The sequence below is a fragment of the Scleropages formosus genome, chromosome 17 (genome assembly GCF_900964775.1).
Source record: "Scleropages formosus chromosome 17, fSclFor1.1, whole genome shotgun sequence".
NCBI classification, from domain to species: Eukaryota; Metazoa; Chordata; class Actinopteri; order Osteoglossiformes; family Osteoglossidae; genus Scleropages; species Scleropages formosus.
The window spans coordinates 17364898-18518330 of NC_041822.1; the positions used below are offsets into that span (position 1 = coordinate 17364898).

Consider the following 1153433-nt stretch of genomic DNA (forward strand, 5'->3'; position numbering starts at 1 on the left):
TGGTGGTGTGGAAACGGGGGTCTGCTTGCGCACCCTGCGTCTTTGGCGTGAGCTCAGAGATTTTGCGCTGGCTGCCGAGCAGAGTGTCAGTCCCATCTTCTAGACCTTGGAAGGTGGAGCTGTGTGGATGTGTGGTGCTGTGGGCAGCGGGGATATGAAGTAAGAGAGCATTATTTATATGTAAAGCAGCAGAGGAGGCCGAAAGCATTGCGCTGAAATTTTTTGGAAGCTTCTTGTGGCATGTAAAATGCAAAAAAAAATAGATATATATACTGTATATACTCAAGTGTTTGGCTGATGAATCTTTTTTTTAACCTAGTTTTAAACTTAGTGCCTTTGAGCAAATAGGCTCTGATTTATAGTTTCCACAAACCAGCTGGCCAGCATCATTACCTTGACTAATATTTCAGCTTCTGGCATCGACAGCACTGCTTGTCCTGGGTTCAGTGCCAGTTCGTGCTTATTAAAGTTTCAGAATTCCTTACGGAAAATATTCTTCCCCTCCACAAATAAGGGGGTGAGTCAAGCGGCTAACTTCCGCTGGAAAAGTTAACATTTGACCTTCGTCGTCACCCTTACTGCTTCGTGACCATTGCTGTGCTGTGACTTTTCGCCCTTGTGCTGTTTTATGCATCTCTATGTATTTTTATTTTCTCGGTTTGTCTCTGTGTTGTTGCGATCCACTTCTGTTCCGTTAGTACACGGATTTTTTTAAACAAACACAGACACGCACAGATTTAAGTTTATTTGTCTAGTAGCAAACATTCCTCTCCAAGCAATTAACTGATGCCTTTCTCTCTCCAAGGTCACTTATACCTCTCATTACGCTGTACTAAACCGCCTGCGGTCCTTCACCTATTTATGCAGCAGAGCAGTACATCGCACTACAAGCACTTTAGAGTGACCAGTTCACCTGAAACACATGTTTTTGGAGTATGGGAGGAAACCAGAGCACCCAGAGGAGATGCACACAGATGCAGGGAGAACAGATAAACTTCACACACACACTGAGCTGGACTAAAAGCCATGTCCAAACCTGCAGCTGAGGATCTTTCGAGGTGCCGCCGTGCAACCGGATGCACTTAAAATGCGATGACGGGCCCTCCCTAGTCCTCCTGCGTGGTCTTTTTCACAGAAATCCTCCTGGTTCCACTTCTGTCGACCGAGGTGTCGGGCTGGCGCCCCTCACGCTGCGGAAGGGCGGAAGGCGGACAGACAGGGATCGATGACCTTTGACATCTGCCAACAAGCTTGTCCGCCGCTGTCAGGCTCGACAAGGTGCGTGTGCAGGGAAGGCCATCGGAATCTCAATGAAACCATGCAGAGATAAGTAGGACAGACAGCCGCCCTGTGAATAATTAAAAGGCTGACATGTTATTGACATCAAGATGGTTTAGGGACATCTTTGCCATGACAGTCGGCTTGGAAGCAGTTTACGGTGTTCTGTGGAAGTAGGTCACACCACTATTAAAGATGTAGTTTATGACTCACACTAAATATTGCATTGCTCTAAAAAGCACATCACGCATTCTGTCCGCCGTTGTGGAGATGTGCGTCACGCTGCCTTGCGATGACAGCTCTTTGTCTTTGCTTTTTGAAACGTCCCCTTGCCAGGTGCTGGGAGGTCTGTGCTACTTGTTTTGGGCACGCCGAGTCGGGCGCTGGAGATTAATAAACTTTCCAAAACAGAATTGTTGCTCATTTTCCCGCAATTTTGCCGCATCCAATTAGCCTCTTTTTCCACGAAAATTATATTGCGAATCACAAAAACATACATCCACTGTATTTAAACGGTTGCCTAATGCACACTGATTACTAACAAGCACCGCAATGAAACTGAGACAATCAAACGCAGTCAACTCGAAACGGCATCGTTTATTTCAACATTATGTGTTGTCTCTCAAACGAAAATAAAAGGCCAAGTTTGTGAGAAAAAAAGTAGAATTTCTACTTTTCACAATCTTTTGTTGTTTTCCTGGATTCACATGCTGTTCTAGTCATGAACTTGGCACGTCTTCCCGAGGCTTGTCAAGTGATCGACATTCTCAGTTTCAACGGCACGCGAGCATGACTTCTCACTAAAATCCAAAATATACCTAAAAAACACATTCAATGCAGGTTTTAAAGGCCATAACAGAGTGTGTCAATGGTACAAGAAGAATTGGTTTGAACATTCAAGTCTATCTTTTTTTCTTATAGGTTAAAAGGAAGTAACTAACCCTATCCCAATGCCTAACTTTAAACCTATCTCTAATCCAAACACCATCCCTATCTATCTGCACACTGGTGAGGTGTGGGGTTAGGGTTGGGGAAAGGAATAAAGATAGGATTAGGATGAGGGTTAAGGATAGGGTTAGGGTTGGGGTTAGGATTGGGGTTAGGATTAGGGATAGAGCTAGGGTTAGGGACAGCAATAAGGTTTGGGTTAAGACTTGGACTGGAGATAGGGTTAGGGGTAAAGATAGGGTTAGGTTTAAAGTTAGGTATAGACTGAGGGGTGGGGATAGGTTTACAGATAGGGTTAGGATTTGTGTTAAGGCTACGGCTACGGTTATGGTTAAGGATAAGGTTAGGTTTAGGGTTAGCCATAGGTTGAGGGAAGGGGATAGGGTTACAGGTAGGGTTAGGATTAATGGTAGGGTTAGGGTGAAGGTTAGGGCTAGGATTTGGATTGGAGATAGGGATAAAGATAGGGTTAGGGTTTATGTTGGGGATAGAGTAGGGCATAAGGTATAACCATAACCTTACCCCTAACCCTAACGCTATGCCCTACCCTAACTTTAACCCTTAGCCTAACCCTAACCCAACCATCTCCTTGTCCCTAAATCTACACTTAGATTTAACCCCAACTCTAACCCTATACCTAACCCTATCCTTAACCTTAACCCCATCGCTATCCCAGACCCTAACCCTAGTACCCTGCTGACTGTAGATGCCACTTCAAACAACAATGGAAAGAGAAGTCATCTGTATAAACGGCCTGCAGTCCTCAGTTATCACACCCAGTCTGTTTCCAGTGCAATCAGTGCCACATGACAGGGACTCGAATCTAGATTCCACAGTTAGGGATCCCATAATTTCCTCGTGTGTCATCTTCACCTTTTAAGGTTTATAATATAGCTATATGCCCATACAATAGCAATAATACTGGAGTTAAACACAGACAGTGGGGGGCTGGACCCCCCCCCCCATCCCCGTTCTTACGCCGATGCCCCGAGTGACCTTTTTCTCCTGAGCAACATGGAGGAGTGCAATGCGCACTAGCGGAAGTGTAAGACCCCGATCTCCAGGCCTGTCTCTGAACATGACACGCTCCAGCAGGTGGAAGCTGCAGCAGCAGAAAGAAAAGCCTGAGGGATGCGATGAGCCCTGGCCTTCATCTGTTACTCATTGCATCAGGGATTATTTCTAATTGCATTACCATGCGTACGCCGTCGGACTACATTCGCTCAGCGTTGTTACCGTTCCGTTGTTTGTTTTCCTTGTCTTTCCCTGTGCTGTAAATTGTTTAAGTGAGCTGGCGTAAAATAAAAGTCCCTTGACTGTGTCGGGGGGGAGATGGGCTATAGCACAGAGGCAGTTGCGAGCATCGCACAGACATTGGCCGATTCGAGCACCGTGTAGTGCCACGTGTCCAACACCAGGGGGCAGTGTTGAAACGGCCAATTTCAATGGAGCCTCCCTGGCTGCTGGCCATGAGACCATGGCATTGTCAACAAGACTGTCACTTCCCAAACCACTCCCTCTGGGCATGGGAGCAGGTTTTTGGCACCTGGAGGGGGGCACACAAGGCCACTGGCCAATTGAAAGCCAATTTGAGTGTGATAGAATAACAGCCCTTAGGCCTGACGGATATATTAGTGAAAAATGAACAGAATTCCTTCCAAGGCTGCAGGATTCACAGAATAAGAATTGTTTGTTTTCTTTATTTTTCTCTTCTAATCAGTCTGTTCGGGGTGTTAAATATAATCCATTATGTATTCCGTGTTGCTTTCCATTATTGCCTTTTCTTCTTGAAGTGTTTGACTTTTTTTTTTTTTTTTTTTTTTTTTTTTTTTTTTTTTTTAAAGTGCCCTGACTTGCATAACAGCGATGCGGACGTGAGAGTCGTACAGACCGTGCAAAGGGCGTAACTGCACCTTTCGGCCACAGAAATCGTGAAGCGACGCGACGCCGGGAGAGAAGAAGGCCGCTTCGCGGCTTGCCCTGTCGTCTTCGCCGCAGGCATGACAGAGGAGACCTGCCTGAACTTTTCTAAGCCGCTTAAAGGGTGAGCTTAGGGGAGGTATGGTCTGGCCTTACATATTGGGCCAGCTGTTCTCTTCTTGCTGCTACTTGCTACCGTCTGTTTCGCCCTCGCCAGGTCGCTCGCTAACCTCCGCAGACATGGGAAGTTGCTCTCAAGTCCCTTCCAGCCAACCGCCGCGCCCCCTGCAGGACACCGGGCCAAAGGCATGTGATCGGCAGAGGTGACTGGGGTTGTGGGAACAATGGCCAGGAGAAAGGGACAGACGACAGGATATCCCAGCATGCTGAGCACAGCCGTTTCCCGCGATCGTTTCCCAGCACTCTACAGGAAGATGAGCGGCGGGGACGGGTCAGCCAGTAACATCCCCACCCTTCCCCTTTGTCGCTCCCTCACCTGCCCCCGATGGCGCTGACACCACAGCTCCTGCTACTCTTGCTGTGGAAGAGTCTGCGGGAGGTTTCAGCTCGCCGTGAATGTCGGGAGCACCTGTTCCCCACAAAGAAAAGCGGCAAATGGAAAAAGATGAAATGTTGCTAATTAGGCTTAATTAATTTTCCCCTATTGTGCTTGATTTTTACATAATTTAGTATGAGTGGAGCGTGGCTTGGGTCCAAAGGCACCTGCATAGCTTTTTTTAACCTCTTTTTAAACATCTAGTTTTTCAAATAAGTCAAAGTGCCCAGCTCAAGGGTACTATAGCAGCAGTTCTCTCTCACACACACACACACGCACACGCACACACACACGCATGGTCTGAAACTACTTGTCCCATACAGGGTCGCAGGGAGCCGGAGACTAACCCGGCAACACAGGGTGAAGGGCTGGAGGGGGAGGGAGTCACACCCAGGGCGGGATGCCAGTCCATCGCAAGGCACCCCAAGCAGGACTCGAACCCCAGACCCACCAGAGAGCAGGACCCTGTCAAACCCACTGCACCACCGCACCCCCCTGCAACAACTCTTCCCTTCCTAGTGTTTCCACCTGCAAAAGTTAAGCCGTATTTCCACTTCTTTTTAGGGTTTTATTGTGGATGCGGTAGTTAATATAACAGCAGGTTGTTTTATGCCATTAGGAAATTCAATGCATGAGTGAATATGAATAATCTTAATGTAATATTTCCAGTCATAGTCATGACATTTCGGAGGCTTATGAAGAGCCGATGGATCACTGCCTCTTACAGACGCTGATGCGTTTCAACGTGAAAGAGCAACAACACCGAAAGGGAATTACTTAAGATTACGTTCCACCGACTCCGCACACACAAACACAAGTATTTCTGCAAGAGTAACTCTGTGAACCAGTCGGTACAAGATAAAGAAAGAATGTAAACATTCCTGGAAAGAAGAACATCTTTCAATAAGTCAGCATATGATTCTGACAGATCTGGTTAAGGGACAAATCAATCAGAGAAAGAGAAAAGTGGCCTTCAGGACCTTGACTTGGTGTGTATCGCGAACTTCATTTGTACTAAGGTTTTGGGAGTATTTCCTCCCGTGTTCAGTATGCCCTTTAAAAGGCCGAAATTTCAAAAGCAAATACATTTTTCGTCACCGCAGTGCGTCCCTGAGGATTATAGGATTATGTGGGATGCAAATGGGAGAAAAACTTGTCAGCAAAATCATAAGAATTACGAAACTGACATTAGGAGACATCACGTGTGAAGGTGGCATGTTCACCGGACAGGCATTTGACTGCACACGCTCACAGTCCTTTACTGTATGCCTCAAGGTCGGCTCAAGGCACCGGGCTACAGACGAGCCCCCCGGGGCCCAATGACCACCCTCTAATGCCTCAGTGTTCTCTAGCCATCACTTCAGTTTATTTTGGTACGACGCCCTTCCCTCAGGTTGCCTTAGGGCACCTAAGAGAAAATAATACCAACAGCACAGAGAGATGTGCAACAATTAGCATTACAAAGAGCTGTGAAGTTAGCAACAGTCATGTCTCAGAGCACACAATGAGTCAAGGACCCCGAACGCTGGGGTCCACCATGCATTTACTAAATGGACACTTCATTCGACATGTACTTTTACATGTTAATTCTAATAGAAGAGAAGAGATCCAATTTAAAGAAACCTGCAGGAGGAATGTGTGAGCCACACACACACACACACACACACACACACACACAATTTACCGATCAGCCACAACATTAAAACCATTGAGAGTTGCAGTGAATAACATTGATTATCTTGTTACAATGGCACCTGTCAAGGGATGGGATAAATTAGGCAGCAAATGAACAGTCAATTCTTGAATTCATGTGTTGGAAACCGGAAAAATGAGCAAGCGTAAGGATCTGAGCGACTTTGACAAGGGCCACATTGTGATGACTAGACAACTGGGTCAGAGCATCTCCAAAACGGCAGGTTTTGTGGGGTGTTCCCGCTATGCAGTGGTTAGTACCTACCAAAAGTGGTCCAAGGAAGAACAACCGGCGAACTGGCAACAGGGTCATGGGTGCCTTATAGGCTCATTGACACACATGGGGAGCAAAGGCCGCCCCGCTTGGTCCGATCCCACAGAAGAGCTACTGTAGCACATACAAATTCTTGAAACCCTAATGCTGGCCATGATAGAAAGGTGTCAGAACACACAATGCATCACAGCTTGCTGTGTATGGGGCTGCTTAGCAGCAGACCGGTCAGAGTGCCCATGTTGACCCCTGCCCACTGCCGAAAGCATCTACAATGGGCGCATGAGCGTCAGAACTGGACCGTGGAGCAATTGAAGAAGGTGGCCTGGTCTGATGAATCACGTTTTCTTTTAGATCATGTGGATGGCCGAGTGCGTGTGTGTCGTTAACCTGGGGAAGAGATGGCAGCAGGATGCACTATGGGAAGAAGGTAAGCCAGCAGAGGCAGTGTGATGCTCCGGACAATGTTCTGCTGGGAAACCTTGGGTCCTGGCATTCATGTGGATGCTACTTTGACATGTACCACCTACCTAAAGATTCTCGCAGACTACGTACAACCCTTCATGGCAACGGTATTTCCTGATGGCCGTAGCCTCTTTCAGCAGGATAACGCACACTGCAAAAATTGTTCAGGAATGGTTTGCGGAACATGACAAAGAGTCCAAGGTGTTGACTTGGCCTCCAAATTCCCCAGATCTCAATCCGATCAAGTATGTGGGGTGTGCTGGAAAAACAAATCTGATCCATGGAGGCCCCACCTCGCAACTTACAGGACTTAAAGGATCTGCTGCTAACGCCTTGGTGCCAGATACCACAGGACACCTTCAGAGGTCTTGTGGAATCCATGCCTTGATGGGTAAAAGCTGTTTTGGTGGCACGAGGTGGACCTACACAATATTAGGCAGGCAGTTTTAATGTTGTGGCTGATCAGTCTGTATACTGTATGTAAATGTATGTGTTTATCCATACAGTTTAACTTTTGCATATATGCTCAGTATTTCTCCAGGTGTATCTGTAGTTTCTTTAAATAGGTTACACACACCTAATTCCAGTCTCTTTTATATGTATTAGGTTATTTAAAGTTTTACCCATATACAGTGTATCTACGGGGAATAGTACCATTGTAAAGGATAAGCACGCTTGCTGGATTTTTTTTCTCAACTTACAATATTTCAAATCCAGGTCATTCATTTAAGTTGTTCTTCACATTCTTTCTCACCTAGATGGTTCATGTATAACTTCGAGGTGTGTTTTCGGTTGTTATCTTGCTGAAGAATGGAGAACTGCTCAACTAGGGGATACCAGTCCTGGAATGGTATCCCTCTACAGTACGCTATGATTGCCATTCTGGTTGAGATTCCAGGGACTTGGTGACGAGCCTCACAAATGAGGCCAGCAAAATCCCCCAGATCATGACACTGCCTCCTCCAGGTTGGACAGTGGGAACCACAGAGGCACAACTTGTGTACCCACTCTCCCTGGGTCTTACAAATACTCAGCAGTTGGACCAAAATATTTAGTATTTTGAGCAACTGGTCCACAATACCAACTTCTCCTTCTCTAGCAAGCTGGTGTACTATATATGTGCCCAACATTCCTCCGGCTAAATATACAGTTTCTTTAAATGTTGCACGCATGCCTATTCCTTGTAATTAAAATGTCTGAGATTCAGTGCATGTGTGGAATTCCAGTCTCTTTGGGCTGTCTTATAAATATGCATGGATGACAACCCACACAAAACCACACAGATACAGTACCAGTGAAAAGCGTGAGTCCACCTGGGAAAGACTTTTTTGGGGCAAACTGGATAAAAGAGTGAACGCAAGTCAATGCACAAGTGTTCCGTATCTCTGAAACCTGCTGGAGAAGAGACATGGCGTCTCATTTCCTGATGTAACTTATTAAAGAAATGCCTTGTGAAAAAAACCAGTTTCTAGCAAGTGAACTCAGACCATTCACTGGTACTTTATATGAAACGTGTTTTCGCTAAGAACTTTATTGCAGAGATCATCCAGAGTTGGTATGGGTGTTCTGGAGGACTTCTGGAGGACATCTGGGCCCGGTTTATATCCGAGTTCACAGATGTGAAATTGAAAACTGCCATCTTGTCTGCCAACAGGGAAGCTGCATACTGTTTTATCTCTCTAAAACTATAAATGTGGACAAAATCACATAGCTGCAGTCTGGAAAAGAAAGTCTGACCTTTAAGAACAGTACCAGATGCCCCGAATGGGAAAGGAGCTGACGTGGTTCTTATACCATATCTTTGAGAGAAAAGCATGGTTCGCATTCTCTGCCTATTAATACACAAGAGGCAGAACGGAAACTCGCTGTCATGTCATGGTTCCCATTTGCCCAAGCTCATTATCTCAACGTGTCGAGGACATGCGCATCTAACTGAAAGTTGTGCAAAAGTGCCGGGCCTGACTTTTGTCTCTTTGGCTGCACTTCGAAAAAAGATCTCTGTATGGAAAGTTCCAGGAAGCCTGACAAAGGTTGTTGTGTTCAGATGCATCAGCGCTCAGATAGAGAGAATCGTATTTGGCCTTATTCTCCATGTGGGTTTATCTCGTCCTTTGGTGAAATATTGATACGCAGTGAAAAAAGTAAGACGATGACCCAGTTCCGTCAATAACCCCTCCGGTGGTGGCGGGAACCAAGTTCCACGCCGAGTAGCATGAACAATGGCACGGCTCACAAAGCCGATTTCTCCGGAGCCTGGTGCTGGTGCTGGCCTTCTGATGAGCTAACCGTGTCCTCTGTTCCGCAATCTTCCACAGCTCTCACTCCAAACTCCTCCCAAGTGGTCTAAAACATCATTCTTTCATCTCAACGAATCTTATTTATTATTTTTTTTTTTTCCTGGAGAGGGATAATGTTGTTTTATGGATTTATTGATGTGGCACCGGGTACGGCTCTTGTTTTTTAGCCATGGTGCGTATCGCAGCCTGCTCCGCCACGGAGACGTCCAGCAGCTCTGTTGGAGGGAGCCTTAATGAGGAGTGATGAATATTTTTACATGTTGTACCCATTCAGATCAGCGCCTCCTCCGACCAGCATCCACCGCTGAGACGTGATTGCGTAATACATTGGAAGACTGGTCACGAATAGACAACAAGGAGCCTGTTGGATTTCTTCTCGCACTTCTGCTCTGCACCATTCGTTCCAAACAGTGACATCACCAGGGGCAATACAGCGGTGGTCATTATACTGGAATATATTCCCCGCGAAAGGACCGTCCCGAGAGACTACAGCCCTGCCGTCATTGGGCAGAAATGCGCAGCCCTTGCGCCTGCAATGCTGGCAGAGCCGCAGTCCCCAGCTGGACGGTGTCGAACACCGAGGAGCGACACCTGGAGCTCACCAGCGGGGGACAAAAAGGCGTCAGGGCTGTGAGATGCTGGAAGCAGAGAGCCAGACTCATTAGAGAGGGTCTGTTGCCTCTGACCTCCCTCCTGTGCTCCGGATAGAGGTGGCCAAGCGGGGCAGCACCGCAGCACCGTGTGCACCCGTTTCTCATGGTTACGAGTTCTGTGAAAAGAGGTGTCTGAAGGTGTATGGTGATAGTAAAGGCGGTAAGCAGTGCAGTGGTTACAGCTGTTGAGTTGCAGTCACTAGACCCGAGTTCGAATCCCTGCTCCTGCTGTTGTACCCCTGAGTAAAGTACTTACGCTACACTGCTGTAATAAAAATTACCCAGCTGTATAAATGTCAGGGGGGGTGCAGTGGCGCAGCTTGGGGTGCCTTGTGATGGGCTGGCGTCCCGTCCCGGGTGTGTCCCCTCCCCCTCCGGCCCTACGCCCCGTGTTGCTGGGTTAGGCTCCGGTTTGCCGCCACCTTGCTTGGGACAAGCGGTTTCAGAAAATGTGTGCGTGTGTATAAATATGTGAATCATTGTAAGTAGCTTAGTGCACAACCTGACATTCTAAGTTACTTCACCGAACAGCATCAGCTACATGCATTAATAAAAATAATATTTAATGACACAGTAGCGCCGCTTCTGCTAAATGAAGAAATGTGGTTGACGCCTCTATGCCGCTGTTTGCACTTGCGCAGCACGGTGTTTGTTTGAGACTGGTACCTGCTTCAGCAATGTTTGTTTGCAGTAAGTGCTGCTCGCTCGGGATTACAGCTTGCATCCTTATTATCTCAGTTCTGGGGAGCAAACCGGTATTCCCGCTGCTAAACAATTAACCCAATGTGCTTAACAGTTAACTGCTTTTTGACGGAATTCATTTTCAGAAATAGATCATGCGGTAAGACTATTATTTTGAATTTCGCCAAAATTAATTGGAGAAATGCAAGCAAATGTTTTCAGGAAAGCAGGACACAGTATCTCAAGTTTACAGTACACATGTTAAATGAATAACAGAAATATATGTAGCATGGATGTAACAGTGTGGTACCCTAGTGCCCATACCAAGTGTCCTGTCCAGGGTGTACTCTGCCTCACGCCCTTTGATTCTGAAATTGGCTCTGGACCACCATAACATTGGCAGAGCACCATTTAGAGAAAATGGAAAAATGTATGTATATATGATTTTTGCTGTATTAATTTATTTAGGGGGGTGGGGGGCGCAGAGTCATGCTTGGGGTGCCTTGCGATGGACTGGCGTCCCGTCCTGGGTGTGTCCCCTCCCTCTCCAGACTTGTTCCCTGTGTTGCCGGGTTAGGCTCTGGCTCCCCGCGACCCGCTCCCGACAAGTGGTTTCAGGCAGTGTGCGTGTGTGTGTGTAATTTATTTAGTCTATTATTTTGGAAATACTCACTCTTTAACATGGACCGTGTTTTAATTGCAATCCTCAAACAGTGGTCCTGCTGCTCGGTGTGTCTTCACTCTTCTTTCATGCCGCTTCACTGAAACAGCAGTTATGAGGTATGAAGGCATAGTGTAAAGCCCAGGAATGTCCACACACGTCCAGGCTTTCCTAATAACCCGGGACAAGAGAGAGGAAAGGAAGGCGGTGTGGAAAATTTTCTCTGTTTGACCGCTGCTCTGTTGTTGCTATGCTACAGCAAAGATATACACACACACACACACACACACATTCGGTCACACATTTTGTTTTGTCCTGAGCGTGCTGTTAATGAAAATGAAATGTCAGGGGCAATTTTAACTTTCTGCAATAACGTACCCCTCTACGGGCATCTTCACAGAAAGAAACTGCAAAGGTGAAACGCTCGTTTCCCTTTTGAATCACTGTTTTCCCATTAACTTTCAGAGCCGCACAACTCTTGCATTAGCAGCAACTGAATTTCCGAGTATTAAACAAAAATGTCACAGGTTTGTCTATCCCATCAATACAGATTTATCTAACTGTGCATATATTATTAGTTTCATTTTAAGAAAAAGGGGTTGTCTCTCTACTGTTTGCATGTATGCCAGAAATCTGGTTGACATAAGGAGTCAGTCTCTGTTCCCCTTTAAGTCACTAAGGCCTCGTCTTCTCCGTATTGCCACAAGTCAAAAGTGTCCTGCTGTATTGTTATGTACAAGTACCTACTTCAGTGCATGATTCATAAACTCCTGCTTCCTTGCAGTGTGAATTAGACGCCAGTTACATTTTCAGAGAGTGAACTTCTTGAAAATTGTTTTAAGAATCTAGGTTTTCGATTTATCCGCTCTTCTCAGTCCACGTGCTGGGAAAATGGTCTTTAAAAATGCACGGTGAACTGTGATGCAAGTAGTCCTGGGAAGATGACTGATGATTAATGCAGTTTTAATGGGGCAGTGTTTCGAGAACAGGAGAGTCATCGCGGATGAAGGCATGTGCCATGAGGATATTTCCTGTTTTTACCCTTAAAAAGGAGCATAAAAGGTCAACTAGATGAGGCTCAGCCCACCGACACCGGGGGTGGATCGCAGTTTGATAGGCTCCCACAGTGGACGCGGTCACTCATACAGTCTGTTCCTCTTGACACAGCCCTGGTCGGCAGCTGCTCGTGTCAGAGACCCTTGACCCCCGACCTCTGACCTCCAGTCATTGAGTCGTTTCCCAGGTCAGATGCAGAGCGTCTGCTGGGATGATGCCGTTGTCATCATCACAAGATGAGGGTGACGTTTTTGTCTTCTATCTGAAAAGCCCACTGCCGACTTGATGGGACAATTCAACTGGAGAGTCTCAAAAGTCTGATCTTTTCTTTCCAAATTTAAAAGGAATACAGGAGAAATATTTTTTCCTATCAAGGAAAGAAAGAAAAAGCATTTCCTACCTATTGCAGTTCTTAGGAAAATGGGAAGTGAAGACATGAACACAGTGGATATGGATATAATGTCAGTACATTATACAAATATGAGCAGTTATGTATAAAATAATTTAATTTCTATTAAGGACCAGTGCACAAGGCTGAACTTGGCTTTATATTTTAAATTGTTTTCCCTGGGATAACAGTTAAACAGAATCAATGAGGCAGTGAACATAAGGACAATTCTGGTGCCCCAAAGTCTACAAAGTAGAGTGTAAACCCAGAGGGACATTCAGAGAACGATGGGATGTAAAGTAGGTTAGTAAACCATGCTAAAGCATAACACAGTATGAGTACAACGTGCCCCTCCCTCGGAGGAAGCGAAGTTGGATCCAGCGTAGATGTTATTTTGAGTTGTCATGACTAAGGTCTTTAATAGTTTTCACTGGACTCACCAAAAAAAAAAAAAATCCACATGTATGTGTATTTAGACCATCTCTAGGCATTTTTAATCCATCCAGGTCCAGCCTATAAAACCATGATCTTTCATTGGCTCCACTTTAGAAATAGTGACATATCTTGTTATCCAGGTTTTAACATCACGGAGTACTTTTAGTAGAATTTTCCAGAATTGTGATCCATTATTTTATTTAGTAGGATCACAAGTAACTAAATGCTCTAAGACGGCCCGGCATCTTGTCCAGGGTATACCCTACCTCACACTCCAGAATGAGCTCTGGAACACCACAACCCTACACTGGACGAGCTGTATTGATGATGCTTGGATGGATGTATAGATGGATGGAAGGGCTGGACAAATAGGTTGGTCATGTATGAGTATGGATGGCATCTGAAGGACTGTGGGAAATTTTAAGTAAAAAAGGCCCGTAACACACCTTTGCGGTACACCACATATTGCATCACTGAATTAAACTGATCTGTTTATCATTAATCATAAATTACTGATTGATTGATTACGCAATACCAATACCAAGAATACACTTCTGGCGATATTTTCTAACGTATTTGACAATAAAATATTACAAACTGCATCAAATAGGGCTCGTCGATTGTAAGCGATTGCAAGATGTTTGCGAAATTGAAAAAACCCATTTCTGATGGCCGGGAATGAGCCGCATCATTTCGACAAAAGGCCGCTACAGTGGGCACGGCTGCTGCCAACAGCATAGCTCACGTTGCGGCAGAGCCAGAGCTTAAATCACCCAAGAAAATGACATTTCATATGATGTAAACAACATCAGTTGTTCACCAGTTTTAAAGAAGGAAACGCAGGAGAAGCCATCCAGCTCTGCGCAGAGGGCTCCCGATGGAGGGAAGCGACCACAGGTCCGGGTACAGAGCCTCGCACACTCATTGCTTCCAACAGCACAGCCTGCGCTGCTGTTTATTTTTTTGCTTCATCATTATACATACACATATGCAGATGAGCCTGGCAGTTGATAGTGCAGTTGACACCTGGTCAACGTGGAGGACATATCAGCATGTGCGCTGCCACCTAAGGGAGCTGTTTCCCATATGCCCAAGTTGGCTTTTACAACCCAAGCTCCCTGTTTTCTGTTTCACAAGACGGCACAGCTGCAGTTCACCCCAGCGCAGCGTCTGTTGTAGCCCCCCCCATCAATGATGGACACTTTGAGCTTCCATCACGCCACCCCACTTACAAAACAGTTTGCGGTCCATCCACGGATCTCTGTGGTCTTTCTCTCGCCGTCCTCCGCAGCTCCCGGACCTCACGGCGCAGGTAGATTTTCTCATGACCATCATCCTCATTACCGAACTGCACATGCTGTCAAGACATCCTAAAAAAAAAAGAAAAAACCTCGTCAATGCATTCTGCCTAAACTCCCCCTAAAGCAATATTTTCTGTCTAACGTAAAAACGAAGCCAGACAGAATTTGCGCTCAACAAAGCAATGAAGAAAAAGCGAGATATGACTGCTGAAACTCTTTTAGTACAATTAGCAGGCTACTACTGCAAAATGACTGACACTTTAAGCTTCTCACAAGACGAGTAACAGTTCTATTTTAAAACGCATCCTTCATTAGATTCCACACATTTTGTGTCGGAAGTATGAAACCAATTATAAGTTCTGAAAGTGCTGCAATATGTAATTTTGTCAGCGTTTCATGTTGTGCTCGCAGTTTTCGGGATGATGTCGTCAGAAACGTGCGAAAAAGTCGTAAATTTAAAATGCGAGACTGCAATAACGGTGTTTAATGCCATGCTAAAGTGCTACAGCTGATTACATTTACATTAACACAGTTTATTAGTAGACAAATGTAATTTATTTTACTTTGTTTACATTTGCAGTGCTGGATGCTCCTATCGAAAACACACGCATTTTTACCCAGCGGAGAAATTTATTGCTCACTATGGTATGTTTTCAATCTTTTAAGATAAAAGGGAGTTATGTATTTGTATGTGAAATTTTAAGTGATAATTTAGTGGTCTCATATCTTAACCATCCAACCAAATTCAATAACTGCTTTTTGTGGTTACAGTGAACTGGAGCCTGTCCTGGAATCATCAAGGCTGAGGGGGGATACACTTTGGACAGCACTACAGCCCATCGAAGTGTAGCTGCACACGCACACGCACACAGGGCAATTTAGCATTACCAGTCCAGGCAAACTACACGACATTGGATTGTTGGGAGAAACCAATACAGACATGGGGAGAACGTGCAAACCGTCCACAGACCGAGCGGGGATCGAACCCTCTCTCGCGCCACCCAGGCCGACCCCTGCTTTGACCGCTGAAAGACAACAGCACATGGTGTACAACAATCAAAATATGGTGGTACTTCTGAGCAAGGTGCTTACTTTGAATTACTGCAGTAAAAATTGCCCAGCTGTATAAATGGGGCAGCAGGGTAGTACAGCGAATAGCGTTGCTGTCTCACAGCACCTGGGTAGCGCGAGAAGGACATGTGTTCGATCCCTGCTCAGTCTGTGTGGAGTTTGCATGTTCTCTGGGCGCTCTGGTTTCCTCCCACAGTCCAAAGACACGCTGTTCAGATTCCCCCATAGTGTGTGAGTGACAGAGAGAGTGTGTTCCACTGATGTATGGATGAGTGACCCAGTGTAAGTAATGTATCTAGCAGTGTAACTCACCTTGGTGTGGGCTGATAACACTACATAGAGTTCATTGGAAGTCGCTTTGGAGAAAAGTGTTTGCTAAATAAATAAATGGACAAGTAGATTGTTAAGTGTACAGTCCTAACATTGTGAGTATACTTTTGAGAAAAGCATCACCTAAGTACAGGAAATTTAAAAAAAACTTTGAATTCTGAGAAAACGCCCAAATCTAATTTTATATGTGAATTGATGATTGTATCTTTTAAGGCTTGAAAACTGGGCTTAGAATTAACAGCATGTAGCCAAAACAACTGTTTATTAGCGGTCCTTTGAAATTGCTTTTCATACGTTTAAAGCTTACTTCAAATGTAACTTACTCATTGAAAGCAAGGTGATACTTTATTAATCTTCACAGCAATAAGCGTGAGCCAAAACAGCCAGAAAAAAGTGACTAAAAGAAAATGTTATGTCGGAAGTGGTATCAAAACAGGTGATGATTTTTTCACTTTGCGGGGATGATTTGCAAAGTTTTGCATTTTAGAGCAAAATTACTGGTGTTGAGCGGTGCTAAATATTTTTAAAATCTGCTAATTGTTTGAGAGTATCTTATAAAAATTATCATTACAGAAGATAAATGGAAAAAAACAAAAGGGTGGAAGGAAAAGACCATTGCGTTGTAATTTACTTTGCTTGCAGTTAAGGAACGCTATTTGAATAACCTTATTTGCCATAAAACATTATGGGTAATTACCTCCACATTTCCTTACAAGAAATGTTTCAGGTGGCAGAATAATTTGCGAATGTGAAGGTACATTAGAGGACAGTGCTTCTGGAGAGAGATGCTACCTGGAGACAGGGAGCTACATCTATGATAGATTCCTTCTGCCATGCTTTCTATTTTCAGTCCGTCACCTTGTGTAGCAGGTATGCTTTGAGTCGCGGCGCTTGACAGGTGCGGCTGAAATTTAAATGAATTAGTCATTCAGATTTTATACTTGGGGGTTGTGATAAGGCGTAAAGTTAGAGTTCGGGTCGCGGTATTTCCTAGGATCAGGCCTTGGGATGGTGGAGATAGACGAGAGCATGGGCTTGGGGTTGGATTTATAGAGAGGCCTATCACTTAAAATTTATACTACAGATACTCAAGGTGAGTGCAGCTATAAACCTGCAGTTTTACGCTGCTCTCTGTTCTCTGGCTGGTGAGAATGATGGATCAGCCTTCAGTTCAGAGCGCAACTGAACTCCACTGAACTGGAGTCACCTGGTTCGGCGAGGGTGGGGGCGCTAAGGGATTGCCGTGGGATGCTGTTGCCGTGGTTTCCTGTGCAGGTGACACCATCATCCTGCCTTTTTCAACAAGTCATTGCTCTCCCGGTGATTGACACACCTGTGATGACAGCACGACTCGAGCGACCGCTGCCGGTGATCAGAAATCCTAGGGGTTTTTCCCATGGTGCATTGCAAATAAGTTACACTTTCAGGTGTGGCATCAGTGGAAACATACGCCCCCAAGGAAAAGAAACGCACAGAGAACGCTTTCACTAATCAACGCAATCTACAGGATTGCAAGTACACATATTTGCTATGTTTTTTTTTTTTTCTGTCCGTGTTTGTTATCCGAAACTTAAAGCAGTTTTCGCTGAAGTTAATGTGCACAAAATGATACTTTTTTACATGGTGTTATCATCAAAAAAAAAGTAGCTGCTGTCATTGTGAAAGATTTTAATTTCTCCCTGGTATGCACATATCTTGTTTTGTGGGAGTTCTGCATAGCTTGAAAGTTTTAGGTGTTGCATGTTTTGGACTAAATGAGTATCTAGTCTGCTTCATTTTTGCTTAACCAAATACATTTGCATTTATTCATTTTGCTGACACCTTTCTGCAAAACAACTTAGAGCATTAAACCACCTACAATGATTTAGCAACTTATAAAATGAAGTAGTTTATTGGAGCCGTTCAGGACAAGTACCTTCTTCAAGGGTATTATGACTGGGATTTGAAACTGTGACCTTTGGATTCAAGAGCAGCAGCTCGACCCATTGTGCTGCCAGCTGCCTTCGAGTAAATGCAAAGAACATCCCACCCACACCATAACTTCACTAAGGATTTCAAGCATAAAGTTGACCTTCCAACCTAATTTTGAGAGGATTTTAAGAGTGCTACTCTTAAACTGGGTCCTGCTTTCCGGTGGGTCTGGGGTTCGAGTCCCGCCTGGGGTGCCTTGCGACGGGCTGGCGTCCCGCCCTGGGTGTGTCCCCTCCCCCCTCCAGCCTTACCCCCTGCATTGCCGGGTTAGGCTCCGGTTCACCGCAACCTCGCTTGGGACAAGCAGTTTCAGCAAGTGTGTGTGTGTGTGTGTGTGTGTGTCTACTTCATGTATAAACATTGCTGTCCTTCACTCTGCTCTGTCAGAGCTCCGCATCCCACCTCCGCACCAGCCACACCCGGTCAGGATGTCCAACAGCGAGTTTGACTCCTCCTCTGGAATCCAAGTTAAAAATTAATATTTAATCCTGCCAATTCCAAAATCTAATCCTACCAAATAATTATTACAGTTTTATTTGGTTATTGCTTGCTTGCTTTCTTTTCTCTTGGGTGACTTGCTTTAAACTTCCCCTGTTTATACAGACATGTATTTGCCAAGAGAAATTCAGGTATTCAAGTAATTTCTTTAAGCGTATGACAGCAAGGCCCCTCATGGGACCCGAAGCTGAAACTTTAAGGGTCTGAGTCTATATTTTTAACCGCTGTGCTGCATTTACACTCAAGTTACTCTGCACTTTTTCACTCGTGCTGGTTTGGCTGGCTTTAGAGGGGTAATAAGTGCCACATAAGCTCTTCAGCTTTTCTGCACCATCAAAGCCGTGCAGAGGGGTCGTCTCACTGGCTCTGACTGCAGCTCCCTTTTGTTACATTATTTATCATCAATTTATTGATTTTGACTGCAGTTCACCTTTAAATTGCTTACATTTGACACAGCACCCATTTTGCTGCCCAATTTAAACTCAAGCGATTCCATTTGAGAGAATTCATTAAATGAGTATTCCCCCTTTTGATCGTTACTCATTTTAAGAAGATCAGAGAGAGGGGGGTCGAGGGAGGGCGAGTGAGGGAGCGTGCGAGCGACTGCGGGAGGTAGCATGTCGAGGAAATGAAAACTTCGATTTCTACTGTTTTCACTCAACTTTCCCTCAAGAAAGTTCAATTTTAATATTCCTCCTGGAGAAATTACATATTTTATGCCGTTTTTATGAGATGCTATTACAGAGGTTTTGCAGAGGTTATTTCAGTTTGGTCCTAAATTCTTATTATAGATTGTTGGGATTTCAATTGCGAAATTCCATTTGAATGAAGAATTAAAGAATCACACTTAATTATTTTTATTTAAATTATATGTTTTGATGTGCTTGGCTCTTTTACAAAAGTATTTAATGGGGATGATCTTCTGCAGCTGTGTAAAGACTTTATCTTTGGATAAGTGAATAATGGATGTTCTTCTGCTATTAAAACAGGGCTTTTTTCTAGGTGTCCTTCCCAGGGTTAGAGTAGCATTGTCCTCACCGTCGTTTAAACGCAATCATGACTGAAATGATACAGTAACCCCATCACCGTAGTTGCAGTTCCCACTTATTTCTACATTCCTGTGTGAATACATGCACGCGTGCGTGTGTGTGTGTGTCCATCTGTCTTGTCTCAATAGTTCACATGCTCTGTTCATTCTTCACCTCTCGAGCTTTGCTTGTGTTTCTTCGTTTAAGCTCCTTTGCTCTTATTTTTCCAATAGGATTTCATATGTGATGTGGGTGTGTTTTTCTGCATGTGTTTGTGTTTTTTCTAAAATGTGTGTCATTAGTGCACTGCGTTTAGGGAACTGTATGCACACTGAGTGTGCTCAGTGTCACGTGCCGGTATCTGTGATCTTTGCACAAACGGGCGTTCGACATCTTCTGTGCCCACGGTGCTTTCCTGCCTGCATTGATATCCTACTCACTTTAAACTCTACCCCCTGCCACTCCTCCCGACCAGAGGAATTCAGATGTCTCCAAACAAAACAAGTTCTGTCCGTAGCACTCCGAGCTGGCGAGAAGCTCTGATGGGACACTCGGACCATAAAAAATGGACGAGGAGCGGAGCGGGTGGAAAACTCTCCCTCTCAGGCACACATCCGAGGGGAGCTGCTGAAACACACGGGCTGAAAAATTCATAAGCACTATCGTGTGTTAATGCTGGCAGCAGGATGATTTATTCAACAGGAGTTGCTCGCAGTTGTTATTCAATCGGTGGGTGTATCTACAGCCGAATTGGCCCTGAGGCCCAGAACCCACCTGCCCGAGTGGGACGTCAAGCTGCCCGGAGGAGGCTGTGGTCAGGCCTGCTCCCACCCAGTTGCCAGGGATCTTGGAGAACGATGGTGGGCGCATCTCAGCCACAGAGACTGTCTGCAGTTCGCAGACAATGGCGGAAATGAGGGGCTCTTAATCTGTCAATCCTCGTTACAGGGGACCACATGATGGGCTCCTGACTAATTCATGTGTGCAGACAGGCTTAAGGTGATCCCGCCTGGTACCGCTGCAAAGACGCACCTGGGACTCTGCAGGTGGCACCGCTGGCAGACCCTGGGAGAGGGATTGCTACATCTGTGGAAAGGTTTCCGTCAGCATGTGTGCTTCAGTCTTCCATGAAAGTGCAGTCGAATCACAGCAGCACACTCATACCGCGCTGCTCTGCTGCTTGTGTCAGAAAGACACCCATCACCTGATTCAATTTATCATAATACCTGGATCAGATGAGCATTAGCGGCACCAATGGGCTATTCAGATATGCCAGTGTGTGTTCATTTTTCACCAACATGTGTCTAAATGTAGTTTTTTGTCACCTGTGAAAAGGAGCACCAGGTCCTGTAGTGGTTATTGTCAGCTTGAAGTCAGACGAAAGGTCACAGGATAAAATCCCAGCTCCTGGTGTAGTAGCCTTGAAAAATGTACTCACCCTCAACTGATACTCTATAAATTACCCTGCTGTATTAATTTATAAATAAAGTAAGTATTTTAATATAAGACCATGTAAACCTGGCACTGAAAGTTGCCTTGAACAAAGCTCTCAGCTAAATGAATAATTGATAGTATATTTCATGTTTAACTGTACCGCTGTTTTGCTTTTGTAATTAGACCCATGTATAAATTTCTGTAATTAACTCTAAATCTAATTACTTTTTGTAAATCTAATTCTCGAATCTTTGCGTTTGTATTTAGCATTTCCAATTAAGTACACGTTTACATGGGTACGTCGTGCTTTCTTGCTAAATGGTTTCACTGTTGTGCCGTATACCCCTTACACAGACACTTATTATATACATGCACAGTTATTATTTGCATAAATATAATGTATTTCTGCTGTGCACATGTGCCTTTGGCAAACCTCTCTCAAAACAGCTGATACATGAACTAGAGATCAACTGTGATCGACAGATAAATGCCTTCAATACATGACAATGGGTCTGAACTGAGCACTGGGGGACATCTGTAGGTTCGACTTGCACTTGGTCCGTGGAGGAGAAGGAATAAAAAAGCATGATTGAGGTTTCCCACACTGAGTGCCTTGCCAGCCCTTATGAGGTGCACTGGGGTATGTAAAAAAGCTAAACAAGGTTGTAGGAATTTCACTGCAATTTAAATCCAACCCAGCTGCCACCAAACCATTACCAGTGCATTATATACAACTACTTCTGTTATAAATGTTCATGTTGGGAATTCATGACCAAAGTTGGTATTTAGGTGAAAGGAAGACTCTGAGAAAAATAATGCAAAACTTTGCTATTTTTGTCCCCTTTTTTAATCACAGTTTTCAATACCCGCTAGGCTGTGTGGAAAGGAATTGCACCAATAAACTCTGTAAGTGGTTAGGCCACTTTCCCTATCAGTGACTGCATACACACACTTTCTGAACCGCTTGTCCCATACAGGGTCACATGGAACCGGAGCCTAACCCGGCAACTCAGGGCGTAAGGCCGGAGAGAGAGGGGACACACCCAGGACGGGACGCCAGTCCGTCACAAGGCACCCCAAGCGAGACTTGAACCCCAGACCCACCGGAGAACAGGACCCAGTCCAACCCACTGCACCACCGCGCCCCCTTGACTGCATACAGTTAATTCTTATAGATACAGATCAATCCCTCACATCACTGTGGATGAATTTTGGCTTTCTCATTCATGCAGGTTTACGCTGAAGTGCTTTATTTTTACCCAGCAGCATATATGGACATTCGAACATGAACCATTTGTTTCAGGTTCTACCAGAACATCTCAATGGGGTTTATTTCTGGATTTTGACTAGGTCTTTCAAAAACACAATTCTTTCTTCTTTGGCATTCTGTTGAAGATTTGTTTATTAGTTCTTCGCATCATTTCCTTGGTGCACTACCCTGCCCTACTGAAACTGGAGGGGTTGCACTAGGCTTCAGCTCATGAACAGATGTCTCGACATTCCGTTGTTGAGACTCCTGACTCAGAGCAGAATTCATGGCAAGTCACTCAATAACACTTCTGTCAGCATTAGTGACTGCCAGTAATTTTTTGAAAAATTGTATGTGTTGTTTTATTTTTGTCAAGTGTAATAGGGCCATGTTGCCCAAAAAGGTATACTTGTGACTAGTATGTCATTAAAAAAACAGCTGTTCCAGAACTATTGATGATCTTCAAGGTACATTATGGCAACCTTGAGTCAAGTGTTCATACCCTTGCCAGTCTGTCTTGCTACTTTTCTATTAATATATTTTTCTGATGGTGGGGTCATAAACATTGACCTTTTTTGAGCTGAGAGAGGACTGCATATCTCCAGATGTTGTTCTTGTGTTCTTAGTGACTTCCTACACAATTTTACACTTTTCTCTAAGAGAAGTTTCACAGGACATCCACTGGTAAGAAGATTTACTGCTCTCCCATAACACCATCTGGATAATATTGTTCTGTATTTCAGTGGAGCCCCAAAGGCTTATAAATTGTTTTGCAACCAATTCCAATGATATACAGTACATCAATAAATTTTGTCAGGAGGTTTTAAGGAATTTCTTTTCATCATAGTTTAGTATACCTGTAGAATCTGTGTGCTGACAATTCCACTCTTATGGGAACAACCAAAGTTATTCAGATCTATTTTAGGCACAGCTTGCCTAAATCATGTCCCACTGTTAAGCAAAGTATTCAAGTAGTTGACACCAGCCACCCATTCAGTAGGAGTACAATAACTTTTTGACATTTCAAGCCTGCATTCAATTACCTTGTACACCAAACAACTGAAGGAAGTGCCAGACTTTGGGGTCACTTTTTACTGTGGTACTATGCACAAGAAGATCCAACCAAATTCAGTGTGACCCAATGGAATGTCTACAACTGCTTGTCCCAAGCAGGGTTGCGGCGACCAGGAGCCTATCCAACAACGCTGGGCACAGGGCCGAGGGGACGGACCCAGGCTAGGATGCCAGTCCATCGCAGGGCAACCACAGGTAGGGCTCAAACCCTGGACCCGCCACACAATGGGGACTGGCCAAACTTGCTGTGCCACCAAATCCCCCCAAGTCAATGTGAGAAATTCGCAAATATGCAGAAAATCAGACAGGGGCAAACAGTTTTTCGCAGCTCTGTATAACATGAATTAAAGTGTGTCACACTGGCTGAGGCAGTGTCTGTAAGATCTACAGGAGTAAACTTCAGAAAAGTTCATGACAGAAAACACTGTTTCATTTGCCAGTTTAACTGGTATTTTTAGACCTGTTAAGTTGTGTAAAGATGTTTCAGATGCACACAAAATTCTTCAAGGGCGTAAGAACTGTTTTGATATCCGGGAAAGATACGAGGCGTGTGCGAAAGCTGAGAATCTTCTGTTTTGTCACAACCCTCCTTGAGACCAATTAGCCAACCTGAGAGGTGCTGTACACTGTCGGTGAGGTGCTGTTGTGTCGGATGTTATTCCTGCTAGAGGTGGAACCGAATGGTTCTTGTGCTCTCCTGTTGATGGATGACACACCTCCTCCACCATCGTAGCATCCAATCAGTGAAGTGTAAACAGAGGTTAAGTAGATGAACCTCTATTCAGAAAGGTACAGTTTCAAAGCTCAAAGTTCTGGATAGGATTTGCTGTTCCACCAGTGCGAAAGGTTTTACAGAAAAACTGTTGTTGAATTCCCAGCATAATACATATGAGTACAATCTTAATCTATGTAAGGAGTTGTAAGTGTTTATAAAGTAACTAAGAAATGTTATGTAAAGTATTTTGTTCTGTACAAGAACGAAGACACAGACAGTGTGAGTAGGAAGCACTTTATACTCAGTGTCAAATATGTCTGGCGAGACTCTTCTGATAAGTCCTCCAGCACCAGCATTCATTAAGCCTTCCTTGTAAGCTGTCAGGCACTTTTTGTATCTGGTGCACAGATACATTGCAGAGTTTGTCTCCATCTGACAGCCGCTACAACGCTTCTGAAACTCGTGCACATTTTACAAAACCCAGAAGAAAGTGTTGAGCATTAAAAATTGCCTCCAATTGCAAAACAGAATCTACAGGAAACCCTAGATTTATGAGCTCCTTTTATCTGAAATTTCTTTGACGGCTGTTGGCTTTGGATACCCAACTTTTAAAATCTGGAATGAAAAATCAGTAGAATGAAATTAATCACAAGTGATAAAATTTGAAATTTCCATGTTACGCGAGTGAAGCGGAGGTGCAGTAATGTGCTGTAGCTGGCTCTAGTCTTCCATCAGCTGTTTCCTGTTGGTTTCTTATCTTGCATTCGTTTTGGTTTTATGTGTTTATGCAGTGGCAGTGCAAGAATGACTGCCAAGCTTCCTCCCTCCTCCACCCACCATAGCTCACAGTCAACTGTTCTTCTTTTTACTCGGTGAGTATAGTTACAGCTCATTACAGTAAATTTCTCGTTTGTTCATTTTAAATTGTTGTCTGCCCTTACTTGTTTAACTTTTTAACTTTTTAAAAATTCCGTTTCTAAACGTTCATTGCTGTTTACTGGGTATATGGAAAAAACTATTTATTTCCTGAAATGTACTGCCTAGAAACATATCCATTAATTAGCTCATTAAGTTTTGATAATCATGAAGTGATTCATGTGTCTGCATCTGGATCTCCCCATCTGTTAATCTAATGCACTTTTTTTTATTGTTTCCTGAGATGTACGTTGCTTCGGAAAAATGCATTTACTAAAAGGATAAATATAAATATAAGTGTTTTAAATCATGCTGAAATGATGGGTTGATAGTTACACACATGTTTTTTAGTGTTTTGGTGATATTTGGGAAATTTGATTTGGTGTTTTTGGATGGGTTAGGAATGCATTATTATTTTTCCTATTTTAAATTACAAGAAATAGACTTTTGAGGTCCACACTATTTTCAGGAAGGGATTATCATTGTAAATCAAGAGATTGCTGTACATTATTTTCTCATACAAAATTAAGAGCTGATTGGACTGTGTAGTGTATTCTGAGGTCCATGCTGGGTGCAAGCCCTGCAGCAAAGTCCAAGCCAAAATGGAAATAATCCAAGCGTCCCCTTCAGATATTACCACACACTACTTCCTACTACTGATTCCTGCTTACATCATTTATGTTGTCGGAGGGGGTCTGCAACAGCAATACTCATGCAGTGATTCCTGATGTGTACAGACTTTACTCTCATATATCAGTCTGGTATGATATTGTAAGGGGCAACATAAGCAACGGAATTCTGCACCTTGACCCCATGTTGAACCCAAAGCCCCTGTCTGCTCAACCCACTGAGTAGCCATCTCTGTCAGTTACATCAACCATAGCCAGGGAGCAGCTGCTGGGGGTGGAGGGAGCATGCATTCTTGCCTCACTCCTGGAGAGCAGAACACAGTAACTGTCCAATGGTATTTAGTGCTGCTCCTTCACAATGGAACTGTCACTGAGTACTTTCCAGATGGCAGCACAGAAGAGTCTATGAGGGATTAACTACAGGAAAAATTAAAATGTTTTGGACGACAGCTTTGTACACTTGCGGAAGAATCCAAGTCAAGGATGACTTTCTCAACCTTCAGGTCAGGTACAGTGTGCTGCTGATTCAAGAGATGGAAAAAGAAAGGCATAGTTTCAGAAGCAGGTCCTATTCCCGAGGGCCGTGTTCATCCAGGGGTCCTGCTAACTCAACAGCTGTCATCGCCCAAGAGGCGACTCATGCTCTGCTTTGCATGCAAAGCTTTGAATTACATCAAAGTGAGACCTCGTACTTTACACTTTCCAGCTGAGATGAGTGTCAGGCAGTCAAAAAAGCTCCACTGAGTGCAAAGGTGGTAAATGTTTCCCAGACGCCTAGAGGTGAATGCTGAGTGCTCCAAGCCTATAAAGTGCTCCAAGTTTTCTGAAAAACCACACACACACACATATTCATACACACAAATATCTCTCTTCAGTTGCAGACTTTTACGCGTATCTGAGCCCTGATGCACTTGGAGAAGATGGCTGCATTCCCCAGAGTGTTCCCAGTTATGATTTATGAGCTTAATGTAACTCCAGTCTGGCACACATGTTAACAGAGTCTGTTGAAGACTATAAGGAGGCAAACTGAATGATGGCTTCCTACGCACACACTACAAGTTCACGGCACTTAGCAAGTTCCACAGCTGACCACTGCTCAGATTCCTTCAAACATGATAGAGCACATTTGTGAATTTACAGGAGGCTCTTCACTGAAGCCAGATCAGAGCCAAACCTTTCAACAACCCATTCCTTATCTCAATAAAAATGTACAAAAGCTTGAATACAGGTGGCAAGAAAGAAAAATAGTGAGTACATATAGAAGAAAGTTGAGATGATGTTCATGCTAAGGTTAGATCCAACAAAACTGATTTAATTTTTCTTCTACTTCTGAGTGTTGCTGAAAGTTTTGGTGAACTAGTAAATTAATGTATTCATGTATCAAAGTGATATAATCATCCACTGAGTGATCATTTATTCCAAAACTCTTAAGAGACTAACTGGAATGCTGAAGATAAGGGCTAGCAGGAGACACCCCAGTTAACAACATGAACTTGTATCCTAAAACTCATCTGTTTAAGCTTCACTTGCAGCTTCTTCTTTAGAACCCTTGAGCAACTTACCCTGAATTGCTCCAGTAAGACACGAGCTGTATAAAGAGGTGAAACACGGTAAATAGTTTTCCAAAAAAAACGTCAAGGACTACTGCTAAGGAATAACCCCATCATGTTTCCATAATTAAAATTTGTTTAACTTGACAAAGGCCGTGTGGGTCGTTCTTCATTGTTAAAGTGCTGAGTTATTAATTGAGAGAAATTTAGGACATTTTATAAAACAGTGTACTGTGCCTCTGATCATTTTTGCATTTCAATCAAACCATTCTCAATGGCCACTTTTGGATATTTTTTTATGCTGCACCCCTTTTCCAAAATGTTATTACTCTTGATAGTAATACGTGCTACATCATCAGATGCAGTGCAGATCCAGTCTGACACCAGCAAATAACCTCATATAGCTATCTGGGGAAAAACATGTAAAAACAAATAGAAAAAATAAACAGTTTCGGAGAAGAACGATCCATTTTATAATAGAATTTGAAAACTTAATTTCATAGAAATGCTTGACAAATCTCTTGGTACCAAATGAATAGCTTCACCCTGACCCGCCTTTCCTGGGCTGGAAGTATCCCATGAAGCCAGGACACAAAAGCATTGGTTCACTTTTCCTATTTGACTCCACGACCAGACAAGACCCACAGGGATAGGTAATCAGCCGCAGTTTCTCCATTTTGGAGCACAACAGGAGCCCTTTATAGAGAGAGATCTCTCCAAGCGTGTGTGCGAGACCTCAGAAATGAAACTGGTCAAGCGGGGATCTACACATCGATGAGTAACCCTTGACAAGGAGGTTGCCAAATGTCCAGGCTCATTCTCATTAGAAATGAACATACTGGAAAATCTGTTAGATTATATAGAAACATTTCAAATTTACAGAAATATATATATATGTATTTTTGTTTTCTTTTGTTTCACCTGACATTAAAACTTATTTATTTCATTAACATGTTTGAAGCCTCATATTTCTCCTTTGTTACTTATTCTACGACCTGTGAGGTTGTGAATGATGATACACACACATCCAATTTACTAGTTAGAAATCAGCTTTTTTGTATAGCTGAATAACACAGTCTGACAGTTAACAGTATGAAGATGGGTCTTTTAATGCATTCTGCCTTAGCTGTACCTTAAAGCACTTTTTGCTTTTAACACTCCTAGAATTTAAAAGTATTGTCAATATCCTGCTACTTTGCATATGAAAAAGACTGAACACAGCACTGATTTAGTCAAAATATTGTTCTGAGAGATTCTGTTCTTTTAAGTTTCCTCTAGAAATATAATTTCAAAGTTTGTTTTGATTCCTGGGTGTTCATAACACTGTCCATGTCACAACAATTTATTGTGAAATTTGTGTAGTTGCCGCATTGTCCAGATTATAGCTTGCTGTACTCAGATCTTTTGTATCTGTGAAAAAAAAAAAAGAACATTAAAAGTGCAGAACAGGACTGAATGGCATTTAAGCACCCTGCGCCCAATTTCACAATGAACACGATCCCACTGTGTGATGGATTTAATATTTTGGCAGCTCTGCTTCATCAGCAAAGGCCACAGTATGTACTGAAGTGTTGTGCGGGAGGTCTGGAAGGCAAAGCCAGCTTGGGCGAAAGAAGGTAATAAATCCTCATCGAAGGGCACTGGCAGAAATACCCACTGAATAAAACATTTCTCACAGACGATTTTTTAGGCTGCAAGCTAGAACAAGAGAGCAGACACACTGGGGCTAGGTGGTTAACCTGAACTGCTTTGAGCTGTGATCCAACTGAGCAAAAGCAAGAATGTGAACCAGTAATCTCAATAACACGGGAAAAATCTATAATATTGTACTTTTCAGACAAAAGAAGCATTCACTAAAACAACAAAGTCACAAGTGCTTGACTGTGACCAGAACATGGGGAATCAACAGAACTATAGCAGATTTGTTCTATTTTGAAAAAAAAAGTATTGATCAACTAGATTATCCGTTCCCTTATCTTCATTTATCGTGCGCAAGACATGGATGAATGTTTAAAAGGTTTTTTTTTTTCAAAATAAGATAGGAAAAGTTGTATAAATTGATTTCGATAAACCAACAGTGACATGATTACCGTTTTATATGAAATGTATCAATTATGCATTAGGAATCAATGACCCCAAAAGAATCTATATAACCCAGTAAAATGAAGAACCTCCAAAAACTGATGTCTGCTATACTTGACAAATGTGGCAGCCACTGCTGGATAACCATAGCAACATTTTTCATCCAATAACTGCAGAATAATCCATGCTCTCAGAATGACGTTGGAATTGTCAAAAATATGTCTTTAACGCTTATGGATATTTACAATGACTAACTATAAATGCTATGAGCTATAAGCTTAGCCCTTCAGTGATATAATTTTCATAACTCTGTAATTAAAAGCCACAATAACAGCTTGTCCATTTGGTCATTTGAAGATGAATCTTCAATAATAGCAAACTGTGCATGTGTTCCTAACAACAGACAAATTGCTTTGGTCTTTTTATTATGCATGCAGACACATGGAAAAATGCTCACATCTCTGACCTTTTTTGTAAAGCAAATAAATAAATAATGGTTTTCTATCGTAACCTTTTGCAAAAAAATGATGAGGAATGTCAGTATGAAAGGCATGCGAGTTAGCTGTAAACCTGGATGTCCACACAAGCCGCCAGAATCACATTGCCCCTTAAAGAGACATTAAATATGTAAAAGATTTACATAATATTCCTCCCAATGATGCTGGCAAGGCTGAAGTGCCAAGTCTAGGCAAATCTTGTTGTGCTCAAAATAGCCTTTTTTGGTAATTAAACTGAAATAAAAGTTAATTAACAAGATGTTCATTACCTAAAATGTGCCCTGTCGCTACTCACAGCTAATTACTTTGCGGCGTTAACGTTCTTGTGCGGCACGAGACGCTAGATGCTCTGTCAGCCTCCTGCCCTGCTCACAGTATTAACAATTTATTTGTTTCCTTTCCAACAGCATCTGGTCGATGCTCTACAGACATCTCCTGCATGCAAACCAAAATAACAGTTTTATTTTTCCTTTTTTGCCCCAAGCTTTCTCACACAGATGAAATCATAATTCCCTCTCCATGTGAACGGAGTTATGTCATACCCTTTCCCTAAATACTGTATTTTGATGTAGGCACACAAAACTCTGCTAAAATCTCCCATAAAACCAGAGAAGATGGCTGAACTTTGATTAAGCTAACATATGAACCTCGCACACCCATCTGCTCACATCATTAATCACAGCTCCGTCTGAGACGTTATTTTAATAACAGACTGCAAAGTGAAACATGAGTCTTTAGTATCAGATTCTGTTGTGTTGGGGATGTATCATTCTGGGTAAAATTTAATAGAGCCAAGATCCATTCTCACAGTCATGCGATGTCATCTTCAAACAACAGACCAAGTTTATACTCGTTTCCACTAATATATGCACTGTATATCACATTTTCAGTAACATGTTCCTTTCTCGAGGGGGTATTTGTGTGACAGCGCTCTTTGAAAAGAACTCCTGCAAGGTCTGAGAACTACCGGTTCAGTGAAGTTTGTCTGTGATCGAATTCACAGGCGTAGTCTTATCCTGATTTTGCATTCCTGGAGGGGCAAAATGCTCAGCTTTAAGAAATCACTTACCGAAAAAAAAATGTTCTGCACCATAACGGTCTTCTAAAATGTGATCCATTAAGCAGCTGCAGTAAATATGGTCATTAACAGCTAAGCTATAATAGACATTTAAAAAATGCATCTGTTTTGAAGTCGGGGGGTGCGGTGGCGCAGTGGGTTGGACCACGGTCCTGCTGTCCGGTGGGTCTGGGGTTCGAGTCCCGCTTAGGGTGCCTTGCGACGGACTGGCGTCCCGTCCTGGGTGTGTCCCCTTCCCCCTCCGGCCTTACGCCCTGTGTTGCCGGGTAGGCTCCGGTTCCCCGTGACCCTGTAAGGGACAAGCGGTTCTGATAATGTGTGTGTGTGTGTGTTTTGAAGTCATCGGTGTAGTAGGTTTCATATTATGAAATGTGGAAAAACTGACATGCATCACAAATTAACTACTAGTTAATCATTTATTTATCAAGACTATTTAGAGCTGGTTCTGCTAATGCAAACTCTTGCTCGTAAATGTGTGTGCCTGACAATCTTCATGGATCATAACACATTCATTCTAATTTCAACTATAAAACTGTTTATCTCATATAAATTTAAACCCTGTATTATAAATCAAGATTATGTTCCCTTGCTGTCATAAACTGACACATGTAGCTCTAGTTCAGCCTTCCTGCCTGCCGTTGTTCTCACATAAGGTTTTTTCAATTATAAAATGTTCCTAATTAGAAATAGAACATAAAAGAGAGGAAACACAGCAGCTGAGTGCACCTTTTAGTGTGTTATTCCTGTGAAGAAGTTTTTCACATGTATTTTCACTCTAGAAAAACCTGAGACATTTCCATTGATTTTTAACATCAGACTTTTGCAAAATAACTGGTTGAATCAATTTATTTTCCCCATAACTTGGTTTGGTAGTCTTTCTAATTTGGATATATGTTGACCTGAGGGTTCTTTTACCAATTTCAGCGATCAGTAGCTGTGGCTGAGCTTTCTCACTTTTCAAATAAAATATTGGATTCAGACCTCATTTGCTTTTTTGCTTTATTTTTTTTGGTTTGACAATGAAGGCCGATCAGTTTCTGTGCTTTTAATTTAAATGTATAAAAGTTAAGCATTGTTACTTTAACTTGCACAAATCCTGCAGCCAATTAGGAAGCACAGAAGCTCGAGGTGATGGGCCAAGGATCAACTTAGCACTTCCTCAATCAAAAAAAAAAAAAAAAGTGAGAGCTCCCTTAGAAATTATGAGGAAAAATTTGAGCTCTTTTGTATTGCTATGAAATGGTCTTCTGTAGACTGTGTGGAAAGCAGAAATGGTAGGCAAGAGAGGAGAGAAAAGTGCAGGGGTGGGATGGGTCAGGTGAAGTGCCAGTCAGGGCTCACCTGAATGAGAGAACCTCTATGGGTAGGTGCTATATAAAAAAATTGATTTTTCATTAATAAATGTGTGCTTATTCAGAGTGACATGCAACGCTCATAATTCGACTCTTACCAATTCTTACAGTCAGATATTAACTGAGGCGATCTGGCACTTTGATCCTCCTGGGGAAAAATAAAAGCCTGTCATCTCTGTAACACATGTGCTGCACTTTATGCACGTTGTTATATTCTTTTATTCCTACTTGCCACTTTCCTAATTTGTTCCTTCTGTCACTGGTGTTGTGACTTCCAGTGACACAATGACAGTCAAAAAAAAATGTGTGCACTTAGGCCTGTGACTAATGGCAATGAAAAGCCATCATTTCACACCTCAGCTTCCTGAAACCTGTCTAAACATTATGCCAGGTCATCATTCCACATGTACTTATCTCAGAAGAAGAAATTATGTGTGTGAATGGATTAGACAGCCAGATGTATAAACTTTTAAACTGTATCATTAGTGACTGTTCCAAGAAAACAATAGCAAATATTTGCATCAACATGAGTCATCTATCATCGTCATAGTGAATGATAATTAGTGTGTTTTACTCCGTTATGTTTTAACTGAATTAGAGGCTATACTTAATATAAATTGAAAGGTTTCTGGGTGTGTTTCACAAAACCTGAACACCTGGAAAATATAACTTGATCAGTTTGAACTCTGCCGGTGACATTAGTGTGCGGGGCTCGTCTCTTGCGCTTCAAAGAGCCACTTGTTCTCCCAAATCCATTTTGGCGACGTCTAACGGCGATAGGTGCGGTTACATTTAAAAGGAGTCGCGCTGTCAAATTTCGAAAGATCAAAAACAGAAAAAAAAAGGCACAAACGCAGCATCCAGATTCGGCCCAAAGAAAAGAAACGAGGGAGTGTTTATTTGAGGAAAGTAAAAAACTTAAATTGTGGAACATAGGAGTAGCCAAGCAGGATTTTAGAGAGGAATAAATAGACCCTGAGTGCTCGTAAACTCGGGGAAACACACACACACACACACACACACACACACACACACACACACACACACAGCCGGGGACAGCTCTGTTTATGAACAGGACACACGATCGTAAATGAATGTAGTGAAACAGAAAAGCCTTGAAAGATGCTCCTCACACCGGTTTCAGCAGAACTGACAGAATTAATTATGTGGCGAGGAGAAGGGCAGCAGCAGCAGTAAGTTTGGCGCGGCGGTACCCAGCCCTGTACCGGGGGGACGGTGCCGGTGACACGCCGTGTCACACGGTGTCCGTCCCTCCATGGAGGAAAAGGAAGGTGGACAAAGGACAGTCGAAGCGGGACCGAACGCGCTCCTGCTGCTCAGTGCGTTTCAGCGCAGAGTAACAGCAACACACCCCCGCTGCTTTCGCGTCCTACTGCTCCGTGCACTCCACCACCACGAAACTGTACGGCACACACGCCTTGCTTTGTGTGTGTGTCTGTGCTGGTGGTGTGCGCGCGCGGAGTGCAGTGAATTATTTCATTATTAAATTCGTATTAGACGCACACGCGGATTTATGAAGTCGTCCAAACGACCACGCGATCCACTGCAACTTGCAAAGTAAAAAGCCTTTCCCGTGGTTCTTTTTATTCGTACGGCAGAGGAGCGGGGTGGAAAACGTGAGCGCTGCCCACACGCACTCGTAGCCCCCCACTACCAGCTCGCGGAAACAAAAGATCCGATCCAGCGCGCGGCGCTCCAGTCTCGGTCTTCGCTCCTCCCCTCCGGGCGGCGGGTGACAGCTGGGCTCGCGCTCCCGCTCGCGCCCGCGCTCCGGTAAGAAGGTTCACCTCCAAAGAGGATGACGAGCAGCTTCGGTGGACCGACAGGGGTTCGGGACGCTGCGCTCTCGGTGCGTTCGGAACCCGTCGGTTCAGCTCGGGCTGTTTGTTCGCTCTCTCTCTGCTTTTGCCGCTCGTTTGTCCGCCTTAGAGGATTTTAAAAAGAGCAGCGCGGCGGGCTGGATCATATTTCCAAGTGGATCATCATCATCATCATTCTCGCGTTCGGAGAACAAAAAGTGTGCGCAAGGCACGGCACGCGGCTGCTGCCTGGTGCGCGTGAGAAAAAAAAAAAAATTCCAGAAGCGAGAGAAAGAACTCCGCATGTTTTTGTTTTCCGAGCTTTTTAGAAGTAGATCAGTAGCCGGTGTTGAGAGTGAAACACTGACTGAGACGAGCGCAGATCTCACATGGATTACTGACAGGACAATGGACACTTAGTCCGCCGCTCCTCCGGCCATTGAGGAGCGCAAGGTACAGTATGGATCTCTCTTCTTCCGAACTCACTCTGCTGCATGCGCTCCGAAGACTCTTTGTTTCGTGGCGATACATGATGCTGTGATTAAGTCAACAGTGAGTAGTAACACGTGCGGTATCAATAACCAACTCCTGTGTAGCAGCGACGGACAGTTTTCTTTGAAAGTTACAAATAAATTCTCGGTGGAAACAAACTCTCCTTGTGAACAGGTACACTATGCATATATATATATATATATATACATACATACGATTTACATACATACGCATACACTTCAGGACTTGTGCAACTTCGGGAGTAAAATTCGAATGACATTTTTGGCAACGACAAAATGTGATATATATTATATGTAATCATTATACGTTGCTTTGTCTTTCCTTGTCACTTACCTGTGTGTCTATGTGCGGTATTAGGCTACTGTATTATAGTTGGTCCCATCATGTGGTTGATTTCGACCGTGCGTTTCGATGCTTTTATGGTGTTCAATCACATTTACGTGCAGCTCTCAACGTGCATTAAATCGCAAGTTGAGGGCACTTAAAACGTGTCCGATCGTTTCATTCTGTAAATCCAAAAAAAAAAAAAAAAAAAAGTGCAGACTCGGACTGTAGAATAGACCCCAGAGGAGAGGAATTAATAAATCTTTCTTGTGTCTTCGTGAGAATGAAAAAGTAGTAGCGGGTGAGACATGAATGGGAGGGAGCATAACTGGTGGCTGATGCTTTTCTTACTGGTGCCTTAATGGTGCCTTACTGGAGATGCTCTGACTATAACAGTATTGACATAATTCTGAAACATTTTTATAACTGCATGTGTGACATAGACATCAGACCCTCCTTGTGAGCTCTCTTGTGTGTGCATATACCTATGTACATATTAAATTCTCAGTTTTATTCATGGCGCTGCTATTAAAATATAACTGGAACCTTGATGATTTATGATGCCTAATTTTTAAAGGAGTTCTGTACACTTGCTGTGCGAAATGAGACATGCGCTTGGGCAGTGTAATAAGCTGTCTTTCAGAGCATGCGGAACAGCAGTGCAGTTTTAAGTCGTTTGCAGACCCATTTAATTTTTAAACGCTGTAAATTCTCCCAGACATGTAGACTATTAGATAACCTATCAGTCCTAAAGCCATTCTCATGCCTTTTTTCCCAAAGATATGTTGCCTATTCCAAGACTGAGAGGTTTTAATTATATGATTTGGCTGCTTTGCTACTGGACTCGGTAACTGTACACCAAGAAATAAACAAGATGCCCAAGATAATTCACCCTGAAACACACACCCACCCATCCACACACATACACACGCACACATGCTGAAGTCTTTGGCCAGAGTGATTTAAGTGGAAAGCACATCCCGCTGGCTTTTTCACGATGAATGGTGCAAGTTGGATCATAAAAGCAAAAAAATCCCAGATTCTTGGAAACAAACAAGTTTATATAATAATAATGATGATGATTATTATTTCTTTATAAAGGATCTGAATCCTGTACATCGTAATCATAGCCCTACCTTTTTTAGAACTACCCACGCCCTCACACATGGAGGGATGGACGGACAGGATGTTTGAACGTGATGTCTACTTACCCAGACACCAGTTATTAAAAATAACACATTGATTAAGAAATCCTGGGGGGCATCAGCCTTCTAGCACATCAAACCCACACAGCGACGGCTGTCACTCACGGAAGTGGGGGTTGGGAACCAATGAGCGGCATTCATGTATGTGGTCTCCCTAAGCATCTTCACAGAGGCCCCGAGGGCAGGCCCTTCTAGTGGGAGGTGTCATGGGAAGGGGACCAAACTCAACAATACAGCCTCTTGCACCAAGTGTGTTTACCCTGTGCTTCTGTTTCGCTGCACTGGTAGCTTAAATGCTGGAGCTGTGTCCAGTGCTGTATGGTGGAGACATTTCCACTGTTGACACCGCATCTGAACAAGCTTCCGTGGCAACGGCTAGCGGCCTCCGCCTAGGGCCACACCAGCCCTCAGTTCCAACACAGTTGGCTCACTTGCACATTGTCTGTGGATGTGGTCTGAAAGGATATAATTTAGAGGATTTCTTTTGTTAATCTACAGACTCCGTTAATAAGGGTATTTTCCCTGTGTGAGCTGGTTATCTTCGGCAGTTTTTCCAGTGGAAATGTGACAGCCTTGTATGAAATATTTTTGTTGTGGTTTTACACCATGCAAAATGTATTTACAGTAGCAGTTCTATTAATCTCATTTTTATTGAAATGAATGGTTCTTTCCCTTGTTCTGAAAACATGTTGCTTATTCTAACACTATCTTTGTAAAAATGAATTACTATGCAAATAATATATTTAAAAGTCCTTGTATTTTTTCGTTATAAAGGCTACATCTATATTGAATGCGATCACTCAGTTAAAGGTTACACAGAAACTGCTGAACAAATCATTAATAACACAAAAATAATCCAACCACCCTTATATTTTAGAAAAAATAACAACAGGTTGTGTATTAGGTGTGTATTACTATTGTGTAGCCTGGGTATTAGGTACAACTGGAACACTAGATAATAAACGATGAGATAGTGTAGGTTATGGAGAGAAGCAAATAAACCTTTGAGAAAAAAGTAATAAAAAGGAAGGAATAAAGACACACACGTTGTATTTAATTAAAGTGTGCGAACATCTAAAGTGAGCATGATTACAAGTACGTTATTATATGTATTAAAGAATTATTACAACTCAGAGGCGTGGCGGGTAGTGTGGTGCATAAGGCTTCCTTCTTGGGGTACAGAAATCACAGGTTCGAATCCCACCTTTGAGATACTAGGTATTGCTCTGAGTTTGCTCCAGTAAAAATTACTCAATAAGTTAATAATTACCGGTATCTTTAAAAAAAACTGTCACTAAGAAGGGCTAAATGTCAGGAAGTGTTTCAACCAAAAAAGCTTTCAAAAGCAAACACTTAGCGCTGGGAAAGTCAACATCTAAAGAGTTCTTCAAAATAGAGCACAGGACATTATCAGCGCGCGAAAGAAATCGATCAGGGCGCGCGCAAACCCACTCGGAGCGTCGCGGGTCGCCGTGCCCGTGCGCGCGCTACGTCCCCCCCCCCGTTCTTGGTCACAAGACGGCGAGGAGCTAAAGCGCAACATAGTGAGCGAGCGAGTGGCGCGCGGGACCGCACCGTGTCGGTCTCGAGCGCGTGCGGCGCGAAACGGAGGGCCACCGGCGTTCCGCTGAGCGGCGCGCGCCTCAATGGAGCCGCCACGGATTTCTAAATGAGTTTACACACGTCTGAAATGGATTAATCCGATAACAAGTTCATTGCGATGTTTGAAATATCCGCAGCGCTGCTGTTATCATTAGAACGGAAATCACTGCTGCGCCATTCAGTTAGTCACACGACACAACTTTTATTTGCGTTGTCTAACTTTTTCATTTGTAAACACGGGGTAAGAGACATCGCGTAGCGGAGCTTTGCTTCGTTTGTCTTGAGCCCGATAAACAAACTTCCTGCGAATGAAGAACCGAGGTGAAAGGGTACCCATGGCAGATATTTCTTGTAGTCGTTAGTATTTCACTCGCATTTCCCTGACAGTGTATTTCTCAAAGTGCCTTGTTGTATACAAAAGGAACTTTCCTTTACAAAACAATCAAGTGGCTACAGTTTTACACCTGTGGGTCCTTCTGTTGGACCATGGAAGAGAGTGGTGTACTGAATGAGAAAATGCAGCGCAGCTTTACAGTAATACACTGGAGTGTGACCCTGACCCTACTCTCAAGTCCAGTGTCTTAACCACTGAATAACCAGCCGTCCAGATCTGGCTGATGTCTAAAATACAATATGGCACATTTGCTCTTAATCTCCCAAGGGGGACAGAGGAGGGTCTGCGCTCTCATTTCAGTGGCCACATGGATGACTGAACAGTCATTACCGGCTCCATCCTTCTGCTGTTGGCAATCATTTCTCCGTGCCTCATCTCATGACTGATGTGCAAGATGACAGAGGTTGGTCAAACTGAGGTTTTGGAAGTGCATTGGGTTAAAATCCATAATGTATGAAGGCATAGTTCATCCATATTTCACAAATGGTGTCAAATTTCACGGCACAACGTACAGTGCTAATTTAAATGTGCCGTACGATGCAACCATGATAATGAATATCTTCTGAGTGTACAGGCACACAGTCATAGATTACAGCACTAAATTTCCTCTTAATGGCCTTAGTAAATTCACCATTTTTTTTTGCCAGATCAATGTGGAAAGCTGACTTTATGCGCTGCCCTCGTACACCGCCCTTCAAAAATTTGTAGCATTGCATTCTGGGTAACAGGTAAATCTATGTATCGTCTGTGAGAGCCAAGGCTAGCAGAAAATCAGTGAACAGCCATGAATGTCTACTAATGTAAAAATGTAATCCGCTGTGTACGTATGAAACAAAAAACATGAAAATAGGCAAAAATTATATTTGCTATAAACACAAGTTCTGCTACGATGCAAATCACAAACTGTCTACCAAAGCACATAGTAATTCATGTTCTCCACATGGGAGAGGAAAAACGGTACTTTAAACACATACCCTTAATTGGCGGACATGTGGCAGGGTGTCGTTGACATATGTTTAAATATTAACCCACTAAATCAGTGCCTTAATCATCATGCAACCAAATTGCGTGCAAAGACTTGAAAAATACTGAAGTTGAAAGAGCAGGAGTCATCTGTGTAAAATATGTTTTTCAAATTAAATTTTCTCTAAAATTGCTCTTACATTGAGCTTCTTATTTTTGGAAATATGAATCGGATTTTATAGAAGTCACTGTTTTCTCTATTATTTTTGTTGTAATCTATTAACTGGAAGAGGATTACATAAATCCCTACATACGTTTTTTTTTTTTTTTTTTTAAATGATTTGGTTCTTAGTCATCAAGATGTTGCCTTTTTTTATATATATATAAATTGGTGAGCATATATTTATTGGCATGTTTGTGGTTACGAAATTCCATGCGGTTACTGGAAATACATTTATTATACACATTAATGTGTTATCCTTCCTATTAGCAACTGTTTTAATCATCTTAGTGTGGCTGACAGGCATGTAATATACAGCAACAAAATTGCCGTGGCTTCCTGAAGGCTTTTGCCCTTCTGTCTTGCTGTCAAGATCTTACTCAACTCTTCGAAGTTTCAGAAATGCCCTGAATGTCTGTTTCACTGGCTTTGTTTAGCAACATCGCACAAACCAAACTAATTATCTTTCACATGACAAAATAGTGCCATTGAGTTGTCAGTGACAAGTGAAACAGATAATTCACAGTGGTTTCACTTTTTTTTTTTGCCAGTTTTTAACAAACGCAGACAGATGCTGAGTATTTCTGCACTGAATTTTCCCCTTCTGAATTAATAACTGCAGAATTCAAACTGATACATCTATATCTGAATTAATAGAGCAAAAATGAGATTTTTCCTTCTCTCCATGTGGAAATGTTTGTTAATCACTGCTAACTCCTGCCAATGATTAACAAGAGATGAATGACACATTTAGGCAATAAGACAGTGGAGCATGGAAGTGGGGTTGGTTCCCCTGTGTGTCTCAGCAGCGATGTTTCCCACGTGTTCCATTTGGCCTCTTCCTGAGTCAGGTGTAGAACAACGAAGCATCTCTGCTTCCCTCAGCACTGGCGTATTACATGGCTTCCCTGTGCTCTTCCTTTATGACACCCCGTGCTTGTTTTGTCTCTCTATACATGCTACCGGTTGTTAACTAACTGTCACGAGCATCCATTGACATGGCCCTGCTTTTTATTTATTGATTGCTGCACTGTGGCTATCAGCTGGTAGGCCCATTTAATTAAATATTTTACTCTAAATAATTCAACAGCCCCAGGGAATCAATGGAAGGAGAGCCTTGAGGTAGACTGCTGAACCAAGTTTGGGAACAAGGGAGTCCTTTAATAACCCCATCTTGCAGAGAGCTGTATTGGCATAGCCTGTCTATGCTTTATGAGTACTCTGTTCCCCGACATGCATCTGAAAGTGTTCGGTGTTTTATGCAAAACCTCCTTACTTCCAGTTAGTTATTGCACGCTCAGGCCGGCGAGCAGGAATGGGAGCCATCAGGCTCCGTGCCGAAGATGCCACGTGCACACATCTTACAGAGACGGCTTGCCTCAGAGTAAGCTGCACGCGTGGCTGGGGCTGCTGAGTTTACCCTGCTGTTGAGCTGTCTGATAAATTCGCTCCACCGGAGGCACGCTTCAAGTCACACAATTTAACAACCTGTAAAGGATGGAGAGCATCGATCGGCGGGTGCAACCGAGCGGGCCTACTTCACAGCGAGGGAGGAGCGGCGCGGATGAGAAGCGTATGTTCCAGGGTAGCCGTGCGTTAGCGGATCCGGTCTCCCTCGCCCCCGAATGCCACAAGGAAAACGAGTGCTGCACCTCAGTGAACCGACACCTTTTGTGTTTCTCAAGGCACGGTGACTTCGCCCCGCGTTCTGTGTCCTGGTGCGAACATCTTCCCTGTATGCCCCATGCAGGACGCACGTCTTAAAGAGGTTGCTGGTAATATCCCTCGGGTCTGGAGGACTTTCCCGCCGGCACTGGGAAGGAAAGGCGTGTGTGCGTGTAACGGGGTTAATTCGAAACGCAGACGGCAGAGACAAAACAAGGGGGAGAGAAGCAGGATGGGCGTAATGACGGGGGACTTGAGCATTTCATCATTGCGCTGCCCCTGTTTTTCTGTTCAAAGCTCACGTCTGGTCGTTCTTGTTAATCGTGCGCGGAATAGCAGTCGCAAGCTCTTCCTTTTCATATTCTGAGACAATTGCAGTTATTTTTGTCACCGTCTAGCAGATATTTAACTGTGGCAAACATTAAAGTAGGATGAGTTTGACTCATCTAGTCTTTTTTTTCCTTGTTCAGAGCCAACTTTGTGCTCCAGAAAACTTGAATGATATCCCTTCAGATGAAAATCTTGTGCTTTAAAGTAGATGGTATATCCGTACATTCCTGCATTTCAGTGGTTCGGTAGCATCAATATAAATTGTGCTGCATAAACAGGTTGTCCACGGCAGAAACAGATGGAAGCAATGCAACATAAATATAAAAAAGTATAGGGGAGCAAATATACTGTGCACAGAGAGTGGGTGTCCATCGGAACCCTTTACGAAGTCCACACGCACGCGGATCCAAAGTCTCCTTTTTCCGTAAGCGCCGCCTCCGGTCGTACAATTCTAAAAACAGAAGGTCTGCAAGTGGAGCTCTTAATATTTTATTAGAGGAGCGATCGCAGTGTGCTGAGCAGACACCTGAGCAAAGCCTTCTTCATCAGCAAGAAGCAGCGTGCTACAGGAGCCAGAGCGTAGTGGGCTCTGATCCCAAGGGGGGAAAACCACAGCTCTCCACTGACAAAGGCACTTAAACTATGCATTACTTTAAGTATCCACCTGCATAGATGGGAACTTTGTTAATCTGTGAGCTGTGTGAAGCCCATACAAAAGAGTGCCCGTTCCAAGCAAATTTAGAAGACTTCCTTGAAGAAGGTGGAGAAAAATGGCACAAAATAAACAGAACAGCATCCCTGCAACATGTTTCCTCTTATGATGGTGTAATGCACTCTTTGTATTTTTCTCCCTTTCTATGTCGCTTTGGAGAAAAGCATCTGGTAAATGTAAAGGTAAATGATTATGTGGCACAAGAAACTGTCATTTGTGTAGGTGAGGGGTATGGTGTCTCTGCTAATCCTCCATGCAGTGCACAAAACTTCAAGTTCATTTGCAAGAAGGCTACTGGTTCAACTTCCAAAATGATCAAACTCGTGTCTTTAAAATCTACCAGTTATCCCTTTTGGTGGTGTTACTGGAAGATAATATACTACAAGACAGCTGTAAAATAAGCCCTAGTTTTATTAGAGTCTTTCCATGATATCCCATTTTTGGGGAAAAAACAAGAATGTGAAGCATCAACAGCTAATGGGTTTTACTGGGGGTCTAAATGAAGTTTTGATTAATATGTCCAACTAGACTCTTAATTTGAGTCATCCACCCATTTTTACAAACTGAATGTCCAAGCGGGGTTGCAGTGATCTGGATCTGCAGTGTATAAGTCATGGATAGAGCTCTCGCGCACACTCCAAGGGCACTTCCACGTGGCCGTTTTGCCCGAACCACTGGAGAACCTGGAGGAAACCCACAAAAACGAGAGAAAAACATGCAAACTACACACAGATCTGGGCTCTTGTTCAACCCCACAGGCCAGAAGCTGCGAGGCACCGTGCCTGCCTTCTAAACCACCATCCCAACCTAATTCGAATCATTAATCTATTTCTCGTTATTTATTTTCCTTTTTATGGGTTAAAGGTAACACTTAATAGAATGCTGGCAAAGTGAGAAGGAAACAGTGATTAATACTTTATTAGCAGTGATATACTTCAATCAATAATTGGCTTGGTGCACAGCTATAGACGGACTTGCTAATGTTGAATGTTTAAATGTTACCTAAAGCTTTAATTAGCGCTGTATTGATTTTAAGGAAAATGAAGTCACTAAGCAACTCTCGAGCTCCTGTGTACATTACTGAGAGAGTTTGAAATCAGATGACTTTTTGCACCCATTTGTTCCTTTGGTCCTCTGCTTGCAATCACTGTACGGTCTGGCAGAGCGCACAAGCGCATCTGAACCGAAAAGGCACTAATACAGTGAGGAATGAGGTAACCAATTCTGAGCACATGGGCTTGGGCAAGGAAATGAAACACCAGCTCTGGGAAACCTGTGCATGTGTCCCTGGGGGTGGGAAGGGATGTAAAAAATGTGTCCATGTGGCAGACTGTCACCTGCACCTGAGATCATGTGATTTTTGTGATGTTCAGCACACTTGAGCACTTCTGCATGGCTTCACCTTCCAAGTGTCTCCGCTCAGTTTCAGCATTTAAATTCTGGACCTGAACTAGGAACTTGAGGGATCTCAGAACATGGCATGCAAGGAATTCAAGAATGAAATAAAATTCTGATTCAGCAATAAAATGGCAAAAAACGTCCCGGTGTGTGTGCGTACGCGAACATACGTATGTATTATACATACAAAGAATAAAAGACTGCTTGGAGGTATGCATGAAGGATGGTTTAGTGACAGTGGCAGTGGGCTGTTTTTTATGCATCCTGTGGGCATTACGTGATGCAGTGTTGTGGGGGTGCGTGTTGCGTGTTGGGTACAATGTGTTGCGTGCCGCGTTGGAGGCACCCCTTACTTCCCGGTTTCTGTGCTGCGCTGCATCACTCTGTCCCCTTCCTGGGCCCACAGAGACTGCCGCCGTGTTTCTCATCTATTAATCATGGAGGCTACTTTCTTATGCGGTTACCATAGTTTCAAGAGCTGGGGTATTTTCGGGGTGCCTGGAGAGAGGCCCAGTTGTGGGCCTGCACGCCTAGTGGCCAGGCAAGTAAAAGTCTGCTCAGGGGGGACACTATCACCCCCCCATTTGGATTTTATAGCATCCAGCACAAAAATTGGAAGAAAAAACTGCAGAGAAAATGGAAAAAGAGACTCATCCTGCAACCCCAAAGAGGAATTTATGGAGCAGTTGACATACTAGGCAACATAAATCAGACAAGAATCCCGGCTAGTCTTTGCTCATGTATAAAGAATGAACTGAAAAGAATAAAGAACACAAAATACAAAAATGGCTTCTATGGGGCTGGCAATTTGGCCAGTTGGACTTCAAGATCATGCTTGTTTTGGAAATTTGCTGTCATTTCGTTGTTCGTTATCGTTTTAATCTCTGGGCTGAAAGGCCCTGCTTTATCTCAGCCTAACGGATTCGGCTCACCAGCTGAACGCTGCTCCCGCTGAATGTTCCATGTCTCTTGGCCCAAAGAGCATTTGGGGTAATTCATTTGCAAGACTTAAGAAACTGGTGGCTGACAACATATGTGCTCATGGTTTTGCGACGTTCGCTGTATTTTTTACGCTAACCCGAAAAGGCTTCACATTCGACCGTTTATTATCATCTCCTCGTAATTTAGGGTGAAATATGCGGTGTGGACACAGCCTTCTGCTTCCAAGGGTTTCCAGGGCCTTCCTTGATGTATTGCCTCACTCGCAGTGTCCACAAACATTTTGTCGTCATCAAACACAGCCATCTGTCCATATGACCTCTCCGCAGTAAACTTAGAATGAAATTGTTTTTCCCAAGCCGGGTGACTACAGCGAAAAGAACGATTCTCTAATCTTGTTGGGCTTCTTCTTCAGCCCAAAGGGCCCCTTTGTGCAGTGATGTGGAGAATAAAGAACCTTGCCATTGTGAAGGGCTCCAGGCTGAAATCCAAGCCCTGATGATACCCACGCCACAGTTTGCTCCTCCTCTTGGAGTGACCTTTGTCTAGAGAAAGAAGTCTTACCGTGGATTCATAAAGCCAATAGAGTGCTTGGATCTGCTGATGTGCACATTTTGCTCGCTGCCCCCTCTGAAAGCGATATGATCTCAGGTCCGGATGACGGCATGATTCCAGCTTTTCCAGGTGCAAGACAAACGGAGGTTTCGACACGGAGAGGAGTCGTGTTGTTGGGCTCCCATTTCTTGAACTATACACACTGAAAATGAACCGCAGCCGAAGGGGCTTTAGAGGTGTCTCATCTGTCCTGGTAGGCTTTAGCTGATTTATCTCCAAGGTGTTTCCTTTCAAGTTCTTTCCTATCTTGTGGTCCATGGTCCGGTGCATTTAAAAAAAAAGCAAAAAAACTTGCAGGGATTTAGTGAAGAAACCATCTTGTAATCCTACTTGTCTTATTGCTATGGCTCTTCTTTTCCACTGAGATACTTTTGAACACCCCGGAACACATGTTATTTCTTCTTGAAATAAAATGCAAAAAAAAAAAAAAGACGGACTCATAGAAGAAAGCTTTCCTCATAAAGCACCTCATCTGTTACCATTTAAAGATTAATAATCGCTCGACAAGAAGATTATAGACATTTGCGCTGGAGCAGTTATTGGGTCACAACCCAGTTACTTTCAAAAGTCAGGAACCACATGTGAAGGGGCCTTTGTTTTTTTTCCCTCCTTACAGATCAGGTTAATAAAAAAGGCAACAATCATGCCACTTTGTATACGTTTATTGTACGGATAATGAGTTAAATTGCTGCCATGTGGCATCGCGTGCACGCCGACTCCGGCACAACCACAAGGCCCCCTGTGTTCCCCACTCAACGGCGTACTTTTGGCTCCGTGCAACACACTGCGGTAGGAAGGATGTAGCGAGTGGCTGGGGTTAGGTGGGGTGGGTGGGGTGGGGTGTGGTTGGTGGTGGGTCGTGGATCGGGGGTGTAGAATGGCACTCTGGTCATGTTTCGCCAACTGGGTGGAGGAACGGCAAGTTGAAAGACTCCCAAGGCTGATTCACTGCATTTGATGTTTCATGTGTGGGGTTCCACCCGCAGCTGTTGCCTTTGCTGTGGGACCATACAAAAAAAATACATACCGTATGTGTCAAATGAGTGGAAATGAGTTTTAGCATTTCTTAGATTTCTCCTACTAGGATGGGGTGAACTTTTCAATGGGATTTTCTGACCTTGTATCACCAGCGGCAGGTGGTACATTTTTCCAATGATGCCGGTCCTGTTTATCACATGTTCACGCATGGCATGTTTACTAGGCCTTGGGTGGCTGTCAGCTCCGTTGTCCTCCGCCGTGCCTCTGAGTCAGGGCGGTGGAGCTCCCCCTGCATTCTTCAATAGGGCATATGTATGTGAAGGCCACCGCCGTATTTACATTTGCATGTAGCTGCCTGGGATGCCAAAAGGCGAGGCTGCCAGGGTGCCTAATGTGCCTTTGTCTGTGCATGTGATTAAATGTGATGTTCAGCTGGAAATAACATTAGGATCTGCTGCACTGTTCCCGGGCACAGGCTCAGAGGCCAGATTACATAGCCTGCAAAGGCATTTTCGGAAGGACAAGTAACATGCAAATGGTCTTTAAAAACAGTATGCAGAAAAGTCGTTGTCTGAGGGCATTATTTATATTTTAATGAGTCCAGGCCTCTGATGCCTCTGTCTGTGTAATATGTGGGTGTTTCTTTAGAGTCAAAGGTCTCTGTTTGGGGAGGTGAAGTCCCGGTTCTCTGTGTTCATGGGATGCATCAAGCGTGGTCATAAATATTTTCCTGGCCACGGGGTCTGCTCTTGAACCGTTTTATGAGTTTGCTAGTTGCTTGGATTCCATCAGGGGTTCAAATGATCTGGGAACACTGGTCCAGCTCTGTGTATTTGCCCATATATCCTTCCAAAATTGAACCTAACAAATCATTTCCTGTTATCAGTGTATTGTGGGGAATTTTTTCCTTTATTGTATTTGATAAGGGTTGAGTTATTGTGCTCTGTAACAAACAGAACATGTCTTGCAGTGAACAAAAGAGAATGAATATGAATTTTTTTGGTGTGTTTTTCCTATTTTTGATATGACATATTTGAAGTGTTTTTAGTGCCTTTGCGATATACTACCAGCGGCAAGTAGTCGACGCTCAACGCATTGCGCACATTTCAGACCGAGCCTGCCACGGCCTTTCCGTGGTCATTATACAAACATGCAGTTTTCCTAAAGACATTCACTCAGTCGTTCCTCTGATTAGGAAAAATGACGGTCAGCATTGGGTTAGGCAGCCATCTGAAGTTACGTTCAGGAGCCTGATAGTTTATGCGAGTTTGTGCGGAGTAACTGGATAGGTGGGGGTTGGACGTAGAGAAACAATATCCAGACACACTGTTACTGTTCTGCATGTGACCTACATAGGACCACAAACCTCCTCCGCTGCCACTGAAACTTCTTAGTGCCTGGTTCTGGTCTCCATGTACCTCATGGCTGCGTGGATTTAGTCTCCTCTTGACCTCATGGTGAGCGCTCATTCGTCGGCCTCCCTCTCGTCCTACCGTTCCCTCCATTCCCTCACACGTGTGACGCAGGGCTGACGTTCCCGCTATCTTTAACAAACAAGGTCTGCACCAGCACGACTGATAACGCTGGTGGTTTCCACACCTGCGTTGGCGCCACAGAGCACTTACCGTTGTTCCACACAGCCTGGTTAATGAGACAACTGCCTTGTCCTTCCAGCCCTGGTGTCTGACAGAACATCGAGACGCTCAGACGTGAACCGAAAGAGATTATGTTCTCATTTTCGATGTCCATTAGTTACTCTATACCGTGTGAGGGAGGATGTAAGTTTTCCTGTTTCAACGTGTCCCACATTTTTCATGGCTCAAGGCTAGCGGTGACAGCTACCGAGAGGAGCGCGCGGGGTTTTTCCAACCGGGAGCGAGAACGTCATCCGCAAAGGCAGAGACAGAGATCGCGAGCAGAAGTTACGTGCGGCGTGGAGTACCCTCCAAAGTCACCCCTTCATTCCACTTACTGTAATCTTTCCCATCGTAATATGCCTCCTCTCATTAACATTGTCTCTTTTGTACTATTTTGCAAGAGCATCTTTGCTGCATTAGAACATTAAAACTACAAAGTGTTCATTGAGCTGTTTTCAAGGGCGGCTGCACCCTCCACATCCCTGCCCACCTTCAAAGCTTTCACTCGCATCTCAGGGGGTCGTTCTGATAGGTGGAGGGAGAGTCAGCTTGAGGTCAATTACCTGAGCACCCTGGGCTTTTCTGTCCGCCTCCGCTCCCGTTCTAATGAAGCTGCTCATTGCTGCTTCCTGTGGCCAATGAGGTGGTAATTACTGTGTAACCCTCTGACTGGTACCGCTCTTCTACATACCTGTGTCACCCACAAAACTGGCTCATGCAACACGTGAGGCTGGCACAGACTTCCTGTTTTCCCAGGAGGTCACTGGGTTTGATCCAAAGTCCATATGATGACAGCTGTCAGACGTGTAGCTTAAGGCCATTGAATTTGTTTTTTGACTTGTAATTTTTTAAAATTCAACTTGATAAGGTTTTGTGTATCACCTTTTTTACAACCTGTGCCTATTGCCCAGGGAACGTAATTTGTTGACTTTCAAACATTTTGAGTGCTGGCCTGTGCTATGGCCATCTTGAATGCCACATAAGCTGGTCCTCCAGAAAGGACAACAAGCCGCCCATCTACTGCGCTGAAATGGACTGAAGCTTAAGAAAGTATTGATTCTGGACGCAAATATGCACGGTACATTCCTGGGCCCTTTATAGCCCCTGATATTAGCTATTTATTCACACTGCTCAGGCTGCATTGTATTACACCTCCGCAGGATATTGAATGGACACTGATATAATACCCAGTGACATGTAACATTAATATTTCCTTCACCCAGCATTTGTACCCTGTCGCTTCCTTTCCCCCACCCCTGTGAGCTTCAGAGCAGGGAAATAAAGGTATGCAGAAAATGGAGCCATTAATGGTCAATAATTATGAGTTAAAGGCTGAAGTTTGCTATTAATCTGCTGTTATGTTTTGATGTTAACGGTCGTGTAGTCCTAATTACCTTTTCCTTTAGAAACAAACAGAAACTTTTCAGATGCAAAGAAAGGCTCGTGCTATTGTCATTGAAAATGATATTCAACAGCAGGCATGTTACTCAATGGACTGGTATGGAGAAAAGTGGCTAGACTTTGCCATTCAACCTATCAGAAAGACAGAGAATTGCCAAAGTTAACATGTAATTTGCTAAAGGCATCAGCTAAATTCAAGACCATTACAAATCAGTTTTAATTCTGATTGAATCAAGTGTTGATGGGTTGATCAGATGACCCATTTGATAACCAAAGACTGCTTGCCCTAACCTGGAAGGACTACTTCTAAATTCAAATAAGATGATTCAATAAGAAATTTTGCCCCTTATGGTCCAAATCTTCTCCTCGGCATCAGAGCAACACATTTGGAAACTTTCTTTTTTGTACATAAATAAAAATTGATTCATTAAGCAGATGACGTTGAAGTACTTCACGACCCTATCAAGGAACTGATGGAAAAAAACTGCATTTGAGAGCTTCCTGGATCAGTGTGAGTCAGATGTTTGATGAGTGTGGGTTCCCTGATAGGGTAGATATCTGCTGGATCGGGTGGCGGAATGACATATGCGCTGGGTCAGATTTCCCATCACTTAGATGACTGAGCCGAGTATCACATAGTTGCACATTTTTGTGTCAGATGTCCGACAGGCCTCACCATCCTTTGGATGTGGCTTCTGATGTCATGATGGGTCAAATGTCAGATGGGCTTGATTACCATCAGAAGAATAAATGCAGTTTACTGCATCATTGGCAGTGGGGCATTCTCATTCTCGTAGTTTGTGGTTAACTTTTTTTAACAAATAACCTAATAACCAAAGTGTCTCATTGCAAAGTTTACAGCTTGACATACCACTCTCTGAGTTGGATATAGGTTTAATATTAATTGCGGTGAAAGCAAATAAATCATTACCATTTTATCAGCACTTCTCCTATGACGTATTTACTGGTCCAGCTTCTACACTCCATGCTGTTTCCGATGGTCTTTGACTGGATCAACTAAATACCTTGCTGAAGGCAGAACATGCAGAGCTTTTCGCAATGAGTCGATCCTCTCTTTCGGTGCCAGAATAGCGTAAATGAATAGGCCTAAGAAAGCAGGCCTATGTTATGGCCGGAGCAAAGAAGAGCTTCCTGTCTTGGGTTTCAGCTGATTTGGCCTTGAATGGCGGTGGCAGTGTTAAGGCACAAAAGCTGCCCTCGTACCCGGCACCCTTATGAACCGAGCCCCGGACGGCGAACACTCGACTCCAGTGTCCGCCGGGGGCCGGGAGAGAGGCCTGACACGGTTAGCCAGCAGGCAGGCTACCCACAGTCCCGAGCCCACCCCCCCAAGACAGTGCCGCACCCCTGTCCCTCAAAGTGCGGGCACACAAGTCCCCATTGTGCCCTCTTCCAGATAACACCACCCGTAGCCGCTATAGCACGGACAGTTTCGGGCACAGCGGAGATCTGTCAGGGTTATAAATTATTCTCAAGTTTTCATATGGTAATCGCCTCTGAGCTTGTTTTTCAAACCGAGTTGTTTTAATGAAAGTGGTCATTCATTGTACGCTCCTGTATGGAATGTGACAGCGTTTAGCATTTAGGTAGCTTAATTGACGCTGTACAGAAAGGGGCCAGGGGAGCGGAGAAAGGGGAAGAACGGCCTTCATTATGGCCACACAGCGTGGCCCCCCGACATCCCTAGTTAATGTAAAACCCATTGTCCTCCTGTACAGACTGGCAGAGAGAAAGAGGCAACGATGGTTTCCTCTCATCGTCAAGAACAAAATATACTGTATATACAAAAAAAAACAGCTCTTGGGATGCTAAACATTTTGAACCAGTAGACCGTTTACGGAAGATTGCTTTTCTCTAAGTGTAATGTTTTACTTTAAAAACTTTGCACAATAACACATCATGGAAAGCGTTAATGTTTGTCAAAGTCAGCGCGTTACTTTATACTTTCGGTACTTCACACATCTTGTAAACCGAATGTCAGCGACATGTTGACTTGTTAAGATACGTGGAATGATGATGTTATGACCGCAGTATCAGCGCCTGTCCCTTTGTGGTTACTCTACATTAACACATGTTCTCCCTACTGGGATTTCAGTTGTGCAATAAACTTTTAACGTGGAACTGGGGTCTTGTCAGAACAGGGTCACATTTTTTCTTCTGAATTAAAAGCCAAGTTTTTTTTAAATATAATTTGTGTTTTGAGTTTGAATTAAGTGCAGAATTCGGTGTGATGGCTTCAGACGACGTCAGATGAAGGCATAACCGATGCTCCGCAGAGAGGCTCACCAGGCAAAACGGATCTGGTTATTTTTCCGTATGTCAGAGATGCACGGAGCGGACCACTGGTTGGTTTTGCCAGGCGTATCGTATCCTCTTGTTTTTGCGCCAGTGTTTCCAGGCTCAGCTGGCCTTGATCTGTGCTTCCGGATTCCGTCCTTGCCTGCTTTTATCGGCCCTACAGACTAAACTGGAAGTAGAGTTCTGCATATCCTAGTCTGCACCTCTCTCACCAAGACGTATCCTTGCAGAGCAGGGGTAAGATGCCCCGGAAGAAACAGATAGCGAGAGCCTCTGCAGTGGCGGGGAAATCGAGAGCTTTTCTGTTGTTTGGGCTAGCGGGCAACCTAGCACGATAACGTCTGTTTCGAGGGCGCGGCGAACTTGGTGCACTGTTACGAGCCCAAACATTAATCAGTACCTGACACCTCTGGAAATAAGGGTCCCTTCGGAAACCAGGGGACGGGCGGAGGCACGGAAGGCCTGAAGGTGCATTCCTCTTTGGATTAAATGCCACCATAAAGACACTGAGACGGATCGTTGCGAGGATAGATACAACCCGGTGACTTTCCCCTGGAAAGAGCGTAAACTTGAGCAATGAAATAGCAGCAAAAAAGTTGCTTGGGAGAAACGTGCATTGGAACTGCACTTTAAATTCCAGACAGCGTGTCTCCTTCAAGTGATTAAATGGGTGACACTGGATCATCGTGTTCTTTATGCTTAAAGATGGCTTGGTACGTCATTTTTCTGCACATTGATTTTCTCCAGACCTGATAGCGCCTTAGCGTGACATTTATGACTAGTGAATTTGTTATTTTATTTTCTGAGATTAAGGGGAGCTGCTTCGGTGGTTATTGAATTTTAATTTAACTAATGGGTCTAAATGTTTTTTCCTTAAACGGCATTTTTCTTTCTTTCTAATAGGCGACTGAATGATCTGTGGCAAAAGCAACCATAGCAAGAACTTGACATGTTTTCATTAAGTATGGGTGCCATACGGGCTGGACCCAGTAGGAGCTAAGATTTCAGAATTATGCAGGATGCCCATTTGCTGTCCACTCCTGTTGTGCCTAATGCACATCTGTTATGCTGCTCTGCTGTAACGCTGGGATATGTTGATACGTGTTAGATTTCAGTAAAGCAAGGTTTTCAGTGGACCAAAGATGACAGTGTAGTTTACTTCAGTTTTTTTCCCTTCAGCTGCTCAAACACATTGAAGAAATGTGTTTATAAGAATGACATCGGGTGGAGCTGGACCGTGAAGGCAGTCGGCAGCCCTTTCATAGACAGTCTAAAGCTGCCTGGTGACAGTGAAGAGCGTTTCTGCTCAGTGATCTGCATCAAGCTCAGGGGTCATCGCTCACCATTTTGAAATGGAAGTGAGCCTTTCCACGGTTTGTTTTCTTCAGCTTCTCGCCACATAGTAGCTCTGGAATGCCTTGTTTCAGCTCTACTGACAGATCAGGCATAACAATACCTGGTCATGAGTAGCAGGGCAGGCTATGATTTCAAGTTCAAATCTGCCTCCTTTTTGAAAACTCTCTTTCACTGACAATGCTGTACCTCCGACAGACCTCAGCTTCACCACAAGACAAGGAGCGATCTTGGTGGAGCTATCTGACCATCCGCACTTCTGTATGCTTTAGCGTGTGAATATCCGTGTGAGCTCACACATCGGTTATCGAATGTCTACCGTGAGGTCTGAAGGATATCCTGGATGAAGATGTCCATTGAGGTTGACACACGGGAGAAGACCTACAAGGAGAACGAGCTCTCCCAGAATAGCAGCTGCAATTTGCGTAACTGAGACTAATGTGCAAAAGGGTACACAGAGAATTCTGTTTCAAAAGCAGAGAGCCATTCACAAGATTGCTCCGTGCCTTCGGAATGAAGCCGGCGGTCTTCCATCCAGTTCGGACTCTCAAATTCGTACTGATTAATTACAGCCCAATCGATCCTCCCAGCCTGTACCTACAGAGACCTCGCCACTGTATCTCTATCCTCGACAGAGTTAATTTCCCTTAATTGAATGTGCAAATTAGGAACACGGAGAATGTGTCGTGTTCCAAAGCAGCACTGATGTCCTGACAGAAAGACGCTGACTGCCGAACATGCTTCCTGTGTCGTCATGATAATGATTAATACAGTATGTTATAGATACTGATAAATGCACCATTGATAAGTTCAGCTCCTTACAGTGGCTTCTGACCAAGAGGGTGAATTACTGTAATAAACTCCCCATCATTTGTTTCAGCAGCATAAACATGATGCAGTTTTAAGACTATGTGCTGTGAAAGTTGATGTGGAGGGAGGCATCTGCTGGCCTAATGAAGAGCAGTAATAATGTGGATGGTGGCGATGTGTTTGGAGGTAATGGAGTGGCCAGCCAGCATGTCCCAGCTGCGCCCTGCTGCCTCCGGTGCTCTGTATCAGCTGCTAAAACGGCCGTAGGAGGCGGCAGACCGAAACAGGAGGACTGAGAAGGCTATTAATCTTCCAGTTGTTTTAGAACGGGCGAGGGCGACGTTGATGGCACGTAGGCCCGTCAAAGAGGCAATTCGTGTTGTGAACCCATCGTATCTCTGTGCAGGAGGTGGAGGCACCCCGTGTTTTTTTTTTCTGTGTGCAGTGGCCGTTTATGCTGTTTATCATCTCGAGCCCAAACACGCGTTTTGGGTTTTACGTACCTGATCAACGGAACCGCAGGTGTCTGCGTGTTCCTCAACAGATAACTAGTTCCGTGTCCCTGGCAGAGATTGCAAGAAAGGTTCCTGAGATTGCTAAATGTCATTATTCTGCTTGAATAAATGGCCGTCTGCTCTACCTTCTATGGTGCTCTCTCACACTGCCTCTTAAACACAGGCAAACTCAATAATACCTTGATAGCTGGTCTCAGGTTGCACCAAGGCTTTAAATACCTCAACAAACTAATGTTAATTTTGAATGTCCTACCATGGCGCTGGTAAGGATAATTAAATAACTGCATGCTTTGTCCTCCCCAGGATAATTGACTTTTGAGATGAGGATGTACCTTTGTAATTGAATCTCGTAGCTATTTGATAAGATAATCTGACTTGGATCATTTTTAAACCCTGCTGACTGAAGGTGGATCTACCCCAGACTGTCGCTGCCGTTATTTACTCATTTTGCTGTGGCCCAGCTTAGTTGTGCTGTCGATTCGGAAAGCAGTTAAGGTATTGGTCTTGCTTGTTTAAAATGTTCGAGATTTCAGTTCTACGATACGCCCTCCTGCTTCACTGTGTAACAAAGTGCCTAAACTGATTTTCATGGATTCAGATGCGTTTAGCTGTAAAAATAGGGTGCATTTTGGAATTGGAAAGTCTGTACCGTAAGCAGCTTTGGTTATAAGCACCTGCTGGAACAGATAAATAGAATTAGAAAAAAATGGAAAACGGGACGGGAGAAAGCAGGCAAATAAGGAGTGATTGAGAGCCTGCTCATTCTGGCGTGCAACTTCCCCCTTTTAATTGCCAACGGTGATGCGACACTGATGCGCGCCGTTACCCCTGAAAGCTCCCCAGGAGCTTGGGTGCATGTTTGGGGGTCCCCCTATTCATGCACCGGGGCGCCCTGCGGGGCCTGGCTAATTGGTCATACTGGCTGAGCCCTTTCTGGTTAAGCTGTCTCTCACAAAGGCGCCGGCCTGAGTCACGTGGTGTGACAGTTAAAGAAAAGGGACAAGGACGGGGAGTGAGGGGTGTGGAGGGGGAAAGGGGTGGACATAGGTTTACTAAACAAAGCCCGACAGCCAGGAGGATGCAGGGCAGAGAGCTCTGCGCTGGCTGTAGGACCGGATTCAGTCTTTGGTCCTCACCAAGTCATCTGTGACCCACTTAGCCACCCATGTGTGAGAGATGCCTTTACTCAATTACTCTTAATTGCGACCAAGCTTTGGGTTGGCTTTTATTTTTTTTCTTTTTTAAATCTCAAGCCTTTATTTTGCGGACGAGGAAGGGGTGTGTTGAAAAGCCCAGCGTGCACTGGGGCTCACTGTACGGTCACGGCCACGTCCCTCCGCATGATCTTGGACCGTGACGTCCTTCGGTTTGCTAAGCAAAAAAAGGCGCTCTAATAGGCTGGAAACACAGTATTGGTTCTCCTCCTCTGGACATCTTCAGCTGCACATGAAGACAGTGAAAGGTCACTGGTTCTCCTGAGCTGTAGGCTGCTCTGGGCTGGGTCTTTAAGGTACCCCATATCGATTCCGCTTTCATGCGTATCCCACATCGCATTTTCTAGAGGTAATGTTTACTCGTAATTAGCACCTGCTGCAGCCGCACAGGCTGAAAGGGGTAATTTTACTAAAGAGGTAATTGCTCTCAGCGCTATTTCAGACTCAGATTAAGCCTGTTCTACCTGCACTCCATATGACATAAATTTCGCCCATTCCATGTTTTGTGGCATGCAGCCCACCGACTCGGTGCGGCTGTGACAATGTTACCATCGATGTGTGTTGACTGCGAAGCACCGTTAGATCACTGACAAATCTCATTTTTTCTGTCATGGCTGACCCCTAGACAGTTTCTGAGTGTTAAAGACGCTGGTAAAAAGGTTGTGTTTCTCTTTTCTACTTAGGCCCCAAGTAACGTATTTGAATGATAAGATTTCAAGTGCTGATGAACTCGCTGATCAGTCACTCAGTCATTATTAGTACGTCTATGGAGTCAAAGCAATTTATAGCAATTTATAACATCTTTCTTTGGCTTGGAATAAACTAAAATGTGATCCAGTGAAAACCGCTGAACACGAAGAAATTTCTTGTGAAGACTCGCTCATTTGAATATCGGGACAATATCTAAAACACTTTATACATCAACTGTTATTTAACCGATTTATTTTTCCAAAGCCTTCGTATATTTAGCTACTTCCAATTATTCACCCATTTATGCAGCTAGGCAATTTTTTTACTGCAGCAAATACGAGTAAGTAACTCGATCAAGTGTACGGTAGCAGGATAAGGTTCTAGCCGCTACGCAGCTCACTGCCCGACTAATCCGAAAGGAAGTAAGTGTGTTAGGTTTGCCATATATAGTACGTGGCAATATTCTAAAATCTGAGCTTTTGTTTGCAGTTTTCCTGACATTTACGCTGTTCTGCATTCACGTTCCTGTTTACACAGGTAATTTGTACTCAGAGTTTGTCTCACAGTTCCTCTTCCCACCTGGTGTGACTAAAGCAAACCACACCAGCACAGTGGCGCGGTTATCTAGGTGTGCTTCATTGTTTATGTTTGCCTGTTGCTCAGTTCAATATGCAGCTGTGTTTTTTGTGTTAAGCAGGGTTTGGAGATTGCAGAGATGTGCGGTGCCGCGGTTTCATATTAAAGCGCATCGTGGGTGGGATGAGGCTTTGAAGGTTATGCAGCCGTAGCTCGAAGGGGCCTGGTGTCCGGCCGAGTGGAACCGACACTGATCGGCACGCTCCGATCCCAGCGCTGCTCTATCAACCAGAAAAATGAACACAAGGGCCCTGAAACAGGTTTACCTTACGCCCAAAAATGCCAGATACAGACGAGCGATTCATATCACATCCTAGAGCTTAGGTGCTTACATAAAACATCACTGAAAATTAAAAGCATGAACATCAATGCTTCAAAGCCTACACAGGAACACGAAGAAAAACTGAAAATCTGCACTTCAATAACTCGCTAAGTGATGTTTGCCGAACAACATTATGAGAACATTCGTCGGGTGACGCATCCTTTAGCTTGCATTTGATATGTCAGCCTCAAAAATATATTCCGTTTTGCTTTTGAATACAGACTAAAATGCAGGCACTTTAAATCTCTCCACACTGCATTTATTTGAAACACACTGTCAGAGGGCTGATATAACAGTGGGAGACAGGGCAAGCTATCGAGTTCCACGAACCACTGTCAGAAGACTGTACGACCGCAGTATCTCCTCATCGGTGTAGTCAAGGGCAGCTGGAAAGGGGAACAAAGAGCACTTTGAATTATACCCTAATTTTAATATAGGCACAGGTACCTCCAAAACATGGAAGCAGAGGCACCGGTCGAAAATACTGAGAGAAATACTTTCATAATATAAATTTCAGGATTTATATTGTTTTTCACTGTTCTTAACATGTCTGCTTATTTCATCTGATTTCCCTCCTGAATTGAGAACCTTGTAGACAATTTCAGTCGAGCATATACTTCTAATTTATAGCAAGTATGAAATGGGCAACTTGGCCATTCCCCAGTAGGGAATTTATCCTTATTAGCTAATAACACAGAAAATCTGAATGAATGAGCGTTGAGCGCAGTGTGTACTCAGGTATAACTCGGATGTTAAATTCGAAAAGGTAACGTTGCTGAACAAATGACTGATAAACCGAACAAAAATTGTCAAAAAGAGCTTCGGCATATTTTTAAGTGATAGGTTCTGAAACGATTTCAGCTGCTTTGCTGTAACATAACTGAAAACCGAGAATACGCCATGAATAATTAGCATCTCAGTGATGAAGATGCAGTCCTGTCACCAGCTTCGACTCTCACTTGCAGAGATTAAGATTCAAAGGGTGTAATTTCTAAAACCTCATTAGACAGAGAGAGAGAGAGACTCAGTTTCAGACATCCTAGGCAAACTCATGAGAGCACCTGTGTGAACACAAAGATTTACTACGGTATGCTAATTTCTACAGGCCAAAAACTGCCGCTGTTTGCTAAGATAATTTGCCAACCATACATCTCCTACCCTATTAAACCATCATTAGAAGAAATTTAGTGCTTAACTGTTTTTGTAGAATTTATTATAGTCTGTCGTCTTTGAATGAAGATGTTAAGACGGAGACATAGAAATGAACAGTATAGGGCAGGAATAATGTCAGAAATTCACCAAACGTCTGCTTTTTATCTCTCACGCAGAGGAGAAGAGAAGAATGCTGGGTTCCTCATTGAAGAGACTTATTTCAGCCTGTTCTTAATAATAAGGTACATTCTTTCATTTCCTTCATTTTAGCATTGTACTCTGCAGAGGTAATGTGTAAGTGAAGAGAAAAGAGAAACTAAATCACTAAATGGACAATTGTTTCGAGATTTGGCTGGGTGTCATGGATAATCTGAGATCCTAAGAGGTAAATTTACCGTACTTAAGGAAATGATTCAAGGTTTACTCAGAAGGATGTTAGGCCAGTGACTAAGATAAAATAAAGAAGAGCTCTTATGTTAGATCTGCGGTAAGAATACAGGGGAAATCCAGATTTTTTTTTTTTCCAGTCAGAAGTGTGGCACCAACCTGTAAGCTCTGTTGAAGTAAATGCAAACACAGCAGCCACTCCGATGGATACAGGAGAGGGAGATTATCTGGAATTACATGTGTGTCACGAGACAAAAAGATGGGCAAAGCGGCATTCGCACGGCTATACTAGACGAGGCCTTAATGAATGGCACATTACCACATGGACCATTCCAAAAAAACGAGGGGCTGCCCAGACACCCTCCTCCCGAGCACCGCGGCAGACACACCAGGGGAGGCTGCCAGATTGGTTTTAGGGAGGCTATAGATGTGAGAAATAAAACAGGGCACAGAATTTTGCTATTGTTTGAGGCGCAGGACTTCTAAGAGGTTCTTACCAGATAAACTGCTTTAGTTGTTATTATATTATTATTTATTAATTTATCCAATACTTTTCTCCAAAGTGATTTACATTGTCATTTTGCATATTAAAATATTTGATGGATTTATTCATGTACACACCTGGGCAATTTTTACTCTGTCCATTTGTGGTGTGTACTTTGCTCAGGGTTACTACAGCAGTTGGAATTCTAAACAAAGTCCATGGACAGCAAGGTGATGAGACTAACCCTACGCAAACACTTTCTCCATAGCTAAAACACCTCCCACAAAAACGAAAACTATAAAACTGTTAGGATCTGTATTTTAGTTTCAATATATTTCTGTACAAAAAAATCTGTGGTCTCACGTTTAATCCCTTAAAAGCTGTCATCCAGGGGCTTGATGGCCAGACGTGGTAGAGAAGAATCCACAGACAGGTGGTCATATTAGAACTGGGAGAAACACACACTGCTAAAATGTAAGGAACAAAATGGCGGCTGGGAAGAAGAACTAACCTTTTGTATAACCTGATGTTTTCCAAGCTCAACTTATACTCTCCCGGGTATAGTGGCCTCTACTTCAACCACAACCAAAAATTAACAGAGGAAACGCATGTAAATATTGCCTAACAAGAAGTCAATTGGAATATGACGGTGCACTACGTGATTTGATATATTACTTTCCGTCACGGTAAGAGGAGGAAAAAAAAACATTCGGTGAACATGGTTATTTTCCTTCCAAGATCATTCCTCGGGTTTCAGTCTTTCATTATTTTTTGCTTTAAAGCAAAATGAGCTAATTCCCCATGGGGCCCCTATCGACAGGAGCTGGCTGCCCAGCCCTCTCATTCATTACTATGGTGCGGTGTAATGAGTTTTAATCAGGGGCAGGTCTAGTGGTGGTGTTTCATTACAGTTTGGCCTGGTCCGCTGGCAGTTTGATTGCGGGTCTCAATGAGCTTATGTCAGACCTTGATTAGACTGGAAAGCCTGGAACCAACGTCACCTTTCCTTTTTTTTAAAAGCTAATCTTCTCTTGAGGACAATGTTTCCTTTGCCTCCTATACTCCTCCAAGAGTGTCCTCTCCTTCTGTCAAGAAACCTTCCTGATGCATATTTGTTAATAGCAGTTGTTACTGTTGTTACTATTCCAAGGCTAATTTTACCCAGTTAACAATGCTGACCAAGCTGGACTTTATTAGGTTAAGTACCTTCGTAAACAGCAATGCTATAAAGAGCCTCCTGGGACTTATATTGACATTCCTTGGGTTACACGTCTGAATTGTATGCAATATGCTTTCCCTGTTCTCATTTGGTTCCCCATTGGTCCGTTTTCTGGTCTCAAACTGGCTTCACATTGGTTCCTTTTTAGTTGTCCGTTATTTCCTGCTCTTGGTTCCTATTTGATTCGCTACTGGTTCCCTCACGGTCCCCGTTCCCCATTGTTTTCCATTTGCTTCCCTGATGGTGCGGGTAGGTGCGTTCCAGCAAAAACTGTTCACTGTGAAAATTATGTTTTATAAATACAACAGATGAAAAGCTTTTGAAAGTGTGTCACTTTCCTCTTTCTTTTCAATTACAGAGTGCAGTTTTTTCTTTTTTTATTGTGAATCACGGGGATAATAATAGGGATATGCACTTGTCAACATGGGTGGTGTCCTTCATCCTGAGTTTGGCAACTGGTCCCAAAAAAGTAAAATAAGATGTTCCGGAAGAGGTCTGCACTGAAAATGTTAATTAATTCTGCCGTTATGGAGGTGGCCTAATCTCATTGAGTCAAATAAAGAGGAGCTACTTTGATTTGTAGTGCTGGCTCGAGGGGGGCTCTGTTCCCACCAGATACAGTCACATCCGAGGGCCTCGGAAGCCTGGCTCCCGCTAATCCCCTGAACGAGGCACTCCAAAGGAGGACTTACCTGTTACGCTGAACACTGTAACCCTACTGCTTCAAATGTATATGCGGAGCTGGGCTGCCATTAAAGGGGCTGGCTGGAACGAGCACGATTATTACGGCTTCTTAGTCTGTCATCAGAGCTATAGCTAATGGGAGGGAGTAAGGGTGGGGAGGATTTACACTCTGCCCCCATTAATTAAACTGTTCTGGAACAAAAATTTACATGGCAGAGTCTTCCAAAGTAGTGTGAAACATAGTGAGAGCCAGCATTCTGGACCTTCTTTTGCTCATTTTGGATATAACATATTTTAACTGAGGCCCCAGCATAAAAAAAATGTATAATATTTTTCTGAACACTGATGAACACGATGCTTTAAGAGACTTGTACATGTAAGCACATCCCAAGAGAAAGTTCCTCTAACCTGTCAAGACACACATCTGTGTGAATGTTTGCATCCTATATTAACTGACAGAGAATGGACCGTTGGGCGGACAACATAAGTTTAACTTACATTAAAAGTTAAAAGTTTTAGAACTAAGTTCACAGGGATCTGTTATAGTTTATGAAAATGCACCTTTGATCTAACATCCTCCCTGTCCTTTGCTTAATTGTTGTTTTCTAGAATTAAGCCTGTGTTGCTAGAAGTCTCTGGTATTAAGTGCACAAACGGTTAAATGGTTTACGACAAAGGATGAGAAGGCTGATCTTCTTACATCCTAAAGTCTGACACCGACAGTAAAGTAGACATAGACTTCATTGTTGTTGCCTGCACACGGTAATTGCTAACCACGTTCTTGGATGTTGGAGTCCTCCTAGGATTAGGCGTGGTGGTGGAGGTGGGGGAAGGGGCAGATCATTTCAGTGACAGTGGGGTGTGGTGTTATCTGGAGATTCATTGAGGAGAGGAAGATATATAACAAAAGAAACCATGGACTATCCAAGGCCGTCCGACTCACGTATGGCAGCTGATGTGCCTCTGCTCAAGTCATTAGTTGAGTGGATATTTGAGCCTAATCAGTCTCAGAGAGATAGTCACAGAGTCTTCGCTTCCATTAGGTTAATTTAAGTTATTCTGCTTCCCATTAATCAAATTTTCATATGGGTTTAAACTGCGTGACGTGCAGCGTCGTGGAAAAAAAGCGGAGTGAAACCGTTCAGCCGGAGCACCCTGGACGGAATAGCTGGGGACCGTGCCGTTTCCTGAGACGAAGGATTTCTCTGAGGATTTCTGCGTACGCACGAACAAGCTGGGGCCAATTTGTTTATCTCTGGACCTTGCTACAGAGTCCCAAATTCAGCTGCCAATTATAGATTGCAAAGACAAGAGGAATTGAAATGAATTTTTAATGAAACCCTACAAGTGGACATGATTCCTCCGGGGATGAGATGGTAAGTTTTTGTGAGGAAAGCAATTTATTCAGGAGATAGAATTTGTATAAGAATTAGTTTTTCATATTTGTTGGTGACATAGGCTAGCTGAGTGTGAAGTTTGTGACTCCTGCCTGTTGTCACAGAAACTTCTTTATCTGTTGACATCACTGGACTGATAGCGATATATCAGATTTTAGCTGTGGCGCAGTACTGGCATTTTTTTTTTTTTTTGACATAGTAAATAAATAGTGTTGTCATTTCTTGTAAAGTCAGAAATTAATTCACTGTTTGTGTGAGGTTGCCTGCCTTATAATGCCTTTATGGGGTTTTTACATTTTCTAAAAGCTGACAAAATGCAGTATTTATAGGATTCTAGTTTGGTTTACTTTCTTATTAATCTGACACAACTATTATTAATACAACATCATAAAACAAATTGCCCAGGAAAGATGATTTTGCACATAATCTCTGTTGTCCAAAAAGTCTGAATGAATAATTCAAGAAATTCTCCACACAAGTTCTCGAAAAGAGTTGAGTGAGGCCAGAGGATTTCTTTTTTGTATCCACTTAAAGAGTCTAAGCCTCAGAGTAAACAGTTTAGAGATATGTTTATGATTTCCATCAGGACTACTTTTGAAGTGTCTCTCACACCCGGCTTCAAACATCAGCACTTCTCAAACATCTAGGTGTAGTTTATTAAAGGCTTAAGCTTCTCTTTTGCCTGATATTTGCTTTCTGGCAAGGATTTTTTTTTTGCTGAAAGGAATTGTAATCCGAGCGTTAGACAAACATCACAGGGCTGAGTCTGATAGACAGGTAAGAGCTTCAGGTGTAGCGTAGTACAGCGTTCCCTTTAGGAGTGTTCCCATCTCCCTGTAGAGCATATCTTGTGGTCCTCTTTGTACTGCTGAGTATCACATCTACCCCAGCATTCTGCAGCAGAACACCACGCGCAACTCCACTGTGCTGTTGAATATAGCCCCGATCTTTCTTTTTACCGTAAAGCTCTCTTCTTACTGCACACCTCCACCTGCATCTTCCTCGTACCGCAGACCATCACCTCTCTCCTCTTAATCCCGCAGAAGATCAGCCACATCTCTCACTGTGTTGCAAAGCAACACATCTTTCCCCTTCATTCTGCAGAACTTCACCTTTGTTCCTCAATGAACTGAATTGTATCGCCTTCATCTGCCTCCTTAGTGCAGAACATCACACGCTGTACATCCATCTTCGTTGTCCGCGGGCACCAGTGGCGTCGAATTTGCACGGAATCGCCTCGACTTTCCTTCATCTGTGTCATAGTTCACAAACTAAATTTACCAATATGCCTGTGGGGAGCTTTTGTTGAAAATAGGAAGTTGAGGAGGTGGAAAGGTCACCTCAAAGGCTATAGGAAGTGGAGTTATATAGGTCTCGGCAAAGGGAGGAAATCTGACAAGCCCACTATAATTAGCGTACCATACTTTCTCCCAACAATTTTCCCAAAGTTCTTTTTCAGTTTTTTTTTTAAAAATAATCTCAGTCTTCCCTGATTCGCAATGCTTTCATTTGTATTTGGATGGCTGACATTTTCAAAAATAAGGCGACATCTCTGGCAGTTCCACCTGAGGAGCAGAGATGGATTTAATGCCAAGCAGAGGAAAATGTCTCACATAAGTGTTGTTACGCCGGAGGGAGATAACGGTGAGTTCAAAAGAGACTTAATCCAGGGGTGGCTCACCGTAAACAAGCTCACATCATACGCTCTCACAAATCAAAACTTGTAAACAGAGCGCTTCCGTTCTATTTAATGTGAATTTTTCCCAAACATTGGAAGCATTTTTTAGAATGTAAAAGCATGTTTTCCACAGTCTACCATCTTTCTGTTTCCATAGGCGTGCCATCCCAGTGGACCATTGGGGAGGTCTTGATGTTGAGGCGTGTCTGTGTGCCAAACGCAGGTCCTGATGCTGGTGATCTATTGCCCCAGCAGTCGAGTTAATGAAAGCCTTCCATTAGAAAAATTGCATGACGCAGCTAATTTGAGAAGTTGGTAATCAAGGACCTCCAGTGATACAATGTGGAAAATTACTTATTGAACAGCCAACCACCCCTCAGTGGCTGTTCACCCCATGGCTGCGTAAGAAATTAGTGAGTCCTCTTCAGATTGCAATCTGTTTAATTGAGACATTCTGTAAGTGGCCTAGAGATGAGGCATAGAGGCTAGAAATATTCAGGCTCCCTGCTCTTGTCAGTATCATTAATTTAATTCCATTGCCTTGTCAATAGGACAGCCTCCATCTCATTCACCTCTCAACAGTACCTCTTACAGACTTCTATTTGACATTGACTCAATGCTTTAAGTTCCATACCTGTGTGTCTAGTCCATGATGGACTAAAAGCATTGAACATGATGCAGCATAATTTTGTTGTAACTCATCATTTAAAAAACATTTGAAGGTGTAGAGTTTTTTTTTGTGTGCTACGTTTGAAAGAGCGACAGGATGGCGCAACGGATAATGCCAATGTCTCCCAATCCCTAGGCTGTTTTTTGGGATGTAGGTTTAAATGCAGTTCAGTTTCTGCTGTGTTTGTGTGCTTCCCCCTGTTTGCTGGGGATTTGTTCAGTCCAAAAACGTGGGGAAAAATAGTAAACCACTTCCATACCCTTTTCTTGCCGTAGAAAAAATTTGACGCAAAGGCACGTACTCTACCCCACATAAAGAAATCGGAACAGTAATGTTGTAATATTTTGGCCCATACTTCTCTTATACTAACGTTTCAAATATTGTAATCCGTAGATCTCTAAAGGTTACATCAAAGCTGCTTTTCAAAGAACATGATCAGCCTTCTAAAAGTTCCAGAAAACAGAAGTCACAGTCATTGAGCTCATCAATAAATCAAAGCAAGTGACTTTTTCTCTGGGAATGCCCTGTGTCCCGGAGCTTGGCATCGGAAGTCAATGACAGGTGGTGTGTACTGTGTATGCTGTGTATACTTTAGTCCTGGGAGTGTCCCTTAGTGGATATTAGGGAATGGTGATTTATGTCCCGCTGATCGATTTCCTTTGGTGCCTATTTTTCAGACAGTCTCTCCTGCCTTCCTTTCCCCCTCATCAGCTGCTTCAGGTCAAAATCAAATAAGTACATTTTTTTACAAATAAAACAAGAAATAAACCCTCTCTACGTTATTCTTTTTGCTAGGCTCTGAGAGTGACAAAAAGCAACAGAGTCAGAGAACTGTGATGCACGGTCATGATACATGGCACAACGCTGCTGATGTTGGCATGCTGACAGAGGTGTGTGTCGGCTGGCCGGCCAACTCGTGCGCAGCATTGGGCTGTAAAGCTCAGCGTCCCAGCGAGAGGAGCCGTGTCACGGGCGCGGGGCAGGTGAGGGAGGGCTTACATTGGGCTCACCTTTGGGCTCTTGCCTTGGCAGCCATTCCAGCACCTGGCCAGGCACCCATGAGCTGCTTACCGCTCCCAGCAATGAGGCGTTATTGTCATGTCAAATAAGGCCTTAACGCTGAAGCTTTCCAAAACCAGTATATATCTGTGCGGCAGTCATACTAAAGCGGTATGCTTTCTTGGCATGAAGTGAGTTAAATTTCGTTAATGTCCACTCGTCACACAATATCATCGGGCTGAATTGATTGAGAGGTTTGGACTCAATAGCTAAGCTGAACGTCTGTGGAAGAAGTGCAGATCCAGCTCAGGTGTAAAGCAGTGTTCCAATACCACAACACAAGGTGCGGCTCAGCTTTCGGATCGCGGTGCCACGCAAGGTCTCTAAATGAACACCATTTCGAGCCCATCAGAATACAGAGTCTGACATGAAGGCCACCTCTTCCTGTTTACCCTGCTCAGCCCATTAACAGATTAGCGTCCTGCTCGTTGGGGGCAGATTGTCTCTGACCTGGCTGGCATGTCGCTTATCGGATGTGGGTACACCCTGACAGGAAGTGGGCTGGAAAAATCACACCGTTGCATCAGGTCATTCCATCAGGCTGCACCCCAACACCCAAAAAATTTTGATTATGTCTCTGAACCTTTTTAACTCTCTTTTATATTTATACGTAAACCTCGGTTCATTATATCCAAACCAACTTAGAGCACATAGTCTGTATTTCTGCACTTAATCCATTTATGGAGCTGGACATTTTGCTAAAGGCATTACGTTAACGTTACATAGCTGCTTAAGGGTACTACGACAGGACACTCTGCCTGAGAGTACCTATGGCAGGAGTTTACCTATTTTTACAATTTAATTAATAATATTTAAATGTGTATTAAAACAATATTACCGTTAACTTACATGTAAATGTCATGTAAGTATAATTATTGTTTTTATCCTAATTCTCTTCCGGAATCAAATGTTATCTGCCATATTATTAGTGAAGTAGCAATTAAGTTTTAAATTAGGGCTGCTGATAAAATATGGATATAACTATGATTCTTTGTTTAATATCTCAACACGTCATCTGTCGATGCTACTGAAAAATATGTCACTTTTCGGCAGAAATGGCAAAAGAACCTATGTGAAAAAGGAAATCTCTTTTAGGATTTCAAAGTAACGGAATAAGTTAAAGTGTCACACAGCTGTACCATCAAGATGAATCTGTTCAGGGAAGCTGACGGATCCATCAATAGTGTAGCGCAATAAAGCTCTGGTCCATTTTTACTTTGGCATATCTGAAAATAAAACTGAGAAATTGCAAGCAAAGAGTTGCAGAATGCTCTTGATCTGGTTAATGGAAAGTCTTACTGCATCATTACTAATCTCTTATTTTTGAATGATTGTGCCCTCGAACTAGGCGAGAGCTGACTAGTTCTGTCTATACTGTAATCTTGAATGACAAGCAAACACAAGGAAGCTCGTGCCAAAATGGGAGCAAAATAAGATCGTCCTGAGACGTAGCCGTTCATTTTTGTCCGATTTTGAGTACTTATATTTTCACGTATTTCCCAAACTTGTACATGCTGCAGTACCGAGCCCTAATATACATCATAGAGGACATTCTGAAATTTTTAAAGGACACAACATGTGTCAGTGGGGCTTTGACAAAGTCCTGGAAATTCATCCAAAAATCATTTTTCCCGACTCTCAGGAGGATATACAAGTCAGGATTTGAGAGATAATTTTAAACTTCTGTTGAATCTCAGTTTGAAAGTATCCTGTTGCAAGTTTTTCCCGTTTAAGAGCAAATACCTATCCAGCGGTATGTTGGCTGCAGCCCTTTATTGTGCACGGAATATTGTGTCACTTTCCACCAGCGTATTCTTTGTCATTGTGTAACAGGATTGCTACCATGTAAATGACAGTTCATGCTTTGCAGAACCGTATGTTTCTTTTGTTCCTCGCAGTGCCGTGAAGGTTCATTTTCAACGGTTTGCTGTTTTTTCCTCCCTGCGTTACTTTGAAGGTGTCTGTGAATTTGGCCCCCGTGACAAATGGAGGTGAGGTCACGTTTTGGACGACTTTCCCTTTGTGGGAGCCCCCTCGGGCTCCTCCAGGCAATTACGGCTGATGAAAGGATCGCCTCATGATGGGAACCCACCCGTACCTTTGTCTGCTCCTAATCCCCGATTACCCGAGGATTTGTTACTTCACAAAGACTCCAGTATCTTTTCAAATCATCAAATCAAATTCATTTTCAACAATTTTCTCTGACATTAGCAATATTCTTGAAAAAATAGCTCTAATTTGAACTGATACTGGAATTAAACGTGTGACTATCGCTGACTTACATTTGGTTTTCAACACCAACGGCCCAACCGTTTTGCACACTGAGTCATTCTCTCTAAGGGGGCTGACTTAGCTGTTCATTTTCAGATTAACTCTGTGGCTGAAATCATTGCTTAATTTTCCCTTTTTCTGCTGCACATTCAGAGCTTTGATTTTATACCTCCCATATTGGGTGCAGAGACAAACTCGAATAAAAGAGGGATTTCGAAACAAAATGGTTGTCAATGCATTGCGTGGTACGCACGCTTATGCTGTGATTGACACGGTTGTCACATGTGCTGTTCTAGCTGTTCTGTTGATGCGCAGAATGTGGAAAAGGCAAACAGCAGTCTGTTTGCCCTATTGTATAGATCTAGCATGAGCAAAGCTTGACGGGGGGCAGCACAGCAATTGCCTGTTATGGGTATATTAGTGCCTGTGTCTCCATATTCTCAGGCTTCCTTGCAAAGCTTATTCACAGAGATATGCTAATGGTCAGTATGGCCTCACAGAGTGTAATTGTAATGGTCCATTTTAAATGAGTTATTTGCATATTTCTTCCAGTACCCACAGTGAATCACTGCACGTTGACTGACGGCCTAAATGCCAAGCACATTAGGCATTCCCATTAAATCGATGGACTGGGTTGAGTTTTCGATTTGGTTTCTGATAAATGGCTTTGAAGGGAGCAAGAAAATGATGAATAATTGTAGCCCTGTTGAATACCCAACTCTTCCCGCGTCCTGCGTGCCATATTGGTAGGGCAGCTTTCTCCCGGACTGAATTTCCTCCGGCGTGTTGCATTTTCCTGCATTGGCCCAGCGGACTGACGGGAGCGGCGACGGTTCCCCATATTCCGGCCTGTAACCTCCTCTTTCAGGAGGTCATAGCTATTTACATAAACACCATCTGGGCGGCTTTTGCAAATAATTTCCCAGCCAACTGACAAAGAAAAAAGCCTGCGTATTGCTGTTCTGCACAGAGAAATGGAGGAATGTTGGATGTGCAGCCGGCCCATCGCAGCCATCCCTGCGAAGATTGTTGTTCCTCACCGGAGCTGTGCAGACAACTATCATCCATTGTCTTGTGTGTTTTCTTGGCTGTGTTTGCTTTGGCGATGAGCTCGCAGAGTACGCCCTCACGGTTTTCCGGTTTTATTCTGGGCGCCCTTCTCAGGAAATATGCTCCAGGGGACAGGTTTGTTCCGCTCTGAGAGCCATTGTCTGAGGGTAAACGACTCACTTGATGGAGACAGGTGTGACACATGAATGTAGTGTCCAACAAATAAATGTTTCCCATGTCTTGTGAAAAGAAAACATTTTTGGTATCTCTTTACTCTCATGCATTTGTTTTAGACTCTGTCCCAGTAATAACATTAATCAGGTCAATTGATGGGATTTAATTGTGTGGATGAATTCAAAGTGGTCTAATTGTTTATGATTGAATAAACAGCAGAATTTTCATTTTATTCTAGGTAATTCTATTCAAGATTAACCAAGCAAATAACAGCATTTTCAGACCTTTGTAGGCCTATCACGTGGCTATGCGTGTTGTCTCGTTTTCCGTACTCTTCTAGGAGTGAAATAAACATAGGTAAGGTCAGATGGCGTGAGTTTGTGTCTGATGGTTCTTGTGACCCTACCGTGTGATGACACCAGTCAGTGGGTCCCGATGCCAAAATTTCACCTCCCAGGCCCCCATCCCGCAGTACGGCCTGCTGGATGCCGGAACAATCGCAGCTGTATGGTTACACCTCAAACTGTCCGCTGCCACACCTGTCTCATTCACCATAGTTATGCCTGGATGTCTAGTATGCTCTGGTTTCAGATGACATGTCATTTGCCTGGTTTGATGTTTGATCTCTGGATTTTTTTTAGAAGTAATACGGCAGGAGAATGATTTTTTTTCAGAACGCTTTCCGGTTCACGATTTCTACCGAAAGCCAGGCTGAAATAGCTTTGCGGTTTGGCAGGACAACGACAGGTATTCGCAAGTCTACTTTTAAATGTGGGTCTCAGGCTGAAACTAAGGGTGACTAATTTACCTTTCATTGTTTTATAAACACATTTACTGTAAAATGAATAGCATGAACTCAGCAGCTCCCTGAATGGGTGCTTGTTCTTCATTTTCCAGTCATATTTCAGCAAATGACCGAAAGGGTTCTTTTTTGTTTGGTTCCTTTCCTTGGAGGAGTTTAAAATATATATACGCCTAGATTCTTTACAAATGTTGAATTATGGATCTGTCTTCCAGTGAGCACACACACACTGTGACTTAGTTTAAGAGGGATATAACGCTGGCGCTGGCGAGCAGTTTAAGGATGTAGCTCTTATAATTCGGTCATTAGAGTGTCCTCCTGATTTTGGGCTGAAGAACACGGCCCGTCTGTCACTGTTTGTGTGAGGCAGGGCTGAGATAAATGTCCAGAGCGAAACAGCAAGTGTTTCATTTAGGCTTTAGGAAGATGCCAGGAGAGAGGACCCGTTCCATTTCTGTCCCTTAAAAACCAGCTGCTGCGAATCCTTAATGGATACATCCTCCCCCCCCGCAACCCCCCACCCCCCCGCAGCTCCGGAAACCGTGACAATCACAATAACACGGCGAAAACGCTTCAATCAGTGTGAAATTAGAATGCATTCTCTCCAGCCGCCCTCTCAGACATATTTGGTACATTTGTGATAAGATGCAAGCCTACTATTGTAAAAGTTTTATTTCATGATAAAAAAGCCTCTTCAAGTTATGAAAGAGTTTCAGCGACAAAGGGTTTTTTTTTTTTTTTTTTTTAACTTCCCCTTTCAGTCAAAGCTGGCGAAACGTCCGAGTTACCCCTGTCCTATTTATTTTAAGCTTTGTTAACCATTAACGGGCGACTCGATCGGCAAATCTTCGGGATTCAGCGCGTGTCCTCTAAATGCACCGAGTCCTCTTCTGCAAAATTTAATTTGTATTTAATGGCAGGCGGCGGTTAAATATATGTGGTGGCGCAGTTGCGTCTCCTCCAGATTTATCCGCAGCCATTATCCTCCCCGGGCGAAGGGCGGCTCTTTCTCAATCGATTCCCGAGGCCGCAGCAGGCCAAGCGCTCGACACCCGACGGCCGTTATTGATAAGGAAGCCTCCACATCCGATGAAAAGTTCCTCGGCTTCGTATAATGGGGAATGAATTTCGCATTAGAGTTTAATGAAAGTTTGTTTATGTTTGCCCCCGTAGCCGTGCCTGGACGAGACCTGAAAGCGGCCAGCTGTTAGTCAGAGGAAGTTGGCTTTTGCCTGACGCGTTTATGGCATCCCCGTGAGGTATGTTTTATGACCGGGTGCCGTTTGCTGGAGCGTACTGTCCAAGGACATTTTTCAGTTTCCATCAGACGCCTCCTCTTCGCAGTTCACGATGCCCAGAGGCGGCACCGGCGAGCTCTGAGTCACTGGCTTTCCTCCGCTACAAATTAATAAGCGCTCTGGGTATTACCTGTCGTCGGAGAGACCGTTACGGTGCTCGTAGACACTTCTCGTCGCTGAGGTGGCCTGCTCGACCGCTCAACTCCACGGAACCGAAACATGCTGTACAGAAGGCTGCGCTGCTAATGGAGAATTTGTTTTAGGGACGTTACGCTGGATAAGGACCTGCGGCCGATAAGCGGTGGAGCGCCAGCATTGCGGCTTTCGATGGGGAGATTACGCGTTTGCGACGTTTTCGCAGGTTTCGGAAAGAAACCACAGTTTCTTTATAAGTCGGCGCAAAGTCGAACTTTGATCTACGCGGCTATGAATGAAAATACGGGAGCCGATGACATGTCGCGTCCTAACCCGACCTGCAGTCATCACTTTTCTAGTTGCGGTTATTCTTGTTTTTCGCCCTGTTATTTCCATTTTCATAAAACAGTGCAAACGTTGAGGTAATGCTCTCACTGGCTCGACACACATTGCAGCACAGGCAGTTTCGGAGCGTTTGCCAAATTCTAGCAAGGACAAGTGCTTTGAAATAAATACTCCATCGAAAAAGAGTTGACAGTTGGAAGCCTCTCTATTATGCACAGAGTATTTGTGTGTGTGTGTGTGTGTGTGTGTGTGTGTGTGTGGGGGGGGGGGGGGGCTGCTTTGACACTGAGTGGCTCCTTTTGCTCTCTGTTAAAGTGATTCCAGAGTGGTCCAGCCAGTCTGAAAGACAGTAAGCACAGGCATTATTCGAACCCCCCAAGCACCCCCCTCCTCGATGAAGGTCCTTTCCTGGGCTTTTATTTGTATGCTCCTCACTCTTTCGTGGATCTGGGCCAGAATGGTGTTGTCACTCAGGTCCTGAATGAGATTCACGCGTCGGTAGCGGAGCTCCGCCCACCGGCCCACCCCTTCTGTCTTTGTTACACAGATGTGGATACAGTTCACAAATGTATCTAGGGACACCAGCAACTTTCAATGGCTTCAACAGGAAAAAAAAGAAAAGATTTTTATTTAATAACGCAAATGTTCAGAGTCTGACCATACCAAAAAAAAAAACATCGAATTAAATTATAATGCCTGATTAGATTACGGCCTCAACAATTGTCTGCTGTGATTTATGGGCGTAATTTGTTGCCACAACACACAAGAAATGTTCCCGGGAATGAAAACATCCAGGGTCGGTGGCGGGCCGCTGTAAATCTGGTCAGCAAGCTGCACCCGGCTTTTTAGCTCCCAATAATTACGTAAAGAAAAGTGCTCGCCTTTTAATTCCGCCTTTGACACCGGAGCCAATCATATACGCATTTCTATTCATTCAGCTCACTGGCAATGGCTCAGCCCAGAAATAAAAGACAAGAGGAATGAGAGAAAGGAGGGGAGGAAAAACCTGTACGCAGCCCCCTCCTGGCGCCATGGCAGGTTAATCACAACTGTTCCATTTCAAACTCCACCATCGATCTCTGACGCATATCGCTGCACTAATCCAATTAAAGTGTGCGTGGAGTGCGGAGCCCTGCGGCTGTGGGCCGTGTCGCCGACAGTTTGCATGGGTCGAATGATAAATAAAAGCACATTTTAAAGGAATGATGTTTTTCTTCCTCTCCGCACCTGAAACCCCCATCCGCCTTCTCCCCCCCAGGTTACAGTGAAGCGGTGAGCCGGGAGGGCAGTGCACGTGTCACCATGAAGGGCGGGGCCTTGCTGCTGTATGTCGCCCTGCTGCAGATGGCCGCGGCTGTCTTCCCAGAAGACTCTGAGCCGATCAGTATTTCTCATGGCAACTGTGAGTACTGCGGGGGGCTCGCTCGAAACCCGCCCCCTCTCCCCCGTGCGCCTGGAATCCAGAATGCGACCCGGTGCCCAGGGTAACCAGTAAAGAAATGAGCGCAACCTTCACACTGTGGCCTGTTTGTCCATAACAAATATTTTCCTGTTGGTGTCTAGGAGACTTCCTTTGTGTCGTGAACTGTTTGTGGTTCGAGTAAGGCCCTAGTCATATGTCAAAGCTCCCTACCTTGCACCAATTAAGCAGGACTGCTGCCAATCTCAGCATTTCACTTTTGTGTGCACAACTTTGACATATCCTGTCCACGATATGATGCGCTTTTGCATTCAGACTGGCTTGCCGTGCCTTCGGGGCAGAAACGCAGCACACTTAACAGCATGCTGGAAAGGGTGGAGGGCAGTTGGGTGGGGATGCGCGATGGAGAAAAGAGGACAAGGTTCCCCCACTGAGCTCTCGCTTCTCTCCCTCAGACACCAAGCAGTACCCTGCCTTCGTCGGGCACAAACCTGGGAGGAACAACACGCAGCGGCACAAACTGGACATCCAGCTCATCATGATCTTGAACAGGACCCTCTACATTGCTGCCAGGTCCGTGAGCTTCCTCTTCCCCTTAATCTCCCGCCGACTTTCGCTTCCCTTCACCCTTCAGAAAGGTCGACTTTTCCTCACCCTCCCGCTGAGCTCCACTTCTCCCCAGTCACTCTGAACCACCTAACCGCTGATATGCTCTGCAGGGCAGCCGGTGGCGTGACGGCTAAGGACTTGTAACCTGAGGGTGAATGAATGTAACCTGCTGTAGAACCCTTGAGCGATACTTAACCTGGATTGCTCCAGGGAGGTGTCCAGATGTCCAGTTTGTAATTTACTTTCCATAAAGCCTTAGCTACTCAGTGGAACATAACGATCATTATTATTATCTGTGAGGCTGCTGAGATTTTCTTTTTTTTTTTTTTTTGTTGCCTGGGAGGAAACCCTCACAATTGCTCCTTTGTCTCAGCAACATCATACAGCGATAATGCGGTCATAAGATTAGTACAGACTGCCTCTGTATCGCTTCTCCCTGATTGCGAAAGGGAGCTCCAATTAGCGTTTTATGGTTTTGGCAGTTGGGTCAAAACGAGGCCGGTTACCTTCCTGACATCACGTTTGTGCAAACAGACTCATTTACGGGTTGAGCTCGTTCTTCCACGTAAGGTGTGAGTGTAGAGGATGAAGTGGGAGATGAAATGTGCCGTGCTAGTTTGTCAAGCACGTTCTCAGGTATGACAGAGCGCATCTGTGTTTAAACAGCGCTTGCGACGCGATGCTCGGCCCCGCCTCCTTGCGCCCAGTCATTGGCCGCTCTATTGCTTCAGCCTTCTCAGCTGCAGTGAATGAAGCCGACGGTTTGAACACAAATGGAAATTCACAGCGGTGATGTTTGCAGAGACCCCCGTGACCACTTTGCCGCCGCTGCACAGCATTAGCAGCCGTGGTGCTGAAGGAGGCCATGCGTTGGCCTGTCGCTTGTTTTTGTTACATTAATTTGAACTTATTTAGCAGATGCTCTCATCCAGCGGGACCAACGGTGCTAATGAATCAGAAACTCAAACAACGAGAAATGGACAAAGGCAATGAAATTTTCTCCGGCAACGGTTTAGTGAAAAACGAGTGAAAAGGCAAAGAGAAAAATCCTCCCGTTGGACCAGATGGATTGGGGTGTTGACAGGGCTTCTGTTTCGAGCCCAGAACTGCAGGAGGGGCCTTGCTGTTCTCTTCTTAAATAAGAAACTTTACCCACAATGCAGTTACTTATTTGATCATATGTAGGTTAACATGATAAGCTGTAAGCTTTAAAATCGTTTTGGTTAAAATACTGTGTCGGCTGTGGGTTTTGAGTGAGGTCTGAGTGTGTGTTTTCAAGGGGCCTTTATACCACAAAGCAGGCCAGATATGGTGCCCATGGGGTCCAGCTCCACAGATGGTGACCGGAGTCCACTTTCCTGCTGCCAGTGGCACAGAGGACTGGTTTCATGAGCACCACCAACCTGTCTGGCTCTGGTCTTCCCTCCCCAGAGACCTCTTTCACACACTCCCAGTATGTGGGATCAAATCGGCTTTGTGTTCTGTGTTTTGGAGAAAGCCGTTGCGCGAACACGACCAACAGCCAATCGTCTTCGTACTACAGCCGACTACGGTATGCCGATATTTACCATTGGCATGGTCTTCTGCCATGATTCACGCCCCGTCTTGGTGATATTAGGGGTGATATTAGTGCGCTTCATTGCCAGACCTTGCATACCAGCCGTTGACTCCTTGGACATTCTCCAGTGCTGTCTTTTTTGCCCTTGACTTTTACTTCAGCGCACCGATATGATTACTTTTACTGTTGTTATTTTTTATATATTTTTTGGGACACTTATTGCTAGTTTATTCTCAGCTTTTCTTCCCAGGTGCAATAGAAATGCATAAAGAAGTTCATTATTTAGACTAAGTATCTTTGTTGCCAGATATCCGTCCTGGCTTAGTTCCTGTGCCATGTAGATGTTTGTTAAGTTGTTTCCCCATATAAGGCCCTGTCAGCGATTAAAGTCATGACCAACTGTGGCGTGCCCCTTCAAAGCAGTGTGTTACCAAGAGCTCCACGCAGTCTCCATGGAATCCCTCAGATGTCCTGCTTCTCGGTCCAGCTACTCACACGGCAGTCGCGACCCCGCCGCATTCCGTGCCAGGCAGACGTGAGAGTTTTGAAGGAGGCCCCTGGGAATTTAGCCACCCCCTGCTCCCAACCCACCCTCCCGAGATGCCGTCGTTCTCAAAGGGGAGGCTGACCAGCGGTGCCACCGACACAATGCGATCAGGCTTGCCGGCTCCAGAACCATCACCCTGCACAGGCTGCATGCTGACAAGGACAGGTTCCCCAATCCACTTAGTGTCTCGGTGACAGCCCCCACCGCTCACACCCTGCCCCTTAACTGCCGCCCCCAGTCTAGCCCCATAGCACACATACGCTGTAGGGATTTCGCACCGTAGGGATTCTGCTAACCCCCATGCCATGTATCCACGGTGACGGTACCCACCCCTTCATCTGTAGCCTTGATTGAGGGTGGGAACTGGGGGAAACTTGGGCAAAGATTACTGGAGCATCCTGGAAAAAAAAACTGGGTGCTTTCTGGTTTGCACTGGAAATGAATTTGTCTCACTTATTATGCCAGCCGCAAATCCAGTTAAAGCCCGTTAATGACACAGATTACACTGTTGCCTCTCAGAACCAGTTGCTAATGTAGACCCACTGTAGTGTCATGGTTGTACTGAATGTAAATTGGACTTTGGGAACAGGCCAGCCCAAGGAGAAAAAAATATCTGTTATCTGGGTGCTTCCCTGATGGCGGTCTAATTTAACACCTTTGCTATATCACATTCCTGTCCGTTTGCTCTCGCCTGAGAGTGTAATCACGTGTGCGTGTGTGTGTGTGTGTGTGTGTGTGTGAGGCTGGGGGGATGGTGCTGCGTTTCAGGACCAGACGACATACAGCGACCTTTGCTACACATGATCCGCTAATGTGGGGGGTGGACTATGTGGAAGGGTGGTGGTGGCGTGGGTCTAGGGGGGTCTCCCATTGGAGGCAATAGGTGTGGCGTGGACTGCATACTAATGGCGGTCTTCTTTCTCTGTTGCGACCAGGCGATGTTGTACAAAAGGGCCACCAGATGGAAGGCTCTGGCCTGGGGTAACCCTAGAAGAAATGGGGTGTTATGAAAACGGTATTCTTCGGGACAAAGGCGTTCTGTTCGCACCATCCATGTTCTCCCTTCTGTCCACGCCAAAGGTCTGCACCAGACCAGAGGGGCGCAGAGCGGTACGGGGCATCGGACTGGCCAACTCGTGCCCTCTCCTCACTCGCACAGGCAACATGAGGCCCTTTCCCTTTAATGCTGCACATGAAGTAACACAGGGGGCTTGACGCCTCCAGAGACTTCATTGTTTCTTGTTCATGTTGTCGATTCTTGCGCTTAGGTGCGATGACAGCATGGACTCCTATTTTTCCCTTGCGACCGTGCATTGTGATGAGAATAGCTGTGCATGTAGGAACCGTTTGGCGGACAGGGCAACGGGGCCATCTGGTCTCGCTGTTCAGGCGATGCAGACTCTGTATTCCATGATCACAGGTCTGTTTTGCCCTGCGGGGTATGTTCAAAGGGTTTTTTAGTGGCAGAACAGGATTTTTTTAAATGAAATTTAGGGCGGCTGGAGCATCCCGGCCTCATGGGGAAGTGTAACAGACGGCAGGAAGCAGGATGCAGCTCACATGTTTGGGTGGCACCTTCCACAGTTGGGTAGGGGGTGCCCTTTGTCAGGGCGGCAGGTTGCTCGCCTGTCGTCCCCCTCTATCTTTTCGTTCTCCGTCTCCTTTCCGCCTCTCTGTCAGGACCCTCCCTGGCGTAACAGGGGGGATTAGTGCTGCTCAATAGGGGTATCGAAAAGAGCGTGAAAAACAGTGGGAGCGGGGGAAGGGGGGATTGCGACAAGATTTTGCGGCGTGTGATTCTTTCTGGAAGGGGCTCAAGCGCAGCCAAGTTAGACGCCTGATCCTGCAGACAACATGGAGGCCAGGATCTCATCTTCGCGGCGGTATATTCCGAATCCGCCTTTTCCTCTTCAAGCGTGGCGGGCGATAAGCACGGTGGCGTGCCGTGGTACAGTCGAGGACAAAGGGATTCTTATCTCTCCTTGCTTGGCATATCAAGGCACTGCAAAACAAAGAAAGCAGATGGGAGGCATGCAGCGGTGCCTCTCTCTCTGGCACCCTTTCATCTCCGGGCACGCTTGCCACAGAAGGCATGCCCTCCATTCCCTCCCAGCTACTCCTTTTAACCAGGCCCCTGGAAAGGCACCTCGCCGATGCGCTACAAACCTCTTTATCCTATCGGGGTTACTTTCGGGCCACTGTAGTCTCCCAGTGCCTTTCAGGAGAACAGCTGGGGCCTGGGAAACACGTGAAACTGATGCCACCTCAAAAGCTGCCACCCATCTGCAGTTTATTCCATTAAAAGAGAGCAGCGTCATCATGCTTGTTGCTATTGAACGTGGTTCACACCGGCATTAGGAATCCACTCAGGTCCTCCAGGTCCCTGGGACACAGAGCAAGGCCTTGAGCTCCACCTGATGCAAGAGCTGAGAGCAGCGGCGTTTGCCTTTTACGACTATAAATGACACGTGGCGTCAGAAGAGGAACAACCGGTCAGAAGTCTTAGCTACACCACTGCAGTGGCATTAGCAGCAGTAATTTAGCATCATAACAATGGCAATCAGCTCGAAAGCCCATTAACCGAACATTAACCCTTGACTCTAGGTTATGGGATCCATACAAAAGACAGTAGTGCAAATTGGGGCTTTATTGACTGGGATAGATTGAGGGGGCGAGAGGAAGAAACCGTCTGCTGTTAAAACAGCAATTAAGGAGTTAGGATTCCATTTAAAACAACCAAGAGGTATCCAATAAAGCAGCGCACCCCACCCTTTCAACTTGACCTTTGTACGAACCGGGAGACCACACAGAGCACGGGCCTAAGATGATTTTTGTAGGCCTCTATGCTAAATTGATTTGTCGCAGGACAAACGCACAATGTAGCCGGCGTCTGCATTTCACACATGAACAAATGGAGCCTCTCTTTTATTCATCAGCGTTTATCAGTGTGCTGCCACGTGGAAAAAAAACAGGGAATTGTCCTGTGAAATAGCAAATTTGCTTCCTCGGTTGAAAATGAAAGAGTATCGAAAGAAGGTTCCTGAAAAGGGAGCGACCTTGAGAGACGCTGCGACGTTTCGTCACATTAGTGGCCTTCCCGCCTCCCCCTTATCACAGGCAAAAGGCACATTTTGGTTAATTAAATGGATAAAAAGTGCTCTTACTCTATTTGCATAATTAGTCTAAGAAAACAGGCCGCAAAGTGGCGTAACAGTAAAACTTGCACGATGTGAAAATCGGTGTCCGTAGAGCGGGCTAATTTTCCTTCTAGCAAATGTGTCTCTCTGTGATTAAAAACACGTTTGCAAGTAGCCTTAACCTGTTTTTTTTTTTTTTTTAACTGCCTGGGCCCCCCACTTCTTATTTTCCTTTCGCCAGCCAAATCTTTCCAGCACGCGCCTCTCGCCCTCTGTTCTATGCCCAATTATCAGTGGACTTTGCAGCGGAGGTGTTTTAACCCCCGAGTTTATGGCTTCCACATGTGGTTCCAGCGCAGAGCCGGCATGGCGGTACCTCCAGTGAGACGTGCAGGTTCCTGCCCGCTCCTTAATGACCAAGGATATAAATTTCTCATGGGCGAGCGCTACGTCTAATTGACGCGAACGGCCCGGAGTGACTTGGCACTCCCTGCACAAACCTTTCCTGCAGAACAAAGAGGCCCTTTGTCTTCCGCTGAGGCTCTCGAAACCTTTGTTGACTGCCTGAGAGAGCGCGTCGCCCCATTTCACAGTGCCGTGTTCTTCGGTCACAGGGGGAAGAAAAGATAGACAAACAAAACAGAATGGGAACAGAACAAAACAGAAGGCGAACATTAAATCAGAAGCAAAATGTCCCATAATATATAGATGTAGGAATATTAAAACGTAATGTTTTGTTAGGCCTCACATCCAACAGTCTTGGAATCCCAAACAGAAGACAATTTGGTACAATGTAGTGCAATATAACAAATATTTGGAAATATTTATGAATGTAATATGTAAATGATACAATCCGGTGTAAAGTACATCCTCAATTTAACGGGATAATTGGGGAAAGGGGGTGTGATGTTTAAGGAACAATTTTTAAGAACAATGCCACCTGTATTTACGAGAAAAGCAACAAATCTTGCAATACATATTACATATGCATTCAAAAATAATAAATAATAATAAATTAGTCACCCTCTTTTAACAAGGAAAAACTGAATATTATGCACTCAGAAGAGGAATAGCTTTGCTCTCTTCCCACATCTATCAACGAGACAAGCAATTATAAGAGTACCGACATATCGCCTGGAAAATGATGGGGAAGCACTTGTTAGTACTCTAAAATTGTGCTGTGGAACTTTTTTCTGTCGTATCTGAAATCCATCGAATTGGCGTCCGCAAAGGAGAGGATTTGCTGCAGTGTAATGTACTGTATATATACGTATATACAACGCACTATAACGAGAAACAAAAATTGTTTCATTGTGTGTTTCAGAGATCACATATACACAGTGGACATGGACTTTGCAAACACGGACGAGATCTTCTTCAGCAAGGTGAGTGCTGCAGATGTGGCACCACTTGTGTGGCGGCTCGTCTGACTGGCAGACCGCCGTGCGCTCTAATCACCCGAGTGGGATCAAGCAGCTGGCAGCGATGAGCCCTGACCCCGATAAGCACATTATCCCATCAAGCATCAAAACTGCTCTGCGTCATCGAACTCTAAAAAGAGGCCCGACAATTACACACATATGTAACGGCCCACTTTGGCGTACCAAATGTCTGCTTCCGCCTTGCGCCGCGGTCGTGCGGCGCAGATGAATCCGAGCGATATAGGGAAACGCCGATCTCCGGGATGCTCACTCAGAGGGATGCTCTGAACTTTCCTTTGTGGGTTTAGTAGAGACCTTAGCACCGGGGGCCTTGCATAGCCAACTTGTCGGCTTTGAAAAGGCCGGCGACTTTCCGGTGCAAAAATCTCAGCTCTCGCCTGATCTCTTGCAGAAACTAACGTGGAAGTCCAGGCAGGCGGATGTAGACACCTGCCGAATGAAAGGGAAGCACAAGGTACGGTGACAGTAGCATTCTGTGCGGGCGGAGGGTGCGGTTTGCAAACACCTGTCCTCCCCGGGGGCGATTGTTCCCAGACAGATGACCTCATACCATCACAAAATGGGATTAACAAAATCAGACATCATTGCAAGTGTAAGAATTGCATATTTTCCCCTAATGCATGTTCAGTTGTGGCAGCTTTAAAGAGCACCTCATGTACAGAGCTCAACGGAGGAGCTGATAAGTTTCCGTCGGAGCTCTCTCGGACAAGCGTGATGACAGCGACATCACGCTTGGTACGCTCGTATTCGAGCTTAAATAAATATTGAACTGAAACCTTTGGGGCATCCGTCAGCAAAACCGCACCTGTCTGTGCTTTGGTTTTGTTTAACTGCTGTGATTCCATCCATCAAGAATGCATCTGTCATGGGGCTCCTTGTTTTTTTGTCCTCTCTTCTCCTCCAGGATGAGTGTCACAACTTCATCAAGGTCCTCCTTCAGCAGAACAACGACACCTTGTTTGTGTGTGGAACCAACGCTTTCAACCCCGCCTGTCGGACGTACAAGGTACGCGTCTCGCTCTCCGGCTTCTCCTGGGCTTCCATCATTTACAAAGAATGTGTGAAATGTCTGGAGGAGACCATCAAAAGAGTAAAAACGAGGGCTGTGTGTGGCAGGTTCCCTGATTAAAGGTGCCCGGCATGTGGAAGGAGCCACCGGTGAAATACCCAGGGACATAAATAGAAGAAGAATTTCAAACTTTTCATTTGTATATTCTGGAAAGTTTTCAGAGAAGGAGTTATGTTATTCATCTAGACATGGTTGTTAGGTTGCTCTCTCAGTATTAAGGGTAGGAATTTTCTGTGACGCTACGGCTGAAATAGAGCGAGTCTTTTGCTGTTTTCCGACTGTCGGGAGGCAGCGAGTTAAACGGACTGCTGCGCTCCGAACGCTTTGTCAATTTTAAAATTTGGCCAAAATTTCTGGCCGTTCAGGTGCTCCGCACTGAGGAACTCCGGCTTCCAGAGTTCTTTGGGGTTCTGTGGGAAACTCAATGAACTGACAATGGAGGGAGGGGCGTCAACCTTTTTGAAAAAAACCTGTGCATTTTCAAACCTGTGCCCTTTCTACAAGCTGCACCCTTCCAAAGAGAGGTATAAGGTTGCTGAGCCAAGGAGCTGTTCTTGGCAGGTGACTTCATTATTACAAATTCATTCAAGTGACATTAATGGTTTCACCTGCATGGCCCCACTTCGTAATGAATGACCGTCCAAATAGCTTTTAATACCTACGAAGCACAGCAATGTTTCAGTTTCTGTCCTCGATGTCGGGATGGAAGTGTAAATTGAGATTCGGCTGCTTGCTCTGCTTCGGGTGATTTAGGCGAACGTGCGCTTTTGGGGAAGTATCATGCACTCATGCATATATGAAACAAATGTAAATGGAATGTGCAACAAAAGCCCACTGTTTCTTGGCCGCTCCAGTTTGCCGTTCCACTTCCGCTCCCGGGTGTTGGTTTTCCGAGCGTTAAACAAAACATTACTTCCTCATTACTTCGGTTCTTTCTCTGGGATTTCCAAGAATTTCATGACAAACGGCTCTGCTTTCCTCACCCGACTGCGTTCGGAGAGGGCGGGAGCTGCAACGGAGAATACGCCCCCCTCCGCAACCGCCTCGAAAGTGGTGCCCTGCGATGGAGGGGAAGCTCTCAGTGACACCCCCTTCCACCAAATGGCTCTCAGATGAGTCCCAGGTATTTCGAATTTTTGTCCCAGGTGCACTTGCATGATCTCCAGCAGCACAGATGACTCAGAGCTGTTGATGTTAGAAGAGGGATTGAAAGCAATATGCTGCTCAGCCCTTGTATTGGAGGACAGACACTTTGAGGGCCATATCTCCATTTCCATTATCTCAGCATATTTCTGTCATACGTATGTGCCGGCTCCAACCCCTCAGGGTGGCGCGCGGGATCTCGGAGCAGGAGAGGAACGTCTGCCTCCTCCGTTTAATGCTCACGGATGTTGGCGTGTGCCAGCAGGATGATGCTTACAGGTGGTGTCCTGGGAAATAAAAAAAAAAAAAAGATGTTCATTACGGCAAAGTGGCGCGGGGCCGTCAGGGTATCGTAAAACACGCTAGCACCATATGGCAGTCGGTGGGACTAAATGGAGGGAATCGTTTATGGCTGCTGTTAAACTCGGTGAAGAAGAGGCAGGCCACGAGGCAGCTCCTGGGATTTCGCAGATCTTCTTTTACATGGGGCAATTTGGAGGGGCAATTGGTAACCCAGTGGGAAGTTTCCCACAAGGCAATGGGGGAAAGGTGTCATTCGTCTCCTGCTGAGTAACTCTGTGTTCTTCTGTGTTCTGTGGTCATTACCGTCGTTATGTCTACAAGCGGCAGGAGCGTAAATTCAGACAGGGATGTGACATAATTGCAACACTTGAAGGTCCTGCAACCAAAGGATGGGGGGGAGGGGAAATGTACTGTGAGTGCCATTGACAATCGCGCACACACACACACACACACACACACACACACACACACACACACACACACACACACACACACACACACACATTCCCAGCGCGGCACAAGCACCCCACATAGTGTCGGGAGCTCAGGCACCCCTCCATCTCTCCCTGAGGTGACAGGCCAGAAAACAGCTTCTGTTTCAGGGCCAGACTCATCTCACATTAATCAGAGCGCCTGGGGGCTGGCGAGGAAAGAGGTGTGTGCGCGTCTGTATCTGCGTGTGTGTCTGTGCATGTACGGTGGGGCGGACGAGAGCAGGAGAACTGTTCCCCGCCGACAGAGGCTGCTCCCCGTTCTCCCGGCCCCCGCCCTCCCCCGGACGATCCATCTGTGCCGAGCTTCCGCGCTGGCCCGACCCCGGCGTTGGCGGCCCGCTCAGACAGGCTACCTCGCCACGTTCGTCCCCGAGCCGAGAAGCCTTTGCGCCATAAAGCTGTCTGCTAGATAAACAGCCTGGTGTGGATTACATCACCTGTTGCTATGCAGAGAGGGGTCGAGGTGTCGAGGGAGCGCAGGTGACAGTTTGGCTGTATATCCCCTCTTAATTACTGGCGATCGCAGCCGACTGAAATATGGACTTTGGCACAGCTGACACGTGCGAGGCCTATAATTATACACTCGCACATGCGCGGTCACTCTCACGCATGTAGACTCTGCCTTCAGCTGTAGCAGAGTAAAACAGCGTGACCGTTCACAAACCACCAGAGAAAGACATATTGCTTTGGCACCTCTAAATGTATTTTTTAGCCGTGTATTTATGCGAACCACCTGTATTTTACAGTCACGACTGTAGGATTCCCGCAGCCTCGGGAACCAAAGATCATTCTCTACGTGGAAGACAAAGCCGTCGGGGCGACGTTCGCTCTTCTGGTTGCGTGATGCCTGCTCGGGCTTATGTATCTGTGGATTGCCAGGGGAAAACTCCCTCCTGTTGAAAAGGTTCGAATGGGTCACGGACAGTGAGCGTGGTCCTCCGAGACAGAGCGTGGAAGATGAAAACCTTATTAACAGTCAAGCCTTAGCCCTGGAGGGAAAAGATAAGGCAATATTGACAATGGGGCTAATTTTCATCTCTGATGTTACAGTATGAAAATGAATACAAATGACTCTTAACTGGTAGACAGGTTGTTTTAATAAACATTAGTTTGTATATTATACATATTTATATATACTTTGTGATTTTTTTCAAGACCATTGTTGTTAATTACAGTTTTCACTCTCATTTGCAGTTGAAAGCTGAATTCAAATTACGAGTGACTCTAGTTTTTTTAGTTTTTTTCCTGCTATAATTTGAGGCCACGAGTCAATTACAGTGTCGCCGAAATAGATTCTGGATTTAAAATGTTCCCTGGCAGCGTGTGCGGCACTCGCTGTGTGACCTTTCTGGCGGGGTAGATGATAGCCGTTTCCGCTGAGACAAGAATAGAAAAACAAAATGACCTGTTTAGAGCCCAAAAAGGGCAGCGTAAGCACTAGTGCGCCTTGGCAGGCGACCGTCTTCGTCGACAACGAGAGGAAGTCTAATCCTCTGAGTAGAGCGGGGTTGGCATGAGTGGCACGGGGGCATCCCCTCTGAGAAGGGAGATGCGTCACGTCTTGCACCAGCTCTCCTCCCCCACAAAAAAACATCCCCCCACTGGGCAGGAGATGTAGAGCTCGGGTGAGGGGTGGGACTTCTTTCAGGGCGTGTCCCAAGCTGACTGACCGTCCGCCTCTCTCTCCGCAGATGGACTCCCTGGAGGCTGTTGGAGAGGAGATCAGCGGAATGGCACGCTGCCCATATGATGCCAAGCATGCCAATGTCGCCCTGTTCGCCGGTGAGCCTACGGCACACGCACATGCCCGCATGCGCACATTAGCATCCGCATACATGCAGATGACTATATATGCACTCCCTCAGTTACATAATTACATAAATAAACGCACAGCCACACAGCCGTGTAGATACATACTCAACATAGAAACGTGCAGAAACATAATTCTGAGTACACGCACATCACGGAATGGGTCTGCAAAGCACAAATTTTCTTCATTCAGAAATGCTAATTTGATTTAAACTTGACTGATGTTAGAAATATTACATGAAACAAACTGAGCTTGCTGAGTTTGGGGATGGGTAAATGCCCAAGGGTTAAAAGGCAGCAGGAGGTGCGGTAAGTAAGAGTCCTGGTCGCTAAATCCGGAAGCTGTAGGCTCGTCTCCGGTCTGTGTAGCTCCGGACCATCCGGCAAATTATCAGCGTGCGGAGAACTGGGACTCGTGCGTGCTGCTTTTATATCTTAAAACTCAGTTGGCTCTGGGGGGGCTCTTATTTTGATTAGATTTCAGCTGAAAAGTATGGGTTTGAGGTCAGCGGAGCTGGCGAGCATAACAAAAACCTGATTGTTCAATAAACCCAGCCCACCAAAGTGCAGATTGCTTAAATTAAAGTCCACATTTGTGTAGAGGGACTCCGTCTGTGTTTGTTTATATCCACCCTGAGATGGACTTACGTATTTATGAATTCGTGGATGTGCAAGCTGAGGTTTGCGCCATCGACTGTTTTTGTACACAGGAAGATGGAGAAAGCCATCTGAGTTCTTCTGCTTTTTCTCCCTACCGCCTGCTATCCGGCTGACCTCATATATCTCCCGATTGTCTGGGAGTTTCTTCCTCCCATTGAAAAGGCAGGAATAGATCACGGATGGTGGACCCGTCCCACCGAGCGGCTCAACATCATCACCACGGTGATGCGAGTGGAGAGCGGCGAACGCAGCCGATGCGATGAGAGGAAACGGGCAGGAATATGATGCTCTCCACCGACAGAATGCGGCCTCTCACAAGCCCAGGATTGTGGCGTGGATATTCTTATTCGTGATTTTTTTCTTTTTTTTTTTTTAATTTAATAACTTGACAATAGGCCAAGCCATGTTACATAGACGGGTTATCATCTTACTCACTTGGGCAACAGCTCTGGTCCCAAAGGACTCGTAAGGCGTTCTTTGCAAGCGCTATACGTTTGAATATGGGAACAGGGTGTAGGATGTGATTCACTTTGAATTGGTCCCATGGCCAGTGCCAGAATGCGGAATGCAGGGCACATAACCGAGCTCCTGATCGTAGATTTTACGGTCTTTCCTCCAAAGCGGCTACAGAAGAATGAAAGCAAAAGACCAGCAATCAGAGCAATTAGTAAAGGTGGTCACGCCCCCCCTCACAGGGTCACGACCCCATGTGATTGGGGTGAAGGCTATTTAGGGTGCTGGGGGTGGGGGTGGTGTCTTTGTGTCTGCTGTCTGGTTTTTCGAGGTGTGACAGGCCCACTTACCCCCCCCCCCCGGTCGTGCAGCTGCTACCCGCTGACCGTGTGACACAGTGCGACCCATTTCTGTCCGGGGGACCTTTCAGGATCACATGCACAACGAACCGGTGGATGTCTCTAACATGATGTGTGCACACAACCGCGTGTGTACGTGTGTGTACACAGTGACGTATCTTACGCATACATTGACTGGGTCACATCCATTTCCCATGTCTGCCCCGCCCACCGCATGAGGGAGGAATGCAAATGGACTGTTTAAAATTAAGAAACGTGCTGGTTTGCTCATTGTAATGCATAGAATTTGGGGATTCTCCGACGTAAGCGAGTGGGGCAGATAATGTTATGGATCAACCCCATTTTGCACGCAGAAAATTCACTGAGGATTTCCTACACTTTGCATTCAAAATTCTTATATGACCATACGCATAAAACGAAATGAAAGGCAGTGGGACGAAATCAAAACATATCTGTTTATATGGTAACAGTTCCTGGACCAGAACCAGCAGAAATTTGCTTTAAATGCTGTTCTGTGGCTGTCCTTCTTTAATAGTCTGCGTCGACGCAGAGAACTTGCATCGCCGTCGCGGACCGCATAGTCACCGTCCTCGTCCGAGTGAGTGCCATTTGCACGCTGCTGGGGAATAAAATGTGCCTTGCAAGTTTGGGCCCGCCACTCTTGCAGATATGACCCATTTTTGTGGGGTACGGAAAGCAGGCTTGCATTCTGGAACTGGGCCAGTAAGCCCACGATGGTCTCCGGCTATTGGCTCGAAGGTATTCGCTGGAGTATAAAAACATGAGTATCCGCATTAAGCGGGGGAGACACGGAACGGTTTAATATGTGATTTTTTTCTTCCGTAACATGGACAGCAGTTAAAGTAATCCCTAATACCTCCTTCAAAACAAGAGCTGCATTAGTCATCTTCTGCCATTTAATCTGGATTCTTATGGTAAATGCATGCGATGCTGTGTGTGCAGTTTAGATATTACAGTACTTATGTATTTTCCTTCATTTATAGCGAGATCGCTGCTGGTAATAGCAGAAAAGAAGTATGAAGCTAATCCCTGGGGACAATGGCAAGTGCAGCTGTGTTCTTGTACAGTCCCCTTCTTGCACTATTGATTAATGTTTGTATAAGACGCGCTCTGCTGAACGTGTGTACGCTCTCATTTAAATCTCCGTGCGTTCATATTATCGTGCGTTTGCGTGTGGACGTTTGCTGAAAGCTGAATTATGGGATGTGCTGTCTTCTGGGTTCACGGCGCGCTGCTGTAGGTTGTGAGGAGTTCGCCGGATGTGCGCATTTGCGCCCGGCGAGAAAGCGGGCAGCTCTCCGGGCCGTTGTCTCGGTCAGCGACGCGTCTCTCCGACACCATTGGCGGTGCAGATTGGAAGCGCGAGTCCCACAAACCAAGGAGTGCCTGCAGTGACCAAAAATAAATCAATAATAAGAAAGGGGAAGAAAGCCGATGTGAGTCAGCCTTCCATCTGTGGGGTTATGGCTCATCCAGTTGGAGAGCTGTTAAACTGATTCATGTCCATCGATATTCCCCGTTAACTTAATTACGCTCCCGCTTCCCGGCCCGTTTCGCCGAGGTCGAATAAACAGCCGAGGACGACCTGCGCGTTTCTGACGGAACTGCGCGTTTCTGTGCAATCAAGGGCGTTTATTCTGCTTCTTCCCTTTTAATTATGCAGTTAAAATTTCCAGAGCGGCAGGCTGCCGCCGGTGCACGATGAAGTCGTTCTGTTTGGGGTGCATGGCTTTCGCACGCGTGCGGTTCCTTCTCGCGGCGCGCGGGCGATGCTGCGGGAGCGCACGCCCCTGGAAGGGGCCCTTCTCGCCCACACACACACACACACACACACACACACACACACACACACACACACGGCCTTCGGCCGTGAGCCGGCTACGCGCGTTCGTGCCGAGCGTGTCGCGTCCCAGAGCGTGGCCTCGCGGCGAGCGCGCGCGGGCCGTGGGATCGACGTGGCTGTTACCAGCGCTCCTTTTCTCTACCTCCCAGAAGGAAAGCTTTACTCGGCCACGGTGACGGACTTCCTGGCTATCGATGCAGTCATCTACCGCAGCCTTGGGGACAGCCCGACCCTTCGCACGGTCAAGCACGACTCCAAGTGGCTTAAAGGTGAGACCGGCGTCGACGACCAACCTTGCAGGAAAATAGCCGCGTTGTAGGATTGCGCGTGTGTTTCTACGTGTGTGTTCCAGCGGGAGATTTTCCCTGCGGATTACAGCGTGGCTTTGCCTGAGTCAGCTCCTGGCTCCAGTCGCGAGTTGGGTGCGGAGAGAGCCAGGTGCGTGGATGCATCCAGAACCGCAGGACTCCCCAGAGTGGCTCTCGGGGACTCATCGTGTTCCTGTGCCACAAATCCAGCGCGTGCCTGTTGTGTGTACTGCTGTTCGCGTTTTCATCACACACTGAGCAGCCCCATTTAAATATTCGTACGCGCGTTGGACGCAATCCGTGTATAAGAACGCCGCGTACCCTGACTCGGAGGTTACCCGGAGACGGTGTGTTCCGCTGATGTGTGGATGGGCGGCCCGTTGTAAGTAGCGTATCTTGCAGTGTAAGTCACCGCGGTGAATAAGGTGTGTGGGCCGGTAACACTACACAGTATCCATTGCGAGTCGCTTTGGAGAAAAGCGTCTGCTAAGTGAATAAATGTAAATGTCCAAAATGTTGTGTTGGAGGCTGGCAGTGTATCCCGGAGAAAGATACTTCACTTGAATTGTGGCAGTAAAATATGCTGCAGTACAAATCGTAAGCTACTACGGACAAAGGTAACCAAGCTAAGCAACAAAATGACGGTGATGATGATGATGAAGATTAAGATGAAGATGATGATGATGATGATGATGATTATGATGATGTTTCTCTTGCTTCCAGAGCCCTATTTTGTGCAGGCGGTAGATTACGGAGACTTCATCTACTTTTTCTTCCGAGAGATCGCCATGGAGTACAACACCATGGGAAAGGTGAGGCCGTACGGGGCGGCTCGCGCTCCTGCTGCCTCTTCCTGCCGCAAAGTGCCGTTTCCTGCTCGGGGAGGAATCAGCCTGCACTTGAGACGGCAAACAGGAAGAAGATGTATCAAACAGCCAGTGGGGTGGGACCGGGAAGCAGTGTGTTTGTTCACCACTTTTGGTAAAGACAAACAGCACGCAGGATGTTGAGGCTAATATTGGTGCAAAATAATTCTTATATCCTAGCTGTGTCTTCACTGCTTCTTTAAGCCACATTTGGATACACACACACACACACACAAGCACACATATATATGCAAACCTTTTAATGAGTCATTTAATTTGAGCTGCCGTACGTTTACACAAGCCCTGGAGAAAGCGGTTAAGGTTAGAACAATATATCAGAGGAAATTGTAAACCATTTAAGTGAATTTTTTATCACCTTGCTATAATTTGGCTGGAGGCGATACAGATAGCAAGTGGGAGGAAGGCTTGTCACCACCCACAGTTCATAGTGAAGTCTACACACTCACACTTACGCACACACACGCACGCACACACGCACGCATATAGAGAAAAGGCTCTGCAGCACGGAAAAATGTGTTACCGTCAAGCATTTACGTGTTTAAATGAGTCCGTCTTTTATGTGTGCTGCCACAAACTTACTGTGGTAGTGGAAAACCTGGGCTGATGACATTTCTGTCTTGAACCACTATGATTTAACCCCACTTGATGAGGAAAGGAGCACATGTTCTGGACCCGTCATCTTCCCAAGTACGCCTTCCGGCGGTTGGATCTCGGAACAAGGCTGGCCTGAAGCGGTGGCTAAAGACACACTTTTACTGGTTCGCTGTAAGAGGGGACCTGCTGTAGTGCCTTTGAGAAAGGCACTTTACGTTGCGTTATCCCAGTAAGAACATCTGGCTGTATAAATGGGTAAAATACCGAGATGCGTTGAACGAAAGCGTCTCTTCCACATTATGAGTTGGTTAGGAAGAAATGATCTGCAGCGTTAGAGTTAGGGAATCTCCGTGATGTTCCGTGTTGGTGTGAGAGCTGGAGGACGCGGTGCGAGACGGGTCGGTTTGGGTGTTCGTGAACCTCGGCTTCGGCCGCCGTCGTTATTCCCGACTCCGAAAACAGCCGGACGGGTTATCACATGAATTCAAGCCTGAGGTACATGCAGTACGGCCCAGAATAGCTAGATAAGGTATTGATTGTTTTTCATAGACAGAGCCCTAGGCCTGGGCCTGTTCTCGCTCTCGAGTCTGAGAACCTGTTGTTATGTGAAAGGAGAAACGGCTCTTGCAGTTTCAAAATTGCACTGATATTTCGTGCTCGCATTATGAAGGCTTTAAATAGTGGCTACACGGATCAATGGCTTGTTTATCTGCTCCTCGACTAGGCCGGTTACTTTACCGTCGCTTCTAACAAGAGTGGAATCTGGGTCGTACCGGTAAGACTCTGAAAGCCATACGTCTCCAGCACAGTCTTCTCTTATAAGTGGGGACATATATCAGCTGTGCGGTGACTCACCTGTTTTCGGTAAAGTGGATTAACCTATTAGTGACAATAAAGATGACTGATGTCAAATCAGTTCAACCTGAAGAGATTTAGGGTAATATGCAACGCAGCCTTGACTGGTGTTCTCCCAAACTGCTCCGAGGGGATTAACGTTTATTTTTGTCCTCGCCTCATGGGATGCTGGGAGGGTTGTTATGCAAACGGAGCGGTGGGTGCTCTGACCCAGGTGGGGTGTGTTTTCCCACAGGTGGTCTTCCCCCGGGTGGCTAGGGTGTGCAAGAACGACAGGGGTGGCTCTCAGCGGGTGCTGGAGAAACAGTGGACCTCCTTCCTGAAGACCCGCCTGAACTGCTCCATCCCTGGCGACTCCCACTTCTACTTCAACATCCTGCAGGCCGTCACTGATGTCATCCACATCAGCGGCCGTGATGTTGTCATGGCGACGTTCTCCACGCCTTACAACAGGTACGAAAGCGCAGCGGATAGCACAAAGTGGGTGTCTCTCTGTGGGTTTTCCGATCATCTGTGTGTGGATGCTCCGGTCAGTTCTCTTTTGAATAATTCATGTGAGTGATCAAATGAGGACATCCAGCTGGTAGCGGTTGGCATTAATAACACCTTATTGCTGCATTTATTACCTTTTGTTGACTGACACGGTAAAGGTATAATCAGCATGTCAGTAAATGAGAAAAATAATAAAAATAATGAAATAACTGAGTTCCATAATATGTTTTCATCATAACAGTCCTCTTTTGAGATCAGCAAGGAATAATTCAAAAAATTCCATGGCCCGGGGATATTTTGAAGAAACATTGGCTTTTTTCCTGAACGTTAAACATCAATGGAACTCCTAACAGTTTTTTTTTAAATTAACTTTTATTCAGCTCATATACTGCAATATAGAGCATGAAGAAGGAATTCAGACATTTGGCCGCAACCCCACCCAGCTGTGCAGCGAGGGAAACATTAGTCACAATCGTGAGGGATCGTCTGGACGATACGGCGTGCCTCTTGTTCTGTATATATCCAGCCCCCCCCCCCCAGCAGAGAGATTTACTGCTTGCACCGCGAGGCGAGCAGAATGCTGCCTCTGTCGCCATGACAATCCAGGCCTTGTGCAGGCCGGTCCCTGGGTGTCAGGGAGCGGGGTCGGAGCCAGGGAGCCTTAAATGCCTCCTTGAAGCCGAGGGCTGGAAGGGGCGTCGTGATTCAGACCCGCGCTATGTGTACAGTGGCTGGCATCCCGGTGACCGACACGGGTTTTAGGAGAATCTCCCTCTTTTACTCTTTTTCTTTCCCCGTTTCCCCTTGCTGTCTCTACAGCATCCCGGGCTCGGCCGTCTGCGTCTACGACATGGCAGAGATAGCCCACGCCTTCACGGGTCGCTTCAAGGAACAGAAGTCCCCCGACTCCACCTGGACGCCGGTGCCGGAGGAGAAGGTTCCACGACCGAGGTACCGCCGCCCGTCCCCCGCCCACTTTTCCCAAGCATCAGCCACACCCGCATACAAGCAGAACCAGTAGTGAGAAAGCACAAGTCTATGTAAATGAAGCAGAGAAAACAGTTCTTATGTGTTACTTTCCAAAGGTGCCTACCAGCTCTACCTCTGACTCTTTGTTCCAAAAAAAAAAAAAAGAAAAAGCCCGTTTGATGCGATCTTTTGGCCTGGGAGGTATGCGTAAAAGAAGGATCTGCAGATGATCACTGCAACTGAAATATCAGCTCCATATGGCTTACAGTGATGTCAACAGCAAGCAGATACAGAACCGGTGATTTGCATAAAATTATGTGTTTGTGTGAAATGGGGTCAGGTGTTAACGAGATGTGAAGTACAGCGCTGGTTAATTTAATTTCATCGCCGAGAAGGTCTTGAGCGGCGTACGAACAAAGGCGGTTTTTCAGCAGGCCTCCGAACGACGTTTTTCTTTCACCGGGCTGCCTTTCAGCTGCCTTGTTGGTTCCACAGTGATGTAGTTCTTTTCTCGCACACACAACATGGAAGTAATCCCAGAAAAAAAGTGTAACACAAATAACTATGAATCGGTCTGTTTTACACTCACGGATGGCAGCTGCGAACCGCACTCAATTTAATTCTGTTCCCACACAAACCTTTTCTTGTTGAACACTTTATTCAAATGAGCAGCAGGTGACATAGTAGTCAAAGATGCAGACTTTTGACAAGAAGACCAACGTGCCCGAGTCTCCGAAGGAGCCCTTGCGCAGTTTAAGAAGCCCTTTGGTAATTTGCTCGGTAGGATTTGCTCCAGTAAAATATTCATCATCGAGTCATTTTGGATTAAACAGCCTTCTCGGGTTTAAAATGCTGACGATACTGTAGGAACCGGGCTTATTTTGTTCTGACGGAGCAATAGAATAGACGTCATCGTCCTCTTCCCCTTCTCCCTACCCATTCTAGGCCCGGCTGCTGCGCCGGCACTCCGTCGACGGAGCGGTACAAGGTGTCCAACGAGTTCCCCGACGACACGTTGAACTTCATCAAGATGCACCCGCTGATGGACGAGGCCGTGCCGTCCATCGCCAACCGGCCGTGGTTCCTCAAAACAATGGTCCGGTGAGTGCGGCTTGGCTCCGGAGCTGTCGGCGGAACTGATGGTACCGCGATAATGTGGGATGCGTGAGGCGAAGAAGAGGTTTTTGGTGACCGCGGAGCTGAACTTACGGGCGAAAGTCCCCTGGCAGCTGGACTCGAGCAGGATATTTAAACGGAAAGGCTTCGGCGAGGACGCCCCAGAGACGAAACGCTGTACGCTGTGTACAACGCTCTGATAGTGTGAGAAAACAGCAGATGTATTTGTGATAAAATCCTGCACTATCTACTTGTTTTTCCCCATACCTCCAAGGTCGCATGTTGCGATTAGCTGAATGTCTTCACACGCAAGACAAAGTAAACCAATGCAAGTTCACATTTTGGGCAACGGGCTCTGAATTCTTTTGAGGACTCATAAATTACCTGTTAAAGGAGACATGACATGTATATATTTAGCAGATGCTTTCATCCAAAGCAACTTCCAATGAACTCTATGTAGTGTTATCAGCCCACACACCTTATTCACCGCGGTGACTTACACTGCTAGATACACTACTTACACTGGGTCACTCATCCATACATCAGTGGAACACACTCTCTCTGTCACTCACACACTATGGGGGAACCTGAACAGCATGTCTTTGGAGTGTGGGAGGAAACCAGAGCACCCAGAGGAGTCCCACACAGAGAACATACAAACTCCGCACGGACTGAATGGGGATTGAACCCACGTCCTCTCGCACCACCCAGGCGCTGTGAGACTGCAGCGCTACTCGCTGTGCCGCCGTGCTGCCTGTCATGGTCATAGTGTTCGAACAGTGAAATCAGAGCAAATTTTTCTCCTAACATGAGTGAAATGAAACTTTTTCAGCCACTTTATTCATGACACAAGAGAGGCATCAAAGATGTTCATAAAGATTGAATAACGGAGTTAAGTCTTGCATTTCTCTGAAAGTGGCAGTTTTGTGCCACTGCGTGGTTCCTTGATCTTTCCACAACTCACTGTCCATTCGCTTAAATTTAAGGGATAAAGAGTTAATTTGAATATAACAACGACAGGAATGGCAGTAAAATGGGCAGCGTGAACCCAGCTGGACGTGCGATAAGTCGGTATCTCCGCGAGTGCCCTTGAGGCAGAGGTGTGAGCTGTACCGTCTGTCCCAGGTCCGCATGACAAAGCTTCTGCTGTCTGTTATGGCTGTTTCCGCTTGCTCAAGGTTGTCCTAGTACAGATATCCTCCTGGTCGGAGTAAAACTTGCCAAATCTCAAGTGTTTGTGCCCAGACAGTTCAGAAATGTATTTACAGCATGTCCGTTCCCCTCTTTCCCTTCCTCCTGTACATCCCACCCAAGTTTTCAATGACAGTGTTTACTTGCTTAGGTGAGGGGTGTTTTTCACAGAGATAAAATTTAACCACCTCGCTGTCTATGTGCGTTAAATGCCTTTATTTTCTGCAAGGTTTCCTCCATACGCTGCTACCCTTGCTTTAGCCAGACTAAGTGAGGCCACTGTAGGGTACAGAGAGCTCACTATGGTAATTCACTTTCATTTTGGGAATGGCTTTCTGCATGAGAATTTGAGCGAGGGGCAACATATTTGCATGCTGACTTGTAAATGGAAAATAAATGGGATTAGGACCTTGAAAGTAAGCGGTGCTGATTTTTATTTAAGTTTCATCCTCTTGCCTTCCCTGATGATTCGAGAAGTCGCTCTGGGCCCCGACGGGCAGGAGACGAGGGGGAGTAAAATATCCGAGGTTTTCCCGCAGGAGTCGTCATCGCGACGCAGCCTCCTGAAGTGATCCTCCCTTCTGCCTTGATTGCTTTCAGGTACCGCCTGACGCGGATCGCCGTGGACAATGCCGCGGGCCCCTATCGGAATCACACTGTGGTTTTCCTGGGCTCCGAGAAGGGCATCATCCTGAAATTCTTGGCCAAGATGAGCAGCGGCTTCCTGAACGACAGCCTCTTTCTGGAGGAGCTCAGTGTCTTCAACCCAGAGAAGTGAGTGCTCCTTGCCCCCCTCCCCCCCTCGGGCCCCCCCCGCCCTCCCCGCCTATGTCTGCGAAAGGCTCCTCTATCATTTAAAGACTTTTATCAGGTTACGCTGCAGTGCTGCGGTCAGCAAATTAAAGAGTCCTGCTGGAACGCGTGCGCTGGGCTCTGACCACAAAGCCTGCACTTACAGAGGCCTCAATGATTAAAGTAAACAGGGTGGCTGAGCCATGCCCGCCAGCCCGCTAACCCTACAACCCCTTATGGAGTGCTACTCCAGCGCTCCAGCTCAGAGAGAGCGGAGTGTAGAGGCACAGCCCGTGAGCCTGACCCGATGCCAATGTGCTGATAAGAACACCTACGGCCCGTGCTTCGAATCGGGAGCCGCGGCTGGGCGTGACGTGAGTTGCCGGCCTTGTCCCCACGTGCCTCGAGTTAGTGGCTTTGCCACGGTCTCCTTGGTGGACCGCACGCTGCTCGGCACAGCGCGTGACGTGACCGTGCGTGGGTTGAAGGATGAGTCGACACCTGGCCCTGCTTCGCTTCTGCAGCCCCCTCCGTCCCACTCCGCGAGATGCCTGGCTTAGCAGTTAGCGTAAGTGACTTTACTTGGAGGGGATGAGGGGGGGCCCCCGGGCTGCAAACGCTCAGTAAGCCCTAATAGAGTGTGCTAATGCGGGACGGCCTCCCCACGAGGAAGGAAGTAAATCCCTCCCGGCCAGATAAGCGAGCACCGCAGGGGTGATTAGCATGGGTAGTTCTGCCTTCTAACTAGGGCCCTGCTGGCTATCTGCCCTGTTTCCTGGAGCTGGACGCCAGGCTCTGACCACAGAGTTGTTGACGTCCCGGTGTCCCGGTGTCCTGGTGTTACTCTCACCCCCCTCCCCCACCTTTTCCAGGTGCAGCATCGACGGCGTGGAGGACAAGCGCATCATCAGCATGCAGATCGACAGCAAGGGCCACGCCCTGTTCGTGGCCTTCAGCTCGTGCGTCGTCAGAGTGCCCCTGTCGCGGTGCGAGCGGCACGGCAAGTGCAAAAAGTACGTCCGTCCCCTTTCGTTTCGCCTCGCCTGCTCGCATCCCGGACACTTCCAGCTCAAGCCCCGTGCGGGTTTTGTAACGCGGTGCATATGCTCACTTCCCTGTCCATTAGACTGCTTAAAATAGCGCCCACCACAGAGGAGAATCAAAATGCATTTTACATATTAGCACATTCTGAGCTGAATGTATTTGCTCTCCTTTCGGTAGAATTCTTACATCGTGCGCTGTGCGGTATTTTCGGAGAGCCGCTATATCATTTAAGAAGCTTCCCATTTGCAGAGGCCACCGAGTACCTGGCGGAGACACGTCCGGCTCCCGTTCCTCCCGCAGCCCTTCCCCAGCCCCCACTCCTTCCCTCCCTCCCTAGAGGGAGGTCCCTCTCTCTGTCAGCGATGACCATTTTCCTCGGAGGACAGCAGGAAAAGGCCAGTTTTAGCATATCTCCTTGCAATAAAAGGCTGGGCGAGCAGGATCGCGTTCGCTGAGATTCAGGGAGATCGCTTTTAATGCCCACGTTTAAGGGTCTTCAAAGCCTGCTGTTTAATTTTGCATAAAACGAGAAGCTCGTGCGGAAAAGCGAAACTGACAATTGAGCTGGATCTGTGTCGCGGGACCGAAAAGCGAACCCGCAGCGCATCTTTGACAGCCAAAAAAAAAAGGAGACGAAACCATACGTTCTGCATGACGGTGAAAGCCGATGATAGATAATCCTGTGTCCTCTGCGCTGTAAACTGGCTCGTCCCGCTCAGACCAAGGCAGCGGGAGCAGAAAGATTTACAGAAAATAAGACGCAGCTCAAAAGACGAGCGCTCCGGCAGATTAGCAAATAGGCCGTGCTCGCAAATGCCTTTTTCATGCATTGCAAAACAGTCTAGACTGATAAAATGGACACTAAAGAGAAAATAAAATTAGGCTGAAGCATGGAGTCTCACTGGAAAGTAATGAAAGGAGCCTGTAGAGTGACGTTGAGTGCTGCTAAATGTTGGCCTGCATGAGGTCCCTTACCTTGTTAAATTTAACCCATCAGCAAATATTTCATATTAATTTCAAATTTGTAATTTTATTTCCCGTTGTATTGCTGCAACCATATTTGTATATGCAATATAACTCTTTCCTGTCCTTCCGTCTTCCGTATTCAAAGACAACAACTGTGTTCTTCATTACTCATTGCAAACTGTTATACCGAATGATTTGTTATGGGTCCCGACAAAAAAACTACATTTCCAGGTACAGGTACATTTGTCTTGAAATTGCATCCTGCCAGAATGCATTGAAATGCTGTGCTTTGCTCGGAATTAACGTATTTCAAAGGCAGACGGTAAGACAATGTATATGTGGGGCACGGAGTAAATTGCATCATGTAGCAGAAGATGATGGGAGATGGAGACAAAGTGAATATATAAGGAACACAGCATTTCTGAGTGTATTATTGTGGAGATGCACTTTTGAAAGGAGCAGTAGGGATCCAGGAATAAAAGAATATCTCTGATTGTGCCTCTCCGCCTCCAGGTCCTGCATCGCTTCCCGGGACCCGTACTGCGGCTGGGTGGCGGACGGAACCTGCGGAGAAGTGGTGCCGGACACAAAGTACGGGCATCCTTAGTCTTTCATTACTGCTGTAATTACTGCCAGCTTGTGCCAAGTGATGAATGTAACCATCTTTGGGTAATTGATGTGGTGCGCTGTTATTTTCCCCAAATGGGACGTACTCCAGGAAGGGAGCGTGCAGGTAAAGAGGTGTTTGTTCTGGCAGTCGGGGGAGGGGGCCACTAAGGGAAGACGGTAATTCAAACTTAAATTTATCTTACCGAAGAAGCAGCTTCCTGGCGGTGCACGCCACGCACACAGTTAGGTGACCAAAAAAAAAAGGGAAATGTGAAAGAAAAGCAAACTGCGGCGCGGATGAAACCATAATAAAGGCACGGATCTGCTTCTGATGCTAAACGGTTGTGATCCCAGGCAATACGATCCACCTTCTGCGCCAACTTTACAGCATGTTATTATGTCCCGAGCCCAGATACGAGGGCCCCAGCCGAAGTCGCGCTTTTGAAAATTGAGCGGGGACATTAAGCGGCTGTGTGACCTCAGACTCGCCTCACTTTCGGACAGTCTTTCTGAGTGACTGAGTGGGGATTAAACAGGTTATGAGCTGCCGGTTGGCAACAAGCAATCTAGATCGCGGTTGGAAAGCACTGATGCAAATGGGCTGTGGACGTGCCGAATGAAAAGACATTTAGCTCGTGTTCTTCGACGAAGAGATGCTTAAACGTTGCTGAATGGTTGCGGACCTTGCTGCTCGGCTCATTCTACCCCCCACAAGGCTCCGATGACTCATCCGTGACGTCATGCGCCGTTAGGCATTATGGGTAATTCCCTAATTATAGGTAACCCCCTCATCCCCTGAGCCCCGTGAACCCTCCCACATCCGTTACCGGCCTGCACCTTCCACCACGGCATAACTAAATATGACTGTGATTAAATGTATATGAGGCGCGGGCAGTCTTTCGTCTCACGCTGTTGCACATCCCCACATCCTGCTAGCTCTCATCCACACCTGGAACAAAGCAACGAAATCAGGTGATAACAAGGAGCCACGTGCATTTTCTTCTGCCATGACTCTGAGAATTTGACTAATGTGAACTTGAAATGTTTTTCTTTACACCTTTTAATGTAAAAGCTCTAAAGTGAAACTCCTACTGCACTGATTTTTCTCTTGAACATCTCCATTGCAAGGTGGAAATTAATGAATCTAAGCAGCTGGGACCCTTGGCCTACTTTACATACGTTGGTGTGGGGGTCTTTACCATGTGAGGTCTCTATCTCCACCTCCCGGTCACCTGGCGCGGAGGTGCCCTGTGACCACAGTGTGGTGTCAAGCTGCAGGCCGCAGTGTCTCTGCTTGCCGCCGCACCCCGTTAGGCCCCCTCTCTCAGTTGGAGCTTCCGGCGCTCACCCCCATGTCTCCATTCGCTGTGCAGATTGGCGTTTGAACAGGACGTGGAGAATGGCAACACAGATGGACTGGGAGACTGCCAAAGTAAGCAAGGTTTTTCCCTCTGTGTGTCTGTCCTCAAAGCGTCTTTCTGCTGCCTTACAATATTCCTTCTAACAATTTTATGGTGTGGGAAAAAAGGGATCTAAAAATAGACAAAATACTGTAGCATCTACAGCAACCAGCTGTCTGTGCTGTATGTTATTGACTGAGCTTTTTTCACGCGTATGTGGCGTCAGTGTGATAACAAAGTGATTTTGAGTCATTTTAAGAATGGTACTGATGAACTGATTGGAATTTTGCAAAGTTAGTCCCTAGTCAAGTATTCATGTGTTGATATAAACACATTATATAGGAATTGGTTGAAGATATACTTCACATTTTGGAAGAGAAAGCCCACCAGCAGGAAATCTTGACACTCCTTTTTTTTCTAACTTGCAGACTCATTTGTGGCCCTGAATGGTAAGTGACTCAAAAAGCAGCCGCTATGTTCCTCTTGTTTTCCACGTTGTTTTGCCCCTTGTGTTATCTGCGTGTCGACGGGGTCTTCCACAATGACGTGCGAGGCTACCTTATCGCAAGGAGGAAACTCGCAAAGAAATTAAAATTCTTCTTTTTTTTTCCTTTGCAGATGTTTTATTCCGTTCTAATGGTCATGAAAAGTCCCCATATTCTCTCCATGGTCAGTTTAACACCATCAGATTTCTGTGGTTTGGTTTAGATTCCTAGACACCCATAGAAGATCTCCTCGCCCTCAACCAGTGTTCCTGTAGCGGTTCAGTCAGTCTGCCCCTCGCTCTTGCTGGCTTTCACTATCCGCTGTGCGTCTCCCTCCCGCTGGCCGTTCCGGGCCGTGCCATAGATTCATCGTGACCTTTGAACTCCTAATTAGCAGGCTTTTCTTGTTGAAAAGATAGAGCCCAGCGCTACCGGGCTGAGTCAAGGCAAGGATGTCAGAGGACAGTGACAGGATGCTGACTTGAGGCATGTTTTCCCAGCAGCCCTGCAAACATAAAAAACCTATCACTCCAAGATCACATAAGTGGGAAAAAAAAACGCACACAAAAACAGTCTTTCACATGGGCCTGTAATCTGCACTTCTTTAGCTTCACTGAATGATGTCATTTTTCTACCAGGGACATATGGAATAATAAACTTTCCTAATTATGGTGCAGTGCAAATCTTCCATTCCCCCATATGCGTTACTTCTGTACGCTTAACAAACATGTTTTGGAAGACTTCATAAAACTGCTGAGTTTTATAAAACGAATAATTTGCTTGCCGGTGGGCTGATGTAGCAGAAGGGTTGCTCGTTCTTGGCTTCCATACTCCAAGAAGCAGCTCTTGGTTGAAACTGAATCTATGAATAAATGAAGCTCTACACATAAAATAAACACTCTTCATTATTTACTCTGTCGATGGTCTTCTCCAAAGAAACCTACTCTTCTATGTAGCTGGACACGAGTTCCTCGAGGGTTCCCTACTAGTGCTCTCTTCTTGGGCTTTGCTCTGCCCACCTCGCAGTTATGAGCCCACTTCCTTAACCTCCGTGTTACCTGTTGACTAAGTGAATAGAGAGCTTTTTATGCCCATCTTGTTTCGCCCCACCTAGCAGCACCTTTCACAATGACACGCTGATTGAAAGCAGGTCATTTGGGCTTATTCTGTTGCGGCAAACAAGCTTTTGTGACTCGAGCGTGTGTATGTGTGTGTGGCATCAGTCTGAGCGGCACTTCCCCTGGCAGTGGGAGAATGAATTATAAAACAGGCCTGTCACACTAATCTCTCAGCCCCATGGCGCATCGTTAAATAAATCATTTTAATGATTGCGACTTTGGGGTTTTGGGGGGGGTACTGTGAACATGGCAGACCAGGGGCAAGGATTTCAAATCTGAACACACACACACACACATATACACACACACACACTACTAGCCCTGCGTACATATTTTACAGAGGAGTCCAGTGACATATGATGAGGTTTTTTTATTCGAAACATTAATTATGGCTGCCAAAGAGCCCCTGTGACTGTAAAATTCTGACAGATGAACAGAGAGAAATGGAGAATTTATCCAGCTGTTGAATTTCTAACCAAATATCTAATGGTTTTAATGGCAGGGCCAGTGCTTAATAATATACTTAAATTTTCTTTCATTGGAAAATGGAATGTAATGACAACATGACTTGAAATAATTCATTTAGGTAGAGAAATTTAGGAGGGAAAAAATCCAAGGCATCGCTCTTTCAGTGCCAGTCCTTCCGGCAAGTCTTCGTTTGTGCTCTGCAGGAATAAAAATCAATAGAAAAGATGTTTTGTACATTGGTCAATATATGAAGAAGTTTTATTGCCTATTAATCTGTAATCTATTTCTAACAATCTACTAAAACTCGAGTACCATTAAATGCTCTTACACAGGTAATTTCACGCAAAGTTTATTAAATCAGTTAATAACTCACAATATATGGTGACAATGGAGCATAATTGAGGAGGCCAGACATGGAGACAGGCGGCATAAACAGTATGACAAGATCTTACTTCTTCGTTTGAATCACAAGTCTGGAGAAACAAGGATAATGAATGGAGCAACGCTGGCTTCTGAAGACCTCTCTAGTAAATATGCATGCAATTTACCATGCAGTAAAACACACGCACACATTCTCCGAACCGCTTGTCCCACACGGGGTCGCGGGGAGCCGGAGCCTCGCCCGGCAACACAGGGCGTAGGGCCGGAGGGGGAGGGGACACACCCAGGACGGGACGCCAGGCCATCGCAAGGCACCCCAAGCGGGACTCAAACCCCAGACCCACTAGAGAGCAGGACCCGGTCTAACCCACTGCACCACCGCGCCCCCTGCGCTAAAACAAAGGGCAAATAAATGCAAAGCAGGTGCCAGGGACACAGAGAGGGGTTTCGTGAGAAAGGTGGGGTTTGTTCTAAGCAGAACCTCGTGGCCTCTCTCCGGAAGCTCTGACCCGCGTTCTCTGAGCTCTCCAGAGAAACAGCCTGCAGATAGCAAGGTCTCGGCGTGAGGATCACAAGGTCTTGCGCCTCGGGAGAGATGATGCAGCAATGTGACATGCCCGTTCCGCTCATAACCATCGACCCTCCTAGAGGTTTCATGCGCTGCCCCGTCCCTCCCTGCCCACCTTGCGTCTGTGAAGGAGTGTAACTCGTCTTGTACCTGGCAGGCCACCCCTCCCACCCACTCCACACTACCGCACAGCCCCCGGCGCGAGGAGCCCTGGGCGGTGGCCACGTCGCTGAGCCGGAGGATCGCCCCTTGCCCGCTGATAAGAGGGACCCCTACATCGCCGTGCCCTCGGAGAACCAACAGGACGCCAGCGGTAAGCCCTGGAACGGACCAGCCCTTTTCCTGTGGCAGGGAGGAGATTTACCGTGTGTCCGCTTCCAGCTGACCAGCACAGGGCCATAATGGTGTCAGGGGGACCAGTTGCCCCGCTGTGGGGAGATTTATTAAACAAAGCCTGCCATGACCCAGGGGAGATGTAAAATCCAGGCCATTAAAGTTACGAATTGGAAGATTGCGGTGTATTTTTTCGAGCGAGGCCACGGGGCTCATCTTTATCTCATTCTGCGAGGTGACATTGAGGGCCGTTTCCACTGTAAGCATCCGACTGGCTCAAGGTCGTTCTGAGACGTGCCAAATATAAATGGCATAAATGGCACACCCCAGAGACTGCAGCCCTTGGATTCGATTAACCGTCGTAAATTCCATTAGGCCAAATCTTGTGCCTGTTTTCAAACATCTCATTAGTTGCTCTTAATATCAAAGTATTATGATGAATAGCTATTTATGATCAATGATCATCATTATTCTGGGCCAGTGCCTGTCAAATGAAATATGTTTCCACTCCTGCTCAAATCCCCTGGAAAATGGAATGGAGCCGCAACCTCCCGATGGCTGCGACAGTCCCGCTCTGGGGACTGGGTGGAGCCCGGGCAGGTTGCGGGAAGGGCTCGTACGGGAGCCGGACGATACTCGGGCGGAGCCTAGGCCGGTAGCTTTTACACCACTGGGAGCTGGAAGCCGGAAGCGGGTACGGTAACACAAGCTGCACGGTCACAATGGCGGCAGAGACAACTGCATGCTCGCACCGCATTCTCGTTGTGTTGCCGCCGCCCCCTCGCGCCCTCGCGGTCCTTCGGGACCGCCTCATTGGCAGGTGAACCTACTCATCATCGGGTGACTCCGGGCAAGGGGGTGTCGCTAACATTCGCACATAGCTTTGTTCGGTGTTTTTTTTTTTAAATCATTCTTTTTCGGAAACACTTTGGCTGCTTCTCAGTTATTTTGTCCTGTTTAAGTGGATTTAAGTTACAAGTGGCTGCGCAAAATGGCGAGTGGATGTGCCCGTGTGCGTGCGACTGTGTTTTCTGTCGGTGTGTTGCATGGCTTTGGGCGCCGACGCGCTGGCGGGTTCTTTTCTTACGTTCGGGCTTTTGTGGCCTCTCGAGTGAGCGCTGCGATGTTAAACCGCCCCACTTCCTTTTCTGCGATGCTGCTTCTTTCCTGCCTAAGTTCTTCTCTCTGTGTGATGCCACCACCCTACGTCCCATGGCCAAAATCACCCCCGGTTCCCCCCTTTCCTGTTGTGTTTGGCGCCGGTCCAGCTGCATGTGGACTTCCACTAGTCCCCCCAGGAGCCTGATGTACTCTGAAAACAGCAAACTCCACTGTTTTGCCTTTGGTGTGAAAGGTACACTCGCTCAGATGCGTTGACATCACCTGAACATCTGCAGGACTGCGTGGACATGACTAAGAGTGATATGTGTCCCGATTTTGCGTCGCAGACACATTTGCCCTTAAACTTCGAAAAACAAAGAGAAATCTCACTTTTCAGCTGGAGGAGAAGGTATTGTTGGCTCCAGTTAGTCATTGATAGTAATGAAGACTTCAGATGAGCTGTAGAAGAGCTGTCAATGCGGAGAAGATAACGGACCCCCCTTGCGGTCAAGTCAGTTCAACACGTGAATAGAAAACGCAGTTCATTCGCACTTTAGAACCGCTTCCTCCTATGTTCTCGTATATTCTGATGTGTTCTGATAGGGACAGCTGGTAGCGTGGTGGTTGGAGCTCCTGCCTTTAGCCCCACAGCTTTGAATCCCATTTGTAGTACCCTTGAGCAAGGTACTTACCCTAAATTGCTCCAGTAAAATGAGCCAGCTGTACGAATGGGTAAATGAGTGTAAGTCGCTTTGGATAAAAGCGTCAGCTAAATATATAAATGTTCTCAGCCATCTCCTGGGAGTGCTGCAGCTCAAGGTTATTAACATGTCCCGTGCTGAATATTTAAACGATGCTTTATTTTAGCTCTGCCCACCCAGTCTCGGTGTAGCACCCAGGCTATGTTTTCACAGTACATTTGAGCCCTGGTGTGTCTGGACGCCGCTGTGCGTGTGATACTCGAACCCCCCCAACCCTTCATAACCCCCCACCTCCACCACCACCACCACCACCATCTGCTGCCATTGTGTGTTCTCTCCCTTCCACAGGACCTTTCATCTGTCAGGTTGGGACGTTCCAAGGCTCTACCTCATGTGGTCCGAGTGTGTTACTAACCATATTTCTGGACCATCCTTACCAACCCGTGTCATATCTTTCCCCTGTCTGGGGAATGGATTATGCCCCGCCCCTACCCCTCTCCCCTCCTTGGATGACCTGTGGCCATTTCCCCGTGTGTGTCTGTCTCTGATTTATAGTTTTGTAAGAAAAAAGCAACAGCTTTCCCCCCAACCCCCAGCACTCCCCCACCACCCCTCTCTGTGGCGAGCCGCAGTCTATAGAGAGCCACACGCATTCGCAGTCAGTCCTTTGGTTCCTGCTCGGCTAACGTTAACCACTAACCCTCTTCTCTGGGCAGCCTGGGTGTTGTCCAGGTGTGCCTTCTAGTACGGGATGGTTTGATGGGTATCAGGCAGCGGAGCAGGGACTCGTGTGTGATGGCACACCTTCGATTCCTTCACTAAGTCTCCCTGCACCGGTAAAGCCTGCTCTGCCTGTCACAGTGCTCAGCATCTATTACAAGAGGTCCAGCGCCTTAAAATATTCCTTTATCTCCACGGTTTGTTTTCTTCATGCGCATTTGTGCCTTTTGTGAAAGTTCTTAGACTTTCGAGAATTTTATTAAAAGTACAGTGTTGCCAGGATTACTTGTGCTATTTCTATCCAAATATTCTAGGCGATTTTGATTTCTGGGTATTACATCAGGAAAACTCTTCTGGGGAAATGCACAATTCTTAACGTTGATCAGCTCTCACAAAAGGTGCATTGAAGTGTTCATCAAGGTTTTCCTATGCAGACTTGCTCGCTGGGTACTTTGAACAGAAAATTCAACATAGGCTCTCTTCCAAACACATGACCTCGGTCAGAAATATTGGTATATGTATCTCGAAAGTTCATTCAATGCAAATTTGAGAGCAGTGTAAATTTCATTATACTTCTACCCTTCAGCAAACTAAAGGGATGCACTGTTTAGGCTGGCTGAATAGAAAATTACTATTAACAGTTATTTAACTGATGCCTTTGCCCAAAGCCACTTTACAGTGTTAGGACTGAATACAAAGCAACTTAAAATTATTTACCCACTTACTGTGTAAAGCAGAATAATTCGTAGTGTATCAATTCAAGGTAAGTACCTTCTTGCTCAAGGATAGCACAGCAGGAGCAGAGATTTGAACCAGGGGCCCTTGAGTGCAAAGCAATGGCCCTTAACCACTTAGCCACAGGCTGGAAGGAAGAAAAACTGCATAAAATACATCATATTGTAGCAGACTTTCAAAACACCATGTTCAATTTATGTATTTTGTTAACGTTAAGACGTGGAAAGTACAAAAAAGATATATGCATGTTTAAAATTGCCCACACGACTTGGAGAGGCAAGTGTTTTACTTTCATTGTATTACTTACATTTTTGAATATCAGTATAGCCATATTTTAGATAGTTTCTTCACCAAGGCATTTAAAAGTAGATTAGCAAAGCGGTCAGTGTTTCCTAATGGCCTCATGAATCAGCCAGTGAGTTAAACATGTGCTCTGCAAAATTTCAGTGCAAGGTAAGTTCATTTCACATTCAAAGAATATGTTAAGCAAAATTATGCAAAATTTTCCCTTGAAAAGTGCTGGGAAAGTTACTTTAAGTTTAATACATTTTTAAACAAGGTGCAGAGGATCCAAATGCATACAGATCACAGTATTAAACAAATAAAATGCAATGTTATTAACATATCTCAAATGAATAATGAAACTGGCAAAAGCAGGGCAATAAATCATTTTATTTTATTTATTTAGCTGACGCTCTATTTCCTTATGTGGCCATTGTTGAGAACCCCAGTACATTAAGTGCAAACAACAGTGTACATCAGCAAAACGCCAAAGGAAGCTCGTGCATTAATCATCGTGAGCTGAGCTCAAATGTCTGATGTATGTAGGTACGGTTGAGAGGCAATATATTATGTTCTATTTAAAATTGGAAGGGGGACGATAATCCAGTATTGAGAGCAGGAGTACAGTTTAATGATGTGAGTTTTTAGTTTGTTACGGGCGAGGGAGACTGCATGTCCCATCATGCTGGATCCTTGTTTGCTCATTGGCGGGAACATAAAAGGATCAAGCCCTGGAGGGGGGCCCAGGGGGTAAGAACTACTAAATGTCCAGAAGATGTCGAGCAAAGAAGTCTGGCCAGGTTCTAGGGGCTTGTGACATTCTGAAGGTCTTGAGCCATTTGCTGCTTGGTGGGCCAGAACCAATGTCCTGGACACCGGTGAGGACCAGCTGGTGGAAGGAGGTGAGGGGAGGAGAAGCCTGTGAGCTGCCTGAGCGGCCGAGAAGCCGACGGCGAGCGGTGTCCTGGTTGAAGCGGAGATGTCGGGTAGTGTGCGGAGCAGGGCTCGGGCACCCGGGTCCTTCTACCTGCAGGGCATTCTGGTTTTTGTTCCAGCAGAGCTTGTTACTCACCACTGAATAGGGCAGAGACTGAACACATCACAAAGTTCAAATCACGTTAAACCTGAAAGCAACGTCATCCTTCTTTACACCGAATTAGTCTGAATAAAGAAATGTCTGGCTCGGTGTTGAAAAATATAAAGATATTTTACGTATTTTTATTTTTGCCCTTCAAAGAGCATAATAATGCAATTTATTTCAGTTAATCAATGACAGCTTGATTATTCAACCTAAACTAAACAAAATGATGATTTATTCTGTTCCGTTTGAGCTTCACGAGTGAATATATTCGCGTAGAAGCACATATAACACCTTGATAATGACCTGCAAGTGCCAGGGCTGCCAACCTCACACATGGAGGAAGGCCAGCAAGGTCCTGGGGCTACAGGTAGCATAGAGGACACGCGCCCTCTGCTGCTTTAAGTCCCAGGAAATGTGTTCAAGTGCTAGAGTAAATGTGCTCAGTATATCCCACTTCATGAATAAGTAAAAATTGGTAAAAAGTCACTCTGGAGAAAATTGGGCGCTAAGTACAAAATGGAAGCGGGGAAGAAGTTGATACTGAGAGAAGGCGCTCATTGAAGTGAGAATGAATAGTACATACGGTATGATGGATGTCTCATCTTTCCGGCGTTATAGGGAACTAGGACTGAGATGCAGGTGGTCGGTCAGCAGCGCAGCATCGGGAGAGGAGCCATTCACCTCAAATAGTAGAGTGGCTTTTTATGAGTAGCAGAAAAGGTACAATACGTTTTGAGTGATGGGCTGATGATGATTTTCTTCTCAAAAGAAGGAAGACGTTTCAGATAGAGGAAAAACAGAGTAAGGCAGAGGGACCATTTCCGTGTTTAATTTAGAACTGATAACCAGATTGCTCAGTTGAGGTGATGACTGAGAGGAACAGGGGGTTCTGGTAGGTGGTGGGGGTGGATGGAAGCTCAGCTTTCATCTCCAAAGCCCATATCTTGGATCTGTCACTACCTAAAGCTTCCATAAGCCTTTTGGCGGAGCAGGATGGCAGAACTGTCTTGGTGGAGGAGGTACAGAGAGAGTTAAAGGAAGAGGCTGGAGCGGATATAAAAGGTGGCAGCCTGGTCAGCACTGGCCTAGATGAATGAGTCATGGGGTGGCAGCGAAAAATAAATGGAGCTAGAAAGGTTTTGGGAGGACAGAGGGTACAGGATGCACTGTGGAAATGAGAGCCAAGGAAGAGGTGGATGTTGGGTTTGGAACGAAGGGGGCCAGAGGCCGGTCAAAGGAGAAGGAGTTGAGTGACCTCTGGCAGAGAAGTACTGCAGCTGTGAACACAAGTTCTAGATGTTTACCAGTTCTGTGTGTGGAGTGTGTGGTTCTCACACACGAGTGAAATCACTGAAATAAAATTGGCTGAAATGCTGGCGAGGGCGTGTTGTGTACTGCGTATACTTCTTACAGCAAGTACTTCAAGAATGAGTCATTAAATATTAATTTAACTTTGTTGTCATTTTTATTTCAGATACTAATATTTATTTTCCGGTAAATATGACTTTTTAAAAAATTCAGAGGTTATTCTATTGCTTTTTCCCACATTGCACTTTTGTCGTGATCTCACATTTACATTTGTTCATTTAGCAGATTTTTCAGCATGGCAATATGCTTTTTGGTTGTCCACTAAGTCATACATTAGATCCAGCTTTGCTATATCATGGCTGGATATTGAAGAATCGATTTAAAAATATATGTGTCCCGTTCTCCTTTTTCTATGATTTTATTTCGAACAGAGTAAAACAGTAAGACACCTGCAAGTAGCATAGTCTATGAGGACATGGGCTTATAGCCCAAAGGACACTGGTTCAAGCTCCACTTCCCTTCTCCTACAATGGCACTCTTGATCAAGGTTCCGACCCTGAATTACTGCAGTAAAAATATCCAGCTGTATAAGCGGTCGGAACGCTGCAGGTTCCTTGAAATAAAAGCATCATTGAAGCAATGAAATAACTGACGCAAAGAACAAAGTTTCCGTATGGCAACACTTTACCAGTTGTACATGAATGATTGATTCTTCGGGAGAAGAGATTTTTTTCTTTCTTTTTTTCTTTTACAATGAATGACATTCAAAAAAAAAAAAAAACAAAAAAAACAATTTATTGCCATGGCAGAAGGAAGCTTCATTCCAGCATTTAAAGAAACGAGAGAAATCCACTTTGTCATATTTCCAGTTAAATGAACACTAATGGCTGTGTTCATTGTGCTTTCCTTTGGTTCAGTATATCCAGCCTGTGAAATAACATGGACATATAAGAAATTTCTCTGTTTTTTCCGACTGTATTTCTCGTAAGGGTATTTATTCTGGGTCCCGTATTTGTCAGACACAATGGGCTCCATTCATGCGAACTGACCCTCAAACCAAAACACAATTTTCACTGCAGGAGCTCTGCGGCCAGTGTGACCTGGCCTGTGTGTGACTGGAAGATTGGAACTTGCGTTATTCAATCTGTAGAATGTAATTACTGTGAAGCAGGGAAGCTTTTTTTTTTTTTAATAGCAACTTTGGCTGTTTGACGTAATTTAAAGCGAAATCTCCTCGCTTGTCGCAGACGAAGCCGCATTGCTTGGCCGTGAACCTTGTGTCAGTGCGTCAAACTTTTGCACATTTTATGTCAAACAATTTCCCCCCCATCAGGAAACCGGTTGGAGTTGAGGACAGCGCAGGAGCGGGACTCGGGGCTCTTAACCAGTTTTGACAGTTGCCGGCTTGATTTTATGCAGGCGGACTCTAAAACGCAGAAGACAGGCACTCGGGACCGTGGTCATCTACCATGCTGGCATCCTCATTATTACTTCATCATTTTGTTTGTCTTTGTACTTGTCAGCATTGCCTAGTGATTTTGGTGTCAACACAAAGGTTTGGAGGGGTTTATTGCCTGTCAGAAGAAGACTTTTCTTTTTGTCCTCTTGTATTGCACTGAAAAGCAACCGCTTTGCAAAGTCTCATACAAAGCTTGCATCTCCGAGAATGAGGACAAGTGGTGGGGCTTTCAGAAGAAGAAAAACGAGGAGTCTCACTAGAGAAAGATGATTCACTGTGCTGTTGTCAAATGCACAAGTGTTACTCCATCACGGAGCAAAACACTTCATCAGGTGTTGTTTTCAGAATCACACAAATCATTCTTTATTATGTTATATATTTGTCGGTCGGTCGGTCGGTCAGTTTCCTTCCGCTTTTCCTGATGAGGGTGGCGGTGCTTTGTATATCGTATTATAAAAAATACATTTGTATACATGTAACACCTTATTTTTTTTAATAATTCAGTTATTTTAATAATAAAATACATGCCACTCACCCAAGATAAGCAGGTCGTCGGATTAGGAAATGCAGGATTATTTTTTGGTTCATTTAGCCAAGGCTTTTCTTCAAAGGAAGTTACAATGTTAGGTTCGTGTACTCAGCTACTTACAATTATTTTCCCATTTATACAGCTATAGAATTTTTGCTGGAGTAATTCAGGGAAAGTACGTTGCTCAAGGGTACCACAGCAAGAGGTGACATTCAAACTCTGGTTTTTCAACGGGTCTGCTTGTCATTAATTCTCATTACTATTTACCACGTACTGAAGAATTACACTTAATACATAGGTTGTAGTTATGTATTTGTCTACAGTGATCAAATAAGGGTTTGTGATGTTCCGTTCATCACGTGCATCACATAACCAGAGAACAAGTTCACTGCTTTGTGCAGATCTGTAGCAACACAAAGGTTTAACGCTGGAAGCCATATCCTGGAGATCATTCTTTTGAACAGGCTTTTGAACATACATCAGCAACATTAGTGAAAGGGGCATAAATGAAGGCCCAGCAACCTTTATTTGCCCCTCAGCCAATCAGTCACGCTGCTATCTTACCCGTCTGTTTTTTTCCCCATCGGCCCTCCGCAAAACATCGCCGAGCCCATTTCTGTCTGATTGTGAGATTTTTATCATTTCCTTCACACACAATGCCTTCAAATGTAGTGGTTTTTGGGTGAAGGTTACAGTACTTGAAAGCACTGCTTATAATTTAATGTACTCTTTGATGTCAGCCCAGACAATGGTGACACTATTGGTTAAATGAAGTCAGCCCACGGAGCAGAAGGCATTTTTTGTGAGGACATTCACACATTGCAGCAATTCATTTTTTTGTTCACGCAAGGTCCCCAAAATAGGAACATTAACTTGAGTGCGAGAATTTTGTTTTGCTGAAAGAGTGTACACTAGATATGTATAAGGCAACCTTGTGCCGGTATTGAAAATATCGGTAGAAAGGTCGGTGTGGAGCTTTCTTTTGTCAGTCATTTTACAAGAACCATTGTGAAATCTGCACGTGTGTGGTGCACTGCCAATACCATATGGAATTATGCGGACGGTTGGGAACAATGAAGGTATTTTTGTTACCGTTTGCATCTATACTCCACGACAGCTGTTGAACACGGGGTTAATCTTATGTTTACGCGACTTTAAATGGAGCTCAAGCAATTTGGGAGGAGGAAGCCTCAGCGAGCCATAATACCGTACACATCTGTAAAGTACGAGTGCTTTGTAATGGCTCTGCCATCTTTTATGCTTATGCTCCTCTTTTGAAGTGAAGATGAGAAACAATTGACTCCGGAGATGAAAGATGGCAATCTTCAAAGGTCCGAGGAGGCCTGGAGGGGTTTTTATGTGACCTTGGGTCTCCTCCAGGCAGGGGCCAGTGTCTGACTCAAGCCCCAGGCTTTAGCGGGTGTTACAGGCCCCGGCCCCTCCAGATGACCCCTCCACCACCAGCCCCCAACACCCACCATCAGCCTTTACAGGATTATGCGGTACTCTAATTTCCCTGCTAGGGGATTGGCTTCACCCGTGTTTAAAACTACCCCAGTTAAAACATGAAACCCTATCCCCAAACCACACCACTGGCCATTAACTCATACAGACTCCATGTCAGATGGTTTATTTTCCAACCAGGCTTTCCATCCTGGTCCTCTATAATTAGCATCTGAAACCATTTCATGGGTAAGGGCATAAAAACTATAGTAGAAAGAGGGCAAGAAATGATTTTTAGCATGTTTGAAATTTACAGCTGCATATAGTATATATTGTATTTACAGTGGTAACACAATGTATGTTTTTTCATTTGTCATTTCATTTAGCTCATGTGTTCAGTATAATGCTTGATAACTGGAAATTCCTCTTTCCATAGAGAAAGGAACACACATTTTTCAGAACAACTTTGTTGTTTTGGCGTAATTTGAAATTCTGAGAAACAATATGCTAATGGTTTGAGGAGGGTCGCTTTGTGATACAACATCCTGTCAAACTGTGAACAGATAACAGACTCAAGGATATTGATGGAGAGGCTACAGGGAGTTCATTTGCTGCGTATGCCACGTTGTATAATCGTAGTTCTTCATCGGTATAACATGGCCAAGGAGGCGGCAGTGTTTATTTCCAGTGCAAAAATTTTTAATACGTTTTGGAAATCTGATGAATACTGTGAAAAATGTGACGGTGTGCCGACAGATCTTGAGCCGGAGTATATGATGGGTGAATTTCTTTTTTGCAGGAGTGATTCGGGAGACCTTCCAGAAGGGGCACGATCAGCTGGTTCCAGTTACTCTGCTGGCCATTGCAGTCATCCTCGCCTTTGCTATGGGTGCCATCTTCTCAGGCATTGTGGTGTACTGCGTGTGTGATCACCGGCGGCGGGACCTGGAGCTGTCCGGCCGCAGGGACAAAGACCCAACCCATTCCAGGAGGGGCTCCATGAACAGTGTCACCAAACTGACGGGTTTGTTCGAGACCCAGGCCAAGGACGGCCGACCCGAGGCCGTACTCACGCCGCTCATGCACAACGGGCGGCTAAGTGGGCCTAACGGCAAGGTTCTGATCAAGGCAGACCAGCATCACCTGGACCTGGCTGCCCTGCCTACACCAGAGTCAACTCCCATGCAGCCCCGGCGCAAGCCAAGTCGTGGCAGTCGCGAGTGGGAGAGAAGCCAGAACTTGATCAATGCCTGTACCATGGATTTGGCACCCATGGGCTCGCCAGTCATCCCCACGGACCTACCGCTGCGTGCTTCACCAGGCCACATCCCCAGCGTGGTGGTGCTTCCACTGCCCCAGCACCAGCAGGCCTACCAACACGAGTACGTGGAGCAGCCCCACCCGGACGATCAGGCAGCCACACTGGAGTATAAGGCGCTGAAGAGCCCCTGCCGCAGCCTAGGCCTATCGGAGAATGACGGTGTCCCACCTCGCGTCCCCCAGAGAGAGGCCTCATTAAGTGTGCCCCCCGCCGTGCCACAGATGGGCAAGCGGCTTGAGGTGCACCCATCTGTTTATGGCCATGAATACAAGCGGGGCTACCCACTCGGCAGCCAACAGAAGGGCTCCGCCCTCAAGAAGCACAACACCAACTCCTCCAATTCTTCACACCTGTCCAGGAAGCAGAGCTTCAACCGGCTGGAGAGCCCTCCTCCAGCACCCCAGCGCGTGGACTCCATGCACATGAGCGCCCAGACACAGGGTGTGTCCCTGTCCCGCCAATCGAGCGTGAGCTCCTACGGCTCGCTGCCCCGCATGGGGGCCAAACACCTCAAGCCAGACGTGCCGCCCAAGCCCTCCTTGGTGTCCCTCTCCACAAACATGAAGTCAAGCGACTCATGTACATAATCCTCCCTGCGGAGCCCGGGAACACGATTGCATCTGTTCTGTCTCTTGTCGGTGTACAGCAAATACAACACAGTTTTTAATTTTTTTTACATATATAAATATAAATCTATATGGGACAGTTGTTGAGTTCAGGCTGTCGGATCTGGATTCCCAGAAGATGCGGAATATCTGCTGCGGAACGGGCACGCAAACAAGCCACTGACACAAGTCACCAACAGGCGGCATCGCTCTGTAGCATTCTATAAAGTGGAAGAGTTAGACTGCAATTAACACGGCGATATGATGGACGCAAGTTCTTTTTTCGTTCTTGTCTTTAACAGACTGCCAAAAGCACATGACTGTGATAAAACTGGAGTTCTTGCTGGGTAGCAGGGAGCTGGCCTACGTTCAAGTGCTCGGGCACAGCGAGCACGAACTCGGGCGGCAGCCGGAGTTTGACTTTGTGCAGGAAAACTGTGAAACGCCTCTCAGTGTTACAGCAACCAGCGACCCAATTGCATTCAACATCGGCGAAGGCCGAGGCCTACGAGTCTGCTACTGTACTGGTTACTGAATAACACGTATGACTGTTTATACTAATATCTTGTTGTATTTATTATTTAATAAGTGCTTTTGGAGAAAAAAAGAGACATGTTTTTTTTTAGGCTCAGAAAAATTCTTTTAATATTAATTAATCACGTGTGAAATTATTTAAAGTCATGAAACTGGAGCCAGTCTTTTTTTTCTTTTTTTACTTTTTCTTTACTTTTTCTTTTGGTCAAACAAGCCCACCGATGTGTTGGGCCTCAGATTTTTGAGTCTAGAGACTACGTGTGACCTCTGGACGGAGGAATATTTATTTACCTGTGCCAGGTGGCTCTGCAGCAGAGCTGGGACCCATTCATAAACGTGGAGCGGAACCTCCCACGCGGTCGGAACTACATGCGGAACTCCCGATACCACCTCCCAGCACCCCAACCCCTTCCACACGAACACACACGCGCCTCCATGGGCATCCACTTTTTAGCACTGTGGCTGGAGCCGGCGCTTCTTCTCCTGAGGATCCCCGGTGCTTCTCTGTGCCATCCGGGTGCACCACTGCATGTGCGAATGCAGCAGCGGCAACAACGATAACAACGTGCCGAAGGCGTCGACACACGAACGGACGCGTCCGAGTCGGCGTTCTGCAAAAGCGTACTTTTTTTTGCCAGGCATCGAAATGCATCCTGTCTAACCCTATCTCACAGGTCCTTTACTGGAATACATTTGTTTAAAAAAGAAAAAAAGAAAAATAGCCTGTTTTTCTTCCACCTGTAAATGTGTGCCTTACACCTGAGTAGTGAGGATTTCTTTAGCTGTTAAATATCTTTCCTTGTAGTTTTTAATGATGAGATATTTCCCTTGTCTGATTAAGGCAAATAAAGAATGTAGATGTTCTTGTTGTAACTCCAGTCCCTAGAAATATTTGGTGGGGAGGGTGCCGTGGTCTCCCATCTACCCCCCAGCATTCTTTTTTGTGGTTTTTTTTTTTTTTTCTTTTCTTTTTCTTTAAAAAAAACTGTGCCAATGATGCGCTTGAAGCAGCCCTTTTGTTGTGCTGGCAGTGTCGACAATGTTGTGGGTGTTTGTTTTTTCCATTCATTGAGTCCTGTTCTTTTTGCTCTCATCTTTGCTGTTTGATAGCGTGATTAATGTACATTCTCGCAAAAGGTCTCCTCGTGTCTCGTTGGTGCACTACAGTACGGAAAAGAATCCAGAAAGGCATTCATTTCTAGCGGAAATGATAAAAACTCAATTTCTAGGCAGTAGTAGCGGGCTGGTTCCTGCACAGAGAAGGCTTCCTTGAGTAAAACTAGGCAAAATGTTTTAACCTCCCCTATTCCATTTTTTTTTTTTTTTTTTAAAAAAAAAAGAAAAAACAGGTTTACATTTTTTGAGGTAAACTAGTTTGTTTTTAATAAATTAACTCAAAATATGTGTCTTATTAAAACGGAGAAAGTTATCTAATGATCAGATTGATTTGGATTTTTATTTTGTTACTGCTAGCTGGCGATTTCAGTTGGGTTTTCCTGCGTGGAAAGGAAGGAAAAACACACCCCGTAGAATTCATATAGAGTTGAGCTTCTTAACCTTTGAAAGGTTCCCAGCAGAAAACGGGGAAAGCCAACCCTTGTCGAACAGCAGGTGTGAAATTAATCAACATGTAGGAGCTCCACAGTGTAAAACAAAAGAGTATAGCACTCTCCATAATTACCATAATTGCCGCTGAATAAGACGTTTTCGTCTGTAGGTCACATCATGATGTAAGACGATATTTAAATGAAAAATTGTGAGCAACTTTGACGGAACATTGGGATTCATATTGTGATATTTTGAGTACTGCTGCAGTACAATTTATTTATTGAGAGTGTTATGTTCTCACCATGTGGTCAACGAAATCTGCCAGACAACCAGCTTATAAAGCCACTGTCATTCTGTGTTTCACACACGGAGCTGCGTCCTACTGGTGCGAACGTGCATCTTATTCATCGGCAAGTACGGGACTCGACGGAATTGTACATAGACGCTGTAAGGGTAAGACGGCAAGGACTAGGCTTAGCGAGAGGGTGTCCTGTGCAGCCCCCTTCCTCCAGATGTGGCACAGGGCTTACCGGGTGCCCACTTCAAGGGAGGACTGCATCCGGAGAGCACGGGCTCTTTGGTGTGCCTTCGTCTTTCACTTTCCCGCTACACACTGCTCGGTGCATTGGAGGTGAGCTCTCCCGTGGTCTACAGTTTGTAAGCTTGTAAAATATTGTGACGTCACAAAAGGTTTTTTCGCCCTTCTCCACTTTCCTTAACATCTGATTCACAGCTAAATGTATGTTGTAAAGAAATTCTCTTTAATAAATGAAAAAAAAAAATGTCAAAAAACATTGCAAAATGCTGCGTTGGAGTCGTGCTTTTGTGACGATTAAAGGATTTTCTTTCACAGAAAAACGCTTGTTGATGCCAGAGAGTTTTACCTCAAAGTGCGTTGGATTCTTCTCGAGGAAAACAAGATGTTCCGAGATACAGATAAGCAATCTTTCTGAAGCTGAGAGAAAATAAAGGTAGGTATTAGTATTGACGATAGCTTGGTTATAGCGCAGGAGTGTTAAAGTCCTTTTTTACAAGAATAAATGTGCAGATAAAGATCAGTCTGGAGACTTTGTGCAGATTCCTTGTTTGAAGTCACTCGACATGATCTGATGATAATGAGGTGAGTCAGACGCATATGAGATTACAAGTAGGACGTTGAGAGGGAGACTACGATTCTCTGCTGATAAGTTCTGTGTTTTTTTCCATCCTTAAATGCATTCTTTGTCTAGCACGGGTCATTTTATTTACTTGTTCAACCAAGAAGATGACTTCTTTCTGTTAACGTTGTCAGCAGGAAACTGCTGTCAGAACGTGCAGATATTCATTCATGATTGACCGGCGGCATTATGATCCGTAGCACCTATCTTACACCTTTCAAACCGTCTTAAAGAAAATGAGATCGCTGGTGTTTATATCCTTTTGAAGTCAAACATGGGAAAGGCTTTGGTGTCAGCGCGTAGGCTATAGTCTTGCTTTCTTGGCTGAGATACATAAATGCAGAAGCACCTCCTGGTGGCACCTGGCAGGTTCCTGCAGAAGCGACCTGCCTAGCACGAGGTATGCCCTGCGGGCACAGGTCCACATGTGAGCCATCAAAGGCCCACTGTGTTCTTCAGCGCCAGCGGGCTCAGTAAATGGGCAGGTCAGAACTTTGAGTGGAATACCATTCTGCTGCAGGGGAACCTCCCCCAAGCCACCAAATGGAGCAAAACTACAGGGTATGAAGCGTGCGCTAAAACAGCCATAATGTTTGGTGCACACACATCTTCTGAGGTGAAAGAGGCAGGTGGAAAAACCTGTAATGCTTCAAATATTCGTCCCAACGTGGCTCAAACGCAGAAGAGAGAAACGCCGCTCTCCTTCCTCCCACCATTTCGGTGTCAGCTGCGCTACCCGATACTTCGCAACTGAACCTAGAATTTTCTCTCCTGTTTCTACGAGGTCTTAAAATCTGGGAAAGCAGAATAACTCCAGTGCTTCTTTGACTAGAGGGACTTATGAAGAAATAATAATAAATAATAATACCTGGCTTCCTCTAGCTGCCCGCATCAAGTTCAAAGCTTGGGTTGTGGCCTACAAGACAGTCAGATTATCACTGTGATATCTACTGAACCTGATCCATCCCTACACCCCTGCCAGAATACTGTCCTCCTCTATCTCCGGTCATCTGCTCATCAAAAGGGGTCCAAAATCAAAACCTGTTAGTTCTCATTCCAAGACCTGATATGAACTCCCTCTGGCTCTCACAACTGCTGAATTCCTTCCAGTATTCAAGAATGTTCTGAAATCCCATCTCTCGTAAAGATCACCACATCGTAACAGATTCATTTCCCTCCCAGACTCCCGAAAACTTATCCCTTTACTGCCTGTTCTTTTTTTTTTAAAATCAATATACTTTGATATTTGCATAGCACTTATATAAGTAGCTACAGGAATACATGTGATATAAAAACAGCAGAATCAGATCTACTTAAGACCTCTGTCTTTTGTGGTCTGCATTTTCTTTACTCTCACTTGTATGTCACTTTAGAGAAATGTAATAAGTTAAAAAAAAAAAGTTCATTAAGTTTATAAATTAATTAGTACGAGGTGGAAACAGACCAACACAATAATTCCATTTCTCACGAAGACAATGAAAACCAAAACTTGAGCCCTATGTGTGGTACCTCCCACGTCATTGACAGTCATCCACTTCTGCTTGCTTGGTTTGCCGCAGGTACTCCGTCTCGGATTATCCTTTGCAATCTTCTTCAGTTGCCACAAGGCTTCGTCACAATGACTGTAGTTGTTTTTCTAGGCCCTGTGCACAATAATTCATTGTCATATCTTACAATGGCTTGTAGATGCCAACCATGTCTTCATTCTTCCTTGCTTCGGGTCTTCTTCACTTGAACGCTGTTCGACTGCATGACCCTCGCACTACCATATATAATGGCTATAGCACTTGACAGCAGCCATTGTGCTGGTTTTTCTCCTTGGCTCCCTACAGTCCCTTCCTGCAATAGGCAAGACATTATAATCAGAATAAGTAGCCTTTGCTGGACCTCTTTCAGGGGAAAATTAAAAATGATTTTTAAAGTCAAGGGACAAATAATTTAAAACCACCCAGAAATTGTTGTTCAGATTTCTCTTTTTTCGTAACAGCTCAAGGTCTTTTCCAATAAATTTACATTTATTCATTTAGAAGGCTTTTCTCGAAAGCTAAACACAACTCAAGCAAGACTGCATTTCAGAGCAAACGAAGAGTTACAGATGCAGACACGCAATCCCCAAAGCACAGTCAGTTTGTCCAATAGCACCATTTTCGCTGGTGCACATCACATCTGTTCATTTAGCTGACACTTTCCTCCAAAGTTAGTTAACATTTTAAGGCTCTTACAATCATTGACCAATTTATACAGCTGGGCAATTTTACTGGAGCAGTTTAGGGTGGGTACCTTGTGCAAGTTAGGCAGTCCTACTTACTGCAGCAGTTTCATAAGCAGCTGCCAGAAGAATTCATAGTAAATAGAGAGATGTTGATCAATTACGTACCGCAGGTTTACGGACCAGTTAGGAGATCTCGAGAGAACTGGATTCAAAACAGACATTTATAGCGATATACAGCAAAGTACCCCTTACCACACACAAACAAATAGATAAGCAGTAAATTAAAATCGCTACCTGTTAGAATCGTTAGTTAGGGGATCGAGTGCACCAATGCAGGTGTTTTTCATTGTGAGGGACTAAGATCTTTCTTCTTTGATTTTTAAGAGCATTTTATTAATGAAACAGTAATTTAATTGATGTAGTGTTTATGTGTGTGCCTCGGCAGAACAAATTACTCTGTAGGGTATTACATACGAATAAAGTGGCTGATTAATTAATTCCTACACAAATGAATGAGCATGAAGTAGTGCTGCTTTTTTCTTTAATCTGTCACACAGCACATTTAAAACAGTGCAAAAGCATTCAATATTTTTTTTTTTTTAATTAAAAACTATGAAAAAACACATCTATCCTGATTACAGTTATAGCTAAATGAGCGAAAGCAAATCAATTCGTTTTCATTTTTGTCCGTCTCAGTCACTCAGACTGGCTACCGTTTGCTTGTTTTTCAGTCGTGAGTCACGCTCAGCCTCAGCGACAAGTTTAAAGGTAGCCCGAAGCAATAATTCTCTAGCTGGTTGCGTTGCGGCAGCCCATATCTGTGTACGATTGCCGCTAGAAAGCATTTTGATTGCTGCCCAGGAGTTCAGGTCAGTCGACAATAAAGGAAGATCGCAACTTCATGGGCGTTTCTGTAAGAGCCCTTCGTCCAGCAAGCAGACAGCTGGGAATGATACCGGCCGAGCGACTGACCATTCGACCTTCACCCGCACTCGGGCTCGGCCGAAGATGTACCCCGTTAGCAACCGATCGCTCTAATCGCTCACCCCTCTCCAAGTTTTTATCTGAATGTCACCACCCACCGGAGAAAGGTTAACATATCCTAGCTATGTAAGAATATGTCGCACGGTCCTTTGGAAATAGGAGACAAACAAAGCCAAATGAGAGTCTGAAGATTTTGAAAGGGAAGCATAAAAAAGTCAAACAGGGGCTACTTTGAATCCAAAGGGGAGCGTGACGAATTCAGATGAGGACCGTCGTAACGAATCTGAAGGGTACCGTTATAGACGCCAAAAGGGTAGCGTTATTCGCTAAAAAGGGAAGCGCAGCAAATACGTGAAGCGCAGAGGACACATAAGCAAGAATCTCCCCCTCCGTTTCTCATCTGTCGGCCGGTGCCTTTAGGGGCTCGAGCGTGAAGCGTGACGGGAAAACGAGGCAGAGCCACACCTGCTCTGGGGCGCGACGAGCCGCGGGCCTCAGTCCGGGCCCGCGTTCCGCGGCACATCGCAGCATGAGGTCGCAAAGTCAGCCGCGCGGAGAGGCACGCAGCTCTCCGCTGCGTCACCGGACCGACACAAAAATAAACAGGTGACTTACTAAAACGGACCGTCGCTGCCAATGGCCCGCAGAGGCCTGACATTGATTCGGACATGTTCATTTGCTTTGCTTTCTTAGCATAATATTTTCATTGTCAAGTTCCCTCGTGTTCCGAGCCTGTCTGGAGTCATGGAAATCATTTACGCTAAAGTTTGTTCCCGAGCGCTGTCACGGATCCGTCCGTCCCTCCGCGATCCCCCGCCTGCCTCAGGTTAGCATGCCTGGTTATTGGGGCTATAATGGGATGGCTGTCTCAGGCCATCTGCAGTCCTGCTCCAGTGCTCTCGGCTTGTGTATTAGTCCCGCGCCGGCTTAGCCGCTCATCTCCACGGCTGCGCTCAAGGTCGCATCCTTCTCTCCGGGGGCCCTTGCCCCGGAATTAAAGGCGCTTTTGTCCCAGATGAGCTCCTTCATCACGGAACCTTGATTGTCACAGCTGAGCTGCTTCTATCTTTTTTCTTTTTCCACGGCGGAAATAACGAAACACACACGTCTGCTATGTGACATTGGCTATGGCTTACACGAAGACCATCTGCAGCTCATCACCTCATAACAGATTCATAGTTTTTTTTCAATCCCTGGGCTTTGTGCTCTTTTCAACAGTTCCTCTGTTTATTTTTCAGAAATCTTCCCGGCAATGACAACGAAATGCCGCCGCAACTTTTTCGCCTTGTGATCCTTCGCACTTGGCCTCTCCTTGTCTCAAATGAGTGACCGTTAAATAAACATTACACCAACCCAACCGCTTAGAGATTTTTTTCCTCTTTTTTTGTTATGGACATGTCCAGGTTCTTCAGCAAGATCAGCGTAAATCACTTCATGTGGTTGTATGAGGTAATCGTGACATTAACTATTAGTACAATGCTAGACTAAATACAGACCGCCTGGCCTGCTGAAGGCCAGTGCCCAGTTTGGGGCCGAGGAGAAGGTACGGTATGACAAATCCCGATCAGAACTCCTCCCTCCTGTTCTTTGCTCTTATCTTGCAGAAATTGCTGCTGCAGTAAATCCAGAACCTTCCAAACCCCCACCACCCCCACCATATAGACGGACCATCCACAGCCCAGCTCAACAAAGGTGAAGGGCTTACTTCAGGAAAACGACAATCCCCTGACGTGCCGAGGTGAAGGTCACCCGCACCACCGCTGCTGCATGATATTACAGCTCGTCTTGAAGCCCTTTGATTGATTTTCAGTCAGACTGCTTGGAAATTAACAGACGGGATCGCCCAATGGATCACCGAATGGACGGGCGATTGCCACTTACCTGTTACAAGGTTACTGAAGAACGCAATAATTAGGAACCATAATAACTGGACTTAATATAACATTCACAAATAACATGACTAGTTTTTTCCGCAATACATAAAATATATTAGCTTTTGTTTTTTTTTTAACTTCTACCAAAATGTTAAAAAAGGTATTTTAATAGCTCGTATACCGGAGAAACTGGGACATAGGAGTTCAATTAATGCTTCCTAGTAGGTTGTTGTGCCTGTTTTGTGAAATACTGCTGTTGAAAAGCAGGTGCAGGCATCTGCAAAGTAAAATCTCTATTTCTGACACTTACGATCTCTTCCATCACAGCGGATAAATGAAGAGGGGAAAAAAAAAAATACTGCCAAATGCAAGCAAAAAAGCCTCACAAAAAGATCATAGTCTCTCCAAAGTAAATCGCAAGCTCCCCGCGTTCATGCTCTGACTAGTATGTAGATTTATGTCAACTTCATTTCAGTTCATTTTATTTTTTCATCAGACCTCTGAATCTTTAAAATCTCTTGCAAAGGCGTATGTTATGTGCGCCTTTTTGCAAAAAATAGCAGCCTAACAGCACTAACCGTGAATGAGCATGCGGTAATGACTACTGTGTTAATTGACTGCATTTCACTTTGACATCCTTTATTAACTATTTCAGCCTTTCAGCCTATTGCTCACAGATGGCACTCAGCATGTCACCGCTTCATTGCGGTCGTAAATGTGTTATTTACTCTTACTTGGCCAAAGGTCAAAGGTTGGCACATCATTATGAACCAGCAATCAGCTGCATGTCTCTCGGCGGTGTTCTGCCCTGGCAGAGATTTTAGCGACACCAAAAAAAAAAAAAAAAGAAGTTGTAGGAAAAGGGCTATTGGTTTTGTTTCATTGAAATTTCATAAGAAAATCCATAAATGTTGAATTAATTTGGTCCTTATGCAGTTATTTTTGTACAAACCAACTGAGCATTTTGCCTGCTTGTGCAGCTGAATACAGTATTTTCAGCATTAATATTACAGAGTGCATCTGGTCATGCCCAGGGATGTGAACCCAAAACCTTCCGGTAACACATCCGTGTCCTTAGCCCCAATGCTACCCACTGCAACCCGGGCGTATACACCAACCGCGTCTGAGTTCAGAAAACCTCAATTTGTGGGCGTTTCTGCTACGACACGTGACTACGAAACCTGCTCCTGTACATTCTGCTCAGAGCCCATCCGAACTGACAGCTGGTTCCACATTTACATCCTTAAAGCGGGAAACGGGGGCTTTATGTGACGCAGAAAGTATCTTCAGTGAGCGATACCAAAATGTTACAATCTGCAATCTCTCACATCCGTTTCGCAGACGGTGCTCTGGAGCGCCTGTCGGATGTTTAGGCCATGATGGATGAACAATCGCATTGATGGCGAAGCCATGGGACAAACGCGGCTGCATTTATGCTGCCAGCTGCGGGTGCTCTGCCCCTGAATCTTCATGCATAATAGATGAGGAAGGCGCAGACTCCTGGGGGCTGACCGCCCCCTCCCCACCCCACTGCCCCATCTACCCAGATGTTCTCAAGCAGGGTTCCGTTTGCTTGCTTGCTGCCCGTTTCCATTTATTATGCTGACACACAATGCAGTAGATTTGTAAGAACTGCGGCCCCTGCAAAGCTGATACTGCAGCAATTTATTGCTGCTGTTTGTCTCACAAACTCCGAACTGCACTCCAGTGAGCCGGAAGAGGATTTTGTACGGGGAATCCAAGGGGAAGACTTGTGCAGCAGCTCACCTGTACCGCTCACGGTACGGTATTAAAGAGAATGTTAGTCCGCTCTAGGATGAATGCGTTTGCAGGTATTGTGACAAATTACAGAGCTTGAAATTATCTGTTTATGCAGTTAAATAGCACACCAGAAGTACTGAGTCAGTTTTATTAATTTATTTCACCATCAATAACCTGCTTGCTGCTTCCAGTGAAGGGCACAGTGGTCCAGATCCTATCCAAGAAGCACTGGGTGTGAGGCAGGGCTCATCCTGGACAAGACCCCAGCCCATCACAGAGCAATCACCCACATACACGCACTTTCATTCACATACACAGCCTAAGGGCAGTTCTGACTCTCAAGCTCCCCTGAAACACACATCTTTGGGTTGTGGGAGGAAACCAGAGTACCCACAGGCAATACACAAACGCAGGGAGAACATGCACGCTCCACTGAGACCGCTCCAAATTCCAGCCCAGAGTTCAGGAGCTGAAGCACCATCACCACCCACTACTATTACTGCTGTTGTCATATTTACCTTTATAAAACATGCTGTTGTTGTTATACCCATTTATAAACAGATGAAGAGTTCTGTGCTAAAGGGTCACGGTTTCCTACCGAGGGTAGCCTCAAATAGCGAGCGGCTCCAGCGCTTGTAGACTGGAAGAACATGCCTGCTGGGGCCGCAGCGGCGCTGCACCTCATTGACAATGACAGGCATCCCTCCGGAGAGGTCAGCACAGCCTCGGCCCGGCGGGAAGCCGGCGCCCACCAGGTCGGTCAACGGCACGAGTCCAACAGACAGCAAGGCAGCCAGGACAGGTCAGCGCTCCCTAGAGGAGAACCAACGTCCCTCCTTCACCCCGCACCACACCACACCACCCACGTTAAGTCCCCCACAGATGGTCCAGCAGGAGAAGTGCCGCTAAAACGCATAAATAGATTCAGATGACTTCAGAAAGGGCATTAAGAAAACATAAACCCACAAGTCCTGAGTGATTCCTTGCACAGCATCCGCTGCAACAGAGCCATCATTCGGCTATTAGCTAAAAAGCAAGGAAACAAACGCATTTCAGCCAAAATATGTTTGATATTTTTATATCACATATGGGATATTTGGAATAAAAAGGACAAATGTAGTTGAAAGGTTTTTCTTCACAACTCTAGGCTTTTGGCACATTTATGCTTGCTTTGTTGTGATGATAATCAAAAATAAATATATATTTGAATAGATTAAACTACTCTTTATTTGGGCAATATAATGAGATGAAAAATGATAGGAGAATAACCATAGAAAGATTTAGTGCTGGAGCCCATGAATGAGTATTTTCTGAATACCAGTTTGTACCGCTGATGTGTAGGTCGTCCTTGAAGTTTTCATGTCGGTAGACGGAATGTTGGAAAGAAATTGGGAAATAATCAACATTTGCACCTTGTGTATATAAACAGACGTCTACTATCTTTTCACCGAGGCAAAAATGAAACAAGAAACCCGCAAATTTCGCAGCTGCACCCAACATACGCGCAAGGTTACGTAACTCGGCTCATCATTTATTTTTTAGAACCCCGCTCGCAGACCTCTTAATTTCACAGCAAATTACAGTAAACTCTCCACGAGCTCTCTTAGTCTAATAGGTACCTTTATTTCAAGCTTGAAAATGTTCGCCATTTCGGAAGGGAAGACGGATCGATTCTTGGCTCCAGCGTTTGCGACACAGCAATTTCTCACCATTTAAACCGAACTAGGATGTGAGGGTCAGTAGATCGTTACCGGTAAACAAGGAATTAAGTTACATGAGGATGCCGGCAACTCCTACGTTCGCTTAGGGAAAGTGCTGCCGTTCTAGAAGTCCAGGTTATAAGTTACAACTTAATTAGTTAAATTTGTTCCTGGTGACCATGTTTTTCTTTTCTTTTTCAAAACAATTTCTGAATATTTGAAAGTTACGTTCAATATTTAAACAAAGGTCAGGACAGGGGAACCATTTATGCAAATTCCAGCCACATTCTGTATCGATGCGTTCCAAAAAGCCTTCTGGCATCTTTCAGATTTTTAATCTTTAAATAAAAAGCCTCCGTGCGTATTGCAATTATCCTCCATGAAGAGTACCCAGTCAAAACTTTTCCAGCGTTCCATTTAAACTCTACCCTACAGTTCATCCAAGGCTGCAGTTTCAATAGTGCCACCGTGGTCTCAAGGGGCAATAAAATAAAAGCAGCATTTATTTTTGTATTGATACTTAAACAAAAAAATTGCACTAAATTATACATTAAATTTGCACGGAACAGATGGTTTGCGACAAAAACTCACAAGTTCACGTCTCCTGCTTAAGGCCTGTTATTATACCCTTAAGGAAGGCACTTAACCATAATATCCAGCTTTTCAACGACGTAGAAGCGTAGGAACCGTAAGATACTAGGTATTGCAGGTAATTCAGCATCTGCTGAAACTTGTCTACCAAGCAAATAAACAGTATAATGCAAATGAAGTCTAGTAAAATGACAGCCTGGATGGACAGAGGATGAGTCCTCAGAACTTGAGCGTTCTGCGAGTGAAATAAGGTTACCGGAGATAAGAGCCTGGGCGGAAGACGGAGCTGTGCATTAACGGCGCTGCCGCAAGCGCTGCCTGGCCAAAGACGGCTCCTATAACTAGCGCGGTAAATCCCATTAACGCAAACGCACGCGTGCTCCTGCCTGCCTGCCTGCCTGCCTGCAATGACACACCTCCTTAATCCGCTCCCCATACCCATCCGCTCCATCCCACACACACGTACACATACGGCTCCCATACGCGGTTGGCATCGTGGAAGGTTTCCATTACCTCGGCGAGTGTGAATTATTCAGTATTTGAAGGAGGGCAGAACGAACAATAAACAAGTCTTTGGTAAGCATCTCCAAAAAAGGGCACATCACCACCGTTGTCATTATCAGCATCGTCTTCCTCCACCACCTCCTGGTGAGTACCACGGTAAGACGTGGAGCTTTGAGATTTTCAGTATAAATATATAAATGCAACGGAGCCAGAGCATGCGATCAGGACGCGTGACATAAGCAATAATCATCACAGACCTACTTAAAAAGAAACAAAAGGGGGAGCACCGTAGTGAAGCTTTCTGCCTGGTAAACAGATGGGGAAATGCTAAGAGGCAATGGGATTTTCTCTGAAGGACCGGAGCTACGTGGATTTGTGAAACAGGATTAGCCGGTGTGTAATGATTTGTGTGCTGTAGGCACTGACACACCGCGCTGTAGGTGTTTATGTGCAAGCTGGGGGGAGTGGCGACGCAGCTGACTGACAGCTACTAGAGCCGGGGAGGCGGGGGGTGGGGGGGCTGCGCCGATAGAAGATTTCCAGAACGAAATGGGTACGTCAAATTTTAAGAATTGATGCAGCTGTCCTAATTTTAGGACTCGGCGGCACAGTGAAATATAAATGAGGGCCGCTGCATTTCCAGAAGCCTCTCACACGATGCTCCGACTGCTGAAAAGCAGGCCTGCCTGTTCCAATTTGGAGAGCGTAACTGAAACGCTTACCGCTGAGGGATTGTGCCTCGCTCAAAAAAAGTCGTTTTACTCTCGCATGTCTAATTACAGGGAAAATAGGGTAGCATTGTTCTCAAATCACACGGCGACGCCACAAACGCGTCTTGTTCCGAGGTTCTTCGCTATTCTCCTGGAAGTAAATTAATCTATAAAGATAATACATAAATCCTTGTGTATCACTCGACATTATCCTCCCTGATGTTTAAAATGTAGGATAAACAGGGGTAGGGAATCTGAGAAACAGAAGAACGAGGTATCAGATCTGTTGCACTGCGCAGAAACGAGAGCGCGGTCTCCTCCGTTAACAGTGCGGGGGTGGCGGCGGCTCCATGCAGAGGGGGAGCGGCCTCTTCCCATGACCCCGACACATTGCGCTTTCGGTCTTCCATCTGTGACCTCCAGTGTTTACTCGCCGCGTTGCCGCAGAAACGGGCCCCTGGACGAGGTCACCACCGCAGGGCCGTCGGCACGTCGACTCCGACTCGTACCCCGCAGGAAGCGCTCGGCGCTGTCCTTTCACCCCGGGAGGAAGGGAGGACGTCTGACGTCCCGCCACCACGCGAGACGTCGACAGACTTCCCGAACAGAGACACCTGGGAATCCTCCTGCTGTTCGTCAGCATTCCACTTTGTTTTTTAACATGCGAGGCCTGAGAAGGGAATTCCTTTCACACATTACCTTAATGAAAACATTTATTAACGCACATTCAACAGCCTCGCGTTGTAACAATCCTCATCGTGCTTCCCTTCGGTTCTTTATATCTAGTCGATTTGAAATCGGCGAAACTCGTCCATCAACGAACACATCAGACTCACCGCATCGACTGTACGCGGTGCAATTAATTTACAATTAATAGAAGAATCCACATCAATGCGCTGCATCAGACTACATCACATTATTCCTCACGACGTACCGAAGTGTCGTTTCAGCTCGGCTAAAAGTGCAGCTGCTCAGCAGTTGAAGCTCTCCAACTGCACTTCTCGGTTGTATTTCTGGGTCCTTCTTCACAGACGCAAGGGCCTGGGTTCAGACCCCTGCTTCCTCTCCGTTCCTGGCAGCTTTCCTTAGAGGGGTGTAATGCCTGGCAGTCGTGTTAGCATTTGGCTCCGCAGGAATACATCAGAAGGGTGATAAGCGACGCGATTATGGGGTGGTAAGTGCCGTCTCCGTAGACTCAACCCTCTGCTCCGGCAGCTTAGCTCCAGAGCGAAGGCTCAGCCGGCGCTACGGCCGGTTTTGCCCCCGCTGTTCTCGGCCTCTTAGTTCGATGACGTTTAAGCAAATTTGGCCTTTATTTCCTTGTGTCGAGCGTTAGCGCAATAAGGGCTGTATTAAAAGTTTATTTCCAGCTGAAAGCGATCAATGTGACTGATCCTTTTGCAAATACACCGTTAAATTGTAATAGCTCCTGCAGCTGGTTCCCACACTTGGAAAGGGGAATGCCATGGTACCCTTGGGTAGAGTACTTAACCTGAACTTCCTTAGTTAATTGAGCAAAATATAAGAAATGCAGTGATTAAGCCACATTGAATAATGGTATGCATTATTGAAGCAATAATATGCAATAATACCAAGCAATGGTATTGCTTATGGAAGCATTTGGCGTTTGCTGCACTGGAGTCATCTCCTGTACGTTATTCTCATGCAGCTGATGGCATTCAAAAGCTCGTCTCTTTGCGAATATTTTCTTTGCTAACCTACAGCTTCCCCTCCGTGGAACACAATACTAGGTGTTCAAAGCTTCCTTAGCTTCAGGGGGGAAAAGAACAAAGAAACTTTAAAAACTCTAAAGCCCCTAAAAGCCTCAAAAAAAAAAAACCCTCACAGTCATTTGGAGTGTGGTTTTGTCTGAGTTTTCTTTTTTTTTTTTTTGCACTGCCGTTTTAGTGTAATTACAGTAACAATGGGTGAGAGGCAATACAGGAGCCTTGAAAGCGAACACAGAGCTATCGCTTTACAGCGGGAGTGGACTAGTACGACGTCGCCGTGTCCCGGGGACATCCTCAGCAGACACGGACGAGCCCCGCCAGAGCCGAGCACAGCCAAGCAGCTCTAACAAAGGCCCTCTCATTCGAGGGCTGCTGAGAAGAACGGCGGACTTTTTGAGCGCTGCAGGGCAGGACAAGCCGTCAGTGGCCTGCCGCTCCATGAGACACAGCCTGTGGCTTGAGATATGACAGAAGATGCCCGGCCAAGCCTGCGCTCCGGCACGCTCACGCCTTCAACTAGACAGGGCACTTCATGCAGTTCATTTATGAGTTTAAAGGTTATTTGCAAATGAACTAAGACCATCCTTCAGCAAAGATTCGGTAATATTTGACTTATTCATATTTAAATCGTATTTTCTACCAGTTCATGCATATTACATCAACATACATTGGTGAATACTGATATAAATGGTGGAATTCAAAAGTTTGAGTACACCTCTGCAATATCTGGACAGAAGAATGAAAACAAAGCAACCCACAGGTGTTCTCCATCTCTGGGAACTGCTGCAGAAAAGATGGGATGACATACCGGCTCATTTCCTACTCAAACTTGTTAATCAAATGCTTCATGAAGGAAAAACTAGTGCCTAGAACATGATGCCAAACTTTTGGTTGATACCGTATGCGCGTTACCTGTACAGTTCTGCCAGTGGATAAGACAGCTGAGCTACAACATACAGGAGAGGGGTCTGCCGCTTCTACCAAAGCAGAGCAGTAGGTTTCCATGCCTTCACACATTCCTCAATTACCTAATATAGTTCAAAAGCCCCTGGTGACCAAGCTCACCGCACTTAGCCTCCAGCCTTCGCAGCATATTCGTTGCTTGGCTAACACCGACGTTCAGTCTTGTAGTAAGCAGCAGTGAAGAACCCAAGAGACCTGCCTGCTCATCCCCAGCACACCAGTGTGAAGAAAACAGAGCACAGCAAGCCAAAGAAGAAGCACAGTTAAGAGAACGTCACGAAGATTTCCGGACAACTGATGGTAAGCGATCTTAACAATATTGCTATTTAATATAAAGTCCCTTCAAATAGTGTAATGGTTGTGTACAAACGATTAATCGAGGAGTTCCGCTCAGTTTCCGACTGTCCGATTCCCACTTCAGTTCCAACTGTGAAGACCTTTGCATCAATGTTGACGTACCCACCTCTCTCTCCCACCTCAGCTGCACAAGATCTACCATGCTTGTCTCCTGTATTTGCTTACAAGACATTTTCTGTGTAAAACTCAACGTTTTTTCCGTTTTTAACAGCTGGTTATTTCACAGGGTGGATAAAGTGAAGGTTCTATTTTACGGCTGTGATCCTTCAGCGTTCTTGTGCTGCTCTTTAACCTCCTTGTTTTTGAAGAGCCAGCGACACGCCCCAGAAGAACGGCGAACGCGACATGTCCGTTTCTTTCTCCCAGGGGAGAGCGGCACCCCAAAGCAGCGACGGCTGACGCGGCACTCCGTGTTCGGCGTTTTGCTGCCTCTCGGCGGGAGGCTCTCGGGCCCTGCGCCCCGTCCCTCTCGCTGGCTCCGCACTGCCATCTGCTCGGCCTGCTGCGCGACACATACCTCCCTCAGGCGACAAGTTTGCCGGGCTTTTTTTCTTCCCCTTCCTCTCGAATCACGGAAAAAGCTGTAAATTATGGAGAACTGCAGCCCTTACAGAGGGTTTAATAGTTTGTTTGAATCTGTACGGTTCAGGCTCATCCACTTTAAGGTGCGTGTCAAGTTCCCAATCGCTCACTCCAAGACCAGAACCATTTTTGTATTTGCAAAGCGTCTCACCAGTGGCGCAACAGCAGTGGTTCGTCGACAGGGCGTAATTTAAACTCACTTCTTAAAAGCGAGTAACTCAACTATTTCTGAACCAATTAGAGAACGGTTTGACAAGTCCACATTGACAAATGATTCCTACAAAGTTTGGAAATAAATTTAAAAAATAAATAAAAACAGATCCATGAAGCAGTGTCTAAATAACCCAAGTTGTAGCTAAACAATCAACCCTATAATCAAAAGCTGTGACAGAAAATCAAAGTCAAGCAAACTGGCAGAACTAACCAAATGCAGGCGAGATCGACAAAAGGGGCCCGGATGTTCGTGGACCGAACTCGCACAGTAAACCACTTACGGAACCCAACCGCTCATCTCAGGAAGTCTACAACAAACTCACCTGGTCACAAATAACTTTCCCAGCTGTCTGAATGCGTTGAAAAGCCATGTAACTCCCAAAGCCAGTATGCTCTCCAGCATCATCTGGGTGGGGTTCAGTCATCTATGAAGGAGGAGCATAGTCATCTCACCCTCATCTCGCCAGCGTGCCGCTGTACTCTTTCCAATCGAGGCATCGCACAGACCAGCCTGAGCGTGTTCCTGTGCTGCGATTTGAAACATCCCCAAGAATAAAGCACGTGAAATATGGTGTGAGAGATTGTCTGTGTTTGAGATTAGCTGTTTTATAGTGCCTGTTTGTACTTCTCTGCTGCAGTTATTGTTTGGCAGCGATAAAACTGGAGTTCTGTGGTGTGCGCTGAAAGCAATTTGCTTTGAGTTCACAGCAACATCGCCGCGTAACTCCGAGGCTGTATTCTTTTATAAACTGACCAGTTTAAAGCCGCACTTATTTTAGAAGTTTAAAAACTTTCAAAGTTCCAATAAACATGTTTCTCTGCATTTATCTCCGCATTAACACGTGTCTGTAGCAATTAATACTTTGTTCCAGTGGTGAAAAAGGCGGGGGTAAACATAAATAAAGATATTTAATCATTTTAACAGTTTGAAATTTTCTACATGAGGCCATCATCAAAGGCTGTTCTGACTGATATATGGTCATTTGGCTACAATGGATGAGTGTTTGTTTGTTTGCACATTTGTGTTTAGCATCCATACAGACACAGGGTTCATGGCCGAGCTCTTCTGCAATAAACACAATGAAGAAACGGCTCAGCAATGCCAGAATGACAGCAGAGATGAGCCAGTGTAATTGGACAGCTGAGACCAGGCGATAGCCAGTAAAAAAAAAAAATCGATATAAAGCACCAGGTTTCTTCATTTACATGGCATTGTTAGAGTAGGGGTCGATACGCATAGAGAAAACAAAGCAAAATGGTTTCATATAGAGCAGGAATAAAATAAAAGTCAAATTCTCCCATGGTCTTCTCTCAAAGGCACAGCTCTCAGACAAAAAACACCAGCATCTCCATATTCACGCAGCCCAACGGGTATCTTTAGAGAGGGTGACAACAACGGCACATTTGACACTTTTGACCAAACTGACAATTAAGCTGTGACTCAAACTGTTCTTGTTTGTATCGACTGTCTTGTATAGAAGACCGGTAGGGTGGCCCCCATTCCTGCGTCCTCCTGGGTGCACAATTAGTTGGAGGCTCTTTAACCCGAATGAGAACGGAGGACCACATTCGCATCATCAGGTGAGGGAGTCCAACTGAGCTTGAACCACCTCTAACTGCAAAACAGGAAACAGAAAATAAGGTTGACCATTAAACGCCGCTTAGCCGAGCTATCATGGGCAAGAAGCAGTCGAAAAGAAGCAGAGTGAATTCCCACTGACCTTGTTGTAGAACTCCAGTAACTCCTGGTGGCTGAACTGTACAAACAGCTTCTGTGGACACTGGAAGACAAGGCGCTCAGTGAACTTCAGCTTTACAGTTACAAAAAAAAAATCTGACTGAATTTGACTTGACTGAAAAAGACCACATACATAGCAAACCCAAATAATTAACATAAACACCAGCATTCAGAACAGGCGCCGACTTCATTCGCTTGTTTGCTTGACAGATATTTTTATTTTGAAGACGCACTTTGCTCTAGTAAACGACCACACTTTTACACACGTAACCTGTTATCTAAGTTACAGAAGCCCCTGAAACATCAACGTAGACACACGGCTCCTCGGCACATCGAAGCTGTTCGCCATTACCAAACATCTCCGGTCATCTCAAGGAGACAGCTCTGCACAAGAGCGAGAATCGTGCACATTCTCCCGTGTCTGCGATCACATCAAATAATCATGCATTCTGACCGCCATTACCACGTTCAGTCGTTAACAGAAACCCTCTTCTCAAACTGGCACTTCGGTCCCAGAGGGCTCAAGTCGCGGGGAAGGGGGGTGCGTCAGAACACATTAATAGCAGTGACATTAACAAGACCCTGCATTATCATCCACAATTAAGAGCAGAGGGAGGAAAATGTCACCTTTAGTACAAGTGGCCTCGACATGTGTTAACAAGAAATGTAGGGTAGATGCTGATTTGAACCTGGTCCACTGCTTTGTTCATGCGTAACTCACAGTACAGTACACAGAACTCCATATGTAAACACTAGGTTGATTCATCTCCCACACATTTAAACAGCGTCTGTAATTCTGTAATAACAACATACTAGAGCGGTGAGTTTGTAGAACGTGAAAAGATAAGGGACATTCCAACCAACCAACCAACTTCAAAAACCACTTGTTCCGACCGGAGCCTATCCTGGAGACACTGGGCGCGAGGCCGAAGGGATGGGAAGGGCACACACACCCTGGACAGGGCGCCAGTCCATCGCACGGCCACAAGTAGGTACCCAGGCACACAGCCGGGCGAAGACACTGGAGTGGAGCAATTGCAGGGCAAGCAGTGACGTTCCTTAACAAAAAAGTCATCCATCCATCCTAACCATCAAGCTGTAAATTAATATTATGTATTACTGTATGCCTCATCAATTTTGTTTTTTCCCCCCAATTACATTTTTAAAGGCAACGTGAGACCGTACCTATATAGGGTCACGGGGGGGTCAGGTTGTCAAGGTTTCACTGCGTTGACTGGATGGAAGATGATCTTACTCTCTTACCTTTCACCTAAGGAGATTTCATAATTTTATAGGCTGTTACTTTTTTTTGCTGGATACTCTCCAGTGTAAAACCTCTTTGAGCTGAGAAGTTTTTTTTCTGGCACATGTATTTAAAAAATGCAATATGCCCCAACGCTTCCTCCATTCTATACCCATATTCTATTCTACAATGACAACAGCTAGCCTTAGAAAGCTTCCCCCATATATTGTATCCACAGCTGCTCTGGCCACGTGACACTTATTATGGGATCGTTTGGATGGATCACGGAAGGTTCTACAGATAAATACCTTAATCTGACTTGGAGAAATTGTGAGCTACACAGCCATGAATAATTACCGATGCTCATTCCCAAACAATGGGGAAAAAAGCAGGCCAAATAAACTCGTCAAGGGCGCTTCTTAGCATGTAGCAAGCTATAAACCTGCTCATCTCTGATACCCTTGTCTTTCCCGTGCTGCTTGAAGACTGACAATCTTTAGTAGACACGGTTTTAAGAGAAATGGATTAGGGAGGTATTCAGAAACGTGTTTAAAGCTGGGGTGTTTTCCTGGTGGCACTGCAATTTGGGGTCAAGAGTCTCCGGGAACACGTATTTAAGCGTCTGTGAGTAATTCGAGTGAGTGGGACGCTGTATTTGCAGCAGGAGACAAATTCACTGGGGGCGTCTTGGCACAGAAGCTTACATGGAATTTGACACATCTGGGGTGATCCTGATGAGCGAAGAGCAAAGAGACAATGCTCACATTAAGGCTGGAAACCCAGTGAGGGCAGGAAGTGGTGTGGGGACATTACTCTGCTGCACCTGTGTTGTACCGCATGGCATTAAACAGCAAGAGTGCAGAAGCCTAATGGCATTTCCGGACCAAACACAACCTTGGCTACAAGGCTCACTAGGCCTCCGGTGGACAACGCCTACACTGCCATCAGGCTGGATGGGAAAGGTTTATTTACAGTTTTTAAATTAAACATCAGATGTCAATTCATATGCTGACATTCATGCATGCAGCACATGCAGCAGTAGATGTGTTTTATTCCTCTTTCATCCCACAAAGAGAAACATAAAAAAGCACTTCTCATGAATTATTTGTTACTGTAGGTTAAAATTTATAGTATACAATTTTTTTTTTTTTAAAAACAGTTCTTGTTTGTGGTCCGTATCCTGGGTTCTGTCGAGAGCGTGGCTCTGATTACTGATTACGGGCCAGTAAGACCCCACCAATCTCTACACAAATTACATTTTATTGAATACAGGAGATCTGTGCAGAAATCATTATCCATAAAATGGAAGGGGGGGGAAAAAAAAAAAAAAAAAAAAACGTCCCCACTGAAATTTGTGTCCATTGCAGGGTGGTGATTTATGTAGCCTCCCATAAAATGGTTTCATACAAGAGAAGGAACGAAACACAGCAACACAAGTTTTTAGACACTCCTACATAACCCAAGTTTTTGGAAGAACCCAATAATCAGCACGTTTGTAAATCATGGCTTTGAGCACAATATACCATTCCTAAGCAATTCTGCACTCTACAAGCCACAGTCCCCGGTGACCTCTGAGTAATTCACAGAACTGTGTCAATGGGAGTGTGATCAGATGACACCAGTGTAGTTGGGATAGTAGCACATTACACGCCAGGGCTACCGTGATGTTTGAGAATGGTTCGCTCCGCGTACCTCACACTCACGCTCACTTTTGCACGCATTCTTTCTCTCCAGAAAAGAACACGATCCAGGCATAAGTGGTTCATTTAACTTGTAGTTTCTTAACGATTATCTTGCCTACTCCCCTAATGCCTCTTCAATATTTTTAGAATTATACTATGCTCCTTCAGTTCGCTACCTTAATGTCGGCTTCTCTTTCCTAATCCACGATATTATTCTTTTAGCACGAAAGGCTCCCTTGGCTTGTTCTTAAGCAGAACTGTTTTAAATTGCTTCCTAATTAGAAATTCATAGAATGTTTTGTTTAATATTAATTTTTCCTCCCCCCTTGTGAATAATACTATAAGCTGTTTATCTCTGATATGGTTTTCACATGACTGTCAGACTGGGGACCTCAGTGAGAATCCTGCTAAAAGTGGTTAAAGCATAAGACAGCAAGTTCATCGTTGTGTCAAATCAGGACAAAAAGGAAATTTTTATCCTTACTTTCACTTTGATGCTTTTCGACTTTTCTATATGAAAAAGAAGCTTATTCAGACAACAGCAGCTTTTGAGTACCAACAGCACATGAGAAAAATGGATTAGTGACTACGGGGGCAGGCTTGATCCTTCAACAAAGAAAACTGTCATATCTAGCCATTTAGAACGGTAAGGACCTATATGACAGAACTATTATATACTGTGCAGGGTATAATTCATGAGTGTGAGCCAAAGCAGAATTCTATATGTATTATTATATCTTGTTATTTCTTCAAAGGGCCTCTAAGTTCAAAGAGTTATCCCTCCCCTGTAATTAGCATACATTTCAGATAGCAGAATAATCACGTGTAGTTGTCTTGTCAAAGTCTAGCGAAAATTTTGATGGAGACATGGCTGAGCTGTTGATTTTTTGGCACCTCACGACCTACTCCACAAACATTCTTAATTACGAATAAAATCATGAACTCCCGGGTTAACTCGTTGCCATGGACACGGAGCTCTCAAAAACCTCTCCTTGCAGTAGTGCCCTGTTGTCTCCATGTCGGCTCAAAATCGCTGCTTCCCTGGTGGATCTGTGCCTCCTTTCTTCCACTTGAAAGCTAGGTGTGCATGGACCCCTTTCAATACGACTTTTAGAGCCTTTTGCTCTATATTTCCCTCAACAAACCTTTGATGGTGTTTTGCAGTCTGCCAGTCCTACCTAGACCCTTCATGTGGAAGTGATGAACCCAAAAAGCGACCACAAATAAAGTTTTAAAATTTTCTTTTAAATCATTTTCCTCACATGCTGTTGCTCCCCACAGGGGAAAGATAAATAGGAAAAGGTAAGATAACTGGCCTTCACCTTGTGAAAATCAATTAGATGCATGTCTGCGTGTGTGTACACATGTTGGGAATTGACAGTAAAATAACAGCAGTCAGAGGGAAAATGACAGCAACAGACAAAAGGCTCGGGCAGAGAAATGGGGAGTGCATTTTCAACACTGAAAGGAGAAACTAAAAAGAAAACGATAAACCACACATGATCAACTCCATCCACACAAATTATTGCTGCACAGTCACTCATTGACACTTTTCCTCGGTGGTTTTATGGTAAAATATTCATCTCATTTGCATGCCTGTGTATTTTACTGGAGGAACTTCAGAACAGCAGTTTGTTTCTCTGTGTGATGTACGGCCAGTAATGAAACATTTGTCCTCAAAAGGTATGACAGGGTGGTCTCGCAAGCAGGCCATCGCAAGGCGGCCTGCCAAAGGGTTGATGTTTCCTTCCTGCTGTCTGGGTCCAAAAAGCTTGCTACTCAGATACATCTAGTACTGTTAATAATAAGAAAAATAATAATAATAATTATTATTATTATTGAGGGGGCGTGTGGGTGTGGCAGATTCAGCCGGTGCCCGCTGTGTGGTGGGTCTGGGGTTCGAGCCCTGCTTGGGGTGCCTTGCAGCAGACTGGCGTGCCATCCAGGGCGTGTCCACTTCCCCTCTTCGGCCTTGCACCCTGTGTTACCGGGTTAGGCTCCGGCTCGCCACGATCCCTCTTTGGACAAGCAGTTGTAAGACATTGGTTGGTTGGTTGGTATTATTATTATTATTATTATTATTTTTACAACTATTACTTTGTTTAAGAACTTATAAGTTTACCCACTCAGACAAGCTCCAAAATCTAAAAGTCTATAGGGTGTAATTTTGGCTGTGGTGTAGTAGAAGGAACTCCCTTTCTCCCTCAGAACTGCTAAATCATTTGTAGCATTCAAGAAAGGTCTCAAAAAAATCTTTCTGGACCAACTTCTCTCCTGATGTCCTAAAAGCTACATAAATTTGGATCATAGCCTCCATCATTATCATCTTTGCATCTCCTGTATCAGTCAAACTAAAGGTGCTTTGGTAATCATGTGTCTGGTTCTAAAGGTCTTTGTCCGTTGTAAAATGCACTTTTGTGTACCCTGATTTTTACTTTGTTTTGGAGAAAAGCGTCTGCTAGATGAATAACAGTTCAGGTCCCCATGAAAGGAGTGGCTGGACTGCATAAACATGCCCATACACTGCAGCTGGCGATGTGCTTGCTGAGGGTCAATACAGATGGAGTAGGTCTCCAGACCCACAGACGCCAATGGAGCCTCCCATGTCCTTGCCACAATGGCAGCATTGTGAGTATTGCTTTGTAAAAGCGAGTAGACTAAACTAATAATAAACGCAAATAAAAGAACTATTTAACTAGCCAGCCATGACACCATAACCCAAGAGTTACAGTAGCCTACTACAAAAACCCTCAGGCTACTGGTGATTAGATCAGTCTGGTACTCATTCCTCTCCTGAGGCCTCTATGTAAATCCTCATGACACAGCGAAGAACAGGAATCTGGCAGAATGCTGCTCCATGCCGTACTTCACTAAATATAATCAGTTTAACTTACAAGAAAACAAGAGGAAAAAATAGATTTATAATGACAGAGAGAACAATTGGCAGCCAGGCGCAGTTAAATGCTCAAGTGCGGATTCTCCACCAAGTTTGTCATGAACGCCGAGAGCCTGGAATCCCACAAAGGACTAGCCGACACTGTCATGGTAACGTCAAAGCAAAAACAAGCCAGCCTCCCCATCGAACAGCCCACCCGGCCCCGCCCCACCCTGGTCAACAAAGTGTGATGAACGGCTACCCGGCTGAAACATGACGAACATCTTCCGGAGCTGCTGATGTTCTCCAACACAGCGAAAACAAGGGTGTGTTCATCAAGCTGCGTCTGCAAGTCTGGGGAAAGTCTCTGTCAGGGCAGTGATGTCTACTTCCCTTTGTTTTCCTGCGATACGCTACACGGATGGCTTTAAGAAATATAAACGGAATCTCAAGCAGCCTCTTGAGGGCCAGCAGCAGTGTACCTTCAGACAGCGGAGGCAGCTAGATTACAGATATCTGGCTGCCGAGGTAATTGCTGGGGGCTTGCAGGTTGTTACCTTGCCAGCCATCTCTTTCGATTCCAAATCAGCCCCCCGCTATCTTCGATTTTAATGTCATGTTCTTTCAATGAGCGGAAAAACTTCCCTTCGGGCACGTAAACAGATAAATAAAGACAAAACGCAGTGGTTTCCCTCCGCTGTCCCCGGCACCTGTGGGGTTCTGCCATGACACCTTTGTCTCAGTATGAATAGTAACAGAGACACTGCGCGGGAAAGGCCACGCAGGCCGGCACCCATTGCTTTTCACACCTTTGTCTCTGCTGCGATGGTGTCCTGGGGGCAGAATGCCATCTCCTCGGTAAACATGGGAGGGGTCGGCAGGAGGCAGGCATCCATCCACCCGCTGCAGAATCGAAGTGACGTCCGCTGAAAGCCGGGCCAAACTCATCCCCCCTAACGCGCCACCGTTTCTACGAGGCCCAGCTGGGCTCCCGCCTTTGCGCAGGACACTTTAAACAATGACAAACAGGACACGGTTTATGGAAGTCAAAGTAAACACAGCTTGCAGGTCTTGCTTCAGAAACCATAAAGTGGTTTGGGGGGAGTGAGCGAAAAGGAGCCGCAGTAAAGGAATGGGTCTCATGGCCGGAAAGATCTACTGCTGTACCCTTGACTGGGGTATTTAAGCTGAAAAAGCATCAGGAAAAATGTACCACTTTGATGTAATTGGGAAAAAGTGTGAAATTGCGTGCTGCACAAAGCACTGTTGATAACAGCAACAGCTAAATTAAATAAAGCTGTAAACATTCTGGGAAGCTGAAAGAGTTTTAAAATCAACGGCGTGCAGAGTGAGCAAAAGGAACAGCCCCTAGGTGAAACTGAGGCCGACTAGCGGAAACCAGGAGGGAAAACAAAGAGCGTGCCATCGGGGCTGGCCACAAAGCGAAGAGGAAGTCCCACGTCCCCGGGTGCCCCCCTCCAGACCCCTGCGGTCCCATCGCCACAACAGCCCACATCCTCTATTATGGCAGCAGGCCGCACGAAGGGCCGCTTCGCTCTGCTGACAACACGGGAGTCACACATCCGGAACCGCAACAAGAAGAGAACCCCCTGCAAGGCTCAGCCACAATGTCATAGTGAAACCGAGACTGAAAGCACATCCAAGGTACTCGTCTGGTCATTTCCATTTTGGATTAAAGAAAGACACAGAGGGAGGTGGTTCGAGGCAAACAAACAGGTCTGACATTGTGCCACTGATGGCTGTTGCCTCACCCACTACTTCTCGTACTCGTATTTTGTGCATTCACCATGGCAGAGTAGGACAACCAGGCTACCTTTCAGGGTCTGCTCCATCTCACACTGGAGCATCCTCTGACACATTGAGCCCTACCTAGCCCTCTTACTGTTGCCACCATAAGCCAGCTATGGTACAATCAAGGTACCTCTCCATGACAGCTCATTACTAAAACATCATAACTGAGAAATGTAAAAAAAAATTAAGTGGCATAAAGAGAGCCATTTGGCTCATCTCAGTCCACCATTCTGCATCTGAGTGGGTCTTTTTCCACAGCCGGAAGAAAACGGAGTTCATCACTGCTCCGTCAAGGTCTGTCACCACTGAGACGCAGGCTGGCTGGTAAGAGAAAGCCTTCACACGTCACAGTTAGAGCCGGGGCCCCCATCCTCAGCCTTTGCCCCCATTGTGCCTTGCCTAAACTTCTGAAAGGGTCCTTCAACACAATGTCAGTCAGGGCTGTCAGGGACCAGAGAGATTTCACACAGAGGCCGTTGTTCATTCTTCATCTGTCCGACTGACATTTATAATGACTGAGGTCTATGGGATCTGATCAGCAATGTACTTTCCCATGAGGCCCCCTCAAAATGACACCAGTTCACACTCCACCCTTGGTCCCATAAAAACCTTCAAGAGTGTTTTCATCCTCATCTGGTTTAATCAATATCACGAACACATAAATACTCAGTGCTATGATGCTTCAAGTTGCCTGGATACTCCGGGATAAACAGTTCCCCTTGAGCCATCATGGCTGGCGGCAGCAGATCCCAAGTTCCAATACAGCTTCCCAGAATCAGGCTTTTTCTTCTTCTTGCTCCAGCAGCAAAAAAAAAAATCTGGTGTGCCACATGAGAGGGAAGCACGGCCGCAGCGGTAAACGGGTTGGAGCCGGGTTCCATCGTTCTCAAAATAACCCACCCTTGTTTACCATATGCTGTGGGCCCGGTGAAAGCACGGGGGCTTCTAGGCGTTCAAAGCTCCGCGTGTCTAAGGTGGGGGTGGGATCCAGATGTCAGACCAGAGAGCGGGTTATAGGCTTGCCCTTCATTTACTTACAAACATCACACAGAGACACCCACACTGCAACAACATTACACACTTGGCATCTGGTTCTTGGCCACGGTTAAATCTCCAAAACTAAGTGTTTTACATGTGGTGGGTGATGTCCTAGATACATGCAAATTAATAACGTATGAGCTTTATTTTCCTTTGATAAAGAACTTGGAATAAACTTGTGCATCTGTTCATGTTTTTTTTTTTTTTTTTTTTTTTGCCAGTAACTTTCTAAATATAGATGCTGGAATAAGGAATTATTCGCATCATAAATTATGCATGGCTGGCAGTAGGACTCAGTGCAATCAAAATAAGTTCTGATAATTTTCATTGCATTCAGTGAACTAACCATTCGCCTTGCATTCATGCAGTTTATTCCTTTTGCAAATATAGACATTTAACACATGGAAGAAGTTAAAACTGAAAAATTTATTTTTGTACAAATTTAAGCTCCCCCCCATTTGGGTAACTTTTCATGCTTGAATTCTTAAATCTCACATTTCATTATGATGCAACTATAATCAAATAAATCATTCGGCAACAATTTATCAAAACACAAATTATCTATATGGATGTCACGAAAGAAGGTGGTCATTCAAGAACATTAACCATTCCTCTGGGTGATATATTTACAAGAATACATTTGTAATCTATCCATAAATCCCTAGGTATGATTGCAAATGCATTAAATATAGAATTCATTTACTGAAAATGTTCTAAAGCATAAATGCTCTGAATCCATTAGGGCTCAAATGTAAACGGCACCACATAAAAGCCGGCCCGTGTTTGTTTTGGAGAAACATACGAACGGGTGCTTTGCTCACTGCTTCAATTCTGATGTGTGGATTCAATCAGCCCTGCAGCTTTCAGCCTGGTAGGTTTATCATGAGCCACCGCAGCCACGAGGCCCCCAAAAGAGAATTCCTCATTCTGTCATTACAATGTTTGTTTGCTTCGTTTTCTGGCTTACCGTCTCAAAAGATGATGCGTCTCATCTAAAAATATATATAAATAAATGCTTAAGAGTATAAATAAGGCCTACGCTTCCCATTTCCCGTGATGCACCTCATTTCCATAACGCAGTGCTCACAAAGGGTGGCTGCCCTCATTAAGACACCAGCGATGGAGCAGATTAGGGACATATTTGCATACAGGAACATCTCGCGGTATGTTTTCCCCCCAAATTTACCAAAAGTGGAGAAAACAGGACACAAACAGGAAAAACATGTAAAATGCATACTCTAAATTATGGAGACCTTAAAATATTTAGCAGATGCAGCAGCAGATGTGACGCAGAGAGAATGACCTTCTGTTAATTAGTGAAAAAGCAAAGAATTCCCCTGGCCTGGGCAATACCACGTGAAGAACATTGTGCTGCTACACCCCGGCGGAATGGACAGCCCCCAGCCGAAGCAACACTCTACTATGGTCCTCCAGGAGGGGAGCAAACAGTCCTGCTTCAGCACATTGCTCTCACACATAGTCCAGGTGTACACCTCCAGCAAACTCCTAAAACAGCTCCCACTTCCAAAATTGACCCAAATGGGCCATGCTCTTCCTCCTCCATTCCCCATCACACCGACAGCCATCCCACACGAGTCGAAAGCAGAATCAACAGCAAATCGGAAAGGTTTCACTCATTACTCAAAACCCATTACGTAGAACAGATGTCTAGAACCACCTCAAGAAGGCTTACTCTGAGCAATCTACACACCATCTCCTCTATGATACTATTAGTAACATCATAATCACCATATTAATATTAAAAAGAAACACTGGAGCAAGTACAGATAAGATCATGTCATATAATCAGTAATTATGTTTCATTAGGTAAGAATAGTAATTATTTGTGTAATTGCTTAGCAGATGGTTTGACTCAAGCTGATTTACATTATTTAAATATATTAAAATTAGATTCCGGTTACAACAACCAAGATACATACCTGAGGCCACTACACCTTTAACCACCACTATGCCTCCTATTTAACAATAAAAAAAAAAAAAAAAGGGGGGGGGGCAGGATCTCACAGACTCCAGGTGGTAAATACAGGTGTTGCCAAATGAATTTCACTAGCAAATGTGTATTGTTTTGCCAAACCACAAGAGGAAAGCTATAAACAAAACCAGGACCACTTTATTTTTATACCACAAACAGTCAATATTTGACATCATGTCCTTGGGGAAGGTGGGAAGTGGTGGAGTGTCTTGTGTCGGCTGGGAAAGCGCGGAGCGTGGCGAGATCGGCGAATCTGCCCGGTAGCGGCAGCGGCGTACCTGGGGGCTCAACACGTTGCAGCGTTTGTTGACGCGACTCCTACCTTTCCACGCAGCGTTCGTTGTTCTGATGTTCAAAAGGGCCTTTTCTTATCAACAAAACAAGTCTCTGTTTCGTACACTGCAGCTGCATCTCCGCTGTTATTTTCAGTGTTACTCACCGTTCCCGATCAAACGTTCCTATTTCGGGGGATATGTTTATACTGTACAGCCTGTACTTCCAACTAAGTAACTTTAAAATGCATTCAATTTACAAAATGTTAGTGAACAGCCCTTAATTTCTGCTGCTCCTAAAATAGCTCCGTCCTGTTGCATTGACCTGATACAGGTAACCTTAGATATTTTCCTGCTTCAGACGGTATTAAGGTATGTAGAGCACTTATCGCAGGTGGCAAAGAGTAAGTGCGATGAGATATGAATAAACTCTCAGATTTCTCTGAAATTTGTTTTGCGTCTCAGTAACTATCTACGTACATGCTTTGAAACCGTATAATACTAGGAGCGTATTTTTTCCCCCGAGAAACTACTTAATAGTGAGTATTTAGAGTGAGGAGTTATCAAAACAAAAAAGGGAAAAAAGATAAAGTTTTTGACAGATTTTTCTTCACTTTGGGGAGCTGTATAGTGTGATGGTATTGCTCTTGGAGTCAAAGGTTGCAGGTTCAGGTCTCACCTCCAGCTGTAGTACCCTTGAGCAAGGTACTTACCTTAAAAACTGCTCCAGTAAAAGTTACTCAGCAGTACGAACGAGCAAATAATCGTAAGTAGCTTAACGCTCTAAATCGCTTTGGAGGAAAGTGTCAGCCAAATGAAGTAAAGTAATGTAAAAACACATTTTCCAGTCAGTCTCAGTCCTCTTTCAGCGCTGTTTACAAAATGGAAGGCTGCTGAAATTCCACACCGTGTTGGAGAACGAGTTGGCTCTTGGCCTCTTACCATGTCGGAGATGGAGACAGCTCCTGGCCTCCTACCACGCTGGAGATTGAGACAGCCTTTGGGCCTCTTCGCGAAAGGCACTGCCAGGTCCAGTGACAAAGGATGAGCGTGTTTAAAATCTTTAGAGCCCTGCAGCAAGCGCCAGCATCTGACAACATTCAAGGAACTCCTTGATATGGAGTTCAAAGTATCCTCCCTATCGCATCGCTGTGAAAACAAGGCTCTTCGGCTGATAAGAAATACACACAGACAATTGAAGTGCTCAGACAAAAAGCATCTGGGATGAGTCACAAACTGCAGCTCTGAATACAGTACAATGTACTTATTGAACTTTCACATGACGGTCATAATTTAGCGAAACACTTGTTATTATGCTGCCTGCGTATGTACATCGCACTGCATGTTTCCATAAATACATGGTATACATACACACAAACACCTTCTCCAGATGCGCCAGGTATACATGCTATGCTTTGTCCTCATCTTTTTTGCACGATTGCAGATTCCTCCCAAATCAAATCCAATGACATAGCTGCCCTTCAAACAACAGAAACCTGATGACTATCTTGGGAATGCCACCGGTCCCTAAATCTCAAGCAGACTGCTTCATTTAGTATCTTCTCCAGATTGGTCTCGAGTCATGTCCCGAAACTAAACTAGCTTATTCTGAACCAGTACACACCCCATTGTGGAACCAGTATCAATGGTCAGAATTGGAAGCCGAGTTCCTGCAAGGACTCAGGATGAACTCCTGTCCAAAACCCAAAATCCCTTGAATTTCAACCAGCCAGCACATGGTACAACTACTGAAATGTACTTCTGCGCATCATTAGTTACCTAAAACACTGCCTGATTAAAGTGCAAACAGCAGATATTTGCAATTAAATGTGCTGAATTTTGGCTAAGAGGGTCAGTGAAATTAATGAAATGTAAATGTAATTTATTCCATGGCAAATCTATTTGCGATGGTCTATAGAGAGCCTCTGTGACAAGCGGATGATTTTTAAAAAAAAATAAAATAAATTAAATTAAAAATGTGTGTCAGCCATAACACTGTACACCCAGTAGAAGCTCTGCCTCTTTTTTCCAATATTTGCCAGTCCCCACTGTATGCAAGCTGACGTGCTTATGACACAAACTGAGGTTCAACTTCATTCCTGTATTTTATGGATAAGTAAGTAGGCAGAAATTGCCTTCTTTTAAGTGCCTTTCCGGCACAGCTGTGACTAAATGGATTCTGGGAGGTTCTGATGTAACGGTGAGAAAACCGCCTAGCTGGAGTAATTGCCAGAAGCCAGAGTTTTCTCTCTCCCCTCTATTTTTATCTCTTCATTATGCTCCACACACCAGTGTGCCTTGTTTAGGGTTGCAGGGCTGGGGGTCCTTATCGAGGTTCACAGCACCCCCATTAAACCGAGTTGTCGGGATGCTGTCAAAAACCACCCTCCCTCTCTGCCACCCTTATCCTCATCCCAGCACAATAAAGTTGACATACAGTCTACTTGGTTGTTGAATTGTTTTTTTTCCCCCGAGTTTCCAAAATAATAACAGACTTAACACTAACGGCCTCTGTAAATGACAGAGCAGAACAGCACAAAGAGAGAGAGGCCTATACAAACTTCGGCTGTTGGGACACCGGTGCCTTGACACGTCTGTGTATCCAAGGCGAGCGAGGCAGAGAGTTGGGGAGGTGCTCGCTACGCTTTGTTAAAACATACCGGTAAACTGGTACCAGGCACTTCAGGCCCCACGTCTTCTCCTTCACGCTGATAGCAATCAGCCATCGACACAGAGTCCGATGGAGGTAGAGCAGATTTAGCAAGGGGAGCCTTGAGAATCCCCATCCGTCTGAAAAATCGGAGCGCTCGGAGGCAACCGCAAGCCTAATGGATAGATAATGAAAAGACGGCTGGCGTGAGGAGCGACACGCAGTGAGCAAAAACAGCCGTCGCTCAGCACGTCCTTGGGGCACCAAAGTACACCGAATACCCCATTTCCTGGGTTCATTCCTCACCTGCTTCTGTTTCATCTCTCACTGTGATACACCACAGGACGCTGTCGGAAAATAAAATGAGTACGGTACCCCAAGGGCAAGAATCGATTAACAAAGGCGGAAAAGAAAAACTCTTATTCAGGTTAATATATATGAAAAAGGTTGTTTTTTTTATTATTAAAATGTACAAGTTTCACTGCTTTGAGTACACATTTTCACTTAATGGGATATTAATAAATCAAAAGTTTTATTGCGTGAGCTCGGAGCAGGCTTCACTGCTGTAGCTTTCAGTTATAAGCCTTCCATGTCATTTAACTGGATGCTCTACTAAAGGGCTTCTGGTCTGGTATCTCACTACACTCTACAACAGTAGCACAAAAAGTACAAATCCCAATTTCATCCTGCACTACGCTGCAATACTGCAGTAACAAATGGCTCTACTGCTTTTGTACCACAGAAGAACTTACACAAAAAATACAGATCTCTTATTTTTTTTAACAAGATTAAAATTCCATTCAGTAAGATAAACTATCGTGGTTCAAGCCCAAGGCAGCATAAATCTAGAAATAATCTTGGGCACTCTGCATGACTGCTAAGATGGTTTTTCTGAACAAGTAAAAACATGTTCATCGGAAAAAGGTTAATCAGAAAGTGGTTATAAAACCCCGGAGGCTTAGCACAGAGGAAATCCCGATGTATTTATCGTCAACTGTCCAAACACCAAAGGCTGACTGGTTTAAATCCCTAAGACTGGACGTGCTTTAAACAGGTGAGAATCACAGGCCCAGGGGGAAATAGAGCAGGAAAAATATATTTGATAACAATCATGAAGAAACACACACACTGAGAGCTTCTCATACTAAGCTGACATACTGGCAAAGGCATGAGAATACACGCATGTTTTATACATGTTTTTCTGTGTGTATCTGCGCTTCTGGCATATATGCACGTGTGCTCTGTTTGTAAGTAGGCAATAAGACGGTGATGAAATGGGATTTTAAAGATTCGGGGGGGGCTACAGGAGTTCTGCAGAATGGGCTTGTAGACTGTAGGAAGAGGTTGACACTGGCACTCATCCAACAGAAAGAACAGATAATATCATGCTTCATGTGAATAATTTCTAGCATGCGGTGACAAGCACCACACTGACTGCAAAGAAAAAACACATTATTTTGTTTTTAGCATAAATATTACGCATTAATATACAAAAACATAGAGCTGTGTTTCACCCTTACTGAAATTTCATTTAAACACATTTAGCTTTTTTCTTTACTATATGACATGTCATTCATTCTTAGTTACAGATCAGATCTTGAAAAGTGGAGCTGCCAGAGACCAGGATCTCGGTGGGTCAGGACTACCAGTTGCTCCATGGAGGTTTATATTCCCTGTACAACAGAGCCTTTTTTCTCATACTATACTATGTAATTGCAAACCACGGGGGGGAAGTGACATTAAAGCAAACCCTGCTCTCCCATGTTCATATCAAGCCTCTCAACACGAAGGAAAAACAATAGTTAGTGCCTGACGGGTCTTCAAGGAGCCAAACCCAAAGCTGAGCCCTGTCTAGTGTTGGCCTCTGTAGCAGCCCATTTACTTTGACCAAAGGGGGTCTGTTGGCTTTAGAAATCATAGCGGCTATCCAAATAAAACCACCCAGAGAGAGCCTTTAGAACATATATAACAAGGTCACAATCAAGTTACCTGGGTAACTCTTTCTGGCTAACTTTCAGCCTGTCATATGCAACACCGAAAAGAGGAAATTCACAAAAAAGACCCTTCTTATGACATGTTAGTTGGAGAGAACCTGATTGTTCTAAGCAACAAAGTCAGATTTGCACTCAACTGGGGAGAGGGGGGGGGACGCTTTTATCTGAATCGAGATGAGCGAAACACAATTGACAAGGCACAGCTTAGCAGGTTAGCAAAAAACGAGTATGCATCACAAACCGATGGATCATGGCATCGTTTCTCCAGCAGCCATGAAAAGCAACTCCCAGCGTACATTTGGATGAGGTCAGAGGATGCATGCCCGGGCTTGTGCCTTTGTACAATGATGAAAAACAAAAAAGACAGACAGACAGACAGAAAGCTACGCTCATCATCACCCTACTTTCAGCTTTTTGCTTTCGTTCACTGCAGACTAGCGATCTCCAGCGCTGGCGCAAACCGCCGTCCCTCCCCAGCACTCCATGCCGGTCCGCTTTCAGGAACGGCGCACGCGCTTCCAGCAGGCCGGGCCATCTGGCGTGTCGCTAGCACCGGGCCGCTGGACAGGAAGCTGCCGCGGACTCCAGTTCCACGGGGGTCGGTTGCTAGGACACTGCTAGCCAGCAGTGAAGCATTTTAAGACGGAACAGTTGGGAAATACGCTAAGCGTAAAAGCTGAGAATGTATATCACGGCCCTTTCAATTTATGACATGGCATCCATGCCCCCCTCTCTACCCCACTGTGAGCAACACAGGCAAAACTGCAACATGAAGCAGCTGGAGTGCAGGGTTGCTTGGGATAGCTCACAAATATTGATTATTTATTTGATCCCTGATGCATTGTTTTGCTGATGCTTTAATCCAGTGGTGTCAAAGACATTCCTCAATGGCTCATCTGTATGCAGGATTTTGAAACGAGCACCCCCCCCCCCCCCCCCCCCCCCCTTAATTCATTAATTGGCAAAATTCAATGTCATTTATTTGTTCATCTACCATTAATTGAAACAACTAAGCAGGGAAATTAAAAACAAGCATGCACATGTTCCCCCATATAAAGAAACTGACTCCTGCTACAGCCCAAAGTAATTAATACTGAAACGTGAACCGCTAACCTGAATACAAGTCCGCTTCCTTAACCACTACTCCACCTGCAGCAGGATAAGACGAACGTGGCATCAAAACGAAACTCATCTTTAGTACTGTTTCATGTGTCAATCAGTCCAAAAGCCCGGTGGACCACTCAAATTCTGCAAACAAGTACGTCGGATATGACAAGCTGTTAAACTGCTAATGAACTCAAAGATCATTAAAACCTGGCTCCAGTATTTGATCATTAAAAGACAAAACCAAAAGGACCGCACCGATCCCTTCCACATATGCTCAGGTACTTGGGATGTACAAGAGGCCCTACAAACTTGCACATGTTAACAACGGAACAATCATAAGGAGGCGTCTTCAAAGCAGATGGCTAATTAGCACAGCCATGTAAACAGCGCCTGTACCGCGTAGGTAATTTACTATGGATATTATGGTTTCTTCAAGGTTCATCCTACATTTTGTGTAGTGGAGCTCAACAGAGAGCGCAGAGCTGCTTCCATAAAAGACATCAGTAAAATAAACCCCAAGAATAGTTGTGTGTGTTGAAGTACTTTTCTCATTCTTTTCCATCTAACACTGTATTCAAGGTTTGGAAAATTTTGAACAACTGCAATTTCTAGCTATCTAGGGCTATCTGTCTACAGCCTGTGTATTTGGGAGCCTGCTGACAATTGAGTCCCAAATAGCTACAATGACAATATCTGTTGTTTGGAACTTAAACATGTCACTTGTATGGGGGGGGGGGGGGGGGGGCGGTGATGGCTTCACTGAGGAGCATCATCTGCGAAGGATAAAAGCACTTTGGTTGTCGGGCAGGCGGTTCAGACAGCGTGGTGTTCCACAGGCAGGCCACAGTGGAGCCTGATGAACTGCTTCTGAAGAAAGTTCTGTTCTGAACCCATTTCAGGTGCCTTTGGGAAAAAAACATTTCTTTGCACCAAGCAACTTGCAATAAAACTCAATACACATTTCGGTGCCTTGCGTTTCCTTGCCGAATTCAGTTCCTTATTTTATTAAAATCACACGTCTTATGTTTAAAAATGCATTTAAATGTATTTACAAGTTCACTCACTGGCTCAATTCAGTATATAGCTGTATCTTGTAGGCTTACTGGCAGGCTGACCAAATTGAGCACCGAAGCTCCCTCATATCTGCAATGAACCCATTTCCCTTCAGCGCTATATAACAGCCCAAGCTTCATGGAACTGAGACCTACATTTTTCCCTGGGCTGAACAGCAGCTTGACAATGAGTTACAATGTCCTTTAACACTGAAATGCACTGAACTGTCACTCTCACTCTTCTCCCACTTCCACTAGGGACTGGATTTTGGGGGTGTTAATCACCTCATTATTATGCATCACAACTTCACTGTGTAAAGATCTGGTGTTGTATCAGTTGACACGCATAACAGAAACCATTTTCTTTCCATTCCATTATGCTTCCCACCCACTCTGCAGAACTGCAAACTTCCAGACAAAAGTCCATCTTTGCTTCTCCTCACGCTATTCTCTTTCCTCTCTCCCTCCTATTTTTCGCAGTCGTCCACAAATCATGCCACCAGCTAATGGGGATGAATCCTACATGGGAAGACACTTAGATCACAGCCCAAAACGTGCCGAAAGAGTACAAAGAGGACACACAGACACTTATGTGGACATATCTAGAACAATTCACCTTCCTTAATAACTAACTGCTATTCTTAATTATATTACTATTATTATCATGATCCATCCACCCACTCAATATCAATACCCACTGGTCCAAAGCAGGATCACAGTGCATATCCCAAAAGCATAGGGCATAAGGCAGAGTAGAACACGGATGGGTTGCCAGTCAATCTCAGGGCAATCACACACAGTCATTTATTCACATATACACACATTACATTTATATTTATTCATTTAGCATATGTCCTCCAAAGTGACATACAATAATTACTATGTATAGTATTTTAGCTGATACCTGTAGCCAAGGCAAATTACAATGACAGATACAGTATATTACAGTAAGCTTACTACAGTTATTTACCAATCACAGCAGCAGAACAATAGAACAAAGAAATGCATATATACACACACACTATGGGCAATTTAGAATCACCAGTTCACCTGAAACATGTCCTTGGGGTGTGGGAGAAAACAAGAAAACCCAGAGGAAACCCACGCGAACATGGAGAGAACGTGCAAACTGCACACGGACCAAGCTGGATTCGAACCCATGTCCAAACCCGCAGAACATGAGGTTAATAGTTAAAGGCACTGGGCCACAGTGCTGCCAATTATTATTTTGATTTCATTATTATTACCACTATCATTACGGTGCTTGGGCTAAAATTGTATCCACGGTTACTTCTGATTCATTTATTCTGCTGGATATTTCTCTTTCGAAATTCACACTGGGAGCCTTCCTCAAGGCTATACCATCAGAGCACTAAGGTTTCAAGTGGGTGCCCTTAACCACTATGATTTAAACCGCCGTTACCAGCTGCAACTACCTGCTGACTACCACAAGCGCTCTCCAAACAGTACACATTCCTCTGGAATTTAAACCTGCTGTTGCTTAGTGAGAAGTCCAGTTTCTTTGGCTCATACAGCGCTGGTCCAGATGGGAATTTTTAGCAAGAGCAACATAACTGTCCAACCAGTCCCCAGGTTGGATGGCACACCACACACTGTCAGAGCGATTCCACTCTGCCGTCCCGTTGGCATGTCATCCCCGCGACACATAAAGGTCAGCTGTGCTCAGTGCTCATTAGAGCCCCCCCAGCTCTTCACGTCGCGCAGGGGACGAGGCGGGGCGGCCGAGGGCCGACAGTGGCCCGCCGCTGTCCTCTGGCTTTAATGAGGCACAGTTCAGACGCACAAAATGTGCCTCCGGCACTATGCTGCTGGAACTCCCTCTCAGCAGCAGCAAACGCCACAGGAAGAGAAGTCCAAATGAGGCAATGGCATTCGTGCAACATATTTACTCAAAATATTCCAGAGAAAATTTCGCTGCCAACCAATGCAGTGTATAAGGTGTTGTACTTATTTTGTTTTTTCAATAGTTCAGCCTTTGTTTGCCAAAATGGGACATAACAAAAAACAGGACATCTAATTCTTCCAGGACACCCACAATAAATTCTTTAGATTTCTTTAGATACCCAAGCTACTGTTTCAGGTTTGGCTCTCCATTATGCTGAATGCATTATTCACCAGGAACAATGTTCCTTCTCTTCCATCCAGAGACAGTGAGCCTTTAAGTAGGTAAACACACTGCTCTCTTATTCTTCACTGAGACGAGCATAAAGAGATGCTCTTAGAAGACCAATCAAATCGGTGAATTCCACAGCCCTACCCAGCTCACCATAAGAAGCTTCCAAAACCTTTTAATAAAGGGGTTGAAGAAGCCAGTCTGACTAGGCAGAAAGCTGGGCCTCTGCAGTTAATGATACCACACATTCCAACCCCCCAAAAAATGGAGTCAGAAAAGCCTGGCGCAACCATGAGCGTGCCTTATTAAATTAGCATATCACAGACTGAAACGCAAATGGAGCGGAAAGAAACGGTATTTTTTTCCTAGGCTTCGAGCACAGCCTTGTCATCTAGAAATGTATCCTCAAGATATAGACCCACAGTAACCACACTTGGCCACACACCGTATTTTAATTTTATGTTATACTTCATGCAGCCTTTATATGGGCAACATGCACTTACAGAGATTTAGCAGAGATATATAAACAATTTCTATTTATCGAGCACCTCCTCCTTCGGCGCTTACCGACTGCTTTCTTTGCACACTGCAAAGTTACCATCACCATTCACAACAGGCACATCCCACAGGTGTGTCGCACCTTTCACTTCTGGCAACAAGCGGCCGGCAAGTACTTGACAGGCCTGTAAGAGGCACTTGCGCTGTGGCCAGCTGGGACACCCCAGCAGTCTTAAACCCAATTAGATTCTGGTGCTGCAGAACTCCCTGCTGCAATGGCCACATGACAGGAAGCCTGAGTAGCTCACACTGGGAGCACAGAAGTTACTGGCTCAACCACTGGGGAACCAGAAGAGCCTTTCCTTCTGAGCACTCCAGACATTTCACTGCTTTACTCTCTAATGCTGCTCTTTAAGAAATTACAGGAAGGTACGATCCTCAAGAGTACAGCGGCAGGGCCACGAGCGAGACGTTAAATCTAACAGCCTTTCAGTCCCAACTCCACTAACTCCTCGCTGCACAACATCCGTTACCTGCACCAAGACCTTATCTAATACCGAAATGAAAGACAAATGACTGCATACAAGCCCCAGGCCTCCCACTAGGCACCTACAGAAGGAGCGCATGACCCGGAGGCACCTGCTGCAGACCATCAGCTCCACCGTGGAGTGGCATGCTGGGTAGCACTTAGACGAGCTTCTCTGGGACCAGGCCCCCCTAGCCCCACATTGCCAACCAGCTCTAGGGAGTAGCAGCGAGACCCCGGAGGAAGCATCAGATAAAGAAGCATCGGTTAAACATAACACGGGAGAGGGTGAGGCGAGGCAAAGAGAGGAGGGGAGTGGCAAACACGAGCCTGAAGCCAAAGGAAAACCCAGTGGACGATGCTACAGTGTGACAAACAAAAAAACACCCATCTGCCATGAGAGAGGCAGTACAATGCCCCGTAGCCAGCTGGGCACATATCACGTGCCTTCTCAATCGTAGTTACTGTCACAGTATCCGAGCAGACACTTTCAAACTTAATATTCTACCACGCTGGAAACACCTTTAATAAACCAGGGAGCTGCTCTTTACACATTTATCATCAGCCATGTCTCACTCTATCGGGGTAAGATCTCAGCTTCACCCTACTTGTGTCTGCTTATCCAACTGAATGTGTAAAGGGTGTGGGTTTCATATCTAATATAGACATACAAACAGATTTACATACATACACGGTGCACATATAATCGCAATACATGACATGTGACAAACACCACACTATGCAATATTCAGTGCGTTTAACTCCAAACACTGTGTGTGCTTGAGCGTGCGCGTGAATACAAGTGCGAGTGTTTGTATGTATGAGTGCGGAGTACCTAGAGCGCAGGCGAGCTTCCTGGGGGGATTAGTGCTACGCCAGGGGGCTGGGGAGCTCATTAAGAGCTCTCTCCGAGCCGTGCGGCAACCGGTCCCCGTGTGTTGTGTTAACCACCGATGTACAGGTCTGACCCCAAAACCGCAAGCTTCGCTCGGGCTGGGATTTAATACATGCAAAGTGTGTGTGCGCGTGCTGGATTACACCTTTACTGAGTAGAAGCACATTTCCTTGTCCCACCTCAAAGCTGGAACTAATCACTGTTTCCAGCATGTCTTTGCATAGTCTATTTTTCTTAGTCCTGGAGATTACTCCTTAAAACTGACCCAGAGGTCTGCACAGGTACCCCGTGGCTCCGATTTCAAGCCAGCAGCATGGATGGAGTTGGTAAAGAGCTAAACTTTCAGTGTTTTACGCCACATAGAATGAATATTCATTCTCAGGCAGAATTGCAGTGACACCACCGCTGTCTAAGTACCACAGCAGTGAAGAAATCAAGCAAAAATCAAATATGGCTCCCATACCATGTGACATGGAGTCAACCCACTTTCTGTTAATGCTGTTGGCATCTTCTACGGTCCAAAGTTCCTCGGAATGTCAGCCTGAGTATTGGCTATTTTTACGGAGAGGCGAAACTTTTTTCTAGAAACATAAAAAGGGCAGAAATCTAAAAGAAAATGCAATAAAATGCAGTGTATAAATATTTCAACAGGCTTTTACTTCTGTTCTTCAGTGGTCACTTTGTTTCACTATAGCTTTCACTGAAAGTTTATGAGTTGGAACAAGGGGTTGCTAAGTTTGTCATAAAAGTAAGGTTTTGACCAGCGTCAATGTCTGAAAACCTATGGCTGCACAGTTTACAGCACTTTGCCCAAACCTGCATGAAGAAGTGCATACAAAAGCCAGGATGAAAAGCAGGTTAACCAGCGTCATGTCCAACAGGCAGAACCAAAATCACCACTGCCAAAAAAAGATGTGAAAGCCAATACAATGATTAAAGAAAAAAACGATGGCAGCACACCAGGTTTAAGGAGCACAAGGACAAAGTCAGTCCCCAAACAAGGAAAGGATTTAGTGATGAAGCCATACAGCCCAATTGCCTGACTTACTCCACAGCTCTTCTGAGACAAGCACTCCTGTTCCTCCTCAGGTGCTTTCAGGTCTTCTCCTGGGTGGTCAGACCGTGGGGAAATCTCCCTCCATCTGGCAGCGGCTCATTAAAGTGGCAGCCTGGATGGTTTCCTGCCACAGCACTGGATTTTACAGTCATGAGGAAAACGGGTTCCTTTGTAAATTTAATAGTCCAATACGTGTGACCAACTCCGAGTCGTACGAGGGTTTTGCAAATCAGACTGCGACCATAAAGTTTTTACACTCAAATGTGCAGCCACTGAGGTTTAGGTGGCTAATTGGTCTTTAAAATAAAAAAAAATTTAAAAAAAGCCCACTTTTTGTTCACAGCCTAATTAGAGGCGTGAAATTATACATACACGTAAAGCATTGAGAGACACCTAGATGACAGCACCACAGTTTTTACTGTTACCTACTAACATACTCACAGATGGCCTTATTAAAGGTGTTTCACTTGCACATTTATTTTATCCCCTATGTTCACATCTGCATACCGACTGATACCATTCAGAACAATTTTCATACCTGGTGCTGATCGTTAAAGTTGAGCAAAAACTTTCAGTCCTGTGCCTTCAACACAACATTTACACTTGTTCCAAAGTCACTCCAGCACAGTGTGTTTCAAATTGCTGTCAAACTGAAAGGTGAATCTCGGCCCTAGTCTAAGGTCCCGTGTACTTTGGGGCAGGATTTCCTTTACAGACTCATCTGTGCTGGACTCTGTACATCTTTCCTCAATCTTGACCAGTCTACCAGTCCCAGCTTCTGAGAAGCATCCTTACAACATGATGCTGCCATAACCATGTTTTACAGCAGTGAAGGTATTATCCAGGTGGTGAGTAGGTTTTTGCCAGACATTGCATTTGGAATTATGGCCAAAGAGTTAGATTTTTGTCTTTTTAGACTGGACAACTTCACCCATCCCTCAAGCTCTTACAGTGCTTTAAATGGTGTTCCACAGACTCCGGGCAAGCTCTCATAGGCCTTCTATCCATCTACTGTACCCTAGAGACCTGACCTATGGGAGTGTTGCAGAGTGTCGTGCTTCCAAAAGGTTCTCCGAGTTGTGCAGGGGAAGTGAAGTTCTGTTAGAGTGGCCATTGGGTTCTTAGTTACCTCAGGCAGGAAGAATGGCTAATTTGGTCAGATGGCCAGCTCTTGGAAGTCTTGGTGGTCCCAACTTTTTCCATTTGATAACGATGGAGGTCACTTTTAACAAACTGCCTACTTGTTTATACCCTTTCCCCTTTCCCATTCTACAAAAAAAAGTATAAAACAAAGTGTGGAAAAACCGGAGGGGTCTGAATACTTTCTAAAAACACTATTAACTACCTTAGAAAACTACAAAAACAATACAGAAGTTACTGCAGGCATCAAAAAATAGAGTGTAAGCCTAAACAAATCTATTTATTCAAGGTAAAACCTCGCAGTAAATACAAGCTGGTCATACGCTCTGTGCCTGAGTCAGAATAATAAAAATTTCAGTCACCACACTAAAGCTTTACCCCTACAACAAATCTGAGAGAACATGAAACACACTATAAAAGAACTGGACATGGCCAAAAGGAAACAACCAAAAGAGTAATTTGATTGTCCAACAGGTCATCAGTTCAGATCCCATAATGGAAATTATAAATTAATAAGCTTTGTAAGATGCTTTGAAAACAAGCATTGGCTAGACAACTAATTAATGTAAAGATCTAAGAAATTAGAGCAAATTGGATATAGAAGATGAGCTTGTATTCTAAAAAGACAAGATTGTCATAGTCCTGCCCCTAGATAAACTGCAACACCAATCAAATACGAATTTGCAGAATTCCATTTTGCAACAGGTGTAAAACCAAGCTATCAAATTAACAGTTAGTTTACTTTTTCACCCAAAAAAAAGCATAAACCAAATTGCATCGGACTTCGACCCGTAGTCTGCCAAAGTCCAACAAGATTTATGCTGAAGTAGGTATATCTAAAATAATTTCACTTACTTTAGCGGTCAAAGCTGTGACTACTTGAGAAGTAGTTTATTACTCTATGTTTATGAAACACTTGGAGTATGGGTACGTATGACTAGTCCAGCCTTGCTATTTCAAACAGCAAACTCAAAATGTAAACAGGAGGTTCGTCGTTTCCTCGGGGTCACATTTTTTCTAGCCTCTGCAAGGTGTTTAATATGGAAGAAATACACTAAATTATGTCTAACAGCATCTACCGAGGAAAAAACACAGAAATGAATGAAAAATGCCCTGAAAACATTAGCAATCAGACTTGAAGAAATTAGCTGCTTGGATGCATTAACGTAGAGGCCACTTAGACTTGCATCTGCTCTCTAAAGTAAATCTGTTAAACCAAGGGTTGGTGGGCTCGAGAAGCATACAAATATTTTCATCATTTAGCTGATGCTTTTCATTCTGCTGACAAAAAGTACTTGCATGTCAACCCTAGAATAACATGAACCCACTGAATCCACGTAAGGAGGGGACCGCAACCTGCTGATCAGCCGGCTTGTTGCACGAGTGTAACGAAGAGGGACGCTCGATGCCCCGGCAGTACACCCATGGCCCTGAACACTTACTCCACTCTGTGCCCATTACTCATTCCCTCAGTGCTAAACAAAGGTTTATGTGATGTGTGTGTGATCACACTGTGCGCCTCACCTGCTCTCCCCAACATAACAGGCTGGCTCTCATTCCCCCCACAACCCTTCGTTAAATAATCATACAGAGTGCATAGAGAGCCCCACTTAGACACCGAGTGCCTAGAAGCGGCGTGTCCCTGAGCCCCTGAGCCATTGGAGAGACCCAGGACATGGCACATCTGCAACAACAGCGCTGTGCTAAAGGCTGCAGTCACTATATTTTACTGCTCTCTTTACATCTCCATGATTTAGCACCAGCCACTGGGCTTGCAATGTTTCAAGTTGGATAAGAATGTCTGCCCCACAAATCTTTGAATGAATGAATGAATGTGCTTTTTTTTTTTAAAAAAAACATTTATTTCCCACAAATTGTTCCTGAGCAGCACGGTGCCTTATCAAGTGTTCATACGAATGACAGCCAAAACAGGAACCACAAAATTTTATACACTAATAAGAAATAACAGGGAAACGCATCAGACAGACGTAAGCTGTAATTATATCCACGTGTTCTGCCATTGGTGTGTATTTAGTGTACGTGCTGCTGCCCTGGCAAAGAACACACTACATTTGCAACACAAGCCACTTTTTAATAACCCATTCACAGCATTTGTTCTGTCTATTTATACAGGCTGTCTCCTATTTAACTCAAATAAGATATCTTCATCATTTCCACTCTTTGAATTTCCCATTCCTACAGCGTCCAAATGGCCCAGGAACATACAGGCTGCCTCTATGCTAAGAAAACAGAAACGGATTGAGACGGATTTAGAACACAAAACCATCTGCGTCGCCGCTTACAAAAACTAGCCACTGTGAAATGTCAAAGTGCTCCAGGGAATTTTTTTCTCACTAAATGGGGGTGAGTGGTATACAAAGATTTAGATTCGTTTAAAAAGGTCTTTGTACAAATCCCAAAACAGAAATGAATAAATGGGACTGTGTATAACACTATGTATAGTTTACCTAAAAAATTAATAAATGGAGAAATAATCACAGACCACTACATATTTCAACTTTATGACTGAATGCAATAAAAACGATCAAACAGCACGCACTTTTTAAACTCAGAAAATCAGAGGAATTTCTGCGTCACACTGGATGAAAGGACTAAAATGCTGCCCTTAAATGCAAGGCTCTGAAACCACTTTAGCCCACGCTCTCTGTTTTTAAATGTTAATCTTACTATACTTTCACTGAATGACTAAGATTATTTTAATGCTCTAAAGCCTTGTTATAACCAAAAATAGAGTTAACTGTGAAAAGTAGGATGCATAAAAGCCCTTCTGTATTAATGGGTTTTTTTGACCAACAGTTACCTGTTGCTCAGTGAAGAACAGCAAATTTGAATGTACTGGAGTAAACAGTACAGTTTATCTGATGCATAGTGACCGCATCAACATTATAATGCATTAAAACTGAATTAGTGGACAATCTATGAATATTAAATGGTTATTTTCTGCTAAAAACATTAGAAACAATTCATACGCTGTAGTTATGTGACTACCGTAACAGATGGGTATAAAGAAACAACAGGAATCTTTGGTTTCAAGTGCTGGATACTGTACATAATTCATATTTATGCATGTACATATAAGTACATGTTGACAGAAAACACTAAGTTGGAAAACACTGCTATAAGTACATCTGGTGTGCCATAAAGTTTTACAACCAATAAACGCACCACACGTGACAGTGAGAGTGATAAAATAATACATCAATGTGTTAAAAGAACAAGGCATTAGCAAGGGAATGCACCCACATGACTGTCTCTGCATCACAGATACGAGTGGGTGTGGTCCATGGGGAAAGCAGGTGTGCTGAGCTAACAGACACGAGGCCCACGATCTAGGGAACTGGACATGTTCAAGGACCTTCTGGAGTAAGCACTATAAGCGGTTTCTACACGGAAGCAGAAGGTGGAGACTCAAGACACCTTGTGCTCCTGTAACAAAGCATGCATACACTTATGTAAACGCAGGAGTGAATGGGTGTGCGTGAGATCGCCATGCAATGGACTGGCATCTCACCCAGGGTGTACCCGGCCTGGCACCTTGCATTTCAGAAATAGGTTCTTTACCATTACAATCCTGCACAGAACATAAAGCTACTGATATGGAAAGGATGGACAGAAGTAATTTGTTATTATTACCAACAATCTGATATAGTGCATATGGGTACTGCCAAAACTTTTGTTGTGTTATTGCTGTTTGTATTTATTACATCTGGGCATGAGGGTTATGCAAGTCACTCTGGATATGAGACTCAGTAAAATGAATAAAATATGTAGCAAATGATCTTTGGGTTGATGTTCCTAGTGCTATATTTAAAGAAGTCTGCAGCGGCGTAACACACGGAACGCATGCACATCTGCAGCTAGAGCAAACGGGGGAGGGAGGCGTTGGAACATGAGCAGTCATTAAAATCAAAAAGATGTCCCAGTGCAGTTTGCTCAGGAAACTTAATAAAACCCGGCAAATAAACTAAATAAGCTCACATTCCCCACAGGTGTGGGAAGAGGACTGGAAGCATTAAGAATGTAGGAGTTACTTAATTTATTGCAGCAATCACACGGTGAACACCGGCTGGTGGGATCAGCTGATCGAGTTCAATTCCCGCTACGCCCATCACTCGCCCTCATCAAAAACGGCATTCATCTTTTTCTTTTTTTTTTTTTTTTACAGCTACAAAATGCAGAGCCGCTTCGAAACGATCTGAGGAATGGGCGAAAAAAGACTGCGTTTATTTCGATGACTAGCCCACGTCGAGCGTTTGAGGCCGGCTAGTCATCGAAATAAACGCAAGGCGCGACGCCGGCGACGTGACGGCCACCTGGACAGGCCTCTTACAGATCCAAGTCAAACCGCTTCCCGGCAGCTGCCAGGTGCGCAGGTGCAAGAAATACGTTAGCTTTGCCACAGGGTGACAGAAAACATTACCGTCAAAGTTTGCCTTAGTAAACCTACGGAATAAACTGTCTCCTCAAACTGTTGTATCACCTGGAGAGATGACAGAGTGAAAAGCCGAATGGGAGGGGGGGGAAAAAAAGGAAAAAAAAAAAACTTCGTCAGCACCATTGAAACAGCCCCATTTGAGTGTGAAAATTAAACAGTATGGTGTCTGGGCTACGGAAATACGTGGACCGAGTTTGCAATGTGACTCCTGAGGTCAATGACAGAGGTCAAAACAGACACCTCTCTCAGTCTGGATTAAGGGATAGGGGAAGAGAAATTCTGATTTCTATGCGAGATGTTAAAAAAAAGTTTAAATGCTGGGAATCGGGTTGTGTACCGAAGGCGCCAGTCTTGCATGCAAGTAAGTAGATCAGCCATGCTTGGGAAGTTCTTTCATCTTACAGATGATTTTTAAGGACCCATCTGGCAGGGAGACCGCATGGAGCTGCTGCTTTTAGTGAACGTCAGATTTCATTGACTTTTCCTCCCTCACTGAGGTTTTAAAAATACTAAACACTAATAAAAAAAAAAAAAAATTAAAGCGATGGAGACACAAAGCAGTTGCTGTTAGTATTATTATTAAGTATTAGTATTTGACAGGGTTAATTAATGCTTTTTTCCCTGTTCCACTAGTAGCAATGCATTTCCTGGAAGGTGGACTAGGATGGATTGAAATCTGCAAAGCCAATTTTCCTCTGTCGAGTAGAGCCTAATTGAGCTGAACCTGCTGTGGAATGAGTCTTCCTACCACAGCTAACCACACTGGAACCAGTCCAAGAGAACTGTGGGATCAGGTACCACCTGGCAGGTGAAGCATGCTCTAAGCATATTACACCCTTAGCAACTCATCTTGGATTGGTCCGGTCAGATACCTAAGGTCAAATGCGGCCAAGGGTACACCTGTGGTGCACCAAGCCCTGCCCACACTGCCCTCACCGCCCTCACAAGGCCTGCTGAACATTTAAATGTAGGCGGGCTGCGTTCTGGGGCCACAACACCTGGAGTTCCACCACAGCTGTGTGGGGTTCATTACCTGGCAAGGATTACCGGAGGGACAAACCAACACCCTGCCTCTGGGAGAGCCCTGGCTTCAGCCGCAGTCATTAGAGACGCCTGAGTGGAAACATAACACGGCAGGTGGACATGAAAAGACCTTTGCCTTTTCATGCTTGAAACAGATGCATATGAAAGCGCTGACAGAGAAGAAAGGAATGTCACCTGTGTATTTTACACAAAGCCTTTGTGGTTCTGCTAACATTTATTTATTTCTCTGCAGGACAATATATTTATTTTCTCTATAATCACAGTAGTGCACCAGGTAGTGCTGGTGACTCGCACGTCCTGAGATGTGCGTTTGGACACAGGTTCAAATCCAGCAGTTCGTATGTCAACCCGTGAGTTTGCTGTATGGTCCAGTCTTACTGGGTGTGGATTTGTGTGTGTGTGCAAATGCCTTGCAATGGACTGACATCCCACCAGTGTGTACTATGCCTATGCCTCACACCCCATCCTACTGGGATAGGCTCTAGACCACCATAACCCTGCAAAGGACAATAAATTAGTGATAGTTCATGGATTGTTGTTTCAATACATTTATTTAGAGAATAAGGAAAAGAGATTATTTGTATAAACATATAATAGATAGACATAGATATTTATAAAATAACTATTCATTTTCAATAGAGAAAAAAGGTTTGTTTTGCAAACTATGCCCGGTATTCAGTGGTATATTTTACAGAGCTGCAGAGCTCACATTATTTCAGAGTATCATCAGTGAAACAACACTTCACAGTGTGAGCCAGCTCCAAACCCCACTCCCACAGAAAGCAAAATGCTGGGAAACAAGCAGAGGAAGAAAAATAAGTTGGCTCAAATACAGCATCTCCTGCGTCCACAACCTCCCGCTGCATTATGCACGACTGTTGACAGTCGTCATAAGTGTGGTAAAGTGTGGCCAAGATAGTCCACTTTTCATTGTAAATGCAGGAATTCTCACATACCTCTCATTTTTGTCAATAACAGATTGCGTACTTGAGACCTTCTGTGGATTCACTTTAAACAAGTGGGGCAAGGTGTATGTGGATCAAAAGGCCTTCCCAACCCTTACCATTTCTCCTAAGACAACAAGCTGAATCCACCACTTAAAAGGAAGAAAATTGAATCTTTGACTTGACAAGAAAAGGCACAAAAAGTGTCTTTGAGAATAGAGTTGTCAACAGCATTCAGGAGGAGGGTATAAGTGCAGGTTTTACAAAAAAAAAAAAAAAAAAGACATTTTTCACATTCAAAGAAAGAGATATTGACAGATTTCCAACTGCTTTATAACTAATGTTTTTATTGCTATCACTCATGCTCCAAATCTGTATAACCCAGGAATATCAATTAAAAATGCTTTGAGAAAAATATTTTTATGTAACACCTGAGGGAGAAAACAAATAAAAAATGTCCCAATAACAAGCTTATCAAAGTAGAAACTGTCACAAATACATGGGAAGATGGGCTTTCATTGAGTAATTTGGGAAGCTGTAAAAAAAAAATTACACAGAATATGCATTATGAATACTGCTGCCGAGAGAAGAGCAGAATTGCTCGCTGTCCTGCCTGTTAAAGATAAATTTGACAGATGCTGCTCCCAGCATCCAAAAAAGTGGTAAATAAAACAGAACAGGCTGTCTAGAGTATTTTAGATGTTTTCTCAAGACTCTCTTCGCTGAAAAAGAGAAATCATGGAAATTTAATAGTTTTCAAACACTGCCATCATTTTCTTTATTAATTAATATCCACTGATATCCATAGGCAGCTCCAAGCTGCAGTTACCATTAATTTAATTCATTAATTAATTCATTAACTAAACAAAGGGTGGTCCTGGGAGCCACTATACCATAGCGTCATGTCATAAGCATGACGCATTCCAAGACACCAGTGCAATGACTGTGCTTTGGACATAGAGCCGGTCCTTATCACAAGACCTCTTTTTCATTGTCTAAAATCAGTAGGATCACAGAGTCAGCATTAAACACGACCAGGAGTAGTTCTAAAGGGAACCAGAAGAACAACTTGTCCTTGTTCAAAAGTACAGGACTTTGAAAAACAGTTCATTACTGATGCTGACATCACGGGGCAGCGGGGAGCGTTAGGGGTTTCGCATATGGACTGAATCTGAATGCTGCTGCTTCAAGCTTCAGGGAAAAACCTTGTCGCTGTGCCCAGGAACAAAATACTGTACCTGCTATGCTAAAACTTTTAAATTGCTTTGGATTAAGTGTTAGCCAAGGAAAGAAAAAAGGACTAAATTAAGTCAGTGCCTAATCTTTCTTGGGAAGAGTGCTATGGATCTGTGTGTCTACAATAAGAAATGGAAAAAGGAAGGCTCTACCATCAGTGAGGTGGCTAACAGGTGTCACAGACTTACGTGTCGAACGGCAGTCATCTAACAGGCTTATTCGTTCATGTAGCGTGGTATTGACTTAGGCCCCGCCTACCTGAACAACTGTGACAGTGGTTTGGAGCTGGGTGGGTGGCTGTAGCAAGAAACTAAGTGCCATAATAGGGCCCATGTTCCCTTTCAAGATGCGATAAGAAGCGCTGCTGGGTTCCAGGACGAGGCCACCTCGTCCGCCCCCTTCCGTTCCCTGGCACGTGGGGCCAAGCCAACAATGATGCGATTGTGCGCCTCTCCTCACCCCTTATGTCCAAGGGGCTTGAGAATCCAGGCAAAGAAAAAAAAAAATGCTTGCTTTGCGTAATCCCGACAATCTAGCCATTAACTAATCTTCCTTTCCACAGAGGGCCTTCTCAGGAAGTACGAACAACCATGACCACGTCCTTAACGCTGGAGAGCATACAAAACAGATTAACTATTTAATTCAGCAGAAATAAACAGCGAACAAGAACACTATTACCATAAGCCATTGTAAAGTGATTAAGGGGCAGCCTTGCTCCATACAGGATAAACAGCTGGCAACGGTGCCAACGTAACTGTCCTTTCAGGAGCAGCCATAACAGAGAACAATGCGTCGCCGCAGCGAGCACCACCATGTCAGCCCCAGGCCTCCGTTTCGGACCGTCGGGTGCTGTTTGCCTGGGCGGCCCGACCCAGGGAGGGCTCTTGTGAACCGCCATTCATAATCACAGAACAACCCCCCTCCCCATCTCCCTAAATTCATACCATCCTGCCCCCCCTGCAAACTCCATTCTTATGTGGCAGCTCCCAGGGCATTGCCTAGGCACCCTCCTCAGCCCCACTGGTATGCAGACGCCGCAGGCTTTGAGCACGATGGTCTCCCTTACAGTATGGCAAGCCTGTGGGAAAAGGCCATCCAGAGCGCCCAGTGGCCACAGCTGTACCCCATTCACCCCAGGATCCTCGCCATCCATCAACACCGACACCCATCAGACAGGCCTGAGCTAGTCCAAACGTGGCACAGGCTTAGTCAAGACTGGACATTTTTTTTTTTTCTAGAAAACAACAGTTGGGTCTCATTAAAAGAAATGCAACAAGTGGAACGCCACAAAAGCCTCGTCTGATCGCGTCGTATCGTTTGTTCTCATTTTCCCTGGTTACAGCAGGTGCTACTGTTGCAGCTAGGGAGCCATACTGCTGTGTACAGCTGGTCCAGGATCACAACGCGTTTTGAATTCACGTGGCACAAAAGCACCAGTTCAAAACAGCAGTAAACCTTAATCCCGGAAGTCATACTATGTCACCTGGCATTTATACAAACAAAAAAAAAAATGCTGTGAATAATTATACAAGGTGTCAGTCCATTAAAAAGCAGTTTAGAGTGCCAAAATCTTAAATCAGCTTTCATTCTTCCTCCAGAAACAAGGGAGATGAAACAAGACAAAGCTACAACGCATATAATTTCTATCCCTCAAATTCCATTCATAACCAGCACCAGTGAGACTTATGTCAGTTTCCATCCATTGACCTGCACAACATGTTGTTGTTTTAAACTTTGAACATGTTCATTCGTGAAGAACAGATGAAAAATTAAAGTATATGAAGGGAGTAAGTAGCACGTAGGACTATAGTTCAGAAAAATGCATTTGCAACCTAAGGGTTGCTGGCTTCAGACCCACAACTAGCCCTGTTGTAATACTGCTCAAATTATTTATCTTGTTTAATAATATTTCAAGCTGTACAACTGGGGGAAAAAAAAAAAATCTATATTAATTAAAGAGGTGTAGCCTTGTTAGTTAGGGTAGTTTAAGTTTGTGGAATGGTGCATTTGCAGTTTCTGCTGGCAGGTATGGATGTAATCCATGATTTGAGTTTATGAAGGTGGCACTTTTGAAGGCATGTATGGAGTTGTGGTTTAACTGGGGTTGTTGAGTTTGTGGAGTTGCGGTATTTATTGAGGGTGAAGGGCATCTAACGTGTGTGGAGGGGGGTGAGTCTGGGATGCCAGACTGCACCGTTGAGCCTTCCGGAAGTGTCGTGAGCCTAATTCAACAAAACACCAACGAAGAGAGGTGCCCACTTGACAATCTCAATGAAATACCCATGTTGGTACCCTGTGGTTGTGTTGGGTAGGGAAGGAGGTTAAGCTTCTTGGTCTCGAGTCATGGATATACTTGTTGGCAAGGCTGAATGTTGTTCTCTGTGGCTTCATGGTGATGGTGGTTGGACTGGGTCCTTGCGTAGAGCCGGTGTAATATACGCATGGGAAATAACATGTCCTCTGTATCTTGAATGTTGTATAAGCAATATAGAAGTAAAGCCTTTTTATTTATTAAAAAAAAAAAAGTAGAAGTTCTATCTTCACATACGTACTGGATTTAATGAGGTGGGTGCGTGATGACATTTAGTCTCTCAAACTTCTTTAGATGAGCGCTCACATTAGGACCAACCGGCCAAGACAACAATACACACACACACACACACACACACACACACACACACACACACACACACACACAGTCTACGACTGCTCGTCCCAAGCTGGGTCACGGCGAACCAGAGCTTAACCTGGCAACAGAGGGCACCAGGCTGGGGGGGGACGCACCCCACACAGGACGCCAGTCCGCCTCAAGGCGCTCCAAGCAGGCCTCGAACCCCAGACCCGCCCCACAGCAGGCCCAGCCAAACCCGCTGCGCCATGGCGCCTGCCGACAGCAACCAGTTCAGGCAATTCAAAAACTAGGAAAATGTGAGAGTATGCAGGATACATCCTCCAACACATCAGCACTTAGCATTATTGCATTTCAGTTGAATTGGAGGTTCTTGGCATTTTTTCCCATCACTTGGGGCTTCCTCACCCAGTCACTCTGGGGAGACCAGGGCCTCTGTATGTTTGGACATGACAACCATAAACATATATCTCAAGGACAACATCTTAGACTACTGAAGGGTACTGGCATAATTAGCGAGCGCTACATGTACGAGAATGCAACACCCACCTTTTAAAATGTGAATGTGGAGCGGCACTCGCGTGTGCCCGCCAAAGGCTTCTTAATTAACTTATGCATAAACACTGGAAGCTTTACACACTCGTATGGAAATGCGGCCGCAGAGGATTAGACGCAAAAATGAGTATTGAGAAAGGGCCTAGAGGGCTGTTTGAATACATTGCTCTCTCAAGGGGGCTGGATTCTGTGGTAGGACTTTAGAGTCACTGACGATGCTGACCCCTGTATGAAGAAGACATACATTATTATTCTGTTGCTTATCCAACACTGCAATCCAAAGCTACTTAAAAAATTTTATCTATTTACACAGCTGGATATTTTAATGGAGCAATTTAAAAACGGGACCTTCTCTAGGACTTGATCCTGCAACCTACAAGTCTACAACCTTAATCACTTATTCAGGTTTATGCTTCATTGCCCCTGCCAGGATGTAAGCCCACAACCTTACTGGTTTAACAACTAAACCCCATTCCCATTATGAAATTACTCATTTAGTTGGCACGTTTCTCCAATGCGACTACTTATAATTATTTATTACTTTCTCTGACTGGGTAATTTTTACTGGAGCAATTTAAGGTAAGCACATTGCTCAGGGGCATTACAGTGGGAGCAGGGATTCAAACCTGGGTCTTTAGAGTGCAAGGGGGATGCTTTGATGAGCGAGAAAGGACAGGCGCCTGAGCGGAGCAGTGCAAACACGTTACATCACTGCTAGGCCTGGTAGGTGGGGGGTCTGGCGGCACTGTGCCACCGCTGTACACACAGCACCACTAAGTCCCCACAGAAGGTAACAATGGCCTCAATGAATGGGCACCCTGAGACCGACCAGCGGAGAAAGAGGGGATCCAAGGACTGAAGCAGGAGGGGCGCAAGCCTCAAGGCAGAAAGGCGCTCATTGTGCTGCTTCGCAGGGACGGTCCATCATCACGCCGAGTGGTGCGAGCTAAAGGGAGAAGTGCTACTGGCCGCATTCACCGTCACCACCAGGGAGTAGGGCCGTCTTTTCCACATTTGCCGCAATGCCTTGAATGGAGAACCACCCCACCATTTTCGCCTTTGTCAGCTGCGCATGACAGGGATGCAGATGTTTTCCGGTGCTTCTCGTGAGTCAAAAGGGATGTCTAATTGTATTCGCTCTCTCGAGGTGAGGATAAATGAGGTTGCAGTTGTCACTGTGAGAATTCCAACAAAGCATTTCCGCTCTGCGGTGGCACAACCCAACAAAAACTAATTATAATCAGCACACTTTCATGTCTGCTGCTTTCATAACAATTACCGAGGTTCAGCAAAACACGCTCTTTGCACTAAAACCTGCTATAGAGAAAAGAACTACAAACCAAGAAATACAGCCGTAGCCAGAAATATTGACACCCTTGTACTTTTTGCAGATAAAACACGATTTTGTCTAAAAGTTAGTTGAAACCGACCAAACTATTTGGTCTCAAGAATGCTTTATTTCACTGTTCGTGTTAATATATTAACAGTGACATTCTGCACAACAAGTAATAACTCACCATTACAGTTTATGCATCTTTGATTTTCAGGTTCGGTAGTGCTGAAGAGAATAGAGGCCTGCAGCAGCTTGTGAGTACAGAGCAAACAGCAGGACGGCGAGTGGATAAATTACAGGGTTACAGCAATCAGAACCTCTCATTTAATACAGTAAACATACACATCACATTTTACAATTACAGCTCTTAGAACAGCGTTTTCAGCCAGAAATCCACTGCCATACTGTTTCAAACAAAAGCAAACACATGATTTGAGTGGTGTCTTTATGAGCAGTTGTGTTCTTGCAAAAACCACATTTCAAAAAAAAAAAAAAAAAAAAGACTTGTAGAAAAGTCACCTGATTTTTCTAAGTTCCGTCAGTCAGAAGCCATAGGTGTGGTGTGTTTATTATGATTTCCACCAAGCAGGTTGCAATATATCACAATCCAATATGGTCATAATGTGCCACCTTTATCAGAGTGAAATTCACCACCTTCTCTGCTGTTCCTTTCAGGTGATGAAGTTGAAACGTGTCTACAATTCGCAGCCAGCTATCAAGTGTGTTCTTTACAACCACTTCACTCCACTGGTAATTGCAGGCTGCCTTGAGCAGGCAAGAGATGAGGTGGGAAAAAAATGGAAAGGGTTAGCGAGCAACACGTTTTAATGCCATCGAGACCATTTCCAAAAGGGGGGGAAAAAAAAAAATAGAAAGAAAAAAACTGAGAAGCGTAGATGCAATGACCTGGTCTTTGCCCCCAACTCTCTCTAGGGGTGATCACTTTGACATTTCCATCAGCTGTGTAGAAGCCATACACTTTGCACACTTTCATGAAGTCAAAACTAACATTTACTCTGGGATGAACCATTAAATTAAGCACTGTTTCTTTCCTAATAATAAAAACAACATTATCTCACGTATTACGCTGTATTTATATCTTCACGTATAATACAGCTGAAAAATGTTTCCATGAAAAGTCTGTGGTTTGTTGTCACGATGTAAAATAAACACACATCCATGGCAACTGTTGGAAACAGGCGTTACGAAAGGGGTGGAAATGGTACTGCTCGGGCTAAGAAAACGCGCCAACATCATCATCCCCAAACGTCTTACGTCTCAAACGAAGAAGTTCTTCGGTTAATAACGTATCAGATAAGCACTCGTAACAGAAACATTCGAAATTTATTTTGCGTGTCAAATGTGCAAGATAAATTTGGAAGTTTAAAATATTCTACTGCCAGTGCTGTCTTTTACTGTCTCCAAGTGACTCTTGGAAAGGATTTGGGCACCTGAACTGCATCCATAAACTGACAAACAAACAGAGTTGAGCACATCGTCCAGTATTATTATTGTTTCATTCAATTAGTCCGTTTGGTTTGGAATATGACTTTGTAAAGAACTAAAAATAAAAACATCTGAAGTGTAGTTGACGCATGACACGAGCGCGCAGTAAGTAGTGGGGGCGGGGGTCTTGGACCCGTAGCCGTCCGTAAGGGCTGGATTTTGCCGTCAGAGCCGTCAAAACAACATTCCTTCTGGGAGAGAAAGCATGCCTTCCCAGATATCTCTCTGACAGGTATGCCGCTTCAGCTCAGCGCTCTAAGGAAATAATCACCGCCTGTCAACGGTTACTTGACCCCCTTACAGAGAAAACATTAATTAGGTGTGTTCGCATTGAAAATATCTTTGCCGTGCCTTAGTGCATCTGCAGCCACCCACAGCACTAACAATTACTTTGGAGGGGTTGCACAAAAAATAAAAAGAACACGCAATGTGCGCAGACTGAATCCTTGACCAAAATCTTATCCCAAGAGGAGCACTACGATTGTACCCTTAAGCACAGTGGTACCCTTGAACTACTTCAAATCACCCAGCTACTAAACTGGTAAGGGGCAAAACAAAGTAAATCGTGCACATGTTCCTAGATTACAGTATTTGCTGCGGAAACAATCGCAAATCTAGCATCACGTGCTCTGAAAACACAAGACCGAAAGGCACTTTTAACAAGCAAGCAACAAAAACGAGTAAGCATTCAAATGAGCTCATCTCCCCTCCGCAAAGGCCTTGTTTTCACTTTGTGCAGCGCAATTGCATTTGCAACAATGCATAGAAAACACTCAAACAAAACTGCCAGCCAGAACAGGTACAGTTTAAGGTAGTTATGCAAATTCCAAACAAACCTTAAGAAACATAACAATAACACGTCCTTTTTATGGGCAACTTTCTGACAATATGTCAGGACAGTTCAGAACAATGGCCGAAGGACAGTGCTTCTGGTGTGTAGCAATAGTGCCCCCTTCTGAAAAAAATAAGGAGAAACCGCTAACAAATAACTCGTAATTACTGCCCTCATTATGTTGTCTTGTTTATGGCTTCAGTTCATTGCCACTGCAGACATCTAATTGATGCAGCAATATAAGAAACAAGATATTAAAACAGCTCACGCCGAATGACAAGAAAAAATAAAGCAAACAATGCTGATTTCTCAAAAATGTAATTACAGGTGCATCGTAGCAGGCATGCATGTTATTTACATTTATTCATTTAGCAGATGCTTTCCTTCAAAGAAACAAAGTCCATTTTTCAGCAGAAATGGGGGTTAACACAGATAGCTGTCAAAGCCCAGTTTGTCTGACACTACTGTCTCTTGCTGTACGCATCGCACAAAAAGCCGCCTAAAGAATTGAGTCTGAAAGGAAGTAGAAAGGAGATTGTGACAGATAGTGTGATGAGAATTTGTGAAGCTGTTAGGAGATCGGGAGAGAAGTTGGTATGAGAGAGAGAGATCACAAAGCCAATCTTAAATGCTCAAAGGGACTCAGCAGTTCAGAGTGTGGGAGGAAGCTCATTCCATCACACTGCAACAACTTTCAAGAATTTTCAAATTTTAAAACTCTTTGAGAGTGGGACCACTAAGCAGCCAGAGATGGAGCAGTTAAGTCCTGTAGCTTTGGGAGTGAAGATGCTTTCATGGCCTTCTTGGCTATAATTGATCTATCCAACTTGATATGAACAACCACAGAAAGCCAATGGAGAGAGATAAGGGGGTAATAACAGTACATGGGAGATAAATGTCTATAATAGTTACCAGTAAAGTGAAGTTTTATGCACAGATAATCCAATATTCAACAAGTTCAAGCAAGAGGTGAAATCCTACCGAAAGCACAAAATTAGAATCATCTCTAAACACGAGCTGAGGTAATGGTCCATAGGACCACTTGGGAAACACAATGCTTCATCGGGGGGAACACAAGACACAAGAGTCATTTTACAAGTTCTTTTTCACAGGATGACATTGTACCATTGAGAAGTGGGAAGTCACAAAGCCTGGAATGAGACAGAGGTTTACAGCAGCCAAAAACTGTTGAGAGGCCATGCTCTTGGGGATGTGCTGCAGAAGGGCCCAAGTGAAACCCAAAACAGAAGACGACAGAGACAACAGCGATTCCATCCCTACTTGCTGCCAGACCACTGCCATGGTGTTGAAGCACCACAGTCCTTGAGCAGGATAAGAACACAGGAAGAAAGGGAGGAAAAACCCTTTTCTCTCTTTCCAAACTTCCAGATGGAGCACAATCTGCCCATGTGGTAGGATCTAAGTGGCATGGGTGATAATGGGCTGAACCCTGAGAAGCCCAGAGGCCGAACGACCTGCATCATCCACACAGCCTCCTTGCAAAGCCTGATCTCCCCCACCCAGAGCCACACGCAAGCACAAACACCAATTCAAAGTCAATAAGTCCATTTAGCCATTTATTCGGCCTATAAGATGTTTTACGTTTACAGATTGCACAAATGACCGGAGCCTATAACTTGACATGGTTGCAGAGAGAATGCTGAGTGACGGTCACTCCATACCACGTATAATGCGCTTTTCTCAAAACCCAGGAACTGCGTGCTATTTTCTGGTCTGTAGGAGGTGGTAAAGGCAGTCAATTACATTGACATTCCTAGCTATGAAAATGGGTCACACACTTTAAGCTGCTCTGGATAAAAGTGACAGCTAAGCAACAAATTAATTAATTATATTCAATAGCAATAATGAGAAACAAAGACCACAAACAGAGCAGTTAACTAACACTCAAATGGAAATTTTCATCAGCGCTGCAAAACACATTCATTCAAGCCAGAGTTTGCATGGTAATGTTTCACAAACCTTGTATTTTTCATTCAAGTCAGTAGCGTCTGCAGGTTATATCACCAGTCAAAGGAAAGACAGCAGTCAGTTCTTCAGCCTGACACGATGGATCGGCTGGAATCAAGGTCGCGCACACGTTCCCTCTAAAAGGTGCCATAACTGTCAAGGAGTGTCCAAATGTACTCATTGGTCAGAAGCAGCGGGACAGGGGTTAGCGTTCCAACACCGCTCAGCCAGGGAGAGACAAAGGTACGATAAAGGCGTTCCTTGTGTATTCCTAGGAGCAAGAGCGGGGTCTGAGATGCATAAGAAGTGTGCAGAACGAACATGGCAGTGAAGGGACTAGAAAACCAGCAGTAATGGCATTAAAGAAGGACCTTTACACAAATTGCAAATAACATGAACAGCAAAGGAGCGGGTTCTTCCGCTGTGAAATGTGTCACAATTAGCTCGTGTTGGGAAAATACTAATCAAGCCTGTGAAAAAGCGTTTGACATTTACAGGAGAATGCAGTCAAAATACAGTAAGCAGTTCAATTATGACAATCAGGACTGCTGCAGCAACATTTTAATTAAAGTTTGAGGGGCATTTGCTAGATTCTGTGGACCTGCTTTGTCTGTCATTCTATATTACAGCAAGTAGTAATGTACTATACATTCATTTAATGTTTTTACACTATGTACCAACATGCAAATGATTAAAAAGATATACTAGTAAAATGAGCACAGCAGACAGGTTAGTGATTACAGATAAGAAATTGTAACCTGAAGGGTGCTAGTTCAAGAAGGGGTCCTGCTGTTGTACCCTCGAGAAAGAAATTAAAATGAATTACTGCATTAAGGATATAAAGCCACCTACTTATGAAAACATGTACGGATGAACGTGTAAGCTAAACCACAATATGCGTAGGAACAAAAAAAAAAAAAAAAAAAAAAAAAAAAAAAAACTAATGAGGAGACCAAGGCTACAGAGGTTTGTCTGTGGTTTCTCTGTGAAATCTGCCATTTGGTTCTGTTCGTTTTTTTAACATGTTCACAATTCAAGCACAGCACAGCCTGCAAGTTCCTGCCTTTCTTTGTTCGGGAAGCTGTATGCAGTGATGGAAATCACGTTGGCTACCTGTGGTGATGTCTTCCGTAAATAGCTAACTGCTCCTCTCTCCAGCCTGTTAGTGTCTAGGCCTGCTGTCAGAGGCTCTCCTCCCCATCATCTCCCTCTCAGCCCCAGTGGCTCCTAGGGAACTGCTTCTACTGTTGGCGGAGCAGCCTTGCATTTCAAGGCCCCTCGCTTTCTCGACAACAGCATCCGTGTCCTTCAAGGCTGTCCTGGTGCCACGTGATATTGCCGAAGCTCCGAAGCACCTTTGTTCGATTACACCCAGAAAACAAGATCCACGGCTGTGATGCCACCTTGTGTTGGTTCCTGTGCAAAGCACACCTCTGCACTTCTAGCATGCTACATTACAGCAAGTGAATACTTTACAAGAAAAGTACAGTACGTGACTCAGATCCAAAATATTTAAAAAGCTAAACAGCTGTGTGTCATTAGTTGATTTACAGAATCTTTTCATTAGTAACACTAGGACCACCCACAGAGGAAGACCTACTTTTAAAGGTAAGGTGGTAGTTTATCTCCAACTCTGAATACAGGGAGATTCAAACGTCCATTATAATTCGTACCTGCTAATGGTCTTCCCAACTGCAGGTCTCCACAAGAAGGATAACACACAACTGTAAGCTTCGCATACCATCCGTTCATCACAGAATTGCAAGCAATGTCAAAATGGTAATATGGTCCCATCAAAAAGAAAATGCTGACATTACACAGGAAGACCGAACTTTACCTCTGAATTCTCACTGCTGACACCAAACTCCAGCACAGCAGATGGGGCCTTCAGTTTTGCCTGTGTTGCCTGGCCCATCTGCAGGTTCAGCTGCCATCCCACGTGTTCGAGCTATAACATGAAGACAATAAAATTCACTACTATTACTGTCATTCACACACAAGAGGCCAAAACAAACTCTCGTAACCCTTTCGTTTTTGACACAATTCTCTCGACACCCCCCAAACCTACCACAGTGCTCTGAAGGTAAAGCTTGTGTCCTCCTTTGATTTGCTCTCCTGCTAGCCAGCAGTACATCAACAAGCACAGCAGAGAAGAGTTTGTGAGGACAGTGGGTCCCTTTCCGCTAACAACCCACCAAACCTCAAGAACCCGTCTTCAGAAGGCAACAAAAATACACCGACCGAGTATAACCTTCTTGACATTAAACTCATTCCAACAGACCGTGGAACACATCCAGGTCAGCTAATGATGTGAAAGTCAGTAGACTAATAAAAAACAAAAAACTAAATTTAAAATTGCCGTAGCAAAAGATGACGGGGCTTACGGCCTCAGTCCAAAGGGCGTGACAGTTTTTATCTCCCTGGAATAAAGTTGTTACATCACATCCAACCATCTTGCAAACAGGTAACTAAGAAAAATGAGTCACATTCCATCTGACTTTTAGCACAAACACTTTTGCTGCATAAACAGGTCCACTAACCAGCTGATATAGCGGAAGAACTATACGTACCTTTCTGGGGGCAAAGATCTTTTGCCTGAACTTCTCGATAGTTTCTGGACCAGCTGTGGCCCAGGCCTGGGATATAGCATCCACCTTGTCCTGGTGGAGATGAAGGTTCTCCAGCTGCTGCTTAAGAGATGCTGGTTTCACATTGTGATAGACAGCCTGAAGAGGCAAAGGTATTGTATCAATACCATCTTAACAACATGTCTAAGAACAATCAAAGCCTAATTTCTCTTAATATAAAAAAAACTAGCTGAATAGCTGCAGTCACAGTTAAGCCCGAGAACTTAAGTGTATTACTTAATGAACCCATAATATTTCACATCTTTTATTAATTCTAGTTCATTTTCAGACCATATGTCTGCAAGAAATTAGGCACTTCTGCTGAAGAAGAAAAACGATGAAACAAAAACACAATAAGCTGCACAGTGGTGAACCCCATAGAATGTACCCTGGTAACAATAAATTGCTTGAGACAATGAGCACGAACCTGTTCTATGATAAATGATACCGTTTCCACCACCAGATTTAGAGACTGCTTCTCCAGTGACAGAGCACTCTGCAGTTTCTCCTCTTCCTCCTTGCTGAACAGGCGTTCTTCCTGCCAGAAAAAAAGAAATTACACATCTTTTAACACCCGTCAAAGAATGTGCTGAACCATCACGAACGGAGCAGAACTGGAGATACAGAAACGAGGTTCACTTTATCACACTTCACTACTACAAGTACTGCTAAAAGAAGATCTGAATGCAATATAATGAAACAAAATAATTCCAGAGAACAGGGTTCATTTGATTTCATATTCATGCCATTCTCAATATAACCATGCTCACAGCATAAGTCTATAGGTCTGAAAATTATAATCGGTATCAACACTGTACATAGTTATCACTGACAGCAATGAAGCACAGGAGGCAATCGCTTCAAAACTGGATCCTGAGGGCGACACTATGAATTAAAAGAGAAATATTGATCAGAAACAATCCATAGTATTTATAAAACCTCCTATTACATTTGCTTTCCATACACAGAAATCTTTTAAAGGGATACAACAAAGACTAGCACTGAGCAGTGCTGCAATGAAAGATCTGCGGGGGGAATCTTTAACGCGCCAATGTATCATTTGTGAAAACAATGGTATTCTCTATAAGACAAAATCACTGAGAAAGCTGTACTTTAAGAAGGAGAACAGAAAACACACTGTCTCCACATTTTACATAAATGGTTGTGACAGGAAGATTGTCCATAATTCACTTTCACCAAGTCACAAATAATAAAAAGTTAATAACGCTGATGTCCCCAAATTGGTACATTCTCTAAAATTCTTGTCTATAGCTATAATAAAAAAAAAAATACTTCCAAGAATGTTTCCAAAAATATTTCCAATAATTCCAAATATTGTGCTAATTCATGCTGCAAAAAAAATCTACAAGTAATTTCAAACGACTGAAATGAAAAGTACCTCCTCTCTATAAATTCCTATTCAGTGTTGACTGTTGTGGATCACAGGTTCTCACAAACACCAGACACGAGTATGATTTTACACATGTGGAAGTTTCTCAGTAATGGGCTTTATGTGTGTCTTTTATTGACATCTGTTGACTGGTTGCATTAATACTGATCACATTTACTTGGTAGTAACTCAGAGATTTCTGATAAAATTTCAGAGTAATGCAAAAAAAAATACATAATATAAAAACAAACAAGGATAGAAAATTCATAACACGAGGATCCAATGTACACAGACTCCTTTGAACTGAGGTGCTGGAGGATACCATGGAGACTTAGGTAGACAAACCGATGGATACTGGATCAAGCAAAGAGTTGCACTGGAAACACAAGTGACAATGAGACAAAGGTTATTTTACATTGAACACTTGATGCAAAGTCTACAATGCTTCGGAAGGCTGGAAGAAAAAGAAGAAGATGACGACCAGTAATCAGGGACAGCTGGTAGTGTAGCAGTTAGAGCTGCTGCTGCCTTTGGACCCAAGGGTTGTAGGTTTGAATCTCACCTCCAGCCATAGTACACTTGAGCAAGGTACTTACTCAAAATTGTTCCAGTGAAACATACCCAGCTGTATAAATGGGTCAATAATTGTAGGTAAATGAATATTGTAAATCACTTTGGAGAACAGCATCAACTAAATGAACAAGTGTAACATAACCAGATGGAAACAGACACACTCCTTTCAACAACAAGGAGAGGAGGGGAGGCGGAACATACCGGAAGCACTCTTCCTATGCAGTTAGCAAAAGCCAACACTGACTCAAATTCACATACTATATGTAAATATAATACAACAAATACTGATGTACCTTTAAATGGAGTCTCTGAAAGATGCGTGACAGCAGTCTGGAGAACTTGTTCAGATCTACGCTGTTGATGTGAGTCACTGCTTCTTTAATGCTGGCAAACAGACAAAAGTGAAGGTGTTTCAGTGAGAAAACAGCTAAAATCTCAATGACTAGAGAGGCACAGCAAGTAGTACTGCTGTCTCGCAGCACCTCGGTGGCACGAGAGGACGTGGGTTCGATCCCCGCTCAGTCTGTGGAGTTTGCATGTTCTCCTCGTTCCCTCTGGGTGCTCTGGTTTCCTCCCACAGTCCAAAGACATGTTGCTCAGGTCCCCCCATATGTGTTAGTGATAGAGTGTGTTCCACTGATGCATGGATGAGTGACTCAGTGCAAGTCGTGTATCTAGCAGTGTAAGTCACCATGGTGAATAGGTGTGTGGGTTGATAACACTACACAGTATATAATCCATTGTGAGTCGCTTTTGAGCGTCTGCTAAATAAATAAATGTGATGTTCTACTTCTCCTTTATGGTCCTCACGTGTGTGAAAGCCAAATTAGGTGATTAAACTTAATAGTGGTCATTCAGTAAACAAGTCTTACATTATTATTGCTATATTCCTCCTGTTCCAGAGTCAGTGACTAAGGAGACAACAATCATGTATGTCCGACAAACTAAGTACACGCCACGGCGGGGTATATTCACAGTATTTAGCAGTGAATTTCACTAACAGTCACTGTTAACCTCTTCACTGATTTTGTGTAAACAACAACAACACACAAGTACTGTATCATGTATGAGAAAAGAGAGTTGTTGTACGCGAGCCCAGCACTTGCACTAATTAAGTTGCGCGAATGACAACTCATATTACTTCTAATTCCTAATTCGGATACGAGTAATATTTCAATGATGAGAGTCGCGACGTTCTAGGCATTTAATTAAAAAAATAAAAAAAACGAGCGTGAATATCATTAAGAGTAAAATCATCATGCGCAGCCCAGACTGTGCGCTGAACTGCTCGGAACTGTACGCCGCAGTGAAAGCTCCCGCCTCCATAGGTTCACGTGACCAGTTAGCTCCTATGCTAGCTCGTTCGCGCTACCGTCACTACAGTCACGTACCTTTGCGTTTCTTTGATTATCGATGCCATCGCGTCTTCCCCAGCACATTTATTCACCCTCGACGGGTTTACTTTCCTCACTTTCAGTCACTTCCTGGTTTGGTCACGTGAGCAGCATGCGCTTCCGCACGTGACCACAGCGAGTTTCCGGGCGCGAGGTCAGCCTTTGGCGGTGCTTCGCGCTGGTCTGTAGATAAAACCTCGTAACGTTGCTTCTTACAGTCGTGGAAAATTGCTGGCCCTTATTAAAAGGATTAACCTTAACTTATCTGACTCGTTGTTCACTCATTTACAGGTTTACTTCATCAAGTGGCCCATAAGGAATGGGCGGTCATTGTGGGCCAGACAGTGTCTCTCTCCAACTCCAAATCTCAGAATTAAATGCTTTAATGCACCAGTGAGGGGGGCTGAATAAAACTACTTTCATTTCTATGAAATTCTTAATATAATACAATCCAGTCATACTACTGAACTGGTGTTGCCACTAATTTTTAATAATGCTTCTTATAGTTGCCCTACGCAGTGGGTTGGACCGGGTCCTGCTCTCTGGTGGGTCTGGGGTTCGAGTCCCACTTGGGGTGCCTTGTAACAGACTGGCGTCCTGTCCTGGGTGTGTCCCCTCCCCCTCCAGCCTTGCGCCCTGAGTTGCAGGGTTAGGCTCCGGTTCCCCGCGACCCCATATGGGACAAGCAGTTCAGAAAGTTTGTGTGTGTGTATAGTTGCCCTAATCAAATTCAAGACCCTGGTTACTGTCTACAAATGCATCAATAGAACTGTTACCAGCTATTTACAGGACTCGATCAACCGCTACACCCCAGCCAGACCCCTTCACTCGTCTACTTTTACTCACTTGGTTGTCCCGCGCACAAAAGGTAAAGCACGGAAGTTCTCGGTTCTGGCTCCATTGTGGTGGAATGACCTTCCCCTCTCACTCAGAACTGCTGAAACTCTGCCTACATTCAAGAACGGTCTGAAAACTCACCTTTTCTGGACCCACTTCGCCCCAGATCTCTCCAGCTCATGTATGGTATAAATGTTCATGCACCGTAACTTCACGAGCATCCCCAGATAAGCCTTTATACAGCCGCTACTCCGGCATTGTATACGATTGTTTGTGTATCTTATTATAAAAATACATTTTGAAAAATTTGGTAGGAGGTTATCAGGATTCATCTATCCTGCATTTTATGCACCTATTCGAGCGATGAACATCAGTGCATCAAATGGAAGGTAACAAAGTACATTTACTTAAGAGTCACATGTCTGCAACCATGTCGCTTTCTCTTAACGTAATGCATGTAATGTATTTTTGCTGAGATGTACATTGCTCTGGAGAAAAGTGTCTGCTAAATAAATAAATGTAATTTGCAATTGTTTTCAGCTCTATTTTATTTCCAAATTTTACTGGCAATAATAATTAGAATTCCATGGAGTAATGAATAATTGCAGCACCATCAATGATTCTGACCCCTTGCCGTTTACCATGTTATAATTCCTGTGATGTTCTTGAAACCCTGACAGCACCAAAACATTTCACTGACATCATCAAAATGATAATACTTTATTGTTGCAAAAGGAAAAAAAAGATATGCACTGATTAATAGCAAAAGAATAAGATTTGATCAAGTGAAAAGAAAAATGATTCAAAATATATTTTATAAAGACAAAACATCACTACATGAGGAAATAATTTGAATTATTGTATACAGTAATATTAAGACAAATGGAGTACTAAGTACCATTTCTTTGTGAAATACTGTAGCAGCCAAGACATAAGGAAACACCTTTGAAGAGAGCAAAGGAATGTCAAATAAATAATGTAAGAACCTCTTCTTTTCTTACAAGAAAATAAAGCCATATTTAGGATCATTAGCCCACAACAGGCCAAAAAAAAAAAAAAAAAAAAAGAGAACACATCAGAGAATCACAAAGTACCTTCACAGTTCTCTCTTTAATAAAGCCGATTATTTGTTTTTGATTTTGGTAAACAAATTGCATCGTAAACACGTTGACCTCGGCAGCATGGGGCTGCCCTGCTACTTGAAGGAGGGCAGGTTTGGCACTTTTATGCTGATGTCTCCAATATTGATGTTTCGGGGAATTTCGGGGAGGTTCATGTTCTTTACAGCTGACACGGCTCGAGCTGGCGCCCCTGCAATACCAGCCTGCGCATGGGGGACACAGGCACGCACCCACACACACATACACATACATACACACACACAAATACAGTGTTAGAGTTACCTGGCCTTGTCCAACCCAACCACAGCAATCAAACAAGACATACCATCACTAGGCATACTGTACAGATACAAGGACCAACATATCATGTGCAAACCAAGAAGAACTCGCACATAGACATACATTCAGGTACCCATACCTTAATAGCCATACATGCATGCAGTCCTCCATTATCCTCAATTCAGGGTTTTTTTTTTTTTTTTAAATTCAAAAAGCAGCTACAAACTCAGGAAGGCGGTAAATGGTGGGGAAAAAATTCAAGAGCAATGCACATATTCAATTAGACGAGCAAAGGCAGCCTTACTTAAAATAAGCAGAACCAACCAAACCCACAAAGACTTAAAGAGCAAAATGCTAGGAGAGAGCTGAAGAGAAATGAACAAGGGGTTTTGACATGGTGGGAAGGTGACAGGAAGATATGCAAGCTATAAAACAATACTTAAACACTAATTTGCAACAACTGCTGATCAGTTCCTTAAGTTATTTTGTAAGTGGTAAATTAAATCACACATGCTGACAAAAAGCCTCTAAGTAAACCAAACGGCTATATGTAAGGAGGGGGAAGGCTAGGAAAAGAAAGCACAAACCCCTATCTAGTGTTACATGGTGGTATGTACTTGTAGTAGATTTTAATAGAAGCATTATGAGTGCTAAAAATAACAACCAGGAAGTCTTCCAAGAGCCCAGATTTATGAATGGGAGAATGCGGTACGTAATTTTGTGTTACATTACTGTATTATAGAATTTGGTTTCTTATTACCTTGCAATAGAATAGACTGTTACAAAACTCACACGCATTCCCAGTGTGGCTTCCTGAAAAAGGTAAAAAGTCAGAGAAGATAATCTGCCACGTACCTCAATGCAAGTATTAATATTCCCAATAATTAATATTCCCAATCATTGTTAAGGGGGGGGGGGCTTTAACATTGGAGTGATGCTTGTTTGATTAATCTCACTGACAAAAAACTAAACAAAAGCCAAAAAATTTAAATCCTTAGATATCTAGTGCGTATTAACATTAGCTCTGTTGGGTCTGGGGTTTGAGTCCTGCTTGGAGTGCCTTGCGACGGACTGGCGTCCCATCCAGGGTGTGCCCCCTCCCACTTCTCCCTTGCGCCCAGTGTTGCCGGGTTTGGCTCCAGTTCACCACGATCCCGTTCGGGACAAGCAGTTTCAGACAGTGTGTGTGTACTGTACCACTATTGACAGTCATGGAAGTCAAAAGTCGCAGTTTTTTTGTCGCATGTTGTGCATTTCCTGGCTGGCACTGTTCCAAGCCAAAGGGCAAAAGGTGCCAGTGAGCACAGCACACGCTTGTATTGTAGGCTTGCTGAGAAAAGGGTAACAGATTGGTGTGAACTACATGTTCTTGTGCAGGGAGGTGACCTTCCAGCAAAGAAGGTTCACCTCCCTGCAAGCTTTTCAGTCCACATTTCATCCTAGCCTTCCTTTCAGCATGCTGGGACCAAAATTATACTACCAACTGTAATTTCTTTGAAATTGTTCCGATAACCCAGTTATTTCAGTAATTTTCATGCATTTAAGCAACTGTTCTGATGGGCCTATCAGCTGCTGTAAATAAAAGTACCGATCAAACTACTGAGGACTAAATGAAGTTGGTAACATAATGAGCTCTGTAACAATTAATTTGAACATATAATTTTTTAAACCAACAAATGATTATGATCATTTGCAGGGTTTACAAAAGAATCATATTTTGTTCAACTCTGGTTTAAGCCTTCATTAAATTTATTCCTATCCATCCACCAGCCTCCATTCCCAAAAAAGGGAACTGGAGATACACTAGCATTCAAATCTTGGGCAACAGAGCAAATTCAGGACTTTTCACCTCTTTCACAAGGCAAATTAGAAATAAAGGTCTGTAAAATAGCAAAAGGCTTTTTACTACGAGGCACAGATTCAGAAGGTCAAACCACAAACTGGTGACTTAACTATTCTAACCTTCATTTAAAAAAGTTGGTAAATTTCTTAATAGCAGACTCTGCTGACTCACTGTACATGAAAAGCTCATTATTATCAGTTCTCCAAACAGGTTGTCTACTCAAACGGAAAATAAATTAAACAAAATTTAGTTCTAGCAGTATGTTATGAGGGCAGTTACATGGTACACTGACAGTCACTAGAAAGGCTCAAGTTATCCAAGCAAATACAAATTGTTTTTGAAGTACAATAGTACTCAGCTGGCTGGATCAGAAGTTAAAATGATTTTTTTTACAACAAAAATATTAGTGGCTGTGACAATGCAGTATTTCCATTGTTTCTTATGACCTAAAGCAAGAGTTAAGAATAAATCCATCTGTGCTGGACTGGTTAGCAAATACACATTCTGCATCACATTGACTATCTTTCAACCATATCTTTTTAGTCAATTTTTAGCCAAACAGCCCTTTTTAGTTGATTTAATTGACTCTGAACTGCATATTTCTACACAAATGAAAAATGAGTATGGTAGCGCAGCGGCTAACCCTGGTGCTTCACAGGGCCGAAGCTGCTGTGGTTTCAGATCTAGGCTTCGAATCTGTATGGTCCCCATGACTGATTGGGTTCCGCCCACAGTCCAAAGACGTGCACTGAAGACAGTGTTAAACAGCTTATGTACCCTGCCTTACCATGAAAATCACTAGTGGTTGCCAAGAGCCAATTTCAACGCAGTGGCATTTAAACTAACCCTTAAACACAAGCAGTTCACAGGTGAGAATACAATGTATGAAAATAATAGTCAGCAATTACATTTAAAAAAAAAAACCCTTGAAATAACTTGTTTAAACAACTAAAGTCTTAGCTCCATCCTTACCAAACCATATGAAAGAGTCACTTCATTGCACCATTTCTGCAAATTATAATGGTCAACAATGTCAATTTTTGTATATACAGCACCATTACCAGAAAATTCCACTGTCCAAAGAAATACAGAAGACATCCCTTTCAATAACTGTCAGTACACAGGCTCTTTCATACATATGTTTAGCAAAAAAATAGATACATAAATAAAATTTGAAAATCTTAGCAGAAAAAAGCACCACGGTAAACTAAAAAGGACACAACTAGAAACCACAAATACTGTAAAATAAAAAAATGCACTACTTAACTCAGTAGGGAATAAACAGAATCCAGAAATTAAAGTATGGACAGTAATGAGTCAGATTTTAACATTTTGCTTGGAGCCAATTACACAGTGATGAATCCAACAAAGTCTTTTCTGTCAGTTAAGTTAAGCATAATGTGCCAAGACATGAGGGTCAGAAAAGCTGTAGACTTCAGACTTTGGCTCCGCTTTTATTTGGTCCATAGAACAAGCAACTCAAAGGAACAGCGTTTAATCAAGATATTTCCCTACCCTATAAACACAACTTGTGCCACTGTAATGAAAAAGCGACATTCACTTAAGAGTTATATCAACCTTTCTAAACACATCACCCAACAAAAGCAAAAGAATGACATTCCCAAAGTAACTAGTCCCCTACAAAAAGTGGCTCTAGGACTAAATAACAGCCTTAGTTGACAAGAGCTGTCTATTAAGCAAGATAAATGTTTGACAACTAAACATCTCACCTGACCTTTTCATCAGGAGGGGGGGAAAAAAACAGCTACTGGGAAATTTGTCACACTCTTACCTTCAATTTAAAAAAAAAAAAAGCACATACAAAGTATTAAATGCTTAAGTGGGAGGACAGTTTAATGTTTTAATAATATTCATAAAAATATTCGATAGTAACACACGTCATTCCTTTGGCCTTGATAAACACTTACTATTTAGAAAAATTAATTTTTAAAAAAGCTTTAAAATAAAAGAATAAAAAAAAAAGAAGCCTGCGTCTTGGTAACGAATGGGGGGAAATAACAAATACCCCTGAAAACAGTTTAATAAATAATGAAGATATATAACATCATTATTAATCTTTCAAGTGCACATTTTTCAATGTTCAAATGGATTTGGTACAGCTTACAGTTCAGTCTCTGTGTACACAGCCCTTGCTTTGCAAGGGACTAAAACTAAAAAGATTTACCAGGTTGCTAACTTAAGTAAAACAGAAATTTGACAAACAAAAGGGGGAAAGAGGTATGATAAAGCCAGAGGATTTTATCAGTGTGTGTTAATACCAAATATTATATCGAGTTCATTTTAGCTCCTTTGACAGGCCCTTCTCACAAAAGCATTAATTGGTTAATGATGCCTGCTTAATCTTAACTTGATGCACTAAGATGTGAGACAAACTTTTTTGTTTTCTTTTTCTTATCTTAAAATCAGCAGTACCTTTGTCTACCTGTCCTGCCTGGGAGACTGAAAGATACATGTCTGCAAAAAGAGAAGAATGAAAAGAACTAGAAAAGGTCAGAAAATAGGAGAAATGAGGAATGGTCATCAAGGCATAGCAAAGGTACAATAATTACAGTTCACATCACAGAAAGGAGGGCAGCACACTGTAAACAGCAAGTGCCCATATGTCACTATGGAGTCCCCAAAGTCCCAGTATAACTATTAATCAGAAGAAAAAAATGATAGGAGAACTTTTGTTTCGAGCCTGTAAAAGCAAACCCAGTGAAGTCGTCAAGGAAACCTAATCCACTTAACTGAGCTGAGGTAGAGGCCTCCTAACCCCCGAGTCTGGAATGGAAGAAAACCTAAATCTCAGGTAAGAACATCCAGTACAGAGTCCAGATAAGTCGAATCCTTACAGGTTTTCTTTTTTTTTTTTTTGGTGTACCTCACATTTTAGTTTGTTATTCAAACAAGATAAACAGACATATGTCTAAAGCCATGATGAACAAACAATTTGCTAACCAGCTTAGAGATCCTCCCTGTATTACAAATCAATCCATATTTTTATTAAATAAAAAAATAAGCTGGCTATACTACATCATTACAGTTTAATGCTAAATACTGTAAAACTTTTCTCCTCCTTTCTATAAGGCAAAACATTTACAAATTACTCCAGTTGAGCTTCACCTATGGAAATACTGTACAGTTTTTACTTTTAAGGTATGTATGTTTTGCCATGAAACCTGCCAGATATTTAAAAAAAAAATTAAAATATTAATGGTGCATTTATTATAGTACAAACAATACCATTAATATTACACTGCATAAAAAAATAAACACTAATGCAACAACGCAAAGTGAAATTTTGGTTGACTGCATAGGCAGATATGTGGGGGAGGGGATTATGTATGCCAACGGAGAAACCCCATTAAAAATAGATAAAAAGCTAGTGAGCTAACAAGGTGCTTACTGTTAAACAGAAGAAATAACTGCTTCATTCTAATTCTATAAATTTCCATTTCAAAAATCAAATCCCCTTTGCGGATTAGAAGGAAATTAGCTGGCTGATTCCCAAATTCCTAAACATAATAAAATTTTAATATTTAGCTAGCTTGCTAATATAGCTAGAATTGTACAGGGTAGAATGGAGATAACTCCAAACATGTTATCCAAACAAAAATGTTATCCAAACAAGGTTGATGGAAATTTCAGCAGTTTGACTAGGGTGAACAATCAATTGAAAGAGACAGAAATCAAACTGGGACAAACCAGGACAAGCAACATATGGACACTTCCACTTTCAGGTGTAAATCCTATAAAATGATATGGAAAGGATGGCAAGACCCACCATAGATCGCATACATAAAAATAAGTATTTATACCTCACCTACAATGTTAAGATTTCACTGCCTGTCCAAACTTTAGTCTGATTAGCACACACTACTTGCAGCCAAAGAGCTGTGCGGCAAATCTGCACCGTTTAAAAATAAAATAAATTTTAAAAAACCCTCAGTGTCTTCTAAAATATTCTGATTAAAACATAGCACTACCTCAAAAAAATCATTTTATAAGAATTCTGTAAATTTGGATAACTTATTGCATTTTTCAAGTTATGTAACTTAAGAGCATTGTTTTCATTTGTTGAGTTCTAAAAATGCACATGTTGTAATCGAAGATAATTTCTAAGCGCATGAATGTTAAAAGGGTTTGTCACAAGCAAACTATGCTGAACATATTTTGTAGGACATGAGAGGATAATACTCTATTAATCTCTGCAGGGAATTTCACAAAGTTTGCTCGTGTGCATATATTTTGAGACACTTTGTATAAATTACTATAAATTGTGTTATTTATATCTGGAATTAATTTTACTTTACACTTATGTCTCACTGAAACCTTTGTCCTCTCCTAGATTACAAGCAAACATTAAATCAAAGCAGCCTAAGCATTTCAGTTCCTCTGAAATGTGGGCTGCAGAAGTTTGAAGTGATACAAACTGTAACCAAACTTCTGGTTTCATCTTGTACACCTAGGTCATACAATTCAGTAAACAAACAGTGACTAACAGTACCAAATCAGAAGTTATCCCACACTACTGTCTAAACTCTTCAAGTGAAACTACAAGTGAGTAAACCAAACTTGCGAGACTGCAGTCTATGGTGGGTCCTGGGAGAAAAAGACAACAGCAGCTCTGATGGTTGGTAAACAGTCAAAGACTCTGCCTAAATCTGTCAAGAATGATTCAGAGGTAAAAGGAAATGAAATTCCATTTCATACATTTGTGTTCATGTCAATCATATGAATCTGTAATTTCAAATAACGTCAAATTACCTGGATATTTTTAATAAATTGTATTCCCATAAATACACAAGACTTAACAGTTAATTAAAAAACAACGCATCTACAAAATCTAGACAATTCTTTGAGGAATCTATTTACTACAATAGCCTGCAAGCCGTAAATACCAAATTCAACCCCAAAAATCACAAACCACAGCACACCATACTTACTGCAGAAAAATGTTACTACAAAAAGACAGTATTGAAAATGCACATCTCATTCACAAACAGAAGTCAGTTGAAGAACTAACAGAATACTGCAGGCCATGGTTCCAGCCCATCAAAGCATACCACATTTTAAAATCAAATTCAACCTTATTAATAAAACATTGGTATGCATAAACCAAATTCATAAAAATGCTAAGTATTGGAAGTCACTCAGTTGAGCTTTAAAAGATGATGGATAATTTAAATGGTTTGTAAGTTATACAAATTGTCAAAACATGAATTGCATGAAAAGACATTTCCCAACAGGAATACAATTACAGGCTTAAATTATTTTGCCAAAACCTGCAGAATTCTTCTGCCAACCTCCAAAGATGGTGTGATGACCCACACCGATGACCAAAATACTATAATTCCAGCAGGCTTCCAATTCAAAAACACAGAAAGTGAACTGCAAACTGATTTGAAGGCCATGTAAAAATTAATCACTTAAAACATAAGGAGCACTCAAGTCAACTTGATTCCCACAAGTGAAAGCAACTCAATTCACTTGTAGAGAAACCACATTTTCTACGTATATTAATTTGTATACTACCTGAAATTAAGACCAATAGTGCATTATGAAAGTAGAAAAAGATTTTTTTAATGAAGCCCACATACTTAGTTTAAAGCTTATTCACACATTTTTTTCTTGTGGATACTCCTCCGTGAACCGCCACCTTAACGTGGTGGAGGGGTTTGAGTGTCTGAATGATCTCAGGAGCTATGTTGCCTGGGGCTATATGCCCCTGGTAGGGTCTCCCAAGGCAAACAGGTCCTGGGTGACAGACGAGACAAAGCACGGTTCAAAATCCCCTTATGACTATTAAATCAAGGATCTCGTTCACCCCGCCCGGGATGGGGTCACTGGGGCCCCACCCTGGAGCCGGGGGGGGGGCTCGCATGTGAGCGCCTGGTGGCCAGGTCTATGCCCACGGGGCCTGGCCGGGCTTAGCCCGAAGCCAAGATGTGGAGCCGCTCTTCGGTGGGCTCACCACCTGCCGGAGAGGACATAAGGGGCCGGTGCGTTGTGATTTGGGCAGTGGTCGGGGCCGAGTGCCCGGCCAACCCAAACCTCGGGCGCCAACTCTGGTTTTTGGGACTTGGAGGAGCAATGCGGTTTTCACCCTGGCCGTGGAACACTGGACCAGCTCTATACCCTCACTAGGGTGTTGGAGGGTTCATGGGAGTTTGCCCAACCAGTCCATATGTGTTTTGCGGACCTGGAGAAGGCATTAGATCGTGTTCCTCATGGCATACTGTGGGGGGTACTTCGGGATTATGGGGTTCAGGGCTCGTTGCTACGGGCTGTTTGTTCCCTGTATGACCGGAGCAAGAGCTTGGTTCGCATTGCCAGCAGTAAGTCAGACCTGTTCCCGGCGCATGTTGGACTCCGCCAGGGCTGCCCTTTGTCACCAATTCTGTTCATTATCTTTATGGACAGAATTTCTAGGCGCAGCCAGGGAACGGAGGGTGTCTGTTTTGGTGGCCGCAGGATCTCGTCTCTGCTTTTTGCGGACGATGTGGTCCTGTTGGCTTCGTCGAATCAAGACGGAGGTTTGCAGCCGAGTGCGAAGCAGCGGGGATGAGAATCAGCACCTCCATATCCGAGGCTATGGTTCTCAGTCAGAAAAAGGTGGATTGCCCCTTCCGGGTTAGGGGGGAGTTGCTCCCTCAAGTGGAGGAGTTTAAGTATCTCGGGGTCTTGTTCACGAGTGAGGGAAAAATGGAGCGGCAGGTTGACAGACGGATCGGTGCGGCGTCCGCAGTAATGCGGTCATTGTACCGGTCTGTTGTGGTGAAGAAGGAGCTGAGTCGTAAGGCGAAGCTCTCAATTTACCAGTCGATCTACGTTCCTACCCTCACCTATGGTCATGAACTCTGGATCATGACCGAAAATGAGATCACGGATACAAGCGGCAGAAATGAGTTTCCTCCGCAGGGTGGCTGGGCGCACCCTTAGGGATAGGGTGAGGAGCTCAGTCACCCGGGAGGAGCTCGGAGTAGAGCCGCTGCTCCTCCGCATTGAGAGGAGCCAGTTGAGGTGGCTCGGGCATCTGTTCCGGATGCCTCCTGGACGCCTCCCTGGGAAGGTGTTCCGGGCATGTCCCACTGGGAGGAGGCCTCTGGGCAGACCCAGGACACGTTGGAGAGACTACGTCTCCCAGCTGGCCTGGGAACGCCTTGGGGTTCCCCCAGAGGAGCTGAAGGAGGTGTGCGGGGAGAGGAAAGTCCGGGGGGCTCTGCTTGGACTACTGCCCCCGTGACCCGGTCCCAGATAAGCGGAGGAAGATGGATGGATGGATTTGACCAATATACTATTATGCATTATTATGGAACATAGCACAAGCCTGTTATTCGTTCGTTCACTCAATCATTTTCAGTAACCACTTGTCCTGATGAGGTTCATGGGGATTGCGGCCTATCCCAGAATCACTGGGCGAAAGCCTGAGGGGTGTACACCCTGGGCAGGATGCCAGTCCATCGCAGAAGAGCCACATACTCACACATTACAAGCAATTTAGCATAACCAATCCACCTCAACTGCATGTTTTTAGAATATGTGAGGGAACTGGAGCACTCAAAGGAAACTCGCATAGACGTGGAGAGAACATGCAAACTCCACACAGAATAAGCTGGACTCGAACCTATGCCTGAACAGCCTAGGTGCTGTGAAGCAACAGCACCACCTGCTGTGCCACCGTGCCACCCTAGGAGCTTGCTGAAGCACTGATCACTGTAAATACATTTACTTATTTATCTGAAACTTTTCTCCAAAGCAACCTGAAATTGTTCACCCATTTATCCAGGCAGATAATTTTACTGGAGCAATTTATGGTAAAACCTTGCTCAAGGGTACAACAACTGGAGGTGGCACTTGAATCTGTGACCTTTAGGTCCAAAGGCAGAACCTCAGACTACTACACTACCAGTTGCCTCAAAGAGTGGTATATCTTGTGTATTAGTACTGAATGTTGATTGCTTTAAAAATGAAAAGTGTTCAGCTGGCAAAAAAAGACAACACATGCTCTAGGTTCAGTATTATTCTCCTGCCCAGGCATTTTGTCTGTAGAGTGTCCTGGTTATGTTATGTAATTTCACAGATATACTCCTCCTTTATGACTGTCTAGTAAGACACCTTTACCCTGTATATACCTCACTGGACTCACAGAGGGAAGCAAAACGTCTAGCAGTGGGATTTATTTTAACTCAAAACTGAAAGTTACAAAAAACAAAAAGCATTTAAAAATGTCTGTTATCTGACAGTTCTCTGTCTTAATTATTATTTTCCACAATAGTTTATGGAAAATACACCAATAAACCCAGTTTCTATGAAATTAGTATCAAATGGCAGGGTCCCAAGTACATACATTAGCCTTTGCAAAGTCACAGGAGGAAAATTAATTATCACCTACTGCTAGCTAAGATTAATTTGTTTCTGAAATTGCATAAAGCATCTCAAGAAAGAACTGAAAAAAAAATCAATAATTTTAATTAATTTTTGAGGATTTATTAGTGGTCTTTAAATGTGCTGATTCTGTAGCGGATAATTAACATGTATTTGAAGATATGCTCCTAACTATAAAGCTGCTCTATTCTGCCCAAAACAATTATAACAGTACTGACACCTTAACACAAACTGTGTATTTTATAGCATGTAATTGAAAAAACCTTTCCTGTAAATGTTGCTTTATCGAATATACAGCATATACAGAAAAAGAAACTGACAGCAGAACTCTGGACTTTTCACTTATGAAATTTAAAAAATAAATACTTGAGAAAAAAAAAATCGCTAAGCAACTCGGAGACTTATAAGCTGAATCATTCAGGTCAGATCATAAAATTCTCTTTAGTCAGGAAGTCTTTGACTTAAAACGCCATCACATCTTGCCACCCTTCTGCTAACCACACCCCAGAAATCTCTACGATTTTAAGAAGTAGACACTACAGCTATGCAGCAGTAGCCTGTCAAGTACTCCTCAAAAAGGAACACTGACAGACACTTCCAGTCTCACCAAGAAAGGGAGTGCTGAGGTCTCCAAGAGGAGGATGCCTTGAAGCCTCAAAGCCAGTGGCATGTCAGGGTCTGGCTGTGTGTGCTCCTACTGCCAATTAAACACCTACCTTATCTACTGGGATCCCAACCTGTCCCCCACTTGTCTGCTCTCATGCAACAGCAGAGGGGAAAAAAGCACAGAGCAGGCCAGCGAAGGGCAGGCAAAGGGCAGCATTAGCAAAAGGATAGGAGGTGGCCAAGGAGCATGCAAGGGATGTGCAGTCATGTCGGCAGGTGCACCAAGGCACATTTGCAATCCAGGTCACACTCTTACCTCTGACTTCTCCATCTTGTTCTGTGCATCAACCTGTGTGATGATCTCGTTCATGTTGGTCTCCAGAACCATCCCTCCCATCACCATTTCAGCCAGAATGTTATGGACCTTTGTTTAAAAAAAAAGTTAACACCTAGCTTGAAAACAAATTCTCATGTGATTTAAAACTAAAGCAGTAACATTAGAACTACTATAACAACATTTAAGTAGCTTAATACCCTCTTACCTTGTCCACATGGAAAATTAAATCAAGTTCACAGACGTTCTCAAAGCATTTGTCCAACGTTTCCACAAACACCTGTCAAAAAACATTATCAATTTTTGTACTTACCAGTGCAATCAATATAAATATAATATAAATGAACAGAAAACACAAGAACTACAGTACAGACAAAGTATAAAGACCATGCATGTCAACAGGCTCAAAAGACAATGGTGTATCTGGATTCCCAAAAATTGTACTCATTCAATTCAATGTATTTTGGTACAAAACTCTCCCTGACAGGTTGCCTCAGGGCACTTAAAGAACAATATAAACAGCACAATGAGATGTGCAGCAACAAGCATAAGTAATGAAAAGAATAATAAATATATTCATGAAAGTTGGGAAGAGGAAGCAATGTGTTTTTCAAAGTTTAAATATTAACACTTAAAAAAAAGCCATATACCTGGATTAAATCCAGAATGCCCAATTCACTCTCTGATGAGTCGACACAGAATACAAAGTACAGAGTGGCGTAGTGTCTGTAAATGAGCTTATTGTCTGACCCACCAATCAACCTGAGGAAAGGGGGGGGGAAAAAAAAAAAAAAAAAAAAAAACACTTAAATAGGGTCTTTTCTAATTTTGTTTTAACATCCTCCTTCCTTAAGTGCCTCTCTTGGCCCTTAATGCAGCCGCTGATTTGTTAGATCCTTCTTGGGACAGAACAGGCAGGAAATAACACAATCACAAACGTCAGGGACTAAAGCACACGGTAAAATGGCAGTTCTGGTTTCAAAATACAGAATATTGTCTTCCAGGGAAGAAACACCAGTGGCTTGAAGGTGGCTTGACTTTCAGAACACTGTTCCTCCACAACTTATACCCTTGTCTGCAAACTTGTCACCCACATGACCTGTACAAGTATTCTGTGTTGGAAATTATGAGCACCATTTACAGCCAACAATTATTTTGAATGATTATACCCAGAATAAACTGCTCTAAGCCTGTGATATCTTACAGCTAATGTATTTAAGCTTGTTCTTTTTAAATCAACCTTGAGTTTTTAATAATTAGCTGAATCTTAAAGTCAGGCTAGAGAGCTGTGTGAAGACAGCCACAGCTCTATCTCATGAATGTTTTACAACATTAGTGTACACGCCACCTGCTCTCTCGCACACACACAAAGCAGCAACCAAAAGGGAGTACTCACAATCCACCCTCCAGGAAATTACAGACATTCTCATCTCGCTTTGAAACCAGGTGAAACGTTTCACGAATTATCTGCTGTTCCATGTCTTCGGTCTGTGGGATACATACAAAAAAGGGATGCTCAAGAGAGAAACGTACAAAATATTCATAAGGTTATTAAACAGTAACAAAAAAAAACTATTTGTGGGAAAGGGAAAAAAATGCAAACGAATCAAAGGTAATTCCATACATAACCTGGACCACGTACGTACAATATTTCTTTTTCTTTTTCCAAGAGTTATCCTCTACTAACTCATTTATAATAGCCACTGCATTCCACAAACATTAAAAATTCAGAAACTGGCACTGAGGGTAGTACTTCAGCATCTGAGAATACCTTTAAATATACAGTCAAGAACAAGTGATATATTGACACACAAATGTATACAGAAAAATAGCAAAAACCTTTTTCTAAAACAGATCCTCCCAGTTCCAGTCCTGTGGAACTAATTATCAGCCGCAAGCTCAATTCAGATTCTGATGTAAAATATACTCCAACATTAATTCTAATGGGAAATATCTGAAGGTGTATACGCAGTAACAGAAGCACAAGTTAGTTTGTAGTACTTTCAAACAATTACGCAATATTAAATTTAATTACAATCCACACATGAAATACTAAGAAAAATAGAGTGAATTCGTAGCCTGCATTTTCTATTAGGGTTGTCACTCATTCACACACTACAAGCAATGTAGCATCACCAATTCACCTGAACCATGTGTATTTTGACATCTGGGAGGAAACCCATGCAGGCACAGGGAAAACATACAAAGTCCACACAGACTGAGCCAGATTCGAGCATAGGCCCAAACAGCCCAGGTCCTGTGAGACAACAGCACTACCTGCTGCACCACCATGCAGGCCTACAAGCTTGTTAATGTGCTGTAAATAAAGCACTGATCACTGCAAATAGTGGTGCGTCTCCTGTATTAGCGCTGTACATTGACTGCTTTAAAACTGAAAAGTGTTGAGCTGGCAAAAACCATTATATGTTCCAAGTTTGATATAAATCTTCTGCACATACACTTTTTTCTCTGAATTGGGGGTTGTCACAAAACCAGAACTCTGAATTTCAACATGGTATTAAATTTTTTTCTTTTTTTTTAGTTTTTAAAAGTACTTGATGTCTTCGGTACATCCAGCAATACTAAAGCAATACTGTTTGAATAAAGGTAAATGTAATTTTCATTCCTTTAATGACATATGGAGGCAAAAGCCACCCAAAGGTGCCTTGTCACTCTTGTACTCATTTAAAATGAAATTGGAACTGGCTGTGCATGAGACAATATATTGGTTTTAATTAGTCCCTTTCCCTTGGTGAAATTAGTCTTTAATTATCTGAACCTTTTATCCGCAAAATACACTGTAGAAGCATCAAGTGATTACTAAATAAAAAATATTAATAGCAGCAGGCAGTTTGGACAGTACATGCAAGTGTAAATGATGTGGAAAAAATATAAGTAATCCTGAAATATTATTATTATTATCGGTAATTATCAAAAGATATTGTAAAAAAGAAGGTTCCTCTCAGGGGTCTGAAGCCAGGAGTATGCATGAGAAACTTCTCATGGAGGACTGAAATGATACCAGCACAGTTAGCAAGTCACAAGGGTGGAGGGTGGGAGAAGCAGCAAGCGAGGAGCAAAACTGATATCTAACATCACTCTGCTCCCTGCATAACCATCCGATGGGATTCCAGAGTGGTTATTTGATTACACAGATTGCCAGTGACTCGATGCAGTGTCTACACAAAAACATAATGATAAAATATTGCAGAACATTACAGACACAGGCCCTGTCACTCAGCCAAGCTGACGGAGTGCAGTCACATCTGAAGGAGAGCCATATTTTATCTTTTTGCATTTTGTTTACATTTTTTCAATCACCACTTCTTGTCCTACCAACAGCTAAGCTAAGATCGATTTAATTTTCCCTCTTTCAGAATATGCATATATTTTTCCCCTACATTAATCAATCTAGTTACATTATAGTTCAACTAACTAATCACCACAATGAGTCTCTTCTGTACTACTTCTTAAGCTATAGGACACTTAAGTCAGAAAAGCTCAAATGATAAAATTTTTCTTTGATATTGCAAATATAATATAAAATTATAAAGAAATATCATCTTTTAAAAAATTCTTTCTAAATCTGTTATTTCCTCTTCAGGTTCAACAAGAATTTTGCTTGGCAAATTGTTTCCCTATTTTTAATGTTTTTTTTCCCCACAACTTAAATGGGAAATTTGATCACAAATAATTTTAACAGTTCATTGTTTCAGCTTTTTAAACTTCTGAATTCCTCATGGAAAAATAAATATTTCAAATATTTAACATAGAACAGCATATTACTTTCAAACAATCAGCTCTGCCTACCAGTCCTCCTATGGCAATGCCTGAAATAGCACCTCTACACACTTCACATCATCATCTTCCTGTTCTACAACACATTTCAGCAATTTCTATTTCTGTCCCCTTAATGGTGCGGTGACTTCACTACCAGAGCCAGAACTACTTTCTCCCTTACCTAAATGACAAGTCAAAATGCATCTTTACATGTCACAACAGCCATCCTCCAGGTATGTAACTGTGCTGCCTGGGGATGTAACTGTATTAAGGTACAGTTAAAACTTTAAATCTGAGAGACATGTGCACTTCTTGCGTAGCATAAACTGTATTCCTTCGACACAGCAGTTGTAACTCTATACCTCAATCCATAAACGTGGGATTAGTTCATTTAAAGCTCTCCTATGGACCTTCTTTGTGTTTTATTACAGGATAATCCCTTATACTTCACAGTCTTAATTATACTTCAGTTTGATCACAAAGCCCTCAACACTTCCTACAAAGTCTACCGTCCACTCAAAGGAAAAATGTTTCTGGTATTGCGCTATGCAGCAAACCTACTATTCAACAATTATACAACATATAAACACACACACACACACACACACACTGTCTGAACCGCTTGTCCCATACGGGGTCGCGGGGAACCGGAGCCTACCCGGCAACATAGGGCGTAGGGCCGGAGGGGGAGGGGACACACCCAGGACGGGACGCCAGTCCGTCGCAAGGCACCCCAAGCGGGACTCGAACCCCAGACCCACTGGAGAGCAGGACCTGGTCCAACCCACTGCGCCACCGTACCCCCCACAACATATAAACATTTTTACAAAAGAAATGTACAGAACATAAGTACATCTGTAGTTATTTTCCGATAAACTCTGAATACCTTGTGAGTTAGGGGCTGTTTAAAAACACCTTTTCATCTGTACCAAGTCTGTTGCTAAGCAGCTTCAGGGCCATCAGAAGTTTTAAACTGACATTCTAAATGCAGTTATACTGATGACTATGCCCTTCATCAAACCTTGAAGTCAATTCTGCTATTCTCAGTAGAAATAATACTTGGTTTAGCCAGAGATTATCAAATCTAAAAGTACAAAGTCATGAGCGGAGCACAATAATTCATTATAAATCTAAGGAAATCACATCAGGAATGGCACAGAATGCAATTAGAAACTATCTTCTATCTCAGGCATCATTATCCCTGTTCAGGCTCTAGTCACTGTCCTGCTATTAAAAAGAACGTATAAATAATTACAAGGCAAAAGCTGTTCTAAATCAGGAATTCATTGCAATTACCACAGACACAGAAGTGAATTGGTTACAGCAAAACACAGAAAGGGCACAACGGTAACAATTAGGCCATAACACCAAGAAAGGAAGCAATTTAGCACCCAAATGCAACAATAAAACAAGATCTTAAGAACTTCACTTAACATTAAATATTCCAGTCTACAGACAAGAAATAGAATTTTATTCTCTGTGATACTAACTCAAATTGATGAAGAAGAAAAAAAAAAAATTACCATTACAGCAAGTACTTCTAAGGTTAGTCTATTATACCTTGGATAACCTGACCTGCTGCTTTTACTACTAGTTGCTTCACAAATCCAAATTATGAAATTATATATCAAATTTCTAAAATGTGAAACAAGTTGACAGGGTTTTTAGCTCAACACATACACTATTCTAGTGCGAATTACCAATTATTGACTTTAATAACTGTCCCGGGAGCTGTGAGTAGCTGAGTTGTTAGAGTTCCCAAACTGGAGTCTGTTCCTGATAGTAGGATAGCACCCTTGATCAAATCAGTAACCCTGAATTGCACCAGTAAAAACACCCTGCTGTGTAAATGCAAAATTAATTATGTTAAAATAAACGTAAGTGTAAAATCAGCTAATATTGCACATTGCCTTGAAGAAAGGTGTCCACTGAACGAATGTAAATTATAAACGCAATGACCATTCAATTCAATTCTTTTTTCGGAAAATTTCACCGGTTATTAGTATTGTACAGCCTCACCGTTTTTTCCAAAGCAAATTTAAGAGTTTTTGATTCAGTTATGTGGTTCAGTCTTTCAATCCAACATCTGTAGTTTCTGCAGGAAGTGGGTCTTGAACCAGCAACCATCTGTTAAAGAGTCCATGACATGCCATGCCATCTGCTGTCCTAACAGGTGAATGCTTGAAAGCATTAAAGGGAAAAGAAAAGAAAAGAAAAGAAAAAAAAAAAAAAAAAAAAAAAAAAAAAAAAACTTCAGGATCTGGTCTACTAGGCTCACTACATAACATTATGAGTTGGGCACTTGGAAAGCTGAGCAATCAATGACAGAGTCAGGCATTCAGGGTCCATCATGCGATCAACTCACGAGGTGGACACGTGGCACTAGGAGAAAACTCCTGTCATGTCAAGTTAAGACGCCATCAATGATCTCAACGTAGACACTCGATTCCTCCAACTCGTGACTCGGCTCGGGGACACTGACTGGGACAACAATGTGCATAACTGAGCGGATATCTGACCCCGAAACTGTACCGCGGTGGTGGGAATCGGTGACAGGAGGATCACCGGTTCGCATAGATCGAATGTCACACAGTAAGAACACTGTCCCACTGTCCCCTCCCTGTCCACGGCCACTGCCCGCACTTTGCCTTTGCTGAGCTCGTGACCGTCGTCGCGCGAGCACACGGGAGACGCAGCTTCTTCGACAGCTGACGAGCCAAAAAAAAAAAAAAAACATGGAAAGTGTGAAGGGCACAACATACATTGCTAGCCGCCGGACATCCTCGACAAATTCAAAAACTTTAAATTAACCCATGTATAAACATTAATTTAACGACTACAAGCCAAAGCACTTGTCAACAGTCCAGTCCCAGTGTTTTTACACAACTAAGTTAAGTCGCTAGTAGTGAGTCGGTCGCTAGCCCGTTAGCGAGCCTACCGTTCCGGATAACTCTTCTCTTGTTGTACTCACATAATGCTCGTAGAATTTCGACAGCCGAGGCTTGCCGTGGTTATTAAATATGAGTATGGCTTTAATCATGGTGTCCCGCAGCGATCCGGAGGGACGAAGAACGTTTACGAGTCAGTCTGTTTCAGACTGAGCGGATCAATGAATTTTAACCCTCCGGTCTCCGCGGTACCTGAAGGGCCAACTGAAAATATCCGCCTCGGTCGCATCGCGAGGCCGGAAGCGCTCCACGTAGAGCCGCTCGCTGGAGCCCGTGCCGTACGGAAACGTGAAGTGGACAAACTGAGCGACTGTGCGTTGCGCCTGACGAAAGCGCTACGGAAATACGAACGCCTGCAGTGTTCATACAATACATCCAGAAGGCTAAGTCCAATAAATCTACCCTTGGCCTTGGTCTTAATGTGCTTTAGTAAAATTTTTAGGTAAATAAAAAGGACATGTGAAATTAAAAGTATGAACGCGATATATGTGTTATTATAAATAAATAAGTAAATAAATAAGTTTATATATGTTTAGTAATTTTTTCTATTTAAAAGACAAAAAGGTGTAAGAGCAAAAAACATGGACTGAAGAAATATCAGGTCACAGAATTATTCTACTCGGGATAAAATAATAGTAGAAAAAAAATTTCAGACACCTTAGTATTAACTTGTAACACAAAAGTTAGTGGCTCTCCCTAGGGACAGCTGGTGGTGTGGTTAGAGCTGCTGTCTTTAAACCTGAAGACTGCAGGTTTGAATCCCACCTCCAGTTATAATACCCTTGAAGAAAGTAACTGTCAGTAAAACTTTCCCAGCTATATGGTGTAAGTAGTTCTTAGTTGCTTTGGAAACAAGCATTGGCTAAAAAAGTAAATAAAAGTTGCTGGACTGAATGCCACTACCCTTCTCCTCTGTGTTAAGTAAATTGTTAATTATGTCCTGTAACTACCAGAGTATTGGGAAAAATGGGTGGCATAGTGGCACAGGGAGCAGCACTACTGTCTCACAGCTCCCAAGTGGTAAGAGTCTGTGGGTTTGATCCCAATTCAGTCTGCATGGGGTTTACATGTTCTCCCTGTGTCTGTGTGGCTTTCCTTGAGGTGCTCTGGTTTCCTCCCACAGTCCAAAGACATGCTGTTCGGGTTCCCCTATAGTGTGTGAGTGACAGAAAGAGTGTGTTTCACTGATGTATAGATGAGTGACCCATTGTAAGTAGTACATATAGCAGTGTAAGTCACCTGGGGTGACTAAGGTGTGGGCTGATAATACTACATGGTATTCTTTGGAAGTCGCTTTGAGAAAAGCACCTGCTAAATAAAGTAATGTGAACATAAAATGTTTGAACAAACCAAACTTTGTCGCCAGTTTCAACATGGGCTGCAGGTGGCTTAATGATGGGAATACAGGTTGCAAGAAACAGTAGGTAAGCAATGTGGTAATGGGTAATCCATTCCCCATCACTGAAAACAAGCAATCTGTGAAAGGCCTACAGAAACTCTTATTCTGCTAATTAACAAGTGTGGTGAGAAAATTTCTTTCACACAAGTTCAGTCAAACATGCAACATATCAGCAAATGTTTCATGGAGTGTCTAACAGCATAAATCCATAATTGGCTTGGCAGATTTCCAGCTGAATGGAAGAATTACTTCTTGAATTACCCTTTGCTGATTTAATACACACAAATATTGACTGAAACCACTTGTCCCAAGTGGGGTCGTGGCAAACTGGAGCCTACCCGGGAACAGAGGGAATAAGGCTGGAGGGGGAGGGGCACACCCAGGACAGGACACCAGTCCATCACAAGGCACCCCAAGTGGGACTCAAACCCCAGACCCACCAGAGAGCAGGACCCGGTCAATCCCACTGCACCACCATGCACCCTTTGCTGAATTAAGATTTCTTTAATTGCCCTCATTTCTCTCTTTTTCTCATTTATGCTTAGGCTGAATCACTGTTATGCTAAATAGAGGAATGGTGTTGATGAAGATACTGTCAAGAAGACAATAAAAGCAGCTCAACATTGTCAGGAGTGAATATACAGCATGTACTGATCTGCTATATTAAATTATCCACTAGATGGCGTCACACAATCAAAAAAGACCTGGCTGGGGCGTCTCTGCTCAAGGGCCCTGGGGATTCTTGGCCTTTTTTCCCACCTCAGGTGTTGATTGTTCATTTGAAGTAATTACTTGTCAGGTGGCATGATTTGTTTCTTGTCATGTAAATAAGGCCCTAATTAAAATGTGCTCTGCAACAGAGCTGTGGACTGTGCAAACAATGGTATCTGTGCCGTGCTTGTACTGTCACGCCCAGCACATGTAGAAATTTCTCTTCTCACCTCGCTTTTGACCTTTTACGTATAAAGCAAACGCTTGACGGGGAATATGAAAAGGGCAAATAGTCGAACTGAGTGAATCTCATAATTTACTGCCACCACGAATCCCACGGACCAGGTTCAGATCCCACCTCCTGCTGCAGTACCCATGAACAGGGTACTTACCGTACTGTGAACTGCTCATGAAAAACTCCCCAGCTCTCTAAATGGGTAAAAAATTGCACATAACCTAGATTACAAACATTAGAGATTGCTTTGGAGAAAAAGACAAGAATAAATAAAATGCAATTCCTGTGGCGGTGTTGTCCAGGATCTTCACGACTAGTGTTCCACATAATTAAGGCAGCATGTTTTTTTAAGAGTATGTATATTAATCACAGATTAATTTGGTTTTGGCAGTAGTAACAAGCCCAAGAGCTTTTTCCCAGGCAGTTTACCGGAATGTCTTTTCTTGGGGGGGCGGGTTGGACCGGGTCCTGCTCTCCAGTGGGTCTAGGGTTCAAGTCCCGCTTGTGATGCCTTGCAACGGACTGGCATTCCATCCAGGGTGCGTCCCCTCCCCCTCCAGCCTTACGCCCTGTGTTCCCGGCTTAGGCTCTGGTTCGCCGCGGCCCCACTTGGGACAAGCGGTTTCAGACAGTGTGTGTGTGTGTGTGTGTGTGTGTGTCTATTACTTGGTGTACAACATAACAAACGTGTTGCATCCGCTTTTAGATTACAAGCCTAACCAGTGACCTTCACCTCTCTTATAACTGAATCCTCCCCTGTGAAATGACACTTACATTTATTAATTTAGCAGACGCTTTTCTCCAAAGCGACGTGCATCTCAGAGAAAAATACAATTTGTGCATTACGTTAGGAGAAAGAGCCATAGTTGTAGATGTGTGATTCTTAAGTATCAGGATACTTGGTGATCAGGATTCCTCTATCCTGTTTTATGCACCTGCAATGAACATAGGTGCATCGAGTAGAAAGGAACACACACACACACACACACACACACACACACACACACACACACACACACACACACACACACACACACACACACACACACACACACACATTTTCAGAACCGCTTGTCCCATACAGGGTCACGGGGAACCAGAGCCTACCCAGGAACACAGGGGCGTAAGGCCGGAGGGGGAGGGGACACACCCAGGACAGGACGCCAGTCCATCACAAGGCACCCCAAGCAGGACTTGAACCCCAGACCCACCTGACAGCAGGACTGTGGTCCAACCCACTGCGCCACCGCACCCCCTATATTGGAAAGGAACAAATAAACTTTACTTAAGAATCACATGTCTGTAACGATGTCTCTTTCTCCTAATGTAATGTACGCACTGTATCTCTCTGAGATGTACGTCGCTTTGGAGGAAAGCATCTGCTAAATCAATAAATGTAAGTAAACTTTGTTTCTTCCCACTTGATGCACCGATGTTCAAAATTAAGCCTATACGCAGCAACATCTATTCATTTAGCTGATGCGTTTATCCAAAGCGACTTACAATGTTAAGGTTACAATTGTTTACCCTTTTATAGGGCTGGGTAATTTTACTGGAGCAATTTAGTGTAAGTACCTTACTCAAGGGTACTACAGCTGGAATTGAGATTAGAACCTGCAATTTTTGGGTCCAAAGGCAGCAGCAGTAACCACTTCAATACCAGCTGTCCCCACGAGTGTCCAAAATGCAAATGATTCCTCCACAAGGCTCTTTCAGAAAACTCGCAGCTCAATCTGAGACTTTCTGTGATATTTTATATTTATTCTTATTTTTCACTGGTGCGTTCATTTCATTTTGACTCGTAAATCAGCACGAGTTGGAGCGCAGGGTCATCTGAGATACTGCGACCGGGATGGAGCCTCAAATATTTCCGTAACAAGTCCTCAGCGCATTGCAACATGAGGCTCGGGAAACTTATCGATCACGTGCTAAAAGGCACTCGGACGAGCTTCCATAAGAAAATAGGCCATACCGTTCCGAAAACACACGTTTCCGTGTTTCGCTTGTGTGAGATATAGTCATTTTCATATTACAAGTCCGTCTTACGGAAGGGATGTGGGTTTTGAGGGAAACCTGCTAGTTTTCACACTGCTTTGTAAACATATGTCGCTGGGAAACACTGGTGAGCGAGCGGGACACGTATGCGGCAGAGGCCTTCGCCGTCCCGTTGGATTGTCCTTCTCCTCGGTTTGCAGAGCCAGAGGCCAATAAAGCGCTTCGCTTCGGATTACGTGACGTTCCCAAAATGCCGTGTTGCGCAGCTCCCCAGACCTGAGACACGAAATGACACCGGGGTAAAAACTTGCGAAACTTTCTCAAAGTCTTGCCGTAGGGGTTTGAGCTCTAAAAACCTCCATCCTGCAGGCAAACCCTAACACAGCAGCGTTTTTAAGTGTGGGGTAACTGTGTTACATTTACATTTATTCATTTAGCAGTTGCTTTTCTCCAAAATGATGTACATCTCATAAAAAATACAATTCGTGCATTAGGGGGGCGTGGTGGCGCAGTGGGTTGGACCGGGTCCTGCTCTCCGATGGGTCTGGGGTTTGAGTCCTGCTTGGGGTGCCTTGCGATGGATTGGCGTCCTGTCCTGGGTGTGTCCCCGGCCCTACGCCCTGTGTTGCTGGGTAGGTTCTGGCTCCCTGCGACCCCCTAAGGGACAAGTGGTTCAGACAGTGTGTGTGTGTGTATTACATTGCAGGTGTGGCTCTGTAAAGGACTGATCTGATCATGAACATTTATACTTTATGTGAAATTAAGAGATCATAGGTGAAGTGAGTCCAGAAGAGAGGAGTTTTAGGACCATTTTTAAACGTGGACAAAGATTCAGCAGTTCTGAGTGAGGGCGGGAGGTCATTCCACCACAACGGATCCAGAACCGAGAACCTCCGCGCTTTACCTTTTGTGCGCCAGACCACCAAGCGAGCAGATGTGGAAGAGCGTAGGAGACTGGTTGGTGTGTTGGGGCAGCATAGAAGTTAGAGCTGCTGCCTTTGGACCCAAAGGTTGCAGGTATGATCCCCACCTCTGGCTGTAATACCCTTGAGCAAGGTACTTACCCTGAATTGCTCCAGGAAAATTACACAGCTGTGTAAATGGGTAATTATTGCAAGTAGCTTAACATTATAAGTCGCTTTGGAGAAAAGTGTCAGACAAATGAGTGTGAGTAATGAAATAATGCTGTCAGCTGGACTGTTCCCATCCAGATCCATCCCAGCACCCTGGATGCTTCACGCTGACGCTGATGTCTATGCATTTCCGTGGTTTTCGCGGCTTCACTGCCCCCATAGCTTTTCCAGGGGTAACATCTGAGCTGTCAGTTGAACTGGGACACCCTGAGAGGGTGTCATTATCTTAGGGTGTGTAGCAGCCACAAACCATATAGCTACTATCCAAACTCAGTGCTTTGTGCTTCTGTTGCACATTTATAGGCCTATTTTTGTATAAACTCATGGAGAAATAGTCACAGAGCAGCACAAGCATGAGAGGTTTAACTCTGAGAGAAAATCAGAACTCCATATATCGTAATTTGGTGTAGACGTTTAAAGAAAATAATGACTTAAATAGTGGTTGGTTAAAAAAAGCTTCAGTTAATGAACATATACACCGATCAGCCACAACATTAAAACCATTGAGAGGAGCAGTGAATAACACTGATTATCTTGTTACAATGGCACCCGTCAAGGGGTGGGATAAATTATAGGCAGCAAATGAACAGTCGGTTCTTGAATTCATGTGTTGGAAACCGGAAAAATGAGCAAGCGTAAGGATCTGAGCGACTTTGACAAGGGCCACATTGTGATGACTAGACAACTGGGTCAGAGCATCTCCAAAACGGCAGGTTTTGTGGGGTGTTCCCGCTATGCAGTGGTTAGTACCTACCAAAAGTGGTCCAAGGAAGAACAACCGGCGAACTGGCAACAGGGTCATGGGTGCCTTATAGGCTCATTGACGCACATGGGGAGCAAAGGCCGCCCCGCTTGGTCCGATCCCACAGAAGAGCTACTGTAGCACATACAAATTCTTGAAACCCTTAATGCTGGCCATGATAGAAAGGTGTCAGAACACACAATGCATCACAGCTTGCTGTGTATGGGGCTGCTTAGCAGCAGACCGGTCAGAGTGCCCATGTTGACCCCTGCCCACTGCCGAAAGCATCTACAATGGGCGCATGAGCGTCACAACTGGACCGTGGAGCAATTGAAGAAGGTGGCCTGGTCTGATGAATCACGTTTTCTTTTAGATCATGTGGATGGCCGAGTGCGTGTGTGTCGTTAACCTGGGGAAGAGATGGCAGCAGGATGCACTATGGGAAGAAGGTAAGCCAGCAGAGGCAGTGTGATGCTCCGGACAATGTTCTGCTGGGAAACCTTGGGTCCTGGCATTCATGTGGATGCTACTTTGGCACGTACCACCTACCTAAAGATTCTCGCAGACTACGTACAACCCTTCATGGCAACGGTATTTCCTGATGGCCGTAGCCTCTTTCAGCAGGATAACGCACACTGCAAAAATTGTTCAGGAATGGTTTGCGGAACATGACAAAGAGTCCAAGGTGTTGACTTGGCCTCCAAATTCCCCAGATCTCAATCCGATCAAGTATGTGGGGTGTGCTGGAAAAACAAATCTGATCCATGGAGGCCCCACCTCGCAACTTACAGGACTTAAAGGATCTGCTGCTAACGCCTTGGTGCCAGATACCACAGGACACCTTCAGAGGTCTTGTGGAATCCATGCCTTGATGGGTAAAAGCTGTTTCGGTGGCATGAGGTGGACCTACACAATATTAGGCAGGTGGTTTTATGTTGTGGCTCATCAGTGTATAGGCCTTTAAAATAGTTTTAAAGTTGAAAGTATTAGTTGTTTCCATAGTCTTTGAAAAATACAAGATAACAATTTTAAAAATATATTTTAAGTATAATATAAATAAATATAAAAAGATTTTTCACGGGCTGTTTCCACAAATCAGCTGAAAGACAGGTGCTCCTGTAACTAAGGTGGCATCAGCACTAGGATTTCTACACATTCCGTTTATAATATTTATTTCAATTTTTATCTAAGTGCCTCCTCTCCTAACCGTCAAACTTTAATAGCCTGACATTCGGAACCATTTTTCCTTTGCCTGCACTTAATCTTTTTTTTGTGTGTTTTATTACGCATTTTACACCATTCAGTATTTTATATATTTACAACAGCGTAATGATGATGATGTGGACGATGATGGTTATGGCAGTAAAATTTGTACTTTTTGAACAAATACTCCAATCAACACACACAGTATCCTGATAGCTGGGTCAAAATTATTCTATATTTTTTTCTAGACGGAATGCATGACATCTGCGTTTTATTATATATTTACAGTAAAACATAATGATGTGGATAATTATGATTATGACAATACCATTTTTTTATTTTTTTGCACAAGTGTTCTAACACAGTACACTTCAGTAGGCTGAAATTTGGGACAATATTGTTTTTTTTTTTTTGAAGGAGTTCGTATTTTATTTTGTTCAGTCTTGTTTTGTTTGTTTGCACTTGTCGTTCTTTTGCGGTTTAAGTTAATTGTTCCTCCAGCCGCCACATGTACAGGCTGTTCGGACGGGCGCGTGGGACACGTTCGTTGTCCATCTCGCGCGTAAACAAGTACGTTCTCCCAGCGAATAATTCCGCGAGGAGGACCAAACCACATCGCCCACCCCGGAGGGGGGGGGGGGGGGTCCCTTTTCTGTGCACCTACTTCAATAAACGATTTCACGGCATACAAAATACATTTAAAATTCCCATTGTATGTATAAATCGGGAACCGCGTCTGCTTTGGAGACAAGATGTTCCGTTGTTGAAGTATTGCCGGAGTTTTCCTTGGATGAGTGAAGGAGCACTTTGGTAGCGTCCATCAGCACTTGAGCCCAACTTGTATAAAGAGTAAAAGAGCAGAGGATGAGCAGCGCAGAGAGACGTTGGTTCGGTGGTGTAGAGCGACTGAGAGAGGATTTTTTGTCCGCAGCTGTCATGGAGCACACAGAGGTGGTGAAGCCTCAGAGTCTGCAGGAACTCATCGCTGTCCTCCACCGCATCTTCTCAGGGGATGAGGTGAACGTCGAGGAGGTGCAGAGCATCATGGAGTCCTATGAGAGCAACCCGCAGGAGTGGATGAAATACGCCAAATTCGACGAGTTCAGGTCTTTATTTATTACGTTTTTGTATCATCATTCATTGTTTTGTTACATTTTTCCTTGCCGCCAGACGGACGTCCGTGTCACCGCATTCTGCAGCAGAGAGAGTGTGTTTTGGAGCGAGAATAAATCACGTCGCGAGCAGGATTTTAATTTCATGGGTATTTGCTTGCTTGATCGTATCATGCACTTTATTCTTGTTCTCGGAGACGTACGTTGCTTTTGTTCAGATCAGTGAGTAAGTATTGGATTATTTTGAATTGCACGTTTTTGCAGCTGCTTCACTACCCGTACAACGCATTTCAAAAGTATGTGTATATCTTATGAATCCCCCCCCCCAAATTTTACTGGAGGAACCGTGCAAACAATTTGAAATGTTCGGAATTATTTATTTATTTAGTTTCGGGGCTTTCAAAATATTGTGCTGTTACGGTGAAATCGCGCGTTCATGACAAAAATATTTTTGCTCTTAATTCCTTATGTCTTTCTGAATCTCAAGTTAGCGGTTCGTTCTGGTGTTTTTTTTTTTTTTTCCCGGCAATGTGTCGGTCGTTTTTTTTATACATGACATGACTTAGAACTGCAATTAATTACTTTCAGTTTCTGCACCAGCTTGCTGCGTATTTTAAAAGTATTAATCTTTTTGTTAAATTTGTTTAATTCATATTTCATTCGTACAACACTTGCTTTTTTTTTTTAAAGCAGCGCATAACTTCCGTTTTGGGCGCGCCTGTTGAAATCTGAACGCGAGGGGAGGGGGCGTGGCCGGAGGCATTCAGTGAGACGGTACTGACCAATCAGAGTGGCGCCTCGGAGCCGCACCCGCGCGGGATGGTGGCGGTGTAAGAAAGTGTCCACTGACGCGGAACGTCGAGAACTTTCACAGGTCTCACGCGTGAGGTGGGCACTACGAGCGTAACAGCAGAAGAAAAGCAGAACTTTTTCTAATGCTGTGCCTTCGTTTTGGTGTGTTTTCAGCAAAATAACCCTCCAGATTATTTCTTTTCGACTCGTGTCAAAAAAATTTACGACTTTGTTTGTTTGTCAAATGTAAGCTACACAAATTGTTTTTGAATGGAAATTAAATGAAGTCAGTATATCATAAATTTGGCGCCATTTATTATTTTACCTGAATCCCACCTCCACATATATTTTGTCACCATAACTGGGTTCCCATTCAGTGGCAAGAGTCATTAATACCTCAGATTTGTACTGTGTAGGTGAATGCCATCAAAAGTGTCCTGTGCAGTAGAGTCCAGTGAGATGTAAAATGCAGAGTATGGAAACTTGGAGAATTACACTAGCTTTTTATTATAAGAAGCTTAAAACATAAAAAATGATATCCATCTCTGTTGCCAATAACCCTGACCTGTAGGTTATGAATTCAGGTACCATCTGGGCTTTTTGCTTATGAGAATATTCGTGTTTCATTAGAATTCCTTAAGTAAAATGTTTTCTAAATAAATGAAAATAAGTTATTTTGGACACAAGTGTCATAAAAGCAACCAAATGGTATCATATACTGAATAAGATGATATTCTGTGCTACACTATGCTGAAAATCCAGAATAAGTTAATGCTTCTAAAAGCTTTGGAGCATTTGCTGGTGGGGGTGGAGGAGCAAAAGTTATTTTGAGCTCCAGGGCAACATGTAATGGACCGGCTGATTGGGACGCTCCAGTCTGCACTTGTAAACGTGGCGTAGCGCATATCTGAGCTGTCGGGGCTCAGAGGCGTAGCTGAGTCTTTACCAGATTTGTATTCGATAGCCGCAGAAATGCCATTGGTCTTTAGTGGGGTTTTATTTGAATTCAGTGGAATTCTTTCAGTGCTGACACTCATTCATTGCATGTTTTCTTAACAAATTAATGGAAAAGTGCTGTATGGTATGCCTTGAATTTTGCAGGGCTCAATATTTGACATCTCTACCACAGTCGTTATGTTCTTATAACACTAAGCTCAAGGTGTCACACGGAACAGAGGGCGTGGGGACGGCTGGATCCGAGTGCGGGATCATTTGTCGGGAACCGAAGGGTCAGGAGAGTTCTTGTTGTCGGGGGCGGGCGAAGAGCCGGTCGATCGGCGGTCGGAGCGAGTATCCGTGGACGTAGACCTTGGCGACTGGTCCAGAAGCCGGGGAGCGAAGATCTGGGACTAAGAATGAAGGCGATCGGGCCATGAGCGCAAAGGCGACGGTTGGCTCAGTGAGATTCCGCGAGTGCAAAGGGACTGAGGAGGATGTTTTAAAGCTGAGCGCTCTAATTGTCATCAGGCACCCAATTGGTGTCGGGTGCTACCGATTGCGGTGTGGCTGTGACACAAGGAGTCCGGATTCAGTCACCAGACTGATCTTTTCAAACAATGTCTTGCTAAACATGGAATATTCTGCTGCTGGGAGATCCCCACAGAAGCAAATCAGGGATGACTGTTACTCAAGGGTGCAAAGTTTCTTGATATTTGGCACCCTTCCCACAGTCAGTGGTTGTCTATCTTTTTAACATAATGAAATAGGATATTCTTTTAAAATCACCAGTAATTACTGAGTGAAATGAATGTTCACTAGTACTTTTTGTGGTTTTTTTTTTTCTTTTTTTTTTCATTAAAATATTTTTGTGTTTAAGATCTTGGACATATATATGATTTTTATAAGGAGATAGGGTAACAACAAGCTTGCTTTCTCAACTTTCTACACCTGGCCAGGAGCCAGAGTTGTGAACGTGAGTGTAGTCATGTCATTTCTAGATATTTCTCACCTGCAGGCATTCAGGGTTACTCTTCAGCCAAAATATGAGGGTTTCATTATATAACTTGACAGATGGCAAAAAAAGCAAGCTGGAACTTATAGAAACTTTTTTTGGCAGCTGACAGATATCCAGGTGCTTAACTATCCCATCCATATGCTTTTTTTCCCCTTCAGGTACACCAGAAATCTGGTGGATGAGGGCAATGGGAAGTTCAACCTCATGGTGCTCTGTTGGGGTGAAGGCCATGGCAGGTAACTAGTCCGCTGATCTTTTTTCCCCAGCATGAAATGGGCAAATATGACATTTTGGACTCCTATGCTTGTCCTGGGTCAATGACACTCGTTTGTTTGCACCATTTTCACCACACAGTGTTCTGCTTCCATAAATTCAGTTTGTTCCAGTTTTGTCCAGACAACATCAATTCAAATTACCAACGTGTCTTCAGGGGACCTCTAATGATTTAGTCAGAGGAACTACCAGTTGTCATTTGTGACAGCCTGCCAAAAACCGGGCTCCCTGCCTGCCCCCCCAGACCATTGTAATTTCTGTTTGTCTCATTATTTCTGGGATCGAAGTAGACAGTCTGGTTTCAGTGATGTGTGCATCTTTCCATTCTTCAGCCCCTCTGGGAAATGGGTGCTTCGATCTGTGCCAGTCCCTGTCATTGCTGGGAACACGTTGGTGTTTTCTCTGTTGGTAGCTAGGCTCTTGCTGTCATCCTGTCTCAATGCCCAGACTGTGGTCACAAAGCCTTCACTTGAGGGAAATCGCTCCTTTATTTCTATTTCCAACACGAAGGAGGCATTGTGCGTACAGCAATACCTCCTTATGTGGCCATTGAACAATAGGAAGAACTGTTGGATAAACTGGTTTGCTCAAGTTTTGAATATATATGCATATTCCTTTACCAAAATAGAATATATCAGTGCCAAGGCACAAATATAGAAAAGTGGTGAACTGAAACTTTTTTTAAACTTCAAATTTTTTGCAAACAGCTGAATAAGGGGCAGTTTTTGCACAAAATTCACTTGCACTAGCTTCTCCAGTGTTGTGCCAAGCAGTACAGACCCCGCCCTAAGCTTGCTTGATTGCTTTCCCACCTGCAGCAGTATCCATGACCACGCAAACTCCCACTGCTTCATGAAGATGCTGCAGGGCCAGTTGAAGGAGACCCTCTTCGAGTGGCCTGACAGCAAGTCACACGGCAGCATGAAGCCCAAGTCTCAGAGAGTGCTGCAGGAGAACCAGTGCGCCTACATCAGTGGTGAGTGTAAAGCTGAACTCAAGTTCAATAATGAGAATATTGCATGAATAGCAGTAAGTGTGAGGTGGTACACATTTGTCCAGCTAGTGTGCAGTTTTTTTCTGATTACACTGGATACACCCTGAAGTGTCTGCTTCCCTGCCCCAGATTCCATTGGCCTGCATCGGGTTGAGAATGTGAGCCACACGGAACGAGCTGCCAGCCTTCACCTCTACAGCCCCCCTTTTCAGCTCTGTCAGACCTTTGACCAGCGGACAGGTCACAAGAACACGGTGAAGATGACTTTCTGGAGCAAATTTGGAGAACGGACCACCTTCGTAAGAAGAACCCCCTTTTTTTTTTCTTTTTTTTCCCCCCTTTTCTCTCTCTCTCTCCCATCACTCCCTAAAGTTACCATTGCTTTGTGCAAAGTTTCCCATAGAAATTCTCGGGATTTATGTTCTGAAATAGAGGCTCATGGACCCCAAGGGGCTACGTAAATGAGGAAGATCTAGAGGGAGTCGTCAGGGACAGGTTGATTCACTGATGTGAATCTGGTTTTCTAGAAGAGCTGAAGTCAGAGTTTGGCAGAAAATGCAGCAGATTTCACTCTGTGCCTTATGAAACCATACCGTGGTTACCTCTAAACCAATAAGATATCCATTGGTGATGAATTTTCGATTTTCCCTCATAATATTGGTTTTGGGAGCATGAAACATATGATACATGCATGCAGCGAGTAAATTCAAGGCTTTTCATATCCCAGTCACCTTAAGTGAATCCATTACACAAAATATTCAACTCCTGCTCCTCAACCTTCCCTCCATGTCTGCCATTCTACCATTGACGTTGGTAGATGTAGCTTCTTCCGCCTTTCAGGATGGTCTGCAGCTGAACATGCTGCAGGATGAAACACCAGAGGGGTAGCCTGGAATTCCTTCCTGTGGTGGCTGTGATTATGGCTTCGAAGAAACAGGCCCTGCTGTGATAACTGTAGGCAAAGAGTCTCTGTAAATAGACTCATTTTTTTTCAGCATTGTGCTCAAGGCCAGACGAGCCTTCCTAGGGCGTGAAGTGCGCTCGCTAAAGGTGTCTTTCCTCAGGCTCGGGGTTGCCGGGGATTTTAATGTTCCAATAAGATTTATTTTTTTGCATGGCTGTATGGGAGAGCTGGTAGTGTAGTGGTTAGAGCCGCTGCATTTGAATCTGAAGGTTAGCGTTTTGAATCTCACCTTTAGCTGTAGTAGCCTTGAGCAAGGTACTTAACCTAAATTGCTCCAGTAAAATTTTACAGCTGTAAAAATGGGTAAATAGTTGTCAGCTTAATAATGTAACCTTAACATAGTAAGTCACTTTAAAGAAAGGCATCAGCTAAATATGAATGAATAAGTCAAAGGCAAAAAAGCTGGGATTAATGGAAGAGTGCAGCAATATTTTTGCTCTCTATTTAGTATAATTTTCAATCGTATGGTACAGTTTGTCCTAGAGCTACCGATGATGTTGGGCTAGCTAAGGCGTTCATTTTTAAAGTTGCAGTTCATCACCCACCAGAGTTCTACTGTAGCAAAATACCGCAAAGCTGAGAAACAAGGTGTGTGCAGCCAGAGAGCCCACATGCACTGGAAACAGTGTGTGACAAGGCAGCAGTATCGTGTCAGCGGGGTTGTTTCATTTTTACCACCTTCCCATGGGCACACAGGAATTCAGGGAATGTGATTCGAGAAGCAGGCCTCAGCACTGCTGCTGGGCCGTGCGGGGGTTCGGGGGGGAGGCGGGTTTGTTTATAGGCAAGAGTGACGGAGCTCAGGCTGATCGGCCCCGCAGTGCTAGGCCGCCTTTGCCCTGTCACACAGAGCGCTTATCTGAAGCCCCACGTGTTACTCCAATGAAACAATCAAACTACTGTCTGGTCAAGTGGGCTTGCAACATCAGTGCCTCCAACATCAGTGCCTCCAATAAGATTAGATAAGCTGTGTGCCTGCTGGTACCCTTTGTGCTTACCTCATCTTATCCTTCTCCCTGCTTGTTTTCAAAGTCCTTTCTATATTCAATATTTCATGTTTCACCTGTATGGCTGCAGTGCAGGCCCCTCAAGTGTTGGGCACTTTTTTTTTTTTTTTTTTTAAGGTGGTTTAACCTGGACATTTATGCTGAAATTGTCCTTTTTGTCTTTTGTTTGTTTTTCCACAGGAGACCACAGTTTCGCAAGAAAACAACTAAAGATGTTATGACGTCACGGAAAGCAGCGTTGGAAATTAGTGAAATTTTTTAGGTAAAAAAAAAAAATGAGAGCTAGTGAAAAGACGGTCTGAAAAGGACATGCCAGTAATTAGAGCAGCTTTAACATCACGGCCCAGTGTAAGCTTGGCAAGTTCTGATGATTACAGGGGGACTGTGTGAATAGCGGCATTAGGTGCAGTCATGGAATGAATCTGCTCATTGTCTGTTAGGCCAGAGAAAACCCCTCTCGACCATAACAGCATTCCTATCCGCCTGTGACCTGTGTAATTACATTTTTGTACTACAGCAGCAGATAAAAAGGGTGTAACGTGATTAAAAACAGGACGAGATTCTGACCACAGCTACAGCTGCACCGTAAACAATGATCTGGAAGAATTCTGTAATGAATATTATTTTACACAAAATGTAGCACTTTTTTCTGTTGCAAATGTATTGATTCATTATATATATCCTAAATTGCCTTTTACATTTGTCTGAATTGTGTAGACGTTGCTTGTATGTACATTCACTTTAGAAATGGAAATTAGAATGCTTAGAAACCTTTTTATTTGTAATATGTTAGAAAATTAAGTACCGGTAATTTATTGTTTTACAGTAAATGTTGGAGGGAGTTGCGCTGAAAACAGTATATTGATTGGTCTTTGTTACTTGAGTGTCACGCCAAGATGTTTGCACAGTCAGCTCGGATTCATTTGGGATTGATGTCCCGGCCCCGATGGACTCTCGCTCCCTCTCAGGATGTATGGGCTGGTATTTTAATGATAGCTATATCTATATATTTATAATTCTCGACGCATTGCCCAGGAGCGAGAGCAGCGTCAGTCTCTAACTGATTACACGGGAACTTGTGATCTTGGCATTTCTTGCTTATATGATAGACCATTAAACTTTTTTTTTTTTTTTTTTTTTTCCTCTCTTTGGCAACAGTTGTGTGTGCATGTTGTTTTACTTTTTAAAATGGGACCATTATACATGCTTTCAGCAATGAATAACCACCAATACTAGGGGAAGAGTGCATACCACTGGTGTAACACTTGGAGTGATGGAAGTTGGGCAGGAAGCAGGGTTTTTAAAACACATGGCCACTAAAGCAGTTTTAGATAATATTAAAGTTCTGGAAATATGGCTGCTGATTTCCAAACGTGACGATGAAACGGACATATTGAAAAGGTTGGGTAATCGAGGGGTGCAGGAGGTGCAGCTCTTGCTTGTGCCTCACAGTGAGGTTGTTTACGAGAGGCTATAATTTGCACAAAGAGTCACATCAATATATTTCAGGAATAAATACCAGTTAAATGGAAACCAGCTGATCCAACATCCCTTAAGAACCACATTTTGACATTCCTCGTTTATGCCCCCAGGAGCTTGTACCTCCTCTATACCTGGCAGATGTCCTCTCACTTCCAGTACTTGCTCATTAAAATGCTGACGAAGAAGTTGAAACTAAGTCTTTCACTTAAGTTAGATGACACTCTTCCAGAACATATTTGTGAAAGATCAGGGGCAATGAAAAATTTTCATACTCTGAGGCCAAAACATAATTCTTTGTTCTACAGTCATGTCACCACAACAGTGGATTTTAATGTCATAAAGCACTTCTTGCACTCATGACCTCCATCAGAAGATGAATCAGCAGAGAGAAAGAAGGGTCTGGCGAGGGTTAGAAATAGACTTTATCAGGAGTGGTAGGGTTTCAAGTCACAGCTGGTCTATATTGCAGTTTCCTAATTTGTAATCGACGCTATTTATGGCGAGTGTTGTCATCTTACATCAGAGAGCTATGAAATTTGATTCCGATGAAGCATAGTTACCTTCCACTTTGGTCCCCTCCCGGTGTTTACCCTAATTTAGGTTTCCCATACTCCTGAACATGTTTCTGTATCACGTCTCATGTCATACGCTGCCCTGTGATGGACTGGTGTCACGTTCAAGGTACACGCTCTCCACTTTGTGTCAAAGGTGTCTCGTTATTAAGAGTGGACAGGGGGACATTTAAAACCTTATCACGTTAAGGACTTTTATGTAACTAACTAACATACCCATGAATTTTTGAGAGACTCTTACACACGCCCACCTAAACCATTCCAAGTAAGGGAACCCTTCCAGCCATTAGCACAGCCCATTCAGCTGCTCGAGTTCCCGTATCCCATTTGCCCTCGTAATTAGCTGCAAAACGCAAGAACATCGAGTACAAGGTGCGAGGCTGATGGAAGTCAAACCACGTAAGAACTCTGGAAGCCCTGGATCTTTATCGATGCTTGCCATCTCAGATCTGATACTCATGGCCACAGGGAAGTAGATCTGACAGCGCAGAGAAAAGGAAAGGCTCTCCGAGGGCTGTATTCAATCCAGCGGGGGCTACACCAGGATCAGGGAGGGATCAGCAGGGCTTGAGCACAGCTTGAAGGAATCTTGGTCCAACTGGCCCACATGTCCAGATGTTTGCCATGTGTGCATGGAAAAGTGATTTATAATCCACAGTACGTTCATTTTTTGCTGCGCTATAAATTTGATCAAACGATGTTTCTACGCGCTGAGCTAAATTCCCACTTTTGCTCATTTATGGGGAAGGATTTTTCCTTAAGCAAATTTGATACCTTTTTCAAAGTTACAACTATGAGATGTTCCAGAGTGACTGGAAGTGAGTGCAGTTACATTCTTACATGAGTCATAAGAAATAATATTGCGTAACTTTTCAGCTAGGTCTGTGTTACTGAAGTTCTATTTTTTTGGAGGAAAAAGAAAAAAGTGCTTGCAGACAGACCGAGCATGATTCATGGCATGGAATTCCAATAGCTCACATTTCATGGTTTGCAAATGCTGGGGGCAGATTTTTTCTCTCCCATTTCGACGACATGGTCTCTAGTGACTTAAAACAGCTCTCGAAAGGAAAATATATTTTGGGCTCTTAAAAGTACCTTCACAATAGAACATGTTTTTTTTTAATCGGAATTCAAACTTTAAAAAAAACGATATCTGAATTATACATAAAATTATATATAGACCTTTCAAAAGTGCGCTCTGTCTCTATATAATGAGGTCCCACACAACAAAAAAACTAAGTATAATAAAATACGTACTTTATTGCCCTTTTTTTCATACAGCAAGCTTGTTATTCAGCACAGCAGCATTTTTTTTCCTGTTATGTGGTCATTTTACTTCCAGGAGGGGTATTTTATTTTAAGCAACATCTTGCATCACACATTTTGGGACAGATTGTACTTTGTGTCTCAGACTAGTGGAATCAGGTTTCTTTCTTCTTTCCGTTACCTTTTTCTCACACTTCTTCCATAACAAAATCGAGTAATCACTTTTTCTTCCTATCACACAGACAGCCTCAACTGATCACAACCACAAGGTGAACAAAAATCACAACTGAAATCGCCAGTTCTGTGCTATTATAACAATAAATTAATTTAGATGATGCTTTTCCCTGCAGGAGCTTGGATTTTAACCTTTGAGTCCTTATCGAAAAAACTATGAACATCTATTTATTCCCTATTTAAATACTATAATTATTTGGAACTAATACATTTATTTAAATAATAAAAACAGCTTTTATAAGCCTAATGACTTACATAAGCCCTTAATCTTGCATCAAGAATTCATGACTCTGTGCTTTTTTGTAGAGTGGAAGACATAGGCAGTGATCTCAGCGATTATTAATAACTGCTTGTCCAGCGCAGGGTCGCGGTGGACCGGAGCCTGTCTTGGAAGAATAGAGTACAAGACATGGGATACCTTGGATGGCACAGCAGTCCGCCGCAGGACAGCCATGCCCGCTCATGCAGTCACACAAAGGGCAATTCAGAGTGCGCTTAAAACACGTCTTCGGAGGAAACTGGAGCACCCGTAAGAAACCTGCACAGACACCAACAGAATAGGCAAGCCGGACACAGGCTGAGCGGGAATCGAGCCCAGAGCCCAGGAGCTGCGATGTACCGGTGCTACCCGTTCTGCCACCGTGCTGCCCGAGAACAAAAGGGTAAAACTGAAAAAATGAAAAAGAAATAGCGCTAAGGTTACGCTCACCAATAAAGATGCAAAAGGAAGAGAAGAAGTGAGCACATACACTTTGTATGGTATAAAACCTACACATTTTCTATGTTTATGAGCAATTTTACACATTTAGGACTTAAGGTGTTATCAGTAGTTCCGATACTCTGCACTTGGATTTGAAATGAGATTTTCTCTCTATTCGAAAGGTAAGGCTTGCGTTTTGCAAGGCAGGTGAAAAGATGTGAACCTTTCATGTAAACCCTCTCATTTTTCCCATTTAAAGGTAATCAAGAGTTTGTTTCTTGATATTTCGCCCTGCGAGCAGATTTTCTGGAGCCACATGCATTTGCTGTACCAGGTAAGCTTGCATTATGTGTCCATGCGTTCATTATTCATTTTACTAATTTGCATTTAAGAATTTAACCAAACTTTTTTATTTTGACAACTGACAGCTCCGGTTTGGATCTTGTGAATAATTTCCTTCGAACAAAGAGAAATAAAAGTTAGACAGAGGAGCAATGTACAATGTAGAGTTCATGTAAACATTGTTACAGGTATCTGAAACGTTGCACGGCTGGATGCAGGGTATGACGAAACTGGTGAGGAATGCCATATCTGATGAAAAACAGAAACATAGCCTATACTTAGGGCCTGGTGATGCAGACAGAGAAGAAAAAAATCTCAGACGTTTAGTGCAAAAGCACAGGGTCTGGAAGCCATGGTTGAGCACATATGTGGTAAGAGCACAACCTCACTGCAGCCCCGTATGCTGCGTCACTTTAAAGGGAAGCTGCAAAGAGGGTTTCAAAAAACACGTTGACCAACGAAGGTTATTTGACACGTTTGATGAAAGCGAGAATCAGGTTATTTAACCAGGACCCACTTGTTTCTTCTGGACTGAGATATAATCCATACAGATCAGATGGATTCCACTCAGTTGAGGATACCTCCAGATACAGATCTGGTCCACAGTGAGTCTCAGCACAGAATATATCAGATGACTGGCAGCAGGAAGCCTGAATTGATAAAGAGTTTATATAACATGTATTTCTATCAATATACTACTGTTTATTTAGTTAGAGCTTTTGTCCACAAGGATTTTCACAAGGACTCGTGACCATCTTTAACCTTGACCACATTTATGTAGCAGGGTGTTCTTATTATATCAGCTCAGCCAATATATGATGAATATATTTTTCATGAGTAGAGTTCTGAAAAAGGATGGCATATTTCAGGCGCTTGTGGCAAAAAATGTATTGCTTGATTGTGAGCCAGTTTTTTTATTGTTTTAATGATGAGGAGCACAAACTGAATAGACAGGTAAGTGTTCTTTGCGTGGCATCATTTCATTAGAAGATGGGCAGAATGCCGGAATAAGCTCAAGTTCTTTAGGAATATACTGGGGGTTGGTAAGAAAATCACTGCCGGTCAATAGATTCGGAGCCGCTGAATGTCATTGCTCTATTCCGGCTCGGTGTTCAGGCTTGTCCATTTCCTCGTTTCAGGGCTTCTGACAGTCACCTTTCAAAAAATACACACAACGAATTGATAATTGCATGATGGTTCTAACATTTACTTATTTAGCAAATGCTTTTCTCCAAAGCAACTTCCAACAAACTCTACGTAGTGTTATCAGCCCACACACCTTATTCACCGTGGTGACTTACACTGCTAGATACACTACTTACACTGGGTCACTCATCCCTACATCAGTGGAACACACTCCCTCTGTCCTAACACAGTATGGGGGAACCTGAACAGCATGTCTTTGGACTGTGGGAGGAAACCAGAGCACCCAGAGGAAACCCACATAGACACGGGGGAGAACATGCAAACTCCACACAGACTGAGCGGGGATCGAACCCACCAACCAGGCACTGTGAGACAGCAGTGCAAATCACCGTGCCGCCACTGAAACTTTCTATTATTTGGACTATTTATATTTTTCTATACTGCGGACTACAAAGAGTATTTAGCGGTATCTGTGAATTCCAGGATGGAACATGGAATACTTCAAATGCACAGTTCTTTTAAATGATGCTATCCCGAATCTGAAAGTTGGATGACGTTTCGACAGTTACACAATTATCAAAACACGGAACGGCCAAACATTTGCGCGCAAGGAACAAGGTCACTGAATTTCACGCTCATTGCAAAATGACGTGTGTATACGTGCAGTTCACAGGTCCGCTTGCAGAACTTAGCAAAGTCCACTGAACTTATGCTCTGATCAATGAATTTGCCTTTGCTACATCCATCCAAGTCAGATGAGTCAATAAGTCAATAATTAATATGGGAAGGAGATAAAATTCCAGCTTCTTGTGTGTTATTTGCCTAATTGTACATTGTGCACATTTTCAAGTTCCGTCAGCGGAAGATAGTTATGGCATTGGGTCCAATTTAATATGTTCCTTTCAAGACTTTAACAGACTCTTAAATTTTGCTGTAATTTTTTTCAGTGAAATATATCCTTTAAAAGCCCTGCTCCAATACGGGTTTTCTGGTTTTGAAAGTGGAAAAAAAAATTATAACATCACGTTTTATTCTGTAAATGGAGCACTGCAAGAACTCAGACATGGGTATAGAAAGAGGACGGAGGGGAAGAAGACCCCCACTCACACCCCCACTCACACCCCCACCCACACCCCCACCACCCGATTATTCGAGCAAACCTCATTTGTTCCTCCACATCTGTGTATGATTCCATTGATCGCTATAATTCCATATATAGTATTTTTATTCCCCCAGTACATGACAAATTGTTATGCAACATTTTTTATTAATCCTGGAAATCCACAGATTTCTCCTACTGTTTACGTGCTTTGAAACTATTCAGAAATAGGTTTGGAGTGAAGAAAGGTTCGGAAAATATACTGTATTTGAGCTCGGCCGTTTCGCCAATACTCGTTGTGGCTGGTTCAAAGGTGCGCCTTGTACAGCACAGATAAGACCCTGGCGACGGAGCCTCTGCTAAAATCTGCAAATGGTTTACGAAAACGAGATGCGTGGTATCGCTTTGTTGGAGGCGGCTTCGGTCGCTCCCTTTTCAGATGCCTGCAAAACTGCATCATCCGGACGGTGGCTGATCCTCAAAGGAGGAGGGAGGCCGAAGGTCCGATTCACCAAGTCCTGGAAGGAGAGAAGCCGAAATGATCCCGCACGCAACCCCCCCCCCCTCCCCCCCACCACCACCACCACCACCACCACCACCACCAACCCTCACATAATCCCATCGGGGGGCGTGGATCATGTCCTCTTGCTCATTTGTTCTTCCTGAGGGCAGGATCTTTGAGTTTTACCTGGTGCCCCTTGTTCCCCAAGGCCTTGATGCATGCAGCGTAAGCAGTTTGCCGGACCTGCGAACAATGATGACGTACATGGCGGTGAGACTGAGCGCAGCAGATCGATACTGATCTGCAGCTACAGCCAAAACAGAAGCCAGCTACACCAGCAGACAACTAAACGCAGGTCTAAGAAAAAGATAAAGAGACCTTGTAGTACCATGGCAGATTTCCAGTGCTCCTTCACCACTCCACTACACATAAACCTTCAGACTAATTCCGACTCTCACGAAACCCATGTTGTCGTTCATAAACTCCTGCCCCGGCTAGGAGATGACATCACACGGCACTTGTGCAACATTTCAGGCGTGTTCTACCAGCTTATCCCTATTCCATACGAGCATTTACCTATGAACTTCCAATCTCGATTCACCGATTATTCCAGCAAACATATGATGCATAGCGCATTTCTGTCCAGCATTACCGCACCTCTGTTTTGTTGCAGCTCCACAGACGCGGTAATACCGCGTTCTGAGTAGTAAAACAAGTCATCTGTGTTCATCTTCAGTGATATGTAGCAGAAAGAACCAGTCACAATACTGGTTCATAACAAGCTTGCATTGTATTAAACTTGATCATTCAGTTTATTGGAGTTCACCAATTAGTAACAACAACAATACATTTATTCACTTAGCAGACACTTTTCTCCAAAGCAACTTCCAATGAACTCTATGTAGTGTTACCAGCCCACACACCTTATTCCCCAAGGTGAATTACACTCCTAGATACACTACATCACTCATCCATACATCAGTGGAACACACACACTCTCTCTGTCACTCACACACTATGGAGGAACCTGAACAGCATGTCTTTGGACTGTGGGAGGAAACCAGAGCACCCGGAGGAAACCCACACAGACACGGGGAGAACACGCAAACTCCACACAGACTGAACAGGGATCGAACCCATGTCCGGTCATACCACCCAGGTGCTGTGAGACAGCAGCACTACTCACTGCGCCACCGTGCCACCCGAAAGACCGTTCCCACCCGGTGTGGGACCGAGGACCTTTCGCGTGTGAGGCGAACGTGATAACCACCACACTACGGAAACACAGCAACAACAATAATAATAGCTTCACAAATAATACTTGAGATAGTGATTCAATGGTGATATAAAGATAGAAGTTTCTAGAAGAGGTGTTTTCAAACCACAGTTCATTCTCGACACCAGGTTCACAGCACAACGTTACATATTGCCACCTAGAGGTGAAAACAAGAAGAGACATACAGTATTACTATTATTCTTCAATGGACATATTCTGCAAACAGCAGAATGCACGTTTTTTATTGTTATTTTGTGGGACCCCATTCCATGCTGAAATTCCATTAGAGAAAACTATTTTCAATAAAATCTCAAGCACAGTTTCACTGATCCAGTCAGTGCGAAAAGGTAGAAGACAGGTCACACCTTTGGAGGAAACAAGGGACCCCGGTCAGTCAGAACTAGAGGCAAACTTGAATCCAGACCCTTGGCACGATGAGGCTGGAGCCTTACGCTCTGAGCCACATCTCCATCCGTTGTGAACGTCTGGTGCATGAAAACATCTGTACCGTCCATCATCATACACGGATATTGTATCATGTTTGCGATACCAGCGATGGCAATGGACCCATATGACCTAAGAGCTCAATGTAGAGATTCCTGCTCAGCACTTCACAGATTGCATGACCTATGGGGTAGTGTAGATCAAGAGATCAAGGACAGCGGGTGATAAGAACGGTCGTCACGGTATTTAGTGAGGCAGCTAAGCTCATTTTCAGTGTAGGAAACATCTAACTGGATAAAGAGAGGAAGCTTTTGGGTAAAAGTGCCAGTCAAGTGCAGCGGTGCGGCTAAAAAGGAGCTCACGCAGGTGGCAGGCTTGTGTTCGTGCGTTTGGCAATCTGGCAACTTCAACAAATAAATACCTTGATCAACAATAAATACTTTTGTACCTTTTCTACAGGGATCTTGACTGAGATATCTTGATTACCAGCCATAAAGCTGTGTAATAATATCTGCCGACCATATGCGGTAATACCATATGGCATATTTGTGTTGGCTCAAACATCGCACCTAGTACGGTGAAGCTATTGTGAACATTGCCATGTAAAGTAAAATAAAGTATATCAAACTCTGTACTGATTTTATTACAATGGTCAGCCTCCAAAAATTCTACTGAGCATCATTTATGATTTCATAATATGGCTCTACATTTTCTCACAGTGACGTGTTTGCCTAAACTTCGGTCCTGTCTAAGTGACCTGGACACTTGTAGTTCAGTTTACCACCCTCACGGTAAAATCCTGCTAGTACTTACAGTTACTTATTGTTGTGGTTTCTTCTTCATCGTATTAAAGTCATTTTGACAAACATATTTCCCAATAAATTGTGGATTATCATTCTTTCCCAAAACATAATTTCAGTCAAATATTCTGTATGCTGACTTCCATCTTCAATAAACACGAAGTAAAAGGGCAGAAAAATATATATTTGAGACACCAAAGCTGTGCTGTGTTTACGTAAAAGAATACATAGCTTTGAAATAACCGTATTTTCATTCTGCAATATGAAATTATGTAATATCTTATCGGAATTATTTATTGCTTTTACTGGAACAGCAAACGAGAGTGAAGTGCACATTTCCATTGATAGCCCTTTACGTTTCGATAACAGTACACACCCATATTTAATAAATCACTTAACCATTGCTTTTTAATGTTTATCCACTGATGGAAAGTCACCACACCGACGATGGCTATATGTTAAAATGCCCACAGACACATGAAAATATAGACTGCTTTATTTGTAGATTATCTTTTAGTTTTAGTATTTTTTCTTTAATGTTGAGTTACTTGCTCCTGGAGAATTTGCAGAAATTACATTATCTATATATATTACATTAATACATTATCGACTACAGTATAGCGCTCCTTATCAAACCTTGTACCAGTTTCTCATTCTGGACCCCTTGAGCAATTCCTCACACACTTGTAAGCCTTTAATGTTATACTAGTATAGGCTGCCCTTGTATGAACAGTGAAAAGTGAATTCTAATAAAACAAACCGAATTACCATTAACTGGGGACAACAGCTAGTGAGGCAGCAGATAGTATAATAATTAGAGCTGCTCTCTAGATTCAGAAGTTGCAGGTTTAAACCGCACCTCCGACTGTAATTTCCTTGAGCGACATACTTACCCTAAAACTCATACACACATTGTCTTAACCGCTTGTCCCATACGGGGGTCGCAGGGAGCCAGAGCCTAACCCGGCCACACAGGGCGTAGGACTGGAGGAGGAGGGGACACACCCAGCACGGGACGCCAGTCCATCGCAAGGCACCCCAAGCAGGACTCGAACCCCACACCCACTGAAGAATAGGACCCAGTTCAATCCACTACGCCACTGCACACCCCTTACCCTAAAACTTTTCTGACAAAAAATAAATTATATAAAAATAATGTGGCTGTATTAATGGGTAAATTGCTGTAAGTAGCTTAACATTGTAAGTTTGTTTAGAGAAAACCGTCCACTAAGTAAATAAGTCTAAATGGGAAAAATAAGGTTTTCCTGACACACAAAGGGTTTCCCCATTTTTTCACCACACCTGCAAAATTCCTGTGTTATCTTTTAACAGTTGAGAAACTCTAATTCCAAAACAAGTCCAGAATAACAAAACTAGTCTAGATGCCTTCAAATCAAGGCTTTTGACCCAGTTTTAACAGTTGAGAAACTCTAATTCCGAAACAAGTCCAGAATAACAAAACTAGTCTAGATGCCTTCAAATCAAGGCTTTTGACCCACATGTTTAAAATCACTTGTACATTAGCTAGTCCTTTTTTCTCCCTTATTTTTCCTTTTTCATTTGTCTTACTGCACTATCATTCGTGATAAATAAATAGCAAGTCAAATCACACAAACAAAGCCGTTTGTAATGATGTTGCCTTTCAAGAAAGTTCTATGCATTTTTGCACTTGTAGTTTTAGTCTGAAATTCCTTTAGCATTTTCTCTGAAACTTATTTTTATTTTCAGCCTGAATATTGTGAAACATGATGATTTTAAACAACGTTAGAAACACAACATTTCTGAGAGATGCTTCCAAGCATGCACTCAGCAAGAAGACAACGCGCAGCAGATGGCGAGGCTGCTTGCATGCTCATCACAATGGTCAGTATTTTGAATTAAGATGATACTCATTATGTAAATGCTGGGATACAAATGGCATGTGGTCATAGGTTTGTATTCTTAAAAGAGAAGAATCTGATATCGGAGCGAAGCCTGTAGTAGCCTGTGGAATGAAAAAAGCAAACTACGACATTTGTGTCACAGGCAGGAACCAGTTATTTTCCACCAGCTTGAACAACTTGAACAAATTTCAGGGTTATTATTGTTCTGAGCCTCCACTCAGTCACAAATGAGCTGTTGGGGAGGTTTGTGAATAACAATTTTATCACAACCATAGCAGCATAAAAGTTCATGGACCTTTATGGAAGCCAAGCCCCTCATTGTCACTATTTTTAACAACCTGACACGTAGGATAAAGATAATGGACATGTAAACAGGTTACCTCCTATGAAAACAATTCTGAGTCTCCTGATAGATGAAAGAACTGAATTTTATACACATCAGTGCTGTACAGACAATTTTTTAGGAAGATATAGGAATTCAATAACTCCCAGCGTACAGAGAAAAATATGGCATCTATTTCAGGTTATAATTTACTTAATAATTAACTGACTTAATTCCACAACCTCGACACACACTGTGTGTGCGATGACGGATTTCAGCATTAAATTCTATCATTCACTGACTGAGTGCTGTGTATGTTGGCACAAACAATGCAATATATACAATATATAAGAAGATAAATGAAAATGTGGGGGAGGGGATGAGTCGAAATGAAATAGCTCACTCGCTTCTTTCTTCATAAAAGGCAGAAGTATTTAGTAAAAGGTATTCTACGTTGTGTAAATGTACGAGTACAGTATTTTGATCGTTCAAATACCTTCCCCTAATCGATAGAGGGAGCCTTTTCATTTGTAACGTCTTTCCGTATCAATCCTCCCACTTCAGCAGGCTGTCCAGTGCACATTTTCACACGTAACGTATGGTACGACCAGACAGAACATATAAAGACATCAGAATAATACAACACGAATATTTCTCATGTGTCATATGCAAGCTCTGAGTTCGTAGGGCCTTCAAATAAAAGTATTTATTTAATATTTAGCGGGACAATCCTTCTCTTTCGCATACAAACGGAATTTCTTCCGTCTAGTAACGACCTTCTGACCAGCCCCAAATTTACTTCCGGGCATAGGTGTATTCCTAACAATGAGAAAGTACTTCCGGGGCGCGTCATAGCCTTCACTGCCGGTGTTTTGCCACGCAGAAGCTAAGTGTCTCTCATCCGGGTGACAGATTCGAGGTGAGTTTGTAGCTCAGGTGTGATTATTTCGCGTGAAAAAAAATATATGCGGCATAATTTCGAAAACAATACAACAGTGCCCCTTATCTAAGACGAGACATACATCGCAAGTGCAGCTTTTGAGCTGAGCAACTTGAATTGAATGTGTTTTTCTCGCTCCTGTTAGCAGTTAGCTTGCTAGCAGTTAGCTTTTTAGCTCATATCATACTACTAGTTACCGCGGGCCCAGGGTAGGGAGGTCTCAGTCCCTGTAATCCGGTTTCGCTACTCCAGTCCAAGCGAGGTGAATATCGCACGTCTGTGTTTACATCACTATTAACTATTTTTATTCTCCATAGCGGTGTTTGGATACCCTCCCTGCTCCCAGCTCTTGTTGAACTTGAAGATGCGCCGTGCCCGTGCTCCAGCCCGCCTGCTGCTGGTGCCGGTGCTGTGGGCCCAGCTGCTGTGCGGCTCGGTGTGGGGTTCCGAGCTCACCTTCGAGCTCCCCGACAACGCCAAGCAGTGTTTCTACGAGGACATAATCGTTGGCACCAAGTGCACCCTCGAGTTTCAGGTGTCCTGGGCTTGTGTGCTGCTCTGGGGAATATATATATGGGTCTAATTACAGTGACTTGTTCACTGAATCATCATGTGTGAGCTCTGAGCAGTCAGCAGGCCCCATGCAGCTGAACTGTGTAATAACACAGCTTACTAATATAGTCAACATGTGTTATTAAAACAGGTTAAACCTTTTGAAAACAATTCCCCGGTACTCACTAGTACCATCAGAGAACTTACCCCTAAATCAATAGCGACATAAATTGGTCAGTCGGTACCATAGCAGTTAGAGCTACTGCCTTGCTTTGGATTCAAAGGTCACAGGTTCGAGCCTCGTCTCCAGCTGTAGTACCCTTGAGCAAGGTACTTACTGTACATTGCTCCAGTAAAATTACCCAGCTGTATAAATGGGATAGTTGTAAGAACCGTAACATTCTAAGTCGCTATGGAGAAAAGCGTCAGCTCAGTGAATAAATGTGAAGTTTATTGTCTGACAACGCAAAGCATTTTGGTCCAAGGACAAAAGATTAAGCAAAAGTTTATTGTTGCATTGTAGGATTTTTTTTTCTGTGCTGGTGTTATCAAAGTTTTCTGTATTTGTTGTGTTTTTTTTTTTTTAATGGTGACAACAGGTAAAATCTTGAAATTCCTCTGTTGCTGCCTTAGAACAGGTTTTTCAGTGTTGGGTGGGGCTGCAGCAGCAAATCCTCTTTACATTATCCCTTTGTGAGAGTCTTTCATGTAATTATAGGTGTCTTGTTGCAGTTAAATGGTGCATTTCAAGTGAAATGCTTCATGATTTTTTTTGAGTCCCACATTTCTGGTTCATGGGGAGGGGGATTATTTACTGTTTATTACACAGAGGAAGCTTGCAAGTGGATGTGCTTAAATAGTTTGCTGAAGTTTTTTTTAATTATCATACATGGTACAGACACCTTAAATAAATCTAGCTTCCAGTATTTCATGTTTTTGCAGGTTACTTTTCTTGAATGTAAAATTATTTATGCTTTCAGTGTGGAAGATTAAATTTATGGAATATTGTAAATTGGGATTTAGGAAATTTCATTGACAAAATAGTGTATAGTCTTGTTAGACTGAGAATTTCATGACAGTTTGTTTCCTATGAAGATTATTGTAACAGCTACGATTTGTTACGAAAAGGGATGCATTTTTACATTAATAATGGAGAGCTCTGACAGTAGTTAAGGTCTGTTTTCTAGAAAGACCTATTGCAGCACCTTTACTTTGTCATGAAACAAGATGTCTTTGTTCAGGTGGTCACTGGAGGACACTATGATGTTGACTGTCGACTGGAGGATCCAGATGGAACGGTCCTCTACAAAGAGATGAAGAAGCAATACGACAGCTTTACGTTCACTGCCGCAAAGAACGGGACCTACAAATTCTGCTTCAGCAATGAGTTCTCCACCTTCACGCACAAGACCGTCTACTTTGACTTCCAAGTTGGAGATGACCCCCCTCTTTTTCCTAATGAGAACAGAGTCACAGCTTTAACTCAGGTATGTCTGAGGTTTATGGATGTGTTATCAGTGTGGTATATTTAAAGAAAAATGAGGTAAATGCTGTTTTTGTTCATTAGTGACATTATCAATCTTTCATTGTTTGGTCCAGGCAAATTGCTAGACCAGGATGGATGACAATGTTAGTATATATAGATATATATATATTTTTTTTAATACCAGGACTCAAATTTAATACATTACTTTAAATAATAAAACAGTGACAAGCTTGAAAGAAAAGGTTTATTTTGTACACAACTTTGCTTGGTGACCTCCCCAACAAGTTTAACCTGCTTTTTTGGTGTCATTCATTTTAAGTCATGTATGCACAGTACACCTGCATGGTACATTTTATGTTTTTTCCAACCAAGTTATTTTATATGTATCTTATGTGTGTGGAACATTATAGTAGTGGGAACTTTCTACATGCATATGCTTGAGGTTATCCTTATTTGTGTTTCAAGGCAAATAACACCTTAAGTCATGCTCCTTCAAGTTTATTTTCTGTTGTTTTAAAAAATGTAATGTTCAATGGTAGCCTGTGTGCAGAGGTGTAGTATGACAGGTTCTGCATTATTTGTTAAACATCACTGAAAATGGATTAGCTTCCCCTTTAAAGAGTCAGTGTAGAAAATGTTCTTTTTGTGATCATCTTTCTACGAGTATATGCTTTATTTACATTTAAGTAATAAAGTAGCTAGACAGGAGTGCTGATGAAATAGTTACACATGCAGTGTTGGTATCACACAGTCATACTGTCAGTGTGACTCACCCTGTAGTCTTCACGTATGGTGTAGATGTTTCATAGGCCCTTGTTGAACTCTGCCTTGGTCTGTTTTCCAGATGGAGTCTGCCTGTGTCTCCATTCATGAGGCCCTAAAGTCTGTCATCGACTACCAGACACACTTCCGCCTGCGCGAGGCACAGGGCCGCAGTCGTGCCGAGGACCTCAACACTCGCGTGGCCTTCTGGTCCATTGGGGAGGCATTCATCCTCCTGGTGGTGAGCATCAGCCAGGTGGTCCTTCTCCGGAGCTTCTTCTCGGATAAGAAGACGACCACAACCAGAGTCGGCTCTTAATGCCCCCACACCCCTCCCTTTGCATTGGCGCTCAGTCTTGTACGTGAAAGTCCCTGTTGGCAGGCTGCAGTCAAAACAACTTATGGTATAATTTCAGTTTTATACAAAAAATTCCACTTGCAGAATTTTTTTTAGTCGCACTGTAGATTTTATTTTGAAACCCAACGGATTGTTCTGAAGTTATGAGATCTTTTTGCTGTAATAGTAACAATTTAATTTATTGTGTTGGGTGTATTTTTAACACACCTTCGTTTATCAGAATGTAAATCAATACTGGTTTGGTTGAGCATGTCTCCAGTGCAGGAAACTTGTTTGGCCTTTCCAAGGTGTAGAAATTCCTTCCTCCCTGTGTGACTGGAATGCCAAGCACCAGGTCAGCCACCCTGATGAGGGGATGGACCAGTCTCCCCTGCAGGAGATTGAGAGCATTTTACCTGTCTATAGTGACTGCGTCCCTCCCAGTACTTGTGTTCAGTCTGAGATGCCCGTAAAGAATGCAGACTCGTTCTTTCAGTGTACCTGGTATCACAAACGGGACTCTGCCGTTTCCCTCTGTTGTGGATGGTACATACCTTTGTGACATCACAGCTTGCACAAGGTGTGGGGGTTTCTTTTCTATGTACCAAGTCTGCCGGTTCTTCTTCACCCGTGGAAGCTGTGGGGTACCCTTTGAATGCTAATTTCAAAAGTACATCTGAACCTGGTACCCCTTTATTTTATTTGGAGTTTTAACAAAAAAAGAAAGGTCTTTTTTTGGGTGTGCATGTGTGTGGGTGAGTGCACTGTATGTTTGTATGTGTGGACATGTAAATGTCAGTCTGTTCATAGTACAGTCACCCAGACTCATTGGCACTCCGCACTGGGAATTGTTTACTGATTTATGTTGTTAAATAAAACATCTTGTGTCTGAAACCCCATCAGCTGGTGATCTTGATTTTATTGAGCCTTTTTCAGAAGCAGTGATCCACTGCGCTGTCCAAGGGTGTGGGGATTCAGTTCAGCATGAACTCCAGGAAAATGCCATGAACTGTCCCCTGTATTAAAATGCATAGTTAGTAGAGATGGTTCTGCATATCATCACACTTAATGATTGATAAAGCATATGTCCATTTTTTTTTTTTTTTTTTTTTTTTTTTTTTTTACAAAGCCATTCAGATTGAAAAAAACCTTGGTCAAGTACATCACAGCTCTTAAGTGAACAAGTCACCTTATGCTAATACTTCTCTCCTGATCTCCTAACAGCTCCATAAATATGCATCACACCACCAGTCACAACCACATTTGTATTTTGTATCAGACTCAGTTCTACAGGAAGGTGCTCATGTAAAGTGTACTGGCGCAAATAGTTGTGTTGGCCAAACTGTGCTTTGACGATGGCATGTCTGTGTGCAACACTTCCAGAGTGCTCTGAACTGAACTTCCGTTTCCTTAGTTGCATGTGGCTTTGGAAGGAAGCATCTTCTTAAGAATAAATTTGTATGGTGCCTATACAACATGCACTCCCCTAAACTGTGCTTCCTTCTATACCCCAGTGCTGAATGATATGGTTTGATTGCTGAATTCTGCAATATTGTAAAGTATTTCTGTGAACAATTTTTTCCTTTCAACAGTTCAGATTCAGGAAAACTAATGGCAAATGCAGGGCATTTTTTACGCTTTAACATGTAATTCAAAAATTACTGCAGTGAAAGAGTTAAAGTAACATTACTGGTAATACAGTGAAAATCTTTGTACTGTTGCATAATTTTATGATATCATCTCATTGTAAAAAACCAGTGATGGTTGACACCTGCATGTACAGGCTGTCTTTAGACAGTGTAATTGATTCCTGGGGAAAAACTAATGTGAAGAAAGACGGGATAAACCGATTCATTTTCTTTCAGTACTGTGGATTAGTGGTGACTGGTATGGTTTTAAAGTCTTGGTTTTCCTAGGTTATTCATACTGTATTCAGTTGGTCTTTTTTCTATGAATGGAGGGTATATAACCTCAGATTTTTCTGTATGTATGCGAGGTTACATCACACAGTAGTTCTGAACTAAATGTCATTTGCTAAACATTCAATATGCTAATAAGGGTCATGAAAAAAATAAATCTTCATAACATAAGGGCCATAATCATGAAGAACCCTCATGGTGATTCCACAGAGTTTTTATCAGCCTTTAAGGTAGTAAAACACATCCTAACAAATGTGCAGCGCTTGCATTCAAATACGTAATTTTGAAGCACATTTTATGGCCAACCTCTGAGCGATTCTATCTGAATAATCCATTTATTTGTGAATTTAACATTGTCTGCAACCAACTGTTGTGCTGTAAACGCTGACGACATATTTTTGTGTTCATGCATTTTATAAATACGAATCTGTGTTTATGCAGCGTTAATGCCGTTTGCCGGTGCGAATGCGAAGTGGTGCGGGTGCCAGACGTGGCTCTGATAGCGATGCCAGAGGGGAGCAGTTTTCCGGTTATGTAAAGAGGACCAGACAAGGTGGTGTTTTTAAGAACTCATTGAACAGGAAGGACTGCGCTCACTGCTGAGATGTGTTTTAACAGGGAGTCCGTTCCAAATCTGATTGCTTGATTGTTCGACATGACTGCTCTTTTTGTGCTATAATAATTAATCAATAGATTTAACTAGGGGGCACGGTGCTGCGGCAGGTTTGGCCTGCGCCTGTTCCCTCTGGTTGGTCTGGAGTTCGAGTCCTGCTTGGGGTGCCTTGTGATGGACTGGCGTCCCGTCCTGAGTGTGTCCCCTCCACCTCTAGCCTTATGCCCTGTGTTGCCGGGTTAGGCTCGGGCTCGCCGCGACCCAGCTCGGGACAAGCGGTTTCGGACAACGTGTGTGTGGATTTAATTACAGAGGCTAATAGGGGTTCCTATGGTGCTGCTCTCAGAACGAGGTGTGACTCCCCCTCCCAGCTGAAGATGGGTCTCTGCAGGCTGTAGACCACAGCAGTCTTTTCCTTCCCCAGGGGACATTATGCTGATTTTAAAGCTTTTTGGTTTCTCGGCACGACCTTATAAATTTGTATTTGCTCCGATTTTGAATAATTGCATAAATATACTATATGTTTTATTTTATGATTATTCTTCCCAGCCCAGCTCTTGAAGTTGTTTCCCTTGGACTGCTGAATGAACAAAGCCATGTTCAGAAGTGTTCAAATGAGCTCCAAATGAATTTTCGTTGCAGTCTTGTCAATACACGTCTAAGCTGGCTGACCTCATTAAATTAATTAGTGTTTTGCATGCAGATTCTTTAATAGGAACTTGAAGTGTGGATGCATTTTAGGGTAACTAAGGACAACCGGACATAATTTAATCCTGCGCATTCAGCTGACATTCTGTCCTGTGATTTTTCATAAGCACTGTGTTCAAAGAGTTCAAAGTCACTTTTCCACTTTTCCTAGTCCAGTATCTGCTTGTCTGTTCCCACTGAGCTCTTATCAATTAAATTTACAAAAATTTATATAATTTTTAACATTGTTATCTGCTGCATTGCCGTTTAAGCTACTCAGCTCAAGAAACATCTTCAGAAAGCAACAAATGATAGTACTGTATAAATGTAAATATTCAAGGTCCAACCCAAGGACACCACTGGAGAACAGCATTCTGAAGACATTATTTATATGGTCACCAAAAGATGACATCAACTCAACCCAGCGAACATGACATAGTAAGTTCTCCCAGTACCCAAACACAGGGTGATTTTTTTCCGCTCTTTCATGCAGACGTTGCAATGGTCACTTATTTCATTTAATTGGTAGATTGTTTTCAGGGAAAAGATGCACCTCTGTGTGTTTTTGTCACTCACGTAAGACCATACAGGCAGTCCCCGGGTTACGAAACTACCCAGTAAAGCCTACTATATTAAATTTCGAGTTACAAACAATGATTTGCAATAACAAACGGGTGCTGCTTTGCGACTTGGATCAGAACATTGCACGTCTACAGCGGTTTGTCGGCCTGTGGGCCCCTAAGCCCGAGGTAGGACAGACTTTGTTTTTGTCAGTCGGACCACGTTCCTGTTAACAGTGTCTCGTGTGTTACTGTATTTAGCTTTAATTTTTTTTGTTTCTACCCTCGTAACCATGGCACCAAAGTGTAAACGTGATGCAAGTGATGGAGATGTATCAATGAAAATGAAAACGATCACGATTGAAACTGAAGTGGAAATAATAAAGCGATCGCAAAAAGGTGAAATGCCAGTGAACACTGGAAAAGCAAAGTTTCTTTAATGTTTTTTATAGCTACACATACACATTCTCTCTCTCTCCTCATCTCATTCTCTCGCTCTAAAAGAAAGAAAGAAATATTGTAGTTAATTTATTATCATTCTTATCATTACATCATCACATTCATTGTTGTATTATTATTATATTACTGTATTGTTATATTAAAAATATTTTAGTGTATCCGGAAGCGTTTCTTTAATGTTTTTATGCATAGAAAGGTACACAATATACTATATGCTAAAACAAACGTTTGACTAACTGGCGTTAGACATGAACAATACCTAACTGTACCGACTTACGTACAAATCCAACTTAAAGACAGACTGAGGACACGGAACTCGCTCATAATTCGGGGACTGCCTCTATTTGGGAAGTCGGTGTTATGGTATACAGCTGTGGCGACGTAGGAAGCTACAATATATTCCTGTATCTTAGCTGCAAAATTTATATACCATAACCAGGAATTAAAACACATACATAGTTACAAAATGTTATTTTTAAATACTGTTTTTAATTTTCTAAAATTATGAAAGCATTTTCAAATGTCATCTGAATGCCCCAGAGAGAAGAGTGTGGTTCTCTTTAGCAGCTGAACTTTCCTCATTACTCAGAGTGCTTGTGTCCTACAATTGCCTACTCAACGAGAAGTTTCAAACTGCTCCCGAGACTCATACTTGTCTCTGGAGTATATGATTATTACTATAGGTGACTAATAGAGCACCCTTTTACACGACTTCCGTTTTATGTAGTTATTTTTAAGTGCCTTTGGCTCAAAGTCAAGTCTTGGTGGTCACATAGACAGAGTTCTTCAAGAAGGCGTCCTTAGTGTTGGAAGGGGTGTTGATATTGCTGCTGTGATGGAGTTCATCCATTTGTTTGCTCGTTGTTCTCTTATAGACAATATTCCCAAGCATTAGTCTTTCCAAGAGTCTGAACTCTGCATGCTCTTTTATTCATTTAACTGACATTTTCCTCCAAAGTGACTTACAGTGTTAAGGTACCTACAACTATCCACCCATTTATACGCTGGGTAATTTTACTGGAGCAATTTTGAGTATCTTAATCAAGGGTACTACGGCTGGAGGTGGGAGTTGAACCTGTTACCTTAGGGTCCAAAGGCAGCAGTCCAAAACACCACGTTACCAGCTGCCTCCATGTGTCCAAAGTATGATAACCTGAGTCTCATCACTTGTGCTTCCTGTCACATTCTGGCTTGATTTAACCCAACATCCATGTGTTTCCCTGGCTATCTGTGGCATCCTTAAAAGTCTCCTCCAACACCACAGTTCAAAGAAGTTTCTATTTTTCCTTTCCTGCTTCTTCAAAGCCCAGTGTTCATTTCCATAAATTGTTATATAAAATACTGTTGCTTGGACAATTCTCATTTTTTTTCCTTTGGATACATCAACACTTTTTAAGGACCATTTCCAGACCTTTACTTGCAGATCTGTTGAATGCTACTCTTCCTCTTATCTCTTGACTGTTCAATCCTTTCTTGTTGATTATTTTTCCCAGAATGAAACAATTTGTCCATAAGTCCTTATGCCTGTGCCAGCAAGTCTGAAGTTTGCTGCTGTGTCAGTTGCAATAACTTCTGTTTTCTTCATTTAAGGTCAATCCCAGTTTCTTTGCTAATTTTTTTTCTGTTTAATCTTAAGGTCTTCATCACCTGCTATTAAGCTTTTTTATACATTTGTTCATTTATTACTTTATCTGGCTGTGGGCTGCAATATTCTTTTCATCCTACACTTTTGTTAATAACGTAGAAGCTCCTTGCTACTTTACATATTTCAGCAAGTATATTCTGCACTTGGGGGTGCGGTGGTGCAGTGGGTTAGACCGGGTCCTGCTCTCAGGTGAATCTGGGGTTCAAGTCCCGCTGGGGGTGCCTTGTGACGGACTGGCGTCCCGTCCTGGGTGTGTCTCCTCCCCCTCTGGCCTTGCGCCCTGTGTTGCCGGGTTAGGCTCCGGTTACCCGCAACCCCGTATGGGATAAGCGGTTCTGAAAATGTGTGTGTGTGTGTGTGTATTCTGCACTTCTCCACCACCATGCTGCTTTTAAATTACTTTATTGCCGTTGTGTTCCACAGCTAAATTTTCCATTCGTCTTTCTTCCTTTTATTTACTTGAATGCTTTACGTCCAACATTGTTCTCGTCTGCCTTCTCATTATTTCATAATGACAAAGCTTCTTCCTTTATGAAACCATTTTTTGCATTGAGCTGCATGAAAATTGCCAACGGAGGAAAACCTTCTGTTAATGGTATTATTTTAAATACAATCATTAACCACGTTGTCATATACAAATTATTACTCATAGTTATTTTGTGGCAAGTGAATTAGTTTTCGGCGTTTTTCTTACATTTAATTAACAGAGTCTCATTGAGTTGTTGTTGTCCATTAGTAATAACTTCCAGCAGTCTGGGAACCCGCAGACGAATCTCTCAGTTATATCTTCTTGGCAGACTGTGGTTGTTTGCTAAGGTCTGCTTTTCTGGCACGGAGGATACTCCTTGCTACAGAGATGAGGTGAAATAAACACACCCAGACCACAGGTTTTGTTAACAATGATCACTTTCTCATCTCATGTAATCTATTTTAAAAAGGTAAGAGTTGTTGATGTTAACCAAACAGAGCATCTACTGTGATGCTCTAGCTGGGCTTGTTAACACTGATACCAATACAGTGCACAGCTGTATGTGGCGAATGATGTGTCGCAACCTTGAAGTACTGACATAGTCGATATTAAGGGAAATGAGCCTGAAAAGAAAGAACTGGACCTTAACTATGACTACCCTACTGTTTTTTTTAAACTGACCATTTGAGACATTGAAAGTAAGTTGTGTATCAGATGAACTGGGCCAGTAGCAACACATTTACGTTTATTCATTTAGCTGATGCTGTTCTCCAAAGTGACTTAGAATGTTACTGTACTTACAATTATTTACCCGGTAATTTCCACTGGAGCAATTTCAGGGTAAGTACCTTACTCAAGGGGTCCGAAGGCAGTAGCTGTAACCACTCCGCTAGCAGCCGTCCCTCATACGCAGCCCCGGGTGTATTCATGGTACAGAGCAGAGGCAAAATAACAATATTAATGATAACTGTTGACACATGATTTCAAACACATACCATTCTATTATTTTTCAAAAGATGTTAAGAATCACATGACGCTAATGACAAACTTGAGCAGGAATTTATGAACCTTGATGTTAACACGCAAACTCTTTTACACACACCTCCTGTTTGTCATAGGTGGGGCAAAACGGGAAGAAAGACGGTCATTGTTACATTATTAAATATTTAAGCATGCGTTTCTGTATCTGGGATTCACTTCAGAGAGGCTGTGATTTTGGCAATTGTCTAGTCTAAAAATAAATCCTTTGATTTTTTTCCAACTACATTATGAAGTCTGATCAAGAACTCATTACGCAAAAGTGTTATCAAATAAGTCTTTGTATCACACATAGACAATGGGTAGTATAATTTAATTTATTGGCCATTACCTAAACAGTGCTCATTTTTTTGATGAATGTCATCTTCGTTGCCATTCCTGACCCATGTCTTGTTATATAAATCCCCCCCTAGAATCTTCAACTAGGTTTCCACATCTTTTTGCACAGAATGGTATAAACTTGATATTTTCTCTAAAGTTCTTTTAACTTTATAACTGGCTAAACCCAGACTTAGGAAAGATTTACATGTCCGAAATATATTAAAAATGGGAATCATTTTCATACCATCAACATTAATGCTGACACCTCAGCTCTCTCATAATTATTTATTTTCATCTGGTTTCAGTACTGGGTAGAGAGTAGAACTAGTTTGTTTTTATAACTAGTTCAGGTTTCGACACATGCTGTAGGTAAATGGTTTTGCCTTCTAAATATAAAAGTAGCGCAATATAATCTCGGTGGATGTGAGCTTAACTGAGCATTCGTCAAACTTGGGTCACCTCTGAAATTCTCCAACAGAGGAGTACCGTGATCCCACTTAACCACGTCCCCCCCGTCCCCCACTGCTGTCGAAGCCCACCGGTGGAAATCACACGTAACCACAACGCAGGCACGTCATTGGACGCCTCGACTGTCAATACAACAAAGGAATGGGCGGGGCCGAGAGGCTTTGTTTTCTATTCGGCACACTGGGGCTTCGGGGATTTCTTGTCGCGAGGAGAGGCGCGCGGTGTGCGCGCGCTCGCTGTCATATTCTGCTTTCGGAGCGCGAGCGGGTTTGATGGGGTACGCGCCTGGGACGTGGCGGGTCACGAGAAGCTGCTTTTAGCGCGAAGAGGGGAGCGCGCGGGACGTCACCATCTTCTCTCTGCGACGAGCACAGGAAACCCGAGCGGGGGCGGAGGGAGGACCGTGGATGTCGGATGTCTCCGCCCGTGAGGCTGCGCTGCGGCCCGCGTCGCCTTCGCTTCTCCTTTTTCACATTAAGAGAAAAAACGGGAGGGCGCTGACGGATCCCTGACAGAAATTAGACGTTGAAAGCGACGCGTTTTCCCGAATGGAGGCGACGTGGTCGTGAGCTCTCACTGACCTACCTACCTACCTACATTTGAGCCAACTAGCTGCGCTAACTAACTAGTTGTGCTGACTAACTACCCGGGGACGGTGAGAGCCGCGCTGCCGCGCCAGGCGGCCGACGCTTCCTCTCTCTACTCTCTGGCACCGGCGGGAACGCGAGTCACGCTTCTTTGTCCGACACTCGCGCGGCTCTTTCATCAGTTTCCTTATTAAATTGAGCAAACTGGAAGTCGCCATCGCATCGATTTGAAAGAGTTACCAGCGCGCTGTTTCGGAAAAACAAAAAAGAAGGAAGGAAGGAAGGAGGCAGGAAAGGCGGAAGATGGTGAACCGTGGCCGCTGCTGAGGTAACAGCTCCCCGCTCGGCCCGGGTCCCTACTGCTCTTTTCCCGCAGAAAGTCAGTCACCGTCCGGAGGGAGGAGGTCCGACCAGCCCCGGAGCGTCGCCCCCGCCCAAATGGATCTGAAGACGGCCGTGTTCAACGCCGCCCGGGACGGCAAACTGCGCCTCCTGCAGAAGCTCCTGGAGAACAAAGCCGGGGATGAGGTGAGCAGGCTGATGGAGGAGAAGACGAACGGCGCCACCCCGCTGCTCATGGCCGCCCGCAACGGGCACCTGGACCTGGTGGAGTACCTGCTGGAGTGCTGCCTGGCCCCGGTCGAGGTCGGAGGCTCCGTCAACTTCGACGGCGAGACGATCGAGGGCGCCCCTCCGCTGTGGGCGGCGTCGGCCGCCGGCCACCTCAAGGTGGTGCAGTCGCTGCTGGGCCACGGCGCCTCGGTGAACAGCACGACGCTGACCAACTCGACCCCGCTGCGCGCCGCCTGCTTCGACGGACACCTGGACATCGTGCGCTACCTGGTGGAGCACGAGGCGGACCTGGAGGTGGCCAACCGCCACGGCCACACGTGCCTCATGATCTCGTGCTACAAGGGCCACAGGGAGATCGCGCAGTACCTGCTGGAGAAGGGGGCCGACGTGAACCGGAAGAGCGTCAAAGGTGGGCCTGAGCATCAGCCTGTAGGTTGTACGTGTGATGTGTAACCGCGTGGTTATTGGTTCGACTCCCACTCCTGCTGCACTACCTTTGTTTGTTGGAGGTGCCACGTGGGTTGCTCAAAGGTGAAAATATCCAGGTGTCCGAGTGTGAAATTGCTGTGAATAAGGGTCAGCGTGTAGTGTGACAGTCTGAGGTCTCAAGTTCGTATTTCCGCTCCAGATGTAGTACTCTGGTGATCGGGGTACGGGCCCCGGATTACTTGAGTAAAAACACCCTCAACAGCACACGGCGTGAGACAGGAGTCTTCATGTCCAGTGCTTTTAAGTCCCCCTACCTGCGTAAAAATATTACTTGGAACTAGTTTTTATGGGCAGCAGGTGGTGTACCAGTGAATGTGCTACCCTTGTAGCTTGAAGGTCTTATGAATGTTCTCCAGATGAAACTTTTTAAAATAGACAATATCGATAATCTAAAAAGCTACGAATTTCAGATTGTTGCCGGCATTCCCAAACACGCCTGGTTGTAACAGGGCAGGGGCGACTGTAGAACTGACCAGAATTTTACAATAAACAATCTAGTTTGAATTTTAAAAAAATGCACTCACGATCAAGTAGAACTTCAGGTTTTTTTTTTAAGGCTTCTGAGACTGTTTTCTAAAATCTTGTAGCAAAAGGTTCTGTAATAGATTTCTTTATATGCACAATTCGAGTTATTAGAATGTGATTTCCCCCCCCCCCCCACCCATATTTAGGCTACAGCTGTCAGATAGATGGGTATCCTTCTCCATGATCTGGACAGTGCAATAAATCTTCAGGGAGGTGAAGGAGGCGGTAACATTTAATACCCAAATAGAAGTGGTCTGCCTGGCAGAGTAATCTCAACACCAATTTTCTGTGATTCATTCATGCTTAAAACTGTTTGGGCATTATTCAGAGGGGTGTGAAAAGGCATTGTTACCACACTGATCACCACTCATTCAGGCCAGTAGGCTGCTGCTGCTGACAATGGGCTGTGCAGCCGCACCATTACATCCTTTGTCAGACCCTCCCTTTAGTAGATTCTTTGCAAAATGAAAAATAAAACCTTAAATGCTCATTACAGGAAGCACACAGTAGTTTCAAGCATCTGAAATGTTTCATTGAAGACATCCGCTTTTTGAAGGCCTCCCTGCTTTACTGTTGGGAGCACAGATGTTATAGGATGGTTGCACATCAAAGTTCTCTACAGCAAACCATTTAGTTTAGAGGTCTGAGGACTGACTGTCCACAGTATAGCTCGTGTAGTATAGCGTGACGTCACTGCTACAGCACAATGGAAAACTAACTTTGCAGAGTGAGCATTCCAAGAGTGTCAGATAAACACTTTCGCTGCAGCGCCGTTTGATTTAGTGTAAATTAGTGGGGTAAGGAATGGCCTGGCTGTGCTGCCACAGATCAGATATCAACACAGTTAAAGTTCACTAATCCAAAACCATCCCATCCTGGACTCAGCCCAAGGTCCACTGACTGAGAAGACAAACTTGTGCTGAAGTAGTGGGACATATCCAAGGCTGCTTCATGGATTCAGTTCTGACCCAGATCCTGCTGTAAACTTAAATATGTAAAGAGACCAGATGGAGGAAATTACTGCTGCTTTAATATAGGAAACCCAAATTTGATAGTTGGACATCAAAAGCACTGAGACCACCTGCTAAAATAATTCAAAGGGACTGTCACTCCCCAAGTGTGGTATAATGCATTTTAAGAATTTTACGTAATCAAATTATTTCCAGTACTGTACCTGAGAATCCGAGGGTGTGCTTTAACCACCTTGCTTGGGTTTTAATCTTAACAATTTTGATTAAATAGCCAGCTAAATAAGTCTGTGTATAATCAGTGTGAAATGTTAATGAAACTGCTTTATGTAAAGTTTATGCTCTACAGCTAAAATAGCATAATTGAGGCACCATCCTAGATCATTGAGGTCAGTTCCCTGGACAACAGGAAGGCTGTCAAAAGTCCTCATATTGTCGTATGGACTGAAATCTCTATTGCTACAAGTAATTTTTAAGATAGGAATATGCAGGTGGTTAAACTTTTTGACTGAGCTGGAGTGCTTTTCATGTTCTTCATGTTGGTGCCCACGGGGAGAAAGCAGTACCTGAGCTAGTCCGAAATAGTGAGAGCCAGCCCAGGGGCAGTCTAGGTTGTGTTTGTTTTTTCTCTCCATCAGAAAGGGAAGAAATTTTAAGAGTTAGTTTTGTAAATCTGAATATAACAAAATTAAAAGGGTTACCCTATTATTTCCTCATTGTTATGTTTGTCTGTTGTTGGCAGGAAATCTTGTGGAGAAAAGTTGATGCATTGTAACATGTTTTTTGTCTTTGATAGGATGCCAGGGTATTCATGCTAGTCTGAATCTTTACCTGCTGTCTAGTTTTTGCACCACAGACTAAAGGGTTAAACAGTGTTTATTGGTAGTTCTGAACGTTTGACTACATGTGTGATAGGACTCCTTGTTCTTAGAATTTCCCAGTTTATTAATTTTGGCTGTGTTTTTCTTTCTCCGCAGCAGATTATTTTCTGAAGTTCATGCAGAGAGCAAGATGTTGTAACGCGAGAAAGTGTGTGCAGTTGAGTTGTAGGTAGGATCCTTGTATGGAAGCACTAATTAATCCTTGTGTGTCCTGCAGGTAACACTGCATTGCACGACTGCGCTGAGTCGGGGAGCTTGGAAATAATGAAGATGCTGCTAAAGTATGGAGCAAAGATGGAGAAGGACGGTTATGGTATGACACCATTACTTTCAGCCAGCGTGACAGGACACACCAACATCGTCGATTTCCTCACACAGCACCAGCACACTAGCCAGATTGAAAAGATTAATGCTCTGGAGCTGCTTGGGGCCACTTTTGTCGACAAGAAGCGGGACCTTCTTGGCGCCCTGAAGTACTGGAAGAGGGCGATGGACCTGCGGTACAGCGACAGCAGCAACGTCATTCATAAGGAGGAACCCAAGCAGCTGATCATGGCATACGACTATGCGAGAGAGGTGGACAGCACAGAGGAGCTCGATGGCTTGATCTCTGATCCAGATGAGATGAGGATGCAAGCCCTGCTGATCCGTGAACGCATTCTGGGCCCTTCGCACCCCGACACATCCTATTACATCCGGTACCGGGGAGCCGTCTACGCCGATTCGGGCAACTTTGAAAGGTGCATCAACTTGTGGAAGTATGCTCTGGACATGCAGCAGAGCAACCTGGACCCGCTGAGCCCCATGACGGCCAGCAGTCTGCTCTCCTTTGCCGAGCTCTTCTCCTTTATGCTGCAGGACCGTGCCAAGGGCCTGCTGGGCACCTCGGTGTCCTTCAGTGACCTTATGGGGGTCCTCAGCAAGAGCGTGTTGGAGATCGAGCGGGCAGTTAAGCAATCGCAGGCCCCTCCAGACCCAGTGCAACTCACCAAGGCTCTGTCCATCATCCTGCACCTCATTTGCTTGTTGGAGAAGGTTCCTTGCACTGTGGAGCAGGACCACTTCAAGAAGGAGACCATCTACAGGTTCCTCAAGCTGGAGCCCTGCGGCAAGAATGGCTACAGCCCTCTGCACTTAGCAGTGGACCGGAATACCACCTGCGTGGGCCGCTACCCCGTCTGCAAGTTCCCCTCCTTCCAGGTGACCTCCATCCTGCTGGAGTGCGGCGCAGACGTGAACTGCCGCGACCAGGACAACAACAGCCCCCTGCATGTGGCAGCCGCCAACAACCACCCAGACATCATGAACCTGCTGATATCCTCTGGGACGCACTTTGACAGCACCAACTCCTTCCAACAGACCGCCTGCGACCTGCTGGATGAGAAGGAGATGGCCAAGAACCTGATCCAGCCCATCAACCACACCACGCTACAGTGCCTGGCTGCCCGCGTCATCGTCAAGCACAACCTCCCCTACCACGGTAACATCCCTGTCAAGCTGGAGACCTTCATTCTCCTGCACAGATAATGGTGGCCAACGACATGCAAAGGCCCAGTCTGGCACGGTGTCCTGTTCCTGGCCCACCCCAGCGCTCCAGTGCGCTCTAACAATTGTACCGAGGATTCGATTGAAACTTCTACAGATTGTCACACCAATCGAGGATGGTAGACAGCACGTTGAATGCATGGGTATTCTATAACATGGACGCACTCAGTATTTCATACAAACTTTTTTTTTCTTTTGCTTGAAATGAGGACTTTTGCATATTTCATGTTATTTATGAAGATCTTGGTGAGATGCTTCCCCATTATCTTCTGCTTTGTCACTATTTCTATGCAAGGGCAGTGGGATGTGCGGAGCCGTTCTCCTGTTTTCTTAACTTGGAAATCTGCGGCGAAGGCAAACATTTAATATTTGCATCTCACGTTTGATATCTGCATCCTTGTAAATGCTTAGTATGTGCTCCTGATGCTGGTTGTTATCTGTTTTTGTTACATGGAGCTGAGTGGAAGAACAACTATTTTTTTTAACATCAAAGCATAGATAAGCTTTATGAAATTAATGTTTGCAAATACCGTAAGTGCTTTATTCCCGTTGCACAGGCTATGATATGCAACTGTTCTGTGTTACTTGTCTGTGCAATTTCTCTTTTTCTTGTGACAATAGCCTGCTTCTTTGTGTCAACTTACGTTTCCTCAGCGCTTTTTCCTTAATGTTTTACACTACACAAGGAGAACTGGGGTGACTATGTACTGTTGTGGATTCTCACAGTGGTTCAGGTAGGCTTGATTCCGGTTGGCTGGAGGGAGTTGCTTTCGTGGCGGTAAAGCCTAGGTTGTCCCGAGTGCATCGTGCATGCAGTGTTCTTGTGCTACGTGAACCTGATTGTCCTGAAGTAAGTTCTGAAAGAACCAAGACAAGCCAAATATCAGTCAGACTTTTTTAATCAGGATGTGCATGTGGTTATTCTTTTTATCCTAGTCTCTTACTGTCATCTTTACGCTTCTTTGCCATATCATATTAACGGGAAAATGAACTTGGTCGGCTTGTTCTGACAAGTGGACAGGGGGTTTTATTTATTATTTTTAGAAGTTGTCCTTGGGATATTGAGCTGGCCACAGAATGCTCCATGAACTGATGGGCTGAGCTTTGTGACCCACCGCTCTTTGCACATCCGCTTTGGTCTTGAGGCATAAAGGGCTTTTTCATTTTTTAGAAGAAACTTCCCCTAATTACCTTACTGATGTTTTGTCAGGTGACCGACTATAATCAAGCACTTTATTACAGCGGAGTATAATATTTCATACAGCATAATGGCATACAACCTGTTAACGTCTTAAGAGCAAAATTGGAAATAAACCCATGTTGTACTTGTGTGCTCTGTTCACTTGTGAATTTTTTTTTTCTTTTATATTTTGGTTGACTTGACACGACTTACATTTATTCATTTAGCAGATGCTCAATAGAAAATACAGTTGTGCATTACATTAGCAGGAAGCTAGACTTAGATGCAGATGCATGATTCTTAAGTGCAGTTAGTTTCTTTCTTTCCACCATATGATCCAATGTTCATATATTCAACCAACTTGATGTAAGGGGCTGTGCTTCGCCGTGGTGTGAGCTGCTGGCTTGTTCCAACCCGACAGGTGGTTGGCTCTGGGGCAGGTGAGTTTCGTGCTGACACCACCTCCTTCTCAGCAGGAGGAGCACATCGCGCTGCATTCCTAAGCGTTTCCTGCCTGAGTCATGCCGAGGTATGCCCACGTGGTAGTTCATGTAGGATTCATAGGGGTGTGTGAGAGAGTGGGAGCATGCGATGCGTGTCTTGTCAACAGCCTTCTTAGTCGGTACTCGGTGATTGATTTCAGGCAGTTCTACCGGTTGAGGTTGGATTTTTTTATGCATAACAGGTTAACGGTGGACAAAGGAGATCTACATATAACCAATAATGTATTTGCGCTACGCTTCCAGTCCTCAAGTGTCCCCTTCCTCCCCAGCCCTTTGTGTCAGTAGCTGAAAACTGATGGAAGACCTTATACCATGTGTTAGTTTCTCACTTCAAGGGGCAACTTGCACCTGTTTTTCATTCCACCTGTCTGCTAAGCATCAAGTGCACACACAGTTGGTTAGGAAATGCTAATGTAGTCAATGTATGTTTTCTGCCTCAACACTAGTTGCACCTCCTTAGACTTGCTGAAGTCCCCCCGTGGGCTTCTCCGTTCCGGTCAGTATTGGTCTCACACAGAACTTTCCGTAGTGCTTGAATGTTTCAAGTGTGTACAAGTAGATGAGTGTGTGCAATTGGTTTGCGATACACTGGCATCCCACCCATCCAGAGTGTAGCCTGCCTTCCAGGATAGGCTCTGGAGCACTGTGACCCTGTACTAGACAAGCCATTACTAATGACGGATTGAGCTTCAGGCATTTTTATATTTTGGCTGAAAAGTTGATTTTAAGTGGGCGGGAATCAGTTTTGCGTTTTAAGTTAATGGAAATATGGTTTTATCAAATTTTAACCACAGTTTTTAAGGTGTTGGTTATATCTACTGTATATTCACTGAAATTACTTACTTTCAGACCGGTGATGTGTCTCCCTGGGGCATTGCCTGAAGTGCAATCTGTACATTTTAACACTTTAATCTGCCCTTTCATGTGGCTTACAAATGTTTTCCTCAACAACCCTATATGCATATACTACCATTGCACAGTGAAATGTTATCCCTCGCTATTGTCACCCAATGATATTGGTCACATCTTTTCTTCCTGGGGACTTGATGATGCAGTAGACCAAGTTGGGTTTTCTTTTAAATTTAATTTTCTGTTGCTGCTTTTCTGTATTACCTCAGTCTGCTCAACCAGGTACCTTGTTCATTAAGTGTGATGTTGGTCCCCCCCCACTGCAATTCAATACTTTTTCCTCCAGTTGCAACCATTTGTGTTTTGAAAGTATGTATTTTAAAGGAAAGGTTCAGCAAGGCCTTGGTATTTCAAGCTCATAATGAACGGTGAAGATCCAGTACAGAAATCTTGGACACCCACGTGCGATGGCTGATCCACGTTGACTTCTCGTCTTGTGTTGTAAGCTGAAGGATACAGAAATCAGAAATTCCATATCCTTTTTTCAACTGAAACATCAAAGGGGGGGAAGTCTTTTTAAAATCCTCATTTTGGTGTTTACAATCCTTGTGGTTTAAGACATCCCCCTTCTTGGCTTTTTTTTTGGCCTCGCATGTGATGTTCAGCCTACTTCTGCCATGTCTTAAAATAACTTTGAATAATGCCCCACTGGAAGCATGTCCTACATACGCGCCGGGCTTGGGCCCTGGCGTGCAGGTGCTGCGGTCGACTCAACCCGTGCATCAAACGGGTACGACATGCTGGCTCTCCTGGAGGACTGAGACCCCTCAGACTCAAAACTTGGTGGCCACACCTTAACGATGTCTGGTAGGACTTTGTCCTGTCCTCTGATTCCAGGTTTGATGTGAATACCTCCTTTATCCAGTGCGTTTCTGCCCTGATTGACCCTCCCCTCCCCTCCCTTTGTGTGCCTGGAACACTGGTGCTGTGGTGCTGTCAGAAGGTGCGTGATAACACAGGTGAACTGTAAATGCAGCTGGACCTTCAGCTGTTCTCAATGTGCTCAAGTGACTATAGAATGTAAATTGGTACAGTAACAGAAAAAAGTGAAATGTGATAAATGGTGGTTGGGGTGAATTATCCTCCGAATATGATGAAAAGTGCTCTGATGTTCCTGCATAAAAAAGACAATATTAATGTTTCCTTTTGTACCAGTGCTCAGAAATTAGATAGTACTGGTCAGAAATTTCTGGATAATTATAGAAGTTCACAGAGGAAGTGTTCATTGGAATTCCTGACAATGCTCTTGTTGTGGCTGGTGGGTCAGCGACTGAGTATGCAGCTGTCAAGGAAATGAAAGTTAATATATTTCATAAATGATTTGTTGCTTAACCGGTGCTCTTATAAAAAGTACTCATTTATAATGAATGGATGTTGCTTACTGAAGTAATAATATTTCATTATTGTGAAGTTTGCATGTGATGGGTCCAAATCAGGAAACGGCACTCTTGAGGTCACAAGTCCTGGTCCTGAGCCACCATGTGGCCTAAGAGCCCTAGTCTGTGGCCGTTTTCTAGGGGAGCTGCTGTCGTGTCCCTCTGCGAGGTACTTGGCTTTTTCGAAGAAATCACACTTCCCCAGCTGTGCAAATGGGCCCAGGTGCGACTGCTGAGGAAATGCACGACACGCGCCACGTAGGATAAAGGCTGCCCGAGCAGCGAGCGGAAAAATGTCCCTGGCTGCGCTCTCTTCATCGCGGTGACTCATAGGCCGCCCACACGGGTGCTGCGGGGGCTATTTTCAGCCACCACATGGCTTGCTCTAATTGATGTTCCATTGTTAGCTCCTTTCAGTCGCACGTTTCTCCTGTTTTTGAACCCCCCTCCCCCGAACCCCGGCTCCACCGTCACCGTTGTTCGGGACCAGACCCGCTTGTCCACCTCGCTGCCGTGCGGCGCCTGGTCAGCCCTGCGTTACACCTCCATTCCCCCAGGAGTTTTTATTTTTAGCCAGCCGTGCTGCGTTTATACCATACAGAATGGCACTAATTTGCTGCCATGGCTCTAGCACTGCAGTGATTTGTTACTGTGATACAGGTCTGGCAGGCTGCTCTCTCCATATATTCATGGTACGTTGCTGTAGGAACCAGGTTTGAAAAGTCAAGTTTGCCAAGTTAGTAAATGTACATGTATCTGTATGGCAAACAGCCCTGTCTAGTTCCCTAAAAGTTATGACCTTAGACCTGCTTGCTGTCTGCTGTAAGAAGGAAGACGTGTCCTTGCTCTGCAAACGTGTCAATCCACGAATTTAGTGGGTTTACCACTTAAAAGGATTTCTATGAGGGCTGTTGGAATGTTAAAATTGGAGTTTAATTATTTTAAGCTAGAATCCTATAGGTCAGGGTAGCGGTTATGGCTGTACTGTGCAGCCTGGGTGAAGGGCATTCTGGGCAGAAAGACAGGCAAGGAACTGAGGAGTATTGTCACTCATTGAGAGGATAATGACACTCACTGCCTCCCACCCTCACTTGCTGCAAGTACGGAATAAGAGAGTGGAAGGGAGGTCACTTATGGAACCTTAACCATGCCAGCTTGACATCTAGACAGGAATGTTTCTGCTAACAACGGGGGCATTCGAGCTAGAGAGCATACATATTTTACGCACACAACCACCCGACGTGCCACAGCTTGTCTTGCTGCGTCAACTGTGTAAACAGGCATATTTATGGGCTGAGGAGGCCCGATTGTTGCGGCCAAGCACCAGATTCAATGGCACTAGTTTGCTAAGCCACTGGACGGCCCTCGGCTTTTCATGCCGCCAGCTGACGCAGAAGATGAGACTGGTAACGAAACCCCCAACTTCATCCTGGGAGCTTGTCCATGTGTGATTTATGGTCGCTAAAGAGTGAACTGAATAACCTGGCAATGGAGCACTGAACACCAAGGCTTTGCACCTCTAGACAGACACGGAGCTCTACTCATATTGTGTCAACATCCCAACAGCGGTGCCGTGTGACTATTGCGCAATGAAACCTGCACTTCACCACGCAGACTGCCTGTTTAAAGCCTGGCTGTCAGCACCAAGCCACATATTGAACGCGAGTCTTTACCAAACACATGTTAAACAGGGCTTGATCATCCTGGAACTGATGCTGAGAACAAAAGGCTGCGTCGTGTTGCTGAGAAGAAAGCCCCAGGGAACCATTGTGTCCTTGTTAGAAGCTGCGTGGGACAAGATCTGCTTCAAAAGGTTTGTTTCAAACTGGGCTGAGCTCACGACAGCAACGCCGCCACATAGGTTAAGACGCTCTCATCAAACTTCAAAATATTTCTAGTACGATGAAAAGATTTTCTCCACTGCAGAGTAGTGCGGTTTTCTTTAAATGATCATCTTTTCAATTAGAAAGCACTTGCTGAGATTTGCCGTTTGTAAAACTCTAGGCTTTTGCTGCCTTGTTGTTAGATTATCAGATGTCTTTGCATGCTGTGTCGCTTAATTGAGGACAGCGTGAGTGAGTTTTCTTGGCTCGGCACTGGACAAGCGCCCCCTGCAGATGAATGTATAACGTGCAAGATGCTGATTGGCTGCACTGGCAGTTTTGCTCCTCCTCCAGCAGGCACTTAACCAATCAGAACGTGCGCTAGCCAGACTCTTGCATATTGCCGTAGCTTGTGAACGCAAATGTCTCGGGTATAGAGGACTCCACCGTGCATGTCATTCCTCACCACAGCTTTCGATGTATATCACTGATCTATACGTGCAATCTTGTATTAGCCCCGCCTCTTTCCATCAACGATATATTAACTGAGGCCAAAAAGCTTTCTCTGTGCAGGTATTCATGCAAATTTATTTGCACACTCCAGCTGTTGCGAAAGGGCTGGCTGCTATACTTCGTTCACAGCAATATTATTTAAAATGATGCCTTGTGTGATCGTTTACACTAGTAATATCGAATACAGCATATCGATATACTGTCATTGGAGCACACGAGGTTGGTGGAAATGCTGAGCTGAGTGCCTCTTTCCCTTCTTGACATGCGATTTATCCAGTTGATGCTTTTCTCCAAAGCTACTTAATTTCAAACCAGTGATATATTGACGGCGTACTCCTAACAACAACGCTTAAGAATGACGCATCCGTTCTGTACCACCACACCTGCATTTTTTATATTTCTACATTGCTCCATTTCACAGTGAGTCAGTAACATTGTGCATCGCCCAGCAAGAAGGTGCGATCACTCTTTTAACATATTCAAGCAAATAACCACTAATATTATTTGGTTGCTGCTTGTATTAAAGGTTCTCAGTCCATCTTCTATCATGTCTTGATGCCCAAGGAGAGTTCGTTGTCCTACATAACTAACACTGAATGAGGATCGCTGATATTTCACCGGTCAGAATTTTGAGGCATGTCTTCCTCCAGTGTGGACACATGATTGTATCAGAATAAATAATTAAAACATTTCATGGGCCTTAATGTCACTCTTTAAGAGAGCTCAAGTTGCGTCTAAGGTAAATGTCATTTTTATTTTATCACAAGCTATAAAAGAAAAATGTTCTCCTTTGGCAGAGAAATATTATGGGGAGAAGGTTCTTAAATGTGTTGTTTTTTTTTTTTTTTGTAGTTTTTACCCAAGTGTTTAAAATGGGGGGGGTTAAAAATGTGTGCTACTGCCGAGCGAAAGTTGGCTCAAGGAGCAGTTGACGTGGGGGTCAGATAGCTCATTCCCAATCTGACAAGGACGGTGTAGCTGTGCCCAGTTTTACAAGCAGGTTTTCATGACTCTTGATTATGCCGGCTAGCCGTGAGCGTGAAATCCTGACCCTTAGCCGAAGTTCATGGCTGTATGTGCTACGTTTTTCAGTCCGCAGCCTCTCCAGTTTGGCCTCCTCGGAGAGACTGTGCATAGGCCGCTTCAGGAAATTGAAGCCGATTTGCTGAAATTGTAATACATTCACTTTAGAAAAGTATGCAATCTCACCTCAACCTTCGTGAGACGAGAAACCTTAATCCAGCTCAGAAATCAAAATCTTTAACACATACTAACCCTAGTTTGCTTTGCTTCTTGGTTTCTGAAGATTTTTTTTTTAGAAATAATTGGGGACAAAAAATTTAGTTAATCCGAAAGGTTTGTGTTCTTGTTTATGACTCTGATTAATCACGTGTGTTTAACGTTTTCTACACACCTGTACTGTAAGTTCCCGTGGGGGAAAAGCATGTGCTAAATAAGGAAATATAAATCTCACCCCTAAAACACACAATCAAATGACAATGTTGGTCAGGGCTTAATGTAAAAATTCTCTTAATTATATATATGCTTATTTTGTGTAAATGTTATGCTTATAGCAATTTCAGTACCTGCTTTGTATTGCGAATCAAAAAAGGGCAAAGGCCTGGTTTTTGCCAAGTTCTAAATAAAACATACCCGTCTACACACGTTCACTGAATTCACCTCTGACGCCTCGTTGTATTTTCTCACGTAACGGCAACTAAGCCCCGACCTGCACCTTGGATGTACAAGGCGATTATTAATAGAGTAATAAGTTCATAAGCTCTTCTTTCCCCGGTGCAGTTATTACAATAATGCGTGTAGATCTGTTTCACCAGGTCTCACTGTGGCGTTCATAGTAAAACTGGGAGCGGCCTCTATAAATAGAGATGTTTATGAGTCTTTCAGAGGGCGGAGTTCTCCTGACGGGTTTCCGCTGGAGCTCACCGTTTCGCCTTGTGCCGACGTGGGGTTTCCGAGCGGAATTTGCAGACATCGGGCAAAAAAGGGAAAAGTGCTTAAAATAAGGCGCCTTGGTTGCTATTCAGCTCCACGGGAGCCTGGTCCGTCGGCCTCCTCCGAAACCGTGGACTTCGACTGCAGCTCACCGGTGATCAGAGGTATGGGGAAGTACACGAGGATCAGTTTTTGCTCGAGCTTCAAACCTCGTTGGGCTTCAATCCAGAGCGTTCCGCTTCTCGTTGGGTTGAGGTTGAAGACGATGCCTGTGAAACGCGCCCCCCCACCATAACACCAGGTGGTCCTGAAACGGCCCCAAATGCAGCTATGCTTGTGTAATGTCAACAGCATATGGTTTTCGCTTTCTCAGCCCCGGAGTGTCAGGTGGACCTGTTGGCAAGTCAGGTGTGGAACAGCTGAATTCGAGACCCTTGGCTTCTTCGGAAGGAGCCGGGCAGACGCGGTCGTTTCCGCGAACCTCTCGTGCCGCTCCGGGTTCGAGATCTCGAGCAGCGGGCCGGGACCTCTTCTCAAATAAGAGTTGGAGCGCGGAGTCACGGTTCAAAAGCCTTTTGTGTCCTCGAAGGCCCCCTGTCCGCAAATGCTTAAAAGGATTGCATGTACGCAAGGCGTACGTGCTCTGCGTTCTGTGACACAAATAATGTTCTGAGAAGCCCGTCCCTATGACAGCGGAAGGGCTTGTGTGCCTCCTCCGGGCTATCAATCATGTTAAAGGCCCGGGACGTCCACCACTCTCTTGCGTTACCTCAGCCTGTAATCGCTCAAGTGGGCGGAGCTTGGTCTTTCAGTGCAAAAATATTCCTTTCAGCAGCCTCATTATAGCATCTCACACACACAATCTGAAACTGCATGTTCCATACGGGGTCACGGGGAGCCAGAGCCTAACCTGGCAACAGAGGACGTAAGGCTGGAGGGGGAGGGGACACACCCAGGACAGGATGCCAGTCCATCGCAAGGCACCCCTAGCGGGACTCCAGACCCACCGGAGAGCAGGACCCGGTCCAACCCACTGCGCCACCACGCCCCCCCCCCAGCATGACATGACATAGAAGAAAAAAAAAAAACACACGTAAGATGTGTTAGGATGGTGGTTGAAGAGCGAGGAACACACCAAAATCCAAGTTATATATTATATGTAACGTGTTATATAAATATTTTTGGTCCACACAGTTTAACTGGTTTAGCAGAGCTCATGGATTATTAATAATGATGTCATTTGTGGGAGTGTGGGGCAAAGCGGTCCGTTTTCCCAGAGGTCATGCAGGTCAAAGTTAAACAGGTGACCAGATCTTATTTCGGGGGGAAAAAAACTCATTCAGTCAAACAACTTTCACGTCTATCCTGACAAAGTTAGACTTTTACAATGAAAGAAAGAAAGTATTGAGTTGATGGCCCACGGGTGTAATTATTACAGTGTTTGCTTCTGAGCCTCAGGCCTTTGTGCCACTTTATAAATCCAAGAAGAGACCAGTAAACTACAGCTCTTCGTAGAGTTACCATTAAGCTCTGTAATGTTTGGAATGCAATAGGGGGGTGCGGTGGCGCAGTGGGTTGGGCCGCAGTCCTGCTCTCCGGTGGGTCTGGGGTTCGAGTTCCGCTTGGGGTGCCTTGCGATGGACTGGCATCCCGTCCTGGGTGTGTCCCCTCCCCCTCCGGCCTTACGCCCTGTGTTGCCGGATTAGGCTCTGGTTCACCGCAACCCTGCTCGGGGCAAGCAGTTTCAGACGTGTGTGTGTGTGTGTGTGTGTGTCCTTCCCCCACTTACATAAAACAATGAGCCAGCAATAGCAGCGTTCAATTAAATGTTCCCTACAGAGGGAATGCTCAGGACACAATGTAATCGCATTGTTGGCGTGCTCATGAACAAGGCGGAGAGTGGCTCTTTGTCTCGAGTGGAATGCTTCATTAATCCCGGTCGATCGGTGACGTCGGATGACCGAGTCACATGTGGGCCCTTAAGGCTGACGTGAAACCTCAGAAGGATCTTTTGTACGTTCAAAAAAAAATTTCTGCCGACAACCAGGAAACGGAGGGAAGGAACGTGTTGGCATCATCGTCTGCGATGAATGAAACGAAAAGATTTAAGTTCCCACAATGCCTAACATCACTTTTTCGCCCTCGTGATGAAAACTTATTTATGTTGTGTTGGCTGGCAGGATCTGAGGTTCTCCGACTTTCGGAAAACTACGTAAATCCACAAACCTTGTTTTATAGCCTCAAACGACCTATTTCTTGCCTATTATAAAATTGTGTTCCTCGGGGAGATTTCTTTTTTCCTCTTAAAACCTCTCTGCCCTGACATTAAGGAGGGTAGACATTTTTTTTTATAATTGTTTTTGCCAGGGAGGTGAATTGCCTCATGACAAAAATACATTGACAGATGATGTTTTTTTTTTTTTTGAATATAAGCCTATGACATTTTGGAGGGAAAGAAAGTGGAGCAACCGGACAAATATACCGAATGTGGAAAACTTATGTTTTTCCGTTTCCCTGAGAGTCAGTCAAGCGTGAAGAACGTGGGAGAAAACAGATCTCATTTCATTGTAGTGCAACTCCTCATATTTCCAAAGAAATTATATATATAAAAAAACAGTCTGAATCTTCTAGTTTGAGGGGAAAAGCTGAGATTCCCTACAGGAAATGTTTTTCCTTATGAGGTGATCTGTCTGAGTTGCACTGCAGGGCATTTCCATCTGTAGGGAATTTTTCTTCTACTAGTGTTATACCAAACTGAGGTTGAGGCCCTCAGGACCCTAAATATTGCTTTAGCAAAACCATAATAATAACAGCAATATAATAATGCCTTATTCAGATTTCTGACTTAATGCCGAAATGTCAAGACCGTGTTATTTTTCAATTCAGACACATTTCATGAAATTCAAAGTGTAGAAAATTGTTTTAATATAAATAATTAAAAATGAAAGTAAATAAAACATGCACAAAGGTGGATATGAAGAACTCAATTTTGTTGAACTGTTATAGGCTCCAGGGGATGCGGCGGCGGTGCAGCAGGCTTGGCCGGGTCCCGCTTTCCGGCGGGTCTGGGGTTCGAGTCCCACTTGGGGTGCCTTGTTTTGGACTGGCGTCCCGTCCTGGGTGTGTCCCCCTCCCCCTCCAGCCAAGCGGCTTCAGACTGCGTGTCCCCATGCATGTATATATTTTAATGTTTTCATCAGCAGGCAGCAAATGATCTGCTCTTGCACGGATCTCTTTCGTAGCAAGGTTGCAGGATACACTGAGCCTCAGGGGTGGGATCGATGCCTGCTGATCCATGTCTCCTTGCCCACGACGGTGGGAGATGCAACGCGCTCGAATTTCACACGTGGAGCAGGCATCGTGGTCGCATGACGGAAGAATTCACTGTCTCGGGAGGGACAGACAAGCGCTGTCATCAGCGCGGGTCTGTACGAACTGAGAAACGCGCCGTTTTCTGGCTGCCGAGACCTTGTCGGGAAATCGTCTTTTTACTTTCTATTTTTCTATTTTTAACAGTTATCTTCCAGCATTTTAACTCGTCTTCTCTGTCCGCATTGACCCCCGCTAAGTGCCAAAAAGCATTATAGGCAGAGGGGCTGCTATCCCTTGCCAGCGGATTGCTATGTGATACGCTGGCCCTCATGGTGCAGGATGGGTGTTAAATGTGCCTGGCAGAAGGTCAGGACCGATGCATTGATCCATCAGGTAGTGCTGACTGTGTTTTCCAGCATCTGATCCCCATCTCTTGGTATAGCTTCATCCTCAAACGGGCAGAACACCCGAACCATCTCCGTCAACATCCCGATGTACAACTGGGCACATGTGAGATCCGCACAAAAAACCGGTGCCGTTCCATGCTGTCCCCCAGGTGGGGCAGGGATTACCCAGAGTTCCCTGGCCGGGAGCCACGGAGAAGAGCCCGGATTACTGGGTCACGCCGCGCCCGCACGATCGAGAGGGAGACGCAGTTTCCCTCCGCCAGCAGTCCCCAACCGGCTGCAGAGCTGAGTGCGGGACGACCTGAAACCACGGAAGCCCGCAGCACCGAAAATATATATAGGCCAAGTCCCTGAGAAGCAGCCTCGTGTGTCACTAAACAAGACGACGACACAAATACTGACAATAAGCACGAGAACGCGGTCGTCCGGAAAAAAAAGTCGCTTAACAGCTTTTTATAGCGTCACCAAATGATCGTTTCCATTCGTGTCGAGCCAAGCGCTACGATTGCCGGGCTGTTCGGAGATGTACTTTCTCGCCAGCCTGTATTTAAATGATATTAAAATACCACAAACAATGCTCAGTAAGTAAATTATTTATGTAGTTAAAGAAGACAAATTATGCACAGTCATTATGGTTTAGGGTTAGGGTTTAATTAGTGCATAGTTATCATTGAGTAAAAGAATGAAGATCTTTAATGTGCAATGATGTGGAAACGTAGTTGTCATCTATTCATCCATGGTCAATAAGGACTTGTCCAATGCAGGGTTATGAGGCCTGGAACCTGTCCCAGGGGCAGAGGGCAGGACCCGGGGTACACAGGAACATAATTACGGTAGTGCAAATCAGTGTAAATCTGCTTTTGATTCATGAAATGTAGTGTGTGAGTGACGGAGAGAGTGTGTTCCACTGATGTGTGGATGAGTGACCCAGCGTAAGTAGTGTATCTAGCAGTGTAAGTCTTCGGGTGCTCTGGTTTCCTCCCACAGTCCAAAGACATGTTGTTCAGGTTCCCCCATAGTGTGTGAGTGACGGAGAGAGAGTGTGTTCCGCTGGTGTATGGAGGAGTGACCCAGTGTAAGTAGTGTATCTAGCAGTGTAAGTCACCGCGGTGAATAAGGTGTGTGGGCTGGTAACACTACATAGAGCTCATTGGAAGTCACTTTGGAGAAAAGAGAGTCTGCTAAATAAAAAAAAAAGTGTAAAAAAAAAAAAAAAAAGAAAAATTCATCAGACGGTGAAATGAGGGAAGCACAGTGGTGCAGTGGGTATCACTGAAGCCTCATAGCTGCTGGACTGTGGGTTCCAACATGGGTTCGAACCAATGTTTGTCTGGATGTAGTGCTTATCATCTCCTCATGTTGACATGGGTTTCCTCCGGGCGCTCTGGTTTCCTCCCACAGTCCAAAGATATGCTGTTCAGGTTCCCCCGTAGTGTGTGAGTGACACAGAGAGAGTGTGTTCCACTGATGTATGGTTGAGTGACCCAGTGTCAGTAGTGTATCTAGCAGTGTAAGTCACCGCGGTGAATAAGGTGTGGGCCGGTATCACTACATAGAGTCCGTTGGAAGTCGATTTGGAGGAAAGCGTCCGCTAGATAAATAAATGCAATGTAAATGTGTGACGGTGTTGATACTAAGTGAGCAACTCGTTAATGTTGGGCACATCACCGCCACAGCATCACTAAACCCCATATAGATACTACCCTGCTGTGCGTCTCAGGACAGCAGCGAACTTCAAGGGCAAACTCTCCCGTTCCACAAGATGCTGAACTGAGGTTACAGAAGCGTCCGAGGCATCTCCTCGTGTTACGACCCTCGGCGAACCACAGATCGAGGTCTTGCTGAATAACCGGAGGCATCGAGGCTGGGATAACGCCGCTCTCCCACTATGCAGGACCGGCAGGCGTCTGGGCAACATTCCCACTGGCTTCGTTCGTGAACTAACGCAAAACGGAAGGTTCAACTGACTCCGTAAACAACTTGCACAGCAGACGGCTTTTAAACAAAATGCAAACCTTCTTTGTGGTATGAAAATTGTTTCGATCCCGCTGTCGAAATGCCACGGTGCTGCTTTTGTTTTCCTTGGGTTTGCCGGCGTCCTTCTCTCCTTCGCGCCGATTCTTCCGCCTGGCTGATGTCATCTGTTGGGATCGCACCGCCTCGGCTGGGCCGACGTCTCGACGCTGCATTTTCACCAGGAGAGAGCGGGAAGAGCGAAGGGGAGGATGGAAGGCAGAGACGCGGCGTAGGCTTGGTGGGGAAACACTCGAGGTCATCGTTGGCATTACCGTACCTGTTGCTGTGAGATGCGGGGCCTCAGGTAGTCTGGGGGTTGGCTTCTCTTTTCGTAAGTCTGGGACAGCTGGAGAAAGAAAGAGACGGAACGTAACGCTTTGGATGAGACGCCTTCGCCGTTTTCTGCCGGAGAGACCGCTGGGGTCTTAGAACATTTATTCATTTAGCTTACGTGTTTCTCCAAAGCAGCTTATAATTATTTGTCATTTATACAGCTTGGTCATTTTACTGGAGCAATTTAGGCTAAGTACCTTTCTCAAGGGGGAGGTTGAACCGGGTCCTGCTCTCCGGTGGGTTTGGGGTTCGAGTCCCGCTTGGGGTGCCTTGCAACTGACTGGCGTCCCGTGCCGGGTGTGTCCCCTCCCCCTCCAGCCTTACGTCCTATGTTGCCGGGTTAGGCTCCGGCTCCCCGCGACCCCGTATGGGGCAAGCGGTTCAGACAGACCTTTCTCAAGGGTAGTAGAGCAAGATGTGGGATTTAAACCTGTGACCTTTGGGTCTGAAGGCCACAGCGGTAACCGCTACACTACTGTCTGTCCTGCTACAAAAGTGTTTTGGTTTTGAGCTTTTAACTTTTCCATAAATATGTGCTATCAGACAGCTGGTAGTGTAGGGTTTGAGCTGCTGCTGCTGCTTTTGGACCCAAAAGTCACAGGTTTGATTCCCACCTCTAGCTGTAGTACCCTTGAGCAAGGTACTTACCCTAAAATTGCTCCAATGAAAATTCCCAGCTGTATAAATGGGTAAATAGTTGAGTTGCTTTGGAATAAATTGTCAGCTAAATGTAAATGTGATATACAGTACCTACCAACATACATGCACTATGGTATAAATGGCTGTAAGGATCTGGTGTATTAAGTAGTGTAGCAGTTGGTGCTGTTGCCTGGAAACTGCAAGACCTCAGTTCAAGTCCTGACTCCTACTTTAGTAACTTTTTTAATGGATTTACCCTGAAAGTCAGCTACTTGTCGGGGGTGCGGTGGCACAGCAGGTTTAGTTGGGTCCTGCTCTCCAGTGGGTCTGGGGTTCGAGGTCCTGCTTGGGATGCCTTGCGACAGACTGTGGTGTCCCGTCCTGGGTGTGTCCCCTCCCCCCGCCAGCCTTGCACCTCCTATGGGTTAGGTTCCAGCTCGCCGTGACCCTGCTCAGGACAGTGGCTTCAGACTGTGTGTGTGTGTGTGTGTGTGTGTGTGTGTGTGTTATCTACTTGCATAAATAGGTAAATAATTATAAGAACTTTATTATACAAGCATGACATTATAAATTGCTTTGGAGAAACATATCACCTGCCTCAATAAATCATAGCTTTCAAATGAAAGAGTGCTACCCTGTACAGCCTTTTGTTCTGGTGTCACATCAGTCCTTTATCCCTTGAGATTTTCTTTGCTCCGTCAGTCCTTTCTTGGGAGGCACCAGTAACACTGCTGCGCATAACTTATTGTCTTATTTTGAACGTCCTTGTTGGTTTCCAGTTTTTTTTTTCTCTCTCCTGCTGGGATATTGGCCAAACTGCCACTACAGAGGTGCGGGAAGATCATTGATGACTGCAGCTATTTTGAGCACAGGTCATGCTACCAAATACGGGGTTTGTGGTGTCTAATTTTGTCAATGCCATTTTTTTAATTGTCTGATTTAAAAGGATATATTCAGCTCCAAATTAAGAACAAAAGCTCTGCTATAGAGGGGGTGCAGTGGCACAACAGGTTGGACCAGGTCCTGCTCTCCGGTGGGTCTGGGGTTTGAGTCCCACTTGGGGTGCCTTGTGATGGACTGGCATCCTGTCCTGGGTGTGTCCCCTCCCCTTCCAGCCTCATGCCCTGTGTTGCTGGGTGAGGCTCAGGCTCAACTCAACCCCACAAGGGGAGGGGAGGTTCTGCTACATTAACAGCGAAATAAAGAATTGTGACAACCAAACACTTTGGTCAACTTCAATTTATTTTTCAAGAAAATGGTGCTATTTGCAAAAAGTGCAGCAAGGCCATAGCTGTACCCGCAGACCCCACCTGCTACCTTTCCCATGGCGACGGCCCATCTACTGTCACACCGTGGAAGCTTCCCAGAACTGGATGTCCTTTAACTGTAAAAATAGCACGTCAGTTAAGGGATGCGGGGGTCCTGCCACAGGGACCTTTGTTATGTCCAACCGTTCCTGTCTGCTGAGTCACAGACGGAAAATACGCCAGGCGCCCCCCAGGACCGGTTGCTGTTTACATTAGGAAGGAAACACAGACTTGAAACCAAGGCGGGGGGGGGGGGGGCAGAATTTTTTATACTTCGTGCTCAATAATGGGGGGTGCGGTGGTGCGGCGGGTTTGGCCGGGTCCTGCTCTCTGGCAGGTCTGCTGTTCGAGTCCTGCATGGGGTGCCTTGTTTTGGACTGGCGTCCCACCCTGGGTGTGTCCCCTCCCTCTCTAGCCTTGCGCCCTGTGTTGCTGGGCCAGGCTCCGGCTCGCCTTGGGGCATCAGTTCTACATATTGTGTGTGTGTGTGTGTGTGTGTGTGTGTGTGTGTGTGTGTGTGTGTGTGTGTGTGTGTGTGCGCGCACACACAGTAATGGATTTCTGCTTCTATTCATGAGAAGTTAAGGACACACCTGGTTTGAACTCCAAGGGAGTCCATGTGTGAGGTATGGAAGCTGTGTAAATCAGTGTACCCTGTGACAAACGTCATTGTCATTCTCTTAATTATCATAACAGTTTGGCATGACACACCCTGCACACCTACCCCTTATTTGGCACCTTTGGACCCAACTGCCTGCGCTCAGATGCAGCCCTTGGGCATCATGGTTCCCGATTCACCGACTCTCGCCTGTCCGGTTTCGGCTCATCTGTCTGCCGCCCTTCTCTGCTCCTGTTTACCGGAGTACAAAACCCCCCCCCCCCCCGCCTATGTGCCCAGTTCCGGTTTCCAGTTGATTGTGCCGCTGGCTCACCCTGAGCGCTGACCCCTCACCTGTTCGACCACATCTCTAGCCAGGGCCCATGCTTGCGCTCTCAGGGACCTTGAGAGAATCTCCCTGATTGTAAGTAACTATTCTCAAGGAAAAAAGGAAATTCAGGATCAATGTGGTCAGTAAGGGGGGTGCGGTGGCACAGTGGTCTTGGCTGGGTCCTTGCTCTCTGGTGGGTCTGGGGTTCGAGTCCCGCTTGGGGTGCCTTGTTTTGGACTGGCATCCCGTCCTGGGTGTGTCCCCTCCCCCTCCAGCCTTGCACCCTCGGGTGCTGGGTTAGGCTCCGGCTTGCCGCAACCCTGCTTGGGACAAGCGGTTTCAGACTGTGTGTCCTCATGTATGCATATATTTTAATGTTTTCATCAGTAGGCAGCACTCGTGTTGGTAAGGCACACTCAAAAAAAAAAAAAAAAAAAAAAAAAAAAAAAACAGTACAGATGCACTGCAAATCTCATCCAAGATCACAACACAATTGTGAAACAATAATATTGTGTCATATATATATAAAATGCAGTACGATTAAATATGTGGCAAATGTCTTTTTATATGATGTGCTCGCTTTTCTGTTTGCTATTGGTTCTGTTTTATTCTCCAGGATTATTATTAAATGTTTCAATGTAAGGATGGAGAGTATGTGTTAATCTCTTCTTCCTCGCAACATAATTGCCTGTGGTATGGTGTGGGCTCTCAGATCTCTCTCTCTCTCTCTCTCACACACACACACACACACACACACACACACACACACACACACACACACACACACACACAGTACCATTGCTCCACTTCAATAATATGACGTTGAGGCACCGCGATCCGTCGCAACGCACTTTTCGGAGATTCTAGCGCCACCTACCGACCAGCTGCAGTAGCGCACACAGACCTGCTTTTCACTTCGCTCCACGTGTCCCAATGAAAGAAAACTGAGTTTAATTTACATTTATCCATTTCGTTGACGCTTTTCTGCAGAACGACATACAAAGTTAAGATACGTACTCATTTATACAGGTGTGTTCCTTTAATGGAGTAAACTAGGGTACATTCCTTGCTCAAGGGTACTATAGCTGGTGATGGGATTCAAACAAACCAGCTACCCTTGGGTTCAGGAGCACTAAGTACTACACTGCCAGCTATAGCACTTGAACCGCAATGGTATGACAGCGGTATATACCTTAATCCGATTGTGTATGCTTATTAATATATTGTTACAGTTCAGCAATATTACAAACACTTGACCTAATATTTGTACAGAGCTGAAAAGTACTGTACCTGCAATGCATGAGGCCCGGTGGCACAAAACATCGTGGGTTCGAGCCTCGCTCAGTCTATGCGGCATTTGTATGTTGGCCTGGGCTCCATGAATGACTGGTGGTATAGTGATTAAAGCTGCTGCTTTTGGACCTAGTGGGAACAGGTTCAAATCTCAGCTTTATGCCCCTTGTGCAACATGCTTCCTAAAATCAGTTTCAATAACCGCTTGTCCCAAGTAGGGTTGTGCCAAGCTGGAGCCTATGCCAGAGGCACTGGGCGCAAGGCTGAAGGGGGCGGGGTGCATATCCTGGATGGTATGCCAGTCCATTGTAGGGCCTACCATAAACTACTGCTGTAAAAACTGTCCAGCTCTGCAAATGAGCAATTTGGGTAAATATGCATTTAAAGTGTAAGTTAGGTGAATAGGTGACCACAAATTGTGTGTGTGGCTATCAAAAGGTCGCAGGTTCGAATCCCAGATCTAGCAAGAATTTGACTGCTCCACAAACAAAGCTGAACTCAGCGGTGTAAATGAGAAAATGATGGTGAATGGCTTTAGAGACTTCAATAACAGTGAATATGTGTATATTCACTCACACACACACACCCTGCACTCATTGATTTTTTCCGGGACAGGCTCCGCTTCACCACGACCCTGCCTGCTTGAGACAATCGGTTATTAAAACTCCTTTAAGACTGAGGAAACCAATAGTGATACTGCATTAGTACACTGGTAACTCATATTATGACACGAATATTTTAGAGTTTATTTGCTTCGAATTGGATCTTTACTTAATGTTCGAACAGCTCTGCGCGTCGTGCAGTGAAAACGGCCTGTACTTACCCTCCGAATCGCTAGGTGGCAGTATAACGGAAACAATGAGACAATAGGCGGCGCTGCTGCAATACAGCTAAACGAGGAGAAGGTGCGGCGCTTTGCGCGTTTATTACCGAGTTAGTCAATGGTCTGTGGGTAGTGTCCGACAATATGTGGAGCCAATTATTTATTTAATTGTAGCCTTTGTGAATCAGCTGTGATTTTAATGTACCTTGACGTTTACGAGCAATGAAATATAAAGCCATTGTAAATATTCGGGCAGAAATAAACGAAAAATTCTGTTACGACCCGCGTTACTGTTTTGAGCGGGAAGTGTGTTTATTTATTGTAATTGGTTAGCGTTTGGTGACGTACGGGGAATATAAGGGGGTGTGTTTGCGTCTGCCGGGGCGAGAAAGAGAGGAGACTGTGGGGGCGCAAAGCAGGCTGGGAAGTCTGGCTAGACACGCAGGTCCTGGAGGAAACGGGGTCCTCGGACCAAGAGCATCGTTGTCCTGTGTGCCGGTGTCATGATAAAATGTTCGACGTGATGAACGCTGCCTCTGCGTCCTCCTTCGCCCCATCCAAACCCACGGCGCTGCGCGCCACAACACAGTGCTGCAGTTTTTTCTTTAAAACGCATTTGACAATGACAAAAGAGGGCAAACTTCAGAATGACTATATGAAAAAAGCGCTTTCGTGTTACTGAACTCGCTTTCAGGTTGCGTGAATCGCTGCGGGTCTGCGGCGAGACGCGTCACCACCAGTCTCGCGATGATTGACATGTGCGGAAGGATACATGTTGGCTTAATCGAGCACGTATTTTTAAACCCAGGTGAACAGGCCTGGTTTTATGTTCAGCGGGCTAATATTTTTCTTTTTTTTTTTCCTTTATTTCAGTACCAAAACAAACAGTTGTACATATTATACATAACTATGCAACATTCAATGTCATTGTTGTGTCAGTGATTTGTAAGTTTGTAAATAAAAATGTATACAGTTATAACTATACATTTTTATTTACAAAATTAATAACACGATAGAGTTCGTTGGAAGTCGCTTTGGAGAAAAGCGTCTACATGGAGTTAAATAAATGTATGTATGATAATGTAATTACACTGCAGGAAACATTCTCGTTTCCTTGCTGTTATCAGGGTTTACGGTTGTATTTCAAATAAACGATACAGTTCAAAGAGCTCCGGCAGAGTTTTGCTTTTTTATTCTTGACACGTGAAGTCTTAGTATATCGTTCCAGTTTTACTTCTCATAGCGTAATATTTTGACCATTTTTGTTTGTGTATATGATCTTTACCAAAGATTATAGAGATTTATTCTTAAAAAAACACATTTTATTAACTTTTTTACAGTTTAAAAAAGAAGAAAAATGAAAGAAAATATCTGTGAAACCCACTTTTACTTTCAAGTGTCTAAATAGCAGATTTTCCACTTCATGAATCATGGTTTTGTGGTATAGAACACAAAATTCACTCTGATCTTAACCAGATTTCGAACAAATAATATACGCATTCATTGACTCCACATCTGACCAGCTTTGCTCTCTAGGATAAATAAAATTGACCATGGCATTTCAGAGGAAACCTTATATTTCATTGCTGAGACAAATTTCACTTGGCTTATTACATACTCTAGTAAATATTACCGATATGAATATGATCGGAAGGCTATTCTGCTGTAGCGGGGGGAGCCCTCCCAGCATCCTTTTCCGCCTATGCGTTCTTTGTGTCTTAATTATATTATTAAAAACGGTTTTATTGTGTTGAACTAACATAAGCGGTGGAAATAATTTTTTTACTGCAGTGGATTGTTTTACACGTTTGTTTGTAATATTTAAATGCCTGCGCTATGTGCTCTATTATTGGTCCGCTGTGTTTTTTCCACATGCTTACGCAGAGGTTTGTCATAGACTGCAGAGAATAGAAGAGCTGCTGCGCTCGCGTTCCCTGACGCGTTTTCCGCTCACAGTAGAATAAAGACGCATAGATTATTTTAGCCAACGCTACGTAGTCCATGATTGGTTGGGAGCGTCGCGAGCGCAGCTCGTTCCTCGCCTCCCGCTGGCGGCACTTGTGGAGCCGACTGTTCACAAATCGTGTCCTTAGTAAAGTTTCGCTGTTCAAAATTGGAAATGGCTTCCATGACAACTATCGCGTCTGCGGAAGCCTGTTTAGAGGTGAGTGGCAGTTTCACCCGAATTTCCAGATGTTCGTTTCGAGAAGACGTTCCCGTCTCTTTTAGTTATGCTGTAACAAATAAAGGTTGGTGATTGTGACACATTTGATTTGCAGGAGGTACATATATAACTCTCACTTTCATGTTTCCCCGCTTTTCGAATGAAAGAAGTCGTCTTCCTCAATCCAGCGCAATCTACTCGACTAAAATCATTAAAAATCGCAATTAAAATTAATACACACACACACACACACACACACACACACACACACACACATTTTCAGAACCGCTTGTCCCATACGGGGTCACGGGGGAACCGGAGCCTACCCGGTAACACAGGGCGTAAGGCCGGAGGGGGAGGAGACACACCCAGGACGGGACGCCAGTCCGTCGCAAGGCACCCCAAGCGGGACTCGAACCCCAGACCCACCGGACAGTAGGACTGCGGTCCAACCCACTGCGCCACCGCATCCCCCTTAAAATTAATAAAATAAGTGAAATCAAATGGGTTTTCATTCATTGCACTCGTTCTTTTAGTACCGGAGTTCTCCAACCTGTTGTATGGCAGCATTCTTTGCTCTCGACGCATTTATTTAGTTTAGTAAAATTTAATTTGCGTTTGAATTTGTCGTCCAAAAATTGAAATTGCCATTAAATGGCATTGGGTTAATTTTCTTTTTTTTTTTGCATCACTGGTTGACGACAAATAAACCAAAACCCACTGGCCGTCTTTTCACTACAGTCCTTAAGCAAATTCACTGTAATCATTATGAGATTGAAACACGCAAAACATGTAAAAACGCGTGAAATTTCATTTTGGATGGATGGATGGACGGATGGACAGACAGAGAGCTACTTTGGAACAGCACAGCTGGAATAGTCTGTATGCGCTCCTTTGTTAGCCAGGGTGGCATGTGGGCACATGAGTGTCTCATACCTCCTCAGGACAGATAATTAAGAAAATTTTTATTCTTCTGATTATTTGCAGTTTAACAACACTTGTAAAATACTACATTTATTATATAATGGTACTACCATAAGGAAGGCATTGTAAGTATTGTATTGTAGCATACATTAATACTTGCATTATGAATTTACATCTTACTGTTTTACAACATAAAATTATTTGTACAGTTATATAAAAAGCATAGTTAAAAGAACATATCATATCTTCAAAAAATAAGAAAAGCAATATTAAAAACATCATTGTGTTAAGATTTATTTAAATGTCCTTTACTACCACCTGATGCTATGTCCTATGCCTTTCAGAAATGAACCAACACAGAGAAAGATTGTAATATTTTCTAGGATCGCTTCAGTATTAAATTATTTAATTTACATTTTTCTTTCAATTATAATGATATTAAATGGCATTAAAGTGCAAAAACAGAAAGCGGGGGCTTTTGTCTTTTTTTTTTCTTCTTAAGAAATTTTCTCCTACTTTGTGTTTCAGAGAGGGGGTTTTGTCCTACCCAGCATTTCAGAAGAGGGGGTTTTGTCCCACTTTGGGTTTCAAAAGGGGGGGCTCTGTCTGGACCCCAGGGTGCATGATGGCTAGGAATTTGAGTTGTCCTCCTTATTGAAGTGCATCCTCCAAAGAGTCCAGCCTGTCTTTCGGCCCGAGTCATCCTTCCCAATTTGAGCCGTTTAGTTTATTTCAGTGGCATGTAAAGGCAGCTTCAGTAAGCACCACTGACAACATAATGGTCCATCTAAAGTATAACAACTTTCATGCTTTGCAGAGCCAAGATGACTTTGTCCCTGCGGTTAAAGAATTCCGAAACTGGAAAGAAAAAGTAGCCCTGCAGAAGAAGGCAGAGTTCCTCCGAAATGCAGAGAAGTTTAAGAAACAGTGTGTACCCCAAATAGAGAAACTAATTTCAGATGCACCTTACAGTGTGTATATCACAAAAAACATCTTAGTGAAGTAATGATGCATGCTGAAGAAATTTAAAAAATATATTTATTCTGTTGTTCAAAATGTCTTTATTCTAAATTCTAAAATATACTAAAATATAGTACACAGTTTTAGCTGGTACTGCCATGGTTATAAATACCTTATATTGCTCTTGTAATCCCTCTCCTTTCACCTTTTCCACTCTAAATTCTTTTAGAATTGACATTCTTGAAAAAGAGAGGAGCCTGAATATTCGGAATAAGAGAAATGCTTTCAGAAACGGCTTCGAGGAGCTGGAAGAATTGGAAAGTGCGCTTCAAAAAGACAGGAGGACTGAGAGTAAGGAACGTTTTAACATTTGAAATTTTATTCAGTTCAGTTTCCATGTGCTTGTCCTGGGATGGGTCACCATCAGTTTTAGTGTTTATTCCCAGGAGTGGCTTTATAAAATGGGACTAATTCATCCCAGGTATGTATCCTTTCCCCTCCAGCCTTACAGTGTAAACCATGTCTGCTCTCTTACTTCAGTCTCTGCCAGCTTTGTTTTTCATATGCCGTTTGAATGAGCCAGTACTGATCTGTTTATTATTTCACTTAGTCCAGAATGTCCAACAACAGCTGGCAAGAATCAACAAGAGCTTGAAACGATTCCAGGAGCAGCTGACTGATGTAAAGCCCACCCCAAAATGTGAGTTTCTGGATTAAATGTCACTACCACTCTGTGAGCTCCATGGAGTTAACTGATAACTGACATTGTTAAGTGGGGTCCACACAAAACCCCCCTAGGACATAACACCCTTCCTTATATGCACACCTGATTTTCCATTCAGAAAAAAACACAGGAGGTTCTCTTATTTTTTAAAGTAATTAAGAAGGTTTTTTTCCTACTTTACATTTCAAAGAAGGTTTTTTCCTACTTTAAACAGGGGGGGTTTTGTCCTCCTTGGTTTCAAAGGAGGGAGTTCTGTCCTGGTATGTTTTGTCTGAGGGGTTTTTGTCCTACACTCTTATTGAGTGTATATCAGGATAAGTCAAATTTGAATTATATTCACTGTCTGTATTTTTAGTATTGAACTCATTATTGAATTAATTTACTAGCATTGTGGCTGTGATGTAACTAAGACAGGTAGGTCTTGTATAGCTAGCATTTTTGAGATTTTGAATGAATCTCAAAACAAACATATACTAATATAATTAATATCTTACAAGTGAGTCTTGTGCATTTTTTTTCTTGTCTTTGTAGTTTTTTCAATATTATGATTGTGAACTTCCATAGCTATGGGGTGTGCGGTGGCACACCGGGTTTGGCCAGGGCCTGCTCTCCGGTGGGTCTGGGGTTCGAGTCCCGCTTAGGATGCCTTGTGACGGATTGGCGTCCCGTCTTGGGTGTGTCCCCTCCCCCTCCAGCTTTGCATCCTGTGTTACCGGGTTAGGCTCTGGCTTGCCGTGACCCTGCTTGGGACGAGCGGCTTCAGACAGACTTCTGTGTAGCCTTATTGTCTGTCAGTTGCCTTGCAGCCATTAACAATAACGGCTGTAAAAGTTATGTGCTGTGTATTATTAAAATGTTGTAATTGTCCTGATCAGATATTTCTGATTTAAGAAGTTTTCTGTTAGTTGCTGTAGTCCAGCATAATGCATAATGTGTCATGTATTTTGCTTATGCAAAAAATTAACTTAATACGTGTTTTAGTTCTTGAAAAACTGAGAGAAGTAATGGCTGAAGTTGATACATCCATCAGCACTTTCAAGAAGGATCAACGTCAGGGGTATGTGACAAGAAGGCTATCAGAGAATTTCAGTTAAGAGTAATTATATCTTGACTCAAATTTAATTTTTATTGCATTAAACTGAACACAAAAATAAGTACAAATGGCTTATTGTTTAAAAGCACAACTCATTTGGACTCCTGATTTCATGTTTTCATGAGTATTATCTTTCATGGTCTACTACTGAACATAATATTTCATTTTGTCTTCCTCACTCCCCTGTCCTGATGTTCTGAACTGTAGCTATGAGGAGCTCTGCAATGAGGAGAGAATATGCTGGAAGGAGATCTGTGCCTTTGAGAAGAAGATGGAGGTCTGGTCTTCCAAGTCAGCTTCAGCCCCTGTTCCAACCCCCTCTGCCAAGGTGTCCCTAAACCGGACCCCGGACAACGACTTGCCTCGTGAAGTTGTGGACCTTGAGAAGTTCTTGCTGCAGACAGGAGGGGTGCTCGGTGGCTGGGACCAAGTTGACCACGATAGCTTTCTTCAGGTGAACTGATTTGACTGTAAAAAAGTGTATCCGCACATAAATGAACAAACCAGATAGGCTTTTGAGAGCACTGTCACTATTTTTCCAGTTTAAACCAGTGCTTCAGTTCCGCTAATAGGCATCATGATCCCTCCGTTTCAAATGTGGGTTTTTTTTGTTCAAAGTTAAAAGAATGCTCAACAGTACATAAAACACTTATCTTGAGATTCGAACAAGCGCATTTTCTGTTACGAGTTGAAATCTTTAACTGCTAATCCTTAACAGGTCTGGAAGAAGCACAGTGGGAGGCCGGACTACAGAGAAGAGGCCCTGGTCTACTTGCCTAACAAGACAGAAGAGGAGCTCATATTACATGAGGACTGGTATCAAAAGCTCCTGTCCCTCCAGGAGAAGAAGAAGGAGGTATGGTCATCCATCTGGGTATTGCCGCTGTCCAGTATGGTTTCGTTTGACTTTAAAGGGCAGTGCTGAAAATTATAATGGCTGTGATGCTCTTTGTGAAGCACAGGGTGCATGTCTTTGGCAGGCAATTGTCCGGTGGAAGGCTGAGCAACAGAAGAGGAAAGAGACGAAACAGCAGCAGCATGTAAAAGAGGAGGATGCAAAGAAGCATGAGAGTGCAGAGCTGAAGGAGGTTCAGCGTTGCCGCATGGAGGAGAAACGGCGGGACGTTGCTGCTCGCCTGCAGGCTTGGAGGACACGGCGCAATATGCAGCTGGCCCAAGAGCATGAACGGAGGCTGAAGGAGCAGATCCAGGTGAAGAGACAAGCTAAAGAAGAGCGTCAGAAGCAGCTGGAGGCGAAGATGGCTGTTCAGGCCCACATTCAACAGAAGAAGGAGCTAGAGGATCTTCTCACACGTGAGAAGGAGTCTGTGGAGCGGGCAGAAATGGAGAAGAAGAAGAGGTTTGCGGCCAAAGAGATTAAGCGTTTCCAGGAACGGGTGGGTTTGAGTAATCTACCCGTGTTTTAGGGGGAATCCTAGTGATCTAAGCACTGTCCCGAGTCCCAGCACAGTAAATATGGGGATTGGGTAACAAATGATTCTGTACGGATGGATATTTTGAGGCCTTACGGCCACAGTTCTGCAAGTTTGTTACCATTCGGCAAGTACCAGTTACTTACAACTGAAAGGCAAGGCGAGTTCACGTGTTTTCCAAATAATACCTTGAGTCAAACTACTGAGTACATAAACAGTACAATACAGACCACGGGTGAAAAATTGCAGTAAAACATCTAATAGGTAAAAATGTGTTTCGACTGGATAAAAGTGTGAATTTGGATGTACTAAATACGGAAATGTGCTGCTGTGTCTGTGCAGGACCTTCACAAGATAGAGACCAAGATGCAGGACAAGCGGGCCAAAGAGGAAAAGGAGGCAGAGAGAGAAAGGAAGCAAGCTTATCTGAAAAAGAAGGTACTTCATTCTTGAAGCATTTTTAGGTGTTATATTTGCTCTGATGTGGGGGGTGTGGTGGTGCAACGGGTCTGGCCTCTGCCTGCTCTATGGTGGGGTTGGGGTTCAAGTTCTGCTCGGGGTCCCTTGTGATGTACTGGTGTCCCGTCCTGGGTGTGTCCCCTCCCCCTCCAGCCTGTGCTGCCGGGTAGGCTCCGGTTCCCCGTGACCCCGTATGAGACAAGCGGTTCTGAAAGTGTGTGTGTGTGTGTGTGTGTGTGTGTGTGTGATTTACTGTGATATTGTGAGTTGCCTTGGACAAAGGCATGTGCAAAATTTTAAAAAAATTTTAGAAATTTGAATACATATGATGTATATGTACTTAAATCCTAAAAAAAAAAAATCTGAGAATATATACAGTATATTTAAGGTATATATAAATTATATTTACAAATGATTTTTGTATGTTTTACCTGTTCAATAGATTTTGCACAAAGTGTTAAGTCCTCTAGCAACAACTGTTCTGGCACTTTCATCAACAAAGAAACGTTAAAAGTGTTTAATTTCTTGTTCATCTCACGGACCCGCGCAGATAGAAGGTCACGTCAGCCGTGATCCCACAAGACTCTCGAGGCTCACCAAAGGCTGGGAGGAACGCACCAAAAAAATCGGACCAACAGGGGGACGGCCTGTGCTACAGATGTTCCATAGGTGGTAATACCTTGACAAAATATTACATTCTAATTCCCTTTATTCTCTACAATAATTTCGATCCTATGTCTTCTCTTTCAGAGCTGTACCAACCTGGAGACAAGATCTATGACATGGATTTCAACTGTCAAAAATTGTACCTGGCTTATTATCCTGTAATTATATATTTATGGATCAAGCATAAATTAGTTTATATTTACATTTGTTCTACAGTTTTAACTTTTAATGTTGTTGTTTGACACAGTAATCGCATGCCATATAGAAAAATAACACTTGTATAAAATATGGTGCTTTCATAGATCTTAAAACATAATCACATTGTTATTTTTATTTCTCTTTGAGCTCCGAGCTGTGTACTGTATTTTTTTTTTTTAAGAGACAGTTGTTTAAAAGTCATGTCAAAATAAAGGGTTTGTTACACCTCATGGAACTGTCAGTATAACTGATCTAAACCTTCCTTGATGTCAGATTATTCTGTCTGTGCTCCAGATTGAAAACAAAATAAATGAGCAGCTGTTTCAGAATATATTAAAAAGGAAAAAAGTTACGGTACAAAGGGGGCGTAGTGGCGCAGCGGGTTTGGCCTGTGTCTGCTCTCTGGTGGGTCTGGGGTTCGAGTCCTGCTTGGGGTGCCTTGTGATGGACTGGCGTCCCATCCTGGGTGTGTCCCCTCCCCCTCCGGCCTTTTGCCCTGTGCTGCCGAGTTAGGCTCCGGTTCGCCGCAACCCTACTTGGGGCAAGCAGTTTCAGACGTGTGTGTGTAAGTGCGTTATGGTGCCCAGTATTGCTGCAGACATGTTGCAGCTACAAAGTATTGCAGTTTACTGAATGATACTGATTCCTCTTTACAGTCATCTTGGTTGTAGTTATCTGTATGGCTCCAGAAATGCCATCCCATTTCTGCTGGTTATTTCTGCTGGTTTTTCTGCCGGTAGTGTAGAGGTTAAACAGGATTTATGAGGGAAACAGAAGCAATTTAACATACTATGCTGAGGAGAGGTGCAATTTCCTCTGTATGCAGCATTTAACCTGAAATGCCATTTATTACATGTCTGAATAGTAGGCCATTTGTTTCTCTACATACTACTCATAAATATACAGCTGCCAAAAATACACTGGGGGTTTGTTTATGTGCTTCACACACAGTCCCATTTCCATACAATTAATATGGGACACTTGGCAGGCTATCAATAAACAGTGTAATCCACCTTCTGTAGGTCAGCTGCCAAAGCAGATGCCTCACAGCACTGATATTAACAGACATTTCAATGGAACCAGCCAAAATGGATGACATCCCCGTTAATAACTGGAGCATCCTGTTCTCACATTTATCAGGGATACAGTGTCTTCCGTTGAAACATAACTGGGTTTCCGCCAAAAACCTTTTCCTGGCGTACGTGACGTTGTCCGGAACTGACGTCAGACGCAAACATGGCGGAAGACGAGAGTTCGCTCGCTGAGTTTGAACAGGTTGACTTTCTTAAAGACAGACACGTACGGTTCTTCCAGCGATGCCTCCAAGTGTTACCGGAGCGGTATTCCTCGCTGGAGACGAGCAGGTGAGCCGCCGCTCAGCGTGACTAGCTGTTCGCGGAGCTCGCGGAGCTCGCGGAATGAGGTGTGTTAGCCGTTAGCTCCCCCGGCGGACGCGGTCTGCGGCGGGGGTTAAATTACTCGTAAACACGCGGACTGTTTTTCTGTGGCGGAGAGTTTCCCTTCTTAACTTAAACAGGTATGTTTACAATAAAACTGACATAAAACTTCTTACTTCGAGTTGAATTTTCCTCCGTGCTCCGCAAGTTCCAAATTCAATAATAGTTCAGTGACACAGAGAGTGTGAGTTAAATCATCATGTCATGTCCAACTTAAGTCTTCTTGCATGAGACGACTGTGTGGTGGCCGTAAAATCTCGTCTTGAGTCTCACTTTACTGCCCCCCTCCGTTCCCCAGGTCGTCACTTCATTTCTTTTCATTATTTACTTTGTAGTTTCAGTTTTGCAGGCCGGGGGCGCAGTGGGTTGGACCGGGTCCTGCTCTCCAGTGGGTCTGGGGTTCGAGTCCCGCTTGGCCTTGGGGTGCCTTGCGATGGACTGGGGTCCCGTCCTGGGTGTGTCTCCTATCCCTTCAGCCTTACGCCCTCAGTTGCCGGGTTAGGCTCCGGCTCCCCGTGACCCCTGCTTGGGATAAGCGGTTTCAGTCATATACTATGTATTATATTTGTGTGCGCGTGCGCGCTCGTGTTCGTCACTTTTGTAGACATTGTAATTAGAATGGTTGAACAACTGAGCCTGGACTTCCTGGACCACATGATAACACGATAATTTAGTTCTTAAACCATATTATTTCTCGGCCATAACTTTCTGGTGTATTAAATATGTATACATATATAATTAATATATACATGAATTTGCAGCACTTGTGTAGCAACTTCTTAAAAATATCTCCTGTTTGGAGAAATCGTGGTGGTTTTGACTATTGTACATTTCGGGAACTGTTTCAATTACTTTGAAAGTATTAACTCTTAACTACCAACACCATTTTTTTAACCAGTTCCATTGTAATCATTAACCTCTTTATCCCTTTAAAATGAGGACAGGCGAATGTCAGAATTAGAGTAAATATGTCAGTCCCTGCATTTATTATGAGCTGATCATGTTCCTGTCAGTTCATAATCAGCTTGTAATGAATGCAGTGTTCTGGCATCTATAACCTTGTGCACTTGTGTTATTTGTGAGTTGTATCTCCTGGTAGGTAGGGTGAATTTGTCAAAACATCCCCATTGTTATTGTCCCTGGGTCTTTGGAGACATGGATTTTATCGATGTAACCTAGCCTAGATTGCAAATCTACAGTTACAGAAAACAGGCTTTCACTTTGGCTGCCGTGTCCTGTTGGATCAGATACAATAGGACAAGGCACTAACAATTAAATTCTTAGTTGACCATGTACGCGTATGTTTCTCAATGACACCTTAGGTTATACAGTGTTAAAGAAGTAGCGTTTACAAAGCAAAGCCAAAAAAAGTACCTGCAGTAGTCTGTCTTTATTAGAATACAAATTATCACAGGTACTCGTCAATTTACCTTTGTATATGGTGTGGTACTTCAGATCTTGTCACTCTGAGAGTACAATATACAGATAAACCAGCTGTGTGTGACTGAGAGAGTCAGAGATGAAAACACGAAATGTAGTTCTGCAGCCAAACGGATGGAACATTGTGTACAGTAGCATGGGTATGGAACTTCAATCACTCACACTCACTCACTTCCGTTAATCCCTTGTCATGCTTTCGGTTGCATTGGTGCAGAGCCTGACCAGGAGTTGCTGAGTGCAAGGCTAGGAGGAGAGTTAAACCCTGGAAAGTATGCCAGTCCATAACAGGATATTCAGACATGCACACACTCATTCACAGAATCACACACTATGGGGAATTCAGCATCACCAGTTCACCTGAATTGCTTATCTTAGGACTGTGGGAGGAAAGTGACGCAGACACGGGGTAGAAAATGAAATTCCATACAGGCTGATTCAAACCTACGCTTTTGCTGTGCTGTGATGTGCTGCCTGTATCTGGATCTGCGCTGAAAAAAATCTGGCTGCATTCTCTCAAAAGGGAGGACATGGACTTCATTGCGAGGCGATGTCAGCCATAGAATATTTCCTTACCCTGGAAAGACTAGCTACATGCTTAATGTACTTCAAAACATTCCATTAGATGTAGGTCCTGGTGGTATTTTTTGGAGGGGGAGACTTTTAAAGCAAGTTGTATTCCCCCAGAACAGCTAAAACAGAGTAATGAGATTTAAGTTTAGTCATCAGAAACACTGTGACAAAGTGGATTGATAGCTCTGAGTTAAATCTTTAAATGGTCCATTGCATTTGTATCCTGTCCAGAGAATTAAAACATTGTAATCCTACAAAGCATGGAATCAGGAGCAAAACCAGCATCACTTGGTGCAGAAGACCGTAGAGGACAATAACATGTGTCACTGCATTACCATACACTTGAAGTGTCCCCAGGCTGTGCCAGCAAAATGGAAAGACCTTTTACTGCTGACACCGGGCACTTAGCAAAGTGGATGGAGTTTGCTGGAGCGTTGCCACTTATTTTATTCGCATGGAAAGACATTATTTATCAGATAATATTTCAGTTTGTCGCTCTAGGGGTCACTTGTTTGGTGACTTCTGGGGCAACTTGCACCCAGGTGGCAAAACTACTCACTGTGCTATCCAGGCTTATGAACCTGCTGTTTAATGACACTCTGACAGCTTATTATAACCTCTGCTTGTGGTTTTTTTGTAGTAGCTTTTATTTTAACGCCTGGATTTAGACTAATGGTACCGTCCTACAAGTTTCTCACATGTACAAGTGAGAGAAGTGTGACGAAATCACTTGTGTGACAGTTAATTTCACTGGTATTCCTAATTAAGCCATGCTAATTTATTTTCATATAGAGAGGACTGCAGGCATGAAATGTTGTGATGTGGTAAATGAATGGGATCATTGAAATCCTGAAGGAATGTGTATTTGTGCCAGTAAAAGTTATCCTTTGTGTAGTGAATGCTGGCCGTAGATGGCTGTTGGCTCTTTCAGGGAGTTTCTTTTGAATCTCTGAAGCAGGTAAAAATGTGCATCTTATGAGTTCACACAGAAATCTCAAAGTCTAGATCTGAAACAAGGATGTGTTAGTTAAGATGTTCTTACAGCATCTTACAAAGTCTGTATGCTCAAACTATGTGTGTTCTCATTGTCTGCAATGTTCTCCTCCAGGTTGACCATTGTGTTCTTTGCTCTCTCTGGCCTTGATGTTCTCAATGCCTTGGATGTTGTAGACAAGCCCAGCCTGATTGAGTGGATTTACTCGCTTCAAGTCCTTCCTACTGAAGATCGTAAGTGTGTCACTTTTATCGACCTCTGTCTTCATCTGCAGAATGTATCTGCACAACCATCTGTTGCATCAATTTCCTTTAAGGAAAAAAATCACATCTGGAACAATGGCAGACTTCATGAAAATAAGTTGGACAAAACTTGATTTATCTGTGAATAAATGGTAATGTGACTGTTGAGGATTCCTTTTTGATTACAATTTAAACTTCAGCAAAATGCTGGGTTATTTTAGTGGTGAATTGTTTCACTGGCTTAGAATCACTGATTTGAACAAACCAAAACTGTTTTCGGCTGACAGGATAGTTAACTTCAGTAAGCCAAAAAGTTAAAAGTAACTTCATAAAGTGATTACTCTAACTGCTTGCAAACTTGCAACTGTAAACATGATAGCTCACTTAGGTGTCTTAACTCTTTCTTCCTGCCGTGGATATATGCAATTGCCTAACATTATTTAAAAATTAGATCTGAAATATCCCTGTGTGTGTGTCTAGTATGATTTTTTATTATTATTTTTAAATATTTTGATACACAGTTTTAGTCTACATAGCCCTAATTATTCCCCGACTGCTTGATTAAGAAAAATAATTGGCCCGCTGTCCAAATATGTTGGCTTGCCTGTTAAGGCCTGCAGCCTGTAGAGCAGAAGCACACACACGGCTCATTGCACATATACTGGAAGGGGGTGTGTGCCTCAGTTTGTTCCTTGTGTCCTGGGTGTCAAAAATTGTTTCCCTTCATCTCCTTATTTTAAGAACAGCCTAAATAATTGTAGATTCATAAAGTTAGATTTTGAAGACTAAAACAAGTGCTTCTCCTTGGTACCTTTTCGGAAATCGAGGAGGAGCCTGACACAATTGCCATGACTCACATTTTTGATGTTTAGTTTGTGTGTCGTGTGCATAATTGCCGAACGTTGTGGGTAAGACACAAGTCCAGGTCCCTTTAGGTCATGGACGTCTACATTTTGTGTAGCTTTTCAGAGTCTATTCAAGGCCCAAAACCTCAGTAATGGGAGAGACTGCTGATTTTAGTAAATGCATGAAATAAGCTCACCTGGTCTACCTTCAGACAGTGGTTATAGGGCCAGGAGAGAAGAACTGTGGGTTACATTAGGTGTTGAAGGTTTTATGTGATCAGTCTGGTACCAGTGGTCTAAAAAGATATACCTTGTCCAATTAATTGGTACACCTTCTTGAAATGACTAAAAACAGGAAATGGGGTTAAATCTGTGGCTTAATGAACATTTTCCAATAGTCTGTGCAATTTTTGGACTGTTAGAAATTGCTTAAATTGTGTAATGTTTTCTGTAAAGCCTGTTGGACTGCAGTCCATCAGGAGTGTCTTCCAATTCTGTGTGACAGAGGCGATTCCCAGCCTCTCAATGAACAGTTTCCTGATTCCTCACCAGGGGGAGATACTGAGCTAATCATATGCAAAATAATTACAATTAATGTGCTTTTTCAAACTGCACAAGCTTGTTTACTGTAAAGAGATACTTTACTATGTAAAGTAGAGAGAGAGGGACTGTTATTAGGTAGTTCAAATAGATTTTATTTATACTGATTATGGACAGTAAGTTCATTTACTTTGGACTCATTGTAATGCAGCTTGTCACACTTGAAAGAAAATAAAATCTGGTGGTACAAGTGGTGCTTCCAACAGTGGTGTATGTGGCATTTGATATTGATTTTGAGTTTTGGGTACTTCTCCACTTGTGATCCCAGACTTGGTGCAGGAATGGACAGGCAGTGACCAGCAGCCCACATTGAATTACTGTCACCCTTTAGTATAAAAGGTTGTCTGGGCATCCCAGTGAACAGCGGCACAGTACCTGGAATTGAGCGAGTTGCATCCTTTCAAACTGTATTTGTGAGACGAAGGCATTCATCTGGCGACAGATGAGTGTTCTTTAGGTTACAGCAAGAAATCTGCTCTGCTTTGGTTTCTCCGGTACTTGAGGAAGGCTGTTTAAACCTTGTCATTTAGGAAGTTGAGTTACTGAAAATACTGTCTTCTTGAGAGCATAGATTTCACAATATTACCGAAACTGAAAGCAATGATTTTCTGTGGCTGCCGGGACAGAATGTCCCAGCTTTTGTAATGCTGTAATTTAAGTGCCTCTGGATTCTGCTTACGTTTCAGTCAGTCATATCTTGTTTGTCTATGGCAAGTAGCACAATACCGCACATATAGTAAGTACGAAGACTACGTTTACGTTTTAGTTAGCAGTTAAGGTTTCTATTTCTGTGTTCTCAGTGGAGTGGTTTTTCTTTCTTGTACACGTGACATCTTAATTCTGCAGTTCCACATTGGAAAATCCCTTTTCTTCTTGCTGTACTCCCTAATTAAAATAAGATTAAAAATACAGTTAACTGTATACATTTTGGACAGGGAAACAAACACCACACTGTCCTCAAGATGGCACCATATGTGAACATCTTATGTTAAGTAGATGGTAGATTTCTCGCACGTTATTGTTTTACTTTACTGTTACCTTTTTTAAAATGCTTGTATTTTAAAATGTCTGTGGTACATATACAGTTAATGCAGTTCTTTGCACTTTTCCCAATTTTTCCATCAGAATCAAACCTTGGCCGCTGTGGCTTCCGTGGCTCATCCCACCTTGGAGTTCCATACAACCCTTCTAAGGTAGCAGTTCTGCACTTTCTTCACTTGCTGATTTATCAATAATAAAACTTTGTGTTGGAAAAGATAACTGAAATATGCAAGATTCTTAAGAGCTATTTATTTCGCGAGGGCAGTACGCGGTGTAGTTAGTGGTTGGAGCGGTCACCTTGCAGTCGCGAACCTGGGTTTGAATCTCACTTGTGCTGCAGTACCCTGTATCACTTTTAATGATTACAGTAAGAATGCCCTTTCTGCTAAATGGGCATATCAGGGTAAAATTGATTATCTAATAAAGTCACGTGAAACAAAGGTATCAGTTAAACAAACGTTAATACAGACTCAGTAAACGTTGTCAAATGGAGTGATTGTGCAGGTAATTTAGCTGTTTGATCTTTGGCACTGTTCATACCCTATATCCCACCCCCTCCAGGGCCCAGGGTTCCCCCACCCATACGACAGCGGCCATGTAGCTATGACCTACACGGGCCTTGCCTGTCTCATAATCCTTGGTGATGATCTGGGGCGGGTCAACAAGGAGGCATGTTTAGCAGGCCTGAAAGCCCTGCAGCTGGAAGATGGCAGGTAGTGAGCCTCCCTACATGTGTCTCACCACTTCATCAGGTTTTTGTCCACTTTGACCTTCGCTCTTTTGTCCAAAGACCTTAATGTTACACAGGATCAGTATGTGCCTGAAACAGAGGTCATCAGTGAGGAGTTATATGTATTTTATATTTTTAGTGCAGTGTTGCTCTTTAGGATATATTGATGCCCTGTAAAGTACATATTCAGAATCATTTTGTTAGTAAGTGCTCTAGGAACTTGCCATGGGGATTCTACATGCATTCACTCTATACAAATAATGTGAAATTAAGTTGCTGTGCAGTATACCAGTTTTGTGTGATCAGTACAGGCAGTTCAGTATACACCTATTATGAGATATTTAATATGCATATTCTAGGCAGTAGACAAGTTTAACAATAGACAAAGTCATCGCAATGTGCATGTTTGTGTGTGTATGAAATAGTATGCCACAATAAATGTTTTAGTATCCATATATTGCACAAAATTTACATAAAAGCATATATACTGTGTTCTTTAATGTAAAGAAATAAAACAAGTTAGAAACAGTTTTTTGTCTGTAGATGTGTGACATAAACTCTTATAAAGCCATACCTGGTTCACAAGCTAGCTACTTTATTTGAGATGCTTGGTTTGTATCGAAAAGTCACAGGTTCACATCACACATATGAAGCTGCTCTTGTGCCTTTAAGAACGCTACATGACCACAGCTGACTTGTGGTTCACATACCATTGTTTTTGGAATATTATACCTTCTAAGAGCTGTGTTTCTTATTTATCACTTGGGTGGAGGACTAGTGTTTGTGAACAGAGTTAAAAAGCCTTTTTTCCCCCTTTGTTTCAGCTTTTATGCCGTCCCAGAAGGGAGTGAAAACGACATGCGCTTTGTGTACTGTGCAGCCTGCATCTGCTACATGCTCAGTGACTGGTCGGGAATGGACATCCAGAGGGCCGTACAGTACATCCGCAACAGCATGGTAGGTGCGACTATGACCCTTCTGCACCCCTCTCGTGGCTCAACACGTTCTTCCTCCTTTTGCGTAGCTTGCTGGAGATCTTGAATGTTGTTACATTACAAACTTGCCATAATTCCACTACAATCACTAGCCAATGAATCAAAGCTATTGATTGTCTGATGACAAATGGATGCTATCATCTGTGAGTATTGTCTTCCCTCAGATTCAAAGAAGTGAAGCTGTTGATATTTGCATTACATATTTTTGATGTCTGCCAACTCTCACAAAAATCTTAAGTGCTCTTTACAGCACTAATTATGTACTGTTTACCTTCTGAGAAAGTAATAGGATTTTTGCACAAACTTGACAGAACGTGAAGGAAGAGCCTTATATCATATTGCCAGGATTAGAAACGGAACAACTGTATACACCTGGAATGCTTCAGTTAATTATTGTAATCTCATTCCTGTCACACAAATTCTGCTCTACTTTTGTTTTTTTGGATCATTTGATGTTTTCAAGGGGTTCAAAATCACTTGAACGCTATTTGGTGGCAGCCGCCCACATCCCTGTTTAATCAGCAGTAATTATACCCTGCACAATGGTTATTAATCATGGGGAAATGGCTGTATTGTCTCTTGACAGACTGCACCTGCTTGATGTGGTTTTGAATCAGCTTGACACGGCATGCATCTCATTAAGAGTGATGACAGAGATGTTAATGTCCGTGAAAAAGACCGTGGTTTGGTTCCATTTTATTTGCGCTGGAATGTAGAATGATAAGGCTGTAACAATGGAGATTCCAAAGGTCTTGTGATCAGTGTTGTTGGCAACCCCATATCCAGAAGTATCAAACATACGGATGCTTAATAGAGCTCACAATGTTACCTTTGAGGAACAGTTTTTTTGTTATATTTCTGAAATTAATGGTTCATACATGTTTTGCGTTGTGACTTTGCAGCCTATTTCGATCCAGTCTCGTGCTGTGTGTGCCAAAGAGCTGTCTCTGTTAGTCTGAGTGCTTGACCTCAGAACCAGAGGGGAAAATAGGAAGCAGGGGAGCAAAGCACATGATGATACAATCTTCTGTCATAGAATTTAATCCCAGCACAGATTATATAATCCACTGCCGAGGAACCAAATGTTCCTGTCTGGGAGTTGCAATGGATTACACTGAAGTCTGATGTTTGTGCTTTTTCTCTTACCCATGCTGTACTGGTGCTTCCTTTGGCATTAGTTTTATTGGACCTCCATCCTCATAGTTATTTAAAGATGACTATTAATAGGCATTATGAGTGAACACAGAAGGTCCTACTGGGCAATAATCCTCTTACAGATGCAATTTTGGTGGATCTTAACGCCTGCATTTGGTCGTGAATGCAGCCTAAATCCTGGACCATAGGCTCCCTTGCGTATACACACAGAAACACGCAGATAGATGCACACAGTCTTTCACACTTCGCCTTTTTGAAGTATGACTCAGTTTACTGGTCAGTGATGTTTTCTTCCAATTCAAGCAATAAAAACTTTTGTAGCAATGTCTCAACCCTGCTGAATGAAGTGAGTAATGGAATCAACACCCGGAGATGGCTTGGGCACCTCAATTCTGCCTCTTTACTCTGCTCTCTAATTTAATCTGACGATTCTGTAAATATGGCAGTTTATGGAAACGGCACAGTCATAGCAGATGGGAAATGGGAGAGGCTGTGTGTTTGTCTGTGCCGTCGTGGTCACCCCATGCTATGCCTATGATCATGGCAACAGCTTGTTGCTCTGCAATTGTCCTACTGCCAGGACCCAGGGCACACAGCCATACTTGCTGGAAACCTCAGTGCTGGAGGTGCCTCCTCGTCCTTGCCCACTGTGATTGTGCCAAGTGAACTCTTCCCACCCCCAAACTGAAATGGACTGGTTTCCCTGCATGGATGACCTCTTCAGTGTATTTTAAGAATAATTTACATTTCTGGGAACTTGCTGTTGAATATTTTTATGGGCAAAGGCAGCAACTAATCAGTGATCTTATTTAATAATTGGATTTTAATTAATTTCACTGCATCACTTAACATTCTGAGTAATCAATATGACATCTTTACATTTTTAACAAGTGAGGAAAAACACTTGAAATTCTCAAGGGTTTGTGTTGAATGGCATTTTCTTCTTAACGTTTAAAGTAATGTTTTTGCCAAAACAAAACTTTACTTAGACATATATAAAGGTAAATACAAGTGGTGAATCAATTTATTTAGTTTTTTAGAATATTTAAATATGCATAATCTTTGAAGGCTCGCCATGCAGCAGTATTTGTGTGTCAGTATGCTTTGGGCTCAGATGTTTTAACTACTTACATTTACATGTATTCTTTTAGCAGATGCTTTTGTCCAAAGCGACGTACATCTCAGCAAAAGTACAATTTATGCATTAAATTGAGAGAAGGAGACATAGCTGCAGACATGAAAGTTTCAAGCAAACCCAGTTCGTTACCTACCACTTGCTGCACTGAGGTTCATCGATTGAGTAGGTGCATAAAAACATGGGCTAATATATTAGTTGCTATATTCCTAGCTATGTTTTCTCTACCATAATCTGTTTACACATCTAATTTGTGATATAGCCTTGTTTATAATACCAAACTGATTATATTCATTACTGCATCACTGAATAAATCACCACATTAGAGCTGGAGTAGCCTGTGCTGAACTAACATTGTACTCACCATGATGAAACTTATATAATGCATTACTTACTATGTTGCTCTGCTGGAATTTTAGTGATAATTTTATTAGTGAAATTCTCTAACTGTAAATGGTTAATGTTACTTGTACCCTTGAGCTGGGAACTTGTGCCGATGTTCTTAATGTCAAGTTAAATTGTATAAATTACTGAGCAGTGTGACATCAGTAAGTGGTATATTCATAAAATGAAGTATAATGTCTCTGTCTCCTTGATGCAGTCCTACGACAATGGCATCGGGCAGGGAGCTGGTCTAGAGTCCCATGGTGAGTACAGCACACTTCCCTGATGGAACTTCAGTTTGTTCATGTTTGGGCCAAATACACCTCCTGCCTCAAGCAAAGTCCCCCTGCTAGGACATGCCTGACTGAATCTGTACAAGGAAAATTTGTGTTTAGATAAGAAATCTAAAGCACTGGTGAGTACTGATTAAACAGAATGTGCAGATGAAAGGCATTTACACTGTGAGGGCTTCAGTGGGCTTGTGCTTTTAGTATATGCGATAATAATAATCCTGCTGTTTTCAGCTGTAAATACTAGTCTCACGCTAACCTACATTCATAGTGTTAAACACTTGTTTGCGGGTCCTGGATATTTAGACAATGGCATGGAAATTATTGTGAAGGTGTTGAGGAACTAGCATCTTTCCCAGTCCTGCATCTCAGATCCTGATTTCAGTGATCTGCTAGTTAAGCTGACATTTAATGACAACAGGCACTGATTTGCTCCTGTGAAAGTTTAGTGCAGTTTTTTAATAAAAAATTTAAGCAGACGCTTGTCCAGTGCAGGTCTGTGGGGCTCTTAATCCTATCCCAGAAACATACGGCATTGAGCAGGATACATCGCATCATTAGGGCAATGACAACACACTCATTCACTTTCACATATACATACGAAGGCAATTTTAGAATTTTCTGAACATACTTTTGTGGGAGCGTACCAGGGCACCCAGAGGAAATGCACACAAACACAAGGAGTACATACAAACTCTAGATACTAAGCCAGATTCAGAATTAGAGCCAAATGCACAACCAGCTGACTGAGAGGCTTCAGCTCTGTCTGCTATGGCACTGTAATGCACCATAGTTTGGCAACTAAATATTGGTGAGCTGAGAGACAGAGCTGAGTTGGAGTGAACGTTTTTAGGGTTGAATCTGCTGGCCATTGCTGTCAACACTTAGATTTCTTCTGTGGCGGTACAGATTTCACCGTCACTGACTTGTACCCCACACTTTCCCACTGTGTCCAGTTAAGTTCAGACCGACATGATGCACAGCGCTATCTGCTTTTCCACGCTTGATTTCCATGTTGATCCATTTCTGCTTGGATATTTACTGCAGCAGTTCAGCTTCAACACTTTTTTTCAAAGCGCACAGCAGCGGTTCCCCATTAGATCCTGTGGGAAATGGCATGTGCCGTGTTGCAGCTTTCACAGACGACAGGGCACTCTACAGCAGTGCTGAAGGGGGCAGAAGGGCAGGCACAAAGCTGGATGAATGGGTCTTTGGCACGTTAGGAAAACTCTTAATGCTCTGCTCATTGCTTTTAAAGTGCTTTCACAGCCTCAGAACTTGCAAATTATCACACTGGGAGTTTTCCTACAGTGCGGACGGAAGCAGCTTCCGAGTTAATTATAATGCTTAGGTAGAAAGGGAGAGTGCTGGCCTCAAATCAATGTCATTGCCCGATTTTCTTTGATTGCATGTGCCCTGTGCCATGCGTGCTTCAGTGACAGATTTACTATGTCCAATTATAACTGTCATCAGATTGGGACAACTTTAGTCTAAAGCTGAGCCTGAAACTCCCCTCCCAATCCCCCAGGAGGATCCACGTTCTGCGCCATAGCCACACTGTGCCTAATGGGAAAGTTGCAGGAAACGCTGAGTGAGCGGGAACTGAACCGCATCCGCCGCTGGTGCATCCTACGGCAGCAGAGCGGCTTCCATGGCCGCCCCAACAAGCCTGTCGACACATGCTACTCCTTCTGGGTGGGCGCCACTCTGCAGGTAAATACCCACCCTTGGGGTCCCCAACCATTCAGGGAAATCAACCCTTTAAGGTTCTGCTGTAAATTGAACACCTATCAAATGCAAAGTTTCATCACTATTGACACACACAAATGTACTGACCTATGCAAGTGAAATTGTCGCAACAAAACGTATTTTCAAGATAGAAATTGCATTCAGTGTGCCGTTGAGACATTTTAGGAACGATGTTCTGCTAAAGTTTCAGCAGTGCTAGTTGTCATGGCCTGATCAATGTTTTGTTAAAATCGTCTGTGCTGGAGACGGGATGGCACCAACTCAGTCTGCTGGGATCTAATCATTGCTATCAGGATTTGACAGGACTGTAGATTCTCAGTAAGGTCACAACTAACTGAAACACAGTAGGCTGTTGGTACAGTATAGTCCCTGTGCAAACTTAATGTTGCAACCTTTTCAAATCATTGTTTAGTGTTTGCTTGATCAGTGGTATGTAATGGCTAACTATATGGCAGAGTATTGTGCTTCAGACTCCCTGGTATTTTACTTCAGTCACTTAACACCTTCACTGAGACTGCAGTCAGAGGCACAGGGGCTCTTATTTCAAAGCAAAGACATTGTTGGGATTTTAAATTGATTGGCTGTTTATGGAATCTAGTCGTGCTTTGTTTGCAAGTACTGAAAGTAACTAAATTAGCTGAAAGACAGAAAAAGGGCAGAGGAGAGAATACAATTACAGCAAATTGGCAATGACTCCTAAACCTTTGTGAGATCAGTCCAGGATGCATCTATAATTAATATGTACTCCACAAGCATGTAGAAACAGTGATTTTTGGCTTTTGTCTGTGTGTGATAGCACATCCTAATCTACACCCTGCGGTCTCTCAGCTGCTAGATGTCTTCCAGTACTCCAATTTTGAGAAGAATCGGAACTACATCCTGTCAACTCAGGACCGCCTGGTTGGTGGCTTTGCCAAGTGGCCGGACAGCCACCCAGGTAAAATTACACTTCCTGCACTTGTTTAGGTCTGCAGACTTGTTGTTGTCAGATTGTCAGATGAGAAGAAACCGTAACTAGAACCTCGCAGGCAAGGGATCTTTAATTCATCAGCTCATTGTCTGAAATGGGATTTAAAGACACCGGAGGGTGGGGGAGCATGGTCACGGGTCTTGTTACATGAGGTGTTTTTGCACCCCCCCGCCCATTGTTGTTGAGTGGAGGCAGAATGTTGAGGCACAAAATTTGCCAGTTGTGCCAAACGGAGACTTGTTTGGAATGTTTTAGGCTCTGGGGCACACGCCTATGACCAAATGGGCAGTAAAGCTGCATCAGGTAGAGGCATGTGTAGTCATCAGTGTTGAATAAGCATTTTTGCTGTAGCAAGCAACTTTTAGGCCAACTCCATTTTCAGATGTCTTTCTTTTACTTTGATATTGACATTAATTCAGTTTGCTAACCCCTTCCCCAAAGTAACTTAGGTTTTATACTTTGGTAGTGGAAAAAATCAAGGTAGGTGCTTTAATCAAGGTACTACAACAATGGCGGGAATGGGACTGATACAAACAGCCTTGGTAATAAGTCTGTGCTCACTGCCACATAACCCCTTGCTAGTTGTATGTTTTGGGGAGAAACTTAAGTGGTTTATAGGCCTTTTTGGGAAAAAATATGCATTGAGGTTTAACTATTTACATAAGCAAAGTATATCGAAGTTGATGGAAAAGCTTAAGTCTTTGCAGTTTATCTCGAGAAGCACGCATGTACACACTAGCCCGAGTAGAGCCTTGGAAAGGAACAGAAATCACAATGCACAACCCCCCATGAAGATTCACGTCTCCTAGGCGGTAAAACAGCTGCTGTGTTGTGTGAGGAGCACTCTGGTCTGACCTAGTTTTTCCCCTCCCTCCTGCTCTGTCGCTCCCCCATCTGTGGCAGACGCCCTGCACGCCTACTTTGGGATCTGCGGCCTGTCGCTGATAGGGGAGCCTGGCCTGCGCCGAGTGCACCCCGCCCTCAATGTGAGCGAAAGGGCCTTCGAGCACCTTCAGCAGCTACACCGGACATGGAGAGAGGCCTGCACATGACAGCGTGCCCCCTTGCCATCTCCGCTCGGCTCTCCGAAGGCCAACACCACTGCAGCCTCCAAGCCACCTGCAAGTCCACCTTTTAAAACACACTCTAGCAATATAAACCTTCGTGGGTGGCCTGTGGTGGCGTTGGTGTCTTTTTGAGTGGAGCGGAGCCATGCATACAGGATTGGATCCAGTGGCATCAATTATTGAAGGGCCGCTGGTGGAAAAGACACTCGACCCGGACAGGCAGTGGTATTGTCTAGCTTAGCTGGAGTGAGACTAGCCTGTCTCCTTTGTTCCCTTTGCTGAATTGTCATCATTTGTATACACTTTGTTTTGTTTCTTCTCTTTCTTGAATGCATTAGCATTCCAACTTTTGCCTTGACTTTTTTTTTTTAAAAGTGGCTTCACCAATTTACCTTTTTTTTTTGTTGTTGGGTTAGGGTAAACCAGCATATGCCTATGCAGTGTCTGTGTATGTGTGTTTGGGTTTTCCAGCTCTCTTCTAAGCAGGTAGGAACCTCAGTACTGAAAGCGAATAGAAGATAACATCATTGGAGGAAATGATTAATTCTTAAGTGCTCTGCTGGAATGAAACCCCACACAATCAGCTGCTCGACAGGGCCGAGATTCGGGGGTTGGATGGCTCTGGCCTGTGGGCTGGGCTTGGGGGCTGCCAGGATGACTCGGGTCCAGAAGACAAATGAATGTTAACTTTGTCATGTAATACAAGCACTCTGATCTGTGTAAACTCAATTCATTTAAATAAATCGTGGTTTTCTTTTTTTTAACACGGTCATGTGTAATCTTGTAATACACGTGCTCATATGGATGTTGATGTTCTGTGTTGTGACATAGAATATAAATGGACTAGCAGCAAAATACAATGTAAATGTGAATACAACACAGTTCCTCTCTTTCCTGCATCACTAAGCCATTTATAGATACACAAAGAAACTGGTGCACAAGTCTTTGTTTTGAAAAAAATTCTCTGCTGTGTAACTGGTTAAAATTTTGCATAGAAAGAAATGCACAGACAGAGGAGATGAGGAATGTGATGAGGACACTTGTCAGTAAAGGAAATGTGTGCCACTCCACTGGAAAGAGGACAAATCATGGACCTTTGGTTATATCTGTATGCTGCTTTAAAAATGCCTTAGTTGTCTTAGTACATGTAGTGACTTAATTGTCCAGGTTTGTGACATAAGCACTTGTTTGGGGGCCCTCCACCTTTTTCTCGGATCTTGTTGGTTATCAGGTTGCTGAAAACTAAACCATGGTGCATGTCCTGTTATCAACCTGAATGACCAGGGAAGGATAATAACACTGTTGACATGAAGACTACAAATGTGCTTTGTTGTTGTGTGCTTAAAGTAAAATACCACTCAAAGCTGGGTGACATTTTGCATAGCAGACATTGGCAGAAGATTTTTGCCATTTATACTAGAAAATATAGTTGTTTATATTTTCCAGTAAGAAATCAAGCAAACAGGCATTTGGATATCTGAAGTGCTGATCAAAAATCTTGTCTAGTCATTTCATTGTCCTGATCATGTCATTGCAGTGTCTTTTGGCCAAGGCAGGCATTGTTTTTTTGTGATAGAGCTGCATAACCTGGATAAATGTACAGTTATGATCAAGGGATTTTCCAGGAATCTTTATTTGTTTTACTTCCAAGGGTTCCCGGAGTTATTTTCCATAAACACTGTTGGCAGTTTGGGCTTTTCTATCTTCGATGATTCTCTTTAAGAAATGCTGTACAGCGCTTTGTAACAATGTCCTTACCAAAATGCTGTGTTAAATAAAAGTAATCTAGTGATGGGAAAAGGAAAATTTATAGGCCAAATTGTTGGTTGCATCTTACTCAAAAGGTGGGCAGTATTTAATTGTTGGTCATAGACAATTTTATGTGACAATTACAAGGGTATTCTCTCCCATTGTTTATACCTCTTAGTCTGTAATGCAGACCACCTTTGTCAGTTTACTAGGATGATTGAAGGTTATACATTCATGCACCTGGATATTTGCTGAATGATTTCATCAACAGTACCTTTGTGAGTGTCTATAGAAGCTGAGGAAAGGGAAAAGGACCAGCCACCAGATGGATGGATTTGCTCACTAAGACAATGGGTGAACCCTTCTCCAGAATGAAGACACAAGTAGAGGACAGAAAATTCTGTAGATGCTCCACCTACCTATGTGGTCACCAAGAGCTCACATGGACTCAATGGCAGCTGGAAACAATGACCTTAGCCTAGTCTACAACAGAAGGTACCTCTCCAGGGACTCAGTTATGTTATATTCTGGTGTCAGTGAATTTCATGACGAACTTGAGCTACCTGATATTGCTGGAAATGGAAATTGAAATGTCTGCCAAGGCAGAGACTGAAATAGTGCTAGAAAAGTCCTACGATGGCTGGTTCTCTATCGGACATTCGAGACAATTGCAAAAGACAGCCCCAGCCCAGGGGGACAGGGTGGCGCGGCGGTCTTGGCCGGGTTCCGCTCTCTGGTGGGTCTGAGGTTTGAGTCCTGCTTGTGGTGCCTTGCGACGGACTGGCGTCCTGCCCTGGGTGTGTCCCCTTGCGCCCTGTGTTTGGTGGGTTAGGCTCCGGTTCACCACAACCCCACTTGGGACAAGCGGTTTCTGACTGTGTGAGAGTTCCAGCCCAGAGGTCCTGCCAGGATCTGTATTGGAGAAATTCTCAGTTGCTTTTTGTGCACCGACTCTTCCGCTTTGATGTACACCTAATCTTAAGTACCACCATATCCTTCACAGTTTGGGGGCTTTTCGGACAATTGGCTCTCACATTAAGGCCATCCGTGGGCACAGATGGTGAGCCGAGGATCTGGTAAATCCTGTCCAACTCGTCCACTTCTGGCTGAGGCTGCTCTGATCCCGTTTAGAGTTTGACATTTTTACCACTTTTGTGTCCAGTTACTGAAGAACATACTTTTTGTCATATTTCTTAATACTTTCCATAAGCTTTGCCTTGACAGCTGCGGCCTATCGGATTTCCATAGTTTTGGTTTTCACTGGCGACTTTCAGGTGGGTGTGTCCATCAGAGACACTAACTAAGACATGAACAATGAAATAATAGCCAGTGTGCATCTGCCATCTGTTTGAGCCGCACGTGGACAAACCGTCGGAGACGCGCCTGTGCGCGCGCTACAACCCCCTTCCCCCAAAGCGCAAAATCCCCACATCTCTGCTCCAAATTGCGAAATAAAGCAATAACGGCAGTCCTACATGGAATTCCTGGTACCATGTTTGCACATTTTAGTGCAATATACATGGCCACTATTATTATTATTATTACCGTATATTATTTTATACCGCAATTTTTAATTATAGAACAGATATTGATCAACCGCGTGAAACAGTGAGCGTGTTCATCAAAGAGGAGGAGCGAAAGATGAAGGCATCAGTCACGGCAAAGCAGTAAAACAGTGTAAAGACAGTACAGATGCCGCGGATGGAGAGCAGGGCGGGGTCGGTTTCCAAAATCGTACCCGATCGCTCGGGTCCGCGCCTCGCGCTCCCCGGCGGGGGGGGGGGGGGTGTCCACTCGTCCCGTCGTGTGTGTTATATTATATAGCGAATGTGGGGGGATCTTGTCAGTGGGGGGAAAACAGCGTCTGTGTGTGTGTGTGTACGCGTGTGTACGCGCGCGCGCACGGGGGCTCGAGCGTGTGTCAAACACTGTTAAAACGCGCGCGCGCGGGACGCAGAGGGAGAACACGCAGGACAGCATCCCGCGCACATACAGCTCTGTACCAAATAGCCTCAGTTCCTCATTCATCAGCATCATCAGCATCAGCATCGCTCGTGCTCATCCTTCAAGATGTCCGATTCGGAGGACATGACGGAATTCGGCTCCATAGTGGAGCGGATCACAAAGGGAGAGGTGAGCGCGCCGCCTTTCATCATGATCATCCCCCTGCCGCACGCGCCGTCGCAATTTTAGCACGGACCTGTCCGCGCGAGACCGGCATCGATGAGCCCACACTGGAACATCTGAGGACATCACGTTAGCACCCGGCACGCGGCCGCCCTTTTCATTATTGACTACATACCTAAATATCATATAATAATCAATAAAGCTGCTGGTCTTCATGTCAGATAATGCAATTTAAAAAGTCAATAAGATTCCTTCAGTGGCTGTCGCACCAGTTACAGCTTTTACCCATCCATCCATCCATCCATCCATCCAGTGTGTCCATAAGGTCCACTTATTACATGAAGTACAAGACTGATGTTTGAGGCTTAGTGTTAAAATTATTTTTGCAGCTCTGCCTGTCGGGTTTGCAGACAAGGGTGAAAGTAAGTGATGTGAGGAGCAGCCCAGGGATTCAAGTTCATTTAAAAACATCCCTTCTGCTGGTGCTGACATTCAGATGAAAAGAAGGGATTTCAACTCCCGTCCTCCCGGAAGGGGACCTTCTAGTGTTTCTTCACAGCGCGCTGGTTCAGGGCGTTACGCACTGTGGAATACTGCTGTATTGCACCGATTCTGGGCTGGACCACATGCAGATCTGAAGGAGGGTCTCATCGTTCGCCGTCCCTTTTTATACCATGGCAAAACAAAAATGATGAGTTTGCGGTGAAATGATGCGGAGGAGGGGGTACTCTTTGCAAAGGGTGTGTTGCATGCCTGTTCAGGTAAATTCAGCCCATCACTGTACACGCTGAACACTGCCTTTGACAATGAGCCTGCAGTCTGATATGCATGACCAAAACCTTTAAATAAAATTAGATGAAATACAGTATGGGCATACAGTCTGTGCCAGATCACTGACACAAAGACACAAATGTATTTTCTAATTTATGAAAATAATTTTAATTTGAGCGGCAGTGGGACGGAATATTTTAAACCCGGTTCATCCTGTGCCAGCGGCAACGATTACATGTCACCCAGTGATATTGAGAACATATGGCAGTTTCCGTAATAATGGGCTTGATCTGCTTGTGTCGTGCTCTGGCGTCTATTTTCATTAAAGTAAGTTGATGGACTATGCGGCAGGGGAGATAAAGTAGATTAAGGAGCATGGTGGTGCTGTGGATGGCACTACTGCCTCATGGCGCCTGGACAGGGTGATTGGATGTGGGTTTGATCCCCGCTCAGTCTGTGTGGAGCTGCCATGCTCTCCCTGTGTATGTGGGGGTTTCCTCCCAGGGACATGTGTTTCAGGTGAGCTGGTGTCTCTAAATTGCCCTTACTGTGCATTTTACACTGTTCTGGTGTCCAGAAGGGAGTGCGATTGTTAGGGAGTTCAGTGCAGTGTATCTAGCGCTGTAAGTTACCTCGAATAAAGGTGTCAGCTGGTTATTACACAGCAGTCATTGTGTGCTGCTTTGGAGGGAAACAGCGGCTAAGTGAATAAATATAAAACATGTTGGAATCTGCAAGCAGCCTGGACACCAAGTCAGTGGGTGGCATGAATTTGTTGTAATTAATAATAGCATAACTGACACAAAAAAAACAATCCAGGATATAAGATTCTTTACATTTATCTTTGTCCAAAGATTTTTAATTTCAGCTTAATGTAGGAGTATGCAAATGTACATTTTCATAATCATTATTTTCTCATGCCTGTTTTTATTACAACACTTCCTGACACATTAGACCCCGTATGTAATGATCTGTACTTGAAATACCTTATTTCACACTTAGAAACCATAAAATGTAGAGTATGTGCCCTATCGTGGCGCCCTCCTCTCCACCGTACCTATCTTCGACTGTATTTTTCCGGCTCTTTCTTGATGTTTTGTGCTCTGCAGTGAATTACTTACTCTGCAGAATGACTGACACATGCAGAGACGCGCAGCACGTGTGCAATTATTTCAATGTCTGAAATTATTTACTGCCTAGCTGGATAGCTTTTCCAAAAGCAAGTCGCAAAACTTTTACACCGTTGATCAAAAATAACTGTGTTTTCACTTAATCGGATCTTGTTTGATATGGTTCAAATAGGTACAGCAGCTTTACTATGGTAAAGTTGCATATAATGCAATTGATTTAGGTTCTCTCAATCGTATGTGTGCAACCCCTATTTTTTTAATTCTTTTTTGAAAAAAAAAAAAAAAACATGGATTTCCACAGGTGGATAATCCTCTTGCACCTTCGCAGAGGGTTCCAACGCCCCCAGACGGGTGTAGCTAAGAATTCTGGGTCACCAGAAAGAACATTTCTCCGTCCCCCCTCTTTTAAATATAATAAATTAATTACAAGCGGAGTTTTTGTGGGCCATCTCAATGTTTGAGCCCCTGCAACTATCACCACCATTCATCCCATCCCCTTAGCACTTCACCCATTGTCTCCTCCCACAGGTCAGTGCAAATTTCCGTGGTTTTTTCCACTCAAGTTACACAGAACTGTGTAATGCATCTGTGCCTTTGTAATGTATTACATTTACATTTATTCATTTAGCTGATGCTTTCTCCAAAGCAATTTACAATGTTAATCTGCCTACAATTATTTACCCATTTATACAGCTGGGTAATGTTACTGGAGCAATTTTAGGGCAAGTACTTTGCTCAAGGATACTACAGCCGGAGGTGGTGATCAAACCTTCAACCTTTGGGTCCAAAGGCAACAGCTCTAACCACTAACTTATCAGCTGTCCAGCTGTATTGTTATATGCACTATTAATTCTTGTAATTCCATATCCCGTAAGATTTACATGGTACTGTCAATCCCCCACTACCTGCTTAAGAGACAGCTTCACTGTCTTTGACTCATTGCTGTAGTTGCTCATATAACTACTTTGCCACCTGGTGGCCTGATTTTCCTCTGCAGTTCCCTCTTAATTCCCCCATCCCTTTACAAACAAACTCACACATCATGCTTTACTAGATTACCCTGTGTGTAATAGTGAAACTATGGTCATGCATAATACCAAATACTTTAAGAAAATAATCCTACCAAAGGTCGGTGACCCCTGACATCCTGCCAGGCACTACAGTGAGCTACTCTTGTCACCATAGTTCCACCGCGCAGTGACACACCATCGGCATTGTGTCATAAAAAAGTGATTGTATTGGCCGGTAAAACAGCTGGTATTTAATTTTTTAAGACCTGGTCAATGAGGGGAGAGAAAAACAGGCCAAAGAGATCTGTTTTTCAGTGGGGAGCAGTTAAAAAACAAAAGAGCATTGATATTGTTGGTGGGGGGTGGGGGGGTACCACAAGGCAAAAGAAGGATGGAAATACCTGTTTCTCTATGTATTGAAAAATGGAAATGACAGACCAGTAGACCAGAACAAGGTCCCGAGTGTCTAAACAGAGAATACCAGTGTTGAGAGGAGAAACGAGCAGTGCTGTTAATGTTTTATGGAACGGACAGCGGCGTTTATGTGCACTTTATGGGTTTTAACGTAAGGAGTGTCTTCATCTCTCACCTCACTTTATTGTAGCACTTCGGGTGTGTTTTTAGAGACCAGTGTAAGTCGCCAATTTCATTATTCATTTTATGTGTTTTATTGTTGGATGGGGTCTGTATAATGGATGATTTTCCTGTGCTTCCTCACCTGTCTTGAAGCTCATCTTTAGATCCACTGTCCTTTTCTTAACACTCTCTGCTAGTGTAAAATCTGTCCATAGAGCAGTTGGACAAATTGATTATGTTGCGGGTAAACCATCAATTTGTGCAGGGGGACATAGATAGTACTTCAGCCGGGGCACTGGTTCCGTAAAGCCTAAATTAAATATTGATATGAACACTTGCTCCTGTTTAAAAAGAAGACATTAAGAGCCCATAAAAGGGCAGCAGGTAGTGTAGTGGTTAGAGTGATCAGCTGGCACCAGAATGACAGAAGATCGAATCCCACCTCCTGCTGTAGCACCCTTGAGCAAGGTACTTACCCTAAATATCTGCAGTGAAAATGAGCCTGGTGCATAAATGAGCAAATCATTTTAAGTAGCTTAACGCCTAAGTCCTTTGAGACGTGAGGGAAATGATAAATGAAGAGGTTATTATACTATAGAATCACAAGGAATCAAAGGTTTTAATTATGTGGAAGTGGAACCCGAAACCCTCCGACACCGCACCCCCCGCCCTTTCCCCCCTTTCCCTCCTTTCCCTCCTTTCCCTGTCACCCTCCCAAAAGGTTTACCCTCCCCGTTTTCCTCCTTCTCTCCTCCTTTACCCTCCTTCTGTTCCAAAACGCCCCGTGCTGCGGTAGTTTCCATGGAAACTCTCGGGCTCCGTCCATTCTCCCTCCAGTGTCAGTCTGGCCACGCCCACTCTCCGCCCAGTTCCCGCCCAATCCCCAGCCGGTTCCCGCCCAGTTCCCGCCCAATCCCCAGCCGGTTCCCGCCCAGTTTTCGCCCAATCCCCAGCCGGTTCCCGCCCAGTTCCCGCCCAATCCCCACCCGGTTCCCCGCACAGTCTCCGCCCAGTTCCCGCCCAGTCTCCGCCCACTGATCTCTGGGCGGTGCGGGGTCCCCGGGTGGCGGAGCTCTCAAAAAGGCTGTGCGGACGGGCGGCTGCTTAATCACGGCCGCCGTATTCGGCTTCTTTCATTCATTGTTCACGGTCCGGCGCAGTTCCGCGTTCCGCGGGGTGAAACTACCGCTCAAGTTACGCTGCCGCAGTGTTACTCTGGCGCTGCTCCCCACCATGTCTGTCTCGAGACGCAGCTCCATCGCGGTGAGTGAGTGCGAGTCTCTCCGGGCGGCGGCGCGTCGCCACTGACTGACTGATTGATTCACTTTCATTCCTCCGCATTATTTTCGCGGAACCCGCTCCTCCGCCCTTAGTGCCGTTACCTTCACTGTATATAAAGTGGGCCGCTTCGGTTCGGGGGACCTGTGCTGTGTACCGGGACAGCCTGTTTACGGGTGATAGCCGAGGTCCGACGGTATTTGTAAGGGAGTGTTTTATAAGTGCTTTTATGCGCGACTTTTTAGTCCGTGGAAGCGACTGAGTTCTGCCCGTTAATGTTACTTCCCTTTTTCCCACTGAGCGCTGCAGTTCCTGCGACAAGCGCCGTTTTTCCACTTTTCTGCTCCTTTTTTTTTTTTCTCTTTTCTTTTGGCCCTTTAAAGATTTTCAAGCAGGGAGTTTGACCTCTGACGTGGCCCCTTGTCTGTATGTTTGTCTCTCTCTGCTGTATGTTTGTCATTTTCTTGGCTCCTGGCCCGTTTAATATGATCTTTCCCTTGTTTTATTGGCTGTGCATTTATTTCTAGCATCCCTGCAAAATTTTCTTTTATTTTTTTTCCCCCCTTCCCCAGGTTCCCATCAGGAACATCGAGAGGGAGCTCATCTGTCCCATCTGTAAGGAGCTCTTCACGCACCCCCTGATCCTGCCCTGTCAGCACAGCGTGTGCCACAAGTGTGTTAAAGAGCTGCTCCTCCTCAACCACGAGGACTCCTTCAGCACGGACGCGGGCTCCGAGTCCTCGAACCCGGGCAGCCCCCGCTCCAGGGTCCCCTCGCCCAGCATGGAGAGGCTGGATCGGCTCGTCCGATCAGGTGCGCGGAGCCTCCTCGGTTTAAACTGGCTGGATTAAATCGGTGTTTCTTGCTCTGGTTTCCCTTCCTTGGAAGTCCAGTGTTTGTTTCACCTGCGGAGTTCCGCTCCTGCCCTTTGGAAGGGAAGGACACTCAAGCGTTTTATGGCTCTAACGCAGCACTTTCCACGGTTTTACAGCTAACCCCTTTCCTCCACCCTTGACATCCTCATTTTGGTTTTGCTCCTGTCTTATTTTGCAGGTGATCGCAAGCTTAAGTCACTCGTAAGTGGTTGCTGGGGCTTCGCTCTCCAGGCTTCCGAAGAGCAGCCCTCTGATCAGTCCTCTGTGTTGGCATTTTTAACATGGTTATCCTTTAGAGGAGTCTGTCATTTTATGTCCTTTACAGAGAATCTAGAAATTTTTTTTTGAATCAGGTGGCTGAACAAAGCATTCCTGTCGTGCACCTTGGGCCGTTTAAACTATCATGCTCAGATTTTATTTATTTATTTTTTTAAATTGAGCACTGTTTTCATTTGCTCTGAATAAAGGGAACAATATGGAGATTTAACTGCATGGAGGGAGGGAAAGGCATGAATGGGGGACAAGGCGGGTGTTCTGCGAGCCTGGGGTCTGGCCCATCCGCTCCAGAGCCTGCCTGCCTGGGGAGCATGGCCAGGGTTCGGGGGGGGGGGGACAGCAGTGTCACAGTCTGAATGTGCTCATTCTTCTTGCCTGCATTGGGGAACCGGGCAAATGCTACTTTGTGGGCGGCTCTTGTATTATTGGGCACAAAATTTAGATGGAATGCAGGCAAGTTTTTGACCCAACTAAAACTTTAAAGTTATAATTTCTTGCTTAGTCATTTATAAAAGGATGACTGACTGCTGGAAGGGGGATTTTTAAAAAATTTTTTTTCTCCCTCCATTTCTGGCACCAGTATAAACGCTCATGGTGGACTGAATAAGCACATTTTATTCCGTGACCTGAGTCCTTCCGGTGAATGCTGTTGCTTCTGTAAACAGAGGTGAACGGACATGATGGTTGTGATTGTGTAGTTTCCCCTTTTCAAGCAGGGGAGGGATCTGGAGACTGTAGGGTGAGTGTGAATGTTGTCTTGTGCCACCCTCCTCCATCTGTGTGAATTGCTGTTCTCACCTCACTTCTCTGTCCGTTGTTTGCAGCCTCTCTGAGGAGGTCATTCGGAAGGCGAGGTAGACATGGGTTCCATTATTTATATAGCTGTAGTGAGTATAGTTTTTGACCCCTCCCTTCCTGCCCTTCCTCCTGCTTTATAAGCACAAACATGATTTGAATCCCCCCACATAAGTGACAGTAGCCTCCCTGAACACTGACATGCAGATGATTACACTCTTACTGGCAGTTCAATGGTCTGCTGAGCAACTGAACCAGTTTGCAAATTAACTGCTTAAACATTTTTGCAGGATCCACGTTTTGCTGAGTCTTTTGCTAGCCCAGTATTCGTAACTGGGGCCAGAATGTTAATGTGGGCGTTGACCCTCATGCGGATTGGCGTAACAAAAGAGGGGTTTTCTCCATGTGCTTCTATATGTGCTGCTCAGTGGACGTCTTAGACTTGGTCTCCATTTAGGGGTTCTGAAATACTAACTCCTAGTGCTTCACATTGAACTTGTTGCAAACTGACCACTACACTCAATGCAGTGCCACAGATCCCTTACGCTGATGTTCTGACCCCCCCCGGCCAAAAAAAAGCAGGCACTCCCATCATGGGATGGGATGTGTTATGTTGGCGTACGCTCTTCAGTGATGGAATAGTCGTGGCCGTGTTGGTAATGAATTGTAATGACCTGTTGCGTTAAAACCCTACTTGTCGTGTGACCTGATTTGGAACGTGGTTGTGGTTCCACAGGAGTGCATTCCCAGTCCAGACTGAGTGTACTTGGTGACAAAGCTCAGTGTCCGATCTTCTCTCTGCACCGTCCATAACCTGTGGTGACAGGCCACCGTGTTCCCTTGACAGTAGGCATGGCTGGTCTTCCCCTCCCAGCTCAGCATACTCAAAGCCTAAGAAGCTCATCACTTAATAGCATCTCACCCATCCCATCCTTCCCCACCATGCTGAAGTATATAGGGCTTTCATCTACAGTACCCAGACTCCAGCCCAGTCATTACATCATCAGTCCACCATGACCTTGTCGCACCTCACAGCATGTGCACTGGGTGGTTCCTTTGCTTGGTGTTGATTTCTAATTTTTTAAATTTGCCCCACCCCCATCACACTTTGGTGTGAACTGGAGGTGTGTTGGTGCAGTGCCTTTTGTTTCACCCTTTCTCCTGCCAGTTTTTGTGCTGCTGCTTCTGCTCCCTTGCTGAGTGCATAATGCTTGCATCTGTCATGCCATCCAGGGTCACGAATGCTTTCTCCTTGTCCAACCCAATTAGTGCTTACGACTTTCCCGTAGCTCTTGTAGAACGCTGCAAACAGTTGCCCGGCGTGTCCTTGTGAGTGTGTTTCTAAATTGAACTGTGCTGCTTGAATTTTCTTGAAAGATGGTACAGGGATTTGATAGGTGGGGGGGAAAAGGGGACCGTAAAGATTTCTCTTCAATTGTTGACAATTCATTATGTTTGAGTGTTTTTCAATGTTCTGTTATGATCCAGAGCTTGTTAACGTAGTAAGTTTAGTCAAAGGTCTTAACTACATACAAAGGTAAGTCAGTCTACTATTTTAAACATTAACATTATTGTGGGCACTTCTTGACTGGCCCTTATTTACCATTATGCATCTAATTTTTGAATTCTCATAACTCTTACACTCTAGGTGCTGCACTGTGCTGGGGGGGATTTGAAAAGCAGAAGCCATTAAATTAGACACGCTCAGTTGTTTGTCAGTGAACCTTGCTGTGAAATGAAATTGCCAGAATTCCACTGAGAGGCTGGTTTTAAATCACTTGGGATTCTTTACCGGTTGCAGTGAAACCTGGCCTAGTTGAGCCGTGAGGGTTTTGGGAGTCTCTGGTTGCCAGCCGTGAGAGCTGCATGAAACCCCAAGGCATCAGCCCCCTGCTGAGTCATTGCTTTCGCTCCCCTGAAGGGAGAGGGTGGGGGCACTATGGGGGGTTGGGTAAGAGGAGGAAGAGATGTCAGTCTTTTCCTGCTGCTGCCTCCTTGTAACCTGAAAAATGTTTTGGGGAAAAATATTGTCGAGCAGGGACTTTCTTAATAGAATAAGGTCCAGACTTGACCTTCATTTGTATGTTGGGGGTTTTTTTGGTATGACAGGGAGCAGTTTACCAGGAATATCCACCCATCCTGGTGGTCAGTCAACCCAGATATAGGCAATTTTTATTAAACTAGCCACTCTTCTTGAAAATAAAGGCCCCCAGTTCTTTACTTCCTGGGGAACCCAGATAAATTAAAAGGACTGTGGGGTAATAGAGGTGTTGCCATAGAAACCACTGCATGCATCAGATTCCCAGCCTTGGTCTCAAACGTGGTCACGGCTCTCACAGCAGGATATTCTTCCTCAATTGGTTTCAAAAGAAAGTTAAAGCATCTTGAGTAAAGCTGTCACTCAAGTGAGCGTTCTGCTTGTTACACTTCACAGAAGTGACTAGCTCTTTTTCCTGGGTGACTTATGGGGGGGGTACAAAATGTCCCAGTATCTATAGGATGCACCACCAGCTTATTTCTCAGGCAATTGTGAAAAGGTAGAAATTTCCTCCCCCCCGTCCAGATCCTTGAACCCTTTGTGTGGTGTTTTGTGAACCATCTCTGTAACATGAGGAGCCTGGGAATGGTGTGTGTGTGTGTGTGTGTGTGTGTGTGTGTGTGTGTGTGTGTGCTCATCTTCCCACCCTTGTCTCTCCTCTCCAACTTTATATGTAGAGTGATGCATTTACCCAAGGACCCCATTTGACTTACAATGTCAACCCCTTTCCCACACCACCTCTTCCAGGATCAACGGCTTCACCCAGTTGGCGGCGCTCCTCGTTCTCAGTCACGCCCCGCGTCACCACCTTCCCTTGCCCCGGTTGCCAGCATGACATTGATCTAGGCGAGCGGGGCATCAGTATGCTCTTCCGTAACTTTACGCTGGAGAGCATTGTGGAACGCTACCGACAGGCTGCCCGTGCTGCTATAGCCATCATGTGCAACATGTGCAAACCCCCAGTGCAGGAGGCCACCAAGAGCTGCATGGATTGCAAGGCGAGCTACTGTAACGAGTGCTTCAAGACCTACCACCCCTGGGGCACGCCTAAGGCCCAGCACGAGTACGTGGGCCCCACCACCAACTTCCGACCAAAGGTTATAATGCTTTACCTTTGTTATTTATCTAGACAGATGCCTAGCATGGTTCTTACAGTCTCTTCGTCAATGACTATTTGAGCAAGCCTGGCTAAAATATCCACGAGGATAAGATGAGGTTTGCATCAGGTTCTCTGACTAGCCAAGTTTCCTAACCAGTGGTGTACTAACCGTAAAAGTATCAGACATGGCCAGAACGCATTCTACCTCCTGATGTCTTTGTGCAAACTGTTTCATTTATGCAAAGTCAGTGTAACATGCAAACAGTGTGGGTTTGGTGTTGTATCGGCTGAATTTGGTTACTGACTAATGAAAGTAGACAGTTTGTAGGCATTGCTGGGTTGCAATCCTTTGACCTTTTCGCTTAGTTGCCAACTTGATCACAGACCAAGTAAAGCTTGTTTTCAGAGCAATGTACAGTAGTCCCCCTCTTATCTGTGGGGGTTATTGTCCAAGACCCCAGCAGATGCCTGAATCTGCAGATAGTACTGAACCCTATGTATCCTGTTTTCCCTCTCTACAGAAGAAAACTAAGGACCAGTGCCCAGGTTCTCATTGAGTTTTTGCTTTTTAATAAAGCGTTACTTAAAGACAAGCACTCCGATGCGGGACAGTCGATCTGATAACCTAGACGGCTGCAACGTGACTAATGGGCGGGTAGCATATACAGCATGGATATGCTGGACAAAGGGATGATTCATATCCAAAGTGGGGTGGTGTGAGACTTCAGAATGGTGCACAGTTAAAATTTATAAATTATTTCTCGTTTCATCCATTTAGTAGTTTCAGGCCGTGGTTGACCATCAGTGGGGGGGGGAACTGCAGAAAGTGAACCTGCGGGGGGGGGGATGCTACTGTACTGCTTTTGGTTTTCAGTACTTCGCAACTGACAGCCCTACTATATTCATTGTTTCTTACCAATGAGCAACTAAAGAATTCAGTAGATAAATGGTAACTGGACTTTGCACCTGTAGTGGCTGGAACCATAGTTCTAGTCCCTTCTTTCCTCATGGAAAGAGGCTTCTTTGACCGGACTCGACCCTTCAGGTGCTGATGTGTCCGGAGCACGAGATGGAGAAGGTGAACATGTACTGTGAGGTGTGCCGGCGACCAGTTTGCCATCTCTGCAAGCTGGGTGGCTCTCACGCCAACCACAAAGTGACATCCATGAGCAGTGCCTACAAGATCCTCAAGGTACGTGTGCTGGGGTCCGCTCGCTGCAGCTTCTCTATTTATAGAGATGCTGGTTTTGCTTTTGTTTCCCCATCAACTTGTTCATGAAATGGATACTGTAACTATCTGATCAGATATGAAGCTTTGTTGAAACTCATTCATCCTTCAAGAGCCAAGGTGTTCATCACCATGAAACTCAACTCTGCTGCCATTTCTGTAATGGCTTAATCACTTGGATGAAATCTGGGAGTGCAGGCTTGTATGCCTTTGGCTCAGTAGTTCACGATGACTCTGTGCTTGGTCAGCTGAGTTCATCCATTTTTGATGGGATCATTTGTTTTTATAATGCAGCATGTCTTTTTTAGCCTGAGCTCTCAAGCTCTTGGACAAAGGACATATTGGGTTTTGTGGAGTGGAATCGCTCTGGAAGAGATAGGGTTTCTCTCCAGAGACTAGCTCTCTAATGCACTTTGTTGTACCATTAGGAGAAGCTATCAAAAAGTATCCATTACCTAATCAGCAAGGAGGACCAAGTGAGGACTCAGATTTCTGATCTGGAGGTGTTGATTAATCAAACCCAGGTAAGTGCCTGCTCCTGCTTTGACAGAACTGGGCCTTGGAATGCGTTTGTCTCGGCATTGACGTGGGCTGAGTGGACGGGGCAAAGCCACTGGCATTTGCTTTGGCTGGTAAAATAAGGTGTGCATTCCACTGATGGACACCCCTGGGCATATGCAAGCGTGGGAAGTTCATCAAAGGCTTGGTCTCAGACACATTTCTTCTGTGCAATGGAAAAATCATCTGAATAATTTCCGTATGAAAAGGCTACGCTTGCAGGCTTGTAACAATTCCCTATTTGCTACTCAGATGTTTGCGTGAAAACTAGTGGGATTCATTAAAAAGCACGGGCTGTTACTAGAAACAAATGGGTTTACGAACCCTTTGCAATTGACAATCTAGAGTCTCCTACTCTTGTTTAGACTGCAGCCAGTCAGTGCCTCCATTCTACTTGATTATTGAATAATCTATCCTAAATATTTTATATATTCAGAATACTTTTTAAACTTTAAATCACTTGACACCACAGTCACAGGTAGTGCTTGTCATACAGCTCCTGGGTTGTTGCTTTAGACATGTGGTGTTTATCTCCTCCATTTGGCTTTCCTCTGGGTGCTCTGGTTTCCTTAGTCCATAGACATGTTTCAGCTGAATTAGCAACTCTAAGTTGCCCTGTTTGTGCATCTGGGCAAATGTCTGATCACCCTACAGCAGACTGGCATCCAGTCTTAAGTTGTCCCTTGTTTTATGCTCCCTCCTTCCCAGAATAGCTTCTACACCACTGCAATCCTGCACTGGACAAGTGGTTAATGGTAATAAATATTTTAGGATGCTTAAATCTTTTAGAGGTTTTTTTGCCATATAATGTGTAAGGACCAGGAAATGAATGCACAGCAGTTAAATTGAGACCAACAGTACCCTGTTCATGTTAGAGCAAGTGCTGCAGGGCAAGCTCATTCTTTCCATGTATAGCACAAAAGCTACTTACCCCAAAATTAGCTTTCCAAGATCTGTAACACTACCTGATTTTTAGCTGTTAAGTCTCCTTTGCACCTTGGTGCCTTCCAGTAGGGGGATTTTGGGGGGGGGGCATGAAACAGATTTAATTGTTTACTTGCCTAGCCAGCTCTGTAGAAGCTTACTCGGCTTGAGGAGCTGAGAGTACTCGCTGAATGCAGTCAGGAGCAGGTCTTTGTGTTGCATCTCTGTATAAGGTATCTATCAGTGTTGGTTGTACACCTCGGTTGAGTTGGTATCTATAGGTATCATCCTATTGACAGTGTGGCAGAAGGAAATAGGTGAACAGTTTGTGTAGGTGTGACTATTTAACTTGAGACCAGACTGCGTGAAGGACAGTCTATATTCAAAGGGAAACTTGAAGAACAAGTAGGTTTGCTTGAGCCTAGCAACCTAGTGTACAATGCAAAATGTTGGTTTTGATATATAATTTCAGTATATGAATCAGCAGTTTTCTAGCTGCTCTGGTAGTCAGGCGCTTGTGTGCAGATATTCACCTTTAACGTAGTGGGTGTCTTGACCAGTTTTTGAGCCTGGGAGTTGCTATGTCGAACTTCCCTTGAAGCAGTTCTGTATTTGACAGCTGTTTAAACCACAGTAATCTGGTTTACATTTATTTATTTAGCAGATGTTTCCCCCAAAGCAGCTTCAAATGAACTGTTACCAGCCCACACCTTATTCACCATGGTGACTTACACTGGGTCACTCATCCATACATCAGTGGAACACACTCCATCACTCACACGCTATAGGTGAACCTGAATAGCATGTCTTTGGAGTGTGGGAGGAAACCAGAGCACCCACACAGACATAGGGAGAATATGCAAACTCTACATGCTGAGTAGGGATCGAACCCATGTCCTCCCTCACAACCCAGGTGCCGTGAGACAGCAGCACTACTCACTGTGTTGCCTACTGAGGTTACTGGTAAACTGCAGCTTTGTCTTATTGCTGCCTTGTTTGGTCTACTGGTCTCTTGTTGGTGTAAAATTCAGGAATGGTAATGCCTGCTTGTCTTGGCTCCCTGCAGCACATGAATCTGTAAACCCCCCCACCCTTTTCTGTGAGTTTTGAGCAGAAGTTAAATGCTAGCTACTGAACTCCTGCAAATGGCAATCTTTAATGGCGTCTGTAAAATGAGATTTATTGAGCTAGAAGCAGCTGATGATGCAAGAACTGATTCAAGTTTGAGCCTTGTCTTAACTTGAGCAATGAGCCACAAAGATAAAGCCCAATCTAAGGCCTATTTCCAGTAGTGCTCTCATATGAAAGGGGAACTGGGCCTAAATGTGCCCATTAGCCAAACAGGCATTCAGATCAAAAACTTTTTTTAATTTTAAATTTGAAATGATTGATTTTTTTTTTTTAGTAACATACCCTTGCAAACAATGAGCATCTATAGCAACTTTTGAGAAGACTGGAAAGTGGGGAAAACCAGTGATGGTGTGTGGTTGTCAGTTTATGTAGTTGCGATGATGGTTTAAAAGCCCCGTTTGCAGTCTTATCAGACTGACTTATGCGCCTCTCTTGGTGGGTTACAGGAGAATGGTGAGCTGGCGGAGAGGCAGGTCAACGAGCACTTTGAGTGCCTCTTCGACATCCTGCAGGAGAGGAAGGACGAGATGCTGCGGTCCATCGTGCAGTCCAAGTCCCGGCGCTTGGAGCAGCTGCAGTCTCAGGTCGAGGAGTACCAGGGCATGCTGGAGAACAGTGGCCTGGTGGGTTATGCCCAGGAGGTGCTGAAGGAGACCGACCAGTCCTGTTTCGTCCAGACGGCCAAACAGCTGCACACTCGGTAACTGCCCTGCCTGACACCACTCAATCCTACTTCATTATGTCATGATGATCATAATCAGTTCTGAATATGATGAGGTGAACACTCAGCCCTTGGCACTCTGGAACATACTTCTGCTCTCTAGAATGTGGAATGTTGAGAATAGTTTAAAATGTGAGCCTGTAGTTTGCCCTAATCCAGAAAATACTTGCAGACCAAATGACCTGTAAGCCCCTCCCCCCTTGCAGGTTGAGAGCAAGGCTGAGCTTCTGGAGCTCATTTGGTGGCCAGTAGATGGACACAAGGAGGAGATCCAGTTCACAAACCAGTCTTTGTTAGCAGTCCATGTGGAGCTCTTAATGTCTTTAAGAGGATCAGGTAGTTATTTACGCGTCAGTTCCAACTCCCAGTTGTGCTTGCACTGGCACGAATGCCAACCTGTGAGTCAATCACTACTGCATCCAGTGTTGGACCATGTGCTTTTAAGCCTTCAGCCCTGCAGAGTGGACTTGTGCAGGCAGATTTGAACAGCTAGTTAATTTTGAGCATCACGTTTTGTCTTTATCCCTAACATAATTGATCTTCATTAGACAGAAAGCAGCTTTAGGCAGTCCTGCAATATTTTTACTTAGGGATGTTCTTTTTAAGGTATGTGTGGCTTGGGCATCCCTTCCCTCATCTTGTCTTCAGGTCCTCTAAATGTTACCTCTTGGCCAAGAGCCATAGCCCACAGCAGACCGTTTAATGTCCGTTTCATTCTTTTGAGTCCATCCTCATGACTTGTCTGGTCCAGAATCCAGAAGGCCACAGAGTCCCTGAAGATGTTCCACCCAGCAGCTGACCCTGCCTTCGATGAGTTCGTCCTGGATGTGTCCAAGGAGGAGACGCTGCTTAAAGAGCTGTCCTTTGGCAGAAGAGGTGAGGCAGGGCGGCCGCTCATACTTTGTCAGGCTCTCGGCTCAGATAAGCTGTGTAATGGCACTGGTATCCAGGGCTTTGACCTTGTGCATGGCAGTACTTGCTGTTTGGTTTGATGCCCCATACAGTGATAGTCAAGGGTTTTGAGACTCCTTTATGGCTGTTTCAGGTGACTTTCCTTCCTTAAGCTTTTAACCTTCTGTAGCTCATGCCACTTCAAATAACACTCACGTCTTGATATTTAGGTAAAGAATTTACATTAAAAGCCCCTGTATAGAACAGCAACAATTTGCACTTCTCATCTTCAACTCGCTGCTCTTAACTTGCTTGAGCATTTTCCCCTTTTCATTTAATTGCCACTCAGAGTAAATTGTCTGGGTTGAGGGTGAAGATGAGCCTCTGTATCCTTCATAAGATGATCCAATGGCTCAGTCTGCTTCAGAGAATTAACCTAATTTTGTGTGCCCACTCATCCCAGTTACTGTCACTGGCACAACACTGCCCCTCTCCTGAGGTCAAAGTTTAGATGTGGTGGTGGGAGGTTGAGATGATGACTTTCCTGGATCAGTAAGATGTTGTCAGGCAGGGAGCTACATATTTAATTCAGAAGTGTTTTTGTTTTAGCTGTGGTGCATTATGCAGAAACAAATTGAGTTAAAGGTGTGGCCCCTGCAATGTGTTGATGAAAAGGGCCCTGTCCCATCAACTGTCAATGCTGCCTAGTATCTGACTTCTGTGTGCTTGTTACTTCTGCCCAATATAACAGCATTTACATGTATGTGCATTTTACTTGCATTAGTTCATGTTTCCAAAGTGACTTGGTGTAAAGCAACTTACCCAGCTATATAAATGGGAATTTTTTTTTTTTTTTTAGGGGAGCAATTTGACTTTGACATTGTTCAAGGGTGATGCACCCATCTGTGTGATTCATACTTGGAACTTTAGGATCCAAAGGCAGCACATCTAAGCACTATTCTACTTGCTGCTCCTTTATCAAACCTTTAACAAGCATATTTTACCAGAACCTCTTCTGGGATATGGACCAGCAACTAATAGTGATGGTAAAGCAGGAGTGTTCTGAGATCTCAACACTTTGGAGGCATTATAGTTCTGGTGATCCCTTTAATGGCTCTTTGATCAACTACCAAGCTTTTCAGACAATTATTTTTCCAACTTCCAGTAAACTGGAATTGTTATCTTGGACATGGCATTTCTGTAAGTGCGCAGTCATTCATTGTTCATTTTCCCTTTTCCATGGCTTACTCAGGTTATGCAAACTAATGCAAAACCGTGCAAACGGCAAGGCAACCCTTCAGCACTACGCTACTGTGCAAATATTATTCTAGCTTCTGAGTTCCTGTCTAACTTGAATTGGTTGTTTCTTCTAGCCAGTTGCTCTCCTCTTCATCTGGTTGCCCTGTGGGTTGGAGATTTGACTACTGTTGTCCATTGACTTAAACTCTTTCTTACTGTCTTTGATCCCCATGCCCAAAAGTTAATCCTGTTTTGATGAGTAAAACTCACTCTGGGAGAGCCCAGAGTTAAATGGGTGTCCTGGGAGAGACTGGACTCCGCCAGTGAGTCTGAGCTCACACTTGATGCTTTGTTCAATATCCAGCTTTTGTGCTGGGAAGTCACGTGATGTACTCGGTCACATAACCTGACTGATTCCATGTGGATCAGTGTCCCGAACTTTAAATGAAACCTTATGAGAATATTGTCCGTTACAATAAGATTTAATTTTTTTTTTTTTTGCTCATGGTGATGGCCACCATGATGACTTGGCAAAATTTTCCTAACATCATTTTGAGTCCATTAATGTCCTAAAGTCAATCTTAATTGACATTCAAAATTTTCAATGAGCTCATGTTACAGTAATGAGAGCCCATAGTGCTTCTCTAGTTTTAGAGAAAATGGTGACATATCTAAAGTATGAAATCCAATAGATTGGCTCTTGTCTAAATCTGATTCATCCATGATGCCTCAAACAAAATCTGCTTAAACCTTGTTTGTAACTGAAATTTAACAATGAGAAACATCTGGACAGAATACTTCAGTTTATAGGGCACCGAGATTTGACAAGATTTGTGCACTGTTTCACATTAATGGCACATTTTTCATATTTTACATTATTGCCAAGGGGCACCAATTTATAGATTTAAACTTTGTGTGTTACAATAATGTTTAGTGAAAAATGAACACTAATGTATATTCTGTAAAATATAAAGGGCCATCCAATATTTTTGGAACAGTGTTGCAGCCCCGTTGCTGATTTATAGCTAAATTAGTAGGCATTTATGATTGGTTTGTGAGACTAACCCATGTACGTATTTCATAAAGTATCTTGGAGGAGACGGCAAGCAGTTACATTGCTAATGCAGAAACTATTGATTCTGAAATGCATATACTTTATGAATAGGGGAAATTATGCACTATTCTCCTTGGAACAGGAGACCTTCTGGATTTGTGTGTATGTATGCATGCTTAATTTTAAATTATCTACTGATAGTTTTCACCATCTTAACATCTCCTGTGTTCCAGGTATTCCTAGTGTCCCTATTTCTCATCTCTAACAGGAGAATCCAGATTTATCCACTACTGCTTGGGATTTTCAGGTGTTACTGAGCAGGCAACTAGCTCACTTATTCTTATCCTACAAATATGATCTTTATGTATTCAGAAGAGCGAAAATTTTTTTTTTTTTTTTTTTTTTTTTTTTTTTTTTAAATCCTTGGCCTGTTCACCTCTGGCAGTTTAAGTAGCTGGAAAGGGCTGGTTGTCAGGTCTGACCACAGCATCCCTCAATCAATCAATAGCTCTTTAGATAGAAGCTTCTAGGCTTAGCTTGCATCAGACTTGGCGGCTGCCCTGCTCTCGGCGCAGGGACGCACCCCCCCTCGCTTCCCGGAATGCTGCGACTTGGCTGCATTGCGTCTCAATGTGCGCTGCTGTTTGGTCCAGCCAGCACCTATTAAGCTTCGTTATGCCCAGTTTGCCTTTTATCGTATTGCTAATTATGTGGTGTAATGAAGGAAAACTGGGCGACCAAACATTGTCAAGATTCACGTCGTTTTATAAAAGGCTTCTTTGGGTTCTTTTCCACTTTGCTGTCCCTCAAAAATTTATGAACTTATTCTATTTGTCAAACGGTTGGATATTTATAGCTTGAGCAAGCCCCTACACAATATAACTGCACAAACTTGGAGTGAAAGAATTCACTCGTAATGAAGGGTTCATTGTGCCTTTCAAAGCTCAGTCTAATTAATGCCTTGGTTGGAATGAAGTCCAGCTTTTGGAGACCCTGGGATTTAGGAGGGAATCTCTTTTTAGTTCCAGAAATTCAAGGCTTGGCAATGTCACGCATTGCGTACTTTTCCAACGATGTTTGTCTTTTGACAGGTTTACTATCGTTTACTTCCGACTTCTAACTGCTCTTTGTTTACCGAACAAAAATGTTTATTGACCGCTGAACAATGAGAACAAACACAGGGTGAAACTGCAGGGGAACAAAAGTGCTTTCTTTAGGTGGCCAAGAAAAGCACTGGGTGTGATGGCAGTGCCAACTGGTGATGTCACGACACTGATGTACCCCAAAGTACACACAGATGCACATTAGAACTGTAAGACTTTAATTCTCTAGATGAGCTTCAACTGGAAGTCTTACTAATAATGAGACTCAATGGTATAAACGGGTCTCCTCCTCTCTCCCCCCCAACCTGCAGTGCCCGAACCTCCTATCATCGATGAGACCCGGAGCTGCGTGTACAACGAAGGCCTGATCTGCTGGAAGCTGCCCGAGGACTCGGTCCCCACCGACCGCCAGGTGCTGGAGTACAGGAAGGTGGTTGCCGAGGAGCACGAGGAGGAGGAGGGCCGCTGGCAGGTCTGCGACGGGGTGTTCGGCCCCAGTACGTTGGTGTGCGACCTGGACAAGGACAGCACGTACTCCTTCAGGGTGCGCAGCTGCCGGGACCGCGTGTATGGCTTCTACAGCCCGGAGGTTACCTTTCACACACCCCCAGCGCCTGGTACGTGCTCTCCTTTTAAGGCTCGGCTAGCACTTTTGTCCAAAATGTCCGAGTTTAACTGGCAACTCGGATCAAGACCCGTCTGTACATTTTGATCGAGCGTAGATTGGGGGGGGATAACAACATGTAGAGCCACGTTGTAGCAACGGGTCCAGCTTGGAAGGGTGTCTGAGCAATGAGATGTGCTGAGAACTGTACAGATGTGTGGGTGTCCTGCATTCTCTGCCTTTCTATGATCAAATGTGATTACTAGAACCCTTTCGAAAGCCTGAGAAGGCGTCAAACTCATCATCGGTAATTTAAACCGTTCTTTATTGAATATTTGCAAACTACACAGCCCAGCAGGTTAGAGCCGACTCTCTGGTTTTGTAGGAGGAATGGAGCGTGTAATCCTCGTTTTTGAAACGGTGTTGACAAGTGGTCTTCGCCAAGATGTGAGAGTGGCTACGAACAGCTTCTCAATGCCTAAGCTATTAAACCGCGATCATCGGTCTCTTCGCTTGCTGAAGGTGACTGAATGCAGTGCTGCAGCTTGTTTGCCCAATGTATGAGTTATTTCAGCATTTCAGTTCATCTTGTGGTGTACTGTACTTTTTGTCTGGTTTGAGTTCAGCGGGCAAGCAGCCCGCGGTAAATTGGCGTTGCTGCATTCTTCATGACTAGGGCTGTCACTATTGATTATTTTGGTAATCGAGTAATCGGACAAATAGGAATTAACCATGGATTTATTATAGTGTAGTAATGTTTTCTGGCAGATTTAACTACCATAGTGTTAGTACAAATATCGTTATGCTATGGTTACTAAGACCATAGTAAACTTGTGGTTATGATTTTGCAGCAAATACCATGGTTAAACTATGTTTAATGTCATAAAGCCATGGTTAATTTTTGTAAGGGTTGTAATTCCTTGATTTGTGTGATCAATAACAAACATGCTAACCCCAGCAGGAATGTAAGAGTTATGAAATCGCAATGAAAAGTAATGTGAACACTTTGAAACATGGATATATTCACAACTTCACATTTCGTCAGAGTTTAAGGTATCGCCTACATTCCATGAAATTGTGCTCTCTGGGTGTTTGAGTGGTGAAACTCTTTATAATGCAAATATCATACATATATCATGTTCGGTCTTGTGTTTAAAACTGCGTGCGAATTAAGAGTATTCAAAATGATTAAAGCTAGTAGTGAATTTACCATGCTGGCGGAGCATCTGTTACGCCTGGATGTTGCCTTTTCAGGTGCTGTAGCATTGCAGATGTGCTGTTGTATTTAAGTTGCTTTTTGCACAGACTGCAGACAACTATTCTCGTCTAACGTGAAGGGTTCCCATACTGTTGAGTTTTTTCCTCCCCCCCCTCCTTTGCGCAGATCCTCATCTGTACACCGCCACCTTGCCGTGTCAAGTACTCGGCAAAATGGCGGAAAACTACTTGGATTTTTTTTTTAAACCGGGTACTCAATCGAGTAATCGTGACAGCCCTATTCAGGACGCACTGAAGCGTCGCATCACTGGTTACGAGAACAGAGCTGCAGTGATTGTTCTCCATGGAGTCCAGTGTTTAACCTAAGCACAATGACTTGGGTTCCTGTATATGAACATGTATGGAGACACCTTCTTGGATATTTGATTTGCTATTTTAGGAAAGGCTGTTCAACGGTGTTCAGTGTATCACAGTGTAAATATGAGCTCTTAATTGGCTCTAATGAAGTGTTAGAAACTAGGTGCAATGATGGCAGCTTCCCACACATTTCCCTTTAACCCTTAATTTTTAGGCTGCATTCCCAGTACAAAATGATCTACAGCTTTACCTATGATTAAACTGAAAATGGTAGTTTGCATTCAGTATTGGCAAGGATGAGTTATAAATATTTAGTTAATGCAGCTTTAAACTTCCTGCAGATGAGACTTGCTTGTGATGGTTATGATTTTGTGAGAAAGTTGAAACAAATGTCTTGCTGTGATTTTTTTTTTTTTTTTTTTTTTTTTTTTTTTTTTTTTTTTTTTAAAAATGCGTATGTCATTGGCTGTGCAAAGTGGAGCGCAGTGTGCTTTGACTCTCCCTTCTATGTTGAGCAGCATAAGCAATAACACATCTTTACCCAGGTTTCCCCAATCTTAACACCAGTTATTGCAAGAAATGAATCAGAATACGGACTTGTGAAGCCCATTCTGTGCTATTGGCTTGCGTGGGAGAAGTTACCTGCGAATTAACTTCCATGGCACTGTATGGGTGCCAGATGGGAGTGAATCGCAAAAGGGCATGTTGTAGCATAATTCTCCTTCAGCTGAACGGAATGACTTATTCGACACGTGCTGAGATTGGGTCGCATGGCTGACCTTGGATGAGTCATCCCTATATCAGAACTAAACCACCAGAGCTAGATAAGTTTACCGGTGACACGGCAAGTGACGCTGCGGTCAACGCCTGGGTGGTGCAAGGGGACGTGGGTTCGATCACTGCTCAGTCTGTAGTTTGCGTGTTCTTCCCATGTTTGCTTGGGTTTCCTCTGGGTGCTCTGGTTTCCTCCCAAACTCCAAAGATATGCTGTTCAGGCTCACCCGTAGTGCGAGTGACCGTGTTCCGCTGATGTATGGATGAGTAACCCAGTGTAAATAGTGTATCTAGCAGTGTAAGTCATCAGGCCACATACCTTATTCTCCAAGGTAAAGCCACATAGTTTGGGGGTTTCTTTGGAGAAAAGTGCAAGTAAATTCATTACTCTGCAGTTTAAATGTGCACTCATTAGCCATGAGTTGGCAGAATTAAGCCGTTTTGTATCTCTGCGTGTGTCTTGCAGTTTTCGGCTTCCTGTTTAACGAGAAGTGCGGCTTCAGCCCCGAACGCCTGGTGCTGAGCAAAGGTCGCGACGCGGTGGAGAGCATGGCGGGCCTAGCCTTCCTGCTGGCCTCCGAGCGCGTGCAGACGGGCAGCTACATCAGCCTGGACTACATCATCGGCGACACGGGCATCTCCCAGGGCCGTCACTTCTGGGCCTTCCGTGTGGAGCCCAGCTCCTACCTGGTGAAGGTGGGCGTGGCCTCCGACTGTAAGCTGCAGGAGTGGTTCCACAACCCTCGGGACACGAGCAGCCCCAGGTAGGACCGCGACCACCTCCACGTTTCTTTTCGGAATGAATGATAAAGCTCGTTCGGCTTCTACTTTTCAAACCTGAAATGGACAGATTTCATAAATGCCCTGCATGTGGGAACTGGTTCATCTCCTTTGCCCCCAAAAGGCAGGCACTAGTCTTATTTGTATGCATTATATGAAGGGGTGGAGAGGACTGGGGTTTAACTTTGAATACCTTATGTAGGAGGGAGGCAGGGAGGGATGGATGGTGGGAGGGAGGGGGAAAGAAGGGTTGCTGCTGATGCACTGGAATCAGCTAAACTGACTGCAGTGGCTTGTCTTTATGACTGATCATTCCTTAAGCAGGGTCAGACATGTCTGACTCCAAAAAAATTAGTGTATGAAAAATTTGACTGGACAGTTAATAATGCTTAGCATAATGCAAGATGGGATAACATCTTTTTACATTGAGTCTCAACTTGTCAGAACCACTGATTTCACTTTGCACTGAAACAGAGGTGTAATTTTACTGATCCTTGTCTCCAAAGTGACTTGCAGTGTTAAGCAGCTTAAAAATTACCCTGCTGTTAAAAAAAAAAAAAAAAAAATATATACCACAGCTGCTTAGGGCAAGGACTTTGCTTGACAGTACTACAACATGAGCGTTTAATCCAGGTCCTTTTAAGAGTTTGGCAACATGAACCATTACTCAAAGTTGGTTACTTAAAATCATCCTGATGGTGTTCTTTGAGGGAGCATGACTCAGAACAGACTTAGAGAGTGTGTGTGTGTGTGTGTGTGTGTGTGTGTGGTTATACAAATGAGAATGCTCTTTCTCTCCCTTAGTGCTGCCATGATCATGTGGACAGGTGCCACAATCATTCAGCTTCAGTAACACAAATACCTTTATTTTAGTGTAAATGGAGTTAATCTTGCGCTCATCTGAAGATCTGGTGTTGAATGCTTTAACTCCAGAGACGTATCTAAGTGTTTTGCACTGTGATGGTGCTCTCTGAGATTAAAAACATCGGTGATCAAAATCTCAACCTGTGTTGAAGAGGTATGCTTGTAACCCTTTGGACGAGCAGTTATTGATGGTGAACAAATTAAAATGTATTAAGAGCAGCTGAAGACTCCACTTTTAGCAGATACTTTTCTCAAACGCTGTACATCTCACTTTAAACCTGAAGGTATTTTCATGCGTGACAATGACGACACTGACGTTTCCTAATTTTAGGGGAGTTTTCCAGTTTGGTCCCCTCAACTGGAAACCCCCCCCAACAGCATCAGTAGAACAAACGACTGTCCCTAAAGGGCGAGTATTTTCCACTGAGCGTACCTCTCCTGTACACCCTGACAGATACGACCACGACAGCGGCCACGACAGCGGCAGCGAGGACGCCTGCTACGAGCTCTCGCAGCCGTTCACTCTGGTGACTGTCGGCATGGGGAAGCTCTTCATCCCCAAGGGCTCGGGGGGTGCGGCCGGAACATCCGGCGACCAAGGCGACCGCGTGCTGCCCGTGCCCCGGCGCATCGGCGTCTGCCTGGACTACGAGCGCGGACGGGTCTACTTCTACGACGCGGACACCATGAGGTGCCTTTATGAGCGGCAGGTGGAGTGCACGGGAACCATGTACCCCGCCTTCGGCCTCATGGGCGGCGGGGCCGTGCGTCTCGAGGAGTTCGTCACCGCCAAGCGGACGGCGTGTGCCGAAACGCACCAGTAGGGCGCGTCGTTCGCGTTCCGCTTCAGTCCTCTGCGCCCGTCTTTGTGCCGGACTGTGTTCGTCTGTCAGGAGAGGGATCCCCCTCCCAGTGGTTGTCACTTGCCTGCTTGATATTTTAGTGTATTGGCATTCAGCTCTGTGGGTATCGTTGAACACCTGTGTATGTAGCAGTCCTTTTATATTCGACCAACTGGGAAAACCTTGCGAACAACCACTGCTGTGCCTTTTAGCCTTATACAGTTTAAAACTAATGGTCCTCTTGATTCAGGTTGATTTCTAGTGCATATCGCAGCCTCAACCACACAGGCCCTTAGAGTCCTCGACAAATCTGCGAGGGACAGATGTTCACAGTGCGCAGCCGAGCGATCGAGTGACGCAGATGTCGGTACGCTTTCGATCCCCCCCCCCGTACCTACCGCAGGTGTGCCTTTTGCATCGGGTGCATCCTGATCGGCAACGCTGTAAAATGCCGTCCTTTTTGTCTCGAAAGGGTCAGCAAAAGCTACGGGCACAGCCGCAGCAAGTTTTGCTCTGTTTTATGAAATAAAGAAATTGATTTTAACGCTTCTGTACGTGAATGGTTGTACTTTGAACTGTTTTGGTAGGGTTCCGTCGCTTTGCACATCGTATTTTCGGGTGTAGTCGTGGTCACTGGTTCACTAACGAAACGTGTTTGGTCACATGATGCTTGCGGGGATGTTTTGTCACCTGGCGACGTACGACTGGCGGCAACCTAAGCTCATTACACATCACCCACTCTTGGCACTACCTACCCTTTTAACACTAATTGCACAAATCTTTGTTTGCATGTTTCTATAGGTCCACAGCCTTGTTTTCGAGGTTGCGCGTGTGACTTCACAAGAGAACGTTCTTCGCCTTTTGATAAGGGCGCAGATCACTGAGCCATCAATTGGCTGGGCCACCCCACATAAAACAGACTTGTTGATCAGCAAAGCCATGCTAATGGTAATCTGACTTTAATTGGTGTAGAAATAATCCCACACGGGGTGTAAATCTAACTGGAGGTGCAAGAAAGTTGGTCAAAAATAAACAGCTTAGACCTGGAGCTCCTGTTGCCTGGATGCAAGTCTCCTACGGCTGTAATGATGTTCCTTAGCAGCTCCAAGAATGTATTTCTGTTCCAAAGCAGGTCTTAACTCCACCAGTGCTGCTACATAATTCTCCAGCTTTTGTATGTCTCTCAATCAAAGAATGAATGTTGGGTGCCATGGTGACTGGGGGATGCTATGGGAGAATGCACCAGTGTTCCTTTTGCTATTGACTCTCTCCCTTATGAAATAGGGGGCTCATTCATGACTGCAGCTCAATACTCAACTTTTTATTTTTTTTTTTTCCCCCCTCCCCCTGGGTCTGGAAAAGGTGCTGTAAGCATGCATGCATTAGCTCAGGTTCAGGCCCATCGGGTCTTCTGCTGCCTACCTCCTATCTATGCCCTGTCAAGCCTCTGTGGTGGTACATGTTTATTTACTGGGACACTGGTCATGTGGGCAACAGTCTGCCTAGACATCCACACTCGGGTCCATGATGCTGAACGAACACGTTTGTACAACTTTTTTTTTTTTGTCTTAAGGGAGGGCTAATATGACACTTTGCTTATTCTTCCCTGTACCATGTTCTAACAGTTAAAGTAGGTAAAACTGCAAAATGTTCTTTGTTTCTCACCTTGTTAAACTGGCACCAGTATATAGGCGATGGGGGGGTGTCTAATGCAAATGACCAAAATGTCATCCTGTTTTCTATCAATGTTAACTGCTGTTTATGTTCATTCATCTTTGTAATGTAATGGTTGTGGTGTTTTATGTGAATGTTAATACTTGGGTGCAAATTCTCTTCAATGTTAAAACACATTAGTGCAGAAATGGCCTCATGTTCAACGCCCCTCCTGCTTCACTCGTCTCCTGTAATTCAAGGATCCACGCATGCATTTTACTGCCTGGTCAGTTACTATTAATGCTGAACTTTTACAGAATGTATCATTACCTTGGAACAAATGGAATGTGTCATTGTTTTGGGTCACTTGTAGTTTATAGATAATACCCTGTACATGTGGAAGATGGAATGCTTTTCTTTGCTGCTGCATTTACAGCAAGAGAAGTTGTTTCAAGTGGTAATTCCAACCAAATATTGTAAGGATTTCTCATTTTAAAGCTAGCACTTTATAGCATGTACTTCAAATGTGCTCTGCGCTGTGCAGATGTGTGGATTGGTGTGCAATATATACCGTAGGATACAGGGTCCTGTGTTCTTCGGAACAGCGGGAAATGGGACGCGACTGCTTTCCGTGGACACGCGGCTTTATTGAATGAGCTTGTTCTGTCATTCCTTGGAAAGGATGTTTTTATGTTTTGAGTTTTATAGGAAAATAAAGTAGAAATTGGTGTGGCTTTTAACTGACTGGCCTTCCTAATTTTGTGCATTTTACATTTTCAGATGTACAACTCTTGCAAGTGTATTGAGCAACAGATGAGCTTTAGACAACTATGAAGCAATTCTTAAAATTGTTTCTAGCGCACACAAAGTAGCTGCTAATTGAGTTGGTGCCAAATATATGAACCGAGTCAGTATGTGTAATATTTCTGAACTGTGCCAAAGCTCTTGGAATGCAGAAACAATTAGGTGTACTTGATATGCAGCACAGATTTTTCCCCAATAAATTATGAACAATGAGATTATGCACAGAGCTGTCTAAGCTTTGTTGGTTTGAATCCCTCTTGGGGGGGGGGGGACTCAACTAAGCAGGGCACCAAAGCAAAGGATGGAGGGGCTCCTTCCAACCACAACAGTACCAAGTGTACAGTACTCAGATCTAGAACCTCCCGTGGCAATGGACAGGTTGCCAGCGGTTGGTGCTCGGCTTGGGCGTGGGCATCTGCTCGTGCTTGTTCAAACAGCATACACTCATACACCACACAACACATGTTCACGCAGGAGGAACTGTGATCAAATCCTAATCTGTAGAAGATGGCTCACTGAGCAAGGGAGCATGCCATGTCCTCCCCAAGATGACACCAGTACATGTGAAGTTCTCATTGCTTTTCACGCTCAATCACTGAACCTGATAAAATAAAACAGGAAGTTCCAGCAAAGCAGTAAATAAAGTTTATGGCGCTGAGTACAGTTATATGGCCATTGAAGCTTGGTCCCACCACTCAGACTATACTAAACTGACTGCTCTTAAGGACAAGGTGGCTGCATGGGGAAACTCCTTATTCAATTTAAAGATAATCATGCACAAAAAGCAAAAGTGCAGCAAAGCCCAGGAGGCTGTTGAATAATGAGCATTTTGTATTTACATAATTTTTACAAGCGAGCTGTAAAACCCAAGAGGAGCGGAAAACATTGGCCTACATGGAAGGATAAAGAAGGGAAAGGGTTTTCTGCAGGTGCCTCTGGCCTCTCACTGCTGGTAGGGCGCCACCTTGTGGTGAGATGAAGCCACAACGCCGTTCTCTGCATTTTTAAAAAAAAATCTATTAAAGGACATTGAGCTTCTTTGGACCGTATGTCATTACATTTCACACAGGCAGTATAGACTTCTTAAAAATATGATTTCCCCCCCCCCTAGAAAACTGAATTGAAAAGCCAATATATAAACCAAATCAAATAAGCTATGTCAGAACTTTGCCGAAAGGGACAGATCTATATGCATTTTATAATAAAGAGTACAGTATGGAAGTAAGAGCAGTCAGTGAAATCTGTGACCCCCTTTCTGGTTTCATAATTACATTTACATTTTTAACAGATGCTTTTCTCTGAAGTGACTTCCAATGAACTCTATGTAGTGTTGTGAGCCCACACACCTTATTCACCGCAGTGACTTACACTGCTAGATACACTACTTACAATGGCTCACTCATCCATACATCAGTGGAACACACACACACACTCTCTGTCACTCACACACTATGGGGGAACCTGGACAGCATGTCTTTGGACTGTGGGAGGAAACCAGAGCACCCAGAAAAAACCCCCGCGGACATGGGGAGAACATGCAAACTCCACACACGCTGAGCGGGAATCGAACCCACATCATCTCACACCACCCAGGTGCTATGAGATTGCAGCGCTACTCGCTGTGCCAGCGTGCTGAATAATAATTTTTATAAGTTACGTGACAGTAAGACATTACATTGTGAGCAGGCCTGCAAGTAATTTCCATACCAATTTTCATGACAAATCACTTATGCACTTTGTACATAAATTTCATTGAGCTTGCTATTAATATCATCTAATCTGCACAACATGATAAGGAGAATGCTTTATTTAAAATACACATACAGAATTGTATGCTGGTTAAAACACTGACTTCACACTTTGACGCACAGATTAATCGGTTTATTTCCTGGTGTTATTCAGACAGCAAACTGCGGGGCAGATAAAACCTGATGGTTGTTGGTTTGAACCCAACTCCACTCTCCTGCTGTAGCGCCCTTGATCAAGGCACTTTCTCTGAATAGATACAGAAAGAATAAAGTATAAAGGCTCTGTATACTATATAAAATGGGCCAAATACTGCGATTACTTAATAGGCAAGGAAATTATACCCATAAAAGGAAAGATGTTCAACGAGGAAGCGCGGGAAAGCTTTTTCATTATTTTTCATATGTTAGGTTCATTCTGCATAACATCGCGCTTTGTCATTTTCACTTAATCACGTATTTAAAACACTGCTTCAGAATCAGTGCTTTTCCAGATACCGGCGGAGCAAAGAAAGAGCGATCATCATGTCAATGACATCATGTCACGAACACCACCTGATCATCATACAGTATATATATCACTAAATATCACTAATACTAACTATACACACTGACAGAGACAACATCGCATTAACACACTGTCCGTATCAACAATGCTGTATCACTGCCTACATGATATCGTGATAAAGAAGAAGAATATTTGACTGATTTGCAGCGCTGCACTTTTCCCGCGTTCGACGCGACGGCGACGTGCGAGCCACCGCGCGCAGCCCGTCAGGTGCGGATGCTGAGGCGCGTGCGCGCCCTCGCTCCCTCGCCCGCCCGCCAGCGTCACGCCCGCCCGCCGCGCTCACGGGCCTCCGCGCGGAAGGGGCGGAGACTCCACGTCACCGAGGTGCGCTCGCGCGGAGGGGCGCCGAACGTGCTCGGGCCGATCGTGACATTCTGCCATTTCTGGCGCGTTGCGGAGCGCTCGCGCCGTGTACCGCGCGGCGGCTGGTGTGCGAGAGAGGACGGCGCGTGGACGTATCCCGGCACGAAGAGGCCTTGCCTCAGGTAACGCGGCTTTGTTAGCTCCCCGGTTTAGCTCGGCGCTGGCCCTTATGTCATGAGCTCCTTCTTCAGCTGCTGCTCAGCTGCTCCCGGCTTCGGAGGACGTTCTGCCGGTTGCCCAGGTAGGTAGGTAGCTGGCTGTGAGCCTGTGTGTCCTGCACCTCGCTCCTCCTCGCGACCTCGGGCTCTACCGAAACGACCGCCTTCCTCTCCGTTTCGCATCGGTCGCTGCTGCGCTTCCAGAAGCCAGGGGCTCCTCGCCGTGGTTCACTAACAATTATAGTGAGGTGAGTGAGTGAGTGAGTGAGTGTGTGTGTGTGTGTGTGTGTGTGTGTGACCCTACATATTGCGGAGGCTCCTGCTCTGCTGTCGTGGCCTCGGAGACTGAGCTCCAGCCGGTCCTGCTCGCCCACCTACCTCAGTACCTGTCCAGAGGTGGGCAGCGATGACGTCACGGCTCGGCCCAGCGTTCCATGTGTGTCACTCACTGACCATCTCCTCTTAACTAACTGCTTTCTGCATCCTCCTCTTGATTATCATCACCTAACTGTCTTCACCTGACACCTGATCGTCCCCTCGCTGGCTCTCGACTAGTTCCCGACCACTTCGTGACCAGTTCTCGAACAGCTCCTAACCAGTTCCTCCCGAACCTCTCTCGACCGCTTCCTGCCCTCCTCTTGACAACCTCCTGACCATCTCCCGATTGCTGCTCCGAGCCCCGCGCTTTTGGACCCGCGTGTGGATCCATCTCAGAAGAACGAGATTGAGATGCTTCATCGTCGTCCTCCTCATCCAGCTACGGTTCGGCCGTGTCGATAGTGCGGCGAAGCGCGGTGTGCTGACGAATTGTCTCGTGTCTCTTGCAGAATCCTTCAGCCGCAGCGACCGTTCAGAAATTGTTCATTGACATTATGGACTTTGTCACCGCTGGCATGTTTATTGGGTTGCTGTCAACGTGTCAGCGCCTCGTGGAGCTCCACTCGCCGTCAATGTGTGTGCAGTTCGCATGGGGTTTAAATACTGAGAGAAAGAATGTCAAGTGTTTCCATCAACAAGACAGGCCTTCTCTGGTGCTTCCAACCACTTTACCGTGTTGTCTTTTCCTGAGAAGGTACGGTTTATCATCACTTGGGAATTTGTGTCTAACTATAGAAGTTAATAGGCTTCTATAGTTCCTGTTTTTTCTCTTTTTATTTTTGGATATATGGACACTTTCAGAAGCCATGTGACTGAGATAACTGGATGTTGTAAGACAGGGATTCAGGACAGGTCAGCAAAGTACAACACTGGCAGGCAGCTGTTGTAAAGGTCTCTGCGACTTTTGACGGCATTTGAATTCCAGTGAGAAAATTAACAGTCGGGTGTAATCTAGGGTGTGTTTGGAATTATTTTCTGGTGTCAGACCCGGTTGAGCGAAAACACCACACCTTCTACTGTGGGGAAAGAGTTTTGCACTGAAAGTGAATTCCACAGACGTCCCGTGGATTGGAGGCCTGTCTCTGAACGTTTATAAGACCGTGTTGGTGGTGGGGTGGAAACCATGGTCCGTCTCAGGATAATCACTAATGGTGTATGGTGACGCGCACTGGGTTGTGACCTGAAGGTCAGAGGATAAGGGGTCAGGGACCATTAGCTTAAAGTGTTCCCTGGGATTAGACACAGTTAATTGGTCAGGTGCTGTTACTGTCCTCTGCATAAAAGTGATTAGTGAATATATACCATAAATGAAATTGATCATCCAACAGAGACTTGCTTGTTTCTATGAGTTGATCATTTCAAAGTTTGTCCGTTTAAATAACAAAGTGCAAATACTGTACAGTAAGTGTGGGTACTGTGTTCACCTTTATTTCGCTGACCTCTTTGTTCTAGGTGACTTACAATGTAGGATAATGAACTTTACCCCAATTTACCTATTTACACAGCAAGGATTTCTTATTTGAGCAATTCAGGGTAAGTACTTTGATTAAGGGCACCATAGCATTAGGGGGTTGTGACCCACGTACATTCAGATGGAATGACGATGACCCTGTCCACTACTCCACCTGCTTACCTAACTGGTTGATTCGGAGTATATGAGTGGGTAAGTTGTCCTGTGCAGGCAGTGATTAAACTGGCAGCTGGTAGCGTAGTGGTTAGAGCTACAGCCTTTGGACCCAAAGGATTTTGGATCTCCACGTCTGGCTGTAGTTCCCTTGAGCAAGGTAATTACCCTAAAATTGCTCCAGTAAATGACCCATAAATAATTGTAAATACCTTAACGTTGTAAAGTGCTTTGGAGAAAAATGTCAGCTAAATTAATAAATGTAAACTGGTTGTTCATTGTTTAAGGAAATGACCTTTACAACGTTATTTACGTTTATTCTTTAAGCAGACGCTTTTCTCTGAAGCGCCGTACATCTCAGAGAAAATTACAATGGGTACATTACATCAACGGAAAGAATTATAAGTTATAATGGCAAGAAGCGAATGACTGCTGTGTGTTCAATCTGAGCGGTGAAGCCGAATTGCTGTGGTAAATGTGCCACTGCACGAACGGGTTAAAAGTATAAAATTTTAAGTTGGGAGCGTAACATGCAAAATGATAAATAATTTAATAGAGTGGTATGTGTGGTGGATGGGCAGAACTGAATGTGGGGCTTTGCGCTCGATTGCCCTAAATGCCTGTTTGATTTCATTTCTCACCAATTGTCTTGGGAAGCCTGTGGTCTGGAAGGTGCGTGGAAAGTATCAACATTCCAGTATCTGGTCCTTTCTCATTCTAATTTGTGTGCGAGTGATTTCTTACGATGCCAAAAGCTCTTTGGGAAAAGCAGAGGGGTGTGAGACAGCCGAACATCTTATTTAAGCTCCGTGTGGTAGAAATATGCTGATTTGCCGGATCGCAGTCCTGAACGACAGCGTCAGGTGATTGTCTTCACTCTCTTGACTCCTCGGCATGCAAGTCTCAGCTTGTGTTTTAGAGCTCATTGTATGTTTGGTACAGACATCACACTTAAGAGCCGTTAGTGTTGTTTTTGTTGATTGCTCTGGCGCTCAGAGACATTTACATTTCTTCTTTTAGCAGCTGCTTTTCTCCAAAGCGATGTACATGTCATAGAAAATAGTGTTTGCATTACGTTAGCAGAAGGAGATACAGATGCAGACGTGTGATGCTTATGTAGTTTCTTTCCACCATATGAACCAGTGCTCATCACACAAGTAGCTGCATAAAACTTTATCAGAACATACATGATTTCTGATCACCTTCCTAGTAATATTTTTTTCTTTATATATATATAACATTTATGTTACATTACGGCAGTAGCTGCGTAAAGGTTTATCTGTTGTTTAACAGGCATGGTCTCAAAGTTATAGTGCATGAACATTTACACATTACATGAACTTAAGAGATCATGGGTGAAATGAGTCTGGAAGAGGTGAGTTTTAAGACCCTTTTTAAATGTGGACAGAGATTCAGCAGTTCTTAGTGAGAGGGGGAGGTCATTCCACCACAACGGAGCCAGAACCGAGAACCTACACCGAGACATACATCATTTAATACCCACCTGAAACCCAGAAAAAGGATTCTTCCATATATTTGTAGGAAGGTGTATAAGTCTCATCCATACATGTGGTGTGATTTAAAAGCATAAAATGAAATTTATGATGTGTTAGGACTCAGCATTGTAGCATGTACAGTTTGGGTGAAAATATGCCCTATAGAGTGGACAAAAATGAATGGCTGGATCTCACGAGGATGTTTGTATACGTCTAGGGATCAAGTAATCTACCATAGTGCATGAAATATAAAATTTTTATAGATTGTGGTTTTACTGTAAAGGTCAAAATAGATGCCTTACTTCAAATGCACCACCTGACAGAGAATCCCAGAAGTGAAAGAGCGAGACAAAGGCGAACTCATTTCCTGTGGATCACACAATTTCCCAAAGGTGTGATTTCAGGTTCGTTGGGTGATTTAGCTCAATGTTTAGAGCCCTCGTCTTGCAGCAGAAGCACCTGGGTTTGAATAGCACCTCCTGCTGCATTACCCTTGAGCCGAGGTACTTATCCTCAAATGACGCAGTAAAGTTTACACAGCTTCATAAATGGGTAAATAAGTATTTTTGTTTACAGATGTAACATTATCGGTGAAATTTGAAGTGGTGGTGAAATTAACACAACGTCATAATACGCTTGTGTTTTAAATTTGTACATCAGTTATGTCAAGCTAATGATTACTGACTGACTGTAGACCGTTGGTCAGATCTCTATACTCATTGTAGATGCTTGGACATCTAGCTGTGTGACAAAACTGTCAGCCGTCACCAAAGTAGTTCTCTCTCTCAACGGAGCCTGAGTGTGACTGAACCGCTTTGTGTCTAACTGTTTATAAACAGCCCTGAATCTGCCCTCTGATTCAAAAAACAGAAAGAGAAAACCGCAATTTTTGTTTGTATGTTGAACAGCTCATGAAGTTAAACCCTTTTCAGAACAAAAGAACACATTTAAGGTAAATAGCTGGTTTGTACCACAGTAATACAGCTGCCAGGTGGTGTAACCACCCGAGACTTTTGGCTGAATTAAGCTCTTTGAGCTGTATATTTTGTCATTTTAAATCAGCTCAACACTTTTGAGTTGTTGGAAATCTCAGCATCTGTTGCAGAGCAGAAGAGTCAACAGCGATTTGACTTTTTTTTTTTTTTCTTTTTTTCCTCTTCCCCCCTGGTGTTCCTTAATAACTTAACACAGCAGGCGTTCTCTTCCAGAGGATATGCAGTGTTTTCGTTGACGGAAGTGTGTGGCCTCTGACAGAAGTGTGTGAAATGTACACTCTTCTGGTTTACTCATGCTGTAGTTTGGCACCTGGTGAATGAGTCATTGTGGGGAATAAACAAGAATGGACGGCAGGAAATATATTTTTTGGGGGAAGTATTTAAATATAAACCATGCGACATGCTGTATAACTTTCTGAGTTAAATGCAATAGGACTCAAAAGAACACACACTTTCAGAACCGCTTGTTCCATACGGGGTCACGGGGAACCGGAGCCTGACCCGGCAACACGGGGCGTAAGTAAAATAGGTCATTTAGGTACATTGCAATCAGATATGTAATCAGAGACAAAGACGTGGTAAGAGAATAAGAGTCTTGCACTGAGCCTGGGGACAGACTTGTGTTACTCACATTACTGGACAGTTTCGAAGACTAATGGCCCAGATAGCACTTTGCCAGCACTGAAACCCTTTGTGTTCTCCTTTGTGCTTTTGGATCTGTCTGGAAGGATTAGTTTTTTTTTTTTTTTTTGTTTTTTTTTTTTTTCTAAAAAAGAACTGTAAATGTTCAGTTTGTTCATTTGTTTTGTACAGCCCTTTTTTGTGTTCAGTGGCCCAAAACTTTTTCTTTGCATAAAATGCAAAATGTTTTTTTTTGGTTTTGTTTTGTTTTTTTTTTTTGTTTTTGTTTTGTACACAGTATGATAATGTATGCCCTTGCAAAGTATGCATGTCTCTTAGATAACATCAGTCACGAAAATAAGTAGAGCGTGCCGTCAATGCGGGGTCAGGGCTCGTGTTTCCAGAGCGGCGCACGGGTTATGTAATTTGGAAGAGTTTCTTAAAAGTCCCTAATGAGATGTTTTCAGTGCTCAAGCAATAAGATGTAACGATAATAGCTGTTTGTTGAAACAAAAGTACAGACCATTTGATGTGTTACAAACAATGTAATTGTAGTAACAACCATGATCTTAAATTTGTAAGAAACATTATTGCAGCAACATAGTAAAGTAGAATGATCTTACCCAGTTGACCAGATGTAACTGGTAGTGTGAGGATTAGCTGGTTAAAATGAAGAACTCTACCTTGGCCATGTGAGGTGTATCTAACCATATGAGCAAGTATAACTGGTCCATACAACTTGGTCATTGTTGTGGAAAAATTACGAGTAGTAATTTAAAATCTACTAAAAAATAACCGTTAGGGGTATATTTCTGTAGACTTTTGCCCAAATTAATGAGTTTACCAGAGCATAGTGTTTTTTTTTTTTAAAATACATAAACTGCATTACAGGAACTGCTTGGGGCAGGATTATGAGCTGACTCTTGGATCAGTATTTCTTAGACTGACCACCACTAAGACTATACCATCTCTTTTGTGTGTGGTGAGTGTGAATAGCTTGCCTGGTTTGATACAGAACTTCAAGGGAGAATGGATCTCAAACTGATGTAAAGGTGGGTTTAAAATTGGCAAAATTGTCATGTTAGATCTCAGAATGGGTTCCTGTCTTAATATCTGGCAGATTTTAAAAAAAGGTATTTATTTGAAAAAGTAATTGGTTCTCAGCTCTTTCCACAGCTCCTGGTATGTTTAAAATAGTTCTTTGCACATGAGGGTGCAAATTGGATTCCTGTGGCTACAGGGTGTCTGATACCACACAGATAGCTTTTGCTAGGTCAGGGAATGGAGGGTGTATAAGCTTAGAGTGGTATTGTAATGGGTGTATAGAGACAGTGGGAGGGGGTGGGATAACCATTAAGAGGTCTGGGGCTGCACACTGCGGCTCTAGTGTTTGATTGGAGGGGTGGTGCTGGGTGTCAGGGTTTGGCAGGTCAAGAGATTAGGACCTAGACGAGGAAGGGTCGTCTGAAGGCGCTCTTCATTTTCACTTTCATTGGCACTAGACCCACGTGACTCCAATATGTTCATCGGCTACCTGAAAATATTTAAATGTACAGGTGATGTTAATCCATGATATGACCACAGGCGAGAACAGCAACTTTGAAGTATCCATGCTGCTTCATTTTCAGAGCTGTGGGGATGTGTCATTAGTACAATGTTACATAAATTGAGGTGCGATTTGTTTTGGATCCCCCCCCACTGTCAGAACACAGCGTTTGAAAATAACAAAGGACTTTGATCTTTATTGCTGCTTGCATGCTGTGAGAGGTGTCTTTCTTATTTACCCTGTGGTGTTATAAACTGTCTGTGTGACGTGATATGGGACAAAAATTTAGATAACGCCACTGGACTCCAGAATTACACCTCCTCTTTTCTACACTAGCATTTCACTTAATTGTTAAAGTTGTTACTGGTTCAAGTCACCTCACCCTTTGTTCTAGGAAAACTATAATGGCCAGTTTAAAAACCAGCAAATTCTTCTTGTCTGATCTTTGACAGAATCTTGTGATTGTCGCCAGGAGTCCATGACTGCCAGCCACCACCAAATAGATCAGAATCCACAGACATATACATAATAGCTTCAGTTTTTAGTTATGCCTAGATGTATGTTGGATATATGCACACACACACACACACACACACACACACACACACACACACACACACACACACACACACACACAGGTCCTCAAATGCCCAGCAGGAGTGGGTAGCCACTGGTATTTGGACCCCTAGAGGTTTATTTGTCTCCCCCTTTTTCTTTTTGGGAGTTTCTTGTTTTCCTTTCCTCTGTGACCAGTTGACTTATTCAATACTTAATAGTTGTTGAGTTACTTAACTGTTTATTTCTTACTCTACTGTTACTGTATCCTTTGGAAATTTGTTCAGTGTTCTGTGTTACCTCAGTGAAAAGAACACTATATGAAAATGAATTGATTTGAACTTGTAGCTCAAGCATTTCTTAATCTTCATCTGCTTTTGTCTTCTAGCTCTCCTCCTGGAGTTCTTTTGCTATCAGACGTTCTGATGGGTGAAACAGGACCGCGACGTTCCACCCTCGTCTCCCGGTTGCCAATATTCCGACGGAGTGTGAGCAAGCGACAGGACTCGCTCCCGTCGTCGCCGTCCTCCGGAGGTGTGGCCAATGGTGTCCATACATCATCCCCATCCAGCACCAACTCCAGCTCCAGCAGCACGGGTAAACGGCGCAGCCTGTTCCGTGCACCCTCCATTAGTTTCCACAGCAAACGGAGCAGCGAGCCGCGTGTTGACCCTGCACCGGTTGCCCAAGAGCATGGTGGCCAGAGCCGGCCCAGCTCAGAGCCGGGGCTACATCGGGGGGAGGATGGTACCCGTGGAAAGGCCCGCCACTCCTTCGGCTTTGGGGGCCATCGTCAAAAGAAGATAACACGCTCCCAGACGGAGGACTTTGAGAAAGGCCCGACCAACCGTGGCCTCTTCATTAACTGCATCAGTTCTGGGGCCAATGAAGGGGATGATTCAGGTTTCCTCGATGATTACAGCAGCAAGCGCTCTTCTCGACACAAGAAGCAGTTACTGCCCAAGTCTTTCTCATCCCACCACCGCTTCTCCAAGCACTCTGCTGGAGTGCCCGAGCCATGCCGCTCTCTGGAGGTCAGTGCTGAGCCTCCCCGGTTGCTTACACCCGGCTCTTGCCCGAGTGAGTTTGGGGATGGCTCATTGCAGTCACCTATGCTCTCAGAGGACCGCACCACAGCCATCACACCCTCTGAGTTTGTCCCTGTCACCGAGGACTCAGTCTCAGAGGTGGATGCCCTGCCCGTCCTGAGCCCCGCTGCCCCAGTGGAGCCCAATAACCCTGTTGCCCCTCCCTCCCAGGTGTTTTTCACACCTGCCCCCCCAGCTGGGGAAAAACCTCTTCTGCCAGATGCCAGCACTGTGAGCACAGATTGTGAGACTGCCATACCAGAGGCCCCTCCATTGGCCACTGAGAAGCAGGAGGAGCCCGACAGGCCTCCAGATGGTGGGACGGACGGAGGAGGAGAGAGCAGGCTGGTTCCTGAGCAGAGTGATGCCGACAGTTCTGGTCTGGAGGAGAGGTCCAGCGAGGAGACGAAGAGGCAGAGAAATGCACCTTCGACACAGGAGCTGCGTAAAGGAAGCTGCTGCTTCAAACCTGAGGCCAGGCCGAGCCACTTGAGAAAGCCTCACACAGGTAACTTCCTTTTGGCTGACCGCAGGCTGCTCTCCTCTTATCAGGTGAATAAAAAATACAAGGATATATACTGTATGTGGTAGAGAAATTATCATACCATTTAGGAGAACAGAATTGCCCCTTTTTATTGTTGTGGTTCAACAAGAGCAAAACTGACTAAATGTGGTATATTGGGAACCACCTAATTGTAAAACCACACAGCTACAGCAGAATGTTTTTTAAAGATGCTCTTTCTGACCTCCAAAGTGCTGAGTGAAGACCTACTGATGTAAATAAACTGTGACACTTGAAAAATGGGTTTTAAAAAAAAAAAAAGGAAAATAATGGAAGAACTGCTAGGTCAGGGTTAGGAAACATGAGGACCAGCAAAACTTCCTGACACCAGATAATACCATAGACAACAAAGTCATAAAGACAACAAGGTTCACAGCATACTTGATGAAAAATGGTTTTGTACAGTTTGTAGGTTTCATTTTTGACAATGTTGTTTTCAGTAAGAGCTCCTCATCTGACTAGTGAAAGTTGCTTATTAGTACTGCCAAGTTATTTCTAAATCTGCTCTGTGGCTGCAGCTCAGGAATAAGGACAAATTTCCGTAATTTAATTGGCTGGATTGAGAAATATAACCTTTATATGCATCTGGGATGAACATATGAGATTGTTGTTTTCCCCACAGGCTGGTTTGTGAAGATCTATGAAACCCAACGTTGTAGTGAATGTGCGTGTCCACAAAGGCTGGTTTTTCTGCTGTTTCCACACCTCCTTTCTGCTTCCCACAGAGTGCATGCTCCATGAAAAATTACATTTAAAAAGTCAAGGTGTAATTGCCCCCCCCCCGACAAAAAATGCTCACTGAAATGTCAAATTAAGCGTATTCTATCATTAGCAGCAGGCTGCTGCAGTGTATTGGAGTGATTAACCTAATTTCAGGCACAGCCTCAGTCTCCATATAAAGCAGATAATTAACATGCACACTGAAGGCTGAAACGACTTACACAATCAGACTGAGAGCAATTTCTTTCTCGAAAAAGATTTCTGAACCAGAACACTGTCAGTTATAATGCTAGCAGGAGAACTGTTGCGGTACCCTTGAGCCCCGTCAGATTGTAAGTTGTTTGCAAAGATGCATAATCACGGCTGTAGAGAAGCTTTACTGCAAAGTGAAATACACAACATGAAGTTCCCCATTTGGCAGAAACTGGCCTCCTATCCACTTCTCTCAGCCAGTTTCCCTTCCTGTAGTATAAGCTGTTTCAGCTCTTTGTTGGGGACAGCTTGATGTCCGTCAGGGTATTTTACACATGATGCACCCGTGTTTATTCTGGGTTGTACATTTCTTTGGAGTAAAGCCTCAGACAATTGAGTAAATGTAGATGTAGGACACTTGTCCTGTCAGTCTCGATCGGACGTGATCTGTTGATGCTTCCTGTCTCTCTGTATGGCGGTGACATGCAAATGACTTTCCTTTGTTACAGTTTCTGTAGGGCCTTGTTGTGTTACTACAGTTTTATCATGTCCCAGAGCTGAGAAAAATGGTAAGCGGTTTTCAGAAACTCATCTTATTTAATGCTGCTAATGACTCTTCCTCACTCTTGAGTGTCTGTGTCTCTCTCTGTAAACATAACACATTATGAGATATATGTCAGATATGTGATTCTACTGACTCTGCAGCCAGACAGTAACTTATATTGTCACTGGTGAGTTGTGTAACCACCCAGGTTATTCTAGATTACGTTTGTTTTGTAGTCCAGTGTCCAACAGTTCACGCGTGTGCGTTCCAGTCTATACCCAGGTGGCTTCATGCACGCCGAGGTTTGAGGACCAGTCCCTGCCGAAGGGAGAAAATGGAGAAACCGGTTATACTGCTGATCTCCACTGACAGTTGGAGATGGAAACTCTGGCCGCTCTCCTTCCTAAGGATTGGCTGAGAGAAAAGGGCCAAAGAGGCAGTGTTGGATGCAGGGCTTCTTTTTAGGAAGTGTGATTCTTCCCCCCATTATATTCAATCAGTCAGACCAATTTTATATAATAATGGGTATTTTCACAAGTTGTGCTGTGACCTGACCTCACTGAGCTCACAAAGAATTTATATATTCAAAAGAAGTGATAAAGACTTGCTTTCCGAATCATTTCTTACTACCGTCATAATTGTCAGCGTCAACTGACATAAGGATATTACTCTTAAACCTTTGGCTTCTAATGGAATTGGAATCTCTTCTGTAATGAAGGCTTTGTCATATCAATTTTGATTCAAATTAATAATAATTTGGCCATAAAAATGTTACTAAACTTTGCTTTTCTTAGGAAAAGGCAGCATGCAGTGAGTAGTTCCATGTAGAGTACATTAATTTAGTTATCTGACAAATTGTCCTGTTACGTGGAATTGGAAAGTGAATTGAGTTCAAGGCCTTTGAATGATGGAGAAAAAGCAGAACTGGAGCTGATTAGTGCAGTAACTCTCGGCTCTGGCTCATTTGGTCATGTTCTGAGAATTTCTCTGGACATATGATGTCAGTTTAGCCTACTCTTGATTGGTCTGATGATCCATCCATCTGTTGCCAATGACTACTTGCTCAGTGTATGGTTGTGGTGGTCCAGAGCCTATTTGGGAAGTGTAGGATAATCACACACACACACACACAAAGGGCAAGTTAGAGTAACCATTCAACTCAAAAACCTCTAGGCTGTGGGAGGACACCAGAGAAGCTAGAGGAAACCCATATAGACACAGGCAGGACCTGCAAACTCCACACAGACTTAGCGTGATTCGAACCTACGTCCAAACCCAGAGCTCAGGAGCTGTGACGCACAGTGATTATCTGCTCTGCTACCATGCTGTCCTCATCCTGATTAGTCATCCAGAGATGTCAAAGCTGCACGTACAAACATCAGGTTAGCTCTGATAAAGCATATTATTTGCAAATGAAAAATTAGCCAGTCAAGTTGCTGACCAGAGGCTCCCCTGGAATCCCTTCTGTATTTGGTACTTTGTGTCATCATGCCAGAGAGTCTTTGAGGACAGGGGTCATGTAAAGGCTGATAAAGCGCTCAATGAATGAGACTGATCTGGTCCAGCGAGTGGTTACGCATCCTGAGTGGTTCTAAGCAGTGTTAAGGAATAGTCAGGGGTCTTTTAAAATGTTGAGCTGTGTATGTGGGGTGTATAATGATTTTGTGAAGGTGATAAATGGGGCTCTGTAGGAGATACCTATGTGCTGAACAAAGGCAGGATTGTGGTTTCTCAAGTTACATCCTCAAGGCAGATCTTGTGTGACAGAGGCAGAAAAGACTTGTTCTTTCTATCTCTTGTTTCCTTCAAGGTTCCTTTGCAGTGATTTATTCCCAGTTCTCTTCCTGCCTAAGGGTCACCAGGGACCAGGATGTAAAATTCGGCGAGTGAGAGCAACATACGGCTCATCGCCAGCGGTTACAGCACTGAAGCAGACTTGTGTTTAACACACCTTTGAGAAGTTGCTAATATTTAAATTTTCTGCTCCCACTTGTCCTTCAAGTTGGGTAGAGGTGTGGGGCTCTGTGTCTAAGCATTGGCTCATTGCTAGGTTTTTGTCAAGGACGCGTAAGGGCAGCACTGCCCCCACTCTGGCTGTGAGCTGCGCTTTGTGGCTTTGCCAGGTTCTTGTGAGGAATTCACATAAGCTCTGGTTTTCTCCCTCCTTTCCCACGTTCTGCAAATGAGAAAGTGTGGAGAGAGTCAGCGACTCTGTTTTGGAAGCCGTTCTGATTTATTAAAGTCTGCAGTTTCTCTCCAGGGTTTCTGGTAGTAGGCTTACTGGTGTGTTGTGGTGGTGATAAAATTGTCCACTCCTTCTCTCCGTCTCTCCCACACTAGTGTCTCTGGGCAGCAGCTGTAGCCCCTACCATGAGGTGATGCGCCGGCAGCGGGCCGCATCTGAGGGTGCGGGGGGACCGCGGCTACACCTCAATCTGAAGGAGCCTTACTTTGCTGAGGGCCAAACCCTGCTCCAGCACAGGACCTCCTCCTCTTCTTCGAAACTGGGCAGCCTGGTAGGTCCTCACACTACCCTGATGACACTTTGACATTTGCATTATACTGTTTACCGAAATACAAGACAGAGTGACAGTCACATTATATCCTCTTTACTCAAATGCAAGGCAGTTTTACATTTACGTTAATACAGATGAAAATTTCACGTTAACTTAAATGCCTGTTTACTCACTTGAAAGTTGCACTTTTGCATTCACATTATACCCTTCTTATTGAAACGCAAGTTGTGCTTTGACTTGTGCTGTGAATGAGCTGACACTTACGTAATGCAGCTTACACTTCTACATTTCACACATTTATCCTGCCATTTATGTAATAAAAAAAAAAAAAAAAAAAAAAGATCAGATAAATTCTTTGATCAAGGGTTCAGTAAATGTCCCCCCTCTGGACAAGAGCAGGCAACTGCTTGGTCACAGGTTCACTTCCTTGAACTCCAAGTCGTCCAAGGCCCCACCCAGTCTAAATGGATTAGTCTGCCGCAGTCCACGGTGGGGATTATGTCCCTGCTGGGGGGTAAGATAATCCTCTCAAGGCTGCTCTAGGTCAGTGCAGCAGCCTTTTGTTCCGTCTCTGAGCGCATGGGGCTTTCCAGACGGGTCCTCCCCACCTTGTGTTAGGCTGTGCGTCTTGGAGTTCCAACTTCCCTGGATGCAGGTGCAAGGCTGTTCTTACAAAGCGCTTTGGCCATGAAGTTGGTGCACTTACGAAGCATCTGAGGAAGCAAACATACAAAGGGATTCAGTGTGTTTATCAGTTTATGCCAGAATTTTTTTAAGGAGTTGAACTTGACACATTTGAAAGGGTGATGCTGTTTCATCCTTCAACAGGCTCCTTTTTTTAATCCTTTAATTCATTTTTTTATTATTAAACGCTTATTGCATACCCAGCTGATAGCATAGCGATTAGAGCGTCTATCTTTGGACCCAAAGGTTGCAGGTTTGAGTCCCCCCTCTAGCTGTCATACCCTTGAGCAAGGTACTTACCCTAAATTGCTCCAGTAAAAACAGCCAGCTGTATAAATGGGTAAATAATTGTAAATAGCTTAACATTGTAATTTGCTTTGGAGAAAAGCTTCAGCCAAATGAATAAATGTAAGTGTAATGAATGCGAGCCCAGAGCCTCTCCCAGAAATACGGTGGAAGGCAGTGTGTACCCAGGACATGAAGCTAGTCCATCACAGGGCAGTCACACGTGTACTATGGGCAATTTAGAGTCAGCTGAAACACACATCTTTGGACTGTTGGAGGAAATCAGTGCTCTCGGAGTACCAGGAGGAAATATGAACTTCACACAGACTGAGCCAGATGCTGTGAGGTAACAGGGCTACCCGCTGCACCACCTTGCGGTTCCAGTTTTTAAAATATTCAGCTGAATTAGGTTTCTTGAAGAAATGTTGTTTTTCTTCCAAAATGGTATACACAACTTTCATTTTTAGTTGGGTATTTATGAAGCAATTTCAGACTTTCCGAAGAGTCGAGCCAGGGGCCAAATGTCAGTGGACAATGGAAATGCTGAATCAGAAGTCTTTACAGACCTGAGTTATAACTCGCCCCGAGTCGCTGGGCTGAATGCGGTGGGGCCGTTTTGCTTCACTGGCCTCAACCGTCATCTGAAGTAAGGCGTACCATGCAGGCCTCTGTTTGACACAAGCGGCCAAAGAAGTTAATGAGTCCATGATTCTCAAACCACTGGGCTTTAATCCCTTATCAGGGACATAAGCTTGAGTTGCAGCAAGCAGTCAGTTTGTGTATTAGCATAATACCAAAGGCACTCTGTCATGGAATATAAGCTCATAAGCCCACTGATATATAATTTATAAGTTATAATTGCCTGCTGCTCGCTCGTGTAATACGTTTGAGTTTCCGATATTAGAATATGCCTCACTTCTTTGAAATTTCATTTTACTAATTTTTTTCCCCACCCAGTGTTGTTGTGCTCAGTTACCTAGTACTTATGTTTTCCCTTAAAATCATGATACCCATGCCAGCTTGTGTTGAGTGTGCAAAGGTGTGCACCTCTGCTGAAGTGTGTGTTTTGAGCAGTCTGCTTCTTTCCACCAAATGGAACTGCAGCCCTTTAGAAAATCAGTCCGCTGTTGGTAACATGCTGTCTAACAAGGGAGGGAACCTCACTTACCACAAGCCTCCTCTCTCCACAGATGGCTGTTGCAGCAGCATGATGGCTGTTCTGAGTCCGATCTCTGCAGTGGAACTGTTGGGGAGTTAGGTGTTGAGTTGTAGGTGAATGTGTGTGTGAAACAGGTGCCAGTTTAAGAGGGGAGAACAAGACCAGGCCGGATCAGATGAAAGATATTAAGAGCATGCTGAGAAAGCCCTTCTCAGATTGTACACGGAAGCACTGAACTAGTTCAAATGGGTGCTCCCAGTTTCACCGACAAATGAAATGTGAAGGATAAAGTTTCCATTTTAAAAAGAAATTGACTGCTAAGCAAATTATTTCAAACATTGTACAAATCTTAAAATGTTTTTTTTTTCCCTCTGTTATGCCACTGGGTATTGTAATAAAGCACCTTTCCAAATCTACTTTCCCATTTCCACTTTGGTGCATCAGTGTTAAGTGACGCCATCTGTCACTGAGCTCATAGCCTAGCAGAACAACAAGGTCCTTTGGAGGATTAGAACAGGGACCTATTAGTCCAATTCCTTAATCGCTATGCTGCCTACTGCTTGTTGACTTAATGGTTCAGGAGCAGGAGCCTGTGATGCTTACATGGTAAATGTGAACGGGACCGGAGTCAGTACTGACAGCAGAACTCGAACCGATACTGACATCTGGACCAGTGGGACCACTCAGATGATCTCCAGTATGACATTCATGGTTGCTAAGGCACGGTGTGTCAATGTACTTGCTCTTAGAAGGGAAGCATGCACCCCCTAAGGAGGTGCTCTACAGGAGTGGGACTAGGTGACAGTTCTGCCCCCCTTCTGGGCAGCAGCTACTCCAGGACTGTCATCAGAACCAGGCCAGATTGGCTCATTATCAGCAGAATGAGTGGCAGCTGGTGTTGGACATTGTGATTCAGTGTGGAACGGAGAAGGGCAACAAGGGATAATAGATAATAATAATACCACTTCAGAGCTGTACCCCAGGAGCCTATCATTTCTGACTGACAGAAGAATGTGTAGTTTTGAAACATCATTATTTCAATAATTTTGAATCCAGCGTGTTTGAGTGAAATTCTGCTGTTTAATATTCATTGTAACGCAGATCTGCCAGCACTTGTTTTCTTGTTAATGTTTGTCTGCTATCCTCTGCTTTCTTTGTTATGTTCTTATCCCAAATATCAGCATTCAGTCAAATGTCACCACTGACATGGAGTTTTTTAGAAACAACACTGTGGTTACTGTCACAGAGTTCATTTCTCTCTTCCACATTAGTTGTTTTTGTGTACTGTAAGTGCTGAAGGTCAACATTGGGAAAACAGGATTGCAGACTCCTGCCTAACCGTCTGTCTAAATTTGTGAAATATGAGTGTATGAGGCCTCATCTCAGTTCGTCTTGGCTTTAAAATGAAGATGCAGGCAGCAGCATTTACAGATTCCTTCAAGAAGGTATTGATCAGCCCCCTAATTACACCCTTGATCAAAGCGTAGAGTTCTGTCAGCCTGTGACCTGAGGCTTGTATTTCAGTTCCTCTTGGGCTTGTTCTGGTAAAGAATTATAGCGGCACTGGTGTAGCTTGAAATTGTTTTTCTTCTTTCTGCATTCTTTTGTGACCATACCTACCAGACATAGCAACTAAAGCAACTGTTTATGATAGCCAAATGAATACATCTAAATGTTGACACTTTCCTCCAAAGCAACTTACAATGTTAAGGTTACAATTATTGCAAATTTACAGTTATTTACCCATTTATGCAGCTGAGTAATTTTACTGGAGCAATTTAGGATAAGGACTTTGCTCAAGAATATGACAGCTACAGGGGGGGACTCAAACCTGCAACCTTTGTGTCCAAAGGCCCTACCTCTAACCACTATGCTACCAGCTGTCCCTGGATAAAGTTTAAACTATAAATGTTATAATTGCCCATTTAGATTAAAATGTTACCTTAACAAAGAAGGAACAAAATGTGTTGTTCCATTTCTTTGTGCATACCATCCTTCCCAATGTGTCACTCTAAAGGGCTTAAAAGATTTATGAAATTAACAGTATTACTAGTGACAGTGGTTCATAGTTAACAAGTGTGTTGAGGGCTAGAGGGGTCCAAAGGTAAGAAAGGAGGGAAGAACAATCTCTGGGGGTCCGAGGACGATGGTTTGTGCAGTCATTGAGGACTCCTGCGGAGCAATTTCTACAGCGGTCAGGCACTCGGCTGGACTTCCTCCATCTTATCAGGGTTATGGTGTGATTTTCTGTGGGTCAGGTGCACAAGATGAGGGTGTGTAGGTCTCATTCTGAAGAAAACCTGGGTTTACTATAGCTGCGAAGAGCTGAAATATATGGTTATTGTACATAATGTCAGAGAGCAGCATGGATAGTAGTATCAACAGCTATACTTGAGGTGTGCAAGAAAAGCAGGGGCCCTGAAGACTGCATTTGAATTTGCTTGTGGTCTTCTCCACACTTTAGGGGCCCTGTAACTGAAACATTTACTATAAACAGTTGATTGATGTATTATAGGAATTATTTGAAAACCTCCAACCCACAGCAGATGAGCACCTTCTTGTTGTGGATGACCTGATGAGTTCAGATAAATAAGTAGGGGCTAAACCCTTCAGAGCTTAGTGAGTAATAAGCTTTTAAAGTCTGTCCTGAATTAATGAAAGGATGAATGAAGCAGTGGTCATCTGGTGTTGAACTCGCTTCGCTATACGTACGACCAACCTTTCCAGCTGTGCTGACACTGTCTGGAAGCGACTGGCGTCCATCATGTTGCTCCCTGTTGTCACAGCCAGTGGAACGCATTATTAGGCGCTTGGCTGAGAGCCGTCTGCTGCTGGGGGCTCTTATAGTCGTCATCATGAGACTATAACTAAGCGTGCAAAAGACCCCAACCAAGCCGGGAAAGCCTTAGCAGGTGACCCACGGTTCAGAAATGAGCTGTGGACCAGAGCTTTGTAGAAGCTGCTGTCAGGTGAGAGGGCAAAACAGTTTTTTTTTTAAAAAAAAAATCTAAAACATGACCTGTTTTCCACCATCTCAAGAGGTAGGAATGAAGTCTTTTCTTGCTGTTATGGGATGCCCTCCTCAGACTTGACAGTGAGCGACGCTCCTGTCACTTCCTGGACTGTATCAAATGAAATCTGTAAAGCCTGCTTTAAAACCCCCGGAGTGCTTTCTATCTAAATGACACATGAGACCCTGGTATATTTGTCATGCGGTGCTTTAAGTAAGACCTTTATCAATTGATTATTTACTGAGACTGGCGGCCCATTTATAATTGATATTCTTGGCAGATCTTCCCAGGCGAACTTGCATGGATTACTTTTTGTACCCATTTATATAGCTAGATATTTCCTAAATAATAAACCTAACACTCTTTCTTATCTGGGTCCCTCCACGATGCTGGAATAATGAACTGTTATTGACAGCAGATGTGTAGAATATGGATGCGTAGACTTAGGGCTCCCATCCTGTCCACTGTAGGACAGCAGCAGAAATAACACACTCAAATATTTTGTTTATATGCCCGGTCCGTTAACTGTTAAACTCAATAACCATTTTTATGTCGGATGTTAAAGCTAATGCTGGTTTTCAACGGGTCTGTTAAGAGTGGGGCGTCAATACTTTTGGCGGTTTTTCAGCTGAACAATTCAGCCGGTTTCCTTGTTGCAATCCTTGTTTTTCCATTATCCTTTTTCCTCAGTTAGAGACCGGTTTATTTTCTCTTATCCTCTCTTTAAACGCAATAAGGTTATTATATATGATGTACTATTTTCTGCTTTGCGGAGTACAGTCAGATTAGTTGGTATTTTCACACTGTTCTGCAAGCAATTCATTGTTGGCCTGGAGCCTGAAAAAGACTTGCTGTTACAGCCGCAATACCAGGCTTTTTTGGTGGGTTCTTCTCCATTTAAAGACAAGTTATCCATTAATATAATTTGCAATTCTTCAAAATGGACCCCTTAACACAGAATAAACTGTGCTCTCCTAAGAAATTCATTCAAGCTGTTTGTCTACCAGATTGTGTTTGGTTAAAATACAAAATGGGGTGAATCGGACATTTTATGGATTTCAAGGAAGTAAATGTAACCGCAGATCAGAAATAATAGCCCAGTATTGCCAGAATTCATCATTGTCATTATTAAATTCTGTTTTACTAGGGAGTCACAGTAATATTATAGAGCTTTTTCCAAGTCAAACCAATTCAGCACAGTTGGAGACAGAAGACTGTAGAATTTTATGGTCAAAATGTAGCTTCCATAGAGCAGAAGACTATTATTTAAAAAAAAAATATATATATATATACACACAAACATTTGCACTTCATTTTTACAATTTAAGGCATCTGAAGCACTCCGCAAAGACATTTAATAGGGCATCAGTTAATTTTTAATTATCTCAGTGCAGATGTTTCTCTTCAAAATGAAACCATTTGACCCATTTTTATAGCTGGATATTTTACTGTAACAATCAGGTGGTGTGACCCCCTTGATGGTACAACAGCAGCGCCCCTCCTCGGCCTTAAACTGGTAACTTTCAGGCCCTTGTCCTTAACCACGGTGCTGTCGGCTGTCCCAGAGCAGGCCCTTCACATGAAAAAGCTACCAGTTCAAGTGTCTTGAGCCAAGGTATTTAGACTGAAATCTTTTAAAATTAATTCACTAAAATTGCTGCCAAATAAATGTTAACAGAGTTATATTGAAGCAGAAACCAACATCTCCACTTTTGGTTTTTATCTAAAGACCAGCTGTTCAGTTGTTGGTCTTATCAGTTCTTGAGTAAAATGTCAAGCTGTCATTTGAGTAAGCTGAAAGGAAGAAGTCCTTGAAAGGTAACTTGGGTGATTTCCCAACATCTCCAGGAATGCCTGTTCACTTGAAATAAACATTATTGCCTGAAGCAAGGTAATTAATAATTCAGATATGAGCATATGTCTAAATAATATGGGGTACAGCTGCTCACTCGTGCAGCATAAAGGAAACAGAAAATGGAAATGGAACAGCAGGTTGTGTGTGTGTGTGTGTGTGTGTGCGTGTGTGCGCGCGCACGTGTGTCTGCATGTGCATACCTGAGTTCAGCCCATAACAGCTACAGCATAAACAGATTGAGGCTCAATCTGCATAAGTCAAAGTCAGGAGATATGTCCCACATTTACATGAGGGCTATTTCCACAGGGCATCACTGATTGAAGATGCGTTCTGGGTGACACTGGTTCCTTGTGTAGAAAAGTTAGGAATTTTCAAAGGATCTGTGTTTTTCCATTTTATTTTTTATTTTTAATAGATTTCCTTCAGTTAGCTTTTTCCAAAAAATTTCTTTAAAATGTTGCGGAAGAAAAGTGAGACGCGTTTCCACATTCAGCCTATAGGTGTCAGTATAATCCATCCCAACAGGACAGCAGTGTGGGAATTTAATTCTCCCCAATTTTGTTTTTTTGCAGTTCTGTGTCTCGTGTTTTTTGTTGCTGATCAATATTATTATTAACATCGAACATGTTCATCAGATGAACTGGTCTGCAGTTGGTACAAAATAGGAGTTTGACAGATTTTTTGCTATTTTATATAATCTTATATTCGATTGTAGTCTGAAGTTAAAAATAACAGAGCCCTACAACTGACTTTATTTAGCATTGTCCAAAAACTTAGCAAGTGCATAAACTCGGTGTACATCTGTAATATGTAGCTTTTTGTGATTGTGCCTTAGCAGTGTACATGACCTTGGTGTTACGATCAAAACGAATCACAAGCTTCTGTTCCCAGTTTTGTTCGTATGTTGAGGAGCGTGTAAATGTAGATAGTTTGAATAAGTCAGTGATGTGATGTGATGGGAGTGGTGGATTTTGCAACCGACAGGTGCTTTGTAAATGTTCTCCAGTGTGGCTCGCGTTCCTTCCTCTGGCGAGGTTACTGTCACCAGTCCCAACCACGAGAGAGGGCTTGGACTGAATTGCTTCCTTCCTTTCTTACAGTTAATGATGATACATTAATTTTGGATGCTTTTGGGTTTCTGATCACAGAGATTGGAGCAAATGACAGTGCTTGATTTATCCATCCGCTGTGGAACCACTTGTTTTGCATAAGCGCTTTGCAGTGCGGACAGTTATCGTTCTGAACGGTTTGTGAATGAAGATAAATTTATCCTGTCGTTACGTCTCGTGGGGTCCACCGTCTGAGTAGGAGTGCATACGAGCGGGCCCTCATGAGTCCCGTCCTCGTGCTTTCAGCGTGACAAGACGTGTCTTACCCTTGGTGCGGTGCCTTCCGTTAGACAATCAAGGCAGCAGCGCAAAGAAAATCCGCAAACAAAACGGCCTTCCCGACCGGGGCCCTTCAAAAGGAGTGCTTTACATAAACCATTAGGGTTTGAGGACATGTATTAATATTTGATCTTTGACAGTCTCAGATCACAGAGAATCAGCTCACGGAGGCACTGTGGCGAGCGGGACATCAGTCAGCTGCTATGTCCGGCATTTCAGACCATCCGATTGAAGAGGGAAGGCGGCCGGTCTGCATACGCTCCTTTTCACCTCTTCCTGGTGTGTGTTGTTTGTGGTCATGTGCCGCAAAGGGCCGGAGGAGATGTGGTATGATGGTTACTGGTAGCATAATGGTTAGAACTGTTGCCTTTGGACATAAAGGTCGCAGGTTCAAATCTCCCTCCGACTGTAGTATCCTTGAGTAAGGTACTTACCCTACATTGCTCTAGTAAAAATTACCCAGCTGTATAAATGGGTAAATATTTGTAGGCAGGTTAACTTTCTAAGTCGCTTTGGAGAAAAGTGTCAGCTAAAAGAATAAATGAAAATATGGGGTGCAACTTTTGTGCTTTCATATATTCATTGTATTGAAAAGTGCGGGGGTTCGGTGTATTTTGTATTTTCTGTCCTGCTGCTGTCCATCCAGACCCAGAGGAGAGCTCTGCATGACTGCAGGTTGGTCTTCTGTGCTGGTATATGGGGTGGGTGGATGTTGGTCCTCACAATATAACAGAGTGCAAATGTCTCCATGTAGACCAGGCTTTTATCATTTTTATGTTATTTATTTATATTCTCTAAGTTATTTATTTATTTTGAATTCACGCTCCCTGCAGTGCTGCCACATCTGTTGTTTTATGATGGGGGCTGTTAATGCCCCTCACCATCTGATGGTGGCGCCGGAACTGGCCAGTTGTGCTGGGGTCTCGCAGACGGCTCTTTATGGCTAATGAGGTGTCGAGGAGTTCTCAGGCTCCCTTAATGTTGTATTCCGCCACGCCAGGCGGGATTCTGGGTTCGAGTCTTGAGAGTAGAGCAGAGAATAACAGATGTCATGGGTGTTGGGGTATGAAAAAACCCAGAACTTGAAGGTTGGTAGAAGAGCATAGTCTAGCAAGGAGCTTTGAATGCTCTTAGAAGGGAGAAGGCTGAAGTTTTGCGAGATGAGCAGGTAATTGGCCATGGCTGAGCATATGTTGCCTGAGGGGTGGGGAGAGAGGGCCTCAGTCATCAGACGATCAGGCAGCCCAACGTTGATTGATGGCCTTGGCGGAGGCCAGGCCATCCCCAGGCAGGTGAGTGGCGTGGTGTCAGCATAATAGACGAGCCACTCCACTGTCTTGGCGGCGTTCCTGCCGAGCTACCCGGCGCGTTGGCATCCCGCCCGATTCACGAGAATAGCTACCGATGATCAGCGATCAAGTGCTTTTTTTTTTTTTTTTTTATAGAAGGCCACATTTGACAGCTATCCAGGTGTTACATTTGGTTGCACCTAGTGAAGCTGCATCGCATTCTTACTCCTCCGTAATTAGTTTCATCCTCTCCCCTGCACATCCCTATCAGCTCAAGGTTGACGCCTCCAGTCCTCAGCACATTGGCTTCTAAAGTGTAATTCTTCAAGCTCAATGCATTTGTCCCCCCCGTTTGCATTATTTACAATGCATTTACATTTCTTAGATTAGCTGCGCTGTTCTCCAGTGCAGCTGGGATATCTTACCATTTAGCCTAAGTTCTTTAATTCCGTACATTTGGATATAGAACACAGTAGCTGCTCAGTGCTTGGGGGCACAGGTGCAGGTTCCTTCCAGTAATTTGAACCAGTGTCCTTTTAGTACCAGGTTAGCTGGCAACGAGCGAGAACCCGTTGGAACGGTGGCTCAGGGTTTTTGGCCAGCTGGCTAGTTCCATGGACACCGAGCCGCCGCTATGAGCGCCTTACTTCGCCGTCTTTGACCTGGAGAAGGAGTTATGAATAAGAACCAGCCCGAAGGCACCCTCAGCACTGGGACCGCAGTCACGCGGTGATCGAACATATTTCGGTCACAAATCGTCGGGAGCCGCGCTCTCGGGTTGTGTCCCAACATCGCGGTGTCGCATTGATTTGTACGGAGCAGCGGAATAATGAGCGCTTCGTACTCCATCGTAATCCCTGTGCCTTTTAAAGTCATCTCCCCGTGCACATGCTTTATGCCCTCTTTATGAGCGGGCCCTTCGGCGTGCTCGCTCTTGTTGTGCGGGGTTCAAATTCCCAAGTCGTACGCTCGCCTTCATGAATTTTAATCATTCGCTGTGCGGAAGGCGGCCTTGTTCCAGCTGCCTCGGCATCGAACGGCCTCATGTACACAGATGCACCATGGGAAATCTCAGTCCTCCGCCGTCCTGTTACATGGAAACAACTGCAGATGCGCTTCTCCGTGCAGCCAGACAGTGAATGAACTCATCGTACACACGTATTGACACTGTGCACTCTGATATCCTGGTGATTGCATTAGGGAATAATGTGATACAAGTCTGTTTACACTTTTAGTACAAAACTGTACATGTTAAAACCGCACATGCGAGTCCTAGATTTCAGTGGCATAATAACTTGTCAGATATTTACATTCATTCACTTAGCGGACTCTTTTCTCCAGAACGACTTACAGTGTTAATCTACCTGCAGTTATTTACCCATTTATACAGTTAGGTAATTTTACTGGAGCAATTTAGGGTAAGTAGCTTACTCAAGGGTATTACAACTGGAAGTGATATTCGCACCTGCAACTTTTGGGTCCAAAGGCAACTGTTCTAACCACTATGCTGCCAGCTGTCCTACATATTCAGGAATACCATAAAATAGTGTCAATAGTACTCAATGTAGTTATACTCAAGCTAGCTCGGGCATGTTCCCCGGGTTGCACCTGTTATACCTGTGGCAGGTGCGTAGATTTCCATACATATTCATGCATACTATCTGAAGCATAAGTGACTTGTCTTTTTCATGGTGGGCTGTAGTTCTTGGCAGCCACCAGATGGCAGCAGATGTCTTATAGAGGAACAAAAATGGCAAAATGAGGTATGAAGGGACTGAGATGGGACATGGTTGGGGTTGAAGAAGGTTGATCCGATTCTCCTTTCTTTAATATTTAAAATAAAGCTGATGGCTTTGTCTTTAAAGGAGTACGGTTTATCTGTCAAAGTTGTCCGTCTTCAGCCTCCCATGTGCAAGCCCAGCTGAGCACTAATGCAGGTTCTGTTTACTTTAGGTGAATTGCACATCTCTCCTCCAAGGTTTGGGCCCGGGAGATTGGACTGTTGTGGCCCACTTCGTGCTTCATGTGATACTGACAAACAGTCTTCTTGCCTTGGTTTGCAGCCCATTTGATATCCGATCGAAAAATGTTCTCCCCCTGAGGATCTCATCGTTTGTCTTCCTCCAGCAGAGTGACCTGCGCTGAGCCTGTGGCCGCATCCATCGCTCTGTCGTAGGAGCTGTGAGCTGTGATTTGTAAATGCTCCTCAAAATCAAGCATGCCTTTTAAAGAGATCCTCCTGTGTGTCTTTGAACAGCTGGTAGTGTAGTGGTTAGAGCTGCTGCCTTTTGACCCAAAGGTTACAGGTTTGAGTCTCACCTCCAAATGACCCACTTGTATAAATGGGTAAATAACTGTAAGTGGCTTAACACTGTAAGTCACTTTGGAGGCAAGTCAGCTAAATTAATAAATGTGAACTGTGCTCGTACCTTGGCACACGCAGAGCAGATACAACACTCTTGTCTGACCTTGTCATTGGGCGTACATGTGGCAAAGGCCTTTTTTTTTTTTTTTTTTTGTCCCTTTTTCCTGAGTTCGCCAAACTCCTGTTTTGTCGCTTCCCTCCCACTACTCTGGCTCCTGTCGGTGTGACAGCCAGGGTTGTAACCTTTTGTTTTAAGCTGAGTTTGCTGTAACCACATGCCTCTTGTCCACACTGTTCTGACCCCTTTTTGTGCGGAATGCCCACTGGAATAGCTTATTTTAACCCTGCGTTACTTGTTTCATAGAGGGCACACATTTTTGTGCCGTCCGTTTAGCCTCTGTTGGTGTGAGAGCCTTATTTCTGTCTTGTATTTGGAACTGAAGTCACGCTTCTGGAACTCTTCCTGTGTGTTTCTATTTTTTAAAAAAAGAAAAAGAAAAAAAGTGTGTCCTCTCATGTTTGACCCCAGTTTATACATCCTCGCTTCTCCCTTTCTGTCCTAAGGATGTCCTGAACAACCTGGGCTCCTCTGAGCTGGACGAGGATGACCTGATGTTGGATTTGGACCTGTCTGATGACCAACGCCAGCACCGTGGTAAGACCTGGAGGATGTTCTGGAGCTGAAATGATAGTGGTTTTAAAATTAGTTATCAGGGAGAAATGGGGTCAAGTTCTCACTGCAGTCAGTTATAGAAAAATACAGCACAATTTCATCATTTAAGGTCTCTTAAGGGTTTTATGAAGTGACATCAAGCTGAATCAATGAATAAAATGAATGAGTAACTGGCTCCAGGTTAATTGAAATGGAGTGAGCAGGTTTTCCATAATAGATAGCAACATCTGACATGTGAAACAGAATAGCTTTCAGAGTCCAGTTGTAACTTTTGAAGGTGCCGGTGTTTTATATGATGGAGGTGAGTAGTCTGAACAACATGCATGATCGCCCCCACTGCTTTCTAAAAGGTGCGGTCCAAATATTGACTCCAACATGAGTGACAGTCATTCCTGACAAGGTGGCTGAGCCGCTTGCAGTGTTCAATGAGGCAGAAACACATTTGTGAAAGTGTCCCACCATTTTAAATACCACTGTGACCTTAAGCTGAAATTAAACAAAGTAAATGAAAATGTTTGTGACCACAGTGTGTGACCATTACTGAAAATGAAAATATATAATTTTTTTTTTTTGGAAAAAGGCCTGATGCCACATTGTTCATTTGCCTTATTATCCATTTGGTTAGTACACTTCACCGGCTCCTGAAGTAGATTTTCAAGAATAAATAATTAAGAAAATTAGTCAGCTATTTATGAAGATCAGTTGCCAGTGTATTTAATTTGACCAGGTCACTAGCTGTTCAACATAAGTCACTCGAAGTTCAGGTAACCCTTAAAATATTTTGTATATTCCACTAACAAGGACACCGGTGTCTTTCCACAGCTTGCGCCATGTGTCGGGCACATTTCAATGGTTTATAAGTGGCCTGTTGCCGTATCACTTATTAGCCGAATTTGGTGTGACCAGTTTACTATCTTGTGTTTAAATGTTTATTCTCTGTTCTTAGGACGTAAATTTTTCCAGTGATTTCCCTGGTCTTTAAAAGGAGAAGTGCAAGAGTCCCAAAACAGTCATTATTAGTGCTTCTTTAAAATAATACGTACCTGAAGTGCCCCGTTTCACCCATGGTAAGAAGGCCCCCACCTCTCTAAAATGCTGTAATTGATAGTTATGTCCTCCACCTTCCACACAATCCAGCTCTGGGAGGATGACAGCTGAGCATAAGACAGAGGCAGATGCATCTCGTTCCCATCAAACAATATCCCTGCCGGTGCCGTCACAAATGTGATTTTCTTCACTCGGCGAACAGCACACTGCAATTTGTGTTTTGCACTCTAATGAACGCCATGAATATTCGATATGCGAGCCCGAGGCAGCCAGGTGAGGAAGACTACGGGCGGAGGGGCAGAGCACGTGCTGCCGCTTGCAGGCCGTTTAGTCGCACTTTAATTTAGAAGCGATACATGCGTGCGTTTGGCATGTACGTCGCGCCGTCTAATTGGAACGGGAAGGGAAGGGCCGCTCTCTCCGGGCTCTCGGTCATCCGTCGACCCGATTAGCTGATGATTATTATTCATTGGCTGTGGGCGGGAGCTGGTGGAGAATGCCAAGTGCTGTAACCCCCCTCCTCTACCCTTCGCCAGCTGCTTTGATAGCAGCCTCCGGTTGTCAGGCATCACAGTCCTGTGTAAGCGGAGCGAGTGGCTCATGGGAGAGAAAGCCCCCCTGGCGAGCGGTGTGCTGCGCTGCGCTGCGGCCACTGACGGGGGCTCCGTGGCATCACTCGTTCATTTGTTTACCCGCCCGTTTGGGTGCAGGGCATTCGTGTGGCTTCCTCCTCGTCTCCTCCGTCAGACGATATAGGTGAATAAGTTCCTGTCTCGTCTCCTAGCGACACTTTTTTGTTGCTTAAATTGTAAAGGCGAATGCAGTTGTATTGGTGGAATGGATTTTTTTTTTTTTTTCCCCCCCCTTTCCTCCCCACCCCCCCCAAAACTGCGTCAGGGATCAATTTGAGCCGGTTAAGTCAGGCTTTTCCCTCTCTATGTGAGCTGGCCTTTTGCTGTCTAGGAAACACTGTGAACAAAAAGCGACTCACTTTTTCAAAACACAAGGTAAAGGCCATGGGCTTCGAGGGATGAAAATATACTTAGAAGAATTAAGTTGTCTCAACTTCCCAGCTTCTATATTTCCACAAAGACGTGTTCTTCCCCTTGCAATTGAATCTGTCAGTCTGGTCTAGTCAGTCTGTCTTTTTTCTTTGTTTTTTGGCACAAGTTGCTGCGGTACAGCATATCTAGCAAACATATTCGAGCCACTGAGCAATATCCCTGTAAAAGGGTTCGCGCCCCAAGCTGCGACGTTGGTGACGTGTCTGAAATTGTACGAATCCTGCAGTTTCGGAATGGATTGGATTTTTCGACGCCAATGGTATGACCATGTCTGCGGGATTTTGCTGCGCTTATCCGCGTTCCCCTTCCGGTCACTTCGGAGAAGCGTCTCGAGCAGGCATGACAGCGCCGTCTGATTACGGACGAAACGGGGTCCACGATGGACGGCACTTGAGACCTGTCACTCAGCCACTCGCTCGACACCAAGCGGATGTTCAGTTGTTAGGACACAAAGCTTAAAGTGTCCTTAATGCATAAATTGTACTTTTGCTGAGATGTATGTCGCTTTGGACAAAAGTGTCTGCTAAATGAATGAATGAATGTAAATGTAAAGTGGACAGAAGGTGTCGTGGTGCTTCAACGTTCTGCTGTACGAATGAGTAAAATCTTGTTTTCCTGTGGATCAGGGCCTCAGCAGAGATGATGATGATGATATGGAAAGTTGAGGGCCGACTAAGGAACGTTGATGGCAGAGAAGCTGTCAAGCATCCTAGTGGTATAATGAAAAGAATAATTTTGGGCTGTTCATCTGGCAGCAGCAGCAACACATGTGTTTGTTACTTTTGGTTTGTCACAAAGCAGTGTCGCAGTCTAATCTTGTTGTCCAGCACAACAGCTCCCTGTCTGCAGAGTCCTTTCGTATCAAAAACAGGACGCTTCTCGGCGAATCCGAGGAAAAAGTGGAATAACGGTCCCCTTCTGACACGTACATCAAAAGGCCCGCTGGTTCCACATGTTCACGGTCGGAATGAGCCGGCCCTGCGGATCACTCTGTTTTATTTTGATCTTATCCTTAACCCGAACCTTCGCCATCCGCTTCAGCTTGTTGCACGAGGGTCTGTCAAACATCCCACACGTGCTGCTGGAGTGCTCGGAAGTGCAGCGCGACCGCGGTGAAAATAAGGACAGACCGCTTCCAGACCGTTCTTCCTGTGTGCAGCACCTCTTGTGAAAAGTGTTCCTCATTTATTAATCATGTTCCCTGCAGCTCTGTAAGTGCAGAATACTTTTACCGAAAGGGGTGACACGGTGCTCTGTGCAAATGTCTCCCCTTCTGTGTGAAAATGCTAAAACTGCTGGTTTGTTCTGCAGCGATCTGGAGGCCAGATGCGTCTTGTGGGACTGGACCACAAAGGTTTGCAGTTTTGATGGAGAACGGCTTTTATATTTAAGTGTTTTAACTTATCCAAAACTGAAAAATCTAAGGCTTTGCAAGACTCTCTGGCTTATTATGGTTTTATTTGCCTAGTAGTAATATTTATCTAGAGCAAGTAGATTTAAAAACTGTTTTTTTACGACAGAAGTGGTTTGCCGTTGCCTTCTCCTGCACATGTCTTTGGATTGCAAATGCAGGGAGAACATGCAAACATCACACACCTGAGGTTGTATCTGAGCTTATGTGCAATGAATGGTTCAGGAGCTGTGAGGTGCTGGCCATTTCTGCTGTGCTGCTGAACTGCTGTATACGTTGGCAGACGCTTGTCTCCAAAGCGTCATAGTTTACAGAGTAAACAAAAGTGCATTGCATATCAGGTAGTTTTAGATATACACAAGCAATTATTGTCGCACGTATTATAATACCGAATAGGAATTTACATTTATTCCTTTAGATGACTCTTTTTTTCCCAAAGCAACTTATGTTAGTCTACTTACAATTTACTGGAGCTTACTCAAGGCTACTATGACCGGAGATGGGGATCGAACCTAAAATCTTTGGGTGCAAAGGCAGCAGCTCTAAACACTACAATACCAGCTGTCCCGTAGAAATCTACGTAAAGTAATGGTGAAGGACTAATTTACAAAACTGTTAGGGGTTTGAGAGGGAAATGGGTCTGAAAGAGATGTTTTAAGACTCTTGTTGAGTGTTGGAGGAGATTCAGCAGTTCTGAGGGATTAGAGGGAGCTCATTCTGCCGTATCAGAGTCTGAGAACCAAGGAACTCTTAAGTATTGGATCCCTAGTGAGTGGGACAAACAGATGGCCGGAAGTGGAGGAGTGCAGCGGTCTTGCCTGGGTGTAGGGAAAGATCAGGTGTCATGGTATAACTGTCTATACGCGAAGTCTCCTCGGTAATTAATGTGGATTGCTGAAGTGTTTGCATTTCATCTGCTGGCTAAGTTAACGTTCAATTTGCATGATCGTTGAGAGGAAACTGGTAGTGTAGTGGTTAGTGCTGCTCTCTTTGGACCCAAATGTCACAGGTTCTAGCCTCAATTCCAGCTGTAGTACCCTTGAGCAATGTACTTACCCTTAAATTGCTCCAGTAGTAGAATTATCCAGCTGTATAAAGAGGTAAATAGTTGTAAGTCGCTTTGGAGAAAAGCATCGGCTAAATGAATAAATGTAAGTATTGTGGAATATCTGGATATCCTTCTGAAAGCTACATGATCGTGTCCGTGATATACTGCAACATTTTGACATCGAGTCCTTGCGCTATGTACGTGGTTGGTATTCGCAGTTTCTGCTGCACTGTCTCAACCTGTATGTTGAAGTGATCCAGTTCTGTTCATAAATCTAATTTAAAAAAAAAAAAAAAAACCCACATGTAACACGAGCCGTTGCCCTCCCTCCTGTCATTTTGCGTGCAGTGTCCCGAGAGGACTCTAGCCAGTCCCTGGCCTCCTGCCTGGCTCTTCTGAACTCACCCATGGAGCCCTCCGCTGACAAGATCCCCGGCAAAGAGTCCAAAGGATCCGAACCTCCGAGCAGGTAGGCACTCGCATCCAGCGGATGTGCCAGACTTGCTTTTCATCGAACGCCGCACTCCGCACAGACTGTCACTGCTCATAAAGTATAATTAGTGTTTTGAAGTGGCACAAATGTCCCATAAGCATTTGTTTGATAGGAACACGATTATATGAACTATAAACAGCGAACCAGCCTCTGAATCCAGAAATCTAGCTCTTATTTTTATTTTTTTTGTCTGTCTGCTCATGAGTGAGGAACAACATGGCGCTAAGTGTACCTGTTTATGACCTTTAGCAAATTTGCCTCGCAAATGGTTTGCTCAAAGAGCAGAATGCATTTTTTCCAGCCTTTCATCTGTTACCAGGCTATCAGGTCGTCTCCGCTTCGCGAGGTCTTTTTTTTTTTGTGCTGTCTCTAAGTCAGTGTTTGAAGGTGGTGTTTATATTTGGCCCCATAGCACTGCCGCTTGTGCTGCCATTCAGTTTCGAGCTCTTTTTTTTTTTTTTTTTTTTGTTTTTGCAAGCTTTTTATGTAAAGAAACTTCTGGCAGATACTTCATTTAAAGCTCGTTTTAGTTTAGCAGTCTGTTTAAAGACAGCTGTAATCTTCCTGCGCTGATGTGAACATCTCTCCAAAGGCCATAATTGCTTGTTTCTTATCGACATAATGAGTGTAATTCTTCTCACTTTTCAAATCTTTTCAAACACTGGAAACAGTCTATATCGCGAACGTGGCCACATATATAGGAAATGGGAGTCTTTTCAGTGGTTTATTATATCACACCGTGTTTACCCCCTCGATAAGGTCCAAAAAGTACCAATTTCAGACAGTGGCTAAACAGCCTGTTGTGTGGAACAATCGATTCTGAATCAAACGAGTGGCTCTCCATCAGTGAGAAGGATTATTACTGAAAATCTTTCATATTAAGCAAAGTGCATGTCTCCACAACTTGCTGCTTCTCTGACCTGGCTGTATGCAGCATAGTAATGATGTGTTGAAACCAACATTTAAAAATGTGAAATGTTGCGTTTAACTCGTGGTACATAACACTGTGAAAAATTATTGGCACTCCTGTGTTTTTTGTTTTTCCAGGCCATTTAGCTTCTTTTACACATTTAAGCCACCAGCTCTTCATTTGCGTTTGTTCATTTAGCTCACGTGTTTTTTCTCCGAACTGACTTACGGGGTTAATTTACCTACAATTATTTACCCATTCATACAGCTGAGTAACTTTACTGGAGTGATTTTAGGGTAAGTATCTTACTCAGTGGTACTACAGCTGGAGGTGGGATTCAAACCTGCAACCTTTGGGTACAAAGGCAGTAGTTCTAACCAGTACACCACCAACTGTTTTCTTTTGGATCAGAGCCTCAGCAGAGATGATGATGATGATGTTGTTGTTGTTGTTATTATTATTATTAATAATAATAAATAATAATAATAATTAGGAAAGTTGACAGCTGACTATGGAATGTTGACGGCTGAGAAGCTGTCAAGCATGGTGGTAGTATAATGAAAAGAATAATTTGGGCTGTTCGTTGGACAACAGTGGCAACACATGTTCTTTGAAGTGTGTTAGTGTGGTGGTGAGTCGGGAGGATGTTGGATGCCGGCGTCGTTACGGTCCAGGTTCTCGTCATGCTCACACTCCAGGTGGTTAAAGATTCAGCACGGCACAAGAAGAACGCGAGGCGAAATGGGAAGGTGTGACGTTTATGGACCAGGCTAGGGAACCGGGTCTGTAATTGTGTCGAGGGACAGAGGGAGCTTGTTTCGCCACATCGGGGCCAAGACTTTTGAGTTTAGGCCAGAGATGGATGAGCGCAGAGCATTCTTGCTGAGGTGTGGGGACCGATCAGATCTTTTACGTCTCTAATCACGGTTTGTTTATACTGCTGTGCAGTGTGCTTTGGTGCGCTTTCTTCCCAAAACATGTCAGACTTACTCTCAGCGGATGTTGAATAGCTTTCTCTGGTTTCCGCTCTAAGCGAATGGCACATTCCGATTGTATTCTTAAACTTATTTTGAGTTACTAAATGTATTATTCATTTTCTGAGGAGGATTAACCAGGACAGTGCATACATGATATGATTCCACAAGTGTCCTTTGTTCTGCAGTATTTTTCTTCAAAAGGTACAGTAAATGAATAAGTGGAGCCTGGCAGAACGGAGTTTGAATATTTTTCAAAGAACAATTATCCAGTCTCTGTTACTTATGTGTATTGAAATATATAATAATATACAGTATATAAGCTGCATCTTTTCTTGCAAATATATGTTGTAAACAAAATCAACTTTAAATATCAAACTTTTTCTTTCAATGAAAAACTTTCTCTCAAATACATTTTGCAGAAGTCACACGCAAATAAAAAAAAAAAAGAGCTAACGGAAGTCGAAATAAAAAATAATATAATATATATATTATAGAATGTGCATTTTTCATCAAAATGGGAGGAGCAGTAACAAACAACCATTCGAGCAAAAAAGTGCTTTGAAACATTCCTTGAACACTTCTCAAGTAATTTGTTGTCTTCATCTGTTCTCCTTGCCTCCCCCTTTTTCACACACTACTCTCGCAAATCTCAGCAGTTCAAAAGTTTTTATCAAATAAATGTCTGTAGACTTCACACACGGCATAAATAATGAATAGCCCACTGACCGCGGGTGCGAACTGCCCGTCGTGTTTCCTTGGTTACTGCAACTGCGTGCACGAGGAGAGTTGGCCGTTCGCTGAATGTGAATTGGGTACGTCGGTCAAGCCTGATAATCCATAAAACGATGAAATTTTATTGGATGCTGTGTTGTCGCAACACTGACAGATAAGCGCTTTGAAGAGAGGATTAAAACCTCCTAGTACTACTGCTGCTACTACAACTACGTCTACCAGAACTATTAAGCTTTCTCTACATGTAATTCAATATTAGCCAGAATTTTTCTTTTATTCGATGCCTTCCTGCAGTTTGGTGTGTGTTTTGCGGGTTCATTATTACAATACATTCACATTATGTAAAGAATCATTTTCAGTTCGTGTGGCTCTCATAACATGACTCTATTTGCAGGGGGTAAGTTAATTGCTGCATAGATGAGCTTCCAAGTGGCACAGTGGTTAGGGTTGCGCACAGACACAACTTTGTGATTGAAACACCTAGGGTCTGGGGTCCAGTTTTGCTCCTGTTGCAGTACCTGAGGTCAACGCACTTGCCCTGAACCGATACAGTAAAAATTACCCAGATGTATGAATGGATAAATAATTGTCAGTAAATTGTGAATTTCCCTCTAGTGAGGTGTTAACTAAATGAGTCAGTACTTTTTTTTAAGTGGAAAAGGACCACATTTCCGTCCACCCATTGATCTGCTAAACTTGTGCGCTAAGTGAAAAGGGATAAGGGGTTACCGGATCTCTGTCGCGTTTGTTCCCCAAACGGAGGAAGCGGTGACGTGGCACGGCACACTGTTCTCTCCCGTGCTGTCCGTACTCGCCCGTCTGGGTTCCGTAACGGCACACGCTTGTGATTGGCAAGGATTTATTCATCTTTATTACTGTCTCGGCTTATGCTCTTTAGGCAGCCGTAATTCATTTTGCCATGTGTAATTATTTAGGGCTTGCGCATTTTTCTCAAAATGGAAGGCATTATGAAAGCCGGTTGCTTTGAGCATAAGTAATAATTTTCTGTTCATGTTCTGAAATAATGAGACCCATAAAATATAAGATAATTGGGTTTTTTGGGGAATTTGTGAAGTTTATCACTTTTAGGGCACCCGGAAAGGGAGAGTGGGGAGACGAGAGAGGCCGTATCGAGTCTTCTCACTACTGCGCAGTCATCGCTGCTCCTGTTGCTTGTGTGTCATGTCTGGTCATCCATCTGCTTATGATTGGACCAGAGGACTGGAGTGTTGACTGCTCGTCCTGTCAGAGTGAAGACACGTCCCATAGGAAGGACCTTGGCTGTCCATGCGGACCCTTCCATGCGGATCCCGATGGTTGATGCTCACTTAAGGTTGGCAGTTATCAGCCAGACTTGGTGGCTTAATCACATTGCAGTGATTTACTACATTATTGCATTATTTTCTGAATAAGTCACTTCTTTTTTGAGTTACAGGGGTTGTGGTTTTCCGCGTTGCAGCTGGATGCTTACTGAGCTTGTCCAGTTTATATGCCTCGTTTTCTCGTTCATCTGGATTTCCTCCTCCTGGGATGTGAACTGGCAAACACTTGATAACAGTGCGCCTCCTTACCTCATGTGCTGCCCCAAAGGGCATAGCATAGTGAGTCACCTCATTCAGGGTCAGTTTAACTCAGGTTTGCTTGGTGAAGCTTTTATTCACGCCCCATGAGATGATATTTGTTTCTGCTGCTATAAATTTCTGAACTTTGGAGTTTTGCTCAGTAAAGATACTGAGGCTGACCTGGAGCTCCTCAGATTGTGGCTTTAATTAAACCTGTGTATGTTTTGATTAGTGCCCTACATTTCATACCTGTATGTGTGCGTGTTTTGTGTATTTTTTCCATGTTATGCATGTGTGTTGGGTATTGTGCTCACATGTCATGCGTGCTGGACCATGGACAATTTTTTCCTTTCGTGATCTAAAATTCAAATACCTGCATGCAGTGTTTTTCTGTGTACTTCTTAAATATATACATAGTTATATTTTTTTTATATAACTCAGCATTGAAGGCCTCGTGGGATTTTTTTTCCCCCTCAGTAAGCAGAACCAATAACTTGTGGCTAAATTATTAATTTGCGAATTTGACTGTCTTAAGGCATAAAATACTTAAAAGGACAGCCCAGGTTTGTTTGACTAGGGTTACACATCAGACAGTTTGGTCATTATGGAGCTACATCTCATTAAAATAATGCAGAATGCCATCGAGCCCCTGAGGCCACCTTGTCTGGCAGTCACTAGTGTTTCGCTGCCAGAGCAGCGCAGACAGCTGCGTAACATGGTGGGCTGCGGGTCCTCAATAAGTGCGTGTCGCCAAACAAATTAAACTGTTTCTAATTCCCATCCAATAAACAATTATTGTTTGCAGTGGAGGGGGAAAAAAAAAAAATCTTGAAATGTTTGGTCAGGCGTTTTTAATTAGGCCAGCATCTCATCTTTCTGCTTCATGTATTTATGTCTGTTTGAGTGTCTGGCTGCGTATTTTGTTGTTTATTTCAGTTGAACATGCATTTAGATTCTTGTGCTTTGCTGAACATCTGACAATTGATTTTTTTTTTTTTTTCTTCTGTTGCATTCTCATTTACAACACGGCATAGGTTTAAATTTGGTGCCATTTGACTCTTCTCATCAACTTGCTGCCCTGCAACATTGAGGACATATGATGCAAGCCTTTCACTGGGGTTTCAGCCAACCTGACAGCGCAGCTAACAGCTCTCTATCCATCAACCGCAGCAGCCAGCGACCTGTAGTGCACCCAGCATGCTGCTAGGAGGCGCTTATCACACCCCAGCTCACACAACACCCCCCCCAGGATGTGTGTTACTGAACTTCCAGTCACAATCTGCACATGGTATTCCTCAGACTGGAACATTGATGCACTGGAAGAACACCTTCGCTGGCTGTGTCTTTACAGACCTTTTTCAAGGGTTATTTCTAGTTTATCCAGTTGCCGTGGTGACATTTACTAATCAGGACACTTTTATGCCCTGTTTTCCTAATAGCTCCCGGTAAGTTGTCATTTCCTCCATCTAGACCTATTCAGGAAAATTATTGTCATTTTCGGGGGACGTCAGCAGTGCTTCGCTGGGGGTGTGGTGCTGTGTGATCTGCTGAAGACTGCAGATCCACGACGTTGTTTTTACATGGAAGTTACGCTACTTGCACTCGGTGTAACATCATGCTCTGAGCATTGTTAGGAGAAGACAGAGCTGTCATTAGACCTGGTGCCTTGCAGTCTAAAAGTATTCAGTTCAAATCCCATTCCTGTTGTAGCACTGTGATCAAAGTATTTGCCCTCAGTTGAGACAGCAAGGGTACCCTGCAGTTTAAATGGGGAGATAATTATAAAGTTAGTTATCTAACATTATAAGTCACCTTGAACAAAGGAGCTGGCTAAAAAAGTTAATTCCATAATGGCAGCCAGATTATTAATGGGCACAAGTGTTTAACTCAGTATTTCTAAAGTATTCATTCCCTGGGTGCACCATTTTGTCTCCATGATTTGCCCACATGTAGAAATTCAGCACTTTTATTGTGGATATATTTGCGTGTTGCTCAGGAGAGCAGCCCTCAGAGAGGGCAGCACGGAGATAAGTTGAACAATTAAGAAGCCAACTTAGGCCCTATGTATTTTGTTCGTCAAAGTGCCAACTCATTATGCTCGTGTTTTGAATGCATAATGTGCATATTTTAAAGGAGGGACTTGGTGTGGCATAGGAATAGTCCCTTGTAGTGAGGAGTAAGTAATGTCTCAGGGTGTAAATGCCCCAGAAGGCAAAGATGACCTCCATCAGAGGTCTTTACTTCCTGATCCAGTTCTCTGAGTGTTATATTATTTGACTTGTTAATCAAATCAGAAAGCTGACAACTCCTAAAAGACTAAACATATAAAGTTTATATCTCCATCCTTCCATTAGTCTTATTTGCATGTATTCGTAAAGAAGATGCTTTTGTTCAAAGTGACATCCATCTCCAGGTAAAATACCTAAAAGTGCATTGCACAAATAGAATGGGAATGTTTTTCCTCAGTACTCTTACTTTCTCATTTTATGTAGATATTTATAAATATTCTGGGGTAGGAAGTAATGTAGCAAATAAGGATGTGAACTTGTAACCTGAAGGTTGATGGTTCGATCCCCATTGCTGTTCTAATACCCTTCACCACGGTACTTACTTGACTTGCTGCAGTGTAAATTAGTCAGGTACAGTAAATCACTTAATAGATAACCATCTCGTAACAAGTTCAAAATTTTTTTTTTTTTTTTTGTTTTCAGGTTACCTTACCAGTATTAATAGTACTGTGCTTGTGACATGAACACTCATGGCCTTATGGGTAATGTAGTGCCAAAGGGCTGCTGTTTTCTCTCACTTCCATCTGCCAGAGGTGCAAAAGCAGCCACCTTAGATGTGTTGCTATTTTAAGGCCAGTGTTTATTCCTGTGGTAACCACAAAGGTGTGTTTTATGGTTCTTGGTTGCGTGGCATTGTGTCTTTGTGCGGTGCGCACTCATCTGTAGGACGCTGTAATGCTGAACAGCTGTTTGGGCTCTGTCGCCTCTCTGCTTTGTTCTGCCTTTTTGAGGAACAGTAATTTTGGTTGTCAATGGTGAGAGAACTCATAGTCTACACACAGGCACAGATGGGCACTCCATCTGGCTCTTGCAACACTGGAAAGGTGATGGGGCCGAGCTACACCGCAGCACGGTGTTTTTACACCGCTGCTGCCTGGGAATGAGTACAGAAGAACACGTAGAGTTTTCAAACAGGCGAGGTCTGTAGTTCTGCTGGATGTATGCATTTCCTATCACTGAGAGCAGGATTCCCCAAAATCTATCCAGGAGAGCCCAGATCTATGTTGTCTTGAGCTGAGGGAATGGAGGGAACGCCGCTCTACATGTTTATTGAAGCAAGCAGTGTGACAAGGGTTTTGAAGGACAAAAGTTATGATGTAGCTGAAAAAACCAAAGGTGACTTCTATTATAATCTGAATCATGTCAAATGGGCGGAGCTTTGATTTAAGGAGTAGCCCTATGCTATGGTGTGTTCTACGAATTCTGTAGAATGGGTGAAGCAACCATGTAGAGTGATGCTGAAACCGAGGAACCCCATTCTACTTGTTTATTGAAGTATTCAGGATGAGTTGGGTTTTCATGTGTAAAGTGTTGCAAAAGTTAAGGAAACAAATACTAAAACCGATGGGACACTATTCTGTGTCATCTAAAACATGGAATGGGGGGAGCTCCACTCTGGACAGCAATGAGGAAGTTGCACAACAGTCTTCTGTTTCATGTACCTTGAAATGCTTTCAGATTCTGTGGCATCTAAGATATTTTTGGAGTGAAAGGGTTTGTCCTGTTTCAGGAAACCTGCAGTTAAAGTTTTGTTTGGGGACAGCTGGTATCAAAGTGGTTAGAGTTACTGCCTTTGGATCCGAAGGTTGCAGGTTTGATCCCCGCTTCCAGCCGTAGTACCCTTGAGCAAGCCACTTAAAACTGCTCCATTTAAAATATATATAATATATATGAGTTATCCAGCTGTATAAATGGGTAAATAATTGTAAGCTTGTAACCTTAACATTGTACATCACTTTGGAGAAAAGCATCAGCTAAATGAATATATATCTATATGAATAAATGTTAAGTTCTTTTGAGTTTATACAGTTGTTCAATGTCTTCAGGTCAAGTTAGTCTGAGTAACTAAACAAGTCCCTGTTTGTTACCCTGGATCAGCAGTTCAGTTTATATCATTCGCACTGTTTAACTTGTGTCGATGTTTATGAGCCTCTCCAGGTCCTGAAAGATGGAGTCAGAGCTCTATTACCACAACGTACTTCAGCCTCAAAGCTCCTGGCTCCACGCAAGTGTTCAGAATACATTTAAAAACTGACATTGTGTCCACTGTCTGGAAAATGTGGAATAACAATCAAAGATGATGAAGAACGTTAAGGATGTAGGTTTTAATGTATTACATGAGTTGTGGGACAGCTTCAATGTCATATTTCCTTTGGCTGCTTCCCAGTCGTCCTCTCATGTGAAATGAAGGTGCCTGTCGTTCAGTCACCAGACCTTCATCGTTGAAGAGGGAGACCAAGGCCACCCCTTGATGTCAGGAACACAGGCACCAGGAGTTCTGTGCGCCACCCGCAGGCACACTCGCCATTCTGCTTTCTTCCCCAAGCTCAGCCAGTAGGTTCACTTTTTTGCTTCCCTCTCCACAGGGAAGTTAAGAAAGAATATGATGGAGAGACCGACGCAATGCAGACTGCGAAGTGCTAAAAGTCATTATGAGAACACACACTTGAAGCTGTGTGTAATTTATTTAAAAAATACCTCTAGTGGCACATAACATACCTGCTATGGAAAGTTTTACTGCCGCCTGTGGGCTGTGGGAATCAATAAGTTTCAAAGATAGTCTGAGATGTTCCCGCCTGTACCCTGGACCTGCATTGACGCTGGGAGCTTTTAAGGTGATTCTCTGTTAGTGTTTACCCACGGAAGTCGAGGCCACCAGACGTGCAACAGCGCTCAATGGCTTTGCCTTGCCTTCAAGGCCACCACTGAGCAAATCGATTTCTAGATAATTTATCATTTTTGAATATGAGAAAATCAACGGCTCTTTTCCCACAGTGTAATTTTTGGTTCATCACTGTTTAATATTGGGAGGCCTAGCATATGTAAAATGCATTTAAAAAATGCAGCAATTGTACTTTGATGTTATGTGGTAAACTGAATTAATGTTGCGCATGATTATGTGTTGCATTTATCTTTAATGCCATCATAAGATAAATGACAGTTAAGATTCAAAGAATTGTGGGCAGAATTAAATAAATATGTTCTGTGTGTGATATTTGTACACATTCAGCTGAATAAATTGATAAAGTGTTTACTTTTCGGGGGGTACTTTTACTGTGACAGATGTTTCCATTAAAGGATTACTGTAACAGATTTATAAATATTAATGAAAACCATTTCCCCTGCTGATTCTTAATAAATTTTGGTCCATTTTGGTGTCAAGAGATTTGATGAGATTGTGGACTAGAACTATGGAAAAAGGCTGATGGACCTTAGCTTTGAAGTAAATTCACAAGTGTACATTTTATTTTTATCAGATTATTTTCATATACGTTACAGACCCCTTGAGATATTCCATTCAGATACCTCATAAAAACATGTTATATATTTAATAATAGAAATTTAGGAATGGTAGCTACTTTCTTTGAAATTTGGTTGAAAAAGTTTGTATGACATTTCCATTAAGTTTACTACAGTAATATATTAGAAAGGTGACAATGTGGGTGGGAAATATATTCGCGTTTTTTTTCCCTTGAGCCTTTGACATCTTTATCCAAGATGACTCACAGTGTTAGGGTTAAATGCTAAGCTACTTAGTGATTTACCCATTTACATAGTTGGGGAATTTTTACTGTATCAGTTCAGGGTGGAGCAGGCTGATCAAGGACACTACAGAATGAGTGGGATTTGAACCTTGGTCCTTCGAGGGCCTGGCGACAGCTCTAACCACTACACTATTTGATTACTTTCAATTCATTCTAATTGAAATCATGTTTGTGGTTGCGCAGCTGAGCCGAAGGCATTGATGTCTTTCTGAATGACCACGTTCTTGTTAATCATGTCTAACACAAATCGTGTTGCGGATGGCGGCATCGTGTTTGTTTAGGTGAAGTGACAAGCAGTCACATTCTTCAGGCTGTTAGTTTTATAGTTATGAAACCAATGTTTCCTCATTTACATACTGTACAAGGTAAAACTCCGAGCAAAATAAATAATGATTTCACTTTATTTCACGGCAAATGCAGGCTTGCTAGATGAAGCTATTAACTTGTCATCAAGTCATTAGCATGTTCATTACTTAAATAAATCCCTTTATAATAAAAAAGCAGTTATGCATACAAGGTATGCCTGTCTTCGAAATGTTTTTCTTCAAAGATTGGTATTTCAGCATAAACATTTCTTTTTTTAAACAAAGCCTTATAGGCAATAATTCCTTCTTCATAAAGAGAGCTATTCTGTGAATGTGCCACTGTATTTTTTCAGTTTTTAACCAGCGATTGCTTAGAATACGCCATACTAAAGCATTACATGTGGCACTGCTATCGCCATCTGATCTGGTCAGAGGTCCAGCACTGTGGTGCAGAACCCAAGTGGGCACTAATGGGTCATTAGAAGTGGGTCATGCTGCATGCTGCCAGGCAGCCTTTATCTATTATGAATTAATGTATTGATAATTTATTGTTTGGGTGCAGAATAACCACCAGATTCTGTGCAGATTTGAATAAAGTTAAATTGTTACACTTTCTACTTAAATGATGAGTGTAAACATTCAAATGTTGGGACCCTCAGACCCTATGGCCATGATAGTTTCATCCATAATTTAGGGGAAGCGCAGAGTGTAGTGGTTAAGGATGGACTGGTAGCCAAAAGACTGCATAATTAAGTCCTAGGAAAGGGCCCTGATCAAAACATTTAACCTGAGTAACAGTCCTTTTAAGTCACAAATTTAAGAAGATGACAATTTTTCATTTTATTAGTTTGTTTTCAACTGTGTTTTCTTCTGTTATTAACCGTAGTAATAAAAGTTGGCAATTTACAAACAAATTGAATTAAGAATACACTTTCGGTCCTGATGGTGTTCATAAGTTGAGGGCCTTGTTTAGCTCTAATAATAATTTTAACAACGTCATTAAAACATGAAATAATTTAAACTAAAATGACAGAAAACATAGTCTCAATCCCATGAGGAAGTGCAATTGGTTCTTCATCTTGCCTCTTGATCATCAGAAATCATGAGCATCAGATAAGAGCTGTGATGAACACTGTGGCAGTAAGTTAATGCTATCCCATGTTTCTCTTCTGTTTGGGTGTATTTTTAATGGATTCCACAAAATAAATAAATGGAAAAAATGTGTTCGGCTTTAGAGATTTCTCAAACGTAGAACTACAGTATAAACTGTAAGTTGATTCAGATAAGGAAGCAGCTTTAGCTCACATGTGATCTGTTGTGGTACTTTGTATTCAGGGAGCACCACTGCCTATATATACTTGTACTGCGGCATTGACAGGAAAATGGAAGTTACAGGACCGGGGGCGGCCTTTTTAGCAGCCTTGATGCCTCACTCTGGAGGTGGTGGTAAATGGTACATCAGCTTTCAGCATCAAGTTGGCAATCGACATTCCTTAGGTTTGATCTTTTGTCTGAGAAATGTATGCGGCTTCATAGGGCTGCATGTGGGCATTGTTACGAATATACTTTTTTTTTTTTTTTTTTGAGATTTAAAAATGACCAACAGTAACCTCCCCTTTCTGGCCTGAATTAAATATTTACCAAGAACACCAGTTATATTAAGGAAAAAAAATAGCAGAAAAGTATATAAATTATGTTTCTGAAGAAATTTGTGTAAGCATTACATGCATCAGTATCTGAACCCACTAACTTTGGACTGAAAAATATTCATGCTCATTTGTGATAATTGAAGTATTGGTTTTTGTGTATTTTTCTTAAATTATTCAGTGAATTTCAGAACAGCTATATTTATGTATAATATTATAAAATAAGTCCAAACTGTAAAATTCCAAATGTTTTTCAAGACACGATTTCGCAGGCGATCACTTAATGTTCACTAAGTTAGTTATATTGCGACCATTTCCAAGTTAGCCGTAACTTATGTTAATTCTATTTTGGTTTGCCGGGGGACACAGTGACGCGGCAGGGTTTGGCCTCTGTCCGCTCTCTGGCGGGTCTTGGGTTCGAGTCCCGCTTGGGGTGCGTTGCAACGGACTGGCGTCCCGTCCTGGGTGTGTCCCCTCCCCCTCCAGCCTTGTGCCCTGTGTTGCCGGGTTAGGCTCCGGTTCGCCGCGACCCTGCTCGGGACAAGCGGTTTCAAACTGCCTGTGTGTGTCTGTGTCTATGTCTGTGTGTGTATTTTGGTTTGAGCGCACTTATAGGGACCCTTCTGAAGTCATGAGCCACCACTTTGAATAGAAGCTCTGAAAAAGTTCAAGTTGAAGCCACCAGCACTTCTCCAAGGCAACGTTTTGATTTAAACAGAAATTCATAGCGCTTAATTGTAAGTGAACTGAGACGGACCGCCAGTGCCGCTCAACAGGAATTTGTGGTGGGTGAATCTCATTGGCATATCCTTGAGAGAAGCTGCATGTGAGTAACGTGAATAAGCACAATTTATACCTCCGATTTCGATCGCAGCACGCCGCACATTTTCGTCCTGGCTGCCGCCTGGCTGTTGTTTTGCATGTAGCGGGATTCTCGATTCATTCGGCGGGCACGGAGAAACCGACGGCCTCGCTAATCCAATAACATGGCTCGTGTGCCTATTTCTGTATGAAATGTGTTATCATCGCCAATTACGACCGCAGAAAGCCCATTTTGATGTGTAAATGGGGTGCCATTTTGAAGTTGCGGTATTGATCTGTTTCCCTGCTCTTTGTTGCTTGTCTTTCTAGTGCGCTCTCAAGTCTCAGGGGCTGTTTTTCTCTCTCTCTCGTTTTTTCTCACACTCTTCATATCTCTCCATCGCAATCTATATATTTGTTATATGACCCAACAAACTACTTAACACACACAAACATTTTCTAAACCGCTTGTCCCATACGGGGTCACGGGGAACCGGAGCCTACCCGGCAACACAGGGCAAAAGGCCAGAGGGGGAGAGGACAGACCCAGGACGGGACGCCAGTCCGCCGCAAGGCACCCCAAGCGGGACTCGAACCCCAGACCCACCGGAGAGCAGGACCCGGTCCAACCCACTGCGCCACCGCACCCCCTCTACTTAACACATGAAGCATAAATTATGCAAATATGAAGTTCAAATGCTACAGCGGTATGGCGACAACACAGAATATAGCATGGAGACAATTTAGACGGTTCAGAGCGTAGGTATTTAATGAGAAACCTGTGAAATTTCTTGTGGCTGGGATTTTTTCACTAGGAGGGTACCAGCTGTCAGCTGCCTGTACACCAGCCTCCAGTACGCTTCTCTGCGTAAAGAGACGGGAAAAAAGTTCAGGATTCTTTAATCATGTTTTTTGTTAGTAAATGTCATCTGTAAATGTCAGTTGGTGGAGAGTTGGTTTTTCTCCCAAAATCTGGAAGGACAGAGAAGAGCCAGGAAACACTGGATTCGCAATTGGCAAAAATCTGTTTTCGTAGATGAATTAGTGTTTTTCCTGAAGGGCGATGTCGCTCTCTTTTCCCAGAGTTTCTGAATTTAGAAATCCTCGACCATGATGCATTTCAAAATGATGAACTTAATCAAAATCCGGAGCGTTGAATAAGAAACAGCCCTTGATTTGTTTTTCTTTAATTTTTTAAATCCTTGCAGCCGAGGAATATTAGTGACATAAATCACAGACATGAAAATACGATGCCCTGACAGTAATAAATTATAACCTCACACCGGGCAAGGAAAGCTCTGGGTATTTGTACATCCGGTTAATCATCTCTGACCCCTGTGATATCTTTGGGTGTCTGAGGAGATGTGCTGCATATTTTTCCTCTGCCTGATGAAGGTCATTATCATAAGGAGGCACGAGAAATAAAGATTAGAAATGGGGAAGAAAGGGCAGCATCTTTTAAAGAGTATATCATGGCTCCGCATGACTGGAATGCAAGTGTTTGACATTTTGTTCCCAATTATTGCACCTCTCTCAAGCTGCGGCTGATGTGGGAGATATGGCTGTAATCTCCTCTCCAGTTGCGGAGCCTCTTCCTGTTTGATGGACCCTTCGCCGCGCAGAGAGGCTTAATGAAGCCCGGTGCTTGACTATCCGTCTTTATGACCACCTGTTTAAAATGGCCGCTCATTAGATGGTTCGGTTGACAAGTTCTAACAGACAGGCGCGGGAGCACTTAGTTTGGGGTGCGTCTGTGGGTATGAAAGAGAGTGAGCCGGCAGCCTGGGAGCTTGAAAGAGGTGTCGTTGGGAGTTGACGTAAACTGGGTGTGAAGACTCGGAGACGAGCGGGGAGTACGAGCTAGTGGAGAGGAGATTGAAACAGAAGCGCCTGCACTCCACAGCTGTCCAGACAATAGTACCAGCTGATTTAGTGGATGTCTTTACCCAACAGCTAACTTATGTTGATTTACCAGTTTATACAGTTGGATGATTAAAACCGGGGGTTTTACAGCATAAGTACCTTGCTTTGGACTCTGGTGTTTCGACTGCAAGGCGATGGCCCGCTACCATGCTGTTTACAGTATTGGAAGCACACACAAAATGCAAACACCAGAATGTCAGTCCGATGCACTGTGAGGCTTCCCTTTAGAGTAATAGAACATAATTTAGATATGAGCTTTGAGGTTTTAAAAAAAAAAAAAAAAAAAAAGCTGGGTTAGTGGCCAAGAGGTGATGGCGTTGATTTGATTCTTGGCCAGTGCTGCATGGCTGCACTGACGCAGCGCTGCTCAGTGTTGACAAGTTTGGGAGTGACATTTTCAAGCAATAAATATTGTGCGGCGCTCTTTCTGTGAAATCCTTGTTAACCGCCGGCCTTTCGCTGCAAGCATGCCTTGCTTTCCTGCCGGCTGCCTGTCGCATGCCTCTCATGGTCTCTGACTACGGACAAAAAAAAAAAAAAGGGAAAACGCGACAAAATTTCTCATGCGCATCTGGCAATTTAGTTAAGTTTTTGGGCCACTTGTGAAATATGTAACCTTAAGGTTAGAAAATTTTGGTGCAGCTGGTTTTTGCTGAATAATTTTTTTTTGAAAAGTCTATCACAAAATCATTCATTGCAAGCGCTAAATAAACTGTCCTGCCTTATTTGATCTGACACCCAAAGCAAACTTCGCACTTTCCGCTTCCCACACAACAAACTACCAACAATAGGGGTTTTCCTGCCACGTGTTTGCCGAAATGAGTGCCGATGCATGGCTTCCTCTTGCAGAGATCCTGATGCCTGTCAATGCGGTCCTGTTTGCAGGGAGGGCTCCAGCAGAGACCCCGCACGGCCCACCTCCCTGCTGCCTGCCGACTGGTGCCTCCCGCGAGACGAAGACCTGGTTGGCCTGGAGGGGCTGCCGTTCAGACTGATGCTGCAGGACTGCACGGCAGTGAAGACCCTGCTGCTGCGCCTGAGGAGGACGCTACAGGAGGTAATAAATAAATAAATAAAAACAAAAACGCCCCCTCATACCTCGCAGGATCCATTTATGCCTCACGGGGTGGATCTGATCTGAGGTTTCTGGTTCCTGCCTCAAAGATGGGCAAGATTGGGTTGATTCCAGAAGGAAATCCTCCTTCGCAGTAAGCGCTTCACGGGGGGTGTCGTCGGTTCCCAGTGACAATATGTGTTTCACAGCTGAATGGCTGCTTCCCAGGTGTTTCACAAGGCCATCGCTGTAGTGGTCGCCAGGGTCATGATCGCAGCTTCATCATCGCAGGTGCCTCACGCTCTGCCTTGGCTTGGCGCGGGGCGCTGCATCCATCATCTGGAGTGTGGGAGATCGAAGCACAGGTGGTCCTGTCTCGCGGCAGTGCCTGGAAGACAAACGGGGCAAATCCAGGACACTTTTACTCGCCTGTGCTGTATATTAGTCAGGGACGCCGCAGACCTCAGAGGTGCACTTTGTCACCATTCTCTGTGTTTTTGGCTGCATTTTCCCGACTTCATGCAGCAAAAGTGGAAACGAAACATACTTTTTTTTTTTTGTTTTATTATTTTTTTTTTAAAGTAAGAAAAAAAAGGAGGTTTTCAACTGAGAAATGATGGCGCTGCAGTATTTGAAGTGCCAGAGAAAACAAAATGAAATTACTTCTGGATTGTAATAAACATAATCAGCTATTTGTCTAATGGGTTATTAAATGATAATTCAAATTGCTCTTTATACCCGTCAGGCTTGCTGGTGCTCTGCATCTGTGTTGTTGAAATTTTGCAAAATCATTACGAAGTGCCCATTACCATTCTGGAACATTCCCCACGTTGCTGCTTTGCTCAGTTACAGTGTCTGTAAAATTGCAGCTGGTAGTGCAGGGTTTAGGACCGAAATGTTTTGAGGTTTGAATCCCAACAGGGCCCTGATGATGTACCCTGGAGAAAGTCTTACAGCTATGTTTTGTCTCTTCTGTTCTTTGTTGATTTGTTTTTTCCTTCATTTTTTTTGGATTTAATTTTGCTCACAAAATTTGCTCAGAAATTTTTCTAAATTGGCTTTTCTAACAAACATATAATCTATGTTAAGTCATGTATTGATTATAAACTGTAAATTGATACACAAAACTTCACATGCTCTCTCACTATTGTTAACCACTCAAGGTCATGGTGAAACAGGCATACCGTATTTCTTTGTTAATGTGTGTGGCGTTAATTGCAGTTTTTCAAAATTGGGTTTGTTTTCGTCTGTCTGGGTGAGAGCTTTCGAACGTTGCACATGACGATGCTTGTGTTTTGAGTGACAGCTTGTCCCATGTGCTTAAACATACATATGTATGTGAGACACAGAGACGGAGTGCGATCATAGCAATGCGGCCGTTCTCGTTCAGCCCGGCGCACCTGGGTCCTGTCCTGCTCACTCTGGTCCAGACCAGCAGCCCAGTTTTCTTGCCACCAGTCACCAGTGGCTTTGCTGCGCCTCTGGCAGGAGCTTGCATTATTATCCCTGTAAACGTGTTATTGCGAGGTTTGCAGACAAGATGACCAGTGATTTTAAAAAAAAAAAAAAAAAGAAAAAATGTGGCATCTTCCAGTTTGGACACAAACACAAGCGTGCACGTAAACACACACTGTGACAAACCTTCGAAAAACCACAAGTTAAAGAGCAATTATCGGCCGTGACGGAGGGTCCGCGCAAGAACACCCAACAGAAGAACATGAATATTAAAGAGGCTCTTGTTTGTCCTCGCTGCTGACCCCATGCTCTCATTAACTTGCAAATTTTACATCATCCATCATTGTATGTGAACCACCCACTTAGAAGAAGCAAAATTACTTAATCACTTTCTCTGCATTTTACTTGCCAGACTTCTGACCTTGGGTTTCACTTCTTTTCTTTATATGTTTGTGTTGTAATCTCCGTATTGGCCGTAGTGTCCAGAAAGGTTGCATACATCCTGGCTTATTTATGAAGTTAATTTCCCAGCGAATGTGGGGAAAATGCAGTGCTGGAGTTGGACATGACCCCATGGTCAGCTCTCAGGTACTCACCTCTAGGGGTCATACGTCCCTCGTTCCCTTTCTTCGCCTTCGGTTTTCCCTCCTTTCCGATGCTGTTGCCGGGCCCGTGCGGCACAGCAGCGGCGCAGCATGGAAGTCACAATGAATGCATGGGGTCATCCTGTGTGAAAGTAATTTAAATGAACAGCGGTTAAAAGTTGGCTTTTTCCTCTTTTAAAAAGCCACATTTGTCAGTGGGTGATGAAGATGGATTTCTCCTCCTCCACTGGCTCCACCTCAGCGTAAGGTTGTCTATTTTCCGACTGTAATGGAAACTGTGCTTTGGCAAAGTGCGCAGCTTAAAGCAAAGGACGGGCAAGTCACCGCTGTGTGTTTTGGGGGTCCTGAGCCTCATTGCTTCTTCAAGAACTGGTTTTAAATGTATCCTTTACTGAGCCTAGATGAGCTAGTATGTGGGGCCTGAGAATTTTATACAACAATTATTATATTTATATATAAAAGTGTGTGTGTGTATGTATGTATGTATGTGCACATACGTATAGGTGTGTGTGTGTGTGTGTGTATATATATGTAAATTAATGAATTTTAGATATGTGGTACATGTATGACAGGGACAGTTGGTGGTGTACTGGTTACAGTTTCTGCCTTTGAACCCAAAGGTTGCAGGTTCGATTCTACCCAGCTGTAGTACCCTTGAGCAAGGTACTAACCCAAACTCGCTGCACTAAAATTGCCCAACTGTACTAATGGGTAAATCATTGTAGGTAGACTAACATTGTAAGTCACTTCTGGAGAAAAGCATCAGATGAATAAATGTAAATTGTTTCACTGATTGCTACTTTCTCACTCCTAGAGCGTCGAGACGAGTCCTGCCAGTAGCCTCCACTCATTACCTATAAGCCCTTCCAGTGACAAGTCCCTTCCTTTCAAGGTAAGCACATTTTTTGCTTTACCTAATGTTAATATCTTTTATTCTGTTGTCACAATGACCCTTTGTGTATCTTTTCCCTTTGTTTTGATAAATCAGATCGGGCAGTTTATGTTAGCCTGCTGATAAATAGTTCATTTTAATGTCCCCCGATTCCTTATCTCAGAGAATGGATTTTAGTGCCCGCTATGTCCAAAAGTCTCAGCGAGTTAAACTGGTGTTTTCAGCTCTGGACCGGGTTTCCCTGAATATGAGCTGCTCTCTTTAGACCTGTTATATGCGTTACATGGGAAAACTTGCACAGAATTTCATTCCAGGGTTGATATCACTCCCTATGATTCTGTCAGAGGCTAGTCCCCGTGAGCACATTTACCTTTTCAGTCCCTATCATTCTTTTCACTTCTTTTTTTTTTTTTTTCCCCCTCCGTTTTTTTGCACGGTAGGAGGATGTACACCTGTAGCAGAGGAGTGCGTTGCGCATGTGTCGGAGCGGCGGTGACTGTAGCAGAAAGGAGGCCTGCGCCTGTCCTCCTTACTGACCTACATGCCGCATCGGCAGCAGTCCCCGCCCATGCGATGGCCCCGCCCCATCAGCAGCCTCGCTGGGAGCCGAGCTCAGAATAGACCCCCATGTATCTGACATTGTGAAGGCGGGGAGAGGGGGAGATATGGGAGGGCGGGGTATCTGGAACTCGTCCTGCCGTTCCAGAAAATCACTTTTAAAAATAAGCTGGGAACCCACCTGAGACGGAACCGTGTCGCCTCTCGTCCTACTTTGAGCGCAAAACTTCCTTGGGCGAACATTTGTTATCCCTGCCTTTTTATAATTAGTGCCTGCGGAAAGCGTTTCCTATGGTGAGCGCGGCCGCGGTGGGGGGGGATTGGGTGGGGCTCAAGCGAGAGGCCAGCCTCTCCCAGCATCTCAGGAGGAATAGATCAGAGCTCGATACCAGACTCCTTCCTCCTGCTGTTCCTGTCAAACTCTTCTTCCAATTGCACATTTATAAAAACGCGGCAACACACCGTGACCAGACGATATTACAAATCTTAATTTAACTGTGTTTTGAACATACTCTTTTGTACCAGCTGTGGCTCTGTTTTATTGTAGTTTCCCAGCAGTGTGACTTTCATTTGTCTTGGCTAGTAAGCTCATCGTTTGCGTTGTTCAGCCAAACCGGAGCTTTCCCCCTGTTGTGTCTTCCCTTCCCTGTCTTCCGCTCCAAGATCCTGTTGAGGAGGAGTCCCAGCGTCCCGCGGAATCAGTCTCGAGCAGACCTGTTGAAAGTCAGACAAACGGTGCAGCAAGGAAGGAAACAAAAAGCAAAAATCTCCTTTCCAAACGCTCATGCTACACACTCAGACAGTTCAGATATGATGCGTCTCATTCGGTTCGCCTAGTTTCTCATTGGCTTAGCGTGTCAAAGCGTGGGAGAGCGAGTTCGCTGTGAGTCTTTGAATTGGAGTCTTGTTCATTCTTCCTACACTTAGTGGGCATTACTGCTTGTTTTCTCTCAAAAAAAGGTCCTTTAATCCAAAAAACTACCAGAAATATAACTTGGAAAGGGAGTATTATCTGCAGAAAATGCCACTGCCACCATGTGTTGTATTGTTTGAGTCTGTTGTACTTTTAGTAGATTTCATGTTCATAATAGTGTTTGCATATTGTTGTTTATAATGGTTACGTGTTGTTGTTTTTGACTCCTTTAAAAAAGTCACTTGTTTGCATTTATAGATTTGACAGATGTTTTCTTGTACAAAGCAACATACATCTCCCTTAGTGTGACGGTTCTTTAATGTGCCCTTGAAGTTCCCTTCGGAAAAAAATCCATAATAGTAACGACAAGGTATCTTTGCCTGTGATTTAAAAAAATGTTTGTTACAGTTTTCAAAAGACTTTGCAACTTGTCCTGACATGAGGGAATGCAAACTAGTCATAGTTTATTGAAAAGCTGCTAAAAGCATTTTTCATTCTCATTGCTAGAAAGGTATGCAAATGGATCAAGGGAATGGCTAGACTAGGAAACCACAGCAAATATTTTTAATTTACCATGTCACCCATTCGTAAAACCACTTTCACCACTTAGTGTTTGGAATGGGATATTTCTCAGACCGCTGCTCTTGTGGATCATTAGCCCTCCTTTCTGTGTTCTGTAATATATGTTTGTTATTTGTTACAAAGTTATGATCAGTGAAGATGTAGAACTTAATCTGGTTGGCAGTGGTAACAAGGCACTTTCGAGATGGCTTATATATGGTGGATATATGGTGGTGTAGTAGTTACAATGGCTACTTTGTATTATGAAGGTTCTTGGTTCGAATCCCACGTCCTGCCCCAGTGCTTTTGATCAAGGTACTTGCCCTGAATTGCTACAGCAAAAATTACCCAGCCGTCTAAATGGGTAAATCATGATAAAGTTGACTATCTAAGAGTATTAGTTGCCTTGTACAAAGTCATTCAGATAAAGAATGATTAATATATATAAAAAAAAAAGCTTCACTAATTAGTAAGGGTCACATTAAAATAGCAGAATTCAATACAAATTAGCGTTAACTGTTCAGATCTACCCTTGAGAATTATTGTCTTTCTGACGAACATAATAAATATAGCAAAACCTAAACTGGACACTTGTGTCCCCATTTTCCGTGCAGTGACGACATAAAAGCCCACAGCAAAAAAAGAAGAAAAAATCAGCTGCAGGTTTAGTCTCTTTCTCACAGTTGGGGTTAATGGGGTCCTGGAAGTATTATTATTATATTGGATCGTATTCAAGACATTGTAGGTTCGGCAAGTGCAGATGGCTGCCCAGGTACAAAGGCATGAGTCTTCCCGCGTCATTACGTTCACTTCCTGCTGTCAAGGACAGCGAAGAGCCTTTGCTTCTCTGCTTCTTGTCTTTTTTTGAAGATTTAGCATTTGGACAGGATGTTCTTCCAACCGCGACCCCCCCCATTGCCAATCCCTCCCCTTCCTCAGAGATGGACAGGATGACTCACCCAGGTGGCATTTATTGCGCTGTTAAAGTGAACAAATGGCAGCACAGTTGTGCACTCTGTCATATTTTGATGCAAGATTAAAAAAAAAAAAACCTCACCTCTCTATGAGAATTGAAGCTCACCTATTGCTGCAACCCATTCTTTAGGCCGGGTGATGCCGACAGGTTGCTCGTTGGTTGTACAGGTCTGAGAAATGTGCAGAAGGAATCCTGGGTAGTGAAGCTCCATCAGCCATGTTTGCTGTATGAAAGCAGTCTGATGATTCAACGGATTATGGTCTCACCCGTAGGCCGTGTTTTGATATTCATGCTGACCTGGAAGCTATGGGCAGATCTGTCCCCCATTCTAGGTTTTTTTGGGGATGCTGAGTGATGTGGGCATTCTGATCTTGTGACTGTCGGCTGCTCTTACGGCTGCGGTCCATTATTCAGACTGCCAGCTTCTTCAGGATTTGTGTCCAGGTTTGAGCGCCGAGCCTTGATCTGGAGACAGAGTACTAACGCCGCTGTGTTGCCGTGGTGATAAACAGCTTCTGTGGGGACACATCTCTAATTAAGACAGTATTCCCCTCAGAAGGGGATTTGATAGAGGCCACATTTTCTCATTTGCGCTGTGACCTCTTCCAGGACCTGACCTTTTGACAAACACAGCCAAACAAGACACAAGCTTTTTACCCCGTGAGATAGCTATGAAATGGCGGAGGAATGACACGGCCCGTGACAGCTGAAGAACAAATGGATGGCGAGTCCCTCCTCGATTCACATCTGCTACGTTATGCAAAACCCTCGCCGCCCCTGAAAGATAGGCCTGGAGATTTGCGACACTTTAATTGAGAGTGGAGGGGCAGGGTCAGCCAGCAGGGGATTGGGTATTGTGTGACAAAAACTCGTAACAGAGCCGCCACCTCCAGAGCACCTTCCAAACAATGGAATCTGTAGGGCAGCAATTAGTGTAGTGGTTATGGTTTCTGAACTGGAGACCACATATCACAAGTTCAAGTCCCAATAGGGGTCCTGCTATTATACCCCTGCGCAAGGCACTTAAACCTGAGCTTTTCTTCACAAATAAAATCTAGTTCTGTAAATGTCTCTTTGGATGAAAGTGCCTGCTGTGTTAAACTGAACCAATGAGGCATGGGTGATGAAAGTGACCGGCAGCTAGTGTCAGCTTAGTGGACATATGCGACCTGACTTATTGTGGCTGCACAGCCTCCAGGGTGTGCCCCGTCTTTCCAGGTATCTTTCCTTTCTCTATGGTATCTCATCAGTTGCATCATGTTCATGTCAGTGTCTTGGGTCCCTGGCATCCGGGGACCAGCCTTCTGCCATTCTTTCCCCTCACAGTGTCATAGCTGCTCCTGAAGATGAGCTCACAGGTAGTCACCATGTTAGTGGTGTCTACACAATCTTTGCGTAATTACAGAACGCCACACACCCCAGCTAGAGCCCGGCACTGCTCTGATTCTGGTTATTCTGCTTGTCTTTTTCACAAGGGATGCAAAATCTGAAGTTCTTACATTCTTAAGTTTTGGCTCCAATGTCCTGGGTGTGTCCCGTCCCCCTCCAGTCTTACGCCCTGTGTTGCCGGGTTAGGCTCCGGCTCCCCGAGACCCCGTATGGGTCAATCGGTTTCAGGTGATGTGCGTGTGTAATGGAATGCACTTCCACTCTCCTTCAGACCTGCTGAATCCTTTCCAGTATTCAAGAAGGGTCCCAGAATGCACCTCTTTTTGCTTCTAATTCTCTTCCAGTCTCCTGACAACTTTCCACAATGTTTTTTCTTACTTGCACATTGCTGTGAAGGAAGCATCTGCCAAATGCATAAATGTAACTGTAAACATACTATGCGTCAAGAAGGTTTTTGTGTCAGTCAGTTGGTGATCGATAGGTCGTGATCCAGCTCATTCGATTACAAAGCTGATGTCTGCTGTTGTCTCCCTCTATCCAAGGGAAGCACCACCTTTTCAGGTTGCACTGGAGAGCTACCCCCTCAAACCAGTGTGCTGATCTGTGCTCTGTGACCTTCTTGGTGCTTTCAGACCCCGCTAACCTTTTGATCTCTTTGTCCCCTCAACAACTCTCATCCCAAGCAGGACCCTGGGAGAGAGGACTGCCCCTCCTTGCTGCTGCAGCTGAAGGACAAGGAGGAACTCATCCAGAGGCTACAGGCTGAGCTGGTGAGAGGGTCGTCTGTGTGTATGTATCTGCGTTTGCATGTGCCACTAGAGAGCCCTGCCCTCGTGATAGACATATGTAGCAGGCCTGCTTAAAATGCCTCTCCAGTCATCATGAGATCTATGTTCTGGTTTTCTCTGGCACTTTTTAAATTTTCCTGTTCTGTTTCAGTTGTTGCCAGATAAATATTTTTATGCCCCTCAACCGCATTTGTTACTGTAATTTTTTGATTGACCACAGGCACAGGACACATGCTAGGTTTCAGTGTATGTATTGTAGGCTTCATCAGTTGATGTATCTCGCTTAGAGGAGAATGCCATTTACTCAGAACCACCCACAGCTCTCATAGCATCAGGCTGCTGCTGTCAGTGTGAGCAATGGGGGGGCCTTCAGTCATCTCATCAAACATGTGCCACAGGTGGCTAGTGTGGTACTGCAGGATCTGAACCCAAATCCTTGAGTTGGGTGCGTGGCAAGTTTACCTGGCAGGTTACAGGTGCTCATAAGCTGCTTTTTTACAGCAACAAATAACACAGTGGAAAGCAGATGCAGGTGAAAGTCCTACAAGGAGTTCTGCAGTTGTACTTTAAATGAAGCTTCAGTACTGCTCCAGCTGTATACACTGGAAAGTCCTGTAAAATTGGTCGTTATTTTCTGAAGAACATCTGGTAAAAATTACAGGGTAATGCTAATGATTTTGATAGAGGACCTGCCACAAAGGGGCCAGTCTGGAACGATGGAAAGGTTCGTCCTCAAGGGGTCATGGAAAGGGCCATATCAGTCATTGTGGACAAGCCACTAAATTAGTACTTCTGGCTGCTGTCCTCAGGTCACTGAAGCATGGGTTGCATTAGCACCCCAAGGTGTCTGCATGCTTGAACAAGAGGATGAACAGTGGAGTGGAGAGAATATGGGCTGAAAGGATAGGCTTGGGAGGAGCTGGGGAGGCTTTTACGTGGGAATTGGGGTGGGATTAAGAGTCAAGGCTTGAAGGAGGAGGTAAGAGATCTTAAGAGGTCGAAGCTTTGGAACAGTGGAGAGACCTGCAACGTTAAAGCCAATGGCAGCAAAAGCACGGATTCTCCCCCCGCTTAATAAAAGCTGAGAAGGAAAATGAAGGTGGTGTAGCAGAGTGAAAGGCGCAGAACCGAGGCCCTTTTCACTGGCGCTTTGATCCTATTTGAGGGAGCAGTGAATCAAGAAGTATGTTTAAATTGCAGGAAATTGGAATGGCTGTGAACAAAAAAGAAAGCAAAACTTGAAGCTGAATTATTCTTCTTTGTGGAGTAATAATCCATTTGGATTCCCGACATGCCCCCCCCCACTGTTTTCTTCAGATGGAGACGTGGGGTTTTGAGGGAAGGGTGGAGTAGGTGTTCAAGATACTCTCCTCCGGGGTGTGGTTGAACAAGCTGATCTCCAACAGGCAGGTCTCCAGCACTGAACCTGCTGAGAAATCATTCAGCTGTTCCTCTGCCCTTTCACATGCGGGTAGAGCTGTGCTGAAACTTCCACACTGTCATGTATTTCTCCAGAATGCAGAGTAACCAGTGGCAAATTCACATTTCACTAGGCAGTACTTTCTGCCTTCTGTGCTGTGCAGTACCAAAAAGTGACAAGTGTGAGTGCACCTGGGCAACACCTGTACAGGACAAACTGGGCAGGAGAGCGGAAGCAAAGCAACCCACAAGTGTCCTCCATCTTTGGAACCTGTGGCAGAAGAGCTGCGAATACACACTGGCTGCTTTCCTGATCAAACTTGTTCACCAAATGCCTTGTGAGAAGAACTAGTTTCTGTCAGTTGCTTTCAAACATTTGACTGGTATTCTATATGGCTTCCTCCAAGGGTGTTGTGCTCCTTCTGGAGAAAGAGTGCGTTTTGTTGTGTACGTGTGTGAGAGACAACTGCGCTCTGCTCTTTCTGGATACTTTGGATTTCAGCGTTGCGATTTTTGCAATGATTTAATTGATGGTTTGATTCTCTGTACGGTAGTTTTATTTATTACTCTCTTTTCCGAGCAGAGGGTTCTGTTCAGAAATCCTTCCAGTTTATAGAAATTATGTTTCAGCACTGAATGATATATTCAGAAATTATTGATATTGCAATATGAAGGACTTCAGTATTCGTGGTGTGAAGCTCTCGGATATTGGCATATTGACACTTTGCAATATGAATTTTCCTGAAGTTAATCACAACTCTTCTTGTGTGGCCTGGAATTTTTTTTGCGCTTTCATGATCGAATAAAATTTGGTCTATTAATGCATCAAACCGTATATGCAAATTTAGTGACAATGTTCCAACTACATACTTATATAGTTAAGTGAAATTGACTTACCTCAGATGCAGTCATATTCTGTAACTATACACACACACACACACACACACACATATTTCCGGAACCGCTTGTCCCATACGGGGCTGCGGGGAACCGGAGCCTACCCGGTAACTCAGGGCGTAAGGCCGGAGGGGGAGGGGACACACCCAGGACGGGACGCCAGTCCGTCGCAAGGCACCCCAATCGGGACTCGAACCCCAGACCCACCGGAGAGCAGGACCCGGTCCAACCCACTGCACCACCGCGCCCCCCATATTCTGTAACTACCTTTCTGAATAATAACCATATACACGCGCCACTATATGGTTATTATTCTGAATAAATTGTTCATGTTATGATAGGATGAGGATGTGCGACACATAAAACTGAGTCCTTTCATGGCCATCCTTTCTTGGTCTCAGTATTTAACTTCTCAGCCTGGACTGGGTCTTTCGTTGAATGTACTGCACGGTTAAAATCACCTTCAACTGACTGGGCCACAGTTTCCCAGGTTGTCAATTCCATCAAACCGATCGTCTCATCAAGCAGATAATTTAATATTTATTGAGCAGTGGTGTGATCGCTCAGAATGAAACATGTAGTAGGTTTTCAACATTTCAAAATAAAGTTATTTTTCAATTACATCAAAATCATTCTAAAGCAGAAAAAAAATTCACACGTTTTGGTTTAGCACAATTTAATTGGGCAGCACGTTATGTCAATATCAATAAGGAAGGAGTAGAGCTATAAAACCTGGACTTGCATGTTCTGAAGTGAGCAATGGTTGTTCTCAGATTGAACAAAGCCTTTGGTCAGTTTTGATTAGCTCTTTACAGACTTCCAGTCTGATCCCTTTCCATTTGGATTTCCATCTGTGATTTGTCCTCCCCAAGGAGGAAGGGGTAGTTAAGTGCTCAAGAGCCAGTTTGTGGAAATGGCCCCAAGAAAAAAACATATATAGCAGTATCAAAAAACCAATACACGCTGACTCATTCCATAAGGTGAAACATTTGTCATGTTTTTACAGATCACCGACACTCACAAACACCAGACAGGAGCTGTCAAAACTGTGGAAGAAAGTTGAATGACGCAGTCCCATGGTCCAGTTCCGACTAAGCGCATTATACCGCCACCTATAGGCTGGTTGCATAAACTCAAATAGCCCTTCCTCAGCAAAAAGCAGAAATTTTACAATGCTGAAATGCGATTCACATGATACTGGAAAGCGTTCATATCTTTGAATACAGCGGTTCTAACTGTTCATAATACAAACAGCTGGTGTATTAAGCCAAAAATGTAGGACTATCGCAATGAAATTCTGTCTCCATTGTCGAGGCCCGCTCTGCTCTGGGCTGTGTGGAGATTGCGCTGTGTGGGTGCGCTGCCTAGGGATTGTCGAGTACTCTGTGTGGAATGATGTGTGCAGTGAATTTGCTGTGTTCTGTGTTTTGTGCCCTCTGCGTTATGTGTGCAGAGATAGTGCTGTGTGGAGGCTTCTGTGCTCATTGTGGTGCGTCCTCTGTTCTCTGCCAAATTGGAAAAGGACGCACTCCGCTGATATATTAAATCTTCCATGCAGCAAAGGCCTCAGCCAAAGGCCAGGGATGTTGAAAGCTTCCTTCCAATTGAAATCGGGCTCTGGGGAGGAAATTTCCTCCTGCAAATTACCCATTGTACCGCTGTGCCGATTCCTGTCTCAGCATAACCCACAATGCTTTGCACTGCAGCAGAATTGACATCTTAATTGATGGAATTATCTTGAGCCGAATGTGGAATGGCAATACCGTCACGGGGGAGCAGTCCACAGCCAACGTGTGCTGGTGTACTTGAGGAAAACGAGTTTGTGGCAAGACATGCCATCGCCGCATGCAATAAAGGTGACATCTGTGGCCCGCCATGTTTGTTCATCCTGTCCTTTGAGTTTTATGTTTTATCCACTCTCAACTTTCCCCAAAGCTCTTCTTTATTTAGCTTCTGGAGAAATGATCAGCTGCCACGTTGTGCATCATGGGCATCTCCCAGCAAGTTGCTGAATTCCTCATTTACCTTTGCTTTGTTCCTTTTGGCTTTATGGGGTGGGCTTGAGAGAGTGGCTGTTATACTGCTGTGGCCCATGGCTGCGGAGACCAGCGATTGGATGGATGTCCTTTGTGAGCGATGGCTGCCTGACTCGGTGTTCCTGTGTGCAGGACAAAGCCCGGGCCGCCCAGACACAGCCGTTTCAGAGAGCAGACAAGTGCACCCAGACGGAGTTCGCTAGTCCTGAGGTGAGTGTCCACGATGCCTTTGTGTATGCGTGTGTATACTTGGACATTACATCTCTGTCATGTACACTGCATTGCATTTTTTCATTTAGCTGATGCTTTTCTCAAAAGCAACTTACAATGTTAAGGCATTTACAACTATTTACCCATTTATACAGCTGGATAATTTTACTGGAACAGTTTTAGGGTTAGTACCTTGTTAGTTCTACAGCTGGAGGTGGGAATCAAACCTGCGACCTTTGGTGCTAACCACTATGCTACCAGCTGTCCCATAACTGCCAGTTAACTGCCACTACATCGAATTTTACGAAATATACCTTGATAAGCTGCTATTGCACACTCTTTCTACTTTCATCAGACCAGTAGAACACTAATCTGATTGGTTGGGCCACTTAGCTAAATAAAGAATACTTACAGTAAAATTTACAAAAGTCGTCCGTATGCATACCAGTCACCTTTAGTACTCCACATGTGTCCACACCTACATATTCGTAGGAGTCATCTGGAACATTACGTGTTTCATTCGGCTAAACTCATTCAATGCCTTCAGAGTATGTGCAGTCTTCATATGTCACATGTTGTACACGTTTGAAGTTGTACTTCTCAGCCTGTTCTCTGCAGTCTGATTGGCGGCTGCTGCTGTCATTAGCCAGGATGTTCGGGATGAATGACAGCCGAGAAATGTTCACATTTCAATTTAAACGTTGCCCAGAGCGAAATAGAGGAGCACGGCTTTCAAGTGTTCATCATCATCATTCATTTTCTCTCATTCAAAAATGTGTTTTGTCAAGCATTCTTTAAATGATGAGAAAATGTTTTCTTTTGCTTTGTTTGAATTCCCACATTTTAATGTCTTAAGTCAGTACATGCAAGTTGTAACTAATATGCTCTTTAATGTGAGCTGTAATGACTTCCTCTGATTGCCATTGTGTCTGTCCTCCAGCCTTTGGGGGCACAAATGTACGCGTGTCCAGTCGGTTCTGGATTCTCTCACCGTCGGCCAGAGGAAGCAAGGCTGGCATTTCAACCCAACTTGTATTGTTCGACCATCATGATGGGCATTGGGGCATCCAACCTGGCTGCTGTTGAGCTGGGCACGGCTGCGCACTGACAGTGTCGTTTTGTAGGTTATGGTGCACGGGCACTGCGCTGCTAAATAGGTTATTGCATTGAGGACACACAGATCCTGAAAGTGTTCCTACAAGTGGGTCAGCTATTTCTAAGGCTTGATGTGACAGGAGGAGGTTCTGTTTTTTTTTTTCTTTCTTTTTGAGTGTCCTGCCTCTCTCTGGCTGAGCTAATTAGCTGAAGGGGAGAGCCGGCCCGAGTCCTGTTCGTCCTCCCAACCGAGCCGCGCCGCAGGGACTGGGCCAGCCCAGCTTCGTAGTCTAGGGTCGCTCCGTTAACGGCATGGGCGGCCTGGAGCAAAGACTTTTCAAAGTCTTGAGAAGTGGTTCGGGGCCTGACTGCGGACAGGAAGAAGCTGCTCTGGCAAACGGAGGAGGAGGAGGAGGAGGAGGAGGAGGAAGCTGTGGGTGGAAAAAGGAATGGGAGCAGAGTCCCAGACTGCAGAGGGGAGGAAGTGCAAGAATAATGGTACCATGTTCTTGGACGGTGCACCACTGTGATAAGGAGGAAGTGCAGAGTTCAGGAACACCTGAGGATTGGTGATGTGAAGGTGAACAAAGAGGAATGTTTGTGTGATGAGGGAGCAGGGGCTGAGAGTGGGTGAAGCTCCAGAGACCTTAGAAAGAGTAGGGTGGATGACAAGCCAGGCGGTAGGGTAATTAGAATGAGCAGAGTGACCGTTGGGCAAAAATAACATGCGATGTTAAGCAGTGCAAGGAGGAAGACGCTTGGGACTCTGGTGGGATTCGGAGCAGCAGGGTGAACGTGGGGTAAGGCTAGCTTTTGTTCATGGAAAGCTGAATGGGCTGGTGTGAGAGAAGCAGGATTTGTGGCGTACCGTTGGGAGATCACCTTCCTGCGCTTGCCCATTACACCACAAATGAGAGTCGCTTCCAGAGAATTTGCGACATTTGAACTGTGTGCCTGAACCATCAACAGACTCTTAACGGGGGGGGGGGGGGCACAAAAGTATTTTGAACCTGAAGGACACAGTCTACGAGACTGCCGGAGAAATTTGGAGCAAATTGAGTGATGGGATCGATGGTGCTTTAAGTGTCTGTGTGTCCCCTCCCAGAGTCAGCAATCCACTGGCAGAGGCATTTGACGCACAGCTCCCTGGACCCCCACAGAGCCCCCCGGTGGTGGCTGCTTCTGCGGCACAGACAAGCTAGTAAAAACCAGTCTTGTTAATGTGCAGTTACCCCGCCAGCACCAGCAGTCATTTAAATGGAAAAACACTTAGGGGTGCTGACTCATTGGTCTGCTATCGCCGGCATCAAGTTATATATGTAACTGTTATGATAGGATCCCCTTTCAACCTTAAATCTTGGGGTGTACCAGCCAGTCTCATGAATATTACTCTCAGCGCACCAGCCAGTATCATGAACATTACTCATGTAATATATGTGCAAGCCATTGGGATGGGGATGGTGGTGAAGGAGAGGCAACATTCTCCACTCAGGGCATCGCAACCTCCTGGCACAGGGCATCCCCAGCCTCTCTCTGCTCTAGCTGTGCCCCACTGCCCACTGGGTATCGCTCACAGCACATTGCTGCTGCCTGCGGGTAGTTAAGGAGATGAAATCCACACCAAATCTGAGGCACGCTCAGCTGTTTTGCACTTGAGCAGGATGCTTGTCCTGAATTTTTTTTAAAATTGATTTTTTTTCCCCACTTTCAGAAAATACTCAGTTGTGTGAAATAGATGTCAGTGTATGGGTTTTACCAACATATTACCACAAAGACAGTATAATCTGAAAATGGAACTTCTTCTTTTAAACAGCCTATTTTTAGATTAGTGTTTTGTTTTTTTCAGAAAGGTTAAAATCACAAATAACATTTCTGCCATCAGCTTTTATATGTAGAATTGTACCAGAATAGGCTTAAGAGCCATTTATTACAATAAAGTCAACATTAGTGAATTCCCTGCAGTGACATAAAAATGATACTGTCTGATGTGTGTCTACAGGCAGTTTGGTGTGTGTGTGTGTGTGTGTGTGTCCATCCATCAGCTGCTGGGGTATTTCCCCCGCAGGCATGCCCACTCTCAGCACTACCCACTGCATCCCAATCTCCGTGTTCAGCAGGGGGTGGAAGGCTGAGCGCAGTGAGGGCACCTCGGGTGTGGTGGTGGAGGGGGTGAGCATCCCTTGGAAGTAAAGTGAGGTGTATTCCCTCTGCCTGCATTCCTATTACATACCTTCAGCCCCTTATCTGGCAGTAACACGAGTCATCTTTCACAGCAAGTTGTCTCATCATCGAGTATATTTCCATTAAGTGCTTTCACTCCTTCAATTATTCATACATCTGGCACTCATTTCCAATGTAAAACCATACATGAATGAAGAATTGCCAATATACTAAAGACAGAAAATGTAAAAAGAAAAAAAATCACAAGTTGCACTTTTTTTGTTTTAAATTTTACCTGGCCTTGAAATATGTATTCAGCTAACCACCAAAACATCCATTGATGTCAAATATTGTTATGCAGAAAGAAGCATAAGTACAAGTGCTCACCAGACGGCATCAACAAGTCTCTGTGACCCCAGTCTTCTGCACGGCCTGCACGGCCATTTAAAGTCTGGCACTCCAAACTGGTCAGAGATGCTTTTCAGAACTGACAAGCCATTAATTGCTCCTATGGCTTTTGTAAATAATGATCATAATAATGTCACAATGAGTGAATTGTGATCTCGATATCAATATTGATCTCATTATGTGATAAGTGAGTAATGTAATCTCCTCCAGTACTGCATCTGAACTGTCCCAAGGAGTCTCCTCTGCAGTAAGTGGTCGAGTTACAGGAGAAATCATCCCAAATTCTGCCTGTTTGGGGGAGGAACTGCTTTCTGTGGAGCTGAGTGAGGGGCATTTTCAGGGATTTCTCACCACGGGCTCAGTCAGGCAGTGAGTAGCATAGTGTTTAGTGCCTAGCAGCCAAATGATGTATCCCTGCTGTAGTACCCTTGATTAAGGTACTTACACTGAACTAATACAGTAAAAGTAATCAAGTCACTCTATAAATGAGGAAATAATTGTAAGGAGATTAGCATATAAATATAAGTTGCCTTGGAGAAAGGCATCAGCTAAATGTTGAATAATAATATGCTTAGTAGTCGGGAGCTTTGCATTTTGCAGGTCAGGATCATGAGTGCGTGGTGGTAGCGTACGATTACATTGCACTGACTAATTATGGCTGACACTCACTATTGGTTTACTCTGTTGAGCATTGCCATCAATCAATAGAAAGAGAGAATGTCAATGTTGTTGGTGGATTGATGGCTGAGCAGGATGGTCCAGTGCTCCTCCACTGTTTCAGAGAAGCTCCTAATGAAGCTGTGTTGGTCTCCCCATATCTTTGAGTTTCAAGAGCTTATGTGATGTCCTGTTGTCCCTGATGGCCATGTGCCAGTCAGACAGATTCTTGACAACAGCACTGTCCCCAGGGTGTCATTATGGGTTGATTGTTTTGGACTGGCCCTTCATCTTCACATGCCACAAAAGATGAATGATGTTATACTTTAACGTGCCATTCAGAAGCCCCTAGATGAAATCCACTGGGCAAAGAATGGCCGTCTCCGTAGTTTTGGAGCAACTAGTCTTGGAACTAAAAGGTTGCCCCATATACCAGAAAGAGAATTGCTGATGTGCACTTGATGCAGTCAGGCGTAACTCTGGAGCAGATCAGGCAATTCAAGTGTCTTGCTCATGTGTCCTTCTCAGCATATTTCCTACTTTCCCACATTTTTGTCCTTCTCTCTTACTTATTAGTAATGGTCTGTTCTTCCAGGTCATTTCTCTACCGCCTTGTGAACTACTCCGGTACTGCAACCATGTCTAGCGGAGTCATGTTCCTGAGTGTGAGGATAAAGTAATTGAGAGGAACACCATTCTTTTTCCTCTGAGAGGGCATGCAGAAGGCTGCAGTCCATCAGCATTTGAAGTCTATGTCATAGTGACAACTGGTCACAAGAACACATTGTTTGAATCAGGTCAAGTATCCATCTGTTTAAGGAGTCAAAACTTAAAATGTTGCCACTCAGTCAAAACTTAAAATGTTATAAGCGTCTGCTGACTAAATAAAGGAGTCTGGTGTTGGGAAGGAATTTGTATCTTAGAGTGTGGACAGTGGGGGCTTGCACAGCGGTCATTTTAAGACAATCGGTGAGAAGTCGTCAGTACCCTAAAAGCCCCTCGCCCCTCTGCTGTTGCGTGCATGTTCTCTGCTCTGTTGGGAAGCTTCGGGGGCTGTTGGATTGGCAAACAGGAGCCAGGCTTAGCACTGCAGTGCAGCCACGATCCCGCTTACCAGGAAGCCGAGTCAGTGAGGAGGCCTGGTTTTTGAGTACTGGAGAAAAAATAATGCATCGATCCTTCAAACCTTACTGGAAAAAGAGACTGAGAGGCAAAGGTTCATCCTCTTCTCAAACATTATTAGTATTACCTAAGTTATGACAATTGTGTTTGTGTTTGTATTTGCAAAATTCGTCCACCTTTCACACCAGAACAGAAGATGCCAGTCTTAAGAATAGAAACACATTTAAGTGTGCAAATGTTATCCTTTATGTAAGGGCCCAGGCAGGTATATATCTCCCACTTGTGAAGGAAGGGCTCCTCTTGCTCGTTTCGTTTGCTGGCACTTACGAGCTGTAACTATGGTAACTCGCCCACAGCACCAGTATGTTACATCATGGCCGCGTACCCCCGGCTTGCTGAGAGCTGTCGGAGAACGGCTCTGCGGATTGGCCACATATGCAGTTGGCTGTGTCCTGTCTTTTTCATCCACAGCGTGCCTAGTGATACTCCAAAAATGTGTGTGTTTTTACTATTTACAGGGCACCATTTGCAGGATCGCTTCTGCCCCTTCACGCAAAAGGCTATGTGAGTCTCTCACCTCTGACCTCTGGTGTTGTGTCATTGTTCTGCATGGCATGCAGGCAGGGCCAATGTACCCCCATGTGTCCTCTCTGCTTCCCCTTTTATTTGATCTCTGACACCAGAGGTCAGACCCTCTGTTTTACCTTTGATCCAGCTTGCCTTTCCCGTCAACTAGTCCACACTTGTGCTTTCAGTGGGCCACCAGTCTGGCCTTGGCCCTAGTCTCTCTATGAACACCTGTTTGCTTGCATATTTCAATGAATAGACCTGCTTGAGAGCAGCACACACCTGTGTCAGTACACTTGAAACACACCTGTAAGACGTAGGCACATACCCCTGTAAATACCCAAACGCACCTGTTGGAAGTCACACACCTGTGTAAACCTCTCAAAAAGGGCACTATCATGGCTGACATAACCAGTTCTGTTTCTCGTCCTGTTACACTGTTTTGTGTAAGCGAATAACTAATATTATATGGGGTATAATATATGTGGGATACAAGTAGTGGACCCGAGTTAGCTTGATGTTGAGAAACTGTGTGTGTTTGAGTGCATTGAAGAGTACTCCACCCACTCACTGAGTCCCAAAAGAGGGGCAGCTCTGCCTATAACTGCTGTCTATGGGTCAGAGGGGTCCTGAGAAAGATGAAAGGTGTTTACTCAGTGTGAGAAGTGCGCTGTCAGGAACAAAATAGGTTCACAGTCAGATACTGCCAGTCCCTTTCCATGGATTGGAGCAGTGGGACTGGGAGGTGGTTCGTGGCCAGTAGCAGTCCAGAGGAGAGGCCCACTCACACTCAGTATGTGTGATTGCGTGGGTGCAGCCACATGTGTCTGTGAATGTGCGTGCCTGTGTGTGTGTGTCGAGGTGTTTGGAGTGGTCTCTCCACTTCGAGAGACTTCTGTGAAGTGGCCAAGAGAAACACCGTTGTCTTTAGCATTTGATGAATATCAAACATTAAAACTTAATTTTTTTGTTTGGGGCGGAGGGAGGGTCTGCAGGTGCTGTAGTCAAGTTCTTAAGTCCCATGAGGGGTTCTACCTCTGGGCAAGGTAGTTAACCTAAATTGCTTCTGTCAATTACCCAGCCAAATAAATGGGTTATATAGGTCGTTTTGGATGAAAGTGATTACGAAGCAACTACCTAATGTAGCTTCATAACGCAGTGTTATTTATATGCCAGCTCTGGATATATTGTACATCTCATGTGTATGTCTGCAACTTTGACAGACACCCTTGACACTAGTCTGTGGTTTTTTTCCAGTTGCCCTCAAGCTTCTTTAACCCAGTGCTCTCTTGTGGTTTGAAACTATCTTGCGGCTACCTGTTAGTGTCTTCGTGCTCAGTGGACATTGCGATGAAACCTTGACAGCTACTGGGCCCCTGTCCAGGGCCTTCAAATGAGACGGTAACTGTTGCTCTACAGTAACTTCCTGCATTGGACCATTGGTGCTTCCTACTGGTATTGTTAACAGCTGTGCCGGAGTGCTCCCTTCCTTCACCATGTCTGTTTTAATCATCTAGGTGGGGATAATACAAATTGTTTACTGTATGATACACACTCTCCTACACTGAAATAAGCTTTCGAGCAAATCAAAATGGAAGTCTTTAATGGAGATGTGATGTCCTGGGAGGCCTGTGAGGTGCCCGTGCGTAAGACTCCCACAGTGCCGCTGAGGCACGTGTGCAGCTAATGAAGAGCCATGTGGTGCTGCGGCGTACTCGATTAGATGTACTGTAGTAAGGAAGTTGGACTGGCGCCAGGGAGTTGGACTGATCACAACGACTCTCGCGTTCCTCATACACGCTAATGAGATATTGTCCCCGAGGAAGAGGAGGATGAGGAGGCAGAGGCCCAAGGAGCCTCAGCTGGTTGCCGGCTGCAACTGCGAAAGCCTCCTCTCCCAGAACACCCACCGCAGGCCTTGCAGCACATGGCGGCGGCACGTGCTTGTGGACCCGAAGACGGATGGATCCCAGGCGCAGAGCCGTATTGAAAGGCGGTCGAGGGGAGAGGAAAAATAGACACAGCGAGTTGATCTCACAGAATTTCATGTGTCGAGAGATCACCAGGCCCGGTCCGAGAAACACGGAGGTAGGAGGCTGGGTCACAGGAGGAGGAGAAGGAGACTCCCAGGCAGTCCATCTGTCTGCTGAATGATTTAACTTCACCTTCAGAGATGTCCTGTCAGCGGCTTTTATCGTCGGTTGAATATGCAACATAAAAATGTGATCTTTGTGGGTAGGGTGCCGGTGCAGAGGTTGAAGAGCATATCTTGGGAAGAAAAGGGCTGTTGGACCCTTGAGGAAGGCTAACTCGATCAGTTTCGATGAAGAAATATCCACCACTATAAATTGGTAACGGTGCGGAACTGGATAAATGTGTTTGCTGAATGAGTAAGCGGTAAACAGTAGCGGAAGTGGAGCAACAGTGTGTGTGTGTTTGCCGCTTCTGGAGCGCAGCTGAGTCAGTCCCCCAGAGACTGCATTTCGCTGACGAAATTTACATGGTTGGGGCGTGCGAGCGAACCTGCGCACGTGTGAACGTCTCTTGTTTGTCCTTTTGCGCTCTTTGCAACTCAGCTACCTTGACGAGCGGCGAAGTTACCCGTGATGAGTTTGTCAAGGTAAACGAATGTGCCCCGAAGTGCTGACAGACGGGCCCGGTCCCCGTGGAAGCAGCCCGGTGGGCTCTTGGAACAGGACGGCCAGGCAGCGTCTCGCTGCGGACAGATGGCACGAGAGGTGGGAGTTCCGTCACACAATAAACACGTTAGTAAATAATTAATATAATAAGTAATGCAAACAAATGAGCAGCAGTGTGTGACGGCCTACTTACAGGCCAACGGGAGGAGTCGCTCTGAAACACTTAAACTCCGCGGCAGGCAACAGAACTCCGGAAGGGCAATCGATGGCTCGGTCACAGTCAACACACTGAAGTACACCTTCAATACCGCACTTCCGTACCATGACATAGAGTAATGGAACTCCAAAATGCATTGTTATACTTTTATCAACCATGTGGAACATAAATAACAGCACATCTGTTGATGTATTACTGGCTCAGTTCCCTGAGAGGTGTTCTGATGTCCGGTGAAGAAACACTCATTCTTCTAAGCTGATGAAATCTCATCTGTCCCTGACCAGAAAAAGGTGTAGTGAAGAATGTGATTTCCCATTCAGAATCCTCAATACAAGACAGTGTTATAGACTTCCCATACTTTTTTAGAAATACATAAAATATTGCAACATACCCACCCAAAAATATTGGTAGCATACCATATGTTAATAGTGCATTTAAATACAACCGGTACAAAATAAAATTTTGCAAAATATGCCAAGATAATTCAATACTTTTGAAACCATTTTCGGTTATATGCCTCTATTTTCCAGATAAGCTGTCAAACATTGTACTACTGACTACATTTCATACTGCCTTTCCTTTACTGAAGAATATAGCGTATACAGCATGGATCAGTGCATGTTAAAAAAACTTGATTGCCAGTATTAGCTGGCCATCACATTATAGCTTTCTATACAATTTGTGTTTTTTTTGTACTGTGAAATACAAATCATTGTAATGTAGGTGAAATGGTGCTTTTAAATGTGAAAGTCAAAATTATTTGGCTTGCATTTTTTAATGTCTCCTTCTATGGTTCACACCAGGTGAAACAATTCCTGTCTGCTTTAAGTGGTTACAACCCAAAATGTGATGATACTGCAAGGATTTTTGAGTAACACCCTGAGCAAAGTCTGGTCTGATGCACGTGTAGGAAAAGGGGGGCATTGGGGGTCCCATGAGCACCCCTGGAACACACAAAATTAGAAATGGGACACCCTGAAAACCATTGCGCACCCTGGCGGGGGCGGACACGTGAGGGCCGTGAGACTGCAAGTGTGTGTAATGGGACAGATGATAACCTTCATCCTGTGGTGACCTGAAGAATCGGTCTCAATTCACTCCAGTGCCCTCCGGCTGGACTTTGCAACATGCTGCAGTGAAATAGCTTTTGCGTGGGCTCCAGTTGCTATGGACTAGGGCTGGACAGGGTGTTGGATGGGAAATAGAGCAAGATTGACACGAGTGCTGATGTAGCACGTTGCTAGTGTCACTCTCGAGGAGACCATCCTATTGGCATGACACCTTTACATTACATCTCCAGCAGAAAGTGGACATTGTGATATGAAAAATGTCTCCCTTTACTGCGGGTCATCTCGGATTTTGGTTCTTACCGTGGTGTTACAACAGCTTTTCTGTGTCCTTTGCCAAGTTAGGTATGAGGAGGAAAACTATTTCACAGTTTTTGGTTCTCCCTAACAGCTGTATTGAAGCAGATTTGTACTTTCTTACCACCCACCTTTAAGGTTACAAGCTTCATATTCTTGAACCTCTATAATTCCCTTTGCGATTTGATTCCTACCTTAGTGCCTCCATTCCCATCCTCACAGTCTCCTGTTGTGTCTGACTCCTCCTTGTTTGCCTCTGGTCCCCCTGCTCAGCTCTTTCCCCCTGCCTGTGTACACATGTCCTGGTCAGTATCAGTCTCATTCCTTCGGTGCGATGTTCTCCTCTTCCATTCCTCTCCTCGCCATCCTTCCTCAGTGAGCCCTAGGCATCTTGCAATGCTTGGGAGAGGCTCTTGAGCTGAATTTGATCTCTGTCTTATTAAACTGCTAGAGTCATTTAAAGTCATAAAAGTCATTTAAAGCAGAAGTTGCTCGTTAAAAATGATTTCACGTTTGCAGTTATAATAACAGCGTTTCTTCTGTGTCGTTGTTCATCAGTCTGTGCTGGGAGACCATTCTTCTATATTAATTTAATTTCTGTCCCTCTTCCTTAGCGCTCTGCCTGAGTGCGTCATGCACATTCACTCATGTACACAACTATTCAATGGAAAGAATGGCAAGTGTTTGGCTATATTGGTCAGTCAGGAGTAAGCTGTAACATTTTCAATTAAGGAAATCCAATAAACCTGGTCAAGTTCTCCATTACTCACAGTGTTCACAAATTAAGAAAAGTTGGCGCACTTGGAGGAACGCCGTAAAAGGGGCATCAAAAGTTACAAACGGATTGACTGACTTTCAGAAATTGTAACGTTTTAATAGAACACTATACAGCAAAGTTATGAGAGGTTTCCTCTTGGGTGTAACTTCTGCTTTAAGATACTATATCAGTACTGATACATGCAAATTACTAGAATTAATGCAGTATGTCTCTGTAGTTTGGATCCATCGTTTTGGCTATTCTCCCAGCATGCACTGCAGTTCTGCACAAATACTTTTAATGGTCCCTCCAAACCTTAATTCCTGGTAAAGTTCAGGAGAGCATTTAATAAAGTCTTAATTGGCCTTAATTAACAACATTCTGCCTCAATTGGTCCTCTCATTAGTTCTCTGAGTCTCACATCAGCGCCCTTTAGAACAGCTAGTGCAGGTCAGACATACAGCAACACCATCCTTTCCAGATTTGTGCAGAGACCCTCGCCTGCTGGGGGGAGAGTCAGTCACAGTGGGTGTGCATGGCTAAAAAGCATCGAAGCATTTTTCTGGTGTTCATCTTGTGCCTACCTCCGCCATATTCATCCCATCTTTCCATGTTGTTGTGTCTCTTTGTCCCTTTCATATACACAGTAACTGCCCCCGATGGAGGCGGCGTGTGGCAGAAGCCCTGGTGCAGGTAGGTGCCTTTTATGCATCACCTCACACCATGTGGGTGAGACTGCCACAAATTGGGGTGGACCAGGTCAGCTGATCTGCTACCCACCCTCAATAAAGAATTGTTCATCTTGATTTTGGGGGAAAAAGAATCTGCTTTCCATTTGTGATTGGTCACCGTATGTCATCATAACATTGTCATTTGTCAGGTTTTGGTCTCTCACTATGTAGTCTGACGACTTTCTCCTTCCTCTCTTTCGACACAGTTTTGGGTAGGTCATCTTTATCTCCCTGTGTAGGGTGGGGAAGTTAGACTCTTTTCTTATTGATCGGCCATCCGTTTCTTGCTCTCTGGTTAGTGTTGGGTACATCAATTGTCTCTTGCTCCGCTTCTTCCTCTCTTGGGGTAGAATGGAGAGTTTCCATCTCTGTCTGCTTAGTGTGTGGTCACTTGCTTCGGTGCCTTCCTGAGAGCAGCCTTGGCACACCAAGTATTTGCAACTCTGCTCATTGCTGGGAATTTATCATGCTGGCTCTTGTATTTCCTGCCTTAATTCACCCTTAACTTGATTCACGTTGCAGTGTCTTTCTCGGTGTGGTTCACTTTCTCTGTCTCCTCTTTGTTATCTCTGCTCCCAGCGCTGTTAGGAATGGGACATCTGTTTCATTAAGTCAGGAAGGAAGCCTTGGGGGGCCTGGGGTGCTTGTGCTAGCCCAGAAAGGTTGCCAAGGTTCATCCTTCGTTGAACCCAGTAAAGCTTTGCTCCAGCTTCATGTCTGCTGAAAGGTGGACCAAAACACCTGGCAACTCTTACTATCTCCTCATGGCATGCCCTGGAAGGTCTAGACCCCCCCCCCCCCACTTCTTTTATTTATCCCCGGTCAGCTCCACACAGTCTGGCAACCATAAGCATAAGGTGCAAGTACATGTCTGGCAACACTGTAATCGAGCATGGAACAGGCACAAAACATTGACTGTCATGTGTAATAGAGTTTCCCATATGAAAAGGGAGGAGGTGTTTTTGCCTGTAGTGCAGTTGGTGCTGCGTGGGTGTGCGGGTGACAGAGATGGATATCTCGACAAGCACCGAAAGCCGAGGAGAATGCCGCTTGCGTTTTTAATCTAAAATCATATGTACATCACTCCTCTTCCTCTCATTCCAGATGCCTCACACCAGGTGAGGTTCACTAGCCTAATACCTAAGGAACTTGTGCGCAAAGATTGGAAGGGCCTTGAAAGATCAGCCCTGTTTTCTTCAGAAAAGAAGCGAGTAAAAGTTGTGGCTTTGTGTGAAAGGAACATCGTATACACAGCCATACTACATAAAATATCATAATCAAGTGTCTATAAGTGACTGCTGCTGTTGGGCTGGTTCATTAGAGAATGAGCGAGGTTGAAGATGTGCTGTGCCAAAATACGTGAAGGGACGTACTGGACTGATGGAACCTCTTGGATGTGCAGTAGAACATCTGAGTGAAGTCATTGTAGTTGTAGCAGCGAATGAGATCATTGCATGGCAGGTGATGGTAGGTTGTACATATATTAATGTTCCATATTCTCTGACCCTGGAAGCTTGCAATACTTTTCTTGGGGATTTCCGGTACTGTATGCAAACACATTTTTATGAACATAGAGTATATGGTGCCCAACAACTTACACCCACTGGGTAAAAAGAACAAGTTCAGCACAGTTAATATACTTTAAAAAGCACATAGTTGAGATGCCATGAGCATTGTGCTTTAGTTGGTGTTAGTTGGATGAAATATACTTACATGAAGTATAAGAACAGCATATGAATACGTTCAGCTCTCATATAATGGGGTTCTGTACAGTGAAAAACCACTACAATGGCTTATGAAAATATATACCCATATTTTTTGCAATGGGCTTTTTGTTCAACGAAACGGCATTTTTGCACCGTTACGCAGTCATTTTTCTTCAACAACAGATATTTTATTCAGTGCCTATGTCTCATTTCGCGGAGCACTCAGACGCTATGCTTCTTCCATACCAAAACGGACTCTATACGTTATACTTCCTATCACATTGACAATTTCAAGCAATCACAATCCTGACAATTTGGTAAATATATCACAGATCCATTATTATTATTGTTGTTGTTAAGAACAATTTAGCTGATGCGTTTCTTCAAAGTGACTTGCAATTTTAAGCTACTTAAATGGATTTACCGATTCATACAGCATGGTGGTTTTTACTTGTATAAATTAGAGTAAATGACCTTGCTCATTGATACTACACAAGGAGCAGGGATCAAACATTTATTAGTAGCTTAGCACAGCATGTTTTACAGTGTTCTGTCCATGTACTTCAAAGAATGACAGAGGCAGTGATCTTCTGTGCGTTATATATTTATTTATAATCATGAACATTCTTGAACCAAATTAGCACAATGTCTCCATCCACGGTGTACCTTGTCTCACTCCGTTTGGTTCCTGACCTCTGTGACCCTGCAATGGACGAGTGGTTATTGAAAATGGATGAGTCAATGAAAATATAACTTCAGCAGCCAAGCTAGAAATATTTTTTCAAACATTGTAAAATATGTATTTGTTATTCAGAGAATAACTTTTTTGGTGTTTTAATTAATTTTATGCAACATTATTTATTTAAGTAGCCGATGCTTTTCTCCAAAGTGATTTACGATGTTAAGCTACTTACAGGTATTTACCCGTTTATACAGCTTGGTAATTTACTGGAGCAATTTAGGGTAAGTACCTTGCCCAAGGGTATCACAGCAGTAGGGGAGATTCAAACCAGAACCTTTTGCATTCAAATGCAGTAGCTGTAACCACTACACTATCAGCTGCCTCATGTTTTCTTGTCCAAGAGCCAATTCCCCCCCCAATAAAAAGAAAACACCCCCCTCCCTCCATAAAGAATACCAGCAATTTGACCCCTGATAAATGGAGTGTGCCTAATTGGGTGATATCACAGAACACATTTCCCTCTAAATTCATATGGGGAATGGGTGTACTTGTGTCTTTCGATGGGGCAAAAAAAGAGGGCAGCATGCATCTCAAAGTTGGTGCATAACCTGGACCGGTGATAAAATTGTGGTTGGTAAAATTCCAGGGCAGGGGGTCAGCTCCTCTTCCTGAGGAATCTGCTTCACTTGAACCATTGTTCTTTTAGCTGCTTTAGAATCAATGGCGCTGGTGTAATAAAATAATAAGAAGACTCTACGTGAGCATTTCTTTGCTGCCGCACCTCCAGGCGCTGAAGGTGAACGCAGATGTTTCTGGCCAGCCGAGATGTGTAACTCCAGCAGCCTCCGGCTCCGAAGGCACTCTGCAAAGTCAACTCATTTCCTCTGACACGTGTGCCTCACCTGCCCCTCCCTTCCCTCTTCAAAAAAAAAACAATTTCAATGGCGTTGCTGTTAATTTTGTCCAATTCCCTCAACTCATTAAGTGGTCGATTCAGAACGAGGTGATACATTTATCAAAGGACAAATGAGTTGGAATGTCGTAACAGGTACGAATGTGCTGCCATAAATTACCACAAGAGGCGTGTATATAGTACAAATGCAGATAAGAATTTTCTGCAACAAGATATTTTGTAATTGTGTGGTTGAGATAAAATGTAATTACCGTTATTATATTATAATAAGAAATAATTATGAATATGCAGTTGTGATAGGCTTTATGGCTTGTACTGATTACTAAATTGGTTTTGGATCTCAATTTAACAGTTGTTTCCGTTTTGCCAAAACGGTCTGCCAAAACATGGTATGTGTGGCAGTAATTTATATTTACATTACATTTATTCATTTTGCAGACTCTTTTCTCCAAAGCAACTTACATCTCAGAGAAATACAGTTTGTGCATTACATTAGGAGAAAGAGACAGTTGCAGACATATCATTAAGTAAACTTAGTTTGTTTCTTTCCACTTGATGCACCACTGTTCATCGCTGGAGTAGGTGCACAAAACTCAGAATAGACGAATCCTGATCACCCTCTTACAAATTTTTTTTTTTTTAATTTATTTAAAGGTGCACAAACATTTGCATACAATACAGGAGTGGTGGCTGTGTAAAGACTTATCTGGGAATGATCATAATGTTAGGGTGCATCATCATTTACACCATACATGAGCTTGAGAGATCATGGGCGAAATGGCTCTGGAAAAGGTGAGTTTTCAGACCCTTCTTGAATGTACACAGAGTTTCAGCAGTCCTGAGTGAGAGGGGGGAGGTCTTTCCACCACAACGGAGCCAGAACTAATTCCAGAAGTAATTCCACAGGGCTTGCCCTGTCTGTGTCGGCTTTAACTTTTATCGATGGCCCTTTTATCCAAATCACAACCCTTTAGACAGCTGAGAAAGTCCAGCTGACTGTTGTTCGAAGGGTAGCACAACAGCTCCCCTCACATGTTTGGACCTGCGACCTTTTGATCACAAGTCAACCTCCTGTCACTATGATATTGCGATTTTGTTCACTTTTCCAGCCAAAGTGTAGCCATGCTTAAGGCGCTGGCACAGGAAGCTCTGAGAAAGGTTGTTCTTCCATGGTAGATCCTCCTAATGGGACACAGAGGAGTGGTGTTTCAGACAACCTGCTGGGATTGGTCCTCGTTGAAGCCTGTGGCAAGCAGTTCCTGTCCTGTCGCTCCCTGGGGGGCCTGGCGTCCATCGCACCTTTATTCCTGTCCTGGTGACATTGAGATATTTTGGTCCTAAGCGTGAAGGACAGAAACCACTACCTTGACATTAATAGCTTTGGAGAGAGCCCTATACTTAATTAATTTGATGCGTATTTGATCAGATTGGCCCCTTGTGAGCCCTGTCGAGTTGTGAGTCAGAGCCTCTTTGGGTTTGGACATTTTTCCCCAGTTTTCTCTCTCTATGATGGGACTTCCTAGGTAGTGATGTCATCAAGGGTCACATTACGTAGCATGCGCAGCCCTTTAAGGGTCGATTTAAACTCACTGACTGCATTTCACCATTAGTGGGGAAATGAACCGATGAGATGCACAGGCAGCTGTGCTGTGATGTTGAGGGACCCTGTGGATTAAAACGCCTGAGGTTGTTCCCCAGTGCGATGATGTGAGCTAGCGCTAAGCCTGCTAGCATGTGTTCTCTTATTAAACAGGCCCAATTAGCCAACATAATCATTTTAACATGAATCATTTCTTAGAATCATAATGTAGCTAATCAATTTTAGGAGTTTAGAAGGAATTGACATGGGTCATTAATTTTAGTTTGATTTTGCCGGCCAAGCAGCGAGTTGGAATGAATAGGCAACACATTTGGTGAACTCAGTTGAGATAGACAAGTACGAGACATTTATAGGAAATTTGTCAGAAAGTAAAGTTGACTTGCAAAGTCTAGTTCTGTAGATGATCCATAAGTTAGTCTCCTGTATTGTGCAAAGTGATTATAAAAACAAGGCATCCAGGTGGATTTCCATATGCATGTGGTAATGTGTTTCGCAAAATGACACTTAAGTGCAGCGTTCCAAGTCACTGAGCTGTATATACCTCTGAAAAAAGGAAAGGAATTTTCAGACATTTTTGCAGAAGTTTTTGAAAAAGAACACGCCACACACTGTGATTTGCTCAAGTCCCCCAACCCCCCCCTCCCCCGACACACTCCGCCTTGCCCGCAGGAAAAACGATTTTCATGAACTCTTCCAAATGGAGGGTGGTGTTGCTCGGCAACCAAAAGTCACATGCTAACAGTGTGAAGATCGGCAGTTCTGACCTGTCCGTGAAGCCTGCGAGAAGGATACTCCACCCATTGATGCTGTTCGATGTATGGTGATGTCACTGAAACAAAAAGGCAGAGCTTCTTACTCTACATACAATGACTGGGGATGGATCTGAATTCTTGTGCTTTATAGCTCTCTGTGGTTCACTGCTGTCTGAGGGGAAGGAACTGGAGGGGTGATCATCTTGCCGATGAGCTTGATTAGTTCCTGGGTTCTTCAGGGGTTCCAGTCCAGGCTTGCCTGCAATTTCCTATGGTGGTTCGCTCCTCAGCCAGTTATGTGTAGGCATCCAGCTGGGCAGTCTCTGTCCCCCAGTGGATTGCACTGACAGGCTCTGTCCAGGCCTTTATCACACTGGCTGTCACAGCAATGCTGTCTGTCCATACGCTGCAGCCAATGAGAGCTGCGCAACAGACAGCCAAGTCGGGTACCTGTGTCCATATTGGCCCCATTAAAGAGCGCAGGCCATCTGCAGCCTCACACCCTTTGCCAGGGCCCCCAGATTGCTCCTCCATGCCCCCACCCACTGCTGAGCTGTCAGCTTACATCCCACTCGCCTCTTCCCAGCATGTGCATGTGATGCACTTGGCTCCTGGTTCAGTGTTTCCATGTATGGCATGCATAGGAAACTCACAAAAAACACTGGTACAAGCACATGTTCACTCTGCTGTGATGCATTGGCATCCCAACTTCAGCATCCCCTACTTTGACCCTAAGCTTTGTAGTACTGGCTCCTGACTCATGCAGACCTAACCGGTTAAGTAGTTATTGAAATTTCCTCCAAAATGTAACACTAACCCTAATATACCGTATGCCTTTTCAGTTCTGCCGGTGCTGTACTTATTGTGTGAGAGTTGCATTCTCTTCTTTGGGGTGATGGCTAATGTCTTTGTTTTAAAGGTTTTGAATACTTTATTAAAAATGCCCTTTGCAGAAACTGTAAAATGAGTTTCGGTAGTGGTCTGGTGCAGACATGGAAAGCCTTGACCTTTGTGGCTGCCAGTCGTCCCCTGGGGCCCAATGAGTCGGACAGATGACTCGGTTGTTCTCTAATTCTCTAATTAGGAGGATCAACTGCGGCAGAGGGTACTGCTGCTTAAACATTCCTTTGCTTTTGAAAAGAAGAAAAAAGTAAAAATAAAACCCAGAATAGGCCTGCTTTCTGCATTTATTTTCATATATCTGAATATTCATTTAGTCCTCTTCTTCTGGGTTCAGGACGGGCAATCTTGATCTCTATGCTCAACAGACATTCTGAAATGCAGCATCTTACCTGCATCTCAGAAGCATGAAGACAATTGTAAGAATGTAAGGGTATTTTCGGAAAAGCTGTATTAATTACGCTGTATTATTCTAAGTATTAGACATGTATGATGTTTTTTCCAGTGAAATTGGAAATACGTTGTCACTAAAAGGGAAATGATGGGTTATGTGCAACACGGACGTTCAGTTATTGTAATGCATTACAGCCAGAATTAGAGACGTACTGTTCTGCCGAGCACCCTAACGGAAGGCCACTGCAGTCTGCATAGCCTTCCTAAGACTGAGAGGTTTGGATGCTTGCGCAAATAATGCCGGATTTAGAAATTAATTAACCATGTGTCGATTTTTGGAATGTGGAGTGTAAATTGCTATCGATGATGGGAGGAACTTAAGATCCCAAAATATGGAGAAGAAGCACGTCAAAAGCAGGAGAGATGAGACTCATGTAATTTCAGCAAACACTGAACCTCTTTGTGAAGGAGTTTGCTGGATAGAAGCACCCCAGTCCCACTACATTACATTTATTTGACACTTTTCTCCAAAGTGACTTACAGTGTTAAGGTTACAATTATTTACCCATTTACACAGCTGGGTAATTTTACTGGAGCAATTCAGGGTAAATACCTCGCTTAAGGGTATGACAGCCAGAGGTGGGGAAATCGAACCTGCCATCTTTGGATCCAAAGGCTGTAGCTCTAACCACTACCCTACCAGCTGTCCATCACGCAAGTAGCTGCATAAAACTTTGCCAGAATATCGCTGATTCCTAATCACCTTCCTAGTAGTTTTTTTTTTTTTTTTTTTTTGAGATACTTATAAACATTTACATTACATTGACCCCAGGGATTTGGCAAGGTGACGCGAAGGACGGAACGTCTGGTACAGAACGAATGCGCTTTTTAAAGCAGATTTAGACGTGGCAGAGGGAGAAAGTAGGTGCTCCTGCTGGCAGCCCAGGAAAGTGGTAGGTAGGCGCTGAGGGCAAGGCTCTTGTTCGGCACCTGTCCAGGGACGTGCTAAGCCTCACTATCGCCCCCTGCAGCAGCTCTGTAATTTACTGCCTCCTCTGCACTAGTTTGCAGTGCTCACTTGACGTGTCATTACTGCCATCATTGCAGCACTGATCATAGCATCTTGGCACTGGTCCCCGAGTCTGTCGAAGGAATGGAGCAGCGCTGGAGTGCTGATCTTCTCCCAAGACATGCAAGTACATCATTGACATTCAGGATGCCTGTTTGACTGTTAAGGTTAGAGCTCTGGCTCTGAATACTCACAGTTTTGATTTCTCCACGGGCAACATGCAGTTTAGCCGCTCACATAAGGCACTTGTCATTGCTCGCGGTATACCCCAACATGGAATTGCTGGGCACAGTCTGGCAGACCATCCAGGAGCTTTTCGGACAGCTGTATGAAGTACTCGGACAGGCCAGGTATTCAGCAGCTCCCAGGTGCAGGCCAGTGAGCGGTCCCATCTCCGGACCCGCCCTATCCCCAGGCCCGACAGAATCGGGACACCTTGGGTTCATTATTCAAAGCAAAGTAGGGCAGGGTCTGGCGCTTTGGAGCTCTCCTGTACTCCTCCTCCTACCTCATATCCTCCTCCCATGCCTATGGGTACGCAGAACCCCACTTCGGGGAGGTGCTCGTCCCACCTGGGTCTGTACAGTGGGAGTTATCTCAGCCGTGAGGTTAACTTCTCCTTCTGCATCTTCACGTTCCTCCTTATCATCACAGAGCATGAGGCCCCGAACGGCTCCCAGCTAATGTGCACACTAATGTCCCAGTGTGTGGCAGCTGAGCCTGGGTCTCCGGAAAACATCTCAAACCATTTACTGTAACATTAACAAAAAAGAGGGAGCATGAATATTAATAAACCATTCTTTCGGAATCTGCATATTTTCTGATAGCCTTGAGGCACGCGCGGGAAGAATGTTTCGCCGACAAGTATGAGAAATGAATATGCAATGGTAACACGAAATCTTATAAGCACAAATATTCTGTGCTTCCATGTTTTGGTCCAGATGAGCCCACCCACACAGTCTGTGTTCAGCTCTCTGCAGGATATTGTGCTCCTATGCTCTGGAAGGGCAAGGCTCTGGGAATTGTCGACACCGCTGTCTTGGGCGCTCTAAATAGGCCCCGCTTTTAAGTAAAATGCAGCATGTCGCACCTTAGCAGTTCCTCAAGCCACAGCAGCTTGGTCCTCTGTTATCATTTTGGTACTTTTATTATGAATGATTGCGTCCAATTGTAGCGTCAGTTCACTACCGTGAAAACTGTGGTGGCGAGTTTTAAATGATGAATATGAATATGAATATGCATGGACTGAGAAGCTGAGCTTGCAGGTTTTAAGTTTCACAGCTGTGCGGGCGCCCCAGAAAGTGATGTTGCGCTCGGTCACTCCGGTTAACGCGCACGCCACTATTATTTACAGTTTGTCTTTTGCAGAGATGGCACGTTACTGAGAATGCGGAACTCTCGGTAGGAGGCAAAGGATCGCGGGAATGCGTCCTTAGGATGGCCCTGTGCAGCGTGATGCTTGAAGCGGAGCTTGATGGGCAATGAGAAAGGTCGCGGGCTCTGGCTCCAGCTTCTGTGGGCCTTATCAGCAGTCTCTTCAGGTTGTAGAAGGGGATGATGGGTATAATGTGGTCCAGCCCTTTTCTACCGCCTGGGGTCAGTGGGGGAGTGGGAGCCAAACCAGCCACGCCAGCCAGGCACCGAAACCCAAGCAGTTTCAGACAGGCGTCTGGGAGGACAGTCTTTCTCCATTATTTAGTGGCTTAGCAGCTGCTTTTACTGATGTAGCTCATAATTTCATTTTTTTCTTTTGACTGGATATTTTAAAGTTTAGAACAGCATGCCAGTGGGGAGAATAATGTATTTAAGGTCCTTTAACAACTGCATCACCTACTAGGTCTTCCAACAGTAGCCTTCCAGACTTTGTAACATGCACTAGGTGAGCTCCAGTGGCCGTGAAGGTCATAGATGTCAAGTACTGCTGCCTGCTGCATCGGTCCTGTTGCCGGGACACCTGCGCCCACAACCAAACGGTTGCCGATGCACTAAGCAGCGGTTGGACCACCGAGTGCCGTTCACATACCATTAGATCTGCAGTAAAGCACAACGTCAATTTGCTGATGCCTTATGTTCTTCTTCATGAGGAGGCAAAGATATCTTTCAGTTAATGTGCTCCTGTGCAGCAGCGAACACCATTGCCTGCTCCAGCGCTATCATTGCCATCATTGCATTGTTGCCAGTCCGACGCATCCGCAAGAACGATAATGGCAGCAATTTTCGGGAACTAATGAAAATACGCCGTTATAGGATTTGCGCTGTTGTAATAGTTTGGTCAAATCACGAGTGGCTCCCATTTCTTGACACATACTAATGTGTAAAAATAGGACATTCAGTGGAAGCTTTTAGGAGATTAATACGGGAGTGAAGAATGTCGACTAATTTTAATGAAATCCACTACAATCTTATTTCATACAGTTTCCTTTTTTTCCTGATGGGTTTAAATGAAGATGCTTCATCAGAAGAAAAAAAAAAAAAAAAAAACGAGAAATTTTTTTACCAGATTTAATAAGTTATCGTGTGCACATCCTAATTTAGATTTGATGTGGCTGCTGGCACAACATGAATGTGAGCTTCTGTGAGCATCAGCTTCAGCCCCCCCAGTGGTGCATCGGGTCTCTGGGGCAGCGGGTGAAGTGGGAGGAGCTGGACTCTAGACCAGGAGGCTGCTGGTTCAGTTCTCCGAAGGAAGAGAGTGCCATTGTACTCTTAATACTTGGCCTGAACTGCTTCTGCGAAAATCCAGCTGTGTAAGTGGGTCAGTTGATGAAGTTGTGAGGAGCTCAAGTTGTTTTGCATTTACTGAGTGCATACGCAAAGTAAATTTGTGATATGCAATACTTGCATAGGCAAAGTAAATTGATAATGTAAGAGGTAAGCTACTGCTAGATTGCTGAACAATGCCCCCCACTCACTTTGTGCTACTGGCCCCTCGTCTGGGGCACCGAGGGGCTGATGCTGTGCCTGGATGGTCGGCTTGTGATGCTCCAGCCAATTACGACATCCATCACAGTATGGCACGTTTACTGTGATTGCTGACGTGATATTCCCACTTTCTTTTAAGCCTAACGTAAATTTCTTCTGCCTTGTGCATATTATTTATGTGTACATGCTTGCGTGTAACATTTGCCATCGATTGTTAATGGGCAGCAGTGGAGATGTCTCTAGCTTTTTTCCAGAAATGGAAACATTTTGATAAAACCAAGGACTTTTTCCTCTCACAGCTCCAGTGCTTTGCATGTAATTGAATTGTGTGATGACAGCTGAATTGTGACACACTGGCACACCTGTCATGTCACATGCTGATGTGTCACCTCTGCAAACGTTTGGGTCAGTGCGGGGTGCCGTCAAGGCCTTTTACACTACCCCAGGCATATGAGAGATGCTGGGGATGTGTTCTAGACCTCTGCTGTAAGCACTGCAAGGCAGCAGTGCCCCGAGCAGACGAGATCTACGTACCCCGCCTCCATTTCTCATTCTCTTCTCATTGTTTATCTACGGCTGCTTCCATCAGAGTGAGCGCGCAAGCGGGGTCAAGGTAGCACGCGTTCGGACAGGAGCGCGTAGGGTGCAAAAAGAACCTGCTTCTCTGATCTCAGCTCAGCCGGTTCCCCACAGTGGATCCAGTAAAACCCCTCCACTAATGCAGATTTCTTTCAGCCCAATAACATTTATCTGCTTAGCAGAACTTATCCAGAATAGGCTGTAGCTGAGAGTCAGACATATCTGACCGTTAACCTGGCTGGACGTTTATGGGGGAAGTGGATGTGCTTAAACTCTCGATCAAGGTATTTACCCTGAATTATAAATGTTAAGCGTCATGTAAATGTCACATAGGCATCGGCTAAATGATGGTTAATAGTTGTAATGGTATTGGTCTACTGTTTGTGACTGAAACTGCAGTTACTGTGGTAGGACTTGAATCTACAATGCTTTGGCACTGCCTGTTGCCTTTTATGCTCTCTGTGAAGCAGTCTGTGCAACAGTAGAAAAGTGTGGCGGCGCCGTGACCCAGTCGGTTGGTTATCTGTTTCGGGGCGTTAAACCCAGGCTTTGCGAGCAGGGCCCTGGGAGAAGCAGTGTTGGTGAAAAGCGGGAACTGGTCTTGGGGCTCCCAGCGCCCCCCTGCACACGCTGCCCTCGCCACCTTCGCCTTGTTTCTATTTCCACATTGGTTGGGGTTCGGAAGTGCGTGCAAATCCAGGAGACGCAAAGGCGGGAGTGAATTACTCATTCCTTCTCTCACATTTTTATGACATCTCTTTCTGTCTCTGAGCAATGTTGCATAATAACAAAAGGCTTGAAATTTAAAAGTTTTTTTTTTTTTTTTGTTTTTTTTTGTTTTTGCCTATTTCCCCCGCTTTTTCCTTTCATAATAAATGCAGGTATAAAAAAAGCTGGAACTCAATACTTTTATTGCAGTCATTTGATGAACATTTTTTTCCTGTCTTTTGAAGGAGAGTTCTTCAGCATCCTTTTAGTTTTCATTGTTTTGAAAAGTCATACTGACAGCGAAAAGGAACGCGCTGCTTTAACGTGTGCGTGTGTGTCCCTTTCGGAGGCGCGGGGGCTCTGTCATCAGCTGTGAGGGTTGCCCATTCCTGTTTTCGCACAGAAAGAGGCAATTGGTCTCTCCCACAAGAGCATGGACCGCGTTTAGCGCAATGTCATGCTGCGGCTCCGTGTAGGTGTGTTGCGCTGTTCCGGGCGAAAGAAGCCGAAACTGGCTTCTGTAACACTCTATATAACAAGCCTGCGGGTTTTGAAAAAGTGGTGGAAGAAAAGCTATTACTGGCTGTTGTGTTTTTTTTTTTCCCTCCCCCCCTCCCTTAAAAGAGCCAAAGCGGAAGGGGTTGTTCATTGGTGATCAATCTCCCTTTTCTTTCTTTCTTTCTTTCTTTCTTTCTCTCCCATGTCCCCCCTTTCTTCCACACCTCCTCACACTGCTGCATCTCCACAGTTGCACCCTGCTCTCCATATCCACCACCTGCCATCTTCCCCTTGCTGCCCTCTTCAAACGCTCTCCTCCCCACATCTGCCCGCTCGCATGGCCCCAGCTCGCTCCCTCCATCCCTCTGGCTTTCTCCATCATGCCCTATTTTGCCTCCACCTCGTCTGCACTTCCCATTCATCACATCCCTCGAGCTGCGGAGCCTCCAGCCCATGGCTCCCGGCCTCTGCTCCCCGCAGGCCTCACTTCACCGAGTGCAGTACAGCGTCATGGAAACTGGGTCCGGGGTATTAATGCTCCCAGCGCAGAATGAGGCCAGGCTATTCCAGTCGCCTTGGCTGATTGATAGTATTGGTTCATGAAGCAGCAGAAGCGAGCGTGCTCCTCTGTGTATACGCAGACGCATTTCTGATACACCGTGGAGGTTCTTAATGTCAGCAGGATAATGAATAGCTGAATACTGTACAAATGCTAATGAAAGAGCGGCGGTTGCGATCACTTCTGAATGTGGTCAGGGGATGATACTGCACTTTCTCCTCAGTATCGTTAACTCACTCATTCACACTCTCTGGATGTATTTAGAAGGTTATTTTTATGTTGCTGTTCCTTAACAATGTTCAGACTGGGTTTCTTAATGCTCAGTTCATCTACGTGCAGCCAGTGTTGTATTGCACCTCTCTCTCGCACAATAGCCATTCTTTTCCGTAAAAAATATAAATGTTTGATACCACGAAACAAAGATACATTTCTTATGCAACTACTTTCTACTAGGAGTTATGATAAGGCATGCGGTTTTACTTTTATCCACTTTACTTTGAGGTTTGTTTACTTTATCCATTTTTTATACTGTTGTATCATTGAAATGTATTAACCTTTTTTTTCTATTTCTCAATAAACCGAATGCCGAAGACAAATCGTCATTGTCTTTTCTGTACATGCTGAATGATGGTGTTAGCATGTAGGTTTAATAAGCTTTAAATAATACCAATAGATAAATAAAAGGATCTTTTTTATCTCAAAACCCTCTCCTCTCAGACTGCCTGAGAGTGGGGACAGGGTCTCGACCGAGAGCGAGAGTGGACTGTGCTTTCTCCGTAATGTTTCAAGGTCGCTGTTATCAGACTTCGTATCCAGATGTCTTCTAGTTAACCATAATGACTGGTGAGCAGACAGCGCACTGCACCTCCACCTGAACCAATTCACAGGTCTTTTCTCAGCCAGATGATTGATGGGTTCTAACTACTGGAATGCTTTTTGCGTTCCGGTTTTCCTGAGTATTGCGTCCTTCCCTTTAATCACAGTTCTGCTGTACTAAGGTTTCCACAAAGTGGGAAGTGGGTTTGCGCTGCAAGAACTTAGTTTGTCAATTTAGTTCTAAGTTTTAATCTTACATAAAGAAGTCTTCACATATTGGGTGGATGAATGGCTGTAGAGAGAACTTTTCCATATCAGGGACTTTTTTTTTTTTTTTTAATAAAAATGTCAGTTGGAACCTGCAATTCCAACGACTTGATATGACAATGGCCCAGGATTATGTTCCCTTCACAGGATGAGGCTGACGTGTTTCTCTCCTGCTCTCTTTCCCTCCCCATCGCTCAGCCTCTCTGGATCTCATGCTGTGCAAACATACATATATCGAGAATGATTTTAAAGGTTAATATCCATCTGTCCATCCATTAACTGGTTGTTCAGTGCAGGGTACCAGTGGCCCAAAGCCTGTTCTAGCAGAGGCTGCAAGATGTTGTACCACCAGTTATTCCATTTCCTGCTCTGTGTTTTCAGTTGAGTCTGAGTGTGTGTGTGTGTGTGTTTCCACAGGCCGCCAACCCCAGTCAAGCTCCAAGCTACAGCAGCAGCCTGAGGGAGCGGAGGTTAACGCGCTCTCTCGCGGCCGACCGCACAGGAACCGCAACGCCAGCAGCAGCCTGCGAGGACAGAAAGTGCCCCGTCCTGGCGAGGGACCCTGTGGGGTTGCCATGGGAAACAAGCTGCGCACGAAAGGGTCCGGATGGCCCCACCAGCCAGATCCCACGCGCGGTGGCCGGCAGCAGCTCAAGCCTGCCAGGCCGGGGGAGCCCCTCGCGGGCCAGCCTGTCATCGGACAGCGAGCGAGGCCCCCGCAGCGAACGCAGTGCCGCGCCCCGCCAGTCTCCAGCCACGTCCTCCTTCACCGGCCGCTTGGGGCAGCCCCCCCGCGGGCCGCTCTCCCTGCACATGTACAGCCGTAAGAACGTCTTCCTGCAGCACTCGCTACACACGGCCGAGCTGCAGGCCCTGGCCCAGCAGGACAGCTGAGGGGCCATGTGGTGTCCAGGCCCGCAGAGGAGCCCCGAGGGCTTTGGCTTCCTGCCACAATAAGGAAACGCGCATCTCTCCGAAAGCCTCACGCTTGGAAACTGCCAATACTTCACATCTCCCTTGGACCTCCTGGTTCCTTGGGACAGAAAGCAGCAGGACGATAAACTTTTAAACAAAGTGTCTTAACTCCAGACGTTCCAGTTCAGATGTTTAATACAGCAGTGAAACATAGACCTCAAGTTTTGTTCTGAATGCACCAAGCGCAAGGTCCCCTGGAAGAAAGCCTTACAAAGTACACTCCTCTGCTCTTTGTGAAGTTCCTCCTGACTACAGAGCTGACTGACAGAACACCGGTTTGTGTTCTGCATTCAGAGGACTGAAGAACACGCACACGCGTGACGACTCGTTAGGCCCCGAACACGTGTGGAGCCTCTCAAAAGTGCGTCCTTTCAAACGGCGCTGCTCTGTCACTACGTTCCCTCCCATCCAGCGCAGAAAACTACAGCATGTCTCATATCTTCGACACTGGAAAGAATGACAAAAGACTGGCTGTAGCTGTAATCCATCTTTTTTTGTTCTTCACTTCAGAGCACCAGTGACTTAGACGTCTTGTTGCACCAGCGGCCACATTACGCACATTATGGTTTTGCCAAGAACATTTTCACCATCCAGAATTTGCCAAAAACGGAGCCAGTTGCCTTTTTAGCACGACTGAGCGCTCGAGCCGACTTCCCGTCCTATGTACAGATCCCTTCTAGCAATATAGGACATTTAACTGCATGCTTTGAAATGACAAATTACATCTCATAGGGGCTCTTTTTTATACACAGAAGGAAGGGAGAAGAAAATGCTTTTCCATGGTGTTTTATGAAGAACTACCATACATCACCCTCTAATTTCCTTGACTTTTTATGAAGGACAGAGACGTTTGCTCCGTCCACATGCTGGTACAGTGCCATTTGTAAGAATCCAGCGCTATTCTTTTACTCTGACTGTTTAGCAGAGCCGAAAGGTCGTCGGTTCTGGGACGCTGCTGCCTTGGAGTACTGACACTAGCAGACCCAGACCTGTGAGAGCACCCCAGGACCACAGCGAGTTAGTTTTTGTACTTACTGGTGAGCGCGTAGAAACCGCGAGGTGTTTCCTCTGAAGGAAGTTCACTGCAATTTATTGATTTGATTGTAAACTACTAGTGATCAATAGGTCATCCAGAACTGTCAAGGGTGGGGCTCTTCGTGGGTGCCAGTGTGTGTCTACATGTACACATTGTACTCCTGTGACTCCTTACCCTGCTCCTTGTATCCACATGGTCGGGTGAAAGTGGTGCACGGTGCAGAGGAGCAGAACAAAAGGACGCTTGGAGGTGAAGGAAACCCTGAAGAGCCTGTGCTCACCCCACCCCCGCTACGGGTCACCTCCCTGCGGTCCACTGCTCCACTTTCCCCATCTGCAGGGAGCGCCAGTCTCTCTCAGCTCACTCCAACTCCCCCCCCCTCCCATTTGGATGGTGAAAAATCACGCACCGACATCATGGTGGAATGAATAACGCACTGGCATGTGTCCTGTCATTGATGTGTCCTTAATCGTTTTGATGTCTCATCAGATGGTTGCAGTATGAGATCATAGACAGAGGAGCTGTCTCTGCTCATGTCCCTGTTCACACTCCTCTCTCCTGCCCTTGTTCTTCCTGTTTCTGCCCTTATCTGTACCATTGTCCCCGAACGTGATCCTGGTTGAACTCCACCCTTGTACTTTCCCTTATCCCTATCATCTGTCTATCTCCGTCCACCTTCTTGCCTTTTCCTGTCCCTGTTCTTTGAGCCATTTATTTGTGCTCCCTCCCATTCATCTGCCCCTTCTCCCACTCCTGCTCATGTCCCTGCTTCCATTCTTGTCCACTTCCCTGACATTGTGATGCTACGTTTAGAGCAAATGGCTTCCTCACCTCAACAGCTGGAGATGAACCCAGGACTGTCCCTACAGGAGTCATTATAAACCCTGATTGTAGAACACTAACTGATTAGGACCACAAGTCAAAGTTGTTTTTCAAACTGGACTGCTGCACTAGGAAAGCTGTCTGCCGTGCTCATCGAAGTTGGGACGACACGGGAGTGTCCTTGTTCATCACACGGTGCAACCACATGCCCTTTCCGTTCACTCGTCCACTGCGGTATCATTGGCGTAACTGGTGACACACGGGACCAGGCTGTCACCGAGAAGGGATCAAAGGGGGGCTACAGTCGGGTCGATCTTTTCCGGAACTCTGAGCGGACTGTATTCCTCCAGGATTAAACGGAAAGATCGGCGGTCTTCAACGCACATTGATGCAGTTTCTTCTAGAGTTCACTTGAGTCCCGAGCTTAGCATTATTTATTAGCTTTGCTGTATTTATATTGTCACATATTTGTGAAGGACCATCTGTTGCGCTCCATGTCTTATTTTTGCTATTGTTTTGCACCTTGTGTTAAAGACAACTAATGGATTTTGAGATCATAACTTGTGTTATGTGTTCTATACTGTATAAATGGGATGGGGGCACAAAACAGTAAAGAATCAAATGTACATGCATATATTTATTTTAAATTGCACACAGCTGTCTGTGTGTTAAGTCCTCATGATTGTGATTTTATTGATGAAAATTTTAAATGGCTGTATTTACTTCTATTAAATAATCGTAAACTTTCCTGGTGACCTTATTTTAGTCAGAACCGCTTGGAACCACTAGTGCCGAGGCACGCCATCCTTGAAATAAGTGTCATATCAAAGACGAATGAGGACCGTGGTCACATTTGCCCTTATAAAGCCTGTCAACTTTTTCCACCAGAGGCTTTTGATCTTCCTGTGTTTATTTATAGGAAGAAGGAGCCAATTCAATTATGTGGCCCACCTGTCCATTGACATTTAAAGGCAAATATGCCAGTTGGGGATGTTGCTCACACTGTACCCTCTGTTTAAATCATCCTGCGTCAGGCCAAGTCCCTGTCTAGCTGACACTGTGCTGACCCCCAGTCAAAATACCACGCACAGCACATTGCTGGTACCTTATTTCAGCAGCCATCGTGGCTTTGCAGCTCAGACATGGAGGTGGCATCGTGGCACTCCTGCTGAGATATGGTCATGGAAATGGATCAGTGCATCCTCACACTCCCTGTGCTGGTCCTCTTGTCCCTGGCCTGGTTGCCCTCTGCAGACTCCCGTGCCTCCAGGATCCTGTTCCTCCATCAACATGTTTCCAACTGCAACAGAGTAAACGGGAGAAAGCAGGAATGCCTGTGCTGAAAGTAGTATCATTCTGCCAAAACAGGACACCTACAGCAAGTGCTTTCGCAAGAAGGGAGAAATCAGAAAGTAAGTTTTCTTGTTTATTATCTTCACGTCTCTCCGAAATCACTTTTTATGGGTAATGCCTCGGTTTTTTTTCTTAGAAACGCCCGCTGCTCTCAGTGTTTGCTTGTTGCTAAGCACCATTTGCCACATCTGAAGCAAGGATTTCACTGTGGTTTTCCAGAGAGGGAACGGTACATCTTCTGGTTTTGCTGAGCGAAGACCGGGATGCAGTACGTCGAGGCCTCTTGTCCACCTTCTTAGCAGAGAAACACCGTCTACAAGCCAGAACCCCAGTCCTCAAACGGAAGCTCCCACCCTGTTCTGGGGGAACGAAGGGTAAGACGGTGCAGGAACCAATCAGATGCTGAGACAGTAATGTGGTCCTTAACCTTTTCTAGGCCATGTTCCCCTCTAAGAATCCGAGGAAGGCGAAGGACCCTTCTTAGAAACACGTCTATAAATAAATTCACAAGAAATATTTTGCTCAATTTACCACACTGAAACTTGATTACCTTCACACAGAATTTTGCAATAAACGATATTACCATAGTATAATTTTTCATTTTAGCTTTATTTAGTTACTGTTATTTTCAATGCAATCCTGGCATTCGCAGACCTCCAAAGGGTCCAAGGACCCTAGGGTAAGAACATGCTGCAGCCAGTGAAATTTGGGATCCAATCAGAGGCTGCGGCCAGTAATGTACAGGAGCCAATCAGATGACTGGGTTTACAATATGATGTCCGTTGAAGACAGCAGGCAGTGGTGGTCCTCTAATGGTTCAAATCGTTCACTTTTTCTCTTGCTTTGTGGAGCTGCTAACGTCAGTGCGACGTTCTGGTTACGCTGCACTCAGTGAAGATGCTGTAGTCTAATAGGCTGCAGTGAGGTTCCATATTTAGCCGGATTCTCAGATGTATCTTCCGGAGCCGCAGGGCCAGGAGCAGGTCGCCCCGGGGCTAATTAAAACACGGAGCCCACTGTGCTTATGCTGGCCCCAGGCACTCCGTCCAGCAAGCAGAGATGCCCAGCGCCCATGCCTGTCCCTGACATGCTGGCATTCTGATGCACCCGCAACTGCCAAGCACAGCGTGCCGTGCCAGTGCCCGTTACCTGCGGGAAGCTGCCGTCCGTCACTCATGGCAGTCAGCTGGGGAGGGGCAGCGCTGCTCTTCTTCTGTCCAGCACTTGCAAATGGTGGCCTTCCACACTGTGGGTTAGGGAGCCATTTTTGCTCTTCGTTTTCTTTTTTCCAGCCTGCCGAGAGAGTCCCGCTTAATTTCTTTTTGACTCCCTTTGGAAAATAACCTGTGCTCTGCTATGTGAGAAAGCTGCTCATGAGCACGCGGCCGTAAATAAAGCTCGATTAATGAGATATCGCTGCCGCCACTAGCGATGTCGTATTTACTCCCCTGCAAGTAGTGCTGCAGCTGATGAAGGTGGCAATGAGGATGCTTATGATTGTTGCAGCATTTGCATGGATGGAGTTCCTGCAGCTGGATGCAAACAGCTTTCCCTGAATTGCCCCAGAAGAAGCTTCCCTGCTGCAAGTGGGTAAATAGTGAGCAGCTGCAAGCCAAACATTGTACGTTGCGTTGGACAAGCTAAGTAATGCTCAACTGTAATACTAGCTCGACATTTATTTTTATTTTTTTTTATATAACACAATCTACCCACTTCACAGAATTTCTACACTTCCTGCGCCGAAGAACAACTCCAAGCACTCAAACCTGCAGCCATCACTTTCAGCACCGTGGCTGGTTGTTGCACCTAGTGCCATCGTGAAGTCTACACTGCCTCCCTTGCATTCCCTGCAACTTCCACCTGCGGCACATATGCTAAACCTTTTCTGTAGGAGGGAGAGGGTTGCTCTGTGAGCACCATCAGCCCGCTGCATCTCCTTTTTCTGCCCAGGCAATTTCCCATCGGGCCGAGCCCTGGCCCAAGCCCCGGAGAGCCCTTATCTCCTGGACCTGCCTGCCTCGCGTCGCCTGCGATGGCAAACAAACTCACTTATTATTCCTGGTCTGATGGCTCCGCTGTCAACCACAGTTTGACAGTACTAAACTGCGAGGTGTGTGTGTGCGTGCGTGTATGTGTGTTTGCATGCCTGTGCGTGTTTGCAGTGAAACTGTGCTCCCGAGCGCAGCCTCATTTGCTTTGGGATTAGCAGACAGATTTTCAGAGAGGACAAAGAACCCCATCGCCCCACCTTTGCCGGTCTCCTTGTGTCCCTGTTATGCAATCCAGGGGTCCGCCATCTGGAGGTATGTTATTTTTGGACGACTGTGTCTAATACCAAGCAGGGCCAGACCTTACTGGGATGGTACTGTCAGGTTGTATATATAATATAAACCCACAGACACCATCAATAACCAGTATTCCCTACCTGTCAAGTCAGCCTCCCCCTCTGTATTCATTCAGACAGCAAAAAGTGTCCTTTGTGTTGTAAATCATTGTGGCAGCGCTGGTTCCGCTCACGTCAAGGACAAACGGAGAGCAGAGCTCGAGGCTGTGGTGAGGACAGTAAGGCTGAAAAATCCCCCACACCTGCGGAACTTTATTACGCTCTTTGATCGCTGTGCACTGCAGGCACCGTTTTGTCTGTTTTAAAAAAAAAAAAAAAAAAAAAAGAAAAAAAAAACAACAGACCCGCAGGCGAATCCGGATCGCTCTTTCCTGATGACCGTGTGCTTGTCCACTCCCCCCCTCTTCTCACCCGCAGGGAGATGGGGCAGGCAGCTCTTGCTCTGGACCTAAGGTCTTCTGCCACCTTGTTGACGGCGTTAGCCCACCCACGCTGTCCTCGGGAAGACCACACAGAGGCGCTGCCCCCAACATGGTCAGCAAAACACCAGGCCAGTTAAACCTACACATAACCCAGCACCATGTCTCCATGAGCAGATCACTTTGTGCACCACAGCTTGGGCAGAGAGAGCGTGGTGCCGGTTGGCTGTACTGCGGGGGAAGGGGGTGCAGCCCTGCTTGCCCTTGATAGCGGTGACCCACAGACTCCATGATTACGTTAGAACCGTGCCGCTGAGATCCAGTTCAGCCCCTATGCTGGGAAAGCTGTGTCCCACTCTGCCGTTACTGGGACCAATTAAGTTCCTGCTGCTGTTTGTTTTGACTCTACAGTTCATTTCTTTTTAAGTTGTCTTAAAAACTTTCATTTCTGTGTCAAGGCTCCAACCTCATCATGGGGGGGGAGCTCTCAGACAGGAGTGACTGACTGTCTTCCTGCCGACCTCCTCCCATCTCTGTGCCAATACATAATTGCTCTTGGGACTGAGAGCAGTTGTCTGTGTGGTTGCGGTGCTCAAGCACATGTAGCACTCGCTGCTCTGGACAGACGGACCCACCCTCGTCCAGTCCGCCATGGAGCCACCTTACATTTATTCGTTTAGCTGGTACTTTTCTCCAAAGCGACTTACAATGTTAAGGTTACAATTTTTTACCCATTTATACACCTGGGTAATTTTACTGGAGCAATTTAGGGTAAGTGCTTTTCTCAAGGGTACCGCTGCTGGAGGTGGGGATTAAACCTGCAACCTATGGATGTAAAGGCAGTGACTCTAACCATTACTCTACCAGCTGTCCTTCAGCATATTCATCTACAGACAGGTCGTTTCGGGTCACGCTGCAGAGAACAGTTCTCTAGAGACTTTCACAGGTCGTAGCGTGAGGGTTTGCGGTTCGGCGTTGTCTGGCGGGGCTTCCACGCGTGTTCACGCTTTGACGGCACGTACCGACTCACATTAATGACATCAAACGCACTCGCACAGGGACTGTGTTTTCTTTCTGAGCCCGTATCTGCAAATCTGTGCTCTGAATTCCGTGTCGGGCTCGGCTTGGCAATTTAATGAAGAGCCCCACTCGGAAAGACGACAGAATGCATAATTGAAAAAACAAATTCAGCCGGTTGTGTCTGGATCATTCCTGTTGGAGGTGTGCAGAAATTTATGGATTTAATATTTTGGATTAACAGTCATTGAGGAAGCATTTTTGTGTTGGCCATTAGCTTGTGTCAGACAGTTTTGAGAGCAGACAATTAACAAAGTTAATAGCGCCTTTGCGTTTCGCCGGATAATATTTTAATCCCTCTGCGTCTGAACATGTTGTAGTTCGATCGCTGAAGGGCTCTGCTCAGTATCGGTGGACAGAGTCTGCAGTAGAATACAGAACACAATGTCTCCAGGCTCCTTGTATCCAAATGATATTACTCTATTCTAGAGCTGTTTAGCAGACAATCACATTCCTTTTCATTCAGTCACTAACCATGATGTTCTGTAGCCATTCATGGCACCTACATTTTCTTGACACGATTCAAGTTGACTGGTGCACTTGATGAGGAGGCAGCGCTTATCTCTGAGACTTGAACCTGAAGCCTTTGGGGTCAAGCATAGTGCCCTTGATACACTGGAGAATCCTCTTGTCCCGGTGAGAAGACCTCGAGTATCCTTTCTACGTGTTGCATTGGCCACTCTGAGTGCCCACGAGTGCTTGCGGAAGGTGAAAGAGGTTAGTTAGTGTCGACGTCATGCCGGACACCAATATCTCAAGATGATTATGCTGCCGGGGTAGTGGTGCAGCATCCAGCTGTAAATCTGTAAATGGGCGTAAGAAGGTTTCTTGTGTTAGCGTATGTATAAAGTAAATGTGTCGATCTACTAAATGTTGCAGTGAAGAGGTACTGTACCGTATCTAGTGAGACCAGCTGAGAAAGAATGTGAGCAGTAGCTCGTGGGGAATGTCTGTTCTATAATATTTAACAAGAGGGCTCTATTGTCTTGAGAATCGAGCCTAAGTGCGTCATGTAACACGGGCCAAAATGGGATTCAGATCTCCAAGGGCGCCGAGTGGTGGGGTAGTGGTTTGAGATGGTGCTCTCAGGCTCCCTGTCCACCCCCCACGTCATCAGTGCAGTCCCCAGGGCAACAGGGTGACGGTGGGAGGTCCGTCAGGGACTCTGTGCTCAGACGGCTTGTGCCCTTGAAAACCTCAGTAGGCTCCTTTACAGGAAATGAGAGCATGAGTCATGAAAAAGGGAAAACATAGTTCTATTGGTTTTTTTCTGGAAGAATTACTGGCGGTTGCGCTAGAACAGCTGTTGACATTTCAGTACGTGAGAGTTACAGAAATGTCTCCTGTAACAGACTTAATGCACAGGTATTTTCTAGTGCGGCTGTCAAAAACCCGTTCAACGCACACACAAACATCTGGATCAGATGTGTGATCTTGAACGTGCCTACCAGGTGACCAGTGGCGAAGCGGCATAAATGATCCGCGGCTCGTTTTCATCCATGTGCCTTTTTTCTTATTGGTTGACGCCATCCCTTCGGCTGCTGGCCTTGGCTGCCAGCGACACGGTCAGCGGAGAAACGCGCCCAAGTGCCGCGACGGATGAGAAAGTTGCGGGGAATGACAGCACGCAGACTCCGGGAACAGGGGCTTCGGGGAAGGACTCGCGGATTATACTGTTGTCACCGCGCTCAGTGGGCTGCGGGGAACCGAATGCGTACATACGCGGTATGTACTGAAGAAAATGATGTGTGCCTACACATTATTAAATCTGTTTCTCCCGTGGCGTAGAGGGCCAAAGCGGCACAGCCAGTCTAAATTGCGTAAAGCGACGCGCGCCGCAAAGTCATTAAAATCTTGTCAGTTTGGACGTGTAGTTAACGTGGCGGAAAAGGTTAGCGCACCGTGTCGTATCGTACAAATAGAAGAGGGCCATCTGCTGCTTCTATCCGGTAGTGCAGCGGCGTCACGGTCGGCTCGGTTCAACGGCTTGACGCAGCGTAGCAGGCGGCGGCGGTGCCGGTTGCGTGTCGCTTTTTCATTTCTGCCAGACCGATGCCTTGGCTGTGTTTGCGCTCAGCTCTTGTGCAATAGCGCAGAAATCATCGGCGTTTGTTGACGGATGTTTGTTTCGAGCAGCGCCGGTACGATAAGCGGCTCCCCTCCGTCTCAGCACCGGCAGGACCCTGGACCCAGTTCCAGTTTGTGGTAGAGGACCCTAAGGAACGGTACAGTATTACACACGGTCCCAGTATCAGATCCAGCACCGGTGGCTCCCCGGACAGCTCTTGTCCGGGGTTCCGAGCTACAGGTGTATCGAACAGCTCCAGCTCCACTTCTAAGTTTCAGCACCGCCACCTGCGCGGACAGCTCCGCCTGGACATTCAGCACCCCGGGGTTCCTGGACAGTTCCGCTTTATTTCGGCACCGCCATGTCCACTGACGGCTCTCATTTCGGTTTCAGGACCACCGACGCCGCGAGGATAACCGTCACGTGAAATTCCTTCCCCCCCGACTCAACAGCATGCGCTCTCTGCTGCTTCCAGTAAGAATATATGCAATAATTGCATCATATTGAACTAAGAACTCCGTTCCTTCTGATATCAGATTGTCTGCAGAACAACTTTCCTCTGAGGAACTTGGGGCAAAATATTTTGAAATTCCATCGTTTTTACTTCCTAAATTTTAAATGAAATGTGTGTTCTCGGGGGACTCTATTACCGCTTTCACTCGTCTTTCTTAATTTTATTATCGTCATCATTACTGCACTTTTGCACTTTTTAACGCGTTCGTTTACTTACAGACTGCTCTTAAAGATTATAACGAGGGGGGAAAAAATTTTCCCCTCCGTCCCACACAACAAAATTAGCAGGTACAGGCAGAGCTGAATGACAACATTTTAAAGTATCAGACGTTATAATCGCATTTTCGCTGCGATGCGGTGAATTTAGCTATTAGCGCGCGTCTGCCTTCCCCTCGCCGCGGTGCTGAGATCAGGGGCCGCGGCGCTGGAGGATGATGCATCGCAGCTGTAATATCTGGCGCCTCGTTCTCTCCAAACTCCCCGACTGTCGTTACGGCTCGCTGAAATCCATCACGAGCAGGCGTCCCGGCCCCTCGGCGCCTGCCTCGGCCTCCGTGGGATTCGGTTTGGCTCCCTGTCTTCGCCTCTGTAGCCGCTCTCTCGCAGTCTGTTTGTGTCTTTAATACTGTGCGGCAAACATCTGTTTGCAGCACTGGGACTCAGCCTTTTTCTTCCATCTAAGTGCGTCTTTGGACGACCCATCTTTTTGTGACATTTATCTGCTAAAGCAGCGGGAGCCTCGCAGCTGTCCCGATTGTTGCCCCCCGAGTTATTTGCAGTCCCCAGCGTTGGCTATTTGCATCCGCATGCGGGACACCGCGTGCTCCTGCAGGTGTGTATGTTGCGTTCTGCGTGCCTCTGCAAGATCTGTGTTTCGCCACCTCGAGGTTCCGCTCCAGACTCCCGTCCCTCGGCGAGGTCACCGCACTTAACCCGCTCCGGCCGTTTGCGTTCGACGACAACGCCCGGCGGCGTTCCCACGCGTCTGGCCTCGAAGCCATCCGGCGAACGGCGGCACGTTGCGGCCGCGTGCTTAAAGGACCCTTTGAGGTGCGCCTTTCATCGCGGCCGGTTCCCCGAAACGCGCCGGCGCATTCCTCGGGAACGAGAGTCGGAGCTTCTCGCGGGCGCGTGCAGACGCAAGCGCGGACCAGGCGCTCCGCGGGTTTTGCGAGACGAGCCGATTCATCATTTTTTCATGCTTTCCCTTTCGCACCGAGTCATGCTTTCACCGGCGATATTACCGAACCGGGATGGTTATAACTCTGAGCGACCTTTTGGAGTACTTCTCCGACTGGCTCTACACTAGAAGGGGAGTGATGACACATTGCAGAGCTTTCGCAGCACACTTGTGAGAGATGAAAGGAGTGAGGCTCACATGACAAAGCGGGCGTTCCGGGAGCGAGGTACCTCACTGCCGAGAATAAATCCCCGCATCTCCCAGCGCAGGCCCTGGACGTTGCTGTCAGAGCCAAAGCCTCTCAGATCTCCTCTCCCTTGTGTACAATTTGGAGGCAGAACTCTGGAATGGGATGTTTTTCATGGCTACCGAAGCGATGAATCAGCACCCCCCTCCCCCTTTTGGCATTTTGGCTCTAATTTAGGATGAAAGTGTGCGTTGCATGACCTCCGCTTCCGTAGTCTATGGGCTGTAAGGTCCAAATCACTTTCTCGTTTTCCGAAACGCATCGCATTAAAGGCGGATTCTGTCCGTTTTCCGAGAAGAGAGGCGTTGCGGACGGCACGGAGGTTAACTTCTAAGGCCTGAGTGAAATTAGCGCGAAGTTAGGAGATATTACGGGACTGAGGTGGGAGCGATTTTTTTTTTTTTTAAAAAGCAAACATACAGAGTTTGCCTGTCAAGAGGAGTTACGCACAGGAACAGCGGCATTCCGTGGTGTGCTTCTTCCAACACTCTTTTATCACAGATGTGCCATTCATATTTTGTTTCTGTCTAGCTTTTTCCCAAGTTTAAAGAAATTTTGTGAAGCTCTAGTACTTTTAAAATAAAAAAAAAAAAGCAAAACAGCATTAGTAAATTAGCCATGAGGGGCATCTCTTTATCCTCTTCATTTTTTTGTTTTTGTTATTTCTGGGATCTAAAAATGATGTAATAGCTCCAAAAATCCCTTGAATATTGCCCCCGTGTGCACATTTTAGGTTGGCCCCTCTAGAGAGTTTATTCAAAACACATCCAACCGCTTCAATACAGCACAGCTGAAAGGGCCTTTAAAATTGAAGTTCTGTCAAATTAACTCCCGGGGGGGGACTCCAGAGTGCTTTTCTTTTCTAATTTTCAGCTTCAGGATGATGTTTGTTCACTTTTATAAATTATTCACTGTCTGTAAAATTATTCCACACAATATAATATTGCGCGCACAGATTTCAAGCCCATTTACAGAAACGGTAACTCCGTGCGAGATGATCCGGGCGGTAGCGCTCATTTTAATATTACATTAAAAGCACACTTCTCGATTCCCTCCGCGCAACCTTCAGCGACATTCAACACCCCGTTACCGAGTCTGAGTCTGATCCGCCGTGCGAACGTTTACCTGGAAGCGCTCGATTCGTGGCGGTGCACCTCTTCACCTCTACGCACGTCACTACACGCAGAGCAGGAGATGGTCAAAAAGCGTCCGACCTTCCCCGTCCTACGAGCGAACGGTGATGGAGCCGAGCTCTTCTAAGCATCCGCGATGCACATGTTTCCCCGTGAGTCCAGCTGCAGCTCCGCAAAGCGCAGGGCAGGTGATATAATTCACCCGTCAGTACTTTCTCTCTCGTTTTTTTTTTTTTTTTTAATCGCGTGATCCGCTTCCCCGATGAAAATGTAGTTTCAGAAATGATCTATGACCAATTGCTGCTTGCGTACAGTAGCTTTCTCAACAACACATAATTTATCAACAAACATTGATAATTAGCTTCCACCCCACCATACCGTCTAACCTTTTCACAGCTGCACACTTGTAATAAATAGCACTGAATTGCAGACTGCGTGCCTGGGTGATGACACATTTGCAGCGTAAGTGGGTACATATGGCTTGTGATAGTTGTGCTGCGAACACATTTCAAAACAGATTCGAACTGATAGAGTGCGAATGGGAAATCAGTTTGATTTTTCTCGAAGAATGCCGTTTTGTGCGCCGGCCCCAGGAGGCCATTTTGTAGCGGCGCAGTCGGTCCCCGAGCGTCCGCCCGGAGTGCCCTTCGGGATCCGGGCGTCCCCCCGAGACCGGGCCGCGGACGGGCCGGGATCCGCCGCTTTCCCGAGGCCCTCGCTCCGGGGGACCGTGACGCAACGCCTCCTGCGGACACCGACTCGTTCGCCTCGCACCCGCCTCGACCAAACGGCACGCGAGCGAGTTTGCCGAGCTTCCTGCGAACCGGTCGCCGCTGTTGGAACGGCCAGGGTTGCGTGATTTTCTGGCAAATAGCTTGTCGCACGTAGCAGTGACAATGTCACGTGGGGTTCGGCTTTTGCGAGTTGCGCCGTGTCCCTTCTGCGACGGGAGGGAGACGCGCGGAGTTTTTGACCTCTGCGCAGACACGCTTATTATCGCCCCCGTGATCCAATCATGGCGGTTAATGGGGCGTCGCCGACTGTCCTTCCGCGCAGTCCGGCATCTTCCTCGTAGCGACACGTGACCGACTGTGGAGACACCGGGCAAACTCCGGTGGCGAAGGTAACGCGGGCTGCGCCGCTCTGATCTTTAAAGGAGAGCTGTCTGTAGGTGTTTGTTTCATACTTTGGCAGATGTGGGTTGAAGGCCCAGCTCCATAAACCCCTGACTGGTTCAGAAGCGCTGCATGAGCTCTTGAACTCAGCCCCCGCCACCGTGGATGCTCTGTGGGGGCTGAAGGGGAGGGGCGCGTGTGTTTCGCTGGGAAATACTGCCCTGTAACCAAAAATCCATGCCATCCCCCTCTCCCCAAGGGCTCTCTCATCATTTTAGGCACACAAGGCCAAGACGAAGGTGCTCTTCTGCGGTTGGAGATGACCGAGGGCATCTACAATAACTGGTGAACGGTGGCCCTTACTAAAGGAGTTTCAAGGAGAGCACTCTGCTCCGGAACTCATGGGCACTTGAGAATCTCAGCAGAATCCAAGCAGAACCAGAGATGCTTTTGTTTTCATGCAGTGAGACACCTTTCAAAAGACAGGCTTCGTGTTAAAAGCGTGTACACCAAGGCGGAAGATTTAAATCCTGCAAGTGCCAAGATGTCCTTCGGATGGGTTTATGCGTAAGACACCATGCGAGCCGACGTAGTGACTTCCAGATATTGTCTTCAAGAGAGTGATTACAAGCCAAGATGGAAGGCATAACAACAACCGTTGGACTATCACTGCCCGTACTTGCTGTTTCCGACTCTGTGTGTGCGTGTTTATATAGAACACACGCAGGAAAAGCACTTTAAAATTATAAAGATGTTCTACATTAAACATCTCCCCCTTTCCAGCTGCTGATATTGATAGCTTTGTCAGAAGATAAGTGTTATTACTTCTCTCTGTTAGTCCCTGCTCTGTATAGACAGGTTCATAAAAGCACAGCAAAAGAACCTCTTTTATCGATATCAAAAGTTATTACTTCTGCTTGTGTCGATTTCGAGTCCGCTACCAACTCTGCACTGGGTATCTACGCTGCGGTGCTCCTCAACAACATGAAATTTAAAAACTTTTGGAGAATAAACCGAAGCCGTTGCCCCAGAAACACTCTCTACCAATTCTACGTACAGTTTTAGGAATGTTTACTGGTTAAATTGTGCTAATGTTCAAATTGACTCTTCTTTGAGAATCGCGTCTGCATGTGCGTCTCACACACACACACACACACACCTTCAGAGCCGCCTGTCCCATATGGGGTCACGGGGAACCGGAGCCTACCCGGCAACACAGGGCGTAAGGCCGGAGGGGGAGGGGACACACCCAGGACGGGACGCCAGTCCGTCGCAAGGCACCCCAAGCGGGACTCAAACCCCAGACCCACCGGGCAGCAGGACCGTGGTCCAACCCACTGGGCCGCATGTGCGTCTCCTCGACCGTTAATGAAATGTGCTTTTCTTTTCCTCTGAGCTGTGTGTCGCTTTGGAGAAAAGTGCCGAAGGAACACACATGAATATGAGCGGAAGTGTTTTTTCGGCTATAAAAAAATCTGATGAAGAGTAAGTATAGCATAGTAATGTCGGGTGAGGTGAGGACGCCGCTGAGGTCATTCTATCCGGATGAAATTCTCTCGTTGTACTGAACAATGAAACAGCAGGTGATGTAATAATTAAAAAGGTGAATTCTGATTGAAGTTCGGATGAAAAAGTTTGCCGCTTCCGCTCTCCGGAGGTTCGGCTCTTTCCAGCTGTACCCTCGAGCAGCAGACTTAACCTGAATTAGGTCACTGAAATACCCAGCCGTACAAATGGATGAGGTTAAAGAACATTCGTTCGGAAAGTCGTTTTGCGCGCGTGACCCATTTCTTTGAACGGCACTGTCCCGCGTCCATCGGAGATGCGTCTCGCACCTCCACCTCGGACCGTCGGTCTCGGTCGGCCTCGGATTCCCCTGAACATCCCGCGCTCGAACTTGAGGCGAGGAGCTGATAATCCACACGTTCTGCACTGCTTTTCTACTGAGCTCCCAGGCATCCTGGGGGCAACAGCGTGTAGTTATTGGATTACCGCACATTGAAATCCAGAGAGGGGCATTAAGCAGCATACTAATCCTTAACCCCTTTAGTAAATGTCTTTGAGTATGAATGTGTGAAAGTGTAAAAATGTGAAGTGTACGTGTAAATCCGTACGTTCTGAAAGGTGTCCGATAAATAGTATCGATGCCCCGTGTTATGCGGTCATCGTAGGAGCATATGTGACATTGACCATAATTCTGGGGTCATCGGAAGGAACTATTTCTAAACGTATTCCCTTCAGAAATGAGACCCCGTACACACTCGCTTCGGTGCATTTCAGGACATCGCTTCTTGGAACATCCGAGCCAGCGTTCTTATGTGACAGCATTATGAGAAAATTAAATTTTAGCGATGCAATATTGTTTAAACTTAATTGGTAACAGTCATGTTTTGATCAGATGTTAACTTCCGCAGTGTACCTCTCATGAAAAAAAACCATTTATTGCAAATTACTTGAGTCATCTCAAGTCTGCAGTCGAAATGTAATTATCAAAGACCAAATGTTAACGTTGTGCTTACAAGCAAACTTCACACACTGCCTCCTACCGCCGCACGACTAGTGTGGTTCTCTTGATCGTCTCCCATCTCCTTGCTGATCAAACCATGGTCTGCTTAACCCTCGAGATATGAAAAAAGAGACACAACCACTGCAAGTAAATATATATCAGCCTTTCGTGCCAGACACATCATACGAAGGAAGCGAGCAGCGTGGAAGATAATAAAACGGTTCCTTTCAGTTATCTACCTCTTTGTTTGGAAAGAGCTGCGGAAATAAAACACGCTTTCATACACTCTCGTCTAATTACCTCCAAGGATATGAGTTCGATGTACGGTTTGAGTAACCACCTTTGTTTTACAGCACAAAATGGCATTTCATTCATCACACTGCAATCAGTTCTAAAATAATTTCGGGGTGTTCGCACTATGGCGCGTGCGCGTGCATGCGTTTGTCGCGCTTTATTTTCCGACAGCGACTGTACCGAGCGACACCCCTGCCTTCCTCCGTCTACTTATTATATCAGTTCCGGGCTTCATTTACGAGATGTTTCGGGTCTTTCCTTACGTGGAAATGTAAGCGGGTTTCGAGATTTATCCTGGAGACCGATGAAAAGCTCCCTTCGTCCATACGCATCGCACATCATCATCATCATCATCTGCACGCAATTATCTTCCGCACCTCATTTTCCAAAACCGAGATGTTTTCAGGCCTGAGAGAGTGGAAAATAATTTAATCTGTTTTTGTGCTTTAGGACGTTTCTCTGCTTTCGTGAATTTAATCCCGCACGCACAAAGGCGTGGAAGTGAGCGCACAGGTCCGGGACGCGGCCTTCTTCTTGCTTCTATAAGTTCTAAGCCGACCGTTTGCCGGTTTGAGCCCCACACCCTCCTCCCTGCTGCAGTAGCCGTGAGTGAGAGCTACTTACTCCGAGTTGCTCCAGAAAAAGTACTCGGCTGTCTAAATAGGTCATATATTGTAAGTTTCTTTGGGTACATGTGTCAAGCAGCAACTTAATAATGAAAATGATTTTAAGCATTCAGACGTCATAAAAAGCAGCTTTAGAGTCCTCCCTTCCTTCGCTCAGTACTGACCCCCCTAAAACATGTCATCGTCACACCGTTAATTTAAAGCAACGCTCTGCTGCAATGTTGCAATGTTTCCGCCGACATTCCCCAGGCTGTATCCTACAGCTACTCATAGTTCTTCGTCTCGGGTGTTTCAATTAGCATACAACACGTATTTCGAAATAAAGGCTAATGCTGCGAACTGTTATTAGAATTCGCTTTCGTAGTTATTGGGGACTGAACTGTGTTTAGTTTTCAACGGCTTTTGTGACTTGCACAGTGACGCAGCGGGTAGCCCTGATGTCTCTCGGTGTGCGCACGGAGCAGTTTTTTAATACATGTGAAAGGCTGTATCATATAACAGTTGTTAATGAACCTAGAAGCCTTCAATTAGACTCAGTGTAGAATTACGTTCCTTATTCACGCATAGCCTAATTTGAAGTCGATACAAATTTAAAACAGTAAATCAAACGTCCTTTGAGGAGAGCATTTTTTTGTATTCGAAAGCTTTCCTCACAAGCTTTTCTTAAGTAGTGGGAGAAAAGTCCAACACCCCAAAGTAGCTGTAATTATATAATTAGACGACTATAGCTGTAATTCCTTGCTTTCAGCAGAATGTCTCTTTTAGTATTTCTGATGGTTTTGAAAATGTTCTTTATTAGGTTCTCCATTAAACACTCTTTCTTTAGTCTACACAAGTAAGCTATTTATTATGCACATTGATACTACCAGTCTTTTTGGGATTTAATTTTTACTGAACTTGATTTTGTTGCGACCAGTAATTTTTTATGCTACAGAATACTACGCTCTGAAGTTTATTTCACTTTAACCTTGACTCAGATTGTTTTTCTGCAGCTATCTAGCATGAGGGCCAAAGCTTGTAGTGTTCTTTGATATATGTCTCGCTGCAGCTAATCTTAAGTAAGATCCGCAGTCAGTGTGGCTTGATAACAGCCAAAAAGCTCATGGTGTTATTCAGTGGCTATGGAATTCCACATTATGCTAATGTCTTTCTAGAATCTTGTATTGGGGCTGTTCAGTGCAAATGTAGGTGTGTGTGTGTTCATCTTCACTTTGGATTCCACTGATAGACTCACATCTGACCATTTGGAGAGAGCTTACCATCCCCCAGTTACATCACTAACAACCAGAAACAAGAGTGTCAGTAGGATAGATGAGGGCTGCTGCGAACAGCTGTTATGGGGCTAAATGGATTGTTCCATTGTTTTACGTTTAGATAGCGCCCGATATGCCTCGTACAAAATCCTCTGTTTTGTTTAAAACTTCCATAATGTGTAGTAAGGGTAAATTTGTTGTGGAATTCTCTGATTTATAAAAGTCAGGATGCCAAGGTGTATAGGGAAAGATGGTAGTATAGTGGATAGAGCTGCTGTCTTTGCACCTGAAGGTTGTAGGTTTGACTCCAACCTGTGCACATAGTACCCTTGAGCAAGGTCCTTACCCTCAATTGCTCTAGTGGAATTACCCAGCTGTATAAATGTAGCTAGATTAACATGTAAATGAATAAATGTAAATGTGCTGCACCATCTCCTGCCAGTTTAGTTGTTTTCTTTACACACCATAGGTCCAATGGAGAGGAAGACTGGACTGTCCCTCACCTGTGGATCCTACAGACACCAGAGTAGAAAGCAGGCATTTATTATTCCAGGTACCTCTTACCTAGTCCAGAGACATACACTAAGGTGAGAAGAGACGCCTGAGGTTCTCTTCTTGGTTCTGGTGTCGGTGGGTCTGTTATGAACCTTATCCTTTAGTGGATGTTGGATCATGCTGAGGTTCCATCACAGAGCTGGGTCATTGGTTAAAGACCTGGATTTGTAGCCAGAATCCTCGAATAGGAACTGCTGTGAACTGCTGATCAAAGTACTTAATCTAAATCACTTCACCAAAATGTCCACTATATGTGGATTGCTGAAATTATAAGCTTTTTACTCGATGTAGCTAAGCAAATAAAATATATTATTGCTAAATAAATAAGCAACGCAATATAATATTCCTTAGAGAAAGGTTCACTTTGCAAAAGTGGAATTTGAGCACAGTGAAATACACATCACAACCAACCATAATCACTTGAAAACCACTCCACAACATTTCGATATGCTGCTGTTACGCAACATCTTGCGATTAGTTTCCCCCGAAGCACACTGAACCATCAAATCAACATTCGGTCCCAAAAAATCACTTAATGTGACTGTTTTAACAGATGATTCTCCATATTTCCATGACTAATAGACAGGACCAAACAAGTTACTTCATTGATGAGAATCACTTGATTGCAACTGTACTCCTTTAAAAATGCTTAATTAGACCCGTGCTATGTTTCCCAACACGCCCCTGGCCTTGGAACGTTTGTGCCGCACAACAACTGGTGTTTTATTGAAAAGAGAGGCTCCCGGCGTTTTTCTACACCATAGGCTGCTTTAAAGAATCTGATAGAAACTAAGGACTCATCTCAGGAAATCAAATAATTTGGAGAAATAGATTGCACTGAAACTTGATTACCAGAACTGATCCACGCAGAATTATGCCGTAGTAACATTTTCATTTTATTTTTAAGTTTTAGACAGTATAATTTTCAGCGCAAGCTGCTCTCCCTGAAGCCCATCCACGGACCACGAAGGAGTCTGTGGACTCCGAGTTAAAAACCGTGGTTTAAGAGAAATATGCTAATAATATGCATGCATTAAGTCAGCAGGCATGTTATACCTCGTGCACGCTTTTGTTGATGCTTTCATCTTTGTATTAATTCATTATCCACACATTAATGTAGGTTACCTGTGCGATGCTACCGATTCAGATTTTTTTAATGTTATTACTTACTCCCACCCGCTGTATTTTTGCTCTGAAGGCCTTGTAGGTCACTCTGGATAAAAGCGTCAGCTAGATTAATAAATGTAAATACTGAGGCCCCTGGACACCTTGTGCCAAATGGACTCGTGCCAACAGAGGACAGCATCTCCGATTGCAGTGATGCTGGACTCGGGCTCATCAGTGATTAAAGCAGCTCTCTAATGAAGGTTAAGGGGCAACGCTCTAATGCAGTGCTACTCCGTCTCCGTGCGAGATGACACACACTCAGGGATGACATGTCATGTCCCGGCGTGTCCCTCTAATGCATCTGAGACTTTGATTTCTTCACGTGCCTTGATCTCCCGCGCGATCGCTGCACTTGACAATGACACACTTGTTTCGAAATAAACAAAACAGGCAAGTTAGTAAGTTGGTGAAGGCCAAGGAATAGCCACAGGTCTCCAGTGTTTTTTTCCTTCCAAATCTTCTTCGCAATTTCGAGGTACCAGTACTCCAGCGCTCTAGACGCACTCTCAAATGGTTAATGCTTGCGGACCTTGGAAACATAATATATATATATGCGACCCGGAACAGAAAATCTCTGCATTGCATTCTCCCCGTGCACTGTGTGTGTTTAGTTCAAAACGCTCATGTGAACTCGTCAAGATTCAGTCCGTTACCCTTTAATTTAAATACGCTCCTTCTTCACACGAAGAAGTGGGACATGCATGATCGTTACGGTATTTCAACAGCATCGCCGGTTTAGCCGAAGCCTTGCGCTCCGCTACGCAGCCCGGCGCGCGACAAAATGTATTCGCATTTGATTTGTTTTGGAACACAATCGATTTTTAATTCCGCCCGTAAACAGCACGAGCCGAAGCCGGAGCCGCGAGCCGCCGGGCTGCAGTGGGGTCCACTGCGGAAGAGGCGCACAGTGGTCGCAGCCGACTGGGAGGAGCTCGCGAATAATTGTATTGCACCCCCTCCCTCTCTTTTTGCAAGACTCCCCCTCCCTCTTCCTCTCCCTCTCCCCCTCTCTCTCTCCCTCCCTCTCTCTCTCTCTCTCTCCCTCCCTCTCGCGCGCACCCCTTCCGCCTCCCTCTCAGGTAATTTACTTCGAGACACCGCGCGGCTGACTGCCGATGCTGCTCGCGCGGTCCTTGCTCTCCTCGAGCCAGCCCTCCGCTGCCTTCTCTGCGCACCTTTGCTTTGGCTCGCGAGCGCTGGCGAGCGTCCGCGCGCGGACCCGGCCGTGCGGAATCGTGCTGGACTCGCGCGCGCTGCTGCTGGGCTCCCAACACTGGAATCTCTGTGTGGAGGAGGAGGAAGACGAGGCGCGACGGTCGGCGGTGCTTCTCGCGACATGGGATTGCTTCTGAAATCTTGAATCTTCCCGTCCGTGGCACTTGCCTGGCGTTCACGCTCGAGAACATCGATCGAACCCGTCGCCGCGTCCACTAGTAAACTTCCTTGTATTTTTTTTAATTGTTTTTTTTTTTTTTTTCTCTTCCCTCCTAGAAACGATGGAAGTTGCTCTCTTGCGTGATGTTCGTGGTTTGAGCTGAGCGGAATGGTTGGTCTGTGAGGCTCGAACGCGAGGTTCTCCCTCCTCAGTAACGACACACAGCAGGGATCCGCGCTTCATCACAGGGGAAGAAAAAAAACGGGGATCTTCCTAACGGTCCACATTCGATTTGGCTCCTCTCGGGCTCGTTTGGGGTCGGATTAGTTGGCGCTGGATGCCGGCGAAGAAGAGACAGAGCGCTCACTGTGGAGGAGTTTGACGCGCAGGGGGGATTTTCAACAGGGCTACCGGAGGTCTCAGCTCTTACAACTCTGAGAAAAATAAAAATACAAATCTGAGGCGAGGCGAAGCGCAAGCGGCGGCGGCGAAGAAGAAGGACGAACGGCCCTTTTCGGAGCGGTTTCCTCTCCTGTGAGCAACTACTCGTTCGCCGGGGACGGGATTTAAAAACGCACACGTCCCCACGCAAGACTTATCTTCGTTTTTTCAACCCCACTTCAACATTAAGAGGCATTTAAGTGCGGGAGAGATGAAAGTTGCCACGGCGGTGTTGCTTCTGGCCGCGTCCTGGTGTCTGAGGTGGAAGTCGGTGCTGTCCGACTCCATCATACACATCGGTAAGTCACACTCGGCCGGCGCCGCCGAATCCGTCCGTGCCATGTACACGTTATGTTCATATCATATGACACGTTCATTGATTCGATATTTATCACAACCAGAAGGGTCCTGCGGCGTGTGGAGCCCCGGTCGACGTCGAGCTTTGTGTTGCCATCCTGTCACGCACTTTTAAACGGCGAAAAGCTAAAGTTGAATAAGACAGATGGTATTTTAAATGTGGAACCGGCGGGCAGCACTCTGCGTTAGTGTGGTATACGTTATAAATTAAATACCATGAGGTATTTTTATGTTTTTGTTTCCTCGTAGAATGACTCGGGACGTTGAGGCGGTTTTGTCGCCGTTCTGTTGCACCGTTTCGGCTGCTCTACGCGGAGACCGTTTGTTTGGAGCTCGCGCCGGCGTCGACGTCGTCGTTTGTGCCGCGGTTTAGCGTCCGTTCACACGTATGTCGCGCGCGGACCGAGAACAGGTGGTCTCGGCACTGCGTGATTTCTGCGGGTCGACGCGGTGAGGGGGCGGTACTGGGGAGATGATGCTGCGGGTGCGGGAATTTAGCGTAGCGGAGATGTCGGGAAAATGTTCCTCCTAGAACAGCGGACTGTGGCGCGAGGGCGGAACGGCGGTTGCAAACGTGAAACACACGTGCCGACAAATACGGCTCATTTTTAAATGATGATTTTTGTTGTGCGCTTTGAGTTTTTTCCCGAAATGAGCGTCGGGGTAAGAGAGCCTGCTGCATCACACAGCCGTAACAGACAGTGTCGCACTGTGTATTCCCTCGCCGCCCTCTGGGCGGGTGCGTGTGCGCGCGCGTGTGGGCTCACGTAGAGCACCGGACGGACGGGGATGTTGACAAGGAGGAGGAGTAGTCGCGTGGCATGCATGGTGGAGCGGGCGTCCCGAGTGGGTCAGTGCGCGTGGGACACACGCACAGTGAGGGAAAGGTGACAAGTGGAGAGAAAAAAAAAATCAATGGTGAAAAAGATATATAAACTTCATACATCTATAACATGATTTATTATAAGGAAACTGCGGAATCACAAAAAAGCAGAGTACATGATCTCCGCAGGCCTCTCAGTTAATGTGCACAAGGGAATACACACCAACTCACAGCCCGTTACGGTCAGTTTATGCTGTTGCCGTGTGCCTTTGGTTTTGTTTAACTTCCCTTAATCAGGGGGGTCACCAAAATCCACACGGTTCGACACCCTACTTGTTGCTGATTACCATAAATCGTTTCAAAATGAGGACACAGCAATGTTTCAACATACATAGGCGCTCACTGAATGGACAGCAGACCCACTCACTTCTGATGCATCTCATTGATCTACACACACACACACACACACATCATGATTGAGTTAAAATTATTATAATGTTCCCAGTTTTGCAGGACGTTTCTCGAAGGTGAGAACTACCCCGCATTTTTAGTATACAACTCAAGACAAAAAACATCAGATGTCCTGAATCATTCAGAATGTGTCTGGTTACGCACCAAGGTTGTGGTACCGCACACATAAAGCCCTGATTTTGTCAAAATACGCGGAAGTCTCATCATGTTCACCACGAACTGTATCGGAACCATTATCGCCATTATTACTTTGCAATATATAAACCTGTTGCTGGGCTGTTTTCCACTCTCTCCCTTAAATCAATATTCCATTTCCTTTGCCAGTTCATTTCATTTTTGAGATCACTTACATAAGACACTGTATTTTCAAATTTTCTAATCCCACCAGGAAATAAGATTTCGCTTAGCTCTATTTATGTGCATAAAAAGACCACACTCAGCACGTAAATGAAGAAAAATTTAGAATATATAATACGTGTGTTACAAAAAGCTTATTCATTCCATAGCTTTTAACATAAAGTATATAACACGCTGCGATCCCACCACGGCGAATTCTTTCCCAACGAATCATCCGTGCGTGGGGCTCCGAGCAGGGGATGTCGGTGACGAGTCGAACCCGGAGCCCCGCTCACCGCGTCCCGCGTTCATTACTTGATTACTAGGAGCAGCCGGGTGCAGCGCGTGCTGTGGGGAGAGCCTGCGCGCGTCGCGTCGTGCGCTGCATGCAGATGTCCGGCCGCTGCACAAACCTATTCACATTTATTTTGGTCCCCGATTTTTGTAGGAGCGCGATGGCACGGACCTCGGATCACGCACATAGCAGCAGGAGAGGCCAACCCGTTTCACACTGATATGCCCTTAACGGAAAACAGTAAATCCGCAGAGATCTTTTTTTTGATTTTCTAGTTTTTCTAAAATCGTCGTGACAGGTGTCTTGTTTTCCTGGCTTGAGGGTCTGATTCTGAATCGGATAAGTGTCACGAACATTTTTTTTTTTTTTCCCCCAAGCTGGTATTTGTGATTAGGATGCATCTTTTTGCTCTTCTTTCCCTCTTCTCTCTTAATTTTAGATTTCCTAATGAAGAAGCTCGAATGGTGCCATTTTTTTATTTATATCAGATTTGACCTGGATATGCAGCCATCCTGGAGAATAACACACATTCACTATCAGAAATAGCTCTTTTGTGAATTCATAAAGGTTTGGTTGACAGAATTAGCATTTCTTTTGTGTCCTGCACACTGTGATGTTAATTGTCCGGTTGAATGCAGGATTTGCACGGTGTGTATGAATCTGGTGCTGTCTCTAAATGCTTTGAAGACTGTTATATTGCTGTCAGGGTTATGTCCTACTGCAGCCCCCATACCCTACCCCCTCTTTATATCTGAAGGTTAAAAATAACTTTTTTTTCATTTATAGAGCTAGTGATAGACCTGCTGATCTGTGTTATGCTGAGGGGAATTTTGCTGGCCAGATGTCTCCCGTCCAGGTGGTCTTGGTGCTGAAAGTGACAGGACATGATATGCACTACTGCGCAGTGCAGTACACTGCAGGGTGGTCTTGCACTCCTTTGGGAGACCACAGAGTGAAGCCTGTAATGATGTGATGGTGAAGGAGGATGAACCATGCGTGCAGGGCATGACCTGTTGTTTGTGTGCACCAGACAGCTTGGCAGGTGTGTCTTTTTGTGAGAGAGTGAATCACTGTTGCAGACCAGCTGGATCTCTGCCTGTTGGAAATTTAGGGCTGGAGAAACAAAATTAAAAAGTTTTGCTTTACCTGACACAGAATGGCATTTAATGCTCCCTGGGGATTGTGTAAGATGTAACAAACAGATATACAAATTGGACAAAACTTACTGGGTCCATTTTACTGGGTTAGAAAATTTTATGCTTTTCAAGGTGAAAGTCTGAATATCCTGTCACAAACCCTCTTAACTCTAACAACTTTCCATGTTGTCACACTGATAAGTGTGATGATGCTGTACTAAAAGATACTGTATTATTTGCTGAGTGATATACTGGTGGATCAGATGGATAGCACAATTTGGCAGAGCTCAGCTTGGACAACAGCATAGCCCATATGGCCATCTCGGTGAGATTATACATGACGAGCCATCCCATAATCCCCTGCTCTCCCTCCTGGCTTGCTGCAGAACAGCTAGCCTCAGGAATCCAGCTGTGTTTTCATCTTTGGGGCAGTGTTCAGATCATAGTAGGTAAAGTGTCATTACAAGTGTATTGGTGAATGCAATTATAAACCTCAGATATGTTGCCCAGTAATATCTGTGTATATTGTAGCATTGTGTTTTCTGCTATTTCCTTTTTAATTACAACATTATATGATGCTGGCACCGATTCACTTAATTTAATTATTTCACAGTTTACCAGCAGTCATTTTGCTTCTTGCACCCAGTTTTATCCATAAAAAGCTGTGTGTGTTCTTCTGTGTCCCATGCTGGATGAAAGAGACTGCATTCAAAGACACAGTTCTGCATACCAATTGGACCTGTGCCTGATGGACATTTGGGGTTGGAAAAATAACAATAGAAAGTTTGTTTTTATGCACACAGAATCGAATGAGTGCTCTGTGGGGACTGCACAATGTAGCACAGAGACACTGAAGTTGGAGAGAATTTGCTGGATACAATTCTGTGGGTTGGTGTCATGATCCAGAGTTGTTCATATAATAATCCAGTATTACTGGAAAGATGCAGACATCGTTAATATTAATACTGACACCCAAGCCAAATTTCTGAGATGCTGTTTTATATATACAAAAATTTAGAAATTAGCTTCACTATGTCAATACCCAGTATGACAGTGTCAGAATAGTTTCCATTTTTTCTTAATTTTGCTTTTAGATTTACATTCAGTCATTCCTTCTGATGCTCTGAAGGATGTAGGTTCATGTTTTCCATGTCTTTTCAGTAAGATATCCAGATGTTTACTGGGTAAAGTGTGAAACTGACATCTTGGATCAAAAGATCTTTCAGTCAGAGAATTTTTTTCCACTTTGGATAAATATGTTTCTACCAAATAAATCTAGCTTTGGATAAAAGCATCAGGTATGTGTTTTAAAGGGAAAAATCCAGGTCTTCCATCATTATTCTGCACTTAGGTACACACATTCAATATGCTGTATTTATATAAGAAGAAACCAAGGAAAACTTGTCAGGTTCTAAAGTGAGGAAAATCGATGGGAAAGTATTGGTATATATCTCTTGTTCATCATCAATATAGATTATTTGTAGTGTTAGTTTTGTGTTTTGCATGTATGAAGTCAGTACGGTTCAAGTGATGTGTAAGTTGACAGTGCTTTTGTATTTCAGTCCCCTTCTCTCTGATTCACTGACACACAGTGGAAAAGAATCTTTTTTGCAGGAAAGCTACTAGTGAGTAGGAGGTGTTTTTCCCGTCCATTTTTGCATCCATTGATTTGTGATTTATGACATCCTTGTTGTTTTTCAGTTTAAATTACATATCAGTGTTGAAATTAAAAAGATTTTCATATTTTTCTGTTTTGGCACCTATGGCTTCGAGGTGGACGGATCCTTTCATGGGACATGAGATTGGCCTTGATGTGCAAGTCAGAAGTTGCCCATCACTTCTAATGCATTGTATTATGTTCTTTAATTCTGTTTTATAGTCTGTTCTTATTGAATACATGTTTTGTGTGTGTGTGTGTGTGTGTGTATTTTTAAACATTTTTTAAAAAAAGAATTTTCCCCCAGGGCCGGGAGAAATACTCTGGGCGGATAGTGAGACACCTCTGTGTTCTTATGACCCTCTGTTGACACACTGTGCAGTTGTGCTGTTGGCAACAGGCACATTCTGAGAATAAAGGGTGTGTGTTGCAGTAATGAGATAGGAGAAAACGAGAAGTTAGGGCTGACGTAAGTAGGAGAGACATTCACACAGTTCTGTTTACTGAAATCATTTTATGTGCAGCTGGTCTTTACAGCAGAGGTTGCGTTAATCTTTCTTTCAACTGATTTTTTTTTTCTGATAGGCATAGATACAGTTGAGAGAGCTGGATAAAAATGGAGGAAAGATCTGTAGAGGGAAAGAGGCAGAGAGACTAAGAAACCGAACTGGAGGGATTTCCTGTGTGTTTAGCAAACACGGTCCCAGCTGACTTCAATGCTATGCACACGTCAATCAGGCCGCACTACAAGCAGTTTTTAGAGCATTGCATTGTTATAATTATGATACTGGAGCTTATAAAGAAAGTGTTTTCTCAGTGCTGGCAGAAAGAGCTGTGCAAATCTAATACTCTACCTGAAAAAGGAGTAGAAAAAAATGCAGACCTGGGTATGAGCTGGACCTGGTTTCGAGTTGGACCTTGATAGGATGATTCTGATGTAAATCTGTCGCTGATAGGAACTACCCTCTCAGTTCAGTAGGCTATTGGTAGAAGCTAACATACTATTGAAAGGTCGGTATATAAAATATGCAGAGTCAGTGATAAATGATATTAAGTGGTCAAAACCTGCTGGATTTGGAATTGCCACTGTGCTTTCTGTTTACACAACTTCTCTCTTCAGTTTTAATTACTGTTGATCTCATTGCTCTGTTTGATACTACAGATCACTCCATTCTCCTCTGTCTCTATCTGGTTAATCTCTGGTGGCTCTTTTCAGTTCCCTTACCGTGCTGATTGCACTTATCAGTGTTTTGAAACAGCTTTCATTTAGCCATGCACCCAACAACATCTGCCCCCATCTTGCTTGCCCCACGTCAGCGTGGTGTTTCGGATCCCTTCATGTGTCCTCTGCCTGTATGAGACTTTTCCTGCCCATGGATCTTGGTTTGGTTTTAAGGGCTCATGGACCTCTAACCCCGCCCCACCACCACCTTTAAGGTCCTTCTGAACTTGGCTTACTGGATAGACTTCTCCTAGATATGGCCTTCCATGTTGAACCCAACCGATTTATCTGCCTAACTATTTCTCCCTGCTTCTGTGATCTCCTTTGGGAGGTTTATTTTCTTGGAGTCTATTGCCCTCACTCACCTTGTCTTCATAAAAAAATAGTGAGGTCAGTGCATATGGGTCACTGCTCTTCTCTCCCAGTGTTTGTTTTTTGCAGTTCCCTGTTGTCCAGTATTGTTTTGCATTGTATTCGACGTCAGCAGTTGGGCTCACCTCCTCTCCACTTTGTGTCTGATGTTCTTCCATTAGCTATGATGTTGTCTTGATTGTGACACTGGCTCCTTGAATTTGCTTGATTTCACTTTAAAATCCCATTTCTTGTACACTCCTCTGTTTGCCATCCTGCCGTCTTGTTATGGCATTCTTTCTGAATTTCACAGCAGAACAGCTTTCTGCAGTGTGTGTCTAACAGACACTCTGATGACACTTCATTTCTGTGCAACCTGAAGCCATTCAGCTTAAGTGCCTTTCTTGATGGTACATTGGTACATTGTCAGCTCTCCTGTCCTCTCGGATTTGAACTGAAACACACTGGTCACAAGTCTCTCTTATGCCTGTCATTGGCTTCTCCAAGTGTTTTTCTGGTATTAAAAGTAATACATTAAATCAGCTGCCTTGCCAGTATCTTTAATTACGGTTGATTAGCTGGCACTGATACTGAACTACACTGTTCAAAAGTGTTTTGAAGCCCATATACAGTTGGCAACTATGCTGCAGGAGCACGGACAGATATCTGGAAGTAGAACGTTAAGTTGTAAATTATATTATAAAATATGCTTTGGAAAATGTTTCACTGTTTCAAGCATTTTTTACCAAGTACAGCTTGCCACTGGGCTGGAACTTTATTTTAACTCTTTACTACTTGCCGTACTAATATAGCTGTAGAAGTTCCCGGAAAAATAAACAGAAATTTCTGCTTTCACTCAGATGTAAGTATGACCTGAGCGCACCTCTTTAAAACCAGTGTTGCGGAGTTCAAAGTGGGCGATGAACCCTTTGTCTGATGCTGCAGTGAAACCGACTCTCGATAATACCTCAGACGCCTCCAGTGTCCCAGCATTCATTGGTGGTGCACTGTATGCAGCAAATGGGTCACCGTGTGTTGTGCGAAATACTGCAGCTTACATGCTTCAATGAGAGGACAGCTCTCCTGCCCCTGGCAGGATAGGTATGTGAATAACATCTTTTCTCCAGATGTTCTTTACAAAAACATTAAAGCATGTAAACATAGCATGTATATTTTTCTCTCTTCTCTCTGTTTATGCATGTATATCTTTCGGATGCATGAAATAAAATGAATTATAACTTTTGCAGTAATCCTTATGCAAATGTCTTATTCAATTACTGTCTGTCCTCAACATAAGTCTTGTAAATCTTAAAAGTTAAGCTTTAAATCCTCTTTAGAAGAAGCGTACTCTAATCGGGTGGATATTGTTGTTTTTGCCTGACTAATTCCTTTGATTTCCTTTGACCCTGAAACGTCGTATGGCTCTGTGTTCTTGGCAAAGGTCAAAGACTGATTTGTGGTACTCTTTGGCTTTGTTTCCATCATTATTTAGCTTTCAACTATTTGCACAAAAAGGAGAAAAGTGCCGGAAAAATACTACATGAGATGCGTTGAAAAATAGTGAGTGTCACAGGAGAGAGAGGAACCACTGGACATGAGAGAGGTGCCCTGTTGGATGGATGTGCTGAGGTGGAATGGCATGAGACTTGCTCTTGGGTACTCCACAGCAGTGGCAGAGGGCTACCGCAGTGCACCATGGAAGCATGGGTCTGGAAGAAAGGGGTTCTCCTGGGTATGTCACCTGTTCCAGTTTGTGTGGCCTGGGCCAGACCTTTCTGGGCAAATGCATGAAATTCAGTTGAAATGTCCGGACAGTCCTCAAAGACAGCTGTTTGATCTTCATAGTTTTCTCTGGATGGAAAAACAAGGGATTTTGTGAGATGTTTCAGACTGCAAAATAAAAAACCAAATCTGTTGGAATAACCCTGTATATAATGTCCTATGTTTCATCATATGAGCCCTTGCTTACTTGGTTAGGCATGTTTACACATAAGCAGGATTTGACTTACATGCACTCTGAACACAAGATATTGCCCCAACTCAGACATGAAAGTATCAAAAAAATTGAAGTTGGTAAGGTCTCTGATCAAATCTTAAAAAACGATGTTTTGTTGTCATGGCAGAAAAATCTGTCGTTTGTCAGTTGGATCAAGATGTAATTACATTTCATTAGGAAGTATTTAGTAGTCCTCACATTGGTGTTACAGGCTTTATTAATTGACTATTTCCTTGAGATATCTGATGTAGTTAACTAGGTTAATAGCAATCTACAGGTAATTCCCACCATTATGTGACAATTTTAATTGATCTGTGTATAACTTCACTTAAATCACATAGAACAGTATTCAACTTCCACTTAAAGCGTTGAAACATATTTAAGTCTAGCTCTAGGTTGTATGCTTGTATATTAAATGATGTAAGTATTTTCTGTGGAAAAATACATTTTCACTTGTGTGGTTATGTAACGTACATGTTTTATGAAACCTTTCCAGTTGAGTTGTAGTCTTTTACACTAAGTGGCTATCACTGCATCAATTATTTTATTCTTATATTATCACAATAGGTGTAATGCGCTTTTTCATATACTAGTTTTATCACTGTTTCTTGTACTCCTCAAAAATAAAATGCCACAAAATGGTCAACACTTAATTTCATGCATAATATTTCAGTCAGAACAGATTAAACTTATCCTTTATAGACATAAATCACACACACACACACACACACACTGACTGAAGCTGCTTGTCCCAAGTGGGGGTCGCAGCGAACCGGAGCCTAACCCAGCAACACAGGGCGCAGTGCTGGAGGGGACACGCCCAGGACAGGACGCCAGTCTGTCACAAGGCACCCCAAGCAGGACTCGAACCCCAGACCCACCAGAGAGCAGGACCTGGCCAAGCCCGCTGCACCACCGCACCCCAAGACATAGATCAATTAGTTTGAAACATCACAAATTGGAAAAACCAATGGGGTGTTCTACAGTGCTCCATCCCTGTAGGTACACCATGCTCCTATGTTGTGTGTCTGTTTGCATGAAGTCAGAGGAACATAGGATGATGTAGAAGTAATGTTTGGTTTTAGTGTCAGGAAACGCTAAATAGAATTCCCTTGAATACACTGGTGTAATGCTCTTTTTTGTGACTTGATGGGTGAGTTTAGTATTCCAGTATTTTCTGCAGAATGGAGTAAACAAAGTATTGACAAAGACAGAAAGCAGAGGGGGCAAACTGCGTCTGTGCCAGTATCATCACATTGGGCTCTGTTCACTTAACTGCTTCTAAAATACTGAGTAGATTGGCACCATTTAGCTAATCTGACATGCAAAATGTTTCACAGCCAGAGCAAACTGTCAGATCCATTAATGCAGGCTTTTCGTGTATTTCAGGAGCGCTGTAAAAAAGGGCTGAATTGGCCTTTTGTCTCATAAAACCTTCATTAAGAATGTGCCTTTGTCTAAAGTCACCCTCAATGTCAAGCTTCAAATCACCATTAAGAACTTGGTTTCAGAAACAGAGTTTAGCTGAGCTATTAAACTTTATTCTCCTCTTTGTACCACATTTATAAAATGTATGCCTCTCCTAATTGTGCATTTAACTTGAACATGTTAGGAATTTCGACAGAGTTTAAATGTTACCAAACCTGAATATTGATTGTCTTGCTACAGTGGTGAGCTTTTCTGCTGTTCTTTCTTTGCTATTTCAGGTACGTTGTAAAAGTTTGAAAGCTCAGAAGTGGACCTTGCTCCCACTGCCAAGTTACATGTGTTGGCATGCAGAAATACTTTGTTTAGCCTGTGTTTCTGCGTATTCCAATGACGTTTCTATGGGGTCAACAAATATGTTCGGTGTACTGATGTAACACAGTTACCGGTGTGTATTGGAGTATTTGATTTCTAATTGGTGTTTTGAAAGTTATACTTTGAAAATTTAATTGCATGTAACATCCATAACATGCAACATTTACCTGAAATAGGGTGAAATTAACCAATTTTAACATAAAGGCTAAGCATGATAAATTTCATAAAAGTCTACATGTGTAAAAAACAGACATGACATTTTCATGCTGGTTTTACATGGAAATATATGCTTCTTATATGCATGCATATAATATCCCATATGTTTCATAAACTAATGCTGTTTGAAGACTTTCTTTTGGGATAAGAAATTTACCAAGATAATGTAGCCACGTACAGGTGAGGAAGTTATCTTTATTCCCAGTCAACAACTTAATTTTTTGTAATATGGGTCAGTTATTGAATTTGAAAAACTTAATAAAAATCGGTACTTCATGCATCCTTAAATACTGTTCACAGGTGTAAATAAAATGCATGTATCGACAGGTGAAGTGGATTTGTCCTAGATCTCATTTTGTTTTTCCATTAATTTGCCAAAAATGTGCACTTGTTTGAATGTGAAGTAGCTATTCTCTGTGCATCAAGCTTGTTGCAGCTGTCCCATTTTCCCAAGGGAGCCACAAGCTTGTTGCACGGTATGGCAGAGCCAATCTAATTTAAGACAATGAACCACATGGTGTGAGTGAAAAACATTGTATAAAAACTTACACTTTTCCCTTGACTGGATACTTTACACATCAAATACTTTTGCAAGAGACATGTTTGATTTTGAGTGTATCTGTGTGTCTTTATATAATATGTATCAGTACCAGTCATGATATAAATATCATATTAACTTTCAGTACTGTATATGAGTATATGGGAGAAAATTGTGAGGCACTATACTGATTGCAAAGTATCTTTTCCACACACACAAATTTAGTGCTGTATATGTGCCCCATAAGGCTTTAGTTTTGAAGCTTTTTGACTGTTTTTTTGTAGATTTCTCCCATCTGAAAGGCCTATTTCTCAGGGTTCTGTTTAATAATTCATGCAGAGCAGAAGAGAGGAGAGGAGGAAATCTGTCAGGTACATTAAAATTATTACGGGGATATATTTCTTGGTTGCAGGGGTAAAAGTGGGAGATCTTGTACAAAAAGCTGACCGACCATAACCTGTGTGATCAGTAAATGCTACGTGTCCCAGGTGTAGGCGGGAGGGTTGAATGATGTTCAGAGAAGATAGAAAAACAAGAATATTGTCACATACCTCTCCGCACAAATTATCAATTTTGCCAGATGTTACAAAATTGCCAGATGGGGCAATATGGAGAGGGACTTGTCAAAATAAAATACATTAAATTATATTTATTCATTGAACTGCCACTTTCCTCCAAAGCAACTTGTAATGTTAATTCACTTACAGTGGTTTGCTCATTTATACAGCTGGGTAATTTTATTGGAGCAATTTAGGGTAAGTACCTTATCTAATGGTACTACAGCCAGAGATGGGATTTAAACCTGCATCCTTTTGGCTCAAAGGTAATAGCTTGAACCACTATGCTACCAGCTGCCCTTTATTTGTCATTAGTTGTGTTGTCACACCCAAACCTGACTTAGATTACAGTTGTATGTTCGTAAGCAGCTGGATCGTGTGTGTTTAATGCATTATTCAAGACTTCATCAGTTTCCCTTTCTGGAGTATGGACCTGATAAAATGAAGGCCCAATTTCTTTACCTCTTCACTGTCTGATTCCAAAATGCACAACTTCAAGGGTCCTAAACATCAGATTGAATGAAGATATATTCTAATAAGTAAATTAAGCATAGTTTTTGTTTCTTAAAATATCAACTGAACATGGGTTATGTTATGAGATACGCATCAAATAGGAGTCTGCCATTCTAAAAATCAAACACATGCTTACTATAAGCATATATTTTTTGTGGAACGATAATGACAGATTAAAAAGATTAGCTCTGATAGCATTTCTACAGATGTATAATATTTATATTAGCGAGAGGACTAAAAGCAATACTTTTTGTCCCACCTCTAACAGTGGTTTATGTGAGGTGGTTTGCTTCACAGAGTGAGTCCTATTCATAGTTCTGATCTATGATATGACATCATAAGTCATTGTCTTGTGGCTGCAGTTTGGGAAACACAATGACTTGTTCGGAAGACTTCACTGTGCTTATGGATTTAACAGTCCTGACCTACAACCTTTAGGATCTCATACTGTCAGCTCACACTTACTCTGGGCTATGCAACAAACAACGCACCTCTTGTTTCATTATGTAACATTTACTGCACTTATGATGGATGGATTTAGTGTGTTGCTTTCTTTTTTTTACAAAGATCATTCACTAGATAATAAGTAATACTATTAAGTGAGCATTACGGTAATGACCTCACCCATAGCTCTTTCTGTAATATTGTGTTAGTATTGCTTTTAAAACTATAAATTTGCTGAATAATATGTTATTCTTGAATCCACACACACAATGTCTACAACCACTTGTCCCATGTGGGGTTGTGGCGAACCGGAGACTAACCCGGCAACACAGGGTCTAAGCCCGGAGGGGGAGGGGACACACCCCGGACAGGACACCAGTGCGCTACAAGGCACTCCAAGCAGGACTCGACCCCCAGACCCACCACTCAGCGGGTCCTGGCCAAACCCGCTGTGCCACCACACCTCCCTGTACTTGTATGTCTTTAAAAATGTAATGTTGAAGTTGCAAAATAGTAAAAATGTTTTAGTCATTTTGTCTTGGAATTGAGTAGTCCTGAGAATTTATGATAAGGAAGTTCACATGAAGGTAGAATGAATACGAGGTTTAGTGAGAGGCCTGACCTGTAGACGGAAATGCATTAGTGTTATGGACCAGGAAATGGCAAGGTAGGGAGGGAAAGGTCCTGGAGTTGGTTTTGATTCCCAGAGGCACTTGACATGAGAGCTTTCCTTTTTATACGAAGTCAGCAGCAATGCATTTTCACCTTGTTATGGTAGCATAATTGTGGATGGTTAAGGATTGCTGGCCAGAAAAAGTTTGCTGATTTAAGTGTCTGTGGGGATCTCCACTCTGTTGTACTGTAGATAAAGGTACTTAATTAAAATGTACAGATGGATTGTTTTATTTTTATTTATGAATTATTTTAAACTACTTAGCTTTATATACTCCAGATCAGTTGAACTCAGGACTTGTCTTTCTCTGGCTGGGAACTGCTGTCATCATAATACAGTTTTTAATTTTACTGAGGATGACGGAGGAATTAAATTCCGCTCGTTACTCTATTATTTTGTCAGTGAAGCAGTGGCTCACAGATTGGAAGGTGTGAGGGTTGAGCTGTGCTTCCAGTCTGCGCTCAAACAGGCTACACAAAGCTTCTGGATTTGCTGGCTGGAAAACTACAAAAACACTTAAAAGAGAAATGAATAAATGTAAGAAAACGTAATAAGAACAGTGTCGAATTAGGGATGACTCCTTCGTCACATAAAGGTAACTTTCATTATATGTTCCGTAACTCCACAACCGTGGCCTATCTATGAGGACCCCCTCAGCCCTTCACCTTCCTGGACCCTATATTCCCCTGGCTGCTGTACACTTCTGCCACCACATGGGGAAGCAGTCTTTCATGTCAGGCAGGAAGCACTACTGGTGCTGAGCCAACATGGGCACCGTTTCCACTGAAAACAATCCTTTCACTCAGTTCCAGCGCATTTATTAAAACATGGAGTTTATTAGACCTGTTTGTTGTAATTATAACAGCCAGAGGCAAAATCACACGTTCCTCGGTACTGGGCTTTAAATGGTTTTGCTGCTGCAGAAGGCGAAGTGACGGCTGTTTTTTTTGGACTGAGACTGTTTGATGTAGCAGATTCTGATTGCTGATATTACAAGGACAGAGTAGCTTATGATTACTTTTGAAAGGTCTTAATGGTAAACAGTGCACACTGGTCAGGCAAGCAGCATATTATTCATTATAGCCAGGGACCAGATAGAAGAAAAAAATTCTATGAGACTGCACCTAGATAATTTTTTTTTCCATCAATTTCATTGATCCCAGGTTAAGCCCAGTTAGCAGTCAAGATGTTGTTTGTGGGAATAAAACAGAAGCAGGATGTTGTGTAATGACAGTAGCTACCTTCACAAAGAGTTGGAAGTATTCTCTCAGGCCCACTGCATACTCTTCATGTATCCTGGACACCCAGTGTCACAGCCACAACCCACACCATTCAAAACTCCGTAATTGCATGCAGGTAAGATTAATCTAATTGCTCAACTTTTATGTTTACTCAGGTAAATATATATGAATACATGCTTCAGTGAAAACTGTATGATTAACTCTTGTGACACCCGTGCTGCGTATTTCACAGCATTTTTAACGGCATGAAATTTTAAATATAAATTTTTATTGTTGGTCCCTACTGGAGAAATGCTGTGTGCATAGCTCAGATTCCATTGCATTTACCAAGGCAGCTGTGAGGCATTATTGTTACCGTGTGTGGAACAAGAAGGCATTGGCAGTCTGAATTTTCCACTGAGGGTTCCTCAGCCATGTTGCGTGGAGTCCACAAACCTCGTGCCGTTAGAGATCAAGTTCTAAGTGGTAAGGATAAGTAGCAGTCCGTCACATTGGATCACTGATGGACAAACGTGGATCATTGAAACCCTCGCAGGAGGCTTCTTGTGGCCCTATCTGTCCGTTAACATCCTCCCACTCACAGAGTGCTACTTCAGCCCATCTCCCCACCCCAGAACCTGGAAGTGCTCCAGGGATATTCTGCTTTGCATGGCAGTCTGCATAAAGACGGGGGCCTCAGCAGTATCGACCTATCGTGCTGTGTGAGACCGTTCAATATTTATACCTCTAATTTCTTTAATATGGGGAACTTTACACAAGCCTTTGAAGTTAAATAAAACCTATAGTCTTCCTATTCTGCTGGACTGAGTCTAACTCTGGCTCAGTTACATTTCAACTGGAGTGTGCGGGGCTAAATGGGGGGGGTCGGGGGGGTGAAGGCTGTGGCCCAAGAAACCTAAAGCAAGGTGAGTTTCATTTCAGGAAAAGAGCGAGAGGCAGCAAGAGCAGGATTGTCTTTGTTTTCGCATGTTGCGCAAAAATAACCTCAGCAACTCTGTTGGATGCAATATTGAGTGCCGGGCCTCATGAAATTCCTTGGCTATCCCTTAGGTTTGTACCAGTGGGTTACCTGTCTGATGACATTAGCTGGAGACAACATGATGAATACAGCACACCTTGTCTTCATCCTGAAAGAAATTCCCCTACTTTTAGATTGTATTTTTGTAACCTTTTTACACTAAATGACAATAAATAATTGAGAGGGAGCCAACCATTAATGATGGCTATTCAAGAATTCTTTTATGAAGGTACTGTATACTAAGATGCAATATTAAGTTAATCAGACTCACAGATTAACTTTATTTAATCATTTATCTGGCTGCATAAAAAGAATTACTTTGTGTGTGTGCGGTGCAGTCTGTCTGAGTAAGCTTCATTTTTAAAAACTTTGTTTTTCACTACTGTATACTGATGGGAACATAACTGAAATTTTTGAAATAGTGCCCAAACGTTAATTTCTACTATAATCTGATAGATGCTTGTCTGTAACACCTCACATTATAGAAAATTATGAAATAATATAATAGTGCTTATGGAAAATTTAGGTTGGGGCAGACCTCTCAAAACTTGGACAAATATGTAGCTGAAACATTGTAATTTTTATAACAGTCCTAATAAAAATGTTAGCACAGTTTACAAATATGTTCAATTCAAAACAAATCAATACTACAGCAAATATCAGGATTTACCTTGAAAAGTCAAGATAGCGTGAACGTAATGTTGACTCCTTAAATGGTAATACTATATAATATATAATAATGAAAATACTTTATAACATCAAGCTTTTCTGCAAGTATTATGGCTTTTCTTTTACACTCAGTGCCTGACATTTTATCACCATCACTCTTAGGTACATTCTTGGGACTTTGCTTACTCATTTCTTTATAATAAAAGATTTTGTGAAAATAACAATAAATTTGAGAACATCACAATGAGCACTTCTAGAACAGAATATGGGAGAACTGAGCATCATGTGTATTCCTCCATGGACTCCTGCTTTCAGGTGCTCCTGCTTTGAGATCAGCTGATTTATGTAGTGATGCTAAATGCAAACATGTACAATCGTGTGTGAGCCAACATGATTTTCATGTTATTCTAGCATTGTTCCTGTATTTACTAATCACAGACAGTATGAGCTAATTTGTGTTATGAAAACTCGCATAGTAGCAGAAGTGACTTCTTAGACAAGATAATACTACAGTATAACAGATGTTGTGGCACAGCGTAAAAGAGGTTGAAATCATTTATGAAACTGTGCACACATATAGCTGCTGCAGAGACCTTAACAGTTTTGGGTGACATGAAACAGACTCCATAGCCACCCATACAGTCATAGTTTTTTTTATCTGTGACATTATTTGATCTGGGCATGTATTTGAGGGGGGTGCAGTGGCGCAGCGGGTTTGGCCGGGTCCTGCTCTCTGGTGGGTCTGGGGTTTGAGTCCCGCTTGAGGTGCCTTGTGACGGACTGGCATCCCATCCCGGGTGGGTCCCCTCCTGGGTGAGTCCCCTCCCCCTCCAGCCCCACGCCCTGTGTTGTCGGGTTAGGCTCTGGCTCTCCGCCACCCCACTTAGGACAAGCGGTTTCAGACATTGTGTGTATGTGTCATTTGATCTTGAGGAATAAACGGAGACCGCTAGACAATTTTACCAAGTGACAGTGTGAAAGAAACTGTGAGATGCACTGCATTGTGGGAACAGTGTAACAATGCTCCCGGTTGCGTTCTCGCAGTCTACAGTCTCACTTGCATACTTGTGTTTTTGTTTGAAAGCCACTCCATCCACACTGTAGTGGTAAGTTTACCTTATGAAATCAATATTTTATAAATTTGTTTTGATCTGATTCCTCCAGATCATCTTGCATCCATTCAATTTAAATGTGGAACTCTCCAGATCACTCAACAAATTTCACATGGGCAATGCGGTATTTAATTTTATTTTAGGAGTTTAAGAATTTGTCTGTTTAGAGTACAGTATTACACAGTGAACGAATTTAATTACACGCTTCATGACGTACTGCATAGGCATGTAAAAACAAATTACAAAATCTGGCATCCCAATAAACTGAACAATTGTTTTTATTAAATAGTAAGATGTGACTAGACAGCTGGGTGGCCAGGTTTTTTTTAATCTATATTCCATTGTGGCCCAGTGGAAAAAAGATAAAGAAAAAAACACTGCTATTTAGGCTTTGTAATGCTAAGATCAAGGGACGCTATTGGGATATGTGTGGTTTAATGAAGCAGACTTTGTGCAGTATTGATTTGAATCCATTGTGACAGACTTAAAAAGGTCGGAGTGGTCGAAGTGCAAAGCATGAATGTTCCTGCAGTGTTCTCTCAACAGTAGTGTAATGCATATTATGCAGATCCACACCACTTCATTGTTGTGTCCTCCACCTGCACATTTTTAGGTAACTACCAAGGTGCCCTGAGACAAGGTTGTTGGGGTCACTGAGGTCTGTGATTAATACAGTTTTTCTGTACTTAGACAAGGTTTGAATAGGCTGAAACGTCATTTGGCTAAGTGTAGCCTGGAGAAGCTATGTGAATATATCACACATAACATGAATAACATGCCTTTTTCTGGAAAAGACTGCCTCCGATGCCAGTCCATCAGTTTAATTCTAGGAACTCTTAATTTTTCCTAATTTTCACATTACTTGCCTGAGACTGTAGTAAAAGATACAAGCGTATATGAACAATGCATATCATTTCATGCTGCAGTGCTGGCATTTTTAGGGGCATGTGCATGATGAAAGCAAAAAAAAATGGATTTTCACTCCCATGTGAATCATCCTTTTTTCTAGTTGTTTCTCTGTACCGTATTACGAAAGCACCGTAAGTTCACCATCGTGTGGTGTAATATTCTGCAACTGTGGAAGTTTATATTACAATAAGAGGTCGACACAGTCAGGCTTTTGACTTCAGGACCCGGTCTGCAGTGGGGTGAAGTATCTGTAAATTAATTTGTCTGCTCATAAGTCTAAAATTCTGCTGTCATAAATATGAGTTCCTTAATGACTGGCTATTAAGAACCTTGTGCTGCAGGTTAGGATCCTCAAAACCAATGGAGTAATTTGAAGACTCTTTTAGGGCCAGAAAGACAGGCCTGCGAAAGTAACTGGATTGTTTATTCATTTTATTAATCTGTTTTGTAGGGCTTTAATGGGTTCATATCCCCACCTTTTAAGCATCATCAGTGTTTTGTATTCTTCTACCTGCTAGCCAGCTTGTATCCTGACTCTCAATTTGTACAGATTCCTATCAAAGGGGAAGGAGGAGACATCTCTTATTGATTTACTGTCTTTGCATTGCTGACAGCATGTTCTGGCCCACTTTGTGCCATTTAAACCATGAATGAAGGGTGTTTGTCCACCAGTCCTGCTGTACACAGAACTGTGATCACTATGGTGTCAGAATTGACACCAGGAGTGGGATATGGTGGTATCGGGATTTAAATTAAAATAAATCATAGAATACATCACATCATTCCCATGGAGCATCTTAATTTCATTAATTTAACATCTTATATTGGAATGTAATCATAGAAATACATTTATTGAATATCAAAAACAAGAGGAAACCCTTTTTATATTTTGAGTGTTTGTGATGTGTCATTCAGTATTTTCATAAACAAGAACTACCTGAATGCATGTGTTGAATGCAGCTGTATAGAACTTAGCAGTTACTAATGACTTGATCAGAGACCAAGCTATTCATTGTGGAACAGGCAGAAGAAAGGGGTGCCCAAAGTTCTTCTGCTGATTCTATAAGTAACGCACTGAAACAATTTCCCAAAACGGACCACACTGTACAGGCAGACCCCAGGTTATGAACGTCCAGTTTACTCTATGTACCACCCATAGTTAGGAACCATCCCCTTACTGACCGGAAGTTAATTTTTTTGTCACCCTTAACTAACAATCAAATGAAAACTTAATATTAAACCTATTATATTAAAAAATTTGAGTTACATACAATGATTCGTAATAACAAATGGGCGCTACTTTGCGACTTGCATCAAAACATTGCGCGTCTACAGTGGTTTGTGGGTGCATGAGCCCGAGGTAGGACAGACTTTGTTCTTGTCAGTTGGACCACGTTCCTGTTAACAGTGTCTCTTGTGTTACTGTATTCACATCACATCGTCTGAAACCACTTGTCCCATGTGGGTTGCGGGGAGCCGGAGCGTAACCTGGCAACACAGGGCGTAAGGCTGGAGGGGGAGGGGACACACCCAGGACGGGACACACCCAGGTCAGGACATACCCAGGAAGGGACGCCAGTCAGTCAAGCTCGAGCCGAGCGGGACTCGAACCCCAGATCCTCCAGAGAGCAGGACCCGGTCAAACCCACTGCGCCCCTCACTGTTACTATATTTAACTATATTTTTTTTTTGCTTTTACTCTCCTAACCGTGGCACCAAAGTGTAAATGTGATGCAAGTGATGGTGATGTATCAAAGAAAATGAGAACGATCACGATTGAAACTAAAGTGGAAATAATAAAGCGATCTCAAAAAGGTGAAACGCCAGCAAACACTGGAGAAGCAAACATTAAAGTTTCTTTAATATTTAGCACGTGCACACACTCTCTCTTGCTCTCTTTCTCTCTATTATAAATACTGTAGTTATCACGACCATATGCCCGCACCTCAACCAGCAACTTCAATCGGAGCAGTCGGCTATAAAAGACACTTCTCAACCTCTTTCTGGTTGCGTAATCTCACTCCACACAATCATCCCTCTGCGTTCTCAAACCTACCTTGCTTTGTTCTTCCAAGTCCTGTCCCTCATCGTTCCCCAGTCTCGTTCCACGTTGCTTTGATAATGACAGCCCACCCTGTCCCTCGACCACGATTTTGGATCCTCCGCTCTGTTCAGTTCGCCGATCGACGGACCATTCGCCCGTCCCCGACCACGAGAACAGTCCTTTGATTCTGAATAAATGATCCTGCACTTGGGTCCAACCTCCTGTGTCCTCTGTTCATCATGACAGTAATAATATTTATAATCTCTTTCTATGTCTTTCTCTGTCATGAATACTGTAGTTACATTTATTGTTATTGTTGTTATTATTATCATTACATCATTACATTGTATTATTACGGTATTGTTATATTAAAGTTGCTTTAGTGTATCCAGAGGTGTTTCTTTAACGTTTAATGCATAGAAAGGTACACGATATACGATATACTAAGACAAACATTTGACAAACTGATATTAGATACCCACCATACCTAAATGTTCTGACTTATGTCAAAATCTGACTTGAAGACAGACTGAGGACACGGAACTCGTTCGTAATGTGGGGACTACCTGTACTCTGTATTCTTCAAGCTCGGACCATCAGAGAGAGTATGACTCTCCATCAGTTCAGAGATATATTGTATGCAACAAGGATATTATTTGCAGTATTTTGTAAAACAAATAGAAGATACATGAATAATAAAAGTTTTTAATAAATTCAGTGAATATTTATTGAAGCTGCTTAAACAGTAGTTATTTAACAAGGAGAAGATATAAAGCACGATTGAGTGTATTAAACTGGCAAGACCTATATCAGTCATGGTCCTGCATCATTCAGAAATACAGTTTTACACTGTGGTTTTACAGACCAAATTGCAAAGCCTGTCAGAATATGTTGTGTGAAGTGTGGCTCACTGAGGAGATTGCTGGGCTTTCCAGCATCTTGTCACCCAGAATGCCCCTGGATGAACTGCATCACTTGAACAATTAGCCTGTGATTGGACGGGTAATGACATTTAACCAGGAGGTTCAGCCAGGAATGACTGAAACCCCTCTGAATTATTGGAGACAGATTTGCACCTTTGTGTAGCTGACGTATACACGCTGGAATGGATTTGACTTTAGGCCTTGTAAATACGATCGCGTATTACGCTGGCTACCACATAAGCCATATTATATTGAAACTGTGACCTAAGTCCCTTTGGGAGATTTCAGATGCCAGCAGGAACCCGGGGGTGCATCTTACCGCATCAGAGAAAGGTTTACCAGGACCTTGGCTTCCCAGGAAAATGTGACGTGTGACTATGTCTACTGCTGAACCCTGTAGTTTATCTTGTACAAAACTACACATAAGCAGTTATTCTACAGAGAAAGGCAGAGTATGTGTAGAGAATGTTGCCACAGTGAAGGTTATTTTACAGAAGTGTGCTACAAAGTTGTCCAAACTGTGAATGGCTCTGAAACATTTCCAAGAAATTCAGTAACAAATTAATACAACCAATTTATGCTCGTTTTACAATTGACGTACTTGGTGTTGCCCACCATATTTTTCATTTTATTGACTTTTTTATTTGCAAAATTGGCAAAAAATAATACCCCAATTCTATCCTTTCACTGTGGGGCAACAGATGATATAGTGGTTAATTACTGGAACATGTAACCGCTACCCTTGAGCTTCTAACCTGATTGTCTCAGTGCAAGCAGTCAGCTGTTCAGGTAGATAGAACTGTAACTCACTTTGAAATGTCAGCTAAGCAGCAATAATACAGTGCTACATCTGCTGGTTCTCTAGAAGTGAAAAGTGTAAGTCTCTTCTGTTTTATCCTATTTTCAGCTGAGGAAAGTGTAATTGGTTGTTGATCAGTATTTCTTTAGAATATTGATCAGTTTTTAGAAATGCTTGAAATGTTAGGTAATATAATACATGAGTATGATGTACTTCTTAACAAATATACTGTATCATTGTATAACAGGCTTTAAATCCAGTTTTAGAAAGGCAAAATAGAACAGTCGTTCATTTCAAATCTGGTTGAAGTAGCCAATGAACCACGTGGATTAATCTATGGTTAATAGATCACATTAATGAGCCTTGTGTTTTGACTCATCATGCACTCGTTACCATGGTGAACCAGAGGTTAAGAGCTGCTTCCTTCTGGTCATAAACTGTACGATTGATTTTTCTTTTAATAACAGCAGAATCAACAGGGCAAGCCTGTGACCTCCTGCCACATACAAATACTGGCTGACAGGAGTGAAGGAGCAGAGCTGCATACAAACACTGGCACAGGTAGAAGTAAATGAAAGCAGAGCAGCTGATGGATCAGGGGAGAGATTGCACATGAGTGTCTCGGCTGGACAATAAATCTGTGTGTTCTTTAGAGCAGGCAGCATACCATGGCCCAGGGGAACAAACAGAGGTTATTATCTCCCAGGAAGAGTCCCAGCATGCACTGCTCTCTGTGTCTTCCAGAACTCTACCTCACAATCACAGCCTCTTAGTCCCAGTGACAGAATGTATGGCTAGTCCTCACTCTGTGGTGGGATTTCAGCAGAGGAGTTTGGCCGTTTTGTTGGTGACACACTCTGTATGCTGTTGATTGAGCTGCTCGCTGGATAAATGGGGCAATACGGAAGCTACCTTAAAGTGAATGTGTTAGTGAAGCACTAGCTTTATTTTCAATTTGTCCAGGAGTGCTTGTAATGGCTAGAAGATAAGATATTATGTTTGTAATTCTTCTCTGGCTCATAAAAAAGCCAAAATGGAGTGTTTATGATTTTAATTAATCAGTGCTTTCAGTGTATTCTTAGATCATTCTTATGCTTTGAACAATTAAATAATTAAGATTAATCAAGCCTTAAAGTGCAGTACTGCTTCTCTTAGTTTTAATTTTCAGCGAGCAGCTCAATCAAGGCTAATTAATTGCAACCTCAGCTTGAAGAAAAATCGACATATACAGTAAGTAGTGAGGACAGGGAAGAAAAACTGCTGGATTAGAGAAGAGGCTCCTTAGCAGTGCGGTCAAGAATTTAGCAACGTTTAGCAAAGTGTTAAACATAAGTGGCCAATGTGCTGAGCTGCATAAGTTCACTGTTTGATAGAGCAAGTTGAGTGTTACAAAGAGAGGATTGAGTTTTAAGAAGAGCTGGCACACGCTTGAAGAAAGTGGGCAGCGTGTTGGGTACAAGGACCTGAATGTCCAGGAGGTGAGCTACGCGTATTCAGTAACACAAGCTGAGTGTTGAGTGCAACAACTTAGTCGTCAAGAGGGAAAACTGTTGAGGCTTTGGTGTACAGTGTAGCAGGGACCAACCATTGTAGTATAAAATCAGTTTAGTTATAAGGGCTGTATGTTCAGTTGGGATGGTCTTCTGCTAAACTCTGAAGGCTTTGTGTTTTGTATTGGCATCAGCTGCGCTCTTAACCCTACCGCTCTCAAGGAGAGAGGAGAATGTGTTTATCTAAGAGGGGGCTAAGCTGCGTGTTTCTCCATTGTCATGCTAATATTGTTAAGAAAGTACTTTTTGTGCAAAATATTTGCAGAGTTAATGCCCTTACCTAGTGCTGCTGAGAGTTAGGAATTTACTCTAGGGGATTTTCATCTTCCTGAGATGATTTCAATTTCAATACAGCCCACGTAACAATGTGGCCCATCCATTCCATCTGGTAAGGCAAAGACATAGTGAGATAAGAGTTCTACTGCTATGTAAATTGCTGATATACTGTATGTACACACCATGATATACACACAAACATACAGTCCACAGTTTTGTGAAGAAAATGTATGTGTTTATTTTGAATTTGTGGAACATCCCTTTCCTTTGCTTCATCCGGTTCACACTATATAAGCCCTGCTTATTAGTTTTCAGAGAGCATCTCAGTCAGTAGTTAACCCATATATCTGTGATTAGCTTGACTGGCTAGCTTCTGCAGCTTATGGGCTATATATCGACATTTACACCTGCACCCCGATGGAGGAGTGCTGGTTTTCTCTGTTCTGCAGATCTATCATGGCAAGTGAAGGCATTTCAGAACAGAGCACTCCATACTGGTTTGTTACTGTGGCACTTGAATTCGGACAACCTCATTTTATCATCATCATCATCATCATCACCATCATCATCTTATGCTGTTTAAAGCCTGTACGGGGAAATATTTGACTCTTTATTCAAGTGTGTTATTACATATGAAAAGAGAATCAGCTTGCTAGGAGAGGTCAGCTCATGTCAAGCCGACATCAGTTAGTGCAGTGAGTTGGTAAACGGAACAATTCGCTTTCTAATACACGCGTGGGGACTTCTAGTCTAAGGACTCTGAGCTGTGATCATTTTTATTCCATGTCACTTCTTAATTGCTTAATCTGAGTCATTGTTTTGATGAAAACTAATCTCAGCTAGGAGCCCTGGGGGAAATAAATGAACAGAGAGGTCATTTGAATACCTGTGGATGCTGCTGCTGCTCCGGACATCTTACATTTCCACTGGTTTCAAATATTGAAACATAACAGTATGACTGATTCCTACTAATGTTTTAACAGTTATTTTAATGAACAACAATGTTTTTATTATTATTTGCCATATAGACACTAACATTGCATATCATAGAATTATTTTGTATTACAAACATGGTTCAAGGGTACCATGTATATGTACCAAATATGAATTGGTATCCTTTACGTTACAGGTTTAACGTTTTAACCACCATTCGTCATATTAGAATAAGACCTTTGTTCTGTGTAAACCTGTGTCACATGTCAGCTGCCTATCTTTTCTTCCACTCTATCTGTTTTATTAGCAAGCCTTTCAGGTCTTCCGTCAAAGAGTGGCAGAAAAAGGAAATATACCCTACTGAAACTTTGTCACATAGTTACATATTGCAGTAAATGAGAATGCCTTAGAACACCAGAGGAAGTGTCACATGTCAAAAAAATGCTATAGGTTAAACAGGGCCAGCTGGTAGTATAGTGGTTAGAGTCACTGCCTTTAGATCCAAAGGTTGCAGGTTTAATCCCCATCTCTGGCTGTAGTACCCTTGAGCAAGGCACTTACCTTAAATTGTTTCTATAAAATTACCTAGCTGCTTAAATGGGTAAATAATTGTAACCTTAATATTGTAAGTGGCTTTGGAGAAAAGCATTAGCTAAATGTAAATGATGACAGAGGTGTTGATCATGAAGGCAGAACCAGTGGTTCAGTTTTGATGAAGCCTTGACCTTAGTTTTTTTCCCTCTTTACCACATTCCAATGAAGCTTACATGTAAGAGCTAAAGAACATCTCCCATGAAAAAATGTTTTCAGATGAACAGCTGTGAATCTGTTGTTTTATTCTGGGAATAATTCCTCCTGACTGCCATGACAGTTATTTGCGATACGGTGACAAACTGGGTCTTAATGCTCAGCTCTTGAGCTAAAGTCCCATTTAGGCCTGGCCTCTGTGGAGGCCTTGCGGAGGACAGAATGAAATGACAGATCAAATCATGTCCTTCTCGGGTATCACTTTTAATTATATTCACGCGACATCGTGCCTCTCATCCCATGCCGTTCCTTCATCTCGGCTGGGAATACTTCTCTAACGGTCGTACTTCCGAAGTACCAGCGAGTCTTGCTCCGATTGAATAAATGGTTAAGTTGCTTGTCATTTCCCCTGGTATTCACATTTGGATCTCACTGTGGAGTCTATAATGGAAGCTTCTAAACTAAAGTGAATTCAGTTCTCCTGCACAAATATGCAGAACTGAGATGACTGACTAACAGAAAGAATAACCACAATGCCAAAACTTGGTTAGTGCTGTCTAATCCACAGCTGGAAACACAGAAACAGAGAGAAAGTGGACTCTGAAGTGACTTTCCCATTAGTGACCGCAGAACAAAGCCAGTGTGGTCTTCTGGCTGTATGAAAGAGGACCTTGGCTCTTGTGGCTATGACAGGCTGTCGTAGGCAGGCAGGATCACTGGAAGGTAAGATCCATCAGCAAGCCACAAGTACTACTGGAGAAAAGTTTCTCTTCCACCTCTGAGTGGTAGCTGAAATCTGAAACAGTTTTAAGTGGATGTATTAATGTAATCAGACCTTGTTTAATGTGCTTACCAGTCATCCTGAAAACAAGCTTTTTCATAGAACAGGCAAGGAGCAAAATTATACAATTACCATAATATTTCACTGAAGAACTAGAAAAAATGGAAGTACATTTTTGAACTGTCTTAACTGAATAACAAACTGTTACAGCACAGTAGAAATGCCCTTTCATTCAAATGTTATTTGATGCCTTTTTGAGTCCATTCAGAGTCTTGGAAATCATTGCTATGGCTGCTGTGTCATAATTATTCCTTAATTACAAAACTTTCAGCTTAAGGTGTGTTATGCCTCAAATGACAAAGTTTTAGTGGGATTTACATTTATTCATTTAGCAGACACTTTCCTCCAAAGCAACTTACATCTCATACAAAATCCAATTTGTGCATTACATTAGGAGAAAGAGAGACATAGCTGCAGGTCTGTGATTCTTAAGGACAGTTTGTTTGTTTCTTTCACCATATGCACCAATGTTCATCACACAAGTGGTATGTGAATGGGGGATAGGCTTTTGTCTTTTCTCACACACACTGAACTCTGCAGTGGTGTCTTGCTAAAATAACCAAAAGCGATGCTCAGTACCTGGATAGCAGGGACTTGTGTAATCTCATTTTTGACCTAATGGGTTAAGGCATTGTTGATTTCTCTGCACCTCTGATGTTCCCTCCAGTGCTGTCCTTTTGTTGAGCTCGGTCAAATTTAAATGGACCTTCATCTCTGTGCACTTCGTTTAACCTTCACCTGCTACATTGCCTCTTTCCACATACAGTTCTGTCATATTGAATGTCTTCCCATTTGTGTTGCTTTGTGTCCCCTCTACACTATACTTGTATTGAGTGCTTCATTTAAATTGTACCGAAGTTGCGAAGGAGAATTTTTTACATTTTGATTTCAGTCCTTGAAACCAAACCAAACAACACAAATGTTTTTTTTTTCCCTTCATCTTGACTGGTACACATAATTGGTCGACACAGTCCATAGAATTTGATATGCCACTAATAGCCCATGACACATCTGTTAAAAATGAGTATGTGCTTCCTCTTCTTTTCACTGGAGCGCAGTGTTTTTATGGTTATATAAATGTGTGAGTAATCAGTGACGCCTCCACGTTTGATCCACAGAATTCCTTAACGGTTTAAAAATAATGCTTTCTCTGTCACCATCTTCCCAAAAACGAGGTTACGTTTTTTTTAAAAAAATAATGTGGGAAAAAATAGTAAAATTATATTAACTTAGGGGTTTGGTAAAGATAGGATTTTATAATAGCCCTAAGGTAGACAGTGACTGATGAAATAAAAAAAGCTGGCCTCCATCTTTCCACCTGGTGATTGTTCCTCGGGCCGTTGGCCCTACCAGCTCTCATCTCTGGGTCTCTGTGGTGAGCATCAGTGGATGGCGGGCCAGACGGAAGCTTCTGGGAGGCTCAGGAGACTCCCTATAGGGCCTCGCATAAATCAAAACTCTGACTTGTCCACTGATCAAAAATGACATAATTACTGGGGAGCTAAAAGGCGACTACTCTAAGTCAGCTCTGTAAATCCCAATGGCCTGGTGACTGTAATTATTTTCCAATGGAACTGGATAAAAATTTGACTTGTCCTTAAGTTACTAAATGTTAAAACTGGAAAAATAGCAATTGAAGGGAGCTGTTTAGTGTTCAGTCTGTTGTATTACCTGAAGAAGGCATGTAGCGCTTTAGAAAGCAGTTTGTGGTTATATTGCATCTCATATCTACACTTATAGAGACTTAGACTGACCAAAAATATCCCACTGGGATGGATTTAATGCAAAATTGAACATTGTATAGTAATCTGTTAAATGGTCTATGAAGTGAGTTAATCAACCTTTCCTTCATTTGTGCAGAGATTGCTTTCTTTAACATTATAAGAACCTTGACACTGAATTAAAGTTTTATTGTCTTTCAGGGAGGATTGGTTGAGTATTGAGTTGTTGGTGGCCTAATTGCAAATTCATTGTGATGCCAATGATTGGCCAGACAGGTATTAGCTACAAACAGCACCATGCTTGAATCAGAGGTGATTGTCTTTTGTGAGAGAAAAGTGAATGGTCTCAGAGCTTCTCTAAGGTGCTCTGAAGGTATTGATTTTGTAATACAACACTTTGTCTTTATCATTGTCCTGAATAATGGGTGCATGCCTGTGTCGCTGTAGGTGTGGTGCCTGCATGGTGTTACCAGCTAACTGATGGCAAGGGACAAGCACTGGTTATAAAGTGATGGCAGTCTGGAGGAAGGCTTTGCTGGGTGGACTTCTTTGTTTAATTTAATGAAGAATGACTCATAGACACACACACATGCACACAGAGCGGGGGCTGCAATTCAGAATGGAGAACTGGGTTGAGGAGAGACCTGTTCATAAGGCGCATCTTCATCCTTTTCTTAAAGTTAGAGTATCTTTCTTCATTTCTGTCCATATTGAAATCCTAAAAAAATATCCTGAGCTTTAGGGAACATAAGAAAAAATATCTCCTCCGAGCCATATATATTTTACAAGATGATGGTTTTGTTATATTAAGTGAGGATTATTTTTTGACAGGAAAAATCTAAGGCCAGCGTACAGTACTGAGCCTGTATTGCTCAAATTCTCATTTCATTTGAAATGATTAGCTACACTTTCAGATTTTGTGCCTGTAACCCACCAAAATGTAATCACCTAATAAAGTTGTGTTATTATTGAAGATGATTGATTCTCCTGATTCAACACCATGCAAAAAAAAAAAAAACTTGGTGAGTGCTTAGTTTTTAAATTAAACTCAAATTGTGAGTCAGTTCAGCTGAAGATAGCTTATTAGAGAAGGCAGAGCTGGATGTGAGCTATATGTTCCTTGTCCTTCTGGTGAACCCTAACCTTGGTGCAAGTGGATGGAAAGCAAAAATACCACCGTGACTCTCATACAAAGAACAAGACTAGGAAGAGAAGCGGATTTGGTGCACCCATTGATAAAACCACACATCATTAATGCCTTGCAAGCACATGTTAGGATTCAATTTCGTATTTTCTTGCATCAAAGACCATTATTTGCAACTGGTAGCCAGTAAGCTTTACAGTTACATGCCGGTAGTCCACTGGCAGGTGGATCCCTGCAGATCCACTTTTTCATGGCCTCTAAGCTTCATTGATAGTGAGTGGAAAAGCTGTGGTTTTGACATAGCAGTTGGCCTTTTGACTCACTGAAAAGTTCTAGGGTAAAACAGTTAATTATTGATTTGACCGCTGCTCTTTTTCCTCCACTGTTATTGCAACTGGTGCCGTTAGCCAACAACAAAATAGAACAGTAACAGAAAAATGTTCATTTTAACTAAGCAATCACTGAGCTGGCACAATGATTGCCTCACTCTTCCCTTTGCAGGCAGTAAAGTTGGTTTAGCAATGCACTAGCTTCACGTCAGTACTGAATCAAAGGTTAAGGCTTTAATTATACAAGCAACAACAATAATAGACACTCTCATGGCATCATAATTTTTTAGAATATTTTAAAGAATATATATAATCAAGATCTTATCCCACATTAGGACCATCCAGTCATGTCATACAAAAGTTATGTCTGTGTTATCTACAGTGTTGGGTCATCCATTCTGTCAGGTCATCTACATTGTTGGACCATTTTCCATCTAATATACAGGACAACACAAGTTCTAGCATGGAGAGAATAGCAGTCATTCAAAGTTTTTCTCTTATTATGCAGGAGATTTTTCAAGCAAAAATGAAATTAAAAAAACTGTAAAAATAAATAGATTTAAAACCTTCGCTAACTGCTTTAATGGTGCTTACTATGCAGAGTATACCACAGTATGCCATTCAAAGGTGTATACTGTAAAAATGAAAATAAATAATTGGCCAGTAGCTGTAGGTGGACACAACGAACGCAGCTGCAAGCTACTGAGGCCATCGATTTTTTTGATTCTGATGTCTGCACTTTCAGACACTGAAAGGTTGTCCTTGTTGGGTCCTGACATAGAATCTCATCTCTGTCAACACGCTGTCATCAGCTGACATCAGGAGAGGGTGGCAGTTCTTTGGCAAATTTCACCCATCTTAACATCAGGGATTGAATGTGTCACAAGTGGTTTTTTGCACTTGCTGTTTTTATGCTTATATTTTCATTTTGTGCTGTTAAAGCACTCTGCTTCCACGGTAATGTATTTTAATAATGCCGCTGATATATTCGTAACACTGAAGTGGCTGCAGCATTGCAGTTGTTGCGTTGCTGTTTCGCTGTGATGTGCCCTGTAACTGTATCCTGATGAGAGAAAGTATTTACACAACGACCTTAGCAGCTAACCCTGGATCACTGTAAATATTTAGCTCATAATGGATAATATTAGGAGCTGAGTGAAGTGGAGCCGACTGTAAAGTTGCAGGAGTAGATGACTAAAATGTAAATGTGTACATGTGGCTATCCATGGTAAAAGAAGGTTTCATACCATCTCTGTTTTAGATTCAAAGTCAACTGATCCCATAGTGCCAGATAAGATAGTTAACTTAGTATCATAGTCTGGTCAGGCTTTGCATCCCTGTCCAAAAATACTCTTCAGAACCATGCCAGAAAGGTTCTAAAGTAGACCATCCGGTGTTCTGATGGTCAAGGAGCTGGACTTACTGGATACATCTAATAGCTGGTAGTGTAATGGTTCCATCATTTTGCAATCTCAAGATTCCTGATTCAAGTCCCACTCTTGCAAGTCTAACTCTGTAAGTTGCCTTGTACAAAGACATCAGCTAAATGAGGAATAATAATAATGACATTGCTGCTTGAAGTGTTAGGAGTGCTCTTGAGCAAGTTCCTTGATGTGAATTGCTTCCGGGAAAAGTACTATATGAATTGTTAACTGTTAAATTGTGATTTGCTATAGATAGAAACTCCAGCTAAGAAAGTATAATACATCAATTAAATGGGGGTTTCGGTGTGATCAGGCTGCATTTGCAAGGAGGCCAACTGGTTAAAGTTTCCTGAATGTAATTGTGTAACCCTGAAACAAAACACAAATGGAAGCACTTTTTCTGGAACAGTGTTTCTCTCCTGTTTTTTATGTGGGGCCTTTGGATGTAGTAGTGCTTTTTGAATTTCTGCCTGTCGATGAACATCAGGGGCAGGGGTTGTGTGCAAAGAGAACCCAACGTATTATAATAATAATAATAATAATGGTTTTTTTTTTTTTTTTTACTGGCAAAAGTGAATTATGCCTAGCTCAAGGCCACAGCGGCAGGGACTTTCTGGAACTGTCCCCTGTAACCTTTTAGTCCTCAGTCCACATTTTTAAGCACTTTGAGACATTCTGCTAATCTACCTTCACCAGGCCCCGTGTGTTCATGCGTGCAGGTACAGGCTCAGGTTAGTGGGCTGTTGGGTTCTGCCGGGTCTCGCCAGACCCACTGGGAGATCAACTTAATGGGAGGTGCTTTACTAGACCTTGGACCTGGTTCACTTGTCACTGGGTGCCAACACACCTGTGGTTCCCCCAGGAAAAAGAGGTGGAAACAGAAGACCCTGGAACTGTTCTCAATTATGCATGAGCTGAGGTTTTTTTCTTTGAGGAAACGGCCAGTGAATTTTTCATGATGCAAACTTGACGATGTGCGGTCGCCTGGGACAAATACATAATGGCCAACTGGATTCCTACAATTTTGGAATGGGAGGGTAAGGTGCGAGGCGAGGTGAAGGGGCCTGGGGTTGCGCTATTTTTTAAGGCTTGTTTAATCGTCATGTCCCTGTGCAAAACAGATTAAGTCTGCTTTGCACCTTTATTTCCACCTCCCTCAACCCCTTTGGCATTCTAGAGAGCTGCAGTGCAAATGGGGGGTGGGAGTACGATGGGGATAGACTGGGACATAAGAAAGACTGATTAACATTAAAATGTATGTACTTTTACAGACATATGTTGAGCAGCAGCCAGCACTATTTTTCTCTTTGTTTTAGGAGGATATAGAACTGCAGCATCTGTTTTAAAATCCATTTTTGTAGGGCATTGGTATTCAGTTTCATTTCATTTCCCCTTTTCTCCCCTCGCATTGCTGTAAAACTTCGTGTCTGCCCGCTTTCATCTACACAGTGGAAGTAAATGTATTCCGCATCTGACTCAGAGGCTTAATTGCAAAGTGAAAAAACGGAAACGCTGCCACCCACAGCAGATATCTATATTTCAATAATAATAATAACTCACTCTCTGCTAATTCCAGTAGAGTCCTTGTGTTCAACATTTCATTTATGTATTTATTTATTAGACACTTCTGTACAAAGCATATCATGACCCATTTATGTGTCTGCGTTCAACTTGTTTATGCGTTATAGATATTTGTACAATTAGGGTCCTGTAGTTTAAACACCCTCATCAAGGGTACCAAACAGCTGCCCTTCTGAAATTGGAAGTGTTTTGGTCAGAAATGCAGTGTGTTAGCTGTTAACTATGTCCCTTTTGCATGTGGGCTAGGCACAGCTATGGCTGTCTAGCTCAGAATGGTAGCACAAGCGGAGGGTTGCCATAGTTACCCTGAGTGCCTATGACCCATAAACGACAGCCAGTTCCAATTTTTGCATATGTAATGGCGAACTTTGATTAAAACCGGATAAGGAGAGTACTCAAGTACCTAATTGTGACTGAACTCAGTTTTCTCCGAGCACTCCTGGCAATCAATGAGATGGTACTTTAGCTTTGTACACATGAAGATGGCTGACTAGCTAAATTGGGGGAACCATTTTACCTTTCCTGTGCCATGAACCTGGAGTTGCTCTTTGGCTGCTTTTGTGACTTCACTGTTAACAAGGAGAAATAATACTTGTAAGTAGTTTTTCTAGTATTTGATCAAAAGTGAGTAATACTTTTTACACTTTACAAAAATGGTGAGTTCAACCACTAATTGAGGTAGTTGTGAGATTAAGCTTAAATCAGCTATATGCACAACCACACCCTCAAAAGTGTATGAATGTCCTGGTACCCTCGGCTAAAGGTGCATTAGGGCTGCATGGAGTGGGGTTACGCAGTCTCAAAATAAGCGTTGCAGAAGAAATTGTCATTTGCTGTTAATGTGTAGGTGCCTTTAGTGAATGCAAGAACAAATTGTGCTACACTGAACAGCCTGGTCATCACTGGGAGATCAGCATCCACCTGTTAGTGGCCCACCTTCAGACCCTCGAGGCAGAGTGTCCGGTGTCCAGAAAGTGGACAGGAAGGGTACAGTCAAACTTAGACACTTGCATATTATTCTATGGGTTTTTAATCATAGTTATTACATTTCTATGCAGCAGCGTGGAGTGATTGCCATTTGTAGGCTGTGTTCACAGTATGTAACCATGGAAACATTATCCCATCCCAGTGATGAGCTAAGCAGCTATAACTGAGACTTGGGCATCTATGCCAGGAATAGGTGGCAGGTAACATGGTGACTACCAGTCTTGAGTCTTGACAAAAAAGTTCCAGGGCCACATCACAGGAGGAGCCCAGCACTTACGCTTAGAATAAGACGTTTAAGTTTGATCAACATACTTAATTATAATCCGTATAATGAGAATGGTCTGGAAATGTGTTTACTTTTGATTATAAAAATTTGGTTGAGTAAATAATGTAATACCAATTGGGGGTATTTAACCATGATCCTGAAGGGGAAAATGCAACAGGTTTTCAATCTCCCCTGACGCCAGTCAGAGCTCAGAATGACACATTATTGCACTCAGTGAGCACAGTGAGTTGAATGAGGTTGTTCACTTTCTGGTTGGAATTAAAAGTCTCCTGGACTCTGTTGATACGTGTTCTTTGTTCCACACCTCATTGTCCTTCTTCTGTGTTTCCACCATTTGTTCCTATGGCTGATCTTTAACACACTACTGTCCCCTTCTACTTAAGAAAATTAGACACCCAGAATGTGATTAAAGAGATGTAGAGAGAATGTCAGGGCAAGATGTGATTGGGGGTGCATTTTGGCCATGTGGCTGTCTGTCATATAAACTAATCTTTCCAACCCATCTGGCTGTATTAATGTGCACAAGTGGAAAATGGATGGCTGTTTTGGATTAATATTCCTATGCAAATAAATAATATGTGATCTAAACCAGTTACTGGACAGCTACAAGAGTTGGAGCTCACCACTGTCTCCGTGGCAGGAAACACTTGGACACTTTAGACCCCCCTCAACACCAGCTCCCAGGGCTGTTGCCCTCCCGAACTCCTCCACTAGATGCTAGGATGAATCATGTAAGCCTGTCATGTGGAACACAGAGGCAGGTAGAGTGCGGGCAGGTTCAGTCTGTAGAGGATGAGGTTGTAATTGGATCTTCAGAAACTCGTTACCAGGTCTTATCTAAATGGCTGCTGTGGAGAGACCACACACAGTGTGTTCAGCGGAGGAGTTAACATCTGCCACAGTAATTACATTGTTGTTTCAAACACAACTCGCATCCCTAGGTGTGCTTACTTCAAAAGTTCCATCGATTGCAGCAGATTTTTGAAATCTTTGTTATAGTGTGTGTATGAATTTATGGTTTTGTTGACAGAGAGAGGCCTCAGTTCATTGCTCTGGTTAGCTACAAACGATCCATGTGTGTGTTGGCCAGTGGAGCTGCTGTAGGATTGAAGTAGGACTTCATCACACCGCAGTCTGTAAGGGGGATAGATTGCAGTTGGATTTAGTCTTAGTGGAATGCAAAAGAAGGAGATTAGTTGTAATTAGAGAAGAGTTTTTGGGTTACACAGTGGAGTTGGAGCCAGTCTCAGTGCAGATATTTGGAGTAGACAGTCATTTTGGAGCCAGTTCAGTGCAGAGTAGTTGGAGTAGACAGTAGAGTTGGAGCCAGTCTGAGTGCAGAGTAATGGGATGAGACACTACAGCTGGCATCAGTGCAGGCATTTTGTGGGAGGGAAAACTGAAATAATAGAGGCTCTTGAAAGATGCCTGAGGGTATATGTGCTTGGATGAATTTATAACTTCAGGGAATATACTGTGGTTTGTCAAGGGTAGCTACCTCTGCCATAATTAAGTTTAATGCACTTAGGGATTCTTCTTGTATCCTGTTTTGTGCACACAACATTTCCAATAACAGTCAAAAAATATTGTTTCTATGTATGCTTTTTGCGGGGGTGCGGTGGCGCAGTGGGTTGGACCGGGTCCTGCTCTCCGGTGGGTCTGGGGTTCGAGTCCCGCTTGGGGTGCCTTGCGACGGACTGGCGTCCTGTCCTGGGTCTGTCCTCTCCCCCTCTGGCCTTTTGCCCTGTGTTGCCAGGTAGGCTCCGGTTCCCCGCGACCCCGTATGGGACAAGCGGTTCAGAAAATGTGTGTGTGTGTGTGTGTGTGTGTGTGTGTATATGCTTTTTGTAGCTTCAAGGGACAAAATTTTGGGGTGTAAATTTTTCTGAAATCTTAGAAAGATTTGACTGAGTAAAGATACCATTTTAGGAGCATAAACTGAAAGTCAGAGCTTGCTGGTGTGGATGCTGATATCCAACGGATTTAGTGTGTTCTAAGACATTTATATCTTCCGTGTTGTGTTGTCAGTGCACCTCTCCTGTATCTTTCATTGAGACATTCAAACATTCTTCCAATTTGTTTCCCTCTATGCAAGTGCACTTGGTTGAGCAGAAGCCCAGAGTAAATATAAACAAATAGTTAGATATCAATGGGGACTTGCAGTATGGGGAGGGGATGTTTGACTTATTGTCTGTGACCTTCACTTACCCAGCGGGAGTTGTCTGAGCTGCCAATGAGCATGAGGCATTCCGCAGTCATGGAGAAGCTGTGTGTGTGCGCTTGCGGAGAGTTGTGTTGGGTGGCTTTAGAGCGAACCAGTGAATGAGAATAAGGTCCAGCATGAGACAAGCAGGCCTAAAAACTCAAACAATGCTTGAGGACCAATCCACATCTCCCTCAATAGGCTCTTAGAGCACACTTTGTCCATCGTGGTGCACAGGACTGCAAAATGTACAGATGGAGAAAAATGTCTGGGTGTTTTCTGGAGCTCAGCACTCAGACTATTAGAAGCCTTCAGCGTCGTTGAGCAGTCTCAGGGTGATCATGCAACACTCAGCACCACTCCAGCCTGCAGCTTTATTGCAAGTTTGTGCTCAGCCCTGCGGGGAGCCTGCCCAATGAGAGTCCTCCCCCCAGCTTGCTTTTGCCAGGAGATGAGAGCCCTCTGCCTGACTTGCTCTTCCTGGGAGATTAGAGCCCCCCTGGCTTTTTCCTGTGCCATCAGCCCAACTTGGTTCTGCTGGGAGACGAGTGCCCATGGCCCAGCTCAGCTCACAGGGAGATGAGTGCATTCGTCCCAGCTTTCTTTTGTACTAGACTTGCTCTTGCCGAAACACAAGAGCCCTCTGTCTGACTGGGTCCTACTGGCAGACAAGTCCTGATTTGCTGGCTCACTCCAGACCCGAGAGGAGAGCTCTCCGCTTGGCTTTTTCCGGTGTCCTCTGTCAGGTTTGGTCCTGTCGGAAGTTTAGAGGCTTTCTTGTGGTTTGCTCTTGGGCCTACGACCTGGCTTGATCCCCCAACATAAGTGTCCCCACCCAGCTGCATAACTGTTGCCATTTCTGTTTCGTGCGGTGGAGTTGGACTGGAGTGGCTATAAGTAACCTGAGCCGATCCTGTCAGTGCTTTCTCCATAAGTAATGATGAAATAAAGGAAATTTACTGTTCTGCCACTCAGCTCGGGAAAGCACTACTGAGAAACAGTGACACTCTTTGTTGGTGGCCTAAATGTGGAGGTTAGAAGTAATATGAAGAGGACAGGCAAGGTAGTGGAGAGGTGAGGTGGTCAAGACTCATTTGTAGGAGAAGACAGGACTGCAAGGGGGGACCTGATAGTTAAGAGTGCATTGCTTTAACCACGTCACATTCTTAACATGCTTAACCAGTTCCTGTCTCTGAAGATGTGTACATTTATCAACAATGCAACGCGAGCGTGTGATAGTCAAATTAATACCAGTAAAAGGAGAATGTTGTCCTTGTGGGCTGTGAGAGAAGCCGGCTTTTCCTCCCCTACATTGAATGGTCTTCCCTCCTGCCCTCCATCATCTTGCTTCCACAATGTAATTCCCCACATGCTATTTTAGCACTGTCTAAGAAAGCTTGTGTAATGTGCTATCAATTATGCATGAAGTAATGCGTTTCTTTGGGATGTAGGTCACTGTGTCCCGTGTTTCCCTGTTTGCAGCAAACGCAGGATGGGAGGCGATGTGTTAAACGTTGGTGAGGTTTGTTTGCGAGAAGCAGCGCAAAGCGTTACATAATGCTTTCAATGGACCTGCAGAAATGTGTTCTGTCATGACGACGAGGAATGACACCATATTGGAAGTGGCGGACCAAGATGGGGTGAGGGGACTGAAACTCACAAAGCAGCTGGGGTCCTCTGCTCTGCCACCCCCTCTCTCACATACCCTGCACTCCGTTTGGGTTGCATGATCGGGTCAGGAAACAAAGAAAGGAGGAGAAGGACCCTGGCTCCAGCTTGAACCTGCACTAACTGGGCTCAGTATGGAACGCCCAGTGTTGACCTCAGTTTGTGAGGAGTAGGCTAAATAGTCGATTTGTCATATTCCACCATAAGAGCAGTATACATGAGATGAGTAGCTGCATAAAAGTTATTCAACAAGTTGTTATTGAAACTATTACTGACCATAAAGAGTTTATTGTCCCATTTATGACTTCAGGGGAGAACACAAGACAAATACTTCTAAGGTTTTTTGTTTAAATAACAAAATCACTAAAAATTCTCAAAGACTACACCCACTCCAACCCAGGAAGTATATTTGTATGTGCTTTTGGGGAGAATTATTATCCTTATTGCAGTAAAATGATTTATTAGCTTCTCTTTTTCTTTTTACCTTCAATTTCTGCACTTAATGTGCTCCTGCAGACAGTGTGGGTTTCTGGGCAGTCTTAAGGTGAAGGTTTCAAGGACAGCCAATATACTGTCAGAGCTTAAAGCAAAGAAAATCTAGAGTCAAATAAAAGAACTTTTTATCACTCCATTCCTGTCCTCACACACTCTGCACGTGTTCCTGCATGCATCGGTGCATGTGCCAGCATGCTACATGAGGCACACTTCACTGCATGGTTGAGTATCCATCATCATCTGGGTCACACTGGACTGCCCTCATTTACTGAACAGACAAATGGTCAACTTTGTCCGGGAGTCATCGTTTATGTTGAAGCAGACTTACGTGCATCTGGAAGACCCAAACTGGCCTGGACAAGAGTGGACCCTGGGAATGGGTGAGACCACTGTTGGTGTGGGTGCGACCTTCAGGTGCTTCCCCAGGATCCTGATGGGACGTCAACCCAGAGGGAGAGCTTGTGGTGCTACTGACTGGAGCGCGCCAGGAGGGTAAATTTAGCTCACGCCACACGCTGCGAGAGACGTTAATAATTGAGAAGGCATCTGTTCCAATTAGCATGCCCCTTCAAATCAAATCCCTGTTTAAATTTCCTAACTAGGTCACCTTCTCCTTGGTTGCAACACGATAAAATGAATTGGCTTCTTTTAAATCATTAACTTTTCAGCAAGTGGGATACAACTCCAGAGAATCATCTTCCTCACCCTTAAAAAAGTTTGGGTTTGGCATCTGGGGACTACTGTAGTAGGTAGGGCTAGAGACACCCACAGAATACATTGGGAAGCTCCAGAAAGCACCAGGCTGCTGCCTCTGTTCATCAAGCTGTAGCCGTACTCGTAAAAGTGAGCAGCGACCCCTCGGTAGATAGCTGGCTGTCCCCCTCAAACTGGCCTTGGAGACTTAGTGTGCAGTAGTGCATCCAGAGCACTTTCCTGGCCGTTTCTCTCTGTCACCAGGGAGACAGCGAGCGCATTAGTGGGCAGCTTTGGGCCCATGTGCTTGGCAATGAAACTGTACGGCAAAGTCACCCTGGAGGGTTATATGCTTCACGTGCCCCTTCTGAGTACTGTTTTTACCTCCTTGCCAGCTTTGGCCTTCCAGGTATCTAGAAGAGACCAACTGTTCCTGCAGGACCCCCCTCCTCCACTCACTGCCTCACTACGTCCTATTTTTATTCATTTCTTTTTAAACACTTCAGTGCTTTTGACCAAAGTGACAGTTTTTTTGGATATTCCATCTGAAGCTTTCCTTATTTCCTCTTTTTTTATTAATCCCTCTGACAAGCTTCCTTTTTTTTTTTTTTCCAAAGACTCTGGTCTCCTGGACTTCTCTGTCAGAAAAGCAGGTCTGCTGAGGTCACAGCCTGAGGGAAGCTGGGCGATCCCTTAACCGCCTTGCTCCGCACACAGTGTGTACAGTGGCTCACAAACTACACTTATGACTCAAAAGTAGCAAGTTCAGTTGCCAGAAGCGAAACTGCTGTCATACCCCGAGGCTGCACTTGATACTTAACCTGAAATAGTTCAGTCAGAAATGTCATCATTTTTTAGCAGAACAAGGAAGAAAGGAAGTCATAAAATCTGTTATTACGCTGTGATAGATTTTCAAAAGTTATATTCAACAGCATCGGACTTATTTTCAGAGTAACTTCCAGAGTCAAATAAATAAATAAAACAGCACAGTAAAAAGAGTACTGCTTCAGACACAACAGTATTACATTGATGCTCCAGCCCCAGTTTGCTGTAGAAGCGCAAAGCAGATAATGTGACAAAGAAGCACTTTTCCTGGAGTCACAAAGCTGCAGAACTGCTCTGAACATGTGAATCCCATCCTGAAATGAGCACATAGCTAAGTGTGGTAGGCAGAAGAAAGAAGGAGACCCACCTCACCTCAGATCAGATGTTTCTCAGTGGGTGCGGTATACACAGCTTAATGTGTTCTGCAGAAGTTTGCTGGCAGTGTGTCTAAACAGCCAGTAGGATATCTACTCTCCAGTGTGCAGACAGCTTGACTGATGTGACCAGGGATCTGCACGTTCCTACTGTGATCTGTCAAGTTCTACCACCGTGACCCATCACCACAGTTTCTAATTAAACACGCTGATTCGGGATTAGTTAATACGCAGCCCGCCCCTAATGCCCTCAGGGGTTTGGGGACGAATCATTTTACACATCACTGCGAGCGAGGAGGAGAGATATTATATTTAACATCAGGATTCCATAAATGTTTCTTTTTTAAGTGCATTAGCTTCTTAAAAAAAATCAAAGGCGCTGAATCGTCTACGGTTTTATCCCCTTAGAATTCTCAATTCATTTATTTTCTCCGTAGTCGATTCACTTTTAAGTTTTTAAATCATGGTGTTTTAACAATCATTGACAGCCTTGTTTTTTTGGAACTGTTCAGAAATGCCATTAATTAACTTAAAAGTTGATTATGGTGAGTTTGCAAAAGCAAGCAACACTTCCAAAGCGTTATAAGGACTGATAGTGTAAAATATGTGCTTCTGTAAACTGCACTTTAAAGGTAGTAAACTTGCTTGAGAATTATAGCAATATTCCACCATGGGTGCCACTGCTGAGCAATGTTCTGACCTTCCATCCCTTCAATCCTGAATTGAAATCCCCTGTAGGTTTTCTAGATTTTGAACCTCCACGGTTCCTTCCATTAAATCCCCGATTTCTATAACACACAGTATTTTGGCAAAGCCAAAGAAGATGATCCAAGGATTTGCTGGTGATGAGGTTACCTTCCATCAGTCAACTTTTGTCTTACGTGACTGTGCCTTAAAAGACCACATTGTGTAGGACTGAATCTGAACAATGTGTTCATAGTGCATGTTCGCATAGTGGAACCTTGTGTTCCCTGACGTCTCTTTTTTGTGCTGCAGTGGACATACAGTTATGAATGAATGTAAATTCATTGGTAGAAGAGAGCAGGTGGTAGTCTGGTTATGGAAATGACTTAGTGACCAATACCGGACACTTATTCATTATCTTGTCTCTGGGCAGAATGCCTTATTTTTTGCCACTTTTGTTCAGTTATATTTGCCTGCTTTTTAGCGCTGTTAAGAGAGTGAGGGAGAAACGTTCTGTATGATTTGGGTCGGATCAATGCCAGACAAACATTGCAACCCTGGGAAAAAGGCGGTAGGTGGGGGGGGGGTTAGCTCTTAAAGCCTTTGATTTGCAACCTTTAGAAAGCCCATATTACCCGCACACCATTCCTGGCAGGAGTGGTCCACGCAAGGCAAATTGGTCAGAAAGCAGCGGCTTCCTCCAGATGGTCCATTAGATGGTTTTGGAGGAAGCCTGCACTTGTAGCCATTGTTCCTGGAAATACAGAAGGCTCTTTGGAGTGCCTCCTTGGTCTGCTGTGTGCCGAGTAGCAGAACAAAGGATGCACATTGTCTATAAAATGCCACTGCTTGAGATGAGAGGGAGGACGCTTACTTCCCCCACACTGCTTGCTCTGGGTTTACCTCGCTAACTTACTAAAAACTGTTCTTCTTACCAAGGTATTCCACTCATTTGAAATTACATTCTCTGAATCAAAAAGCAATATGGCTGTGCATGCGGTTGCATGACCACCTAGCAGTTTCCGCTCAAGGGAGGATGTCCACATGAGATGAAGTGGATCCCCCGACACACTTCGCCTTGTTACGTCACAGGGAAAGAGTGTGATGGATGGGCGTGTCTATAGGGTGGTCTGAGTGGTGCTCGTGTGCCATTGGTGCCTGTTCCATACTGTTCTGACTGCACTGACTCAACAGCAGTTAAGGGCGCTCTTTAGAAGGTTAGGGTGGTGTCATGACTGTCGGCTGTGATTTTGTCACGTCACGGCAAGTCAGGAGATCGCAGCATGATGCCCAGTGAGCTAATGCCACCAGCTGTCCCCAGGTCAGCCCTTTAAAAGCTTAACCGGACTGAAGATGAGTTGGATATATTTCATCATGCCTTTCATTGATTCATAAAAAATACCTAGAAACACCATAAGTGGGCCAGAACAATCAATACTTCCTCTTAGACACATAAAACCCACAGTATCACTCTTCGCTGCTGGAAAATTATTTAGCTACACTGCAGTGTGCTTTAGAAGTCCAGTGTTATCGTAACTATCAATGATGACAATTTTGCAACAGGTTTGCAACAAGATGCAGTCTGCTCGTAGTTGGGCAGAAGGATTATATTGGCAGTTCTGATTTATTGCTAAGCAGTTTTGATATTTTAGTTGTCTGTTTTCTCCCGGAAGGGACTACAGACCAGCCTGTACTGTCATGTTATTACATATTTGCAGACTAACATGTCCTGCTTTTATTGGATATTTTCAGAGCAACTGTGTTATCAGGCATTTATGGTCTGTTTACGCAGAAATGCTCACTGCGGTCTTGCAGGTTCTCAGTACAAACAAAGAGTCATCAGACTCTGGAGGATTCCTTGTGGTCCCCTCGAGTAGCAGATGAGCGACTCTGATCAGGGACAGGCATAATGACACCCAACAGGCCGACGCATCAAAGTGCACTACAGCTCGTGGAACGGCAGCCCAGGGTGACTGGGGGCAGGCGTCGGTCGGGCTCTGAGAGGGCTTTATTCTGGTCTCATGTGTGGCCTGGTGACACCTCACACCACCTCAGGGAAGATAGAAAACAGACGTAGTGCAGAGATGCTGAAATTCACTGAAGTCTGATTCTTTTCATGTTTTATTCTATTTGTTCCTTCTCCAGGTTTAGCTACAGTCATACTCTGCCAATGAGTTGGTGGTCATATCAGTTCTGCTTTTTGCAGCAGATTCCCTCAGACTATTAATGTTAAGTCTTGTCATTGCTGCCATTCTATTATTTGAAAAGTGTGATATTTATTTCCTTTTTTGTGCACTGATGCCAAACATCCAGTCATTACAATGCAGTGAATTGTTTGCATCTATTTCAGATGTGAGAATTTGTTGCAGATGTAGCTGATGAGAAGACAGAGAAAAAGAAGATATTGAGATATTGACTTGTTCAGTTTTTTGAAGGAGAGCTCTAGTGTTCTCTGGAGCTCTTGAAAGAGCAGAGAAAGAGAAAGTGAAATGCATTTCTGCAGTTTCTTAAAATTACAAACTAACTTAAGAATTATTACATGCTGTAATTAATTTTAAAAACAGATAATAAACAGCACTATGAGTGAAAATTGCAAAAGTGTAATGACAATAATGTAATTTGACTCAAAGAGCACGATGGTGCAAGATGAGAGAGATGACCACTTCTACTTTAGTGAACCAAAAGACTTCTTCACTGGGTACATGTTCCCCAAAAGTTCTCCAAATCTGTTTATTAGTTTTCATGTTTGCTTTTTGCTCAATGCAGAAATACTGAAAAAAAATTTAAAAGGGGAAGCTGTGCCGGGTCAGCCAGTTCATGTTGGATGTTGTATGAGAGGGCAAAATGTCACTCTCTCTCTCTCTCTCTCTCACACACACACACACACACACACACACAGTCTGAAGCCAGTGGTCCCAGCGAGCTGGAACCTAACCCCGCAACACAGGGTGCAGGGCTGGAGAGGACACACCCAGGACTGGACACCCGTCCCGTCGCAAGGCACCCCAAGCAGGACTCAAACCCCACACCCACCAGAGAGCAGGCACAGGCTAATCCAGCTGCGCCACCACACCACCACACCCCCCCTGAGAGGGCAAAATAATTCCATTAATTTCATGACATTGTCTTTTTGGAACATTTCTACATCCGTATGTTTTTTTTAACTTCATTTATCAGTTTTTTTGTCATGCTTGGCTACTTTTGAAATATTACAACGCTTGCTGCTTATGCTGTTTTTGTAGTAGCGGGTAAAATTGACACAGAGAGCGAGAAGGCCGAGAAAGAGACAAAATGTGTAGGAGGGCAAGACGGGGCGTGAGCGGGAGTGAAGCGCACAGAGAGGATCACGAAGGACAGAAGGAACTGTGAGGAAATGCCCGACAGCCGTCCTCCGTTCACATCATGGGTCCACTCCGCCTGCTAATTAACTGCCCGATTCTGCTGGTTAAACTTTTCTAATTCCTACTAATTAGTCCTATAATTAAACTCGTCTCTGTTTGGGGGGCTGTCTGAGAGGATAAAGAGTAAGTGTTTTGATTTTCATACGTTGGTTCCTCTCAAACAAAAAAGCAACTAAAAAAACCCTTTTAAGAGGCGAGCTGGAGGTGGACTGACAAGAGAGATTGTGCGGTGGTGGAGAAAGGTCTGTGGAGCGGAGCCTCTGTGATTTTGCACAAGTAATGAAGATGATGATGTCACTCTCTGGAGTGGTTGGCTTACTTGGCTGGTAATGGAATGACTGGAGCAGCTAGTTAATCATGCTTCTTGCTGGCATGTTGTTTGTGCAGCAGCTGTTGGGACAGTCAGTCTCTTGTCATGATGGAGAGAGAAAACAAGAGGAACCCAAACTCACAAGGCTGCATGTTACACTTGTCCCAGGAGTTGGAGAAGGGTTTTTTCCCTTGGAAACATCTCGGATGTCCAGGTGATGACCTTGTGCTGGTCCGCACTGATACATCGTGGAAATTGCACCCACAACGCAGAAAAGGAAACCAACGCTTAACAGTGCTAAATCTTTGTTTTTTTTCTGGAACGAATGCTTTATGATTTTAAATGCCTCAGAGTAAAGCCCCGCTTGAAATATTATGCCGGAGCACTGGAGTTGGTGAATAAAAAGACCTGCTACGGAAGAGTTATGGGTTGAATTCCCTAGACTACAAAAGTTTTTATACGCCTTGGTGAGACAGTTAACCTCAAATTGCTTCAGTAAATATTTATCTATAAATGAGGGATGTGAAATTGTATGTCACTTTGGATTTTTCTCCGAGTAGCAAGTGCAGTAATAAATTAAGTTAATAATAAATGGTTCTGTTTCAACTGCAGCATCATGCCCTGCATCACTTTCTGACATTAAACTCTGAAAAGAAATGTCAAACCCGTGAATTACGTGCCCAAATGTTATTTAATCTTTGACTAAATTATGTAGGTCATGGAATATATTAGGGCGAAAGAGAAAATCTAAGTTCTATTGTGGGAAAAATGTTAACATAGATTGGAATTTCAAAAGCAATTTGCCAGCTTAATGTGTGAAGATTACTCATAAAATATACAATCTGATGCATGGATACTGCTCTGTGTATTTTAATGGTGTGTTACGTACAAAGGCAACCGTGAGTCATTATCTGTGTTCCATAAATTGCTGAAAAGAAAATGCAGAATGCAGTCACAGGTTTATCCCAGCTGTAAGTGGCCAGGACTCTGCTTTCAGATACCCCTGAGAGTGATGCTGGGGTACGAAGCTGCATTCTGAGTGCCCAAGAGTGCAACTTCTGTTGTAAACCCATCAGCTGACATACATCCAAACTCTGGAACATACCAGTGCAAATTGTGCTGTGCGCTTCCTTGGGAATTACTCTGTTCTGCCTGTGTGAGTGGCTGGCTCCGCCCCTTTGCCCTCAGCTCCCCAACGTGTCAGTCATCGTGAGTGAGTGGTAGGGACTCCACCCTTGATTAAGTATCCACAGGCTGTCCCCCCGTTGCTCTTGCCCTCCCTGATGAGCTGCAGAGAGGAGAGCAGAGGCACAATGTGTCACCGTGCACGACACACCGCTTTCCAAATGACATTAGCGTTGAGCACCACGATGGCCGTCCCTAATCACCTCTGCGAGGAGCGCATGTGAGTCATTAACTCCCTCTGCTCCACTCTCAACCCCTGAACACCGTTAGTATTTATGCAAATGGAAGCTTTAATCAGCTTGCATCTGTAATTTATGGATCCTAATTTGATTGCATTGATTCACATTTTCTCCCTCTTTTTTTATTTGGGATCGTTTTGAGTATACCGCCAGCCCCCCACCGAAAAAGTGCATCAGATTGTCGCCGCCTGTGGCTGATTCTGTCCCGATAGAGAATGAATGTTCTGCTGAGATCTGTACTGAGCGGAGGCGCTGGGCCCACAATTCTGGGAGGAAAGGCGGCAGGTGCGACACATAGGCGGAAGCAGCGACTTAGAGATGAGGCAAGGGCGGAATGCCACAGATTATGATCTTGATATGAAACCCTGCAAGCACATAAAACTGATCTATTCTTCCACGTAGCACTTATATTTACGACGTATGTGTAAAATACGTAAAAAAGCCAGAAGAAAGAAGAATGTCAGCACGATGCTGAGCCTTTCCTGGCGATAGCAGCAGCTGCTAGGATGCAGCTCAAGGGCTGTTGTTTGGGAAAGGGTTGGGGGTTCCAGTCACATGGGACCATCAGCAAGACGAAAGCAAGGAGAAGGGATTGAAATAATGGATTCTACCCTCCGCCGCCCTCTGAGTAATCTCACAGGACCTGCCACCTGTTGGAGTGAGCCAGGTGGGCAAAGGGTTATTAAATCACAGTGGTGGGGTACCTGCTGGCACAGACAAAAGGTGTCGTGCAAGATGTGGGCTCGCTGATGCAGGGTGAAGAAATGAATGATGATAAAAGAGATCATTTAACGTTATAATAATTCAAAAGTACTCGAAGCCAGCGAGGGGAAAATTCCTTGCTTGAAAATTACAAGTGCAATTTAGTTGTTCTTTTTTTCGTCTCCCTTTGTGATACGCAGAGTAACTCTCTGTTAATATATCTTTTACATTGCAAAAGAACTCCTGTAAATTTAGTGCACAGCCTTAGCACAGCCTTTAATTCCTTTCACTAAATCTGTGCAATTCCCTGTGTGGTAAAAATTCAGAGAGTAAAATGACTCGTGACTTGCTGGTGTCACCTTTAACCAGCCTCGTGACCCGTCTGTCCAGAAATGGGCTGGAGCTGATCTCCGAGCTGACTGCTGCATCGAAGGAAACATTCGTCCTGCAGCTGGCACAGATGCAGGTCTGCTGCACGTACTGAGATTGATAGTTATTGATGTGTGGCAGCGCATGGCCGACCGCTGCTGCCAGCGTGATAAACACTTCCCCCTGTTGCTGTTTTTATATCACATATTATATCAGGCCATTACTACGTCCTGCGAGTCCGCAATCTCGTTCATCCCCCTTGTCTCTGCGGTGGGTCTAGGTATGTCCTTCTGCGGGATCAGGCATAATTGTAAATCTGGGAGGGGGTGTGTGGGGCTGGTGGTGGTGGTGGTGGTGGTGAGAGGACAGGGCAGTGATATGTTCTAATAATGCATCATTGTCACCCTTCAACATCACAGGGTTCTGTTTTCGACATGCAGCAACGCTGCTGGTCTCCATCATCGTCGTCATAGTCATTGCTCTTGAATACCATCTGGATGCTGTCGTTGTCCCTGGTGCCACTGACTGACCCACTCTTTCGTCATCATTTTTACCACCTGCCAAAATTCCCTGCGACCCCTTCATCATGCAGGTAGGGAGGTTGGTCATAGGGAGCTGATTATGTGTGTCCACAGGATGAGCTACCATACAGCAGGGTTCCAGGTGCCGCGCGAGCCTTGCATCAAACGGCATACGTGCGATGCTGCAGCTGTTACGGGACTGCCGCGGTACCCTGTAGGGATAGAGCACCTGCTGTTGTACTCTAGAACTGGACACTTAAGATGAATTACCTCTGTAAGAATCCAGCTGTATAACAGAATAGAAGTGCTAAACTCTGAGCTGCGTAAATCGTTGGGATATGTGTCTGTGAGCATACATATATTTTTTGCACTTAATGGCTTTCCTCACACACGCACCCATACACGCACACTTAATTTGCACAGCTGCAGCCTTTCCTTACTAATCTGTAATCACAGAGAATGAAAATAAGTTGTGCGCACTGCTTTGTGCAATGACTTCACCCTCGCAGTGAGAACAGGGGCTTTGCAAGCCCCCCTGCCTGGCATCTTCAGCGCAATGAGCCAATCGCGTCTGCCGCTGAAAATTGGACTGTGTGCGAGTGTGAAAAAAGTCGGCTTTTTTATTCCCGTTTAAGATCACGTCGGCGAAAGAGGTTAATTCTGTCTTTGGTAAACATGCGGATAAGTCAACCTGTAACACTGCAGGCCTTTTCAAATTTCTTTGGGAGAAATAATGGCGATTAAGCGAGAGCTGTGGCTTTTGTTTACCGAGCAGGTGTTAATAAGATTGGCAGCAGCGACGGTACAGACCGGTCCCGTCATAGCCGGGGCGCTGCGTGCACACGTGCGTGCGCGTGTCCTCGGCCTCTGTGCCCTTGGCCGCGTACGAGGGTAGCTAGGCGCTGAGCCATTACCCTGCCCCCTGATTTATGTCACGACGTTCGCCTCGGAATCCAATTGCCCGAAAGCTGTGGCCACGCCGGCGTTTAGAGCAGAAATGGCCGTGCCTGTAAATCAGCACGTGTTTTGAAGCCAGTGGAAGCCCAGCACCGGCAGGCCACTACTGGACGGGAACAGTCAGTTGCTGGAGAGAACAGACAGCGCTTTTGAGTTCACCGTCCTGGTGAAACGCTGCAGGTTGCTCAGCCGTGCAGCCGGGGTACAGATCTGAGATGTGCACCGGCATCCCTCGCTGTTAACTTGACACAACAGTTCTGACACTGGTCTGGGATCAGTACCTGCTGTGTTACCTGCTGATGCCTCTGTAACCCTGACACAAACTATGACAGGGGTTTGAAAAGAGAGTCTCGCTGCTGCTGCTAGCGGTGGGTCTCTCACACTGACGCGCTGTTCTGTGCACAGTTAGCGGTTCGGTATCGGTACATCGTATCCCCCATTGCTGCCTCTATCAGTATCTCGAACGGTTCTCTTGGACTTGTGACAGTTCTCACATCAGCGCAACATGCTTTGCACAGTGCAAGTTGAAGCGCTCGAGATTCTGGGCCGGTCCAGCATGGCTGTTGTTGAGAAGGGTCCGATCAGGGAGCGCGGCACGGGCGGCTCATAGCCGCTCGGTGCTGCTGGGATATGAAGATGAAGAATGATGAGGAAGATCAGGCCATCTCTGCTTGGTACTGCCTTCATACAGCACTGGCTTCGTCTGACACACACACACACACACACACGCACTCATCATACCGCTGCTTCTTGGCTCTAAAACAAACACACATTCTGCGTAGCTGCAGCTGTCCACGGCCGACAACGACGCAACGCCCATATGCGCACGGTGGCGCGGTGAGGTTTGCCATGATTCTCCCTTTAATTAAATTCTTAATTACAAAACCTCAATGAAAGTTAACAAGTTTTTTTTTTTTTTTTTTTCTTTTTTTAACTCAAGAAGGCAAGGCTAGGAAAACGTGCAGATACGCATGCACGTAAATGCACAAAAAAACATGCACAACTGCATCATCTCGATGACACCCGCTCGGTTTGGGATGTTTCAGTTACTCTTATTGTGCACGCAAGCATGAAAACAACACAGATGCACACAGCTCTTCCACACAGATCTCAAGCACTTCCTCGCTGCTCCCCAAACGGAGTTCAGTAAAACACAGAAGTTTTTTCACTGCGAAAGTGCAGATGTGGAACAGACGTGTTCGAGGTTAACCTGAACTAACCTTTGCTCGGGATATCAGCGATGTACCGCATTCGGCATCATTAAAACCTGCAGCACCGAGAGCAGTATCATGCACTGGGCCTGACAGACAGCTTGTCAGGAAAGATGAGATGCGCAAGTGGCACGGGCGGTTCTGGAGCCAAAATACTAACAGCCATTGATCTCGGGATACTGTTTACATTTTCATTTCACATGAATATTTGGAGTTTCGCAGTTACAGCGAAACAAAGCCCAAGTCGTACCTGAGAGATTGTGAGAGGAAAAGAATTTCGTGTGCCGACAGTCTTGCGCTACCAAGGGTGAGATGCGCCCCGTTTTATGCAGGTACTGAAGCCACCACCTTGAGTTTTGTTTCTATGGCAACTCAATTCCAGCTGCAGATAAAAGACCCTTTATGATGTTTTTTGCAGAGGCTGCGAGATAAAGCAAACGTCTTTGTGGTGGTGTGCAGGGAGATTTGTCCTGTTATAGCTCTGACAGGCTTCCCAGTGCGGGAAAGCATTGTCTTAGCTGGGCTGTTTGGGAGACACCACACATTCAGTGCTCTTCGACATGTTTTAATTATGTAACCAATATCTGAATCACACACTGACCAGTGCTGTTAGACTTCACACTGTCTGAAACCAAATCCTCTCTAGAGATAAATGAGTACCCAGCAGAGTTGGAAATGAGGTTATTATTGTTTTGCTCTAAGTAAACTCTGTATATTTAAACAGAATGGCCGTATAAATAAGTACATTAACTGTATAAATAAGTGTGTTTCTAGTGTTCGGTGATTGATGCCTTAATGCCATTTCCAGGAAAGTTGTACCTCCCTTGTAGCAGCCTTGCTAGAATGGATGAATGAAAGGTTTATGAGAGAAAATACAAGAAAATGTTAATTATCCTGAAAATCAATTAACCCTCGCATAATTAAATCACCCTGCAAGTGTCTCTGTGCGAGAAACATTAGCTGTGCCTGAATCCAATTTTTTGGAATTATATGTGACACACACACAGAAAGGTAAAATAGGTCCTCATTAGGCAGGAGATAAAGTGAACTCCTCCATGGAAATCAGGCCCCTCCGCTGAGCAGTGGCGTGAAGCATGGGAAGGATGAAGTGTTGGGTTCGTTGGGGGTCTTTAGAGACATTGCATCTCGCTGGCGCCAAATAGCAGTGTAGTAGATTGGCAGCACGAACACACACGCACATACACACACATTTATACAGTGCACCTGCTATCATTCCTTGCGTGCTCCCGGTGCAGTTTTACACGTTTTTTTTTTGGCGGCAGCACCTTTATTTATACAGCAGGAGTGCATTCTTACTGAACACCGAGAACCCGTTTTGCTAAGAAGATAATACGCGTGCATTTCAGTAAGGAGGCAACAGGCTTTTCTTCAGCTACGCTGTTGGTAGTGTAAGTACCTCTGTACAGTGAAGATCTTGGGAACGTAGGTGGCTGTTTGTTCCTTGTTTAACGCTTTAAGAATTCTTTGAAGCTGCATGCACTGGATGACTTGCAATACTCATTAACTGCTCTGGAAAAGAGCATCTGCCCAATAAATGAGTACATACTAAAAGTAAGGATGGAAGTCAGGGTTAAACAGGTGAGAACTGCATCCCACTCAAAAAGCATCCTGCCTGGTGTAGTAGGGACAACATGCCTCCGTGGCTCTTTATAGAAACCACGCACCTGCACAGCTGCCAACACAGTGGGTGCGTACATCTATTCACAGCACGGACACTTGCGTTGAATTTGCATTAATTCCGAAGCGATAATAGATATTGGGCTTTAGGGTACTCCAGTAATGTGAGCTCATTGAAACATTCGGCAGAAAGATTTTGCTTTGCAGTGTTCAGGCATGCTGTGCTACCAAGCAAGGCACATAGATGGCTGTTACAGTTCCACACGAATGGAGCCAGTATAGCGCAGGTGGAACAGGGAGCCGTGAAATGAACACAGTCAATGTGTTCGCTTCACTTGGTAAGTGAATGAACCAAGCAGGCTCCCTGAAAACACTTGAGATTTCTCAAATTGATAGTCTGTTTTTGTTTAGATAGTCAAAGCAGCCAGAACGACCACAGCTCTCTCCACTAACTTAATGTGAACACAGCCTCTCTACAGCATCACCTCATTCTATAGGATTAATTCGAACATCACCTTTTAACCCTGGGTTAATTTAAACATAGACCTTCTTATTTGGCTTGAAATTAACATCACCTATCTTAGCTGGTCTAATTTTAGCATCATCTCCCTCTGTTGGCATAATTTAGGAATCACCTCTGTATTCCTTAATTTGAATTTAATCCATGCAATTTAAATTTAGCTTCATCCCTTCTTTTGACTTCGTTTGAACATCACCTTTCTTTAGTGATACGGCTCAGTGATAGTTTTTTTTTTTATTGGTGTTAATTCCCATTACAGTGTTTAATTAACTCTGCACAGCTGAAAAGAACAACTCAATCCTTCGGTTTTTGATGAAATAGTGATGAGTAGTTATTATCTGTGTCAAGAAGTTTACGTTTGCTGTTGGGTCATTTGAGGGGGATGGATTAATTTGGGGTACAACATATCTTGTAATGATTATTTCTTCAGTTTCCTCCCATATACTTTAATAAATTGAGTCAGGTTATTATTATTTGTTCAATTGACTGTTATCTAATAAACTCATAATTAATGTCTTGATCATGCAAATCATCCCGGGTGTCTATATATTGTGGGTTCTTATTTCCGCATGCAACATACGATGCGTATTCATGTGTTCTTACGTTAAATGTAGATCTGCTGGCACAAAGATCATATACATTATCTCTGGCCCTGAGCTTTTAATGTCTCTATTACATCAAAAAATATTGCACATGATGCCTCTTTTGTTCCACAGGGTTTCACATATCTCCATAGTTCTCCCAAAACGTGTATGAAAAAAATTAAGCTTCTGCTGTAGAAATCTCTACATCTCTTCTAAGTTAACAGTCCAGCAGCACTCCTGCCAGGGTTGTCATTTGCTTATAAAACAGTGTTGTGCAAAGAGTGTTCTACATTATATTTGTATTCCTCTGCATCCCTTTGCATTTATATTTTATCTGCTATACCTGGAAAACCTTGCGTACTCCGTGCCAACTCACATAAACCATAAAAACCACTAGTGTATCCGCTGAAGACCTCTGTGCATGTCATTGAATCAGTGCGTACCATACACACCCCCGTGTATGCCACGCAAATCCTCATTTACTACCCTGTGTATTCCTTGCAGCCCTCAAAATATACCATGCAAAACCCATGTACCCCATATATACCCATGCCTATACCAGACAAGCGTTTTGTATACCTGAGTACGACTGCGTACGCCGCACAGGGCCCGCGTACCCTTGCAAATCTTATGTACACCCTGTGCTGCATTTATTTAGCCGATGCTCTTGAACACCCACCGTAGCACAATACAGCGTGATTGCAGATTACAAAGCAGTGCGATAACAGCATCTGTACTATCCAAGCATTCAGCTGCACTGCTGCATTCATTACAAGGACCATCGTTCCACACAAATGCAATTTCCTGAATCCCTATCTATATGGGTATCGCAGTATATGCTAATTTTCTTGACTGGCAGGTAGCAGTAAGATTAGTGTTAGAAAGGACTCAGACGTACAAACTTAAAGGATACAGATTTTCCATTTTCCAGCCAATAAGTTTGATACTGTTGTTGACATTTACATTTTTTATCAAGTCAGTTTTAACGTGGCTGCCCCAATAGCATTTCTGCGACAACAAATAATAATAGTAATGATCAGAGATTACCGCTGTGCCCCATATAATATGCTGTTATAGCCCATTTACTGTAGCACAGAAGTATGTCACCTTGGACAAAGGCATCAGATAACTGATAATAATGATGATCTTCGGAACAAATAAAACAGAGGGCCTTGGTAGCTTCCACTCTTGTTTTGTTTTCATTTTTCGAGAGATCATTCTCTTTGTATATCCCACTTTAAATAAAGACCTTTACTTTTATTAACATATCTTTGGGACTGCTTTGTCACTGTTGGCCCATTGTTTGGAAATAATTTGCAACAGTTAGTGGTGCTGAGTGATGGGAAGTGAAGAAAGAACAACTTGTTAAAGCATTCATTCAGTCAATCATGCTGTTTGTTTACCATGTCCTTGATCATCTCTCATGTTACATAATCAGACCACCGGCCAAAGCTATCAGCACCATCATACCCAATTTGAAGATGATTTTCTGCAACGTACCGTATCGGATTACATCTCCAGGCTCCGCTGCAGTGCTCAAAATGGATGATTATGTTCATTCCATATTTACTGGTGTGCAATACTGTACAATATTGACTATGCTATTAGTTGTGACGCATGGGAGGTTTTTCCTTTGCATAATTTAATAGCGGTTACGTCATTCCACAACTTACTGCTGATCCGCATCATAGCATGTGGACACACCATGTCACCTCCTGCGTTGTCTACTGCTGAGGCTGGAAGAATTCGATTTCTGTCACGGGTTGCCGTATTGACTCTGTGAGAGGTCTTGGATTTATATTGGCTCAAAACAATTATAACAGTCCATTTTAAATGTTTTTTTTTTAAAGTAATTTTTTTTAATTATTAAAATTCCAAATATGATTGTACTCCATTTTTAGCCCTGCGTTTGTAGTTATGGTTTTAGCTGCTTAGCAGAGTCGTCTGTTCTATTTGTCTGTAGACTAAGGCCATAGTTTACAATTTTAATAATTTAGACAGCTGTTTACTGACACAATTCTGGTGAGCTGCTCAAGCAGAGGACAACAGGAGTTTCAGGAAACCTTTCAGAAAACAGTTCACTAACCACTATTGGACTTGCTCCTTGAGTTGTTGTTGGTATCACCTGTCACTGCAGTTCATATGGACTGGATTTATGAGACCTATTTTTGCTTTATTCCCCTTTTTTCCTCCAATTTAGTTGTAACCATTTCTCCAGTTGTTACATCTAGTCTTGCTTGTCTTTGCTTAACCATAGCTACTGCAGTAGCAAATATGGCCACACAGCTCCTCTAGGGTGCCAGCTGTGTGCTCTCCACATCTTTTTAGCCTTTGGCTTTTCTTATGTAATGTAACACACTATTTACCTGATTCCACACCCAACCCTGATAGGCACAAGGATGTTAGTTTGGGCTGCTGTGGAGCAGCGTGACTTTAACTGGGTTGCCACTGTAAGAAGGCCAAAGCACACGTTTGGCTTACGCTTTCCTCTTGCTGCCGTCCGTAGGAGCCATTTTCGACGAATCGGCCAAGAAGGACGACGAGGTGTTCCGCATGGCCGTGGCTGACCTGAACCTCAACAACGAGATTCTGGAGACGGAGAAGATCACCATTTCAGTGGAGTTTGTCGATGGGAACAATCCTTTCCAGGCGGTCCAGGAAGGTGAGGAAGATGTTTCCTGCCACTTTGTGTGCTGTTGCATCAGTACTCTTTATGGGCACTGTGGACATCAGTTACTCACTGGTGCTCAGTGGTCACATTTTTCACCCACTTGGTATGCGGCTCCCTGTTCCAACTGGGCGCTTAATTAATTTTGCTCGATTGATCTGTTAATTGGATTATAACTGTATTTGTTGTGTTTACACATTTATGAATTCTCTGTCAGAGATTTTTTTTTACAGGAGTATTTTTACTTGTAGCAGTAAACATATCTTGTTTACAGACTGGATTGTTTATTTATTCATTTTTATCTATCCTTTTGATTAAATCAAATAAGAATTCAGAGAATCTTTTCTTGCCCATAAACTATTAAAAAAAAATAATGGATTAATTTTAATTAATCTAAAGTGCTGTGTTTAATTATTTTGTTTTAACCAAATCAGGTTCAAGGAATGTATACTTTATTGATATACATCATTAGCATATTTTTAAAATAATGCATTGGAATTGTGAATAGATTTGAGGCCTAGATTTTTTCAGATTTGGTATTGCATAGAAGTCCAATCAAGCCTAGTAAATTTGCAGCTGGAGAAGGACTGCAGTGGTGTGTGTGTGTGTGTGTGTGTGTGTGTGTGTGTGTGTGTGTGTGTGTGTGTGTGCGCGCGCGCGCGCGCGTGTATGTGTATGTCTGCGCATCCAGGAAGGGTCATTACTATAAATTATGCGTACGGAAGTTTGGGTTAAATTTAACTGACTTTTTACCTCTAATTTACGCTGAATTTAATATGCTTTTTAAGCTCTGTGACTTTATTTTTTATTCAGTATCTGCAAGGTGTTATATAATGTACTCACACAGTGTATTATACAAGGAGAATTCTAATTGGGTAGTTTGCTCGAAACCACTAGTTTAATGATTTGGCATCTTTATTAAAAGGCATTACTGACCTCAACAAGTGACAAAAACTTCTCTGACTTCTCGTGAGCGTTGTGCTCTTTTGTCCTTTCCCATTATTGTTGTCGTTACGTTTTTTTTTTCGATTTCATATTCCGAAGTAGCTCGTGAACTTGAATTGTTGCAGTGTTCCGAGTTTTCCAGCTTTGCTTACAAAAGATTCCAAGTAACCATAGCTACTGCAGAATCTTTAGTGACTTGTTCCTGTCGCCAGGCCACAGCTGCTGGGGTGACATTGTTCTGGAGGTCAGAGTCTCTCTATTGATGCTAAATGCTGCTGTCAAGGAGAACCCAATCAAAAAGGGTAAATGAACAAATGCGCTCCTAATTAAGTATGCATATATTACAGAACGGGTATGTAACACATACAGTCTTTTTACATGTGATCTGTGTTTGGAGAAGAATTAAAACGCTGTGTTACAGAGTTGAGCAATGTAGTGATGTGACTGGCTAAATATGTTTCAGTGCAAGACATTCAACTCGTGTTAATGTTTGTTTAATGGGTATTTTGTTCCAGCTGCACATTTCCAGCTCATTGAAGTTGGCTGAGTTACTCACATGGGTGTGATTTTGAACCTTGTTGGGAGCTTGTAGTTGTGCCATTCTCTTTCCCGTTTCCTATTTCCAATCAGTAACCCTATTTATTTCATGCACAGTTCTCATAAAGTGTTGTAGTAGAGCACTGATCCACACATCTGCCAAGAATGCTGCCAGTGAAATGAAACGGTATACTCTGTGTGGGCTTCTGCAGAGCTTGAAGAAGCACATTCGGGACATGTGTCCGTGAGGATGCCGTTTCTAGGAACAAGGGAACAAACTATGGCATTCACCACTGTTTTGCAAGCTTCCTGGAATGTGCATTCCTCAGTGCATTGTGCTATATCTTGCTTACCTGAGACCGTGGATTCTTAAAAGGTAGGCACCCTTGATTGTTTTAGCGCACTGTGTTTGCGTGTTTCTGAATGCACTGTCTTTCACTGTATGGAGTCGGCTGAGCCATTCGGAAACTTAAGACTGAAGGAAATGGCCATCTTGTCCGATGGCACCTGAACTCTTTTTGTGCTTTGAGATCTTACGTGCTAGGCTTTGGTGTGGAGCAGTTATACCAAGTGAGTTTGCCGGATGTGTGCTACCAACACTTGGTGTCATCTCAGGAGATATAGATCCTGGTGGGTCAGGTGGCCGGGGATGGGGGAAGGGCACAAAGGATCCCTCCTTATCATACTTCTCCTTTCCTTGCTGCTCAGCGAACAAGGTCCACATGACATGACTTCTGCGCTTTGTTACAGTGGTGCTCGACATGTCCTGATTTGATTATTACTGAATCAAGACAGGAGACAAATACCTCATGTGTTGGGTAAAGAAATAAACCTGTAGGATATATACCTCTGAGGGCCATGAGCTGAGGACCACTTCTTTAAGTAGAGCTCTTCTGCATGTATGAGTTGTAATTTCTCTGCTGAGCTGATGGCATCCCACAGTTTGCCTGTGCCCACCCCTCTTTGCACTTCATAGACATTTGCAGGGATCTGTAGCACACTTTGTCGTGCCTTCCATGAGGTCATCTACTAGGTAAGATGAAGATGAAGAGAGGGAAAAGTCGGAACAAGACAGAGGAGAAGAAGAAAAAGGAGAACAATTATTCAGAAAAGAACTGGAAATTACAACTTTTTATGGATTATGTTGTTCCTGGCAAGAAGACACAAGTGTGTCTTCCGTACTGTCATCTTCCCCTTTTTCAGAGCTTCAAGCATGGTGATGAGCGCAAGATGAGACTGACAAGCTTCCTTTCATTGTCAAACGGCAGGAGCGATTGACGGAGCACCTCTCGCAGCTCAAACAGGCGCAGCTGCACAATGCCGCCTGCGCCCACGTCATGCTCCTCCCTGCCCTTTGATGTGAGACAGCTATGACAGCCTCTTTTTTGAATAAGAGAGCTGAGAAGAAATACCTATCAAAACCTACAGATCATTGATTCAAATGCATCTTTGTCTGATGTGCATCTGCACAGGAAGGAGAGGCAGCAGATGGCAGAATGATAAAGAAGCTGGATTTCTTACCAAAATGTTGCATGTCCAGGTTCCAGGATCCCTCCTGAATCCCCCCTGAGGTCTCCTAAGTACTGTGTTTCTTATGTTGAATAGCTTCTGTGATATCTGGTGTAAGCCTGATAAGAGATTTTAAACTGTATGAGTTGCTCTTGGGTGAAAGCATCTAATGAGCAAATTAAAAATTTTTAATATAATTATTTTATTTGATGCATTCATATGTACACACAGCAGAAGCATCTCTCAGTAATGGGTGACTTTGGGATGTTGGCTGGTGGTTTGGGCTAAAGGTATATGGGCAACTAGTATGTGATTTTGAGGCACAAGTTGCTTTCACTGCCTGTCTCCAGGTCATCAGAAAACCTCTTTACTTCCTATCTCATCATCTCTCCCAGTTCTAAGACTAATTAGACAAGAGGTAGGAGTCTGGTTTGTGGCTGTGGGAGGGGGATCGGAGGTGCCAGGGGCACAGGTTGGGGGACAGGAGGGAAGAACGATGGGCTTTGGAGTGGGGAGGGGTTTGATGCCAGTTCCAGCAGCGCTTACTTGCTGCTATGTCTCTTGTTTCGCTTCTGTGGGCTCAGAGATGCAAAGACAAAGCCCAAGGCCTGTGGGTGCCACAGAGCCAGGAACACGGTGCCGGAGTCCTGAACTGAGTGGCAGCCACATTGAAATTAATGGTAAGCAAACGCCTAACTTGCTTGGGAGGTGGAGGCTGGGAGACTGTCTAGACGAGAAAGAGAGAATGCAAAATTATTTGGTTGGCAGTCCTGACGATGGGCCCTAATGGGCATGAATTGTCAAAGCTATCTTGCTATTTACTGTGTGCACAAAAATGGTGAAATGGTGGGGTGCGAAGGTGGGTGGGGAAGATATTCAAACTGCGTTGATTGCAGACCTCTGATTATGCCTTCCTTTGCCTTTGTTAAAACAGTGCTTTCAATATGGAAATACTGTGGTAATAATCTGTTCACAGGCTACTGTGCTAACAAAACTTGATAATTAAAATAATTTTTTAAAATGAGATTCTTGAATCTCAGTAGGTTGTTCTATATGTCAAGTGTTTGAGAGTAGTGAGTTGCCCATACTGCATGCTATTTGTACTTTTTTTTTTATTAAATCTCAGAAAATAAATTGGAATGTAAATACCCTGGCCTGCCATCATGATGAGCATGGGGTTTGCAAAAGATAGATGAGAAACAGAGGGCCTATCTCTGGCATTATCCGCAAGATTGATGCTGATGCTACAGATATGGTCAGTTTAGCTGTATCAGCGAGCTGCGAAGGTAAGTCGCACCATTTCATCGTTCTTTGTTGTGCAGACAACCCGGAGAGACAGCTTGATTGAGGGCTATTCATTTACAACACATGGAAATTAGGGAAGAAGGTTGTCTCATGGCACACACAAGGGATGGGAGCAGCCTTTGAGTAGCAGTTGCTAAGCGACTAAACGGGAAGCTAATGTATCTGACTGTGGGAAGCAAAGCAGGCCCTACTCAACAGGGATGTAGAAACATTGGATTCATTTACTTTCTGCATAGTTCTTGTATACTGCGGTAACACGGGGTGCTAATTGGATTTGCAAAAAGGAAACAGTGATGTGTTTTTTCCTCCCACATTCAAACATGCAATGAGAAACGGGTTGAAAATTAATTTAGGTCTGAAGACAGGGATCAATGGTGCTTTCTCAATTTTCCTTAGTTACTGCCTGCTGATCTAAGTGATGAATTGGTACAAATATTGATTCCCGCTTCAAAACTGTGCAATTATGTGGAAAAATCAATGGAATCAAATATTAGTATGCTGGATGCTTATACTTTGTGAGAGAACAAAGTGTAGCAGAAGTTAAATAAAAACCCTCAGAAAACTCAAGTTGACAAAAATTAATGTGAGAAACGATGAAGAGGCGTACGTTCTACAGTTTTGCTTGTGTACTGTACGCTCTACCTTGCCATTAAAAAATCCAGATTAATTTCTCCTGGTCGAAAAGGGACGGATATGCAGTGAATCAGCGCTAATGACATCATGGGGTCCCAGTAAAGCTTCCTCAGAAAGCTGGACACAGGGCATTAAAACCAGCCAGTTTAGTTCAGCCGTAAAGTGTAATTTTATGGCAAGGATTGGGAACAAAGAATAGCGTATGCTGTTGTCTGTGCTGAGCCTTAATATATTACATTTGCTTTGCGGTCTTTTTACAGGCAGGACTCCGTGGATATCGAAATAATTGGCTTTGTGTCTCAGTGCATTTGTTAATGTGTGATCTTTTCTTTTTTCGTTGAAATTCTTTTGCACTGGCTGAGTGCATAGTGGTCTCCGCCTTCTTGTTTTGTTCTGTTTTCCTCACACAATCCAAATACAGGTGAATTGGTTGTTGGCTTGTCTCTGTTGGGCAGATTCTGAGATTCTGTTCATACCATAGTTTATGCCCAAACATTTCCAAGCCTCTCTGAGGATTCTTGCATTCTGTTTTCTCTTCATTCAGAGTGTTCAATTTATTGGTTTCTTCATGATCATCAGTTTCTTCGAGCAGAACAAATATACAGAGTGGCTCAGTGTCCCAAAGGAGATGTATGGGATGTATTGCCCTAAGTTTCCCAGGATACGCTCAAGATGATTATTCCCCTAATTAGGTAAGCAGTTAAAAATTTAGCTGGAAAATATAATTTAACAAGTAAAACACTGAAATAAAAAAGTGCCTTGCAAACGGCACAGCGAATGTCATGTTCAGCTATGTGTGGAGGTCTGTTTAGATGCAGATGCTTTTCAGATGTGGTGTGACCCCGCTTAACCTCTGCTAATTGGCAGTGGGGCTCTAAGGGTCTGGTGGACCTCTCATTCTTTCGCACATTAGCATTTCTGAGGAGCTGCAATGGCGCTCTCTTCGTCTTCCTCATTGATTTATGGCGAAAGTTGGCCACGGTTCGAAAGTGCTTCCGATACTGATGGTTTTGTAGCATTGTGTTTTGTGTCGGAATGCGTTTCCTTAATGTGCTGGAAAATGAACATTAAAATCCTGACAGATATCTCGTGTATTTCACAGAATCACTAGACGGCCCAAAGTCCAGTGTGTGCAGTGAATCGATTTCAAGAAAATGGTGCAAACACTGAGTGACAGTTTGGCAGAAGTAGCTTCTTACGGACATGTTATTTTGTGGCCACATCACATAAAGACTCATATGCTGTAGGCTGTAAACAGCATCGTCTAACAGTACAAGGTCAAAGTTTTAGTCACCCTTTAATAATAATAATAATAATAATAATAAAAGCAAGTAGCATGGGTTCCTCAAAGCTCATGGTCTATGCAATTGGATGTAGGTTTGAACCTGTTCAGTCTCAGTCTTTGAGTGGGTTTCCTCTCAGAGCTCCAGTTTCCTACCACAGTTCTCAGACATGTTTTTAACACGTTCGTGTGTGACTGAATGTGTCTCTGGCTACACTGTGGCGCTCTGTCCAGGGTGTACTGTGCCTAGCCGTATACTTCTAGGATAGGGTCCAGATCAGCATGACCCAGCACAGGACAAGAGGTTGTCGGTAGGTTGATAGATAGAGAGCTTCATTTTTAGCTTAATGCAGAACTAGACCAATATCATTTATTTATTCCTGAGGGAGTGTGGGGCATGGTGGCGCAGTGGGTTTGGAAGGATCCTGCTCTCTGGTGGGTCTGGGGTTTGAGTCCTGCCTGGGGTGCCTTGTGACGGACTGGCATTCCGTCCTGGGTGTGTCCTTTCCCCCGCCATCCTTATACCCTGTGTTGCCGGGTTGGGCTCCAGCTCGCCACGACCCCACTTGGGACAAATGGCTTCGAACTGTTTGTGTGGGAATGCGTATGCCTTCTTTCCAGGAGTCCTTTAGTTTTTCATCTCCAGCTTGTGGACAGTAAAAAGATTTTAAACAAAATGCTACAGTAGCACAAAATTTGTTATGGTAAAGCAGGGGAACTCAAGTTCAGAGGCCAAGCGGGCCACATTTAAACCACTTAAAATGCAAAGTGCCACAAATTACAATTTGCGTCATAAGACTTTATTTAAGACAATATTTGCAGTTTTACTGATTTAGAAATGCAGTTTATTACTTATCTAAGTCTTGCTTGTCCTTGTCCTATTTAAAATAATGCTGAACATGAAAATTAAAAAAACTGAAACAAAAAAGTGAATTAACAGTTTGTTTTGCTATATTAATGCATAAAAAAATGCATTCATACTCAGAGTATTAAACAAACTCAGAATGTTCAAACTCAAAACATTCTTGAGCAAATATAGTTCACAAGCCCAGCGATTCTGCACAGTCCATAAATGTATTTTTGAGAAATTCTCCCTCTGTAGCGGGCCTCTTTGCTTTTGCAATATTCCAAGCGATTCTGAATGAAGCCTCTGTAATATTGTCAGCGCTTTTAACAATTCCACGGAACATGGATCGCTGGGCGCGAAACCCAGCTAGCAATGTCTGTGCCTTTTGACGCCTGAGATCGCTGCCGTGTGGATAGGCGACGGAGAAGTTGGGATGAGGTTGCTCGTGGTGGCATTGCAGATTAGCTTGCTTTAATACAGCAATTGTTTTCTGACAAATGAGACACATTGGTTTGCCACCTATCTCCACAAAGGCAAATTCCAATTGCCACGAAGGGTTGAAAACTCTGTTTTCATCCTCAATCTTCCTTTTCCTTGACGCCATCCTTAGTTAATGTACAGAGTACGTACACACATTTTCACAAGGTTTATGACAGATGAGGAGTCGTGATGATTTGTCGCCGATCAGGTTATTTTAACTTTCGCGGTTTCCGTAGCCATCGCCAAAGGTGCACTACCGTTTTCACACGACTTCTGATTAAATTCATGACCAGGTATGTTGACAGCCAGTAAATATAGGCTAATATTATCTTTATATTTTATATTTTAATATTTAACAATTGACACAATTTACATAATGCAAAGTGTCAGGAGTATCAACCGCATTTAAATGACGCAAGCATAAAGTCACACGGCCTAATATTTGCGCTGCTTTTGAGCGCAAATTATAATAAAAATAGTTAATCTTCAGCATGATGCGGGCCACAAAATTAATGCCGACGGGCTGGATGCGGCCCACGGGCCGCCTGTTGAGTACCCCGGTGGTAAAGCATGACAAGAATGATACACAAAACAGCAAATCATCACATTTATGCTTAGTTAAAAATACTTCTTGCAGGCACAAGGTGAAATAGTATTGGTCACTAATGTGTGTTTGAACTGTAAAATTTTTTTTCATCCTTGCATCGAAATAGCTCAAGTCAATATAGTCTTTAATTGTATTTGGTATTGAGTTGCACAATACCGATCACTTGAATGGAGTTTGTCTGTACTGCACTGAGCAGTCTCCTATTACCTCTGCTCCTGTTATCCTTGGATTATTAGTGCCACAACTCATAGAATGCTTGAGTTATTTTGGTGAAAGATTAAAAGCAAGGTAGTATTTGCAAAAAACACAAGGTCACCAAAGCTCATTAAATTGTATTTTTCCACTGAATTGCAATTGGCTTTTTATCCAGAACATTCATGATTTCTTTATAATCTGTACAATAGCGACAGAGGATTAATTCCAGCATTAAACTTGCTTGTAATGCAGGAGGTTAGATTAGATTATTAATCATTGGAAAAGTTTATTTGTATTTACGAATGAATATAATTACATTTCACTGCTCTGGTCCTATTTTTCAAAAAATAAGATTAAACTCAGTTTTAACGCCAACATACTGATGGCTTCTCCTATAGATATACCCAGCTGGCACCTTTTACTTTGTTGATGGAAAAATCCATGGAGCTTTACCAACAATTCAGGACATGAGTGATCAAACCTGTCAAATACTTTATTCGAAGCCGAAGATGCAATGGAAGCAGTTAATTTTCAGGAGACAATAACAGAATCATCAATCATCAATCACAGAATCACTGGAGTACATCTGGATTTCAGCTTCAAGATCATTCTCAAAGTTAAGCATATACAGGCGCTAAATCCATATTCAAAGATGAGCGGTAACAGTACTCTGTTTTCTCATTGCCAAGTAGAATTCCATTTATGATAAAGAATTGAAGAAATGTTGGCGGTTTAGATTAAAAAAAAAAAAAAACTGACAGCATCGAAAGCTTGAGTCAGTAATAGGGTTTTAGTAATTAAAAAACTGGATTTTATAGCATAATGTTTAACAAAACTAGCTGCATGAATACAGTGAGCATGGGTTTCCAATTGATCACTAGCCATTTTTCTGAAATTACTTTAATGGTGGATCTGTGATTTCCTACATGTGTTATGCGTCAAAACTTAAAAATTGCTTCGACAGCAGACTTCTAGGCAATGTTGATTGTTTGAGCGCATATCTAAAAAGATGAGTCACGAGCGAAGAAATTACATTATATTTCTTGACTGAAGCTGAAGCATAACCATAAATATCTTTGGTTTTTGAATTTCTAATGAGGATATCAGAAACATTTTGCTCTGGCACTTCTGAGATATTAAAAACCAGATGGTTATAATTTAGAGGAGTTATTTCCATAATTCTCTGACGAAAATCTTGTGCCAGATCTCGGAATGATTGAATGATTTTTTTTCATTCAACACAACTAATTTTATCATGATCTTGTTATATTTGTGTGCCGACAAATTTATTTATTCAGCTCTTTGAAACATTTTGGTCTATTCTTTAAAAGTGTCTTGAGATTATTCCCAGTTTATCCCACATTGTTTCTTCATCTTCTCTAATGTCTTCAAATTTTGAATTAGGCTTTATGCCTAGGAACTCATTCATAACCTTATTGTATAGATTTTGAACACTCTCCTGTCATTGCTTTGCTCTAATTTCACTTTGGCTTTCAGTACTTTGCCTGTGCTTTGCCAGATTTTTTCTGGTATTCTGGCTGTACATACACAACATTAGGTGGTAAATGCTTTAAACAAGTTATACATAAAAAAAGAAGAAGGGTTTGTTTCTATTACTTTCCAGTTTCTTCTGTTTTGTGTCTTGTGTTCCGCTCCCGGCTTTCTTCCTTTACTGCTGCTTCGCCGGATGCTTCTATTCTACCTTTTCTTCCATTTTTTTCCTATATGTATTTCTTAACACTTGGGACCCTTAGGATGGCGTGAGCACCGGAAAAACACATCTAGAAAAGAGTATTTGGTTTGATTCCGTTGTACTGTTAAAGGCTTTCGTTGTACATTGTACTGTTACAGACTGCTATTTCTCTTGCGTTATTAGACAATTATCAAAACTTGTAGTCTGTGTTTTGTTACAACCTATAGCTGCATTACAGTTGCACCCCCAACCGCAACCACATGAGATTTCTTTGTTTATGCACTTCCTTCACACCCCCATCCCATGACTTCTTTCTCCCTTGCTGAGCTTCGGTTGCTGTCTCGTGAAGGCTCCCGGCCTTCCTGAGGAATTGCTACAATCCACTTATCCAGGCTCTAATCAATGGGAGGTGTTTCCAGCTGCGAAGCTGACATTTGTAATAAAGCCGTGATATGAAGGCATTCTTTGGCTGACAGCCGGGCTAAGCCCTTCAGCCTCGGCCTGATGGCCCTCTCGACGGAGGCCGGTCCCAGTGCCCAGGCACTACCGGCAATGGGACGCTGTGAAATTGGCACCTTCCAAGCTTTCCCATAACTGTGGGACAAAAGGCACCTCCAGTGAGAGTGTTCCTCAGCAGCGATCTGCCTGACGTTTCTATTGAGCGGCCCCCGGAGCGGCGGTCCCTTGCTTCCCCTTGGCCATTAGGCTTGCTTCAAAGGTTTTCCGGAGCTGTGGCTACAGCTGATGCCACTGTTTCGCTGTATCTGCTGAAGCAGACCGTACGGAGTGCGTTTGCGTGGCGGCTAACGGTTCTGTTTTCATGATGAGACCCTCTGCCAAGTCCACTTGAGTTCAAACTTCCATGCCCTGGTTCCTTCCTGTATTCATTAAAAAATTAGCTTGCTAACAGGTTGCTCATAAAAATGTGTTTTGTTGGAAGCGGGCACCTTGACAGGCTTACAAAAATGCTAAAGTAAATTAATAATATCATGGCAAATATATGGCATTGGTTGACTTGAAAATGCTTCACTTTTATACCATGTTTTATACTCTCTATAAAGTGCAGGATGTCCATGGGCCAAAAAAGCTTTCCCTGCTTTAGGGGTGTGGACGTTGAGAGTGAGTGCACTGGGCCGAGCAATACTGCAAGTAAACCCTTCTGGCAAGATCTAAAATGCTGTCGCTGCAGTCCAGAATCTCCAGACTTTCTGTGCTTGTGACTTATGACTGGGATATCCAGTGTGTCACCATTTCACGTAATGTAGCCTGTGAGAACATGTGCAAATGTTCTTGTCAGCCACCTCACGTTACTGATATAGTGTCCTCGGTAGGTATAGCACACACACATACGCACACAGATACACATTCACGCGCTGTCTGAAACCGCTTGTCCCAAGCGGGGTTGCGGTGAACGGGAGCCTAACCCGGCAACACCCGGAATCAAATGAAAATCACAGACATGTCTGTAGTAGGAAACATTGACCTAAAGAACCAAAATGTCTAAAAAGCTTCTTCACCATTCTATGTGTGAAAGTTTTTTAACGTCTGTGTCTGGTGTAGAGGTAACAATGAATTGTTTAAAAATTTCATTATATTTTATGATTAACCTCATCTACATTAGATTATAACTCAATACAGGAATTTATATAAAGATTTGTTGTTTTATTGCGGCTGTTTTTTTCATTTTGGACCCCTCACTGCTGCTGCTGCTGCCGCTGCTGATGATGATGATGATGATGATGTCAGGGTCAGATCATACTGTCTGGGTTTATAGGGTAACAGGGGAACCTTCACTCATGAAAGAGGTGGTATATATAAAATTAAGTTTAAAATATACTTTCATAAGGTCAGCTTACTTTACGCTCTCTCTTGCACAGCTGCTTTGCACAGTTTACAAATGTAGGCTCAGTATGTTATGCTGGGGCCCAGACTGGATGCGGCAGACCTTATTAAAGACAATCAAACCAACTAAGGATAAGTGGCATTTACAATTGTAGACCAGATATGTGAAAAATCAGATATCACAAGACCAAGTAACACAGGTTGAGTGTAAGGAAAATATTGTCTTCTTAAAGCAGCTAATGTAGTTAATACTATTGCATCGCAAACAGAATACTTTTTTAATTTTGACATTTATAATTCAGTATGTTGCTTACGATGATTTTGCATATGTGGCTGTCAAACCAGTTGACAATAATAATAATAATGACTGTGGCCATTAGCCTGAAAAGGATAGACACCCCTGCTTTAACACATGCACAGCACATGCTTTCAGAGGCATTTGCCAGTCAGCACAGGGAAGCAGCAAAAGGGCTGTTCTCTGCTGAGCCAGAACCCACATACCACGGGACACCATCCCACAATACGCAGCCGGGGCGGAAATAACGACCCCCATTTATTTCACAGCTTTCCTCGTTAACCTCAATCCCAGTGTTCAAATTCGTCCCTGAAGCGTCCCGTCGTGATAATGACACCGTTTGGTGGCCGATCTCCCAGAGTCACTCCCCACACGGCAGCCATCCGTTATAGCGGGAATCTGATTGTGGAATGGAGCACCGGGCGTCAAGCTAGGTGAGCCTCTGGAATACAGATCAACCCACCGTCCTGTTATATTGATTTGAATCAATTTCCAAGATGGTAATGATTTGGCCTTCCCTTGGAAAAGTGCTTGTCGATTTATCAAAGTGTGACTTCACTGTCATTCTTTTCCAGTGTCACCGGATGAGCTTAGCTCATTTCATATCTCACAGTTGTTCTGTTGAACGGGCACAGGAAAGGTGGCTGTTGCGGAATAGCCGCATGTGACGGACCGCATGAACAACACAATCAGACTGCTTATTTCAAAGTTGCACAGTCAAGGTTGCTTGGAGGTTCCACACTCAAGTTAGATACATAACCTGAATGGCCGTGTTTGATTCTTTCACTGGGTAAACGTGTAGAACTCTAATCCATACAAGCCGTTCTGTTAAAAAACTGCTACTGTGGATGAAATCGATTACTGCAACGGGTTCCTGTCTGGTTTCCTGGGCTCCTCCATCACGCCTCTTCAGCTACTCCCGAATGATGTGGCTCGATGTTTTCTTGGCGTTTTAACGCATTTACATGAATTTGTCATCATTGTCTCACTCCATTTGCTTCCTGTAGCTGTCATATCCCTTCAAGTGTTCAAGAAGTTTATCAGAATGCATCTTTTTTGCTCCTGCTGCTCCCCAATCTCCTAACTGACTCATAAACATATCATCACATCATCTGTCATAATTACCTATGTATTTCCTCTCAGTTTTAGAGACAGTCACTCGTAGCTGAAGCAGCAAAAACGCTGGTTTTGGTCGGACTGACCGTTCTACAAGAATCTCATGTCTGCATCTGTAGCTCTTCATCTGTTGTGAAAGGAACTTTACTCTGATTTGAACTGCGCTGATTTAAAATGTGCACTCCGGTTTCAAATGCACTTTATTTTTACCCCAAAATACAGTAAGGGGGTGCAGTGGCACAGTGGGTTTGGCTGGGGTCTGCTGTGTGGTGGGTCTGGGGTTTGCATCCTGCTTGGTGTGCCTTGGACTCACTCTCATCCCATCTGGGGTGTGTCCCCTCCCCTTTCAGCTTTGCGCCCTGTGTTGCCGGGTTAGGCTCCGGTTTGCCGCGACCCTGCTTGGAACGAGCGGTTGTAGACATTGTAGGTGTGAAATACAGTAACTGCAGCATTAAGGAAGCTGGCAGATGGCACTGGTGTATACAGTGCAGGTGAAGACCCTTACTGATCTGTTAGAGGGCACACCTCCAGTGGTTCTCTCACAGTCTCCATGGGGTGTTTAGCTGCTAGCAGGTCTCTACTCAGTACTGGTGTATGTGCCACCTGGGACTTCTGTTTCGTAGCATCATTTCCCACACTTAGCTACTCCCACTTACAAGTCCCATTCCTCTCACTTGAGCTCTGTTCTTCATCTGTTTGTTTTGTATCTTGGTCAGGTGTACTCAAACCTGCAGGCAGCAAGCATTGTTCTTCATTTTTATTTTTTACGTTTGTAGTTTAATCACAGCAAATGACACAGCTTATGTATTTGAGTACTTTTTCGTATAACTGACCGTCTGGCTCGCTCAGTGATACAGCAGCTGGCTCCCTTCAGAAATTTGAACTTGCAACCCATGTTGCTCAAGTCTGGTGCTTTAACAGCTTCATCACCGTGGCCTGTACCTGCAGAGTGAGTCATGGTGATGGCTGGGACAAGCTGTCAGTGAATGTAAACATTTACTGAGTGTGCCATGTACATGGGATGCATGTCAATGATGCCTTGGCTAAGGACTCAGACTAGGTCATGAGCTGTGGTTATTAGTGTAGGACATCAGGAACTCTGAACCTTCACTTAACCATTTGTATAGTAAAATATTAGAAAATGCTGACATATATTGAATTTTCACAGTTTTTTAAAACCACTCTCTCGAGTGGAAAATCTTAAAGAACTGCTAAAACAAAACAGATATATTTCCTTTTACAGTAGTCATACCTTTGAATGATGGAACTCAGATGGTCTGTGACAGTGGAGTGTGACTGTTTGGTGTTTACATAATATAAGGCTGCGCAAAAGTCACCTCACCAAAGTACTGAGGTGAGGTCAGATGCCTCTCAGTTCTTCCGAATATTCCGAATATTCAGAATATTCAGACAAAGGCTGGCCAGCCTAATTGTGTCTGCTGGGGTTCTTCTGAAGCAGGTTGGAGTGAATGGAGATGGGTCTCGGCGGAGTCCCCTTCCCCCAAGAGCAGCGCTGTGTAATTAACATTAGCCTGATAGGTGGCAGAGCCCTTTGGCCACTCTTATCCTAATGTGGGTGCAAAACTCAAGTGCATGTCTGCAAGTTCAGAAATGTAAACATCTCGTTTCCTTTTTAAACTAAATCCCCTTTTGGAAAAGCCTGTCAAGTCTTTTGTTGTTTAGTGAGAGTAAATAACAGCTTTTAGCACAAGAAGCCCTTGAGAGAAGAGGGGATAGGTGTGCTTGGGGCAGGAGAAATCAGCAAATGACGGCAAGGGGGGAGGTGGGCCCACGAAGGGTCACGTTAGGGAACGGCAGAGGAGGAGAGCAGCAATACCATGTGGCAGCCTGTCAAATCTGCATCCTCCTGATGTGCTGCACAGAAAGCTCTCTTTCCCGTTGTTAAGAAGCCTCCACTTTAAAATGTTTCCTGGATCATCCTCCTCTCAGATGGCACACTGGCACTCTCAATCTCTTCTTCCTCAGTTGGCATCTTTAAAAAAGCAGCAAAAGTGCCGTATTTCTGCATCGTCCCACGGCTTTCATTAACCTGTGTTAACTGAATGGGTCACAGAACATGAATGATTGTTTTTGTGCAGCTCCTGCACTCTGTGTTGGGCTGTTTGATGCTACAGTTTTGGGCTCTTTAATGGATCTTGTGAACAAGGCTTTTTGACCCCCTAATGCAGCAAGGTCACAAAAAAGAAAAGGGTGAAAAAATGTAGGCAAAGACTTGAGCTGTTTTTTTTTTTTTTTTTTAACTGCCTTATGTAAATGTGCCACATGCAGGCGCTCATCTGGCAAACACAAAAGCTCTGTTTTTTCTCCAGCCTGTGAAGAATTGGACCCAGGCTTCAATTTCCCACTGTGAAGCGCTGAAATAAACCAGGAAGTATGTGGAATAACAATGCAGTTGTTCCAAGAATGCAATAAATCATTCAATCAATAAATTAGCTCACATAACGGCGCTGCACTGGGTAAGACAAAGGTAACATCTGACAGAATAGTTAGTTTGTCACATAATTCGTTTTAGTTTACTGCGTTTTTATTATCAATATCGATAGTGAACACTTTATGTCCTTCGACCCTTTATTTTTTGCTTTGGCTGTCATGCTCTAAACCCAACAAACAAGTCTTTCTGCAGCTGTAATTTCCATAGCATGTTTTCCTGGTCTTTGCTTTTCTAAAAAGCAGCTTTAAATAAGAATCCAGATGCAACAGAAGGTACATTGGTCTGTAGTAGTTTAATTCTTTGTGTTGTGAATTTTCTCCAAGGCTCCAAACATTCAAACTGACACGTCTTTTGTCTTTTGCATTTTGAGTTTCAGAGATTAAACCTTTTTTCTTAAATTTTGGCAGTCACTGTTCATTATGTTGCAAGTAATTAAAAAGGAGCACTTGCTAAATATGCCTTTACTGGCTTGCACACAAGCTGCGGAGGTGTGACTGAATTAAGGCAAGGTTTTCACCGTGTCCCTGCGAACACAAAATTATTTCATTTGCAAACCTGTGAACAAATCAAGAATTAACTCCTCCTGCTCCTGCCAAAACTCCGAATTGGTCACTGATAAAGTGCAATTCCTTCTGAGTTTTACTCTGGAAGACAATTATTCTTTTCTCTATCAGCAGCAGGAAACAAGCACTGAAGTTGGGATACAAGGGCAATAAAAGGATTCTGCTCTTTACCAGTGTTATTTTACAGTACTTTACAAGGCTAACTTGGCAGCCCTTTCCTTGTTTTTTTTTAGATATGTGAGAAACAGTATGTGCTGATTTGCCCTTGATATTTTGATTGCTGATTGCCACTTGTACAATAACAATGCTGAGACTAAGGGTTAGCCTTTCCTGTCCCAGTGCTGTCAGTCAAATTAGAAAGAGCAGGATGTTAATTGTGGGCTGTTATTATCAACTTTGTCAGCATTTTAACTGTACCACATACTGATCCATTTTAATAAAAAGTGCATGAAAATCGCAATTGTCAACTGTAACGTTAGCAGCATCACTTAGAGGAAAAAAGGAAAACCCGAATTCAAAAATTTGTTTTTCATTGACTTCTCACGCCAGATTTGTAATAGCCTGACCAAGTAGAGTGTATTCATGCACTTCAAATGTGCAGTAGTTGAGATCACTTGCTATTAAAATCACCAGCTTCCAAGAGCTGTGTATAATTCACCTTTTGGAAAAATAATTAGAAGTGGTGAATTATACACAGTCCTTTTAATGGGAACAATGTGTAGAGGCTGTTTTGAAAGTAGCTCACATGGTCTTTACGAGCTGTTGATGCTTCTCTGACATCCTCTGAATAGACATCTCCCTGATCATTGCAGGTATTCAACCTGTCACACAACTAAACAACATTATTTCGTGCTGACTTTGCATGTCTTTGCATTTGCGTACAGAAGTTCTTACGCCCAGCTACCAAAGCTGACTGGAAGGTAAAGCCAGCTTCATTAAAATGTAAAGTCACACATTTAATTATTAATTTTATTCATTTACAGCACTGTAATGTAATAAAGAAATTGTCTGAGGGTAGGAAGAATTAATTGTACTTTGTAAGATTTTCATAAAATGAAACTTTTACCTTTGCAAAACAAAAAAGTTAAGCTAAAAGCTGCTTGTGTTTGTAAATTTTTCCTTAACATAGTATTAAAGAGTTAATAATTATAACAGTAAAGGCTGTGTTTCATAAATTATATTATTTGACACACACACAGCTGAAGTGTAGTCAATTAACTAGATTTATGCAGAATAACCTCTTACTTGAGTAACAAGTATTTTAATTAAGTTGAATCAGAATCAATTTGCATGTCAAAATGTCACAAACGAAAAAATCAATCTAATTTTGCTTCTATTTTTGCTCAAAGTTAGGATTTTTTTATCTTAATGTCGACAAATATTAGTCTTGGATGATAATTAAGCAGTGCATTCAAAATTAAAACCACCAATATTTGCTTGGAACCAGTCCTGAAACCACAGAAAAAAACGTATCCTTTCGATCATTCATATGCTTAAAAAAAAAATTTCAAAAAGGGCCAGATGCAGGGTACATGTGCCCAGTTTTTGGTGCAAGCGCAAACATATTTGTTACATCTGTTGTTTTTATTTGCGGCTCAGTATTTTCACTGGAGTTTCCGACCGAGCCGAAGCGTTCAATTCAAGGAGAACTTAACGCCGTTTATACCTTTGCTTATCAAAATGTCTGGCCGCTGCACACAACGATTAAAGGCAGGGTGTGAAACTAACTGCAAAGAATTGAAGCTTCTCTCCAGAGTTGGTGTCTGTTGGAAGGTGCCAAGATCAATTGCTTGAGCATTGGTTCACAGAGAAGAAAAGCTAAACACACCTACGGCGTTCCTCCGCATCCGCCTGAGCTATTTGGACTGTCTGCTACTAGCATCGCAGTAACTACGCACGTTTTTCTTCCTCTGTTCATAATCCTCAAAAGGAGCCTTTCTATTCAGCTCTCACAAATGAGAGCAAAACCTATAACTGCATGTCGGCGTTTGGCGTGACTTTGCGTCTATCGGGGAATTTAGTTAATGTTTATTTGTATCTGAAGCATCTGCTGATGTACATTTAGGCGTTTCGTATGGAACGAGATGAGCTCGAGCAGCACTCGGATGCTGTGAAAAGGGTGACGGGGCTTCTAAATACTCAGCTGAAGCAATCTAACTAATGATAGGTTGTTGCCGTGTTTTAGTTATTGAAATATGATCCCAATTTTGTATCCATTAAGTTTCAACTGGATAATTGATAGTGAATATATTTAGAAACGTACAACTTCCCTTGTGTTTGGGTTTCATGCAAAAATATTGCACTGTGACCCTTGCCAGGAGAAGCAGTGGAGAAAATGAGATCAGATGAAAATGCATTGTGACAGTGCTAACCAAGTATTAGTCATCAGAGAACAATTTTCTTTTTCACTGTCTTGTGCTTGTATGTCAACATTTATGCTTCAGATATATTTTTGGAAAAATAATGCACTAGTATATTCAATATACTATTAAATATGCAGAATACTGGTTCGTTGATTTTTGGTAATAAAATTCTGCGTGGATGTTGCGATTGTTTAGAAGCCCCCAGTTTTTAAAAACGGTAAAATTCACGAGAAAAATGACGCGTAATCCTTTGTTTCTGTTAATTGTGTAGCTCCGGCTGCTTTTATTTAAAGTGACTTAGAAAATTTGAGCCATTTCTATAGCAGGGGATTCTTACTGAAGCAATTCAGGTTAAATACCTTGATCATGGGGACCACACAAGTAGAAGGAAGTGTGGCTGTTACCAACATATAATGGCATGTAATGAGATTCCCAGTCATCCACTTTTTTTGGAAATCACATTGAAAGCAGGTGAAAATTTTGCCAGTGTATTCGTTTCCGACGCCCAGCTGCGATGTGGTGTTGAGATCAGGTAAAGTTGCCCCCCTCCCCCTCCACTGCATGCCGCTGCCCCAGACAGTGGAGCCATGGCACGTGTATTGTTTCTGCTTAATTTATTTCTACATCCACCTTGCTCCTCTGCACCTTGTGTCTATGACAGGTATAAATATTTCATAGGCCAGCTGCAGTGGAGAGCCCAGTCCCAGCAGAGCGAGTAATGAAACCCAAATCAAATAAGAAAAGGGTCTGATGAAATGTAAGTGGCGAGGTGTTATAAAAGGACTGTTTCTGATCGCATTACACAGCGATGCTACGCTCAGCTCGCCCCTCGCCCTTCTTTCGGTGCTCTGTCTTCATTTTCTGGCCTGGCCGCCGTTGACCAAACACTCCGCCCAGCTCCACATCGCAGCGGGCTGCCGGACGGCGCTCGTTTAAATTGTCCCGGGCCTTGCGCGTCCACCCCAGCCCACCCCGGGAAGTCCCTGCCTGCTCTACTCGTGCAACTGTTGGGCAAAGAGCTGCTGCTGCTCAGCGGAATGCGGCGAAGAAGCGAATAAATCGCTATGTCTTTGGCGTCCGCAGCTTATTGCGCCTGCCACCAGGGGAAGCACGCCTGCCTTTTCCTTCCAAGTAAACTCCATTAAGTCGGAGGCGCTGTGATCGGATTGGAAGAGATTATGAGGCATGCCGCTCCATTTCAGCAAAGTGTCACTCAAGTTTTACAGCGCACACAAAGAACTCGGCACATCGCCGCTGCACACGCACAAATGCACAAACACCGCCAGATGCTTCCTTCTCTTTTCTCCAACTTGCACACAACCCTCTGCACGTTCGTACAGATGCGTGCTTCTTTATTGCTGTCTTTGCTGTACCAGGTCATCATATGTATCATCCCCACACCACCTACTTATTCCCTAAGTGAACTCTTTAGTCCCTTGTGCCCATTGTGACATAGTCTGTTTAATGTGATTCGGGGATGCTCTGGCCCCTGCTGCCCGTGATTGGTTGTCTCTGGGTCCCAGTGACCAAAGTGGGAGGCGCTTTCTGTCCGGGCAACACTGGCGTTTGCTGCCATTCGCAATGTTTCGCTAGACGGGGCAGAGCACTTGTCACTCTGCGTGGCCCTGTTCCCGTGAAGCAAAGCGGCACCATCGGCTTGCGGTACGTCTCTGAGCTTTGCTCTTTGTTGGAGGTTTCTTATCGGCTACGTTGATGTAGCGATGCGGTTCGTGCGTTAACGCAAATTTTCTACGGTCACACAGAAACACACACACCTTCACTGGCGCCCCCTAACTTCTGTAATGCCCACTTTAGATTCAGCATCTCTTTCCTGCCAGTGTGCATCTCCCCGATGATTGAGGCTTGATGAGGAATTCGAAAAGAGGCCGAGACAAACGCGAAAAGCTAACCGGCGCCAGCGGTTTCGGAACAGATTTAGAGGTGACTTTCAAGTTGCGCTTATCCTTTTTTCCTCCCCCCTCTTAGCAGTGGGGTGCCGAGAGCATGGCATCGGGCCGCCAGCAGGCTCGGGGGGCTGCCTGAATCCCGCCAATTTTGCTTTGTAGGTCCCGGGCTATTGATCGCACAGGGTTATCGGGCTCTCCAAAGGACATAGGCTGGGAGGAGGTTAGCTCGCTCTTATTAACAGTGTATCACAGCGATACTTCTGTCACTTACAATCCCATCAGACTGATCTAGTAAGGTCAGTGAGGGGTCACTTTGTGCAGTGGCACCTGGGGCTGTGGGATGAGGGAATGGGGGGGTCAGAGCCAGTGGGGCACTGCCTCCCGGTGCCATAGGAGATGGATATTGATGACCCTCTAAACCTAGTGGCTCAGATCACCCGAGAGGCATGAACCCCTGGGGTAAGTATGTCTTCATGTTCACCCCACGGCCCGTACAGCCCTGCTTTTCTGAACATGCACGCACACTTACAGATAAACATACAAATAAGTGTAGACATTCTTATGCAACAGAACAAACAAGTACATGTTCACACACACCACCGCATCTTTGTAGATTTAACCTTTATCTCCCGAATAAATGTTGATGTAGCACTTAGCTGCACCTTGAAAATAAGGCTAGAGCTGCTTACCAATTCCACTCTGTTATTTAACTTGATTATTGCCTGGGTTGCTTTGCCAGTGTCAACTGAGGCTTTATGTTTTTACCACATTAGTTGTGTACTTTCCTGTGGATAAAAGCATCGGGTGAGAATATAAAATATAACTGTATAATGTACCACTCAGAAAGGCACAGGCTGTACACACACACACACACACACACGCACACGCACAGAGGCACAGAGGCCGTTAGTTTTCCGAGCCTCGACTGACAGTGAGAGCCTTGCACTCAAGAGAGTAGTGACAATGCAACACTTTACGATGTCAGCAGGGGCACTGGGTGCCCATGAGGTTAATGAACAGCTCTTGTGACAAAAAAGTGTCAAGTTCAGAGTCGACAAACTTTAACATCTCAGCGACGTAACGTAAAGCGATGAGTCTTATTCAAGTAGCCAGTTAGTAGACTATTCACGTCGTCCTTCTCTCTCGGGCTCTTAAAGGTGCACCACGCTGCGTTTGTAGTACCATGTTTAATTGATGCCTTCTGAGTTTCTGTGCTGCACAGATTTAATGCGTTGCTGAGCACGGCGCGGGGAGCTTTTTATTAATGAGCTTTGTGTGTTAATGTACTCCTTTAATTGGTCTAAAGGTTCTCCTTGCCTTATGGATGAAGCAGCATTCCACGAGCGACAGCGCTGGTTTCCACAGCAACCTGCTGAACATTCCCCTTGTTCCTCTTCTCAGAGTCAGGAGGATTAGGGTACCGCTCAGGTCAACAGAAGGAGCCTAACTTAGGTTGTTTGGAGACTCGCCTGGGTCAGATGAAAAGAACACCGGTGCTGCCTGCAAAGCCCTACTCTTGTACCCAGGACTAAGATTGTTAACCTTAATTGCACCGCTGTAATACTAGTTTAATGTGTAAAACTTTGAAAAGTATATGATGTGAATTGCTTTGAATAAAAGTGTCTGGTAAGTAGATAAATAATGTAAGCGAAAGAGCTGGTTTGAGGAGGTGGGAGGGAGGACTTGATTGATGACATTGTGCGCCTGTGATGTCACAGGCCCTGGGAGTCTCCTCCATCCCGCAGTATCCCATTAGTGCCAGATCAGTGCCTGTCCTCAATCAGTGCTGGCACTTCTAGCCCTGCAATTATTTACATCTGCACCAGAATAGCTATGTTTATCTCTATCACAGCTCTTCGGCTGCTGCCCACCTCCGCCCAGCCACTGAGGCTGTGTCTCATTCCCGATCCCTGACACACCGCTTGTGATGGATGGCCTTCCTGAGTGCTGTAAAGCAGACGACCCGATAACGCAGCACCTGAAAGAGTGACACACGCCGACACACACACAGACACATACATGCACAGGTGTGTTTGCTTTCCTATCTTTCTGGGCGTTTCACTCGCACCTCTGCTTTAGTAAATGATTCCTAACTACACTCCAGTGAAACTCAAACGCACAAAAGTTAACGTGAGCTCGGTGTGAGAACATTTTGTTTCGTGGACACAAGTTATGTCTTTTTTTCCAAAGTTTACTGTCCTTGTGTTCCATTTAAAAATTCTCTTCAAGATTAGTAAAACATGGCCTTTTAATGCATGCATATACACTCGAGAGACATAGTGCTGTCACACGCAAAGGTACTCTGACACAGGAACATAGCCACACATACACAGATTGTCACAACCCCCCTACAGGCCAGAGGAGGTGCCGACCGAGACCCAAGCACCTGTTCACAATTAGATACTTGCTGAGGTATAAAGGGAACAAGCGGCGGATGCTGGGTTGCGGATTCTTGATCAGCGTTTTCATTGTTTTCTTCTTGCGATTAGTAGTCTCCTGTTTCCTCAGTGTGGGGGGCGCGGTGGGTTAGACCGGGTCCTCCTCTCCAGTGGATCTGGGGTTCGAGTCCCGCTTGGGGTGCCTTGCGGTGGACTGGCATCCCGTCCTGGGTGTGTCCCCTGCTTCTCCGGCCTTACGCCCTGTATTACCGGGTTAGGCTCCGGTTCCCCGCGACCCTGTATGGGACAAGCGGTTCCGAAAATGTGTGTGTGTGTGTGTGTGTTTCCTCAGTTTGTTTCATAAGTGTTTATGTCCCAGTCCGGTATTTCGTCACACCTCCATGTTCAAGTTGTACTCACAGATTCACTTTTCACCTTTGTGCGAACAAACTGTGCGCCTCTTTGTCCCCCGTTCCTTGTTTCACCTCCACAGAGTGCTTCAGAGATTGCACAATGCTCTTCTAATATCACTCTGCACGTGGGGTCATTTTTCTTTTCGTCCGTGTCGGACTCCCATCCAGAGTCTACTCAGATTTTCTCACTTTTGTTCCTTCATATACATGTTTTGACTGTATGCACACCGACACACACAAACAGGCTAGGAGCACTGTGACAGGAAGACAGTTTTAGCAGACATTTATTGTAAAAATGTGTGTTCAAATGTTGCTGGATGCTGGATGCTGAGGCTGAAGTGTGTCTGGCTTTAGGGGGCGGTTCGTTTGGGTTGAGGACAGGGATGCTGAGCTTGAGGAGGGGTGTGGCCTTCAGTTTCCGCCATGCTGAACGTTAACATCACCTGTCACGGAACCCAAGAGCACTTTCCACAGGCCGTCCTGGCTACAGGGCACTGCCGCTGTCATCGATAATGTGCAAAAGCAGCTTAACAGCCGTCTAAAATTGAACCGCATCATTTGTTTCCTGGAATTATTGCTGAGGTGGAAGGAGGAAAAAAGCAAACAACACACTGCAAACCACTCAGGCTGGACATGTTACACTCCCTGCTTACAGAAAACTGTGAATTTCAGTGGCTTTTTTTAGAGTAGCTGTCTGGACAGGGTACCATCTGTCGAGGACGTTTATCTGCTGCGCGCTGAGCGTGGGTCAGTGGAAACTGCAGGAGGTGGGGGGATAGGACCAAAGTGAGAGATGCTACAGGACACTGCTGGCAGACTTGCTGTCTGTCAGAAAGACAGGAAGTGCAGAGAGACAAACCAGGTTGTTTTTAAACATAGTAGTTCAGAAATTTGCTACTCCTCAGTGGGGATTTGCAGTACTATTGCTATAAGTAGGGAAAACAAATAAAAGGTAGCATATTAAAAACATGGGGATGTTGAACTGGATGTTGAACTGGAAGAGTCAAGTCAAGAGTCAGGAGAGGCTTTATTGTCATTTCATCCATATACAGCAGTGCACAGTGAAACAAATCAACTTTCCTCCAGGACCATCATGGTGCTACATAAAACAACACAGTTAGCAACACAGACTACATAAAGTGCATGAGTGCAAGACTTGTGCGAGCAGTGCTAAACATTACAGCAATTACTAAGACAATAGTTCCAGTGTCAGTCCTGAGTATTGAGGAGTCTGATGGCTTTGGGGAATAAACAGATTTCAAGCAGTTTCAGCCGTTAGTGGAACACGATGTTGATGTGTGAGTGACAGCTTCTTTCTGTGGTAAAGATTTCATACAAAAACTCAAAAACTTGAAGCTGTTAAGTAAGTTCTGGATAAGTATCTCAGTAAATATGTCTGTTGATCTCTTATGACATGGACTAGCAGTCTTTCAGTCATCAGTCCTTTTTCTTAACAAGAAGAAAAGTTCTATTTTTACCTAAAAGTAAAAAAGTCTATTCTTTACATTTACATTTTTTTCATTTAGCTGACACTTTTCTCCCAAGCACCTCAGAGTAAACAAAAGTGTATTTCATCACCGACATCCAAAGAGGTTCAGATGCGGACGTGCGATTGTTGAAGGACAATTAGTTTGTCCCATACCTCTGTTTTTGCTGGTGCACATTATAGGAGTTCCTGCCTATAGAATTTATTCTGATTGGAAATAAAAAGGTGACTGTGACAGGTGGTGTGATGTGAATTTATGGAGCTATTAGGAGATCAGGAGAAAAGTGGGTCTGAAAGAGATGTGTTCTTGAATGAAGCTGTTCTTGAATGCTGAAAGGGATTCAGTTGCTATCATTTAGTAATGGAGCACATTCCACCTCTTGGGAACCAAGTTCAAAAACCTGGAGACTTTGTATTTGACCCCTTAATGAATGGGCCCACAAAGCTGCTGGATGTGAAGGAGTGAAGCCCTCTTGCGTTAATATAGGGAGTGAAAAAACCCCCTAGGTATCTAAGTGAAGATCTTTCGAATATCTTGTAGGCCATCCTTGCAGTTGTGAACTTGATTCAGGCAGCCATTGAATACCAGTGAAGAGAGACAAGGAAGGGAGATACATGGGAACACCTTAGCAAGTCAAACGTGATTTGCACTGCAGCATTTTGGATCAACTGGAGAGGTGTGATGGCAGATGCTGGAGGATCAGACAGGATGGAATTGCTGTAAACCATGCCGTGATATCAACATGGCCTGGTTGCAGATTTAGAATATGTATAGCATGTTGAGAGATTTGGGCACATCTTGCAAATGTTATGCAGGCGGTATCTGCAGAAACAGGTTATGGCTTGAGTCTTGAGTCAGTTCTCATCAGGTGGATGGATGTCCTGAGATGTGGAAGACCTCAGGCTGAAAATATTGAATTGTTGATTGTGTTCATCGGAGTAGAGATGTCTGGTAGACAAGGTGCGATGTGAGAGGAGAAAGTGTTTGGGAGAAACGATAACAAGAGCTAAGTGTCCTCAGAGCAGTTGTGATAGGAGAATCCATAAGAAGCTCAAGACCTTTGTTTACGAATTTTCATGTAAGTTCTTGAGAAAAACATTTTTATTTAATTGGCCAAGGCTATTAACTTATTATTTGAAATATTGTTCTTTAATTAAATGTAGTGTGTTAATCTACTACTGTGGCATCCTGACCAAAGAAAAAAACAAAAGATAAGTCAAAACATGTACCTGTGAAGAGATCATTGGAATATCCTGCCTTAGGAAGTGTGCCGATGTAAGTGTATTCCATTAAACTATTTTAGTGTAAATGCTTTTTATTGCCCGTGCAACACTGGGAAATGGCAGTTAGCATCAGCAACGCCGGTCTGTTTCCAAGACAACAGGCTGGGTTTTCCAGTCTGTGAAGGTAACCCCTCTGCATGAATGGGCACGATGCGTTGTTAACTACAGAGTTTGTGTGTGTGTGTAGTGCTCTGTGTGAACTATTGTCCATGCTGTGAAGCTTCTTCATCCGTTGCTGGCTTGAGTGACAAGCTCTGCCAAATTCTCTTGTGACAGAGGGGGTCTCCAGCTTTGTGAGCCCGTCCTGAACAAGGAAACCAGCAAGGAGATACATCAGTGAAATCAAGTACCCGTGGCATGTCGGATTGAGATCCACCGTCTCTTGAGCGTACTGTTGAACAGGAGGTGAACACCCAATCTGTGTCTGTGGATCTTAAATTTTTTACTCTCCTTTAATGGAACATAATTAAGTTTACCTTGACACGAGTAAAAGTTGATGCAAAAAAAGGTTTTGTTTACACTACAAAAACTGAGGGAGTTAAAAAGCAGTAATCAGTTCAATATCTCATGAGAATAAATTTTACGTGCATGAGTAAAAACTGAAATAAACAAATTTGTCCTTTTATGGGTTTTAAAAGAAAATGATAATAATCACAACAGAAACGTGAAGTGGATAACATACATATGTGTTTCTTTTATGTCTGGCATTGACACGGCTGGTTCGATCAGTAATTGTGGTGCACGGTGTCGACATGGCCATCACATCACGTCGTTTCCAGAGTGCCCAAATGGCGGCACTCTAATGTCTCTGTTCACAGTGAATGATTGCCTGCATTCTTCACCTTCACTATTACGGCAAATGACACGGAATTGGTTTGAAATGACCGGAGGGGGAGCTGGTAGAAAAATGGTTCCAGTGGTTTAGCACTCCAGTCAAATCAGAACGAGGCCAGCAGATTGGTGGACATGTCCTGGCATTCGGCCAGGAGCGAGAGACTGTGTGAAAGGGCAGTCTCTTGAAAAAATACTACGGTGGCTGAAACTTATCGAGGTTATGCCAGAAGTCGAGTCTTAGGTTTATCCTGTAATTATTCTTTCCAAAGTAATCTTTTTTTTTTCGTTACATTTATGTTCTTATTTAACACTTGAAACCCATTGAATTCATTTTTCCTCCCGGGAATGTTAAAAAAAAAAAAGCCTAACTCATGTTTGTTTTGTATAGGCAGTGTAAAGGGTGACCTCTATACTCTGCCTTGTTTGTTGCAAACTGTAGTTATCACTGGCCAGGTGCTGAATAGAGGGAAACAACAGGTGTCACTGACCAAGTGTTGAGTGATGATGCGAAGAGCAGGTATCACTGGCCAAGTGTTGCATAGAGATGCCAAGAGCAGGTCACATGGGGCCAAATAATGAGACAAAGAGCAGGAGCAGACGATTATATCTCAGTGGTGGTCGGGTTCATCATTAAACCTTCCCGGAGGGCTGACAGTTGACTGACGTGTGTGAGGTGACTGCTCTCTGTCTCACATGGATTTCTCTTTGACTCATTAGCTAACTGATGAAGCATTCTCTGATTTCCACGCCGTACCTGTCTCTCTCTCGATGTCATGCACAGAGCTGTCGATCTTGTCATAGTGTGGATCCCTGCCAAGCGGAGCCACCGTGGGAGTTCTTCCCTCCCCCCCCCCACCCCTGGGAAGGGTATTCGTTTCCCTTCTCATTTGCACATTGCCCCTCCTTTGGGATTAATCTCTGCCTTCATTTGCACTGTGTCCCTGCACTTGAAAACATATTACTCAAAGTGCTTGTGGGCTGGGTGCTAGCTGGAGCTCTTAACCTTCCCTACCTTTTGCCCCAAGACAAACTCCGCACAGCTTATCTTGGTTTAGCTTCGTTTAGCATGCACGGATGGCACTGGGTGCAGAAACAGCACATCTGCTGGCAACACTTGCAGCATAAGAGAAGACCTTCACTTCCCCATTACATATGAAAGTAGGAATAATTGGTTGATACATAAAAACTTCACTGACACCTCTAAAAATGTCTTTCATAGGTACATATATTAGGTAGTGTTTGAACATGTGATTATTGCATATTTTTTCTGAAAGGTTGTGGTGACTGTCATCTTGTAGAATTCAGCTGTGCATTAAATATACTGTATTTTCAATGTCATGTAGGCAGCTAGATACAGACAGTCAGTCTCACTGTGTGCTGCAATCCTGCGAACTTGCCCGTTGTTGGGTGACGGCGGTGAAGGTGGTAAAGGTGTGTGAAGAGGCAAGTGTAGCAGAGGGAGAAGGAGGTGTGGTGGAGACAGTAACCAGGAAAACGCTTCCTGGGTCACCATAGTGATGGACTGTCCAAGCAATGCTGTCCTCTAAATCCCAGGTGTCCACAGTGACACAGCACAGAGCCGTTTACTTATTGTTCTCACTTATTATTCATTGCTGTTACAGGCGCCCTCTGATGGACCACCGAGGGACAGGAGCACAGTACCAAATCGATGTAACATTTCACAATGAAAATAAAAAGAATATTAAAATAAATAACACTGCAGCGGCCGGACCGCACCGCCAGAGGAGTGGAGGATGGGAAGATTAATGAGGCTGCCTTGTATGGCATTTCTCTGGCTCGGAGTGTGTCAGGGAAACAAAAGGGAAAAGGAGGCAGCTGCATTGATGGGCTCACGTGGAGTCTGTGGCTTTGTAAAGACAAAAATAGAAAAACATTCACCAGCAAGGGACAGCTATTGTCCTCCTTCACTTCTCCTAGTTTTTTGGTCATGAGATTTGCCAGTTCTCTCATGAAGAGTAAACAGCTGTTTTCATCATTGTTTATGACCATCCTGCTTTAGAGTTCACTTAGCGCCAATGAGCATGCCGCTGCATTAGATGAACCTGAAAGGTATCTGTGTATGCTTGCACACACACACACGCACACACACAAACACATACACATACACATATGAGCACACAAACATGTCATTATTCTTGCATACGCGTTAAAGGCAGGGAGATATGCACTTAGAAAATGTCATTGTAATAAAGAACCATATCATTGACTGACGCTGATCTGATGTTAGTCCTCCAGGGTAAATATCGACAGAGGTTATTCAGTCTATTAAGTGGAGCAGCCATGCATTTCAGAACAGAAATTCTGATCTTTAAAAAGCCATCATATGAGGTTTCAGGATTGATGCTTTGAGAGTGCATTTGTCTCAACTCAGCCTGCCTCTGTCAAGTACTGGGGTTGACTGGCCTTGTCACTGCCACCCCACTGTGCACTTTTTCATTGGTCTGTTGCAGTATGGCTCCTATTGCTACAGTTAGTGGGATTCACTAGTGTTTATTATTGGAGTGTATAGGAAACTCATTGAAAACTTCAGTCAGCGAAACAGTTCATCTTGCCATGGGAATGATAAAGCAAAGTCCCTAAGTAAAGATCATATGTAAGCTTGATCATATCCAGTTCTGCATACTTAGCATTGATGTCCAGGATGAAACTCCTAGGACGTGCAAAGTGGAGTTTGTACTCATTTCCCATATTCTGCCTGTTAAAGGAGAAGAAAGGGGGAAAATTGCTGAAACAGAATTAGGTCAAGGAAGCAATTTTTCCACTGAAGACGTTGGTAATGGCTCTTTCTCTCGCTTGATGGGAGACATTGAATGGGTTGGAGGGTGGTCATTCCTTCATTGAAGGTAGCTGTATTAAGCATACATACAGCTGAGCTAACTGCCAAGGTCTTTATGCATTAACCAAGTGTTTAAATATACTTTTGAAACATGGTTTAAATCAGAAGCTCAAGGTTGACAATAACCATGTTATTATCACCTTGACCGTGGTCTCCTTGAAGCTTCTGCCTTCTAGAGTCTACTACCCAGGCATTCACCCAGCCCACAGAATGGGTCCTGGCTTGTTATTTTTACTGGTGTTGTTATTGTAACAACAATTTTGTTGTTGTTGTTGTTGTTGTTGTTCTTCTTCTTCTTCTTCTTCTCATTATTATTATTGCTATTAATAGGTGGCACAGTAGTTAGGCAGATGAACTCATCATCTAATTGTTTTATGTTAGGACACCAGTTCCTGCATCTATAGCATAGTGCCTTACTCTGGTCTGTCCTGGTGAGTTGAAAATGTTAAACTGTTCTGGTGGCCAGTATAAATTAAAACATCCATTGACAAAATGAAGTATGAGAGGGAGGAGGAAGAGGAGGCATTTGGTGGCAGTGTTGGTGGTATGACATTGTGAGAGCTCAGGTTCTTGGCCTGTTTGCCACAGAGTAGCTGCATGTTCCACCAGATGTTTCCTGAGGCTCTGGTTCATTTCTGCACTGTGCTTGGAGGCCTTCCCCTACAGTATCCCCCCCGGCATTCCCAGATGGACCCGGGCAAAGAACTGCAGCCATACACGGCCAGCAGAAGGTGAAAACACTGTTGGTTGAGGAAGCGATAACAGTGAGAGGCTGTTGAATTCAGGGTTGGGAGAACAAGGAGGAAATGAGATGCCTTGGAGCATCTTATTATTTCATTGCTAAACTGATTCATTTGACCAATGCCTCACAATTTTAACCTTTTATGAATGTGAACGTTTTACTTTGCTCATGGGCACTACATTAGGACCCCTCAATGGACATGAGACCACAAACTTCAGGTTAAAAGTGTATGTCTATGGCTGCTAAGCTATTTATTGCCCTGGCTGGTGCTGGGAGGCGCAGAGAGGGACTGGAGGGACTGACACTGTGTGTACATGAGTATGTGTACATAAAATGAGAATTTTGCTGTTGCTGTTCATCAGAACCTTAGGATTTTGTATTCGTTTTTGTGTTTTCTTTATGTTTCAGCAATACGAATGTAATAAATTACCATGCCATTTGAACTGAGATAAAGGTGTGCATGAGAAGGGAAGAGAGTATACTGTATGTATGAAAGTAGAAAGGCTGTGTGTGTGTGTGTGTGTGTGTGTGTGTGTGTGTGTGTGTGTGTGTGTATATGACAAAGAGAGCGTGTGTGCGTAAAAGTGTAGCACTGCCTACGGAACTTCACTTCTGTCTGCTGGAGGCTATTTTAGTTTGTGATTGCTGTGGATCTTGACAGGAATCCCGGGTTATCTTTTTAAGGAATAAGTCACTGTGGTAAAAAGCACATGGGAGGAAAGTGTGGCGTCTGCATGTGTGTGTATGTATTTATATCGGTGAGTATTTGTCAAAGGACTGTGAGACATATGGGACAAATAGGAGCACTGGCTACAAGGACAAGCTCACATAACTAGCCACCATTTTAGATGATGGTTATCTGAGGTGGCGGAGAATTGGAAAAGAGCAAGAAGCAGGAGTGCCTGTCGTGACGTGATTCTGAACTGCCTCATGAGGAGGTCTTACTTTCTCCCACTTCTCATTGGATCAGACTACTTGACAGCTCGTTCTTGATTTTTCTCATCTTTACAACTTCTACCTGCTCCTTCACATCTGTCCACATTCTGCCTTTTCCTCACAAATTCCAGCTTCTCTTTGCTTCTTCACATTTTTCCAGCTTGTGCCTGTTTTTACTTTTTTGCTCCACATCCCTCCAGTTTCTGGCTGTTCCTTCACAATTTCCTAGCTTCTGCTTGCTCCTTTACACTTTTCCTGCTTCTGCTCATTTCTTCATAGCAGATTCTCTCTGAGCTTCACAGATTGTATCTGGGGCTTCACAATAAAAAGGCATTTGCCTATATTTTAATCATTATACAACCATTTTACAGCTTCACGAGATGTTAATTGTGGAACGTCCGACATTGTCAAGGGCGACTTGAAAGGTTTTAAAACTATTAAACACGCAGGTTCTACTATGGGTGGGGGACCCCATACCCCATTAATTTTTTATTATTTAGCATAGTGCTGTGCTACACTTTGTTTACACCGTCACTGCAGTTATGAGTTTATAATGAATCGCCCATCTCTTCCTTGACTGTGCGTTAGCATTTGCATTTGGACACAATTTTCACAATGCGTTGGCTAATTCATTTTGTTATTAACGGCACGTTTGGCGAGGGCCTTCCCAGTACTCAGAATATTTAAGTCCACACACAAGAATTAACCGTGTCAGATGATGATTAATGATATTCATTTATTTTGTGTATTCTTCTCTGCCCACGTGTATTTCCCCGTTGAATTTCCCCCTTTATTTATGTCGCAGGAATAACAGTAGTAATAATAGTGTGTACTAATTTCAGAGTTACTAGGTAAGGGATACATGTAGGAGCTTGGGAAGTGAATCTGTGCGTGTGTGTGTGTGTGTGTGTGTGTTGATAAACTCCACCTCCTCACTTGTGGTTAGATAAATAGCTGTTGCGGAGGTTAAGGGAGCTATGTGACTGATGGATATCTCTTTAGCATTGCCACCCCTCAGTTTCCTCATGAAATATGTCAGAACAAAATGAATCCCCCTCCACCCCAACCCATCTCTGTTAACACCGGAGAGAGATGCACATCATCTTACGGTCCATTATATTTTCATCAGTCTCAAAATGGCTCCTCCGATCACTCAGGCAGAAGTCCAGACCAATTATGTCTTATGTGATTTTGTGTTCACTACAAGTGTATGAAATCCCCCCACCAGGCTCAAAGCAGTAAACTTCCATATTTAAGCTTATTATTCTAATGGTTTAGCAAACAAATGGCTGCGATGTTCAATCACTAAATGCTGAAAATCTATTAATTAAGGCGAAGAAAACACATGAGTCACTAAGAAGAAAGAAAAACTTCAAAGAGGTTCCCTTTACTTTTTTAAATATCTTTTTTCTTATACTTTCTGGTCCTATGCGGAGCGAGCATTTGGTGAGATTTCCCAATAGTCTCTTGGCCTTGTAAACAAGAACGCCGGGAGGAATGTGTGGACTTGCATACGTTGTAGTCAAGAAGGCTGAGGGCTCTTTCAGTTCAGACATTCTCGGTGGATTAGGATTGTTTGTGTTTGTCATTATGCGTTCAACAGGGCCAAGTAATTTAAGTCGCAAATAATCCATAATGTCCTAGATCAATTTTTTGTTTTGTTTGTGCTTGTTTGTTAGTAAGGATGTTAGATGACATTCAGAGTGAGGCCAGATAACGGTCAGCTAAAGTTCAATCACCTTTAAATAAAAAGAGAGAGGATTGTGTGAAACTTGGTCCCGATGGTTTCTACACCTAGGATCCACTCATCCACCCCAAGTTGTACCTTCAGCCATGTATTGCTAAATAAAGTGATGTGGAGCTAGATGCCAAGATTCTTACAGAGAAACACCCAAAGGCCAGCCCAAAGAGTAACACCTTCTATTTGAGATGGCCGCAACATTTTTTTCCCCTTTCTCTCTTTTCACCTTTCCACATGGGAGCCTTTGAGGAGATTTGGCAGCATGAAGGTCCTGGGTTTATTACAGGATGTTGCATTCGACTCCCTGCAGCGGCTGATCTGTCCCTTTGTAATAACTTACAGTTAAAGCACAGACAAAGACACGTATAAGTGCATCTGAAGGGTAAAAATCAATAAAGTGGTACATTGGATGAGCGCACTGGTACAGTTTTACACACACACATTGTCTGAGTCGCGGCAAACCGGAGCCTAACCTGGCAACACAGGGCGCAGGGCTGGAGCGGGAAGGGACGCCAGTCCGTCGCAAGGCACCCCAAGTGGGACTCGAACCCCAGACCCACCACAGAGCAGGACCCGGTCAAACCTGCTGCGCCAGTGCACCCCCTTTTGTTACAGTTTTATTGACAAGGAAACCATACTTGGGATGGGACATTGTGTTCCAATGCATCCAGTGAAGACAGTAAGACAATTGTGTCTACACAGCTGTAGCTTATTATGAATAGCTGTAGAGTACACAGTTGTAAGAGAAAGTTTGTGAACCCTTTGGAATTATCTGGATCTCTTCCTGAATGGCTCCTAAAATGTGATCTTATGGTTTCTATACTTAGGATGCACTCATCCACCCCCAGTTGCACCTTAATTCATAAAAATGAGCAGTCTTATTTAACAAATAGCGCATAAATTATTATTTTTTCATATCTTTATTATACAGGTATGTTAACCCTAAAGAGGCCAGTTGGAAGTCAGGTTTTCCAATCAATTCAGATGTGGATTTTACCGGCTCTGCTGTATTAAAAAACCAAACAATGCCGGTTATCTGTTCTTCACAAGAGAATCCTATTCGAATGAAATATGGCCCAGTCAAAAGACCTCCAAAAAACAGTTGATAAAGCTCATAACACTGGAAAGGGTTACAAAAGAATTTCCGAAGACCTGGGCCGCCATCGGTCCACGGTCAAGCTGTTTACAAAATGGAAGAAATTCAGCACTGTTGCTCCTCTCCGTAGGAGTGGGTGTCCTACAAAGATCAGTGCGAGATCACACTGTACAATCCTCAGAAAAGTGAGAAAGGACCCTGGGGTGACAGCTAAGTATCTGCAGGTATCACTTGCACTACATAAATTTTGTGTTTATGAGTCTACTGTAAGCAAAACACGAAACAAGAGACCTGTTCATGGGAGGCTTCCGCAGAGAAAATCACTGCTCTTCAGCAAAAAAAAAAAAAAAAAACTTTACTTTGCTGACTACCACAAAAACCAGTGTTCTATAGACACATGTCACAAACGTTCAACTTTTTGTTCAAACAAAAGATTGCAACCAACGCTGAAATCTCATCCCAGCTGTGAAGCATGGTGCAAGGAGCATAATGGTGTGGGGCTGCTTTTGTGAACTACACAACACCGCAGTAAAATTTATTAAGCTTCCAGTTTTCCAGATTTTTGCCATATTCGGACACTTCCTCTGCCCATATAGTACGGAAAATCGAGGGTGGACTGTACTATAACAGTAACGTAGTACTGTGTTAATTAAGTTAAAGGTCAAAGTTATTGAAAGAACATTTGACCATTGATAAGCAAAAAAATACATTTGTAAATGCCACAAAATATGTTCTGGAAATCTGTGGGCAGACCATTCGAATTATTAGGTGCATTTTTTTCTGGTGTGCATCCTTCATGTTTTGAGGATACTTTTTAAATGGTGCACATCTAATTATAAACCACTGTCTAGTGACCAGTTTTTATTTTCTGTGTCTTTTGCTTTTTCAGAGATTGGAAAGATAAATTTAGATGTTTTTTTCTAACTCATGCTTTTATTAACAACCCAGCACACGTATCATTTGCTCGAAAGAAGTATCTGCTTAGCTTACTTTTCCCAGTGAAGGGTCCCGAGGTGACTTCTCAGGATCGGATCTGGAGAAGGCTGAACAGATCTGAGAACAGAAGGACGTTCCTGCAGTGGGAATGAGCCTCAGACAGGTATCAGTCATCAGTTGTGTTGTTACAGCCCAAGCTTACATTAAATCTTCTTAACTACAGTGTCAGTATATTCCTCAAATGACATTTAACAATTAAGCCGTGATCCCATGTATTTGTAGCATTAAATGTTTTCAGTTAATTTACTGCCATCTGTAAACCCAGCAGATCATCCTTCTTCAGATTTTATCCTTTTCCTTGTGCCAAATACCATAGCAAATGGCATTTGCATATTCAGTACCAGATTATTTACAACAAACCACTTCCGCATTAAAAATGGCTCAGAGAGGCAGCATTCTAGGAGACATTTCTGCCCTGTCCATAAACATCCATAAATAAGTTAATGTTTACATATTTACGGCAAACGTGTGAATATTTATAAGTGATGGGAGCAGAAGTATGTTCATTTAATTTTCGTTGTTTTTCTTACGAACATCTCGCGCTCCCCCGTCCCCTTTCAGACGACTGTTGCATCCCGCACCCAAAGAGCCCAGGAGCACTAGGGCTGCTGTTATATTCTTTGACTTTTTGTGCCCAAAGACAACCTGGCACAGTTCAGCGAGCCTGATGCAATTTACTGTTTCAGGGGTTAGTAAATTTTATTAAAGAAATAGCCATGTAATTTTTATGAAGTTATAAAAATCAATGAGCCAATGACTCCTCAGTCAGATGAAAGGCTTGCTGTGAAATTAATTCGGTGTATGTGGGGCTGGTCTAAATGGAAGCAGAAACGGCTGTATCCTTGCGCCTCGTCCCACCGGGCTACCTCCTCCCAGATCTAGAGGCCAGTCACCACATTGCGCTGTGCTCTCAGTAATGAACGAGGCAACGCAGCGTCAGTGGGGTGTCCATAAAATGTTCCCGTCTCTGTAATTCGCAGCTGCTTTGTATCGCACAGCACCAACAATGGGGAGGAGAAACAAATCACTTCTGTGATATTGAACATGTTTTGGTTCCATTAGTTTACACAGCAGAGCTGGTGTCAATTGCATTGTTACATTTTCTTTAACATGGAGATGGCTTCCTTCTGAAGATGTTTCTGATGGAAATTGAAGTGTAAAAATATTTTACCGTGCCTTTCCCTGTTTTACAAGGTTTGACTGCATTTTTAATTCACGTGGAACAACTGATGGAGTCATATCCTAAATGTTGAGCTCACCAGACGTACTATACGTTTCCATGAGAAAACGTCGGCCAACCGCGGTCCCGATTTCCGTACAAGTGGCGTTGGATGGGCACGGCTGCATGGTGCCGACCCTGTCCCGCAGGGGCTCTAATAGTCAAGCGCCATCAAAACCTGTGTATCTGCCTAGCAGCTGATAAGGTTTCAAGTGTGTGGATCCAAGCCCCTGTCCCCATTGGCGGAAGGGAGGGCAGATAATTGGAGGAAACACAGCAGCAGTGGGCCGAAACGAAAACAAATGCCTCGGGCAATATAATGTCAAGCCGTTTAAGTGTGGCGTTTTGTGGCGGGAAGATGCCACAGTAGGCCGGACATGGTGTAAGCGACAAGGGCAAGCAGAATGTGGTGGAACATCTTTGGGATGGATTGGAAAGGGGAATTTGGCCCCCTTTAGCAGCAGAGCTGACTAATGATTTAAAGGAGGAGTGGATCACAGTGTTGCCAGCTTTTTAACAGGAAATGGCTACAAATTAGCAGAAAATGTTTCGTGATGGAGTCGCTAGGGGCGAGGAGAGCCAATCCGCTGTCTGGTTTTTGGGATAAAGATGTTTTACTCATTGCTCCATGAATCCAATGGCCTTTGGTAGGACAGTGTGTGAACCAAACAATTTTATCCACATTTATGATTTATGTGCCTGTGGAGTTATTTGACGTTACAGACTATGCTAAAGGGTAAACGCAACATAATCCTGCAATCTTTTTTACTTACACTTGTGGTTCTTCAACCGTTGGTGTTCTCGTTAACGTCTCACCTGCCTTTTGGCCATCAATTCCGTACAAAAAAAAAAATTACATTCATTACTCCAAATAACCTTCCATGCATAAATTCATACAGCCCTCCTGACACAAATTCAATGTAATACAAAGGAAATTTTACTCCACTACCCCCAAAAACACACACATATCATTCCCATGGATTGATCATATTTTTTGGCGATCGATAATAAAACGCAGACGGGCCACAGACCTGAAGCGGATGTTCGTGTCCCGATAATGAGCATGTTTTACAACTTTCAAACTTAATCTGCTCAATCAAAAGAAGTGTGGCTTTGCTTATCAGCTGCTTAACTATGGGAGATTATTTTAATTGAAAAAGTCTCCATTTTTGATTGAGGTCACAAGAGTCAGTCCATTAGGATAATTAATTTATTATTCTTTGAACATGTTAGATGTGCCCGGAAACATTGCCTGTTTATGAGTGCTCGTGAGCATAATGAGAAGCTCGTTTTGTCACGTGTGTGCAGCTGTGATGACGTAAGAGTCTGAGATCTTCGGCGAGGGTCTCGATCTTCACTAGGACTCGCGCTGGTAGCACGTAATCTTCTCGCACTGGCTGTCTGGCAGCAAACTGTCGTACTTCTCTCAATTGCTGACCTTAAGGTGTTTGTGTCATACTGGTCTCTCACAATGGCACATTGTCGGCGACCTCTCGTACTTCGCTGACACACTGACCTTTGGCTAGTTGTCTCCTGCTGGTTTCCCACACGGACTCGTTCGTAGTTTTTTTTTAAATTTTTTTTTTCAGTTGCTGTTCCTCGGTGTTGCGTTTCCATTTCAGTTTCATACAAGGGTTACACGCACGCACAGTTCAAGTTTCAGGTTTCAAGTTTATTGTCACAGGCGCGAGTACCGTGTACAAGTACCATGAAATTCTTCTTGAATGCTTCTCCGCAGACTATGAGCAAAAACAACAGAAATACTGCACAAAACAAAACAATAACAGTGACAATGACAATGAGTAATGCTAATGACATTAACAATAAATAACGGTAACAATAATAACAATAAATAACAGTAGACAGCCAGAGAACTCAGAACATGAGAATGTTTAAAGTGACAGTGTAATTTACCAATGTGCTTGGGTGGAGCAGTCCAACTCTACTAGTTACAAAAGGTGGCGCACTGGTGAGTGTTCTATTCTCTTACAGCAGTGGTAAAAGCTGTTCCTGTACCTAGCACCGCAGGTTCGAATAGACCTGAGCCGTTTCGCAGATGGCAGGGAAGAGAAAAGTGCCCGTGCGGGGTGACTGTGATCTTTCATGATGCGCATCGTCTTTCTGAGGCCGCGTGTGGTGTAGGTGTCCTCGACTGCTGGTAGCTGTGTGCCCATGATTTCCTGAGCTGTTTTGACCACCCTCTGCAGGGCTTTCTTGTCCTGTGTGGAGCAGCCGCCACCCCAGGATGTAATACACCCCGTGAGGACGGACTCCACGGCACACCTGTAGAAAGCGGTGAGGACATACAGACATGCGCTATAAAAAGATTTAAGATGCGTGCGATAACGTAACGCTCTTTATTCCAGGAGACGAGTATCGTTTTGTCCTGCCTTTGGCCTTCGTGAGCGCAGAAAGCACTGTCCCCGCCCGCTATTGTCCTTTACAGCCTTAGTGAGATTCATCACTTAGAGGGCCAAATTGGCCTTGCCCTGCTCCTGCATTCTCATTTATCTCAACAAAGTTCTGTCCGGTTGAAGCCGGGGCTTTGTGCTGGACGGTTCGGTGTTTTCGGTGTTACTCTCCGAGACCTCGACATTTGCAGGCTTTTCTTTGTGACACATTTTTCTGCAGTCACGAGGGTTTCTCATGGGCTTTGCTAGGATAGTGTGCTTTCCTCTGATCCTTGTCTTACATTCTGGTCTTTCACAGTCTTCTCACAAACTGGCATCATAAACTGGTCTCAGATGCTCTACATATCTCTAATCCTTGCCTCAAACGCTGAACTCTTTTACTAATATCCTATTTTGGATTGTTTTGCTTGTCAGTAGCGCTGACCATATTTGAATTAATTTGCATTAACTATGTAGTATGGAAATTAAGGTTTACACTAAAGCAATATTGCAAAATGGAATTTGAAATATGGCAGCCTTGGCTCTGCCTAGTACATAAAAAACACCTGTTTATCTGTGAGAATATTTGTGTTTTGCCAACAGTTCAAGGGCAATATTACTTGGTGAAATGCTTCACGTATTTTAAGAATGAATTAAATGCGATATAAAAATATCCATTTTTTTAAGTTAAAATCAGCACATATTACAGCTGGACAGTTAAAGTATTACAGCTAACAAACAAGCATAAAAGAAGGTTAATAAACCTCCCAAATGTATCCATACAGCAACATACATTAAGTAAGATGACGCTAAGGCCCTGGGAGCCACGAACAAGTAGCAGGAAGCAAGTGATATCAGGTGGAGTATTTTTTTGGGCTCATGCCAATTTTTTATATGGTACTGACACTCGCTAATACACACATTTCGTAAGTCATGGTCACACGCCGGTGCCTGTTGAGAGTCGTCGTCTCAGAGTTTTGAAGACGTCTGGAAGGAAAGGGACTGTTTGAAAGAAACTCATCGATAGACAGAACATACAAAGATGGCATTGAGAATGGAGGGTGTATAACTGATTGTTCTTGCAGTTTTACTTCCCTTTGCGGTGGTAAAAGTATGTGTAAGATACCCAATAACGTGCCATGATGGTGCATCGTTGCTTATTTTGATGTTCAGTCAGCTAGCAGTTGGATGTTAGCTGCATAATGGCATTAAAACAATTCTCAAAAATTCTGATTAATCTTGGTTTGTCAGAGAACATTTTCACGGTTGGAGAGCTCCTTGTGCAGTCAGCACGTAGCACCAAAACGGAGCGTTTTATAATACACATTAGCATATTCTGTTACTTAACAAGGAGCTAATAATATTACCAAACAGACATTCATAAGCCAACTGGGTGCCGAGTCCCCGTGCTGACCGAACAGCTCAGAGGATCCAGCTCATAGGAGACGCGAGCGCAGCGGCTGTCCCGTGCTGTCAGAGCTTCCGTTCTTGCCCATGGCAAGAAACGTCCGAGGGCGGGACGAACGATCAGACTTTTACAGACGAAGGCCGAGACTGGACAAAGGAAAGTGCAAGAACGAGATTTAAGAGACGCCTCCAAATGTCGGCAACAAGCGGGCACGGGGCTGGACGTGAAGAGGAGGGTCGTTCTTCCCCTCTGCTTCACAGAGATTTTTCCTCCCACCGGACAGCCGCTACCCTCAGGTTCTTTTTTCTACCGGAGCCTCAGGCTATAGATCGTATCGATGGCAGGTGATAATATTGAAGAGCTCAGTGCGTACAGCTGCGAATGTGCTTTATCCTGCTTTGAGTTTTCAGTGGGTATGCAGGGGGTTCCTCACCTCTCTGCTACCACAGAGTCTTTTCTTTCTGTTCTCTATTTCTGGAGATACATTTGTTTGGATGGACTCCCTCCAGCTCATCAGGCCTCAAAGCAGTGGTCCTGAGCCATTTTGCAGCCCCGCTCGGGCTGCGCGGGGGCGATGTACACAGCTCATGTAATACCAGCAGAGCTTGGAGGGTGGATTAAGCCTCTTTAAGGCTGGTTGAGGTCGGAGGAGATTGCCCCTCACAGAAGATGCTCCAATGTGGAGTCTTGATGAATGGATCCTGCTACTTTTAGGTGAACTTTTGCTAAATAAAATATGTGTCACCTTTAGCCCTCGAGGATGGTGATAATGTCTTCTGCTGAAAAGAATGGTAACGGGCAGTGAGGGTCACTCTGTCACTACTTGTAGGCTGGGAGCACATGTTCTCCCATAACACATCAGAGGTTGATTTTGTTAGCGTTCTGGTGGGTCGCAGGAGACGTTTACATGCATTCCTTTAGCGAACGCTTTTCTCCAAAGGGACATACAGATCTGAGAAAAGAAAAGTGCGTTTCATTAGCAGTCGGAGCGATACAGATGCAGACACGTGATTTTCGGTTGTTCTAACACTACGGCTTAACCAGCATACATTACACTAATAGCTGCGTATAGAATCACAGAGAGTATATATTAAACAGATAATGTAGTCCAAGTTTATGGAGCAGATACCGGGTTCAGGAGGGAAATGGGTCTGAACGATATGGGTTTCGAGACCCTTGCAAAGACACTTTCCATCAGGGCATCTCAGACACAATACTTGATAAATCTTTCCCTCATTTTACTTTGTCAGTGTGTTTAATGAGTGACATGTTAGGAACAGAGTTCAGGACAATTTGGTGGGATGCTCTCTGGCCTGAAAAATGCAACATTTCCCACAGTTTCCTGGTGTAGTGTAATGGCTGGGGGGGATTCAATTACGCACCTGAATAACTTATAGCTAAAACTCAGCCACCTTCTCTCTCTTAGTTTCATTTACATTACATTGTTTAGTCACTTAGCGAAACACTTCTTTCCACAGTGCACAGTTTTCCTTGTTTATTCGCTTAGGTATTTGCTGGTACAAATCAGATTAGGAACCTTATGGAATAAGCTGGGCATCTGCTGGGACTTAAAACTGCAAATGTTTGGTCAAGAATCCAAACATGATTGTGACATATTGTTGTGGTGTGACTGGGAAATGTTAACATGTGAAAACTGAAATGTGACACCACAGTGTATTGTTGACACAAGCGTGCTTTAGGTGAGGTGTATGTCTCATTGCAGCTGACCTTGGCTCCTGTTGCCACCCATCAAAAGCCTCTTTACCAATATATGTTGACACCAGCAATTTTAGCCCACTTTGGTGTGGCCTTTCTTTATTTTAAACATAGGGAAAGGGTGTTCTTGGGAAGCTGTACTCTCTGCCAGTGGCTGAAAGAACCCCCGTGTCCTCAGTGCACTGGCTGCAGAGTTCTAACTGGGGTGTGGGGTACCCAGTTGCATCAGGTGACAGATCCTGAAAGACATAGGAGAGGAAGGCGATTGGTTGGAAAACAACTGTTTCAGCAGGATGTTGGTGGTGCAGTCTTGGAAATGACTCCTAATGAAGGTGATGAGATGTGGGTCCAAAGAGTAATGGTGCTAATTAACTGATGGGCAAAGCTCTAGTGTGGTGTAGGCATGACAGCAAATTCAAGAAGATAGAACTGGTAACTAGGCTCAGAGTTTAGATGAAAGACTCTTCTGTTGGGCCGCCAGCCTGGCTGAGCTCTTGTTGTGTATCTGCTGTGGTAGGAGGACTGTTTTGGTCAGAAGTAACGCAGTTGGTTATTGGAAGGCAGACATTTCCTAGCCGAGGTTATTTTATGGTACAGGACAGAGCACTGTCCTTCACTGTACACCTGTAGAAAAGAGTAAAGGACTTCTTAAGGGACTCTACTAAGGTAAAACAGATGCTCTCTGTGGTTTTAGAAGTGTCATGATCCAGTTCAGTTGGCACCCGCAATTCTTACCGTGATTGTAATGTGTAAAGAAATGCATAATTCTAAGTGACAGGTTCCATTTTAATCTTGTCTTTATTAGGATAGAAAATTTGATCTCTATGTAGTTTTTAGCAGTGCCATGCAAATACAGCAAATCATGAGAGTAGAAGAAAGGATTTTGAGTGCCTATTTTTAGTTTAAATCAGTGCACTCTGACAAGTGTCAGGCTTGGACCCTGCCCACCAACCAACGTCTTAATAGGAATTGTGACTGGATAATTGCTGTTCCAGGTTTTACTGGGTCGTTCTAAACTCTGCCGTTTTTCACATCATCTCCGTTCCCTATTCTGTGGTCCTCTGCGCTCTCCTGTACCCTTTTCGTAGTGCAGTGCAGAACTGTTTTTAAGGGTCTAAGTTTGAGTCCATCACTGTTTCTATACCTTCATCACATTTGTTATAACTTGTGCAGAGAGGGTAGATCAGTGACCCAGTCCCTTAAGCAAGGAAGGAGGGCCAGAGGGAATCCCAAGGGAAAACATTTATCCAAATGACCGCAAACTAATTTTTTTCGCCAACACACTGCAAGTTGTTCTCAACAGCTTTGTGAATTCATGGGACTTTTATTGCATTATTTTTTATTTTCTAGTTTTAACAAACAATTTTATGCGGTGAGTGAAGGGGTGTGGTGGCACGGTGGGTTTGGCTAGGACCTGCTCTCTGGTGGGTCTGGGGTTTGAGTCCTGCTTGGGGTGCCCTGTGATGGATTGGTGCCCTGTACTCGGTGTGTCCCCTCCCCTCCAGCCTTATGCCCTGTGTTGCCGGGTTAGGCTCCAGTTTGCCGTCACCCCACTCGACAAGCGGTTTCAGACAGTGTGTTTTTGTGTTTTATTCAGAGAACCTCACATAGGGGACAGACACTACTCAATGAAAAATGGACCTGGAACCCGGAGCCTTCTGTTAAGAAATCCAGTTCTTTTATTAATCTGCCACATGCTGTTCATTTTGGGTTCTTGAGACCAGGTTTCGCAGCCCAATTATAAAGACTTGTTAAATGTTGCTCTATAAAGGCATCTCTTTAGTAGGTGCATTATGGTGATAAGATGAAAATTAAATTCAAGCAGGGAGAGAGTCTACAATCTACAGTTTCATCTACAATGGTAGAGAATCTTTTCTTATAGTGAACTTGTTTTCACTGCTTGAAACAATGACACTTAGCTTGCCCTCCTGGGCTGAGGTCCTCAAAATGGTAACAGCTTTTTATTTCTGTATTAGTATATTTTTATATCCCTCTATTTAGGCCAGGGGGCACAGTGGTGCAGTGGGTTGTACTGGGTCCTGCTTTTTGGTGGGTCTGGGGTTCGAGTCCCGCTTGGGGTGCCTTGCAACAGACCGGTGTCCTATCCTGGGTGTGTCCCTTCCCCCTCCAGCCTTACGCCCTGTGTTGCCGGGTTAGGCTCCGGCTCCCCGCGACCTCGAAGGGGACAAGCGGTTTAGACTGTATGTGTGTATTTCGGCCCTTCACTTATGATGGAAAAGAAATGGACAAGTGCGCCACCTCCCATGTGGTTTTTCTATCTCTGATTGTCATGGCTCCTCCTCTTTTAATAGGCTAGCTCATTGACACCTATGGCTTCTTTTGAGTCAGATTTCTTTTTTCCAATCTACGTGTCGTGCCGAAACAACGGAAGCCGGAGCGAAGGTGAGTGGGACCCAATTGCAGGTTCTGCGTTCAGGGTTTCGGGGACAGACAAGAAACGTAGTCGATGAAACGAAGCAAGGTCAGAAGCCGGGGGGGCAAGACGTAGAACGGACGGGTTCGCTGTAGAGACTGCAGACACGGTTGCTCGTGAGAGGTTCTGCAGTCAGGCGTGGACTCCCAGTGCTTTAACCCCTGCCGCCTTGATGAGAGGCAGGTGCTGGCTGGGTGCATGTGACACCATGGAGATATTGATCCCCCTTCCAATTTACCAGTGCCATGGCTTTAAAGAAATCTTTTCTCCATCCATGTATGTGGAAGTGCCCTGATTTTTTAAATGTTACCTATTGTATTACCTTTTCCAATGGAGAGGAGGTTTCGGCTATCTTTTTGTTCCCATTAACTTTTTGTGTACATGTAGATGGTTTGGATCCACCAGATTTGAAGTGTGAATGAATTATAAGTGAAATTGGAAGCTGCAGGGTTACCTTTTAGTTTTCAGCCTGGCTTTGTTCAGAGGATCAGAATTACTATAAACAACTGACCTTCAGGAAGAAGGTCGCAAGCTATTCTGAAATATCAGGTCTAAATTTCATTGAAGAGTGTTGAACAAAATGTTTTGTTTTCTATTCATTTATTCACCCTTGGAAAATATAATCAAGTCTGAAATGCATGCACACTAAATGGATGTCTGTTTCTAGATGGAGGAACCCCACAACCGATTTAAACAAACTGGGAGGTGAATCAGTGTCCCAGGGACATTTGGATTGTTCAAGTGCATCCATCAAGTTCAAGGGCATTTCCTCTCCTCCAGCTTTAGCCTCAATGAACTCAGCACGTCGCATACAGAATATGTGGTGAAATTTGGCCGTGATCCAGCCCCTGTGACCAGACCTCTTTGTAAATCAACAGATGTGAGACTGATGTACTGATGTAGGGGCACAGCACCAAGTGGAACGTGCATGGGTGTGAAACCACTGAGGGCTTTGGGACACGGAGGACCGAGCGCCCCTGTTACCTGTGACTTCTCTCAGTGCAAGATCTGATTCGACCGCACAGTGAGGAGGAGAGCCATCCATTTCCATGCTCACCCACCGCGGCTGCAGAGGAAAATCAAGGTGATTGATGTTGATCAATCTGTGTGTGTCAGATTTAGTTCACCGGGGTTATAGATTAGCATACTTCGATTGATTTTAAACCCATGAATCAGCGCACCCGTTTGTCCCTCATCCCGTTTTTTTCCTCTCGTGACATTTATGTATGATGTCCACTCTTTCTTTCCAGAAACAGTGGAGCTGTCAGTCAATCAGTGTCAGATGGCTTCAGAGTCGCCATTGTTCAGATGCATCGTGGTCAGATATTTGTTTTTTATTTTGTGCTTCAGATGATCGTTCGTAGGCCGAGCATTCATCATTACCCAGAGCCAATAAGAAGGGCGCTCTTATTAAAATAACTTGCATAAGAATCAAGATTTTTCTCTCAGCAGATGTGAATCACGGGCAAGAGGACATTCTAGAGAACAGGAAGCAACTCCCCTGATGTGCGTTCAATAGATTGTTGTGGAAAGTCAGGATATTACCACTCTGGCAGATGTAACATGCTACAAGATGCTGCCTCAGCTTTTAGTAATGAATGGTAATTACAGGTTCAAGTACCAGGAAGTACAGCGCTTGAATGGGGTGCTTTTCCCAAATATCCGGCTATATTATTGTAAGATTCTAAGCTTTACAAACAGCTCTGGGTAGGAACGATGGTTTAGTAACTAAACAAATAAATAAACCAATGCAGCTTTGCGTGAACCGAACTCTCCGAGAAGCTGTTATCACCTCGGGTGGCCTTTCCTTCAAAGCACACAATCAATAGTCGCAAAAACAACTCTACAGTTTTGTTTTTTGGCTGATGTTACTATTCTTATTATTATTGTTATTAGTACTAGTAGTCATAGTCATAGTAGCAGTAAACAAGAGCAATAATAGCAATAATAATACTTTGCATGAATTTCTTTTTTATGCACATTTGACAGACTTGATAAATAGCAGAAAGCACCGTTAAAGCTGGTTTGTTGCAAGAATATGAAGAATGACTGTTTGCGCATGTGTACGTGTAACGTGTTTGTTAGTCTGTCCATATGTATGTAGAATAATCATTATAGTATGTCATACCTAAGGCATTTCCTTTTTAATTGTGCATTCATGCTTTTAATAGTTAATATTAAAATGCTAATACTTTCATACTGCCGTGCTCCTATTGGGTTTGAAATGCAGATGATCTTGGGATGTTCTGGGATATTAATAAATTTATAGGTCCACTCCTTTCATCTTCATCAAACGGAACAAACATTAAGACAAAGAACAGCAAATGCTTTGCCTGCATTAAGTTTCATTAGGGTGCTGAGTGCTGACTTATTGCATTGTTATTTAATGTCTGAGTCAGTACATCAGAGATAAGTAAAAGTGTGTTTTTTGTGCCAGTGTGACTCCTGTAATGATGGTAATAAAAATAAAAAATGACATAGTCACAGTAATGGCAGTGTTTATAAATGGAGTATTTTATATAGTTTTCATATATACTTCTCATATAAATCAGTCACCCCTTACTTTTGAAATGGGCCAGCAGATGGGTTATGCCACACCCTCCCCCCCCCAGTGGGATCTGTCGCACTGCCCTTTTACTTGTGTTTATGAAAGGCTGCGATTGAAAAATGTTGACTGGGTGCAGGATAAAGGTTATTCTCATTGGGATTCTGTACACTGTGGATTTGACAACATGACATTAAGATCAGTACATGAGCACTTATAATTTATTTTCTTAATTTTCGAGCATTCGGTTTTAGGATTAGTGCTGGCAATGGAACATTTTCCAGTGGACTGCTGTCTTACAACACACACAGGCCTGCAGCCATTTCTATCCGCAGAAATGTAGTACATGCATCCAAAGAGAGTGTGTTGAGCCGTGAACACTACTGTGTTCCACTGCATACAACTCCAGACAACATTCGCTATATGTATCACTATAACATCATTATGAAAATGCACATAAGTATCTTCAGCACAGAAGTGAGTGTTATGCAGACATGTTTAACCTCTACAAAAATGTATGAAAATTAATTAGCAATTTCGTGACCGCATGAGGCGGAGACCGTACAAATAAATCTAAACATTGAAATATGTGCATTTATACCAAGAATCTATGTATGTGAGTTTGCTTATCTCCAAAGCAAATTAATAGTAAGCTATTGATAACTGTTTACCCATTTATACAGCTGGTTAATTTTTACTGGTGCAATCTTGGGTAAGTACTATGCTCAAGAGTACTGCTGGAGTAGGTGAGATTTGAACCAGCAGCCTTTAGACTCAAAAGCAGCAGTGGGCACCAGTACACTACCAGCTGCCTGGAAGAGAGCTGCAGCTGAAGACACAATTTCAGGCTTTATATGTGGATTGTCAGATGTACCCTGATTGATTATTTATTCCATTCTGCAGTGCACACGCTTTATTTAATAAATGTATGTATTTCACAAAAGGGGGGTACGGTGGCGCAGTCGGTTTGACCGGATCCTGCTCTCTGGTGGGTCTGGGGCTCGAGTCCCGTTTAGGCTACCTTGCGATGGAGTGGCGTCCCATCCTAGGTGTGTCCCCTCCCCCTTCAGCCTTACGCCCTGTGTTGCCGGGTTAGGCTCCGGCTCACTGCGACCCTGCTCAGGGCAAGCGGTTTCAGTCGATGTGTTTGTGTGTGTGTGTGTGTGTGTTTGTGATTTCACAAAAGCGATGGGGCCACCAACGAAGCTGAGGTGTAGGCAACATTTGTTTTAACGTGTTGCTTAAACCAAAGGCAGGTCAAGTCATTTTAGAAGTGCAGACCTCATGTATCCTGCTTGCCTGGCCCTCCTTCCTCCTTCCAGAGCAGCCCCTGATGTCTCAGTCCTTTTTGCACATCTGTCCACATGCCACATTCTCCAAGAGGGATAACAGAGGTGACACAGGCTAGCCATGGTGTTGCCACATTCAGACTGCTGTAACTTGAGTGTAATCTCCTGCTTTTACACTCCAGGATAATTAAAACATTAATCATGGGCACTGACATGTCAGAACCTCCTAAAGCACATCGTCGGGATTGGTAAGAGCCCAGGGAACTTCACAAGCGCCTGGATTTTCCGTGGCAGTGGCCATTAGCAGGACATGGCGCCGTTTGTTTGCTTCGTGTTTGCTTTGATCCAGAGTGACTTACCTGCCTCACCACCATGCCTAGGTATTTAGGGAGACGTTAAAAAAGGAACCTGCAAGCTCTTTTTTTCCACGTCGGTTTCCTGAGCAACTACACCACGTGCAGCCCGCCATGTTTAGTTTGGATACCAAGTGAGGGACCAAATGATCGACACAGCTTTTGTAGGTACAGGCTGCAGAGGAGGTTGTGCATGTTACCGCGGTTACTGTGGCATTCCGGTGGCCTCCCTGAGTATTGCTGAGTGGAGGGTGGCATTGCGTGACAGTGATAACCTCCTGGATGGCGTGACTGAGGGCAGTGGGCAGCTGCGCCGTCCGTTCCCTCTTTTCTGTGAAGTGGCTGTAGTGGTGGACCATTTTGGAGTGTTTTTCATTTATTTGTCCGTACAAAAAAGTTGAGATGACAACTTCCAGCTACCCGATTGATGAGGAAAAATTGTCTCTCCATATTTATGTTAGAGGAAAGGGATGAGTTGGGCCGATACAGAAGGAATTTCCAGTTTCAGCCCCCAAAGAGGCACTCAAATAAGTTGCCTGAAATTTTGCTGTAAAAGAGCCAAGTCCATAAAAGGTTTAAATAATGTAAAATGAAGATTATATGAAGAAATACTCATTTTATTGACCCTTTGGTATTAATGAGATAAGCCGTTTATCAAATGCAAGTAAAAAATAAAACTTTCAGTAAAAAGTAAATGAATAATTACATTATTGAAGCACTTAAATGCTTAAATGAATGTTGTGAATAATTATGGGGGAATTTTTGGCTTCGGCAACCAGAGATCCTGATCGTCTAGAGGTGCTGAGAAGAAGAGTAACTCAGCGGAATTTGAAAGGCGTTGTTTTATTTATGATGAAGGGTGTAAGGGTGCTTCGGTGACTCGCGCCCGGTTATTCCTGTAGGCCAAGTGAAGACAAACCGTGTCACAGTCGGTGTTCACCCAGAATAACGCTATGGAAGCCACGTCATGTTGTGGAGTCCAGCTAAGGGACCGGCTATTAAATGTTGTGAACCTACTGTAACGGCGGTGTACGTGATGAGTCCTGAATATGTCGTGTGTCCTGCTCTTCATACCTGTACCTGTAGGAGAACAGTGACATAGAAACTGCCTCTGAACCAGATTGGAGTTTTTCTTCATGGTGGTGTGAGTAGCCTCCAGGTACGTTTGTCCCCTCCCCGAGCAATTCTGGGTCACAGGTTCTGGGATCAGGTGGCACCTGCTTCTTTAATCTGGGTCTTCCCAGAACCGTGCGTGTCCAGGGAAGCCATTTGTGCGTGAAAGAGGCAGATGGCAATAGGTGGTTTCGTTCCCAACGCCGGCCGTGCAGGCGGATCTAATCTATTCTGCGACCCACACACAACGATTAAGATCTTCTCTAATCTGTGTATGTGTACGTGTGTGTGTGTGTGTGTGTGTGTGTGTGTGAGAGAAAATATGTGTGATAGCATCCGCCACCCTGTCCATTTAAAAATAGTTCCATATGTAATGTTTCTTACTTGCTGGTCCATTTTTCCCTCAGTCCTTTGGACGGATCAATAAAATGCTGCCGCTTAGGGTGTAAAACAAAAATGGATGCCATGTAAAATATGAGAAATTTAATGCCAAAATGAATTTGTCATCTGTCAAACTTTGTGTAGTTGTAAGAGGTATGGAGTATTGCATTTTCCAGGGAGTATTCATATGTGAGGATGGACTTTGATATCTCCTGCTCCACACCAGAAACTCCCTGTCGTCCGATTAATAGAATCCCCCCCCCCCCCCCACCCCGTTACCACAGTACTGGTGGATGCTTGTGGATGAGGGTGCATGTGTGTGCTGTAAATTACATTCATTAAGTGTTTTATCGCCGTTAGGCACGTGCAGTTAACCTGCCTGCAACTGACCTCAGCTCAGGATTCATTAAACTTAATTAGCTAAAGACAGCTAAAGACAGATTCTTCTACTGCCATATGTAAATGCTTTGATTGGTGTGGTAATAAACTCCGTTTTCCTTGATGGGAGTGAAAAGAACCTGTCTATGGGTTGCTGAAGGTCAGCTCACTTTACAGCGTGTTCCCGGCGTCTCGCCTGCTGCACAAGTCTTTTTTTTTTCTATTGCAAATAACGTAGTGCGGCGTCTGCTTCAATGTCATACTCCACTGAGAGGTGTGTGACTTTCTTTCTATTTATTTCTATTGGGAGTTCAGTTTTCACACCAGAATTGATAAGCAAGAACACACTCTCGAGGGGGACCTTATAATGTCGTACCTAAGCTCTCCGGCTTCGACGCCTCCGGGGCTGCTCGGGTGCGTCGCTGCGTTCGTGGAGCTGCACCGGATAGCAAATGGGAGGAAGTGATGCAGATGGAACGGGAAGCAGAACTCTGGAGGAAACATACCCTAACCCGGGGAGAACACGGCAAACTCCACAGAGACCGATCTCACAAATGATCGCAGGCCTCGAGACCTGGCGTGCGCCACCGTGCCTTCGGACGACGTCTGCCTTAGGTTTGGCCCGGATGCAGATTTTCATCCCGAACTAAACGCAGAATGAGTATAGAAAGAGCCACACACATGCATAATGCAGAGCACACACATGTGGAGATGCTAAAAAGTAACACACACGCAAACTCAGATGCAGGGCAGTGAAAGAGCAGTGTTAAGTGAATATCTTGTTGCCGTTATCTTGTTGCAGGCCTCAGCTCACAGGGGTATAAAAGATTCATGATGAGGTCAGACAAGGGCTTCAGGCTATGTTTGGTCTATACGTCCAAAGCCCTGCGTTAGCCCAGAGTAAACTGTCTCGCTCAGTAAAGCTCACACGCTTGCTTATGAAGTTGTGACGCTCCAATGTGACCTTTAAGCACCTTGCCAGACATGGCTGTGATGATGCAGCAACAATTATAATTCGTACACAGATTGATCATCATAGAGGGGCAGCCAGTCAGCGCTCGGGAGACCCCAGCGCAAGTCTCCTTGAAACGGATAAATAAATGGGAGGCCCCGGTTAGGCGACAGCTGCGATGTAGCTGTTCCTCTCATTAGCGGGGCTGCGCGATCCGCTCTGCGAGCCCGGCAGCCCCCTGCTGTTGGTCAGCTCAATTAGAGCCTATAAACAAAGCTTGCGCTCGCTCCCGCGCACACCGCGGCTCAATCTGCCGCCCTGCGCACGGCGAGTGCCCGTTTCAGGTGTCCGAACGTGGCCCGTATGTCTGCCCGCGCAACGGAACGCGGCGCTACACGTCCGCTGGCGCGACGGGACACAGCTCGCCGCATTCATCTGCGCAGCAGAGCGCAGCTCCGCATGTCGGCGTGCGCAGCAGAACGACCGGTGCGCCTGAACGCAGCTCGGAGCGGTCATCCGAGCCGTGAGCGTACGTAACGCTGCTTTGCATAGAATAAGAAGCAAGACAGGGAAGCCCGCCCGCATTAAGGCTGTCGTGGCTGCGCAGCAGCGCTCACCGTGAGGTCCGTGCGCGCGAGGTGATTCTACTTTGTCCCCTCGTGTGCGTTAAATGCGTGGGCTGGGCCTCCGACAGCATGGCGCCCTGAAAGCATACACGGCTCCCTCAAGAAAACCGCCTGGCGAACATTCGGCGAGAACCTGTAATTTTGCTTTGCTGTGACTCACTCCCCCTCCCCTCCCACACACACACACACACACACACACACACACACACGCTGTTGCTCTCTCCTGTCTCTCGCTCCAAAATGTCTCACACACGCCCGGTGTGCCCATCAACCCTCCCACGACGCTGTGCGTTCGCTCTGTCTCGCACACCGTTGTGTTCTTTATCTCTAAACGAAACCCTTCCTTTTGCTCAGACGCCACATTCGGAGAAAACGAACCGCCGTCGAGGACAAGCCGGAGCCTCGAAGTGACGCCCGCGATCCTCCCTTCATCTCGTGTCTAATCGAGGCGTTCCGTTGCGCCCGCTTTCCTCTTAACCCGATCTGCGGAAACACGGAAGACTTGTTGGCGTGAAACGGAACTCTGCCCGTCGCACGCGCGCCGCTTTCCTTTGTGGATTACGCACCGAGGCGCCACGAGACTGAGCACACGTGTAGATCTTCAACGTAAGAATCGGAAACCTTTAGTATTTGCGCTTTGAGCTTCGAGCTCCTTCCTCCGGGTGGCGGTCAGCGAGCAGCGAGGCGACAAAACTCATTAAACCAATGGACCGACAAACTGCTGAGACCTCGCGTGCCGCTGGGTTACAGGGTTGCTGGAGACGAGGCACCGCCCTCAGGAGCGCTGTGCCTGGGCGCCTTCGCCCGTCACGCGGAGCTTCAGGCAAAGGCCCCGAGGAGCACCTCTGCTTTTGAGGAGTGGAGACACATCTCGACCCGCAGGGGGTGTCGCGGCCCCGCTGCGCCTGGTGGCTTGCGCCTGGTGGCTTGCGCCTGGCGTCTCCTGGCGCTCGCTGAGCCTCAGTAAGCAGCGCTCAGTTCACACGTAAGCAGAGGAAGGCTGCACTCTAGGAGTCTCCAGGTCCTGTGGCCCACAACTTCACACTCTCCCCAGGCTAGACGCAGGGTACGGAAAGAGCGCAGTAGCAGATATGGTGAAGTTAGAAGGGTGCCGGAGCGGAGCTGGAATGTGACTTTTATTTTCGGCATACAAGAAGGTACCTGCTGTTACTCACTACTCAACTGAATTGGTGAGAGTGATGGAAAAACACAACTGAAAATTTCGAGAAGCACAGAGATAATGATTGGTTGTGCAGCACGCTGCATACTGAGGTTATGCTGCCCCAGAGATAAAAGTAAACTGTTTTACTCCACTCTTTTGAAATGATAGTCCTTTTCATTGTCTGTGCGGTAGCTGCAGGCTGTCATCTGTGTTCATTTGCGTTTCCATGGCTACCGACGCGGCGGCGTCCAGGTGCGCCACTGACCCCCCGGTTCCATGGACCTCGTCCATTCCTTTAAGCTCTGTTTACCGGGTCAGAGCGATGGCTGTTGATGGGTTTTATTGACATTAATGACTTTTGGTTGCCACGTGTGTGAAAATGAGGGCAAGAATTAATGGCGATCGGCGGTGCGCGACACCGGCTCACCTCGTAACGAGGCCGGTGCCCCCAAACAGCAAACCATAAACCCTGCTCAGTGAACCGCAGCATTATTCACATTAAGAGGCTATTGTGCAGTGGCCAGGCGCAGCTCTCAAACTGGCCGTTTTTAATCGTTGAGAAATTAATTTCTGTGAAACTGTCTGGCGGTAGGATGAGGCGCAGTGACTCACAGGGCTGTCTGGGTGCAGAACTTGGGTCTCGCACGCTTATTAATGACCGCCCTCGGTCGTCACGGGGAGACAGCTACTAACTATTTTAATGGACCGAAACGACCGCGTTCGTCGGCGTTATTGCAGTTATTTATTTGCTTTATCCAAAAGAGACTTGTATAACTAACAGTTCGAGCCGTTTGAATTTTATCCTTTCGTACGAACATAAAGGTTAAGTACCTTTATGAAAAGAGGTGCCTACAGGGTCTTTCCTGGGATCTCAAGTGGAGAGCATTGACTTACGCTCCAAGTCATGTGTGGTCCGTTGCCTGCCGCCTGCTCCTTGCTGCCTGCTCTCTGCTCTTACCTGCTAGGTACTGGAGCCCGCTTCCTGGTGCCAGCTACCGGCTACCTGCTGTACTTTACTTACCTGCTGCACGTGCGCTCTTATGCAGTGTGGCAGAAAAGTCTATGACTTCTGCAGCTTGCTGCAGATCTTGTAATAAATCCCAAAATAGTTCGCCGAGCAGCTTCCAGTGTTATTAACAATTTATGAAATACACAGGTTCCCAGTAGGGCCTCCACTGCATGAAGTAATGATTCTGACTTTTATGTGTGCAAATGGAATGGAATATTGTTGAATTTTCATTACGTTTCAGAATGACCCGGCTAGGTGGCGGAATATTAACTGAGTGAAAATTTGCAAATGAAAGAAAAAAGCCTATGCGACCAAATCAGATGTAGAAAAAAACAGTCCTTGTAAACTTTACTGTTATGGTGGAGCCGTCGGAGATCTTGTCTGGGGCTTTAATCTCACACTCGGGAGGGCACAGGAGGACCTTCCCTGAAGCCTTTAAGCCTTTTCAAAGTACTGGTACCTGCGTGGAATGATGTTCTCGCCTCACTTCTACTTAAGGGATATCTCACCCTCCTGTGTCGCGGTGTGGCCCCCAGAGAGGATTGTTCAGCCAGCGTGAGCTCTGCGGTCTTCCTGAAGGGCCGACTGCTGGAGTTAAGGGGCCGTGTTTGGTTTCGAGAGCTCTGAGCCGTTATTGCCATTCTCTCACTGAGCGCCGAAGGGATCCTACGAATGGAACTCATGTCTGACAGCAGTGCGTAGAGTCCTCCTCGCTTTGTTCCTCATGAGACACCAAGTTGTCCTATTATTGACTGTTTTTGTGAACATTGCCATGATCTGTCCTTCCCAAAATGCTCTGTTCCTTCTTTGCTTTGTAAGGGTGTCCCATTCAGGTGATTGCTGGCTCGTACCAAAGGATGGCGAGAGCTTGTACTAATCCCAGCACGCTGATCTCGGATCTGCTCACAACCACTTTGGACTTAAGCCATTCTTTGCCAGGCGTGCAGCAGGTCTTCATTCATCCTGGGATATCAGCCTCCTCTTGCTTCTCAGGTACAGAGGAGAGGCAGCACCCCTTTCGAGTGCTTTGTAACCTGATTGCAGCCATCCTACGTACTCAGATTTAGAAGAATGCAGGTCTCGTTTTTCCTGAAAGACCCTTAACTAGAGAGTATTAGCCTGGCACCGAAGAACCAGTGTCACCTGATCCTACATACTGGACATATCTACATACGTTATGATTTTGAGTGCATACTCTCTGTCACCTGTATTACCTGACATGATCTTGGGCATATATTCTTGTTGGCCATGTTACTTCGCATTAGGAACTTGGAGATCCCATGTCACCTGATCTTGAATGTCGAGAGCCCTCTCTGGAAGTAAGTAACTGGGAATTTTAACTACATATGAATATGGTGCACTGTTGCTGGAGGGTATGAGGTGTGTGTAGACACTCCAGGGAGTATCCAGCACAATCAGCTGGAGCAGGAGGAACCTTCTGAGTGACATTTTTATGCTCAATTTCCATAGACAGGAGTATAAGCCTGTCCTATCGCACTTAAAGGTTGCTGGAGAGCATTGTCTTCCTCCTGCTGGAGAGAAGGTATACCGTGATTAATTACGTGAATAAAGGAATCCTGTTTTGACAATTTGAACGAGCGAAGGCATGGAGGAGCTGGAGCTGGAGTCACGGAAGCCCGTCCCCCGCAGTGACTGGGTGCTAAATGCCTTTCGGGACCTGACGCCTTTTCTTCAGAAGGAGAAGACCGCCTTTTAACACGACAGCTGCCTTTTCTCAAGGTTTAGGCCTTTTGTTCAGCGACCGTGAATGCTCCGTCTTACATATTTATTTATTTTTAATTTTTTTATTCCTTTTTGACGAATTGGCTCAGAAATTGATAGCAAGAAAACATATCCCTAAATAGGACCTCACTGAACGACAATGGGCACAATCGTGGGATTCGTGTACAGAAAAAAAAAAAATTACAATCCACGGCATCGCCTGAAAATTGCTGTGCCGGTTCATAAACCCCCAGATCTGTACATTTCTTTAGGTTTTACAGCAGCTACAATTTCTGCAATTTTTTTTTTTATATAACTGTGTTAATCCTTTGCAAATGCCTCTGCATGTTCCTTCACAAAAGTTTGTGTGTCAAACATGCGCTCAGCAGCTGGACGCTTTTCGACGAACTACATTTCTGCCTTTATTCTCCTACCCCTCCTCGTGATTTTTCGCAGCAGGGTTGTCAGCAGTGCATATGGATTTTAACGATATAAGAATACAAAGAGTGTTGCAAAGAAAAGACTTCGCTGCCCATCTTGTTGATTTGGATGTTTAACAACTAAGTGTTGATAATGTGCTCGGCTGAAAATTTCGGTATGGATCTTGGCACGGTTATCGTACGCTTGGCACATTGGCTCCCTTTGCTCTGTGAATATTCTCGCTCCCCTCAGCCCTCTGCGACGGTATTATGGTGTTACAGCTCTGAAAGCACATTTACAGTTCTTTGAAAAATCTGCCCCAGGTTTGAGTGACCTTACATCAGATGACCTGACACCAACTGCTCTGTTGTCTTCAGACAAGCCCAGTGGGGTAGATCTTAACGGCGGTAATAAGTAGCTGGTGCAGACACCCTGCAGACACCCCACCCCCTATCCCCCAAGGATCCTATTCGTTTCCCCAGGGGCAAAGGTCAGCGCATTTGGCAGAAGCATCCCCGGGGATGAAGCCAGCTTTCAGGCACCAAAGAGCCCGATGTGTCAGGGCTGGAAGCTGCTTGTCCGGTGCAGGGAGTAATGACGCTCTCCTCATCTGCACGGCACCGCTCTGCCGTCTGCCGTAATGGTCCTTCCGTTGTGATCTGGATAAAGACGCAGCGGTGAGTCACGCCATGTCGTAAGCTCCCACCGCTCGCTGCCTCCGCATTCTGAAAGGAAGAACAAACGTGAGATTCGCAGAGAGCCGGTCCATTACCGTGGTGGGCTTTCCGCACAAAACAAACCAGCTGCGAAGGCCTAAGGTTGTCGCTATTAAATATAGGGCGTGGAAAGGAGAGCAAACAAAGGATACAATGAAGGAGAGCTAGAAAGAGAAACTGAGGGTGTTAGCAATAGCTGCTGCTTCCCTCCGAAGATCTGGAATGTGGGCTTGTTTCGGATTTTGTCCTTCTGCGGTGAATGATGGCGAGGAGCCCTGCGACAGCAAGCGGAGTTCACATCCCGCGGAGAGCTCCGGGGAAAATCCTTTCTGTCTTTCTGTATTTATAGATCACGCGTCCCAGGGACACCTCGGCCTTCCGAGGCAGACATTGTGCCCGAACAAAACACGGCGTCACCGCGCTGCGTGTCTGCGCCTTCCTAACTGGAGCTCACTGATGTGCAGGTGGTGCAGTTTTCCACAGTGCGAGCGATTCCAGGTGCTTCTGTTGAACCCTGATTGGCTTTGCTGCTTTGCTAGCTGTATAAATTTGTCTGCTACGCAGGTCACATTTTCGTAAGAGAATCGAGTGAGAAGCTGTATAGCTGGGGATGATGGCTTACAGCTGGAATCCACAAAGCTCTTTGTGTCAAAGTGAGTGCCCAGAAAAGGATCTTTCTCTCAGTGGGACGAAGCGCAGTCCGCACGGAGATCGATGGAGTTTAGCAGCAGTGGGGCTGTTTTCCGGCAAAGAACCAGGTGGCCCCTCCTGCGAACGGAAGCCTTCCTGTCTGTTGGCGCCGCCCATGGCCCTAGGTCCCGCCCTTCCGATTAGCTCCGCAGCCTCGCGTGGAGCAAGATAAGTGAAATTAGATTAAGTCACGGGCCTGAGCGGTAGGAAGTTTTTTGCCGCCGCTTGCCAGGGCGATCCTGTTAGGCCCGTCTGTGGCGTACGCCGTGACTAATGCGATCCGCGGCACGGGGGCCGGCGCCGAGGAGGCCCCGTGCACCGTGCTCCCACACCTCAGTGTTGTGGAGACATGCCGAACAATGCAATTAAGCCCAGTCAATAATAGGCTTATCAGCACAGAGCAGAGGGGAGAGCAGGAAGGCACAAACGGCAGGGATCTCTGTCACCTCGATGAAGCGGCCTGCTGAATATAGAGCCACTCCTCCCGGTGCCGGGCGGAGACATTTATCACCCAGCAGCCGCTTCAAAGTCCATCACCGGAATCCTGGAGTCCGCTTCGCGGCAGCCGAGGAGGAGGAATTATCGGAATTAGTCAAAATATTTCCCAAGCGGAGCGTGACGTGTTGGCGGCGTTGTTTGTTTGCCGAGCGTCACTCCGCTTGACAGGGAGGGTAAAGTCAGCTGGTGCCCTGCAATGATGCTCCGTGAGAGTTGTTAATGTGACGAGTCTCCCAGACCCGAAACTGTACTCACAGCGGTACCCGCACGTGCGCTCTCCATTCCGTTCTCTTCCAGTCTCTTCCATTCTACCACTCCAGCTGTACGGCCGCATGGCTGCATTCACACCCGCACGCTCACATTTACATTTTAGCTGCCCCGCCCGCGCTCCTCAGGCCTCCCGCACACCAGCTTACCTGTTGCAAGCGGCTCGGCAGGACCGGCGAGCACCCAGGACTCCCCAGCAGGGTTCTCTTCGCACTCTTTTGTCTGGCATGCGTGTGGAGTGTAGTCGTATGGAGACGGAGTGCGAGTGTTTTGTGCGTGTCTGTAGGCTGAAGTCAACTGGCCATTTAATTAGGAACCCCCCTACTGGTTCCTCTCTCCTTCAGTGTTAATTAACCTTTATCGACTGCCTGCCAGTTTAATGTTCCTGCTTTATCTTCCGACATTTAAACGAGGGATGTAAAGTCAAACCGAGGCGTGGTGTGGCCAAAGCAACATGCAGAGCTCTACACTGGACTCCTCTGCGTCTCAGCACGTAGACCATCAGCGAGTCATCTTCTCCATACTACTGGCTGAAACCCCGTAGTCCCGTAGGAGCATCATCCCGTGAAAACGTTCCCTCAGACACGTACACCTGTCCGTACCCCTTTCCGCGTGGATGTCCGACTACGGAGCCCTTTTCCTCCAGCTCAGGGAGATACCTGGAGAAGCCACAGCCACAGAGCTCACGGATGGCGCACAAGCCCCTTTCTCTCCCGTCTCACCTGCGGGCTGGTGCCTCCGTGGCAAAGCCGGCCGCAGAGCAGAGATGGGATGAAATTTGTGGTGCTAAGATGTCTTTAGGAGAATGTCATGCTGCCTCTCAGTGGCCTTCTCCCATCAGTCCTTGCATCCGCACTCCGATTGGCTTATGGTTCCCGCTCTCCCTGCAGATGAAGCCGATAAGCTACAACATGAAACAGTCAAGTTGGCAGCGGCAAGGTGGCAGTCAAGGGGCCAGCACCGATTCGGAGTCCAGCAGACCGTATGGATGGAAAATCTAGAGAGCAGAACAGAGCAGAACAGAACAGCTAAATTAGGGTAGTCTCTGGTGGATGGACGCAATGCCGGGCAAAGACGGGACTGAAATCTCGCAGTCTGTGAGCAGATGGGAGGAAGAACGCTGCTATCTATGTCTGGGTTTTCAGTTATTTGCCTTTGAAAGCCCATGGATGCACACATGCCACAGTTGCCGTTACGTATAAATATTGAATTTACCCGGAATCATTTTTTCGGCCTGAAGAGGCACTACTGCTTCCTTCCACCTTTAATAACCCCACAATGCAAATGGCAAATTAACAGAAGTGAAGCACCTGAAGAGTTCAGTACTAATTTTTCACGCCGCCAACCATCTCATATTCAAATGCCTCATTCAGTTGTGCTTGGCTGAGATTGGGACTTTGTGTAACTGTGAACATTTGAAGCATTTTTAATTGCAGATGGAAAGATTTAATTGATTGTTTTGGTAATATTTTCAAGGGTGCCAGCCAGAGGTTAAATGATCATAATGCAATCGCTGTTGTCAGCGCTGGATGCCCTAATCTGCTCAGAACAGACCGGCTCACAGGCAGCTTTTGGGAAGGAGCCGACTTGTTGCTCTCTTTAATTATCTAATTGTTAATATGAGGGAATCTGTAAGGCCTCTGATGTCTCCTGGCGCAGCATCAAGCTGCGATCATTCTCTACCATGGTTTACTGAAAATAGGGCAGAAACAGCCGGGGGTCATGATCCAATTTTTTTTTTCGAGTTGATCTTTTAACACTTTTAAAAGTGTGCAGAAAACCCATTTTTCAGACTTGCATAGAATCCATTTATTTTGTGACAGCAGCCATCTAAAATGTCAGAATACGTCATTTACCTGGTTAGCTGTACATCAAGCATAATGATATTTGCCAACATGTCGTTGACAGGTTTTAATCCGTGAATTCAAATACATTTCTGATTAATATTTGAAATATCTTCTGATATTTAAATTTATTTTCACATTAATCAAAACGTGGAATATTTTACAGTTTCAAAAAACCATCAATATTAATGCAGCTAAGAATGAGACCAGAGCTCTGTCAAATTACCAGAAGTATTCAAGCAAATCTTGCATACAGATATGGAATTACAATATCCAAAAACCCAATATTCCTCAACAATTAATTCAGTCAAATTAGGAACAGCTGCTTTCTTTGGACTTTGAATGCTCGTTCATGCAAATGTAACAAAGTGGTTTTTAAAACAGTTCAGAATGTGTGCAAACTATGTATGTAGAATAATTAATGATAACGTTTAGCGGCTACCTTTACTTCGCTTTGTGAGGAGCTGGGGAAAGTTTCAAGTCTCGTTTTCTTCTCATTTTCTGAGCGATTTTTAAGCACTCCGGGGTCCGGGGAGAGCCGTGAAGACACAGGGGATCGCAGACGAGCAATACTCACTTATTTCTGACAGCAACATCTTCTTTCATTGTCTAATTTCCCTCTGTTTGAACTTTTCACCTCATCACTCCCCCCCCCCACTTACTTTATGTTTATTTAAGCTTTCTCTGCAGCTCCCTTGGCAGTTATAAGCGCTCCCCCCGAACCCCTGCTGCCTACAGCTGTAGGTTTTTGCTCCTTCGCGTTGCGGCTCCACAGGTACATTTATGTAACTTGCCGATCTCCGCAAATCCCCTCTCTCGCACGGTGTGCTGTGTACTCTCACGTCTAGTTCGCCGCCTGCCTTGATATGCTGCTTTCTGTTTGTTTTGTTACATTGCCTTTCTCTGTCTGCTTTGCTCACTCCTTCCATCTTCCTCAAGCCCCTGCTCCTGTTCTTCAGCTCTTGCTTCAGTCCCTCTCCTCCTCTTCTCCTCCTAATCCTGCACCCGTGCTCCTTCTGAGCTCCTTGTCGTTCCGCACAGTGGCAGCAGTGCCGCTCTACTGGTCCCTTTTGGCGCCGGGAAGCAGTAATGCTCCGCAACGGCAGACATTAAGCCCCATCACACTTAGTCTCATTGTGAAGGCCATTGGAAGCCCGATTGGGCCGAAATGACCCTCTCCATGGTGCTGAAAGAGACATGACTGGCTGCTCTCACATGGCAAAGTTTGTCTTAAGCAAAAAGCGAGCTTCCATCACAGGCTGTTGTCTTTGTGATATCCTTGTCACATGTGCCTGTTGCTGCTGTTTGGTTAAAGTGAGCAATAAATCAGGCATTGCATTTACATTTACATTTATTCATTTAGCAGACGCTTTTGTCCAACGCGACGTAGATCTTAGCAAAAGTACAACTTATGCATTACATTGAGAGAAGGAGACACAGCTGCAGACGTGAAAGTCTCAAGCAAACCTAGTTCGTCACCTACCACTTGCTGCACCGAGGTTCATCGTTCGAGTAGCTGCATAAGACACAGGATAGACAAATCCCGATACCCTCGCACCAATTTTTTTTTTTTTTTAAATATTATAAGATACACAAACGAGCAAGTACAAAGCCAGAGTAGTGACTGAATAAAGGTTGTATCTGGGGATGCTTACGGAGTTACGATGCATGAACAGTTACGCCGTAAATGAGCTGGAGAGATGTTGGGTGAAGTCAATCTGGAAAAGGTGAGTTTTCAGACCCTTCTTGAATACAGACAGAGTTTCCGCAGTTCCGAGTGACAGGGGAAGGTCGTTCCACCACAACGGACCCAGAACCGAGAACCTCCGAGCTTTGCCTTTCGTGCGCGGGACCACCAAGCGAGCAGAAGTAGACGAGCGAAGGGGCCTGGCTGGGGTGTAGCGGTTGATTAAGTCTTGTAAATAGCTGGGAGCAGTTCTATTGATGCATTTGTACACAATAACCAGGGCATTTATGGAAACTGAAGGGTTTGACACATCAAATGCAAGCTACCTGGCAGAGAGAGTGTGTTTCCACTCATGGGAAGACATTCGGAAAGGACTAAGTGCTCCGATGAAAACATGAATATATAAGTGAAATCAGCCGCTTATCTCAACCTGTATATTGCACTGTTCCCTGGTGATAACCAGTCATTTCCAGCTGATTAAAGGAAATCAATACCCCCTGTGGTCAAACATGATAAATGGCAAAAAGCGAACAAAGCAATAATAGAGATGGTGACTGGAGCTGGGTCCCCTCTACCTTTGGACATGTTTTTGCTCTCTTCGTAAGTCATTTCATTTTGTTCAGCTCCACTGTGTGCTGTGTTCTTCCTCTCGGTGTGTGTTGTCTTTTCTGTGTTGTTCAGCTTTGAGTCGGCACAGTCTTTCAGGAGCTTGCACCCTAGTCACAACCCCTCCATCACCAGGCCTGTCTGCCAGACCCTCTGCTCCCGCTCCTCAGCGTCTGCTAATGAGCTGCACATTTGGTATTCAGACCTGTTTCCCACAGCAACTTGTCCCCCTGCATAACCCAGCAGCGCACCCCGCAGTCTGTTTCATTATTAAGCTGACTTTTCTCCTTTAAACGGCTTTATTATTCATTGCCGTGGCCTCTGCACGAAAGATAAAGGAGATGAAACTGTGCTGATGAAAACATGACAATGACGTCTATAAAATAAAGGCCCGCACTCTCCAGCCGCCTAAAAATGGAAGCCCAGACAAGACAGGACTGTGTGTAATGGTTAAGGAAGTGGATTGTGACTCTAAGGTTGTTAGTTTAAATAATGTTATGGTAGTGTCTGAGTTGCATTAAGTAATGCACTTTGCTTGAACTGTTTGGGTTCCATATTCAGATGTAAAATAGATGGAGTATAAAGTGTTAAGCTGTGTAAGTCATTTTGGATAAAATGGTCCACTAAGCAATTAAATAGTGGATAATATTATGAGTGCAAATCTCTTTCCTTCTCACATGTGATTTGCCACAAGTATACTTGCATGGAACCGTAGCCTAGCTTCTGCGGTTATGGATTGAATTTACCGTGGCAACTGACCAGCAAATTCTAGTGTTACCTCTGTTACTCATGTGTACAATTTTCTGAAGTCAGGACTGAACCCCAGGACCCGGCTTCAGTATTCAGTACCAGTCACTGTAGAGAAAACCTGAAAGCAGCTCATTTTCCGAGAATCCGTTCCCAGAACCAATCTATATACAGGACTGAACTCCAGCACTCAGACACTTAGTGTTATCGCCATGGTTCAATCTCTGGATCGGTCCCCATACCAAAGACCCAGTTACAGGACCCATTGCTGGAGGCCTTCACCAAAGCCAACTCTAAAAATGAAGGAAACACAGACCGGGAAATAAAGCACAAGACCCGGAGCAGTAGTTAGACCTGTTGGACCGTAGGTAAGACCGACATGACTTTGATGGACCTCCTCATAAATTACCTTCCCCTCTGACAAGCACACACCTGCTGCTTTTGAACGCTGTGTTTAAATGATTTTCTCTCCCTCGTTAAAGGCTGCACACTTGCCATTTTACTGTAACAATAATTATGCTGCACTCAGAGCTCATCTGCATTCATATATGGCCAACCAAGGTTTATTTACTAGCTCAACCTGTTTTTCTTTTCCCTAATATTTGCTCTCATAATGGAAAGCAAATGAAGGCCCAGCCAGCAGTCATCATATCAGCCCGCGTGGAAAGGGCACTCGCCCGATTACCATCTGATCATTACGGAGCGCAAGGCATTGTGTGTCCTCTCCACCAGCGTCTCGACCCTTTTGACCTACCACCTGAAGCTGGCCTTTCAGTCGCAGGAGGAGAGCCTTGCTTTTTGAGAGAGAAGGCGACTGCGGCTGAAAGAGACGCGAGACATATGAACAGGAAGTAGTGGGAGGAGCTTTTTTGTAAGAAACTTTCTACGGGCAGAGTTGAGTTTTGGGAGCAGTTTGATGGAAACGAAAGAAGTGTAGACTGGTGTGCTCGAGAGAGGAAAGGAGTTCGGAGCTTACGGGAAGGTTGGGTAACGTATGACGACGACATAGAGGACATCCGGAAGAGATGTGGTTAGGATCCCGCGGTTGGAGGAGCCTTTGAAAATCCACTGAGGATAAAATAAGTAGACCGCCCATTCGTGTGCAGGAGGGTTTAGGAATGAATATTTTGTGGAGTGACTCGTTATCCTCTGCTGCCCCTACCTCTTGCACTTCAAGTATAGCGTTCCTATTTTTACTCACAGCATCCCATGCATTTAACTCTGTCTACTTGACCATTCATGGACCTACTAAATCATTCATGTGCCAGTTATACAATACTGATGTCAGGGCAATAAAATAAATAATTGATTATTTATCGCTGCGTCCTCCTCCAACTCATTGCCTCCAATGACCTTATTTGTTTGTGTTAGACAAGGAAAGGAGAAGAAAGTTCAGAACAAGGTCGGGTGATGAATACTACATGACCTCTCACAACTTGCTTTTTGTGAAATATGGCCTTAATGGAGAAGCATAATTCAGCAGCAGAAGTTTCTTAACCATCCTGTAACATGCCGTATAAAGTAATGGGCTGCCCCGGGTGTAATGTACTGTGTAGCTAATAAACCGAAATGTCAGTCTCTAATTAAAAAGAAAACTCGTGAGGAGAGATTTTTTTGAGTTTCTCCTTCCCCGAACTTTGATTACGTAAATGACTCCTTGCAAGGCTGCTTGTAAACTCTGCCCTAGGACAGAGTAAGTCTTTCAGGCTGGAATTGCCACTGAATATGGTTTGCTGTGCTGTGACTGGCCACCGAAATGGGTTTTTTGCGCTGGAAGCGGATCTTGATGCGTGAGAACTTCGGCTGCTTTTGTTTCTGTAAGGGATTTTTATAGTCATCGGTGTGTGTGTGTGGACAGGTATGCGTGTGCGAGAGGAATGTGAGTGTACCTCTGCGTTGGCGTGGCAGTGTTGCCCCCATGAGCGACGCCATCAAACCACCTCATGTTGCTAAATAAAACAACAAGGGAAGTGTGTTAAACCCGTGCACCGTATCAGGGGAGAAGATCCAGTGCTCCGCTGCAAGAGGTGCGTTCTTCACATTGCCGCTATCTTCACATTACCATTCCATTTCATCTTCAGACTCCTCCACTGGGCCCTGATGTTCCCTCTGACCCTCCCACCCCATCGCAGCTTCTTTTGGACCAGGCTGCCTGCTGCCGGGCCTTGTTGTGTAAATCAAGTCAGACCTTTTAATTCTGTTGAGGAAGTCCTCTGTCTGTTGTTACCCGCGCACATTTTTTTTCCAGAGGGCAAAAACAAATTAAAAAAAAAAAAAAAAAAACTGAGCGATGAAGACAAAATCGCAAGACAGCTTGAGAGCTTTGAAGAGACTTGCAGGGACCATCAGACATTGTGATGCATCAGCAAAGCCCTGAAAAGGAGTTGATGCCTCAGAGACATCTACTTGAGTCTTTAAGAAACTGGAGTTATGAAGAGTTTTTTTATGTTAAATTCCAAGATGATCCTGCTCAACATTATTTACATATGAAATGCCTGTAGTGGGTGGATGTGTGAGTGACAGCGTGTAGCTACTCTCCAACGGATTGCCGGTTCTCTTTTGGGTTTTATCCTATGCTTCTGGGATAGGTTCTGGACCACCACACCCTTACCATAGATTAAGTGTTTATTATTAGAAAGTGAGTGTATTTGCGATTATTATCATTATTATTATTATCAAAATCCCCAGCTCTGCCAACGTGTAACACACTCAAGGTGTGAACGGTGCACTGTATTTATGCTCGGAGCGCCTGCTAAGGGCATAAGTGATGTAGAGCTGGGAGCCCCACGTGGCCTTCGCAGAACTTAGCTGGCGATGTGCACATGCGGCTGGGTGGGATGAGGCAGGTTTCAGGCTTCAGAGGGACGAGGGACTGTTTGCTTCTCCAGGGTGCGCGTTGCATTTCTGCCTCTGATCTCTGTATGTCCCCTGCTGCAAAATGCTTTTGGAAACTGGAACACTGCAGGTGTCTCCAGAAGGCTGATATCAAGCTCTCTCTCACAGCGAAGGGATCCTATCAGGCGGGGAAAAACATCACTTTCACTGATATTATTTACTAGCTCTGGAGATGTCTTTTATCCAAGCCAACGCGAAACGATCGGCGTTTCATCCATTGATATCCAGCCGGATTGCGAACGCAGCGATCACGGTCATTTCCTGCACCTCCCGCAATATGTAAGGCATCGCCGTGACCCAAACTCGGTCAGTGGTTATTGCTCATGGGCGAAAATGGAAATTAGATTATGTGAGCGTCTGAGTGGCAATGGTGCAATACTACAGCCTGTTGGTCACCGACCCACGAAGTCTCCTCGTATTCCTGCTGTGCCTCCTGTGCCTGTGGTTCAGCGTAGCGCTCGCTTCCTGCCCAGACCCCCCTTTCCCTATCCCCCCCCATCCCTCCATCCCCCTTGAAGGCAGGCAGCACGATACCCTCTCCAGCGCTCACGTCCTGCGGAGAGCGCTCCTTTGCGGCACGGTGAATGCGAGACTCTCCTGCAGGGCACTAGGTGAGAATCCGCACTGGCTGTTGTGCCCTTTAGCAGGACTCTGTTTGCTGCCTCCGTAGTTCCAGCAGAGACATACAAATGGTGTGCACTCTATTTACGGTTGTATTGTGTGCTGCGGGGAAAATGCCGGCTGACGCAAGACCTAATGTAGTTCTCCGGACTTTGTGCCGTTGCTTCATGTTATGGGGCTCTGGGTATAAATGTGTCCTCAGCTCTTGCTGCGTGCTCTTTGCACCGTTTCACCTGCAGGTTTACTGTGGTTTACTCTCGGTTGTCTCCCGCATCACACTCATCGTTGATCCTGAATCTAGCGCTTCGATGACCCTGTCGTGGGTTTACCCCATCTTACCTCTTGTGGTGTAGGTTGAATCGATGGTTGTTGTTAACGGATCCGTATGAACATGTCTTGAAACGCAAGCGGAAAACCCAATGTGCGTCCGCGTGGCTCTGTCTGTCGTTCGAGCGGAGATGTTTCGCCCTTGCGATACTCCTAAACGCTCATGGAGCTGCAGCACCCCTGTCGGCCTTTTTCTCACCTCAGTCCAGTTTGTTTGCTCCCGTCTGCGAGGCGTTCGTCTGGGCCCCGACGCTACCGTAGCACAGCAGCGCTGCTCTATGCAGCTGATGTCATGTTCGCCGGCTTATGCTTTGGGATTATGATAGAGGGCCTTAATAATTTGACTTCCTACAACCTCAATCTCCCAGCACGGAAGCCTAATCTCCTGTTATGGCAATCTCGTAGAGCAGGAAGCACGGGGTGGACTTAAGAACCATTCACACTGCGGCAGCCTCCAGCGGAATGCCAGGCGCTTTCCTCCCCACCCCTTTCGTGTAGCTCCTATGCGAACGGGCGACTCGGTGGAGGAGCAGCCCTCTTTTTTCGTCGCCCGTTTACATGCGAAGCAGATGACAATACATCCCCTCTGCAGTACTCGCGGATGCCGAATGTCTCCTTAACAGCCGGGTCCCGCTTATTATTACCAGCGCTGTGCAGTAGACATTTTTACCAAAAGTGGCTTAGACACTGCAGAGCTTCACACTTTGACCCGCTTTTATGTTTTACATTTGCCAGCAATGATTTCACAATTAGTTTGGATTCGTGCTTTTCAGCAGACCCGCCGGTTTAGCATTAAAATAGCAGCAGATATCAGCATCACCCTTTGGACTGAGAGCCACGTGCTCCTTATCAATAGAAAACAGTGATCTGATGGCAAGTTTACAGTGCGGCTCATTTGCTAAAATAGGATTAGCAGGTGACGGGCAGACTTTATGTGAAGGGTCTTTATGGCAGATACTTTCCTTTATCCTGCCAGTATCTCGGGTGCCGTGCATGGACAGGTGGCCCATAAAGTCAATGCGGCCCATTAATGGTAGCATGGCTGCTCACAGGTGCTGGGCTTATGGGGCACACATGCAAATTCATACTGTAAATTTTACACCGCTTTTAAAGTGGATTTTATCTCTTAGGTCTTCTCACTTCTCCCTATGGCTTCAGTGTTTTTACCGCATTTTAAAATTAGTAGCTTCATTGTTATTATCAATTTTATCAGTTCTCTTCTCACCGTTCGTATTTAATCTGCCGTATGCCGGTTAATGAAAATAATTTTTACACTGCCTGTAATAAAAATGTTGTTGTTGCCGTTGTCTTTTTTCGTCCGTCTTCCTGGACTGTATGCTGCTCACACCCCGCTCAGGTAATGCGGTCTTGATTTATTACCAGGTATCACTGTGTTCGGCTGTGAATCACGGTGACAGCAGCAGGCAGGACCGATGTGACCACGTCTCCCCTCATGAATATTGAATAGAGGCTTCCGCCGCAGAGGGCACATATAGAGCTCCGATTGGCTACGCAAATCGTTCTGACTCGGTTGTCTCGAGTCATTTCGGCACGCTGCATCCGCGGCCGAAAATAGCAGGAGCATAAGGGGAAAGTGCCCTGCGGAATATTGATGAGCACCGTGGCCCTGGGTGGGGGGTCGGTGTCTGTTGTGGGGCGATGCAGTGATGGGGACACGCAGTCCGAAGTGTCCACCACTTGCGCGCCGCCGCTGAATGGAGTAGATGGAACCGAGCTGACAGATTGTTTACCCAAACCGCATCTCGGGGGGACTCCTGGAGGCGGTGGGGAAGATGGAGAGTGTTTTTATTACCCTGAGAGCATCTTTTTGTTACAGCAGATCATTTATTTGCAAAGCTGACGCGTTCGTGGAGAACGACATACATGACATTCGGTTTCACATTTACAGTTTTACACTTACTTCCAGTGGATTATTTTACAGCTTTTGCTCAACCGGGTCTGTGCTTTAACCAGTCTGCCACCTGCCGGCTTACCTTTAGATTTAATATTTGACCTATTTTCTGTATGTTGTGTCATGCCTCTTCAGCAAGCAGTGTCACAATCTCCTAGATGACATTTCCTGAGAACATCAGGGGGTTGATGACACTGAAGGTGTCACACTGAACAGAACAGCACAATGTAGATTCTGAATTCTTCCAAAACGAGGTCTTAGATGCTTTATCTCAGGAAGACCAAGTTTCTTTCTGTTTCCTCTCATTTGGATTTATCAGACTCTATTTGCCAATAAAAACTTGGAAACATCACGTTTTCAAAAACAGGGGTCCAGATGAAAAGATATATGTTTTCATTCATGGTTTTAACAGTTTTTTTATTAGTTTTATGAATGGCACAGAGTCATGGCAACATAGCAGGGGAGGCCGTGCACCGAGAAATTGTGTTTGTCAACATACGTAGAGCTAGGGCTCAAGGTCAAAAGGTTTCAGTATATCTCAGGTATGATCATGTGGCACTTTCTAATAATGTATTGTTTAAACTTCTTTCTGCCCAGAATAACAACTACTTACGATAAGGTGACAAACCGAGTCTTGATGCTCAGCTCTTGAGCTAAAGTCCCATTTAGGCCTGGCCTCTGTGGAGGCCTTGCGGAGGACAGAATGAAATGACAGATCAAATCATGTCCTTCTCGGGTATCACTTTTAATTATATTCACGCGACATCGTGCCTCTCATCCCATGCCGTTCCTTCATCTCGGCTGGGAATACTTCTCTAACGGTCGTACTTCCGAAGTACCAGCGAGTCTTGCTCCGATTGAATAAATGGTTAAGTTGCTTGTCATTTCCCCTGGTATTCACATTTGGATCTCACTGTGGAGTCCATAATGGAAGCTTCTAAACTAAAGCGAATTCAGTTCTCCTGCACAAGGATCTGACAAAGAAAGCTCAGTTGCTTGAGAAGGAATAACGACAGTGCCAAAAATGAAGATGGAAAGTGCTCCCGATGACTGACTCAGTAATGTCCCCCAACCCAAATCAAAGCCTTCGTATGCGATGCCACGCAATACGCTTTACAGATGCTGAAAAGCCGTGGAATTGAACTGAGAGGATGCTATAGAGACATAATATGCTGCAAAGCTGTTTGTTTCATTTAACAGCTGTCAACAAGCAATTAACCGCCAATAAATCTATCAGTGACATGGTAATGTACAGGAATGCCGTTATCCATTCAAGTGGAATTGCACAATGATCCTCAAAGTTTTAACATATTAAACACTATGGTTTTCTGCCAATTCTCAATTATCACCAACAGGATGAGAGCAAATAATCATTATGTTTTTCAGATGGGAAACTCCCTCTTTTGCCAGCTTGGGAGTCAGTTCTTGGTTTGTGTTATTGAGCTGTTTTACTAAAGTGGCAGCTCATTTAAGACCCACCTTTACCCAGGAGTAGCTCAGATGATGATGATGATGATTACTATTATTATTATTGTTGTTGTTGTTGTTATTAGCTGGTACTTTTATCAAAAGCCGTTCAGACAGATTACACAATTTCTGCATTCAGTGTCGCCCTGTTAAGGTATATATTGTTTCTTCAGCTATTTAGGTGAAGAAATTTAAATCAAGGGTGCAACAGCAAAAGCCGTGATGAAACTTGAACAGAGAAGCTTTTGGTTAAATCCATGTCGTTAACCATTACACTATGGGTTTGGGGTTCGAGTCCCACTTTGGGTGCCTTGTAACGGACTGGCCTCCCATCCTGGGCGTGTCCCCTCCCCCTCCAGCCTTGCGCCCTGTGTTGCCGTGACCCCACTTGAGACAAGTGTTTGTAGACAGTGTGTGTGTGTGTGTGTGTGTGCATACATACATATATATCTCAAACAAATCTCAGTAGTTGCTCTCTTGTCTTATCTTGCATGATTTCGTTTTCTCTGTATCAGTGTTTTGGGCCAGAGGGCAAGAATTTTAATATGACCTTTAGCAGACTAGAGAAGACGATGGCTTTTCTGTGTAAAGGATTCAGTACGGCAAGGTGCAAATCCAAGGCAGGGTTTGACAGAAGAAGATGTGGTCGTCGCAGTAAATGTGCCGACGCCAACAGCACCTCGACAACACTCTAGTCAAAAGACAAGGTGCCTCGTTCTCGAGTGATCCGCAGCTTTCTGTCATCAGGTCCCGGGCTCTTTGTGTCACCTCCTCTCTGAGATTAAAGTGGGAGAATCGTCTCTGTTTGGGCTCGTGTAGGTGCGGTAAGGGAGGCTGCGTTTGCACAGTTAACCACCCGTGTGCGGTTAAGAGATCGACATTGCTATTCAAGGCACTGACGGGTGTCTTTACAAGCATCGAGAGAGTGCGTAGGTATCACCTCTTGGAGGCTTTTTTTTTGGGTTTCAGCACAGTGGCCCAGTTATGTCAAGCCTCGAACTACAATTAAAGCCACACAGTATATAATTAGCAACACATACATCTGTTTATCGTTGCCTCCATGGAATGTAACGGTGTTTACACAAGGACTGGAAAATGTGCCCTGCAGGTATGTGGTGTAGCGTGTGCACTAACCCCTGTTCGAGAGTAGCAGTGAGGAGGAACAATCGGAGGTTCTTCGGAGAGCTCAGAGGCGACGCCGCTTTGCTTTGAACGGCTTCGAGAAGAGGTGTTTCTGCAGTTAAGTGGCTCAAAACAAATGTATCGACAAACATCCACATCCATCTGCCATCTTAATAAACAAACAGCCATCTGTTCCCTTTCCGTTGGCCTTTTCAGGGTTTAAGCTGTTGCCGAGGCCTCTTCGTGATTGCTAAGGGTTCCGTGACGGCAGGTGTGTTGTGATTGGCTAATGAGGCCAAGCAGTTGTTCGGTGCTCAGAGCAAGGATTTCTGGGAAGTCAGAGACGACCCTCAAGGTCACGCAGCGAATCCGAGAAAGAAAAAAGAGCGCGGCGTGCCGCTGCAGCACACCGCTGTACGCAGGTGCAGGGAATAAGGAATGATCTCTTCTTGTTTCTGTATTCTGTACTTATGCCGTATCGGGAGTATTGGGAGCGTGGACATCTGGAAATTTCAAAATCAAACTAACACGTTTTGTGGTACTAAGAATTAACTGGGAATCTTTTAATATTTTAAATGGCCCATCTATGCAATTAAACTGTTTATTCTGTGTAGGGCTTTCTCTTGACCCTCTTATACTAAGAATAGAACACAATTAATTATGCTGCAGTTACCTTCATTTATTTATGACTTTCTGCAACTCAGCGTAAGTCAGCAAAAGCCCTTATGAAGTTTAAATCCTTATGTAACGGACATGTACAAATTGTGCTTAATGCTCCAACAGAAAGGACAGGCTTGGAGTAGTTAATGCTCAATGTAGTCCGATAATGATTGCTTTTTGTACCAAGGCCTTTGTCTCGCTTCCTTCTGCCCGAGTCTCGGGAACAAGAGCTGCTCTGTCCCTGAAGGAAATTTCTGCCTTTGTCCTGGCGACTTAATGGCTGTCCAGGAGAACATCTCAAGATGCTGGACATAAGAGTTCTCCCGCCCTGTTGTTCACATCCCTCATTCGCAAGTACCCAGGACAGACTCCTTGAGCACTGGTCTGAAAAAAAGAATTGTGCACCAACCACAGATGAATTACATTCTTAATTATTCCAGTCATGACTCTTGTTTGGAGCTACAGTTCAGACCTAATCTTTGTTGTTTTAATTGTTTGGATGATTTTAAATTGATTTTGTTCTTAAAGTGTGAGTTTTCTTGGGCCCGAATAATTGGATGTGAAACTTAGCAGGAACCTGTGATTTTTCTCCAGTACCGGCCTTTGTACTACTGTCTTTTGGATTTCGCCACACTGACTTTTCAATCCGTGAAGTGTTAAACATGTTAATGGGTTATGTGTCTCTCTGAGACTTTGTTAATAATCATAATTGTTTCTCATGTACTTGCGATGTTGAGAATTTTTAAGCAACTATTTTCTGTTTTCCATCATTCTTCGGACACCTTTACCCACGGTGACTTCCAGGGGTAGATAATATTTTCCACTCTTACTCTTATTTGACCTGCGAAGGTATTTAATGCTATGATCCACACCAGACAGTCTCTCTTCAAATTTGAGGTTGGCTCAAGCACTTAACTTTCTTCCAGTAGAAGAGTTAATGTTTGAACTGCATGATAATTTGAATAAATTTTGGAATATCTGGTCACCCTTTTGGAACTTCTTAGATAGTGCTACATGACCATCCTTACTTAAGTTAAATAACATTTTTCTCTTGTACTGTGTTATGTATCTATATGCATCTGCATACGTACAAATACTATATATCTTAATATAATACATCTGTCTATATGTTTATGTCATCCAAAGCTGTTCTGGATAAAAAAAAGAAAAGCAAAAACAGATTATCAACTTTACAACCCATTTATCAATTTATAGAGTAGGGTATCCTTACCATATCCCTTCAGGGGAATTACCTTGATCAAGGGAACTACAGCTGGAGTGGGATTCAAAGGAGGAACCTTCATTTTGTAAAGGAAGAGCCCTAAATGGTGCACTAACTACTGGCAGCCAGATTCACTGTCAGCTTCTAGCTGCATTTTCATTCACGGCTCAACAAGTGTAAGTAGTTCAGTTTATGAAGGCGAGACCTTGATGAATTATTAACTGTTTAGTGAATGAGGTGGATTTTTTCTCCGCTGAACACACATCACAGAAGTAGCACTCTTGTGTCTGACATTTCAGTTGAAGCATCAAATCTGTGAAACTTTACATGCACAGGCATCTTCATATACAAACAGTGTATATTATATATACATATATGTATATAAGCATATTTCATTTATTAAAATGTCTGTACATTGGGGCATGTGTGCATTTTGATTGATTCATTTCTAGACTGACACGTGCAATGAAAAGATGAGAGTGACCAAATCTGTCACACTTACCTGTGGCCTGGGTTTTACTGCTCTGACTTCCATAACTGTTTTACTGCACTGTTTTAGTTGCAGTCCATGCTGAGATGCTACTCTGTGTTTTGCGTTGCTCCTCTTCAGTGCCGGGGTAGAGGTTTATAGGAAATATTCAGGACGAGTTCTCCTTCTCCTGCGTCTCCCGTGTTTTTGCAGTTTCCTGTCCAAAGGACTTGAATTTTGGCCAGAAGTTCGTCGCTGTGAAGGTCCAGCAAAGCTGAACATGAAAAATATTCACCTATTTGATGAACTAGTTGCTGGAACAGGCAATCCGGCATCATCAGTATCTGTTTTATCTGTGCATAGACGCATTCCCTCTTGGGTTATAGCTATCCGCTTTTCATGGAGTCCAAAAGTTCCCCGCATAAAATATTTCTTATGCCACCTACATCTTATCTCAATTAGTTGTTCTCTTGCTGTTGATTCAGTATTAAATCCTAATTATTGTGACATGAGTCATATTTGCCACTTTAACGTGTTCTTCAATTCACAGATGTCAGTTAAATTCTTCTAATCCAATATATAATGTAAACTATTTGCGTTATATAACCGTCTTCTGTTTTTGGAAGTAAATCACAAGCGTTCTTGTCTTCACAGTGCAATGTGTGATACAGCACCAAGTTTCCTTCTGTTCTTCTAAAAGTAATCATAAACACCAGTATTCTGCAGTTTTGGAGATCTTGCATGAGGTGAGGTGCATTGTTTTGTTGCATTTAGTATAAAGAACTTTTGGGGTTATTGTTATTTGTTGAGGGGCCATCGATGCAAACTCATCTGTTGCCATGGAAACTAGCTGAGCCCCAGTTAATCCTGAGATTTGCATGACTGCTTAATGTGTGACAGCCAATGTTTGTCTTGACATTTGAGGTGTTTTGATACAGAATGTTCTTCTGACTATTAGACGTTGCCACCGGGCTCTCAGTTTTGGAGGCGCTGAGCTCCACTTTGCGCTCCTGGTCCAAGAGGTGGCTGGTGCCCTTGAGCTCAACCCTGGTCACAGAGGCTGCCACTTTTTTTGGGCCATGCCTCTGTTACGCTGGCACTTGTTTTCACTAGGCCACATCATGACTCTTTGATAACGAAACGTTTCCCTCGTGAAAGCCTTGTCTATTTTTATAGACTCAGCACTCCTTTCCGAGTTTCGCTACGCGTCGAATGAATGGATGGAGAAGTGTTAATGTCTGTTTGGAGCCATGTTGTGTTTTACAAAATATTGCGCTCTAATAGCCTTCCCAGGACCTCGTGTATTGATTGACAGGGACTGTTGTTCAAAAGAGGTTGATTTCACTGCCGGAGGCCCTCGACGGGGTGACACTGGGCTCTTTGAAGACACTGCGGGTGCTTTAACTCTGTCAAAAAGTACCTGTATTGATTTATCTCACTCTATTGTATAGCTCTCAGTCTATTGTATAGCTCTTGACAATAGAAAGGGTATTGACCCAGGCACCAAGACTTAATGACCTACATCACACCAGACAGCCTCAGGGATGCTAATATCAGCCAACGTTAACTGCTGAATAAAGGTGACTTCAGTCGGTGGCCGTACCTACAGCACATTGTAGTATAAGTATAGCTGATGTAGTCAGAGCATTGCAAACCACGCTGCTCACTTTGCTCCAGCATGTTTTTTAGCTGAAGGCATGGCCGTCCGTGGATCTGGGACGCTTCGGTATTGCGACAAACATGTGTTTTCATGTGCCCGTTCCAGACTTCTCTAGTTACTGTAAAGAAAGTAAAGCGAAGTGGTTAGGCTGTAGGTGGCTGCCAACATGACGTGCTGCACTGGGCGTCCCTCTGTGCCCTGTGCTCTCTCGCATTGTTTCTTCCTTGCCGGTGTTGCCAGATCGGTGTGAAAGCAAAGACAGCGGTCTGGCAGAGTCAAGCCTCTAACGGGATTAGTTTCAAGCCAATATTTTCTCCGTTATGAGACTGTGATATAGTCTTGAGATACATTTTTCCTGATGGAATGAAGCTCCCTCATGTGTGCTCCGGTTTTCAGGACACCTACTTCATTAGTCTCACTGAGAGTAAGGCTGAAGTACTGAGGAAATATATGAATTTTCAGCTCATAGTCCAGAAATAAATCCCTGTCCTTGTAGAAAGAAATTATTCATCCATCCAGGTTTTTAGTTCTGGCTCCAGTATGTTGGAATGACTTCCTTCTCTCACTCTGAACTTCTGAATGTCTCTTTACATTTAGGGTCTCAAAACTCACCTCTTTCAGACTCGATTCTCCTCCAATCTCATAAGTGCTCCATAAATGTGTAATTTTCAATAATGCATTTAATAATGGAAAGCCTTATGCAGCTGCTCCTGTAATGTCTATTGATTCATATACGTCAGCTATATACGTCGCTTTGGAGAAAAGCGTCTGCGAAATGAATAAATGCAAATGTAAAAGGTGAACAGTGTCAGTGTATCACAATATCTCAGTTGTCACTGGTCCAGTTTTCGGGAACTCTGATTAGTTATGGTTTGGACTCTTGATGTAGGAGACCTGCAATGTTTTGGTCTGACATTTTACTGGTGTATATGCAGTGAAATGCTTGCGGGGCATATGCACTCAGATATTTACAGGATTTCGTGCAATCTGATGTATGCAGGGGTATTTACGTCAGAATTCATCCATTGCAGGACAACCGTTCACAGAGTTGTGCTCGTGAAGATAACGTGGAGAATGAAGACAGGAGACTTAAATGAAAGCATTGATGGACAGCACAGCGCAAAACTCCTCTCCGGCGTACTGTTGTTCCGGCACAGCTGGTAAAGAGAGAATTGAGCCGGTGCGTACGAGGAAGTCGAGTGACGTCCGCCCCGGAAACGGAGACGACCAGCCTTGTGCCATAGGCCCACCTTTAACCTTAACCGCTCCGAGTGCCGTGCCTCATTCTGCGCTTCCGTAAAAATGGCATAGCAAAGACGGAGGAGGAAACGGGAAAGTCGAGCGAGACACCGCTGACGAGGGAATCAAACAAAAGTGAATTTAAAACGAGGGTGAATAGATAAGAGAAAATAAATAAAAGGGACGACGCGACAGTTAAGTGCCAGCATTGCGGAGCAGGGTTTTAATTTCTAACTTGAAATTCACAAAAGAGGGTGATAGCATGCTTCAAAGGGCCGTTTATTGGTATGTTCGGGGGGGCAGTTTGAATTCCGTACATAATCCAGTAAAATGTGTACGGAGCCGCTGTCTTTGCTGGGGCTTAGCGGTAAATAACTGGGCTTGTGCCGAGAGTCTCGCAGCCCCACAACATATGGGGCAAACTGCCACCGAGTCATTGCTGTAGGACAGCGAATACTCTGTGCTCTGTTCTTTGTACGATTCCAGAAGAAAAATAATCCAAACGATAATAGTATATGTTATAAAATAAAGAGTTAAAAAAAAAAAACGTATAATGCAATGTACAGGAAAGCAAGAGGGATGCAGAGACTTGAATGACCGCATGAATTGACTTGGCTTGAATGACTCTGTGAATTGCGATGTAATTGCCGGAGGACAAGTCTGGTATCCTCCGTACATGCTGAGTGATTTCATTAATTCCTATCAGCGGTTAGCAGCTGCAGGTCAGATGCTGGCATGTGTTGTTAGTGTGGTGAGAATGACGTCAAGCGAGGATGGACCTCTGACCAATCAGAAGACAGCTAAGGCCCGAATTTTGCTTTACACGTTCACTCCATGCAGGGATGGCCATTATTACAGTAATTTTCACACACTGATTAGTCTGCATGGACATTGGTAAGCGTTAGTTTTGTAAATATTTTATACATTTTAGCTATTAATACTTAATTAACAAATGTAATTTGTTAATTTGGCTTTGATTCTTTTATTGGTTGCAGATGTTCATGCTGAACAGCTGTAATTACGGCAGTTTTGTGGCCTCTTTTTGGACAGTGTCATTAAGAAGTTGCTAAAGGCTCCTTTTCTGTCAGTCTAATGCTGTTAGAAAATTAAATTTCATTAAGAATGGTCACGTTGGATTGTTCGCTGTTGCTTCCAAAGTTGCAGTAGTTGCATTTTTTTTTTTTGTATATTTAGACATTCTTAAGGGTTTTAGTATAATAATCAGAATTATTTCCAACTGCTGGATCCAGTAGAGTTGAAGGGACTGTCAGATGGCAGCCTTGGTTCTACGGAAGCTGTGCAGCTCCTCTGATGTGTGAAAAGTGTGACAGCTGCTACCTTGTGGATGTTTCTTAGAAACTGTCATCCAGTGGCAAAGAGAAGGATTACTTTTTCTTATTATTATTATTATTATTATTATTATTATTTCAAAACCAACCAACCAATGTCAAGAACAACTTGTCCCGAGCGGGGTCGCGGTGAGCCGGAGCCTCACCTGGCAACACAGGGCGTGAGGCCGAAGCGGGAGGGGAAACACCCAGGACGGGACGCCAGTCCACCGCAAGGCACCCCAAGCAGGACTCAAACCCCAACATTTAATAGTTTCCTTCAGTAGAATAACATGCTGTTTTTCAATGACAAATTTTAGTGCAACGGACGCAGAGTTTAAGTACAGCACTCGAGTTGTTGCTCTGTCACGTTTTGCTGCTGTAATTCAGACTACTTTCTTTTCTCTCTAAGTTTAACGTTGCGTTACGCTGCCACACCGGCAGCAAACCACCGGCACCATCTTGAGCAAACAAATCACTTAGATATTCATTATGTACAGTATGCGTGAATATGTAGATATTTAGCACAGGAAGATAAGGATGTTGGACAAAGTAGGACAGGCCATTTAGCCTAACTTGGCTTATAATTAAGCCTTTAACAAAAGCAGTATCTAATACTGATTTGAGCTCGGTTTAAATAATGTACATGTGAGTCCAGCACCAGCAGTAGATTATTCCATACATTAATATCCCTTTGTATGGCAAAAGGGAACTCATTAATTTGGCTCATTTTGTGCTGTACCTTGGCTGGTTTCTCAATTTAACTACACAATGCAGTAAATTTTTAAGATAAGGGTTCCAATCACCAGTGCTGCAAAGAACGCCCTACGTCCTACAAGCAGACGGTGGCATTTAAAGGCAAATTACCTAAACTTTACTGACTCTTCCTTAGCTTTAGTACATATATTATAGCTGGTAGCGCAGGTGAGTAGGCCTCTACCCCCAAGGCTCGTGTGCCGATTGCTCTGGTGAACCCATCAGCAGGTGGACACTTGACCACAGGTCCATTCAAATAGCCAGATTGTGGGGTTCTGAGGGTTTTAGCTTGATGAAATGCATTGAATTTGGGCAATCCAAAACAAACATGGTGTATATGCTCTCCTGCTCTCGTGCTTCTCTGACATGCACCTATGATCCACCAGTTCTCCTTATTTATGACTCAGTCTCACTGGTTAGAGGCTTTACTGCGGAGGAGGGCATAGGGATACGATCCATACATTGCTTACCATGCAAGCTCTCAGATACAGAAGATCTCTCGTGCAGAGACAGTGCAGGCTAAGTACCTTGGTTAGGGTGCAACGGGAGGTCCTGTCCGAGATACAAACCTGCAGCTTTCTGCTTAGAAATGTATTTCAACATGTAGCTTGCCCTTGCATCCCCTAGAAATGCTTTGAATGGGTGCCCATAAAATTACGAAACACCTCTTTTCGCTTGAACCAGGAACATCACATTTTGTCGCTGTCCGGAAAATCTGTTTGTCAACCTTGACAAATCTATCAAAATAGAATCTGCCGAATAAAGAATATGACTAGAGGCAGTATTTACTGAATAAAATATCAAACCCAGAGCTGCACCCCAATGAAAAAAGCAATCAGCTACTTCGGCAAGTTCATACACAAAATAATTTCAGCTCTAAGTTTGAAATTTTTCTTAGGGTTCACATCAGGAATCGGGGAGAGCGTTCGGTCTGCATGTCGAGCAGGTGTACCGTGGCCATCCGGTACCGCAGTTTGGCACTTCGCCGGCATTACAAAAGCCTCTATTCATGTCCGGTGCAGAGGGTAGCGCTGGTGCCTCGCAGTGCTTAGGGGGCAAATCCGGAATCTGCACATGTTTGCGTGGGTTTCCTCTGTGTCGGCCTTTTTCTTCCTACAGTCCACAGGCATGTGTCTCAGGTGAATTGGTGTGTGTGTGTGTGTGTGTGTGGTGATCTGGTGTCCTGCCCAGGGTGTACGGTGCCTCATGCTTTATGAGTCTGCAAGAGGCTGTAGACCACCGCAGGGCTGCTTTACACAAGTGGTCGTTGATAATGAATGAATGTGCATTTACAGGGTGTCCAGCGGGGAATGCTGTGGTTTTCCTGCACAGCCCTAGGCTCTGCTGTTTGGTAGGCAAGTCATGCCCTGCTGGGCCAGAGGGAGCCCATGTTTGTCCTGTTGGGGCCACGAGGGCTCCTGTTGATATGTTTGGCCCTTAAGAGCTCATGCAGCCCCAGACAGAAAGCCCAGCTTTGGCTTTGAGGCTGTGCTACCAAGCTGGGGACAGACAGGTTGGAATGTGGCATCTGTCTTTACCCGCCTTGATGGCATTGCTGTTATTCCCAAACAATTTACAAAGCAGAACACGTGTGATGGCCTGCCTTCGACAAGTTGGCCTAATTTCTAAGTTCTGGGGCAATGTACCCATATAGGAGGTTCTCAACAGTACTAGAGGACTTCCTTTTCCTGCTAAGGCAGGTGTTATGACAGGTCTGAAGGTTCAATTCAGCTAAAGAAAGTTCAGGGATGAGGTTTTCTCTTAATGCTTTTTCTGGGAAGGTCTCCAGGCACAAACTCTACATGGTCTGTCCAGATTCATTGGTGCGGCAGTTCTGGAGCCGTCTGCAAATGCTGTCCAACTGGTGCCGCGCAACCCCCCGTGTTGTTCTCCGTCTCTGTAAAACAACTTTTATGAGACTCGCAGCATATTATTAGCTTCATTGAAGGTACATATCGTACATGTCACGGAATGGCGCCGTGCCGACTGCGGTCTCCGCAATGAAAGCTGTAATCATTTCCGCCGCCTGTTCGAGGACATTGTTGGAGTGACTAGGGCATCCGCTTCCCACGCATCGCGTGACTACGGAAGTTTGGTGGCTTCTACGTCGATGCCTCCTGGTCGAAGCGGGCCAGCTGAGGACGCAAATAAAACCGATTCCATCCATCGCCAGCAGAGATCAGAGCTCAGCTATTGCAAGAAAGATAATATTTACCAACCTCAAAATTGCACGAACACCATACAAAAACCGATCGAAAGGCCTGGTATGAGTGTAAAGGGTAGCAAGGAGTCCTTGACCGATCGTCCCCAATTAATAATTACAGCATCGACGACAGAAAGCGAGTTTTCTCAAAATACTGAAGGCCGCTGCTCGGGGAGACCACTCCAGCATCCTTGGAATTTCGGCGGCTGAAAAGGGTTTTACCGCCGCCTTTACGGTCGGCTTCGGCGCTCCTTGAGTGCTGCTTGACCACCGCTGACCGCTGGGGAGGCTGCGTTGCTCTTCGGTGAGGCCTGCTGCCCCGCTCCGCCCGCAGGGCCTCCAGGTTAAAGCGCGCTCCCCGACGTGGTCGACAAGGGTCCCGAGTCCATCTTCACGTGCCGCATCTCCCTGCGAGCGTGTCCTCGGCCGGATTATTAGCAGAACGCCGCCCGTCTTCCGCCGGTATCGAGCTCCCGCATTGACCGCGGCAGAACAATTCATTACTCTAATTGCTCTCTCTAATGGCCAACAGCTATCCCTGTCAGCAAACGCAGCTTCAGCCAGTGTGTTTCCGTTAATGTGAACGCGAAGGGCACAAATGGTGGGCTGTCAGAGATATAATGCAGAACCATAACACAACAGCGCCGGGCACCGTTCCATATGCAGACCCGCTAATGCCGAGGCCTTTAATTAACTGCGCCGGGGGCCTGCGCTCGGCGAGTAGGTGCGAACTTCCATGACGTTCTCTGCGGGCAATGCCGAACTTTGCCACGCCGAATTGTGCGTGACACTGGCAGCCGGCGTGGCAAAGCTGCTCCCCTAATATGCGAAAGGAGTTATCGGATTCTCCTAATTATTGCTGCCGACACCTGCGCCGCACTTTGCGTGCGTGTTTGAGCGAGCAGGGTCGTGCAGGAGGGCTCCGCGGGACGGAACGTGTGGCGTCTTGCCGCAAGCCGCCATCTCCCATCGCCCATCGCTCTTGCTCCCCAACTCCTGCACTCCAGCGCTGAATGATCCCCAGGGAAAGGAGCGGACCTGTACTGTCACCTCGGCGCCTGCGGGGGAGCGTGAGGAGGCCGAACAGAGGTGGAGAGAGGGAGACTGCGCGCGTGTGCGTGCGTGGAGGACGCTCTCGTCCGAACGCGCCGTTCTCCGCAGCGGCTGCGGTGAGCACGATTCAAAACCGCCCACAGCTGTTTTCCCCGCAAAAGGCCACGGTGTAATCTATCTCATATCTAATATCTTTAAACGTTTATCCTGTTGTTCCCCACCGCGAACAAAAGCAGCGAGGCCGAGATTGTCAGCGATAGAGCGAGAGGCAGCGCGGCGTTTCTCTGCTGTAATAGATCTGTCATTGGCGGAGTGCGGCCGCTTGTACCTCTCTAATGGACAACGTGTTTGTAATGTCACTGATACTGCTTGCTTTCCGGAGCAATTACGCTATTTCATTGCCCGGACAGGTATTTCATTTTATGGGCAGTTATAGGTTAGCACTTTTGTCTGATGACATCTTATTATAGTTATGCTCATCATTTTTTAAAGTAGCACGTTATTGTTTCCGCACAATTAAATTTGTAAGGTACATAAACATATATGCTGAACTTAATTCTGTTTTATGGTTTGCGTGAGCTGCATTGACATAGTTATGGCTGCAAACTCTACTATTATTATTATTATTATTATTATTAGTATTATTATTACAAGAATAATAATCTGTCCGTTTTCAGTAACCGCTCATCCATTGCACAGTTGAGGTAATGCATCCCTGAAGCCAGTCCATCACAGGGTAAGCACGTGCGCTCATTCATTCACACGCACTAAAGGCAATTTAAAGTCACCAATCCGGCAGAAACGCACGTGTTTGGGGCTGTGGGAGGAAACTGGAGCAGCGTGAGGAAATCAATGCGAGCTCGGGGAAAGAACAAACTGCACGGGTGCTGAGAAAAACTCTCATTCCAACGCACAGCCCAAGAGTTATAAGGTACCAGCACTACCTGCTGCACCACTGTAATAATAATAATAATAATAAGAAGAAGAATAGTTTTTCTGCATTTCATTTCTATGCAAAACTGTGTCATTGAGAAGGACTTTTTAAAGTGGATGTAATTCCACTGCAGATTATTTCCCAGGAGTCTTTTTTTTTTTTTTTCTAATCCCACAATTATTCCTCTTAAAGTAAATACAGCATAAAGGTCACATTCTCAGGGACTGGCGTTCAGATCACAACTAATCAGCTCTAAGTTGATTAATTGCTCAGAGCAGTTTGGTCGCCGTCTGGTGCTGCTGGGGATAACCCTGGGGATGCGCTCTGCTCTGAAGGTCCGGGGCTCCTCCTCCTCCTCCTCCCGGTTTGCCGAAGCCCCGCCCACCCCCTCTCCTAGCTGCATTGGCCCCGAATTGCCAGTCACAGCCACTATTCTTCCAACGGAGAGATTATATTTGTTTCCTTATTGTTGCAGTTGTCCTTTAGTTCTTTCTGAGGAAAAAGCATTCTGCAGAAATACTGTGTTTTTGCCTCGCTTGTGAGATAGGAAAGGACATGCTAGTTTGGTTGAGTAGATAAGGCGAGCCGCTTTCATCCCGCTCTTATCGGAGTATTCAAGGTTAATATATGTCTGCTCTTTGTCTTTTGGTTGGGAAAATGCACTTATCTGCAGCACTCTGGGTTTTCTCCTGCTGCTCAAGGTAACCGTGCCGTGTCACGGTGGACGGGACAGAAATCGGAGCTACGGCTTGCCGCCTTTTATTGATTCCAGTCCTACGGGATTCATAGTGCACGTTGCAAGTAATCTCTCTGCCGCTATCTTATCAGATGGTCTGCTTTGTGTTTTATTTATCTGTTTTGCGGAACGGTTTTATTGTCGCGTTCCTCGGGCCGACCTGCCGCTGCGGGACGGCGTCAGATCTTGCCTTGGCCGGGGGTCCGGCTGCTCGTCGTGCGGTTAACCCTGTTCGTGGGAGGTTACGATCTCGTTCCCGCAGAACCGGAGACGGTCTCACCGCCGCCCATCCTCTCCAGGGCCGAATGGCTCTTTTGTTATTTGGGTTTGCCAGCCGCCCCGTTATCCCAGGCTCGCAGCACATCAGGGCGAAGGTACGAGGCTGTTGGGAACCACAGCAAGCTTAGGCACTGCGTGAAATTCCTGATTGTGCCCGGGCTCAATAGGCCACTTTGTCATCAGAAGAAAACCATTTCAGAGGAACACAAAGTGCCTGTGGATCCACCAATCAACATGTGCTCTTAACAGTGCTTAATGCGACAATGCTGCCGTCACTTTTAATCCGTGCCGGATGCGTGATCCACATGATGATTCATCTCGCTTTTTCTTGGAGGTGGCGATATTTTTTTGTTACGGCGAATATGAGATGACAAACTGAATGAAGCATCCGGAATTCTAAGAAAATTGCCCAGAGATCCTAAAGCTGATTAGCATATACAAGATTACATTGCCGTGATATGGGGTGCGAAGGAGTCCGGGAAGCGAGGAAGCCCCCGTCTGTGGATGCTCTTGAGTCTTTGCGGGATCTTTGCGGGATCTTTGTGTGACCACAGTGATGATCGGATCATTCCAGGCTCATGGATGTTTGCATGACTGCTGGCGTTTCGCCGCCCCAACTATCAAATGCAGAAACACGAGCGTAAATGCAGGCCGCGGCGAGCGTCGCGCCGGGACGATTGGCTCTTCGAATGAGGCAAGCGGGTGGCGTCGTGGTCAAGGAGCTGTGTTCTACCCTGCAAAGCGCACGTACTCTTTCGAACAAAAATACACAATCAAGGCAAACGCGCCTCTCAAACATTGAACAGTGTCATGTAGAAATGCTACGTTAAAAGCACTGTTGCGTAATCGCCACCTTCCCGCCGCCCCGTTGCCAGGATAATCGGTAAATAACGAGCCGCAGCAGATGGGCCTCCCGTCACTTGTTAGGCCCCCTCGCCCTCGCGGCCCCCGCTGGCTCGCGATGCAGCAGCCCTCGCCGCGGGCTCTCCCGCGTTCCCTTCTCCCGCCTTGCTCCGAAACCCCCCAGCCCCGGATGCCGTCACCCGCGCCGCATTTGTCGGCTTGACGGAAAGCGGGAGGGCGGGTGGCGGCTGGGGTGCGGCGGGGTAGCGTGCGCGTGTCGAGCGTACGGATCCGTTCGATTCCCGTTCCCGAATCGTGACCCCCTGCGCCTCGGCCCGGCCGGCACCCCCTCACCCAAAACAAAACGAAAACGAAAAAAGCGAGCAATCTCCAGCGCAGACAAATTAATTTCATGGAAGCTTCTTTGGGATATTGCCAATTAGGAGAGTAATCTGAGTTTGTGGCTCCCTTGTAATGGGAGAGCCAGCAGACTGTGGCAGGGCCTGACTGCGCTGCCTAGATAGCTGGAGCGCGCAGGCGCGGGGTTACAGGTGGAGAGCGCGCGGCTGCTGACGACGGACGCTTGCGGACGCTCCCCGCTTAATTAGCCAAAACAGGGTAAAACGGTTTTCACCCCTCCGCTGGCTCACGAAGGCCCGAAAGAGGGCTTTCTGCGGAGGTCAGCTGTTCGGAGCACTGCGTCCTGTTTCCATTTCCACCTCACCGTGACCTATTTGTGGCGTCCTAACGTGGAGAGCGTGGGGTGTGGGATCATCTTGTCCAGATGGCCAGTTCGATCCCCCGATGGGATCCCCTCCAGTGAGGAGGACTCTTTTTTTTTTCCTACTTTTACCAGCGTTCCGGGTGCGATGCGGGGAGCTCCGCTGCCGAAAATAACCGGTAAAAAGATGTGCCTCTACTACACCCACGTGATGCGTGGGCTTTAATTCCCACGTACCCTTACGTGTCTTCCTCTATGACAGGCCCGTGAGTTGCGGCACAGCCTATTTTAAGTGCAGCTGCACTGATTTGGGATGCATCAGTGACGACTGTGCCTCCGCGCGCTTTCCGCTGCGGACGGCGCTCCACGTGACGCGCGCCGCGTAAACCCGCGGTCGGAGCCGACGTAAAAGTCGACACCCGCGTTTATTCGGACTGAAATGAGACGAGGTCACGATCCGCAAGGCGGTTTTGCCCAGGGAACGGAGGATCACGCCCTCGCCGCGTCGCTCTGGCGACCGGGCCTCGCTGCAGAAACTGTGACTAATCATCAAACACGCACCGGATCCCCATTAAGAGCTTCATTTCGGGGATGTTTAAGAATTTTTTTTTTTTTCAGAAGCAGAGAAGAAAGGCGAATCTGACGGGAACTGGAGAAGCTTCCTCCTTTCCCATTGGGAAATGTGGGCCAGCAGGAAGCGCAGAGCGATAACACACTTTATTTTTAAGTAGCATTAAAAATACATTCACGTCTTCAAAGAAAACCGTTATTCAAGAGTTAAGAAGTAAAAAAGATACAAATGAAAATCGAACGGAGGATTCCTCGGCTCGTGAAAGTTGTAGTAGGTGGAAGTAGGTGCGGTCTAGGTGTCGACTTTGCGTTTCTCCTTCGTTGTGTCACTGGGCGACTGTGATTCGGGAACTGCTCCGTGGCTCCACCTGTTCTTTCATGCACACTCTCTTTGTAACCCTTCTCAGATTTGAGAGCATCTGAAGCTGAAAACATTTCTCTCTTTCTTTTCTGTTTCATGTCGCCGCGGCCGCCCTGCTCCCGTCCGTCGTCGACGCAGGTAAGATGCGACGCGCTCCGCGTGCAAACCGCCGTGCGCGGTGCCCTCGGACGCGGCTCCGCTCGGACATCCGAGGGTTTCCGCGCTCCCCGCTGGCCCCCGGTGCTCCTGGAAATTAGTGGGTTTTTATGGGACCCCCAAGGTCTCTCTCATAAGCTGAGGTCGCCTTCGTGGTAACGATACGCACACACACTGACACAGATGAGTGCGTTATTCTCCGAACGCTCAGCATTGGAGCAAACCAGACCGATGGTGCCTCCACCTAGATACGCTATGAGCGTGTGACGCCGAGAACTCCCTTTCCGTGCCTTAGGGTGTCAGTGTAGGAGGGGACGAGACTCGGCGTTGGCGTTGATATCGCTCGCAGCGGGGGCAGCAGGTGACGTTGCGGTTCGAGCCGGTCCTGGGTTCGAATCCATGGCATCTGCTGCTGTAATACCCTTGAATGAGGTACTCGCGCTCCTGTAAAAATGCTGTATGAATGGGTGAATAATCTGAAGAAATTTAGTGCACAAACCTGCATTAAAAGTCGCTTTGGAGAAAGGGGTCGGCCACGGGAACACACGAAAATAAGAAATAATAGTAATTGCACAGCGGCACAGCGAGTAGCGCTGCTGTCTCGCAGCGCCTGGGTGGTGCGACAGAACGTGGGTTCGATCTGTGCGGAGTTTGCGTGTTCTCCCTGTGTCTGCGTGGGTTTCCTCCGGGTGCTCTGGTTTCCTCCCACAGTCCAAAGACATGCTGTTCAGGTCCACCCGTAGTGTGTGTGTTCCACTGATGTAGGGATGAGTGACCCAGTGTAAGTAGTGTATCTAGCAGTGTAAATCACCACGGTGAATAAGGTGTGTGGGCTCGTAACACTCCGTAGAGTTCATTGGAGGTCGCTTTGGAGAAACGCGTCCGCTAAGCGAATAAGCGTAAATGTAGAGTGACGCTGCCTCCCCGAAGTTAGCGACGCAAATAAAACTCGCGCTGTCCCCGCAACGTCCGCGTCGGTGTGGAGACGACAGCGAGCGCAGCCGTAGCGCTGCCGAAATGGACTCTCTCTTCGCTCACGGCACCGCCGCCGACCCGAGCCACGTTTAATGCGCAGGTGTAATGGGAAGCGTTTCTGTCACATCGATTACTTGATGAGGCATTACCCGAAGTGCATTGCAAAATAATTTCTCTCTGTTGGGAGATGTTCGTCCGCTGAAAGAGTTTAGCCGGCGAGTTATTATAAGCACTTGCTCTGCTTTGTGTACCTGTGAGAAGCAACAGGCCTTTATTGCCAAGTGCCAGCGCAAGACTTGAAAATAAGTGACTGGGGTAATTAGGAAATATTTTGTTTTACTTGTGCCCTGTTTTTAAGTGCGGGAGTATCGCGATCGTCTGGAGGTACGCCCACGCAGAAGCTACGCGTCTCGAAATTCTTAAAAGTTACATGGTGCTTTTGGGAACTGACCCTCTCCTCTTATTCACAGCATCAAAGTTTGTGGAATTTTTAATGTTTTTAATGAGTTCATTTTCACCCATGCTGCTCGGCTTACTCCTCTTGCCCGTAAGCACTGCCGTTTCCACGCAGAAGAAGCATTTGCACGATTGCTTTTCCGTTCGTCTTTTTGCTTCCTCTCCAGCTCAGCCGTGAGTGGCGTTACCCGCAACATATATACGGTACATAGAACATCCTCCCCTGTAACGTCGGAACATTATAGCAGACGCGTGTCGTCGTACTATGGGATGCACCACGGTACGCGTTTGGCTGCACATACGCAGGTGCATACACACACACACACACACACACACACACACACACACACACACAGTTTCAGAACCGCTTGTCCCATACGGGGTCACAGGGAACCGGAGCCTAACCCGGCAACACAGGGCGTAAGGCCGGAGGGGGAGGGGTCACACCCAGGACGGGACGCCAGTCCATCGCAAGGCACCCCAAGCGGGACTCGAACCCCAGACCCACCCGAGAGCAGGACCGTGGTTTAACCGCAGGTGCATATATACCCATACATACTGTTGAGGAAACAGTTTCAGGTAAGTAACATCCTCAAGGGTAGAACAGCAGTAGCGGGTGGCAACTAGTTGGACTGCGACCCCCCGGTACGAGGAGCGTGTCAGAGCCGACTCTGTCATTGGTGTTGTTTCCACTGATCTATCTATCTATCTATCTACCTAGCTATCTGATGAGGTGCTGCAGTGATTTCCTGCAGATTAACAGTGTTCCTCCATTGCTATCACCTGCCATGTCTGATACAACGCCCACCTCAGGTAAACCTGTTACACCTGGGTATAGAAATACCACACCTGTCTGGCGCAATGCTGTTACATCTGCTTAAGGTAGGAATATAGGTACACGCCCATGTGGGGTAGCAGTGTCACACCTGCTTTATCTGGGAACACTAGTACAAAACCCCTCTGGGTAAACACTGATACACCTGACTTCTGATGGAACACATTGCTACACCTGCTTTCTGAGGCACATGAATAATACAAGAGTCCATGTGAGGGATATGATTAGCACAAATATGAATAATACAAAAGTTAATCACCTCATTCACAGCTTCATCTTGCTCCCAGATCCAGTAAGAAATGTGACAAGTATAACCGAATGGAGCATACGTAAAGCAAACCCGTCGTGCCGGATCACGAGGACCCTGTTATGTACACGTGTCTCTGTGCTGCTGACTTTCACCCTCCTGCCAAGGACCTCCTTTATAAAGAAAGCTTGCACGTTCGCGTTCTGCACATTGCGGTCAATTCTCCGCTCGTTTCGGCGTGCCTAGCTATATCCCGTCGTACATTAATCAGTTGTCATCGACCACTATTCCAGCGCAGGGTCAACGTGCTGGGAAACCTATCCAAGACGTTGCTCGTAAGCCGCTTATGGCCCCATGCTCTCGTATCCTGGCTCATTGGGGGACATCCGCAATGTTCTCTTGCGTTCCTAACCCCTCGGTAGGATTGATTACCACGTGTGATTGTGTTCGGGACTCTTCGGTTGTGACAGATCTCACCCTACCCTGTTCTGTTCAGGTCACCAACCCCAGATGTGTTCTGTCCCTTTCTGATGGATGAACAAATGGTCCTTCTCTTTCTTCCTGTGATTGAGCTGGGCACCATTAGGACATTTGAACTCCCTGACACCGGACAGCTACGATGGCTCGGTCTGCAGCTGCCAGCCCGTCCGCACAATCCAGCCATCATTCGAGCCGAACGAGACTCGGCTAAATGCTGCGTCCGGTCGGCGTCCGGCTTGTGCGGATTGTACGTGATTATACATCTCTGCTTCGTGCGAGGGGGAAAGGTTCAGGGCTTTTAACAAAGAAGTGAGCTTTCATCAATACACATCTGCTCTGCATTACGTTTTGCCCCTTTCACCTAACAGAGTGCTGTGGAGAGTCGGCGTCAGAGTGACGCGAGCACTTCGATGCACTTTGGTTTCGGACTGTCGGGTGCAGCCTGAGACATTAAAGAGCATGAATTAACTGTTTCTGTGCAAAATTGTGAATCGGATCAAGATTCATTGTGCTTCGGGGCAACCCAGTATTTCTTTTCATGTACCTAAATTAGAAAGTTCAGCACTGAATATTCATGCAGTCGTCATATTTAATATAAGGAAATATTTGATCTCGTTGCTGTAGCTCATACTGGATCCACATTTGACATGTCACACATAAATATAACTGTCCGGTCCATGTGCCGCAGATACTGCCTCTTCCCGATTAGCGGGTGGGTCCAGGACAAGGGTGGACAAGCACGCGTACGCCCCGATTTCCAATTTCGGACGATTCACAGAAGTCTGGAGGAAACAAGTTGCTTGCTGGAGTGGTGTCGGAGGGGCCCCTGGAGATCGAGGGACAGTATTGCCGCAGCAGGAATCTGTGCGCCCGTCCGCTTGCGTCGGGGAGGGAAGGGGAGAGGGGCACTCGCAGGTTCACCGGTAAGCCACGTACATCGGCGTGCCCCTCATCATACAGCCTTGGCGTGGGAGGACTGGTGGAGCAGAGGCGTCAGCATGCTCTCTAAAAAGCTGGGACAGCTGGGGTGCAAAGGTCAGCTGTGGACAATTGGTATCAGCCAATTTCAATTATGCTTTAATTGAGCTGATTTCCAGTGCTCTTAATTAGCTTGAACAGACCAGTCTCTCTCTTGCTTTTGCTCTCTCGCATCATCTCATCTCACCACCTCAGGGGACTAACTGGCTTTCACAGCTGTCTCAGCTGGCAACCTCTGTTCAACAGCTGGCTCAAACTGTCACGCTGAGAAGGCAGTCTGTGCCCAAGGCACATGCGCTCGTAGGACTCTGGCTTTTACCCTTACGGTGCTAAATGACCTAGCAGATGCTGTAACCCAGATCAGCTTACATGGTGTCACTCACAGGTTTGCGCTTCCCGTTTATACAGCTCTCGGGGGTACGGCTGCAGACCGCCCCTCGGACTGCGAGCCGGCGACTTCCGGACACGACTTGGGTCCTTCGGCCGCTCGATTGCTGCGTCCTTTTTGCGTTGTTCTGGGCGGATAAGAACACGTTTACGGAATTTGTACGCTTGCTCACGGAAAGCAGAAACCGCTTTGTGCTGTGGTTATTGGCAGACAGATTTTTTTAACTTGTATCATTAATATATGTGTAATAAAATAATAGTATTTTAATTAAGAATTTTAAAAAATTAAGTAAATGCTCTAGGCATAAGCACATAATTTTACGTTACAAATTGGATCGTCTTTATTCCGCATCTCTTCAAGATGATAATTTAACTTTGATGTATTGTGCATATTGTTTTTGTTGACTCTGTCTTGCTCCTGAGTGTGTTGCAGCAGTTCTTCTACTCTGTGTTCCACATTAATTGAGCTGTTACGCATATACGTGTCGCAGTAGCGGCCTTTTAAGCATGGCATGCAACCAAGGTAGTTCCATTAAGTAAGGCTACTGTATACTCTGTACTATGGATTTATTATTGGCACATGCTGCAAATTTGCATTAGCCGCTATGCTCTTAAAAATTTAAAAATGTTTGGTCGTTTGAAATCTTCTGTTATTCAGTCTTGGGGGGGCGTAATGGCATGGCGGGTTCAGCTGGTGCCCACTGTGCGGTGGGTCTGGGGTTCAAGGCGTGCTTGGGGTGCCTTGCGCCGGACGGGCGTCCCGTCACGGGCGTGTCCCTCCCCCTTCGGACCTGCGTCGCCGGGTACGGCTCTGGCTCGCCACCCCCGACCCCGCTCGGGACAAGCGGTTGATGACGATGGATGGATGGAGTTATTCATTCTAAAAATAATGAAAAAATGCAAAATTGAATACAATTTTAAAAGACAGAGATTGCTGATAGTGTCCGGTAATCAGCAGGTAGAATAGTGGTTAATGACACCGAGTTTTAACAAAAGGACAGTGGATTTAAGTGCCGGCAAGGGTTGTGCTATGGTATCTTAGAGCAAGGCACTTAACCTGAATTGCTCCAGTTACATATGTTTCTGTTCTATAAAACAGGCAGCTCTGGATAGCTAAGGAGTCCACGCTCTAGGTTTACTCCATGTAGGAATTGTACAAGTTACTTTATTAATCTTAAGAACCGAGTTGTGTATTGCTTCGGAGAAAAGGGTCTGCAAGGAACACGAATGTGAAGGAAAGTGCTGTATGAAGTATCACGGCTGCCCTTTACTCTATGTTTCCATGTGAGATGAGTAAGTGGTGTGGAAGCACAGGTCATATATGTACCGCATACAGGATTAGCTGTCTTTTAACGTAGGTACAGCACCTCTTGTTTGCTGGTTTTAAGAAGACCCTCTCAAGAGGTTGTATACTGTCCTGTGGTAGGTTCAGAGTTCTACTCTGGTGCAAGTGTGTATCTCTCTCTCACACACACAGTCGGAAACTGCTTGTCCCAAGCAGGGTCGCAGCAAACCAGAGCCTAACCCGGCAACACAGGAAGCAAGGCTGGGGGGGACACACCCAGGACAGGGGACCAGTCCATCACAAGGCACCCCAAGCAGGACTCGAACCCCAGACCCATCGGAAAGCAGGACCCAGGCAAACCCACTGCACCACCGTGCCCGTGGGTGTGTAGCTGCATGAATTTAATATTCCATTTGCACAGGCCAGCTCTAGGACTGCTTTATCCGTCGCTGTGCTTCATAACTCTGCTGATCAGTGGATCTTGGCTTAGATAAACCCTGGTGAAATGTGCCATCCTTTACTGCGTGGCTATTCTCTAAATGGATGCTTATGCTTTCACTCAACATACGGATTCGTCAGCAGCGTCCAAACAGGGTTAAGTGTACTATGGTGACGAAAATGGTGCGGAAGCTCGGTTCACCTTTGGCTCTGTGGAATTTCCATAATTAATCTTCCTAAAACATGGGGTTAGTGACACAAACCCCGAGTTGAACAGAAGACGGGACTGCCTTCAGCCCACTACAGCATGGAGGTAACCCTGAGTAGAAAAACAAAAACATGTAAGATCGATAGTATGAGCAGTGTTACAAGCCACAATCAGTCTGAATTTAATTAAGTACAAAGGTTATTGAGTAACTTTTCAAACATGTGTTTCCTGGATACAGCTTTTCCTGATGCAAAGCCTTTACTGAGGTATTTTTCCTCTGGTCAACCACAAAGAGAGAAGGAAAAAGCTCCAGAAAAAAATATAAGTGGGATAGATCGCTAAAAATAAGCACACCAAGTAATCCTAGATCAGAATAAACAGATAAATCCCATAATGTTAAACGTACAAGTTGATCAGCAAAGCGCAATTCCCCTAGTCCAGTACTCATCCAGTTCTTATTATAGCTTTGTTCTGTATTCTGTGCCCAGTGCGGTGCTTTTGGCTACGTTGCCTTTTTTGCTTTAGAGAGAAGAGATCTCCCAGGATGCTGTGGCAGGAGGTGGCAAGAACATTGTCTGCTGAACATCTCACCCATCCAAGGCGCAGTGATCGGCAAAGTGATTTAGAGCCAATCAGTGCAGGGATTCTGCGAGGTCAGCCAATTGGAATGCTCCAGAAGGACAGCAAATCACCGCAAGTGATGAAAGAGGAGTGCAGAGTCATGCAAGAGGTAGATGCAGCATTAACCACCAGTCCTCCTGCAGACCATCGCTGGAGGGATTTTAGGAAGGACGCAGACAAACACATTCCGTTTAACTTCGGTGCGCGTCTGCTTTTGTTACTGATGTTTATTCATTGTTTAGTGCGGTGGTTTCCACCCAGTCTGTTATGTTGTGTGGCTGTCAACACACAGGACCAGGGCTCAGTGATGGGATGAGAGGGACAAAGACGTTAGAAAGAAAACTGCTTTCTTAGTACACACAAACTGACCCCAAAGTCACAGTTTTCCTCCTTCAGTCCGCTTTACCGTTTGTTTTTCTCGATCATGGGACATTATACAGTAGACCACAACAATATGATGTGCAGCATTTTTTGTTGTTGACCTTTAGTAGATAAAAGGATCAGGCATAGCTTTGAAGACAGACAGACAATCCACTGTTCTGAAATCAGAGGCCTGAGGTGTACTGTAATGTCAGCTTTCATTTAGTTCCACCATTATTTTCGACTTTTCAAAGTGCTGGTGTCCACAGAACTCATTGGTCCTGTCAGCCACATTGGCAGAGCTATTTCTCTTCCACCAACGAGTGGAGCTGGAGGTGAAGCCGTGTCTGTTCTACCAACTGGTGGGAGTGGCGCTCTGTGTCTTCTACCAATCGTTGGAGCTGGGGGTGGGGCTGTATCTGTTCTACCAATCAGTGGAGCTGGGGGGTGGAACTGTAACTCTTCTGCCAATCGGTGAAGCCAGGAGTGGTGCTCTGTCTTCTGCCAATTGGTGGAGATTGGGGTGGGGCTGTGTCTCCTCTACCAATCAGTGGAGCTGGGGGGTGGAGCTGTATGTCTTTTGCCAATCGGTGAAGCTGGGAGTGGCGCTCTGTCTTTTACCAATTGGTGGAGATTGGGGTGGGGCTGTCTCTTCGACCAATCGGTGGAGCCCGGGGCGGGGCTGGTGGTGGAGCTGTGTCTCTTTGACAAACATGTGGTTTTTCAGTTTCAACAGGCAATTTAAACCAGAAGCGGATGTTAATCTGCTGCTTTAAAACTTACCAGTAAGCACAGCTTTTACTCCTCTTGCATGCAATTTTTTTCATGTTTAGCAGCTCGGAATGCCATTTAAGAAACAACATAACAGACTGTAGTTTATTTTATTAGGACGAACCCCATGGTGGGCATGCCCCAATGGTTACATCTGTCTATCCCCCTGCAAGTAAATGAGTGTTGAGAAAGCACAGAAAATCTGTGACTGGCAGGGGGGCTTAAATATGTATTCTGTTGAAAAATAAAGTACTGTCTATTGTCTGTGAATTACAGTAACTAAAAAATGTAATTAATACATTTCAGCATAAACTCAGAAACAATAGAGGCTTGTTTTCAAAGCTGTTCTCGGTTAAATCCGAAAGACATTCTGACACCAGTCTGCAGTGGTGCCCCTATCCTGTCTCTTGGCCTGGTTTGGAAGGGCATTTTCATGCAGGTGTTTGAGAAGATCTTAGTACTCAAGTAGGTATAAGAGACAAAACCGGTATTTGAATGATGACCTCAGACCCCTTTATCCCTAAGTTTCTCAGATCAGTTTGCTCATGTAAAGCTTTGCTGCAGGGTAGCGCAATCAATAAAGCATTTAAGGACTTCAGCCTGAGACTTATCAGAGGTTTCTGTATATATGTTGCATTTTCCGGTGAGTTAATTGGTTACAAAATTATTAATGAGTTATACTCTGTGCTTAAGTTTGGAATGGCAGACTATCAAAATATAATAATAACCTGTACCACTCATAAAGACAGCTCTGTAATGCACAAAGGCGGGGTTGACCAGTTCTTCATGTGATCCTCGTTTCAAATTCCTCTCTCGTTTTTCCCCCAAGATGCATCCGGTTTCCTCGTAAAAGTTTTCTTGTAAAATGTTCCATTTCTAGGGTGAAGAGCTATGATATGAGCTCTTTACAGCTTTCATCTGAACACAACTAACCATGGGATGAAAGAAAATGTGCCTGCAATACAAGTGAGCCATTCAGCATTTATTACCATACCCGTGTTTACGTCCTTTTGACATTAATAACGAAAAGAAGTAGACATATTTGGTTTAAAGGCCGTACGGGTTCTAGCAGACCATATCTGACATTCAGTGTGATCTTTACATTTGTTTTTTTGCAGTGTGGTTGCAGTAGAGGTTTGCAAGCCTTTCACAAAGGGGAACTATCCGTAGAGGTACACGTGCAAATGAGAGCCAGCCAACAACATTAGCAGCAGATTTACCCAGCATCCCCATCACGTGTCCCCGTGAATATGGCCCAGAGTGAGCAGTCGGAAATTGAATCTCTGATCTCTACACCTTTTGTTTCAGCCTTGAGAAATCAGGAAGAGATGTTGTCACACAAGCAGCCATACTGCCACAGGGAAGTTTGAAAAATACAACTAGAGACTTATACTTTGCCATGATTATTTGTTCCTTTATTTTTTTTCATTTATTGGTTTTTGGACATGGCCACTCTTCATTGCGTATTATTTTTATTTAAACAGCCGGATCATTTATTGTAGTAATTCAGATTGAGGGCCTTGCTCAAGTGTAGTGCGGCAAGTCCTCTCCTGCGACTCGAGCCAGCAATCGTGAAGTTCAAAATTCACTGTCATGAAGCACTCCACCAGAAATCATGAGGAAAGTCACCCAGAGAACATTCAGGAGACACAGTTTTGCTCCAGAGACATAAACTAATTCACTATTTCAGGAAACGGTCTCAGAGCCAGCATGATTTTTCATGTATTTTTTTTTTTTTTTTTTTAAATTTAATATTCGCGTGGTGTAGTGTGGCGCGTATTTGCTTCTTTAACTTGTAAAAAAGCTCGCTTTCATTCCCATGAAAAATGTTTGAGGGTGTTTTTTTCTATTGATTTTGTGACAGTCCTTTGATCGCCACATTGTGTTTCAAAGTCTCAGCTCCTTAATTCTGTTTATGTTCTGTGCTACTGTGGTGTAGAAGACTGTCATCACTTCCAAAACCCCAGTGGGAGCTCTACTAATCATATATGCAGCAGGTGGTGTAGCTAATAAGGAACTGGACTGGACTGGACTATTGACCAGATTTGTTCAGGTTTGAGACCCGAAACTGCTGTTATGGCTTTGAAAAGGGGGCTGCAGCTGGCATAGTGATTACAGCAACTGCCTCTGCACTCAAAAGTTGCTGGACTCTTGCTGTTGTACCCCCAAAGAAGGTACTTACCCCAGAACTGCTCTAGTAAAAATTACCTTGTTCTATAAATGGAGAAAGCATTTACCTTTATTAATTTAGCAGATGGTTTTCTACAAAGTGACTTGCAATTATTATTGTTTACTAATTTGTACAGCTGAGTAAACTTACCGGAGCAATTTAGGGTAAGTACCTTGCTCAAGGGTACTACAGCTGGAGGTGGGATTTGAACCTGCAATGTCTGGTTCCGAAGGCAGCGGCTCTTAATAAGTAGTTGTTGGTAATTTAACAGTTAAGCCGCTTGAGAGAAAAGCATCAGCTAGATGAGCAAATTAGAGTGAGAATGAATTTCTGCAGAAAAATTACAGTGGGGTGTAAACATAGAGTTGCTCTGGTTACCTATCTAACCAAAGCAGGGTTGACATGCACACGCTAAAAAAACATGCATGTGTTGGTGCATGCAGGCACAAGGTTGAAACCTCACTCTGTGTTCAGGCAGGTCCACTTAAGCTGATCTGAGCCTGGAGAGCAAATCGAGCATTAGATTTGCCAATCCACTCTTGAGTTCCCATCCTCAGAGCTCAACTTCTCACATTGGAGCCTCAGAGTCCTTGCAAATAGCATCTATTCCATTAGAAACAACAGCAGGCACCACATGTCAAGCAGAAGACAAAAACAGTAAATTCAGAGGAAGTGATCTCTGGCTGGTGTCCACTGCGGCTAGCATGAGATGAGCCCGAGGGGAATGGCAGCTGCAGGCTCGCAGCAGGAAACACCGTCACGAAACTCGTAGGGTAGGTTTGAAGCAAAGCCCTTGCAGGATGCTGCAGAGTACATGCAGCCCGGTGGGCTTCCATCACCTCTTTGGGGGCCTGGAGAACTTGTGCCTTTGGGGGCTTCTGGGGGTGGAGATGTGGGAACGCAGCAGGCTGCTTCTTGCTCTCCAAGACTGACAGGCTGGGGCCCAGGGCTGGCATAACCGCTTTAGATCAGCGCTGCTAAAGACAGGAAAATGGAGCCGTTTTGCTGCCGGGACAGAAGAGAGGTCGAGTGGAAGGGCAGACATGTCAGACAGCCTTTCCCCAAAAGTGCAAGGGCAGTGGGGATCCACAGTGGGGGGCTTCAGAAGCCGAGAGAGGTGTCCTCATCTACCGGCACAGCTTCAGTTGGCTCCCCTCCCTTGGCAGCGCACACCTTTATCACCACCTGTGTATTTTTTTTGCAGAACAACTAAAGGTTCTAGCCCCATCCGCTGGATTGATGCCGATTCATTCGGTCGCAGGCAGCTCTGAATCACTGCTCCAGTTTACCATCCCTTGCTTCTCAGAAATGGTTTCTTTTACCATCTTCCATAATGACAGTGACACACCAGTCATCCTGCACAAGTCATTTTAATGTGTTTTGCTACTGGAACAAAGCTGGCCAGCAGGACACTTATTATAGCAGAGCTTGGTGAGGACTGACTCGAGAAATTCACGTGAAGAACTCGTTAAAAACACAGAAAAGGCCTGTTACTACATCTAAATTTGTAAAGAAAAAAGAAAAACGGATCAGCCATCGAGCAGCAGCGGAATTCGGCAAATATCTGATGCCCTTTATTGTCCCATACATTAGAGTTTGGTACAGTTAGATAACAGCCTGCACTGAGCAGTTTAGCTCTCTGAGCTCGTGAATTAGTAACAACGATAAACACGGTACTGTGGAGTAACAAAGACACATTTACTTCCACTGGCACAGGAGTGTATGGTGTCTGGTGATGGCATCTTTTATTTGGAGCAGAGAGTGGTGTGGCGGAGTTGAGAACCGGTACCGGGGCTGGACCAGGGGTGGGCCGGTTCCATCTCCGGCTGGTCCGAGCCTCTTCTGACAGCTTGCAGAGACTGATGCCAATGCCCGAAAGACAGGGAAGGCGCAAGGAGAATTTTGCTGATTATCAACAATGCGGAGCAAGAACAGATTGATTCCAGGGTATTGAAAATTGAAGAGCAAAGATGGATGCTACGATTTAAGGTCAGGCCCCAGCGTGGAGGTGCCTTTTCCGTAGAAGAACAAAGACGAATTAGCCAGTACACGGAAGCAGTGCAGAGGTTCGGGGCAGTCGTGTCCTCTTAAGGCCCCCAGGATGACTATTAGACAGTAAGCGGCGAAGAAGCCGCTCTCCATGGTGCTGAAATGCCTCTGATTCCCCTGGCTGCTCTTACATTGTAAACCATATATAAACAGACAGAAATATATAATATCTATTGCTGCAAAAAGCTGACCTCTACTTAAAAAGCACGGATTTCAGTGGACCACAGAGATAGAGACTGTTTTTTTGTACCCTTTCCTTTTATTTGCTAACAAAACACATTTCCTCAAAGCCCGACTGACTTTCTTCGTCTATTGCTTTACTGATGTAATTTATGGCAGCTGAGCCAAGTATGACCGCAGCTGTTCTACTCCAGAGTACTGGAATAATGCCAGCGAAGGTTAGGAAGCTAGTGAGCTCTTTTTCTAGGTAGTTAAAGAGAAATTATAAATGAAATGTTACCAATTCACCAGTTCTCCAATGAAATGTCTGGCAGCTTGTGCCTTTATGAGTAAATTCTTGCCTCGGGGCACCTGTTGGTGTTTGCTGTTGTTTACCGTTGCTCCCCAACATGCTTATTTGTTGCCGTTTGTCTGTATGGCCAAAAATTACACACACACACACACACACATTGTCAGAACCGCTTGTCCCATACAGGGTCACAGGGAACCGGAGCCTACCCAGTAACACAGGGCGTAAGGCCAGAGGGGGAGGGGACACACCCAGGACGGGACGCCAGTCCGTCGCAAGGCACCCCAAGCGGGACCCGAACCCCAGACCCACCGGAGAGCAGGACTGAGGTCCAACCCACTGTGCCACCGCACCCCCCAAAAATTACATCCCAACAAATTTGGAAACTGGGGTAAGAATTGGGTCTGTGTCACTTGAGCTGTTGCCAAGGTTCTCGCTCTGTTGTTTGCTCTTACCGTGTTACCATGGCTGTGTTTGCTGCTCCGGAGGGCACCAGGAAGGAGAATTAAAGAGAAAAAAAACGTAAATGGTGGAAATTTCTCTATCTCTATGCTGTAACAGGAGCAATCTTCTAGCAAAGAACTGCCGGTACAGCCGTCTCCCACAGAAATGGTCCTTAGCAGGACAGGGAACTTCCTGGGCACATTTTTTTATTTTTTATTTTTTTTTTAAATGGCGATCGCAATTTTTAATCCTTACAAAGCACCCATTTGCTCTCGGTGGCTGTGGACGATTAGCACCGCGGCGGATGATGAGGCGGCGAGCGAGACGCTCGTTAGCAAAGGTGCTTGTTAGGGACCTGTTAGGGCTGCGTGGGGCCGTACCCCCCGGGGGAGAGATAATCGCGGCGCTTTTTTAATAACGCGCGCCGGAGGGCCGTGGGCCTGGCAGTCAGAGGCTCGGGCAAGAGGGAGAGTAAGATGAGATCTGCACTGGCGCCGAGACAGTCCCAACAATCCATTTGCTGTGCAAAACTAACATCTAGCGCACAACGGCACAGGTAATTATATTGTTGATATGAAAATTTTTTTCGGCCCGAGATGCGTAGTAAACCGGTTAATGGTGAGCCCTACAATATCCGTCCCCCAACGCCACTGTAAAACGGAAAAGGGAATGGAGTAACACGTTTGCACAGTTTCATAGTTGTACCCCAGTGTAACCCTAATGACATGTGCTCATTCTCACCTTGATCAGCTGTCTGTTAAAGCTACTCAGCATTTTTAAATCACCAATAAAAGGATTCCTACCTTGATAAACATATTTATAGCCTGCCAAGGTCATTTTCGGTAGTTTTATGGTCTGTTTTTAATAAACTTCACTCCTACGTATACATATTTCATAGCTTAGGTCACCCTCTGGAAAAGACCGTGATGAATGCGCAGAGTAGCAGCATAACTACCACTATTGGCATTATTATACAAATTGGTCCAGTGTCTTGTATGAAACGGCTACTTTTTTCCTTTAGAGCTTTACTGATGTGTGGTTTTCGTAAACAATATGCGGAATTGCGACCGAATATTTGCGTAAACCAGTGCCAGGAAGGAGACTTCTGTTGTACCCTTGAGAGACATTATTGCTTCTAGAAATGCAAAATGCAAACCTCATTAAAGGAGAAAAATTGTGCAGATACTAGGTGTTTTTTTTTTTTTTTTCCAACTAGAAGCAAAACTTTAACAATGTGAGAAAAGAGCTACTAAAAGCTTTGTCTGAGTGCCCTTTTCTACTGACTCTCCTACATGTAAAGAGCAAGGCTTTTATGGTATAATACAAATGTTTTATTTGTTCGAAATGTTTTTTTTTTCTGAATATTTTTGTTTCTCTGCTCTTGTTCTGCAAATCCTGGAATTTACAAGGCAAGGGGATGGCAGCAGAGCTAATGTTCTGTGTTCCTCTTCTGAAGATCACACTTTTTTTCAAGTTGCTTCCCTTCTCCTGCCAACTCATTACTTTAATTAAACAATTAACAGCTGAGGTGTCATGTTAACTGGCATGTCCTCAAAGGATGCACGTGCCAGAGCTGGATCTTGGGGGCGGCCGCTGGCATGGAGAGATGCCCGGTCAGGTGCCTGTGATGAGAAAACGCAGCAGGTAGAGGTGGGAGATGAAGGCAAGTGTGTGTGTGTGTGTGTGTGTGTGTGTGTGTGTGTGTGTGTGTGTGTGTGTGTGTGTGTGGATTTTTTTTCTACGCTATTCACTGCAGCCATGTGTAATATTTCTGTGTGTGGCTTGCTTGTACACACTGTTACTATGTATGTTTGAGAGCTCTTTATGCAGCTCTACATGTTTAGCTGTATAATAGCAGGTGTGTGTGTCTGTGGATACAGCACGTGGCATTGTACACAGTTCCATGCGTATTGCGCTTCCTGCGTAGCTGTTTGCGTGTGCGCGCGTGCGTACGCTCGGCTCGGCGCTTATAGCTGTGGATTGCGGCGGGCCATTGGCGGGGTTGGAGGGGGGCTGTTGTCCGGCGGAGACTCTAGTGCGCCCAGGCCGCCGTGTCTCGTGCGCGGGCTCTGTCGGATCGGTCGCCCCGACCCTCCGACTCCGCCCGCTCCGCTCCTCTTTAATCTCGGCCTCCTGGAGGTTGCAGGGGTTTTCCGCAAAACGAAATCCGGACGTCGGCGACGGCACGTCCTCTCTCCCGGGGAAGTTGAGCTTGGCTTGCCGCAAGAGTTCAGGCATTATTTTCATAAATATTGAATTTAGCTGCACCGAGATGCGAATTCTGTTTCCCTGGGCAGATATCCAAAGCGGAGCGACGTGGCAGTTGTTAGCCGTGGCAGCGGCTGTGGGCTCTTCGTCGGCTCCAATTAGTCACCTCCAATAAACGACAGAGGCCCGGCCGGCCGCCACTCCCGCCGCACCGAGTGTTCTCGGAGAGGTTGCGCTCCTCCCTCTTACAGGATGAAGATGCATATGTTACAGCATGCTGCAGTCCCTGTTTTTTTCTTTTGGCACTGCGTCGGCGTGTTCTTCAGAGCTAAACGGAGCACGTCGAACATCACTTTCCACCAATTAGAGGGGCGGCAGAGCGTATCGGTGCTGCTCCGGGCTAAGCGGAGTGTCACGGTCTTCTTAGTGTGGTCCATGCTGAGGACACGCAAGGGGCTGCCATGTGACACTGGATTGGCGGGCACGACTCACAGTTGAAAAGGCGGTAAGTTTATCTTGCCAGGAAGGCGCAGCTGGTGAGCACCAGGAACCCAGGTACTTATCGTACAGTAAATAGGCAAAGGGCACTTCGGTGCTCCCGAAGGCGTGGTCAACGGTCCGGTAGCACGCGGTACCGGTTCGGGTGAGCCGTTCGGACGAGGGCAGCGCGCAAAAGTGCTTTTTTGAAAGACTCGGTACGGTTAGTGGCGAAAGGAGTAGCCTTATTACACAGCATTTATTAGACAAAATCAAATCAAGTCAAAAGAGTTCTTGTGAAAGCCGATGAATCTTTATGCAGGTGGCGTGTTGCAGACTATAGGAGCGAACTCCCTCGGCCTTAATGAGGAGTTCATTTGGAGTTTGTTTTCACGCCCGACACTCGGGAGCAAAACAAATGCACAAATAGGCTTAGGTGTAATTCAAAGGACGAGCAAGTTCGGTTTGTTTCCTCTGTCTCTCTCTTAGAGGCTCACTGGGTATTTGCCTTTTTCAGTCGGAGGCTCTCTTTTGTGTCATTGTGTCCACACAATAACAAAGCGGCAACTTATTTATTTATTTATTTGGGCGTTTGTTTGTTTCTGATACCCGGGCCGGGCTTTCATGAGAGCCGAAGTGGAACCCGGTGCCAGAGCGAGGAATTAGCCGCAGCGAGGGACCCCCAGGTTCTCGTGATCTTTCCCTCTCTCACCATCTGCTGTCAGTTTGTCGAGCAGAACCTAATCCTGGAAAATCTTGGTAATCCACACACTTTGTTTGCCAAGAGCTTCGAGGGATGCGCTGTTTTTTTTTTTTTTTTTTCTGCCCCTCTCCTCTCCCTCCCCCCCCCCCCCCCCCCCCCCCCCTTCAGCTCTTGCAGCCAGTCGTTCTCGATGTCGGTCCATATACAGTTCATCAAACAGAGCGGCGTAGTTTGCTCAACAGTAAATGTGGCTGCCAGGAACGTGTCACTGAGATGTTACTCAGATATGTGTATGCGAGGGGGAGGTTTCCAGAATTATGTTTCGATCAAACCATCAGAAGACGGATGAAACGATGGAATCAAAAAACCGACACTCTTGTTTCACATGTGTGATGAAGCGACGGGATACGTCCGCGCTTTCAAGGTAGCTGGATGTTTACAGGGAATGGTAGATGAACGTACATCTTGGCCCTGACTTGCTCTTTCGTGCATCGCGCAAATTATTCCCACACGACGTTCCCAATACCTTCGAATGGTCTGCATGCGTGTGATATGCCCGCGTGCGACTGTTGACTCGCACGGGGATTTACCGTGCGGAATCTCGGCGGAGCGTCGAGGTTCTGGGCGCGAACGTCGACCTGCCGGCGTAGCGCGACGGGCACAAAACGTACGGTCGTTGGCAGGTGCGGAGAATTTCTTCCTCTTTTCCTCTTGGTACGGAAGTGAAGAAATGCCGGGCGTGCGCAGAACGGTTTGTAAAGATTATTGTAATCTCTCTCATCCCGACCCCCCGGGCTCCTCTCGACGCACGCGTCATCTGAGGCCCGGCCGCGTAAGACACGAGACCGCCTGACGCTCCGTGTCCCGACCCCCGCTACCGATTGTTTTCAACAGATGCTAATAATCTTTTGGCTTTCGAGCAAGGCTGACTCTTGCGGGCCGCAGCAGATGTTCCGGTTGGCCGTGTAACAGGTTTTCAGAATGATCAAACCTGCGCTCTCCCTCTTTGTGTTCGCTAACAGCTGAGCTTTTAAGACGGGAAGGTTATCCCTCTAATTTACTGTAGTTTCATCTCGTTTCTTTTTTTAGGCGCCTCATTTAACACGCGTGCATTTTCTGGCAAGGTGCATTTCTTTGTTTGTGTTCGTCCCGGCGTGCACGCGTACGCGCCACCGCGCTCCTGCGGTCGGCGGCCGAGATTCCGGATCGCCGCCGGAGCCTCGGAAGATTCGGTTCGCCGAGGGCCTCTCGGAAGCGGGTCCGCCCACCTCCGGCGCGTTCGAAAACTCGCCTCAATTTCAACAAGGCCCAACAATGCGATGTAATTCCGCTATCTCCTGGAGCAGGCTGCTTCTCCTCCATTTTATCTGCGTGATGCAGGGCTTCTGGATGCCTTCCAAGGTTTCGCCGCTCTCCTTGAAACAGGGTCTCGTGCTGTAAAATGACAGGAATATGAGCAGAAGAATAACTCAACTTTGCAGCCAATATCGGTAGCAATAGGCTGGCTTTGTAGCTGACAAGCGCCACGGCTCGACGGCTATGATGTTAATCAGCACGGTGATATTGTAGGGCGCCTTGGCTGTCGGTCATCGTAGTGACACGGCAGCAGGAAGAGTGCCTACCTTCCACGGCATTTCTGTAATTATTTGTTGACGCGCGGGATTAATGTAATTAGTGTCTGTTTTGCGCTTTGCTTTTGTAATTCACCCAAATATGATTTTATCTTAATGCCTTTTTCGTACCAAACGGAATACGTCCCCGCTATGTAAACAGAGCTCCATATGACTAATGGACTCGGGAAGCGCACATCCTTTCAGCGGTGAATTTTTCTGTGTCCGGCACTACGTGGAAAGCGGAACGCAAAAAAGGAAGCGGGACACAAAGAGGGTTCGCTGGCCACCTGGCCTTTTGTTAACGACAAAGGGAGGAGAAAAGGCGATTTTTAAGCGAAAAGAAGGAAAAGCCGAGAATGAAAAAGGTGCCGGTCAAAGCAGGTTCTGTCCTAGCAGCTGTACCACGCAGAGGGAGATGTGGAAAAACAGAGAAATTAGTGTCAACACAGAGGCTGTGTAAGAGAGTTGGCGGGGGGGGAGCAAGAGCTCCGCCGTCCAGTGTTTTTCTCAAAGACCCCTGGGCTGATGAGCAGATGGTGAAAAGCGTAGCAGCCGGATCTCGAGTCCCAAGCTTCCCCTCCAAGTGAGGTGGGCCGCTGTCCGTGGTGCTGAAGCTCTCGCGCTACCGAATGGACGGGCGGTCACCTTGCCTCGCTCTGCTCCGCTGGCGGCTGACAGCCCTCCAGGTGCTGACATTGGATTTCTCCTTTTGTCGGCGATGTCTCTCCTAGCTGGCTGGTGGAGGTGTTACATTTACCATAAGCTCCTGACAAAGTAGGCCGTTGGCGACGGGCAGCTTTTGGAGTCCAGTAACACGGCCGCGATTTGCTCTTGGCTGCAGCCAATAACTTGCAGTCTCTGGTCTCGGATCAATTGTCTGCCCCAACGGACTCCTCAGACAACCTTTTCTCTGTGAAGTCTTAGCTTACCGGTGTCTCTTTTTTAGCACGTATAGGTAGATGAACAAAGATGGAGCGGTTTAATAACCCTCTCTATTAGAAATTACAATTAGAGCCCTCTAATTGCAGAGTTATAAGCTGCATAACTGAACGAGTGCTTCAACAGTCGCAGTCTAGTTCCCAAAATTGGCTCCTGTGGGTGACTTCGTCCTCTGCGGAAAACACAAAGGAGCGTCGTTATTCCGCGCTGAACGGCACTAACAGAAACACGCTCGCTTACACGCTTTGCTTTGCTTTGATTGCAACTTATTCAATTTAAAAAACAGCCCAATTAGTTTATTCAAAGGGCTCGCGAATGACTGATTGCCTGCAGAACGCTCGCATAACGCCGAGCGTGGTGTTGCTCGGTTGGGTTCCCGCGGTCCGGCTGGCAATGACTTGAGCGCGAAGGACCCCGAGCATCCCGAGCGCCTCGTGGGTGACTGTGTTGCGATGGAGCCGCGGGGTACGGCCGGGCCAGCGGAGGCGGCGCTTTCGGGGGCACGGGTCAGGCGGAGGCTTTACTGCAAAGAAGGAACACTGCTCTCAGTGCCTTCATTTACATGCTGCAGTAAATTACTTGTGTACTTCAGTTGTGTTGGGTGGTGTACAATAGCCAAAGGTAGACAAAGTACATTACCTACGTGGCTCCCATTTAGAAAAGCCTCATTGGCTCCACCTTCCTATTTACTCTGCCAATGAGCTCTTGCTGTGTGGGAGGAAAATCACAGTAGAAAGGAAAGAAATATCCTGCTGTGTAACTGGGCAAAGGTGTAAAATTGTGTTACTATGGATGAGAGTCTCTTCGGAACAAATAATAATAAAGTTCCCTTCTGCAATGAATCTTTCTGGCACATTGGATTAATATTGGATCCTCTGCTCTGAGACACTGAGTGCATCTTCATAAATACTGAACTAAATAGCTAATGGTAAATGTGCACGTACTGTAGCGCCATTTCGAATTCGCTGCATTCGCGATGAGTCTGAATCGATAAAGGCAAAAAAGTACCTGCGTCACGCTGTTGTCTGCCTGTAGCGGGACTTGTCATGCTGGGGAGATTCTGGAGCTAGTTTAAGGCATTCTTAACCCTTGAAATGCACAGTATGAAAAATGTTGACTCTTTCAGGAATTGAGAAGCTTACTGATATTATCTTTCTTTCCATTTCACCAGTCACTGTGGGCCTTTGAAAGTCATGAGTTTGTCGTGATGCAGCTGTGATTTGCGTGATAATTCTGCCCTCGGGTAGGAAGCGACCTGGTGGGCCAGGTAAAGCTGGTAAAGCTGGTGCTGATCTCAGTACTCCGGGGTGTATGACGATTCCGTGTTCTCCATATTTATAACCCAAATGCATGTGCAGAAGAACGGTAAACAGCTTCCTTAGTGTCCATTACCAGGGAAATCACAAGTGTTTGCTTCGAGTTGAGTGTGACTGGAAAGGCCCTAACCTTACAGTTGGGAGTGGCTACAGGTTATCTTGCTGCAGGTTCTCTGCCTTCATCTGTATTTTTCACTCTGCCTCAGTGAGGCCCAAAAACGCAAGAGAAGTCCGCGACCGATGAGTGAAAACAGAACGCTGAAGACATCCAAGCTCAGGCAGAACCCGGAACACTAGCATGACAAGCGACTTTGGAAAGCGTCTTCCTATTAGCACGACAGCAGTGCGGCGAAAGCTGGATCGCGTGGAGCACAACCGTGATCTGCCGTTGAGCCCAAGCGTGATGCACGGCCATTTGCCTAACTCTGAAATCAATGACACTTTGCTTTCACGCACAGATGTGCGAACTTAGCTAATGCGGGTCGATTCCCTCTGTGTCGGAGACGTGTGAGAACGCTTCCTGGAAAACAACGGTTGTGCGGGGTTTCCTCTGACCGGCTCATGTACCGCTAGAAGCATTGCTGTTTATCGCTTCCTGTTACACTTTGTTATTTATTTATAAGACTGTAAGAGGGGGGCGTGGTGGCACAGCAGGTTTGGCCCGTGCCTGCTCTCCGGTGGGCCTGGGGTTCGAATCCCGCTTGGGGTGCCTTGCGATGGACTGGCGTCCCGTCCTGGGTGTGTCCCCTCCCCCTCTGGCCCTGCGCCCTGTGTTGCCGGGTTCGGCTCCTGTTTCCCACGACCCCGCTTGGGACAAGCGGTTTCGGTCAGTGTGCGTGATAAGCCTGTATGAACCTGCATTCGCAGCTGAAACGCAAACTTTCACGGTAGTGGATGTGGACTAGTAATGGAAGCCTGAGTTCGACACACTTATATCTGCATTGATTTATTTAGATGCCCAGGACTGAGGTAACATTGGAATCTGGGAGCCTCTTCTGAGGAAGACTATGCATAGTGTGACACCTCTTATCGTTAGAGAAGGAAACCAAGGAGACCAACGCGAGCCGGACTTTTGGGTGCTGCGTCTCCCGTTATGGGCGAGACGGGTTCATTCCTGTAGAGTAGTGTCGTCCCAGCGATGCGAAAGAGTAACATCGCCATTTCACCTATGGCTCAGCTTTTATATCTCAACAGCAGACCCTGGAATTGTGTGGGAGGGGCTTGTAGAACTCGAAGCCCCCCATAGAAAAAAAAAAACCCAGCTATAGCCCATGTGGAGGCTTCTGTGTGCAAACAGTGGAATGGCAACGTGTGCCGCTGAAGCTCAGCAGCATTTACACACACACACACACACACACACACTCATGTTCAGCCAGTGCACACAAGCAATTTGGCATACTGGCATTTCTTACATATGTAAATTCCCCATCAAAATAATCCCATAACAAAGAGTTTTTCTCCGGGAACAAGCCACCGCTGCATAGCAGGGACTTTCGAGTGCGGCACGCCTGGCGGAGTTAAAGGTCGCTCAGATCGTTTCATCCTAATGAAACGTGATCGGCGGTGTTTCATGAAGCCGGTTCCTCACCCACCAGCTTGGCTGCAGTCCCGCAGAGAAATAACTGCACGCTGTTAGTGGTTTGACTCTTGCACATGGGGTTTCTCTGATATTTGTTTATTTTCACGGGTGAAATTTAAAGGTTTCGAGTTTACAAATCGGATCTTATGAATACCTTCCTGGAAAATATTTTTTTCTTTTTAGGTAGCATGTTTTTTTGTGTGTGCGTTATTTATTTATTTAGGCAAATGAGTCTTCTGTCAACATCAGCATAACTGGAAGACAGTATTTCAGTGATTTGATCCTCGACAGCAGTGCGACTGTATCTCTCAACAGCGTACCCTCATCTATACCTGTGTGTGTGTGTGTGTGTGTGTGTGTGTGTGTGTGTGTGTGTGTGTGTGAGAGAGAGAGTGAGAGAGAGTGAGAGACTCTGATTGCACTCCTAACTGGCCACCTACACTGACCGCATCTCAGCTGTGTCTCTCACGTGTAGCAAGGGTGCATGAGAAAAATACACGTCAAGACGTGACGCAGGGATGCCAAACCTTTTATGACCAATGGCCGCAGTCGTCTTTGTCAAGTGGTCCGAGAGGCACGTGAGTAAAAATCATAGTAGGTGACACTCTAAATCTTAAATGTGCCACTTCCAAAATGATTGTTTATTTAATCTTCAGTAACAATGACAGCCTCTACTGTACTTGAGTGCTAAGCCGCCCACTTCGTTTTCCGATTTGTGATAACTTTTCATCAAGGAGCTTTCAGGATTGCCCAGAATGCAAATTTCCGATGGACTCGGTGCACCTTGAAGTGTTTGGTGGTGAACGGAGTGAAGCGTGCAGATTGCTTAGAGAGAAGGACGGCACAGACCTCATTGTACTTTTACAAGATTGCATTTAAATACACTGAGGCACCTTGTAGCTCTTTCCCTGGAACCCATGTCTTCCACCCATCGTTTCTCAGGACCGGCTTCGGGGGACACGGATCCCACGGTCCTGAGCTGTGAGGCTCAACGTGATGGATGTTTCCGCAGATGAGCTTTGGACAGCGACCGCGATGCGCCAGACTTTGCGGTCGACAAGAGCTGCGGACTTGCAGTGATAAGCATATAGTAACACGGTACAACAGCGGTTGCTTTCTGTGCTTTGGAAGCTCTGATTTTATTCTTGGCAAGAAAAGCCACTTGAACCAGGAGGGAGATGGTGGGACAAGCAGGTCGCTGCAGGGAATGAACACCTCTTGAGCAGCACTTCCTTCCTCCTTGGCTACACCTGTCTCATGTGGATTCCTTTGCTCAAGCTTAGTATCCTCTCCGGACAGGCCACGTCAGCGTGCGTAGCATGGATCCCAAGGTGCCGATCCGCCGTAGGATGCTCGGCCTGCCTCGTCTCACCCGCCCCCGCAAGGCTCCCCTGTGAGCGCTCCCGCGTTAGAGGAAGTGTCAAGTGGTTTCAGGTTGGCCCCATCCCCGAAAAAAAAGAAAACAGACAAATCTCCAAGGGCCCCGATCCTGCTTCTGCTACGTTTTCTCTTCTAAAGCAAATGGATCGATTGACGGCCAACCCTCCACCCCGTTCTCACACACACACACACCCACACACGCACTCAAACTCCCCTACCCCCTTTCCATGTTCCGACTTGACTTCGCTTCAGTTTTAACTCTCATCTTTCTCTGCCCACTGACCTAATCCTTCAACCGATCAATCAAATTCGATTTGCTCCAGCATATTTTTTCGGCAACGATATCAGAAAGCGCTTTACAGAGATATTCTCTGGAGATTTTTTCATTTGAACCAAAAAAACGAAGAAGAAAATAGTTAATGTTGGCAGAATCCAAATACGATAGAGATGTTGGAAAGGAAATGAGTAGGACTCTTTCATCCTTAATTCCCATTAGTTGTTTGCAGCGTTTGGCATGGATCTCTCTTTTTCAAGTGTCCCTGGTGTGGACCTGGACAACTCTCAAGTACCAAGAATTAGTCAGGACATGGAGAGAGCAGCATAGGGGTCACACAGGCAATTACTGGAGCGTCCCTGTGGGGTTTCTTCCTTGACCACCGTTGACCTCCACATCTCCCATTGAACCAACATATTATTGTATGCATAAATGGACCTTTTCTCTTATTCATACATGCTGAAATTTCTTTTGCAGGTATAATATTTGTAGTATTGTAAATACGTTTTGTTTTGTTTTTGTTTTTGTTTTTGTAAAGTGTAACGTGAAAGGAAATGTAGATTAGTAGGTTAGTGTTCCCAACGAGATGTTTGGAGAAAAACATGTTCGCCGTCAAGTGTAAATAATCAAAAGAAAGAGGCTCTGAATCTTACATGGCAGACCAGTGGTGAGTGACTTCTTGGATAAGAGGGAAGATTTGTAATGTGTTGGGAGACCCTCAAGATTGGATTATCTGTGTGTGGGAAGAGGGGTGAGTGGACAAGAAGTGGACAAGAAGAACTTGTCGCATTTTGAAGTGGTGAATTGCGTTCCACTCCAGCAGCAAGACGTGCAAAGGATGTTCAGACATGACATAAATCAGTGTTAAGTTCACTAATCTTTGTTTTTGCGTGTAGCACAATGCAAATTGTAAGCAATTAGTGTTTCTCTGCTTTCATGGAGACAGTATATATTTTAAGGGGGCATCCTCTGCTGAAATTGGTCATTTTGACCTCACATTAATTCAACTGCAGGCAAATATAACAAAGTTCTGGTAAATAAATTGAATGTATCAGTTTGGACATGAATCTTTTAAATTGGAACTCATTACCACAGCTGTGCTTCTGAGGTCATTTTGTTCACGTACAGCTTTCAGATTCTGTCTGCAAATCTACATATCTGGAGAGCACTGCGGGTAGCTTCCTGAGATTTCAAAACAAAAATGAAGAAACTGACCAGAAATTAAATTACCACCATCAAATGTATTCCAAGTATTTCATGGCTCAAAATGCGAAGAATTTTTCATCTACAGTTTAGAAACGGCCGTTCTCCATGCTCTGGAAACCATGACTCTGATTGTTACAGCACAGCTATGCCCGCTTTATGAGGTCATATTGATTGACATAATTCAGCAAAATTTATTTTTCACTCACTCGGTGTCAGTCACGTACTGGTAACAATTTTAATCACTTTAATGAGTGTCTGTATTACGTTTACGTTTACATTTATTCATTCAGCAGATGCTTTTCTCCAAAGTGACGTACATGTGAGAAAAATACAGAGAGCGCATTACATCATGTTATGTTTGATTTATGAATTTTGTTATACTCAGGTTGCCTAAGCTGACTCTTATAAACCTTAGCTATGACAATGTGTACTTTATTTACTGAGAGTATAGTGCATTTAAATTTCTAACCTTCCCTAAGAATGAAGCCAGTCATTGCTGTAATATGTGGGTCTGCCATATGTATATCTATATGACATTATGAAGTCTTCAGACTGAATTTTGACTATGAATATCTTTGTTCTGGCTATGAACACACATGAATTGGCTTAATCCCCAGAGCGGGTCATTCTCACTCCCTGTGACCTCATTCACAACCTAGGGTTTGCTGGAGCAAGGAGGGTCTGGGAGCCAAGGCTGATTCGATTGCCCCGTCCTCAGTCAGACCGCTTCCTGTGGTGGGCTCGGGGGGTGGTGGGGGGGGGAAAGGCCCTGATTAAGTGAAGGCTCATCAAGGACTCCGGTCACGGTCCATCTGAGATAAGACTTTGCTAGCTTGTCTTCGGTCCCCGAGGTTTATCCTGTTTTCCGGTGCAAGCATTCATTAGAAGCCTGCGGGATAGATCAATGGCAGAGATTTACCATGTAACACAGATTTACTGTACAACTCATAACATGCACACTGTGAGTTTGCTGCATTCTTGAAAAAAATTAAAATATGCCATGAATTACTGCATTGTTTAAAACTCGCAATCACCACAGCCTTCTCCCTTGTCTTGTCATCCTCAAACTTCTTGCATTCTGCCCAGCAGTACATTGAATTAAACGATACATCCTAAGTCTTATTGCATATCTGCTTTAAGGCATTCTGCTCTCGCATTTACCTCTGTGCACTTACTTCCTCGCTTTCCGTTTGGAGTGAATCTTAGTCCAGGTGTTCTTTTCTATTCCTAAGAACATACCTTTATCTGCACATTCAGGACCATAGAAGAACGTTGTTTTTCTTATGTGTGAAGGTGTATTTTGTGTGCTTGTGTACTATATGTTGAGTGCAATACAACTGTGGTATCTGGGTCTTTGAGAATGAAATGTTTGCTTGCCGAGCCTTTCTTACTCATTCCTTCTGGGTTATAAGGGACTACAAGTCAGAACGTACAAATATTGGCCAGGACTACTAACAATTAGTGTCAGGTACAATATATATGACATCTGTCAGTAGCTGCCGAGTACAATATATAACCCACAAATGGTAGACTCTATTACCGTGTGTTGTTCAAAGAATATTGTGTATGAGATGCAATTAATAGAATCATTTTCAAAAAGCCAGGCAGCTCAAAGCAGTGAGTCTGAAAGGAGGAATTAGACTAATGAAGCTCTAAAGCTCTTCTCTGATAGCTTATAATGTCGCTTGTGTGGTGGTTGGTAAACTGGACTTGTGAGGATGTTTTTTTTCCAAGCGAAGGACTCAACCAACAATGAGATATATTGTGGTTTTTTTTTTTTTTTTAAATAGTCTGCATCCTATGAATCAATTTGAAGAAAAGGACTTCCTGAGGGGTGCATGCGGGCTACAGTGTTTCGCGATGTCTGTAACAACCTCTGCTTTCACATCTTCTCTTATTGTACCGTTACCCAGCACGGCCCTCCAATCTCTGCTCAGACTGTATAGCAGTAGATGGATATTCACCAGTTTAGCCAATCAGTCTCATGGATCTTCTTCTTTCTCCTCTCTCTCTCTGTCTCTGTCTCTCTCACCTGCTCCCACTAAAGATGCTGTTTGATCTCCTCCTTCCGTCTCCCCTCTCTTTCATCATTCCCTTAATACAACTGCTGCTTGCCCAAGTGATTGTTACACACTGAAACCTCCATTTGACTTTGTTGGATGATAAAAATTATAATGGTACTGATAAATATGGAGTGTGCAATGCACGATGGGTGCAGTATGAGGCCTTTGTTGCGGCTGGTTTAGGGGCTGTGTTCGCCCGGGAGATGAGTGACGTTGGGACCAGAGCCCGTATCAACGCGATATACGCAGCACACGGACACTTTGTGCTCCGGGAAAATAATAGTCCACTTTCATTCAGAGACGGTATCTGTTTGCTCAGGATTTCTGTGTTAGCGTTGAAAGCGAAAGCTAATTGGTCATCCATATTCCATTAATGTCGTCGCTCTTCTGTTCGGGGGCCTCTCCGCACACACGCGTGCATGCAAAGTATTAGCCCTCTTCGTCTCTGCGTCTCTCTTTTAATCACAAGCACACAGAAAAATACAGCGCATAGGAAAACATCCATAAATGTAAAAAAAAAATGCATAAACCAAATATAGTTAAATATTCAAGCACGGATGCACGCGGAAAAAGAGAAGCAAATGCACACCCTGAGACACGCAGAGAAACGGCTATACGGACACGCACAGCCACGCACGCCGCCTCTACAAGTGGTGTGTCGAACGCGTGCAGACGGCTGTGCCCACACACCAGCAGTCTTTGAAGGTCTAACGGTTCGGCCTTTCCTTTATGTTAATATGAGTCGGTTAAACCACGCCAAGGGTAAGTCTCTCACCTGTGAAATGAATGCATCTGCCGGGATTGTCCATAGAACAGAGTTGTTAATTTAGCAGACGAAATAAAAAAAGACACACGCCCCTCCCAGCGGGTAAGGGCGAGCGCAAGGGCCGGCCCCCGACCGAACGCACGGACCCGAGCGAGCGGGCGAAGGTTCGGGACCGAGGTGGCGTGCAGAGTGGCGGTTGGGGGAGGGGGCGGTGTCTCGGGTGCTTCTTCCCGGGCGATAGATGGCAGATTTGTGGTGTGGAGGGCCTAGTAAGTCTCTGCCAAGGCCCGGCATTCGTAATGAGGCTGAGCTAAAGCGCCGCGTCGCGTGTTCCCCTTCCCGCTATGGCTGCTGTTTATAAATTCTGCCATGGCAAGCAGTGGGCACATTTGCATGAAATTGACTTGTTTAAATACCCATAAAACATTCATGTGCGCTACGATGCCGCTGTCGCCACTCCGGGTTCAAGTCCATTAAAAAAAATATATCATTATTTCTAGCGCGTATGGCGGTCTCATCACTGCAGTTATGGATGATCGAAGAGGTAGATAAATCAGGTGAAAGTGGAGTAATGTGGAAATCAAGAGTTAAATTATACTCATCTCCCTCCTCCTCCTCCACCTAAACTACAGATAAATCTTTTAGAACGGTGTATTTACCTCTGCAAAACTGACTTTTGTCTCATCATCTTTTAAAATGCAATCTCTATTAGGAGTCGACCGAAAAACTTCCGCCTCCTTGTTTCACTGGGAAGGCAGGCTGCGGTTGAAAGATATGTGTCCATATCTGCCCTTGAAGGGCACAGGCGCTCACTTATTGTCTGTTTGAACTAGCTTCAAAGTCAAAAGTTTGCATTAAAATTTAGCACATTTAGCATTTTCTTGCAGTGACTTTTTGAAACACCACTGTCTCTGTCGGTCTTTCTTTGGTTGCTAGCAGTTATTGCTTCTTGTGATGTATTTGCTTACTGGGCAGTTTTTTTTTTTCAAAAGTTACCCACGGCATGCTTTTTTTTATGTGTTTACCAACTTATCCGAGTGGATATTGGCCGAATCCATGTTAATTGTATTGCTCAAGGCCATGCCAGTTCTTCGCCTTGGCTCCGAACCTGCAACCTTTTCTCTAAGTACTGCAGCACCCGCTGTTCATTTGCATTCCCCGCGCCTCTTATGGCTCCGTGCTTCCCTCCCCCCCCCCCCCAGCAGTCGATCGGGCCGCGAGATGGAAGGCGAGCGCGAACCCGGGCCCGCCTCCGTCACTTCAGTCACACTGTATCGCAGCGGATCCTGACAGAAGCGGGCCAGACCTTGGCCTGGAAAGGAGCGAAAAAGGAATGTGGGCCCGTGGGACTAATCACAGCATGACACCCAAGTCAAACAAAGGCTCTTGTAAGAGTCTCTTGGAATGTGTCATCTGCAGGCTGGCAGGGGTTTGACTCTGTGGCCTTTGAAGTATAATTCTCCTTAGAGCTGCTTAAGACCACTGACCTGTTGGTGACAGTGGGTGGAGGAACCTTAAGCGGTACTTGGGTGTGGGAATGTCTCCTATAAGCTCTAATAGCCAGTGGGTGTGGCTTCACCAAGCTAGGATAACCAGTGGGTGTGGCTCATGTAAATTGACATCGGTAATGGGTGTGGCCGCCACAAATTGTCATAGCTAGTGGGTGTGGCTTCCCCAAACTGTTATAGCCAGTGGGTGTGTCTCCCAGTCATTGTCAAAGCTGGTGGGTGTGGTTACCCCAAACTGTAACATCTGATTGGTGTAGCCCCACCAAACTGAAATGTGCTGGGTGCGAGGTGCAGCCTGAGTGGACCTGCAGTAAGAAGAGAGTGCATGAGGCCTTTGTTTTTACAGTGTATGCTAGTGCTTTACAGAGTCCCCGGGATGCAGACAGCTCCAGCATGGTGCCTCTCGGTCGAAAGGCTGATATGGTCGTGTGTCAGCTTGTAATCGGTCTTTCTGTCAAACGCCCGTTCTGCATCGCTGGAAAGGGAAGGAGGTGTGGTCAAGCCCGAGGGAGCGAGTCCCACTGGCCCCAGAACTGACCTGTGGGAGATGAAGCGAACCGTGCCGTACCTTGGTCTCTACTGCCGTGGAAGACGCAGCTGGCTGCAGGTGGCACTTATAGCCCCCCAGGAGAGCCACAGGGGACTATGGGGAGTGAGGGTGGGGGGGGTCGTATGAGGGTGAGGGCTGTGGAGATCTGGTGTTGTATATCTACATTTTTTGTTAGCTTGTTTGTTTTCTTAGCAGGCATCTTTGTTACATAAGTCTGAGTTTCACATGCGTTTGCTCTTGTGCAGTAGGACAAAAAGCCAAAAGCACTCCGTAGAAAGCATCCTGCTGACAGGTACAATAGCATTTTCCTTTCTAGCATTTCACCTGGCGCCTCTCGATCAGCGGTCCGCTCATCCGGTTGCGTAAAACCTGTTGCGTCAAAGATGCTCCTCCAACTACAAATACAGCTAATTAAGCCATCTTTAGGGTTTGAAATTACAAAGGTGACCTTATTAAGCTATATTTACAAAGAAATACTGGCATTTTTGTTGAGTAAATTATCATATTGTATGTATATTGTGCACATTCCATTTTGTTTAATAGTTCACGTCCTGTAATGATCATCACACTTTCATCTCGAGTTTTCAGTGAAATCCTCAAAGCCGCAAAGAGTCTCAGATGAAGGACTTCTTTTGTTTATTTGATCACCTGTACAGTTGTTTTTTTTTTTTTTTTAATCAAACTGCAGAGTTTATGAAAGGGCAAAATTTGTAAGCGAGAAAATGCTAAATTATTTGCATTACTTAATAGGCACTGCTGTCCAGAGGGACTTGGGTGGCTTGTATTTACCCATGTATTCAAGATGCACACATACACGTTGTCTGAAACCACTTGTCCCAAGCGGGGTCGCGGGGAGCCGGAGCCTAACCCGGCAACACGGTTGAGTACAGGTTAAGTAACCACACTCAAGGGCACAGCAGCACTTTCTCTCCTGCCTTTGAATGACTTAAACCAGGTCGGTTAACCACTGTGCTAAAGGCTATCTAAGTTTCTGTCCCAGCCTGTACTGAATAAATTGAATGGGCCGATTGGGGATTTCATGGATGGTCATCACATTCACACGCGTTCACATTTTTTCTAGTCTTTTTGGGGATTTACATTTGTTTAAATTTGCATTTCTTCACTAGGCAGATGCTTTTCTTCAAAGGAACACGCATGTCAGAAAACAACACAAAAAGTGTATCATACCAACAGAAAGAGAGATTTGGATGTAGACACGATTCTTGAGTATCATTCCACTATATGAACCAATGGACATTACACAAGTAGCTGCATTTACAGTATGCTTTCCATTATAAACCAAATTATTATGAAATATGCGTCTTTTAAAAAATCATGCATTTACGAGATCACGGGAGAAGTGAGTCAGAAAGAGGTAAGTTTTTAGACCCTGCTTAAGTGTCGAAAGAGATTCAGCAGTTCTGAATGAGAAAGGAAGGTCATTTCATTACATTGGAGCCAGAACTTAAAACCTCTGTGCTTTTAATTTTGGACCTCTTTTGCACTGGACCATCAAGCAGGCACAGCTGGAGGAACGTAGCAATCTGGCTGATGTGTAGCAAGTGATTAGGTCTTGTAGATATATGAGAGAACATCTGTTGATGGTCTTGTAGGCTGCAACCAGAATTTGATCCGGGCAACTACAGGAAGCCAGCGCAGTGAGACGAGGAGGGGGGTGCATGGGAACATTTTAGCAGGGCAAACACAACTTGTGCAGCGGCGTTTTGTATCAGCTGGAGAGTTTTGATGGCAGAGGCAAGAAGGCCAGAAAGGAGAGAGTTACAGTAGTCCAGGAGAGATATCACCATGGTCTAGTCTAGGAGTTGCAAAGTTTGAGGTGAGATACGGGTGGATCCCGCAGATGTTATGCAGGATGTATGTCCACGTTCCAGGTTATGGCTTCGATGTGTTGAGAAAAACAGACTTGAGTCTATCATCGCTCTTAGCCGGTGAGGTAGGCAAAATGAATGAGTTATCCAATTTGATGGAGTTCTCAACAGGAAGATGGACCTGCTGTGAACTGAAGGATTTCTGTTTTGGGGAGGTTGAGTTGTAGGTGGTGAACAAATTTCCAGGCAGAGATGCCCGAGAGGCAGGCGGTGATGCGTGAGGAAATGTCTGTAGCTCCAGGTCGAAAGGAGAGGAAGAGCTGGGTATCATCCACGTAGCAGTGGTAGGAAAATCTGTGGGAGGTAATGACAGGCCCAAAAGAATAGGTGTAGAGTGAGAACAGTAGGTGGCCCAGTACCGAGCCCTGTGGGACGCCAGTTGAGGGAGAGCGAGGGGATGATTGGGTGTCCCACCGCACCGCTTGGTAGGATATGCCTGGTAGGTGGGAATCAAGCCATCTCAGTGCAGTTCCTTTGATGCCAAGCTGTCCAAGAGGGTAGAGTCGAATCCGGTGGTTGACAGTGTCAAATGCTGCAGACGGGTCGAGGACGATGAGGGCCGAGGAGAGGGAGGCAGCTCTAGGCGAATAGAGAGCATCTGATACTGCGAGAAGAGCTGTCTCGGCGGATTTAACATTGATTCAGACTTTAATGCAATCAATGATTCCTAACTCTCCCATGGAAAAAACTAAAACATAAAATTGACAGCAAGAAGTTTTTTCATGTTTGTTTTTTAAATTTATTGTTTTTAATTTCTTTTTTTTTTTTTTAAGCTGAAGCTTTTTGTTATGTGAAGACGTAGTCACAGTATCTGTTTTTGTGGTGTTTATTATCCCCGCAAGGATAATCAAAATCTTTAAAACATGCATTTCTTCAGAAGTGTCCCCTCAAGGTAGAGGAAAACAAAAGCATGCACGCACACACTCGCGCGCAAAAATTATGTACAGCAGAGTAATAATTGCAGAGGACAACAAAAATGATAACGAACAATGAGTGATTTCTCATCCAAAATGTCAGATTTCAGTTTCCCATCAGAAACTCCGAGACACACGCAGCGTGCGCTGTGGTTCCAGGTGAACGATGACGCCGCTAGAGCCGATCGCGTGTCGCCGGAAAGCCCGGCAATCAAAGAGAATATCGTATGATGGTTGTGTGGGGCAAATGACAAAAGAGAATAAAAGTGTTGTTCTTTCATCACATGTAGAGACCTCTGGATCGTGTTGTGCTAATCAGAACTTTTACAGCGCAATAACAATGTTTTATTCATTTCGAGAACATTTGAACGGCAACAGTGCAAGGCTAAGCACTGTGCATAATCAGAACTCAACCAGTGTGCATTTTTCTAAAATATCCCACCAGCGCTGGTTCCGTTGACCGATGTCTTCTCGGGAAGACAGCGAAGATCCCGAGCGCGCGAGCAATCTGGCGAGTCAACGCCCGGATCGCGGACCAGCGTCGTCCGTTTATCGTTTCCCAGCAGCCGGTGCGGAGACGCAGTTACGTGCACGGTCCAGCTGTCCCAAGTTGCGTTATGTCCCGTACTGAAATATTGAGGGCCTCCGCCGTGACGGCCTTGAACCGCAGAGTGACCTCGCCAGAGCCTTGCGAGAAGACACCGAGCCTCTCCGCTTACGGAAACGGTAACCGATAGCTTCTCGCCGGAAGCTCGTCCAAAAATGGTCTAGGGCCTCGCAGCGAGAACCACGGTCCACGCACATAGTTCTGGCTCGCATGCTGTTTCATCTCCCTGCCTACTGTCTCGTGTGGATGTTTTATGAAGGGCCAAATACCGTCTTTACTTATTTAAAGCGAAGAAAATTAGCTCAATTTATATTTATAGCTTATTTAAAGGAGAAGCGAAGGAACACATTAACACACTCCCGCGGCTGTAGGCGTCCTCTGGGGTCCTGCTGAGGTTAAGCCTGGCCGTTCTGTCTCAAAAGGCATCTGCATTATTTATACTTTTTTTTTTTTCCCCTTTTCTTTAAATCTGCTTGGCGTCTGCCCTCATGTGGGAGCAACTTACATCACTTTACCGTTTACACGTTCCTATCTAAGCTGTACGCTTTGCTGAAATTCCTCAGGTTCGGCACCTTGATCAAGGGCACAACCCCCCCCCCCCCCCCAGAGAGACACACACTCAGACACACACACCACCGCTGTCACTGGGCCCTCTGCTCACTCTCTACCTGCTCCAGGCCTTTCGCTGAGGTGGGAGGGGGACGGGGGGGCTACAGTCACATCACGAAGTGGATAAATTTCGTGTTCTCAGATACACTTGTAACGTGGTCTTTGCTCCCTTCCACTTCTATGCAGTTCATCTATACGCGTGCGTTCGTTCGTATGTGTATTGTACATATTTAGTTATTTTTTTCCGCTGTAAGTAGAGGACGGCTTCGTTGTCCTGTCCGCGAGGAATCGGATCACATTTGTCTGAAGCTCTGCTGCCTTCGGTGGTAGCAGTTTCTGCTGTTTTAAATAAAAAATAAGCCTGCTCCCTCACCACAGACTTGCTCTTTAAAAGGCCTGCGCTCGGCAAAACAAATCTGACTCCTCTTCGCATTGATTCGCAACACAAAGGCGTTAAATGAGTGCGGCGACGAAATGTGCGCCCTCAGGGTGAAATAACTCAGCAGAGATCCAATGCTGCCATTTCTTGGAGTGGCTGTTTTATTTTACATTATTTAATAGCATGGGAGATGTTGCTATCCAGGGTGACTGCCAGAGCTTGCAGTTTTTTCCAGTTATTATAGCTGGATATTTCTCTAGTATTGCGTTAGTCATGTCTTCCATAAGGCCATAATAGCAATGTTCTGTGGGAACTGGAACCTGCAACATTCAGGTTTTCTGCCCACATAGGTTAGGGTTAGGTTTACCGGGGGGGTGGTGCGGCGGGTTTGACCAGGTCCTGCTCTCCGGTGGGTTTGGGATTCGAGTCCCGCTTGGGGTGCCTTGTGGCGGACTGGCATCCCGTCCTGGGTGTGTCCCCTCCTCCTCCAGCCTTGCGCCCTGTGTTGCCGCGTTAGGCTCCGGTTCGAGCGGTTTCAGTGTGCGTGTGTGTGATTTTCGGGTCGGTACCTTGCTCAAGGCTACTACAGTTAGAGGTGGGATGTGAACCTGCAATCTTTGGGTCTAAAGGCAGCAGCTCTAACCGGTATGGTAACCCATATTCAAGTGTTACCTCATGTGCTCTACATTGTAATCTCCACACACAATATTGTCACCCCCATGTGCTTAACGTTGTAATCTTCATACTCTACGCTTTAACCCCGCAGCTGTACTCTACTTGGTAGTCTCCATGCTCTGCACTGTTTTATATGAACCACGCAGGTTTATCTCACTTGCATAAAACTTTTGTCCAAGATACTGACAGATACAAGATACAAGATACTGTACACTGTTATCCCCCGAGCTCTACACTGTCACCCCTTGTGTTCTACACTCTAATCTCCGTACCCTTCGCTCTTTCCCCCTGTACTCTGCATTTGATTCTTCATTCTCTATCCTGTTACCCACTGTATTCAACAGTATTATCAGGATCATCTTCACTGTTATCCTGTGTTTTCTCAAGCATTTGCTGCACTGCTACCCCTTACTCTTATGTTGTACAATGTTATCTTGGTGCTGAACAATGTTACCCTGTTTTAGACGCTCCTATCTTGATACTGTACGCAGCTTCCCTCCTATTCTAAAGTGCTGCCCCTGTGCTTTGCACATTTACCTTCTGTATTCAACCCTTGTTCTTTGTACTGTGACCATGGAAGCAAAATTTCCCCTGCTGTCTCTTGCATAATATGTGTCTCATGCAAAATCAGTGATTGCATTTTCTTAGGAAAGGCATGAATGACTAGGGCTTACTTGGCACATGCATGAGGCAAAATAAGGAGACTAGCTCATCCTTACGAAATTAAAGTTGTTTTATTCATGCCATCCTCTTCGCTGTTGCCAGGCTACCGTGTGGTGTGGGTTTGGAAAAAAAATATACACATAAATAATTCAACACAGCCAGCTAATTGTGTAATACCAATAATAATTATACTTTACAGCAGCCATTGATTTTTGCTTAGGATTATATCTCCCCTGTTTAAATATGAAAAATTAATCATGTTGTATACATATATGACACAGTTTTCAGTCGGTAAACTCAATAAACGGACCAGGCTTGAAGTTCTCAATGATATTACATTCTGTCATAATAGTGATCACAAGTGTGGTGATGAGGTACCGTATTGGCTCATAATTGCCGCCGTGTCGTTGCTTGGAACCACGTTTGCTGGGAAAAGTCTCGGAATCCCGCGTGAGGGCCATGGATTTGGGCTTTGTGGTGGGCTTTCAGCTCAGCAGAGGCCCACTGAATTCATTCGTACGACTGCAATCCAACCGTGAAACTTCTTAAATGTATGGAGTTGTGAGCCGAGCTGCTTAGTTGCCTGTCAGCTCCAATCACGGCGCTTTCATTGGCTCGAAGCGGCGCTTTCATACCTCGAGAAAACAAAGCGGTAACCACGACACCCACTGCTAAAAGAAAGTGGCAGATTGGTTGCAAATGACATTTGGAAACACCAGGACCTTGGTAAAAAAATAGGCTTCAAATGAAGAAAAATACAAGGAGAACTTTCCAACACCGGCTCCTGTTTATTCCTCTGCTGTACAGAATGCAGTCAAACTGTACCCAAAATATACAATGTATTTTACAGTCCTTTCATGTGGTATTCTCAGCAAAAACTTGTTGCTCTTCCAGTGCTTGTTTATTGTGTGTGCGTATATATTTTTTGCAGGCAGAGGACAGATACATATATTTTTTTTTTTTTTTACAAAAGTATGCATCGCGTACATTCGCATGGGACTGAAACTCAGAGCCGATGTGCGGGTACAATATGTTTGTGCGCATGTGTGTGTGCCACACGGAGAACCCCGCTTACCTGACCTTTCATGTTTCGGCAGATCTTATTACAATAGGTCAATGAGACCTTTCCTGGGGCATTCTTAACGACAAGGCGCTGTTTAACAGTCTGCGTGCGACCCGGTGGCCGCTGAGGAAACGGCCCGTCTCCTTTCTTCCCTTGCTCCGTCTCAGGTCTGCACCCCCACCCCTGCGCCAGCGTCGTCTTTCTCGATGAGGACCGAGGATTCCGTTAACGGCCTTCTGACCGTTCACCCCCTGGCTCGACAGCGCCGCAGCGTGTAGATGCGCGCCGTTTCCGTGTTGGAAGTGTGGTGCGTATTGTGCTGTAAATGAGCAGATCAGGGTATAAAGCCTCGACTGCGGCCTGCCGGGCAGCCACGGGTGTTAGGCTGAATACTGATTGGTGGATCGCCACCCCGGGCGTTTTCGAAATTGCGTGCGATTACAACAGTGTGTGCCTTTACAGAATAAGTAGGCCTGTGTTTGAGGGTGTGTGTGCGCGTGTGCGCGCGCGTGCCGAAGCATGTGTCTAACAGCCAGTACACAGCCGTACACAAAACACACAGACCAGACACACAGACGGGCACAGACAAAGTGCACACACGCTTGTACGTGCACACTGACTCATCAACAGGGAAGAAAATATGCAGATTTTATAAAAAAAAATATATGAATGAAAGAAAATAATGATGTAACTAAAAATACGCAGATTTTATAGCATCTTGGCAAAATAGTGCCTCGTGTAACAAGCCTAATTAGTGAATCAGGACATAATTAAGGCATTTCAGAGTGGCTTCCTGTTGTGTGAATCTGCACTTCAGCAATGATTTCTCTGTGTGTGTGTGTGTGTGTGTGTGTGTGTGTGTGTGTGCGCACATATATATAGTCTCAGTACAGATGTCATGGCCAATTCTGGGTTTCTCTCTGTGGAGTTTGCATGTTCTCGCAATGTCTGTGTTGGTGCTCTGGTTTCCTCCCACGTTCCAAAGCTTAACTGGTGACACTAAATTGCCAATAGTGTGTGAATGTGTGGCTGCCCTGCAACGGACTACCATCCACTCAAAGGCCCCTGACCAGTGGTTAAGAAAAGAAGTTAAACTGAGTGTCTCGGTTTTAAAGTAATTTCTCAATTATTTTGTATGTTGTTTGTTCTGTGCCTATTTTTTTTTTTAAAGTTTTTTCGGTTTTATTTACTCAGTGTGATGCGTTACACTACATTTTCAGTGCAGTTTTCAGAAAACTTACTCATCAGTACCTACCACTGAATGGGGCTGAAAAGTATCTCAACAGAAAAAGGTATGTTTAGTAATATCTTTTGTCTACGAGCTTGTAGAATTTTCTCACCTCTTTCTCACTTCGAGACCTTCTCGAAGGGGACGCCGAACTGGTGATTCCCTGTAAAGCTGTAAAACCAAGAACGATACAACACCTGTTTCTAACACTATCTATTTTAGGACTGTATCCAACACATCCTGTTCTAGGAATATATCACATACCCTGACAAGGAGCTTAAATCAACCGCGTTAACACCTAGTTAGCATATAATATTTTGCATGTCAAAAGAGATCTCAAGTAGCTCTCAGCATCTTGAAACCTGCTTTCCAGTGCATCATTATTGGAGTATTCATGTGATCAGTGGCTGGCAACCTGAGGAATCTCTATGTCTTCTGCAACTACGCTTTCGAGACTGTGCCTTTCTTTTTTCTTTGCCCCTGTGCTGTTCTCAGGCACGGTCCCCAACGCCACAATGCAAGAATTATTCAAAGTGATTGAAGGAGAATAAACAAATATCATCACCCTCATATATTATTATGTTATTTATTCTTTTAAAAGTAATATCAGTAAAAGAGCAAGTTAAAGGTTACCGATGTTCATTATCGCTAAGCAGAATACCTCTGCATAACTATAGATAAAACTGATATTTAGAAACTATAATTAAAAAGATTGTACTCATCATCCCTTCAAATTAGACAAAGCAAAAAGAAAATAAAAATGTTCATGTTACCTCAGCTAGTAATTGTCATATTTTGTTTAGAATCCAGTTTCCTAGGTTGTGTTTTTGCTTCGTTAAAAGAAGAGTGCATTGTGTTCATCTGTGTATTTTCGCAGTGTGAGATAAACAGAAATATGATGAGAGACTGTGGTCATTTTGAAAATGCCGCAGCTTCTAATCGCTCAACATATGACGGTGTGTAATGCTTCTCGGCCGTAGTTACAGTCGTACAGTTCCCTCCAAAAGCATTGGTGCAAAAACCTCAGATTAATTCTGTCCTTTTTCTTTTTATTTATTTTAAATTTACACATTTTAGCAAACTCTTTTCTCCATAGTAATTTGCACTGTTAAACTACTTACAGTGATTTACCCGTTTATACGACTAAATAATTCTGGCATTAAGTTAGAGTGAAGGGGGGCACGGTGGCACAGCGGGTTTGGCTGGGTTCTGCTCTCTGGTGGGTCTGGGGTTCGAGTCCCGCTTGGGGTGCCTTGCAATGGTCTGGCGTCCCGTCCTGGGTGCGTCCCCTCCCCCTCCAGCCCTACGCCCCGTGTTGCCGGGTTAGGCTTCTGCTTCCCACGACCCCACTTGGGACAAGCAGCTTCAGACAGTCTCATTAATTCAGAGTTCAGAAGATCTGCTTTATTTGCAACTGATATTTTTTGCAAACAGTCATTTTTTTGTAATTTAAAATGGCATCAGGACAGTTAACGTAAAGTAAATGCAAAAAAATGTAATAGTTTATTTTAACTTAATATGTGGTTGCCGCAACTGCATTCAGACGGTTCACCGGGCGTCCCCAGATGTGTTTTCTATCTTCTGCAGTGAAATGTGTCTCAGAAACTTTCAGTTCTCTACTCCATTGTACACTTTTTTCCACTCTGATGACCTCTAATGTTAAACATCCACTATGTTTTTGGGTCATTGTCCTACTGCCTATGAATCTCATGATATCACATGATATTTTTTTTCTTAACTTTGCAGGAGGGATTTGTTGAAACATCTCTCCCCTCTATGCCCAAGCCGTGACACTCCCTCCACCATGCTTTATTGATGAGGTGCCACACGTATGGGCTTTGGCTCTTCATGTTATTCTCCACACTTTATCATAGCTATTTATTTTTATCATCTATCCATAGAACCATTTTCCAGGACTCCTATGGCTCAGCTCAGTATTTCTCTGCAAATTCCAATCTGACACATCTATACTCCTTGCTGATGAAGAGCTTACATCTTGCACCACAGGCTCTGTTTTTCTTGATGAAGTCTTTTGCAGATTGCTTCCCCTCGCACACATTCGCACTGTCTCTGAGGATTATTTCAGGTTTTGCTGACAGTAATTTTGGGATTTTTCCTTATACCTCACACAATTTGCCATCATTCACTGCAGTTGTGTTTTTTTGGTTGACCTGTACATGGTTCTTTCTGGACTGCTTCAGTTTTTGCAATTTTTTTAAAGACTTTGCAGGTTGTTTATTAGACAGTGTGAAGTTTTACTTATTCCAATGATGGTAAATTTCTTTCATTTTGAAAATGTAGAAAAAAAAATTATGCAAGAAGTTGATAGCCTGATTCTGAGCGGTTAACTTTTTAAGCTAATTTTACATTTATTTACATTTATTCACGTAGCAGAAGCTTTTCTCCAAAGCAACTTCCAACGAACTCTACGTAGTGTTATCAGCCCACACACCTTATTCACCGTGGTGACTTACACTGCTAGATACACTACTTACACTGGGTCACTCATCCATACATCAGTGGAACACACTCTCTCTGTGTCACTCACACACTAGGGGTAAACCTGATTTAATGTAATTAACTTCATTTATGTTATCTTTCATACAACAAATGAAGGCCCATTAGCACATAGAGTATGTTTTTGCTGGTTAGTCTGTCCTGCAATGTAACTGACCTACCTAATCTCATACTGCTTACCAAACAGCATCTGGGTTGCGTGAAGGAACGTGGCTCCGGTCCCTGCTCAGTCTGTGTGGAGTTTGCATATTTTCCACATGTCTCTATGGGTTTCGCCAGGTGCCCCTCCCACAGTCCTAAGACGTATGACCGATGACTCTCAATTGCCCTAAGTGTGTCTGAGGAAGTGTGTCCCACAGGTCTACGGATGAGCGACTAACTGTAAGCAGTGTACTATTGTAAGTTGCCTTGGGACATAAAGGTGTGGGCGAAATACTACTATATAGTATTTATTGGAACTCGCTTTGGAGAAAAGTGTCTGAAATAAATGTAAATGTAAATACATTACATTATGTTTACATTACATTTGGGACAGCTGGTAGTGTGTTGGTTAGCGGTACTGCCTTTGGATCCAAAAGTCACAGGTTTGATCCCCACCTCTAGCTGTAGTAGCCTTGAGAAAGGTATTTACTCTAAATTACTCCGGTAAAATTACTCAGCTGTACAAATGGGTAAATAATTGTAAGTTTAACATTGTATGTCACTCTGGAGAAAAGCATCAGCTAAATGAATAATGTAAATACAGCCAGAAAAGTTCCAATGCAATATTATTTACAAATGAATCATTGTACATTGTATGGAAACCTCTAATAATGCAAACAAAGCAAACATTTCTCACTGAAAAGTAAATTAGCCAGAAAGTGTTTGTGATGTATCCGATTGCTTTGCCCGGAATGGGCTGGTTCCGTTTGCATTTTTCAGTTTGCAGAACAACGGGGTTTCACCGTCCCTCGCGTAGAAGATCGCTGGAGGAATTCTGGACTTGACTCATACAGACAAGGTTAGGAGATGGCACTTAAAGAAATGGCGAAACCGTGAAAGTGCAAGTACAGCGTAAAAGGGTGCGGTCAACTCAGAACGAGTGGAGAGTGGACTCCGGGCACCGGTGTACGGGCGCTAGGCTGAGGGACACCCTGTCTCGTGGAGTGGGCTGCGATGGCGTCGGGTTCAGGGAGTGGACATCCAGCTTTGAAGGCTCGCTACCTGTGCAATTCAGTGAAGGTTTACAAGTCCTCCGCAGGATCTTAGGGCGCCCGCGCGTTTGTTTAAAGGAAAACGGTCTGCGCTTAAGTCGAAGACATGCGCTTCAATCATTTTATGGACCAAAAACCTGGAGTTGTGGTTTGCTGCAAAAAAATGCCTGCCAAAGTGAATTGCAGTAGGTGGATAGTAGTTGACCTATACTGTGCAATCTATTCAAAATAATTTTTTAATAACAGCCAGTTAGTGCTTCATTCCCACTCTTAGTTTTTTTAACACTGCATTGAAGAATTAGGTAGGCAGTATTTGTTCTAATAAAACTCTAAATGAGTTTCTGTGTTGTTTTAATATTTTTGAATTACTGGCATTGCTGGAAGAGACTTAAAATCACTGTATTTCAGGGAATTATGTGTCTGTATGGAGCATTGTGCTTAATTAGCGCTGATATGCGATATGCTTTGTGGTTATTAGCTCTATGGTGGAAGTACGTGGAATACAGTTGGAGGGGTTTCCCTGCTTGTCCAGCGCATTTTGAATTTGCCGTTTGTCCTACTCGACCCGCCGAAGATCCAGACCGGTTAACCAGACGGATGGTATTTGGTCGGCCACCCGACACCACACAATGTTAGCTCGCGAAATACTAAAATTTCCTCCGACTCTTAACGGGAGGGTTGTGTGTTTTTCGCCTTGGATCTCCAGAGGTTTCTTCTCCTCTGCCAGCCTTTGTAGTTTCCTTTCCTCTCCATTGTTCGCCTCTGGCTTTTTCCAAGACTACTTTTTTTGACTGTGCAACATTGTTGATATTAATGCCACTTGGATGTTACTCGCTATTTTTGAATTGTTCAGTGTTAAGCGCCGCGAGGGGCAGCATGGTAGGTAGGGCATGATACAGACATATATAAAACATACATAAAATTAAAGATCGCTTGAAGTGAATTCATCCTCTTTCAGTTTTATATTTTACCATAGTTTGTACAGTATGTGGTTTGTACGGTAACATTTAGTTCAGTTGTACACCTAACGTAATATTTGATCCTTTTACACTCCTTTTGCTATAGTCAATACTTTGGCATTTTGTCATGTACCTTGTGTATTCTTTTATTGTTATGTAAAACTGCTTTGGCAATACAATTGTCAATAAAGCTCCACTGAACATTAAAAGGAATGAATTGACAAAGACGCTGAGGATGGGTAGTAAACACAAAAATGTCTATTCATGCAAGCTGTTGGTTTAGAGACAGGAAGAAGAAAAGTCAACAGTGATAAGGATTTTTCTTTTTTCAACGGCCAGCCTAAGAATTGAATTAGCGTTTCTATGGCAACCACGGCCTCGCTCCGTTTTTTGACTCCCCCTTTTTTTCCTCTGAACCACATATCTTAGCTGGACCCTGCCCTCCTTCTCGTTTTATGTGGGGGAAAAAAAAAAAAAAACGACCTGCCGAAAAGAAATAGGCGAAAACAAAATAAACACTCCGGGATCCAGTCAATTTTTTTGCTCAGCTTTGTAATCTCGCCTCCGATGTACTCGCTTCACCCCTTCAGCCCAAACACAGATTTTCCTTCGGCATTGGCGGTACTCTCCGTGACCTGAAGGAAAGGTTTCCGTGCCGGTCGGCAGAAGATGATGGCTTCCGATGCGAAAATGTGTCGGGAGCGCCGAGGGGTTTGGCTAGACGTGCAGGTGGGCTGGACGGGAGCGAGTGTCGATCCCCGCGTGAGCGAAGCCGAATGCCCGTCTCCGCCTTGGCGAGGTGAAGATTGCGATGTCCGCGCGGGCCGCCGACCCCAGAGGCTTCTCCCTCCCGAGTTCTAGCGGCTTCCGTTCACGCCGGCCTCCTGTTTGCTCGTCGGAACTGCCTTTAGATGCCGCTGGCAGGAGAAGCGCGCCGTACGCTTCCGCGTGTTCGCTCGTGCCGGCGGTTCCCGAAACGCAGCCCTGGCGTGACTCGCTCTGCGCTCCTTGAAACCCTCCTCCCGCGTCCGTCGCCGCTCCGCATTCCGCCCCGCTTTGTCGGAAGGCCCGTTTGAAGACCGCTCCCGTCTCGCCGTAAATAAACTCCGCCGTCGCGTTCGCCTGCAAGGCGCTCGTCCATGTTATTATAAATTGTAAACGCCGTGGTGCCGAAGCGAGAGTGACGGTATTCGTGTTGGTGAAAGAAGAGCGACTGCTGTCGCGCTGAGGGCGGTCAGTACATAGAATACGGTGAAAATATTTGCGCCAGTCAAATAAGCGTGGCGCCAGACCGAAGCGCTGTGGTAAGGCTCTCTTTGCAGATGCAGGCTCTCCCGGTTTTGGTTTAATCGCTGCAATCCAGATTACGATCCAAGTCATTGTTTGAGGAGAAAGTCCGTACGCTTGGCATTTTGGGCGTCCATCGCAAAGTAATTAAATAGTTGCCCTGAGTCTAAAAGCTGCACGTCCGTAGACTTGGAGAAGGTAAATTGCTCAACCCTGCCGCAGACAGTCAGCCAACAAAGTGGACGTTTCTGGAGTTTTTGCAGTAATTCCGAGGAGGTGAATTGCATCAAATTCTTTGCGACGGTTTAAGACACCTGGATACAAATTGTGGCAATTCCGGAGACCACTGGAAACAAATCGCTGTAATACCGCAGCCCGCGGGAGACAGATTGCTGCAATGCTATATTCAAAAGCAAGCCCCTATGCTTTTTTTCATTCTGTTTTCAAAGTGGATGTCATTAATATCTTAATGCGGCATATTCTCGGAAGCACGGGACCACGCTCTGCTGAATTACCGAGGAGAGGAGGGTAGTTGAGGACTCTTTGCTGTTGTCCGTCGTTGTTTTTTGTCTTTTTTTAATATGTTCCCCAAAAAGAATTGTGAAAATTTTCACGCCGACTTTATTAGACCACTATTTCTGCAACGCGTCGAGTCGAGGGTTATAATTTGGAACTGCATAGTATGCTAAGGAAGTGACTGTTACTATACTAATTCTAATTGTGGGCTGGGATTTCTCAAGTGCACAATAGTCATTCCCCACTTGGTGCCTCACTGGGGAACCAGCTGTGCCTGTACTGACACATCAGCTGTCTTACGATGCCCTTTCAGAATGCAAAAAACGTCGAAAAAGACTCATAAGTGAGCGCTGTTCAGCCGACAAAAAATAAATGATTTAGTTACCGCAAAGCAGTTTGGCTTTAAATCACAGACAGTTTTAAGTCATAATAAAAAGTACGCTTCAAAGTTAAAAACGATTTATTTATTTGGCCGTCATTTTATTTTAAAGCACCAAGAGCACGGGAAGAATATATAGATAATTCATAACTCTATGAATATATATTGTAAACCCTCTAATATTCGACTCTCAGATTTTGATATCCAAACTGTGACGAGTTTGTTTTTTCATATTCGGAACTGAGGAATGCATTAATTCTGCCAAAGTTGTAATGAATGCACTTTAAAGAGAAAATATGACGATAACAAATGTTTGCCCGCTTGAATGCTCACCTGGTGTCATACCGTACATGGTACGACCATGTAGTCACGCTGTGTTTGGAGGATCGCGGCTTCATTCCTGAATACTGGACAGTTGCTATTATGGACAGAGTTAATGGGGCCCTTAATTTGCCTGGAATAGTTCGCTAGCAGTTCTTCTTCTCATCACTCACAGAGAATGGCAGAGTCTCTTTTTACCTCCCAGCCAAAATTTCCTTCCAAAAAAACAGCTTTCATAATAAACTACACTAGCTCATAGCAAGAAGAGCAAATACATTGCGCTGTTCTTGAACTCCTACCTCGCTGTGCCATTCCGGTGATTAAAAGTCGTCATTTGGCGGCTTTAGCCGGATTTCGACTTTCGTTGTAACAATAATTTTCCTTCTGTATGACTATAATATCATTCAGTAAGACTTTTCACGAATTCTAACGTATATGAGAGGGTGCTGAATGCAGCGTTTCTGACATTCCAGTTATGACAAATCTTTAACTTTCTTCCAGTCCTGCAACACAAGTACAGGAATGCTGCTGAAAAGAACGAAATTATCAAAATTATGCGTTCACTTATTTGGGCGTGTGGAAACACCACGTGAAATTAAATCGTCTCGTGTCAGGCATCGTTCCGAGCCACAGGATTTTTCTTGTGCTAAAACATCGTTCACCCCTGCAGCGCCAAACATAAAACCAGCTTCTCAGACTTGAGGACAAGGGCTCCCTTTCAGTGCTCCTTTTTTCATTTCACAAATAGCTCAACAGCTGGTATTCTCAGGTATTGAGAGTATTCGGCCGCGTTCAGCTTGGTGCCTGCGCTGGATATAAATGATCACACACACACACACATTTTCAGAACCGCTTGTCCCATACGGGGTCACGGGGAACCGGAGCCAACCCGGTAACACAGGGTATAAGGCCGGAGGGGGAGGGGACACACCCAGGACGGGACGCCAGTCCATCGCAAGGCACCCCAAGCGGGACTCGAACCCCAGACCCACCAGAGAGCAGGACTGTGGTCCAACCCACTGCGCCACTGCACCACTGCACCCTTCTATAAATGATCATCAAAGTATATTTGAACCCGTAGACAGATCCTATGCAGCTGTTCTGCTGCCGGTTCAGCCCAAGTCCACATCTGCAAAACGCCCAAGTATCTGCAGGGAATGCTGCTCCAATTACCTAAACTGTTTCCTCCTTACACTGCATGCATGAACCTTGACTGAAATATGCAAAGAAGAGCGAGACAATCAATATTGCAGCTCCGCCCTACAGACACGTAAACTATTGCTTACCGGTCCCCAGAAATTGAGGTATTTAGCATTTGTCCCGTGGCTAATACAATTGGGAGATAATTACTGTGGGAGGCCGCGGAGTGAGACGCTCGCGGATGGCGTCGACGCCGAAGAAGAAAACCCCGCCGACAAACTGCTGTGAATGTTTTTCATATCGCTGCACAGTGTGAAAATCCAGGAGCAAATTGTCAGGCGCAGCAAGGTTTTCTGCTACAAAGGATACGAGTAAAATGTTTGCAGAGATACCGGACGCAATACGTACGTATTACTTGGCACAGAGATGCTGAGCTCTACTGGGGAACTGTCACGGCTCACTTGTAGTTCAGCAAATAATAATTAAAGGCACTTGCAGAATATTGAATCGTATTCGGATATAGGTTTGTGCCAACGTTCGGGATCAGATCCTCGCCATATAGCTGGGCATCATTCCTTTCCGAGAACCATTCGACAAATACTAAATCGACGCGAATTGTGAGTATTAATGTCATTTCTATTGTTTCTGTCAATCTCTTCTGAGAAGAAGCACCCTCATATCCTTCCACGTCCTACTCGGTTGTTCACGCCAAAGTAATCGCGTCCGAGCATCGGGTGCAAATGACCGGCTACTTTCCTCGGCCCGTCGTAACTTCCGGACTGCTCCCGAACAGCCAACGGTTGTTCCGCTCCAGCTCACTCGGAATAGCTGGCGGTTCTGCCGCCACGAGTGCGATAGAGATGTTAAGCCCATAGCATAATGTATGCTGTATGGTTGGAGTACATAGGTAAAATAATGAGCACTCTGGAGAGCTTGTCTCACTGCTACATGAGACTTGGATGAAGTATCCATTGCTGCTCTATCTCCTGCTTTGCTTCTAAAGGCTGTTTAATTAAACAAACCTCTGTGTGTTCTCTTTGAGCAGGAAATGCCCGGGACGCACACACACACACACACACACACACACACTATTCCATTCGCTCAGCCTGGGAGGCTGCCAGCTCTCAAATTGGATCACAGTCTCTGTTAAATTGGAATATCAGAGAGACCTGGACACTGACAGGGGAGCCGAATTAAGGCATTAACCGTGGCGTTTGTCCAATCCGCAAAAGGGCGGGAGATAGAAGGCCAGGAGATGGGACGGATGGGGAAGGGAGCCGTACAAGGTGGGGCGCGTGCAGACGTGGGAAAGGTGGAGATGGAGACGGGCTAGCCTTCGCGCGTGGGGGCTCCGGGAGTCGTGCCCGTCTCGCTTCCCGCATGGCGGGGGTAGGGAAACGGGAAGTAGCCACTGGCCAAAGCGTGCCACAAGGCCTTCTCCGCGGCACCGGCTCACGTTCATTTGTTTGCGCCGTAGCGTTTTCACCGCCCATTGCCGTTTCGCGGTATTGATCTGTAGTCTTTAATCGAGATGAGTTTCACCTAGGCTTCATCTTCTCAAGTGGGCCTTGCCATTGGTCCTGTGACTTTGGCAATCATTCCCGAACGGATGGAGGTTTGGATAATCATTCGAGGATGGTCAGGACACGCTGCCCCCGCTGAGGCGGATATGTCCGGCGCCGGAAAGCTCTCGCGCGTTTCCTGTGCGTTGCCTTAACCTCGTAATGTCTCCGTAGCCAAGTGATCAAAGCACAGTTTTGTGCCCATTCCTTCAGAAATGTAGATTATTATGTAGACTTCAAGGCAAAATTGCACAACAGCATCCTGCATTAAAGAAAGGTAGAAGAACGAAGAAGCGGTAACTGTCACCAAAACGCTCAAAGTCTTAATAGAAAGACAAAAGTGGCAGGAAAGTGACGCACCACGTTTAGCACTCGTCAGTGTTTGAGCGTGAGGAATTTCTACAAGCAAAGTGAGAATCCAAAGTGGGGTTTCATCTGAAGAGGTGAGTCTAATTTGACTTTTTAATGCATTTTGATGCGGAATTTAAATTGTTGCCTCAGAAAAAAGGCAACGCCACTCAGATTGCCAGCGATCTTTGCACTCGTTTTTTGTGAAGACGTTACAGAGGGTTCCTCAAGAGCAGGCAGCCGCGTTCTTTCCGTCGTACTCCTTTGCTCAAACGTGCCGCACTCTGAAGAAATGAGTGAAGAAATTTTGCAACACGTCCCTCGGAGCATATGGGAAACCTTTAAAGCGCCGTTGCGTTATGCTGGCGCTAGCGTCACGTGCCTGTAACGGCGGAAGCCCCGCGGCTCCGATTAGCGGGGAACGCGGAGCCGGACTGCAGAGGGAGATGAAAAAGGCTTATTATACTGCTTTGGGCTGTCCTTACCGCGGGACAGCAGCTCTCCACCGAGTGACTTCATAGCTCCGCTCTACAAGCAGCAGTAGCGGGGTGGTGGCAAACGGGCGTTCGCCGCTGCAGATGGGTTCGGCTCAGAAGGAGGCACAGAGGCACGAGGCGGAAAAGACGGTTGCGCTTCTCTGATTTTATTCACCACTGTTGACGGGGAATGAAACGGGACCGGTGTCGGATCGTCCTGTTGGCTACCAACAAAAAACGTTATTTCTTCGGGAGTGAGAAAAATTACGAGAACGAGGGGTAAGGGAGCACTTCGATCACGTGGCCCATTTCGGCCTCACTTCCCGGGATCAGCGCATGGCCTGGAGCCCAGCGAGAAGAGGGTGCGGCGCAGGTCTCTCTCTCTCTCTCTCTCTCTCTCTCGACCCGGTAAAAAAGAGAGTTAACAAGGATGAAGCATGGGCCACAAGAGGAGCTACAGCCGCCTTGGCGAGGACAGCAGAGATGCTTCTCCTTTGCCGAAGTGGGACGCGGTCTGTCAGCTAATTAAGACAGACTTCTGCAGCTATCAGAAGGCCACGTGTTTGCGTGCACCGCGCTTCCACGCTGCTGGCGCTGCGAGGCTCCCGGGCCCCGTACAAGGTTCCGAGAGACACGAAAGCCGGCGCGACGTGGCGCGTCGACCCGCCCGCCCGGATCCGTGCGGAACGCTGATTCTTGGTGGCGCCGCGTCGGACGTGTTACGGCGTCAGACGGATCGGGAATAACTTACTCGGAACCACGCGCACCCTGGCCTTCGCGAGGCCTTCTGCCGCGATGAGATCCAAAGCCGAGGGAATGAACTTGCCGTTAATTTGCATTTATGTTTACAGTGCTTTCCTTTAAACGGCGGTGTTTATTACTTCATCAAATTAGGATGAAACAATGAACATGCCTAATTCCCCTGGTAATGGCCATGTGTTCCCTGTGATTGTATTTACTGCTTTGGCTTAGTCTAGTTGATTCTTAATTGCGTTGTTGACAAAGAGAGGATTTGGGGATGACTATTTACTTTAGACTCTGAGGAGAGCAGCGGGTTGGTGGCAACAACTAGATGAGAAATCTCAGAATAGAGACCAGTCATCATTTGCTCGCCGCACGTAGTCAGAGGCGCCGGACGATTTTAAAGGAGCCGGAATTGCGTCCGGAAAGTTCCCGGAGCAGCACGGCGGTTATAGCCTTTGTCAGTACAATTAACCTGCGCGGTGCGGGTATGAACCCTAAGATGTATTTTAATGAACTGGAGAACATGGGTGCATTATTGAGCTGCAGCTTCAGATCCTCTTCTCATTCATCTGCCAAGCCGGTCGCGGCAGTAGCCGTGGTTACGCTGCGTTGCCGTGGTGCCGGCGGTCGGCGTTTCCGTTCTCTCGGCCTTGCCCTCCTCGGAAGGATGAAGCTAATTAAAATGGGCCTTGGTCTCGCTCCTATCATTCCCGCAAAAGTCGGTCCATCCGTGTGTCCGGATCACTCGCCTTGCCACCTGTGAGCACGGAGGAACCTGAGTGACAGGCATGCTGGGACCTGCTTGAGGGTCCGCCTGAGGTCGGGGGGCCTTTCAGAGGAGCTTTGCTAAACCGGTGCCCGAATGGGACAAGCGGTTCAGACAGTGTGCACTCCTGCTCTCTCTCTCTCACACACACACACACACACACACACACTTTCTGAACTGCTTATCCCGTATGGGGTCGCGTGGAACCGGAGCCCAACCCGGCAACACAGGGCGTAAGGTTGGAGGGGGAGGGGACACACCCAGGACGAGACGCCAGTCCGTCGCAAGGCACCCCAAACGGGATTTGAACCCCCGACCCACCGGAGAGCAGGACCTGGTCCAACCCGCTGCACCACCGCACCCCCTGTTACAGTGTAATAATGTATAAGACACATACAAACACACACAAAGGCGGTTCAGGCACATAAAGGATACGTTAAATATAAAGCACCCGGCAAAAACTGACATCTATGAGGATTTATACAGGCACCAAGACATATTTGTGAAGATTTTCCCCAAGCGCACACACCTCGATGCCTTCAAATAGACACATGCACAAGCGGGTCACCGTGATCCAACCAGGAGGCCCAAGCGCGCGGAACGTCACGCGCAGCCGCACGTCTGCTTTTTGAGCGCTCAGCCGCTTCGCGGTCTTTGCTCCCGAAGCGGCCGTACGATTTTCACCGCTTTGTCGAGGGGAAGCTCGCCGTTTCATCCGGATCGGAAATGTAGCGCGGCATCTCGCTCGTGCGAAACATTGCGAGAGCGCAGCTCTTCGCCCCGCGGTTTTCGCAGCTCGCACCTTCGCTCGAGCGACGAATGAAAGAGACCTGCCGTGGCCTCCTCGCCCCTCGCTTCCAGACGGAGGCAGGACGCGGGAGTGCGTCTCGGGCCCGTGCCCTCGCTCCTCTGACGGGGCGCCCGTCCGTCCGGGAGGCGTCGCTCGGCGCTCCTCTTTCCGATGTCCCTCTCGCCCCGCGCTCTCGCACGCGCCGTCCCTTCCCCCTCGCTCCTCTTTCGCTCGCTGCCATCCTTCATGCATGATTAGACAGGCAACGCTGCGGCATGTCCAATTCCAACATATTCCATCAAACAGTCCGTTAACGACACGAGAGTGACGGTTCAGAGGTGCGTGTTGCTCGACCCGGCAGGGATGAGCGTTCTCTGCTCGGCAGCCGTCCTTCTCCCCCTCTACTCCCCCCCCCCACCACACACACACGCACGCACGCACGCACGACAAGTCTCGGTGGGATTTCTTTTTTGCATCCTATTCCGGCGTGCTGTTGCTTGATGAGAGTGGGAGATGTGTTTTTCTGCTCGGTGCACACAAACACACGAGCGTTGACAACGAAAAGGACACGGGAGCGCACAGAGGAGTGACGAACCAACAAGAGGCGCAAACACACGATGAGACGGGCGGACGTCGGAACGGGGATTAAAGCGAGAGCGGGACGCGCGGACGCGGAAGCCAACGAGCGCGAGGAGAAACGGAGACGAACGTGGAAGCGAAGACGGGGAGAGGAGCGGAACGAAGCGCGAACGACCCCGTGAGACAAACGGACGGAAGGGCCGAACGGAGGCGAAGGCGCGACGTCGCGTTAGCGGCGAGACGGGAGCGCGGAGCCAGGCGGAAGCGTGTTTGTGGCGGTAAAGGAACAGCGTGTCTGCGCTCTGCTGCCGCGAGGGGACCGACAGCGACGGCACCGAGGAAGAAGTGTCCTCCGCACCCTCTTGAGCGATGGATTCTCATCTGTTATTCCCATCCAGGCCTTCACCTCCTCCCGTCTGTCCCGACCATGCTTCAAATCAATGTGCAAATATGTCCCTGGAACGGCTGCTCTGTTTCAAAAGGGTTTCTTTTCTTTTTTTTATGGGATTAGCCCTCGGCCAGACGTCTTCAAAGCCCCCTCTGTTCTTTTTCTGAAAAAAAAAGGTTGGATTTTCCTAACCTTGCTCTAATAAGTCGCACGCCGACTCACCCGGAGAATCGCGCCCGTCCTTCCGCGTGACGTTTTCCGTATCTTCGGCGTTCGCCTGCGAGGCCAGGAGCACGTTCGCGGTATGTCAGTAAGAACAAGGTACGCACATCGCGTGAGTAGGGTGGTGTCGGGTAGGTCGTTAGCATCCTGTTCATTAGCCAACCGTTTTATTCAGATATGCGTAACAGTGCGTACGGCTGAGTATGGAACTGAAATAATTCGGATTCAGCGGCAGCGACTGTCCTGGGACTTGAACCTCCCACCTTCTGAGCCCATGCAGAATTTGAGCCTCCTCCTGCCTCTCGGTGACAGCTGTCGCAAACCCCAGCAGAGCAGGGATCAGTGGGACATAAACAGCAGCGTCACACACTCGACTTCTTGGCTGCTCCGTAGTTGAGAAGGACCCTGCGGGTGGGCCGATCGGCTATCTCGCGCAGGAAGTCTTGACCGGAGGGAGATTTTCACAGAGATGACATCCGCTCGCCCGGTCTGCGTCACCCTCTACGTCAAAACGCCGACCAAGCGGAAGACGGTGCCTGTAGCGTGGATGGAGGAATGGCAGGAGGAAGCCAGAGCGAAGGGCGGAGGGATGACAGGAAGGCATCAGAGGGTATTTTGGGGCAGCAGGTGGCGCAATGGTTAGGGCTGACACCTATCAAAAGACCCAGGTTCGAACCGTTCCTCCTGCTGAGGGAGCCTTGAGCAGAACACCTATAGGGGGAGTGAGCAGTAAAGGAGGAGAGAGGAGATCTGGAAGGACTGAGGGAGAAGCGGTGCCTGGCTTTGGAAAGCAGGCAGAGGGCAGCAGCCGTGCGCATAGAGAAACAGGAGGGAGACTCCGATGAGGGATGCGCGAGCCCGGAGCCCTAATGGCTCGGGGGTTGGCGATGCCCGTGCGCCAGCGGACTCGCCGTGATGAATGGCTCCATTTGAGCTGCTCCAATTAGAAGCCGCCCGGTGTGCCGACTTTCCGCCCAATGAAGAAAACACACAGAGAGAAAGTGAAAAATAGACAGTTTGCTTTTCCCCACCAGCGAATAAAGAAGTGTTTAGCAGCACAAACATGGCTACACGCCGCACCAGCCGGCACGCGCAGATAAACTACAGAGCCCGCCGCGTTATCTCGTAAACGCACCTTCCTTTCAGCTCTCGCACGCTGACCATTCGAGTCCTCTGTGGCGGTAGGCAGGGTGGTGGTTATAGACGCTGGTTTGAGGTCCAGGGACAGCGCTGTGGACTGGTTCGAAGCCCTAGTGAGCCCTTTCACTCTCAGTTTTGGACAGGAAATTCCAGAGAGGCGATGCCTGTGTTCCACAATAACTAATGGTAAAATAGTTAATATTAATATTTATTCACGTGGGCACTGCTTAAATTATGGCTTATGACGGCAGGCGTTTCCCCCGCAATGACGACAAACTGCCTCCCTCCCTCCTGCCCGGCAGCTCTTCTCAATCTCGCATCATCGGCTGCTATGTATCTCATATCGCTCCGCCTTGTGAGCGAGGGGCATATGATGCTGAAAAGCACATTTGTTCCTTATTCAATAACTCTTAATAACTCTCCTTCAAACTATCTTACCAGCTCTGCTCCCTCATTTCACTATTTTTGCATGCTCCGGAAAGGTTGCGGTTGCATCGACGGCGAGGTCGTTCAGCACGGCCGGTTTGTAGGAAGCTGCCGCTACAGCTGGGCTGATTTTGGTCACATCCCGCAAAGTACATGCAGATTTCAGCCTTTTCTCTTCTCGCGATGTCCTTTGCCGTGCCTTGCTCTTTCAAAGTCCGTCTTTCGTTCGACCGGCGACTTGCAGGGGCCTGGACCTTGAAAGCCGCCTCTCTTCCTTGCAGCTCTCACGACGGTGCCTTATGCAAGATCTTTAATTCCCACGATTACGGTAGAAATTTCCACTAGTATGACTAGGTAATGTTGCTAGTTGCTTTGGATAGAACGCACACACAGTCTGAAACCACTTGTCCCGAGCGGGGTCGTGGCGACCGGAGTCTAACCTGTGTGTGTGTGTGTATTCTGGTGTCCCCCAAAGGCACACCCTGCATCTCCCGCAACCGTACCAGCCCGTTGTATGCAGTGTGTACCATGCCTTTGAACACTTCTCTGAGACGAACTGTCCCAGAGTCAATCCTCCTCCATTAATTTTGTTTGCGTGCTTTGACACCTGTTGTGATGAAGCACCTTGTGTGACACCTCAGAACTGAAGAAGACTGAGATTGATGCACAGGTTATATCAGTGCAACGCACTCAGATTTGAGTACACTGCCTCAGGCTCATTGTCTGATCATAAGCAAGAGTAATGTCAGTATCAGCAATAATAATAATAATAATAATAATAATAATAGTTTCAGATTTTATTATCATGATCATGATCATGATGATGACATTAGCAAGGTAGGACATAGACCTCTAATGACCTACGTTAGTCATTAGCTGGCAATAACGGCGTTCGCCCTTTTCGCCGTGATAAATGAGACGCCGCAACCCGCAGGTGATCCTAGAAATTTCCGACCTACCCTCAGCCCTAGGTTGTGGGGCACTAACGTAGAAAGCTGCAGGGCGGGGCGCTACAGCGGAGTACGGCGTAGCGGGGCCGGCGGGACGAGCAGCGTGACGCTCCATCCTGGACACGAGCTCGGAGGAAAGAGGAGAGCGTGAATTGCAGATCGGCCTCGTAAAAGTGACAGCGGCGAAAGCTGCCGCCATAAAAGTGGGGAGCGGGCCACCCTGCCGGGAGGCATCCGTCTTGCGTATTCGCTGGCGGCCCCTGCCTCGGGGGAGGGGGCGGCCCTTAAGTGCTTCTCCGGAAGGAGGGGCCAGGAGCCACCAAGCATCACTTTTATTAATGTCACGTTAATCAAGTGATAATTCCCTTTTATGCCCTAATACCTTTGCTTTACAAGGAGATAAATTCAAATGAAAATGCACAATGCCATTTTAAAACAGCAGATGATGCCATTTGGGGGAAGCTGAAAAAAGACTGGAAGCTGTGGGTTTAGAGAGTGGAGACAGTGTGTGGGGAGAGAGGACGGAGAAACGACGCAGAGGAAGTGGAAGGGAGGGACGAGAGAACGCCAACGGCGGGCCGGGCCAGAACGCTCGGCCGGGAGGAACGGGGGACTCGCTGTCCGACGGGCGACGGGCACGCGGCTCGCACCTGCCGCTCTGCTCGCCGGGGCGGTTCGGAACCCGGCGGAGATGGAGAGCCTGGGGCAGTCCTGCCGCGCGGTCCTGGTGAGTGGTCCTGCGGAGCGGCCCCGCGGAGCGCTCTCTCTATTGCGAGGACGGCCCGCGCGGGGTATTGATTGGCTATCCAGGCGGTGGAGGGCGGTGGGGAACGGACTCAGCTGGAACACTGCCGCTGTGTCCTTGAACAGGGCGCCTCCGTTTGCTTTTGCGCACACCAGATGTCTGCAGTGATGGGCTGCAATCGCGCGCCTGGTGTCGGAAGCGGGGCGTTTTACTGGTTCTGGGTTCGAGCCCAACGAGGTGTAAATCCGGCGACGGGTTTAGAATACTAAAGGTGTTCCCTGAAGCTAATTGTGAGAAATCCCTGGGAAAAGTTTCAAACTTTGTCTGCAGAAAACAGCCAGTTTAGTGGACTAAAAGAAAACTTATTCAGTTTTAATCAATAATGAATTACTTGAAAAATGTATAAATCCATTATTTATGCACAACTGGGAACCGCAATCCCACGTTCTTCTAACGTAGATAATGTGCGAGGAGAACTTTTTCCTATCATTTTAAATGATACTTATTGTCGATCGTGATGAACTGCGGTCCTACATGGCTCCACAATGATCGCAAGCATCGGAGGTCAGGTAGCATCTAAAGACTGGGACTCCAGGCGCTTCGAGAAGGAACTTGACGTAAAATGACCTGGTGAAATACCCAGCTGAACGCATGAGTAAAATCGCAGGTTGTCGTCCGGTAGAAGCGATGACGCCGTAGCATTAGCTGTCAAACGTTCGGCGATTTTCGGGACAGGAGCAGGTAAAGAGCGTAGGTTCCCTCCGCGGCCGAGCTCCACGAGCGGAGAGCCGCTCGGCTTAAGCCTCCACGAAGACGGCCGCTTTGGATAGCGTCAGCCGGCTCCTCCGGCCCATCTGGCGCCGCGACGCGCTCTCCGGGGCCCCGGCGCTCTGCGCTCACATCATATGCACCGCTGGCCTGATTTCACACTCAATTGACAATACCAGTGTTTTATGGGAGCTCTCTGCAGAACAGGTGACGGCAAAGCGCGCCGTAGCGAGGCCGTTGTTGCTATTTACAGCGCACGTGTTTTGCCCGCAGAGGCTCGTAAACGTCTGGAATAAGCTGCCGGGATTTGTGCTCCATGTAATTGAGAGCAGAACCCCGGAATCGAGGAAAAACGGGGTTGCCGCCGCTCTAGATCCCTTCCGAACGCGGCCGAGAGAGACGGCACGGATTGGCGCCCGGCCTGCTCTTGCCGCGAGTTAAGTCTCCCGCCTGCGGTGCTGTGTTTCAGAGTGATGGTGCGGGGATGGGGGTGCGCAGCCGTGACACGGGGTGAGAGGGGAAGGGAGCGGTCGAGCTCTTCACAGAGCAGAGACTCCCATCGGACGCAGCGCGTGTCTTTCTGGAACCTCCAGCCGCCGCGTGGCCCGTGTTTCCAACCAATGGCGTTGTGCCTGTTCAGCAGCACCCACTGTCAACCCCCCCCCGCCGACACACACACATACGCTCCCTCACCCCCACCCCCACCCTGACTCGCCCTTATGTGACTCGCTACTGCATTTCTGCCGGAGTCGGCAGATTGCTACACCAACCCCCTCCGGACCTCACGGCCTCGGCTTGTCGGCGTGCGTTTCGCCTCCCCAGCTCGGTGACAGAGAAATAAAACTGTACGAGGGAGACTGTTCCCGGCCCTTGTGCGCGTCAGAGTGTGTGTGTGTGTGTGTGTGTGTGTGTGTGTGTGTGTGAGCGAGTGTTTGTTTACGTGCAACTGCTCCCGTCCACGGAGAGCGGAAGCCCTCGTCAGAGGAACGTTTGCACGAGCAGAGCAGCTTCCGGAAGGGGATGACGCAGGGACCCCGTGCGGCTCCGTCCGCCTCCGAACCCGCGGCCGTTCGCGCGCCACCTGCTGCTCCGCGGACCGCGTCCCGCGTCTGGCCCCCTCGTTCGATTCTCCACGGGGCTTCTCCTCCACAAATGTGTCATTTAACACCGGGCTTCGAAGTGGACTGGAAATAATCACATTTCCACTGTCTTTCGCTTGGTAATTAAACTAATAAAAGAAGACATTCATCATCGCCCGGTTCTGCCGCTCTGACAATGTTACGCTCCGGAACCCCTCTCGCGCGGATACACGCTTCTCAAAGCTGACAAAATAAATCTTATGATCTCCTGGAAATTTCTCACCGACAAATATTTCATTTTTGCTTTTTTTTTTTTCCCTTAATGGTCGGTTTGTCCTTTTAAGTGCTTGTACACGTGTGAGACGACGAGATGGATTGTTATGGTGCTCCTCCTCACGCTCTCTCCTCCTCTCCCCGTCTTTTCCCACCCCACCCCACCCCACCCCACAGCCTGCGAGCTCATGAACCGGGGCATCCTGGCTCTGGTCAGCTCCATCGGCTGCATGTCGGCCGGCTCCCTGCAGTCGCTCGCCGACGCCATGCACATCCCGCACCTGTTTATCCAGCGCGCGCCTGCCGGGACGCCCCGCTCCGGCTGCCCCCCCACGAGCCGCGGCCACTCCGACGACTACACGCTTTTCGTGCGGCCACCCGTCTACCTCAACGATGTCATCCTGCACGTGGTCACCGAGTACAGCTGGCAGAAGTTCATCATCTTCTACGACACAGAATACGGTGAGAGGGCGAGGGGCCAAGTTCGCCGACCGCTCCGAACCGCTTCCGCCCGACGCTTTTGGCAACGACCGCGTCAAGCCTCTTAAATCGGAAGCCTCTTGTTTGCATGATGCAAGTGATCATCGCGCGACGGTGTGACACGTGGGTTCAGTACCCCGGTAATCTGGAGACCCGTGTCACACGTCAATGCTAATTTCCTTCCTTTATTAACCTGCTTAGCGCACGTCTCGATCTAGTCAAACTTAGACGCTTGGCTTCTCACTTTGACCGATTCGTGCGGTAGGGTCTTCGCCGATGCTCCCAGATAGATTCTGCCACTTCACATTTTGCCTAACGTCTCCACATTTAAACGCATTTTATAGTTTGAACATTTAAATGTTAAGCTCTGACAACTTGCCTAAATATGTTGAATTGATCTGCCGCACTTGAAATGAGCTGCGGTTCCGAGTGGCGTCTGGGTTGACTGACGCCTAAGCTTCACGGCGGGCTGCCGTAGGATTAATAAATGCGCGCGCTCGTTTTTATACATCATTACGTGAGACATTTCCTCATTTGACAGTGTTTTCCAGATGGATATCAGGCCTCTCGTGTTATACTTGTTTTACGGGTCTCGGCAGGCAGCACCGGGACCTAAGAAAGGGCTCCGGGTCAAACCTTTTCTTAGAGCTGCAATACCTGCACCTACAACTCAGAAGAATTTCCCCAACAGGGATAGTAACCCCCCCCACCCCAGAAAAGGTTTTTTGAGAGATGTACACAAGAGTCTGTCTGACAGTGTGTGTGTGTGTGGGTGTGGGAATGACATGGTTTGGACACACCGGGATGGTCTGATGTTCAGACAGACATGACAAGACCCGCTGCTCCGTCCAGCCTCTTTCAGCTGGGGCAAACAGCCGCGGATCCGTCTCCACGCGCCAGCCGCCTGCCGGCCCGGAAGGTGGACCAGCTCCGCACCGCAGGGCCCCGAGACGCATCCCTGCTCTTCCCTCAGGAGCCCGCGCGGTCTCGCCTTTCCAAAGCAGCCTCTCGAGCGGTATACTGTTAGCGAACTTCATTTCTGTCTCCCCCCTCTCCTCCATTTTAAGGTCCAGCAGTGCTCACCGAAAACGCTCCAAGATTTCCCTGGCCGCACTCTCAAGGCTTCCTGGAGCCTCCCGCAGTTCCGGTTCTGTCGAGTCAGGCCTCGGCTATTTACGATGCTCCCGGGTAATTAGGCATCGGGAGCGATTCCGGCGATTTCGGCCGGACCGAGTGTCGGTCCCAGCGGTTCGCCCCGTTCCGTGCAGCAACACTGATGCTGTTTTGTCCTGCGGGAGGTGTGCGAGGCGTTCACCCGGACCTGCGCGGGCTTTCAAACAGCCTTTGAAGAGCTGCGCTTAAACTATGATGCCGGTGGAGGCTGAACCGCAGTGGCCCCACACGGTGTTTGGAAACACCGCACGAGAAAACAACTTAAAACAAATTTCCCAAACTGTCTACCGAGGATGTTCGGTTAATTAAAAGATAGATGTATCGGAATAAACCAAAAGCACGCGCTATATTTTTTTCCGTTTAAGACTTTCCTTTGCCAAGCACCATTTGCCACCGAGCCACCAGCTTCCTGTAACGGCCTGTGCAACGGCTTCGCCCGTGCCGCGGCATCAGAGCGGGACGAACGGTGCGGGAGAAGAGGAGTGGAGGGACGGGGGTGCCTGAAGGATGACCCCCGCAACCCCGCATCCCCACCCGGGCCTCGGGGCTCCGCGTATGGACCGCGGCGCGTATTACAACTTCGGAACACGGTCGGGGGAGGCCGGCGGCGGAGAGCGAGGCCAAATAATAATGCCATTCATTACTGACATTCATAATACTGCTCCTTCCTGGCATTCGCAGCACCAGTCCTTATTGAGGCAGTGTGTGCGATTGAGATTAATATCGCTGCTGCGTACTGCTATTCGTATTATGGCACCTTATTAAGTGCAGGCTTACTGAGTCAATACCCAGCGCGCAGGGGCCCAAGGTGTGCGGAACCGTGCTTTTACGCACCGGCGTGACGCGCGCAGGAGTACCGTGGCACAACCTTTGTGAAGGGCACGCACGCGGATCTCCAGTTTCTCTCCTTGGGCCTCTTCGCTCTGCTTTTCCACCCAGGAGTTCAGGAGTGGGAAGATCACGTCCCCTCCCACCCCCCACGACAGCGTGTTAAAATGTTCAGCTGTTCAAATTGCAGTGCATTCGGAAAGTATAGGAGGGCTACTGTTGATCCCTCGGTTACGAGCTCTAGGGGGGGGTTCCGGTGGAGAGACTGCAGCTCCGTACGGTTCGATACACCCCCCACGCTCCCCCGTAAGCTCCCACAATCCCTCGCAGTCCCCCACACTCCTGCAGCGTCTTCCTCAGTCCCTCACCATCTCGAGGGAGGTTGAGTAGATGGGAACAGCCTGCGCGTGTGAGCGCGTGTGGGCGTGTGCGCTGGCGTATTTATTTCGTGTGTTTATGTGCTCTCGCTTTAGTCTGTGTCTGTTCACTTGTTTGTGTACTTTCAGGTTTTCTCTACAAAGGAGTGTTTTTGTGCGTGTTTGCGTGCGTGAGCTCCGGTGCATTTTTCTGTGTCTGGTGGTGGATGTTTGTGTGTTTACTGCTTGTGTGTTTTTTGCATGCGTTTGTGCGTGTGTGTGTGTGTGTGTGTGTGTGTGTGTGTTCGCAGCCCTCTGTGTGGCAGCCTGATCCTCGGGGAGGACCTGCAGGCGAAGTGACACACGGAACCACGCTCCGTCTTTTTCGCGCCGCGAGGCCGAGGCGGTGAGAAATCGCCCGTAGTGACTCTATCTGGATCTCCTGTCAGGAGTCTGAATTTAGCATCTTAGGGATCCGAATGACAGGCCCGCTCCGCAGCCCCCTCGGCACCACGAACTCACCGCAATCTTCCGCCGGCAACATGGCGAAAAAACAGAGAAAGGCTGCGAACGCGAATCGCAGCGGGAGTCCAGGGAACGGGGAGGAAAGAATTCCAGGCTTTGGACGGCGATAGTGATTATAATGATGTGTGTTTTTGGACAGACGGGGGGGAGGTTTCGCGTCTCCGCTGCGCTCCTCTCGCTGTCCGCCGGCCGTGTTTCCAGCACACCCGATGTGCCAGCGCCGCTGCCTTCCCCATCGCAAGGGCGTTAATAGCACGGCTTTATGAGGCTCTAAACATGTGGTAATGAAGACCGCGCTTTAGCGGAGCGTCTGTTTCCTTGGGGTTCGGTCCCTCCCCGGCCTCCCGCGGCCAGTAATGTGCGTCCTGCGTCAGCCGGCGCTCCCGGCCTCCTTGTTGAGACCCGCGTCGCGACATACGGCTGCTTCTCGGTCACCCGGTGGCGTACCGGCCGAAGAACCGGAGTTGTGCCGAGCGGAAGGCTGCGGGGTTAAATCCCATGGAGCGGAACTGCTGTTACGGGTAAAATCTGCAAATCAAAGGTGCATAAGTTGTTCAGAGTGATACGTTTGCTGATCTCTTTCGAAGAGTCATCGCACAGATGGAGCTTCCCGCCGCAGCCGGAGCTCGGACCGCCGTCCAACTGGCCGCAGGCGCACCCCCGACGCCCGCTGCCTCACCGCCGCTCCGAGTTGCCCTGTTTGACCGCGAGCAGGACAAGAGGCGACCCGGCTTTTTCCGTGACCCGCTCGTCTCGTGCTGCATTCTGAACATCGCCCAGATACCCGCAGTCCCGTCCTCATCCTTCTGTTTTCCAGCAGGGTCCCGTCGTGCTCGGAGCTGCTGCCTCCGAGCTTCGTGAGCACGGGTTCGGTTACCCCTTCTGAGCATGGCAGTACCCAGCCCGTAAATGGGTGAATACGTCGGTTAATGCTGTAAGTCGCTTTGGAGAAAGGCGTCAGCTCAACGAATAAGCGTAAATGGAACCCCGGTCTTGACGACAGCATCTGCGCTCACCCCCACCCGGTCGCTGAGCCCGCCGCCAGCCTTGCCGCCGACCTGACTTCACCCCGTTACCCGCAATTCCTCCCCACGGCCCCGCTTCTCGGCAGCCGGATGCAGCGCGCGGCAGATGAGCCCGGCGCGGCGACGGGCTGCCACTACAGCACCGCCATTGATTCATGTTTTATTTACCTCCACTCAGCGGCGGCCCCCCGCCTCGCTGCAGTGACAAATGGACTACAGAGGTTTTACTCTGCTGCTTTGTGAAGGGAAAAAAATGCAGACAGTCCTTTACAATTTGTCAGCTAAATAGTTGGTAACAGAACTGCATATTTTTGGTTTAGTGTCCCCGTCCGTAGCTGAGTTACGATCGCCGTGCCCCTTTCCTGCGCCGTAAGTGCGAGCGCCTCGGCCGGCGTGCGCCCATAAGTCAGCCCGTAATATATACCACGTTCAGTCAGACTTATGACCTTGGTTGTTTACTATGTAAATAAAGTGAAACGCGAGAATAAATAGAGCGTACTTCAGCACTGCAGAGCGCTCATATCCTTTTAACACTTTGCCAACAGCAATGGAGACAAAGCGAAGGGCCCGGACCGCGCGTTCCTTTCGCGGCGCCGCCCGGTTTGTCTCCGTCGGCCTGGGATGAGCCTCTCCGCTCCTCTGTGTCCCCAGACATCCGGGGCATCCAAGACTTCCTGGACAAGACGTCGCAGCAGGGAATGGATGTGGCTCTGCAGAAGGTGGAGTCCGACGTCAACATGATGATCACGGGGATGTTCCGCACCATGCGCGTGGAAGAGCTGCACCGCTACCGGGACACGCTGCGGCGAGCCGTGCTCTTCATGAGCCCCGCCACCGCCAAGGCCTTCATCGCCGAGGTAGGGGCCGGTCCCGCGGGCTGCGCGGAAGGTGCTCCGAGAGCCGTCCGCGCGGCGCGCTCCCGGAAATGCGGGGCGGTTCACAAAACATCCCAAGTCAGTGCTAATGAGTCATTAAGGTAATGTGGGAAGCATTAGTGTGACAGTGTTAATTAGGTGTTTGCATTTAATTAGGCCATAAACGTTACAGGAAAATTACTATACGTTGGATTCATTAAATTAAAAAAAATATCGTATGCTACGAGCGCTTGCAAGAGCGTACGAAAACCGCTCGGCATAATTTAAGAAGAGCGAAGTGTGCGTTTGCTTCCGGAAACAAAATATTATTTGACAGCTGCGCGAGGAATTTACGTTTCTGGCCAATTTAGTATTTCACACGTGAAACGGGCAGAGCAAGTTCAGTTTTAGAGCAATCCGTGGAACGGAGCTTAGCTGGAGAGTAGGGAACGCACAACTGGAGAGCACGGTTGATGTTTACTGGAAGGGATTAGGGGATCACGCATCATACACACAGGAACTTGCTGGGGTCACGGCTGGGCCTTGGGGCGCAGATTTGGAGGGCAGCTCAGAGTGTAGAGCAGCTGACAACTGGCAGGGTGAGTTTGACTCTGTGGGATGGAATTGAGTAGTGCAGCAGACGAAGTTCAGCACTGCTTCTCACAGTATTATTATTATTATTGACTTTATTATTTTTTTTTTTTTTCCATCCATTCATGATTTATCAATAACGATTTGTCTGGTGCAGGGTCACAGTGGTACAGAGAATATCACGGAAGCACAGGGCATGATGCACTGTACACCCTGGACAGGACACCAGTCCATCACAGAGCAATCATCACATAGTCGGTCACCCTGCCACAGTAAGACACACCAAGGGTCATGTAGGGTCCTCTGTTCACATGAAACGTATGTCTTTGGATTGTGGGGGGAAACCAGAGCAGCTGGAGTAAACCCACGTAAACACGGGGGGTAAATTCCGTGCCTGAATCCGCAGCCAAAGAGCTGTAAGGCACTAATACTACCTGATATGCCGCTGGGTCATCCATTATTATTACAGTTATAATTATTATTATTATTATTATTATTATTATTGGAGTCTAATCCATTGCCTGATTTCTTGCCTTTCCTATCCACTGTAATGTGTCGTATTATAAATGCTTTGTCGGTCTCGTTGTTGTGATACGCGACTTTGCTACAACCCGTTCAGCCCCCCTTCGTTGCACATTCACCCCGACCCCTTTCTGCCACTACCCCTCTTTCATCACCGTTTGGACCGCAGGGACCATTTGACACACGTGAGCTCAGGGGAGCAGAACGGAGCAGAGCGGAGCAGAGCTGTGCGCATCCTTCTCTCGGAGCGCTCCCAGGCCGGGCACCACACGCTCACCTTGACGGAATGATTATCCTCCATTATTATTCTTATTTTCACTCGTACGTGATTTCACGTCTAGCGCGACACCGACACACGTAATTTAGCTCAGCTGTTGACTTTCAGTGGCCTTTAAAGCGAAAGCAACAAAAGGATCGATCCACTCAAAACAGGAGCCGTGGCGTTTTCTGCTTTATGACGCTTTGTTACACGTTTGTACCTGTTCGCCGCTGTTTCCCGACTCTCCTTATCATTTAAAGCATTGTGTTTATACTCACGATCGTTCTTTTGCTCACAGGTTTCCTTTAGAGGCATAATGAATATGTCATTCTCCCGTACGTTTCTGAACAAATAAAAAATAAATTTGCACTTATGAATAACAAGATATCACGACATTAGTTGTGTGCAAATAATGGTATTTGATGATATACAAACTGTGGAACTGATGTTTTTTCTCGATTCTCAGGGATATTTATTTATTTATTTTTTCTTCTGGCTCTGCCTCTATCCCTGACAAAGGGACACAGTCTGACTTCTGCATTATTTATCGTGTTCGGATTGTGCGCCGAAACAAAATGACCCTTTTCTGCAACAGCTGTTGAGTTTATATCGCTTTTATTTAGTGTGTAGATGTGGGGGGGTGCAGTGGCGCAGTGGGTTGGACCGGGTCTTGCTCTCCGGTGGGTCTGGGGTTCGAGTCCCGCTTGGGGTGCCTTGCGACGGACTGGCGTCCCGTCCTGGGTGTGTCCCCTCCCCCTCCGGCCTTGCGCCCTGTGTTGCCGGGTAGGCTCTGGTTTCCTCCGACCCCGTATGGGACAAGCGGTTCAGAAAGTATGTGTGTGTGTGTGTGTGTGTGTGTGTGTAGATGTTTCGAAGAAGTCCCCTTCCATGAAGGCCCTTTTCAAAAGTTTGTTTAATTGCGGTGCGGCACTGCCCCGATCCCCTTAACAGAGGAAGCGGGCTTTTAGTCTGAAAGCCGGAACATGAAACGCAAAGAAAGACGCGCATTTTGTTTCACGGCTTCGCTTGGGTTTCACTCGCACCGCCGAGTTGAGCCGGTCGGGTACGACTCGGGAGCGTGGGCTCTACGAGCGGGTTGTCGTTCGCTGCCTATTTTCTCCTCCCTGCTCATTCCGAATGCACATTCACATTGTAAACATCACCGTTTAAAGCTGTTCTGAGTCCGGAGCCCAATGTGTTTCATTGCATAGGAGTCAAAAACATGCATTCTTATGGATGATTATTATTTAACGGAAGGGCGATGGCAATGAAAGTGATCCATTTCAGGCGCAGCCCGTGTTTCAGAAGACTGTGCACGGTGCTCCTTAGATGGTGCCATTTTGCAGGGAAAAAAAGAATACACACACACACGTTTTCAGAACCGCTCGTCCCATATGGGGTCGCGGGGAACCGAAGCCTACCCGGCAACTCAGGGCGTAGGGCCGGAGGGGGAGGGGACACACCCAGGACGGGACGCCAGTCCATCGCAAGGCACCCCAAGCAGGACTCGAACAAAAGACCCACTAATCATTCACGGATGTGTTTTTGATGTCTGGTAAGCAATAATACATACATATGCAGTAATTAATTACCGAGAACATTGTTTGCAACCTTTTTTTGTTTAACATTCGTAGCTGTATGCGGAGCAAATCGTTGAACGGTAACACCTTTGACAGGGTCTGAAAACCTGAGCGTTCCGGAGCCGCTGGGCTTACGGGAATTAATTCCGGTCGACCTCTTCATTACCCAGCTTTTGCTCACATGTTGGGTCAATGAGTTGCGTAGTGAACCGAGGCATTAATTCAGTTAATACATTAAAGTCACCATCATTATTTAATCATGCTAAACCAAATTATTTACGTTTGTTGAGCACTAACTGTAACATGATGACGAATAAATCAGTTGAAATGTTTCTAAATGTTCTTGTCCGCGACCCTGAAAAAATATAGTGTTAACAATGTAAAATAATGTGTCCGTGTCTAATTGTTCATAGCCCTTGACCAGTTATGGGACCGATTCGATTAAACAGCATGAAATAGCAATTTATTATTTTCTGTTGAGAAAATAAACGGAAAATACTGCGGTTTGGACAAATTCACATGTGGCAGTTTTCTGAAGAGGAAAGGAGGCAACTGGTAGCGTGGAGGTCAGAGCTGCTGCTGCTGGACCCTGAGGTCACAGGTTCCAATCCCACTTGAGCAAGATACTTACCCTAAAACAAATTGCTCCGGTGAGATCATCCGGTCGTATAAACGGCTAAACGTTTGTAACTTGTAAGCCTCTTTGGAGAAAAGCGTCCCTTCGGTGAATAAACGTAAAAGAAAGGTAAATATTTTGCCCTGCATTTGTGTGCCGGCCAAGGCTTTTGCAGGCTCGCGGCGAGTACGGGACAACACCCACACGTGTCACGTGTACCCTGCTCTCGTCTCTATGGACAGAGCTGTCCGTTGACCAGAGATCGACAGACGTGATTGACAGAGATCGCCGATTCAGATTTACGAGAGTGTGCGTGCTGCTGAGCGATCGCCGTAGTCATCGCCGAAGTGACCCGGGCCGACGTGCTCGCGTCGAGCGCGGAACAGCAGCAGGTGGCTGACACGCCGCCCGCCTTTGACGTATGGAGCCTACATCTGAAGCTTTTCGCTGAAAGTTATTGCCGGTTAAATTCACGTAATGGAATTATGCAGCATTATAAATCGCGGCCACGGCGAATACCTACGTTTCAGCTAAGTGCCGCTTATGTCAGTAATTGTGCCACGGGAACTTTAATCTAACTCATTTCGGTAGCCAGCTACGCTACACAATTTGTCTGTAAATTGTCCACAGGCTGCAGGGAGAGAGTTGCAGCTCTGGTGCTCGGAACAGAGGAGTGAGGAGGAGAGGGGAAAAGACAAGAGGAGGCAGATTCTCTGTCTGTTCGCCGCGCTCCCTCTGCTCCCTCTGCTCTCTCTCCTCTCTCTCGGAGCTCCGCCGTGACCCGGACGCCATCCCGAAGGCATTTCATTTTTATTATCCGCTCAAATTTATATGCAGGTGGCTATTTCATTTGCCGGCGAAATTACGCCTCCTGAGTGGAACGGAGCCGAGGTTGGAAGATGGCTCGCCGGATAGCTCTGCTCCGTTCGCTGCCCTTTCAAATGGAATCGATGTGCCGATCACTTTTGTGAATCTTAAATATCCCGTGTTTACCCTGCCGGCGACCGGCTCCTCCGTCTGCCTGTGCCTGCCTGCCTCTGCTGACAGCACGCGGGGTGGTGGTGTGTCGAGGCGGCGCCGGTCCGAATCGCGACCTCTTTCGTTTCGATATTTTCGTTTCAGACAAGCCAAATAATTGATGACTTTTGCCGAATTATGTCCAATAATACATCAGTTGAGCAATGCGGCCGACTGCCAGCGACGTCCGTGGGACGGAAGGGATCCTAGGGGGCGCCGAAGCAGCAACGGATGCACGTGTTCGGGGAACGGAGGCGCTTTAGCTATTCCGTGCAACGAACCGCCACGCGTTGAGCGCCAAAACCCCCACCTCCCACCTCCCACCAACGCGCACACGGTTTTGATTCACCGCTGCATAATTCCCGGCGCCCGCTCCCATTCGGCCGACGACACAGTCCGGACTCGAACCGGATATTTCCGGGAAGCCGGCTCGCATTTCGACCGGCCGGGCCGCTTGGGAGTCCTCGTACTTTACGGTTACATATGCCTGTGTTCAGCCGGGCTCGCTAATAGCCCTCGCCCTCCTTTGATGGAAAGGGCCTGTTCTGCCAGTGCTGTGCAGTCGGTAGCTGGGAATCAATGAGACTGATTCTTGTTTCAAATCCAATATAATGTACCGAATAGAAATATGATTCCTGGTACACCTTCTCACTGCGAATGAACTCCTTTTACCGGCAGCCTCCGCCGAGCCCGGGGTCAGCGTGTTCCGTCGCCACGGCCCGTGCCTTTAATAGATCGGTTCTGCTTAAAGGCAGCCTGTGAAGGTGAGAACCTTCCTTTTTTCTAAAATCTGTCAGTACGGCCTTGGGCTATACGAGGCAAACTAGACCAGAGCGCTTTCTTTTTTAAAATATTTATCGACGTGTCAGCGGTCGTTTCTGCGCGTCCGCATGGCCGAGGCCCGCGTGCCAGCAACGGGCGAGCTGACGAGCGGCCCGACGAGGGACGTCGATAGCGCGGGGCGGGCCGATCAATGTCGGCCCGGTCCCGGAGACAGAATTTCAATGGGGAAATATCATCATAATTAATAACCTACCTAAACAAACGGTTTGTTGATTTTTCACCCTTTCTTATTTCTTTATTTAGGTCTACCTGATTCACGTCAGCTCGGTTTGATGACGCTGTATATATGAAGAGTTGCACATGTCGGTGAGTTGAGGGTTCGGGTTCCAGGTTAACTTACCTGGAACTCGTTTTCCTTTCTTGTTAACGTTGCAAAGGGAAGTAAATTTGAAGCGCGGCTGTCCGATTACGCGCAGTGTCCAGAAAACAATGAGCAAAATCCTTTTTGGTCGTCATTTATTTCTGGCCAGTTTTAGGTCGTTTTGCGGGAATAGTAGGAAAGGCGGCTGAGCTGAATGACTTGTTGTGCCTGATGCGAGAGTTGGGCTATCTGTGTGTCCGGGCTTGTAAATCCACTCGTTAGAAAGACGACAATGGCAACGGGCCGGCGGGGGGGACGGCCGAGGTGACATCTCCGTGCCATTAGGAACGAGCTAATCTTGTTTGGTTAATTGGGTAGGGACTATCTATAAACTCTCCATCCACATGTGTGTGTGAAAGGTCACTGTCTGTTTATCTCTATTTAGCTGGAACGCAAATAAGGGAAAGTTAACTAACCCACATAGCTGAAGCCTTGCTGCTGTCATAGACGTGATTAAACTTCACTCCATTGCTCTGTTATCAGCTCGTGCTTCCAAACTGTCTCTTAAAGCTCCGGCTCTCTGTCCCTTTTGGTTGGCGAACATACTATCTTTCATCTTTTGCTCTTCTGGCGTGGCGAAAGGGGGGGATTTTTCATTTAAATCTACGAGCACGGTTTACCGCGGGCGGCTCCTGTCCAGATTTGACACGTGGCAAACAAAGCGTTAGCGGATCGCTCTTGCAAAATGTTCCCGTACCCCGCGGTCCGTGGTGAGCGGACCCGTCCGAAAGGGATCCGCGGCCGTGCGAACGGATCTGCGCACTGCACAGATCCGGGGGAGATAAAACAGAGGAGAATATAAACCGAAAGACCGGTGCTAAACAGGCAGCATTTCCATCCGTAAGTGAGGATTTTGTATCTTTGTTCTTCTTGATGGCTTAGTCCTCTAATCCATGGAAAGCGACTCCCGATGAATATGCATGAGCTCTTTGACTTATAACAACAAATAGGGAAAGATTTTGCGTGAAAAAGGCAGACGTTGAGTAAAGGTTAGTAGAGCAGCCGGTGAAACGTGAGGCGCTGCGATTGGTCCACTTGCAGTAGCTGAGCAGCATTGGCAGGGCAATGAAAACATAACTGGCACTTTGTAAAATAGTCTTCAAAGCATGTGCCCACCCCTCCACTGAACCACCAGGCCTTCAGACTTTCTCAGCCAAAAGCATTTTTATTATTCGTCTCTTTCGTGGAACGTGTGGAGGCTCTTCATAGAGTAATGTTTCAAGGACGGCGGGGGAATTACCAGTAGAATAACAATGGCCTTGTGGGGAGAGCCAAGGAGCCGACACTGTGAGGCACCGCAGCGCCACCGGTGTGGGACTCATAAGCCCGTTGCATTTTTCACACGTACGGCTAATAAGGTTAACAAGGCATAGCCGCTAAGGCCCCGGGGCTCGGCCGACCCGTCCGTTTCGCGGCACCCAGGACTCGGCGAGCGTGAAATTTGCGGAAACGGCGCGACGGCCCCCGGGATGGACGCGGCGTCCGGACCGGCCGCTCGCGTCCAGCCGACGCCGGGCAGATGTCGGGCTACGGGGACGCGACGCGGCGGGGGGATGTCCTCGGACACCTCCGCTCGTCGCCGGGAGGGTAACTCGGCGTGGATCTCGATGGAACGCGTGTCACTCTGGCGGCGAAACCCGAGAGGAAGCCGCTGACAGCTGCTAGAGACCAAACTGTCCGTGTCCGCCGCCACGGACCAAAGCGGACGAAGTAGCGGTGGTGCGAGAGCGTGATCGCGGGATCGCATAGCGTGTGTAGAATTTGCGCGCAGAAGATCCTCGAGGGTTCACCTGGCCCCTGGGCAGCGTGTGCCGGATGCCGGGCTGAATGCAGAGTTCGGCTGCGGGACTCGCAGTTTCCCGGCAAACCCCATACGTACGGTGTGGAACGGCACACCGCGCACTGGACAGCGATGCGGTCTCTCTCCTCCGGTCAAGGTAACAATGTGAGGAACGGCTCAGTCTGTCTGCATCCTCCCTCACTGTCAAACCCCCCCACCCCCAACCCCGTGCTTCTGCATGTCGTGAGATCAGTCTTCGTCTCCCAAGGTGAGCCTTGGACAGTTATCAATGGCCGAGGAATATGAAGAGGACAGCGATATCTCCGAATGGAGCACGGCAGAGGAAAGGGAAATATCCTGTCATCAAAAGAATGATGTCGCGGATAAACCAGGCTCATTGTATTCAGCTGCGCGTGCGACAGAAACCAACGCTCGTCGCGGGGGTCGTCGTCTGACGCCACACCGTAATCGAAGGCGACGCCGGCGAAGTCGGCCTTGCGCCTGTCCCCTGGCTTCCTCAGCCGTCAGCCATCGTGCCTCTCTCGCTTTGCAGATTGACACCTCGGGAACTTTTTTTTTTAAACCACTCAGACAAACTCTTTCCAGCTAGACAGGAGATAGCGCAGCCTATTAAATTCATTATTCAAATGACACATCTCCCTGTGCCGCGCAGGCGAATTTGCTAAATATTCATTGTGTGCTTCTTCCCTTTCGAACTCCGCATCGGGAGCAGCGCTACCTGTGCGTCGGGCCGAAGCCGCTACAGAGCGCCCCTGAATGAACCCTACACCGACCCGCAATCCGAACCCAACCCGTACACCTCCCGACCGTTACGCCCCATCTCGTAGCTTAGCATTAGCGGAGCGGTTTGCCCGCGCTCGTAATTTCCCAACGACGGTGCGTTTTGGCCCATTAAAGCCAGTCGGAAACCTCTCCGACTCCAGCCTTAAACAGGTGTCACTAAATCATGCAATTGTGTTTATTCATTTATTTTATATGGGGATTAGGGACATGTAAGATACAATCCTGTCATAATGGATAGCAGAGCCCAGGGCGGCTCTGGAGTGGAATGAAGGATGAAGAATGAAATTACATTCACCGAAATGACTTGCGCTGTTTTTAAATGTTTTTTGTGTTTTCGGCAATTCGGACGCTTCCCTTCAATGGAGCGGCAGCGGGTGAGAAACGGCGGATGTGAAATTGAACTCGGGGGGTGGGGGAGATAAGTGGTCCTCGGTGGGCTGCTGCAATCATGCCCGTTACCCGGGTGCAGATATAACAAAGATGCAAACTCGCCGCCGCCGCCACCCCCGGGTGGGCCGTCGGGACCCGTGTTTGCCGTTATTACGATTTTCATTTTCCTGCTTTTGAGGGCTTTGACTTTAACATAGCGAAAACAGCAACCAAGTGCAAGGAGAAGCTCAACGGGCAGTTTGATGTATATGGCCGATGAAACGCTCCGTACGGTGATAGATGAGCTCAGCGCTGCCCTCCCTCTGTATTGTTTCCTCCTGCTCGTTGCCCTCTTGATCGGTATTTCGGACGGATAACCTTGCGGCCGGCTTATAAATTCGAGCGTGGAACGGTCAAAGAGCATTAAAAGAGCTTTAATGACGGAAGCGTGCACGCGCGTCGCTCATCGCCGTGCTGAGACGGAGTACTCTCCTTTTAAGAGCTGCCTGCTACATAAGCGCACAAGAAAGGCTCACAGCTGCGCGGTTATACAGCCGCCGCTGCCAGACATTTCCTCGGCCGTTGATTAGTATTCCCCTTCTCGTTTAAGCGGAAAGCGCTCCCACTGTTTATTTTTTATGCGTTTGCAAACGCATTTACGGGGACCGGCGAGCGACGAAGGCGGATCGAAACGGGGACTGATTCCAGGACAGAACCCTGGGCGTCAGCTGTTGCAGCCGAGCTTGGACGGTTCCCGAAAGTCACATTGAATTGGCTCTGGCCTCCAGCTGCTCCGGACCTTGTTTTCTGTGTCCTTTTTGTTTATGCTTTTTTAAGCTTTTTTCGCAAATTCCGCGGAAAGGAGAACGGAATAAGGGCGCCGTGTCCGTCGCCGGCACGCGCGGAGCGACCCGTCCGGTCCTGTCCCGATGCGAACGGCCATCGCGCCGGCAAGGAGACGGCGACAAGGTCAAACGCCGGGCCACAGAGATACTGTCACCGGGATTATCCCAGCTGCCACCAGGGAGGCCGCATGCGGCACGGAGACGCCGCGCTTAGGGGTGGAATCGCCTCCGACGTCTGCGACTGGAGTACTCGCTGCAGTTACGTTCACGGTTTGGGCCGTCGCGTGCAATTTTTTTGCGTTCGCACTTGAGTACAGATTTCTCTGGGTGTTCCATTGTGTTCCCTGCCCCTTCCGTTGGGAACGGGCAGGTGGTCGTAGAGATAAGGGCCTCGCGGAAGTAAGGAAGAGTCAACAGCGCAGCAAAAGCAGCGGCCGGAGAAAGGACGCCGAGGGCCGCGCGAGTTAACGTTCGGAAGCCGTGCGCCCCTGCTGACTAGACGCTTCGAAATCAGGTTACCCTTTGCCCATTTATACAGCTGGATATTTACGAAAGCGGTTAAGGTACAGAAGTTGTCTGATATCTCCCGTGTCACAGGAAATTGCTGAGAAAACAAATAACAAGGGACAGAGCTGCCAGATATGGATTATTCTTCTTATTTTAGTGCTTAGCCAACACTTTTATCTAAAGCAGCGTTAATTTTTCGCGGTTTATGCTGCTGTAAATTTCACTGGCTCACCTTAGGTCGAGTACAATGCTCAAGGGCACTGTGGCAGCACGGCCCCGGGTTTGAAGCAGCGGCCCGGCCTTCGCGTTTCACATCGGACCGGTCGGCCGTCGGAGGGAAACGGCGCCCCCTCGCCGCACGCCGAGGCGGAAGCTCTAACGCCGGACCGCGCAAGACGGAAATCTCATTAACGCGAGCCCCGGCGACAGCGCGGAGCTGTCGGGTCACCGAGGCGGAGCAGACGGGACGTTTCAAAAATGGAGCTGACGAGAGGACGGACAAGCGGGAAGGAGGCCGGAGAAGCGAGCGGAGGAAGGCGGGCGCTTCGGCTCGGTCTCGGGTCACTCGGCCGACGCTCGCTTCCGCAAAAAAAAAAAACCATTAGCCGAATCCCCCGGAGGCGCTTTCTCTGTGGGGGAAGTTGACATGTGGATTCAAAGGTTAACATTTTAATTCAGCGGTGGATTGCTCCAGCCACTGACACACGCATTGTAGCACAGCGGAGGAGGAAGGGGGAACGGCGCTCGCCGTTATTGCAGCGTCTCGCACGCGTTATTTAAGCGGAACCAAAAAGGGCAGCGCTGCCACTTAAGGGTGGGAAATGAGTCCGGCAGAATGCGGTGGCCTCGGGCTGTGGAGAGATAGATCGACGCTCAAATAACTAAAGCAGCTGTTTTGTTTAAGGTTCCCAAATGGACTGTTCGGTACACCTGGCCGCGCCATTTCGCAGCTGCGACCCGAGGCATTTCGCTCAACCAAATGCGCGGCGCATTCACATCAACTGTAGACAATTAGGCGTTTTTCAGCAGTTGCAATATTTTGCTTTGTTCCAACATAAATTATGTCTCAAAACGAATTTGCACTGCTTGGTGCAGTTCCTTTTTCTGTGTATGATTACTTCAATGAGGGGCTGCAGTGGTGCAGTGGCGCAGTGGGTTGGACCGGGTCCTGCTCTCCGGTGGGTCTGGGGTTCGAGTCCAGCTTGGGGTGCCTTGCGACGGACTGGCGTCCTGTCCTGGGTGTGTCCCCTCCCCCTCCGGCCTTACGCCCTGTGTTGCCGGGTTAGGCTCTGGCTTCCCGTGACCCTGTATGGGACAAGCGATTTCAAACTGTGTGTGTGATTATTTCAATACATCTGTACTCACACCTCTCCATTTCAAATGAAGTGAATATTGTAAACGGTGCCTTCCACCTGTTTTAAGATGTCGTCTAATCCAACGCACTTACAGTGCTCTATAGAGATAACTGTCAACCCTCCGCCGAAGAACTGGGATGTTACGTTGTGCTATTTTTTTCCCCTTGAAACACATCACTTCATGTTGCTTCCCACCTCAATTCTCTGGCATTCCCTAACTGAAAGCTTTTATCGCGAGCGGCTGGCCGGTTTTCCTTCGTGTACAAACTGCACGTCGATCGATTTGGCCGCCTTTGCCCTCCGCAGCCCGAGAGCTTGCGTGTGCTTTTGAGGATGTGCGCAGGTCTGCGGTTTGAGGTGGACGGTGGCTCGTGGCGTTTCAGGGCCGGGTGTCTGCAGGTGACAGCTCGGAGACCCACAAGGACGTGACGGAATGCTGCCGTGGCGTTTCACTGCTCGTATGTAAAAAAGATCAATATACTTAATCGTCAGATCGGATGAACCCTATGTCAGACTGACCGAGGCCCTCGTGTCCTTGGATGGCAGTCTGACGTGCTTTATGACCGACACGTTGACGTGCTTTATGTAGTAAATCAATGGCATGTAGCCCACGTTATATGGTTCAGCCGTCTGGCTTAATGACGCGGCAAGGGGTTCGGGGCGGGAGCGCATTTGTGTGGGAGCGGGGTACCATGGCGGGTCAGCCTCCGCTGAGACTCCGAGTCGCTCCAGCACAGCAGTCTACGGTGTGGCCGTGAAGGAGCATTAAGCGCGCAAACTGTAGCGGTAGGGCAGCCGGTAGCCTAGTGGTTAGCGCTACTGCCTTTGGATCCAAAGGTTGCAAGTTTGTTCTCCAGCTGTTGTACCCTTGGCCAACAGTTCTTAGCAGCCTGTGCTCCATACCCCATTCAGGCCAACATGAGTGTTCGCACACCATCTACATCTTCTATGTTCTACTGGACCACACCCCATGGGCACCAGCCAGATTCTAAACTTGCTTCTGCAAGCAATCAGTGCTACTCCCATCAACTGCACTGCTGCAACTCTCAAAGGGCACGACGGCCTCAGATAGAATACATTGGTCTTCTGAGTAGGAGATGGTGGCGCATACATCCAATGAGTTGCTCGACCCAGTATAGGTTGGGTGTGTGTACATAGCTGTACGGCACAGGAGTCATAAGACGATAGCTTCTCCCGTGACAGCCGCTGTGGAACGATGAATTATACATGGTAGAATCTGTCCTGTGAGTGAGGTGGCTGACATTAAGCGAAAATGGCAAATGTGACATGGAACAGTTATGATGTATTAAAAAGCGCACGCCTGAGCAAATGTGAGCTAAATATATAAACCTTGGATTACACTCTGAAAGATAGCATTTCTCAGCTCCATGGCTCCATCCTTCACGACTGTGCAAATATCAGTCCTAGAATGTGCTCTTACATCAGTCAAGCACACAATGTCTTTTGGTCAATAGCGGAGCGACGTCGGGCTGATTTAGAAGTCCAGAGGTACGCGCTCCTTCTGTTGATGTATTGCATTCTTTGTATTTTTTTTTGTCTCTGAGATGTACGCTGCTTTGGAGAAGTGTCTTCGAAATGAAGAAATGTGAACGTCAATGTGCTGCACATGCAGAGCGTACAGTTCGCATGTGATGAGCACGCAGTCTACTGCAGACCTCACATCCAGACTCCGCAGCGTTAAGAGTGAGCTGCAAGAGAGCACCATCAGACTGCATCCTCAAGAGGTGTGGCCTCTCACCCAGTACGGTGAAATTACTCTCTATCTGAGTGTTTAAGATTATATATTTACATTTACATTCATTTATTTAGCAGACGCTTTCGTCCAAAGCGACGTACATCTCAGCAAAAGTACAATTTATGCATTATATTGAGAGAAGGAGACATATCTGCAGACGTGAAGGTCTCAAGCAAACCTAGTTTGTTCCCTACCACTTGCTGCACCGAGGTTCATCGATCGAGTAGGTGCATCAAACACAGGATAGACAAATCCCGATAGCCTCCTACCAATTTTTTTTCTTTTTTTTTTAAATATTATAAGATACCCAAGCAAGTAAATACAATGCCGGAGCAGTGGCTGATTAAAGGCCTTATCTGGGGGTGATCATGAAGTTACGGTGCATGAACATTTACACCGTACATGAGGTGGAGAGATCTTGGGCGAAGGTGAGTTTTCAGACCCTTCTTGAATATAGACAGAGTTTCCAGGGGAAGGTCGTTCCACCACAACTGAGCCAGAACTGAGAACCTCCGAGCTTTACCTTTCGTGTATCGTATGTAGGTGTTCTTGAACAAAAGCATCATCTAAGCAAGCAAAGAGAGGTAATTACAATAAAGTTGTAAACAATGCAGGGTAACTGCAGTGAATTAAATTTTGCCTAAAGAGGACAATAGCGCAAATTGGGCGAAAACTACATTGTGTGCTATAAATAAGACGGGTAAAAGAGTAGCTGAAAGGACGTGAAGGAGTTACCGTTAAATTATAGTTCGGTGGCGTTATTGTAATTGAAATAAAGACGAAGGCTATTCTAATACATGAAGCAGCTGTTGTTTCCCATGTTAATTGTACACTTTTATGGTTTATTGCATTATATCCTATAGCGTGTGGAAAATAACGTTTTGCATTGTTACATTTATGGTTGAATGTTGCTTTAAATGGATCTTTCGCAACAGAAAGCGGTCGGCACTTGAAGGATTTTTTTCTGCAAATTATTTTCATACAGACTCAACGTATGCAAAATTGTCTATATATAGTAAGAATCTGTACCTTAGTGGGTGTCCTAGAGACACGTCGCACCGAGGGCGGACGTCTGCTTTAAACTGCGTACGAAAGCTCAAAGCACGCATGCATTGCGTAATTGCTGCCTCCGACGTTCTGAGGCCCTCTGCACGCCTCTCCCCAAGGTGTCACTTACAGCAGCCCCCCTGAAACTGTTTACTACAAGCACCCTGTGCGAAAAATCAAAGGCGACCAAAGACTCTGCGATAAAACTTTTCAAAGAGACTCGAGACACCCAGGCAGACTTTCAGCTGGAAATTAACTGCGAACATGTGCTAATTTTCACACTGTGACACATGGCATCATGAGGAGGAGATGCGGCGCATGCACACGAAACAAAGCACAGAACTTCGGGGGGGGGCTGTTTGCTGTGGCATGAGGAATCCGTGCTGGCAAACGTGCCACCCTCTGCCACCATATAATAATTTTCTCTCTCCTTAGGCAAGTCTGCTCCGCAATTAATTTTCTCATTTCTTTCTCTCAACCTGACTGTAATCCAATAAAAGCCTGTGACTGATGGCCTTCAGTGAACAGCCTTTCTTTTTTCCCATTAATATTGTTTCTTATTGTTTAACACATGTATATTCAATTATCTTTAACCATAAAACTAAGTGCGAAACAGTTTAATTAAAAGCGATGACCATCAGCCAATAGCATAGTTCTCTCATTTTGCTTTTATAGATTTATTTCTCTCTTTTAAAGACAAGGGCAATTTGTTAAGGCGCATTTATTTATTTAATATTTTTGGTGCTTTTCAGAAACTGCACGTGTAAATGATGAGTTTCACTGAAGTTTGCTGATTTTCTTTTTTTTTTTTTTTTGCGCGGTGCACTAAATGATGGCAGCGGAGGTGGGACGATAGAGAAGCTCGCATGGCGGCAGCGGTACAATCACAGCGTCGCAGTCGGCAGATGAGCGCCACCACTCTGCATGGGCATACTGTACTGCGGTCCACATTACTGTCGCGTGATATCGTAGCATCCTGAAGAGCAGCTTTGCACCGCAATGGCGTCGGGCGCCCAGAAGGAACGACACCCGGCGGTGGCTTCGTGGCCTCCGGTGGAGTCCTGCGGTGCGTTAGTAGATCCGCACCACGATGGAGCGCATCCCGCTAATGAACATCTGCTCTCTGCTCCTGCTGTGCCCAGGGCCACAGTCATGGGTAGAGTAAACTAATAATAATTACTTCTCCTCAAATCTGTTGATCTGAAGGATCTCGCCTCTTAAACGAACGTCCGTTATGTTTTACGTTCCGTATACAGTGTGTGTGCGGCGCGTTAACTGGGAACTTCAAAAAAATTGTAGCGAGCCTCGCGGAACACGGGAAATGTGTCCCAGGGTTTTCCGTCACACGCGAAATAAAATACCTCGTGTGCTTTTTTCTTTTTCTTTTTTTTTTTGGCTTGGTACACAAAGTGACCTCGTTTTAGTTTTAATTAAGCATGAAATTGAAGTAAATACTAATTTGCCATTTAGAGCACTATACGATGTTGGTTCCTTTCATGCTTTTTCATTCCGCTCTCTGGCAGATCATTAACATACTGTCCGTACTGATGGCTCAGCACATGTTCCCGATGCGTGCTCCTCTCGGCGGCGGGGCAAAGGCCCGGCTGTGCGGAAGGTGGGAATGGCTGAGGAGGAGGCCTTTGGCGTGGCGCTTGCAATGTGGAGATGCTGGAGAGAAGCAGAGTCCCTCAGCTGTGATTGAATCAAGCGTAACCCCCACCTACGCCTTTTACGCACCTGTAGCAGTAACGTATAGAGTGTGTGTTTGAAACAGCGCCGCCTTTCTTTGATTACTCACCAAAGTATTTTTCTCTTTATTCACGTAGCTCGTCGTTTTTCCCGAGGAGGTTACGTCGTCGGAACTGGACGGTAGCGAAGGGGCGGAGGGATGGGCTCGTCACGTCGTCCTTTTGTCAAATTGTTTCCTGCAGCTGTCGTTTCCCAGGATGCTCCACGGTGCTCCCATCCTGGTGTCGTGTGCAGCTCTGTGTCAACGCGCAGCCAGCTGCCAGAATCAATGGTTTCCTCCTCGGCCCTTGACAGCGCACTCGCAAAGCGTAATCGTAGACTCGTTGAAGGAAACGAGGCCCTCGTTGAGCTCTCCGTCTCAGGACTGTCCCGGTGGGCGTCATCGCCGCTGCCTGTGCGTGCACATGTGTGGCTGCGTGTGTCTCCACATACTTAGGGTACACTTTAGGACTTTTAAAACGTAGCCATCAGTCACGGATTTACAACCTTGAGCTGCTGTGCGCCTCGGCCTGGGAGCAGCACCTCGAATCCATTCTTTTACTAAGGAACCAGGTAGGGCTTCCACCTCCCAGGGCAAGGTGCGCCGCCAAGGGCAATGACGCGACTGCCCCCGTGGGGGGCCGCCAAAGGTAGTGACACGAACGCCCCTGCCGACGGCCTCAACCAAGTGGAATTCAGGGAAACGTGACGATGCGGGTGATATGGAGAGTGTGCTTCACCACCAGTACAAGGTAATCCTTGTTTAGACGCAAGGCTCGGCATCTTTCTGAGAGCATCCTTACCGACACTCTCTGGGTGACATCATCTCTCTCGTGACTCTCCGAAGGGGAAGGGACGGGGTAGGTTGGGGAGCGGGCTCTATCTCCTCGGCTCTCTGCCTCCCGGTTAAACCAGCACACAGCAGTTTACGCGACAGTGTCTGCGGTGTAATTATTAAGCTTTATTGAGTCTTTGCGGAAGATTAAAGCGCCATTAGTGCAACGCTGTCATGCTCTCCAGCTGTTGCTATTGTTTATGACCACAGTGTTTTATGACAAGCGCTTTAGTCACCTAGACAATTAAGCCTAATGAAATACTGCACCGGCACAGCGAGCAGGGGAAACGCGGACATGCTGCTGGATGACTAGCGACGCTCACCGAGTGATGGAATGACAGCCAGCACCGCAACGATTGCATTATTCATTTAATCCCAAGAAAACCCCGCGTAGCTTTCACACCTTCGTAAGGTTTACACGGGATGTTTCCGAGAGACGGTTTAGCGAGGGAGCCTCCCTCGAAGGAGGACTTCGGGGAATTCAAAGCAACGACATTGGGGTCACCCTGGGTGAGATGATGCAGAGGACGGGGCCCTTCGAAAGTGGTGATGGGTGGGACGACTGCAGATTCGAGGGGGTGAGATTCCTCCGCTTCGCACCCTGGGCTTTGACGCTACCGCAATCTGCGTTCGCGCAGGCCCGTCTGGCGGAAAGCGGGTCCGAGCACCTGGCCGGTTGAGTACTGTCACGGCATCAACCTCGTAACGGCCTTGTTTTCTCTTTGACGCTCCTGCCATCGGGACTCTTTGCCTAGGGTGAGAAAGGGAAAATAACATTAGAATTTGCCACTGTTGGATAAACAAAACAATGCCGCTGAAATAATTAGCCTCTGTGCATAGCTGCTGGAGCTCTGATTGCTGAAAAACCACACTGTATTAGCGCTGGGAAAATATAAAAACCAGCAAAAAACCAGTTAAGTGGCACCAAGGGCCCCGACTGCCTCGCTGAGGTGAAGAACACAGGTTTCGGACACCGGGGGAGAGCTCACAGCGGACAGACGGGACAGGGCAAAAGCGCACGGGTGTCGCACGCTCACTTGGCCAATGGTCTCGCCGTCGCTCCGTGCCGCCGCTCACTGTCTCCTTAACCATCTTTGACACGTACCGATGCCTCCGAGCCTTTCTCTCGGCGCTGTACGCTGCTCGCACGTCCCATCCAGCTGCAGCACTAGCAGGGCCTCGCAATGTCACAATGTTCGTGTGAGGAAAGAGCTTACTCGTATAAATCGCCATTCCAAAATTAAATAGTTATGCACATTTTTCCCCCCAAAAAGCGTACCCTGTTTTTAATGAGGGAACTGAACATTTCTGTGCTGTGCGGCGGGACCAGCAGCTTATAATTTAGCGGCGCAATTCAGCACACGGCGGAGTCGGGCCGAGAAGTCCTTGGGATGAATTTATTCCGTTCCTTGACATTTAATCCTTTTAGTGGCGTGTGCCTATGCGCGCAATCGTGTGGGAGCGGGCGTCCGCGTGGGCGCGGGCGGCAACGGCTGCTTCGGCTCGCTTCGCCAGGAGGACGGCGGCACCGAAGGGCATCCGAGCCTCCGCGGCAGTAACTTCGGTTTCCAAACGCCCGGTGGTGTCCTGAAAAGGGCAGAATGTTGTCGTGATCTTGTCAAGGTAGTCACGTCGAGTTAGTCAAGGTAATAATTAAATCAATTAATGGACAATTTTATGATTTTCCAGCCTGTCCCGCATAACCTATTGCTCTCCGGGTCTCAAGAAATGGCTTCGCAAGTGAGCAAAAGCCATGTGCTCCTTTACGTTCATGTCATTTATAGGTCAGAGCTGTTTCTAAACGTTCTTCCTTCTCCCTCCCTTCTTTTTTGCCCTCTACCCGCCTTTCCTTTCTCTTCGGCAGGTCGTGGAGACGAACCTGGTGGCCTTCGACTGTCACTGGATCATCATCAATGAGGTGAGTCCAGCAGCAATCAAAGCCAAGGGGCGGGGAAAGGGTGCCATGGGTCAAGCAAACGGGTGATTGGGGTAACGGTGAACTGAGGTCAATCGAGCAGGTGTGCGGGATGCCCTGTCAAACCGATCTACAGTCATCATCTCCAGTTGAAGGTCATCTCCTTCAAAAGGCCAAGAGGTGAAGAGGCGGAGATGTCTTGCTGTGCCGCGCTCTCTCGCTCGAACCCGGGTAGCGATCGTTATAAACGGAGCATCCCTCTCCTTCCCAAAGGAATAAGATGAAAAATAATTCCTTTCAAGGGTGGTTGAAGCAGGATCCTCCCACCTCCTCCCCCATCCCATTTTCCCGTTTCGTGGAAGGACGACGGGGTTGGATCGTGCCGGCTGGGGTCCGTTCGCGTTCCTCTCGAAAGGCAACCCTTTGAAATTCAGTCGATTTGACATGGCATATTTTTACAAGCAGACACGCTCAAAACACGTTAGGTAATAGAGGGAAAATCGGGAAACCGCTGACCTTTCCTCAGACGTACCAGTGCTTAAAATGAAACGTTTATTGACGGTGGGTGGTGGAATGAAGAGAGTGTAGATTCGTAGAATGAAATAAAATTACTGTTTACCAAGATGAGTCGACATTAATAAATATAGATGGGTATTTTCATACTCGCTGCTCTGCTGGGAGTATCACGTCCGTGTGTGTGTCTCTCTGGCTGCATGCGTTGGACCAGTTTTACTCCGGAGTGTCGGACAGAGCTTATAACGTCTCCTGAATTTCAGCCTTTTTCTGCCAGCTTCCTGGTTGTAGACAATTTTTGCCTGTTTTATGTATTTATTTATTTATTTACTCATTGTGCCTTTTTGGAGGGGTGCATTTTCCAACCACAAGTTTGCACCTGCCTTTTGGCTGGCAAGCCCAGAATACAAGCTGGCCATGTCCCCGTGTGTGTGTGTGTGTGTGGGGGCCAACCGAACCTTCTGGCACTATGTGTCTTTGTGTGACTGTACTAGTCAAGGAACTGGACTCGTTAACAAAAGGTTGCGGGGCCAAGTCTCCGGAGACACCTTGCCGAAGCAACCGCAAATGCCATAGTTAATCTTTACTTAAAAAAGACCATCTATAAAAATATCTTCAGTAAAATGCACTGCTGTAGAAAGTAAAGTATTATACCGTAAACTCAGGAGATTACGACAGATAAAAGTGTCTGGAACATGAAGTAGCAAAATAATTGCGAAACTTAAATAAATGTAATAATAAATAGCTTTAGATGAAAGTACCTGCTAAGCAAATAAGTAGTTGTTGCTAAGATGAAGCAATAACTCATTGTGAGGGTAGTGAAACAATAAATCAACACGCCGTTCCCAGTGATTCATGCGGCGACTCCTACTGACATGTCGTTGGGCTGAGGAGCCACTGAGTACAATTATGGACGCGGTAGAGAACTGTCAAACCCGCTGTACCGGGCTGGGGGTGTCGCCACGTGTCCCCACGTGAACGGAACGGTCCCGGGGTCAAGCGGGGACACGGAAGCTCGGGTGCACGCAGCTCCTCCGCGCTGCTTCTCGAACCCTGAGCTCGAGACCCAAACTATTCGACTGCGATTCCACCACGGTGGACCTGGCGGCAATCGTTCGGCCGTTTGATGTTCTCTTAATATCCGGCGGAGCAGCGGAGATCATAGCGGTGGTCGTCAGCCAAGCGGCTCCGACAGGTGACTCGGTGCGCCCCGTAAAAAGTCGGCCCGCCTTCAGCGCCTACGGTATTGGCAGGAACATCGTGCGAAAAACACGAGGAGCAGATCGACATGGGAGCGGACGTTCCTGTGAGCCGTTTGCCTGCCGTGTTGACGGAATGAGAGATAAGCTCTCCGTTGGCCCCTCCGTGGGTGGAAGATCACACGGGCCGCGTCTGGGATTTGACGTTTCTCCCGCTCCGTGCATCAGCACGCAGCTCCGGCGCTCGCGGATTGGCCTCGTTCCCCCTCCTTTCTGCCCCTTACCCCTGTGTCCTCCCGGCTTCTGCAGGAGATCTCAGACCTGGACGTGCAGGAGCTGGTGATGAAGTCCATCGGGCGGCTGACGCTGGTGCGCCAGAGCTTCCCCCTGCCCCAGAACGCGAGCCAGCGCTGCGTGCGCAGCAACCACCGCATCAACACCTCGCTGTGTGACCCAAAGGACCCGAAGGCTCAGACGCTGGAGGTGGGAGCTGCCGTCCCTCTCGCGTGGGGAGCTTTCTTTCCCGCTTCCAGGAGGAGCGCTGCCGACACGCGCCGGCTACTTCCAGCTGCGTAAATGGGGAAAAACAAACAACTACCCGTTTGCCTCGGATTGGGCGTCCTGCTAAGAAAGATGACGATCGCGACAAATAATAATGCTAATATTTTGCACAGAGTACAGTTAATTTCGCCTCATTTTCAGCTGCAGCCTTTGTTCTCATGTTGGATTTGAGATGTTACGGTTCCTCTTGGTGGGGGGCAGCGCTTCGCTAACCAAACGTCCTTTTAAAAGCTCTTTTTTTTAAAGTTCGTCCTCAGATTTCCGTCATCGTCGCGGAACGGTACGGAAACGGGAGACGATCGTTTTTTAACTCGTTTGCGACGTTTTGGCTCAGCAGGTTAAGCTGGTACCTCTGAGGGGCTCGATGGACGTGGGCTTCGAGCCCCGCTCAGGGTGCAGGGTGCTCGCTTGCTTTTCTCTGTGTTTGCGCCCCCCCCCCCAAGACGTGCACGGAAGACGCAGCGAGTGGCCGCTGACTTGAGCTCGACTTGATGGCGTGTCCGTTATCGAACATTATATCGAGAACACATGCGACACGGCGGTAGAAGAACGTAAACTGACACTGGTGTCTTTATACAGAGTTGTTCTTTGCAGTCGATCGTTTTTCGTTTATCGTGACTTCCTCTCTGCTCGCTTTCATACACGAATAGTTGCCATGAGACATCCAGAACAACAGAGGGCACTCTGGGATTACAGCACTTGTTTTCTGGGCTGGGCTTTAAGGCAAACCATGAAGAGAAATGACCAAAGCCTTGAATCTTCCTTTCTCGTTGGCGAAACGTGTCTTGCGTTGCGTCCGTCCCATTTGGGCTTTCGCTTGCCTTCATCCGCTAAATGATGTTTTTCATCTGAGGTGCGCGAGCCGGCAGCCCTGCCCGTGGGCTGTAGGCGGGGTGGCACGGAGTCTCTGTGCGCTCAGTGCTTCATGCTGGGGTCAGCGGGGGGAAACTGAGTTAACCATGTGGGGGTGGAGCGGCTAGCTGGTCAGCGCAGTGGCGCAGCGGGTGCCCAATTTCACACAGTACTGGAGCGCATCTCCACAACCGGGGTCCGGCTGGCCCCGCGCTCTCCTCCCGCCGGCTTCGCTCCACCCACCCAGGCCCCGTATTTCCCACGTTTCCTTCAGATCGTTGAAGATGGGCATCCCGCAGGAGCAGGACGGCGCCGCGCTGATGGGCCGTGCGGAATCCAGCTGCGGCGGGACTTTCACACATTCAATCCGTTCGCAACCCGTGGCCGTCCTCCTTTTTGTTGGCCGTGCCTCTACCCCTATCCGGGAGAAGGCTGGCCCCGACTGCTGCCGAACCGCAACACCCCCCCCGAAGCCGTTTCCCCAGAAACGGCGCCCCCTTGTGTTCTCGCCGCCACGGTGCTTGCGGATCACTTTTCTCGGCGCGCTGCAGCGATCCGAGAAAAAGGGAGAGGAGCAGGAAATGTTAATGACACTCATTCACAAGAGTCAAGTGGATTCATTTGCTGCACATACTGCCAGTGCTTTGTTCTGCTCCAGATGATTCTCTGCGGAGCGCTCGGAGCCGCGTGCGCTTCGCCACGTTGTTCGGTAATAATGGAACCCTTGCGTGCCGACGTGTTTGTCTGGGATTCCAGGGTCTCCCCTGGAAGCGTTTAGTTCTAATCCTTGAGGCGTGAGCCTAAAATGCTGCTTGCATCTCCCCTGCTCCAGTGCAACTTCAGAGTTGGAGCAATAAATAAACGAATGAACAAGCAAGCAAAAGACACATTTTCGTTCCACGCCGTGTTCCTCATAATTGGGCCTCTGTCCGCACGGTCATTATAACTTGCAAGGCGTTCTGTTTGCGCGCGTGTGTATTTATCAGGGTAATAAAGTGTCGGGGGACTGCAGGAGAGCTGAAAGGAAGTCTTAGAGCATGCATTTATAGCCGTAATATATTCCTATATTTCCACAGTGACAAAACCCATATTGTGCAAAGGAAATTATAGCAACATACATTAAGTGACTCGTAGCATTAGCAGGAGTCATTAGAATTAAGGACAATTTTCTTTTTAAAATGTGAGCAGCCCACGGAGCTTTTAGTCTTTGTTAAGGGTCACATCTGATTTTATGTGTACAATTAAACTGCGCGTTATATCATGTTTTATGACAGTGATATAATGTTGTTCTGAGCTGAGAATTTACTAATAGAGCAGCGAACTGAAAAGCCTCTTGAAAAGTGGCCAATGTGCAATAGGCACCGTGACGGCTCTTAATAATCGGCTCCGGCCTGATGAGATTTGTATGTAACATTGATCCGCGTTTCCCGCTTTGCACCTTAGCTCTTGAAAGCGCAGCGGATAATTTAGAACGCGCAGGGACTCGATTGCGAACGTTCGCTAACGACATTTCATTTCGCTAACGACTTGCGTTGCAGAACCGCTCCGGAAAAATACGTGGTTACAGCCCTATTATGGTTTTGGCACTTGGCTGACACTTCCTCCCAGAGTGCCCCCGTTTTGCACATTTATTCAGCTTGGTGTTTTGCTGCAGGAATTCAGCTCGAGAACCTTCCTGGAAAGAAACTAAGGGAAAACCTGTCCTGGAGACCGAGCCAGCAACCTTCCGGTTCAAACCGTGTGTCCTGAACCGTTCAGCCGCCCGCATCTCGGAGCGTCCGTACACGTTCCAAACGGCACGTGCTGTGCGGGGGGGATTCTCCGGGCCTAAGGCTAACCATGGCGCTCAATACGCCGTTGAGTGTGTGTGTGTGTGTGTGTGTGTGAGAGAGAGAGAGAGAGAGAGAGAGAGCTCTGCGGGTTAATAAACAATGGGAAGACCTAAGAGCCACTCCAGTCTATTTATTACATTCTCATTAAAATGGAGACAACACTCGGTCTAAATCACAGCGCTATCGATCAGCGCAGAATTAACTCCCCCCCCCCGCGCCTTTCGGGCCGCCTTGCTCGCCAGGCGCAGTGGAACCAGCCCTGTTACGGATGTTGCGTTTTGAGAACGGGTGTTGCAGTGTGTCAGAAGCCGGACTCGTGGCCAGAGGGTTGCAGGTTCACGTCGCAGAAGGCGACGCTTTTGTGCACTTGGACAAGTTGCTCAGCTTAAACTGCTTCAAATACCCAGCTGCACAAATGTAAGCTGTTTGCTGTCTTTGGGTAAACGCATCTCCCGTGATTGTTAAAGAGAAATATTGAGCCGCTGTGCAAGATGGGCAGGGTGTCGAATGATGATGTGTCTGCAATAGGTGAAGCGGAAGGCGAAGGTTCCCTTGGAGCGCTCTTTCGGTGAGTCGCTCGGATCCTCGCCGGCTTTTTCCTTCCCTCTCTTTGTTGCGGCGTCGTCCGTGAACTCCTCCAGAATACAGCTCGCTTCTTGTCTGAATGCATCTCATGCTTTAAGCTCAGAGGAAAACCGTGGGAGCTCCGAGAGACAAATCCCCGCAAGTATTTGCGCTGGACCTTCGTTCCGCCGGCGACGAGTGACATTCCGGCAACGTGGGGTTCTGCCGGCCGTGTCGATGGAAGCGGCGCCGTGTTCGGCGCAAATGGGAACGGAGGAGTCCGAGCGCAGGCTGGTCGCGTGGAAATGTGACTAACGTTAATGTGAAGCTCGCAGGTGTGTGCGAGAACGCTTAAGTGGCTGCCTGCAGGAACGCGGCCTGCCCCGGCGGGATAAGCGAAGGGCCTTGCCGTGGGAGCGTGATGCTCTGCGCGAAGAGCCAACGCTCAGGATGTGCGGCGACGAGATTTACGACACAGGGCAGGAGCAGCAGGTGTGGGTCCCTCGCTACATTTACCTGCATTTACCCGAGAGCTGCTGCTAGCTCCCACTGTCCACAGAAATAATTACCACGGCTACACTACCTGCTCCCTCCGACCCCCCACTTACCTGAGGCGCACGATTAACCGGAGCCCTCCGGTTGTGAGGGGTTATCGGCAAGCGGTGGCGCTCACCTGCTCTCCTATGCAGCAGCGCACAAATTGTTGCTGGCGCTCCTCCCTCTGTCCGAAGAACATATTTGGAAATGTGGCCAACTCCCTTTAACCGTGTCTCCTTCTACCTTCTGTCTCCTGCTCTTCTTCCCTGGGATGACCGACCTCAGATCACGAACCGCTACATCTACGACACCGTGCTGCTGCTGGCCAACACGTTCCACAAGAAGCTGGAGGACAGGAAGTGGCACAGCATGGCCAGCCTCACCTGCATTCGCAAGAACTCCAAGCCCTGGCAGGGGGGCCGCTCCATGCTGGAGACCGTCAAGAAGGTGGGCGGGGTTCTCGCTGGGTACCTGTGTGCCCGGGTGTGCGTGTGTGCGTGCGCGTGCTATGCAGGCTGCCGGTTAAGCTAAAAGCAAAGGTAACAGGACACCGAATCAATAATTTATGGTCAACGGGACAATATTTCAGTAATGTTTCATTACTTGTCCTAAGAAAACCCATTATATCTGCAGTTAGGTGGCCAATGAACCGTCGTGGAACACAATCGCAGTCATATTATCTTCTCAGGGATACTGCGGTACAAAACGTGACACGGGAATCGGTCAAAAAGACCATTTTGCGCGTGCAGAAAACACAATGCAAACCTTTATTGGGCTGGAGACGCGTGATGGAGATGGGTGCCGTGTTGCCAGCAGTGTTCAACCAGAAAACAATGCCCACCGAGGTCTCGTTGAGCAGCTTGCTGTTGTACACTTCAGCAAGGCAGTTAACCTGAATTGATTTGGTGAAAAATGGCCAAGTGTCCATCCATCCATTTCCATTAATGGCTCGCCCAATTATGGTGATGCAGACCCTATCCCAAAAATATATCGAGCAATTTAATGACTCCTGACTACATTTTCTCACCGCACTACAGGATTGTGCAGAAAAAAATCAAGTTTATTCCCCAAAAGGAGGGTGAGCAGAAAGTGCTCCCGTTTTCTCACTGCTTCTGTTTTAGTGCGGTGGCTGCTATCTTTCGTTCTTTTATCAATAACCGTCAGTCCAGTGCAGGGTTGCGGTGGTCCGGAGCCTATCCCAGAAGCACAGGGCATAAGGCAGGGTACACCTCTTAGTTGCAGAGCAATGACATGTGCACTCATTCATTCCCACGTACACCCACTAAGGGTCGTTTAGAGTGGCCGGTTCACCTGAAACACACGTTTTTGGACTGTTGGAGGAAACCAGAGCACTGGAAACTAACGCCGGGAGTACACGCAAACCCTACCCAGATGGAGCTCGATTCGATTCCACATCCAAGTCCACAAGCTTTGAGGCACCAGCACTACTTGCTGTGCCACCATGGTGATCTTTGAAAGACTACTACATTTACATTTATTCATTTAGCAGATGCTTTTGTCCAAAGCGACGAACATCTCAGCAAAAGTACAATTTATGCATTACATTAAGAGAAGAAGACATAGCTGCAGACATGAAAGTCTCAAGCAAACCTAGTTTGTTACCTACCACTTGCTGCACCGAGGTTCATCGGTCAAGTAGGTGCATAAAACACAGGATAGACAAATCCCGATACCCTCCCACCAATTTTTTTCTTTTTTTAAATATTATAAGATACACAAATAAGCAAGTACAGTGGTACACTTACAATAACACAGTATTCTTATTCTTTGTGCTGTTGTGCTGATATTGTAGCTCCCTAACATACGAACATAAGCAGCCGCTAACGCGTTTCATCTAGACGGCAAGGCGTAAGGTTAGCGTGCTTGTTGCCGACGCGTTACGAGCCACGCGCACGAATACTTAAAATGTAAAGGGACACATCAGGGTGCCAGTTGTGAAAGTGAACGAGTGAGTTTTAAGCGAGACGGACCCTGGAGATCCAGCGCTCTCGGTGACGTACAGCTGTCTCACGCGGCTCGCCGAGGAGCTCGTGTTAAGAAAAGCCAGCTGGGGAGGAGGACCGGCTGATAAACTGCATCCGAGCCATTTTTTCTAGGGATGGGTTTTGCCTCCCTGGGCGCCTGTTGTCCTGAAACACAGCCAGTTTTTGGCCCCCCCCCCCACCCGGTCAAACTAAACTCATTCCCCACTTCCTCTGGGCCGCCTGCTCACCACGTACTTAACAAGCATAATAGTCCCGAGAGTTTGCAATGACAAGGAATCAGTTTAAAGGATTGATTGCTCTCCAACCGTTAATTACCTCATTGCGGGAGGATTGAGTCGCCCCTTTGTCTGTGTACAGGCTGGTGAAATGAGCCGATGCCCTCGCAGCTCACACAGACCTTATTCTAATAAATCCAGCGAAGAGCATCCCCCCCCCGCCTCCCCCACCCACCACGAGAGCGCACACACCAGAGCGCAGAGATCAGGACTGTTAGCGTGGCTGTAGCAGACAGGGTCTCGCTCTCCTTGTCAGTCCCAGTGCTCACTCACTCACGCACACACACACACACACACACACACACACACACACACACACACACACAGACACACGCACACACAGAATTTACCCATGGCTCAGCTGGACACAGCCCGGTCTAGGCCCACCACTGCTGACTCTGACCCTCTTGCAGAAAAGGTGAGCTTGATGGACCTGTTTCAGCTTCTTCTCCAGCTTTGGACACACCGGGTGGAGGAGGGCTGAGCTGGACCAGCAGTTTTTCATCACCGTCTCCTTCTTTCTCTGCTTTGACTTTCTGAGCGATCGAATGCTGACCGTGACGCTGTCTGAACCCGCGCTGCGGGGGAGGGGGAGGGAGGCTTACTGACCTTCCAGTGCGTCTTGTGAACACGCTTGGAAACATCTAATCAGGTTTTATTATTAACCTCCTGAATAACTCAAGACAGTGCAGGCAAATTTCTACTTTTAAAAAAAAATTGTGCGGGCTCAATGCCCACTCACACCCACACGTGTCACTCGTGTTGCCACCCAGCAGATGGAATACGATCCAGTGAAAAGCACGCCATGATTACTGTGATCTGTGACTTGCTGGTGGATGCTTGCGTCAGCTACGGCAGCAGCTATTGTGACATTTTGGCCCCGTGTGCGTCGGAGTCTCCGTCGCAAATTCTCTTTGCACAGAGACTCATTGGCGTGCAATCGACGGAGGAAGACGGGAGGGGGGGGTGAAGCACTACAGGACCACGGGGCCTATGAGGGGCAGAGGGGAAGTTGCTCGGCTGATCAGAGCCGCGTAACTCGCAACACGTAGCGAGAAGGAGAATCGCTCGATTGCATCGGGAAGCGTTGAGGGGAGCAGGGAGTTTTCCGCAAAGACGTCACGCGCTCTCGTTCTCGTACGGCCAGCTGGCCAGCGGACCCTTTCCCGAGTCCAGGATTCCCTGCTCCGATTCGCAACCTCCTAGCTGACGGACCGGGCAAATTTTGGAAGGAGACGACGCGGTCTGAGGACGACCTCTTTGCAGAGCCTCTCCGTGATGTTTTTCCACATAAATTCCGTTTGCCTTCGATTTTCGCCTCTTGCAGGGGGGTGTGAGCGGTCTGACCAGCCTGCTGGAGTTCAACGAGAACGGAACTAACCCCAACATCCACTTTGAGATCCTGGGCACCAACTACGGGGAGGACCGAGGGCGGGGCGTCACAAAGGTATGGACGAGCCCCTACCGACACACCGCCGACACAGCGGCACCATTCTCCCCGTTTCGCTCTTCGCTCTCCGTTTCCTGCTCCCGTCCTTGTGTTATCAGGACCGCGCTGAGGCCTGTCTGCTGGGCAAAGCCTCCTTTCTGTGCGGACGGTAATTACATTAATTTAGGGACTGAAAAGATTGTAATTGATAATCATAGCTGCCTAATGGATTCCATCAGCCTCCCTCTGCGAGCGAACGCCGCATATTCGCACGAGTTGTTTATCTTCTGCTCCGTTGTTTATTTATCTTCCTTCGGTCGAACGTCGCAACAGTTGAGGAGTGCTATCGCAAGACGGATTCCCTGAGCAGACAGCGATAATTAATCTATTCTTTCTACTCATATTCCATTAATTACTTTATTCATGTACTCGTGTATTTAGTCGTACAAATTTCTGTTGCCGTCAGTCTGCTTGGCGCAATGTGGATCAACTGGTTGTAACCATGGTAATGTCTTTGATGTGCGGAGTGCTCTTGTTGCCAGTAGGCGCAGGTTGCTTTGGATCACAGCGAGGTGGTGAGCGGATCATCGGCGCCGGAGGGTCCCGGGGCCCCGGGATCCAAGGAGGCGTTCCCCGTGTCGCCGAACGTGTCCGAGCGCCGTCCCACGCGGCCTCGGGGGGAGAAACGCGCCTCCGCCCCGAGGGCCGAAAGTATCCGAACGAAGCGCGCGCCTCCCTCCTTCCCTTGGCGATGGCCCCTAAAAGCCGTACCGCGGAAGAGGCCCGCCGCAGTCCACAGATTAAATTGTCAAATTTCATTAGGGGTAATGGTCACGGACAAAAACAAATGCGCCGCACACGTGACGATTAAATTCATTTCTAAGTGTAAAGTAATTACGTTAACTGAGACCCCTAATCAGTGCAGGTAATTACTTGAGAGAAAATAAATACTTATTACACCCCTGCACCACTCATTTCGGTGCACACCATTGCTGTAGATGCCAAAGAGCTTATTATCCCTTGATATTTTATAAACAGAAAAATAGCGTCTTGCTAATTGTTGACAGAAAAAAGTGTCAAAGCAGATTAATCTCCGATGGTTCAGAAAAGTAAAACGTCTCTCTGCATCAAGATAAATATCCTTAAACGGTGCTTAAACATAGGCAATATACTGTATGTTGCATGGCAGGCAGGACGGTGCTTTTCCCTCTTCCGGCAAACAGCTCGGTGAGAACAAATGTCACGACTCGTTCCGCTGTTGCTGTAACGCATGTAGCGATGTAATCCCGTGCCGGACGTCCGCGTTTAGTTGTCGGTAGCCGTACCCGCAATCCGCGGCAGCGATACGGTTTACTTACCAGCGGGTGATTCTTTCCTTTGTTCCGTGTGTGGAAGATTTTTGTGGTAACACCAGATCCGGTTCTCCGCGGCTGGGCCCGTTATGTAATGAGAGGTGGCCGGCGACACGTAGCCGTTGTGTAGCGCGGTGCCCTCGGTGACTTGTTTGCCAATGTTCAAACGCAAGTGTGCGAGAAAGACATGAAAATGGGAAAATGGTTTCCTTTAACGACGCCCCGCAACTCTCCCCTCTTCCTTTACGGTGGGCCTCTCGGGGGCGTGGCCACGTCGACCGCGACCGGTCCAGGTGATGGAGTTCGGCAGGTTCCCCAGGCAACGGGGGAGCTCTTTGGAGCCGTACTGGGTGCCGTTGCGAAGCGTTGCTTTCACCAAGAATTGCCAAGCTGCTTAGCCAGTAATGCTGCTTAGGAGAGACTCAGGTGAGGATGGAGATGCGGTGAGCGGCGCACAAAGAAAAGTTGTGTATTTATTCCTCCGTCTCTCCCTTGATTGGGATTTTCGTGAGTGGCAGCTCTCGAATTATGTTTTGGCACGGTGCGGCTGTGGGAGTAATTGACACAGGGTCGACCTTGGCGTATTTCCTCTGCGGGAGCTTGCGTAGGCCGCCCCGTGCTCTTCAAAGCGCTCACGGCCACGCGCGTAACACGTGATGCTGACAAACGCAGCCCGGCTCGTCTCGCAAAGGCAGCTCTCGAAATAGGCGCGATTCGCACATGAAAACATGGAAATGCAAATGTGCACGTATAGAAACACGCACAGACGCACACGGAGACATTCTTGCTGCCAAAGCAGTGATTTCCACTTAAGTCTAGTGAGTGATTCACGGTCCCATCAAAACTTGACAACTTATATAAGTAAATGAACAAAAACGTTTTTTTTTGTGTTTTCTGTAATTCTGATGAAGTTTTTTTAAAAAAATGTCTCTATAAGCCATGAGCAAAATGTGTACACATAAGTGCTGGCATGCATGGAGAGATCCACACACATGCATCGCATACGTTTTGTCGCAGAGTACGTTGCATTCTCTTCCTTCCTTCTCTTGGCTTCCCTTGTTAGCTTTCTTGTAATGTAAAATGTAAAACTGAGGTGTCGATGAGGTGTCAGTGTAAAAAAAAAAAAAAAAAAATGTAAATGTAGTACAAGCACTACCTCTCACAAATGTGCAGTCCACACGGAACATGTAATGGACTTCTCACTACTTATAGTAGAGGACAGGAGGAATTAATCATAATCAGTATGATCACCGTGCAATTAATTTGCTAATGCGTTAATTTCTGTGGCTACATGCTGCTTACCCCGCCATGCATCAGCCATCATGAGCCTCGGTGCATTGCACAGAGGACAATTGTGCCTGCGGTCTAATTGCTGTTGGGTTCTGCAGGACTTGAGCTAATCTACACGCTGGAGAAGGAGGATTTTGGTCAGGTTTCATAGCAGGAATCAGTGGGATGGTATTCTGAAATCCCTACATCTGGAAAGCGGTAACTGTGTGTCTGTCACGTCCACGTCCACAACGCAACCGACAGCACCCGATGATGCTCCTGCACCTGATCGATCGCTCGCCCTATAAAAGACCCTCCTCAGTTCCCATACCTTTGGGGAATCTCGTCAGAGACAACCGCCCTTCTTCGTGACGCTTCGCTAGCTCTCACTTCACGTCCTCCGGTTTTCGACTCTTCGCTTCATTTCCCGACCACGCCCACGGATCCTCGTTCCCGTCCTGTTCGCCGCTCGACCGACCCTTCGCTAAGTCCCCTTACCTCGCTCGTGGATCTTCGCCGTGACCCTGACCGCCAGTCGACCGACCCTTCGTCTGTCCCCGACGCAGAGAACTTGCCTCATCCCTCGACTCCGGATGAACGACGCTGCGCTTGGGTCCAGCCGTCCCGGCTCCCTATGTTTCGCGTGACAGCGTCACGGTGCAGACAAGAGGGAGATGTGAGTCCGTGTATGAAGCTTGAGCTGGAGGTGGGCTCTGCTGTGGAGATGATGGTGGTTATGGTGGGTTCTAGTGTGGACCTGATGTTTAAACTTGTGCACAGTTGGAGCTGGACATGGATCCCGAGTCTTAGCATGACCCATGATGAGATAGAGGTGAGCTCTAGTGTGGTGCTCGGTGTAGAGTCTGTGCAGGTCCAGGCACATCTGAGCGTAGAGAAGGTCCAGAATGTGAAGTCTACGTGTGTGGATGTTCAGCTGGATCCTGACACAAAGAAGGGCTCAGCTGGGACCTAGCACTCAAAGTGTAGGAGGGCTATCAAGGCAGGCCAAGAGAAGGAAGCGAGAAGGAAGCAAGAAGAAAGCGGTTTGACCCGTGCAGGTGTCGCACGGAGACGCGGGGATAGGGGGTCGGGTTTCAGAGCGTGTCGCTTGTACCTTCAGAGACCACCTCGGCATCGTGCCTTTGTAAGCGAAGCAGGATTTGCCTCGGAAAAGTATCGGAGGAAAGGTGAGTCCGCGAGGCTGCTCGCACAGCTGTTCGACATGCCTGCCACGTCATTTGCGCTTCACTTGAAATACATGAAATACATTCTGAACTAAATGGTTAGGAGTGACCTTTGCATAAGCTAAAGTCGCACTGTTATTTAACGCTGAGGACGAAACCCTTGACGGCTGGACTTTGCAGGCCCCCTTAGGCAGGGATTAATCGTCGTTTGGAAACGGTAGTGCCGCTGAGCGACAGCTTTAAAGAGAGAGGGCCGCGATGCCTCCCGCTCGGCCGAAGCTTGAGGTCGGAGCCTCTTCCTGAACCGCGAGAGCAGTCCGTGGCAGCGGCTATCCCCTCGAGCCGGGATCCCCGCTTCCCCCAATTTTCCATCCCATTAGGTAGATTCAGATGTTCTTTTATGGAGCCCGTCTCTGCCTTGGGTGGGGTGAGGGGAGGGGCGGGGGGAGCGGGGGGAGCAGGGGAGAGCGCTCATTGATTTGTCCTGCATCAGAAGCCTTCTTTTTGCATGCGATCCCTCTGGACGTGCCGAGCGCCTGGCCCGCTTCCTCCGATCCGTCCCCCCCTCCCGGCGTTCGGACGGAGACGCTCCGTCCGGTGGACGCCACAGGACGGGAGGTGGGGACAATGCAAACTAACTCCATGTCCAGGAAAGCCCGGCACCTCCTGGTGTCCACATTAATCTCTCCCCTCTCTTTCTTCCCTCTTCTCTCGGTGCCTTTTTTTTTGAAGTCGGTCAGGAGGCCACCACCGGAAGAGCACCCACGTTGTTTGTCACCTCCCTAAAACTACACTGTCACCACTGGAATTTGTGTCATCGTTGCTCATTTACCAGCAGCTCCGTACTGATGCTTAAAAATGTACACATTTTACGCGTACATTTATTTTGCGTAATTATATTTCGTTTCGGCTGGCCGTTAGCAGTAGTTGCGACTGTGGGAACCTAAGGCCGTATCTGTTTTGTTATCCATATTGTTATGTAATATTTCCTTCCTTTATATTGCAAACTCAAATAGTTCTGACAAAATGTGCTCCGGAACCCGCCTTGGTCAAATTGCTGAGAGCTCACTGAGATAAAAAGGAAGCGAGGAATGGTGACAGAAACTGAGAAGATCACATCCATGTGTGTGTGTGTGTGTGCGCGTGTGTGTGTCTGCTTCCCAGACGAAGCAGCCTGCAAGGCGCCGTGCAGCGCGAGCCGCCTTCATCGCACGCAGGCTTTCGTAGGCCGGCGAGATGTCATCTTATTAGAGCGAGGTTATCGCGGAGAACGATTTGGCAGACGGCGGCCAACGTGACGCGCGTTTGCGCCGCCCTCATTATCCAGCCCCAGAGCGTTACTCTCCGCTCCGACCGGGATCCGCTTTCGCCGAGCACCGGCTCAAAGTCACCGAGAGCATCCGTTGCGAACATCTCCAAGTTTATTAGCGGGGCCACTGCGCGACGGAAATAATCCGTGACGGAAGAACGTCGGGCAGCTCTTCGACGTGGCGCTTTCGGCTGCTTTTCAGGCGTCACGGAATGTCAGATCGCGGCAGGGCCGCGCCGACACTCCGCGTACTCCACGTTCGTGCCTTGGGGAGGGGCGGGAGATGACTGACTTCGGCAGCAGCCGTGACCGAGATATTCACCATGATGAGCGCTACTGTATTCGCTATTATGTGGTAGCGAGCGGGATTGTTATTATTTATGTAAGAACAAAGTATAGATCTGAGAAAAATGGCACAGTAGCACAAAGGTGCATGAGCACCTATATAATAGTTGTGATAATAATAATGGTGATAATAATATGAGTCATTGCAGTGATGGTTTGCGTTGGCAAACTGCACCCCCTGCTGCACAGACAGCATGTTGTGGACGGAGCGATAACTTCCGTCGTTCGTGAGGCTGCCCGCGCAGAGACAAACTCGCAATCGGTCCCCGGGGGGCGGTGCACGGGATTCGAGGCTTCGGGAAAGGGTGAAGAAGGAATGTCCTCGCGCAGGTTCTCCGCTACTCCTCCTCTATGCTTGATGGGAGGCAGAGCGGGGGGTTGTCGCACGCAATCTGCCGCGCGCTTCGGGCTGCCGGACGGATCGGCTGCGACACGCCGTTCCTCACGCCCTCTTCCCGCGCCGCTCGGCGCGTTTGACGCATCAGCTTCCGAATGAGGGATCCTGCCGCCGTGCCTCGCTCCGCCCTACCCCGTAATGCCACGGAAAGGGTCGTCGCCCCTCGTCGCTCCCCCGTCGCGACCGCGTTCCCGCCCTAATTTTTCCATTTATTTCCTCCGGCCGCATCACGAACCAGAAGCAGGGAAATAACTAAAATGCATGAGGAGCGCACTTCCTCTGCTGGAGTGCTTTCAGCCTCACCTATTCGTCAGTCTATATGTTTACCGAAGGTCAAGTGCCTCGCCGAAGGCCGGCCCTTCTGAGATTTGAACCCGTCACCTTCCGTGTCACGGGTCGCATCCCGTGACCAGCCATCCGCGAGGCCGCCCGTCTGCAGGAGTGCATATTTTGCCCAGCCGTGCTCCTCGAAGCACTTGACTTGGCTGTAAATGCGAAAATCGTTCAGGGCTAGGACCCTGCTGTTCCGCCTTCTCATCCAAGAGAAATTTTTTTCCTTTGTTAATATTATTTCAAAAACTGCACATATTGCTGTGTAAAATTAAAATGGCATCACTTTGTTTTGAACATTTATTGCATCTGTCGGGATGGAAAGAGCGCCAGCGCTGTGAATTCGCGGCAGGATTTCGGTTTGATTTGTTTTCCGCCGCACGATGAGGATTTCGCTCTCGACTCGCGTGTTTCTTGGCCTGCCAATACTTTTCACTTCACCGGCGACACGGGGAGAAACAGCCGTAAGTCCATCCAAGCGAATCAAAGCATTCCGCTCGTTTGTGTAACAGAGACATCTTGCTTTGTTTGGATGTGGACTTGCGGTAAACATCAAATCGGATTTTATTACTCGTGTATTCGCGCCGCCGCTGGGGTATCTGCCGGGCAGCTGGCTCGCTGCGCGCTAAGGTGGAGGCGTGGGCAGCGCTGCAATTTGTCAACAGCCGCACCATTTCGTCACACTCCCTAACAGACCGCATCGCCAGCCTGCCAAAATTCCTCATCCGATGGTCCGTTTCAGCGTTCAGACTTGTGTTTCGTAGGCCCCAGCGCTCAACGACGGAGGAAGGATCGCGCTCCAAGTGCCATCTGCGCGAAGGGTGCCGACGTGGTCCCGTCGGAGACGGCCGAGGCCGAACGCGCGCCGTACGGCAGCGCTGCCCACGCGCTCCGCTACCCGCCGGGATGGTCGCGGCCCGGCGGACGGCAGCGCGTCCTCCGTGGAGGAGCGATCCGTAACCCCAGAACATCGGACGGCTCCATCTGCTTAAACGGTGCGGGGGGACGCGTGAGGCCTGCTGAGACGGCAGGACCAGGGAGCAGACGCTCAGATTAAGAATGGGATAATTACGCTGCTCCGAGCAGGTTCTCCGATCCGGTAATTCGAAAGCGACGTATGGCCCTCATACCCTACTAGAGCCTCGCGGTTACTCTTGCGCACGATAAGGTGATTCTGGCGGCGCAACCGATCTCGTTGGTTCCAAACCCGCCGTCCTCCGTCCTCCACCCTCCTGCCCCTACCCCCTCCCGATGCGGGGGTCTCCACCCGATGGGACGCCCCCGGCCTTCCCTGCCATCCGCTTTCTCGAGCTTCCCTTCGGTAGGTTGGAGCCGAATTACAGCTTGTAAACCCGGGATTAGAGCCAGGGGATATGCTCGTCGCTCGAAACCGCCAGAGACGCGTGGCTTGTTGCTCCCATGATGCTCCTCAGGAAGGATTAGCATCACCCTGCTTTCCAGACCTGCATGTGTCCCCTTCCCCCCCAGGGCGAGTGCCTCCAAGAACAGAGGGATGAGGTGCCGTGCGTACCATCACTCCTTAATCCACCGTTCTAAATCGGCGACAGGTAGCTTCTCAACTGCGGAGCCACACTTGTAATCACATTGTGCAGGTTCACATCCCAGGGTGGCATCTGCTGTTGTACCTTTGAGGGGGACACTTCACCACTTCACTCAACATCCAAGGGTACGGACGGAGGGAGCTCTCGATAAAAAGCCTTAAAGGGGCACCTAAGCAGTCTCGGTATTATTAATAATATAATAAAGCTTTGGTCCTCAGCGAGCCTGTAAAACGCCTCTGATGTAAAGGGCAGGCCCGGCAGAAGTGAGATAAATACACCGCGCTCCTATTAAGGCGTCTAAGGAAGAATAACAGGCAGAGAGGGAAGTCAGCCGGTGGGGGTTGGGGCCATGAGTGGATTTTTATTGTTAAGCGAGCACGGGGGCTGCAGATGTGAAGATGTGTTCGAAGTCTCCGAAGACCGGCGCGAGGGAAGAGGCACAGCGACGCCCTCGTTGTTCCTCCCAGCCACGGAGACGACGTCGCCCCACGCGAGCCTCGTGGGAAACGCCCCCCGTTCGCTCGCCCTGCGGTACGAGATTTGAATATGTGACGTTGTGTGGCTTTTCATTACACAGATTTAATTCCCCTTCCAACATATTTTATATTATACATCCGGATTCGTTAACTATTCTGACATCCATCATGTTTTAATGTTTTATTCATAGTTTGTAACAAGAATAGCTACGTCGGAATATTTCACATGCGCGTCGACACCGGTCATCCCCTGTCCGTCTCCTGCTGGATTAGTTGTCAGGCGCTTTATTAATGGGATTCCAGACCTCCGCCGCAAGGCAGCAGGAGGGTCCGTGCCGTTGTACCCTAGGGCCGGGCGCTAACTGCGCTGCTCCAGTACAAATGCTGAGCTGTACAAAGACATGAGCTGTTGAGCGGCAGCAACATGCCTGCTCTGACCACAGCAGGCCTAAGGCTGTCCAGTCCCCCCCCGTCCCTCCCGCGTCCATCCGCACCATATAACATTCTAATTTATTCAGCTGGCAGACGCCCTTATCTGCGCTGACCGTAAGTGCTCCCGGTTTACGACCCGACACAGTCTGTAAGCTCTATATTTATTCTGCCGGATTTTCCAGGTGAGGCCAAGGGAAGTAAAACGCCTCAAAGACGAAAGAATGCTGTCTCACCTATTTGGCCATAAAAAAAAGTGCAGAATAAATGGGTCGCTTTGTCCACAGGCCCAGTTCCTTCACTGTGACGCTGTCCACTGCCTCTTTTCCCCCCTCACGCCTCGAGATGACCGTTTTGATGCCTGCGGAAGTCTCGTCCTCTTCCCGTTCGCCATCCTGCTCGCGAAAAATATGAAGCGTCCAGGCCAGCAGATTTCACGTTTCCTTCAAAGCACTTGCAAGCAGATACAGAAATTATTTTGGCTTTGCTGCTGTTGCCTTTATTTATATTTATTGCAAGGTTAATTTGGTTTTTTCTGCATTAGGATGGAATTCAATTATGCAGAGCTACAAATACTGTTTAATTTATCTCCTCGGTTATTATTTTGATTAATTCTTTTATTAAAAAGCGAGTTTCCGGAAATCAATCTCGGCTAATTAACAGCGGCAGAATTTGTTGGTCTGCAAAACGGCACTTGGACATTTCAATTTCCATTCCCATTTGATTTAATAGGCAAACTGTCCATTTTGTGATGAAGGACCTGTTTCTGTAATTGCGCTCTATTACTGGTTCATCCATACAACAGTGGAGAGGCCATTGTGTTTCACATGAGTAAATAAAACCGGACGTTTTACGCCTGCCGATCTGTCACAAGGCTCGCATGTCCGTGAGGCAAGATTAAAAAGAATTCTGACGTGTCGTGATATTTACGGATTCAGATGTTACTGTTACACATAGATATCGTTTTTTTCACGCTGTCTTGCTGACATCCTGCTGTCACGTCCACGCCCACAACGCAAGCGACAACACCCGACTCCGCACTAGCTCATGAGTAATCGCCCACCCTATAAAGACCCTCTTCGGCTCCCGTACCGTTGCGGAATCTCGTTTGGGACAACCGCCCTTCCTCGCGTTACTACACTCTTGTTCTGTCCACGATCTCCGTTTTTTTTTTCGTTCTCCGACCGCGTCCACGGATTCTCGTTCCCGTCCCGTTCGCCGATCGACCGACCCTTCGCCCGTCCTTGCTTTTGAGACCTTGCCTCTTCCCTCAACGTCTAACGAACAACAACGCTGCACTTGGGTTCATCCGTCTCGGCTCCCTGCGTTCCGCGTGACGCCTGCACGCCGATGACCCACTAGTCTTATAAAGAATATTAACGTTTGTCGTCATCCTCTCCCTACCGCTTATGTTGCAGTAGAACACGGTTCATCGGTTCTGGGCGTGTGACAAATATGTTAGGATGCTGCAGGCATTTGGGCTCCAGCACTGTGTTTGTACAACATGGTAAGACGACAAGTAGAAGACAACAAATATTCTGCTTTTAACAGCCGTCGCACTTTTATCTCCCCGCTGTCATTTGTTGCTTGCATTGCTTATGTACACAAAACGTGCATTTCTTGCGAGGCACATTACCGAGGATCCGGATGTCGGCGCGTGAAGCCGTCGGCGCGTGAAGCCATCGGCGCGGCAGCGTGCGTGGCGGCAGCTGCGGTCGCCCTTCTGGCGAGCTCTTTCCGCCGCCTCCTTAGGCCTCCGTGTCCCGCGGGCCGCAGTCCGAGCCCCGCTCGTGGGGACTCGCCGCGCAAACTGCATTCCTCTGCGTCTTCCAAACTCTTAACCAATTAATCTTTGGCAGAGCTGTCAGTTCAGTCTCGGCGAGAGATTTCATTTAAAGGCATTTCCGTCAACTGTCACATTTCCTTTCGGCGAAACAATCATAACGTAGTAAAAAGTTTAATTGCAGTCAGCTAATTAATTCTTAATTAATAGTTATTGATCCCTGAAGTCAGGGATTGATTAGTCATAATTACATTCATTTTAGTTACTATTGTTCAACAAATTCAGCATGAGGAAACGTCGAAGTTTTGTGTTAGCTCACACGGGCGATGCGTTCAAGCTTTTATTAGTCCAAATACTCATGTTAAGAGCTGACCTAAAGGAGCTGCGACATCCTGGCTTTTATTTTATAGTAGACCACACACACATTTTCAGAACCGCTTGTCCCATATGGGGTCACGGGGAACCGGAGTCTACCCGGCAACACAGGGTGTAAGGCCGGAGGGGGAGGGGACACACCCAGGACGGGACGCCAGTCCGCCGCAAGGCACCCCAAGCGGGACTCGAACCCCAGACCCACTGGAGACCAGGACCCGGTCCAACCCACTGCGCCACCGCGCCCCTATAGTAGACCAGTTGGGCCTAATTAGTTAAGAGGTCGGCTGGAGCGAGAAGACGCGCCCGCAGCAGGTTCCGGGGCGGCGCCGGGAGCCGCTCGTCTTCACGAACGCCGGAGCGCCCGCACCGTGGCCGTTACGCCCCAGGTTTCGCGCGGGAGTCGCAGCGGGTGCGTCCCGCTCCTTGTTCGTTACGGATTCCCTTCTTCTTGCGTCGATGGCTGCGAGAGAACGGACGGGCATTTGCGCCGCTCATAAATAGCTGCACGCGGGCAGCGGAGGGATCGAAATGGGAGGTGGAGGCAGAGAGCCGAACCGATGGCGGCGCGAGACGTGTCGTCGATGTGCCGCTACCGGGTCGGTATATCGGAGCAGTGCGTCCGGACCTCTAAGTCGTATAGTATTTGAAAGGATTATTGTTGGAAGCATTTACTGCTCGCAGGAAGCCATCAGATTAGGATATACAGCATTGTGCTGTAGAGGAGTGCAGAGAAGAGTCACTATCTCCCCATCAGGAAAAGGCCTCTCTCTGTGGCACTTGATCTCGTGGAGAACCTGGTTCAGAGGAATATTTACATTAAAGAAGTGAGACTGAGATCAGTTCATCGCTTTAGCTCGATTACAGTAGCCGTTTCACTTTTACTTCGGTACTCTCGATGGGCGTCGGCTCGCGAGCGATCCGTTTTGAATGCGTAAGAGGGATTTTGTAATTCCTGTAATTTGGCATCTTTCGCATAAGATGGGTAAGCGTCGCACTTTCAGCTTTGCACTTAAAGTCTTTTAAACCAGCCTCTGTAATTACACCTGACTTCCATTAACGGAGTAACTGCTCCGTGAACTTTTTCTCCGTGCCAGAATAATATTCCGTGTTGATTGTGTTTGCGTAACCGGTCCGATTGGCTGATCGCATATCGTAAAGTCGGATTGATTTCTTTTTCAGCAGCGGTCATTTCCTACGCTTGCTCGAGAACTGCGCGGATATACCGTCTGAGGAGAGATCGTCCGAACACCCTCTCGGTGTTCGTCTTCTGGTTCGGCCGGGGGTGTCGTGCGTCCGGTGAATCGCTGCGCCACTATGACCCGCGTCGCTTGGTAACCTGGGTTCTGCAGGGCGAGCCGCCCGATCCCTCCGTCTTCACATTTGCATCACGTTTACGTTCACGGATTTAGAGGGCACTTTCCTCCAAAGTAGTCAGAGTAAACAAAGTGCATTTCGCAGCTTTGCACGCATTGCCAAAGCGCAGCTCTCTTCGACCTGGAGACGAGAGGCGGCGGGTTCCGCTTCTTGTGACACGCGACGGCGTTTCCAAGAGGGAGGCGCGGGTCTACCGGGGGGTTGGAGAAAAATGTTTTGCTGCCTCCATCAGCCTTCTCCTCGGAGACCATCGCGTACTGGGAGAGAACGAAAACAGAACTTCATGGGTAAATAATGAAAGGGAAAAGCATTTGCTTGTTTTGCATGTTTTGTCCTCTTGTCAGTCGGCTGGCGCTCCGCGTTTCGCCAGCCGCCCTCCTGTCCTCCACGCCGCTCCGGCTCATCTGGCAGGGGGTGAGCGGGTCAACGCGTCAACGCTGGCGTGACCGTGCGACAGTCAGCCATCGTGCGGAAAGGGAGAGAGTGTCTGCTATCCAAAGAAGAGGTGATGTTGAATCTTACAGCGGACCCAGAGGCAACGTGTGTCATCATAGCGGAGAAGAGCTTCGCTTCTATTCACTGAGCGTCACACCTTGTCGGCGGCATCTCGTTCGTCCGCTTGTGCCGCTGGGGTAATTCCAGCGGACACGGCTGAGACGGCGAAACGCCCAAATTGTACGGTTCTGTCCGAAGCCGCTCGTACAAACGGGTGAACGACGTGCCCGCTACGTGAAGGTACCCGTTAAACCGATACATAACGGATAAGAGCGCCAACGAACAGCGAGCGACGCAGTTGCTCCCTGTGATTCGGTAATGGCTGCCTTGTTTGTCCATATCGTTTATTTGTTCGTTCCCTGGATGCTGCGCATAACGACTCGCGCCGAGCTGTTTATGCACATAACGACGTATTGATACAGATGCTTACAGCCAAGATGTTTAATAGTGCTCGTGTTCCTGGAGATGCTCTGGTATTCCTGAAGGGCACCAGATGCTAGTGTGTGCGCCTCGGTGTCTCCAAGCATTTGTTTATGTGTCAGCGAGCGAGTGTGAGCATTGTCGTTCTTGTGTCTGGGCGCTGGTGTGTGTGTTCTTTCCTGTGTGTTTCTCTTTTTGTACGCGTGTGTGTCTGTCTGTTTCTCTCCGTGTGCTTGATTAAAGTACATGTGTGCTTGGCTGTTTTATATGGGTCAAGTTGTGTGTACATCATTGCGTGCCTCTCTGTGTGTATCATTATGTCCGTGGCCATATGGATCCCAGCATATGTGCCTGCGTATGTGTGTGTGAGTGTGTGTGTATGTGAGCATCTGCTCCCATGAGACAGAAAAGAAGCCCTCTGTGCCGAGACAGGCTGTCACTTCGATGGACAGGAACTTGCCGTTTATCTGGATTAGTACTGTTCGCAGCGTCAAACCCTTGGCCCTGGTGGTGTGGAGCGGCAGCCTGTACCCCCTGGAGCGCAGCACCCCCCCCCCACCCATCCAGGTTCTTCTGCTTTAGGTTTGAGGCCCTAAATCAGCGCTTGTGCAAATTCTACATGTGTCACGCAGCGGTTTCTCAGCCAGGTGCCAAGCGCTCCCGCTTGAGCTGCCCTTTCCCATCATCCAGTGCATTCTGGGAGTCCTGATGTTCTGTAGGTTCTCAGGAGGATAAGTTCACGTCAGTGGAAGCCAGCAGACTGAGTACAGCGATGGTGCAGGACACTGAAGTACATTTGGCCAACCTCCTTTGCCCCCCCATCCACCTCACTGGTGCTTTTCTTCCCAGGTTCTCTCCTGGTTCTTCACAGGATCCAGGTATCATTATCAGTGAGTGTAAAAGCTTGTGAAGGGAGCAATCGGACCCACGTCTTGGGGACCAGAGGAGACCCTGCCATGGTTTCTCTGGAGCAAGACACTAAACCAGAAATTACTCCGGTAAAATAGCCAGCTGTGTTGATGGGCGCAATGGGTGGAAATTGTTCTGGCAAAAAGTTTCCGCAAAACCGACATAGCATACTCACATAGAGCACACCCGAAGTGGCTTGGAGAAACGTCACGGCGCTGAGCCCCTGAGTCGAGGCCGAGGGCCGGAACCCCATCGTGGCAGCAACGGCTATCGTCCTGCAGGAGCACGCATAGCTGTTCCCCTGTGCACGAGGAGCGGAGGCAGCTTTAGGCTCGTACAGAGCAGCCCAACGAGACGCGCGGCATCGATCTCATTGACGCGGCGGAGCCGAACGCATCTCCTCATTTTGGGGATGGGCAGCGGGCCCTTATCTGTCTCTCTGAAGATAACGGTGTTCTAGAAAGGGCTCGGATGGAATGGCCCGGCGCACAAAAGGACGCCCTTCCCTTTAAACCGTTAACTGCGAATAACAAGGGTGTGGAATCTGACACTCACCTCGCAGATAGTCTCTGCGAAAGCGGTCGTCCCTCCCCATCCTCCGGATCGAGCGGCCCTCTTTATTGTCGTTTCTGAAATGCCGCCACGGGTTCCAGAGGGAGCCGACGGCACCGAAGCGTGAGCGGCTCATCCGATGAAAGGCCGGCGTGCCGGCAAACCGGGCCTCGGCGGGAACCCCGTTGGCTCGCACCCTTTGTTCGTTACCTGCTATTGGTTTGTTTGAGGCACGTCGAGGCCCTGGACCCCGTGGATGCCGGGGAGACGCGTCGTCTCGGCGCACACGGATCACGCGTCGGTAGTGAGCCGTTGGGTGGGGGGTGCTCATGGTGGCGTGGGCGTATAGAGACATCCCTGTCAAATGTGTGCTTGAACCTAATGAAATCCCACTCCCTGTAAATGTGGCTCTTAAGACTGTTTGTAATTAACCTCCACTGGAGATTCCCCACCCACTGTGATTTATTTACGAGTTTTTGCTTAGTGTGTGCTTTTAGCCAGAGCTGATAAAATTGCTCAACGTTTTACCCACATGGAGAACGGTCTAAATGCTGAAGGGCTTTATATTAAGGCAGCGGTTCCCTTATGGGTATTTGAATATCTCGACAGTTCATTAACCACTACAACACCTGCTGTCTTGCTTATGAAGTATGATTCCCAAGTTATTTGTAAGGTTACGTGGTTCTGGAATATTGACTTTTATGTCCTTTTTGGCTTTGATGAGGAGTTTGGTTCAGTGTTTTCGTTATAGAAATTTTTGAGAATCGGGTTTATGCCAAGGCGCAGAATCTGCAGGATGAGCCTTGAGAAACTCATCAAGTGGATCTGAGATAAAAGAGCAGAGCGGCAAGTCTTTCTCACACATCGAGCTTATTGTGATTCTAGGCTGAAACTCAATGTTTCAGTCCAAATTGTCCAAATTCTCTGTAAGACCTGACAGCAGAAAGCTGGAAGACTACGTATGCGATATTCTTTCATGAGCGTTTTAGTTCATTTTATCCTTTCTGGCGGATATCATTGCCCGTGGTTTTGTGCGCACGTAGCCACTTACTGGAATTATTAGCTCGCCAGTGAATTGATGACTTGAGTGTCGCCGTGAAATGCTAATGCGTGAGACAACGCACCAAATGTCCACGTAAATTGCACCTGGCCTCTCGTGTCGTACCAAATGTCGCCGACAAAGCAAGGTGGCTTCAAGGTGGCCACGGCGAGCGTAGAGAATGTGACGGCGAGTGTCCGGCGACCGCGCCCTGGTGCAAACGCCGCAGAGGGACCCCTGGGGTAGTTTGTAGGGATGCTGCGGGGACCCGCAGGTATCTCGGTTGCTGCCTAAATGGCACCGGATCTGTAATGACTTTGCACACCGCTGTAAAATAATGCATTCAATAAGAACGTTATTAAAGCTGTTGTTATCGGTAATTGCCGGCTCTGTTGCCAACATTTTGCTGAAGTTATTATAAAAGCAATTACACAAAAGGAAAAGGTTAATTCCGCTCCGGCGTGGAACAAACAGGTCCGGGGCTTCTTTCCGCAGATTAGATTCTGAAAGCCGAAAGGTGCCGTGGCCATCGGACGTTCTCGGCCTCGTAACCGAGGAGCGCGCGCAGCGCTCGCGCTCCTCCGCGAGGAACAGGAGATGTTGTTTACATTCCCATGGAAGGTGCTCTGTTCGTGTGAAACGACTCGGCAGTCCACAATTTCACCGACTTACGAAGCTATTTGTTCGTTTTCGTTAAAAAGTCCCATCCGGGGTTCGTACATTTTTTTTTTTTTTTTTTTTTTTTTTTTACGGCAGGAAGCCGAAACGTCGCGCCCGCATGCATCCGTAACCACGTGCCCGTGTTCTGAACTCTTACAGCCACAGATACCCGCAGGTCTTGCGCCAGCGCCGCCTGCAGCCTCATCCCTTGAGATGTACCAGGGACGGTGGCCCCACATGCGGACATTAGTTTAATGTTTATCGGTGCAAAGTGCCCGGGCGTACAGCAGTGCTAATGGACTTCTGATGTGTGCGAGATGTTCCTGCATCAACTGCGGGGGGTTCTCTTGGCCCGGGGATCAGGAAGCTGCAGTTGTTTATCGTCATCTGTGAAGATCTCCTCCGAAGGCAAAAGGCAGCCTTATATTAAACGCTTTCACAGCATGACCATCCCACAAATGATTTGATTTTTGCCGAGATTCCCGGTCGAGATGTTATGCAAATCAGCAGCTGGGAAATCGCATAATAATATCATCAACAGCATGCGCCGTTATTTGGTGGGGCTGTGTTTGATTGTGTTTTTTTTTTTTTCCCCTCTGTCATTAATGGAAGAACGAAGGACACACTGAAATGCATTTGCATTCGCAGGCTCCGTAGAGTCGGACTAGTTTTCTGCAGCTGTTGTTCAGCACGGTTTCAAGAAATGATTCAGCAATATAATTTATGACAATTTCAAAGAGTCAATTCATTGTGAGCAAAGAAATGCATGGCATTTGAAAAGCCCTTAAAAATAATGTCCTCGTTGCCCGAGAGGTTGAAAATCACTGTTTGTGCACTGAGAGCGCGGAGGCCAGGGGATGGGGAGGACTGCCATGTGCCTTTTAGTGGTTTTCCAAAAAAAAAAAAATAAATGAAATGAAAAACTGTATCCTTTGGCAGAGTGCGTATTTTTCTTTTACCTGGTCAAAAAATGACAATTAACCAATCCGCCACTGGAAGCTGGACCAAAAATCTTACCCCAGGAGTGTCATGTGCAGAGAGCGTTTTTTAATTATTTTAATGTGTAGGAGTTCTGGAGGACTTTTTGTCTGATCAACAATGAATGGATTTTAGCGGAAGCTTGGAATCGTCGTTTGTTTGCTGCTAATTTGCATAACTGCCATTATCGACAGGATCTCGAGGTGGTTATTGACGAAAGCCGCTTGCAGTGCGGCCGTGCGTTGAGAGAGGCGTATGACGGGTTTATCGGGAGCTGAATTACATTTATTTATTCAGCAGACACTTTTCTCCAAATCGACTTCCCAATGAACTCTATGTAGTGTTATCAGCCCACACACCTTATTCACCACGGTGACTTACACTGCTAGATACACTGTTTACACTGGGTCACTCATCCATACACCAGTGGAACACACTCTCTCCGTCACTCACACACTATGGGAGAACCTGAACAGCATGTCATTGGACTGTGGGAGGAAACCAGAGCACCCAGAGGAAACCCACACAGACACGGGGAGAACGTGGAAATTCCAGAAGGACTCAGTGGGGATCGAACCCACGTCCTCTCGCACCACCCGGGCACTGTGAGACAGCAGCGCTACTCGCTGTACCACCGGAATTAAACAAAAGAGAGGTTTGAGCGGCACGAAAGCGAGGAGCACTGCAAATAGTGTGATGTCGCTGTTGTCCTCAGCAGCTTCTGTCAATGAGGACACGACGAGAGACCGGCGCTTTCCGTCCCTGTTGTTCGGTTGCATCACCGGGCTGTTCCGGCACAATTGCTTCTCTTTGTTTTGTCACGACTCGGGTTTCTTTCACTGCAACGTTAATTTGTTTCGGCGCTCGGTTTCGTTCGCTTTCTTCCAACTTTGTCTCCTTGGGACTTTAATTTTGCCCGGCCTTTAGTTTCGATAGAACTTTTTTGGGACTTTCACGTTTTTTACTCTTCAGCTTGATTTGTTTTTCATTTTTTGGTTCTTCCGTCTGTTTTCGTTCGCATTTTTGGAATTTTCGTTCGGCGGTAACTTTAGTGTTTTTTCCGGAAATCTAGTTCCTTCACGGCAGCTTTAGCTGGTTTTTTTTCCCCTCATCTTCGCTTTGATCTGTTGCGACTCGAGTTTGCTTCGCCGTGACGTTAGCGTGGGTTTCCGGCTCGGTCCCCGTCCTTCGGCCTCGCGTCCCTTCCGGTCGCGTCCCGCAGGCTCCGCGGCCGGCCGGCTCGCTCGCTCGCATGGCTCTCGTTAGCGAGAGCAGCGCCAGCTGTGCCCGGCTCGCGCCAGGCCTTACCGAGGGCTCCGGTGGCGAAGAGACCGGTTCCCAAGCCGTGCACACGACCGCTCAGACCCCCCGCCGAGTGCCGCGCTCCTTTCGAAAGATTTTAAGGCAACATCAGGCGATCTTTAAGAAAACATCTTTAAAACAAAATAATAAATCCATGCTGACAACATGCTACACTTTTAATTAGAAGCAATTCTCTGGTCATGATTAGCTTGAATGTGCCCACAGATTTTCTTTGACCTTTTGGTACTACGTGCAGTATCTGTAGCGCCAGCCAATTTGTGTAACCCGAAGGAATGAAATTGCTTTTATATTGTATAGATATCCACGGAAAATGAGTTTTAGACTCGTCTTATGGACGAAACTTGAATATTAGCTTGTACAGTATGGGGGGGGGGGGCAGCTGCCTTTGCATGCAAAGGTTGTTGGTTCAGATCCCGCCTCCAGCTGCAGTACTATTGAGGTACATACCCTAAATTGCTCCGGTATAAATTCCCAGCTGTATAAATGGGAGAATAATTGAAAGTTGCTCTGGAGAAACATGCCAAATAAATGCGTATGGCTCTTGAAATGCGGGTTTCAGAGATGCAACCCCAGTGATGGCGCAAACACCACCCATCGTGTTTTGGGTCCCTACAGCACCTGAAAGTCGCGCTGCTTGTAATTACAGTTTATATGCTTGATTAAGCTGACATGCTTCGTTTTCTCTGTGATGCATTTTCTGTGTGTGTCGTGCACCTGCGGTGCTGTGTTCGCTCTGTGTGCGATGAGCCTCTGCTGATCTCGTTCCTGTACGCGTCACGTTCCCTCGGCGAGGTACGGCACGCGCTCCCCGTCCTTCGCTTACGCTCACTGGGGTTTTTCTGCTTGCCTTGCAGCTGGGGACCTGGGACCCGGTGCACGGCCTGAACGGAACGCTCAGCGACAGGAAGCTGGAGAACAACATGAGGGGCGTGGTCCTCCGGGTGGTCACCGTGCTGGTGAGAACAACCGTATCGCTGCGTTCCGTCGCCGTGCTCGTGCCGGCCGGGCTCGCCCCCGCAAAGAGGCACGCTCGTCCTTCTTCTCGTCGCGCCGAGGTGTCCCTTCGTGTCTGTTCGCGCATCCCCGTGGTCTCCCAGTTCGTTAAAAGTGATTTTGGAGGATGAAATGGGGCCCAATGAGCTCAGCTATATTGAGGTTTGAATTTTGTTATCTGGCCTCCAGCAATGATTTGAGTGAGTCCCAGGAGAGCTTTAAAAGATTCAGAGGTTTAAATTCTTCATATCCAGCCTTTGAAGTTAGTCGGAGGAGAGAAAGGCGATGTCTCCGCTCCGCACATCTGCGTCTTGATCCCTCTGATTTCTGCTCCCGCCGTCGCCGCGATCGTAAGCTGGACCGGAGCGTTCACGCAGTTCACACGGATGACACAGGGCCAGCGGAGCCCTTCCTGTGTGTGGTGGTGGGGGGGGGTGTTCCCTGAGACCTCCCTATGGCTCTGTACTGGTGGCGTACAGGGGGTCGGTGAGACGGCACACTGCGCGCGTCTACTCTGACGCGCTCACGTACCGAGACCGAGCTCTTGACCGAGTTGCAGCGAGAGAGTGTGGGAGCCGTCGAGCGTGAGCCAGTGAGCGTGTGCTCTTTTGCTGTGAGGAGTGCGCGTGGGGGCGCAGTATGAACTGCGCGTCTGCCGTATACTTTGAAAGACATGATGCGGTTTGTGCTGTTTCTGCTGTTACTGCGCTGCGTGCAGAGCGTGTTACCGTGATGCCGCACCGGGTTGCGCGTCCCCCGCCTCGCCGCTGCAGCGGGTTCCACAGCCCCCACGCCCGGGCATTGTGAGCACTCAAGTGTTATTTAAAACACACGGTTGCATGGGGGGGGGGGGGGGGGCGTTGATTTAGCCCCCCCCCCCTCCCGCAGACGTGAGCTCAGCAGCACCGCATCTGGCTGCGAAAGCGCGTTTCCGTCCCGGGGAGCGAGGAGACTCGTAGACATGGCTGCCGCCAAACTGCCGTACTGACGCATATGTTGAGGGAGGCGCCGGGCGCCGGCTTGCGGGGTAAACGGCCCCTCCCCTCGGGCTCCACGCCGAGACGGGCCGGTTCCGTCCGGATGCCCGAGTTGCTAGAGATCGGGACCGTTCGGGGGGAGCGCGATGCGCGGGGAAGCGGACGGAGGGCGAGATGGCGCGGCGGGGTCACGGGTCAGCGCAGCACCCTCGCACCTCCTGGGCTCCTGCAAGCCCTGCTATGCAGACTTCTCCAGAAGCGCTGGCAGAAAAACGGGACTGCAATCAATGCATCACGGGCCACTGCAAGACCCCCCACCACCACCGCCACCCCCACGACGCCGTCTCGATCGCTTCGGCAACCATCGAAACAAAGGAGACGAAGCGAGTGCGGCGGAGCAAATCTTACGCCGTGACCCCTCTCCCTGGGAGGGGGCGGGGCTATGCAGAGCGGCCGAGTGATGGACGGCGGCGCCGAGGGCCACGCCGGAGGCTGGCATGCGTGTCCACTCTCCCGCTAATGGCTTATTGAGCGACGGGGGCCGCCGAGGATTAGAGAGCGCTGGATTTAATGCGCGACGCGGCACATGGTCGATAACGGGCCTTCCTCCCCCCTCCCTGTGCCCCCGACACCCCCGCCACACGAATCCATGATGAATTTGTCTGACATATTTTCTCAAACGCTTCACTCATCAGTGGGTATTTATTAAACGGGAAAAAAAATTCAGGGCTTTTTTGTGACTCGTGGACACCAAGTGAAATATTCTGGATAAATTACCGACCCGCCGTAGATTAGGCTGGCGGCGGGGCCCGGCCGTCCTATCGAGTGTCCGCACGCTGCGTGACGGGTTACGCTCAGGGTTACTGACCAGAACTTCCAACTCTACATAAAGTCTCTCTCCCTGTCTCTCTCTTGTGCTGTCTCTGTGTGTGTGTGTGTGTGTGTGTGTGTGTGTGTGTGTGTGTGTCTTGCTCCCTCCCTCTCTCTCTCTCTCTCTCTCTCTCTCTCTCCTTCCCTCCCTCTCTCTCTCCCTCTCCTCTCTCTCCTTCCCTCTCTCTCTCTCTCTCCCCTCTCTCTCTCTCTCTCTCTCTCTCTCCCCCCCCCTCTCCCTCTCCTTCCTCTCTCTCCCCCCCCCCCCCTCTCCTTCCTCTCTCTCTCTCTCCCTCTCCTTCCTCTCTCTCTCTCCCCCCCCTTCTCTCTCTCTCTGTCCCTCTCTCCTTCCCTCTCTCTCTCTCCTCCCTCTCTTCCTCTCTCCCCCCCCCTCTCTCTCTCTCTCTGTCCCTCTCTCCCCCCCTCTCTCTCTCTGTCCCTCTCTCCCCCCCCTCTCTCTCTCTCTGTCCCTCTCTCCTTCCCTCTCTCTCTCCCTCTTTCTCTTTCCCTCCCTCTCTCCCCTCCCTCTCCACTCTCTCTCTCTCTCTTGTTCCCTCTCTCTCCCCTTCTCTCTTTCCCCCATTCTCTCTCTCCCTCTCTTCCCCCTCACTCTCCCCTTCTCTTTCCCCCCATTCTCTTCCCCCCCCTCCCTCTCTCTCTCTCCTTCTCTCTCTCTCCCTCCTTTTCACTCTTTCTCTCCCTCTCTTCCCCCCATCTCAGCTCCTCTCATTCTGCCTGACATGAGCCAAAGTTGCCGAAGCTGTGGGGGATAGTGCAGACAGGCACACAGTGACAACAAAATGAATTATTTACAATAATGTACAAAAAAAAAAAAAAAAAAACCGCAGAAGTGTTCTCCGCAATAAAATATAAAACAATTTGAGCGTGTTTTCTCTGAGCTGTTCGTTTTCTGCCTTTTTTATTCTGGGGATTTGTTTCCTTGAAGAGCGCCGATCTAATTTGGGTCGTGTTTATTGCTGCGTAAGAGAGAAGCACGTCACTAACTCTCCAGTTTCGGTGCTCGAGTGTTTATTCGTTTCTGTGTGCTTTAAAAGTTTTGACCCAATTGCCACAGCCACTAATTTGAGTTTTAAATGAAGATGTGGGAGGTTCGTTTTCCCCGCGCAATTAGAGGAAGCGTGCTCCAAACTTTGTGTCTGGTGAAATGAAACGCTCTCAGACCCGCTTCCTTTCCGGTCCAGCTGTTGGGCTCTGCCGTCGCCGTCCGTTTCGCCCCCCCCCCCCCCAACGTTATCTGTCCATCAAGCTTGTTATTTTATACGAAATTTAATTCGTTCGTGTGCGTTCGCAGTAAATAAGTGCTCTTGTTACCTCTGTCAGTAAAAGGCTTATAAGCGCTTATACATTTTGTCAGAAGGTTTTTTTCTTAGCCGAGCAGATTAAGGCAGACGAGATGTGGATTTTTCCTATTGATTAGCGGGGGCCGCGCCGCTGCGGTTAAAAGTGCTCCCTGGCGAACTCCCGCCGGCCGCGCGCCGGCCTGTGGCCGAGACGTGCCCTCTGCCCGTTTCGAGCCGAACCGCTCCTTGGCGGCGCGGCCCCGGATCCGAGCCACGTGGAAAGCTCGCGATGATCGGGAGGTCGAAGCCCCGAGGGTCCCGTGGACGTATGCGGGGCAGCAGTAGGAGCGCCACGTCAGCCAGCCGCCTCCCCCCCGCCGACCCCGCATCACACCGGTGGGGAGCTCACAAAGAACCGAGCCACGACTCCGGCTTCCTTCAGATGTCCTACATCCGCCGCCACATCTGAGGGTCTTTGCCTACGTTTGAAAAGCCTATACGGTGTCTCGAACGCGGTGTCCGACTTCTGAAGGGCTGTTCCTCTGTCAAAGTACCGGTACATATTTACGTTGAAAGAATAGACATAAAATGATCTTGACAGATTTCTGACAGACTCATAAATCTCACTAGTATATTCTCTACCTTTCCGAGGCGTATCGGTTTCTTTCTCTTGCCGTTAATGCTTTGGTGTGAGCTCTAACACACTTTGTCTCTGCTTTGTCTGCCTTTTATTTTATCGTGCTTTGAATTCCTTTCGCTCAACGAGGTCTACTTTGAGCTCGGCCGTTCGATGTTCGGCCACAAGATTTTACCCGACGAAGTGGCAGCGGGGACACTTTTGTCCAAGGCGTCGTACAGCTCAGAATAAGCGCATCAACGACGGACGAAGAGCTTTCGTTACAGACCTTCGATTATTGAAGTGCACCCCATTGGGCTCATACCGCTGCTTTGCTTATGCACAGTACCCTAGCGGTGTGATTTTAATAGCAAAGATGTAGATATTTATGATAGGTCGTGTTGAAGGAGCTGTCAGAAGAATGGAAGAGGCTTGGGCCTGAATGAGATGGGTGTTGAGAGCCTTCTCGAATGCTGGGAGGGTTTCAGTAGATCCGAGGGACCCTTTTCCCTGTTTTCACCCTCTTTTACTTTTTACATTACTTTCCTCCTTTTCTCGTACACACACTTATCACCCATCACACATTAGAATACACACGATGCTGCACATCCACAACCAAGCCACGGCTGTGTGCTGAAGCTGACGCTCAGGACAGCAGCAGGTACGTGAACACAATTCCCTTAAATGCTCCAATGTTATTCAGAGTACATCTGTACACAGCCCCCCAGGGGAATTAGGAGTAATTTGGATGTAATAACACTGGGATCCAGCGTGACATACGGTTTCCAGTAATAGAGCCTCACTTGGCTGTAGAGAATGAGCGGAAGCTCCTCCGTAGAGGCAGAATTACCTCGTAGTGATGGACTCCGAGGGGAGATGGTGCCATGTGCCACGCCGCGCATCTGATTAATGCCACTGTGAGAGGAAACGGAAGAGACGGCAGCACGGTCGCAGTGCATTGCAACACGCGGTGCGTTACATCACCGTACAGCATCCCAGCGTGCTCTTCCGTCTCATATTTACACACGGTGTAGGTGGGCGGGTTGCGTGTGGGGTGCGTGTGGGGTGTGTGTCCCGGCTCTTCCTGCCCAGGAGTCCGTCCAGCTGCCAGATAGGAGACGGCGTGATTCTCCCAAGGACAGACGCCCGCTACGCCGAGGGCTTCTTTTCCTCGCACGCGTCGGCAGCCGTCACTCCTCAGAAAGACAGATTTCTTAATTTATTCTTTTCTCCAAGAAAGAAAAACCAGCAAACTATAAACAGAACACCTGTCACAGGACCGTGCGCTCGCATCCGGAGAACAGGCACACATCTGCCCGTGTAACGCGCAGAGAACACAGAGCGCCGTTCGGCCGGAAAACGCTGCACTCCATTGTTCTGGAACTTCACGTTTGAGCCATTTCGGCTGTCGAAGGAGTAAGTCCAAAAATATTTCATAATTATATGTTGTTGGGCGGGTTTGGCCGAGTCCTGCTGTCTGATGGGTCTGGGGTTCGAGTCCCGCTTGGGGTGTCTTGCGATGGACTGGCGTCCCATCCTGGTTTTGTCCCCTCCCCCTCCAGCCCTACGCCCTGTGTTGCCAGGTTAGGCTCTGGTTCGCTGTGACCCCCCCCCCCCGCCTGGGATAAGCGGTTTCAGTAGATGTGTGTGTGATATTGTTGGTTGATCATTGAAAAAGCTTACAAAACCCTTTTTTTTTTTTTTTTTTTCTTTTTGATCAGAAGTAAAAATGATAAAAGTATGAATCACGCTTTTTTTTTTTTGTGTGTGTGTGTTGCTGTTTCAGTGTTGAAACACTTCTTGCCCCTCTTGCGTGGATTTGACTCTCAAATGCTAAAAAGTTTTTCGTTAACAAGCTCACGGCGTGCTTGGGATGGAGCCTTGCAGCGAGAGGCAGCAACCCCGGCTTGTCGTGTGAAACTCTTTGAATGTTTACTGTCTCCCGGTACCGTGGGTTGGTGCATCCGTGAAAGTGTGGGCAATGAGATTAGCTATCGCCCCTCAGCAGACGGCGGGCTTCCTGATCCTCCGGCAAGCGCCGTGCTGCGGGGGCTGCGCGCGCCGTCGGACAGGTGCGTTCTCACCTTGACTGGCCCCTCGGCCGCGTTACGTGCGGGACGGACCGTCCGCGCGACACTCCTCCGCCGTCTCGCTGTGCATTTGTACCTTTGGCCGGGTGACAAACCTGAGCTCTGCGTTCGAGGCTTTGTCACAGACTCTCCGCTCGTACTTAAGAGACGGTTCCTAAGCGCCTAAGCGGTCATTGCTGTATTAGCAGTACACTCCTGTGTTCTACCAGTACTCCGTTTGCTTTTAAAGGTCCGTTTATGAGCCCCGTTCAGGCAGTCCCCGACTTACGAACGTCTGACTTACGAACAAGCCGTACTTACGAACCACCCTCTTGCTGACCGGAAGTTGATTTTTTTTTTTGTCACCCTTAAGTAACAATCAAATGAAAACTTCATAATTAAGCCTATTTTATTAAAAGTTTGAGTTACTGTATGCACAATGGTTCATAATAATAAACGAACGCTACTTTGGGAAGCATCAAAACGCTGCACGACTACAGCAGTTTGTCGGCTCGTGGGTGGGGCGCGTGAGCCCGAGGTAGGACGGACTGCCTTCTTTTCCAGTTAACAGTGTCTCGTGTTACTGTATTTGGCTTTAATTTTTTTTTTGTTTTTACCCTCCTAACCGTGACACCAAAGCATAAATGTGACGCAAATGATGGTGATGCATCCAAGAAAAGGGAAACGATCACGATTGAAACTAAAGAGTAAATAATAAAGCGAAAGGTGAAACGCCAACGAACAATGGAAAAGCGAACATTAAAGTTTCTTTCATGTTTTGCACGTGCGCACGCACACACTCAGCTGCAAAAAACACTTCTTCCAAGTTGCCGAATCTCACTCCAGACAACAACCCCCCACCTTCTCAAATCTCCCTCGGTCCAGTCCTTGAGCCAGTCTCCTCCGTGTCCTTTGTTCATCATCACAGTTGTAATATTTATTATCTCTTTCTATGTCTCTCTCTGTTATAAATACCGTAGTTACATTTATTATAATTATTATTATTGTTATGACATTTACATTTATTTGTTTAGCAGACACTTTTCTCCAAAGCGATTTACATCTCACTATATTATCATTACATCATGACATTGTATTACTATTATTATTACTGTATTCTTATATTAAAGATGTTTAGTGTATCCGAAGAGTTTCTTTTATGTTTTTTTTATACATAGAAAGGTACACAATATACTATATACTAAGACAAATATTTGACAAACTGACTGTCACACGAAACGTAGGGAGCCGGGACGGCTGGACCCAAGCGCAGCATCCTTCGTCCGAAGTCGAGGGATGAGGCAAGTTCTCGGTGTTTTGGGGGCCAGACGAAGGGTCGGTCGATTGGCGGTAGGGGTCAGGCCGAAGATCCATGAGCGAGATTGGGGGACTTAGCGAAGGAAGGGTCGGTCGAGCGGCAAACAGGACAGGAACGAGGATCTGTGGACGTGGTCAGGAAACGAAGCAAAGAGTCAGAAATCGGAGGACGTGAATGAAGAGCTAGCGATGCTTGTGAACGAAGCGTCGCGAGGAAGGGCGGTTGTCCCTGACGAGATTCCGCAAAGGCATGGGAGCTGCGGAGTGTCTTTTAAAGAGTAGGGAGTTAGTCGGGTGCTGTCGATTTGAGTTGTGGGCATGGACGTGACACCGGCGTTAGATGCCCACCATACCTAACTGTTTCGACTTACATCGAAATTTGATTTAAAGACAGACTGAGGGCACAGAACTCGTTCATAATTCGGGGACTGCCAGTATCTGACTCGGTGAGATGGTTCCTAACTCTCCTGACCTGTATGCCTGTATGAGTGGTACAGTCTCTAACACTTTGATAGTGTGTTGGACACAATGTTTCTCTCTGCTCAGTTCTGCATTAGAATGTCCAGGACGGGTGGGCTGCCACTGATACTTGTACCCCCAGAAGTTTATTTTTCTCTCCTTTGTCATGGCCAGAAGTTTTTTTGTTGTGTGTTTGTTTTCCTCTCCTCAGCTGCCAGCTGGCTTACTTGTCCAACTCAACCATATGTTATCACTATCTCTGAAACTCTCCCGCTTATGTCTATTGTTCAGTGCTCTGCTTCACGCTGCTGAGAATTGCGCTCTGCAAAAATAAATTGAATTGTATATGTGAGATGATCCCTGCATGTCCAGCTCCTGACCGCTTGGATCGGCTCCTAAAGCGCCGTGTACGTCTCTCTAGGAAGAGCCTTTCGTGATGGTGTCTGAGAACGTGCTGGGGAAACCAAAGAAGTATCAGGGCTTCTCCATCGATGTACTGGACGCCCTCTCCAATTACCTGGGCTTCAAGTACGAGATCTACGTGGCCCCGGACCATAAGTACGGCAGCCTGCAGGCCGACGGCGTCTGGAACGGCCTCGTCGGGGAGCTGGTCTTCAAGGTGAGCCACGCCTCTGCATCCTCACTGTGCTGGGAAGCAGGACGTCCCCATATTTCATGCCAGCGTGATTCGGGAGACGGCGCTCGGCGACTCCGAACGGCAAGTCGACACGCTCGACGAGGGTCCTGCGTCACCGCGGAGACGATCCACGCAGCCAACAACGTAGAACACGTACACACAATGCATGGGTTACGCAGAAACACCGCAGTACCCACTCATTCAGTGGATGCTTTACAGTCTATAAAAGTGCTACTCATTCTTACACAGCGTGTCGAAAGCGCCCCGCGCGCCGAACGCAATCCGTGGCGTTCCCTCACAGTGGCGTCCGCAACGAGACAAATGGCAGAGAAAGTAATAAACAGCTGGAGGTCAGCAGACCATTTCCAGGCCCATTACCCACAACCCCTTGCTGTTTTCCATTCCCAAACTCCTCGCGCGCTTTCGCAGCACGGCTCCATCGCCCGCGCCGTCCGCGGGAGAACAGCCGGGGCAACGCGCGCGGGAGTTAGCCGCTAGCGTCGCACGAAACCACCACCCTCTTCCTGCACGAGCGGCTCCCGTGTCTCGCCTTGGGCTTCGTTATTTATTCAACAGGCAGACTCTCTCACCTGGGCGAATCGCAGCCGTTACGGCCCATACGGGAGGCGAGACCAGCAGAGGAAACATTGAGCTAGAAGATGCATTCTCTCTGCTCTTCTCCCATTACCTGCTTTGCTAATAGCGTTCTGCTTCCTCCTTGATTCCTGAAGTTCCGTCGAAACGGCGTTCCCCATAAATTGCTTCTAATTATATAGGTAGTCATATTCCCAGCCATGTTTTAGTTGTACTTAGAGTAAGACGCGGGGGGAAAAAATGCCAAGGTAGCTCTGTTCGTCTCTGCGTGAAAAGCTTCTGTAGGAATAGAACCGACTTGTAGTAATGAGAACGTACTTAAATGAGACCTTTGTTGTGTTCCGCCTTCACCAGTAAAGGGTGTTGAAGGGTACGAGTGTGCTGTCTCACACACACACACACACACACACACACACACCCACCTACCTTCCTCAGAGCACAGCATCGCTCCTCTGCTCGGGAAGGGAAGTCTCTGCTCGCACCTTCCTGAGGACGGCGTTTGGCCGTTTCCTCGGACCCCTAAAGGGAGCCCATAGAGCCACAGGCTCGTTGACTCGCAGTTGCACCTGCTGAGCCCCGATCCCGGGCGTTCTCGGCCCTCCCCGCAAACAGCACCTCCAGAACCATCCATCGAGCCCCCTAATTAATATGAGTCTGTTTCACATATAACACCTAACTGCTAACGAGCCGCTGTAGGAACGGACTCGTCCCAGAGTCTCCCAATTAATAATAAGATTATCTCTGGGCAGTTGAGCGGAGCTCTCCATCTCCTGGATGTGCGCTTCAGCAATACCGTGATATGCTGTGGTGCTCCATGACTCACCGCATGCTCACTGGTGCTTCCCTGAGACTGGAGAGCATGCTGGGAAATCTGTGGCCTCGCACATTTTTACCGTGGTGCGATAGTGACCATTTCTGCCCATTTAGGCATTTTGTTTCCGTAGCCGAGCGTGAAATTAGCTGATTTATTCAACCATGAATTAATTGTCTGCGTGAGGATACGTGTGTGTGTGTGTGTGTGTGTGTGTGTGTCTGGGGAGGACATGTGCTGTATGTTTGTGCAGGGGTGTGTGTGGGAGATGTGTGTGTATATTGGGGTGTATGTATCTGCTCGTGTGTGTGTGTGTGTGTGTGTGTGTGTGTGGAAGCTCCTTGCCAGCAGTATGAGGTCACTTTCCCTGAGGAGTCATTTTGTTGTCCTTAAATTTCACTCAAAAGCAATTTGCCAGTGAAAGGTTGCTGCCACTTTATGCCAAGCCGTGTCTCCGGAGGCGAGACGCAACGTGGACGGCTCTTCACAGGGGTCTGCGGGCGGCGCACGGGAGCACGTCCGTAATCCTGCACATTAAAGTGTCCTCCTGAGTTAGATTAGGCTGGAGAGGCAAGTGGTTTGCAGACACACACATCATGACAGACCAGAGCTAGACCTATGTCAGTATTGTGTCCTACATTAACATTCATTCATTTAGCAGACACTTTCCTCCAAAGCGACTTCCAGTCAACACTACAGTACGTAGTAGTACGAGTCCACACCTTATTCGCCCAAGGTGATTTGCACTCCTAGATACACTACTGACAGTGTCACTCATCCATACGCCGGTGAAACACAATTCCTGTTACACACGCTATTGGTGATCACGGAGTCACCGATCTCCCGGGACCAGGAGTCTTTGCACCGTGGGCGGAAACCAGAGCACCCAGAGGAAACTCATGCAGACGCGAGGAGAACGTGCAAACTCCACATAGGCTGAGCAGGGATCGAACCCAGGTGCTGTGAGACATCAACGCTAGATGATGCTCACACTGAAATGCTTTTCCCTCCCCAGTCTGACTGATCCTGTCCCCCAAGAGGACTGTGTGTGTGTGTGTGTGTGTGTGTGATTGGCTTTGTGTATGGGTGTTGATTGTGTTTTCTATGTTTCTGTTTGTATGAGTGTGTGCGCGTGTGTGTGTTATACGGGACTAACCTCCCTCCCATATTGCACATTCCGCTCCGTAACTTCTCCTGCAGCCGTACTAGTCAAGTCCACTTTTTGGGCAGAGCGTGTGTGTCTGCTGCACAGAGTTAGGAGGAAGAGGAATCGCAGAAGAAATCAAACGGAGAGACAGAAAGAGCAGACTGACTTCCTGCCGCGTGTCGATCACTTTAATTACTCCTGATCCAAAAGGCAGTGGAGGCAGAGTGGCGCCTGAGCGCGCGACGGGGGGCGCTCTTCTCTTGGCACGGCCGTGACCGTTTCCCCGACCACTGTGTGATTGATCGCTGTCCCCATCCCCGGCGCCCCCCCACCGCGAACGGTTTGTTTCGGTGTCACTCCCTCGTCGATTCATCCAGGCTCCTTTCCCGTGCGTGTCCTCCCGCGGAGCGCCTCAGCAAGCCGGCCGATCGCGGTAAATGACCGCGATCTCTCACTGACAGGCTGTAGGTCCAAAGCGCAGCAGGGAAACCTGCCGTTGTACCACTGAGAGGGGCACTCGGCACAGCCTACTTCCCTAAATAGCGCAGCGCTAGACAGGCTGCTGCGGCGGTGGCGGACGGCAAGCTGATCCGCGTCTCTCTCCCGTCGTGTTTGCAGAGGGCAGACGTGGGCCTGTCGGCGCTGACCATCACGCCCGAGCGCGAGAGCGTGGTGGACTTCACCACTCGCTACATGGACTACTCGGTGGGGGTGCTGCTGAAGAAGGCGGAACGCACGGTGGACATGTTCGCCTGCCTGGCGCCCTTTGACCTCTCTTTGTGGGCGTGCATTGCGGGCACCGTGCTGCTGGTGGGCGTGCTCGTCTATCTGCTCAACTGGCTGAACCCGCCGCGTCTCCCTATGGGATCCGTCTCCTCCACAACCCTCTACAACTCCATGTGGTTCGTCTACGGTTCCTTCGTCCAGCAAGGTGAGCGCGCTGCCGCCGGGGGTCGGGGGGCAGGGGTGGTTGCGAACGGCGTGTTTCTCCCGGGCTGTCGGCATCGTCCCCGGCCCTTCGGTCAAGGTGGGCGCCCTGCCGTGCGGTGTCGGCGTGAGCTGCTGCGGGAGGTGGATAGGCGGTGGAACACGGAGGCATGGCCTTGTACGCCTTTTCGCAAAACTCCCGTTGCCTTAGTTAATCGGCCGGGGGGCGGCATCGGAAAATTCCCCTCTCGTACGGTTTCGCTCCGCGTAATCGGAGGCGGGAGAGCCTCGACGAAAGGTCAGAAGAGAGACGACGATGCAGGGGAAGTGCGGCGGATGGAGACGAAGAGAGTTGTTAAGCTTCTTGAGTGAACCTCAACAACCTTTCCGGAGATGCGAGGAAACGGACGAGCCGAAGCTTTAACTGTGCCTTGTGGCTCCAAACATCGAAATGAAGCGGAGACGAGCGTGCGTAGATGCGTACTCATTCTCAGCCCATTATTGTCTCGAGTCATAATCATAACGATACACATCCTTGGTTGTACGTAGCGAGAAAGTCATTTCCTTTTCATCCTAATTATGAATATTAGTTCTATAATTTGTTGTACAAGCACTGATGATTAAAGAACTTCTTCCGCTGCCTTCGGCGGCTGGAATAGCGGCTCGAAAGACTGGATCCTCCGGCACAAAAGACACCGGTTCCAGCTGTCGGCGGAGCCAGGCAGGCACGAGCGTTTGTACGGAGCTCACAGATACACACGCATCCAACCTCGGTTGGCAGTACGACACAAACACGCTCACGTTGACTTGGTACTGGCCTATCGGGTTGACTTATTGACGCCGCAAACGGCGCATCCTCATGTGGTGGGGTCTTAAGGTCGCTTTACGGTTTGTCATTTGAGCGATGCGGTCCCGGTGCGAAGGGCACCTTATCGTCCAGCAAATATGCATCATGACCATCATTAATGGGCTCTGTAAACATACTTCAGACTGTCGCGGCCAAGTCAATAAATGTGGTTAGCGCTCTTCGTTGTTATGTCTGCTACTCCAAATAAGGACACAGAGAAAGAGGCAGCTGTTGGTACGAATAAAAAGTTAACCGTAAGCGCCGCACGCGGGACGAGCAGCTCTTTCCCTTCGGTGATGTTGCGGGAAAGTTCCCGCAAGGTGCAGGTTCATTACTCTCGACAGCTCTCTTCATCGAGCTCGTCCTCAAATTTGGCCCTAATTCAAACGCTTTCCCCACTTTATTGTACGTGTTCTGTACAGGGAGAAAGCAGCATTAAACACATTAGTCCAACAGCTGTTCCTTTTACAAAAGAAATATAACTCAGATGTCATTATGACAAACAGTAGGTGCTTGTTGTTTATGACCAAGGACAGTTGGACGACATATTAAAAATATGAGTCGGTCTTTAGATAAATAAACAAACCCTTATGTACCCTCATTACTCCATATGTGTAGGAATTTACATTTATTCACTTAGCTGCTGCTTTTCTTCAAAGCAACTTAAAATGTTAGACTACTTACAATTATGAAGGGGGTGCGGTGGCGCAGTGGGTTGGACCACAGTCCTGCTGTTCGGTGGGTCTGGGGTTCAAGTCCCGCTTGGGGTGCCTTGCGACGGACTGGCGTCCCGTCCTGGGTGTGTTCCCTCCCCCTCTGGCCTTACGCCCCTGTGTTCCCGGGTAGGCTCCGGTTCCCCGTGACCCCGTATGGGACAAGCGGTTCTGAAAATGTGTGTGTGTGTGTGTACTTACAATTATTTACCCATCTATACAGCTAAGTCATTTTACTGGAGCGATTGCACGGTAAGTACCTTGCTCAAGGGGACTACAGCTGGATGTGACATTCACACGTTCCACCTTGGAGTCTAAAGGCAGTGGCCCTAACCATGTAACAAAGCAGGCCGAGACGGTGACGCGCGGTGCTCGTGAGCAGGGCTTTCGTGGACGGGAAGGTGCGTCACTGGACAGAGGGGGCGCAGGGAACTGGTGTCTGGGGGTGGCGCTCGAGACGAGGGTTCGTGGTCGGCGGCGTGTTTTGGCTCGCGCTTCCTGACGTCTCGGCGTCGTCTCCGGCGACGAGGTCGCACGGGCTCTCTCTCTCTCTTGCTGGTCCGACCGAGGGAAGAAATAGAAGTCTCGATTAGACTCGGGTGCCGTCGCTCCACCCCACGCTCCGCCCGGGTCTTCAGCCCGCCCCGGCGTGCTACAAACCACCACGCTACCGGCTGCCCCGTTGTGTGTAGCAGCACACAAACGCGCAAACGGTTGCCCGTATTCACACGGTTTAATTGAACAGCACACATACATACACTAACATGCCCACACACACACACTCACTCACGCCTGGTTCTAGCACAAGCAAAGCTGTTAAAATTCACTTGACATAGCTCCACATGAATCCTTTTGCATGCTTATCAGGGGGAAAATTGATTTGGAGCTGATAGGAAAACCTTGAGCGGTGGCAGAGGAGACAGGGATGAATAATCAAATCAAATCTTCCAGTCTGAAACAGGTATGACATTTCAGTTATCAGGCCTCCTGGTATTTTTGCCTTGTCTTTTCCTTATGATGGGCATTAAGGGAGGCGCTAAGTACAAATGAATATGTTTTTGTAGCTCGGAAATGGGTGAAGAATGCTGCCGCTGGGATTATTTCGTGGTGAAATTCAGCCTGACCCAGTTCTATTACGGCTGCACGCAGCCACGCGATGAGCTCACCGGATCGTTTTACTGGATCCATTTAATTTGGAGTAAGTTGCATTCGTGCCTTCCCGGTGCCTTCCTGTCCGTGCGCGGCCTTTTATCGGCCGTGCTGGAAATGTCGTACGCGTTCGAGTTGTATTCGTGAGGATATTTTTAATTGTGAGGGATTCTGCAGGACGAAAGGTCTCCTGGTTAGTGGCGCGAGAGAGGCTCGGCGGCTCGTCCTGCACACTGCTGCGTGGTGGGTCTGAGTGCGGGTGGGGGGGTAAACTTGCTCACACTCTCTCAACCACTGCTGCGCACGCGCGCGCACACACACACACACACACACACACACACACACACACACACCTAGAGCTATGACCTCCCAACTAAAACCCTATGAAAATGTATATCTATACATACACACGCACACGTTTTTTACACGTAACCACTGTAGCACACACAGCTGCGTGATCTGGGCTGCTACAACATACGCGGAGGGAAAGACGAAGACACGCTCGTGATCACGGATACTCTGACCGAGTCGGATTCGGAGATCCAGCACCTCTGAACCTGCCTTCCGCCACCACTCGCTCGCCGTCGGTTAGCTCCGCCCACCACTTCATCCCGCCATGTTCAGAATCTGAAAAGTAACGTCCCTGACATCTTCCCCGACTTTTGGATGATTGACACTCGAGAAGGACCTCTTTAATGGCTTGAAGAACCCTTTTTTGTGGAGTCCTTACAGCGAAAAGCCCCTCACACTGGATTCCTCGCTTATCGCTGGCACACAGGGCCCTGGAGCTGTGAGAGGCAGATTTACCCCCTCCCTGCCATTAGCCTTTAATCTGTGTAGGCGAGAGGAGCAGCCACCCCGTGCCGGACCGTAGGCCCTGCCCTCTCTGAGCCGGCTGCATGCCATCGGGCTGAGCTCCGCGCCTCCCGGGGAAGATAGTTCTTGGGGAACCGTCCTGGAGGACTGCGACCGGAGTGCTGTTTTACGTACTACGCGCCCCCTCATACGCGCTCAGGCCACTCGTATGTCACACAAACTTACAGTGACATGAGTTCACAGGATCATAAGCAGTGTCGTAAACACACACCACAGATGTGCTGCACTTGCCGAAACACACATCCACGTAGATTACTGCCCGGGAGATTAGAGGTCGGATTCAACGCGTGGCAGCCGCTTATCGTTGCCGCCTTTTGCACGTCTCTTAGGACTGCGGACATGAGGAGAGCATCCAAACTCCTCATGCCCTGCCCTGGAGTCAAAGCAGTGCTCAAACGAGCAGGTGGGGCACCGAGACTTGCCAGGGTTGCCCACTGCACCACCGTGCCGAACCCCGGAGACAGAAGCGCTCCTTCGCCGTGTTCGAGAACTTCACGCAAAGTATCTCGTTCCTTCTGACTCCGTTTGCTTTAGGTTTCGGCTTCTTCGTCGACGGCGCCTCTGACCAGACTCTCACGCACTGCTGGGTGAAACCTTCAGGTTTGAACCCCCTGCGAAAGCCCCGTCGAACCCCATCCCAGCATTGCTCTGGTTCCGTGCGGCACAGCTGAGATGAGACAGTATGAAGAATGTCTGCACGTTCACGTGAAGTGTCATTTTTAGGCCCTGCCGTGCGTCTTAAATCTACCACTAGGGGGCGGGTCGGATGGCAAGGTTGGCCTCCTGAAGGCCGGGCAGACCCTACAGGGAGACCCAGAGACTGGAGGAAACGAGGGGGGTGGGCTGTCTCACTACCCCTTGAGTCACACGTGAGCTGAGACTGCAGTAATGGACTGTAACTTTCTGTGCTCTTCGCATCCTGCCCAGAGGTCACTGGAGCTCGAACGTGCAGTCAGATCAGCGTAAGCCGAAGTCGCGCTCGGCGCTTTATTAATGTGACCACAAAGTTACGGGGACCTGCAGCTGCACGCAAGTATAGCATTTTTCATTGTGCTACAGGAGTAAAGGGTAAGTGATTTGGTTGCTGGACCAACCTGCTACAGAGCAGCACGAAATCTGTAGTAGACGTAGTAGAGCAATTGCCCATCGCTGGCTATCGGGTATGTAAAAAAAAGGAAACGGTAAAAAACGTCCATGTTCAGAGAAATTTTTAACAGATATATTTAAGCGAATATGTATTTGGGTCATGCAGAAAAATAAGGTGTACGTCTGTGTTAGTCGCTCCAATTCTTTGTGGAGTTCGGACGCGCACGGCTTTGTCGGGCTGCCCTCTACATCAGGAGGCTATTTGTGAGATGGACTGACCGCTGACCGGCTTCTCTTCGCCGAGGCCGAACAGGCCATAGCGTTTCCGAGCGTCCGGCGCCCCGGCGACTCATTCCTCTACCTGCTCTCTGGGACACGAAGGAGGAGCGGGCCGATCGGGCTTCATTTCCCCGGAGGCCAACGCTTCCCGTGCCTTGGCACGGCGAGATGCGACTTGAATAGACAAACACTGGCCCTGGGTGAAAGTTCAGTGTCAGGGAGTCGCGACACGCTCTTCGGGCTCTAGCGCCGCAGGTGACTTGACGGCGGCTCGGATCTGTGACGAATAAAGAGGACCCGACAGCGGTGACGCCGAGACCGGCCGGGACGCGGAGAGAGCAGCCTTTCCTCATCTGAGTCACGGCACCCTCTCAAGGCAGATGGTATCTCGGCCGAGCCGTAGCAGGAGACTGATGGCGGCTGTCGGGCGGCGAGCCCGGCTGTCGGTGACCCAGCGGGCTCGCGCGTAGGAGTGAGAGATTGCTCGTGTCCGTGTGCGAGATACAGGCCGCGCACGTGTGTTTCTCGGGGGCGGTGAGCAAATGAAAGCAAGACAAGGAGAACGTGGGTATGGCGCGTGCGTGTGTCTGAAACGCGTGGACGCGCGAGAAAGGAGCGAAGCGGACGTGCGCTCGGTGCCTCCGGCGCGTATCCGCAGCACGTGCCACGGTTCTGGCCCGCAGGATTCTGGGAAACCGGCACAGCTACGTCTCGCCGCGCTCAACACGCACGAATCCTCCGGACGAGAATCCGCGGCGTGATCGGGCACACGTGTGGCCCCTCGCACCCCCACCCCGAGAAGAGGACACGGTGTCGAGCTCTCGGGATCAAAGTCTTGTTCCGGCGCTCTGTGACGCCGAACAAACCGCGGCAGCACCGCCAGCTGCAGACCAGTGGATGTGTTTATCGTCTGGCGCTTTAATCTCCTGTGCTCTGCCAAGACGAGCCCGGGGCCCTCTGTTCACATCCCAGCTTGTCAAAAGGCCTTGCTTTCTATCCCATCAACCCTTGGGGCAGAAAAAAGAAAAACATAAATAAACAGGAAGGGCTTGTGCATGTGTGGCGTACAGTCTGGAGTTTGGGTTGAGGTTAATCCCGTTCATTTCCGCATTTTCTGCCTGTCCTTAACGAAGGCTTCGGAGAAGCCTTTCCACGTGGCAATAATCGCGTCTCACCTGAATAACGTGGCATTACGGCTGGAAACTGTGCCGTAGTAAGAAGGAGCCTGAGAAGAAGATCATTTGAGCACTGAAAGGACGCCGAGAAGAAAGGAGGTTGAGTCGCTTGGTGATTTTTTTTTTTTTTTTTCCCAGAAATGTGACAAAATATTAGAAAATGTTTAGTACTCGTCCTCCCAGCCAAAGGACTTCAGTTTACCCTGTTAAGTAAAAGGTGCAGCTCTCGGTGCTCTACATCTATGACTTCATTCTGAGTCGATAATTGTTTTTTGTGCTCAATAAGCACATAAAAGAGTTTAGGTGTAACTCACAACTTCTTTGGGTTGGAAACTGGTTGGTGCCACAGCTGTCCTGCTTTCTCAACGTGTTGCTTTAAATCGAAATTAGTGGCTCCAGTAGAGAGAAAGCAATGAGGCCTTGGCGAAACCCAAAAAAAACTCAACACCCCCCCGATCCCCCACCCCTTTGCCCCTTGCTTGGAGGTGATTGAATTGTCTTCACCGCAGGATTAGACGAGTCATTTCAGAGTGAGGGTGAAATTGGTGTGCTTTCTGCGGGGCTCGGATTAAGTAGGCGTTTCAGATGGAAAATTAGAGGCCAGGGTTAACTGGAGTTCCACGATGAGCCCGGACTGCATGTTTTTAAATGGTCAAGGTTAAATGTTTCAGAAACGGAGCCAGGATGAGACGCCGGCTCCGGCCGAGCTGGTTGGTCGTCGCGGGCGGACGGCTCGCGCGTGTCCCGTTTTATGTATTCTGCTTCCCAGCTATTTTTCGAGTGTTTGATACATTGCCTTTCACCGAGCTTCTGTTTTACTGGGCCTGGACCTGCAGCGCAGTGGCGCAGAGTGAAGTTGTTTCATTCACTTCCATTCAGTTCCAGCATTTCCCCGACCGCTTTATTCCCAGCATGACGACGCTGCAGTCCTTATAAAGGTGACCTCCATGCCAGAAATAATCGATTCGGAAGAAGTGCCTAAAAATAGCTCACAAAGTGGTCTGCGTAGCGTCCGTAATGATACTGATGAACCCGCGGTTGTTTTGAACTGAATTGTGTCTGCATCCATGAGCATTAAGGAGATTCGCTGTTCCACCTTGTCCAAAAACTGCTAAAACCCTCGGTTAATTTCCAGTTGATTCATCCAGTTCATGTTGCATTTCCATCAGTTCCATTAGAATTTGCTTCTTTCCCTTCAGTCCTTTCCGTTTTATACTGTTCCAGTCCATCATATTCCATCATCCTCGGCACTGTTCCTGTTCCCTTCGCCTAGAAGGCTGGTGGTGGGGTCGACTGGCAGCGCCCCGGAACCGTCGGCCCGCGTGCGGGTCCTGCAAGGGCTCGAGCCCCGCATTCATTTAGCGGCAGACGGGTACGTGACGGACACAACTGACACGTTCTAATGAAATCATAAGGAACACGAAACCCTTCTAGAATTAATTCCCAGCGCCATCAAGTTTCCCCCTGCTGACGGAGCTCAGGATGGAAATGAATATGAAAAATTGATAGTGACACTGCTTAAATGAAATATTAATCGCCTATACAAAATAGATGGCTGGCTGTAGGGTGAGAGAGCTGCCACGCAAGGGAGTTCGCTTACAATCAGTATGATCATTTAGCCCATAGCAGTTACGTGTACAGTGGGGGAGCTCAGCCTGACTCCAGATCAGTTGTTAAGTGAAAAAGGTAGAAATTCTCCTCCTTGCCATCATCACACACGGAGCAGTGCTATGCTGCACTACGTTTACGTCGCATTGTTCGTTGTCTCTGTAAACCAGAGAGACGGGATTATCCCAAACAGCTTACAAAGTTTAAAGCTGTAAATATCGTGAATTACTTCAGTAAACACCATGCTGGGGAACCTTCTCAGAGGTCCCACGACGATGTCGGCACCAGCAGTAACCTTTGGTTCGCAAGTTCAGGTCCTTAACTACTGGAGCCTCTGCAGATATGCATTCCACCAGGCCACAGATGTCTTTCGGTTTCCGTTGGCTTCCTCAACCTGCTATAAACAGTAAGAGCAGCCAGTGGATCTAATCAGGTTCTGAAGTGCGGTGACAGTAGCAGGACCCAGGTGCTGTGTTGGGTGGGTCTCGCCAAAGTCATGGGAGAAACGGGAAGGATCTACATCTGTAGCTTTACTGCAGACCAACTTTGCAGTCTTATGACCTCAAAATGCGTCATTATCATAACTAAAACTGTATTCATAGACAGTTTTCACTTTAGATATACTACATATGCGTATTTGAAATGGTAACTGTTTTGGTCACCCCTTTTTTGCTACTGTGTTTGAAATATTATATCTCCTCATGTTTGCCATTTAGTTATAATTACAAGAATAATTAGTCAATACAAAAAAATCAAGGCGTCCGTTTACCCCGCCCGGTATGGGGTCACCGGGGCCCCACCCTGGAGCCAGGCCTGGGGGGGGGGCTCGCATGCGAGCGCCTGGTGGCCAGGTCTATGCCCACGGGGCCTGGCCGGGCTCAGCCCGAAGCCACAACGTGGAGCCGCTCTTCGGTGGGCTCACCACCTGCCGGAGAAACCATAAGGGGCCGGTGCGTTGTGATTTGGGCGGTGGTCGGGGCCGAGTGCCCGGCCGACCCGAACCTCGGGCGCCAACTCTGGTTTTTGGGACTTGGAATGTCACCTCACTGGCGGGGAAGGAGCCTGAGCTGGTGCGGGAAGTTGAGAGATACCGTCTAGATATAGTCGGGCTCACTTCCACTCACAGCTTGGGTTCTGGAACCACTCTACTCGATCGAGGGTGGACTCTCCACTATTCTGGCGTTGCCCAAGGTGAGAGGCGGCGGGCTGGTGTGGGCTTATTAATAGCCCCCCAGTTCAGCCGCCATGTGTTGGAGTCTACCCCGGTGAATGAGAGGGTCATCTCCCTACGCCTTCGGGTCAGGGAACGGTCTCTCACTGTCGTTTGTGCTTATGCGCCTAGCGGCAGTGTAGAGTACCCGGCCTTTTTAGAGTCCCTGGGGGGCGTGCTGGAAAGCGCTCCCACTGGGGACTCTGTCGTTCTACTGGGGGACTTTAACGCCCACGTGGGCAGCGACAGTGATACCTGGAGGGGCGTGATTGGGAGGAACGGCCTCCCTGATCTGAACCCGAGCGGTGAGTTGTTATTGGATTTCTGTGCTAGTCGCGGTTTATCCATAACGAACACCATGTTCATGCATAAGGGTGTCCACCAGTGCACTTGGCACCAGGACACCCTAGGTCGGAGGTCGATGATCGACTTTGTAGTCGTTTCTTCTGACCTTCGGCCATATGTCTTGGACACTCGGGTGAAGAGAGGGGCTGAGCTGTCAACTGATCACCACCTGGTGGTGAGTTGGATTCGATGGCGGGGGAAAAAGCTGGACAGACCTGGCAGGCCCAAACGCATAGTGAGGGTCTGTTGGGAACGTTTGGCGGAGGCCCCTGTCAGAGAGGTCTTCAACTCCCACCTCCGACAGAGCTTCAACCAGGTCCCGAGGGAGGTGGGGGACATTGAGTCTGAATGGACTATGTTCCGCTCCTCCATTGTCGGTGCGGCTGTTCGGAGCTGCGGCCATAAGGTCTCCGGTGCCTGTCGCGGCGGCAATCCCCGAACACGGTGGTGGACACCGGAAGTAAGGGATGCCGTCAAGCTGAAGAAGGAGTTCTATCGGGCCTGGCTGGCTCATGGGACTCCTGAAGCAGCTGACGGGTACCGACGGGCCAAACGGAGCGCGGCTCTGGCAGTCGCCGCGGCAAAAACTCGGGCTTGGGAGGAGTTCGGTGAGGCCATGGAGGAAGACTTTCGGTCGGCCTCAAAGAGATTCTGGCAAACCGTCCGGCGACTCAGAGGGGGGAAGCGGTGTTCCACGAACACTGTTTACAGTGGAAGTGGTGCGCTGCTGACCTCAGCTGAGGATGTTCTCGGGCGGTGGAAGGAGTACTTTGAGGATCTCCTCAATCCCTCCGACACGCCTTCCGTAGAGGAAGCTGAGGCTGGGGACTCGGAGGGGGACTCGTCCATTACCCTGGCTGAAGTTGCTGAGGTAGTCAAAAAACTCCTCGGTGGCAAGGCTCCGGGGGTGGATGAGATCCGCCCCGAGTTTCTCAAGTCTCTGGATGTTGTGGGGCTGTCTTGGCTGACACGCCTCTGCAGCATCGCGTGGAGTTCGGGAACGGTGCCTCTGGACTGGCAGACCGGGGTGGTGGTCCCTCTTTTTAAGAAGGGGGACCGGAGATTGTGTTCCAACTACAGGGGGATCACACTCCTTAGCCTCCCTGGGAAAGTCTATGCCAGGGTACTGGAAAGGAGAATCCGACCGATAGTCGAACCTCGGATTCAGGAGGAGCAATGCGGTTTTCGCCCTGGCCGTGGAACACTGGACCAGCTCTATACCCTCACTAGGGTGTTGGAGGGTTCGTGGGAGTTTGCCCAACCAGTCCATATGTGTTTTGTGGACCTGGAGAAGGCATTCGACCGTGTCCCTCGTGGCATCCTGTGGGGGGTGCTTCGGGATTATGGGGTTCGGGGCTCGTTGCTACGGGCTGTTCGTTCCCTGTATGACCGGAGCAGGAGCTTGGTTCGCATTGCCGGCAGTAAGTCAGACCTGTTCCCGGTGCATGTTGGACTCCGCCAGGGCTGCCCTTTGTCACCGATTCTGTTCATTATTTTTATGGACAGAATTTCTAGGCGCAGTCAGGGAACGGAGGGTGTCTGTTTTGGTGGCCGCGAGATCTCGTCTCTGCTTTTTGCGGACGATGTGGTCCTGTTGGCTTCATCAAGTCAAGACTTGCAGCGTGCACTGGGGAGGTTTGCAGCCGAGTGCGAAGCGGCGGGGATGAGAATCAGCACCTCCAAATCCGAGGCCATGGTTCTCAGTCGGAAAAAGGTGGATTGCTCCCTCCGGGTTAGGGGGGAGTTGCTCCCTCAAGTGGAGGAGTTTAAGTATCTTGGGGTCTTGTTCACGAGTGAGGGAAAAATGGAGCGGCAGGTCGACAGACGGATCGGTGCGGCGTCTGCAGTAATGCGGTCATTGTACCGGTCTGTTGTGGTGAAGAGGGAGCTGAGTCGTAAGGCGAAGCTCTCAATTTACCGGTCGATCTACGTTCCTACCCTCACCTATGGTCATGAACTCTGGATCATGACCGAAAGAATGAGATCGCGGATACAAGCGGCAGAAATGAGTTTCCTCCGCAGAGTGGCTGGGCGCACCCTTAGGGATAGGGTGAGGAGCTCAGTCACCCGGGAGGAGCTCGGAGTAGAGCCGCTGCTCCTCCGCATCGAGAGGAGCCAGTTGAGGTGGCTCGGGCATCTGTTCCGGATGCCTCCTGGACGCCTCCCTGGGGAGGTGCTCCGGGCTTGTCCCACTGGGAGGAGGCCTCGGGGCAGACCCAGGACACGTTGGAGAGACTATGTCTCCCGGCTGGCCTGGGAACGCCTTGGGGTTCCCCCAGAGGAACTGGAGGAGGTGTGCGGGGAGAGGGAGGTCTGGAGTACTCTGCTCGGACTGCTGCCCCCGCGACCCGGCCCCGGATAAGCGGAGGAAGATGGATGGATGGAATTAGTCAATAATAAGGGTTTTTGCACTCTAGTCGTGAAAGAGTTGTGATATTCCTTATGCTGACACTATTTCCTTGTAACAGTGCTAAAAGTCAGAGCAGGTGAACTATAACATATTTTTTATACATTTTCACTGTTATTAATCCCAGATAGTATTAAAAAATCAATAGAAACTAGGTATGAAAGTCCAAACAAACAAGCAGAAAAATTTGTCAGATCAGCGACTTTTCCTTAAGTAGCAGCAAAATTTTGCTGAAGTAGTCAAAAGGGAAATAAGTTTCTCCCCACACTTGGGTAGCCATTGTGCCTTTATCTCCTCTTTTCATATGTGACCGGGGAAAGTGTAATGAGGAATCCCCTCTCTCCCTTCCCTCTCCTCTTAATGGTCAGGGCTTTTGGGCCGAGACGGTGGCTGGTTTGCGAGGGGAACTTTCCGCTTTTCGGTCCACTGCAGCTTATATTTCAGGAAAAAAGTCTCAAAAATTCTCCCTGCCACATCGTTAAAAAAAGATTCTGTGGTATTTCACAACCTTGTGAACATGCATATGATCCCTGTGATGGTCTCCAATATTGAAAGTGCTGTTGAGACATTCATGTAATATTTATGCACGGACAGCAGGTAGCAAAGTGGTTAGAGCTACTGCCTTAAACCTGAAAGAGCCAGGTCTCCTCCTGCTGTAGTACCCTGGAGTAAGGTGCTTAACCCTGAATTGCTCCAGTAGAAACTACCGAGCTGTATAAACGGGTAAATCGTTGTAAGTAATCTACCATTAGTTGCTTTGGAGAAAAGTGCCATATAAATAAGTAATAACTAACGTGCTCATTTAAGTGAGAGTGCATTATGCAAATTCACTATGTTCTGCCCTGGAAAACATAGCAATATTCTTATTGTTCAGGGGAACTTGAGATAAGTATGTAAGAAAATGCAGGTGTTTTTAGATTGTATGTAATGCCACATGGCACAAATTGAGCACCGTCACATGTGAACATTTTCGTGCAAAAGAATCACTGTTTGTGACCATTTGGTCTTGGTTCTGCATACTGGTTAGCGGGTGCCACTGGTTATTATGGCATCTAATAACCAGCATGTTCATAAATCAGTTCGCAAAGTTCATGGTTTAGCTATTTTGGAAAGATACGACACCCCTTTATCGGGGGTGGCAGTTTGGCCGATCTGTACGCTGCACAAATTTAGTGCTGATGTTGGAATCCTAGACGAATTTTCAGCATCACGGGCAATTTTTTAAAATCACCCGAGAGTGTGTCAGCATGGATGGTGTACTCATGTGAGAGGGGCAGCGACACAATCGAATCGTAGAGTCATCTCGGATGCTCCGATTATTTCAGACTTGTTTGATATCAACGGTGCGCTTTCGGCTCGGAACGGGTAGTGCGATTTGAAGGATGACGCATCTCGTGAACGAGAGCCGGCAGCAGCTGTTACAGTGGGGAAGAGAGAGGTAGCACCTCACCATTGAGTGATGAGATGGACAGAGGGCTGGTAGAAGTATCAAAGGAACAAGATGGCTTGTTCCACATGTCTCCAGAAGGCAACCGCAACAGGGTGTAGGAAGACCCGTTGGTCAGACATCATTGGCGCTGTTTCTTCACAACTGCGCACATAATATAATGGTAAATGGGACATTCGGGTTCTTTTGCGAGCATTTTCAAATGCTGCAAAATGCGATTCCCTCTTGGCGTCTGCACGCTCTGCCAGGAAACCTGAAGAAAGATGCTTGCGTAACATGAAAAGTTGTGTAGTGTACAGCTGACCTTAGTTGGCGTTGGTCTGCAAAAAAGAGAGGAATGTCCCAACATATAAGCAAACGCAAACCTCTTTTAATTGCTTTGTTTATCATATATTTAAGCTTATATCATCTAATTAGTTCTCTGCAGAAAGAAACCCCTTTTCACGTAGGAAGCATGCAGCAGCACGGCAGACACTGCATCACGATGAGCTCTTTGAAGCTCAGAGATTTCCTTTCTTCTCGCAGCTCTTTATTTACTGCGCCCTTGAGCTGGAATCCAGCAAAGTTTGTTTAGAAGGTGTCTAAAAGGGCTGCAGAGCGCGCCGCTGCTCCCCACATTTTGATTAAACGACTCACCACTTCCTATTGACATGTGGCTCCGCCGAAAGGAATCAGCAGGCTTATTGGCCTTTCCTGGACACGAGAAAGGTCTCACCAGAATCGTGGTGCGTGAGTGTGTGTGTGTTTGCGTTCTCAACTACGTTTTAGCATATTGTACGCTGATGTGGTGTGTCGCTTGGTTTCTTGGTGGTTAATGTATGGCTGGGGTGGGAGGTCCTTTCGTGGGTGGACTTGCCAAGATGGCACTGCGGGCATGGAGGGGGGTGGGTCTGGGACGCCAGATCTCGCCATTGAGCCTTCTGGAGGTGTCGTGGGCTCAATTCAATGAAACATCAACGAAGGAAGGTGCCCGCTTGACAACCCCAACGAAGTGCTCGCGGTGGCTCCCGGCGAGGAGGATGGTGCTTGCCCGTGATGTGGGCTGATTTTGATCTATTTTCTTTAAGTGGAGGGAACTGTTTGGTGAGGGTGAGGGGTATGCGGGGTTTTGGGTGGGATGGAGTACTGGTGGCGTGGTTGGTTTGTGTCCAGCCCCGTTGATTTTGGCACGAAGGGTTGAACATCTTTCCCTGTGTATTGTTGCATGGGTAGTGCATGTGTGTTGGAGTAAGTTTAAACAAGCTCTTATTTGTTTTCACAGATGCTTATAATTTCATTGTTTTTATGAAGGGGGGTGCGGTGGTGCTGGCTGGGTCCTGCCTTCCTTCCGGCAGGGCTGGGGTTCGAGTCCCGCTTGGGGTGCCTTGCAACGGACCGGCGTCCCATCCGGGGTTTGTCCCCTCCTCCTCCAGCCTCCCACCCTGCGTTGCCGGCTTAGGCTTCAGTTCGCCGCAACCCCTCTTCGGACGAGCAGTTTCAGACAGTGTGATTTTATGAATTTATGTGCTTTTACGATGCATTTCTCCAAAGCGATTCACAATGTTTGGCTAGTACATTAAGCTATTTGCGATGATTTACCCATTTATACATCCTGGGAAGTTTTTCTGGATTGATTCATTAAGTGCCGTGCCCAACGGTACTATAGCAGATTCAAACCTGGGTCCTTCACCTGTAAAGGTCACAGCTCTGACCAGTACGCCACCTGCTGCCCCTAAACACATACGCACACACACTTATGTTTCTGGGCACCTTACTGTACAGATGTGCTAAAGTGCGATGCACATGCACGTGTGTAGCATTGCGCAGCGTGTAGTGCGTGTTGTCTGGGTAACTGCATACATGTTAGGGAGGGAAATGGGATGGTGGGATAGAGCGAGAGTAGGGGAAAAGCCCCAGGGGCAGCACTTAGCTGTAAGAGGAGCTGTATGTCCTCCCCCCATCGTAATGAGAGAAAAGGCAGCTGCAGTCATTCACCTCCAGTCTTTCTGGGCCTTGTTTCAGAGGCATGACCTGAATCTCAACAGCGTCTGGTGGAGACCACTGGATGGGTTTCAAATTGATTTGCTTTGATACCATCTTTGAAAAGCAGGTTATCTCTAAAAAATTAATTTGCTTTACAGGCTGCCAAATAGTTTTGTACAAAGTGAGGCAGGAATGCAACGCTACCTCATGTTTCTTTTTTCTCCCCTAAATGTGCCCCGCGAATCGAACAGCAGATATTACAGAACGGCATTCATTTCCTTTCCTTTGCGTGCAATCTTCCTGCGGAGGATGAAGGCGACGAGAGCGACGGCTCTCTGCGCTCTGGATGATCTGACACGTTTAGAAGGTTGCCTCATGGAGATTTCGGAGATTGTCTTCGTGCCCCCCGCCCCGCCCCGCCCCGCGGTCCCTGAGCTGTGCCGGCCAAACCACGGCATACCTGCTCACGTCGTTGTCGGCTCAGCACCCGGTTCGGTTGGTCCTCTTCGTTTGTCCCCACAGTAACCTTGGCAACCGATGGAGCTACATGTACTGCATTTAAATGCCCATTTGTTTCCTTTTTCTCTGCCGCACTTCATTTGTGCGGTGCACTTTCCCGGACCCATGGACGGCATCTTCGCTGCCGGAGAACCGCTCGTGCCGCCCCGACCCAAGTAAACCTCGCCTCGCACCCCAGTCACTCCTGCAGAATGTTTCACTTGTTCTCCAAATGCCTGAATCTCGCTCTTCGAGATTACCGTCCGCACGTCTCCTGCTCGGATGCTCTGGTCGCAGAGGTCTCCTGTGAAACGCTTCTCTTTATTTTATTTTCATCACGCTGATTTGCAGCGTGGGGAGCTCCGCATGGCTGCACGGCGAGATAGCACTTTGAGACCAAGTGCCGGGGCTCACGGTGGAAACCGCATGCAAATTGATGGTGTTATTTGCCAGCCAGCCCCATAATGGGAGCCCAGATAGGCAGAATAAATTGCAGTCCCACAGAACTCGGGGCAGACAACAGAGCAAGGGCATGAAGGTGACATATGACACGCGACCCACCTCCAGACACTGGCTTTGGGCTCCCCTTAAGTTATTTATCAAACATATCACGCATAGAAATGGGGAAAAAATAATAATTAAATAAATCCCACTGTGCTAATCGCAGTAAGAATCTCGGGGTTCTTTGGGTGCCTCTGAGATTTAAAGCTTTATAAGGTACCCAGGTATAACGCTTTGAATGTGTTTTGCACCGGCAGCTTCAAAGCGGCTATTTGAAGTTGCTTTACTGTAAGTGCTGAGCGCTGGGAAGAGGAATGGAGGGAGATTTGGACTGTCAAACCCGCCAGACAGAGACGGTCCCATTTTCCTTGCACCGCACGAATATTTCCCCAGTAACAATCTCTCTTCTTATTTTTGTAAACCGCAAAATTAATTACACATTTATGGTACTGTCCTACCTTGTAGTGTTGTAAAAACCCTTCTATATTTACACGCCAGAAGCTCTTTACACAGATTAATTCTGTAAAATATATGCGTGCAGTACTCGGAGGTACAAGAGCGCTTTACGTTCATAGATGTAATGTACGAAATTCTCGGTGCCATAACTAGCGAATCCGTTACCAACTGCTAGCATTTCTCTTGGAAAGAAGTAACAAATATGTCAAATAATTCCATGCTTTATCATTGCAGCAGGTCTGTTTTAATAATTTACCGTCTTTTCTCGAGGCTGCGCCATGAGGTGCGGCAGCGGAGCGCGCACGTTCACCTTCGACGCCATCGAGCTGCCGCGACTTTCATCACCTGTTCGGATCTTCTAATTCTCCGCTCGCCAAGCTCCGCGCGTCTGACGAGCCCGGCCGGACCCGCGTGAGCCGGGTGTTTCTCCGGCACGTGTTTGGTCCTCGTTTTCAACACGCGCGTCTTTTCGGAGCACGCGTTTATGCGGCGTGTGCTTGTTTGTTTGCCCGAGTGCGTTTTGGCCCGGCGAACCCGGAGGTTTCAGGCTTATAATGGGTCCTCCCGGATAAGGCCTGCATCACAGTCGCCTCGCTTCAAAAGCTACGCGGCACCACAGCTGCGGAAATGCGATGCGGGGGCCATTCCCTGTGCCCGAGCTCATTATTGTCACCTAGACATCAGTCGACCGCCTCCCGAGACATGACCTCTTTCGCTCACGTGTGACTTTCAGAAAATCGACCTTTCTCTCTCGAATCCTCTCTGTTGTGGTTCCGGGCAAGGTATCTTCGTCTTGGTCGGATCGCGTCCGAACAAATAAGGTTCCGTCTCTGGAGTTGAGAGAATACTGTATATGTATATATGTGGTCTGTATGACTGTCTCTCTGCGTCTGGCGTGTGTCTGGAATGAGCGTTATAGACTTTCGGTTGTAGCATTTAGGTGAAGCACATGCATTTTGATGTCTTAATGGTGGCTGTTTGTGTCTTTGTGTGAAAATTGTTCTCTTCCAGTACATGAACGATTTGCGAGTGTGCGTATGTGGGGTACGGTGAAGGGGAAGCTCTCGCTGACAGCAGGAGGGCTCCATCATTGTCTATCCACTTCCTGGGATAGCAGTCGCCACCCTGCATGCAGAGTTCTGAAAGATGACAGTTCACCCCTTTTCGGGAGACGCGCATTAAAGCCGTGCTAACGTCCCTTGTCGTGCTCGTGGGAACCGCTGCCGGTGGCGGAGCCGCTTCCTAAGTGCCGTTCTGATCACGTCCAGAGAAAGAATGTGCAGTCAAGGCACAGCTTGCACATATTGTGGTGGCGGCAGCATCCAAACGGAACGTGCGCAACCCACAGGAATATATGAGTTTGTGTCAACTGACGAGTGCCTCGGCAAGATGGATAAACCCAGAGGACAGGAGTGGAGATGGCTGCTTTCAGACAGTTTATTGAGTCTCTTTGCTGAAGGGATTGAAATATCTGCCTTTTATTACACATAAGGACACAATGATCCTCAAGGTACAAGGATGAATGAAACTAATTTTTAAGAGCCCTCAGTGAGGGGAAGACTGTGACTCAAACAATCCATCACTGGTCTGGTGCCTAGTGTTACTCCTGCGCCTTTCTCCTTGTTCTCCATGGGAATTAAGATTACGCTCGGCTTTTTTGAATGCATCAACGTGTCTCTCGTTGTAGGTCTATTGTTTCTCCACACAGGAACGCAATGCAGCACACGCAGGGCAACTAGTGACTCTGTGCTTAGGAACCTTGGCCATTGATCCAAAGGTTGCAAGAAAATAACTCCTTGGATAATTTACCACAGTACTTCTGTACTTGCTTTAAAGGTTCACTTAGTAAATGTTTGTTTATAAAGGTCAGCTAAGCAAATACTGTATATACAGTGTGTTGTTATACATAGAGATATATATAGATAGATAGATAGATAGATATAGATATGGATATATAAAATGAATTTAAAGGAAAATTTGCCCTAAAATGAATGTCCTCTCACTTACTTGTCCCTCAGGTGGTGAGGTGCCCTACACTACCCTGGCAACGCGGATGATGATGGGCATCTGGTGGCTCTTCGCCCTGATCGTCATCTCCTCTTACACTGCCAACCTGGCTGCTTTCCTCACCATCACGCGCATTGAGAGCTCCATTCAGTAAGTCTGCTGGGGGTTGGGAGGAGGTGCAGAGGTTCTCTGTTGTTTCCCAGTGTGGTGGAATGAGGAGGGGCAAACCATTCGCTGATGTAGCCCCAACTCCCTGCTGGGTCTCCAGGACACTTCTCACGAGAACTGGATGTTATCATTGCTTATTTTCTTAGAAGATTCCTTATCCCCAGCATCACGCAGACAACATAAAAGCAGGACATAATTCAGCACAACTGATAAGAAAATGAAGTCAAAGCTGGTGAAGGTGGAGTGACTGGATGAGGTTTAACAGAAAAGGAACAATAACAGAAGAAGCATATTAAAAAAAAAATGGTGTTATGCTCGATTCCACAAGAACGTTGACCAGAGCAATACAACTTTAAACAAGGAGAGAGGTACAGCAGAAACTAAATTATATTAAATCTGGGTGGAAGAGAGAGAACGTAGTTCAAACTTACAGGGTGGCTCTTGAGTCATATGTATAACCCGAGGAGATTATTTTCGGTAGTAGGCACAGTCACTTCTGTGTGATTGCTGTAACCATGCTTTCATGTCTGTCTTGCTCAAACACATACACGTTTATATATACTAGACTTAAGTGCACCCTGGGTATAGACTTGTCTTCTTCGGTGTTCAAACAGCTCTCATAAATACAACGTCCCGATTATGCCGTGCCCATATAAAGGGCTTTGCTACATCCGGGGCATCGCAGATGCCGACAGGGACACCGCTGGACTTATTGGAGCCGCAAATGTGAATATTATCATCTCGTGTTTATGGTTCCTAGCCATTACTTGTTTTTTTCTTCTCCGAAAAAAAAAAAAAATTGAAAGCTGCAGCATAACTGCGGTAATCACACTCCAGATGCCTAGCAGTCATATAGCTAATTGTGGTTATGGAATATCTCATGTCGAGGATCAGTTCTGAGAGTGTTGTTGCCAAGGCGGTGTGAACACATTTTTTTTTCTTTTTATTTGTTTTTCTTTGGCATTAAACGTCATTAATGAGTCCTGTCTAGATTGCTTGGTTCTACTTCTGTGCGGCTAATTAGGATTTCCATAAATTTCAGTGTATTATGTTTAATGTGTAGAATCTTCTGGGGTCATTACTGCAATAATTAGAGCCTAAACTCTACACCCAGGGGCCTGTTGTATTAAAGAGGAGTGATGTACTGCTTCATTCTGGCAAATCCTAAAAGATTTATGAAATAAGCACTGGGGAGGAAAACAAACTCAGATCTTACAATTAAATGGCCTGTGATCTAATAAAAATTGTGATGACCAGCATGGAACCACAGAACTGCCCACTCATCCATCACCTTTCCATTCATATATGGTAGTGCACTCATTCCTCCGTGAGCAGAAATGAAGGGTGGGGAGGTACTGGTACTAAAAAGAGTCTTTGAATAGGGAATGGGGCGTTAATTGTTTGTATGGCACCAACGTCGTGCCTATTGTAACTTCTGTATCGACCAAGAATCCCCACTATACCGTAACCCAAAGCACACATTCTGCGGAAATAGGAAAATTTATTTTAGATATTGGCACAACCTGAACAACACGTCTTCTGAGTTTCTGAATATAGGGCTTGCAGAGGAATGCAGGTGAAAGTAAGGGGAACTTCTCAGAAAATGTGGTGGCAAGAAATTGAAATAGGTATACCAGCCGTATGTTATATATATGCAAAGTAGGGGATTGACACAAGTAAGTAGGTGGCCTCTGTTTGCGAATATGAGATGTGTCATATGCAGATCTTTCAACTGCAGTTGTTGTGTCATTCTGAGCCAGTGGGAAAACTGCACCCCAAGCTCGGTGTTAGGAGCCAGCATGGCCTTGAGAAGGAAACCTTGGCAGAAAGACAGGGTAAAATTGCTAGAGAGCAGCTTGCTCCCTGAGGACAAGGACTGCGGAAATTGCTTGAGTGTCTGGAGGACCACTTTCCAAGGAGGAGACTGAACTCGGGAACCAAAAAAGGATGGCAGCCTGTTCGAAGGACAGTGTTGGGCGGGCATAGGCAGACGCCCAAATGGACAGCAAGATGAGTCAGGCATGGAGGACTCGAACTTCTGCAGAAGGTTGGCCTGGCAGTGGGAGAACCTCTTGTCCAGAGCGTACAAATGCAAGGGTTTGTGGCACATAAGGTTGACCATCTTCCAAGAGCAAGGAAGTTTCACAACATCAGCCCCACCAAAACATTTATGGAGCTGTCTTGGAGCTGTGAACCATTGCAGTTTTGTTTTTTCTCAAGCCAAAGTGAATCAAAAGACTTCCTTGCAGCAGAGCGCTGTGATGTTGCTTCAGAATTCCTCTAGAACATCACTGTATTGTACTCAAGATGTCCTGACCACACGGGATATCAGATCCTAACTGACATTCCAACGCTGTTACTTTATTCCTGTTTCATACATGAATCAGCTGTTCCTGCTTCTGAGGATTATGAAGTTGTCTTTGATATTTATGACAACAAAAATCTTTCTGTCCTTTAATAGATGTTACTAATAATGTACTTGTCCTTCTTAAAATTGCATTTCTTTGTTCCATGTTTATATTCTGGCAGTTTGACAAACAAACAGTAATTAGTTTCTGTAATGGTCTAATATTACTGATCTAAATGGAAACTGTTTGAGGATTTATCAAACCGTTGCATTGTAATTAAAATACCTTAATTTCCCAAGTGGTGGAGATAATATAAAAATACAGAGTGGTGCCAGCTCAATATGTAATACATAATTTAATTTTTCCTTTATTTACTTTAAAAAAATTACTATGGGGAGTTGTTTTCCTTTGGTTGGATGGCTCTTAATGGTAACAAGCGGTGAATAATACTGACAGCTTCTTTGTGGGTCTGTAGCATAGGCTCATACAGTAGATATTTGTGCATGTGTGTGTACATACATGTTAAAGGGGGCAAATGAACCCCACCTGCCCAGCCAGACCCTCTCACAGGGCATCGGTTACCTCATGGTCCGTTTGGAAAGTGGACTCTGAGATGCTCTACATTGACTTTTTCTCACTGTCTAAATCCCCATGTGTCTCATGTTATAGTCCATGGATCCTGGAATATGACAGGCCATTGTACACACAGCAGTGATGGGCACAAACGCTCGCTGTCTCTCTATTGCACCCTCTCGCATTATTTCAAGCCATAGTCATAACGATGCACATCCCTGATTGTACGCTCACGCTCTCCTTTGCTGCAGTTGATCTTAGTTTCTCACCTTCTTATCTTCCATTCCTATAATATGATCACCAAATACATATTTGAATGTAGGCTTCTGTGAACAACACGCATTATTGGCTTTGTAAAAATCAGAACAACTCATTCATAACCGTAATTTTGCGTACATGGAGTTCTGCCTGTACATTACATAGAAACAGTGACTATTTGTTCGAAGCGTATATACCGTATATCGTATTAATTTGAGTGATTATTGTGTGGCAAACAGGAGTGTGCCGGGTCCTAGGAGTGACCACGGATGAGGCGGTACAGGTTAGATTTACAGTTTTAATAGAAATGTAAACTGTGCTGCAACATCAGCGTAATCAGACTTTAACAGGATTTTTTTCCCACAAAGACATTTATTCCCCTTGTAGGTCTGCGCTCCAATTTTCTCTTTTCTCTCTCAGCTCATTTAAATAGCCAGGCGCACCTGAGCCTCGACTGATAATGCAGGGGGTGGCATGGGCCGCTCCTGCGTGCCACACGCTGTAAATGTGTTTAGGTGCAGCACAGTGCAGAGTGTAATCTTCTACCGTATGACAAAGTTCTGTGTGGAATTTGCATGTTCTACCCGTGGTCGCATGTTTTCCGTCGTGCTGCGGTTTACATCCAAACATAAGCATGAATCAATACCATCAAACCACACTGCATCTGTGACGCTCTCAGTAATTATGTGCATATGTTTGTGTTTGGGACAGCTGGTAGCGTAGTGATTAGAGCTTCCTTCGCACCCAAAGGTCCCAGGTTCGAGTCGTCTCACCTACAACTGTAGCACCCTTGAGCAGGGTACTTACTCTAAATGGCTCAAGTAGAGCTACCCAGCTGTATAAACATGTAAATATTGTAGGTATCTTCTAGACTAGAAATTGCTTTCGAGAAAAGTGTCACTTAAATGAATATGTGTTAATGTGGTGATTGGCATTTTGCTCTGGGCGTACTATCTTTTACACCCTCTTCTTCCTGCCGCTGCCTCTGGACCTTTGTAGCACTGAGTAAGTGGGTATTGAAAATAGATGGATGGGCATGATACATATACATCTACTACGTAAGGCTTTATTCTCACTCTTCTTCTAACTCCCTCCCCCTTCTCTCGGACACCGTGGTGATGATGAAGATCAGACAGTTACTCTGGGCTCGCTCTCTCTCGTACAGGTCTCTCCAGGAGCTTTCCAAGCAGACAGAGTTACCATACGGGACTGTGCTGGACTCGGCTGTCTACGATCAGGTGCGCAGCAAGGGCATGAACCCATTTGAGAGGGACCCCATGTACGCGCAGATGTGGCGCATGATCAACCGGACCGGAGGTGCTGACAACAATGTAGAGGAGTCCAAGGAAGGCATCCGCAAGGTACGTAACCACCCATCCCCTCACAGTAACTTCTCAGCACCTCTCAGAGTAGCTCATGAGAAAGTCTGAGAGCCAGTGGTCCAGTCTTCTTCCTGCTTTCAGTGATGCTGTGTGTGAGCTAAGGAAGATTGTCTACAGAACATCTGTGGAGGGCAGAAAAAGCACACATCTGCTGCCTACCGCTGTCTAGGAAAAAAAATACACTCCTTCCCAGAAAAAGTTGTACATATAAGAATTCAAATTCAGTAGAGCTCTGTTTACCAATGAATACCATATATATTACAGACAGTTGATGAAGGTGGCTGTAAGGAGCGGTGTCCCCAGCGAGTATTTTTCATTTGGTGTTTGGTCATATGTTCTGTAGGTATCCAGATCCTACGTGCATGGGCTGAAGCACTCAAATTGCAGCCCACGTGGGGCAGGTTCTCTCTGAGTGGGTGCAGGCAGGCAAGCTTGGTATCTGCATGTTGGGAACTTTAGGTGTGATCCTTGCGCTAAAATAAGTATTCACAAATTCTTGAATTACAGGCATTGATCCTCCTCCACATTCAATGAATACAAAAAAGCAGGCAAGCTAGGCAGCCCATGCTTTTGCTGACCAGCCGTGGCTAATTATACAGTGATTTACCATGTCTTAAAGTCCAGGCCATATACATGTCTAAATAATGGTCTCTAACCAAACCCCCATTGGGCCAAGCGAACCATTTGTCAAAACCGTCACTCCGGCTTATTACAGATGTACTTGTACCCACAGATTTGTGCTTTCACTTGTACAACATGACTCCAGCTGCCCCGTATACAAAAACACAGCCACAGTGCAAACGGTACCACTCAAAGAATTTCGCAGTATTCCGTTTGCAGTGGTTCCATTGCGTCTGCTGCCTTACCCATTGGAAATGACTGCTGTGTTGACACACACAAGCGCTTAACAAAAACAAGTATTCATCATTAACAATATGTTGAGTAAGGGAGACACGATAGCATAAGTTTGCGGAATGTTTCGGAAACACCATCAGAATTACCTAGCTATTACCATCTGTCACCTAATTACAGTATAATTATACTACTAATTGCTTGTATACAGCCAATAATTTCTTACACAATAACCCTAAAATACCTGGACAGTATTGGAGTTTTTTTGGGTCTTTTTTTTTCCCTCTAGAAAATCACAGAATTTCTGAGTTAAACCTGCAATTATGCGGCTTTTGAGTGAATCTGAACAGGCAGTTTATATCTTTGTCTAGATGCATGAGACTAATTATAGCAGAATGTCTAATTGCCATCTATTAAGTTTCACAAATTGCCATTATGTGATGGAAGCCATCTCTCCCAGGTGCAGTTTAAGATGCGGGATAAAAATGAAGCCCATTCTGCAGTCATATCAAAAGAATCTTTTCCCCTTCTGAGTCGGATGGCCAGGCTTGGGGAAAAGCGCCCCTAGTGGCCAAAGCCAGGAGGTGACCTGCCTTTTCCCAGCTGTCTTTTTCACCTAGAGGACAGACTTGCTCTTAATGAAGGAAATATTCAACTTCAGAGGACTTGTGGGAGAGGAACACTGTTAGAGACGAACAGAGCACGGACATTAGATTTGTAACGCCGCTGTTTCAGGGTTCCAAAGGTATCTATACGTGTACGTGTTGTGGCTACTTGCGAACTTTCCCCTCTAATAACTTTTCAGTTTGTATGTTTTTACGACCCCGGATTTCAGTGTTTTTCGCATGGCTCTGCGTACGGGAGCGCGTGTGCATCCGTGCACGTGTGTTCGCGTCTGAGGCTCTTCATGTGATGGATTTCGCTTTGTGGTCATAGTCCATGTTTTATCGATAACGGGCACAAATCATAGCAAAAGGAAAATGGATTTTCTCTCCCTCGCAAACTGTAGATTGGAATCATTGCAGTGGAATAATGTTCGGTGCCAGATTGGTTTTGTCACCCTTATCTGTTTTTAAGAGGCCTCAGAAAATATGTTCCTGACATATAAGGCACGTTGAAGATAACAGAAAATGTGAAAATAAAGATAAATGTGAAATTTCCTTCTGATTAAGGACCTGGTTGAGTCCGTCATTATTTTTCTAATACTGTTCTTGTTCTTCTTCTTCGGTATAACAGTATTTATTCAGTTAGCGTCAGACTCCGGAAGAGCCTTGCGACAAAAGCAAAGCTGACGTGCCCGAAAGGAACATACTTCCCACATTACACAAAATTGCAGTATCGTAAACAGCGTGGCATCATTTTCATTAGACTTAATACAAACATACAAGCCGCGACACTGTACTACATTAAAGTAACCCGTTACTTTAATGTGAAACATTAAATTTACAACACAGCCAAAAGTTTGAGTACATCTGCTTGAAACCAGACTTGACTGAGTCAAAAATGGAGAAACTGGATCTTTGAAAAGTGTTACTTGGCCCTTATGGAACAATAAGTAAAAAATTTGAATTATTTGGGTGTAAATGCTGAGTTTCTGTAAACCCCAGGCAGAGTGGGCGCACAAGTTGCGCCTTTGTGGCTTCCACTTTCCAGTATGGAAGAGGCAGTGTCATGGTATGGAGGGTTTTGCTGGTTTCAGTGGTGAGGCTCTTCACCAAGTCCCTGGAATCCCAACCAGCATGGCAATCATAGCGTACTGTAGAGGGATACCATTCCAGGATTGAGGATTACTCCTAGTTGGACAGTTCTACGTTCTTCAGCAAGATAACAACCCAAAACACCTCAAAATTGTACATGAACCATCTGTGCGAGGAAGAAAGTGAACAACAACTTAAGTTAATGGCCTGAATGTAAAACATTTTCCAATTATGAAAGAGTAGTACGAAGAGTAGCTTTAAGTAAGCGTACTTAAGGTTTTGACTGGTTCTGTAAAAATTTAAAGATGTACAAAATCAAGTGAAATGGCACACATGAAAACTTAAAGAAAAGAGAGACTTAAAATGCTGCATGTTTGAGAGGCACGATAAACATAGGTATGTGTAACAGAGGAGACAGGATGCCAGGTAGGGTGCTCGTCTGTGCTGACGTGGGGTTTATTTATTCCCTCGTCGGGGAGAAGGAAAGGGAGGGGAAAGGGGGAACCGGGAACGGGTACGATGGGGACTCGGCCCGGTCTTGGCGGCGTCGTCCGCGGGCTCAGGGTCGTGCTCCTGCTTGTGATCGGGATCGGGATCGGGATCGTGCTCTCCCGGGTCTCTCGACGTCGGTTCCCCTCTGCCGTTTCTCCCCCTCGCTGCTGGGCACAGGGGAAGAAATAGGGTAAGCGATTAGCCCCAGCTCCGGCTGCTTTGTCCACGTCTCCGCCGCCTCGGCGTGCTACGGTATGTTACCGAAAATTTTGTTTTTTTTTCCAGTTAGAGTCCCATCACTCCATACTTCCTGTTCGGCTGCCCTCAGGCCCGCTGCTAAAAGCCACTACAACCTCAGTGACCTTAAACAAGCAGTTATTGTCAGTGTGGAGTTCACAGCCATGTCAGTGACAAAGTCAGTGGAAGTGGCTGATCCGTCATGGGGAAGTGCCTCAAGGGGCAGTGTGAGCCTGGCAAAAAGAGCAAAGGCCTTGTCAGTGAAGGGCATCGGATGGTGAAAGCACATGTTCGGGAAGACATGCCTGGGCTTTTTGAAGCAAGAAAAAACAGTAATAATATCTGGGAGTGTGTGTGTGTATGTGAGAGAGAGAGAGAGAGAGAAAGAGAGATGCATTTCTTTTCAGCAGGCACGGTTGATGTGGTCTCGACTCATCCTGCATGATGTTCTTGGTGAAAGGACCCATGCACATGTTCCAGCAGTAAAAGCTTCTGTCAGTTCTTTAATGCTTGTAGGGCCTTTGCTTGGCACAGCCAGAGTCCACTTAGAAGTCAGAGATAAAGCAGCAGGATACAGTGTGTCACCTTGAAGACATCTGCATCTCATAGTGTTGGTTTTCTTATCGATCTTCCATGATCATCCCAGGACCTACACTTGTATCCCACAGAGGTATTGTAAGAATTTCAGCTCAGAAAACCTTGGCTTCCTGCCTCCATCGGACTGCATTGATGTGGAGGAATGCCATATTAAGAAAACGAACCTTCGAGAATCTTCGAAGCTCTGGTTGACAACATGCCACATCGCACCACCGTTTTCTAGTCTACGTACGAAGGCTCATCCCAGTGAGTGAACTTGTATCTTTGGTTTTTTTCATCTAGCTGTAGTAGTTGCTGCCCTTTAGCCTTTGAAAAACTTCTTTTCCATCTACTGGGGTCTTGTAAAAGTTTTGCGCATGCCTGTGAAGCTGAGGCCAGGCCTTGAGGCTGGCGAACGCTGGTTTCGGTAGGCGATTCCTCCCCTGTAGACAGCAGAGCTCCGCATCTTGTAGAGCTGGAGCAGGGAGGGGGAGATGTGTTTTTGAGTGACTGTAAATGAAGAGCTCCGCAGCCCGTGCTAAAAGGAGTGCAGTCATTTGCTCAATGCTCAGACTTCATTATATGGCAAACACGTCCCACACCACGGAGGGAGAGATGGGGTGATGGGGAGGAGATTTTATCTGTGAGAGATGGGGACTAATGGACCAGATCCTGACTGAATACCCTTCTGCATGGCTGGGCTAATAAAAAATAGAAAAAACAGACATGTTCATTCTTCCCATCCTATACGAATTTATTTACTCTTTTTTTTTTTCTGTGAGACTCTTCATTACCGCTTGTCATACCGAAGTGTGTCAAGCTGTAGGGTTTTGCAGGGCGAAAGGCAACATCCGTTTTATCCACAGCGAATATAAATGAGGGCTGTGTAATGTCAAAGTGAGCGTCCTCTGATTCACACCGCTGAGCACTCGATTGGGGGGGGGCTTCGCGGCAGCCCCCCAACGGACACTTGTTCACCAGGTTGATCTGGTACCGTGAGTTCCACTGAGGTTTTCATTTCTTTTTGGCTCGCTGACATGCATCTCTTTGCTCTTGGACCCGTGCCGTGCAGCGAGAGGCACGGAGTCGCATGGCAATCCCGGCCGCTCATCCTTTCCACCTCTCCGTTCGTATTCGAGGGGGCGGATCCGCTTTCCGCTTCTAGTTCGAGCCAGCTCTGAGAAATGTATTCCGTTTTCCTGGGACGGTAGCGAAACAAATAATTCCATTTATTCCTTCAGTTTTTATTCATGCATTCGGTTTGCTTCCAGATCTAATTTTGCAGCAGAGTGGGTGTGTTTGTGTGCTGGCTCGCCACTCCGCGGCAGGGCTGTTCCTCGGGGACGGGCACCGAGTAGCGGCTGCAGAGCTGGAAGGCGCTCAGCTCCACAAAGCAACAGCGCGGCAGCAGAGACCCACCCCACGTTCGTCCTGTCGCAGAGACGCCTGCTGCTCCGTGCGCTCAGGGTGGAGAATGATAAGCCAAAGACAGATATTTCATTTAAAATGAATTGTGTACCATAAAATTATACATCTTGCAATTACTTTTTTATGGTTATGCCTTTTTTTTTTTCTTGAGTGCTACAATATGCGGGTTCTCGAAGGCAATACTGTACTATCACAGGCTCCTTCATCGCTAGGCATTTAAAAAGAATGTCGGAAAAAGGTGTGCTTTCATTATTATGTCTAGTAGGGAAGAGGGAAGAGGGATTTTAGACGTAAAGTTTACACTGGTTTTACAACAGTCCCATCCCCTGCAACCTGGGCATGAAAATGGTCCAGAACAACAATAAATACTGTACAGCCTAACATCAGACTAGTCCTTCGTGCTCAAAATAAATGTCCTTGGACGAATCATTTTATGTAATTACCTAAGGAAACGAAGTATATTAATATATATGTCCAAGGGAATAATAATATAATATCTACTGTGTTTGATGTGCATTAATACTGACCAAGTAATTTCAGCCAGTTAACGGTCTGAGTTTGGTCTGCGATTTCAGTGCCCGTCAGCCTCGACAGAAGCAGCCGAATGCTGCCGGCCCAAATTCTGACTCATAATCCGTTTTGCTTGTGCGTTTCTCAGTTTGCGGAAGCCAGGTGTACAACAGAAGGGTCTCAGGAGGAGAAGAGGAGTGGGAGAGGATTAGGGGAGTACGCTTCTAGATCACCAAGTATTGAAACAAGACAGAGGAGATGAAGACTGAGGAGTAAATAGACACCGGCGCCGTGAGGGAGCCTGTCAGTAAGCTCTTTCCGTTGACTGCTACAACATTAATAATAGTAATAATGATGATAATAATAATAATAACAACATGTAGGGACAGCTAGTAGCGTAGTGATTAGAGCTACTGCTTTTGGATCAAAAGGTCACAGGTTTGATTCCCACCTCTCACTCTAGTACCGTTTAGCAAGGTCCTTACCCTAAATTGCTTCAGAAGAATTACCCAGCTGTATAAATGGGTAAATAATTGTAGCCTTAACATTATAAGTCGCTTTGGAGAAAAGCATCAGCTAAATGAATGAATATAATGTGAACAGTATAGCTCCTACCTCTGTGGTTGTACGAGTTCAGGGGTGAACTGGTAGTAGGACGCAATAGGGTTCGGGGTGGTAAATCATATTGGACTGACATATTGGACCACCGCTGCTGAAGTTTCACTGCCAGATTGGTTTTGGCTCTTGCCCTACTGTGACCTGGCATGGTGACCATATCTAGTGTGTCATACTGTTAGCCCAGTTCGCTTTTTTGTTGTTGAAGGATTGCGCTTGATCAACAGGAGTCTCGAGAGCTCCTAAAACCTGTGCTTGACCTGTCCCTGTCAATCTCAAGTGAATGACAGTCTAACATGTTTATGCCATTACTTTTAATGAGTTATTTAACATTGAACAATTTAAAAAAAAAAAAAAAAAATCAATTTACGACGTGGGCAGTATTGTATCCTTTTTCCCAGAAAAAAGTTAATTGAAAATATGTCAGTGCTGTGCTGGTGTTTTTTTGAAAAGAAGCATATGCTCCGGATTTCATTAGAAATAACCGGAGAGCACTCTTGACAGCAAAGTATCTAATATCCATTTATCAACAGCGTTTAGGAGTTACAACCCTGCTGATGTTTGGGTGAACAAATGAATGATGTTCTGCCGCCGAAGATGGAGCGCAGAGGCACGTAACCTGCGCTCCTTCCACCTCTCACTGCCTTTTATTACTCGTAGTCTTTCTGTTTACTCAGAGCCAGGATTGAGATGCTCAACCCTGGTTTCCACCTGTCTAGTGTTTCACAGTCTGTCTCTGTCACATGGTCTGCAGTCATCTTATAGATGGGGGGTAGCATGTAATGCTGTGGTTAGAGCTGTTGCCTTTGGGCTCACACGTCCCAGTTTCAAATCCCACCTCCTGCTGCAGTACCTTTTGAGGAAGGTACTTACCCTAATTTGAGTAAAAATTACCCAGCGGTATAAATGGGTAAATAATTGCAAGGAGCTTAGCATGGAGGCTCATAGAGGGGATCGGTTGTCAGTCAGGTTGACTGAGTCATTTGAGGGTAAGGACCACCTTTGTCATGGTTTCACTGCAGTCCAGTTGAACACGTGCCAGAGGTGTACATTTCACACCAGCCAACCAGCATCCACACAGGTGTCTTGTCAAAGCATCTGGAGGGATTTACAGCTTCATGCGGCTGCGGTGAAGCGCTGCTTCTCCCTGACCCATCAGCACGTGCTCTACTGGTAGAGCGAATGCAACTTGAGGTCCGTACCGTTTGAGGCCCTGCTATTTTACCTTTGAGCAGGGTACTTAACCCAACAAACGACTCAGCTGAATAAAAGGGCTAAAATGTTAAAATGGTTAGCAAAGTGTGCTTTTTTGATAAAAGCATGTGCAGGGTAAGTAAACAGCAATAATTAGCACAGGTTCCTCTTCAGGGTCACCTGCTTCCACGTGAGGCAGTCTCCACCAGCACTTTCCGATCCGCCCTTGTGCTAGATGAATAATGGCACCAGGTTCCATCTTCAGACCTAAGGTCACTAAGTGGAAACAGGAGAACTCTGCATCTCCTCTTAAGTGTTTTTTCCACATATAGTTGGTTTCCACTGACCTTCGTTCTTGGCATACTCTTTCTTTTTAGTCAGTTATGTTCTTGGGGAAACATTTTTCTTTTATAGCACTGCCGTTTCCAGGCCTTTTCCCTTCCGTTGTTTTTTCGTTGTTGTCATGGCAACCTACTAGTCTTTGTATCAGAAATGGTTCGGAAAATGACGATTCGGAATTCCAAAGCTTCACAAAAAGCTCCACTTGTGTCCACTTGGTGTACGTTGTTGCAGATTCCTTGCACATGCTGTACATATACATTCACATATATAAACATACCTTCACCCAAAAACACACTTCCCAATGGGACGTGAACATTGCTTCGTTGTGGGAATTTTCAAGGTAAAAGTCACAAATTATCGCAAGTTGGGAATCGACATGAAATGAGACGCAAACAAGAACAGCTGTCCGTGTTTCATACGTAAGTCAGTAATTCAAACACTTAAAGCTGTTTGTTGCCATGAGCAGTGGAAGTACAATTATTAAAATAACAGCTAGTACAGTATGTGACCTGTGGAGCAGTTAATACTAAATCAGTATAAAATGCGTATAATGCAATGGACTGGTGTCCTGTCCAGGGTGCGGCCTCCCCAGCCTTGCACCCATTTATTCCATGTTGTGGACCACTACAACCCTGACCATGGCAAGCGTTTCTGGAAAGTGAGTGAGTGTGAGAGAGTGTGAAGCTGAACTGAGTAGTGAAGAGGGAAGGTTAAGGTTTGTAATAAAAATGAGGGAAAAGTATGGGAAAACACAGTTGAAATAAAAGAAAGTATTGTACAGTCAAACCTACTGTATATGGAAGGTACTTAAGATCAGTGGTGATGATGCATGTGCTGTTGCGCTCAGCCGCCCTCACATTTACACGTAAAACGTGACAAAATCACGACGAAAACTAGTAAAAGTAGTATAACTCTCAGAACTTAAAATTAAAACATTGTGGGTGTCAGTTTTGAGAAAAGCATTAAAATTGCATTAGTGACCTACTTTGGGCTTTTCACACTCCCCACTATCACAGATATTTAAAAATAGGTGGAAATAAAGTACGTCATAATCTGTGCCTTAAAATCTGGCTCTACGCTGGCTCTTCGTGTTACAAATGTTTGACTTGCACATTTTTAGGGTGACATTTTTTTCAGTGTTATTTATTAGTAATTTGTTAATTGCCTTTTTTTTTACTTGTCATTTTCTAAAATTTTGCACTTCCACACACAGTCCTCAATTAACAGTAAAATGCACCCAAACAGTGTACAACTGAGGAACCACCTTCAATCCGCTGACTTTCACGGTGTGTATAGCTCATGTCTGGTATTTACGAGTACCCGTGATCAATAACAAGATGAGCAATGTTGCATGTATTCATGGGAAAAATCAATCAACAATCAGCATTAAATAGGTTTGTGGAGTCTGTGGACGCAACATATTTTTATTTTCAGATATTTCATGTTAGACTTTTAACTGAATTTAACCTTTAAAAAAATCAAAGAACCTTTGTATTGTCAAACTTTTGATTCTGTAGATAATAAAGTTGAAAGCGGCTTGAAGCTGACAAACGCACATGCTTGTGGCATGAATCAGACGACCATCAGGACTGATTAGGAGGTTGTGGAAATGACATATTTTTGTTTTCATTTTTAAAATCAACCTTCATCTTTGAAGTTAAAAATAATCAAATCATTCTGACAGCTTTATTTATTGCGGATTGACTGTCAGGTTTTTATAGAACCTAATAAATGAATCAATCGACAGACATCTGTATTACATCTGTAAGCATGTGTAAGCTTTCATTGATTATGAATTAGAAAAAGTCACTTTAGATTTACAAATAAATCAAGTTATGAATGGACTTCCAGTACTAATTGTGTTTGTGAGTTAAGGAACTGGTGTAATAGGATAGCGACTCACAGCAGAAGTTGCGATGGCTACTTTTCAATGCTCCGCTTCTCAGTGTACGAGTAGAGTTTGGATCAAAATTCACAGTTTCAATTGTTTGTAAATCTAAAGCCGCTTTTAACACTAAGTCCCAATCAATAAATGTTGAAACCCTTCCAACTCTGTAGGCTTGCAATGGAAAAGCGCTATACTTCTGGACTCTTTCCCATTCCAATGTGGTGTCTGTATGATCCAAACAAGGGTTTGCCTGCTCAGATTGCTAGTGCAATGCTGACAGAGGTCTCAAATCCACATTTATTGACAAGTCAGACCTGGGTGGAAAAGTGTAAACAGCTTGGGATAATAACGATAATAACTGGGCTGTGTGTAGCACTTTTTGTATAGTTTAACATCTCTACAAAAACGCTTTTGTACAGAATGCTATCCTGTAGGTAGACACAACAATCGGAAGCAGTCCTAAGATAACATAGTTTGCAGTATTAGGTGATTCTTTTTCTTGTTGCCTACAGAGCACCGGTATAAAAATAATTTACAATTAACATTTACCTAAAATGCTTGATTTACAAATCCCCAGGTGTCTTTATTTTTATGCCCTCGATGGTGTCTGTGGAGCTTTTGGAAACATTTGGCTTTAATTCAGATGAAGGGAAAGCAGGAAAATAATGAAACTTTAAACCTCTGCTTTCATAGGAATGTGTCATTGATGAGGGCGCAAGACCAAAGACTTAATGTGGACCCAATTGCGGGTTCGTTTATAACGATCACAACAAGGAGCAAGCAAGAACCGTAGTCGGGGACGGGCGTGGATCGATCGAGGAGCAGACGTCATTCTTGGGGCGAGACAGGAGACGAGGTCAAAGGAGCAAAGCCGGAGATCTTGAACCGTAGATGCTGGACTCAGGAAACAAGGGGTAAGGGACAGAGAGGGTCTGGGAAGGATGAGGAGGTCGGTGAAGATTCTGGTCATAGCAAGCAAAGTGGTTTTACTCAAAGAGGTTCCGCAACCAGGTGTGCAGGAACGGCCTTTTTATATCCTGCTACTCTGATTGGGGCAGGTGCGGGTATTTGGCGTGAGGTCGGGGCCGTGATAGAATGTTGGGTCAGTTATGGGCAAAATTATTAACTACATAAGTATTTTTCAGATGACAGCATCTGCCAACAGACTGTAGATTGTCAAGGGATTTTGCGGTCATCACTACTGCACCTTGCACAGGTCTCTTTGAGCCCACAACAGGTTACGCTAGTAGAAGGAGCAATGACAAAATGAAATGACACCTAAAACTGGCATAGCAGTCTTACAACATTGCTAATTGCTCAGTCATTTGTAGCTGCAGTTCAGCTCATTTAATACACACATCCACATGTAGCACTGCAGCCTTGAACCTGGTGTTTGAGTGGCTTCCGGTTTTGGGAACTTTGGTGATTACTGTACATCATGAGACTGCTCCAGTGGTCAAGGTCACTGAGTCTGTTGATTTCTGGCCAAGCCCTACTTGGCACATAATGCATATTAAAACTTAAAATATGACCAGAAATATGACAGTTAAAAGGATGAAATTTCTCAAGGGTCAGAATTGCTGGTAGGGACAGGAGAATCTTATCCTAAAGGTTTGATTGCTTCCGTGACGGACGAATGTTTAAACAATGTTTCTGCCACAAATTGTATACATGCAAGTTATGTAAATCAAATTTAAATTCTGGAAAATTGTATACAGTCACATGAAAAAAAAAAAAAACTCTCTTTAAACTCAGTGTTTGACATAGCAGGGCATAAATAGTAATCATCTGGTCCCCACCACCTTCTATAATTAAACAAATCTTTTCTCAGATAGCAGATTTCATTATTAAGTCAAATGCAGAAAAAATTAATTACACCCTTACTGCTTCCAGGAATTAAGAAAATAATTAGCCACCAGGTTCTCCTAACCAACTGCACTTAATTAGCTGATCATCAGGAAGTGTGACCACCTCTATAAAAACTCTATAAAACCTTGATAAAAAACTTCTGAAACTTTGGTAGTGTGGAGCATTCTGGTGTGTGTTAACAACATGCCAAGGAAAACAGACATCAACAAAGTAATTCAGAGAGGCAACTGTTGGTGCCCATCAATCTAGGAAACGTTGTACAGCCATTTCCAAACATGAAATTTATCATTCTGCAGCGAGAAGGATTATTTACAAAGGGGGAACATTCAAGACAGTTGCCAATCTTCCCAAGAATGGGTGTCGCAGCAAATTCAGCCCATGGTCAAACAGTATTATGCTCGGCAAAATCGCAAATAAGGGATCTACAGGCCTAGGTTCATGACGGTATGATCAAAAAAAGACGCAACAAGTATGGCTTTCATGAGTGGGTACCTAGGAGCTCATTATGCACAACACCATGGTTGGCAAAAACACCACAAACACCTCAACCCAACTGTTAAGCACGGTGGTGGAGGGGTGATGATTTCAGCTTGTTTTGTTGACCAGGAGCTCCTCTTCTTATCGAAGTGTTCTTGAGACACACGAGGCCATCTGTCTGACAGGTCAGCCTTGGCCGAAATTTGGTCATGAAACGGGATCCCAAGTACATCAACAAATCCACAACTGAATTGTTAAAACAGAAGAGAATCTAGGAGCTGGAATGGCCAAGTCAACGTCCAGAGCTCAACCCCATTAAGATGCTGTGCCTGGTCCTTAAGAGAGCTGTCCATCAATGAATATGCTCGACCATGAATTAACTGAAGCAATGGTGTAAAGAAGAATGGGCCAAAATTCCTCCAGAATGAGGACTGAGAGACTAATAACGTCGTACAGAAATAGATTTACAGGTTATTGCAACTAAAGACGGTTCTACAAGCTACTGAATCATGCGGTGTACTTGGTTTTTCCACACGGCTTCTGAGTGTTGGTGGCTTATCGTTTGTTGAATGAATAATGACATAGTGCAATCTGTTTTGTGTTGTTTGTCACCTGAGGTTAGATTTACTTAATTCCTGGACCTGGTAATGACCAGATGATAGTTTGTTATGCCCTGATATGTACAAACACAGAACTCAAAGAGAGTTTACTTTCTTTTTACCACAAATAAGTTTTTTTTTTTTTTTTTTTTTTTTTTTTGTTGCTCTGGATATGTATGTTCTCAAAGCAAGTAATGCTGACAATAAGCATGGTCGCTGAATACGTGCGATAAATCACTTCTGATCCAAGTGTCCTCACCCCACTGCAGCCAAGGAAGTGTTTTGACCGCTTCACTTTTTCCTCGGTCGAAAAGAAAACAACTTACATTTGAAAGTTAACCAGCGTTCGCTTATATTCCCTTAACTCGGTTAAAACCAGTACGTTGTGTCGCGGTTTGGATAGAGAGGCACATCTGTGGTGCCGTGTGCCCTGCGATCACTCAACACCCCTAGGGTGTCATTTTGGGAACGTCTCTTGTGTAAACATCATGTCTTTGATCGCTAGTATTTTTTTTCACATTCATGCTTTTAGTGCACACTTTTATCCAACGCGACATTGAACCCAGAATATACAGAAATTGATGTTTAGTCAGGTTTTTCAAAATGCATATTCATGAACTCGGCTGGAGTACAAGGTGGACAACGGACCAGAATTTTTTTTTATTTTTCCATGGTTTATGTGTTTTGTTGCTTTATGGGTGTATGTACATGCATACGTCAAAGTGAATGTGCCTGTGGGATTCATTCATTCATTCATTCATTCATTCGTTCATAGCAGAAGGTGGGTGAGGAACAGTAGCAGGAATGAAAGAATGACAGACGGCCTTTTAAACAGGCACATGGAATGTCAGTCCCCGCAATCCCGCCCCCGATGACAGGGGGGCTGAATGATTCAACATCTGAACATATGTCCTCCTGTCATGACAGTAAGAAAAGGGGAACATAACATTGGCTAAGTGCTGCTCTACATTCAATACAAGAACAGTGACTGGGTCACAAATGAAGCAGAACCTGACGGAAAACACCATGTCTGTGTCTTGGAAAGAAAAACTGTGTCGGGCTAAGCTCAGTGTGGGGGTGTGAAGCCTGAGAGGACTCTCTGTTTTCCGTAAATGAAGTGATACCCTCATTCTTATTCCGTTTTCCCCTTCGCACCATCCAAAAGTCTTTATCTTTGCCTGAGGGAGGCTGGATGGCCAACCGCCAAGCCCGTAATGGACTCTGGGAAATGCTTAGGGAACGAGTGCATGGTGAGGAGTGGGAACATGGGGTGAAGTGGGGTTGGGATGAACAAAGATCAAGGTGGATCTGCCGAGCTCTCGGTGGAGGACCTGGAGCGGCTCCCCCCCCATTTTCACCGACCGTGCATATCATTAAAAAAGCCACACCTTTCCCGGAGTGTCTACGTCCTGTTCATCCAGAAGGTCTTGGCATTCGCTCAGAAGAACGTGGTTGTGGACAAAGCTAATCCCATTCAAGTTAGCATCCTGTTTGGAGTTCCCTTTATCTCCAAGTCTGTCAAGTGTGTTTATATCCACTTCTCTATTTTAATTTTGAGCTTTTTATATCTCCCTTCCAACATTGTCCCCAGTCCTGTTTCATTTTATGTTGTGATCCTTTTGTATTCCACCATGGTGCTTTTTGTGAATGTTCCTCTCCAGCTTTGTACCTTGTCAAACAATTGTGTTCTTATCTGGCCCTGTACCCCTGAGACTACCAGGTCAGAGGCTTGAGATATTCCGCCAGTGATCTGTGTTCTTAAACGAGGGCGAAGCAGCCAGGTTTTTCCACTGGCGGCCCCAAGGACCCATTGAGGCTCTAATGAGACGTAACTCCCTGTTGCCACGGGAAACAAGAGCCTTGTGCAGCTCTGCAGAGATGCTGACCTCCTTGTTACAAAGCTGTGTAGCTGATAGAACCACCTTAGGCATCCATGCCACCTCTGTCTATAGTGCCTTGCGGTGGAGAGATCCAGTGGACCGCTATCGAAACTCACGCGTGTTTCCCTGCGTCGAGCAACACACTAGTGCTGATGGGAGGGTTCTTTCATTCCGGCAACACAGAGCTGCGTGCGGTATTTTCGGCAAGGTGCACCTTGGCAGCCGTGACACTCGTACGATCACAGCGGCCCCAAAGAGGAGGGACGGTGCCGACACCCTGACCAAGGTACTTAACCTGTACTGCTTTGAAACCACGCACCCAGCATTCTGTTTTATGCGTTTCCCATGTACTGCCAACCCGCAGCGTGCGTCTGTGAAATGCTGGCCGGACTGGGGTCGACCCAATCTGCAGGGAGCCATTGTGTTAGAGGTCGGGGTATTTGTCAGGGATCACAACTGCATAGAAGGCAAGCAGGTGGCAGGCGACAGGAAGCAAAGTTTCTATAGAAACGAGACCCTAGGATGGGTAACAATAGATTTCAATGAGAAGGGTCTGCATAGGGGTTTAGTTCCACTGGTTGGACCTTAAATCCCAAAAAAGCAAAAAGTACCATGTGAACTGCGTTGTTCATGAAGAAAGGCAAAGATTGCATTCGCTCAAGGTCTTCACTAATATAAACAGGAAAAGAAAAGAGAGACCTTCTTTCCGTTGTACTTCTAAAAGAAGTTGATGCGGCGGGCAGCATTGATAGAGCTGCAGGTAGCACTGCCACCTCACTGTGCCTGGGAATGTTCGAACCCGTGTTCGAATCCTGCTCACTCGGCATGGATTTTGCATGTTCCACCGATATCTGCACGGGCTTTGTCCTGCAGTCCAAAGACGTGTGTTTCGGCTAAATTGATGACCCTAAATTGCCCTTAGTGCGTGTGGGGTTCCCTGCAATAGACTGATGTCCCATCCAGTATGCACCCCTCTTAGCCAAGCGATTCTAAGATGTGCAGTGGACCGCCACGAACTTGACAAGGAAAAGCAGTTAATGTGAGAGATTGACTTGTTTTGGTTTTTCTCATTTGAAATATCTTAGTTATTTTAGAAAAAAACTCATTATGGAGCCTGTCAAGGTTTGTGTTCTGGGGAGAATATAAGAGGAGTGGTATGTGTGGTCAATAATGAGATATATAGCTCTTAAGCATTTTTCTTTCCACGAATCAATACTACTCATATCTTTTTAAACTTAACATTTGGGTCTTGTACATCTTGGGTGTTGTACAGATAATCTTCTTCTTTATTCTGTAAGACATGAGCCAGTGAACTGCCCGCTTCATCTACTGTTCCTTCTGTAAGAGATGAATTTTCTGCCTGCGTGTTAGCTCAAAAGATCAAAGCTACAAAATGGCTTAAATGCAAAGTTAAATTTGAGGTTGGATTCTTGAATCAGCTTTTTCATTTCAATATGAGATTAATTTAAATGAGATCATGGCTGGACCCGTGGTCTTGGAGGAGATGAACCGGAGTAAGTAGCCATCCAGACCACCTCTTTCTTTGATGGTTGGCTTTCCTAGGAATTAGTTCATTGAGGAGTGTTGTGGTGCTTAAACACACACACACACACACACACACACACACACACACACACACACACACACACACACACACACACACACACACACGGCGTTATGTGAAGTCAGTGGAAAAGTCATTTTGAGGCCATATACTTCATTACAAAATTGATGAGGTTTTGCTTATTGTAAGTCAGCCATTGCCACTCTGAGCATTTCATGCTATTCTCACAATGTTTAGCACTGAAACATGGACACAATCACAGTCACTAAGAGCTGGAACAGCAGGTAGTCCATTGGTTGGCAAAACACAGGCTCCTCGCCTGCTTCTCTACTCTGAGCAGGAACGTAAATCTAAATCGCTCTTGTGAAATATGCAGATTCGCAAATGGATAGGAAGCTGAACTATACAAAAACTTGAAGTCAATTTAGATGGTCTTCTATAAACAACATAATAATAATAATAATAGCACACACACACACACACACACACACACACACACACTCTAGCTGAAGCCGCCTGTCCCAAGCAGGATCGTGGGGAGCCAGAGCCTAACCTGGCAACACAGGATGCAGGGCTGGAGGGGAAGGGGACACACCCAGGATGGGACGCCAGTCCATTGCAAGACACCCCAAGCGGGACTTGAACCCCAGACCTTCCAGAGAGCAGGACCTGGCCAAGCCCGCTGCACCACCTCGCCCCCCCCCACTAATAATAATAATAATAATAATAATAATAGATGAAACTTAAGTACTTCCTGAATCTTCTTTTACTCTATGCATTCTGCATTAGAGTCCATTTTATCAGGGAATTCCCTTTCCTTTCTATTTTACAGTGGAAGCCTTTCAACTTTTAATTAAAATGTGGGGAAATGAATGGGGACAAAGAGGGCAAAGTTAAGAACAAACCCAAATACAGTGTGTAATTTTAAGATATCTCAAGAAGCATTTGGACTTATGATTAAAATAAAAATGGAAAACTAAATGATTTTATGCCAAATCCAATTAGTCCAGGCACTTCGGTTCTAACTCAACGAGCTGTCCAGTGCTGGTTCTGTAACATCTGCTTCTAATTATTCTGGGTTCTGTTACCAACTCCCATCTCCGTTGCCTCTCAGATTTGCATATGGTTTGCGATAGGCTATTAATTGCTTTTTATTTTTTCCTGAGGAAACAAAGAGAGTTAATGACAGCTCAAGGCCAATTAAGGAGTGAAATAAATGAAGGAGAAGGAGTTGTCACATGTTCACGTCTCCGCGCTGTGGCTTTCGGCTGTACAGGCAGGTATACAACACCTGTTTCCTGGCATCAGCACTCTTAGAGGTTGCGTAGGGAGGTTCTCCCAGGTGTTTCATGCTCATACACTTCCATATATATTAGCGTCTGCCTAAATCCGAAGTTATTGGGAAAACGTGGTTGCGCCGAGTTTCCGGCTGATTTAAAGAGAGCGAATTTTGAGCAGGCATAGAGGAAATGTTCTGAATCCACGTTAGAGAGCTGCAAAGGACGAGTTCAGGGCTGGTGTCAAAAGGGCTCGCGGTTGTATGCCGTGTGTGTTAGAAAACACTCGAGCGGGTGTAGAGGGTGAGCTTTGAGCACGTGTGGAAAGGCAGTCGTGCAAAGCCTCCCTTCAGTTTTACGGTTCTCATTCGTCAGAGGAGTCCACTGTAGAAGATCCCGTGGAGGTCTCCTCCAGCATGGTCATCAGTTTTTCTTATCCTTAGGTTCAGTCCCCTGATATGAATGATAAATACTTGCGATAATTGCCGTGAAATATGATATTTATGGAGGCATCTGTGAGACCTCTTCCGTGCTCAGATTTTCCACCCAGTGGCTTCTTCTGCCCTCTCATATTATACCCTTCGCAGTCAACCACTGCATTAAGCTAGAGACAGCTGTGAACAGGCCCAAATTTCTTGTTATGTTGTACTGTAATCATATGTCAAGTACCCATAATTGGTCTCTCGGCACAAGAAAATCCTTTTTATCATTTCATTTGTACATGAAATCCATGCAAGAATTGGAAAAACAACCTTCCGACTCATACATTTCATGGCATTTTCACGCAGGTCCTCACTTGCACAAATGAGGAAACCTACTTTTAGGCTGGTTGAAAAGGTGTGCATTAATTTCTTACATCTGGAAGGTAAAAAGTGCCTCCCGCACCATTGCTATTTCACGGTTCTATGCCAACGCACCCGTCATCCTAAATCTATGTAAATAACATTGATAAGCAATAGGTGGTATGGCTTCTTATGATGACTTTTCAGATATGAAGAATGCTTTTTACTTCAGACGACAATTTCGATTTTATGCACCTTTTAGCAATCACCACGGCCAGGATGAGTGTGCTGTTGGTTCTTATCCTAAAGTCCAAATTCCATATCAGAACAAACAATACCCATGTAACTTGAATGACGGAAATTAAAAAAAAAGCCCTTGTACATCATTCACCTCTTCATTTTCCATGTCAGCATGCGCAAAAAAATGCACTTTAATTTCCAGAAATTTTGCATATCTGTGTTTAACTAGTGTGGAACCCATTATTAGTCGGGGCAGTCTGACTTCCTAGCAGCTCATTGTTTCGGCGCATGTGAATGTACTATTTTTCATTGCACATTTTTGGTGTCGCTTTGTTGCGATTTGTACAGTTTTGAAGCGAGTACATGCAGCCCGTCATCACGGCTACATCACGTCCCTGCCGTCGTTTCTCTCTTACATATGAGCCATGTGATGCTCTGCTGTGTAGCAGATGTTTCCGCTGGATTGGCAAGTCTTCGTCTTTGATCACTGGGGCTATCTGAATTCCCAAAGGCACCAAAACAGCAGCTGTCATTTCATTTAAAAACTAGTTTGTTTCCGGCATCAGTTCATTAATTGGTAGATTAAAGCCAAACTTTAAGCAACTGCTGCATAGTTAACAACGTATATAGTTAACAATGGAGATACATTGCTGCTCTATCGCTACTGTCATTTATAAGCATATAGGAACATCTAAATTATTTTTATATTCCCTCAGCATCCAATTTTTTCTGTATTCAGGTAGCATTTTTTTCCTCATTCTTCTTAGAGCATAAATTTTAGGTCATAAAGGTTATAAATTCTGTTTTATCTGCACGGTGAAGGATCTAGGTGCTTAGCCATAATTCCTGCTTATTATTTCATCATTAGAAGGTCGTAATGCACTGCCATCATAATACAAAACTAATGGCAGACCTTACATGACCAGATGTTTGAAGAGAAGAGTCAAAGTGACATTTGTGACAAAGTGACATTTGTCCACCATGGCCCTCTAGGGTTTAAAAGGTGAACAAAATTTCAATAAAGTTTGGACATGACAGTAAATGTATTTTTTGTGAAAAATACAGTACTTTACGGTAATTGAATACGTCCTTACAGTTGGTGCCGTTAGTCTCATCATTGTAGAATATGCAGTAGTTACTGTTCAGTCAAATGTTACTTTATTCTGTTTATCAAGGTTTTTTCTTCTTTTGCTTAACTCCTTGCTGTTGGGTCATTGTGGAAACGATCTGCAAGTGTTATTTATACTATAGGGAGATAGGCATAAAAAATTAACTGTATAATTACAGAAATTTGAATTTGTTCTTCATGAGAAGTTTTTCTGATGGAAGGATGCCCTGGTGGAGCCATCTGATTGAATAAGTTCTTGAACTGCAGTAAACAGCATTATTACTCACTATAGACGGCAAATAAATTATTTAGAACGCATGTGTTAAAGAATTAATGAAATGTCAGTCGAACAAAATCAGCACAACTCCAAAGTAAGCACATTAAAATCTGGTTATCAATCAGTGCTGTGGCTTTTTAATCAGTCCAGCTGTTCCTTGAATTAGATCCACCTTTAAAAATACACAAAACGTAAATTTTGCACAAATCTTGTAACAACCATCCATGTAAGCCAGCAGGGGGGAATGTTTTAAACCGCATGAAGTATGATGGGCCTGAACCTTAAATGGCTCCTTTTGCTGCTCCGCTTGTGACTTTTGACCCGTCTTCTGGAGATTCTTGGACCATCGAGACAGCCATTAGGCAGAGGCAGAAGCGAGCTTCCTGCTGGCCCTCGAGGTGTCAGAGGTTAACCGTTGTTCTCAAATGTCAGTACAAAGGGCGTGTGACTCCCGGGGTGGGGGGGACGGGCGACGGGCGACCGGCAATACGGAAGGGAGAGGAACGAGATAACGGATTAGGTACTGAAGTGAATATAAATGGAGCGCCCTCGTAGCACATGAATGCGCCGGTCGTAGCCCCGGCAGAGATAAACTGTGGCGGCTTAAGGTGGAGGTAAGCAGCAGATAGCCACATGGCCGTGAGGGCGGACGTGTTTTTAGCACTAAGTCCAGATAAAAAGGAAGAGACATAAAGAGTGCGATAGCCACCGATTCTCTCGCAAAATCTGCTAGCAGGTTTTTTTTTTAGCTGATTTCACTCTAGAGATCCCAACAGCCAAGAGATACCTTACTTGTGGTGAACAAAAGAACTGTGGTGGATTATAAGGAAGGAGAAGTTTGGATGCACAAGTTGGCGAGAGCTAATTTAAACCGTGGACAGGGTCAAACGGTCTCCCCAGGTCAGCTGGTACCCCTTCTGGCCAGCTGTCTGGGATACAGTGCTCTGTTAAGCGCTGTATTATTAATTTTCTGCTTAGCTGATCTTTTTATCTAGAACATCTTCCTCTGTTCGACTCATATGTACAGGTGGGTATTTTACCTGGAGTAGCTGAGGGTAAGCAGTTCGCTCAAAGATGCTATAGCAGTAGCAGACTGCAGTGAAGTTTGAATCTGCAGTTCAAGTCCATGTCCTGCCGCCCCCGTTAAGGAAGCCTTAAATAAGCGGGCAACTAAAGCAATGCAATCGTCTCATGCTTCTGCGATTAGAGTTTTAAGCGCACTTGCCTACGTGAAGACACGGGACGTGCGTTGAGGAATACGTGTTTTTACTTGCCTTCGGCCCAAACGCCTGCTTTAATGCATTCCAAAAGACTTTCGTCTCATTTCTAGCAGAAAGCCCGTGACGCTGCGCTCCGCTCCTCTTTTCGGTTATTCCGTAGCTCCGCTCGTGAAGCGGGCCCTGTCGGTCTTGCCCCGATTCTGTATCGCGCTTCTTCGGAAACATGTCGAAGTGGGCCGGTGCCGCAGAGCTGCCGTGTCTTTCTCGCAGCCCCGGCTTCCTGGCGCATTCTTCGTTCCGTCAGATTGGGGTACGTGCCTTTTCATATGATGGTCCATTTCTAGCGAAGCTTAATGACCGATGCGCTTTTTTGCAATTGCTTAGACGTAACTCCTGACAAAGAGTTCACGTATGGCTCTGTCAATCATCTGAGCTCATTTTTTGACTTTACCACATGACCCAACTGGTCTTATGCCAAGTGCTCACAGCACTGTATGATTTTAGGTCAGGGTCCCAGAATATATTTGTGTTTGCAGGAAACACAAAGCAGTTCTGCAGTACGTTAACTGATACTACTGTGGATCAATGATGAAAAATCCAGTAACAACCCATGTGATGCATGTATATGAAACAGTACCTGATTCAAAACTATTGAAAGAAAAACACCGGTTGGGATATTTGCACAGATATTTTGCCACACATCCTATCTTTCAGTTCTTTCGTGTGCATCGAACCTTACGTTGGCCCCTTCTCTACCGTGGCAAAAAAAAAAAACATGCTTTGCGTGGTGTGTCCACTTCAGTGGTCATCTGCAATGATGTCATCACCTGTTGGCGAAATCGCACCCTGCGTACACGTGCAGTTCGGAGGCCTGTGGACATGAACATTCACACTGAGGATAGTTTGAGGAAAAGGAAAGGAAGAGAAGAGTACAAAGCACTAAGTACACACCCTGCTGTGTAAAAGGGTAAATTGCAGTAACATTGAACAGCTAACATTGTAAGTTCCCTGGTACTACAGTGGCACAGCAGGTAGTGTGGGTGCCTCTCTGCGCCGGTCTGTTGGATGTAGATTCGATCCCTCATCCACTCTGTGTGGGCTTTGCACTTTCTCCCCATGTTTTCTCCCATGGCCTGGAGACACTTGTTTCAGGGGGGTTTCTGATTCTAAATTGCCTTTTCTTGTGTGTGTGAGGCTACCCAGCGATGGTCTTACACTCAATCCAGGGTGTAACCTCGTTGGAGGTTAAGTACCTTTCTCGAGGGTACTACAGCAAGAAGACTACCTGCCGCTCTTGTACCTGTATAAACTGATGCTTCTTCTCCCTCTTGCAGTTCCTTTCAAAAGGGACCTTGTACAATTGGTTCATGTGGCCCTTGTTCTGCTACAGCACTGTGCCGGTTCCAGCGTTAGGATGACTTACCGACGGTGTAGTGCACCTCCTCTAATCCGATCACATTTTTCCCATAACCACAGCAGCTCTTGCCTTTTCCTGCCCTATAGTCAAGAGGTATTCTCTGCTGCTGCGAAGAGAACGGTGTTCAATTTTGTTCGCGGTCACAAAAAAGTAAATGGCAAATGTCAGCTTTTCTGAAAAGTAGACTGATCTGGTCAGACATATGTATCACTGTAGTGTAAGAGTGTTCTTTCAGATTTTTTATCAGATTTATTGTTTGAGGACATGCCTATTCCTGAGCGGGAACGTTCTGACGATAGATATTGGAGAGGGGTGGCTGAGATTTGGTTGCACCCAACACTGCATCTGCCATTGGTAGCTATTGTTAGGCCATGATTTATGGCATGGACAATTACAGTGGTGCATATTCCATTTCAAATACTTAGTCGCTGTCCCTGCACTGTCCCTCTTCCTCTTTCACCACGCATTCAGAACCCTCACTCAGCTTCAGCTTCTTGCCTTCTTTCTTCAGCATGGCACACAGTACACTGTTATTTCGTTGTATAACATTTTTGAATTTATATAACCATGAGAATTTATAACCCATCAAAACTGATGTCTAAGCAAATAAGAGGATTTGTGAGGTACTCAGAAGACAATAACCAAGTGATGTCAGTACTAGGAAGGACCAGGCTTCATAGACTTCCTAAATAAGAGGAAGATCTGAACGATGACAAAATTCCCTATGAATCTATTTAAAACTCTGCAGAGTAAAATATAATATAGATCAGAATGTAGGCATGGTATAAATAATTGCTCAAACAGCCCAGCTCAAAGGCTTGGACACCGAAAGGGTTTTGTTGGGTACCCAGTAACATCCTCCTGCAAACCAACATCCCGTAGTGTAATCATTGTCTCTACTCACTTGAGCTACTTTTATCGCTGCGTAATGTACGTAAGAGACGCCGCGAATACGCAGGCTGAGACTGTCTCCACTGCCTCTGTGATCACAGATTCCACTCTCTGTGATGAGAGCAGCACGTTCCATTATGACTGTGCCTCTTCGATCAATATTTACAGGAGCTCCGCGACTGAACACGTGACCGAGTTCAAAGGTAGCAAGCTGCATCAATGAGCTGCATCTGACCACTCTAGAAGCACCACTGGTCATCCCTTTCTTTTAAACTCCCTTGAATTCAGGATTTCGAGCTGCAAAATCCCTGGACACTAAAAGCAGAACGCGTTGATGTTTTTAGGTTTTAGAGCAAATAGATGCTCCACTTCTGTTTTATGACATTTCTGATAATGTAGAATCGCTATAACGATGCTCTCTCCTTTCTGCTTTGTTATTCAGTTTTATTATTCTAAATATTGTGACTGAAAAAGTCATTAAAATTAATTGGGTGCCTTAGAACTATCTCTTTGTCAGGATCCTTTGCTCGGGCCGAGTGTTTTGCTCGTAGTGTCAGAATAGACAGCTCATTTTCTGTGAACAAATACATTTTCTTATGCAGCAGCTCTTTTTGAGATTGTAGCTTAATTCAAATGTAAATTTGTTGGCAGGCAGTGTAATGTAACATGTAAATTTGCAATGACCTTGGTCAGACAGTCAAAGGAAGCCATGCCATAATCAGCAAAGAACATTCCTTTCATATATGCTGTTTTAGGTTGTCCTTGCTTAGAATTGCCCTGCACCGCTCTGAATGCATGGCAACTTCTCTTCATCGCCGCTTGCTCGGTTTTGGGTTGTGCTCCTCAACTCTGCTCAGCTCAGGTTTGGTGTAACGACCTTCCGCGATCCAGCGACACCCTTAGGTCCAACGGACCCTTGAAAGCTTGTTCTCAGTTTCAGACACAGAAGGCATGGGCGCAGAAGGTCTGCCTCTACATTGTATTCCAAAGATAGAAGTTTGCTCCCTTCAGGAGAAGTTTGTTCTGTACATATTCAACCGAAGATAGCATGGACTCACGACCCTTAAAATGTCTTTGCAGAGTGAGGCGGCTTTCAAAACGACGTCGCATCAAATGTTTGCTGCCATTTTCGCCTGGGTGGTGCGAGAGAACGTGGGTTCGATCCCCGCTCAGTCTGTGGGGAGTTTGCATGTTCTCCCTGTGTCTGTGTGGGTTTCCTCCGGGTGCTCTGGTTTCCTCCCACTGTCCAAAAACATGCTGTTCAGGTTCCCCCATAGTGTGTGAGTGACAGAGAGAGAGTGTTCCACTGATGTATGGATGAGTGACCCAGTGTAAGTAGTGTATCTAGCAGTGTAAGTCACCGTGGTGAATAACGCGTGTGGGCTAGTAACACTAGATAGTATCTGTTGTAAGTCGCTTTGGAGAAAAGTGTCTAAGTGAACAAATGTAAATGTAAATTTTTACAGGGAAATGCTTATATGCAAATACAGGGAAATGCAAAACAATAGCCTGGTGTCCAGTTACCAAACAAAAATGTTGTTTAGCAAAACAATGAAGTGTGCTTTAAAAGTAAATGTACTTCTGGATAAATTAACAGGTAAAACATAAAGCCTTTTTTAAAAAAAAAAAAAATTACTCCTCTGTTTACACTTCATGCAAACTTCTGATTTTGCTTCTAGATCTTTATCCCCGAACTTGAACGTGAACGTATCGTTTCCGTGAAAGGCTTCATTTCGGGTGCAGTACACAGCCACAGTTAGACGTTCCACCTGCCTGTTCGCCATTTCAGCGAACACAAATAACTGTAGAGAGTTGTTCCAGTCAATCCAATCACTGCACCGTACAGAGAACTCTCTGACAAGAACCATAAATCTCTTATCCACCCAGTGTGAGACTGTAGATAAACCAGCCAGAAGAAGGTGCTCAGTGCCATGGGTTCCGCACGTTGCACATGGCAGATTGGATATGGCAGAAAGCTTTTCTGTCTTATACCTGAGATCTTGGCATCAGGTTGGGGTCGTCGCTTTCGTTCTGCTGTACTAGTAGTCCATCTGTGAGGAGACAGCGAGGAACTTGAGGAGGAGAGCAGCAGACACCCCGGTACACTGCCCACCCTGGTACGCTCATTAAAAGAACACACTTAGCCCCTGCACTGAGTCACGTGCCTGACGGTCTCTATTTAGCTAAACTAGGAGGTTGGCTGCACAGTTAGGTGGCACCGGTATAACTACACGAGCATCACATCACGTGTCTCAGCGTGACCGGCAGCCATCCGTCGTCACTCTCTCGGCTTCGTTTTGTCCTCATACGCACCAGGGACAATTTAGCCGCAGCGAAACGCGGTAAAAAATAGCCACAGGAGGTAGCACGCTGACTGAAGGCGCAGATTTGTAAAGTTCCTGGTTCAAGTCTTGGTAGAAATCCTGCTGTGGCTCCAGAGCAAAACTCAGCTGTTTAAACAGCTGTTTAAATGTGTAAAGTTGTAAATTGCTTCGGAAGAAACAAAATAACAATAAAAAAATTCCCACTTAAACACAAACGCTCTTACAGTCCCCTGCGGATTTGCCCGCTTCCTCCTCTGTGAATTCAATCATGTTAAACAGTGCGTTCGTCCCGAGTCCCTGAAAGACTGATTTTTAATCTGAGAGTAAAGCAGCATGTGAAACACCAGATGAGATGCGACTCGATGAGCTTCTGAGCGACGCGGGGTTTGCCTCTCGAAAACCGACAACGAACCAGGCGCGGTTAATGGCCTCCATATGGGACCGACTCTCGACAAGCTGTCCTCTCTCGCCATTGAGGGACAGCATAAAAGAGGCACTTGGCACACCCAGGACCTGCCATTTCGCTCTTTGATTGGCCTACGAAGGGTGATCAGACGCGTCCGCCGCTGCGCCCGCGAAACTCCAAACGCACTCGTGAGCTGTGATTAAGGGCAGCTTTGTCGTCCGTTGGCAGACAAGGACGCGGGATGCGCTACAGATAATCATAACGGTCATCTTTCACATAAACGGCATTAACACCAGCGCTCTGCTTTAAACAGTTGAAGAAAAAAAAAAAAACACATTAAATTTCATGATTATGTGTCTAGTGGTGAGGTGTGAGTTTTTGTTTTTTTTCTTTTTTTTTTTTTCTCGGAAAAACAATGCTGTGATTAGGATTCACGCGGCATCTCGTGTTTGACGAAAATGCCTTTAAATAATTACCTCGGCGCAATTAGAATCACGGCCTCCCTGATTGCCACCCCCGCGGGCAGCGGCGCCATTGTGCCGTCTTCCTGTCGAGGTGCTCTTACATCAATTTGTTTTTGCTGCCCCCCCCAACCACCTCCACACATTTCGGTGTGTGTGGCTTCTATTCCCAGACCATCGGTGTAGCTGCTTCATCTGTATGCGCTAGCTGCGCGCCGCTCGCCTCGTCTTCGGGCTAATTGAACTGAAGTCGATAAAGAGGTCCGCGGCAGCGCCGGGTTTCACGCTCCCCCTCGGCCCCCCCCCACGCCCCCATCCCGGGCTGATTCGTAGCTAGGTACGTGGATAACTAACCTTGGAGAAGTGCCTGGCAAAACAAGAAAACAAGCCTCATCTGCCAGGATGCATCTTGGGTCGCATTGTGTTCAAATAAATAGATAAATATATTTTTGGCAGACGCCGTGAGTCGAGTGCGCTTCCCGACCTGCGCGGAGCAGAGCGGCTTACTGAAGCGGTTTTTCTCAAGTGGTTGAGGGTCTGTGCTTTTCTCCGGGACGAAAGTGTCCCCTTCCTGGGATGCAAATCCACAATGTATTATTATAAGCCTAGAACCTTACCCGGTGGTGCTGCGGACAAAGAGGAGAAAGAAATGGCAGGTGTTTTGCGGCGGTGTTGTGACTCGGGCCGCTCGAGCTTTCGCTTTGCTGGGAAATGGCGGGTTGGCCCAGAGAAACACGATGCTGTACCGTGGCTTCCGTCGGAGCAGCGAGCCTCGGTACAGAAATGGGAAAGAGGAGAGCGGACCGTCAAGATGAACGCAAGAAGCATTACTCATTCTCGTTTCCGTGTCCTCTCTCTCTCTCTCTCTCTCTCTCTCTCTCTCTCTCTCTTTCTATTATAACACATTTATATATTTATTTCCCCTTCAGGAAAAGCAACTCCTTTTTTTATCAACGTTTACGGCATCATTAATTTTCCAAATGGGTTTTAAGTTAATTAAAAGCGATTACATGGCTGTTCACAGTGTGATCCATTATTGCAGCTCCTCAGTCCAGAAAACACAGAGCGCCTTGCCGGTCCTAAAGAAAGAGGGACCGAGTGCGGCAGACGCGCTTCCGCCATTCGGCGGAGACGGCGTATAAAAGACAAAAATGTCACGTGTGCACGCGGGGTTACAGCTACCGCGTTTAAGCAGCAAGGATCGGACCTGTCGCTTAAGACGTGCTCTGCGTTAAAAACCAACCTCGTAGGTCTTCGCATTAGTAGCAGTAAACCAGCGCGGCCTGTTTTTGTCTCAACGCTTTCCTGTGTTTCTAATGTGAGATGTTGTAAGAGCAGAGCATTAGGAAGCGTGAAGAAATGGGGGGGTGGATAGAGATGGGACAAACCGTGCAGATGTTTGAATAGTCCTTACCCTAAGATGTAATGTTTGACAGGAAGTCTCATTCATCCTGCTAACCGAGGACTGGCGTGCGACGCCTGCAACTCTCCGTACGACCCATTAAAGTCAGCGAAGCTCAGCAGGAGGGCGTGTGAGGGATTCTACGGTGCCTTTCCAGTTCTCCCATGCAGCGATGCGTACAAAAAATATGTTACATGAAAAGATATCATAGATTCCTTCAGTGGTTGTACGTTTGAAAGTTTGTGGGATGTTATTGTGAGCGTGGGTCTCCGTGTTCATTTATTCCCCCCTTTAAGTCTCCAGGAGAGCAGCTTGATGTTCTCCTCAGACTTTGTTAAAGTCAGATGAGTCGCAGCAAATACCGAGCCTCTCGCGCGCTCAATCAGCGGCCGGCTTTCCCCTGACTCAATCCTCTTTGAGACATTGAGAAGGCTAAATCTGTGCCAAAATGAACTCTTGAAAGCACCGGGGGCCTTGCACTGGAGGTGAGTCATTCCTCTGAAGCAGCAGGTTAAAGGTGACTAGACAGTAGCTGCTCTCACAAGGTCAGACACTGGTCTCGCATCAGGACCCCAGAAATGCTTGGTGTCTCTGCCCAAGGCTACCTTCCACCCCTCCTTGAACGCCGGCTGTCTTTGTGTCCTCAGGTGAAGAACGGCCACTTTGCCTTCATCTGGGATGCGGCCGTGCTGGAGTACGTGGCCATCAACGACGAGGACTGCTCCTTCTACACGGTGACGAGCAGCAGCTCAGACCGAGGATATGGCATCGCCATGCAGCACGGAAGCCCCTACCGCGACATCTTTTCCCAGAGGTACCGCACCACAGGGGTGCGAGGGATGGTGGGAGGGTGGAGGGGCTGAGATTTGGCTCGTCTGTCAAGCTGGTGTTGGCCACTGTGTAACATCTGTTGGAGAATCTCCCTACTGACTTTGGGGATCCAAAGGGAGGTAGGGGAGGGGCGCGCTAGTGCTCGTACCTTTCAGGATGGCCGTCAACAACCTGTGGTCCGCACCGCGCTGCAGAGCCTTCGCCGTGCTGCGGAGGCACGTAACGCAAGCAGGAACGGTATCCCATCAGAATCCGTTTACTCCTTTTTTTGTCCGCTGATGCGCGCAATTGGAGAGGAAGATTGCCCGTAATGGAGGTTATTAAAATAAACAAGCTATTAATTGACAGTCAGTTTTCATTTCCTCGCATTATTGTCACGGCCGTGTCGTGCTCTTGGGGAGTCAGTTCTGCAGCCCTTTCAATAAAAAGCTTTGCTGAAAATGTTCCCTATAGTTCCTGCAAGAATGAAAGGAAATGTATCCAAAATGAATTTGTTTGTGAAAGCACTAATGTTTTATTACCACTGTTTGTTTATTTGGCAGACCCTCACACTCGAAGCAACTGACAGGGATTAGACACTCTGTAGTAAGGCATTGCGTTCCCGGTTTCCGGACTCAGGGAGCGATTTTGATGGAAAGCCAGCGGAATTGTCGGCTTTTCTCTTCGCTCTTCACCGGGGTCAGGATGCAAGCAGCTGTGAGCAATGCGTATTCGGACCTTTGCTACGAACACAGAGCATTTGTTGCCCTATTATGTTAGTACAAAAGAAGTAATCATTGCACTTTGCTGACAAGGACACCTGGAGCGTTAGCCGTCTCCACCTTTTCTCTCTGTGAAATATTCCTTTTTGTGGGCTCTGTGCTTTGTGAAGATAAATCATTTATGGCGCCTGGTGTTGCTAATCAGGAAGCTCGGCTCTATGCCACGTTGCCCACCCGTTCGCCTGAGGAGACCTTGCATCAGCTCTTTTATGTTGCCGAGTGCTTGTTAACCACCTGTCGTGTGTACAGGTTGCGCTTAACCACTGCTGACTTTCAAACATGCTCACCTTCCACCACATTTGTACTTGAGGAATGGTAGCCTGACAGCTAAGTGTTGCTAAATTGCGGCGTTAATGCTATTGCTAACGCTGCAGACACATGGCACTGACATGACTGAAACACTCTATGAGAGCGTCTGCATCTACACCTCTTTACCTGCCGTGAAATGCAGTTTCGTTTAATCTGCGTTGTGTGTCACTTTGCCGAATGCAAGTAAAGGTAAAACGCTAAAATGTGCTGCCAGTATTGCCAAAACGGCACTGACAGTGTCATGTTCCGGAGGAGCTTGCAAAGGCTTTCTTTGCATCTTGCCGCTTTCATACCGGTGCCACAGACAGCTTTGTGGTGGGCAGTCATGGGATGTGGGGACGGTCTTTCCTCAAAACGCTGTCAGCACCTAGCAAATGGGATGAATTACAAATGGATTTCCTGGACAAAATGCCGTTTTTAACCAAGCTTTGAAACAGCAGATTGCATATGCATTTTTCAATTACCCAGGCTGGTAGCTGTGCAAGGCAGCAGCGCTACTGGAAAATTTCTGTTATTAATAAATTGTGACGTAAAAGCAAAGAGCAACGTGCGCTTTAATCTACTGTTTCATACGCATTTCTGCAGGTGCGTGAGAGCAGCATGGCACCGACGGGTAGTAATGAGGGTTCTTCATTAGCGTCTATTAATGAATTGTGTCCACAAAGGCTGCTGTCTGCCTGTCGCGTAGCGTATGGGGAACAGCGCGCTGTGGAGTATTAAGCCCTTCCATTGCAGGAGTCACAGCTTAGTCGACAGCCTTATCTAAAATGACCCCACAGTCCTTGCAGTGATCCCTACATGCTCTGCAGACTAGTAATACCACTGGAACTGGGGGTAAGGAACTCATTTCAGGGGCAGTACAGCATTGCCCCCTGTCGAATGAACTCCGCAGGCATGGAGCACACGCTGTTAGCGTTCTAATAAAATCCTCGGTGTTGAAATACACCGTTAGTAGCACGGGGGTTAAAGCTGCGGCCTTTGTATCCGAAGATTGCGGGTTTGAATCCCACCTACTGCTCCAATGCCCTTGAGCAAGGTGTTTACCCTCCTTTGCTCCAGTAGGTATTACGTACCTGCGCAAATAAGTAAATCATTATAAACTGACTGGAGAAAAGCATCAGGGAAGTGGGTAAATGTAGAGTCAAATCCTCTGGGTCTGAATGCACTCTCTGGAGTTGGAGTGAAAGCATCAATGCCGGAACGCATTCCGCCGCTGTGGTGGCGATCAGCTCACAGCGTTCGCAGCATCCTCTGTGTTGCTGGAAGGCCTTCTCCTGCATAAGGGCATGTTCACAAGTGTTGGAATTCACTCTGCAGGACTGGAACGCAGATGTCGAAATCAAATTCTTAGTCACCCCAAAAAAACTGCAATTTCATGAATGAGGCAGAAATTTTGAGGCAGGATAAACGAACCCTGGAAGCTGGTCTCAAGAAAACGTGTCTAGGAAGGTTCTTCCATCCAATCGGTGGACAGCAATTCTATTTGCTAGTAAAGGCGGAAGAGAACAAGTCCTGACTCGCTCATTTCATTTTAGTTAGCTCTTTCGGGCTTGCCATATTGGGCAAAAAATAAATGAACATAATCCATTTCAAACAAGCATTAAACATACGGAGAACTCTTGTTGATCCTACTTAATGAATATCAACCTCTCCTCGTCATTATCTTTGCAAACAGATGATAATTTCTGTAATCTTGTATGAAACCTGGCAAACTTTAGTTTGTCAAATCATAATTTCCTGTTTCTATATTTTCTCCAGCGTATAGTGCCTATAATATACCTCCTCAAATTGGTTCCACCTGTGATATTATTAGTTTTATGTGCCTGCGAGATCATTTATCTGCAGCAGCAATGGCACCTGAGATACTTAATAGCTGTGTCTTTGTCTCACCCCATTGCAGCGGTTATTAAAACGTATCCCTGACCGTTTCTGGTTTTCAAATTGTTTCCTCTTGGCTGCTTTTGCAATCCTGCACCATGGCAAATATGCATCACGCATCGCTTTGTGACAATGGTTTTGGGAGAGGGACATGGATTATAATAGCCACTTGCTGAACCTTGAGCGTGGGCTGTGGAGATCATCGTATCTACGATTAATTTGGCTCGCAGCTGGAAACGATCGTCTCCTGCGATTGTTTGGCCTAACGTGGATGTGAGATGGTTGCTAATTTAGCCACCAGTCCACGTTAATCCTCAATTTGCAGTTCATTGTCATCAAATTGTCCTATCTTCCCTTTTTTTGTTTTTTCCTGTAATTCCTAGCCGTTTAATTAACTGTTTTATTTTTCCGTCACGTCTGTTAGAGGCCCCATGTCAAGCAGGCTCTTCCTGTAGATAATACAGGCTCTTAATTTGACAGTATTCTCCAGTCACACACCACCCCCAGGACGTGGCAGAGTTCCCTCTGAATAAGGATGTGGTAATCACAGCTTCTGAGCATCGCACCCTCCATTAATGCCTGCTTCATTCTGGCAAGGAAGTGGGGACTGAAGCGAGGGCTGGTCGCACCTCTCTTTGAAGGTGACGCAAGCTGTCCGCGCGCTCGTTCGGGAGAACAGATTGTCCTCCAGGTGTTTGCATCTGTCCCGTGGCATTGACGCGATTTATCGGTAACGCAGCACCAACGTCAGGCTGAACGGCCAGGCGGCGGAGACAGAGCGATGGGGCGCTGTGCCGAAAGCTCCCCTCTAATAACGCGGCACTGCTCGCCTTCGACTTTCTCTCTTCTCGGCATTTCGTCATTTCCTTCCCCTTTTTCTGCTACGGAGCTCACGCAATGTCTGTCTACACCATGAGTAACTGTAACGGAATGGAAAATAATTTGTTGCCATTGTCGTGATCGATTTGCTTACCGTGATTTGTCGTCCTGAGCTCGAATTTTAGCGGGAGCTCTTTTAATTTTTAAGGGCTGTTTTGAAAGGCGCCGATTGCGAGACCGCAATCCTTTCTTCGGAACAGCACCGTGCGGCGGCCCTTTTTCCGTGTCAATTAATTTTCTTTGAAATTTGATGGCAGGAAACAGCCGGCGATGGGTTAGAAATGACACCCTGATGCGCGACTCTTGGCTGCGCATCCTTTGGGGAACGCGGAGTGGGTGGAGGAACGCGGCACCGCTCCGCTCGGCTCGGCTCGGCACGGCACGCTCCGCGCCGAGCTCATTACCGACAACGATGTGGGCCGCCAACCTGTGGAACGCGTGGAGCGAGCGAGCGGGCCAGCGACCCCCTGCATTAATGCATTAAAATTATGTAGACGTGCTTAGTGCCAGCTCTGAAGTGTGACCCAATGTGTCCGCGAATCTCAAATGATGTTCACGATACAAAAACAGGAGTGCGGAGGGGTGCTGTCTCCGTCTCCCAGGATGAGCACGGCTGTGGCCAGTGCAGCGGTTTTATTTGGCGGGGGCGTGGTACTTCAAAAGAGTACTGCCCCCACACAAGCAGGCCAGCGAATGAGGCTACATCAAACGCCAGGGTGGACCCGATCTTTCGGGCTTTGTTCTCAGGGAGACCCGTTTCTTAGAGGCATCCTTTCTGCCGTGCCATTTGATGTGGAACCGACCGGCCTGCCGGATGGAGGAAAAAAACAGAAAAGTTCCTGCTGCGGCGGTTGCTAGGCAGCTGCGGAGTTTGCCGGGCGGCTGCAAATGCAGCAGTCGGTTTTCGATTTGGATCCCCTCTCTCAAAGGACACGAATTGGGTTTTGTGAGCGGTCTGGTGAGGACATATGGTCCCTCCTCCCCAGAGAGGATTCAGCTGTCAAAGTCGCGCGTTCCTTCCTACAATCCACGAGAGGGAGCCACAGGAAGTGTATGTATGTGTGCGTGTGTGTGTGTGTTGTTTGGGAATATAAATCCTGGAAACCTGACATTTGCTGGATACTGCAGTGGTTGCGTCCTGTGCCAAACCAGCATGTCTCCCGTCGTCCTCCTGCCTGTTGAGCGACGGTCCAGCTCAAGGGGGGCTGTTCAACCTCGGTGCGGGACCACAATGGCCCACAGGGACGAGGACTCCCGCGCTGAAGGACCCAGGACTGCTGCGTGCACCGACATTAAAGCGCTGTCTCTCTGAGAATAAATGAACTGCCACCCTGGAACACATAAGTCTTCGGCAAATGACATCAAATGCCTGCTCACTCCAGGGGCTGATGGGATATCGCTTTCAAGTAGGAAGGCGGCAGCAGCAACTCCAAGGATCTCGGCACTGGAAGAGCTCGGCCGCATTTAGGGCCCAAGGACGACTTGTAAAAAAGACTGAGACCAAACAAATGCTTCTTTTTGTGTCTGTTCTTCAGTGTCTTTGAGGTCAAGCATGGTTTTTGGTTACTGTACTATTTGTTGCAGTACAGTGTTCTCCGTGGGCAATGTGAGGTGAATGCCATCTAGCACAAAATCAATCTCCTCAGCCCCGACCAAAGAAGAAATAAACACGCGTCGTCTTTCCCGCAGAAACTCCATCGCCGCCTGAAAACATTTAATCAAGTCACCCGACACACCGTTCTCCTGCGGTTCCTCGCCCCTCCATCCCCTCCTGTCAGTCTTTGACATGAGGCTCCACCAGCAGCTCATTCGGTCTCCTATCCTTAATTGATCTTCGAATAGAGATCATTCCACTCATTATTTATTCATTCAGCGGGTGCTGTTATTCCAAGTGATGCACAAGGCTGGCATGGTGAGACACAGTGGGTGCACCATTTACATTTATTCATTCAGCTGACATTTTTCCCTCCGAAGCACCTTCCCATTATTTGCCCATTTATATAGCTGGGTAATCTCACTAGAGAAATTTATAGCGAGTACCTTGCTCAGAAATACTTTCACCGGAAATGGGATTGAAACCTGCAACCTTTGGCTCCAAAGGCAGCAGCTCTAACCACCGTGCTACCAGTTGCCCCTCGTTCATTCGCCACCACTATCCAGTTGGACCCCAGTCTACAGACAGACACCATCATACTCACACCTTGCTGCTAAAAAGGCTCTAATAAGTCATCAATCGCGAGTTCTTTTGCATAGTTCCCCCAGCGTATTTAATTTTGTCCGTCAGCTCAAACATTATTAATGTCCTCAGCATTACCATAACAACTCTTTCATGAATACGTTCTACGAAGTACATTAAAAGCAGCAATTTCTTCCAGATTAGCGGGGGGGGGGGGGGGGGGTCATCTTCATCATCTCATCTTTCAGCTACTGTCCGCAGTAGTTGTATGAGCACCATACAAATCGTATTGATTGGCTCCATTAAACACAGCGCTGCGGCAGGCGGGGGGCAACGTTCAAGGGGTTTGTTTGCGGAGGAAAGGAACAAGGAGAAGCGGGCTCCCACAGGCTGCACGGGTGCTCCTTATGACAAAGACTCGCTTCATAATTGCTTTGTGGAAGTAATTATTCAGATAAGTGACCCGCAAAAGCAGGATGTGAGTCATCTTGCCTGGCGCTTCGGATTCGGCCATGAAATCCGTACCCCGTAACCCAAAGGAGTCGGGCCCGTGACGACTCGGGCTGAGCATCACGGTCTGAGTATCGCGGTCTGGTCCGCGCAGCCTACCTGTTCTCGCAGCTTTAGTTCTACTGCACCTGTGTGGCTGAAACACTTCACATTTTTAATTGTTGCATTTTATCATACGTACGTAACTGTCGGCGAATGACATTCTTCATGTGTTAGTGACTCATCTGTGAGAGAAAGGTCTCCCGATGCCTCTGTCCGCACCCTGACCTTCCCGATTTTCCCCAAGAATGTCATCGGGCCCCGTGCCTTCGCGCCCGGCGAACAGCCGCTTCCTGCGCAAAACGCTCAACTCTGAACAATCTCGTTGACCTTTTTCACTTCTCGTGATCTTGAAATTAAAAACGCCAAGCGGGTGACGCGAAGAGGACTGTCGCCACGACGGAGAGAGCGCCGAGTGCAGAGCGCAGAGATGAAGGCTCCGGGATGGGCTCGCGTGGCCAATCGGAGCCACAGATTAGTGGGCCAGGCCCCTCCCCCGTCAAAGAAATAACGCGCGAGAAATGGTGTGATCCAGATCCAGATCCAGATCCAGATCCAGATCCAGATCCAGATCCAGATCACTGTGGTTACTGTGTGCGCAGTGTGCGTGTGTTTGTACGTGGTACCTACATGTATGTGTGCGTGTCCGTCCTTCCGCATGTCTGCGTGTGAGTGTGTGTGAGAAAGAAAGATGCAGTGACTAAGACACAGCTGTCTTTACCAATCACAGGCTTGCTCTCAGTGAGCTTCTGATGTTATAATTCATTGTGTCAGCCAGGAAAACGCTGCAATTTGTTTCTTTCTTTTCTCTTTTTTTTAACCCAAGTAGTTTGTCTGATGCTGTCAGACACATCTACTAACGCGAACATTTCTACTGCGCTTTAGTTGCCGTGGCAACGGCTCCTGCAGTCCGCTCAAGTCGCCACACGGAGCCCAGGAGGTGGGCAGGCGGACCGATACGCACGCGTGCTGCCTCGCGCTCCCACGGAACCGCCGCAGGTTCCCGCATCGTGAAGGAAGCGTCTCCTGGACCGGCACCGGGATGCCAAACGTTCCCCAGACGCTTAGCCCGCGATTTGTTCGGGTACATGCCGGAACACAGAACTTTCAGTCGGAGCGATGCCTCTGCGCTTGCGACTTTGCGGGCTTTCATGATGCTAAATACTTCCACCTAAACGCTGTAAGAATGACCCAGACGCGTAAGCGGTGAACGGGGAGCCGCGGCTCTCGGCCCACGAGACGATCGACCTTGTCTGACCCCTTCGGCCCGGGGACCACAGGCCAGAGAGCGGACCGCCATGGCACTCAGCCCGGGTCGGTCTTTCGAAGAATGTCGCGTCTCTGATGCCAAGGGGACACCAACTTGTGTTGTTTTTCACACTTCCTGTCATCGCTGTGGGAGCACATAGGGCTGGAGACGGGGGCACTGCGGGATTTTAATTTCTCCAGCACGCCATGGTGATAATTTGTGGAAAAGGCAGCTGGCAAATTTGTCTTGTCTCTAATTGGGAAGGTCGTTACGAGCCCTTGGAGCGGCCGACACGCTCGTTCGCCGTAACCTCCGGCACGGAGACGGTGTAAAAGTTGGGGAGCCCCGAGCGATCGCACTAACTCTCTGTCGCCACTTTGTCCACAGTCCCGCGCTTGGCGAAACATTGGGGGGGGAGGGGCAGCTAGAGCTTCGGCGCAGTGAGGCCGGCCCGCAAAGAGCGTTCAAACAGAAGACGGACACCAGCATCCGCCGCCGTATATTTATCAAAGAGTCTATTACTTTGATCCGTGGGCCGACATAAATTCATTTCTCTTTCGGAGGACATCGCAGTCGCCGCGTGTCACCGAAATGAACTCGGAGCAGTACGCTTCTCCCGCTCTGTCAATATTGCAGTCCGGTGTTATACAGCTGGCTATTTATGGCCATCGTTCAGGACAAGTGCTTCCCTCAAGGGCACAACAGGGATACACCTGCAGGGATATGAACCTGCAAACATCTGGTCACAGCAGCTGCTTTTTGGTACCATTAGTCCACGTGGCTGCTGGAGTCCGTCTGTGACCCTCGACCGCTAAGAAGAGACGCAGCCTCCAGCCGGCGCTACCCTACGCCGACTTCGCAACCGACCGAAAAAAGCCTGCTTTGCGGTCCCGTACCTCCGGCGAGCTGGTCCGCAAATGTGGGTTTGTGTCCCACACATCCCCGCAGGAAAAAAATGTTTCTTATCCATTTGCTGGAAGAGGATAAGATATCCGTGCTGTCTGAGTGTACCGGGAGGGTCGGATGTTTGCGCTGTATAATCAAAGAGGAAAATGTTGTGCGACTCATTTATTTAATCCTGGGAGTTTTGTTGCTTAAAATAAATTAAGTAAATTAAAGTTTTTCATTGTTTCGCGGGAGCCTCGCTAATTTGATTTGAGGAAGTACGCAGCATCCCTAATCCCGCTGAAAAAAGGGCCTGTTCCGAAACAGCAGGGCTTCCCGCGTGCGATTTCCCAGCAGCGCCGGAGTTTAGGGCTCACGAGTGCTCCTGGCGGAACAGCTGGCCAGCGGTGGTAACGTGCTCCGTTTTATCACGCTCCGTCACACGCTCCGTCACACGCTCCGCCACGCTGCGGCACACCTGTCACTCCAGAGCGTGGGACATTTCGTAGGACGAACAGGCGGAACAGTAAAACGGCAACGTCCGTACGTTTGACATTCATACGCTGTGGCCTACGGGCCTACGTTGAAATATGTTGACAAAGGGCGTCCGGTTTTCATCTTAAAGGATGAGGTTCTTTGTGAAACTTTATGTCTCGTCTTCGCACGGCGATTGGTTTTCTCGTAAAAATACGAACACCCATCAAGCACGGGGGCCAGTATACCATTTACAGCTAAATCGATTTCCGTGCGCCCGCGTCTGCGTGGGTCGGCTTTCCGAGAAGCCGACTCCAACCCGGCATCGAAAACACCGCTTCTTTGTTGCTGCCCCTTGAGGGGCCCGCTTTCGCTCCGGTTCCGAGATGTTCTCTCTCTGCCGCACGCGGGACATTTCTCCGTAATAAAAAGCACCGAGCAGGTACTCGGTCAGGTTCCGATCCCCCTCCCCGCTCCAACCCATTAAAACCGTAATTAATTTGCCTTGGATGTACTCTCAAATGTACTTACAATGCAGCACTTACGCTACAGCGGAACATGCAAGTCTTTCAATGAACGCACTTTGAGGCCCAGCAGTGGGCAGCACTGATCAAATACTGCCCCCTGTTGGTGGGAAGCAGGAAGAGGAGGAGGGCCAACGCACCCTGGCATCACAAAATCCCCGGGAATTGTGAGCTTAAGCAGGTGGTTCTTCAGGGTGAGACAATAGCTTTTATTTAACGGGATGGTCGCAGCAAGGTGCGCATCAAAAGGCATTTTAAAGACGTCAGGGAAATAGAAACGGCATCGGCCGAATGTGAATTGACGCCTAAACAAAGGATGCGGGTCTGCCTGCGATTCCGAGAGTCAAGCACAGGGCTAGTGGTAAATACCATCATATCACACAGTCTCGCTTCTGAAGTTTGAGGTACATCATACTTTATTCCCCTTCCAGGGAACAGTCGTTTGGTGCTTATGGACTTGTATAGGTGCACCGTTGCCCCCCCCCCCCGTTCAGTGAGCTACTAGAATTAACAGTTATCTACATGTAGTAAATGATAAAAAAATCTGTGAGCTGCTTCGGAGCCACGGAATGACTGAAATCGGGGCTACGTCCACAACGTTTGTCAAATGTTTCGTCGAGTTAATTTTTCTACCTTGTCCGGCGGCTAATTATAAGGCAGCGGAATGGTCAACCGCGAAAAAAGACCGCAGTAAAGACCTCAGTTGTCCTTTAAGCAGATACAGCCAGGAATGTGCTATTTAAAATTTAAACGACTTTGAAATATTTGCACAATTTTTGACGGTGTATTCCAATCAGCGACTAATTTAAATTTTGTAAAATATTAATCCAAACGGTATTAAGTGGCTGTAGTGGATAGGAGAGCACTTGAGGACAGGACCTTGTACCCTGTAGGCTGCCGGATTAAGACCTAGAACCGAGAAGTGCACCTGGGTGACGTAAGCACCTGCGCAGCTGCGCAGCTGCGCGAAGTGGAGAGTTCTCTTTGGGTGAACGTGTCAGCTAAGTGAGCGATCCCTGTGCAGGATTCTGGAGCTGCAACAGAACGGGGACATGGACATCCTGAAGCTGAAGTGGTGGCCGCGAGACAGCCCGTGCGACCTGTACTCTGCGGTGCAGACGCGGCACCGCACCAGCGCCCTGGACATACACAGCTTTGCCGGCGTCTTCTGCGTGCTGGCGGCCGGCGTTGTGCTTTCCTGCCTCATCGCCATGGTGGAGACCTGGTGGACCCGACGGAAGGGCTCACGGGTGCCCTCCAAGGAGGTGAGGGCCGGGGCTGGGTGGGGCCTGGCGGGAGGGCTTGTGGGCGGAGCGCGTGGAAAGGGGCGGGGCGCAGCGGTGCGCGGCTACGCCCACGCGACACACCGGGAGGCACGGATGAGGACCGTGGAAAACAAATGAAGGCGAGCACATCGTAAACGGCAGCACTTCAAAAGCAGACGGTATAATTTTACCGCGGTGTAAAGTGGTGGGCAAGGCACTGTAGTAAAAGCACATTCCTGGCCTGCATTCGCATTTACATTTTATTCACTTAGCAGAGGCTCTTCTCCAAAGTGACGCACACCGCTACAGTGGTTAAAAAAAGTACTTGCATATGAAAAGCCTTTCACTTCACTATGTGCCGCGAACTTGACCGACCCCAAAAAGAAGATCGGCCGAGTCCTCGGACACCCTGCCTCTCCTCGTCTCGAGAGTTCGGCAAAGCAGAAGACACATATGAAACAGTACAGGCAATTAAAACTGTACTATTTATCACATTCGGTTATTAAATGCTTGGTCAGGACACATGACCATAACCAGCAGTGACCTGGTCCAGGAAAAGCAATTCGTGCCTCTTGGATTCAAACTCCACTTGGCTGTAACAAATGCCCTTAAATTGTTCCGTTATTGGTGGCGGCTGCAGTTCCGCCGTCGCACGGCAGCGGAGGAGGAGAGGAAGAAGCGATCTTTGAAAGCTGCGGCGGATTATGCCGCTGCCCAGCGGAAGTCCATCTTCTCGCCCGCTAATTAATCGGCAACTCAAGAACTCCACAGACATTATCCGACATTACTTTCGTTGGCCAGGAGGTGGCAGCACACGGTGCGGCCCATTGCAGTACTCCGCTTTACAGGTGTGTGGATGGACCTGCCAAGGTCACCAACACCGACACCTGAGAGCTTTCTCTTTTTAAACAAACACCGATCGCTTTCGATATTACAACGGCAGCTAGAGTGAGAATCACAAAAAACAAAAAGAAACTAGAGCGGTGCCTTTGTTCTTTGTGCCGATATCGCAGAAAGACCCAATACATTTACGTTTATTCATTTAACGGACGCTTTTCTCCAAAGCGACGTACGTCTCGTAGAAAGCGATAAACACCGTCCTATCACATAGTCTCACTATAGAGCTATGAAGACCTATAAAGGCCTGGATATAAATAAATGTGAAAAATTAATGCGAATATCAAAGCAAAGCACTGCAAATTCTTTGCAGGTCCCTTAAAATCTAGGAAAATAAATATGAATGTATGTTTTGTCATTTATCAACACACACACACACACACACACACACACACACACACATTTTCTGAACCGCTTGTCCCATACGGGGTCGCGGGAAACCGGAGCCTACCCGGCAACATAGGGCGTAGGGCCGGAGGGGGAGGGGACATACCCAGGATGGGACGCCAGTCCGTCGCAAGGCGCCCCAAGCGGGACTCGAACCCCAGACCCACTGGAAAGCAGGACCTGGTCCAACCCACTGCGCCACCGCGCCCCCCATTTATCAACATTTTCACATTAAAATTCAATTAGAAACTATTTAAATGTGACGACTGAATGCCTTATTCGGCCCAATATACGAGCTCATCGGAATCCACTTAGGCACGTGCAGGTGAGGGCAGTTAGTCCGCGGTTTCCCCTTCCAGCTACCGTCAAGGCTCCAACAGGGGCTTATGGACATTAAGGTAGGAACTGTCAGAGCCATCCCCCCCGCCTGCGTCCAGGCTGGTGCGCCACCTCGCAGGCCCACAATCCAGCGTCGAGGACTTTCATCTCGACGACACCCAGCCAAGCGCTCTCCTGAAAAGCCCTTCCTTCGATGCAAATGCAAACAAAGCACGCCGGCGTGAGGTCACCCAGAGCAGCCGCTGCCCGCGTTCCTTCCATTACCGTTCCACTGCCATGACTCTCATGTTGCTGGACCCCATGGAGCATCCCATGTCCGCTGGCCTCCCTGCCCCCTCCATAGTCCGCCCCACTCCCCACCTTCCATGAATGAACGATCGAACCGGACCCCAGCGGTGGAGCGAGACTCATTTGAACAAGTGTGTTCCAACTGACCGTTTCATCACCCAACTGCAAGAAGCTCAAAGTGCTTTTGATCAGTGACCAGCGGATGGTTCGGCCACATAACTCCTTTCACCCCCCGCGATCTCAGCAGCTTTTATCTGTCAGCACGACCACCCCCCACGCGCACCGTTCGGCTGCGTACCTCACCTAAGAGCACCGCCCCGTCTTCATTAACGATTAAGAGTTTGTCGGACCGCAGGGAGGCACATCGGGGGTCATTTCCGCTGCAGCGGCAGAAGTCACACCTGAAGAGCGGTACCGCAATACTTGAGTCGTATTAGCGCATTAATTCAGCTGGCTGTCTCGCTCAGGAGGCCAAGTGTCACGTATATGTCATTACCGATAAAGCAGCGCTAATATTGTGGTGTTAATGTGCATTAACACAGGGGTGTGTTGTTACCAGGGCCCAGACGTACGGTGCTGTATCGGTGCGCTTTAGACGAGGTGCAGAAGAGCGCAAGGAAAGGGTCTTCTTGGTACATTACATTTTCACAACACAGCCTGTTTATAAAATTAATGTTTGTGGCAGCGTTTACCCCACTGCAGTCATGGTAATGTTAGCAATACTTGTCGTTGCCGCAGTACTTGCAGCACCATTCGTCATTAGAGCACTACAGGCGCTATGGAATAACAGGTGTTACTTTAGCTGCGGAACAACTACTGTAAATTTACATTTATTCATTCAGCTGATGCTTTTCTCCAAAGTGACTTACAATGTTAGGGTTACAATTACAAGCTTACAATTATTCAGCCTTTTATACAGCTGGGTAATTTTACTGGAGCAATTCAGGGTAAGCGCCTTGCTCAAGGGTACTACAGCTGGACGTGGGGATCGAACCTGCGACCTTTGGATCCGAAGGTGATAACTCTCACCAGCTGTCGCAGGCGGTAGGTTAGTGGTTACGCCAGCTGCCTTTCGAGCAAAGGCACAAGGTTCGAATCCCAGCTCCTGCTGCAGTGTCCTTAAGCAAAGTACTTTAGCCTGCATTGCGCCAATAAAAACTGACCAGCTGTCTAAATGGATAAATCAGTGTAAGAAGCTTACTGTACAAACCTAACGCTGCAAGTCACCTTGGAGAAAAGCATCAGCTAAATGAATAAATAATAATGAGGTGATGTAATCTGCAGATCCCTTCGACGCTTTACAGAAAATGACATCTTTCAGCAGAGCCCTCAGATTTGTGCCCTTGTGACAGGAGTGTGGGCTGCAAGACAGGTCAGGAAGTTAGTCAACAGTTGTAAGGTCAGCGTATCAAGCGGACAGGAAGGCTGGTCACTCTCCTGCTATGGGCGTAACCCTGACCGTGGTCGCTGTAGGCTGCGGTCACGCCGGGCCTATGGCAGCGGGCGAATATGCTCTGTAATCATTTACATTTATTCATTTAGCAGACGCGTTTGTCCAAAGCGACGTACATCTCAGCGAAAGTACAATTTATGCATTACATTAAGAAAAGGAGATATAGCTGCAGATATGAAAGTCTCAAGCGAACCTAGTTTGTTCCCTACCACTTGCTGCACCGAGGTTCAATGTTCAAGTAGGTGCATAAAACAGAGGATAGACAAATCCCGATACCCTCCTGCCAATTTTTTTTAAAAAATAAGGTACACGAATAAGCAAGTACAATGCCAGAGTAGTGACTGAATAAAGGTTGTATCTGGGGATGCTTATGGAGTTACGATGCGTGAACAATTACACCGTAAATGAGCTGGGGAGATGGAACCGATCACAACCAACGCAAGCCGTCGTCCGCCCCCCACCCCTCTGAGGGAGTTTGATCACAACATTATTACACTATTTACTATAACTGTACAAACACTGCTCTGAGAACCCTGCTCCAGCCTTGCTGTCCAGATACGTTACTGGGGATCAAGGTGATTTTTTTTTTATTATTATTATTATTATTATTATTATTATTACTGAAGGACCACCATTCATTCCACTGTTAAAAACACGGTGGACCTGAGTTCACATCCCCTCTCGTTCCTCCGGACCCAGCGGGCTTCGGAATGCTTCTCTAGGCACTCGCTGCTCACTACATGTGGCACCTGGAGCTTTTGGCTGGAGGTGTCTGTTCCCATCTATCAGGCAGATTGTGCTCCCATCCCCCCAGCACAGCGCTGCACCCGCTGCCTGTTCAGCTCCACCCACCCGCCCACTTGGAAGCCCGGCGTGCATCTGTGTCCACCTCCTGCACTGCGGCCCTTCGTCTCGCTCGCTAACCCCTGCAAATGCTCCGCCTTCGCCACGGCATTTTAATTTTAAGATTTTTTGTTGCGTTTGGCTGCAAAGCATCAAAGCAGGACAGCACACTTCATATGGGACAGCAGGTGGTATAGGTGTTAAACGGCTGCCTTGTTTGCATACAGTCGGAGGTTCGAATCCCCAGAGCTGCCCGCTGAAATATTCTTCACACAACACAGTTTTTTTTTTTTTTTTTTTTAAAAAGTGTGATCTGCATTATATGTCTGCGTAAATGTGCGTGTTGACCAAACATATAATATAATGAATGGCCATTACCCTGTAGAAAATGCCTCTTCTGGTCCATATGCCTTTTCTGCCAGCCGAACAAAGCTATTTTTGTACCAGCCCACCTGCCAGACCCTCTGAGGAGAAGATAGGACTCGCATTCTGGAGCAAATTGTGGGGATCCTGCCAGTCTGCACAGGATGCCCAATGCTCCAGTGTCTCAGATGTTATTTCTTTCCCAGGGACAATGTCCAGCAATCCTACTTGGGTCTCGCCTCCTTCGGTCTCCACAGTGTGATAGAGGGAAGGGCAGGGGAGGGCAGGGTAGGCGGGTGGTTCAAAATCTGTCTCTGTCTCTTTTATTCACTGCCTGAGCTCCAGAATGGTTGATGCTGTCAACAGGACGTGTGAAATGCTGTCTCCTGGCTGAACGGTTCTCGTTCCTTGTTTTGTTTTGTAGATAAGTACTCTGTGTTGAGGATGTGGGTAAAAGCGGGCGTGGGAGAACAATGCACAATGCCATTTTTCCATCTCACCTTTCCAGGTATCTGGCTCCTCTGACCTACAACACAGCTCTGTGTGCTGATTATGCTGTAACCTCTGCACATTTCCTCCTCTTCCAAAGCCTGTTCTCCTTCCTTCCACATGGCCTGCTCTGTCTCTCTCTCTCTCCCCTGCCTCCTTCTCGCAGTTTCGTGACTCAGACTCAAAGCATATATGTTTGAATGCAGCCTGTTCCTACCCGTACTTTCTCGCTGCCTCGTGCTGTCAAACCTCTCAGACGTGTTTACGCCGCGCCTCATGCTCCACTCCGTGCTCCGCTCCGTGCTCCACCCCCTGTGCCATCCTTTACCCTGCAAATAAAGAACAGAAACGGCTGTCAACCGTGACAGCAGAATAAGGCATGTTAAGAGTACATATGCGTTTTCTCCTCTTATTTTAAACGCATTAATATGCCGACATAGAAGAGCAGTGAGAGTGCCCCCCTCCAGTCATCGGTGGCCCTTGCGAAGGGTCTCTCATGATGGAGAAGACACTGCGATGTCACAGAGGGTTGTCTTTTTCAGACCAGACGCAACCGTCTCATTCTGTCTCATTTCATGTAAATTATTTGCCCTCTTCATCTCACAGAGGGCAACTGATGTCTGTGTTGTTTTTCCATCTTTTCACTTATGTGTTACGTTTAGGCTCAATTAATGCATTAGAGAAGGAAAGCAAAAAAGATCTGATTTTCCCTCTAGGTAAGTGTGCACCTCCACGCGAGGTCCTTCAGGTTCTCGCAGCTGGAGTCCTTTAAATTGCCACAGCCAGGCCTTGGTAAGATTTTATATAGGCCAGCCAGAGGCGAACTCTGCCTCCCTGCTAATGTGAAAAGTATTTATATGCAAATGACCTGCCCAGACAGCAGCTTGTGGGTGAGAACGGGGACCTTGGGAGTGAAAAGCTTTTCGGTCCGTAGAGGTGAAATACCTTTTTAAACTTCTGCCTCCGAGACAGAGCACAAGATGCGGGAGGCAATTCACTGAAGCACTATTCATCTGTCATTCCGGCATGTTCTGTTAGAGCAGAATTTCACAAACCCAGCAGAGCCCCATTCCAGGGACTCCTGCACATTACTGCACATCACCAACTTCCTTGCAAGTGGATCATTCACGTACCGGTCATTACTTTTACATTACATTGCATTTATTTATTCAGCAGATGCTTTTCTCCAAATCGACTTCCAAGCGAACTCTATGTAGTGTTATGAGCCCACACACCTTATTCACCGCGGTGACTTACACTGCTAGATACACTACTCACACTGGGTCACTTATCCATACATCAGTGGAACACACACACTCTCGCTCTCTGTCACTCACACACTATCGGTGAACCTGAACAGCATGTCTTCAGAGTATGGGAGGAAACCAGAGCACCTGAAGACTTCCACTGCTAGATACACTACTTACACTGGGTCACTCATCCATACATCAGTGGAACACACACACTCTCGCTCTCTGTCACTCACACACTATGGGGGAACCTGAACAGCATGTCTTTGGACTGTGGGAGGAAACCAGAGACCTGAAGACTTACACTGCTAGATACACTACTCACACTGGGCCACTCATCCATACATCACACACACCACATCGGTCATCACAGGAACTCAGAACAAGCCGCTTCTCCTTGAACACAAGACAAGTGATTCCTGTTCTCCGGGAAGAGACCCCCTGCCTCTACACATTTACATCTACATGCATAGGGCAGCAAAAATAAAATAGTTTATAAATGGAAGAATAAGTTAAAGTCATCAGCAAACTGTCCTTTTGCCTGACCTTCAGCTAAGTAACTCAGCATAATAAACACCGTACTGTGCTGTTGACCTATGACCTTCGGACTCTAATACCCTGCTATGAATGGAGAATTAGTGCACCTAATAGTTGTGACAGCATGGTGATAATGCTTGCTTGTGCCTGCAGCAAAGCACTCTTTTCCTTGTGTCCCTGCTGTTTTTCTCCCCCAAGGGTGGCTGAGTACACAAAGAAAGTCCATTTCCTCTTGGACAGAATGAGGATGAGTGCAAGACAGTTGCTAAGGTCACTGTGGTTGCTGACCTTATGTGCAACATGGGCTTTTTGGAAGAAAGAGCCAAAGATGTGCGGCAGCCCTGGTATTATGAAAGTGGGGAGAAAATGTCTGCTCCCCTTGTTCATTTGGATCATTTCTCAAATGGGAGAAAACGATGTGCCGTCGGTCTCTTTCTCTGGCCTGCCCGATGGCTCTGGGGTCGCGGTCCGCTCCTCTGTGCGGTAATGGGCGCTGTTCGCTGGGCCCTGAGCACTTTGCACCCTTACAGAGATGTGTGCGAAGGATGAGGCGGCACTTTAAAGTGCTGAGCACACCCTTTGTGTGACCGCGGGAGGCAGGTCTCGGAGCAGTCGGTGGCTGCAAGGATCTGACAGCGACGGCGTGCAAAAAAACATTCTCAGCTAGTCTGGTCAGCAGCCCACTGGGTGCTGCTTCTGCCCTGGAAATGGATGTAATGAGCATGGTCCTGGAGGAACCCCGTTGAAAAGAACACTTGTTTTCTTTGGCATCTTGCTTGTTTTCCTCAAATCTCGATGGATGCGCTACTGCCTGCTGCTTTCCTTTTTGTTCTTAGACACTTCAGCTGGACAGATGTGGGGGCGGGCCGAGCCGGGTTCAAGACCGTGCTGAGGCCGCGCAGTAAGAGTAGTGCCAGGGTCTCTCCGCTGGTACTGGGATGCCGGGGCCATTCTTATGAACCAGGAGGTGATGGTGGTCCTTAGGGCAGACAGCAGGGCCAACTTGGTGGGGGAGGCATCCCACCAGAGGTGTCTTCAAACCTCGCAGGTCCCATCTTTGGGGAGGGTGAACCTTTGGGTTGATGGCTGCATCAGATCCGCTTAGGACTGCTGAGCCTCTCCGGTACTGTGCAGCGAGCAGCTGACGCGGTTACTCAGACATTCGAAAGGACATTTCCGTTCTGTGTGTACAATACAAGAAGAAGCACCAAGCATCTCTTTTTTTCCATCTCAAAATGTTGGCGCTTGATGTATTCAGGGCAATTTTCAAAGGACTCATGGCATTCTTAACTGAGCTGGCCATAAAACAGATTCATCTCTTGGCATCCCATAGTTAAAATGTTCCAGCCATAAACTTTATTTCGATGTGTTTAATTCTACATTGAAACACGCAAAAAAAGGCTTGTCGTCAGTCATTACTTCTTAACCAAATGGTTTGCGTCTTCTCATTCTCTTTCCGCCTCCTTCACTTCTCTTCTCTGCCCATCCCCCCTTTATGTTACGTGAGGCTAGGTCCCCTTGGCCAACAAGCTGTCCTGTCCCCTCCCCCTCTGAGAGAGAGCGAGAGAGAGAGAGAGAGAGAGAGAGAGAGAGAGCACCACCCCCTGCACTTCTGTTACCACGGTGATGCTTCCTGACCTGAAACCCCGCCCTCAGGCCCCACCCACTCCCACGGCCACTCCCCTAGACACACCACCCCCACCTCGTACTCAGCGGCTTCCATGCACCTGCGGCGTGGGTTCCGGCAATTTCCTTCTCCCCTCCAACGAACACGACAGAAACGTGTCCTTCCCGAAACCCCACCGGCACAAGCATGAGAAACAGCCCCCTCTCTCACCATGATCCTCTGCTAATGTCTCGGAGAAATATGGAAATATGTCACAAAACATTATTCTGCTCGTTTAGAAATTTTCCTGTAATATAGCAATGGCCTTGAGTGACACAAAGGGCTCGATAATATGCGACGCTCCATCTGCACGCAGTGCCGCTAAAGTTAAAATCTAACGATGGCTTCCTTACTTGTGCATCTACATGTGCATTAAATGTAACCATTTGCACATATTTAAATGTGTACGTGCTGTAGTATATTAGAGCAGTTAAAGCACACTGTTTCCATATACAGCGTGCTGTGTCGTCACCCTGTGTTTTAAACCGATACAGTGAAAGAGCTGCAGGCAGACAGACAGACAGACAGACACTGGGAACGATGTTTCCACTTACTCTTGTAAGTCCCTTGCCCAGTGTATGTGGTGGAGTGCGTTAGCCGCATTTGGCTCAGAGCTGCTGCCCGCGGGTCGCATTCGGTGCCAGCAGGGATCAGCCGCTGTCTGTCTGTCTGTCTGTCTGTCTGTGTGTGCGTGCGCGCATCGTGTCCTCCTCACCACAGCTTGATCTGAGCTTCTTTGTCCCTTTCCTCTCTTTCCTCATGCTCACCCGGCCACCGCCAATGCCCATCCACATGGAACCTGCTCTCCCGCCATTTACCCCATTCAATGCCCCCCTCTTTACCGACCGACCGACCTGCGTCCCACTATAACAACTTGCCCCTCTTCCCCATCCTCCCGTATCCACCCCTTCTATTTGTCTCCACTCTCACCCCTCCCTGCCCCTTCGTCCTGGCAGGATGACAAAGAGATTGACCTGGAGCACCTTCACCGGAGGGTGAACAGCCTGTGCACGGAGGACGACAGCCCCCACAAGCAGTTCTCCGCCTCCTCTATTGACCTGACCCCCCTGGACATGGACTCGCTTCCCGCTGCACGCCAAGCCCTGGAGCAAATCAGCGACTTCCGCAACACACACATCACCACCACCACCTTCATCCCGGAGCAGATCCAGACACTGAGCCGCAGCCTCTCCGCCAAGGCGGCCGCCGGCTTCGCCTTCGGGGGAGCGCCGGACCACCGGACTGGGGGGGGAGGGTTCCGGCAGCGAGCCCCCAACGGCGGTTTCTTCCGCAGCCCTATCAAGACAATGTCCACGATCCCCTACCAGCCAACCCCAGCGCCGAACTTCAGCTACGGCAACGACCCGGACCGGGGCACATCCATTTGAGCACCGGCCCTGGGGAGGGAGGGGCAAGAGGATCGCGGCGGAAACACACAAACGACAGAGATATGTGTACATAGGAATCGCTTTCCCTTCTCCTTGTTTTCGCTTTGCTTTTTTTTTTTTGTTCGGCCAGACTGGGCTCGGTCGTTCCTTCCGGAACCAGGAAGAGCGCTTAACTTTCGCTTAATCGTCGTCGTCGTCGTGTGGAGAGAGATTTTTGACACGGAGGGGATCGCCTTTTTTCCCTCTTTTTATTTTGCGCTGTTTGGGGACGGCTCTCTGGACAAGGCGAGGGACGGGCGCGGATGACACGTCGAAACAGCCACTTTGTGGGAGAGAGGAGTTCTGGGCTCGATTCCCTACTCGTCCCTGCAGCTGCAATAACTCGAGCGTCACGTCGGTGATCTCATCGGTTCTGCCCTTCTCCTTGTCGGAACCTGCTTTCTCCTTCGGCGTTCGGGTGTTGAGCGGCAACGCCTCGAGCGCATTGCCAAATTTACCGGTACAGTGGAACACCACCCCTTGGCTTGATAGAAAAGCCTGAAGCACGGTCAAGGGCAGGGCCTCATGGTTAGCGCCAGGAGACCATGAAGTGGTCACTCGATTCTACTGCACTGTAGCAGTGCCCTCAGACCAGGATGTGATTGTATGTAACTCTGACACTTATGCGAATGGTGCTGGTTATTTCGAGACGAGAGCTCAGAGTGAAACACTGACACAAAGGTGATACGGGACCGAAACAGAAAAGACAAAGACGAGTCAAAAAAAAAAAAACAAACGAACGGCTACAAGAGGACTAGAACTGTGGCTGAGGCTGCTGTGTGTCTTTAATTACATTTGTTTTAAATTTAACAACTATTAATGCGTGGAATGTGTTTGGTCAGAAAGTTAAACAAAAAAAAAAAAAACAAAAAAAAAAAAAAAAAAAAAACATTGTGCTCAATTGTCTTCTTGTTTTTCTCTTCGGGTTTTAAAATGAAAAATGGAGAGCTTATCCTGTCATTCTCATATGAATCCTGTGTGGTCATGACAGCTTTATTTCAGGTTTATTTTGAAGTTTATGACAACAGGGTCGTCATAAGTCATTTTCAGGTTGCCAGCAATTGACCACTGCATTGCAGTTCCAAGGCAGGACTAAGGGAAAGGATGGATCAATCAAGCAGAATTTTGGCAAACAATTGGCCAAGAAGTTTTTCCTCGAACCCGTCCGGCCTCGGTCGTTCCACAGCGAGCCAATCCACTGCATTACAGCCAATGCCACGTCATCCGAAACAGGGAGGTGACCGCAGACTTTTAGGAACTTCTTTTTGAAATGTCTTTCAGTTTAATTTCGTAAATGTTTAGGGCAATGTTTATCTAACTTTTTTAAAAGTGCCAACTGTTTAAACAAGGCCATTAAGATGCAGTTTAAAAGATAATAAAAACACATTTTGAGGAGGAAAATATACCAAACCTTTTCACTAACACTGTATTAATATTTAATAATGTTAGTTGTTTAGAATGAGCTTTCAGTTTGTTATCTTAAGACTAAATTGCCAATGTTGTGCGTAGAGAACAGCAACAGTGTTTGATGCAAGCCTTCTAGATGTTTATTTCTTAAGCTTTGGCTATCGAATGACAATAGGAAACAGCCAACATTTAAAATTTATTTAGTATAAACAAAGGAGCATTATTAAAATGTGTGTTTTACATGTCAATGCTAATTTTGTTTGGAGTTTTTAAAGGGTACCATATAAGCCTAGTGTTGATTTAGCCGCCATCCGACATCACTGTCAGTTTTCTCCCAGTTCCCTCCCACAGAAAGCTGTTCATTGGGTCTTTCTTCTGTTTCATTGGTTCCTTGACAAATAAGGAGGCAAGTTCTTAAAAAGCCGCATGCACAACTTGCTATGCCTGTAACATTTTTAATTTCATACATAGAACATACAGGATTATGTGACAATTTTCAACTGATTACAATGTACAGTATTTAATATAGGCCTATTTTGTTGTATGTGTTGCATATTATTCAGACAGAACATACTGAGGCCTCTGTTAAAAGTGGCGAAAGCTTTCTGTGTATAATTTGTCTAATAAATTTGTTTTCTACAATGGCATGTCTGCGTCGTCTTTGAGCCTGAAGCATCTGTGGCAGAACGGCCAAGGCTGCGGGTGTCATCCCACGTAACCTGGGCTCCGCCTCGAAACTAAGCGGACAGTCGAACCTGCGGCCCCGAGGCAGGTCTGCTAGCAGAGCGCAGCGTTTACCGTGGCCCTGCGTAAGCGCGCCGCAGCCGAGCTCCTGTCGCATGGGCCCGGGAGCGCTCACTTCCATTCGTTCCCATGGTCTCTTAGCAGAACAGAGAGCTCGATCCTTAAGGCGACGTGTGTATCCGCAGCACGATGAAGGGAGAACTACGTTTTTTCCACTCACCGCAATCCCTACAACAGCATGCTCAACGAAATCCTACTAATTCTAAAAATGTATCTTCCACATCCACACCTCCAAATATACACATTTTTGAGTGTAGCTGTAATTTTGTTTGTTTTTTTACATAGCCCTAATATTTCGGCCAGTTAGCAACCGACTCCATGCTGAAAATTCTACTGTTGGGTCATCCTCTTTTTTAAGCTGAACAACCATATAGAATTGGGAACTATGACTTAGTCTTTTTCCCCACATATAAGAACATAACCTCAACTTACAAACATGGTTCCCAACTCGACTGTAACTCGAACACTAAGTCACAATCAATAAGAGATATACAATACAGTTGTTGTTCCATTTAGTTATGGGTTAGTGAAAACACAAGGTGAAAGACAGAACACACCCTATACCAGACATGGGTCTACTGCAGTGTATTATTTGCATTACTTTTAACTACAAACTAAAATATCATTTAAAATTACCAAAAATTAAAAAAAAAAAAAATCCATGATCTGCACAAGCTCCTATTCAGTACTGAGTGCTGACAGATTCATCACGAGTGTCCAATGTCTGTCGGCTTCTGGAAACTTTAAACTTTATTACCTATACAATCAATAAAAGTTAAATAATGCAGACATCATTCAATATATTACAAGTTAAGAAGTTAAGTTCTGTAAAAACCTTGGGATACAGCTATAATAAATAGAAATACTTTGTAAGACCTCTCATTTTAACATTTTTATTAACTCTGGGGTACATTAAAATAAATATAAAATAATGGAAAATAAAAATGCATGGTTTCTACGAACTCCTGCTGACTGTTCACCAATTCATCCTATATATGTACGTGTGCAGTGATTCTCACTACTGATTACTGACACTGACAAGCACCATACAAATACCATAACAAATGCTGCACGTTTCAAGTTAATAAATGATAATAAAAGTCCTGTGACAGCCTGGACCCCTGCCCATGGTGTTTCCGTCTTCATGCCCTATTTTTCCAAGATTGGAACACAGCGACCCCACATTGGACAAACAGTCAGTGAAAATGGAACAAAAGTATTACAGCAAGTTTTTAATTTGCTTACAAAGATGATCACATGGCAGGTTTAGCAGACCTGCCTTCCACTTCTCACTTGGCTTCTTCTGGGATTCCCAGAATTTTCAGAACATAATTGGGAATGAGTCATTGGCCTGAAAGAGTCTGAACTCATCTTTGGAGTATACCGGTAAGGTAGGTGTGTTATCAAAAACTTACAAGTGGCCCATGAGTTCTGATGAGTTCTGTGGTTGTTTCTTTACTACAAATCAATGTTATGTCACATCCATAGTCTCAACAACTGCAGGTACCCCAGATGTGCTATAACAAGTCCCCTAGCACCAGTGACCTAAAGCCATCCAAAAGTGCACAGCATGATGGTCTTTATCCTGAGCTAACAAATTTTACCAAAAGAAACTCTCTATAATGGTACCGCCTTGCCTACCCATATCCAGAAAATCCAATGCACCGACATCCCCGACTGTCTACCGATGTCTTCATTACAAGGTTCTAGGAACATTTTGACATACCAAATTAGAGCAGTCTAACGATAGAGAAACCAGTGAAACAGTCTCTAGGTTTGCACATCTGGTTAACGGGTCTCTCGCCAGCCACCCCCCAAAGCAGTAATCCACAGTGTCCTTCACAACAGCAGAACTGGGTTTGAGTTTCCCCAGTTCTGCATGTTGTTAGCTGATGTCACTCTTCACCACTTATGTACGGTATTTTACCTCTGCCAATTTTCAGAAACCCTGTTCCTGGTACCAATATTGTGTAGCCTGCTGTGGTAACTCAGACAGGAAATAAAATTATAATGGGGTTCTGTATTTTGATGCTACTCATAAAAGAGAGCAGTGGTCTCTTTGTAATTTACAGTTAACCAGAATAAAGGTCCTTTACCATTAACTTCAAGAACCAAAAGTACAGCCTATCCACTATCCATAAATGTCAGTAACTAACTGGCACAAAGGGTGATAAAGTAACAAAACAACATATAATATCATGTAAAAATATAAAGTACAACAAGGAACAGTAAAGTACAATCAACTAAAACAGGGTAAGTATTAAACAAAATTTCCAGTGGTCTGTCCTACAAAGTAAACGGCACACACCCTCGCCATGTAAATTTAAATAGCATAGTGAACATACATAAATGTCCACATTCGTCCAACATGTGCTCCAGCACAAAAGCTAACTGTATTCTTCTCTCCAAATTCAGAACATAGCATTTGAACTGCTGCTTGACTATCAAACGTGCTGCAAGCGGGGAAAGTTTTACTAGCAAATTTACAAAAGAAAGAAACTGACACGCACATCATCCGAAACCGCTTGCCCCATACGGGGTCGCGGGGGAGCCGGAGCCTAACCCAGCAACACAGGGCGAAAGGCTGGAGGGGGAGGGGACACACCCACGACAGGACGCCAGCCTGTTGTAAGGCACCCCAAGCGGGATTCAAACCTCAGACCCACCGGAGAGCAGGACCCGCCCCAACCCACTGTGCCACCACGCTCCCGCCTAGAACGAAACTGTCTTTTATTAAATGTAATCCCAGTTTTACTGTACCACACAGAACAAACCAGCTTTATACACTGCAGCAAAGTAGTACCTGTCTGCACTCATCTTTACCTTACAAACGATTCACGCAAAACTTAATGTGATCACCATATTTTTTAAAAAAAGAACTATTTTCTTATAATTACCACAGTACCGGTGTGGTGGATAAGCCATAATAAGCCTAAAAACATGCAAGTTTAAAAACTCCAAATGAAACTAACAATGTGACTGGGTCATCATGTTCTGTCACAAACAGGGACCAGTCGTTCCTATTTTACATCCTCTTTCAGGTTTTTTTTCATACAAGGCATCAATAAGATAGATGACTGTGTTTTCTTCAGGTTTAACACCTTCAGAAAAGGCAGAAGTTATTTTCTTATCAAATAACTGAGACAGATGGACAAGTCCAAGACCCTTACATTCTTTACCTCAATCACCGCAGATTTCAGATAAAATCTAAAAGTTTGGTACGAAACTGACATACAGTATATGCATGTTCACTTAAATTATAAAGGCATGAAAAATGCCCACCGAGGTCATCTCTGTGTGTTTCACATGCTCTAGTTTTGCACAGGCAACATTTAAACCAACCAGTTGTATTTGTTCAAATCATGGTTTATTACAACTTATCAATTTCTTATTGATACACAGCCCACACATTAGAAGGAAGCTGAACTTCAGGAAAGACTTGCAGAGATGTTTAAAAATGACTACCACATGAATAAAGTGGACTGTTCTTACAGAGGTCTAAAATGCAAATGGTCCCAAATAACCTCCTAAATTTCAAAGACCCAGATGGAAAGATGTTCAGCATATTGCAGTTTTATTGCCAAATCCATGTGAAACAATCCATTACAAAATAATGGACCCTTAAAGAGCCTTTTTGTGCAGCAAAGAATAAAAAGCCTCATATAAATCTTAATGACTACCAGGGAAAAGTCCCGTGACAGAACAAATGTAATATTTAAATTTGGCTGGAACAACCATCTGGAACTTCAGATGGTTTAGTGTGATTATCTTCTCTAACTGACAGTTAAGGAATAATATCTTTGTGTTTCATTTATATATGACAATGCATAAAAGCCCTCCTCTAACACCTGTGAGTTTAGGACACAGAATCTGCGCAGGCTTGGCAAATCTAGTTTGATCTTTTTTGCACATCTAGGAGAATTTGAGTAAATATATTATATAGAGGGCTAAGCTGTATGGAATAATAAATCTTCCATAAAAATGTCTATAATAATAATAAAAAGCAGGGGACAGCTGGTAGTGTAGTAGTTAGAGCTGCTACCTTTGGATTTAAAGGTCACAGGTTCAATCCCCACTTCCAGCTGTGGAACCTTTAAGCAAGGTACTTATACCCTAAAATGCTCCAGTAATATTACCCAGCTGTATAAAAGGGTAAATAATTCTAAGCCTGTAATAACTATAACCTTGTAAGTAGCTTTGGAGAAAAGCATCAACTAAATGTGTAAATGTAAGACTAATACTAATAGAACAGAATTCTTGCATCACCAAACTAAATATGTAACTTGTGTTGCAAATACCATATACTGGTCAGCTACATTTTTCTATAGCTTTTGCTCTCTCTGTAATTTTAATATATTATGTGTCCAAGAAAAATTTACAGAGCTCGCCCTGGTATTCCGTGCCTTTCCTGCTGGGTGTTTTTACTAATAAAATCCATGGGGTGGCACTGTTTCTCTACTGTAGTCCATTGTCCAAAAACAAAAAAAAAAAAAAAAAACCAAGCCTTGGTCCAAGGTCTTCCGCAAAAACTTAAAAACTATGTCAGGACACAGATCCGTCACCTTGAAAGAATGTGTACTTAAAAAAAAAAAAAAAATCACTGCTACAAAAACTCGTTATTAAAAAGCCCCTTATTCTGTGGAGTGATTTTGGTTAACTGTAAATTACAAAGAGACCACCCACTGCGCTCAAAATATACATACAGATCACTGACCTGCTAAAAACTAAAAAAAAAAAAAAAAAAAAGCCGGATTTTTCTTCTATCCAATGTTCTCAAGCGCAACCTTTTTTCATATTATTTTAAATTACAAAGCAGCCTTGTGACAGTGGTAAATGAAAAATGAATGTTACCTGGGGGCGGCACGGTGGCGCAGCGGGTGGTCCCGGAGCCTCACAGCACTGCAGGGTGCGCTGCCACATAACTTTCACCCCTGCTGTTCATTCCACGTCAAGTCTGCATGTTATCCAGGTGGTGTGAAAACTCTAAACTGCCCTTTTTGTGTGGTTAAGTAAGTACCCTGCCTGCCTCGTCACTCATGTCCATGCCCCTATTGCATGCGTCTCACAGCCTATGTGATGATAGGCTCCGGACCACTGCGAGACTACAAGCGGTTGCTAATAAAAAAGCCACGTCTTTTATCTTACCTTATTATCATTCTTTCTTATCTACTTTCCTCGTGCTGCAGTGAGAACTTAAGTTGGAATGGTCCATAATAAATAATAATTTTGCTAACGACATTAAAAATACTATATAATATGGAACCAGTATTATATTATTAAAATTCAACAAGCTGCTTTTTTTTGTGTTAAAAATTGTGGTCGTCTTGTCAGCATCACCTACAGTTTAATACAAAGATGTATTTTTGTATCGGGGTAACCGACGTGAAAATTTACCAGAACATGTAGCTAAAAAAAAACACAAACGTCTACCGGAAATCGGAGTCTCCTCCCTGACTTCCGCCAATGGTCCTTAATCTTCCGGAAATGGCCCCGCTCCTTTTTTTTTTTTTTTTTTGGCGACAGCCCCGGTCTGAAAAATCATCAGCGAATTATTAAATTATGCATCAATTATTTAATTATATATCTTTTACAGGGGAACCCCCTCCTGGAACTGAGTTTTTTAGGGACGCGTCCCTCTCCTCGACAGTGATTCGCTGTACTTACTGCCGCTCTCTGCACGCAGATACCCCTGCCAAGCCAAGCCAAGCCAAGCCAATCCAAGGGCAGTGGCGCTCGTCGTCGTTTCTAATGTTCGTGTAGCACAACGACAAAAAATACAAAAGCTATTTTTTATCAAACTACGCTAAAGTTTACTTTGCACCCTTGGAAAAAAAAAAAAAAAAATTGATACCTTAGCTCGTCGCACGATCGGGTAATAGCGATTTTTCTATACAGCCGGCGGTGGTTTAAATTGCTTGCAAAAAGACACGTTCAGGTGAATTTTTCTGAAATGTTACATAATTGAGCTGCTAGTTATTAATTTGGTCTGTTCTCGTGTAGTCTGTATAATTTTTGTTCATAAACTTTTAGAGCTGCCTTACAGAGCTGTAAAGTAGCAAAAATCTACTAAATATGGCCATACTACAGAAAAAATTTGCAAGGAAAGTGAGATTATTCAACTGGACTGGTGAGTTATAGTATCTGTTAAAATATCTGTGGTTATTTCATACATAGTAGTGTGTATCATCAAGTTATTTTTGTTTTCAAGAGAGGAAAGATTTCGTAAAACGGTTTTTCAAAGTTAGGATGTCTGAAAACATTCTTGACAATTCGTACTATGAATACAGCCTGTAACAACGATAACGATTATTATTATGATTATGATTATTATTATTATTATAATACGGATACTACAGAGAAAACAAAAAGATGCTCCCTAACTGTACGGTTGACAGGAGCATCCCCCCCACCCCCCCCACCCCCCAGTGGCAGACGCCGTTTCCTGGGATACAGGAGCGCGGTGAGCAGCACGCAGACTGGCCCGCGCTGCAGACCCCCGTGGGGACCCGTTTTGTGCGCCGTTTCCAAAGGGCCCCTCGAGCGCGTCCAATGGAACGATCCACAATGGCGCCACAATGCGCAACCTGTTGTTCGCTCTGAGGGGCGCGCGCTCCAAGACACGCGGGCCGACGTTCGTGGCGCTCGTGGGCGGGGCGCTCGAGGAGCAGGCGCCAGTCCGCGGGCCGCTACATGAGCCGCTCCGCGCGCTGTGAGCTCATGAATAAAGGCAAAAAGATTAATGTCATTTTTCGTAAGAAATAGATGGAATTAAATTCTTAAATCTTAATAGTACTTTAATGTCCCCACCTGAATAACGACCGCAAAGCTGTTTAAAATATCATACTCCATACTGTTTATATAAATATTTTTTAAAAAATGTAGACTACTGTTCCAGGTCTTGAAGGCAAATATTTTTGCATTCATTTGATCGTGTACTGTTTATATTTGTTTGGAGAAAATAACAATAAAGTAATTTTGGTTCTGATTTGGTGATAAAAAAACATTACTGTCTTAATTTGCGTTCTGCTGTCTCATCCCTGAAAAATACCAAGTCGGAAAACATTAATGAAACTGTCACTTTTCTATTTCCACACGTTTTTTTTTATTTTTCATGAATAAATAATTGTTAATTTTATTTTGCATTATTTTGCTGTGGACAAGTACTATAATTTTAATTTTCTCGTTTTCTGTAAAAAGTCTATTCTTACTACTATTATTATTATTATAAGGATGTGTATAATATGATTATTTCTCACGCAATCTTGTATTATAATAATCTAGAAGTACTTTTGAAATGTGGTGAAAATAAAAATATGCCAGTGCATAAGAGTGCTGTTTCACTGAATTATTTATTCATTAGTTTTTCTACAGATAATTTGTTGGTTTACATTGGTTTCTTGTAAATTCTTTTAAAATCCTTTGTAAATTAACTAGTAATTCGGTTCGCTCACTGTTCGACTTTTGGGTTCGTGGGAACAGTAATACAAGTATGTATAATAAATAATTATAATTCATTATTAGTCTAGCAGTGTAAGTCACCTTGGTAAGGTGTGGGCTGATAACACTACACAGTGTTCAATGGAATTCACTTTGGAGAAAAGCGGCTGCTAAATAAATAAATGTAAATGAAATTATATGTTTTTCTCTGTAGTAAAGCTTCCATGGCTTAATATCTGAAAAATTTAAAAGTTGCTTTCCATAAGACTATAGCACTTTCTTAAGACATAGAGGCAAACAGGTAATCAGTTATTTTTATTCAGTCGATTCTTACTCTTTTATAACCGTGTACAACCTATTCAGACAAAACTTAAGAAATATTTTTCTAACAGGTTCTTCCTTGGGCCAGCAGATGGCATAGTGGCTAGAGTTGCTGAAGAGTGCTTACTGTAAGAATATACCGCTGTATAAACTGATAAATTTGTGTACATTTGATTTACATATTCTAAGTCGCCTTGAACAGTGTAGTCAGATAAAGGTTAATAATTATAATAATTTTCGTGGACACAGTTCCAATATTGTGTGCTGATCCCAGTGGATTCCTTCTCTCTCTCCGACAGGACACTGTCCTCAGGTTTTAAGATTTTTGTCCTAAGGTAAATGAAATGTGAAATATGAACATTGAGGACATTCGACAATATACAGAAAAAAAGGATTTTTTTTTTTTTTTTTCTTAGCGCGCTTTCACTCAGATCATAAATCTTTTGAGGTTAACATTAATCATCGTTGGTAGTTTAGCAAGACTCGTGCATTTACATTTTTACCCGTTCATTTCAATATATGTCTGTGCAATATATAATCCGTGGCTTGTGTCAGGTTTAAAAAATTAGTATTCTGCATTTTAAATTTTTTTTTTTCCACAAGTACGACAGAAATTAATACTAAGAAAATTGTACATTCTGAAAATATAATGGACTGTGTTACAGGCCTAATACAGTCACACCGAAAAGATATAGAAGCAAATGTTTAGAAGTGCTGTATAAATAGATCACAATTATACAGACTGTTAACAGCACGGCATGGTGGGGCCTTATAGCTTCTGGACTGTTCGGGTGTAGGTTCGAATCCTACTCAGTCTGAGTGGAGTTTGCGTGTTCACCCAGTGTCTGCGTGGATTGTCTCTCACAGTCCGAGGACTTGCGTTTCAGGTGAATTAACGACCCTAAATTGTGTGTGTGTGTGTGTGTGTGTGTGTGTGGGGGGGGGGCTAGCCTAGCCTAGCCTAGCGCCCAGGGATTCTGGGATAGGATCCGGACCCACCTTGGAAAAAAAGCGGCTAAGGAAGGAATACTGATGACAGTCCTCATAATAAGTTATTTATTTTATTAATAACATTATGAAGAAAAAAGCATTAATGGTTTTATTCTGGTGGACACGCGCAATTTCAATACAACTTGATACAATGAATGATCACGGCTATTGAACTGGCGCGCGAATCTCTTTACTTTATGGAATTTCCCAGAAAGTGTAGAACGGCTTTTTAAGTCGACTGAAAACATAATGTCTGATTTTGTGCTGTGTCGCTTTTCATTAAATAAAACTTGTCAAATAGATTCACAGTCAGAGCAGGACGGGTGAGGTGGTGATGCTGTTCGCCGGAGTTCAGAACGAAAACAAAGTTAATTTTCTTGTTGTGGAAATTTAGATCTAGTGTTGGTTGGGTTCATTTAGTCATGGATTTGGGCACGTGTGTGTGTGTGTGTGTGTGTGTGTGTGTGTGTGTGTGTGTGTGTGTGTGTGTGTCAGACAGAGAGGGAGAGGATCCTATGGGACGCTCCATTGTGGGTAAAACAGTCCAGTTAAACAGCCCCACACCGGGGCATTATCATTCAACACTTTGGCCATAATAACCCCTCTCGGGCTCCGCGCGCCTCCTCATTGGTCGCCTGCACGCGCCTGCCCCGAGCGCTCTTATTGGTCAAAGCGACACGCGACCGGCGCGAGAAGGGGGGCTCCCAGGCGCGTGCCGCTTTTTAAAGGAACGCGGTGCCTCGAGACACCAGAGAAGCGGTCTCGCACGCGACCTGGTGCGGCCAAAAGCGTGGCGAGCACAACAGAGAGCCGTGGGACCGCACGACATTGTTTTTGTACTTTTGTAAAGTTTGATACTCTTCTTCCTTTGTTATTTCTGGCTTTTTAAGATGGAAGGCATGGCCGTGGAGGAATGGCGCGGCGAGGATGCCAAGGAAGTTGAGGTGTCGAGCATGGGGAGGGGGGATCAGCACGGGTACCCTCACGCTCTGGCTCTCGTGGACAGCAGCGACCCACGCGCCTGGCTCGCTCCCGTGCAGCCCGGCACCTGCGCGCCACGCGTCGACTACCTGCTGCACTCGCCCGGCGTGAGCGCAGAAGGCGCGTGCCCCTCAGCGGGAGCGGGTGCGGGATCGGGTGCGGGATCGGGCTTCAGGAAGAGCTCCCGAAGCCCGGTGAGAGTGCGGGACCTGTGTCGGCTGAAGGCGCCCGGCGGGGCGGAAGAGGGCAGGCAGAGAGCTCCGTCCAGCAAGCCCACGAACGTGGTGCAGAAGCAGCGGCGCATGGCCGCGAACGCGCGCGAGAGGCGCAGGATGCATGGACTGAACCACGCCTTCGACGAGCTGCGCAGTGTCATTCCCGCCTTCGACAACGAGAAGAAGCTCTCCAAGTACGAGACCCTGCAGATGGCGCAGATCTACATCAGCGCGCTGTCGGATCTGCTGCAGGGCCCGGGGGGCAAGGGGGCTTCGCCTGAATACGAGGGGTCGAGCAGTGCCCCTGCGCTGGGACCGCCCTCCTCATCCTCTTCATCCTCTTCGTCCTCTTCGTCCACCTCATCCTCATCCTCCTCGTCCTCCTCCTCGTGTCGGAGGGATGCGGGGACCGAGTTCCCAGTGCACCTGAGCTCCATGCCATTCCCCTACGGAGAAGGAGCCCTGGCGGCACTGATGGGGCACGAGGCCGTCATGTCCCCCTCGGGGAGCCTTAAGCCCGGGTCCGAGGGCGCCAAGGACTCCCCCCGGTCGAGTCGCAGCGACGGGGAGTTCTCCCCCCACTCCCATTTCAGTGACTCGGACGAAGCGCACGTGGAGCTGCACAGCGAGGACGAGCTTTCCGAGTTGAAGACCCTCGGTCAGCACACCTTCTAACACGCACTGCCCCCCCAGAGACTGCCCCCCCCCCTCCCCCCCCGCAGCTGAACCCCCGCACACACCCAGCTCGCGTGGCTGTGTTGGAGAGCCACTGTATGCATATGAGTTTTCATACACCTTCTTTGTTGTTTTATATATATATACATATATATATTTTGATTTTGCTCTCTTTGGTAATTGCGATCTGCCAATAGGACTGTCCATCCACAGATGATGTTGACAAGACCCCCCTGCCATGTCCACTGCCACGGGCTCTCACGTGTCATTTCCCAAAAGTGTCTTCCAAAAGAAACCTGTTCTTATACAGTGAAATATCCATGCCTTACGTTGCTCATATGTTTTATTATTATTATTTTGTCCCTGTACTTCTAAAGTTAAACGCGTGCACTTTAAACAAAGCCAGAGGCTTGAGAAACGAAAAAAGTAAAATGTTTTAAATAATGATAATTACTATAATAATGGTAATGCCAATTTGATACATATATTTAATGTAGTTATTCGTTTCTTGCTTTTTCTTGTTTTAGTTGTTCATTTGTAAAGATGTTTTGTTTTCTTGCTCTTTCTTGGGATCAACAGAGGTATTTATTTCTGAGTGTTTGGTTTTGTTCTGCCTTTTTACATGAAATTTTACATTTGCTACAAATTTTTTTTTTGCCATTGTTTTATGTTCTTTATTTGTTAGAATAAATGAACGAAGGAAATCCCTCCTAGAGTCCTTATTTTATCTAACCCTAATTTGCCGATTCCTCTCAGGAACGTCTCGGGGATGTGTTTAATATTCAAGATGAACTGTATGTGAAACTTTTTAAAAATCGTCACTTTAAGATGTATGATGCTTAACATTGTATTAATATAATCTGAAGACAAAACTACTGTCCAGATGTAATAATAATAATAATAATAATAATAATAATAATAATAGCATTTCGAACTGTGCAACAGTTATGGACTGAAAAGTGTGTTTTATGTCGAAACAAAGTTTTGCTGGGATATTTTTCCTATAAAAAATAATGGAAAACGCCAGTAATGTGAACCGCTGTGACATAATTGAATGACTGAGCAGCACGCAGACTTATTCAGCGTTTCATATCTTTGCTGTGGTGTGTCATATATTATACTCGATCAACGTTAAGATGCGTTCAGACTAGAAATCCACACTTTCCAAAGGACATGAAGCAGTGTAGGAAAATAAACTCCTTATTAGAATGTTATTGATGTTACTGCATATGAGTATGGGAATGCAGAAGCAGCAGGAACAGCAAAAAACGTGTCCTCGGTGCCGTAGGAAACACACACACGATGCCATGTGCTGCACTGGAAAAGATGTGCAAATATAAACCTCCAGAAAATGTCCAGATTTTATAAAAAGATTATTCCTATTTTCTTCTTACTGTTTTTCAAATAAATTGGGTTCAGTCGCGTCAATCATGTTGATCTTCCTCTCTTACTTGGTGGGAGGAATCGCCTCTGCTACTTTGTGTATCCATGCTGCAACATTTCAGCAACACTTCAGAAACGTGTTTAAAATCATTCAAGATTTGTGCATCTCTCTGCGCAGGACAAGCAACGTATAGGCAGGGTGAGTTGTTCCGTGGCGAGACAGGGTCACAGAGAAACACCCATGGATCCTCAGGCTAAGCACTTCTCAGACAGTGAGTGATGCGACTCGAGCGCATAGCGGGGCGCCGAATACGGCGGGGACCATCTGCACGTGGTAATAATAACCGCGGCACCTTCCACACGCACCCTTGTTCCTCCTGCTCATTACGGCGGTGCAACAAGTAATTAAAGTGACGTAATCAACCGTAAACGTTTACAGTCCAATTATCAGAGCAGACGATGCCCAGCGGTGACACATTACAGGAGACTTTGGATTCCTTGTGCCACGCGCACCTTATTTGAAGAGAAGATCAAGTGTCCTTTTCGCTGACAGACTACTTTTGCAACATTTTTTCAAATCTTACAATCATTCTATGGTTTCTTATTATTATTATTATTATTATTACTATTATTATTATCCATCCATCGTCAACGACCGCCCTTGAACCGGAGCCTAACCCGGCAAATCAGGGCGCTGGGCTGAAGGGGGAGGGGACACACCCAGGACGGGACGCCAGTCCGCCACAAGGAACCCCAAGCGGGACTCGACCCCCAGACCCGCCACACAGCGGGAACCGGCTGCCATTATTATTATTATTATTATTATTATTATTATTATTATTGTTGTTGTTGATTTGGAAATTATTGCAATCCATTTAAATGTTGCAGCCAGCTTTGATTTGACTGTATGACATCTGGCCACATGTCAGAAGTTATGATTATCCAGGTGGTCTTTAACGGATATTTCCGTTCTACTTTCAGAGTACATTTTGACATTTTGATCAGGGCTACACTCACGTGACATACAAACGTACAAACGGACGTCCAAACTCGCCAGGAGCCAGTATCTGTGTATGTCTCCACCTTACAGTACCAGTCAATGTCAGTCAGAATTAGTCTCTATTATATCTGTTGAAATCTGACTAATATCTGTGGGCAGAATCAGTCTGTATTCCTCTAGGTCTGTATCAGTCAGTATCAGTCTGTGTTATATCTGTATCACACCTGTATCAGTCTCTATCACTCTATTACAGCTCTATCATATTTGCATCACTCAGTATCGCTTTGCATCTTACATATCTCTGTATAAGTGAGTATTGGCCTGTATTATCTTTTTCATATCTGCAGCTCCGCTCTAATCTCATTATTGCCACGCGCGGACTGGTGCGGGTCCCCGCCGCGGTTCGCTCCCCATATGGCGGTGCGCGCTCCCGAGGCTGGCTCTCACCAACTCGGGGTCTGCTGGCTGGCAACCAGGACACTGGAACGGAGATACCGTAGTCGCATCAGCGACAAAGCATTACTCACTCCAAGGAAAAAAATAATGCGCAATGAAATGTGTGTGCGCCTTGAAATATGTGTGCAAAGCAAAGGCGGGCTGGTGGTCGAGAAAAGAAAAAGGCACGGGCCATGGAAAAGATTTACACTCAATTCTTAACAAAGTTATTTTAAGTAATATAGTTTCTTTTCATATTTATAATATTGTTTATATATAAAATATGTGTGCTTTTTATTAATTTCTTGCTTATTTACACATTTCTTCGGTTACAGCTGCTTATCTGGATCGCCGCTGACTTGCTGTGAAATAATTACTCGTGTCAATTAGTGGAAATGTGCTCATCGGACTGTGCACTCCGCTCGTGGACAATGGTTGGCAGGACGGCGTCCGAGGTGTTCGGTGTCCCTACCGGAGTGCGCGCTGTCAGCTGGCGAGCGCGAGGCCTCCCCCAGGTCTGCGCGCGACGCGCCGCCGGGTCCCTCAGGACACCCTTTGGTTCTGGAAAGTACAGACCGCAACCCCCAAACAACACACACACACACACACACTCACTCACACACACACACGCGCGCGCACGCACGCACACGCTCGCAGGCTGCCTCTCGCACGAACAACACATTTTCGAGTGTCCAGTGGCGCGTGTAACACGTACTCCAGCACGAGACCACGCGGTCCTCGAAGTGTGTACTAACAAAGAATAACAACTTTTAGATGTAAGCCGTATTCCCATATCTCAGAGTAAGGAGTTTAGAAAATCAACACGAAATTAATAATAATAAAGAGTTTTTCTGTGCTGAATATTGGAAAAGTTAATGAACTACACGTCGGCATCCCAAAACTACTGGGATTATTACATCGCTGTAACTGTACTGTTCCCTTTGGTTTGCATTTTAAATGCTTCTCATGAAATATAATGCTGCGAGAAATTATAAGCAAGATAAATAATTATTCAGGTCAACAAACTATGTTTTTCAGAACATTAAATGTCACGTTCCAGTGGTTTAGCACAAACCTCGGTTCGGTTTTATACTGCAGTGCAATTAATATTAAAGTGAATTTCCGAAGGTCCGATAAGATTTTATTTCAAACGCTGTAATATAAAAAGTCTACGAATTATTAATAAGATTGAGTGCAGTACCTGGCACTGGAAACCCGCCCCTGGAAAAATACAGCCAATCACAATGTTTCTGTGCAGTGCCTCAGGAAACAGCCAATAAAAAGTGCCCTCGAGCGCAGCACTTTCTTAATTATTTACAGCCATTGGTCTATGCCTTCATCCGTTTAAAGTGTGCACCTGCAGGACTCGACCAGTAAACTTCGGTCATTTCTCTCACTGCGCCTCGCGCGCGCGAGCCCGTCCGCGAGATACTTGCAGGGGCGCGCAAATTTTGACGAAAATTGAACTGTGACAGAGCCTAATATAAAGGGGAGGTAAATATATCTGCAGTTTTTTTTTTCACTTTTTGCAGGCAGTAGGTAGTGAATTGGTTAGTGCCGTCCGTCGCATTGCACTCAAAAATGTTCAAATCCCTTCTCCCGCTGTAGTACGGCTTGTCTAAACCTCAGTTAACGGAGTAAAACTTACCCTCCCTGTTCCTGTTGTCAGTGTGTAGTAAAGCATTTTAAGTAGCGCAGTGTACAAACTCCACACACAGCAAATCGCTTTGAAGAAAAGCGTCTGTTAAATAAATAAATAAAATATAAACTGTGAAAAGAAAATAAGAACAAATGTCGTCATGCTGCTGTCGAAACTCTCTATACTTCTATGCATATTTATTAAACAGAACTTAATATAGCTATTAAATATTTCCTTTAAATACATCTTGCTGGAAAATATTAACTATATTAAACTTATATTAAAGACATTATGGTATAAAAATCTTTGGCACCATGCATGGCATCGTAGGGTATTTATATAAAATAATTATTAAGATTAATAAAACATACAATAATAATAATCGATTAGTCTATTATAACCTAATAAGAATAATGATAATTGTTGTTTTTCTTGTTATATGTACTTGAAAAAATACAAAAAACGACATTTGCACACTTTTTCTTAAATACACTTCTAAAAATAATACAATGTAGCACCAGATCGCTCCCCGAACGACGCTGTAAAACTTTTTATTATTTTCTCTTATAATAATTGTAATAGTAATAGGCAGCGGTTTGGTTTCAATCCTTTCCTGTTATCATTCAATCCTGCTGATGGAACTGAACTAAAGAGTGAAACACAGTGAGTTTGGACATTAATGAATGGACACAGTGAGTTTGGACATTTGTGAGTGGACACGGTGAGTTTGGACATTAATGAATGGACACAGTGAGTTTGGACATTTGTGAGTGGACACGGTGAGTTTGGACATTAATGAATGGGCATTAATGAATGGACACAGTGAGTTTGGACATTTGTGAGTGGACACGGTGAGTTTGGACATTAATAATGAATGGACACAGTGAGTTTGGACATTTGTGAGTGGACACGGTGAGTTTGGACATTAATAATGAATGGACACAGTGAGTTTGGACATTTGTGAGTGGACACGGTGAGTTTGGACATTAATGAATGGGCATTAATGAATGGACACAGTGAGTTTGGACATTTGTGAGTGGACACGGTGAGTTTGGACATTAATAATGAATGGACACAGTGAGTTTGGACATCGCTTCCATTCCCTCGCTCACGGGGGAAGACAAATACACAGCAGCGGACCTGCAGTTCATACAGTCGAACGATACAATCGGCGCACGTGACATGGTTTTTAATTCAAATGAACATTTCTGAAAAAGTCCTCTACCGCTGCATTTCTGCCGGACTTATTCGTGCGAAATCAAACTTCCCACAAACATCTCAGTATGATGACATTTTACTGAGGCAAGTGTGGGCGAACAGCAGATTTACATTTACATTTTTACATTTACATTTATCGTTTAGCTGACACTTTTCTCCAAAGCGACTTACAATGTTCTGGTTACAATGAGTACAAGTTTACAGTTATTCACCCATCTACAGCTGAGTAATTTGTACTGGGGCAGTTCAGGGTAAGTACTTTACTCCAGGGTACCTAGAGCCGGAGGTGTACAGATCGCGGAGAGGTCGATGCCTTGCGATGTGACTTTGCGAAGAGAGCTCGAATAGATGATGGACATAGGTTCGCGACACTCAGGAGCCCCCGCCCCCCACCAGGCTCTTCTCAGGTACTGTCTGGAAACCGGTGTGTGTGAAGACAGCTGCGTTTCACTCTCATTAAATATTTAGGAAGGTGCTGTGAGGAATAAAGGCGGACCCGCCGTTCCTTCTGGCGAAACGACGTAAAAACAGAGCTGTGCAGCCCCCCCGCCCCCCTCCGCCTCGCGCGCGCGCGCGCGCACACACACACACACACACACACACACACACACACACACACACTCCAGCATTGCGACAGAACAGCGACGCACACCGTGATAACAATAACAAGATGCCCTCTTTTGTGTTCACACCCTGGCCTTATGGACTTCATAATCCAATATTGTGTTATTTCTACAACAATTACTAAATCATTTAATTTCACCAATAATATAGTATCACAGGTGGTTCTCAGTTATAATCTGGTGTTTGCTTATGTTATACTGCGTGTTTGTGTGTTGGCCTGTTAGTGTGATGTGTTAGATAATACATAGGGTTAGTGAGCTGAAGTGATTTTTTTCTTATTTTAAAAAAAGAAATTATATAATAGAGGAGTTGTGAGAAATGGGTGCCCAAATAAAGGTCCATTTACCAGCACGACATCTGTTGCAGCTGTCACCCAGAACGAGGGACATGTCCTCAAGCACATCCATGGACTATGGGCAGCAGTCAGCATCACGTCCAGGATCTCCTCTTTAGAGCTTGAAATCAAAAGACAGGACAAGTAATCAAAGGCAAGCCAGTTAATCTTAATGGTGTTGGTCAAAAGATGTAAAACTTTAAAATATATAAGTTGCATTCGGAGAATGTGTTCCAAAGTCCCCAAATCCTTGTTGCTACTTTATGGGTGGATGTATAATATCACAATTCTGTATTTGCTTATGTGTTACATAAGTGGCAGTGCAATTCAGTATATTAAAACAGTACTTGTGGATTACAGCTGGAAGGGAACATTACTGGATTCATGCCTGGTATAATACTGGTTATAATATCACTAGATACCCCCCACGTGCACATTAGAGGAATCACCAAAAAGAACAGGAGAACAGACAAAAAGTTTGACACTGAATCATGCATATTCTCTGCTCCCCCCACCGACACCCCCGGTGAAAGGACAACTCTCTGAATTTTTCATGAGCGTGTGTGTGTGTGTGTGTGTGTGTGTGTGTGTGTGTGTGTGTTGGGGGGGGGGGGGGGGTGTACAGCGAGCCAAGGAGAGCTAGGACTCTCTAGGGATTCCTGTACAAAGGCCAGACTGGGCTGCACTTCCCAGCTGCTGTGGATGGAGCAAGAGGCAAGGGGACAGAGAGAGTGAGGGAAGGGAGGGAGATGAGGGAGAGGACAGGGGTGAGGACGAAGGAAGGAGAGGGACGGGGGGGAAGCGACGTCAGATGGGAAGAGAGTTGAATGACTTGAGCGACACACGCTAACTAACCCTTCAAACCCAGCTATAGCTGACCCACCTGCAGCAGGGAGGGCAGCACGAAAGGAATCTAGTTCCCCTGCAGGACGCCGGAGCCATGTCTCAGGATTGTGCCAGCGACCCTTGGTGGGTCCAGGACAGCCATGTAACACCTGTCAGAGCGCCTGGCAAGCCATCATCTATAGCTGTGTATATGAAATATTAATGCAACTGGGATGGGGGGGTAGAGCTCCATGGTACCTGTGCAGGACTGTGCCTTGCATACACCTGTGCATACAATGCCATGCGCCTAAAGCTTTGTTTTCTTTTTCAAAAGATGGTTATCTAAGCAGGCAGAGAAAATAATGGGAATGGCCACTTGATCCAATGAATAAGAATCATGAATAATGCATTAATCCACCCCTGGAATACACAATGTGCGCCTCTACGTTTGTGTCTTTTCACTACCGTGGAGCCACTACTTTCCTGTGTTCGATCAAGCTGGGCTCAAGTTTAAGGGTTAGTTTTATTGTTTCCGCTCAACGATTTACCTGCCATGCAGATAATAACTGCTATTCAAACACCGTTTCAAGCGATTTTTCACAGGAGCAACTACGGTAAATACATTGCTCCTGTAGGTACTTAGTGACATTTGTGTCTCGCTTGGAAAGGCCCTATACGAGTTCAGTGATAAACCAATGCCCTGCCTGGTTCAGACAACAGCATTCACATCACAGCCATAGTTTGAAACAAAGTATACGACATACCACGATAATTTACCATAACATGCACGTTCACCAGTTGGGCAAGCAGGTGGTATAGTGCTCAAGGCTGTCAGATTGCAGTCAGAGGGTCTGAATCCCACTCCCGCTGCTGTACCCTTGGTACCCTTGATTAAGATTCTTACCCTAAATCGTGTTACTTGAGTCACATGTCTGCAGCTGTGTCTCTTTCTCTTAATGTAATGCATAAAATTGTACTTTTGCCGAGACGTACGTCGCTTTGGACAAAAGCACCTGCTGAGTGAATAAATGTAAATGGTGTTTAGTTTTGCTGTGTATTGTGCTGCACAACGTTTTCACAGCATTTACAGGGCTGTGCTGGTTTTTATATTGCTTTGTGGGCTGTTCTGCTATTTTTTTGCTGTGCTGTAATGAGGCACTTAAACCTTTGTTGTGATGTGCTGTGTTGTTGTTTACAAGGGGGTGGCACAGTGGTTCCGCTACTGTTTTTAAACTTGGAGGTCACAGATTCAGGGGGGGCATGGTGGCGCAGCGGGTTTGGCCGGTGCCTGCTGCGTGGTGGGTCTGGGCTTCCAGCCCTGCTTGGGGTGCCTTGCAGCAGACTGGCATCCCGTCCAGCGTGTGTCCCCTCCCCCTTTAGCCTTGTGCCCTGTGTTGCCGGGTGAGGCGCCAGCTCACCACGACCCCTCTTGGGACAAGCGGTTGTTGACCATGACGTGACAGGTCACGGACCTGAACCCTGTTGCTTGCTGCAGTTCCCTTGAGAAAGGTACTTACCCTAAATTGCCCCACTAAAATAAAATACATGGGTAAATGACTTAGCTTAACATTACTGTAAGTTGGCAAAAACCTTCAGCTCAATGAGCCAATGAACAGCGTGCTGTGTAGTAGAGGACTGGATCCTAGTTCGCACCGTCCTGTCAGCTGATGCTGTGTAGTATAGCATTTTGTTGTGTGATGCTGCATGTGCTGTTCGGTCGCTGCGTTGCATGACAGGCTGCGATGTTATACTCTGCGGTGATGGACTGTGCGCTGCCCTATTACATTTACATTACATTTATTAATTTAGCAAACGCTTTCCTCCAAAGCGACGTACATCTCAGAGAAAGTACAATTTGTGCATTATTATTACTATTACGGGTTACACTATGGCCGCTCAGGCTGTGCCGCAGAGAGCCGTGCCGCGTCTGGCTTAGTGGTGCACCGTGGCGCCTTGCAGTGCCTTGCGGTGCTGGGATGTCCACTTGCCCCTGCGCACACCCTGAAAAGGAACAACACGCTTTGTTCTCACCTGGGCCGTCCCTTTGTGTCAGCCGCCTTCAAAGCCCATGTACCAGGGCCGACATGAACCTTCTTAGATAACCAGAGCCATTCAAAGGCACACAATAGTTAGGCCAATTACCTTGACACTAAATGGTTTCTGAGCATGGGTTACCTTCTGTGTGTGTGTGCGTGTGTGTGTATGCATGTTTGTGTGCATGCCTGCATGTGTGTGTGTGTGTGTCGGGTGTGTATATTGTACCTGTGCATATAGGAAACATCCTGAGTGCTGACACTTTGTTCGACGCACTGGGGTTGGATTACTGCAGAGGCGTGAAGGTCCTCGTGGCCACAGACAGCAAGAGAGCTCCTTTGGGAAGTCATTCTGCTGGAGGCTCTTCTCAGAAGTGTTGAAGCACTTTCCGGGAGGAAGCTGGATGTGTGATCTTTGTAATATTACGCAGAGAGGAAGAGGTGCTGGTGGTGCTGTCTCAGTGCAGAGGGGAGGGGCAGAGGGAGTTTGCTGGGGGAGTTTGACAGTTAAAGGGTTGAGTCCAAATCCAGGAACTCGCCACATCCATTGCAAGAATCTAGTCTTGATCACCTCACACTGAAACCAGCCCATTTTTTGGCTCCATTGATGTTCACCACAGATAACTTGCAGATAATTAATAAACCTGGTTGTACGTTCACATCCCTTGAGCCAAATTAACTTAATTTTTTTTTTCCATTTACAGTTATATATATATAAAAAGGGGGGCGCGGTGGCATCCTGCTCTCTGGCGTGTCTGGGGTTCAAGTCCCGCGTGGGGTGCCTTGTGATGGACTGGTGTCCTGTCCTGGGTGTGTCCCCTCCCCCTCCAGCCTTGCGCCCTGAGTTGCCAGGTGAGGCTCTGGCTCGCAGCAACCCGGCTTGGGACAAGCGGCTTCAGGCACTGTGTGTGTGTGTATGTGTATATATCAACACAGGGGACAAATATAATCTATTTGGCCTGCTTTATAAATAAGTATTTAAATTAATAGAACCATGGGTAATGAAATAACAACAAAAGAAAGCCTGTACTTTATGAAACTGTTATCCTTTGGTCCTGCCAGTACATCATTCCCAGAACTGACTGAGGCTTCTGCATTGTCTCTTTAATTTCATCAGTCTTTTCTTCAATATTTTCTGCTCCATCCACTGCTGTAACCATTTTTGTTGAGATGAGTAATAACACTGGGAAAGTAGCCAGTTCATCTCAAAGTCCAAATCCTTCACAGACTGCCATTCTTCTGGGGCATTTCATTTTTGCAGTAATATTTCCTAACTTTCTTCATCGTGTAACGTTTAACATTAATCAGTTTTTCTTTCCAATTTTCTCTTCACTTTTCTGTTATTAGCCTCATAAGCTACATGACTGTTGACTGGAGGATAAAATATAGACCCATGATGCACAGTACCGTATTTAGCATTTTCGGCACGAGACTTGAACCAAGGGGTGAGGCATCTAGAAAGCAGTACAGAAGTTCCAAGATCTCTCAGTGTTGTTGTTTCGGGACCTCCTTTAGCGCAATGGGTCTGTAAGCATCGCTCCCAACGCTCAACCCATGCTCCCCAAACTGTGAAACCCTTCATCTGGTAAGAGCTGTACCCTATCTATTGTACAGTGGCCGTGGAGATAATATTTCAGCTGGTCGCCACGACTCTGGGGAGGGATACTGTATATTGTCGGACTTTCGTGTATTTTATTCCGTGCCGCTTTTCATGGCCACTGAAAGCCTTCCCCCCCCCACTGCATTTCCCAGGAGACCCCCTCTCTCAGGTAACGCGTGGGTGGAGTGGGATGGAGTAGGGCAGCCTGCAAAAAGACAAGGGTATCACTTTCAGGCCTGTGCATAGCCACCGTCCCCCACGTACTCCCGCGCCCCCTTCCCCGTCCTCCCCTCCCCTCTCTACCCTGCTAATCCCTCCCATTCCCAATTAGAGATACATGTCAGATCCCTTTCAGCCGCCTCAGAAATGCCTATTCACTTCCCAGTGAAAAGCCCCGGGACAATGAAAGCTGTGGAAAGCGGCTCTGTAAATCGGAGAGAGAGAGGGGGGCCAGGAGGGTGGACCACTGGCGCCCCTGGGGGTCACATGGGCGCGTGAATGCAGGTTCGAGGCACATTGTGTGAGCCGCTCTCAGGTATTGGGTCACATATGTATTAACCGACGGTTCATTTAGACTTAACTCAACTTGTTGCCTCTTTGAACTCTGAATGCAGAAACCGAGGCTGTTGAAAGAGGGTCCTGGGTGTGTCTGCTTACAGAGGGCAGCGGGGCTTTAATCGCCAAAGGAGAGCGTCATTGAAAATCCCTGGTCCGCAGATAATTTTCAGATGAAACCTGTCTCAGAAGTGGGCAACTGTATGGGGCAGGTCTTATAGTTCCGAGGGTAGAAATAAGAGGAGGTCAGGAATCGAGCGGGAAATCCGGGAGCGTTTTCTGTATTATCATTACTTTGCAGCGTACAGAGCCACTTTCTGACCCCTGTGCCCCAAATGTGGCCTGCTGGAAATGCAGCTATGTTCTTAACTAGGTGCAACATGTCTCTGAATGCAACCCATGTGGTATCTGGCTTTGATTTTTTTATAACTAGCCAGCTGACTCCTGAAATATGGCCATATGTTGTGTTTGGAACAGCTGGTTTGATTTACCAGTTAGCCAACCCTGGTGTGACAGATGTGAAGGCAGCCTGTGATAAAACCTGCGCCTTCCTGACAACTGTGCATTGCGCTCCTGGCCTGTGACACATTTCTCCGCATCTCATCTCCCCCTACTGCATTAGCGAAGCCGCTGAACTTAGACAGAACGTACGCAATTTACTGGAGTCACGTTTAAGTAAGTGCGAACAGAAAATGCGATACTGGCGAGAAATTTATTTTTAACATTATTATTTACACTTCGGATGAAAGCCGGAAAGTTTTCCACATGTAGGAAAACTTTCTAACATAAAATATATTCCTTCAGAGAACAGTAGGGCGGGAGAGGAATATTGGCCAGTCATCATTCTTGTATTAGCACTATTGGGATCAGTATGGAAAACGAGGCCTAATCACATGGCCATCATTAACTTGCAGCTTGTTCACCAAATTTGTCTCTTTACTACCCGTGTAAAGATTAGCCCTCCTGACCTCCTCACCTCCTCACCCTCCTGTTAGAAGAATCAACATATTGAAAGGCCCCCAACACGTGAGGCTGTTCCCACTGAGATCAGTGTCACTTCAGTACACATGTCGATCACAACAGACCCACCCATCAGGTGCTGTGACCCGCCCACAAGTGGTCTGGTGTCAGGTATAGTCACACGTCAGTCTTGAGTGATGTGAGATGCGGGGGTGCCCTAAAGATCAGAGAAAGTTCCAGGTTCTCTGGGGAGGGAGGTATACATTTACGCACCAACAAACCTACCCCTTCTCAGCAAGCGATTCCGCTGACCACAAGCGTCAGTCACGTATTACCCCGTACTGCCCCCGTTTGGCTGGTCCAGGAAGATCCCCAGATACCTCGCCATTGCGCCGCAGGGTCAGGGGGTAATCGCACAGACAGCTTCTCTGCTGTTTCAGTTTCAAATAAGGTGTAAAAACACCACAGCAGTGGGTTTATACAAGCCTATGAAAACCTCAAAAGGACTCTTTCATTATTTCAAGTGATGTCTACCTTGAGGACTGAAACCCAAAGGAATCTTTGTTATTTTTATTGTAATAATTATTATAATGCATCACATCATCTTTAGTTTGCTCTGTATTTTTATGATTTTTAATAGGGAGGCTGAAGTATCATCGAGTTTTTATATATTGCTGACGTCAATAACTGCCACTCAAGTCTGGTTTAACAGATGTTCACGGCTCATAATGAAAATTTCAGAGGAAAACTCAGAGTAAACAAGTGCATTTCACAGCAGACAAAGAGCTATAGATGCCGATACCACCATTTTTGCCGCGCACATTACACAAATAGCTACTTATAGAACTTGTGCCAGGTGGTGATGTGCAAATTTATGAAGCTGTTAAGAGGTCAAAGAGAAGTGGCTCTGAAGGAGATGCGTTTTGCAGGCCTTCGTGAATAATAGAAGGGATTCAGCAGGTCTGAGAGACAGAGGGAGCTCATTCCAGCACATCAGAGCCAAAACTGAGAACCTATGGACTTCCAGTTTTGGACTTGAGGAAAAAATGTTTCAGCTACCAACATGCCCATGCACCATGCATCTCGTCCATGATTTAGAGAATAAAAGAGTAAAATAGTAGATGCGTGACAGTGCACTTTTACCAAGTTTGTTAGGCTATTGTTCCCTCCATGCAAGCTTCCGGTATGAGGGGGTTGGCTTCAGCATAAAGCTTATAGCCCTCACCAGCCCTCCGTCTGCCTCATCTATGTCTAAGTGAGCACTTTGGGGACAAGCCTGTGATGCAGAGGGGTTTTTTTCTTAGCCGTCCAAGAAATAAGTCAACAAACGGGCCAAACAACAAAGACCCAGTATCCAGGCCGAGGCAGGGCTTTTGTCCCGCACTGGGCCTGCAGCTGAACGTGAGACGGTCTGGGTGCCCCTCTGCGGGAGGAACCTAATAGGAAATCAAAGGTACCTGGGAGAATGGGCTGGGCTCACAGTTACCTTCCCCTGGGTCCTGCTGAAAGAGGAGTGCAGAAAAGGGCCTGGCAGCAGCGGGGAAGGTTAATGCGGTGGATACTCTTTCCGAGGCTGCTCTCTAGCCCATGCCCCTGCCTAACCTCTTCGTATCCTGGCCGTCACACTGCATCCCTGTCCCATCACCATCTCGGCATCCTGTCCATCACGGACCTCTCATACTGCGTTTTTATCCAACCTCGATAGCAGCATCCTTCTCACCACGGTCCACTCAGCCAGTAACCTTGTCACACCTGTACATGAGCGTATGGGATTCTGCAGCTCTATCAGAGGTGTGCTGAGCACTCATGGCCCAGTTTCCGTGCCCTTGGGTCAGCCCCCTTCTCCATGCAGGCTTCCTGTCTTGTGTGTCAGCAGACCCCCTCCCATCATGCTTCAAAGATGCTCTCCTGGAAAGCCATGAAGTTTAAAGGAGGTCTTTGTTCATTCCCGTATTCCCGTTTTGACCAGAAGCCCTTATCACTGACTGAGTCAAACTGCATGTTGTTCAATCCTTTTGTCACATAGCTATTAACTTGTAAGCATAAATGACAGATGAAGACAGAGGGAAAGAGAACGCGTGGGTGTGTTTGTGCCAGAAACCAAGGATGTCGCCTGATAGGCCAAGCAAAAGCCCTGAATTCAACAGGTGTCAAACTGCAAACCCCACTAGCGCTAAGCCGCATAAGCTCCAGCACGGCTCTGCCGGTGGAAGAGATGCTGCAGAGGGAGGAGGTTTCCGACTGTCAGGTCTTGCTCCATTTCTGGGTTACCCCGTGCAGCCCCATCTCCTGGAAGGTGTTGGATGTCTGCGCTGTCACAACTAACAAAACCATTCGAAAACAAAGTGCCCCCCGTGAATGGGCGGCCGCAACCGGATCTCGCCCCCTTTGTGCGGTCGAGAACACGGCTCTCAGGACCAAGGAGAGACACGCCGGCTCATTCCGCGGAGCCCTCCCTCCGCTCCCCCCAGAGCTTTCAGGCACATATTTCTGAGGTGAACATGCCATCTGAAAGAAAGCCCCCATTACTAGCAAGCGAGATAAGGTCTTTCTCCCCGCGCTCTGATTTGTGCTTGAGATCCCGTATGAATTCATGTGTCATGGTGACAAGGGGGGTAAAATCTACAAAGGCTGTGACTGACCTTAAAAAGATCTGAATGCAGGGCACGAGCTTCATTTGTGATAAACTGACTGGAGTCCTGAGCAAGTGTCGGATGCAAGGTATGCGTGTGTGTGTTGGGGGGGGGGGTCACTACAGACGTAGAGTTGCACGCGAAGGTTGGAAGGTGGTTTCCGTAACATGTTACGGAACAGCGGAGCACAACAACTACGCGGGTGCCCGCAGAAGCACGGCCTATAGCCTGGAATAGAATCGGTGACAACGAATGCCTGCCACACAGTCAATTCAACGGAAATAAAACACGTAGGCCAACCTGGAGTCAGAGACACGGTGAAGTCAGACGAGTCTGGAGCGAGAGACTCGCTGGAAACAGTAGCAGGTGCTTGAAATGCGCTTGAGGCCCTTATGTTTTAGGATCAGGTTCCAGAGGAAGAATTACTCTTGAGCATGGTATTTAGACTAAATTGTTTCTGAAGTGTCGCAAGGACAATAGTCTGGATAAGAGCATCTGCAGTGAATTAAAATTTTGATGGATGATGTGATTGCCACAAAAAATGAATGAAGAGCATTCCGCGGTGGCGTTCCCTGGCTTTCGGCTCTTTGAATGAAGGGGTCAAAGAGAGCTGCGGAGGGTCAAGGAGGGTTAAGGGGGATTAGGAACCTCCTCTGGTTTACTCGTGAGTGCTCGTTTAATGCCTCGCGGGCTGAGAAGAGTGTGGCAATCAGCGTTTGATGAGCAACTAATGACGTATGAAAATAGGGTGTTTTGTTTACTTTGTTTTTGTTTCCTCATATTTAGTTTCTTTCTGAATAGAGAGCTACTTTTATTGATAGATATTTGCTCGGATGCGTTCACAAGTGGATCAGGAAAAAACGTGGCTTATCGAGGTGGTTCAGCCAATAATGTTGCTTTTCTGGGTTATTCGTCCAATAACGTGTTTCATCAGAGGGACTAAGCTGGTAATGTGGTTCACACCAGTGGTTCAGCCAATAACATGTTTCACTCAAAAGGTTCAGCCAATAACATGTTTCACTCAGAAGGTTCAGCCAATAACACATTTCCCTCAAAAGGTTCAGCCAATAACACATTTCCCTCAAAAGGTTCAGCCAATAACACATTTCCCTCAAAAGGTTCAGCCAATAACATGCTTCACTCTGTTGCCGTGACTCTCCTATTTAAGCCACTGCTTGATGGTGAGAAAGGACTTTCCCTGGAACAAGAGATAGAGAAGTAACAAGACTCCCCTTTTCCCCTTTTCCCCTACACTCTAGAATAAAGACCATATGACTCAGTGTCCTCTTGTCCCACAGACCAGTACATTTGTCATAGTTACTCTGCTCCAAATTAATTGATCTGCTGATTAAACGAACTGGACAATTCAAACCAAGTCAAGTCAAACATATTAGTGAATAGCACTATTTACTTTTACAGCTCTGTAGAACTAAACTACTGTTTAAGAACACTGTTAAGAGCGTTCATTTGGGTTTCTTCCGGGCACTCTGGTTTCCTCCCACAGTACACGTTTCAACTGAATAAGTGTTTGTGATTGCCCTACGCCGTACTGGTGCCCCATGCAGGATATAACCTGCCACATGCCCTCTGCTTTCCGGATAGGCTCCAGATCACAGTAACTCTGCATTTAGAGAGCTGGTTATTGATAATGACTGATTAATTTAATTTGAATTTAGATCAGCATCAGTAACATCTCATCACTATTTCAGCCATTATTAGGCTAATTTAACATAGTATCTAAAAAAATCTGACCAAGTCTTTAGCAAATATGTTTGGTTTAACATTACTTGAATAATCCGAAGGGGGGCAGTGGCGCAGCGGGTTGGACCGGGTCCTGCTCTCCGGTGGGTCTGGGGGTCAGATCCCGCTTGGGGTGCCTTGCGACGAAATGACGTCCCGTCCTGGACGTGTCCCCTCCTCCTCCAGCCTTGCGCCCTGCGTTGCCGGGTTAGGCTCCGGCTCCCCGCGACCCCGCATGGGACAAGCGGTTTCAGATGATGTGTACGTGCGTGAATAATCTGATGATGAAACTCTCAATACAGTTTAACCAGTTAAGTGATTCGCTCCAACAGAAACCAAGTTACATAAGGACCGGGTGTGAGAAACGCCGCAATGCACATCCTGGTTTTGGAAAATCAGATTTAAGAACCATTTTACATCTTTCAAGTTTTTTCATAAGAACTTCTGTTGTTTTCAGAGGTCAGTTTTATGAGATGATATTTTAGCCAAAGCAGCTTGCACAGGGAGCAGTTGTATGATTTGTATGAAGGCTGCAGCAGGTCACACATTCAGGTCTCTGTGCACTGCAGTCCAATGAACCATGCCACCGGTCACCTGTCATGAATCTATATAACCAGAGCAACCCAGGGGACAGCATTAGGGAGTGTGATGACGGAACTTGTGGAACTCCCACCAGGCCAAACGGACAGCTCCTTCTCCTCCCAGCCGGGCTGTGTGATAGACTGCCTGTCAATCAGACAGAGAGTTAATTACCTCCCCGGCCCGCCGAGTGTGAGATGAGGTCAGAACCTCTGACCCCGGGGCGTCGGTCTTGCCTTCTCCTTCCTCTATGAGGAGCCACGCAGGGGAACGTCCAGCGAAAGTAGCACCCTGCGGCCACCTCCTTCCACCCACCCAACAAGAACAACAGGTCCCAGACAGGAGCAACATACTTAGAATAAACTGTCCTGCTACAGGCTAACTGCAATAAGGCATGACTTAGCCACACAGGCTAGCACAAGAGTGTATCTTCTGCAACATGTGAAAGCTGCATCATTGGTGTGTGTTTGTATATGAATAAGTGTAACTATGCGGGGCTGCTTGTTTGTCCCTGTCTTTGTATATATAGGAGCATGCGGTCTGTGATCAAGTCCCCGCAAAGACAAGTAAACAAACTCGTGTGTGTGTGTGTGTGTGTGTGTGCGCGCGCAAGCCTGACTTTGAGGAACTGTGCATCAACTATGCATGGCAGCGATGATGGATGAAGCTGAAAAGGAGCAGGACTCTGGGGACTTGAACTAATCTGGCGCTCCATCAACAAGCACCCCACTGCAGGAGGCCTTTCACAGCTCTTGACTTGAGCCAGGGGGTGTAAAACAAACTCCTTGACACATTTGGCAAGCCTGTTAGGCCAAGCCGAGCCTCTGTGACCCATCCAGCTCTGGTCACCCCTTTATACCCCAAACCCACCATCTGTGGGGATCGTGAGGCTTCTGGGGATATTTCCATAATCATTGGTTATTGTTGCTCATCGTCATTTAGCAGCTGTTCGCATTCATTGAAGGTTTCCACCTCCGATTCCTGAGTTTAAACGAGGAATTCCGGCGTTCGCCCTCAAACGTAGGCGCAGAACTACAGCCTTTCCCGAGCGAGGCGCGCGCTGCCGCCCAGTTTAAACGCACGAGCTGTAGATGGGGCTGATGGTCAAATGTCTTTACAGCAGGCTGCTCATTCCCTCAAACCCAGGTCTGTGTCCCCGTCATCCCTCCCGGCGTGAAATCACGCTGCAAAGACGATCAAAGACGATCCGGTCACGGCGGCGTCCGTGAGTGAACCAGAAGGAGTGCACAACATCAAATTGAATCTTTCGTTAAAAAAAAAAAAAAAAAAAACACAGTCCCCAGAGCCGTGGGCAGGGGAAGAGAAATGCGATTTGGAGCGAACACAGCCTACCTGCGCCTCAATTTAAGTAAACACGAAAAAGGGGGCCGACCGGGTAAATAAATAAAGAGCAATACAAGGATGAAAATTAAAATATCATCACTCCGTCGCGGGGAGAAAGGACGAGCGAACAGGCGAGGGACTTTTGGAAATCTATTGGGTTAAAGGGACTGAAATCGCATCACTAAAGATCTGCCTCCTCCCTACAAATATGATCCCAGGCAATAACCGTCGATTAGGAGGGCAGACCGGCAGGGAGGAAGAAAATTCAAAGTGGCCTGCAATGGTGTGGGGTGGCGGGGATTCGATTAGGCTCAGTGTGGGGAAGCCTGCCGAGGGCTCGGAATACTGATCAGGCCATTGCGTATGTGTGCGATGGGGGCAGAGGTGGACTCGAATCGCTCCACGGAACCAGCCAAAACGATGTTTTACCTGGCCTTTCCAGAAAACCACGCTGAGGTTTAAGCTGGCTAAGGCTCGTTTCACCTACGCATGTGGAAATCCAGCTATGCGTGACGTTGAGGAACTCCATACGGCTGCTGCGGCGCCTCTGCGCCTTCAGTCCGACGTCCGATATCGGCGCCCGGAAACAAAGAATGCTAATCAAACGTATATGGACAACTGCGATTAGTAAGTCCTGGATTAACTCGTATGTTTTTTCCAAAGCACATTTCACGTTTCCTTTTTTCATTTAGCTGACACTTTTCTCCAAAGCGATACGGAATATTATGTTCGTTCACTAAGCTGCATGCCATTTGCTCATGTGCAGGTAAATCTGCTGAACCTCTCCGCTCGTTTAAAACGGGTCTCGAAACTCACTCCTCCCTCGATCTCCTACGTTTACGTGTACGTTATCCGTTTAATAATTTCACAAAAAAAGCAGCCACTCGTGTAATGTAAACTAGTTTATACGGGGTTATGTGACAAATGGTCTGTACTCTACAATCACGTGTCCGTATCCGAATCGCTCCTTCTGTTGATGTAACAGACTTTTTCTGTTGTGTTTGTGCTGTGGTAAAACAGGGTAGATGCCTTGATCAAGTTAATTAGGGCAGCTGATAACATAGTGCCTGGCGCTACTGCCTTTTGGTCTGAGGGTCACAGGTTCGAATCCCTCAGTACTATAATATCCTAGAGTTTAAGGAGGGGTTGCGGAGGCGAGAGCTATAGAGTCAGAAGCGGAACGTGACCATGTTGCAAATCAAAGCTTGCATGTTTCTGTGAGATGTTGATGGGATTATGTATGTATGTGCGTGAGCGTGTGTCTTTGTGTCAAGGTGGGCCATAGGAGGACAGGTCAAGAAAGTTGAAGGAGATCCTGATCATAGACACAGGCCCTTCTTCACCCCCGTGCTCCACCAACAGCCCGCTGACCTAATGGCTGCAGCCCCTCTCTAATTTCCACCGAATCCTTTTATAGGCCTGCGCTTGATCGGGGAATAAAACCGCAGACCCTCACCTGGAATCCCCCGCAGACATCTCAGGAACACAGATGCGGAGATAGGAGCGCTGAGCGCAGCCAGCGGAGTGGCTAACAAGGGCCATTAGAGGGCTTTTCAGGCATGGCGCTGGAGCTCACGTTGGCGGAGCGCTGGGGGTCTGGTAGCACGGGCCCGCGGGCTCACTAACCTCTCAGGTCCGCATCATTGTCTGCCAGTAAAAGTAGCGGTCATTGTGTGGGAAAGGTTTTTTTGAGCCAGGGGTAAGGAGAGGCAGTTGAGGGGAGCAGGCGGTGGGGGGAGGCAAGAGATAAGTGGCTCCTCCTTTCTGAATCACGCTCTGCTGCCCCCAGAGGAGCCGCTCAGAAAGCCGGCAACACAGTGGGCCTTTGTGGTTAGCCTTCGGGACCGACGGCTAAGTCGGTCGACGAGTAAAGAATGGAAGGCGAAGGGATGAGGAAGAGAGACAGAGGGAGGGAGCGAGAGAGAGAGGGGTAGGGATGGGAGGAAAGGAGGAAGGCAGCGCGCTGGGGGATGCTGTAGATAGTGGTGGAGAGGCTGTAGAAGAAACAAATTGTTCTCAGATCATATTCCATACCCCACTGCCCAACCCCCAAATAGTGGGAATTCTTTTAACAGTCGTCAGGAGGGAGTGGGGGGGTGGGGGGAGGAAAGGAGGTAGGAAGAGCAGGAGGCCCACAAGAGAGGAATGGAGAGGGGTGGAGATGCGTTGGTTAGCGACTCTGAAACACACGCCGCGCCTGCAGCTTGAAGAAAGCGTGTGCAGTGCCACCGGTGCATGGACCTGCGCGTGGCGTACTGCGTACGGCACGGGACACCCCCTCCGCACGGGGTCCGCAGCTGTGCACTGTGACTCAGGGACAGCCACACTGGGAGAGCTGGGAGGTGTTTAGAGAGCAGCTATTGAGGTAAAAGCACATCACTGCTCATATTGCCATCTTAATATGTTTAAAATGCTGGTGACACAGAAGAGAATTTCATGACTTTTCTTTAACGCGAGTGGGGTCTCAGGAAGAGAGTGAAGAGGAGAGGCTTTTTCGAAACATTATTAAACATTATGCTCAGCACTGATTTATTAAGACGAGCCAATTCCTGATGTAACTGTTTGCTTTATGACCGCTAACTGATGGTGGGAATTAAGGAGCTCAAGGTGGTTTCTGGTTCCAGCGCTGAACATGAGTAAAAGTTTGTAAATGTAAATGTTTTAAAAAAAAAAATTATTAGGAATGCGATATTCAGATAAACCGTTATGCAGATACACATGTGATGTACATGATTCGTATGGTGTACAGTAACACACGTTTGCTGAAGCCGCTTGTCCCAAGGGGGGGGGGGTCGCGGGGAGCCGGAGCCTACCCAGCAACACAGGGCGCAAGGCTGGAGGGGGAGGGGACACACCCAGGACGGGACGCCAGTCCATCGCAAGGCGCCGCAAGCAGGACTTGAACCCCGGACCCACCAGAGAGCAGGACCCGGCCAAACCCGCTACACCACCGCACTCCCTTGGCGTAAAGTAACCGTGCTTTAGAATCGCATTTGCATCTAAGTGTCTTCCTGCTAATGTAACGTATACTGTATCTTGTATGAGTCATACATCGCTTTGGAGAAAAGTGTCTGCTAAATGAATTAATGTATATAAATGCAAATATTAATTCACCCATGAGAGCTTACTTAGTAAATATCCAGCTGGATGCCTGAGCGTGTATTTTAATCAGAACACAATTTTACTTCATTTACTTCATTACTCCTTAGGAAAAGTCACCTCATGCCGCTGTACTGTAAATACACTGATGGACACAGAGTACTTTATTATCAAGATGTTGAAAAAAGAAATGTGCTAAACATTTTAATTGGAGTAAAATGGGGTAACTGAAGAGCAAGTAGATACTAAGTAATTATTGAATATTATTTCACCGAAATACACAAAAATATCGCAGCAATGCCTGTTCTCATAACGGATATTTTGCTAGTTTAACACACAAATAGCATGAATGGCAAAGAAGAGAAAGATGGAAAGAAGAGACAATCTTAACACAGCTGGTCGCACATTTGACTATTTATCACGTGATCTTATAAGCGCGTAATCGCACAAGTTCCTTTTATGGATGGCTTTCCAGAATTAGCAGGGTAAAGGTCCTGCTTCAGTCCCACGTCGGTGACCGTGGCTCTGGGAGAGTGATAAATTGGCACTGATTGTGACAGATGTAACCCATGATCTTTTGTTCCTGTCCACCTGCAACCCCCAGAAGCAACAATAACACCGATTTTGGGAATTTCACATCACACTCATCATTTTTTTCCCTCTTTCTAATAAAATGAAAGCAGTGTTTTTTTTTAATTTTGCATATACCTCTGACATTGTCCCCGACTGCTGTTTGATCTTCAGAACGAATGTTTTTTCTTCCTTGGGGAAGCAGTAAGAAATATACTAGATTTATCTGAAAATAGGCTGACACCAGAAGTGTTAAGACAGAAGTTAGATTTAAAAATATGCGTCACAGACTATCAATGAGACGAGCAGGCCTCTTTTCATATTCCATATGTCATCAGCTGTCATGAAGCTTATTCATTTTAGTAACATTTTTTCCAACTGTCCTATTTGCTTGACAGAGCACTGTAGGGAGTTTCCCTGGGTGACTGACAGGGTAGGTTTAGCATTACAATGCTAAGTTTAAGGCCGGTATGAAAAAAGAAAAAAAAAAAAAAACTGAATGCATTTTGAATTTTTTAAGGGTGTACCCCTCAGGTTTGTGCTACAATATGTAAAAAGTGTGCCTCCACGCGAGGCTGAACTATTTCTGTTTTGTGCCATTACTTACTTGACTTTGTCAGGTTTCATCCCAACGCTTTAATATTGAAGTACTGCTCTGTGGAAATCGCCAGAATAATAAGGGTTCTTATGCCCTTCATCAAATGGCTGCATGGCCTTGTGGGGGAATTTGAGCAGTCAGCTAGTATGAGGCGTAAGGATTGCGGACACATTGACCGCCTTCACCTTGGGAGCTTGGAGCTTCTCGGCAAAGATATGGAAGCACATTGACTCCAAGGTCAAACGAGAGAGAAGGATCTGGAGGGGAACTGGGTAATAAGTTCCATTACATTATGAAGTTGCCTCACCAGTCTCTCGACAAGCCTTTGGCAGAGCACCCACCCCAGCAAGGCTCCATATCTTGCTTTATCTCTGGTGCTGACCACACTTCCTGTTCCACAGAAATGGGAACTTCCCCCTCTTTCTCAGAAAGTTTGCGTCCCTGGACCTGCTCCCATCTTGCCCACACCCACAGGGTTCATACAAGTTATTATCTTCAAGAGGTCTTATATTTTTTATTTTGAGAACAAGGTGCTGGTGTTGTAGGACAGTTGGCAGTTTGAATTTCGATGAGCTTCTACCTTCCTGGGCTTTCTGAAATACACGGCCACGTGTTCATCGATAAGAGAAACTGGCTTGTTTTATTGGCTACAGAACTCATTCTCGGAAGGCTGAGGGATGAAATTTGAAGGAACATATTTCTGTTATAGCTTATCAGCAAGGGACATTATGATGCATTTTTCTTAAACAGACATTCAGTCTTCTTGTTGAGCATGTTTCCCTACAATGAGAGCCGAGGAGGCTGGCCAGCCGTTACAGAAGCATCCCATGCCGAGTGAAGATAATGAGCAACCACCACGATGGACAAGACTTGCCTTGCAGAACTGGGAAATCAAGCTACCATACAGCAACAATGTCATTGTTACCGGTAAACTGACTTAGAAGTCTTATTTAATCTAGAATGCCCAGTAGTGGTGGGCAGCCACCGGCACTTGGACTCGCAGAGGTTTTTTCTCCTTCGACTTTCAATTGCTTTTGGTTCCTTTCCTCCATGGCCAAGTAGACATACTTAAAGCTTTAATAACTGCATGGATAATGTATTACTCTCGTATATAGTCAACTGTCTTGTCTGATGCATTTCTTTTCCTTATTCCTGTGTTCAAGCAGTCTCACTACGTGAGAAGAGCGCTCTATAAAAATAAACTGAATTATACATAACCAATATATATTTAACATGTTATATTCCAACTTCCATATGAATTAGTTTGATAAAAGATTTCTACATTTACATTACAAAGATTATATTATCCTGAGGATAATTCTTAGATTCTTGTTTCCTTAGTGTTAATCAAAATTATATGACGTTATGACATACAGTCATGGCTCTGACAGTAATTGTCAATTACAGTTATGAAAGTTATTTTATTTGTATTTTTTTAGGCTATGGGCCAGAAAGAGTCACAAAACGTAATTTAAAATAATCAGGAAGGCTGCAGGTGGGCTTAGAACTACTAGAGAAATAAATGGTTCTGAACCTACATTTCTTTTTAGGCATTTTAAAATATAGTGTAAGACAAATACAAACTTTTTTGTGCATGTTTCTGCATCTCTGGGCACTTGCATCCTTGTCCATGCATGTAATTGCATGTGTATCTTTGCATGTCTTTCTGTGTGTGTACGTGCGTGTCAGTCTAGAAAGACTGGGGGGACACCACGGCAACAATTCCGGCCTCCTCCCGGCTGTGGCCCCCAACCCATGCTGGGCCCCCACTGGACGGGGTCATGTCAGACATCGGCCCCCAGCGCGCTCCCTCGTCCCCCCCGTACCTCCCCTGCCAGCGCTGTCACCACACCCCCGCTGGGGCAGCCGGGAGCAGACACCTCCCCTCCGCTCCCCGCCTGGCAGGGTAGGGTGGGGGCGCGCTGGCCATTATACTCCCATCACAAACCTGTGAGAGCCTCCGCACTGTGAACACCAGCCCCAGAGGGAGAGCCAGGGAGGAGATGAACACCAATAGAATCACTTCCTCCCTCCAGCCCCCGTCCCTCACACTGTAAATCAATCAAAGGAGGACAGGGACAGTTGAACGTGAATGTTAAGACTTCTCCTTTGTTGACTGAGATACGGTGAAACTGAGGGATGCCAGGGAACACCCTCACATTTCTACTGGCATTACAGTTTATGCTTCGACCACGTCACGGACTGTCGGCTGCAAGGAGTGGATGAAAGAATACGGCTTGCCGGACACCGGTGACTGCCAGCTGCAGCCAAGACTTTGACCAACTTGTGGACTCCACGACTGCAACCGCTGAAATCCACAAAAGCTGAAGATGCTCAGTTTGTCAAGCCAATACATATTATCATTATTTATCTATTTAACTACCCAGCTAATGAAAGTGACTTAGATGGCTTCCTTTGTGTGCGATTAAGTATTTACGAGATAAGTGCTCAGCTCGGGAGTATAAGTTTTACCCGTGTACACAAATCCTTTCCACATCAGTACCCGATGCCCATATAATGACCTTTTTTCTCTACACTTTCCTTTGAGATAGCCTGCAGTGCTGAGTTTGTTTGCTACATCTGTAGGTTTCTTATAATGATTTACCCATTTACTTCTTTTGCTGCAATTCAAGGAAAGTACCTTGATCAAGGGTACTGCATCAGGAGCAGGATTCAGACCTTTGTCCTTTGATTACTGATTTCATTTTATGTAACTAATTGCTATGCAAGAATATTATATCAAAAGTTGCAGCCTGCCCCACAGCAATTTTTTGCATTTTTCCCCACATGCTAGTTAGTGACAGCAAAGGTATTGCTTTGGTGCCTCAGCATTCATCATCAGGATTTGAAGAACACACTACGCAGATAGGCACAAAAAGATTTGTTAAAAAAAAAAAAAAATCTGAAACACAGCTGTAACTTAAAAACTCATACACTCAGAATAAAAATACCAAAAGATCAGAAATATGTAAAATTAGTCTGTACTCTGTAACAAAAAGAAACTTTCAAAAAGGCTGAATGGATGGAGAAAAGGGGAAATAACCTGAGACACTACAGCACACCATCTGACACTTATTATGGTTTACCACTAATTGCTGTACCTGTTCAAACGGTTTGTCTCTGTCGCTAAATATTTACATTAACTTACAGCTTTGTGGTTTAGGAGTCAAATATAAATTTTAACAGTTTTTTTTATATGTGTTAGGTGTCTCAAATATTTACATCTCTGTTCCTGAACTACTTACATTCAGGACAATTTGGCTGAACATTAAAATCATGGAATAAAGTCAATACAACTCAAAGATGAGTCACACGTCAGTCTTCATACAGTGAGTTTCTCTCACTGTATGCCACTAATGCACAGTATGATAAAATGGTAAGTGCAAAAGATGGCTAAAATTAATTGTCTCCTCATAGTCATGCTTTCTTTTTCCTTTATGAAATTACTCCACACGTTGAAGGTTTTACACAATAACATATTTGTGGATCCACACCTCCCAGCATCTTCACCTCCATGCATATCTAGTCTTCTATAACAATGGCACATTCAACATTTGTCTTTGTGTTCCTCAATCACACACTTTGTCTATTTGACCTTCTCTACACTTGTTTTGAACATTATACTGAAAACTTTTCCATTAACTTCACATTTATGGCTCTAAAGTGCTCGTAAAGTCACTAAGTGTGAGTGAATATTTGTGGGCTTGTTCTGTAGGGAACTGGAATACTGTCCACAGCATACTGTGCCATGCACCCTTTGTTTCAGGGATAGGTTCCAGACCACCCTGACCGTGCACTATCATCATCAACCATCATCAGTGAATGAATGAGTTACAAAAAATATGTAGCTTTCGCCATATTTAACACCAGGGTGAAAGGCAGAGCAGTGATTCCTAAAAAGGAAAGGAAAATATTCAGTGGAGTGAGGTTGTATTTTATGCTTAATTAATAAATGTAAATAAAAATACACACACACACAGTTTCAGAACCGCTTGTCCCATACGGGGTCGCGGGGAACCGGAGCCTACCTGGTAACACAGGGCGTAAGGCCGGAGAGGGAGGGGACACACCCGGGACGGGACGCCAGTCCGTCGCAAGGCACCCCAAGCGGGACTCGAACCCCAGACCCACTGGAAAGCAGGACTGCGGTCCAACCCACTGCGCCACCGCACCCCCATCTAAATAAAAATAATTTTAAATTAATTTATTAATTAGAAAATTCTGAGCTGACCAAGACAAACAAAAGTTAATACTCATCAGAACCATGGAAAGTACTAGCACTGCTGATTAGGGCTCTTCAGTGTGTTTGATGTGTGTGTGTGTGTGTGTGTGTCTCCCCCAGGTGTGACCCAACGTGCTCTGTGGACTTCTCTGTAGATTAAGACCAGCTACTGTTCCTCCTCCACCCCAACCGGCACCATTGCCATTGCAAAATTCCTACTGCAATCTCCAGCTGCACAGACAGGTCTGAAGGTCCGTGCATGAGTGTGCATCTTTTAGCATGTCTCCGAGAGTGCACGCTCTTTTTTTCCATCTCTGACTTTGACCGTAAAATTTGCATTTGGTTCCTTTTTAAAAAGAAGAGTCTTGATGACACACAGAGTAAACAATGTGTGCCAGTTTGCATGCATCCTGGGAGAGATGAGCAGATAAGCTGATATCCATTTGTCAAAACCACTGGGGTGGGGGGACTGCAATTACTGCACAAGGAACTCCAGGAACTCCACGATCATGAAGACAGCATGTTTTGACACTATTACTACCAAACAATAGACTGACATATCGTTTATGGTAGCCTACTTAATAATAAGAACAACAACAACAACAACAACAATAATAATAATGCATGGTTTCGGACATGGTTTAAAATTCATCTCAGTCTGTGTTCAGCTCCCATGTTCTCCCTGTGTTCATGTGGATTTCATCAGAGTGCTTCGGTTTTATCCAACAGGCCAAAGATATGCATTTCAGATGAACTGATTACCCTAAATTCTCAATTCTTACAGTGTGTATTTATGAGTGAATGAGTGTGTGATTGTCCTGTGAGGGACCGGCACTCATCCAGGGTATACCCTGCTACATACTCTATGCTTCTGGGATAGGCTCTAGACAACCACTGCCCTGCTTTGAACAAGCAGTTTGTTATTTAGCTGATGCCTTTTACCCAAAGTGAATTATAGTAGTTACAGTACATTGATGTTTTTGATAATGCATGACCGCAATCATATGATAGCTATCTTAAATCAAGCACATTGCTATAGATGCCCCAAGAATAAATATATATTATATATATATTTTTAGTTCCTCAGTGGAAGTAATTTAGCAACCATCTCCCTAAATAAATAAAAGAAAGGTGGAAAACTGGAGGCTGTCCAAAGCTAAGAACATCTATTAAGCTGGTAAATAAACCCTCGAGTTAGCTAGTGTGGCACAGAGGCGTGAGAGATCATTGAGGTCTCCTCTGTTCTTGCCCACTCAGCAGAAGAACTGAGTCTTTAACAGCAATTAAATGCAAAGCCCCAAAAGTGGCGCAGTGATCGTTTAATTGCAGCAGGAGCTTAGAGGGATCAGCTAACCGAGTGGAGGACAGCTCACATTTCACTCTTGGCTGGTTTTTCACTCTCCGGGCTGTTCGGGAGTGGAGATCTGTGCAACACTGGAGCTGTTCAGGAAACTACAGGACCAACTGAAGGACCACAGAATTCACGGCAAGTTTAGCAAAGCCACTATGGATGAGAGACTCTCTTTGTACCCCAGCACCAGAGCTACAATTACATTTATTTATAGCTGACACTTTTCTCCACAGCAACTCACAGTGTTAAGCTACTTACAGTTATTTACCCATTTATACACTGGGCAATTTTACTGGAGCAATTTAGAGTAAGTACCTTTCTTAAGGGTACTACAGCTAGAGGTGGGATATAAACCTATGACCTCTAGATTCAAATGCAGGAGCTCTAACCACTACACTAACAGCTGCGCTTTAAGTCCTAACTCTGGACATCCACCAGAGATAGATAAAGACACCTATTCTTGCTTTACTTCTTACATACTTGCCCCATCTGCAAAACTTGCATGTACATCAACTTCTTTCAGGTCCCACTGGACCTGATTTTCTCCTGCCTCTGTCCCACATCTGTTAATATGTAAATCAGGTGGGAACACCTATGTTTGCCTCATTCGATTGGTGTGTGTGTGTGTGTGTGTGTGGAGAGGAAAGGATTACTCACTGCTCCTTACTGAAGTCTCCAAGTCACGCTGAGGCTGGGGTCATGTGTCACTGTATGAACAAGCAGAGGCCCTGCTGAAGGGCACCCTTTCTGCTGGAACAGCAGAGATGGCAGATGTTGCAGCAGGAGATGCCAAGCAATCAGGCAGGCCTTTGGACGGCGATGTGGGTAGATGCTGGGAGCCGAGATGAGCTGAATTGGTGGTTCAGTATGTCGCAGCACTGCCTGAACAAAACGATGCCCAGACCAGGTACTGCCAAAGAATCGATGCCAGTGACAGCTGTACTTACCCCTTAGTGTTTCACTAATTACCCATCTGTAGAATGAGATAAAACATGCAAAAAAAACACGAGCGCTATGTCAATCACAAGGGATGCGGGAGTCAGCCAAGTATTTAAATTATACAGTGTAAACAGAACAAGCGAACGGAAGCATCCTGCTGCTTACGGTCCCGCTCCGGACATGAGCGGAGATGAAGAGCGCCTGAGCGGGAGATAACAGAGCTTAGGTAAAGAATTGAGGCCTACTGGGGGCACTGCATCGTCAGAGTGACCCCACGCAGCTGAGCACATTAAAGTCGTGGCTAAAGAAGTTAAGGAGCTGGACTTTTTACCAGGAGGTTTCAGGTTCAACCCCCAGGGCAGTGTCTGCTGTTTCAGCTTTCGCAACAGCACTTATGACAAATTTATTTAGAAAATATCTGGCAAATATAAATTGATACAAAATGCAATCTGTTAGGAAACTAAATAAAAGAATGCCTATATTTCTGTAAAAGTTTGTCTTCTTCAAAACAAAGGTGGGTGTATTGTATTGCTGTTATTTGTTAATTGTTCATAGTTCTTGATAGCTGTGTACGTATTGGACCTACTGACCACCCTCCCTCTTTAGATAGCAAAAATTTATCTGCTGCATTCTGGGATAAGTAACAACATGGGAAAAAAAAAAAATACATAAATAAAATGAGCAAGAGCTTGTGAAAACTGCTCATTTTCCCATATGAATATAGTATAACCCAGCCCCTAGGAGATATTAAAATGATGTTTCACTTAAGCATCTTCAAATTCACATTTGCTGGGAGATGCGGAGCACCAGAGAACTGAAATAAATAGCCCTGTTGTAACGCAACTGTCAGGAAGAGTAATAAAATGACAGGAAAGTTAAAATCCCATGCAGGGTTCTCTTCACTACCTCACTCTCTCTCTCCTCTTATCTCAGCCCTTTACCTCCTGCTCTCCTTCCTCTCTGACTCACCCTCTTTCTCACTCCTCTGTCTCTCTTTCCTCTCTACCTCTCTCCTCCTCTATGGGATTTCCCACAGTATATTAGCAGCAGGGTGACAACGAGGGGGGGGGCTGCCGGGGGTCTCACTGAGGAACGTTGCATTCCCTTCCCACACTGCTTTTGCCGTGGAGATGGTTGGCTCCTCCCCCCCCCATCCCCACTCCCGTTCCAGCCCCCGTGCCCCTTTGTGGTCTGCTTTAATTAAACTCCCCCGCCACCATCACCTCCATCCTGGGGTTTGTCGGGAGACGGTACCCCTCCGCTGCCCCGTCTCCCCTTTACAGGACCACAGGGAGACACTGTCACTCTCCCAGAAAACACACACAAAAACACACACATGTCGCACTGGGAACAGGGAGACGGAGGCCATTATAATCACTGTCCCGACCTGTCGATGTCTCCTTCACATACACCCCCCCAGCCCCTTGACAGCCCACGCCCTGTCCTCAAACCCAGCGCCAGACAGAGGAGGACACCCCTGTCAGAGTCCCACAGAGGACTTCGGTTTACACCCCGTCAAAAAGCAGAAGCCAAACCGTTTTATTACTTCTCGGAATTGCTTTTTTAAATTATATCCACTTCTATATTCGATGTACAGAGTTCACATACAGGGCATTGCTTCTGCAAAATCACTGACTCCATAGATGAAAATACAAAAAAAAGCCTAAAACTGTAAAACTTGCTTTAGACTGAAAGCTTTTTCAAGCATTTCAGTAAAAAAGTAGTTCAGATGAAGATTAAAAAGATGCTTCAGGTAAATCGATAAACTGTGAATATCGTGATTTACATTTATTCAGAAAAAGTAAGTACTATTGTCATTGTTACTGTGCTTTTTTGTCATATTGGCACCTCTCAGTTTTTGAGTGATGGTACTTCAAAACGAGACAATGGTAATTAATTTTGTAATAATTTTTCCTGGTGAGGGGGTTTGAGCAGGGCTGGTGGATGGGGGGGGAGGTTTTGAATCCCAGACATGTTGCCCTGGAGATAAGGTGCTCCGTGCCGCCGGCGGGTCTCGAGGGAGACACGGGAGTCATGACGACAGGAAGGTGACAGACATAGTGACGAGTCCGCTGGGATATCGGGTCAGCCTCTCGCCCCTGTGCTTCGACCCTGGGTTCCCGAGTCCCCAACCCGCTGGCTGTGCCTCCTCCGCTAAGGCCCCTACCATTGGCTAACCTCCTCCTACCTGCTCCCTCTTTCAGCACTTTGTGGATTTTATCACTGCTCTCCTGCTAGTTGCATAAATAAAGTGTAACAACAGCAGAGGAGGCCCAATGAAACACAGGTGAGAGCAGTGAGGCACATGGCTTTTAAACTGCCCTGTTTCATTTCGTCAGTATATCTGCACTGAACTCCCTTTAATTAATTTCCCTTCGTAAGATCAACATAAAGGGCATTCATCACACTTAATGAAGCAGAGTGGCATCATGTTAGATTAATTAAGGATGTCAGGGCTGGGACTGTATACGCAACACAGCACAACAACTGCGAACCACTGTCAGAGAAATACTTGACCAGAAGCCATGGTTTGGCGTCCTGCTTCAGAAGGTCAGGACCCTGATTAGATTCAATGTCACTGTTGCCATTGTCTTTGTGGCAGGGGTGTAACTCATCTCCATAGGCATGGCAGAGTGCAGACAGGATGGCGACTGTGGCCTCTGATGGCAGCCAGCACTGTACCCTCAGCAGGTCTGTCCCCCACAGCCTGCAGCTGGACATAAAGACACAAACTTGAAAAGGTGTGTGACAACCTGACACATTTTATTAGAAAATCTATTATAACTTAACATTATTATTACTACAAGCTAACTGTAATAGGGGTGAGAAATAATACCCTTAATTATTTTTCTGTTGGTAAAAGATCAAGTATATACAACTACAAAGCAAGAAAAGAGTATTGTCACTGCAGTGTTTTTTGTAATGTTTACAATTTTTTTTTTTTTTTTTTTTTTTTTTTACTCAAAAAGGGTAAGACTCCCATTTCGATTTTCTGGATCTATACATGACTATTAATTTTTTTTAATTAACCTGCCACTTTCATCCAAAACAAGTCACTGAATTTGAACCATTTATACAGTAGGAACATTGCTGGAATAATTCACAGTAAGTACTTTGATCAACATTGCAAAAAAGTTGAAGGAAGTGGTATTTAAACCAGGAATACTGATATAAGGAATCCCTGTCCTTTACTATTACGCAAGCATCAATCACCACCTACTTTCGATTTAGTTTTTTACGGCCTTATTTTCAGTTGACTCATTAGCAGCCCTAGTTAAAAAATACTAATCAGAAAACAATCATTATAATAACATTAAGAAAAATGGCTTTCCTGGTGTTTCTAACAACATAAAATACTTCAGTTACCGATCTTAATGAAATGAGAAAATGTCTGTTACGAGTTTAGATTTCACGCACCCATGTTTTTGTGTTATTATATTACAGGGAAAGGGATGGCTCATGCATATTTGATGATGGTTCTACAGGTGACAGTTGTTAGAAAGCCAATATGGAAGATTAATACCAAGTTTTGTTTACCCTGTAAAGGGTTATTTTGGTTTCAGTGGCAGAAGAGTTACCGCAGAAGGAAATGTATTAAGTTTTTAATTTATTCAGCGCTCGTAGAATTCTTCTACCTATTGCATCCAATGGGTATCCCCTAAGATTTTATGCATATAATAATATATATATATATATTCACCTTGGTGAAGAAGGTGTGTGGGCTGATAACACTACATAGAGTTCATTGGAAGTTGCTTTGGAGAAAAGCATCTGCTAAATAAATAAATGTAAATATATAAAAATAAAATGGACAGTGAGAGACTGACCTACACACAGAGCAAGGTTTGTCCTTGTACTTGAACCTGCAACGAAAGTCAAGAGTCTAATTTCTAAACCACTGTACCACCTGCTGCCTTCATATTGACCAATGAATGAGCCATTTTCGCCTCCTGTTCTGCTGCGAGTCCCACATAAAGAGGGCAGAACGGGCTGTGTTACTCAAGTGCGCCCCCTACCGTCCACTTGTGTCATAGCAACTTATTAAAGTAACGGGGGCCATAAGGGCGCCATCATCTAATTGGCCTTTTTCCCCATGGAGCGTCAATAATAATAATGTAAACGTAAATTGCGTAATTCATTTTTCTCATGAGATTTACACGTTTAAGCCATATTTCATTGTGGATTTGTTTTTTTTTTTTTTTTTTAAGCAAATACGCGTCCTCTATCTCAGCGTTTTAGATCAGCAATTTTAATGTAACCCCAATGCAGTATTTAATTTTGGATGCTCTGTATTATTATAGTGTAAGTAATGCAACGGGCGTATTCATGATTCATAATCTTCTCTGACAATTTCTAAATGTCTGAGTAGGAAAGTGCAGCGCTTGGCGCTGGAGCTCGGGACTTAGGTGTCGTAGGTTTTAACCCCACCGATGCAAGAAATTACCCAAATTGTTGACGTGTACCCAAAAGTGCCGTGGAGTGGAGTGGATGTCGGCTCACGGAGAGCACTTCTCACGGCTGATCGGTGACTGAATGGATCCAGCGCATCGCCGCGTCTTTGTCCACTGACCGATGACGTGTGCCAGGAAAGGAGGAGCCCTGCTGTCTTTGAGCTTCCCGGGAAAACTGAGGTTTGATCATCGCCGGGGTTTTCGGCCAGTCCGCGGAAACACGGACATTGATTCCGCAGCGCCGGCATTCAAAAAAAGACGTCCGTTTTCGCCCCGTCTTCTTGTTCTTCCCACGGTCCAAATTTCGGACCGAGATTCATCACTGCGCTTAAGATGCTCTTCGAGTCCTCTTGTCCTGCTGGATTGACATTTACATACATTTATTAATTTAGCAGCAGACGCTTTTCCAAAGCGATTTCCAATGAATTCTATGTTACCATCCCACACACCTTATTCACCAAGGTGACTTACACTGCTAGATACACTACTTGGGTCACTCGTGGATTTCTTCACTGCTCGTCATTTATTATCGATTATTGAGCCGAGGCTCAAGTTGCCAGCTACTTCTTCTCTTTCGTCTCCATCCAAATGGACCATCATCATCAAGAACGAAAAGGTTAATTTTACCAGTTGAGTTGTCAGGAACTTTGTATTTCTCACGTTAAATTGCAGACCCGTCCGTTTCCTATGTCCTTGAAGTTTATAATAAGTAAATGAAATATTTCAGGTGCCCAATTTTACTACAGTAAAAGCGACCCACCTGTGAGAATGAGTTACGTCACTACTTAGTTCATCACTGACCGTAGTCGCTTTGGAGGAAAGTGCCAACTAAATTGATAAATATTTTATAATAGTATAAATCCCCCAAACAAATCAAGTAGATCGAGAGCAAAGTCTCTGAGCTACGTGAACAGCTGGGTTCTCAACTCTCCTGTGCCTACGTGTACAGGTATAAACAAGCTATAAACACGTATATGACGCTCTACCGCCATTAGAACATTTTGGACTTCTCCGGAACTAACTTCTCATTTTTAACAAAGAAAAAATTTAATCTAAATTGAGGCAAAACTGCCTTAATCATCGCGCGCATCAGGTACGCGCACATCTTACGTAATAAGTAGTCCAGAGCCAATGGCTTTCATTCTTTCTTCTCAGTTGTGCTCTAAATTTCTATTAGCTCAGGGGACCGTCGTGAAGCTTCTTTCATCCAATGGTTAGAGATTTTTTTTTAGCGGCGCCAGTTATCTTGTTTTCTACTGGTTATAGTGTGACGTCCTTTTCTCGATATTGGCCAATGGCTGGCCTTTTTACAGAACACCGCGACACGTTCCCGTTTCGCGGGAAAATGAGAATCTCTCCGGGAGGCGCGTGGTGTTCAGCTGACCTACCCTAAAACAGCCTGTTGTTGTTGTTGTTGTTCTCTTTCAATCTCCGCGTCGCTGAAATGAGTTTTAGTCTGGAGCGGTTCCGTTACAGCGGAGGGAACGGGAAGCGGACTGCGGCGCTGGACGGTCGCGGCGGGGGTTCCGGAGCTGCCTGTGCGGAGAACACACGACCAGCAGCAGGTTGTCCGGGCTTCGGTGCAGCTCCTTCTGTTCTGTGTATTAACTCCCGTGAGAGTGAATTATTATGTGCGTTTCCACCGTGCTACTCGCGCGCGCAGTCCGTGCTTGTCAGTGAGGTCCGAGAGGAGGGTGAGTCGTTCGAGCAGAAACGCCTGTGTCTGTCTGTTCCTGCACATAATAATTCACCCCTGGGCCCTGGCTTAACGCTCGTCCTGTGGACACACTGCTGATTTCCTGCTGGCCCCCACTGACACATGATCATGATCATCGTGAGGCCGAAGTCGAGCCCCGACGCGACGGACGGTAGGATCATGGACTGGAGACAAAGTGTGGAGAGGAGAACATCGCTGAAAGTCAAAGTGTGCTGCACCCTAACAGATTTGATGGAGAACATCAATATATGTACAGTAGGAAAAATATATTAGTTGCAGATGAGATATTGCAGTCTTTCATCAGGAAGTAAGTGAGGGAACTGCTGTCCGGGTTGTTGTTGTATTTAGGCCTTTTAACTGCATTTGACGAGTGATCTACACGAGTGATCTACACCTTCATCTCCACACTCACCTAACGGGTCACAAAGTGTTGACATCCTGTGTTTAAGTCCCTGCTATTCCCACTATGACAGTAGCTGTGTTGCCTTTTTTTTTTTTGGAAATGAATTCTCAGAGGGGGGGGCACACGGGGTTGGACCGGGTCCTGCTCTCCGGTGGGTCTGGGGTTCGAGTCCCGCTTGGGGTGCCTTACAATGGACTGGCGTCTCGTCCTGGGTGTGTCCCCTCCCCCTCCGGCCTTACGCCCTGTAGGCTCCGGTTCCCCGTGACCCCGTGTGGGACAAGCGGTTTCAGATGATGTGTATGTGTGTGAATAATCTGATGATGAAACTCTCAATACAGTTTAACCAGTTAAGCGATTCGCTCCAGAATCATACAGATTAATGAATAATTTGGCTGACTTGCTATGTTTAATCTTTTTTTTTTTTTTTTTTTTTTTTTTTTTAAATTACCAATTTACACAGCTGGGTAATTTTTACTTGAGCAGTTTGTGGAAGTATCTCGGAAAAGGGTACTAGAGCAGGAGATGGGGTTCGAACCTGCGACCTTCAAACCACGAGACGGTAGCACTAACCCCGACACTACTTCTTGGCCTTTAGTTGGAGGTACACCTTTGAGTAACATGTTTTCTCCATGGGTTCTTTAGGTATTTTGTTTATTGTATATCATTTCGCTAAGGGGCCCTCTTATATGGAGCACTGTAATTTTTTTTTTTTTTTTTTCTTTTAAATCTGCTGCCGAGTGCAAACACATCTGAAGGTACCGTGTTGATGAAGGTAAAGTTACTGCTCTGGTCATTATCATCCCCCAGCCCCCTTTCCAGACGTCCCAGACAAACCCTAGAGAAGGAGACAGGAAGGGTTCACCGCCCCAGTAATGTCCAGATGCAGGAGAACGAGACAGAGGAAACGCTTGTAAAACTCCGAGAGCTCCCCCTCCCCAGAGAAGCAGGGAGGAACTGCTGGAGGTAATTTTCCAGCAGGTTGGCTATTGTCACCCCAAAGCACCATGAATGCACTCGCAACACTGGCCGTGCATAATGTGCCTTTAGGTGATCGGTAGCACACGTACCCTGGACAGAGCTGTTGCTTCTTGCTTGGTGTTCTTCAGAGATGAAGGCACAGGTCTATAAGGCTGCTCGTGAGGTTTTGCCTCCTATTTTTGCCACTTGTGCACAAGTACAGCCGCACGTACTGATGTCTCCGGTCGTGATTATCATTCGAAGCATTACAAGTTGCGAGGCCCAGTTTCTGATACACTTGAATTGAAAATATCCCAAATGAAAATTGCACAGGTTTATAGCAGTCCATTAGGGGTGGCTGCTCTTCCAGTGCAGGGTAGCGGTTGTCCGGAGCCTATTCTGGAAACCGCAGCGTGAGGTAGGGTACCCTTGGACAGGATGCCAGTCCATCACAGTACAATCACAGTACAGTAACATGCATTCAAGTACCTTGCACAATTACACACTATCTGGAGGAATGAGTCTTCACTAATCAACTTTTTGCTGTTACAAACTTTTTTTTTGAGAAGTATTTTTTTTTTTTTCTTCCATAAAGAGAGTTGGCATTCCAGTCTGACTGTTGCGCCGAAGCTCTGGCCGATACGCTGACAGAAAGCGATCACGAATACTAGGCGCTGCCTTGTTTTTCAAAACGGTGGAGAAGCAAGCTGTGGAACAAGCTGTGGACGATCCCATGGCTTGTGCATCTGTCAGTTTTGATCTATTATTTAAGCACTGTCTCCCCATCATCCTGCACCTCTGTATAATACCTACACTTCCAAGTTCATGCATAGTTGTTCTCTACACTTCAGGGTAAATAACCTAAAAACTTGCATTTTTTTTTTAAATAATTATTCATTCTTTTATGTAAGTGCTCTACTTACATTTGACTAATAAACTTTTGAGGACCAGTAAACCAGTTCTCAGGCCCTGTTAAGAAGGTCTTTTCTCCTGGCTTCCTTTCCATGAACACCATACTTGTTCAGTGTTTCGTTAAATTTCAGTGTCAGGAACTCTGACTTGTGTCATGGCGACAGAAGCCTTAAATGTAGCTCTGGTGGTGTTGGCAGTTTTTGATGCGCACCATAGAGTCTGATCCTGGGATGAATCGGCTGGGACGTCCACCCCGGGTAGAGCGAGAACTCTCTCAAATGCTCTCCGTTCGTAAACGATGGTCTTTCGCTCGAAGGGGCAATGCGCTCCTCCTCGTTGTTTGGAAATGGATTTATATGCTTCTCCGAGATCGATGCAGATGGGTGTTGGCCGCTGGCCTGCGGTGTGAACGCGAAGCTGAACGCTCCGGGCCAAACTGTCACACTTTCTGCTTCTGCGTAGAAACACTTTGTGGGGCTCGGTTCACAGCGGGCGGTAGATCGGAAGCTCTTGGCTCTAATGACCTTTCTCGCGATGCGGACGCGGTGACGGTGCATTTTTCCACATCCTGAATGCTGCTTGTCCGCTTACTTTTGAGTGAGTAAATAAAGTCCAAATTTGTCATGTTATTTGTTACAGGAGTTGAGATTTATCTACTTTTAGGGATCAGTTAGGATTAGAGGAGTGTTAGTCTTGTACTAATGTGTAAAACTATTCTATATAGTAAAACAAGTGTGTGTTTTGTTTTTCACATCAACCCTTGTCTGTGTTGGCCAATACAGAGACTTTTTGCCCCACCCGTTGCTTTTCTTCCAGTCAGTAAACCTTGATGATCTCAGCGCTTTAGGGTTAAAGTGGTGTCCTTCACCCATCCCGGGATTTAAATGTGCACATTCAGACTCGCATTCCCTCAGCTAAGTGACCAATTTTGTTGCTGCTTGTGAGGATTTTCTCCGTCGGGATATGACGGCAGCACTCGTTCACACGCTCGCTTAGCAGATGCACCTGCGGTTCATCAATTTGTTGCACGCTCTCTGTCTTCCCCTTTTTTATTGCTTGACAAAAGACTGTCGGCGGTGCGGCAGTGTGGGTGCTACAGCACGCCCTCCCCCTTGCCAATTAATGACCCCCCCAAGGTGATGCACCCAGGGACGTTGAGTAGCCACCAAACCGCAGTGTTTGTTCCTGCCTCTCAGCCCCGAGGCCACTGTGGAGGAGGGGTGCGTTTTGGCACGTTTTGCCCGGCTCAGGAGAACGGGTCCACACCCATCTCTGCCCACCTGTGCTGGGCTCGTATGCTCTCCGCACCACCTGCGGGCAACTTTTAACAACTCTTAGACTGACAGGTTCTGTCTTTTTTTTTTTTTTTAGTTTTTGCAGCATACTATGTACTTTTAGTTTATTTACTCAGTTTTACAGCATGTTGTTATGTATTCATTTAGCTGACATGTTTTTTCGAAACAGCTTTCAGCGATAGGTTTGTACACTGAGCTGCATACAATTATTTATTCTTTGATACAACTAGGAAATGTTGTCCTGTGTGAGTTTATATTAAGTACTTTGCTTAGATGTATTGCTGTGGAAATGGGGATTTCATCCTGTGTCCTTTGCAAGGCAGTGGCTGAAGGCACTATTCTACCAACTGCAGCTAAAATTTTTATTTTTTTGGGGGGGGTTTGATTTGGCAGTGGGTGGTCAAGTAAGCCTGAGCAACCTCTACCTTAACCACTAGTTGCTCCTTCTCTTTGTGTGAACAGGCATCTGAAGACTAGTCCACATGGGACCTGCCCTCCCACCCCCCTAATTGCATGGGGCAGTCATTGACCTGTCACCATTGCATGTTTCCTGCTCCAGGTTCCTCCCAGAAGAGAAAGCAGGAGAGCATTAGCAACACTGACTTGCAGAGGAGCAAAGAGCTTCAGCCTAGCAAGAGGAGGAAGAAGAAGACATCCTCTGTGGTCAGTTGTTACCAGAGCCACACACCACATCTATAGCGTAGCTTTTGGTCCTACTTCCCTTGGGTGGGACTTTGTGAGCTTTGTTAAAGGAACTCAGTACCTAGAGAAGTGTTGCTGCTGCTGTGGGTCATGTTTGCTGTTAGGCAGGGAGGCACACGTGGCCCTGTGTTAAGTGTGGGCCACTGAGGTACAGTTGGTGAACTTATGAGGTGCCCCATCTAAAATCTGCTGATCTCTGCAAATGATTAGGCAGATGAGTCAGACAAGGACCATAAGGATCCACGCTGGGATGAGCAGGAGAACATGGTTGGGAGGCTGCAGATTGCATTCCCTAACCTTGACAAGGAGGTGAGTGGGTTCTCTGTTCTCTGAGAAGAGTGGTTTCAGACCATAGGAATCCTGCTGAAGCAGATGATCTAGTTGTGTTGGAGCATTGAAGCTCAGAGACTTTCTCAAGGGTACAATAATAGTGCCCCTTTTGGGATTTTAACCTGCAACATTAACAGGAGCTAAGGTTACCGGTTGAGTTTGCTGATTGTTTTCCCAACCTGTTGCCTTCTCACACCACCCAGGAGCTGCGGGAGGTCTTGAGGGAACACCAGTGGTGTGTGAATGTTGCTATAGAAGTCTTGTATGCCTTTTCAGACATAGGTGAGTGTGTGTGGGGTCCTGGTTACAAAGGGGGTGTTTACATGATGACGATGGTGATGAAGTTTGACCAGTGTGCAGTGTGTGTAAAATTTTGACTTGATAAATATGCATCCTTTAAAAGTCAGTGGGAAGCACCGATATCACTCATTTGAGTTGCCATAACATGTCTGGTTGCAGATGGGCCCTGTCGTTCCCCAGCGAAGAAATCCATAGAGCTCAAATCCCCCGGGGAGAAGAAAGGCATCGTGGCTGCAGATGGGCCCTGTCGTACCCCAGCACAGAAATCCAGAGAGCTCAAATCCCCCAGGGAGAAGAAAGGCGCAAAGGCCAGTGGAGGAGGCAAGCACAGCCAAGGGACAGGGACCCTCTCGAGGTGGCTGATCACCCCTGCCTCTCGGCCTACTCTCACCGCACAGAAGCCCTGTAGCGCAGCTGATGGAAAGCCCCACGCTCAGGCAGCACCGCGGGCCAACAGCAGCGACTCAGACGACGGGGGCGCCATCGGCAGCGAGTTTGAGGGCTCATCTCACGACGAGGATGAGTCAGACCAGGAGAGCAATGTGGACGTGGCGCTGAAAGCTCAGATACTCAGCTTCTTTCAGGAGGCTTCAGTGGACGAGCTGTCGCTCATCACCTCCTGCTCTGCAAAGAAGGCCCAGAGGATTGTGGAGCTGCGGCCTTTCAGCTCCTGGCAGGCCCTGGTAGGACAAACCCCCTCCGATGTCTGTCCTCCTCTTATCTTCCTTGGTCCCCTGCTTCATTTTCTTTTCTCAGTCTCTTTTACGTGCCCTGCTTTGACACACGTGTGTGTTCTCTCCAGGTGTCTCCCAGGGCTTAGAATGGGTGGCCTTAGTCTTATTAGGCTCCCTCTGCACTGCTTTCTGAGCCAATGAGGTTCCAAATGTGATCATGTGACCCTTAGTGGGATGAGGGTTCCAGGGAGAACCCCATCTGATTGGCTGCTGCCACATTCACTCACTTCCACTGAGGCTGGCAGCAGGGAGAGCTGTGGTGGTGTGTATGTGAGAACAGATGGGGCTGAGCTGTGCTGGAGAGCTACACACACAGCCTGCTGTGGATGGATTTGTGCACAGAACTATAGATCAGCAACAAGCAGCCTGTTCTTTTTAAAATGTCTTATCCAGCAGTGATATTTTTGTGTCTCGTGCTCACCACTTCTGGAGTTAAGGATGAACTTGGCACTCTGGGGTACTGGGGTGGGTAGAGGTACTGAGACCAACTGAGAGATGCTGGACTCGATGTCCTTCAAGTGGTAAGTCTGGCTTATTTTTCTTAGTAAACCTGAGCTGCGAACAGTGACAGCAGTGTCCCACAGCCGCAGAAGTTGGTCTGAAGGCTCCACGGGAGGTCCTGCCCAGGGGTAGGGAAGCAGGCTCAGGTGTGTGATTGTGAAGAGAAGTCAGACCAACACTGAGCACAGTAGCTCTGATCATGTCCTCCTGCTTGGGGTGAGAGCAAAATGTCTTCCACTGGAGCAGATGCTTCCGAGGGCTTCGTGCTGGCCTTGATCCCGTTGCGATAATATGCATTAGAAGTGTGTTCTGACATGCTGCTGGAGAATGGAGACCCTTCCTGCCAAACAGAACTGAGTACACTGTGTGCGTGCAGAAGAAGGTGGATGTTGACATTTGAGTGGCAGTGATCGGGTATTTTCACAAATGACCATGACAATAGTGAGGTCTCCATCGTGTGTGTGAGAGAGAGAGAGAGAGAGAGAGAGAGAGAGAGAGAGAGAGAGAGAGAGAGAGAGAGAGAGAGAGAGAGAGAGAGAGAGAGAGAGAGAGAGAGAGAGAGAGAGAGAGAGAGAGAGAGAGAGAGAGAGAGAGACTGCATGTGAAGATGGGTTTTTGCGTGTCTCTCTGTGCAGATGGATCCCCATCTCCACCTGCAGTGTGTCAGTCACGCCACCGAGGTTATGAAAACACGGAGTTTTGGCCTGTTGTCAGCCCTCTTGACCACTGCTTGAACAGTCCTGGATGAGCACAGGAACAAAGACACAAACAAGTCCGTGCAAAGCTTTATTCAGCGCAGAACGTTAAAGACCTCAGTACATCCCTCCCTCACTTTAACAGGGTTATGTAAAGTGAAAAATCACTGTAAAACCTTGTGAAAATATTTACCTTTTTAACATATAGTGGGCTAATCATTTCATTACAATGGCTTTTTTTCTTACCTCTGTTGTTCTGCATTCACATGATCCTACACACACATACACACACACACACAGCCCTACAAGGATGGTTTCCAACAACCCTAACTTCCAGTCCTGGTTATTGCTTCAGAAAGTCATTCAGCAAAACATATAAGTAAACATGGAATAAACTCTCAATGGGATCTATAAGAGAATGATAGAATACAATAAATTAATTTAATTACATTCTGATGCTTCTTCATGCTTAGGGCAAGGCAGCTTGGAAGTCCAACGGTCTGTCATACTGACAGTCTCAACTAGTTATTGTCAAGCTAATATCACAAACAAAACAGCAGTTTATTATTATTATTATTATTATTATTATTATTATTATTATTATTATTATTATAATACTTTTTTTTCCCCCAAAGTGACTTTACTAATATACTCACAATTTTCAGCTCATTTATACAGCAGGGTATTTTTTCCAGTGTCAATTCATGGTAAATACCTGGATTACAGGTGCCACAGCAGTAGGTGGAAAACAAACCCAGGTCCTTTGAGTCCTTATAGACATAAACAATAAACATGTGAACATTAACTCAGTCATTTAAATCATTGTGACAGTGTGTTCTTTCAGGGAGGATGACTCGGCACAGTCAAGGTGTGTGTGAAATGTAAAGGCGCTTTTATTTGTGCTGTTTTTTGGTGAGGGATAAGACATGCTCTTTTGGCCTCCGTCTGTGGGTTGCGCGCCTTCCTATGGCCGGGAACCTTAAAATAAGCAGTGATGAGCACATTGTCCCATCGCTCTGCTCCCTTGTGCCCTCCTCCTTTAGCAGCAATGCCCATCAGTCTTACAAAAAGCTTAATATCAATATCTTCAGATTATTTTAAATAAAGCTTTAATCTTGTGATAAAATGCTGATCATCTGGCATCAGGCATTTGTAATGATCCACAGTGCCTGTAGTGTGTGTGTGTGCGCGCGCGCATGCGCGCACTTTGTAGAACACCACTGCCAGTGGTCTTGTGAAATTTTTCTTTGTATTAAAACCATTAATGTGCCAAATGATTAAAATGTCTCTATCTAGTGCGCAGCATGACACCCTGTGCTTCCGAGGTGGATACCATGGTCCTGCGCCGTATGTGTGCTTATTAATGGAGTAAGTGTAACGTTAAGAGACAATAGAAATAATTTACCAATATTGTAAAGTCCGTTGGTGGTGTTGTCATGTATCCAGCACAGCTGTTCTCAGCATAAGGAAGCGCATGTAACAATGAGCATTTCGGTAATGACTTGGAGATGACATGATGTTGTGCTGAAAAGTATCCTTGCTGTACACTCGCTGTAAATTGACTGTAAAATGGACACCTGCAATGAATGGGCAGTTTCAGCTCGGTTGCTCTTTCGAATGGTCTCCTGATACTTCCACTCGAGGAGCGGACCGTGCCGTCTTTTTCGGAGGTCCGTGGGTTTTCGCGATCGAAGCGAGACGCGAACAAGTCGCGTGTGACAGTTTTCATGGGACGCAGGAATCTTTTCGATGACTCTCCCTTAAAAGGACCTGCTTATCATAACGTTATATGTATGTACTGCTTATAACCACCTTCATTGCTCTGTTCAGCTGTGTTTCTTTACACTTTATCCGTGTGCCTATTTGAGGTGAAACCGAACATATGGAAGAGCATGGGAGTCCCCCCCTTCTAACTATGTAGTTTAATACCCTATTGGACTGTTGATACATTTCCTTTGTTTTGCACATACATTTTACATTTATTTATTTACCAGATGCTTTTCTCCAGAGCAACTTCCAGTGAACTCTATGTAGTGTTATCAGCCTGCATTTCCCCAGTTTGTCCTCCCAGTTTTTCCACACCGGGCTTGAGTGAATTTCCCTGCTGTCATTAGTGCGTTTTTGTACACTAAAAGGCCAGCTGACACCACAGCAGTTAGACCTGCTGTCTGTGGACCCCAAGGTCACAGGTTTGAATCCCACCTCCAGCTGTAGTACCCTTGAGCAAGGTCCTTACCCTAAATTGCTCTAGTAAAACTACCCAGCTGTATAAATGGATAAATAACTGTCGGTAGACTAACATTGTACAGTGGAGCGGTAACTATCGTGCTGATAGGGTGACTGACAGAGTGGTGCTTCGCCATATGAGCTGTATGGGATTTGATGCCGTAATAGACAAAACAAGACTGGTGCTGAAGGCGTTGGAAAATATTTCTATAAATGGAAGTATGCGTGCTGCTTAATCTCCTTTGTGCCTTACAAACTTATAGTATGTTCTGGACTCTCTGTGCTGCAAAGCCCCTTGAGTGGAACGTGTCCAACGTGAGCCGAGCTGGCAGCTTTTATTGTTTTTGAGCGGCGACGTCTCGGCAGACATCTGCCCCGTTGGAATCTGCAAGGCTTCACTCTGCTTGTTCAGGAAGATGCCTTCCTGCAGACCCTGTGGGCTTTGGGGCCTTTGTAGCTGCTGGCAGGATTGGTCTTGAGTCTGGGTGGGTCTGCTCTGGTTGCACAGCTGCTTCACCTGATGCCAGGGGTGTAAGGCTCAGCCAGTAAAGGAACAGGTCAAGACAAGTCTGCTTCTCCATTGACTTGGGTTCCCTGCTGTACTGTGGGTTAATTTACTGTGAACTTCCACCATGGCTGCAGTTTTGCACGTTGAAGGTTGTGCTGCTATAATTTACTATATAATATAATTACTTATTAGCTCATATAAAATATATATAATTATGTACAATTTACTTTTAATGGGATTTTCTGTTATTTTCAGGGACAATGTAAGCTGTAATTCCAGTTCCAGCCTATAGATGTCAGTAAAACACACCATAAGAGTTGCATTGTGAACCACCTTGAGTGGATTCACTCCAGTGTTAACAGCTTCCATCTGATGTTCGTGAGTGTTGGTGATCAAATACGTGTTTATGGGAAGAGCCAGTCAACAATCGACATTGAATAAAAGTGGAAACTAAATTTCATTCATTTTGGTTGTAATTTTAAGGTCATTTTTATTACAGCGAGATTTTAATAATGCCTAACTTGTAAATAAATGAAGCAATGTATTAAGATTTTATTTATTCTGACTTGCAGGAAAAAGCAGTTCTGGAAGTACGCATTTGCAAAGAAAATTACATATTGTGATGTGAAATCCATGTATTCTTCTGGGACACTGAACAACTGATGCAACAAGGTCTCTCCTAGCAAAGTCTCATTGTAAATATTTCTGAACACCTTGGAGAAGTGTGTGGAAATAGGTTTTCGCTATGGTAATATATATCGGCCTTTTGAGTGTGTTCTTATGTTTGTGTGTTTTGTTGCGCGTGTCCTTTCTGTTTTCAGAAGGAGGTCTTTCGTGAAGAAAGTATCCTCTCCCTGGACCTGCTATGGGGCTGCAAGGTGGTGCTGAGGGAGCGACAGGTCGTTCTCAGGCTCATGAGCAAGTGCGAAAGCATCTCCAGAAAGATGACCAAGGACGTGACGTCGGTCATCAAGAGCAGCACAAACTCCTTGAAGCAGCCCCGCACACTCAACAGCAGGTGATGCTCCATCACCAAACGAAATGTTTGACCCCAGAGCAGAGACGTTTCACTGCTGTATCATGCAGTCCACAACCCTGAATTTGACTTCCTTCTGCTTGTTGTAATTCTGACAGCCTCCGGCTGAAGCCCTACCAGCTGATTGGGCTGAAATGGCTGGTTCTTCTGCACAAGAACAGTTTAAGTGGAATCCTCGCTGATGAAATGGTGAGAGACTGATCTGCCCTGCGGTGGGTGGGTGGGTGGGTGGGTACTGGAGGGGAGTTGTAGTTGAAGAGCAGGGCTTGGAGCCCAAAATACCAAATGTCTTTACATCCTAGGAGCTAAGGACTAAGTGTTTCCTGATTGTTTGATTGTGCCCTTCCAACCTGTCAACACAGCCTAGTGTGACAGCATTGAGTGATTTGTTTGTTCAGTGACTTCAATTTGCACTGAGCTGATGAACCATAATTGTGGGCTTGTTTTAACCTGCTAAAGCATCCAGCACAGCTGTTCTCGGCACAAGGGGTCGCATTTAACAATCAGCATTGCAGTAATAGCTTGGAGATGAGTATCGTGGTGCTGAGAGATCTCCTCGCATGGGTGTTGTTGCCAAGGCTGCGGTGACAGGGCTCACTGCAAAAACCAACTTTTTTTTACTGGGTGCGCACAACGAGCGCATTCACTGTCCGTGCTAGGATGCACCTTTGTAGGAAACCGGCACGTACAGGTTTGACTCGGTGAGCTTCAGACGGCCAGGGCAGGGGCAGGTGTGACCTAGAGCATGCAGACATTCTGTCTCCAGGTTTTCTCTGAATTGCAAGTGTTGAAATAAATGAGCCCATAACACAGAGCAAATTTGAGCAAAAAATAATTAAGGATACAATAGAGATGGCATATGGGGCAAAATAACTTCAACCTGGACTCTTGGTTGATTTCTGCTGTTGAGGCAAATGTTCTATACTTTTCCTGCGTAACCCCTACGAAAGACAAAATGGTCATAAATATTCTTACTATTATTATTTAAAACGAAACCATTTATTCATGAAACAAGACCCCAGTAGCTCTGGTAAATCCTGCCAACACATTGATATTTATTCATTTGGATGACACTTTACTCCAAAGGGACTTACAATGTTAGGTATTGGAAGTTTACAAATACACACACACACACACACACACACATATACACAGTCTGAAACCACTTGTCTCAAGGGGGGGGGGGGGGGGGGGTCATGGCAAACCAGAGCCTAACCCAGCAGCACAGGGCACAAGGCCTGGGGGGGAGGGGCCACACCAAGGATGGGACACCAGTCCGTCGCAAGACACCCCAAGCAGGACTCAATCCCCAGACCTTTCAGAGGGTGGGCACAGGACAAATCCGCTGTGATACCATGCCCCACCTGCATCTGTACAGCTGGGTAATTTTTCTGGACCAATTCAGGATAAGTACCTTGCTCAGGTGTACTACAGCCAGAGGTGGGGATCAAACCTGTAACCTTTGGATATAAAGGGAGTAACTCTAACCACTACACTACCAGCTGTCCCAATAAAATCCTTTTGTTTGACCACATGCTATACTGATGGCTGCAGGATGTAGTGTTTCCTTTTGTACTTGTGCTCCACTGTTGCACATAAGTGTTTTGACTCTTGTTCTTCTGGACCACAGGGTCTGGGAAAGACCATCCAGGCAATCTCCTTTTTGGCATACCTTTACCAGGAGGGCAACACGGGCCCTCACCTTATCACTGCGCCCTCCTCCACCCTGGGTAAGAGCAGAGCTCTGCAGTGCAGGTAGCCCATGTTCAGGACGTTCTCAATCATAACTGATCAAGTTGTCGCTCTCTTTCTGCAGATAACTGGGTTCAGGAGCTGAAGCTCTGGTGTCCCAGTCTCAAGGTGTTGGTGTACCATGGTGAGCGATCTTCCCATCTCAGCTCTGACCACTGGATCATGTGGAAAGTAGTGGTGTAGTGTTTACATGGAGGGACAATGTATCACATAAGAGTGATGGCCTTTTTGGCCACATGAGTTGTCAAATGTGTATATTCCTCCTCATGTATAAACATTTCTTTTTCTCAGCTTGTTTAGGTGTAGTTTTCTGATGGGTTGATCCTGTAGGGTGGAGCACCAAACCCTCAGGTTTCCCCCTCACTTCTAAGGCTTGACAGGCAGCGAAGTTGCTTTTTATTAATTTTTAACTGGCTTTTTATAAACTGTTTTTCATTAAAATTTGGTATGAATGAGAAGACAGTGGAGTAATGAAATGTTGGATGTGGGAAATAGGCTCTGCAGAAATGAATCCCTGTGTACCACCTGTCCATGACAGTCCCGGTTTTCCTAGGCTCTGTGGAGGACCGCAGATACCTGCGACACGATATCCTCAACGAGCAGATGGACTTCAACGTCATCGTTTCCACGTGAGTGCGCGCTGACCCACTCTCACAGTGGTGTGCATATGACACCTGAGCTGGACACCTGATCGCCGTTTCTCAGACAAATATATTTACGCCTTTATTCATGGAGAGAGTGACTCTCTTAGGTACCACCACCTCCATTTCCAAGCATCCAAATGAATGCGATGTTGGTGCTGTGCAGTCTGTGTGCCTGTAGTGCCATCTAGAGGGAGAAGGGAGCATCATGTAGCCATCTGCTGGGTGGGCTGCGTGTGTGTGTCTGAATAAGAGCCGCATATGGTGTGTTAAATATTGATATGTCTTGAAAATAGTGTAAATCTGAAATGCACCCCTGCGAGGCATTGCAGGTAGGAATGTGGGGGGCCTTCAGCTTTGTGTTAATCCCAGACACCCTGGCTCACTAAATTATGACAGACGCAAGCATCTGTGTGTTGAAAGTACGTATTCAAGGTGCGCCCTGTGGGAGGTTGAACTTTGTGAAGAAGGACACGTAGCTGTAACGGTCTCCCACCGGGCAGGTACAACGTGACCATCGGAAACGAAAGCGACCGCAGCCTGTTCCGCAAGCTGAAGCTGCAGTGTGCCGTGTTCGATGAGGGCCACATGCTGAAGAACATGAACTCGCAGCGCTACCGCCACCTCATGGCCATCAACGTAAGTGTGCCAGGGACCAGGGCGCTACCGTTCTTATTGTTGGTTGTACCTGGCCCTTTCATCCACACGTCAGACACAGACACATGGGTAAAAGTGCAGCTTTTTTTTGTGTGTGTGTGTGTGTGTCAACAAGCAACGCCAGCTTTCTGAAACTGCTAACACAGTTGTGGGGCCATACGTGCGTAACAGGTTTGCAGATGAGCTGAATTTCTGAACCCCTGCACCTCCTCCCTCCCCAGGCCCAGTACCGGCTACTCCTCACTGGAACACCCCTACAGAACAACTTGTTTGAGCTCGTGTCACTCCTGAACTTCATCATGCCGTCCATGTTCTCCAGCAGCACTTCTCGGATTTCCAAGATGTTCTCCATGGTACAGTCAGCGAGATGATACGTCCTTAACATCTGAGGCACACCCCAGTTCGGCTCCAATTCAGTTCTCCCCAGCTTCGTCCATATTGTATCTTTTTATTATGCAGAAATTGTCATCTGGTTGGGATTAACAAAGTTGAACAGCACAAGTGCATGCTGATATATTTTAGGTTACAACACCAGCTTCCTCTTTTAGGTTCAGTGAGTTGTAGGTTTACATCTTAGAGGGGGCGTGTGTCTGATAATCCAAGGTAGCGCACAGCAAAACGTTTGGCTCTAGGCCCAGAATGCCACAGTCCTCAGTCCCTGATGAATTTACATGTTCTTTGTTCTTCAGAAATCAGAGGAGCAAAGCCGTTTTGAGAAGGACAGGATCACCCAGGCAAAACTCATCATGAAGCCATTCATCCTTAGACGGGTCAAGAGCGAGGTATAGCATGTCCTTTCAGTGCTTTGTGATGGCGTGGTCATTGTTTGGCCTTTGACCTCTACCCCTCGAACCCCTGTGGATATACTGAAAACTTTCTGGTCTATTTTTGAGTAGCTGCTGATACGTTTTTTTTTTTTTTTTTTTTAAGGTTGCTCTTTGAGGCAGGTTTGAACAAAGCTTCTACTCTTAGTACCAGGTTAAATTATGGTTCATATTTTAAATTACCTTTGACAAGATTATCACCTGAATGATAAGCAGGGCTGTACAGTTATGTGCTGAGCTGCCAAAAAGCATGAGCTGTGCAGTTTGTGTCCTGTCACTAGAGCTGTTCTCTCTGGCATCAGGTCCTCAAGCAGCTGCCTGCCAAGGAGGTGCGGGTCGAGTCGTGTCCCATGAGCAAGCGGCAGCATCGACTTTACATGGCTCTCCTGGAGAATTACAACCGCTCTAGCCACAGCGAGAGTGAGTACCGGGATCCCTGCTGGGACAGGGCGTCTTGGGGCAGCTGAGTGAATTGTTTGCGGTGCAAGAACCACTTGGCATAGTTTCACTGCATCCTCACTGTTATGGAGCGGAGATTGAGAATAAAGTTGTGAAAGTGAAATTCAGAAGTTGAGCTGCTTCCTCCAGTTTTTTCCAGTCTTGTCTCCCTCCATCTCAGATCAGCTGCCATGTTTATACCCTATTAAAGGTAGCTGGTTTATCTGCAAATACAGCACTACCCCATTCCAGACTTTCTGCCTCCTACTTCCTGAGATGTGTACACTTTCCAGCATCTACTGAAAAAGGGCAAGGGGTGCAGATGCATGTTACTATTGGACTGGTGCTTTAAGCCCTGTGCGGATCTCTGTCGAACCTTCAGAAAAGGAGCTCTGTAACGTGATGATGCAGCTGAGGAAGATGGCCAACCACCCGCTGCTCCACCGGCAGTATTACACCAGTGACAAGCTGGAGACCATGAGCCACCTGATGCTGAAGGTCTGTGAGAGTTCATTCATACCTTGGTCCATCCTACCTCGCTGCACCGCTAACTACTGTTTCAGCCTCTCTGTGAAAACATGGTAAATCTGGGAGGCATGATGCTTGTGCTTCTCCTCTGCAGGAGCGCACCCACTGCAACGCAGACCCCGTCCTCATCCAGGAAGACATGGAGGTGATGTCAGATTTCGAGCTGCACCGCCTGTGCCAGCAGTACCCGACCCTGCATGACTACCAGCTGCAGGAGGACGTGCTGCTTGACTCGGGCAAGTTTGCCCTGCTCACAGAGCTGCTGGCCTCTTTCAAACAGAAGGTGTGCAGGGGTGGGAGTGCCTGGGTGTGTGCCGGTGTCGCAAAGAGGCATCCATTAGTAGCATGGATTGTGTTCAGGTGCACAGCAGAAGGTAAAGTCCCCAAGCAGCTTCTCCTCATGATTTAATTTTCCACTTACGTACTTAGACTGCCTGGCGTTTGTCAAGGTGCTTTGCTCACCGGTACAATAGCTCCCCTCCGGGGACGCGCTTCCTTATCGGCCGCGCTGCGTAGCACTTGACAAGGCAGACTACCGAGGTAATGGATTTATCCAGTTTAAAAGGGGTCTATTAGGCCCTGGATCCATTATTGCCCATATACCTGAAGGCTGTAAACGGTTCTGATTGCATAATTGCCTGCTGAGAATTCACAAACGGAACATGCCTGGGGGGCACAGAAAGCTTCTTTTATATTATTTATATATAATATACATACACACACACACACCCCCTGTAATGACCTGAATACACTTCCGTTAACAGAACATATTCTCCAGTTTCCTTTATGTGGTACATTGAACTTTATTAAACATTCAACCATAAATGAGTCCTGTGTTATTTTAGATCACCCTGCTAAATGTGTGTTTTTTACTTGCCTGATGATGACTTGTGCAGTAGACAGCATAGTTTTTCCAGCCTAATCCTGGCGCAGTTAGCAGTATAGTGGTTAAAGCTGCACATTTCACCCACCACACTCTGTCCCATCTCTTTTTGGACCCAGACAACAGTGACTCATGGTTAATTTGGTTTGGTCTTAATTTGACAATATGTATGACTATAATGTTTGGATTTTAGCACAACGGATTTCATTGATTTAATTTGTGTGACCGACAGGACAGCGTGCTATATTGATTTGGTTTCTAACGACCAAGTTAAAATTTGCGCAAAGAAATAACTTGAGCCTTAAGTGAGGGGGCCAAGGTTGTTTACGCAGCTCACTGACCACAGATGGGCACAGAAAATCCTCCCTTTGTGTGTTGGTCAAGGCGCTGTAACCCAAGGGATATTGGAGAATTTCAGGAATTGCAGCAGGATTAGTGTACTTCACTGAAAATTAGATGGACATTGTGTACCATGTACATCATACTGGAGCAGCACTGTTGTCTGTAGTTGTTCAGCACACTTCCTCCTGCACAACTTGCAGGTTATGCACTGGAAAACATGTAGTAGAAGAAAATGAAAGCATTTGGTTGAGCGCAGTGTGACCAGCTGAGAATAATACACTGGGGTTCAAAAGAGCGGTCTACTCTCATTCTTTCCAGGGGGACCGTGTGGTGCTCTTCAGCCAGTTCACCATGATGCTGGACATCGTGGAGGTCTTTCTGCGCCACCTAGGCCACCGCTTTGTGCGCTTGGATGGCTCCACACCAAGAGCTGACAGGTGGGTGCAGGAACACCATGCCCGCTCCCTACAGCTTCCCCGCCAGCCACCTGGGTCTCTCCCTTCTCCCGACTTGCTCATCAAACAGATTGCTTCCCAGGAATTTTGCCTCTGCCATTCTGTTCCTAAATGAGAGAAAAGTAGATAAAGGAAGCGATCCGATGAAAACGGAGACTGGAGGGTGGTGTCAGGGAGCATTTGAATATCAGTGGGCCTGGCTGAAAGGAATGACCTGTTCTAGTGTGAATGCAAAACACCAGCTGATATTTGTCATACCCTTCTCAACCTTGAGGCAAAGTGAGCAGCCTATAGCGGAATTGGGCTGTATGGCTTGACTTAGTTTCACTTTGTTTTCATAGGCAAGGGTGGAAGGATATACTTGATTAAGAAGCCAATGAACAGCAGTGGTATAAGAGAGTAGCTGAATGACAGCTGTTCTTCTGAATGGAGGTCAGTGTGTGTGAAGAAGAGAGGTGGTCCCTGAAGAAGGAGATATGGAAAAAACACTGGCAATATTTGTCACATCACTCAAAAGAGACTTAAACTACTAACTACATTTATTTAGCAGATGTTTTTCTCCAAAGCGACTTCCAATTAACTCATGTTATCAGCCCACACACTTTATTCACTGTGGTGACTTACACTGTTAGATACACTACCTACAATGGGTCACTCATCCATACATCCGTGGAACACACTCTCTCTGTTACTCACATACTATGGGTGAACCTAAATAGCATGTCTTTGGACTGTGGGAGGAAAGCAGAGCACCCGGAGGAAACCCAGGCAGACACGGGGAGAAGATGCAAACTCCACACAGACTCAGTGGGGATCCAACCCATGTCCTCTCGCACGACCCTGGTGCTGTGAGACAGCAGCGCTACTCACCATTCCACCATGCTGCCCTAGATGCATTAGAGAACTTTACAAGCTAAGATGGCTTTAAAATGAATATTTTAACTGCTGAGCTCATTGGGAGAAGACGACTGAATGGTCAGGAAAGCAAATATGCATCTTGGATCAAACCAAGCCAGGATTCTCAATGGAAGCATGGATGATATAAGGTTCAGGTTATCATACTTTGGACATATGATGTGAGATTTGTAATATCTCAGAAAGGTTGTAATGCTTAGGAAAGCTGGAAGACAAAGAAGAGGGTGAGCAGCAACCAGATAAACTAAATCATGGAAACAATGGACACACCCCTTTCACCACTGAGTGCATAAGTAGAGGACAAAGTCATTCTGTCTATGTTGTCGACGACAACATTCATGGTGGGCTTCCTTCAGAAGATCTCAGCAGCCACTGTTTCAGTTGTCACTGTAGATGTTCTCAGAGGTTGCTTTGACACCATCTGGCAGAAAAGCTCTGTGTAGCTGGTAGAACAAATCATGCAAGGTCTTATCCTGTGCCATGCATGTTACCAGCATGTATCACCAGAGCAAATAGCCAGGCCCTTTTCTTTCTCTGAAAAGTCATTTGGAGTGGTCACAGTAAGTTCAAATCCAAGGGGATCTGCTGCTGTTTGCTTTGGTAACGTAAACTCAATGTAGTGTTATCAGCCCACACACCTTATTCACCAAGGTGACTTACACTACTAGATACACTACTTACAATGAGTCACTCATCAGTTTTTACTCAACAGTTTTTATGACAAGATTCTATTCTCCTGAAACTTACTCTACTGCAGAAGGTGAGCATTCAGACTTTTGTCCACCCTGCTCCAGGATTGTCCTCATTAACCAGTACAACAATGACCCGGAGGTCTTTGTGTTCCTGCTGTCCACACGGGCTGGGGGGCTGGGCATCAACCTGACTTCGGCCAATGTCGTCATCCTCCATGACATCGATTGCAACCCCTATAATGACAAGCAGGCTGAGGACCGTTGCCACCGGTTGGGCCAGACCAGGTAGGGTTTGGGGCCGGGCGGGGTCTGAACATAAGGGGAGTGGAGTATAAAATGTGTTTGTGCATAAGTTTGACCCCTACTACTCTCCCTGGCAGGACCGTACAGGTGATCAAACTCATAAGTCGTGATTCCATTGAGGACTGCATGCTGCTCTTAGGCCAGAAGAAGTTGAAACTTGAGCAGGACATGACAGCCACTGAGGACGGTGAGCCCAGCTTCTCTCTGACCACAGCGCTGTCAGTGTAGCTATAGATAATTCATCTCAAAGCCTGCATGTCAGTTCAGATCTAATGTTCAGCGACTATCTGGTCTTAAAAAAGTTGATTGCTGGGGCGCCTTGCTTCTTATGACCAGTCTGAGACCCTGTTTTTCCCCTGCAAATCCTTTTCTGGATTGGGTCCTCATCAGAATGTCTAGTTTTACCTCAATGTAACACCTGCAGGGAGGAGTTCTCTCCTTGTGAGAGCTTTTATCTTGCAAATAGATTGTTAGTTTTCTTGTAACAGGGTTTGTCTCTCTCTCTCTCTCTCTCTCTCTCTCTCTCTCTCTCTCTCTCTCTCTCTCTCTCTCTCTCTCTCTCTCTCTCTCTCTCTCTCTCTCTCTCTCTCAGGTGAAGAGGGTGACATGTCTGAGGATATGGCCTCCTTGCTAAAGGCCTCTCTGGGTCTGTGAATGCTCTCAGGTCCACTGCCATGTGTCCATCAGCATGGAGGATCTGCTGCTTGTGAATCAAACAGCAATTTACTCAAAGCTCTGACTGCCCTGATTTGTGCATCATGTCAGACCTGTTCAAGTTTTAATGTTCAAAAGGTAGAAACTCCTTCCCTGCAACTTTCAGGGATGTCCTCTGTTCTGTATTGGCCTGAGTGGATGCAAGGAGAAGCTGTCTTTTGTTTTAGTTCTCTATTCATTGTTGTTCACCGTTCAAATAAATGACATTTTTACCATCTTAAAGGAAAGCTAATTTTCTCCTTCAGTTGTCACCCCTCATATTTATACTGAAGTACACTTATCAGCTTTCCTGTTCTTAAGAACTAATTGAATTAATTCCATTTAGAAATCATTTTAATTCACTTCAAGACATTTCACACTAAAGAACCACGCAGTGTCAGTGTGAAAATAACTACAATAGACACAAATCGATAACCTACTGTTATAAAGGAAGCATTAAGCAAGTGGTATAAACAGGCCACACAGGGAAATGTATTATGAGGTTCAGGCAAAAAGTACCTGCAATGATTTGTATTCATGAACTCATGTAAACATAGGCTAACTGCAAATACACTGTGCCAGCTGCTGTGCTGCAAAAACAAATGTGTGCGCAGATGTGAACACAATCCAGCGTCAGCGGTTAAGGAGTATGCCGTGTGGGAGCCTGGCCATGTCTTGCTGGTTTACGTACTGGAGGTCCTGGCAGAGTTTCTCTGACATGTTGCTGGTGAGGTGAGGAAAGCATTCTGCTGTGTACCTGTAGTAGAAGCCTCCCGAATAGAGATGGCACACTATTTCACGGGTGCCTCTTTTAGGGCTGGTGTAACAAGTGCCAAAATGTTCAGAGAAAACATCCTCTTATCCTAAATCTCAAAATAGTGTGTCGCTGAAGCCCACAAAACCAAAATTGAAAGTTCTCCCGCATCGGCTGTCTGTAGTCCCAGATGACGTTCGTCTGCCCAAGTTGCCATAACAAACCTTTTGCATAGCCTCCAGCTTCCATAAAAATGTCTTTCTCTGGGCTGTGTTTTTAGTGTTTTGTTGCATAATTACCATTCCGTTCCCCTTCGACACAGTGGGAAAAGTGTGAAGACCACAGGGGCGGAGGAGCAGAACGGGGACTGTGGCTCGCTGGCAAAGTACACATTTTAAACAGGTCCTTTTTATTGTTAACAGTATTAACAATTGCTGATTAATGTCCATATTAGTTCCTATTTTTTATAGAAGTTTCAGATATATCTCATATATTAATAAAAGCATTCATGGGCCTCACAGTAATGCCCATCATTCTGGAGGGTAGTTCTGAATAATTTTTTTTTAACATTCATTCAGCTGATGTTTTTCTCTAAAGCAACTTACAATGTTGGTCTAACTACAGTTATTTACCCATGTATGCAGCTGGGTTATTTTACTGGAGCAATTTTTAGGGTAAGTACCCTGCTCTAGGGCACTACAGCCAGGGGGGGGGTATCAAACCTGTAACTTCAGTCCAAAGACAGAATCTCTAACCACTACACTACTACATTGTTTGTGTGCTTTTGGGTCATGATGGTCCAGAGCCTATCCTAGAAGCATAGGACTGAAGGAGGGGTATACCCTGGACAGGATGGCAGTGCAATGCATTGCAGTTTCATGCACACACTCACATATATGCATGCAAAAATACACACACAAATACTGCAGCATCTACAGTTGTATCCCCTGCAGAACTTCCATTTAAACAATGTGTGTTTTGAGATATCCAAGGTAATTAGATACGCAGGAGTCTGATGCTCTAGTCACCATTTTTGAAATATACACTGCCTTCCCAAAAATACATATTTTGTGGATTCATCTATTTTTAATTTCAGTAGGTATTGCGATGAAACAATATATGGCAGTACAGCACATCCAAAAAATAAAAAACCTGAATTAAAATTATTTTCAGTGTTAACAGTCAGTCTCTGATGTTCTGCTGAGTTGATGATTAATAACAAGAGGAGGAATTGTACGGAGGTTTGGAGAGTGGATTTTAACAGTGGGAACTTAAACAGGAACCTGTGGAAACAAGGCATTTTTATTTTCAGTATTTCAAAGTTAGTTTTAATTTTAATGTCGCTCAAAGCTAATAGCAGAATAAAAGAAACAAAAAGTCTTACCAAACATTTTTATTGTAGTTTTTACAAGATTCTTACAGTACCTAACCTGTGAATAAACCTTCATGAATAATCTCTGTGTTACTGATCTACAGTATTACTGATCTATTATTTATAATAGCGTAAAGGTTAAAATGTACTTAAACTTTGTACTTATAAACAAAATGAGTTTGGAACAAACTTTTACTCTTAATTATGTTCAAAAATTGATCAGTCAGTGTATTGAAAAAATTGTGCAACATGATAAAAAGATATTTGTTGACATTGTGATCACAAGTAGTTTAGTATTTTAGCCTTTTTGAACAATACAACGTTCGTATCCCTCGTCCACTCGTAGAAAGTAACACAAAAGAAAATTATAAAATAACTGAAGCTACATGCAATTGAGATAATGCTGTTGGATCAGCATTACGTTGGGTCAATATGAAAGAGTAAATACATTGCCTTACACGTCAAGGTTTTGGTATGAGAAGTGACTCTAGATGATGGGTTATGCTCTTAATGGGCTAGTTCATAAAGCGATGAAATATTACAGTGATTTGAATAACAAAGGTGTGAATGGTTCTACAGAAGCACAGGGAAATGACAAAGGATAAAACGAACAAAAAATAATGAGATGAAAGTACACAGGCTTCGACGAAAAAACCCAATGTTTTCTGTTCCTACCATTACCAACGACTTTTTCATGTATAACAATGGTATTGAAAGAAACGTGACAAGCCATGCAAGCAAAAGTTTTTCAGAACTCTAGTGTTCACCGTGGACAGGCATTATGAATGATTACATTGCTGTTAAATAAAATTACTAAAATTATTAAACTGATCATATTTTTGACGCGGAAACATTGTTCATGCTGTGTTGTCTGATTATGAAAATATTTTGTAGTATTAAAAACAGAGTTTACTGCTCAATATCTTTAGCATCACAACACTTATGCACTTGTAACAGAATAATGACATTCTTACAGCTCATATGGGTTCCCATAAATGCCTGGGGAATATTCTTCACACCTTTCACCTGTCAGATGGGGGTCACAAGAGACATAGCAGCTGAAATGGAAAACACTTTGGTCCAGCTTGCAAATGTATGAGTGGTAGCCTTTTTCGGGGTAGCCCCTGCAACGTCCTATGAGGTCATCGTAATGCGTGTCAGAATCCCAGAGCTCTAAGATGAGCGGGTGTCCCAACTCCACTGTACCGAAAGTTAAAACAGTATTCCACCTGGGGTTGTTGTCATCCAAAATGTAGCCGGTCTCCTTATAGTGACCGTTGTAAAACACCTTCACATAGCAGTCAGTCTGCGAGAAGTAGTCTGAGTTGAGATTTGACGCTCTCTCTACTACCACGACCAACTTGCCGTACCTGGCTCGCAATGGGCAGCAGTTGTAGTCCAGGTTGGGTGAAGAGGGACAGCTCTGGGACAATCTTTCGGCCCTATGTAAGTCTAAAACTAAATTTCCTATAATGTAATCCCGCAGAGCACTCCTCAGGCTGTCTTTGACGGCAGGGTCACTGACCAGGTGATGCAAGGGAACGATGGCATAGGAGACAATTTCTGGGGTGTCATTTAAGCTGCCAATCCAGTTGCTGTAGGCCAGCGACGGGTTCTGGTAAGTCAGGATATGCCGGTGCTGTGCCTCCCCTCCTAAGACTTGGATTTTATCACTCATGAACCCTTGGTAACGACCCATGTTCATGTTCTTCCTGAGCTTGTCGCTGCATTTCTGGGTGAAGGATGCATCTGCTGGCACGAACCCTAACGCAATTTTCAAGTCTATGTCCAGGCAGTTCTTCATCTCTGATATGGATACACCTGCAAGGGTGGCCAGGCAGGTGCGAAAAGCAGAGACTTGCTGTATCCTTCCACCCAGCTGCACCTGGCGAATGTAATGAGTGCCGTACGTGTCAATCAGTCTGCTGTACAAGGATTCGGTGGTTTCGTTGTACTCCGCAGGAAGTCTCTGCAAAGACTGAGAGAATTCCTTGCTGGGCTTTGGGTGGTCAACCAACCTGTAGCTGTATTGAATGGGGGGGGGGCAAACATTTTGTCAGAAAACATTTTTGATCCATTGGACTTGGATCGATGTGTGTGATAAATGTAATGAAGGTGGCATGGTGGATTTGGGTTGCTGGTTTGAGGAGAATTGTTATGTTTAAGGGTATCTGAATTTAAACGGTAATACAGTATATTGGCCTGTGTAAACAACACAAATTATGTGGTGCTTTAAAACATCAGATTAACATTGTGTGTGGAGTCTTTCTAAATGTTAGCTGGACTGGCATCCTGTCTAGGGTATACCCTGTCTTGCACCCTATGCTTCCAGAATAGGTTCTGGATCAGCGTGACCCTAAATTGGACAGATCGACATTTATAATGAAGGAATGAATAAATGTTAACTTAGATATATTTAGTAATTTTTAGCCCAGTGAATGCAATCCTTGTATATTATTATTATAAAATCACAGAGGTAAGGCTAACATGGTCAAAACTATACCATGATGTGGCTATTTGGTAAACAGCAGTTATCTGTGAGCAGATGTCTGTCGTTTCGCAGTACTTACCTGTAATATGAGCAAGTGATTTCATGAATGGCGAATGTTGCCTTATCCATATTGGCCTGGATCTTAGCAAACTCGGCAATTTCTGAGTGGCTGCCGCCCACCCTTGCCTGGATCATGGTGTTTAGGCTAAGGCTGAGCCCCCAGTTGTTGATGATGGAGGAGGCGGACCTCCGGACCAGAGAGTGGACCGAGTGGTGAATCTCACCGTGCAGATGTTTACTGCAGGACGTGATTTGCCGCCAGTCAGTCACAGACACTGGCAGCTTCTGCACTTGCTTGAACCGGTTGTTCTCACACAAAGTGCACGTATCGTTGGCTGTCATGAAGGTTTTGACATCAATCACATAGGCACCCTTCCGCTGCATGAGTATCACGTCAAAACCCTCACCAGCCAAGTTGTACCCTGGCACAAAGCGAGCTTTCTCACACTCGGCACGGGTTCCGGTCCTGCAGCAGGAACATCCGTGCAGGTTTGATAGGAAAACAATGCTGACCGTAAGAAGGAAGAGGCATCTGTGTCGGTCGGCGGTCATAATTGCGTTAAGTTGCTAGAAGAACGTAAGAAAAGAGATTGACATTATCCTGATGTCTCAACTTGAAATCTGTTGACAATGAATTTAATTTTGGGCTTTATTGACAAGTTGGAACAAAAAGGATTCTTTGCAAGTTCAGTTTCAAAGAATCCACACAACTTTTATTACAGGCAAGGGGAGTTGGATTTCTTTATTTCAGTGCACAAGCAAGCACAAGCCAAGCTTGAGTCACCCACCGAAAATGAAACCAACGTCTGCCAGGCTGCTCCTATCTTAAAGCCAGTCTCTCTCTGCCTGCTAAAAAAACTGTCTCAACCTCTGCAACTCTTTCAAAATACAGTACTGGTCAAAAGCTTCAGTACACACACCAAAACTTGATACCCAGATGCCTGGTGTTTGTGAATCTGTTTAGCAAAGGGTAACTCTTTTGAAAAATCCAAGATTTAGCAGCAATTTTCAATTATATCTTTTTTTTCTTATCCCAAGAGATGTGACCTGGAAACACTACCCAATGTGTGCCATTGCCCTCCCTTTACAAATTCACACTGTAAAAACATTGTCAGTTCGGAAAAAAACTAGTTTCAAGCAAGTATATTCAGTTTTTTGAACTGGTACTCTGTTTATACAGTAAGACTTTATTTTTTATGCTATTGCACAGTTATCTCTTCAGCAGTCAAGTTACAATTATAAAAATGCATGCGAAAATTTCTGCTTAGCCACTGCAAGATTTTTCCATCAGCAACCAATTAACTGCAGGCATTTACCATCAAAACAATATCTTTAAAAAAGGATCTACTGTTTAAAATTAGATAGAAGAATGTAGAGCACTTGCGTCCCAGGTTTTATCCTACCCGACCAATCCCTGTTGCTCGTCCTTTACTGCAGGGTATCTTGCCATTAAAGTCGGGACCACATTCCATCTGGAAATCTGGGAATATGCAGTGAAGCCCCAGAAAGTTAGTTGGTGCTTACCGCCGGGAAATACTTTTGTTTTCCACCCTGTCCTGTCGGTCAGCTGGAATGAGTTAGGCTCGCACTGCTCTCGATGTTCACTCCCACATCACATGAATCCCTCCTCCTGGGTTGTGCAAGCAGTTCTGCAGGAATAAGCAATATTTCTACTGGCAGCACAGCAGAAAAACCGTGCTGTTGCTCGAAGACGGTCACCGTGACAAAGTCTGGGGGAGATGCCCTGCAGAAATCAAATCTGAGTCTGAGTCTGTTGTGGATTTGGGATGTTACTCCTTTGTCAATTGCCCAAGGTCAGAGAGATTATAATAGCTGAGCTGGTTTTGTTTTGATATGCTTGGTGTGGCGGAAAGGCTTCCAGATCTAGAGTGGGGGCTGGAGCTCATGCTTGGCAATGGATTATCATCATGTCTATATTTTGTGCCATGATGTTTGTTTGACAGGGAGTGCGGTGGCGTGGCGGCGCGGCCGGTTTGGCTGGGTCCCGCTTTCTGGTGGGTCTGGGGTTCGAGTCCCGCTTGGGGTGCCCTGTGCTGGACTGGCGTCCTGTCCTGGGTGCGTCCCCTCCTCCTCCAGCCTTGCGCCCTGTGTTGCCGGGTTAGGCTCCGGCTTCCCGTGACCCTGCTTGGGACAAGCGGTTTCAGACAATGTGTGTTTGTTTAATGCACGGGGCCTCTCGTTATCTGCAAGACAAAATGATGTGATTCTTAAAGTGCTGAAGGATGAGTACCTCAGTCCAAAAATAAACTGTGTGACGGACACGGGTAACGCCGCAGGCTCGGCCTCTGTTGATCACTATTAAACACAACCTGCACGGCTCATGCAATCTCAAGGCAGACTATCCGAGTGACAGAGCTTCCAGCACGGATCTGCGCTGGAATACGATAAATATTTTTAAAGAAAAAACTTAATTCTGACACACATCGAGGCTTCCAGACTATGGTGCGTAGACTGGATCGCTGTTGGACTTGCTGAAAGCATTTGGTATCTGTAATCTGTAATTCCTACATGATGCTTGTGACAAACGGCCTGGTTTGCCGCACGTGAAGACATTCACTCAGGGTTTCTAGATTCTTTTAGTCTGTGTTCTTGTACTCTAGGGCTGGGAGAGGTTTACAGGAAACAGAAGGTTACAGGTTTACAGAAAAATAGGAAAAAACTCAAACTCCTAAACACTTGGTCTCCTGTCTCTCCCCATCTCTTGCTCCAGGGAAGCGTTCTCATTGTGAACAGGATGGGTTCTTATAGCAGGTCATCTCATCGTCAGGGGTGTTATGCGTGTACGGTGTGTACACCACTGACATATGCGGTTCTTGCAGAGGACATGCTTGAGATGTGTCTGTATTCTATGTGTTGTTTTCTGGACCTGGGCCTGTGCACTGTGCTGCGTTCCTCCACGCTCATGTTCATTCTCCCCGCAAAGCTTGAATCGGTGTCTCTCCTCATGTTAGCTAGTCCAAATAAGTCTCCAGAGTTAGGTAAAAAAAAAAAAGAGATTTGAAATATATCATGTTTAATCTGTCAGCGCTCTTGTGGGGAACAAATGAATAAAGAGAGTGAACGAAACTGGTTGATGCATACTTGGAACAATCCACCCACGTAGTTTCCAAACCCAGTGCTTATCTTGAGGGGAACTCTGGCACATTTATGTAACTACAGTATTTGTATTTCTCTTTATTAGCTGATGTCTTTGTCTAAGGGGACTTACAGCTCTTTACCAATTTTTACAGCTGAGTGTAAGTGTGGCAAATTCACTGTACATGGTATAGAGCTAAAGGAGAAGGGACATGGTGGTACAGGGGTTAACACAACTGCCTTATAATTCATAAGCTGCTCTGTGGGCACGAATACGAGTCCAGCACAAGGAAATGCGAAGTCTGAATGCTTCCGCACCGTAAATGCACACGGAAGAATGGAGCAGGGAACCACTTCCGGTCCTCACGCGCCTCCATACTGAGGTAAGTGGTCAAGAGCTGGCTGTTAACTGACTGGCGCTTCTGCCTCATTAGCAGTCGGACCTAGTTCCTTCAGGCTGCAAGACGACACTCAGGCGCCACACCCTTATTATTTCTTTCTTTCTTTATTTTTTTTAACTTAAGTTCAGTGGCTTTTTTTTTTTACTTTTCCTCGTACTCCGCTACAGCAGGTGGCGCTATGCGACTTTCCCGCTGCGGCTCCTCTCTGCCTCTGCTTGAGACAAGAGAGGAAGGAGTAGGAGGAGGTGGTTGTGGTGAGGGCTGGCGATAAAGAAGGAGGAGAAGCGGCGGCGCAGCGATGATGTCCGACTCCGTGGTGACCTTCCAGAAGCAGCTCGCCTCCATCCTTGAGGCTCTGGTGCGGAACGCCGTGTGCGAGATCACGCGCCTGTACGAGAGCAGCTTCGCGGACCTGCAGTCTGTGCTCGCGCAGAGCGAGCGCGAGAAGGCGAGTCTCAGAGCGAGGCTGGAGCAGGCGGAGCGGCGCGCGCCAGGTACCGCATCCCCCTCATGATGATCGCAGCCTACATACATACATAGCGTGTCACACACGCGAGCGGGCGGTCCGGGTCCGTATGAACAGTGCTGCAGGGATCTGTAACCAGTTGGTTGTTGGCGCTAGTCCCACTTCCCACGTTTAACACATGCCTGTTTTATCCAGGTATTTAACTAAATTACTCTAAAAGATGTGAATGTCCCTGCAGTCATTAGGTATTATTATCCTATCCTGAAGGGTACATCCCCAATACCCAGCTGTATGTGAATCAGATACTGCAGTTCGCTTTGGAAAGCATAATAATAATAATAATGATGATAATAATAATACCTGGGATGGCAGCAAGTGACTGACAATGTTAAGCCACTTACAATTATTTATCCATTCATACAGCTGGGTGATTTTACTGGAGCAATTTAGGCTGAGTACCTTGCTCAAGGGTACTACAGCTGGAGGTGCAAGTCGAACCTGCGACCTTTGGGTCCAAAGGCAGCAGCTCTAACAACTACTCTACCACCTGCATAATTGAGGAGAAATGCTTTGTTACTTTCAAGAAAAGTTATAACCATAAGAACAGTAACAATTTGTAGCATGACAGCACAGAGTTGAAAGGTTAAGGTTCCTGGTTTGAATATTCTGAGGAAATATGTAGTTACACCCTTGATAAAGGTAAAGACCCTGTATTGCGCCAATTAAAATGTCTGAATTTATGAATTTGCTTTGGAGGAAGGAGTCAAAGTTAAAGATTGACCTTCAGGTATCACAAAATTAGTGTTTGCAAACGATTTAAATGATATTTCAGAAACTTGGACAAAATATTTTATTGTTGGACTTCCACAGTAAGTGTAGTCTCAGTCCTCATGTGCATCTGTACCTACGTGAGTAAGGTACTCGCCTGCATCAGAATGCACATATGAAAGTATCTGAAGAGGTTTTGTCAACTTTTTGTTTATTCTAAATACAACAATGCATCAGAATTTGTTCAAATTAACTTCATTTACTATTTTATCATAAAACCAGAAAATTAAGGATAATTTAAATATCATCAGAGCAGCTGGATTTGTAACTTGTACCACAACAAGGTGCAAGATACTAAAAATAATGTTGTTTAGAGTGTCTTTTTGAGTAAAAGTAGGTGTTGTCAAATTTACTGCTTTTGTTTGCAGAAGCCCAGAAGAATGATGGACACATGGAAACAGTTGTCAAAGAAGAGGACTCTGAGGGTGATGTGAAGGTTTGTTTCTTCTGTCACAATGGCAGGAACAACTCTAATGCTGGCTGTACTAGTATTTACCCTTTAAAGCACACTTTACATTTATTCATTTAACTGATGCTTTTTTTTTTTTTTTCCCCCCAAAGTGACTCAGTGTTAAGGTACTTACAATTATTTGTCCATTTCTGTACCTGGGTAATTTTACTTAAGCAATTTAGGATAAGTACCTTGCTCAAGGGTATTACAGCCAGAAATGATAATTGAACCTGCAACCTTTGGGTCCAAAGGCAGCACCTCAAACCACCATGCTACTGGCTGGCCCTTTAAACCCAGATTTTGTGGGCCTGTTTTGCAGTGGAGTTTTGTAAATCAGACCTGCGTACTCTTTGAACACTATTTGTATTGGTAAAAATATATATGAGATTAATACATATTAATATATATTCTCGTTATTTGCACCTTACAACACATTTCGCTATAGTTAATACCATTTATCTGTACATTAATTCATTTTGAAGAACATATTATAAGGAATTTATTAATAATAATCACTTCAGTTGATCTCCTGGCTTCCTTACATGTGTGTTGTAACACATATTTTCCTTTCAGATGGACATGTTCTGCGCTGTTTGTGGAAAAGCTGCCGAATGCGAGCCGCCATTCTGTGAAACGTGCAGGAAGACAGTGCAGTTCCCCTCCCAGACACCAGAGAGCAGCAGTACTCTTGCCATGGTGCTGTCAAAAGAGGATGCTCCAGGTGTCTGTCATGTACATTCATGTTTACATTTATTCATTCAGCTGACACCTTTCTCCAAAGCGACTTAAATTATCAAGCTGCTTACAATGATTTACCCCTTTATACAGCTGGGTAAGTTTACTGGAGCAATTTAGGGTAAGTACCTTTCTCAAGGGTACTACAGTGGGGGGTGGGAATTGAACCTGCGACCTTTGAGTTCAAAGGCGCAAACCACAACGCTACTACCTGATGTACTGTAAAATGTTTAGCCATTGTGGTTTTTTTTTTTTCTTTTTTTTTTTTTTCTTTTTTGGTACTCTTGTGCCATGGAAGTTTTTATTGCATGGATTTGGCTCAAAAACAGCTTCCAAAACATACAAAATCAGCTTTCTACAAGTTTGAATGTTAGTGGCATTGCTGTGTCACATGCAGTTGTAACTGCGAAAATTTAAGCAATTTTTCTGTAAGATGTGACACGTTTTGCAGTCTGACCTGAAACAGAAGAAGGTGATTTTCATCAGTTGATTTTGTTTTTTGTCTCAAAGGAGGGAACAGTTTTGACTTGCCAAAGAGTTTGTACCTGAATGTGACTGAGGGAGATACAGAGGAGTTCCCCTGCCTGTTGGAATCCAAAAATGTCTCATCTTTGAATGAAGAACCCCGTGCCAGTGAGTGTGATTTTACTGTGCTCCAGTGCTGTCTGTGCATTGTAACTGTCTGTTGATTTACCACTATTTTGTCTTTTACCCATCATAATTGTGCGCTCATTTTTTTGTCCTGACATTTCAACTTTGTTTTCCAGAAAGCCCAGTGGCCCCTGAGGCTCCTGCGGTGCCTTCAGTTCGCCGAGGTCGCCCCTCCTGCGGGGAGAGGCTCTCTTCAGCTAAAAGAGCGCGGCCTTCCCCTGAAGTCGACAGTACGTGTGACAGTATGGCTGTAGAGGCCAAAGAGGTGAGAGGTGTAAAGTACTAAACCAGTCTGCAACAAAAAGCCTTTGCATCGCATAGATGATTATATGAACGCAGAGATAAGTAATTCATGGAGTTAAAAGGACCAGCAGGAAGTTTTCACAGCCTGCTGGAAGGTGTGTGTTCTCTGTAGATACCCCTGAGCTTTTGTTCTTCCTTACAGCAGGTGGCATAGTGGTTAGAGCTCTTATGCAATCAAAGGTCCCTGCTGTGAATTCACACACCTACAGTTGTAGCCTTAAGCAAGGTTCTTGCCCTAAACAAACTTACAAAATTAGTGCTGGAAATCACCTCTTATGATGGCATCTGCTAAATGGGCAAAAGTAAATAACCACTAACCGGTTAACCCCAAGTTCATGCAGTCAACCGTGTGACCATTTGCTCCACTTTTTCCAGCTTGTGCAGGCAGTTCTGTCCAGGAGACCTGGTGGGGAGCGGGTCCTGGAGGAGTACCGAGCCAAGGGAACGCTGACAGACACCACTAGACGGCACCTCATCAACATACTCGTTGCCCACATGACAGAGACTCAGGGGTAGGTTTCTAATGCACTTCCATAGAGCAAAGGCCAGGGGGCGCTGTACTTCCGTTCAATCTGTATTCACACCACTCATGTACTCTCTGTCAGGCTCTTTTTTTTTTTATAAACATTTTATTTCATCTTTAACACAGCATTTCTGTTTTTTTTTGTTTTTTCAGAACGACTCCGCCTAAAAATGTGCGTGAGCTCTATGCTTTGGGAATTATTACGCTCTTTCCCTCCCTCAAGGATCCCTTCTCTGAAAAGGGCTATGTAAGTAGGTAGTACATTCAGGGCTCTGTGTCTTTGTCTTACTGGGTTTTTGAGTGTATCTACATACATATATGTTTTTATTAAGTTTGTGGAGTCATTTTTTTCATGAAAATAAACACTTCCATGCCAGAGAATGGCTGAGTTGCTTTTTAAAACATTTTTTGAGTGGCAAAGTTTTTTTTTTTTTTTTTTTTTTTTTTTTTTTTTTTTTTTTTTTTTTTTAAATATATGGTTATCAACTGTGTATGCTTTAGGATTCATGCTTTTTATTGGTTGTTGACGTGTCCCAAAATTTGCCATAGGACATTTTTCCAAAGGTGAACCCCTAAAAGAAACTGGTATATATGTAACTGAACTAAGGTGTGGAAAGCTTTGTTTTGGGGATTAAGGGGAATGAACTCAATCTAAGAAGAACCCAAAGAGAAAGACGAATAAAAAAGAGGGAAAAAAAAAAACTGACCTCATGCTAGTATTTCCTGTCAAACGTTAAGGGCTATTCTGTCTGTTAGTGCAAATATTCACTTTCCTGTTAACAAACAGCCCTCCGGTATTTGTTGGTCATGTGACTGACGGTTGCGTTTTAGTCAGCTCTAATAAAAATGCGTGACTAACGTGTGACTGTTAGAGTATCATTTGCATAACATACCATAAATCTTGAATTCAGAGGTTTGATCGTCTCCCTTGTGTAATTGCTTTTATATAGTTTAACTTTGGGGCAAAATACTTGCTCATTCAAATTTCTGTATAATAATTAAAAATCACCAGATACTGGGAAATTTCTTCTAAATTTTGCAGTGCTAGGTAGCCCTGAAATTTTGCAGTGCTAGGTAGCCCTGAAATTGCTTGGTAGCGTCTGAAATTAACAGTGATAATTAAAGAATCAGTCAGGTCTTAACAGAAATTTGTTTTTGTAAGGCATGGGGGTGTGTGTGTGTGTGTGTGTGTGTGTGTGTGTGTGTGTGTGTGTGTGTGTCATCATTTTGTGATGGAAAGTCACAGACAAACATTTGTGTGTGCCTTCATGTTTACATACAAACAGGTGTGCTCATATGTTTGTATGCGGTCGGCATGTTGCAGGAGCACTTCTACGATGGCCAGAGTGGGACAGGCTACCTGGCATGGCGTCTGAAAACGGTGCAGCGCAAGAGTGTCCCGCGGAGCAGGGGCCTCCAGAAGAGTTCGGTGAGTCGAGGCCCGGATTTTGAGAGACAGACCCAGCTAAGCGCACAGCTGCAAGGGGAGAGCTGTGAGCAGGCTGTGTCTGACCTGGCCGACTGCACCGATCGCGAGCAAGTCTTCCTCAAGATGCGTGAGACCTTCCATTACCGGCGCCAGCTGGTCCACGACCCACAGAGGAACAGTACTGTCCTGTCCACCTTTCCCAGGCTGCTGGACACCAAGGGCCTGGTGAGTGTGGAACTGTAACGGCTGCTGTCAGGTACCTAACTCTGCCAGATAGCACAAAATACACGTTCTATGTTAACTGAATCAAAATTTCAGTTTGCTGTGTGAGATCTTTCTATACCACACATACAGCGGGAAGAACACAATCTATCTAAAAAGCTTGCATTAGTAGTTTTGAATTTTACTCTGTTAACTTGGTGTGTCTTTCTGAAACCCTGCAAAAAAGGTTTTTTGGTAGATTTATAGGATTTCTTGGAAGTTATTGAAGCGCCTCTCAAACGTTGTATCATTTAAAAGCATTGGATACCTTATGTAGGATGTATTTGAGTTCAATATTACAGCATGCACAGTTTGAGAGATGCACTTAGCATCCCCTGTGGCAAACAGAATATTGGCTGGTCTCAGGAGTATTTGTGTGTTCACATTGTTTTACCTAAGACCAGGTGATCAGGCTCGTTCTAACTGACAGGAGTGCGTCACCTTAGGAAGTCCCACTATGGAAAATGGTTGGCTTATTTTAACAGTAAAGACTTAAAAATCTGTCAGAGTAAAGGTTCAAAGTCTGTTTGAGTAGTTCATTGATCACTGTCAGGATTTTCAGCATGTAGAGCAGCACCAGTGAAAGGAAAATCTGCACAGGCCTTGACAAGTTGAATTTGGGGATTTTGGGATGAAGTTTCGCTTTTGCCAGTATGTTATCTTTTTGTGCATCTCTTTGCTGCTCATTTCCTCCACAGGTGAATCAGGACTTCACCCTGCTGTTTGGCCTGGAAACATCCTGCAAGCTGCTGGAGACATGGGACAGCTGTTTCAAGGCCAAGGTCATTAAGGAGGCTAAGTCGCTTACGCAGTCGGCAGACCTGTATGGCCTGCTGAAGTGTGCGGAGTATGAACCCAATGAAGATGAAGACCCCCCAGGAGGCCTTGGTCAGTGACCACAAGGGATGGCTGTGGGTATGTGTGCATGTGTATGTGTGTATTTATCCTTGTGCCCTTCTGCAGGGTGGGACAGTGACATGGCCTCAGTCTTGCTGCTGGTGCATCTTCTACCCCCACCCCCAGGAGGAAGAAAGGCAGCCAAAATAAGTGTTCGGGAAGCACTAGATCGCTTGGTCCAATTTCACAAGGTACATCTGCATGAAACGTGTAGCCTTCTATGGAGTAAACACCGGTTTTCTCATACAGTTTTAAGAATGTGTATCTATTGAAAGACTATATGAAAGAGAAGTTTAGCTGTCCATTTAGCACTTTCACTTAGCATAACTCCCTGGCTGGTTTTCTGCACCTTCTTCAATCTTACGCTTCCAATAAGGCCCTCTGTTTATTAGAGGGGTCCTTGCTGACAGGAAGCCTGTCTCTCAGTCGAATTCCAGGCCAGAGCTGCCTCCCAGCATGACGAATCAGCGGCAGCCCTACTTGGTAGCCGTGGGACGGAGGAGAGACCAGATCCAGAGCTTCTACATTGCTCTGGATGGAAACCTACTGCCCTGCCAGGCCAGCTGCTCCTTGGGGGCCTTCGACGAGCTCTTTAAAACACACTTTGTGTTTGGCCTGTCCTATGACGAGGCCCTGAGCAGCGTGTACACCTTCCTGCAGACTACAGTTTACCACATAGATGTGGGCAGTGTGAAGGAGAGCCCTCGCGTGAAGGAGCTGCGGGCTAGACTGCTGAACAACTGCTGATGACTGTGGCGGGCTGGCTCCACTTGTTTTCCCACTTGCCTGCCTTCCTGTGGACCTGGTACTCGCCAGCTCGTTCTGTTCATTAGGTCGGTGTGTTTTTGACACGGTGTAGTGCATTCTTCCCAAAGACCACTACATCTCTTTAGACACAAGTTGATGTATTTTTCCCAACTTCTTAAAAAGGAGGCAGTTATTTTCATCTGCTGTTAGACTTGTGATCCCCTCTCTGACTACTGGGAGTGCTGTTGCACTCGCTCGTTCTCGTCAGGCGTTGCTCTCTGGTGCTGCCACTCATATGGAAGGTAAGAAAAATGCTAAGTGTTAACAAGCTACTGCAGCATGCATCCCATGGAGAGCTGCAGAGAAGGTCAGTGCTCTGTGTGTCTAGTGGAAGAAAATGAACACAACTTCTATATCCAGCATATGCGCCATGGATTCTCAAACGGGCCAGATACAGATTTCAGAGCAGTCACACTCTTTGGAAATGCTAGGACCCTCCCTGCGAGTTCTGGCCTTTTGCCAAAAAATTGGTGTAATGGGAAAGAATATACTGAACCAACTCTGCAACGTAAGGAGAATCCTTGGAGAAGGATGTCATAGAGGAATAAAAGCTGGAATTAAGAGAGGTGTGTGTCATTTCGGTTGCTGTGCTTACCAGTTTAAAGAAACAGTTGTGCTCTGAGCTTCGTCCTGTATTTTCCCCCTAACAAAAGGACAACAGACATAAGCCCTCACCAAGTAAACAAGTAATTATCTTAAAATACAGTGAATTTTTTCCACACTTTGGTCTAATAAGAGAATGCTGATGGGTCATAGAGTATATGGGCAATGACCTGAAGTGTCAAAATGCTGTCTTGAAAAATATATTTTCTATAATAAATACATGGAGCATTTTATAACTTGCCCTACTCAACCACAAGCGAGTGTAGTTTTCCTAGCTTCATAAATCCCTGGGAGGCTAAATTTATTAAAATGGTTTGTGAGGTGTCAGTGCAGTATCTCTTGAGGTGACTTGGTCAGGTCCACAGAAAAGGAGAGGCAAATACTAGTGGTGAGACTTTAACACAATCTTTCTTCAAATTGACAAAATGTAATTACAGTTAGGGAAACACTGAGTTTAATTGAATTTGAATAATTCAGAATTTTTTTTTTTTTTGATGTACACAAGTAACTGTCATATCAGTTGGATTTGGGTCTAGTCTCAGTGGTCTGATTTCAACATGACCTGCTTTGTTTCCTGATGAAACATCCTTGAAATGAGTGCCCCTTAAGAGGCCAATCTGACAGGAAGTGTTCGTCTCTTCCCCCCCATCAAAGCTGAGGTCATCTGTCAAATGGAGAAAATGTGGTCAGAGCAGGGAATGGCGGTACGAATGTGTATGTAGCAGCACTGACTGACATGTGAGCTGAAGTTTTGAAGCTTTTCTGTGTCTAGTAAAGCGCAATGACTTTTGCTTCAGTGTGACTGATCGCATGTGAGGTTTACCTCACTTCTCGTGTGTGTGTGTGTGTGTGTGTGTGTGTAAGGTTGCCGTATGTAACGTGTGCTTTTGATACGTTGTGCTGGAATGTGCAGAAGGTTCATGTTTTTGTAAATATGTTAGTGCTTCCAGTGTGTGTAGAGCTGGGCTTGAAGTACATTCTGAATGGATCCTTTTTTTAGCTGCTGCTTTGGTCAAATACCAACTGTTGTTCAGCTGAGTGTCTGTCAGAGAGAAAAAACCCCTAAAAGTCAGAGGAACAATAGTGAATGACTTTTTTCAATGGACACTGATTAGCATTCAGCTGTAACATTTTACATTGTACATGTAAATTTTGTAAAGTTGCACATTGCTATTTATATACAGTTTACATTTTATTTAAATGTCAAGGTCATACCTGGGGATTCCATTACTTTACACACAACTTTAGGTTTCTAACCTTGCTACAGTTATTAATACAGTTTTGTTCCAAAGAGTGTGGTAACTGCAAGTTGTGTTGTAATTATAGGTGACGATCTGTGTTAAGAATTTTAACAACAAGCAATAATCTTCTTAGTGCAAGATCTTTGTATGTCAGCTTTAAAAATAGTTAATTAAACTTTTTATGCTTATTTGGCATTTATTCCTTGATGCAATACATGATTTTGGTGATGTAAATATCGGTGGTACTAGTATACAAAATTTTTACAAACCTGCTGCATTTCCAGGGTTAATTTTTAAGACTGCCAGTGTGGGAAAAGTGGAAACAAAATATGAAACTGAGGAACTTTGGGGGTTGTCTGCACAAAAATTAATGTAATTACACTTTTAAGTACATTGAGTATCAATAAGATAAATATTAAGGATGGAACGGAGGATGTTGGGCTTTTATGTCATCTGGTTGACAGGAATGTGAAGGATTCATGTAGCCTTGCTCCCATGCAGGTCTTGGGAGGCAATGTGATTTTTGGTGCAGAGCACTAAGCACTGGTGAAACGATAGATGTATCTCATAAACAACTGGTGAGTAGCTGTGTGTGTGTGTGTGTGTGTGATATAGCTATAGGGAAAAAAGTAGGAGTAAATCAAGATTTCAAACCAAAGGGTTGCTCTTGTCTGTTCTGTTACCTTGAAAGATCTGCAGCTGTCCCTTCATACAGTGAGAATTTTAAAGTCCTTTAGAAATTATATTTCATTCAGGTCTAAAACATAAAATATTGCAATATATCACTGTGCCTCAGATGTCATTGTAAACTTGCCAAATAAAATTGTAATTTGAATTCGTAGATTTCCCTTGTTTTGATATACAAACACATCACAACAGTAGCACAGCTTATTTTTCCCTTTTTCAAATTTCATCTGCGAGAATATCTGAAACATATGTGAGGAAGCTAGTTTATTCACAGGACAGATTTGCATATGTATCTGGTTTGATAATCATCTTATGAACTCTTTCACGCCATTCCTGCAGCTGAATGCTATTTTGTGCTCTGGAATGAAAGAGGGAAATTTTCCTTGTGTGATGGTGAACACATTGTGGCAAACTTGGCACATGACTTGAGCTGTTGGTGGATGGACAGCATTCATTACAAGCAAATCATTACTTTTGATGAAAAAAACTGTATCCACTATTCTGTTCAGACACTACAGGCAGAGGCTACAATGAAACAAAGTAGACAATAGTAATTTCTCAAACTCCATTATTACTTGGTGCCACAATGGTTAACCAGTGGTTGGGGAGTCTGTGGCATCAATAGGGTTGTATCCTCCCATTTTTACATCGCTCATTTTAATGCTTCCAATTTCGGAAGATGGAACATGGGACACAGACAGGCAGCCTCTAGATGCTATTTTGGAGTGCAGGGTTCTTCACTTTAACGGCTTTGGTAAATATACATTAAGTTGCTTTGGATATAAGTTTAATTGTATTAATGCAATTAACTGTGTCTAAGATTTGCAGAGAGTGCATTTTAAAGAGAAAAAGAACAGAATTTAAACCCCGGAAACTTGGCTGGACCCAGACTTGGACACAGCGAAAGCGATGTATTGTAATCGCCCTGGATAACTGAACAGCATTCACTGAGGAATGAGGTGGCGGTCATGTGACATTGCTAAAGGGATCAGAGTGCTAGCGGTGGGATTACTCAGAAAGCATTAAAAGGATCGTTTTTTTCTTCCTCTAGAGTCTTTGGTCAAACGGCACCCCTCAGGTATGTCAGATAGCGCTCTGGCACTTTTGGAGCCCATTGGAGAACACTTGTTGCCCAATACATCAGCCGACGTGGGAGGAACTAACTCACTGTGTGATGTGGCTGAGTAACAGTATGTTTATCTTTACACTTTTTGGGCCCCAGGAGAAAGTCATGCATTCCAGTTCTTCCTACAGTAGCGGCTCTGCTGAGACAGACTAAAAGAAAGAAGAAGGTGAGACTGCAGTTTCCAGGGGGGACTCTTTCCACAGCAAGTTGGGAGAACAAAGGACTGTGTTGTTAGACACCGAAGAGGAATCTTTCTTCTGTTTATTCTGTTCAAGAATCATTCTTTCTTCATGGACATCAAAATGAAGGAAGCAAAAAATTTTTATGAGTTTGAGTTACATATCACAAAATTTATAACTAATAGAGAAAAGTTTAGGAGGAAGTTGTTACATTTTATTACTTGTTTTTGACAGATCAGACAAATCTTATCTGTTGTAGAGCCATTAGAAAACTCCTGTTTTGTGGTTTCCCTGACTGATTCCCCTTGTAATTTGACATCATACAGATAAACAAGTTAGTCTACATTCCACTTTTGAGCATAGTTTATTTTGTCCAGGTCTGCGACTCAGAAAAATTCTTCCATACTGCGTTCCGTACCGCCCCTCACCCTGTTACCAACACACTGAGACATCACAGGGCATGTGATACACATTGGCATGCGGTGTGACTCGAAGAGAGAAATGTAATAAATTTCCGTGATTCAAAACCGAACTTGCTGAGCAATTTGTGTATGATGTTGTGACGAGTTGAAACGTTTAATGCCGCATCAGTAATTACTTTGAATTTTTTTTTTTTTTTTTTAAAGAGTAATAAACATTCTCAAAGTATAAAAATTGTGATTTATCCTCAAGTGAAGTTTACAGTGGAGGTCCTTATGTCCTACACAATCTCAGTGAATTTCTTTACTAAACATTTGCTCATTGATGCATAAAGCTTATTTGGTCAGAGAAATTTCCAGACCTGACTCTCTGCCTGCCCATTAAACCTGGCTTAGACTTTCTGATATGGTACCTCTAACTTCAGACACATGTAACAGCTTTACATTTAAACAGATGGATTGTAGCATAGGGTGGAGAGCTGCCTATGCCATAATCTTTCATGAAAATGAACTGACATTTCAATTTTAACCTCAAACTGCAAAATGTTACTCAACTGAATTATTCATTGTGCAAGTTCATATGCCCTCTGGGAAATATTACTTTCTTCACTGAATTGTGTGATTTTCCTTACCTGCTCCATTACAACAATGATATAGGCCTATAAAATGACTTTGGGATTCAAATTCTGAGAGATACTCTTGTAATTTGGCAGTGTTTCACTAGTATGTAAGTAAATCTGTCCACCAAGGTCCACTCCTTTTTTTACTGTCAACTTCACAGTCTAAAAAGTTGTTCAATAAAAAGTATTTTTTTAAACTACAATGATATTTCACTTCCCAATATATTGCACAAATGCATCTAGTCTTTTTTGTATTATAATTCACTGTGCCACAGCATTGAAACTACATTAATCAAAGTTGATGTATATTTCTATTCTCCGCTTCAAGCAATTCTGCTTTTTGACCTTAGTATTGCTTTTGATACAATAGTTCTTTCTGGTCTCCTGTGTTTATGTTGTAAATATTATTCATGGATCTAATTAAATATTATATGGTGTTTCATAGTTTAGTACTAGGACTAATACTGTTCTCTGTTGTAATACTGGTACAGAGGCATAAAATTTGTTTTAACTTTTATGTTCTATGTATCAGTACCACTGCATGACACTGCGTGTGGGTACCGTAGCAAACTTTTCTTTTGACGTAAAATAAGCGAATGACTAAAAATTCTTTACGCTCAAAAAAAATGCATACTCTTGGAGAAAAGAAAGACAAGATTTTATTCATCTATTAAAATCAGCTGAACATCCAGAAAAACTGGCACACATTAGCACATGGAAAATTCACCACTGTAATGTCTTGTTGCGAGCGAGTCTGAACGTCACATGTTATGTTACAACACATTCAACGTGCTGCAGCAAGAACATCATCAAAAACCAGGGGGTGTGACCATATTACACAAGGTTAAAGGTACCTATGTGAGGTCCCAGTCAGTTCCAGGACTGAATTTAAAATTTTACTGCTTATGCTCCAGCATGGGAAGGGTTCGCACCCAACTTGGTCAACAGAACTCATTAGTAGGTAGAAACCAGAACACTCTTTGACAGCAGGATGTAGGGTTTTTTGTAACTACTAAAAAAATAAGTTGTGGGGGTGAAGCATTCAGTTATATAGAACCCCTAAGCTGCGAATAGTCGTCCAGTAGCTGTCCGTCCGTTTGTCTCAGCCACGTATATAGCTACTGCATCCGTTCTTCTCCTTGCTGGTACACCTGGGGTGAACTTTTCCTTCTTGAGACAAGCAAGGTATTGTCCTTTTCACTTCCTGACCTCCTGAAAATCGCCTGTACCCCACCTGGAGGACTCTTGTCAAGCACCTGACCACAACACAAACTTTGTTAGGAACCATTTTGCCCCGATGTACACTGTGAACATGTCAAGAATGGGCGGACACCCAGCTAACCTTGGACCTCCAGAGGTTCTACTCTTCTCTCCTCTCGTCTTCCGTTTTGTCACATGCTTGTTTTTATCTGTTGGTCATTATTGCTATTACTAATGCCCTTCGCTACGTGTCACGCAGTATCAAGTTTTGAGCACTTGGAGTCAACACCACGGGGGGGGGGGGGGGGGGACATTAAAAAAAAGGCCTCAAGTGAACAAAGTGGTCAAGATGCACAATTATTGTTGCTGTTGGGAGATTCTTCTTCTTTTTAAGTCATGGAAAAGACCCTTTTGTGATTTAGCTAACATTTGCCCCAGAGGTCCTAGGTCGTAGAAGAATGTTCTGGATCCTTCCTCTGTTTTCCTTAAAGGATCTCCTATTAGCCTTTCTAAAACATCGAATCCGCCCTCCTGACGCCGGGGCTGCGCGTGGATAAGCGCCGTGGAAACTCAGGCTTTCACCGCAGTAAGTGCGGCACTGAGGGTGATACGGAGAGAGCTGGGGGCATTAGGACCTTCAAGCCTTCAGCTCGTGGAGGAGGTCATGCCTGGTTTGCACGCTCTAATAGGCATGTGATCGTGTGACTCGAGAAGATCCCAGTCATGTGCTTCGCGCCGACACTGATGAGCTGAGGAGGAGCTGAGGGGAGCCGAGCTGGAAGAGGGGGATTTGGGGGCAGAAGAGCTGCGAAAATACGCCAGACGTGGAAGGGCGAGGAGCGCGTGCAGATTGAGAGAGGAGGACAGAAAGTGAAAGACTCCGAAGACCGAAGAGGCTCGAGCGAAGCGCGTAGACATGGAGTGTGGAATAATAACGTCGAAAACGGTGCTCCTCATCCTCAGCCTCATATTCTGGGTGAGACACACAGTCGTTTTCCTCGTCACGTTCGAATTGTTTCTGTATTAGACACGACGGTCGAAAACCAGCCGAATCGCGAACGGGTTCGAGAACAACAAGCGCGGCTGCTTTTGTGAGGCGAGAAGAGAACTTTCTGGAAGAAAATAGAAAATTTCTCTCTCAGAAAAAAAACATTAAAAAGAAGTGTTTGCAACACTCTGTTCCACACTGTTGGAACAATACTCTTCGCTTGTTACCAAACACAGTCAGTGCCGGTAGGAATATTACTACTGTTTTTTCTAATATTAAATTATTTTCACACTTCCCGTGTCAGTACTCTCAGCTCAGTCAGATTTTCTTACTTAAAAAGGGTTTTTAACAACGCAGTGCAATTTATTGCCAGCAGAGCAGTGTATATCACTATCAGTTAGTCTCAGTTGTCGCGTGATGTTTTGGACAGAAATTTAAGACTGGAACTTAGCTAAGCTGCCACTGTTAATGTAATTAAATACTAAAGGGGTCTGTCTACTCTTGCCACCCACTGTATTGCTGCTCTTTGCCGTAAGTGGATGTTGCTCCTTTATCAAAGTTTATGTTTACAATACTGTGAGATTTACAAATCAGTGATGACAGCATTAAAACACAATTATCATTATTAGATAATCAGCTGGGCCCTGATGCACACCTCAGTGCACATGGACCCAATTCTCATAACTTATTCTTACAGATCGATAAGGCGAGAGGCCTTAGATTAAGGCTTAGTGCTCAGTAAACATCTGTATCCAAAGACCATCACAAAGGTTTCTTGTCAAACTTGTTTGTTGTTTCCCTTCAGCTGTGTTTTGCACTTAGAGAATGAACCAGTCGGACTGGACCACGCGAGCCCACGTGTGGCTGTTCAGCTTGTCGTGGAGGCGCGAGGAGATCTCGCATTGCTCCGCTCCTCTTTCACATCCTCTCATAGCTTTGGCCAGTCGCCGATATCTGTGCTGCGTTTCCCCTTGATCAGCTTGTCGACAGCCTGTTTTTCCCCCCTCCCGCACCTTTTGTTTTGCCCAATCTTCCATGAGCTAATGACTGCCGGATCCTGCACATGCAGGCCTGTGTAGAGACGTGTTTACTGGTGACAAAGGAGCTCTTGTACTTCTGCTCAAGTTAGTTTTCTTTAATTCTTTTTTTGTACCAGCATTCTGCTGCTCTTTATTCAGCTCATCGTGCGAGCACTCGTAAGTGTGCAGTTTGGCGATGAAGGCAGTTGGAGTGCTTTAAAACTCGTTTCCTTTTCTCAGTCTTCAGTGATGGAGAGAAGGCTGATCCAAGCAGGTGCACCCTGCGTCCGGTGCTCTTTCTGTGTCCGTTTGGTACATCGATCCAGTTTATGGGTCTCCCGTTTTCATGACTTCATCTTTTGTTAACTGTAACTTGAATGGCAGCATTTTACATTTATTCATTTAGCTGATGCTTTTTTCCAAAGCGACTTAATTGTCAGCAGCTTAACAGTATTTACCTATTTATACAGCTGGGTATTTTTACTGGAGCAATTTTAGGGTAAGTGCCTTGCTCAAGGGTACTACAGCTGGAGATGGGGATTGAACCTGTGACCTTTGGGACCACAGGCAGCAGCTGTAACCACTATCTTCTGTCTCCCTTGGCGTGTTCTGTCTGTCTCTGCGTGGCTGACTTCTTGTTATGTTTAGACCAGCTGTCCTGCTGTTATTTCTCTAATGAAACTTTACTTAATGGTCACTATTAGTTGAATAACTGAATAAATGCATGCTGTCAGTTTGGATGTTGTGTGCCTCTTGTAGTAATTTTTTTTATATATATATAATTTTGAGTACACTTTCTGCCTTAGAAGTCCCACTTACTGCTACAGACTGACCCTTGTTTGTTCCTCTTAACTAATTTTGAATCCTGCCTTCCCTTTTTTTTTTTTCTCCTTTATTTCCTGAAAGTTTTTGCTAGATAGACAAATGGAGGCTTAAAAACGGAACTGGACAAACAGAATTGTTATGCTCTATGGCTTGTAAACTAGAGGTTTCATTCAATTCAATTTATTTTTATAGAGCGCTCTTCTCACGCAGTGACACAGAGTGTTTTAACACAGGCAAAAGGCAAGAAAAACAGATACAAAGAGGAATTTACTAACGGCTACCATAATAAAGTACTTTTATAGAGCTATAAGTATGCCTACTGGCCACTGGGGAAAGGAACAAAAACTCCCAACTGAAGGTGGAGGGAGAAAAACCTCTGGGGATCCATGGGCCAGTGGTTGCCCACCCCTCCTGGGCATTCTACAAAGTAACAGTTGTAAGCCAGTGTAACAAGTAATAATGATAATGTTGCTAAATGGCATCTTGGATCCCCAGGTCAGCATGAAACGAGATGTTCGTCATGGCAGTTGGACATCATCCTCTGTCAGCATGGGATTCGTCTGTCACCACTGGCTGGCCTCCTCAGGTCTTATGTAGCGAGGTAGTGCTCTACAAGAAGAAAGAACAGAGTTAGTAATTTAATTTATTATGCATTTTTATAAAGGTGGTTTAAAAAAAAACAACCAAGGCAGGTGGAATTACATTTTGAGGTGGAATGCCTGAGTGAACAAGTAAGTCTTTAGTCGGGATTTGAAAACGGAAACAGACGGGGCATTTCTAACAGGAACTGGTAGACTATTCCATGGTTTAGGTGCTCTATAACTAAAGGCATGACCTCCTACTGAGGTCTTATTGATCACAAGTACTTTAAGGTAATCTGCATATAATGAACAGAGATATCGTCCCGATATAAGAACCAATAATCTCACAAAGGTAAACCGGAGCAATGCTGTGTACTGCCTTATAGGTCAAAAGTAGGATTTTATAATCAACTCTAAATGCGACCGGGAGCCAATGCAATGATTTAAGTACTGGTGTTATATGGTCAAACTTGCTAGTTCTAGTGACAATTCTCGCAGCAGCATTTTGTACTAACTGTAGCCTGGATAGTCTGGTATGGACAACCCAACAAAGCATTACAGTAATCCAGCCTGCTGGAAACAGAAGCATGAACCAGTTTCTCAGAGTCCTGTCTACATAGGAATCACCGCAATTTAGCTATGTTTCTTAGCTGAAGGAAGCACGACTTAGTCAAAGCATTTACATACGTGCCGGCAGTTTAACAATAAATTGCGCTCTAACTGTAAGGCCAAAATTTACAGAACCAGCCAAAAGTTGAGTAACTGGTTTATTTCTACAAGGCATCTGGTTAACAAGTTAGATGGGGAAACTAGGTGATGTCTTCCCAGCTCTTGTGCTGTAGGACACTTGTGTGTTGCTTTGCTTTCACTCTTTGTCAGTCCAGTTCATCCCATACAAGTGCTGCCCAGGTGACTGATGTGACTTCTTTTTTCGTGCAGTGATCTGTAGAGTGTCTGTTTTCTGAAATAAGCCAGCATTGAGCACTTTGCTTCCAGTTTTATTCAGTGTAACAATAGTACGACTGTGTGTGGATATTTCACATACTATGATTACAATGACTCGTCCAGAAGCTGCTGACCATACTGGTACTTCACGTTTCATGGCTGCCAACTAATGTGGATGCAAATGGAACTTCTTCATAATTTTGCTATTGTAACTTTGCTCAGGAATACTTCCTGTAAGTTGCTTTGCTTGCAATGATGATGTAACAGTCTGGGTGAATCTTGCTTGCAGGCTGCAGGTGCTGCACTTGCCTACGTGGGCTCCTATGTCCTAAAGAGCTACACCAATTTCGGTGACTTCCTGGAGGATAAGTACACCCTCATTCCAGCTGCCATCATCATTGGTGTTGCCGTGGTGATGTTTGTCATTGGAACCTTGGGCTGTTGTGCTACTCTGAAGGAGTCGAAAGTGGGCCTGGGCTTGGTGAGTGTTGGTAGTACGAAATGTCGGTTCAGGAGTGGAGGTGGGGCTGGGATCAGCTCAGACTTCAGCATTGGTTACCCTCATTTCATTTTCCTTCACTTTCTTTCCTCTGTCCCTTCATGTAGTTCCTGCTGATCCTACTTGTGATTTTCACAGCTGAGGTCACTGCCTTTGTGTTCGGGTTCATCTACAGGGGCAAGGTAAGCAAACCACATTTGTGTGTGGTTCGACTAGAAATGCTTAGCCTTAGTGGTGTAAGGTCAGCATAATGTATAATTTTTGTTACTCCAAAGGTGTCAGCAATACTGTAAAAGAAAACCAAAAACAGCTTTTACTTTCCAGACTTTAACTGATGATTTTTGAGATTTCAGAGAGAGTGTGATACTTAAAAAATTTAAGTGTAATATAGTAGTGTGTAAGCCTGATTAGATATACAAACAGTATGATTTATCTTATTTACTGACAGATAAATGGTAACCTGGATCAGTCCATGAAAGATGTGTTCAAGAAATACGATGGGCAAAACGCAGAGACGCGAGCTGTGAACTACCTGCAGATCCAGGTGAGGTGGTTTTTGTTGCTCATGGATAGATCTGGTGAATGCTTTTTTTTTTTTTTTTTTTTTTTTTTTTTTTTTTTTTTTGTTCGTTCATCTGTGAGGATTATTGAGTCCAATTGGCAGAATCCTGTAAGTAACTCAGTAAGTAACAGTACTACTAAAACAAGTTGTGGGGGTGAAGCATTCAGTTAGACGACTTTTCACATCTTGGTGGCCCTGTAACTATCTGTGTCTCATAGGCACATACAGCTACTCTATTTTTCTCCTTGCTGGTCAATAACAGAAACTGCACTGCAGATATGGTGACATGTTACATATGATAAACAAAACTGTATAACTAATTTTTGTTCAACCTAGCAATCAGAATAATGAATCTTCAGAAATCCAAAAAAATGTATGTGGAGCCCAACTTTTTCCTGCCTCATAATATCTGAAAATGTATCACCATCGATTGTGGCTGTGTATCAGAGGTCATGTCTAGGATTTCAGGTCTCTATTAGAATTTGGTCAGGTGTAGAATTAGATAGTTGAGTGTGTGAAAACTGGTAGGCATGTTGGCAACCCTGGCTGTAACTGATAGCATCTCCTTTTCTGACTGTTCTCCTGCTCTGTCATGGGGACCCAGCTAGTAGACTCATGATCCATCTGGCTCCCTAATTGCTCTGTTTCTATCTTCATGCATTGAATTCTGATTTGTTGTTAAATTCTGTGACATTTACAGTGTCTTTATATTGATACATTTTGTTGGTACAAATGCCCTTGTTATGTTCTTTGATGGATAGCTGATTCAGACTGTTATGGGCTAAACAAGGGATTGTGTTGTGCATGTAGCTTCAGTGCTGTGGAATTAAGAACTACACTGACTGGACCACGCTACCCTGGTTTCGTGGCCATAATGACTCAGTGCCCAGCTCCTGTTGTCGGGCCAACATCACCAGCTGCACTGGCCAACTGGACCAGCCTGGCTTGCTGAACACACAGGTGAGGGATGTAACTGGAGTCAGACCAGGAGGCAAATTCTGTACTGCCTTGTAAGTGTATTTTACCACTGTAAAGCTACAGCATTTTTATGGTGACAAGCCAGGGAAGTGATTGAAGAGGATTTGGTCAGATGACCAAGTGTAGTGCTGCCACCTACGGGTAATATCGCAGAATGCATACTGTATAACTGCACTATGGAAAGAACTTGACAAACTAGGATGTTTTAATATAACATGTAAAGGCTGATCTCAACCACACTCTTACTACTATGCCTAGAAAAGTGTGGGACTGAACTGTGTCATCAACCAGCTGTGACTTGTAGCGCTAAGAATTTACAAAGCACTGGCGTGTTGGTTGGCACAGTGCCTCCTGACATGTAAAAAGTAATGGTTCAAGATCAGCTTTAAAACCACTGCAGTGGCAAAAAAAAAAAAAAATCAGTAAAACCCATGGTTTCATGAAATGTAAATCTTTTTAATGTAAGATTCTCTGCCCTGCCTCCATTCTAACCTGTGTGTGTTTACTCAGGGCTGTGAGAACAAGCTGGTACAGCTCCTTCAGGATGTGATAAGCTACGCTATGCTAGTCATCCTGGGCTTTGCCATTATTAAGGTACCTTTCGTTCTGGTGGGTGGGATGGCAGCACAAGGGCACACCCTGTCCTCAGTTACCATAGCAACCCTGTCACTGTTATACTGAAGAGGCTATTTGTGTCTTTTTGCCTATGCAGTTCTTCGGGATGCTGAGCGTGTGTGTGATCACCTGCAGAAAGAGGAGGAACAACTACCATCCTCTCTTGGCCTGATTCTGCAGTCCCGAACCCCACCTCTGGAGGGTGCTCTTTCAATACCTGTACTCAGAGAGCCACTTCCAGTCTCTACATGCCAGTCCCCTGGGACTTGCTGCAGGTGTTGAGATGACCACTGGAGAGTACATGTGTATATCTGTATGTTGACATGTCATCTTGTTTCAAAAGTTACTGTTGTCTTGTGGGTTTAACTCTGACTAGAGATGGACTTGTTCTGCAGACACCTGTCCACCAGAATGTTAAGGTTTTGTCTAACTAGACATGGGGCAATGAATGTATATTTTTAAACTTATGATACATAGGTGTCAGCTATATTTTGGAGAAATTAAGAAAAATCCATAGTTTTGGCTTAATAGGATGAGTTGGCCAATAAATGGTAAAGATGTGGACCAGTAAGTCCATTTCTACAAGCACTGAAAAGACCAAAGAAGTGCAAGTCCAATTTACCACCCCACTAAGGTCAAGTGCAATTAACTGATTGCACCCCTGCTGGTGAGTTTACTGAACTGCATCACAGAGGACCGGTTGAGCTAGTTGATTTCGTAGCGGAAAAGCGTTAGAGGATTATTTAAGCCTTTTTTTTTTTATGTGTTATGAGGAGCTACTAAGACACACATTTACTCTCTTTCCATTTTAATAATTCTTTGTTCATAGTATAACTTTTTTAAATCTGTCAGCAATAAAATTATTTAAATGGTTGTCTGTTACCAATATTTGAACTTTGGAAGGAATAACTAGCAAGGTTTGCAAATATGATAGAGTAATATTACATCTCGCAGTGGTTGTATGAACAAGTTGACTTGCTGGGTTTCAAAGGCAAAGGAGAAACCTAAGTGGTTCCATGTATATCTGGGGGTAGAAACACAGGAAGAAACTTACAAACTGCATACATGCTGTACCACTGCATCCCCTGGGAGCAAATTTCTGGTTTTTAGAAGAATCTGAGTTGTTAGCTAGTCTCAGTACACCTGTGGCTCACACTAATTAGCCACAAACACTTTGTTGGCTCTGAGGGGAGGACAAAGGCTTAACCCCCTGGGGCATGCAGTGACACACAGCGGAAGCCCGGGCAGGCAGTTTGTTCCTGGTGGCTAAGCCCCTGAGGAGGAGCAGGGCTGCTGAGCAAATGGGTGTGGATCCGAGAAGGAACTCCTGGCATAAAGCCAAGAAGAGCTCGAGAACTTGGGCTTGGTCTGCAGAGCATATTGCACTGCTTCAGACCTGGCACGGGAATAGTAGCTGTGCTGTGGGGCTGCGCTGCTTACGTAAGGAATAGAGCAACTTTATCACTGCATCAGCAGACAGAACTAGTGGTTCGTCATGCTTTAAAGACGTACCAATGCAGAATGTCGAGTGAAATTCACACATCTTGCCAGCCGTATATAATCGCTGGTGTGTGTTTTTTGGGTTATGATTCAATGGTGACAGTACATAAACCTTTAACTTGAAGGTTCCTGGTTCATTCGTTTGTCAGATAAGCTTCACTCCAAGAAGATGTTTTTGACTACACATAAATTGCTGTTTTGTTATTCCACACATTTTACAGTTTTCCTGTTGACATATTACTAGCCTGATGATTTTTTCAGCAGCTACATGAGTGACTCATATAGAGCTATGATTCTTTGTTTATCCTCATATTATCTCAGGGAAGTAACAAGTACTGCTATGGTAAAACATCTAGTTGTATAAATGGGTAAATATGTCACTTTGACAAAGCAATAGGTAAACTATGTATCTGCATTCCCCTTCTGAGTTTTGGGGTGGAGTTTAGAGAACTGTGTAATGTATTGAGTTTGTACATGCATTTATCGGGAGCACCGTGAGTAGTAGTGTTGTCTCGTGCCTGGGTGATGCGATAGGATGTGGGTTCAATATCCACTCAGTCTGTGTGGAGTTTGCATATTCTCCCCATGTCTGTGGGTTTCTGCTGCATGTTCTGGTTTCCTACCACTATCCAAGGGTATGCTATTGAAGTGTATCGGTGACTAATCAATCATACTGTGACTGACGGCGTTTCACTGGTGTATGGACAAGTGACTCATTGTAAGTAGTGTATCTAGCAGTGTGTGTCACCTTGGATGAGTAAGGTGTGGGCTGATAACACTACACAGTGTTCATTGGGAGTTGCCTTGGAGAGAAGGGTGTGCTAAATGAATAAATGTAAATGTATTTACAACCCATATCAAAACCCGTAGGCTTCTGCGGTTGGTGTCAACTGACTGGGAGTTTTGTACTTCTGGATTATTTACAACCCACCTGAATTCAGCTGCTGGTGTTGAAGTGTTCTGTACAGCACAGGGTGGAAATTTCTTCCAGTACAAGGAAAATAGTTTCAAACCTGTGATTTAATTTACACCTAAAGTGTATTTTCACACTGCAGTAAAAGTTGAATTATGCTTGTGAAAATCCAGTCGGTTCCAAAAAAAAGAAAACGGCACAAGGGAAATCAGTCTTATGACTAGTGGCTCAGTTGACTATAGTAGATTTTCTCTCTGTTCTTGTTTATGAACATTTTCCTAGGACTCCTTGACCTCAGACTGTTAAAGGTGTCTGTGTCTTAGAAATTGATGAGAACCTCTGGTAAATACTGTTTTTCTTATGCTTCTTATACTTTGTTTGGGTTTTAACCTCATATTGCAAATTCATTGTTAATGATGTGATGTTGAGCCTCAGCCTGTGCCTTGTGGATGACAAATGCGTGTTTCCAAACTTCCGAAAAGGGTAAAGCTCAGGTGCTCGTGGGGCCTTGGCAGAAGCGGCTTGGATTGAAGATGCAGGAAGCTTCTTGTTTCTCTGCCCTTCCTCTGTTTGACGATGTGGAGCATCTCCTGTTGATCCCCCAGCACTGAGCCCAGCCTGCAACCTGCCAACTTCCCTTTCTCTTGTCGGTACCATCTAACCCTATAGACAGAGGGAGGTGTGTGTGTGTGTGTGTGCGCGTGTGTGTGCGCGTGTGTTCACAAGCTCAGTGGGGTGTATTCACATAGTCGGGTTTTTGCTGTGCAGGAGAACCAGAAAATGCCTGGAGGTAACACAGTAGGTAAGAACCATATCCCAGAAGGGGTCCTGCTGCCGCAGCTATGCAGGGCACTTAACCTGCATTGTCTCCGCAAAATTAAATAAACGGAGAAGCAGCCGTATTGACGGGTCAGAGCAGACACTCGGGCAGCACGGACACCGACATCCTCCCGCTCTACATCTCTCACATTTACACTGAAAACAACAAAAAGCTTGACCTAAAAACTTTAATATTGCATACATGTAATACTACAACTGAATACATTAAACCTGTGCTTTTAGATATCTGTTGGTAAGAAGTAAACTAAATTCCACTTCTGATATAACGCAACTTTTTTTTTTTTGCACCACCTTTGAACTGAGCTGAACTGAAATAGATGGGGTTTGCAGAGCGTGTGCTGTTGGTACCTCACAGCTGTGAGTTTGGGTCTGCCTGCCTCTGTGGAGTTTGCATCTTTTCCCTGAAATCACAGGGCTTTTCTTCTGCAGTCCAAAGATATGTGTTTCAGGTGAACTGGTGCCTCTGCACTTCTCTTAGTGTGAGTGTGTGAGGGAGTGAGATCACCTTGCAATGGAATGGCATCCCATCCAGAGGATATCTCGCATCTCGTACTTCCAGGCTAGACTCTGGACCACTGTGACCCTCCTTAGAAGGAGCAGTTATTGATTATGAAGAGGAGGAAGAAAAATTAAATGGGTAAACACAGCAGCCTAGGAGCTTTATTACCTAGATTTACTTGTGGAATAGGGGCAGCAGGTGGTGCAGTGGTTGCAGCCACTGCCCTGCACCTGCAGGACTTGACTTCAGCCATACCTCCTGTGTACCTTTGAGTAAACTACTCCATCGACGTTTACATATTCGTTTATCTGACTTCTTTCCCCAAAGCAACTTACAAGGTTAAACTACTTACAATTGTTTACCAGTTTATACAGCTGGTTAAGATTTTAGTAATTTTAGGGAAAGTACCTTGCACAAGGGTACTCCACCTGGAATTTGAACCTGTGACCTCTAGGTCCAAAAGCAGCTACTCTGATTTCTATGCTAAGTATGTAAACACACAATATTTCCAGTTAATATGACTGTTTGAAGGCATTTAAAACAAAATGCATAATAATTACACCAGGTGTTATCTAACAGGTGAAGGACTGGTATTCCTCTGGGGGTGTAGCCCTCCCACCGTGGTGCCTGGTTACTCCAGGATAGGCTCCAGACCGCTGCGACCCTGACAAGCAGTTAACGGAAGTGAGGGAGTGAGTGCTGTTAGCTGGTGCCTGTCACTGAGGTACACAGGGTATACCCCCCCCCCCCCCCCCGCTTCTTTGGGTGGCGTCTGGGGACTATATTTACAGAAAATAGATGTGCCTGGGGCTGCAGAACACATGACTGGAGGTTTCAGCCAAAAATGGGTATTAGACCTGCAAGGATGTAAACAAATCAAATTGCCTTCACAATAGAAAGAGGCTTATAAATACAAAATTGTCCATACATACATATCACCTTGACATTTTTTGCACATAGAGGACTCAACTTTGGGGAAAAAAATCTTAGATCCTGAAATAGTCGCAGATGTCAGACTGATTTTGCATGTAACCGAATGCTTGGTGCCCGTCTATAAGAGACTGAAAAAGCGTCATATAAACACTCGGTTTACTGTGGTTTTACACCACTGTGTGCCTCTGTTGATCCGTAAACTGCAACAATGCGCGAGTGGTCTGTCATACAGATCTTAGAACGCTATTAACATTATATTAGGAATTCATACACATGAATTTCACATTTTTGTTTCTTCTGGATGAGTCACGCTCCAGCCCTCGAGAGTTCCTTCCCACAGAGTTAAGTACGCTATGAACTTCAGCTACAAGGAGAAACACTTTTACTGTTCTAGTGAAACTTTGCCCAAGTACATGTTCAGAAATAAACACGCTTTCCTTCAAAGCAAACAAGAAGTCCTGCAGGGTGCTTCAAATTGTGCTGATCTGGTTATTCACCACATCTTCTACGAGGAGCACTGGTGTTTCTGCTTTTCTTCAGGGATCCGTAGCCTGACCGACGCTCCGGAGCGACTCGCGCTGCTCGCTTCTCCCACTGTAGCTGCAAATTGAAGTCCAAACACGACAACCAGTTTTTCTAATCCTCCCAAAGCAAGAGTCATCGAAGCGAGCGCACGGCACGGAACGAAGCGTGGATCTCAGTCCAGCCGGTGGAGGTTGGAGGACTCTTCGTGACAGCTGTACCGTGATTTAATGCGCTTCGTCCGTTTAGGAGGGCTCCACACGCGGACTCATTTGTGCCGAGTGATTTCCTTTCCGACTTTCCATCTGGATGTATTTGGGCTCGACAAACAGATTCCTCTCCGTGTCGCGTTTATCTGATCGAGAGACCAGCACCTCAGAGGAACCAGCGGTGATCAATCCAGCTTCCGTCAGGACTGTGGGGTCTGTTCACAACTAGCGGCAGCCTCCTCTCTTAGCGTGAAAGGGATTCAGATTTTCCCCTTTCGGCCACTGAGGACGATACGCAGTCTTGTGACCGTCTGGCTCCTTCTTTCAGGTGTCAGTAGTCATCCAACCTCACTTCCCCCCCCAGTGGATCTGATCATATTAAAGGTGGCAGAGCAAACATGCCGCTTGTCCTCACACCGCTAGTCAAACAGATGTTCCAAGGATGACGGGGCGCACGGCACTGGTGCTTCGGAGGCCGACTCGCCGAGCACTATGTCGGCTCGCTGCGCGTACACGGGTTGGGTCGGACGGCCTTTCTTAGACTGCACATTTCCGTGTCCTTCATCAGTATCCCTGTCGAACTCGCAGTCTGAAACCGCTTGTCCCGCGGCAAACCGGAGCCTAACCTGGCAACGTAGGGTGCGGGGCTGGAGGGGGAGGGGACACACCCAGGATGGGACGCCAGTCCATTGCAAGGCGCTCCAAGCGGGACTCCAACCCCAGACCCACCAGAGAGCAGGACCTGGCCAAACCTGCTGCGCCACTGCACCAATACCCCACCGCCCCCCCGACCCCCGTCAAACTCAGTGGCACCTAAATTGACCCACTTCGCCAGAATCTGTCCATTTCTTCTACATAAAATATGACTGATGTAGTATAACTGGAAAGAGCATACTGAGCAAGCAGAGTGTGCTATAAATAGATATATACCCCAAGTAGCTTAGGCGTAATAAAGGGGGTGGGGCCAATGCCTGATGCTTCCCCAAAAATCTGCACATAACTCCTTTTAGTGTTAATGTATTTGGTCCCCTGACACCTGACAGGTTGTTACACCACTGATCCCAGGTTCGCTTCCTTTGGAGCACTTCGGTTTGAATAAGCGCTGCGCGCTTGGCACCGTCCCACCTCCGCAAGGCTCGCTGCTGCCGAACTGCAGAAACTGCATTTCAAGCTGTTTGAGATGAGCAGCCTCTTTTAATGATGCTCGCCATAAGTTTTAGAAGGCATATAAAGCCAGGACACAATTGAGAGTTTATAGCAGAAAACACCAGAAGGGCGATTTGGCCACACTAACTGGGCAGAACGCTGGAATGTGATGTTATTGCAAACCCTCTGCTGACCCACCAAAGTAATTCCTTCAGCCCCAGCCATCGTGAGTGCAGGATTTATTCGTTGCTACGGACAACCGTGCTTACGTTCACCGCCACGCGCAATATGTTTGCGGAGACTCGACAAAAAGGGGAGAGTTATGCTTTTGCACCCGCAGCCGATATACTTCTCCATCCGCTCCCACATCAAGCCTTTTTCGGGCTCTGCAGCTCTGTGTGTTGCTGCTGCCGCCGCAACGTTTCACCTGCCGCTTCGTGAGATCCTGATCTTTTGACCTCCATCTTTTCCCCTATAAGCATCAAGGAGGGTGCGCTCTAAGGTACACCGGCCCCTAGGTTCGTACCTCTGACAGCCCCAACCCGAGCCGTCCGTTTGTGACCGTGCCGATCGCTCTGGGTAGGGGAGATGGGCCACAGCGAAAACCCAGTAGGCTGCGCAGCAGCCGTGACAAACTGGCACGTGGACCACAGTGGCGACAGCAGGTAAGTGATGGCAAACCAGACCAATCTGTATTTTATGAAAGTGACTTCGCTACTACAATATCAACACAGTCAAAAGAAACACACACACAAACACACACGTCTGAAACTGCTTGCCCCGAGCAGGGTCGCGGTGAACCGGAGCCTAACCCGGCAACACAGGGCGCAGGGCTGGAGGGGGAGGGGACGCACCAAGGACGGGATGCCAGTCCATTGCAAGGCACCCCAAGCGGGACTCGAACCCCAGACCCACCAGAGAGCGGACACGGGCCAAACCCGCTGCGTCGCTGTACCCCCCTACCCTGAGTTACTGCAGTAAAAATTAAGCTAGTGTAAATGGGCCTGTGATCGCAGGTACCTCGGTGTTCAAAGTTATTAGCTCATGTCAGTAAGTAACGCAAGTGTTTTGAACGAACGATATCATGATATCTGGATTGTGATCATGGAAGCACTGCCTCAAAATGAATAGATGATTTTGAGACCTTTACCTTTTTAATACTCCGCATTCCTCCCATTTGAACACAAAGTCAGATTTCTCAGTTCTCGCCGTTTGCCACTTCTTACACGAGTTGATCTGGTAGTTGTTCACAATGAGTAATTAGGGAAGGAGGTGTGTGTGTGTGTGTGTGTGTGTGTGTGTGTGTGTGTGTGTGTGTGTGTGTGTGTGTGAGCGCGATATGGGGAACGTTCGCCGTGATTTAGAGATTTTCGGCAGATTCGTTATTCCGGCACTCAGCTTCTTTCCGCGGGAAGGCCGATTTTCCCCTCTGTCCCGCTCAGATTATTAAAAAAAAATCCTCTATTATCTTTTATTTCTTGATCGTTGCCTCTGTGGCCTCATCTGTAATAAAATAAGATCTGCGTGATTTTGTATAATTGAGCTTCCGCGGTGGAAAGAGAACGCAAGATGGGATTTTATCACACGGCAAACGAACGGTTTAACAACGAAGGACAACATAATACAGGTAGAGTTCATGAGGGAATACACCTGTGCACCTGTGTGTACCACCAAGGAATGAGCACAAGCTTCACCTGGGTTTTAGTACCGAGGCCCTTTCGGGAAAACAGACCTTTCCGACCCCTCGACATCCGTTACCCGCACACATTATCACACTTGTGTGTGTTTTCTAAAGGCGGTGCTCATTACAGGAGCTTTGATTGCCTGTCCATATTTTGTCCTCCTGTGGCCGCCCACATAACCATTAAACATTCCCATTATTACAGATTCGTCGAACTGCTTTCATTTATCGTTTAGAAGTGCCGAGCGGGGGGGCCTCGTGTACAATCGGACGGCATTTCACACCAGCGCACCCTTCCAAAGGCATTCAAATGCAGCGCGCCGAGCCGTGTCCCCGCTTGACCACCAACACAACGAGGAGGAAGGAAATGGTCCCCAGGACCCACTCCTATTCACACTGCACACACACACACTTTCCAAACCGCTTGTCCCATACAGGGTCAGAGAGCCTAACTCAGCAACACAGGGCATAAGGCCGGAGGGGGAGGGGACACACCCAGGACGGGACACCAGTCCGTCGCAAGGCACCCCAAGCAGGACTCGAACCCCAGACCCACTGGAGAGCAGGACCCGGTCCAACCCGCTGCGCCACCGCACCCCCTCACCCTTCTCACCTCCCCATTAAACGCCTTCGTGAAAAAGCAGCGCGTGTAATCGGAAGCAACGTTCCCCCCCCCCGCGTTGCAGGAACATTTTTAAAGGGTTGATTTGCTTTGCGAGACCTTGCTGTCTGTCTGAATTTATAGAGCGCCGTCGCGAAACCCGGGTCCACGTTCAGCGTCGTGTCTCCCCGTAGCGAAGCGGGGGCAGCGGAGCGTGTCCGACCCGCGTCTCCTTCCCTCCCGCCTCGCTGCGGGTCCCCTGTCCCTCCGCACCCCCCGAGGCAAGTGGCGCCTCGTCTTTCTCTGCGTTCCGTCTTTGTCCCCAAAACCTTTCTCCTTTATTTGGCGTCACGCCTCCCTGGCATCCCACGATTCAGGCCTTGACTTGCAAGGTAGAGCCCGTTCCTGGATCCGAACCTTCGGCACCGTTACACTGTAGCTCACACAGGGTGTGCAATATGTGTACTTGTGTACGCTGTGTCACACGCACACTCATTTCCCTTTACGGTAATGCGTGCGCGGGCTCATTCGGCCCACTGCGTACCTCTGCCCGAGCGTGCGTCACTGCCACGTTTTGCCGTTCGCTCTGCCGTACATCCTTCTTGACGCAGCTGCGTCCGTCCACTCGTCCCGCCCTTGGGGTCACCCAGCCGGCAGGGAGGAGCGGTGCTAATTGGGCTCCGGGGAGAGGGGCCCACAAAGAGGACAGGAGTGTATTCCTAAAATGCAACAAATATGAGAATGCTTGGAAGGAGTACCTCCCAGAAACAGCCCAAATTTCACAGCCGTGTCAGACGGTGACACTCAACCGGTCCTAATGGGAACGGCCCAGAGATGTGAGATTGCGGTCATTTAAAATCCGACAGAAGAGCATGGGCTGCTGGACAGATGGTAACCACAATACATCCCAGTATACGCTAGCGCCGCATTCGGTCACCGCTTTCTTTTTTCATAAAGATATGTTTATTGTGCCGTATGTACTGTATGTGCACTCACATCCCAACTCAGGAGAATTCAGCTTCAGTTTCAGTAAGAGTCGTTTCTTCAAATGTGAATTTCACACATTTACATTTATTCTTTCAACACATGCTTTTCTCCAAAGTGACGTAGAGTGGTAGATTCAGTACAATAGCAGGGTGTGGTGGTATAGCGGGTTTGGCCAGAATCTGCTCTCCGATGGGGCTTGGGTTCGAGTCCCGCTTGGGGCGCCTTGCGACGGACTGGTGTCCCATCCTGGGTGTGTCCCCTCCCCCTCCGGCCTTGCGCCCTGTGCTGCCGGGTTAGGCTCCGGTTCACCACGACCCCGCTCAGGACAAGCGGTTACAGTCAGTGTGTGTACCCACATGTACACTACTGTATCGATACAGCAAGGCAATGTAAGATACACATGTATACTGTATATACACACTATCAGCAATGTAGCGTCAACCAGTCCATCTGAAAGAAGTCCTTGGACTGTGGGACTGAACCTGTGCGAATATGAGGAGAAAAGTAATATTGCACACAAACTGAACTCCTGCTCCATGGGACACCTTGCCCACTTTCAGTAAAGTCATTTACATTGTTCTCACTGCCTTCATCTTCACTACTGTCACTTACATTTAGCTGGCACTTTTCTCCAAAGCGACTCACAGCGTTAAGGTACTTGCAGTTACTTTACTTACCCATTTATACAGCTGGGTATATTTTACTGGAGCCATTTAGGATGAGTACCTTGCTCAAGGGTGCTACAGCAGCAAGAGAGGTTGGAACCACCACCCTTTGGATCCGAAGGCAGCAGCTCCACCCACTATACTACCAGCTTTTGTTTTTTCTGTTCAAAGTTGAATTAACACACAAACTTTAAGCATCACAGGTACGTCACGTGTTTCGTTTGTTACGTAATAGTCACGAAAGATCTGAAGTTCCACAGAGAGATACAGCATTACTGAGTAATTAATAAGGAGGAACGGCCTTGTTCTGTGATGATATGATAAATAAACTTAACTACCAGAATCACCTGGACAGTTAGTAGTGGAGTGCTTAAAGGTGCTACCTTTGCATCTGAAGGTTTCTGGTTCAACTCTCACCTGCTGCTGTAGTACCCTTGAGTAGGGCACTGACCCTAAATTGCTCTAGGAAAAGTTGCCCAGAAGTATGAATTGTAGAGAACTTAAAATTGTAAGTTGCTCTGGGGAAGAAAGCATCAACTAAATGAATAAATTCAGTGATATTTAGCATACATAGTTGCCAGGAATGCATAATTTTTATTTTTATCATTGACATTATGTTTCTGAGTTAAGAGAATTCACCTAACAAAGGGTTTTTCGGGAATGCGTTACCTTTGTAAGGTGGGGGAGACCAATTTGATTTTTTTTTATCCTGGTGCACTGGCAATGCAAATCCATTGTCATGGAAATAAATCCAGGCAAATTTGAAACTGCAAAAGGTCCAAGAAAGAGAAAAAAAAGAGCCGCAGAGCGAGGGAAGTGGTAGCGGGAAGCAAGGAGGGGAACAGGGATAGTGAGAGAGAGCGTGAGAGCGTAGGGTGTGAGTAAAGCCATGGTCTGCAGCAAAATCCAATTACTGTTCTTCTCTCTGCCCCCCCCACACCCCTCTAATTACCCTCTCCTTCTTTCTGTCTTATTCAATTCTATTCCATTCAATCCAATTCTGTTCTAATGGCTTCATTGGCATGGCACACATGCACTTCCCACCCATCTTAGGTATACTGTGTTAGTAGAGGAATGAAATGAGGGAGCCCTGATATGAAAACCAAGTCATGGTCATGGTGGGTCTGAGAGGATGGTTCCTGGGGGCATCTCCTCTTCCATAACCAGTGATGTAATTGGGCAGCAAAAGTGAAACTGCAGTCAACATTTTTATGCGTCTGCAAGTGCTGATTTCTTACAAGAAGTCTTGCAGTGTCTGCTGTTGTACCCTTAATGTTGACCTTAAATGTAAGCAGCACCATTGTAGTGCAGTGGTATTGTGAACCGTTGGATAACAGTAGTGCCTCTTAGCTGCTGAGATGTCTACTCAGCCATGGGTTTGATTCTGGTTCATGCTGTGTGGAGTTGGTAAGTTCTCACCATATTTACAATCGATGGGTAGCTCCCAGCTGAGATTGACTTGACAATGCTTATCCTGCCTTACCCATGCAGTGCACGGGTTGATAATGTTTACCCTTTCCTGAGCACGTAGCACAGTGGTTAAGGTCATGAGCTTGTTTCTTAGCTTGTAACGATAATATCACATTGGCAAGCCTAGAAATTCTAGAATATCTACGCATGTGCATAGGTTCTGTTAGCCTTTTTATGAGTCTTTTATTTCGCCAACAGTGCTGACACATAGCCAGAACTGGGGAAAAGTGATTAACGGATAAATGCTCTCTTATTCTCTCCTGGCCATCTCTCCTTTCCCTCTCTTAGCCTGATATGACGTTAATCCTGCCATTTAAACTTGGCACAGGACCCACAGAACAATCGCAAGTTTTCCACAGGCGAAGGATGTGAATGGAAACCCGTAAATGCCAAAGTACGTATCTTCTTATGCCTTCCACCCCTCCGGAGGCATAGGCCACCAACAAGGGCTCTCCAGGCATCCCTAAGAGCTGAGATGTCATGAAGTTTCCTTGTTGGCCTTTCTGTAGCTGGCAAGGTTTTTGCGGTGTGGGGTATCTAACCCCACATCCAACCCTGCTCCTTTCTCAGCTGGGCTTGGGACCATCCATGGTAGTGTTAAAGTATTTATAACCAACAAAATACATCTTGCAAAAAGTTCTGCTGTATTTACGTCCAATCGGATTTAAAGAAGAATGCACAAAATTCTTCCTTCTCTAATAAATTCTCTTTCATCTCATTTTAGGTGTGTGAAGAACTAAGATTTTGACAACGTTTTACTTTGCACACCTGCCTTGCTTCACCTGAAGTCGTGGGTGTTCCTTTAACTTTTTTTTATTTAAAATCTTTTTTCTAATAATAATAATATTCATTTTTGTCATTATTGTCATCATCAGCACCTTTCAGGCAAAGATTTGTAACCCAAAATGTTGCGCAATACAATTACAAACTGCCACATCTCATAAAACCGTGGATAACTAGAATGAAGTTGAAAGGAAACGTTAGAAAAATAAGAAGGAAAGTACTGAAATCAATGTCAGTTACTTTGCAGCCCATCTTGCATCCCGTGAAGGAGAAGAACACGTGGCAGCAGTTTGCAGCCTTCCATCTCAGAGGGGACTGTGATTTGGACGAATGAACTGGAAGTGGGCCTCTCATCATCTGCACTCCCTGCCAAGCAGATGCTAGACTGTAAGAATCACAGGGATGAAAAAATAAAAAAGTGGAAGAACAATATTTAAAAAACTCAAGTATACAAGTCTTCTCTATCCATTTGATAGTATTTTGCTTCCAGTTTGGCCATTCAGTAACTCCTGGATGATGAAGAGATGCTCTCCAAACAGACAGTGAAGTGCACTACCTGATTAAGCCTATTAACTTAACAGGACAAGTTTAAATCCCTTTCTGACCATTTAATACCTAAACCTCTTACTTTCTGTGTTATTGCCACCACGTGTGCTGTAGTAGAGGAATCCTATGGATCTTATAAGTCAGAATGAACTGGCAATGTATTTGGACACAATGTTTGCTCTCATTGAGCAGATATAAGGGAAAAAAGGCAAGAAGAATCCAGGTCGCATAAGAACTGTACCCTGCTATGGTTTGAGAAACAGCGAAATTTTCAACAAGTTTGATTTGGCAGCGGTAACAGGAAGGAAAAAAACAAAACCATATTGGACACTAAACTGATGATGTTGCAGTAAATCACTAAATGATGAATGAAATAGGCTGCTAGAAGGATTGTTTATCTTCAGGTTGCTACATGTCAAAGAAAAGACTCATAGTATTCAGCAGGGAACATAATTTGTCCACTTTCAACATTGTATATTGTAGCTGGTTTTGGGACTGTGGCTGACACATGGATATGATAGAAGATTTTTTTAAAAAAAAACAGTTTATTTTCAACAGCACAAAACCCACCAAAACCAAAAACAGGGACAAGGCCCCGTCGGGGAGATTATACCCCCAAACAAAAACCAAACGCTCCCCAAGTAGTCCTCCCTTAATCCTCATGCCAGCTGCCTTTAAGTCCTTCCAATTCCCGTCAAGTGGGTACAGCTGGCCATCATTATTCAGCTAGGACAGGGGCAGGTCAGTGGGAGCCATCAATCCAGCAAATCCCACCTCCTGCCATGGGTCATACCGCTCACCAGTTCACATATCCCCCCTCAGCTTCAGGCCCTTCTGGGGTACAAGTGACATTCAAAAAGAGCTGGCAGAAGATCATGAATCCCTCAACCTCTTGGGTCGAAGACTTGACCGCCTGGAGATGTAGCTGAACGAGGGGGCTGGTCTGGTGGCTCTGGCACAGGGATGCTCTCTGGCTCCTTCTATGGTGGTTGTGGTGGTGGTGCCAGGACACTCACCAGATCCCCCTCTGGCCTGGGGAACACTCACGTGATCCCCTGCAGACTGTACTGGGACCTCTGGGACAAACCCTCAATTATCCCATCCAAGCTCATAATCACCAATGACTTCTTCTGTGCTCACAGGTACCACTTGGGCACAGCGACTTTCTGGCCCTTGTTTGACTTCACTTGGACATTCTCTAGGGTCAGACGTCAGTCCTCCTATACCTGAGGTCACAGAGTTTCACGACCTCCTCCATTTCCTCCAGTACTTCCGCATGCCACTCTAGAGGGTCTAGGCAAGACAGATATTTTAGGAAAGTCAGAGTAGCCCCAGAGTTCTTGGAAAAGATTTGGATTGTATGGATGCTGTACAGGAAGAAGGAGCAGGGCTGGACCAGGGACGAGATGTGTTCGGCGTAGCCAAGAACATCATTCAGGCTCACAGCAACATTCTTCACGGTAGGTGTGAGCAAAAGGGGTGATGTTCTCAGCTCCTTCTTTTACTAAACTCCATTCTCAGTTGATGTTTAAAGAGAGCATATCCTACAGGGTGGTAAAAAGATTCTTTGAATTGAGCAATAGAGAATATGAACTAATAAACCGTAGCCTTGAGAAAATATCCCACGTCACGCAAAAGTGCGCAGAACAAATTTTGCAGCGAGCCAAATCCTTTCACCCTCTCCTTTCGCAAACTTTCCTTCCTTCAACTACCAGGTCCTGCTTTCGGAGGCAAGGAAAAAAGGCTCGTTCTAATACAGCCCCTACTAAAGTGCTCTGACAGCGTCTGGATTATGTGCTTTCCGTCTCTCTCCCATTTACTGCTGCTCTATGTTCCCTCATCCAGGAAGGAGAAGTGGTCTTTTCAAGCAATGCTGGCTGCTGGCGTGATACATAGAGCACCACTGACCCCCTACTTCTTGAATGTTTTCAAATGCTACATTCCATCATATATTACCTCAAAAGTAATATATAATAGCATAATAATATATAATACCCAACGTTTTGTACATGCATCTTCAGTAAGGACTGGCTGAAGTGGCTTTAGAGAGTAACATTTGCAGAAGGGTAATGTGAGATGAAAGAAATGTCAACACAGTTATGTATTCGCTAAATAAAATCCACCCCTCCTCGCACACTCACAGAGGGTACAGAGGAGAGGAAAAACAAAAAAAAAAGCCTCATGTCAGAAAAATCTTGGGAAAAGATAAACGTTGTGGAGTCTAGTTTAGGCTGCTTCCCCTCCAGACATAATAAGAAGAGGAGAGCGTGGAGGAGAATACCTGAGTAGAAGGCTGTGTATTCATCACTCCTGAGTGGAGATGGGGCTGTTTTTATTAATTATGAGTGGTAGAAAGAGTGTGTTACATCACACTTCGTCTAAAAATGCTATCTGTTACTCTTGTGATCTCAGATCCTGAGGTGCTAAAATGATGAATTAATAATCATCTCCGTAACTCCCACTGCAGCTCCACCTCCTAGTCTTCTACTCTTCTGTTGGTCAGTTATGTTCCTCCTTTCTGAGTGAATATCTCACATGTAGGAACATTACTATTCTGAATAAGCGAAAGACTTATTTTCAAAACAACACCCGTATGAATAACCCAAGTGACCTGCTCTGCCTACTGCTGCTCATTCCCAGATGCATCTCGGGGTGAGATTTTTTGCTGATGCCTCTGTTTAGAGGTGAGACATTTTTTTATGCTGTGTTAAAGTAAGTAGCAAAATCTCCAGGAGCTGGCCCGTGAGATCTGTTTCTGGGGCCAAGTGGAGTGTCGGTGCCCGCGCGTGAGTCATGAGCTGCCTTTGGGTGACACACACAAGGTCAGTGCCGAGCTGCTTAATTTACACATGCCAGTAGGTGCTAGTGTCACAGACAGAAAAAAATCCCATAAGTGATGCTGCACTTCTCTACAGTTTGACTATGTCTGAGTTGAAAGCACACACACACTTCCTGAACCGCTCGTCCCATACGGGGTCGCGGAGCCTACCAGGCAACACAGGGCGTAAGGCTGGAGGGGGAGGGGACACACCCAGGACAGGATGCCAGTCCGTCGCAAGGCACCCCGAGCGGGACTCGAACCCCCGACCCACTGGAGAGCAGGACCCGGTCCAACCCACTGCACCACCACACCCCCTGAGTTGAAAGTATTCATTTAGAAATAGAAAAAATATGTTCCTTCATCCACAAGATTAAGATTTCGAAGATTACAGTAATGTGCAAAACGTCACATCCTTGTCACCACGCACAAGCTTTCACACTGTACTGTGTGACGTGACTCACATTAATAATAAATCTCGGAACTTTTACGCATTTTATTAAATCTTTAACAACTTAAATTGTGTTTTATTTTAAAGGAATGCGTTTTCCACTATACCTTTGGTTATTGCCGAAATCTAAAAAATGTGTGCAAGTAATAACAAAAATACTCCTTTAATAAAATTTCGTGAGAAAATCTATAATATTAAATCAGAGCCATTTCAGTATGCTATCTGTTACTCTTGTGATCGCAGATCCTGAGGTGCTAAAATGATGAATTAATAATCATCTCCGTAACTTCCACTGCAGCTCCATCTCCTAGTCTTCTACTCTTCTGTTGGTCAGTTATGTTCCTACATGTGTTCACTGGTTCGAAAGAACTCATGTTTGGAATTTGAAGAAAACAGATGAAGGTAATACATTGTGCAACACTTTTCGAGAAGGATGAAGTGAAAATTGTAAGATCAAAATAATGCATATTAAGAAGTATTGCTAAATACAAATGTTCTGCATGCAAACGTGTCTCAAGACTTCTGTCAAGCTCTTTGCGGTGCACAAAAATCAGAAAAAAGCAAAGAAATAAGCATTTTTTTTCAAAGAAAGGTAGAAATTTTTGCTCATAACCAAGTCTAGAGGTTTCTTTTTGAACACCCTCTAGATGCTGCAGAAAAATGTCAGATGGGTAAGACACCATGTCGTGATGAGCGCTCCTTGCTGGGAAAGGTAGGAGCAGATCTCTAGGGTCCTACTTCAACTTCTGGATTCATTCCTCCTGCACAAAGTAGTCCTTGTAACTAGTCTAAGGTTCTGCAGAAAATCTGCAAAAGCCTCGAAGCCTTGAAAGAGCCTCAAAGAACATGCTGATTAAAAGCTGGATTTCAGATGAGGATAGTTTGGGATTGTTAAAAGTCGAGCTGATGTTTTATTTGATCAAAAATCTGTATTTGACGTAGGATTGTTCTCTTGCAAGTCACAAATTTTGTGAAATGCATTCATCTGTGACTACATACAGTCATTTGTTAATTACTTATTTGAGCTGACATTTGTATACTGTTACCAACAAATCATTGTCCCTTCATACAGGTGGGTAATTTTTAAAGGACCAATTAAGGTTAACTGAGTTCATCGCGGGGACAAGAACAGGAACAGGATTTGAACCCATGACCTTCTGAGTACAAAACAGCAGCTTGAACTGTGCCAGGCTAAACAACCAGCCTACAAGAATATATTAAAGCTTTTCAAAAAATCAGAGCCTGGAAACATTTTTGTAATTGTAAGGGCTGATGCCAAGGTCTGACACCCTTCTTTTTAAACAAGTACTAAAGGAAAAATAATAACACAAGCAACTGCAGCGTGGTTTTAGCACTTGCGATGGTTGGGGGGGGAGCAGCATCTGAATGCTGAAGCTTTCAATGGACAGGCATTGTGATGACAACAACATCCACTGGATCATCCCACACTGTGAGGAGGCAGTCCTGCCAGGAAGTGGTGGGGTGGGGGCAGGGATGGCCAAGGCTGCTCACTGGCAGCACTTTTGTGCTGCCCTGTTGTGTCTTTTTATAGTTCTAATTTCTTTGTTTGTGATGGCAAAATGCATTTATTTAATGGGTAACAATAACCAAAGCAAATATGATCCACTACAGTCACCGCTATGCTGTTCATCAAGGAAATAAATGATAGCAAGTGCTCGCTTTATGGCTAATTTCACTTTAATCAATCCAAATCTGTGCAGAGGTGACATGATTATGATGATTATGTCTGAATACAACTCATCATGAGATGACACGTTTTTCGCCTCTATTTTTCATCCAGTCTTAGACTTGTTCAGGCAGTTCTTATTCAATTGCTGCATTATTAGTGGTATGTTGAAAAAAATCTATTTAGATGACTTTATGCATCATGTGTTGACTTGTGGACCTTGAAACTCAATCAATCAAAATATGAGTTCTTGTTATTTATGTAAGCGAATTATCATTGCCCGTTACTGATAGTTCTACAATTTCGAAGTGCATTTTTTTATTTTGCATTATGCATATTATGCATTATAACAGCCATGACTGTTCTAATGAATTGTAATGTTTGTCTTCATATGATTTATTTTTGTCTAGTTGTAAGGTGCCAGTAACTTGTTTCTGCAACGGGGGGGCGGCAGAACATAACCATTTCCAGGGAATCTTTACTGGGCCAATGACATATAACACTGCTGAAAGCGTATGTGATCTTATAGAGTAATGTCCCTCATTTTTGGAGTGTACACTGTGTTCTGATAACAAGAAAATATGAGACGGTATTCTCTTGATGGTTTTTCATAAAATTGTTCCCGTCTTTTCTGAGGACTCTGAGGTAAAGTAATGCAGAAGCCTTCGTGCTCTCAGATTGTGTTTGACTTTTCCTAAATGAAAACAATAGTTTGTCAGCCCTTAATTTATTATTACTTGCAATTACTGTTTGTGATTTGTCAGTTAATTGCTTATTTTATTTGTTACTTTATTATGTACAACTCTGCACAGGATCTGTTTAAGAAGCAGCTACCAGTAGCTGCTATTTCTCTACATTATTTCTGTGAATCTTGAGTAGTTTTCCCTTCTGATGTTCACCAAGATTGCAGTACCATGGCTCAGCGGGTAGCACTGCTACATCACAACTCCTGGGTTTTGGGCTTACCTTCACTCCCTGCTCAGTTTGTTTATTCTAACTATGTGTGCGCTTGTGTCCTGTATCCATATCAGGTGAAACGGTGACTCTGAATTGCTTAACAGGTGAGTGCGTGCAAGTGTGAGAACACTCCATCCTGGTAACCTGTACGAGGTGCAGAGGCATGCTTTTGGGCATCTCTTCCATAACCTTTAATGGAAAAGGCATTAGAGAATTCAGTTTTTGTACTTCATGCTAAATATTCTCTCTCTCTCTCACACACACACACACACACACACACACACACATTTTCTGAACTGCTTGTCCCATACGGGGTCGTGGGGAGCCAGAGCCTAACCCGGTAACTCAGGGCGGAAGGCTGGAGGGGGAGGGGATACACCCTGGACAGGCCGCCAGTCCGTCGCAAGGCACCCCAAGCAGGACTCAAACACAAAACCCACCAGAGAGCAGGACCCGGTCCAACCCACTGCGCCACCGCACCCCCAACACTAAATATTCATTTAAAATAAATTTGGTTAATGTGACAGTCTGGAGGCCAATGGGGTGGCATAATATTGATGGCAGATTCACACTTTCTGAACCGCTTGTCCCATATGGGGTCACGGAGAACCGGAGTCTAACCCAGCAACACAGGGCGTAAGGCTGGAGGGGGAGGGGACACACCCAGGACGGGACGCCAGTCCATTGCAAGGCACCCCCAAGAGTGATTCGAACCCCAGACCCACCAGAGAGCAGGACCTGGTCCAACCCACTGCGCCACTGTGCCCTCATGGCAAATTCAGCTCACCCTTTTGCTGCTGTGAAGTGTCTTTATTTACCACAGGAGTTTTTGATCCATTTAAAAAGGCACCAAAACACGTTTCTGGGTTCCGAGGAGGAAAAGTACTACACGATGGAGTGCAAGAAACCCCTCTCTTGCACCCGCCGGACGGGGCTTTGCTGTGCACACAGGTGGCTGCACTCGTGTTTCCAGCGTGTAAGACACACCCCGAGGCAGAGATTCAGTGGCTGTTTGAGACCACCAGATATAACCAACATCTGACTAACATCTGGATGGGGCTCGAATTCGAGTTTTGCGGCGCAGCGGCTCCGGAGCAGGTGTCTCGCGCGCGCGGCTTGACTGACGGCTTTGCATGTGACGTCATGACAGGAGGGGGCGGGGAGAGGGCTTCGCGTACACAGGGAGCGAGCGTAAGAAAGAAAGAAGGAAAAGAAGGGAAGCGCCGGAGGGGGATTTCGTCCATCTCCGCTCTGTCTGTAGCCGAGCACAGATCCGACGGATCCGACACTCGGGGTAGCGAAGGACAACTGACGCTGCGATCCGTCCGCAGGATCAGAGCACAGAGGGACAGAGGATCAGCTCCTCGGAGGTTGGGGCAGAATAGAACTGGGAAGCTGCTACTTTCTGTTTCGCGGTACTACTCCTCTACAAGCGGACACGGAGGCTTGGGATGCTGTGGATGCTGGGGATGCTGTGAATCCCGACTGCCTTCGAGGGGCATCCACACCGAGCCCCCTGATCGGAATGGTGAGTGTTCAGCAGGTCCTCTTCCCCCTCTCCTCTCAACGGATGGGCCGGAGAGATAAAGACGGGGACCCCGGGATGTGGCTGTCCGAATGGGGACTCGTCGCTGCCCGTTGTGCTCCCTTCGTTCACACTCGACTCGAGGGTAATGCTTTGTGTGTGAATCATGTGTGTTCTTTAGTGTTTTAATTAAATTAGTGTGTGTGTATTGCTTGGTGTGAATGCACACAAAGACGGATGCAGCGTGGACCACACACACACAGGCTTTTAGAAACTGTCTTTTAGAAACAGTCGGATGCGATGTAGGATAATGTCTCATTCTGGACGTCCTTCGTGATTTTGGTCGTTTTTGTGTGTTCCACACAACAACAGTGTGCTCCTCCAGCTATTCAGCCTTAGAACAAGTTGAATTCCATTGAACACCGGGCGTCGAATGGACGTTCAAAGAAATATTATATAACAGCGGAATTAAACAATGAGCCGCTTTCACAATTCATCGCCGGGATAAAATACATAATTTATAAAGTTTTCGCCCGGAGTCTGCTGCGTGAACGTGACGGTGAAACACAAAGAAAGCCTTTAGTCCGCCGCCGTGGACCGGGGCTCTTAGTCCTGTCTTCATTCAACACTTTTCTCTCGATTAACGGCTCAAGCGGCCCTGGGTGACGGGTTTTTTTTTTTTTTTTTTTTTTAACGAATCATGCGCGTGACTTTGTAATTAACATAAGTTTTGGCCCAGGTGCCACTCCATTTGCGGGCTGAGAAAAACATCCGAAAAGCGCATCAGAAACACGGGTGTTAATATTAGCTGAGGCGGTGTATGAACCGCGCTGTGCTACTTCCCGCCAGTTGTCCGGGCGCGCGGGAACACACGGGAGAGGAGCGCGAGGACAAAACCGGACGGGTCGGTGACCTTGAGTCGCAGAGTTAGTGAACTAGCTCGAGGCAGTGTGTGTGTGTTTTTTTTCCACAGACGTGTTGCTCGCGGATTCGGCTGTACAGGTGAAATGCCCATTTCCTGAGTTTTTTGTCAAATTTGTTTTCTTCCAACTTTAGCCTCGAATTATTAGAACTGCGTTCGTTTCATAACGAAAACGTGGTTTGTAGAATGTTAATTTAGAGCTGAATCATGACTTTTCACCTCAGCTGTTTCTCCAAACTGAGCCGTTTCACCTCAGCTGGTTTTCCACCGAGTGGCCACTTTATTAGGCACACCACTTTCTCTGAAGTGCATTTCCCAGGGATTGACTCTCTCTTTTTTTCAGAATATGCTGTTTAAAGCAGGTAAGTGGGTGCCTGCAGATTGTGAGGTTCAGAATGAGAGTAATTTTTCAGAGGGAGAGAAATATTGAAGTTTTTATCAACATGGTGTGAATGAGGGAGTCCGCTTTGAGTATAGTAAGAAATACCAACCTTACAGAGTTTTACATGACACCACCTTCAAAAGAGAACTTCCAACCGGTGGCAGTCCTGCGGTGAGATGCTGGCTTTCTGTGGGTGATCCAAGAGCTTCATGTGGACTGACACGTGTTGTGCAACGCTGGCTAGTCAGCTCAGTAACAGAAAAGTACAAGAATGTTGCTAGAAGACACTTGTCAAAACTGCAGAACTCTCAGTGTTTGTCATGGTTGAGTTGTAGCAGCTAAAAAGCAAACAGAGCTCTATTTTCAGCTAAGCAACAAAACAGTGCAGTTGTAAGTGGGCTAAGGAATACAAACACTAGACCCTGGAGGATTGCAAGAACATTGCCTGGTATGATGATCTGCATGATAATGCTCCATGCAGCACAGATATGATCATCCAGGAGTGTTATGGAGAAAGTCTGTTTGCTGCAAGCATTTGGCCAGTCAGCATATCCCAGTTAATGGACTGACCTGGGGGATGAAGCAGAACAAGCTATTGGGAGTAGAGCTCCAACACCAGCTGAGATGCTAGAGCTATAGGAAACAATGGAGCTGGCATGAATCAGTAACCATCTGGTGAGCTTTTGACACTTTTTTCAGCCTTGACAAGTTGAGGTCATTCTGAAGGGAAAAGCTGAACCTAATAAAGTGGCCCCTCTCTGTGTTATATATTGTGAAAAATGGATGACAGGTGAGACAAGACTACCTGTCTGGTCATGATGAGATGAGCTTAGGAAGCCGAAAGGCATTTCTGCTATTCGAAGTAGCCAGCTCAGAAGTGCACCAGTCTGTCACATAACTGGTTTCATTTGTTCCATGAAATCCCCCATTAGGTGAATTCCTTTATTGAGGAGATCGAATTACTTCTATATCTTACAAAAAATAATCAATTCACGGATGAAAAATGTCTCCTAAAATTCAAGTATCAAAATAAAAATTATTTTTATGCATGACAGTGATATTACCAAAATATGTTATTTATAACAAAAACTGTTATTTCTAGCTCATCTTGTATTGTTATAGTTTCATTCATTCGTTAAATAATTGGTTGCCCAGTGCAGGGCTTCAGATTTGTCTGAAGTCTCTTCCGGAAGCATAGCACATGAGGATAGGGTACATCCTTTTTTGAAGCATCCTGATAACATTTTACAGATGTTTATTATATAAAAAAATAAAGTTTACTGCTTAGGCCTTGTACTCTGCAAAGCACACTGACACTATATTAGCAGTGATAACAAATGATTGATCCTAGATCACGATTCTTTCAGTGATCACAAGATTAAGGCTCTATTTATGACAGTGTAATCAGTTTACGGTATAAAAGCTCTTCATATTATGTAAATAGTTGTTAATAATTACATGTTTAAATTCTATTTTCTAATAGTTAGTGTTTGTCAGTGCTTGATTTCCAGGTTGATTAGAAGTAAGAAGTTGTGAGTACATGTTTGGTTTGTTACGGAAGTGTGACTACAGTATCAAACTGCCCCATCCAGTGCATACATCACAAAAAACAAGTCCAGCCACCACTAAAACCCCATTAGAAAACTAGTGATAATTTTTTTCAAAGCAATGTAGAGATTAATACACTAGATTTAGGTAGAAAATAGTGAGGTGGCCACTACTGAGGTACAAAAAACTTTCTGAGTTTGAAACATCCTGTGTATCTGTGTTCCAAAGTGTCTGAAACAAGCACCTGATAGCAGTCGTACACGAATGAAATACGTGTTGAAAATGACTAACAGGCAAAATGGGGTGTTGTACTAAACATGCATAAAACATAAAATGAACACAAGAAAACTTATGTGAAATAAGGGTGTATATTTTTATGAGCCATAGTAACATTTTTTTTGTACCGAACCCCATCATGTAAGGGGTGAGTGTACAATGAACTTGGAAGATTATATAAGAGCTTGATGAAGTATGTAAATGCAATTATATATATCAAACCTATGGCATTTTCTGCTTTAAATGTTTTGGTATCTGGCTTGGTTCCTGTGAACTTTGGAAGTGAGTGTCACAGACCTACATATGGATCCTCAATCGGTGCTTTGTATTTTGATCCAAACAACAGTGGACAGGTTTCAGGTCCAGGAGGTATCACTTACTGCTCTCAGAGGGGGTCTATGTCTGCCTGCAGAGCTTTACTTCTTAGTCGGTCAGCCAGTCCGAGAATCAGACTGCCCGTATGCGTCAGCATATGCTAGGTTCTTGTCCGAGGACAGAATAAAATTGACTGCCCTATACGTCACCGTTTGCAGTGGACTGAAGGTCAAACAAAGTATAGGATCCACCTCACAGCTTAGTTTCAGGTTCACCTTTCCGTCTGGTCATATTGTCTCAAATGGTCTAACATTCCAGAAAACTTATGCTTGTACCTGAAATGTTGCAGGTTCAGATTTCAGGACCTTGCAGTTGTAACCTTAAGCTACTGGGTACCTAGACCCCTGAAGACGCTTAACTTGTACTACCTTAGTAAATATCCAGCTACAAGAGTAGGAGAAACAGCTGTGAAGGTCACCTTGGATAAAAGTCTCTGCTAAGTAAATGAATAATACAAGTTCCTCTGAATTAGCTAAGTGAAAACAAGCCTTAGTCAGTGTCCTTCATGCAGGTAACCTAAGATGAACTTGTCTCATGATGCAGTTGGGCATTTTCAATGACATGGTCTGTGATGCTGTTTCTGAAAAGAACATTACTGGTTGTGATGATTGTCTCAGTTGGTCATCTTCAACCATGTCAACAAGTTCTTGAAGTAAAGTGTGCTTTTGGTTGTCTGAGTATTCTCTTTGAAATTCTGAGACCAGAGTGCAATGATTAAGTGTTGGAACCCACACACAGCAGCAAGTCTTTGAGCCACCCTGCAGTGTTTGTAATGGTGACTCGCTTAGATCTTGCTCCATACAAAACCAGGCTGAAACTACTCCAGGTGTAACTGCTCTCTGTGCATCTGATCAGATCTTATGGTTGTAATTCCTCTTTCTCCCTTTCTCCAACTCTCCTTCTTCTCATCTCCATATCTCCTGTAAGTATAGCATGAGAGAGGTGCAGCAAGCTGGGTTTGGGCAACAGGAAGTCGTATAGAAAACCCAGGACCAACCTGCAATAGAATGGATTACTGGGACCTGGAGCAGGACTAACCCTTGCACAAGTCTGGGAAATGCTGGATGTACTGAGCACTCCACCAACACCACCTGATTTTCTGAGGATTCTAGACCCACTGAGGAGCTAAAGCAGGGTGGTCTGCCCATCACGTGGTTTGGATCTACACACAAGGGGTTGACTTTCCAGTGTTGCCATGGAAACCCCCACCCGTGTTATAGCAGCCCTTGTTGCACCGTTGTTGGAATCAGGAGGATGTGTGCTATACTTTCCCATCACCATCCCAGGATCTCACTATGTGAAAAGCTAAACTCAGTATAAATGCCCTATGATGCCCTTTGAGTATAAAGCACCTATGAGAAAAGACATCAACACTGCAACTGTGTATTCTTCCTTCAGTAATAACTCATTCACTTAGATGAAATTATTAATATCTGGTATTGCTGTAATATATTTTTACTATTTATTTTAATTAATTAATGAATTAATTTATAGCTTAATTAGGTAGGTGTTTAGCTGTAGGTAGATGCTTATTGATGTGTTTGCATAAGCCTTCCACACCATTCATGCGATGACCTCCCTGACACCCCAAGAGCCATGGCAAGGCAAGACGCCTCCCTCTTCCTGCATGGGTTTGATTTGGGCGGACGCTTCTCAGACCCACGGCCTCTGGGCTATGGCACCACAGGTCTAGTCTTGTCTGTGCTGGACCGGCGCAGTTCAAGGCGAGTAGCAGTAAAGCGACTGCCTCTGCGGGGGGCACTGGCGGTGAAGCATGCCCTGCGTGAAGTCAAGATCACCAGACGGCTGCGGCATGAGAATGTGGTGGCCGTGCACGAGGTGCTGGGCCCTGGTGGGCGGCCGCTGCCTCCGGATCCAACGTTTCTGCCCGCCCTCTACGTGGTGCAGGAGTGCATGCAGACAGACCTGGCACGGCTGTTGGAGGGTGGCCCACTGCCCTCTGACCATGCCAAGCTGTTCTTCTACCAGCTGTTGCGCGGTCTCAAGTACATCCACTCGGCCAATGTCCTGCACCGTGACCTCAAACCCGCCAACATCTTCCTCAACGTCGATCAGTTACTGCTCAAGATTGGGGACTTTGGATTGGCCCGCATCGTTGATCCGCATTACTCACATGAGGTGAGAGCCGCCATTTACAGCTTTATCATCAGGGCCAGATTTGTGACAGGCGTCCAGAATTTGGTGTAAGTGATTGATAGCTGGTATGTCATAATTTCTTACTGCTACAGAGTGCTTTACTTTGCTTTTTTCATGTGCTGGTAGGAGACTATGAGGCTAAAACCAGTAGAGAGGAGATCCTTAATTCTGAGAGGAAATCCAGTTGGAGCATATTAAATCACTTTGCAATTAGAGTGAGAATATTATCCTGTTTAGAAGAGCCTTTTGCCTTGGTGCCCTGCAGCGCTGAGCTCCCCTTTGTTTAGCTGTTTAGTATTCTTCCTGCAGCCTGTCATTCGTCTTATTCACAAGAAAAGTGAGCTAACATGCAAATACCCTAAAGTTTTTTTTAAAAAATACATCTCTATCCAATGATCTGCTGATGTAACCTGAGAAGAGCAACAGTAAAAGAGGAGATATTTCTGCCCCCATCTGACACATGACCCATGAGCAGGTGAGGCCCATGCAGACTTCTGATTGGCCTGGCTTCAGACACATCACTTGTTCTGCCCTCACTGCCTTGTCAAACATTTCTACTTTACTTGGCTCTAAATGGCCAGTTGGCAGTAGTGGGTTCACAGCAGCTCTACAGGCAGTTTATGATTATTATTATCATCATTATATTGCTTTGATACTTTATAAGCAATTTTATGACTTTACCAACTAGCACAGGTGGATATTTGTAGCTATTCTGGTTAAGTACCTTCCTCATGGGTACCAGAGCAGAGCTTTTCCTTCTGGTCTCCCATTTCCATTGCATGTGTATACTTAGGGTTGTGTGCATGTGTCAGCTCACTTGTGTGCATGTGCAGTTCATATGCTAAATGTGTTATTTGCATTTTAATTTTACTCTTCATTTTAAATAAAGGGAAATTAGTATTTTGGGAGGTATCAGTCACCCGCACATGTAATTGAGGCACAAAGTACTGCTTTCACTCTGGCTTCATAGTCATATATTGTTGCATGATAATTAAAAGGGACAATAACTCCAATTGCACTGACTGATCTGGATTACATACTGAAAGATTAATGTGACCATTTACTGCTTCGTTGTACAGTTCTATTGTGACAGGAATGGACCCGGTTACAGAATCGGATGGTGTAGTCACTTTCAATGGAGACTTTTGTCACAGACAGACAAGGACAGCATTGCCCTGGGTGCGTGGGGGTGCTCAAGCAGAGTTGGCGCAGGGAGCGGAACGCAATGCCAGAACAAGCAGGACAGTAGCATGACAAGTGAAGCCGTGTCAATGTGAACCAGATGGTGGAAGTTGCAAAGTGGTGGAGCTGTGTTTGTGTGATGATCCACAGGAACTGAAAGCAACAGTGTGGTGCCGTAGTCCCCCCATCCAATCACTCACCCACCAGCCACTGCCTACAGGGAGCCAAGAGAGACTGTCAGGGCAAAGCCAGGAAATTTTGTGAGAAATGAATACTCTCTCTGTCTTATTCTATTTAAGACCAGAGATGAATTGTAGCTGAGGTATTTCATACTGTAGTGGGAAAGGGGCCTTCCTTTTGCATCATTTCTTTTTTTTTCTTTGAGTATGTCATCAAAGCCTCATCCACTGCCCTGAGCACCTTGTTCCTGCAATTATCCTCACCTCACAGGCTGCCTTTTACCTCATAAATGTGAACATTGGCAGCCCGATGCCGTTTGTACGAGGACACGGTCTGTTGCATGGGCACGTGCTCCAGTCTCCCACTGACACCTGGAGCTGCATATGCCAGGGAGACTGTGACCCGACTGATAGCCTAGGGATCAATGTTCCGTCATGCCCCAAGGACTGCTGGGATATCATGGCCAGGCAAGCAATAAGTGGGAACTGCCCTAGGACTGCGGAGTAACGCTGTTGATACAGTTCTCACATGCAATTATTACTTCTTCAGTGTCATAGCTTTTTGCAGAAGTGCTTGTTTGCTCGTTGGTCTAAGACAATAGCCAGTGCCTTTTCTTCAGCTGTCAGCAGCTGCCGCCCTACAAAGTGGGGTCTTGGGTACGATAGAGGTGACCAACTGAAATATTATCAGGACCATTATCAGACTCAGGAATTGCTCTGATTACTGGTTCCCTCTTTCCTGTCAGAAAACACAGCTCCAGCAGAAATGGAGAGAGCAACATAGGGTATGGTTGTGTCCGCAGCATTTTTTCTCTCAAAATGTCGAATAATAAATCTCCTACTGCCCCTATTCCTGCTGCGTCCCCCTCCCTCTCCCTTCAGCTGAAATACTCCTGTCAGCCCCCTACTAATAATTCATCACCTAAAGAAAGGAGGGAGAGTGGGAGGTGAGAAAAGGAAGTGATGAGGGTTTGTGGAGAGTAGGGGGTAGGTGGGGAGAGTGGAGGGGGCAGAGAGGCCTGCAGCCTCTTTCAGCTGTTGCTCATAAAACATTAAACAGCACTCAAGTAGGTCCTTTTATCCACAGAGCAGCGGGAACCAGAGAGAGAGGTTGCGACATGTATCGAGTGGAGGGGTGGGATGATCTCAGAATAAAACAAACTCCTCATGTGGAACCCCTGCTGAAGTCCTGGCGTGTAACAGGTTTAAAAACACTGTGCACATCCATGTTCTGCTACACATGCTACATTGGGGCTGTGCCTAGCTTATTGGTTAGTGCTGCTGCTTTGCAGTGACATCACCCTGGATGGACTCCTACCTCTTCCTGTAGCACCCTTGAGCAGAGTTCTTACCCTGAATTGATATAGTAAAAATGACCCTTTTGTGTAAATGGGTAAGTAATTGTGAGGAGCTTAGTGTACAAACCTAATGTCGTCACAGCTTTGGACAAAGGTGTCAGTGAAATAATGGTTAATAATAATCACAGCCTTGACTTACCAAGTACAACAGTACTGTAAAGTGAAATGATAGTTTTACTTTGTAAAGCATATGAATATGCTAGGGTCTCATATGCATTGCTCAGCCTTGGCTACTTAAAAGCTAATTTACAGTGCTGTAGTTGCCAACTTCTGTAATAAATATCACGAATGAAGGCAAAGGGAAAGAGTCTGAGCCCAGCAGGCTGAGGTTTTGCTGAGAGCCATGGAAGGTGTTGATGTCTGTGTTTTGGACTCAAGCCAGACCTGGGGGTGAGATGTGGCCGCTGCCTATCGCAAAGCCGTCCAAGAAGGATGCAGGTTGCAGACCAAGAACTGCAGCATCAGGGATCCTGTGTTGCGTTTCAATTCCAACCCCTACTCTTTCAGACCAGCTCTTCCGCAGTGCTAAGTTCCTGTACAGGACCACTGCATGACCTTTATGTGTTGAGTTTGATGTGTTTTACTCCAGCACTGTGGAATGAAACTCATGCATGCTGTCAGTGACTCTTTCAAGGTTTTAGATTTACAGAGTATAACGGTGTAATTGAGTTATCCCGAGAATTTCCTGCTGGATGATTTGTGAAAAGCTAACTTGCATTCCCTTTCATTCCTCTGTCCCCTTATTTCTTTCTGTGTTCATCCTTCGTGACTCAGGGATACCTCTCAGAAGGCCTGGTGACAAAGTGGTACCGCTCACCACGCCTCCTGCTGTCCCCCAACAACTACACCAAGGCCATTGACATGTGGGCAGCCGGCTGCATCCTGTCCGAAATGCTGACTGGACGCATGCTTTTTGCAGGTAAGGAGATGGGCTGAGTGGAGGGGGGTGAGAATGGATGGTCTTATGCAATGTATTGCTGAATAGTCTGGTATCCGAGAAGAGATTTTTCATAACATAACAAAGTGACCTCTTGTCGGAGCTCTGGAAAGCAGGAGGGAAAGGAGATCCATTTGCCTCTGTGTACTTGTCATAGTGTCTGTCCTGCCTGTGTGTGTATCTCTGTCTTCTTTTCTGTGTAAAAGTGTCCACCACTGAAAGCAGTACCAGTTAAAAGATTTAGTATAGTTGCTGGAAATGAATTTTCTTCTTAAATGATGTTTTACATATAGGCCATTTGTTTGAGTTGTCCATTTTTTTTCCCATTATCAGATAATTTTTGAGCAACTGTGAAGTGTGTTCCGCTTTATCTTGCGGAAGAATAAAGAATTTTCAACTAGCCATAACCTTGATGCTTACCTCAAAAATTTGCTATGACAGCCATGCTGGCTGAGGTTCTAGGGACTTCATAAAGATCCCCATCTCTGAGCAAAGTGCCCCAGACCATGACGCTGCCTACTCCAAGCTGAAGAGTGGGGACTACACAGGCACAACTCATGCTCTTATTTCACTCTGCCTTTTACAAGTACGAGGGCATTGGTCCCAAATATTTCACATTTTAGCTCATCAGCCCATAAGACAAACTTCCACTCATCCATCCACATTCTGTATTTTTGGCCTAAGCAAGTGTGTTTAAACTTGTGACTGGCACAGCAAGTGTAGAAGTGTGTGACTTGAATGGTTGTTTGTATAGTGGAGAGTTTGAAAAAGACATGAGCCTGGTATGAATAGCTTATCCCTGAGACCAGAAAAGCACTAGTTAGAATTCCAGCCCAAATTTAGCTTAGCAGATACTGTGTCACCACCTCTTAAGATACAGTAAAGTCCCTCTGACAGAGGAGCTCATCGATGAGCTTACAGTAGTTATTAGACCTGTTTACACTCTACCAGGCAGTCCTTCCATCCATGCAATCAATAGTTTCATTTTTTTGTGCAGATCTTTGCACACATCAGTGAATATTCAGTCATTCATCTGTCACCTTTAATCTCCCAGCAAATTTTGTGAGTCAAAAACATCTATCAGTTCTTCTCTTACACCTTGACTTAAATGTCAGATTATTCACTTTGGTAAGTAGACTACACTGCATGAATTTTCAAATAATTAATTTATCTGTCTATAGAGGTATTGTATCAGCAATTGCATGGATTTGTTGTAGTAGATCCAGTGGGGCTGGCCAGTCTGCCAGCCGGCCTCACCATGGGTCTCGGCCCCCTGGGGAGAACGCTGTGTCAGAGCAACCCTTCCATCCTCTTGTGTTTGAGCTGGGGAGAAAGAACTGGGTTCTGACAGCAGTGTGTAGGGGTAGCAGGGTGTTTCAAGGGGCTGTCCCCAGTGGGCCATGCCTTACTTCTTTGAGGAGTTTGGGAGTGATTCAAGTGATGCTGATCGTGTGTGTCTTTGCACATCAGGAAGAAGACATCCAGGAATAGCACACAACTATGGGAATTCTTTTTCAAAAAAAAAAAAAATCTATGAATAAAGGAATATTATTTTGCATCGGGGGGGTGCGGTGGCGCGTCAGGTTAGGCCAGTGCCCGCTGAGTAGCGAGTCTGGGGTTTGAGTCCTGCTTGGGGTGCCCTCTGACAGACTGGCATCCCGTCCCGGGTGCATCCCCTCGGCCCCGCACCCTGTGTTACCGGGCAAGGCTCCGGCTCGCCGCAACCCCACTTGGGATGAGCAGTTGTTGACAATGGATGGACAGATGGATTTTGCTTCATTGACGTGTCATTACAAGTGAGCAGTGTCTTTGCCTGGGATACTGTTTGTCTAGCTACAGTATATGTTGGCTTAATTTCTATATTTGACAGTGACTCTCTGTGCATTGGTCTGTCTGTGTCATGGTTGTCTTTGAACGTTTTCATGTGTGTGACTTGTGAGTATTGTTAATAAACCCTGAGTTTTGTAATCCTGTCTGTAACTCAGTCTATGTGAGGTTTGGCTATGAGTGTCTGTTTGTGATTCTCTGTGACTCGCTATCTCTGTCTGTGACTCTGTGTTGAGTTGAGCTGTGACCTTCTCCCTTTGTCCTTCTGTCCCCTCAGGGGCCCACGAGCTAGAGCAGATGCAGCTGATCCTGGACACAGTGCCAGTGCTAAGGGAGGAGGACCGACAGGAGCTAATGCAGGTCATGCCCTCCTATGTCAGCCAAGGCTGGGAGGTCAGGAAGTCATTGCGGGAGCTGCTACCTGAAGTGGACGTAGGGGGTAAGCAAAACGAGTAAAGACCTATGAAAACAATGACTGGGTTAACATTATGTCACTAATACAACAAAGGGCATGAACCTGTACTGTAATGCAGGACACAATGCAAAAACTAGAACTTTTACTGCAAATATTGGGGCACAAGACAGGAACTGGAAATGTACAGGAAATATAGGATACAAGCAAAGAATTGGAGACTTTTCAGGAGACTTTATAGAGCACAAGGCAGGAATATGAGCCTAAACTTAAAACACGGGCATAGAATATGAGCTTGTACAGAAAATGAATGACAAGAGCAAAAAACAAATCTGCAGAGTGGAGTGCAGAGAGAGGGACCATATTTGTTAACTACCTGGCTTTGTAAGCAATATTCAAGGGTTTATGTTAGCCTGGGGCGCTTCCCTATAAAAGTTACAGTGGCCAGCAGTTGGCATAGTGATTAAACTCATAGACATCCACTTGAAGGACACATGTTTAAATCCTTCTCCGGTGGTAGTACCCTTGAGGATGCCTTTGCTTACATAAATTGCACCAGATAAAATTACTCAGTTATATAAATGGGTAAATGATTGTAAGTAGGGGTGCGGTGGCGCAGTGGGTTGGACCACAGTCCTCCTCTCTGGTGGGTCTGGGGTTCGAGTCCCACTTGGGGTGCCTTGCGACGGACTGGCGTCCCGTCCTGGGTGTGTCCCCTCCGGCCTTGCGCCCTGTGTTACCGGGTAGGCTCCGTGACCCCGTGTGGGACGAGCGGTTCTGAAAATGTGTGTGTGTGTGTGTGTGTGTGATTGTAAGTACCTCAGTATACAAAGCTAACATTGTAAATTACTTTTGATAAAAACCTCAGTTCAATTGATAAATAAACTAATTACTGAACTGTTCTTGTCCAGGGTGGCATGGTGGTGAGAAGCGCTGTCAGCTTCACAGTGCCCAAGCTCTTTGGGTATAGGTTCAAATCCTTCTCAGTCTGTGTGGAGTTTGCATGTTCACCCAGTGTCTGCATGGGTTGCCTCTTACAGTCCGAGGAATTGCGTTTCAGGTGAATTAATGGTGCTGAATTGCCCACAGTGTTTGGCTACCCTACAATGGACTGGTGTCCCATTCAGGGTGTTACCCCCCAAGTACCGAGTAATTCTGGGATAGGCTCTGGACCCCCATGACCCTTATCAGGACAAACGGTTATCAGAGTGATTGGATGTTTTTATCCACCAATAGCCTGCAAAACAAAGCAATGTAAAACTGTAAACTATGTTCTCCGAGTTGCTTTTGGAGAAGATCTCCTGCTGAGCAACTGAGTAAACGGAAGACTACCCTTCCACCCAGATGTAATTTCAGGGCATTGTGAGCACTCAGCACAAACATACAAACATGCACAAACAGACACATAGTGTTGCAACTTCTGAAGACTCAGTGTGTTGTGTCGGAGGAGTGTGGGAGAACATTTGAGGAAACAGGATGGAGGATGGGGCCATGCAGAAGGGCAGGGGATCATAGGAGAGCGAGACAACAAGTGCTAATCACCTTGCTGCCAGCTCCAGCTCTCCATGAAGCTGGAATGCAGAGCAAATGCAGCTTTTCAGAGCAATGAATGTCTTAACACACTAGGTTATTGTTTTGTTGCTCTGTAGATACTTTTTATTCAAAGCTAGACATTTATTTCTCTGTTATTTGGGGTGTTTTATGGGAGTCATTCAGGATCAGCATGTAGCTCAAGGGTACAGCAGCAAGGCCCCTCCTCAAAGACTTCAGGGTAGATGCATATGACAACATCCTGCCTGTTGCCCTTATGTGCCCTGTAGAGCCTACAGAAACCAGAGTCTTATGATCAGACTATATCTATCCCATTAACTGTTTTTTAATTAAAAAGAAGCAATAAAATGTTACCCTGGGCCATGACTCAGAGTAAGACACTGCCATCATTCACGCTGCCTTGTGCAATTGTTTTGTAACATGAATGTGAAGTTAAAATATGTGCATAATAATTACAAAATTCAAATATGATGCAATTTCCAGTGGAATGCAGCATTTTTATTAGATCTTCCCCAGAGTGTGTCAATTCACCAGAAGGAGTTATGTGGTATTCATGTGCGCGCACACACACACACACACACACACACGCATACACAAATGCATTTGCAGGCACTTCTAGAGTTACAGTGTTGCACTGCTGAGTAAGAAGACATAGCCACTTAAGCTAATTCCCTCCTGTTTCTTGTCTCCTTATTCCTCAGCCATTGATTTCCTGGAACAGATCCTGACCTTTAACCCCATTGACCGGCTGACAGCAGAGGAAGCCCTTGCGCATCCTTTTCTGCGTCAGTACTCCTGCCCCCAGGATGAGCCCACGTCCTCCCATCCGTTCCGCATTGAGGACGAGCTGGATGATAGCCTTGTCACTGCCCACGACCACAGCCATGCTTTGCACTGGGATGCGTGTGAGAGAATGGTCACTGAGCATGACCATGATCACACCTCTCACTGGGATAGGTATGTCCACTTGACCTCACACTGAAAGGAGTATGAAATAAAAAATGATTAGATAAAAATATGAGCTACAGTGGCACATAAGGGCAAAGATGTGACTCTCTAGTAGGTTGCAAAAAGATAACATAACACAGACGCTGCTGTTCAGAGCAACACGGTACATTCGGGGCAAACTGGGTATTTCTTGGTATGCTCTCACATTTGTGTCCTTTTTTGGCATACTTGTGTTGACATGAGGATTCAGATTGGTAACTTGATGGGCTGGGCACACCTCCTCAGTCCTGTAGGAGGATCATGATCTGGCACCGCCCTTTGTGGTACAGGTTGGCATAGCAGCTCAGTGCGTCAATGTACATCTCCTCAGGGAATCCCAGAGCAGGGGGTGCAGTGTTATTGCAGGAACACGGCAAGCAGCAAGCTGAGTTACCACATCCATCAATATCCATAAAGATTATACAACATCCAACAGTACCTTTTCAGCTGCGAATATGCAGCGCATTAGCTGTGGGCTCAGTGCGATTACATTACAGATAATCAAACTCTGTGTGAAGCTGCAGAGATTAAGGGCAGTGCCAGAAGTGCCTCAGATAAAATTCCCCCAGGACCCAAGGGACATGGCGCGGGAGCTAAATATAGCAGCTCATCAACCCTTCTCACGTTAGAACTCCTGGCCGACCCCCCTTGCAACTCTGTCGTGATGTCATTTTCTTGTCCCAGCCAGCCATATGACCTAGCTCTAGAAAGTATATGCGCATGGGTTCGGTGCTGGCACAACAGTAGGTCGAAGTACGGTCATTTCCTCAGCCATAATAAAGATGAGACGACAGAACTGGTGACCAAACTGAATGCTAAGAGGGCCAGTTGGATTAAACAGGTGGAGTTCTGCTGCCGTCTCACCTTTGCTTGTCCTCTCCTTCGCACTTTCTACAGATCTGAAGAAAGCCTGTCGTCAGAGCCCAGCTGGAGGCAGTCAGGTCAGGCTGAGGACGTACCAAGCCTGTCCGAGGCAGCAGAAGAGGGTGAGGAGGAGGTGCAGAGAGATCCCCGTGCAGGGCCTAAACCCCCACTGGAAGAAGTGCAGGTGGACCCACGCAAGTATTCCCACAGCAGCTCAGCAGAGCGGTACCTGGAGCATTCGCACAGTTCCCTGGAGCGTGCTGGTGGCCCCCATGGTGAGCTGGATTGCGGGCACTCCTGTGACTACAAGGTGGGCTCACCCTCCTACCTAGACAAAATAGCGTGGCGGGAGGGCAAACCACAGCACTACTCCGAGCCCAAACTCATCCTGGACCTGTCACACTGGAAGCGCAACAGTCAGCTAAAGCCCACGGGAATCAGCGTAGGAGAGCCACCACCTGAGGGCCCGGGGGACCTTTTTCTGGAGATCTCCCGCTGGGTGGAGAGCTCACAATCCCGCCTTCGTTCCCCCACCCCCAGTCCACCCCCAGAGGCATTCTCTCCACCCAGGTCTCCACCTCTTCCACTGTCCCCCACCCTGCTCCCTCTACCCATCTCCCACCACCTCGTTCCTGAGTCGAAGCACCACGGGAGGAAGATCAGCCCTCCCTCTTCCTCCTCCTCACCTCCATCCCTGTTACCATTTTCTCCTTCTTCTCCTCCGGTGCTTTCCTCTCCAGTGAGGTCCTTCTCCACTTGCTACGTTGCTAACCCTACCCCGACAGAGACAGTCCCTCCCAGAGGGGCAGAGTCCCAGTTTGATTTGGATGCATTCATCTCTCATGCCCTCAAGCTGTGCAGTCAGAAGGAGGACTTGGGGGAAAAGGATGTAGCTCGGCTAGCTGATATTAACGGTGCACCCGCTATCCCACCTTCAACTCCTGCATCTGAGATGGTTAAGGCACAGAGCTTCCAGAAAGAGCACTGGTAAGGCAGCTTTCAGCAGTGGTTCTGCTCCTGTTCTATAAATTCCTGCAGCCTTTGGCTTACGGCATGCTGCAAGGCGTGAGCTTGACACCCCCTAGAATGGACAGTTTTGGGCTCGCCTATGGGTACTAGCTGGTTTGCCAGTGAATACTACTTAATCAAACCATGAATACTGGTCACCCTACCAAGGAGCCTTCCCATTGACAATGGCTAGCCAGTCCATGCATAGCAGGTTGCATATCTTAGCTTTTCAGTCCAAATCACGAGTGCAGTTCCTCTGACTCTTACTCAGTGAGCAATGCCAGATTGTGGCAAAGAGGGGATTCTCACTGAGACTGCCATCTTTTCTGGCTAGCAGTGTATGTATCACAGTAGCGGAGTCTGAGTGACATTGCTACAAATCGTGAAAGGCATTAAGTTTGGCAAGCGACCTAAGGCTGTAGAAATAATCGTGAAGATGAAGCATGGCTGGGATTGTTGGTACACATGATCATTGTGTCACTTTGTGATATCGCCTGGCACATACGAAAGTGCATCATCAAGCCTTGAGAGAATTAAATGTCTAGAAAGTGATTCTGGAAAAATTTAATAACCTCCATATTTCCATTGATTACAAATTATTGCAGTTTAAACACCCACTTTATTACTAACTAAGTTTGGCAAGAACACAAATTTTATAACAGGTTATATAGTCATTTAAAAACCCAAGTATTTGCCTCTTGAACCCCATGTCCAACTATTTCTTGAATGTGTTCTTGATGGATTCTTGAAAATGTCCTGGACTGGCAGATGGACTATAACATGTGAAGAGCTGAATGTGTTTGGGTACTGCAGAATGTGCTTTGGTCACTCGCTGAGCAGTTGGCTCTGTATTTCTGACCGACTTGTTTCTTTTATTCAACCTGTTATTGATGGACATTCCCACCAAAAGCATGGCATATAAGATTGTACAAATACTCTATTGTACTCTTCCCTTTCTTTCCAGCCGGAGTCAGCATTGGACAAAGAAAGGACTTTTTTAGTTTTCTGATTTATTTAACAGATGAATAAAGTTGAATAAAATTGCCAAAACTGAGGAGTCATTTTTCATCATTTAGCAGACACTTTTCTCCAAAACAATGCAGAGCTCAGGGTACGGGGTACCTTTTTCTGGAGATGCAAAAAGTGCATTCCCAGCACACATTACCCGAGTCGCAGTCTGTATAACTGAACCTGATACTAAGTACAAAGACGATCATGATGAGTAATGCAAATTTATGGGGCTGTCAAGATCAGGGAAGAAACGGGTCCATAAGAGATGGATTTTAAGACCTTCTAGATTATTGGAAAGAATTTGTGAGGGAGAGAGGAAGCTCATCCCTCCACATCGGATACTGAGAACCTGTCAGCTTTGGATTTTGAAACTGATTTTGGGTTCATGTTTTCTTTAGCACTTCATTAGGAAATGAATGAGATACTTCTGGATACATAGTAGTCTGGAGATCATCACAAAAGTGATAACGTCTTCAAGTCGGACAACTATTCGTGCTGTGAAATATAACATCACAACTGCAAACCAGACTAATGAAAAGCATTATATTTTATGATGTCTCAGTTTATGGACACAACTAATGAATGAGCATCCTATCTTTTTCCACTTCTTGAAAATGCCTACACAGTGAAGTAACATGCACTAGTCAAAGCCAGCTGATAACTGTGTAATGATAAAGTTAAGGAAGCACGATTTACACCAGGGAATACGATTTGCAACAGACAGCAGTACTTTTCAGTTACTTGGCTGTACTTACTATAAACACAAGTTTGGATTTAAATGCATTTATTGACTTAAATCACAGATGCCCAACTCATTTCTTGGCAGCCTGTGCTTATGTAGGCTTTTGCTGAAACCTCCTTACTTAATTATTTAAGTTTTTCTGTGTGATCATTTTATGTGGTACAGTTGAAGAGGATTTCAGTGTGTATCAAGAAAATACCTTATTTCAATACCAGACTGCAGTGGAAATATACACATACTGTCTGAAACGCTTGTCCCATATGGGGTCACGGAGAGCCAGAGCCTAACCTGGCAACACAGGGCTTAAGGGGAGGGGACACACCCAGGACGGGACGCCAGTCTGTCGCAAGGCACCCCAAACAGGACTTGAACCCTAGGCCCAGGTTCAACCCACTGCGCCACCGCACCCCCTGCAGTGGAAATACATAACTTAAATAACTGCTAACATTTACTGGTAATATGACCAGCCTGATTATTATTACTTCATTTAGCCAATGCCTTTCTCCAAACTAACTTATTGGCAGATAGTGTTGTTTGTACAAGCTACTTACAGTTACAGGATTTATCTATTTATATAATTGGCTATAACTTGAGTAATACTGGGTAAGTTTTACTTGCTAAGAGGTACAACAGCAGGAACGGAAATTTAAACAGGGGCACTCTGCAAGTTTATAGACTTAACCAGTATGTCACCATTTTTGATAGCATCATTCAGACATGGAAACTACAAAACCAGGCAGAAGCACAGGAGGCAATCCAGGCAGTAATTATCAAACATGATATATTTCAAGCACGTTCTGAATATCAGAATGTTTTCAGACCTTATTGTCCCCATTCCTGACAAAGACATTCTCACTGTATTCTTTCTCAAACCGCATGTTACCTAAATACCCTAGCAATCGTCTTCATCTGTTTTGCATTGATGCTTCAGTGAAACTTCATTGCACAAGTTTGCTTGAGGCGAACGCGGCCCCCGACCACTCCACGCCTCCTCTTTAACGCAGCTCCTGTTTTACAGTTGAGTGGAAAAGTTTGCAGTTGCTGAGAAGACTGACCTCAGCATCTGGGGAGGATTCTCCCACGCTTCATTGGCAGGAGGAATTGCCAGGCAAAGGCCAAGCTGCCAAAATGTTGTCGTGCTGGATGCCGGAGCATGGTGGGATACGTTGTCCTACTGACACCCCCATTCATGGAATGGAAAGAAGGGTACAGACAGTGGGCAAATTACAGTCCCCCTGGACCAGAAGTGGAGACTACTGCAGGACAGTGATGGCTGGTCGTGGACCTAATGTGGATTGACTGGGGCAAAATGACAATGCCAAAGTAGCAGTTAGTTTTCTACCAACAGTTACAAACTCAAAATCCAACAAGAAGTGTACTGTAGGTGTATCCGTTAGAGTAAGCTGTAATGGTTCTACATTAACTACATTTTGTATATATATAAATATCAGTTGCACAATTCAGAATCAAGATATCGATACAATAAAGAACTCTACAGGTGAACCAACTATGATGACAATTTTTTTTAGAAAAAACCCAAAGCATAAGCAAGTCACTGCTAATAAGCCCAGTAAACAGCAGCATAAGCATTAACTAAATGAAAATCAACATTATTGTCTCAAATCAGACACATGTGAAGTTGAAACTAAAAAAGGCATTTGCCTCCCCTACTGTATATCCAGTGTAATTGAGCAAGTTCTCCTCTAGCTTTACAGATCCATTTGCCATGCCTCCATTATAAAAGAGCATATGTGAGGGCTGCTGGGAGTATGGTGCTTAGAGCTGCCTTTAGACCCAAAGGTCAGAGGTTTGAATCTAACCTCTAGCTGTAGGACCCTTAAACATGGTACTTACCCTAAATTGCTCCAGTAAAATTTCCCATCTGTATGAATGGGTAGGTTATTGTGAGTGACAGAGAGTGTGTTCCACTGATGTATGGATGAGTGACCCATTGTAAAAAGTGTATCTAGCAGTGTAAGTCACCTTGGTGAATAAGGGGTGTGGGCTGGTAACACTACATAGAGTTCATTGGAAGTCTCTTTGGAGTAAAGCGTCTTTTAAATAAATAAATGTAAGGGGCTTTGGCCTCAGCTAAATGAATGAACGTAAATGCCACGCCCCCATCCACACAGGACACGCCCCAATTAATCACTTCCGCCCCATTCACAAACCCCGCCCCTCTTTCCCAAATGTCCTGCCTCAAGAGAATCTGACAGGATTACTTCTCCTTTTCGATGTTATTAAATTCTCTCTTTACATTCAGTCTTTCATTTCTACGTTTGCATTTTATTATTGTTGTTCCACTTATATCGCACATGGCATTTATAAACGAAATATTAATTTAAGATTTAAATTTGGTGGGAGAATGTCCACACATTGATATTATGACAACTGAGGTCCAAACTGAAGAAAATCGCTAAAATGAAAAATCCCCCGTCCACTAATCCAGATTGTTAGCCTTCACACTGTGTAAACAAGACTTCATAGTCCCAGATGATGGCAGTGTAATGCGATTTATATTCACCAATTAAAGTCTCAACGGCGACTCGGATCCGTGCAGCACATATCACGTAATTGTCAGTGAAACTTTTCGCACCGAGTCGAATTAATTGAATTATACTGCTGGACTGAATCGGTGCGTTGCCTAAACGCCGCATTTTCATGAATTCATATGAATATTTAGGTTTATGGGAACAAACTCAGCTATTTGGAGAGGTAATTATTCGCACGAAGTCACTCGCTGTACTCACTGCTTAGTTAATGAATGAATGAATGAATGAATGAATGAGCTTTATTGCCAAGTATGTTTACACATACAAGGAATTCGTCTTGGTGACAAGAACTTCCACAGCACAGAAAGAGTGACAGTGACAAGACACAGATAATGAGAGTAGAGCGGGCTAATAAAAAAGAAAAAATATATAAGTACACAATATACAAAAGAGACACTAGACATTATATGTTTGTACAGGGTATGTTATATACAATGCAAGGGAAAGTAAATAAGAGATATGATGTAAAAAATAAATATAAATAGCGTTGTTTATTGCACCAGTTTACTCCCTAGGGGGGCATTTAGCTGTTCATGAGGTAGATGGCCTGAGGAAAGAAACTTTTCTTGTGCTCAGTGCCCTAGTGCCCTGTAGCGCCAGCCAGACGGAAAATATTCAAGGAGGAAGTGGCCTGGGTGCGAAGGGTCTAGGATGATTTTGCCCGCCCATTTTCTCACTCTGGACGAGTACAATTTATGGAGGGGGGTGTGTGCGCCGATGATTCCTCCAGCCGTCCGGACTATCCGCTGTAGGTTAACAATATAACAATATATATTTTATTATATAAATTATAAGAACATCATATTATTAATATATAAGTTTACGTTTTATTGTTGCAGTCCTGGCTTATATGGATTACTCTACATTCCATTGATTTAATTTATCTGACTAGAACTGCTGTGCAATTTTAAATGCTAGAAGAGACACATACATCAGTACATATGTATGGAGACCGTATCTGTTCGCATAATCAAATTATCTTCCACCCTCGTTTTTCTGGCGATACCGTGCTCCTTTCTGGAAGATTCCAGATCTCCTCTTGTCAGTAGTGTAGTATTAATTTCATTTGAATTGGGAATTCATGGTGACGGACATCTGTTTACCGTAAAGCTACTTGTACGTGGCATGATACATTACTTTTGTTATCGACGAATATGGAAATACTTCAGAAACTGCAGCAAAAAGCCACACACACACTATAAAGAAAGATGCACTCACATATTTAAATGCATAAAAAGTGTATTTCAAAGCTAAATGTAATGTGTAGGACACAGCAAAGAAGACAGATTCATTTCCAGCTTTAAGTGCACGTGTATACTAGCTTCTACGGTAAATTCCAAACGCGAATTTGTATTGGCGCACATGGCTTCGACGTTTTTATTGGCTTAGCACTTCGGACGTTCCGATTGGTTTAGCGCTCTAGTTCTCGCCGGGACGCTGCACGCTGGTCTCTCGTTGGATCGATAGCGTGTGGAGCAGCGCTGCTGATGGTGGGCGGTCGGATGCTCAGGTTGCCCACCGACTTCCAACATAAGATGGTTACGAGCTTCACGCTGTGACCCTTCAGAGTTCCACCTAGTTCTAGACAAAGGTAAGTGCGTTTATTGTTTCCATGGTTTTCATCATTTCACTTTGCATTACAGTCAACATAATGGTTCATATCTGGCTACGATAAAAAAAAATTCTTGTAGCTCTAAACAGAAGTAAGACAGTGTGTACTACTAGCTGTTGTTGATCATTTTGCGTCTGAGTTGTGTAATAAAACTGAGATTTTGTTTTGGCCTCTGGGATTGCACACCGGTTTCCATCTGTGAATTTTGTCTGACGATCGCCTAAGATTTCCTCCTATCGGTGTAAGAAAGCAACGCGGTTACACTGTTGCATAGATGCCATGGGTGCCTGTTAAACAGCGGCGTGGTGCTAATACTACACTGCGTGCCGCAGTTTTTTTTGTCGGGTGACCGCGGCTCCGGCGTGCGCGTGGTGGTGGCGCGCGCTCGCTGGTTCGCTCGCTCCCCGCGCGCGCAGTACGCGCTGTGCTCGAAACCCCGCACCGACCGTGCTGCGCTTTCGATTCCCCTCCCGAGTCTCATGTGAGAGCAGCACCCCGAGAAGGCCTTTGCGCACCTTGTTTGGTAAATAATAAGCGGTGTGGTTAACAACCTTTTTTTTTTGGGGGGAAAAAAACTTGCTAAAGCAATGATTATGTTTTTTTAAAGTGTGAACTGGTTGTCAGTGCTGTTCCCTTTCTGTAGATCATTGTGTTTTTTTTTTTTTTTTTCCCCCTCTAAGGTCAGCTAATGGCCACTGAGAGCAGTAGAGATATGTTCATCTTAATGGGTATCCGGTTTGAATCTTGAATCCCCCCCCATGACCCATGAAATTTCTGGTTGTCATTTTTTTTATTATTTCTTTCCTTAACTGACATTTATCCAAAGAAACCTTGTTATTTCCTCATTTGTACAACTGGGTTTTCTTACTGTATCGCTTCGAGCTCGGTGATCACGGCTATTAAAGCAGGAGTGGGATTCAAACCAACAACCTCAGTAATTGACTAACAGCCAGTAAAACAGTGTCTTTGCAGAGCGGCAGATACTCAGCGGTGTGTTTTTCCTTCGCTAACTCATTGAGAGATAACACACCTTACCGTGCCCGCAGTACCGTACCTGCCCTTTGGTCTGTTTGATCGTAAAACAATGCGGTGTGATGAATAATTTCCTTCTGCACACAGTGGAACTGGAGCCGGAAGCCGGGCTTGCAGCAGGATCGCAGGTACGCGTGGATTTGGATACGGCGGTGCCTGCGTCCCTTCGCTCTCAGCTCCTCTTTCCGAAGGCAGCGCAGTAACCCGTCTTACTGACACAGTCGCTGCTGTGAGGAAACTGCTGAGGAGCCTCCGCAGTACAGCTGACTGCCTTCAGTACCATTAGTCCAACATCTAACAATTCCTGATTCGGCCAGTGCCCGCTTTCTGGCGGGTCTGGGGTTCGAATCCTGCTTGGGGTGCCTTGCGACAGACTGGCGTCCCATCCTGGGTGTGTCCCCTCCCCTCCGGCCTTGCGCCCTGTGTTGCCGGGTTAGGCTCCCGCTCACGACCCCACTTGTGACGAGAGGTTGTTGACGTTGGTTGGCGTGTTTGCTGAAGTGAGCAACGCAGCCTTTTGCTTCCTCTTTTATTTGTGCTCACAGATTGTTTCACTTCATTCTGTTTCTCTTTTTTTCTGATGCTGCATGAGTGCTGACACTTACAGTTTACAGTTTATTTCTGTAGTGTTTGCCTAATATGGTGCCTTGCGTACTACACGTATTGCTGATGCCATTGCTGGACAAGTATGTACCCGTTTTGCTTATTCATAAAGCAAAAGACAGAGATACATTATAATATCTATTTCATTTAGCTTTGATATATATGGACATTGGTGTGAAAGGGGTAATTTGGCTTTTGGAATCCATTGTGGGCAAATGGTAGAGTCTGGTCCAGTTTATGAGGGTAAGTGGAAAGGTATCCAGGGTAATGTTCTTAAATTTACTGTGGAAACTTTTTGACTTGCCCTCGCACGTGGATCCATCGAGAGTGCACGTTGGAAGATGAAATACCGCAGAACTGATTGCAGCTCCGGTTCTTTGTCCCCACAGACCAGGCTGGGTGAGAAAGGTCATTCTGCGTGACCCTTAAAGATGTGAGCTCAGCACTCCTCCTGTACACCGGTGTCCCGGGTGTAAGGGGTGGTGTTTTCCCCAAGGTGGGCGGAGCTTAAAGCTCATTGTACCAAATGACCCTTTCCCACCAGCACCTTCTGGACCTGCTTTGGTTTCTAGAAGGCCTGGGGTCAGCAGGGCGTGTTAAGGAATCTGACGTTCACGTAAGGTTTCTCGTGTGACTGTCACCTTCTGCCCAGACTGTGGAACTGCAATGTCACTTTAACCACATGTTCCAGAAACTGCTCTTGAGAAGAACTGATGACTTTGCCACCAAAACCCAGACTCTTCTCCCATCCATAGCCTTACTCCTGATATGCTTTGCAATTATATTGTAGCATTCAGCTTGTTATAGATGTAACTCACTGTCCACAATTGGTTAACTTTGGGGAAATTTTTGGGAAATTTGCTCAGCTCCATCTCCATGGGAAAGCTGGTAGCGTAGCGGTTAGAGTTGCTGCCTGGATCCGAAGGTCGCGGGTTCGATCCCTTCCTCTGGCTGTAGTAGTCTGGATCAAGATATTTTACCTTAAAATTGAGCCAGTAAAAATTACCCAGCTGTATAAATGGGTCAGTAATTGTAACCTTAACACTGTAAGTTGCTTTGGAGAAATGATTTGATTCATTATTATGACTGTAAATCTCAACCAACACTGCTGCAGTCAGTGAGCTCATGTGTCCAGGTGAAAGAATTTCTCCGAAAAGGGAAAGAACAGCAGAAGCAGCGCAGACGAAAAAAGACCCCTGTTGCGTCGGACGGTTGGACGGACGACTTTTGAATAACAAGAGAAGAGCACAAAGGAAGGGATTACCAGCCTGAAAGACTCGCTGCTTCTTTTTGTCTCCACTGGCAATTCACTCCACTTTGTTCACTGTAGAGTTTAATGGTACCTCAGTATAACTTACACACTGCAGGTGCTTATAGTATGTTGTGATTTACCAGCAGTGCAAGGGGGAAGTGTACTGGGTTGTACTCTTGCCTTGCAGTTAAAGGACGCGGGTTCAGATCACCACTCCGTATATAGTATCTCTGAGCAAGGTGTCACTCCAATTAAAGTTACCCAGCTGTAGTAAAATTACGTGGCTCTAAATAATTGTAAATGGACTAACACTAAGTTCCTATGGAGGAAAGCATCAGCTAAATGAATAAATGTAATGTAACCCAAAAATCCCCTTTGTGGGACAGCTGGTAGCATAGAGATTAGCGCTGCTGCCTTTGGACCCAAAGGTTGTAGGTTTGATCCCCACCACTGACTGTAGTACCCTCGAGCAAGGAACTTGGCCTAAACTTGCTCCGGTAAAATTTTCCAGCTGTATGAATGGGTAAATAATTGTAACCTTAACAGTGCAAGTCACTTTGGAGAAAAGCATCAGCTAAGTAAATAAATAAATATATAAATAGGTAAATAATTGTGCATAACCTAACACTGTAAAATGCTGTGGAGAAAAGCCCCAGGTGAATGAATAGAGTTGAACATTTAGTTGCAGCCTCTAAGATACTTCTTTGGATGCTGTGCTGATTTCCATTGCTGTAAATCCAGTAAATATTTATTTAAAAAATATTTTGAGTGGATGATAACTGGGAGGAAGCATGTAACTGGCTCACTGTGATCCTCGGCGTCACGGTGAGGCGGTGCATCGGACCGCAGCCTGACCGCGTTTACCTGAACCGTGAGCAGCGCGCACCTACAGGTGGAAGCGGATGTTCGCGTTGAGTTCAGATGTCCGATCAACACGTATTTACGCGACAAACTGCTGGAAAGGATGCGCTTATGGCGTGAACAAGGTATTGTTGTTCCACTGCGCTCAGTAAGCACGGTCAGAACCCTCACTCATCTCCTCCAGGACCGCGAAGCCTTTGGTTGGTTTTGCGTATTTTTAGCATCGTTCCACAAGGAGGATTAGAAGGGTCTTGAAAGGCTCTGGTGTCGCTGGTGAGAGTGGCAGGAAATTGCATGTGTCTCTGCAGAAGGGTTCCTTCTCCCCCGTGTGTGCGAATTACTTTAATAATGTCTGAGTGCTCTATTGTCGTTCAGATCTCACTGTACAAACTCTGCGTTTAAGACTTTGTCTTCTGAAAGGATGGATTAAAAATAATCCTCCATATATAAGCTAAAAAGTGGATTAAAACGGGACTTGAGATTAATGTGGCTGCAAAATTGAAGTTCCAAGATTTTGCGGGGGGGGGGTGACTTCTGAACAGTAAATATACATTTTCTTAAAGCAAGGAGCAAGGATTAAAGGCTTAAGGACATGAGAATACGACAGATAACTTATTGGGGTTTTTTTTTTTTTTTTTTTTTGTAAAAATGCTCGACTGCCTTGTTTTCGTAGTTATTTTTGATGTTGTTTGTTTGTTTTTTTTTTTTTTTTTTTTGTTAAGGCCGTTCCAGTGTTTCGAATCAGGCTGCAGCTCTGCCTGTTTTGCGTTTTCCTGCCAGCTGACTTTTGGTGGGTTTGACGTTTGACGTTAGCAAGCCACTTTGCGTCCGTGTTCATCGCGCGCGCGTTTCCTCGTCCTTTTTATCCGCAGAGTTGCCGTGGCCATGCTGTCCGGAATACGCGGGGCCATGAGGCCGTGCGTGACTGCCGCCGCCCGCTGGGTCCACACCAAGGAGAAGGGCAAGCCGCTCATGCTCAACCCTCGGACAAACAAGGTAGGAGATGATGGGAGGAGCTCGGGTGGAGATGGACCGGGGAAAGGCGGAGGTGAAATGGAAAGAGACCCATCCATTTAGTGTTTACCCTATGCTGGGTCTTGGTGGTCCAGAGCCTATCCCAAAGGTATTGAGCTTGGTGGTGGAAACACCCTGGAGGGGACACCTGTCCATCGCAAGGCAATCGCACAGTCCCCGAGACACACGCGCTAGGGACGATTTAGAGTCACCAGTTCATCTGAAACACATTTTTTGACTGTTGGGGGAAACCCACATGAACATGGGGAGAACGTGCAAACTGCACATGGACCGAGCTGGATTTAAACCCACAGCCCTGAAGCTTTGCGGCTCCGGTGCTACTTGCCGTGCCGTCCGAAATAGGATATTTTTAGTCAGTTAGCCGAAGTAGTTCTTTGCTATTGTAGCCATGTATCAGACACAGTTCCAAAGGCTTTGAGAGAATTGAGAGCACGTGGACTAAGTGGGAAGGTAGAGGGAGAGCAGGCGGGGGCTACAACAGGAAGTGACTCATTTTGTCATCTGCCCCGTGGGTGTGATGGGTTGCTCCTTCCACATAGGAAGTGACGTTCGTTCAGCTGCGTACCTCTGATCTAGGTTACGATTTGTGTTATGAAGTGTGACTTATCAAGTTAGGAGGCAGCAGGTAGTGTGTTTGGAGCTGCTGTTTTGCACTCAAAGAACCTGGGTTTGAATCCCACCTCCCGCTCTGGTAACCTTGATGCAGGTACTCATCCGGAGTTGCGCAGCTAAAAATTACCCAGTTTTGTAAATGGGTAATCATAAGCATGTTAATGTTGTAAATCGCTTTGGAGAAAAGTGTCCGCTACATGAATAAATAATAATGATGAAAATTATGATGATATAAGGGATGGAAATAAATAACTGCATATCCTTTCAAGAAATTGTATAACCACCGCAAGTTGTTCAGCAGGAACGCAGTTTTCATCTGCTCTAAGACAGGGTTGAGATACGAGTGTCTCGTGAAGTTTGCTCTATGAAGATGGACCTCCTGGCTGCAGAACTGAATCCGAACGTGAGAAATCAGGGTGGCACGGTGGCACAGCGAGTAGCGCTGCTGTCTCGCAGCACCTGGGTGGTGCGAGAGAACATGGGTTCGATCCCCGCTCGGTCTGTGTGGAGTTTGCATGTTCTGTCTGTGTGGGTTTCCTCCGGGTGCTCTGGTTTCCTCCCACAGTCCAAAGACATGCTGCTCAGGTTCCTCCATAGTGTGTGTGAGATGGAGAGATTGTGTTCCACTGATGTATGGATGAGTAACCCAGTGTAAGTCACTGTGGTGAATAAGGTATGTGGGCTCAACACTGCATAGAGTTCATTGGAGGTCGCTTTGGAGAAAAGTGTCTGCTAAGTGAATAAATGTAAATAAATCTAATGTGAAGCACATTTAATGAGTCTCGGTGTCGTAGATGTGCGTGCCACAATGTACCCCGCTGGCACACGGGTTACTTGCTAACATTTATAGCATCTTTCAGTTTCTCTCATGACGCTCTCTGTTTCTCCGAGGCCGGCCGAGAGTACGGCGAATTTGTCTCTCTTATCCTTCGGCTGCGTAAACGGTGGACAAATGTGGACGTGTTGCTCGGGTCGATCACGCACGCGATTTCACGGAGCCCCTCGGATCTTTGTTTACTTGCCTTCAACTCATTCTCATGGATCGCGGAGCATGCGCTGGTGTGTCCGCTCTCTGAGGTGTTCCGCCGGCTTCTGGGAACTGTAAAGGTGGATGTCTTCAGTCTCATCTCAGAGCGACGCTGGGTATTGAAAGGAAGTATGGAAATGAATAGCGCTGTAGATTTGATGTACTCTGAACTGCAGTAAAGACTTCAGTCATGAAGACTTAGATTTTTTTTTTTTATGGACTTTTTACATAAGAAGTAGCTGTTTTATGCAGCTACTTGTGTGATGAACGTTGGTGCGTATGATGGAAAGAAACTAACTGTACTTCAGAATCGCACGTCTGCAACTATGTCTCTTTCTCCTAATGTAATGAACGCATTGCATTTTCTGCGAGATGTACGTCGCTTTGGAGAAGTGTCTGCTAAATGAATAAATGTACGGACAGCTCTGAGGAGGGAGGCTTCTCCGTTCATCAGATGGGGTGTGTGTGTGTGTGTGTGTGTGTGTGTGTGTGTGTGTGTGTGTGTGTGTGTTCCTGACGTTTATGGATTAACATCCTCACCAGGGTGTACCCTGTTTCACATTCCATTCCTCCAGCATGGACTCTGGATCACCATGACCTTTCCTTGGAAAAGCTGTTACTAATGGTTCGGGAAGTATAAATGGCTGATGTTTCAGTCCCAGGGGGGTCTGTTGAGAGATTACGTTTACCTGATGCTTTTCTCCAAAGCGACTTACAATGTTAAGTTACCTACAATAATTTACCCATTTATACATGTGGGTAATGTTACTGGAGCAATTTTTAGGGTGAGTACCTTGCTCGAGCTGACTGTAGTTGAAGGTGGGAGTCGAACCTGCGACCTTTGGGTTCAAAGGCGGCAGCAGCTCCGACCGCTTTGCTACCAGCTGTCCCGTTCCTGCTGAACAAGATCTGGAGAACTTGTTCCTGATCGGCAACAAACTCTCTCTCCTACCCTCAAGAGAAGTTTTTGGCATGTTCTTGTCAACAGACGAGGGCTGAATTGTGGTCTAATGGGTGTTTAAGTACCTGTACACAGTACATCACGTATTAGAGGAAGCCCATCAAACACTTCACTGGTGGGAATGGAGATGCATCAGACAGCAAAGTCATGAGTAGTATGAAAACTGCAGAACCCAGCAGGATCTAACTCTTAATGACTTGACCTATCAGCACAAGGTTACAGGTTTTAGACCTAGGAAGGAGCCTGCTGTTGTGCCTTTGACAATAGTACCTGTTCACCTGTGGTGGCACAGTGGCACAGCAAGGAGCACTGCTGTCTCTCAGCACCTGGGTGGCGCGAGAGGACGTGGGTTCGATCTCCCCGCTCGGTCTGTGTGGAGTTTGCATGTTTTCCCCGTGTCTGCGTGGGTTTCCTCCGGGTGCTCTGGTTTCCCCCCACACTCCAAAGACATGCTGTTCAGGTTCCCCCATAGTGTGTGAGTGACAGAGAGGGTGTGTTCCACTGATGTATGGATGAGTGACCCAGTGTGAGTAGTGTATCTAGCAGTGTAAGTCACCGCGGTGAATAAGGTGTGTGGGCTGATAAGGCTACATAGAGTTCATTGGAAGTTGCTTTGGAGAAAAGCATCTGCTAAATAAGTAAATGTGTTTTAATATCGAGTCCTGTAACTTAGTAAAAATGACTTGCACACTTTAAGGAATGGATAATTAGGATTTGTGGAATTTCACAATTCTTTAATATTCTGTAAGATTAAAATATCCACTTATCAAACTCTTTTTAAAAGTTTCTGTTAAATACAGTTTGTCATCTGTTTTACAAGTTGTCCATTATTTTATCTGACGCTTTTCTCCTAAGTGACTTAGTGTTAGTTTTGTTTACTACGCTACTTATTGCCATTTATCCATATATACAGCCCTAGCTTTACAGGGTAAATACCATACCAAAGGTTCAATAGCAGGAGCAAGGGTTTGAACCAGTGTCTTTCGATGTCGGTTGGACAGCCCTTACCACTGTGGTCCCTGGTATCGGTTGAGGGGAAAAAAGCTCTTGAGTAATATTCCATAACATGCTTTCTTTTCAGTGTATGACACATGAGAACAGAGCAGCACGGTACAGAAGTGGTGCAGTGGTGGGTGGAGCTGAATAACAACTCTATGTGGGAGTTATTTCTGAAGAACCAGTTATTGAACCCACGTGTGTGTAGTATCTCCAGTTTCAGCTGGGACCCCACCCCTTGCACTCCCTTTAACACAATCGTCAGCGTTCTGCATCGGTATGCACGGGGCTCCCTTCGTCACAATGCGGGTCACTTCAAACACCTAGCTGAAGGTCTCTAGGCTCACCTGGGTTGAAAGTAGCATCGAATGGCTCCTTGAGTTAAAAATTAGCAGCAGACTACAATGTGGCTTGCCTATTAAGGTCCAAACCTGAAGAAGCAACACCTCCATCTTGCCTCCATTCCAGGCTCTTGGTCATGAGAAACGTCATTACGCTTTCCACTTGTGGACATCAGTAACCGTGTTCATTCACGTCATCCCCTTCCCAAGGGCATGGCATTCACCCTGCAGGAGAGACAGATCTTGGGGCTTCAAGGCTTACTGCCGCCCAAGATAGAGACCCAGGACATCCAGGCGCTGAGATTCAAACGCAACCTGGAGAAGATGACGGATCCGCTGGAGATGTGAGATGGGGTGCCCCTTCTGCTCGCCTACAGCACTGTGGTAGCATGTTGTGTAGGGCTGACTTTCAAACGTGGTATAGAAATAGTATTACCGCGTTGCTAATGGCCTGCTGAGTCTATAGCAAGTGACTCCATAAGAAGCCTTATTTTGAAGTAATAAATAGTTAACAATCACAGCAGTTTTCACTTTTAATTATATGAGCCAGATTTGACCTTTTTTAAATGTCTCCGTATGTTTGTTCAGGATTTCTTAATTTCTCAGAACGGTCTCTATAAAGACAGGAAGGTATAGGGTGTGTAAGAAGGTTTCCGGGTGGACTCTCCCCCTCTGGCCCTCAGGTACATCTACCTGATGGGGATCCAGGAGAGGAACGAGCGTCTGTTTTACCGCGTGCTCATGGAGGACATCGAGCGGCTCATGCCCATCGTCTACACCCCCACGGTGGGGCTGGCCTGCACTCGGTACGGCCACATCTTCCGGCGGCCCAAGTAAGTCCTCGTGGCGTGATGCCTTGCTGCGGGGCTGAAAGCGCTGCCTGCCTGCATCGCTAATTTGTCAAACCACCGGCATCTGAAATGGGCTTTAAACAGTAGTAAGAGACTGTACTAGAATGTGGGACTGTAAGTAAACAACTGGACTTCCTGCAAAAAGGAAAAAAAAAGAAAAAACTACAGGCTTAGAACTGCTATTGAACCCCACAACTTAGAATTTTTTTTTTTTTTTTTTTTTTTACACAACTTTATCTATGTATGTTAAATGTTATAACTGCATGCTAAGCAATAAGCAGTCGTTAAAGAATATTAAATTTTACCTTGGTTTAAGTCCCAAGAAGGTACCAACTGTTGTTCTATGTAGAAAAACGCATACCTGGATTCATTGTCACAGAGCTGTAAAAAAAAAAAAGAGACTGGTGTAAAATTGTAAGGCGATCAATCCGTGAAACGTATGCTGATTAACTGCCGAGAATAAACCTGACAAATGCGGTGTGATCAGCTGCATATTTAACTGCTGTAATGATTCGCAGGGGCCTATTCGTATCCATCCTGGACAGAGGACACATACGGTCTATCTTGGACAACTGGCCCGAAACCAATGTCAAGGTAGGCCTGTTGTCTAGGAAACGGGTGTTACCTTAAATCAGAATATGTGTATGCAGTCAAGTTGAGTGCGCAAGGATGTGTCCCGTTATCCTGTGTCACGCTGTTTTTGATACGCCGCGTGATTCGTCGTTCTGCCGTAGGCGGTGGTCGTGACGGACGGGGAGCGTATCCTTGGCTTGGGGGACCTCGGTGTGTATGGCATGGGCATCCCCGTGGGCAAGCTGTGCCTCTATACAGCCTGCGCCGGGATCAGGCCGGAGAGCTGCCTGCCTGTGTGCATCGACGTGGGAACTGACAATGAGGTATCCGTGAGGAGGACAGGTAGACAATGGGGGCGCGCAGAGCTCCCGAAATGTTACCTGTGAGGGGAAGGGCAGGCAGCTATCGTTGGCGCCGAAAACGCGCGCGTATGAACATGTTGGATCTGGGTGGAGCCTTTGGACACACTGCCTCTCCACCTCGACAGATGCTGCTGAAGGACCCCTTCTACATGGGTCTGTACCAGAAGAGGGATCGCTCCCAGCTCTACGACGACCTCATTGATGAGTTCATGGAGGCTGTCGTGGAGAAGTACGGCCAAGACACGCTGATTCAGTTTGAGGACTTCGGGAACCACAACGCCTTCCGGTTCCTGAGGAAATACCGGGAGAAGTACTGCACTTTCAACGATGACATCCAGGGTGTGTGTGTGTGTGTGTGTGTGTGTGTGTGTGTGTGTGTGTGTGTGTGTGTGTGTGTTTGTGCATTCTTTCTCCATGTCCGGTATGGTGGTGGTAAAGTAGGGCTCTTCCTGTGGTCTTGTGTCTGGGTCAGTGTCCGTGGTGGGGCTGCTGAGCTTGCGTTTCATCTCTTCTGAGTGACGCGTGATGGTGATGTAGGGTTTTCCATGTGGTCCTGTGTCAAGGCACTGCATCGGTCGCTCTGGCTGGGCTGCTGGCTGCTCAGAGGGTCATCGGGAAACCCATCACTGAACACAAGGTGCTCTTCCTGGGCGCTGGAGAGGTACGAGAAACTAAACACCGACTGAGTGTCACTCTCATTTTGGTTTTAACACTGTGCGGGAGGGTAAAAGTGAAAAAGTAACACGTCAGCTCCTCTATGAAGAGAGCTTCAATTCTGCATTTGTTTAGTATAACATTTTGATCTGTATTTGAGCTGCAGAGGTTCTACTGCAGTCTTTGATATTTCTCTGCTGGTATCAAACACTGTTTGTAGTGCTTTACTTGGCTCTCTCATGGCTGACTGCTCTCCAGCAGCATCTTTTGTCAGATATTCTTTGGTGCTGCTATTCATGCTGTTCCACAGTCCTCACCATTGGGAAAAGTCAGTTGGGACCTTCCCAGATTTCGCCCCCTCTTTGTGGATTATGTCCATCTGCAGGCTGCTCTGGGTATCGCCAACCTGATCGTCATGGCTATGATGGAGGCTGGTGTGTCACAGGCGGAGGCGAGGAAGAAGATCTGGATGTTTGACAAGTACGGACTTCTGATGCAGGTTAGTCTCAGACCAGGGGAGTGAAAGAGGAACTAGGGCTAAGCCCCTCCCCCCCCCTTCGCCCAATACCACGGCACCCTGACAGCCAGTTCCTGCATGTCCGTCTGTCTGCAGGGTCGAGCACAGGCGATAGATAGTAACCAGGAGGTGTTTGCTCACCCGAGCCCAGGAGATGTTCAGAGCTTCCTGGACGCAGTGAATACCATAAGACCAACCGCTATCATTGGTGAGAAACCAGCACTTCTCCGTCTCCCTTCTCCCGAGTCATTAAAATCCAGTTTTAACCCAGAAGGTGCCGTGTCCTGTTCTCCAGGCGTGGCTGGAGCCGGACCGCTCTTCACCAGAGACGTCCTCGCCGCCATGGGGACCCTGAATGAACGCCCCATCATCTTTGCCCTGAGCAACCCCACGACCAAAGCCGAGTGCACAGCTGAAGATGCTTACAGCCTCACACAGGTATAGAATGATCCACACGCTCGAACCCTGCCACAATCATACCTGCATGCTTGCATGTGCATATTTGTCCATTTATGTAGCTGTACCTTCACGTGGGACACATGGAACATCTCTCTCACACACACACACACACACACACACACACACACACACACACACACACACACACACACACACGTACTGTGCAATCCCCTCCATCCTCACATACTTACACTGGGAGAATTCCCCCCCCCCCCCCCCCACCAACTTGTCTGTTTATACGTAGTGAAGTAGCTTTTTGCATTACAGCAAGTCGATTTTAAAGTTGTTAATTAGGTACCTAATACACATTTATGTTAAGTGTGTTTATTTCCCATTGAAACATTTGAAATGTCTTTAAAATATACTTGTTTTAAAAGTGTGAGCTGGGAATTCATGGTTAACATGTGTCAAGAAACTCATCGCCTGCTTTTCAGGGGCGGTGTCTTTTCGCCAGTGGAAGCCCGTTTGCACCTGTGACTCTGAGCGATGGCCGTGTGCTCACACCTGGGCAAGGAAACAATGCTTACATATTCCCTGGTGAGAGAGGACGAACTGCAACTGCTCGAGTTTGTTCTCTGTCTTATCTTACACCTTGTAAATATAATTATGGAACTCGCATGTACATGGTCAACGACAAGTAAGAACCAAGTCTACGGTCCTCTTCAGAAAATGTCCTGCAGGTTTTTGTTAGATGCACATGCAATACTGTTTAACCGGTTGGCTACCTGTGGTAGTTCTCTACCTGTACATGAGAAGTGAAAGATGTTATGCACAGGTGGGAGGAAAAAATGCCCAGGATGTGCTCCCATCGTGACCATAACCGAAGACGTTTACTCATTTAGCTGGCGCTTTTCTCCAAACTGACATAGTGTTTAGCTACTTACAATTATTTCACCTGTTTATACAACTGGCTTAATTTTACTGTAGAAATTTAGGGTAATTACCCTGACAAAGGGTACTACAATGGTAGGTGGGGATACAAACCTGCAACTAGTGTTTGTAAAGCTATTTTGGGAGGCCTGGGATTTACAACCAGTGAAAATTATGGTCAAAATTCATCTTTATAGGTTGTTGTTAATTAGAGGTATGTGCAGCTTGTTTGGGGGAATTTGTAGCCCCTTTACATTAGGGGTAAGTATGGACTAATGGCTGGGTGCCCCTCTTGTTTCAGGTGTGGCCTTGGCAGTGATCCTTAGTGGGGTGCGACACATCAGTGACACCATCTTCCTGCAAGCTGCCAAGGTCAGCGCTCTACTGATGCCTCCAAAGGCAACCGTGCTGTGTGTGAATATTCATCTGTTGGAGATGTTGTGGGGTTTCATACATTTGGGATGTCAGTTGATGGTCCTTTCTAATCTGTGTTTGAGTGGGAGGCAGTGATTGGAAGCGATTCCTGCTAGTGACACGTATGAGAGAAGTATACTAGCGATCAGAGTTATGTATATGTGTGTTGTGAATTGGCTGTGTGTAATTTCAGGCTCTGGCTGAGCAGCTGACCGATGAGGAGATGGGTCAGGGTCGACTGTACCCACCCTTGTCCAACATCCGAGAAGTATCTATCCGAATAGCAGTCAAGGTCAGTCCGGAGGCTCACATTCATGGTGTGGGGAAATGATGGGCAGCAGCTGCCCCCAGTGTGTAACCAGCTCTTAAAATAATGCTAAAATACTGATGATGCTGGAAAAACTGATGGAGTAAAAAGCTAAGATGCAGATATACCAGTGTGAATAATGTGGATTTTAGCTGATACATGACAGTTTTAACTATATATTTAATATAGTTTTAAACAGAAGTGATGACTGGAGAGATTATAGTGTTATTCTGGACAGATTGAGGTACCAGGCACTTTTACTGTCTTGGTACATTTTTTTCTGATCTGTAAAAGGAAAAAAAAAAGACGAATATTGAAATACACACGCACTGTATATAGTACCAATGTGAATATATAACATCTGCTATTGTTTATTCTTACCAATGAGTGTTGCATTCTACATCTGCTAGTTTTTCGTGTGAGCATCAGTTAAAGGGGTGAACTCAGTTTCCTGTTTGCGCTCAGATGCACGTAGCAATGTTACAACTCAGGAATGTGTTAACGGATCTTGAAACTGACACCCCCTGAGTCATAGAGCTGTCGGGGAAGAATTGCCAGCAGCACTGTGTGGAAGGGACTGGCCAAGGACACAAAGAGTCATTCATGTGCAGTAATATTGACTTTTTGACTCTCACGTAGGTTGTGGAGTACGTCTACGCCAGTGGGATGGCCTTCCACTACCCTGAGCCACTGGACAAGGATTGCTTTGTCAGGGCTTCTGTGTGGAACACCCAGTATGACTCCTTCCTTCCTGAGATCTACGAGTGGCCAGGCACCTCCCACCTTCCCCCTAAAATAGAGTAGAGGACCTGAAGGAGACAGAGGGAGGGTGTCGGTGGCTTGGCAGGAAGAGGATGGAAACAATGGCCTCCACCACTCCTGCAGTCCAGCTTGTTCTGGGCTCTTAGTTTCTCTGTGCTCCTGAGCACCTGTCCATGTTAAAAGTTTTGAACACTCCACATGTGTGTTTTAGAAAACTTCCTTCTTGACATGTGGGTTTTTAAAAAGCACTGCACTGTAATGATGCCTGTAGAGCCCTTTTTTCTAAGGTACACAGTGTTGTCTTGTCCTACAGCAGGGAACTGCAGTCCATGAAGGGCACCAAGACAGCTTGTAGTCCTTGAACTGAAGGTCCCCACATGTCCAGCAGTGAAGTTCCATTTCTGTACGTGTCCTCAGCCCAGTTTTGTTCTTTGTGTTCAGAAAATTTAGTTATTAAATTGACATTTGAAGGGCTGACCTCTGTTTTATGTATCTAGAATTCAGTTGCTTGTCCTATTGGTTGTGTTGTAATTAAAGTATTACAACATTGAAAAAGATTGAAATATTTTAAGCAAAACTCTCCAGGTCAAAGAGCACTGGGTTGGGTTCTTCACTGGCTCAATCTACAAAAGTGCCTCTTTAGCTTCTTATCCAATCATCACATACTCAGCTGGATGACTTCTCAGCATCACTTGATCTCCTTAGAGCCCTCACTGGAAGAGGCCTACACCAATCAGATGAGTTGGATGAGGATAATTTTTCTCTAGAATTAAATATGTTACATAGGGTGTGGCAATGGTGGAAGGGGGGGGGAACAGTAATGCCAGGAACAAATATCTCCATGTATACCTTTCATACCTCAGTCTTCTCCATACGTCTTAACAGACTGACTCTTACACATCACTATGATTTGGCTCCATTTTTCATAAATTGGTTACTCATATTGGGCATGTGTGTTCTACCCCATGACAGTGGAACACACATCAGTGCTCAGAATGAAGCCTGTTGGTCTGTCTTTTGTTCCCTCAGAGGTCCACACTGGTTCTTTTAGAAGTGGTGGACAGGATTAGCAGACATTGCTTTGCAGACCTGCAACTACAGGTGTTGACAAATCAAGAACCACAAACAAGGGCTGAGAGAGAAGAGAGGGGTCTGAACTCAAGTTTTGCACAGTTAACACTTTATTTCGCCTTGTCAGATATCAGGGTTTTAACAGAGTAATGACCATATTCTGGAGGTTGAAAGTGTTGTGCCAGTTCACTTCCTATGGTTGATTCTTCTCTCATACCCTTATACTCTGTTGCTGACTTGGTTCTGGTGACTGTGAGGTAGCTTCTCTGTCTGGTCACATCTATGGAATTTATTTTTTGTAATGTGGTGTTGCCTTAGTATGAACTCTCCCAGCAGTCAGCGTGCTGCTTTAAACCACTGTGAGCATTGTTTCAAAGTGCATAATAAAAATTTGTTTCATATTTATTTGCTCTCTCATTTTTAAAATGTCATTGCAGCCTGCATGAGTTATTGTTGGTTTAAAAAGTGCTGCTGTCTTGGACAACAGCTCAGATGGAGTTCAGCGGTAGCACTGCGCCACTGGCAGATGGTGACCATGAGTCTGAGTAGCAGAGAAAACTGGGGTAAAATTTGGGAAGGCATATTTGTGTCTGCTCCTCCATTCCTAATATCACCTTAGTCTATCAAGTGCATTGTTGCTAGCAGGTGGGTAGAGTCATCCTTACCATCATTATGATTCCTTTGCAAGGCTCAGGGTACCAGGTAACTCAAGAATGTGACAAGAAGCTCGAAGTCAATGACTGTGTGCGCACGATCAGTGTTGAAAATGAAGTTTCACTTTCACTTTCAATGTAGTGAAGTCCATCCAAACACTAAACTGCCAGCTAGTAAATACTTGCAGGTACCTTAACACTGTAACTTGCACTGCAGAGAAGTGTCAGCTAATGTAAATCTGATGTGCTATACTCACTGTATGATACATCCTCTCGCCGTAGGAAAATCTAGTTGGGTACAATTCATAATTGCTTGAAACCTAACAGTTACTGCTGCATTGTTAATAAATACTATATATTTTGTTTAAGTAGATAAACTGTTTTGTTTCGGATAGAAGCATTGAGCTAATTGATAAAATCTTATTCATGAACACAAATCGAATCTATGGATGGATAGATTTTCGCCCTACTGAGCAGCAGGATTTAGTGTGAAAATCCAATTCCTCAAATTCAATTTATATGTTTACGAAAAAACGATATTATTGCAATGGCCAATGAAATTAAGGAGATGTTACGATTGCGTCGCCGTAACCAAGACGTGATTGGTTTACGTGAAAACTGACAGCTGACAATGACCAATGAAATACACAGAAGACGTCACCTGACAGGGAGGAGGCGTCGCTAACAGTTCCCAGTAAAGTGATTTGTTTCAAAAAGGTTAAACCATAAATCATTTGAAATAAATGATAGAAATGAAAGTAACAGGAAAAGGGTAAGAGAGATGTTTCCGAGTAAAATGTGTTGTTTTTTTTTTCCTCCAGAATATACTCGAGTACAAGTCAAAAGTATTGTCAAAAACTACTCCGAAAGTAGTTTCTCCAGAGAAATGTACTTAAAACTAAGTGTCCATGATTATCCAATGTACCTCTTACCCACCTCAGCTTCTAATTTCACTTTGACTAAGCTGTTCCCTTCTTTATAACTTTCTTTTGTTAGACGATTGTGCGGTCTAATTTCAGGTTGATCGTGTGTGCTAGAGCTGCAACACTATTTTATGTTGGATTAGCGCTGAGTAAAGTACTTTTTGTGCAAATCAAATGTAACGAGGCAAGTCTCCCATAAAATAGGACATGTCATTTTTACATTTAGTCATTTAGCAGACGCTTTTCTCCAAACAAAGCCATGTACATCTCAGAGAAATACAATGTGTACATTACATTATAGGAGAAAGACTCATAGTTGCAGACATGATGTGATTCTTAAGTAAACCAAGTTTGTTTCTTTCCGCTTTATGCACCGATGTTCATCGCACGAGACGAGAGTGCATAAAACTCAGGATAGACTAATCCTGATCACCTTCCGACATTTTTTTCTTCTCTAAGGTACACAAACATTTACAGGAGTAAAGGGTTATCTGAGGATGATCATGGAGTTATGATTATGATGCATGAACATTTACACCACATGAGTTTGAGAGATCATGGGCGAAGAGGTTAGTTTTCGGAGCCCTGCTTCTTGAATGTAGACGGAGTTTCAGCAGTTCTGAGTGAGAGGGGGAGGTCGTTCCACCACAACGGAGCCAGAACCGAGAACCTCGGTTAACCCTTTCGTGCGCGGGACCACCAAGGGAGCAGGGTATAGCGGTTGATCAAGTCTCGAAAGTAAAGTGCTGCTGTGACAAGCAGTAAGTATAATCTTCGTGAGCCCCGAGGAGGAGTGTGAGCAGCTGGGTAACACGCACTTCCTGCCCCGCTTAACTCTCGAGCCACGTTACGGTGCGGCGCACGAGTTCATCCACACGGCGCTCGCGAGCTTCCTTTCCATCCGTTCGTCCCTCGTCAGCCATGATGATGTTGCTCTGCTTGGTCGCTCCGTAGCGCACCGCCTTCCCCCACAGAGCGCTGACCATGGCGATGGACGTGACGTTCCTGGGTTCGGGCTCGGCGTATCCGTCCCCACACCGCGGCGCCTCGGCCCTCGTTCTCCGTAACGAGGGCGACTGCTGGCTCTTCGACTGCGGCGAGGGAACGCAGACGCAGCTGATGAAAAGCCAGCTCAAAGCCAGTGAGTTATGTCCTACTGTTTTTTTTAATTTTTATTTGTATTATTATAACAGAACCCAGCGGGTTCACTCACTCATCATACCTTTGATGAGTCACGCCTTAGATCTATACATCTACTATCGATTATTGAGCCTGTCCAGGCGTTGTCCTCATTGCGCATGTTTATGGAAATCCACGTGTAGTAGGCGAAGCACTCGTTTATTTTATTTTATCAACTACTGACTTAGCTGTGTATTCCAGAATTTCATTATATGCCGCCTTGTGAGATACCATTTGGTAAAACAAGTACAAAAATGTGGACATCAAGTTTCTAAGAACTCCGTTGGAACACGTACTGCACTATGACTATGAATTTGAATTTGCAAAAAAGTTCATGTGATTTACCCATTTTTATTTATTACACGTGACGTATTTGCTTTGTAAACCTGTCCAAGTCTCAGTAAAGTCCAGTCATCCTTCAGATGTTTAGCTAAGTTGAATATACACCGCCTTTATTGTCGGTACGGCTAAATTAAGTTAATTTTGTAATTCGAAATATCCATTGGTTGGGTCGCTTTTTGTTTACATGGGCAGGTACAATATTTTCACCCCATTAAAATTTTCTCACAGCAGTTAAAGTTGGTGAGAAGCTGCATATAAACTGAACATTGCTGTCTCTGGGTTTTGATGTCAGTAAATATCTAGGGTTATTTGATTTGAAGGGAATTGCTGAGTATAGTTTTAAAGTTTCAGTGGTTTTAAAATTGGTCTGAAAACCTTCAGCACCTTTGTCCAAGGACTTCACTAGTGCTTTATAATATGCTTACCTATAAGTGTTTTGTTGAAGATGATCACTTGTATTATTTAGTGTTTGTATTTCTGTCAGTGAGCATTGATTTATACATATTATGGAAATAATGAGGCTTTCTTTCTCTTTGTGTCCCTCCTCAGGCCGCATCACAAAGGTGTTTATCTCTCACCTGCATGGTGATCACCTGTTTGGACTGCCTGGCTTGCTGTGTACTGTGAGCCTTAGCTTTCCTCCCCTTCAGTCACAGCCATCAGTCTTGCCTGAGTCACACACACAGTCCCATTCATCTGTTCATGTTGACATTTATGGCCCCCGTGGCCTTAGACAGTTCCTTCGTGTGGCCCTGGGGCTGTCAGCATCCCAGCTGCTGTTCCGATATGCAGTGCATGAGTTGGAGCCTACTGCGGACCAGTGTCCCCCTGAGGGTCAAATAGGTTTCATGACCGCACCTCCCACTGATGACCATCTGCACCCCCAGGAAGTTCTTGGTAGAACCATATCCTTGTGTCAGGCAGATGGCTGCTACACTCTCTTGGAGGATGAGCGTGTTGTGGTGAAGGCATTCCGGCTCTTTCACCGCCTGCCATCATTTGGGTTCTCGGTGCAGGAACGAGAGAGGCCTGGACGACTGAAGACACAGCTGTTGAAGCAGCTTGGTACTGTAGCTCACTCCAGATGCTTGGCATCTTGCTTCCTGTAGCCTTCATCTTTACATGTTCTAATTTAGTAGGTTGTATCTTATCCTATGCCATATATGGCATGTAACTTGAGTTTCGTGCAGTAGATTTAAAATCATTAATCTATTGTGCTAGAAGCATTCATACAAACTGTACAGATATAACTTCTCAAAATATTGTTACAGTTCCTCTCGTTACGTTAACATTGTCAAACCCTGGTCCGTAGGAGTGGCCGCTGCTTTGTGGTTTGCTGTCAGTGTTCTTGCTATAGTGACACAGGTGCTTTAAATAGCTAAATTTTGGTTCACATATGACCTTAAGAGTCCATTTCCAACATGGAGTTCTATCTGTCTCACTCTCAGGACTGAAACCAGGACCGGACTATGGGCGCCTGAAAAACGGGGGATCTGTGACATTGGAGGATGGCCGAGTGGTGACCTCGAAAGAGGTTCTGGAGGAGCCCGTCTGTGGACGGAAGGTGTGCATCCTAGGGGACTGCAGTGCGTTGGTGGGTGAGGAAGATGCGCTGCGTGTGTGTAGAGGTGCTGATTTGCTTATCCATGAAGCCACACTGTCTGACGAGCAACAAGAACGGGCGGTGGAGCATGGCCACAGTACACCCAGCATGGCGGCAGCCTTGGCCCGAGCCTGTCAGGCACATAAGCTGGTGCTGAATCACTTCAGCCAAAGGTACAAGCCAGTCAGCCAGTGTAAGGAGGGTGAAGAGGAGAATGTGCTGGACCTGAAGAAGCAGGCTGAGGAGGCGCTGGAGGGCACCAATGTGGAGGTGCTACTGGCAGAGGACTTCCTAACACTGACCATACCTATCAAGAGACTCACAAAATGAAAAATTAATTTACATTTTTCATTGCATTTACTTTTGCATTAAAAATCTGGGTTTTTCTGTTGAGTTCTCTGGACAGATTCAGATGAAAATGAACTTTAGAATGACATCATCGGTGTGTATGCATGGTTGGTGCTTGGTATATTAAGCTGAAATTTAAATTTTGGCCAAATTTTAACCTGCAGTTTTTCTCTAGTTTTATCTCTGTATTTGTAATAAACATTTTCATGTATGGTAGAATTTTGTGAGTTGACCGGAAGATATTTTTAGAGGTGGAACTCTTCACATTACTGTTTTAGAAACAACCAAAAAAGTTCCATAAATCACTTTCGTGGTTATTAAATTGAGATTTTTACCTCTGTGAGACCTTTGTAAAGTATCCCAACACAAATGTGCTATCATTCAACTGGCATCTGAATAGTAACGGTGCTAAAGAAGTATGAGGAACTAGTCTGTACACCTTTTGTGTTTCTCCAACAGGCATGTAGAGACAACATTTGAGCATGATATTACAGCCAATAAATGTTTCAATAATTATGTTTAGCAAGATGAACCCTCCCAGAAATCATAGGAAAGTAGCATAATTTTGGTGTGTTGACCATGCTGACTGAAGCTGATGACCGCCTGCCATGATGGATGACACATACCTGTGTGAACTGGGACATCAAGTTAACACTTTGCTATAATGTTATTAGTTGTAAATTGACTTAAGTCTTTCTTTAATCTGGAATGCCCAGGAGAGGTGTGAAGCCACTGGAACTTGGACCCCCATAGGTTTTTTTCTCCCTTGACTTTCAGTTGGGAGTTTCTCTTCCTTTCCTCCGTGGCCTGGTAGACATACTTCTAGCTTTAATAACTGCATGGCTAATGTACTACTCTAGTATACAGTCAAGTGTCATATTTATTTGTCTGATCCCTTTGTTCAGTGCTCTGTGTCACTAGATGAGAAGAGTGCTCTATAAAAAATTGAATTGAACTGAATACAATAATACACAGGGAAAGATGTTCAACCCCTCGTGCCACTGGCCTAACATACAGGAGTTTCACATTTTATTGAATTAATCAATTTTTTAGATTTGATAATGTGTACACTGACAGAAGTACTAGGCTTTGTCCTCTCGGACACTGGATTCTTGGACAGGTTCATTCAGTGACAACTTGGAAGAGCTTAATATTGGAATCAAACCTGAAAGGGATCAACTGTAGAGCAAAGACAAAGAGACCCAGTAATTCAGATTTTTTGGGTAGTTCTAATCTTGGTATTTTCATGTTCCTGTGCTTTTATTTCCCAGCTGACACGGTGCAACATTTTCCATTTTACGAACTACAAATTTTGCAGTTATGCGTCTTCATGGATACAACCACAGAAGCCTCCTTCTCTTGACCATCTACTTCTGCAGTACTTTGTCTTCCACCCTCTATTCAATTGCACCAAGGTACTCTGTGAAGATCACAGAAAATGAGAGGTAGCTGTGGAGTCCATAACCATACATCTAACCCAGTTTCTTCTACCTTTAGACCATCAGGTTAAGAAAGACACCGTGTTCTCCTTGGAAAGGTTTTGGGAGGGCCACCAGTGAGATCCACTGTCACAAGTAGCACTGAAACATTAATATCTTCAAATATTTCTTTAGAATTATTCTACTTTTATTATACAGTAGTGTTAATAAGTTAAGATTTTGCCACATTTTCTCCTGACAGGCAAGTGAACAGTGAGTGACAAGCCAGGGGCCATTTCTCAACAAAATATACTGTATAACTGTGCAAGCGAAGGAAATCAGAAATGTCTTTTGCTTTTAACACAATGGGTCGCTGGCTTGTATGGCGCAGGACACTGCGGCTGATTTAACACTCAACTTTGCACGCAGCTAAGAAGTACGAGTTGTACACATTTTCTTGTTATGAATTGGCTCAACCGCCAGCGAATACAGCGCGTACCGCGGCACCGGCCCGCTCCCGGTCGCACGCGCTCACCCACGCCCGCGCCCCATTTCTCTGCGCATGCGCACGGCGCCATGTTGGTAGTCAAAGTAGCTAACAGCACGAAGCGGCGGAGGCGGCTGGATGGAGTCCTCAGAGTCTTGAGATATTTACGGGCTATGAATTTACGCACGAAGATCGCTTCAATACCTGGCCGGACTTTCTTTTTAGTTTCTTAATAAAGAATTAATGTGTGCTCTTTTCAAATATTGGTCGTTTTACTGCTTTTTTATCTAAATAAAGAAACCAGTACAAGAAGGGCCGGCCGAGTGAGCGCAGATGAGCGGACGCTACACGAGTGGGTCGCGGCCCATACCATACGAGGTAGGATGTCGGAGGCACTCAGTCAGTCAGTGCCAAACTCGCTCGGTTCGCGAGCCGAGCTGTTGGTAAAATGCAGAAAATCAAAGGACCTCACATTAGCTGATGTGCATGTGGTTATATTTTTACCGAGGGGGTCTGCCAGGACCGGATTTCTCTGGCGGGTGGGGAGTGAGCAAAGTTTGTTTTTGTTAGCTTTGTCGTTAGCATAGCGGCTAGCTAGCGCGTCGAGGGGGCAGGATTACAGGAACATTCTGCTTTCTTCGCTATTTTTCCTTAACAGAAATCTTAATATATCTCAGTCTAGATTGTGTAATTGAGTTTCTCTCTATTAGGAACTTCACAATCATGTTTTTCTTGGTAACGATTGCCGGAGTCGTGTTGTTATGTCGGTGCTGCGCTTAATACTGTCCGGCTAGAAACGTCGCTGAAGTACACAGTTGAAAATACTGTTATTCAGATAGATATTTGTTTTTATAAAATAAGTTTACTGTCTCTGTTCATCTATCGTGGGTATTATGCATATACTCGAGCGATGAACATCGGTGCATCAAGTGGAACGTAAACTAGGTTTACGAATCGTGTCTGCATTCATAATACAAATTTCTTTGTGCAATACATCATGATAAGAGAAATAGATGTCTCTTTTCTCTTACAATTTCCATTACATACATGATTATTTGCTGAGATGTACGTCGCTTGTGTCTGCTAAATGAATATGTAAGCTTAATTACTGAGTTGCGCAAATGTTGTCTGTTTTTGTCCGAAAAGCATTGCGTGTAATTCTTTTTTTACCTTTTTATGGTTGTTTTTTTTTTTCCTCCTTAATGGGATGAAGGTTTAGATTGTATTTAGCAGAACATATCTGGGTATTAGATATAAAAATCTGTTTTGGTGAGACAAGAAGTACAGATATGATTCAGTAGAAGTGGAAGAGAGTCTAAAAAGATGCAAACGGTGGAAAGTGGATCTCAATATGTGCTTTAGAACTTACAGTCTGATTTCTCAGTGACCACCTGATTGTTTATGGGCCATTTACACTCAAGTTCATTTTTGGAGAATCACTTCAAGTACAACACATGAGAATACTACTGGTGTTGAGCTTTTGAGCAGAAGGCACAGGGTGGTAACATGTAGACAGATGGCAACTTTACACGCTGCACCCTGTGTGTGAAAGGAGTGGCAGTAATGTTCACAGTGGTCTGTTACATAGAAATGGTGGTGAAAAAATTAAATGAAAAATTTCTATGAGATGTATGTCTCTTTAGAGAAAATCATCTGCTACATGAGCAAATGTAAATGTAAAATGGTGTCTGAATGTATACACACAAGAAAATATGAATTTGAAGTTTTTGTGAGTATGCTTCGTGTAAGTTCACGTTTGCATGGAGTAGCTTTGCTTACAGCTTATGCAAAAAAATTTAGGGAAAGCTGTACAAACTTAAGTTTTTTTTTTTTTTTTTTTTTTTCCTTATTCTGGAAAACTTCAAGAATTAAGAGCTGTTCTGTACACAGAAGACTTTGAGGCAATTCTTTGTTGTGAGTGGAAGAAAGAATTACACACTAGAGTGGCAAATGGAACAGCAAGACAATAATTAGGCATTAATGTTCAGAAATGAATAATGTTTAGTATGAAGCAGTTTATTGGTTATGTAACTTAAGATGTAAACTTAAATCCCATAAGACTTTGTTTTGCCCTTTATACCTTTGATCTAAATATTTATTCTGAATTTTTGCAATAAATGCATATCTGTATAAAGTACTAATTTATACAGTTGTATGCTATACATGTTACCAGCACTAAATGTATTGGCTAATAACAATGAAATATGCTCTTAGCGAATCAGTCAGCACCTATAACCAATTTATCTGAGTAGAAGCCTGATTGGAATATTTTTTTAATAGCGTTCTGTAACATTATGCTTAGCACTGTTGCTTAGTGTTAAAAATTTTAATACATTTTCAACACTGCCTGTATTTAGAGAATGAGGCAATTGACTCTTTTAGGTTAATTGCTAGTAGAAGGCAAGCATCAGAAACATCCCATGTTTTGCAGTCTGCACCACTCATATTTTTTGTTTTGCAGTTTTTGTTGATGATCCAATTTTGGGTCTGCAGGACAGTGTATACTGATGTATTAGTATTGTGTGTTAATACTTGAAACTGGTAGTTTGCAGTCTTAAGATGTGTGGACATCATAGAGATGTTTTTTTTTGCCCCCCAAGCAAGTTCCTAATTTACGCTGCCTGTGGGAGTGAAGGGAGTGTTGTTTTTCATATATGTAAAAAAAAGAAAAATAAGAAATTTTAATTTCTTTTATAGGGTGCTATTCATTCTATTCAAACATCATAGGATGTTTTAAGCTCTATATATATGTACATCGTTAGTCCTGTTTTTACATCTTAAAAATAACCATCCACCTGCTGTACAGTTGTTTGGTGCAAAACTGAGAGAAATCAATGCGCTTTTAAAAGCACATCTTTTTTGATTATTGTGCTTAATTTAGCCTCCAGCCTTGTTGTGTGCAGTCTAAATTTAGCCATGCTGTATTCTCTCAGCCGTTTAGATTTCTACTGTGCACTGGGAGAGACATGGTGCTGCATTGTCTGAGTGTTTGGATCCCACAGATTCTGCTCAATATTTAAAATTTGTGTTTGGCACGTGTTCTCCAGTGACAAATGTGATCCGGAATACATATTTTTCAAATGTTTCTTTAATGAAATCTCCACATCAGATGAGTTCCTCTCGTAAGGGAGTAAAATGACCTTTTTCTTATGGAAAAGAGAATTATCAGTTTCTGAATGAAAAATTTCACCTAAAACTAAAATACCAAAAATTAAGATACATTTATGCATTACAATAATGTGACTAAGTGAATTGGTGCCTCCAAATTCCTGGTTGTGTGTGTGGGAGAGAGTGAGTATCCCTGTGATGTACAGATGAGTTATTGACTGGAGGTAGTGAATTGTAATGACTAGCATTCTAAATTACCTTGGGTGAAAAGGTGTCAGCTAAATACTACATAGTTTTTTTGGAAGTTTCTGAGAAAAGCGCCTGCGGAATGATTACCTGTAAATCTAAATTGTAATATTAGATTTACCTTAACTGATGGATAGGAACGGGGGATCTGGTAGTTTCTCCAACCAATTTCTTTTATAAATTTCTTACTTCTATACCCAGGAATTGAGCAGTGATTGGAAAAAGTACATTTCTATTATTTTTACATCAAATTTAATTAGACTAGATATTGAGAAAATGTTTGTGTTAGGCACTGGTCTCTTCCTTGTGGCCAGCTTTGTGAAGTTCACTGTGAGACATGTGGTCAGTATTTAAGGTGAAATAACCCTATGTTACACTGCGATTCACCCTCCCTTTCCTGTTCCACTCTTTCATTCTTCTTTTGCACCTGATGTAGGGACATGACACTGTCACATGTAGGGGATGAAGAGGCTGTGATGTATTATTTTAAAGTAGACTTTGTTTCTTCAAGTGTTACACTTTACAGTTCAAAAATATACATCTGCATCTGATGTTCATGCAGTATAATTTTGTAATGGTGGATTGTTTGAGGTAATGCTGTTTTGAGCCAAAATTTCATTTAAAGCTCATTTCCAGTGAGACAACCTTTGTCAGATTAAACTATGCTACTGATAAACTACTCTCTTTGTTGGGTGTGTTGATGTCAGTGTTCCTTTACCCCCAGATGCAGCAGAAGTATATAGTAGATGTTAGCAGTTGTGCTTTTTTCTTTTTTACGTGTCCTGCGTACTCGGCAGTTCCACTGTAGGCGCAGCCATTGAACTGTGACTTACATAGGGTTAAGTGGTTGTGTTTATAAGCAACAGCTGCTCATTCGTTGGCCCATAAAATTAAAATTGTGACACTGATCTGGGATTACTGAGGTGTTATTGAGTGGCACTTGAGATAAATGTGTCCCTGGTGATGTGATTTGCATCACACACTCATGGTTCAGCTGCCATGTTGAATGTAATGTGTCATTCGTTGGGAACATTTTATTGGGTCTGCTTCTGTTAAGAAATTCAGTTCCCGTACCATTGTCTATGAATTGAAATTGTTAGGAGTGTTAAGCATGTTAATCATGTGAAATTATCAGCCCTCTATGTGGGGGGAAAAATCTCAGGCTGTTCCCTATGACCTTGTAAATACACCACCAGTAATTCCCTGTTGCAGTTTTATCTTGTGCTGTGTGTGAAGGGGCTTCTTATGATCTATTTGAACTAGTGAAGGTTGTTTTTCATTTTGTGATGCCTCTGAGATGATATGATGGTTGTTAGAGTAGGTGGATTGTTGCAGGTAACACCCCCCCCCAAGCTGTAGTTCTTCAGGCTTTAGTTGGTTTTTGATCAGTTTGGCCTCTGTTTTGTATTGTCTACTGGAGGTTTAAATTAGCATTTACATTCATTCATTTAGCAGACGCTTTTCTCCAAAGCGACGTACATCTCAGTGAAATACGCAAAATGTTTTACATTTAGCAAGTGACAATGACTGCCTGAGATCTCATTGTTGACTTGTCCATTATGTGTTTTTTGTATTGTAGATTGCAGTACATTAAACATCTGAAGGAGTTGGATTGGAGTTCTAGCACAGGTGGAGACCAACACTGTGCCCTTGTGCACCAGGACAGTGTCTGCCTTCTCCTCCTGCATCCCTTCAGAGCTGTCTCTGGAACAGGGAACCCAAACAGAGGGGAGGCGTAGCTGCCCTCACATCTGAATCTTTGCTGTGCATCCCAGAAATCACGTGGGTGTCAGGAAGCAATACGAGTCATTTGCATCCGGGAAACAAGGACAACCTGCAGGTGTAACCTGAGCAGGAATTAACTTCCCACTGACCCTTCAGAGAGGACCCTGAGGAATTTTTTTTTTCTCCTGCACCACAGCTCCCAGAATGTCAATCACTAATACACCCACCAGCAATGATGCCTGCCTTAGCATTGTGCACAGCCTGATGTGCCACCGGCAGGGTGGAGAGAGTGAGACGTTTGCTAAGCGTGCAATTGAGAGTCTGGTGAAGAAGCTGAAAGAGAAAAAAGATGAGCTGGACTCGCTCATCACAGCCATCACCACTAATGGGGCGCACCCTAGCAAGTGTGTCACCATTCAGCGCACCTTGGATGGACGTCTGCAGGTACAGTGATTCAGAGTGACTGCTGGAAAGCTAGATTTTCCACATAATGGTTCTAAAGGGAGGACTTCATGATTGACCTAATGAGTGGCAGGGATATTGACCAGATGAAGACCAACAGGTGATGATTTCTCATCTTGAAAATTGAAAAGACATGGGGCCAGTAACAGGGTCTGGTAATGGAAGGTTGTGTTTCAACCTTGGTATTGAAAATACTCAAAACGATGTCCGAATTGCACTAATTTAAACAGAGCTCTGTGTTTGTCAGGTGTTTCTGTTATAATGTCCAATCTAGCAATTTTTGTTAACAATCATTCAAATAAAAGTTATAATATTATCCATGAACACACAGTAGGGTTCTGTAAATGTGGAATGTCTTCTCTTCAGGTGGCTGGAAGGAAAGGTTTCCCCCATGTCATCTATGCACGACTGTGGCGCTGGCCTGACTTGCACAAAAATGAGCTGAAGCATGTCAAGTATTGCCAATTTGCCTTTGACCTCAAGTGTGACAGCGTCTGTGTGAATCCCTACCACTATGAGAGGGTCGTATCACCTGGCATTGGTGAGTGGGCCCCTCCATTGCCCCTACTCTCACTGTTCCACTTGCAGAAGTCCTCTCAAGTACAACCTTTTATATAAAACATCCAATCATTTTGTTGTTTCACAGACCTGTCAGGACTGACTCTGACCAGCTCTGGTGAGTGACACTACTGGTCTATAATTTGGTAAACCAGGGCATGGAAATCCCCCCAACCTGGAAAGGGCTGTTTAATCTGCATACGATATTGATATTAAACATTTTACCAACTGGATCAAACAAAACTGATTTGCACCTTATTAGGTGCTCTTTGTTAGGCTGCAAATCTTGGTCTGCAATTCTACCTTCATTGGTAACATAGCACCCTGCTGCCTCTGTAAAATTCCCCCTTAGAAATAGTTTATTCAGAACAGTGAGCTGAGAATTCGTTGGCATGAAAACAATCCAATGTGATGGTTCTGTTTCTAGTCAGAACTTTATAGCTGTATCTGTGTGTTGGGGCAGCCTGTAGTGTAGTGGTTAGAGCTACTGCCTTTGAGACCCCAAGCTTGCAGGTTCAGTTCCCACCTCTGGCTGTAGTACCCTTGAGCAAAGTATTTACCCTAAAATTGTTCCAGTAAAATTATCCAGTTGCATAAATGGGTAAATAATTGTAAGTAACTTAACGCTGTAAGTCGCTTTGGAAAAAACATCAGCTAAATGAATAACTGTAAATATGTTAAATGGTTTATTTAAAACACCGTAGTTGTGTAATCTACCATTATAGCTGTTTCTTGAGTGCTTGTTAAAATCAGTATAAAAAAAATACATAAAGTGTGCTAGGATGGCCTGCTGGAAGAGGTGACCTTTTCCTGCGTTACCTTATGAACCATTTTAGAGCCATCGTAGGATTTCAGCGGCTAAGAATTTTGAGATTGCTGATGCTTCTATGTTGCTGTGACAACCTGCTTCTCCACCCTGCCCCTCTGCCATCTCCCAAGCTCCATCAGGGTTGATGGTGAAGGATGAGACAGAATATGAGGGCCAGTCCCTGCTGCCCAACATGGACGGTCACTCCATCCAGACGATCCAGCATCCCCCCTCCAGCCGGACTGCACCCCCTGAGCCTTTCAGCACCCCCTCCCTGCTGCCCCCGTCTGATGCCAGCAGCTCCGCCTCTTCTTCCACTTTCCCCAGCATTGCTGTTGGCACCGCAAGTGAGATGCTGCCGTCTCTCCTCTTCCTCCTCCAACTGTCGCTTTCTCTGTGGTGGTGTCTCTCTTGTGGGTTCCCCAGTCTTCCTCCTCCTTGTCTTACTGCCCCATCCACAAGGTCTGCTGTAGACCAGAGGGGCATTCCCCACCCCTGACTTTTTTCAGTGCACATGCTCATTACACAGGCACTCCTTTCTGCTTCTGCCCCCCTCACCCCCACCCCCCCAACGTTTCAATAGTTCCGGGGTGATTTTGAAAAGCTTTCTGCAGTGTGAGGGCTTATTTTTTCAGTCAGCGTGAGCTTGTGCCTCTTCTGTATTGATTCTGTCTGTTTGGTTCAGGTTTATATATGTGCATAAGCATGTATGTTCATGTGCATAATTTTTGTTTGCTCATATATTTGTACACTTGTCTGTCTGTATGTGAACCTCTGAATTTGCGAGCCTGTGTTTGTACTTGTTTTTGTATGTCTTCATCTCTTTGTACATGGCTCCGTATTGCCATGCCATTGACTGAGCCTGTATTAATGTTAGTGTGTGCATGCATGCATTCATGTTTGCGTGTGCTTGCGTGTGTGCCTGCCCTGGTGTTTGTATGTGTGTGTGTGCATGCGCCCATGCTCGTCACCCTTTTCTCCTCAGCCCCATCCAGCAGTCTACTCCCAGGGAGCCACAGTGAGGGCCTGCTGCCGATGGCCCCGGGGACAGCACAGGGTGCTCAGCAGAACGGCTTCCCTCCTGCTCCACCTGCCACTTACCACCACAGTAAGCTCCGTCTTCTTCACACAGGCCGCACCCACCACCTCCCTCAGGGGCAGAAAGCTTTTCAACTTCACCCCGTCCCAACATTGATCTACATTTTTTACCAATGGGGAATGTTTGCCTGTTGTCTGTAAACTGCTCTTTTTTTTCCTTTCTCTTTAAAATGGCTTAATGGTATAGAAGAGGCCTGTGAATTTAATATGCTCTGGCTACTGTTCTGTGTAAAACTAAAGTTTGTATTAAAAATGGTGGGATGAACTTGGTGCTCAAAGTTTGATAGAATGTGATGGTCTATGTTCTGACAGTCACTAGTTAAACAATTTTTTAAATCTACACAAGTGGAATTTCCAGTGATAGGAGCTGATTTTCAAAATTGTCTTTTAGAACCTTTTGGATCCCTGAAAGATATTGAAATATCTTGTTTAAGGTACTTATATATTGAAGAAATTAAGATGTGATATCACTACTGTTTCAGATCTTTGTTTCTCTTAAACATTAGTACCTAGATCCTGAAATTTGGCAAGGCTGAGTTGCACACCATAAGCAGTTTTCTCTGTTTCAAAAACACTTAGTTGTAGACTCTGGTCATCTAAGAAGACATTATAGAGACATTTGGATGAATGTGAGAGCCTATACTTCAGGAGCACTTGATTAGGAAAACTATACTAGTATTTGGTAGGGCCTCTCTTTGAGGCTGTTTTGAAAGCAATTCTTTGTGGCATGGATTCCACAAAATGCTGGAAAAATTGCTTTATATTCTGGTCCATTTTGACATGATTAGATCATGCAATTTCTGCAGATTTGTGAGCTGCACATTCATGTTGTGACTCTCCCATTCTGCCACATTCCAAAGGTGTTCTATTGGATTCAGATCTGGTGACTGGGAAGTCCACTGAACTCATTGTCATGTTCATGAAACCAGTTTGAGATGACTTGCTTTGTGACATGGTGCACTATCATGCTGGAAGTAGCCATTAGAAGATACGTAAATTGTGGCCATAAAGGGGTTCGCATGGTCAGCAACAATACTCAGACAGGCTGTGGCATTCAAGCAGTCATTGATTGGTATTCACAGGCCCAAAATGTACCAGGAAAACATTCCTCACACCGTTACGTCACCACCAGTAGCCTGGACTGTTGACATGAGGCATGTTGGGTCCAAGGATTCATGTCGTTGACACCAAATTTTGGCTCTACCATCTGTCTGCCTCAGTAGAAGTCGAGATTCATCAGACCAGGCTACATTTTTCCAGTCTTCAGCTGTCCAGTTTTGGTGAGCCTGTGCCTACTGCAGCCTAAGCTTTGTTCTTGGCTGACAGCATTGGAACCCAGCATGGTCTTCTGCTGTTGTTCTTTTCCATTTGCCTCAAGGTTCAATGTGCTGTGCATTCTGAGATGCTTTTCTACTCACCACAGTTAAAAAGAATGGTTCTCTGAATTACTATAGCCTTTCTGTTAGCTCGTACCAGTCTGGCCATTCTCCTCTGACCTCTCTCATCAAGGTGTTTCTGTCCTTAGAATTGATGCTCACTGGATGTTTTTTTTTTGTTTTTCACACCGTTCTGAGTGAACTCTAAAGACTGTTGTGCTTGAAAATCCCAGGAGATCAGCAGTTACAGAAATATTCAAACCAGCCCATCTGGCACCAACAATTATACCACAGTCAGAATCACTGCAATCACATTTTTTCCCCCATTTTGGTGTTTCATGTGAACATTAACTAAAGCTCCTGACCTGTATCTCCATGATTTTATGCATTTTGCTGCTGCCATATGATTGGCTGATTAGAGAATTGCATGAGTAACCAGGTATACAGGTGTTCCGAATAAAGTGTTCAGTGAGTGTATGTTAACTAGGGGAAAGGAGAGGAATAAGCAATGTATTGTCTGTATAGCAGTGATGGGAAAATCTGACAGGCAGTGAAAGTGCCAAGGGGAGCACTGTTGACAAAGAGTAAGGGGCCCAGCACCAAGCTTTATAGGACACAAATTAAGAGCCATGTCAAACTACCTGTTTAGATCTACCTGATAGGTAAGATGGAAATGCTTTTGCATGTTTTGTGCCGTTATCCAGTGACTTATTGCATGGTATTCGTTTTGTCTTAGTGTGTTGAGCTGTGCATTCATGGCATCAGGTTTCTCAGATCAGTCTCAGCTCATATTTTTGCAAATGTGCTATTGTAGTATGGGGGGTGCTGGCGCAGTGAGTTTGACTGGGTCCTGCTCTCCAGTGGGTCTGGGGTTCAAGTCCTGCTTGGGGTGCCTTGCGACGGACTGGCGTCCCGTCCTGGGTATGTCCCCTCCCCCTCCAGCCTTTCGCCCTGTGTTACCGGGTTAGGCTCCGGCTCCCCGTGACCCTGTATGGGATAAGCAGTTTTGGATTTTTTTTTTTTTTTGTGTGTGTGTGTGTGTGTGTGTGTGTGTGTGTGTGTGTGTGTGTGTGGTTTATAACTGTCAGCAGACCTTGTAAGGATATTGCATCAAGGATCATGATTGGTGGTGAACTCATTCCCATGTTCACTTGCTGAATGTGTGTTGTCTGCTGTTTGCAGAGTCCCTATGTTATATAGTGCTTTACTTATTAGCAGAAACTTAGACTCCACATGACTCAACTATAAGTGTACTGCTCTGGCCCCCCTGCCCTCCCTCATGCAGATGCCACCTCCACCTGGACAAGAAATGGCAGCTTCACACCCAACATGAGTCACCACCCAAACGGGCACCTGCAGCACCACCCCCCGATGCCCCATCCAGGACACTATTGTAAGTACAGTCTTACTGGGCAAGGCAATATGTACACCTTCCTATCTTGGAGTGACCTCTTCCCTAGGGTGTTAACACTGTTTTTCATAACTCCATCCACCAGGGCCAGTGCACAATGAGATTGCATTTCAACCCCCCATATCCAACCATCCAGGTGAGTAGTTTCCCAGTACACCCTTCCCTCACATATTGCAGTCCTGAATAATGAAAACCTGGTGCAACGGCTTATGATAGCATGTGCTCTTCTTACAATGGGTTTGAAATTCATTTATAGTCGTCATGCTGTCATTTTACTTCATTGCGCAATGCTGACATACACGTAACAGCTCAAACACACGTCTGTAGTAATCCTCTCATGGATTCTTACCCAAAATGCAATTCTTATCCCTGTTTGTCCATTTAGAGCATTCGGTTAACAGAACAGCAAAGGAATAAGGCTCTATGGACACAATTATGTACAGGAACTTAGCTGTGCAACAGAGGACAATAACATCCTTTTTCTGAGAATCTTAACAAATTGCAACCCTCAGTTAATTTCAGTATATCATTGAAACATTATTACTCTTTAGTATGTAGCATTTGTTTTTCTCCAAAGCAGCTTATGTTAAGATACTTGGTTACTGATTTATAAAATTGGGTAATTTTTTTTTTTTTTTTTTTTTTTTTTTTTTTTATTGTTTTTGCTGTTCAGGTTAAGTTCCTTGATCAAAAGTATTAGAATAGGAGGTAGAATTTGAACTTGGATCCTTTGACACCTTTTAGAAATAAACTAAATGTAACTATTTACTCAGTTATTTAAATTGGTGTGTGTTCTTTCGGAGAGCAGGACTAATGATGTGTTTAAGCTTCTGCTTTTATTGAACATATTCACAGAAACAGTGAATGGTGAGGAATTTTAACATGGGGAATGGCTGGATTCTCTCTGCCAGGGTCACGTACACCCTACAGCTGCCTGGGAACATTTAAATAAAGGGTGATGAAGACATTCTTCTTCCCTTTGTGCTACCCCTAGCATGCAGCCACATAACAAGTTGCAGTCATGTAAATGGCATTAATAACATGAATATCCTTACGTTGGCATTTCAGTCAAATGAAAATCATTAAAACATTTGTTAGTAACACTACATAGTGCTTTTGACAGCATAGTGTCTGCTCTCTTTGCAGAAGTGATATCGGCATCCATGAGCCGAATCATCAAAATGTTTTTGTCCAATGTACCTAATGTACTGTGTCTCTTACCCTGTGCTTGCGAGGTACTCTGGACCACTATGACCCTACATTGGACAAGTGGTTACTGATGATGAATGATGGAAAGTATGATATTAAACAAGCTACAAATAGTTCTTACAAATATTTTAAAAAATGCTGATGTGGTTATGCATAAAATAGCTCGTTTTGGTTTTTAAATTAATTTAGGTAACATTTTTTCATTTGTCTCAAAGACATCGTATTTGATCTCTTCACAGTGGTAATTTGGCTAACGGAGTGGTTTCACAGAATAAATTAACTCCTAAGCAGAGGATACGTTTATGCTGTCTGTAGAGCTGTAGGTCAGAAGCCTTAATTTCCTTTCTTGAATTAGGTGGACAATTTTTACTGATTGGATTAAAACCAGGAAAAAGTATTTAAATACGTACAATACTGTAGAACAGTCTACAGCAAGTGAATATTCAGCACCAAATATAAATAATTGCCATAAAGACATTTTAGCTGAGCGTGTGTGACTGTTGAGGTACTGGGATGCACATATACAAAAATCTGTGTCCATGATTTAAGTGATAAATGTGTATAAAACTATGGTAAGGCTAAATATTCTTTTAAAAAAAAAAAAAAAAAAATCACTGAATGAAAAGATCTGTTTGTAGCGTTAGTGCTGTCCATGCTCTGTACAACTTAGGTTCAACATCAGAATTTTCTGGTCTCCATTAAATATGCCATGTTTAAAATGTGGTCAAAATTGCTTCCAGCGGTCTTTGCTACAGCTGCAGAGAATGTATGATTTAACAAAATGGTCATATTACTGCAGCTAATGGATGGCTCAAATACCATTCTGCTTCTGACTTTTCCAGCTCCAGACTACTGGTGCTCCATTGCCTACTTTGAGATGGACGTCCAGGTTGGTGAGACATTCAAAGTGCCATCCTCCTGTCCCATTGTGACTGTGGATGGATATGTGGACCCCTCAGGAGGTGATCGTTTCTGCCTTGGTCAGCTTAGCAACGTGCACCGGACCGAGGCCATTGAGAGAGCCAGGTGCGACAGTAGGATGTCTAGTGTCCCTGAAGTGGGAACATGCTTACCTTGGTGCTGTTGCAGTCAGTGTTTTTAAAATGAATCTTCTGAAATGCTTCTGCTTCTGTCATATCAACCCTCAGGCTTCACATTGGAAAGGGGGTGCAGCTGGAGTGTAAAGGCGAGGGTGACGTGTGGGTGCGTTGCCTTAGCGACCATGCTGTCTTTGTTCAGAGCTATTACTTGGATCGCGAGGCTGGTCGAGCCCCAGGTGATGCCGTGCACAAGATCTACCCCAGCGCCTATATCAAGGTATATGGAGTGCTTAGGATGGACAATGTGTGAATGGAGGACGTCTATCCTGGCTACTGTGAGAAACCTCTTCTTGTCTGAGTGACGTCTCCTTATCGTATCACCTCGGCCACCAGGTATTTGACCTGCGGCAATGCCACCGACAGATGCAACAGCAGGCAGCCACTGCGCAGGCAGCTGCTGCAGCCCAGGCAGCTGCTGTTGCCGGTAACATCCCAGGCCCCGGTTCCGTGGGAGGAATTGCCCCTGCCATCAGTGAGTGTCGTCTTCAGCTGCTTTAATGTCTGTACAAAATACTTCTCACTGCTAAAAGGCACTAGTACCTGAACACTGATCTGGCTGCTTTATCTGCACTTATAATGATCATAAAGCTAATTTTAAGGAGTGTAAAACTAGGACAGTAGCAGTTGTGATAATGATCAACAGGAACATAACCATTATTCATTTAGCTCATACTTTTCCTCAAGCATTTTACAATAGTAAGCTCATTACAGATATTTAAACATTTTTCCTTTAAGTTTAAGATAAGTACTGTGCTGCAGGGTATTGCAGCGGGACCGGGGATTCTAACCCGTGTCCCTCAAATGTATGGTGACTAACCAGTACGGTACTTGCTGTTCAAATTCAGGTCTGTCGGCTGCTGCCGGCATTGGTGTAGATGACCTGCGACGGCTGTGTATCCTGCGCATGAGCTTTGTGAAGGGCTGGGGGCCAGACTATCCCCGCCAGAGTATCAAGGAGACCCCCTGCTGGATTGAGATCCACCTGCATCGTGCGCTGCAGCTCTTGGATGAGGTGCTGCACACCATGCCTATTGCTGACCCACAGCCGCTGGACTGAGCCATCAGGGGAATGCTGCTACAACTGAGAGACCCTGGCAAGTTGAACACGAAGGAACCCCCATCCTCCCCTGCAACTTTATTATGTAATCATTGAGGGCCCAAGGACCCATGGGTCACAACTTTTTTTTTTTTTTTTGTTCTCCCCCCTTTAAAGCCCTAGTTCCCCTTTCCCTCAAGCAACAGTGCAGCTGTAGTCATCTATGCCGCAGGGTGCGGCAGCAGTTACCCAGTCTAGTCATGTTAATTTTTGGTTTAATTTGTTTTTTTTTCCTTGTGTGTATATTTCAAAATAATTGGAATAACATCTAATTTTAGTGAATTTGCTTTTTTTTAATCCTCTATAATTGCTCTCATGACCCTTCTCAAGTGGTTGTATAGATAGGGAGGTGTGGATGTTAGGCTGCTGTGGCCAGAAGTGGAGTGTTTCATATTATTTGAGGCATACATACACACATGAAGTAGTCAGTTCGTAGCAAAAGGTTTTCATTTAACACTAAGACACATTTTTTTCCTCATATGAACATTTTTTTTTTTCCCCCCACGCAGTAGCTTCTCACTTTGTAAAGTTGTTTTTATTTTGTAAATAGTTACCATTGCTGTCATTTCCAGTGAAACCCTGCAGCTGCTCAGGTTGTACTGGCATAGAGGTGCAGGTTCTCGAAGAAATGTAAAAATAAGTTCTCAGAAAACACCGAGGGTGACAGTTAGTTATCACTGAGCAAAAGTTGGGCAAGACCTGCCTCACTTTTTTTTTTTTTTTTTTTCCTCTTGCATGCCATTCTGTCAGTCATATACCTTGTTTGCTTTGTATCATGTAGGTCACTGCAGAGAACTTCTGTTCTCACACCCCTATCTCTGAATTATTCTAATTCAAAATGGTAGTTATACTTCAGTTCCTTTTAACCACCCACCCAAAAATTCTTATTTTGTAAGTGTATTACTTGATAAACACCTGATGCAGATTCGATGCGTTTCTACTTTTGGGTAACTTCATGTTTACCTTTACTTTCCTGACCATTGCTTTAATTGGATTTCCCCCCCCCCTGCTGGTATTACATTACAGGCTCAAAAGTGTTTAAGTACCAATGGAAGTGAGCTTGTCAGTGTGAGGTTGATCTTCATTGGAATTTTCAGCTGTACAAACAATACAGTGCATTTTGCTTTTATGTGCATTTTATTTCTTCCATACTCCCCCCAAAACCTTTTGAAACTGTAAATGTCAAGAATTTCAAACACTAACTGATGGGATATGAGCGCTGTCATCAAACCATCATTCAATGACATTGGGTTTCTTGCCAGTCATTTGACAACTACAATGTACTTTTTCCCAAGGTGCAGCATCAATACTTAGCTTTTATACAGTAGCTTGTGTGTGTGACTTACTGACATTGCTATTAAATCAGACATGGAAAATTAAAAGCAGGGCAAGTTCCTTAAAACTGGACAAATTTGGCACCTGTAGGTTTCTTGTACGAGTTGTATTTCTTAATGATTAAACTAGTAAAGACCTGAGTAAGTTTCTGTCCTGTTAAACCAAATGTAGCTGAGCAATTTTACCCTTAAGTTTGGAAGCTTGACATCACTATGGCCTGGAATACTGCTCTAGTGTGAAATCTTAAATATTGTAATAGGATGAATACTGATTTGAAAAGGCTAAATTAAACCATGTAGAACATGAGGCAAATCAGTGGTTGTGCTCTATAAGACTAGAGAAGCACTAAGGTATAGTAAGTACGGGGGGGGGCTGTTTCACAGCCACAGTGTAGCCATTTCCTAAGCAGCTGTTAACATGCTTGACCTACTTTGACTGACCTCAATTCCCTGCAGTGTCCACATCCCTCCTTGTGGCAAGACCAAGAAGTGCAGCACAGCTCTCCCCTCGCCCACTCTGTGTGGGTTTCAACATCATGGACTGAGTGGGTGGCAGAAACAGCATAGGGGTTGCAAGTTCATATCCTACTCCAGCTTTAGTACCCTTAAGCAAGGTACTTACCCTAAATTGCTCAAATGGGTAAATCATTGTAAGCTGCACTGGAAAAAAACCTTAGCTACATAAGTAAAACAGCCATGCACTAAAGACAGCTGTAGCATAAAGAAGCCAGTTCAAGTTGTACCAAGATCCCCAAAACATCAGGGATAAAAATGACACATATCACTCTAAAGCAGCTCCCAGTGATACCCCAGATTTGTGCACTAACAGTAAAAAAGGACCAGGCTTTTTAAATGAAACCGTCTTTATTTAACTAATATCAGAAAAATAAAACTCTTAATTTTCTTTACAGCAAATATATAATATCAGTGCTTTGGCCACATTTACGTAAAGGCCCTTTATCATAAAATATAGTTTTAAACTTCTCAATTTTATATGCCCTAAGACTGTTCTACATATACATAAGTGTAGTAAAATTAGCAAATACTTGACTGTTGGTACTAATATATAATATATATTATATATTATATATTAAACACACGTATTTAAGTTGGTGGCTTACAGACAGAACACGCAGTTGAAGTGTTAGATCCTTGGCCGTTTAGTTGCAGTGTACAGCGCGGTACATTTCTGAAACATGCCTGCATACATGCCCCCCCCCCCCCCCCAGGTACAAGACGATCCTAGTTTCAATACTGTCAAACTACACTACAAGCAAAGAGTACTGACTATCCTCAGCACACTGCAACACCTGTGCTGGAGCAAGAAAAATACAAATTAAATCCTCTGTAAACTTGAATAGATTTCATTTATATATACACAAAAAATGTAACTTCAAGTGGAATAAAAAATTAAAATTCTGCGTATTTACTAGTTATTAACAGCATTAATCGTCGCTACGCGGATCAGCGTTAGCTACAGGTGGACGAGGAGCCACGGCCCTCGCCCTGGCTTGACGGATCAAAAGCTAAAGGAATGGGGAAGTGTTTGGGGGGTTGGGACTACACGTCCGCTCCCTGGCCCCCGATGGCTCACGAGCAGCAAGTCTCCCTCCCCACCTTGCTCTGCCCCTTTACTGGAGCATGAGTGGAACAGCAGGAGAACACCCATCCAAGGTAATGCCTACGCAAGAGAAAGTAGGAGCAGCGTGGGGGGGATGGGGTTGACGCCCCAACCCTGAATGGAAGGGAGAAAAATATGAAAAGGCAGCACAAATAAGTTAGGGGAGGGAAGAAGCTTGCATCCTACAATGCACTGGGGCAGTGTCAATCACTTTCACTAACATCTATTGTTCATATGATCTTAGCACAGGAGAGGCTGTCCTTTCCAGTGTGCAACAGCAGGGACTGTTTACGAACAAAATAAAAAAAATAAATACTACAGATATGGCTGGAAACACGACCCTGCCCCTGTTTTGAAACAGATGGAGGGAACGGTGGCCTGCAGCCCTGTGCCTCACAGAAAGGACAAACCTCTCCCTCAGTATACCTGGGACCTGCCCGCGCCCCGGCCAGAAGGGCACTGACTGGGGCAGTAGCGTTTTCGTTAATCTTTTTGGTAATAGTGACATGCATGCCGCCATGAAAGGCCAAAGGCATTAAAAAAAAAAGGTAGTTCCATGGTTACACTGTGCCCCTGTTCGTTCGAGAAGCTTAAGATTGACTTTTCAATGGAATTAGGCACAAACTGTTGTAAACAGATCTAAATTAAAGTTTTTTTTTTTTAAAAAAAAAAAGTCAAACTGCACGAACGTGGCAGTAGGTGCGCAACTCGTTGCCGATGGCTGTGGAAGGAGGGGAAGGAAAACATAGGAGGTGGAAAAATCCCTTCCTGTCCTACCAAGGGAGCCGCAGGACCGGCTGTCCGAGCAAACCGAGTACAACTAAATATAGCAGCTAAACAGATGGGGTTAAAACTTTACAATGCCGTGACCAACAACTTTTTAGCCTTGATCCTTGACTTTGTTCACACCTAATTTAACAGTCATTGGAAAAAAGATACAATATAAAAAAATAAAACTTAAAAAAGGGTAAGTTGATTATTCTGGTGAAAAAATAGGATTAAAACAAACTACATTGCTGATAAGGGACTGCCCACAGTAGTTCACATGTTGCGCAGACGGAGAGCCTGGGTGACAGGGGCCTGGCACACGGGGCACGTTGCATCCTCTGCCTGACAGATACGGTTGGCGCACTCCATGCAGAAAAGGTTGTGCCCGCAGGGTACCAGGGCAGCCACACACTCACTCTCAAGGCAGCGGACGCAGTCCTGCCGCCCGCGGTAAGCTCCCCCGGGGCCCGCGGAGTCAGGCGGAGAGCTGGAGGTGGTGCTATCGCCAGAGGAGGAAGAGGAGAAGGCCACACCATAGGCAGGGAAGCGGGGCAGGCGCGTGCTGACCGGATCGCTCCGAGTGTGCCGACCTACCGGCTGCTCCAGGGAATCATGGGAAGTGGGTGACAGACGCGGAGTGCCTGGCTGGCTGTCACGGTACGGGGCCTGACAGCGACCCTCCAGCAGCGGCAGGCCCTGTTCGAAGGGACTCCAGAGGACTGGGTGTTGGGGGCCGGTGAGAGGCGGAGCCGACATGGTCAGGGCTTCGAAAGCAGACACTTCGAGGTCATCTGGCCCCAGCTGGAGCAGGTTCTCTCCGAACCAGAAGCTACCCGCACTGTTGCTATTGAAGGGGCTTGTGGGGCTGAAGTCCGCCATGCGTCCCCCTGCCCCGCTGTAGAAGGAATCGTTGGAACCGCCGCTGCCGAGGGAGCTGGAGCTGTTGTTGCGGTACGTGCAGGTCATGCGCCCGGCAGAGCGCCCCCCGGTGACGGCAGCCATGTCAGAGTGCAGAGGCTCTCCACAGCCGCTGGCGTCAAAGCTAACATCAGTGCCATTGCAGTGGAAGTCGTCGTCATCTGCCGCTGGCTCGACGCAGCCCCCGGTGCGCATGGCAATGTGGGCCTCGATCTCCTCACGGGCGCGGTCCACGTTCTCGGGCATGCCCGTCACCTCAAACACAGGCTCCTTGTCGCGGCTTGGCGTGACAATGTAGGTGTGCGTCTGCTGCTGTATGCGCTTGATGGTGGCACCCTTGGGCCCCACCACCAGGCCCACTACCCTGTAGGGGACACGCACCTGGATGGTGGTCTGACCCGGCAGCACCGGGCCACAGCCGAGCCCCGGCCCGCCCAGCGGTCCTGGCTTATTACGAGATGCGCGGATCAGCGAGAAGTGTTCAGCAGCAGAGAGGATCTCCCGCTTGGCCATGGCCACATCCTCCTTCCGCCCGGTCACAACAAACACAGGCTGCTCGCCACGCACGGGAGTCTTGATATACGTGTTGGTCTTTGCCCGCAGTGCTTTTATCTTACACCCTGGAACAAGGAAGAAACGAGTCAAGAGGTGAATGGCAGAGAAAATTAACATGAAACTATACTTGCATCCTGAAAATGTAGGGAAGGGGGGGGGACCACAAATACCAATAACCAACTGATTACCTTCCTTTTAAAACTTTGCACAGAATCCATCTGCATTTATTCATTTAGCAGATGCCTTTCTTCAATGGGACACACAGCTCAATACAAACAAAAGTGCATTTCACAGCAGGCAAAGAGCTTCAGTTCAAATGCAGACATACAATTCTCAAAGCACACAGATGCCCATAGAGCTGAAAACAAAGGTGACTGACAGGTGGTGCGATGCACAATCGCGGAACCACTAGGAGATCAGCGGGTGGGTTCGAAAGAAGTGTTTAGAAGCCTTTCTTGAAGGCTTAAATCATCATGTCTATAATAAAATTTAAAGCATTTCCTTGGGGAGCAGCTGTTGTACGCACTACCTGCAAAACAGTTTAAGCTGCGAACTGACCGGACTGGTGCTCTGACAAGTAAGGAATTAAAATTAGTGAATGGCATGCTAGAAAAGAACCAGGAGTGCAAGTTATACCATGTGTTAACATACCGCATGTGGAAGACCAAGAGCAACAACAACAATCGCGGGAGAGTCACCACACCAGCAACAACCAACATGGTGGAGAAAAACCCGTGTGGAGGAGACCGGGCCCCACTCCCTCCCTGAACTTCGCCCCGACACCACAAAGCCGGCTCCCGGCTAGTTTCAGCGATTCAGCCGACTGGTGAACTGAAACCATGTATCAAAGTCAAAAGCAGTGCGGTAAGTTTAAAGAAAAACAGCCGCCGAAGCGAGCGCGTGCCCGAGAGCTGAGGCGCGGGCGGGAGTTCGGCCTGCCGGAGGAGCCGCAACCCGCGGCGGAACGAAAAATAGACTCACAAAGTTAGTAACTCCTTCCCCGGAAAACTCACTACCTACTAACTCACTCACTCACTCACTCCGTTCGGAAAAAAAAATCACCACACACGCGAATACCGAACCTGAAAACCAGCGAAAAAAATTAAGTCGGCTGACGTGCGAACAAAGGAACGCGTGTATCCACCCGGAGTTGGCGGCGTGGTTCGGAAACCATACGACAGGCTGCTAATAAATTAACAACAAATGATTAACAAATGATAATAAACTGAACAATGGAAACTTGGGTCTGAAGGCTCACCCTGGCGGCCTACGATCTCCGCGACGTGTTCTGAGCTCGGCACCGCGACGCACTCGGTCGTGTTCACGCTCTTCCTTCTCAGCAGCGCCGGCTGCTCGGCCTCGAAGCCCGGCTCCGTGTAGCCCGGTTCCGGGTAGCCTGGTTCCGTGTAGCCCGGCGGTATCACCAACATTCCGGGGACCTGCCGCGGCGTGGAGTCGTCCAGTCCCCCGCTATAGAGCATCACAGTCTCGGGGGACTCCACCATTGCCGGTAAGAGAACCGAGGCCAGCCCGGGGCCCGGGGCCTGTGCGAGCAGCGTGTCGGACTCGCCAGCAGCGGCGTCTCCGGGCGCGCTCTCCTCCGCCGCTTCTTCTTCCTCCGGCGGCACGGCCTGGGGGCACTGCAGCGGCTGTAGGTCCAGCACTGCTCCCAACAGACTGAAGTGAGAGGTCGGGACTGGGGTTCCAGTGGGCTCCCGAGGCTCCGCCTGGCTCTGCGGACCGTGTTCATCGAGGCCCATGTCGGCGAATGCCCGAACGACTAGCGGCGGCAGCTCCGGCTCCGTCTCCTCGCCTTCCAACAAAGACGTGCTGCTGGGCATCTCGAAAAAACCGCAAATATTAATATACCGGGCTCGAGCTGATCTCCGAACAGTGTTACAAATAAAGTAGAAGATACATTTACTTCACTAAGACTGAAGTGATTGGGAGCAGCTATGTGATGATAATAAAAATAAAAAAAAAAATTAAAAATAAAAAAAAAAAAAAAAGCGCCGGCCGATTTGGTCAGTTTGTTCCGCGAACCCGCTCTCTTTCTTTCCGCCCTCCCTTATGGACTCCTTTGTTTCATCACCGGGGCGCAGGCGGCCACGCCCAGTTCAACACATCTCTTTCCGCATTGGCCTTTTTGGGGGACACGCGGTTCTTCTGAAATTGGATGTCGTGTCACTTTAAGAATAACCTGAAATTGGTTTATCGCCATCTACTGTTTGGGAGTGTAATAATAATGATAATGATAATAATGATGATAATAATAATAATAATAATACAGTTCGCAAGGTTTCTTGCAAAAGGAAGAGGAGTAAATGAACAGGAATGTATGTACTTCAGTTTGAACTCTTGCACAAACTGAGAAAACCAAGTATCCTGCATACATCTGAAGTCTGTTCAGGCCTTGATTCAACAATGAATAATCTGAAACAGACAGACTTGGATAGATAGATAGATAGATAGATAGATCACATCTGCTACCTTTGCAAATAGCTCAATGGATATCTGTGGTTGATACACTGCATGTTGAAAGGATTTGGATGTTTGCCCAAGGCAGTTCCAGTGTGATGCTAAATTATCTGAGCTCCATGATGAAAAGAGCAAACCTGTGCACCATGCCACCATCAACACTTCAAGTTCTGCTGTTGGCGCCATAAGCTTTTGAGAATTAAATGTCATCCATTGCTCTGTGTGGTTGGGTCCACTTGTGAAGGACATGCTGAAAGGTAAGGTAGATGCTAGCCCATTACTCCACTGGCCCATACATGACACTCAGTTTCTCCAGTTCTTCCCAGTTGGTCCTTACAGTCCAGACCCTGTCTGTTTAACATTGTTTCCAAGAGTACACGTTGGCCCTGAGGAAGGAGGTGTTAAACTCAGATTTGGGAACGCTTCTTTTTAAACCACCTTGTATAAGTGCTCCAATCTGTACTTTGGTATTTAATTACCTGTAATGTTTAACTGACAGGGGAAGCTGGCAGTGTAGCAGTTAGAGCTGCTTCCTTTGGACCAAAGATCTTAGGTTTGAACCCCACCCCCTGCTGTAGTACCCGTGAGCAACGTGCTTACCCTAAACTGCTAGAGTAAAATTGTCCAGCTCTATAATGGATAAATAATTACAAGTCACTTTGGAGAAAAGTATCAGCTAAATGTAATGTTTATATGTTCATAGCCCCCTTAATAAATAAATACACACACACACACACACACACACACACACACACACACTTTCAGAACCGCTTGTCCAATACGGGGTCACGGGGAACCGGAGCCTACCCGACAACACAGGGCGGAAGGCCGGAGGGGGAGGGGACACACCAAGGACGGGACGCCAGTCCGCCGCAAGGCACCCCAAGCGGGACTCGAATCCCAGACCCACTGGAGAGCAGGACCCGGTCCAACCCACTGCTAGAGTAAAATTGCAATCCCCGTCAAGCCATTTCAGCAGCAGTGCTTATAATACCGTTTTCACTGACGAGATCAGAACAGTTCACATACCAGTCAAATAAAGACAGTGTGTCAAACTAATGTGTTTACTTTTTTCGCTGGACATATATATGGAACTTTTTAAAATACGTGTTATTGGACTGAGCAGAATTTCTGTGAGCAGGAATGATTTTGAAAGTGCATAATCTGTTTGGCAACGTTTATCAATCTATTGATGAGCACATGCCCTCGTATGAGGATAAATGGCAGGCAGCGTGCAGCTCCTATGTAAGGCAACACTTAAGCGTCCATTAGCGCTTTGGGGGACAGCAGGCTGAATGTCACATTAGCAAAGATCCCATTAGCTGTATGGAAAATACATGTTAGAATGTATATATTTTACCATTCCCGATTTGTTCCATCTAGTCATCTCTCATTCTTGAAAGGTATTAGTTGCATGTAAAAGTGATGCTTTACAAGACTTTTATTTTTCTTTAATGGCAAGTAACATAATATTAAAAGACTTCCGGCTCACAATCACTAATTATGTTTTTAGAAAACATTTTACTTTATCACTGAGTACTTTACTTGACTAACTGAATAATTTAGTTTATCTCAGCTAAAGTTCACTTGGTGCTTCCACTGTGCAATGTAAATATGAATTATACAGTAAGATATTACTGTTCTTTTTGAAATGCATTTTTATATATTTTTTTCCTGCCAAACCTGTCATTGCCAGTTATGCAGTATTTATGTATCCAATTTCAAACACAAATATCACACTCCATCGGGAAGGTTGATCACAGGTACACACCTTGTGTGATGTGCAGACTGTGAGTCACATGCTTCTGTTCATTGCTGGGCACTCACACAAGGACACAAACACACACTATGGACAAGTTCTGAGTCACCAATTCATCTGACACAAAGGTCTTTGGGAGGAAACCCATGTCAACATGAAAAGATAGGCACTACATCCAGACAGATATTGGTTCAAACCCATAGTCCAACAGCTGAGAGGCTCCAGTGCTACCCACTGCACTGCCCGCATTTCACACTCTGATGAATTTTACATTTTTTTTTTACTACATTTATTCACTTAGCAGACACTTTCCTCCGATGCAGCTTACAGTGGATACTATGTAGTGTTACCAGCCCACCCACCTTATTCAGCAAGGTGATGTACACTGCTAGATACACTACTTACAAAGGGTCACTTATCCATACATCAGTGGAACACACTCTCTCTATCACTCACATGCTATAGGTGAAGCTGAATACCATGTCTTTGGACTGTGGGAGGAAACCCACGCAGACAACATGCAAACTCCACACAGACTGAGCAGGGATCGAACCCATGTCCTCTCGCACTACCCAGGCACGCTACTCACTATGCCACCCAATTAAAATCGGTTTAAAAAAGTTTAAGTCCCAGATTTTCTCAGTATAGGCAGTTTAGATGGCTGGTAGATTACAGACCCACAGATCTGAGGAGACTAGAGAGAGATGGGTCCAATAGCAGAGGTCTGGAGAGAGTCCCAGGGCTCTGTGTGGGACATTGTTCAAGTGCTCAGATATTCTGTAGTGCAGCAGAGCATGAGCACAACCTGCAGAGGGAGCCAGAGGCAGTAAAATACAGCAATGCCCGCTGGGAAATGGCCTGCCGTAGATGGAAATGAAGTATAGGATGCGCTTAGGAAAGCACAAGAACGTTTCTGACAGTTTCAGTTTATTTGTATGATTTACTTTGATAGCCATGTATAAAGACTGGAGAAGTTCAAGGAGCATGGTTTTTAAGACAAGCTGATTTTTTTTCCCTTTCATGACATTGTGAGAGTCACCTTGATACAAAGGTGACATTAAGGTACTCAGAAATGACCATATGTATGCCCTCTGGCTGTCATTCAGTGTGACCCTTACAGACAGCAGGTGATGGTCTTTAACAAATGTGTTCCACTCCTTGCAGATCATTCAAGTTACAGGTTTGCATGAGTCCCCACTACAGGAGCACAAGCGTCTGCCCCTTTGGGTGCTGATGTCACAGCTACCCTGACTGAATGTTAGAGAAAAGGGGAAGGGTGACTGAAAGGAAAGAAAGGAAGAAACAACGTGCAGGATGGCGCGCTTCCATGTGTGCTCTGTCCACTGTACGGACGCATCAGAATGGAGGGGAACGCATCTCCCGTCAGCTCGTGTGAAGAGGTGGTTAGTGCAGATCGTGGCACGCTCATCCCATACTATCACAGAGTTGCCCAAGCAAAACGCATCAAATAGCGCCATCCGCTGTCACCGCCCGCATGTGTGTCTGTGTGCTGAATGGGACTGGGAGGGATTGGAGTGCCCTCTGTGCTATGACTCATCTGTTCCACTTTGGCCCTTGTGCCACTCTTCGAGGTAATTTTCCATACAGAATAAAATATGCCAAAACCCGAGAGAGGGAAAGAGAAGGAGAGAGCACTTACCCTAAAACAGTGAGTGAACCCAAAAAACACTGCAAATAGCGCATGAGGGGTGGGGGATGTGGGCTGATGGGTAAAGAGCTTGCAGACGTTCCCTATTTCATCAAGGTTCTATTCTACGATTTTGAACACCCTCCCCAAATGGCATCAGGGATAAGTGTGACTCCATCATGTCTTTATTTCCCAGGAAAGTAGAGTTAGGATCCCTCACTTTGCAGGAGCTGTAGGCTGGCAGGTGTGATCGTCCGGAGGACCTCAAATTTGCCCTCTTGCCATTAGGTGTGAGGTTGCAGCGAGAGGGCCCCTTGAGCCCGGCCGGCACCCGGGACCACAGCCGAATGGGCAAGGAGCAGAGTGCCGGCCAAGACTGTGATCCCACCGAGCGTCAGACGAAACAAAGAAGAAGGAACAGAGGTGTCCTTCCCAACAAGGAGAGAGTTCTGCCGAACGAGACGGCTGAAGAAGCAATGCACAGCAGGCCCGGTGCTCAAGGCGTTATTATAGGCAGCGGGGAAGATCCAATGACTGGTGAACCCAGCTGAGCGGGTAGAGCCTATGGACACCCCCCATTTGAGCTGGGCAGCGTACAGAGTGGGGGAAAAATAATATATAAAACAACAATGAAGTAGTGGAGACAAAAGATGAAAAGACTGCAGAAAGTCTCCAACACGAAACCGGTGGAATTCAGCAGAGATTGGAAGGAAAATCAGATAACAGTAACAATCGCTCAAAGCAAAAAGCCAGCAGCCAACAAATCGCACCGGGTGCCCAGCACTGCAGGAACGCTGCTGTATATTCCTCGTTTCTTCTGTTTCATTGCAGTCATCCTTTCATTCCACCGAAGCAGTAGGTAAAGGGAATCGTAAAGGGACTCAAACGTAGACTAAGCTGTCAAACAGTTTTTCTTTTTTTTTGCCTTGCACGGTAAACATGTCTCTGATATTGACAAATTGTCAGAAAATAGGAGAGGAAGAAATATGGCAGCTGGAGTAATTTCTTCACTTTCCCGAGAAAGTACTGAAGGCCTTGGTGTAAATACATAGACGCTGGAAGACCTTTTTCCATTTGACCGTAGATGTTTAATGCTTATGTTCTATTACTTCTCCTTTACTTCTGTTGAAGGCCAGCAGTTGAGAGCATTGCACTGACAAGTAAAATTTCACTACCATTTTTATAGCTGCTGTGTTATAACAGTACCTATCTATCTATCTATCTATCTATCTATCTATCTATCTATCTATATATCTATCTATCATGGAAGACTGCTCGCACGTGGCGGATCGTCTTTTCCACTGCTCATGCGTGACTTGTATCCGGGCAACGACACACAACAACATTCCTGCAGTGCCGTTCTGCATTCTCCGAACTGCCCCTGTTGAGCCCCGTCTCCTCTCTATTATTCCTGCAAGTCAAATCGATGATATTCTGGATTCTGCGTATTCAAATGAACGTGGCTGGCATGTACCTCCCTTGCTGAATGCTGCAATGGCTATTTTTTTTTTTTGTGAAAAAAAACAGGAAATGTGACTGTTTGGAGTGGTAAGTGAGGGTGCAGTTGTGTTGTGTGGAGACAAGGATGTATGAGAGAGCAGCCAGGGTAACCCTCCAAACCGTGGGCAGCACCCCGGCCAACGTAGGACCAGGATCGTACCATGTCAGTCTTCTCGAACCGAACCAATCAGGTAGGGATGCTTTGTGGGATCAGGATCCTGTGAAGGACACTGATTGACTGAATGACTGTGAGAAAGTCCTTATCCCTCAGGACCAATCTAATGTCCTCTTTAGCCCTTTAATGTCCCACTTAAATACACAATAGCATAGCTGATGTAATATTAAATTAAGGCTGATTTAATTATTTCATTTTTTCATAATTGATTTTTTACTTTGGTCTTTGGTACTTGTCTGCTTTAAATAATCCTGTTTTAGCTTCGTCTTTTTCATTGAACTTTTTTTTAACAAATTTACTTTTATTACTTAACGGTGCATTTTTAAAATATCTGCTGAGAATGTAGTTAGTATCCTAAAGATGGAGTACATGATGGAATATTATCTGTGTTGTGACAAATTTTCATAAATCACCTTTTTACAGGAAAATCAGAATGAATTAAAAGCCACATTAGAGCTGTGCTACAAATCATATGTAACATATGATTTTAGAAGCACTGGGTCATTTGGCTCTATGTGAGCAGCACTCGGTGTCCTTCACCTGGTTTCTGGGGAAATTTATGCAAATAAAATGCATTAAGGAGGCTGTCTGATGTTATGAAACCTGAATCTGCTAGCAGTCAAACATTATTAAGAAGGATTTGTGATGTTCTTTTCCAGTAATTTTTTTTTTTTTTGTGTCTGGAGCATATAGCAATGTGCAACATGAATTGACAATACTTTGGTTTGACATAGCTGGCCTCTTTTTTGTGCTTATGAAACAAATACACACACACACACTTTCTGAACCGCTCGTCCCACATGGGGTCGCGGGGGAACCGGAGCCTACCCGGCAACACAGGGCGTAAGGCCGGAGGGGGAGGGGACACACCCAGGACGGGACGCCAGCCCATCGCAAGGCACCCCAAGCGGGACTCGAACCCCAGACCCACCAGAGAGCAGGGCCCGGCTCAACCCACTGCGCCACCGCGTCCCCTCATGAAACAATTACCATCTACAAATTATCTGGTTACCGTAGGGTTGAATACATGACTTGGTCAAGAACTTGGACTTGGAGTAATGGATCCTGCATATGTGGTTCACAATGTGCCCATCAAAATGCGATTAATTGACTCAGGAACCATTAATAACAGTGAATATACTGCTCCATTCATTACCGCCACAGCTAAAATGATTTAGAGCAAGGAAGGTAATGTTACACTCAAAATGTGTGACTGTTTTCTATATCTCCAAGCCAGCAGCTGAAGGTTGTTGTTCTTTTTTCCTTTGTTTTTGTGTGTGTTTTGTTGGCTTCCAGGCCAACGGTGAAAACCTATTGTTCTTTGTTCCCGCTACGTTTTATGACCATCACTCTGTCTTCCGATTTTATTCCACTTTTATTAGCCATAAGCTGCGACTGCATGTTTTTTCTAGCTTGGTGTAAAGTATGTTGCAGTGAGTCTTGCTGTAATATACCTTCCTAACTAAACAGCAGTGCAAAATATTGCATGTTGAAGCCCTGATCCTTCGGGTACAGGTAACTGGAGAAGGTGGGAAGTAACCAGCGTAGATCCACCTTATTATGTCTACAGAAGTCACACCACAAACAGTGATATACTTTGGCAATGTGTATATTCATAAAAACGCTCATTTTTTTGACAGAAATGGGGGCAGCTGGTAGCATAGTGATAGTTGGACCCAAAGTTTGCAGGTTCAGATCTCACCTACTGCTGTAACACCCTTGAGCGAGGTACTTACCCTAAATTGCGCCAGTAAAATTACCCAGCTGTAGAAATGGGTAAGAAATTGTATGTAGCTTAATATTGTAAGTCACTTGGGTGAAAAGTATCAGCTAAATGAATAAATGGTTGTGTGCTATATCTCTGCTGTTTGTGGGAAATGTACCATTATGTGTTGTGTTTCTATATTTAGACACTGAACACTGGTTAAATGTCTTTGGAAACTAATTTAACAAAGTAAAAAGTTATTCAAAACCTAGGCAATTTTAAAGGCAGGTCCGGTGTTTGAGTCCTGTGATGGACTGGCGTCACATCCAGGGTGTTTCCCCTCCCCTTTCAACCTTGTGCCCAGTGTTTCTGTGATAGGCTCCAGCTCACAGCGACCCCACTCAGGAGGGTTGGTTGGTTGGTATAGCTCTATCTATCTATCTATCTATCTATCTATCTATCTATCTATCTATCTATCTATCTATCTATCTATCTATCGCATAGTTTAGGATTAAAAACACACATTTCAATCTTTAAAAACAATTTTTTAAAATAAATCTAAATTGCTATTGGACATTTCCTCTAAAGAATGCTATATTTCTTATTATAGTATAGCAGTAAATAATATGATATACAGTCAGGGCTGATCGCAGACTTTTCCATTTCCCGTTTTGCATATTTGTCACTTTTCAGAGAGTTATGCCCCATTTCTGTCACTGACCAGAAGGGAGACGATATTCCAGAGGTCTGGAAATAAAGAGCAGTCGCCTGGACCCGGACAGTACAATCCCTCTCTTCCTCAGGTATAGACCTGTATCCCACCTCCCCGAACACCGCTCTGCCATGATTCCCCCACCACCCACATTCAGCAGCCCTGCTCTATCTCATTTCTACCAATATCACTGTACTATTGTGTTAAGGGTCTCCAAGTAATAGGGTACATCGAAGTACCAACTTTGCATAAAATATCTATGACTCCTCCATCAGACTTGGAGTAAGTGTATTTGCATTAGCGTTATTCGTTTCCCCCAGAATACATCAGCATTTCCTGGAAGCCCCTTCTTCTGAATATGAAACAGTATGTACTGGAGTGTTTCTTGTAGAAGGAATATATATATATATGTATGTATGTATGTATGTATATATATATTCCTTCTATATATATATATATATATATATATATACATATATATATATATATATATATATATATATATATGTTTATCGATAAGAGGAACATGTGATGTGCCAAGCAGCTGAATGTGAGCTATGACTGATGCCGATGCAGCTTCTCGGCTAAGGATGGTGTCTGACTGTCGCAGAACCACATCCCAGGGGGGAGAAGCCTTCAGAACCGGCTCCAGCGGTTCGAGGATGCAGTTACCGAGGTCCCGGGCCCAGGAACATACAACCTGCTTCCGGAACCTTTCGGTGTGAAATACAGAGATGCTGAGGGTGATTCACCAGGGAAGAAAATGGTAATAATCCTGTCCCGCTATGTCTGTCAATCTCCCTTCACTGGTCCAGGGTCCTCCTCTTAATGTCCTCCTCTTCACCACACCTTGTAGGACTGAGGTCTGTGCACAAACCCAGACTGGCTGCTTCTTCTCAGTCAAGTCTAAATGAAATGAAAGGTCAACTCAGTCAGTGAAGGTGATCCTCCTGTATACATTTATGGGCCCGAAGTAAATAACAAATAAATAAAAAAAACTAAAATATTTACAAAAGCGGGGGCGCGGTGGCGCAGTGGGTTGGACCGGGTCCTGCTCTCCGGTGGGTCAGGGGTTCGAGTCCCGCTTGGGGTGCCTTGCGACGGACTGGCGTCCCGTCCTGGGTGTGTCCCCTCCCCCTCCGGCCTTACGCCCTGTGTTACTGGGTAGGCTCCGGTTCCCCGCGACCCCGTACGGGACAAGCGGTTCTGAAAATGTGTGTGTGTGTGTGTATTTACAAAAGCCTTATGTCCACCATGAGGGTGGTTTAGTGGGTAATCCTGTGGTTTTGGGCTGATTGGGTTCTGGTTCTTATTTCTGGTGCAGCAGGCAATGTAGCGGTTAGAGTGTTCAAATTAAAGACCCTGGGTTCGAATCCTACCTGGATAACTCACAATAAATAATTGTAAGTACCTTGGTAAACGAACCCGACACTGTAAGCGGCTTTAGAAAAGAATGAGCTGCATGAATAAATAGTAATAAATATGCGTGGGATATCTTTGGTTGTCACTGTCTCTCACTGTGTTAGATCCACTGTGAAAATGTAGAACAACAGATTCGATGGCAGTTCTGTTGCCCAGACATTACAGAGGCATCTGACAGGTGGGGAGGAGGAGAGCGGGGAAAAAAAAGCAGCCCGAGCGATGCCTCTTCTCTGAGTGATGTGTGTGCTTTCCCTCGCCTCCCAGACCAAAATCACCGGGTACCCGCAGCATCCTGACATCCCGTCCATTCCATCACCGGGCCAGGCCTATGGCTATGTGGAGAATCAGGACGGGCTTCTGTGCAGGCAGGTGCCACCTTCCAGGGACCAAACCCTGGGCCCGGCCTTTTACAACCCAGAGCCGGTAAGAGGATCCACACACACGCACACAGATTGACGCAGATATTCACAGAGGCACCGACGCACTCACTCAGACACAACACGTGAGGACCGCAGGAAGGAAGTGTAACCATTTCAAATTAAACCATTTGCTCAGTGTACCAAAGTAAAGTTTTGGAGATTCTACACACAGATACAGACTGAAATCGCCTGTCCCAAGCGGGGTCACGGCAAGCTGGAGCCTAACCCGGTAACGCAGGGCACAAGGCTGGAGGGGGAGGGGACACACCCAGGACGGAATGCCAGTCCATCGCAAGGCACCCCAAGTGGGACTCGAACCCCAGACCCACCAGAAAGTAGGCACAGGCCAAACCCGCCAGTTTTGGAGATTCCTTAGAGAAAAAATGGAAGTACACCAACCGGTCATGTGACACCTTCATTTGCTGGCACTGTGACAGAATACAAGTGAGTTTTCTGATCAGCGACAGACCAGTCAAACGTGTATACAGTACACAGAGAACTTTTAAATGTGAAAAATGTCAGGCTTCTTGCCATACTTTCTTTAGCTGTGACTGTTGTGTCATTACAGCGCAAGCTGAACTTATCAAAAAACCCGTCAATCAGCTCAGCTTCATAATATAAGGAAAACTGTAATATGTCAAGTAGAAAAATTTCTGTACAGTAGCCTGACATCTGAATTATTATAAGGTAATTATTAGGTATAAAATATTAATCCTGTTCTCCGAATGGAAGTCCAGCCGATGACATGCGCCTCTCTCCGTGCGTGTGTGTTTGGAAACCGAGAAAGATTCACTAGCAGCTGACATTACGTGCCACTTGGCTTCCTAATTCTTCTAGAACGTTCTACGCTGTTGCTAATGAGGCTTGTGCCACTTCTGAAAGGTAATGAGAGGCTTGTTCATCCATTCCAGTGCCAACAGGGGAAGCTGTTAGCAATCCTTCTTCAAGTTATATTACAGTGTTCACTTAAAATAATGCGGCAAGTTCCCGTCTTACTTTCAATTAAACCATATTTCATTTGCTAATGACGAGCCCAGTCAACAGCGTCCTTGAGGTTAGTCGGGCCAATGCATTTAGTGCAGCCGCAAAGAGATCTGTGATTTGGGGTTGTGAGGAGTGCATCAATTTATTTCTTTCTTTCTCCCTTTCTCACTTGTCTTTTAAAGACTTTTAATCTTCTGATAGATGTGATTTTCACCTCGGATTTTGCTGGGTCATGGAGTTAAGTAGCTTTCTAATTGCGGTGTTTTAGACAGAAAGGTTTTTGAAAAGTGTATGACTTGTCAGATACAGCTTAATGGGCACTCCTGGTCCAGGAGAGACAAAGAATCCCCATTTCTTCTTTTTTTTTCCCTGGCTCTGAATTAAGTGGGATGCGGCGTCACGGCGTAAGGTGGGCTCCGATTCATGGGGTGGGTCCGGGCCGGTACGAGTCGAGGGCGGCCACAACGTACACGTACCGTAAGCTGCGGCACGGCAGCTGGAGATGGTAACATGAAGCAGTCTTTTTATTATAACATTAAAAATCTGCTCAATCGGATAATTTTACATTCCTCCCGATGTGTGAGTCGCTCTGTAACATGGGATAAAGTTTAAAGATGTTGGAAAAGAGCAAGAATTAATGGATGACACAATGAATGGTTCTTGACAAGTGTCTTTCCTTTCTTACTTGTCATGCTTCTGAAACTGTTTCGTCAAAACTGTTTTATGCATGAGATTTTAGTTGTGAATGGGATAGTTTTACAAATATGTGTTTGACCTTTTGGTGGTGACTGGATTTTAAAAGTATAGACAGAAATTGGGGTTAGGGTTAGTACCTTTGATTCCAAAGATTGAAGGTTTCATCCTCACCTCTGGCTGTAGTACCACTGAGCAAGGTACTTATGCAAAATTACCCAGATGTATAAATGAGTAAATAATTATAACCTTTACATTGTGAGTCATTTTGGGGATAAAAGCATCAGCTAAATGAATAAATGTAAATCTGCAACCAGTACTTAAAACACTGATGCACTTGTTAGTAAGAATGGTCAAGTTATGTGTTTCCAGAGATACAGACGCTACAAAATGTGACTGAAAATACATGAAGTGTCATGTTTACTTCTGGACACTTTTTCTTTATTTTCTAAAATTTTTGTTGTGGAGCAAATGCAACATGTCTTTACATGCTCCACAAATAAGTGTCAGTAAAAGGCACCCAAAGAGAGCAGGAGTGTGAGGCTACCGCAGTTTGAATTACCTTCCACAGTATGTACAGTCTCTGGTGTCCTCGGTGTTGGCGATCAATAACAACGTGATGAACATTGCACAAGTTTAAATAGGACTTTTTTAAAATTTGCTTTAATTTGAATTTTGCTCAAAGTTAAAAATATTTTAAAAAATTCTTAAAAAATGTCTTTACTTATTATAGCTATACGTGAAGTTTTTACAGAACCTAACCTGCAAATAAATTGAGGAGCATCTGTATAATAAACCATTAGTTGACTTTGTGGTAAAGGAGACTTTGGAGTTATGAACAAAATGGAATAGGAACAGACTTTTGTGTTCGTATGATGAAGCGACAGTGTATTCTTGAAATATAGGAAAAAAATAAAAGTAAAAACATCTTTGCAGGCTCAACGGGAGGCTTAAAAAATGAAGAAACTGTTTCATACAATTTCTAAGAAATATGTTTATGAATTGTTTATGAATGGGCACCGTGTGAAATTCAGCCCTGGGCTGAAAAAAGATCCAAGAGTCATTCCAAAAAGCAAACTTCTCAACATTCCTAGTCTTTTAGTCACATCTCAAGGTGAATATTTTTCTAGCATTATTACACAAGAAAAGGGAACGTCAGCTAGACATAGAAATGCTCATGTCTGTTAAAGGTAAGCAAAGTACGGGGAGCTTTCTCTTCAGCTGTTAGAAGCTTCCAGATATTAACTAGTTTGTTGAGTTTCATCAGCAAAAGAAAAGTTAAAACACCATCCCTGAACACTAGTATGCAAAAAGTATTTCAAAACAGTTAAATAAAGAAATCAGAATTGAGAAAGTGAGAAAATTTCCAAAAAACAAACCTCCAGACCAAAACGGAATATGTCATTAAAGGGTTTACATGCACGCAATGAACCTTCTCCAGTTCACGAAAACGTAAGATTCTCAGTGACTGGAAAAGGAGAATCATAATATGTGTTAACTAGGTGAAATGATCAAATTATTCACAGGGCACTTTTGGCAACCGGCGTAGTTTGCAGATTATCACGCTCTATAATTTGGAAAAGGTTATAGATATAAACTGAATAGACTTTTCAATAAGGTCAAAAATGTTTCTTGACTTACTTAGAACATATGATATTTTACACTTGGATACTCTGTAACGCTCTTTTAAAGTGCTATGTGAGTGGTTCATCATAAAACTAAAGACTGTGGGTATTAAAGAGGCAATTAGCCACTGGATTTACAATCGACGCCAGCAGGACAGAGTAACAGTAATGGGGTGATGTCACACAGGGACTCTGCGGGGGAAAAAAAAAAAAAAACAAGCACCAAAAAAATTTGGCAATAGCCTCTCTGCTCCCTCTGGCATATTAATAACTTAGATAAGGACATTGTAGCAGAACGGTTACATTTTACATTCGCTTATGACACATGGAAGGACCTTGAGTATTTCGGAAGGATTTAAATTTGATGGGCAATTTTAATGATAAAGTTTTCTGTTTCTTAACATTGGTCTTATGTAAGGCTGGATGTAGAGGTGTGTTTTTTCAATGTTTGATTAGACACATTAGGAAATCTATTTGCATTGTGAAAGTCTGTATTTTATGTGGCACAGTGGTGCAGCGTGTAGTGTGGGCACCTCACAGCTCCTAGGTTATGGGTGTGATGTGAACCTGGGTTCGAATCTGACTCAGCTTGTGTGGAGTTTGCATGTTCTGCCTGTCCTCACTTGATTTTCTTTAGGTGCTCTGGTTTCCTCCCAGTCCAAAGACCTGCATTTCAGGTGAAGTGGTGGCTCTAAATTGCTCATAGTGTGTACATGTGCATATGTGTGTGTGAGATTACCCTATGATGGAGTGGTGTCCCATCCAGTGTGTACCCTGCCTCACTCCCTTTGCTTCCAGGACAGACTCTAGACCACTGTGACTCTGCCATGAACAAATGGTTATTGATTATAGATGAAACAGACTACATTTTGTCAGAATCTTGGAATTGAAGAGAATCAAAGAAACAATTGTAAAAACATCGCAAGTATTGTAAACGTGTGAACATGCAGTGCAGGGTGTAGTGGCAGTTCTTTTTCCTGCAGTAGATTTCTTTTGTGCAGGGTCTCGCTGCCATGTAATTGGCTGTCAGTGGGTGTCCACTGGCGCATCTCGCTGCCAGATGATTAGTTTTTAATGCCTAATCAGTTTGGCTAACCGTCCTGTGATCTCTTATTAAGCATAAGCACTGCAGTTGTCTTCGTGTTGCTGTCTTCCACATCTTTCCGCAAAGTGAAGCTCTTTAGGTGTAAAAAAAGCACGGTCCTTTTCAGAAACATCTGTTACCACATATGTGTGGTGGCAGCGCAGTAGAGGAATGATGCCGACTCCATCTTGCTTCCCTCATGTCTCTGACACTCTGTCTTAGGCAGAGAACTCATCCTTTCAGAAGTACAGGGGAGTGCACTTTGGGAAGATGACTGGGAAACGGTGCGAGGTGAAGGTGGTCGAGGGCCCTGGACCTGGGGCATACAGTCCGGAAAAGTGAGTTTATGCCAGTCCTGACACACACAAATGTGCAAATACCCACAAAACACACACAAAATTATTAAGGGGACTGCAAATTAGCTCACTTTTCAGAAATCAGTGGTTGATATTCCCAATACCCTGCTATGCCCCTCTATCTTTGGCCCCTTCGTGGTTCCACATATAGGGGGTCTGACTGAAACTGAAAGTCTGTAGGTTCTCATTTTGGGCCTCAGTGTGGTGCAATAAGTTCCCACTGTTCCTCAGAACTGCTGAATCTGCTACAACGTTCAAGAAGGGTCTCAAAATGCATATCTTTAAGACCCACTTCTCTCCCGATCTCCTAACAGATCCATAAACTTGCAGCACACCATCTGTCCCTAATCAACTTTGTATTTCCTATCAGACTCAATTCTATGAGCAGCTGCTTGTGAAATGTGTGTTAACAAAAAACAGTGGTATCGGACAAACTACCGTTGCTTCAACAAAGTATGTCTGCATCTAAAGCTTTTGGGCTGTTATGAAAAGCACTTTGTTTTCCACTGAATTCAATATCATACTGGAGAAAAAAAATTGCTAAATAAAAAATGTAAATGTAAAAGTAAATGTAAATTCCAACCTTAGCTCAGTAAATCTTGAAACCTTTGTGTAGTGACTGTCGAAGCCTCTCTAGGAGGCCTTGCCACGTTACCGATGAGTTTCGAACGTTTTCGTCCTCTCTACGGGTTGTCTTTAGGGGTATCTTCCCACTGGGGTCATTTCAGAAGTGTGTGTGGCAGAAGTGTGTCAGGTTACCTGAGCTGTGAGTAATGTGAAGGTTCACCGTGGCTATTAGGGGTAACTGGTTTTATTCTTACTGTCTTTGAGTGAGCTACGGACACATTCCCCCTGACAGGAGCCATAAGATCGTCTATGAGAACATCAACGTGAGGAAGGAGCTGGAGAGCAAGGCGGAGCTGTTCATCCCACGCTACCATGAAGTAGTCTCCCTGCAGGAGATGAAGAAGGTAACTCTCCGCTCCCACAGAGAGAGAGGTGATGTGGGGCTTATGCATTTAGCTGTGTGCTTACCCTGAAGTACTCTAGTAAAATGATTCAGCTGTGCAAATGGACAAATAATATTAAGTATCTTAACATTGAAAGCTGCTTTACAGAGAAGTGTTACGGTAAATATAAATTGTATTAATACCTTCATATAGAAATATATTTGCATAGAAGAAATGTATGCATACATATACTGCACATACAATGAACAGTACAGGGAAGAAATACATTGTACAACCAATATGTTCCAAGACTCGACTTTGTGCGGCACTGCTGTGCCGCATGTGCTGATGGCTTGCAATCGAATTACCTCCACACGGCGGTCAGTCTTAAAACTTATTCTGCGCACCGTGTACCACACGTGGTTTCCTTTCATTTCAATACCGGTCAAAAGTGCGAGTATGCTTAACACCAGGTTTTTTTTTCAGTGCGGTTAAAAAATCAGATCAGTAAATCAGGTTCCATGTCTTCGAAATTCTTCTGCAGCACTTCCCGGAGATACCGGACGTTCGCGTGTCGCTTTGCTTTCACTTTTCTGCCCATACAGGCGTTTCCCAGGTCGCTCAGGTGCACTCACAACGTTTACTGGTACGGTATGTAATCTATAGATGCAAACGCATGCGATCAGCTCCTCCTTTGAATATGCTTTAAATATATTTTTGCTCTGAATCCTTGAATCCAGTGCCCTGATTTTTTATTTTTTTTTCTGACTTGAAGTCCACCCGGTGGTGTTGTGCACCGAAAACCTTTTTCTCTTCACTCTCTTTCTATTGTTCGAGCTCGGCGGAGGGAGCGACTTAACGTAGGCCGCATTCATTGCGGCAATCAGAAGGCCGTTCCGTTGCGCCTTCACCTGGGGAGCGGAGTTCGCTAACCCGTGGGGGTAGCTTCTAAATGGCCGTGCTCGGCGTGGAGGCCCTCGTTTCGGCTCCGAGGCGGGCGGCTTCAAGCTGCCCGTCGGACTGCGCAGACACAATAAATTCCGCAGTGCCGTTTAAAGTAGTGTTATTCACGACAGCGTGCCACTGGCTTCATTCAAAATGTCTTTTTCGCAGCGAGGCCTCGGCTGTTTCGGGATTACAGAGCCCTGTAGTATTAAATCACTGTTATTGGGCAGGAAGTGCAGGCCTTTCATTAACTTAGCGTGGTGCCCTAAGGTGGCCAACGCGTTGCCTGCTTGGATCGATTAGATACAGAGTCGGGAACAGAAACAACACATCATCATCTAGTTATTTGATTGATGGATTGCTCGATGAACTACGCGTCAAAAGGAAACCTCTGCTGGTTGTCTGTTTGAAAACGTTCGTTCCGGGATGGCGAGCGTCTCTCGTGCTACAGCTCATTTAACAATAGGAGCGATTATATCTGGAGTTTTAAAGCAAAGTGTTCACAAAAACTTACAAGCAGTAAGAAGAATTACTTTTGGCAGCTGTTTTTTTTTTTCTCCGTTTATTTTTTTTCTTCCTCATTTAACTTTGCACTGGCAGATGGAAAACATTAAACCATAGCAACCACCATGGAAACACGGAAACCGAGAACATGAGATGGTTTTGTTGTTAAAACAGCAGGGTGGGGTTTCAATGACATCCCACAAAGACACATATGACTGTTTTGTCCCTTGTGTAGAACAAAACCACTACTTTTGCATCCATTTACTCCAAACTGCCGCTTTGGAACCACTATAATTTACTCAGCCCACCATAACAACCATAATTTACTCTTAATGCTCATACGCTGATCCCTTGTTTATGAACTAAAATTTAAAAGTTGTATCCAATAACAACGCTAAATGACTTAAAAAGATTAAATAGTATGTTCTAACCAGCACTCATACAAGTGTTTGCTGTAAAATGATGTAAGAGCATTAAGCCTCCGAGTGCTTATGTTCTTGTGTCGCATTTAATTCTATGCCCTGTGTGTTTTACATATCCTGCGTTTGGGTGGTTATCGTTGAGTTAATGAAACATCATTTGGTGCTCATCTGGAAGGCTTTTTCTATAGAAAAATCACTAACAATGAGAAGTTCGTTGTCCTGCTTTTATAGCTGTGCAGTTGCAGCTGTGCCTTTGGTTCATTCTTGGGGGAAAATCATGACCGTAGGCCCATTTGTCTGCTGCAGCGGGAAGAGCGCCGCCGGTAGGGGGAGACAACACTCAACAGTCAGACCGAATACAACCTCTTTATTTATTTATCAACGTATTCATTTGACTTCACCGAGAGAGACCACGTGGAGCTGCAGGCTTTGCCTACATGCAGCGATGTCTCTGTAGATGTACACGCTTTTCGGAAACTCATCACTCATTTTCTCGTAGTCGCGGGGCAGGTGTGGCACGGGTTGCGGTCCATGCGCTCGAGAGAAGGGCTTCGTTCTCATTCTAAGATGCGTAATTCATAGGAAGATATTCCAGAGACGTTAGGGGGGCGCGGTGGCGCAGTGGGTTGGACCGGGTCCTGCTCTCCAGTGGGTCTGGGGTTTGAGTCCCGCTTGGGGTACCTTGCGACGGACTGGCGTCCCGTCCTGGGTGTGTCCCCTCCCCCTCTGGCCTTACGCCCTGTGTTGCCGGGTAGGCTCTGGCTCCCCGTGACCCCGTATGTGACTAGCGGTTCAGGAAATATTCCAGAGACTAGGTGTCCACACAGGCTCGCTCACCCTGGAGGTCAGCGCCGTGCTCCGCTTTCAGCGCCTGTGCTGAAGGTGGCAGAGTCTCTGGGGTATTTTTCTCAAGCTGACCTCTGCACATGGATCTGCCCGTCTCAGGCGCAAGCCGGTGGGAGTGACCCCACTGGCTGTCGAACACCTTGGGGTCTGCTGGGGCGCTCCATGTGTGTTGGAAAGCCCCCTGCATCAGTCATCATTAGAGGGAAGCTGACTGCCCTACTCAGAACAGATGGGTCATTACTGGGGCCATTGCTCTCCACCATTGGATACAGACACCGTGCATCCCCCAAACTTGTTTGCCGCAGAAATTCTGGAAATGTCTTCATTCCTCTGCCTTGGAGCGGAAATTACTGATTGACTGATGCAGTTAATCACCGGCGGCTGAAACCCAGCTGTCTGTATTGTGTTTTCCCCTTTTCCTGCATATAGGTTATTTCAAAACTGCGACGAGTTCCTGCTGTATGGTCCGAAGGGGCAAGCGCTAAGGCTGCGGTTATCCCACTCCCCTTTCATGTAAGGCTCCACTGTCTCTGATGATGTAAACCCCATGTGAGAACTTAGACAGTCTGTTGCGCACAGACACTAGGCACATGAGCGAAGGGAATATACAAATCCTCAGTTGTTTTTGTTTATTTCTTCTTTTGCTCTCTGTTCATCGCGTAGTTCTTCGGGTCTCGACAGGTGCAGCAATCGCATCGGATGGGCTGGGTGATCGAGGCAGCTGGAGACTGAAACCCATCATGCTGTGATTTGTTTGCGGGGTACATTTGTTTGTTAGCGTACTTGTGTGGGAATTCTGCTTGTTTGGCAGCACCCTCATTTGGGGGGCATCCTTGTTTCAGAGCACAGTCGGTTTGGGGAATGCTCGTGAAGGAGCGGTGATTGAACACGATCACACTGTAGCAGTCACGTGGCGGGAGGATGTGGGAATGCTGGCATGTGAAAAGAGTCCCAGCGGGAAGAAGAGGCTATGGGAATGGAAGGCCTTAGTCTATACCACTGGTACGGCTGCAGGGTTTTCCCAGCTTACACCGCACCCGTTTACACTGATTTTTGATGAGAAAAGGTACAGTAGATGTATTGCTCAAGGACAGAATGGCAACTTTCCTTCTGGGAGTTGATCCTGTCCCCTTCCAGTTCCCACCTGCAGTTGTTCTTTCCCGTACCCAGTGTGCCAAATCGCACCACCTTCATGCAGCCCTCATGTTGTGCCTGTTCCTCCGTCTGAATGAGTACACGCTTGAGCGGGACCGTATGCGTGAATGTGTGGTTAACCTCCCACACTGCTGACGCTGTCCGTTCCACACCTGTGCTGACATCTTGCTTTCAGCCACGTGTCACTCCACCAGTATCTTCATTAAAAATGTGTCCACGAGACGAATCTCAAAACCCAGCTCAAATATTCATGAGAATAAGAACCAAAGATAAAATTAGAAAAAAATGTTATATTTGTAAGAACTATTTCTCTGAGGATAAAGTGTAATTACTGTATTCGTTATCTAACTGTGCGTGGGACTGCATCTGTATCGATATCTATAAGAGCCTCTATTTGTTTCAACAGATGCGTTTGAACAGATGCTTGTACCTGCATGTGTGCATGTATATGATATACTGTTAAAAGAAATTAGACACACTCACTCACTATTTATAAATACTTATGTGTGTGACTGTGAGTTTTTCTGCTTATATAACAGAGGGTCTGGTTCAGTATTCCTGATTGGACTGCACACACACATATTGACTGGAGGGGGGGAGGGGACGCCCCCAAGATGGGACGCCAGTCCGTCACAAGGCACCCCAAGCAGGACTCGAACCCCAGACCCATCCAAGAACAGGGCCAGGCCAAACTGCCACCCCCCCCGACTAATTTCTTTGAATAATTTCTAATGCTTTTTCAGCATTTTTCTCGGAGCAAAAGCCTGCATGTGTACGCTTACGTATCTATATCTGTGTTTGCCAGAATAGACATATATGTATGTGTGTCCATGGGCAGAGCCTGGTTCCCAGTGTGCTTATTTGTTTGAATGATTGTCCCCCCGCGAGGACCAAGTGCCTCTGACTGCATCAGTCATATGCAGTCTAATGGTCTATACATCATGCAACAGCTGGCGGGGCCACAGGGGGCCCTCTGCCTGAGGGGGGGGTCCGAGGTCAGGGGAGAATGGGGGCGCATTTTGATGACCCCCATCATTACAGCAGTCTGTTGCTTGTCCTGAAGTAGCTTTTGCTCTCCCATCTCTCTCACTCCTGTCCCTCCTTTCACCCCCCACACAGTAGATCGATTCCTCTTGTTTTCCTAGAATTGAGTCTTCCTGCTTCTCAATCTGGCATTGACCTTCCTCCTGGTGACCTTTCTTCAGCCTCAACATCACCACGTTGAGGTGTGGCCTCCTATAGTGCCAGTGCTCACACTCACCTGCCTTTCTGCTCTTTTCCCCACAGGGCATCCCAGGTCCAGGACACTATCACATCAAGGGCGTTTTTGAGAATCCTGCTAATCCGTCTGCCGTACCCTTCCTGTCCCAGGCCGAGGTAACAGCCCACTTCCTGCGTGGCTCCTTCAGGATCTCTCCCAACCTCTGTGTACAGAGATTTGAGCTCAAGAGACTTACTCCGTGACTTGGAGACACACACATACACACACACACACACACACACAGAGGCACGCACGCAGAGGTGACAAACACTTGTTAACGACACAGACTTGTGGACGGCCACATGTACACGTCTTGCAAGAAGTGACAGGTAAGAGGACAGCTCCTGTCAAAGTAAAGCTAATGTGTGAAGCATCAGACCAACATGACTGGAAAACTGTTTTCTTTCATCATGGGATGTTTTTCACCTTCTCTGTGAGGTGGGAACGTTGAGGAAAGCAGCACTGCTGAAAGTAATTCCTCAAGACAGTAATTTTCTGAGGTTGCAGCTGCTCAGTCCATTTACATCTGTGCTGTGAGTTGACAAGTTGGTGTTAGTATGTGTTGCTTGTGGCTGGTGTGTACCCTACCCTCTGAACCCTACCCTCCTATACACCTGTGGGAGCCCTTTGATGGAGATGGTATCTCCTTTACTTGTAGTTGTGCTCCACCAAGCATTTTCAGCCACCTTCCTGCCTCTCAGGTTCTGGCCCTGCCTACTCATCTACCTCATGTCTGTAGAACTTTGCCTTGGAATGAGAAGGGTCTATGGAGACTTCTTTTGGATGGGGTAGGGCCTGTAGAGCCTTCCCTTGGATGGGTCACAATTTGTAGATCTTTGCCTTCAGTATGATGAGTCTGTACAGTCTTCCCTTGGCTGGTGCAGGGTTGTACATCCATCTCTTTGATGAGGCAGGGTCTGTACAGCTTCTCCTCTCCTGGATGCTGCACGGTTGATGAGTCTTCCCATGGATGATACAGAGTTGTGGACTCATCCCTTGGAAGAGGCAGGGTCTGTACATGGTCTCCTCTCCTGGATGGAGCAGGTGTTTGATCTGCCTTGGAGCTCCACCATCGAGCAGCATGCTGCTGACACACACACGGGACGACTGCCAGTGGGAGTTCTCCAAAACAGGCGTATTCCATTCCCAGTACTGGCCTCTCCAGCTCCTCAGGGAATCATTCCTTTGGAGGCACCTGGCAGACCTTCACATAAGGATCGCAGGGGGTCTTTCATGGAGGATCTGAGTACTCTGGCCTTCCCTGCAACTCTTTCCCCGAGAGTCAGCATACAGTGTTGTTAGAATACAGGCCAGATAGGTGCAAACTTCAGGAGTACTTTGTCATGTTACAAATTAAGCAATTTATAATGCTAATGAAGCAATTAAGACAGGAGGATGGAGCAAAATCATGAATATGCATGACCTTTCAGTTTGAATTAGTGCATTCTGTCTGAAAAAATATTGTTTTGAGACTTTAGCTTTTTGAGTTCTAAGTAATGGGTTTTATGCAATTAATTTTAACTTTACTTTTTTGACATTTTTACAAAGCCAGGCAATTTTGTAAAGTTGCCGGAATCTGGCAGGGTGTTTAAGAAAAGGAAAATAATGAGAGCGTCTCTTTCATTGACTCATCTTTTTATTAATCGGTCAGTTAGTGCCTGGTCATTCCAGGGTGCTGATGTGCGGGACTACTATGTTTGCAGTAGAAATTTATCCTGAAAGATGCTGGATGAAGACAACATATAGGAGCGATATGTTGCGCTCTCTAGATGTCTGGCTGACTTTGTGCCCTCAACCCCTCAGCGTTTTGCCCCAGTGAAGGAGACAGCGCCCCCTGTGGGGGCCTACAGTGACCCACGCTGTGCTCTCGAGCTCCTCAAGAAGAACACAGGACTGAAGAAGAGCCCCTTTTGCCAAAGTTCCACACGCTTTCCCCCTGATGACAGGAAACCAGAAAGCCCAGGTGTGTGTGAATGAGGGAAAGTGTTTTGCAACACACTGTAGGTATTGAATATGAGTGGATCTGAGAGTGTGTGTGTGTGTGTGTGTGTGTGTGTGTGTGTGTGTGTTTGAAAGAGTGCGTTAAATGCACAGCACCCTTACAGGCCCTGGGTCTTACAACGTGTTTGACTACGGCATGGCCCAGGATAGCCTGAAGAAGGCCTGTGTAGGGAGCTCCCAGAAAGGGGCCTTCGGTTCCACAGCGCAGCGCAGTCTCGTCTTCGGCAAGAAGGAGGAGGCCTTTGCTCCGGGGCCAAGCGACTACAGGGTGAGGCCCGATCAACCAGCACCAACACACTCACATATGCTCATACTCACACATTTTTTCATTTACATATCACTGCACGAATTTAAAATTTATTTTAATATGCTAATGTGTGGAGGCTGATAAAAACTACTTTTAAAAGCCAGAATTGCTTAAGCATTAAGCATTTTGGCTAAATACATAAATCGCAGTTCATGAAATTCATTCATTACCAGTAACTGCTTGTCCGGTGCAGGGTCACAGTGGTCTGGAGCCTGTCCTGGAAGCAGAGGGTGTCAAACAGGATACACCCTGGATGGGGTTTTGGTTTTATCCTTACCGGGACATTTTTACAAATGCACTTCACACACATCTTGCATCTCTCTTTTCACATTTGAAAAGTGTCTCTAGGGCTATATGCACCTAACATCTGTTAAGTAGCAGTTATGGTAATATGATGCCTTTTTGGTTGCTAGGTGACTAGCCAAAGGAATCAGCTTTGATTGGCTTGAAAATATGGGAGCTGGATGAAGGTGCAAGTGACATCAACATTGTTACCCAATAAAATTGATACTGTACACTGAAGTAAAAAGAAAGTAGGTGAATTTGTTCCTTATTATAGATTGCTGATGGCATAGGCTCCAGATTGCCGTGACCCTGCTCAGGACAAGCAGTTACTGTCTTTTGCACGTCTTTTATACATGCTGTTTTTGGTCCTTTACGACAGCTAGCTGACTAAGTAATTAGAGTAGGTAACTATATTCTTGCTGAATTTGGTGACAATTTGATGTAACTGAAGCTTTCCATCTAATTTGTTGAGAAAAAGTTTCCTACCGCTTTTCCCTCTTTTAATAAGAATTAAAATAAATTTGGCGGTCACGCATGAACAAAATCAGCTTCTCCTTTGCAAAGGTACTTGTCACGAGATGGAACGAAACGAAAACTCTCTTCCTCGGTTTGGTTGGTCACTAGAACAACGTGACGTGATTTGCGGCGCTGCTTGGCAACAGTTCAACTATTTTCAGCTTTGCTGCACAAAGCACTGTGTCAGAAAAAGGCACGGTGAGTGTCGCACGGGTTTATGAGCGCGGCCAAGCATGTCCAACCATTGAAAACAAAGATAATGAACGATAATGGTGCAATTCTGCGTGAGCGCTCACTAATTTGCCCGACGGAGCCTTGTTGTTGTGAAACAGTGTTTACTGCATATTTATTATACTTTCATTTGCTAAGGTGTTTTTCATTCAAAGTTGTTTACATGTAGCATCTTGTTATTTTCAGATTTTGCCCGTTTATAAAATGTATGTTTGACAAGGTCAGCCTAGGTTAAGTGACTTGCTCAAGGATACAGTTGTAATACTTTAGCTGTCCATTAACCCCTGCGTGTGTGTCCACGCGGCCAACTTTACTTCGCTTTACCCCCTTGCAGGTAGAGAAGACAGAGGAGCGGTACAAGCAGCAGCACACGGCGGTCTTCAGGTCGGGCACGGAGCGTCTGGCGAGACCTCAGGCGGCTAAGGTGAGCGGCCAACGCTACCCGAACGTGGCTCAGCCGAGCGGCCTCCTTCCTCGGGCCCTTGAACCCGCTCTTTTCCGGAGGCGGCCCGGCACAGGCGAGCAGCTTCTCGTCCCCAGAGCACGGGGTGCGTCGAGCATTCTGTTACGCTCACCGTCTGGTCTGACAGAGCGCGGCGTGAAATGCAGCCTTGCGGCTGCCAGCCCGCCACAGCCCCCTGCGAAGTCCAGAACACGTTCGCATCCCTGCCAGACCCCCTCCGCTCGGTCGCCTCTGATCGTCTGCGACTGTTTTTTTGCCTGGGACCCCCCAGGCAGTCTGTGGCTTGGCCTGTCAGGAGCCGAATGAGCCTCTTACAACTGAGAGAGCTCTGGAGTCACTGCCAATTTTCCTTCCTAGGCTGATGACTTTCCTCTTCAGACTCCATCTTGCTAACAATTATCCGTGTTTTTATAATAATAATTGCTTGTGTTAACTCATTGGCCCGTGCTATATAGCCTATACTTGCTGCTCAAGGCATGTTTGCCCTACATTTTTTTGCACATTGACGCTTGTTACCGCTGTAATAGCGCTCAGTCTGTTTTCTGTTTGTACTTTGGGGATGTTCTGTCATAGATCAGAGGACGGTAGAAGCTAAAGCAGCAGTACACCCGCTGCAGGCATGAAGGGGAAGTATTTTCACATACGGGTTCCTTGCGAGCAATTCTCTGGGAAAGTGTCAATATCTCAGACTCGGACCGTTAATTATTGTGTGTTTTTCCTTGGAAATGCTCATTTTCAAAATTTACATCACATTTACATTTGTTCATCTAGCTGATGCTTTTCTCCAAAGCGGCTTACAAAATTACTAAAAATTAATAAAAAACTGCATAGATTAATGGTTAACATTAAATATTAATATACATAAAACATTAAGTAAATGTTTTAATATCCAAACTTAAAAAAGATCTACTTTTCAATGACAGGTCTCCTGGATCTTCTTTCTCATTTTTTATTTCATGACATTTATTGAAGTCACTGTTTTATTATTGGTTTTTGATACTCTGAATTTGCTTTACAAAACTAACAGGAAGTCCAGTGTACTTGGGTGCAATAAAATTTCACTCTTCTCCTGTACATGAGGACAGTTTTTGGAGACATCATCCACATTTTTGTATAATGTGTTTATAAGAAATAATTTCATTACAAGGACACAGAAAAGCAGCAGGGTGTGTTCATGAAATACATTGTTCTGGTTTTGATGCTGAATGTGTTTCTGGGAGGGTGAAGGTTAGCTTAAGCTTCTTAAAGTTTATCGAGCAGAGGATAAATAAGTATGAGGTATCCATCCATGCCTAGGTAAGAGTCATAAAGAGCCCAGATATGAAAAGGTTGACATCCCCATTAAATGACATTACTGGTGGTCTCACACCACAGGGAGGGTCACTGTCTAGGGTGAGACAGGTACAGCACAGGGGAACAGGAGCAGGGAGAGGTCTTCTACCCTGGACACAGAGCATAGCAACCGCTTCCTGGCGGTGAGGACTTTATCTGGACCAGCCTTGTGTCCCTGTGTTGCTCACTAACAACGTTGTTACCATGGTGAGGGGGTGAATGTCTCGTGCCCAGGGAGAACTGGGACACGTTGGTGTGTTTGTCCGTGTACATGGGGATATGTTTGTATCTGTGTGTAAGCAGTCATGTCCAGCTCAGTACATGTCTATAAGAATACATGGATTTTTCAGTATTTCTTTCTTTGTCTTTCCCTGTATGTGTGTATTTATGCGTGTCTCTACAAGAAGTTTATGAATGCGCCTAGAAGTGTTTGTGGGCCTGCACAGCAGTGTTTGAATGTGACTGTGTCCCTGTGTGTTTCCATCTTTCTGTAGGGGGCCTTTATGAGTGTATTTTACTGATGACATTTCTGTCATGTGATCCGTTACTTGTGCTTCTGGAATTTTTGTCATTGTCAGGTCTTGTTTTTACTTCTCTTCTCTTACCTTTTTTTCAAATGAATCAAGTATCACTGTGCCTTCAGTCACTTTGACCGACATCTAATAACAGCATCTTTGCAGGACATTAACTTCAGTACAAGCTTGAAGCTCCCACTGGCTGGGCTCCTGCCATCTGTCAATCATCCTTTCCAACCCCCTCTGCCTTCCCGAGCTCCTCCAGGTGTTTGGTTACACGTTTGCGATGAGGTTGATCTTTGCTTGGTCTGGTGACATTGTGAATCAGTGGAAATGGACCCACGCACAGTTGGACCTGTGTACCTGGTACTGAAAGAGACTTGTAGGCCCTGCGTGCTCTATAAATAGCATCTCTTGGCAGATGTCATCAGTCCCCCGGCAGAAGGGCGGCATGCTATTAGCAGAGGCACTTTATTCCGCTCATGCATGCTTCTCTATTGATACATTTTGGATCATCATAAAACCAGACGCGTGATTAATTTCCCTCTTAGCGAGTTGCTCTTAGTATTAATTGCTAAACAGCCATTAACATATAGCCTTCTTTGGGGAGGAGATGCTGTGTGTTTTCGCAAGTTTCATTCAGAAGATTAGTGGAGGTTCTGTCTTTTTGCCAATGGGGCTCTTTGGGCTTGTTTAATCCTTCTTGTTGTTCTTGTTGCTCGTATTAATCTCACAGAGGTACAAGTACCAGCAGAGAAATAAAAGGTAGTTTTGACCTGTTAGCAACTCGGAAAGGACAAGAGAAAGTTGGCGTTCTCATTTATTACTGCAGACTTAGTGAGAAGACAACAGGCACGTTGACAAAGCAGCTCCTGTCATGTATACAGTTTGTCAGACGAAATGTCTCTGTGGTCCAGCTGGCCAAGTAATGAGGTGAATGCAAGGCTAGTGTGGATCCGAAAAAGGTTTATTTCCTTCAGCAAATGTCCCAGTGCTCTGTTTACAGGTGCAAATGTCACAAGAAAAACTATATACAAACATGAGACTTTCACTAGTAAACAATTAGAACAGTCACTTCGCTTGTTGTTTAGTTGTTTTTATTTTTCTCTTTTTTTCCCTCTTTGTCTATGAACTGAAGCAACTATGTACAAAAGGCTCCACCTCCAGCCATTCCATTGACCAATTAACATTAACAAATATCCATCTTACATTTAAAGTACAACAGAAAAATAGTCCAAGAACATTTCACAGACACAATATTTCCGATGTTCTTCAACTTAATTTGGGTTACATAAAACAATGTCTCTACCATCCATTTTCCAAATGGACTCTTCCTGCCAGTACTTAAAGAACTCCAACTCCCACAATTCCTCTTTTGCCATCTTGGCCTCTGCTTCATTTTCACCCAAGGTAAGGCATGTGTTTGTTCCTGCCAGTAAAGAGCACATCTATAGATATCCTCACAGTTAAAGTATACATATTAGCATTAAATATTTTTAATAATTTTTTTTTTACTTATTTGTTTGAAGGGGGGTGCGGTGGTGCGGTGGCGCAGTGGGTTGGACCACAGTCCTGCTCTCCAGTGGGTCTGGGGTTCGAATCCCGCTTGGGGTGCCTTGCGGCGGACTGGCATCCCGTCCTGGGTGTGTCCCCTTCCCCCTCCGGCCTTACGCCCTGTGTTACCGGGTAGGCTCTGTGACCCTGTCTGGGACAAGCAGTTCTGAAAATGTGTGTGTGTATTTGTTTGAACAACACTACCTTTTATACATGTGTGGAGCAACAGCTACACCACCAGCTCTTATTTACTTATGCAGTTCAGGCAAAGGGACTTAATCCAGGGAACAACAGTAGTTCTTCCCTTGGGACTTGACCCCACAGACTTCAAAAATCCAACTTCTTAGTCAGAAATGACGAGCAGCTAAAACATTAATCGCAAGCTCTTCCGCAAGGGCGTGAAGCGCTGCTAGGGACCGGCGGTGTGTAATTAGAGGATGCTGAAGCCTAATGAGCTGATGGGTGTGACATCGCGGCCCGCCTTGCACGTGGAAGCACCAGTAGTGGTTGAATACATCACCGTAGCACGTTCAATTATTCAGCTCGCACAAAAACACAAGTTCTGCCATCGTGACTGCCAACCGCTACTGCACTTTTCCCCACGTGTCCCCATGCAGAAAGCAGACACCTGCGATTATTTATTATTATATGTATTTGTGTATTTGCTTGTTCACAGTCAGCCATCCCCTGGGGATTTGTGGTTCTTGTTTTTTTTGGGGGGTATAAGGACAGCGGTGCACAATAAACAAGAAGGCCTGGTGTAAATTATGAGGAGGAAGCATAGCATACAGTAGCATATTTCGCCATTAGTGAAACAAGCAGAATAGGAAAGCCCACAGGCTAGCGATGCAGGCCAAAGCAATCATGCGGGAATGATTGATTTCCAGATATACGGGAAGCATCCGTATGCTGGCACCTGTACTGTTAGGGGATAATTAAAACCTAAGGGCTTCAGACAGAGAAGGCAGCCTCGCATTAAGTCGCAGATGAGTCGTGATTAGCGGTGGCGTGTGAGCCATATTGCACGGCTGGCTTCTGACAACAAACCGTTTTCAGAGTCTCTGGGCCCACGGTCTGCACAGTCTCTCACTGTGATTTTGGAGCTTCAGCTCAAATTTCCCTGTATGCTTGTATCGGCAGTGGTTGTTGATGAACATATTCACTATATCTTGGGATTAATAGTGGAAGGGCAGTAACATCTGGTGTTGACCGAAGACGATATCTTTCTTCAGAAACAACCACACAGTTCATAGATCCAGTCTCACTTTGTGCAAGAACTCTAACAGATTTCTTCTCATCAATGTAAGTTTCATACATTTTCTCAGTTGTTGTGCACTTATGCCTTCTTGTTTGTTTTTTAATGTATGATGGAAAATTGCAGCTGGGGGTTTTACCTAGGCCCCTGGAGGGAGAAAAGTGGGTGTGAAATTGTTGTCGATGGTGTGTGTTGGATTTTTGGAGTTGAGAAGAATGAGAAAAGACCCCAGGTGTCAATTACAAAGCTTAACTACTATAGGTCTGAGAATTGGTGCCCTAGATGTGCAGGTTACTTTCACACAAGTGTAACTCTTCAAATGTATCAGGAGGTTGCTAATATTTATGTAGCATGAATTCATAATTTTATTGGAATATCTGGGAGAGTAAGCCCTGTGACTAAACGTATATTCTTGTTGATATTTGGTAAAGCATCAGGTAAATGCACATATATGTGGTGGATTGAGGTAGTTAGTATAGGTATTGAGAAGGAAATGAGTACTGTTGGCATGGTTGGTTTGTGTCCAGCCCCCATAACTTTAGCACAACGGTTTTAACATCTTACCCTCTGTACTATTGTATATGGTTACTTCCTGAAGACAGGAAGATGTGGCAGAAAAAGACTTAGAACCTTTCTCGCCCCTCATCCTGTCAGGATTCTTAATTGAGCGAACATACGATTGAGGCTACGAACACAAGATAACAGAACGCTTATCCTTGGGCCTTAAAGACCTTCAATATGGTCGTAAACACTGTGCAGATGGTCGGAGAGACACACACCCCCTAGCGCCTGGCCTGCAGTCCCAGGAAGGGTTCTGCTGACTCCTGAGAAAAGGTGGTTCACAGAAGGGTCAGGCCTTGGGCCTTTACGGTCCGAGACGGAAAGGCCTCTGAGCACTGAACCCGGACGGGACTCTTCCTGCAGGCCTTAAGTGTAGAAATGGTTATTATCACTTTCAGGAAACAAACATCCACACGATTAAAAGGAACCATGTGCTTAATCACAGATTGGAACAGTTGACCAATATGTTTCTGTTGTCATAAAAATATATGCTTTCTCTACTGATGATTACATAAAGGGACATGTTTGCGATTCTGCCATGTGGCTTAAACTTTGGAGACTTGAAGGTGTCTGCCTGGAGAAGTAGAGAAGAACCACAGAAGTGAAAAGTTTTAGGGTGGAAGAGAGAGCCAAAGGGCTCAGGCTGCTGTATGTAGCACAGAAAAATGAATCAAGTCTTGACCAGGTAAGGTGACTCTGAATTTAAACAAAGCTGATGTTTAGATGACAGTGCCGAGAGCGATATACACAACTTGCAGCACAGATCTGCACATCCTGCATAGCCAACAAAGCCCATCTGTCTGGGTGCAGCGCTCCACAACCTTCCTGGTGAAGAGTATGAACCTGGGCTACCCTGCAGTGCTGTGGAGGTGGGGTCTGTGGAGACCACTGTGTGAGACATAGCGTTTCCAGTTGCCTTGCTCTCTCCACCAGTCCTGTCTGCCACACTGCACTGTCGTCATCCATAATGCTCCGCAGCGGAAGACATTTTCAGGCAGTCTGGGGCCCCTGCGTCGGACATTAAGTGATCGGCGATACTGCGTTATGTTACTGTTACGCAAATATGATGTTCATTTTTCCCCCCTCTTCTCCTGTCTCCTTCTCTTACTCTCTCCCACACTGTGGTGTAAACAGACAGGGCCTGATGGAAAAGGATCTGGAAGAGAGGCATGCTGGGCTTCCTCTCGGCGGAGTTAATGAAAAACCGTGTGACGCCGCGCCGGTTAACGGCCCTCGCTTCCCACATCCCACAGCGATGGGGATTAAAAGTGTCTAATCAGCCTTTATTATCCTCGCACTGTAGCACGAGAGGAGGGAGAGACAGAAGACCCGTCCTCTGTCACGCTTCGTTTAGCGTGCCCTGGCCCGTGTGCAGAGGAGCCCTGCGTGCGCCACATGTCACTATACATCTTCTTGATCCATGCGTCACAGAGCTTTTGCAAGCTGGGAGTGTGGTTAAGGAGCCACACTAGTGATTGTTGTGGGGTCTAGTTCCATGGGGGATGCTGCTACCTAGATGAAGGAACTGAGGAATACTGCTTCCTCATACAAGTGGTATCACTTGTGCACCAGGTGGCACGCTAGTTAGAGCCTCTGCCCTTTAGGCTCAAAGTGTCCATGTCTGAATCCCACCTCCTGCTGTAGCATCCTTGAGCAAGGTACCTTAAAATTGCTCTAATAAAAATTACCCAGCTGTATAAATGGGTAAATCGTTGTAAGCTGCTTTGGAGAAGAGCATCAGTTAAATAAATAAATGTAAGTAAGATGAGCAGACTTTAGTGAATTCTGCACAGAATATGAGCACACAAGAGGATCAAGGGTACCAGCACTTGGGACCCTGTGTTTGCACCAGGAGACCGGACCGCTTGCCTTGTTGTCAGAGGACTGACAGTGGTTTCCTTTCTTAAGTCATGCAGGAACTTTGTGTCTCCAAATAGCAGGCGGTTTTCTAACACCCGATGAGGAGAAGGCACTGGGTAGTGCTGCAGGAACTTTCCGGAACCTCATGGGAAGCAACAGCATAAAAGCAGAAGCAAGAAATAAAAGGAAGATGTGGGGAATGAACACTGATAAACTCTTGGCCTGCAACACAGACCCAGGTAGCTGGAAGCTCTGGGGACTGGTTACTCGTATGCTTTGTATTCTGGGTTTCTCTAGTTAGTGAGGTCTCCTGTTATGGATAAGCTCCAGTTACTGGTAGACTGTGTACCAGGAGGTCCTGGTTTCTGTGAAACTGGCAGGTCCTTGGGAGCAAGCTGTCAAATGATGCTCAAATGTTTTATGGATCAATGTAAGAAAGTCTTTCAGTCCAACATCCAGTGGTGTCTGTTCTTAACATCAGAGTAAAGTCACAAAATGATATATGCACTTATCGTCAAAGGCAAATGATCAAGGACAAGCAGAGGGCAAATAAGACGGAAGAGTCCACTAAGGGCGAACACTGCCCATAGACATCAGTCACTGCGTGGCCCTGTTGTTGGGCAGTTCAGGAAGTGATATTGTGGATCATTACCAGTGTATAAAACTGAAGACATGTGATTTACAGTGGATAAAGATGTCTGTAATAACTTGACAGAAATAACCCCCCGCTTGCACCATTCCTCTAAGATGTACTGCCCCCCAGCTGGTGGGTCAGCATTCCTATCTCCGCGATGGACCGGTGGAGTGCTCCCCCAACTACCGGCCCACTTGGTCCATTTTATTAATGTCTTTGGGGCCGATGGGCACTGCAGTCAGACCAAAGCCAGACTTATTATCTTCCGTGTTGACGCTCACCTACGGACAGACAAAGATTACAGGTCTGGGAAGAGCCATAGCTCTCATAAATGGCCCAGGGGCAGGATAGATATTAACCGAGACTGACAAAGTCAAGGTTAAGTATTGATGTTAATAATGAAAAGGAGAAGAATGTGATTTACTCCGGACGGCACTGGGGGCATGGCGTTCACCATGCTGTTGAAGTGCGCGGAAATAATAATCGAAGCCTTGCTCAACATATGCTCATTTAGTGGGAGCTACATTGATTAAATTAGCGCAACAGGAGACCTTCGTGCTTTTAAACTCTTGAAGAAATAGTCTCAGAGACAATGTGTATGTGTGTGAGAGGAAGAATGATAAAGGTCCTTTTGTTGTGCGTCACTCTTAAGATAATCTCTTTAAACGAATAGAATAAAACACCATTTAGAAGGATACTACATTTTTACAAGACCTTGCTACCTTAAAGATACTAATGTGTGTAAGTCACCTTGGAAAAAGTAGTAGTAGTAATAATAATAATAATAACTGCTCTCATCCAGGGTTGGTGAGTTTGCCCCCAAATGTCTGTATGCCCCATTTTGTGGAGTTTCCTCCCACAGACCAAAGAATTGCTATTTATACAAACTGGTGATTCAAAATTGCCCTTAATGGGGATCGTATTGTGAATTTAGTCATTATTATAAACGGGTATTTTAATGAGGCAATTCACGATAAGCACTTTGCTGAAGGGAACAACAAAAGGGGCCCTCCTGGAGTTTTTTTTCTGTCCTTTTGTCTGTGTCCACTAGAATCTGATTTATATGCAGAAATGGTGCCCTTAAATTTCATTTATGGGTATAAATAACATTTTATTTAAGCTACTATCAGTAAAAGCGTCTTCTAAGCGGATAAGTAATGCAACACAATAAACAAAATGTTCACATCACAGATTATGTGTTTGGATAACATCAGGATGTCTTGGAGAGAGATTCAGACAGCTAATCACCCCATTTCTGGTATACTCATGCTAATGGTTATTGTTATTATACAATCTAATTTTGTGACTCCATCCATTCCTTCTCAGTGGGTTTCAGAGTGGGGTGGCATGCATTTGGGGTAAAAAAAAAAAAAAAACAGTAAAAACAAATCAGCTCTAATGTATACGGGTTATTTAGGGCCCTCGGTGGTACTTCTGTCAGTGTCACAGGGCTATAGTCCTTTCTCAGCTGCGTGCCGAGGAGCATGGTGCAGCCTGCACTGTGCGCTTAGGTAAGTTGTGCTGAGCTGGGCGGTGTGGGATCGGTGGTGACGGAAGGCCCCCTGGTGAGGTGGTGGGATGGTGGAATGTCTAGATGTGTCACAGGCTTCCTGACAGCCCCTCGTCAGGTCCCAGAGTTGCCATCCCACCCACCACCGTCCCTCCCGCCCTCGCCTACCTCACGCCTCCCGTACAACCTCACTCATTTTGGCAGGTAAATGGTAAAAGGGCGTCAAGACTGCATCTGTTTCCATGCTGATAAATATTTTTCAGTGTTTTTTACTGCCTTTTTGGCTGGAGAAAACCCTTCCTTGTTTGTACCCTGGCAGGTATATCCCTGCTGTAGCTGCTCGACATTCCCCTTTGTCTTACCATATTGCTTCTCGCAGGCTTGTTCTCTGCCTCAGTGACTCCGCCGTTTCATAACCGCCCCGTTTGTGTGCCTGCCACACTGCATTGTGCGCTTGTGCACGTAAAAGATCTGGTGTATGAGACCAGAAACAAATCAAATGAAGAATAAGAAAAAAAGCCTTTTTGTTCAACTGATTTCATGTGATGCCTGAACTTATTGGATGTGTGCTTACCTTGTTTGGTACATAGTTTCGTACGGTGTATCTCAGGGATAATTCAGCGAAGCCAAAAAGACTACATTGCAGTGACCACATGAGAAAATTTCTCATTTTAGCTGCACCAGTGGAACTCATAGTATAGAAATAAATGTCTCTGTCTGCCAAACAGTCAACTTGTGTCAATAGGCAGTATGACAATTATAACACAGGTATAGATTCATTCTTATACCATCAATCTATGATTTTGGCATGTTATATTTGGAGTTTTTGTAGAACCATCCTCTATTCAGTTTGTGTGATTACTAGTTTGCTGAATTCATTATAGGATTGGTTATACAAAGTTGTTCTTTTCATCTACCTGCACACCCAGAAACAGGTAATTAAAATGAATTATTGATGGTGAAATTTAAATACATAAAGTATTTAGGAAGTTACAGTTTAAATGTTTCAGATGTTTCTCTGTGGGGCAGTTTTCACAACTGAAGTGTAAAATGAACTTTTCATTGGGATGTTCTGCTGGAACAGGATCGTGCAGCAACTCAAACCTAAACTAACCAGTTTAAGTTTTTTCCAGCATCCCTTAAAAATATCAAACTTTTTAGGTTCTCTTAGCATCTTATCCATATCCCATTCACTTCCTTTATTCCTACTTGAGAACATCCTCCTTGATGGGGATCATCAACATTATTTTGATGGCCTAATGCAAGGGTTCTGAACCTGGACCTGGGGTCCATGCACATTTCAGCTGAGTCCCTGGGTGGGCTTCAAGGGGTTGAATTGTAAACTTGCTTTGAACACTGTCAAACTTAATACAAGTTGAAGAAAAAAAAAAAAACATTTTTACTGTCTTTGGGAAGGTAATACATTTCCATGCAATAATTTGAGTGCAACATTTTCTACAAATTTATTTTTGGACTTTTTTTCTAGGAAGGGCGCCATAGCTTTTGTCAGATCCTAGACAAGGTTAAGAACTTGTACCGTAATGTAGACCCACTAGTGGAGTGGAGTAGGCTGCAAGCAGGTGTTTATGCACTAAACACCCCATCATAATGTCACTTGCTAAAAAGTTATAAAAAACTAAGACTTACCAAATTTACTATTCTACACAACCCATTTGTGCAGTGAGATTTTTTTTTTTTTACTGTGGTATTCCAGTAAAAGTTACAAAACCTGGTGCCTTCCTGAGTCTTGAACTGACAACCATTGCTTCACAAGTCCCAGTCTTAATCCAATAAGCGATCGCCGACATATTTCCAAATAAGTAAATGTAAAAAAAATTGTATTTATTTGCAAACTAATTAGAAATATGTGCCTAGGGGAGCAGACTTAAAGAAAAAATTGCAACACTTTACACTCGTGCGTAATCACGTCTGAAGGGGCCCACAGATTATCTTGGAGAGCTGGGAGACCCCGAAGGGACGAGCACACGTTTCGGCGCCTGATTTTTGCGTGGTTGCAGATGACGAGCGAGCTAAATTAGTTCGCAGTGCAGAATGTACGGAACAAGAAAAAAAAGCACACCGGAAATAATAACTATGGAAAGAGGAGATAGTGCACACGCCTTAAATTAACACTGAATAGGACGTTGGCTAATTAAAAGTGATTTACTCAATGGATTCGTGGTTCTGTTATTCTCCCCGTAAGGCAGTCTCCAGCGGCGTACAGCCAGCCTCTGACAAACGACATCGGAAATAAAACAATGTTTACACGGACGCATTCAGTAAACAAAAGCGACGCGTTCATGAAGTGTTTGAGCTTAAAGTGTTGTCTGGGATGAATACAAGGAGCACTAATTACCCACTTCTGTTGTCTGCCTCTTCATCCAAAACCCAGGTGTTCCCTGGACAGCCTGCGGTGAACACAAGTGCCTCTATAAAATCAGATTGAAAGAGCTGCTGATTTACCTATAAAGTCATATTAATTTTAGATCTGTTCTTACGTAAAATTAGAAATGGTTCGAGGGGCTTTTTCGGCCCGTTTGAGTCTTCGCTTTTCCTAATTTTTGGAGGTGATGGAACATGGTGTCTCACTCTACTTGTGATCATTCCATCCTTCTTGATAAATGGTTTCATTTGTAGGTCTTTGTGTGGAAAATATAATTTGGTGTCATTGAGAAATATGCTCTCCATTTCTGTTTTCCTGCGTTAGAAGTTGCTGTTTTCAACCTGAAATTGCTTTTAGAAATGTGAAAACATATGTAAACCGAATTAACTCCCAGAGCCCTACACTTAACAAGATTAAAGGAACCTCTTTCAAACCTCTACAGTTTTTTGCAATGCTTTAAATCTTTCCATATTTTATGTATTTCATTCCAACTACCAATTCTTTGCTGTTTTTTCTATGAACTCTGTTCTTACTCTACAGAATATATATATATATATATGTGTGTACTGTATGTGTGAATTAGTGATTGTGTATATACACGCACATATCATTTGAATTCCATTGATATGTATTGTTAATTCATAACAATGTATCCTTAAATCCCTTTTCCTCTCCTTACCACTTCTAAGACACATGTAATAGATCCTCTTGAAGCTGAATCTACTGTTACACCTACTGACACAACATCTGCTGAATATTTTTCATATTTCACAGTCTTTAACTGAATCTGCCATAAAATTATGGCAGCCTGAAGCTTTAATTCCGAGCAAGCAGAACTTTACCTTCTGGATTTGACTTTAATGAACCTGGATCGTTTTAGCACTGAAGTGTCTCCCTGTTAAATTTCTTTGAAAATTTAACTGTTTTAGTACTGATGCTTTTGTCCAGGTCGTTTATGCATACAGGGACGATCAGACACTTCGATGTTTGACACCAATCACATTTACCACATCATTCATTTCATTTTTTTTTCTCTCTCCTATTGTTGATTTTTGGATCCTGCCCTGAACTTGCTGTGAATGTATTTGCCATGTTAATTCTTGCAGGGTGGTGCAGAGGGTAGCACTAATCACTGATAACTGTAACGTATGTGTGTGTGAGTGAATGAATGGATTGGTAGCCCACCTAGGGTCTGCCCTGCCTTATGCCCTGTGTTCCCAGAATAGGCTCCGGACCACCGTGACCTGGCACTGGAAAAGCGGTTACTTAAAATGGATGGATGAAACTGTATTCATAAAAAAGTCACTTGTGCCATATTTTGCTATTTGAATCATAACTGAAATAATAGTATTGATATAATTTGCAAAGGAACTTCCTCAAAAAGGAAACAATATTTCACTGATCTTCTATTATTTTCATCGTGAAGCAGTTCCACCCTGTTGCTGTTGTCAATCTCCATAACTTTGTGAGATCCAAGTTTCCCCAAGTGGTTCTTTAGTTTCCAGGAGCATTTGCCTTTTAGAGTCACAGGAGATTATTATAACTTACTGAAAAGCAATTTTCCCATTTTTTTTCGAGCTTCACAGGTATACTCCATCGTTTTTCTGGCTTACTGCTCATATGTTTTTTTTTAAGCAATGTTGTCAGGACTTCCACATCTATTATTCTATATAATATTTTCATATGCTACCCTGGTATCAGATAATACCGAAGGAATATCTCCAATGGTCTCTTTGGAGTTCAGCATAAAATGGGTTTCTTCACTGTATTTTTATCTACGGTAAACGTAACACTTTCAGAGCATATAATCTCTCCCGTTTAACTTTTCTTTTTCCCTAACATTATTTGTTTTTTTTATAAAAACCCATTGTTTCTTTTTTGCATTTTTAGCGGTGCTTTTCCTGAGTAGTCTCTTTTGCATCATTTTACAATCACCTCTTTTGTTTTAAACTAAAAATGTACTTATCTACCTAGGAGATTTTTTTTTTTTTTCTTAATTGTGGAATAATTTCAGCATAATTTTGGTGAGTTTAAATTGCATCTCATTTAGAGTTCTCTGATCTTGGCTTTTCTGAAATTATATTTAATTTTAAGAGAGGCTGTGCATTAAATGCAGCCATACCTATTTTAGTATTATATCCATTATTCTAATTATATCTTATTGTTACAATAAATGAAGCCAGGAAATGATTTTGCCCTGACGCGGGAGGTTGGATGTTCCTTTAAAAAAGTCATAAACAGCATCCAGCACCTAGCGCAATTCTGCAAAAGTGCAATTTTACACAATATGATATATTTATCCAGTTAATTAAGGGATAATTAAAGTCCACCACCGTTACATTTTCCTATTCAGAAAAGCTTTTTTACAGTGTATTTTGATGAAGTTTTTGCATCATTTTGTGGTCTGGTTGACACGTAGCAATTTCCTACATTGAGACAACTTACACTTTGAAGCAGTATGACTTTGTTCCTCATCTTCATATAGCCTCTGTAATTTATCATTCCTACTTCTATCATGTTGCTTCAGTCTTTACCGTCCATGTGTCTGCCTGTATCTATTCCTTGAAGCCGCGCATTTTCTTTAAATAGTTTTTGTAATTGCAGTGTGTCAAAAACCTGTGTGTTTACTAGGATCTCTGATTTTACATGTTTAACATTAAATACTACTACATATACAGAATAGTGCAGGGTTATGTTCTTGCAGTGTTTACTCAGGTCTTTGCAGAACATTTTAATCTGATGGTTCACAGTTGTTCTTGACCCTCTTTATACCCCTGGCATAGCTAAATTGGTGGTTAATGGATAAACTGTCTTAAATTCAAATGTATATGTGAATAATGTTTCTGGGTTTAGGCACAATGACATATTATCATACATATTAAACCATAAATTATCATATATGTCCCATACTAATGAGAACACACATATATTTGAATATGGGATTTGGAATTCTGCAGGATTAACTGATACTAGTGGTAATGATTTGTCCATGGTCAACTGAGAATGTCATCCTCAGTCCTGATTCTAGTTAAGAATGGAGCCGAGGGTCGAAATTCAACAATAAGAATGTAAACACTGTCAGAACAAGGAACGTCAGTCAATGTCTGCTCTCACAATATGTCTTATTAGCTTTCCTTGGGGGTTGTCATGGAAACAACAGCTTTTGACCGTAAAGTTTTTAAACACTTGGCGGAGTCATGAGGAAGTTGTTGGAACTAGATCCCTGCCTCAACGTGTTTTAAATGTGGGACAAGAAGCAGAATCCGGGGGACATTTTGATTTTGATGAGGTTTCTTGAATTTTGGTCTCTGAGACCATGACTCAATGTCTCAATGACTGACTGACTGTCTCTGAAGTCTTAGTCAGTTCCTAACTTTTTCTGGGAAGACCCCAGACAGTGAGTTAGGGCGCTTCAGCAGCTTCCCTGCTTCGTGAATCAAGAGGGCACAAAGGGGATGAAAAATTAAAAGGCACCTACCTACCTGCTGCCGAACAGCCAGGCACAGTACCAGTGATCAAAGCAGAAGAGTTCTGCAAGGGCAGATCACATGTTAGTCTTACACAGTGTCATGCAAATATTTTTACTAAATGTGATGTTTAGCTTTCCTTGTTCTCAGTCCAAGTTCAGACATTTCTGATTCTGGGATAAAATTCGGCCATCCCCAGCACCCCACAGGCGTGCTCGGTTCTACATGAAGGGGTGCTGCAAGGCCAAGGTGATTGCTTTCTTTACACAGTACATGTCAGTCAGTGTCCTCTTTGGAAACTACATCCTACCGGATGAGAGGCAGTTAACTTGCTTGTACTACAGTGAACTAAGATGCCCTGGTAATCTTCATTTCCAACTCCCTCTTTTCAGTTCAGGGTCAGATCTTAATCTTCTGCTTCGGTGTTCACCAGTCACAGTTGGTCGAAGCCTTTTCCCAGTCTCCTCCCAAATCAGGGCACCTAAAGGACCACCATTCCTGGTTTGGCCACACGTAACAGAAGTAACTATGCTCTTCAACTGTGAAGAGCCTCAGTTTGCTCAAGTGGCTGTCGCAACAATCTGACAGATCTTCTCTGACAGTGTCAAACGCAAGGATGCGGTGCGGATTTACGGAGGTATCAGCATGCTGCCTCAGTCGCCGATCTCAGGAGTGCTGTAAACGTGACGGGTGAAGCTCCGCGGCTGAATAAATCATTAATAAATGCACACGTTTAGCACACACGAGGGCGGCTCTCCCATATTCTTGTCACTAAATAATTTATGCTGCAAACACAATGACAGTCGCCTCAGGAAATTCTCTGTCCCCATAAATCTGATTGGATTTGTCCCGTATTGTCCCCACCTCCCGGGAGCTCTGTCACAGGGTTTCATCCGCATCAGATACGTTGCCTTTTTTTGTGGCTCGAACCCCTCCGGAGAATACATCCACCTTCAGAACTTTAACTTGTTTAGAAAATATTATTGCAGTACACTCATTTCTAATTTTTTTTTGTGTTGCGCTAAACTACAGAAGGGATGGATTTAAGGAGAGCATACAGGTAACTGGCAACAAATGGAAAAGCGTAGATAAATCAAGGAGGCCACATATCCAACATGCTGGGCCTCCTACAGAGATGCCTTGGAAGGCCAAGTTGATTCTGATTGCTGCCTAATGGTACTGAGTCATCACCTGACTCACTCCATTTTACACGGTTTCTTTCCTGCTGGGAGGGGGTGTTTTCTCAGATTGCAAAGCTTACTTCCACAGAACGCATGTGGTTGCCGGGGTACAGCGGTCAGCATGGCTACATTTTGCAAGTCTCCGAGTTACCAACTCGAACTCAATTGAGCAATTTTGGAATGTTGTAAAAAAACACCTGAAGTGAACAAGTCACCTCCTGTGTTTTGTCTCACCTATTATTTGATTTTTCTTCTTGAAGGAGAACAGTGAGAACACTCCTTATTTTTCTCCCTGAACACCACTTCCTGTGATAGGACCCATGGTCTTCCCGCTGTTTTGCCCTCTTGTTTGTTCCCTCGTCATACGGTTTTCCCCATCCACCGGTCACAGCCACATGTGCCCGGCAGCTGTGTACAGGCATCTGTGCGGGAGTAAGCAAGGGTGCTGGATGTGGGGCCGGAAATCCGCCAGAGGACGGAGATCCCTTTCGCTGGAATGTTGAGAGTTTGCAGAGCCTGAGGGTCTGGAGCTAATCAGAGCGGCGGTGGGTCCTGATGTTTGCAGAACCCTGCCTGCTGGCAAGGTGGCTCCTCCTTCATGCCCTTCATGCCCATCCTGCTTTCTGCCCAATAGGGAAAATTCACTCAATGGTGTCCCAGATACTGTACATGTGAGAGCCACCTGCATATTCTGGAGCACCTGTTAACATTGGGGTTAAAGACCCAAAAGATGGCATGTTCGAGTCCCCGGAGAGGCCCGGCTCTATAGACTTTGGCACTGCATGCGTTATCTCTTGAACTCAGACACTCTAACTTCATCTAGCTTCAGCTGTGTCACTTCATTGAGTGTACGCTACGTACCTCTTTGTCTGACAATGAAGTAATCCTGATCTGATTTTGACACAGCTAGCTAGTCTCATTGCTAATCTCTCTTCTATGATATAAATATGTAAATTGCTTTAGACAAAAGAATCCAAAAAGAAATGTAAATGTGAATGAAAAGCAGCGGTTTACCTTGTAAGATGTTTTGGGGAAAATTGTGAGCAAAGGCCCCGAGTACAATGATGCACATGGGTGTGCACCTTCAGTCCAGGACTTGAGGCCAGGCACTGGACAGGAAAATGGGTGTTCGTAGGGCTCTCTCCTGGAGCGGTTAAATAATCAAACTGACCTGGGTGTTTTTGTTCGATGAGCTCCGGTGGAAGTGCACTGGTGTGTACTGAGCAGCCGGTACATGCAACGCTTGTTCCTGCGAGAGCAGAACGAAGAGCAATGTTAGCTCAGCAGTGTGTCAGCAGACCTTGCGCATCACAGCATGCGCATTGCAACCTGATGGCAGATGGATGCCCTTTACAGACTCCAGATGTCACGGTCCCTCTGAAGGTCCATTCCTGGACTGAAAGATGATGAGAGAAGATCTAGGTACGCGAGCGTTCGTTCATTGAACATGGTCGCGCACACACAAGCACATTGTGTAGAGCTGGTGTTTCACTGTCCCTATGCTTCTTTTTTCAGATGTGGGTTTGAATCTGGCTCAGTCTATGTTGACTTTGCTGGTTTCCTCCCGCAAAGACGTGCATTTCAGGTGAATTGGTGAGGCTATATAGCCCTTAGAATGTGTGTGTGTGTGTGTGTGTGTGTGTGTGTGTGTGTGTGTGTGTGAGTGAGTGATGGACTGTCATCTTGTCCAGGATGTATCCTAGCTTGTAACTTGTGGTCTTGGGATAGGTTCCTGACCATGGCAGCCCTGCGCTGGATAAATGGTTATTGGATGTATAATGTGGTCATACTGAATTGGAACAGTCATTTTATAATATTTATTCTATTATATCATTTTGTTAATAAATAGATTCCACAGTTACTCAAAGTAGGGGGGGCGCGGTGGTGCAGTGGGTTGGACCGGGTCCTGCTCTCCGGTGGGTCTGGGGTTCAAGTCCCACTTGGGGTGCCTTGCGACGGACTGGTGTTCCATCCTGGGTGTGTCCCCTTCCCCTCCAGCCTTATGTCCTGTGTTGCCGGGTTGGGCTCCAGCTCCCCGCAACCCCACATGGGACAAGCGGTTCAGACAGTGTGTGAGTTACTCAAAGTGATTTGCAATTTTCTTCTAGTTATACAACTGATTATTTTATTTCCAAAATCCGGGTGAGGTACCTTTAAGCCATAGACCCGTGTCTTTAACTACCATGTTTCCCACTTCTTACAATAACAATGAAATGCTGATATCTTCCTTAAGAGCAGTCATAGGTGAACATACGGTATCAATGATCCAAGAGTGACGCAATTTGTGGAAATTGACGGAAATATAGATTCGTGTGTTACCATTTTTGTTTTGTACTTTTCCTATCATGTGAGTGAAATAAATGTTTTGTAGGGGAGCACACCGGAGTGCCTTTCTTGTTGTTAGCTTGCATTCCTCAGAAATCATGGTGTTTTAGGCGGACTGGCAGCTGTGAAAGAAACCTATTTACCGACAAATTAAAATCCAGTGAAAACAGAACAAAAGGAGTAATTCTCTCAGCGTTTAACAGTATAGTGCTTTTCTCTACGTGTAACAAAACAATGATTTTAATATACTCTACTAGTAGATCTCTACTGAGGATACAGAAAATACATGTTAGCATTTATTTTAAAATAAAATATCCCATTTTATGCTTTCTTATAGATGGCATGCTGTGGAATTTCACTTAATGCTGCTTTTTTAACGGTTATCATTTTTGTTCTATGCCTACAAGATCAATAGCTATCACACCCATGCCCTTTATTTATGAAAAGATGTTTTTATGAACTTTTTTTCTTTGAATTCAATTTAGTCTTCTTCCCACAGTTGCAAAGGATGTCTTAATGGTAAAAATGTTTAAAAAACAATTCTTCACGAAGCAGGGCAATACACCGAAAGAGTCATCAGAGACACTTTCGGATATGTCATTTTTCAAATATCCACATCGCTGCACATAATCCTCCCATAAGCGAAAGAAAGTGAAATAATTTTTTCTGTGTTATTTGTACAGTATTTGATTCTTGTGAATCATTCAATGGCATATCTAAACTTTTGTTTTAATTATTATATATTACATTGTTTTCTCACAAATCGTATGTAGCACATGCTGTCTGGTGGAGAAACCATAACAGTGAAAGTACTGGGAAGTAATCTGTTATAACTCTACTGTTCACCACGTTTTTAATCATTATGTAGCTTCCTTATATTGAGAATGAAGAAAAGTAAACTTGGTGAACTCCTGAAGAGGTGAAGAAGGCTGATAAGCATCTCCAGCAGTGATCATGCAGAGCTTTAATTTTTAATTGCAGTTCCAAATTCATGTTTTTGGTTATGTTTGTATATTTCTGTGAGTAATATGATATTTTGTCATATTACAAATTTAACACGTTTGTCTCCAAGACAGTAAAAGCCCTGTTGTAGTGTCCAGTGTCTTTTTGGAGCCTTGAGCTTGTCCCTGTTTAAATAACCCCGTGATCATTTATGTTGGGGAATGGGTGATTTTGGGGAGCTTAGAGTTACAAACCCAATTTATAGCACATTAACAGAGTTCCATTCATAAAGAATTTATAGGAATGCATTAGCCTTCTAAACCATGGTAAGGGTATATAGCAAAGTACGAATCAATAACTAGATGGCAAAGTCTGCTTTTCTGCCTAGTTCTCTGTCAAAAACTGCAATAGAAGTATGTATTTGGGGGATTTTATCATCCCAATGGTAATTCTGACTCATCCTGACTAATAACCTCATCCTGACTAATTGATTGCTCCTGTTTAAAATCTTCTCAATTTGATTCTTTTACAAAAACTCCTGTAGAGTTTCAAAGGACTAGCAAAGAAGTCAGGGACTGTTGTCACTCAGACCAAATTTCAGTAAGAAATATAGTCATATGGCAGAAGTTGAACTACTGCAGGGTCAGAAATGAGATGTAAAATTGATTTTAGCGTCCTGATTATGTGTGTGTTTCCTGGGCGGCTGGCGGGAGAAATAAACTGTGTTTCCTCCTGAGCGGAATGTATGGGCACTTATGAGTGCCTCTGGGTTCCTGGAGCATCATGCTCTTGCCATCATCTACAGCTTGCCTCCCAACCACGTGGGGTTACAGGGCTTCCCCTAAAGACACCTCTTTGGGCCAGCAGGGTCGCAGCCCTCTGTGTTTCTGTGATTTCGCTCAGCTGTGGCCAATCAGACCCCTTTGATCAGCCTGGGTGAGAGCAGCTGGTGGGGTGGGTGATTGGCTTTCTGCCTGGCGGTCACTCTGCAGCAGGCTGGTACCTAGTTAGCATCCTGATTGGCTCCTGTTTTCTTATAAATGGCACTTGTCTGGTAGCGCTTGTGGGAGGGGACCAAAAAAAAAAAAAAAAAAAAAAAAGAGGATAAATATAAATAAATAAACACACACGCACACACACCCACACACACACATTTTCAGAACTGCTTGTCCCATACGGGGTCGCGGAGAACCCGAGCCTACCTGGCAACACAGGGCGTAAGGCCGGAGGGGGAGGGGACACACCCAGGACGGGACGCCAGTCCGTCGCAAGGCACCCCAAGGGGGGCTCGAACCCCAGACCCACCAAACAGCAGGACTGTGGTCCAACCCACTGCGCCACCGCATCCCCCAAGAAATAAATAATTAAATAAATAAAAAAAATAAAATAAAGAAATAATATGCATGCATGCATGCAAGGTGCTGACTCATAGCAACCACTCACATGGTTTCCAAGGCAAGTCAAGGGAGGAACAGAGGTGGGTTGCCAGGTCTGTCCTCTGCATGGTGGGGGAGGCAAACACAGGGAGAAAGACAGGGCTGCTGCACACCCCTAGCAGGACTCGAGCTCCAGACCCACCACACAGCAAGGCACCGGCCAAACCCGCTACGCCACTGTACCCCCCATATATATATATATACACACACAGTACATATACACATACACACTGTGTATATGTATAAAGAAAAATTACATATAGGTGTAAGTATGGAAGCTCCCCCATCATCATTATATGTGTTTGTGTATATAAAATGATGATAGTAGGAGGGGAAAAAAGCCCCCTTACTTACATCTACTTTTCAACAATGTGTATGATTGTTTTTTTGCTAAATATTTTTCTTCTAATTAAATTAAATTCTATGGCTTGGTAGGCAAGGACTCCAGCGGTTAGTTCTTTGTAAGCTGAGTTTCGTATCCTGTTTTTCTCTTTCTTTGTGGCACTTCTTGTTGCTGTACTTGTCTCGTACCATCCCTCCTCCTGCGTCGGGTGCCTCCCAGTGTGTGCCGTTCTCTTCTGCCCCACGACAGGACTCCATTAACAGCACCGTCCTTTTCATCTCTCTACCAGTTTGTACAAGCGCTTCTCTCAGTCTTCGGCATTGCACTGTGGTGGCTTTGTATATATACTGAAAAATAGCAGTAGTCTTCCAATGAACTTAATCATTAAAAATAGAGAATCTGAATGATGACGGTAATTATTAATGGCATAGGCTGGAACAGAGACCTGCATGCAGACCGCCTGCCAGGAACTGAGGCTGACACCTGTGATTTGGCCTTTTTTGTAAATGTGACTTGTTTGTAATTAAATCTAAGGTGTTGACGGAAAATGAGACATTTTCGGAATTGGTTTCATGCCATATGCAGCTCCACATTATCTCTGTTATCACAAGCAATATTTGAGACTGGATGGAAATGTGGAAATGATTTTCTGGACTAAATAAGTATCAACAGGAGGCAGTTACTTGATAGATACCCTTATCTGAATAATATACCTAGAATAAAACATATCATTTGTGTAACCGAGTTATGATCTGGAAGTATGTGATTTAACAGCAAAGCGTTATAGCTAAAAGAGGTATTTAACCCAGGGGTAATTACCTCCTGGGGGGTAACTGTGTCTTTTTCCAGAGGGTAACATAAAGGCCTCTGTGTGCTGCCACCATGCATCATAATGTGCCACAAGTCGCCTCTGACATTCTGGGTAATTGAGGTGCTTTTGGTTACCTCCAGGGACAACGGTGCTAAAGAGGTTATATACCCCTAGGCAACCTGCATCTGTGGTGGATGGGGTAAAATCCCCACCCCTACCACCTGCCCCATTCCCATTATTCTCAACCCGAGGACAGTTAATGCACGTGCGACTTCGGCTGCCGCCGACGGAGGCGTGTGTACCTGGCAGAGGTGTGTGCTGGGCACAGCTGCTGCAGTTCCAGAAAGACCTGCAGGGGGCACCGCCGAAGTTGCTTCAGTTCTGGGTTCTGGTTTGGAGTTGAGCCGTCAGAACAGCAGCCTCACTGATGCGCAGCCCCGCGCCTTATTACTCCGAAAAGATCCGTGCCGTTCAGCTGGGCTTCTGCTTCCAACAGGCACGGCTGCCCCACAAGACACAGCAACACTTCCATTTAATTTCATTCATTTATACAGGAAGAACATGTTTTATACAAGAACGTCTGTATCTGGGCTCAGCTCAGCATAACTGTGTCTCAGTGGTTTCCAGTCCTGAGGGCACTATAAAAAGGAGGAGTGATTAGATTAAGGAGAGGCAATGAGGACCCAGAGTGAAGACAAGTGACTTTAGAAAAAGAGAACATAAAACTGTGATTTTGTTTCAGGTTTTTTTTTCCTTTTTTTTTTTTTTTTTTTTTGGCTAGGTAAAAAAAAATGATGTTTTTAAATGTGACAGCCCAGTAATGGATGCTAAATGGGGACAGTAAATCAAAATGTAAATATGCTGGCTGACACATTTCACATTTTCTGCTATCGGAGCTGTGCCTGTTGCCGACAAAAGAGGCCGATGGCGCGGCATAATCAAATGCATTACTCAAAAGCGTCACGTCTCCGGCGGTTCGGTGACGAATGCCGCGTTGGGTTTTATTGTGGCGCTTAAGCTCGCTGACGCGGCCCTTCGAACGGAGGCGGTCCCCAGCTGCCGCAGGTGTCCCGGCAACTCACGGAAATGACTGAGCTGGCTCTTTCTCCCAGCTTCCTCCGATTGATTTGCTACATCACCGTTTTTCGTCATCCTCAGCTGCTGCTCGGCGCTGTGCGTTAACGGCACGGCAAAGGCAGCAGCAAGCAGAAAGGCAACTGGGCCTTGACCTGCAGAACCACACTGTGCTGCAGGATCAATGCTGATGCTCATTTCTGCTGAAAAAGTAACACAAAAATGCATTAAAAAACCGGAAGAGCTATTAGAAGAACCACAGTACCATGGCATGAAAAACTTGTGTGTCCTGCAGCTACAGCACACTGTATAATGGGTACTTTCTGTCGCCACAGAGTGATAAATGGGCTCTTCCTCTTGATGGAGCGTATGGAATGGGTACTTTTTATGGGTGCTTTTTTTTTTTGTAGCTATGGCAGATCAAACGTGCACATAATCTAGTATCATTCAAAATGGGTGTCCGTTGTTGCCAAAGTGTCCGGTTACTGTCCGTAACAGGCACTCATCTCTCATTTCCAGAGGCCTCACTGCATTGGGCTTTTATTCAAACCAGCATCCTCTCAGAGCAGTCCATTTCACTGCATAAATAAAGTACAAGTTGCCAAAATTTGCAAATGAAGATATAGTTAATACTTTATGTAAATGATCTAAAGTGGTTGCAGATTTATTCTGACATTTAGAATGAAACGATTAAGATTCCTTTACAATGGCTGGAACACAAGACCGCATGCGTTGCAAGCTGTACGAATAAGAAACGAGTACACTCTAGCGTGTGGTGTAATAAATTGAATATGTTGCTCTGGCTCTCATTGTGCCCAGTGGGGATGTTTTTCTAGCATCAGTACCATATTAGGTGGGGTGCAATGTTTAGAGTTTTGGAAAACAGCAATGCGGACAATGCGCAGTGTTACCTGCAGTCTGCTGGTACTAGAGTTTGCGGAGAAGCAGGAGGTCATTATATATTGAAAATGTAATATCCATGCATGTCGATCCCTGTGGCCCCTCTGTTTATCAGTCATCAGTGAGAACACTGAACTGTACAAAATAATGAATAATTGATCCTCAAGGTCAAGGATGAAGTAAAGGTTTTCTCAATCTTCCTAGCCATTATTGGTGTCAGCGATGGATGTTGACGCCAGTATGAGTTTGACGGAGGTTTTGGTGGACATGCGCCGAAGAATGGGTAGTGACTGAATGGGAGAGGGGCTTGGATCGAGGCCTGAGGCCCGCTCTCACGTGATGGTATTCTGAGAAGAATAGCTCGAAATCAAACGAAAGGGCACAAGAAGGTACTTACGTTAAGTATGATTCTGCCCAAGTAGGAGGGAATGGGGCATCCTCGGTGTGTTTGAATGATGGCATTTTCCTTCATAAATTGCCTGAAAAAAGAGAAAAGGAAGAGAAAATACATCAAGAACACCTGAGGCGACTGCCAGAAGAACGTTCAAACATTAACCAAACCAATTAAGGCAAATAAAAAGACTGGAGTCGAAACCAGCACAAACGCTGCGGACTAGAACGAAGACTCCCGAAATGGCCCGCGACTCGTGCGTGCGCTCTAAAGAGTTTGTGGAACCCAAGGAAAAAAATGCTGTTTGTCACTCAGAAACGTTGTTTTTCAAACCGCAAACAAGCCGCTGACATTCACGTGTTTACATTGTGTTTAGCAAGTAATTAACATCCCGTGTTAGCCAACATTTGTAGCCTCTGCGGGGATTAGCGCTCCTATCTTTGACTACTGCCGCGGTTTTTCTGCGTATTGCTTGGAAGCCCTATCATAATCAGGGCTGCTGATTACAAGCGCCTCTGATAGCGGTAGCTTGAGAGGTTTCTAACAGCTGTTGCAACTGCACTGAAGTGGTATTATTCAACGGGGGTCACATTGATTTTCTGCGCCTTTTAATTGCACCTCTCACAAGTAAATAGTTTATAATGATATTATGCTTTATTTGTAATACAGTAGCTGATATTGACTGATATGCTGAATTTAAATGAACGTCTAAACTAAAGTATGAACCAGCTTCCTTGATGTCTATCGTACATCATACACGTACTTTAATTAACAAATAAAATCCATAGAATAGCGGCTTTATGAAAGCATTCTGCCTGTGAAATGGCTATGAAATGACATGTCATTAGCAAATTGCTGCTGGAATGTCTTTGATGTTAATTATTTTTTAGCGAGTAAATATACTATTGGGATGTGTCAGAATTGTTATCATTTAGCAGCTGTTTCAATGTTCACTCTGTCACTGACTGTGATGCACATTAAATGATGGTTCTAAAGGAGGCTCTAAACCAGTCCAGGAATGGACTGTCTTGTTTCCTGGAGAGAAAAGCAAACACTTCCTACACCACAACCTGGCTGAGAGAATATGCTTGAAGTGCAACCATTTTTGAAATGTAAAGTTTTTTTGGAAGCTTTTCTTATTCAGGAAAAATCTGATAGTGCTGCTGATCACCCAGCTGGTGTGAGTTCTGAAGCAGAGGTGTAACATCCTGAAAGGACTGACCATCAATGTGAACGGCATGTCCAGCTGGCTATATGTACTGGCTAACCCTAATTGAAAGAGCTGACCAGTTATGTAGGTGCATGGAGTGTTCAGCTGGCTATACCTCTGGGCAACGGCCACGTTTTTAGGTTGCTGGGGGCCTTGGGTAGTGCTCATGCCTCACAGCCGATAGGCTGTGGGATCAGACATGGGTTTCAGTCCAAATCAGTCTGTAAGGAGCTGCACGTTCTCCCTGCATTCACGTGGGATTCCTCTGGGTGCTCCAATTTCCTGCCACGCTCCAAAGACACGTGTTTCGAGTAAACTGGAGACTCTACATTGACTGTAGTTTCAGTAAATGTGAGTGAATGACTGCACTGTGAGGGACTGACATCCTGTCCAGGATGTACCCTGTTTCGCACCCTTTGATTCCGTGATAGGCTCTGGACCACTGTGACCCTGTACTGGACAAGCTTGGGGTTACTTACCTATTAATTACTGATGAATACACTGATTGGCTTTGCCTTATGCAGGCTGCTGAACAAAAATGCGGTTGGAGGGCTCAGCTGAGTCTATGATTGGCTGTGCCCTGTACGAAAAGCTGACCAATAAGGGCAGAGAAATGCTCAAGCAGCAATTCTGATTGGCTATTCCTCCAGAAGGAGCTGACCAATAAAGTGGATGACTTTGCCAAATAGATTTAAAGAACTTGTGGTCTGTATGAAGCGTTGAGTGGGTGAGGTGGTAGAATTATGAGCCGTGCCTCTTGTTTTAGGCACTCTCACAGTTTCTCCTTGCATGTGTTCCTTGGTAAGGTATGCTGGCTCTGTTGTACTTTCCTTCCCCAGATTTGGCCTGGATGTTGGACTGCTCACAAGTACAACACAGATGTGGACCACATCTGCTTTTGGTGCTGTAGTGAAGGGTGTAACACAAAGGCATGAAGTTTTTATTCTTTATTGCCATTACAGTACTTGTCCGCAGGAACAACTGCACAGCTGTTCATTTATTATTGTATGTGCGTCGTCCATCAACGCTTAAATACTGGGGTCTGCTGAAATGTAAAACCTAGAATTTACATCTAGGGTCTTCTGGTGTTGAAACTAGAACCAGTAATGAACACTACCCTCCGGTGTAACCAGATTACACAATTCACACACTTGTGTATGACCGCCAGTGAGAAGACAGACACGCTGAATGTATTTGGGTTATGGATGGTGTCAGAGCCACAAGACAACTGCCAAGTACAGTTTCCTCACCAAGCAGCTCCTGCCCTTTCCACAGGACACACCTCCTCCCAGCTCCTACAACGTTCAAGAGTCGTTTGAGAAGACACGTGGACGGAGCTCCTACTTACCGCCAAGAAACAAAGGCGCAAGGAAACGGCAGGGCTCCTTTCTGAGCACGGCCCCCAGAAGTTCCTCCTTCCACTGCTCCAACCCAGATATTCCAGGTACATTGAACCCAGACCACCTCTCTCCCCAGCAGACCAGTTCTCCTTCTTCTAGACTCTTATGTTAAACAACAAACATTCTGTGGGTTTAACAGTGCAATTTCTAGCCTATTGTTGCTGGGGAAGACCTGTAATTTTCTGTTGAAATATCAGTGGAAAGGTATGACACAGAGAATCACCTTACTGGCCTTGTCAGAGATATACCTCTTTCTAAATGCCATTGCCATGAGAATCAGAGGGTAAAAACCGTAGATCCAGAATCACTGGGCTGTCAGAATAGTGTATCTCTTAAAGCTTCCCAGTGGGGCAAGAGAAAGGGGGGATTCACTGGGCAATTCAGTGGAAGAGTGTGTTCTAAGAAGGGGATTCCTCATGTCAGCGTGTCCCCTCTGGAGTTTGATTGGGATCACAGCCTTGCCAAGCAGACAATTTCATATTGCTTTACAACCGCCAACTTGTGTTTAATTTCTTTAGCTGCCTGATAACGCAAAATTATTGTGGCAGAGTTTTTGATAAATGAAACTTGTAGCGTGACATTTGCAGATGCAATTTTTTTGTACACCTATGACGACCATTACAGTTCTGCTCTCATTTAATTAAAACTTGCAGGAAATGAACTAGGTTTTGTGCGCAGTTCACGAATTGGTTGGGTGTTATGAGGTTAATTCGGTTGAGGAAGCTCGCTGGAAATTCCCTGCATGCCTTCACATCTAAATAATTCCTGAGTCCTCAGTTCGGGTCAATCCTCAATTTACTCCTTAGTGGGTCTCAGAATATCTTACGTCTCAGCTTGAGCTTTTCAAGCTTCCTCTGACTTGCTGTTCCATCATAGGAATTTACTTTTTGCATTATTGTTTGCATCCTTTTTATAAGTTCTTGCTGCACTATTAAGTTTGTTTCCTGTTCTTGACATCTACATTATTGGTGTCTATATTCTTCTGTTGTTTATGGTTATTGTATTGTTTTTTTTCTTTAGCAGGAACATGAAATTGTAATATGATCGGTGTAGGATGCGTGTTTTTTTTTTTTCTTTTTTTTTCTTTTTTAACTTTCAGCTTTTTTTGAATTGTTTCACTCCCTCATCTTGTCACTTTCATCTTGCTGAATCTTACTGGATGACTCAGTGTTTCTGCTTTCTAAATGCATTTTTCACGAAAGATTTTGCCCTGTTATCGTACCGCGTCAGCGTCAACATTTAATTTCTTTGGCTGACACATCTATTTTGAGCAATCTATACAGCCAGTGTGGCAAAATCCAGCCCGGTGTACGTACATGTGCAGACACAGGCAGTTGGATAAAACACAGGAGTGTGTTATTGGATTAATGTAATAAATGAATAATACGCGGTTGTGTGGCTGGTTGTGGTGGGATGCTGGGACCCTCAGTGCGGACCCACCTGACGACAGCCAGAGCGGTGTCTCGTTGCCACTCGGAGCGTGTTTACCGCCTGGAGCGAACTCGCATTATGTCGACAGGACTCAATTTCCCAGGCAATCTCCTTGTGCGCTTAACCAAATATTTACACCAATAAAGCCTCCGCTGGCAAAAAAAAGAGAAATGTTTCAAAATTGATAAATTAATTAATTCTTTGGATGATTTATGCCTCCCCGTCACCACAGAATCTCAGTTCGGACCCTCACAAAAGCTATATTAGCATATAAATGGATCTGAATGTTTGCGAAGCATGTTCTCAAACACACTGCAAGGTAGTTGCGCCCCGCGCCGTTTCATTTGCATTCCAGAATATCATTTCACCCTCGGTTCGCTGCTTTGCCTCAGTCATGTCGCTTGCGTCGAGTTGATTAGAATAAATTTAAGCAATTCAGCGTTTTTGTACACCCCACCCCTCCTTTTCATTGGGAGGCCAATAATATAATGGGGGCCCCGAGGACTGGGCGTTGCAGGTGAGACGCCACAACTGGGGACTTGGCGCAACCTGAGAAGCAATCAGGACTTCTGCGGGAGCGAGCAGCTGTGTAGTAGCTGAAGGGAAGGAAGGTGGGGCTGGGGGGGTGGGGGGGTGGGGGGGCGGTGCGTGGTACAGGCACACATTTGAATCTCCCTCAGGGAGTCCTTGTGTGGGAACCCCCAGGCTCACCTCTTTAATTCACTCATTAAAATTTAATAGGGCATTGCAACCCCCACCCCCACCCCCACAAACCACCTTGTAAATGTCAGTTTCTCACTCAGGGTGTGGCTTGATTAAACGGTTACCTTCTTCCTTGTGCTCCCTGCCGTCCTTTACCGTGAATGTATTTTTGTCATGTCAGCAGTGGGCGCTCGGACATAGCGCTATGCGTGACAGCTGCTTGCCAGGCTCGTCCAGCCGTACCTCCTCTCTCTCCTTCTCTCCTTCCCTCCCTCTCCCGCTCACTCACTCAGGGCCGGGACAGTACAGTCCTGCCACCAAATCCAGCCCAAACCTGGCGCTGATGGTGTCGCGGGAGGTCCGCTTCGGAGGCCCGAGAGATGAGACCCCTGGCCCAGGCACTTACAAGGTAACTTTGGCTACTTCGCTCATGAGCACGGTTCTCCTGAGTTGATCCTGTCCTGGTCCAGCGGTATAGGAGAGGGAAATATACAATGAAGCTTTAAGATACTGAGGAACCCAAGATACATTTTCTGTTGAGGAATTAAAGTATTTGTCTAATGAAAGATTTAATTTTAGTCTTTATAGTCCTGCAGAGGGATGAGTAGGTGTCTATTCGAGGAAACTACACCTATTTACCTATCAAATGTTGGGGCTGGAGTGAGCCATACATGGGTGTCATTTATATATGGCCATAAACAGGGCCATACATGGGAGTCACAGCCAGAAACTCAGAATCCCATAAATGGATCCAGAATTTTTTAAACAGTGCTCTTGAAGACATGCTCCATGTTTGTTTTCATGTAAAAAAGAAAAAACACACACACACACAGACACACACACACCATCTGAAACTGCTTGTCCCATACGGGGTCGCAGGGAGCCAAAGCCTAACCCGGAAACACAGGACGCAAGGCTGGAAGGGGAGGGGACACACCCAGGACGGGACACCAGTCCACCACAAGGCGGTCCAAGCGGGACTCAAACCCCAGACCCACCAGATAGCAGGAGCTGGTCCAACCCACTGCGCCACTGCATCCCCCTTCATGTAAAAACAGCCTTAGCAAAAATCATTTACAAGGTTTTCTGTTTAGAGCAAAACCAGAAAAACAATTATGTTGCTGTTTTCTACTAAATATTCCAGAAAAATCTTTATTTAGAGAAATCTAATTCAGAATTGTAGGGGGGCGCGGTGGCGCAGTTCCCCGTGACCCCGTATGGGACAAGCGGTTCGGAAAATGTGTGTGTGTGTAATTCAGAATTGTACGTGTTATGAACGGTGGAATAAACAGTGCAACCTAGTTTTGGTTGCGCTGGTGCATCACAGCACCTGAGCTCTGCAACGCAATACAAATCTGTATCTGGATCAGTCTCTTTGGAGTTTGCCTGCATTTAGTTCAGGTGCTCTGGTTTCCTCCCACAGTCCAAAGGCATGTGTTTCAGGTGAATTGATAGCTCTATACTGCCCCTACTGTATGTGTATGCTTATGATTGCCTGGCAATGGACTCATGTACCGTTCAGGGTGTAACCCGTCTCACACTCTGTTCTTCCAGGACAGGCTCCGGTTCACCAGAATCTTGCACTGGACAAATGGCTAATGATAGGGCAGCTGGTAGCATAGTGGTTACATTTTCTATCTTTGGACCCAAAGGTTGCAGGTCTGAATCCCACCTCTGGTTGTAGCACTAACCTGCAACCTGCTGTTTCTATACTGGGCAGCACCCTGTTCCTACCTGCTTTCAGGTTATCTTCTCTCCCTGATGGGAAGCACCAGTACCCTCAGTGGCTGAGGAATGTGTGATTTCTCTCTGCTTTCTCCATTTTTCTTTCTGACTTAGTTTGCTTGATGCTCCTTTTTGCCTCCAAGGCTGCTCTCTTCAGGGTCAGTTACTGCAGAGCTTGTAGGATCGCATCCCCCCGTGCCCTTGCTTGGTGGTAAATCCCTGAGTGTCTCATTACCATGTGTACAGAATCCGGGTGCTCTGACCTCGAGCAGGCGGGGGTTGCCTCTGTGTCTGAGCCCACGCGAGCAGATCGATTGCCCAATGCCCTAGTGACGGCTGTTGGGGTATGCTTAGAGAAAGCAGGCCCACAGCATGTGGTGAGTGGTTCAAAGCCCATTTTAGATAGCTCTTTAAAGACCAGACAAGCCCCTTCATTTGAGATGTACTGACACATTTTGAATGGGGCTCATAACAGCATGGCTGCCATGGATGGTGCACTTGGCTGAAAGGTTTTCACTTTGAATCCCATGTGGAACACTGCAGCTGTGCTTTTCAGCTCCATCTTGACACTCAGTTTCTCCAGTACAAGCAGAGCTCTTAGAAGGCGTTACATAAACGCATCAAGTCAAACATGGATCGAATGCTTAGCCAGCAGAAAAATAAGTGATAGCAATAATAGTACATTGAACTCCCATCATGCAGCAGTCTTTGAAATGGTTGCAGGCTACTCTTCTTGGTCTTCCAGATTCCCCTTGAGCACTTGGGCCAATGTCAGGCCAAACCACTCAGGGAGAACAACAAAGATTTTGAAAGAACAACAAACCCATTGGGATTTCCGTTTCTTCTCCCCCAGGAGTGTCGTGTCATCCCTTTAGCACATACCCACTGACCTGGGTCTGCAGTGCCAAGGGCTTTCTACATTTCCAACAGGAAATTAAAATACCACAATTAAATTCAACCTACACACCAGAGCTTTGGGAAATAGAGCTCTTTAAAGAGTGGTCTTCATGGATTACACAAAAAGTTTAACTGAAAATGGTAACATCCCTAGTTTAAAGGTCGGCAGTTATTAACAATAACATAGTTTCTGAGCTGCTGTTTGAGGTATCTTTGATTTATAGCCCTGCAGCCATGCTGCCTGATGCCTAGGCCTCACTTCACATGCCAGCAGCCGGCATCCCTCTATGCTGATGAATTACAAGGGTCATCTTGAGAGCAAAAGAGTGTGTTAGATCAACTGCCAATGAATTGCTCAATAGGACTTGTTGCTCCCTTAGCCAACTGCTCAGCATTAGCTTAAAAGATGCTGAGATGCTCCAGAAGACAGGTGCCCAGATCCACCATCTAAGGATATCTGAAAAGAAAAAAATTGTAAAATGATAAAGGAGAAAATGCTCTGCCATTTCTGCTATTTCATATCCTTTCTTCAATATTGGACTTCACTAGATGCCTATATAACACAGTTTCTGAGAATCACAGGGAAAATACCATTACAAAAATAAAAAAAAAAACAAAACAAATGTTTAATTGGTGCCTTGTCATTAAATTGGCTGTAAGCTCACTTGTTTCTGGGTGATTATGTCAGTACTTGTGTCTTAAAGGAGGATTATGTGTGGGCTTTGTGAAGATCAGCATCTACTTGTTTACCCTTTAAGGGTCATTTGGAGTAGAGGAGGGGGAGGTAGTAAAGATACCATTGTAGGATAAGATCGTGGCAGCGTGATGGACTCCTCCGCAGCTTGATGGACTTCTCCAGGGAGATGATTTGGACTGAAGGGTTGATGGCTTGGGGCGTAGGAGGAGACGGTTGGCTATACTAGAAAATTGAAAGTCGGTGAAGAGGTTGTTACCAACTTCAGTGGTCAGAATGCTGAGTTGTATAATGTCCATCACCGAGTACAACAGTTCCATGCCAGAAATTCACAGCTGAATGTTAATCTGTTTAAGCTGTGTATTCACATTTCTAATAGAAAACCTGGAGTTTTGAACACTGAAATTCCAAGAGGGAAGTATTAGACCAACCCCTATGGCTGACTATCATCACATGCAAAGCATGCAAATGTCCACTAATACTATGCTTTCGTATTTATTGCTCTTAGCAGCAATTTGCTACCCACAACTACCCCTTTTGTCCATAGGTGCCCCAATAAGGAGGGTTCATCAGCCTCGCCCAACTTCGGGTGTGAGTCCTCCAACAGACTCCAAGCCAAACTGTAATATACACTAGGCATTCGCCCAAATGCACAACCACAGTTCAAAGCTTCAAGCTACTCGGAGCAGTTTTATCAATGACAAGTAATAAAAGACATTAATACAAGACATGTTTAAGTGCTACGTGGTGACCTGTATAATTAGTCTCTTTTAGGGTTTGGACACTGGAAAACTTGCTGGGGTTGACATGTGATTTAGAATGTCGGCAATAAAAAGCTGTGAAAAGACATGGCTGGAAAAAGAAGGGTAACCTACCCCAGAGATGGAATCAAATTGTCTGGGACACCGTCACCTGGCTGATATTAAACAGGAGCCTTTATGATTGTGGCGGATGCCGCTGTGCTTCCGTGTCACCTCATGTCTGTGATTACATCTCGATGTGGACGGTTTCATTATAGCTGAGCTATTCTTTCAGCCTTCATTCTTCTGTCCTCCGCCTTCAGCTGAGCCGGGGACTCGTGGACACAGTGCTGAAGAGAACGTTCAATGTCACCCTGGACAACCCTCTGGCGCCTCATACCCCGTGCACCCCCCACGCCCACGGGCTGCAGCTGCCAGCCGGTTGGAGAGGACTAACAGCAAACGGAATCCATAACTGGGCCTAAGAAGCAGGGCTGTTGGATAGATCCTCCTGAGACCTTCACATACTATTTTGGAAACTCTCTTACATTCTGTCTCTTTTTGGAGCAGATAATAAAACTGTGCTGAATTTAAATCAAAATACTTTGAGTAACTCTCATAAGAATGTCACTTCCAAGGTGTGAAAATGTGTAATGAAATCTTTAGAAAAATTTTTTTTTTTGAGTCTGTGATGTAATAAGTGATCAGCTTTCCTTCTTTGCCCCTTTTTGATTGGTTTTCCGTACTTCATCTCTTCTGCCAAGCTCAACATCAGCGTGCAGAAATAATCAGCAAATTTCTAATACTAGTTATTTGTCTACTGAATGATCTCATACCTGCGCATGTAAGTTAATGCAGGCTTCAATTATTTGTTTAATATTTGAATCCAAATTCTTAGACTCGGTGAATGTCCTTGTTCAAGAAGAAGACATTGACACTTATTTTCAAACCTTTATTCGTGCTTCTCGGTGTTGCCCTTCTTGATGTACTGATGCCCAAAATATTACCATTATACTGTAATGAACAAGCTCCTGAACACTTCAGTCTTTTGATATGCTTGTATGCACTATGCTGTTCTTTTAGTAGGACAAACATCCCTGGTCCCTCTTTCCCAACCCTCTAACCTACTTTTAGGAACGCTGCCCTTCGTGACCCCGAACTTCTGGAACATCCGGCAGCCTAATGCAAAATAAGAGTATAGCAGAATGCACATAAAGAATATTAAATTAATGTAACAAAATAGCACATAAGAAGAATCTATGCATGTGGAGTAAAACCTTAAGAGAACCTAATAAAGAGTTTGTTAATGTCAAGTTGTTAGTGGTGTTATTAGCAAACGTTGTCTTCCTACCTTAAGCATATGGGTTTCGGCCATCACGGTCTTCTGCAGCAAAAGAATGAAGTCTACATCATCTTATTGGGGTATGATTGCAAAGAGTCCACCACCTGCTCTCTACCAGGTCCTGCAAATGAACTTAGAGGAAGCATTATCATCCATGACAAACACCGCTTGGTTTGTTGCTTCTCTGTTGTGTCCTGGCCGCACTGGCCACAGATAAGGATGAATGTGAAATGAGGTGACCAAACTAAATGCACCCACTACTCTACATAAATCAGCCCCCTCTTTGTTGATATTTGCTGATGCCTGGGGAACAAGGACAGAAGTCAGATAAAAGTACATCATTTATGGGCACGTTTGCAGACATTAATCAGCCCTCTTCGTTAGGCTTCATCTCCTGTTTGGGCTGCTGTAATGGCACTGAGCCCATTGCTGACCCAGTTGCTGGCATCAAAATCTCTGCACCTGAGAACTCTATAGTTCTTAAAGATCCGGAGCGGTTCCCTGCAGTCCAACTCTATTTCTGCTCGCTGACACCGGTCTGGCTTATTAATAAGGCAAAGGGAGTGACACACGTGTTCTATACAAAGAATGCATAATACGCATGATGATAATTGCGTTTCAGTTTAAAATGTCGTACTTTCACTTCTAATGTACACCCCACCTTGCAGTTCCAGAAGATTCTTGGATTGGAAATTACTGCTCCTTTCAGCAGAACTCTAGTAGAATTATTCCACAAATGGGGAGAACAACAAGGAGTGAGTCACCCAAGCGAAGTGCTCTCCTCAGAGCCAGTAGGTGGAATCAAACTTCTTTTTTTTTAAGTTTTATTCACAGCTGCTTTACGTGACGCTGTTGTTCACCACGTTTCCTGAAATGCTTCCCTCATTTCACTGATAAGTAATTGGGTTTCCTTCCCTTCTTTTTATCAGCCAGCCATTTTAAAGGAGGCCGTGGAGTAGCTTTTTGCTACGGCTTTTGTTTGACTGCTTCGCTTGCTTTAACTTCCCCCAGCATTGCGGGGAGATGCTTCGATGGTGTGTTGAACTGACAGAGGGAACAAACTTCAGAGGGCACACCGACATCCCATCCTGTAATTCCTAATTCTGATAAATAAATTGGCTGCATAGAAACGACGATGGTTTGGTCAGCACCGTGTTTTCTATAAATGGACGGCCAGGTGGTGGTGGTGGTGGAGGAGAGTGCGGGGGGGGGGGGGGGGGTTGGGGAGTCTTTAACTGCTGTGTTTTTCAAACCGGTAGCTAAGGCCAGTTCCAGTCGCTGAGGAACAACATGCCGACGACGGAAACGGATCCGTTTAGCTTTAATCGATGTGTTGTACCCCAGGTCGCCACGAGATGAGACCGCCATTGTTCTCTGGACCCTTTTAATCTAATTGGCTGCTGCTGCGCCCCTCCCCCCGTGCCCCTGGCCGTTATTCCGCACTCTGGGCCTGTGAACGGTCACGTTATTTATGTGTCCCTTCTCACACGTCCTTACCTTTTCATCACACCGGTCCGTCCTACATCTGCGGGCTAATTAAATCAAATAAATCAGCGGAGAGCGCTGCGTGTTTGATAAAAGAACGGGGATTTAATAAATCTCGATTATGGCGCTTTTCACGGTACATCACTCATGTTGTTTATGGAATAAAATATGCAAACAGAAGAGGGGAATAAATGTGATAGATGAATAAATGAGCCCAGCACCAAGGCTCATGCAGCTAACCAGCTCACATCAACAGGCTCCTCACACTTTTCCAGTCACATCTGCCTATGCTCTCCGAGACGGGTGACCTCATGCTCTCTTGAGGGTGAAGAATGTTGATAAATAAAGTAAAACAAATTAAAAGCTCGACTGATTTCCATGCATAGATTGCTCCGTTCAGTCTTCTGTTGTTAAATATGCAATGGAATTGTTTTTAATCTCGGATTGAATTCCTTCACAGTCATGTTGAGATCAGAATTCAAGTACTCCCGCTGCTCAGCAGTGGCTCACGGAGACCTTCCGAGGACCGACCTCACGCGTTTGTTCTGAGCGGGAGCTAGAATTTCATGAAATCCCCAAGAACCCATTGCATCCTGGCATCTGAGCGCATCACAGTGCTAGTGATCGCTTCTTGGCCCTGGGGCAGACAGATCACAGCCTGAATCCAGATGTACAGTGTGGTTATTATCCAAGCTGGCTGATTGAATTCGAGTGAGCTCGCTGACATTTTTCATACCGTAACTGAGCGGCACATAATAGAGAGAGAACACATAGTTACGAAGAATGAGCTGAACGGAGCCCCAAAGCACCTAACTTCTCTGGATTCGTTCATCTTGCTGTTTGCTAATAACCCAAAGTATTGTGGTTCATAGCAATATTATCTGTTCCCCTGTACATTCAAAGTGTCACTTTTTTGCTCATGGTCTAGTAGTCGGAGAAACACAGGTGTAATTGATCTGCAATGATCACTGGAAACAGGTGTTCTGAATGCGATAATTATTTTTTCTGATTCTCGTTTGGGACCGAAGCCTTGGCAGCGGTTAGCGATTTGATGTTTTAAATGAGAATTTCTGAGTTGCATTCAAACCTGCTGCATTCTGTGGGAGCACAAAACATGATTAATTCCTGGAAATAATGAAACTTTAAAAAGCCTGTTCAGCCCAAGCTGACAGACCTTCAGCGAATGGGAGTTGAGGGCTGCAGAGTCGCAAGCGTGGCGTTTGTCTTATTTACAGACAGAACTTTCATCAGCAGAGAGAAACTCCGTTCTGCATCTTCCCGCTGATCTATCAGATCAGACTCTTTCTCCGGTGGGGATGAGTCCTACCTGCCATGACTTGTTCCCGATTTCGTATTTACAAAGAAGGATATTAAATAAACAGGGATGAAAGAAAACATGATTCGAAAAGCTTCTCCAGCTAAAAATGACTTTCTGTGAGCTGTGTTGACTCGAAAGCCCTGAGAAAGAGGAAAAAAACAAAACCCACTGGCCTGATTGGTCCTGTTATCATTGCTGACTCTTGACTTTATTAGTGTTCAGGCTGTAAGTGTTTCAAAGATGCTAAACTTACCATGTTTTCTTCTCACATGCAGTTTGTAACAAATTATGTCTCTGAGAGCTGGAGTCGAGGGTCCCGGGAGAAAGAAAAAAAAAACCAAGAAAGGGAGGTGATCTCACTCTTCAGTTGGATGTCGAAAGCCCTTCATCCCAGTCTTCAATCCTCATACTTTCCAACTCTCTGCTTAAATACCTACATTCATTTAACAGGTGCTTTTCTACAAACCGATGTGCAATGATTATTAACAAGTATTTAGGTGACAACATTGTCCAAGGTGGCTTATAGCACTAGACACACTGCACTAAACTCCCTGCAATAGTACTCACGTTGATACAGTGAAGCGATACAACAATCTCATTCATACACGCATACACACACACACACACACACACACACACACACACACACACACACACACACACACACACGATCTACAGCCACTTGCCCCGAGCGGGGTTATGGTGAGCCAGAACCTAACCTGGCAACACAGGGAGTGAGGCCGAAAGGGGAGGGGACACATCCCGGACAGGGATGCCAGTCTGCTGCAAGGCACCCCGAGCAGGACTCGAACCCCAGACTCAGCACACAGCAGGACCCGGCCAAACCCGCTGCACCACCACGCCCCCCACATACACAAACTTAAGGGCAATTTAGTATCAGGATTTACTCTGAAAGTCACTTTAATCCCACTTTGTCCCACACCCAAAACTCAGTGTGCCACTACTGGTGTGTAGCATTGCAAGAGTTAAAAAGTTATTACAGCTGAAAACAGCAGGAGGGTGTAAAACGAGCCTCTCCTTTCGCTCATGTTCTCATGAAGTGAAACCTGTGAGACAGGGAATGGTTAGAAGCAGCAGATCAGTACGTGAAGTTAATTTTTTCAGTTCACTCCAATGACTGAACTCATTGAAAGGGATGAAATTGTCGTAATTTTGTCCTGCGCAAAACTAATTTTAAAAGTGCCGCTAACACGTACAGGAGGGTGATGTGTACTTCCTCTCATGGCCATGAGGGGGTGCACTGGGGTAAAACAGCAGGGCCTGTATGCCCCAGAACAGGGAAGTCCGGGTTCTTTCCGCGTTCCACTTGGCGCGGCTCTCGCTGAAGAGTGACGCCCAAATTGAGGTGCGGTTATAGGGTTAATGCTAGGGTTAGGCTTAGAGCCCATCCTCTGGCCCCTTTTCGACTCAAGTCCCTCGTCCCATCCTCCTGAACTCTTAGGGTGCCGCTCTGGAGGAGCATGAGGTCGGACTCGGAGGCTGAAGGGGGCTTCATGTTCTGCTAACCACCCCGGAGCTCCGACTTGCCGTGCAATAAGACACAAGGACAGCAGGGACTCTTTAGGGAGATGATGGGTGCCTGTTAAAATGCATTGCTTTTTAAGAGCCGCTGGGGAAAGTGCAGGCTCCGATGTTGATTTCCACGCTGCCGCGGGCCCTGCAGTCGGCCTCCATCACCCACGATGCCCTGCAAGGGATAGGGGCGGGGCCAGGCTTTCACGGCCGTTTTAGCAAGCACTTTAAATGGAAATGCGCTCGGCGTTTTTAGGAGGGGCCCCAATCAGCAGGCATTAAAATTCACCCTCTTCCTTTCAAATGAGTGGCTTTTCCTCTTTGTCTCCCAGTAATGCCCCCCCCCAACCCTGATTAGGTGCGGCAGCGGGTAGCAGACAAGCCCCGACTAGACAGTCAGTTTTGATTTATACATTATTAAAGTCTCCATCTCCCAAACAAAAAACGATTGCTTTACATTCCTTGCAAGACCCTTCTTATTAGAGACAATGCTAAAGTATTTCCAGGGGTTTCCTTTTTACATTAAGGTTCATATGGGCCTTGACAAATCTCTCAAAGCGAACAATTTGGGCGAGATGGGGGGGTGGTTGTTCTCAAATACATCCTCGTCATGGCGTCCCTCCTCGTCAAATTCTCCAGATTTATAAACGTCAGTTAAATGGCTTTAGCTTAAATCAGCAAGCTGGCGTGTAGCTGATCGGTATTGATTACAAGAGCCGTGCTTGTCAGCCCTTTGTTAGCTCCTAATCAGTAAGCTCTGGTCCAATTTGACATATATCAAGATTTGCAGTCAGAAGCAAATATCCGCAACCAGTCGTAATTGTTCTCGGTTTAAAACAACACATAAATATTACTATATGCCTAGGAAGCACTTGACAATCAATAAGTCATCACAGTTCATGAACCAAATTAATTTCGATAAATTGCACTGCATTAAGTTTTTAAAGGGCACTATAGGCAATTTTGTTTAAAATGAATAATGTGCCTTGCTGTGGCTTTTGGCTACAATTTGCTTGGCTTCGGCTGGCCCTGGTTCAAAGCACTTTGCCTACAATGAACAGTAGCATTTGAGTGCAGAAAAATCTTTTCTTACCTTTTCCAGACCTCAGCCCTGTATGTCCCTTGTTGTAAAACACACACATAGACGGGACAGGTACAGCTGCTGTGTTCAGCAAATCTCTTCCTGGTCCCTGAATGGTCCGTGCGATTTATTTATTGCCGTTGCCACACAAAGTAGCTTCTGCAACTTGCAAATCATTGTTATTGTTATTTTACTGCGTACACGTTTTCCAAAAAAAAAGAAAAAACTTAAACAATTTTTTAATGGAAGCAGCTTAGATCTTCCAACTTCTTCAGGGTAGTACAGCAGAGCAATTCCTGGGATTTGAGCCAGCAACCTTTTGATTATAAGGTCACATTCTTAACCACTATCCTCCTACCTGTGATCCTTATTTCTTCTCACAAAAGTTATTATAAGATTGCTATACTGTATGTAATTTGTCCCCGGAGTAATTTAACCCTGTCATTAATAAATCTGACACCTGCGGCCTGATGCTTTTCTCCAAAGCATCTTACCACGTTAAGGTTCTTGCAGTGACTTATCCATCTAGAGAGGAAGGGTAGTTTTCACGGGAGCAAGTCGAGGTAAGTACCTTGCTTAAACGTACTAAAGTAGGCAGTAGGATTTCAGTCCGGGTCCTTTGATGCAAGGCGACAGCAAAGACCACGACACTGGCTGCTGCCCCAGATTTAGGGGCGCAGAGCTGACAGCGGGCTAACAGCATGGTTACACTCATTTATGCCGTCATCTCAGCCTCTACCTACCAGCCTATCCCCCGTCAGCCTATCTCCCATAGTACGGACACAACGCTACATACGGCACGTAGCAGGCCTTCATTGTAACCTACCAGTTTGTGGCAACGCAGAGAAAATTAATTATATTTTAATTAACCTCCTCACCACCCGCATCAACATTATTAGGCCTCAGCAGCTGATGAGGTCGGCGTTCAGAGGCGGAAATTCTGGAGCTCATGATACCAGGTCATAGCAAGCGGTGAGACACACCTCAAAGAGATGTGAATGGATGTTCTGTATGAAGGTTCAAGGTCTCACCTCAAACTCTACCCAAGAGCTAGTCCATTAGCCTTCATTTCACTGTTAAATACCCAGAATGAATGTGTAGCATAATGTTTCATTGCACATTATGAATGCTACTTTTATGAACTCCTTGCTCAACTTTGATCCGAAGTGACTTACGGTATTTAGATGAATCGGTGTTCTGTGGCAGTAGCAGTGAGTAGGTCTTGCACCTTCACACCTCAAGTCAGTTCGTGTCCTTCATGACTGCTGTACCTACCGGACTTTTTTTTTGCACCTGCTAGGTAAAGAAATGATGCAATGCTTTTTGAAGAGGAAAAAGGTTGAACATCATGCTGTACGGCAATTCCGTCAAGCCCGTTCACTGCAGGGCTGCAAAACTGTGTTATTTCATAAACAGGGTTGTAAATATATAGTGTGGGCTTGCATTAGAGATATGGCTCACAGCAGCGTGCCAGAACTAGAGCTGCAGTCATTTTACCTGCTCATCAACTCCTCCTTTCATAATTATGTTTGATAACATGCATAAAAGTTGTAGAAGTTATGTGCTTATGTATGCTTCATTACATCCTGTATAGCTTTTTATGTTGCCTCCTATATCTGCAGAGCTTGTAAACAAGGAACTCCTCAGTCGCTAAGATCGGAGGTTGTGGGCTCAAGTCCCATCAGGGCCTGGCTGTGGGCTTGAGGAAAGGCAGTGAACCTGAACAAGCTCATTTCACAGCAGTCTGCATAAGAAGGACAGTGAAGGTGGTTTAAAATGATGGATGGGCTTTATCTCCAAACAACACTGATGACAATAATAATAGTAATAAATTTCACTTTCAGAAGACAGAACATGCAAGAAAATGACCAAACCAGTAATTTAGGAGGCGATAAAGTATATAACATATAATATATAAAGCAGGGGGTGCAGTGGTGCAGCGGGTTTGGCCGGGTCGTGCTCTCTGGCGGGTCTGGGGTTCGAGTCCTGCTTGGGGTGCCTTGTGAGAGGCTGGCGTCCTGTGCTGGATGTGTCTCCTCTCCCTCCAGCCTTGCGTCCTGTGTTGCCGGGTTTGGCTCCGGTTTCCCGTGACCCTGCTCGGGACAAGCGGTTTCAGCCTGTGTGTGTGTGTATAAAACATACAATGATAATGATGGATACAGAAAGAAAGTGCAACAGGTTCGGAAAGTTTTGCATGAATTCAGTTATAAGTTGTGTCTGTAAATACTGTAAGGTACTTCATTCACACAGGATAACTCCCTTCTTGGAAAAAAATAAACTGCTCTTATAAACACGATTCTTCATCTTGTGGGACACAGGTCTCACTTCGCCTTCAGGCAAATGTGCAGCACAAGGTGACGCCTACGTCTCGGCCCACCCCCCGGGTGTGTTGGGGTTACCGCTTGGAGATGGATGCAGCTGAGGGCCGAAAAGACAAAGTTAAGCCCAGGTTCCAGTGACGGAACCCTTGATTCCCCCTCACGTTTGGGGATGTTGTGCGACTGTGACACCTCTTAATTCACTCCCGTTTTTTTTCCTCCCAGCACCACACAGTGATGGAGGGCCAAGCCACTCCACATTAGCCAGGTCACGGCACCGAGCAATTTAAAGGTCAAGAGCTTTTCATCATTAACGGCCGCACGTCCGCTGCCTCCCACTCCTGCCTCTCCCTCCATTAGTCGGCCCCTTTCATGCAGGCTGTACCTGAGTGCAGCGTGGCCGTCTCCCCGGGCTTATCACCAGCTGGCACCTTCATCACCCCAGCTTCTCTCACATCCTGATAACGGCTATGAGTCACAGACGTCTTCTTCCTTTAAAAGCTGCCATCTAGACTCGGCACGGCCTTCGCAGGGTGCATTTTAAATGATAAGATACGAATAATATGCCAAAATGATTCATTTTTTTGGATATGCGTACACAATTTAAAGATTTTGCTGATACAGTCGTTGACGTCCTGGATTTATTTGTGTCTTTTGAAAAGTTCTGGGCCAGACCCAGAATTCTGAAGTTTCTTTATGTGCCACTACTGGTCACATGTCCAAGTATAAAATGTACCATGAATTATATTCCAAAGCAAAATACTAAAATTCATATTACAATTTTTTTTTTACAAGACACCAATACAGACACTGATTTGCCTTGTTTACAACTTTCCCTGTAACAGAAGTGTAATAAAACGGTTTGGTTTTGGTGACTGTCTCCCAGACACAAAATCAATTAACCTCCAAAAACTGTAACCTAACAAAGTCGACTAAGCTGCCTGTTGGCATTTAAACCCACAAAGTGACTGAGCAAGTTGTTGGCATTTAAGTCCAACTAACTGACTAAACTACCTGGTGAGATGTAAAACCCCCAAAGTCGCAGAAAGACTCACTGACATTTAAACCTTGTTAACTGATTGAAGTACCTGGTGCGATTTAAACCCCACAAAGTGATTAATTATAGCAAGTTATGATTTAAATCCGAAAATGTGACTATGCTGCATGCAGAGATTTAAATCCCATAAAATTACTAAACTGCTGAGATGTAAACTCCGCAAAATTACTAAACTACCTACTGAGCCTGAAGTCCTACCTGTTGCTCTCCTACTTGGATAGAGGCACTTCTTGGAGAATTGAAAGCAGGCAGTTTTTGCAGTTAGTCAGTTCACAGAGACCCAGGGGTGCGCTGCACAGAGTCAGCGGGGAATCCTTTAATATAGACACTTGAACATTTTCTACATCCACAGCTAACTACAATTTTACTTCAGCAGGAAGAGGTTTTCTTTTCCCTAAGAAGATGATGGTAATTTATGAGCGGGGAAAACAAAAGCATAAATTGAAATGAAAAAGTCAAATGTTTGCTTTGCCCGCTGTACCGTGCTGTGACTTTTTTGTTATGCAACAAGGGATACTGAAAATATATTCTCTTGCGATGCCCATGGTTGTTGATGGGACAATCCATAAATGCATGTCACATTTGTGTACCTTCTAGAGCCCCCTCCATCATCTTACATTTAGAGTGTTTGTAAACAGGAGTAGTCCCCACTCACAACATTTCCAAATGGGGAAAGCAGCTCATGAACAGGTCCCTTGATGTCTGCCTCTAGGCCCTCATCCAGAAATTACCTTTAGCACTCATAGGGCCACCCACCCCTGAGCTGAGATTTCCGTACATGAGGGTGAGACTCTCACGTCAGAAGACATGGCAAGGAACTTGGCTGTAAAGCAGATGGAGATACATTGGAACCCGTCCCCGGATTCCCGATGACTGCTTCATGTCTCGGATGGGCTTAGAGGACTTTGCTTTGCTGAATTTGAGCTGTCACTCGAAGCGTGGCAGGTAGGCAGCAAGGTTTTGAATCAGCAGGAGGTAGAACCCATGTATATGGGTTGTGATCGCTGTAAATGAATTCCGCAATGACCCAAGTTTTCCTTGATCGCACGTCTTCATATTATCCTCATCTTATCTTCAGCTGGTCATGCCATGCTTCAGTCAAAAACTGGTGAAGAACCATTCAGGGGCTCATGAGTTAATCTGCATCAAAACTTGGACTTTTTACTAGTTTTTTGAAGGTTCAAACAGCGTTAGAGTTCTGCTGTAAATGCAAACAGGTTAACCGTAATGGTACGTTAATTAATCTTAGCTAACAAAACTAAAGTGCAACATCTTGAACCAGCGGGAGGTAATTTCGGCGCCAGAGATTTTATTCAAAATAAATACAGCACGCCGCTTTTCTGAAAGTTTAGAAATATGGAAATGCGTGTCATTGTCTCGTCGTCTCGAGCACATCGAGCAAAGTGAATGAACACAATAGGAAGAAAGAGTTATTGAATTAGAAGTGGTGTGAATTAGAAATGCGAGCTATTAAATTCCCTGGGCACTGGAGGGGACATCAAAAGGACGAGCGCATATGCATACCTTTAATCAAACATTTGTTGCACTTTATTTCATTACTTGAGAGGCGCCGTCACTTTCGAAACACTCACGCTCAACAATGGAGAAGCTTTCAAGACATTACACTGCTAATGGCTTAACGGTATTGCTGGCATCAATAATCATTTCCTGGAACAAAACAGACGAGCTAATACGAAATTCTGTTTCTTTTTAATATGACTCATGAGCTTAATTACTTTACATTCTGTTGGCTACCGCTGTCAGAGAAGCATTCTGGGAATAATCTTACTTTCAAACGTTCTTAAGGCTTTATGAAGCTGGACACATCGCATTCCCACTTCGGAAAGTCAAGGACCGGTCCTGTTCTCCTAAGTGGAGAAGTGTGTATCGTAATGGTTATGGAATTGGACTTGTAATTAAAAGGTACCGGCCTCACAGTTACCAACCGTAAGGGCATTTTAGTAAACATCCACCTGTAGAAAGGGGTAAAAATACAATTTACGTGGCTTTGGACGAAAAAACTTCAATAAAGTGAAATGTGAAAAGAATAACTTGTCTAAATGGTTCCAGAATGAAATCCAGGTCCAAGTTTCCCCACAGCAGCGTTCGTCATGGGCACTCACTAATGATAAAGTGACACCACACCTTACTGCTTATCCATTTACGGTAAAAGGGATGTTCCCTCCATTGACAGGTCCCCTAAATGAGATGACACAAATGTCAAAAAGGGACGGAATGACGCAGCATTCGAATCTCGCTGTCTGTGTAAAATCATTTGCTGTATAATCATTGATCGGCCTAATTGTTTAAAAGCTTAGGAAACGCGGCCCGAATGACGCTGATTGGACGTGACGTTATGGATCGGCTAAGGAAGGCGGCTCTGTGGGAGTCGCAATCTGACTTCCAGGCCCCAGGCAGCCCTCCATGGTGTCAGACTCGGGAAATGCAGTGGGAGGCAGATACCTTCCGACAAGAGAAACAGAGGCATCATCCTCTGTAGCTCTCATACACGCACAGTCTGCTAATGGCCAGTGATTTAACAGTGATTTTTTTGATGCGTCTCCCACGGAGTGTGGGAGAGAAACAACGCACGGTTTAAAGCCAAAATTTTGCGAGAGCTTATCACAACGGTCCTATACGTTATGTCATGTTGATTATTGTTTTCACGCTCGGGGTCCGAATGGCAGAGAGAAGTTGGACAAAAACATTTTCTGTAGCTGTGAATTTATTGTTTTCATTTGTTCTTTCCTGTCCTTGCCTTCCTGCACACAGAAGATATTAAAGTCTTATGATAATATACACATCGTGCTATCCCAGCAAGGAGATGGGGAAGGGGAGCTGGAGGACATCGCCACCCTCAGCGACATGCACGTCTTCCGTTGCCACTCAAGATGTGACTGGAGTAGGGAGGCTCAGCAGGAGGACGTCAGGGAGGCTGAAGGACCCCCAGGGCTGCCGCCTTATCTCCATGTGCAATGGGTTTTTGCTGCAGCCAGATGGGGCCAGGATGAGCTGCTGCTGTGCTGAGCTGGGTCGGGCCATGGCCGGGGTGCGGTGTGGTGGACAGGCCCAGACGTAGAGCTCAAATTCAATGCCCCCCCCCAGACACGGCTGTCACGGGCTATAGGTTTGGGTCCCATCATCTGCTAAAGCAAAGCATGGGGTCCAGATGCCATTTGGTGTATAGGTACAGCAACAGGACCAGCAGAACTAGTATGGCAGCAGGACCAGTGATGGTTGAGGGGCAGCAATCTGCTCCTCTATCCTTGAGGATACTGTCTAAATGAAATTTAAAAAGTGTAAAATTGTCAAATGCTGAATGACAGTTGTTTTGCATAAAAATCAGTTCACGCAGCTAAATGTTGCAGTACCGTATTGGATTTGCGCGCTCGATTCACCCCCCAGCGCTTGCTTTCGCAACACTTGTACACATTTGGTGGGAGTACGACGACTGTATATATTATATACCGTGAATCATCATTAATAAATGATGGTGTTCAGGATCCACAGTAAAGGCTGTTACAGACAGCTTTTAGTCACACTAAAGGCTGGTTTCTGGCTCACGAAAAGCCTGTCTGCCTGACACCGTAGGGGGTGACTCGGGGGATCACACATTGCACGGTCACATGGAAGCACTTCCTTGGACGTCCACGTGAGCGAGACCTGTCATTTACAACCAGGAATGTTGAAAAAGACGTGTTCAAAAAGGGACCAGAGCGGGGGGGGGGGGTTGGGGCTGTCCTATGGAACGTTGTCAAGGTGACCGCTGGTTAGTGAGAACTAGATTAAGAGCATCACTCTCCTTCGGTGGGCTCCAGTGGATCTTACAGGGAATGGAGGGCCGGTGATGGGGGGGGTGGGGGGGTCATGGGCCATGTGTGCTTGCCAGAGATGCGGGTTACTCCCTCCAGCACAGAACATGCCGGTAGTGTGGGATCCAGCAGATGGCCTTTTCCCTGTGTCCTCGCACCTGTGCCATGTGCACAGCTCACCAGTTGTCCAGTGGCAGCCGCACATCACAGGTGGCCTTTATTTTCCGGTGTAGACCCTTCATATCTTGCCGCCTGCTGCCACGGGCGACGCAGAATGCCGAAAAAACACAGCTGTAGCCGAAGCTATTGTTTGTGTTCTGCATTTGTTATGCACTTGTGTTTTTTTTTTTTTTTTTTTAATAGAGACCGTGCAACGTACAGAGTGGAGTGTTCTCACTGCATTAAATATTGATACCAAATATGTATTCCGTTCATTTGGGGTTTAATTGAATATTTGCACAATTTAGAATGCAACAATTTCTAATTAGCTACTTGTTTAGCACATTTTTTTTTTTAATAAACCACGGCTGACAATTTTTATGGAATTTTTTTACATCTGACTGCCTTCAAGAAGCAGCAGAGGTTAAGTGTTTTGATCAAGAGTACAGCTGCAGGAACAAGGGCAGTGCTTCATGCAGTTCTCCACTTTACCTGACTGACCGCCATTAGTACCGTGTTCAGTGTGGTACAGGTACTCAAGGGGAGCGTTCGTGGCCTGTGACCATGGAGTTACATTCCGTCTGACAAGGCAACGGGGGATTTTGTTTTTCAAATTTACATTTTTCCATTTATACCTTTTTACTTTGTAACTAATCGTTCTGGGAAATTAGCTGTATTAGGGTTGCAGTTTAGGCTTCTCGTTAAACATTTCCTCGTTGACAACCTTTTTGTTCAGCACATTTCAGCTAAAGAAATGACAGGATGATGACACGGGCAGAGTGCCCGATCCGAGCCCTTCACGTGACTACCGCTGAGCTCCGCCGCTCCGCAGCTCTGTGCTCCAGCGTTGCCTCCTGCCCTGAGGCAGGATGCTATGAAGCCAGCCCCACTGCACCTCCGTGTGTGTTCTGCGTGTTTGTGCTTTTTTGTGTGTCTGGAAGCATCGAACCTTGACCCAGCGGAGCTTTGGACAGATGCCACCCTCTACGTGAAAAGCCAGGCCGAGAGGCCGGGGCCGAGAGTCCCACCTCTGACCTTGGAGGCCCACTAAGCTGCTGGTTCTTTCTGGATGAGGCCTGAGGCGTCGCTGTGGTCCAACAGTGAGCAGCTCCAGGACATTTAAACAGCTTCTTCACGCTTTACCTCTCTCCTTTTTTCAACGGGAGGTGTTACCATCCGGTCAGAAAAGGAGCGCTGCAATTTATTTAATGGGCTGTGCGAGATGGATTGAAAAATCCAAGCTTCGGGTTATCATGCAGACGTTGCGTTCTTGTGCTGTGATTCAGAAAAACGGAAGCAAAGCTTAAATAACACCTGCACAGGCTGGTCTGCAGGACCGCCGGTTCTTCGAGACCTCCGGGCACAGCTTAGGACGCAGAACGGCGGAGGCCTCGTGACCGTGGTGCTGCGCCTTCCATCCTCGCCGCGATTACAGGGAATGAGAATGGGACGTTTTCATTAGCGCAGGCATTCTTACTTACCCTCGATTTGTCCTCACTAAAAGCTCTCTGCACGGGCAGGGGGAGATGGAGAGAGCCACGCTCTCGTTTTTCATGCCATTTATAAAGATCTAAAAAAATAGATGTGCCAGGCTGCTACTTATTATAGCTGGAAGAACAGATTAATCAACATAATGCATTTAACAAATTATGTTTGATCTGATCTGGCTGCATGGTAATTGAATCCAAATACGCTGTGATTTACAACCCTCCCTATATTGTTTTGACTGTTTTCTAGGTAAGACTCTCCTCTGAGGGTTGCAAAAGTTGCTTTGTGAATTATTCATGAACACACTTATTAGTGATATACATGGTGAGAACAATGAAATGTAAATGTTTTAAACAGGCAGCGCTCTCCAAGCTGAGGCGAAGTTTCAGACAGGAGTTAATATAGCAGTCTGTTGTAGAGGACTAGGCGGATTATTGAAGATTAATGACGTGGCGCTAAGATGAGTACAAAGGAAATGTAAAGTTACTGTTTAAGGGAAAGAGAAAAAGGATGATTTCAGAAGGTAATCTTCACGCATGATGTCAGGAGCTTACAAGACCCAGTCCACGTCCAACGAACGCGTCGTGCTTGTAGTCCACGTATGAGCAAAACATAAAGACGACACCGGCAACTGGACGTTTAGAACCCATCACGGAATCTTCCCAGCTGCCTTGACTATGATGAGGAGAAGCGGAATATCAAAATGACCAAACGAGGCGTAAAAACCAAATCTGGTTTTGTTGTCCCCGCACCGTTCTGCTTTCCTTACCGTTCTCTTTTATTTTCACTCTTGATAGGAAACGGAGAACACAACTAGCTAAGCGGTGTCGGCAGAGTCACAACCAGCTCGCTAATCTCCCGTGAGTCACAGCCGGATGTTTGCGCGCATCGTTTCCGAGCTGACGGTTTTTGCGTGTCAATTATATGTTCGAGCTGTGCGCCACCCTGCTGGATGATATGCCGCTATTAGGGTGGTGCTGCGGTCGGTTGTGCTCTGAATGAACAGCCTCTCTCCTGCAGAGGGATTTCAGCAAGAACCGCCTGCCTGAACAACGACCGGAGCGTGTTCACGTCCGCTGGTGCTCGCCGTCCCTGTATGGACGAGCAGATACGGGCCGGACCTGTCCCAAAAGGGCTCTGCTGTTGAACCCTAGAGAAAGGCTCTTAACCTGTGTACCGCCTCGGGAGAATATCCGTTCGTGTGTGCACAGCAGCGTCTAAATGTGAAGTTGTTTTGGATAAAAGTCTGCTGAGCAACCAAGTGAATGTTGTGCAACATCTGCTGTTTGTGCCAAAGTTTCCTTCCTGGGCTCCGTTTTCCTGTTTTCTTCTGGAATACCAGAGCACAACGACGAGGCCTCGCTGGGATCAAGAACCATTTTAGATGCGCTCTGCTCTCGCCTCGGACGGTATGCGGGTTGCCTAAGGCTGCGAGGGAAGTATAAGGGAGGGCGTGGCCACGCTCTGATTGACAGCAGCATCTCCCATGCTGTTACGGGACATTAAGGAAATGCTCGGATGCCTGAGAGTTCATGTGACAGCGACGTATACAGTGCTGTCAGCACTCCTGCCTCAGCTCGTGTGGAATAGTTTATCCAGCACGGCCCCGAACGGCTGATGCGACTGAATCCCAGGGCAGGTAACATAATAGAAATTGACCTGCACGAGCGACAACAACAGCGTGACCCACATGCGCGAGGAAACAATTGGCACGCAGGCGACTTCGGCGCCTTGACCTAAAAGTCAGATCAATGAAGATGTTAGTCTGTATTCTTGACACTGCAAGCAAAATGTTCTTCGCTGATGAAGACAAGAGCCCCTTCATAGACTAGGCTCGGAGTGGCGACAAATATTCCGAATGATGGCTATTTTCACACAGCACATAAGGACACACCTCCCACACCAGGTGTTAACACCTTGCGGGGAATTTCTGATCACGATGTGAGAGCAATATTCTGCTTCGCTATACATTTATTTGTAGCTTCGGATTCTTGGAAATGAAGAAATGCCTTCAATGAACTGCGATGGACCGGCGCCCTGTCCGAGGTGTACCTTGTCTCATGTCCCGTGCATCCTGGATCGGCTCTGGACCGCCCTTTCCTTGCAGATAATGGATAGACGGATAATACTTTAAAAAAACAATAATTTGAAAAAATTTAAGACTGGGCATTTAATTTTTTATTCCATTTTTTTTGTCCAATTTGAAGTGTTTACCGTATGAGGGATTTCCTGCTTTAGTGCCAAGAAAATCCTAAATGCCTGTTTTCAGTGCCAGAGGTTGCTGAGTTTAGTGACTGTGTTCAAGCCAACTGGTATGCCGTGCCTTTGCCAATGTATACTGAAATTGTTTAACACATATGCAGCATTCAGCTCGGCTCTCGAGACCTTTCCGGCTCCGCGCTACATAGAAAAGACCTCATTAGCCAGCTGGGTTTTAATATACAGTAGTGGGAAGAAAATTGAGTCGACAGTTGTAGCGGAAGCCTGAGGGTGGAACACAAGTGTTAAAACATGATAAACAATTCACATAAAATTACAGAACTATGTTAAGTTCTTTGCTTTGAGACTTTCTTAAAAAATGTGTAATGTAAAACATTCTCACGATGGTGTGTGTGTATTTCAGAGAGAGGCAGAAAACCTTTACAGAGAAAAGTCCCAGGAGGGCATAACCATTGCACCTTTGAAACCGCATGTTTGGGGGTTCCTGCATTGCTTCAGTTAAAATTGCATCCACTCGTACAAATAAGCAACAAATCAGCTCGTAAACTCCATAAAAACTGGCTCATGAGTCTGCGGAAAAAGCAAATAATAATGTCACAGAAGCACAAGTTTTGCCTTAAAATGAAATGCTACTTTTCTCTAACATAAAACAAAATACAGTCTTTTAAATATTCGGAGCTCGACATATTGTCTCGTCAACGTTTACAGCAATAAACTCTCCGCTGTAAATTTCATCCAGTCGTGATGCCAAATTATTGGATTATCACATTTAGAGATTACAGATCGTGGACTTTCTTTTTTTAAACATACACCCCGCCGTGTGGTTTTGATGATCAGCACCACTGGATTTTGATGAGGAAACACACATTTTTAACAGTTTTGATGCCGAGACTTTACCCTCAGTCACGTCACAGAAACAGCCAGGAAGGGAAAAATGTGCACAGAAAAGGTGATGTGGGTGTGTTGGCAGTGTGCTGTTGTGTCAATTTTTGGTTTGCTTGTTTGTCTTGTGTTTTGTCTTGCATGGCTTGCTCTTGTTGGTTCTTCCCGCATTGATTTGCACAGTTTTGTGTTCGCTGCACAGCCTGAAGGCTCTCGGTTAAAGCGGAGATGGGGAAACTAAAGTGTTAATTGTCAAAAAGCTGGAACTGGTAAGGATGAACACTTTTTTTTTGTTGTTGCTCTGTTTTCTACCATTTGGTCTTTCCACAACTTCAAGGTTTTTGTGCATTTGATCTTACTCTCTTTGTCCTGCCTGCTCTCTCTTTATTTTGGGCTTTTCTCATGTCTGCAGCAACTTGTTTTTCGGCTTCCTTGCTTTGAAAATTTACTTCTTTATTGTTCTGGTGATTGAATATTCATCAGAAATGAATATGATGTGTCAAAAGAGGGTTGAAAAATTTCACTTAGTTTTCACACTGGTCGATTGATGTGGTCTTTGTTTAGCATGCAACTTCATTTGCTCTTGGTACATTTACATTTATTCATTTAACTGATGTTTTTCTCTAAAGAGACTAACAATGTTAAGGTACTTACAACTATTTAACCATTTATACAGCTGGGTAATTTCACTGGAGCAATTTTAGGTTACGTACCTTGCTCAAGAGTACCACGGCTGTAGATGGGATGTGAACCAGCAACCTTTTGCATCTAAAGGCAACAGCTCTAGCCACTACATTACCGGGACATCCGCCATGTGCCTTTATAGCAGACTGAACCTTGGGGGGATGCGGTGGCATGGCGGGTTTTGCCTTTCCCCGCTGTGTGACGGGTCTGGGGTTTTAACCTCGCTTGGGGTGCCTTGCAGTGGACTGGCGTGCTGTCCAGGGTGTGTCCCCTCCCACTTCAGCCCTGCGCCCTGCGTTGCCAGGTAGGCTCTGGCTCGCTGTGACCCCGCTCGGGACATGCGGCTGTAGACGTTGCATTGCGTCTGAACATTCCTGAGTGTTTCCCTGCACAATACCAACCTTTTATCTCACACGCACCAAACGAAAGGGGTGCATGATGGTCTATGGAGTTGGGTTTGCAGGGGCTTTTCGCTCTTGTTTAAACCTTGTTCTTTCGACTCTCTCACCGTAATCCTCAGGAATACAGTTACGTAGAGTCTGGATTGAGGGCTTTCAGGGTCCACTCCACTCAACTGGGAATGGTGAGGGAAAAAGGTACATTACTATGTTCTTGTGGTTGGGGATCACACACAGCACAAACTATTGAAGCAAGACCTGACAAAGAAAAGGATCAGTTGCTTCCATCCACTTTGAAAGCACCGTCTGTGTCATTTGCTGTTTGTGTCGGGTGAGCAGGACAGGTCAAGGACAGATGTGGAGGTGTTCTGTGACCAGCTGATGGGTGACAGTGGGGCATAGACAGGACCGCATCTTCAGCCGTGGACACTTTGATGGAGTGTCCTCCGCTCAGGAGAAGGTGAGCAACGCTCATCTCTCATGCCCCGCACATTCCTCACAAATGTTTCATGCATCACTGGTGACATTAGTCATTTGTTCCAAACCATTTTGGACGCTAACACTGGAGAACAGCAGTACTGTTCCACTGCTGTCCTTCAGAGTTTATTCATCGGTCAGATCCTAAAATGCCAGTTTTGGTCATGTATGATAGGCAGAGCCCCAAAGGGGTTATGCTCAAAGTCATGAAGCCTTGTAAATCAGTTTGTAATTTCCATGAATAATGCTTTTAAACATATTCTTTACTGTTCTCCATTAATTTCTGCACTATCTTTGTAATGTACCGATAGGTGAGATTTAAGGTTACACCCAAAGAAGCATCACGTGAAACAAGTGAGGCCACGTAGGCTTGCTTGCAACAAGGGGGCAGTGATACTCAGTACCCAGGCTTTCAGTGTAAGTGGGCACGATGGAGATAGAAACCCTTCCTATTCCTTCAGCACCACGTCTTGCCTACAATAACTCAGCACATAGTGTCACGAGTGAGAAGCAATACTGCATACTGAATGAGAGGATGTCAGAGAGCAACTTGGAAATGAATCTGGTGCAGCAGTTTGGAATATGTGCATATTCATATCTTACATGAGTAATGGGCAAACAGCAAGTGGGGGATTAAATGTATTGAATGTACAGTGTATTAGCTAATTAAATTATTAAGCCGTCGAGCACAGCTTTGTAATGAAATGAAAAATACTAATTGCATCGTTTTCCTTTTTCTATTTATAGTTCAATATATTAAACTCAAGGGGTGCGGTGGCGCAGTGGGTTGGACCGCAGTCCTGCTCTTCGGTGGGTCTGGGGTTCAAGTCCCGCTTGGGGTGCCTTGCGGCGGACTGGCGTCCCGTCCTGGGTGTGTCCCCTTCCCCCTCCGGCCTTACGCCCTGTGTTGCCGGGTAGGCTCCGGTTCCCCGTGACCCCGTAAGGGACAAGCGGTTCTGAAAATGTGTGTGTGTGTGTATATTAAACTCGGTGTGGCGTTTGTAAAGGGTGTCGACTGATAAACATGCATCCTGCACCCCGTCTCCGGCGCTTCGGAAAACTCATAACGTTACACGATACAGATGAGCCGATTTACCGCCACTGCTGGAGCTGTGGAACATTATCCAAGAGCATAAAGAACCACTTTCAGTTCCTCTCAGCTCCTGTAAAACGGCCACTTACCCAGCATGCTTGTCGGTCACAGGCCAACCGATTATCTGGGTGGCCGCCAGACCGATTTTTATCTCATTTTTTTATGTACCAGAAATGGTCACCATCATAGCAACTGTTTTCTCTGGACCTCATCCTGTATTGTAACCTGTATCGTATTAGCATTTGCAGGAAAAAAAAAATTCCGAAAACTTGAGCTTTCTAGAAAGCCCGCGACCTTGGAAACAGTTAAGGAAAAGTGAACGTCGCCCAAATTTTCTCGCTTCAGTTTTGACGAGAGCAACCGAAGGCTCGAGCAGAGTGATCCAATTAGTCTTTATCTTGGCACCTCTGAATGAAAAGCATGATTGGATAGCTTCTCAGACAAACTTTAATAGTCTGATAGGCCCCATTACAGCATTTAATCCTGTTCCTGCCTGAGAAACGTCACTAAAGGAGATTAAAAGACAATGATTGCTAAAATACTTGAATATGCTAATTTAATTTGGTTAACATACTAACATGATAATATTTAAAATATTTAAACATTTGGCATTTGAATAAATTTCGAACAGCATTCTCTGAGGGTTACGATGTTCCCTCGCAGCCCCGAAGTTTGTATACTTTTTAATTTTTAGATATTAATTCAAATGTTTTAACCAGTGGGCTCAGTATACTGTAAAATACAGAAGATGCTTGTTTCTAAGGAAGGCTTAGATGTTGTTCCCGCATAGTATGTGCAGAGGTGTGTGTGTGTGTGTGTTGGGGGGGTACCTGTGCATGCAGACACACTGTAGCAGGTCAATGTGTGTGACCGGGAAGCCACAGAGAGCCAGACCACTGCACCAGCGATTGTCTATTCAGGCAAATTCCTCCTCAGCTTGCCCGTCTGGAGAAACACAGCCTTATTTAACTGCACCTTAATGCCGCTCCGAATTTATGATGCGCTGTGAGTTACTAAAGCATTCAGACAGGCCAGACAGATGCTGGTTTGATAAACTGCCACCCTGCAGTCACAGCGCAAAAAAGTGTGCACATTTACATTTTTTGTGCTTTTGAATAATGCCGCTTTGATATCTCCATAGGCAATAGAAGGCGGGAAACCAATCGGGTATCAAGCTGGGAGCATGAGTCAGGCAGTGGGTAATATACAGGACAGGAGAGACAAGTAGACAGCCAGAAAACCTGGGAAACAGAGATAGACAGAGAGATACAGGCACGCAGAGTCATGTGGCACTAAATCAAAATGGTTCAAATATAAAAAACCTTTCATTTTTTTTTTTAAAACATTATTTCCTATTTAGCTGACATTGTAGCTGACTTACAATTCTAGATATGGTACGCTGTGCTATATACAGTTACCTACCCATCCACAACTCAACACTCCCACGCACAGTCATACACACTAAAGGTAATTCAGATTCACCGATTCACCTGAAACACATATTTTTGGACTGTGGGAAGAAACTGGAGGAAACCCACGTGTATACAGTGAGAACATTCGAAAGATACGCACTCTGATCTCAATGTACATCTGAACTCCCAGTTCAGGAGCTGCGTGACCCTTTAAACTTGAAGAGCCGTGATGAACTTTTTTCCAGAAGTATATCTAAGATTTGGTCTGTAACCAACGAGGGTAATGTGCTAGACAGATAGATTTTTTTATTTTATTTATTTTGCAGATGCTTTTCTCCAAAGTGACCTCCAATGAACTCTATGTAGTGTTATCAGCCCACACACTTTATTCACCAAGGTGACTTATACTGCTAGATACACTACTTACACTGGGTCACTCATCCATACATCAGTGGAACACACTCTCTCTCTCTGTCACTCGCACACTATGGGGGAACCTGAGCAGCATGTCTTTGGACTGTGGGAGGAAACCCACGCAGACACGGGAAGAACATGAAAACTCCACACAGACTGAGCGGTGATCGAACCCACGTCCTCTCGCACCACCCAGGCACTGTGAGACAGCAACGCTTGATAGATGCTGCACCCATGTGCCACTCACTTGTACTTCTTATTTATAGATTGGCTCATAGATGATGTTGACACAGAAAGGAAGCTGACTGAATACTTGGGATGCCGATACACGAGACTCCAACTCCAACTCCAGATCACCAGAAGCAGGTGTGGAAAGTTTCACAGGTTTCAGGAGCCACCAATTTCTCTAGACTGTTCAGATGTTCAAAACTGTTCAGAAACATCTCCAGAAACTGTCTGCCCTTTTGGAAGACTAACGGCATACACTAGTAAAATAGCACTGTGAATTCAGTTACTGATGGACTTTCTCGAGGTACATTTGGCGCAGTATACATAGTGGGATGTGAAAAAGGAAAAGTGTTGGTGTGGGGTGTCCATGTTCTCCCCGTGTTTGTGTTGGTTTCCTCTGCGTGCTTTGGTTCCTGCAGTCCAAAGGCAGGTGCTTCAGGTGAACTGGTGATCCTAGTTGCCCGTTGTGTGTGTGTGTGTGTGTGTGTGTGTCTGTGTGTGTGTGAGAGAGAGAGAGACAGAGAAAATGTGTTGCTCTGGTATACAGATTAGTGATTCTTTGTAGAGTGTGTACTCTAGTGTATCAAGCACTTTAAGTCACCTTGGATGGAAAGGTGTCAGTTACTATATATACTACATAATGTTTTTTTGTATATTGCTTGGAGAAAAGGATCTACTAAATGAATAAATGTAAATGTAAACGTATTGAGCCTTACAACTGAAACTGGAAGAGATGTGTCTTGTCTTGAATCGAGTAGCTAAATCTGTGATCCATAAAATATCATTTATCAGCTGAAGTAACGTCTTTACTTCCTCGGGAGTATTTTTTCATTTTCATTTAATCCACACTTCACAAGGAGAACGTATTACAGATGTAAGCTTGGTGGATTTCTGCCCCGTGTACAATATTTACAGTGAACTCTTTTTGCCTCGTGATACTGTAGTGACTCTTGCACAAACAGCCGAGGCCCCTCTCACATATTTCCCACGTGTCAATTGGGGGATTAGCAGGAAACCCGGTCCTTTCCCCAAAAAGGTCTCGAGGCTCAGCCGGTGACTTTTCTGTGCTGCAAATGAAGCAGCACTCCAAGGCAAGGCTGAACCTTGTTGTCTTAACAGATGCGTAAAAATGATCCCGCTTGCTCATATCGCTTTGCCTACGAATGCGGCACCTGCCATTCACAGCAGACGTTAATATGAGCCTCTCCTTCCGACTGCAGAAACAGGTTCCAGTCCTCCTGTCAGCCTCCGGCTGCTTCCTCGAGTGGCGTCATGCCGAGAGACTGCTCCCTGTTGTAACGTGATCATTTATAGCCCAGCACCTCTCTTCAATGTTTACTGTAAGATTTGAGTGTTTATTGTATGATATACACAAGCCCTACTCCAAGAATCTGGGGGCGTATAAACATTTTCATTTTAATAATTCTATTTTTTCCCCCACATCATTATTAAAAGTTGTATTCTGAAAATCTAAAGCCAGCGTTTGCCTATAAAGGCACGCGCTCAACCGAAATTATGACATTAATAAGAATTATGAATGCCCACACGCTCCAGTGTATCCCATGGAAATTTCATAGGCTTTTTTAATCAAATTTAAGCCGGTTCTTCACTTGCTCTCTCTAGTCGGCGAATCGAAACCAGCGTTCGTACAAAGCGTGAAGCCGCGGACGCATCTGGGAGCCAGCGAGCGAAAAAAACAAAGCAAAGTGAACGGATCCTTCGACGCACCGGACAGCAGGTGGTGCGGCCTGCTGTGGCAAGTCTCTCTCAGTTTCCATCGCATTTCAGAAACTTTTTACAGAAAAAGTAAAATCCCAAACTCTGAAATGTCACCGTGGACACGGGCTTATTATGATTAATCAGTAATATTAAATGGAGGCATCATTTTGCTCATGCAAATCTTTCATACCATTTGCTGTCACATTTGACACCACAAAGTGTTGGGATATTTTGAGATTTCATTTTTGTGCTCAAAAACTTTTCTCTTTGTCTGAGGACCGCACATGGAAACAAGGAAGGAAATTACCACGCGTTGCTTTAAATAATCCATAACTTTCTTCTAACAAAAGCCCTCTGTTTTTAACAATTATTTTACAATTATTAAACCTAAGACAGTTTTTTTTTTTTAAAAATGCTTTGGTGTTAAATCAGATTATAATGCATTCCATGTACAGATTAAAATAAAGCATACAAGGATGCTCTGACACCCCCCCATCCCCCAATTCTCTCAAGGATTAAGCCTGCACTCATTTTTAGTCTAAACACTTTTCATGGAAAATTAATTTCATTATTGAACATGTTACACTTCAGAACTTTCAATTACTGCCACCAATATGAGGACAAACAGGAATACACTGACCCCGTGCCAAGTCTAATATATGAAAATTATGCCAGGAAAATGATCTGGAACCAGTAAAGTTGTCTCAATTTCCCACTTTCCCAACAGTGATGGTCACACCGTTACGAAAAATCATTCTTAGAGAGCTGACGGACTCTGTGTTTGGACACATTTTGTCACCTGTGTCCAGATGGTCACAGAACATCACAAATTCATTTATGCAAAGCACAACGTCCCCCTCTTTCAATGAATGTATTAAATATACTAAAATATTTTACGTTATAGGTATCTGGAAAACAAAAGAATCCATAAGCCAAGAATTTATCTCATTTGGTAAAAAAAATTTAGATACTTTTAAATTTGATCTTGATGTATTGTGTCACTTTAGAAAACCAAAGAGACTCTTGTTTTTTGTTTGTAAGTCTTTTGGTTTTGAAATATGTTATGCAGAAGAAGTTCATTTGACATTTTCACATACTGTTAAGGACACATGCTGTTAACCCTAAGGTTTCTGAGTCAAATCCCGGGAGGGGGGTGGGTTGTTGCTATGTTTTTGCATTATTCCAGTTAAATACCCATGTAAATTTACAGAGATGGACAAAATTACAAAAACATCACATGAAGAGGAGTTTAAGTTTGAAGTAACTAAATCACAATTACAAAGACAGCTGCAAAAATGAGTCATGTTTGTTTTATTGGCAACTGGTAATATGTGTCAGCAGTAAAAGTGGTGAAATGACCAGCATTTTGACATATGAGTATTCAAAGGAGCAACTAGCAGAGTTTCAAACAGTAGGTGCTCAAATTGCAGGTGCAGTTTAAAAAAATGACAAATTATTTAATATGTCAAGTGGAACAGTTTCCAAAATGTGGTTATCTTTCACCCTATTTATTGTATCCAGGTCGGTTCATATTTGGATAAAGCCAAAGGATTCTTTGAACCCACAATGTCTGTTGCAAACTGTTGAACATGGCGTGGGATTCGTCATGGTATAACTAGCCATCTCCTGGGAGTCGTTATATCCAAAGATTGCGCCCTATTTCATCGGACCATGGCCCCCCCCAGGGTTCAGACACTTCCCTCATGGTGTGTCTGTATTTCAGGATAATAATACTCATACACTGCTAAACAAATCCAACAAAAATTTCATGAACACCAGGATGAAGTCAAAGGCTTTCCTTGGCCTCCCCAGTCAGCAAATCTAAACAGTGGTAAACCTTTATGAGAAGTAAAGACTGAGAAGTAGATTTCCTCTTCATTCCTCAAAGAGCTGGGAGCTTGTGCAATATTCCGCTACACTCGGTATAGAACTTTTATGACAGCATTCCAAGAAGGACTGAAGCTGGTGTGTAGGCAAAGAGTGACCCTCCGCGTTACGTCCTTGATATTGATCCATTGTTTACTGTTTCTGTTATTCCCAATATACACCAATATACACCGGTTCTTTAGCTTAAAGATGATTTGGGATGAGTAAGCTGTTGTAAATCATTTGAAAATCATTTTGTTTGCAACTCAAATCATTTTGTTTGCAACTCAAATCATTTTGTTTGCAACTGAACTCATTTTGTTTACAACTGAAATAATTTTGTTTGCAAGTGAAATAATTTTTCCCTCTAAATCAGTAAAACCATAATAATCCAGATGTTTGATTTTTTCTTTTTCTTGTTAGTCTCTTAAAACCATGACTATCACTATAATAAATAACAAGGCACTATAAAATGTTCATTTCTTTTTGATCAACTTTGAGCTACATTAAAATGGACACAAAAATTTTATAACAACAATTTTGAAATTACTTGCCTCCACAAAGTCCTATTCAGTGCAGATTGCTGGCCAATTTAGTTTATAAGCATGTATACCGTTCCTCATCTTCTCCATTTCAATTTAACCTCCAATTTTGTCTCCATGGTAACAGTAAGCCTCTGCTTACTGGTTCTACTGGAATTGCCAACACTCCCAAACAAAACACACAAACTATAAACATCTACATTGACATATGTTTATTCATTTAGCAGACACTTTTCTCCAAAGCGACGTACATCTCATAGGAAGTACAATATGTATTACACTCGGAGAAAGAGAGATTTAGATGCAGACGTGTGATTTTTAAGTGCAGTTAGTTTGTTTCTTTCCACTATATGCACCAATTTTCATCATATGAGTAACTGCATAAAACTCAGAACATTGGCCATTCCTGATCACCTTTTTACTAATTTTTTTTGAGATGTACAAACATTTACATACATTACAGGAGTACCTGTGTAAACGTTTATCTGGGCATGATCTTAAAGTTATGTCGCATGAACATTTACACCTTACGTGAACTTAAGGGATCATGGGCGAAGTGAGTCTGGAAGTGGTGAGACAGTGTGGAAAATGATTTAATTAAGATGGTTTCACACTCCTACTTTATTTTGGTGAGACTTTCTGCCATCTATTGGCTTGGCGGGGGGGTAAGTACAGGTCACATTTGCTCTGCTACAAACAGAAATTTTAGAAATCTGGATATTTGTGACTTGATTGAAATCTCAGGAACAAGTTTACATGGATTTAGATGGAAGGATTTGCTAAAATATTTGGGAATCATGAAACATGCCTCATGCTTTTATGCTTCATCTGCTTGTGTGTAAATGACAATGGAGCTGTTTTCTGTGACGATATACCAAAAATAAAAATACATACATGCCTATCCTGCACCTCTTTTGACAATAACAAACCACTCTTGTCAGTTACAAGTTTTTATGATTTCAAGATTCCAGATCCTGTCAAGAATGACTTTTATTATGAATATAAATGTATGCAGAGGAGCAGTGACACTACATTTTATTCTCTGATGCAATTCTGAGACTGTCAGTGAAAAGGACATACTGTGGGACCCGGAAGGAAGCTGAGGGAATTATTTATTCGGAAAACAAAGCTCATGTACATGTGGGACCTCTGTCTTGGTGAGCCACAGAAAAGGTGTGAATGAATTAAATGGGAATTGGGGCTTTAGGACTAAGAAGATTTTGAAAGTCACATCCTTGCTGCATGAACTCCACAGCTCAACCGCCTTTCTGCGACAACTCTTGGGTCACATCACCGTTTCATTTGATGGGTTACAGTAGTCGATTGTCACATTTCTGATAAGTTTTAAACTTTTTTAAAATGTCAGAACAACTTTGAAGAAGTATAGCACCTTTGGATATATTTTCATGCATCGTCTGCCAGTCCATTTGCCAGGCTAGTCTCGGTCAACAGACAGTATAATGGTCAAGGGTGTGTATCATAATATTGCTTGTTCAAGTCAAAGGAAAGGCCTACCATAGTACTCCTACTTAAGGCACTCAGCCTGAATTGCTTCAGTAAAGCATAAATGTGCTAGAACTTTTGTATTCTTCGCTAGGAAAAGCGAAAACAACCAGTGCCCTTCACATGTTTGCGGTTCATGATTGCAGGTACCAGCAGCATACATGACCTCATGACCAAATAAACTTTCACAGACTCTTCTGGCAATACCGGTACTCAAAGGTTTCCGTGTCAAGCATTCACCTAGATATCTTCAAAATGAGAATCCAAGGGTGAACGCAGAGATTGTTTTCTTTCTTGTTTTTCCCCTTTTCCTGATGGTCGATAATTCCACTCTGTTGCCGTGATAATCTCTCATCCGATCTGAGTGATGGAAGCGCAGCAGCACCCACCCGTGAATCGGACCATCTGCGCTTCGGAAGCATGGGGCACAGGAGCCTTCCCGTGACCCCGGCTCTCCCCGCAGGCTCCGCTTGCAGGTAATGTGGGAGTCAGAGACGAGATGCCAGAGCATTTTCTCCGCGAAAACAACATATTGGATTATATTTTAATTAGGGTAGGTAATAGTCCTTGAAGATTTCTTCATTAGTCATGGAAGCAAGCTGTTCCGTCTAACGTTTGTCCTCCTTGGCCTGTTTCCCAAACCTGGGATTTCACCGGAAGAGAAGTGTGTGGACCCTGCACCCCCCACAAGTGTGAGAAAACTTAAAAAAGTTTGCATTCTGTAGCACACCTGTAAAGACAGGTAGGAATCAGTGCGCGCTCTCGAGTGTTTTCGAGGACCATTCAGCTTAACCTGAAGGCTTTGGCAGAGACCGAAAAGCCCCATCACTGCCAACAACAGCAATATCGCCGTCAATAACAAACTCGTATGGGATGGATAAAATAGAGAGCTGTTGGATATTGAGGGACACGGCGATCGCTCCGTATGCTGGCTTGGAAAGAAGGGCAGCAATCTGCACCACAAATGTGCGTGAGACAGAATCCGTTCCGGGGCTTAAGTCTATCTGAGCCCAGTAGCCTGACCTTTAGCAAGGGAACGAATTACAGCACATGTGTCAGCCCTTGACCCTCTGTGTTGCTGGAGGAGAAGACATAAAATTCTAACCACACAACTGTTCGCATGCGCTTTCTTTAGCACTTTAAGTCTTTCGTGCATTTGAGTGTTGTCCTAATGTAGTAAAGCCTCACCAAAAAGCACAAGCAGCACAAGGAAGAGCATTATGCAATGTGCCACGTTTTGTGATTATCGGGAGGCTTTTAAAGAGCGTGACTCAAAACGAACTCCCGTGACTCAAAATTAAGTCTGCTCTGTTGTGAGGAGACTGGTGAAAAGGTGACAGAAAGCAAAAATGTGTTCAGATTGGGGAAAAAAAATTCCGCTAACGTGTTTTGTATCGAACATTCATTTTGAGAAAAACAGACAGATCCGGTAGGGGTTGGTGAGAGAAAAGGGTTTCATCCATTTATCATTGACTGCTTTACCCCTCTCAGTGGTCCTAACGTGGCCCCCATTTTCATATGAGGTAATTATAGACCAGGTCTGTCATCATATATATTCCCTTGCAGCGTTTATTTCTGTCTAGAGCTGGACTAATGCTGGAAACCAGAAGGTGGGAGGCTGGAAGGGGGCGTCCCTATACCATCACTCAGATGAGTAAAAGCCGCGACAGCCACTAAATGTTTCATGATTTTACCCCATTTCTCTTCTCCAGGCATGAGTGCTATTGCTCCTTCACCAGGAGGTGCGATACAGAGGAGGTACCTGGGGCGTTAATCAGAGCGGACTCCTGTTCGCCCAGCTGAAGGATGGGAGGGTCGGGTGTCTGACTGGTGACAAAGGAGCTGTCAAAATGTTGTGAAGGGGAGGGCAAGAGGTAATGGGAGGAGCACCGGATAACACCGAGCATCTGGATTGGGTGGTGGGCATGCCTGTCATGCTCATGAGGATGGAGTCAACACTGCAGTTGTGGGGATTGTAAAGGTGTGTCGCTCAGCCATCAGTTTCAATCAAGTGCTGGGATGAGTTATGTGTATATCAGCCATCGTTCGTCTTCGCCCACTTTTGGCAGAGCTAATAGAGCGTGAGGCTTCCTGACTGCTTGTCCTGCATCTATGATTGAAAATCAAAGGACACGAAAACTGTGTCTCGCGCTCCCTTGACTTCAGTGACACGGCGTGCCAGCTGTCGTCTCCTTCCCTTTGTGCATCCTTAAATGTTTAGAAGCCTCGAGTACGAGGCCTTTGTGTGTGTGTGTGTGTGTGTGTGTGTATCTATGTGTCTATGCGTGTGTGTGTGTGTCTGTGTGATGCTTTCGATTTTGTGTCTGCTCTGCTTTTGGAATCACAGAAAAATAGGACAGGATGAAAATGGCCCAGAGAATTCATTTGTCTGGCAAATGCTGTTTGTCCAGCTAACGTAGAATGGAGTGGACCGGCCTTAATCTAAATACATGGCTCAATATTTGTGTGTCTCGCACAAGGGTCCATCATCGACACCCATCTACTATATTTATACGCTCAAAGCATAGCCCAGCATTGTACATGGATGTAATATATGAAATATAAAATCAATCCCACCTATTAAGATAATTATTCTGCATTAGAAATATGGGCTTATAGACATTGCTGCTTTTATAATGTCTCAGTTGTTGAGGAAAATTCTACTAAATGACTGAAAAACTTGGTTATATAAGGTGCTATTATAATGGAAAAGATTTGGAAGGTCCTGTAACATGAATTAGTAGGTACCCTTTGTCAGTAGTTTTCAAAGGTTTTGAAGCAATATATTCTAGCCCATATTTAATATTTGAAGATCTTTATTATATTTTTCTCCAGTTTTTGTGCTTTCTTTTATTTTCGATGGCTTGCTTTTTAAACTAAAAGTTATCTGTTGAATAAAGACACACTCCACTCACCTAACTGACCTGTTGTCTAAAACTGTGCTCTCTGTCCTTCCTGCCATCAGCATGCTCAGAGGGGCCTCTCCTCAGAGAAGTTGTAGTTTCCATGGCAACTTTGCATGAACCGGAGAGAGAAGCAATTATGAAGAGTTAGTGCTGGCCAAAGGCAGCGCCTACTGCGGTCCGAAGGTCCTAGCTCTCCGACGGCTGCCGTATGGACTCGGAGGAAGCCCCAGTGCAGGTCAGTGCCTGCGATGCAGTTTTTACGTGCCATCCCAGTCAGCGGTCATCTTACGGTTGCAATGCGGCAGTCTGAACAGCACTCCTCAAGTTTGGCTGTTTTCGGATCTGGTGACTCACATGTTCCAATGATGTACATCGGAGCGTAAGAGGAAGGCTCGCTGACTGCCACACGCATCGCCGTACATCCCTAAGTGCCATTGCATACAGCCAAGCTGGAATGCAAAGAAAATTCGAGCATGCGTGACACACTGGTCACCAGCTTCAGTGGGGTACTCGGAACTTCGGAAGGATTTCTGAATGATGACTCACTGTGAAAACATAAACCAAAAAGAGCAGTCTTGAACAGGCACTCGTCTGGCACACGTCCTCAAAGTCTTCGTGCCACACAGTGACAGGGTCCCGCTGACACTGGGACTGCTCTGAAGGTCTGTTTGCAATCAGACCGAACGCCGCTTTTCGGATACACAGACTCACTACTGGAAACGTTCTGCCTGCAGGTGCAATGGCATGTCTTCCATGTGCAAAGAGAGCAAGAAACTTGATTTAAGGCAAATGTTGTCTCAGCAGAGGAGGGGGTTGAATGAAATAAAAAACAACCCACCTCCCACCTGTCCTCCCCATCCCAGCCCCCACAAACACCGTGTGTCTGCCTTTCCTGTGCCCTGCTGACTCTGGGGGTCAATGAGTAATTTCACACATGGAAGGGAGCGGAATCCGGCACTGAGTGAATTAACTGGAATAACCACTTCCCCTCCATTTGCAATGTAAAGATCGAAGGAAGGTCGCCTGACTCAGCGACTTGGTTTCCATAGTGATCTGCTGGCTCAGGAACTACCTGCAGGGGGCGTGATGTCCTGGGCCAGAGCTGGCTACCTCCATTTCACCTCATTGTACGCTGAGTTCAGAGGATTGCGTGAGCTGAACACTCAGGCTACGGATCGGCAGTTCCTCACGGACCCCAACATGTCCTTGACATCTCCTCTTTGATTAGCAGTTCTGCAGTGCAGTCTCAGTTTGCCCGTGTATCCTTGTCCCGGTCCTTTTGTGTAAGTTTTGTGTGCCTCTCACCATCTTGTTCTCTAGGCTCCCATGGTTTTAAAGACCAATAAAGCACTGTGCAATTGCAAGGCTGCTGCCAATATTAAATGAGCAATATTTATGAGCAGGAATTGAGAGTTGTCTTTTTCTTGAAGGTGATCTAAGCAGGGACCCTGCCCGTGTTCAGCTTCCTCCATGATTATGCTGCCCCAGTGCCCTGTTGCTGGCAGAACCTGGCAGCACTGTATGAATGTGGCCCTAGAATGAAGCCCTAGAATACAGCCCTAGATCTTCAGTGCTGGGGTTTCACAGTAAAGGCAGAGGGTACGAAATCATATCACTCTACAGATTGGACAGCTGCTTTTTAATTCAAAATTCTGGAAATTGCTTTCATGTATCTTTTTACTGTTACAGGGCTGCTTTCCTGGAGGGGTCTAGAGACTGGCAGGGGGATCGTAATTCAGAAGAAACACCGAAAATGTTGAGTGACAGTGGGTTAGCCACCAGGCATTCTGTGTATTCTCAGTGACACATCACAAGCCCTCACACAGAAGAGACTTCTCTTTGACAGTCCACTTATCCCATATTTGTAGCCATGTCCCCTAACCACTTTCAGCTTCCCAGCTGTATTTAGCTGGAGAAACTCAGTGGCTAAGATTGTTTACCGGCATAGTTGCGTATGCTTCATCAGCTATCTGAACACCTGAACACCTGAATTACCCCTAAGATGGGTGCTGCTACGGGGGGTTTAGCTGGTGCCCGTTGTGTGGCGGGTCTGGGATTCGAGCCCTGCTTGCAGTGCCTTGCGATGGACTGGCGACCCATCCTGGGTGTGTCCCCTCCCCCTTCGGCCTTCCACCCTGTGTTGCTGGGCGAGGCTCCAGCTCGCCGTGACCCTGCTTGGAACAAGCGGTTATTGGCATTGGATGGGTGCTGCTACAAAATGGTGACTGTGAATGAGCTGCTCTACCCACAGCATACCCATTGGTATTTGTGTGTTCTCACTTTCTTTAGTTTTTTTTTCCACTCTTACCAGTGATCTAGCCATTTAAAGATGGAAACAATTTTTAGACCTCCTTAGAAAATGCACAGGTGTACCTTGCAACATTGTCAACTGACTATGGATAAGAGCATCTGCCAAACATGAAAAAATGCAGACAATTGCCATAGTTCCAGAAGCCAGCCATACACCTGCTACCACAGTGCAGCTCGAAATACCCTACTGGGATAAAATAAGAGGGAAAATCTCAATAGCATCTGCCTTTTATCCCTGGTAAATGGAGGGGTGTAGCTGCATGTGGTGAGGCTAATAACTACTACAGCACAGAAAAAAATGAGTTGAAAACAAACTCACTAACTACCCTCTTTGGATAAATGACAAGTAAAGAGGTTCTCACTGAAGGTCCCTCTGTTTAATGGGCTGGGAGATGTTCTTAGGAATAACCCCATCCACTCTGCCTGCGTCCGCCTGCTTTCCCAAACAAAAGAGCTCTTCATAATGTCATTCATCACCCTTCTCCGCTTCTCAACCCCAACCGTGTCTCCATCCCTTTTTTCCCTACTTGAGTGCAACCCTAGCTCTATGTTCCTCATCACCTTCTTGGCTACTTCCTGGTACTATATAATTCCTTGCATCCTTGACTGTTAAGCTCTCATAGTACTCTTTTTAGCTGCCCATGGGTTTCCCAGTGAGTGATATATTGAGGTCTTCTCAAGGGTAGCCTCAAAGCTTACCTTACAGAGAAATCCTTCTCTCCTGCATTTTCAAACTTGGGATCATAAATGAATTAGGAAGAAGCTCAGTGGCTTTTCAGTGGTATAGAACTTCTCCATCTCTTGCCACATTTCTCAGCCCAGACCAAAGAGCTAGAGGTAGAACTAATAATGCCATTAACTCACAAAAATAGTGGCTCAGACCTATACGCAGACGTATTCTACATCCATAAAGGTTCACTCCATATTTGCCTACCTCAGCTGTTTTCCAGGACTGATTTCAAATCCTCTTGCATCATTTGAAATCGTATAAACCAGTACCACACTCTTCTCCCCAATTCAGATGCTGGGCTGTGGCTAAACCAGATCTCAGGTGCTTTCTTATCACTCCACTTTGAGTTCATTTTCATTGGCTACAGAAGTAGCAAAAACAAAGAACTTAAAGCCAAGCCAATCTTCATATTAGTCATGCATGCTGATCGCCATAATTTGGGTTTGCTAGCCCCACGGGCTCTTTTTCCCTCAGATTGGTTCATTGAATAACTAGTGTAGCCTCATAGTGCTACTAGTTTGTTCATTTTCTTTTTGAGGATTTAAGTGGAGTTTGTGATTTCAATATGTGGTTTGGTTGAAGTCTTGCCAACACGTGTTGGAACAGGTACAACCTATGTGTGATGTTGTCAGTTTTGCATTTATTGTAAATTTATTGGGTTTGGGGGACACCAATTAGAGAAAAGAGGGATGGAATGGACGGGGAAAAGTTTTCAGACGTTTCTAGAAGTGGTTCTAGAGAGAATCTTCTAGAAGGGTTCTGAGAGAGAGTGGTTTGAGGTTTGAGGAGAGAGGAATTCGTATTTTTTTGGTTGCTCTGAAGCAACCAAAGAGAGAAAATATTGTTTATTTTGATGGGTTTTGTTTGGAGAGTTGAAGATACGTTTCTGTGTTGTACTCGGTTGTGTCCAACGAGGTAACTTGTGTTAAGAAACTGCGAATTTCAACCCGTCACGTCAAGCTGCCATGGTGATAGAGAAAGAAACCCCGATAGCTCTTTGTTCTACCGGCAGTGCACCAAGTTCGTCGGGCATCGTTGAAGGTTCATCTGCTGCTGAAACGCGGGTGGACGATCCCGATCTTGCTTGTCCTGGTGGTTGCATGGACAGCAGACGAGGTAAACTGCGGGTTTTTTTTTTCCCCTTGCTTGCAAGAGAGAAGCGGCCATTGTATTTTTCTTGATCTTCTGTTCGTATTGATCTTCAGGCCTGCAATGTGGGGGTGTTTTACATCAAGTTTAACATACTCCAGAGTATTCTAGGCACTAATTATGTGTGTGTGAGATTGAGAAGGTTCTCCATGAAACTTCTAGAGTGTGTTTTGCCTGAAGGTGTAGCTGTGGTGTTATTTGTTGAGTCCAATATGGAAATACTTGTTGCAAAGTTTTTATTTTATTCATGTTCCGGTTGTTTGCATTTATTTTCATAATCTGTTGGAGGGACTTTGGGCTTTTCTATTTACAAGTTTGGGAAAATTTAATAAATTTGTTGTTTGTTCTATTACCGAGCTATTTACGTTTTGGGTTGTAACATTTTAGCTATTAGAACCCGGTGCACCACCCTCATAGTCAGGTAAACGGAGAAAGGTGCTACACTAGTTATGTCTCAAGTGTGTGACTAGTTATGTCTCAAGTGTGTAACGTGAAACATGGGAGTCACTAGGGATGCTGTTACGGAGAGGCAAGGGTAGGAAGGACATATCTCCATGGTGACCAAGCTGTTAGGGTCAAGGAGACTGACCGGTGTAGTGACTACTGGTGCACAGATGTGTCACCCTCCCTGAACGGCTGAAGGGAAAACCACAGCCCTTAATGGGAGCACTGGGGGAGGTGGAATGGAGAAGTGTGGCTGCTGCTGGACATGATGGAGGGATAGTAAATTTCCCTCCTAGAGCAATGACTGGTGACAGAGAGGGAAGAATAAAGCACCAAAAGAGAGAGAGCCAGGGAGAGGGAAAGAGAGAAAGGGATGGTGTCAGCAGTCCATGTTTGCCCATAACAGATGAAATAATCAGAATGTGTGGTTATTGATCGAACACTCCTGTCTCCGCCGCAGGAAACGATAAGAGCGGGCGAGATAAATAACAGCTGGGTGAGGGCCCGTCCTCGGCTGCAATAAACAGCCATCGCGGGATCCCCGCCGTGATTTACGACTCGGCTGTCTGTGTGTCAGACCACACTTCCCCCCCGAGGATGCCCCATGGGCCGGAGCGCTGTGGGTTATGTGGGGGTGGTGTGGACGAGCGGAACGAGACGGGGCCACACTGACATGGACGTGGGTGGCAGCAAGGCAAGGTGTCCGAGGGGGGTCGGATGCATGACAGTTATCGATGAGGGTCTCAACCAGCCACTGAGCTGTTCCGCCAGTCGACCTTCTGAACGATAAAGCAAAAGCGCCTTCCCTTTAAATAGATTTAGATCGCTTCCATTCCTTTTCTCTATCAAAATTTGATAAGGCAGCGGGAATTCTGCTGGCCCTTTGGGGACAATTTTGCTGCTAACATGGAGGGCGGCAGTGCTGTGAAAGCTCCTCCTTTACCCCGTTTGCATATCATTAAGGCAATTCATTACGCAAAAAGCAGCGGCTGAGAGCACGGCAAATGCCACCTAATCATCTATGATTGTCAGCATGTCAAAATTTTAGATGGTACTTAATGTACTGATGTAATGTAATGGTCCTGTGCTGCATACTGACAGGGTAAGCATGCTAATGGCCTGTGTTACACTGGCTGGCAGGTCCAAATTTGCATTTACATTTAATTTAGCAAATTAAAGATCTCAGCGTGAAGCGCAGATTCCAAAGAGCATCCTTCCAGCAAACAATTTTCATCGTTTGTCTGACGTCGGACTCATGATTAAACCGTACAGTGGATAATCGTGGGCCGTGCCACCGCCGTCAAGGCTAAGCAGTGCAGCGTATTTTCTTGTTGCACTGTCATCTGTTAGATGTGTGGGTCAGATTGTGCAGGAAAATCAATCACCTGAGACATTGTGCAATTTGCCAAGAATGCCAATACAATAGCTGCTCAAGATTGGCATTCGGCGTCTCGTGGTTTCGTGCTCGGCGATATGCTGGAAAAAGGACCGTCTTTCCTTCTTCTGAGTATCTGCTTTATGATTAATTAGTCTGATTGCTGAATATCCCCGCTCTATAGGCAGCTGAGCACACTGTGTTTTTCACAATTCAGTCACAGACAGGAAAACAAATCCCGGCATTAGCGGGTAAACAGTCTTGCACGCAACCCACGGTGCTAATTGAGTGAACACAACAAATCTTAAATCAGGCTTTAATCGCCCATTTGTCGGCACTGAATCGCTCAATAGAAATTCACCGTTCGCGCTCATTAGCGAGGTGACTTAAACGGTGAACACAAAACAAAAAACCTAGGGGTTTGGGTTAGGCGGTCTGCAATGCTTAATGTTTAACATTGAAATTGTATAACTCTTAATTATTACATTAGTAAATAATACACTTTATGGTGCTGGGTGTTGCAGGGCATTTTTTTCCACTTCACAAAAAGAAAAAATGGTCTTATTTGCGATTCTGTGTTGCTGAAACGTTCACTTCCACAGGCGGGACAAGGAGACATTTTACCGCTTAGTACTGTTGAAAATTTTACCTACAAATAGGACATTTTTTGTTTGTTTCTGCGCGACCGTTTTGTTTCCCCTGTCCTGGTATAATGTCAGAATCCTGTTAGATGGCCCAGTTACAGCGCTGCCAGAGTTCTGGAGGGATGCTGGGAATCTGGCAAGTGCAACTCTCGTCTGTCATCCTGGCAAGTGTGACAGTGCTCTCTCTTTGTGGAGGTGTCTGTCCTGTTTTAGACATTTGTGACTTCTTTTTTGCGCTCCCAGAAGTTTTGCCACGAAGAAAGAAACAAACAACGAAAATAGCATGAAGACCTTGGCTGGTCCAATATAGGGGTGCAAAGATCCCGATTCACCCCCATCCTCCAAATAAGGGCAAGCAAAGGACATAGAGGACAGTCATGGATGGGATGGGGGGTGAGATGATGGGGAGTGGGTAGGGGGTTTTGGCAGAGGTGATTTATGACATGCCTGTCTGTGGCTACTGGTGCAAGACTGCGACTAGGGGGGTTATGGGAGAATGTTTACACAAAGAACTTTTAGTATTTGAGTCATGCGCTTTTGTGAAGGCGGTACAACTCAATCCCTTTGCTTCGCAGAACAGTTTCTCTCTTTGGCTATATTAATTATAGCCTTACCTTCTATTATTACTTAATTAGATTTTTAAATTAAATTGTGTCGATGTTCAGGAAATACAATTAAAATTGTGAAGAAAACATATCGAGGAACATTCAGAATAGCTAATGAAATACATACCGTACAATACCAACTAAAAGGGTGCCGATGTTTTTTCCAGCATATCTCTTAACTCCATTCTGAAAATGTCACTAATTTTTACATTAAGTAATGGATACAGAAGCAACTCCATTTCCTGCTGACATTTTATGGAACTCAAAATACGCTACACATTTAACTTATTATTCAAAACATGGCTTAATCAATGCTATGTATACACCAATGACGTGCGAAAAAATCGTAATTAATTTTATTTGTTTTTTTACCAAACATTCAGAAGAAACAGCCACATTTTTTACCAGATATATAAGCAATTAACAGTAATTTCATAATGTGACATTTTGAAAAACAATATGACATTTTTTATTTATTTTATAACTTTTTAATGTTAATTTATTAATGCTGCATAATTTAAGTAAATGTGATTGAGTAACAATAATCAGACATTAACAGTAACAGTCAAATAATGACTTAGTGGATACCAGTTAAACATAACCAAATAACATATTCATGTAGTCAATCACACATTTAAGAAAAAGGTTCTTGTGTGTCACTGGCCCTGCAGATGCCCACTGATGGAATATACCTTACTCAAGATGTGAGAAGGGGGGAAGTTCGGAGCCTGGTTTCAGTTGGCCCTACGGTGCTTGTTGGGTACTCTATTATAAATGGCAACCGTGACGGACCGTAATGGAGCTCTAGGAGGCGGTGGAGCAAACGGGAGACAGAGAGGGCCATAGTAGCCCCAGCTGGGGCCTTGGTGAGGGATAGTGGCTGCAGGGGCATCGCTCAGTGCCGGGCTTGAGCTCCAGGGCCGAGAGAGCAGGGACGCTTCACTGAGCTTCCCCCATTATGGACCGTAAATTTACAAACACTCTCCCCTGGTCCCACTTCTCCCGGTAGTTGCTTCTCCCGCTCCAGGATAGATGGGATTGGCTCTCTGACAAAGGCATGAATTACAGCTTAAAAGCCCGGCCTCTCTCGGACTTTCACACTGCCGTTCATCCTTCCGCTCTCCTCTGAAGCAGAAACGAGGTAAAAAGCTATCAGCGAAGACCACATTTTACCCACAAATCCTGCTTTGGAGCTTAGCAGGCCGTGGATGCTCAATTGGCTGTTTTTTTTTTTAACTTTACATAATTTCTGAACAGTCATGTTGATAAATAACTTAATTACGCAACTGTGTTGAAACCACTTTTGGAACTGCGTTTAAAAAGTCGCTGCAGTACATTTGCTGAGCCCTCCACGCTAATGCGAGTTTAAGAAGATCATCCAAACCACCATTTCTTATCCACAGGAGATGGTACCGGTGCAGATGGGCAGCCGTGATCTGTGAGGTACGGAGGGCTCGGTGCGATGCAGACTAAACAAACAGCCAATAAACCAACATCCGTGAAGTTGCACCTTCTCAAGTCTAATACTGTGGGTTATTGGGTTGCGGATGGTGCTGCTTTTCCCACACCACAACGAAGGCATATGGTGTGCGGAAACTGCTCTAACTGAGCACACTGCAATATTTGATTCTGAAGGTGTATTATATTATCTGTTAAAATCATTGAATTCCTAGCTTTCCTCTTTTTTTTCCCTCTTTTTCACTTTCTCTCTTTTGTTTTCCTTTGTCTTGCTCCATGTTTTTTGAGTTTCCTCTGGGGGTGTCTGCCTGTGCTGTCACACTGATGAGGCCATTGTTTCACTGCGCAATTAGCGACTCATTAGCTCGGCCAGGTGTGTCTGGGCGTACAGTGAAACGTCTCTCTTTGAGTGATGGTGGCGCGCGAGGTCCTGAGCACGTGGGGACATGTCCTTGCCCAAGGCGACCTGCTCGCCCGCATCCTCCTCTCCTGGTCTGTTGAATCCTGAGCGAGATCAGAAGACCTAGGAGAGGAGACTCTGCTGGGGGTTTCGAAAACAGGTGCTGCTTCTATACTGGAAGTGTTCCAAACACTAGTGCAAACCTCAGACGTCACTGTCAGACTGTTGAACTTAGGGCTTGAATAGTGTGTGTGTGTGTGTGTGTGTGTGTGTGTGTGTGATAGAGACAGAGTGCAAGAGAGTGCTGTCAAAGTGAAGGGTGAGATGGTGTGTGTTTGTGTATCAGTGAATGTACGTATGATGGACAGTGTGTGAGTTGCATAGATGCTGGACCTTGAATGTGTACAACACTGTGCAAAAGTCTTAGGTACTTAGATGTTTCACAAAAATATTTGTTTTAGATGTTTATTTAATGTCTTCTACATTAGTGTCAATGGGAAAGAGCGTATTTTAGATTTCCAAGCATCCCTTTTGCAAAGTTACAGTATTACAGTAAGGGTTTTGTATGTCGTTGAAGAAAGTACAAGCACACACACACACACACACACACACACACACACACACACACACTGTCTGAAACTGCTTATCCTAAGTGGGGTCACGGCAAACCAGAGCCCAATCCAGCAATATGGGGCTCAAGGCTGGAGGGGACACACCCAGGACGGCACGCCAGTCCATTGCGAGGCACCCCAAGCAGGACTCGAACCCCAGACCTGCCAGAGAGTGGGACCTGGCCAAGCCCGCCGGGACCCCGTTCGGTACAAGTGGTTGTTGACGACGGATGGTTACTAAGCTTTGTAGGAAGTTTATTAATTAACAGCATTATTTTTTGAAGCATTTTCGCTTTATAGCTTTATCTTCCAACTGCCTAAAACTTTTGCACAGTATCTTGGAGCGCATGTGAGATTTCAAGTGAAAAAAGCTAAAGAAAAATGTAAGTTTTTCATATATTTTTGTGCACGGTGAGTCCCTTTGGAAATGAGTCACATTGAAGAACCGAGTGCATGTCTGCACATATGAGTGTGTCCATATCTGTGTGTGTATGTGATTGAAAGAGTAAGATTGAGAGATATAGTGCATGACTATGTGCGTCTCTGTAATCGCTTGAGATGGCACCATCACCCTGGTTAAGGCTCAAGCTGGTGAGCTCAAGGTCTGGACCCACCAAACCAGGCCAGTGTGAGCCGTACATGAAAATTTCATCATCGATTTCATCATTTATCAAGATTCCTAATGGCACACAGTAATAGCCACTCCTGAGTACAATGGTGCTGAAAGAAGGAGGTGCGGGTTGCAACCCGTTATACGTCTCCTCTGAGTGCGGATAAAAGCCATTTTCATTATGTCTATCTTCGCTCTTGGAGCACTTCACGGTGGAGATGGCACTGTGCTATCAGTGCTCATAGTTAGCATCTTAAGAAAAGAGTTCTTTGCTTTTTATTAATATCTGGCTGATTCACACACCCTTAGCTCTCTCACTAGTACTTGCAGTCACTTTCATGTACATAGTATTCAAAAATTGTGGCATCAGACATAGAATAACGTTACATCTCTTGTGTAATACTCTAATTCTAATAACGAAGAGGTCTTGATAATTTAGAATGCTCACTAAGTACTCTATATGTTATCTATGGTTCTTATGGCTTCTGGAGCCTGAAGTTTAGGAAAAGGCGTGTAGCGGCACTTCCTTGGCAGTTTTATTTTTTATTCTATTGACACTTTACTCGCAAGACAGATGTGACGGCAATATCCTCCAGTGTCTACTGAGCTTTAGGTAAACCTTCCCTATTCGTTTGAGTGTCATGAAGGAGTAGGAGAAGTGACAGGGGCAGTGGGGCTAGACAAATTCCGTAATGAAGTGAGGTGATCGTGGCCCCAAAAGCCAGAGGAGCTCATAATGAACTGAACCCCTCCCCCTGAAGCCCCAAAGCCAGGCGTGACTATGAATCTGTTTATAGGTTCATGTCTGATCAGTGGACTGTACAATCCAATCCTTCAAGAAAACAGGGTGGAGAATATTGGGACAAAACGGAGAATAGCGTGTCTACGGGTCACGCGTAAGCTAAGGTGGACGGGGAAAGAAACTATGCTATTTTTTATTTATCGCTACAATTTTACATTCTTCCAACTATTTCTCTTATTTTCACAGTTTCCCAAATCCACTTCCCAGGCACAAGACCTGACTTGATTCATGTCCTAAATAAAATAAGCGTTATTTAAAAAATGACAAATTGTGAGACATACAATTCCCCTTTCAAGCTTAAACGCACTTTAAAAATATTTTTAGTCAATGGCAGTAACTTAACTCTTACAAAAATCATTTGTTCCAGTACCAAAGTAATTTTTCCTGTGAATGGATTTCAGAGGATACCCTTAAAATTGAAACGACGTCCATGATGTTCTGCACATAGATAACACATGTGATTAAGTATGCTATTAGTTTTGTAATGCAACTTATTACACGTAAAACTAAGCCGTGGTGTGAATACAACTTGCGGGAAGATGAGTTACGGCATTAACGCAGGCTTCATTTGGGGGCTATCTGAAAGAGACCCACCGAGTGAGACAGTAAAGAATTGACCGGCAGCCACATTGGACAGACGCTCTAGATCTCATATATAACCCTCCTTAGGCCTTCCCCCTCGTTTCCTGCGCTGATCTCAGTGGCAGCATAAGTCAAATCCCTTTCCCTTCCCTCGGGTTTAAACTCGCGGCCCTCTGGTTTAGAAGCTGGTTCTTTAACAGCTTCACACTACTCCTCCTCCTCTCTCCAGGCTCCTCCTGATGCTCGAGGAGCTGCGCCATGCATGCAGATGAAGGAGTTCCCACTGAACCCGTGTCCTCCTGAGTGACGCCCTGCATTCGGTCTGCCCATCCATTTCCCTGATCTTATGCCCTCCGAGGCTGAAGGGAGCCCTGGTCAATTTCCAGCCCTGTGCCAGCTCACAGTGCCAGTGCATCGCCTGCAGACAAAAACCCTCCAAAACACACAGGCACACACACTCCTCTTTACTGCGCTTCTTCTCCCTAAATGTTGGTTTGAGGTTTAACAATGTCCCACTCAGGACTGCTGCCTTTCCATCCTCTCTGGTCCTTATGCTGATGGTGCCTGGCACCTTGCAATTTCCCAGAAACCTCCTTGTTCCTCAGAGCCCTCAACTCTCAGGTCTGATCTCCTGCCAGCTCCCTCTTCTGAGCACCAACTGTGACTGTGTGTGTTCCACAGCTTCAGGACCGGGGTGTCCAGTCAACGACCCCCACACCTCCTGAAACTGCACCTCTCATTGTGTTTTAAATTACTCATGCTTTCCCAATCCAAGACAGCATTGACCTCTGACCTTTGCCGACCACTCAGAGTGTATTTCTGGAAAAGACGGCCATGAGAGGTTCTGCCTGTCAAACAGCACAAAACTGCACATGCAGCTCAGTTTCGCTTTGTCTAAGATGGTCTGCATTGCACATTCTCCGGGAGCAAAGGGGGCAAAACAATAACTGGCGGAGCAGACAGGAGATGACAGACTGTGACAGATGACAGGCAGTTCCGACAGGGTGTCCCAGCTCCCGGCCAGGAGCCTGATTACCTCAGCGTTTGGGGGCCAAGCGCACCTAATTACCCCAGAGCCCCAGGTTGCAGAGCAGTGGACCGCTGGGGCGTCACCTTGCCCGGGACCCCTCGGCAGCACTCTAAATGGGCCTTTAAGAGCGCATCAATGAGAACGTGGCCCAGCGTGACCACCAGCATACACTCGCTCCCCTCTCAATTAGAGGCCACAGGGCTGGTGGGGGGGATCAATAGCGGCCGCGGAGCCGCGGGGGCCCTCTGACGAAGGTCTCGTCACAGGGAATGGGCCTGTTAATGAGAGCCCCACCCCGCGGCATCCCACAGACAACACAAGCACAGAGAGACGATTATGCGAGAGCCCATTCAGGCTGCGCACTACCTTTTATTTCGTCCGCAAGCACCCTTGAGCACCTTCGCGGTACGACGGCGCTCTCCGAACCGCTGTCCGGCTTCCGTCCTTCGTATCGTCTCACCTGTTTAAAATTCCCCCGCGGCGTTGCAAACATGTCGGGGGACAGCAAGAAACAAATCAGGCCAAGCTTGAGTGAAGTGTCCCCCCAGTCTCCCATGATCCCATCGCCACCCCATTCCAGCGAGAAGTCTGACCAAAAACGAAAATGCGTGCCAGGACTGACAAAGCAGCGGATCAGACGACTGACCCGGAATCAGAGATGAGAACGATCAAAATAAACACTGGCAAAAAGCCTTGGACAGATTGACAACGGAGGCAAAACACAAATATATTTTGTTTGGCCACGCGACAGCCATACATTTTTTTAATTAAAAATTTAGGAAGGCAGTTTTTAGTAACTGTGACTTATAACATGACTAATAAAATAAGCTAGACTGCATTTATCTGGCCATTTGCTGGTGTCGTACAGTATGTCCTGTTAATAACTTGCTGTGATAATTATTATATTGTTTATCTGCAATGAAATAATGGTACTATGTGTTCAGGTGGACTTGTTATTTTTGCAAAATAGAAGTATTCAATTTTGTTCCGTATTAAATGTGGTGGCTACAGAGCTTTAAATCACAAGTACATATGATACTCCCAACACCAATCTTCCGATTACAATGCATTAAATTGAAAGATGTCAAAGAGGAAAATTAATTTTAAATGAGCAGCTGCATTTCAGCATGATGTGGAGAAATGCAATTTGTTGCCTTTATGGGTTTCAGACGTTGATGCGGGCCGTATAATGAAACATTCAATGGATTTTCATGGATTATGCTGACAAGTTATGTAACATCATACACTATTGCGGTGGTGGCACGAATTCTCCGTACCATGATTATAAGTTGGTGGCTCGGTTAAATTAACAGCGAATTTTGAGGCAGGTTGGGTGTGGAATGCTTGCTGAACTGAATCAGTGAAACGTGTTTATGCTGGACGATTTCTTATGTGCTGGTCTACTGTGCCTGTCCATATATGTTTCCTTAAATATCTGGGGACATTTTTGTCAAGAACAGGCTTTTTCAGGAATCTCTATTTATTCACGGAAAACATAAGGGCCAGAGCTGTCCGTTTCTCATGAAATTTCATATTTCTGAGTTTTTGCTGGGGCTGGGGTGGAATATTTATTTATTCGCAGGCAACAAAAGAGCCAGAACTTTCTGGTTGTTACGAAATTTCATAGGTTTCTGAATTTACCTGGGAAGGGCTGAGGAATGTCTTATTTAGGCAAAGCGAGAGTCAGAATGAAATCCCCAATACAAGAAGTAAAGAAATGTGTGCATGAATTGCATGTTGTGTTTCTCCTCTTACTGAAACTGCCCCTGTTTCTATTGTTGTTTATTACTATTTATTTCTTTATTTATTTTACACGTTTCTCCAAAATCACTTGCAGTGTTGGCTTTGTAATACTAAATTCCTTACAATTATTTACCCATTTATACAGTTTCAGTATCATCAACAGTCATATAGAAGGAAACGGGATTTCAGCTTGGAGCTTTGGATGAACCTTTCGATTGCAAAGCAAGAGTTCTAACCACAACGCTACCTGCTGGCCACTTAGAGAAACCCAGAGAGCACTGCTGGCTCAGTAAAGGGGTGACAGTCTGAAATGTGAAACAACCCTAACCTTCCTAAGGCACTTGAAGAAGCAGTGACTTACTGGCTTCTCGAACCCGTTCTACTCCTCTGTGTGTGGGTGCATGGATGCAGGTTCGCACAGGCCTTCTCTTATTCCATATCTATTCTTCATTTTTGCCAGAGTGAAGTCTTTATTCATTCTGAGCTCTGTGCAATCACCCTGTCTCTGCTTCTGAGAGCCCCACCTGTAAAATCAGAACAGTGCACTTAGCACCTCTCAAGTGTTATTTCTCCCCTCCTCAGCCAACACCTCTCCAGGCATATTAGAGAGGGCAAACTTTGACTGGTTATTGTTTCTAAAGCCCTGTCAGACGGTGCTGCCCACCATCCACCCTGGAGCCCCTCCCAACCGTCTTCTCGGTCTTCGCTTAGATTTGTTCATGGTGGAACACCTTCAGACTGCCATCACGCCTCAGTGGCAGCTATCCCTCAAACCTATAGGAGATGAGTGGAAAATGTCTCCCATCACAACACACACAAATACACACACAGTCACACCTCTGTCTGTACTTGAAATATCTCTGAAACAGGGTTTTCTGCTCACCACCCCTTGCACCCACCTTCAGCCCCCTCCCTTCTCATCCACCACACCCCCCCCCACCCACTACCCCCCTCCCCTGGGTGCCCGGGCAAATGCGCGGTGTTATCGCTCCGCTTCATTCCGTCTGACACCAGCAGGGGGGCTGCCTAAGCACCCTGGGCTTCACGCATTGCCCACTGTCTGGGGGAAGCAGATAGACGCCACGCCGCAAAGGATGCTGGGATGTTACGCACCATGGCCTTGTGCCTAGACACTCAGGCACATCATATGCACCCTTTTCAAAGCAGAAGAGAAACAAGGGAAGGGGGGATGGGGATGGAGAGAGAGAGAGAGAGAGAGAGAGAGAGAGAGAGAAAGAGAGAGCGAAAGAGAGTGAGAGAATGAATCAGGGGCTGCAGATTGGCCGCTAACTGCCCGTTCTGGCCTTTAATTCGCCCCATGCTACGAACAAAGTTATTATCTGCCTTTTCAAAGACAAGCTTTTAATTGAGCACATTGGCGCTATCTTTGTGGCTGGCGAGTACTGTGTTCTGCGGAGGAGATAGCTGGTATTTCCACACACGAGGGCTTTCTTCATATGGAAATGGGATGAGTACAGCAGGAGGAGGACCGGGAGACAAAAGTTGAGCGGGTTCACACTGGGAGGAAACTTCAAAGTGGGAAGAAATGTCACATTGATTTCTTGTCAAACTCTGAGTTGTACTTTTTTTTTTTCTGCCTTTCCCTCCTTTGCCTCATCTCATTCTCAGCGCTCACTCCAACTTCCTTCCCTGCTGGGGAGGAGGCGTGGTGCGCACACGTGATTATTTATTTACAAAATACTCAGTGTTGACAACGTGCTTTGCTCGGTGCAACTTCTCAAAGGAAAAACTAAATTGGAGAAAAGCGTATGTGAGCAATGCTATCTGTCACACAGTCGCCTTATGAGCCCCTTGGCCTGGCCTGAACGTCGACCCTCTTTCGCTACTTCATCACCCCACCCCAAGCCGCTCGCTGCATTTAAGTTGCTCATCTGAATTCTACAGAGATCTATGGACAGCATCCAAGGGGAGGAGATGATGATGATTAAAACCTTTTTCTTCTGTTGGTGGGGAGTGCTTGGAACACACTGTGAAACCGGGGAGATTCTTATATAAAGGTTTTACCTCGACCCATACGTCAACCTGATAAAACACATTAGGAAAGTAGCAGGAAGATGGTAAAGTTATAAAGGCGATGTTCTTTAAAGCATATTTACATACTGAAAGTGATGGATGAAGGAAGAAATGAAGAGTTTTTCCATTTGCATATCATATACTGAAATTTTTTGCAAGTATATTTCCCTGAGCAGAGAGGAATATATCTTTGGAATCCCTTGTTTCTTGCTGTGTGATCTAAGCTTCCAAGTAAGAGGCCTTGGGAACCCTGGTGGTTATGTCTGCATGATAGATATGTACCTTAGTCATGTTTATACATCATATATGCTCACAAAATCTTTATCAATCAGAGCAACATCTCAGACTGAGTGGTTATGCGAGGTGTCTGGAATGCAGGAACATGCCACTGGGCCGGAGCGTGTTCCCAAGGACTGGAAAATGAGCGAGGAGAAGTGCACGGTTTGAAGCCTTCGAGCTCCTGCCTTTCATATGTCGATGTACGCTGTGTAATGAATAATTTAATGGCTCCATATGGATAATGCTGAAAAGTTAAGTACCATCTCAGATTATTGCAGTGGTGCCATAAACTCGACGAATATGATAATCACACGTACACGGCGCATGGAAAGGGCGAGTAAAATGTCACTGTGTGCAATTTTCATGGTGTCAAACCGCCAGAGAGGCCGCTCGTATTTTGCTGGGTTTGAACCAGGCTGTACCCAAGGACTCTGTCTGAGATCATGTTCCATTTACTATAAGCCACCTCCCAAGGAGACTAAGTCTACTTGGAGTCTTCAGACTGCAGGTAAAACCAGCATCTATTTGATAAAATCTCAAAAAAAAGTCTGAGATGAAATGTTGCTTCAGTATGTATGTGAGACGTGTTTAGAGCACCCAAGCAACAGGTGGACCTCAGGGAGCTCATGGAGTATTAATATTATTGCGTAGAGGATTCTTTTATTCAAAACAATTCTAGTTTTTATGATTTGTAAAGTTGGGTACTTTGCTGGAGCAACTCAGAGGAAGTACATTTCTCAAGGGTAACACAGTGGGGTATTTTCTTGATGTGAAGTAGACGTTTTTAAGCTTCTAAGTCTGTATTTGTTAAAAGCTACATTACCTTTAACCCAGGTGGTGTGAAGGATTAGGTGGGGGTTACTCAAGAGAGTTTCAAGAGTCAGACGGAGTGCAAAGCTAAACATGTCAGACGGTCTTCCACTGAGAAGAAGAGGTCTACAGAAATCAGCAGGTGCTCAGAGAGGAGCAGAGGGACTCGGGAAAAAGCACTGAGACACAGTGGAGTCCGAGTGCGGGAGACAGTTAGGGAGGCCGTGTGGTCTATAAATCAGCAGGATCCGTAAAAAGACCCCAGTGAACAAAGTTCCTCCCCAAGCAATTCATCTCAGGGCCGTATTTCCATCTCCCCATGGCGATACCTTCAGTATTTTTTAATCTTGATAATAGCACTGACTGGCAATAAAAACATCTGCCAGCCATTCATCACTTCTCTTTACTGTGAGTTCCCCGACACTCCGGCCAACAGATCATGAACCCAATTAAAAGGGACAATGTGGTTTTAATTTATTGTAAACAAACGCCAGCAACCACAGCCCAGCTCCTCTCACTTCCCTCAGCAGAGGAAGGCCCTTTGCACCGTTTCCAGGAATTAAATACTGTGCAACAAACAGAAGACAGACTTATCTTTTGAAATGCATCACCTGGAAATACGAAATATCTGTGTCAAGAGCAGATGTAAATAAATTTTTAAATGAAGATGTCTAAACTTGCAGATTTAGGGTTATGTCTGTATTGTATCCAAGGAGCTCTGCTTCAGTAATACTACAGAATTACATTTTATTTCATTGCTTAACGAAAGCTTTTATCAGAAGTGATCTACAATTCCGCCCATTTGAATTGTACTAGAACAACTCAGGTTAAGTACCTTGGTCAATGGTACTACAACAGGGACTTGAACTGCCAACCTTCAGGTTATAAGTTGATGTCCTTGACAAGTACACTGCCTGCAGTGCAGTACTTTGCCCATGAACAAGAGAACATGAAAATGAAAATGAAGTGGCAGTTTCCAAAAACTGGAAATGTGAATGTGGGTGGTCATTCTTCATATCGTCAACCTGTGTCACACCTGATCCGGGACAGACTGCATTGGAGGAGAAACCAAAACCCCTTCAAATAATGGGATCACTTGGTATGATCTCTAATGATCTTGACACCATGTGACCATGAGGCTCTTAACCCTTCTGCTGTCATTTCCATAGACTCAACCCCTGATGTGAATAGTTAATGAACTAAAGCTGTGCCGAGATAGTTTTAATTTTCCAGTCCCTCCGTAACATTAGTGTAATAGGCATGTAACTCAACAGTTAAATTGCTTGTGGGCTGTTATCTGTACATGTTACTTCTACTGTGGTGTTGTGCATTAATCAGAAGTGTTTGCATTCAGCTATAAAGACATACAGCATTTCTATGCAATTAACAGTTACAGATGATCAATAGTTCGCTTGTCTGAACAGCAGTTCTTTTTCTATATGTTAGTTCAATAGGCCCACTGGCACGAATAATGCTTAAAAACAAAAAAAATACTATTCACTTTTTCTCAATTTTCCTCTGTTAATGAATTTATTATTTTAACTTTTTCCTCAATGATTCTTAATAAGTTAAAGAATTAAGCGTCCTTAGGCATTTTGAAGGTGTTACTTGGCAGCTTTGGGCATCCAGATTCCTAGCATGACCAAAATCATTTGTTCTCTCCTTCAAAAGAAAGGGCGACAGCTGGGAATTCAATAAACGGTCGTTGTTTTGCGTGCGCTTAAGTTATTTAACTAATTATCACATTTCCCATTTAATTGCAGAGCAACTCACGAAACGAAGGCCCTCCGCTTATTGCGAAGGCATTTTAACAACCTGTCAGGCCAACGGATTGCCCCAAGACTTGTAAAGATTAATTGCTTTTGCTGAAAGCGAAATCTTGCAGCCAGAATATGCCAGGTTGTCACTCAATGGCTCAACAGCTGGGGTAAATTTGCCATTGATGGGGTATTGCGCATTCTGTTGCAGGAGTTCGCAAGACACAGCATGAATACAAACAAGTCAAAGATACTGATCATAAAGACTGCAAGGTTAGCCTAGGTCAAGCATAAGGTCTAGTTGGTGTGGAGTTATCTGACCAAGTCAAGGGGATGGTCCATGATGACAGATTATGTGTTGCCTTCAGCACTTTGTTAGTTGATAGTTTACCCAAAGCCTTTCACTATTATCATGAAATTTTAATGAAGATAAAATAATTCCCTGAGTGAATCAGTTCCAATAAGCAAGAAGCCGTAGGTCTAGTAGTTGAAACTTGACTTGGGACTAAAGCGTTGCAAGTCAAATTCTCAGGAGAACTACAACATAGTTGAAAAAGTTCATTAGACAAAAGGCAGTGCGCATCCAGCTCAGTAAATCAGCGTAGGCTTAAAATTTGAGCTGGTTAGGATAGAAAGTGAAAAACAAATCAATAATGTAATAATGAATAGATAATCTCAAACAAACACATGTGACTGGCATGATTTTCTCCACTTTTCATCAATGACTTGTGGCTTGTGAAGGGAGAATTTGCTTCTCCTTTTATCGGTCTTGAATTTAAATGCGTTTGATGCTGGAGCGCAAATCATCTGGAGTTAACAAGGTGCGGGGAACAATCCGCGATCAATGCGACAGAAAACATTCCGTTCAATTTACGTTTAGACTCCCAGTCATTACGCGGGACTCCTCTGCTTTCTGTTGTGAGACGAAGACGTCGGGAGGAGGAAATCGATGACAGATTAAATTGGGTGGATGTTCACAGAAGTGCGTGCCTCTGAAGCCAAGAAGCAATCAGAACTGCAGCGCAGGCAGTTAGGGCTGTTGTCTTCATATACCATATGTGTTGTAGAAGTGGGATGCTGGGGAGCCTGTGAGGCAAGGCAATGGAGAGTGAGAGTTGAACCGACAATGGTCTCTGGTAGCAGACCGGCCTCCTCGGTAGCAGCTTGCTGCAGAAGTCAGCAACTAGTCAATGCTTGTGATATACCGCACAACTTTCACACTGCATATTCATTGTGACATTCCCATTGGTGTTATTTCTATATTCATTCTTTTAGCTGATGGATTTCGCCAAAGCAACTTACAATGTTAAGCTACATACAATTATTTACCTGTTTACAGAGCTGTATAGTTTTCGTGGAGCAATTTAGGGTAAGTATCAAGGGTACCATAGTTGGTGGTAGGATTCAAACCTGCGACTTGTGGCTTTAGAGGCAGCAGCACGAACCGCTACACTATCAGCTGTCCCTTTTCACCCTGTGAACTTCTTGACTGCACAAGGATGCCTGCTTGCCAAGACATTGTATTCCGCTTAGTGACTGCTGAAGTGTCCGAATGTGATTCAGGTTGTGCTGGGCTGCACCGAAATACAAAGTACAGATGGCTGAGGTGTCTGTACGGGTACGAAGATATGGGCGAAGCTGCTGCCAAGGTGAACTCACAGACACCGTGAAATGGAAGGACATTTTACCACATGCTGTGACGGCTGGTTCTGTTCTTCACGTGGTAAAAGGTGCCATTCCGCGGAAGACTGACTCCGCGCTGCTGTGTTTATCGGACACTCCCGTCTTTCTCTCCTCCATCACTCACAGCATGATAAATGACTGTGTGCTTCTTGAGGCCTTTTTGCGGTGCACTACATCGCCGAGAGAGCTTGAAGAGCACTGAATACTCAGGTCTAATTGTAATTTCTCACTCCAGTGTCCCTGTCAGCGGCGTTCTTCGGTCGCTGCGGAGCCCAGGAAGCGATTTGCATAGTCTCACCTTTTAGCAAGCTGGGTAAGGTGGTCTGAGGCCTGGGGCGTTTCCCGGTGCCATCCAGCTCAGCTGTACCATTCGTTTAATTGCCAGATTCCTTAGGGAACAGGTTTCTTTGGCGCCTCTTTGTCTCTGCATTTCTCCAAGTGACAGCCCCCAAGATGATGAATTAGTCGGCGACTACGGCTGGACACGGCACGCTTTATCGAACACTCAGGCGGCACTGAACACCTTGACTCCGCCTCGTTCTCCTCGAGCCCTGCAGTCAGGAGGAGGTGGAAACATCTCTGGTGACCGTGCCCAGCAAGCGATTTTACTGCCGACTTTTCGCTCCTCATTAGCCTGGTTAATTGGGACGTTGACACAAATCGTTCCTGCTCGCCATTGTAGAAACATTGTGTTTCCCTGCTCCTAGCTAAAGAGTCGCTGCTTTTGGGCACACAAACACACACATTGTTGCTTGTCTAAAGCTGTTAGCAACACTGGGTGTAAAGTCAGAGCACAAAGAAACCTCTCCCCTGCCTTTTGAAATCGATAGGACAGTCCCCTCACTAGCTGTATTGTTAGCACTATTCAATTACATTATTTGTTTTCTCTGAGAGGACTTTTATTTGCATAGACGTACAAAGCCCTCAGATTTTATGTGTTCGTCTGGGTAAAGTCCTTTTCAAATAGAAAACTATAGTTCTCTTTGTGGAACTTCCATATTTTATTATTGTATATTTCTGTATAATATTTATTATATTTATGTTATTTATTATTTTGACTCTCACCTGTGAAGAGACAGGGTGAGAGTTTCTTCATAACACCCTTTGCTCGCATGCAGTTTTGTAAACTGTCTGATGCACAATAACAAACTATAAATACTAAAACACACACACACACACACACACACACACACACACACACACACACACACACTTTCAGAACCACTCGTCCCATACAGGGTCACGGGGAACCACAGCCTACCTGGTAACACAGGGCATAAGGCTGGAGGGGGAGAGGACATACCCTGGACAGGACGCCAATCCATCGCAAGGCACCCCAAGCAGGACTCGAACCCCAGACCCACCGGAGAGCAGGACTGTGGTCCAACCCACTGCACCACTGCACCCCCCCCAAGTACTAAAACATTATAGTTAAAATGATTACTCAAAAGTCAGAAAATGTCTTTAAGGAACTGAGTTAGTCTACAGTATTTGTTAGTATGCGGTTTACCCTGGTTTCAGTACAGCTGTTGAATCTATCACATTTTGGCAGATTGGAAACAAGAGCTGGTGGCTGGACCATCCACCTACAGGACAGGAATCACGTCTTATTTTTGACCTTCCAGGCCTGTTATTTTTTTTTTGCTCTGATATGATTTCAATATTTTTTCATTTTAAGGCAAAGTCATTTCTGTCATCTCTGCTCATGTCTTGCTGTGAGCAGATGTGCGGTGTTTTGGGTAAGTGGCAGTACGTGGTTGCTGAGCCTGTGCTTTGCTATTACGCAAGGTAAACAGGGTGATCAGGTGAACAGGGTTGTCTGAGTGCGATAGGGACAGAATGTTGCTTTTCCCCCAATGAAATCAAAGGTGCCATGAGCAGAATTCAAGGCTTCTCTCGGCAGGGTGGAGTGGGGGGCTGATTTATGGAATCTGGAGGGATTTCTGCCAAGCTGAGGCCCCCAGGCGTAAAAGGTGGAGTGTGAGAACATCCAACAAAGCCTGCTCATTATTAGCTAATTAACGAAGCATAGCTCTGAGGTAAGATTGGCGTGGGGCTGGGACGCATTGCAGCGTGCTCCTCAACAAATTCTCATTACCATGTGTGCATAGCGCAAACAAAGAAGTTTTAATTGCAGTAACCCATCATTAGGAATTTTGGCCTTATCCGAAAAATGCATATCACAACAACAAACAAATTTCATCATCATAATGAAAAAATAATTGCGGCCCGTTTCCATCCCGATTTTTGCATTTATTTATACATTGCTTTAAATTCAGATCTCATTAAGCAAATCTTCATGTACTGGCAGTGGTGTGTAGCCCTTGCTGTAACAGGGTTCTGGTTGACACAGCCCTGACCGAAGGAAACGGGGGCATACTTTGAAGTTCTTAGTAAGCTATCTGCGAGATGGAGTTTGTGTGTAACAGGATGCTTAGGGCAAGAGCTGCAGGGCTAGTGCTAGCTTGAAGGGCATTTTGAGGTCCACTGGTGCCTTATTGGAGAACATTTCAAACCAAAATGCTCTAATACTGTGAACTAGATTGCTTCCTAGGTTTTGCTACAGGACACTCACCTTGTCATAACCTCAATCCTTCCAGCCTCCTTCTCAGCTCTCTTGTCTTTCTCCGGTCTCCTCTCCTCTTCTCACTCTTCCTTGCCTTGTGTGGCACCCCTCTCTTCTGCACCCTTCACCCACTCTCTCCTCTCTTGCTCTTGCTTCCTGACCTGGGAAGCGGGGTGGACGAAAGCACGTTCTCACCTCCAGCCAAGATCAACACCACAGCGGGAACCCCCCCCCCACCCCCAACAGGCTGTCTCTTCTGTAATGCCACAATCAATTCACTCTCCCGTGGCATTTTCGAGCCACTGGCCTGGAAAGAAACGAAACAGGATCATCTGAGATTGTACCGCAAAGCTCCTTCAAATACCTTCCACTGGGAGATCATCTGCTGGAGAGTAGGCTTCAGAGGTGCGCGTGTGTGTGGGGGGGGATATTGCCTTTGCTGCTGATCCTGCTTGCTTCCTGGAGATGTGAGAAACCAACTCGCATGAAAAGGGGCTTCTTACCTATACAAAAAAGGCAACAGCAAAACAAAGTAACATCTTTCTAGTCCATGCAGTATGCAGTAACACGAAACATGATCAGCAGGGTTTTGACACTATAGTCAAGGGTTACTGTGAGGTAGGCAGCAGTTCTACCTTTGACCTATCTGTACTGCTTCAGTGAAATGTATACCTGTACTAAAAGCAGTCTGATTCCCTGAATACAAAGGCCTTCTGAGTAACTGAATGTAAAAATGTGAGGATGAGGGGCAAGGTGCCTGTCATGTGCATGTTCAGCTGTTTTTACCAGTGCTAACGCTGACCTGAAACTCTGATGCTGTGGCTTTGTGGATGAATTTGGCCTGACATGCTATGTTGAACTGGAACATACAAAACATGGAGCTGCTGCCAAGATGATTCATTTTAGAATTGCTGGCAGATATTGAAATGACTCAAAATGGGTCAAAATGACTCTGAATATGTCAAGATCACACACAAAGGTCTTAGAAATGCTAAATTTATACCAGACCACAATGACATCCTTTATTGTTTTTTTTTTGTCTGCCCAGTCATTTTGCAATACTAATGCTTATGATGCAATAGCATCTTTTTTTTTCCCCTCAGTTATTTGAACCCATATGTTTAAAGCAGTAGAAATCAAACCTAAATCTACCCAGAATGACAGCTTGTTTTGCAGAAGATTTTCCATGCTGCGCTTTGTTAAAAATTAGGTCGCTAACAATTTCCAGCCAAGAACCTGGTGGCCAAACAAGCCAGAGATTTCGTCATTAAATGTTGGCATGTCAAAAAGCAGCATAGTGAAGGAGACACACCAAGCTAATGAGCCAAACATGTAATGCCATGTTCTTCTAAAAAATCTCAGTGTGGCAACTGGTTTAACCTCTGCAGCTATGCAACTGTTAAAAATGATGGCTGGCATTACATAAGCCAACAATGTTTACGCAGTAAAAAAACCCAAGTAGTGCCTTATACCATTGTTGCTTGTGACTTGTGATTGTAACTAAAAATGTGTGATTTGAAATGTTCTTGTAAATTTGTGCTACTCAGTAGTGGCTGCATCATCATACGATGCACTGTGTGTAGTAGTTCTTGTCGGTGATTACATTTAATTTGCTCCATCTTGTTTTTCAGATAAATCTGGCACTTGTTATTAACAAACCATTATGATATTAGATATTCTTTTATTTATACTGATGCCCCTTAATTATAGGAAGCATTTTAATGACCAAGTATGAAGTCTCATCACACTCTCTGCATGTACTTCAGAAGGAAATTATGAACCTGTTCGAGCAGTGGGATAATATAATAAACTTTATTCATCCTAAACCTATCCCCGTTAACAGTTTCTTCTAAATTTGCATTATAATTTGCAAGAACCAAGCTCTATACTTGCAGCTAGAAAGATTAATGTTCTGGAAAGGTTAGGAATGTATATGATGTCATTTATGGCTGACATTAAAAAATTTGGGGGGAATTACAAGGTTCCTCTTCCATAAGTTGTGATCCTTTTTCGAACTGAGAGGAAGAAGTTTTCCAGAAACCTCAGCCCATCAGATCTTGTCAGTGGAATGGATGGCCATAGCTGCTGGACCACTTTTTTACTACTGAACTTTCTGGTTTGCTTATCAAGTGGAGAGAGCGAACACCACCGATGGCGCTGACCGCTCATGTCGGCATCTCAAACAGCAGGGAAATAAAACATTTCACTGCCGTTTGCTCGAGGGACATCAGCTCTCACGTTTGCTGAGCGTTCCTCCGGGGTGTTTCTTAAATTTACCACCATCCAATTTTTTAATCAAAAAATACAGCAAGAAGATCTCCCCGCAGCCTGACACACCGGCCATGAGAAGAAACCTTGATCTTGGAAATTTACCCACAGACATGAAGGATGAAGGACGTGTGAGGCCCTGCTGATTACTCCACATGGTCTTCGGTACACGCCTCTTCACTCTCGTGTGCTGCTCCACTTACAGCCTGGTGCCTGTTCCCCTTTCATGTTCCGTTTTACTTCTCCACATTTCTTGTGTGCACCCCCACCCCACTCCACCCGCCTCTCTCAGGTCTCTCCAGCTCCAAAATTTAGGTCAGGTGCAGCGAGTCGCCCCCTCTCGATCATGCAAATGACACGTCACGCCGCAGTGAAGTGCAGTGTGATTGGCACTTCGGATCGATACTCAGCCAACTGAGGAAGAGCGCGTGCACTTTCCCTCTTGTACTCAAGAGCTCATGTTTGTTCCAGATTTAGGAGAACCTGGGCCCAACCCTGGCTTTCTCGGAAGCTGCTTTATACTTTGAAGACCAATGGATATCTGAAAGCTCTTGAAATGCTTTGAAAGTATAAAAATGGAAAGCATTCTGAAAAAAATTAATCTTTCAGACTATATTTCATCAGTAACTATTTATCAACACATCCATTCCTAGCACAGTAATTAGAATATCTAAAGCACACCTTTCTAGAAATGTCCTTCCATATTGGACTGCACATGAATTCTTTGTGCAGTACAGAAGCAAAGAGCAAGAAAACCTTTAAATGTATTATGGTATTTAAGAGCATGTTCTGATGTTTCTTACAGAAAATTTCCTGGGTGTTTTACCTAAGTCTGAGTCTTTTATGTTTGGGGACAATATTGAGACAGTCTGTGCTTTTTGGTTGACAGTCATCCTTGCCCTTTCTGGGCTGATAGTTCACTCTTTCTTAAGAGGATAGTCTACCCTTTCCCGGTGACAACCAGCCATATCTATCCGACTTCCCTCTTTGAGTGGTAGATTACCAGCACAGTAGAAGGGACTCATTGTACAGCCTGCTTCTCCCAGTCAATATTCAACCTCATTCTTCTGAGCACGCATACAGTGATGGCTGAAAATGATTTATTTTGTAAATCGCACAGCCCGACTGAGACTTAAGATACCCGTTTTCTGCAGCGAGTTTTTTTGCTTTGGTGACAAGTGCTGGGAGGTTTTTTCATAACGCACAGCAAAAAATTTGAAAAAAATTGTTGCATATGGAACCAGCTCTTGAGAAACTGTTGTCATCTTCGGAGCAGTCCGTCTGTAGCTACATGCTGACATGATCCAGCTGTTCACAATACAGGAAGTGATAGTGGGGACACTTTTTCAGACTTCTGCTTCTGTCAGCTTAAATTCTAAAGGTTACTGAATATTAACAAAAGATTATCAATTTCAAAGCTGTCAAACTAAAAGGTAAATGTATCAATTATGCTAATTCTGATCTACTCTAAATGGCTTTCTTTTTGTATAGCTAGTAAGTGAGTTTCATATTACCTTGATCATATGCTGTTACAAATACTAAAGAAACAAGTTGGTTTCCTCAACTTCTGTAGTCTAAGTTCTTGGCTGTATGAGTCTACTCATGGCATTGAGGGTTAAGTCTGTGAACTCCAAAACATCACCACATGCTCTAGGCGTTTTTTCCAAACAAGGACAATGGAATATCCGCTTACTCTATTTTGTTCTTGTGGGACTGGCTTTGTTAGTATTTAGCTGCAGATATCTACTACCATGTAGGTGGGCGCGGTGGTGCAGTGGGTTTGGCCGGGTCCTGCTCTCTGGCGGGTCTGAAGTTCAAGTCCTGCTTGGGATGCCTTGCGACGGACTGGCGTCCCGTCCTGGGTGTGCTCTCTCCCCCTCCAGCCTTGGGCCCAGTGTTGCCGGGTTTGGGTCCGGTTTGCTGCGACCCCGCTCGGGACCAGCGGTTTCAGGCTGTGTGTTTGTGTGTGTATCTACTACTACCACCATTGTCCTCAGCATTTATGAGCTATTCCAACTGACAAGCATGTTTTACTTTGACTTTTCATTTTAACATCTGTATTCCATGGATACAGACCTACTAATTGCCTGCCAGGCTGGCCATTATTCATGAAAACATCACTGATGCTTTGGTGTGGAATTTTTGTTGGCGGTCTCCTTGTATTTGCATCAGTTTCCTCTGTGTGCTACAGTTTCATCCCACAGTCCAAAGATGTATATTTCAGGTCAGTTGGTGACTCTCAGTTGACTAGTCTGTGTATGTGCAAGTGATTGAGTGTGTAGGATTGTTCTTTTTAGGGACTGGTATCCTGCTCATGGTGTAGCCTGTTTCGTGCCTTGTGCTTCCAGGACAGGCTTTGGACCACCACGATCTCACGTAGAGCAAGCACCTGATGAAAATAGAAAACATAAGCTTTTGTGCCTGAACCCCACCCTTCCTGTCACATGACTTCAGTTGAGAATGTGCCTAGGACCTGGGGCTGCCTAACTCTAGTGGAACTCAAGTGAGGAACACAGCAGGGCTAGAGTGGGAACTTACCCAGTTTTGGCAGAGCCATCACCTGCAACTTTACTGAAATGTAAATGCTGTATTTCAAAGTTTAGTTGGAAAGACTTTGACTTCTCCAACTTTCAGGTATTTAAAATGAAAACTGATTGCCTTACTTTTCTTCTGAAGCTGTCGCCATTGTTTCCTTGTGACAAGGGTACTCTGGAGAGTTTAGATGCCAGTCTGTTCAGGTGGCAAGATATGGAACTCTGGGGAGCTGTTAAGAGTTGAAGCTATCGCCATGTTTGCAGTTAATATGGGACTCCCGGCTGAGTGACTGACTTTCATTCGCTTGTTAGCTAATTGTACCACCGCTGAGTGTTTGTAAATAGTTTTATTGTGAATAAGGCTTATTTGTATCCTTCTGGCAGGTGTTCCATTATTTACAGCAAATTTGTGATAAACTAACAAGGAAGCTGTGATGACCTTCCAGTGAAGAGATCACGTGGAAAAGAATATTTTTTACAGGCTGCAAGAAAGAAGTTATATTGTTAGCATAATTTTCAGAGCAAAAGGAAGACTAGGAATGGAAGTTTTGGGTAACAACTGCTGATGGAAAAACTTTTCAAATTTATAATGAGCAGGCAGTATGTGATTGAATGAACAAGGCACACATATGTTGAACTTTGCCCTGTAAAGATACACTAACGTATGTATGAGGAACGACATGGGAATTGGCATCTTGTTTTTGGCATTGTGTTTCAGTCATTTGTGCCTTGGTGTCCTTAGCAACCTGGGTGAAAGAGTTGGATAAGGGAATGAAATTTAAAAAAGGTAAATGATGGTGAATTGGGAAATGTAGATATCTGCTGAGGAGATTTCAGCTGTGGGGGCATGATGACCCTGAGAGGCCCGAGTGAGGTGAAGGTACAGACCTAAATATAAAGGCAGGAACAACCACAAAGAACTCACAAACTCTGGAATGGCACTGCACAGTTTTATCTCTCTTATTCATATGTGTTGTAGAAACAAGACTCTATTTCAGACATAAGCTTACAAGTCCACAAGTCCAGTCACACTACTTTTGGCCTTGTTTTTGGATTAGATTTGTATTTCCAGCTTCTCTGTGGTTGTAACTAATTGGCATTGCAGGTAGATGTGGCATTAACCTTTTCTTGGACTTTATTTCCCCCTTTTAAGGACCCAGCAAACTCAGGGGTTCCTTCTCCTGTCCCAGCTTTAGGCAGTCTGTCTCTGGCCCTCCGTTGCCTTCCGACTTTTCCCACGCTTGTTATTAATTACATACCATTGCTGCTAATACCATGGGTGTAGGACTGGGCACAGATCTAGGTACTGTCACCAAGTGCAAAAGGCTGGCTGGACTAACTGTGCACAGCCATGTGGTCAGATTAAGTAAGGGTAATTTAATTGTCCTTGCTGTGGGTGGAGAGTGTAGGAGAGGAAAACGGACGAGAGAGGGGCAAAATGTCAGGAGCTGTTTGAGTAGGCTGCGATGGAGGACATGTAATTACCCTGTAGGTGCTGGCAGCAGGGCTATTCAGAAACCTAGATGTATCAGCGGTACAGACATTTTTTTCCAATAGTACCGAATACCTGAATTTCTAAATTTCAACCATGGAAGCCATAAGGAAACATAATGCTATAGCTGTAACAGAGCTTCCATGGATGGAAGTGGTTTCCATTAGACACAGGAGTGAGATAAACATACATGGTGCTGACAGTCTAGAGTCACTAATCCACCTGAGACATGTGTTTTGGAGGACACCCACAAGGGGAGGACATGGGGATCACATGCAAACTCCTTTCAGACTGAGTGCTGACTGAATTTGTTGAACCCTACAGCCCAGGCACCATGAGACACCATGTCAACTTGTTCAGGAAGTGTGAATTCATTTGCATCGGTTTCATGAATGTCTTTACTGTTGTTTTTGCGTTAATGTTTCAATGAATACATAAATACAGAATATGCATGTTATCGGAGATCGCACATAAAGGTCTGCTTGTGAATGTTTAACAATACAGTATGTAGTAACTTGGAAAAAAAATGAATGAGCACAGATAGAAAGGTGTACATACTGCTAATAATAATATATAAAGTTGTACATGTTTTTGAGTTATGATAACTCTTGACTATTGAAGTAAATGTGCTCATTTTGATGGGGTTTGGTGATATTTTAGCATAAATGGGTATCACTTTTAGGACCCCAGGAATGCATTAAACTTTATAATTGAAAATAATGGTAACTACGTCTTTGAATTTTTAGAGTTTGTGTTATGAAGGGTTTCTCTGGAAAGCATCATCTTCGAAAGGTCCAGGAAGTCTGTAATTACTTAACCAATAAACTGCACTTAGAGAAGGCCAGGTAGGTAGAATGAAAAAAAAAAATGAAATGTTAGGCAAAGTTTGTTGTTTTTTCTTTTGTTTTTCCTTCTTAAAACCAAAGAGTGAAGGAAAGAACTCAGGGAGAGTGGGCAGATATTAATGCTGTTACTGAACTCAGAGTCCAGAAAGTCAGGCTTATAAAAAACAATATGAGAGTGTGACCTCTGAACTGAGGTCATGGCCCACTCCTCTGCACACTCACAGTACCCAAGACCTCGATAACATCTTGTCCTTCCTCTTCAGATTGCAGTAACTCAAACCTCAATGATGTAGTGGATACCTGACACAAAGCTCTGCCATGCATGGGCTGTCCTGCTGTGCTCATATTGCTCACATATTTTCATACTTCTGCGGTCTCCATTCGAGGTCTATGCTACTTTTTACATGTGACACACAGCTACTTAACTAAGTATGTTAAGAGAAGTGCATTCCGCACAAATTGCATCTTCCTAAAGATCTTTTTTGGAGTACTTTTTGAATAAGAATAATCAAAATACTAATGGGAACAATTAAGCAAAAGGAATGTATTGAAATGAAAAGACATTAGAGAGCTTTTACATGTAGGTGTACGGGATATGGCCACGGTTTTTGAAATCAATAAAGTCAATAACGAATAATAACATCATTTATGTAATAACTATTACATAATCTCCAACAGGTTCATCCTTAGTCATACATGATTTTCCAATCTGAACAGTTGAAATGATGCAAATTATACATGCATAGCTGTAACTACCTTTTCCTTATATTTATCAAGTCAAACCTAAATGTTAACTCAGAAATATTATGATAAAGTATATTTTTAGTGCATCTTTCTTTCCCTCTTTCTCTCTTTCACTCCCTCTCTCTATACCTCTGTCAAATACACACACACACACACAACACACAACACACAAACTTCACACCGTAGTCCCTGCACGGTGATTCTCCTTTCCCAGGCAAAGTTGGTCCCTGAGGTGAGACCGAAAGTCAGTCACTAATGCTAACTGCTGAGCCGTCGGGCAGCGAGACTTAAGTGCTCCTGCTGCAAAGATCCTGCAACTCACCCTGGGAGTCTCCTTCAAAGGGCAATGCCACTAATACGCTGTCACACTTCATACCACTCCTAAAACCCAGCAATATCACTTTCCTCCTACCCACACATCCAAAATTTCAGAGTACCCCCAACCTCGCGGGACACCCTGCAGATTGCCCCATTTTCAGCCAGGCCTTTTGCCCTGGGATACAACCATCTGCCTACAGTCTTATGCTCACCTTATCCTACCCTTTCCTACCATAAAGGAACAGAATTTTCTTGCTCTCACTCGTGTAGCACTAGGTACAGTGTGTCTATGTTCCCATTTTCTGTCTATGACCAACCCTACAAGCCATAAAAATAGTGACAATGCTGGGTGGTGTGATGGCACAGTGAGTAGCGCTGCTGTCTCACAGCAGCTGTGTGGTGCGAGAGGACATGGGTTTGATCCCTGCTCAGTATGTGTGGAGTTTGCATGTTCTCCCTGTGTCTGTCTGGGTTTCCTCTGGGTGCTCTGGTTTTATCCCACAGTCCAAAAGATATGCTTTTCAGGTTCCCCCATAGTGTGTGAGTGACAGAGAGAATGTGTTCCAATGATGTATAGATGAGTGACCCAGTGTAAGTAGTGTATCTAGCAGTGTAAATCACCTTGGTGAATAAGGTTTGTGGGCTATAAAACTACACAGAGTTCATTGGAAGTTGCTTTAGAGAAAAGTGTCTACTAAATGAATAAATGTAAAAAAGCATCAACTGTAAATATAGTTAATGGCCTCTGCTGAAAAAACCTTTCTGTACCAAGCTCAGTTTTGCTCCCGTGCCTCTCCTATCGATGTCCTTCCTGTTATGTAAGCCTGCTATTGCCCACTCCACTTAGACAGATGTCACATCTTGTACAGACTTACATCACCCCCTCCCCTTTGATGGATCTCACATAATTTCCCATGCATTAAAGCACATTATCGTCACAGTTTCGGTGTTATTATGGCATGACGAGAGATGTTGTGCTCAGATATATAGTCATCTTGGGTTATGGACTATCGATGCATTTGCCCCCTGACTTTTGGAATAGCTTTGCCCGGGAAAAGAGAATCTCTGTTATCTTAAGCATTAGGCTATATATTTAATGAGAGTCTTCCCCCAGACAAAGGAGTCTCATATTGTGAGCTAGTTGTCTTATTGATCACTTCTTGGTATAGTTGTGCTGGAGAGGTAATGCACACTTTAATAACCCTGTCAGTATAAGTGATCTCCCTGGGGCTATAGTGCACTTGAATGTGGAGCATATTGTTCTGTTTCAAGGTTCTCTTAGCAGCCCTATCTCTGTGTCCTGCTGCAAGTCAGCAAGGATCAGGGGCTCTAACAAAGGCTGTGAAATACAGAAAATGACCCTGTGATCGCTTTTACTGGGCGGCGATGATTTTGTAAACAGTGCCGTTTAAGTGTAGGCTCTCTTTCAGCTTTAGGGAAAGGACTCCAGAACTGAGCTTTATGTGCATCGATGTGTGTGTGTGTGTGTGTGTGTGTGTGTGTGTGTGTGTGTGTGTGTGTGTGTGTGTGTGTGTGTGTGTGGGGAGCACGTTGCTTGTGATGGTATAGCAAGATCTTTGCAATACACATTCAGCACGCCTCGTGTTTTTGGAAACCCACAGTCTTTTGTGGTCTTGCTTGCATTTTTCATCATGATGTGAAATTATACAGTGACATCTTTTTTGTGGTCCTGTGGAAAGGGGAGTAATCTTTTAATATCTCCGTCTTTTAACTGGCCTTTCCCAAATTTATATATTGACACAAAATAGCAGGTACCGTGATAATTTAACGTGACAAAATTTGCTGTCAGGAAGAACTGAGGAAACTAGTTAGCTTGAGTCCTGGCTTAAACAATGTCACCAACAAGGTAGAGTAACTAATGTGATTTATTGCTTGTTAACTTGTGAAAATTGGGTACACAAAGTCCACCGTATACATTAATTCATTAATTATTTTTTATATATATATTTATATGTATATATACATATTTGATATATATATATGTATGTATATATAGTCTATTGCTGTATACAGTATATGGTGTATATGTGGTTTATATATATATATATATATATATATATATATATGAGAAGGAGGTGCGGTGGCGCAGTGGGTTGGACCAGGTCCTGCTTTCCCGTGGGTCTGGGGTCCGAGTCCTGCTTGGGGTGCCTTGCGATGGGCTGGCGTCCCGTCCTGGGTGTGTCCCCTCCCCCTCTGGCCTTACGCCCTGTGTTGCCGGGTAGGCTCCGGTTCCCCGCGACCCCGTATGGGACAAGCGGTTCTGAAAATGTGTCTGTGTGTGTGTATATATGTATGTATATTTATACACAATACAACACATGAAAGTATGTGTGCATCCATGTTTGTACATACAGTCTTCCCCCGCATTACAAAGATCATGTATTAAAACCTTTTGAAAGGCAGTTGTCATAACTCATAGACCGAAATACTATTAGTTTCACTGGTAAAAATCTTATCTGTCTGTAAGCCCAAAAAATGACACCTACTTTTGCTCACATGCCATCAGATCCCATTAAAATGGGCACAATTACTTTAAAAGCAAACATGAGTTTTTTTTACACAACAAGCAGTTGTGGAAGCTGTTCGTTAATTAGTCTATAATACTGTATGGCAGTTTCATCCAGCTCTTTTTTAATTAGTACTTACCATAAACTTAGCAAACACTGACAACTAAAACATACACAGAAACTGTTTGATACTCAGTGTTTATGCTTTATTTCAACCTTTAATAAAAAAATAAAAAACAGCAAAGTGTTATTTCAAGCAAATAAACAGAGGTTCGTGTGTATTACTATGCTTTTAGATTGGAAACTAAAATTCCGAGAAACATGTTCATACGATAAGGTCAGCTTTGCCAACTTTAAATTTACAATGAGACATGCACAGAAGCATCCTGCTGTCTTGCATGTATAAAGCAGAACACAGTACACTGAATACGATCTTGTGCACATCATGGACTTTTCATTTTCACTCATTTTAAAGTAGCTTAAACTTTAGTGTTAATTTCGGTTTATTTTATTAACTTCATGTCAATAAAATATTAACTTTGTGTTAATAAAATAAAATAAGCAGGCTTTGTGTTGTTGGCATCCCCTGTCTCATGCTTGATGTTTCCAGGAAAGAGGAACACTGAGACCATGCATTGTATGAGCTGTTGATGAAAATTGAACAAATCAATAAAAGTTTAACAGCTAATTTTAAATTCATTATAGCTTCATCAGATGTTTTTAGCAGGCAAATTCCAGGAATAAATTGAGGGAATAATATGTATTTTTCAGTTTTTATTGATTATGATGTTGTGATTGGACTTACAATTAGTTATGAATGGACTTCCAGTCCCAATTATGTTCCCAAGATGAGGCACAAGCGTATACAGATCATCTGCACAGATGTGAGTCTCAGCTGTGAGGAGGTATATTTCACACCTGAGAATGAACGGAAGGCATTAGCAGCGTTCGAGAGAGAACGGTCAGACAGTCCCCTGACAGAAATCAGCCGGTAATTCTGCTCTCCCTTCGGGGGCTCAGCCAACGCGCTTAGACCTGTCAGACATCACTGGCAGCAAACAGCACTGATAGCCCTGGCTCAGTGTAGAAACATGTTGCTTGGCTCACCTCAACCTGTTCATGCGTGAGGGAAACAGTGTGTTGTGTGTGTTGCTGTGCAGCAGCTTTCTCGAGCTTTCCCTTTCTCCTTCAGCAAGTGTTAAACAGTGGGGGCCAGAAGTGTAAGGTGGATTGAACAGTACCTTCTGGCGCTTTGAGAAACACAGATTCCCTTGGAATTTAAGGAGAAAAAGAAGGAATAAACAGTATGACCTGGTAGATCAGCATATAACGCTGGTGCCTCAAATCCCCTGACCGACAGGTTTGAATCCATCTTAGCCTGTGAGGAGTCAACATGTTTTCTCCATGCTCTGATTTACCCATGATCCTTTTCTCCTGGTTTTCACCTTCTTTCAAGACATGTGTTTCACAGTGTTTGGTAACTTTAAATGGCTCATAGTGTGTGTGAGTCAGTGATTGTGCTGTAATGGTCTGCCATCCTGTCCAAAGTGTGCACAGCTCACATTCTGTGCATACATTTACATTTATTTATTTAGCAGACACTTTTCTCCAAAGCCACTTCCAATGAACTCTGTGTAGCATTATTAGCCCACACACCTTATTCACCACAGTGACTTACACTGCTAGATACACTACTTACAATGGGTCACTCATCCATACATCAGTGGCACACACACACATTCACTCTGTCACTCCTTACACATTATGGGGGAACCTGAACAGCATATCCTTGGACTGTGGGAGGAAACCCACACAGACATGGGGAGAACATGCAAACTCTACACAGACTGAGTCAGGATCAAACCCATGTCCTCTCGCACCACCCAGGCACCATAAAGGTGCAGCGCTACTCGCTGTGCCACCGCTTCCGGGATATGCCCCAGACCACCATGATCCAGCGAAGGACAAGCGGTTATTGACATGAATGAATAAAAGAATGAATACCGCCTTTGGCGTCACCATGAGCCCTTGTTATATAACCTCGGAGAGAAATATGTTAAAAACTACAAAAAGTAAAATTTGAAAGTAAACAAAATCTTGGGTGCAGAAGGGGCAGAGTTGAGAAACTGGATGGCTGTTGCCAGCTTTGTAAGAAAAGTTTTGCTGAATTCAGTGAGCTGAATGAATGCGGAGATTAATTAAAAATGTCCAAAAGGCTCACTCTCCCTTCTGTCCAATCTATTGAGGCGGGCGCTGGCGGCCCACGTTGCACGAAGCCTCCCGCTCGCCTGCTGTTGCTCTGCCATTTCATGAGGACAGCTGGAGTAAAACGCTTGCGCTGCGTCGGCCTTGTTGAGTATGCATATCCACCCACTGCCGCCGCTCAGCCGGGACCTCTGTCGTTCTTTCCCTCTGGGCTGGTGTCGCCTATGAGAAAATTCCTCGGGATGATGTTTCGTGTCTTTTGTCTCTGCTGACACCAGCAAACTTAACGGAAAAAATTACACCTCTTTAAAGAAGCACTGAGGTCACCGCTTGTGGTCTTACTTAGTTGTTCTACCGGGTGGTGCAGTGGACGACGTTGAATCCACCTCATTCTTTCTGGAGTTTCCAAGTTCTCCCAGTGTTTGCATGGGTTTCCACCCACAGTCGAAAGATACGTGTGACGTTTACTCGTGACTCTAAATTGCCCTTTGTCCGTTTGTGTCGCAGAGTGTGTGACTTCACTGCCGCGTAAATGGACAAAGACAGTTCCAGTCTAGTGTAGTGTGCGTAGCATTGCATGTTATCTTGGATAAAGCTGTCAACTGAGTACTAGTAAATTATAATTGTAAATTCCTGTGGAGGAAAGCATCTGCTAAGTGAAAAAATGTAATCATATTACTAGATATGCTGGTACAGCATGCTGATGGGGTAGCAGTTAGCATAGTGGTTAGAGCTGTATTATTACAATAAAAAGACCCAGGTTTGAATCCGCCCTCTTGCTGTAGTACCCTTAATCAAGGTATCTCTCGTTGCTCAATTAAAACGACCCCGCTGTTTATTGAGACAAACATTGTAAGTCGCCTTGAAGAAAAGCATGATATAAACGAACGCATAATAATATGTAAATTGAAAATGAGGGCAGTCATGTGAAGGCAGACCTTGTGCTTTCCATGTAGTACGTTCATGCTTACCTTAAACCTAAGACATGTCAGGTAGATTGAGAACTGCACACCGAAATGTCACTCCATCATCCATCACAGAGCGAGAGCATTAAACGTGTGGAAATAGCTAAGGAGGAGTAAAAATACAGTGAACCGTGTTTGGTGCATTCTGGTGTGAACCTCAATTTCCTTCGCCTGACATTTTGTGCCTTTTTCCATTTGTTTATAAGAGTGTTCCGAATATGATTTTCTCAAGGACAGGTTTTTACATTTCATCGTTAAGCGGGCACTTTTCACCAAAGCAGCTTACAGTGTTAAGCTACCTACAATTATTTACCCGTTCATACAGCTGGAGAATTTCATTGGAGCCATTTAGGGTAAGTGCCTTGCTCAAGAGGACTACAGCTGGAGGTGGGATTTGAACCTGCAACCTTTTGGGTCCAAAGGCACCAGCTCCAACTGCTATTTTTAGGTTATCGAAGAAACTTGTGTATTGCATACAAGTTCTGTCTCACTTTTATTGCTTGGAGTACAGATGTTTGTACCTTTCCAGCTCTCTTTTGTCCTCACGAACAACCTTGGCAAGAGTAGATAAAATTAATGTATAGAGCAAATATTTTTCATACTCCGCATGCTGTACTTTAATACGTTAATGACTAGCAAGGAAGAGCTCGCATCATTGGCACAAGCTCCTTACCAATCAAACGGATGGATGTGGCCACATTTGTGAGTCAATCCGAGAACGCATCAGGTTGTGGAGCGTGCAATGGAATCCTGATATACTGCACCTCTCCGGGTACTGCCTGTACCACAGAACAGTAAATCAAGCCTTTATTTATGAGAATAATTGGATTCATTTAGCTTTGTCTTGTCCTATATGCTGAACAAGCCGCCCCTCTGGGTGCTGAGGGCGCAGGGATGGGGAGCAGGCACTGGGGGCGGGGTTCTGACTCTGAGATCACGGGGGGCTCATTGCGAAAATGAGACGTATTGATCCGATGGTGGCTGTGGTTCTAAACCGGGCCATCATGCATGCCAGCAATAGTACCATTACCCTGATTTTTTTCTGTTTCCAGCTCACCTGAGTGACAACAGAAAAAGAACAAAGCACTTACATGCTGTCTCAGTGTGCTGCAATGAATCGTTGTACACAAACACTATGTATGCCAAGTTGTGAAAATTTATAAAACCAATAATAATAGTAATAATAAAAACAGAAAGAATTACTAATCAATAATCCTTATTAAATACTAATGTATATGGTCAATTATTTATTACCAGATAACTTATGATTACTAAAACATGAATGTTTTGTGTTTGGGTACCAGTATTAAATCACCAAGCTGTAGTCCCTGTGGGTTCAAATAAGCACCGCTCAGAGTTGAATTAACACCGTTAATCTGACTGTGTGCCATGAAAATAAAACAGAGCAGGCTCTCCTGATGAGCTGTACAGTAAAAAGTGTAACAAACGAGTTCCCTTAGATGGATTAAATTGCAGACAATGCTAGCAGAGTTGTACATATAGGGTGGATCCCTAGCTACACCCTTCAGCCACATTTTGTACCCTTGGAGCATTTGCTCCTACTGACATGCCATCGTCTTTCTTTGATACAATGGCCATTAGCGATAAAAAGGTGATGAGTAGCTCAGGAGGAGGAGTTTGATTATTAGGAAAACACCAAAGTCTGTTTATATATGTTATCAGGTGACCCTGACGGGTTAATGGTTGTGACTGGTTGATTGGTTTTCCACTAGATTTCACCCCTTGCGGCTGGTCTTTCTAGACTTCTATATGTTTCGATCTTATCTGCCCCAGCTGAGTTTCCTCTGCATGAGATTCTTTCCTTTCAATGGCTTGTAGACAGCATCCAGTAGTTGTTGGTTGATGGAATCTGGTCTGGAGAACAATACCTTCAGAAACTCTCTGCCTTGTCCACAGTTGGATTGAGTCAGGACTCTCATACTGTCCCAGGTGAAAGTGTGTCCATCTTCCTCTTTGTGACCTGGAAGGAATGACTGTGGATTGTGTCTTCTCATGGCCTGGTGATGTTCATGTTAAAAGTTTCATGCTGGTTTATCCACCACTCTCCACATGGCTATCAGACCGAGGAGAGCTCCTCAAGGCCCAGGCTACAAGTGTTTTTTTCTCCATTTCCATTCTCAGTATGTCTGGAGGTCTGCGTCCTTAATGTACTAAATTGCAGGGGGAACGAGATCCATGATGAACAAATCTCACTCCTCCCTTGAGTGTGACCTGCACTCATTTTTATTTTTTTTTGGTTTTTGCAGAATGGCTGAATTCTGGTCAGATGTACTTTAAAGCAGCAGTTGCTCCAGCTTTGGTACAAGCTGATGGAGTCCAGTCAGCAGACAGTTACTCTACAGCAATATTCAGGACCAGTCCTGAAGGACACAGTTTTTGTTCTGCCACAGCATTTAAGCTCTTCATATGGCTAATTAATGCTATAAATGAAGTTATTTAGCTTTTACTTGTACATCTGAGGACCTGAGATGTTTTTTAAAGAGTTGGGCAACCTGCATGATTGTGGCCCCACCAGGACCTGGACTGGGGACTCTGGGCCACAGTATCATATCAACTTGAGAGAGTCTGTTGAGAGCTGTGTTAATTAAACACAACATAGTGTTGTACCACATGGGTTCCTTACTGCCAGCAAGGGCGATGAAAGAGAAAGGGAAAAAACAAGCTCATTACTGCTCCCGCTTATTTTGCTTGTTTTTTTTTTGCTTCTCTGGGAATTTTCTTGGTCGCCTATAAGCCGTGCCGTGCTGATCGACTGAAAAAGGAACCATCGTGGAAAGCTAAACAAGCATATCCTACACCCTCTCCCTTGTGTCCTCTTCCTCTCCTGGAGTCTGTGTGTTGGGGGTTGTGTTTCATTCTCCCACAGTCTTAGGGAATTGAGCTCAACACATTAACTTGGTGCCTGTGGGCTGTCTATCGGCTGTGAGACTGGTCCAGACTGTCTCAAACAGATTATGTCCCACACAGAAATAGAAGAGCTAGTGTGTTATGGCTAATGATCAGTCCATATGGGTTAAAAATAAGTATATTTTAGTGTAAGTGTAAACGAGAGTGGCAAGTGCCCTTGGAAACCACTCTGGAACCTAAAGCCATGTTAATGATGGAAACAATGACTATGTAAAACATAATTTTTCTTTCATAATTTGTGGGTCAATCATCTCGTATATTGCCCATTTTAGACCATTTAATAACAGCTAATATAGTTAGTTACATTTACATTTATTTATTTAGCAAATGCTTTTCTCCAAAGCGGCTTCCAATAAACTCTATGTAGTGTTATCAGCCCACACACCTTATTCACCGCGGTGACTTACACTGCTAGATACACTACTTATACCATGTCCCTCATCCATACATCAGTGGAACACACTCTTTCTGTGTCACTCAGACACTATGGGTGAACCTTAACAGCATGTCTTTGGATTAGTTTTACTTATTTCTTCATATAACCTTAATACAGTAAAATGAGACTGAAAATAAAAATTAATATCTCAAAGCTACTATGTATGAGACAAGGGCCTTGCATAACAAGCTATTTTATAAAAAGCACACCTTGAAGCTAGAGTTAAACATGACTTATTCATAAGCAGTAAAAGCAGCGGAGAGGCACATCTCAACACCTTCTGGCCTCTTTCTTCTGAGGCAACATTGGTGGAAGGTGATTCTCACCTCATCCACTGAGCCCCGTGACTGTAAGAATGAAGTGAAAGTGCTCCTCTCTTCCAGCTTGGGGACATTGCCATACCTACCGTTCCTGGAAGAGGACATTGTTAAATTGAACTAGTTTATTTGTCTTGAGTTGTACTTTAGTTGTACTTTCACCCAAGGTGACTTACACATCTTAGAATGTGCATTACACCCATTTATGCAGCTGGAATTTCTACCTGAGCAATTTCTGAAGGGCACAACAGCAAAGATTCTCCTAAGAAATTACCATGGTATCCCTTATTCAGAAGTCCAGTTCCTTAGCCGTAAATCCACAATGGGAAAGCTTAACAACTTGTCGAATGCATGTCTCCCTAGGACAGACAATTAATATGCATGGGGGGGGTTCCTTGTGTCAACTACGTGTAACTATTTGGACCAGTGAGTGTGGTTGCATTCAGAACTCCTTACCCAGCTGTGGGACGATGAGTTTTTGCTCTGTCCCAACACTGGTTGGAAAAGAGTTGCCCTGTCTCTGAGATGAAGAGTGAGTTTGACGGTAAAAAATGTGAGCCGTCTGTGCAGCAGGTCTCGGGAGGGTGGTGCAGCGCCTGTGGAAGAGAAATGCGCTCTCTCCCGGCCGCTGCATTACTGCACAGGCCATTAGAGCCGTCACTGATTAATGCCCAGTGTGCTGCTAAAAGCCACAACCGGTGGCAAAAAATAATGGACGCTTAATTAAATCTATGTTTAACTGGTGTGCAATCGAACAGGGGGCCGAAGGGGGATGCGTGGAGATTCCTGTTTATGCGTTTGATTGGCAGTTGACCTTGAAGGCAGAAAGGTGGCGGTGAGGAGTGTGGGGAGGCATGGCTTTTGACAGATGGGACTCGATCGATATGTTTTCCCCTCTCTTTGTCTGTCTTCCGATCGATGGCAGCTTGCACGCTCCCTCTTTATGATAATCTTCAAAAGCGACACACAAAACAGAGAGACCTTCTCGGGTCCCACGCGACACTGTCACGCCTCGGCTGATATGATCCCCTTTACAGTTGCACACAACATCGGAGGCCCATCTATGTCTTTGTCCTGGATCAGCAGCTGCAGGAAAACCAGTGCTCCTTGGCATCGGAAAAGCAAAGTCAAAAGCATGTGCTTAAATCAAATTGAGAAATACAAAGGTGATTGTAACACATGGTGTGATGCAAATGTATATTGTTTTTATGAGATTGGGAGAGAAGTAGTTCCACAAGAGATGGGTATTGAGACCTTTCTTGAGTTTTGGGCAGGGGTGCATCAGAGGGAGTTCATTCCACTACACACACTGTCTAACATTTTCTCCTGAGCAGGGTTGTGGCAAATCGGAGCCTAACCCAGAAACACAGGGCGCAAGGCTGGAGGGGGAGGGGACACACCCAGGACGGGACGCCAGTCAGTCGCAAGGCACCCCAAGCAGGGCTCGAACCCCAGACCCACCAGAGAGCAAGACCCGGCCAAGCCTGCTGCGCTTCTGTGCCCCCCCTCATTCTACTGTATCATTGCCAAATTTGGAAACTTAAGGACTTTTGATTTTGGACCTCTTTTGAGCGGGACCATCAAGTGGCCAGAAGTGAAGAAGAGTAGCAATCTTGCTGGGATATAAGGATTGCGCCTTGAAGATTTCAAGGGACAGATCCTTTCATGGTCTTGTAAGCTGTAACCAGTCTTCAACTTCATATGGGAAATCAACGGAGAGCACATAATTTCATATCTGAGTTCAACTTTACAGATTTCGGCTTTAGTTATTTACAGCGCTGCAGTGTGTCCTTCTCTTGTACCACTGAGTCAGGACCACAGTCCAAACACAATGAAGTCGCTATGTGGAAAACCTTGGTTCTAATAACTGCTTTTGCCATATTATTCACAATGAGTTCAGTTCTCAAGTTCTTACTTAAGAGTTCAACAGCATGGAATTTTAATGCACCATCATTTTTCTGCAGCTCCCAGTAGAAGGATATCTATATGAAACATGCATTCTCTTGCTTTGTCTGTGACTTGTGTAAGGATCAGGATCCAGCATGGATCAGATTGTGTTTACCAGCTGCTTCTCTCTGGCAGACTCTGTCCCTGCAAATGAAGGCCCATGACAGCATGCTAAAATTGCTCTCATAAATCATCTGTCAGGGACGGTTAAATTTTATCTGCTAACCTATCGAAGCTAAGCTGCTGGATGCCGATAAAAGGCCCACAATCAACAGAGAAAATCAAATAAAAACAGTTCTTTTTTCCACAGCTGTTGATATCTGTATGTCCTGGACGCATAGAGGGACTCCGTTAGACTCGGCTGTGGACCGTGACAATGAGCGAATGCAATTCGGAAAACCAGATTTTAATTTCCCGCGCCTTGTTCGTCTTGCCGGCAACGCTTTCAGCTGCGGTCTGGCTCCGAGGCGACACCATCCATCACCTGGGCTTGGCGGTGACCGACTTATGTAATGCCGTTTTTGTTTTGGATGAATTGCTACGGGAGAGGCGTCACCAGAAATCTTGCCATCATCTGTCGTCGCTTCATGCGATCGATTTACAAAACTTTGATTATTTCGCTCAACATCTCGCCGATTTTCTTGCCGCATGGTTTATGTATAATTAGTCATTTTGTTTCACTGTGCTTCTGGTGCATGACATGATTTCCCTTTTGGTACTGCATAGGAAGTCCTGCAGGAAAACACTAGACTTAATGAAAACCCCAAATGTAACATTTGGTCAGTCCATGCTCAATAGCTCAGTAGGTCCCCATTAATAAACCCATGACATTTCCATGCTTTTACATTACTTTCTTTACTAAATCTTTTTCTTTCTACAGAGCCAGTTTTCATAGATTGGGGTCTTTTAAACACAGGACTGTATGGTGCATTACTAAGGATCAGCAGCCCCATGTTGTTTGAGTGGGGCTTTAATTTCAATGAACAAACCATGTCAACAACAACCAAGGTGGTGCCTCAAAGTGCCTGACCTGCAAGTTCAACCACTGCGTTAAATCTTCTCGGGATGTGCAGAGTCTGCATGTTTTTCTCTTTTTTGCAATTCAAAGGCGTGTGGAGGATGGCAGTGGTAAACCACTTCTGCACCCTCTCTTACCTTGAAAACCACATGAGTGGTTGCCATGAGCTGAACATAGTGGCACTTACTCTACTCTAACACTTCAGTCAGAAATTAATTTTCATTTCACTTTGTTGCCGTTCCTTTAATCTACCTTCATCGTCTTCCAAATTTACCTGACTTAGGACAGCTGTTGAGCTGTGCATTCTCCCAGAATTTGCAATTTGATTATGTGTACATTTTCTTTTCTTTTAATTTACCATCTTACAGTCCTCAGTTAGATAGGAGTTAGAAGAGTGCTAGCAGAGCAGATGCAGAGAGGCCAAACAGTAGTTCAGACTTCCTCATCAGCAGCTCCCTCTGCTCATGCACTTGCTTTGCTGGGTGTCTGCTGGCAAATGGTTTTGTTACTGTGACAAGTTCAAGTGGTCTTTCTCATGGAATGCTAAGAATGCGACTGGTGTGCCTTAATTCTTGCAAACTCCAGCAAACTGTGAACTGATCTGAGTAGTTTCCATAGTGACTCAATGTTCCTTGCCAAATGTTGCACGAAATGCCAGCAATTTAATTTCTGAATGCATCTTTCAATAACCTGAGCTAAGTACTTTTTGACTAATGCGTAGAAGTAATTTCTGACATAAAGGCTACCTTTGCGATGCAAGAAAGCAAGGGCTTTTGTATACCTTTTTGAGGATAAAGGTCAGGACTTTATCATGTTATGAAACATCAACTTCCCCAGCCTGAATGAAAAAAGGTGGTGTAAGCTAAAATAAAAATTTTAACAGCTGAGTAGCTAGATTGATAAACTTATTTGGTCCAAAAAACTATTTTTTAAGCATAGTTATATCTAATCGATTTCAGCAATGTAAAAAAAAAATCCTTCAATTTAGAAATTTTTATGCTGTTGCTTTTCTTTTTCTGAAACCTTCCACTGGCCAAATTGGAATTTTTAACTTTTAAGTGATCTTTGGACAGTGTTTGCTAATGATTTAATGGTCATTTATTAATATGCACAGTGCATTGGATTCACTGCATATGTCCTTTACTCCACTGTCCCCACAAACCACACTAAATGTGGTCCAGAAGATGTCCTTTTAACTATCTGATGGTGATTAAAAACAATTAGCTGATAAGATTCAGTGATACTAAGTGAAGTAATTAATAATGAGACTTCTACAAAAAATATTATAACTTTAATTTGTTCTGCAGACAACCTGATATAGGCCAACTCATAAATATAATGTATGTAATAATAATGATGGCAGTGGCCTTACTTTATAATGATAATACCAGTAAAAATAGCTCTTAATCTTTGCAACAATACAGAGAGATATATGGTTTTCATACCTCATACTGTAATCAGAACTTATTAAATCAGAATTACTGTTGATACATTTCTTTATTTAAAAAAAGTACTCTGTGGGCAGCAGTGAAGTTCTTGGAAGTGCCATCTAGTCAAGTCTAACTCATAGCAACCAGTCGCATGACTCTTAGGCAAGGGAAGGAACAGAATGGTTTATCATGGCCCTCTTCCATAAATCTCTGAAGGGTGCAAACACAGGGAGGATATACAAACTGCACACACCCTGAGCTGGATTCAAACTCACACCCACCAAGCAACCCAGAAGCTCCGCGAGCCAACAACTTTATCAACTGTGCCGCTATGTTAAAATTAAAGAGTTACATTACAGCACTGGGTGAAATAGTGAAAGGACAATAGTTTCATTCTGTAAGTTTCAAAAACTTTGAAAGCTATGGTCAGCTTGTACAGTTCAGTAAAAATACACCAATCTAGCGTTCTCTCCTTAAAAATGTCACGACTCATTTGATATAGATGCCTCTGTATTGATTGGAGAAATTGTGCCCAGGTGAAGAGCTATCAAAGGTCATTGTGATAACATGCGTCAACCAGGGCACAAGTCAAAGAGACAAAACCACTAAAATAAAGCAATGTCTGCTCGTCATTGACTCATTTCAACTAGTGAGTTCAATTTTCAAACTGCCAGAAGACACATTATCTAGAAGAGAGTTGCTGATATTGCTTAGTGTATACCGTCAACTCCCCTCTCTCTCTTTCCCTTTCCCTCTCTCTGTTTTCCTCTCTAATTATAAGGGAATCAATAATCAGCTTCAGTAACACAGACAGGAGAGACCCAATTAAAAATGTAACTGTTCAAACACAATCATGCAATATGAATCCAGAGTACCTTAATGAAACATAATATACAGTACACATTTGACTCCAACAAATACAAATGCTAATTCAGAATCATTTTGTACATTAACACAAAATTTAAAAACACACAAAAATATAATAAACATTTGTGACACTGAGGAAATCATAATAACTGTCCTTACCTGCTTGCTCTCTACCCGTTAAATACCTATAACACTTTCTGCCACTCTTTCCAGAAATGTATTCTACAGCCACGCTTGAGAATAATAAATGTGACACGTTTCCTTGGGCTCATGTTTCAGAAAACTAAATTAAAAGTCCAGAAATTCCATCACCTAATGTTGGATGAGGTCATTTTGATTGCTTCCTTCTGAATGGAGACCATAGATGGTCTTTATGAAACGGGCAACGTAGTGGCAAATGAGCTAGACTTTAGAACAAAAGGCTGCAATTTCAAGCCCCACGGAGTGACCTGGCTAGAATACCCCTACTTGAGGTACTTCATGTGAACTGCAAGAAGCTTCACCTGATATATGAAAAATCAAGATATATAATTAGGTACAGCTGTAAGCTGTGTAGACCCCTTTCTATAAGACTGCCTACTGAATAATTGAATATAACACACCAATTTATATTGGCCGAAGTGCTGAGGCAAAGGAAGATTCCACAACTGCACCCTTTGCACTCCATAAACCTCACCAAGTCCATTTCTCCCTCCTCTGCTCTTGAAGGACTCAGTAATTCTGAGTTGAGAAACTGGAGGGAGTAGAGAGCCACAGGCCTAAGGCTTCACTGGTCTGCAGAGCGAAGTGACAGGAGCATCGGAGACGAAGGAGGAAAAGAAGAAAGAAGGAATGTGGTAACGATCCGACTCGTTTTCATTCTCCCCCATCAATTACTCCATTAAGAAATCAATAAAGCAAACATAAAAGAGGCTACTGCCTGAGCAGAAGACACCATCTGTTTCTTGGGGATAGGAAGACCTGCCGCCTTCCAGTGCTTTCTTTACGATTCATAAAGAGGCTCCTCTGCCGTGTTGCTTGAGTTATTGTGACGGGGGAATGACGTTGTCAAAAACAGCCCTGTCTCGTCCTCTCATGGACGAGCTTTAACTACCCCATAAATCGCCGCATGGACTGTTAATGGCTTTTACTGGAACGTAAAAACAAAAAAAAAGAAAAAAATAAGGGAACCTTAATTGATGACCATGATATTATGGGTAATGTCTAAAATGTGCGGATTTACCCATATGAGGCACATTTTGTGGTGAATAAAGTGCAATGGAGTAGCTAAAATTTATTGCTGGTTTTCCCCTTAATTTCGACTCTGAAAATTCATGGAGGCAACACGGTCACCACTTGCACAAACCTGTAGCTTTGCTCATAAGCTTAGATAGGGAGGATGTTTGAAAATGAAGCTACAAAGTCAAACGATCTGGTTTCCGTGGTCAGTCAAGCTTCTGGACGGTGTGGTGAGGTGAATGTATGGAGAGCGGAAGGAGCCTCTTTTACTGCCAGTTACCGCGGTGCTTTCCAGCAGCCTCATTCACTGGGGCACCCTGATTTAGACCAGACCAAAGTCAACCAGACCAAAGTGCTGTCCAGTGCTATAAAAACAGACATATGAAGAAAATGTAAAAACTTTAACATTGAGCACACGCAGAGCAAAAGCACCCTAGCAAAAATCGGTAAAGTATGTGTGTTTTTTACAGGTATTCAACACAGCGGGGCAATTTGAAGGTACACATTGTGAACCCCACAGGTGTGATTCTGCCCTCACAGGAAACATATCCCTTTAACTGCGATAATGGCCACACTCACTGCAGCAAAGCACAGCGAGGAGCAGCCACCCCCACTTGAGGAGGTGTTCAGCTGCTGAACCCTCTGGAAACCATGGCAATTTGAATTTTGTGTGTTAAATAATGATGAACAGGACAGAGGCCTCAAGTCTAAGTCTGGTAGCCCTATGGGCCAGTCTTCCAAGGAGTCACAAAAATGTCATGAGTGAGAATTTTGGCAAAACACAGCAACGGCATTGATTATTCATTTAACTGATACTTTCTACCAAAATAACTTACAGAGTAATGCTTTTTGAACACTAGCTATAATTACTTACCCATTTTTGCAGTAGGGTAATTCTTACTGGAGCAATTCAGGGTAACTACCTAGGGCAGGGGTACTGAAGAAAAGGGTGAAGTTCAAACCCATGTCCTTCAGCTGCAAGACAACAGCTCTAACCACTGTGCCACCTGCTGCCCAAGTAGGTGCTGAAAAACTGTATGTCACTTCAGAAAAAAAAACTGACATAATAAGCCTCGACCTGATTGCTTTTGACTAAAAGACAACTTCCGCAGTGAAGTGCTTATGGCACTGGATGTGCAAAAAGTTAGTTTCTCAGGGAAGGAACATCTGTTTCAGCCCTTTAGAAACTGCAGTTTTACCTTAGTATATAAATTATGACATATCCAGCTGTTTCAGTGGGTGGGCTTGCAAATTTTAGCACGTGAGGGTCAACCAAGCAAATTAATCATAATGCAAAACTGGAGAGGGATGGCACTGAGCAGGAATGCAAGCCCTGAGAACTTCAATTTATGTCATAGCGGGAAATCTGGGCAAGAAAACCACATTTCATGGTAAAAATATAAGTATACAATTGTGAATCTAGAGACCTCAACATGACGGATCACTGATTTAGATAGATCTTGGCTGACCGGAATATTTTTCACACATGTGATTGAGCTGAAGAAATTACTCTTTTGTTTATCAAGTCCCCTTAGGGTCTTACTTTTTATTTCATAACGTGTGCCCCTGAACCGCGCTGAAATACAAAAGCGATTGTTTATCAGTTGGGAAGAAAACAACTGCTGTAATTGCTGTTGGTGCAGATGTGGCCTGAAACGGGAATCCATCAGAACGCAGGTAATGCATAAATACATCCTAATTTTCATGCTAATCTCTACAGCAGTTGAACGGTAACCTTATTTTGCCAACCTTTCTCACAGTAATGGTTCCAGCGACAAATGAAAGAGAAGTCTTGTCTGCAGAGATGACCAGAAACCTGGATGAAGAAGAAGGCACATAGTACGTCTATAAGGGTGGAAGAGATAAAGCTAAACTAATAAACCTGAAATTTACCTCTGCAATTAGGCTTATCTATTTGGCTCACTGCTGTCGATCGTTTTCGTATCGTCGCTGAGGGCAGCTGACGATGCGATCTGGTCGGCCATGAACCCTTTCGCTACACTTTCGAGTGCTTTAATCCCTACAAGCATTTTCAGACCATGGATAATTGAACCAAACACAACTTATTAATGCATCCCAAGATTGAAATGAGCAGGAGAATTCTGAATGCCCTACGAAAGGCAAACAGTCACTCTCGTCTTCATCTAGTTAGGTAATTGTGCTGCCGGTTGAAAAAGCATGAAAGCTTCTAGCCATTACCGTGCCAGCAGGGGGTGTGGTGATTGAAGACAGGGGCGTGGTCCTTGAGGTTGCTAGTTCTGGTTCTTGGAGCAACTCTGCTGTTGTACACTTTAGTTGGGTACCTAAATCCAGTTTCTCTGAATAAATAACCACCTGCACAAAGGGGAAAAAATTACCACTTGTTTTGGATGAAAGCATCAGCAAAGCAGCATAATTCTAAGAGCGGTGGCTCTGGTGTAGGAGTGACGTGTCGCAGTGCAGGGAGGTTCTGCTGCGGCATTTTACTGCCGCTGTGTAATAAAGATGTGCTTCAGCCTGGGCACCGCAGGGGCGGCCGTGGCTCTCGGACACGCTCATTACCTTCTCGCTAAGCTTTTACTAGGCTGTTCCTCAGCACTCAACACTTACAATGCTTACGATGGACTCCTTGTCCCTTCCCATACTCCTCCTGCCACACCTTCCACGCCAGGAATTAGTCGTGCACATGTTCATTGTTTGCTCTGCAGGCGCATTTTTACTATACTTTTGGACGTGTTCAGTGCCGTCGTCTTCTTCATTATAAATCGAGCAATGTTTTTATGAGTAAATGAATGTGTCTCTTATTCATTCATTAATTAAAATGATTAAAGTTGTTTCTGAAGGTTACTAGAAGGCGGCTTTCAGCTGTATTCATGCTCAGTTTTGCCATTGATAGCTAATATAGGTACTGTGGTGTTTTTAACAGTATATGTTTATTTTTCTAATAACAGTGTTGGATGGAGGCTGAAATTAGTTGATGAAGACAGTTTATTTGAATTTTTGGATATTATCTGAGGCATGTCCTGGTCACACAAAGTGACATGTGACATGAGTGGTTGAGCAATCCTAACATCACTGACCAATAACATCTCATTAGTAATTTGTTTAGTTCATTCGTAACTCATATTGCTTGTTTTGCTGATAAAAATGAAAAAGGTTAAATAGTGAATTCTTTCAATAATTGTGGTGCAGTGCTATTGTATTTCCATATGGTCCTTTATTCCAGTATCCAAATCATTTAATTGCATTTAGATAAATGTGCTTTGTTTCCCTTTAAAGTGTTCATTTCAGTTCAATGGCATAAGAGCTAAATGGAGTTGAATTGCTTGCAGGCACCATGTTGATGTATTCAGGATGAAGCGTGTTTAATTCTTTAATTAAACTCGCCCCATCAATTGTACAATGGTGTTTGTATGTATGTGTGTGTATGAGCGTATGAACCCCTCCAACTCCATCCACACTACTTATCCATTTGGATCCCATTACATGAACGAAAATTACATTTGCATATATATAAAATACATGACCACATACTAGTTTAACAATGTGTGGTAAATTCCAGTTTTGACATTATAATTGATGTCTGTATTTAATTCCTGCACATTAAAGTAGTATAAAAGGTGCAGTATGAATAAACTTTCAGAAAATATCAGGGAAACCCACTTTACTACAGTTACATATAAACATTTGTATATATATATACGCTTTCTTTTTCCAAAGTAATTATTAATCAGTCCATCCTACATTACATTCATTTGTATTTATTTACTTCTTTAAAATACCAGCTGAGAAAACAATCAACCAGTCAGTCAAATTGTACTTGATGCAGAATGTTCATTATTAGCATTCAGGAACCGTGCAGAAGTGTCTTCTGATTAAAAAGGAATGTCAAAACAGAGCTGAGACAAAAGCAGCTTTCTTCTCAACATGCAACGTGCTGAACACAAGCCAATGGATGGTATTGTACCGTTGAGTTCACATTTACTTCAGTGATGAAAACCAGCGTTGCACGGGAGGAGACTGACCTTGGTCCATGGAGTGAATTTTCTTTTTTCATTTTTCATGGTTACAGTACTTTTACATTCAGAACCTGAGTCTTTTATACTGTTTAATCCTCTATTTGTGCTTATTGAGGTGGATGTTTTACTGAAACAGCTGAGGTTCCCTCTGTAAAAATGTGGATTACTGAACTATTTAAATTTCTTTACCTGAAAAGTTGACATTTGACTTGAATGACAATTCTAAGAAAAGTTGAAATCTCTGAACACCCTTCTGGTGGTGGTGGTCAAGTGCTGCATGGTCAGACCAGTGATATCCTGTAAGCCTTTGACTTTAAGCCTTTAAGTCTATATATGGATATATGTGCAATTTCTCGGTGTACTGTCTACCTGCGTGGTGCTTAGAGTCTGTGCTGTTCATAAAACTAATTAAAAAGAGAAACAGTTGAGGTTCTGCTGTTGCTCAAGGTTTGGGTGTGAAAGGCGGTATAACCTGGCACAGTGGCAGCTGACAGATGAAGAGCCAGTCAGCGGAAATGACAGGTGTGGCGGTTGGAAGGGGGAGGGTGGGGCTCGACCTAGAGCTCTAGTGCCCCTTGTAGCCCCGGTGCGAGACCAGCTTGTTCTACTTCCTCTGGCAGCAGGAAACAAGCAATGGATCGCTGAGCAATAACACCACCCCACGAGCACCAGGGGCCGCTGCGCTGCCACGGAGTGACCGACGCCCTGCTATTCCTTCCATCTGCCCCTCGGAAGGGCTGTCGAGCACGGTCATGTCAGCGCACCTGCCCAATCCCCGCCTTGGTCTGCCTGCCCTGAACCCCTTCCTTCATGTGCCAACTGGCATAGCAGGAAGATGATACGTGGACACAACCTAAACAGGATGCGCTGTTGAGTCCGCCCTCGGTTGGAGAGACTGGTTCTGTGCTTCTGAGAGCATTTTCCACTCCAGTACACTTTAATCTATCAGCCATTCTTTAGATCAGTATGTTACCATGGTCACACAATCACGACAAATCTGTGGAGTATCTGAGGATGAGCTTCATAATTACCCATGTGCTTTAAAGGTCAAAGCCACAAAAGCCAAAGTTCACAGAAGATGACAAAATTCAGAAATTTTTGATATGAAATGACTGTCAGCCAGACTTTACCAAAAGTTTGATTTTAAAAGCCCCATTTATAAGTGCAATTTTGTTTAATTTCTACTCTTGCAAGCTGATGTTCATGTCAGTAGATTGCACTGCTATTAACTGTGGTACTGTTCTTCATCTAGGGCAGTTATTACTAACTAGTACTCTTAACAGCACAAATGCGTTGTGCCAGTCCTGACTTTTGCTACCTTAAGCACCAGAATTAGTAAAATAAAGAACAGAAATGACAATAATATTGAAATTGTATTGATTCCGATTAATGAAATCAAATAGTCAAAATCATCAGATCAGATCATACTCTATAAATTCTCAAGAACATTTCCCCACTATATTTATCTGGCCTTTCTTCCCCCAGGCAGGTGGAATATTAATTTTCTGCGAAGGACACGCTCTTCTTTCCTGAAGATCTGAGGAGGGTGAAGGAAGTGATTTTTCAGGAGCGGCCCCAGTGTGCGCTGCTCTGTTTTAACTTAGCACTGATGGGTTCGCCGTTAGTGGAGAACAATTTTTTTCCACCCCCGCTCAGTTCGGCAGATGCGTGCCGAGGTAATTTAGTGCCCCATTTATTTTACGGGGCGGAAGCTGCAAAGCTGGATTCCTGGGCCCCTGGAGACAAAGCTGTTATGGAGCACAGTCCTGCGTAGATGTGGCAGCTCACGACCGCCACGGCGGTGTCCTCCAACTTGGCTCCTTCACATGCCGACCTTGGTGCTGATGAGGGGCCCCATCACCCCCCGGCGGCAAGTCTGCATGCGTTGCTGCTCCCCCCGCGGGCTGGCGGCTTACCTGCCGACGTGGGCGGGGTTTCTGCCACTGATATATTACAGCTATGCTATGTTAATTGAGCTGTTTCAGCACTTGATAACACCTCACCTCAAAACACCTGGGGGTTACACCATGAATTCACCCACTGAAGGATAATGGGCGACTGAGGAATGTAGCTAGCGCCATTCCGCTCCACTCCAAATGACACGCTCTCAGGCAAAATTAATATGCTTTTACATTATTTCTCAACCAGCAGCTATTGTCTTCGGAATTTTTTTACTGCCGACATCTCTGCCAAAGGGTTTCAGGCTTAAAGAACAATTTGGAAAAAAACAGGACTGTATCATAAAACCTATTCAAAACCAGGCATTTTATTATTTTCTTGCTTAGCTAACACCTTCTTCCCTTCATAAAGCTTCTTACAGCTGCACCTATTTGTTGAGGAGGATGTTATACTGGATTAATTCATATTAAGAACCATGTATAAGATTAGTATTAGCCTTTATGTGATCTGAACTGGCTGTTTTTAAGGTCTGAGACTGTCACCTTCATTAGCATGCTAACTGCTAACCACTACAGGTCTCTGCAAATTGAAGTTGCTGGTGACCTGGGTGTGTCGGTACTTCCTGGCATAATGTGGACTGCATGTTAGGTGCACATCTTCCTTACTAAGTTGTAATTTTCGATCTGTGCATATCCCAAGCTTTGCCAGTAAGCATGTTAGGCTTGCTCTTGTGTCCAGTGAAAACAACGTGATGGGAATGATGCGCAACATTTACATCATGATTGCAGGCTGACAACTAAGGAACAAATCATTTGATGATAAATATATGGTGTTTACTTTCCAAAGTTTGAGGCTGCCTTTGGCATCCAGTCCCGAGATGGATGGAACCGTGTCTGGTCAGCCAAGTTGTTCTCCTGAACCGCGTGACGACAGTGCAGCGAAGCGGCACGCGCCTATCCCCGATCCAATCTCCTCAACGGCACAGGACAGGAAGTCTCCGTGCGGTCGAGGGGGAGGCCGGGAGCACGACGCATGCTGTGATAGTGACGCTGTCAGCTGGGACAACAGCATGGCATAGGTGGTGGCCAGATTGCTCCCTGACAGGCACACTGTCCCCTCAGCCAGGATTAAAGACACTGGGAAGGGGGAGGAGGGACAGCGGAGGAGAACGGCAGATGGAAAGAAAGCGCACGGTTTCATTTCAGTGACGGTGGAGAATCTGCATACACGCTGATGCCACCAATATTGGGACTTGTGGCTGACAGAGCTTTTCATTAGAGGCCTTGCGTGGTGGGGAACCGTCCCTTTAATTACTCGTACATTTCCTATAAATATGATGACTGTTGGAATCCTCAACGATGCTGCCGAACATTAGCAGGTTCCATTAGGAGGAAATTGTCTTCTCCCATGCTACAGGTCCCATGCTGGAATCCAAGTGAGAAATGTCTCCGGCAGCTGCTGCTATCATCACGCTTAATGAATTGCTTGCACAATGCCACGTTTGCGCGGTGCCCCAAGATCTGGCTAAGTGTGCCCCCAGTTTCCATTTGCTGTCATTGGTGGACTCTCTCTTGGACTTGGGTTACTCTCTCTGCAATTTATTTTGTCTCATGAACTGTAAATGAATTGTTTTCACACAGGGAATGGGGTGCTGAGGGGTATTTTCATTGCGAGGCAGCATGACTTCTCTTCCGTGCCAGTTCCGTGGGATACAATGGAAGCGTGTGTCAGTGTGTATGTGTGCGCGTGTGTGTGCGTGCCTTATGTTCTTATGTGCTGATTCAGACGGCCATTTGTGCAGTTCCAAGTGTGTGTGTGTGTGTGTGTGTGTGTGTGTGTGTGTGTGTGTGTGTGTGTGTCTGCAGCCATTATCCGTATTTGATCCAAAGAAGAGGATCCATATGTGGGCTAAGTGCTTTGTCAAAATGTCATTGGTTATTTTGTAACTGCATAATAGCAGCTCATAATCAAAACTATTGATATGGACAACCAAAAGTATAATGGTTAAGTAAATGGACTTCTAACCTGAAGGCTGCCAGATCAAGTCCAGGCTATAACGACCCTGAGCAAAATATTCATCTGTATAAAAGGGTAAAATGACAAGATGCTTGAGATGAAGCATTAACTAAACAAGGAAATGATGTTTTTCTACAGTATGTAGGTTAAAGAAACTATAATCTGCTGACTTTAAAACATCATAATGATACCTGATGTAAGAAAAATTTATCCGTGTTTAAGGAGAGGTACTTAACGTGAACGAGAACAGAAAAAATACCTTGAATTGACCTTGTGGACCCATGTTTGCTTTGATAATAGAAGATCTAATGTCTGGTGATCTGAACTGCCATTTTTATATGTCTCATGTTTGTGTGTCAAAGTATTGTACTAGAAATTCCCATATTTTCCCCACAAACAATGAAATTACATTGACTGCCCTACGAACACAAATTCATCGGACACTGTTTTTAAAAAGCATTAGTAGTCTGTTGTTAAGAAGTCTATATAACATCTAAAAACCCAAATATCACCTGAGCTTCTGTTTTTTAATTTAATAATTCCTGCTCATTGATGGTATTGTTAGTATTACAGAGTAAGTTTATTTTTAATCTATGAACAAGGGACACAACAAAACCCTGCTCCACACGGCCTTGCTACAAGGGCAAAACTATTAACCCCTGATGTTTTTAGCCTTAATGGTCAACAAGAACATCATTTAAATGAACAAGGTTAGGGTTAGGTGGGGGGACGCAGCGGGTTGGACCGGGTCCTGTTCTCCGGTGGGTTTAGGGTTCAAGTCCTGCTTGGGGTGCCTTGTGACAGACTGGCGTCCCGTCCTGGGTGTGTCCTTTCCCCCTCCAGCCTTACGTCCTGTGTTGCCGGGTTAGGCTCCTGCGACCCTGTATGGAACAAGTAGTTCAGACAGTGTGTGTGGTTTAGGGTTAGGTGGTGGAATGCAGTTTTTCTTATTTGTCCACCAACACTGTTCCCCACTGCACCCAGCAAGAGAGCAACACCACACATGCAGAGCTCACGGTGGAGGAAAACACTAATGCACCTCCGCTTGTATTCCCCACAGTGAAGGAAAGTGCCGTCTGCAAATCTGTACCCTCTAGCTTCACACCCCGTGCTCCAAAAATCCCTGACCCACTCCCACCATTCTCCGTTCTGCTCTTGTTCTCAGAAGTTGTTTGGTGCTGTTTCCTCCACCAGCTGTGACCAAAAAGCTACCCAGGGCTGCAGATGTTCGATGAAGGCAATAAAAGGAATACTTGGTCAAAGCTGGAGATGCCAGAACATTCCACCAAAACAGAGGGTGTGCTTAAAGCCTCCTGAAGACTGGCTTTCCCATTTGTAGTCAATTTGATTTCGCATTTGTAATCAGTAAAAAAAAAAAAAACCTCACACAGCTTTCTTCCAGTCAGCAGAAAACATGCAGAGAACTATTGTTTTTTTTTCGGGAGGGGGGGGAGAAGCACATGTTTGTGGTATTCCTTGCCATTGCAATACAATGTGCTTCATGTAAATTTAATCTAGAACATGTTATTACATTTTGTCCCTGTGCCAACTTGTGTGGGCTATAGTTATGAGTCTCATTCAAGTCACATGTTGGACAACTGGTGCACAGTCATAGGAAACTTAGAGTTTAAAAGACTGAACAACCCAAGGGATAAAAGAGAGCTTTTTATTTTGCTAGTGGAAAATAAACTAGATGCCTAATCCTACTTTGTAAGTCTATCTGGTATTTATAGCTCCAGAGATGACCTGGCAGTCTTTGCCACTTTTGGTCCTGTGATGTTTTATCTTCAGGTCACAGGCGTGTCACCGAAACCCCGAGCAGATCCCTGCCTCAAGGGGAGTTTTACATCATTGCCCTGGCAAGGCATAGGAAGGGAAGGTTATGGCTGCTAGTGGCCTTCTCTGCCATAAGGGGGCGACGGCAGGCATCTTGTGGACTCCTTTTGTGGTCTCTGGCAACGAGACCCCTACCATGACACTCTCAAGGAGTGCCGAAAGCATCAGCGTACACCGCGGTACAGTATAGCTATGGCAAACACACACACAATGGCAGAGAGCAAATCACATAAAAATGTTTGCCTACACTGACTCAGGCATGCTGGGAGGACTGCTTGGTTAATCAAAGCTTTCTTTTGAAAATATTATAGTTCTTTAATATTTATTTTACATGTCAAATCGGCATCTCCTCCGCTTTCTATAAAATAGTGAATTCCGTGCACTTTCAGGTCCAGACGAAAATGTCTGACACAATTTGCCAAAGGGCTTTTTTTTTTTTTTTTTACCTCTATTACAGTAGAGGATGGAACTCTGCCCTGATGGAGATAAATGGTGAAAATTTTTAGTTGAAAGTGAAAAAAACTGTGCAGGGATGAAGCCAGTAACTTCAGAATTAAAATATTAAAAATAAATTAAAATGTCTGCAAATGTTCTAGCAAACAGACCAAAGCTAGCAGACATGGGGTTTGATTTTCCAGCTTTTTCAGTTTTTCTGAAAAACAGCAAGCTATGAGATTTTCATCAGCTGGTGGCAACTAGGCATCTATCTGATCAGCTCAGGTGAGTATTTCTGGAGGTGAGGTGATCAGCTCCCTGATTGGCTGGCTACCAGAACATCGTTACACACCCATCAGTTTGATTGCCAGCTGCGATTGTTTTAAAAAAAAGAAAAGCACCAGCGCACCATCTTTCGGTTTTGTTTAGCTGCTCTCTGTTATCACTTATTTGATTAGGGGGCAGCTGACAGTGTAGTGGTTAGCGCTGCTGCCTTTGGGCTGAAAAGGTCGCAGGTTCAAATTTCACCTCCAGCTGTAGCATCCTTGAGCAAGGTACTTACTCTAAAATTGTTCCAGTAAGATTACCCAACTGTATAAATAGATAAATCATAAATTGCTTTGGAGAAAAATGTCAGCTAAATGAATAAATGTAATTTGCCCCGAACCAGAATTGAGAACTTATTTCATCATGTATTATATTAGGAGGCAGTATGCTGATTTTACTATGTCTTTCATTAAATAGACATGTACATCAAGCTCTGGCTCATTGTTTTCTAGGCATGATATTTTTTATGTTTATTTATTTTTCTCCACTACTTGTAGTACTTAAACAGACCTTTCCTTTGCATGCATGTTGTTGCAGTGACTTTTTTGGCAGGTTCACTTGGTCAGCATTATTCAAAGCAAACTTGGTTGTCACTTGCTAGATCATCCATGCAAAATGAAGTTGTTTAATAGATGGTGCTGTTTTTCTGGTTACAAATTTGAGATCACATGACTGTTGATTTGAGACTATTAGTCCTGTTGCTACCCAGGCCACTGAAGATCTAATATTAGAGAACAGTCTGCCTCTTGTACTTAATAATCTTTGGAGACATAGAATGTAATGCCCTCTTTGGAAAAGGAGCTGGACTTATTATAGTTGTGAGTTTCTGTCCCAGGTGTATATGAGCCCTGGTCTAGTCGAATATATAGTGCTTCACTGAAGTGTGCATTGCCTTAGATAAGGTTACCTGGTTTACTCCATGACCTTGTATAATGAACATATAATGAGTATTTTTGTCCAGTATTCTTCTCAACATGTTTCCTCCAAGCTCTTAGTAAAGATGCCACAACTTGCATGAGTAATGACAGTGATTCTCAGTTAAAAGTAGCAGGGAAAAGCCAGAAGGCAACAGAGGAGAGAACAAAGCTGGTACTGGAGATAAAAACCTCTGGGGATCTTCTGGGCATGTGCAATTACACCGTTAATGTTTCATAAGGAGTTTCAGGTCAGGTGTTCATCTCGACTCCCCTTGTCTGGCCAGCAGATCTTGAGTGGCTCGTGAAGTAGAAGATTGCAACCCAGCATTCTTTGGTGGCGCTAAGAGTCAGCGAGATGAACAAGTCTTACTTTACATTATATTTGATCTTTAGTTTGCTGACACTATAGTCCAAGTAATCTTGCACATCTAATTCATATATCAGGACATTCTTATGGTATAAGCTGAGGTACTTAATGACTACAGACTACAGACCTGTCGCCTTAACGTCTGTGGTCATGAAGTCACTTGAAAAACTGGTGTTGGACTACCTGAAGGACATCACTGGACCCTTGCTGGACCCCCTGCAGTTTGCTTATCGAGCAAACAGGTCTGTGGATGATGCAGTCAACATGGGACTGCACTACATCCTGCAACATCTGGACAAACCAGGGACTTATGTGAGGATCCTGTTCATGGACTTCAGTTCGGCCTTCAACACCATCATCCCACACCTCCTCCTGTCCAAATTAACCTAACTCTCTGTGCCCACCTCCATCTGTCAGTGGATCACCAACTTTCTGACAGACAGGCAGCAGATAGTGAGGCTGGGAAGATTCTCATCCAAAACTCGCACAATCAGTACTGGAGCCCCCCAGGGATGTGTGCTCTCCCCACTGCTCTTCTCCCTGTACACCAACGACTGCACCGCAAAAGACCCCTCTGTCAAACTCCTGAAGTTTGCAGACGACACCACACTCATCGGCCTCATCCGGAATGGCGACGAGTCTGCTTACAGACAGGAGGTCCATGAGCTGGCTGTCTGGTGCAGTCATAACAACCTGGAGCTGAACACGCTCAAAACAGTGGAGATGATCGTAGACTTCAGGAGAAACACCTCAGCATTATCCCCACTCACCATCATGAACAACGCTGTGGCAACAGTGGAGTCATTCAGGTTCCTGGGCACCACCATCTCACAGGACCTGAAGTGGGAGCCCTACGTAGACTCCATTGTGAAGAAGGCCCAGCAGAGGTTGTACTTCCTTCGCCAGCTGAGGAAGTTCAACCTGCCACAGGAGCTACTGATGCAATTCTACTCCGCAGTCATTGAGTCCGTCCTCTGCACCTCTATAACTGTCTGGTTCGGCTCAGCTACGAAGTCAGACAGCAGAAGACTGCAGCGGATAGTTCGGACTGCTGGAAGAATCATCGGCACATCCTCCCCAGCTCTCCAAGAACTGCACTTGTCCAGAGTCAGTAAAAGGGCTAGCAAAATCATTCTAGACCCCTCGCATCCAGGCCACTTCCTCTTCGAACCCTTGCCATCTGGCTGGCGTTACAGAGCACTGAGCACCAGGACAGCCAGGCATAAGAAAAGTTTCTTTCCTCAGGCCATCTACCTCATGAACACCTAAATCTCTCCCTTAGAGAGTAAACCGTGCAGTACATAATGCTATTTATATTTATAACTATTTATCACATATCTCTTACTCACACTCCCTTGCATTTGTATCTAGTGACTATTTTTGTATATTGGGTACTTTATATTTTTTAAATACTTTTTATCCCTTGCTCACATACTCTATCTTCTCACCTGTCTTGTCACTGTCATTCTGTCTGTGCTGTGGTAGTTCCTGTCACCAAGACAAATTCCTTGTATGTGCGAACATACTTGGCAATAAAGCTCGTTCTGATTCTGATACAGTCGACTATGCAATAGCTTTACTTTCGATATGCTAAAGAAAAGCAGTAGGTCACATGTCTAGGTTTTTCAGTGAGTTTGCAGGTAGACTGTTCCACAGTTTAGGGACCTTATAACTGAAAGATTTACCGACAGAGGATGATTTATTTATTCTGGGAATTACAGAAACTTCTTCTGATTGAAATGTACACTATGGCTTATACATACTAATGAGTTCTGATAAATCAGGGATAAACCCTTCAGAGCATTGTAAGTAAACAATACATTTTAGTCACTTGTAAACCCACTGTAGGTACATGAGAACAAGTGTAATGTCATCATACTTTCTCATTCTTGCTCCAACATTATGAACTTCTTACAAGGTAGAGGTGTTCAGATTCCCTCAGAGCAAAAAAACATTACAAGAGCCTGCGTTTTTGCAGACAAAAATGTCTTAATGTGTGCTAATTCTTCCTTATCTTGAACAGAACAAATTAGCCTCAATTTTACATTACATCTAAAGTGCAGAAAAACACCTCTGAGGCAATTCACATGAGCATTAAAAGGTCCTGGTAAATATTAAATTCCTGTTGTCTTCTATGCAGCTGAAACTCATTGTGAACACCTATATAGGAGTTTAGAGTTGTTTGCATTTATCAATTTTCACAGTGAGAAGACAATTTGTCATACTGTCTTTTGAACAAACTAAATTTGTCTGCATAGGCATAAAAATGATACCTTAGCATTAGTTGATCGGCAACCATATTGGTCGTAACACGAATCTGTTGCACCTCGAGAACTTTTCACACACTGTAAGCTTCACAATTCAGTCAAACCACTTTCAGTTGGTTCCTGCAGCCAAAACCCAGGTTTAATTTTGTAGTACGGTATGTTGTACATATCTAAAAGTCATAGTAGTTTGAAGGCTTCATCCTTTGTAAAAAATTTTTGATAGAGGAAGGTTTGAGTGAGGTCTATTTGTTAATAGCATTTTAAAAAGAAGTTCTATATACATCTACCTTAAGCATTGGACAAAAAATAACATTTCAATTTTGTTAAATATGGGCACATCAAGTGTTGATAAGTGATTTAGTAGGATTGAGATCTACAGGTCAAGTAGAGGGCTTAGGTTGTGAGATTAAGGAACCTATTTGTTTACTATAAAAATACCTTTCATATAGTGCACTTGTGCAAAACCTCTCTAGACAGTACATTGTGGCTTGATCTTTGTTTTAATATTATTCATTTTATCGTTATACCCTGTAGGAAACCTTGGCTCCAGGAAAACATTTAACAGAAACTGCTGAAGCATGAGAATTAGAGATTCTAACATTTCTATAGATCTGCAAATGAAAAAATCTTAAACTGTTGCTTGTGGGGAGGGAAAAAAACCTCCTCAAGTTTAAGACTGCTGCACAGCGGATCTAATCTTGGAGCAGTCAGACCCTACTTCTGGGGGTCTGTCTGGGAGGAGTTAAGTGACACTGGCCAGGACGGCTAACTGCAACCACAGGGAGTGCCAAATTACATAAGTGGACCAAGCTGAGAAAATTTCTGCTCCTGTAGAAGTTCAGCATCAGCTGCCTGATCTCAGACAAAGTTTTAATGTGTTCTTCCAGCTGCCACTCTTTGCCCTCCAACTATAAATTTAATAAATTTAACTTAATCTGCTGGAAATAAATTTATCGGTTCTGTAGGTAGGGCAATCGAAGCTGTACCCACTTCAGGGGACACAGAACAAATGGGCACTCTCCACAGAAGACTTTATCCTCCTAGTGGGCTCCTCGAATGTGCCAAGCCACACACTGGGGGTCAACTTCACTCTCTGATGTTACAGTTCCGTTACTGGAATTCTCCTTTCCTTCTGCAAGTTCGCGGTTTGCTTTTTTAAGGCTTTACGAAGGATAAGTTTGTACACCTATCCTTTCTGCAAATGACTGCAATTTAAAGTAAGACCATGATCAAAAATGATGCTTTTTTAGAGGTCATTGCAACACTTGTCTCTCAAAACATTGTGAACATCTTTGGATGGTCTGGACTCAAGTCACATTTTGTGTTAAAAAAAAAAAAATTAAGAAATAAGCAAAATCGACAGATACATTTCTGACGTCAGTGATTTTCAAGCTCTATAATTCTGTTCCCTCAGGGAAGCACAGCACCTTCAGATTTCGGAGGAGTAATTGCAGGGTCAGCTCTTTAATTTCCTTGCTGACGTGTCCAGTGTGAGGGTGTCTCGCTGGTGTGAGGACGAGATGGGGTGCTCAAAGTGCTTGATGGGATTTATATTGAACTTGTATCCAACTGGGTGAGGTGTGGTGAGGAAGAGAGAACGGAGGATCCTGGTTTCAAACAAGTCCAATCCCAGCCCAGCTACAGCACAGAGGCAGGATAATGAACCTAGATCAAGACCGGAACAAATCCAGTCCAAACCCAACACAAAATGTGGTGTTAGCAGAAAACAAATGTGCTCTTTCAGAAACACAATGAGAATCCCTCTTGATTTCATATATCGGGCACGCACCAGTGTTTCGGTGACTTTTTGAGTACAATACCATATAGTCTTCAAACTAAAAATGTCATCTGAATGTGCTGACCTTTAAGTTCTCCATTTTGACCTTTCCGGTTTAAAAAATACTTGTAAGGCAATATATAGAGTATGGTTTAACTTGGTAAAAACTAATTTCTTAAATGTTCTTCACAATACTGGTTCAGGGCAACTGAATCAATCAAAATTTAAAGAAATATTAATTCTAAATTCTGTATTTATGGATTAGTCAATATATTTCATACACTAAGCCTGCTTTAGAAAACAGCCACTCCTTTTCTTTTTCCCGGGGTCTTCAGATCATAGGGTGAAAAGCAATGTGAAGTGGAGAGAATTGTCAGTCACACTGTGTTATACCAAGCAGATAGTAACCCATTTAAATGGCCCCTTTCCAAAATCCTTCTAATTTGATCTCTGCCTCTGTCTTTTTTCACAGCTTCCTTGCAGGGAGCACATCTCCCTTTGTGCTTCGCGTCCCCGCACCTGTCTTTCGGTGACACCTCTGCTGTGGATTTTACGTCCATGTCACAGAGGGGGAGCGACATTGGCCCAGCTTCTGATTCTTGGTGTGTAAATCCAGCCACAGTGGTGAAGAGCAGCCCCTGCTGAATGACTGACATGGGGAGGAATGGGATGACGGGAAGACTATGTGTGTCTATCCATAGCTCCCTGCTGAAGTATTCAGGTCTCTCATTCATGTATATCTCTTAAGACACACACACACACACACACACACACACACACACACACACACACACACACACACACACACACACACACACAGAGCACCCCCCACGGGAAGCAAGTCCTGGTGCACAGCATGGGGCATATCTGGATCAGTGCTTTGTCAGTTTGGGAACCCATAACGAAAGATTTCATAACATGATGTCCCTGTCAGCACACGGAAGACTTGGCCCCTCAACGTCCCCTGGCCCCTCAATCGCACACTTAAGCATAGCGGCATCCGTACACTCCAGCAGCCACATATACAATTGGATAGCAACTGAACAACTGACGGTAAGAGCCTAGAACTGAAAGCAACGCAATGCTGTCCTCATGCTATATGCATAAAAGGTATGGCGCTAATGTGTTTAAAAACAGCCAGCCCTCGGTTTTATTGCATTAAGCCGCTGCACTTATAGAAATGATATGCTGTTAAATTATTAATTTGCTTAGAGGAGGCTTTTATCCAAACCAACTTACACAGCTTACAGTTTTACACCTATACCCACTTATGAAGCTGGATACTTTTACTGAAGGATTCCAGAATAAGCACATTTGCTCAAGGGTACAAAACAAGTGCGCATGAGAGAGAATCTACAGATGAATCTAAAACATCTTCGCCACAATTTGAGCTTCTTAACCTGTATGAAAACTGCAGCCATTGCAGAAAAATTGCACTCAAAAAAAAAAAAGTGAACATACATACAATGTCAGTATAGCCCTTCTTATTCCATAAACAAGTAATGTATAACATTAAAATATATTATCCATAACAAACCCTATCCCTAAGTTGTTCAGGATGCAAATAGCATCTTTTATTAGTTGCTTAATGAGGATGTTCTTGTATGTTGTTCTTTTTTATCGCTTGATACAGTATACAGCATGACAGCATACTGTACTGTATTGTAAATATGTATCTATTTTTTAGATAAGGCATATTTATTTTCTACTATATTTTTGCCTGCGGTCTTGCACCATTACATTTAAATGATTACTGCTTAAAGTCTGTTGCTGAAGTAAATAGTGTATACACTAATGGCAAGTGCATTTAAAGAAGGTTAATTAACTTCATTACTTCTTAGCTGATGGACTCACTGAACAACAAGCAAAGAGGGACATTTTAAAAACCTGCAAGTGCCAGGTGTGGATATTTAATAATTTATAATTTAATAATTATAATGTTAATATTAACACAATATATTGTGTTGTGCCCACCACGTAATGCTTCTGACCACTTTTAGAAGTGATTGTGAACATTAGAGAGAGAAAACAATCGTCCCATGCTGCTTTAAAATAAATGAAATGCAGCATGGAATATAATAATAAAAACCACATGGAAAAAGAAAGCATTTATGAGAAATAGATGATAAACATGACTAGTGTTTAGTTTAGCATAGTGAAAATACATTGCCAAACCTATCTGGAGGTACATTGGCAATTGTTTCCAGTGCTGTATGCTGTGTAAATGCACCTGGTAGTTGTTTAAAACCAATGGATATTAATAATCTGCATTTTAATATCTAATATTTACAACAATCAAGTGGAATTTTGTAAAGATCATGCAGTGTCAGGTTGGCATTTACCCAGCATTCCCTAGGCTAATGTATGACGGTTTATATTTGGATCGGACCTACTTTTGTACTAACTCAGCTGGGGATATATAATGTGCCACTTATGTACCTGGTAAAGCCTTATGTAAATGTCTTATGGAACAAAAATGCTGGGAAATCCTGGCAAGATCAACATTTTTGCCCTGGCTGGATGCCATCAGCATGATTCAGTGTTCATATGGCCAGTCTGTAGCACTACTAGTTTATTTCTCTAAGCTTGTTAATATGGGTTCTGAGCTATACTTTCCAACAGGGAGGCTTTTGCTTTGGGCCATATGATGACGTGTTTCTAGAAATCATCGAAACCTCATTTATTTAAATGAGGTCTAATTTACTCATTTTTTTCCATGTACAGCCAACAGACAGGATTGTACAGACAAACTATGCAATAAAGCTACATATGCTTTAAAGGCCTTTTCTCGCTACAGAAGATCCTGGATGCGTGGCTACTGTGGCTCAGAAAGTTGTACCAGGCAACAATAAAAATTCAGAAGCATAAAAGTTGTGCTCTTTCACTCTTCTTCTCCGAATTTGCTTCAGGACAATGTATTACTTTGACATTTTACAGTAAAAAGGTGGTTGAATGTTGTCAAGCGGTAACAATTTCCAAGAGGTGATTGAAATCCACCAGTTTGTGTATTCTGAGAATTTTAAGACAAGATCATCTTTAGTAAAGAAGACAAAATGTTTCTTTGAATAGAACTGCAGAAGGTGGACTATTCACCCAGGCACTGCTTCCAACTCAGATCCCTTCTCTTGAAAGCCACTTTTAGAGTTTCGTCAAGTATTGTTTTGGACGCCGATTTATTGGCCTCCCTTCTGACATGTATCTTATAGCAGCTCTTTTCTTATAGGCACATCGTAATGGTGCCACGGGGAATTTGGCGGGTAATGAAGACATTCTGGATGGGCTCATTTAGCAAAGTGGCATGTGTCCAGCATAAAAAGCCCCCTACTCTGGCTCTGGAGAGCATGGCAGGTGAGTGATTTGCTTAGTCTTGTGTTGTGGAAATCAATTTCAATTTTGGCAGCCCCCCTGTTTATAATAGAGAGCTACATATCTTGGGACATGTCTTCATCCCAAGAGGCTCACCAGGTGGGTATGTAACGATGCTATAAAACTAATCTCTGGATTCCATTAAAGCCACTTTAATTTCATTAAAGTCATCTTACTGAGCGATATTTGTCAGCAAAAGCACAGTCGGTCACACCGGTTCTCGTGGAAAACTAGGGTTTAGAAATGACTGTGTTCCCTGATTAATGACACAAAGCTAAAAGAATGATTGATTTGACTAGAGAGAAGTTGGCAGGAGGCTACGGGTGGCGAAGGCCATGCTAACACTTGCAGTCATGCCTAAAAAAGTTCACATTTGTTTGTTTGGAAGCCGATCGCCTGCCACAGCCTCGCCTTTCCAGTCGCTGCTCTGGAAGTTCTGCTTGCCCACTTTCAAACTCCCACCGGCAGAACCGGATCGGAAGCAAATTGCTTGGTGGCACCCGCTGACCTGCCGGCTGACCTCAAACAGCAAGTTCTGTCCTTTTCATTTCCGTGTTTTGTTCGCCTTATCTAAAGACCGCTGGCTCTGTGCATTCCTTGTGCCTCGAAACAGGGTGTGAATTCTGAGTGCTGTGTGGCAAGGACTGAATTATCGCTGGGTATTTCTGAGTTTTGATGGAGGCACAATGATGCTCTTCAGTGTGAACACTTCTCATTGGGTCGCATTACGAAAGCATCTATTTTTACATCTCAGTTGCTCATTCATAAGGTAGCAGGTAGTTATGTGACTCAGAAAAGGACCTTGTAACCACAAAGACCCCAGAAAGCTAAATTCAATAATTATTGTTGTTATTGTTATTTCTTTGGCTCATTCATGCTTTATCCAAAGCGAATTGAAGTATTATTTATTTCTATGCTAGGTACATTTCTAAACCAGTTCAAGTCAGATGTCTTGCTTTAGTAGGTCCTAGGATATGAACCAGCAACGCTGAGCTTTGTATCCTGGTCTACAAAAAAATATATGTAGAGTAGTTGATATGAATATTATTTCTCAAATCCATTGATAAGTGTTGTTATAAAAGACTGTGTTTTAAGTATTTTGTTGTCCTGGGCCACAGGTATGGAGATTCAGATGTGTTCTGGGCAGTTGCAAAGGATTATAATGGAAGAGAAGGTACTGGAGTTGTTCCCTAAGGCTCCCCACCCATACAAGCCCTCTCAAGGAGAAACAGTTCCTAGTAGAGTACCATGTCACCTGTCCCTGAGAGATTTACAGCAGTCTCTACTGTACATCTATCACTCTAGTATCATAACTGACAAGGGTCTGTGACCTGTTGTCATCATCTGCGGCTGGCAGATGCAAAGGTTATGGGTTGCTAAAATGTATTGATTTATTTTAATTTAATATACTTTTTCTCCAAAGTGACATACAATGTGAGATTGGTATGCTAAATTACCTAGAATGATTTACCTGTTTATATAACAAGCTTATTTTACAGGATCAGTTTAGGGTACTTTGATCAAGGGTACAACAAAAAATGGGATTCCACCTTAGGTGTTTTACTGCAAGGTAACAGCTCTAACTGCCTGCTAAACTTCTTGAAAAACTCCCATGAAGGGTTTTGATGCTAACAGAACATTAACATTTCACATCCCACAGCTACTGAGTGGACTGAGTGGAGCTTTCTTTAGCTGGTGTTTGGAACCCAATATCAGGCACCTTGTCCATCGCTCTTCTTCAGCCAGATTCTAGGTATGTTCCATGTGGGTTATACAAAGATCCCAGAGCACCCTGGAAGATGGAGGAATTTAGATAGTGTACACCAGGCCTTTCTAGTGTGTGCACACAACTGTAATGGCATTTAAATGTAAAGTTTCCAGTGCTGATAAACTTTCATGATTATGAGGTTGAGGTTAGGAGAGCAGAACCACTGTAGATGAAACTGAAAGCTGGGACCAGATTGTCAGTACATCTCTGTGGCGACAATGCTACTGTGCTGTGCTGTCCCTAGCTCTTTAGCAATCTTTTTGATATTGATTTATTTCAATCAAAAATATTGATATAGGAATTATGTCTTTTTTCTGTAGCTGTTTGTGTGGCATTTATAGTTGATAGATTATTTAATTCAGAACAAACATATTGATTTGTTGTGGAGTGAACTTTAGTATCAACTAGGGTGGGTGAGTTAATGGGGGGATATGAGACCACCCAAGCCCAAAAATCATACGTTTCCATAGCAACACAGAAACACAGGCAGTTAGGTACCTTCAAAATTTCTATCAAAATATTTTAACCGTTTTTTTGTGAGGGAAAGCTGAAAAAGATGATCACATTTTAGTTTGCATTGTATCAAACTGCCAGTTATGTCACTCTTATTGCCATGTTAAACCACTCTCCTATAACTTCATTACCCAATTTTATCTATTTTTTTTTTTTTTTACCAATTATTAGTGTGTTTTGTTTTTTTAAGTAATGGAGAATGTAATAGCATGGTGGCAATTGAAAACTGGGCAACTGCAAATAAGGAGATGAGGCCATTGCAAATTGCATATGATGGGTGATGGTGAGACATATTTTATGACATATTTTATCCAAATGCCAACCTGTAGTTGCACTTCTTCCTTCTCATCTGCCTCTTCCCTGTGTGCCTCAGTAACATGGATGGAGGTGGGCCGTTCCACACAGTCCTTCATGTTTTCTCAGGTTGAATTTAATTCAGTTTAATTCAACTTATTTTTATACAACACTCTTCTCATGCAGGGACACAGAGTGCTTGAATATAAGCATAAGGCAAAGAAACAAAAACATCAGACAAGGAAGACAAGTGATTACAGAATTATTAGGGTGTTCCATAAAGGCAGCCGTACTCGGTTTATTGACGCTGTCCTCAAACTTCCACGGCTGGGGAGATTGAGGGAGGCAAGCAAAGTAGAGTTCATGGGGGGTGCTGAGCTGTCAGTCAAAGCAAATGTGGGGGGTAGGGATGCATGGGGAAATACTTTCTTCCTAGTCACAGCTCTTGTCACGGCAAAGACAATTTCAGCATTTTACTTAAACAGAAAAATTACCCTAAAACCAGAAAATTCAATCTCTGGTATCAAAAAAAAAAAAAAAAAAAAAAAAAAAAAAATATATATATATATATATATGTATAATCCGGCAAAGTGATCAGAATAACAAGATTCATTGTGATGGAGAAGATGCTCTTCTTAGTTTCATTAGCTTGAGTTCTGCGATAAATCCAGTTCATTTCTTAAAATGCAACACTGTTTTGTTAGTGGAACACAGTATGTCAAAGACATTTTGCTTTTATTCGCATAAAAAATCTATTACAGCAGCTATGGATTGATGCGCTCATTATGTCTCAAATTATTCATTTACATAAACTTGGTCATATAAACACTGAAATATGTAGCCTTGGGAGCCTCACATCTAATTTCAGTAAACTCCAGCGCTAGCACACTCAGAGATAATAACCCTCATCCATTTCGGGTAAAAGCTGTGTTATTCAGACTGGGAGATTCAGATACTGGCTTTAATATTTTCCGAATGCACTTTACATTTTATGTTTCTGCAGTGCTGTAATACAATATCCACCGTCTTACGCATGATCTAGCAGTACGCAAAGTGGGTTTTCATTTTAAGTCTTTGCACATGTACTCTGACTCTTCTTTTTTGTCCATTCAAACTGAGGGTAGGTACCACAACTGATGTGACTAATAAAATGGACTTTGACTGCTGTGACTCCCTGAAAGATCATTTGCAGCACCATTGCCTGTTACGTGAATATTGTGAAAGACTCTACAGGTGCTCTGACTCCTGACATGGCCGATCAAAGGAGCTACCACTGCTCGGACTCCCGCTGTGACTCTGATGAATAGCGCTGCCGCTCCTGTGGCTGCATAGTACTCATACGGCATTAGGCTGAACTGACATCAGCCCATTAGCTAAAGACTTATTTTCCTTTGATGTTGAAAAATACAGAAAATGAAAAGATCATAGAGAGAGTGGATCTCTGAGAGGGGGCCTGTAATCTCCTCAGCCCCCAGCTCCATGCGCCTTAATTGGATGGAACGGAAATGGAAAAATTAAAATCTTCAGAACAAAACATATGGCAGCTGCAGGTGAAATGAGGGGAGGAAAAAAAAAGGAAAAAAGAGTCTTCCGTTTTGCTTTCATTGAAATTACTGTCTCTCATGCAGGCCTGTGAAGTGATATTGGCTTTTATGACAGGATATGTGTAAGGGGGTATTGCTGTTGGAGTCAGGGACATTGTTGAAAATAATATAATGGTCCCTGCTTCAGTTACAGGTGCCCTGTAATCAAATCGGACAGATCCCCCTATTATGTTTCATAAAAAGGCTAAATTACAAACTTGATGTGAATAGATGCTTTTATGTTCTCTTCTCCTAATGTAAATGTGTAAAGGAATAAAAAATACTGCACATCTAGCTGGCAGGTGAAATCGGCTGATCTCTTTGTAGCTGTGCTGTCAACATGAAAACAAGGAGAAGAGAGATTGGGGGCCACCGTGGGGGTGTGTGTCTACGGGAAGAGGGAACATTGACCTTAAACACAATGTCGTTGCTGGTTTCTTACTCGAAGGGGTCGAGGAGCCAAGCGGTCATGAAGATGGCTAATATAGTGGTTTAGAAAGGTGACATCAACTCTCAGTTACAAAGAAAACAATTTGAGATGTGATGGTATCTGTCATTAAGTCAGAAGGTGAAACTGGTTGTCAGAACCACAGTCCTAGCTGCTTCTTTTGGTGTTTGCTGTGATTTAACCCAAACGACACTGCAAATAAATAAAGTAGCTTTCACGTCTGTTCACACCTGTTCACAACTGTCTAAATGAGAATTCATTTTCATTGAACTTACTGATTTAATAACTTTTCATGAACCCAAAATAAAACCTTATTCTACTCTTTGACCTTTGTCAGCCTTACCATTTTGAATGCAGGCTTTGAGGAACGCAGCTTGAAGCTGTTTTCTGAAGAGCAATTTCAGAAAATGTTACTTTCTGTTCAAATCGTCAGGTGGTTGAATGAATGGGAAAAGATTACAGGAACAGTCTAGACCAATTGGCACTCCTTCCTTGCTCAAGCAAAATCAGAGGTATCAGTCATTTTGTGCTTCAAATATGTATTGCCCATAGGATTTATAGTGTTCCATATTGCAATTAATTAGAAGATTATAGAAGAATTATATGTAACATGCAATGTACCGTGCAATATTAATACAGCTGTAATATAGTGTTCTGAAGTAGTGTCAAGGATGAGACCGGGAGACAAAGGGATAGGTGGACCCAGTCGCAGGAACTTTTATTCAGAACACCAAAAGGGCAAACCAGAATCATAGTCGTGGGGCAGGCAAGGGTCAGTGGAGGGGCAAACGTTGTTCCGGGGACAAAACAGAAGCCAAGGTCGATTTAGCGAAGCTGAGGTCTGGAACCAAAGACGTGGTGCCAGGGGATCAGGAACGATGGGGTGAAGAGGATTGAGAGAGACGGGGAAGGAATCTGTATGCTCTATGGCTGCGTAGTCAAAGAAGTGGTTTCAAAAAGGTTCCGCAACCTGGTGAGTCGACATGGTACTTTTATACCCTGCTGCTTTGATTTGGTGCAGGTGCCGCCGCTTGGGCTGATGGCGTGGGCGTGACAACACACACATACACACACAATGTCTACAGCTGCTTGTCCTGAGCGGGGTCACGACAAACCGGAGCCTAATCTGGCAACACAGGGTGCAAGGCTGGAGTAGTTTTACTGAGTTGCTACTCTAATCGTTGAGGAACTAGACTTCTGGCAAAACAGAGAACACAGTAATAGTGTACTTATTAAACTGTAAAGAATCTGCAACCAGTGGATGGTGGGGATAACTCTAGGAAAAAAGAACCATTGCCATATCCAGTAGAAGGGTGATTAACTTAAATAACTAGAGTAAATATCGAGATGTTCACAGTTTGCATATTCGTAAATAATCTGTCACATTCATTTGTTTTTGTTCATTTTCTTCCTTAATAATTTTTTTCTAAGAGATGCATAATGCTATCCCTTGATAGAAAATTTTGTTATACAGTGATGTGTTAGAGAGAGGTCATGGTGTCAGGTAAAGTATACATCAATCAACTTTTGTAACAATGACCTAACCTCTCAGACTTGAGGTAGGAGTTGTCACTGTCAATATTCCCCTTGGACAGCATCGCCCTGAGTGGTGTGCAGATCTCTCAGACCACTTTCCCAGACGGTCTGACTGGAGGGGATACTTCAGATGAAGCTTTGTTTCTCCATAACCTCAAATTGTCTTGACAGGTGTGATTTTTTTTTCTGCACTAACTGTTCTACAAAAATACATTTTCCTGTATAAGGTAGTCGCAGGAGGTTTTCAGACACATTGCATGTATGTTTCACACATTTAATTAGGATATCAGCTATTTGTGGCATCTTTCATTTCTGAACTTATATATCACAAAAAGAGAAACCTTAAGCAAATGAAGCTTGTTATGGTCAAACTTTCACTCAGGGATGCCAAACAGCTATAACTAAATCAGTTAACTAATTTATTGATTATTAATGATGACATGATAACTCTGATACTGAATTTAGCAAAGAAGGTGAGAAAGTCATCTGAGGATATCTGATGTTGCAAGTGTTCCATTGAAAGTTGGAGAAATACATCAATGAAGTGAAACACTCAGGAGAAAAAGAAAGTTTAATTCTCGTCCCCACTATTTAATTTTTTTGAAAACAGAAAGTTAAACTTCAAAGCTGTCATTACTGTAATTATAATGATTGGAACAATATTAAGTCTGAATGGGATTTTGTAGAACTTGCTGTTATGAAGTTCAAAAAAAAAAAACTCAGATGCGTGGTTACAGAATACTGGGAATTAGTTCCATGACAGTAAGTCTTTCAGATTTAATTTAAAAATATTTTTGGCTTGTTTTCTATGTAAAAGACAAGTATGTTAGGTTTATGAAACACATGAAATACAATTGCAACCTGTTAATACTTGTTGTGTGTGCTCCCTTCTGGACTGTTACCATGTTGAGGAACAGGGGTTTGCATATCTCAACATAGCTGTGAGCTATACTGTGTAGGGCCACCTAAGACATGTAGGTTATAGCAGAGGTCAGACTAAATATGGTCCACTGGAGGAGAAAACAAAAATTACAGGTTTTGTCAAGAAATTCCCATGGACAAGTGCAACAGGACTGTCAAAATGGCCCTGCAAGATGAGTCCTTCAGGTCAGAAGGTGCCCAACGTGTGACTGGGGAAGAACAGAGTGCAAGTATGAGTAGTGACAGATGTTATGATGTGACTAGATCAAAGCTCAGAGGAAAGTGAGCAGCTGATGTGTATGGAGACAAAGAAAAGTCTATTTCAAAAAATTATGTACCATTGGAACTTGGAACATAAGAGCTATGAACTAATGCAAACTTATGAGAAAGGAGATGTCAAGACTAGAAGTTGAAATCTTTGAAATTAGTAAATTGAAATGGACCAGGTTTGACCACTTAATAACAAATTATCACCACATCTTTTACTGTAAACAACTAGGCTACAGAAAAAACTGAGTTCATGGTTAATAATAGGGTGTGTCAAAACCAGTGCTTGACTGCAATGCATACAATGATAGATTGATCTTAATCCGATTCCAAGACAAACTATTCGCCATTAGTGATTGAAATCTGCTCCAAATACAGATACCAAGTAGGCTGAACTTCACCAGGATTTGCAGCACCTTCCAGAAATAACACCAAGAAGATTTACAGTATGTTCATCAGTAGTGAGTGAAATGCTGAACTTGGCAGTCTGAAAAGCAGTGGAGTAACTGGTACATCAGGCCTTAGAGTAGGAAATGAAACAGGGGACAAAGTAATCCCTCTACTAGTAGAATTCTACAGACAAGTAGAATTCTGCCAAATAAACTTGTTGGACATAGCTACTACCCTCTTCCAAAATCCTGAGATAACATTGTATATGAACTCCACCAGATGGTCAGTACCTAAATCAGACCGACCACGTACTTTGCAGTCAAAGTTGGAAGAGCTCCATGCAGCCAGCGAAAAGAAGGTTTTCAGGGGACTCAGACCAGAGACTTCTTATTGCAAAGCTCGAAATCAAACTAAAAGACTACAGGCTAACCAACTACAACCTAAGAAAATTTCCACATCAGTATTCAGGGGAGATGAAAAAGTTGTGGCATCATCCAGAAGGTGAAAAAAATACATACCAATCAGAAGAAGATTAACAAGGCAAAATCTGCTGAGGCCTTGGAAATAGCTGAGGAAAGCTGGAAAGAGAAAGACAATTCAAGATTCAAGAGTTTATTGTCATGCGTACAGTAAACAGTTTGTTACACCATACAATGAAATTCTTGCTCTGTGAATCCTATCAGCAGCCTATGACATAAATTGTAAGGGCATAAGGAAAGAAAAACACAAGAAGACTCCTAAAAAATGTCCAACTGAATGCAGAGTTCCAAAGAACAGCAAGAAAAGATAACGAGACATACCTAACTGAATAACGCAAACAACTTGAAGAGGAAACTAGAATGGGAAAGACAAGAGATCTTTGCAAGAAAATTGAAGAAATCTATTTGACCTTCTATAAGTAATGGGTATGGTAAAAGATAAAGATGGAAATGTTCTCAAAGAAGCAGAAGAGATTAGAAAATATGACAGGAATACATGGAGGGAGTTATCTACGAAGGACCTCAACATTTTTTGGTATGCTCACTGAGTCTGAACTAGATATCTTGGAGAGCGAAGTTAAGTGGACCCTGGAAATAATATTGTGAATGGTAAGGCTGCGGGAGGCGATGAAATTCAAGTTGAATTATATCAGATCTGGCAAGATAATGTTATAAAAGTGTTTCTTGCAGTGTGCCAGCAATTTGGAAAACATTACAGTGGTTGATGAAATGGAAAAAGTTATTTTATATTCCAGTACCAAAAACGGGTAATGTCAAAGAGTGCCGTAATTACTGCACAATTGAACTTATCTCGCATGGCAGTAAGAAAATGCTCAAGATCTCGCAAACCAGACTTTAGCAATATATGGACTGAGAATGTACTGATGGACAGGCTAGTTTCAGCAGAGGCACCAGAGATACAATTGCCTATGGATAATGGAACAAAACAAGGTAGTTCCAGAAAATGATTTATTTCTGCTTTGTTGACGACTCTGAAGCCTTTGACTATGTGGATTATAGCAAACTGTGGCTAGCTGTCACTACAGTACACTGCAATACAGAGTCACTTCATTTTTTTTCTGAGGAATATAATTTTTTTTTTTTTTTTTTTTTTCTGAGGAATATATATCCCCTCCGCGAACCGCCACCTTACCGAGGTGGAGGGGTTTGAGTGCCTGAATGATCTCAGGAGCTATGTTGCCTGGGGCTATATGCCCCTGGTAGGGTCTCCCAAGGCAAACAGGTCCTGGGTGACAGACGAGACAAAGCGCAGTTCAAAATCCCCTTATGACTATTAAATCAAGGATCTCGTTCACCCCGCCCGGTATGGGGTCACCAGGGCTCCACCCTGGAGCCAGGCCTGGGGGGGGGGGCTCGCATGGGAGCGCCTGGTGGCCAGGTCTATGCCCACGGGACCTGACCGGGCTTAGCCCGAAGTCATGACATGGAGCCGCTCTTCGGTGGGCTCACCACCTGCCGGAGAGGATATAAGGGGCCGGTGTGTTGTGATTTGGGCAGTGGTCGGGGCCGAGTGCCCGGCCGACCCAAACCTCGGGCGCCATCTCTGGCTTTTGGGACTTGGAATGTCACCTCACTGGCAGGGAAAGGGGCCTGAGCTAGTGCAGGAGATTGAGAGATACCGTCTAGATATAGTCGGGCTCACTTCCACTCACAGCTTGGGTTCTGGAACCACTCTTCTCGACCAAGGGTGGACTCTCCACTATTCTGGCGTTGCCCAGGGTGAGAGGCGGTGGGCTGGTGTGGGCTTATTAATAGCCCCCCAGTTCAGCCGCCATGTGTTGGAGTCTACCCCGGTGAACGAGAGGGTCATCTCCCTATGCCTTCGGGTCAGGGAACGGTCTCTCACTGTCGTTTGTGCTTATGCGCCCAGCGGCAGTGTAGAGTACCCGGCCTTTTTAGAGTCCCTGGGGGGCGTGCTGGAAAGCGCTCCCACTGGGGACTCTGTCGTTCTACTGGGGGACTTTAACGCCCACGTGGGCAGCGACAGTGATACCTGGAGGGGCGTGATTGGGAGGAACGGCCTCCCTGATCTGAACCCGAGTGGTGAGTTGTTATTGGATTTCTGTGCTAGTCACGGTTTGTCCATAACAAACACCATGTTCATGCATAAGGGTGTCCATCAGTGCACTTGGCACCAGGACACCCTAGGTCGGAGGTCGATGATCGACTTTGTAGTCGTTTCTTCTGATCTTCGGCCATATGTCTTGGACACTCGGGTGAAGAGAGGGGCTGAGCTGTCAACTGATCACCACCTGGTGGTGAGTTGGATTCGATGGCGGGGGAAAAAGCTGGACAGACCTGGCAGGCCCAAACGCATAGTGAGGGTCTGTTGGGAATGTTTGGCGGAGGCCCCTGTCAGAGAGGTCTTCAACTCCCACCTCCGACAGAGTTTCAACCAGGTCCTGAGGGAGACTGGGGACATTGAGTCCGAATGGACTATGTTCCACACCTCCATTGTCGGGATGGCGGTTCGGAGCTGCGGCCATAAAGTCTCCGGTGCCTGTCGCGGCGGCAATCCTCGAACATGGTGGTGGACACCGGAGGTAAGGGATGCCGTCAAGCTGAAGAAGGAGTTCTATCGGGCCTGGCTGGCTCATGGGACTCCTGAAGCAGCTGATGGGTACTGGCGGGCCAGACAGAGCGCGGCTCTGGCAGTCGCCGCAGCAAAAACTCGGGTCTGGGAGGAGTTCGGTGAGGCCATGGAGGAAGACTTTCGGTCGGCCTCAAAGATTCTGGCAAACCATCCGGCGACTCAGAGGGGGGAAGCAGTGTTCCGCCAACACTGTTTACAGTGGAAGTGGTGCGCTGCTGACCTCAACTGAGGATGTCCTCGGGCAGTGGAAGGAGTACTTTGAGGATCTCCTCAATCCCTCCGACACGCCTTCCGTAGAGGAAGCTGAGGCCGGGGACTCGGAGGGGGACTCGTCCATTACCCTGGCTGAAGTTGCTGAGGTAGTCAAAAAACTCCTCGGTGGCAAGGCTCTGGGGGTGGATGAGATCCGCCCCGAGTTTCTCAAGTCTCTGGATGTTGTGGGGCTTTCTTGGCTGACACGCCTCTGCAGCATCGCGTGGAGGTGGTGGTCCCTCTTTTTAAGAAGGGGGACAGGAGATTGTGTTCCAACTACAGGGGGCTCACACTCCTTAGCCTCCCTGGGAAAGTCTATGCCGGGGTACTGGAGAGGAGAATCCGACCGATAGTCGAACCTCGGATACAGGAGGAGCAATGCGGTTTTTGCACTGGCCATGGAACACTGGACCAGCTCTATACCCTCACTAGGGTGTTGGAGGGTTCATGGGAGTTTGCCCAACCAGTCCATATGTGTTTTGTGGACCTGGAGAAGGCATTCAACCGTGTTCCTCGTGGCATCTTGTGGGGGGTACTTCGGGATTATGGGGTTCAGGGCTCGTTGCTACGGGCTGTTCGTTCCCTGTATGACCGGAGCAGGAGCTTGGTTTGCATTGCCGGCAGTAAGTCAGACCTGTTCCCGGTGCATGTTGGACTCCGCCAGGGCTGCCCTTTGTCACCGATTCTGTTCATTATCTTTATGGACAGAATTTATAGGCGCAGCTAGGGAACGGAGGGTGTCTGTTTTGGTAGCCGCAGGATCTCGTCTCTGCTTTTTGCGGACGATGTGGTCCTGTTGGCTTCATCGAATCAAGACTTACAGCGTGCACTGGAGAGGTTTGCAGCCGAGTGCGAAGCGGCAGGGATGAGAATCAGCACCTCCAAATCTGAGACCATGGTCCTCAGTCGGACAAAGGTGGATTGCCCCCTCCGGGTTGGGGGGGAGCTCCTCCCTCAAGTGGAGGAGTTTAAGTATCTCGGGGTCTTGTTCACGAGTGAGGGAAAAATGGAGCGGCAGGTTGACAGACGGATCGGTGAGGTGTCCACAGTAATGTGGTCATTGTACCGGTCTGTTGTGGTGAAGAAGGAGCTGAGTCGTAAGGCGAAGCTCTCAATTTACCGGTCGATCTACGTTCCTACCCTCACCTATGGTCATGAACTCTGGATCATGACCGAAAGAATGAAATCGCGGATACAAGCGGCAGAAATGAGTTTCCTTCGCAGAGTGGCTGGGCGCACCCTTAGGGATAGGGTGAGGAGCTCAGTCACCCGGGAGGAGCTCGGAGTAGAGCCGCTGCTCCTCCGCATCGAGAGGTGCCAGTTGAGGTGGCTTGGGCATCTGTTCCGGATGCCTCCTGGACGCCTCCCTGGGGAGGTGTTCCGGGCATGTCCCACTGGGAGGAGGCCTCAGGGCAGACCCAGGACACGTTGGAGAGACTACGTCTTCCAGCTGGCCTGGGAACGCCTTGGGGTTCCCCCAGAGGAGCTGGAGGAGGTTTGCGGGGAGAGGGAAGTCTGGGGGGCTCTGCTTAAACTACTGCCCCCGCGACCCAGTCCCGGATAAGTGGAGGAAGATGGATGGATGGATGGAGGAATATATATGCTTCCCAACAAGCAACACTGAGAAAAGAACATGGAGCTGATTGGTCTGATAATGGGAAAAGGGTCTGACGAGGCAGGATATTGTCATTGTTTATTCAAGTTAAACCCTGATTCAGACTCTGTCATGTCAAATGTTGGGCCAGAAGAATCAGATAATGGAATTAAACTTTTCAGGAGAAATATTAACCGCCTCAGATGTACAGGTGATGCTACTCTGGTGGCTGAAAACAGGGATTATCTGAGGAACCTGTTAATGAAGAAGAAAGAAGAATGTGAAAAGGCTGACTTTCCGCTCAAGATCAAAAGTACCAAGATTATATGAACTAGGCCTAAATCTCTTTTCAAAAAGCTGGGGAAGAAGTGCAGCCAGTGACTGATTTTAGTTCCCTGAAGTCAAATATCTCTCTTGGTGGTGAGTGGAGATGTTTACATCTTTGGAGTAAGGATGTAGCAAATCTGAACAAGACATCAAAGAGTGGAGCTATGACATTGTCAACAAAGGCTTGTATAGTTAGGGTGTGTTACCAGTAATCAAAGTATTTCAACTTTAGTTTCACTATCAGTCCATCCAGTGAGTACACACACATACACACAGTCTGAAACCGCTTGTCCCGGGGCAAACTGGAGCCAAACCCAGAAATACAGGGCGCAAGGCTGGAGGGGGAGGGGACACACCCAGGATGGGATGCCAGTCCATTGCAAGGCACCCCAAGCAGAACTCGAACCCCAGACCTGCCAGAGAGCGGAACCTGGCCAAGTCCGCCATGCCACCTCACCCCCGCTATCCAGTGAGTACTCAGAGTTTATTTCCTTGAGGATTGACAGATTTTTTTCTTCTTACAATCCAAGAAGCTTTCCCCAATTTTCTCCAACTCGACAGCTCAAAAGTGTCAATTTTCCAGTGCTCAGCCTTTCCGACGGTTCAACACCCTCTGCCGTAAGTAACCACTGAAACTCAAATGGTATCTGGAGCAATCACAATTTAAAATTCTAACAAACTGTTTGCTTTTCTAATGCAGAACTGACCCCTTTGCCTTTTTGTGTTTTAAATTTACTGTGCTGTTGATTTCGGAAATCTGGGTTGGTGGCAATGCTCAGTTTTTTTTGTTACTAAATAGATGTACAAGTCCATTGATGAATTCATAACTTGTTCCTGTCTTGAACTTCTCATATCCATCATTATCCTCATAATCTCTTTACTGCTTGTTGAATAAAACTAGTGCCCTTTGGGTCATACCTATTCATTTTGAAGTTTATTTAGTTTATTTTTTATCCTTGGCACCATGCTTTGATTGTACAATATGTTACTGTGATTGTAGCTTATATCAGGTAGTGTGTTACACACACACACTTTCTGAACCGCTTGTCCCATATGGGGTCACGGGGAACCAGAGCCTACCCGGCAACACAGGGCGTAAGGCCGGAGGGGGAGGGGACACACCCAGGACGGGACGCCAGTCCGTTGCAAGGCACCCCAAGCAGGACTCGAACCCCAGACCCACTGGAGAGCAGGACCTGATCCAACCCAGGTAGTGTGTTACATTTCTAAAAAAATATATAAAGTGTAAATAATCACTACTATAAAATATGAACAGAATTATTATGTTTGTATTTTCTGTTGACTTCTACACTGTATGTAGCCAGCTTTAGTGCATGGTGTGTCCTACAGCATTTCCATTTCTGACTTTGAAGTGACATTTGAATTATGACTACAATATGCTCCCATGTTCTGCGCAGCTGTCAAGCTTGCTGTCCAGAAAGAAATGATAGAAATCACACACTGTCTGGTGTGCCCTTTTTTGCCATCAGCCTGAAGTCCTCTCATCTTTTTCTGCTAGTGCTTGACCAAAGCCAAAATAATCACTTCCAGCCTTAACTGAGATAATCTGATGCAAAATCCAATTTATTAAAACTTAAAATAAGCTTATTGGAAGATATGTAAATACTGTTAAATAATCACAGTTATATTCTACACAATAGTTCATAATTAAGTAATCATTATCTTTTTTGCTGATATTCAGTATTCATTATGTATCTGCTTCATAGTGGAATGAAAAGCAAAAGAGTCAAAGAAAATTGCACCAGTTTTGAAACCAAGTTTGTATAAGTTAGGTTAAAACAAGAGCTTACCATTTAAATAAACTATGTATATGTTTACTGCAAAATAATATGAGCCTATATTATTTCTCAGTTCAGTAATTGCATTTCTGCTGTTCAGTGATTACAATGGATATGTTTTTCAAATGTCATTTTACTTTATGGGTAAGGTTGTGATGCATTAAAAAAATTACACTGCAGTGTCAGTGGGTAAATTGTTGTAGGAAGGTTAACACTAAATTATTTTGGAGAAAAGTCAGCTGAAGGACTGCAAGTGTAATGTGAATTAAAAAAAAAAACTTGTTAAATACTTTTGTAAATCACTTTTACACTTCTTGTTATTTTACTATGTTCATTGGTTTATATGGGTTAAAAATAGAAACCTTTGTTCTCTGTACATGGTACAGCCATCTGTAGATAGTACAGAGACAGCAATTTTGTATAATACAAGGCAAAGAGAAATATACACTTACTATTTCTGAAAAGAATAAAAGGGCACTCATTCACTCACTTTAAATAATTGTTTGTTCTGACTTTGAAAACAGTGTTTTAGATTTTAGAGTAGGGTTAGGACTTCAGCTATTAGAGAAGTGTTTGATGGTTAACTTTTAATCATCATATTCAGAACTTCATTTCCAGATTGAGAAACAGCTAAATGTAATTTGTATGCAGTTGCAGTGATAAGATGAAAAAGTGAACACACAGCCAAGGGAAAAGGCAAACCACGCCCTGATTTGAATACGTTCCTCCAAAGTAGTGACTTTGATCCAGATATTTTTCCCTGAACTGGCACTGTAAAAATTGCCCATCTGTATTACTGGATAGATCCTTATAAATATTCTAAAGGTTAATAAAGGTTATTAATAACAATAATATTACTAACAATAGCAACAGCAATGGAAATGTATTATTATTATTATTATTATTATTATTATTAACCATCTGCTGCACTGCAAAGTGGCCTGTGGAGTCATTGTAGTGGATGCAGATTCACATTTATTAGAAAAAGGCATATGTACTACAACAATTCACCTTAGGCACTTTCATGAAAGGTACAACAGCTGTTCCCCTTTTGGGAGTTGAACATGCACATGCACCATTTTTGGTCAAAAGTCCAGTTGTAAAATCACTGCAGCACCTACTGTTTTCATTTATCCCAGGTGTCTCTATGGTCTTGAATGAAGCTGACAGCTGCCATGCTTAGACAACAGGCCAGGTCACCTCTGCTGGGCTCCTCGTTTGGTGGAGGTGACAGCAGAACTTGCACAGCACTGGAGAGGGTACAGAAATGGAAGAGCGAGAGAGAGAGGGGGCAGGGAGCCATGTGGAGTCATTGTGATGAACTAAATGGGTGCCCAGCCCCCTCCCCTTCTGTTATAATCCACAAAACTATTTTGACAATCCACCCTGGGGGGACGATGGGAGGTTTATGCAGGGCTCTTCTGAAGCTGTCTGACACTTCTTCCATCTCAAAGGCTGCAATCTAATTAATAGTTGTTAAATGGGTGTCTGGGAAATGGTGCATGTAAATGATGCTTTTCTAGCTATCTGCGTTAAGTGCCTACTTGCCCCGCTTTGGGTCCTGACACACAAATTTGTCCTCCCCCTACCTCTTTCCCTCTCACTCCCCCTTGCTCGCTCCTTGGTCCCCCACTCCCTCTTGTGTTCCAGGAGTCAGGTACTGCTAATCCTCGAACGATGTACAGAGAGGGAATAGAAGCGACAAACAAAGAATATGTGTGTTTTCCTTCCAGGGGGAAGTTGGTAGCATAGTGGTTAGAGCTGCTGCCTTTGGACCCAGGTTCCCAATCCCTCCAAAACTGTAGTACCCTTGAGCAAATCACTTACCCTAAATTGCTCCAGTACAGAAAAAAAAAAAAAAACAAAGTTACCCACCTATCTGAATGGCTAAATAAGTATCTTAACATTGTGAGATGCTTTGGAGAAAAGCATGAGCTTTATGGTAATAGATGATCACACTCCTTTTCTAGAAGAAGAGGGCACTAAGTCTGCACCCAGTGCACCGGCATCTCAGATAATGAACACAACTGGGTTCAGAAATCTATTTGTAACTGTGTTTGTAAAACCAATGTCACTTTTACCACTAAATCACAACCAACCAAAGATTAATAATACAAATATCCTTTTTTTAATTTTGCTGTATATACTGTTAGGGTGCATATTACTGACACCTAACTGTTGGATGCAGAAATGCAAGTTACTTTAGCTATACACACACACACACACACACACACACATTTTCTAAACCGCTTGTCCCATACGGGGTCGCGGGGAACCGGAGCCTAACCCGGTAACACAGGGCGTAAGGCTGGAGGGGGAGGGGACACACCCAGGACGGGACGCCAGTCCATCGCAAGGCACCCCAAGCGGGACTTGAACCCCAGACCCACTGGAGAGCAGGACCTGGTCCAACCCACTGCGCCACCGCGCCACCCTTTAGCTATACAATGAACAGAAATTTTAGAAAGTGCAAAATTGAAGAAAAGACCATTAAAAATAAGTAGACCAACAGGTAAATGTTAATATCTTTGAATTTTTTTTTCCCTGAAATGTGACATGAAACAGGCATACTTATGTTAGAGTCGTGTTTTTATGTCGCGGGCGAAGTTATAAACAGTTCTTATTCCGTATCATTTAAAAAGTCCTTTAATCTAAGTAGAGTAAACAGATCTTATTTAACTGCTAGCAACTTCAGTACAGTTGAAAGTTAATCTACTGAAAGTGCATGTTAGTATGTTCATGAGATAGATGATCTCAGGTAGTGCTCTTGAAACAGTGCAACTGGAGTGGTGTATTGCTGAATGTGCGCCCTGGTTTATCCATGGTAATCTGCAGAGGGTCGCAGTCATTGTCCATGATGACTAGGAATTCGCTGAGTCCTTCTTGTACCACTTCTTGCAGAAAGTCCAGTGTAAATCCTACGGCCAAGCCAGCCGGCTTACTGTGGTCCTCTAAAGAAATGTACTTGAAACAGTAAGAATGCCCTACAATTTCAATGGGTAAATGTTGTAAAGTACCAAACTAAAGTTACTTAATTGCTTAACATTGCAAGTTGCCTTTAATGGGGAAGCTGACCAAATAAAAGTTAATAATAGAAATATGCTGGACTGCAGTGCTGTCTCTGGCCTTGGTTTCCCCGGAGATAACTGAATTACTGCTGGTAATCGTTCTGACTGGCCATGTGAAATGGGATGCTGCATTCATGTTGACTCTTGAGGATGCCTGTTATGATTGTGGGTGGTTCTGAAGGCATCTGTCATCTCTCTCTTATCACTCCTTCGTTTGCAGAGGCATTCTCATAGAGATTCGGGGCATGGACGCAGCCGCAACAGCGGACGCACAACAGCAATTTGTATGGGTCCCACTGTGGTTTTGTGTATTCTTATTGGGACTGTCTCCAGACTGTATGTGCTGGAATCCTCTGAGCGTAGGGGCAGAAGGAGGGGCCGGAGGGGATCCTGCGTCTCAGCCCTCGGGGGGGAGCTGGTGGCAGAATCGTCTGTACGCCTTTCAGTGCCACAAATGGATTTGGGTTTTCATCTATATTGTGGCATTATGCTGTTGATGCAATGCTGTAGCAACTCTGAATGGAGTTCGCTTTTGGATGGTGGGATTCTTTTGAATGGAAATCTATCAGTGCTAACACATCCAGTGCTTATTCCTCATTTGCTACTCTCCCTTTTGTATTGAGGGGCAGACCTGTGGCATTTCGGAACACGCTGGTGCAAAAGGTAATGTTCCTGTTAAGGAACGAGTTTTGTCGCCAGAACTGTGTGCGGGGTGAAATCCCAGCAGTTTCCTCGTGTTGCACCCTTGAACGAGAGATTCAGCATGAACTGCATTTTTAAAAACACACCTGTATAAATGGATAAAATTGTATGTTATGTAACTGGCTTTTTAAAATATTTATGTAAGGTAGTCTTCCCAACTAAAATAGGAGAATTCATGCATTCAAGCTGCTGTCCAGCCAAAGCTAATGAATACAGGTTGACCAAAGCCCAAGTATCTTGCCTGTGTCTGTATTCTCTTCCCTGCCACATGGTCATTTTGGGCCTCTTTTGGATAATACTCTTGACAGTATTCCTATTTAATAATGGCTAATGGTATAGGGTGTGAAGAAATGGCTTGCAATGTCTCTTTGAAGCTCCCTTATGCCGAGGGATATGACCAAATAAAACATCAGAAAGAAGATAGAGAATAAAACATCACGGCTGGTTCATTACCATGACTTTCAGAGGTATTTGTTATTTTTCTTTCTTGTCTTCATGTGCCTTCAGGTGCAGTGAATTGACCTCAAGTGAGATGTATTCTTTCAGTTGTAGTGCTTTTTACATATACATAAGAATATCAATCACACAATATTTATAAGCTTTTGTTGGCAATAGTTAAGGTTGCTTGCTTTATATCTGCAACTTGATCAAACTGTTCCCATGCAAATGTCGTAGGCACCAGCTGTTGTCGTTCTGAATCTGCACTTCACTGGTTACATTGCACAAGAATTATGATGAAATTAAGCTTTTTATTTCATCAGTAGCCATTGTTTAGTTCATGGCTACTAGCTGCTGCTAGCAAAAAAATATACTGATTTATTGCTTGAATCTTAATGAGAAACCCACCCACTTTGTAAAACAAAGATGATTTTGCCAAACTCTGAGAGATCTTTAAAACCCTTTAGGAGAAAAAACTGTGAAGCTGAGTCAGAGGAAGCATTGCTTCCATTTCTCCAGTACTTAAATTTCAAAATGAACCATTAGTAATATTGCTGTAACATACAGTATTGCAATATGAATGACACAGGGCACATTTACTTATCCTTCATGCATAAAAAGTAAATCCAAGTGAAGCTTGTCCTTTGAGTTTGTGTTTTTTTTTTTGCTGTATTACTGCAAAATAAATTTGCTAATTAGTCTAATTAAACTATTTAGTGCAGCATCAATGATTTAAAAATAGCTATATACTGTCATGTTTTAATATTTAAACTGGAGCATTATCAGATCCAAATATGTTGTTTCTGCTGTATACAAATCCAAAATGCATTTAACTGTTTTTACAAAATGCAATGTAATGCGCTTAAAAGTATCAGGAATACTTTAGAGTATTCTAATAAAAATGCAGTCATAGGCTTTGTAAAAGACGCATAGACATCCATAACCTTTAATATTACACTGTGGCTTAGAGATATCTAAATATCTTTCAAGTATTTATAATAGTTCTGAAAAAGCATTGTAATGGACACATTGACACTCATAACCTTTAATGTTACATTTTACTAGATATTTTACCAAAGCAATTTAGGTTAACTACCTTGGTCAAGGTCACTATAGTGGTGTCTCCGTTGGGTATTGATTCTACAGCTTCATAGACCATAATGGCACCTGCTGCCTTCAGCACTGAAAGTATAAAAATAAAAAATGCAATATATAAAACCAAAAAGTGGTGCTTTAATTATAGACTGCTTATCATATCGCAATGGTTGAATGGTGAAGTAAAAGAGAAGAGCACTTTAACAGCAAGTAAAGATACATTTTTTGTCACTATAGTGACTTTAATTCTACATTTACTGTGACACAAAGCTCTTCTCAGCTTTAAATGAACCCAGGAAAGGACTCAAGCGTATCACATACAATTTAACAAAAATTGCGTGAGAGTGAGAAATTTGAACTTACAGTGGTTTCACATTTACAAAATATTACATGATGCATCATGCAAAATGAAAACAAGATTTCGAGAGAAAGAATTTAAATGTGCTTTTTTTTTCTTAGCATTTCTCTGCCGTAACACTCAACTTTGCTCTTTTTCCCCATTGCATGCCACTGCTTTTAAACAAATTGAAGAGATAACAATTTGTTCCCATCATCAAAAAATGTTTTACACAAATGACAAAGAGGGTCATTTTAAGATCCACTCTGTCTGAGCTCCCCCTCCCTCCAGGCCTCAAGGGGGTCTCAGCAGATAACAGCGCCAGATGATGAGTGAGGCAATCAGAAGCATTGCGTTTTATGGCCATACTCACCCTTATGCCTCAGTCTTCACCAGGAATTATTTCAGAAAATGCCGGAAAAAACTCCGCTCTTACACAGTCCTGGCGGTTCAACCAAAATAGAGAAAGCCGTGCTCTTCTCTCATTAAAGGTAACACACCATTTATTTAATAGACTTCACAGATCTGAAACGTTTGAAAGGGAATTTAATAAGGCGTGCGAATGTTAATTACTTTGAGTCTTCATCTCCACTCTGCTTTGATGGGGAAGCTATGTTTATTTTTACAAAGCACAAAAGAACAAATTTCAGGTTGTGTTTTTTATGGCTCATGCCTCCAAAACACTTATTTGTACTGTGTATTTTCAAGTCATATTTGTAGTGCAAATCAGCTTTGTGTTTTCAATAACAACTGAAATTAATAAAAAACCCTCCTGTTTTCGTCTTTAAACACCGTCAGTTATTAATCCTGTTGTTATCTTTTGGAATATCCTGAAAAGTTAGTTTTTTTTTTTCAAACAGCATTTAAACTTTAGAAAGTATTTCATTATTTTTTTAAATTAACTTTTGAAAATGTTAGTTATTTAAATGTACTTGCTACCTTCAAAGGGGATTGTTGGTAGTATAATGGTTAGAGGTGCTGCTTTCAGTCCATAGGTCACAGGTTCAAGTTTCACTTCTTTCTGGAGTGTCCTTGAGCAAGGAACTTACCCTGAACTGCTCCAGTAAAAAAACTAATTACCCATCTATAAAAATGGGTAAATAATTTTCAGTAGGTTAGCACTGTCAGTTGCTTGGGAGAAAAGTGTCAGCTAAATGAATAAATGTACCATTCAGTTCCATTATGGACTGGTTGAGCAGGGGCCCAGGATGGGTGGAAGGTGTAAATTAGCATGAAGGCATTCTGAGACTAGGTGGTTGGAGGGTTTAACTATGGTGTAATGGTTGAGATCAAGCAGGGTGAGAAGAAAGAAGAGGACTGCTCCTGGAGGCTTGATTGTACAAAGATGAAGAGTATTATTTATGCATTTAACTGGCCCTTTTATCCAAAGCAATGTAGAATGTTACAGACTAAACTTCTTAGAATGGTTTACCCATTTATACAGATGTGTAATTGCTGGAGCAAATTGGGGTAGATTATCTTGCTTGAGGGTACTTCAGCAAAAACAGGATTTCGACCTGGGTCCACTGAATCCAAGGTTAAGGCTCTAAACACGACACCACCTGCTACCCGATATAAACAAGAATGGTTGAGTCTAAGGAAGGTGAAGGGTATGAACAGGAATGAGGGAGCTGAAGGTAACAGAGGAAGGGGGTATGAACAAGAATGAGTGGGCTGGAGATAACAGGTGGAGGGTATGAATAGGAATGAGAGGTTTGAGGGTAAGGAAGTTAGAGGGTATGAAGAGGTTTTAGGGGGTTGGGGGAAATGGAGGTGGAGGATATGGAAGGTGCATTAATCCGTCACGAACTACAGTGTTTACAGCAGAGCAAACACACAGGCCTCCTCTTGCTGATAACTGATACATGCCACTATAAAGTATGTTACCTTGATTAATAGATCACCTTGATTAATTGCTGCCATAAAGTGTGATTACTCGCTTTTTGGCTCAATCGCTGCTACATCAGGTGCCTTTCGGGAATGCACATTATGCATCAGTAATGGCACTCAGCTCTACGGGAAAAAATAGAAGCGGATAAAGCAGCGTTTTCATCGATTGTGTCGGCGCACCAGCAATGTCAGTGTAATGCTTCTCAAGGATGCAGATTTGCTTTTTAGCATTAAGAAATACATTTTACTGGCTCAGGTCGATGTTTGGAGTCCCTGTAAAGTAAGTCGGTTTGGGACCATTCTGTCACCATGCTTTAAAATATATACCTAGAGTAAGGCATTTAAACTGAAACTACCTGGGGCTGAAACATGATACTTACATCGTATTATAGTGCACATTAAAGTCCATGTGCAAGCAGGCACAGTCACAGGAGTCACTAATGAAACGCTGCTGTAATTTACATGGGTGATGTTGGTCAAAGCTAATTTGAAAAGATGCACTCTGTTTGGTAACCTTCAGTCTCCCTGCTTCAACCTCCCTGCTCTCGTCTTGTGTGTTACTGTGGGGGGCGCCTCTGAGGCATGACCCCCTCAGAAGAGGATGGCCTACGACAAGTACGTGGGAGGCTGGAAAACATGTTACAGGGAATGTTGCTTCTCTTTCAGCTTCCCGTCATTGGATTCATTCATGCCCTTTTCTGTTGCCCTGACTTCAAACAGTTTTATTTTCCTGTCGCCCGTGGCCTGGTATCAAAAACGTTCGATTTTTCCATAATTTTTTTTCCGCTGTTTTCATCCTTCCCTGCTCCCTGCCACGGCTTTGGGTTCCGCCTTTCCCCTAGCCGTGTGACTTTGCGACATAAGCCCATTAAGGCGGGAAACGGCACCAGGATCGGCGCCGTGGTGCTATTGGCGTGACGCGACACTGCGACTCCACGGTACGGAGGAGGATACGGTCTCTCGGCTGTTGTCGGCTCGGCTGAAGAGAGGTGGATGACGCTGTCCCTGCGGGCGTCCGTGGTGTTCTCAAGGGCGCCCCCGGGGGAGCTGCGGCCGAATGCAAAGCGAAACTGACTGACTGTGATGAATCTTCCTCCCTTTCATCTTGTGCCTGAGACCCCGGCCCTGCCGGATCGTTTTGATGAACGACGACGCGGTCGCGACACAGTGAGGATGTGTACAGGCCCGAGGCAGCCAGTAGGATGGCATGAACACCTTTCGCTGGTTGTCAGTAGGGTTCCTGTGATGAATGGGTGGCTACAATGAAATGTGAGCTCTGAAGAGGCCGATCTCTGAGGCGCCGCTGTTGGGTTGTGTTCAAGTGCAGGATGTTAAAGGCCTGCAATGCAAAACCCTTCAGCTGAACACGCTTGGGTTCTTCGTCTGCTCAAGCGCAGGGCCTTTGAAGTTAACATCAGCTCACGTCACCTGTAAACGGAGGTATTAAAAAGTACCAGGTACCATTGTGCTCTGTAACAGGCTTTCACAACCTCTTTGTTTCGCGCAAATGCAATTTCTCACTCGCAACCAACTATCAAACAATGAAAAGAAAGGAGTAGGAAAGCCAGTGGCGGTGATTGTGAAAAACTTTTATCATTTCTAAGGCAATTATTCAAGCAGAATCAGAAGTGCCATCATGCACAGGATGGGTACAGGGCCAAATAAAACATCTGCCTTTGTTAACCACACGTTGGTCTACATCAAGACTGGTTCTACATTCAGTGTCACTGGAAGCTCTTGAGTTTCTTACACTTCTACATGCTCTTATACTCCTACATACTCCCATCTATAGATATTTATGTGGTCATGGAGTGTGAGTAGGTATTAACATTAGCTACTACCACTAAATTTGCTGTGCTGGGTCCTGTCAGACTCTTTATACCTATGTATCTTCTACTGCAAGACACTATATTAGGGCAACTTGTATAACTTTCCTCCAACATATGGCACATACAGTATGCATATTTAAGGATCTCTCATTTAACTGATGGAGCTGTAGTCTTAAGAAACTGCTGGTACTTCCTGAAACTTCTGCAATTAAATAACAAACTGTAAAAATGGGTAAAAACAGTTGCTGGATGGTACCAGAACAAAGCAATGAAAAAATATCATTAAATTCTCTAATGTCATCATATCACACATTTATATAGTTTCCAGCCTAATGATTTAACAATGTTTTTAATGCCATCTATTTTATAAGCGTGCATTAGACTACATGATTCAGTTAGAAGAAAGCTAAAGTGACTAAGTAATAAATAGGATATATATTTATTTAAAGCGGGATTCATATTAAAACAGATGAAGAGTAAAATGTAAAATATGGGATATTTTTAACTTACTTTGTGTAGTGCAACTTAGATAATTACTACTTCTTACTTCTTATAGCCAGAAACTCTTATTTTAAATTATGAATTATTTACTGGAATAGTAGATAATTAGTTGTAAAGCCATATATAAAGCTTATAATTTAATGACAAATTTAACCCTCCTCAGGGATTTGAAACTTGCTGGTTTACATGCTGCTCCCCTTTACCGTATCTTATAATCAGTGCAAAAAGGTCCGCTGTGACTGGTTACCATGTTATAAAGTTTTAATAACTAGTAGCCCTTACGCTTATATATGTATGCTACGGGCCTACAGTGACCAACAACGTGTAGCTACACAGCTCTGACAATCACCGTGAAAGCAGTTGTGCTCTGCAGTGCTGCAGTGTGGTCTTGGCACATTTAAGGAATCTTTCAGTGCAATGCATGACACATTACTAGTGTACGAGACTATAAGCAGAGTCACTTTGGGTAAGATAGCTGGAATTGAGGAATACTGATCTTCCAATAAAACCCGGCATACATGGTGGTGCTTTGCATATTAGGTCAGCTGCGTGGAAGAGGAGTTTGAAAGGAAGAAGGGAGTCATGGAATCTGGAAATTAGGGTAAGAATCTTCAATGAAACTGCTGCAATGGCTCAGATGAAGAAACCGTATGTGAATAGCATGCTTTGGGACAAACTGGTAACTGAAAGACATGGTGGAAAACCATCTCTGCTCCAGTCGTCTTTTACTATGCTCTAATGGGGGTGGGGTGGACAATAACATTGCTCATATACTCAGGGGTGACCCTGTCAATGGACTCCATGGGACCTGATTAAGTAAATAAGTGAACGTATCTACATTCGCTCTAAAAAGAACGACAGCTGAGCAGCTCTCTTTATGGGCTTGCATTGTTTCATATTCAGTTCAGCATCTGTCAGTCTTTCTATAAGTGCCACCGATGACAGGGAGAAATATTACTGGGTGATCACGCGGCAGCACCTTCACGCCTCGTACACTGGTGGGTACACAATCATTCACTGCAGCGGTCTCTTCGGCAAATTTATTTCACATCAAATATGAGAGCGGGTGATGGTACAGGGAAGCAAATGGAATGCCAGAAAATCTGTCCCTGATGTTAGATTTTTGGTCAAATAAATCTGAAGGTGTGAAGGTTATGGACTGTAAATCATTCATTTCTGGCAGCAGGAGAATCAGAAGCGGATCTCTTATCCTAAGTGGTCGCCATTGCTGGCAAATAACAATACAACAAGGGGAAGTACCAGCGCAGCAAACCAGAAATAACAAATTTTATGTATCTGTTTTAAATTGATGCACGTGTCTGGGTGCGATTAATAAATAATTGAGAAGTCTTATTCGATTTGTAGCAGCACAATTCGTGCTGATTATGTAATGCCACACAGAGGAGAAACTGACTTCTGGAGGGGAGATATGGTGTGATGAGATGATTCCTTTCCTGGAATTTGGAAGAATGAATGATTCCTCAGCTCTGACAGTGGTGCTATCTCACTCCTCCATTGATAGAACAGGGTGGAGGAGAAACAGGCTTTGAAAGGTCTTTCCTCAGGAGAAGGATTCCATTACAGCACCATTGATGCTCAAGGAGATGACGACCTGTAGCTGTAAATTCCCGGGAAAGGCCTTGCTGTAGCAATTTTTAAGGACCTAAGGAACCTGAATTGTTTCAGTGGATATCCCACTGCATAAATGCAGGGCGCAATACCGTAAAGTATGAAAATTAGTTTGGGAGCTTGCTAAGCATACCATGAATAATAATCATCCATTACACAATTATAGGGAGTCAACTCCTCTGCTCCTTGTCCAATTTTTTCATTATTGCTTTCTTCAACTGCCTTTTTTACTCTGTTTATTTAGGTCGGCCGCTGCCACCTGCACTGCCCACATCTGCATATTTTGTGAACACATTTTATTCATCTGCTTGACTTCTCCAAAGGGACTTTTTTGCTGACTAATTTGCTTAGCAGATGCTTTTGCCCAATGCAACTTGCATAACTTACAAAATTAAACTTCACATACATGCTGAATATACATCAAGTAAGTGACAGCTACTTCAATGAAGGAATGATTGATTTTCTCTGAGCTTTAAGCTCCATGAGAACAGCAGTAGGCCCTCTCCTAGTATTTACAATGTAAACTCTTTGTCACAAGTGAATCTGTGTTTTTTTATATGGACCCAGATGGACTGGCTTCCCATCCTGGGTGTGTCCCCTCCCCTCCAGCCTTGCACCCTGTTTTACCAGGTTAGGCTCCGGCTCGCTGCAACCCCGCTCGGGACAAGCAGTTTCAGCCAATGTATGTGTGTGTATATGGACCCTATGCTACCAGTTAAATCAAGTCCAAATTAAAATTGTTTTGATCTCATCTCAGCTGTTCATAGAACCCACCTTGCATCCATATCTCTGCCTGAATTCCTAATGAAGCAAAATCCACAACTTTGTCCATGTGGCTAGATGTCATCCCTCTGGTGGGCTGAAAGCTGATGAACATTTGCACACCGAGCAGCAAATTACACATAAGCAAGTGCATAAACTAAGTCTGTCCATTATTAATTACTTAATTAAAGCAGTCAGATTCCGTAAGCACTATACAACGTATTGGTTTAAAGCTTCAATCTCATCCCATCTCAACACTTGCTGGTTCTTCTGTGACACAACTATCTGTCATGAGCAAGCTTTCAGGCCCAGATGTGCCAAAAGTACCATGCTGTACGAAACCACAGCTACTGTGCCACTAGTAGTCTATGATCTCCGAGTGCAGCACTACATCCAAGCACCACTGGCTCCAGTATGAGCCTTTAAAACACAGCTTATAACCTCATGTTGAGTGCATGACCACAGCTAATAGCCACGATCTGAGTATTCAACCATAGCACACAACTTTGTTGTGAGCACAGATTCACAGCCAGTAGTTACAGTCAGAGCATCCAAATGCAGCCTATGACCTCAATGTGAACAAGTGACCACTCCAAATGGTCTCAATTAGAGCTGTTAAGTGCAGTCTATCACCTTGGTCTGAATGTCCATCCACTGCCAAAGGTCATGAAGACGGACTAACAGGTGAATTTTACATACTAAACTTAGCCATATGTGCTATAGAATGAAAGGTTTGCAGAGAAAGTTCATTTCAGAGGTCATCCTGGGGACAGAGCAAGGTTTGGGTGGGTAAAAGAGGGATCTGATAGAAGCTGGGGTATGCTGGCAGTGATACAGAGAACAGACATGGATGCTTTCCTCTCATAGCTCTACTGATTTATTCAAGAGGACCGTGGAGGACATGGTGATTAATCATACGCCCTAATTACTTCACAAAGACAACAAGTGCCGATCAGGAGGCTTCGCAATGGATCTCCCGAGTGAGTGTGGCCCGGCCTGGTGGCCCCACATGGGAGTGGGCCAGATTCTCAATGACGACTCATGCGTGCTGTTATTAAGACACTGCAGCAGTTGGACCCAGCAAGGGAGCAGGCTCTGTGTGAACGGGTGTGCGTGTGTGTGGGTGGCGGTGGCGGGTGGGGGGGCAGTGAGTGTGGTATTGGCTCATCATTTTTCAACTTCCAAAACCACCACCTGACACCTCACCCACTGTGGGTGCTACCTTCACTCTGAGCAGCACACCTCCACTGCCATTCCAAGTTTCTTTGTATGGTTACCCAGAATCTTTATTGGAAGCGTTGCCACAACTCTGGCTGCAGTGCAAGCCCGTCTGAAGGGGAACAGGTGCAACTCCCCTGGGGGTATGGGCAGGGACACAGACGTGGGCACTGGCTCCTACCCTGTGGTGGTTAGTAAAACGAAGATGGGGTGGTGTCTGAGTTTTCGGGGGAACCGGTGCCAACATGTACACAAGTGCCAACGATGGTAATAAAATGGGAGTTTGTTTAGAAAATCCTTTCCTCACGCTTTGCTCTGCTTCAGCAACTGCTGCTGAAACTATTAATATCCGTTATCATCTTAGCATGTGAATGTGATGACCACTGGATAAAGAATATCCATTGAATGTGCATATCAATCAACCCATTTGTCCTGATTACTTAAATTAAGAACTGGCTGTGACAAACGCTCACATCTTCTCCTTCAATTAATTCACAACACAGTTTTTAGATTAACATCCATTACTTTCTGAATAAGAAACATTACGCCTTTATTAAAGGGAAAGAGACAGGGGTGATCTATTGCCTATTAATGTATAACTTTGACACTGATGAATATAAAATATGGCCACGGAAGCTAATCTGTGCTTCTCCTTTATGCAAAATTCAACAGTCCCCACTCACCTCACAATTCAAAAGTGTGTTCCTCTCCTGCTGCCGTGGGACTCTGACTAATAGACTCCTACTGCAATGTGACTCTCGTCACCAATGCTCTGCTTATGGACCACAGGGGGAGATGCACAAGCACTTCTAGAGCCACTAGCCTTGTGTGGGAAGACAGAAAAGGATTGTGGGTAATATTCACACTCCTGTACAAGCCACCAGAAGGGGCATTTAGGGACCAGCCATTTCAGTTGGGGGGGGGTCACTGACTACAGAGGCAGCAAGATGACTAACCAGGCTTTTGCTTCACTTCAGATTCCTCCACCAACCCACCATGGGAGCAAAGGCAGAATAAAGCCTTGGGGTCTGGCAACAAGGAGCCCTTTTAGACAATTGTGTAATTAAAAAGGCATACATTTCAGCTGTTTGTTAAATTAAGGGTATCACTCAGCCTCCTGGAAATGAAGCTCATGGTTTTTCCAGAAACACTAACATTGGGATCCTCATCTATCATATGCCAAAAGGATGTGAAGATGCCACACACCAAGGATCAGCACCTGGGAATGTTTAGTGGAAAAAAAAGAGACTCGCTGTGTGGAAATGCTCACGTCTCCTATTAACAACTCTGTTGCCGTGGATTTTAATTTAGTTTGCAGGAGGATAAAAAGGTGCGTGAAAAAGACCACAGGCCATGCAAGGAAACTGGCTGCCATGATATGAACCTGCAATATAGCAGTACAAATGCCCCAACGATCACTACTTCATTGTATTATTGTAACTTCATTTAACTGTGAAAAAAAATGTAGAAGTTGCCTTAAGGGGAAAATTTATATATAACATTCTTAGCAACTAAACCATGTTTACAGATTAAAAAAATTAGCTTTAAGGATAGCTTGGTTGTATATTTTAATGCTGGGGTGGGAAGGAATTGGACAGGAATGGAGGGAAAATGGAGTTAAACCTGTCCCAAGAAATGTTAATGCTAGTGGGAGAAAAGATCTTAAAGAATTGTTAGCCAGGTCAGCAGCAGTAAATAAGACAGCAAACTCTTGAAACAGTTTAGACTTGAGTCAACTTAAAGTTCTTGTGAACAGGTACTGACCTCAGCCTGAAAGTACTGGCTACAGCACAGAGCAGAGAACTGCCTTTGATGAAAGGGACATTTCGGACACTTTGCTGGGTAAAATAAGGGGCACGTGTTAACTTCAGTCATATTTTGGAGCGATCCATCTTTTTCTATTTGGGGGAATGGGGGGTTTCACCAAATGTTTCAATTTCAAACATGCCAAATTTTGACACAGCAATTTATATTTTGCACCCCTCTGGAGTAATAGCTTGTTTTTGTACGCTTACTTTAGCGTAGAGCAAAGCCCTTCACAAGTGACAAGTTATTAGGACAAGACATGGATGGGGGAAGAAGGTAGAGATGGGGAAAAAAAAAATCTGTATTTCCCCTGGCAGTACATACACAGATGGAGGATTCATTCTGACCATATTGTCTGCAATAAAACCTTCCCTAAAGCCATTAACTATCATAATTATAGCGCCCAGGTAATTTATTTCTTGACAAACTCCTTGGCCTCAGCTGTCGCTATCTGCTGCACGGCTGGACTGAAACGGAGTCTACAAGGTATTGACCCTGACCTGGAAAAGAAAACTGACACACACACACACACACGTGCATGTGTGCACACACTGCAATCACATGCTGACAGCCAGCGCTGCCAAGGTTACTCCAAACTCCAGCACAGATGTGCACAGCTGGAGAGCACAGAAATGTAGGTCATGTTTTAGGTAAATCAATACACATTTCAGGAGGGTCAACCCCTTGTGCTGATATTTAAATTGGGTAAAGCACATAAAAAGAAAATGTTACAGTTTTCAAGCAAATTAGGATTTTGTTCCCAGGCACGTGGAATCATTCCAGCCTTCTTTCTGCCAATTGATAAGAGAAGGCCTATAATAAAACCATCCAATCAGGTAGAGGAAAAAAGCCAATCAAGCTCTCATCCCGGCTGTGCAGCAGGAAAGCTGGCTATTTGTCCAGGTGGCACGGCTTATCTGAGGGGGTGTGTGCCAGTTGCGTACCACGATTTAATTGTCTATGTTTTTTCTTTCTTTAATTCCCAGGAGTGTAACACTAACCTTATTAGCAGCCAAACTAGACCACATACAACGCTGAAGCACCCAGGCATACTGGAAGCACCGTGGTCTCGCGGTGGACTGTCCCGAATTTAAATGAAAAATACTTGTTTGTGACATTTGGCCCATATTAATATAACATCAGCCAAAGATCGGCTTTAAAATGTGTATAGCAAACCCACCCTCCATGCTGCGCTTTCAAAACACAGCAAAGGATATTTACAAGAAAAAGAATTTCTACCTGAGACAGCAGCTGGGGGAATAAAAAATAGATAAAGGCAATATCAATCATATTTAACACCTTTGTATTACAGCACAATATCTGTGTAGCAAATGCAAAAGTCTGCATCTTGGGAAAAATAATGAAAACGAGTGTTTTCCAGTCCCTCTGGTAGCTGACTTTCCCGGTTTTATTCAATTTCTTTTACAGCTAACATTGCATCAGTTAAAATGCACCTCTCGTCGCTCACAGACATGTACACCAGTGCTTTATACAACATTTCGGTTGAAGGATATAGAAACTGGGTTGCCAAACATCGGGAATGTTTGCACTGAAGCAACCCCACAGTCGGAGTGGGGTGTTCCCCCCGGATTCCCACGTCAAACATTACTGTAACTGTGTCTATCTTTCAGTCATGAGACATTCCTTCATGATAATCTTAATTAGCACGTCACGCACTTTGGCGCAGTCAGTTTTGTATCATGACATGATGAATGCCTGCCTATTTATTCCATGAGGCGTTAATTTGTAATAATTTCCTCCTGTCTCGTTTAAGACATCCTTCACTGTCGCAGCCCTTCTGTCTGTGACAGAAGTAATCAGAAAATATTCCCTCCATTTCCATTCTGGATGCCGCGCTGTGTCTGTCTGACTTTTCAGGTTTTTGACACCACAAATGATCTGTTATATTATTTTTTTTGTTCATGTCAATGCGTAAGAAATATAGTTCCACTTTTCTTGGTAGAGCTCTATTATGAAACTTTATTATTTCTTAGCTATTGCTTTGTTTGTAAGCTATTAACTTCTAAGTAGCCTTTGGTTAATTTTTGTGCCAAATAACTGAGTGCAAATTAATACAAATATGTGCGATAGAGTTTTAACAAGTTTCACCTGAGTCTCATTCATCTCTTGACCCCCCCCCCCCCCCCCCAGCCATTGCGCCTGAGAGTGAGCTGGTAATCCAGGCAGAACTGAGTGAAGACCACTAATTTTTCAGCATCCTCCTGGTCAGAGCAGAGTCTGGAGCAAATAGCTGCTGAATCAAGAGGCTGAGTAAGTCTGTTTTCTGTACTCAGAATCCAATTTGTGGGGGGTGTTGTTCCTCTGTTTGGTTTCCCCCCATTGTAAAATGGTTAACAGATGGTCCAGAAATGACACATATCCAAACACACCTGAGCCTGCTGTCTTCTGTGTGCCATGAAGCTCAGAAGGATTATTTTCCCTTGTCTTCACAAGCAAAATACTGTATACATATATCATTACTGGTTGCTTTTGACAATGGCTCATCTCTGCACAAATACTTTCTTTAATCCAGCCAGTGTTAACCTGGCTGACCAGGAACCAACTAATGAAAATGTATAGATGGACACTGATGTGCAGTTTATATACCCCCAGCAGAAACTTGTGACCAGCAGTAGCCATAAAAAAGAAATTTTCCATATTTTTTTAACCTAACTTTAAAGCCAATCGATGTTCTGCAGAGTGTGATATTTGGAGAGCAGAAAAAAGTGCGGAAATCTGTGACTGAGTGGCTTCTATGTGGGACTGATTTGGGTGTTTCTATCCAACTTAAAGTTGGAGAGCAGAATGGTCATACTCATAACTTCAATATGATCTGTTGAAACCAGGACTGTATGTTATTAAGCATATATAAGCAGCTATATGAGAAGTAAATGTAGAGTTGTTCCTTGAGAACTGGGACAGGTGTGTAAAAAAACTTCTAGGTGATGTTATATATGGAGCCAATGCTTAAAGAATTCCTGGGTCTTTGTCACTTTTGGTAATATTGATATTTTTTATATGTCTCAAAAAAGCTTAAAACAGTATTGTACTTTCCATTCTGATTTTCTGACCCAGTTGTTTGGTCTTTAGTTCTTTATTTAATAGTTAAGGACAACTGATAGCATTATGATTAGTGTTGCTGCCTTTACATTTGAAGGTTGCTGGACTGAATCTCAAATATTGATGTAAGCATCAGTTGAGTGATGTTATTAGTCTTAGTACTGTCTAGTCAGATATTAAGCCCTGTACACTGATAAACCAAAATAAAATCCACATGGAATACCATGGATGATCACTGTTACTGAATCTCATACTCTTGTGCTGGGGGGAAAAAAAAAAGTTAGTGGTTGGGATTACACATGACTGACATGAAAATATCCCCACTATTGAAGTAAGAACCAGCAGTACAAAAGCCAAAATCTAATATGAAACAAAACTTTCTCTCTCATTTTTACATGCAGCCATTAAGAAAAAAATGTTCTTAGCTACTGTATATGTTGAAAATGAGGATTGGAAAAAAAAAATCAAATGAAATTAGTTGCTAAACACCTTGCAAGATTTAAAAAGCCAACACTTATTGGATATGGGAAAACGTTGCTTGTTTTGCTGGCCTGTACAGTGTCTGCAATAATCACAGCAACGGCACACTTTGCCTTTTCCCAAAGGCCACGCAGTGCTTTGACAATAGGAGAAAGAATTAAAGTGTTTTCGTAACTGAAAATACTGGGAGTTAATAATAGTTTTTAAGCCATCTTTCTGACAGTTTTGTGCGGGCTAATTATATAGCTACTTGTAGCCGTTGATTTGTAAATCTCCGCATTAGCTTTAGAGTGTATAGCCTTCAGACAAATAAATGTTTCCTCATAACCAGTACACTCTTAACACCTATTCATAGACCTCAAGACTGATCTCTACTGTCTGTCAGAAAATTAGAATTTGGTATTGTGATGGCATGATGTTGTTAACAGGATTTGTTTTTTCTTTTTTTTTAAACCCTGACCTCTTACAACTTGCTCATATACCATACATTATTTTTTGTTCTATTCTTAGCCTTGAGTAGTAAAGAGTAAAATTTCTCAAGGAGTGTCAAAAGTGATTATATTTCATCTCAGGTTTTAATTTATTTACCTCTTTGGATACACTTTGAAATAACACTGTAATTCCATAAAATAGGTAATAGGGAAACAGAATTACGGTTTCAGCAGGGAGGCCGAAGAGGCTGTAAATATATATAGTTTTATATTACTAAGGTGGGAACAATCGCTTTCAAGATTATTAAAACTGGTTTATTAGAAACATTCTGTACTCTGTACAGTGGCCTTCTGGGTAACAGTTTGAAAAAAGGAAAGGATGTTCTACAGCAATCCTTTTAGTCTGCATCACTATATTACTGGAATGTGCTATAATATGCTCTGCATTTCTTACATCCAGTTCTCCAGTATCATTAGTTATAGCTACAGCTATGTTATACACCAAAGTGTTCTTTCTCTTAGCCCATCATTGCCCATGGGCCATTGTGTCTTATTGACAGTGATGACTCTAATGACAGCTCACTACTGTTAGTAACACCACGGCCCTCATGGGCCCCATTCTAATCCACCCCAGAACCTTGACACCCCACCCCCCCGAACAACATTGGGTTTACTGCCACCCGCAGACGTGAGCATTTTTAACCAAGAAAAGACATGTTCACCACGAAGTGCCTTGCGTTGCTGAACAGGAGTACAGATTTACATTATTGACTGGGGTAATTAATTAGAGAGGTAGAACCAGGGAAATACAGAGAAAATGCATTTAAATGTGTCAGGGCCTGTCAGTTAGCTCTCCTGGACAAAGTCTTTTGGGAGAAGAGGGAGAGAAAAAGAGAGACAGAGGTTTTAGATGTTTCAAAGCCCATCAGTTAGTGCTGTTGGATGCAGCCATGAGGGAGAGAGCGAGAGATAATCAGCATCCAAGCTTTGTGAAGTCTACAACTTTTGTGCGCTCCTCTGATACTGCGTCAAACTCGATAACGTTCCAGGCTTCCTGAACATAAATTCGTCATATTGCAACAGCTTTTTTTTTTTTTCTTCATCACAAGGCCTGGAGGACATATCCTTGATTAGGTCCATTGCCATGCTATATGTCAGAAGGTTTGGCTACAAAGTTCTCTATTTTTTCTCACAAAAGACTTCCTCACTCCAGAGAAGCAGTGTCCTGTCTATGGTTAAACATTCTCCCTAAATCAGGCACCTAATGAGGGCTTATAGCTTTCTCAACCCTTTGCAATGCATGACATCAATTCTGTCATCAGTGGAAAACATGGCTTAGCATCAATCCTTCACAAGGCACAAACACAATCATTTGTATTTCATGTTTTAAAAAAAAACGGAGAAAACGAGGGTTTAACCATCATTAATTGAGTGGGCTTGAGGGGGTGCTTTCGTCATTCGAGGCAACATCTTTCTGCGATTAGGAGCACCAGCTACAGCAGTGTTTAAGGACGTCTGGTCAGGTTTGGGAATTGCAATAACATTTGTCATTTGGTGACATGTCTCAAGGAAAGTAGGGGAGAGAAAGAGGGACAGAATAAGAGCCAGAATGACAAGAAAATAGGACCTACAGCTAAACTCGAACATTTATATATAAAAAAAAAAGAGAGCTTGTGACCAAGTCATTAAAAAGTGTAGCTGCTCAGTGAAAAACACATTATTTTTTGAGGTTATATTTCTTGCAGGTATTTTGGCCTAAAGTGTAAATAATTAATTTCCCTATTTAAAGACTGCCATGCTTGATTTATAATATTGAAAAGGCTGTAAGGTCACCGAATGCGGGGATGGCTCGTTTTCAAAGGCAAGAACAATCTCAGAATTTTCATTTATCGTTGTTTTAATTTATTTATTATCTCATGTCAGTGTCAGCCCTGTGCTAGTCAGCATTCCTTCAGAGCATGAGAATTTATAACAGGAGGATAGGGTGAAGAAAACAAATCTGAGATCTGACTGAGAGCGCATGTATTGTGTTTCTGAATCGGTCACTATTGTGACGATCATCAGCTCTCCGCAGCTTCTACTAGACACCTCGCAATGCCTGCAGTGACTCACAGGCTACCTGTGCATCGTCCTAGTTCCATCCTGACTGGATGTTATCGTTGTGATTTAGCTCTTACCCAAGAAGACAGCCCTGTTAAGGAAAAATAATCTAATCAGGCTAAAATTAGGACTTCAATTGTGCCACTAATGAATAGTAATATGTTTTCTAATCAGGAAAGGCAAATGGGGAAGATGATGTTTTTGCCAATTAATTTGCGATTACATTTATAAAACCTTCAATTATCTTTTAAGGTTAAGTTTTCTTAGTAGTTCTAGCATCAGCGTCCACCCTTGCCTTGCTGTTGTCAACACGGGCTTGTGTCACTTCACATCTAATATGTGACAGGATCTCATGGTGGGATTAAGACAAAGCATGGGCTACACATATAAATACTCTACTGGGGTCAGAGGTCAGGGTGTCACAGTTTGTCAAGTCATTAGCATCGGATACCCGTGGGCTGAAAGCACACAACAGCTGGTCTGGCCACCGTTCTCAGACAGAAATATGAGGCGAATGACACTTGAACAGAGAGCGCAACTATCTAAATTGTCAGGAAGACGGAGCGCTCTTTAGTTCGGTCCTCGGATGCAGAAAGACATCAATCTTGGTAATTACCTCTTTAGGTTATTGTCCTTTGCAGCACATTGGGGAGGGAGCCGTGCCGCTGCCTTTAACTGTCACCGAGTTGAGGGCCGATTTCTCCTCACGCTTTCAAATAAGAACAATAGACCACATGGATGTGTACTGAAGGAGAGCAGGCCACTTGGTGTGACGAAATTCAGAGCATCTCTGCACTCTATGACAATAGACTGCGGTCTTGATGGATCGCACCACTGAAGGAAGGAAACGTGGAATATTCCACCTGGTCAGCCTTATTAATTCCTTTTAAAAAATTTAACTACTCCTGAAAAAACCATGACTTGCTTACATCCCTTTTGGACTGAAATAAATGCATTTGCGACCTGTTGCGCAAATGAGGTACTGTCTATGTGCATCAAATGACTTGCAGAAACACCTGAACACCAGGTAAAAGGTGGTATTCATGGGAGCTTTGCAAGACAAACCGTAATCTGTCACTGAAATGGATAGTGCAGGCCTATTGAAAGCTTTTTGTCCAATTAGATATTTTAAGACTATACATGCTCAGGCCAGTCTGTGCAGCTGCACTGTATGAAAGATAACTCATCCAAACTTCATGTTATCTTTTATGAATAAGGAACTAGACAAATAGTTTGAAATAAAGATTGTTCGTATATGAATTTCAGAGCAATGAAATGAGGGCTAACTTCAGTCCACAACAGATATTTCTTTCTATGGCTCCTAATACTCAGATATCATATAAATCTTGTGACAACAGTGGGGCCATTCTGATGTTACACATGTGCTCTGTGTGCAAGTTGTATGTACAGCTGTCAGATGTAAACTGATGCGGAATAATGTGACGCTGTGCAATTTAGGCTATCGCACAGCAGGTGTCCTCCACCCACACTTAAGAGGGACTATCTGATTGGCTAAGGCACTTGTGTTCTCTTCAAACATTGGTTAAGCCCTGATCACAGCAGTCTGATTGGCTGCTTTTCTCTCTGCCCTCATACTTGCTGATCTCAGCAGAGCTCCTGTGGATTTCATATAAACCTTAGGATCCAAGCATGAGTTCCATGACTCTTCGAGGGTCTTTTGATGGGCTTCAGGGGGTCTGTGAAGTGCAGGCTTGTTTCTGAAAATAAATCTAACTAAATGTTAACTATAAAATATCACTGTGCTATTTCTATTTGCGACAAGGTAATGAGGGTAAAAGTTCTAATGCAACAAATTCTGAGCAGTCTTTTACTTTTTTGTTTTTTTTTTTTTTTTTAATGGGAGGAGAGGCTTTCCTTTTGTTGGATCCTTTAGGGGGTCTGTGGCTGCGTTGAGAGCCACTGCTAAAGAACTACAGTTGCACACCATACCCCAAATATGAGGAGCATGTTGTAGCCTGTTGTTACATCTCTCCTGCCAGCCACCAACAGACTGGGGCTTCAACCAAGTTAGAGAAACTGGTCTGTTGGAGACCACTTTTCCAAAGTAACATTGTTGAAAAAAATAAAATTGAAAACTTGTACTAATGACAGATCCTCTAAAAGTCGTGCCATAGTGTTCGCTTCTGAAATTTTCCTTTCCTATTGATGTGATCCAGCTTCGCTTCACAATACTCTGGCAGCACTTTAAGATGTGACTTCAGCTTGTTTACATCTTGTTTTGTATGTGATTAAGATGCGTAAACCTGCAGGATGATTATCATGTTTATCGCATGATTAAGCCTTGGAAAAATTAAGAGATGATTATCATGTTTAGGCCTTGATTAGGCTTTGTTAGCATTAGGGTATGGTAATCCTGTTTAAATTGTGATTAAGCTCAGTGCTTCTAGTGCTAAGACTGACCATGCCATTATACGGCAGGTACGTGCTTTGGCAAATGAGATGGTCCAGCAGCCGCAGAGACTGCTGGCACTATGGTTCAATCCTCCCCCACATTTCCATCTTTATTGTGTGACTCAGTATTCCCACCATTTCTATTCACTGTGTTATCAAGGTGCAAATTTGGAAATATCTCCTGAATATTAAATATGACAGGAAACAAAGGTCCACTGTTCAAGTGCATGTGTGTTTTTATAACTGTGCTTGTCTCCATGCTTTCATATCCATCTGTCTATGTCCACATGTCCATCCATTGTATGTCTCCATGTTTGTGAGTGTCCAGGTTCATACCTGTACGTCCATGTGTTTTTTCTTTAAAGCCTGCAGTGTTCTGTAGATCCAGTTCTGCCAGTACTCCCAGGAGCCCTCTCCACTCTGGGTTAATCAGGCCAGGTTCTGCTAACCCACATTCATAATTCACAGCCTTCCTTTCAGGCCTGATCTTCTTTCTCCTGTGGCTCTCCCAGAGGTTGCTGGGCTCAGGTTCTGTAATCTCCTATCCAAAAATGTGTAGATCTCTGTGAGAGACTGCACCCTGAGGTCTTTTGAAAAGCCTTTTTCCCTTTACAAAATTTTAATTTTAAAATGATTTTCTGAATGAGTGCTTTTACCCCACATAAGGTTCATGAATCTGACACAAGTCACATGCTGGGTGTTCCAGCAGAAGAATCTTTTCCCTTTAAACGAAGGGAACTGAAGATGAAAAATATGACAGCAGGAAAAAAATATAGCATCAGTGAGCAGAAGGAAGGGATCGCTGACAGCTCCGATGACAAGGACGGAGAGGCCTTGCTGTTCCCCGGCTTCGACTGCCGCCCGCCAAGGCCAACGGGCTGTAGGGCTGGTGACATCACTGGCTAAACTACTGACTCACAAAAAAGGAGAACCTTCTGAAAAGGGAGTTGAGAGAGCGGAGGGCAGCAGACAGAGGAATTAAAGGGTTCTGTCTCATCTAATTTCCGTTTTCAAGAAAGCGGGTTTGGGACAGCCCGACTGAAGAGCTGCAGTCCCCCCCCCCCCCCCCACACACACACACACACACACACACACACACCCGCTTATCTGTGGCAGTGCAGGCATCCGGGGTACCCATGGAGAGGCGCCGGCAGGCCCGCCTCCCTCTCGCTCTGACCCCACAGGGGGTGATGGGACAGATAGGGCCGCCTCCTAACCCGAGCTGTCCCGCTGACAAGCCGGTTGTGGTTGCCGCCGTCAGCCACATCTGCTGCTCAAGGTTAACTGTGTTTCGGGGGAGGCTGGGTGGGAAGGACAGAGTTGCTTGGTGTAGTGGTGACTGCTTCGGTCCTAAGCTGGGGGGGAATTGTGCCGAGTTTGTGAAGGACGAGAGGACAGGTCACAGCTGAGCCTGCAAACTGACATGCTGTGTGCGAGACAACGGCTCGGTAATGACCAGGAGCAGGTCCCAACTTGTCTGACAAGCATCAAGCCAGAGGTGTTACTCCCATAGACAGAGCAGACAACAGGAAGACATAGCAAGACGGACATCATGACAGATCATTAACAGGACACAGTGCATCTCAGTGATGCCAAAACATGTCTTTAATTACAGCATCATGTACCGTAGCATCTTGTAGCGTCCCTCCGCAATGGGCACGCTTGAGATAAGTGTTAGGTGTTGTAAGTGTAAAGATTAACGTGGAACCTGTTTTCTATCGGTTGGCACTTGTTTAAAATCGACATACCGCGTGCTAACTTTGCCCCCTATGATGAAATGGGTCTCATTAGTTGCCTGAACTGTGGAGTTTCCTCAAGAATATTTTTTAAGGGCTGTATCCCACTCATTAGCAAAAGAGCCTGAGTGGGTGAGCTACAAATGCCTAACGCATGCAGGTTCTCCACACCACTGAAACAAGAAGGATGTTAGCAAGTGAGCTAGCTGGAAAAACTTCCCTCCCCACGTCCTCATCTCTACTCTGGCTTACTGCGCTTTTCACAAGAAACAATCAGGACTAAGTCTTTGCCCTAGGGCAATTTTGCCACAATACTATTTAGTATTGTGCATTTCTGCAAACGAGTTTGGACAAAGCACTTCCCATGTGCAGGGAATCAATAAAAAGAACAACACAATTTTCCAGCATGTGAAAAAGATGAAAATGATTTCCTGACTCATTGTAAAGAGAATGTGTATAGACTCTCAGTCATCCAAGTTGTAAGTTCCAAGATAAATGTATGGTTTGTCTAGTTCACTCTTCCTTTATTTCATGTTTGTCTGATTGTTATGTTCCAAGTTAAGTGCTCTGGGGCAAACATGTTGAAGTGTGGCACGTAAAAGGTAAATAGAACTGAGTTGAATTCATAATGGCACCGTCACCATACAGCTTCATTGATATGATCTCCAAACTTACTGCTGCCACAAGGCAGCAAAGGTGAGAAGGAACACATGAAATGCATTCTCCTTCCAATGCAGGTCCTCGGAACACTCATTCTTCATGGCAGACTGCCTCAATCCACCAAACTTGATGAGTAGGCTTGCATGGCATTGTGGGGCATCGTTCAAATTCTTAAATAACCTAAAAGAACAGAGTTCCTCATTCACACGTCTATATGAAAAATGACAAGAACGCAGTTTGATTTAAAAATTAAGCCGTGTCCTACAAAAACGCGAGTCCTTCTGAACGAGCACAAGGCCAACGGCCACCTCGACTGCTGCTCTTTTTTTCTGTTGCTGTCCTTGGGCTTTGAGGGAAAACAGACATTGATTTGTTTTGCTCCTATTATAAAGCAAACAGCTTTTTTTTTATTTTTGAGAAATCATTTTCATTTGCTTCCCTTTGCTTTACTCCAAAGATACTGAATGTTCTGCTTGCACTGACTAAATCATTGCAGCGTACAGCATATTGACCCACTCTTTATGGCAGCAGCTCAACATTCTGCCTTTTGATGGCTCTGTATTTTGACATGAGGATCCAGACACTGAGCTAAACTCTGAGAGCTGAGGTCATGTCCGAAAAGTACCCAATCAAACCCCTCACTAGGTCTCAAGTTATTGATCGTCAATTCCTGTACAGCACCGTAAACCAAATTATTAAACCTGATTGGGATTACATAACCGTCTTGTTCCTGACATAGTCCGTTGTGAATAAGTAAGAAAATTAATGTGGAACCTGTCTGCTCACCCTACATGGAGCCCCAGGCCTTTTTAAATTTAGTAGTGCCAGGAGAACTACCCTTATGCTGCACATAATTCCAGAGGAACATGTTCTGTCATGTCATCTATCAGTCCTTCAGTGTAACTTCAGGGCATGTGCAGTTTCTTCCCACCATGCAGTGGGCAGGTATTTCTTGTATTAGTTGTACAGAAGCCCTCTGCTGTCCCACCTAAAGCAGTGATGTCAAGGTGACAAATAATTTTTAACTATGATTCACTAGTTGTAAGCAAATTTGATTGACTATCTCCTTGGAGAACTGCTTGGAGTTTACCGTTTAGTTTGGAATGTGCTGGAAGGGATAACACTTTGGAGACTAGATGAGGATAAGAACTGTACAGTCGCCATATAAGACATCACACAAAAAAATGAAAACGGGGAGATTGGGAGCAGGAGGCTGCTTTGAGCAGCTTACATAAAGCTGTCAAGATTTTTTTTTTTTTTTAATTTTTTTTGAACGCGTTTCCAAGTTTGACATTGTAGCACAGACTAAGATCTTTCCTCTGGAACTTTGGGTTTATGATATCAGGATGCCAGCATGTTCTCTAACTTGGCCTTATTAGGACAGCCACAGTTCGAAGAAATATAATATCTTCAGCAGAGAAGTTGGAAGAAGGAAAATGTGGATGTTCTCATGTTTATTGTTTTGCTTTGGACCTGGTCAGAAACCATCCATCTATCCATTTATAACCACTTGTCCAATGCAGGGTCTTAGGGGGGTGGAGCCTATCCCATAGGCATAAGATGTTGGGCAGGGCACACTCTGGATGGGACATCATTACATTGCACGGCAATGACACGCACTCAGTTCATGACCCATACGTACACTAAGAGCAGTTTAGTCATCTTTTAAACTGTGGGAAGAAACTGTAGCAGCAGGAGGAAACCCATGTGCACACGGTGAGAACTCCACACCGACTAAACTCGAGTCCACCACATCTCGATCTAAGGAGCTGTGAGATATTACTCCCCCCTGCACCACCGTGCTACCCACCTGTCAGAAACCATGGTTCCCATATGCTTTACAAAACCTACAAGGTCTTCCACCAGTGAAGAGATTGCCCCCTTAAAAAAATCGAAAAAGGAAGGGAGGTTAATTGACAGATGGCAAGGAAAATAGACAGATGGAAATTACTGCAATGTGTACTCAGTCTACCTTTTTAACACCATCTTGCACGTGTTTAACATTGCACGCTTAACTGGGCACAGAATTTCCCTGATATGCATATCTTTTCTCAGAAACATGAATAATAAATGAGTTGTCTGTTTGGTGTAATTATTCTGTTTATTGTAAGACATTGTTTCCTTCATTTTCACACACCACTTGCATAAACTGGCATCAGAGCTATCTGAAGCCAGTCCTACGCTGTGTAGGGTATAGGGCAGAGTACACCGTGGATGGGGGTCTCACTTACATACACTAATTTTATACTAAAAATATTGATATCAAAGATTATATTAGTTTGGTATAATCTCCTAGAAGTATCTCGTATCTTATACAATTTCAGGTTCTAATATTACCTCAATGCAGTAACAACAGCAGGATTCAAAGTAATTACTTTTTTTAATATATTGAGTCATTGACGCAATATTAAAATACTGAGGCACATTGGAAATTCACTATCAAAGTGCTTTTCAAATAAATGATCCATTAATAGAAAATTACTTTTTCAGTACTTGCCAAGGCTTTGCGATGGTCAATCCTATAAGGAATAATTTCCAAGCAACAAACATCACATTCCAAGAAATTAAATTGAGTTCATTTTGATTCGGATTCTACAGTAAACTTCTAGAAATGGCCGACAAATAATCTGACCGAAGGTTGAGATAACGGTGTGTGGAGTTCTCTATAGCTGCTTCAAAATAACGAAGACCATGAACTCAAGCATTACTCTTGTCACGACTCTCTGTTCTTCAAGAACCTGACTGTACTTTCAGTGACTTACACTTGGCAATACTTTACCTTTGTTGTCTTTCATTCTACCAGCAAACACAAATTCTCATTTCAGAAGGTAAGAAGCTGCAGAAGTTTCTAGGTCTTTGGTAATTCTGATTTGCGAGTGACTGCGGGTGCAAACAGGTATGTTGCCTTTGGCTACTGTTGGGTGAGATAACGCCTGCATGGAAGTGTGAAGTAGAAAGGTGACAGCTTTCTCTTCTGTATACCACCAAAAGCAGGAAAAAAAGGAGAAGATGAGGTGGAGCAGGGATTCTGTGAACCCTGGGTACAGCTGGAGAGGTTTGGAGGCATTTACACTGAGAGTGGTTTACTTAGTTACATTTACATTTTTAATTACTCCTTTAGCACACACCTTCCTCCAAAGTGACATACATCTCAGAAAAATGTTATTGCTAATGTTACCAGTTTTGAAAAAAAAATTTTACACTCTAAAAAATTTAACATGCAGCTATAAATGTAATATATGCTGGTTTAAACATGAGTTCAGACACACTGACTACTCTGAGAATCATGTGTTTGCATCTATATCTCTCCATCTGTTGCACTTTTGTTTTCATTGAGTCTCAGAGAAATGAGACGTACAACTCAACTTCATGAATTTAAAATGTAAATATGAACATTTAATGAGCATACAGAACTGACAGGAAATACAAAGCTAATTGTGACAAATAATGTATTGCAAATGTATGAAGCAGACAGAAGATCTGGAGGCAAGTGAGTCAGAAAAAGATGTGCTTTGAGACTCTTCATGAATGTTGTGTGGGATTCAGCACTTCTGAGTGAGAAAGAGAGATTATTCCACCACATTGGATCCAGAACCGAGAGCCTTTGCAGGATTACCAAGAAGCCAGTGGTGAAGGAGATCAGCAGCCTAGTTGATGAGCGAGTGATGAGGTCCTGTAGGTATAGCCAGATGTAGTAGTAGTTAGATAGGTGATCAACCCTCTGATCTCTGTTTTAAAGCATTTGTAAAAGCCTCCAAAACTGAACTCAATACATAATACCCTATTGTTCTGTTGCTTTAATACCAACAAGCATAAGCTTGGAGAGGAATACATTGTCTGGAGTTTTTCCTGTTCTGAGATGTTATTTATGGCAAGTGTATAAAAATTCATTTGAGATACAGTGAATAGAAATTCTTACCCACTATTATGAATTTTTCCATGTTACCTTTATGAACTGCGTATTTCATAATTAACACAGATCTATATTACAATACCAGTCAAAAGTCTGAGCACGCCTGCTTTGAACCAGACTTGTCAGGGCTAAAATTGACAGAAGACAAATGTCTGAATAGTGGTTTGAAATCTTATTGACCGATGAGTCAAAATCTGAGATGTTTGGGTCAACTAGCAAAGTATTAAGGTTCAGAGATAGTGAGTTATGTTTTTGGGGGTCCCACTATCCACCTGGAAGGAGGCAGTGTCATGGTTTTGAACAACTTTGCTGGTGGTGATACAAATGTATGGCAATATCAACCAGCAGGCTATTATAGCATCATGGAGAGGCCTGCCAGGATTACTCCTAGCTGGAGGGATCCTTTATTCTTCATCGAACCCTGACCCAAAACACATCTCAAAGTTGTGCAAGAACTCTCTCGTGAAGATGAAAAGTGAAAACAACTCAAACTAATGACCTGGGTATAAAAAGCAAGTAAACTCTTTTGATTGCTGCTGTATTCAGTGTAAATACACCGATCATCCACAACATTAAAACCATTGACAGCTGAAGTGAATAACACTGATCATCTCGTTACAGTGACACCTGTCAAGGGGTGGGATATATTAGGCAGTAAGTGAACAGTCAGTTCTGGAATGTGATGTGTTGGAACCTGGAAAAATGAGCAAGCGTAAGGATCTGAGTGACTTTGACAAGGGCTAAATTGTGATGGCTAGACGACTGGGTCAGAGCATCTCCAAAACAGCAGGTCTTATCAGGTGTTCCCGGTATGCAGTGGTTAGTACCTACCAAAAGTAGTCCAAGGAAGAACGACCGGTGAACCGGCGACAGGGTCATGGGCACCCAATAGGCTCATCGATGCGCATGGGGAGCGAAGGCTAGCCTGTCTGCTCCTATCCCACAGGAGAGCTACTGTAGCACAAATTGCTGAAAACCTTAATGCTGGCCATGATAGAAAGGTGTCAGAATACACAATGCATCACAGCTTGCTGTGTATGGGGCTGCTCTGTTGTAGACCATTCAGAGTGCCCATGTTGACCCCCGTCCACTGCCGAAAGCACCTACAATTGGCACGTGAGCATCAGACCTGGACCGTGGAACAATGGAAGAAGGTGGCCTGGTCTGAGGAATCACTTTTTCTTTTAGATCATGTGGACGGCCGGATGCGTGCGCGTCGTTTACCTAGGGAAGAAATGCAGTAGGATGCACTATGGGAAGAAGCTAAGCTGGCGGAGGCAGTGTTTGATGCTCTGGGTAATGTTCTGCTGGGGAATCTTGGGTCCTAGCATTAATATGGATGTTACTTTGACATGTACCACCTACCTAAAAATTGTTGCAGACCATGTACACCTCTTCATGGCTACGGTATTCCCTGACGGCAGTGGCCTCTTTCAGCAGAATAATCCCCATCTCGCAATTTACAGGATTTAAAGGATCTGCTGCTAATGTTTTGGTGCCAGATACTACAGGACACCTTCAGAGATCATGTGGAATCTATGCCTTGATGGGTTAGAGCTGTTTTGGCAGTATGAGGACAGGTGATTTTAATGTTTTGGCTGATGATCAACTGAGCTAAAGTATTAAATGCTGAAAGACAAGCGATCTGGATATTTTGTAAATTACTGACTTAGTTAGAAATCTATAATCATTGTGTTTTTTTAAAATACCTGCAGGGTTTTTAACCTTGCTTGCTGATTCAGTCTTCAATTATAGGTAAAATAGAATATTGACAGTAGATGGTTTAAAGTGAAGTAGTGAGAGAAGCACTGCATGAAACCGAAAAGGTAGCTTGAAAATACACCGCAAAACACTGAGAACACCACGGTACAATTCACACTGTCAAGTCATAATTTCTTTAGTGCTTTTAAAGCACAGCAAAACAGATGCTGTGAAATCATGTTGTTTCTTCACTTCTGAAGGCTGATTCAATTAAATTGAATTCTATAGAAGCCCTAAGGACCTCAGTCCTC

At 45.0% G+C, this 1153433-nt stretch overlaps 22 protein-coding genes and 1 long non-coding RNA gene across 45 annotated transcripts; 18 read left to right on the forward strand and 5 right to left on the reverse strand.

Moving 5' to 3' along the window:
- Nucleotides 1-33810: 33810 nt before the first annotated feature.
- On the forward strand, nt 33811-115590 carry sema6a (sema domain, transmembrane domain (TM), and cytoplasmic domain, (semaphorin) 6A). 4 transcript variants are annotated; one of them, XM_018758391.2, is made up of 20 exons: nt 33811-34348; nt 57979-58044; nt 72714-72857; nt 73331-73448; nt 80051-80111; nt 80560-80622; nt 81073-81174; nt 84869-84959; nt 88472-88591; nt 89354-89442; nt 91202-91419; nt 92278-92409; nt 93373-93528; nt 95335-95508; nt 96399-96539; nt 98050-98127; nt 99519-99577; nt 99974-99994; nt 102723-102878; nt 113057-115590. In XM_018758391.2, the coding sequence occupies exons 3-20, from the start codon at nt 72758-72760 to the stop codon at nt 114163-114165; spliced, it is 2988 nt and encodes a 995-aa protein (XP_018613907.1). In that variant the 5' UTR covers nt 33811-34348; nt 57979-58044; nt 72714-72757; the 3' UTR covers nt 114166-115590. The 4 variants fall into 4 exon arrangements, with proteins under 4 accessions (XP_018613907.1, XP_018613910.1, XP_018613908.1 ...); XM_018758394.2 differs by lacking the exon at nt 102723-102878; XM_018758392.2 differs by lacking the exon at nt 57979-58044.
- Nucleotides 115591-125489: 9899 nt separating this feature from the next.
- Nucleotides 125490-179894, reverse strand: commd10 (COMM domain containing 10). The gene is made up of 7 exons (XM_018758418.2): nt 179794-179894; nt 178696-178786; nt 176867-176977; nt 176383-176538; nt 175650-175760; nt 133325-133384; nt 125490-133219 (listed from the first exon to the last, which is right to left on the reverse strand). Exons 1-7 carry the CDS (start codon nt 179820-179822, stop codon nt 133181-133183), a joined length of 597 nt encoding a protein of 198 aa, XP_018613934.1. The 5' UTR covers nt 179823-179894; the 3' UTR covers nt 125490-133180.
- A 1440-nt stretch (nt 179895-181334) lies between these two features.
- Nucleotides 181335-200208, reverse strand: ap3s1 (adaptor related protein complex 3 subunit sigma 1). Of its 5 annotated transcripts, XM_018758454.1 has the most exons (9): nt 199959-200032; nt 199353-199695; nt 199007-199167; nt 194604-194695; nt 193858-193969; nt 193416-193487; nt 193190-193297; nt 186310-186351; nt 181887-181957 (listed from the first exon to the last, which is right to left on the reverse strand). In XM_018758454.1, the coding sequence occupies exons 3-8, from the start codon at nt 199112-199114 to the stop codon at nt 186316-186318; spliced, it is 528 nt and encodes a 175-aa protein (XP_018613970.1). In that variant the 5' UTR covers nt 199115-199167; nt 199353-199695; nt 199959-200032; the 3' UTR covers nt 181887-181957; nt 186310-186315. The 5 variants fall into 5 exon arrangements, with proteins under 5 accessions (XP_018613967.1, XP_018613966.1, XP_018613968.1 ...); XM_018758452.2 differs by lacking the exon at nt 186310-186351 and having other exon boundaries at nt 181881-182846; XM_018758455.2 differs by lacking the exons at nt 199007-199167; nt 199353-199695 and having other exon boundaries at nt 199959-200208.
- A 7908-nt stretch (nt 200209-208116) lies between these two features.
- Nucleotides 208117-215268, forward strand: cdo1 (cysteine dioxygenase, type I). The gene is made up of 5 exons (XM_018758214.2): nt 208117-208459; nt 211370-211447; nt 212303-212460; nt 212608-212777; nt 214630-215268. Exons 1-5 carry the CDS (start codon nt 208218-208220, stop codon nt 214657-214659), a joined length of 678 nt encoding a protein of 225 aa, XP_018613730.1. The 5' UTR covers nt 208117-208217; the 3' UTR covers nt 214660-215268.
- A 4682-nt stretch (nt 215269-219950) lies between these two features.
- LOC108938072 (uncharacterized) lies at nt 219951-222272 on the reverse strand. Of its 2 annotated transcripts, none has more exons than XR_001966384.2 (3): nt 222181-222272; nt 221903-222035; nt 219951-220200 (listed from the first exon to the last, which is right to left on the reverse strand). It is a non-coding gene; the product is annotated as an uncharacterized LOC108938072 (long non-coding RNA). The 2 variants fall into 2 exon arrangements; XR_001966383.2 differs by having other exon boundaries at nt 222171-222272.
- A 5549-nt stretch (nt 222273-227821) lies between these two features.
- Nucleotides 227822-231493, forward strand: tmed7 (transmembrane p24 trafficking protein 7). The gene is made up of 3 exons (XM_029259507.1): nt 227822-227992; nt 229251-229496; nt 230340-231493. Exons 1-3 carry the CDS (start codon nt 227822-227824, stop codon nt 230574-230576), a joined length of 654 nt encoding a protein of 217 aa, XP_029115340.1. The 3' UTR covers nt 230577-231493.
- Nucleotides 231494-238905: 7412 nt separating this feature from the next.
- Nucleotides 238906-245652, forward strand: fem1c (fem-1 homolog c). Its single transcript, XM_018758215.2, has 2 exons — nt 238906-240342; nt 243014-245652. The coding sequence occupies exons 1-2, from the start codon at nt 239799-239801 to the stop codon at nt 244321-244323; spliced, it is 1854 nt and encodes a 617-aa protein (XP_018613731.2). The 5' UTR covers nt 238906-239798; the 3' UTR covers nt 244324-245652.
- Nucleotides 245653-265579: 19927 nt separating this feature from the next.
- ccdc112 (coiled-coil domain containing 112) lies at nt 265580-272358 on the forward strand. Its single transcript, XM_018758330.2, has 11 exons — nt 265580-265821; nt 267563-267672; nt 267935-268056; nt 268316-268405; nt 269411-269486; nt 269730-269976; nt 270241-270378; nt 270503-270919; nt 271298-271393; nt 271965-272083; nt 272165-272358. Exons 1-11 carry the CDS (start codon nt 265777-265779, stop codon nt 272193-272195), a joined length of 1491 nt encoding a protein of 496 aa, XP_018613846.2. The 5' UTR covers nt 265580-265776; the 3' UTR covers nt 272196-272358.
- Nucleotides 272359-273486: 1128 nt separating this feature from the next.
- On the forward strand, nt 273487-289747 carry pggt1b (protein geranylgeranyltransferase type I, beta subunit). The gene is made up of 9 exons (XM_018758225.2): nt 273487-273642; nt 276854-276972; nt 279552-279619; nt 280029-280180; nt 281022-281154; nt 284084-284129; nt 285685-285869; nt 286734-286842; nt 287779-289747. Exons 1-9 carry the CDS (start codon nt 273515-273517, stop codon nt 287925-287927), a joined length of 1089 nt encoding a protein of 362 aa, XP_018613741.2. The 5' UTR covers nt 273487-273514; the 3' UTR covers nt 287928-289747.
- Nucleotides 289748-291639: 1892 nt separating this feature from the next.
- trim36 (tripartite motif containing 36) lies at nt 291640-316235 on the forward strand. Of its 3 annotated transcripts, none has more exons than XM_018758504.2 (10): nt 291640-291824; nt 297156-297396; nt 301315-301664; nt 302712-302858; nt 303323-303418; nt 305954-306207; nt 306980-307104; nt 310827-311132; nt 313935-314232; nt 315567-316235. In XM_018758504.2, exons 1-10 carry the CDS (start codon nt 291762-291764, stop codon nt 315934-315936), a joined length of 2250 nt encoding a protein of 749 aa, XP_018614020.1. In that variant the 5' UTR covers nt 291640-291761; the 3' UTR covers nt 315937-316235. The 3 variants fall into 3 exon arrangements, with proteins under 3 accessions (XP_018614020.1, XP_018614021.1, XP_018614022.1); XM_018758505.1 differs by lacking the exon at nt 291640-291824 and adding an exon at nt 296392-296568; XM_018758506.1 differs by lacking the exon at nt 291640-291824 and adding an exon at nt 296733-296785.
- A 4804-nt stretch (nt 316236-321039) lies between these two features.
- On the forward strand, nt 321040-409948 carry ccser1 (coiled-coil serine-rich protein 1). 5 transcript variants are annotated; one of them, XM_018758445.2, is made up of 12 exons: nt 321040-321212; nt 328852-330059; nt 333910-334085; nt 346686-346776; nt 351713-351833; nt 367432-367603; nt 370475-370552; nt 375633-375719; nt 380222-380299; nt 386260-386305; nt 391933-391978; nt 406798-406915. In XM_018758445.2, the coding sequence occupies exons 2-12, from the start codon at nt 328889-328891 to the stop codon at nt 406838-406840; spliced, it is 2109 nt and encodes a 702-aa protein (XP_018613961.1). In that variant the 5' UTR covers nt 321040-321212; nt 328852-328888; the 3' UTR covers nt 406841-406915. The 5 variants fall into 5 exon arrangements, with proteins under 5 accessions (XP_018613961.1, XP_029115281.1, XP_029115278.1 ...); XM_029259448.1 differs by lacking the exon at nt 386260-386305 and having other exon boundaries at nt 406798-406830; XM_029259445.1 differs by lacking the exons at nt 386260-386305; nt 391933-391978 and having other exon boundaries at nt 406798-409947.
- Nucleotides 409949-416075: 6127 nt separating this feature from the next.
- grid2 (glutamate receptor, ionotropic, delta 2) lies at nt 416076-767340 on the forward strand. The gene is made up of 17 exons (XM_029259349.1): nt 416076-416131; nt 428555-429178; nt 483884-484039; nt 628613-628897; nt 633474-633679; nt 652356-652409; nt 654428-654601; nt 658750-658911; nt 662073-662192; nt 681590-681691; nt 689759-689956; nt 693145-693457; nt 712031-712169; nt 716532-716727; nt 745421-745587; nt 756313-756553; nt 766022-767340. The coding sequence occupies exons 2-17, from the start codon at nt 429091-429093 to the stop codon at nt 766451-766453; spliced, it is 3033 nt and encodes a 1010-aa protein (XP_029115182.1). The 5' UTR covers nt 416076-416131; nt 428555-429090; the 3' UTR covers nt 766454-767340.
- Nucleotides 767341-778220: 10880 nt separating this feature from the next.
- atoh1a (atonal bHLH transcription factor 1a) lies at nt 778221-779322 on the forward strand. Its single transcript, XM_029259647.1, has one exon. The coding sequence runs from the start codon at nt 778342-778344 to the stop codon at nt 779320-779322; it is 981 nt and encodes a 326-aa protein (XP_029115480.1). The 5' UTR covers nt 778221-778341.
- Nucleotides 779323-814806: 35484 nt separating this feature from the next.
- Nucleotides 814807-835120, forward strand: smarcad1a (SNF2 related chromatin remodeling ATPase with DExD box 1a). Its single transcript, XM_018758293.1, has 20 exons — nt 814807-815019; nt 819298-819401; nt 819651-819749; nt 819974-820052; nt 820230-820753; nt 825556-825752; nt 825869-825959; nt 827401-827500; nt 827587-827646; nt 828076-828151; nt 828667-828802; nt 829042-829173; nt 829510-829602; nt 829947-830064; nt 830465-830580; nt 830705-830893; nt 832154-832272; nt 834000-834182; nt 834278-834387; nt 834793-835120. The coding sequence occupies exons 1-20, from the start codon at nt 814899-814901 to the stop codon at nt 834852-834854; spliced, it is 2709 nt and encodes a 902-aa protein (XP_018613809.1). The 5' UTR covers nt 814807-814898; the 3' UTR covers nt 834855-835120.
- Nucleotides 835121-837246: 2126 nt separating this feature from the next.
- On the reverse strand, nt 837247-841221 carry prf1.5 (perforin 1.5). Of its 2 annotated transcripts, none has more exons than XM_018758318.1 (3): nt 841095-841221; nt 839590-840137; nt 837247-839043 (listed from the first exon to the last, which is right to left on the reverse strand). In XM_018758318.1, the coding sequence occupies exons 2-3, from the start codon at nt 840120-840122 to the stop codon at nt 837990-837992; spliced, it is 1587 nt and encodes a 528-aa protein (XP_018613834.1). In that variant the 5' UTR covers nt 840123-840137; nt 841095-841221; the 3' UTR covers nt 837247-837989. The 2 variants fall into 2 exon arrangements, with proteins under 2 accessions (XP_018613834.1, XP_018613833.1); XM_018758317.1 differs by having other exon boundaries at nt 840974-841102.
- Nucleotides 841222-842989: 1768 nt separating this feature from the next.
- Nucleotides 842990-853144, forward strand: LOC108937987 (uncharacterized). Its single transcript, XM_018758251.2, has 12 exons — nt 842990-843049; nt 843235-843561; nt 844730-844797; nt 845386-845533; nt 846058-846180; nt 846315-846463; nt 846877-847013; nt 847178-847271; nt 848349-848678; nt 849413-849602; nt 849678-849802; nt 850038-853144. The coding sequence occupies exons 2-12, from the start codon at nt 843366-843368 to the stop codon at nt 850356-850358; spliced, it is 1881 nt and encodes a 626-aa protein (XP_018613767.1). The 5' UTR covers nt 842990-843049; nt 843235-843365; the 3' UTR covers nt 850359-853144.
- A 3915-nt stretch (nt 853145-857059) lies between these two features.
- tspan36 (tetraspanin 36) lies at nt 857060-865716 on the forward strand. The gene is made up of 7 exons (XM_018758247.2): nt 857060-857469; nt 861141-861332; nt 861458-861532; nt 861799-861894; nt 862723-862872; nt 863401-863484; nt 863603-865716. Exons 1-7 carry the CDS (start codon nt 857410-857412, stop codon nt 863675-863677), a joined length of 732 nt encoding a protein of 243 aa, XP_018613763.1. The 5' UTR covers nt 857060-857409; the 3' UTR covers nt 863678-865716.
- An 18160-nt stretch (nt 865717-883876) lies between these two features.
- mapk4 (mitogen-activated protein kinase 4) lies at nt 883877-901179 on the forward strand. 2 transcript variants are annotated; one of them, XM_018758478.2, is made up of 6 exons: nt 883877-884241; nt 888674-889880; nt 893392-893536; nt 895659-895820; nt 898046-898301; nt 899229-901179. In XM_018758478.2, the coding sequence occupies exons 2-6, from the start codon at nt 889338-889340 to the stop codon at nt 900184-900186; spliced, it is 2064 nt and encodes a 687-aa protein (XP_018613994.1). In that variant the 5' UTR covers nt 883877-884241; nt 888674-889337; the 3' UTR covers nt 900187-901179. The 2 variants fall into 2 exon arrangements, with proteins under 2 accessions (XP_018613994.1, XP_018613996.1); XM_018758480.2 differs by lacking the exon at nt 883877-884241 and having other exon boundaries at nt 888248-889880.
- A 4760-nt stretch (nt 901180-905939) lies between these two features.
- Nucleotides 905940-921164, forward strand: me2 (malic enzyme 2, NAD(+)-dependent, mitochondrial). 4 transcript variants are annotated; one of them, XM_018758209.1, is made up of 16 exons: nt 905940-906099; nt 907240-907280; nt 910741-910864; nt 915051-915184; nt 915524-915673; nt 916210-916285; nt 916426-916587; nt 916752-916965; nt 917190-917287; nt 917666-917779; nt 917894-918005; nt 918093-918235; nt 918691-918793; nt 919428-919498; nt 919734-919832; nt 920487-921164. In XM_018758209.1, the coding sequence occupies exons 3-16, from the start codon at nt 910754-910756 to the stop codon at nt 920649-920651; spliced, it is 1752 nt and encodes a 583-aa protein (XP_018613725.1). In that variant the 5' UTR covers nt 905940-906099; nt 907240-907280; nt 910741-910753; the 3' UTR covers nt 920652-921164. The 4 variants fall into 4 exon arrangements, with proteins under 4 accessions (XP_018613725.1, XP_018613724.1, XP_018613729.1 ...); XM_018758208.1 differs by lacking the exon at nt 907240-907280; XM_018758213.1 differs by lacking the exons at nt 907240-907280; nt 910741-910864.
- Nucleotides 921165-922777: 1613 nt separating this feature from the next.
- On the forward strand, nt 922778-927183 carry elac1 (elaC ribonuclease Z 1). Of its 2 annotated transcripts, none has more exons than XM_018758305.2 (4): nt 922778-923105; nt 924211-924397; nt 925327-925842; nt 926226-927183. In XM_018758305.2, exons 2-4 carry the CDS (start codon nt 924241-924243, stop codon nt 926708-926710), a joined length of 1158 nt encoding a protein of 385 aa, XP_018613821.2. In that variant the 5' UTR covers nt 922778-923105; nt 924211-924240; the 3' UTR covers nt 926711-927183. The 2 variants fall into 2 exon arrangements, with proteins under 2 accessions (XP_018613821.2, XP_018613822.2); XM_018758306.2 differs by lacking the exon at nt 922778-923105 and adding an exon at nt 923944-924017.
- A 1562-nt stretch (nt 927184-928745) lies between these two features.
- Nucleotides 928746-944931, forward strand: smad4b (SMAD family member 4b). 3 transcript variants are annotated; one of them, XM_018758416.2, is made up of 13 exons: nt 928746-929011; nt 933567-933769; nt 933909-934156; nt 934541-934715; nt 934821-934850; nt 935672-935887; nt 936526-936648; nt 939300-939407; nt 939511-939561; nt 941477-941660; nt 941783-941951; nt 942068-942206; nt 942580-944931. In XM_018758416.2, exons 3-13 carry the CDS (start codon nt 933917-933919, stop codon nt 942789-942791), a joined length of 1647 nt encoding a protein of 548 aa, XP_018613932.1. In that variant the 5' UTR covers nt 928746-929011; nt 933567-933769; nt 933909-933916; the 3' UTR covers nt 942792-944931. The 3 variants fall into 3 exon arrangements, with proteins under 3 accessions (XP_018613932.1, XP_018613931.1, XP_018613933.1); XM_018758415.2 differs by having other exon boundaries at nt 933567-934156; XM_018758417.2 differs by lacking the exon at nt 936526-936648 and having other exon boundaries at nt 933567-934156.
- Nucleotides 944932-945012: 81 nt separating this feature from the next.
- mex3c (mex-3 RNA binding family member C) lies at nt 945013-950099 on the reverse strand. Its single transcript, XM_029259392.1, has 2 exons — nt 949285-950099; nt 945013-948091 (listed from the first exon to the last, which is right to left on the reverse strand). Exons 1-2 carry the CDS (start codon nt 949865-949867, stop codon nt 946827-946829), a joined length of 1848 nt encoding a protein of 615 aa, XP_029115225.1. The 5' UTR covers nt 949868-950099; the 3' UTR covers nt 945013-946826.
- A 5397-nt stretch (nt 950100-955496) lies between these two features.
- On the forward strand, nt 955497-1008938 carry stpg2 (sperm-tail PG-rich repeat containing 2). The gene is made up of 14 exons (XM_029259721.1): nt 955497-955602; nt 957985-958094; nt 958614-958769; nt 959690-959848; nt 964453-964568; nt 965446-965557; nt 970696-970785; nt 972473-972632; nt 972775-972938; nt 974344-974433; nt 1001432-1001600; nt 1003983-1004098; nt 1008069-1008186; nt 1008880-1008938. Exons 1-14 carry the CDS (start codon nt 955497-955499, stop codon nt 1008936-1008938), a joined length of 1725 nt encoding a protein of 574 aa, XP_029115554.1.
- Nucleotides 1008939-1153433: the final 144495 nt, after the last annotated feature.

Bases quoted from the DNA above. Each gene is read 5' to 3' on its own strand.
- sema6a (XM_018758391.2), top strand. From the start codon at position 72,758: ATGAAGGGCGGGGCCTTGCTGCTGTATGTCGCCCTGCTGCAGATGGCC. The intron at 72,858-73,330 runs GTGAGTACTGCG...TCTCTCCCTCAG, and splicing joins CAGTATTTCTCATGGCAACT to ACACCAAGCAGTACCCTGCC. The intron at 81,175-84,868 runs GTACGCGTCTCG...CTCTCTCCGCAG, and splicing joins CCGCCTGTCGGACGTACAAG to ATGGACTCCCTGGAGGCTGT.
- commd10 (XM_018758418.2), bottom strand. From the start codon at position 179,822: ATGGCATCGATAATCAAAGAAACGCAAAG. The intron at 176,539-176,866 runs GTTCGTGCTCAT...TTGCCTCTTCAG, and splicing joins TATCATTTATCATAGAACAG to GCTGTCTATCACAATGTGAA. The intron at 175,761-176,382 runs GTACGTATAGTT...TTCATGTTATAG, and splicing joins AGATCTTTGCCCCCAGAAAG to CTCGAACACGTGGGATGGCA.
- ap3s1 (XM_018758450.2), bottom strand. From the start codon at position 199,114: ATGGTTGCTGGTTCAAGACCCACTTCCTGCAGAAACTACAGATGTTGG. The intron at 193,488-193,857 runs GTATATGGCTTT...GTTTTTTGACAG, and splicing joins GCATTCTGGATTTAATCCAG to GTGTTTGTGGAAACGTTGGA. The intron at 193,298-193,415 runs GTAAGAGGGTAT...TTTTAAACAAAG, and splicing joins TAATTTTCCATGTGGACAAG to GTCCATAACATTCTGGCTGA.
- cdo1 (XM_018758214.2), top strand. From the start codon at position 208,218: ATGAGCAGCGCAGAGAGACGTTGGTTCGGTGGTGTAGAGCGACTGAGA. The intron at 211,448-212,302 runs GTAACTAGTCCG...TCCCACCTGCAG, and splicing joins TGGGGTGAAGGCCATGGCAG to CAGTATCCATGACCACGCAA. The intron at 212,778-214,629 runs GTAAGAAGAACC...GTTTTTCCACAG, and splicing joins TTGGAGAACGGACCACCTTC to GAGACCACAGTTTCGCAAGA.
- tmed7 (XM_029259507.1), top strand. From the start codon at position 227,822: ATGCGCCGTGCCCGTGCTCCAGCCCGCCTGCTGCTGGTGCCGGTGCTG. The intron at 227,993-229,250 runs GTGTCCTGGGCT...GTCTTTGTTCAG, and splicing joins AGTGCACCCTCGAGTTTCAG to GTGGTCACTGGAGGACACTA. The intron at 229,497-230,339 runs GTATGTCTGAGG...TCTGTTTTCCAG, and splicing joins GAGTCACAGCTTTAACTCAG to ATGGAGTCTGCCTGTGTCTC.
- fem1c (XM_018758215.2), top strand. From the start codon at position 239,799: ATGGATCTGAAGACGGCCGTGTTCAACGCCGCCCGGGACGGCAAACTG. The intron at 240,343-243,013 runs GTGGGCCTGAGC...TGTGTCCTGCAG, and splicing joins GAACCGGAAGAGCGTCAAAG to GTAACACTGCATTGCACGAC.
- ccdc112 (XM_018758330.2), top strand. From the start codon at position 265,777: ATGGCTTCCATGACAACTATCGCGTCTGCGGAAGCCTGTTTAGAG. The intron at 268,406-269,410 runs GTGAGTTTCTGG...TACGTGTTTTAG, and splicing joins TGTAAAGCCCACCCCAAAAT to TTCTTGAAAAACTGAGAGAA. The intron at 270,379-270,502 runs GTATGGTCATCC...TGTCTTTGGCAG, and splicing joins TCCAGGAGAAGAAGAAGGAG to GCAATTGTCCGGTGGAAGGC.
- pggt1b (XM_018758225.2), top strand. From the start codon at position 273,515: ATGGCGGAAGACGAGAGTTCGCTCGCTGAGTTTGAACAGGTTGACTTT. The intron at 281,155-284,083 runs GTAGGTGCGACT...TCCTTGATGCAG, and splicing joins AGTACATCCGCAACAGCATG to TCCTACGACAATGGCATCGG. The intron at 286,843-287,778 runs GTAAAATTACAC...CATCTGTGGCAG, and splicing joins GTGGCCGGACAGCCACCCAG to ACGCCCTGCACGCCTACTTT.
- trim36 (XM_018758504.2), top strand. From the start codon at position 291,762: ATGTCCGATTCGGAGGACATGACGGAATTCGGCTCCATAGTGGAGCGG. The intron at 291,825-297,155 runs GTGAGCGCGCCG...CCCCTTCCCCAG, and splicing joins AGCGGATCACAAAGGGAGAG to GTTCCCATCAGGAACATCGA. The intron at 306,208-306,979 runs GTAACTGCCCTG...TGTCTGGTCCAG, and splicing joins GCCAAACAGCTGCACACTCG to AATCCAGAAGGCCACAGAGT.
- ccser1 (XM_029259445.1), top strand. From the start codon at position 328,889: ATGGGTGAAACAGGACCGCGACGTTCCACCCTCGTCTCCCGGTTGCCA. The intron at 370,553-375,632 runs GTAAGCACATTT...TCTCATCCCAAG, and splicing joins ACAAGTCCCTTCCTTTCAAG to CAGGACCCTGGGAGAGAGGA. The intron at 380,300-406,797 runs GTGAGTGTCCAC...GTGTTTCCACAG, and splicing joins CGGAGTTCGCTAGTCCTGAG to GCCGCCAACCCCAGTCAAGC.
- grid2 (XM_029259349.1), top strand. From the start codon at position 429,091: ATGAAAGTTGCCACGGCGGTGTTGCTTCTGGCCGCGTCCTGGTGTCTG. The intron at 652,410-654,427 runs GTGAGTCCAGCA...CGGCTTCTGCAG, and splicing joins ACTGGATCATCATCAATGAG to GAGATCTCAGACCTGGACGT. The intron at 689,957-693,144 runs GTGAGCCACGCC...TCGTGTTTGCAG, and splicing joins TCGGGGAGCTGGTCTTCAAG to AGGGCAGACGTGGGCCTGTC.
- atoh1a (XM_029259647.1), top strand. From the start codon at position 778,342: ATGGAAGGCATGGCCGTGGAGGAATGGCGCGGCGAGGATGCCAAGGAA.
- smarcad1a (XM_018758293.1), top strand. From the start codon at position 814,899: ATGAGTTTTAGTCTGGAGCGGTTCCGTTACAGCGGAGGGAACGGGAAG. The intron at 819,402-819,650 runs GTCAGTTGTTAC...GCAAATGATTAG, and splicing joins AGAAGAAGACATCCTCTGTG to GCAGATGAGTCAGACAAGGA. The intron at 829,603-829,946 runs GTATAGCATGTC...CTCTGGCATCAG, and splicing joins TTAGACGGGTCAAGAGCGAG to GTCCTCAAGCAGCTGCCTGC.
- prf1.5 (XM_018758317.1), bottom strand. From the start codon at position 841,042: ATGGAATGTGGTCCCGACTTTAATGGCAAGATACCCTGCAGTAAAGGA. The intron at 840,138-840,973 runs GTAGGATAAAAC...ACGTTCTTCTAG, and splicing joins GAGCAACAGGGATTGGTCGG to CAACTTAACGCAATTATGAC. The intron at 839,044-839,589 runs GTAAGTACTGCG...CATTCAATACAG, and splicing joins ATCACTTGCTCATATTACAG to CTACAGGTTGGTTGACCACC.
- LOC108937987 (XM_018758251.2), top strand. From the start codon at position 843,366: ATGATGTCCGACTCCGTGGTGACCTTCCAGAAGCAGCTCGCCTCCATC. The intron at 846,464-846,876 runs GTGAGAGGTGTA...CACTTTTTCCAG, and splicing joins TGGCTGTAGAGGCCAAAGAG to CTTGTGCAGGCAGTTCTGTC. The intron at 847,272-848,348 runs GTAAGTAGGTAG...GGCATGTTGCAG, and splicing joins CCTTCTCTGAAAAGGGCTAT to GAGCACTTCTACGATGGCCA.
- tspan36 (XM_018758247.2), top strand. From the start codon at position 857,410: ATGGAGTGTGGAATAATAACGTCGAAAACGGTGCTCCTCATCCTCAGC. The intron at 861,333-861,457 runs GTGAGTGTTGGT...CCCTTCATGTAG, and splicing joins CGAAAGTGGGCCTGGGCTTG to TTCCTGCTGATCCTACTTGT. The intron at 861,533-861,798 runs GTAAGCAAACCA...ATTTACTGACAG, and splicing joins GGTTCATCTACAGGGGCAAG to ATAAATGGTAACCTGGATCA.
- mapk4 (XM_018758478.2), top strand. From the start codon at position 889,338: ATGGCAAGGCAAGACGCCTCCCTCTTCCTGCATGGGTTTGATTTGGGC. The intron at 889,881-893,391 runs GTGAGAGCCGCC...TTCGTGACTCAG, and splicing joins ATCCGCATTACTCACATGAG to GGATACCTCTCAGAAGGCCT. The intron at 893,537-895,658 runs GTAAGGAGATGG...CTGTCCCCTCAG, and splicing joins TGGACGCATGCTTTTTGCAG to GGGCCCACGAGCTAGAGCAG.
- me2 (XM_018758209.1), top strand. From the start codon at position 910,754: ATGCTGTCCGGAATACGCGGGGCCATGAGGCCGTGCGTGACTGCCGCC. The intron at 916,286-916,425 runs GTAGGCCTGTTG...GTTCTGCCGTAG, and splicing joins GGCCCGAAACCAATGTCAAG to GCGGTGGTCGTGACGGACGG. The intron at 917,288-917,665 runs GTACGAGAAACT...GTCCATCTGCAG, and splicing joins TCTTCCTGGGCGCTGGAGAG to GCTGCTCTGGGTATCGCCAA.
- elac1 (XM_018758305.2), top strand. From the start codon at position 924,241: ATGGCGATGGACGTGACGTTCCTGGGTTCGGGCTCGGCGTATCCGTCC. The intron at 924,398-925,326 runs GTGAGTTATGTC...GTCCCTCCTCAG, and splicing joins GAAAAGCCAGCTCAAAGCCA to GCCGCATCACAAAGGTGTTT. The intron at 925,843-926,225 runs GTACTGTAGCTC...TCTCACTCTCAG, and splicing joins ACAGCTGTTGAAGCAGCTTG to GACTGAAACCAGGACCGGAC.
- smad4b (XM_018758415.2), top strand. From the start codon at position 933,917: ATGTCAATCACTAATACACCCACCAGCAATGATGCCTGCCTTAGCATT. The intron at 934,157-934,540 runs GTACAGTGATTC...TCTTCTCTTCAG, and splicing joins CCTTGGATGGACGTCTGCAG to GTGGCTGGAAGGAAAGGTTT. The intron at 934,851-935,671 runs GTGAGTGACACT...CCATCTCCCAAG, and splicing joins ACTGACTCTGACCAGCTCTG to CTCCATCAGGGTTGATGGTG.
- mex3c (XM_029259392.1), bottom strand. From the start codon at position 949,867: ATGCCCAGCAGCACGTCTTTGTTGGAAGGCGAGGAGACGGAGCCGGAG. The intron at 948,092-949,284 runs GTGAGCCTTCAG...TCCTTGTTCCAG, and splicing joins GGAGATCGTAGGCCGCCAGG to GGTGTAAGATAAAAGCACTG.
- stpg2 (XM_029259721.1), top strand. From the start codon at position 955,497: ATGTATGAGAGAGCAGCCAGGGTAACCCTCCAAACCGTGGGCAGCACC. The intron at 958,770-959,689 runs GTAATAATCCTG...CTCGCCTCCCAG, and splicing joins ATTCACCAGGGAAGAAAATG to ACCAAAATCACCGGGTACCC. The intron at 965,558-970,695 runs GTAACTCTCCGC...TTTTCCCCACAG, and splicing joins CCCTGCAGGAGATGAAGAAG to GGCATCCCAGGTCCAGGACA.